The sequence below is a fragment of the Sus scrofa genome, chromosome 18, assembly GCF_054392235.1.
Source record: "Sus scrofa isolate SSC_HxYL_T2T_F1_AM1 chromosome 18, Sscrofa_HxYL_maternal_Yorkshire_Landrace_v2.0, whole genome shotgun sequence".
Taxonomy (NCBI): Eukaryota; Metazoa; Chordata; class Mammalia; order Artiodactyla; family Suidae; genus Sus; species Sus scrofa.
This window is the reverse complement of record NC_139400.1, coordinates 9434731-10481491: the sequence shown is the minus strand read 5'-3', so window position 1 is coordinate 10481491 and position 1046761 is coordinate 9434731. Positions and strand designations below refer to the sequence as shown.

The window sequence follows — 1046761 nt, the reverse complement described above, 5'->3', positions numbered from 1 at the left end:
CTGAGCGTATTTATTTATTTGTATGTTCCAGTGGCTAAATATTTGCATTAATTTTTTCCCCCAAGTCTGTGTTGGAGTCGTACCCCCAGTTGTAATTAGTTCTGTTCTGCCCCAGTAAAACCATGACCGGTAACCACTGAGTTTTCCATGGTTGTTTGAATGTCAGTTAATACAGGCTGATTATTCAGAGTCACATACGCCAGGCAGTCCTGTGTGTTGCCTGAGCTGCACTGACAGAGGCTTTGGGGAGGTGGACGCGTCACCGCCCTTCCCGCACAAGCTCTGGCCAGGGCCAGGGCCGACCCAGGAGTGGCTGTCACCTCATCAGGTCCCAGGCGGGCATTACTTCACTGAGAAGCGTTAGACCTAAAGGAAGACGCTGCTCCATTTGTTTCTTTGCTCGACTTTTCTCTGGAGTTCCCTTTTGCTGTTGCTGGTGGTTTGGGTGCAAACCAGGGGAGGTGACTTCCTCACAGCTGCCGTCTGCGAAGGGACCTTGCTGGTGTCCCAGGAAGCTCTGCAGGCAGTGGTGCTTCGGCCCGTGCTCTTGCTGCTGCAGTGACCCATTGGTTCTGTGGCTCAGCCGTGGGGACCACAGAGCCTGCGGGGGCCCAGGGAGGCAGCTGCTCCCCAAACAGAGCGTGAGTCGCTGAGCCTGTTCTGATGACCGGCAGGTGCGGGAGGGAGGCAGCTGTGGGCCTCAGAGGGTCACAGGCCGCCCCCTCCCAAGGTCTCTGCTTCCAGAAAGTTTCATGAGTCTTTAAGCCTGAGTACTTTGTGTGAAATGAGGGTGATTTTGGTACAGCGCTCCAGCTAAGAAAGCCTCGCTTGTGCACCGGTTCTTGCTGACCCAGAGAAATCCACGGACGACAGGCACAGAAAGCAGACATCTCAACCAGCACGGCGTGTCCCGCAGCGCAGCACAGAGCCTCGCAGAGGTGGCGCACCCCGCGCAATGAGGGGGCCCCGCCGGGCTCCCTCCTGGGAGCCACACTCAGCCTCTCACCATCCGGCCCCCACAGCTGGGGACGGTGCCTGTGAGCCTCCGGGCCTCTGCTCCGTTTGCCGTGAGCATCTGTGAGCAAGGCGGTCCTGAGGGAGCTGCTGCTGTGCCCTTGCACCTTTCCGCTCAGGAGGGGTTTCTGAGAAGCCTCGACTTTCCCACAGCGGGGGAACCTGTACTTTGGCTTCACAGGAACATTAGGGAGGTTTGATGAGAGCTGTAACTAAGCTGTTGATGTCAATGCATCATAAACGCAGTAGAACCTTATTTGGACTTGTCTTATGTGGTTTGAGAACACTTTTTTTCTTTTTTGGCCGTCCTGCAGCATATGGAGTTTCTGGGCCAGGGACCAAATCCAAGCTGCAGCTGCGGCAATGCTGGATCCTTTAACCCACTGCACCTGGGCAGGGACTGCACCCACACTGCCCCAGAAACACCACCAGGTCCTTAACCCGCTGCTCACAGTGGGAACTCCCTGAGGTCACATTTTGACATTTGTGCCTTGCTAATAACAGTGATGCTGCCTTAGTCGCGTCATTTCTTTTTCCTCTGCAGAGACAGGCAAAGACATCACCCTTAAATGCTCTCCCCACCACCACCCTGGTTTTGAACCTGAAGTTGAGGCAGCTGCAGACATGGCCTCTTCGGCCTGGGGTCCTCGCCATTGCTCTGCCTCCAGACTAACGGCTCCCCGTGTAATTCATCAGCTGCCTCGATGGTTGGAGCTCGGCTGAAGATCTGCTCGCTTTACACCAGTTCTGCCGTGCAGGATCCGAGCACCCAGCCGAGCTCCAGAGGCCAGAGCAACAGGGAGGCTCTGGGGAGTCAAAGGTTGACTTAAGGAAGTAGCCTTTCAGGAGGTGTTCTGAGGTTTCTTGAAAAGCCCGGTCTGTTTAAGGGCCGCAGATGCGGCACATGAAAGTTTCCAGGCTGGGGGTCCGGTCAGAGCTGCCGTGCCACAGCCACGCAGGATGCGAGCCACATCCTCAACCTACACCACAGCTCACGGCGACTCCGGATCCTTCGGCCACTGAGCAAGGCCAGGGGTCAAACCCACATCCTCATGGATATTAGGTTCATTTCCGCTGAGCCACAACAGGAACTCCCCAAGCACGTCCGTGAACCAAGCGGCTGGCAGCCAGAATTGCAGACAGAAGTACAAGTCCCGCAGTGGGAGTGCTGCATCTCCAAGTTGAAGACGCACGTGTGAGCTGGAGAGCGTCTCAGAGCAGCTGCTGCTCGGACCCGGTACCAGGTGAGAGCCGGTGCCCTTGGACCCAGAAAGCGGCAGCCATGCCATTGCTGCCCAGCCAGTGAGCAGCAGACCTCAAGTCTGGGGGAAGGTCTGCTTAAGGAACCATCGCTCCCTGTGGCCACTGTGACAGTTGCTGCAAAGGCAGTGACAGAAACAAGTTTTACCTCTCGGTCCTGGAGGCCATCAGTCTGAAATGGTGTCCGAGGGCCCCAGTCCCCCGGGGGGAGAGTGTGCCCTGCCTCTTTCCACTCCTGTCTGCCGGCGCTCCCTGGCTGGGGCCCGCGGGGCCGGCATCTTCCTCCCTGGTTACATCGCAGCCTCCACCTGTGTCCCGTCTCCCTCCGCGTTTCTCCTGTAAGGACGTGGGTTCGCTGGAATTAGCATCTCCCCCAGTTACCCAGTGTGACCTCACCTCACGGTCCTCTGAGTAGTTGCACCCGCAGAGACCTCTGCAAACAAGGTCACAGTCACAGCCCAGGGCTCTGGGCACCAACAGGACATCTAGGGCGATGGCCCTTCAACCCACAACATCTGTTTGTTTCAGAGGTAAAAACTAAGACTCCTTCTGAAAACCAGAGCCGTGTGGCACAGGGGCCCATTAATTGAAAGTTGGAACTGGCTCTTTCTACCTCAGCCGCGGCCCTGTGGCCTGGAGCAAGGGCCTCGTGCATCCGAAGCCACAGCAGCAACCTGAGCCGCTGCATGACCACCCCAGGTCCTTAACCCACTGGGCCACTGGGGAGCTCCCTGTGAGTTAGCTTTTGCTACCCAAGATAAACATTAAGTTAGTACCTATACAGTTTTAGGTTCTGACTCACTGGACCCAGATTAGAAACCCATGGCACAGGTGGTCATGAGTTTGGCCACCCCAGGGCCCTGCCTTTTGATGCCCACAGGTCCAGCAAGGGGGGGCCTTCTTGCCCTTCCAGGCTGACCCCCGCAGGCCGCGTGCTGTCTGCAGGTTCGTGGGTGGCGCACCGGCTGCTGGTGGTGAGCGAGGGCCCGCAGCCTCCCGATAGGCCGAGGAGGAGCACTGGGACAAGCTGGGCCAGCCCGCCTGGCCCGGCCGTGAGCCACGTCTCGCCCCATTTTGCCACGAGTGGCCACGTCCAGGAGCTCGCGACTTCATGTGGAGCTTGTCACAGGGTGAGCCCGATTCCGTACCTGTGTCTTCATCACAAGGTGGCTGTTAAAAGAAAGCAAGGCTTTTGGAGTTCCCGTCGTGGCGCAGTGGTTCACGAATCCGACAAGGAACCATGAGGTTGCGGGTTCGATCCCTGGCCTTGCTCAGTGGGTGAAGGATCCGGCATTGCCGTGAGCTGTGCTGTAGGTCGCAGATGCGGCTCGGATCCCGCATTGCTGTGGCTGTGGTGTAGGCCAGCAGCTGCAGCTCCTATTCAGCCCCTAGCCTGGGAACCTCCATATGTCACGGGTGTGGTCCTAACAAGCATTAATTAGTTAATCTAAAAATTACCAGATTTAAAGGTGGACAAAGGACCCAAATAGACTTTTTTCCAAAGAAGACAGAGGGTCTCCCCTTGGGCCTCCTCTGTGGCCATTTGAGCCCTCAAGGCCACTTCTGGGTCAGGAGTTCCCAAGCCTAGTTCCCACCCTGGCCCTCCCCCAAGGCCACCTTGTCACCCAGGCCCGCCACAGGCCCGCTGAGCTCTGCTGCGTGTCTGCGCCTACTGGCGGGTTGCCATCTGTGTCCGCACCTGCTGGCTGTGACACTGTGACGGCAGTGGCGCTGCCCAGTGGTCCCTCCGCACTTGGCACCAGGCTTGGTGCAGGCGAACACGACAGCTTCCCAGGAGAGAAGGTGGAGGGAGGGAAGAGGGTGAGCGGCAGGCACCCCAGAATGCTGTGGAGGGGTTTCTGCTTTTCTTTCTTTCCGTGGGTCAAATCGTTGGTAAGGTGACCATCCTGAGCAAGAGCCCAGCTGTTGGGTGGTAATGAGTTTCCTGAAGGAGCATCTCAGATTCCACCGGCCAGCCCGCCGGGAGGTACCACCCACCAGGGAGATGACCTGGGTGGGGGCAGAAGGACAGGACCTGGGCGGTTTGGGGGCAGGTCAGAGTCACCCAGACAAGGGGCCCGAGAGGCAAGAGAGCCAGCCCCCGGGCCGTCTTGTGACAGTGGCCCAGCCGCCTTCCTTCTCGGCTGACTCTGGAGCCAGGCCAGGGGTGGCACAGCCTGTGACAGCTGGAGTGCATGTGAGGCGACTTTGCTGGAAAAGAACTGAAGCCGCTCGCTCGCCAATAGAGCAGGAAGGCGACTTGTGTGGGCTGCGGGCTAGCGCAGGTTCCCAGCGGATCCTGGGAGCCCATGAGAAGCCAAGGAGCCAGGGAGTCGCCCCAACTGGGGCACGCGCCGCCGTTCCCCCTGCGGCCGGCAGGGGGCGCTGGGGCCTCGCGCGCTCACGTGCATATTACACACTTCCACAGACACAGCAGGGCATATACAAAGATGCACACATGCACGTGTATAAATACACACAGCTCACGCGCACAAGCATGCACCAGAGCTCACACCCGCCCTGCACGCAGCACACACACGCATACACGTGCATATCACACCTTTCCACACAGCGTGCACACGTGCACGTGTATGACACACACAGGTCACACGCACCAGCATGCACCAGAGCTCACAGCTGTCCCCTGCCTGTCCCGTGACCTCTCCCCGTCCCCAGACCTCTCCCTGTCCCCAGTCTGGCCCTGTCAGTCTTCTCCTCGCAGTTCTGCCCTCCCCGCTCCTGCGGCCTCTCACAGGTTCGGGGGCTACGCGCCCCCGCCCCGGAAGGAAGTTCAGGGAGCTGTCCCCACCTCTGTCGACCCCAGAGGGCTCGGTGGTCTGGGCGGCTGTGGTTGGCCCACAAGTGAAAGTCGCGTCCTAGCAGTGGTCCCAGTTCTCACGTCTTGGAGTCTTTAATTTCATTCTTCTAGAAGTTCGCGTTGCTTGTCTTTTCCGCAAGGGATTAAACAGCGACACCGGTGGCCCCGGCACGCCCCCTGGCGGCGGCCCGGGGAACTGACCGAGCGCTCCCGAGGTTCCCGGGGCTGGAGTTTCCCCACCAGGAGGACCTCTTTCTAGAAGGTTGGGCGTGACGCTGGAGCCCCCCCTCCCCCTCCCCCTCCCCTCGCCCCCGGCTGCACTTGCGCGGCCTTGGGGAAGAAGAGGGCAACTTCTCACTTTGGAGTCAAACGCTTTCCGGTCGAGCTACAGGAAATGCAGTGTATTGGCCTCTGCCCCAGGGACCCCCAGGTGACAGGAGGGGACACTGGGGGGCTCTGTACGGGGCTAGGAGGCTCCGGCCCTGCCTTCCTGACGTAGCCGCCACCAAAATCAGGGTCCTGGAGCCTGGAGAGCTGGCGGCGGGCACCCCAACCCCATGGGGGCAGACGCTCCAGCGCCCAGGAACCCCCCGGCCCGTCCTCCACGGCCTTCAGCAGGCCCTTCTTTTGTGCGGGGTGCGTCCCGAGGCCTGTGAGCCCATCCAGCAGGGGTCAGACCCCAGGAGGGGTCGGGCCAGGGGAACCCCAGTTGCAGCAGGTGAGCCAGAACCCAGACTTGGTAGGTGGGGTCAGTGGGGCCTGCCCTGAACCCAGGCAGCGCCAGAGCTGCACTGCGGGGCCGCCCCGCAGGCATCACAGCAGCTCCTTGTGGGGAGACACACATTGTCAGTGTGGCCTTGAGCAGGTTGGGGAAGCAAAGGAGACAGGTGCCCCTGGGGCTTCATCAGGAGGCCTGGGGGCCCCAGGGCAGGGGTGGGGATGTGCAGACAGGCTGCAGGGAGAGGCAGACCTACCAGGGAGCGCCCACACCAAGGCCCAGGGCTCCAGTGCCAAGCAGTGTGGCCCCTTGAGACTGTGGCAGCCTCCTCCAGGTGGAGAAGCTCCAGGAAACAGGGTCCCCGCGCCTGGCTCAGGGCCTGGTCCTTTAGCAGCAGACAGATTTACAGGATGTCACGAGGGCTCTACCCCCAAACGTGCAGCTCAGGAGCCCGGCTGTGGCGCCGTCGGGTCTGGGGTCTCGGGGCAGACCCGCCATCCATCTGGGTGCTGGGACCCCTGGGGAAGCCACAGGCTCTGAAGAGGCCACCAGAGCTCCGGCCAAGTCACCAGGCTGCCCCACGTCCCGCCTGGAGAGACAGGTCCCCAGCTGGCACCCCGTGCGGCCCTGAGTTTTCATCAAGCCCACTGCCCTTCCTTTGAGAACCTCATGCCAGGGCCTTTGGATGCCTTGAAACAGCAGGACATGTCCTCTCTCGGCTCAAGACACCAGAAGTTCACTGTCCACAGGAAGGCCCAGCGAGCCATCGGCACGGCCCTGCTTCCGCCAGAGGACTGGCGAGAGTCTGGACCCTTCCTGCCTCCCCGGCTGGTGGCCTCCCCTTGGGGGACCTGGGCTGGTGGCCAGCCCCAACCTCTGTGCTGTTCTGACAGGGCTCCCTCCTGTGATGGAATTTAGGGCCCACTGGCCCACCCAGGGTGATACCCCCATCTCAAAATCCTAAGCTTCATCGCCTCTGCAGAAGCTTTACCGTAAGAATGAACATTCACAGGCTCTAGGAGTTCCCGTCGTGGCGCAGTGGTTGATGAATCCGACTAGGAACATGAGGTTTTGGGTTTGATCCCTGGCCTTGCTCAGTAGGTTAAGGATCCGGTGTTGCTGTGAGCTGTGGTGTGGGTTGCAGATACGGCTCGGATCCCGCATTGCTGTGGCTCTGGCATAGGCTGGTGGCTACAGCTCCGATTCAACCTCTAGCCTGGGAACCTCCATATGCTGCGGGAGCGGCCCTAGAAAAGGCAAAAAGACCAAAAAAAAAAAAAAATTAAAAATTAAAAAAAAAATTCACAGGTTCTGGGGTTTGGGACCTGGTGCTGCAAGGCCTGCATTCAGCCCAGCCCACCCCTTAAATCCTTCTGGTATCACTTACCACCTGCCTTGCTGGTGGTTTTAAGTCTTTTTCCAGCCCCTCGCCCCTGTTTCCCCGGTTCTAAAAGGAGCCTTCACGCCGACATGTGGGTCAAAGGCCCTTCAGCTGGCACTCTGTGACCGGCAGCGCTCAGAGCTGGGCTCTTGGGTGCCACTGCGCAGGGACCTGGCCTTCCCAGCCGACCCCGCCTCCCCTCCCATCATCAGATTCCACTGCTTCCTCTGTTAAATTGAGTTGTACAGGCACGTGGTCTCCAGATCCCGTGAATTCTTCAACTTTTCTCATTATGTGCAAAGATTAGGCCCCACCAGCCTCCCCCCCGCAGAGCTGCGGGCGCAGCAAATGAAGCGCGGGCTCCAGGTCTGCGCTGCAGTCGAGGCCCACTGGGGAGACACCTGCCGGCCGGGCCCTGGCAGCCTGTCTGGACGCCCACTGGTCGGGCAGCTGCAATTTTACTTGGAAGCCTAATGGTCTGAAGCCCAAAGAAGCAAAGCGTTTATTGCCGCTGTCACCTTGGCGGGTCGCTTACGCAGTTGCAGCCAGATCCCAACGCAGCCCCTCGGGGGCTCTTCTCCCCCTGTGGGGACACCTGGCTCTGGGTGCTTCCAGGGCACGACCTCGGCTGCTCCCGTGGGGTCTGTGCGGTGCCGATGCCCCACCAGCCTGGAGGGGCCCATCCCGTTTCCCTTTGTCCCTCATTCATAAATATGGACCAGCAGGTACCCCGTCCCCGCCCTGCCTCAGGCGCCGGCTTCCTGGTGAGCTGAGCGGACTCCGTCCAGGGCATTCGTTCGTTCGCGGTTTGGGCCGAGGACCACGGGCAGCCCCCATCCCCTTGCAGGTCAGGAAGCCTGGGCTGAACCCTGAGCGGCAGCCAGCTCTGCGAGGGAGGGGAGGAGGAAGGGCAAGGAGGTGGCCGTGTGGGGACAGAGGGGGACGAGGTGGCCTGAGGGATCCAGGGAGGAGGGGATCGGCCCAGCCGCAGTGGGCAAGAGGGGCGAGCGCCGGCCAGGACCGGCCAGGAGGCCCAGCCCCCACGGCGACACCCCCCTTCGTCACAGGGCTGCGGGGCAGGGAGAGCAGAGGGGCCACCGTAATCACCCTGGAACCTGGAGCTACTTGGTGACCAATGTCAGCACAGCTGTCACTCCAGGTGCGTCACTCAGAGGACACCTGTGCCAGACGGGCCCCCGGGCTATGCCTCCTCCCATGTTGATGGAACCAAAAAAGACGTTTATGGCTTGGCTCCTTCTGGGGGAGGGGGTGTCCCCACTGGCACCATCAGGGGACATTGTCACAATCAGTGAGGGAAGGTGAGCCGCTGGCATGAGGCGGGTGGATGGTGCTGCTGTGACCTGCCTGCGAAGCTGGGACGCCCCCCAGCCCAGCGGCCCCTTCGATAAGCCAAGGACATGAATGAATGTTTCGCTGCCGAGACACTGGATCCCAGGTCTCAGGTCTCACAGCCACCTGACACCCTCGGCATTTAGGCCAGGCTGCGGGGTTTGTAAAACACGCTCCATCTTCCCGGTAACCGAAAACATAGCTTCAATTATTCATCTCCTGGGCAAACCATCCATCGTGGTAAATCATCTGCCGTCTGTGCAGGCGGCTTTACACCAGAAAGGCGAGGGACTGGGGACGGGGGCTTGAAAATGTCCGTGAGGCACAGGTGGGGAGGGACATGGCTTCTCAGACCTGCCCTCGCAGCCCACAGACCACGCAGTGCCCAGGAGGGCAGCAGGGAGTGGCTGGAGGCCGGGGTCCTGGGAACCAGCTACAGGGGAGGGCACGGCCAGCAGGGCACAGCCTCACCACCCGAGTGGCCCACGTTGTCGGCAGTGCCCTCCTCCCCGCCTCCCGTTTTCCCGGCAACCAAAGCTGGGGGCGTGGCCGTGTGTCCAGGGGTCAGCAGAGAATGGACGGTGGGCAGCCAGGGGGACCAAACCCACGCCGGCTTTTCAGGGCCACGTGGCGGCCTCCAGGTCCCCCTTTGTTTTTTTAGTTTTTGTCTTTTTAGGGCCACACCCGCAGCATATGGAGGCTCCCAGGCCTAGGGGTCGAATTGGAGCCACAGCCACCGGCCTACACCACAGCCACAGCAACGCCAGATCCTTAACCCACTGAGCAAGGCCCGGGATCGAACCTGCGTCCTCAAACCCGGGGCCTGGGGAGACTGGTCCGACTTAGGAGGCCCCCAGCCTAGCCAGGGTGGCACTGAGGACCAGCTAAGGACCCCTGTCGTCTCTTCCCCCAGGTCAGCCCAGCAGCTCTCACCTCCTCCACACAGGGGGTCAAGGCTGCGGGAGCCTCAGAGGGAGCCCGGGGCTGGGCAGGTTGGCAGCGGGGGAGGGGGTCCGGGCAGGGGGCAGGGCCCCAGCCCAGGAACACCGTCTGCGTGGCAGGGGGTCCTGGTGTTAGAGGGCCAGGGACTGTCCTTCCTGGTCCTTATAGGGAGGAGCCTGGGGTTGGAGCCCACAGACCAGTCGTCTCCCTCGTCTGTGATGAGCTGTGTGCCTGGGCGACACCCCAGCAGAGCCGCTCCAGCCAGCGTGGTCCTTGGAGTGGTGTCCCGGGGGCAGGGGGTTGCGGGGAGCTCCCTGCGAGGGCTGGGCCAGCGGGGGGAGGGGGGGTGGAGGACCCCGAGGCGGATGTGCTCCATGGGGCCCCCATCGGTACGAGGCCCAGGTAAAGACGGGGATGCCCAGCCCTGGCTCGCCCACTGCTGGAGGCCTGGGAGGGGATGTGAGCCCCACGGGCCTCTGGCGGGAACGGTGGGGCTGAGCCTGGACACCACGCAGCAGCCGAGGCCTCCACCCTGGGGAGCCTCTCTTGGGCTCACCTTTCGGGCTCCCGGCCCGCCCATCGTGAATCAGGGCGGGTGGGGCCCCAGACTCGCTGACCTAATGGCGTGTCTCTAATTGCTCCCCACGGCTGCGGGAGCGGTCGGGCCCAGGCTGTCGGCTGGTGATGCGGGCTGGGGACCCCAGCCCGGCATTCGCAGCACAATGGGCCCCCCTTCCCTCCACCCCTTCCTTCCCACAGGTCCCCCCCCCATGCTCTCCTCCCAGGCCAGCACCCCCCACACCCCTCCGGGGCGCATCCTCTCTGACTCATATGCATCTTCCCAACCACCTGCTCACAGCCGCCCACCTCTACGACCTCCTGGAGGGCAGGGCCCATGTCCACTCACTCTGCGTCCCAGGCCTCACCCCGGACGTTGCCAGAGTTGAAGGAACGTTTGCTGAATGAACAAAGGGCCTGATACAGCTGGGCTGGGGTGGGCGGGGTGGGTGGGGCGCTCGGTGATGAACAGAAGGAAAAGGGGGTGGTGACGACTCAGGGGCCCGTCCATCAGCTCAGATTTCTGACAGGTGTTCATTTTCAAGATTCCTGGTGAGGAGTCCCCGTTGTGGCACATGGGAAATGAATCTGACTAATATCCATAAGGATGTAGGTTCGATCCCTGGCCTTGCTCAGTGGATCGAGGAGCTGATGTTGCCGTGAGCTGTGGTGCAGGTCGCAGATGCAGCTTGGATCCGGCGTTGCTGTGGCTGTGGTGCAAGGCTGGCAGGTGTAGCTGTGATTCAACCCCTAGCCTGGGAACTTCCCTAAAGAGCCAAAAAACCAAACCAAAACAAAACAAATCCTGGGAGGAGAAATCAGAATTTCTGAGAATTATCAGAAATTCCTGGAGTTCCCATCATGGCACAGTGGTTAACGAATCTGACTAGGAATCATAAGGCTTTGAGTTCGATCCCTGGCCTCGCTCAGTGGGTTAAAGATCTGGCGTTGCTGCTGCTGTGGCGAAGGCCAGTAGCTGCAGCTCTGATTCAACCCCTAGCCTGGGAACTTCCCTAAAGAGCAAAAAAACAAAACAAAACAACAAAATCCTGGGATGAGAAATCAGAATTTCTGAGAATTATCAGAAATTCCTGGAGTTCCCGTTGCGGCGCAGTGGTTAATGAATCTGACTAGGAACCATGAGGTGGCGGGTTCCATCCCTGGCCTCACTCAGTGGGTTAAGGATCCAGCGTTGCCGTGAGCTGTGGTGTAGATCACAGATATGGCTCGGATCTGGCGTTGCTGTGGCTGTGGTGTGGGCAAGCAGCGACAGCTCGGATTCAACCCCTAGCCTGAGAACCTCCATATGCCGGGGGTACAGCCCTAGAAAAGGCAAAAAGACAAAAAAAAAAGAAAGAAAAGAAATTCCTAAAATCATAAGTCAGTCTGTATATATTTTCTATAACAGTTTATTTCCATGTCTCTAATACTGATTGCTTAAAATGAGTGAATCATCTTTCTGTGATAGAGTCCTATGAAAATTTGGGGGCTTTTCTTTTTTCTTTCTTTCTTTTCTTTTTTTTTTCCCTTTTTTTTTTCTTTCTTTTTTTTCTTTCTTTTTGGCCACACTTGCAGCATTAAGGAGGTTCCCAGGCTAGGGTCAGACTGAAGCTGCAGCTGCTGGCCTGCAGCAATGCCAGATCTGAGCCGCGTCTGACCTACACCACAGCTCACGGCAATGCCAGATCTTTAACTCACTGAGCAGGGACAGGGATGGAACCTGCATCCTCATGGAGAGCAGTGGGGTTTGTTTCTGCTGAGTCACAACAGGAACTCCAGGGCTTTTTTGTTTTGAAAAGATAGGTTAATAAAAACATGGTTCACAGGGATTTAAAACAGCTCTGGGAGTTCCCCTGTGGCTCAGTGGCTTAAGGATCCGACGTTGTCACAGCCATAGCTTGGGTCAGTGCCGTGGCTGGTGTTGGACACGTGGCCCGGGAACTTCCACATGCTATGGGTGCAGCCAAAAAAAATAAAAATAAAAATAAAAATAAAACAGGGGAGTTCCCGTCGTGGCGCAGTGGTTAACGAATCTGACTAGGAACCATGAGGTTGCAGGTTCGATCCCTGGCCTTGCTCAGTGGGATAAGGATCCGGTGTTGCTGTGAGCTGTGGTGTAGGTTGCAGATGTGGCTTAGATCTGGCATTGCTGTGGCTGTGGCGTAGGCTGGTGGCTGCAGCTCCGACTGAATCCCTAGCCTGGGAACCTCCATATGCCGCGGGAGAGGCCTTTGAAAAGACAAATAAATAAATAAATAAAATGAAAACTAAAACAGCTCCAGCAGTGACTGGGCTGGTTTTGTTTATATTTCTTAAAGTACTTGCAACATTTCTCAGACTCTCTTCATGGTTAGGGCTATCTTAAAAGTTCTGTTTAATTAGGAATATGAAGCTTCGCATTACCTACCAGGACCTGTAGCCCGGGGCAAGGACCCAAACAGCATTTGGGACGCGTTGGAAAACTCATCTGCCCAACACAGACCAAGAGCAGAGGTTTCCCCAGGCCCATTACTCCTGGCCCACGTGTGGCAGGATTTGTATCATGTCCTGGGCGTGTGTGCTGACTGGTGGTGGCTTCCAGGGCAGGCGTGACTCCCGCCAGCTGCACAGGCCCCACCGCCCCTTATGTGGTGACTACTACTCAGGATGACGGTGCCTGGACCTCAGGCCTGCCCCATTCCCGGACCAGCCCCCTCCCTGCTCTCCATTTCCCACTCCAGCTTTTTTTTTTTTTTTTTTTTTTTGTCTTTTTGCCTTTTTTAGGGCCCCACTCCATGGCATATGGAGGTTCCCAGGCTAGGGGTCTCATTGGAGCTGTAGCCACCAGCCTACCCCAGAGCCACAGCCATGCAGGATCCAAGCTGCGTCTGCAACCTACACCACAGCTCACGGCAACGCTAGACCCTTAACCCACGGAGTGAGGCCAGGGATCGAACCGGCAACCTCATGGTTCCTAGTCGGATGCGTGAACCACTGCGCCACGAAGGGAACTCCCCGCTCCAGCTTTTGCCTTGACCCCCAGCGGTTCTCCCAGCCCGTGCTGTCTCTGTGTTGAGTATAAGTTGTGGTGCTTGCAGGAAAATTAGCGTCCTCGTCCCCATTTTATCAACCTCTCTGCTGATTTTTCTTGGGATTCAGAAATACACATGCATCTCCTGAGAACTGCCGGGAAGGAAGGTCTCTGGGGAAACACGTCTGGATCAGGCTGAGCCACCGGCCAGCCAGGCCCAAGTCGTTGAGCAGGTCCTTCAGCACTGCGTGGGCGAGGCAGCCTCGGGCACAGCCAGGCAGGCGGGCGGGGCCGCAGGTGGGTGAGCTGCAAAGAAGCCCAGCCAGCCTGTCACTGGCCCCTCCTGGCCCGGGGACCTAACTGTTCTTCTCTTGGGCTCCGTCAAATAAGTGGGCAATGGGGAGAAATAGAGGTTCTACTTAGATTTAATTTGTATTAAAAATATTGGAGTTCCCATCGTGGCGCAGTGGTTAACGAATCCGACTAGGAACCATGAGGTTGCGGGTTCGGTCCCTGCCCTTGCTCAGTGGGTTAACGATCCGGCGTTGCCGTGAGCTGTGGTGTAGGTTGCAGACGCGGCTCGGATCCCGCGTTGCTGTGGCTCTGGCGTAGGCCAGTGGCTGCAGCTCCGATTCGACCCCTAGCCTGGGAACCTCCATATGCCGCGGGAGCGGCCCAAGGAAATAGCAAAAAGACAAAAAAAAAAAATGTATATATATATATATATATTAACAATTAGGCCATACCAATATTTCATATATATTTTGGCTTTTTTTTTTTTTTTTTTTGGTCTTTTTGTCTTTTCTAGGGCCGCACCCGAGGCATATGGAGGTTCTCAGGCTAGGGGTCTCATTGGAGCTATAGCTGCCGGCCTAGACCACAGCCAGAACAACACGGGATCCGAGCCGCATCTGCAACCCACACCACAGCTCATGGTAACGCCGGATCCTTAACCCACTGAGCAAGGCCAGGGATCGAACCCGCAACCTCGTGGTTCCAGATCCCAGCTGCATCTGTGATCTATGCCCCAGCTTACAGCAACATTGGATCTTTCACCCACTGAGGCCAGGGAATGAACCTGCATCCTCAGGGATACTGGTCAGGTTCTTAACCTGCTCAGCCGGAGCAGGAACTCCATAGATTGCCTTTTTTACAAAACAAATTTAGGGAGTTCCCACTTTGGCAAAGTGGGTTAATGATCAGGCATTCCTGCAGCTGCAGCTTAGGTCACAGCTCCAGCTCATATTCCATCCCTGGCCCAGGAACTTCCCTGTGCTGCAGGTACAGCAGGAAAAGAAAGAAAAAAAATTACCTTTTTTTTTTTTTTTTTGTCTTTGCTAGGGCCGCTTCCCAGGCTAGAGGTCTAATCAGAGCTGCCGCCGTTGGCCCACGCCACAGCCACAGCAACGCGGGATCCGAGCTGCATCTGCAACCTACACCACAGCTCACGGCAATGCCAGATCCTTAACCCACTGAACAAGGCCAGGGATCGAACCCGCAACCTCATGGTTCCTAGTCGGATTCGTGAACCACTGCGCCATGACGGGAACTCCAAAAATTAGCTTTTTATTAGCACATGAATTCCCTTCCTTCTTTCCTTCCTTCCTTTCTTTCTGCCACACCTGCAGCACAGGGAAGTTCCAGGGCCAGGGATGGAACCCGAGCCTCAGCAGTGACAATGCTAGATCTTTACGCACTAGGCCACCAGGGAACCCCAGCACATGAATTCTTAATTTAGGGGCTACACTTCAGTTTAGGTTTAAAACTGTCAATGAGGAAAGCCAATCTGTTTCATCATCAGCTTGATGGAGATTTTACACACACACATCACGGCACACACACACCTTTTTTTCATGCATGTGTCTGATCTGAGAGTTTTGGAGACCACGGGCCAGACAAGGCACAGAAGAGCCCCGCCCCCAAGCGGGGAGGAGCCAAGCCTGTGGCCGGCCGGGCTGGGGGGACACTGCCCGGCCCACCAGTGGACCCCAGGTCCACAAGGCCCTGCCCAGCCGGCGCCCCGCCCTGGCTCCCCACGGCCTGGTCCTGCCCAGGACTGGTGTGGTGTCTGGGGCGGAGGCCACCAACTAGTCCCACCAGGGCAGGGGCTCAGGCAGGGCTGACGAAGAGACAGGGGCGTGTTCCCTAAAGACCAAGCCTCCCACAGAAGCTGAGAAAAGGTTGCATCTCCCTGAGATGGACTGAGACACTCTGCTTGGGGACGGGGACCCTGCCCCGGCCTGGCCCTTCTTCATCGCGTCCCTGAGCTCCTCCAATGTCCATCTGGAGCCCTGGGGCCCACACTGTCCTTGTTTTGTTGAGCCCCCCCCCCCCGAGAAAGGTGCCTGGCCTCCTCCCCCAGACACGCCCCCATTCTAGAGAAAGCCAGGACAACACCTAACCCAGGTGACAAGACCCAGGACCAGCCTGGGGGTCACTGTCCTGCAGGTCCTGGGACAGCCATGCAGGTGGAAGGCTCAGGGCGGGGAGGGGGGGGCCCTGCGGGGGGTGCCCTTGCCTGGGAACCAACCACAGCCTCTTCTGACCTTTGTTCTGCAGCAGGGCCATCGGGTCCCCAAGGCTGGTGCTGCCCAAGCAAAGGCAGCCAGTGTCCCTGCTCAGACGATGCCAGAGACAGGTGCACAGGCACTGGCTCCTGACCGACGGACCCCGGCTTGTAAGTGTGAAGGTGAAGAGGACTGGGGTTTTTGGGGTGATGACCTGGAGGAGGCAACTGGGGGACAGCCACACGGGGCCAATGCTGTCCTCCCCACCCCCAGCACCCGGCCCACTCAGACTCCTCGAGGAGGCATGGTACCCCCGCCCAGGACCGCCGGGGACCAGGGGTGGGAGCCCAGGGGTCCCAGAAGCCCTCTGTCCACGTGCGCCCTTCCTGGGCTCAGCCCCTGCCTGAAGCTGGGGGACCCGGGGGCCTCGGCGCCGCCCCACCCAGCCCCACTCGCTGGGAGAAATCCTGCCTCTTCCCGGAACGTCCCTCTGTCCCTGCCAGCTCATGTCCCGTCCCTCTGTCCTGATCCCAGCAGAGATGGGGCCGCCGGTGGGGGGTTCGGGGGAGAAGGTGGGGCGGGGAGTGGGGGGCTCTCAGCGGCGGGAAGGGGCAGGATGCTGTCGGGAGGAGTCAGGCAGCAGCCCCTATCCCACTCCCATCCCCCATCCCCGTCCCCCCCACACTCCCACCCCCCACCCCCGTCCCAAGCCTCCCATCTGTCCGGCAAGGCCCCCAGGGAAATGCAAATACGACCCTAGAAGAAATACCCCAAGAGGCAGCCAGCGGGCAGGGTGAGGGACCCCCCCAGATGCAGTGCAGGGGAGGGTGCAACAGGGCCCTGGCCCCTGGGCCTTGACCCCCAGGGCCTCCTTTCTCTCTGGGACCAGGACGCTGTGAGGACAGCGGAGGTGACTGCAAAGCCGAGTGAGAATAAGCATTTATTATTCCTGAGGACCTGATGCTCCCTGAGGGGACAGAGGGTGTGACCCCCTCCCAGGAGGCTGAGAGCCGTCCTCTCCCAGGGACACAAAGTGGAGGCTGGCCCGAGACAGAGGAGGGGGACAGAGCAGTTCCGGGTGAGTAGTTTCCATGTGGGCAGGTGAGGAAATTCTGGAAGGGATGGGGCGAGGGTTGCTCAACTGCGGGCGGGTGCTTCCTGCCCCGAGCCGAGCGCTTGCAGCGGGCTGTAGTGGGTGATTTTGTGTGATGGGTATTTTATTAAAGAAAAGATGAGAAAATCATCCAAAAATAAATGTGAAAAAACAGGTCTGTGGGCAAAAGGAGATGAGAACAGAGATGGAGGTGGGACGTGGAGGCGAGAGGAGGCAGGACAAGACGCTTTGGAGAAACTGCCACCAGCGGGCAGGACCCCGCCAGCCACCCTCCCCAGCAAGGTGCCGGGGTGGACTGGGGTCGGAGTGGCCTGATGGACAAGGAGCAGGACAGCGATGGCCTTTGGGGTGCAGGCTCATTTGTGCAGTTTGAGTATTTACTTTGGGCTTGTGTCCGTGTCACTATAAAACGTTGTTTTCCAAAGGACATTGGAGTTCCGGTCGTGGCGCAGTGGTTCACGAATCTGACTAGGAACCATGAGGCTGCGGGTTCGGTCCCTGGCCTCGCTCAGTGGGTTAAGGATCTGGCGTTGCTGTGAGCTGTGGTGTAGGTCGCAGATGCAGCTTGGATCCCGCGTTGCTGTGGCTGTGGCTGTGGCTGGTGGCTACAGCTCCGATGAGACCCCTGGCCTGGGAACCTCCATATGCCACGGGAGCGGCTCAAGAAAAGGCAAAAGACAAAAAAAACAAAAAAACAAAAAAACAAAAAAACAACACAAAGGACGTCAATGCAAAGACATAGCTAAGGTTACCGGTTATCTCGCCCGGAGCTTCCGTGTCCCCACTGCTCAGAGCAGGGCCGGCCCCCGGGAGCGGCCGTGAGGTCCCTGGGCTCAGGCACGGAGCCCCGCCTTGGGCACCTGGCCCAGGTGAGCTGAGGAAGGCTGGCCTGGGCTCTGCTGACCCAGCCCTGGGTGGGGCAGGCAGGGCACGGCCACCAGGCCACTAACCCAGGGGAGCCCAGAAAGCCCCTGGCCTGCACTGGACTGTGGCCCAGGTCCGCAGGCCATGAGCGGAGGTCGGCCCGTCCCCAGGGATGTGGCTGTGCCATTGGCAGGTGAAACCGGAGGCATGTGTCCTACCCCTGGAGGCTCAGAGGCTCTTATCTTGCAGCACCCCGCCCTGGCGTGAGCACAGGAACCTTCTGGAAAAGTTCTGATCCCTGGTGGAGTTGGGGCCCAGGCTGGAGCTCTAAGGGCGGAGAGCCTTCATCCCCACTGCCCCCGCCTGCGCTGTATCTCCGTGGTCTCGGAAAGAACACGAGCCATTTGGGGGGGTGGGTGGGGGGTTCTTCCTGCTCCGGAGAACATCTGGGCCCCATTCAGGCTCCCCTCTCCCTGCACTCATTTGGGCTCAAAAGGCAAAGATATCAAAGTGGCAAAGATGAGCCATTGATTAAATGTGCGTGAACTTAAGCATCTGTAATCAACAATTAGCAACTTCTTCAGTCTGCTCTTGGGAGTTCAAGGCTGGCCCGGAGAACAAAGCCTTTTTCCACAAGCAAGAAATGGGGGCGTGGAGGGGCTTTTGCCCCGGAAGGCCCCGCAGGCTCCCGCTCGGTTTCAATCCCCTATTCTTTGGTATTCAGTCCTGAGGGGAACAGCATTGGAACAAGGAAGGGAACAAAGAGAGTCATAGTAAACTCGCCTTTTTTTTTTTTTTTTTTGGCTTTAAAGGGCCACACTCTCGGCATATGGAGGTTCCCAGGCTAGGGGTCAAATCAGAGCTGTAGCCCCTGGGCTGCACCAGAGCCACAGCAATGCAGGATCCGAGCCGCATCTGCGACCTACACCACAACTCACGGCAACAGACCAGATCCTTAACCCACTGAGCAAGGGCAGGGATGGAACCCGCAACCTCATGGTTCCCAGTCGGATTCGTTAACCACTGAGCCACGACGGGAACTCCTAAACTTGCTTTTATTTAATTACTTTTTCTTTTTTGGCCACACCTGTGACACATGGAAGTTCCAGGGAGCTCTCTGTGGCACCTGCGATGATGGCCTCATTGACCAAACCCTTGGCCATGGGTCACTGAATGGACCTCCAGCCCCTCCTGGGCCCCTCAGGCCAGGGGGTGGGACGGAACTTTCGAAGCCTCTAATCATACTGCTGGTTCTCCTGGCAACCAGCCCCCCTCCTCGGGTGGGACCCCAAAGTCATCTTCCCGAAGCATTTTCTGGAGCCGAGGACAAGGGACAAATGCCATCCCCTCGCCCTCAGCACCCAGGAAATTCCAAGAGTTTGGGGCGCGGTGGACACACGGGGACAGCTCATTCCCTCAGCTTGCGGCCCTGGGGAGTCACCCAAGTGCTGCAGGTTCCATGGTTCGTTTCTTTTTATGGCTGGGCTGCACCCTGGTTAGGGTGCCCGTCACCTGCTGATCCCAGCTGTCACATTTATTTATGACATGTCAAGCTGCAGAGCATTTGCAGGCAGCTTACCTGAGAACGCCCTTGACCTTGCTCTCAAACGCCCAGGACAGTTCTGTTTTGTCATTCACGGGGTGCATCCGTATTTGACGAGCACCTATTGGTCCACGAAAGAGCGAATCACTCGCTGACAAGCCTTACAGATCCTTGTGCCTTGTCAGCTGCTCCAGCTGCCTCTGACCGGCAGTTCTGTTACTCATGGACTGGGTTCACCTCTTGGCGGGTGCCCCAAGCCGAAGTCAGAGAAGGATGCGCTTATTTTTATTTTTATTTTATTTTTTTGTCTTTTTGCCTTTTCTAGGGCCACTCCTGTGGCATATGGAGGTTCCCAGGCGAGGGGTCTCATTGGAGCTGTAGCCACCGGCCTACACCACAGCCACAGCCACTTGGGATCTGAGCCGCGTCTGTGACCTACACCCCAGCTCACGGCAATGCTGGGTCCTTAACCCACTGAGCAAGGCCGGGGATCGAACCCGCAACCTCATGGTTCCTAGTCGGATGCGTTAACCACTGCGCCACGACGGGAACTCCAAGGATGTGTGTATTATAACCTGCAGCGAGTAGGGAGAACCAGCACCGGGGGCCTTCCTGAAATCAGGGTCTCCCCAACTGCGCAGGTGCGGGAGGGTTAGGCTGAGGGTCCATGCATATTCATGAGGGGCTTCGACAGAGGAGAATTCTGCAGAGAATCGGGACCCAGGTGGACAAGTCCAAGCTTTAGTTGATAGAATCGGGAGGGTCGGCCTCCCTCCATCCCCAGGCAGGTGGCGCCTCGGCTCCTGCAGAGGTCAAAGGCATAGAATCCCACGTGTCCCTTGAGGAGGATCCAGGGTTCAGCTCCACCCCTGCTCTGGTGTTTGACTGCTTTTCCGGTGCTCCTGCCTTCCTCTTCCATCAAGGTCTTTAATTACCGAGACCCGTTCAAGGGCGAGCAGGGCAGCCAGGCGGAGATCACGAAACGGCTCCGGCCAAATGGCTTCTCTTATGTCAAGAAAGCAGGAGTTCCCGTTGTGGCTCAGTGGAAACGAATCTGCCTAGCATCCATGGGGACTCAGGTTCGATTCCTGGCTTTGCTCAGTGGGTTAAGGATCTGGTGTTGCTGTGGCTGTGGTGTTGGCCAGCAGCTATAGCCCTGATTGGACCCCAAGCCTGGGAACCTCTGTATGCAGCATATGCAGCCCTAAAAAGACAAAAAGACAAAAAAAAAAAAAAAAAAAAAGGGAAAGAAAGCCATGCCCTGTTCTCCTTCTCTGGGGCCCCTGCTTTGACTGTGTATCGTCCTTGGCTTTCTTTGTTTTCTCTGCCACTGTGTGGACGGACTCCCCGACCTGACGGGGCCACGTGGGAGCTAACTTAGGACAGGACATGGACAAAAGGGAGTGGGAAGGAGAAGGACCCCACTGAACTCCCTCCAGAAGCCTCAGCAGAACCAGAATTCCACTCATTCCTTCTTTGGACAACTGTGACGGCTCACCCACTAAAAGCAGGCACCTGAGACCTCCTACAGGGGAGAGCTTGGCTGCACCCAGAGGGTGACACTGGAGCTCCCTGGCTCCCCGGAGAAGGACCCACGTCGGGGACCCACCGTTCAGGTTGTGTCCCATCACCCGCAGGACTGCCACTGGTGACTCTCTGACTGCATTTGCTCAGTGTCACCCCTGTGGACCCTTCAAGAATTAAAACCCCTTCCTGTTTCAAATAGCTATGTTACCGGGTTAAAACAATGTTAAAATTATTATTTTGTCTCTGCTTTAATAAAATTAACCTAAATTAAAAAAAAAAAATTAAAACCCAAGATCCTGCCTGTGGTCAAGGAACAGCAAGCTACAGTCTAGGGACCAGATGCCATCAGGCCGTTGGCATTTGGCTCTGGAGCAGGACTGGTTTTTGTATTTTTAACAAAGGACTGCAAAACACAAGCAAGGGAGCTATACTCCAGAGCCCACGTGTGGGCCCACACTTAAATCCTCTCTGACCCTTGACTGAAAGTTCTGGGACCCCTGCCCCCGGCAGCTACTGTAACTGTCCTAGGGTCAGTTACGTTGTCACTAGGACGGGACATAAGGATATTATCCTGAACTCGTATGATGAACAAAGGAAGAATAAAAGTGTCAAGGCTGGTGGAGTTCCCGTGGCGCAGTGGTTAACGAATCCGACTAGGAACCATGAGGTTGCGGGTTTGATCCCTGGCCTCGCTCAGTGGGTTAAGGATCCTGCGTTGCCGTGAGGTGTGGTGTAGGTTGCACATGCAGCTTGGATCCCATGTTGCTGTGGCTCTGGTGTAGGCCAACGGCTACAGCTCCGATTCAACCCCTAGCCTGGGAATGGGAACCTCCATATGCCACGGCAGCAGCTCAAGAAAAGGCAAAAAGACAAAAAAATAAATAAATAAAAATAAAATTGTCAAGGCTGGCCTGTCATTAGCTGATGAGAAGATATAGGAAACCCCCACATCCAATGAAGGTAGACTAGAACAGAGAGACGTGTATCTGAAAAGCCATGCTGACCAGGTTGGGTGTTGCACTGGGGAGTGAGCGAAAGCTTAGGACAGACGTGGAGAAGGAAAACCAGCCACTGAGCTCACGGTGAGCTTGGAGCCAGAGCTGTGGGTGATGGCGCAGCACCCGTCAGGCGCGATCCGTGGACCCGTGAGACCTCAGAGCATTTACGCCCTTGCTGAGCCATCTGGGTGCATGAGTACCAGGCTGACGGTCACGGTTCCGGAGGCCAGGACTCCGGGTGTTCGCAGCGTCGTCTGTTCCCGGCGTCTCTTCTTGGCTTGGGTCTGTCCGTCTTCTCCCTGCGTCCTCGGGCCCTCCCCCACTGCATCTGTGTCCCTTTTCAGAAGCACGGGGTCGTGTTGTCTTAGGGTCACCCTATCGACCCAAGGACCCTCATGACTCATCTCCCGATCTCTGTGAACACCCGTCTGCAAACGCAGTCCCAACGCCAGGCTTCTGCGGGTCGGGACTCCAAGAGCGGACGCACAGCTGGGGATGCGGGTCAGCCCCCGACCCGGGCCGCAGGGGAGAGGTCAAGTGTCTCTGCCTTTGAAGAAAAGCGGGGTGATCTTCGAGGATCGGGGAAGGGGAGGGCAGAGCGGAGGGGGCGCTGGGGCTCCTCCGCTGCCTCCTCCCAGGAGCTGGTGACGCTTCGCCTTGGAGAGCGGGGTGGGTGCCTCGGAGAAAACGCCGCTGTTGTGGAAACCAAACAAACTCAGGATCGACAACCAACAAGACCACGCACTTCTGTCTGTTTGGGGCTGTGTTCACGCAGCAACAGCGATGACAAGGTGGGGCTCCGGAAACCTGATCCCAAGAAGGGGCGCCACGGTGACCATGGGGACAGGTTCCGGCCGCTCCGATTACGATGTGAGCAGCACGGCTTACGACGGGCGCCTGGGCGCTTTGGTTTTCCTTCCTCGTCTGCTTGCGGGTCTTGGCTTCCTTGTGTGGACTCTGATTTTTATTTCTAGTTTTTAATCTGCGTTCCTATGATACCAAATACAGTCATTGTAGCCAGGGGACAGCCTCCGTGTTACAACACAGGGATCCACCCTCCTTAACGGCTGCATGCTGTTCCCTTACCTGCTGCTACCATTGTCTTTTTCGTCTTTTGTCACCCACCCCCCAGCATGTGGAAGTGCCCAGGACAACGCTGGATCCGACCCACCGGCCCCCCGGGAATGCTGTGTTTAGCGCTCTAGCAGTGAGCTCTTGGGTTAATTCAGTTCCTGCTGCTCCAGCGTCAGCACCTGCACCTTTGACGTGCGGACTTTGCCCTCTCGTGCAGAAGTACCCGAGGTGCAACCTGCTATTCTCAGCACTGGGGTCAAAGGTTATACATGTCTCCCTCTGAGTGTGGATTAGGTAATAAATACAGGCCCCCCCCCACACCTGTTACTGATTCAAAGGTATGTAGATGCTGCTATGTCTAACAAAATCCAAATTAAAAGGAAAAAATAAAAGGGGAAAGACAGTTTCCTTTTACGTGGATGGTTCAGAATAGGCAAAGGCCCAGAGAAGAGTGGTTTCCGGGGAGGGCTGGTCACATGACTCAATGACTGTGGGAGATCAATTGCATGTCCATGTTCAGTGGGTGGTGTTTTTTTTTTTGTTTTTTTTTTTTTGGCTTTTTGCCTTTTCTAGGGCTGCCCCTGCGGCATGTGGAGGTTCCCAGGCTAAGGGTCCAATTGGAGCTATGGCTGATGGCCTTCGCCAGAGCCACAGCCACGCCAGATCCGAGCCGCATCTGCAACCTACACCACAGCTCACGGCAATGCCTGATCCTTAACCAGTGGGTGAATGTTACGCTGCGTGACTTGTGTCTGCCTGGAAAGACTAAGGATGACGGACCCTGAAAAGTCCCGCACATTAGGCATGGGGACTCCGGCAGGGTCAGAGCTGCAGGGTCGACCCTCCCCACCGGCTGGGGCACGCGCCCCCAGGGCTCTGGCGCGGGGTTCCTGGCTGCCCGTCTGCTCAGCGACTGTGTCTTGTGTTCCGTGGCGGCCCCTGATCCCTAAGGGAGGCTTGTTTTCCTGTTTACTGGGCACTTGCATTTCTTCCTTGTTGACTCACTCGCTTCTTGTGAGTTTGGCGAGTGGGGCTCAGGCAGGGAGCCGGGCTGAGGCTGACTCAGGCTCCAGACTGGTTTCCACAGCTCAAGGCCACCTGCTCCGGCCACCGCGGGGACACCGCTCCCCCGCAGGCCCCATTAGACAGCCCCTCGTCACCCCATTCATCTCCCGCTAAGAATCCACCTTGTTCTCATGCCTGCTTCTTCTTGAGCTACCTGGCCTGGAAGACAAGATGCCACTTTGTTTGCTGGTTTAGGGTTCGCTTGGCCCTACCCTCATTCTAGTGTGTCCCAAAACGTGTTCCAGTATCTTCCAGCCAAGCCGTACAAGGATGGACTTTATTTTTATTTTATCATTATTATTATTATTATTATTATTATTTTGTCTTTTTGCCATTTCTTGGGCTGCTCTCACAGCATATGGAGGTTCCCAGGCTAGGGGTCGAATCTGAGCTGTAGCCGCCAGCCTATGCCAGAGCCACAGAAACACGGGATCCAAGCCGCATCTGCAACCTACACCACAGCTCACGGCAACGCCGGATCCTTAACCCACTGAGTGAGGCCAGGGATCGAACCTGCCACCTCATGGTTCCTAGTCGGATTCGTTAATCCATGAGCCACGATGGGAACTCCAAGGATGGACTTTTTTTAAAAAAGAGCCTAGGACTTTCACAGAATTCTAACCATTATTCCTGGTAATGATCGATATGAAATTTCTAGAAAAAAATTTAGTGATTGGTAATAAGGACTTTGGAGTGGCAAGGGGAGAATTTGAGCGGAGGAGGCTCTGGTCCATCGGAGACAGGCGGTGGGTGTCTGCACCCCCTCTTGGTTGCTGGCGACGCAGTGAGGAGGTGGGCGTGGGGAGCCATGGCATTCACCGCGTTCCGGGCACCAGGCAGAAAGGGGTCAGGGCAGATCAGCCGCCCTGGGCCCGCCCCCACCTCCTCCCCAGCTGTGGGGGAGCAAGCAGGGGCTAGGGGGTCCCGACCTGGACCCTCAGCCCCAGCCCCTGGGGCCGCCGCAGGTGCCGCCCCTGGGCGGAGGACAGGCTGCTCCGAGCTGCTGTTAAGGCCTGAATGGGGCAAGTACTCAGCCTCTGAGATCCTGCGCCTGTGGGCTCAGACAGACCGCACCCCAGCCCCAGGGAGACAGAGGGAAAAGTCTTTATCTTGGCTCAGACGGCTCTGAGTCTGTCTCTAGCTCCAAAAGCATCCAGAAATGCTGGGCCACTTCATACCATGCATTCAAGTCACCAAAGAATTAACATATGGAGACTAGGAGTTCCCGTTGTGGCTCTGTGGGTTAAGAACCCGACTAGTATCCATGAGGATGCAGGTTTGATCCCTGGCTCAGTGGGTTAAAGGATCCAGTGCTGCTGTAAGCTGTGCTGGAGGTTGCAGATGTGGCTCGGATCCCGAATTGCTGTGGCTGTGTTGTAGGCAGAGGCAGCTTCAGCTCTGATTCACCCCCTAGCCTGGGAACCTCCATATGCCGCGGGTGTGGCCCTAAAAAGACAAAAAAAAAATTTTTTTTTAGGGCCACACCCGCGGCATATGGAGGTTCCCGGGCTAGGGTTGAATCAGAGCTATGGCCACTGGCCTACACCACAGCCATAGCAATGCCAGATCCTTAACCTCCTGAGCAAGGCCAAGGATTGAACCTGAGTCCTCATGGATCCTTGGCAGATTCATTTCCACTGAGCCACAATGGGAACTCCAAAAATTTCGTTTAATTTTTAAAAAAATTTACTAAACAGCTTGGTTTGATCCCTGGCCTCGCTCAGTGGGTTAAGGATCCGGCATTGCTGTGGCTGTGGAGTAGGTCGGAGATGCAGCTTGGATCCTGCGTTGACAAAAATTGGGAAGAAATGCCTGGTACCAGAGGCTACGAAAATATTCTTTATTGTCAAGGGTAAAATAATCATAATCCCAATAATAAAAATTATTATTATGCTAATTGATATAATGATAATGTTGCTTTTTTTTTTTTGGCCACGCCTACAGCTTGTGGAAGTTCCCAGGCCAGGGATCAAACCCACCCCACAGCAGTGACCTAAGCCGCTGCAGTGACTCAACCCTCTCTGTCACAGGGGACCTCCAAGAAGAGATTTTTTTGTTTGTTTGTTTTGTCTTTTGTCCTTTTAGGGCTGTACCCGTGGCATATGGAGGTTCCCAGGCTAGGGGTCCTATCGGAGCTGTAGCCACAGGCCTACACCACAGCCACAGCAATTTGGGATCTGAGCCACGTCTACAACCTACACCACAGCTCACGGCAACGCCAGATCCTTAACCCACTGAGCGAGGCCAGGGATTGAACCTGCCTCCTCGTGGATGCTAGTCAGGTTCATTACTGCTGAGCCACACACATCCACTCTTTTTCAGGGTACTCAGAATGCCGAGTAGAGTTCCCTGTGCTGCCCAGCAGGGCCCCATCAACCGTCCCTTCCAGACACAGCAGTGTGCATGTGCCAGGCCCAAACACCCAGAAGTTTCGAGGGAGGGTGGATTCGGGGACATCCCTGGGGATGTTGGCCTGGGAATCAGGCTCTCAGCAGGCTCTGAGGACCCGCCCTGGAGACGTAAGGGTGGAGCCAGGAATTCTGCTGGAAAAAAACTTGTCCAGCATCTAAAGATTACTGCTAATCTTGGAGTTCCCGTCGGGGCGCAGTGGTTAACAAATCCGACTAGGCACCATGAAGTGGCGGGTTTGATCCCTGGCCTCACTCAGTGGGTTAAGGATCCGGCGTTGCCGTGAGCTGTGGTGTAGGTCGCGGACATGGCTCGGATCCCACGTTGCTGTGGCTCCGGCCCCTAGCCTGGGATTCAACCCCTATCTTGGGAGCCTCCATATGCCGCAGGTGCAGCCTTAAGAAGACAAAAGACAGAAGAAAAAAAAGATTACTGCTCATCGCAAAAAACAGACAACTGAAGTGAATGAATTCAGTGCTTCTGTGTACGGGGAGAGGCAAGGGTCCCCGCAGTCCTCCCTTGATGGGCGTCCTAGCTCTCCGGGCCCGTCCTGTTTCTCTGCCTCCTGAGTTCCCCCGGGGCGCACTGTCTGGGAGTCTCAGAGGCTGATGGCTTAACAGTGGGTTAACATTCTTTTGTCCGCGGATGCGAGGGACTCTTTGGAAGGGCCCTGAGTTCCTTTTCCAAGGGCAGGAGAATTCTACTTCCAAAGCCACTTGGTCCCAAGCGTTTCCCAGAAGGGCCCATGAACATGCCCTGTTCCTGTCTTGTTGAGCAGGTGTGGGACCTGAGGCTCAAAGTGGCTCAGCGGGTCCTGGCCGAGCGCTCTGTCCTTATAGACCGAGTTGGAGGTGGACAGTAGAAGGGGCCACCCTGGGTTGAGCCGTGTCCCCTGTATTCATGTCCACCCAGAGCCTCAGAGGGGACCTTATTTGGGTGTCCTCAGCCCATATCGTGAGTTAACTGGTCTCTGAGCCAGGCCACCCGTCCCCTCTCCTGGTCTAGCCCCTCCTGCTCTCTGGGCACCCCTCCTTAGGGCTGGGAGGGCCCCCACTCTGGTGGCTCCCCCTTGAAGGCTCTAAATGGGGAGCTGGGCTCAGGTCAGGTGACAGCTGAGTCTGTCCAGGCCCGAGAGGCTCTGGCCGTTGCTGCTCCCGAGTCCACCTCCAGATCTAAACTCGCAGCTGCCCTCCTGACCTTCCTGCCCCCGCTGTCTCCCAGCCGCGGGGTGATGCCTCTAGGGCCTGGAGCGCCTCTGGGAAACTGGGCCACTGGAAAGGAGTGCCTGGCCCTTGGATTCCTGGAGGCGACAGGCTGCCGCCAGCCGCCTCCGGATTCCACACCACAAAGCCCACCCGAGGGATGGCTGCGTCCCCGTGGCCCCGGACGGGAGGCTCAGTCTCGCAGGTCCCTTGCGATGTGGGGCTCTTTCTGTCTTAAGGCTGGTTCATTTGTCAAGTTCATCTCCTGGGTTGGCAGGAGGGCGTTTTAGTCATTTTTCTGGTACTTGTCCCTGGTGACTGGCTGACTTACTGGGTTCTCGTCACCCTGCATTTCTACACTTGATCCTAATTAGTCTTGGGATTCCTGGGTCCTTCCTGCTGGTTTAACCCAGGCTGAGTCAGCTGCGAGCCACAGCCCCGGGGAGCGGGGGGGCAGGCGGGACATAGCCCGGGGTGGGCCTAGGGAGGGGTCTGGGCCCTGCACCCCGAGCCTCGGGGCATCTAGGAAAGGGCTGGAAATCTGCCACAGTGCCCCCAGCTTCCTTGTGCTCCTGACCCGAGCTGAGCCGGGATGCAGTCTTCATTCTCAATGGCCAAGAACCCAGAACTTGGGGGTTAATGCTAAGGACCAAGGGGGAAGAAGTGTCGCTGGGGACGCTGCAGTTGCAAACTCATCCACTGTCTTCCAACCCTGCTGGGCTGAGGCCTGATCCCGGAGCCCCGGGTCCCCTGAGGACCAGAAATCCCCTGGCCAGGACAGGGGAGGGGCCCACCAGCTGACGGCGGCAGCCAGGACAAGTCTGTCTCCCAACACGCCTGGAATGCCAGCCCTGCAGCAGCCCCGGCGGAGGCCGGGGTTGACGTCACCGCTCCAGATGCATCTGCAACCCTGAAGGTATTTGAACATCCTGCAGTGGGATTTAGCTCCTCTGACTCCCATCCTCGCCCACAAATCCGCTAACACGGGGCATGTTTGCAGAGTGAGGCGGCTGGAGCCGGGGGACAGCTGCGGTAAGAGGGGGCCGGGCCCGCGTGGGTGTAGCTGGCAGGAAGGAACGACGGGCTGGGAGCTGGGCGCGGGGAGGGCGCGGTGGACACACGCTGGGTTTTCTCGCCAGGCAGGTTAGGCAATGGTGAGGCTTGTCATCAGATGCAGAGAAGGGCGGCTTTGTTACCGGCTCCCTCCCGGACAGAGAGCCCCTGCCCCCGCTGGCGAGGTAACAAGGAGAGCCTTGTGACTTCACTTCTTCCGGATCAACAGCACGCTTGTCCTGACTTCCCGCTTCTGCAACTGTTTTCACCTGGAAGGAAAAAAAAGTGCCATGTTAAGAAAAGCAGGAGCTCTCCTTCTTTTCAGCCTTGGCGTATGGCCGTCCCGAACGGTCCTTGTCATCTGTTCCCCTGTGTGAGTCTTCCTCTGAGACCTGGACAGTGTCTGAGGGAGGGAGGCAGGTAGCCCGTCCCTCTTTCTAGAAACAACAAGGCGTGTCTCGATGGAGAACGCTCAGTGGGCGCACGAGACGTACAGGAGCTTGGGGATGTGCCCTCGCCCTTTGTGGCATTTGGGAGCACAAGTGTCAGAGCCGTGGGGGCTCCTGCCACCCCCTCCCCACAGGGAAGCTCGCTTTCTAAACACTTTTGAACAGCAGAAGGCCAATTGTCTCCCTGTGTCCCCCACCCCACCAAGCGGCTCTGGGAACAGAGGGAGGCCTCTCCTGGCAGGACAGCGGTGGCAGGGATGCCGACAGGTGACCTGACAGCCCTGAGTCCCTCGGAGGATGGACCTGAAGCAGGATGAGAAAGGGAACACAAAATGGACCAGCCCTGGACGCGGGCACTCGCCAAGTCCATGGGCCAGGCTCCCCCTTCTCTGCCCACACAGGGGGCTGGCACTGGGAGGGGTCGCAGCCAGCACAGGGAGGGCTTGGGTGACAGCGATGCTGACAGAGGGTGCGATTTAGTCAACATCCACGAGGAAACTGCGTGCTCCAGCCAAGAGAAGCCCCGGAGGGTTTACTCAGCAAAGGGACCGATTTCCAGGGTGGGTACTGGGTGTGGGAGACACAGATGCTGGGGGCCTCACAGTGGCACCCCCCCCCCCCAGCCCGGGGGATGCAGGGAACGAGAGGGAACAGGCCTTCTGTCCAGGGCAGCGAGCCAACCTGAGGTGACCCCGGCAGGGCACCAGCGCCTGAAGGCCTCCTGCTCCTCCCTGCCCACCCCACCCCACGTGGCTTCCCTGGACCCAGCAAGGGTTCATCTTTCCCACCCCCCGCTCCTCCTCTCGTCCTGAGACTTTTGACATTTCCCTCAGAATTAAGAAGCATGTGGTGCAGCAGGTTAAGGATCTGGTGTGGCTGTACCTGTGGCACAGGTCACAACTGTGACTCGGGTTCCATCCCTGGCCTGGGAACGTCCATAGGCTGTGGGCGCAGCCAAAAAAAAAGAAAAAAAAAGAATCATAAAACTGTTCATTGCAGGAGTTCCTCTTGTGGCTCAAAGGGTTAAGATCCCGACACAGTGTCTGGGAGGACGGGGGTCAAATCCTGGCCTCGCTCAGCAGGGTAAGCAACCAGCATGGCCACAAGCTGCAGGGAAGATCACAGATGCGGCGCAGATCCAGTGTTGGCGTGGCTGTGTTGCAGGCCGGCCACTGCAGCTCCAATTTGACTCCTAGCCCAGGAGCTTCCATATGCCACCAGTGCAGCCCCAAAAAGAAAAAAATAAAAGTGTTCATTGCAGAAGAACTAGAAGATACAACAAATAGCAAGGGAGAAAATTAAAGTCAGCAGCAACTGCACCATGAAGGTAGCAGAGAGAATGAATGCTCTGCCCGTGTCTACGTAGATATTTATTTAAAAATTCCAGATCAGGAGTTCCCATTGTGGTTCAGTGGTTAACGAATCCGACTAGGAACCATGAGGATGTGGGTTGGATCCCTGGCATCGCTCAGTGGGTCAAGGATCCGGCGTTGCCGTGAGCTGTGGTGTAGGTTGCAGATGCGGCTCGGATCCTGCATTGCAGTGGCTGTGGTGCAGGCCGGTGGCTACAGCTCTGACTAGACCCCTAGCCTGGGAACCTCCATTTGCCACGGGAGCGGCCCTGAAAAGACAAAAAAATAAAAGTTGATTATTATTATTACTTTTCTTTTTTTTTTTTGGTGGCGACCGTGGCATGTGGATGTGGAGGGCCTGGGCCAGAGATCAAACCGGCACCACAGCAGTGACAACCCGGGAACTCTTGAATGTGGATTCTGTCGGGGAGGAAAATCTTTTCCTCTTTCTTTTCTAGGTTCTTTGGCTGGTCTATATATTTTTAAATTATTATTATTATTATTTGCTTTTTAGGGCCGCATCCATGGCATATGGAAATTCCCAGGCTAGGGGGTCAAAGCAGAGCTGCAGCTGCCAGCCTACCCCACAACCACAGCCGCGCAGGATCTGAGCCAGTCTGCGACCTATCCCACAGCTCATGGCAACGCTGGATCCATAACCCACTGAGCGAGGCCAGGGATTGAACCCGTGTCCTCATGGATACTAGTCGGATTCCTAACCTGCAGAGCTACAATAGGAGCTCCTGGCTGGTCTAATAATTAAACGGACGTGAGACAGATTAACAAGAGAAAAACACATTTCATACCCACGAGAGTCCCATGAATCTGAGACTCGAACTCAGCCAGGCTGTTTTGGCGTCCGCCTCCTGAACGTAGCAGAGGGGGCGGGAGTCCGGCTTCAAGCGGAGGAAGACCAGCCCTGGGAAGCTGAGAAGAGGAGCTGTTTGGTAACCCGGTGTCTGATCTGCAGATCAGATTATAATCTGCAGATCAGATTACTTCTGAATCGCTCTTTTCCTGGGCGGGCCGCTGTCTAAATTCTTTCAGGCAGTTAAGGAGCAGTTACAAGCTTTTCCGAGTCTGCCTGGTCTTAGTGGCCTTCAGCTCCAACAGGCCACATGCAGACTGACACATGGGGTGGGGGGAATCTTCTGGTCCCCCCCTCAGTTCCATATCAGGTTGTGTTTCCTTACAAGAGAAGATCCTACCGAGGTGAGGCAGGAAAGCTTCCTAACCATTTTGGCCGGTATCACCTAAGCCCTCTCCTGCGGCCTCTGGCCCATTTCCTTGGCCTGAGCCTAAAATCCCAGGGAGTCCCTGCGGGAGCAGTGGCACAGCGGCCCAGGAAAGAGGAAGGGGCTGACCAGGGACTCTGTGTGCTTTTAGCCCTTTTGTAAAAACCAAGCGGCCTAGGCTGCAAGCAATTGGTGATTGAAATAAATATCAAAAAGTAAAATAAAAAACACGAAAAAATACCTTCCGGAGAGATTTCCAAAGATGGGACACTTCTTGCGGAGCAGGCAGGACCAGGAGCGTCCTTGGTGAGGGTAAGGGTCCCCAAGCCTAGGCAGGGGCTCCATGTGACGAACCCCAAAACCTGAGACCTCCACCCACACTGGAGGCAACCTTCTAGATGCTAGAGGAGCAAAGGAACTTGGCTGGGGCTGCTGGTCATCGGCTTTGCACTTCTTGGCACACAGGAGAAGAATCCATGCTGGCTAAGTGCCAGTAAAGTGAAGACGTGAACAGGACCTGCCTGGTGGCTTTGTGGTTAAGGACACGGCATTAGCACTGCTGTGGCTTGGGTTCAATCCCTGGCCCAGGGACGTCCCCAGGCTATGAGCTCAGCAAAAAAAAAAAAAAAAAAAAAAAAAGGACTGAAAGTGAAAGGAAAAGGAACCCAGTGGGCTGTCCCCTGGTGTGGGACTTACCACCCATGCTGTCCCCACCGGGCACGACCTTGTCCAGGGGCTGTCATCTCCAGGAAAACCCCGTTGCTTGGCCTCCTCCCTGGGGCCTAGAGTATCAGTTCATGGTCTGAGCTGCCAGGACATGGCTCCCATTACCTGCAGGAGCCTGGCCCCTGCGGGAGGCTCAGATGGCATCCATCCTGCCTGCGTCCTGCCCAGGGGCCGGGCAGGGATGGCAGGCTGCCACGGTGGCCACTCTGGAGCGAAGGCTGAAGTCCAGTGAGAGAAGCAAAGGCCTCGGCCAAGCCTAGGATAGAGCCTTGTGCGTGGGTTGCCCCGAAAGTTCATACGTAGGATTTTTTTTTCCCTCCCATTGTTTTTATTGTGGTAAAATATAGGTAACATAAACTCGGCCACGTTAACCATTACCAAGCGTCCGGTTCAGTGGTGCTAAGTACATTCACCGCCATCATCTCCAAAACTCATAAAACAAACCCTGTCCCCGTTCATCACGAACCCCCCAGACCCTGGCACCCATTCTTCCTACTGTCTGTGAACCTGAGGGCTCTCAGGACCTCACGTAAGTGGAATCACAGCGTTGGTCCTTTGAGACTGGCTCATTTCCCTGGGCAGAGCGTCCCCAAGGTTCATCCACATTGCAGCAGGTGTCAGAAAAAGGCTGCATTGGCGTTCCCATTGTGGCGCAGTGGTTAACGTATCTGACTAGGAACCATGAGGTTGCGGGTTCGATCCCTGGCCTTGCTCAGTGGGTTGAGGATCTGGTGTTGCCGTGAGCTGTGGTGTAGGTCGCAGATGTGGCTCGGATCCTGCATTGCTATGGCTGTGGTGTAGACCGGTGGCTACAGCTCCGATGAGACCCCTAGCCTGAGAATGTACATATGCCGCAGGTGCGGCCCTAGAAAAGACAAAAAAAGAAAAAGGCTGAATAGTCCATTGTTTGCACGGATCACATTTTGTTTTTCTGTCTGTCCTCGGACACTTGGGCTGCTTCCACCTCTGGGACCCTGTGACTTGTGCTGCATCGGGACCACGGGTGCACAGATTTCTCCCAGCCCTGATTTTTTTTTTTTTTCTTTTTAGGGCTGCACCTGCAGCTAATGCAGGTTCCCAGGCTTGAGGTCAAACTGGAGCTGCAGCTGCCAGCCTACACCACAGCCACAGCAGTGCAGGATCCGGGCCATGTCTTCGGTCTCCACCACAGCTCATGGCAACGCTGGATCCTTAACTCACTGAGCAAGGCCAGGGATCGAACCTGTGTCCTCAGGGATACCAGTCAGATTCGTTTCCGCAAAGCCACACTGTAAGCAGTGATGGGCTGAGCCTGACTCTTCGATGGCTCCAGCTGCACCTCGCTTCAGGGTTTGGCTCTGCGGTCCTGGCTGAAGGCTTCCTAGGACCCTCTGGAGCTCCGTGGCTGGAATTTCTCAACAAACGGATGTTCTCGGAGGATCTGCAGACCCTGTGTGGGACAGTGGCTGAGCAAAACCAACGGCGTGACTCCCCACTTGTGGTTCTTTTCATCCCTGAGGCGAATGCATCTTTTGTGATGTGACTGCCATGGTTTCGGTCGGCCAGACGGGGACCAAAGACGAGTCACTGGTACTAATAGGACCCTACAGGGGATTTTTGGTGTCTGCTGGCCTTTGTTGCAGGTGTGGCGTGTAGCTTCTTTCTGCAGCTGTTCTGCAGTGAGGCTGAGTGACGTGTGACCATGGAGACAGTTCAGGGGAGTGCTCTGCCCTGGATCTGCCCTGCGCCCCGCGCGGTGCAGGTGCTCTGAGCGGGGAGCGGAGCAGGCTGGGTGGTGGCCTTATCTGCCACAGTTGCTGGGGACATGGCTTGGACCGATTTCCCTGGATAGAAAAGACATGATGTTACTTTCCACACAGTGGCCGAGCGAGGTCGTGTGGCCTGGGTCCCTGGGAAGCATGAGGGAAGTGGAGGCCTGGGCAGCGAGTGTCATGGTTCATTTCAGGACCAGCAAAGGGCAGCTTATCTGGAGCAAAGAGCTGCATCAGCGAAGCCGCCCAGAGCAGGCCTGGCTCAAGTTCAAGGTCAGCAGACAAAACACTTTCTCACCTGCATCAGGAGGTGTGTCACTCCCCCACAGCACACACTACAGGGCCCCCCCCTTTCCCTGGGTCTGTGTGTCCGTCGCATCGAACACGGTTCAGACAACCAGGTGGATGACCCCCCCTTTCCCTCCTTCGCTCCCAGGACCAGCCTCCAGCTTCCTGCTCCCAAGCCCCGCCTCCAGTCCAGAGCGAACGAAGAGAATGAGCCCTTATGCTTTTCATTTATTTTATTTTTTATTTTTTGCTTTTTAGGGCCGCACCTGTGGCATCTGGAGGGTCTCAGGCTAGGGGTCCAATCAGAGCTGAAGCCACCAGCCTATACTACAGCCACAGCAACACCAGATCCGAGCTGCATTTGTGGCCTGCACCACAGCTCACGGCAACGTCGGATTCTTGACCCACTGAGCGAGGCCAGGGATGGAACCCGCAACCCTATGGTTCCTAGTCGGATTCGTTTCCTCTGCGCCATGACAGGAACGCCATGCTTTTCACTTAGGTTCACCTGTTCTGAAGGTTTCGCCGCGTCCTCCTTGTCTCTCTCCATACACACGTCCACACTCGCACTGTGTCCACAGCTCGCGTCAGAGGATTCAGCACAGGCCCAGGGGTGCTCTGTGTGTGGCCCTGTCCTTCCCAGCAGGACACTCACTCCACCTGCAGCAGGAGTGGAGCCTCAGCGGGCGGTGCCTGCAAGCAGGGACCTTCTACTCTGACCTCCTCCCAGAGCCATAACCATTATCCGCCCAGTGTCAGCATAAGGCTCTGGCTTAGACTCAGATGCTTGGTATTTATTGATTTTTATGGCCGCACCCCTGGCATATGGAGGTTCCCAGGCTAGGGGTTGAATCAGAGCCACAGCTGCCAGCCTACACCACAGCCACAGCAATGCAGGATCCGAGCCACAGCCAGGACCTACACCACAGCTCACGCCAACACGGGATCCTCAACCACTGAGCGAGGCCAGGGATCGAACCTGCAACCTCATGGTTCCTAGTCGGGTTCGTTCACCACTGAGCCACGACGGGAACTCCTCTATCTTCTTTTTAAAAATTCTTTTCTGTTATAGTTTATTACAAATCATTGGATATAGTTCCCTGTGCTATAACAGTAGGTCCTTGTTCTTTACATATTTTATATATAGTAGATTTGTAGCTGTTAATCCCAAATTCCCAATTTACCCATTCCTCACCTCCTTTCCCCTTGGTAACCATACATTTGTTTTCTTTTTTATTTTTAAAAATTTTTAAAAAATTTTTTGTCTTTTTGCCATTTCTTAGGCCACTCCCATGGCATATGGAGGTTTCCAGGCTAGGGGTCAGATCGGAGCTGTAGCCGCCGGCCTACGCCACGGCCACAGACACGCGGGGATCCGAGCTGCATCTGCGACCTACACCACAGCTCACGGCAATGCCGGATCCTTAACCCATGGAGCAAGGGCAGGGGCCGAACCCACAACCTCATGGTTCCTAGTCAGATTCGTTAACCACTGCACCGCATCGGGAACTCCTATTTTTAGCTTTTCGAGGAATCTCCACACTCTTTTCCACAGTGGTTGCACCAATTTATATTCCCACCAACAGTGTGGAAGGGTTCCGTTCTCTCTACACCCTCTCCAGCACGTGTCATTTGAAGCCTTTGATGGTGGCCATTCTGACAGGTGTGGAGATTGTTGATGGACACATGTTCGTGTGGGGCTTTGAAGGCCGTATTTTGATTAGAGAAACACCCATGAAATACGTATGTGAAGTAGCCCACGTCTCATAGACCCCCTTGTGCTTTCATGACATCTTTTATCCAGGGGTCTCAATGAACGAGTTATGTCCAACGTCCAGAGCTGCTATCATTATTTCTATTTACAGACAGGGAGACGGAGGCGCATGGCGTGGTTCAAACATGCTGTTCTCAGCAGTGATGTTTTATTGGCATCCTGGGGATGCAAGGCACAAAGGTAAGTTCTTACCTCATGTCCTCGTGGTCCAGGGCTCTTCTGGGGGCCTGGGGGCTGGCACTTGGCTCTCTTCCCTCTTCCCCAAAGGACCAAAGTGTCTGTGGCCTGGCAGAGTGACAGCTTTGCGTTAATGACCTACTCCGCATTCTTTTTCCCACCGAGGAGATGAAAGACCGTCTCTGTCGCTGTCCTTTGATGTGTGTAATTATGTCCCGGAATCCCAAAGGCTCCCCGCCACCATCCCTGGCCTATCTGTGGCCTCCCGGCCCCCTCCGCGGAGGAGGTTGGGCCAAGGACCAGAGTCCCACACCTGACCTCTGTGTGTCTACCTCCTCTTTCTTCCGGTCCGTTTCAAATCTCTCCTTCTCATGGGGAGCTCCTCTACCTCCGTGCTGGGCCCAAACTTCCACACATCCTGAGAACGAGTTTAACCATCCCTTCTCTCCAGCATCTTCTGTTCCTTTTCTGTCCACAGGCCCTGTGATGGGACACTGGCAGGTATGCCTTCGAGGAACCAACGGAAACAACCCAACACAACCAGACAGACCCCTGGGCCTCCCTCCAGCTCCCTTCCTGGGTGTGGCCCTCCTTCCCTTCTCTGTTGGTGTGGAAAGTAACATCACGTCTCTTCAATCCAAGGAAATCTTGGTGACTCCATTTTGCTCCAGCTTTGGCTCAAACACCTTCCTGTGACCCCCTGCCCCCTTTCCCTCTTCTCCCAGTAACAATCTGTTTCAAATGAGCCCCCCGAGAAGAATGTGCGCCCTGACCTGACCCACGGGAAGGGGACAGGTCCATCACCTGCGTTAGGGATGCACAGGGAGGGTCTTTCCTTCTTCACGTGCGCTCGCTTTTTGAGCACTGGCGCCTCCTGCAGAAGGAAAGAGCCTTGTCGCGGTCTCCCCATGCTCGAGGGTCGCATTTTCCGACACTGGCGATGCGAGCCATCTCCCCGACACTGGGGACAGTCTTTCTGAACCACAGGTCTCCCTCTGTAATCCAGTCTCCTGCACGGACTCCTTCCCAGGCCACCAGCACCGGAACCACGAACACCTGTCAGCTCATCCTTTCCTTCCCTGATGACGTCACCAAAGCCTTCTTCAGCAAGTTCTTCTCGAGTGCAGCCCACCGTTCTCTGGGGTTCCCCCCTGCCTGCCCTTCCCTCCGCTTCTCTTTCTCTTCCCACGGTCATGGGGCTTGGAACCCTTGATGGGAAGGCTTGCTAGGTCTTGGAAGTCCCAGGTAACAGGTGAGTGTGGTGGGCGACAGCTAGATCCCCGTGGCCACCTCTCCCCCCATGGCCAGCATCTGAACCCTTCTCCTCCCTAATGGGCTCTCCTTCCTGGTTACGTCACATCTGGGAAGGTCACCCCAAGGTTACAACCTTCACATTGTGGGCTCGAGCATCTCTCCCGTTTCCGTCACCCCATCACGGCTGCTCAAGCACAGGTGCTCAAGCAGGTGCTCTATAACCTGGAGATGTTTCCAGGGGTTCAGAGTCACCGTTTCCTTTCATTGCCCAATGAACTCCTTTGAGTCTCTTTCTGCGGTGACTGCAAGCAGCCCAGGGCCTGTCTCCTCAGCACCCCCTCTTCTAGATCTGCAGGCCAGGGCTGGCCAGTGTCTTGCTGCTGGACGTACTGCCCTTCTTCCCTCGGCAAAGCTGCCTTCCACACAGTAATCACGCCGGCTGCAAAGGTTAACAAACCTTCCTGAGGTCTCGAGATGTCACGGAAGGGAGGGAATCGCTGTAGGATTGAATGTGAGGCTCACAGCTTCTCAGGTCCCCTGAGCGCGGGCTGCGTCCTCTCTCCAAGGTACCCCTGCTGGCCGCCCAACTCCGGCCTCTACTCCAGCGCCCCCAACCTTGGTTCCTGTCCACCTTCTTCACTGAAAACTGTCACAAGCTTTTTCTTTTCAGGCTGCACCTGCAGCACATAGAAGTTGCCAGGCCAGGGATGGAACCTGCACTACCACGGTGACAAGGCCAGACCCCCCTGCTGAGCCACAAGAGAGCCCCAAACGGTCACGAGCTTTGTGAAGGTGCTCTTCTCCCCAAGAGTCTCACCTCCTCCTCGGGCAGCCCCCGCTCTGCCTCTCTTTGCTCGAGGCCTGTGGCCGTTGCATAACCCCGAACGAGCTTTCCTTCTGAAATAAGAATCCTGCTGCCCTTCCTAGAGCATGGAATAGCTTTCGTTGGAGAAAAATCGTCCGTTTTTCCCCTCATGTATGGTCTCGGCTGCCCTTGGGAACATGGGCTCTGTCTGGAACACTCTCCATCCACCTTCACCTGGTAACTCGCACCTACCTTTCTAAACTCACTCGAGGTTGGCCTCTTCTGGGAAACTTTTCTTTCCTTTTTTTTTGGCTGCACCCGGGGTCTGCGGGCATGCCACAGCTGTAACCAGGGCCACAGCAGTGACCATGCCAGGTCCTTAGCCCCCTGAGCCACAAGGGAACTCCCGGGGCAGCCTTTCTTGAGCCATGTCCCTCCCCCCATTCTGATCCTGGAGTCTGGGGTCTAAGAGCTTCACAGGTCTGGCCGCACAGCCCCAAACCCCTGGTTTACAGAACTGTCTCCTCCACCGGATGCTAACGTCCTCGAGGGAGTCCTGTCCTCTTTGACAGGTGCCTAGGGAACAGCATCGTGCCGGTATACAGTAGGTGTTCAATACAGGCTCACGAAATGGATAAATGAAAATACACTGAGCCTTATCCCACACCCGAGCTTCAGTCTCTCAGCACGCACACCACGCTACTGCAGATTTCTGGAGGGCTCATGGTTTCAACGTCCTAAGAATTATTTTATTCATTTTGAAAAGTAAGGATAAGTGTTATTATACGTAATGGAAAGTTCAAATAATACTTAAAATCAGAAAGAAGAAAGTAAGAATTATGGGAAACCTCGTTATTTAGATACAAGAAATCTCAACAATTTACTGGGTCTTCTTGGAGTTCCCTGTGTGTGTGTGTGTGTAGATTGAAGAAGCAGAATATACCTTAACTGGGTCTTCTTGGAGGTGTGTGTGTGTGTGTGTGTGTGTGTGTAGATTGAGGAAGCAGAATATACCAGGCCAGAATTGCCTCTTTGGCGTAAGGATTATTTAAAGCCAATTTTTTTCTTTTTTTTAAGAAACTGGAGAAGCAGGAGAAACTGAAAACAGAGTAAAGACTGCCCTTTAGTAGGGGGAATTTACATTTGTAAGGGAAATCTGCATTTGTAAACGTGGCATTCCCCCCCCCCCACTCCATACCCAGGAGAGCTGGGGGTTCCCAATCCCTGAATGCTGACTGGGGAGGAGGCCACAGCCGAATCTGCATGACAACCGGACCCCGTAACCGTGCTTCCCCCCCCATCTGCTCCCGGGGCTGCCTCCCCCCTCCCAACAGCATTCTTCTGTCTTTCTTTGAAGATGCTGTTTAAGGTGTGGCTTGGGCACCTCTGGGAGTTTACTATGGTACTTCCCTGCACCCCGAAAGCGTACATGTTAATAAACTTTTTTTTTTTTTTTTTTTTTGCTTTTTAGGGCTGCACTTGTGGCCTACAGAGGTTCCCAGGCTAGGGGTCGAATTGGAGCTACAGCTGCTGGTCTACACCACAGCCACAGCAACCAAGATCCGAGCCATATCTGCGACTGACACCACAGCTCATGGCAACACCAGATCCTTAACCCCTGAGCGAGGCCAGGGATCCAACCTGCATCCTCAAGGATCCTAGTCAGTTTCATTAACCGCTGCACAACGGTGGGAGCTCCCTTTGGTCACACCTTTGGCCTATGGAAATTCCCAGGCCAGGGGCTGACTCAAGCAATGCCATAGCTGTGACAATGCCTGATCTTTTACTCAGGGACCGGCTCAGATTCGAACCTGAGCCTCCGAAGCAACTTGAGCCACTGCAGAGACAACATGGGATCCATAAATTTCTTTTTCTCCTTTATCTGCCTTTCATTATAGGGAGTCTCAGCCAAGAACTCAAAAATGTACAGGAGACAGTGCATGTATGTGCTCACATACACACAAATGGATACAGTTTACAAAAATGGGATCAGGAGTTCCCATTGTGGTACAACGGGTTAAGCATCCGACTGCAGTGGCTCAGATTGCTGCAGAGGCATGGGTTCGATCCCCTGCCCATCCCAGTGGGTTATAGGATTCAGCATTGTTGCAGCTGTTGCATACATCAGAGCTGTGGCTCAGACTCAATCCGGCCTGGGAACGTCCATAGGCAGCTGGTGTGGCCACTTAAAAAAAAAAAAATCCAACAAAAACGGGATCACGTTTTACCCATTATCTCAGCAATGTACCTTGTATATATGTGATATTAATAAGGATGACTATGAGTTCCCCCTGTGGCACAGTGGGTTGAGACTCCAACAGCAGGGTCTCTGGTTGCTGAGGAGGCATGGGTTTGATTCCCCAGCCTGGTGCTGTGTGTTAAAGGATCCGGTAGTGCTTCAGCTTAGGTCACAGCTATGGCTCAGATTCAATCCCTGGCAGGGGAACTTCCGAAAGCTGCAGCTCTGATTCAACCCCTAGCCTGGGAACTTCCATGTGCCTAGGGAGCAGCCCTAAAAAAAGAAACAAAGACAAAATAAATAAATAAATAAAATCCACCTCTCAGAGCCCCCTGCATTTAGATTAGCTGGCTTTTGAATGTGAGACATCACCTGACAGCACTGTGAACCCCAGGCATGAAGGAAAGCTCAGGACCCTGCAGGCGGACAGGTGGCCAGGGAGGTTCCAGGCTCTGGAGGAGGTCTGCGCTTTCCTGGGAGAGGCTCCAACCAAACTCTGCTGCTCCTCCCTTGGCCCAGGGGTTTAAGTAGGCGCTAAAAACAGGAAGAGAGATATTTTGGAGATTAGGACCTTTTTGTTGCATCATTTGAAACCATTTTCTCCCATTCAGTGGATTTTTTTTTTTTTTTAAATTTAGCTTTTTAGGGCTGCACCCAAGGCATATGGAGGTTTCCAGGCTAGAGATCTAAGCAGAACTACAGCTGCCAGCCTACACCACAGCCACAGCCAAGCCAGATCTGAGGCACATCTGTGAGCTACAACACAGCTCATGGCAATGCTGGATCCTTAAGCCACTGAGCAAGGCCAGGGATTGAACCCGCACCCTCATGGTTCCTGGCTGGATTTGTTTTCGCTGAGCCATGATGGAAACTCCTGCCTTTTTGTTTTTATTTAAGGTTTTCTTTGCTGTGCAAAACTTGTAAATTTGATTAGGTCCCATTTTTTTTTTTTTTTCCCATATTGCTTTGGGAGACTGACCTAAGAAAACATTTGTAGAAAATAAAAAAAATAAAGTTACATAATCTTCTTAGAAAGTGATGTAAAAGCTATTAATCTTTATAACTGTAAATAAGATTTCTTATTAATAACATTTAAATGACCAAATATCTGCAAAAAAAAAAGAAAACATTTGTAGGGTTGAAGTCAGAGAATGCTTTACCTATTTTCTCTTCTGGGAGTTTTATGGCGTCTTTTCTTAGGTTGAAGTCTTTAAGCCATCTTAAGTTTATTTTTGTGCATGGTCTAGCTTCATTGATTAACATGCAGCTGTTCAGTTTTCCCAGCACCACTTGCTGAAAAGACTGTTTTTCCAGTTTATATTCTTGCCTCCTTTGTTGAAGATTAATTGACAGTAGGTGCCTGGCTTGATTTCCAACTTAAACAACTCAACAGCAAAAAACAAAACCAAAAACAAGGAGTTCCCGTTGTGGCACAGTGGTTAACGAATCGGACTAAGAACCATGAGGTGTTTCAGGTTCGAACTCTGACCTTGCTCAGGAGGTTAACGTGAGCTGTGGTGTAGGTCACTGACGCGGCTCGGATCCCGTGGTGGCTGCCGTGCAGGCCGGGCAGCTACAGCTCTGATTAGCCCCCTGGCCTGAGAACCTCCACATGCCACAGGACCGGCCCTAAAAAAAGCAAAAAGACCAAAAAAAAAAAAAAAAAAAAAAAGAATGTGTAATGTACACACACACACACACACACCCAGGTCACCTTGCTGCACAGCAGAAATTGACAGAACACTGTAAATCATCTATTAAAAAAAAAACAAACAGGAAAAGAGAGTTGACTCAGATGAAGAGAACTGCTTTCTTTTGCTCACAGCTCATCCGCTTGGACCCAGGTAAGTAGCACAACGAGGGTTTAAGAAACCCCAGAAACACCTGCACAAAATACAGACAGCCTGTGCCGGAGCGGAAGCCCGGCCGCCGGCTTGCGGGCACCGAAACAAAAGGCGGGGATCCCGCACGCGCCACCCGCGAGGCGAGGCGAGGCTGTGTCCACCGCGCACGCGCGCCTCCTGCGGCTCCCCGGGCAGCGAGGAACCTTCGGGAAGGCGGGGTGGGCTGAGCGAGGCGCATGCGCGGCGTCAGGCTCGGGCGGAAGTGTCGTCGCCGCGCTGCCGCCGTGTGACGCACTTCCTGTTTGTTGTTGGAGAAAGGAGAGAAAGGAAAGCGCGAGGATCGTCGCCGCCGCCACCGCCGCCGCCAGCGCCGCCGTGCCGGAGCCGAGGAGACCCGGCCGCCGCCCCGCCGCGCCTTCCGCCGCCGGCTCCCGCGTCCTCGGTGAGGGTCGCCAGCGGCCGGGGGGCGGGCCCGGCGGCCGAGCTGACCCGCGCCCAGGCAGCAGCGTGTGGGGGCCGGGCCGCGGGGGGACGGGGCCGAGGGCCTGGGGACCCGGCCTGCTGGGGGGCGGGGGTGGAGAGCGGGGCCGCCGGCCGGGCGGCGGCGGGACGGGGCCGGGAACGCGGGAGAAGGAGGCACACCGGGGGCCCAGGGCCGGGGCCGCGTGAGGGGCCGGGTCCAGCGCGTCCTCCGCGTCCGCTCCTTCCGCGTGGCCCCCTTCCTTGTCCTTGGGGCCCCGGGCGGCGGTTGGGGGGGGGGGCCCGTGCCGAGGGCGGGCGCGGGGCCGGGGGGCCTTAGCAGCGGCCGGGGGAGGCGGGCTGCGGCGTGGGAAGCCTGGGTTTGGCTGTTCTTGAAGGCCCCACGAAGACGACCGTAAACCCAGAAGGAGGCAGATTCGCGGGAGGAGTTTCGTGGGAGGCCGCCTTGCCCAGGACTGAGCCGGGAAGCGGGCGGGGGCCGCCGGGCCGCGTCTGGGACTCCCTGCTGGCTTTTCCGAAGTTTGTTGACCGTCGAAATGCAATGCCTGGCTTTCAACTTGCTTAAAAAGCTAGTTTGCTTGGTTTCCCTTCAAGGCGTACCACAGTTTCTGTAGCTGAAGTTTCTATCGACTTTTGTTCAAGTAAGCAACGAGTTGACGCAAGAAGTGGAAATCGCGAACTTGGGTTGTCTCGCAGAAGGTTTTCCGAGTGAGGGGGTCGCTCCTGGGGCCCGTGGACTTCACTCCTAACGCCCGTAAAACCGCGGAAAGCACACGACCCTTTGTGAACCGATTTCGCTGCCACCCAACGGAGCTACCTGGGAAGAGTAGGCTGAGCGGGCTTGTATTTTCAGCATTTTTATTTCAGTGGTGGATTCGCAGTAAGGTTTTATGGTTAGAATCTTTTAAGGCAACTAGTTGATTTCGTGCAAAAGTTAGACTGAATGACCAAAAAAGGAAAGAGACAAACTCTTAACTATTTGAACTTACTTGCTGGCTGTTCTTCAGGTTTTACTCACAGAGTTGCTAATAATTACGCATATCAGAATGCTTTCATGCTCTCTGAAAGGAATGTCCTACTTCCTCCCTCTGCCTTCTCTCCCCCCCCCACCCCATCCCCTGATGCTGTGAAGTTCAGTCCAGACTTTGTGGGTTCCAATTCGAGACCTTGGCTCCTGTGGGCTTAGGGCTTTTGTATTTGTATGGTCTGTAATAAAAATATGAGTGCCCTTTGTGCATATTATCTAATGAGCTGTGGAGTGTTTTGGGTTCTGCAGAGTGTGCATTTGGGGAGTAGTTTGTAGGTGTGGATGACTTGACAGAAAGTGGGAGGAGAACAAAAAGGGCTGAGAGGTTGATTTTTGAGATAATGCCTAACCAGGCCTGGTGTGGTGCTGTACGGGACGAGGGATTTGGCAGTTGGAGAGGTTTTGTAATTTTTTTTTTTTTTTTTTTTGACTTGAAAGTGGTAGGTTTGGGAGACTTTTCAGGCCGCGGAACAGACTTACCTGGAGGGCTGGGTGGGGAGTATTGTTTGAGTAATGCTTTGACTGTTAAGTTATACGAGTAATAGGAGTGGTTTTAGGAATGGCTTTCCTCTTTAAGTACCCCCCCCCCCCCGCCCCAGGTGTTAGAACCGAAAGTAGAACCGTTTTCCCGAGTATCAAGTACTTTGTACAGTTTCAAGCTGTCTTGGTATTCACCAATGAGGTGTTCCACCTAGCACACTCAACGACCAGATTTGGGGCGGCTTTAGGGTGGTCTGCGTGCGTTTTTTTTCTTTTTAAAGAGGCAGTTACTTTAACTTTGGTTTTCAGGATCGCAGGGTAATCCTGATCCATGAAGTTTCCTCTTAACCTTAGCTGGGGTATAGTCAGCTTGGTCAAGGTCAGCAGCTACCTTGGCTAATGCTTAAGGATGATTAAAGGTCACTTCTAAGTGAAGGCAGTCAACTTTTCTATTGGCATATTGACATTTTAACAGGATTTTTAGAAAACTTTTTTTTTGTCCTTTCTGGTTCCTTGGAAATGATCTAGAATTCGTAGGAAGGTGTTCCGTGTTAAAAATCAGGTTTGTTTAAAATTTGTCCAGGACCCCACCTAGTGGTGGAAGCCTGGTAACTGCAGGCTTATTAGTGAATTAGAATGGGATCAGCGGCAAGACTGCTGTGCTGCTGTTTCTCTTTGGTGAATAGAGTTTGAGAGAACCTGCAACTTGAGGAAAGTGAGGTGAATGACAAGAAAAGCGAAGTTGGTGAAGATAAGGACAGGGATAGAAATGATAATGTAGGAATAGAAAGGCAATTTTAAAGACTCATTGGGGAAAACGGCTTACTGGAGATGTCAACTAGAAAAAATTGATGTTTTTATTGCATGTTGATTATAAGGTGTTTTTTCAAACTTTGTGTTTTTAGGGAGACATAACCAAAAAAAAAGTTGACTTCTGCTGTTTTAGTATCCTCCTTAATAAAGAAGTAAATTTTGTTTGGACTGTGTGCTCTAGAGTGCAAGCTCATGCCTGTTCATTCTTTGATCAGGGAAATGAAACTTTTACTTTGCTTCTGAACTGGGGAAGAAAGATAAGTAAATTAAAAAAAAATTGATTCTTTTTTTTTGGGGGGGGGTTGCACCCTTGGCATGTGGAGGTTCTCTGGCCAGGGATTTAACCTGCACCACAACAGTGACCTGAGCTGCAGCAGTGACAGTGGCAACACTGGATTCTTAACCCACTGAGCCACCAGGGAACTCCCTATTTTAGAAGGCTTAAGCTTAGCTGCATGGATCAGTTGTCTGGAAGGGAGATTTCCTCAGGCAGCATGTGATTTTGTGCCCTTTAAAAATTCTCATTCTGCCTTTTACCAACAAAGGTGTTACGGGTTTGCCCTCTGATGGTGTGCTGGTGCCGCTGGTGTGATCTTTGGGCAGGCCTGGGATGTTAGTTCTGTGTCCTCTGTGACTGTAGCTTGTCCTGGACCTAGAGTGTCAGAAAGTATGGGTTGAATCATACGTGTATCTTTTCCCCTGATTACCCTTCTGTGGTGGATAACGGAATCCAGAGTTTGGGAAAGTTGGAGAAAATACAAATAACATACAGGTTTAGGTCACAGGTACCAGGACTGATTCTTGCCGTGTGTTGTTTTGGTGGAAGGAAGTTTGTTATGCCTGTAAGTGTCTAATAGGTGGTGACTGCCACTGGAAGGAATGGCCTTGGATCTGGAGTTACAGAGGAAATAACGTGCTTTGTCTGCTTCAGGAATATTTGAAGGCGTATTGGGGAAGGACAGAATATGTAAGTAGATGATCTGTGGTAAGGAATGATATAATTCACTCCCGGGTTTTTTTCCTTTTACCTGTGTGTGTGCGCGCGCGCGCGTGTGTGTGTGTGTGCGTGCGTGCTGGGAATTCATCAGGTAATGACACTCAGAAACTTACTCATGTTTATCATTTATTTCTTTTTAAACTTGCCTAATGCTACACCATTAAGCACATAGTATTTGCGCAGAATTAGTTTTGTGTCACAACATGAATTCAACATTTAAATGCTTACTTTAAAATTTAACTTTTCTTAGTGGAAATAATATTTTGATTTGCTGGAGACCCTTCCATGCACAGATTGCATTGTGTAAAACCGTGTGCAGTGAGCAGCGATCCCTCCGGGCTGGATAGCAGTGAAAGGCTTTTTGGAATGACGACGTTTCCCCCCCTTCCTTCAGCTCCATCTTCAACATGGAGCCTCTTGGATTGGAGTGGAAGGAAGGAGCTTTTCTATTGCAAGCAGAACACGTTTTCTTAGATGGAGAGATACTTGAGCGAAATCTCCTGGGTGGGGAGATGGTTGCTTTAGCCCAGTGTACACACCTTATTTGTGTGGATGGGCAAGATTTGAGACGGAGATTAGCAGAAGACCTCAGGATGCAGAGGTGTCTGTGTCACAGTCCAGGCTTGAGTCACGGATAATCTTATAGTCGGTGCAGCCAGGACATTGGGCACGTATATTCTGTAAGTATCATTAACAACATGGGCCATGTGTGATGGCTTGGAAATTCTCTAGAAAATAAAGATTTGTACCTTTTCTTTCTTTTTTTTTTTTTTTTTAATTTAATGGCTGCTCCTGCAGCATATGGAACTTCCCGGGCTGGGAATTGAATCGCTGCATCCTTTAACCCACTGTGGTGGGCTGGGGATTGAACCTGCACCTCTGTAGCGACTTGAGCTGCTGCAAGTCAGATTCTTAACCCACTGTGCCACAGCGGGGACTCCCAGATATTTGCAACTTAAAGGGGACTGTTATGCTGTTCAAAAACCTTGGCTTTTTATTTATTTATTTATTTTGCTTTTTAGGGCAGCACCTGCAGCATGTGGAAGTTACCAGGCTGGGAGATGAATCAGAGCTGCAGCTGCAGGGCTGTGCCACAGCCACGCAGGATCCGAACCACATCTGTGACCTACACCACAGCTCAGATCCTTAACCTGCTGAGTGAGGCCAGGAATTGAACCTGTGTCCTCATGGATCCTAGTGGGGTTCGTTACCACTGAGCTGTGAAGGGAACTCTGACCTTGGCTTTTTAGAGCTGACTCATCCTGGAGGCCCCCCCCCCCCCCATCCTGCATGATGGGTATTTTCTCAGTCACCTGATACAGATGTCTAAAATGAGGTTCCCAGCCGACACTGCCGGTCCGGAGAGCGTCTTTGGAATGGGGCTGGAAGTGACACGTTCCTTTTTCTTCTCTGTGCAGCCAAGTGCCCTTCTCTCTCGGGACTGCCATTCTGTGTGGGTTTCTGTTTGCACCCGTTCTTCCTTTCTCTGGAGCCCCTCTGCCCTCAGCACTTGGCTGCTTTATTCTCTCTGACGCGCTTCAGCGTCCGAGTTTCCCTCGGCCCGTGTGGGAGGAGCACGGTTGACCTCCCGTGTGCTTCCAGCCCTGAGGCGGATGGCATCTGATGACAAACATCTCCGTTGACGGCGGAAGATGAGGAGTTAAAGCTTGACTCGCAGTGATCCCAAGCCTCTGTCCGGTGTGATCACAACATTAACAGGCCAACAGTTAGGTGCAAAAATGGGCAAAGGACGTAACACAGTTCCTAGGGAGCCCTTGGAGGTAGCTTTTGAACGTGGAGATGCTTCGCCTCATGAGCGTGATACAGACCAGACTTCGCCTGACTGCTTGGAAAAATCAAACGGGTTAGTAATTGTTTCTGAGGGCTGGGGAAGTGGGAGCCTGAGGATGCTGGTTAGGGGATAAATTGGTTCAGCCTCTGTGGAAGGCAGGCAGGTACCGTTTTACTTTCTATTTGTATTGCTTTTTAGGGCCATACCCGCGACATGTGGAAGTTCCCAGGCTAGGGGTGGAATCGGAGCTGTAGCCTCTGGCCTGCACCACAGCTCGTGGCAAAGCCGGATCCTTAACCTACTGAGTGAGGCCAGGGATCGAACCCGCTTCCTCATGGGTATGAGTCAGGTTCCTTTCTGCTGTGCCACACGAGAACTTGCACAAGATTTCTTGACATCTTTTCGTGTAACAATCATGGTTGTGTATGGACCCCTTTTATGATGCCTGAATGACCCTAAAGGGCTTCCAGAATACCTCCCCCCCTTCCTCCCTCCTTCACTCCTGCTGTCATTGCACTGATTCAGATGCGCATCACATTGGATTATTTTACTAATGGTCTCTACCCCCCATAGCTCTTCTTTTAGAAGTCCACCCTGAGAGTCTTCAAATACACCCCATTTACTGCTTTTAAAAACCTTTCTGCTTGTACTCAAAAAAGTTCTCATTTTTTTTTAGCATGCTTTAAAATTCTTGAATTGTATTTTTTGTCTTGAGCCCCTTAAGTGAACTTCTTGTCACTAATTTTGTACTCTCACATGGCCCGTGTTCTCGTATAATGTTTTCGGTGCATAACCTGTGCTTTTGTCTGAGATAATTGTCCCTCTTTTTTGCACAGGGGCTTTTTTCTGTTCTTTGGTGAATGGAAGTATTCTCTTTTTTTTTTTTTTTTTTTTTTTTGAGTCCACTCCACATCAACTACCCAAGCCAACGCCAGATCCTTAATCCACTGAGCAAAGCCAGGGATCGAACCTGTGTCCTCACGGGTACTAGTCAGGTTCGTTTCCTCTGGGCTGTGACGGGAACTTCCACATGGTGGTTTTTACTGAATGTGAGTGTGTGGTTAGTATCGGGGAAGTTTCTGTCCGTTGGGCCAGAGGGCCAAGGTGGAATTGACCGAGCAAGCTGTAAACTCCACTTACCGGAAGAGCCCAGCTGCACAAGGGGAATAGGAGGAGGAGGAGGCAGGACGTGGCTGCAGGCTTAAAAGCACCAGGGCTTTCCCTTTCTGACTCACTGCACTTAGTACAATCAGCTCTAGTTGCTGTCATGTTGCTGTGAATGGCTTGATTTCGTTCTGTTGTGTGTATGTATGTACCACATCTTAATCGTCTGTTGTGGACGTTTACTAGTTACACGTGAAATCTAAAACAGGGCACACATAGGAGTTTGACCCCTGCCCTTGCTCAGTGGGTGAGGTTCCGGCATTGCCCAGGCTCCACTGTAGGTTGCAGATGTGGCTGAGATCTAGCGTGGCTGTGTCTGGTGTAGGCTGACCGCTGCAGATCCCTAGCGTGGGGACTTCCGTAGTTCAGTCCTAAAGAGGAAAAAAATGGCACAAATGAACCCATCTACACAACGGAAACAGACTCACAGACCTAGGGAACCGACCTCTGGTTGCCTGGTTGCTGAGGCGAGAGGGAGTGGGATGGAGTGGAAGTTTGGGGTTCGTGGATAGGGCAAACTATTAGATTTTTTTGTTTATAAAGATTGTTATTCTTTTTCGTTGTAGTTGATTTACAGTGTTCTGTCACTATCTGCTGTACAGCAAAATGACCCAGTCATACATATATATATATTGTTTTTCTCATATTATTCTCAAATCCTGTTCCAGTACATGTGACTAGATATAGTTCGTTGTGCCCTACAGCAGGGTCTCAGTGCTCAGCCACTCCACATGCAGAAAACTTCGATTCAGAATGGATGCACAACACGGTCCTCCTCTAGAGCCCAGGGAACGATTATCCCGTCTCCTGGGATGGACCACGGTGGAAAAGAATAGAAAGAGAATATGTGTACATGTGACTGAGTCTCTTTGCTCTGCAGCAGAATTTGGTTCAGCATTGTAAATAGCTGTACTTCAGAGAAAATTAATGTTTTAAAAATGAAAAAAACAAGAAGAGACGGCTTAGCGGAGCTTGCTTTGGTCGTCCTGTGTTTCCCAGGAGAGTTGCCGAGGCATGGGCGACTGAGTCAGCGTGGGCAGAAGTGTGGTGGTTGGTGGTCCTCTTACCTTCCGCTGGTGCCGCTGGAGCTTGTCCTTATCAGTGCTGGGTTCTGGGTCAAGGAATTGCAGCTTTGGAGGTTGCTCACAGCAGGGACCATAGTCGTGTTCTTGGAGTAATTGCAAAGATGTGATAGCCTAGGGAGTGAAAACTTCATGAAGTTTCAATGCTCGAGGAAAACTGTGTGGATGAGCAATTTATTTATGTACTTAATTTTTTAAACTTTCTCCAATACATTATTCTTTCCCCTACTGTACAGCAGGGTGCCCCAGTTACACATACATGTATAGATTCTTTTTTCTCACATTATCATGCTTCATCATGAGTGACTAGACAGAGTTCCCAGTGCTACACAGCAGGATCTCATTGCTCATCCATTCCAGAGGCAGTAGTCTGCATCCATTAACCCCAAGCTCCCAGTCCATCCCACTCCCTCCCCTGTGGATGAGCCATTCAGATGCATCCTGTAACCTGAGCAAAGTGCTGAACTCTGCTCCCTGGGGACCCCACTGTTCAGCCAGAAGAAGAGTGGGGACTGTTTTAACTGTAGTTAAGGCTTAACTGCAGTTAAGGCTGCTTCCTGGGGTCTGTTCAGGCCGAGGAGATTTGGACTAGTTAGTGGTTTTTGTAGTGGGGGTGCTTTATGAAGCAAAGTTTGAACTTGGCTTCTTAAAAGGTCCGTTTTGTTTAACAAGAATATGCCAGTGCTGCTGGACCAAGTCTGTGCCTTGAGAACCACTCTTAGTGGGGTTTTAGGATAATAGCTTTTTTTTTGAATTCTATCATATATTGGCTAGAGTTCTTATGTTGGCTTGTCAACTCTTTGGTTTCAAGTGTGGTTTGCGTAGGAAGGGCGTATAGTAAATGCTTGACTTTTTAATTCTGATATGTGTGCTTGAAGTGCATGGTAGTCGTTCCAGTTGTAAGAGAAATAAGCCCTGGGGCTGTCATGTACAACAGAAGAAGTTAGTTAAATTAGTACTGCTGTGTGTTCTCATCACAAGAGTTCTCATCACAAGGAAAAAACACGTATCTCTAAGATAGTTGATGAACTGTGATAATTGTGTAAGCAGCTCATCATACTGCCCAGCTCAGCTGTGCCTTCGTTGCATCGCAGCAAAACTGGCAGGAAAAAGGCGTGGCAGTCCCTCTGCGGCTCAGATTCCCTTCTGGTCTGTGGGTGCGTCGTCAGTTTTGTTCCATGTCATTTTGACCTGGCTGTACTTTGTCTTTTGACTTATTTTTTAACTTTTTACTTTGAAACTATTTTATATTTACTGCTGAGTTGTAAGGATGTACCAGTTTCCATGTATACCCCTTGCCCAGCCTTCCTTAATACAGCATGTGTGACCAGTGCGTTGATCCAAACTAGAAATTCATGTTGGTACTGTGCTGGTGCCTACAGACTTCACACCAGTGTTCCCCTGACATTCTTTTCTTGCCCCAGACACCAGTCCAGGAGCCCAGATGGCACTCAGTTATCTTTTTTCTTTTTATGCCACACCTGTGGCATGTGGAAGTTTCTGGGACAGGGGTTGAATTGGAGCTGCAGCTGAGGCCTCCACCACAGCCACACTGAATCTGAGCCACATCTGTGTTCTGTGCCACAGCTTGCTGCAGCGCCGGATCTTTAACCCACTGAGCACGGCCAGGGATTGAACCCACATCCTCATGGACACTCTGTTGTGATGTATTAGCTGCTGAGCCCCAACGGGGACTCTCAGTTACCATTTAATTAGTCACCTTCACGCTGGCACGGTTGTACAGTCTTGCCTTGTTTTTCTTGATCAGATCTGTACTTTGTGTTAGCATCTTTTATTTTGTTGACAGTATGTCCTAGGCTCATCTTGTACCTATTTGCTGCCCCAGACCTAGCAGTAGCTGGTGCGGTAAAGTGCCCCTCTGTTAATCCCCACTGGAGCAGATAGTGTCCTGTAGAGCTGGTTTTGTCTGGTGCTGGAGGGCGCGTTGTATGTGTTGTGATAGTGTCTGTGTATTTATAGGCGGCCTTGCTGTGCGAAGAGGCCCCACAGTATTTCTGAGTAGGGTGTCTGGTGTCATTGAAGACAGAGAACAGCGAAGGGATTTGAGAGATCCTGCAGTTAAACGAGGAAAATGGGGTTAATTTGCTGTGTTGTGGAAGCAGCTTGGGAGCTGGGGGTAGACTTTACTGGAGACAGACCAGGTGTGGGAGGTGGGGAGAACCGAGGGTCAGATTTGGTTGTGTTCTATTCGGGACATTTGTCAGAGGGCCAGGTGGCCACATCAAGATGCCAGCTGTCTATTTGCGTCTGAAGTGAGACCTAGGACTGGAGCTCACGTTAGGGAATCACTGCTGCATGAATGGAGCGGATGGAAACTCGGAGAGGAAGGTGGGAAAGGGGCTTTGAGCCCCTGTCTTGCGGCATTTAGCATGTGGGGCATTGAGGGGGGCGGGTGGGAGGGGAACCAGGAGACCCCGTGTGCTTAGGGCCCTGGGCAGTCAAACGGCAGGAAGTTGATGGGGGGGGTCTTCCTCTTGGCCTGAAGTCCGACTAAGTGTCGTGTGGCGGGGGCGGGGGGGCTTGGTACTGGACGGGACCGGGACTGTGGAGGCAGGCTGCGCCAGGAGTTTTTTGCCAGAAGGGCGTCTGATTGGTCTCCTTCAGTTCATTTGAACCTTCTCCCTTCTAGAGAGAAGAGCCAGCATTGGCGTGAGTGGTGCTTGTGTCCCAGGCCCTGTAATGGGTGATGGTCTTGTGCTCCCTCAGTCCCTGTGACTGACCCGTGGTCACAGCATTCACCGAGGGCGGGCTGGCCCCCAGCCCAAGCCCGTGTGCCCATGTCTGCGCCAACGGCCCCCATCATCTCTGCAGGCACTGGCCCTGCATTCCAGATTTGGACTTAGGAGAGCACAAGCTTTGAGTTGGTAGCAAAAGTGTCTAAGCTGTGGCATCTGACCCCAGGTGACCTCTGGTCACATGCGGCTCAGGTGCTGGTTCGGCTTTTGGGGAAGGGGAGCTTCATCCTGGGCAGACTGGTCGTGTTTCCTCGCAGCTCTGTCACTGCTGGGCACTGCCAAGATGCCCCTGGGCGAGAGAAGGCATAGCTAGTTAGGCCTGATAAGGAGGTGCTGGCTGCTGCTCTTGCCTGTGTCTAGCGGCAGCAGGGGTGAAGCTGCGCTGCTCCCACTGGCCTTCTCTTCTGTGAGTGGTGACCTCTAGGCTGACCTTGCTGCTCTTGAGGGCCAACCAGTGTGCTTTGAATTTTGTAACTACCAGTGAGGAATCCTTTTATGATCGGGTGCTGATAAGTGATTGTATCTAAAACAAATTCCTTTTTATGGAACACATCCAGACCCAATTGAAAGAAGAAACTCAACACTGAATAACCACCTACCCAAAGGGACTTTCTCCAGCTAGTATTTTGGTTTCTCTGTTACGTATCTATCCCAGCTAATTGAATTTTAACATTAGGAGTTCCTGTCATGGCGCAGTGGTTAACGAATCCGACTAGGAACCATGAGGTTGCAGGTTCAATCCCTGTCCTTGCTTCGTGGGTTAACGATCCAGCATTGCTGTGAGCTGTGGTATAGGTTGCAGATGCGGCTCGGATCCCGTGTTGCTGTGGTGTAGGCCGGTGGCTACAGCTCTGATTCGACCCCTAGCCTGGGAACCTCCATATGCCGCGGGAGCGACCCTAAAAAAGACAAAAAAAAAAAAGAATTTTAACATCAAGTCGAAGGAATTACAGGAAAATAGTAATCACATAGATTTTTTTCTCCCTATTTTTTCTTTTTCAGGGCTGCACCCACAGCATCGGGAAGCTCCCAGGCTAGGGGTCGAGTCAGAGATGCAGCTGCTGGCCTACACCACGGCTACCGCAATGCAGGATCCGAGCTGCCTCTGCAACAGCAATGCCAGATCCTTATCCCACTGAGCGAGGCCAGGGATCAAACCCACAGCCTCATGGTCACTAATTGAATTTGTTTCTCTTGTGCCACAATGGGAACTCCAGGATACTTATTTTTATATTGTCAAGATTGGCAAATCTTGTAGTCTGAGTTCTTAACCTTCTAACGTCTAGAACTATTAATATATTTGAGGTTCTAAATTTCACTTTGGTCAGTTGATATGTAGTTCATGTACTTGTAAATATATCCTAATATCTTTGATTTCTTTGATCCAAGGACTTTTTCTTTTCTTTTTTGTCTTTTTAGGGCCGTAACTGTGGCATATGGAGGTTCCCAGGCTAGGGGTCGAATCAGAGCTACAGCTGACAGCCTACACCACAGCCACAGCAACACCAAATCCGAGCCACATCTTCGACCGACACCACAGCTCACGGCAACACTGGATCCTTAACTCACTGAGTGAGGCCAGGGATCAAACCCGCAACCTCTTGGTTCCTCATTGGATTCGTTTCCACTGCACCATGACGGGAACTCCAGGGCTTTCTTTAAAAAAATTTTTCTTTGTCTTTTGTTTTTTTAGGGCCTCATCCATGGCACGTGGAGGTTCCCAGGCTAGGGGTCGAATTGAAGCTGCAGCTGCCCGCCTACACCACAGCCACAGCAGTGGGGGATCCGAGCCATGTCTTTGACCTACACCACAGCTCACGGCAACGATGGATCCTTAAGCGAGGCCAGGGATTGAACCCATGTCTGAAATCTACACCACAGCTCACAGCAACGCCGGATCCTTAACCCCCACTGAGTGAGGCCAGGGATCGAACCTGTGTCCTCAGGAATGGTCTTCAGGTTTTTTCCACGGAGCCATGATGGGAACACCGTAACTTACTGTTTCATAACACAGGATGTGCCCTGTTTCCAAGTGAACACCCTGGTGGTGTGACGTGCGCTCCGCTGTGTGTTCATCGGCACTTGTCTCCGGAACGTCCTCACCTCCCACGGTGAAACTCGCCGTCAGACAGTAACTCCCCCTCCCTGGCCCCTGGCATCCTGAAAGTTTCCTTTTTGCCTTGTAATGCTGTTCCTGACTTGGATGTTTTTGAGGGCGTGTTAGTTTTAGAATTCCATGTTTATCCTTGTGATGTTCCTAAAAATGCCTACATTTCCGTGCTTCCTGCCTCAGAGTCCTGTTGCCATGCACACCCTTTCGTAGTGTTTGCCTCGTGCCTCTTTCCTGCCCTGTGAGCTTGCATTTTTCTGTCTCACAACAGTGTCCAGTTGACCCTTGAACAACGTGGGGGTTAGGGGTGCTGACCTGTTGCAGTGGAAAAGTCTGTGGATGACTTTTTGCTTGCATCTGCAGCATATGGAAATTTCTGGGCCAGAGAGTGAATCCGAGCCGCATGTGTATTGCCGCACATGCTGTATCCTTAGCCCGCTGTGCCACAGTGGGAACTCCTTATATGACTTTTGACTCCCCCAAAACTTGGCTAATAGTCTTCTGTTGACCAGAAGCCTTACTGTTAACATAGTTGGTGTGTTACATGTGTCACGTGCTGTATTTTTAAGATAAAGGAAGCTCGAGAAAATATTAGAAAATTATAGGAGTTCCCATTGTGGTGCAGTGGAAACGAATCTGGCTAGGAACCATGAGGTTGTGGGTTCGATTCCTGGCCTTGCTCAGTGGGGTAAGGATCCGGTGTTGTCATGAGCTGTGGTGTAGGTCGCAGACACGGCTCGGATCGGGTGTTGTTGTGGCTGTGGCGTAGGCCGTCAGCTGTAGCTTGGATTAGACCCCTGGCCTGGGAACTTCCTATGTACCATGAGTGTGGCCCTAAAAAGCAAAAAAAAGAAAAATATATATATATATATATATATATTTTTTATTGATACTGTATGTTTATATTATCTCTTGAGAAGATGAATTATCAGGACCTCATCAGTATCATATGATACAAAATGCTGTAGATGTTATATGTATATCTAACACAGGACAACACATGAATAGATAATGTGGGAGTTGCTGATGTGGCTCAGTGGGTTAGGAACCCAATAGAGTGTCCGTGAGGATGTGGGTTTGATCCCTCGCCTTGCTCAGTGGATTAAGGATCTGGCATTGTCACAAGCTGCGGCATCCGTTGTAGGTGTAGCTTGGATCCACTGTTGCTGTGGTATAGGCCTCCGCTGTATCTCTGATTCAAGCACTAGCCTGAGAACCTCCATATGCCGCAGGTGCAGTCCTAAAAAAAGCGAAAAAAAAACAAACAAACAAACAAAAAAAACCCACTCTTGACTAGTTTCCATGAGGTTGTGGGTTTGATCCCTGGCCTCGCTCACTGGGTGAAGGATCCAGTGTTGCTGTGGTTTAGGTCATGGATGTGACATGGATCCTGAGTTGCTGTAGCAGTGGTGTAGGCTGGCAGCTGCAGCTCGGATTCAACCCCTACCCTGGGAACTTCCATATGCTTCAGATGTGGCCCTAAAAAAAAAAAGAAATTAATGTTTGTTTATAGGTATGATGATTCATGTGTTAAATCATGAAGCAGCAGCAGTATGATTTTGGCTTTATGGTTGCCTAGTATAATGGATAGAATTACTCCATGATAGCCTAGCCTCTCCACAATGGATGAAAGGTTACAAAGTTTTTGATATACAGTATTCACACTTATTCATAATGCAGTATTGGAAACATTGTTGCATTTTTAAAAACCACTTACCTGCTCTGATGGGAGGGAGAGATACACAGTCAATGCATAATAGAATTCTTTGAAAGCAAAGTTATAAAACAGAACTAAAATATTACTAATTTTATATTAAGTATAATTCACTTTATGCCTATATAAGGATAGACTAGTATCTACAGTATACCTTTTACATTTGTGACATGTAACTTTTCCTAAATTTTTTCAATATTTTTAGGTACATGCTTTTGCTGTGAGTTTTTTCAGGTTGTTGCAAATCTCCAAAAAATTTACCAATTTTCTCCCCCTTTTTTGACCACCCCATGGCAATGTGAAGTTCCTGACCAGGGATCAACTGTGATCCACAGCTGCCCCCTAAGCTGCAGCAACGCTGGATCCTTAACCCATTGTGCTGGGCTGGGGATCGAACCTACGTCCCAGTGCTCCCAAGACACCGCTGATACTGTTGCATCAGAATGGAAACTCCACCAGTATATTCGCTGAAAAAAATCTGCGTACAAGTGGACCTGTGCGGTTCAGACTTAGTTACCCAAAGGTCAATTGTAGTGTCTTAGAACCTCGGTTTGAATGAAGTGAAGGTTCGTGAGGTGCATTTTGACCTTACCCAGTGTCTGTCAGTTAACAGCTCAGTTAAAGCTGGAGAAACAAGCTTGCTTTTAGGATGTCTTCAGGCTTTAGTTATTGTTTTATTGAAGTATTTGAATTGAATTGATGTTTATAGGACACTGAGAATTAATGCCTGCTACAAGGGTTTTGTTAAGGCTAAGTTTTTGTTAAAAAAAAGCCTTTTTACACTCTTTTCTATGCTTTTTTCCTCAAAAGGTACACTTTTGCAGCCTGCCCTCTTGATTTTTCTCGATTTTTCTCCTTTAGGGCCTCAACGTGTGGCATGTGGAGGTTCCTAGGCCACATCAGAGCTGCAGCTGCCAGCCTGCTCCACAGCCACAACCACGTGGACTCCAAGCTGCACCTGTGGCCGACACCACAGCTCAAGGCAACGCCAGATCCTTAGCCCACTGGGCGAGGCCAGGGATTGAACACACGACCTCATGGGTGCTAGTTGGAGCCACAACGGGAATGGCCTCCGTTTTCTTTTTAAAACTTTGTTTTTAGAAATTGAGATGTAGTTGATTTGAGATGACATGCTGGTTGGAATCATTTATATTGTTGCATTGTGGTTACACTTGAGTTAGCGGACACTCTCATTATGAAAGTATCATTTCTGTTTTGCCCCGAGGACATTTGGGGCCTAGCGTCTTAGCACCAGAGTGTGTGACAGGCACTGTTGGCAGTAGTCGCTCTGCTAGGCATTAGGTCTCCCTAGCGTAGTGCCTCGGCCCGGGGGACCGCCATCGTGCCGTCTCTGCTCTTGGGGATGCCGCGTATAACTGACACCGTCAGGGTCGGTCTCTGTCAGCTTGCTTGCTCAGCTGTGTCTTCTGCGAGTGTGTAGCCTTCCATTTTAGCTGCGGGCGCTCCTTGCGGCTGCCCAGATAATAGCCCAGAGCTCTCTGTGCCCCCAGATGGTGAGAGGCCCCAAAGTGACCTGACCCTCAGAGCAGAGTATTACTCAGCCTTCAAAAAGTGGGAGATCCTAGCACGCGTGAGGAACCTGGCGGATGGTGTGCCGGTGAAATCAGCCAGACTCAGAAGGGCGGAAGCTGCGTCTTACACGGGCGTCGGAGAAGGCGGTGCTCTGAGAAACAAAGCAGGCGAGAGTGCGCCCCTGGGGACGGAGCACGGTCTGTCGGAGGTACAGCCGGTGCCCAGCCGGTGCCCAGACGAGAAGGGGAGATGGGGCAGGTCGGGGGAGCGAGCGCCTGCTTGGTGGGAGTTTCTCTGATAGTAATGCCGTCACGCACCTCGAAGGCTGTTGGGAGGAGGCCCTAGGTGTTCTCTGCACGGGAAAGAAACAGTGAGGTGGTGGCCGTGTTCAGTAATTTGACTGTAGTAATTTGGCTGTAGTTCGTGTAGTATACACGTATCAGAATGTCAGGTTTACACCGTAAATCCATCGTGCTGGGAAAAAGGAGGCGTTGGCCCTGGGGGTGATGAGCTCTGGAGAGGGCTGGGCCAGTTCCGCTGTCACCTAGCGCCCCTTGACCTCGGCCTCCTGCTTTTCTTCGGCGATACTGTGTTTTACCGTCTTACTGTTTCCATGTCTCTCCCTCACAGGTAATTTTTTCAGGCCTCGCTTCCACACCACTGCTTTTAGATTCCAGTGGCCGTGCTAATGTTTCTGCAGTTAGGATGAGGATGACTTCTGGAACAGCAGGGACCCCCGCCCCCCGCGTGGTTTCCGTTCTTACTGTCATTTTATGATAAACGTCAGTGTGTGTTCTGGACCTGTTGGGTGGTTCTTATTTCGCTGTCTTGGAGGTATTCTACCTAGCTCTTACTCGCCCTGTTGCTTTCCTTGTGCTTGTCAGCTCATCTTCAGCAGGGATTATGTTTTCTGCTGGAGTCTGTGACCTGGGCTGTAGAGATACTTCCCCTGCGATTTGGTGGTTTGGGAGAGCTTGGGGCATCGCAGGCTAATGAAGGTAGAGACATTTCATTCTGCATTCCCAGGGGTGTCCCCTTTGCAGTTCCGTGGCAAGAGTTTTTCTCGCCGCCTTTTCTTGCACTTAGAGCCTCTCGAGGCGCCCACGTCACCTTGTAGCCCTCCACCCCAGACAGCCCTTTGCTTCCTGTGCCGCAGAAGCCAGGCCCGCCCAGAAAACACAGGAGGGCTTTCTGGGTTGGAGTATCTTCCGATACTTTGAAGTTGTTTTTTGCATCAGGTCCCTGGACTGGTACCAAGGGGATCTCATCTTCTCTCCGACCCTTTTACGTGGAGTTCCTCTAAGCTTGTGACGGGGGTGCAAGGGCAGAGGTGTGCCCCGCCCTGCGGACAGTGCTGGGAACAGGTGGACCTGTCTGTCGTGATGCTTTTCCCCACCAGCGTTGCTCCCAGTGTCGGGAGTAGGACTGTCATGCCCCTGTGCATCCTGCTTTGAGACAGGGAATGTTCCCAGTTGCGAAGTTACTTAACCTTGACATTGTTCAGCCTCAGCACCCTGGCCTCGCGGAGGTTATGATCTCATGTATTTGTTTACAATTAAAACATTTCTTTGAAAATTTGATACTAGACTTTTGGGGAAGATTATAGAAAACCTAGCTTCAGTTTTGGGCACAGTTGCTTGACGGAAGAGCTTGCCTTATTGGGTGAAATGGTTTTGTCCTCTTTTGTGGAATAGGCCTTTTTCATGTAAGTTTTTGGTCATTGGGTTAATGAAGTAATTTAGCCAGTAGATTTAAAGAAGTCAGTGGTTGGACTTCCCGTCCTAAGAGGGAACACATGTGTAGTTTGTGTTTGGTGTGTGGCAGCTGAGGCTGAGTTCTCTTAGAGGTGGTAGGAGTGGCGGGGGGGTGGGGGGGGCGCTCGTGGTCCTGCCCCTGCAGGAGGTGCAGCAGGTCTCTGCTGCTGGTGCCCCCTGAAGGCACCACCTTAGGGCACTTTCTCATCAGTACTGACAGCAGGGGGACCATCTGTTTATTTTCCTGTCAGATTGACCTGGCATGGTGAGGCCAGAGGGGGGCAGTTACAGGAATAGCCTTGAGTCAGAGCCGTTTCCTTTTTCTCTGTGGGGATGGGACAGTGGGCGGGTGCTGGTCCCTGGTGAGGGTGCCTGACTGTGGAAGGTGTTTCTGTGTGGCCTGCCCAGGGCAGGGACACTGTGTTCATCAGGTGGCTCACAGGCTTGCCCAGTGCCTGGCACAGGAGTGCAGGGATTGAGGCGAGCACTGAAGCTCCCGGCACATAGCCTGTATCCAGAAAACACAACATTGACCAGGGGCGTGTTGGCTGGTGCCCGTGGCACCAGTTCGGCCACAGTCACCTGTCAGTTTTATTTAGTTTAGGCTATTCTTAGTCTATTTCAGAGGTCCTGTGTCTGGGTGTTTCCCCCCGCCCGCCCTGGTCAAGAAGGGTCTTGGGGCATGAGCCTTGCGATCAGTTCCCAGACGAGGCCCCAGCCCCACAGGCTGGTGGTCAGTGCCTGGGCAAGGTGACCCCTCCCTCTCCTGCTCTGTCCCCACCCCCACGGCCAGCCCAGCCTTGGCAGCCTTGTCTCTGACCACGGGTTTCTGATTGCAGGACTGGTTCCAACAGCCTGTTAAAACATGGTGGATTACTATGAAGTTCTAGGCGTGCAGAGACATGCCTCAGCCGAGGATATTAAAAAGGCGTAAGTAATTCTATTTCTGAAATAATAAATCTGTGCAATTGTACGCTGGTCATTGTCATGTCACTTCACAGTGCCTGTGGCAGGTAGCGTCGGGCAGTCTTGGAATGCCCTGATCCAGTTTTCAGTTTAGGCAGCTAGCCGGTTCAAGCTTGCCTTGTCAGACGTACACCCACCTTAACCACTTGTCATTTGGGGAGAAGGTCACGTGGTTTCCTCTATTACTTTGCCTTGGGACAGTGGATTCCAGTTTTGCTGGAATTAGATCAAAAACTTGGTGAGGATGTGAAGTCATCCCCAAACTGTGACCTTGGCGCGTGTCCCACCTGCCACTCCAGTCCTTGGCGTAGTGCCTCCCCCGTTGCGTGACTCCCTCCATTCTGGTCCTGCACCCTGTCTGTGCCACCTGCGGCTTTGTGACAGGGCCTGGCCCCCATGAGCCACCTGTCTCAGGTCACAGATGGGGTCTGTTTAATTTGACAGGAGTGCCGAGCAGAGGATGTCCTTAGCTTCTGCAGGTTGTGAGCGTAGTTCCCGACTAACGAGTAAGCCTGGAGCGATTGGGAAGCAGGTGCCAGTTAGTGTTGCGGGAACTTGGCTAGCTATTTATTTCGTCTTTTTAGAGCCACACCCACGGCATGTGGAGGTTCCCAGGCTAGGGGTCGAATTGGACCTGCATCTGCGACTTACACCACAGCTCACAGCAACACCAGATCCTTAACCCACCGAGTGGCGCCAGGGATCAAACATGCATCCTCATGGATACTGGTCAGATGTGTTTCTGCTGAGCCACGGCATGAACTCCCAGAAGTGGCTTTTTTATTAAGACATAAGGAAGTCTGTGCTATTCGACCTGGTAGGTCTGCTGATGGAAATTAAAGGTTTTTGAACCAAGCAGTTCATTTAAAAATGCTCAGCTAGTACAGCAGGTTGACTGCTCTGTTGGGCATGCCTGAAGCTGCTGGCAGAACATCCTTGTGTCAAACCTTGGCCAAGAAACAGTAGGAACAGCCTGCTCAGGTGGGACCAGGTGGCCAAGGACGTACCTTAGAGCTGTGTCACCAGTGGGCTGGGGGCTTTCTCCAAGCCAGTCATGGTTACAACCAGGACCAGCTTTGGTACAGCTGGAAATACCGTGCTGTTGTTGAGTAAAGGGTGGTGTGCACAGCACTTTTATTAACTGGTGGAGAACCACGCCTTCGTGTGCCTGTCAGCGTCTCTCGGATGACTTGGATGTGCGAATTTAGAAAATGCTGTTACTTTGGAAAGAAGCAAGATTTTTCTATTAAGTGTACAGCTGAATAACTATTGACTGGGACCAGAATTTAGGCTACTTATTTATTTATTTCTGGGCTCGTGGCACATGGAAGTTCCCCAGCAATGCCAGATCCTTAACCTACTGCACCAGGCTGGGATTGCACCTGTGCCTCAGCAGCGACTCCAGCCGCTGCACAGATAGTGCTGGACTGTTAAACTGCTGCAGCACGTTTTTCTTTTTAAAGCTGCACCTGGGGCATGTGGAGGTTCCCAGGCCAGGGGTAGAATCAGAGCTGCATCTGTGGTCTCCTCTACCCACTGTGCCGGGCTGGGACCGACCGAACCTGTCCCCCAGTGCTTGCAAGATGGCCGGTCCCATTGCACTGCAGCAGGAGCTCCTGCGGCCTATTTTATTTTTAATGAGAAGGTTGTAGTTGTGGGCAGCACACATGATCCAGACAGTCCACTTGTTGCTGGGAGAGGATCAGGGCACTTGCGTTGAGGACTGCCGTCCCCGCGCCCTGCCGTCACAGCTTGTGGTCTTTTCTGCGTTTGACTCCCAAGCTGTGCACCTCCCTCTACCTGAGTGAGAGCTCCCCGCGCTGAGGCCGTGGTGCGCAGAGGCCACCCTCAGCCTGCACATCCACCATGGAAACCATGAACAGCCCTTAACTTAAGCTGTCAGGCCCTGGATCTAAAAAACTGGTTCTCTTTCACGAGGCACAGACAACTGAAATTTATCCTAGGTTCTCATACTGTTTTCCTTTTTCCTTTTCTTTTTGGTCATGTCCGAGCATGTGGGAGTTCCCAGGCCAGGGATCGAATTCATGCCACAGAAGTGACAGAGCCGCAGCAGTGACAACACCAGGTCCTTAATCCACTGAGCCACCAGGGAGCTCCCCATTTCTTCGTTCTTAATGAGTGCACTAAGCACAAACCATTGGTTCCTTCTGGTGAGTCTTTTAAATGGTTTGCCATTTTTATAATTGGAGGCTTATACATGTTTGGGGGTTCGGTGTGCTACTTCGTGATTAGGTCCACAGTAATTTAAGAGTGCTGTTTTAGCATTATAGATAAGGTAAGCTGAGGTTTTTGATTAAAATGCTGTAATTTAATTGAACCACAGCAGCCTTGCATTAAAACTTGCCAAGCTTTAAAAGGGCTGTCTGTTCTTGTTCTAGTCTTAGGTTTTAAGGGGCACCCCCCCCATGTGCCCTCTCAAATGTATGCTGCTTATGTTTCTCTGACTAGAAAAGAGGAATTTTTTTTTTTTTTTTTTTTGGATTTGGATTTGGATTTGGATAGCATGTGCTTGTTAGTATTAATTGGAACCTTGGAGCAGACTGACCTTGTGGAAGCTGCTGGAATATTTGTACTGTGGCCGAAGATACTCAGGCAGTGGGCTGGAGAGGGGAGGGGGACGCGGGGATGAGGACAGTCGTGTTGGGTCTCTCCTCTCCGTGGTCAGGGCCTTTGCACTCACCTGGAGGTGCTCTGTGCGCACGTTGGTCCTCAGACATCGTGACATTTTTTTCTCTCTTGAAGTTGGTTTGAGTGACAGCGTCTGGATTTTAGAATGTGTTTATTTTCTTCTGGGGGAAGGGAGATGTTACCGTAGCAGCTGATGTTAATGTGACTAGTTTGCAGCTCCAGAGCCATGTTCTTGCTTATTTATGTCTCAAAGCCCGTGGAGATTTTGTGACCAGTACCCTTTCATTCTGTTTTAAGGTATCGGAAACTGGCACTGAAGTGGCATCCAGATAAAAATCCGGAGAATAAAGAAGAAGCAGAGAGAAAATTCAAGCAGGTTGCTGAGGCGTATGAGGTGTTATCAGACGGTGAGTAGCCCCGTGTGGGCCGGACCCTCCCCGGGCCTCGGACTGAGGCTGTGGCTGAGTGAGGTGTGGCCTTTCCGGAGAGTGTTTGTGTGTGCACATGCGACGTCCCTGTTCCCGGCAGCCCAGGTAGGGGAGCTGTGAGTGCCGTGGGCCGCCCCGGCCTCCCACTTGCTCCTCAGGCAGTCCCTTTAAAGCCGTCCCGACCGCTGGCCTGAGGATTGACGGGACAGGGCCAGTCACAGGACTCGGGTCACTGCGCGACCGCTCACTCCCGTTGCTCTGCTGACATAGGGACTTAGGGCTGGAGAGGGTTCCTTCCTCAGGGGACAGCGCCTTGTGTGTGCAGCTGAGGCTCAGACTTGACACCTGGTTGTCAGTCGGCCGAGTCAGGGCCGTTGCTGTAGTTTCATGGATCACGCAGAAGGTAGCTGTTGGCCACATAGAATGAATCACTGGGTTCTTGGTGAGAAAAGCCTCGCGTGTGGGTCCTGGGATCCAGAGAAGACTGCAGGGACTCGCATGAAAACTGGAACGCCACGGACGCCACCTTGCCAGGAAGCAGCACTGGATGGCCTGGTGTGAGTCAAGGCGGAGGCATTTCAGAGCTTGGAGACTGAGCACAGTGGGGGACACTTGCTGCAAGAGCAGCTGCCTGTGGTCAGGTCCACTGTAGACATTGGGCTGTAGAACTGGGCTCTGTGTACCTGTCACCCCAGGGTAACAGTTAAGAGCATGTGGCCATCCTTGTTTGCTCCGCTGATGACCCCCCCCCACATTGTCAGAGAAGGCCCAGACATCTTACTGCACCAGCAGCTGTTTGTTCGTGTTACTGTCATTGTCTTGTTTGTGTTCCTGCCCAGCACACCCAAATTTGTGGATTTCGCAGACCAAGGGTATTAGAAAAATGGAGGATTAAATTCAGACTTGATTTTTGGCTGAAAGAGAAGCCTTAAATGCCCATAAAAATGCTGGGTTGTGTTTCGTTTGGTTTTGTATTTGAGGGAGAGTGTATTTTTCATGTTCTCTCAGGCAGCCTTCAGTTCCAGGACTTACCTTCCCAGATGCACAGTTACTGATCTTGTAAGGCTCTGATGACCAAAAATTGGCTCTAAATGGTCTGCTTCTACACTTGTTTCACCTGTAACGTCTGTTATTTTACTGCACAGTTTTGTAGAACATGAGGTTTTAGGGAAATACACATGGAGTCAAAAGAGCCCGGGTGGGAGTTCCCGTGGCCCAGTGGGTTAAGGACCCTGTGGCCCAGGTTTGATGCCTGGCCCTTCCGCAGGCCCCAGGAGAAAAAAGAGTCTATGTCTGGGAAGGGCTGCATCGTAGTCTTTTATCCTGGAACATAAAAGGTAGGACCCCAGGGACAGAGAGCATCAAGGCCAGGTTGGGCTGTGGCCTTGCCAGGAGGGTAGCCGCAGCCTGGGCTTTCAGTTCATCTCCTTCCTGCCCTCACCAAGCCCCGCTGTTTTCTCTCGTCCTCCAGTTGGACTTTGCTGTAGGAAGGTGCATTTCTAGGGTTGGAACGCTTTAGCCACTTGGCGGCGTGGTTTTGACGGGCCGGCGTGGCTGTGAGCAGCAGAGACCAGTGTCTTGAGCCTTGTCTCTGGGAAGGAGCGCGGCTTGATGCTTTCTCTTCCCCTCGTCATTTCCTGCGGGAGGCCCAGCTCCGTAAAACTGAGCGTGAAACGTGTGTGTGACTTTGGAAACACTTGATTGAATTTTGAGGGAAAAGAACTTGGTCTTTCCTGACGTGTCTTTTTAAATTTCTAGCGAAAAAACGGGACATCTATGACAAATACGGCAAAGAAGGATTGAACGGTGGCAGTGGAGGTACGTGTGTACATGTTGGTTTTTCTGAGCTGGATGAGGATGTGGTCTGATGACAGGGCATCTGGGGGTTCAGTGTGTTACTCCTCTTGGACAGTTGTCTTCCAGTAAGTACAGATGCAGTCCAGAGAGCGGGCTGTGGTGGGGAAGGAAGGGGAGATTGATGTGCTGGAAAAGCCTAGAAACATTTTGTTACACTGGAAAGCGTACATTGATGCACTTTTTGTAAACCGTGAAATGACATTAAACCTTACGGTACCACACTGAGTGTGTACCTCGCAGTCAGTACCCGATGTTACGTCAGAATAACCTTAGGATTTAAGAAACAGATTCTGGAGTTCCCGTTAAGAACTTAAGCAGGTTAAGAACCCGACGCAGGGTCCGTGAGGATATGTGTTCAGTCCCTGGCTGTGCTCAGGGATTAAAGATCTGGCATCGCCTTAAGCTGCAGCGGAGGTTGCAGATCTGGCGCTGCTGTGGCTGTGGTGGAGGCTGGTGGCCGCAGCTCCTCTTCGACCCTGGCCTGGGAATTTCATATGCTGCAGGTGTGTCCCTAAAAAGAAAACAAGAACAAAACCCAAAACCCCAGATTCTAGTGAAAAGCCAAAGTCACTGCCATAGTAACTACCTCTGGTGGTGAGGCCTGGACTTGTATTTTTGGTGAAAAATTCCTGCAGCGATCTGCTCTTCTGCCGGCTCTGCACTAAGCATTTGGACGGCCGTGCTCCAGATGAGCTATACGCAAGTCATTTATGTGTGATTTTCACCTGCTTGGTTGTAACCTAAAGTTTCATAACAAAAAATAGAAGTAGCATAATTAAATTAATTGACTTAATTAAATCAGTTGTGTGCTGATTAAATTTCAGAGATGGCGAGGAAGTCCCCACAGGGGCGCCGAGTGCAGTTCAGGAGCGTCAGGTTTATGACGCAGTTTCCTGCTTAGGTCATGCTCTGTATCACGGTGCAGAGAACGTGTAACTGAGAGCAGCGCTTGCTTCTGCAGGTGGAAGTCATTTCGACAGTCCGTTTGAGTTCGGCTTCACATTCCGAAATCCAGATGACGTCTTCAGGGAATTTTTTGGTGGAAGGGATCCATTTTCTTTCGACCTCTTCGGTAAGTTGTGTGGGTCGAGGTTGCTGAGGTGTGTCTGCGGCTCACGAGTACCCTTTGGGCTGATCGCTGTCCTTGAACGTGCTGTCTGGGCAGTGCAGTCCCTTCTCCCTCTGGAAGATTTTCCTGACTTTACACCTTGCACACCAAGACCACCAGAGCTTGACCTCGTTCATTTCCTCGGTTGCGTTTGGCTCTAATTAACCTCCTCTTGTTGCCTCGTTTAGCCGTGGGAAGGATGTGGACACTGGGGGCTCGGAAGTGCCGTTTCTGATGGACAGTGAACTCTCTGTGCGTTTGCTGCATATAGTCTGGTTAAACACTGGGCCTCCGGAGACATTTGGTGTGCACACTTGCTGGATTTCCCGACTGTGGACACGGCTGGAGCAGGGCGTCTCGGCGGTGGTGTTTGGGGAAGCGCTGTGCTGAAGGAGAGCGGCTGTGTCACGTAGGGAGGGTTTCCCACCAGCTGCGCCTTGCGCTCCGGACTCGGCCTGTGTCGGACTCCGGACTCCTGCCTCCTGCGGGCAGTTGGTTGCTGGGTGACCTGGGAGGGCCGGGTTCGCTGTGAGCTCTCTGTCTACCTGAGGGGAGATGCGTTCTGGTCTGCCCCCTTCAGTGCCCACAGCTGGTTGAAAAGACTGAGCTCCACCTGCAGCCTCAGGCAGGGAGCTGTCTGCACACAGCACCAGCCGCTGCGGCGCGGGGAGGACCAAGGCGCCTTGGTGCCTGGCGGGTGCCGGGCCTCGCGGGAGCCGCAGTCCTCCAGTTTACATCAGGCGCGGCTCGGACTTTCCTAACTTTTTAGCGTGGTGTGGCCTGACTTTTTAAGGAAGCAGCCTGCGGGGAGGGCTGTGTGTGTAAACGAGTGTATGTGAGCCGATTCAGGGACAAATGGAACAGCATGAGCTAAGCCAGGGGAGCGGTCCTGTGGGGCGAGGCGGGGGACTGTGTAACCTTTTTGAGGACTTTCCTTGCATTCGTAACTGCTGCCGTTAAACACAAACATAGGATGTGAAGTAGAATCATGCGTCCTTTATTAATTGTCCTTCATGTATTTAGGAAATCGTAGCGTAAGAAAAACACGGACTTTTAAAGATCTTTCCAGTCTTGGAATGAGCTTTGTGGCTCATCACAGCCTCGAAGCAAGCTCCAGATGTGTTGTTTCAGGGGAGCAGGGCAGTGTTGGGCGAGGTTGGCCCAGCCTCTGCCGTGGGGTGGCGGGTCCTTAAGGGCTGGGGGTGGGAAGGAGGCCAGGGCAGGCTGCCCTCCCCGAGCCCGTGCCTGGCAACGTACACAGAAAGAGCCCATTTGTGCTTGAATGGCGGCCAAGATGTGTTTCCCTTGGGCCAAGCTTTCCTGTTAAAAATGATTGTCCTTGCGCAGCTCTTTCTAGAATTGGATGTAGTTTGTACATGAGAGCGTCCCGCCTCGTGCTGCTCACCTCATCCAAGCAGATATTTCTGTGTATTCGGGAGAGGCGGGCAGCAGGCGTCTTGCTCTTGGGCTCAGAGCTCTGGAAGCCAGTACTAGACGCTCCTGTTGGAGCAGTGGGCACCTCCTGGTTTCTCGGGACTGGCGTGGAGTGATACTTGTCCCATCCGTTCTCGTAGGCGTTGTAGGCGACTTCCATTTTCAGGCCCTCAGGATTTACAGTCAGGAAAAGGCCTTGCTCCACGGCTACTACATGTATGAAGTAACGGCGCAGCCTGCTGGCGGTAGGTCTCGTGCAGGTCTGAGCGGACCTAGGGCCCGGGGCCTCTGCTTTGGCAGCGTTGGGTCTGGATGTCCGTAGCCAGACCCTGTCGACTCAACCCTGGGGTGATGCCCATTTATAGCCGTGCGTTATTTTCTTAGGTTTTCACTCCACCGACTTTCCCCCTCTCCTGTGTGCCCCCCACACCAAAAACGTAGCTCAGAATTTGCTAGAAGACATTCTGAGCTTCAGTTTGCATTTATCATTTGATGAAACCCGTCTGACTTCAGACTCCCCAGATGGAGGAGGAGGAAACTTGAACCAGAGAGCTGGTGGGAGGCATGCGGGACAGACCGGAAGCGGTTCTGTGCCTGGGAGCCCGCCGTGAGTGTGTCACACTGGGAGCAGAGGACGCGGGGCTGCCGATTCTGGGAAGGCCCTGAATCCTGGCTCTAGACGGGCGGGCGGGCAGGACCTCCGAGGCTAGCTGGCTCCGCGTCCGTCCTCCCCACGTTCGCAGCCGCAGGCACTAGCCCTGGGAGTGGGGGACACGAGTAAGGGTTCGTACCTCGGGGGACAGCCTGCCTGTTCAGGGGTTGACTGTAAAGGGTGGTGTCCCAGTAAAGCGATGTCCTGCTGTAGGAAAGCCTCTGGCACCTGTCCCTTTGCCCATTCACGTTGTAGCCAGAGAGACTGTTTGGGAGGCCGGGTCAGTGACATGTACCCTCAGGCGAGGGGCCCGGACCAAGTTCTAAAGCCCAAATCTGCCAGAGGGCGGGTTTGTTTTAGCTCGGGGGCAGCCCGGGCTGGGAGCCCAGGCGGGAGGAAGTGCAGGGGCAGGGCTGGAGCAGTGCAGGCGGGACGCCGCCCCCCGGGGAGGTGGTGAGCCAGCCGTTCTTCCCCCAGGCTTCGAGGAGGCGGCCAGCGAGGAGTTGGAGCCTGAGGAGGAGGCGGTGGAGGACAGCCAGAGCGACGAGGACAGTGAGGCTCTGGACGTGATCTCCAGCGAGGAGCTTGAGCTCCTCAGTGACACTGAGCCCAGCGAGGGCTGCAGCGGGGGCGGGGGCGGGTCCCCGAGCGAGGACTTGGAGTTTGTCTCCAGTGAGGACGAGGCCCAGGCCAGTCCTGGGGACCCGGAGGAGCTCATCGAGGAGCTGCTGGGCGAGGAGCTGCCGGGCGAGGACGGTGGGCCTGAGCTCCTGGCTCTGCTCGCGCCCCTGCCGCCTCTCCCGCGAGGCACCGGCCTCCACCACCGAAAGTGTATGTAGAATAAAGCACATCTGCTGCCAGTGCCCGCCAGCTTGGAGGTGACTGAACCAACAGGGGTGGGGGGCCCTGGGAGCCTCTGCCCTCTGGCTGCAGCCCCCCCCCCGCCCCGGGAGTGCCTATGGAGCCTGGAAGCCACGCCGAGCCAGTGTCCTGTGGCTACCCTGAGAGCTAAGCTCCACGCCGGAGGCCGCAAGTTTGAGACGAGGGTGTGGGCAGGGCAGGTTCCCTCTCCAGGCCTCTTTCTAGCTCCTGCTGGCTTCTCATGGTCTTTGGCATGCAGGTGGCATCTCCCATGGAGTCCCCACTACAAGTGTGTCCCCGTGCGGTTTTCCCGTTCGGTGAGGACACTGGCGATTCGGGATGGGGCCCCTGAGCCCGTCGTGATTGCGTGGTCCGCAGAGGCCCTGTGTTCCAGTGAGGTTGTGTTCCCTGGCCCTGGAGGTTAGGAATTGCACGGGATGTGCTCTCACGTGTAAGGAGCTGTCTGCACGGTTGAGAAGCAGCGCGTGCCGAAAGGGGAGAGAAGGGACGCTTTGAGGCGAGGCCGAGAGAAGGTCAGGGCAGCCTAGCGCACGGCGATGGTAGAGGTGCAGCAGTGTGGGCGGCCCCGCAGGGGACCAAGAGCTGCAGCGGTGCCTGGTGCTGCACGTCCCCACACGCGTGTGATCGGGAAGAAGGCAGGGAGCAGGACTCCAAGGCCCCGCAGAAACAGGGCTTAGGTCTCCTGCAGGAGTTGTTAAGGTACTTTTTGTGTGACTTTGAACTGACTGCAAAGCCCCAGTTCAGCCCCTGGTCTTGGAGGAACCCTCTGGGCCCCTGCTTGTTCCCCCCCCCCTCCCCCACTCTGGGGGGGGGTGTTGTGATCTGGTGAGATGATGGTCTTAGCAGGAATTGCTCTTCTGTCTGTATTTGGGGACTCTTGCATGTGGAGCTCGCATTTGAAAGGAATTCACTTTCACTGAAAATTAGCTGCTAGGGAGTTCCTTGGTGCCTTAGCAGCCTTGTCACTGCTATGGTGGATCTGATCTCTGGCCCAGCAACTTCTGCATGCTGCAGGCGCAGCCAGAACAAACCTCATCTGCAGCGAACACGGGTAGGTACCATGCTGGTGAGCCTCAGCCTTTTGGTTGCTTATCAGGGTGGGCTTTAGGTTTCTGACCCCACCCCCCACCCTCGCCCCCGGGAGGAGAGGAGAGGGTCATTCTGAGAACTTTTCTGGGCCCCCAGAGCAGTTCAGCTGTTTGGTTCCCCCAGGGGAAGCCAGCACCCTGCCTCAAGTTGGCTTTGAGGGTCTTTATGTCAGGGATTCCTGCGTCCCTTGCAGGGCGTGCCCACAGTCCCTTCCTCTGGAATTTCGGTCCCCCTGGTTGAAGAGGCTCTGTGGCCGCAGGTGCAGGGCGAGGTGGGCTTGCCCACATGCAGGGAGGCTGAGCAGGTGCAGCACCACCTGTGAGGCGGTGAGATGGCAGCAGAGGTGATGCAGCCAGAGGGCGACTCTGTCACCTCCAGGTTCCTCCTGGGAGGGGTGGTGCTCTCGGGTGGGTGAAATAGGACCATTTGGATAGATTTTTGGTACCATTAGAAAACAGAGGACTCCAACCCAGACTACAGTGTAGCTAGAAATTCTGTTTTGTAGCAGAATCATTGTGTTGGAGCAGGGAAAGCACGTTCATTTGGTGTCTGTGACGACGTGCTTCCTGCTTGGCACTGGACCGGTGTACCCCAGCACCTAATGTGATGCTCTGGCAAGTTCTTAGCTCCCGACTCTGTTGATTTGAGATTCCTTTCAGATACGTTCTTTTCTACTTCGGAACATGGAGAGCGGTTTGAGTTGCGAAGGAGTGGTTGTAGCCTGTGGTATCGGGGTTACTGCAAGACCCTCTCGTTGAAGTCTTCTGCTCCCGGAGGCCTTCGCATTTCGAGCGCTTCCCCTTTGCGAAGGGTTGCTGTATTTTCGCTTTGAAACTGTGGTGTAACATGACTCTTTTCCTTTGTTCGAGCTGCCCAGGGTGCTGCTTAGAGCTTGTGGCGTTTTTCTTTTTGTGCAGTTGTTCTGTGTGGCCTGGTGGATTGAAGGGCCTGACTGGTGTCACAGTGCAGGCCTCTCTCCCTGCTTGGGTTTGTATTCCCTGAAGTCTTTCCTTCAGGACCTGGGCGAAGGTGGTTGGTCACATGTAGTCATGGCACCTAGCTTTGCTCCTGCTGGCGTTCAGCGTGGGCCAAGGCCCTTGACTAGGTGTGGTTCTTCAATATATCAGATATTGAATTTTGGTAAAATTGAAGAGGATGTATGGCTCTAAACCTGTTAGGACTTAGTTTTTTCTTGTCTTTCTGTATGTAGGTAGGTATGGCACATTTTGCACTCAGTTTTTCACAACATCCAGTTCTCTGTATTTTTTGTCTTGAGTTTGATGTTACTTACATTGTCAGTTTTAGTATTTTGTAAATAATCACATTGATGGATTTGGTTTGGTATTTCCAAGAGAAGAGCAAGGTCATAGGTGGTTTGAAAGGTGTCTGGTCATCAAGGATGACCAGAACCCAGAAAGAGTCAGATCTTGGGCCTGTGCCTGTTGCCCGCAGCATCGGTGTCTCAGAACGTGGCATTGTTGCCATATGCAAAGACCTGGCTAAGACATGGGCAGAGTGACCATGGCCATGTCTCTGAAAGTTTTCTCATCTGTATTTAGGTTCCCAGAGAGACAGATCTAGCAGGGTATGTATTTCTGTATCTCTGCATCTCTTCTTAAAGTAATTCAGTATGAGGAGTCGGCTCGCTTAATTAAGGAGCCAGACACCTTCAGAGTCTGCAGAGCTGAGCCCAGGTTTGGGCCCCGAGGCCGCCCGCTGGAAGAGCCAGCGGCCTTCCGTTCAAGGGCCCGCAGGCAGGAGCGCTCTCCTGTATTTGCGGGAGGGTCGGTCTTTCCAGCCCCTCAGCTGATGGGAGGGGCCCAGCCGCACTGGGGAGGCCAGTCTGCTGATGTACACGCTGCCCTCACCCAGCAGCCCCTCAGGGACACACCCAGTCGCTGGGAACCTGCGGCCCCTTCAGTTGACACGGAAGCTGCGCCTGCGCACCTTGACACCCCTCCTCCCGAGCTCCCTCAGCCCGGCTTCCTCGCCAGATAAAGTCGAGGGCAAGGTCACAGTTGTGCGGCCGTAACTGTGCTGCAGCCTTTCCCCAGACAAGAGGGCGGCCCTTGGGTTTGCCCTCGGATGTCCCGCTGCGGAGACACTGGCACAGAGTCTGCTCGTGGCGTGACGTGACTCGGGGGTGAAGAGGCAAGGAAGCGAAGATGTGCGTGGTGTTTTTGGTGTATCTGCCCCAGCCCCGTCGTGACGGATTAGGAGGAGGTCCTCCGGGCGTGACAGCCTCTGTTTCTGTGACAGGGCCTGCGGTCGTGGCTGGTAACTGCCTCCTCCTACCAGGGCCCCGTGCCCTCTGCCTTCAGCAGGCACTGCAGCTGGCTGTGGTGTCCCCTGCACCTGCTGGAGTGAAGGCAGGAGTACTGGGTGGCACATTAAGACTTTGTGGTTCAGCGGAAATGAATCCCACTAGTATCCATGAGGATGTGGTTTGATCCCTGGCTTTGCTCAGGGGGTTGAGGAGCCAGCATTGCTGTGAGCTGTGGTATAGGTTGTAGACACGGCTCAGATCCCACGTGGCTGTGGCTGTGGTGTAGGCCAGTGGCTACAGCTCCGTTTAGACCCCTAGCCTGGGAACCGCCATGTGCCGTGGGAGTGGCCCTAGAGAAGGCAAAAAGACCAAAAAAAAAAATGTATATGTATATATAAACAAATGTATTTATCCTCTTTAACCTCAAAATAATAATACAACATGCAATATAAGAATTTGACAAACATGAATGAGCTAGGAAGGGGGTGGGGGGAATCAACCTTTGTCTTGCCACCAGTTGAAAGTCCGCTATTGACACTGTTCAGATATTATACCTGGGGGGGTGTTCTCTGCCTTTTTCTAAAGCGGAAACGGTGACCATTCAAAAGCCTCGTTTAACATGGTGTCCATTTACTGACCTATTTACTCTTTGGGAAAATTAGGTTCCTTTCAATTTCTCCTATAAATAAATATTTCCGTCTAGATGCTTTCATGATGCATACTGCCAAAACAGCAGCAGCCAGTAATGGAAAGCTCTCAGTAAGGGTTTATCTCAACTCACAGTAACACCTTTTAACATGTTTTTCTAAGCATGACTTTTTTTAAAAAATGTGTTTTTCAGTGTGACCATGCCAGTTGTAAATGAGACTTTTCGGGGTTAACTGTTGTGACTTTAACACCTGAAATTACATGTTAAAATTTGGTGACTACTTCAGTTGTAGAAAGTCCTATTTAAGCTGTGTAATATTAATGGAAAATATGCAAGTTAAAAGATTTTTTGAAGATACAAGAAAATGGCAACTGAAAAGCTACTACTGGCCTTGGTCTCATAACATACTACTCAGCTGTCTCTTGAAAGAGCTTCTGAAGAACATAATTTTATAAATATTGAAAGTCTTAATTTGGCTCAGCTCAAACCAGTTAGTAGTGGTATCACATGGACACCAGTTTAAAAGCCTCGTGAACGAACAGTCTTTAAAAAATTTAGTTGCTTGGAGTTCCTATTGTGTCGAAGTGGTTAACGAACCCGACTAGGAACCATGAGGTTGTGGGTTTGATCCCTGGCCTCACTCGGTGGGTTAAGGATCCAGTGTTTCTGTGAGCTGTGGTGTAGGTCGCAGACGCGGCTCGGATCCTGTGTTCTGGCTGTGGTGTAGGCTGCCGGCTACAGCTCTGATTAGACCCCTAGCCTGGGAACCTCTGTAGGCTGCAGGTGCAGCCCTAGAAAAGACCAAAAAGAAAAAAAAAAATTGCTGTATGACCCTTAAGAAATTATAACTGGAGTAATTGTTAACAGCAGTAATAAAAAGAAAATGACAGAAGGACACAATCTGATTCCAAATTCTAGAGTGCAGGAGAGCAGCGTGGTTTAGGAATTCGTGTGTGGGTAGAGAAGGCTACAGCGTGGCCGTTCAGTTCTTTCTAATGTGACGTCTTGGGAGTGATGGAGAAAATTGCCGCACTGGGAGTTTAAGCTGTGTTGGGGCGTCGGATGAGTGTTCATTACTTGCCACGTATGGGGAATGGGCCCCTGCAGGGATGTAGGCCATGATAAGGTCAAAAGCAGCTGACTAAAGGGAATGCTTGGGTTTTATTTGCACAGAAGGCATTCTCTCTAGAAAGTTCAAGGAATGTTTGTAGCTTGAAAGTTTACACCTCCTTCTGTTTATCCTTCTAAGTATTGTAATAATGGGCCTGTAAGCCCTACTCACAGAGCAGCGTGCAAGTGAATTTAAAGTCAGTCTTTAGGAGTTCCCGTCGTGGCGCAGTTAACGAATCCGACTAGGAACCATGAGGTTGCGGGTTCGGTCCCTGCCCTTGCTCAGTGGGTTAACGATCCGGCGTTGCCGTGAGCTGTGGTGTAGGTTGCAGACGCGGCTCGGATCCCGCGTTGCTGTGGCTCTGGCGTAGGCCAGTGGCTACAGCTCCGATTCAACCCCTAGCCTGGGAACCTCCATATGCCGTGGGAGCGGCCCAAGAAATAGCAACAACAACAACAAGACAAAAAAAAATAAATAAATAAAGTCAGTCTTTAAATGATGGCATTTACTGGGAAAGGTGGGGATTCAGTTGCAGACTGAGCAGACTTTGGGCAACGGTCTGGTCGCCCAGTGTCCCCGGGGCTGGCCGGTGGGTCTCTGCCTTGGGGTTGCACGTGTTCCTTCCTCCAGCACTGTCGTCTTAAGACCTAGAAAGTGACTAGTTTCTCTGACCGTTTCCCTCCCGGGCCCATTTCCTTGCTTTGAGAGAGACTTTGTTTGGCCGCCTCCTGCCCTGGCCTCACTGTGAGCTTTCCTGCTCCGTGTGTGAGCTGCGCTGTTGTAGGCTTGCGGCTGTTTTCTGTACCTCGTGGGACAGTGTGTTTGTTATGAGGCATTAACCCATCTTCCCTTATTGCAGCCCTGCTGTGGAAAAGCAACCTTGCATAGAGATTTCCCAAAATATTTTTGTTTCTTTCTAGAAGACCCATTTGAGGACTTCTTTGGTAATCGAAGGACCCCCCGTGGAAGCCGGAGCCGGGGCACGGGATCCTTTTTCTCTGCTTTCAGCGGATTTCCCCCCTTTGGAGGGGGCTTTTCCTCTTTTGATACAGGTACGAAATCCTTAGACCTGCTCTCCAGTGCTCAGTGTGGTGCCCTTTGGGTTGGGCAGTTTGAAGTACATGTATGCCTTTTGGGAGAAGAGCTTTGTAGATCTGCCAATATTTTTTTATGTGTACAAATCTGGGCTTAGTAAAGCAACCAACCTTTTCCTTTCTCCCTAATCTTCCCCAAAAATGTTATATATATATATTTATTTATTTATTTATTTATTTTTAATTTATTTTTATTTTTTAATTTTTTAATTTTTAATTTTTATTTTTTATTTTTTATGTTTTTTAATTTTTAAATTTTTTTATTTTTTATTTATTTTATTTATTTATTTTTATTATTTTTTTTACAAAAATGTTATATTTGAAAATCCCCTTCTGATCCTCATTACTAAAGGCCAACATTAATGAAATTCCTGGTTAAAAGGAGTAATTTTTTGGGGGGGGTGTAAATAACTGAAATAACCAATCTCATTGAGTCCTGTTTTTTATCTAACCTCAGCAGTTGGGGGAAAGAAAAAAGGGGGGGGGAGATCCAGTGTCCTAGGAGACTCCAAGTTGGTGGGATTGGAGGTGGGGCTTCTTTGTGCGTGACCAGGGAGCCTCCTGGTGAGGTGTGGTCACAGGGGTACCCGCTGGAGTCCGTGCACACGGTGTGACACAGCCTTGTGTTTCCCCAGAGGCGCTGGGGCCTTGGCCTTTCTTTGTGGAAACCCACCTCGTTCTCTTAGGACCTGCTGGTTTTTCTGGTTCTCTCTCTCTTTTTTTTTTTTTTCTGCCTTTTTAGGACCGCACGCACGGCATGTGGAGGTTCCCAGGCTAGGGGTCCAGTCAGCGCTACAGCTGCAGGTCACCGCCACAGCCACAGCCACGCAGGGTCCTTAACCTCCTGAGCAAGGCCAGGGATCAAACCCATGTCCTCGCGGATACTAGGCAGGTTCGTTAACCACTGAGCCATGACGGGAACTCCTCTTATTTTTGTTTTGAGTGCTCTGTGGGGAGCCCTGGAGTTCTTAGAGGACAGACTGCCTTGTCAGGAGCCCGAATGGCCTCCCCTTCCAACGCTGTGCTCTCGCCGTCTGGGTACCTCTTCTGTCTGATGGGACTTCGTTAAAGGGCAGTTTGGGGTGTCCCTCTCTCCAAGAAGCCCTTGCCTTAGAGACCACGTAGTGTGCTAAAGCATAACGGCGCAAACGAAAGCCGGTTACAAATCACCCGATTACAAATCACCCGAACGGCCTGCGTTGAGGAGGCGCGTGGCTCGTGTGAGGCGTGCGGCGGGGGTGGGGAGGGGGCCTCCAGGCTCGCCTCGAAGGGGCCCCGGGCAGAGTCGTGTTAAGGTGAGTAAGATGTCTGTCGTGACGTGGATGTTTCGGGACGGGATGAGTCGTAGGCTCCCTCAGCAGCACCCCAGGCTCAGCACCGCCGGTGGGTTTGCACGGCTGGGGCCTGTCCAGGTCCATGCCGTAGCCGACTCTCGTGTGCTTGAGGATTGGATCCATGCTTGACCAGCTCATGATGTGTCGTGTGCTTTCGAAAGCGACTTAGCTTTTGTGGGATTCAGTTTCTTTCCCTTGGTCACATTGCAAGGAGGTCAGAAGCAGGCTGGGCGTGCTAGTCTGTGGTGGGGAATTGGCCCCATTCCTATGAGACGCGTGCTCCCACGTTGCTCAGCCACCCCTGAGGGGCAGTGCCCGGACCCTCTTCTCCGTGCCCCGGGTTCAGATGAGAGCCCCCGCCCTGCCGTTCTCAGGCGGACTTCAAAGCCTGTGCTGGACGTAGTCGCCGCTGACCTTTGTCTCCTCTCTTCCTCCAGGATTCACTTCCTTTGGTTCCCTAGGTCACGGGGGCCTCACTTCCTTCTCTTCCACGGCGTTTGGTGGCAGTGGGATGGGCAACTACAAATCGATATCCACTTCGACTAAAATGGTCAACGGCAGGAAAATCACCACGAAGAGGTACGCTGGTCTTTTCCATTTCATATTCCCGACAAGCGGTGGTTCGCCTTGTCGAGGGCGAGGCTGGGTTCAAGTGAAGTCAGCCTGGTGCCGGGAGCATCTTCACCTCCCACGGGGGCCTTTGACTTGAGTCTTTAGCTTGAGGTCCTGTGTCAGACACTGGCTTTATTTAGAGCCGTGTTTAACGCGTCACTCAGTGGGTTTGCCAGCGCCCTTGGAATGGTAAAATGGACCACCACTCGCAGGCAGGCCCTGATGGTTTTGACTCCCCGTCCTGTGCCGTACCTAGTGTTCATCTCGCCAGTGTCGGAGATGAGCTGCGTCTGCCACGGCGAATCCTTGCAGAAAGAGGTTTCAGCTGCTGGTTCTCAGCCGCCAGATGAGCGATTTCAGGCATGTCTAGGCAGGTCCTTAAAAAAACGCATGTCTGGGTCACATGATATTTGCATGACGACGTTCTTGAGCCTGTCTTTCCCCCCAGGATTGTGGAGAATGGACAGGAGAGGGTGGAAGTTGAAGAAGACGGCCAGTTGAAGTCCTTGACGATAAATGGTAAGGAGCAGCTGCTGCGCTTGGATAACAAGTAGCTCGACGCACGCGGGTGGCAGCAGTGTTAACTCTAGCACACGCCGTTTGCGGATTAACAGGAACATTTTTTTGAAGATTTCAGACGAACTCGACTTTCAGTATAACTGTACCTAATCTAAAGTATTTATACACAGCTCATCGGAGCCTATTTGTCATAGACTTTTGAGTTTATTGTTGGGACCACGTAATAGGACCATTTTATTTTTTTGTCTTTAAACTTGTTGTAAATCTCTGTATGCACTTTGCTTTTTTATTAAACGTAAGCCAAGGTGGCCGTGACTCTTCCTCCACTAACACCAGCACGGACCTGCTTTTCCATTGTGTTTGAAACGTGAGCCAAGTAGTGTCAGCCTGCTGTGAAGTTAACATTGCCAGGACGAATCTTCACTAAAGTAATTTCAGTTTTTCAGTCTATAGTAGTGAAAGATAGTAATGCATTAATGGTGATACATTTCTGGTTTAATATAAACTGAGGATGTTTTCTAGTTGTGCATGAATGCGGGCAACTTAGTAAGTTTTGACAATTGTTTAAATATGTAATGTTAAGCTTAGGTTTAAAAAAGTAAAGCTGGTAAACTGGGTCTTTGTCATTTGCTTAAAAAAAAAAAGAAAATAAATGCAAATGTGTTTGGTGCATTCTTTCCCAAGGGGGCGTGGCCTCCTGTGTCTGTGTGACTTTGTGCCCGGGCTCCCAGAGGCCCCCTGTTCCTGCCGCATCTGGACATTAAGGTGGTGCCAGTTCAGTTGCCTGTGGTCTTCCCGAGTGTTTGGAGACTGTGTGTGGAGGGTTCCTCTCCGTGTGGCGGGATGACGCATCCGTCACGGCACAGTCTCGCGGAGTCACGGTCTGTGGGGAGGAAGCAGCGGCCGTCCAGGCTTCCGTCCTTCAGGGTACGTGCTCACCTTCCAGGTTACGGTCGATGCAGCTCACTGAAAGACCACGTGCTTGGCGAAGTCACGGAATGATGCCGGGTGGGCACCCAGAAAGGTGTTTCCTCTGTTTTGCCATCTCTGTGACCTGTCAGGATACCTAGACATCCAGCTGGAGGAATATTAAACTAGAGTTGGGCTGCATTCGTCACCACCCCGCTTGAGTTTGTTTTGGCACGAAGCAGTGTGAAACTGCTAGAAGAAGCTAGGTTTATTTATTTATTTTTTTCCTTTAAAAAGGTGCAAACTCGAATGGAAGTTTCGGACAACTGGACGGAGGAGGACGGGGCTCGGGCGGGGGTGCGGGCCTCCCACACAGCGGCAGGTGGCGTCGTAACGTCTGGTTTCGTAGAAAGGCTGCTGCTGTGGTTGCTGCTAGGACAGGTGGGGTCTCGGTGAGGAACTGAGAAACTTCGGTGGGCAGCTGTCTGCCCTTGACTTGGGCTCGATGTTTCCGTGGAGTGGCAGCCGACCGTGTGGTCAAATGGACCTGAGGCTCTCTTGGGACGCTGGTGAGTGAAGAGGAGCCTCTGGCTGCCCGGTGAGAGGGTTGTGGGTCCCCAGCAAGTGTTCCTTGGAATCGTGGTTTCTCAGCCGGTCTTCTTTGGGTGTTGGTGGGGGGGAGTGGTCTGGGAGCCCCAGCCGTAAACAGTTACCCTGTTGCGGGTGCAGGTGAAGGGATGTTGAGGGGAGTGGCTGTTCCACCCACCCTGAGAGTTGGGAAGCTGGCTGCTGCTTGGCCCTGAGCTGATGCTGCTGGCCCACCTGAGGCTTTTGGGTCGTGTGAGGTGCCACCAGGCGCTGAGGATATGGAACCCAGCACCGGCCGGCCCCACGGCCCGTGTTTCCCTGTCCTCGGGCAGGGCCGGGCACGGTTGATCTATGGTGAGCTGGAGCGAGGTGTCTGCCGAGTCCTGCACCTTGCTGCTGGCCCCTGCCAGGAGGGGACTGGGTTCCTGTTGCTTCTGAGGGCCATTGGCCAGAGTGGGTCAGTCGCTGGTGTGTGGCTGGGTCCGTTGGCACCATTGTGTCCTGGCCAAGAGTCCTGGCAGCGAGACTCTTCCTGGGACAGTGGAGGGGTGTGTGTGTGTGTGTGTGTGTGCTTGCATACAAGGGAGATGCCCAGAAGGAGAATCGGGTCAGGCACATGCATTTCAAGCTGGTGATGGTCAGTTGCCTTAAGTCCTTTGCTGGGTGTGTGCTGACATGACTTTTGCTGTCAGTTGTCAGGTTCATTTGACTGGTGGAGGGTGTCCTGGTGGCCTTTGGTTTGAGGTTTGGCTCTATGTTCCATAACTGAACAAGTCTGCCTTTTTTTCCCGTGCTTTCGCTGATGTCCGTTTGCTGCTTTCATTTACTTGGAATGTGGGCAGCGTCGAGACCCCCTCCCCGGGGTTCTTGCTGGTGTGAACATCCAGCAGCTCTCGCGGACGGACCCGGACACCCGTGTCCCTCTGTCCGTGTGGTGGTGAGTGCGGATTTGGCTCCTGCTGAGGGGGCAGCTGGTGTCACACGCTGCCTGGGCTCTTGGACCTTGAGATGAGAAGCCCAGTCACCTCAGGCTTCCCCGACCCAGTTAAATGCAAGTAACAGGTGGATCTTGGAGAACCCTCGACATCCAGGGTCAGTGCTGCTCTTTCGCCTATTGTACAGAACGTGCAGCTGTGAAGTTGGTGCTGTTTGCGTGTGGGTGTGCACGCTCCTGGAGGAGTACCGGCTGGAGCAGGTGTGTGTTCCTTCTCCTTGGCTGTTAACAGCCGGTAAGAAAATGGGTTTTTATGTTGCCGTCTATCCGGTTACTTTACTGTGCTCACGGCAGTCCTGTGATTTGTCCTTATTTAAAGATTTATGTTTTTTACAGTTAGAAAATGCCACACGTCTTAGGTTTTAGCCCGTTTTTTCTCATCTGATCATTTGTCCTGAGACTGGGCCCTCTGCCCTGTTCCCCGCTAGGCCGACGACCTCAGTGTTTGCTCCGAGGGGTTAGGTGCTTCCTGCCAGGCGGGTGGGGCCTGGCCGTGGGCTCTTGCTCTTGGGTGGTCTTTGCTGCTCCGCTTCCCCAGTTAGCCATCCTGCCTATAAAGTCATCTGGGCTCGGAACCTTCCAGCTGCTGTCATTAAACTCCCGGTTCGCTTACTTTCTCTCCTCAGGGGAGGTGGTGCCTTTTCTGGACGTGTCTGGGGCTTCGGTCTGTCTGTGGTTTGATGGCTTGCTCCTCCTGACTTTTCTCTGTCACATCTCAGGTGCTCCAGGGGCTTAGCAGCACCTTTTAATATTTTCCAAGCCTCTTTAGTAGTGAATCTTCAGTTTTCATCTTTTTTCATCCTAGTCTTTGTTAAGTGCACTTCTGCAGAATGTTGATTTGCAGTCTTTCGGTTCATAGATAAGAGTTGTTTTTTTTTTTTTAAGGGCCACACCCGCGGCACATGGAAGTTCCCAGGCGAGGGGTTGAATCGGAGCTGTAGCTGCCCACCTACACCACAGCCACAGCCATGCAGGATCCTTAAAGCCACTGAGCGAGGCCAGAGATCAGACCCGCACCCTTAAGGCGACGCATCAGGTTTGTTGCCACTGAGCCGCCGTGAGAACTCCAGGTCAGAGTTTTTTTTGTTGTTGTTGTTGTTGTTGTTGTTGCTATTTCTTGGGCCGCTCCCGCGGCATATGGAGGTTCCCAGGCTAGGGGTTGAATCGGAGCTGTAGCCACCGGCCTACGCCAGAGCCACAGCAACGCGGGATCCGAGCCGCGTCTGCAACCTACACCACAGCTCACGGCAACGCCGGATCGTTAACCCACTGAGCAAGGGCAGGGACCGAACCCGCAACCTCATGGTTCCTAGTCGGATTCGTTAACCACTGCGCCACGACGGGAACTCCCCCAGGTCAGAGGTTTTGAAGTGACTGTTGAGTTCCGCTTAGCAAACACGCTTCACTGTCGTTGGTTCTAGCTCAGTCGTGTTTTTACTTCCAGTTCTGTGGCCTGTACGACAGCTTTGTTTGGAACGTGCGGTTCTGGAACAACCAAGTCTTTACCTGGTCGGTTCTGTGACCTTTTGTTCTATTGTTGTTGTGTTTTTGTGTGTGTGTTTCTGTCTTAGTTATTTCTGCTTCTGTATATTTATCTTCTAGAAGTGTTAAAAATATTAGTCCATCTAGAATTTTTGAGTGAGGTAGCATCTCATTTTTATTCTCTTCTGTGGGCGGCTGTTTTATCCTTTCCTCACTGTGACATCTGATTTAGTTCTTCATAATTTGCATGTCTTTGGGTATTTCGGAGGCAGCTCATCAGGGTTCTCCTAGAATGAGTACGTTTTTAAGGACTGGTGTTGCCAGCGGGGAGTGGCCCTTAGCCGCTGTGGAGAGCAGCTCAGTTTATCCTCACCCAGTGTGGTCAGACCCACAAAAGGGCGGCCAGGGGCTGGAGATGCCATCGAAAGGATGAAGCTTTCTGAGCAGCTTTTTGGGATCGTTTTTGTACTTGAATGAAGCCCCTCAGTGGGTGTACAAATAGGCAGCAGCCTTAAGGGCGAGAGTTTTAAGGTTTCCCCCTCAAGTATACCCCTAAGACTTTGGGAGTTGACGCGCTCTCTAGTGTTGCTTTCAGTTTTCCTTTGAAGAGGGTCTCCCGGGAGTCTTTTCCGGTGCGCCCCTCCCTGGGGCTGCTTCGTGGACACAGCTCAGCTTGGCTCCCACGTGGCTGGCGTGGCAGGTGAGGGTTGCGGGCACTGCCCGGCCTCGGTGCTCTGTGCCGCCGCAGGAGGCCCCGCAGGAACACTGGCGTCCACTGCTGGAGTTCCCCTCGAGGCTCAGCGGTAACAGACCCAACTAGTATCCATGGGGACACAGGTTCGATCCCTGGCCTCGCCTCAGTGGGTTAAGGATTCTGCGTTGCCATGAGCTGGGGTGTAGGTTGCAGGTGCAGCTCAAATCTGGCGTGGCTGTGGCTGTGGTGTAGGCCGGCGGCTGTAGCTCCAGTTCAACCCCCAGCCTGGGAACTTCCACATGCTGCAGGTTTGGCCCTAAAAAGACAAAAATAAATAAAAGCAAAATAATGCAAGAGTTCCTCGGCACACGTGTGCTTAGTCTCTAAAGTGTGGTTTTTAAAAAAACGTATTGAACAGGTGTCAGTATCAGGAAGAAACTAGAATCGCTCATCCCGAGCTCCCCAGCTCACGGCACCGCCGGGTCCTTAACCCACTGGTTGAGGCCAGAGGTTGAACTGGGATCCTCACGGGTACCAGTTGGGTTCTTAACTTGCTGAGCCACGACGGGAACTTCCTCCTGAGACTCTCAGTGTGGATTTAACTGTCTTCCGGGAGAACCGGGTTTCATGAACACGTGATCCTGTGGAAATGAGCGTTCGTTCCGGTTAGGACTCGAGTTACAGCCCCTCCTGGCCGCCATAGGTCACCTCGAGGAGAGTCCTGCTTCAGACCCACGGTTGAGACCCCGCATCCTGGGTGGGCCCCGGCAGGAAGGGCCTGGGAGGGAGGCTGAGGCCTTGGGTGGGGCCGGGGTCCCTCTGCCTTCCTGCCTCTCCGTCCCCTCGTGTTCTCAAGCCTCACGGCCATGCCTGACCCTGAGGCCAGGCCTTTGCTTCAGGAACCCCCTGAGCAGGGAGCTAAGCTCCCTCTGTACCCCCCGCCCCCGCTGCCAGCTGACCCTTGCGGGGCCCACAGATGCACTCGGGGGGTGGCAGGAGCCTCTGGGCAGGTCCAGGAGCCCCGCCCTCTGTTGTTAACACCAAGGACACTTGAAGCGGCGGTGCAGGTGGCAAGGCCTTCGGGCTGGGTTTGGTGCGCCCCTGCAGCTTAAGTTTAGGGAGGCTTGGGTGTCGGAGCTCCTTCCATGTCCCCCTTGGCCATACCCCCGTCCGTGCCAGCTCCGCCGCCCACCTCCTTGCCAGAGCCTGGTCCCGTCCTGGCGCGGCTCCCTTCTTGGCCCAGCTGATGCGCCATCCCTGAGTCACTGCCGTCTTGAGAACCTCCTGGGAGCCTTGCAGGACGTGTCCTGTGCACAGCTGGGACCGCACCAGGTCCCGCCCGTCCCCACCCCCGCGCACTCCTGTCTTTTCCCGTCTCTGGCACTGCACGCGGGCTTTGCCTCGCCTCTGCTCCTGCGTCCCTCGCCACGTCCCCCAGCTGTTGGTCTGCGTGTTGGCAGAACAGGAGGTCAGCGGCCTGGCTGTGTCCCAGGTCTGTGTTGCCCCGAGTCTGCCCCCAAGTGTTGGTGGGGACAAGGCCACGTCATGGATGCCCGGCAGGTCCAAGCCCTCGACGCGAGTGCCCGGCTGGGCCGGCGGTGGGTTTCGGCTGCTGCGTCAAGGCGGGCGGTGTCAGTGCACCTGTCACGCACAAGGAGCGCAGAGCGCGGCAGCCCCAGCCAAGCCCTCTGGGGTGTACATATTTGGATGAAGCGATTCTGTTTTGACACGAGGCAGTTTGTTTTCCTTTGCGTGTCGTCAGTACTCCATTTGGAGGGGAGCTGAGGCCTGTGAGGTGCTGGTTGTGTAACAGCTGCTGGAACATTCCTCTCATAGCTCCTCCATGACTGCAGGGCTTGGGCGCAGGGAGAGAGCAGTTTGGTTTTCTGGTTTTATTTAGCTCAGGGCCACAGGCGGGATGTTTCCTGGTCTAGTCAGTTTCCCAAAAGCAGAGGATGCTTGAGGTGTGCCCACCGTGAGGTCAAGTTGATTCCCACGTGTGACGGGTTCGTTCCTGTGCAGGAAAAGGCTCGCAGAAATGCTTCCAAAAGCGAGTTCTGTCGGGGTCGGAGAATCGGCTGTGACTTGTTTCTGCCAGTGCTGCGGTACACACAGCACGTGGGTGGCCTGCTTCCTCCGGGGAGGAGGGTCTTGGTGACTGAAGGTGTGTGGCCGGGGCTGTAGGAAGAAGCGGGCAGTGTGACGGCTTTCAGGAAGGGTGGTGTTGGCTGTGGGGAGGGACAGCAGGGGCAGGCGTCCCTCGGAGGTTTCACTTTAGCTCGCGGAGTCGAGGTTGTCCCAGGGCGTCGAGAGATGCTTGCTGACGGGTGGGTTGGTCGGGGGCGTGGGGGTGGCCTTCCCTTCTGAGCAGGGCGTCCCCCTGTCCTTTGAAGGTGCTGAACAGCCATGGCCCCTCCTTTGGCTCGATGACACTTCCAGAAGTGTTTTTGCCAAGACATTAACATATTTTTTTCTCAATTTTATTTTATTTTTTTGCTTTTTAGGGCTGTACCTGTGGCATGTGGAGGTAGGTTCCTAGGCTAGGGGTCTGATCGGAGCTGTAGCTGTCGGCCTACGTCACAGCCACAGCAGCGCGGGATCCAAGCCACGTCTACGACCTACACCACAGCTCACGGCAACACTGGATCCTTACTCCACTGAGCGAGGCCAGGGATCGAACCTGCATCCTCATGGCTCCTAGTTGGGTTCATTACTGCTGAGTCGCGATGGGAAACTCCTCTGTATAATGTGGATTTTCAAAGTGGTTTTGTCCCTCCCAGGAAAACTTTTGTTTGTGTTGGTAGTTGGGTCTTTCCTGGTTTTCGGTGGGTGAATTTAAAGGGAGGGAGGTGAAGCGGTTAATGAACCCGACTAGGAACCATGAGGACGCAGGTTCAATCCCTGGCCTCGCTCAGTGGGTTAAGGAGCCAGTGTTGCCGTGAGCTGTGCTGTAAGTTACAGATCTGGCGTTGCTGTGGCTCTGCGTGGGCCGGTGGCTGCAGCTCTGATTCGACCTCTAGCCTGGGAACCTCCGTATACCGCTGGTGTGGCCCTAAAAAAAAGGGGGGCCGGCGGGGGGAGGCAGGTGATGGGAGAGGCCTGATCAGCCCTTGCAAGATGCTGCTTCCTGGGTGGGTGGGCTGGATGCCTGGCGTGCTGTCTGCTCAGGTGGTCGGTTCAGACTGAGCTCTCGGCGCAGCTGGTGACCACCTCTGTCCCTTTCCTTGGTGTGACGTTGGCCCCGTCCTCGCCTCCCGTGTACCCACCCGGCGGCTGGTCCCCCTGACTCTGAGCATCTGTGCCTCCTGCCGCAGGGGGACCTTTGTCACTGTCCATGGGGCAGTCGGGTTTAATTTGATCGTGAGGTGCTTCTAATGAAAACGTGTCTTTGACACTGAGAAGGGTGGGCTTGGTTTGAAGTGTCTGCTGGAGCCGTTTACAGGTGTTTTCTCCCTGCGCTCTGCTTCCGGTCTCCTAACAGCCCGCGATGGTTGTGGCTGATGGGGCAGGGCCTCTGCCCTGGTGCTGGGTTCACCTGCTGCGTCTCCCCAGAGGGCCCTGGGGAGCAGACTGGGTTTGTGTGCATCGCCGAGGCCCAGCCCTGCCGGGCTCCCTGGGCCGGGTTCGAGACGAGATGCCGGCAAGCAGCACAGCCCTTCTGGATGGCAACTGCAAGGAGCGGCTGGACTGTGCTGGAGGCGGCCCCCGGCCCCCGGCCTCCGGCCCCGTCCAGGCGCCGGCTTCAGAGGCCCGTGCTGCCTTCGATTTTAGGAGGTTAAGGAGGTTAAACGAGGTGGGTGTCCCCTGCCTTAACATTGAGGGAGGAGAGTCAAGCCGCTCTCGATCCAGTGGGACTGGCCGTCTCTCAGAAGCTCCACAGCGCGGGGGGCAGGTGGGGTCCTCGCTGCGCCGCCTCAGCACGCCGATCCCAGCTCTTGGTGCCCGATGCTTCCTCCCCTCACTGGAATGTGCAGGTCCCTCCGAAGTTGTGTAAGTTGTGTAGTCGTCACCCGTGTTCGTTACGGGGCCCAAGCTGAGAACTGGTCTTGTGTCCGCGGGACCCGTTTCTGGAGCACAGCCTGGCTCCCCAGGCTCCTGCCGACGCATCCCCGGGCATTTGGTGCAGAGGCGAGCTGGGCTCTCTCTCTGAGGGACCTGCACCCCAGGAAGCTCAGGGAGAGTGCAGGGCCCTGAGGGCTGGAGTCAGCATCTCTGCTGTGTCGTCTCAGGGTCCCTCCTCCTGAAAGGAGGACACCTCAGGGTGCTGTGACACCAGGATGGGACACGTCCTGCAGATGTGCTTTCACACGTGGCCACACTTGAACCTCGTTGTTGGGTTTCATTCTCATGTTAAAGATGAGATCACACGAAGCTCAAAGAAGTGGAAGGACCCCTCTCCCCCACCAAGTGCACCTGCTGACCGTGGAGGCAGCGTGGGGTTGCCGTGGCGGTGGCTCAGCGTGAGCTCCATGGTGGCCGTGGTCTGAGCTGTTGCCTGGCGGCACGTTGGTTCTGGGGAAGGTTTTGTTCAGAGAACCGCCAGCCCTGGGGACACCCCTTCCACGCTTGTTGTCCCAGCCCCATCACAGCCGTGGGTCACTGGCGGTGAGGGCTGCCCTGAGGGTGACAGTGGGCGCCTGTGGTCGGGAGCTGAGAGGAAAGGGGGGTTTCTGTCCAGAAGCGGGCACCGGCTGATCTGGTTTTAAAAGGGGCTATTGCTGAGCCTTGAGGCTGCTTATTCCACCACCTGCCTGCCGGGCGGGCGCCATCTGCTCCAGGGAAGGGCGTCTCCCAGGGACAGGCTCTGTGGAGCCCGAGACGAGATGCTGGCAAGAGACGTGCTCCTGGTGCCAGACACGATGGGGGGACCTCGGACACGTTGCTGTGTGATGGGTCCTGGAGGCCACGGGGTCTTGGACTCATCGCTGAGACTTGGAGTCCGAGCTGGGCAGCCACGCCCTCATTTCTGCTGTCCCCAGCGTCTGGGGGCCGCAGCATCTGGCCCGTCGCCCACCTGTCGTCCTGGCACTCCAGGCTGTGCTGGTGTCGCGCCGAGCGCGGGGTGTGGGCTGCTGATGTTCTGGCTCCTCTCACCCTGAAGGCAGAGCCCCCTCTGCTTTGGACCCACCTGCCCTTGAGGCCCAAGGGGGAGTCTCGAGGGCAGCAGTTCAGCTCCTGGGTTGGGGACGTGTGACAGCCATTTGGGGCCTTTATAGACCTCTGCACCTGTGTCCTGGGACAGGCCGTTCTCGGCTGCAGCGTTGCTGGAGCCCATGCAGGTCCAGGTGTCGGCTGGGCCGCCTGCTCCTCTTGGCGCTGCTCCTCGCTCAGAGCTGTGGGCACGGTGGGCAGCGCGCGTCCAGACTCTCACGCTCCGTCTGCAGCGTGGGTCAGCCTGGGCAGCCGTGGGCTTCCCTGGCTGCCCTGCGGGAGCTGGGCCCCAGCGGGAGCCGCGGGGGGTGGGCACGGAGGTGATGGGAGGTGATGGCGGTGACTGTTCCTGTGAAGCCTGCAGTGGGGTGCTCCGAGACAGACTCCAGTGGCCGAATGTTACCTGCAGCTGGTGGCGCTTCTGAGGATGGCGGCCTCCCTTTCTGAGAGCCCGCCAGCATCTGGTGTCGCTCTGAGTGCTGGGATGAGCGCCGGGGCCTCCTTGCCGAAAATAGCCTTGTTTGGATAAGGTTTTCCATGTCCACCTAACCTTCTCTTTCCCAAATCCTTCCCCTGCTGGAGTTTGACGGGGAACCTTGTGGGGTCCGTGACACGGTGCTGCTGCTCCAGACCCCAGGCCTTTGGAGCTCGTGACATTGCCTGGGGCTGGGGCACAGAGGTCACAGCGTCCCCAGGATGACCCCGCGGGACACCCGGGAGCCCAGCTGAGTGTCCCCTGCAGCTTCTCAAGGGTTCACCTTGGGGGCCAAGTGCCAGGGCCTGGGTCTCAATCCCTCTCTCTCTGGTCGGGGCTGTGGGGAGGGGGCTTCAGGGGGCAAGGTCTGCCGTTGGGAGGTGCTTAGGATTTGCCCGGAGGAGGGGGCACGGGGCTGCACTTGCTGGGAAGAGCCGGCCCAGGTCAGCATGAGATGCTCCGCCCTGGGTGGTGGCTCTGCTGCTCACGGGCGGGGGCGGTGCTGGCCGGCGGTCAGACCTCCTGCTGACCCCAGGTGTCACCTCCATCACCTGGTAGCCTTAAACCTGAGTGTGTCCCAGGCTCGCATCTGGGGTTTGTTCTCAGAACAGAGAGCTGAACACCTTAGCGGCCGTTCCACCTTGTAAAGACTGCAGACACACACAGAGCCGAGGCTCTGAAGGCAGGGGTCGGGGTGGAGGGGCTTCCAAAGAGCTGACCTCCCAGGGTATGCTGGGGGTGGCATGCTGGGGGACACGGGTCCTGTGGTGGCTTCCTTGCCCTGGGCGCTGGCACCGCTGAAGACCACCACACAGAAGAGCAGGGGACCTTGGTTGCACCTTGAGCGAGGCGACACTCCCAGTGGCTGCCCCGGCTGGGGAGGTAAGTCTGTGGCTGTGGTCGCACACGCGGGACGGCTGCACGTGCCGCACGGGGACGGTGTCCTGAGCGGAGGTCAGGGAGCGGCCCCTCTTCGCTCGAGGGCTGGCGGCCGCCTGGGTTCTGAGTTGGCCTGAGGTGTGGGACTTGGGTTAAAGGTATGATGTGGGCCAGCACCTGGGCCACGCGGCTTCCCCGACGGCTGGCGGGCGTGCTTCCGCCCTGGCCTCCCTTGTCCAGGTGTGGCCAGGCTGAGCTGGGGCTGCACAGTGCTGAGTGCCCGGGTGCCTGGGTGCCCGGCTGCGGCGTCGCCTCCTCCCACTTTCCGTGTCGAGTGCACACCGTGAGGGCGCGGAAGGGCTCCATGTCTTTGGGCTTGTGTTGTGCATGCCGGGCGTTAGACCTTGTGGCCCAGGGGAGGGCCGCCCCTCTCCGTGTACTTGCCTTCACGCCCCTTCCTCTGCAGACGCATTACCTGCGAGGACGCATGCAGTTGGCGCCTGACGGATGATTCCTCCTGGCAGCAGCCGTGGGGCCCGAGGCCTGGACACTCCCCAGGCCCTGCTCAGTGGGCCGGGTGCCGGTGGTGGTTGGACTCGGGACTGGCGGTGGGGGGACTAAGGGGCATCCGCCGTGGTCACAGCCAAGGCCTCATGCTGACCATCGGGTCCCCCTCGTGGCCGGGAGCCCTGCTCCACGGGGAGCGGCCTTCCTCCTCCGAGGGGTCGGCACAGAAGGCCATGCTCAGCTCAGCGGGCCCCAGGGCGCAGGGGGTGGGTGCCCGGCAGGTGGGGGCCTCAGGGGACAGAGCCTCTCCTGGGAGTGGTGACGGAACTTGGAAAGCCTTTAAAATGTAGGCCCGGGTTCCTGGGAACCAGCTTTTCCGTGGGTGTTGGGGGCTGAGTGCTAGGCCTGTGAGTGGTGCCGTGTGCCGTCGGGGCCGGTGTGTGGGTTCTGAAGTCGTGCAGGTGCGGTGGGTGCGGCCCCGTCCCCTTCCTGGCACTGAGCCTGGCCCTCGGGTGCCGGCAAGCGCTATACACGCTGTACAGCTCCAGGGGGCAGGTCTCCTGCAGGAACGGGCTGGTCTCAGCGGGGAGGCTGGGGAGGCCAGGGCTGCGTCTGGCTGGACGCCGCCCCCGGAGCAGACAAGACCCCCCCGGTGCTTCCACCTGGGTGCAGTCACTGCTCCCGGCACACGGGCAGTTTCCGGGCTGTGACTGGGCTTCTGGCAGAGCCTGTCCCTTTCTGCCGCTGGTGTGACGTGAGCACAGCTCTTCAGAGGGTGAAGCTTGCAGTCATCCGGGGATGTTAGCACTTGTTTCTCGCTTTATTCCTCGTGTCCCCCTTGAAGTGCACAACTTGTTTTTCCCAAAGTCAGTAGAGAACAGACGAGAGCAATGAGGGCCGTTCTTGGCTGCGCCTGGCGACAGACACAGAGCGGGTGGGGAGGTGGGGCTGGTAGCCGCCACCCCCTCGCAGCAGACTCACTTCTGCATTGGGGTTGGGGGGAGGTGACATCTCATGCAGGTGCCTCGAGCGCAGCTGCCCGGGGCGCGCGCCCTTTCCTTCCGGGGTGGCGCCGTTGCACTGACCCGGACGGTGGACTTGTCACATGTGGTCCACCAGGACGCCCTCAGCCCTGGGAGAGATCTTGAGCCTTTAGGACCTGCCGACCGGCCCTGGGGCCGGACGAGGAGCGGCTGCTTCCACTCGGCTCCCTGCCACCCCTGGTCTTCCCTCTGGGGTGAAGCTCCAGCCCCACTGGAGCAGGGGACGCGCCAGCCTGTCTTCCGCTGGGGTGCTGCGGCTACAGGGCTGACACGGAGGGGCAGGGGCCCCATGTCCTCCCGCCCGCAACTCACAGCCATCTCGTCCTGTGCTTTCAGGTGTGGCCGACGAGGACGCCTTCGAGGAAGAGTGCCGGCGACGGGGCCAGACCGCGCTGCCCGCCAGCACCAGCGCCCGCTTGCTGAGGCCACAGAAGCCAGCCTCCCTGCCCAAGCACGCGTCCCACTACACGTGTGAGGACGAGGACGAGCCCAGCAGGCCCCGCGCCACCAGCACCTGGGAGCCCCCCTCCGTGTTCTCCGCAGGTGTGCACAGGGAGACCACCGCCCAGCCCTCCCCCGGCCAGGCCACCCGGCGCTCCCCACGCCAGGCCGCCCAGCCCTCCTGCCGCCAGGCCGCCCAGCCCTCCCGCCACCAGGCCACCGAGCCTCCTCCCCGCCAGGCCGCCCAGCCCTCCCGCCACCAGGCCACTGAGCCTCCTTCCCGCCAGGCTGCCCAGCCTCCCCGGGGCCAGAGGTCGCTCCTGTGCTGCTGTGTCCTGACCTGATGGGGAGGCCGGGCAGAACCCACCATTAAAGCGGGTGCCCAGTCTCCCATGGTGGCATGTGGTGTGTTGTCTGGGGCAGAAGGTGACAGGTGTGGGGGTCCCGTCCCTGGCAGATGCACACCCTGCCACCTCTGTGCTCACGCCTGCCCAGGGTGCCGCTGTGCCGGGTGCCAACCCAGCCTCCTGCAGGTGCGCACCCAGCTGCCCAGGCCCAGCTCCGCCCTTGCCAGCCTCGTGACCGGCGATCCCTTAGAGCCTAGACAGGTCTTTGGGGTGCGTCCTGCATGGAGCACTCTGGCTCTGACAGGGGTGGCTGAGTCTTGAGGCCACACTATGTCGATGTCGGCGGAGCCCTCGTCCGATCCCAGCACTGCAGTGGCCCTGCGGCTTACGTGGTTAGATGCTGACCCTGGTTCCCGCATCAGTGACGTATCTGCGTGTGCGGGGAGACTGCTTCCGTGGCCCTGGGACAGAGCGGCGTGGTCTGAGTGGGAGCTGCCAGGTGGGGCCTGTCCTCCGTCTCTGGCACTGCCCTGGCAAGCCCCCCGGCCTTTCCGCGTGGAGCAGAGAGAGGCCTGCATTCGTCTTGGGGAGGGCGGGGGTCTGGGCCTCGAGCCGCGGGCAGAGTCCAGTGGGGCTGCGTAGAGCTGGCCGCTGGCCCGGGAGCGCTGTCGGCAGAGGCAGGTGGGCTTTTCCGGGGTGACTGAGCGGGAAGGAGGTGCTGGGAGGGGCTGTGTAGCTTCAGAAAAAAAAGATCTCCGCATCTGGGCATGCAGACATTTGCCCTGGGTGGACCGTCTTGGCGTGGACTTGGCAAGGGGCAGGGGCGAAGGTCTAGTGTCGTCGAACAGGTATGGTTTGCACAGGGATTGAGCGGGCTGTGTCCTTTGGTTGGAAGGTACACGGTGCCCGGAGGCATCTTGGTCCCGCAGGAGGTGGGCCTGGGCTGGCCCTGGGGCCGCAGCGAGGCCCTTGCTTCTCCGCCCAGAGGTCAGGCCCGGGGAGGGAGGGAGAACGGCCCCTGCCAAGGAGCCAGGGGACGTGGGAATTGGGGAATAGACAGAAGTGATGCTCTGAAGTCCTGTGCTTCTTTTGGCTCTTCTGTCGGGTCCCTCCCACCCCAGCTTGAACCCTCAACAGCACGAGGGGCCGGCTTGCGTTTTGCTGGGTCTTTCGCCCTGCTGGTCCCGTGGGGCCGGGGCACGCCCAGCGGGTTCTGCGTGCGGTCACGTCGCCCCATGTTTGTTGTTCTTTCTTTCCCATCATTTCGAGGCCTTCAAAAGAGCATCCGCAAAAAAAAAAAAAAAAAAAAAAAAAAGGCATCCGCGTGAAGCCGGCCAAGAACCAGACACGGTTTTTATCAGACCCTACATTGAGCTTGTCTGAATTGGCAAAGCTGCTCGGAAGGGAGGTTGGAGAACCTGGGAAAAGGTCTCGGTCCCGGGGCAGCGCTGGGCAGTGCCCTCCAGCCGGCGGCCTGGCCTCTGGTCTCCTTTCTGCAGACCGTGGCTTGGGGCATGTGGGCTGCGGAGGGGCCTGGCAGTTCTGGGCAGCTGAGATTTCAGGCTGAAAACAAGCTCTCTTGAGACGCACTCAGTCCTGAAAACATGGGCTGTGTTGCTCCGGGTCGGCCCTCCTGCACTGGTGGCAGGACCCGCGTGATTCAGGGTCGGGATGCGGCCGAAGGGGCCGTGGTGAGTCCGCGGAGGGGATGGAGGGGAGGGCAGGGGCCGGGGTCCGAGGTCAGTGCAGACGGCACGGTCTCTCATTGGCCGACAGGTTGGTGGGGGGAGCTGTCACTCTCCGCTTGGTCACCGCTGTCCGATGACCAGCCTCCTATCGCTTCGCCCCCCCACCCCCGGAGCCGGAAATCAGAGTAAAACGTCGAAGAAGCCCTGGTGTCTTTCATGTGTGGCTTCCATGCACCCTGTAGGTCCCCCCGAGGGCGTGTCGGAAGTTGCGAGAGAGGAGAACGAACACTCGGCGTGAAAAGGGAGCTCATGGCTGCGAGAATAGCGTTGATCCTTTGATTTGGGTATTTTTTTGATCTGACGTGGCCTGTGTGAGCGCAGCCTGGCTTTGATCCTCTCTTTGGGTTTCTGCTGCTGTTGGGCTCTGACAGCTCTGCCCAGGGATTAAATTGGCATGGGATTAACTTCTCTCAAGAGCTCGGCTCTCTTGAAAAAGCACTGTCCGTCGTGGCCCAGCCGAAACGAATCTGACTTGTATCCATGAGGACGTGGGTTCGATCCCTGGCCTCGCTCAGCGGGTTAAGGATCCGGCGTTGCCCTGAGCTGCAGTGTAGGTCGCAGATGCAGCTTGGATCCCACGTTGCTGTGGCTGCGGTGTAGGCTGCAGTTTCAGTTCGACCCCTAGCATGGGAACCTCCGTATGTTGGGGATGTGGCCCTAAAAAGACCGAAAGAGAAAAAAGGCACTTCCCTGTGAGAGGCCTCATAGAAAACAGGCTGCTGTGAGAGCTCCTTGTGCCCCAGCCTGGGCGCGGGGACGGGGGTCTGCCGAGCCGGGGGTCCCGACTGAGGTCCCGAGGGCAGTGCGGGAGCAGCACCTCCGGTGTCATGGGATCCGTTTTCTTCCCGTCGGAAGCTCAGGTGGCAGCAGGGCAGCCTCGCCTGTCGGCTCTGAGCTGCTGCGCTGTATGCTGCCGTGGCCATGCCCGCTGTGGCCGTGTGCCCCGTGTGCCCTGAACCGACAGCACTCGCTGCTCCCAGGCTCTTTGGACCCCGAGCCCCACGGGCCGCCCTCCCCAGTGGGCGCGCATGGTCTCCGCAGCCGGGCCTTGGTTAAGGGCTGTTTGGTGAAGGTGAGGTTGTGAGCCCGCTGCCCAGTGGGCGGGGGCAGGTTAGTCCTGGGTGTGTTCTGACACATGTGGCTGGAACCAGGCTGGTGAGGGGTCGGGTGGGGACGGGCTGGGGTCCTGTGTTCCTCCTCCGCCTGTGCCTAATGCTCCGGTTCCCTCGTTCAAGGCCATTGTAGCGGTGCAGTTCATTGGGGGGCCTGTTGGAATCAGGGACAGAGGTTTTCAAGAAGCTTCCCAGCCGGAGAGCTGGCCCTTGAGCTCAGGGACACTATGTTGCTTCAGTTCCAGAACTTGCCTGTAGAGAAGGGAGGCCTCCCTGGGCTGCAGCTCTTTCTAAAGGAAAGAGCGGCCTGGTGCCTGGTGTCTGGTGGGCGGCACCTGCCTGGTGGGACATGAGCTTCCCCTGGATCGGGTGGGCGCCAGCTCTGTGCCCTGGAGCCCTGCTGTGGGTGCCAGGATTCCCAGCATGGTATCCAAAGTTGGTTCTCTGTGCCCTTCGTACAGTGACCAGTGCCCAGCCACAGAAATGGCATTTTTAATGAGGAATTCGCGGCATGCCCAGGTACTGAGTGGGTTACGGAGCTGGTGGTGTCACCGCATCTGCTCAGGTCGCTGCGTGGGCACAGGGTCGTGGGCACAGGGTCGATCTCTGGCCCGGGAACTTCTGTGGGCCGTGAGCACAGCCACCCTCCCGGCCAGTAAATTAAATAAGTGTTTGAGGAGCTGGGTCCCTGGCCCCCCGGTGCCGTGATGGCAGGTGGCCTCTTGGGAGGGGCTGGAACTGGGCAGATGGAGCCCCAGCTTCCCCGTGTCCCCAGGGGTCCCTCCTGGGTCAGGTGTTAGGATTTCACTACCAGAGAAAGGGGTGTGGGGCCCAAGTGGGAGGCAGAGGGGTGCCAGGCCTGCCACGCCTTGGGGCCCCGGGAGGCACTGCTTTGGGCGTTGTGATGGAGATTAAGGGTGACAGTGGGTAGAGTGACTCCTGGACGGAGCAGCCTGGTCACAGGGCTGCGGGGACGCGGGAGGCCTGTGGTGGGTGTTGGGGTCGGGGGCTTCCTTCCTTCCGGCTCTTGGCACAGGGGGCTGAGTCTCTGGGCAGCCTCGGGGCTCTCCCCTCCTGTGTGAGTGGCCTCCAGGCCCCTGTCCTGTGTGGGGGCACTTTGTTGGGGCCACTTTGGTGAGCACGCGGCCTGGCTGGCTTGGTGTTGGTGGTGTGGGCCATGTGGCGGGGGTGGGGGGAGGCAGGCAGACACGGGGCCACCGAGCCCACGGGACAGGTCAGGGGGGGTGGAATCCAGAGCCCTGGAGGCTGTCCTGCCGCACAGCTGCGGCCCCCTACGGCCGGGGGTGGCGGGGAGCTGGCAGCCACTGTGGCCTGACATGCTCTTTGGGTGGCGAGAAGGTTTCACAGCAGAATTGTAGCCAGTCCGTGGTCTCGTGGGGCTTCAGACGCGGAGCAGGTGGAGAGGGGACCCGGCCCTGGCCCTCACGTGGGCTGTTTCTTTGGGGGGGGGGGTTCGAGACGCGTCTGCCTCTGGTGGGGCCGCAGCTGCTGCTCTGCAGTGGTTCACACGCCTGTTTCCTTAGGATTCAAAGAAGGTGGCAAGAGGAAGAAGCAGAAGCAGCGAGAGGAGTCGAAGAAGAAGAAGTCGACCAAGGGCCCCCCCTAGACGGGCGCGGAGCCGCGGGCGCCCGGGCACACGCCGTAGCCAGCGCACCTGCTCCCCGCCGCCCTAGCCCGCAGCTGCTCACGGCCCGCGCAGACCGGTCAGGCCGCGGGCGTGGCGGACCGCGGGGAAAGCCGCCCCGGCCCTGCTCCCCGGCCCTGCCCCCTCCTCCCGCTCCCCCCTGCCCCCTGTGCCCTCGCGACGTCGCTTTGGTGGCTGTGTAGACGTGAGCGCGCACTGCCTTTGGCCGCCAGGTGCTTGCATCTAGAATCCAGGTAGCACAGGTGACCTCCTCTGCGGTGACCTGGCCGCGCAAGGGGGGCCCGGGTGAGCTGCTCCGGGTGTGAGGTCCCGCCTGGCTCTGTGCTTTTAGCTCCGATCCTCTTCCTGGGGCCCGAAGCTGCAAGTAGCCCCTCTTTGCTCACATCCGTCATTATCCTTTTGGGTATGGACGCAGGCGTTGCCAGGTTTGGCCAGCAGCACCCCCTCCAGCTCTTGGTTTAGGGGGACGCTGGGGGAGGAGCCAAGCGCCCCCCACAGGAAGCCAGGTGCTGGGCGCACCGCTGAGCTGAGCAGGGAGCTGTTGGCCTCGGCTCCCCGGAGAGGCCCGTGCCTGGCCGCCCTCCGCGGGGTCGATGCCCCAGCTCCGTGCTGCAGGCGGCTGCTGGCTGCTCTCGAGGTCCCCAGCCTGAGCACCTGCCCCTGTGGCCTTTCCCCGTGACCTCAGTCCCGCAGGGCATTGGAGGGCATGACAAGAGCTGCCCTGGGACCCGGGCATTTGGGGCGCAGTCCTTGTGACAGCGCTGCGGGAGGGGAAGCCAGAAGCGAGGGTGACGCGCGTGATTTTAAGCCAATTATTGCAGCTGCTCTTGAGCTGGTTGTAGTGGGAGGTGGTGTGGACTTGGACTTGGGTGAGGAGCCGACGGGGTTTAATGCTTATTGTGGAAAATGCAGCCATGAAAGCATAACGGATTTTAAGTGCTACCCACGTAAATAAAGTGTCAGCGTTACCATTGACTCACACTCCCCGGCCATCATTTATTAGGTAGTTATTAGCAATTAAAAAGGGAAGCGGGCCTGTCATTGCCATCCTAAGAGAGAAAGTGACGTTTGGGGGGCAAAGGCTAGGTTCTGAGATGCATCACTCTAGGGTCAAAAAGGGGCTGCAGACATAAATGCCCACGGACGTGGGTTGTGGGAAACCAAGAAACAGCCTGTGCTGACAGTGGGGGCAGGGGGACGAGAGAGAGGATCCAGCCAAGACGGAGGTGCAGGGGCCTGGGGAGGGGGGACTCCACCTCAGAGGACGCCCTGCCACGAGGCTTCATCTCAGCTGCCACACCCCACAATGTCGCTGCTCTTGGGCCCAGGGAGGGAGGTGGGCCCAGGTGAGCAGGTGTCACGACCTTGAGGCTGGCCACTCAGGGCAGGACGGGGTCCAGGCGATGGTGTCAGAGCCCCGAGGGCCCCCACGCCTGTTCTCGTGACCCAGCCGAGCAGGTGCCCTGAATGAGCGGGGGCTCCCAAGGCCAGGCTCACAGGTAGGTCCCGCTTCTCAGGGGTGGGAGCGGCTCATGGGCGGGTCTGCCCCTCACTGCGTCTGCTGCAGAGCCTGCTCCCCAGGCCGGGGCCCCCACCAAGACTGTGGAGCGGAGCTGAGGGACCTGGTGGCTCTGGGGGCCGAGTGGGCAATGCGGCTGGTGGAGGAGGAAGCCGAGGGGGTGGCCCGGCCTCCAGCTGCCCTGTCCCCAGGAGGCCCTGCGGGGACAGCTTGTGGGACCCTGCGTGACGAGGGCCAGGGCTGCAGGGCCCCCGAAGCGAACACTTGGAAGTGCTGCCTTTGAAGCGCTCTGCTTCCAGGTGGCTCTGTCCCCGGAGGCGCGGCCACGTCAGAACCAGGACAATGACCCGGACTGCACCTTCCGCCTGTGTGCAGCCTTGACACGGAGGCCTCACAACATTGATGACCACACCTGGCTGTGGATGCGGTTTGATTTTGAAGGTCACTTGGCTGGAGGGGCCTGGGCTTCACCAGGCTGGAGGTCCAGTCCCGGTTCCTCCCCCCTCGCTGCTGCTCCTGGCCACCCCCGTTGCTTCTGGGGGGCTTTCTGTACTGAGTGGGGGCTCTGGGGGCCTTGCGCAGCTGGGCGGCCCCTTCTGGCATCTCCTGTGGACCAGAGCGGACGAGGATCTCTGGGGCCGGGCCCAGAGGGTAACCAGGCTGTGGCCCTGCCCCTGCCACGCTGCCCCCGGCCGTCCAGCCCCTAGCGCCGGGCAGCTCCAAGCCAAGGCGATGCCCACCTGGGCGCAAGCCCACCCTGTACCCACCCTGACCAGCATCCAAGGCCAGAGATGGTGCGGCCCCCCCTCCTCTTGGGCTGCAGCCGCCTGTACCCTGAACTGATGGGCACGGCCACCAGGGAAGCCCCGGGATGGTCCTCACTCAGGGCGGGTGGCTGGGTGCTGGCGGACCATCCTTCTGCCCTTGTGCTCCTGGGGACAAGCCTGGGTTCCTGGAGTTCAGCGTGTGCATCATGGGCGACTTCTGGGGCCTCCTTTGCCCCACGGGTTGCTCCAGGCTACGGTCCCCCGCCTGGCCGGTCCGTTCACTGAAAAGCTCTGCTGTGCTGGCCTGGCTGGGGACCTGGTGCCAGGCCCCTGTGGCCCTGCTGTCCAGGCGAGGAGGCTGCGTGTCCTCGGTCAGGCCGACTCCCATGAGGTCCCTGCCTGTGTCAGCCAGCCCAGAGCAGAGGGGTCCCCGCCCCCCGCCCCCCAAAGGCTTGCCCGGAGGTCTTTCACCACCCAGAGATCGGGGTGCTCCTGGGAGCTCTCCCCAGCCCCCACCCAGGACCCACCCATGGTCCCATTAAAGCCGGAGTGCTGTCCCCTCACCAGGCCAGCGGTGACTGAGCTGGGGCCCCCCGCGGAGACAGAGGGGCCTGGCTTGGGGACCGTCACCAGCCACCAACATCCAGCCCAGTACCTCGCAGGGAGGCTGCAAAATACGTGAATTTTGAGGAAATGAACAGCTAGGATTGCATTACTGAGTGACAGCTGCATTTGGGAGCTGCGGCCGTGTGGGCGACCCCGAGGGGTGGCGGGGTGAGCAGAGGGGCCAGGCCCCAGGTAGGTCCTGCCCCGTGGGTTGGAGGGGGAACCTGCCTCTGGAGCAGCGACCTCTGGGGAGGCGGGGGACCCCTTACCGCCTAGTCCCGAACCGCGCCGTGAGCTGCTTCAAATTTGTTTTTATTTTAAATTTGTTCTTTAGTGTTTGTATTTGTAGGGTCTCCCCCATGACACAGGGAGCTTCCCAGGCTAGGGGTCGAATCGGAGCTGCAGCCGCTGGCCTACGCCGCAGCCACAGCCACAGCCACACGGGATCCCAGCCACATCTGCCACCTACACCGCAGCTTGCGGAACCACCGGATCCTTAACCCACTGAGTGAGGCCAGGGATCAGAGACCTGGATCAGTCCTCATGGATGCTAGTCGGGTTTGTTACTGCTGAGCCACAACGGAAACGCCTCGAAGTTTACTTTTTCAGTCCTGGCGAGGCGCACGTACAATCTGGTGCCTTACTTTGCGTTGCGCAGCTCAGGGCTTCGAGCACGCTGAGCTTGTTAAGGTGCAGTCACCAGCATCGTGTCTAGAACATGCTTGTCTTCCCAGACAAGCCCTGTCCCTGCTAAGTGCGACCCCGGCTCCTCCTCTGCCCCCTGCCGGCAGGCTGGGCAGGGAGGGCGTCCTGGGCAGCAGGGTGGCTCCGGGTGGCTGTGGGACACCAGCCCTGGGCTCCTGCTTGGGCCTCCACCCTGCCCCCTCCAGCTCCCACGGGCCCGCTTGTCACCAACCCTCCTGAGAGGCCACCTGGGTTTTCTATTCACTCTCACCTGAGCCTGGGTCACCCCCCCGCCCCCACCACTGCATCCACAAGATTCGCAGCTGAGTCTGCCTGCGGCGGGGGTGACAGGCCCTGGGGTGACAGTTGGTGTGACAGCTTGGTCCATGGTCAGGGTTCCTGCCTGGGGCCTGGGCCCCAGCCCAACTCGGGACCCGCTTTTGACAGAAGCCGTGAACCAACGGCTGGTCACCTGGGCTAAGCCGCTGTCTCGGATCCCACGGCAGAGTGGGTGCCCAGCTGCTCAGATTGCTCTCACCGCCGTGTCTGCTTCCAGAAACTGGCTGGAGCATTTCCTCAGGGTTCCCAGCCTCGTCCCCAGGAAGCTGCAAAGTCATCCCACAAGCGGGTCCGGCTGCTCGGACCCGAGCCCTGAGGCAGCCACGGGTTGATGGTGAGGCCCTGTTCCCCCGAGAGCCGGTGTGTCTGGAGTGGCTGCTGTGGCCGGCAGACGCTGGGGGTGAGGTCGGTTCTGCCAGAGGCACTAACGCAGGCGCTGTGGCTGTGGCCCCGGGACCTGCCATCCCCGTGATCGGGGCAGCGTGACCCCACACTGGGCAGTGGATGCGACTCATCAAGCCTCGATGTGCCAGGCAAACTCTTGTCTCTGGGCCTTTCTAGGTTTGGATTGATGAACAGCACGCATTCTTTAGGGAACACAGAATTCAGTTTTTGCGGCATGAAAATGATCACTTCTCTGGCCGAGTAGCCGTTTACATGGTGACAGGTGGCCCCGGATGACACAGGACGGTGATTGATTCTTCCTGTTCCTGAGAAAGCGAACTTCCTGTGTGGGTCCGGCCGGTCTGGGTCTGGAGGGAGGACCGGGGCTCATCCTGGCTTCCTGGCCTGGGGCCTGGTTCTGGAAGGTCTTCCCGCATGATGGGGGCCCCGATGGCAGAGGCCTGGGCTGGGCACCCCACGGCCTGGCCACATGGTGAGCAGGCTGCACGCCAGGCAGCAGGTCCCCCCTGTGCTGCAGACCCTCCGACGGCACCGATTGCTCGAGCTTCCCGGCGGGAGCGTGAACACGCCAGAGTTGGGCTGCTGCCACGCAGGACGACATTCCCAGGATGCTGGCTTCAGCGTCTGCCCTGTGGGAAGAAGCAGCGCCTCCTCCTGGCGGTCCCGGGGTCCTGGAGGCCTCCAGTGGCCTGGGAGGCCCAGCTCCTGAGACCCTGTAGTGTCACCCCCTCCTCCACCTGGGTGACACCCGGATACGTGGCCTGGGCTTGCACCCAGCCTGGTGCGGGCCAGGGACCACACGCACCAGTCGCCACGGGGCCGAGCTTTCTGAATTCTGCTCAGCTTGTCTTTTTTTTTGAACTCGGTAGGGTGGAGATTTTCATACAGAAGTGCAGCTAGCGCTGACAGTTGTGTGTGGGTGTGTAATGTGCAGACCATTTTAAAGTAAATCGCACACTCTGTTCCTAAACATGTCATGTGCACCTCCCAGAATACCGCTCTTCCCGCCGTCTCAATACCAGTGTCCCACCTCCGAAAATTAAGTCATCCCCCAGTGCCCCTTAACTCGCAGTCATCATCAAAACGAGTTTTAGAGTGTTTTTAAAACCACGCTTCGGAGTTCCCGTCGTGGCGCAGTGGTTCACGCATCCGTCTAGGAACCATGAGGGTGCGGGTTCAATCCCTGGCCTCGCTCCGTGGGTGAAGGGTCCGGCGTTGCCGTGAGCTGCGGTGTAGGTCACAGACGTGGCTCGGATCCTGCGTTGCTGTGGCTGTGGTGTAGGCCGGTGGCTACGGCTCCGATTAGACCCCTAGCCTGGGAACCTCCATATGCTGCAGAAGCAGCCCAAGAAATGGCAAAAAGACCACAAAACAAAACAAAAAAACTCCCACCCTTCACTCAAGAGCGCATCCTCTGGTGGATATGTCACCTGTTCTGCCTTCTCAGCTTGTGCGGTGAACCGTGGACTCGCACAGTCCCTGCGTGGACACCGAGCAAGACACCTGCCGCTCAGTCTGGTCCAGACCCGGACGCCGTCTCCTTTGGCCTCTGAGTGCGGGCCACGCCATTCCCCTGCCTTCTCAGCTGCAATTCCATGAAGGCGGGTTTTCCCGAGTCCACTGGGTACATTTTGTTCAGAAAAACCCCAACGCTGCTGCCCCTTTCCCCCTGTTTGCAGTTCTCAGATGATATTTATCCTCGGGCATCCTCCAAGGACACCCAAGGTGACCAGTTCCTTTCTCTGGAGGTCCTGTCACGAGCTTTCTGAGTTTAAGGACTTTTCTGCCCACCGAAGCCACATCCCAGGGCACCCGGGATGTGGGGGGCCAGGCCTTGTGTGTGAGGGTGCGAGACAGACAGAGCCAGAGACCCAGTGGGAGGCTGGGCCCTTGCCAGGCTCGCTGGGGGCCCAGCTGTACCAGCTGCAGAGGGGCCAGAGTGCTGTCCAGAGGGTGAGCCCCCCCGGTCCTGCTCTCAGGCCCCCGCCGGGGTCTCAGACTGCGGGAGGCGATCCTCCAGGGGCACCTGCCGGCCTGGATGGAGGACTTTGCGGGTGGAGGTGGGCGGGTGGTCCAGGCCAGGAGAACTCGAGGGAGGGCTGGCGGGGGCTGGAGCCAGCTTCTAGGACAACCAGAGTTAGGGCTTGGTGCTGGATCCAGCAGAGTGGCCTGGACACCAAAGGCCAGAGGAGAGGGAGCCGGGCTGCCTTCCTGTCCCTCCTGCCGAGCAGGCAACAGCGGAGGGGCCTGCCCTGGGCACCACGTTGGTCCACAGTGGGCAGTGCAGGCTCTTCCATGAGAGACCCTCCCAAGGTCACAGCCGGTGCCTTGAGCTCAGGCCTGGGTTTGGACCCAGGTTGGGGTGGGGAGCCTAAGGGCGACTTCCCGGGAATCTGCCCGCTCTCGCAGGAAGTGGCTGCTGCTGCGGGACTGGTGACATCTGTCTTCTGGCAGCCTTGGGGGGGGGTCACCCGTCACCTAATCATTTGTCACCTGGCAGGTCACCTTTGGCTCCAGGTGTGGGTCTGGCCCCTGGTTGGGTTCCCCTCTCCTTGGCTCTCATCCCCTGGACCTGGTTTTGTGAAGCAGCCAGTTAGCAGCCTTGAGAGGCGCCCTCTCCCCACACCCGCTGTCTTGTCCACCCTTGGGCGGTGCCAGGCAGGCCCGGCAGATGCCTGCTCAGGGGAGGGGGTGGAGGGAGACCGGGAACAGGTGGCACTAAGGCCCAGGCAGGCAGAGCAGTGCCGGCTGCGGGACCAGTCAGGCCACGAGCCTCTGCTGCCCACCCCCCCGGACCCCATGGCCTCCGCAGGGCTCCATGGTGGCCCCAGAAAGACGCCCATATCCCAGCCCAGCTCTTTGCAGACACCATCTAGCTAAGGACCTGGTTGTGAGGACTAGGGAGCCCCCCTACAGGGATAGGTGTCCTGTGAGAGGACAGGGGACACCTGAGGCTCAGACACATGTGTGAGGAGCCTGGCCGGAGCCTGGGGCCGCAGCCACCATGGCCAAGGTCACTCTCTGGCCTCCATCTGTCCATCCATCCATCACCTGGCCTGCAGGCCCTGCTCTCGGAGATGCGGGTTAGAATGTGGGTCTGTGTAAGACTTCAGCATCTCAACGTTCAAAACCCCACATCAAATATTCCCTGAAAATTCCCGCATGTCTATGTAACTTAGAGGGGATTTTTCTGTGTCAAAGTCTTCACTTAGGAAAGCCCCTCTGTTGAGTGTCTCTTATGGTGCAATATTCTCTGTGGCCACAGGAGGGCGCTTCCATAAAGGAAAACAGGACTGGGCGGCAGCCCCAGCCTGCACACGCCTGCACACGCCTGCACAATGCACACACGCACACCTGCACACAAGCACACACGGGTGTACAACTGCCACGCTTGTACACACACGCACACCCAGTAGAATAAATCAGCCTTAAATCAAGGCTAAAATGAGTTGAAAGGTGAGGGGATAGGAGCGGTTACACCACCGCTGCGTAAAATACAGGAGCAGGGAGTTTTTCTTGCTCAACGTTTACCGTCTCGTCGCATAATGTTATACGTAAGACATCAAAGGATTCACAAGAACCACAACTTTCAAAGACAAAGTTCCAGGTTTGTCCCTACGCTCACACGCTGAGAACATTTCCCGGTCTTGTGCTCAAATAACATCTGACACACGGTCGTTTGTAGTTTCCTGGGCTAATAGAGAAAAATAAAATCTGTTGTTCTATCTCTAGCACTTTCTAGCTAAAATAATCCCATCCCGCCGACCCCTGCTCTGGCCCACCAGGAGGAGGCGAGAGGGCGGAAAGGCAAGTCTGCTCAAGCAGGTGACTGCCACCAACGGCTGCCTGGGGCCGATCCTGTGATGATGAGCTGTTGCACCAGCTACTTGGGCTAATCACGTGACCGAGAGCCGACGATCACTTGACCTCGGGGACACCCCCCCACACCCCCGTCGACTCAGAGCTGTAGCCGCCAGCCTATACCACAGCCATAGCAACGCCAGATCCGAGCTGCATCTGCAACCTACACCACAGCTCACGGCAACACCAGATCCTTAACCCACTGAGTGAGGCCAGGGATTGAACCAGCAACCTCATGGTTCCTAGTCGGATTCGTTAACCACTGCGCCTCGATGGGAACTCCCAAGGTGCGGTTAACTCCCTAAGAACTAGTGGCGTCTTCCTTTCCCCTTGGGTTCGTTCTTCTCACCTAAGCGCCTGGTGGGTCTCACTCCTGACACTTTGCAACATCAGAAGGTGACATCGTGTCCCCCGCTGTCCTGTTCTCCTACCAGATTGTCATTGAGACCAAGGTGAAAAACTTCAGCTGGTGAAAGACTACAACCAAGGGGAAGAAAGCCAAGGCCAGACCCAGCGCGGCCCCAGTCCTGTAACTCCCGCGGGAAGGGCGTCCTCCTGTCCCCTTTACGACTTTCAGGGAGGGCTTTGCTCCTTCCTCAAGGCAAAACCCCTCACCCAAATTCAGACTCAAGAACAGCCTCGGGTCACCAGCCAGTCCAGGAAAGGACATCCTTTTCCCCGAGACTGGCTTCCGATCGATTTATGTGACTCTTGGCAAACTTAAGTCTTATGCTTAAAGGGTGTATTTTTTTGTTTTTTGGTCTTTTTTCTCTTTTGCCTTTTTTAGGGCTGCTCCCACAGCACATGGAGGTTCCCAGGCTAGGGGTCGAATCGGAGCTGTAGCTACTGGCCTACGCCAGAGCCACAGCAACGTGGGATCCGAGCCGTATCTGCCACCGACACCACAGTTCATGGCAACGCCGGATCCTTAACCCACTGAGCAAGGCCAGGGATCAAACCCACAAACTCATGGTTCCTAGTCGGATTTGTTAACCACTGTGCCGTGACAAGAACTCCTAGGGGTGTATTGTTTGAGTCGAAAGCATGGTGTATGGTAGGATTTTCAGGGGTTCTGGTCGTTGTAAAAACTCCACTTCCGTTGGGGGCTGGGAGCCTTTCTCCACCCACACCCCCAGCTGAGCTTCCAGGCAGACGTTTAGGCTCCAAGCCTATTGGCAGAAGGGAGGCGGTGCGCGTACACTGCGCCCGCTGTCCAGCCTTGGAGCTGGGACGCGCCAGCCTGGTCTCGAAGGAGCGCCACCTCCCCACCCTGCTGGGTGTCCTCACATCCACTTTCTCTGCATTTTCGGCTGCATTGACCAATACTTAGCGCGAAGAGCCGAGCTTCCGGGAGAATATAAATATTAGCCAGACCTGCCAGCTACATGCATTTATTAAAGCCAGGCAGCCCATCCCATTTCAAGTTAAGAGGCTGCCTGTGGATTTCTGGAATTTCAGTTTTTACATCCCGTCTCTGCAGTTGACATGTTTTTGCTGCGATATCTGTCATCAGACCTAACTAACAGCACCCACCTGGAGCTTGTCACTCGGCCGGAAAGTGAATTGCTTCACGGGTGTGTCACCTGTCGGCTGTGCTGGGGATTGGCCAGACGTGACCTTGCAGTTTCACCAGCTCGGGCTGCATGTACCTCAGCCGGTTTAGAAAGACTTGGAATTAATTAGGGTATGTCTCGAATGGCACATCGTTAGAGGAAACCATAAAACAGAAATTGGGGTCTTTGGCAAAAAGCAAGAATTCTGTCAAACAAGAGCCTTAGGAGGAAATGGCCATTGCTCTGGAATACACATGCTTATCACCACTGTTTTGGGGACAGGAATGAAAAATCGAAAAGTTTGAAATTTGGCGTGAAGAGCGGTGTAGTACAGCTGCCACACGAAACCCTGGAATTTGAGGTCTCACACACGACGGAAGCCTGAGGGCATTCTCAGTCAAAACATGCTAGAGCTAAGGGTGCGTGTGTGTGTGCATGCGTGTGTTTGTGTGTGTGCATGTGTGTGTGTGTGCACGCGTGTGGTACCTGCAGTTGTTCTTTGCATTTTATTTATTTATTTTTTGGCTGCAGCGTGCAGCGGCTTGATGTGGGATCTCAGTTGCCAGACCCAGGACGGAACGCAAGCCTCAGCAGTGAAAGTGCCAAATCCTAACCACTGGGCCACCAGGGAACTCCCACTTTGCATCGCACAGCCCCTTGCAGAGCATTCAGAATGATCGATAATGAGGGAACCACTGAAGGCTGAAGTTAACAAATACGGGATCTTCTTTGGCATAAACTCCCGGGAGGTGACCTGGGGTGGCCCGCGGCAGGGATGGCGCCTGGACCCCGGCCGCCTCGCCTTTGTCACCCGCCATCTGTGGCCACTAATGAGGACGACGCGTCCCAACAACTTCAGAAATTTCCCCAAGCGGAGAATCTTGTTTCCTTTCTAAATTTGCTTCTGATGACACAGAAGCAGTTTCTGTTTCCATGTGTTACTCACATCGAACAAACTGTGACAAACACGTCTGGAGGGAGCGCCTGCGATTTTTTTTTTTCAGTTATTTTGTTGAAAACACTTCTTTTTCGGTGTGGGAGGCATGAGAAGGTATAAGCAGATGTTTCTGGAAAGGCATCTGCTGGTCTCGAAGCCCAAGCCTGGGGGGTGAACGGCTGCGGGCGCGGGGGCTGGGGGTGGGGCACCGGGGGGCCGGAGCCTCTTCTGGAAACGGGGCTGCTGCAAGGAGCCCTCCTCGCTGTCAGAGGGGGTCCCTCCTGGGGCCACGTGCAGACTTTGACGTGGAAACTGTGAAGCCCTGGTCACAGGCACGTTTGTGGTCAAGTCTGTCTGGTTGGCCCGAGCTCATTGCAGCCCCTGACCAGTGTGGCCCTGAGTGGGTGGTTACAGGGGAAACGTGCTACCGACAGCACGCTGTTGTCACCTGGGATCCAGAGCCGTTGTGGCCGCTGCTGGACGGCTGCTGGAGGCTCCTCTCTGAGATGACGTGGCCGGATCGGGCTGGCCCAGCTTTCTTCTGTGTCTCCCGTTGCACTGTCACCGGGGCCAGAGGCACGTGAACCTCCTGCCAGCCCCGAGGCCCCACGTGTCGTGCACATCCAGCCCAGGTCTGCGTGTCTCGCGAGCACACACAGGGTCCTAGCACATTGCTCACCCAACGCGGCCACTCAGGAGGGGACGTGTTCACTGAAGATGCCCCAGGACCAGGCTTTGGGGTGGTGGGGGGTGGAGGGGTGGCTTGGATTCTTGGTGAGAGTGTTTGATCCTGGGCACAACCAGGAGAACAGCAGGCGAGCCTGGAGGGTGGGGATGGGGTGGGGCTCAGGCACAGCCTTGGGTCCCCGAAGAGGGAGCCCTCACGTGTTCCATGGGCGACAGGGCCCCAACCCTCGTCCACAAGGGCCACGCTCATCTCCACAGCTGCTGGTGACAAAGGCGGTTAGAGGACCCTGGAAGGGTCCCCGGGGGCAGTGACTGCAGGGCTGGCTGCTGGCTGGGCCTCTGGAGTCCGCTGGGTGGAACGGGTGGGAGACACCAGACAGGTGCTGCCACCGGAGTCTGGTGGCCTCTGGCTGGCCTTGGAGTGGCTTCTGGCCCAGGGGTTTAAGAAACGTTCCACTGAAGAATGACACACAGGCTGGAGGTGCTTTCACCCGAGGGCATAAGAGTCAACTTCCATGCTGTCGTGCTCTGTGCATGCGGGTCGGAAAGAAGAGTTTTCCAGCAGAGCGGGTGGAAGGAAGGAAGAGATTATTGAGATAAGAGATGGATGCTCACACAGCGGGATCCCTTCTTGGTCATGAGGGAGAGCCGGTGATGAGCGTGTGGTCACGTCTGGTTTTATAGCCCAGGGAGAGGCGAGGTCTTGAGAGACACCTGCTGCCCTGCCCATGGGTGGGTGAAGGGGGGGGGTCTTACGATACACTTGCTGGTTAGCTGGGGGCGTGAAAGGCCCTATAGGGCAGGGCGAGGAGTGGGCCGCATACCTTTCCTAGTGGGGGGGGGGCAGGGAGGAGTTGGCCAGGCTGCTCCGGGTGGGGAGGGGGCCTGGCAGTGAGACGGGTGGGGTGATGGCAAGGGTCGGATCCTTCTTGCCTTGGCCGGAGCCTTTGTGTTCTGTCTCCTTGGAGGGGCCTTGAGGTCCCACACACGCCGGCACCACCAGCACCCCAGTCACAGGCCGAGAGCACGCTGTCCCCTCTCTGGCCACCCCGCCCGGCTCCCGTGTGCCTGCTGTCCCCACGTGGATGCAGGCGTCCACTACGGCCTCCTGGTCCTTGTTTACATGGCCGTGTCCCCATGCTGTGACATCTGCCCACGCCCTTCTGATATTTTATGTTTCTGGGCACCAGGCTGGTCTCCTTGCTCCTGAAGCTCATGCTCATGCCCACATGTGTGTGCCCATCATGAGCACGGGGACAGGGGGGACACTGAGCCATCTCCGCCGGCTCTGCGAGGGACCCGCCCAGGCCGTTGTCCTGTGGCTGCAGGATGGGAGCCCGCTTCCTCAAGGGCTGGGGCCCGTCTTTGCTGCATCTGCAGGGGCCCTTTGCCCAGCATCCAGCATGCCCACAATTCCCAGGGGCCAGCGCAGGTAGTCGGGGGCCTGGCGGGAGCAATGTGGGTGCCAGAGGAGGGAAGGGAGAGGTGAGTGGGGGAGGCGGGAGGCCAGACCCGAGGACCTGGCCCCACACGACCACCGTCTTGGGGCTCCTGTTCCTGAGGGACCCCAGGTGTGGCTGTCGCCAGCTGGTCGGGGGTGAGACCCCACCTGTCCAGGAGCCAATCTTTTTTGTTGTTGTCTTTTTAGGGCTGAACCCACAGCATATGGAGGTTCCCAGGCTAGGGGTCAAATCGGAGCTGTAGCTGCTGGCCTACACCACAGCTCCTGGCAACGCCGGATCCTTCACCCACTGAGCAAGGCCAGGAATCGAACCTGCGTCCTCATGGATGCTAGTAAGGTTCGTTTCTGCTGTGCCATGCTGGGAACTCCCCAGGAGCCAGTCTTGAGATGGTTGTAGGCCAGAAGCAATTTCCTTCTGCCAGTTTGGACAATGGGACAAAGGAAAATGTGTCTCGACCTGGTTACCAGGGCCTGCCGGGTGGCTCCATGCAGAGATCACTAGATGGGGCAGCTGGGACTCTGCAAATAAGCCCCCTACAAAGGGCAACTGGGAAACCACCACTGTGACGGCAGGACATGCTGGCAGACGTGGCGGGAGTGCCCCGGGCAGGGGGCGTGTGTTGCTGAGCTGACACATTGGGAAGGAGGTGGCTGTGGGGTGTGGAGACGGGAGCTGGAGGGTCAGCGGGGCCCGGGGACAGCCTTCACACCCTCTTGTGTGTCGAGGACACTCCAAGGAGCATAAATAACAACAGAACACCTGTGCTCAGGCGACACCAGCGAGCATGGCACTGGCGCTGGGCAGGGACGCTGCAGGCCTGCCTGTTCCTTCCCAGGAGGGCAAGACCTCCTTCCCAGGAGGGGTCAGCAGTGCTCCTAGCCTGGAAGATGCCCCTTTACCTCGGGGCACCACCCCCACCTGCGTGGGTGTGCAGATCAAGAGCTTGCAAACAGGGTCAGGGCTGGACGGGGACTGTCCTGAGGGCCACCTCAGAGCGCCAGAGAAAGGTGATCTGTTTGTCATTTTTTTTTTGCATAGGCACTTTTTTTTTTGGACTTTTTTTTGGGGGGGGGTCTTTTTTTTTTTTTTAGGGCCATACCCGCAGCATATGGAGATTCCCAGGCTAGGGGTTGAATCGGAGCTGTAGCCACTGACCTACGCCAGATCAAGCCACGTCTGCAACCTATACCACAGCTCACAGCAATGCCAGATCCTTAAGCCACTGAGCGAGGCCAGGGATCGAACCCGCAACTTCATGGCTCCCAGTCGGATTTGTTAACCACCGATCCACGACAGGAACTCCTGGAGGAAGGTGATCTGGTCCCTCGCACAGGCTCCAGGGCCCCAGGGTGGGCATGTGGGGGAGAACCAGGCGCCTGGAGCCCACAGAGGACACGGCCCAGCTCAGCCAGCCCCTCCCTGCATGAGTCCAGGGCAGTGGGTCACTTGGGCGCCTTGCACCCTCATTGCACCTGTAGGGAGGGGGTTAAGGGGAAATGGGGTCGGGGGGGGGGCCCTGATCCCATGGGTCCGTGTCCTGAGACAAGAGACGTCAGCTTGTGCACAGAGGGACGACCTTGTGGGGACACGGTGAGAGTGGCCGGCTATGCCCAGGAGAGCCTGGGGGTGGGGGCAGCCAGGCCGCATGGGCAGCTCCAGGCTGGAGACGGGGCCCTGGCACTCCAGCCGCTGGCCCGTGTTGGGTCCTTTGGCCTAGGGCCCCGGGCAGGTGCTGACCAGGAGGGACCGGCTCAAGCTTTGGCTCTGTGTGGTACTTCCTGCTTCTGAAGCTGAGACCCCGGGCCTGGATGGAAGGAGAGTTGCACGTGGCTAATTGTTAAAAATGTTCTTTTTAAAAGCTGATGCAGTTCAATAATTAACTTTCTCTAGATCTTGCTCTTTCCTAAATGGAAAATGAGAGGCCAACGGAAGCGTCAAAAAGAAAAAGCAAAAAGCAGCCACACCGAAACCTGTCCACTGAGTCCCTTTCAGGTTCCCCATCGGCTCTCGGCTCCAGTCCGGCCGGGCGTGCAGGTGGACGGGCTCTGCCCAAGCCGCTGCCCGCCTGGACCTTCTGCCTTCCTACCCAGACCTCGGCTCGCAGGGCTCCAGCCGGGTGGGCCGCTCACGAAGCAGAGGAAGCGGACTGGCTGCCCCCAGGCGCTCGGGGCCCTGCTCCATGGTGAGAGACCCCTGCGCCTTCCCCCATGTCGGGGTCTGCACGGAGCCAGCACGGAGCCGGGGGATTCAGTGTTTGGATGCTGGAGGCCGCAGGCTGTGTTCACGCAGCAGGTGAAAGCAGGCAGAATCTTGACGGCCACATGGTCCAACCTGGGACCACCTGGACCCACCCCATATTCAGGGGTCAGAAGACATAGCGGTGGAGTTCTTGTCGTGGCGCAGTGGTTCACACATCCAACTAGGAACCATGAGGTGGCGGGTTCGGTCCCTGCCCTTGCTCCGTGGGTGAAGGATCTGGTGTTGCCTTGAGCTGTGGTGTGGGTCGCAGATGCGGCTCGGATCCCGTGTTGCTGTGGCTCTGGCGTAGGCTGGCGGCTGCAGCTCCGATTCGACCCCTAGTCTGGGAACCTCCATATGCCATGGGAAGCAGCTCAAGAAAAAAGGCACAATGACAAAAAACAAACAAACAAACAAAAAAACCGAAGACATAGCGGTGTTGCAGCGGCGAGTCCCCCACTGATCTGCAGATTCAGCGCAGTCCCTGGTCCCTGGTCCCTGGTCACGGTGGGTCCAGACCTTGTACCCCCCACCCCGTACCCAGCCTTTCTGCTGAGGTCTCCTCAGTCTGGTTGGGGCCTGGGTTTGTTCCCACCCACGACTCGCTCCTCCTTTCGAGCAGGATGCTGTCCTCGCCTGTAAATCCTCCAGGGAGGTGAGTTCATTGGGGCCTGAGGCTTCCCAGTCTTGTGATGGGGGCACTGGGTCCTGCTGGTTCCTGCACTGCTGCCCCGTGCTGGCACATGCAGAAATCTCGCCGCTGCAGCTTGTTGTCTAGAGGCAGGAACGAGACTGTGGCTACTCTGGGTCCCTTAAACTTTCCTATGAATTTTTTTTTTTTTTTTTTTTTTGTCTTTTTGCCTTTTCTAGGGCTGCTCCCGCGGGATATGGAGGTTCCTAGGGTAGGGGTCGAATCGGAGCTGTAGCCGCCGGCCTACGCCACAGCCACAGCCATGCGGGATCTGAGCCGTGTCTGCAACCTACACCACAGCTCACGGCAACGCCAGATCCTTAACCCACTGATCGAGGCCAGGGATCAAACCCGCAACCTCATGGATCCTAGTCATATACATTAACCACCGAGCCACAGCGGGAACTCCATCCTATGCATATTAAATCATCTTCTCGTTTTCTGCAAAGCTATCAGCTGGGATTCTGAGAGGGGCTGCCCCGAACCTGTGGGTCGGTTTGGGGGACTCTCCACTGCAACCCACCATTTTGCCTTCTGATCCCCCGTGAACATGGGGTGTTTTTCACGTACTTGGACCTTCTTTGGTTTCCTCCAACAGTGTTTCGTCGTTTCCAGAGTGTGCATTTTGCATTTTTTGGTTAAAAATGTTCCCAAGTATTTTATTTCTCGGATGCTATCGTGAATGGAATGGTTTTCTTAATTGCATTTTCACATCACTCACGGCGGTCGGACAGAAACACCACCGATTTCTGCAACTTGATCCTGTGACCTCGTTGGACTCCCTCGTGCTTTCTCTGTGGATTCCTTCCGATTTTCTCTGTCGAAGATTTTGTCTCTGCAGGTAGAGCTTTATTTCTTCTTTTGCAGTTTGGATGACATCTTTCTTTTCTTTTTAAATGAGAGTTGCAACGTTTATTTCAGGTTCTCTCTTGGTTTTTTTTTTTTTTTTTTCTTTTTTTGCCGCACAGGCAGTACGTGGGAATTCCTGGGCCAGGGATTGAACCTACGCCGCACAGCAGCAACCAGAGCCACAGCGGTGGGAACGCAGGAGCCTCAACACGCTGGGCCATCAGAGAACTCCCAACGTGTTTCTTTTCTCGCTGCACGGCCTGGCTAGAACCGCAGCCGGGCAGAGTGCTCCGAGGTGGTGGTGAAAGCCCACTTCTGTGGCTCATCCCGGTCTTAGGAGGGACACCTGCAGCCCTGCACCATCAGCTAGCGTCACCTGTGGGTTTTTGTTCACACCCTTTATCAAGTGGAGGGAGTTCCCTTCCATCCCTAGTTTTTTTTTTTGCTTGAGCCTTTTTATCCTGAAAGGGTGTTGGACTCTGTCAAATGCTTTTTCAGGAGGCGAGATGGTCTCGTTATCTTGGGTTTTATTTTCTTCCTCTGCGGTGTCACGTTCATTGATTTTTTCGGATGTTACACCCGTCCTGCACCCCGTAAACCCCACAGGGTCGCGCGGTGCGAGTCCTTTTCTGGTTCGCTGGTGTTTTGTTGGGGACGCTTGTGTCCACCTTCAGAAGAGACACGGGTTTGCCGTTTTGTTGTGACGTCTGCGTCTGATCGTGGCATCAGGGCCACCCTGGCTTTGTAAAATGCTGCATCTTCGTAAAGGCCCCCTCCCGGGCCGTGAGGGGCTCTGGGGCTCTGCTGGGCTTGACTCGGAGTGCGCAGCCCCTTGACCCTCTCATCCTTTGTCACCAGCTTTCTGGCTCTGAGTTTCCATTTGCCAGTTACTCTCGTCACCTTGCAAAGCTTTCCAGAGCGCGTGTAGACGGAGCGATTAGAATGTGGGCTTTGGAGGCGCCACACTCCGCCTCGGGGCCAGTGACATGTTAATGAATGAATTAACGAGCCCCTGTCACGGGCACCTCTTCTGCCAAGTCCAGGATCTCAGGCCTCTGTCCCCTCCCGCAGCTGCTCGAGACGTGTCCCGTACAGAAAGTCCCTTTTCGGCCAGAGGCCTGATTCTCAGGCTGCTCATCACCAGCCATTCGTAAAGCCTCCCACGTGGGATCGCGTTTGACCGGCACCGAGGCCTCTGCAAGATGCTTCAGAGGTGACGTGGGGGGACCCCCGGGTTGCCCGCAGCTGCCCCCGTCTCAGTCTCCGTCCTCCGCGCATCCTGGCGGGGCTCTGCGCCCTGGGCTGGGGCAGGACCGCGTGCCTTAGAGGAAGGAGCACGGAGGTCGGGTCCCCTTATTTTTTTCATCAGAACCAGCACGATTTGCGGCTCCGTCTCTTGCGGGCGCCCCTGAGTCCCTGCCTCGTCCCCTGATTATTTTATTTAAATGTCCCCCTTTATTCTGATTTCTAGGTCAGAGACTTTGAGACTCATTCTTGCCCCATGTGGGCTTGGCAAGCCCGGCGGCTTCACCCCGAGGGCCAGGGACCGCCCCTCCCCCGGCCAGGTGGCCCCGGGGTACAGGCGGAGATGGTGCCCTCCCTCCTCTGGGGTCTCTCAGGACCTCTGACCCCACGAGCTGGGGAGGCCGGGGAGGCTCTGGGGTCTCAGCATCAGTTGTCCCTGGAGGAAAGGCCCCCGGTGGCTGCAAGGGGAGAGGGAGGAACACACCACCCTGGGCGAGGGTCACCTCCCTTCTGGGGCACAGTCACCTCCCCTCTTGCTCTGGGGAAGGGGCGCGGGTCCCCAGCCTCTTTCTCCAGTGGGTGGGGTGACGTGGGCTGCTTCTCCTTGGAAAACGGAATCTGGGGGCTGTGACGCTGTGGGGGGGGGCGTGCACCTGTGCTGAGGTCATGCGCTCACTCCATGCCCCGGGTGCCCTCCCGCCTCGGGTCATGGGCTCCTCGCTGCAGCCCACCTCCCAGCCTGGCCACAGCCCAGCTGCCCAGTCCTTAAGCCCAACACCCGTCTAGAGCTTCTTCAGCTCTGGCACCAGCCCACAATCTCTAGAACGTTCTCGTGGGGTGTTTCCTTATCCCCTCCCCCATAATGCAGCTGCTCATGCAAGAAAAATGGGAAAACCAAGACAGCCGGAGGGAGCCTAAGCATCCTGGCTAACGCATCACGAGAGATCACGGCCTCCACCCTGGGACACTTCTTCCTGCTGACCAGTTAGCGGATTTTGTGTGCGTATAGGTTTCCCCAGAAACCAGAGCGAGATCCTCACATGCAGAGTTTCGAGTCCTGCCTTCCTTCTTTTGCCTTTTTTTTGTTTGTTTTGTTTTTTTTCTAGGGCCGCACCCTCCGCATATGGAGGTTCTCAGGCTAGGGGTCGAATCGGAGCTGCAGCCACCAGCCTACACCCCAGCCACAGCAACGCAGGATCCGAGCCGTGTCTGTGACCTGCACCACAGCTCACGGCAATGCCGGATCCTTAACCCACGGAGCAAGGCCGGGGATCGAACCTGCAACCTCATGGTTCCTAGTCAGATTCGTGAACCCCTGAGCCACGATGGGAACTCCCGCCTTCCCTCTTAATAGCATGTATCCTGGACACTTTTCACATCTCGACCCTCTTGGAGGCATCATTTGAGGGCAGCCGAGAGCCTTCCGTCCAGGGACGTGTCACCACGTGCTCGGCTCTTGTCAAATCTCAACGTGGAAACACTTCAGCATCAGAAACTACTCCATGAGGGGGCCGTTCAGGGGTTCCCACCCAGGGGGCCCCTCTCTGGCCAAGGCTGGGGAAGGGCTCATCTCCAGGCGGCAGGTGGGCAAGTAAACCCTTGTGTGTGTGCACACGTGTGTGTGTGTGTGTGTGTTTACACGCCTGCCTGTTTGCAGACACGCATAGGGCTGCTTCTCTCTGGACGGGGATGGGGAGCTGCTCTGGCTGTGAGGGTCCAGGCTTGTCTGGAGCAGGGCTGACATCACAGAGGTCACAGGGGACCGCACTGGGGGACCTGAGAGGGACACAGACCCTGGGTGGAGCTGTGGCGGGATGCCTCCTTCAGTGCAGATCGTGGGCGGGAAACGGTCTGGGCCTCAGAAACCTGCAGTTTTTTATCTATGTCACAGAGATGCGGGGGCTGCGACATTTGCTGAGCATCGTTTTCAGTGTTGGGCCCCCTGTCCTTGAATGGTGACCTTCCCCACACTTTGTCACAGACCAAGTGCGTCCAAACTCTCCTGACCCAATGATGGCAGGTGGCTGGTGAGGAGTGATGTTGCTGCTCCAATTTTCAGGATTTTTTTTTTTTCTGTTTTAGGGAACACATTATGATAAAAGAGAAACGTGCAAAGTCATTTAAAATAGCAGCTGTCTTTTGATTCCTACTATGAGTGTTTCCCAATCGGAGTGGAAGAGAAAGGCACTGACTTCAATCCTGTGGTCCTAGTGACCCTTCGGAAGCGGTCGCTTTTCCCCGGAGGACGCCTGCGGGGAGCTCAGCCCCTGAAGGAGCAGGTGTGGCCTGAGCACCCTCGCCGGCCCAGCCACACAGACCAGTGGGGCGTGGGGTTATTTTAACCAAAGGTCAGACGACAAATTGCAGGGCAGGAAAGATAGTTACGCGTCCCGCGGCCTCTTAGGTCCCACTGCCACGACTGTCTCTGAGTGTGTTTTTTTTCCTTGTGCAATAAGCTTTGTGGCGCCCCCTTGAACTTTAGAGAAATGCAGGCGTGGCTTCAAAGCTCAGTAATTCCTGAAGGTGACGTTTTCATTTGCCTTGACAGGAAACCACCTATTTTATTTCATTTCATTTTATTTATTTCGTCTTTTTAGGGCCACACCTGCAGCATATGGAGGTTCCTAGGCTAGGGGTTGAAAGGGAGCTGCAGCTGCCGGTCCAGGCTATAGCCCCGGCAAAGCGGGATCCGAGCCGTGTCTGCGACCCACACCACAGCTCACGGCAATGCCAGATCCTTAACCCACTGAGCAAGGCCAGGGATCGAACCTGCGATCTCATGGACACTATTCAGACATGTTTCCACTGAGCCACGACGGGAACGCTGAAATCACCCATGTTAAGCAAAGAAAAAAATACCACTGATTTTCAGGGTGAATCATTTTGCAGTCGTATTAGAAGACCGTGCCTTTGAATCACCTCTCACGAGACCTGCTTGCAGGGTGGTTCCCAAGCCGCTCCTGCCTTCCTGCGGGCGTCTCGGAGGGCAGGGGCTGCTTGGGATACTGCGTTTTCCTCTGCTCTGGGCAGCCTGCCCAGGCTCGTGCTCATTCATTCCATTCACTGAAGTTCGGCCCAGGGCAGTGGGTCCCCAGATGTGGTTTGGAGCATCCATAAGAGACATCTCTGTTGCTCCCACACCTGCACCGCGCTCACAGGCCACGGGACACGGTGGCCTTCAGGTTGAGGGGCTTCGCCCACGTTCTGGGTCCAGCTGTCCCCCCAACCAGAGCAGTGAGCCCCTCGTGTCTCTATGAGGAAACACAGAGGGTGCCCTGCTTTTTCCTGGGCCAGTGCGCAGCTGGAAAGCACAGTGCCGGCCCCTGGAGAGGTGGCGGGTGGCCGATGGCCAGCTTCCTAGAGTGTCTTCGCGAGGGATGGACCCTCTCAATGCTCTGCCCACGTGGACAGGATGCCAGCACCATGCCCTTGCGTGGAAGGAGGGAAGGGCGTCTGTGTGAGACTCAGAGCCACGCACTCACTCCCCAGATTGAGCCTGGAAACCTGGCAGCAGCCAGGCTCTTGCGGTGCCGGCTTCGTGGTGCTGGGGTGGTGGAAGCTGAGTCCTTCCTGCTTTTTTCTGGGGAACGGGGGCCTCATGGTGTGCATTCAGCTCTTGCTGGGCCAAGATGCAGCTAGAGATCAGCCAGCACGGCGGCCCGCAGGCATCGTCCAGAAATGAGCCCCAGACTTCAAGGGCCAGGGGCTCTCTCTTCGTCCAGCCGGTCGGAGGGGTCCTTCCTGTCGCCGGAGTAACCGCGTCCCCGGTGGCTGCAGGCAGCCAAGACGAGGGGTCAGGATTGAGTGGCTCTGGGCCTGTTGGTGGGCACTGCCTGGGGAAGCTGTCAAGAACACATCTCTGCAGCGGTCTAAAGCCAGGCTGCACCTGGAGGCGCGAAGGGAAGGTGACACTAGGCTATTTTCACACAGTCGTCCCCCGTGCGCCCACAGAGGCTCCCCCGCCCCCCGCCACCGGTCAAGTCCACGGGCAGGAGCCGTGTCGCCAGGCTCAGTCTTTTTGTGAAAACTGCTTGCTGGTGAGAGATGGCGTGATTTTAAATTTAGCAACCGGTGCCATCGCCTTTCTGTCCACCAGGCGTGCAGGCACCACGGCTGCTCTAGGGAGGAGTCAGGTCTTGCCTGGATCTCCGCGAATATCGTATGCGGCTCCAGCTCTGCTCCAGCCCGAGCCCGTCCCCAGGCCCACCGAGTAATAGTTCATAAAAAGCCCGGTGCAGATGTGTGCGAGTCGGAACCGCGGCCTGGCCCGTCCCCTCCTCCCGCGGGCGGGGAGCCCGGCCCCGATTGGCTGCGCCCGCGTTGCCAGGACTCCGTTGCTAGGATGGCGCTGCCTCCAGCCCCTGCAGGAAACATGCCATGAATTATGGATGTTGATTTTCTCTGAGAGGCCTGATCTGTAATGCAGATGAGCTCCAAGTTCCCCCTTTTCTTTGGGCTTCTTAAGAGAAAAAAAAAAAAAAATCAGAGTTTTAAATCAGAAGCTGGCATTTACGAAGTCCCAGTTGCTACTGGAGAAGCTGGGCTGTCGATGTTAATTCTTATGCAAAGAGAGGGCCAGGGGTCAGTGTCTGTTATTTGTTCTGGAAAAGCTTGTAGGATTTTCACTGAACTCTGTGACCCTTTGGGGGCATCCTTTTTTGTGTGATCAGAGACAAAGTGGGATATAAACACCAGAGGTGGCATTTTCTGGATATTAGGCACTTTTCCCCTGGGCCTGCGGTGCCAGGAGTGGGGAGGGTCAGACCCTTGGCCCCTCGGTGAGCACCTACCACCGCCCAGCCCCTCTCGCCTCCACCTCCGCCCCAGAGGCACAGATACTCGCCTGAGAGGGACCCCGAGAGCGTGGACCACTTGGGGAGGGGCCTTGAGCCTCGTTTGGGGGCTGTCACGTTCACAGGGCCTGCGCTGCCAGGATGCTCTCTGCACAGAGACCTTGGTGCTGCCCCACTGCCCAGCCTGTCGCGGGAGGAGGGGGACAGAGGGCCGGGCACCCACCCCCGCCTTCCGGCCACCATCCCCCCACCCCCAGGTCCCAGTGCTCCGAGCAGGAGGACTCTGGAGCATCCCTGCCACGAGTGATGATGGCACGAGTTCCGGAATCCGTGACCCAGGGTTAAGGCCCCCCAACTTCTGGGCACCCTCCTGCCCACCTCACCTCCAGAGACCGGCCAAACCCCATGCTCCCGGCTCACAAAGTCCTGCCACGTCCCCACTGCCTGCATCCCAGGCTCTCCCTTGAGGACAGGACGCCAGCACACGTGAGGACACAGAGGGGGTCCAGAGCCTGGCAGCAGGGCCTCCCCGGTGGGAGGGAAGATCTGCCGGTGCGGGGCTCAGCGAACAAACAATGAGCCCGTTTTCTGGAAAGGCACCGAGTCCGCATCGTCGGCAGCAAGTGAAAATCCCTGTCCGAACCTGCCTCGAGCGACGGGAGGTCTCTCACCACCACTGAGGCCCACAATTACCAAAAGGAAGGAAGGGTGAGAAAGAATGTTATTCCAAGGAGTCAAAGTCTTTCTTCCAGGAGGACGGGAAGCCGTTTAGGTGAGAATTACATTTGTCACGCCGATGGCAGCGCTTATTGGAGTGCGGCCTGGGTCAGCCCAGAGAATTGCAGAGAGACACAGGGCCCTGAAGTAACAGACTAATGGACTTGTCCACTGAACCCCCTTCCCTAAAGTCTGATCCTTTCTTTCTTCCTTTCTTTCTTTTTTTTGTCTTTTTGCCTTTTCTAGGGTCGCTCCCGCGGCATTTGGAGGTTCCCAGGCTAGGGGTGGAATCGGAGCTGTAGCCACAGGCCTACGCCAGAGCCACAGTAACACGGGATCCGAGCCGCATCTGCAACCTACACCACAGCTCACGGCAACGCCAGATCCTTAACCCACGGAGCAAGGCCAGGGATCGAACCCGCCACCTCATGGTTCCTAGTTGGATGTGTGAACCACTGCGCCACAACGGGAACTCCTTTTCTGTTTTTCAATGATCTTATTTTATAAGTTCCTGGGCTGGGGGTGAAGCACAGCAGTGACAACGCTGGGCCTTCACCGCTAGGCCACCAGGGAGCTCCTTTTCTGTCTGTCTTGAGGAAATGCGATGGATGTGTTGTCCTCAGAATCTTGGGACGAATTTAATGAAGACCCTGGGTCACCTGCAGACAACACTCACTGGTAAGACAGTTGTCTCAGAGCCTAGAGGGTCCCCCGTAGAAAGCCTGGCTCTCACCTCCTTTCCCTGCGGCAGGTGGAAAGTGGAGGCAGTTGGTTGGGAGGAGCCAGCACGGTCCTAGGTGAGGGGGGCCAGCGGGCCGGTGGCTTCCTCCTTCCTGCCTGAGCCCAGGATCCTCTCACTGTGCATGGGCGGCCGGCCTGGGCCTCCCTGCGGGGAGGTGGAGATGATTCTGACAGAAGTTGCCCAGGGATCCTGCAGCTCTTGGAATCGCCCTGTGCCAGGCTGACAGCACCAAGGGCTGTCAAAGATTCCCCTTTGGAACTTCCCATACGGATGCGGCTTGTAAGAAAATGGTGTTTTAAAAAGTACATTTTGTGTCATCCAGTTTCTTTCCATGAAAACAATGAGACACACAACCAGCACCAAGGGGAACCCACCTGCCTGCGAGCAGAGAGGTGCCACCTCAGCTGAAACGGAAGCAAAGCCAGGAGCGCCTCCTTTGCTGTACGAGGTAAAATACACACGACCTCAAGGAACTATTGATTCTGTTATTAAAACACAGCCTGTTTGGTTTAGCAGCTCGTAGTGGTCATTAATGCATTATTAATTCTGCGGCCGCGCCGCTGCGTCAGATCCATTAAGTAGCAGAGTAATTGCTGGAGGCACGGGTCTGGAGCTGTGAGCGAGACGGGTGGGGGGGCGCTCAGGACGCGCACAGAGCCCCAGGTCGGGCGGGAAGCGGTCATCCCCGCGGCCCAGGCAGCCCAGGGCCCTTGCAGCCGAGCCTGGTGGGCAGGATGGGCAGGGAGGTTTCTGACAGAGGCGCTGACCTGCGACTGGCATCCAGGGCCATTGCATTTGCCAGCGACCCCTGTTTCCAGGGGCTTCGGGACACCTGCTGACCCCAGGCACCCGGAGCGCCATGGTGTTTGCCCGTTGAGGGAGGATACGTGGGGGGGAGGCCAGAGCCCCTGCCAGCGTCCCTGGGGTGCCCAGTGTGCCCATTTACACGGTCTAATTGCCCACACGACCCCTGCTCCCTTTGGACCTGTCCCCGCCCGCCCGCTCCCGCATCTCCTGGGTCTGTACCCTCATCCCACGAGGGTCTCCGCCCGGGGCACGTGCTCGGCCCGCGCTTGCTTCCACAGGACAAGTCTCTACTAGGAGTGTGACTCTGCACGTTGTCACCTCCTGGGTCCGGGGCCACCCTGAGCCCTGAAGTGGCACTGGCCCTCCAGAGGCCAGCCTGGCCCTTGGGTGGGGGGGTGGCCACCCCGGGTTGCGGGTCCTCTGCCCTCCGCCCTGACCGCTAGCCGCCCGGCAGCACACGGCTCCCATCTGCTGAAACCACCGCCCCGCCCTCTGCCCGGTACCTTTGCCTGGTCTCAGTTTATCCCAACCCTGCGTGTCTCCCCGGGCCCGCCAGCCTCTCTGTCCCTGGCAGGATTTCGCTCAATCTGTGGCCCCTTCTCTGCTTCCCAGGCCGCGTCCTGTCACTTGCCCTTCTCCTGGGGATGGCCTTTCAGACGGACGAGTGGACAGTGGATTCTCACACCTTCTTTCCTCTGTCGCAGCCGGAGTTGTTTTCAGGACACGGAGCTCGGGGTGACCTCTGCGCGGGGGTCACTGCCCCTGCTCTGCTCTGTCCTCCGACTCGTTCCCCTTACCCTGAAGCCAGGACAGAATTCTCATTCCCAGCACCCTCAGGTCACCTAGGAGGCAGGTGGTGGTCCATGAAGGCGGACACATCCCCCCACGTGCGGGCTGTCTCCCAGCCCTCAGCTGCCTGTGCCTCGCGCCTCAGCAAGTGGAGAGGGTCGTGATGGCGAGGGACCCTGGGGGACCTGGCGGTCCTGGGTGGGCAAGCGGCCTCTGAGGGCGGAGGGGGTGGGGAGGCCTTGGTGCCTGAGCAGCCAGTGGGGGCCGCGGCCTTGGGGACAGAGTGGGAAGCCGGGATGGGTTTTGGGTGAGTGTTGGTGCTTTGTGCCTTGGACAAGGATGCTCGCCTCACTGCCTCTGTCCACGCGGGCTGAGAATGCAGGTGGAGGTGAGGATGGATGCCCAGGGAGAGCGGAGGGGAGCCCTCCCACGGCAGAGCAGGTGGGCCGGGGGTCTGAGAGCCTCTCCACGCGGATTTCAGGAGGCGGGCATCAGACCTGGTAGCGGAAGGCTCAGAGATGCTGTCAATATTCTCATCAGCAAGCTAACCGGGCTTCTGCCCCCAACCACCCTGGGACCCAGCCCCGCATCCCAGGGCCACAGGGGACCCAGAGACTGGCCAGGATCGCAGCTACGGAGCCCTGTGCCGGAACCAGGCTCCGAGCGGCTCAGTGGCTGCTGTGGCCTTGGAGGGGGCACAGGACCCCGTCCTGCGAATGGTGAAGATGCCCGGCCAATGTCCCTGGCACAGGCAGCTGGGCCGAGGTCACCGCTGGACCAAGGGGAGGACGCCCAGCGGTCCCTGTGCGAACACAGCCGGGGGCCACCAGGGCTTGTGTCTGAGCACAGTCCCTGCCGGTCCCTTTCTGTCTCTCGTGGGGAGCAGGGCGGTCCCACCCTCCCCTGTCAGCTGTCCTTCCCCCTCGTCCCCCAAGCCCCAGATCTGGCCTCCCGTCTTGGGATCTACCCGCTTACGCTCTTCCGGGATCGCCCCGCCCCCGCCCCGCCCCCGCCCCGCCCACAGTGGGGGATGGGGGGACTGGGCAACGCCCTAAACTTGGGGCTCTTATCCCCGGTTTTCATGTGCTCAACACGTTCCTGGTTTATTTTACGCATTTCTTTGCTTTCACGTTTTCCAGCCATTTCATTTTGGATGTTCTTATAACTTTTTTTTTTTTTTAACTCTAATTGCTCTCCAAGTTTAACTGATAATTACATTCAGTTACATCTATCTTGGAAACGGATGACGGATTTCGCGTCCCCATCTTGTTTTGTGTTCTTTGTCATGTTTCTCTTGTTGCTTCCCCTCTGGCACTATTTACTGTTGGAGGGCAAATAAGTCCCTTTATTCTATCGTCCCCTCCGTGCTTCTGTTCGGGAGCCGCCTTCAGGCGCTTGATCCGCCAGCACACCTGCTGTGACACCTCGTCAAGACGCAGACCCTGGGGTGGCCACCTCACCTTGATGGCCCGGCCCTTCTCGGCGTTATTTTCATCCGTTTTTCTTTCCTTTTTTTTTGGGGGGGGGCCTTTTTGCCATTTCTTGGGCTGCTCCTGCAGTGTATGGAGGTTCCCAGGCTAGGGGTCGAATCGGAGCTGTAGCCACTGGCCTACGCCAGAGCCACAGCAACGCGGGATCCGAGCCACGTCTGCGACCCACACCACAGCTCACGGCAACACCGGATCCTTCATCCACTGAGCAAGGGCAGGGATCGAACCCTCAACCTCATGGTTCCTAGTTGGATTTGTTAACCCCTGCGCTGCAACGGGAACTAATGTATTATTATTATTTTTTTTGGTCTTTTTGTGTTTCCCCCATTTAAAGTGTTTCTTGGTCCCTTCTCTTCTTTTATTCCGTTTCTAAAATCCAGAAACACTGCAGACCTGCAGGGAAGTGGCCACAGAGCAGACGGGAGGCTTCCCCGGCCACACCCGGGTGGGCAGTTGGTTCTCTCTCTCTGCCCATCGGCTAAACCGTTCGAGAGTGAGGTATGGACACTATGACCCGTCTACATCCTGAAATATGCGCCTCTACAGACAGACGCCTGCTGAGCCACCATCGAAGCCTTGCATACGGGAAATCGAAAATATTCCGGTGCCCTTGCCATCCAGCCGGCCGGGGCTCACGTGCCATTATCCCCATAATCTCCTCGTGGTTCTGCTCAGCATCAGAGATTCAATCAAGCTGCCTTTAGGTGTCATGTCTAAGCAGCACGTGGGTTTCCTTTCTTCTAGAACGGGTCCTCGGACTGGGGTTCCTGCCGTTGGTGACAGTGGCATTTGGAGCTGGCATTGTGGAACAAACCGTCCCTCAGCTTGGTGTCCGCCCGTGGTCTCCCTGCCCTGCAGGTCACGGGCAGGTCTCGGGCAGGGGGCGGGGCAGGTCGGGCCGCACAGCAGACCCTCCCACCCCCCCCTCTGACCCCCTCCACCCCCTTTCCCTCTGCTACCAGCTTCCTCACTCCATCCGGGCCTCAGCAGAACATTTAGAAATACTTGGGTCATTTTAGGCACATTGCTAAGCATTTGTTAGCAGAAAGGCTTTTCAGAACTTCTGTTTTCACAGAATGGGAGGTAAGCGCTGTTGGTTTTGTGAGGCCCCTTCCTGGAAGCCCTGTTCTCACGGGGACCAGGGGACTTGGGACGAAGCAGTGGCTCCAGGAGGACAGTGGGGACCATGGGACTGTCCTGGGCCTCTCTCCTCCCTGTGTCCTCACCTGGCTGGCCCCTGTGTGTGTCACTGTCCTGACCTCCTCCTCTTATAAGGACACGAGTCCTGTTGGGCCCGGTCCCCCGACCAGTGGTTTTAACCCTGAGCACCCTCTAAAGCCCCATCTTCAAAAGCCGTCACCCCTGAGGTCCTGGGCACAGGGCTGGGGCACATGACTCTCAGGGCACTTCTCGGCCGCCAAGACCACAAGTCCCGCCTCTGCTCCTCGCCAGCCCCCCCGGGGTTCCCAGTGGCCACACCACAGGCTCAGCCGGCCAAGCCTTCTGTGGGTGCTGGGCCTCCTGCGATTCAAAGGCGGCTTTGGAACCAAGCAACTGCTTTCTGTCTTGCAGGGCCGTGTCCTGTGGACTCAGAAATCCGACCTGGACCGCCAGGCCTTGGATGTCAGCGGCCACTGGCCTGAGGCCCCCTGCAGTCCCATCCCCGCCGGGTTGGCCATGCTCTGTCTGGGGAAGCATCTGGTCCCTGTTCTGCTTTAGAAGAAGATCAGGAGTTCCCGTCGTGGCGCAGTGGTTCACGCATCCGACTAGGAACCATGAGATTGCGGGTTCGATCCCTGGCCTTGCTCAGTGGGTTAACGATCCGGCGTTGCTGTGCGCTGTGGTGTAGGTCACAGACGCGGCTCAGATCCCACGTTGCTGTGACTCTGGTGTAGGCTGGTGGCTACAGCTCCGATTTGACCCCTAGCCTGGGAACCTCCATATACCACGGGAGCGGCCCAAGAAATGGCAAAAAGACAATTAAAAAAAAAAAAAAAGATCAGCCTGGCCCCCACCCACTCCTGGACGAGGGCCCGGTGCGCAGCGGCCCCGGAGGTGACATCCGGGCTGTCCCCACCAGTCTGGGGTGGGGGAGGGCAGGGTGCGTGGGGCGCAGGGGAACACCTCTGATGCCCTCCGCCAGGGCCCCGGGGTCAGGCCCTCTTGCCCCTGCAGGTGTCACAGACGCAGGGGACGGGAGGGAGCTGAGCACGCGCGGATGGTGTCTGAGACCCGAGGCTGGACCTCTGGTGGCCGAGGCCTCCCTGGGCCTCCGAGAAGATGCAATGGCCACTGCCCAGCTGTGCCTCCCAGGCCCAGAGCCGAGACCTGCCCTCAAGAGTCAGGGGCTCGGATGATGGCTGGGGGGGGGGCCCATACCCTGACAGCCCAGCGTCCCCCCATTGCCTGACAAGTGCACCTTCCTCTTGGAGCAATCAAAGGACAACGTCTCCAGCTGTGCTTTCCAGACCCGAAGCCTCACAGTCGGGGCTTGTCTGCTGTTGGGTGGACGGGCCAGCGCCCCGTGGATGACATTTAAGAAGCAGGGACCATCCCTAATTGTCACATATTTCGTCCACAGAGCGATTTCTCTTCCCATTGTTTCAGCAAAAGAACTACTTACCATTTCATAATAAAAAAATTTTTGCACTTCTTATAGTCTACAGAGAGCACCGCTTTAGAGGATTAAGATATTAAATGTAATTATAGTTCAGCGTATAAAATTTGAATTGAAAATGTAAATTCGAGTCAATGTAAAAATTAACACGTTCAGTTTATTTATCTGTTTCTAAAAACGCTCCTCCTTCTAGAGAGTTAAAATGATCTCTTAAATTGAAAAGGCGCCATGCAAACTAGAATTAATAAATATAAAAAGCTTTAAATCAAAGTTATTTGGAAAAATGTCGCATTTGATTTAATTTTAAAACACTTCAATTAATTAAATGTAGGGCAGCCTTGTTGTAAAGACAGCCTCCTCGCCCCGGCCAGCCGCCTGGGTACTGCAGGAGGGACCGCGGTTCATGTGCACAAAGCCGAGAGGAAGTGGAGGCCTGTCGCCGGTGTGCCCCAGCTGCGTGGGCACGACTGCTGACCGCCAGTGCCCCTGCCGTCGCAAACAGGGCTACAGAGACGGTGGGAAAAAGTGCCTGGCCCTGCTGGGAGGCCCCCAAGCCCACTGTGCCCTGCGGAGGTGGGACCTTGGCAATTGCTCGGGGCTCCCATCGGCCAGTCCCCCCCTCCCTCTGCAGGTGGCCTGGCCTGGGCAGAGGCAGCCCGCTCCCCAACCTCGGCGGGTGGTGTGGGACCTGCTCTGGGGCTTGGGGGTGCCCTTCGTGGAAGGGTGGGGTTTAGGGCCACGGGTGGGGCTGTGCCAGAGCTGAGTGCGGGGGCCGGGTGACAGCTGAGACGCCACACGTCTGCTCTGGAGCGTTCGTGTGAACGCGCCACCTCGCTGCGCGGGGCTCGGCAGGGACCCAGGTCCCGGGTGGAGCTAGAGCATCTGCGGGCCCTTGTCCCTTCAGCAGGATGCAGCCTGGGGATTGGGGCCTGGTCTTTGCATTGGCCCCCTGCCATCCAGCGCGGCCTGACTGTGCAGGGGACACGGGTGGGGCGGGGGAGGAGGTGGCAACAGCCACATGCCTGAGCAGCTGGCACCTGCAAGTGTGGCATAGACGCTCCCTGAGCCCGCTTCCTGGGCTTCCTCCTGACTCTTAGTCATTTCCACGTGGGGCCGAACATTCCGGGTGTGGCTGCCCTGCAGCCTCTGAGGCTGGGCCTTGGTCATTGTGAGGTCAAGGTCATTCCACATCTCACACGGACCAAACCGACAGCATCAAGTGGTGACCCAGGTGTGGGGCGTCTGGAACTCTCACGTGGCTGGTGGGGGCGTGAGGGGTCCAGCCAGGTGGACAGCAGCCTGGGAGGGTCTCACGCTGTTAACAGGAGCCCCACCCTGTGACCTGGCACGTCCACGCCTCAGAGTCCACATGAGAAACCGCACGTGCCCGCCGGTGCCCAAACCTGCTTTGCTGATGACAACCCTCCGTGGCCACAGGCTACCAGCCCCCCTGGGGGGGGGCCCGGGATGACGGGATTCCTGCGTGTGTGGACGTGCTTGGCCACGGGAAGAACATGACGCTCGCAGCACCGTGGACAGAGGCCAGGACATCACGCCAGACGAAAATGGCAGGTGACACCAGTTCACAGCGTGGACAGGCATCCAGGCTGGGCACCGCTGGTCACCAATGGTCAGGACACTGTTGTCTGGGGGGCCAGGGATGATGAGGGGCCTGCAAAGGGCACCAGGATCTTCCCGGGCAAGGTCCGTGGTTTCGCTCCTGTAAACATTTGTCAAAACCCTTGGAGCCAAGAGTATTTTCTGTGTATCCACCTCAGCTATGTGTTTTATTATGTAACTCACCCCTGTGATGAAATGGGTCATGTGCAAGTCACTTCAGGTTTTATTGCCAGTAAGGTGGCATTAATAAACCACGACGTGACATGTGCAATAAACAAGTAAATGACGACAGGAGCCTGACCACCTCAGCTCCCTTTATCGCCAGTGGCTGCGTCCCACCAAGAGCCAGGCTGATGATCTGACGGCGCAGGTCCAGCCGAGCCTCTGATCCTCTGATCATGGAGTTTAGGGTGACAGGTGGGGCTGTGCCGGAGCTGAGTGCGGGGGCCTGGTGACGGCTGAGATGCCACCGGTCTGCTCTGGCACATGTGGGTGAACACGCCCCCTCGCTGTGCCACCTGCCCTGCCCGCCTGCGGCCCCAGCCCCGCTATCCTTGTGAGCAAGTGTTTCAGCGCACATCCTCGCCCACAGGTCACGCCGGCCGCTGAGGGACAAGGCAGGAGGCCCACTGGCCAGGGAGCCTGAGGGGTGGCGCTCTGCTCCCGTCCCAACAGTGGCCAGCCCGGAGGGCAAGGGCCATGGCCGGTTCTGGTGGGCAGGGGTTGGGCTCTGATCTCAGATGCCCTCCCATTTCTGTCTCCTGGGAACTGAGGGCCCGAGGCCAAGCCTGGGCAGAGACACAGGAGGGCGTCAGCCCCCCGAGAGCAGCTGCCTCGCTTGGCCTTTGTGTGGTGCGGTGACACACTCCTCGGGGAGGGGACCGAGCAGGCTCCTTGCCGCCCTCCCCGCCCAGGCGCCCGTCGGGTCCCTGCAGGGCCGGGTGCATTCTCTCCAGCGGCTCTCCTCTTCCCACCACTTATTTTTTAGTTTAAATCTTACTTTGCCATCAAGGTAATAGAACATTTTACGAAGGAAACTCGACGAGGGCGGCGTCTCTTTGATCTGCTGTTTGTATCTGTATTTCTTTTTGCTTTTCTAAAGTTTTATTTAAATATAGTTATTTTACGAGGCTGAGGCCATTTCTGCTGAACAACGAATGACCCAGTCACACACCCACACACATACCCGGTCTCTGCGATAGCCTACGTGGGAATGTGCCCGTGGGTCCGAATAGCACGCTCGGGTCGTGTCTCTGAGAGGCGCTCTCTGTGGCCTTGCCGCTCTCGCCTTCCACGCCCCACGTGTGCCCCGACGTTCAGTGCTCCTTAGATTTAAGTATTGTTTAAAATCCACTTAGTGAAGCAATGAGAATTATTTTTATTTTTGGTTTTTAGGGCCATGCTTGCAGCATATGGAGATTCCCAGGCTCGGGGTCTAATCGGAGGTGTAGCCTCCAGCCTACACCACAGCCACAGCCATGCGGGATCCGAGCCACATCTGCGACCTACACCACAGCCACAGCAACGCCGGATCCTTAACCCACTGATCAAGGCCAGGGATCGAACCCGCAACCTCATGGTTCCTAGTCGGATTCGTTAACCCCTAAGCCACGACGGGACCTCCCAGAGTGCCTTCTTTTTAAAAAATGTGTTGTTTCTCACATGTGTCTCACTAATCCAGACCCAAACCTTCCTGGGTGGTTGATCCCCTGCCCTTGCCGCGTCCGACACCTCGCGGCTGCGTCCGTGCCAGCCTTCTGTCCTCCTCCAGCCCCGGGGGCTCCTCCAGGCGGGCTCCAGGCTTTGCCCTCGTCCCAGGAGTTTCGCAGCTGCCTGTCCACCGTCCCCTCCCCGGTTCCTGGAGCCGGTCTTCCTTCTCAGCTTAGCACCCCATTTGGACTAAGCACGTCCTGAGTTCATTTCCCAAGCAAGGGCACGAGGTTCTGGGCGGGGGTCACAGCCGTGCCCCACCCTCCGCTGGGCACAGCCCCTCCCACTTCACACTGTGACCTCCCCCCCCAGCCTGTGCCTCCCTCCTCCCTTTTCTCCCGTTTTCAGCTCCTGCTTTTACTGCTGGGGTGATGGCCTCTGCTTTCTCTGCCAAACATCTATTCAGATTTTCTCAACTGTCACAGGAGTTCATTTTTATTCTTTGTTCTTTTTTTTTGTTTTAAATAGCATCTTGCTATTTTTTTCCCATGACTGCAAGCTTTGCTCTTATCTCGCTGAACATCTTAATTATATTTCCTCTGAAGTTTGCTTCTGCAGTTTTTGTTCCATAAATACCCCCCCAGGCTCGGGCATCTTTGGATGGGCGTTGATGTCGGGAGGCGGGCGCTTCATGGCTCGGGCGGGCACCCAGTGGCATCTCTGGGGGGCCCTCCGAGCGCACCTCCACAGGCCTCCTCCTTGGGCGGCCAGCATCCTTGCAGCCGGGCCTCCTCCTCACTCTGTGCATGAGCCTCTGGTACCGAGGGCCGGGCCTCTCCGTCCTCAGTGTGCAGGCTCCAGAGACGGCCCCTTCGGCCAAGCTGGCCCTGCCCTCAGCTGCTCCAGGCGTCTCTGTCCAGAAAGCCAGGCCCCCCTCCCCAAGGTAAGCCTGTCTCGAGCTGGGTGGGGACAGGGGTGGGCTCTTAGCCGTGCAGACTGAGAGTGGGGGGCTGTGGGGACACCCTCGGGAGTGGAGGGCTTGTGGCAGAGCTGTTGGAAGTGCTGGGGGAGGCGGCCCCATCCCAGCCCTGTCTGGGAAGGTCACAGCTGAAAGAGCCGCTCTTCAGGGCCTCATCTGTGCGTGTGTGTGTGTGTGTGTGTGTGTGTGTGTGTGTGTGTGTGTGTGACCCTTCCCTCTAAGGGCCCCGCTGGCTCCAGTGCCCTCTGCTGGGCTGATGGGGTTCCAAGGTCTGTGGTTTGCCAGTAGCCAGCCTGCACCCCCTGCACTCCCACCCCACTCTAGACCCCACACCCCACTCTAGACCACGACCCCTGCACCCCACACCACTCTAGACTACAACCCCCGCACCCCTGCACCCCCAACTCTCCCGGCTCTGCTTAGTCCATTTGGATGAGCTGATCAGCTTTCCAGGTTCCAGAAGCTTCTCTCTCCTCCTGCTGGTCCGTTGTCTTCTCCTGTCCTCATGGAGGAAGCCCTTAATAAAGCCTTAGTGTTGGAGTTCCCATGTGCCGCAGTGGGTTAAGGATCCAGCACTGTCCCTGCTGCGGCTTTGGTCACTGCTGTGGCTCAGGTTCCATCCATAGTCTGGGAACTTCCACATGCCGACGAGGGTGCAGCCTTGGTTCATTTCAGAGGAGTTTTTTTTTTTTTTGAAGCTGTATCTGCAGCATATGGAGGTTCCCAGGCTAGGAGTTGAATCAGAACTTCAGCTGCTGGCCTACGCCAGAGCCACAGCCATGTAGGATCCAAGCCAGAGCCGCGTCTGCGACCGACACCACAGCTCACGGCATCACCGGATCCTTAACCCACTGAGCGAGGCCAGGGATCGAACCTGCAACCTCATGGTTCCTAGGCGGGTTTGTTACTGCCGAGCCTCCATGGGAACTCCTCAGAGGCGTTCTGCGGTGCCGAATTCGCTGGGTGTTTCTCTGGATTCTCCTCAGGCAACTCTGAGGGTGGCAAGGTTTGGGAACTCGGGGCACAGGGCACATACAGCCAAGTGGCAGGGGCAGAGGGGCCCCTGGGTGTCCTGTGAACCCTCACAGACAGGACAGGGAGTGTGGCTTCCACCCTGGAGTCACAGCCCCACACAGCAGGCTTGTGCCTGAGGGGTCACGGGGAGGGGGGTCACAGAGAGGGGGTCACAGGGAGGGGTCACAGTGGCGTCGACCTCTTGGGACCTGGCAGCCCCCCTGAGCCAGACCTTAGATGCCCGGGACTCTGCTGGGCCAGCAGTAGCTGGAGTGGCCCTTTCCCAGGCGGGTGGGGGGAGGCAGAGCTGCCGGGGGTCCCCGGGATCATTTAGCTTCTTGAGGTTGTCACCTGCCTTGAGATGTGACCCCCTTGGCTTGGACTGTATCTGAACCCTGGCCAGCTTTTCTGCGTGGTTCCGTTCACACCACCTGTTCTGTCGTGTGTTCCTGGGACGAACAGCCCCGTTGGTGAGGAGTCCCCCGTCTTCCTTGTTCTTGAGGGTTTAAACAGCACGGTTTTCATTCCCTGAATCCAGAGCCAAACCCTGGCAGCAGGTGTATGCTTCCCCTGCCTGGGGCCGACTTTGGGGTCAGGTGAGCTGGGGATGGCACACAACGGCCAAGGGGATTCAGGTGCCGGGAGCGGGCCCCCGTCCCGTGGACACCCTCGGCAGGAGCCTCTGTGGTCGGGGATCGGCCAGGACGCCGGCCAGGAGCCCCCGTGAGCCTTCTGCTCCCAGGGTCTTCCTCTCCGTACGGGTTGGGGAGGGATCGGCCCGGCAGGTGTTTGTCGAACACAGCCCAGAATTCAGCTTGTGTCCCAAAGGGGAGAGCCCTCCGACCACGAGGGGGCTGCATGGGCACGAATGCACCGTCATGGCTGAGAAGGCGCCGCACAACTTCGGGGGCTGTGGGAAAAGTACAGGAATGCCTTTAGGAGAGGAATACAACCCAGATCTGCAGACAACACGCATTCAAAGGGAAGGCAGGTTAGGGCTCCATAAGGTGTGTGCTTCTGCTGTCTAACCACAAACGAAGTTTGTTTTTCCCAAAGTCCCCGGGTCACTTTGCACGCAGCAGCTGTGGACGCCCTGCCTGCCCTGTGGCCCCAGGCACTTCTCGTGGGGACCCGTGGCAGGTGCCGGGGGCAGGATGGGCACCTCTGGCGGCTGCTGAGGACCTGCTGAGTGGGTGCCTCTGTCTGACGTGGGCAGTCGGGGAGCAGAGCAGGGGGGGCGGGGGGGGAAGCAGTGCAATTTTTGTCTAGTTAATGAACCGAATTACAATCCTGTCCCGAGCCCATTGTAATCAGACATAAAATCACATTTACGTCTGCGCATAACCTCGCCCTGTGTTGTCGAACCTGCCCTTGGAAAACGCCGGAAGGAGCTCTGCTCCCGCTTCTTTGATGGGACGGTTCCACCCGCAGTCCCGCAAGGGGTCCCAGGCCAGGGTCTGTGGGCAGGTGACGGCCAGCTTTTGTGTTTTGTGCAAGGCTGGCCGTGGTGTGTGTGTTTCCCTGTAAGATTTTTCTCGAGACGGGCTGCTGTTTCTCTGCATTCAAATAATAGCCTAATTAATTTTAATCTTCGCATCCAAGTCGGTTGGAGGATGTGTCACAGGAGGCAAATGCTAATGGGATCTGCGCCAATTTGCAGCTTAAGTAAAGCTGCCTCTAACAGGGGCTGAAGGGTTTTGTATTAACCCCCAACAATGGAGAGAATCAGCCTGGGCGCTGATTGCTTGAGCAACCCCCAGATCCATCACAAAGCCATTGAAATTCCAATCACTCGTCACGCTCTTCCCACCTATGTAATTGTCAACTGGCCCTTAGCATCATTTATTATGCAAAATTGAATTTTTTTGAAGCGTGGAGAATGAAGTAATTTCGTATGCAAACAGTTAAAACTCTCCTGTGTATTCTGATTACGTACAAGTTGATAAATTCACTTATGATGAGTGACAGAGTGAGATTCCGGGGTCGGCCGGCCAGTCCGTGGAAGACCCTGATGAAAATGATAAACTAAATGCCAGAAGTGTCCCCGACGCGTCTCGGGATGAAATGTGCAAAATGTCAGTCCAGCCGACGTCTGTTAATAACTCAACATGATTGTGCGTGATGAGCGGAGATTTCCACGGTGATTGAAGCAGGGCTTCTGTGCCTTCCAGCTGTCACGCTTGCAATTCCTACTGCTGATGGATTCAGAAGGACCTTTTAAACCTTTCCACTCTTAAAGCTCCTGTTATGCGTAGCTCCCCAGTGGGGCTGGGGGCTCCGGGCCCCTCCCCTCCGTGTTCCCCCTGTCTCCCACCACATGCTCCAGGAGGGGCTACCCAGGGGAGGGGGGATGCTGGTGACAGAGTTCCTGGGGGCTGTCGCCTCTTCACCCCACGGCCGGAGTGGGCTTTCAGGAGTGAGAGGGTCTCCGCTCCCCCAGGGCCTGAAGCAGTGTCACCTTGGGGTGCGGTGGGGGCTTTCTAGACTCTCCTGGGGGGAACCTCGAAACAGAGAGAAGTCCACGGAGGTCAAGCTCGGTTGGTCCGGGTGGATCCTGCGAGGAGCCCAGAGCACCCCCCCCCCGACCCCCGGTCATCACCAGGAGGGTCCCCGTGTGGCTGGGGGCAGGGACAGCGAGGATGAATCAGCGGCCCCCCCATCAGGGACAGCAGACATGGAGCAATAAAGGCAGCAGAGCGAGGTGACGACGCTGGGACACGCCGCTTCTGAAGACCGTCCTGGGGGAGAGCCTCGGAGGCTGTTGCTAGATGTGTGGGGGCTGCCTCCCTTCCCGGCAACCCCGGGAGTTTCAAACCTGTCGTTTCCAAACCCTGGAGAGTCCTGATGGCCCCGCGCTCCGGCCGCAGTGCGAGTAATAGCTTCCCCCACCTTAGAGCAGCACTTAATTCTTTTTTTTTTTTTTTTTATCTTTTTTTTGCCATTTCTTGGGCCGCCCCGGCGGCATATGGAGGTTCCCAGGCTAGGGATCCAATTGGAGCTGTAGCCACCGGCCTACACCAGAGCCATAGCAACGTGGGATCCGAGCCGCGTCTGCAACCTACACCACAGCTCACGGCAACGCTGGATCCTTCCCCTACTGAGCAAGGGCAGGGACCAAACCCACAACCTCATGGTTCCTAGTCGGATTCGTTAACCACTGCGCCATGACGGGAACTCCAGAGAAGCACTTAATTCTTGAAACATCCTTTCCAGGGCGGATTCCAGGTCCAAGTTCCCACGACAGAAGGTAGGGAGTAGACCCTCGGTCACGCATAAACAGAACGCCTGTGTGATGCTCAATGCTCATACGGTGGACGATGTTTAACGGAAAAAAGGAAAAACCTGAAAAGTTAAACAAAGCGATCGAGGGATGCAAAGCCCACGAGGCAGGAAGCGGCAGGACCACAAGCCAGCGGGAGGGCAGGGCTTCATGGCAACACAGCCTCCCGGCTACTGGTGCCTCCTTGGCAGAGGACGCGAATTCAGGAACATGCACCACGAGAATAAATCCTGTGGGTTGAATGTGTGCCCTTGAGCCCTCACGGATGTGTCCAGGTCGTGACCAGAGAGCAAGGAGGGTCTCTGCAGCTGTCCCGAGTTAAGAGGAGGTCTTCCTGGAGGAGGGGGCCCCACCCGATATAGGCGTCTGTAGAGGAGGAGGGGAGAGGTAGAGGCACAGGGGACACTGTGATGAAGTGGCCGGGGCCTGGGTGACGGGTCTGAGAGCCCAGGACGGCCCAGGGCTGCTGCGACCCCTAGGCTGGGGGTGGGGGGCCGAGGAAGCCTCCTGCCCCAGAGCCGCGGGGGGAGTGCGTCCTGGCCACGTCCTTCTGCACATCTAGAACCTGCGGGGCCCCTCTCTGTTGTTCAAGCACCGCCCCACCCCACCCCCTACAGCCCTGGTCACAGCAGCCACTGCAAAGTGACACGCACACATGATTGCCCGTGGTGGATTCTAACACGTTAAAAGTTTGTACCTTATCTTGTTGGAACACAGCTCTATTGAGAGAAAATTCACACCCTCACAATTCCCCCACGTTAACGCCTACAGCTGGATGGTTTTTCGTGGAGTCACAGGTCTGGGCAACCATCACCACATGCTCACCACCTGCGGGAGAAAGCCCTTAGCTGTCACTGCCCTCCTGCCTCTGCTCCCTCAGGTCCCAGGCCACCGGCCGTCTCCTCCTGTCTCTGTCGGGGTCCCCACTGTGGACCTTTCGTGTCATCTTCTGTGCGTGGCCTCCTTCCGTTGGCACCCCGTTCTCGAGGTCCATCCATCCCAGAGCAGGCATCAGGGGCGCGGTCCCTGTGGGGACCCGGCTCACGGTTGGGGCCACACGTCGCTTATCATCGCACGCGAGGGCTGTGCCCGGGTATTGGCCACGGCACGTAATGCAACTATGACCGTATCCATTCGTGCCCCCACGTCCGTGTGCTCTTGCTGTCGTTTCTCTTGGGGGCTGTGCCTGGGGTGGAGCGTGGGGGTCGTGGGGTCCCTCCCTCTGTTCCATCGTGTGAGGAGCAGCTGGGATGTTTTCCGAGGCAGCTGCCCCCGTTGAGTCCCCGCCAGCCACACATGTCCCTACCGACACCTGTGGTTACCTGAGTTTCCGACTCAGTCCAGCCTAGTGGGTGGGAAGTGGTACCCACCCCATTTTGGTTTGACTTGCTTTTTCCCCATGACTACTGATGGGAGTATCTTTCCATGCACTTAACTGGCTTTTTATATATCTTTTTTGGAAAAATGTCTATTTAGGTCCATTGGCCATTTTCTAGTTGTGCCGTCTTTTTATGTTGAATTTTAATAGTTCTTTATCCAAGCCCCTTAGCAGATCTGTCATTGCCTCCATCTCCTCCCACTCTGGGGGTTGTCTAGTTACTTTTTTATTTCTTGCCTTTTTGTGTTTTTAGGGCCCCACTTGCGGCATATGGAAGTTCCCAGGCTAGGGGTCTAATCGGCCTACACCACAGCCACAGCCATGCCAGATCCGAGCCACATCTTCGAGCTACACCACAGCTCACAGCAACGCGGGATCCTTAACCTACGGAGCAAGGCCAGGGATTGAACCTGCAACCTCATGGCTGCTAGTCGGATTCGTTTCCACGACGGGAACTCGTAGTCACTTTCTTGATGTCCTCTGAAGCACAAACATTTCAATGACGTCTAAGGTCATTTATTTTCCCCTTTGCTCCTTGTGCTTTTTAGGCAGATCTAAGAATCCTTTCCCAAATCTAAGTGGTGAAGATTTACCCTCGGAATTCCCTTGGGGTGCGGTCGGTTAGGGTCAGGTGTAGTCACTGGCTTGGGTCGCTGCTGTGATGCAGGTTCCAGCCGTGGCCTGAGAACGTCTATATGCTGCAGGTGCAGCTGAAAAATGGAGGATCTATCCTGAAGTTTTCTTCCAAGAGTTCTACAGTTTTAGCTCTTTTTTAGGTCTTTCATCCATTTGGAGCTAACGTTGGTATATGGTATGAGGCAGGGGCCCTGCTCCATTCTTTTTTTTTTTTTTTATTACGCAATGAATTTATTACATTTATAGCTGTACAATGATCATCCCAACCCAGCTGCATTCTTTTGCGTGTGGCTGTCCAGCTGTCCCAGCACCTTTGGGTGAAAAGACTGTCCTTTCCCTCACCGAGGGTCTTGCAAGGCTTGGCAGAAATTGTCTGACTGTGGATGCAAGGCTTTATTTCTTGGCTCCCAGCTCCACGGCATCAATCTGGATGTCTGTCCATGTGCCAACAACACGCAGTCTTTGTTGCTATGGCTTCGTAGGAAGTTTTGAATCCAGTCTTTCCACTTTATTCTTCTCTTTCAGGATTCTTTTGGTTCTTCCAAGTCCCTTGCTGTGAAATTTTTTTTTTTTTGTCTTTTTGCCTTTTCTCGGGCCGCTCCTGCGGCATACGGAGGTTCCCAGGCTAGGGGACTAATTGGAGCTGTAGCTGCCGGCCTACGCCACAGCCACAGCAATGCGAGATCTGAGCCGTGTCTGCAACCCACACCACAGCTCATGGCAACGCCAGATCCTTAACCCACGGAGCAAGGCCAGGGATCGAACCCGCAACCTCATGGTTCCCAGTCGGATTTGTTAACCACTACGCCATGATGGGAACTCCCTGTTCCACGTGAATTTTAAACTTAGCAGGGACGTCAGCTGGGATCCGGATAGGGATTGAGGTGAATCTGCCGATGAGTGTGGGGGGGTTGCTGACTTAACGTCACATCTTCCTGGAGCGCCTGCCATGGTGCAGTGGGTTCAAAACCCAACCGCAGTGGCTCTAGTTGCTGCAGAGGCACAGGTTCGATCCCTGGTCCAGGAACTTCCATATGCTGGGGGTGTAGCCATAATGAACAAACACCCCCCCCAAAAAAAACCCCAAAGTAAACATCTTCCAAATTGTGCACATGGGACATCTTTCTATTGATTAAGATTTTCATTTCTCTCTATAATGTTTTGCAGTGTTTCAGAGTGTATGGTTTAAATCTATTAAATCTATTCCTAAGCAAATGATTCTTTTTTATGTTATTGTGAATGTAACTGTTTTCACAAATTCATGTTTTAGATTGCTCATTACAAGCATACAGACATATACTTGGTATGTACATATTGCCCTTGTATCCTACTATTTTGCTGAACTGATTGATTAGCTGCAATAGCTTCTAGTGGATTCTTCAGCATTTTCTACGCACTGCTTCCCGTTCTCGTAACGGGGAGAGGTCTGCTCATTTGTCCCCACTCGGATGCCTCTTATTCCCGTTTCCTGCCTCACTGCCCAGGCTCGAGCCTCCAGGACAATCACGAATGGCCAGTGAGACGGGACATCTGTCTCCTCCAGCCCTGGGGGACGCGCCCAGCCTCTCGTGATGAACTGTGACGTCTGCTGCGGGTTTTCCTTCAGATGCGCTCTGTCAGGTTGAGGGATTTCCCTTCTTTTCCTGGTTTGCCGCATGCTTTTTATCATGAAAAGGCGTTGGGTTTGCCAAATGCCTTCTCTGTATGTGTGGAGATGATTGTGCAATTTTTTGTTCTTTACTGAATTGATTTATTACCGTAATTGATTTGCAGATTTAAACCGCTCTTGCGTCCCTGGGCTAAACCCCACCCGGTCACAGGGCATAATTCTTACGTGTGGCTGGGGCAGTCTACCAGCATTTTGTTCAGGATTTCGGCATCCATATGTCACATGAGCTACGGCTCAGCAGCTCTCTTTCCTTTGGTGTCTTGGCCTCGCCCTGGGTGCCGGCAGCACTGGCCTCGTACAAGGCGCCGTCGTCTTTAAGGAAATGAATACTCCCCGTCTGTCGTTTAATGAAGGGCTTTGGAATTTTGCTGAGGATCCACAGGAAATTTTCCAGGATTGGCTCCTGAATCTCTGGTCCCGGGGACCAGGGGCTGACGATGAGCTGGGACAGGTCCTTGGGGTGTCAGCTGATGTCCCATGGTGGAGGTGATCCACTGAGGTTGTGGGCTCTTCCTGGGGCCCAGGGGGGCGGGAAACGCCCTGAGCCCACGGGAGAGGTGCTGCCCGTTCACTCTGCTCAAGTCCACACGCGCCCTGTCCACACCGTCAGGGCTGGTTCCTGTGGATGCCCTCCAGATGCTGCCACTTCCCAGTCAGGAAAAGGCCGAGCAGCGCCAGGGTCCCGCTGCAGCCAGCGGCTCCGTGGTCCTGACGGCAAAGGGGAGGGAGACGCAGGTGCAGCCTGGGAGGAGGCGGGTCCCCAGCCTCGCCTTCTGCTTCCCGCTGTCTGTACCCCAGCAGGAGGACAATGAGGTGGCCACGGCACCAGGTCTGCCTGATTTTCTTTGCCAGGGCGGATCCCCCAGAAAACAGAGAAACTGGGAAGCTGGACGGAGCACCGGCAGCCCTTTGGTGGGAGAAGAGCCAGCGGAGGCTCTTTGGCTCTGAAATAAGAGCATCTAAGACCCGGCATCCAGGCCGGCACGCTGGCCCCGTTCACGGGGTTCGAGCTGGGAACCTCCCTGCTTGCTCTCCCCTGAGAGCCACCCCCTGCTCGCCGCGTCTGCAGCCCGTCCAGCGGCTGCACATCAAGGCTGTCCCGGGTCCGACCATGGGTCCCACCGATTCCCAGCACTCGCACCGTCCCCCTTGAGGGGCTCCAGCGCCACCTCTGGGTCCAGACACGTGGCACAGCCGCCGCCTGGAGAGCGGCCCCCGCTCCAGCTGCTTCACCTCCCTCTCAGCCTGACCTTGGAGGTGACCGTCCCTGCCCCGCACTTGAGGGCGATGCGGCAGGGATACTGCCCATCTTGCTCACGGCCGCCGTGCTGCTCTTGGATGCCGCATCTTGTACGGTCCCGGCCGACGGTTTGCTGAATGAGCATCTGGACGAAGCAAAAACCAGCCGGGCTTCCTTCGAGGCCTCCACTCCCTCAGCCCCCGCTGGAGCCTCCTGCTCGGCCAGGTCCTCAAGTGGGAGCCCCGGAGGCCAGGCCCAGGGCTCCTAGCAGTTTTGTTCAGACAAGTGGCTCCACAAAATGGCTCATTGTCCCCTCCTGTGGACAGAGCATCAGAATCCCGGAGTCCCAGGGCCAGGACTGCGATGGCATCCAGCGTAGCCTCCTCTTTGCACGGTCGGGGGACCTTCCACTGACCCCCATGGCTGGAGGTCTGGATGGCTCCTGGACGAGCCTGTGGGCACGCGTGCGCAGGATTCGAGGCGGGGATTCGAGGACTCTTCCTCAAAGACTGGATAAAAGACTTCCTGCCACCTTCCAGCTGGGATCCCGCGTAACCAGGGGGTGGTGTTTGCTTGTGCGCAAACCTGTAATCAACGAGCAAAACCTGGGCCTCCTTGGATGTCTAGGGGTGAGGCTGGCCGTGCCCCCGGACCCAAGCTGGCCCTTCGAGCAGAGGACGTATTTGTTGATGGAGTGAATGTATCTATAATTTACAGCCTCCGGCTCTCTTAGCTAATCCAGGCGTCTGTGAAGTTTTGATCAAAGTGTCTGCGGATCCCCCGGGACAAGGCGGGATAGGAATGAGAATTTTAGGGATGGCGGGTGCCAGTGCCAGGGGAACAAAAGGGAAGGAGCTTATGGTTTCCTGAGGCCAAGAGATGTCCACCACGTGCCCAGCGAGTGGAAGGCGCTGAGGACATCAGAGCAACAGGACACCCTGCGAGAGGCGGTTCACAGTCGGGGGGCGGGGGGGACGTAAAGAAACCCCAGGACCGAGCTGTGCTGAGGGACATATGAGCGGTTGGCAGGTGAGTGCTGGGGGCTGGAGGCCGATGTCCCCACACCCAGCCGGTCTTTAAGGGTCAGCAGGGGTTTCCGGGAGAGCCAGCAGGGTGGCAGGAGGTTGTCAAGGGCCTCTTGGGTGCTGTCTCTCAGGGACGAGAACCGCCAACGTCCGAGGGACGCAGTCAGGTTTGCCTTTGGGAAGATGGAGCGGCAGAGGTGTGGCTGGCTTAGAGGCCAGGGCTGAGGCCACCGGCCAGGATGGGGGGCCCCCCCAGAAACCGGAGGTGGTGAGTGTGGCTTCAGGCGATGGCCCGGATGGAGGGAGGGTCTGGAGGATCTTAGGAGGGGGGACGGGGCAGGAAACTCCAGGAAGGCTCTCTGTGGGTTGGGGGCCTGGGCAAAGGAGGTGCCCTTTACTTTGGAGGCAAACCGGGGTCTTTGGGTGGGTGGGATCTTAGGTGGAGAGGGCAGGTGCAGCCCGCCACGTGGAGTTCCGGGGAAGGACAGACACCTGGGCATCGTGTGCGGAGGCTGGTAGCTGACGTGGAGACCTCGCATGAGCCTCCCCGGGGAAATGGGACTGGTTTGGAAAGGGGAACAGCACTGGGGGAGACGCTCGAGGCCGTCGCCAGAGCCTCCACCTGCAGGACCACAGCCCTGCAGCCGCAGGTAGGGCTCTTCCCTAATACCACCAACAGGCGGGCTCCACCTCGCCTGCGGCGTCACCCATGGGTCTCCCGTCAGCCCCTCCCACCAGGACCCCAGTGCACCTGCCAAGACCTCACACACAGGAGGGAGGGGTGAGCCTCCGAGATGCAGCGACCTGACAGGGCTGGGGGTCACGCCCCGGAAGCAGGCTGGTCAGTAGCAGGAATGACGCAATCTGTGCTGCCCTTGATGTGAGAGGGAGAGGGGAGTTCCCTGGGGGTCTAGCGGTTAAGAATCCGGCATTGGTACCGCTGTGGTGCAGGTTTGAGCCCTGGCCCAGGAACTTCGGCATGCCGCAGCAAGGCCAAAAAAACATTGTTTAAAAAAAAGTAGAGGGAGGAGTTCCCGTCATGGCTCACTGGTTAAAGAATCTGACTAGGAGCCATGGGGTCGCAGGTTCGATCCCTGGCCTCGCTCAGCGGGTTAACGATCCGGCGTTGCCGTGAGCTGTGGTGTGGGTCGCAGACGCGGCTCGGATTCCGCGTTGCTGTGGCTCTGGCGTAGGCTGGCGGCTACAGCTCCGATGAGACCCCTAGCCTGGGAACCTCCATGTGCCGTGGAAGCAGCCCTAGAAATGGCAAAAAGACAAAAAAAAAAAAAAAAAAAAAAAAAGTAGAAGGAGGTAAATATGTGTGCCTGGTGGCCTGCAAGAGGGACACAGCAGCCTCCCTGCTGCCTGCCCCCCATCACCTCTTCTTTGCCAAGACGGCTCAGCCCAAGAGGTGGCTTTGCTATGTCTGTGGTCTCTGGCCGGGCCTCCTGACAGCTCCTGACGCCTCCAGGGGACATTCCTAAGTCCTTATCCTGACGCCAAGCCTGCGGGGTTCACGCTCCCCTCCAGGCCCAGACCCTCTGCGCCCCAGTGTGCCCACGTTCCTGGAGTCCCCGCGGCTTGAATCTCTCCACCGAGTGAGCAGTCCCTCGGCTGCACGCCTGCTCTTTGGACAATTAGCTGCTCAATCCCCTGCTTTAGTTTTCAGAACCCTTTTGGGCCACTTGCTCGCTCACCTCTGCCGAAACCTTTGGAAGGGCAGGAACTGTTTCCTTAACTTCTCTGAATTCTCACCACACCCAGTACAACGTTTTGCTCCCAGAAGGTACTTAACCTCGGATGAATTAGAAAGAAAAAAATGCTTTAGTGCTTTGGGAAGTTTTTCCTCTTAGAATATCTTCATGGAACTAGGCTGCCAGTGGGGTTGCTTTTGCAGATGCTCGGGGGAGTCACCAGGGCAGGAGCAGCTGTCATGAGCTGCATGGCGTGTGAGTTGAGGCCTCATATCTGCCTGGCCGGGACTCCCCCCACTGCCAGCCCTGCCATCCCAGTGGCCGCACCCTCTGGGCTTCTGAAACAGAGGGAACCCGGCAGGGCCGCGGGAGGCCGATGGGGCCTGCTCCCGGGCCATGCATGAGGGGCCATCACTGCCTTTTGCTTTGGCTTAGGGATGTGTGAGGGTTTGGGGGGAAGGGGCCCGGGAGGAGACCAGGAGGAAGGCCAGTCTCCTTGGAAGGCAGGCCTGCGTGTCAGCCGTTCTATCACGTCCTGGAGAAACACGCAGCTGCACAGCCTCCAGGCCTGGCCGTGTGCTCCTGGTTGGGGGGGTGGCGGGGGCTGGGGGGTGACGGTTCTGCAATGAACGCACGGGGGTGAGCCCCGGGGGCGGGCGCGGGGAGGGGTGTGCTGGGCGGGGGCGGGAACTCTCCTGGCTGAAGGCTTATTAGCAGCATCCATCACCGTGCTGTCACTTCCAAACGCCCTCTCCTCACCTAATTTGCTAAACCTAATTCTTTATCACACCCAGAAGCTTGGATGAGAGATGGACCTGCTAATGAGCCCTGGCTGGGGGCTCCGCCGGCTGGACGGGGGAGGGGCGGGCTGTGTGGGCGGGGCCGGGGCTGGGGCCTGGCTGCACGATTTCGTCCCCGCCCCAAAGTCGTGGCTTTGGAGGCCTGAGCTGAGTCCCTGGGTCCTTCCCATCCTGTCCAGAGGCCCGGCTCCCCGCAGCTTCCGGACGGGTGCTTGGAAAGCCCCTCCTCGCCCCCACCCCTCTGTGACTCTTGCCACCAACGCCCTCTTTGTGCTGTTGGGGAAACGGAAGGGAGTCTGGGGGCGGGGGCAGGAGGGGGAGAATCCCTCAACAGCGTTTGTGGCATTGACCCACATCCTTGACCCTGTGAGCCATCACCGCCTGCATGCACCTGAAACAGCCTATAAAACTGGAGAAGACTAGTGGCCACTTGAAAGCCTGTCACCTCTGATTCACCTGCCGTGAGACCCCAGATGTGGCTGCAAAGGCCGCTCTTGGAGCCCCGCCCATTCGCAGCTCAGGCCCCAAGTCCTGGCCTGATCACCTGCCGGGTAAAACTGCAGGAGGAAAATAGGCATAGATTTCGTGATCGCTGGGTCCTGGACCTCAGCTGGGAGTGACCTTCAGAATCCAGCGGGGGAGCTTTCAGCAGTGGAGACAAAGCAGAGTGGATTCAGCATGAGCAATTAGCCTGGACACCAAGAGGGGGCAGCAGGCGTTGGTTCCTGCGTGGGCCGGGCTGGGGGTGGGCAGAGGCGGCTGCAAATGCAGCGACCTGCTTCTGCACGGGTGTGGCGCCCACATTCCCGGTTTCCTTTTGGACAGATGAGAGTCCGGGTAGGGTGCAGGTCAGCTTTCCATTTGCGGAAGTCACGCAGGTCCATCCTGCACAAAATTGGATCAGGCCCTGGTGGGTGTGAGCTTCCGTAAGGAGCACTTGGCAGACGAGACCCCAGTGCGCCGGCTGGGCTGGGAGACCACAGCTGCCCAGGGCGAGTGTCTGGGGCCTCTGTGCTGGCTCTGTCTACAGGGCATGTCAGGTGGAGGGATTTGGATGAAAATGCTTTTACAGAGTCAGAGTGCGTGGGGTGGACCGGCTCTGATTCCACAGCTCGTGCAGAGATGTGGCCGGAAGTGAGCAGTGAGGCATCCTGGTTTCCCCCCGCCCCCTGCATACCTCCAGCATCCTGTGCCAGTGTCCTGAGCGGGGCAGGCAGGCCCTGGAGGGGGCACACCTGGGTCCAGCCATGGTGCCTGCTTGCCACCTCTGTGCCTGGGCTGGCTGCTCCCCCTGTCTGAGCTCCACCTGCTGTGGCCGAGGCATAAGCGCAGGGGACACCACCCGGCAGGCTGCTTCCTTTGTGTTCGGTGGGCGTCCCTCCTCTCCCGAGCAATGACCGCCCCACAGAGGCTGGGGAGCCTCAGCAAGGAAGACTCAGGGTCACGGTCGCTCCCACTGGCTGGTGCATATGGCTAATGCCTACCTTCCTGCGCTGGCGAAATGGGGCCCCAGGCTAAGTGAGGAATCCCACGGTCCACGTGGTTTGCAGTGCCCGTGTCTGGGAGTCCAGCGTATCTCTAGGTGAATTTTCCTCCCTCGTTCCCCAGATGCTGCCTGTGCTCTGACCTAGGAAATCAGGCAGCCCCTTTGGGCCTCTGTGTGCATGTGCGTGGCCCTGCAGCACGGTGCGTGGATGGGTGTGTGTGCATGCCTTTGCGTGGCGTGTATACGTACGTGTGAGCGCACGAGCACGTGTCGGGGAAGTGGTGCGGGGGTGGATGGAAGCGGTCCTCTCCCAAAGACCTCTCGGACCTGAACTTCTCATATCTCGTCCATTTTGCAGTCCATGAATATTTCTCGAGGGCTGTCTGGTATCAGGCACGGTTCTGGGACCCGGGGACTCAGCTACGAGCCAGACGGGGCCTCCACCCTCTCTGACCCCGCCCCAATCCTGCCCCTCTCAGCTCCGGGCACACTTTCCTCCCCTTGCTGGCCCCCCCAACCCCTGGTCCGCTGCTCAGGCCACCCCTGGGCCACAAGCCTCCACCCAGCACGCGGCTCACTCGGCCAGGACACTGAGGTCCCTGTCCCTGGAGCAGCGTCACGCGCAGGGGATGAGGACATTTCCAAGCCGGAGGCACCCCAGCCCCGACACTTGGTCTCCGCCAGCTGGTGCTGAGGTTCCGGGCGTCGGGGTGAACATCCGACTGGGAAATGGTCCTGCCTGCGGGACGCGCCTGTTTCTCTCGTCTCCTGGATTCTGTTTTTCCACGAGAGGCTGTCCAGAGACCCTCTCACCGCGGGAAGGAAGCCAGGGTTGCCCAGGCTGCCTGAGAGCATCTTGCGAGTGCCACACTCTCAGATTTTATTTTTAAAAGCCACTGCCGCCTTTGTCCTGCTGTTCCTTCGAGACCAACCTGCGCTAGTTGGTGAGTTGTTTATCATCTGCAGCCTCGTGCTGGCCCAGTGCCGTGCAGTTTACAGGTCCCTGTGACCTGGTCCTTGATGAACTCTCATGCATCTGACCCCAGGGTGACTTCCGAGGGAGCCTTGGTGCTGAGACTGTGCTGGGGGCCGGAGGACACCTGCCTTCCGGCTGTCACAGGGCTGCTTCACTCCTGCGCCTTTGATGGGCTGGATGCCTGGGTCACGGTGATTCCTATTGCGTGAGGTGGCTGGGAAACGGGTCACTTTGGGGAATGCACAGCCTGGAAGTTGCAGCATTTGTCATGTGTGGAGCACGGGTCTCCAGAGTTACAATGCATATAAATAACAAGTGTGTTACCGAGTCAGTTGTTTGAAATTCAGGAGGTATTTTCTGCAGAGACGATGTCACTTGTGGTGCTGCCAGCTCAAGAAGCCCTTTCGTGGCAGAAAACAACACTGCTAAACTATCAGGAATGAGGAGTTCCTGTCGTGGCTCAGTGGTTAACGAATCCGACTAGGAACCATGGGGTTGCGGGTTCGATCCCTGGTCTGGCTCAGTGGGTTGAGGATACGGTATTGCCATGAGCTGTGGTGTAGGTTGCAGACGCGGCTTGGATCCCGCATTGCTGTGGCTGCGGTGTAGGCCGGTGGCTATAGCTCCGATTTGATCCCTAGCCTAGGAACCTCCATGTGCTGCGGGAAGTGGCCCTAGAAAAGGCAAAAATACAAAAAACAAAACAAAACACAACAACAAAAAACTATCAGGAATGAGACAAAACCAAACTCACAGTGTAGAATAGGTTTTTAAAAATAACTTTGGTCCCCAGTGGGCAAAGGAAGACGCTGGCTTGGGGGGTCTGCACTGCACAAGGGCCCTTGGCTAAGCGGACAAGCGGGCGGAAACCCGGCCCCAGCCAGTGAGCGGCGTGCGGTCCAGGAGACTGCAGGGTTAGCGGCTGCCCTGCAGAGAGAGGTGCTGGCCCCCGCGAGCCATCCAGGCCCCGGTGACACCTCGTTCGGGTGGCTAAGGAGCTTGACCACAATAGGCCGTCAGGCCGAGCACCAGCAGCACCCCAGCTGGGGTCCTCCGAGGCCAGCCCCCTCCTCCTCGCTCACCCACTCTGCTCTGTGAGCCCTGGGCAGCCCCCCACCCAGCGTCCCCACCCCCGTAGAGTCTGGAGCCTGGAGGGGGCGGGGCCGATGCCTTCCTGGGTGGCATCCGATGTGAGACGGTGGGAATTGCCCATAAATCTTGATTTCTGGATTTTGCTCAGAAAAGCCTTGTTTCTCAGTATTCTCAAAAACTGTTTTGTTTCTCAGTGATATTTTCTAGAACAAAGATTTTTTTTTCTTTTTTTGGCAGCGCCCGTGGCATGCGGAAGTTCCTGGGCCCCAGGGATCAAACCTACGCCCACACCAGTGACGACATCGGATCCTTAACCTGCTGTACCACCGGGGAACTCCTGATAATGCATTCTGATAATAAGCAATGCACAGTGGAACTCACAAAACATTTTTCAAATGCTGGTAAGCAAGGCATTAGCCGTCGTCTTGGGGCTGCATGATGGTCAGAAGCCGGGTGACCTGGCTGCGACTCTCCGAGTTGTCACACAGTGGACACAGCTTTCTGCCTGCAGGATGCTGGGGAGGCCTGGGTAGCCCCTGGTGCCTGAGGAAAGCCCCCTGCCCCACTGACCGCTCCCCAAGCCCCAGGAACCCTGTTCAGGGGTGTCTGCTGGCTCCACCTCTGCAGAGACTGGCCAGCTGAATCACTCATGCCAGGTTGTTTTTTTTTTGGCTGTTTTTTTTTAGGGCCGCACCCCCAGCACGTGGAGATTCCCAGGCGAGGGGTCAAATCCGAGCTGCGGCTGCCGGCCTACGCCACAGCCACAGCAACCCCAGATCCTTAGCCCACTGAGGGAGGCTAGGGATCGAACCCGCATCCTCGCAGATGCTAGTGAGGTTCGTTACCGCTGAGCCACAGTGGGAACCCCACGCCAGGATTTTTCTGCTCTCTGCTCAGGGGCCCAAGGAGGTAAGAGCCTTGGCAGCTGATGAGCAGGTGGAGGCGCTGCTCCGGGTGGCAGGGGTCGCAGAGGGTCTGGGGCCCTGCCCCAGTTGGCAGGGCTGGACAGGTAAGGGCTGGGCCTGTCTAGGGCCGGGCTGTGACGTGGTGAGGGGATGGCCCCCTCCTTCTGTCTAAACCTGGGGACGGACAAGGGGTTCAGGGTGCAGGCAGAGGCTGGGACGAGTACACGAGAGGCTCGGCCGCCCCCCTGCTGCTCCCCCACCTGCTGGGGGGATCCATCTCCCGCTGTCACGTAAGGATGGAGAAGAAAGAGCCTGGCTCTCGTGCCGCCAGGCTTATGCACGTCGGTCGGATGGAAGCGGGTTGACAAAAGGGCATCTGAAAGGGAGAAGCTATTTCCGGTGACTTGAAAAATGAAGATTCTCACTGTATCACAGTTACAATTATATCAGGAAATAAAATAGAGATGGGGGGACACGTTCAAAAAAGGTGGTTTTGAATTAGAAGTGGTGCCATTCGGAGCCCAAGGCTTGTGTGCAAGTTGCTCCTTCAAAGTGGACGTGTCAGGAGGAGGAGAGACACACAGACAGAGAGACAGACAGACAGACTTGCACACAAAGCCGTCCCTCAGCAGAGGGCAGCGGAGGGAGCGCGAGCCCAGCGGGGCTTGAAAGTCAAGTTCAGACAAAGCCCGTGGAACCGACAGAGACGCCTGCTCCCTCCCGCGTTTCCATCCTGTCTCTTTTCATCCTGAGATCCGGTCTCTCTGGAGACCAAGCTTCTTTCAGAGCCAGAAGCAAACCCGCGAGCCCTCAGCGTCCCCTGGGAGGGTGCAGGACGGACCCTGGCAGCTTCAGTGCGGCTGGCTTGGGTCTCCCATCCACTCAGGCTCCGGCCAAGAGGCGACGGTACCTGCGGGTGGTTCCTGCAGGTCCCCTCCCCGCCCCCGCCCCACACCCCCGGGCCCTGCACCGCATCCCCACTGTGGCCTGCCTGCCACTGGGAACAGGCGGCCTTGGCCTGGGAGGTGCCTTCCGGCTCTGGGAAGGGAGCAGTCCTGGCCTCTCGGAGAGCCGTCCAGAAACGACTACAATTTCCATCAACCGCGCTCAGCTGCGAAGACGGATGACACGCGCCATATGGCTCGTCTAGGAAACAGAGCAACCTAAGCGGCAAGGACCCGTTTCTAAACAAACCCCGAATGCAGGGAGAGCCACACGGTTTAGGAACAAAGGTGTAATCAAATGCCCATTTTCGATTCCAAGAAACATCTTTGAATTAATGCCGCTGCCACTAATTATGAAGGGTTTTTATTAGGTTCTACTTGATTAAGAAAGCACACAACACACATTACATATAATACGGCTGTCATTCCCCCACGGGACGAACGTGGTGGTTTCTCGAACGCATTTGAAAGCAAGAGTGGGGTGGGGGGGGTGGGGGGGGTGGGGGATGCGCAGGGAGCTTGAAGGGTGAGCAAGCCGGCCTCTTCAACGTATGATGTTCATTCTGGAATTAAAACATCAAAGCTTCCCAGATCCATCCCAGCGGCTAGTGGCACCTGGTAAACTGGTGAGCAGCAGCCCCGCCAGGAGGCCCAGGGACTGCCTCTGACGGTGGCCCTGGCTGGCGCGGAGGCCTGGGGGGGGTTCCGATGTGCCGCGTCCACCCCAGGCCCCGAGAGATGCTGCTCTCAGCCACGCGGCTGGGCAGGGCGGACCAAGCACGGGCCCCGCAGCCCCGGCCGCAGCGCCTCAGCGGGTGCCAGGCCGAGGTGGCAAATGGCCTTGGTGTGGGCGGGGAGGGCTGAGCGGGCCCCCAGGACCGCGGGGGTCTCGGAGGAGGATGCAGAAGTCTGGACCAGCAGGGCTCGAGCTGAGGGAAACCACGCAGCTTGTGTTGCAGAGGGAGGGGCAGGCGGGGGCGGGACAGCAGAGCGAGTGTGACGCCGGCCCCGAGTCACAGGGACGGTGACCTCCCATCCTCACACGAGGGCTCGGAACTCCCAGCAGAGGCGCGATTTTAACACAGCTTGGGGCCAGCTGGTGTGCGCGTGTGACGCGCGGGCGGTTTCAAGGACTCAGCGAGCCCAGTCCCACCCCCGAGTGGGTGTCCCAGACTGAGGGTGTCACCATCACGGCCCAGGCCTGCCGGTCCTGCTCCACGGGACTGCAGCACGCAGAGCTTTCGTCTTTTTTTGGAAAGATCGCCGCTAATAGCTTTTTGAATTTCGTCTTCGTCTGCAGCCACGATTTCAGAGAACGCACCCTTGAACTGCCGGGCGATTACGCCCTTGGTGTTGGAAAGGTCGGGGGTTTGACGCCTGTGCCCAGGAGACGTGGGGCAGGGGTGGCAGCGAGCATCAGGCCACCTGCCCACGTTGGCTCTGTGGCCGTGTAGCCCCTGCGCCCCCTGCTGCAGTGATGGGCTCACTGGCATCTGGTGAGGACACGGGTCCAGGCGGCCTCACGTTTGGCCCAGCAGCCTCCCGGACCCAGTGTTTCTTGTTGGTCTTGAGGACCTGGGCCCGTAGCTCCTGCTGCCCGCCCCCCCAACCTCCTGAGCAGGGTATACCCTTGGTGCACACTAAGTGCTGGGTGTCACTGGGGAAGAGAGCCTCCCCGTGGTTGGGAGACGTCCAGGCTGGTCCCAGCGCCAATTGAGAAGAAAGTCTCACGCTGATAATAAAACTCCAAACAGGTGCTGGCTGCCGGCTCCGATCTGGAACTTGGCGTCGGGATCTGGGCCAGCTCAGGGCTGCGCAGCTGAGACAGGAGCGCCAGGCTGCGGAACCGGCGCCACTGTTCTCCAAACCCCTCCATCCTCACGCGGCTCCGTCGCAGGGGCACAGCGTAGCCAGCTTGTGCGGACTCGCAGGCTCAGATCGTTGAACTTTGAGGAATTTCCTGAGCCGGTTGTTGTATACAGCCACTGATAAAATTAAATTATAGTAACAGACAAATCCGATGAACACACAGGCAGTAAACACTGGAAGCTCAGCGCCTCCTGTCCTGACCGCGTCGCCCCAGGGCTCCCAGGGCCCCATCTTCTCCCATTCACTGGTTTCTGTCCAGTGAATCCACATTAAAACCATGCATAGTGGGTGTTTCCATCATAGACATCAGCAGATTTGATGAATCGCAGCTTTATTTTTGTCCTGTTCGTTGCCTACGCTTGAAACAAGGGCAATCATGCTGATGAAACTTAAATGTGAGCCATGGAGTTCCCATTATGGTGCAGCAGAAACGAATCTGACCAGGAACCGTGAGGGTGCGGGTTCGATTCCTGGCCTCACTCAGTGGGTTAAGGATCAGTGTTTCCCTGAGCTGGGGTGTAGGTCACAGATGCTGCTCGGATCCCTCGTTGCTGTGGCTGTGGCGCAGGTCGGCAGCTGTAGCTCTGATTGGACCCCTCACCTGGGAACCTCCATATGCTGCAGGTGCATGAAGGAAAAAAAAAAAGTGAGGCATGTCTGCAAAGCCTCACGTCTGGGATCCACATCAAAATGCAGGCCGGACTCCCCCAGGCTCAGAAACCACCATCCAGGCCGGCAAAAAGCTGTTGGCATCACTAGTGAAGGAGGTGAGTTCTGACCACGTCACCTGTTGAGGTGAACCCGTCAGCCAGGACTCATGCTGGAGCCACACGCGTTCCCCAGCCGTGGCCACTGGGCGGCTACAGACCAGGGATTCCGCAAAACCTGAACCCAGCCCCCTGTGGGAATCCGTGAGCTCCGAGACCTCGGCCGGACAGTGGGCTGTGTGTCCTCGTCGGTGCTGTGCTGTGCATCTCATAATGAACCAGCTGCATCTCTGTCCATTCTTCGTGAGCGGGTTGTGAGCACTTCCCAGCAGCTCCTTGCTGACCCCTCGTGGTCCGAGTGGACAGCTTAGACCCGGCCTCAGCGCCCCCCGGCTCTACCCACACTGCCTCCCTCCATACCCCGTCAGTCTGCTCTGGGGTTTTAAGTCCATCTGGCCCAGCATTTGTTAATACTGCTGGCGGGAGGGGAACCTGGCCTGGCTCCCTGTCTGCTGCATGCAAATTCTGACATGCGTTTATTGTGGGAAGTGTCCCCGCTGCTCTGTGACAGTGACAGTAACTGCCACACATGGAAAGCAGAAGCTTCCTGGAACCCTGGGCAGGATTCTAATGAGAAGCACACCTGGGGCGGGGGGGGGGCGGATTCCAGGTGAGATGGAGCCACAGGATGGACGAGCTGCAGGCTGACGCCTCGAGAAAGGGCACCAGCATTTTGTAGGACGTCACTGACTGTCGTGTGTCGCCACCGCCAGCCGAGGTGGACCAGCACGGGGGCGAGAGGGGGGCAAACTCAAGCACAGCCCTCCCCCCAGCTTTTAGCGGAGGTTGTTTTATCACTTTTTAATGAATAAATTCTCAGCGACACTCAACGGTGGCCCTTGGTACACACCCAGCTCTGCAGATAAGACAGCAGCTCAGGACAGAGTTCCAAGGAACTCACACTTGGTCTCTGCACTAAACGCCCACACCCGCAGGGAACAAAGGATGAGCGGGAAAAACCTGCCCTCTCATCCCAAAGAAAGACCAGTCGAGGGTGAAATCAGAAGTTTAATCGGACACAATTGAATAGGCTTTCAGATCTCACATGGAAGAAACGTAAGAAGTGAGAAATTTCACGTAGGTATGCGATTCCTAAATTCAGATCAATTCGTTCTATTAATTATCTAGATTCGAGATAGAGAGAAACCACTCGGGGAGAGAAATTGTAGAGCTGTGGAAGCGGACCTGCGGGACGACACCATTTAAAGACACAGATAATATTTGGGCATCTTTCTCCCCGTTCCGCCGGCCACGATTCCCTTCTGTCTTTGGAGCTGCCACATCTGTCCGAGATGGAGAGACTGTGTCGACGGCTGGAGGGAGAATTACCAGGAGCGTTTTCTTCCCAACAAGACCCCCCCCCTCCGCCCCCCAAGATCAGCCAGCATGTCTTCCTAGGTGTGACCATCCCAGGTTAATGAAATGTATTCTTCGGCTTCAGGCAGTAAACCTGGGGCTCAGGCACGAGCCCGGCAAATCCCATCATCGCCGTGACGTCTGCCAGGAGCCGGTGCGTGATGGGAGCCCGAGCCCAGGGCCGGGCCATCGCCGGTCCCCAGGGGCTCGGATTCTACCAGGTGAAAGCAGACGATGTGGTCTCTCTCCCCGCATTTCTCCCGAGGTGAGCTCATCTCTGTCTCCCGTGGGCGCCAGCGGGCCTCTTGCCTGCACCAGAGGGGAGCGGAGATGCCTGCCGGGAGCCCAAGGCATGCCCAGCTCTGCCTTCGCTGGTTTCGGTCAACCTGCGGGGTTAGCGGCGTGTTCTTGCCAAGTGCAGACCCCCATTTAGCGTGAAAGCCCCACCCCTGCCTGGGTGAGGCCGTCCTGGGGGTGCCTGGCCTGGGGGCTGGTGGCGGGGGAAGCGTCTGCTCCCCGGGGCCCTGCCCGCCTTGGGGGCAGAGGGAGAGGGGCTGTCGTAGCTCGGGGGACTGAACCAGGCGCTGTGACGATTTTCTTACTATCGGCTCCCAAGCTGCAGGATGCCACCGTTTTGTCATCTAGCTCCTGAATAAGCTGCTGATTTCTCCTGGTGACAAACTCGTCCAGACAGAAGCCAAAGGCGTTTTCTCCGGCTGGTGGCCTCCCTCGGTGCCCTGCCAGCCTCGCTGGGCCCCTCCCTGCCCGGCTGACCTTCCTTTAGGGGGTTACAAGCCAGCTCTCTTCCGGGGACCAAACTGTGTGCATTCGGGTGCCATCCGTGCGACACGATCGGCGGCGAAGAACGTGGACTGTGCTTTAAGGAAAAATATTTTTTTTTTCAAGAACGTGAAAATAGATGAACTGATCTTGTCCCCTGTAATTGCTTGGTCCCACAGATCTCGATTATTATTTGGTTGAGGAAAAATGCACATGTTAACTGCTAAACTGTACTGACGACGGAGGCTTAAGGAGCTGATCACTAGGCAGGCGACGTGACACTAGGAGACGCGGTGACATTATCTCGCGGCTGCAGACAGCACCCCCGGGGCAGGGCTCACTGGGGAAAGGCCTTGAGAATGGTGTTCACCTCCTCGGCCACCGCCGTCAGCGCAAACTCGAACTGCTCCTGGAGGGACGAAAGGAAAGACAAGTGACCCTGGACATCTCACCGCAGCCCTGAGCTCTCCGGCGCCCCCTGCAGAAAGAGGCCGTCGAGGAGAAGAGGGAACGGCTGCAGGTTCCCAGGGAAAGGCCGGCAGCGTGGGTCTGCAGGACAAGGCCCAGGTTCCATGCTTCTCATCACCTTTTATCACTGGAGATGCTGCCGGGGCACCCGGCGCCCCGATGGGCTCCCTCTGACTCCCGCAGGACCCCCTCCCTGGCGGGGGCGGGGTGCAGCCACCTTCCTTCGTAGGGTTTCCTTGCTCAGGAATGTACAGGGTGGGGCCACCGCCTTCGGACTCCCCCACCCAGCCGCCACCCGACTCAGCTCCACTTGCCAAGAAACCTCGTCCCGCCCCCACCGCCAGCGCTGGACCCGGGGCGGGATGCGGCTTCCTGCCGTGAAGCCGGCCCGGATGGTGTGGCAACCTCGTGGGGTCACCGCGCAGGGACAGCCCACCGTCGCGTGGAGCCCCAGCTCCTCGCTCCCGCCCCAAGCCCTGGATGGAAACGCCAGCTCGGATCCTCAGGCCCTTTGCCGTCCCCCCCGGGATGTCACGTCCATAACGCAAACCACCGCCGGGACGAAGATCTTTCATCAATGGCATAAACACCTGATACCTGGATCGCAAACACCCGTGAACCCAAGTCCCAAAAGAAGGACTCAGTTCTACTGTGAGCGGCCGGTAGGTGACAGAAACACAGCAAATAGCTCCAACGAAAACAGCGGAGGAGCTCCTGTCATGGCGCAGTGGTTAACGAATCTGACTAGGAACCATGAGGTTGCGGGTTCGATCCCTGGCCTTGCTCCGTGGGTGAAGGATCCGGCGTTGCTGTGGCTGTGGTGTAGGTTGCAGATGTGGCTTGGATCCCGAGTTGCTATGTCTCTGGCCTAGGCCGGTGGCTACAGCTCCGAATAGACCCCTAGGCTGGGAACCTCCATATGCTGCGGGTGTGGCCCTAGAACAGACAAAACGAAACAAAACAAAAAAAAACAACAGCAGCAGAAAGTCAACCGAATTTAGTGCCTATTTGGGGACAAGAGCCAGCTTCTCATTAGGGTCCCCTGAGCTGTTCCAGTGCAGGCCCTCTGCCGGTGGCCACAGGCCCCGTGGGCACTGGGGGCTCCACTGGGAGAGCTTCCTGAGTCTCGCAGCGTGGCGCCACGTGTCCCAGCATCTCCCAGCGCCCAAGGCCCTGCTTGGAGGTCCTTCCCCTTCCCTGTAGGGCCCGGTGGTCAGACCTGCTGTCACCGGGCCCAACCTGCCCTTGGAAAGCCTCCGGTCGCCGCTCTCAAGTGACTGTCAGTTCGCAGGGGGTGTCGTGTGCAGGACTCGGGTCCGAGACTCCAGCAGCCTCCTCCCACTCGATGGCTTTGCCAGCGTGCACACTAGGGTCTCATGACGGCTCAGAAATGTGACAAAATGAAGAGAGACCCTGCGGGAATCCCACTGAGGCTTAGAGGGAGAGCTGCTCTGCAAGCGTCCCTCTAAAGGGAGAAGGGGACAGGCACACGAGGGACACTTCCTTATGAAACGGGACCCCGGGAACCCCCAGCCCCAAAGAGAAGGAAGCTAGTTCATGGAAAGCGTCTGATAAGAAAGCCAACATTGATGTCACGTCACGTGACAAATGCGACGCAGGGAGGACGTGGGACGGAGCAGGTGCAACCGCCGCTGTGCAGACCGCGAGGCTGGGGTCAGCAGACTCCACTGTCTGGGCACCGCTGGGCCGTGGGCACCAGCTGGGGGCGGGCTGTGCACTCAGGGCTGGTCAGCGCGAGATGGGGGCTTATCAGCCGCCTGCCCGTCATCTCGGAAGGTGCCAGCTGCTCCCCCTGTCCCGGCTGGGGACTGTGTATGGCCCACACTTCCAGCAGTGCCATCCTAGCTAAGACGGTAGGATGCGAGATGTCGAGGACAGGGAGTCCAGAAACAGCGAAGGACCAGCATTTGAAGTCCTTTGAAGAGACACGATTTTAAGAAAAAGCATGAAAATAACAGGCAGAAGCTGCACTTGAGGAATGAAAGACCACGCATCTCCAGATGGTCTCTGGGGCCTGGACTCAATCTTAGGACACGAGCCACTCGAGCAGGAGCCCCGGAGCCTCCTGATTGCAACGTCCCAGCTGCCAGGTCTGCGAGGCCAGGGGCCCAGAGAGAGGCCTGGGGACTTTCAAAGCCCGGAAGGGGCTGAACTAAGATGGTGGGGCAGGAGACAGCCCACGGCCTCCAGGCTCCCTGCCCCGCCCTGCGGGGTGCCCAGCGGGGTTCAAGTTGAGGCAGGGGTCCCGGCCCCCACAAGGACAGGGAGAGTGCGGCTCTTAAAAGGGCTCAGGACAGGAGCCCTCCCCTCAGCCCCTCGTCACATGCCAGCCCAGGCTCCACCCCAGACCCGGGATGCTAGAGCAGGGAGACAGGGCACAGGCCCTGCGTGTGTACGTGTGTGTGCGTGTGTGCGCGCAAGGAAGGGGAGGCAGACACACAGAGAGAATGGGGGCGTGAAGACGCCTATGTCTCCAGGAAGAAGGCAAGTTGGGGCCTTGGGGACAGGCCTGAGCAGCAGGACACTAGCAGGGGTGCGATCCAAATGTAGAGACGGGCCAGGCAGGGGCGCCACGGGTACCCACCCGCGAGTCATCTAAGCCGGCGGCAAGCGTGACCGCATGGCTTGCAGGGGGCGGAACACACGACTTAAGCAGCTTTGGCTTTTGTTTTTGGGCTTTGCCCCCAGCATGTGGACGTTCCCAGGCTGGGAATCAAACCTGAACCACAGCAGCAACTGGGGCGACCTTGGTGACAACACCAGGTCCTTAACCTGCTGAGCCACCAGGGAACTCCGGCTTTGACTTCTAAGTGACAACTGTAAGAGGAAATGTGATTACAGAAAAGCGCTGAGGCCTTTGGTTAGAAAGGTACCTTTCACAGGATACACAGAAGGGGAGAAGGTGGTTACAGAGTGAAGGGGAGACAGAACTCAGCTTTCAAAGTGCATCATTATAACTACATCCTGCGTGTTCATCTCTCTTCCTAAAAATAAGTGTTTTAGTGTGCCCATTCTGGAGAATGGAGACGGGGTCGTGTGGACAACGTCTCGCCCCCATGTGGCACCTCGTCCTGGCCCTCGAGCTGCGCCCCCTCCCAGGGCTGGGTCTGTGGCAGCAGCCCTCCACCAGGGCCTGCAGTTTGTTTGATGGACAGCTTGTTTCAGGTGGAAACACAGCTCTTGGTGACTTTGTTTTTGTCTTTTTAGGGCTGCACACACGGCCTATGTAAGGTCCTGGGCTAGAGCTGCAGCTGCTGGCCTGCACCACAGCCACAGCAACGCGGGATCTGAGCCACATCTGCGACCTACGCAGCTTGAGGCAATGCCAGATCCTTAACCCACGAAGCAAACCCAGGTTCTCATGGATATGAGTCGAGTTCTTAACCTGCTGAGACACAACAGGAACGCCTGCTCTTGGTGACTTTTTTTTTTTTTTTTTTTTTTTTGGTCTTTTTGCCTTTTCTGGGGCTGCTCCCTCGGCATGTGGAGATTCCCAGGCTAGGGGTCGAATCGGAGCCGTAGCCACAGCCACAGCAACACCGGATCCGAGCAGCGTCTGCAACTCACACCACAGCTCACAGCAATGCCGGATCCTCGACCCACTGAGGGAGGCCAGGGATCGAACTCGCAACCTCATGGTTCCTAGTCAGATTCCTTAACCACTGGGCCACGAAGGGAACTCCTCTTGGTGACTTTAAAACAGAGGCAGTTCGGCTGCCTGGCTGGACGTCAGGGCCTATGGCCATCCCAGGCCTCATCTCCAGGGTCTCACAGTTTATTAATTGTTCCGTGTTCAGCTCAAAAGAGGTGGTTTGGCTACATGGCTCCAAAAGAACAGACCATGGACCTTCTCCTGGTTTGTGGATTCAGACGGCCTGGTACTATTTTGTCCAAGAAAATTTCCTATCTTTCTGTTAACGTGAACTTCAGGGAAAGTTCGGTTTCGTGGGTGATGTTGGCCAGAGCAGCCACTGATTGAGACAGAACAGGGGCTCTTAATGTGTTTGTGGTTTCTTTGCACCGAGATTCCAGGAGCTGAGTTTGCACACCCTCGGCCAGACCGCCTCAGATGCCCCCCGGGCAGAGGTCACTGTGAGGCCAGGTGGCCTCTGCTGCCTGTGGGTGCCAGGGTGCTGGCGCACATCCTCTGGCCAGGAGTGTCACTTTGCCACTTAGAGAAATCCGGATAGAGGTGGGACACGGCCCTCTTTGATAACAGGGCCCCTCTTCCAGGCAGGGCTGGGAGCGAGCCTTTCGGGGTTCTTCTGGCGACAGGCTGCTGTGCTAGGGAATTTTTGTTTTTCAGTTTTGTCAAGAAGACCTGCCCTCGCAATGACCTTGCTGAGACCCATCCAGAATCCGTCTCTTCGGAGGCTGCTTGGACCCTGCGGGGGTGGGCTGGCCAGGCCTGCCTGGGAGGTGCCCAGATGCGAGGAGGGATGAGATGGGCTTGAACTCTGGATCCAGGCAGCAGGCAGCGGGGGGATGTGGCGGATCTGGCCAGAGGCAGAATTAGCTTTCCTTTCTTGCTTAGAAGATTCCCTGCTCTCCCAGCCCCAGCTCTGAGCTGCATCAAGGTCTGAGGCTGCTTGCGGCCACGTGGGGCTCAGCTCATCCAGGACCGCGAACCGATCCTGCGTCTCTGGACCTGACCAGCCACCCACCAGGACTCGGTCCATCCAGCAGGACGGACCTTCCTGGGTGGTAAACCCATGCACGCCTTGCCACTTATCAGCATCTCATCGGGGTGACGCTGGACCACAAACGGGTGTGAGCAGTTTCTCCCCAGATGCTACCAACTGCCCAGGGAGAAACAGCCACTGGCCATCGGGGAACGCTGGCCTGAGCCCAGGGACGGCACGCACCAACCCAGGGAGACGCAGCTGGGCCTCGACTGCTTCCGGGCCACCCCTCCCAAGACCCAGACCCGGGACCCACCCAGGGAGCGCCAGACAAACCCAAGCCAGAGACGGTCCCCAGAAACAGCCAGACCCGGCCCATCCTTGAGGGCACGGGTTTGTCCACCGTGGAGACGAGGGAGAGGTGGCTGCTGAGCGCTCTATGGGCTGGACTTGGACTGGACCCTGTTCCAGAGAAAGCTTCCTGGGGGCAGGATGCGTCGGCAGAGCCAGCAGCTTCCCAGCTTCGGTTGTCCCTGTGGCTACCTCAGCGTGACACCGGGAAGCCGGTCAGGCACGTGGGAGTTATTTATATCATTGCTGTAAGTTTTTATAGGTCTAAGATAATTTAGACTTCAAAAAATCGAAGGAGGAGTTCCCGTTGTGGCTCAGCGATGATGACCCCGGCTAGTACCCGTGAGGACACGGGTTCGATCCCTGGCCTTGCTCAGTGGGTTAAGGATCTGCCGCGTTGCCATGAGCCGCCGTGTAGGTCGCAGATGCAGCTTGGATCCTGAGTTGCTGTGGCTGTGGGGTAGGCCGGCAGCTGCAGCTCTGATTTGACCCCTGGCCTGGGAACCTCCATATGCCACGGGTGCGGCCCTAAAAAGCAAGTAAAAAAACCCGACGTAAACATACGGAGTGTGGTGACTTTCACATCAAGTCTCGTGACATAAAGGGCCTTGTGACAACCCTGCACGTTCTCGGGCCCAAAATACAGGGGAGGGACCGAGGGGCTGTGGGTGCTTGTCATCCAGCCCCTCCCCCAACCCCGATGAGGGCAGAGAGCAGGGCAGGTGGGGGTGCCAGCTGGACTGGCATCCTGACCGCTCAGCCTTCCTTTTGGTGCTGCTCAGAAGAGTCGAGATTCTGCAAGAGAATTTCATTTTGCCTCAATGCTCAGGGCTGACTTGAACAATTCAGAACAAGCCAAATGGCTCATTAAGGTGGTTTTTTTTTTTTTTTTTTAAAACATTTTTTTTTTGTCTTTCGTCTTTTTAGGGCCGCATATGGAGATTCCCAGGTTAGGGGTCTAGTCGGAGCTACAGCCGCTGGCCTACACCACAGCCACAGCAACGCCAGAGCCGAGCCGCCTCTGCGACCTGCACCACAGCTCACGGCAATGCTGGATCCTTCACCCATGGAGCAAGGCCAGGGATCGAACCCGCAACCTCATGCCTCCTAATCGGATTCCTTTCTGCTGCGCTGCGGCAGGAACTCCTGTTTCGGTTTTTTGATTTTTATGGCCCCACCCTCAGCATATGGAAGTTCCCAGGTGAGGGGTCGAATCAGAGCTGCCGCTACCAGCCTGCACCACCGCGCACGGTAATGCCAGATCCTTAACCCACTGAGCGAGGCCAGGGATCGAACCCACGTCCTCATGGATACTGGTCGGGTTCATTACCCCTGAGCCACGATGGGAACTCCTCACTAAGGTGTTTAAAGAAATGATCTCCAGGCTCATGGGATGCTCTTGGCTTCTTCCTTCTGCTCAGCGTGTAGACTGTTCCTGCTGTCCCTGGGCTCGGCACTGGCTGTCCTGTTCGAGTTCTCAGTGTGACAGTCAGAGAGGGGGCGTAGGACCTGCTCGCCCTGTGTGGGGGACGGTAAGACCCTGCGGCGGTGGGGGGGGCACTGGGCTGGGGTCCCAGAGTCGTCACCTCCCAGGCACCAAAGCCCAGCCCAGCTTGAGTCACAGGAGTCCTGCTGGTAAGCTAGCCCTCGACGTGTGAAGCAGCAATTGTGCAAAGGCCCCTCTCATCACCGAGGTCATCTGCTCGACGCCAGCAGCATGCAGGGTATCTGGCCCACGGGGGAAGGATGAGAGTCTGAATCTCACGACGAAGTGCATGCGGCAGCTTTCGTCCTCGGGCACAGATATTTCCAGAACTCTAAGGGAACGTGCCATGTGAGCCTGTTTCTAGCTCTGGTTAACCCACGGCCAACTGGTAATTCTTTGTCTTTGCTCCTGATGTTGCACACTTGGCCTTTTTCAAGAAGCATGCATGCGAGCTACTTAGGGGGAGTTTAGGGACCCTGGCACACCTGGGGATGTCCCGGGGACCCCTGTTCTGGCGACCGAACTTGGAGCTGGGAATGTCAGAGGCAGGCAGACTGTTTCCTGATCGCAGGACATTCCACTCCAGGGGAGCTGGCCTTGGAGTTCCCGCTGCGGTGCAGTGGGTTAAGGACCTGGCATTGCTGCAGCTGTGGTGTAGGTCACAGCACTGGCTTGGATTCGATCCCTGGCCAAGGAAACGTCCATGTGCCATGGGTGTGGCCAAAAAAGAAAAAGGTGCTGCCTATAAAACTGCACTGTATCCGCCCCCTGCCCCGAATGGCTCATCCCCAGGACTCGCGATCCCGCCAAAGCTCTTCAGGCTGAAACGTTGGGGCTGTTGCCAGAACGGCCCGCGACCTGCCCTGTGCCAGCCTGACTCTCGCTCCTCTTGAGAAAACCAGCTGAGAAAGACACCCCCAGAGCCCTCGTGCCCAGGACCAGCTGACGGTACCTTTGTCTGGACCATGCCCGGTCTCTGGTCCCGCAGGTGCTCCAGCGTCGCCGCGATGTCAATCTCCTTGGCGCCTGCAACAGACACGGACGGGGGTGAGTTCAGACACAGACCCCCAGCGCCGCTGACCCTTGCGGGCCACTGGGTCCCCTCCGAGCCAAGAAGCCGACCGAGATGGACTGGCGCCCCTCAGCCGGCATCGGTGCTTTCAGTGTGTGCAGTGGCTTTCGTCAGCGTTAATTCCAGAAGGCTGGGCTGGAAAGCTCTTACCAGACGCCCACGTGGACACCTGCCAACAGGAGCCAGCACCTTTCAAGACGAAGGCTTTGTTCATTTTTTGGGGGGGGATTTAAAGAATGTTTTAAACCACCCAAAGCAGCATAGAAGTTTTGATCTCTTTTTTTTTCTTTCTTTTTTTTGGCTTTTTGTCTTTTCTAAGGCTGCACCTGAGGCCTATGGAGGTTCCCAGGCGAGGGGTCGAATCGGAGCCATAGCCACCAGCCTACACCACAGCCACAGCAACGCGGGATCCGAGCCACATCTGCAACCTACACCGAAGCTCACGGCAATGCAGGAACCTTAACCCACTGAGCGAGGCCAGGGATCGAACCTGTGTCCTCATGGTTCCTAGTCGGATTTGGTAACCACTGCGGCACGACAGGAACGCCGAACTTTTGATTTCTATTGCACAAGATTTTTCCGTTTGTTTGTTTTTTGTTTTTGGTCATTTCTGTCCTTTTATGACTGCAGCTACGGCATATGGAGGTTCCCAGGCTAGGGGTCCAGTGGAGCTGTAGCCACCGGCTGCCAGAGCCACAGCAAGGCTGGATCCAAGCCGCGTCTGCGACCTACACCACAGCTCACGGCAACACTGGACCCTTAACCCACTGAGTGAGGCCAGGGATCGAACCCGCAACCTCACGTTTCCTAGTCGGATTCGTTAACCACTGCGCCACGACGGGGACACCTACTGCACAGGATTTTTATTTAGAGAGATGAGAGATGAGGGAATGCATACACACACAGGTTGGGGTTTAAACCCAGAGCTGCTGGCCTTTTAGGAGCGAGTGTCCACATGTTAAGAAACGGCCAGGATGCCCAGGGAGCAGGGTGGCCGGGACCCCCCTCCTAGAGACGCGGCCACAGAAATGATGCTGCTTGGGTTGACAGCACAGGGACCCGTGTGTGGCTGGGTCAGCCTGTTGTACAACAGACCCTCAAGAAACACTGCAAATCAACTATACTTTAATTTAAAAATGTAAAAAAAAAAGTCAGTTTATCACAAATTCTTGTTTGGCCCTTTGCTAGATCCTCTGGCTGATGGACGGAAGGATGGAGTCCCAAGCTGGCGGGTTCGAGGCGGAGCCCTTTCTGTCCGCAGGGGGTTCTGTCCTGCGCCGGGGCTTGGGGGAGGCGCCCCCAGAGTGGCCAGCCCGACCCTCAGGCCCTGCACAGGTGGGGCCTCGTCCTGAGAGCAGGTGGCCGTGTTCCCTGGTCCCAGGCCTGGAGGAGAGACGGGGCTGGTCAGCCATCCCACGGCGTCTTGACCCAGTGCACCTGGCGCTGCCCTTGGCCGTGGGACCGGGAGGGGCTCCAGCCCTTGGAGGCCGTGGTGGCCTCCATCCGGCGTGACATCCTCAGAGGGAGGCTGTGGGCAGCTGTGCCATTTTCCGAGCGGTGGGCTGAGAAGGGCTTCGGGAGCTGTCGCTGCAGATGAGGGCAGGAGGGTGAGTGGGGCCCCGAGAACCTCAGAGAGGGCGCGGCTGGTGAGGGTGGGGCCGCGGGAGGAGATGCAATCCAGGCAGATGTACACCTGCAGGCGGGGAACCGCGACAGGGCTGCGCCTCTGGAATGAGTGTTTCAGACCAGGAGGCGGGGTCTGGCTGATCCCGTGTGGCCAGCATGGCGGCCATCCCAGTGCCCAGGCTGTGGGGACAGGGCTGGCAGTCTCTCTCCACGATGAATGCCATCCTGCTGGGTACAGGAACCCCGGGCCCCCCTACTCCTACCGGGGTCTAAGACGTCTTTCTTGCCAGGGTCTTGGCTGAGAAACTAACTCATCCAGGCCAGAGACAGGCTCTTGTTCCGTTTGCCCGAGGGCTCCTGGGCAGGGCTGGTGGTTTCTGTGCTGCGAGGCCACAGGAAGAGCAGTCTTGCTTCAGAGGGTGCCTGTGACTCCGGGATGGTCTGTGACAGTGGCTGGGTGTGCCGGACCGCCAGGCCCCCCGCTTGGGGAGAGGACCCTGCCCGGTCCACAGGCCACGGCCCAGCAGCCCCCCAGTGCGTCTTCATCTTCCCAAAGGAACCCCAAAATGGGCTTCTCCAAACAGGGTGGCCTTAGTCCTGCACGGAGCATGCGCCCAAGGCAGCGTTTCGTCCCCAAGCCCGTCTCCCCAGGAACACGGGTGCCTGCTCGGGGCTGCCCCTCTGCACAGGGCTCCTGCTGCAGGTCCGCTTCAAGCATGAAGACGCCTGGGAGGGCAGGATGCAGACTCCTCCGCCTGGGTGCATCCTGGGTGGGTGCCAGGCTCTGTCTGGGAGCAGAGCCCTAAAGGGCCTGGTGGGGACCCAAGGAGATGGTGCACGGCGACCTCCGGAGGTTCAGGACCCGCAGCCACACAGGCTCAGGGACAGAGCCCCTCTGGGAGAAGAGCTTGTGGAGAAGCCGGGTTTCAAGCTCTGCCCAGCTTCCCTCCGCTGTCCCATGGGTTCTGGGAGAGGCGGGTGTGGACCAGGGCTGATCACCAGCCGGAGAAGATTCTAGTCCTTCAAGATAAAGCTGAGAGGCCCATGCGGGCCCAGACTGACACCCCCTCTTTGTAAGGGTGTGCAGGCTGCTGTCTTCCGTCTTGGAAACTCTACCTTTAAAGACCCTCCCAACAGCTATTTTGTTCTGAACGGCTGCTCTGAGCACCAGACCCAGCACCCATCACCCCTGCCCATCCGTCCCAGGAGGTGGCCATGGAAGGACCCTGCACAGGGCTGGGGCGGGGGCAGGTGCACCCCCAGGGGCTGGGCTGGGGCAGGCAGCCCCTCCTCCACAGCTCCATGGGGAGGGGGTCCGGCCCCCGCGAGCCCCTCGCATCGGATGTACGGACCCCCCGGCTCTCCTCTGACGGTAGGGACACCCTTGGAGGGACTGTCAAGAGAGGAGGCGAGAAAAGCAGGCGGACAGTCTCATCAGGGTCTCCCCAGACGAGGTATTTAAAGTAGGAAACACATGGGGACCAGAGCTCAGCACCCCACTTAGCCCGAGACCAAAATGCGACAGCGGAGGAAATTACATGGGTGCTTAAAAACGTACAGGACTGAAAAGAGAGAGGTGGGGGACGTATCAGGGAGACTCGACGGTCTGAGGTGACGCGACGCCTCTGCGGGCATCAGGATGAAGGCTGATAAGTTACGTGAAGGGTGTGGAGAGGGGTGTTTTAACAGAACCACGGGCAGATCTTCTACGAGGGGCAGGGAGGATACGCACCTCGCCCCTTCAGCTCCGAGCATCCTGGTGAAACTCCGGCATGAAACACAATCTGTGTTTATAAAACAGCTACAAGGGTGTGGGGGGGGGCTGTCCTTCATCACTTTATAAAGGGCTTCATTGAAGGTGAAAGGATTTATTTCAATCCCCCAAATATCTAGGAAGCTCCCTCCAGGGCGTTGGAAGTGGAACTCCCGCTTTACAACCCGTCTTGTGGGTCCGGGCCAACCTTCAGATGGGTCCATGGCTCAGGTCAAAAGGCAGGTGCCCAGCGGAAGAACTGATGATACAGATGCCGATAAAACGCAGACAGACGGCAGACGGGAGCGAGACAGCCCTACCAGCCCACGGAGGGAGCCCCGGCTGATGCCAGGCAGACGGTTCTCGTGTTTTCGACCGAGAAGCACCGACTACGTGGACGCGAGGGGCAGGTATGCATTTGCTGAGGTGCTGCGGTGGTTCAGGCGGGCGACTCCACGATGCACAGCAGAGGCCGGGCAGCGTGAGCGGCGAGCATGAATCACCGTGACCCGCCTTCCCTGGCACCAGACGCGAGGCCCACGTGGCCCACAGGGTCCCCGGGGAGGCTGGCTGGGGGCTGCTCCGCGCACACCCACGGCTCCCACTGAGGCTCCTATGACGCAGGGGTGGCTGGTTTCAAAGTTCAATACTAGGTAAGCACATTTTTAAGACAACAGAGGTGGTTTTTTTTTTGTTTGTTTGTTTTTTCCTTTTTTTTTTTTTTTTTTTTTTTTTGTCTTTTTGCCATTTCTTGGGCCGCTCCCACGGCATATGGAGGTTCCCAGGCTAGGGGTCCAATCGGAGCTGTAGCCGCCGGCCTACACCACAGCCATAGCAACGCGGGATCTGAGCCGCGTCTGTGACCTACACCACAGCTCATGGCACTGCCGGATCCTTAACCCACTGTGCAAGGCCAGGGATCAAACCCGCAACCTCATGTTCCTAGTCGGATTCGTTAACCACTGTGCCACGATGGGAACTTTTTTGTTTGTTTTTTTAGCTTTCCATAAAAGTAGGAACCACTAAACGAGACACTGGAAAAGAATATTGGTATTAACATGTCAAAACCAATTTTACGATGAATCCATTCAAAGTGAAAGAAAACCAAGAAAACAGGCCTCTTTCTGAGGTTCGCTTTGCTCCCCCGTGGCGTTTGCCGGCTGGTGGGCGAGTCCTGTGACTCGAGGCGCCACCTCCTTCCAGGTGACGGCGAGTGACTGTGGTTGAGGCGCGAGGAGGTCACAGACCGTCCCGGTCCCTCCGCGCTCGTCAGCCGGCTTCGACGGCATCCTCACGCACGGTCACTTCATAAACACGTCTTGAGGTTTTGCAGGTGGCAGGGGTGCCATGCACGCTTTCTTCTTCAGTGTGAGGAACTCGTGACACGTTGAGGGCACAGGTGACAAAGGCCTTGATTCTGCATGAGGAAACTGCCTCCACTCATGCTCTGCTCCCAGCTAAGTATACCTGCAGGGACAGAGGGATGGCGGTGGTGGCCAGCCGTCCAGGAGGAGCCGCGTGGAGCAGCCCCCGCATCCGGGGGGCAGGGGCAGAGCTATCTGTGCGCTGAGCTGGGTCTGCAGGGTCTGCGGTTTTCGGCTGAGCTCCGTTTTGGGAGGAAGGGGGCAGGGACGCGGGGCGGGGGGGGACCAGTGACAGGAGCGTCCTCGGCCCCGACAATCCGGCGGATTCACAGCTGAGCTCCCTCTGTGGCGACAGGACCAGAGAGCCCCAAGCCAAGACGACGCGTCAGGGAGGCTCCACCATACAGTCGGAGGGCCCCTCCTCTCGCTGCCAGGTGCCTGCGGGTGCAAGGGCCACCCCGGGCCTCGACCCCACATGCACGCATGCATGTGCACGCATGCGTGTGCCCACACGCACACACACACAATCGTCCTGGGTCTGCTGTGCTCAGCGGGTTTACTTCATGTTTCTGGATGCTCTGAATGGACTGAAGATTTGTCAAAATTACAACCAGGAAGTGTTCTTATCGGCCGTCTGGAGTCATTATCACCTGCTCTTCACAAGGTCTTCCTGGGATCAAAGGAGACTCACACGAGCATCACAGCCACTTAAAAGTCAAGGGCTCCAGGACTCCACAAACGAGGAAGTTTCCATGGTTTATAAACACAAATTTGAAACCACTTCTCCGGAGAAGCGGAGATGCTTGGTAATCTTCATAAAAAATACCCGTTAAACAAAAGCAGGACTCTGTGTGGCTCCTAAAGCTGCCGTCCCCGATGCTCCAGGAGGCTCTGCTCGTGGCATCTGGGATGCCGGGGAGGCATGGGCAGCGTCACTGCTGAGAACCGGGTACCACGTTGGGTAAAGAACAGAGGGCGTCAGAGGGGGGCGACCGGTAAACTTGTGAAGATGCAGTGACGGCACGACCATCCTGAGGGCCCAGTGCCGCCAGGGGCACAATGAACAGACCACGACCTGCCCCTGGAAGCGGAGCGTGAACGAGACGCGGAGGCAGCAGTGCCACCAAGGGGACACTTTCTACATCCCGGCACCGACGGCGAAGTGCCGCCTGTGGGACCCGGAATGACACAGGACACACGCGCCCTAGGAAACCTCCAGGCCACGCTCAGTCCTCAGTGGGCAGGTCAGAGTGACCAAGGCGACAGCAAGTGCTTTCTCTGTGGCTTCAGGGAAGAGGCCGGGGCCCCGAGTCATGGATGACCCTGGAGGCTTGGGGAGCAGGAGGGGTTCTGAAGGCAGCCCCCCATTTCAGCCAGGATCTGCCACTCTGAGCCGCATGCTCCTGGGGCCCTGCAGGATCAGAACAGAGGGGAGTCCGGGGTGGGGGGAGCAGCTGGGGCTTCAGAGACCTATGGGTGCCCTGAGGGCCTGGCCACTCGTTACCCCCCCCCCTTTTTTCTTTTTTAGGGTAGCACTTGCGGCACATGGAAGTCCTGGGCCAGGGGTCAAATGGGAGCTGCAGCTGCTGGCCTACACCACGGCCACAGCAATGCAGCCTCCTTGACCCACTGAGGGAGGCCAGGGATCAAACCAGCATCCTCAAAGCGACAGTGATGGCGCTCAGTCTGCTGAGCCACAGCGGGAACTCCTCTTGTTACCCTTGAACCGGGGACGAGTCCTCCGGGGGGGTTGACCCTCAGTCACTATCAAACCTGCAGTGAGGGCTCTCTGGACCCTTCTCCCTCCCGTGGCCCCTGAGTCTGTTTCTGGATCAGAACGCAAGCATGCGGCTGGCCTCTGGTCTGCTCGGTGGACGGTGGACACGGCACTGGGGCACAGTTCTGCGGAGTCCTCGAATCCCCGTCCCCCGCCCTGGTGAAAGGAGGGGCAGGGGTCCAGAGGCCTCAGGAGGGCACCAAGAGGTCGTGGGAACAGCATGGACAGTCCGCGCTCGCCACAGAATGTTCCAGCACAAGTACATGTGCCTGTGGCCTGACTGACCCGGAGGGTCCCCAACGCAAAGGACAGAGGAGGGGTCCTTGACATTTTGCCCACGCAGAAAACACGGCCGTTCCAGCAGAGCATGGGCCTCGGAATCCTACTTAACACAGTGTTTGAGCCTCCTCTGCCAAGCCAGCAGGGGGGCTGTGCTCGGGGACCCCCTGTGCTGGGGGGAGCCGGGGGTCCTTGGCAGGAGCAGGGATGCGGTCTCACGGTCGGGGCGTGAGCTGCTGCTGAAAGGGCCCGGGGTCTTCTTGCGCCTCCGGGGTCCAGGGGAGAGGGGTGCGTGGGGCTGGGGCGATGGCTGGGAGCACAGGAGCAAGGCCCCCGCGGGGCAGCTGGCTCTGCTAAAGGACACTGGGGACCCCGCAGCTGCATCAACGCCTCCATGGCCATGTGGCAGGGCCGGTGAGCCAGGGGCCAGAGGGCCAGATGTGACCCTGCCCATGGGATGGGAGAGGTCAGCCTGGGCCTGGGGACGAGTGAGCTGCCGCCGGTCAGGAGAAGGAAGCGCTCACGGGAGGGACCGACGACCTGTCGGCAGGTGGGAGAGTTGGGGGACCTGCCGGCGCTCGGGGTGACCTGAGGATGGGGGCTGCCTTGGGGGCGGCTGCAGGCCGCGGCTGCTGTGTGGCTCAGAGAGGCCTGGTAACATGTACCTGGGGTGTTTTCCGGGGACCGTGGTCCCCCTTGTCTTGCTTCTCGCCATTAGCCTATCCTGTCTTTGGTGTCACCTGGGCCCGGGCCCCCCAGCAGAGCTGCCCCCGGCCCCCCGGGCGTCTCAGCTTCGACTGCCCAGTAAACAGACAAGGGAAGAAATATCCCCCTGTTGCCTGATGGGACACAATTTCCGCAACTGAAAGACCCCCTGTCCCCTGTCTGGACCCTCTTTTCAGCTGAAACCTGTGCGAGCTGAGGACAAGGCATCAACCCTCCACCCCGAGGACAAGGCTTCACCCCCCAGGACAAGGCATCACCCCCTGAGGACAAGGCATCACCCCAAGGACAAGGCGTCGCCTCCCCAGTCAAGGCATCACCCCCTGAGGTCAAGGCATCAACCCCCCCCCCCACAGGGTGTCACTGGAGAGCCCCTCCTGCTGGATCTTCAGGTCTGTCGCTCCAGGGCCCCTGGTCTCTGCAGGCTGCCTCCCCCGCTCCCTCTTGTCCGTGGAAGAGCCAGTGCCGCCCCTCTGGCCCTCTCGTCCAGCAGCACCAAGTCCATCCCGCCCGGACCTGCTGGACGTTCTCCTCCCAGCGGCTCCAGACTGGTCCCCGCCACCTGGCCTCCGTGGCTTCTCCCAGGTACAGGTTCCACCGGGGCCCTAAGAGAGCTGCCCTGCACCTTGCGGGCTGTCGTGCCTCTGGGCGCTGCCCTCTGAGCTCTGGGCTCTGCCTTGGCCCGGCTGGCTGGACGCCTTTGCCACACCTCTGGGATCTGCTTCCTCAGCCACCAGTCAGCATCCGTCCCCTTGGCGCTGTGAGGAATGGCCTAAGCTCTGTAACTGGCTCTGGGACAGATGGCAGCGAGGCACCCAGGGCCTGCACCCCGGGGCCTCCTTGGCACTCACTGCCCCACATTTCCTGCTGCACGGGTATAAATTGCGGGGGCCGGGGTCTGTTCCTGTCTCGCTGGCCGCGGTTCCAGGCGTTCAGTAAATACCAGGTTGAAATGGCACCTCCAGGGTTTAGCCCAGCATCTGCCAGAGGAGGAAGGATTCTGTGGCGGTGGCCCCAAGGGACAGCAGGACCCGTGAGAGGCGGAAGGGGTGATCCAGGCTCAGCTGAGTCCTGGGTCCTGTAGGACAGGAGTGGCGTGGCCCTGAGAGAGGGGCTGCGTTGCTGGCGGCATGTCCCCACATCCCCCTGCCCTCCAGGTGCAGAAGAGACGGGGCTCAGAGCCGAGGACCCAGACCCGTCCAGGGGCCGTCGCGGGAAGACAGAGCGAGACGTGCGGGCTGGGCCCAGAGAGACGGAGACGAAGGTGTGGACCCCTGTGGACGGCCACTGTCACCTGTTCCCAGGAGCAGAGCCACCCAGTGGGGCCTCCTGCAACGGACGGGACCTCTGCACGTCCTGTTTGGCGGCCACTGGGCCCTCTTAACTCACCTAAGTCGCCACATGGGACCAGCGGCTGCTGTCGTGACCAGCGCAGCTGGGGGAGGGGTGCTGGGTTTTAAAAGTTCAACGAGCCACGAAATGTTATTTCTCCCAGAACAGGAGAAAATATCGGCAAAGCACCGTCTGATAGGTGTTTCATAGTCAGGGGATAGAAAGAACTCCTACCAAAAACCCTCAATTAAACATGGGCAAAGCACTTGAACAGACATTTCACCAAAGGACACATCCAAAGGGTCAACAAATACGAGCAGGCCTCCCCTTTAGGCTTTAGGAAAATGCAAATAAAACCCCCAGGGAGATGCTGCTTCACAGCCACGGGGACAGCAGCTTTCAAACCCCAGGAAATAACGCACGTGGAGCGGGATTGTGGAGAAGCTGAAGCCCCGCTGCAATGCTGGTGTGAACGTGGAAAGGTGCAACCACCCTGCAAAACACTAGGGAGGTTCCTCAAAAATTTAAACACAAACCACCCTGCCCTCCAGCCGATCCACTCTGGGCGCACAACCCCAAAGAACCAGAAGCAGAAACTCCCAAGAGAGTCGCACACCCCTGATCGCAGCGCATTGTTTCAGCAGCTGACAGCGGTCACGATGCAGGATGGACAAGGAACCTGGGGTCTGCCCGTGGGACGGCGCGTCAGCCTCCGTGAGGGGGAGCAGCTGGCACCTGCCACGTGGATCGGCCTTGAGGACGCGATGCCGGGCGACCGGAGTCAGACATCGAAGGACAAACCCTGTGCAGGTCCACTCAGGTGCGGTCCCAGAGGACTCAGGTTCCCGGGGACAGGAGAGAGGGTGACACTGCCACCTCCCTCTGGAGGAGAGACGCTTGCTGGCGTCCCTGGGCGAGGGGCGGACAGTGAAACAGGTCGGCCGCTGAGGATGGAAACGGGTCAGCTGGCCACGCTCCCATGCCGAGGTCACTTGGGAATGACCTCTCAGCCACCTTCGCTTTGAAGGCCTCTCCTGGCAACCTGCTGGCCGGGATCCGTGAGCACAGAGAGAAAAAGCCCGCTCCTGTGGCTCCTGCCAAACAAAAGGAAGGGGCCTCCCCGGAGAGTCAGGGCCTGGGGATGCCCAGCTTCCTCGAAGTGTGGTTTCTGCTGTGGTCTCTGGGTGAGTGACACCTGGCCAGCCAGCGAGGCCACCCCGCCCCCCAGGGGTGGGGAACCCAGCAGATGTGACCGTTGGGGACCCCACCATCGGCCTCTGCAGTCCTTTCACAGGTTGTGAGACAATGTGGGAATCCCTGAGCAGAGAGACCTCATGGACAAAAATATAAAAGCATAAAAAAAAAATCTCAGCTGCAAGAGCAGTGTTGCTGCGTTCGAGCCAAGCCCCTCAGTGCGAGAAATCAGCTCCCAAAACACGGATTCTGATCCAAATGTTCACAACGCGTCAGAAATGCGTTCACAGCCGCAGGAAAAATGTGCAGAAGCATTTTACAGGATGACACTGATTTTCCCGCCACAAAACCCGTGCAGAGCAGCGCCCCCCCCCTCAGATTGCAAACTGCATCGTCGTCTGCGGGCTAACAGCCAGACAGCGCAGAAAGGACGTGAATTAGTCCCCGTTTCCTCTCAAAGGCTCCAGATACCCCTGCAGGCCTTAATCCCCGAAAGCCCCCGTGAAAGGCCGAGGGCCAGGCTGAGGCCGCAGCAGGCCGGCTGAGTGCTCTGGGCTGGCCTCCCGGCCGAGGGGCCGATCTGGGGCCGGCGAGCAGGATGCTTTGGGGAGGCATTCTTTGGTCCTCCTGCAATTCATTCCTTTTAAGAAAAGGAAGCGGGAAGAAAGGTTTCGTGTCCAGGCCTTTGATCACTTGATGAACGCGGGGCCTCCAGCTTCTCAGGCCAGACAAAGGCGGCCTCGGCCACTCGGGCCCCGCCAGCCTGGGTCAGAACAAAACCCCAGCGGCTGCTTGCTGGGGTGGCCTGGGAAAGGCCCACCTCGCCGGCGGAGGGCCCCCCCGCCCTTTGATCTCCCCCGAGACCACGGCCCGGGGCCCCAGGTCAGGGGCTTTCACACAGCAGACCCCCCGGGCAGAGGGGAGCAGGTCAGGAACAGAGGAGGGGTGACCAATCTCAGGAAAGGATGGAGACCCCCCCACCCCAGCCCTCCCCGCTCCCTGGCTGGTTCCACCCGGCTGGGCTTGCATTGTTGGGGAAGCAGACGTGATGCAGGCACCACGGGGCGGGGGCTGGGGGGTCGGGCCTGCCTGGAGCGTTGGCGCTTCCCGCTTCTCCCGGAGCAGACCTGCACCACCCCTCAGCCAGGTGCTGCACATGGCGAGTGGACCCCGGGCCCCCCCAAATACCGAGAAGGCAGTGATGCCCGCCCTGCTGTGGGCTCCTTTCCTTTGGCCAAGCCAGGCTCTGCACACCGGGTACCCAGCAGGCTGGCGGGTCACGGGGCTCACAGAGGCGTCACCTCCAACGTGAGACAATGTGTATCTCTTGGTTTAAGAGAACAGAAGCAGTGTGCGTGACAGCAGAGAGGGAGGGCAATGGCCAGGGGAGAAATACACTTTCCACGAAGGGCTCCAGCCTGCGGCCACGCACTTTGCAAATGAGGAGACAGACGTAGGTGTGGCGACACAGCGGCACTAGCAGGGAACAAAGGATGCTTCAACTAAAAAAGTTAGGTTTGTTGCTCAAAGATCAAAACGCGTTATGAAAGCAGCATTGAAGGCTTTGCATTTTGCTTCAGTTGTTTCTTTGTTTGCACAACGCGAGCACCAGGCTACTTCAGGGGCATAGAATGGTCTCTGTGGTGCGAGCCTGGCTTCATTGTCCCCAGCCACCAGCAGGGAGCCTCTGCAGCGCCCAGAGGGCCAGCTCTGGACCCCAGCTAGTCCTCTGGGGACCAGCTGTAGGGCTGGCCACGTGCTCAAGCTCTAGTCCAGACGAGTAATACGGGGCAATTATTTTTATCTTCACGCATCTACATCCTTGGGCTAAAGACGTGTTCCAATTTCCTTTTTTTTTTAATGAGGAGAAAATGGAGTAAGAAAAATGCTTACTTCAAAGAGGCTGGCATTGGCGTAGCATTTCTATAATCAGCATCTGCTCTTACTGCCTGGCGAAGGATGAGGTGTGGGGGTTCCGGGGGGAGCGTACCCTAGCTAAGAACACGCGTGTGTGTGTGTGCGTGTGCATGTGCGCGTGTGCGCAAACCGATGTGGAGTGGACGATGTTTTCACAGGTGGGAGGGGGACCGAAGGTGTCACCCTTCCCAGCGTTTCCCTCCCAAGTCCCCTGGGAGGCTGACAGGCACCCCAAGAACAGGTCGGTTTAGGGACCAGCAGGATCCGGGGTCTGTGCTGAACAGCAGGTGGTTCTCCCACAGGCAGGCCCGGGGCCGGGGGGGATCCTCTCCCACCGGAAGGGAGGGCTCCCGGCTCCCGGTTCCCTCTGCGGCCACACTCCGAGAGGGGCCGGCTGGGCTCAGCCCCTGCGCTCTCACGGGTTAAACTTCGCCCCCACACAGCGCTCCAAGCCCAGGCAAAAGGCCCAGGACCATGGAGAGCGACGCATGGGCCAGACAGATGTGACAAAGGTGACCCCTTTTCGGGACAATCAAGACCCGGGATTTCAGGTGGCTGCGAGACAAAACCTACATTTTGCCATTGTCGTTTAAAGAGCAGGGTGGAGGTGCCGAAGGATGCTCTGAGCGGCTGCGGCCCTGGACCGTCCAGGCTGCCTTCTCCCGACTCGGGATGTTAACACGTGACGTCTCCGCCAGCCTTTCCCCAGCACCTACTGTGCGTCCAGCCCAGTGTGTGACCCTGGGCGGAGGTGGCGACAAAGGAGGACCCTCAGAAATGAGCATGCTTGCTGCAAACGGCGTTCCTCCGACTCAGGAAAGGGACAACAGGCTAATTCTCCCCAAGGCTTTTTGTGCCGAGTGCACCCAGGTTGCCATGGCAACACCTTTGCGCCACAACAAAGCCACTCGCTCGGAGCCTTACCTTTGGCCATCTTATTGAGAACCATGTCGATCAGGACATAGGTGCCACTCCTGCCGGCGCCGTCACTGTCAACAGAGGGAGAGAGATGAGAGGCGCTGGGCCCTGCTGTCCCCCACGCCCCAACATCTTCCCTTGGGCTCGAGGGGGGGCCCCCAGAGGGGAGGAGGGCGGGGCACAGGAGAGGAGGGGAGAGAGCGGGACGAGGGGGACCGGGGCGGGGTGGGGGGGGGAGGACGGGAAGGGGAGGGGAGGGGAGAGGAGGGGGGAGTGGGGAGGGGAGGGGGAGGAAGCGTCGGAGCGCCCTCAGCTCAGCTCTCAGCCCAGAGCTGGGAGGGGATTCGCTCTTGTGCTGTGTCGATTTGTTCCATTCTTCCTTTTTTCTCCCCTCTTTGGTCAAAGATGTGGCAAATTTTGTCAGGAAAAAAAAAAAAAAGAAAAAGAAAAAAGAAATAAAGAGATGCCTGGCAGTGTCAGAGGTGATGGCATTTGTATTCAAAGGATCTGTAAGAGGCCGGCTGGGAGCTGCGCAGGATGCAGGATGGAAGACGAGGGCCGGACGCAGGTCTCAGGCGCGTCCATGCTCCTGGGGGGGCCGGCCGGTCCCTTCCTCTCTGAAGCTGGGCCCACATGCCCCCTGTTAATCCGAGGGTTCTTTCCTCTCTTCCTCGTCCCCCAGCTCTAACGGGAATATTTACCATCTGGACCTGAGGTTTGAAAATGTTTTGCATCGTGGCTCAACATTGGCAAATGAAAAAAAAGCAAGAGCCTTTTCTGGGCGGAGAGAGGCCCTGGCATGTGGCATCCCTCAGGTCAAGCAGGGCTTCCCTCGTGCCCACCAGCGGCTTGAGGGTCGTGGGGGGTTTTGGCATTTATACTCCCGGCAAAACCAACCGACTTAAGGACAAAACACATTTCCATCTTCTGGACTCCAGGAGCTGTGGCCACACGAGTGTGCCTTCAGTTTCTGACCCGAAGGCCGGCCGGCCAGCCGGGAAACTCGCTGGGCCTGCGGGGCGTCTCTGCACCGTCAAGAGTCATCGAGCTCGGCCTCGACAAGTGGTTGAAAGAGCCCGGGCTGCAAAGGGAGCCTTTCCGCACCGCGCTCCCGGCCACCGGCGCCGCAGAGGCAAGGACCCGGGCACGTTGTGCTTGGCCGCCCCTCACCGTCGGGTCGCTGCAGGGTCTCCCTCCCTCCTCCGGCCCCGCGGTGCCTCCCAGACCCGACGGCCCACGGGCGCTGCTCGGGCTCCGCTTGTGGCACGAGGTGTGTGAGCCCACTTCCGAGGGTGCGACCCACGCTCTGTTCTTGTCTTCCTCAGACCGAAACACACATCCGACACACACACACCCGAGACACATGACCCATGCACACGACACACACGACACACACACAGGACACACACAACAGACACACAACAGACACACGACACCCCCTCCACGACACCCCCCCCACGACACACGAGACACACACACACACACACACACACGACACACATGACCCATGCACACGACACACATGACACACACAGGACACACACGACAGACACACAACAGACACACGACACACACGACAGCCCCCCCCCCACGACACACAAGAGACACACACACACACACACACACACACATGGCTGTATGCACACACAGGACACACGCAGGTGCATTCACACCCACACCCGCTCAGACACCCACATCCCCAGACACACGCACACACTGCTTGACTGAATGGACACACTTGCTGCTCTCAGGTTCTTGGCAGTCCTGTTTCCTTTCAACCCCAGGCAGAAAGGAACGTTGTTCCGTCCAGCAGTTCTGGAAGATGGAGATGTTTCTTCACCAAAACAGCGAGTGTGAAGCCTGGGGCAGAGCCCGTCCGCAGAGGGAGGTTTCCTGGGGTGGGTCTATTCTTCCTGGTGGTGTACGCCTTGGGGGCACAAGCCTTTGGATTCTCGCCCGGCCCCAAGTGTCCGTCAGCCTCGACACAGGGTCCCAAGCGTCTGCCAAGCGCGCTGGAGCCGAGACCATGCCTCACGTTTGGCGTGCTGTCTCGGAGCCCGGTGAGGCTCGAAGAAAAAGTAGTTAAGATCCTTGGTTTTGGACTTCCCATCATGGCACAGCGGAAATGAATCTGACCAGGAACCATGAGGTGGCGAGTTCGATCCCTGCCCTTGCTCAGTGGGTTAAGGATCCGGTGTGGCCGTGAACTTGGTGTAGGTTGCAGATGTGGCTCGGATCCTGCGTTGCTGTGACTGTGGCGTAGGCCGGCAGCTACAGCTCCGATTCGACCCCTAGCCTGGGAACTACCATGTGCCACAGGTGCGGCCCTAAAAAGAAGAAGAAGAAAAAAAAGATTCTTGGGTTCCTTTAGAAGTACCAGTTGGATGAGTTATAAGGCAATTAGGAAGTTCAGCTCCCAGGGTTACCAGGATCTGCTTTTGAGGTGGGGACCGAGTCTCAATCCAGGATCTACTTGTGAGGTGGGGAATCCAGGGTGAAAGCTGTACTTGCCTGCAATGGACAATTATCGGACAAGAACGGCCCCTGTAGCACTTGTTTACTTTTCTGAAACAGAGAGAGACACAGATGTTATGGTTATGCTCCCCGACTCCTGCCGCTGTCACCCCAAACAACTCATAAACCAAAGCAAATAGGCCCCCTCCTTGACATTCTGCAGGAGCCTGTTTCGACAAAGAAAATCAAAGTTACACACTTCCGAAGATTTATTTCCCTTTGCAACAGTCAATCGTGAAACAGAACTCGGAAAACCACGCTTCCTTTCCCACGATTTTCTTTTTCCCTTTACAAGTGTGATCTCTGGCCCCCCCTTTCTCCCCGCTCCCCTCCTGTTCCTCTTGTTGCTCCAGCGATAGGTCTAGATTCTCCACTGTAATTTCTGAGTTTTGCAATTTACCCTCCAAATTTCTTACAGCCTAGGCACCCCCCTGGGATGCAGTGGCACCACGGAGTCTCCAAACAGCATCTCAGAGGCCTCTCCACATCTGTCGGTTTTGCAGGGACAGCTACGTTACAGAGAAACCTCAGGTACGGCCGGGGCAAGTCCCTCCGTTATTGTCAATTTGATTACGTTTCACACCGCTGGTTGTGCAGATGTGAGACCAGGATTTATGAAAATGAACGAAGCAGAGATTAAGACTTTGTAACCAAGTCCGAAAGCAAAACAGAGCCCGGATTTAAAATTCACGGTGTGAGCTGGAAATTGTTTGTAGTTCCGGGAAGCGAGTAAGCATGTTTATAAAGTCTATCGAAATTCTCGCTAAAATATTTCTAAAGAAAGAAAATCAAAGACTGAATTCTGGTTAATTGGAAGGAAAAATGTGGGCAGGGCTGTGCTCCAAGATGTGCCGCGTGTATTTCTACGACGTAAGTCAGGAAGGAAAAATTAAAAAAGAGTGACAGTGGAAAGAAATCTGGTTTGTCAGGCCGGACGTGGGAAAAAGATCACCCTTCTTGGCAGAGGTTGGGCTGCTCTCACGGCAAGAGGCAGCTGGAAGTGGAAGTTCCACCAGCGTTTTTTCTGCTCCCAAACCCTAAGAGGGTGTGGGGTGGCATGAAGCAATGGGCACATCCGAGGATGGGAGATGCTTCTCAAGGGAGCCGCCTCCCCGAAGACCACGAGGGCAGAGGAGCCGGCCGTGGAGCCGGGGAGGGTGCGGGCAGAGCCGCCTGTGCCCTGGGGCTGCAGCGTCTGGGAGCGAGACCCAGACCCGGGTGTAACGGGCTGCGGCCCCGGCCACGTCGTGGTTTCTGCTGGGGCCTCTCCTTGCGTCGGCCTGCACCCCAGCGTTAACTGTAGCGGAGGTGGCGGAGGAAATGGGAGCTGATTAGAGTCAAGGGCACGTCTGTGCCGGGAGGCCCCGAACCTTCTCGGCCCCTTGGGAATAAAACAGATTGGAAAATAGATGCACACGCCTCCTCCTTCTAAAACCTCCCGTTCTGGGCTCAGGTTGTCAAGGCAACGTGAGCTTCAGCTCCGACAAAATAGATGCCAGACCCTAAGGACGTGCCTCAAGTGTGAGCCACGGGAGCCCACAGCTCAGCAGAGGCTGTGTGTGTGCAGGCAGACATGTCTGTATTCAGGTGTGCGTGAACACGCCGTGTGTGTGTGTGTGTGTGTGTGTACATGTGTATCCAGGCATGCATGAGCACGCTGTGTGTGTGTGTGTGTGTGCAGACATGTCTGTATCCAGGCGTGCGTGAACACGCTGTGTGTGTGTGTGTGGACATGTCTGTATCCAGGTGTGCGTGAACACGCTGTGTGTGCAGACATGTCTGTATCCAGGCGTGCGTGAACACGCTGTGTGTATGTGTGTGTACATGTGTGTATCCAGGTGTGTGTGTGTACACGTGTGTACCCAGGCATGTGTGAACATGGTGTGTGTGTGCATGTGTGTATCCAGGCGTGTGTGAACAGCTGTGTGTGTGTGCATGCGAGTGCAGGACGGGGCAAGCTCCCCCAACAGACCAGAGCTGGGCTGGCTCTGCTTTACCAGCTGTGCATCTTCAGGCAGGGCACCCTCCCGGGCATTCCTCAGTCCTTGGGGTTCCAGGCAGGCACCACCCCAGCTCTGCCCCCCATCGTTTTGTTCTAGCTCCTTCCTGACAGGGCCGTCTGTATTCCTACAGACTCAACTCAACTTTGGGTCAATCACCACGTTTTGCTCACTTTTCTTCTGATGGGACCAACACAAAAAAGGTTCATTAAGAAAGAAAAGTTACATGACCACCCAATTCCCTTCTTTAAACTGGGCTGCTTTGGGGCAGCAACAAGACAGGGAGTCCGCAGACCAGCCCTGTTCCACAAGAAAACCCTCCCTTGCTGAGAGATGCTGTTAAAAAAAAGCGAATTCCTGGCTGCTTTGGCTGCGACTTGCTTCTCATTCCTGCAATTCCTGCCTCTACCTTAGGATCCATTTCCAATGTTATTTTCTCCAGCGTGTTGTGGCTGGTTGCCTCGGCAGGACCTGGGAAGCTTTTGATTTGGTATTTTGGTTTTATTTTGTTTTGTTTTGCTTTTGTCCTTTTTTTTAGGGCCGCACCTGCAGCCTATGGAGGTTCCCAGGCGAGGTGTCTCATTGGAGCTGTAGCCACCGGCCTACACCAGAGCCACAGCAACTCGGGATCCGAGCCGCGCCTGCAACCTACACCGCAGCTCACGGCCACGCCGGATCCTTAACCCCCTGAGCAAGGGCAGGGATTGAACCTGCAACCTCGTGGTTCCTAGTCGGATTTGTTTCCGCTTCGCCACGATGGGAACTCCTGGACCTGGGACGGTTTCACTGCAATTTTAACACCCAAGCCAGCCCCGCCCTGTGCTAAACCTTTTCACAGACAGCCCCAGTCCAGGAGCTGGGGAGCCGAAAGGCAGCCTGCCGCATGGTTTCGCATTTTATGTAGAGGGAACCAGGGTGTGTATTGTCGCAACGTGAAACACCAGAAGGAAGAAAAGCAGACGCCTCCCGAGGTCCACAGAAGCAGGTGTCTGGCTGGTCGACCCAAGACAGACGCGGGTCACTGGCGAAGGTGAGCCGTGCACGGCCGTCTGGCGTTACGTGCCTAGAACCAACCATCTGTAAGCAAGAGGCCGCCAACACTGAGCCAAACGGGTGTCGCCTGGACTTCGGCTGGAAGAGCCCCTGAGAAGGAAGGATTAGTGATACAAACCAACCCACGGGTCATGGAGTGAGGAGGAGCCGCCATGCACCTGCCAGCCAGCAAAGGTCAGAGGTCGTGAGAGGCTCAGAAAGGGGCTTCCCCCACTGTCCCTGCAGCACAGTCACAGTTTCCAATGATCACTTTTGTGACTATGCAACTGGGCTCATATTACTAGCTGCAACATCACAAAAATGACACTGGCCACCGCTAATTAGCTGGCAAAGTAAGGGTTTGTCCATTTTACCGGGAGCAGCGCTGGCGAATGTCATTGCAAAGAGAGACGTGAGAGAGGAATGGAGCGATGGCGAGAGCGCTTCGAAAGCAAAGCCTCACATGTGATGCTCATTATCTCTTAGCTTCGCAGTTTCTCTTTAAAGTGTAAATGCACTCCCTCTGGGCGCCAGAAATATTTAATTACACATCCTGGGCTCTGACGCACACGCTGGGCCGGGGCGGGAATGGATGCTGGTCTATTGTGCAGGGCAGGCCCCGCGGCCCCGCGGCCCCGAGTGACCAGTGTCTTCAGAAGCATCTCTCCTTCCGACGGCGGACACCTGGGTACCACGCGACACAGAAAATCACAAAGAAGCAGGCTGCGTCTGCTCGGAGCAAGGATCGTGGCCACGGCCCAGGGAACACGGGGGAGCAACCTCAGCTGCCAACGGGGCAGGAAAGCTCTGTCTCTAGTGAGATGCTCCCGGCGGGTCTGGGGGCTCGTCTTCCTTTTCACCTACTGTCTCCTAGACCCGGGGGGAGGGACACTGCCCAGCCCCATATATGGATATGAGGGTGGGGGGCGAGCCCACAGGCATAGATGCGCCCACGCGCCCCGTGAGCGTAGAGCTGGGCAGGAGGGGACGGCCGCCTGTCGCTACGACGTGTTCCCGATAATGACAATTGTCCGAGGAGGCTCTCTCGGGAATGTGCCCCAGGTGAGGTTTGCAGACGTGAATTTGTATAGAGAAATGTGACAGAGGCCCAGGCAAGGGACAGGCTGGGAGGGACTTTTCAGGTGCGGCCAGGACTCTGCCCGCCAGCGCCCCTGCCTTCAGGGTGTGTGTGCGTGTGCGCGTGCAGGATGGGTGTGCCCGTGTGTGCACGTCTCGGCTGGCGTGCTTTCACGGGCTACTGGATATAAAGATCGACTCTAATGAATCGGGGTGTTTTTCAAAGTAGACTAAAAGGCAAAAGAAATAGCATCAGAATCACCTTCAGGATCTGTCGCACGCACACCCAGGACACCCGACATGTGCCCCCGCCCCACCTTCCTGGAGACACTCGAGTTAGGTACCTGCAACCTGTTCTGGTGGAAATCACTTTACGAGCACGTGCAATTATTATTAATATTATTTGTTGTCTTTTTAGGGCCACACCCACGGCATATGGAGGTTCCCAGGCTAAGGGTCCATGTGGAGCTGCAGCCGCTGGCCTATACCACAGACACAGCCATGCAGGATCCGAGCCGCGTCTGTGACCTACGCCACAGCTCATGGCAACACCGGACCCTTAACCCACTGAGTGAGGCCAGGGATTGAACCTGCAACCTCACGGTTCCTAGTCGGATTCGTTTCCGCTGCGCCACGACGGGACCTCCAGCTCACGGGATTTTAAAGTGGTCTGAAGGGCATGTTGCCTTTAGTCCCCGGTTCCTTGTTCTGATTATTTGTTTTCTGTACTCGGTGGGTTCCCGATCAGCTGCCCGGAGGGAGGCTCTCTAATGTTCAGAACCTGGTTACGGGGGCCCTTCAACAGCTTTGCTCTCTCGGAAGTGGTTTATTCATTTGCTGCCATTAAGCAGCCAATGCTGACGAACGGGTATCACCGAATCGGATGCCCAATGCTTGTCTTCACTCCTGCTTTTCTTTTTGCATTGCCACTATCTTCCTAGCGTTCATTCCACCAGTTCAATAAATACACTTTAAAACAAGCCAGCCCCGCAGGTGCCTCGCCAACTAGCGTGTGAACCAAAGACTCGATGTTTGTAAGGGGTCAGCTTCAAAACGGCACTGCCAGCACACAGACACGTGCAGGGACTCATCTCCGACTCCGGGCCTGAGTTTCTTGGCCGCATCTAACCAGAGTAGTCGCCACAGGAAACCCGGGTTTTATTGCTCCATATCCACGAAATACACACGCCGGGCTCCTGTACCACTGAAGACGCATGAGCACGTTCCCGGGCTTCTAAGACGCCCGTTTCCCACTCACATCTGAACACCTCTGAGCCAGAACAGCCCTGCCCTGCACATGTGAGCAAACGTCATGCCCCCTCCCTGCGCCCCCCCGAACAAAACACAAAGTATCTGCAAGAGGCACGCAGAAGAGAGAGGCTGCGCCTTAGGGCACGCGCCCCCCCTGGACACGGGAACCTGCCGAGAAACCGCCCTCCCTCTCTGTGCATCCACACCCTGACCGCGGCCCCTGCGGGTGGGCGGCGGGCTGCGGGTTTTACCTGCGGAAATCCAGGAGGGACCTCGCGGAGGAAGGCACGCCCTGGTCATACCAGCTCAGGAAGTGGAACTGGGTCACGGTGCGCGTCTCGCTGGTCTGCAGGTTCTTCAGGTAGAAGCTCCGCACGAGGAAGTCCTCGCACCAGATGTGCTCAGAGACCAGATTCACCTGGGCGGGGAGACAGCGGCCGGGGCGGGAACAGGGGTCGGCTGGGGACCGGCTGGGCCGGCGCCGGCCCCTCTGCAGAGCGGGATGGGGGGGGAACCACGGGGCGCGGAGGGCGCGTGGCGGGAGGCCCTCCGACCACCCCGCCCATCTTCAGGGGGTTTAACGCAGAGACCCCTTTGGGCAGGTGCTTTATGTCACCTGGGGGCCGAACAGTCCAACCAGGTGAAAACAAACGTGTTCGAACCCGAATGACTCCCGTTGGGGTCTTTTTTGAGCCATGTGAACCTTCAAGAAAATCCCCAGGGAAAACGGATACGTTTGAGCAGAAGCCCCCCCGGGGGTTCCACTCCCCCGGGAATTGCATCAGAGAGGCACCGCCTGCCTCAGAAAGGACACCCAAAGGGGCCCTGAGCCGGGAAAGCCCAGGCAGGGCCCCAAGGCCACGGCCGACTCAGGGTCAGTCTCCGTGGTCTCACGTGGTCCTGCTGTGGCACTTGGGCGCTGCGACTCATTTTCATGCACGACAGGCCCAAGAGCACACCCTGGCACCCCTTGGATGGCTCACGTTTATTTCATTCCGTCTCAATGGGCAAGAGTCAGGCCAGAGAAATGAACGTGTCAGCAGGTGACCCCAGATAAGAAGGCCAACCCTGCGGACAGGCCCCAGGGGCGGTGGGAGCTGGGGTACAGGCAGGTAGCGAAGAGCCAGGGTCATCAGGGCCTTCGTCCTGAAACTGGACCCATTAGAGCCCCGTTATCCAGAGCTAGGCTCACGAGACCACCCAGGGAGCTCATGTTGGGGGTCCCTTCTGTCCAAATTTGGATGCAGAACATGTGAAACATGAAAACTGTTTCTGCCAGAGTCCCCGTGGCACAGGGTCTGCAGGGGGCCGGGGGTCTGCTGACCATGGGTCTGGGGGACCCCTGCTAAGGGGACCCACAGCACAGTGCAGCTTGAAGGGGCAGCGGCTGCACCTGCTCAGGGCAGGCCCACCCGCACCTGCTCTGGTCTCAAGCCCATGACCCACAGTCCCTGAGCCCACAGCCCCAGAGCCCACACTGGTCATGGCCCACAGCCACCAAAGCCACGGCCCCCAAGCCCGCGGCCCCCAGAGGGCACCTCAGGGATGTACCTCATAGACGTGGTAGAGGTTGGCGCCTTCATCCGGCCAGTAGTGGTAGCACTGCCCGACGCCGTTCTCGGAGAGGGAGGTCAGCATGACAATGACGGCGCAGCCACTCTCCCACACCATCTGCAGGCAGAGGCTGGCATCAGCGGCTGAGCCCTCCCCGCAGGGCAGTCAGTGCCCCAGACCCACGCCGTTCACAGGACCTCACTTCAGGTCTGTTAGACCAGCGACTCTGCAGCTGCTGTGGCTTCCCCGAGTGCCTCCCAAACCGACCTGATCACGCATCACAGCCCTGTCCCGGCCCAGCCCCAGGGGGCAAAGCAGCAGCCAGACCCACGCTCACACACACGCAATGGCAGGCACAAAAGCCCTCCAACCCAGGTGCTTGCAAAAAAGCCCCAGCTCTGGAGCTGTGAACCAGTGGGTGAGGACCCAGGGCCCAACGGCTCCCACCACGGCCTCCGTGGGGCCACAGAGAGGCGTGTGCAAGAGGAGTTGCGGGGTGGGAGGGCTGCTTTGCCCGGGCTGGTGACACCAGCTTCACGGAGGTCTCGGCAGCGACTGCACTGAGACCCTCATTGTGCAGCCAAGAGAGCTTCCGTTTCTTTAAAATACGGACTGACCAATCCCATGGCCATTGTGGTCCTTAAAAGAGGCACACATCTCAAACACAGAAGGCTTTCTCGTCCCGTTGTTAGAAAAGTCCCCCTTTAAATTAGATTCTGGAAATCAGACACAGGCGCTGCGGTGTATACGCCCCGGCAATACGAAGAGTCAATATTCTGAAGGCCCCTCACTGTGTACCATTCACAGGGGAACTTAATGGGACTTGCTAATGTGATTACAGAAAAGCCCACGCTCATCTGAATTATGCTCAGACCCATGTCCCTTCCTCCTCAGCGCAAATCCAAGAATTCAAAGCGTGAGGCTTTCTGAGTTTTCCAGGCTTGCAGACCTGCCCCCAGTCGGTCCCTCCAACACCAAGCAGCTCAGTGGGCCTTGGAACGGTGGAGACCTCACAGAAGCCAGCACGAAAGTGAGAAGCACTGATCCGTGAGTGTCATAAAACCCAACGATCTAGACCACGAGGGACCCGCTGAGCTCCGCCTGTGACCCCGGGCAGGGTTGTAAGAAGCCCCTCACCCAGAGAGGGTCCGTCCTTCCGGGACCCTGAAGGTTTGGTTAAGACTGAAGCCAAATGAGGGGGTTCCCGTCGTGGCGCGGTGGTTCACGAATCCAACTAGGAACCATAAGGTTGCGGGTTCGATCCCTGGCCTTGCTCAGTGGGTTAAGGATCTGGTGCTGCTGTCAGCTGGGGTGTAGGTCGCAGACAAGGCTCGGATCCCGCATTGCTGTGGCTCTGGCATAGGCTGGTGGCTACAGCTCCGATTGGACCCCTAGCCTGGGAACCTGCATATGCTGCGGGAAGCGGCCCTAGAAAAGGCAAAAATACAAAAAAAAAAAAGAAAGAAAAAAAAAAAAAAGACTGAAGCCAAATGAAACGTCATTTAAAAAACAACCCCCCCCCCAGTTCCTATTTCTTTTCAGGTCACAGTGAAAGCAGAGAGGGAAACCACTAGAATCAAACACATCACAGCCCACGGGGGCACCAACCACACGCCCTGCCTGCGGCCGCCTGCACCTGCCCTGTCCACCTCCCGCCGCAGTGCCCACCAACGGGACTTCGGAACCCGCCGAGAAGGCCAATGTGGGCCTTGGTGGGAACAGAGGGTCGCATCAAATCCCAGGTATGTGGGTTCCGCCTCCGAGCGGGGGAGTCACACTTGCTGTCTTCCTGGGCTTGGGTTCTGCAGGGTCCTGCCCACCCGGAGGCTGGATCTGCGCCCCAAACCTGTGAGAAACCCGAGTCTCCCGCCTCGAGGCCGTAAGGAACGACCCGGAGCCCACCTAAGCTTGCGGTTGGCATTCACGCAGGCGACCTGCTGGATTCAAGAGCAGGCAGGTGAACATCGGAAAGGGCCGTTGCCAGCACTCTGCGTTTAGCCGAGCGTCAGAGGACACAGCGTTCGTGGGCATCTGCTGGTTCAGTGGGCACATCCCCGGAGCCCCCGGCAAGGCTTAGGAGGTCAGAGGTCATGGCAGGGTGGGGAGGGGGCCTGGCCGTAATGTCCTTTGTTGGTGCAAAGTGGGTTACTTTTCCTCAACAGGAAGCAGAAGCTGCTGTCCCGGATCAAAACCAAGCTGTCCACACACGAGCCTCGGTGGGTCCCGAGGAGACCAAGGGACGTGAAATACATACCTGGGCTGTCACGTGATCCAACCGAGTAGGTTTCCTGACTCTTGGTTAAAAACCCTGAGTTGCTCTTTGCAATGCTTGGGTTTTGTCCCCAGAAAAGACAGGCTGAGGTCATCAGCACGGCATCCAGGCGTGTGGCCTCCGCTGGACACAGGCTCGGCAGATGCCGTGGAGAGAGCAAGGCTCTGCTCTGCTCGGTAGGCCTAAGCCGACAGAGGATGGGGGAAACGCCCTGGGGGCCGAGGGCCGAGCCTGGGGAGGTGTTGCCAGGGGCGTCGGGACCCCTGAAGGCTGCAGGGACCCTCCCGTCAGAGCTTCGGCGGTGGGGTGGGGGGTGGCCCCGTGGCTCCTGGATCCCAACCCCTGGCCTCTTGAGCCGGGAGGGGACGCCCTTCTGCTGGTTTAAATCGCTGGCATGTGTTCCCCTGACCCGATGGCGGCGAGCAGGCTCACGGACGCAGGGCTCATGTCCACCGCAAGCCGTCCACGGGGGGTGGGAAGGAGCAGCGTGAAATTTCACACATTAAGCCAATTAGAGCAGATGGAAAGAAGCCACAGCATCGCCTGGTTGGAAGTCTTCTCTGAGGACGAGTGTTTAGCCAACAAAGCTCCCCTGAAGCCCCCGCCGAGGCCTGATTCGAGGGGAGACGATCCCCCCCGAACAGGTGAGCGGCCGGCATCTTCTCGCCCAGCACCGTGTCCCTCCAGGCTGGACGCCTCCTGCCTTCCCCTGGGTCCCCCGGGACCTCCGTTTCCACCAGGGACCCCCTGGGTCTGTGTTGGCCGGTCCTTCTTCTCCCGGACCGTCCCCTGCCCATCTGCGCGCCCCTTCCCCCACCCACACATCCAGCGCAGTGACTTGTTACAGCTGATGCTCAGTTGAAACCAATGCATATTTTTAAAAGAGATCTTTTGACTATTTCTGTAGAGGGAGACCTCAAAGGAAATCCTATCAAAGGCTTGCCAGGCAGAAGTCCTCCCAGGACCTGCTTCCCGCACACAAGAGCGGATCTTCGGCCCTGTTTGCATGCTCGCTGCAGCTGCCGCCGCGGGATCCCCAGATCGGGCCTCACAGCCCCACCACCCTGACACGCGCTCTGCTGCCAACTTCTTTTCGTAGATTGAAGAGAGATGAGCTTAGGCCCGCCTTGAAGATGCTGACCAATTTTAACGCGATAAGAAGTCCATTAAAAAAAAAGAGAGAGGAGTTCCCGTCGTGGCGCAGTGGTTAACGAATCCGACTAGGAACCATGAGGTTGCGGGTTCAGTCCCTGCCCTTGCTCAGCGGGTTAAGGATCTGGCGTTGCCCTGAGCTGTGGTGTAGGTCGCAGACGCGGCTCGGATCCTGCGTTGCTATGGCTCTGGCGTAGGCCGGTGGCTACAGCTCTGATTCAACCCCTAGCCTGGGAACCTCCATATGCCGTGGGAGCGGCCCAAGAAATAGCAAAAAGACAAAAAAAAAAAAAATTTAATTAATTGAAAAAAAGAGAGAGAGAGAGAGAGCTAAGAGCGCTTGTGTTTTATGTTAATCTGATGTAACGGAGGCTCTGCCATAAAGAACAGCGCCTGGAACCCCTTCTGCAGAGCAGGCCCCAAGCTCCGCGCCCACCCGGCGCTCATCTCAAGAGACGCCCCACCACGTCGTCCCGGCCTTGGTCGGTTGCAGCCACACGGTTACAGGCTGGGTGTCGGACCATAAACGCTGGGCCGGAGGGCTGACCACACGCACGAGAAGTACTGAGAAATCTTCACCACCTCGCCACGCATGACTCTTCACACGCCCACTGGATTTGTGTCTCAGGAAACAAAGCCGCCAGCGTGGGCTTCCTTTCGAGACCAAACCCAGCGGGAATGGGGGCAAAGCTGAGAGTAAGCGCCGACCCCCAGGAAGGGCAGAGAGGGCAGGAGTGGGTCTTCCAGCTGGAGGAGCGGACCAGAGCCCAAGCCAGTCGTGATGGCAGATAAACACCCTCAGCCGCCTCTAAAATGTGTTGCCACTCAGGCAAGAAGGAGAAAACCCCTCTATAAGAACGTCTTGCCATTTCACTCGCATCAAATTCTTTTGCAAAGAGAGAACCGCCTCCTTGTTTGTGGAGCAGATGTGACATGGCTGGTGTGTGTCACGCAGGCATCTCCCAGCGAGGCCACTCACAGACCAAGCTGCTTTTTCACCCGAGCGTTGTGCATTTACTCTGGAGGTGTTCACGGCAGGTAAGTGACTGCACGGACGTCACTGGGCCCAGGACTATTGTCGCTTAGAATCACAGCCCCTGGCCTGGGGTCACGTTTCAAATTTAATATGCACGCCGACTTCTTGGATGGCAGGGCCTCCACACAGGCTGCCGTCTTTCTGTTCAAATCGGGACTTGATGTAAATGCATCTGATCCTCTTGTGAATTAAGAGGATGAGGAGGAGGAGAAAGAGAGAAAAAAGGGAAGGAAGGAAGGAAAGAAAAGGAAGAAAAGAAAGAGGGAAAGAAAGAAAGGAAGGAGTTCCCGTCGTGGCGCAGTCGTCCCAGTCGACTGGGAACCATGAGGTTGCGGGTTTGATCCCTGGCCTCGCTTCGTGGGTTAAGGATCCAGCGTTGCCGTGAGCTGTGTTGTAGGTCGCAGACGTGGCTTGGGTCCTGTGTTGCTGTGGCTGTGCTGTAGACCAGCAGCTGTAGCTCCGATTGGACCCCTAGCCTGGGAGCCTCCCAATGCTGTGGGTGTAGCCCTAGAAAAGACAAAAAGACCAAAAAAAAAAAAAAAAAAAAGTCCTGGCAAGTCTCGAGCCCACAGTTAAAGGACTTCTGAACTCCTGGAAACCAAACACCAGGTTTCTCCAGCAATTCTCCCCCCTCGGTGCTCGTGTCCCCCTGAAATTGGTCAAATGATGTGCTTTAAATTGACCAGCCCACCAGTTAACGGGGTCCTCAGTTAACCTCTCCTTCCGCACCCTCCCGACTCTGCAGAGTCAGTAACACCTGCAAAGACGTCCTTCCTGAGCGTGGGTGGCCCAGGCCCGCACGGGGTCCGAAGCAGGAGGGAACAGGAGAAAGCCACAGACCCAGGGCCTGGCGGACGTCCTGCTCCAGGTCCTGCCTCTTAGGGAACCAGAGATCACGAGCCCTAATTTGACGCGGTCTCCTGATGGGGCGGGGACCATGTGACCAGGTGGCCTGCAGATGGGCCCTGGGATGGCTCGGGGTTCCTGTCTGGGGATGGTCACCTCGGGTGCTCCGGGCTCGGCTCGGGGGCTTGGATGACACTGGCCGCAGAGTGGTCACCTGTCTGCTGACCTGCCCAGAGGTGGGAGCCATGGAGACAGGGCTGCCACCTTCCAGCTCCCTGTCTGCGGGTCCCCACGCGGCAGCTGCAGGGTCGCCGTGCTGTGCACGGCTTGCTCCTGACACTCCTGACCTCGCTCCCGACACTCCTGACCTCGCTCCCGAGGGTCTGCCTCACCCCCACCACAGTCAGGCCCTGGAAGGAAAGACTGCCACCGTCTTGGGGGCTCCCAGGGCACCCCACTCGGGCGTCCTCGCCCATCATGAGAATGAGGCCTCATGGGTGCGACAGGATTAAAACGCTTTATTGGCGTTCCGGTCGTGGTGCGGCACCAAAAGAATCTGACTAGTATCCATGAAGACACAGGTTCGGTCCCTGGCCTCGCTCTGTGGGTTAAGGATCCGGCGTTGCCGTGAGCTGTGGTGTAGGTCGCAGACGCGGCTCAGATCCCTCGTTGCTGTGACTGCGGTGTAGGCTGGCAGCTACAGCTCCAATTCGACCCCTACCCTGGGACCCTCCATAGGCTGCGTGCGTGGCCCTAAAAAGACAAAAATGAAACAATCAAGCCCATTGCTTTTGGAAAAGAGCAAGTGCACTTCCTCCTGCTGAGACTTCAGAGCGGATGTGCCTTCCCAGAAAGCGGGAGATGGAAATCAACAGGGGGCATTTTTTTTCTTGGTAAAGTGTTAATAGCAGCAGTTAAGTGTCAACACTACCTGGGCACCAGCTGAATTCCTGCTGACCTGAGCAGACCTGTGCCCCTCTGCCTCGGGGTCTGTGTCCCAGCCCCCAGCCTCCCATTCTGTCTGAAAGTTACCAAAAAGTTTGTCACGCAGGGCGGGCAAGGCTAGAGGTTCCCACGTGTCCTGGCTGCACCCCCCCCGCCCGGGAGCAGGAAAGGTGACCTGTCCAGCCCTGAAAGTGTCCCATCCCTGAGCTTGCACACCGCTCAGCTGGGACGCTCAGGAGGCACCAGCGCAGGTGTGTGAGTCCAGCAGCCACTCCCGGCAGGTGTACTGGCCTCCCCGCCCTGTGGGAAACTGTGGCCCCAGAGAAGCCTCCATCCGGCTCCAGCCCTGGGTGCACCCACGTGTGCGCACACACACACACACACACACACGCACACAGACACACGCATGCACGGCTGACGTAGCTCTGTGCCTGGAGAGGCGGCATCAACCCCCTTGACCCTCCTCGTCTCAGCAGGGTGGCCGCTCTGAGCTGAGTGTGGACACCCCGCCTGCCCCCCTCCCTGCCCAGGTCAAGGTGTACTCAGCAGGGGGACACCTGGGGGCCGAGGTGGGGTTTGGTGAGTCCTTGTGAGTCTCTGGGCCTCGTCTCTCAGAGATGGCGAGTTTCTCTTGTTCTAGAGAAATTCTAGAATTTCTATTCTACACGTCTCATGGAAACGCCCAGCTTTAGGTGCCGCTCAGGGGCCTGAGCACCTTTGCCCGTGGGGCAACCATCACACCACCACCTCCAGAACTTTCTTGGCTCCCCCACCACACCTCTGCCTCCCCACTCCGGCCCTCCCCGGGCCCCCACCTGCCGTCTTTGTGGGACCTCGTTGGGGGCCCGCAGCTCCTGGCAGCTCCACCCAGCTCGTGGGGACGGTGAGTGAGGTTCCCCCCCCCTCGAGCGCCTGCCCAGGGCGCAGGATACAGTAAGTGCTCACTAACTGTCACCTCCCTCCCGCTCTGCCCTCCCGCGCTCACCGGGATCAGACGGCCGTCCTCACAGCCGAACCCACTCCCACAGGAAGGCCATCCAGCTGGAGTATTTGCTCTTGGAGTAAAATACCATGAAAGCACATCACGGCATTTGGAGAAAGAATTCGAATTAGACGGTGAACGGTGCTGTGCGTTCCCGCAGGGCCCGGAGGGGAGGGGGGTCGGGAGCGAGGGGCCTGGCGGGAGCCCCTGCGTGTGGTGGTGACCGAGCCAATGACCTTGGGCTTCTCGGCGCCTCCTGTCCCCTCTGCCCGCCCGAGGCCTCTCTCCAGCCTCCTGTGACCGCCACTTGTCCTGTTGCAACAGCGCCACATCTGCAGCTCAGCGTCCGCCTCGCTTTTAGCCGCGGCACCGGGTGGGCTAATGTCCCCCAGATCCACCCACCTGTGGCCTGTGACGTGACCTTACTTGGGATGCTGTGCCTCCAGCTCCCAGCCTGGCTCCTCTGTGCCGAGGACGGACCCCCAGGGCTCACGCCGCCCCCTCACCGGGGCCCTCCTCACGGAACGGGCACACAGAAGACACCCCTGGGAGCTCCTCCGGGTGGGTGGGGGCTTCGGGCTCTCGAACCCACGTGCAAGGAAGATGCCTCCACATTTTCTGCAACACGTGCCGAGCTCCTGGGTCAGACTTAAAGGCCACGAGCCCAGACGATGGGTGAGACGTGAGCTCTTACTGAGAGGTTCCTGCTCGGCTCGCCGTCTTTGCCAAAAAACACCTGACGTTTCCCATCAGGTTTCTTAAAGGAACGCCCACTTCAGCGAGGTTTTGAAAGGCTCTGTCTTCTGCACGAAGCCTAAATGCAGGCATGGTTCCTCCACGGGCCTTCTGTGGGGCCAGAGGGAGTGAGTAACTTCGACTTGGGTTTGTTTGGTTTTTTTTTTGTCTTTTTAGGGCTGCACCTGCAGCATATGGAGGTTCCCAAGCTAGGAGTTGAATGGGAGCTGCAGCTACCAGCCTACACCACAGCCACAGGATCTCAGGATCCAAGCCACATCTGTGACCTACACCATAGCTCATGGCAATACTGGATCCTTAACCCGTTGAGCGAGGCCGGCGGGGATCGAACCTGCAACCTCATGGATACTAATCAGATTCGTTTCTGCCGTGCCATGTCGGGAACTCCCTGGACTTGAGTTTTTTTTTAAGAATGTCCAGCCCAGGACTTTTGGGCACTCACTAAAGATCCGTGCTTGCTGGAGGGCTGCTCCTACAGTACAGGATTCAGAGGCCGACCCGCGCAGTGTGGCCGTGCAGAAGCCACTCTCAGACGAGGAAGAGCCCTCCGAGCCAAGGGCCACACCTCTGCACTGAGTCCCGCCTGCAACTGGATCCTGGAGGCCAGGGGTGTGGAGACCTCGGTGTCTCGGTCAAGGGCATTTGGAGGAGACAAGCAGGCAGGTCTCTCCGAGGCGGGCGTGTTATGTGCCCAGCATCCCGGGAGGGGCACCTGCTGGCCACAACCCTCCTTGGGCAGAGTATCTGCCACCCGCTGAGGGACGTCTGATCAACGCCGACTGAGGGGTGTCTAAGTAGTCTGCACTGCATGGCCCCTCGGCATTCGTCCTCGCGTCTCCTCGGCGCTTGCCCTCGCGTCCCCGTAGCCTTTTTCTCCGGTTGTGGTACGTGAGATTCTTCCCTCCCATCTCAAGGACACGGGCCCCAACAGCAGACGCCGCCCCACGGCAGAACATCTCATGGGCTGGACGTGCTGACAGAGTAGCCGCCCCACGGCTGCAGCCACGCGTGATGCAGTGAGAACCGCAGTCCCCCTGTGCACCAGCCACGCGAAGGGGGCGGCCTGTGACCCTCTCGCCTCCTGGGTCACGAAGCTGATGGGTCTGGGCACAGAGCCTGGCAGCGAGGGTTTGACGGTTACGACGCCAGGTGACACGGTGCCCACAGGAAGCCGCGACTCTTGGCAAGAGCAGCTCTGCCCACATGATGTGACGGCCGAGACCCGAGGCTGGAGGAGGTGAAACCTCGCCTACGACGCCCAGGTTGAGGGCGCACTCGGTGACGGGCCAAGGCCGTGAGCGCGGAGGCTGTCGCGAGCGAGGACGTGTCTCGGTCCCTCACCCGGTGCGCAGCTCGGGGTGCCCTGCCTGTCGCATGCTAGGAGCCGGGCAGCCGAGGTGACTGGGCAGGGCCTGTGCTGCCACGGGATTCCCACGCCACTCTGCGGGCAGCGCCAGGCCCGGGGCTCCGGGGGGCATCGGGAAGACCCTGGGCCGGCCGAGCTCAAGTGGGGGGACCCATGCATCCTCCACCGGCCCCAGGCCATGACGACAGGGCTGCGGCCCACTCCTTTCTCCAACGGCGACAAGCCCGAGAGAGCAGGGCCACCCTGCCGTGTGGGGTCTTGTCTCCTGCTGGGGCTCGTGGGCACATGAGCTCACCGACGTGGGCTTGTCTGGCCATGACAATGGGCACGTCGGAATCTGCTGTGCTGTGAGGCAAGAAGCATGCTCAGCAAAGCCTGGGCCCCTTCCTCCCCTTCAGAGGAGCCGCAGAGACCACTCTCCAGGGCTGGCAGCAAAGTTGGGAAGGGACTTTGAGCCCCCAGGCGACACAGACCAGGGAACCTGGGCCGTCTGTGCTGCAGGGGCGGCTGGGTCAGAGGAGGGCGTCGCCAGGGACCCGAAGGCCCGGCTCTGGGGGCCACTCACCACTCGGCCCCGTCACCTGCCTTGGGACCCATCTCACCCTCAACTGGGCTGTCCTCGAGGGCTCTCTGTGCCCGTTCTGGGGACCCCGAGGTGCCCAACACGCAGCAGGCGTGTGTGCCATTGCTGAGCGATACCGTGTTCTCCTCGCACCCCTGCCCACGGCGGGCGATGGAGAGGGCACGGGGTCTGGAGAGGGCAGACCCGTGTGCCCTCCCCGGCTCCCTCCCACTGGCCAGTGTGACGTGAGTTCTCCAGGTCCCAGCCCGGTCTGGGTGTCCAGAATTTTGCTGGATGAAGAGACCAGCCTGGTTCTTAAAAGACATTCTTACGGAGACTCCACAGAGAGACAGACGATAATCAGACCCCCATTCTTACCTTCGTGTCTTTATAGTTCATGAAATGAAATCACAAAGCAGCTAAAAATATGTCTTTCAAGCATTCAATCTTTCAAAGAGAAGTTTTCATACTCAAGTTTTGGGAAACAAAGATTGATAATAAAAAATATTAGGAGTTCCCGTCATGGCTCAGTGGTTAACGAATTCGACTAGGAACCATGAGGTAGTGGGTTCGACCCCTGCCCTTGCTCCGTGGGTCAAGGATCTGGCATTGCCGTGGGCTGCGGTGTAGGTTGCAGACGCGGCTTGGATCTGGCGTGGCTGTGGCTTTGGCCTCGGCCAGTGGCTGCAGCTCCGATTGGACCCCTAGCCTGGGAACTTCCATATGCTGTGAGTGCTGCCCTAGAAAAGAAAGAAAGACGACAAAAAAAAAAAAAAAAAAAAAATTAAAGGGCTCATATAAATTCTGAAATCAAGTGACATCTGATGAACTCCTGTAAACAAATTCGCCTTGGTTTAAATGAATCCAGAGGTTATGCAAGATCCATGTGGTAAGATCCTATTTTCAGAACAAAATTGAATTTAAAAAGATTCACCTGCCAGAAGTCAGCCACGGTCGCCGGCAGGGGTCCCTGGGTGGCAATGTACGCGGGCTTCCTGGGGTCGTGGTCCATCTGCAGAACCAGACACAGGCGAAAGGTTAGCTGCAAACTGCCTGGGAGCCTGGAGGCCGGGCGTTGGCTGGGGGCCGGGGGCACGCGGGTCCCGCACCTGCCCCTCCCGAGGCCCCTCCTGACCCAAGCCGGCCTGGATCTCAGGCGGCGCCTGGAGCTGGTGATGGGGGCTGGAACGGAGGAGACGGCGCGGCATCAGAAGCAATGGAGGGCAGCCCCCTGGAGACTGGGTCCTTCCTGGGTCCCCAGCCACTCTTTAGACCCCAGGGTTTGATCCAAGACTGAAAATTCTCTGTGTGTAAAGGGACTTCTTAAGAATCCCTGTCCCAGGACAGGGACAAACGAGAACGTCGCAGTCACACGAGTCCATGGTGACACGTGAGGCCACCAGCTCTCAGTCCCAGGTCACCTTAAAGCCTCGCCCCACACTTGGGTCTGAGAAGGGCTGGCATGAGGCGCATGCCCTTGAACATGGGTCCGGCAACCTTGGCAGTGCCTGTGAATGCTGCGGGCGGGAAGATGCCCTCCTTACAACCTCGGGCACCACGCAACTGGGAAAGGGCTAAAAGGACAGAGGGAAGTCACTCTGACAGAAGAGGGACGGGCCGCTGGAGGGGGAGGGGAGCAGGAAAAGTCACTTTTTGTGCATCTAATGTAGTGATTTGTAATTAAAACCAGCAATTCATAGCGACCCACACAATACAGGTAAAACTACGTTACTCTCACTGAAAGTCCCAATTAAAATGTTTCAGGGGGAGTTCCCATCGTGGCGCAGTGGTTCACAAATCTGACTAGGAACCATGAGGTTGCGGGTTCGATCCCTGGCCTTGCTCAGTGGGTGAAGGATCCGGCATTGCCGTGAGCTGTGGTGTAGGTCGCAGACGCGGCTTGGATCTGGTGTTGTTGTGGCTGTGGTGTAGGCCAGTAGCTACAGTTCTGATTGGACCCCTAGCCTGGGAACCTCCACATGCCGCAGGAGCGGCCCTAAAAAAGGAAAAAAAAAAAGTTTCATGGGAAAATGCTTAGCAGAAATAAGGAGTTTTGATGGTCAAAATACGCATGTGCCGGAGGCGACAGCTGCTGAGACCCGTCTCTTCCCTGAGAGCAGTTCTGCCTGAAAAGTAAGCCCCATCTCCTTTTCCAATGTGCTTTTTTGGCCCCAAAGCAATTTATTTTTATTTTTAAATTTTTCTGCCAAAGCGCTTCGGAGAGCAACACATCTTCAATCTTCACTGCGTTTAACGGAGCACACGCGTTGCTTTCATCGCGAGAAACACGGGATTGAAAGTGGACATCGGAACCAGGTTTCTGGAGCAGCCCTGTCGTGAGAGGTCCATGGCACCGTCCCCTGCCCCGCCTGAGATGGAGACTGGAGGACCGGGGTGGGGCAGGGGCACTCGCGGCCACCCCCCCACACTGGCTGCGTCACATGACTGCCACCTGGAAGGCACCTGATCCCAGAGGGGTGACCGTGCCGCCCGGTGAACAGCAGCTCAGCCGACAATCACCATCCCGGCATCCTGAGCTCATGGTGCGGAGCAGTCGAGGGTTCCGGGCAGACGCCCTCTGCGCCTGCAGCGAGGATAAGGCTCGCGGGGATCAGCCAGCTTTGGGCATCTTCTGCTGAATGAAGGCGAAGCACACATTGAGCTCAATAAACACAAGGCTTATTGCACCTATGGTTTCCAAAGCAGGAGAAGCGTAATTAGAATCGAGTCAATTTCTATGAGCGCTGGCTGCCCAGCCTGAGATGCTGGCCCCCCGTATTCCCAGTGGGGACAGGCCTCAGCTCCCATGCTGTCTCTGCAGAATCTCCTGTTCTTGGGAGTTCCTGTCGTGGTACGGTGGTTAGCGAATTTGACTAGCAACCATGAGGTTGCGGGTTCAATCCCTGGCCTTGCTTCGTGGGTTAAGGATCTGGCGTTACCATGAGCTGTGGTGTAGGTTGCAGATGCGGCTCGGATCCCACGTTGCTGTGGCTCTGGCGTAGGCTGGCAGCTAAAGCTCCGATTGGACCCCTAGCCTGGGAACCTCCATATGCCGCGGGAGCTGCCCTAGAAAAGGCAAAAAAAAAAAAAAAAAAAAAAATCTTCTGTTCTTCCAGGTGTGTCCTGATGTGTTTGTGTGACATGATCGCAAACACGAGCTCTAGGAAGTGGACGAAGTGTCTCTGGCCTCGGTCTCAGGGTCTGTGCGACGGGCTGGGTGGGACCCGGGAGGTGGGATGTGGTCTCTCCAGGTCCTTCAGCCCTGGGGTTTTCAGAAGAAGTAAACCCCACAGTTTGTGCAGAATCGACTGTCCACGTGCAGACTGGTGGACTACGGTGCCCACAGGTGTAACCCTACGAATTTCTAAATGCACAGTTGAAAACAACTAGTGATTCAGTGCAGGCTGTGGAATGACACTTATGAACCAACGTGAGTGACTAGTTCTAATGTGCATTAAAAAGGTAGCACTATTTCCCCCATGATGCAAAGCAAACTCGTCTTGAGAAGCAAGCCTCCAGCATGTGTAGACTGGGGCGTCCTGCTCCGAAGCTTTGAAGAGGGGCTGGTGGGGCTGCTGCTGGGGTGCAGGCTGGCGCAGGGCGGGTTCTGCCCCAGAGTCTCGGGAAGGTCTGGGCTCGGCTCCGGGGAGGGGCCTCGGGGTCCCACGTCCTACCTGCTGTCTCCCACGAGGTTATCTTCCTGGCTGCCTATCTGCTCGACTTACGCCCGCTTCTCCCACCGTTTAAAGCAAACCCCACCGATGTTTTCTTAAGAGCCATGAGAATAAATAGCAAGCCTCAGTTTTCAAATCACTTTTCCAGATACCAAGTCTAATGTGGGAGTTTGCTGGGGAGCCACAGCTTTAGTCATCGACGAAAGGAGAGGCTGGCTTATGCACTTCCATTATTTTCGTAGTTTATTTGAAGAAAAGTCTTGGCTATATACCAGAACTGTACACACAGAGGTGTCTGCTTGTAAGTATTTTCTGAAAACCAAGGAGCCGGCTCCCACACTTGATGCCTCATGCTGTGTGGGGCGCCTGGGCAGCCATCCTTCTCTGAAGGGTTCGTGTGCACCTCCGTGATCTTGTTATTTATTATTATTATTATTATTTGTCTTTTTGTCTTTTCTAGGGCTGCACCCACGGCATATGGAGGTTCCCAGGCTAGGGGTCGAATTGGAGTTGTAGCCGCCGGCCTACGCCAGAGCCACAGCCATGTGGGATCCAAGCCACGTCTGTGACCTACACCACAGCTCACGGCAACGCCGGATCCTTAACCCACTGAGCAAGGCCAGGGATCGAACCTGCCACCTCGTGGTTCCTAGTCAGATTCATGAACCACTGCGCCACGACGGGAACTTCCAACGTGACCTTGGTAAATGCGCTCTGAGCTAAACAATTTCCTCTGCTTAACAGACAGAGGAGGGAAGGGTCAGTTCACTCTCCAGTGTTGCTGGGACTCAGGCTCACTCCTGGGGATGGAGCACCTGTGCCCTTTGAGCAAAGGGCCAGGCTCGTGCCACCCTAGGCACACCCAGCGGTACGGCAGAGATGCTGTCGTGTGGCGGGCGGGTCTGTGCCGCAGATGCCCCATGCAGGTCACTCTGTGACTCCCACGGCCTCTGGTTTCAAAGCAGAGACCTTGCGAGATTTCCTTCCGGATGCGTCAGCGTGCACCTGCCAGACTAATTCTCAGGGTTTCGTCCGGCGCAGCCAGGGGCCCCTTGGGCTCTGATTGTAAGCGTCTCAATCCGCTCCGTCACGAAGCTCTTTATCACCGGACCTTCAGATATTTCAGGAAGAAGAGGTATGAGGATTTCTTCTCGTTCATGCTTATAACCCAAATTTGCATGAAAAAGAATTGTGGTGCGAAATAAAAGGAAGACGTAAAAGACACCGTGAGGTCACATCTCTCTCGGGGCCCCACCTTCTGACCCAAGTCCCTGTCCATCAGGCCCAGGAGGCCAGTCTGCGTTTCCACCAAGAGGCGAGCCCGGGAGGGAGCTGCTAGCGGGTGGTCTCCACGGAGATGCAGTTTCGCGCCAGCACCCTTGTCCTCACTGGGCCTTGATTTTAGCCCCACAGAGCTCCGACGTCAGGAAGCTGGAACGAGGGAGAGCCGGGGACCCCGTGACCCAGAAGTCCCGTCTTTGAGGCCTGAAACCATTGCTTTCTTTCTCATTGTGTCCAAAGAAGGAGCCCTGAGCCGCCACCACCACGGCCTCAGGGAGGGACCACATCCAGGCAGCTACAGACCCAATTCACACAGGGGTGGCCACAAACCAGTGTGGCTGTGGCTTGGTTTCCTGAATAGAACTGATGGAAAAATATACACATGCCACGTGTGTTTAGGAGAAAGACTGATTCCATGGCTCCAGTGGGGCCTCTGAACACGGAGGAGCCAGAGTTTGAGGTCTACTCTGCTGGAAGGAAAGGACTTACTCCTTAAAATCACCACAGAAACAAAGGCCTGGGCTCAGGCGGTGTAGACGAAGTGCCTCCCGTGGAATCCACTCTCACAGCGAGTGCTCTGCTGGTGGGATGTGAAGCCGACCCGGGAGCACTGTAGACAGCAGGTGCTCGGAAATCAGTGAGACTGCGACCACGGGCTCAGCGTTGTGCCCAGAGGGTCACTGTCCTGTCCACGTCACCGCCGAGGAACAGCAGGGGCTGGCCCCACAGAGTGCTCTCACAAATCCAGAGGTGACCCCGTCTGCGCGGCCACCCTCACTGCATCAGAATCAGGGATGCGCTGCATCCCGCATGCCTGCATTTGACTTAAGCAAAATTTGAGAATTTGGTGAGATGTCCTGAAATGCCCTGAAGACTGACACCGGGGAACACATTTTAAGGCGGCTGCTGGCCAGCCTCCCGCATACACCTGAGACCACTCCCAGCCACTCTGCCACCGGTTTGGTCCGCATGCCATTGGCCAGATGCTTAGAACGCTCGGGCAGGTCCAGGGCGTGGCGCCCACTGGCAGTCACTCCAGCACAAGGTCCGACATCCCAGCCTCCCCTCCTGGCCCTGTCCTGGGGGTTCCAGACTCTCCCCTGCACCCCCGCCCCACTCCTGGTGCAGATACAAAGCTGGGAGGAAGCAGCAGGCATGGCTGGAACTCTCTGGAAGCCTGCAGGCCATGGGGCATCCGGGGACAGGACTCTCCCGTCTTCTGACACCTGCTGCCCAGGGAGGCACAGACTCTGCCCACAGGGAAAACTGGAGGAAACCACCCACAGTCCATCGGCCTCAGGCCGTCCAGCCTCTCAACCAGCGCCAGGCTGGCTGGTTTTCCTGTTCCTGGGACAGGAATCAGGCGGCCTAGGAACCTTCCACACGGCCAAGCACGGATGTCCCCTGCGAGTCACAAGCCCCTGGAGTAACTTGTCAGGGCGCTGTGGCTGGGCCCCCAGGATGACCAGGCCCAGTGCCCCAGCCTTGTCCCCTTAGCCTTAGACACAGCCCAGCCTGGGAACCAGGGCTGTTGGCAGCAGGCAGGGGACAGGGCACCCCCTGACCTGGCGGGGACCCGGAACCTGCTGGGGGCTAGTCACCAGGTGGAAGCTAGTTACCTGGTAGAGACTAGTTCCCTGTGGAGATTAGTTACCTGGTGGACACTAGTTACTGGGTGGAGACTGGTTTAGTTGCCTGGTAGAGTCTGGCTACCAGGTAGAGGCTAGTTACCTGGTAGTACGAGTTACCTGATGGAGACTGGTTACCAATGCCAGGCGGCCCGCTCCCCCCCCGCCCCCGAGAGCTCTGACAGGTGATGGGGCCCCAGCCACATAGTCCCCGGGAAAGCCAGGTACTCACGATGGGGCTGGCGTTGATGTAGTCAGAGCTGCTGTGGCTGTTCTCCGAATTCAGCCGGATCCTGGAGTGGTCATCTGCAAGTCCAAGGGCAGAGCGTTAACCCGTGTGCCGGGTCCTCACCGCCCCCACTTCTGCTGAGACCTTTCAATGCATGCTCCCCCCACCCCCAGAAGGGTCCTTCAGGCCAAGAGGCAGAGCGTCAGGAGTGGGGGATCTCAGCAGAGAGGAGACGCTCTGACACCTTCTGCTGCGGTGACAGCCTTCTGGGGGCACACACAGTGCCCACTGCTGCCGAGAAAACAAAGACGGCCTGGCTGCCGCCTGGAGGCCAGGGTTTTCATGGCTGCGAGCGCATCCCCCCCGGGTCCACGTCTCCCCATTTCCCGCTCCAGCCCCCAGAGCGGCTCGGGGGCTTTGTGGGGCTCCGTGCTTCTTCTGTTTCTCCGGGAGAGTCTACCTATCTATTTCGGTAAACGGCTCTGGGGCCTGGGAAACTTTGCTTCTACACCTGGTTGAACAGGCAGGCACCGTCTGCTAGAGACCGGACACCACCCCATGGGTTTTCCTGCAGGTCGATGGTGGCTTTTCCCGGTAGAGACGAGGCAGGTAAGAGGCGTCTACACGTGGACAGGTTCACCCAGCTACGTGTGACCTGAGCACAGGGTACGAGGACGTGGACCTGGGCCTGGGGGGGGTGCCCTGTGGGTGTTTACGATGCCAGCTGTGAAGCATCCATCCCACGAAGGTGCAACCGGTTCGAGAGCTCCTGGACTCAAGGGCTTGGGTCCTGCACAGATTTACTCTTGAGAGACTGAAAACTGGCCGGGGCGGGAAGCTGCAATCAAAGGCTGACATCCCGACACGCTACAAACACTAACCCTAAAAGAAGTTCAAGAGGCTCAGCTTCTTGGGGAGGGGGCGCCTGGACACATCACAGCCCGAGACGGTGGGGGTGGGGACGCTGGGATGTGGGACTCTTTCCTAAGAGCGACGGTGGCTGCTGCAGCCACACAGAAACCTGGATGAGCCGAGCAGGGCCTCCCGCTGCTCCCAGAGGGTTCCAGAGGGTCTCCCGGGAGCCGCCCCACCATGAGGACTTTAACACACCAACTTCAGGCACTGGTGACAGCAGCAGTGGGGGCTCTCCCACTGTCTGAGAGCCGTTCCCTGGAGCAGGGCCTCTGTGGTCAGGAGGGAGGGGACCAGGGTGCCAAGGGGGGTGGGTGGACAACCCTGCTTGGAGCAGAGCAGCCCCCTGGCCAAGTGAATAGGCACAGGCTGGGGGGCTGGGGGACCCCCCCGCCTCCACGGGGCCCTGAGAGCAGCCGGGCTCAGTGCACAAGGGCCAGTGGGATTTTCTAGTCGGAAGCTCAGGTTGGGAGGCCCCGTGAGCTCAGCCCTCCACGGGTTTCTGTTCTGAGCGCCGGAGCCTAAGCGTGGCTGTGAGGACAGCTCAACAATTCCACGCATCCCCAAGGGCGTCCCTTCATCCCCAAGGGCATCCTTCCCACCACGGCGCCGAGTCCTGACAAGGGCTTTTAAACAGAGTTCTTCTAGGTCCCCAGCATGTATTTGATTTTGCAGCAACACGTTGATTTTTAAATTAACAGTAGACTTGTTTTTAAAATTTTGTTCTTTTTTTTTTTTTTTTTCCTCTTTACAGCCGTACCTGCAGCATATGGAACTCACAGGCTGGGGTCGAACTGGAGTTGCAGCTGTGGGCTTATACCACAGCCACAGCAATGCCAGATCTGAGCTGTGTCTGTGACCTACACCGCAGCTCACGCCCGCACCGGATCCTTAACCCATGGAGCAAAGCCAGGGATCAAACCTGCGTCCTCATGGATGCTAGTCGGGTTCTTAACCCGCTGAGCCACAACAGAAGCTCTTTGTTTTGTTTTTAGTGGGACCACCCTGATCCTTCCTCTGGCACACCCAGGGCCGTCCTGGAAGGGCTGGCGTCCAGCGGAGGGAAGGTCCATGGGGCAGGGACAGTCTGCTGGACTTTGCGCTTGGCTGGGCGAGTCTCAGTTATTTTGTGGCTCAGACGTCCTGTTCCTCCCTTTTAAAGAGGTGGTCTGAGCGTGGCCGCCTGTAGTCTTGGCGACGCGAACAGCAGACAGAGCGCCTGGCAGAATGATGGGCTTTACCCCAGGTCCGCAACTGGGGTGGGGGAAGCCAGCGCGGGTCCCTGCCCAAAGCCCCGTCCCACGTGCCACCGGCTGAATGTCAATCCTTCGTCCTCCTGGTGCAAACACGCACGCCCTTCTTGGAAGCAACGTCAGCACGACCCCAACCACAGAGCACGGATTTTCAGAGCCGAGGCACTGATGTTTCCGTGAAGTGGGTGTCCTTTACGACCCTGGTCTTAGACGCCACTCAGAAGCCAGGCCACGAACCATTCAGGTAGCATCTTGCTGTTCTGTTTCTGGCTCTATAACTGCGTCATGCTCCTCTAAATGATCAAAAATTTTATCAAGGCCGGAAGGAGAAAAACACCTTAAGAAGAAACCTGGAGTGGCTCAGGTCGCCGTGGAGGTGGCGGGTTCTGTCCCTGGCCTGGTGCCGTGGGTTGAAGGATCCGGCATTGCTGCAGCTGCAGCCGGGATGCAGTTTCAGCCTCTGGCCTGAGAACTTCCATGTGCCGCTGCGCAGCCATTAAACAAAGGCAAAGGAAGGAACTTGGTGACGTAGCTGCGTGTGCCCTGGATGTGAGCCCCGAGGCATCACTGCGTCCGTCCCGGGTTCCACCCCATCCTTCCCGCCCGGACGCAGCTGGGCGTCATCTTCCTTCTTCCTGGAACTCGGCGCCACGGACAGAAGCGGGACCATCTTTCCACCTTGGGGGATAAAACGTAGGTCCCCAACGATCAAATAACTGATTTGGCAAAGGCCACAGAGCCAAGGGCCCAGGCTTGACCCAGCCCTGCCACCAGCTAGCCAGGGGGCACTTGGGTAGGTGAGTCAACATTTTCTTTTCTTCTTTTAAATTTTTTACATTTTTTGAGTCTTTGCTAGGGCCGCACCCGCAGGCTAGGGGTTGAATCGGAGCTGCAGCTGCTGGCCTACACCAGAGCCACAGCAACGCGGGATCCGAGCCGCGTCTGCAACCTACACCACAGCTCACGGCAACGCCAGATCGTTAACCCACTGAGCAAGGGCAGGGATTGAACCCACAACCTCATGGTTCCTAGTCGGATTTGTCAACCACTGAGCCACGACGGGAACTCCTGATTCAACATTTTCAATGGTCAGTTCATCCCCCAGAATGTGGGCTACTGGCCCTCCGTCACAGGGCTGCAGGGATGCGTGCTGAGGGCAAGGGTTTAAGGACCATCTCAGGATCACAGATGGACGAGCGCTGATTACCAGTCGGCTGAACTGGCAACACTGATGCGTGGTGTACACCGAGTGGTCGGCAAACACAGAATGAGTTTCCCAAACGCAAGCAGAAGGAACACTTCCGGCATGTCTTCTTGGTCAAAATGAGGTCCTTTGGCAGACACTGCAGCTTCCCCGGGAGGGGACTCCTTCTGGCATGTGCCACCGGCGAGAGCCCTCCCGTGCTCCACCAGAACCCACCCTGGGAAGGGGTGGCGTGTCCTCCTCTGCTGCGACTTCATCCGACGCCACGGGTCTCTAAGGCCGGGGTTCTCCTTGGCACCTTGGTGACGTCACCTCTTGCCTGACTGTGTGGATTCCCTTCTCATCACCAGTAGATGAGCCCACGCGTGCTGCTGATGGCAACACGAACTGGGCATCTGTAGAAACTGCCACCTGACACTGGACTGGAGGGGCAACTTCTTCATCTGCGGGTCCGCCAGGGCTCCCGGGGGGCTCTCCAGCCGTCTCAATCTTCTGTTAAGATGGAGATGAAACCGTTCCACGGGCTGACAGCCTTTTCTTTGCTTCGATGGCGTGGCCGGTGCCAACACGGGGTGTGTCTGGAGGTCTCTGAGACCCACCCGTGGGGATGGGTTCATGAATGCGCCAGCCATGGTCAGTGCCTTCTTGAATGCCTCGGGTCACGAACCCACGAACACGGCCTGACCGTCACCAGCTGGCTTCACCAGTCTCATGATTCCAGCCGATCACACTGGCATTGTGCTTATTGAGGTGGCCTTGTCACCGCCAAGGGTTGTCTCCAGACTCTGAGAAGCTGAGCTGACACCTGGTTACCCTGCAGGTCTGGGAACCCGAGGAGCACAGGACCACGGACACACCTGCGCTGATGTGCTGAGTTCTCCTGGGGGCTCGCACATCTGCCTTTTCTCTCCCGCTTCTTTCCAGGAAGCCAGTCGGCTGGGTTCTGTTCTATTCGAGGTTTCTGGAAACCCACACCTCAAACCACAGGGTCCTCATACGTTTCAGGGGAGAAGCAGAGGGCTGCTCCCTGCCTCCTCATGACTTGGACGCCTGAAGTTCCAGGTTCAGGAGATGGAAGGGGGGGAGATGGTGGGGGGGGGAAGGGAGGAGGGGGAGGGAGGAGGGGGAGGGAAAGAGGGGGAGGGGAAGAGGAAGAGAGCGGCTCTGTTGAGGGGCACCAGCAGCCCCAGCGTGGGAAGAGGCTCCCGGGCGCCAATCTTCCGCTGCGGTGGGCACAGTCGTGCCCCGGGCACAGTCCCCCCCGCCACCGGAGGGCAGGGTGGTGCGGAGTGTGGGGTGCGAATGCACTGGCGGTGATCATGTTGCATGCACACGAGGACTCTGTGCACAGACACCAACCAAGCAGAGCGAGGTCACCTGCACAGGTGTGCCCAGAGATGTCTACCACGGGACCTCGGCCGGGAACCTTCTCTGGGCGAGGACCTGCCTCCGGCCTGCGGCTGAGATGAGGAGGGCGCGGCCTCCGAGGGCCCAGGGGGAGCTCACGCAGGTTCAACCACGCAGCAAAAAGTCTGTTCGGGGGGCGTGGTGCTGTCCCCAAGAAACAAGCTCGGCCTCCGTCTGTGCTGACTGAGGGGGACGCAGGGTGGAGACAGACTTCCTCTTCGCTTGACGGTCATGGCACCTGACGGGGGCCAGGCGAACAGGGCGACCCGGACCCTCTGGGCTGGTGTCTGAGAACAAGATGAACAGCCCCTTGCCCCCTAGGATGCTCGTGGCCAAGGAGGACGATGACGTGGCAGGAGCTTCGCCAGTGACCCTAACAGAGACTTAACCGTGTCGGGTGGGGAGGGAGCCCAGACGGCAGAGGGAACGAAGGGGCAGCGGCCGAGAAGGGGCCGTGGTGGGAGAGAAGCCTGTGACGAAGGGACAGGACCAGAGAGGCAGGGGCGGTACCACCTCTGGCTCAGGGGAACCCACCACGAGGCGCCTGCCATGGAGACCCTGCCTCAGGGGCCCCAGAGTCTGTGGGCGGGGGGCACCCGACCAGCAGGCCAGGGTCGGTCCTCCTGGGACCCTGGGGAGGGTGGGGGTCGCAGGCTGCGAGGTGGGTGTCAGCTAGCCCCTGGCCCAGCCCAGCCCCAGGAGCAGGGGGTGCGGTTTGGGTCTGGATGAAGGAGACGAGGGGGGAGCACCCTGAGTCCCTCGTCTTGATGGTAACCCCTCCTCTGAGCAGACGCCTTTAGTGCGGGGGTGGGGTGGGGGGTCCTGCGGTGCAGGCATCACTGATGAGGCCGGCGGGGGGTGGCGTGCTGGGTAGTGTCTCTGCTTCTTCACTTTCATCGCCCAACAGCAGCTGGCCTTATTTCCAGGGTGGTTTTTCGCACAGCAACAAAAATGTTCATTATTGCTTTTGGACAGGGTGGCGGGGGGCAGGGCAGCGACTGCGGAGCGAGCAGCGCCATCAGCCCGCTCGCACCGCCCTGGGGGAGGCTGCCCCCCACGGACCGGCTCTTGTGGCTGCTGGAACCAATTTCCACCTAGCACACTTTTACCTGTCCACCAGCAGGGCGCTCAGGAGTCTGAGATGGGTGTGGACCACGTGGAGGCGCCCCCATTCCTGGCCGGGCCCCACCTGCACCTGCTCTCAGCCCGGCCTTCTGTAAGGACCCTGGCCCTGACCCTGGGAGTCAGATCTGCTCCCTAAGCTAAGGGCTCTCCCAAGAGCAACCTGGCCTGCCACCCGAGATCTGCACTGCCTGTTATGACTACGGGCTGCTGGTGGCACGTCCAGCTGAGGTCAGCACCACGGCTGATGGACGCCTTCTGGGAGAGTCTCTGCTGAAAAGTTACAGAAATGGTGCCAAGCAGGAGAGGAGGTGGCGGGGGGTGAGAGGAAGTGGGGGTTCAAAATAGATATCCAGCTGGTAAATTCTGATTTTCCTGCTAAAACTTGATACCCTGCAAGTTTCAGCGGTGCTGGGGGCCACAGGTCCAAGCTGCGTTCTAGGACGGAAAGTTACTAAACTGATGGCAGCCTCGAGACAAAAGTGGCCAAACCATCTTAAAGTCTGAGTTGCCAAGACAGGGACAGCCGAGCATTTACTACAGAACCCGATGGGAGAGGTTTGTTCCAGAGACACCAGAAGGGAGTGGAGCTGAAGAGACGGGTCCCCAGACATCAGAGGGCTGGTGACACGGCTGCAGACACCCCGAGTGAGGACGTGGAAGACAGAATCCAAAGAAACCAGGCAGCCCACACTTCACAGAAAAGCTCCGGAAAGCAGAAGGGTGCCAGGCACGTGGGGAAACCAGGGGAGTTTGTGCGGGTTTGTTTTATCATATTTTAGGCAGCATCCGCAGCGTATGAATGTGTCTGGACCAGGGATCAAAGCTGAGCTGCAGCTGTGACCTACCACCACTGGATCCCTCACCCACTGCACCACAGAGGGAACTCCTCTGTGTATGTTTAAGCCAACATATCTTACCGAGAACGAAGCCCTGCCTGCTGTAGATAAAATCATTTTCCTGGGTCGATCGCTATTCTGCCTTGGCCCCTTTTATCAAAGAGAAGCTTTTTTTCAAACCAGAAAGGACAGAGCGGAGACAGGGGCTGAGCGATGCTGGCAGGTCCCCGTCGCCCGCCCCGTGAACAGGAAGGGGCTTTACAAGTCTTCCAGGTGTGGCCTCAGGAGGTGCCAGCCACGTCCGGGGCAGCAGCCTGCAGACGTGCAGCCTGGCCGTGGCTGGTTTCGACTCACAGGGTCCCTGGACCTGGGGGTCTCAGGAGCATGACCAGAAAGGGGAAAATCTTAGGTCTGGACACCAGGTAGTCAGCTTCTCAAGGACCCGGAGAAGCGGCTGGACCCCCGACTCTAAATCTTGTGACGATTTGGAGAGGGGGAGGCCCCCAAGAGAAGAGGAGCTTATTAGGAATAAGTCACATTGGAAACCAGGGGGGTTATTTCAAAATTAAAAAGACTAAAGAGGAGTTCCCGTCGTGGCACAGTGGTTAACGAATCTGACTAGGAACCATGAGATTGCGGGTTCGATCCCTGGCCTCGCTCAGTGGGTTCAGGATCCGGCGTTGCCGTGAGCTGTGGTGTAGGTTGCAGACGAGGCTTGGATCCCATGTTGCTGTGGCTCTGGCATAAGCTGGTGGCTATAGCTCCGATCGGACCTCTAACCTGGGAACCTCCATATGCAGCGGGAGCAGCCCTAGAAAAGGCAAAAAGACAAAACAAACAAAACAAACAAACAAAAAGACTAAAGAAATGTAAGATCCAAGATGTGGTTACGGGAGTTCCCCGTGATGCAGCGGGCTAAGGATCTGCCATTGTCACTGCAGCGGCTCGGGTCACTGCTGTGGCGTGGGTTTGATCCCTGGCCTGGGAACTTACATACGTGTGGGGGACGCAGCCAGAAAACCCCCGCCCCAACAAAATGCATCTAAGCCCCCTGGCTGCATCCTGGTTAAGAAACAAACTGCTATACATGACATTCACGGGAATATGTGGGAACACGGCATTAGATGAAAAGAGGGGGTGGTTGATTTTCTTGGGTGTCACGACGGGGTGCTGGTTGCGGAGGAGAAGGTCCTTCTTTTTAGGAGACACAGACTAAAGTATTCAGACGTCGTGATGCGACAGCCCGCTCTGAACCACTGCAGCCAGGGACGAAGGACAGGAGGCCACACGGGAGGCAAGGTCTGAGGGGCAGGCGTGCGGGTCTCGCAGGTGGGAGTGTAGGTCCCCGTTGAACATTATTTCAACCTGAGTGCACGCAACTTCTGCAATAAAAAGTGCAGTGGGTCACGCCACGCCGGGCACACTGCTTCTCCCCAAAGCTCCCTCGGATGCCAACAAGGACCCCCTGGGTCCAGAGGGCAGCTGTGGGCACGCCCTGCCACCTCCTTCCACTCCACCGGCCTCTGGCTCTTGGGAGACGGTGTAAAGGGGACACTGCACACGTGGCCTTTTTCTCCATTGCCGTGGGTGCCTCCGGCTGCACAGGAGGGCGGCCAGCAAGGCGCTGGCTCATGGAACAGCGTCCGGAATGCTCTGTCTGGAACCTTGGCAGCCGCACCATCTTCAGCAGGTGACCGTGACTTTATCAGTGACTTGAAGGCAGGGGGAGCATGTTTATCTAAGGTGCAGGTGACAAGATGCTGATGGGGGGTGGGTACCACGGTGACCAGGGTCACAGTCCTTCTGATTTTGAACCAGGGTCCCCTGTTCAGAGGCGAATGCAGAGCTCAGCTCTGCGGATGGGTGGACGGCTCGTGCCAGGGTCGCCACATGCCCCCTGCGCAGGGAGGGTGACCTCGGATGCCCCGCTCCAGGAGGAAACACACCCCATGACCCCTCTGGAGGCAGGGAAAACCAGTGCATCCCAAAGAGGCGGCTGGGCTGCCCCCCTGCCACCTCCGCGCCCCCTGGAGGTCACTTCAGTGCTGAGCCGGTGAGCAGCTCTGGGACGTGGCTGCAAGGGACACAGAGCACCTGGCTGCACCGGATTAGACGTTGCACAAGGTCAGTGGTCTGACTTCCAAAGAAGGAGGGAAGAGAAGATAGAGCTGGGGTTGGTGAACGATGCAGTCGCTGCAGCTCCCAACCGGACCAGCAGCCCCTGCTCTCGGCAGCTCCAGGGCATCCCTGGAGGGGACAGGGGGGTCCGCTGCCCAGTGAGCCCCCAGCACGGAGTCCTCCTCCTCTGCACACTCAGAGCACAGCCCACGAGAATGCCTGGGTGCTTCTGCAACACGCCGCCCTTCAAGAAAATCGTCAGCCTCAGGCAGCACGGCGTCTGCCTGTGATGCTGCAGAGAAAAGAAGCCCTCATAGAACTTGCTGGGAGGTTTCCTTTTCAGCACCAACAAGGCCACAGCCTTCCCAAATGCAGAGGCAGCTCTTCAGCTGCGTTTCAGCCAAACGAGTGAAAAAAGACAGTCAACTCAGGATCTTCCTGCGACCTGTGTACCTTTCTCGTGGAACCATTTCACGGGAGAGGAAAAGCCTGCTTTTCAGGTGCAGGAGAATTTCCCAAGATCGCTGGAGGCGAACCAGGTCACTGAGAAGCACCACCTGGCTGCGGGGAGAAATGCTGCCCAGAGCTGGGGCAGATGGGAACGGAGGGTTTGTGTGAGAAGAAGTTGTTTTGTGAGTTTTATGGGCAGTGATGCTTCGTCGACATCCGGCAGCCCCTGCACCTATCTCAAACATTCCAGCGCGGCGTCTGAAATCTTGGCTCACTTTTGCACAAGGGGGGTGGGGCAAGCAGTGTTCCGTCAGCACAGGGCACGCGGGGTCCCATGCCATTGCCCTCATCATCGGAGGAAGGGCCGGCTCTGGGGGACTGAAGGGACGAGTCTGGGGGTCACAACGTGCTCTGCCTGGCAGCTGTCCTTTTCTTCGCATGCGGCCGAAGCCAGGTGACACCAGGCGCCCTGACTTCCAGGAAGAGTCCACCCTCCCCCTAATCCGGCCGGGCAGGCGGGGAGCAGCGCTGTGAGCCCCTAAAGCCAGACCCCGGATACGGCCCCGAGGAGTTTTTGCTCCGTCTTCTCGGACTCGGGTCTCCGGCTTGACATCTCTCCGCTTTCATCTCAAAGTGGTCCTGGGTCTCTGTTTCTCTCTCTGGTTCTTGTAAGTCAGGACCAGGGTTTCTGTGCTTCAGAACGACCCACCCAACAGCCCCACATTTCTGCCCGATTTAAAAAGCAGGTCAGCGGAGCACTGCATACTTCTTTTGAAAAATGCAAAGAACTTAGAAAGCATATTAAATTCTTCCAACTTCTCGGATATCCAACCAGACCTGGCACAGTGCCACCACCATCTCGTAAATGCTAGCTGCCTCCTCCTTTGAACGGTAAGCCGTTGGCAGCTAGAATCTCCCAGCTGTCCGGGGGTGGAAAAGTCACTCTCCAGGCCACTTTCGAATTTCCCACCAACCTGCCAGCTGGGCCGCCTCCCAGCCTCAGCTGGGCCGACCCAGTGCCCGGGGGTGAGGTGGGGATTAGGGGAGACGTTGCAGCCAGGTGCCAGGTGAGCAGAGACGGCAGGGGGGTGGGGGAGCGGAGCCTGTGGCTGCCCCTGGAGGGGGGGTGTTCCGGGGGGCCCGTGTGATGCTGATCTGGGAGCAGTGGCAGCGGCGTCTCCTGGGTGCAGGACGGACATGAGGGCAGCGCAGGGGCAGCGGTGGTTCAGAGGAGGGACCAGAGGTGGGAGGATGGGTGGGTTCCCGCCAAATGCAGAAACGACAGAACACGGCAGGAGGAGCAAATCTATCCAGAGACTCGAGTGGGGCCCAGTGACACCCCTGCCTGTGCCAGGGCGCCAGGGAGCACATCTGACACTCGAGGCCATGTTGTGAGTGCCCAGCGACCACGGTGTCAGCACTGGCTTCAGAGACGAGCACGTGGGCCCACCCTGGTCTGCACGCTCATCCATCAGGGACTGGTCTTTGCCGCCAGGAGGGAAGAGCCAGCCAAGACGGAGCTGGGTTTCAGGGAAGGAAGGAGGCTGCCCTCCCTGGGGGAGTCCGGTGACGGAAGCACCTGCTTGCAAGGGATGAGGGCTGACGTGTGCTGAGAGCGGAGAACAGAGGAGATGGGAGTGGACCCTCACATTCGGGATGCTCCGGGCATCCACGCTGCCTCTGCAGGGTGCTGGCCCATCACCCGTGGGGCCCGGGCTCAGGCTCTGGATCGGTGAGCGGGTCAGGGACGATGGCTGTCGTCTAACTCCTGGCGCCAGAGTCCCAGGGGGACGGTGCTTCCTCCTGAAGCCCTTGCTCCAGCCAACGTCCTGCAGGCCCGGTGCCGGGTACAGGGTGGATGTCTGGGCATCCTGGGCCTCGCCCGAGGCTGCCTCGAGGCTGAGGATGGGATGTCCGACGGTCCCTGAGTTCCTGGCCTGTGGATGCACGGCTGACCCAGCACAGACTGAGACCAGCGGCTGGTTGGGCTGGAGGGCACGCAGCCGGGAACAGGCCGCCTTGTGCAGGAAGCTGCGGGAGGCGTGCGTGGGGACGGGCCTGTGAGCCGGGATCTTTACTGCCGGGGACTGATGACCAAGCACAGCCAGGCCAGTACTGCGGGCTGACCATCCATCTGCCCAACAGCTGGCCGTTAGGGTGCCGTCGGAAGCCCCATCTCCCTTCCAGGGCCTCTTTGAAGACAGCGGCCAGGCTCGTTCACGTGGCGTCAGCAGCCCTCAGCATGTGGCGTCTGCGTTTGGCTTTTCTTTTCGTCTCTTTTTTTTGCCTTTTTCAAGGGCTGCTCCCGCGGCATATGGAGGTTCCCAGGCTGGGGGTTGAATCGGAGCTGTAGCCACTGGCCTACACCAGAGCCACAGCACTGCGGGATCCGAGCCACGTCTGCAACCTACACCACAGGTCACGGCAACGCTGGATCCTTAACCCACGGAGTGAGACCAGGGATCGAACCCGCCACCTCATGGTTCCTAGTCGGATTCATTAACCACTGCGTCACGATGGGAACTCCTGGCTTTCCTTCTAAATATAAAACTTATTACAGCAGCTCCTGCTTTCGGTGCTTCTAAGAGAAAGCCCCTCAGACATCCTACGACTGGTCTGAACACTGACTAAACTGCTAGAAAGACCCACCCTCAGAGTGTGCTGAGATTTCACAATATACATGCGGTGTATAATAAATACACACGGCTGGTCTACACCCCTGCCTGGCATCTGAGGTGACGCGGAGTGTCCCTGCTCCTGTCCTGGGAGCAGGGGTGAGATCTTGGCTGTTCCCCACAAGGCAGGTGTGGGGCAGAGGGACAGGAGCCAGGCTGTGCATTTGGGGGGTGCCAGGATGGTCCCCCACTGGCTGCGAGGGGCTGGCACAGGGCCTGTGACCCAGGGAGTCCGTCCCTGTAAGGGGCGATCTCGCTCCGAGACCCAGGGCTTTGCTGTGCCCTGGAAAGTGCCAGCCCACAAAGCACGTTCTGCACACGTGACGTGGGCACGGCTCTCTCCTGCCCGTGTCACTGGGACAGTCACTCCACACACACACCTGTCATTCGTAAGGTCGGCCTTCGGTCAGACCCTTCGGTCACAGACACATGTCCTCTCCCTTCCTCGAGCAGCAGGCGGCCTGTGTTAATCGCAACCCAGACCGGCCTGGAACCTGCCAGAACCCAGGAGGCTGGTGTGTCCAGAGTGAGGGACCAGACTCTGCCTGCCAGTCCCTTTGTGCCCTCTGTGGGCCTCTGCACCTGCGGGTCACTCATTCCCCCCCCAACACACACATGGACAGGGGCTGGTGTCTGGCTGTGTCTCTAGTCCCTGGCGATGGCTCCTGGGCAGACAGGACGTCCTGCTGACACCGTAAGGCTGAGAGCTGCCGTGTCACCTGCCCAGCTCAGCTGCGCCCATGAGGGGCCGGGCCCTGCGTGACCACCGTGCCTAACCCACACGGCTCCGGGGCTCAAGGACGACCGTGTGATCCCAAGGACAGATGAAGATGGGGCTCCCAGGGCCAGAAACGAGCCTCGAATCAGAGGAACAGCAGCGCAGTGCGAGGCTCGCTGGCGCCTGGACGTCCCACCCCGTGGCTTCAGGACTGGGCATCACTGGGTGACTGTCTCCTGGCCTCTAATTTATTTATTTTATGGGCGCCCTGTGGCATATGGAAGTTCCCGGGCCAGAGACAGAACCCAAGCCTCTGCAGTGACCCAAGCTGCTGCAGCCAGGTTCTTAACCCACCGTGCCACAGCGGGAACTCCTCCCCACTCTTTAAAGTGACAGGAATGGATTGACCTAGAGATTCTCGTACTAAGTCAGACAAAGAAACATCATGCAGTATCACTTCCATGTGGAATCTAAAATACGACTAAATGGACTTAGTTACAAAATAGCGAGAGACCCACAGACGTGGGAAACAAACGTATGGTTACCCAAGAGGAAAGGGAAGCACGAGGCGCTCGGGATTCACACACACACTGGTGCATGTGACACAGCAGGGCACAGGGATCTCTACGCAGTGTCTTGTCACAGCCTCGACTGGAAAAGAATAAAAAGCTATCTGTCTTGGATCTACCCGCATCGATGTGCTGTCCACCTGAAACCAACACTCCATCCTAGGTCGGCTCTACTGCAGCAAAAGATAAAGCAAGGGGACAGCACGGGGGCAGCGAGGGGCAGCCCGTCCCCACCCCGGAGCCCCGGTACGCACAGGTCAGCACTGCTGGGCAGCGGTTCTTGGCCACGTTCTCGTCCTGCTGGGCCACGAGCGAGCTGTTGGGCTCCGCCTGGTAGGCACACAGCGCCTCCCACTCCTTCTCCAGCCGGTTCTTATTCTTCAGGTGGTCCTCCATGTAGGCCTGAAAGGGAAGGCAGAGTCAAGGGCGCCGCGGGGAGGGCACCGCGGGAGGCTGGGGGCCCGCGGCGTGGTGGGGCAGCACCCCCTTCACCTGCACGGACGAGGAGGGAGTGGGCTGGCGCGGGGTCTGGTAAAAAGACCAGGACCAACCAGAAGCAGGAGCTGCAGCAAGGCTGTGGTTTGGGTGTTGGCCCCAAGCAGGTCAGATGCAGTTACTGCGGTGCTGTGTGGGCATTCGGATCACTCAGCTGTTGTGAAAACAGGTGCCCCCCGCCAGAGACCAGGTGACCAGCCCGAAGCTAGGACAGCCAGGCGCGAGTGAACGAGAGGGCACTGCCAGGGAGGTTACAGTGCCTCACTTTTGGGGGTGGGGGGAGTTAATGCCGGTGGGGGAGGGGCAGGATCAGCAGGTGCCAGGCACCCAGCCCCGAGGAGAGGGGTTGGGGAGGTCCGAGCGGGGTGTGAGGCGCTGCCTCTGGGCTGCTCCCTGCATGGAGGAAGGAATCAGCACAGGTACAGGTGAAATGGTGAAACAAAGGTATTAATAACCTCAGTCTGGGGGAGCATCTCAGAACCACCAGCTACCAGCAGCTACTATGTGGCAATAACTGCAAAAGCCACATAACACAGTTTGAAAACTATGTTATGTATCCAAGCAAAGCCAGGTCAAAGGGGTTTCTGTTGCCCCAGCTCCTGGGGTCCGGGTGGGGCAGTGGGTGGTCCCTCCTGGGCCCCCCTGACAGCCCCGGAAGGGCGCGACCCTGCCGCATGCGACGGCGACGGTGCTGCTTGGTCAGAAGACTTGGTTCCTCAGATACGGGCTGATGGCGTGGGGGCCACAGGAAGGCCAGGCGGGAACAGGGGGGATGCACTGGGGTGACTGGTGGGCATCGGGAGCAGCTGCCCACCCACGGGGGCCGGGGTGGGGGGGGCGCAGTCCTGCCGCACACGTTCCAGGGTTGGGAGCTCAGATCCATCCCTGGAGGGCCGCCCCGCTCCCACTTCTGTCTGCACACGAGTCACTGTCCCTATAATTGTCCCCACTTTTCGAACACACCGTGGGTGCTGCACCCAAGACACCAGGCTGCTCTGACGTGTGCAGAGGGATGCATGGCTGGAGTCACTAAACACAAAGGCAGAAACAACACGTATCTGACCCTCTGCTGCTCTGATCTTAATTTCCCTTTTTTTTTTTTTTTTTTTTTTTTTTGTCTTTTTGCCATTTCTGAGGCTGCTCCCGCAGCATATGGAGGTTCCCAGGCTAAGAGTCTAATTGGAGCTGTAGCCGCCGGCCTACACCAGAGCCACAGCAATGAGGGAACCGAGCCGCATCTGCAACCTGCACCACAGCTCATGGCAACGCCGGATCCTCAACCCACTGAGCAAGACCAGGGATCGAAACCACAACCTCATGGTTCCTAGTCGGATTCGTTAACCACTGCGCCACGACGGGAACTCCCGATCTTAATTTCTTCTGGGCCCCTGTGTGTTGGCAGCCAGACCACAGGAGGTGGACAGGGAAGCGAAGGCCCCCAGAGCGTCCCCTCCACAAGGTCCCCCGAGCCAGTCCTGCCCACGTGCCCTTATTGATCTGTTCAGTCCAGAAAGGTTGGATTTTAAAGAAAAGCACTTCAAAGGCCTCTCACATGCTGCTTGTGGGTTTTCAACGGGTCATTTGCGAATGAAGGTTTTCAAATATGTCTACGCATCCAATGAAACACACACCCATGTGCAGACACACATGCACACATATACACACAGACAACCCCAGGGCCAGATCTCTAGCGGTTACGTGCTCAGCGTCCAGCTAAGGTTTACTCGAGCCCTGACCCCTCCATCGGCCCGGCCATCTGCTCACGCCACTGACCACCTGGCTGGGGTCCCGCCGAGGTCAGACGCCGGCTGTCGTCCCCCCACTGCTCCTGGCCATCCGGCTCATCGGCACCCCCTGCAGGGGACAGAGAGGCCTGGGGGAAGGAAGCAAACTCAGGCTGGACAGTCGTGCTGGGGCCCCACTGCCGTCGGTGAGACCCTGGCTACAGCCAACGCACACTGTTTTGCACCGTTTAAGTGGCACAGTGAGAAAATCTAAACCACAGACTGCTTTCCTTCCGAACCATCAGCATGGGAGAGCAGATTCATATTTTTTTGGAACCAAAGTTACCCTAACGAGGACAACGCCTTTGCATGATGCAGGAGCTAAGTTTGTGGAAATACTGACAGGCTCGCCATCTATCCTGAAACACGGTGTTTGCTGGGGCGGGGGTGGGGGGTGGCTGGGAAGGAGGGTGGCTCTGGGTAAGGGGTACCATCTCAGGGCTTCCGCAGTTACTTGTCCCAAGGCTGGTTCACGTGCCATCTTACAGAGGCGGTGAAGTGGGTCCTGGCAAAATGCTTCTGGATCCTCACTCTTCTTTGAAAAATGCTCCGTTCACAAAATCCATCAGGAACGCATGCGCCGCTTTCAGTAAAACAAGAGGGTTCTAGGAGTTCCTGTCGTGGCTCAGTGGTTAACGAATCCGACTGGGAACCATGAGGTGGCGGGTTCAATCCCTGGCCTTGCTCCGTGGGTGAAGGATCCGGTGTTGCCGTGAGCTGTGGTGTAGGTCGCAGACGCGGCTCGGATCCCGCATTGCTGTGGCTCTGGTGGAGGCCGGTGGCTACAGCTCCGATGAGACCCCTAGCTGGGGACCTCCATAGGCCGAAGGAGCAGCCCCAGAAATGGCAAAAAGACAAAAACAAACAAACAAAAAAAGGATTCTAAAATGATGCACCCTGGGAGCGTTAATCCAACCTCGGGTGTTACCTGCAAAAGGGGCACCAGATGTTATCTTGATCCTTGCAGACGGCAGCTGTTTAACGTTCCCATTTACCTTCACTCTGGAAAGGGAAGCCCTGCAGCCAGTAGCCTTGAATTTCTACGCGCGGACGGCAAGAAATAGAAACGGGGGCTCTAGAACCCCGGCTTGAGAGATTCTGCGAGAAAGAGCAGTTATTGTTCTTTTTTATTTTCATTGCGAATTAAGTTATCGAAAGATGTGCTTGACTATATTCAAACCAAGGTAAATTTTTCCCTCTCTCGGCAGGTATTTCTCTCGTGGGTCTGTGTTTGTCCTGGTCTGGTCGTCGCGGTTTGGTCTGTTCTCTTGTTTCCCGATGAATATTTTTACAAGACACTGTTCACAGGCTTAAATGGAGGTAATTTCCACCCATGTCTTAGGAGTTTTTGCTCTTTCTGTTTGTGGATTAGATGCTTTTCTTCTGAGACGCCAGAATATATTTCATGTTGTCTGTGAGGAGGCCTTGCTAGTGAAATAACGTGTTTTATACAAAAACAAAACCTGCCACAATAACTTAATACTGTGAGGTCCCTTCTCTTCAGGGATGTGGCAACAGGTGCACTGGCTCTCCCCAGCCACTCTCACCTCCTGCAATTAGGTGAGTGAGCACAAAATTTAAATACTATGCACCTTCTTCCCTGAGACGGGAGGTGTTCTGGAAGCTGACATTTAAAATACATTCATTTAATGTGTGTGTGTGAGGGGGTGTGGTGGGAACGGCAGGAGGCTTAGTTTAAAAAAAAACAAAACTGTAACGTTTTAGTCCATAAATAGCACATGTAGAAAAGAATCAGAAATGAAGGTGAGCAGAAAAGAAACCCAAAGGCTGCTGAAAACTCCCCTACCTGGAGCTAATCGGAAGGCTGTGATCAATTCTGCCACGCCCGGCACACGGGTGAGCAGTTGCTTTCTGTTTTTCTGTTCCGACAATCGTTGCCTAAGCTTTGGACAACTTCAGTCTTGTAGGATTTTCTTCTTTAAGTTGAAAAGATGCTGAGGCTTGCCCCTTCCATATGGGAAACCAAAGCCTAGGGAAGCGAAGCTGTTAGCCCAAAGCCCCCACAGCCAGGGCACGCTAAGCTGCCGTCCAGTGTCCACAAAGCGGCTGGGGTCACGGTCCTGCTGCTGCCTGGCCTCCTCACTGCTCCCCTGCCTTCAGAGAGCACCCAGGTCCGCATGCCCGGCCACAATGCCACGTACTTCAGCAGGGTCCAGACAGCACTGTCCTTTTTTTTTTCCTTCTTCTTCTCTTTTTGCCTTTTCTAGGGCCGCACCCTGGGCATATGGAGGGTCCCAGGCTAGGGTCCCAGGCTAGCAGCTACAGCTGCTGGCCTGCACCACAGCCACAGCCGTGTGGGATCCGAGCCGCATCTGCAACCTACACCACAGTTCATGGCAATGCCGGATCCTTCACCCACGGAGCAAGGCCAGGGATCGAACCTGTGTCCTCATGGTTCCTAGTCGGATGTGTTCACCACTGTGCCACAACGGGAACTCCCCTAAGGGTTCCTTCTTTAACTTCCCTCTTATTTCTGCCTTTTTCCTGCCAGCTCTCAAATCCCCTTCTCTAGCCCAAGGGATGAGACCCTTTGGGCAGGAAAATGGCCAGTGGTTTCTGGGCCACAAGGACCTCGTGCCACCAGGTGGCTTTTCGGGAAATGCTCTCCCCGAGCTGGACAAACCACCGGCTTCCACATTTAATGTCAAACAAATCTTTTTACACAGACTCCCCAACCTCTGGAACAAAAGTGTTACTGACACGGTAAGGCGGCAATGTCTGTCCACAGGTTGTTGAAGTGGCCCAAAGTTGTTGTGCACTTGTTCTCTGATCAAACTGTCAACACCTTCAGGTCAAGGAAGAAACTCCTAGGAGCCCGGAGCACTTGGGACGCTCTGGAGCCTGATAGGTTTTGTTAATCGCCTCGGGAGCACTTCGTATCTGCAGGAGATGGATTTTCCCCATCCCTCAGCCTTTATGAACCTCTGAGGGACATTTTCCAATAGGAAGGCAGCTCTATAAGAATAAAATGGAGCAGGCACTGGGCTTGATTTGGAAAGATTTCTTTCTTTTTTTTTTTTTTTGTCTTTCCTAGGGCCACTCCCGCGGCATACGGAGGGTTCCAGGCTAGGGATTGAATCGGAGCTGTAGCTGCCAGCCTATGCCACAGCCACAGCAACGCAGGATCCGAGCCACGTCTACCACCTACACCCCAGCTCATGGCAACGCCAGATCCTTCACCCACGGAGCGAGGCCAGGGATCGAACCTGTGTCCTCATGGTTCCTAGTCGGATGCGTTAACCGCTGAGCCATGACAGGAACTCCCTGGAAAGATTTCTTAACAACGTACTAAACCAAAAGGTTTGGTCCCCACACCATGACTTTCTGGCCACGCGCTTCTTGGGAAACCTAATCCCACTGACTCAATTTACTGCTACAGACAAATGGGAGCCACAGAACTGAGTTCTCAGGTGGTTCCGAGGCTTGACCGAGTTCATGCATGAAAGACACGTTGGGAACTAGAAAAGCATGAACAGATGGAAGGGCTGGGTCTCGTTAGAAAGAGCGAGGTGGGGCATCTCTAATGTCTCTTCCATATCCTGTGACTTCGCAGGTCTGGGGACAGTTCCCACCACCTGATGAAACACACCACCTTAAGCCTCCGCTAAGAGCAGCCACCGACGGCAGCTTGGGCGCCGGATTTGAGGGGTGGGGACAGCAGCGCGGTCCCTCGCGAAGGGCACCCCTGCAGGTGCACTCGGCTGTCATGCATGGACACCACTGAAGAGATGAGAGGCAGCGCCACTAAGGGCACAGCTCGTGTTTCAACGTGGCTTCCGAGGCCCCGGGGCAGAGGTCCCCCAACCCAGGCAGCCTCCTCACTGCGTGGACCCGGCGGTCCTGGAGCGCATTCCACCCCTCTAGCTGCTTTCCTGTCACTGTTCTCAGAGGAGGGACCTCGCAGCGGCCTTGAGAAGAGGAGCACTGGAAATGCCAGTTCGGGGGATGGCGTGAGCCAAAGGCTGGCTTTTGGTGGGGAAGGGGCATAGGTGCCTGATGCGGCCTCGGTGCCTCCACCACGTCGCAAGCTGGACTCTTCATGGCACCGTTTACTGCCGTCACCGTCAAGGGTCAGTTTCCAGGGTCACAGGGAAAGGGCCCATCTTACTGGAATCTTCCACGTCAGCACATGCAACTTGCCTCTGTCTGTGGTCTCCACGGTGTTGGCGGGCAGTGCTCCCAGGATGCCTGAGACCCCAGGCTCCTGAGTGGCCCTGGCCACCTCCGATGCTGGGTTGGCGGGGCCAGAGAGCCCAGAATCTGAATCCAGTCCGCAGAGCTGGGACCCTCACAGATCCCAGCTGCCCAAGCACTCGACGAAACCCACATGGAGCAGCCACGAGAGCTGGGGACAAGCTGGTTTCAGGGCTGCTGAAAGTCGTGGCAATGGTGGATGTGGGCACACTTCCCACGAGCAGTGACGGAGACAGCGGGAGGGGCAGGTGGGTTTATGATGGTTGAAGAGGATAATGAAAAAAATAAGCTCTTAACACGAAATACGAAAGCTCCTGCGGGTGCTGGCCCATCGCCCAAAGCCAGCAACCTGAGACCCAGCGACCGTGAAGCCACGGTAGCCAGCACAGAGGAAAGGCTCATGTCAGCCTAAAACCCTGTCCCCGCAGATGCCAGGAAATGCCTGCTGCTTTGTGGGGTCTTCAGTTGGGAAACAAGTAGAAACTGTCCCCAGTGAAAGTTCATGTCACAGTGACGCTGCCAGAAACCAGCGCCTGGGGAGAAGACTCAGTAAAGACACAGCGCCTTCACACTTTTTTCCTTGGGAGAGGACGGCAAGGTTTGTGCTATAAAGACAGACGGCATCAGAGCCGCGCTTGCAACAGTGAGGAGCAAGCGGCTTCTGCCACCATTTGGGGAAATGACCTTTTTTCCTTTAAAAATAAATACGGTCACTTGTCTTCATTAATCCATTAAAGGGAAACGTTTATGTTAAATGTTTGAATTTGGAAAGTAAGACATTTAAGTTCTAAGCAAAATATATATATACATACATATATATATATATATATATATATATATATATATATATATATATATATAAAAAGCCGAAAGGAGGAATCGGACGGGGTCAAGGGCCTCTGGTCAGCACGTGGATGAGAGATGTGTGATGAGCAGACTGATCAGAAAAAGCATTTCGGTGTCTCTAGATTACTGCATCTGGCATATGTTAAATGTTCTTTATTCCTATGATGTGTCAGGCTAGGAAATTTGAAATTAGGAATTCGAAGGAGTCCATTCCAACCCAAGGAAGGACAGATTCCGTTACAGGACCAGAGAGCAGGGTTTTTTTTTTTTTTTTTTTTTTTTGTCTTTTTGTCTTTTCTAGGGCTGCTCCCGTGGCATGTGGAGGTACCCAGGCTAGGGGTCTAATCGGAGCTGTAGCCGCCAGCCTACACCACAGCCACAGCAACACGGGATCCGAGCCGCACCTGCAACCTACACCACAGCTCACGGCCATGCCAGATCCTTCACCCACTGAGCGAGGCCAGGGATCGAACCCGCAACCTCATGGTTCCTAGTCGGATGTGTTAACCACTGAGCCATGACGGGAACACCCGGAGAGCAGTTTTGCCGTTTCTTTGCTGAGGGAGATTTGCTCAGAATGGGCATCACAACCTGTATGCCTGTATTCAAAGTACCACCTGACACCAGCAAGAACAGCAAGACTCACCCGCCTGACTGGCTGTTCTCCCGCCGCCCCACCTGCTCCATGGCTCACCTGTCGCAGGATCGCTGGTCTCATTGGATAGTTCAACACGCATCACTTTATCGCCTTCAAGCGAGGGACGTCGCGTGCAAAGCAGCTGTCCGCGTGGCACGTTTCTGACAAGAGGGGAGACTCAGACTTGAGCAGGTGGGCTCGGTGCCCACCCCGCAGGGCCTTCCTGGGAAAAGCAGGCACGGTTTGGACTCCAGCCTCGGGGCTGCGTGCACCGAGCCTCAAGGAGCAGGGCAGGGCCAAGGCATCAGGAAGGAGAAGGGAAGGAGCATCGCGAGGCTTTAATCTTCCGTCGCATTTTCAGTATCGCCTGGTGGAACTTTGCTCTCGAGGAGGAAACATTCCTGCAAGGACTCGAGGCGGGCAGTTGGCTTCCCTTCTCTCAGTGAACGGGAAGCGCTTAAAACCAGATGATACTGGCGTTCCCGTTGTGGCGCAGCAGAAACCAAGCCGACCAGGAACCATGGGGTTGCGGGTTCGATCCCTGGCCTCGCTCAGTGGGTGAAGGATCCGGCGCGGGCGTGAGCTGTGGTGTAGGTCATGGATGCGGCTCGGATCCCGCGTTGCTGTGGCTGTGGTGTAGGCTGGTGGCTACAGCTCCGATTCGACCCCTAGCCTGGGAACCTCCATATGCCGCGGTTGTGGCCCTAAAAAGACGGGAAAAAAAGAAACAAAAACAAAAACAAAAAAGCAAGACCAGATGATGTGGACCAGCGAGTGCCTCGGACACGGGCAGCGGAGCTGGCTTCACCCACCCATGTGCATCCGTGTCGCCTTCCCCGTCCCTCCTCTGAAAGCTCTCATCCCGAGCTGAGCTGCTTCAAGGACCACGGAGAATCTTTGCAGGTCTGGTGCCACCTGAAAAGTCTTTTCCTGCTGCCTCAGTGTGACTTAGAAGGGGCTTCCGTTCTGCATATTGTAACCAAGCAGAGGGGCAGGGACAGAGGTTTTCTATGACTCACGGGCAGAGAAAAGTTCAACCGCTTCCGAAGGCAAAGCCATTAGAGAAAGTCCCCAAGATACACTCACGTCGGGTGAGACGGTCAGTAGGCGAGAGCCAGTGACAGAGAAGGGGCGCAGAAGAGAAACGGGACGCAGGGCACAGGTTTGGAGGCTGTGAACCTGACATCACTGTTTTCATTTAAAATCCTGTTTGTAACTGAAAAATAAAATACTGGAAGAACGAAGGCAACAAGTAGACAAAACCTCTAAAGACAACGGTGTGTTTTTTTCAAAGTGTCCCCGAGCCCAAGCTCCTGGCTTTTCCACGGGTGCCAAGAGGTGGCACCTCCTGTGATGGTGGAAGCGCCGAGAAGGGAAAGGCAACTCTTGCAAAGCCGTGACATGAGAGGACCCGGAAAGGAGTTAAAGCCTGATTTTGCAGAGCCTGATTAATGGCAAACGCCAATGACTATATTTTTATTCTAAGTCTGAGTTTGGGTATTCTAAATCTACACGAGTCCAGAATGGCCAGAAAGCATATGGATCAAGTCCTTAAACAGGAGCTGGATGACGCGCAGGGTGTTTCTGGAGTCAGGGAACCACCAACCGGGTTCCTGGGCTGCCTCCCCAGGGGCTGAGCCATGAGTCACTCCCCAAGGTCCCCTCCCCTCAATCATGGGTTCAGCACATCTGCCCGGCACCTCCACCCACCTTTACTCTGTAGATTTAGGGAAAAAGAGCATCACAAGTTTAGCAAGACTGACAGCTGAACCCCTGGTGGAAAATGGTCAACACGGGTCCATTCTGTCTCAGAGGCACTCCCGCGCATAGACTTCAAAACAAAAAGTCATTTTGTCCTGATCACCTACTGCTTCTCACTAGGGGAGAGGCTTGTTCTTTCACAGGACTGAGAGTTGGTTTCCTGCTGGGGCTCAAGTGTGAGATCCTTTCGGGGGAGGGGGTGTGTGGCCAGCGTGGCCAAGGTGCTTTGGAGAAAGACTAAAAGAGTAGCCGTGGACGAACAGCACCCGCAAGGATAACTTCCCTTTGTATTTCTGAGCTGTCATCTTCAAGATGCTCCAAGAGTTTTAAACGAACAATCTTATGAACCTTCTCATCTTATTTGACATCTCGAAGCATGAGGTTACGCGAACACAGGCGAAATGCAAAGATCAAGACCTACAAGCCATGGAAAGTGATTGGGAGAACGACACCCTATTTCCATAAAGGGACAGCTCTTTACATTTAAATTTAAGGGAAAGAGGGGTGCCTGCCATTGTGCGTGAAAGCAGGCGTCCTCCTTTGATGGGGGAGGCAGAGTTAAGGCCGAAGCTCTTTCAGATTCTGCTCTTCCGTCGGCAGGTGTGGCCGCTTAGGCATCCGTTCAGACTAAGGTCTGGGAGCCCGTGGTCTGAGCTGGGGCCTCGTGTGTCCTGAGGAGCCGGCCAGGAGCTGGGCTGATGCTTTAGCTGGAGATCAGGCCACCCATGAGCTGATGAAGACACCTTCCAAAGGTAACTTCAGACAGCAGAGAGTATAAGTGGTAAGAGGAAAGAAACCGCCACAGAAAGGCACCTGGGGCGGGGGGGGGGGGCGCTGTGAGGGGTCTGCAGGGAGCTCCCTCTGATGGACTTGGTTCCTGAAAGATGGACGGGGCTGGACACTGGGGGGCAGGGGGTGGCACTCAGGAGAGAGCCTGGGGTGGGGGAGGCCGGGTGGGGAGCCCGGGGGTGGGCTGGGCAGTCTGGGCCCAGGTCCTCAGGAGCTGGAGGCCGTGGGGAGGGGTCTGAGGCTTATTTCAAGAGCAACGTGATGCCAGCGGGGGCGCTCGGCGGAGGAGGCGCTGAGGATGAAGATGCCCGGGAGAGGTCGCCCCCCTCCAGGTGGGACAGACTGACACCAGCCGGGCTGTGTCCATAAGGGAGCCCGGGGACACCTGTGGAGCCAGAAGTGCCGGGATTCCCTAATGGGGCAAATCCGAGGGATTTCGGGCCATTTAATGCAGATTCCGTTCCTTTCATTAGTCGACTTGTTCTCCCTTCCAGAGCTTAGCGAATGTTTGAACTCCTGATCCTTCCCACGACCACAGTGAGGAAATCTCTGACCCAAAAAACAAGGTCACAGGGAGTTCCCGTTGTGGCGCAGTGGTTAATGAATCCGACTAGGAACCATGAAGTTGCAGGTTTGATCCCTGGTCTTGCTCAGTGGGTTAATGATCCAGCATTGCCGGGAGCTGTGGTGTAGGTCACAGACGAGGCTCAGGGATCCTGAGTTGCTGTGGCTGCAGTGTAGACTGGCAGCTGCAGCTCCGATTGGACCCCTAGCCTGGGAACCTCCATATGCCATGGGAGCTGCCCTAGAAAAGGCAAAAAGACAAAAAAAAAAAAAAAAAAACCAAAAACCCACCAAGGTCACAGCCTACATTCACCCGAAGGTAAAAATCTGAAAAATTCCATCAATAGTCCTGATATTTCTAATAACCTTCACGCTGCGGGACCTGGATGAAAGCGTCAGATAGTTGATGACACTAGTTTTTTCTCTTAGCCGTTCTGCAAACTCGCATGGAAGATACGTTTGCCCAGAACATCAAAGACAACGAACAGCCAACAGCTTAACCCAAAACATTTTAGCAACATCGGTGGAGCCCCTACCCTGGCCTGGCATCCTGTGACATATTTCCGCAAGGAAGGCACCCACCAAAATACAGACAAGGGTGTGAGTGCGTGTGGGTGGCCGCGTTGGGAGCTGGGACCGTCCCAGCTGCGGGGCAGCTTCCCAGGGAGGCTGGAAACCCCGAGTCAGCCCTGCCGACCACCGGGGGTCCCGGTGTTAAAATCATGAGGCTCACCGTGCCCTGGGCCCCGCCAACCCAGAAATGTCCTGTGTGAGAAATCCCGGGCTAAGCCACAGGCCCAGCACAAACATATTCAGACGAAACCATGACGACGTTGGGGCCGAGAAAATGAGAACTTTTAAGAAATGGTAAGTGCGCCCCTGCCCCAGGGACCTCGCCTGCTGGGCCTCCTCGGGCGCCCCGTGGGCGGGAGCCCAGAACTCCCAGGAGGGCACCTGAAACCCAGGCCTGCTCTTCGTGCACCTGACCTGCAGCCCAGCATGTGCCCGGGGTGGGGTCTGCCACAGGCCCCGAAAGCCACGTCCCTCCCCGCTGACCTTCCCCTGCACACAGACGGCGCTGTGGACACAGCACTGCCGGCCGTGCCCTCGCTCGTGGGGAAACCAGGACCAAGACACAAAGGGGAGGAGTTCCCGTCGTAGCGCGGTGGTTCACAAATCCGACTAGGAACCATGAGGTTGCAGGTTCGATCCTGGCCTTGCTCCGTGGGTGAAGGATCTGGTGTTACCATGAGCTGTGGTGTAGGTTGCAGATGTGTCTCAGATCTGGCGTTGCTGTGGCTCTGGCGCAGGCCGGCAGCTATAGCTCTGATTTGACCCCTAGCCTGGGAACCTCCATGTACTGCAGGTGGGGCCCTAGAAATGGCAAAGACAAAAAAAAAAAAAAAAAAAAAAAAAAAAGAAAGAAAGAAAAGAAAAGAAACAAAGGCGAGACGAATGTTCAGGCCCCAACAGCTGGTTACCTTCCTCCGTGCCGCCTCCCCAGCATCTGGCACAGAACCCGGCCGGCCTGGGTGCTCAGCCAGGGCGCATGCAGGGTGCGGCCACCCACTGATCCCCGTCGGACCGCAGGCCACAGCTCCTCGGCCTCTGCCTCGGCCCTGGTGCCCCAGCTGGAGCTGCATGTGGGACACGTGGGTCTGAGGGACCGCCAGCATCCCTCTGAGAGGCTTTGAGTCAAGCCTTTGGGGCCTTGACCATGGACCCAGTGCCTCGTTTTGCAGTTTCCTCAGCAAGATGTCCTGTTTATAACCTTAAACCAAATGAACACCCAGAAGGGGAAAGGCAGATGTCTCTGCTAGGAAACAAATTTTCACTGCTTGTAGGAATAGTCTCATATATTTTTCCAACCTCTTTTTTTTTTCCCTGGCTAGCTTACCAGCGCTCTCACCTCTGCTGGGGTATTTGGGGATATTGTATAAGCCACTCCTGGAGAGAACGGGCTGCTCTGGGTCCTATAAAATATTCATTCACCTTCGAACATATTTGCACCCTGCTGTCAAACCCGGACAAATTCATCCGGAGTATCAGAAAATGGCTATTTTAATGGCAAATGCTTTTCCTCAAACCTCTCTCCACTAAAACATTTTCTTCGAAATTCTTTTCATAAGGAAGATTAACAGTTTCAACATTAGTGGCTAATCCCCTTTCATTTAAAATTCTGCTGATAAAATTCTTTGCTTGTCATTCAAATAGTAAGTAATAATTATAGATTTGAGGCTTCCATCTCTGGATTCATTAATGGTAAATTGCATGGGACTCTGAAGCATAAGGCGGCTTTGATACACCTCAAAATGCAATTTCCATAGCTTCCCTCGGCTATGGACAATTAATTATACAGTTAATAAGGGAAATATGTTAATGAAAGAAACATTATTCATCCAGACCACCTGCCTTTACCAAGTATCTTTTGTGTGTTTCTCTTCTTTTTGTCCTTGTGGTCTACAGACAGTAACACACACACACACACACACACACAAACCTCACAATTGACAATGCGGTGATTTTAAGTATCAGTCTGCCAGGCTGAAGCTACCTCAATGAGCACAGGTCTAAAGAAAAATTAATTCAATTTTACGATATTGCCACTAATTTCTGCCTTTTAGAAGTTTAAGATGTCAACCGTGGCATTTTAAACTCCTGAAGTAGCTGTTTCTCGACCACAAAAATGACTGTTAAGTTGCCTTATTTCTATCAATGATACATTCATTTTCACAAATACATGAAAAACAGAAGAAACTGCGAAAAGAAAGATGAAGAGACCAGCCCCAGTCATTCTGAACGGATCAAACCCGCCTCGATGGTTCTCTCACTCATTGGGAAGCTCAGAGCCTAACAATAATTAAATCCTCTCGTTTTCTGGGTAATCAATGTTTGTCTAGAGATGCTTTGGGGCAGAACCTATCTTAACCTTTACAACAAAAGTTAATGCTTCTGAGACTTTGATGTGGAAAAGAAATCACTGGTTTAACCAGAAAAGTAAGCTGTCTGGCAAAAGCTATCTTTCTGTTTATTTTTAATTTTTTTTTTCTTTTTGCCTTTTCTAGGGCTGCTTCCACGGCAGAGGGAGGTTCCCAGGCTAGGGGTCTAACCGGAGCTGTTGCCATCAGCCTACGCCAGAGCCACAGCAACGCCAGATCTGAGCCATGTCTGCAACCTACACCACAGCTCACGGCAACGCTGGATCCTCAACTCACAGAGCAAGGCCAGGGATCAAAGCCACAACCTCGTGGTTCCTAGTTGGATGCGTGAACCACTGAGCCACGACGGGAACTCCTGTTTATTTTTTATAAATTGCTTGGACAATAGGAAAGGCTGCATCTGCAAAGAGGCGCTCTACAATAAATTCCTATTAACATAAATGAATAAAAAGTCTTTATTAGATGAGAAAACAGGAATTTGATTCCAACCTCAATCATAACTTTCTGACATCTTAAAAATTTCTTTAACCCAGGAGTGATTCAGAAATTCCAGAAATGTTCAAAAATGCAGTCAGAAACCAACCTTGGATCCCAGAGGTGACAGGAAACAAGAAGGGAAAAAAAAGTGTCATGACAACGCAGTTTTAAGATAACCAGCCCTCAAAGATCTAATACAGAAGCATATTCTGGGAGAAAACAGAGTCTCCAAAACAACCACCCTGCCACCTCTGGCAGGGGGAGGGGGGCTGGTGGGGGCAGGAGTGGGGGGCTAGTGGGGTTTGGGGGAGCTGGTGGGTGACACCCAGACAAGCCGTTGAGTGATGGAGGAATCGAGGTCCCCTCATTTCAGGGACTCGAGCCGTACTGGCTTAAGATCTTCTGAAAAAGCGGTTTTGAATAACGCTTCTCTGTGTGTGTACCAGCAGATCCACACGTTTAAAGGGCCACCCACCCACGCCCCCACCCTCTCCCCGTCAGACGGCTCCCTACAGGATTCAAGTGGCCAGTTCCAAGCAACAGTGACAGGAGCAGCTTCTCTCTGAGACCCAGCACCTTCGCTATCACCCAACTGACACGCACACACCCAGAGGAGACAATTTTCACTCGGCAGATGACGACAGTCCTTCAACAGGGAAACCTTTCAGGAAGAGGGAGGAGGAGGACGGTTGCCTAGCAACCCACAGACAGCATCTCCCGCATCATAAAGCAGCAGGTCTTTTCTTAGCAGCAGCCTTTTATGTTCTGTACCAATGATGGGCTCATTACGATTTTCGGATGAAGTTTTTAGGGAGAATAAAGAGTTCCAGTGAGGGCAGTAAAGGTTACCGAGGACTGCAACACAGACACGCATTTTCCCTCCCACATCCAGGTGGGAAAGGCTGGATTCTGTGGCACATTATTAGAAAATACGTGCATTAGTTCTAAAAGTGCCCTTTGGAAGTAGAATGTTTGGTTTTTAATTTCCTAAAACCCATAGGCTGCATGCTTATGAGCAATAGTACCAGGGAGGGGGAAGAGAAACGGCACTACTGCTGAAAAAGCTCACGCAAGCCTCAAAAATCTACTTCCATCGCTTCACCGACCAAACCTGCTAAGAGCGAATGGAGCCCAGATGCCTGAGTCTATCTGCCCTCTTTTTCCAGACCCTCCAACCGGCAGTGACACAGCTAGAAACGGTGAAGAAAAAGACAGAACCAAGACCCAGTAGTCAGCACAACAGGCAGGAGGTGGCTGCCAAGGGCTCTTTGTTCAGTTGCTTTGAAACGAGGAGTTTGAAGAAGAGGAAAGAAGAGAGCTGATCCATCCAAAATTATTTTCACTTTTTAGGGTGAGACGTTCAAGACCAGCGAATGTATTTTCATCTTTCCCCAGGTCAGCTGCCAATCATGCTGCCACTGCCCCGATCACACGCCCGCGGGTTCTCGAGGTTGGATGGGTGAAGCCGGAAGATTATCAGATGTCTTCCTCCGGCTCTTCCGCTCCAGCGAGACCCAACCGCGGAACCTGTGCCCACGCCTCCCGGCAGTGCCTTTATCATCACAGCACACACGCCATTGGAATTTCCCTGTGGCCAGCAGTGCTAGCATCTGGGGTCCACTCACCTGACCACCTGCCTGCTGCCCGGGGTGCCCGTCAGGGCGCATCCACAGACGGCGCATTTTGGACACACCGGTGTGCAGGCACTTCCCGAGGCGAGGTGACCCCTTTGCCACACACAGAAAGGGACGTGTGGGAACTGGCCCTGATGAGGTCACTGATTGCTGTCTTGGATCACAGGTAGCTACCCTGAGATGCGTGTCTTTATTATGCAAAACATAAACTGGTGGAGTTCCCATTGCGGCTCAGTGGTAATGACCCGACTAGTATCCCTGAGGACGAGGGTTCCATCCCTGGATCCGGCGTTGCTGTGAGCTGTGGTGTAGGTCGCAGGCGAAGCTTGGATCTGGTGTTGCTGTGGCTGTGGTGTTGCTGTGGCTGTGGTGTAGGCTACAGTGCCAATTTGACGCCTAGCCTGGGAACCTCCATATGCTGTGAGTGTGGCCCTAAAAAAAAAAAATGACATGGTTCTTAGAAGTGCCTGTCAAGGTGACAGTGACATTAACTGGCAGCAGCCCCTGCCCTGTTTAACCTGCAACGAGTTATGTCCCTGGAGGTAAGACTAATGAGATAACGTGAAAGGCCTCTACGGGGGGTGTCTGGAGATGCTGGGGAGATGGCACAGGCCACCTTCACAAACTAAGAGAACTCCTCGGGAATCCACATGAAGAGGGAGGGGAAGCAGCAGGCGTGGGACCTGAAGCCACTCAAGCCTTTGAGGGAGAGGCAGGGCCAAGCGATCTTCCGGACCTAAAACCCAGGGTCCTGGCTTCCACTATCCAAATGGGGCCATGGGGAAACCTGGCATTCAGGAGGCAAGGGGCTGGGTGTGAGCCCCCCAAACCAGGACCCTCAGGAGACCTCACTGTCAGTAAAAAGATTTGCTTAGGCCACGAGGAAGCTCACCAGGCTCCATCGGGACTGAGGATGGAAGACATTTGGCCTCTGGGGCTCGTCTAGGATTGAGGCTCAAAGTTACACTATATCGCAGTCTGGGGATCCCTGGGTGGGGGTTGATAAGAAGATGGTCCTGGTTTAGGGCAGCCCAGAGGAGCTGGAGTCGTGATCCCAAAACCTCTCTTTTGAGGTTAAGACCATCAGCATAGGCGACACCAAATTCTGAGAGACAAAGCCCCGCTCACGAGGAGCTCATAATCTGAAATTACAGAACCCACGAGATCACAATCACACCCAAGAGCAGGTTTCAACGCATGGGATCTTAGGTCATAGAAGTGTTAGATGAGAAAAATCAAACACTGCACCTGTAACAACTGAGGACATTACAAGAGGCTCAACAACATGACAAGGACAACAGAGCAGGCTGATCTGAAAAAGGATAACAGGACAGCTGCAAGTGAAAAATATACTCCTGGAAACTGGGGAGATAATGGATCACACAGTGGATTAGACACTGCTGAAGAGAGACAAGGCAGACTGGATGGCAGACTTGAGGAAATCCCGCATAATGCAGAGCAGAGGACTCGAGAGAGAAAATGCAGGTGAGTAAGAACACCTGCCCTTCTCGACTAGAGAACTGAGAGAATGGAGGAGAGTCACCTTGAACCTGTAAATGCGCTGGCATTCTCTAGAACTGAGGGAAGACCGGAATTCTCTGATTCAGGAGTCAGAGTACATCTGGACCAAAGGAAAGAGTACACATATAAAAACAGGTCCATACCAAGACACAGCATCAGGGAATTCCAGAACAGAAGTGTAGAATTTAGAAAGTATGCCGACCCACGAAGGAAGAGCCCCTGGACCAGCAACAAACGGCCTTTCCCACAGCAGTGAAGGTAAGAAAATGGTGTTTCTAAAGAAAGGAGATGGAGTTCCCGTCATGGTTCCATGAGGTTGCGGGTTTGATCCCTGGTCTCACTCCGTGGGTTAAGGATCCGGCATTGCCGTGAGCTGTGGTGTAGGTCGCAGACGCGGCTTGGATCCCATGTTGCGGTGGCTCTGGCGTAGGCTGGCAGCTACAGCTCCGATGAGACCCCTAGCCTGGGCACCTCCATATGCCATGGGAGAGGCCCTAGAAAAGGCAAAAGACAAAAATAAAAATAAATAAATAAATAAAGTGAGGAGAGAAAATCAACTAGAATTGGATCCTTGTCTAATCTATCAGGCAAGGGTGAGGATTAATTAATCAAAAATGGAGGGGGGGTTTCTCACTAAAAGAGTGAGAGAGGGATATTTTATCCCAAAACAAGGAACCCAGAAACAAGGAGCGAGGGTGATGAAAAAAAATCTGGTAGGTAAGCGTCCACCTGACCTGGCACTATGAAAATTAGTAATAATTAAGGGCACAAAACAAGGTAAAACTAAAATCCTGGGCAAGTGTGTATCAGGGGAGATGCGGGTTCAGAGTCAGAGCTTCTGAGTTTCCTTGGGGAGAGCAGGGATAGGCTTGTCAGAGGCATCAGAACAATCACTGCTGAACCAGAAGAGAGATGGCGGGAATAGGCAGACCCAGCTGTCCCAGCAGAAGTTAGGGGGTGATGCCACCCCAGACGGTGATGCAGGGCACAAGAGCTGAACCTGCAGAGGCCGGGAGATCAGCACCTCATACCCCGACTTCCACACACGGTCCGTCTTTCACCTTCCCAGCCCCTCTTGTGACACCGAGGAGGTCTGGGCCACAGGGAGAGGCTCTCCCGCCAAGGGCCACCTTCCGAGCGCCTGCACTATTACCCGGCCTCGTAAGCTGTCCTGGTTTATGGGTGGGGAGACCCAAGCTGACAGTCTGGGGCTGCCCCAGGCATTACCCTGGGGACCAGCTTTCGTCAGAGCCCAGACCCCCTGAGCATCTCCAGGTCCCCTCCACTGACTCAGAAGAGAAAGCGGTGGTGACCTGCCAGTTCCTGCTTGTCTGTCGCAAAGACCCTCACCTGGCAGACCAATAGCTAGATGTCACATTTTCTGTTCATGGAACCGCACACAGACAGAGCACAGCCCCTAATGCTGCAGCTCAGGCCACCCAACATCTGGCCCAGGGTCCCTGCCACTTGAGGCTGCGTGGACACCCCGTTTCCCCATAGACGCATCCTGTGTGTGGAATTGGGGCTCCCTGAGGAGCGATGACCTTTCCTGCCCCGTGTCCTGCCCACCCCAGGCCAGCTGCTCCTCCGTGGCCAGGACCCCACACCTGACCCCAGGTCCTTCGGCCACCCAGCCCTCATGGAGGACAGACAGGGTTGTGTGCTCGTGGTCCGAGCCGTGCATGCCTTTCCACTCAGATAGGTTGTCAGTTTGTGAGGGCAAGACCTTGGCATTCAGGAAGCCATGGACCACCTACCACAGCCAGGAGCTGCGCAGAGGTCAAGGGTAAGCTGTTCATTTAGCAACGATGGGTGGAACCGGTGGTTCTAGCACCATTCTAGCCCTTCAAACAATAAATGCGATTTTTTTTTTTTTGTATCTTCTAGGGTCACACCCATGGCACATGGAGGTTCCCAGGCTAGCTTGAATCGGAGCTGCAGCCACCAGCCTACACCACAGACACAGTAACATGGGATCCGAGCCGCATCCGCGATCTACACCACAGCTCTCGGCAACACCGGATCCTTAACCCACTGAGTGAGGCCAGGGATCGAACCTGCAACCTCATGGTTCCTAGTCAGATTCATTAACCACTGAGCCACGATGTAAACACTGATCAATCAGATTTTTAAAAATAACAAGGCAAGTGACATCCCCTCCCCCAAATATAATAATTAGTTCTGCGCCCCCCCAATAAAGACTGGGGTGGAAAACACACCCCTTGCCTTAAATCAACACTAAACCATCAACCATACAACTACAAATGTAATAAAATTCATTTAAAAGCCCCACCAAACCATCACGGATCATGGACATCACAGGCCTGGAGGAGCCTGGGGGCCGAGGGCATGAGGGGGGCCGAGGGCATGAGGGGGGCAGGCACCATCACAGCCCCTCAACACGGGCTGCACCCCCGGCCAGGGCCCCACGGAGAGGCTGCAGCGTGCCTCTGCAGGGAAGTACCCCGTGTCTGAGACTCTCCGCCAACCTCCCTGCCACTTTCCACCTGAGAAGCGCCCCCAGAGCGCCCTCCCGGACCCCACTCCTGCGTGAGGCTGCAGGTGGGAGGCTGTACCTGCCTCGTGCTATTTCGCGGGCTCACACCTTCCCGCGATGCACCTTCTCAGGACGCGGTGCTCTTAGGTGGAGTCGGGCCCCGGGGGATGCGTGACTGCGCCAGGAAGAGGAGGAGACGTGGACAGTTCCCCGGCTTCCCCATCTCCGCTCGGGACGCAGAGCAGATGCTTCCGAGCCTGTCTGTCTGGGGAGGTGGTGGCCTCTGGGCAGTGCGACCCCAGGCTGGGCCACCACATGCAGGGGCGGGGGGGAGGGTGGGGTGGCAGCGGGAGGAAGCCGGAGCTCTCGCTGGCCGCAAGCTACCAGAAAACACGCGTGGTTCAGGCCTCCATCCTGGTCGTGGACCAACAGTGTCCCCCACAGTCACACGTGGCCTCCTGACCCCAGGGTCTCAGGAGGTGACCATATCTGGACGTGGAGCCTTTAAAGAGGTGACAGAGGTCAAATGAGGTCCCAGAGGCCCTGATCCAACGTGACTGGGGTCCTTGTAAGAAGAGGTGATCAGGACACAGCCACGCAGAGGGATGGCTGGGGGGGGGACACAGGCAGAAGCGGGGTCCGCACGTCGAGGAGAGGGGCCTCAGAGAAGTGACACCTGCCACGCCCTGCCCCCCGCTTCCAGCCCCCAGGACCCGAGACGATTGAACTGAGCCACCTGAGTGGACCAACACCCCAGAGACAACAGCCGGGCACTCAGGCTTCCAGGAGCCGCTTTTCTATTCTTTTTGCTTTTTAGAGCCACACTTGTGGCATGTGGAGGCTCCCAGGCTAGGGGTCCAATTGGAGCTGTAGCCGCCGGCCTACACCACAGCCACAGCAACGCAGGATCCAAGCCGTGTCTGGGACCTACACCACAGCTCACGGCGACACCGGATCCTTAACCCACGGAGCGAGGCCAGGGACCGAACCCGCACCCTCATGGTTCCTAGTCGGTTTCCGCTGCGCCACGATGGGACCTCCAGGGGCCGCTTTTCTTACTGCTGGCCCGCGGAGAGTTATTTCTGGACACAGAAACAACGCCCCTCACAGTCAGAACAGACGACTCTCACACTCAGGAAACGCAAGCACCCGCCCGCCTGCGGCTGGGTGACCCTCATTGTTCTCCCAGATGGACCTTCCGGAAGGTTCCTGCCTTGCCCCCGATGACCGCAGCGGATCCTCGCGTGGGGACTAAGGGTCGGGCCCACAGGAGGCAGACAGCAGCGAGCCGGTTTCACCAAGGCAGCCAGGTCAGTACCTCGTGTCGGCACCTGTGCTGGTGCCTGCGACACACACAGCCTCTGCCCCGGGGTGGGCACCCCAGAGAAACTTCTGAAACGATTCCTGGAAGGCACCAGGACGGCCCCCAAATTATGAAAGGTCCAGCACGGCAAGAGAAATGAGACTCACACCACTTGGAAACAGCATTTCCACGCAGCAGTAGATTCCAACTTGGCCAATCCCCAAGGCTGGGAGGGTCTGGGTACCCGGGCACCACTTTCTGCCTCGTTGGCAGATGGTCAATCAGTCAAGTGGTGTGGCCAGAGACTTGGCAAAACCTCTCAAGACAGACAAAAAGCACGCGCGCGATGACCTAGGGTCTTACTTCCAGAAATCTGACTCCTCGTTACGTTCGCATGTGCCACGATGTTGCTGTGGCAAAGCCTGAGAATTGCCAAGAGCACTCGCCGTAAGTCTACACTAGATAAACTATTGCGCCTTGAATAATAGGATCGCGCAGACTGCTAAGAAGCTGAGCAGAGTCGTTAACACATGGAACCACCTAGACACGCGGGCAGGACAGCGGGTGGCCCTGGGCAGCTTCTGCTAACAAACAAACCACAAGGAAACCGTAATCGAATGCCAGCCGTGCGGTGGGGCTGGGCTCCCAGCCGTCCCAACCCCCCGTTCCCCCCACTGCTCACCTGGCTGCCAGGTGTGCAAGTGGTTATTCGAATGTTTTCATGAACGCAGACACCAAACCCAACCTGGACCCGGGTGGTTGGGACTCAAACAGGGAAATACTAAGAAAACCATGAATTTAGGTCGCTGAAAACTTGCTTTTAAGAAAACGCAGGATTTAGACTGGACGTTCCTCTTACTTTGGCGACTTTTGGAGACGTACCTCCCTGTCCTGTGAAGACGGAGATGGAGGGGCCACCCACAAACTTGGAGGAGGCAGACAAGGGTTCTGATCACCAACGAAACACCTCCTGTGTGCCAGACACACACTGGGCACCACACACACACACACACACACACACACACACACACACACACACACGCAGTCTTGTCCGAGTAGCTGGGTCCTCCTGGAATCCAGCAGGGCACCAGCAGTTGGCAGCAGGTCCCAAATGATTCTTGTCCCCGAGCTCCCTCAATGGCAGGTATTTCTAGGTCACAGAGATGGTACCCCGGTGAGAAACCCTGCAGACCCAGGAGGCTCTAGAAAAGCCGCCAGGCCACTCAGTCATTGGGACTCCAGGCTGGGGCCAGTCCAAGGTCAGAGGGATTCTACGGAATTGGCCTCCGATATCAGGGCAGCGCGGCCCTTTAACGGGGTCCCACATTCAGCAGCAGCTCGGGGCCACCCCCTGCATGTCCGTCGCCTGGTGCCCCATCTTCCTGCTCTGGTGCCTCCGGCAGGCAGCCCAGGACCTCTGCCCAGACATGCGGGGTGTGGCCGGTGCCTCCCCAAGTCCTCCCCGCAATGCGGGAACGGCGGGGCCAAGGGTGCTGCGGGGCAGGGCACCTCCTTGCCGGCACTTGAGCCGTTTCGCTTCCGGGAAGCCCCTGTCTCAGCAGCTCCTCACAGCAGCTCGCACCTCCAAGGAGGAACCACGGCCTCAGACCTGCGTGTCCTGCTGAGGCTCAGCTGGGCGTGAAGCCCTGGCCACCCCCATGCCTGCGAGGGGCACTCGGTTGGTGGAGGCCTGGTCCAGGGTGTCAACTTCTCAGCATCCCAGCCACCTCCACCCACAGGAGAGCGGCCAGCGGAGCCGGGATGCATGTTCTGGTCACAGAGGAAGGGCCAGGGAGCGCGGGGATCCTGGGTGCCCCCCTTTCAGAAAGGCAGGTGCTGGATTTAAAGCCAAGGAGACTGGGCTGGGCCCCCGACAGGCCCTGTGATGGGGTGGGGGGCGCGGCTTCCTGGTCAAGAATTAACTCACAGGACCCAGGAGCATCAAAGTACGAGCCAGGGCGCTTGGTGGGAGGTAAAATGACCCAGGCAGGGGTCACTCAGTGCAAAGGGGGAGCAATAAAAGCCCCTTGAGGTTCTGGGCGCACAGGGGGCATGTGTTGTGGGGGGCGAGTCCCCCGGGCGGGGCTGTGAGGTCCGGGATGGGCCAGCGGTGCCGGTGCCCAGGCTGTGCCCACGGTGGACACAGCATGTTCCACCCCCGCAGGGCCCTGGAGGCTGTCGGTCGCCAGCACCCCCGCAATCCCTCTCCTCCTCCGTGACCACGGGGGGCTCTGGTTGCTTTCCACAACCTTGTAGCAACCCCTTTACAAGGATGTACTCTTGGTTTTACTGTCTTCATCTGCGAAATGGGCCACAACAGTCCCGTCTCATCATTTCTTAGGACAGCGCTGGCACATACGGGCTCAGGGACGCTCTCTCCTGCGGTGCCGTGTTTTCCAAGAATAAAAGGGATGCAAAGAGCCCATGCACGCCCTCACCTTCCATGTGGACGGGGACACGGGCCTTCCGTCCACACAGACCCATGCCCTGCGCTGCTTCTGTTTCCAGCGCCCAGCGGCGAGCTCCCGAGGGACCAGGACCGTGGGGCGTCACACGCTCTCGACCTGGTCCACACAGCCGCCCTGCTGATGTGTCAGCCTCCGAAAACAAACGTGATGTAGAAACGGGTCTTTGTGAAAGAGAAACTGAAAGGTAACTCTGCCCTCAGAAGGATGCGACCGCAGCTGGCAAAGAAGCAGTCCCACCACAGGCTTAAAACACAGCGATGCTGATGACACCAAGTCCCCCAAAGGCGGCCACCTGTCTCCAGGGCGCTGCTCTGAGCCTGATGAGCCCCGGGCACGTTGCCTTGGAAACGTTTCTTCAGAAAGCAGCGGTTTCCTGCTGAGGGCTTCCACTCCCGCCTCCCGCCGCTGCTGCTCCTCCTGCAGATGTCCTGGGGCCGCCTCCGTGGTGCACCCGAGGGGCCCGGCCCGGAAAGCTCGGGGAGCCTGCCGGGCCCAGCCTCACCCGCCGCGCTCATGCTCAGCGTGGCCTCGGGTTGCCGAGGGGGGGCCACAGTCCCGGCCTTCGGGGACCCCCTTCCCGGGCCTGTGAATCCCCGCCCCCCAAAGCACCCTCGCAAGTGCCTGGGGCTGCTGGTCTCCAGGGCACGCGACGTTTTCCCTGTAGAGAAGGCCCTTTTTCCCCCTTCGTTGCATCAAAGGAAAATTGGTTCCTTTTTTTTTGCCGTGATCCTTTCCAGCTTAATCCTTACAATGGGAGGTTTTGCTCGCTGTCTCATTTCCCCTTGGAGCGACCTTGCAGCAGGCCCTACAACGGAGCCCGTTTTGCGGATGATGAGCAAACGGAGGGAAAGGATGTGTCCAGGGATGCGGGGCCAGGAAACAGCTGGGCTTCTGTCTGCCCCAGGCTGACGGGTGCTGTCAGCTTCATCTCTTGGCCCCCGGGCGGCTCTGAGGCTGCGCCAGTTTCCGCAGGAAGATGTGGCTCCTGGGAGGCCCCCCCGCCCCGCCACAGGTCCACTGGGGAGCTGCCCTCCTCGGTTCCCCCAGTGGCCACTCTCATGGTCCCTGAGCCCTCGGTGCTTCTGGGCCTCGGTCAACACGACCTCCCTTGGCCCACTTCTCTGGTCTGTCCACCTGCTTGGGTCCCTTAACCAGCGGTAATCAAGTCCCTTCCTGCAGAAAAGCTATGCTCGGCCTCTTCCCGCACGACACCCGCCCGGATCAAACGGGTCCCTATCGGTCATGCCATCATCTGCACGGGTGGCCCGAGATCTCCTGGTGGCCTTGCTGGGCTCCTGCCTTCTTGCGGGGACAGGGCGAATTCTGCTCGTCCCTACAATTCTGTGCCTCGGCTCCGAGTCTGAAGTCACCACAGGTGAACAGGGACACGCTGCGTGGACAGAGGGACTGGGACGGGGAGGAGGGTGCTTGGCCCCTAGGGGTCTGTGAGCAGCACCCCCGACGGCCGAGGGACAGGGCAGTGATTGGCTTTTTGGCTTCCCACGTGGCCCCATTCCTTCAAAGGCGCTTCCATTCGCCAGCAAAGCGAACCTTCCAGTGTGCGCTCTGGTGACCAGCAAGCCTGCTGGCTAACCTGGCCAAGGCCCTTGCCACCTGTGAGGCTCCTCCTGCCACCTGTGTCCACACGCATGCAGCTCTGCTGTTGATTCGATGGTGTCTTTATGTTGAAATGTCACGTCCGTGTGATGCTCCCGTGAGCAGGTGAACCTCAGGAGCAGCTGGTCCCTGGGATCTGCCTGGACCTCACACGGCCTCCTCACAGTCTCTGAACCCGCAGCCTGCAGTTCGGGAAGCTGGCCTTGTTGGCCGCCCAAAGAGCACGGAGCGTGTCCTCCCCGAGGGTCAGGTGACGGGTCACGGCAGACGGGGCTGCTGGTAGCCCCAGTGAGGCCCAAGGTCAGGGTTCCCACGTGGTCCTGGGGTCCTGGCATGCAGTTCAATGCAGGCTGTGCCAACAGGGAGCCAGCTGGCCACTCGCCAGTAGCAAGAGAGCCTGGTCCCGTGAATGGGACTCTGGCTTCATCTGAGGTGTCCCACGGCCTCTCCTGTGAGAATGGGCTTCAGCCTTAGAGCCTGAAGGATGAGCCATTTCACCTTCTGGGGGTGAGAAGGGGGAAAAGGCCACACAGGGCTCCCCTGTGCCCAGGGCTGAGCAACCCCATCTGTGAGCAGGTCAAAGGGCAGAGACTGGGCCTGGAGGGGCTGGCAGATGCTCAGGCCACCGCCCAGTGCAGGTTCGCGAGGCTGCATCTGCCGTTGGCCTCTCCTGCCCCCACTGTGTCCTGGCAGTTGGGAAGGGTATCCGCTGACCCCGATTCAAAGGGGGCGTCAGCTAATGAAAGACCCCGAGTCCAGGGCACAGCCACCATGTGTGGTCTCTGGGTTGGTCAGCTGTAGACGTGGGTTTGGAATCGCTGGTCTGAGCCCTGTGGGGGCGCCGCAGTGGACACGTGTGATCTGACCCCGTGCCCCCTCAGGGATGGGACGAATGGGGGGTGTCGGCTGAGCCTCGCTGGTGGCAGAACAGAGCTTCTTGACTTGCCCTTTGCTCATCCTGTTACCCCTGAGGCTGCTGCTTTATCCACCAGCTTCCCCACTGTCTGGTCCAAACCTGCTCGGCCCCTGCGCTTCCAGGCCACGTCCAGGTGTCCCCAGCCTCCATCCCCAGCCTCCGCCCCGAGGCTTCTTCGCGGTTTGCTGGCTGCTGTGGGATGAGATCCCCGCGATCTTGCGTGGAGTCCTAACCCCCAAGGGGAGTGTCAGGAAGGGGGGGCCTTTGGGGTTACAAGGTCACGAGGTTGAGCCCCCACGCTGGCATCGGTGCCGAGAGGAGACCCCCGTGGAGCTCCCCGGCCCCCTCCCCAGGGGAGGACGCCAGAAGCTGCTGTGTGTGAACCAGACCCAAGTCTGCCTTCATCACAGCCTCCAGACTGTGAGAATTAGCACCCAGTCTGCGGTGGGTGTTACAACAGCAGGAGGAATGGAGGGACCAGGACGCTGGCCTAATCCCACAGTCTGTGTCATCACTACGTAAGGAGGAAAGTTCCCGTAAGACGTGAACGCTTTAGCACAACAGAAACCACCTGCAGGACCCCGCCCCCCTGCGCCGCCCCCCCCACCGCCCACAACCGTGGGTCCTGGCAAATTCACTGTTCAGTGGGACCCGCCCCTGCTCTCGGGAGCCTGGCTGCTCCTGCGGCGAGAGGAGACCCCCGTGGAGTTCCCCGGCCCCCTCCCCAGTCAAGGCTGGAGACAGTGTATCCGCGCGCATCCCCGCAGGTGGGGGCCGAGCATCCTGAGCACAGTGGGGGTGCCCTGAGGCCGTTCTCGGGGCTCCCTCGGGGCGGCGTCGGGCCCCCGCTCCTGCCGCCTCCGGCTGCACACTGGGGAGCCACCCCGCAAGCCCCTCCCTGCAGCTCCCACGCCCGCAGAGGCCCCTGCCCCATCCCTGGCACGGAGGCCGCCGGCCTTACCAGGACCATGTGGCCCGTGGAGATATCCATGTTGGGTTGCACGGGCTCCTCCGACCACGACGAGGTGCTGCTCCGCGCGGAGGGGCTGGGCATCGGCCCGTCGCTGAGCTGGGACGACACGCTGTTGATGCGGGATCCGTGCGGGGCCTCCGGGCGCTCGGATGTGCGCACGGCCATGCGCTGCCGGCACAGCTCCTGCAGGACAGAGGGCGCGAGTCAGAGGCTGTGGGACCCGGCCGCACTGCCTCACCTGCATCCCCGAGAGCCCCCGGGGCGGGCGGGATTCACCTGGGGCCACGCACATATAGGTGCACACACAGACCCGTAGACACACACAGACACACGCAGACACACAAATACACACAGACACACAGATACACACAGACACGTAAATAAACATAGACGCACAGATATGCACACACAGACATACAGAGACAGGTGTGCAGGCACACACACACAGATGCATAGATACACAGAGACACACAGGCAGACACATAGATACACACAGATACATGCAGGCACACAGATACACACACTGATACTCACAGACACAAATGCACACAGACAGACACCCAGTTTCAGAGAAGGGGCTGATGGTAGGGCTCTGGCCGCTGGACCCTTAGGACAGAGCGCCGTGGGACAAGCTCAGGCACCTACCCTCCTCTTCAGAATGGGGGCTGGGCAGAGGGCGGCTGGCACTGTGTACTGATGTGCAGATGCTGGCACCACGGCCCGAGCGTTCAGGGAAAACCCTCTCCTTGAATCTCTGTGTCCCGCAAACGACACCCAAACCAGCAAAGCCCACGTAGGAAGGAATCAAGAGGCGTGGACGAGAGGGGACGTGCGGGGCCGATGGGGTGCTGCTCCACGGGCGAACCCCAGGGACAGAGCTCTGGGTCTGAAGGATAAGCGGGACCCCTGGGGGAAGCTCCGTGGTCACCCCAGCATCTCAGACTGCCCTGCACAGGGTGGGTGACCAGGATGCCCCAGAGGCCTGGCCGTGCCCCCCATCTCTGAGCCACCAAGTGCCTCTGGGGGGGGGTGGAATTTGACGACTTCCAGCCCCAGGCTCAGCGAACCAGAAATGTCACGCTCCCCTGAGTCATCAAATACAACAATGAAGGAAAAGTTTACAGACCTGTGGGGAGGGGGCCTGCGCTGGAGTGCTGGGGGTCCCTCGGGCCCTCCCTGCTCCCCGGGGCCATCAAGGAGGCTGCGCCCACCTGCCCGAGCGGCCCAGGCAGGGCCGCGGCCACGGGCTTCACCTACCCCCTAGCCTCTCACCCAGCACTGCACTTGTTCCTGGGGGGCTCTGCCCCCGTCCCCAGGTCAGAGGATGGCTGGGTGCTTCCATTAGGACCAGGGTGGGTGGGGGACGCAGAAGGAGCAAATAGAGCCAAAAGGGCCACGGGAGGGTGTGGGGGGGGTTCCCTGCGCGGGCCCCCCCCCACCCCCCGCATCCAGGGCTCAGAGTCACACGTGGTCCTAAGAAAGGACTTGTTTGAAAATCCACCACGTTTTCTCACCCTTAAAAACAAAAGAAACCCACACAGGACGGGTGACCACTGTGATGCGGCAGATACCCAGGGGCCAGGCACGCCTCACTGCCCACGCACGCACGCACGCACGCGGCCGTGACCACAGTCTGGGGAGAGCACACGTGTTTCTGCAGCAAGTTCTACGGTGTCACGGCCCAGGACAGGTTCCCGAGGGTGGGCTCTTCTGGGGGTGGCTGGACGGGTTTGAGATTTACTCCCTGAGAAGTAAAACTCAAGGCCGCCTGGTGTCTGCCTGAGAAAGTGCCCGGCATGGATAGTGACCCCCGAGCCTGGATCCCCCATCCTCGATCCGGGGAGAGTGGACGGTCCTGGGCGGGGCCCTCGGTCGATCAGACTCTCTGGGTGAATCTGGGCGAGTCATAGAGGTCCCCAGCCTGCGTGTTGTCACTCAGAACTGAAGGAAACTATGGGTCACGTGGGGAAGGTGCCCGCTGCAAAGTCCTCACGGTCTGTCGGTGCGGAGGTGGGGGGACAGGTGCAGCAGAGGTGAAAACGGTCCCGCAAACCAGAAAGACCCTGCAGCCGGGAGAGACTTGTGAGGGGGCAGGAGCCTGCAGACCAGAGCTCGTCACCCAGAGGGACCGGGTGCACCCAGAGCCTCCCGGAAGGCGACACGGGCGTCTGGCGCAGGCCAGCTTTCTTCCTGGGGCTCCTGAGCACGGTTCTCCTTGAGAGTCTATTTTTTTTTTTTTTTTGTCTTTTTGCCTTTTCTAGGGCTGCTCCAATGGCATATGGAGGTTCCCAGGCTAGGGGTCCAATGGGAGCTGTAGCCGCCAGCCTACGCCAGAGCCACAGCAACGTGGGATCCAAGCCACATCTGCAACCTACACCACAGCTCACAGCAATGCCGGATCCTTAACCCACTGAGCAAGGCCAGGGATCGAACCTGCAACCTCATGGTTCCTAGTCGGATGCGTTAATCACTGTGCCACGACGGGGACTCCGAGTCTATTTTTTTTAAAAAGCTGCAGTGAAGACCCAAGAAAAAGGCATCCCCCACCCCCATCACTCAAGAGCAGCCACTTCTCCACCCCAGAGCCTTGACTGGGGGGTGGTAGCCCCAGGGTGGGCCGGCTCCTACCCTGCATAGGGGGAGGTTCCCAGGCTGCAGAGGTCGCCTGCCTGTGGGGACCCCACGGCAGTCAGGCCTCTTCCCCTGTGAGCGTCCACCTGCAGATCACGGGCTGACCGCAGGCCAGTTTCTCGGCAGTAAATGATGAGGCCGAGGGCTGTCTGAGAGGCAGGGTTCTGAAGCCCGTGAGGAGACGGGAGGGTCTGTGCGCCTCCACAAAACTGCCCTGAGCCACCCGGCCGGGTGACGCTGGCTGCCTGGGAGGTCTGTCCTAGAACCCAGGACCAGAGGCACCAGCTCCTCCAGAGGGGCTGTGAGGAGCACATTACCTGCACGGGGATTCTGCCTTGGCTTCTGGAAGCTCCCCCATGCTCTCGCATCCACTCACATCCTGGGGTTGGGATGCCTAATTCTGAGTCCTGGCTGTGTGACCTTGGGCAAACCACCTAACCTCTCTGTGCCTTGGTCGCCTCATCTGAAACAGCAATACTGGCAGCAGCCTCGCATCTCTCCAGAAGCCTGAATAAGGGACATGAACGGAGGGCGCCTTTGTCACTGGGCCCGGCACACGGGTGACTATCACTAACTTAGTTGGCATTGGGCGGTCTGCACAACCACGGGGCCAACAGCGCACAGTGGCAGGGTGCCTGGGCAAATATGACCAGGGGCCCCGACTCGCCGGTGCTCACGGGCTGCCCAGAGCTGCCTAGAAGCAGCTGGGAGGTGTGGGGACGGGAGCCCTGGTGAGTGTGGCAGGGACCTGGCGGACCTGCAGGCTGGGTGCAGTGAGGACAGAGGCCACGGGGCCCACAGGGTGTGAAGGACTTCCTGGGGGTGGGGGCTGCAGGTCACAAGGATTGTCCCGTGTGCCCCGGTGGTGGTTCCGTATCTTCACACTGACGCCTCCACTAGTGCGCTGGGGATCCTGGAAGCAGCGTGTGGCTTCCCGTGCAGCCGGAGTCCCTCCTGTACTGATGGGCTCTCCGTGTTCACCCATGGACAGCATCTCTGCGAGCTGGCAGCGGAGGATGGCCGAGCCTTCCCGGGGTCCCTCGACCTGCAGCCCAGCCACCCACAGGGGCCTATCAGCCGCACTCTGTGAGGCTGGGTCTGTGTTCACCCTGGGGGAAGGGGCTGTTTCCTTCCAGCTCCTCCCGGGACCTCAGGCAGGTCACCCACCTTCACCTTCTCCTGCCTCGTCTTCCTGACCTCAGACCCAGGTGTGACCAGCGTCTGGCCCGCATTATAAGCATCACACAGGCAGAGCCTGTGGCGCTGGGGTGGTGGCAACACTGCCAGGGGCTTGGGAGGGCTGCGGACGTGAGGCGGCCAGCCCCGTCTCTGCAGCCGCCCTTGAGCGCAGCACAAGAAGGCCGGATTTATGTGCCTGTGACAAAAACAGGGATCACTCAAAAGTGGTTTAGTCGGATGAACGTGTCCCCCAGAAGGGGACCCCCGGCTCCTGCTGCTGAGGAAGGGGCTGGACACCCATCTCTTCGGACCACTTGTCCTCCTTCGTACCAGGCTGAGTCCCTCCGCGTCGCTGTGGCTGCCGCCTGGACCCCAAGCCCTGAGTTCCCACACCTGGACCCCGCATCTCCCTGCTGCCGTGTCACCTCGCGGCACAGGCACAGGCTCTCCAGATGTCCTGGAGAGGCAGGCAGGACGCACGGGGAGCAGAAACCTCTGGGGACCGACAGACGGCCCTCCTGCCTAGTGAATTAGTTCTTTAGGTTGATTATGGCTTGGAAGGTAGTAATACACAGTCTCTGCACTATTATTTTACAAGGAAAATTTCTAAAGGAAAACAAAGTCCTTTTGGAACAGGGAAAAAAGCGTAGAAGGCTGCCCGACGTAGCAACCGTGCAGCCAGGGGCCTGGCTGGTCGCTCCGAAACTCCCGAAGCAGATGGTCTCGTGGGAACACGTTGGTCGGTGTCCTGCGCATTTGAGCCTCTCGGCAGGGCCATCGCCGGGCTCATCAGCAAAGCTCTGCCGCGCGTCTCTGGCCCCAACGAAGCTGTCACCTTGTGCAGCCTCGTTCTGTTCAAAAGTTCTCATCTCTACCTAAAAAGGCAACCGCAGGCCACAGGGCGACGGCGAGGTGGGGTCCCACAGACCCCAGGCAGGGACCGAACACGTGGGCTGCGCTGGAACATCCGTTTTCAGTGGAATCTGAAGTCTACAACATCTGCTCAGGCCAAAGCGCTTCCCCGCGTTTACGGCCCTGCCTTTATCACCAGTGAGGGCCAGGTGGGAAGGACGGATGCTCGTGTCATCAGGGGACAAGCTGCCATCACCCAGATGAGCCTTCTGGGAGGGACGTGCTATTATGTGATGCAAAGCACCGCGCTGGGATCCCGGACGGAGGCTATTTTAGTTGAACAAAAGTCAGTGACGACGCTAAACAAGCCACAAGCTCTGAGATGAACCTGGAGATAAGCCCACGGAAGTTTTGAACTTTTCCTACCTGATAACCCTGGCAGGGAGCAGAAAGGGTAGAGTCCACACCTGGAGCGCCAACCCCCGGGCTTAGGTCACGGAAACACCCACAGGGAAACCGCAGGACGCACAGCCCAAGGGGCTTACGAAGTGCAAACTCACAGTCACACGTCCGCTCAACAGTACCACGCGGCGCCTCCCGGTGCGGCTGGGGCCACGTCCACAGGAGGTCCTGGCCAACAGCCTCACTTGCCTGGACACGGAGGTCCAGCCCCTTCCAGCCAGGTCAGTATAACGATCTTGAAGATGCTCAAGACCCAGGCTACCTCCCCTTTAATTAAAAGATGACCGTGCTTGGAGTTCCCGTCGTGGCGCAGTGGTTCACGAATCCGATGAGGAACCATGAGGTTGTGGGTTCGGTCCCTGCCCTTGCTCAGTGGGTTGACGATCCGGCGTTGCCGTGAGCTGTGGTGTAGGTTGCAGACGCGGCTTGGATCCCACGTTGCTGTGGCTCTGGCGTAGGCTGGTGGCTACGGCTCCGATGAGACCCCTAGCCTGGGAATCTCCATACGCCGCGGAAGTGGCCCAAGAAATGGCAAAAAGACAAAAAAAAAAAAAAAAAAAAAAGATGACCATGCTTATGATTTCGGACAGCAGACTTTAATAAAAATGAGCCTGTGCCTTTAACTCAACGGCTTTGAGCTGATAAAGACAATTGGGACCGTGGTGGAGGGATGCACATGCCTCGACCACCAAGAGGCGATGAATTACGCAGGGAGAAGATGGACGGGCAGCTCCGACCAGATGCGTCTTCTGGTCACAGTCCCACGTGTGGGGTCAACGGCCACCACGGGCTCCCTCCGCCTGGCTCTTAGCTTGGGCGCCCTGTCACCGCTGCAGACCCCTGGGCATTGCGCCCAAGAGCCGGCCTCCCTCTGAGCCGTGCCCTCGCAGTCGTGAGGGGCGCCCACTGCGGCTGTGAGCAGTGCCTACTCTTCAGCAGGAAAGAAAATCCAGCGTGTGTGTGAATTAAGAGAAAGCTGTCTTCTCACAGCAAAAGGGGAGGTCACTTCCTTGGGGGCCGTGTGGCTTCTGTTTCCAGCACATCTGTCTATGCAGGGGGCCTACTCCCTCTGGAGGGAGCCTGGTCCCTCTGGAGGGGACCCCTTACTCTGGAGGAGACCTGGTCACTCTGGGGGGACCGGGTCACCCTGGAAGGTCCCCCGGCTCAGCGCCTGGACTCTCCCGGGGGTGCAGAGAACACTGCAGATCACTGCAAGCTCCCGACTCGCCACGGATCGGGGAGCCCCGCCACGCCGCCCGCAGGGAAGGTGCCTTGCCTTGGCGCGTGGGAAGCGGGCATTCGAGGTCACCACTGTGGTGGGAAAACAGCCCAGGGAGAAAACGGAATCTGCCAGAGGCAGAAGATGCAGCCCAGGACAGATCCAGGCCCAGGCTTGGCAGACGAGGTCAAGGCAAGACCTCTGGCCCAGATCGCCCAGGTCTGAATCCCAGCTCGGCCACTTAGGACCCAGTGGCGTGACCCTGGACAAACTGCCAGAGTCCCTGTGTCTGTTTCACAGCCGGCAGCGTGGGGACGACGGCAGAGCAGCTGCCTGCGTGGACGTGTAAAGCGGATGACAGCACTGGGCGTGAAGCCAGCCGCACGCCGTGCACGCCCCCCACCCCCACCCCCCGCTGGCTGCAGGCTCCCCATGGAGCATTCTCTCAGACGGCGCAGAGAAGGGGTTCGGGACCCGGGTCAGGCCCTGCTCCCTGACACTGGAACCCAAAGGCCCAGACCCACCCTGGCCGGCCCCCTGCTGAGCGAGGGTGCCAAGGGCTGTGGGGACCTGTGTGCCACCCAAGCACTGTCTTTAGCAAGAAGGGTCTCTCGGGTCCCTTTCTGGAAGTTTCTAAAGAGAAGAGAGCAGCATTTTCATAGTCCCCCCAAATGGAGACACTCAAATCACAAAATAGTCAAACCCACGAAGCCTGGCAAATACACAAACAGTCCCTGCTTGTCAAGAAAGGGGTGATGAGAGCACAAGCTCTCCACCCAGAAAAAGCACCACGGGGGCTGCCTGTCACACATCCAGAGTCGACGGCTGGCGCCGTGCGCCAGCCCTGTGCCAGCCACCCCGGCCCTATGGCCACCCAGCCTGGCGCTGCCCCTGACTGGGGGCAGGTCTGCAGAGCAGGGTCAGCGCAAGATTCGCTGAAGCCTGAGAGCTTCCCACTTTGAGAGGGAGCCCCTGGGGTGCCAGCCCGCAGGCTGGGCAAACAGGGCCACAGAATACGCTCTGATGCACAACCGTTGTTTCCTGTAAACGGAGCCCAGGCCCTGGGGTGTGTCTGCAGAGTCGCCAAGGGTTTCTTACTTCTTTGCAGCACAATTTGCAAAGGAAGCTGAGCAGGCTTCTGGGGGTTAGAGACCCATCCGCACACATAATGTGCAAACGGCTCATCTCTCGAATCTCCACCGGATGGGGAAGCTGCGGCGTGGGGCTCCCTGAGAGGAAAGACCTGCCAGCCCGGATCCCGCCCAAGGAAAGACAAGACGCCAAAGGCTGCAGAGACGGTCTTTGTACCTTCCCAGGAACAACGGGGACAAAGCAGCGGCCGGCCCGAGTGTGCACACAAAGGCGGCCAGGCTTTCAGGGTTATTTGCGGAGCGTAATTAGTGGTAACAGCGCAAAACTGAGCATGATGCATAAAGCCGGGGAGAGAGAAATGGGTTCATTAGGGTGTGTGGGGGCGGGAGGGGGGGGCGGCAATTACTCCGCAGATGGAATTAAACACTGAACACTGGCTGAAAAGGAGCGGTGCCCCTGGGAGGGGCCGGAGCCCAGCTCAGAGGGCACTGCAGACCCCACACCACCATGAAAATGGGGCGCAGAGGCCCCTACGGCTTCAGCGTGACGGATAGAGGGGAAGGCCTGCCTCGGTCATGAGCACGGTGGCCACGGAGCCCTTGGGGACAGGGAGCGTTCCATGAGGAAGCTGGGATGTGACAGGAACACAAGCGCTGCAGCAGACACCCCAAAGAAGACGGGGTGTGGGAGACCGGTGATTTTTAGTTGCTCACTTGCATTTTCTTCTTTTTTTTTTTTTTTGTCTTTTGTCTTTTGAGCACCTGGAGGTTCCCAGGCTAGGGGTCGAATCGGAGCTGTAGCTGCTGGCCTGCACCACAGCCACGGCAACCCCAGATCCAAGCCACGTCTGTGACCTACACCACAGCTCACAGCAAGGCTGGATCCTTTACCCACTGAGCGAGGCCAGGGATCGAACCCACAACCTCATGGTTCTTAGTCGGATTCGTTTCTGCTGCGCCATGACGGGAACTCCGCTCCCTTGCATTTTCTAAATTGAGCAGGTGTTACTTTTGTAATAAAAAAAAACAGTACAGGATGTGTTTAAAATATGCAAATTTCTACACTCAATACGATTAAACCTGTGTGAAATGTCCGGGGTTGGGGGGGTGCGGAAACAGGGGACGAAGCGTCCTGGTCACTCAGGGTCCAGCGACTTCTCATCGGAAAAGCAGGTGAGGAAATGCGAAGCTGGTCTAAGGAGCTGGGTCCTTCCCCTGCAGCTGCCTGAGCTGGAAGGACCTGCCCGGCCCCGGGTCGGCGGGGCCGCCAAACACACAGAACCCGTGACTCACGGTGTTATTTCTGGGAGCTGCTTACACACACGTTCTCACCACAGAGATCCTGCGCGATCAGCCCTGCATGGGGAAAGTCCTGGGGTCCCCAAGCCGCCTCACAAGGGACTGGGGGCCATGGCCATGTCTGGGAAAGAAGCTGAGTAGTAGCAGCCCTGCCCCGGGTCAGAACCACAGCAGATGTTCTGGCTGGCGTGTCCCTCCCTCACCCAGGGCCTGGGCTCCTGCTCCCTGGGTGGGATGCTCGGTCCTTGGCCACCTCACTGTCACGGACTTGGGTCCTGAGGTCCCTACCATGCGTCCTGGAACACTCCCCCCACCCCAGGCTATTTGGTCTACATTTCCACAAGCTGCACACGCACACACGTGTGCACACACATGCACACGCACACAGTGCACACAGCACGTACACACACAGCACACGCACATGTACAAAGTGCACACACAGCAATGCACATGCGTGCACACACAGCACAGCATGCATGTGCACACACACGTGTACACATGTGCATACGCAGGGGAGTGGTGCTTCCCCAGCAGGGTTCCTAAGCCAGGTTCCAGAGCTTCGGAAGTGGGTGCTTATTCTGACCTTCAACGAGGGACACGCTGCCCCCCGCACCCCAACACCCTACTAACGGCTGAGCTGCAAACCGCCGCTGCGCTGCGTGCAGTGAGGTGCCACGGCCACGCTCAGATACGTTTACCGAGCAAGAGAGCAATGGTTCCCGTTCTGCAAATGTTTCCTCAACATACAAGTTAAGGATACAGACACCTTTCGACTAACAGAAGTGAAAATAACACTCAACACCTCTCAATCTGGAACAGTCCACAGTCAGAAAGAAAGGAACGCCGCCCTCCTCCCCAACCCTGCCCAGGCCTGTGACCCCGGAGCCCCTCTAGCGCCCACCCCAGCCCGTACTGGGCCACCCTCTGCCTCCCGAACTTGAGGACAGCACTTTCCTGCTCTGTCTCCCTCGGCGTCTGCAACAGATCAGCTGAGAGGTCAGCAGATGCCCTCTGAGTGGGCCCCACTGGCAGCTCTGGGGGCCTGCGTGCCCTCCCCTCCCCTGCTCTGGGCAGGGGCTGAGATGCTGCAGGAGGCTCTGCCTGGGAGCTGGAATCGGGTCCTGCTGCCAGAAGCTTTGGCTTCCTGCTCAGACCAGCAGGGCTGGGTCGTCATCTGCCAGCCCCCATTGAGAGCTGGACAGTATTACTCTCCATGGTTTTAAACCCAGGAGAGAGTTCCCGTCATGGCGCAGCAGAAATGAAGCCGACTAGGAACCAGGAGGACGCGGGTTTGATCCCTGGCCTCACTCAGTGGGTTAAGGATCTGGTGTTACCATGAGCTGTGGTGTAAGGGCACAGATGCAGCTCGGATCTGGCATGGCAGTGGCTGTGGCGTAGGCTGGCAGCTGTAGCTCCGATTTGACCCCTAGCCTGGGAACTTCCATACGCTGCAGGTGTGGCCCTAAAAAGCAACCAATAAAATAAAATAAAAACCCAAAATAAATAAAAACTAAAGTCCAGGAGATGCCCCCGGGCACCAAATCTGCAGCTTGTGCCTAAGAGGGCTTGACTTCCTCCAGAACATACCTGACGCCCCTAAAATGGATCGGGAGCACCCCCTCTACCTAAAGGCCATCTGTCCTTTGAAATCAGAGCCTCATGCATCTTCCTTGTCTGCTGGGGGCGGGGGGGGGGAGTTGGACAGAGTGGTGACAATGACAACACAGGAGGATGCTCCTGACTCCCCTCCCCCTACGGCAGGGTTTCTGTGACCTTTGATGCCGCCACTGAGGCTGGAATCCGAGACGTGGCGCGAGCGTGCCTGACCACGGCCCCGGCAAGACTCCAGCTCTCACGGGTGGGCTTGGTCCTGCTCCAAGCCTGGTTCTGAACTCTGCTCTGTCTCAGCCCTCTCTCCCCCACCCCCGGGTGTGGAGGGTAACTCTGGGGTAATAGGACAGCTGGCGGGAGGGCCCGGCCTGGGCGCTGGCTGGCGGGCAGGTGCTTCCGAGGACCAGGCAGGGAGGGGGGCTTTTTGCGCGAGGCCCCCAGTCTGCACAAAGGTTCAGAGGCAGAAATGCACGAGGGAGGGTCCCCAGCTGAGGAGCCAGCCAGGAGCACAAAAGGTGTTTGCACGTCCCACTCTGGGCCGCCACCTAATTAAGGCCAAAGGCAGAGGCCTGAGGGGCAGGAGAGCGGGAGGCACATCTGCCTGGGACCCAATGATTCCATCGAAGCCACTGTGGACAGCGGGCTGGCTGCACGGCGTATGGACCACTGGCAGGCTGGGTGACCATGGGCGAGTCCCTTTACCTGTCCTTCAGCTTTCTCAGCTGCGACAAGAGGGCTCTGACCTCGGAGGCCTGCAGCAGTTTCTCAGTCTGTCGCCCACCACCAAGAGGGGACAGGTGCCCAACTGCCGCAGGAAGCTGGTGTTCCCAGTGGCCCCGAGTCAAACCAGGATGCTGCTGGCCAGGGGATAAGAGCCACTTGTCGAAGGTGGGGCACCGGCTCCGCTGCCTCCCTTGGAGGCGACTGGAAATCTAAAGACCCAGGACGTGCCCAGGGAGCCACCTCCAGAAGCCAGGGCTCCTGGGCAGAACAAAACACGCCTGTTCACGGCCATCATCCTGGAAACACAGGGTCCAAGGTCAGAGAAGCAGCCGACAAAGGAGCTGGGAGTGCGTTCCAGGTTCCCCCTCACGTTTCACTTTCAAATTCTGCGGTCCCTTTCCCAGGACTGTTCTTGAATGTGGCAGAAAAAAAGAAATGCGTCCACTGGCAGCGCCTCCCTTCCAGCGGATTCCGGTTTTCCAAACAAACCAGCACCTGACTTCCTCCCACTCAAGAACACCTTGGGTTCCAGGTAAAGTGTATGTTGTGTGGGTTCTGAAAGGCGTAATTTTATTTATTTATTTATTTATTTAGGTCCTTTTGCCTTTTCTTGAGCTGCTCCTGCAGCATATGGAGGTTCCCAGGCTAGGGGTCTCGTTGGAGCTGTAGCGGCCGGCCTACGCCAGAGCCACAGCAACGCAGGATCCGAGCCGCGTCTGCGACCTACACCACAGCTCACGGCCATGCCAGATCCTTAACCCACTGAGCAAGGCCAGGGATCGAACCCGCAACCTCATGGTTCCTAGTCGGATTCGGTAACCACTGCATGAAAGGCGTAATTTTAAGAATATTCTTTTATTGTGTATGCCTCTGCTTCACTGTCTTTATAAAAAATGAACACGATGAGATGTTTGCCCATAGCATAAACCCCAAAATTTAAACTTTAATTAGGGGATTTACATCTCGTTACACACTGACACCAATGCCCTGTGCGTGTGGCTAATCCCAGCATCTATCGCACAGCCTCTTCTAATTGAGTCGCGATTAAGCATCGCAAAGTCAATCCACGTTGAAATCTGCTTTGTGTCCACACCCTTCACACCCCACACAGAACTGTGCAGCGTAAGCCATCTAGTCTTACTTGCTAATTTCATCATCGGTTATTCTGCCCAATCTCCCAAGAATCCTCAGCACAGACACACACAAACACAACACAGACACCTAATTTTGCTGGCTGCCTTATTTTCTCACTCAAAAATCTCTTTGTGTTGTTGTTGTTGTCTTTTTGCCATTTCTTGGGCCGCTCTCGTGGCATATGGAGGTTCCCAGGCTAGGGGTCGAATCGGAGCTATAGCCGCCGGCCTATACCAGAGCCGCAGCAACGCGGGATTCGAGCCGTGTCTGCCACCTACACCATAGCTCACGGCAACGCCGGATCCTCAACCCACTGAGCAAGGCCAGGGATCGAACCCACAACCTCATGGTTCCTAGTCGGATTCGTGAACCACTGCGCCACGACGGGAACTCCTTTTTTTTTTTTTTTTTTCCACTCAAAAACCTTAAGAGAGGGCTTTTTCACAAGTGTTACCTTCCCAGCCAGAAATCAGCCATAAGAATACCTTACCCTTGCTAAGAGAGAAATAACCTACTAATATGCTGTTTTTAACTGTTGGCAGTGCCCCCAAAGCAGAAAACCCCAACGGAACATGAAAAGTCTGGGTGACAAAGTTTAAGGACAACCATTAGCTGGCGAGGAGAGGTGCCCTTACTCAAAGGTACAGAGAACACCCTGGCTGGGATGTCCCTGGCCAGGTGGCCGACGCTCACAGACCCACGTCCGCACAGACAGGCCCCGCCTCGCCCTCAAGTTCTCTGCATCCAAGATGCTCTCGGACCTGGGCTCCACCTTCCCCAAACGCATCTCCTGCCTCAACGGAAGCCCCAAGAAGACGTGTCTGTCCTTTGCCCAGACTTCTGGCTCCATCTGCTCCATCCACTCCCGGGCACCCCGCCTCCATTTCTCTCCCTCTGAGCCCCCTTGCTCATCGCTGCCACTGGGAAGCCTTCCCTGCCCGCCGCAGGCTCCCTGTGGACCACACAGAACTGCTCGATTCAAGCACCTGCTAATGCCAGTGTGAACCCCTCCACCCTATAAACTCCAGCCAGAAAGAAAGCTCTCTTCCGTCCCTTCCTAGGAAATGTGACTCTCATTGCAGGAGATAAGCTTTCCAGAAGAGTTTTCAGTTCAGCCCCGAGCCCGCCTGCCCGAAGCTCTCCCAGGCGCTCACTGCGTGGGGTGACCCATGTGCCAACATGGATGCAGACAGGATGCAGGGTCCAGGGACCGCCCTCCCCCTGCCATGGGCCTGGGCCCTCGGGCAGGGCAGCTGCCAACTCTGAACCAAAGGAACCCCAGGCCTGGAGAAAGTGATGTTGCCGTCCAGCCTGTCCCAGCAGGAGAGGTGGCTGGTCAGCAGGACCAGCCTGCTCCTGGGGCTCCTGCTGGGGCAAGACTTGTCCCCACATCCTCACGTCCTCCTCTGCCATGTGGGCGCCGCAGGCACCTGCCCACATCTCCCGGGCTGGGCCGTGCGTGTTCTCTCCAAAGCTTCCTGTCCTCCCCGTGCGCCTCTGACCGTCCCCACCACTGCACCCCTGCGGCCACCTTCTGAGACTGCGTGTCTCCTTCGAGGCGGGGATGCGGCGTCATGTTAAGAGCTGGGCTTGGCCACTCCTGACCGGCTCATGGTTTCATGGCAGATAATGCTGCTCATCGCAGGGATGCCCTCTGGATGGTGCCCATCACTGAGTCCAACAAGCCTCCCGCCGCGGGTACCAGGCAGGTGTGCGGCTTCTGCTCGCGGCCACCGGCCCCAAGCTGTCCCCTGGGGCCCCGCGTGCAGAGACCTGACTCTGGCTGAAGAGGCCCCCATGGGGACTCCAGACAAGAGGCCCCCTCTCCCAGAGGATGCAGGGCGGGGGGAAGGGGGGGGCTGCATGGGGAACCATCTCTCCACCTGCGATGCCAGTGTCGGATCACTGGCCTTGGAGGAGTCCTTCCCCAGCTCTGACCATTTTGGTCTAAATCCCTGATTAATCCACTCTTCACACTCCCTGTACCGCCTTCTCCTCCCCAGGCCACCGCAGCCCTTCCGAGGACCCATTGCAACACCAGGTAACCTGGCCGCACCCAGGCTCTGCCCTCCTGCTCGAACTGCCAGCGGAGCCCCTGGGGGGTGGGGCCTGGGGTCCTGACTGAGGGTGGCCTGGACCCACCCCTGCGCCAAGTCTGCCCTCCCCCAGAGGGTGACCCGATGGGAGGTGAAGGCGAGGAGCTGAGTCATCGTGATAAACCTACCCTGGGGACCGGAGCCGGGCAGCTCCGGTGGAGCCCAGGCAGCAGACACCTCTAGTCCCCGGGTCCCCATAGAAGCCCCTTCATGGGACTTGGAGCTGAGGCACACTGACACCTCTGCAACCTTCCCGAGCTCAGCAGCCAGGGAAGGGCTCTTTCCTCCCAGCTCATGGGGGCAGGGACAGGGTGGCGCTCAGCCCAAGCTCCCGCTGGTGTCACAGGGCGGGAAGCACCCTGGGGCCCCCATGAGTTGGACGTTGGGAGAGAAAGACATTTTAAAAATGAAAATTGTAGCAAAAGGAGAAGGGACAAAGACCGCGTGGACGGGATGAAAGAGCCGTCGTCCAAGGGTCCCTCTCAGCGATTCAAGGAGCTGGTCCACCCTCCGAGGGCGGCGTGGTCCGCAGCAAGGACCCTCGGGGCTGGAGGGGCACCTTGGCAGGGGGCTGTCCCACCCGGTCCTGCGGCCACACTGGCTGTCCTGCCTCCGTCCACCCCCCCACCCCCCACCTGCTCCCTGCTGAGCCCTCGAGCGGCCAGGACCCCCTCATCCTCCTGCCCGTCCATCCGGGGCTGATCTTCGCGGGGCCGCCACGCACCGGCCACCCACCAGCGGCCTTGCTCCCCTCCCCGGAACATGCAGTGTTTGAGGCCGGCCTCAGTCCTGCACCTCTTGGTTATCCACAGGCCAGCGCCTCGTCTACAAAACGTCATTGGCTCAGTGGCGACAGGGTGGCGACTTTCCCTGCGTGTCTGTGCTGCGTCCCACCAGGAGGAGGAAGGCGGTGGAGGGGCCTTGAGATCCGGGGGTCGGGCCTGTCCCGGGAGCATCCTGGGCCTACTCTCTGCGCACCTGGGCCTAAATGCCTGGGCTCTGCCACCCGCTAGCCACGGCGCTGGGGACCGTCATGACCCGATGCCCGCTTCCCCCACATTCACAATGTGAGCTGCTTGCCCGAGTGACGATGTGCTGGAGACAAGGTGGCACCTCTGCGGGCATCGCCCGAGGGGAGCTGGGAGCTGGGGCAGAGGGCGGGGCTCTTGGGGGCCCCCCCGCCCACGCAGGGCGCCTCCACTTCTGCAAGGTGGAAGCACGCTCTGACCTTGAATATTCCCCGTTTCCCCCTCTCTGCCACCCAGCTGCCAAGTGGGGACACTCTGTTTCTGGGGCCAGTACAGAACACAATGGGAGGACCCAGGACACGTTGCCAGGCCCAGAAGAGGGAAGACAGCCCGGCGGCTGGGCACCCAGGCCTTCCCCAGGGCACAGTTCTGCGCCCATCCCGCCCGCACACCGTGGAAATGAGACAGAGCCGTAAACCAGCCGGGAGAAGCCGCAGAACCCAGGCTCGGGTTCTTCGTGTGAGACATTCCATGTTTTATTTGCAAATATCTCACCGAGGGGTCTGATATTTTGAATTAAGTCTGATCTAATTATCACGGTCTGATCAAGGAGGCGGCCTGCTACATCGGGACGGCAACACGCCTCCTTCTTACGTTCAGATGTTTCTTTGGCAATCTTGCCAGGCTCCAGCCTCCCCGAGAAGATCTATTTCCACATCTCGGGAGCTATTTTTGAGGAAAGATTGCACAGAAATTGGAGAACGAGCGGGTAGTCGCTGCTTTTGGAAACTGCACGTCTGAAAATGTAAGATGTATGAGAAAAACACGCACCAGTTTCACGTCTTCCAGCAACACGGTCAGACCTGGGGTGGGAAGGAATCTGGAAGGGACACCTGAGCCTGCGGCACAGAGCTCGTCGCTTTGACCCGATACGGGACACACGTGCGAAAAGCTGGTCCTGAAAACGTTCTGGGAAGACGGGTCCCTTTGCCTTCTTCACCCCGAGTGAGCCAGCTCCCCGGGTTCTCCCAGGACCGCCCGACACGCATGCCGGCACCTGCCAGCCAGCAACACGGCGTTGGCTTAGCATCCAGGGGAGCCCAGCAGGCCACCGAGCCTCTCTCTCAGGAACCTGACAGACCAAATACACACCCCTGCAAAACCGATCAGAACTGGGAGAATTTCCGGGGATTCCACCTGCGGGCCTTGGGACCACCAGCTGCTCTGCTGAAGCAACATCAGAAAGACTCCGGGTCTCAGGCTCGACTAGGTTATGAGGAGAAGCATCATTATTGGTACTTGAGGGCACTTTTCCATGTCTGAAGCAAGATAGAGTTTGCTTATTGGAAATTTGCAAAAAAAAAAAAAAAAAAAAAAAAAAAAAAAGGTGTTTAGAACTGACAGTGTAAACTTAAAGCCAAGCCAAGCCCTGGACAGAGGCCCACTGATGGAAATGGGAAGAACTCTTCTAGAAGCTCGTGGGCTCGCTCAAGTAAACCTCTGGAATGCACACCGTTTCCCACCTGACTTGGGAAAGCGCTCTGTGACCAGTGGTACCCAGGTTAGAGAAAACTCACCTAGGGGACGGTCCCTGATTCAAAGGCCAGGGGAAGAGCCAACCTGTGACATGTCCCCTCTCTGAGAGCCCCGAGGCGAGGGGTCAGGGTGTGCGCAGCCTACAGGCGCATCAGCCCGAGTCAGGGGGGCCACCGCCGTGACCCCCTGTCTCGAGCTAATGGGATGGGCTCCGGGTGGCTGCTTACAGGGGTCCCGCTGCCCGAAAGCGGCCTCTCTTCTGGGTCTGGTCCCCATGGCCTCCAAAGAGGCAGGCAGCGTGGGTGATGCGGGCGAACCCATCCATCAAAGGGCCGTGTGGAAATTCCGCAGACCCGGTGCCTCTGGGGGGAGGCTGGCAGGATTCGGAAGCTGCTGCGCGGAGCTGATCAAAGCCCGCAGGACACGGAGGGAGCGCTCAAAGAGCCTCGGGGAGAGGGGGACCGCTGCCTTTCCGTCTTCTCACCACCCGCTTCCACGTAGTTTTACCCACAGAAGTGGGACACCCACGGGAAGACGCATGGGTGCTGGCGCCGACCCTCTCGCACCCCTGTGTGCCCCCTGCTGCCCCTAGGGAGCGCGTGTGTACACCCTCCCGTCACACCACAAGCCATCAAATGACAGCGAAGAAGCTGGCTCTTTAGATAAGGAACTACAGATTTAATCCAAGTATATTATGTGTGTATATCTATTGGAGAAAAATAGCATTTATTGAAACAATGAGCCCAAGGTTGGCGGCGGTATTCCATGAACACACAGCCTTTAAAAATGGATTTCAGTTATTCTGAAAGTTAATACACCCAATACTTCCAAGTCTGAGCACATTAAACCTTGATAGATGAGCGGGAGAAATTGATAACCTGCTCAGTGTTCGAGAGTCTATTGAGAAAGATTTGATTCTCTACCTGGTACAGCCAACGAAAAGACACACTTACACACGTGCAAATTCAACCAAGAAATCTTTAAAATGCCGAGTCAGCCTATGAAACAGCTGTGTTTCATAGGAGGAGAGAAAAAATAAAATGTTCAAACATAATGCAAACGACTCACAGGTTTGAAACAAGCCCACAGATCCTCCAGGAACACATGCAGCCACTGAAACGCCAAGCCATGGACGGCGTACGAGACCCAGGGGTGCCGGGCAGATGGCCCGCCAGTGACTTCAGGGACAGATATTAGGCGACTCAGACCAACGCCTCACGGTAACCCCAAGAGGCCTTCCTAAGAGAGGAGTCTGGCAATGGCACCGCTGCTGCGCCGTTGCATCGGGACATGTGGATTCAGGGGCCTCTGGGAGGAAGAGGCACCAGGCCCTCCGCAGCGGACCAGCCCGAGCTCCCCTCCGCTCTGTCCGAGGCTTCGCACCTGCCCTCCCCGCAGGAACACTCAGCTGTGTCCTTTAAAGGGTGATCTGATGTTTCCAAGGCCAGGAAAACGTGTCACCCACGTTCCCAGGCCACGTCTCCCCTAGCTCCGCAGCCATTGGTCTCCTTTTCAGAAACTTCATAAGATGCATTGAGTATTTCCATCACATTCCCATGAAATAAAGCCTCATATTAAGTTGCTCACTTTTCCTGGTCACCTAGTAAAGAGAATCAGACGTGGGGGCGGCGGCGGGGGGGGGGGTGTACCACCTCATCTTATCATCGAATGAGCAAAGGGCAGAAGTTGCCTGATTTGAACTTGAAGCACTGAAGCAATAGGATACTGTCCTAAAATGCCCGTTTTCTGTGTGAAATACTTTCAGAAACTTTGCAGACAGATTTTTACACTGGAAGGGGGCTCCCCCGCAGCCCCCGAAAGCCCGAACGGGGTGTGGCTGCACGAGGGAGTGACACCTGCCTCTTTGCCAACGTTAAGCTCCTCGGTGTCATGAGTCCCCTAAGGCATGACTCAGCTGAATTTAGAGCCCAGATCAAGACCTCCTCATCCCCCTCGGCTGAGGGGGAACTCAAAACAAGTCCAAACAGCACCACAGCCTGGTGCTCCTGCGTTCTCACCAGAAAACAGTCCGCTTGGAGGGACAAGACCTCCACAGGTTCCATCAAAGCATTTCTCGCGAGCGTGTTAAGCAATGATTTCCGAGCGAAGCCCCTGAGAAAGCCCATGACCATTTTACTTCGCCATGTTCCTAGACCATATTTTGGGGGGAACTTTTTTTTTTCCTGTGCTCCTTCCCCTTTTTATTAATCTGAATGGCAGAAAAGCACACATTTCATTTATGGTCTGGATTACAGATTCTTATTAAACAAACCAGAGCTCATTATAAAATCAATATCAACTTAACCACCGTGCCCCCAGGAGGAACAGCACAAAGGTCACTCGGAGAAATTCAAACAATTTTCCTGCTGGAAGGGCATGATTTTAATTACAGATACTATTAATTAGAGCTGTCACTGGGAAGCTTTTTTCTGTTAATTATCACAAACTCAGCTCCAAGGATGCATTTGCAACCTGCACTTTGGTCAGAACCCGTCATTTCTGCATGCGAGTCCAAGCCTCCCAGTCTATCAATATTTTATATTCGAATTTCAAAGCGTATCAAAGGACGCCAGGCCTTCTCAAAACCCATCCCTCTGATCTCCCGTCTCACATCGGGGACGAGCTGGTGTGATAACTTATTTATGTCCCGGCACAGACTTGGCCCATGAGCCCCTGGCCCCCTGCACGGACAGTCCTGCTCGGGAGACTTGCTGGATGCACGCTTTCTTGCTTCTGTGACATTGTTTCCCAGGCTGCTGCTTCTTCGAACGTGCTTTTTCCTTTGCTTTGAAGCAAAGAGAGCGCTACATCAGAAATGCCAGCTCCCGCACATATCAAGGTGTCATTTCTTCCTGGGAAAAGATGGGGCTGACCCAGCTCAGGACCCCCTCCCGAAAACCAGTTTTCTTCGTTCAATACCAGCGAGAGCTCTGAAACGGGAAGAAGGCTCTCTCCTGGCCTTAAAGCAGAGCGAGCCTATAAATGCACCCCAGCTCCTTAGGGGACCCGGGGTCAGGGAGGCTCTCGGACAGGCTCCTGGACCACAGGGGTGGGGGGGGGTGCCTAGAGGAGCTTGGCCCCACCCCAGCCCAGCGGTGTAACTGCGATGATGGGATGATGACAACCTTTAACTTAGAAGGAGGTTAAAAGCGAACGTGTCATGTATGTGACACATTTCGCGTGACCACGTGACTCAAGAAAACAAAGACCTCCAATGGGAGAACAATCTTTTACAAAATACATCGGCTGAACTTGAGAAGCAATGATTAAGCAAATAGCCTTCACAGATGGGGACATGTACTTGGAGTTAACTTTGGTTTTGTTTAAGAAGTCAGAGGCCCTGACTTGTGTATATTCTGGGCTCGCATGGCTGTTAAAACCGAAGGTCTGTCCTCATAACGGGACATTATGCCCTCGGAAGGGTATGCCACCTCTCTGTGCCTGTTTTTTCCTGTCCAGTTGGGCCTGAACCGGCCTCCCCTCCTCCTCCCTGGCTCCCACCTTGTTCCCAGGTGTGTCTGGACCGCCCCTGCCTCGCCAGCCTGCAGCTCCGGCGCTGCTCTGCTGAAGGCATCCTGGTTACACCTGCCTCCCCCCAGACAACAGCAAACCGTGGCCACGGACCAGATCAGAGGACCTTTGCATAGGAGACCCTGAGAAAACGGGTGATTTAAGAGACATTTTCAAACAGTCACCCAACCACTTTATCTTACAAGCCTGGCATTTTTTTTTAAGTTAAGAGTGGCCCAAGTAAGGAAGGTAGCAGATAATCATAATTCGTCTATTGTACTTTTCTCACTTTTGTAACTAGCAACCTGCTCTCACAGCTAACCTGAGACCGTCCAAGAACCGCCTAAGACGAATGCAGAGCCGGAAAACTGTGGCTGCAAGTATTTACATGCATGCTAATGAGAAGTCTCAAATCGTCATCACAGAAGAACCCGAAGGATGTCTACACCAGCAACTGCTGGGCGTGGGGGAGGGGCCAGAGTCGAGTTAAACCATCTGTCTGCTCCAGCGACGCCTGGATGGAAACAGCGCTTGAGAAAGGCGCTGGTTACCTGGTAGGCGCTGGGGGCATCTGGGCCCAGGCTGCCCCCCAGTCCCGAGAGCTTCTCCTTCAGCCTGTGGTGAGAGCTGTGTCGCAGGCAGTAGATGACGCCGGATGCCAGGAGGACCCCCACGATGGCCACGAGGGAGATCAGGGTGAGCACGATGAACTTGGTGGAGTCTTCGGGTTCTGCCTGGTGAGGCAGAAGCCTGAGTTTGCTTTTCTGCAGAACAGGAGAGGGGGAGCGAGTTAGTACCCAGGAAATCAGGGCTCCGAAAACCATCCTTTTCAAAGGCAACCGAAAGCAGAAAGCGCAGCACAGGCCAGCTCTGGGCTGGTGTTTAACAGCAGTGTGGCCGTCCCGGAGGAAAGCACGCCCAGGACCCAAAGCCAGAGGGACGTCGGAAGTGCACACCACAGGCTGCGGTTTTCAAGAGGAAAGTTGGAAGCATCCTTTTTTTTTCTTAACAGCCATCGTGTCTCAAACTTAACAGAAAGTTGTTGGCTGCTAATGCACTGTCTTAAGTAAAACTAAGCGTCCATCCCTTCTAAGCCGACGTGAGGAGGATTCAGAGAGTGGGCATCGCAAACGCTGGACTTGGGGACGGAGGGATGGCTGGGGTGCCTAGAGCCGCTGTGCTGAAGAGCAGCACACATCCACGTCCAACTCGAGGCACCTGATTTCGCTGAGTGGCCCGCTGCTTATTCCTGGTAATTCTGCAGGATGTTGCCATCCTGGGGGTAGAGTCCCAGCTCAGGGGCGTGACCACACCCAGAGCAGAAGACCTGCCACTTCACACCTCAGCACTTTGCCCTGAAAGGAGCTGCAAGACGTGGGGCGGTGGGGGGCGCGGAAAGAAAGCCGGTGGGCCAGGAGCTCCCTTGGCAGCAGGGGGCGGGGGGTGGGGGGTGGGGGTGGGGGTGGGGTAAGGGAGCCCAGGTCCCCGCGATTCCCTGCTTCACACTCCAGGAGGGGGTGGCTCTGAGCATCCGCTTGGTGGTTTGCCCCGTCTCCACGTGCAAAAAGTTGCATAGCGCTCGCCCTCATTAGCTTCATTATAAGAAATATTAGCAACAATTAAAAACGCCAGGGGACGATGGAAAGACTCCGGCCAGCACACCCTTCCGCAATTACTCAGAAAATGAATAGCAACGCGCGCCCCCGCCTCAGTCCTGGTGGCTACAAGATGAGAACAATTAGCAAACTCCTCTCCACCACCTAATTTCGCGTGGTAACAAAATGGATTTTTCCCCATGAATGCCTGGCCGGCCTATTCATTATCGCTCTTCTATTAGTAATTTTCTGCTCCGCATTCAGCCTCCCCGCTCTTCATCTCCCGTCGCCGAGTGTACACAGGGCCTCTGATGTCAGGCCGGGCCATTTTTATCTTGTAATCATAAAGGCCACCAAAGCAATTATCGCCGGTCTTGACTGGAAAAGCTGGTCATTAATTAGCCTCCTTTTTGCCTTCGGTGCCGCGGATTAGCTGGTGCCGGGACTGGGTTAATGGAAACGCGGGCGAAACGAGAAAAGACGCCGGATTTTCTTGCCTGGATGCGCGGCTCCGAGGAGGACGGCAGGTTCGCCAGCGGCGGGAGGGACGGAGCAGCGGGGACGCGAGGGGGAGGCGCCGAGGGAGGGGCAGGGGGAGGGACCCGGGACGCCTGGCGGGTGGGGGCGCGGGGCGCGGGGCGCGGAGCCCCCGGCCCGGGTGGCCGGTCCCCTGGTCAAGCGGGGAGCGGCGGGTGGGAAACCCCTCCCCCTCCCCTGCCCCCGCCCCTCCCTCCCTCCCCCCCTCCCTCCCCGGCCCGCAGAGCCGCTTCCAGAAAGAAGGCACCCCCAGGGCTGCCCGATCACCCCCGCCGCCCCCCGCTCCCCTCGGCAAAGGTCCCCGCCCCGCGCGCCCGGAGCCCAAACCACAGAAATAAACAGGCGGGACCCATCCGCGGTTCCCGTCGGCCGGGAAAGGGCTCGACCCCCGCTCCCCACCCCCCGCGTTCGCGCCCATCCGCCTCGGCGGGTTAAAGAGGGGCGCCCCCCGCCCCACGCCCTCCCGGCCAGGCGGCGCCACCGGGCAGCTCAGACCCTGCCCAGGACGCGCCCCCGGAGGGCGCCAGCGAGGCTCCAGGCTGCCCCCGGCTCTTGGTCCGACGATGCGCCCCTCCCCGAGGTGCCCCCTCCGCTCCCGGGGAGACGCCCGACTCCACACGCGGCCCCCCGCGCCGCTCCGAGCCTCCGCAGACCGAGCAGAGACAACAAAGAGGGGGCGCGGCCGACAGAGGGGGCGTCCCCCGCTCGGCTCGCCGGTCGGTCACTGCAACCCCCCCCCACCACGCCCCAGGCTTCCGGGGGACCCCCCAGGGCCCACGTGGCGGACTGCGTCTGGGAACAGGGGCTTCCGGAACGTTCCTTCCCCGCGATGGAAAGTGCACACGCGTGGTGACCAGCCCAGCTCCGAGGGAATGCGCGGTGCCTCCGTGTGTGGCGGACACCTCAGGGCGCCCCCGACGGCCACGGCCGTCCGTTCGCAAAGGCGCTGGGGACCGAGGCCGGGAGCAGGCCGAGGGCGCTGGGTCCCGCCGAGCAGGGCGCCCGCTGGCTCACCGTGTGACGGGCACAGACGCAGCTCGATTGTCGCTCGCTCCCAGGTGAGAGGCCAGGAACGCGCAGGGAGCCCCACGGACGGGACGAGGCCGGTGGCGATGCCTGCACAGGACCCTGGCCCAGATCTGGGGCGACAGACGAGACCCGGAGGGATGCTCGCGCGGGAGGCCCGGCAGCCTAAGCGTCGCCGCTGGCCCAGCTAGGTCCTTGCTGCCGGAAACCGACGGTCACCGAGACCCGCGACGTGCTCCCCGGCTGCTCCTCAAGGGGCGAGCTTGGAATTTACTCAGAGGTTAAAGAAAAATGTCAAGGAGAGTGACTGCCCAGGTCCCTCCTCCTGGGCCCCGATCGCCTCCTCCCAGCTGCCCAGACCCCGCTGGGTCCCCAGTGATCCCGGGAGGGAAGAGGACGGCCGCCACGCCCACTGAGCCCCATTCCCTATAATCTCCTCCAGCCGCCGGCCGGAGCTGCCCGCGGAGAAGGGGTGACAGTGGCGTCCAGGCTTCCATCCGCAGCCCACGCTCAAGGAGGCCCTCCTGCTGCCGGGGGAGGGGTCCCTTGGAGGTTGGGGTCAGTGGCAGGGGTCATGGTGGGGCCTGGACAGTGGGGCAGGTGGAGAAAGTGAGGGAGAGGCAGGGGTCTGATGGGAGAGCAAGCAGGATGTTGGACCGAGGGGGCCGCTGGTTCCCACCACTCTGACCGCCAGGTCGCAGGCTCCTAGGGCCAGGCTGGGAACCCTCCCTCCTGCTGGCCCTGGGCACCTCAGTCCCGGGTGACTCCAACATCCTACCCGCTGCAGTCCGGAGGGTCAAGTCAAGAGGAAACACTGTAGGCTGCCTGTCTGGTCTTAGGCATCCCATAAGAAATAAAAATGTTTATTTTATTTTTTTTAATTAAAGGGAGGGACCGCCCCACCTTGGCATAGCGATGGAGTTTAAATAACGACGACTGTTTGAAATCCTTTCTTTTTTGGGGGAGTTAAAACATATCTTAACCCCCTGGCAGACCAGGATATTTAAGAGGAAGAAAAGGCTGCTGTTGCTTCAAAGGGAACCCGAAGCACATCCTGCCCGGAGTGACCTGGAGCCCGGGCTCCCGGAGGCTGAGCGACTGGAACTACAGGTGCTCTCCTGCAACCCTGGCCTGGGGCTGGGCCCTGCCGAGAGCCCTCCACTAATTACAGGCATCTTGTCTGTCTTGACTTGAAATGGAAAGAAAAATAATGTTTAAATATTTATGACTTTGACATTTACAGTCCAGCAAAAAGCGGACCGACCGCCCCCTGTACGGTGGCAGCTCGCCTCCTCCCGGAAAGTTGGGAGCAGGGAGGAGGGAGGGGGAGGGCGGAGGAAGGAGCAGGCCTGAGCACCCTGGTCACACAAGGACCCTGGGCCGTCTGGGTGCCCCAGGGTGCTGGGGACGTACAGACAAGCACTTAATACGAAGCTGTGAAAACAGAAAAAGTCCGATTTTTAACACTATTCGCAATAGTTAGGTCCACTTCACATCACGTTAGCTGTATCTCGAGAATAAACGGAAGCACAAAATTGCCTGCTTCTTCCACTCGACCACCTCCACCTGCAACTCCTTGCATTTAGAATAAAAAAATACTGCCAGAGCGGTGACTTGTAGCACATGTGTGACCACAGCGACAATCAGTGGAACTGCTCTGAGGATCTACAGGCACTTTTCCGACCTATTTAAATGATTTTGATCTGTGCTTGCAAGTGCAGATCCACGGGGCTTCCCTTACATGATCTTCTGAGCCATTTTTGGCGACATGTCTTCAAAACTTTTATTTTTAGCTGTCCACGTGGTAAGCTTAAGATAAAAGAGGAGAGAAGGCAAGAGAACATTCTAAACCCAAACGTGATGGTGAGAACTGTGGCAGCCACACAGACCCACAACTTTATGGTAAAAACATTTGTTGACAGGTCGAAACATGCAGTATTTTTCCAAGGCAGTGCAGTGTAACCCGTTGGCCAGAGTAATTCATTATTCAAGTCATTGACTTCCATTTGAAAACACACTTGTGCCTCCAAACTCATGGGCATACGCATGTGATTTCATTGATACTAAACTTCTAATATTGTCAATGTTGTCACTTGTGTCATTTCTAAAGAATTTGCAAACGCAGGCTACTCCTGTGCTCCTCTGCCGTGTTAAGTTACTACCATTCTAAAGACCTTTTTCCCCTGTAAAATTAATGTTAAACTACTAATGAATTGCTAAAACACGTCTGTCTTTGGTTTCCCAGATGAATCATCTTAGAATTATTTGGAAATATCACACTAACTACTAAAATCTATTTACTAAAATATAGTAACTATCACTTTAAAGCTGATCCAAAAAAAATTTTTTTAAAACAGTTTTCAGGCCCTGGGAATGGCCAAACTTAAAAATATGGAGGGGGGGGGTCTTAAAATATTTTGAAAGTATTTTTGAAAGCTGTTAACCGAACTATTTTTAATTTGGAACTTGCCACAGAATTCTAATAAATGAGAGAAGTCAGGCGGAAATAATCGTGTATTAATTCTCTGCATTACAAAATCTTTTCAGAAGCTATTATCAGAGCAAGAGGCATTGCAGTCTGAATTCAGGGTGGGAGAAATCCTTTGTGCAACTGAAGGCTATTGTTCGCCTGTGCAGATGAAATTGTACTTGCAAATCTGCCATTCAAGTAGCCAAAAAGGCGGGGGGGGGGCATATAGGCAAAAGAAAACAATCTCCAAGAAATAATTATTCTTAAATATAAACTTTAATGAAAATAAGTGGGGATATGCTGTTTTCCAATAGGCTATTTGTTAAGGTTTTTCCACACAAAAGATTGTAAACTGTCCATATGCATCTTCGAGCACTTCTAGACATCAGTTTTGGGGAAATACGCTGTTTGAAGGTATCAGGGACGATTTATGTGTACAGTCGGAAAAACCCCCCTGGGTGAACGGATTTTTAGCAAAGATGGATAAACAGCAAATGGGCTCGGAAAAAAAGGAGGGCGGCCCTCTGAGAAAGGACGAACGTGGCTGGGCCCCAGGAGGAAGCCTGTCCAGCCGTCTTTCCCACCCACTGCCGGCGTTTTTATTGCACCCAAACTCGGACTCGACCAATAAACTTGAAGCGCGGCTCCAGGCCCGCGCTGCTGGCTGCCGGCTGCTGGCTGCTCGCTGCTGCCTGGGTCTGCGGCACGCACGGTCGGCCTGCGGCCGCCAGGACCCCGTGCGCGCCCCTGAGGGCAGGTGTTCCCGGGTCCCCCCTGCTTGGAAGGAGTTTTTCCTCCGCCAGAAGCAAGCCCTTCTCAGGACTGGGGTTTCTGCCTCTTCTTTTCCGAGGCTGGGAAGCCGCATCCTAAAGACTCTCTGGCGTCGCGGGTCAGGACCCCGCGGCGGTGCCACTGGGAGCGTGGGTCCCGGGGGCGCACGGCCGTTTTCGGCCCCTCCCCTTCCACCCGCCGGGCTTTCTCGCTTCTTCCCTGTGTCTCCTCCCTTTCTTATTTACACGATCCGCAGAGGGGTCGGAAAGATCAGACCGCAGCGCCGGACACAAAGGGTAGAGGGTTCCTGGGAGCCTCGGGTATTCACAGCACAGAGGGGGGTCCCCAGGCGGCCTCAGCCCGCTTCCCGCCAGGACAATGCGAGGGCCCAGGCTTCCCCGCCACAAAGCGCGCGGGCCGCGGGCCCCGGATCTGTGTCCCCAGCGAAGCCCGCGCCCGCTCCGGGATCCCGGAGCGGCACAGGCCCCCTGCCTCACCTCGCCGCCCCTCTCGGGAGCCAAGCGGGGGTACTTAGCTGCGAGGGGGCCGATCCTCCTGTGCTGGTAAAGAGAAGGAGCGTCGGTCTCCTTCCTGCACGTGAACCTTCACCTCCTCGCACTCTTGTTCGCATCTCAGTTCGGAGCAGGCTGGCTTGTCCAGGACCACTTGGACCCGCAGCACCCCTGACCCCAGGCGGAGAGGCTCCCCGGGGCCGACCAGGGGCCCCTGGACTCCAGAGCGAGAGGATGCGAGGGGCAGGGACAGGGGTAGGGGGCCCGGCCCAGGACGCAGGGCGGTTGGCGGGCGCAGGGGGTGTGCACGGCGGCCAGGGCGGCAGGGACCCACGGGGTGGGGGTGGGTGGGGGGGTCCTGGCCACCCTCTGGCTGTGCGGTTGGGGGGTGCGGTAGGCACTGGAGACTGTGACAGATTCCCCCCCGCCCCCCAGCCTTCCAGCGTGGAGCTGGGCAAGCTCTGAGCGCTGATGGCACTAAAGCGCGGGCAGGAGTCCTTCCCCGGCTCTAGAAGGCCTATTCGGCTGAGGTTTCCACCCCTCTTGTGGGGTCTGTCTGGCTGCCCCTGCCCGGCTTCTCTAAAGCCTCGAAGCAGGTCCCAGTCCAGAACCACACAGGTAGTTAATGAAGGAAGGAGATGAAGTCCCTCATTTAAGCAGCTCCGCGGCAGAAGTTTCTCTGGCGAGCACGCGCCCGCCTCACCTTGGCGTGGGGGGCGGGGAGGGGGGATCGCAGGTGCCTTTTGGGGGAGGGGAGGCGGCCGCTCCGAGGCGTTTCTCCGACCGGCTAAGGGTTGTCAGAGAACCACGCGCGCTCTCACAACGCCCCGCTTGCCCACCCTGCGTCCTCCTGGGACGCCTCGACAGCACAGGGGCGCGCTCCCGGACCCAGAGGAGGAGGGCGAAGGGCACCCCAAAATGGGCTGGGAGGAAAATGCCCGCACGTTGGTTCCTCTCCACCCCGGCCACTCACCCTGTCCTTCAACCCTCCCCCCATGGGCGCCCCCCGCCCCCGCCCCCTCTCCAGAGGGTCTGAACTGCCCCGAGTGGCTCGGAGAGAAGTCGGAGAAGCCGCTGTCCCCGCTCAGCCTCGGGGGTCTCCGTGGGGCGCTAGGAGAGGGACAGAGCCCACCCCTCAATATCTGCGTCCGGGAAGAGCTGCGACAACCGGGCCATCCTGGGTTGCCCACCCTCCACCACTTGGGGGGATGACCTCACACGCAGACCTTCCCAGCCAAACAGAGCCTTTGACAGGCGTCCTGCTGCGAGTCGGAGTTTAGCTCCTGGACCGGTCGCCCATCCGAGCCCTCCGCACCCTCCACCCTTCGGAGGCTCCGGTTCCGAGCCCCGCCACCTACACGCCTCGGTGATGCCCTCGGTGGATCCCTCCCGCAACCGACCCACCCCTGTCCCCTCTCCTACGGCCCCACCAATGCCCACGCCCCGGCCCGGCGCCCCTGGTTACCTGCATTGGGGCGGGCGCCCGGCGCCCAAGCCGGAGGAGACAGGGACGCGTGCCCGGCCGGTCGGCCCCGGGGCGCGGCGGCCGTGGGCAGCGGCGGCGCCATCACCACCGCCGCCAGCCTTTTCCCTGCGCCGGAGCCACAGACGAGCGGGGCCATCCTGCTTCTGCTCACAAACTTCTAGGGCAGCCGGCGGAGACAAAGGTGCCGCGCCGCGGCTCCGCGGGCCGTGGCAGCGGCCGCGCCAGCTCGGAGCCCGTGGGAGCCTGCAGCTCTGCTCTGGCGCTCGGCCGGGCTCTGCGCGCTCCGCCGGGGCCCGGCTCCCGGGAGAGGCGCTCGAGGCAGGGCACGGCGAGGACCCGCGCAGGGCTGGGCGCGGGACGGTCCCCGCAGGGCCACCGGCCGCGCGCACAGCTCCATCCAGCGCGGCCGCCGCGCCCCGCCTTATATCCGGCCCGGCGCGCACCCGGCCGGCGGCGGCGCGGCTCGCGGCCCAGCCACCGGTTGCTATAGCGATGTCCCCCCCACCCCCCACATGTTGCTGACAGCAATTGGCTAAGGGGCCGCGGCTCTCCATACACCCTCTCCCGCCCGAGACTATGAATGGACATCGGCTTTGTCAGTCACTCGTACAGCGCGGCAGCCCGGCCTTCGCCTTTTCTTTCTTTTCAGCCTTTCTCCCTTTCAGCTTTCGAGCCGCACTTCATACCGGGCAAGTTCAGGGTACCACTCACGGGAGAGGGCACTCGGCAAGAAGCGTCAACCTGCCGGGCCCTGCTGTGACCTCAGCGGCGGGAGGGGTGGGGGCGTAGAAACTCTTTGCAAGAGAAAAACTCGGGACTCTTTTTATCCGAGTTCGTTTTAGCACGTATGCCCTGGGGGCCTTTTGCTCCCTTTCCGAACTGGAGCTGGCCGATCACGCCCGCAAAAGGGCGAATAAATGCCTCCCCGCAACCGCCCGCCTTTCTGTGGATCCCGCCCGGGTTTTTAGGTCTCCGATGCGCGCACAAAGCGCCTTGCGGACGCGGGAACTAGGGAGAACTTTGCCATCATTCGGTCCGGCGAATTGCGGGCCCCTAGCCCCAAACGTCGGGCACAGACAGCGGGGAAAATGAAGCGATCGAGCTGCGCCCTCGCTTGCCCAGGTCAGAACCCTGGCCTGGCCCACTGTCCCGAGAGGCGGGCGGAGCCGGGACACAGGGCCGCGTTCCCAGTCGCTCGCGCCTCCCTAAGCTCCCTGACCCCAGGTGCCGGCCCAGGCTGCGAGTCGGAGTCAGGCTGGCGGCGGCGCCCAAGGCGGAGCAGAGGCCGGGGTTGGGGCGGGATGGGGAACCAGGCCGGCTGGGCCCTTCGACTGGCCGCTCCGTCCGCTCCCCCGTCCTTTCTCTCCCCACCCCCAAGCGCCCGCTGGACCCCCCGTCGCAGCTACAGGTTGGGGCACCCCCAGGGCGCGGCAGCCCCCGCCGAGCAGCCGAGGGCTGAAACCCAACATCTGTGTGTACAATGCGCTCTCCGAGGCCCACAGCTGCAGGAACAAGGGGAAGAAAGAAAGGAGGGGAGAGAGAGCTTGTCACATGCAGATGACAGTCTACGGAGGGCTCTTTAGTTTCTCCTTTTCTGGAAGCCCCGGCGCCCTCCTCCCGATCCCCCGCTCCCCCCGCCTCCCCATTGTTCCTGCGCTCGGGACAGCTGGAGCCGGCGGCCTGCGCGAGCAGGGCGGCCCCTCCTAACCCGACGCCCCTCCTGCGCACACCCGGCGGTCCCCGCGCCTGCCCCGGCCCCTGCCGGGCAAGCTGCGGCCCCGCCCCACCGGGGCCTCCCTCCCACCCCACCGGCGGAGCCGCACCGCGTCGCCGCCCTCCCTTCCCCCAGGCGCGGCCCCCAGATCTGCCCCGAGCCCAGGGCCTCCCCTCCGCTTCTCTCGGGGAAACAGAAGCGCAGAAACCCCCGGGCCAGGGCTCGGGGACGAGGGCCTTGGGGAGTGTTTGCCTCTGTCTAAAAGCGTCTTCGGACCAAGGCCTAAGCTGAGCTCTTTCACGTGGTATCGGTAGGGGCTGGGAGTCCAGGGCTTCGAAGGGCCGGACCGGGTAGGCCTGAGTGGGTCCCAGCTGGCGGGCGCGGGCGCTCTGCTGGCCGCTCTGCCCGGCTTCGAGGAGCGAGAGGGGAAACTCCACTGGGGAGGGGGGGAGGGGAGGGAGGGTAAAGGGAAACTGCGGCTCCTCTCGAGGGACCCACCGCGCTGCACCCCGCCCCGGCTCTCCTCTGCAGACCCCTGTCCGCGGCCCGACCGCCCCTCCCCAGAGCGGCCCGATCGCCCGCATCCAGGGCCCCGCGCGGCGCCAGGGGCCGCCACCTGGGGCCAAGGCCCGACTGGAGGAGCTTCCTGTCTCTCCCTGCTGTCCTCCGAGGGGATCGGGTAGACCCGGTGCCTCCTGGAAAGCGGAGGGGGAGGAGGTAGGGAGAAGGAGGAGGGGGAGGAGGAGGAGGAGCCCGGAGGAGTCCGGGCGGGGTGAGGGGGTAGGACGGCGAGAGAGGGGCCGAGGGGGCCGGAGGCCTGCGGGAGGGGACCTCCGCCCTCAGCCGCGCTGGGAAGCGGCTTCTCCATAGCAACGGCCTGTGTACGCTCCCGCGGGCGGGTATGTGCGCGCGCGCGTGTGCGCCGGGGAGTGGGTTCCAGAGCCTCCCAGCCCCGGGTCTGGGGCGGGGGGCTCACAAGCCTGGGGCGACGGGCAGGGAGGTCCTCTCCAGGACTGATGGGCTGGCCTCGGAGATGCCGAGGACGCCGTTGAGTCCGGAACGCCGCGCCAGGCACGGGGCGCGCAGGGGGACGTGCCTAGGCCCCTCGCTGCCCAGGCCAGCCTGCTGCCGCCAACGGGCCCTGGGATAGCGGGGAAGTGGGCGCGGGCAGTGCGTCTTCACCGAGACTCAGCGCGGTGCCGCATCGCGAGGCGCGGCGGGGAGGGCTCGGGCCCTGCGGCCGCGGCTGCCGCGCCCCCATCCCCGGGCGGGTCGGCCAGGAGCGCCTGGGGGGTCGGCTGGCGGGGGTTAGTGGGGCTCGCATGGCCGCCGGGGACAGGAGCTGGGGACCTCACCACCCCGGGGAGCACCTGGCTGGTTCACCCACGCCGGAGGGGAACCTGCACGAGCTCCGATCCGCCGCGAGCCGCTCCGGGATCCCGCGAGTGGCCCGGCCTCGCGCGCTGCAGGCCGGGCCAGTCCTGAAGACGCGACCTCGGCGGCCTCCCTCCGCGCTGGCTCGTCCCTCGCGCTTTTCTTGCCCTCGAATCGCCACGAGGCCCACCAGGTGTGAAGACCTTGCTCGGAAGGGCTGGGGAGGGGCCCGCGGGGCGGCCGGGTCCAGTCCTTTGGTCACCAGGGGAGCAAAGACCCCGGCGCGGCCACCACGGCTGGCTCCACGACAGCGCAGAGAGGACCCTGGCCACGTCGCCCGGGGCCCCCGGGACGGTCATCAGAGGGTCCGCGACCGGGGAGAAGGAACGCAGGGACACAGAAGGGGCTGCAGCTCAAAGCCAGGCACGGTCCTGCTTTCCTTACACACACGATACACACGTTAAATAAGTAAGTACATCAATAATAAGTGAATAAACACATTCATTTTACGTAGCGAGTTTTTGCAGGTGTCCCAAAGGATTTCACTTCCAACATCAAAGGGGCGCATTCCTGATTTAATCTGAATTTAATGACTTGTCTTTCTAGTGCCTTCAGGCAGGATGGGTGGGGCCCGTGGTGGCCCCATTGGCTTGCTGGTGGACACTTTTAAATAGTTCGATGGGCCTTAAACTCTTAATGCAGTTTTCTTTCTTTCTTTTTTTTTTTTTTTGTAAGCAGAAAGGTGGATTTTTCCCGCCCACACTCTGGTGCACAGGACTCGGGCTGCTCTTTGTGGGGTGGGCGACCTGTTCTTTTAGAGTCGCCCACCCCTTCCTCCCCGTCCTCCAGAACCCGCTCCTGACCGAGGGGCCCTCACTAGCAGAGCTTTAAAGATAAGTGGACTTGGCCCGTGGACTTCATTTTAAAAAACTGTATTATACTTTAGGTTCTGATCCTTTTCGTTTGTTTCAGAAACGGGTCCATGAATCCACTGGATTTTCATTCGCTTTGCCTTTATTTTAAAAATCTTCCTTCTGGAAGATCCTTCAGGAGGAAAGTGTTTTGACAATAATCTAAGATTAGGTTCAGCTAACGTCTTGAAGCATGAAGGATCAAGTTAGGGCTTTTTTTTTTTTTGTCATGCGAGCTTAGCCTTCATTTAATAATGCATTTAAATGCCCACCTTCAATGACATTTTCAGAGAAAACTTGTACAGGATGCAACATATTTTTGAGAGGCGTGTTCACGGAAATCACTTATATATGATAAATGAGTATATTATTTATATAGCAGTGAGGACTGTCTAGCTGATGAATAAAAAGTATAGTATATATGACTCCCTCACACTCACAAAGGAGCGAAACAATATAAAGAGTTTAAAATGATATATTGACCTTGCTAAGACTTCTTTTCTTTTATTTTGTTTTTTGTCTTTTTGCCATTTCTTGGGCCGCTCCTGCGGCATATGGAGGTTCCCAGGCTAGGGGTCCAATTGGAGCTGTAGCCACCAGCCTACACCACAGCCATAGCAACACCGGATCCGAGCCGCTTCTGCGACCCACACCACAGCTCACGGCAATGCCAGATCCTTAACCCACGGAGCAAGGCCAGGGATCGAACCCGCAACCTCATGGTTCCTAGTCGGATTCGTTAACCCCTGCGCCACGACGGGAACTCCCTAAGACTTCTTTTAAAGTGAGGTTCACATTTGTTATGTGTAAAACCTACTGTTCTATGAGAAGAATCTCATTTTCAATTTAGGGAACATCAAACTATAAGAGATCACATATTTCAGTGCCTAGGAGAAATGTCCAATGCACTAAATTATCAAGGAAAATGTATTTTACGACGGTCCTGGGAAACGTGACTATTATAAAGATATTATTATAAAGAAGAACGACACCCATTTCAGAAATGTTCAAGAGCATGGTGAGAGACCATGGTAAAAACACCTTCTAGGATACTTGTTTGATTTCAGAAAATCTGAATCAATTGAAAAAAAAATAAAACAATACTATCAAATAGTGGGACACAAGTTATACTTAAAATACTTTTGATTTATAAATCCACGTATAAAAATGATTTTAAATTGTAAAAATGAACGGCGATCCTTTAATACTGTAGGTATGTATAGCGTATTTTAATATACATATAAGGCTAAAGAAAATAACAATTTATATCAACGAATACATTTGGAAAAGCAAGATGGTTTATTTAGTTTTACGACCTCTGTAGTGCAAAGTCACTGGCACTGAGATAATTTTCTAGAAAGGAGACTTGGACAGGTCAGTATCGATGACTCTAAACTGAACTTCATTTGCTGAAGAGCAGTGTTTTTTCCAAGGACAGTATCTGGAAGAGCATTCGACACTAATGCCAAGTCCTTATTCCTGGTGAGGGAAGAGATGTCCGTTGCAACCCCGGGGCTGCATTTCTGTGGGTTCCTCACCCCTCTCCTTGGCGTTGAAAGCAGGACAATCAAATTTACCAACTGGGGAGATTCTTTAGTCACTCAAAGATATTGCTGTGAAATCTTGAACCTTGAGCGGAATGGAGGCATCATGAAATTATTGGTTCAAATACTTTCTTTCAAGGAAAACATAAATTCTTTACTCAAAACACACACGCAAAGTCTTCTGTGTGTGTGTTTTGAAAAAAATTACGAACCGATTTCAGCTTTTATCATTAATTCTCCGGTTGGCTCCTATTCAGAGGAGTCTAGAATTTTGGAAATACAGAGACAGGAGCTCTGTTAGGAAGCAGAGCTGCTCCTCCTTCCAGTGGCTTTAGCATGAGCACCTGGAACTGCGGTCCTAAGACCAAAAAATGTATTTCAGCAGGAATTTATGCTTGAGGGAGTGGTGAACAAACATGTAGGAAATTGTTAGACTTTCTTTTTCAAACTCTGAAACTACAGGTCCTGTAAGGATGAGAAACGCCTCAGAGCCTGACTCTTGCTATTATTAGTCTGTCCATGAAAAGTCACATGCTGAAAACTTTTCACGGTGACCTTTGATTACAAACAGAATGTCCTTGCTGCAGGTTGATTTGAACTTGATCCCTAGATTCCAGGGGCTAGAAGAGATCTTGCTTTTAATGTTCCTCTTTGTAAAGATCCAACCTTTTATTGTTTTCAAAATAAGGCTATCAAATCCCTATGTAATAACCGATGTTCGCGAGAGCGCATGTACATACATGTCCCGGACTAGATTTTATTCTTCACAAAACTGAGCTAAAATTCTTCAGAGCAAATGTTTGCCAGAAAGACTCATTTCCACGTGCATGAGAACTGAACATTTTTGCAATGGGCTACGGTGTGCCGTTATTGTCAGACGAAGGGAAACAACACAAAATAGTGTGTGAAGAACCCGTACGTTCTTTGTGTCTTTTTCCGTGAAAAGCGCTTTCACCGACTTGGTCGGTTGCAAACTCCAGGTCCACTATGATTGTTTGGAAACAGCGTTTTTCCTTAAAGTGCCTCCGGATTAAAAGCAGAACAACGATTCAAGCACAGGTTTATTTCATAATTATATATTTCAGCTTTCTGCTGTTCACATTTACTTTATTTTTTTTAATATTTATTTATTTATTTTGGTCTTTTTTAGGGCCGCACCTGCCGCATATGGAGGTTCCCAGACGAGGGGTCTCATCAGAGCTGTGGCTGCCAGCCTACACCACAGCCACAGCAACTCGGGATCCGAGCCACGTCTGCCACCTACACCACAGCTCAGGGCAACGCCGGATCCTGAACTCACGGAGCGAGGCCAGGGATCGAACCCGCAACCTCATGGTTCCTAGTTGGATTCGTTTCCGCTGCGCCACGATGGGACCTCCTGTTCACATATATTTTTAAGGAAAACAGCGACTATTACTATACAAAAATAGGCTCCCACGAAATGGAAAACAGTGGCAGCCGGACGAGCTTGGCTTAGCCCCTGAAGTTGACTGAAGGGGAGCCGCTGAAACGGGCTCCCTTCTGATTTTATGTAGCAAATGTGTACATGTACTGAGATCTAATGGGGGCAGAAATTCAGGAAGAAGCCGGGTGCCTGTCATTCTGACACCACAGGGAGCAATTCCAGAAGGTGGAGGGTTTGCTGTCACTGCAGAATTCGGTAGCGGCCCTTGGAATTCGTATGAATTCACCCTTGGCTGCCAAGTAGCCAACTGCATAAAACAGAGGTGAATCCTCTCTGCGGATGGAGCATGAGCTGCCCTGGCCTTTTAACAAGAAGGGTACGAAATTAGCAGAGGATCTTACAGAGGGGCTGTGAAGTACTGAGACAGTTTTAAGATTCTTACAAACCTGCCTTATGTATATATTAGGATATCAGGTTACATGTGCGCGCACACACGTGTGTGTATGTATCTTTCGATTCAGACACTTTAGGAAATTACATGCTTATTTCACCCTTTCTCTGTCCTACTTGACATTCCTGTTCAGAATTATCTGGAGATAGGCTCAAACAACACCAGAAATCTGGTCTTCTATTTTCTAACCACGTTTGACTTCAGATTCCCCCCACACCCTATTATTTCATCGGATCACCCCCTATTTCACTGTCCTTATCTCCCAATAGCTCTTGAGTATTTTAAAAAACAAAATAAACTTTTAAAGAAAGGGCACTTCCTACTATTAAGACTTTTTCTTTCCCTTTGGTCTTGCTGGGGCCGCATCTGCAGCATGTGGAGGTTCCCAGGCCCGGGGTTGGATCGGAGCTGTAGCCTCCAGTCTACACCACAGCCACAGCAACGCCAGATCCGAGCCGTGTCTGCAACCTACACCCACAGCTCACAGCAACGCCAGATCCACTGAGGCCAGGGATCGAACCCGCATTCCTCATGGATACGAATCGTATTCTTAACTCGCTGAGCCACAACAGGAACTCCAAGACTATTTTTTAAAAAAGGCTGTTGCCCAGGGCGGTGCCCCAAGTGTGGCGAGCCGTGATGGGGTGGGGGGAGGAGCCCAGTAGCAACCCCAGGCGACATTGGGAAGAATAAGTGGCCCCTGTGGTCTCAGCGTGTTCAGAAGAGAATCAGTCGCTGCTCTGCCTTTGGGTGTCCCGGTTTGGTTCCCGTGACAATGGCCTCTGGGTGGGAATGGCCTTCTTCGGGGTGAGGTTCAAGGTGTCCTTATCCTCTCCCCCCCACATCAGTTCCTGGCCCTTCTTTCAGGCAATGACTTGTCACCCTCACTCCTGGTCCCCACCTGTGCCCACGGGGCCTCGCCCTGGCGGCCTGTCTCCTTGGCTGCTGTCCTCACTGCAGTCCACTTCACCCACTTCCTTCCTCGCCAATCCCACCAGCTCCTCCCCAGGTCCTCCGAGGTTGGCTCCCTTTCCGACAACTGGCCAAGCGCACAGCTGGACGTCCTGCGTCGTCTCCTGCGGTGCCCCCTCCCCTGCTCCTCCTCGCCCCACCTCCGCCCTGCAGCATGTGGCGCTCCTGGACCAGGGATCAGATCTAGGCTGCAGCTCCACGACGCCTGATCCCTTTTTTTTTTTTTTTTTTTTGGTCTTTTTGCCTTTTCTAAAGCCGCTCCTGCAGCATATGGAGGTGCCCAGGCAAGGGGTCTGATCAGAGCTCTAGCTGCTGGCCTACTCCAGAGCCACAGCAATGTGGGATCTGAGCCACGTCTGTGACCTCCGCTACAGCTCAGGGCAACACCAGATCCTCAACCCACGGAGCAAGGCCAGGGAGTGAACCTGCAACCTCATGGTTCCTAGTCGGATGCGTTAACCACTGAGCCACGACGGGAACTCCCTCAATGCCTGATCCTTAACTCACTGCACGGGGATGGAACCTGCGTCTTAGCACTCCCAAGATGCCCCCAATGCCCCGGTGTCACAGGGGGAACTCCTCCTACACTGGACCCCTCGCCTTCAGAACAACAGTGTGCTCCAGACCCGTCAGCCTCTCGCATACACATGCCCACTCCGACTCACACAGTTATACGCCGTCTACACACCCCACCAACCATGTCACGTGCACACAATCCTCTCACATACCTGTACACACACACACACACACACACACACACACAATCACCTCTCGCGTGAACACGCATCCTCTCACACATGTCAGCTTACACATGTACCTCGTATGTGTGTGCAGACAGCAGCTGGCACACGCATCTCACATACACATGCATGCTTTTGGGCATGTGGAGAAGATGCCACTGCTGAGCATGGCTGTGGTGACTCGTGTCCCGATGGCTTCCCCTCCACGCACTGTCCCACTGAGCCTCCCTCCAAGAGACCCCAGGTGTGTGTGCTGCTATTTCCATTTTTACAGGTGAGAAAACCAAAGTTTTGAGAGGTAGAGTAAGTCTCCTGAGCTGGTCAGGGCTAGGGCATCAGTAAACACACACACACACACACAAGCACAGGCTCTTTTACAGAAAGAGTATTTTTTGTCTTTTTAGGGCTGCACCTGTGGCATATGGAGGTTCCCAGGCTAGGAGTCCAATCGGAGCTGCAGCTGCCGGCCTACACCAGAGCCACAGCAACGTGGGATCCGAGCTGCATCTGCGACCTACATCACAGCTCATGGCAACGCCGGATCCTTAACCCCCTGAGCGAGGCCAGGGATCGAACCTGCATCTTCATGGATGCTATGTCGGCTGCTTAACCCGTTGAGCCACAATGGGAACTCTGTAGAGAGAGAACTTCTTGCTCAGATTCCTGGGAGCTCCAGGGGGGCAGCGGGTGCAGGGGCTGGGGTGGGGGTGGGGTGTGCAGGGGTGGGGCTCCCTCACCTCCTTCGGCTTCCCTGGGCCTCCCCATAATAACCAGCTACCACTACCTGAGTAAACGTTCAATCACAAGAACTGCCTTTGGAAAAGACGGCTGGCTTTTTTCTCAATCCCGAGTGTCATGAGGTCACAGGGGTCCTATGAGCTTTGCCGTCTTTCTCGCTCTGGCACCTGCCGTCGACATATTGACCCCCAAACGCAGATCCAGCGCCGCCTCGGCTCCTCTGAAGCTGCCCTGGCCTCCGCCCACCAGCAGGGGCCACGTGCTCACCAGACAGAAAGATCTGCGCTGGGGACAGAGGGGGTGTCCGCAGGGGAGGGCTGGGCTGTCCTCCCCCCCGCCAGCCCCCTGCATGCACGGAGCCTCCTTCCTCCAGTCTGGGACTTCCCTCCACCACCAGGCGCCAGGCGAGGCCCAGCTTTGCTAGGAGACCCAGGCCCGCTGGCTCAGTGCTAGACTTGGAGCACATGTCTAATAGTAATTTATTTTTATGGCTGCACCCCTGACCTACGGAAGGTCCAGGGCCAGGGATTGAATTTGAGCCTCCGCTGTGACCTGTGCTGCAGGTGTGGCTCCGCTGGATCCTTTAACCCACTGCACCAGGCTGGAGATTGAACCCGCACCTCTGCAGCCACCCAAGCTGCTGCAGTGGGATTCTTAACCCCTGCGCCACAGCAGGAACTCCTGGATGGCAATTTTTTTTCAAGTTTTTTTTTTTTTGTCTTTTTTGCTATTTCTTTGGGCCGCTCCGGTGGCATATGGAGGTTCCCAGGCTAGGGGTCGAATCGGAGCCGTGGCCGCCGGCCTACACCAGAGCCACAGCAACGTGGGATCCGAGCGGCATCTGCAACCTACACCACAGCTCACGGCAACGCCGGATCGTTAACCCACTGAGCAAGGCCAGGGATCGAACCCAAAACCTCATGGTTCCTAGTCGGATTTGTGAACCACTGCGCCACGACAGGAACTCCCTTAAACTAGAATTTAGAAAGGAAAGAATATGACGGCAACAGAGAAAGTTGGGAACACGGAGGATGACAAGTCCTGTAAATCCCCCTGGGGAGAGGGACCAGGGTCCAGCAGGATGCGCTCATTTTGAGCAGCTGGAGCCTCTCGAAACGGGGTTAAGGGGTTCTCACGTCACGGGCTTGAGGGAAGGATGTGGATGGAGGCTCCACCCCTGGGGGGTGCAGACCTCAGCGCAGGGGGCAGGGGGGGGTGCTCGCTGCTTGTTTTCATCGTGTTCTCTTCCTGTGGGCTCCAGAGCAGCAAATGGAAATTCTGTTTGCAGACAGATGGTGAGGCTGTAATTTCAGGTGACACAACACTAATAAAAATACGGAGCAGGAAGACGCTCTGCAATGGAGGAGCACATGCACCTGCCCAGCTGATTCAGACACAGGACATCTGAACTGGGAAGGAAGCCCCCCCGCCCCAGGCTTGGGGAGCGACTGGCTCTGGTGCCCTCCTGCTCCCCTGCACCTCCCGGTCCAGCAGCTTCTCTTCCGGGGCCATTGGGAGGGAGGAGGAAGGGCTCCCAGGTTGCCCCACTTCTCTGGTTTTGGGGAAGCAGGGGTCAGGCAGCGTACGTGGAGGCCAGTGCCCTGGGGACGTCTGTACTGACTGGGGTTTACTGTATCGCTTCCATCCCTCTTGTCCCTTTCACAGTTAAACACCTGCCATCTCGGAGCAGCTCTTTCCCGACTGGAAACCGGCCGAGACTGCGCCTGTGCGCCCCTAACTCTGTGCCAACGTCCCAGCCCACTTGCGTCATCCGAGGCATCTTCCTTAAAACCAGCAACAGTCCTGTGCAGCCGGAACTGTTATCACCTCCACTGTCCTGGCGGGGAAGGGGAGCCCCGCAGAGCCAGGATCCATACGAGGGCACAGCCCTCGTGCGTCTCCCGGGCAGGAGATGGACCTGCAGCAGTAACGAATGTGCCACCCGAGGTTCGGGAATAACAACCTGGACGGGGCTCCTGCCCTCAAGACAGGCAGGTCGAGGCTCCGCTGCCCAGTCCTGGTCACTGTGGGAGCACCGCTGACACCTGCCCCCATGGGACGCCATTCAGTGGCGAGTATTGCGAACAGCCGAATTGAAAAAGAATCGTGGCGGTGCCTGGCCTCTCTGCATCGGATACGGCCACAGATACCTCTTCCTTCCGGTAGGGACATGCTAACGAGTCCCTCATATAACTCGGGAAACCAAGTCCCAGTGGGAGACTTCATACCTTTGGTTTTTATGCTCAAAGATAAAACCCTTGTCGTTATCCAGTTTTAGCAAATGCCCCTAGGAAAGTGACATTTACTTTGTAGGAGCTGACGGGAATGGCAGATGGCCCACGATCGGGGACCTGTCCTCCGTGGCCGTGGGGGGAGGACGGTGGGCTTCCGAGGGGCGCGGTCCCACGCAGAACCAGTCCTTTCTCCCTGTGGTCGAGGACTCCCCAGGCCTTACGGTTTCTCTTCCCTTCCCTCTTCGTTTCTGCATCAAGTGAGACGTCCTCTCTTTCCCCTGAAGAGCGCTGTCGACTTTAGGAGGGGTCACCATCCATCCTTGCCATGTCGCTTCTGGGTGTCTGCCGGGATCACCCCAGGTCCCATCAGGGCTGCCACAGTTCCCTGGAAGATGGCACCCAGGAGAATGCGGAGGGGATCTTTCTTGGCTGAGCCTGTCTCTATTTACCGCCTGAAATCGCGGTCACGGGGCATGCCTCAAGGGTGCCCGGGTTTTTGTGAAACCACAGAAGCATGATCCCAAGGGGGCTCTCTGCCTTTACCCGTTTCAAAGCAATGGAGGGGTCTGCCTTCGACGTCAGCCATGAGGGTGCCTTGTGATGGATAATTCTGCGGGCCTTGTAGGTTCATAAACCAAAGAACGCAAGCTAATCACCCAAGAGGTATATGATATCTTTATCCGTTGCATCAGACATAATCGGGGTCGGTCACAATTGAAGAACAAGCCAGGGAGAGGTCAATAAACGTTACCAGGAGTTCCCTTCGTGGTGCAGTGGTTAACGAATCCGACTAGGAACCATGAGGTTGCGGGTTCGGTCCCTGCCCTTGCTCAGTGGGTTAACGATCCGGCGTTGCCGTGAGCTGTGGTGAAGGTTGCAGACGCGGCTCGGATCCCACGTTGCTGTGGCTCTGGCGTAGGCTGGTGGCTACAGCTCCGATTCGACCCCTAGCCTGGGAACCTCCATATGCCGCGGGATCGGCCCAAAGAAATAGCAAAAAGACAAAAATAATGATAATAATAATAATAAAAAAATAAACGTTACCATCCAGAGCTGCAAATGTCCTTGCGTGGGCCACTGCCTGACCATCACACAGGGTCTTGGACAGAGATTCACGGTCACCTGAGAACGGACATCCCTTCCAGGGTGACAAGAGGCCACCTGGGGCTGGAGGCTCAGCGTGAGCAGGGAGGGTCACCCACTTCCACGGGTGGGGGGAGGCCGTGTGCCAAAGGGAGAGGCCCCACTGAGCAGCATGCTGCCGAGTCAGGCCTGTTTGCTGGGGTCCCGCTGTGGGAGACGTTAGCACAGGAGTCACGGACGTTCTGTTCCGAACCCGTTACGACCTGCGAGGAGCCGCTTCATTTTACTTCCAAGAAAATTACAAAGATGACTTTGACCTCAAACCTTTTATCCCCTGTCCTCTGGCAAATGAGAGGCGGGGAAGCACTGTGCTGGGTCATGTAACAGACATGACGGCTCCACTTCCCCGAGCCTGCGGGGATGCGGTGACAGCAAGGCCAGAGACCTCTGTCTCCTCTGCAGCGCGCCTCTCGGGCCACGTCCAGCCTCTGCTTCCTCAGGGGTTTTGGCCACGGTGGTGCAGCCGTGGGGACGGGGAGCTTAGGGCCTCATTCTTCTGCACTGGAGATTAAAGGGCATCTCCCGTGTTCGGATTCGCCCTGACTGCCGGCTTTGGAAGAAGTCCCGGGGGGGGCAGAACACGGCCCTGTCCCTAACGGGGCTGGGACATTCGAGGAAGCTGGAATTCAAGGAGGGACGATGCAAACCCAGAGCGGAAAATTACCATGCACAAAAGAGACAGCCTGCAGGGCCTGCTCACCTGGGATGTGTGGCCACGGGCCCAGGGCTTGGGGTGACCTCTCCAGCTGAGGGGTCAGGGTTGGCCCTGCGCCACCAAGACATCGAGTCAGGAGAGGCGGTGGGTGGGGGGGTGGGTTCCGTGTGGGGCAAGCTCCAGGCTCCCCCAGGAAACTGGGGGCTGGGAGCTGAGAGCCTGGGCTGGCAGCTGCAGGCCTTGGGCCAGAGGGTGCTGACACGGGGGCCGTGTGGACGCTGAGCTGCCACCCGCTGGAAGACCGGGCAGCTTTGGGGCCTGGGCACCTGGACTAAAATTCGAGCTTCCTCCACGTCCCTCATCCGTTAGTTGTGGCTGTGCTTTCTGGAACGTTCCCCCACCTCCCTCTGGCCTTTTCCACACGGAGAGATGTGATGAGACGCTCATGGAAACATACTTTTCCCGTCCACACCTCCAACAGGAGGTTACGAGGACTGAGTTAAGGCGGGACAGGGGGAGGGAAGGGCTTGGAACATACTTAGGTACCAACGGACGCGTTACAAAAGGATAGGAGCTCCCGCTGCGGCTCAGCGGTCCACGAACCCAACCAGCTTCCACGAGGATGCGGGTTCGATCCCCGGCCTCGCTCAGTGGGTGAAGGATCCGGCGCTGCCCTGAGCTGTGGTGTAGGTCGCAGACGTGGCTCGGATCCCGCGTGGCTGTGGCTCTGGCGTGGGCCAGTGGCTACAGCTCCCATTAGACCCCTAGCCTGGGAACCTCCATATGCTGCGGGCACGGCCCTAAAAAGACTAAATAGATAAAGATAAATACATAAAGTTGCGCAAGAGGCGAAAGAGAGGAAATTGAGAAACTTCCAGACTCAGCCTGAGAGGCAGACTAACCGCTGTAGCAACTTCAAAACCGCAGAGCCCTTGGCCTGTGGATGCCTTTTCCTCGGGCCCAGCCAGGCGCCCGTTCATGCTGGTGGGTGGGCTGTGCCCCCACGCATTCCACCCGGGAACTGAGCTCCTGTTGCTGCTCCTAGGCCTGCAGACTCTCCCGGGTCCTGCATCCAGCTGGTTGCTGACACAGAAGGGGGACCGTGCGGGGGCTGATCATTAGGGTCCAGCCGCGGGGACCGTGCCTGTCACTTCCCTGCGTTTGCTGGGGGAAGGGTTCCCGTGGCCACAGGGTTCCCAAGGAGCCCGGGACACAGAGGCTCTCCGTCCCGGAGGTGGAGTGGCCTCGGTTGCTGTTGGACGGGGCCGGGCCTGCCCACCTGAAGGCGCCCGCCCGGCTCGGCAGTGAAGAGGCAAGACCCTAAAGCATCCACGTAGAATTTCTCAAGAACACCCAGTGGGCTGTCGCGGATGAACTGCGTCCCCTCGAGCGCAGGTGCCGAGGTCCCAACCCTCCGTGCCTCAGACTCTGCAGAGCCATCTCTGCAGGGGCATCCGGTGAGGGGTCACGGGGCGACCCTGAGCCACCGAGAGCGTGTCCTCAGAGAGGGGCTGGATACAGCCCCGGGTCCCCAGAGACAAGATGACTGCGGACCGTGGGGCTGGGCCCGCGCTGGGGAGGCGGGATGGTCTCGGGGAGGCCGCCTGCCTACCCCTTGGCCGACTGCCGGCCGCGGGCCCTGTCTGCTGTCGAAGCTGCGGCTCGCGGTGCTTGGCCCTGGGCCAGGAACACAGGCCAGCAGAGCACATGTGGCTGCTGCAGCCCAGGGCCTGTGAGCGCCCTCTGGGGCCGACAACCATGGTGGAGGGTGGAGCTCCAGCGCCTCTGGTCGTTCCCCTGGACCTGCCCCCCGGGGGCCGCGCCTTAGAATTCCCAACGGGAGATGGACCTTGGTCCGGTCCCATCTCTGTCTCTACCTCTCCCGCGTGTTTACTTGAAGCTCGAACAACCCGATCCGATGCCTTCACTGAAGCCCCTCGCGAAGACACTCAGCGGGTCCGAGGTGGTCCAGGCCACAGCGGGTTCCCAGGCCGCCCCTCCCATCACTCTTCCTGAGTTAATCAGTAGCTTGTAAGAAGGGGCTGGGTTAGGAGTTCCTGTCGTGGCGCGGTGGTTAACGAATCTGACTAGGAACCATGAGGTTGCGGGTTTGATCCCTGGCCTTGCTCAGTGGGTTAAGGATCGGGCATCACTGTGAGCTGTGGTGTAGGTTGCAGACGTGGCTCAGATCACGCGTTGCTGTGGCTCTGGTGCAGGCCGGTGACTACAACTCCTATTCGACCCTTAGCCTGGGAATCTCCATGTGCCGAGGGAAGTGGCCCTAGAAAAGGCAAAAAGACCAAAAAAAAAAGAAGGGGCTGGGTTACTTAGCTAGACATGCATCTAAAAGTGCGATCATTCTACTTCTCCAGCTTTGATTCTGGAGATTTTGTTAAAAAACAAAACAAAACCCAACCCTCCCGGAAACCGTATCCTCTTTTTTGGCTGTGCCCATAGCATACAGAAGATTCTGGGCCAGGGACTGAACCCACACCACAGCAGTCACCAGAACCACAGCAGTGACGAAGCCGGGTCCTTAACCCACTGAGCCACCAGGGAGCTCCCAGAATCCATAATCAACAGTGGTCCCCTGAGCCCTCAGCAAATTACACCCTCAGGGAAGGGGACTGACGCCCTCCCAGATGCTGCTCGAGCCACCTGTTCCGTGATGGGGTCTAGAACGTTGTCAGGATCAAAGCCAGCACCTTGGCGGCAACGCCCAGAATCTGCCCTGAATCCTGTGTGAACATCTGCCCGACTCTGCCAGTTGCTGATGCCACGATTGGCGCGGTGCCCCCCTCAACCCAAAGAGAGGGTTCCCTCCGTGAGATTTAGATGCAGGAGGCAGTGGCCTGGCCGCTCTCTGCAGGGCAGGGCTCCATGGCCCTTGTAAAGGAGGCATCAGGAAACTGGGGCTGCCAAGTTCTGGTTACAGCGAAGATGCCCAGGCCCAGCCAATCGACAGTCACAACCAGAGAGAAGAGCTGCGTAACCACAGAGCCCCGCGGTCTGAGCCCTGGGAGGCACCGTGGCATCTCTGGCGTCTTCTTCTTCCCCAGAGGTTGGCGGCGCTCTGAGCTGAGCCTGCCGCCTCGCCAGGTCTGAGTCATTTCACCAGTGACACAGTGTTGCGAAAAGTTAAATTAGAAGGAATACTTTAAAAACTCATGTTCACGACTGAGCTGATGGAGCCCCGCCGGTGTCGGGCGAGTCACTGTCGCTGTCAGCGCGGCAGCGCGGTGGCGGGTCGGCCAGATGTGCTGGCATTTGCAGTCATCGTGGACTCAGCAGGGCAGGCAGGTGAGCACCCAGGGTCCCTGCTGCTGCCTGGGGAGGAGCCACCCCTTTGCCAGGGAGAACCAGCTGTAGGAATGACGTGCCTTGGGTATGCGGACACCCAACGGGGTGAAAGTAAGCAGAAAAATGCGTGAATTTAGAAACTATGCTGCATAACTGGGACTCACTATTTTCTTCCTCAGAAAATCATCATCCTAAAGCCGCAGGAAAGCCAGCGCTGGGTGACACGGGTGCCGCAGCCCCGCACCGAGGCCGCTTCCCAGGGAAGCGCGTCACCAAGCCTGGCAGGCCCTCTGGGAAACGCTGCCCGGTGCCTTCTGTGTCGCCTCCATCCTGACGGGAACCTGCTCACAGTCTTTGCCAAGGTTGGGGGACACAGCTTGGGAGGTGACAGGACAGGCTGGGCATGGTGGACACCCACGTGGGCGCCCAGAAGAGGTTCCAGGCCCTCGAGACACGTGTCTTCCTCCTGCGATGGCCCCAGAAGAGCCAAGAAGGGAGCAGGATGGGAGAAGGACAGCTGTGCCTGCTGACCGTTGCTCACTGGGTCCCAGGAGCGGGCCCTGGGCTCCTGGGTTCTGCTTGGCACGCGGCCCTCTTCCAGGTAATTCCAAGCTCTGCTGACCCCAGGTGTGACCTAACCAGGGACCTGTGCTACACGACGGGCAGGCCCTGCCCTGGCATCAGGTCCTTTCCCTCGGCCATGCTGACTCTAAGCCCCCCTGGACACGTGTGGTGACTCCCAACAGGGTGCACTGGAGCCGGAACCGCCATGGGTGCCAGGGCTGGGAGGTTGTGCCCTGGCAGGTGGGGGCTCTTACCTTCCCAGGCGCTCCTGCGAGGCGGGAGGAAGTGGCCCCTGGGCCGAGGTGGCCGTGATCACGGACCAGGTGCAGAAGGACCCCTGAGGGCCAAGCGGAGAGCGGCAACATGGTGACACCGGGAGGACCCGGCTTTGAGAACTTCGGGTCCAATCTCAGATTTAGCTAAGTTTTTATTCGACCCAAACTATCCGAGACCCCAACTGCCCCCCAAGAGAGATGAGGCCCCGGAGCCTGCGTGGACTGAGGGGTTGTGAGGTTGCCAGCCTGGCAAAGGTGGAGCCCAAGGGCTGGGTGACCGGGACTCCGTGGGGGGACCCCAAGACCTCTCACGAGAAAGCAGTGATGGAGGAACACGGGCCACACAGCCTGCGTGTAGACGCTGCCACCGCCTTGCCCGGGACTGCAAACCAGGGTCGTGGAAGTGGCCCTCCCTGGGGTCAGCGAGCCATGCTTCTAGAAGGCGCTCACGTGCGTCTGCGTGGACCCCCGGCTGTCGCGTCAGGGTCACTCAGCCACGGGGCCAAGATGCTCTGCGTGGAGGCGGCAGGCCTGGTCACGCACACATGCACAGCCTGCTCCCCCGTCCTGGCCTCGCAGCTGTGCTGGGCCCACACCCGGACAGCACGGTCGAGGGAGAAGCTATGTAGCAGGTGGCCTGTTCCAGGTGCTCAGCCGTGAGTGTCCACATGGGGACCAGCACAGTGACCAGCGGACATCTCCGCTCAGCCCCTGGGGGTCCCTCCCTTCCCAGGGACGTGCTCGTGCAGGTGTGGCCCTGCCTGCCCACCTGACACTGTCTCACGGGGCCGCCGAGAAAGCAGCTGGAGGAAAACGGAGGGCTCCCACCCCTGCGTGGCTTTAAGGTGCTGATGTGATGCCATCTGTCAGTGACTATGGCACACGCGTCACTCTATTCCATCCCACGTGACGCATGTCCTCCTAAGAAGAAGGTGCGGCAGGTGGCGCCATGCAGGGAGAGCGCCCCGTGGTGATGGGGCAGAGGGGAGAGACGCACCATCAAGCCGAGGGGCATGGAGGAGCCCAGAGCCACCAAGCTGGAGGAAACCAGAAAGGAGCCTTCTGAACAGACGCACAGATGCCAACAGGCCCATGGAAAAATGCTCATCACCCCCCCTCAGGGAGACGCAAGTGAAACCACAGTGAGGTACCAGCTCCCACCTGTCAGAACGGCCTTCATCCGAAAGAACAAGTAACAAGTGATGGAGAGGGTGTGGAGAAAAGGGAGCTCTCCTACACTGTGGATGGGAATGTACTTTTTTTTTTCTTTTCCGGACCACCCCTGCGACACATGGAAGTTCCCAGGCTAGTGGTCGAATCAGAGCTGCAGCCGCCCGCCTACACCCACAGCCACACTGGATCTGAGTTGCATCTGTGACCTACACCACAGCTCACAGCAACACCGCATCCTTAACCCACTGAGCGGGGCCAGGGATCGAACCCACATCCTCCTGGATACTAGTCCGGTTCGTTACCACTGAGCCATGACGGGAACTCTCGAGGAGTATAAACTGGTGCAGCCACCGTGGAAAACAGTGCAGAGCTTCCTCAGAAAACCAAATACGGAACACTCATATGATCCAGCAATTCCACTCTCGGGCATCTATCCAGAGAAAACTCGAATTTGAATAGATATAGCCCCCCCTCCGCCCCCAGTATTCATAGCAACACATTTCACAATAGCCAAGACCTGGAAGCAACCTACATGTCCATCAACAGAGGAGTGGATAAAGAGATGGATTTATACAGTGGAATATTACTCAGCCATAAAAAGTAAGGAAATCCTGCCCTTTGCCACAACGTAGTTAGATAGAGGGCATTTTACTAAGTGAAAGAGGTCAGACAGAGACAAATGCCGTATGCTCTCTTTTATACGTGGAATGAAAAGCAAAACTCCCAGACACAGAGAGTAGCATGGTAGTTGTTGAGGGCGGGGGTAGGGAACGGGGGAGGTCAATACCCCTGCAAATTTCAGGTATGAGATGATTATATTCTGAGGATGTAATTACAGCAGAGTATAGTTAATGAGGCTGTGTCACAGACTGGAAGTGTGCTGAGACCAGAACTTAGAGCTCTGTCAGCACAAAACAAGCAGACCCCTGCACTGACCACGTTCTGGAGCTTTCAGAGAGACCCTGGCCCTGCTGACACCAGATTCCATACTCAGCCTTCAGAACCGGGGGACAGACAGGTCTGTTGTTTGAAGCCTCCCAGGTTGTGGCACTTGTTACGGCAGCTCTGGGAGGCAAGATGAGACAAGCCTTTTTATTGAGTGATCCTGCGATGCACACAGCCAGCTGAAAAGCCACAGGAACAGCAGCCTGAATTCGTAAACTGGTGAGAGCTGGAATCCCCAAATGAAAAGGATTTGTTTAGTTATTTCAAATGTAAACCTTTGAATATGCTCCCCCCCTCCAAGAAGTTTCCTTGGTTGGAAAAGCTGGCAGAAGAAAACTAAAGGAAGGAGTTCTTGTCCTGGTTCACAAATCTGACTAAGAGCCATGAGGTTGCAGGTTCAATCCCTGGCCTTGCTCAGTGGGTGAAGGATCCGGCGTTGCCGTGAGCTGTGGTGTGGGTTGCAGACGCGGCTCGGATCCTGCGTTGCTGTGGCTGTAGTATAGGCCGGAGGCTACAGCTCTGATTGGACCCCTAGCCTGGGAACCTCCATACGCCGTGGGAGCGGCCCAAGAAATGGCAAAAAAGCCAAAAAAGAAAAAAGAAAACTAAAGTAAGACAGAATGACCAGAAGCAGGAAATAATTCTGCTGGACATTTTTTGAGAATATCGACTCATGTGAGTTACTTATTAAATAAACGTCATAGTATGGTTTTTCAAAACATGCCAAGCTGACATAAAAATTTTCACTTAAAAAGGACTCGTTTTTTCCATATATTATACAAAACCAAACTGGCTTTTGAGAACCCTTGGAGAAGGACAGTCTTCTCAAGAAATGGTGCTGGGAAGAATGAAGCTGGACCCTCACCTCACACCAGATACAACAATTCGTTCAAAGTGGATCAAAGACCTAAAGGTAAGAGAAAAACTACAAAAACGCTTAAAAGAAAACCCAGAGGAAAATCTTCGTAACACTGGACTTGGTCAGGATTTCTTTTTTTTTCCTTTTTTCTTTTTTGTCTTTTTGCCATTGTGGGGGCCACTCCTGCGGCATATGGAGGTTCCCAGGCTAGGGGTTGAATCGGAGCTGTAGCCACCGGCCTGCGCCAGAACCACAGCAATGCGGGATCTGAGCCGCATCTGCGACCTACACCACAGCTCACGGCAACGCCGGATCGTTAACCCACTGAGCAAGGGCAGGGACCGAACCCGCAACCTCATGGTTCCTAGTCAGATTCGCTAACCCCTGCGCCACGACGGGAACTCCTTGGTCGTGATTTCTCCCATCTGACACCAGAGGCTCAGGCAACCAAAGAGAAGAATGACACATCTGACTTCACCAAACTTAAAAACTTTTATGCCTCAAAGGGCACCAGGAAGAGTGTGAAATGAGTCTCCACAGAACGTGTGAGCACACTTGCAAATCACAGATCTAATCAAGCATTCGAATCCAGAAGAAAGAGCTTCTGACAACTCAACTCCAGCAACACCCAACCACCCAGGTCACAATAGACAGAGCTGAACAGACTTTTCTCCAAAAAGGGAAACGAATGGCCAATAATCACACAGCAGGGTGCTCAGCCGTTGGTACCCACCAGGGAATGCAGTCCAAGCCACCCCCTCACTCCTGTTGGAATGGCTACTATAAAATCAAAACAGAAATGAATTAAATGCGGAGAGGGCGTGGAGCGATGAGACCTTTCATGGTGGGGTGGAAACAGGTGCAGCTGCTACGCTGGTGAGTCTTCCAGAAGTCTTCCAGAAGTTAGACCTAGAACGACTGTAGGACGAGCTGTTCCCCTTCTCACCGCGTACCTAAAACAACGGAAAATGAGACCCAGACACCTGCACACTTGTGTCTGCAGCAGCACTGTTTGCAAGTCGGAAAGATGCAAGCAACCCAAGGGCCCATCGACGGACGACGGATCAATGAAACACGATCATACAGACTGTGGATTGTGATTCAGCCCCGAAAGGGAGGCCACGCGGCACCTCGTGCAACGTGGATGCACCCTGGGGACACGACGCGCTGTGACGTGAGCCGCCCCAGGACAAGGACTGTGCGGTTCCAGGCAGAGGAGGAGGCAGAACTGGGGGTTGGGGGGGGCAGCGGCTGGGGCGGGGCTGGGAGTCGCTGTTGAATGGGACAGAGTTTCAGGTTTGTGAACTGGAGGTGCTGGGGACCGTGGCGGTGACGGCTGCCTGACAACGTGGATGTGCTTAATGGCCCTGAGCTGAGACCAAGAATGGTCACGATGGTAGATTTTAGGGTTTTTTTTTTTTTAATTTTCTTTTCTTGTATTTCTTTCCATGGTTCCTAGACATACAGTGACTTTTTTCTTTTTCTTTTCTTTTTTTAATTATTATCATTGGTTTTGTCAATTTTCTACTGAACGGCAAAGTGACCCAGTCACACATATACATACATATTCTTTTTCTCACATTATCCTCCATCATATTCCATCACAAGTGATTAGATAGAGTTCCCAGTGCTAGACAGCAGGATCTCATAGCTTATCCACTCCAAACGCGAGGGCTGGCATCTACTAACCCTCAAGTTCCAGTCTCTCCCGCTCCCTCCCCCAGTTCCTCGGCAACCACAAGTCTGTTCTCTAAAGTCCATGAGTTTGTTTCTTTTCTGTAGATAGTTCATGTGAGCCATATAGTAGATTCCAGATAGAAGTGATATCATATGGTATTTGTCTTTCTGCTTCTGACTGACTTCACTTAGGATGAGAGTCTCTGGATCCATCCATGTTGCCGCAAAAGGCATTCTTTTGTTCTTTTTTATGGCTGAGTAGTATTCCAGTGTGTATATATACCACATCTTCTTAATCCCTTCATCTGTGGTTGGGCATTTAGGTTGTTTCCACGTCTTGGCTACTGTGAATAGTGCCGCCATGAACATACGTCTTTTTCCATGAAAGCTTTGTCTGGATAATGCCCAGGAATGGGACTGCTGGGTCATATGGTAGTTCTATACTTAGTTTTCTGAGGCATTTTAGGTTCTGTATGTTTCACTGCAATTAAAAACAAGGATATGATGGTGGGAAAAATCTATGGAACTTTTGGGGATTGTCCATCCTGACAACGGAGTCCTGAAAGACCATACATGTGAATGGAATTGAGGTGGCGAGCAGTGGCCGTGCTGGACACTCAGGGACTGGCCTGTCCCCCCTCCAGTCTTGCAACCCCACCCCCACCCGCCTGGCGGGTCAGACCCCCGCACCCTGTGGGGCTGCCTCTTGGGGATCTGTCTGTTTCCTGCGCCCTGTGGGCCGGCGTCCTCCAGGGCTGGGCCTTCTCCTGCTGCTGGGCCTCATTCTGTCTGTACCTGGAGGCCCAGCAGGCTCCTGAGGGTGCCTGGGACCCATGGCCCAGAGGGTCCCTGAGTGACGTCCTGCAACCTGGCCCAGGGAGGACAGGCAGAGGGGCAGCGTGTCTGTGTCCACGACCTTCCCACAACGCCAAGGTGGGCGCTGGTGTGTCTGCAGGCAGGGTAGCCGTTACCTGGAAGACTCCTCAGGTCCACGGGGAAGGAAGCTTAGGGATATCTTTGTTGAAAAAGACCCGCCCTGGAGCCTTCTGAGGTTGTGACATTCGCCTCTAGAGGGCTTTCCTGGTGTATCCTGGCGGGGGCGGGAGTGGCAGCCAGGCCCTGGGCCGCCAAGGACTGTCTGTCATACAGTGTCACATGGTGTCTTCTGGTTCAGTCCACAAAACAGCTTTAAAGTTCAAGGCTAATTCAAATTGGATTTTGGAAACACTAAGACGTAAAACATTTGTAGCACACGAAGGGATTACACTCTTATCTTATCCTCAGAGAAGCTTTTGAAGAACTGGGGGAAGAAAGAGAGCTCACATTTTAAACTGGGCCTCCAAGCGGGCCCATCCACAGCTCCCCCCTCGGGCTGGCTGCCTGTTATCAAAAGGGAAAGTCTCAGACTGTTGAGAAAAGGATTTGCATAAGAAGCTGCTTCCACCTGCTTCTTGCACGAGGTTCATGAAACTGGAACCGAAAGGGATGGACCGGAGCCCCCGATTCTCCCTGGGGGCCTCCTTGTGTGTGAGTGGGGGTGGGCGGTGACACCTTGACAGCTGCTCTCCCCCCAGAGTCCCCGAGGCGCTGACCGGGAGGCTCTGCCTGGCCTGGCTCTGTCTGTCCAGGGTGGGGTGCAAGCACAGCCGTGGTTGAGCCCACGTCCCCGCGCGAAGGTGCCAGCAGGTGCCACACCCAGAGGGTTGTCCCCGGGCGGTTCCCTGGCCTTGGGAATGCAGGTGATAACGCCGGGAACTGGAGATGAGTAGGAAGATAAGGTCAATAATGACTCTGATCCACGAGTCCTGCGGGGGCAGAAGCTGCCTTCCGCACAGCAGAGAGTATTTCATTTCCCGCCGTCTCTGAATTGCTAAGCGTTCGTTTGAAGGCACAAGAAATTGAAGGCGCTCCGTGCAGATCTGCTCTCGGTGCAGATGTGTGGGGGCGAATGTGGGCACCCAGGGCACTGGTTTCCAGAAGCCCGCCTGGAGTCTGCACGCCAGCCCAGGGTTCGGGGGCGGGACGCTGGCCTGGACCCCAGCGCCACCTCGGCCTCTGTTGTGTCTTGCGATTCCCAGGAAGCTTCTCTTTGCAGAAAGGTTTCTTCCGCTGAGATTTTGCAAAGGCTGTGGCTGGTTTAAAGGGCAGACTCTGGAAAGTTTGAGAGTAGAAGGGAGCTTTACACCTGGTGGCTCGTAAGCCAGGTGCCCTGCTGGTCCCCGGACCTCGATGGGTCCAAATAGACTGGTCCCTTCAGCCTGTGGCCCGAAGAACAGGGTGGGGGAGGGGAGGGCAGTCCAGGGCGGCCCTGGGCTCAGTGGCCCCACGGAGGGTCCGGGGCTCTGGGCGAGGCTGCAGGAGGGCTGAGGGCATAGGGTTCCTTGGCTCGTCCTGCCTCTGTCTCTGTCTCTCCCCCTGTCTCTGTCTCCCCCTCTGTCTCTGCCTCCCATTTCTGTCTCTGTCTCCCCCGCCGTCTCTGTCTCTCCCCATCTGTCTCTGTCTCTCTTCCTCTTCCTCTGTCTCTCTCCTCCGTCTCTGTCTCTCACCTCCATCTCTGTCTCTGTCTCCACCCCGTTTCTATCTCTCCCCCTCTGCCTTTCTTCCAAGAGAGAACGAGAGAGATGAGTTAGAGGCTGCTGGTCCCCCAAAGGCATCCAGAGCTTCAAGATAAACAGGTGCATATTCCTCGAAGGCCGGTTTTATTGGCAGTTTTGGGGAAGATCTTCTCACGTTACAGCAGAACATGGTGCAGCTGTGTGGTGGACGCCAAGGGCACACATGCCCCATTGAGGGCAGGGGCAGAGGCCCACAGCCTGGGTTCTAGCTGCCACCTCCGGGCCTGGGCCCCCAAGACACCAGGCTGTGGACACAGCAGGATGCCTCACCTGGATCCGAGGTGGCCTGTGTGCTCACTGCAGCAGAGTGAGAGCTCGTCTTACAAACCACAGCAGAAAAACTCCTGTGACTCTGACCACTGGGGACCTTCCTCCTTGGGGGAAGGAGCGGAGAGCCGCAGGGAGCCCACTGGGAGGTCCTGACTGGTCCGTACAGAGCCTGCAGAGCTGCTGGCCATCTGGGGGCCAGTGAGGCCAAGGCCAGCCTGACCTCTGCGGTGCCCTTCCGTGCCTGAAACACCCTCCCCTCCCCTGAGATGCCAGCGGTCATTCCAGGAGGAGGGGCCCGACGGGGGCTGTGTGTGACCCGGAGGTGGCAGTCTCTCACACTGAGGGCGCCAGCTTCCCTACGTCTGTGTGAGCCTCCCTGGCCTGGAGGTGGCAGCTCGGGGCTGGTCCAGATGGTCTGGAGCCCCCGCCACCCTCCCCGAGGTGACGGCAGGCCGTGCCCTCACCCTGCCCATCGCCGCACGTCTCCCTGAGGTCTGTCTCCTGACATCCACCCCGCTCCTCCCGCGCTTCTGGCTCCCCGCTTGCAGCAGACACACCCCTTGTGCCCCTGGACACCCAAGGTCAAGGTGCATCAGCCTCCACCTTGGTCACCCAGTCCTGTGCCCCCGTCAGAGCCCCACTGCTTGAGGTCAGTGCCTTCTTCTCCCTAACAGGCCGCCTTGTCCCCAGCCATCCCTGCCTCGAGCCATTTTGCAAGTTTTGGTCCCTAAGATGCAAGTCTGCTTACGAGCTAAACCCCTGCGGACACATCCTGCTTCTCGACCCGGCTGGGACACCAGGCCTCCGTGTGGGCACCTGGAGGCTTTCTGGGCATCTCCCGCCATCTCGTCTCCATCGGCACCCCCACAACGTTCACGTCCGATTCCGATGGCACCCCGCAGTCACGCGCACCCTTGTGTATCCTGTTAATGACGCCTGTACCACGGCACCTGATTTCGTGCTGCGTTGCCCCCACTCCGACCCAGAAAGCGCTGCTCGCCAGCAAGTGTCCAGTTGTCCAATGACTTCTCAGCACTGGAGACCCTGCCCGCACATCAGGCCCTCCAATCTGCCCCAGGGCACCCAGGAATCTGGCCAGGCCCCTTCCCGCCCTCCCCAGACCGCATGGAAAGTGCCGCTGCCGCCTGATCACACTCGCTGCACCGGCTCATCTGCGGTGACCCGTCAGCCACCGGGACAGCATCTGGCCAGAAACAGACACCCCGTGAAAATTTATGGAAGGAGCTCGGAAGTCAGGAAATGACGCCTCCCTGGGGACAGAGACGCTGTCACTCACCTTGGCGTCTCGGGCACTTGGCACAGAGGGGAGGTACGTTTGGGAATATTGAGGGAACGCCCCATAAATGTTTATTCTGGGAAAACACACCACCGTCCTCAGAGAGGGTTTAAAACCACCTTCGCGGTGAGTTTCCGCTCCCCGGGTACGCAGCAGAAAGAGGACAGCAGGGACAAGTTTCAGCTCCTTCTAGTCCCAGAGATGTACAAATATTTTCACATTTCGATGACGAAACGGTGACTCAGCCAACACTCCCCGAATAAACAATTTTCTATTCTTAGCTCTGCTCCCGCCTTATTAAATGTTGCTGCATTTACGTCTGGGACACGGCCCTTTCCGTGCCTCGGAAACGATCACTCAAAAGCGTCAAGAGAGCCTGGAACCACCAGGGCCTCCCGCCACCCGTTCGGCCCCACCCGCGTCAGGATGGAGACGCAGCCCCTCGTCGGCCGGTCGGAGGTGAGGTGGGGCCGGGCCCCCTATGGGCTCCGACCAGCACGGCCCACCCCCCGGCCACGCAGGCTGCTCCCAGGAGCCGGTGTCTGAGATTGTGCGGTCAGCTCATCGCGGCTGCTGGGACGGGTCCCATCCCCGACACTTGGCCGGGTCTCAAGTGCATCCGCCCACTTTGAAATGGCCTCGGGAGGCAGTCACGGCCCCACAGGTCAAAGAGCAGAAGCACCCACCTCACGGCTGGCCTCGCTGCTTTGACAAAACAGACGAGATGGACAAGCCTGGACTGAGTCTGGCCGAGATGCCCCCGGGGGCTGTGGGTGCGGGGCCGCCAAGGCGGTGGGCCGGGCTGGGGCGTAGGCATCAGAGAGCTGCATGGACCTGCGTCGGGGCTCCCACTGGCCGAGCACAGGGGCCCCAAGAGCAGCGAGCCCGTGGACTGGTTTTGAAAACAGGGGTTTGATCCCCCTCCCTTAGCAATAATGAGAGTGATGAAAACAAAGTGAGTTTTTTTTTTTTTTTTTGTCTTTTTGCCATTTCTTGGGCCGCTCCCGCGGCATATGGAGGTTCACCACAGCTCACAGCAACGCCGAATCCTTAACCCACGGAGCAAGGCCAGGGATCGAACACGCAACCTCATGGTTCCTAGTCGGATTCGTGAACCACTGGGCCACAACGGGAGCTCCCAAAGTGAGCTTTTTAAAAGGAGCCGCTGGGGTGCAAATAAATGGAAGCCTATTGAAAAAATACGTTGAAGAAATAGGAAGGGGTTGAATGACCTCAAAACACTTGAAATGACAGAACAAGATCGACTCCTGAGCTGGCCCGACTCCTCCGGCAGAAGCGGGAGTTCTTCGTACCAAAGATACTCAGCGAGTGCGGAGCGTGCAGGTGCCTGTGTTCCTTCGTTTGTCCACGAGACACCTGCCGAGAGAATTCCCAATAACCAAGTGGCTCGTAATGACTGGGGACACGTCTGCATCGAGGCCGGTATCGATATAACCACCAGCCGTCATCAGGCTGTCTCCGGGGAGGTGGTTTTGAGTTCGGCCAGGCGGCCTTGGTGCGGGAGGCCAGGAGCGCATCCGTTCGAGGGGCCTCGGGAGAGCGAGATGGCCTCGTTCCCAAACACCTGCTCCTGGTCCTGAGCTGTGGGAAGCGTGCGGAAAAGAAGACGCGCCCTGGGTTTGCGGGTAGGGCTGGCGCCCAGGACGGGCACCGCATGCACTGCGGGAGGCTCTCGCTTAGGTGGAAACCACGTGGCCGCCTTCCTGGCCTCCCCTCGCAGCGGATCAGGGGTGGGGGGTAACACTGGCCTTGCTATTTTATTTATTTATTTTGTCTTTTTGCCTTTTCTTTTTCTTTTTTCTTTTTGTCTTTTTTTTCTGCCTCTTCTAGGGCCGCTTTCGTTCCCAGGCTAGGGGTCCAATCATAGCCGCCAGCCTATGCCAGAGCCACAGCAACGCGGGATCCTTAACCCACTGAGCAAGGCCAGGGACCGAACCTGAAACCTCATGGTTCCTAGTCGGATTCGTTAACCACTGCGCCATGACGGGAACTCCACATTTTTTTTTTTTTTTTTTTGTCTTTTTGCCTTTTCTAGGGCTGCTCCCGCAGCATATGGAGGTTCCCAGGCTAGGGGTCCAATTGGAGCTGTAGCCACCTGCCTACGCCAGAGCCACAGCAACGCAGGATCCGAGCCGCGTCTGTGACCCACACCACAGCTCACGGCAACGCCGGATTGTCAACCCACTGAGCGAGGCCAGGGATCAAATCCGCAACCTCATGGTTCCCAGTCGGCTTCGTTAACCACTGCGCCGCAACGGGAACTCCTCAAGTGGCTCACGGTCTTTCTGCGGGTGCATTTCCCTTTGCTGATGGCCTGGCTGCTCCTGTGGAAGGGCCCGGAAACCTGAGCTGTCCCCTTCCAGCCTGGCCGGGCTCCCCAGTGCCAGGATGCATGGGCGCCATCCGGTGGCCAGCAGCGTTCTGCACTCGCACGTGTGCCCTGTCACCTGCCCAGGGAGAGAGGCGGCTGGGGCGAGGGCAGCCCTGTCCCCGGGAAACCAGCCGGGAAGGTTCAAGGCCCCTACTCCATCTCAGAGGTCAGAGTTGGATGCAAAGTTCCCGTTTTCCCTGAAGGCTTAAGTGTGACAAGAAAGGGACAGAGCGTCCCCCTTCGAGCAGATTCAGTTTCCTCGGGTTCTGGCTGAAGAACTGCCCGCGATTCCCAGGGCAAAACCACACCGAGTCCCGCTGTCCTGCTGCAGCGTCCAGAACAGACCTGCGTAGGAGTCAAGGGCACCACGTGTCCAACTGCAGCCGCCACTGACCGGGAGCAGACGCGTCTCAGGAGGTGACGGGCTCCCGCAGGCTCGGGGCGTCCCAGCAGCCTCTGGGTGGCTCGGGTGGACGCACGGGCAGAGAAGGGAAGGCCCTGCCATCAGCCTTCTCCCCAGGACCCAGCGCTCCGCCAGGGCCCTGCTCAAGGGCCTCACTGCTCTGGACTGTCATTAAAATTTATTTTGTCAGGAGCACTTTCGCTTTTAAACAATATTAAACCCTTTTGGTACTATATTTATTTAAAAAATCTATTTATTAACTGTGTATTGCATTGATCAGAATAAGGTTGTTGGAGCCAGCTAATCATGAGCCAATACGAATGGAGTTTTCTGCAAAAACCTGCGCATTCACCCCAGACAGAACCTGCAGGCTTTGGTCACCGCCTCACCGCCAAGGAGCCATCTGGAGGGCAGAGAGAGTCCCGATGGTCGGGAATCCTCGGAACAAGCAGACGGGGGTGGGGCGGGGGATGAGGCTCTGTCTCAGGCGCCCAGGGTTGTTCCTGGAGGGAGTGACACAGCATCGCCCCGCAGGCAGCCCCGGCTTGTGCCGGGGACATCCTTTGTTATTTTAAATGAAATTATCTGATATCTCTTTTAAGCAAACAAGTCACTATCATTGCTGGAAAGATGAGAACTCAGCCTCTGCTGGACCTGTCATTTTTATTTTTTATTTTTTGGTCTTTTTTTTTTTTTTTTTTTTTTTTTTTTTGCCTTTTCTAGGGCCGCTCCCGTGGCATATGGAGGTTCCCAGGCTAGGGGTCGAATCAGAGCTGTAGCTGCCGGCCTACACCACAGCCACAGCCACGCGGGATCTGAGCCGCATCTGCAACCTACACCACAGCTCTCGGCAACGCCGGATCCTTAACCCACTGATCAAGGCCAGGGATCGAACCCGCAACCTCATGGTTCCTAGTCGGATTCGTTAACCACTGTGCCACAACGGGAACTCCTCGTCCTGTCATTTTTAATCATGTGAAGGCATAAGGGCACGGGCTTCTTTAGTTGTCCCTGAACTGCAACTGTCCCGCCCACTGTCCACCGTGCCTGGCTGACGGCAGCTTGGAGGGAGAGCGGAGAGGAGAGCGGATGAGAGGGGTGCCCTCCGCGTCTGAAGCCAAGATTAATTTTGTGTTAAGTGATCTTTATCGGCGCCTCCAGCTTAGATGGTGTCTTATTCCACGGAGCGCTGATCGCTGGACACACAAGGGTTCACTTCTTGTCCCCAAGTCTCTGTGACACGGGGACATATCTCTCTTCATCAAATCTGGTGCAGGGACAGACGCACCTGCCCACGTCCCAGGCTGCCCACCACACTCCCACTGGCTCAGCTCTCAGCTGGCCTGAAGGCTTGTGCCCTAAAACTGCCTCCATCACAGCAGCTCAAGACAGGGACGGCAGCAGCTGAGACGCGGGGCCGGCCAGCCCCAGGGACGTGTATAAGATGTGTCCCTCTGTGTGGGTGGCCCGGCTGCCTGCCCTCGGCTGTCCCTTCCTGCATTTGCTTCCTGAGCTCAGATGCCTCTGGGGAGGGACCTGTGCTGAGCGCGTCAGCTCCCGGACACCGGTCCTCAGTCATACCTGGGGACCTGCCTCCCAGGCCATCCTTGCCCAGGGGAGCAAAGGTGGCTCCTGGGAAAAGTCTGAAGTAGCGGCTAGAAACTGGGGGGTGGGGGGGTGCGTTAAGGAGGTTGTGAAACACCCCTTCAGGTTCTCAAGTCACTGCGGTGGACAAAGTAACACCTGGCCTTGGAGGTGATGGGAGGCGAGGGCTCAGGCTGACGCAGAGCCCCGGTTTCCTGCGACAGCGGACCCACAGGCTGTGGTCGGTCCAAGCAGCGAATATCAGAGGCTGATTTCAGTCACTGTGCAAACCACGTGTCCCTGGAGTGGCCACGTTGTCTCTTGTGGGATGTGCCGTCCAGGGACAGCAGGGGGCAGTTCCGAGGTGACGACAGGAGGTCGGAGCTCATGTGCGCACACGCCCAGCCCCTGCACACTGGTCTGGGGGGTGCCCGCCGGCGAGGACGTGCCCAGTGGCACAATCCGGCCAGAGAAAACAGCCCTCCCACGGCCGCCTTCCTGCCCTAGACAGGCGTCCCAGGGCCCGGGGCAGGCGAACTGCTGGGCCACCTGTGCCCTTGCACGCTGTCCGCCTGGAATTGCCATCACCGACCCAGACCCGTGCTTTTGTTTAAATGCACATGCAGCAAGTTTCCCTGCGGGCTCCCGGCCCCCTTCCTCCGCAGACTTTCCGTCTCGAGGTTCACAGTTCTGTACACGTGGGCACACTTCCCTTTAATGCTGAGCCACCTAATTTCTTTCCCTAGAAGTGGATATGCTACGATCGCTGACTTGAGATGCTCTCTGAGACAGCAGGTCTCGCAGCGCATGAGACAGAGACCTCCAGGTCCCGGTCAGGGACAGGGGCCCACCCAGGGGGCTGGACAGCCGTGAGAGCACATCCTTCAGCTGCAGCACGAGAAAGCTCTCCTCTGCCCGCCACGCGGTGGGAGCCTTGGCCCCCGCAGACAAACACAGGGCAACGTCAATGTCGCCGCCGTCCTGTCTTGTTGGAAGGTGCTCTGAAGAGGCTCTGGCTCGGAGCCCGACTGAGAGCCATGCTCCCGTCCCCCCCCAGCCCCCGCACTGGCAGGGGACCGTCCACACATTGCCTTGGCCTCATTACCTGGCCTTCTGGAGCTGAGAGGACCATCCAGAGGTGGCCAAGTCGCGCCCCAGAAGGATGGCAAGGATGCTGAAGATGCCTGCCCCCCGACCCCTACCCAGTGGAGGCCGCCACGCCGCGTGTCCACGTGCAGCCGTGGGAACGCTCAGGCATCAGCTCTGGTTGTTTTCTGGGTCTCGATTCCCACATCACTGGGGGAGAGCTGGATTTTGACACTGTCTGGATACCCTCTGTTTTTTTTATTTCTGCACAACGTCCTTAATCCACCAAGTATTGACTGCACAGCTGCCGCGCGTTAGGAGGTGGTCCAGGTGACAAGGACAGACAGAGGGCCTGTGACAGGCGGGGGCAGTGGGCAGCCCCCGAGGAAAGTCCCTGGAGGCTGAACTGGATTCAATGCCTTTGCGATGCAAAGAGATAGAAGCAACTGGAACGCCCACCCAGGCGCAGGTGGTCTAGCGCCTGCTCCGCAAACCCGAAGCCGATTCCAACCGGTCAGGCGTCATGCGGCAGCTCCGGACAACGGACCCCACTCTGGGGATAAGAAACGGCTCTTCCGTGAACACGCCCAGACCCCACTTCACTAGGACAGAATGACAGCCGTGTCTTTACTGAAACGCAATGGTGTCGTGGCACAGCGGCCACCTGCGGCCTCAGCCCAGGCGGGGAGGCCGGTCAGCTCTGGAACAATCTGCTCCTGGCACATCTGGAGGCGGAAGCGCTGGGGACAGCCAGGGAAGAAGGGGCCTGGAGGCCAGTGCACCTGCCCGACCGCAGGGCCTCAGGCTTGGTGGGAGCCATTTCTCTGTCCTTGTCACTCGGGGAAGGGCAGGCAGGACAAGTAAAGCAGACATCCCAAGTTGAGCGTCTGGGACTCTGTCCCGGCCCCTGGCGTGGCATCCGGCTCCTTATGGATCCCGGGGTTTCTGAGGGGCCCTGAGAGCTGGGGTCACCGGCTGAACCTTCTGACCCCCACCTCTCACGGCCACACCGTCCTTGTGGGGCTTCCCAATGCACCTGGGTCCCCCGATACCACCTGAGAGGTAGCTGGCTGAGCACCTGCCCACATTGGCGGAAACCAGCCCCGTGGGTGATGCAGTCCAGCGTCCCGCGGGGAAGAGACAGGCCAGGGAGGGTCATGATGGCAGCCTGTGCGCAGCTGCCTGCCCACGACCACCTGTCCCTGGACCCCCGGGTGGTCACAGGGCTCGTATGGTTGGAGGGCGACTCCCCCATGCAGCTGGGCCTCCAGATCCTGACCCCCCTTCTGGCCGAGGTGGGGATGCTGGTGGGAAAGGGCAAAGGGCAAAAGGCATGACCCCCCCTTCCCTCCTGTGTCCCCAGCACAGACAGCTGGGGGGGCAGGGAGGGTGCAGGCCTCTGCCGAGCACCCTCAGCGGGCTGCGTGGGCAGTGAGTGTCCCCCGTGCCCGTTCCCACAGACCAGCTTGCTCCCTTGTGCTCTCCCCCCACAACCTGCTTATTGTGCCAAGACGGCTGATTATGACCTGGCTGACGGGCTCAGGGTAGCAGGAATGGGCAGGGCTGTCACCGGCCCCCGTCTTGGAACAGGGCTTTGGCCGTGGCGGGGGGCACCCAGTGACGGGAGAGCCTGGGGAGGGGGCCAGAGCCTCAGTACTGCTCCCCGGTCAGCACGCAGGGCAGGCTTCCCTGAGCAGCGGCCCCAGATGCCTCCCTGGGGCCCGTGGGGGAACCGTGAAGCTGAGGCTCCCCCAACAGAGAGGGTTGGGGGTTGCAAGGCCAAGAGGTCACAGGTCAGACTTGGACGGAACTATAGTGTCCTAAAAAGGTGACAGAATCTAGCAAGTCTGTCCACGTCCCAAAACACAGCTCTTTTTTGGTTCACTGGCAGCAGAGTCCCCAGTGGGGTGTGGACGTGGTCACAGTGCCGGAGAGGACACCAGGAGTGTCGTGGGGCAGCGGCTATGTTGGGAGGACGGGGACCTGGAGTCGCCCCCGGGAGCAGAGACCCCGAACTGCGGATGCGCTGTTCCCCAGCAGCCAGGCGGGTCCACGAAGCACCTGCTATGGGCCCGCGGCTTGTGGCCAAGTTCACATATGGGAGCCCAGACCCCAGGGTGCTAGGCTGGGAGGCGGGTCCACGAAGCACCTGCTATGGGCCCGCGGCTTGTGGCCAAGTTCATGTATGGGAGCCCAGACCCCAGGGTGCTGAGCTGGGAGGCGGGCCCACGAGGAGGCGGTGAGGGCTGAGGGAGGCCCGACGGGCCCAGGGTCCGTCCGCAGCTGCCCCTCTCCTCACTCAGGCCCCACCTGCAAAGCCAGGGGCCCGGCAGACACAGGATGCGGGGTTCCACGCGGGCACCGGCACCTGTTAGGGGAGGGCGGCTCCGCCACACGACACATGGGACCTTCCCAGACATGTGTGGGAGGGATTCGTCGTGTGATCTTGGCCGGCCCTCCCGCTCCTGGGTCTGGCTTCCCCACGGCGCTGGCACCCAGGGGTGTTGATCCCAGGCTGAGTGCCTGGTGCTGCTGAGCGCGGAGCTCCCCATGACCGAGCAGGGTTTCTGCCTCCACCCACAGTGGCATCCTGTCCTCCAGGTCTGCTGAGAGCCTCGGCTGCTGGCTGTTCTCACGAGCTCTTGGTGGGGGGTTGGGGGCAGCGGAGGTGGGGAGGCGGGAAACTGGGGGCCTGGACCACCCCCTCCCCTGGAACACACCCCCATGGGTCTGGATCTCTGGGGTGTGTCTTCATCCCTTTTGAAAACGGGTTTTGGCAGCTGAACAGCCTCCACTGGCTTCCAGTTTGCTCCCTGCCTGGGCCAAGCGCCTACGTCCCTGCGGAGAGGGACCCAGGGGCGGGCCGGCGCTGGAACCCCAGTCAGCTTGGGAGCAGTTGGAACCTGAGGGCTCTCTGAAGAGCAGACAAGCAGCATTCAAGCTGCAGAGACCTGTTGCCTCCTGACATGGGAGGGGCTGGGGACTGGGAGTTGAGGGCTGAGGGGCTGAGGGGCTGAGGGGCTGAGGGCTGGGGACTAAGGGGCTGGGAGTTGAGGGGCTGGGGGCTGAGGGGCTGAGGGGCTGGGGGCTGGGAGCTGAGGGGCTGAGGGCTGGGGGCTGGAAGCTGAGAGTGCGGAGGCTGGGGGCTGAGGGCTTAGGGGCTGAGGGCTGAGAGCTCCAGGGCGAGGGCATTGGCTATTCTGCTGGACAGGAGCGTTTGTGCCGTGTCTTACATCTGCACGGGAAGGGTTACTGGACAGGGGCTCCCTAAAGAAATCTCTCTCCAGCAAGCACCTTCCCCCCCGTAAATCGCCCCGTGCGGGGCCACTGCATCTGCTGATCACAGTGCGAGGGAGGCTGCCTTCCAAACGCCCACCGATGGCTGGGGTTGGGGGCAGCAGCGATCTGGGGTTGATTTCTTTCTCGGTTACAAATTGCAAATGGAGACAGGCTGCCACAGAGAGGGAAGCCGGGGGGGTGGCGGGCATCGGGGTGTCCAGAGCAGAGAGACGGCTGAAAGCGAGTCTGTGAGCTGCACAAGGTGAGGCCAGGTCAGCTAAGGAGAGTGGGCAGAAAGAAAGAAATCCATACAGAGAGCTCCCTGGCTGCAGCCGCGGCTTTATTTTTGAATGAAAGCTCCGTGCATTTAAATTAAATGTCAGATATAATTTGGCAGGGAGGCATCACGCGGCCGGGTGAGCGCGGAGGGCTCTTCGAGTGGTTAATTGCCGCCCCCTCCCGCGCCCTTTAGGAAGCCCTCGGAGGGGGAGCCGCCCTCCCATCCACTTTTCGGGGAGGGTCTCCGCGAAGCTGAGAACCGAGGCGGCTGCCGGAACAGATTAGATCGCAGATTAGATGGCATCCTTGCCTCCTCCTGCCACGCGGCGCACGGCGGAGCGGGGCTGGTGGTGACACCCTTTGTCTCTGCACCCCAGAGCGGGGGGACCCCTTCCCGTGGGGCGACAGCCGCGCCCTAGAGAGAGCTGAGCGAACGGAGGGCAAAGGCAGGGAAAAGGAGGAAAGACGGGGCGGGCGCGCAGGGGCCACGCAGCCCTGCTTCTGGTGGATGGGCCAGCGCTGTGCAGCCGCAGGGCCTGAAGTCGCCCCGAACGTGGCCTTCGGTGCTCAATGACCCCCGGGGCCCCATGTGCTGGAACCCGGCCCAGCTTCCCAGCAACACGCCTCGTGCGCAGAGCCTGCTCTCTGCCCGGGCCCTGCCCAGCTTCCAGGAAGGATCTTCCCTCCCGTCCAGCACCAAGGGGAGAGGCGGGGGTCCCCAGGGCTGCTGCAGCCACACAGGGGTTCCTGCGACTCTAACTGCAGGCCAGAGGCCAGGCCCTGGGCTGTCTGCAGCCTCTCTGCTGCCAGCCTCTCCTGGGGCAGCAGTCGGGGCCTCTGGCCCCTGCTGGTCCTACGCTCTGTGCTCTCCCACTTGCTTCACCCCCAGACTCGGGTTCCCACCTATCAGACCCTGCGTGGGCCGCAGACTGTCTATGGGTCAAAGCCCCGGTTGAGGCACAGCCCCTGTGCTTGTCCTGGTTTCCAGGCCTTTCCTCCTGCCTCGGGCCCTGGGAACACGGTGATCAGAGGGGGGCCAGCCCTTCCTCGGGAAGGAGGCAGCCAACGTGGGGAGGGGGGAGCCCCGACATCAGCCCACACACTGGTCATCGTGGAAGTCCAGCTAGGGTCCTGGCCTAGAGCATGGGTTACAAAGAGCCAGCCCGGCCGGGGTGCCTGCTGCGTGCAGGACTCTGGTTCTGGAAGGGCATGGGCCGGATCAGGGCCAGGCTGACCCACACCCCTCACGCGGCCCTCAGAGCCCGAGGCCTCCCTGCTGTGTCATCACATGGACACGGCGATGGTTGTCAAGAGAGCGGACCCACCGGATAAAATCACTGGGATGGGTCTGAGGAGACCCTCACCCAGAAGCATTAACCCCACGCACATGAGCCCCTCACTGCACATTCATCCGCCCTCCTGCCTGCCTGTCCCCTCCTGCCACCAGAACACGGAGCTAGAGAAAGCCCACAGAACGTGGTCGGTCCCCTGTGACCCTTTTCCGTCAGAACCCGGGCCGCCTGCTGAGCCTGCACATCCAGGGGACCACGTCACTGCCCTGCTGGCCTCCGTTCCTGTCTGGGGCGGGCTCACCCCTCCTTAACCACCTGCCCTGCTCCCCCCCAGTCCCCACTGGCTCCGGCATGGCCAGGCCCTGTGCCCACACGTCCATGGGGCGGAGCGCTCACTCCAGCCAGCAACCCCCGTCCCCGCCTGAGGGCTGGACACCAGTTCACTGCCATCCTTGGAGGGCCTGGCTCTCCAGCCTCCCTGCACCCTGGTCCTCAGGTGGGTGCTGGGAGGGGCAGGCTGATGGGGCCACGTGGTGGGAGCCTCCAGGGGCAGGAGGAACGGGGCCTGGTGGCTGTCCTGCCTTCCAGAGAAACTTCATGGTCCCCAAGCTTGGGCCTGGCCGGGAGATGCTGCTCGCTCTGCCCGAGGACCTCCGTGCTGTCTGGGCACAAAGCACTGCATGTGACACACACTGTGCAAAGGCAACCTTTTCAGATAAAAACCTCATCAAGAAGAAGCTGCACTGAAATTAAGGTCTGGGATGGAAAGTCTGTGGTAGGTTTGTTCAGTGGAGTAAGGTCTATTATTAGGAAGTTTTATTCTAGAACATTCTGTACGGAAAAGAGAAACACGGGAAGTTTAGAACAGGCTGGAAACACGCGAGTCAGGAAACCCAATACCCTTCAAATGCTGAGGAAGCTAAAAAAGCCAGGATTTGAAGCATGGAGTTCTGATGACTTTTGTTGTTTTAAATGATTACTTGGTATCCGGGTACCGATGAGTATTGCAGAGTACCTTTCTTTCAGAAGCTCATCAAGCTTCAGAGCTTCATATTTACGGCTTTGGGTTTGTGGGTGACTTTTGAAAAGCTGAATCATCTCCATTCCACCAGCAGAAAAACATGGGAGCATTTCCTACGGTCAAATCCATGTCCCACGGGCGTGTCCTGCGCCCAGGTCCCCTGGTGTGTCCAGGCTGGGTACCGCGGACATCAAACAGCGTGGCACCTCGTGGCTGTTTTGACAGTTTATGGGCAGATTTGTGCAACCACAGGGGAAGAGTTTTAAGCAAAACAGACATGTGAAAAATGGTACAAAATGTAATGACAAGATTTGTTTGCATTTTCAAGTAGACGTGTATGTGTGTGTGAGTGGAATTCTCTGGAAAGGTGGCATTTCCCAAAAGGAGTGTCCATAAATGAGTAGCTTGGGCGGCGGCTGCCAGCTGGGCTCTGGTTGGGGTCTCGGCTCTGTCCCGTTTGTGGAGTAATAGTGACTACACTGCTGTCGCTGCGATGGGACCCGAAAAGGCTGGGAGCTGCTGCAGGTACTCGGCACGCACTGGCTGCAGTGTCTCGTTTACTCCTCGGGGGGAGGGTATCGGGGAAGGGAGGCAGGAGGAACCAACCTGCTTCTGATGGATGAGAAACCACTCAGGAGGAAGAAGAGGCAGCCTTTCCACTCTGTTCTCCTGCCAAGGTGAGAACGAGATCGAGGGGCTTCTAACCCAGCTGGTGCACAGGCCTCTGCAAGAGCCCGGGAGCCCACGCATCCAAAGCCGCACCCCAGCCAGGGTCAGGCCAAGGACCCGCCTGGTCCAGAGTCAGGGAGGGGCAAGGCCTCTGACTGCAGGAAACTGGGAGACGCCAGTGGCGTGAGGACGGGAGGCCCCAAGGGCGGCGAGCTGCAAACCTTGCAGGCGGGACACACAGGAGCCCCCCCGACAGCGGTGTAGCCTTGCAGCGGGGATAGCACCCGCCAAGGGTGGGGCGTGCAACTCTGCCTTGGGTCACTAAGGCCAGCCCCCAAGGTGGGTCTCAGAGGGGCCCCAAGCCCCTTGGCCCCAGGGTGAAGAGGGCAGCAGGGAGGGCGGGCAGGTGTGGGACACTGAGCCCACCCAGGCCCTAGGGCAGCTGGGAAATGGGAGGAGGAGGAGGCCAGGCGTGAGAGCAGCATTTGGGACGCTAGCTGCCACGGGACACTTCCTATATCAGGGCATGTGCCACTTCTCATGACACTGGGTCTTATGCTGCCCACAGAGGAAAATACAGCTTCACTGACAAGAATAGGTTATTTTGCAAACAAGCGCTTTTTTTTTTTTTTTTTTTGTGGTCTTTTTGCCATTTCTTGGGCTGCTCCCACGGCACATGGAGGTTCCCAGGCTAGGGGTCGAATCAGAGCTACAGCTGCCGGTCTACACCACAGCCATAGCAATGCAGCATCCGAGTCGTGTCTGCAACCTACACCACAGCTCACGGCAACGCCGGATCCTGAACCCACGGAGCAAGGCCAGGGATCGAACCCACAGACTCACGGTTCCTAGTCGGATTCGTTAACCACTGCGCCACGACGGGAACGCCCAAACTGGGCTCTTGAGTTGAGCACCCACCTTCAAGATTTCCACCCCAACCCAGCTGCTCCCAAGCCTGGCCAGGCGGTGAGAGACCTGAGAACTGGTGAGACCTGCAGAGCCCACACTCCCTGCAGGCCCTGGGGGTCTCAGCTGGCACCGAGCTCCCCCGGCTCTGATCCACATGGAGCAAGCAGTGAGCGTCTGGGTGGAACCAGGAGATCTGGTCGAAGTCTGGGCTTGGTTCTCTACGTTGAACCCAACGCTGGCTCTTCCGAGTGCTGCATTTTCACCTGGCTAGCAGGTGGCAAACAGCTCGCTGGCACGGTTTCTTCTAGTCTTCAGTTCTCTGTCACCTATTTCAGATTTCAGCCACATTTCAAGGTGCAGGGCTAACATAATTTGGCCAGGTCCCCTACACACACTTTTAAATTAAGAACTTGAAAATGTTTCACGGAAAGGCCCAAAGCCTTTAGGAATGGACAGCTGCCTCCTGACATCCCCAGGGGCGAGGGTACAGGCCCTCCCAGCACCCCCCGTCCCCCTCCAGGTGGGATGAGTTGTGCCGAGGGCCCCTCTCCACAGTCTCCCGGGGCCTGAGCTCCGCACCTCGGCCATGGCCGGACCAGGCAGCCCCGGAGGTTCCTGAGCTGATGTCCTCAGCTTCCATCCGCTCCTCTGCTAGTTCTGGGCTGCATACAGCACCCAAGGCGGATGCGGGGCTGGGATCCATCCAGAGCCCAGCTACCGGGCCCTCCCTGGCGCTGCCCGCGAACCCCGCAGGAATCATGTTTGGGAACTGGCACGAGTTTGCTGCTCTGCCCCAGGTGCAGCGGCCATGCATCGCGGGACGGGCCTGGTCTTCACCGCACTTCCAAGGCCACCGCCAGCACCTCACCAGGACATAAAAGCCTCCCCAGGTCATAAGAGCCTCCCCATGCAAAACCGAAAGCCAGACCTTAGAGATCACACCACTTCCCTTCCACTTGCTCCGAGGGGCAGCAGGAGGGCAGCTCTGCGTGGGGTGGGCACCAGCTTGGCCTGGAAGCCCCGTCTCCACGCTCGGTTTTACTGGTTGATGTTTTTCACATTCAGATCTGCAAGTTTGGGGCTTGTGACATGAAGGTTTGGAAAATACTGCTTCAAATAGTAGGCACCTGGGCAGCCGCTGCAGCTGAAGCTACTCACGAGCTTCGGAACCCCCTCGAGGCAGGGAGCACCCTCCTGGCCCACCCCCGAGATCCTCCGGGTCTGGGTGGACCTCGGTCCACGGCCGTGCAGCTCCTGTGTCTGAGTGGTGCCACCAGTGGGAACGACCATTTCTTGAGACCAGGGAGGCAACGCGGTCCACTCTCAGCAGCCCCACCAGGGGCCCTTCGTCCATCCCCCACTGGCCAAGCATTAGCGGTTCTGCCCTGGAGCCGCCTTGGGGATGCAGAATCTGGGTGTGGAGAGCTAGAACTCAGGCCATGGCAGCAGCCACCACCCGCTGCTCCAGGTGCCCCACTGAGCTCCTGCCACCTCCCTACAAGTAGTGGTCATTTCTCCACCTGCCACGGGCTCAGGAACTTGCCCCGTATTCTCCAGGACAGGGGCGGAGCGGGGTCTGCAGGTCTGGCCCTGGGTGACATGCGACCTGGGCTCTCACGGGGAAATGGACCCTGCGGGGTTGGGGTCTGGCGTTACCAGCTGACGGTCCCTGGGCCTCAGAGCCTACTCAGCACTCACAGCCCCAAACTTCCTAAATGCTTGTAATGCAGATAAAGCTACAGCAAGTCTATCTCTTGAAGCGACGGTATCTGGACCCAAGGCAGACGTGCAGTAAAACTGCACCAGGAGGAAAAAAACCAGGGCTCCCCCACCCGACCGCCCCTGTCCCCACCCGACCTACTCCCCTGTGGCGTCCCGTAGGGCAGGGAGGCTGGGAGACATGCGGAGGACACATCTGTGTCGGGAGACGGAGGGGCTGTTCCCGCGGTCTCCAACTCTCACGGTCTCCGTGTCCCCAGGAAGGCAGCACCCCGTCCCTGCCCTGCCTGAGTCTCCCACCCCCGTTACACTTGCGGAGAGCTGAGTCCACCTGGCGCATCCCTGGCTCACAGAGGCAGCACGGCGCCCACATCTGATCTGATCTGTGACCTGACCCCCCTCGCCCCCATCCTTCCACGTTCAGCCCATCTCCGTGGTGCCTCGAAGGCAGGCGGCGTGCATGCACCATAACCACGTGAGATGAAGCATGGGAGGTGAGGTGGGGCTGTGTGTACCCCCCAGGAGCGCCGCAATTAAAAAACCCCCAGAGGGTAACAAGTGTCGTCGAGGGTGTCGGGGAACCGGAAGCCTCGCGCAGCGTTGGTGGGAATGTCAGCGGGTGCAGCCACGCTGGCGGAGAACAGGACGGAGGTACCTCAGCTGAAAACAGAAGTACCGTGACAGCAGCAAGCCCACGTCTAGGTATTTCTCCGAGAGAACGGGCAGTAGGACGCAGAGATCTGTGTCCAGCTCTGTTCGTGCAGCCCTGGGCACAGCAGCCAGGAGACAGAAACAACTCAAATGCCCACGGACAGAAGAAGAGAGAAGCAAACGTGCTCCCCCCAAGTCCATGTAGCGAGGAGGGGGCTCTGACCCTGCCCCTGACGTGGCAGAGCCATAGGACGGTCCGCTGAGGGAAATAAGCCCCCGGGAGGGCCAGTGCTGCGTGATGTCACCGCTTCCACGAGGTCCCTGGAGGAGTCTGATGCTCAGACACAGGAAGTGCGATCGGGGCCCGGGGCGGCGGGGGGCGGGGGAGTCAGCCGAAATTTCGGGGACCAATCACTGTGGGATGATGGGAATGCTTTGGAGGTGGACGGGGGTGGCAGCCCAGCTGTTGGCAGGTGCCTGAGGCCCCCGAGCCACACACCTAACAAGGGTCGGATGGTATCATGCTGTGCCCTTCCCACAGCACGGAAGCTCGGAAAAGGGAAAGAGGAGACATATGGCTGGCAGGGCCGAAGGGCTCAGAGGTCAGGCGTCTGCGGGTTCGGACCCTCCTGCCCAGGCTCCAGGCTCGGCTCCTGGCCCAGCTGCCTCCCTCACCGCGGAGCCCGCGTGCAGAGCCTCGGGAAGACCCCACCACGTCCTCGCCACGGGACGGCTCCCTGCTCGCTTCCACCTACTATGAGACAGCCGCTGGGATCCTGGTCCCTCCCCCTCCCCACTACCACGCCCGCCCCAGTCTCATCAAGGGGACGATGCCCTCCCCCCTCACCGCCCGGCCGCCAGCCATCACAGCCGTGGGCATCTTTTCAAGGCAGAACGCAGGCGTGGCCTCTGGGCACAGGGCTCAGCTCAGTGCAGCTTGCGCTTCTCCAGGCCTGGCATCCAGGAGTTTCTGTCCCTGTGCCCAGGAAGCCACATTCACCCATTGCTGGATGTGCTGAGGCTGGTCTCAGGCCCTGGCTCCCCGTCCCCTTCTGGAGAACACGGCCTCCCCAGGACCCGGGCTGCCGGGGCCACCTGCTCTCAGGACATGGTCCAACAGCCCCTTCTCACTGAGGGCGGACATGGTCCCCAGGTTGGGAGAAGGGGTTGTTTTTGAATGGGGGGGGGGAGGTGTCACCACACCCCCAGCCTGAGAACACCCAGACCAGCCGCACTGCTTGCTGTGGGTCCAAACTGATCCGCCAATTCCCGGAGGGGCAGCGCCGTTTACCTGGGCTCCGTCCTGCCAGCGCACATCTCGCAGCAGATACCACAGTGGAACGAAACCCGACCCGACTCGTGCTGTCCCTTAGAGCATGAGTCCCAGGCTCTGACCCCAGAGCTCACCTGGGACCTAGAGGACCCTCCCGCCCCATTCCCGGGGGGAAGACTGAGACCTGGGGGTGGAGGGTATCTGGGCAGAGGGTGCTTGGAGCTCCGGGACCCGAGAGGGTTTTGCTGCTGACCCTGCCATGTCCCTGAGCTGCCCCACCAGCTTTCTCGGCCCCTTCACCATGGACCCTCCCCTGAGGCAGAGCAACACAGGGGTCGGTCCTATGGATCCAACCTGGCCTGCCATCTGCCCATGGGCTTCACGGCACAGAGCGGCCTCCTCTGGTCCACGCCTGGCTCCCCGCTTCCCAAGCTGGAGCCCCCCACAGCCCGGCTAGTCCTGGGGCTCTGGGACTGGCGGTCGGCTCTCCTCTGGATGTGGTGAGGAGCCAGGTAACCTGGCGTGCCAGCTGAGGGGGGACTGTTACTGCCCCCCGCACATGTAAAGAACCCGGGTTCCGAGAAGCACTGACCATAAGAGGACCCACACAATGACGGGGTCTTCAGACTCAGGCTCCACTTTGTATCCTACAGAGGTTGGTTCCGGGCCTGAGATGCAGCGCTGCTGTCTGTAATCCTTGCATTGCTAGAAATACTGCCGGGAGGGGCCCTGCGGTCAGACCCTGGCACCACCAGGCTGGGGGCCCACGAGAAGCAGCGATTTGTAGCAAAGAGGACAAGGGGCTCAGCTGGGGCGTCAAGGACCCACGGGCGCAGTGACGGAAATGTGTCTTCCTGTAAGTCCTGCTGCTGGCGCTGAGCGGAGACAGAAGCCACTTAAGTTGCGGATGCCCGCGGGCACCAGTACTGTCCCCCAGACATACCCCAAACCAAACACCGGAGAGGCTGACGCCGCTGGGGAGGCCAACTGCTCGCCTCTGTTCAGCAAAACCACCATCAAAGGATTTCACGAACAAGGTATGACGTCTGTGCCCTCCACAAACTCCCGAAACTGCCAGAACCTCACATCCAGACCAGAGGCAATGTGCAGAGCCCGGCCCAGCAAGCTCATCTCTCGGCGAGCGAAGGAACGTTTGCTCCTCCGTGTGGCTGGTCTGCGTGGATTTGTGTCACCCCAGCGCATGGAAGCACGGCGCCCGCGTCTTGAGGGGGCTTTTCTGTGGCGCAGGAAGTGACCACCATGTGGCAGAGCTGGCCACGGTCCTCCGTCCTGCCCCTGCCATGCAGGCAGATGTGGCCCTCAGCCCATAGGGCTTATCTGCACGAAGTGATGTGACCGTGACAAGCAGGAGGCACCGGGAGGCACTAGAAGGGGCCCAGGCCAGTGTTTCAGTCCAGACAGAAAAGCACTTTAAAAAGTGAAGTGAATGGCCCCACCTCCAACTTTTTGGTTGCAAGGGAAAAGCAGTTAAAAAAAAAAATCCTAAAATGTCACCCCGCTGGAAACACCCTCTGAAAGGGATACTAATATCCTTAAAACTATAAAAAATATTTCCATTTCTCTTGCTCTCGTTCGTCCTGCTGCGGGGAGCCGTTTTGGCTTTAATTACAGTGTCTCTTTTGAGTAAACAGTGGAACGTGATTAGAGAGGTTTTTGGCACCCACAGTCTGAGGCCACCTACTGCGGGTCCGAGAACAAAGCAGAGGCTTCGCTGGAAGAAATTACTCAGCAGGCTCCCTCCCGCCTGACTCAGCCGTCGCCCCGGCCCGGCCCCATTTGTCAAGGCACAATTACTGCCACACTGTGTGGTGCCGTCGGGCGTGAGGCTGCGTGTGCCCGTCGGCACCGAGTGGCCGTGAGGTTGGCATGACTTTTCAGGATTGTCTTCATTAAGCACCGCGAGCGGGAGGAAGCGCTTGCCGGCGCCCCGGCATCGTCATGGCAACGTGGGGACGCGTCTGCCCAGCGTCCACTCGAGAGCAGCCGCTGAATGTTCTCATTATTCCGCCCCCCGCCCGCCTGCCCGTGCCAAGGGGGCCGCAGTGCACGGGCCGGTGATTTATCCCCAAGATCACTCTTGACAGCCCGGGATGGTGTCTGGGCTCCCGGCCCCAGTCCGATTTCACAGTTTAATTACTGCTAATCTGAGGGGGGCCGTGCTAATGAGCCGCCGGAGCCCGGCAACAATGGCACCGCCCGCCCTGCCGACGCCCTGCCCACCGCCCAGCCTGCCTGCCCACCCCGTGCCCTGCCTCCTGGAGCTGCCCATCTCCAGGTGCAGCGGGACGACTGCACCCACGTGCCAACACGGAGGAACACAGCCGTGATGTCACACACGTGACCCGTGTGCCCACGTGCCAACACGGAGGGACACAGCCGTGATGTCACACACGTGACCCGTGTGCCCATGTGCCAACACAGAGGGACACAGCCGTGACGTCACGCTCGTGACCCAGCAACACCAGGGTGTGAACACCAAGTGGCAGAAGTCCAGGAGTTTTCCTCCCGGAGGCCCCACTGGGTCCTGGCTGGATGCCAGGTCTGTGGACGTGGGCACAGAAGCCATGTGGTCTCAGCCACGTCACGGGTTCCGGGTCATCACCTCCGTGCTCCACCTTCCCTTGGGTCCCCACCAGGACCCTCCTGCACGTGGGGGTCCCCTCCAGGCTCTCCCTGACTCCACCCACCCCCAATCCCGCCCGGGTCCTGCTGGCTATGTGTCCCGAACGTGCCAGGGCCACACCCTGGGCCACCGGGCCCCTGGGGACCCCCACAGTGCCCCCCACCGCCAGCCTCAACCCCAAGCGGTTCTTCCCAAGACCAACCGCACAGTCTGCGGGCTCACAGGTGCTGTTACCTGTGCTGTGCCAGCTTCCAATCTGGAAGGGGGACTACTGCGTTCAGGAGCAAGACCCGGGTCCACCTGGCGGGAGCCCCGCACTTCCTCTCTGTGTCCGCCTTTATTCCGGGAGGAGCAGCCTCCCCCTTGCACAGCCTCTCTGAACGGCGTCCTCGCCCCTACTGCCCACCCCCATCATCCTCTGGGTCTCGGTCCCTCTCAGCAAGGGCACCTTCCCACGGGGAGGACGGTCCCTTCTCCTGAATGCCCGGCTGGGGTGGGCCATTGTCACTGGGGTCTGGCCTGCAGTTGACACTCACTCATTGGATGAATAAATACAGAGCACGCCCTTCACCTGGCATTAATTTCACACCCACATCAAAAAAATATTAGAGGCAGATTGCAATCATCCAAACTCCTCCTACAATGAAGAAGCCAAAACTTTTTTTTATTACTCAATGAATTTATTACATTTATAGGTGTATAATGATCATCACAATCCAATTTTATAGGATTTCCATCCCACACCCCCAGCCCATCCCCCCATCCCCCAACCTGTCTCCTTTGGAAACCGTAAGTTTTTCAAAGTCTGTGAGTCAGAATCTGTTCTGCCAAGAAGTTCATTGTGTTCTTTTTTCAGATTCCACATGTCAGTGAAAGCATTTGATGTTGGTGTCTCATTGTCTCATTGACTTCACTTAGCATGATAATTTCTAGGTCCATCCATGTTGCTAAAAATGCCGGTATTTCGTTCCTTTTAATGGCTGAGTAATATTCCACTGTATATATGTACCACATCTTCTTGATCCATTCCTCTGTCGATGGACATTTAGGTTGTTTCCATGTCTTGGCTATTGAAAATAGTGCTGCAATGAACATCGGAGTACATGTGTCTTTGTGAGTCATGGTTTTCTCTGGATAGATGCCCAGGAGTGGGACTGCTGGATCGAATGGTCGTTCTATGTTTAGTTTTCTGAGGAATCTCCATACTGCTTTCCACAGTGGTTGCACCAATTTACAATCCCACCAACAGTGTCATAGAGTTCTTTTTCTCCACACCCTCTCCAGCACTTATTATTGTTTGTAGACTTTTTGATGATGGCCATTCTGGCTGGTGTAAGGTGGTACCTCAGAGTGGTTTTGATTTGCATTTCTGTAATGATGAGTGATGTTGAACATCTTTTCATGTGTTTTTTTGGCCATCTGTATGTCTTTTTTGGAGAAGTATCTGTTTAGATCTTCTGCCCATTTTTGGATGGGGTTGTTTGTTTTTTTAGTATTGAGAGGTAGGGGGTGTTTATAAATTTTGGAGATGAATCCCTTGTCAGTCGATTCATTTGCAAAGATTTTCTCCCATTCTGTGGGTTGTCTTTTCATTTTGTTTAGGGTTTCCTTTGCTGTGCAGAAACTTTTAAGTTTGATTAGGTCCCATTTGTTTATTTTTGTTCTTATTTTCAATACTCTAAGAGGTGGATCTGAGAAGATGTTGCTGTCCTTTATGTCAGAGAGTGTTTGGCCTATGTTTTCCTCTAAGAGTTTTACAGTGTCTGGTCTCATATCTAGTCTTTAATCCATTTGGAGTTTCTTTTTGTGTATGGTGTTAGGGAGTGTTCTAATTTCATTCTTTTCCATGTGGCTGTCCAGTTTTCCCAGCACCATCTATTGAACAAGCTGTCCTTTCTCCATTGTATATTCTTGCCTCCTTTGTCATAGATGAATTGGCTGTAGGTGCATGGGTTTAATTCTGGGCTTTCTATCCTGTTCCACTGGTCTGTATTTCCGTCTTTGTGCCAGTACCACACGGTTTTGTTGACTGTTGCTTTGTAATATAGTCTTAAGCCAGGGATCCTGATTCTTCCAGCTCCATTTTTCTTTTTCAGGATGTCTTTGGCTATTCTGGGTCTTTTGTGCTTCCAAACAAACTTTAAAATATTTTGTTAGAGTTCTGTGGAAAACGTCCTTGGTAATTTGATAGGGATTGCACTGAATCTGTAGATTGCCTTGGGAAGTATAGTCATTTTGATAATATTCACTCTTCCAATCCATGAGCATGGTATGTCTTTCCATCTATTTGCGTCATCTTTGATTTCTTTCATCGGTGTCTTACAGTTTTCAGAGTACAGGTCTTTTGTCTCTTTAGGTAGGTTTACTACTAGGTATTTTATTCTTTTGGCTGTGATGGTAAACGGGAGTGCTTCCATAATTTCTCTTTCTGATCTTTCATTGTTAGTATGTAGAAATGCCGTCGATTTCTGTGTATTAATTTTGTATCCTGCAACTTTGCCAAATGCATTGATGAGTTCTAACAGTTTTCTGGTAGAGTCTTTAGGATTCTCCAGGTATAGTATCACGTCATCTGCAAATAGTGATAGTTTTACTTCTTCCTTTCCAATTTGGATTCCTTTTATCTCTTTTACTTCTCTGATTGCTGTGGCTAGGACTTCCAAAACTATGTTGAAGAGTAGTGGCAAGAGCAGACATCCTTGTCTTCTTCCTGATCTCAGCGGGAATTCTTTCAGCGTTTCACCATTGACAATGATGTTTGCTGTGGGTTTGTCATATATGGCCTTTATTATGTTGAGGTAGGTTTCCTCTATGCCCACTTTCTGAAAGGTTTTTATCAGAAATGGGTGTTGGATTTTGTCAAAGGTTTTTTCTGTGTCTATTGAGAGGATCATATGGTTTTTATTCTTCAGTTGGTTAAAGTGGTATATCACACTGACGGATTTGCAGATACTGAAGAACCCTTGCATCCCTGGGATAAACCCCACTTGATCGTGATGTACAATCCTTTTAACGTATTGTGGGATGCGGTTTGCTAGTATTTCATCGAGGATTTTGCATTGATGTTCATCAGTGAAATGGGCCTGTAGTTTTCTTTTTTTGTGGTATCTTTGTCTGGTTTTGGTATCAGGGTGACGGTGGCCTCATAGAATGAGCTTGGGACTGTCTCTTCCTCTGCAATTTTTTGAAATAGTTTCAGAAGGAGAGGTGTTAGCTCTTCTCTGAATGTTCCATAGAATTTGCCTGTGAAGCCATCTGGTCCTGGACTTTTGTTTGTTGGAAGATTTTTAATCACAGTTTCAATTTCAGTACTTGTGATGGATCCATTCATCTTTTCTATTTCATCTTGGTTTAGTCTTGGAAGACTGTAATTTTCTAAGAATTTGTCCATTTCTTCTAGGTTTTCTGTTTTATTGGTGTATATTTACATATAGTAGACTTTTATGATCCTTTATATTTCTGTGATGTCTGTTGTTATTTCTCCCTTTTCGTTTCTAATTTTATTGATTTGAGTCCTCTCTCTTTTTTTCTTGATAAGTCTGGCTAAGGGTTTATCAATTTTGTTGATCTTTTCAAAGAACCAGCTTTTCATCTCATTGATCTTTTCTATGGTTTTCTTTGTTTCTATTTCATTGATTTCTGCTCTGATCTTTATGATGTCTTTCCTTCTGCTAACTTTAGGTCTTGTCTGTTCTTCTCTCTCAAGCTGCTTTAGATGTAAAGTTAGCTTGTTTATTTGAGCTTTTTCTTGTTTCCTGAGGTGGGCTTGTATTGCTATAAATTTTCCTGTTAGAGTGGCTTTTGCTGCATCCCATAGGTTTTGGAGTGTTGTACCTTTGTTGTTATTTGCTTCTAGGTATTATTTAATTTCCTTTTTGATTTCTTTGGTGATCCATTGGTTGTTTGGTAGCATGTTGTTGAGTCTCCGCGTGTTTGTGTTTTTTGCAGTTTTTTTTCTTGTTGTTGATTTCCAGTCATATAGCGTTGTGGTCAGAAAAGATGCTTGATGTGATTTCAATTTTCTTGAAGTTACTGAGGCTTGATTTGTAGCCCAGGATGTGATCAATCTTAGAGAATGCTTCATGTGTACTTGAGAAGAATGGGCATTTTGTTGCTTTTGGATGGAATGTCCTATAAATATCTATGAAGTCCATCCAGTCTAATGCTTCATTCAGGGCCTGTGTTTCCTTATTGGTTTTCTGTCTGGATGATCTGTCCATTGCTGTAAGTGGGGTGTTAAAAGTCCCCCACTATTATTATGTTATTGTTGATTTGTCCTTTTAAGGTTGTTAGCAGTTGCCTTGTATATTGTGGTGATCCTATGTTGGGTGTGTAGATATTTAAAAGTGTTATGTATTCTTCTTGGATTGATCCTTTGATCATTAGGTAGTGACCTTCCTTGTCCCTTAAAATATTCTTCATTTTAAAGTCTATTTTGTCTGATAGGAGTATTGCTACTCCAGCTTTCTTTCGATTCCTGTTTGCATGGAATATTTTCTTACATCCTCTTACTTTCAATCTGCATGTGTCCCTAGAAGTGAAGTGGGTCTCTTGAAGACAACATATACATGGATCTTGTTTTTGTATCCATTCAGCCAGTCTAGGTATTTTGGTTGGGGCGTTTAGTCCATTAACATTTAAGATAATTATTGATATGTATGTTCTTACTGCCATTTTATTAATTGCTTTGGATTTGTTTTTGTTGCTCTTTTTTCTTCCCTCTTCTCTTGTTCTCTCCTCTTGTGGTTGATGACTACCTTTAGTGTTGTATTTGAGTTGATTTTTCTTATTTGTTTGTTTATCAATTGGAGATTTTGGGTTTGCACTTATTCTGAAGATTTGATATAAGAGCCTATAAACATACACGAGATTATTTTAAGTTGTTGGTCTCTTAATTGCAAGTGCATCTCCAGTGTCCTGCATTTGTACCCTCCTCTTCCCATGATTTCTGATTTTGGCGGCATAATTGTGCGTGGATGATTTCTTATCTTTACCATATATACATATACCTTTATTGGTGAGCCTTGTCATTTGTGGTATTTTTGTTTCTGGTTGCAGCCTTTTCTTTCCTATCTAGAGAAGTTCCTTTATAATTTGTTGTAAAGCTGATTTAGTGTTGCTGAATTCTCTTAGCTTTTGCTTATCTGTGAAGCTTTTGATTTCTCCTTCAAATCTGAATGAGAGCCTTGCTGGGTAAAGTAATCTTGGTTGGAGTTTTTTTCCTTTCATCACATTAAGTATATCATGTCACTCCCTTCTGGCCTGCAGAGTTTCTGCTGAAAAATCTGCCAATGACCTTATTGGGATTCCCTTGTATGTTATTTGTTTCTTTTCCCTAGCTGCTTTCAAGATTTTCTCTTTGTCTTTAATTTTGGTCAGTTTGATTAATATGTGTCTTGGTGTATTCCTCCTTGGGTTTATTTTATATGGTACTCGTTGTGCTTCCTGGAGTTGAGTGAGTGGTTCCTTTCCCCTGTTAGGGAAGTTTTCGCCTATTATCTCTTCAAATATTTTTTTTCTGTCCCCTTCTCTCTCTCTTCTCCTTCTGGCACCCCTATAAAATGGATGTGTGTTGGTGTGTTTAACATTGTCCCAGAGTTCTCTGAGATTCTCTTCATTTGTTTTCAATCTTTTTTTCTCTTTTCTGTTCCACATCCGTGATTTCCAATAATCTGTCCTCCACCATGCTTATTCATTCTTCTGCCTCCTGCATTCTGCTGTTGGCTGCTACTAATGAACTTTTTATTTCAATTGTTGTATTTTGCATCTCTTCTCGCTTGAGTTTTTTCTTTTTTCTTTTTTTTTCGTTTTTGATTCCTGCGGCACATGGAGGATCCTGGCTATCGGTCTAATTGGAGCTGTAGCTGCCGGCCTACTCCAGAGCCACAGCAACATGGGATCTGAGCTGCATCTATGACCTACACCACAGCTCATGGCAATGCCAGATCCTTTACCCACTGAGCAAGGCCAGGGATTGAACCTGCAACCTCATGGTTCCTAGTCAGATTCGTTAACCCTGCGCCATGACGGGAACTCCTCACTTGAGTTTTATATCTTGTATTTCTTTGCTCAGTGTTTCCTGTAAATTATCCATTTTTGCCTCCAGTTTATTTCCAATGTCTTGCATCATCTTCAGAAGCAACAGTCTAAAGTCCTTTTCTTGGAGGCTGAGAATCTCCTGATCACTTAGCTGTTTTTCTGGGTTTTTTTTCTTTTTTCCTTATCTGAGTTATAGTTCCCTGTCTTTCATTTTTATAGGTTTTTGGTGTGGTGACCTTTTTACAGATAATAGAGTTGTAGCCTCTCTCACTTCTTGCATCTGACCCCTTGTGGCTGAGGTTGGTAGGGGACTTGCTGTAGGCTTCCTGATGGGAGGGACTGATGCCTGCCCACTGGTAGGTGGAGCTGATTTCTATCCCTCTGGTGGGTGGGGCTTTGTCTCAGGGTGAGATCAGAGGCAGCTGTGTGCCTGGGGAGTCTTTAGGAAACTTGTTTACTGATGGGAGGGGCTGTGATCCCACCTGGATGGTTGTTTGCCCTGGGGCTTCTTAGCACTGACAGGTGGGGTTAGACTTTCCCAAAATGGCCACCTCCAGAGAAAGGCACACTGATGAAGATTCCCAAGAGCTTTTCTTCCAATGTCCTTCCCCTACAACAAGCCACATTCACCCCTGTTTTCCCAGGAGGTCCTCCAAGAACAGCAGTCAGGTTTGACCCAGATTCCTATGGAGACTTAGCTTTGCCGTGGGACCCAATGCATGTGAAAGTCTGTGTGCGCCTTTCAAGAATGGGGTCTCTGTTTCCCCCAGTCCCATGGAGCTCCTGCACACAAGCCTCACTGGCCTTCAATGCCAGATGCTCTGGGGCTCTTTCTCCCAGTGCCAGATCCCCAGGCATGGGAGTTTGATGTGGAGCTCAGAACTCTCACTCCTGTAGGTGATTCTCCGTGATACAGTCACTTTCCAGTCTGTGGGGCTTCCCACCGGGAGGGATGGGGTTGCTCATATCACGTAATTGCTCCTCCTACCTCTTGATGTGGCCTCCTCTTTGTTTTCCGGAGTAGGATATTGAAAACACCAAAACTTTGTATGGTTACTTACTGTCCCTCTATTTATGCACTAAAAGGTATTTATCTTTTTTGTGTTGTTCAAAAGATGAGAATACGTACAATAAAATGGAAAAACATGTAAATAAGAAAAAGCAGGTGCAAGGGAAATACTGATAAAACTTAAGAAAAAAAGAATCCCAGTGGGAGGTGACCTGCAGGCTGCAGTGTCCCACATGGCCGCTGAAATTGAGCTGTGAACTTGATCCTGAGCTACCAGGAGGCCAGAGTGAAACCAGAAATGATCCACCATGTGATCCAAGTATCTGTGAGGACAACGCACATCGTCTGGCGTGATTTGGGGAGATGGTCAGCGGAGGCCCAGCGAGGCTCCGCAGGCTGCTTACGGCGAGGTCCTCAGACAGTCTAGGTGCTCAGATGCCATGACGGTTTGGGAGAGGCTCGGACCTTGGACCTGGAGTGCGGGACACGGAGCCCAATTCTCCCCAGATCCTTCACCTCCGAGACAACCCACTGACCAGCTGCGTGGCTGCGGTTCCCAGCTTCATGGGGCAGGGGGGAGGGAGTGGCGACTTGAGGCGAACAGACCTTTCACTCCTCCCCTGCATTGTGGTTTAGAGATGAAATTCTGCTGCCCTTAATTCTATTTGTTTAATCCAGTAATTTAATTTCAGAAACTATTGGAACGGAGCTTAGCTTCAGAGCAGAGGTTCTGTGGCTAGAACATAACTGGTTTCAACACGTCAGTCACAGAAGCGTAGTGCCGTCGGGACAAACGACTACTGCTTAATGATAACGCTAATTAAGGATTCTTCACAGCGACACGGAGAGAAGCCACATTTTCAATTAAGCGCTTCTGCGTGGAAGGCCTAAGCAGCTTTCCTCCGTCTCGACGGTGAGGGTCTCTGCGGCTGCCAGGCCTGTGCCGCCAAAGCATGCAGGGGTCACGGGTGCCTGAAGCTGACGGGCCCCCTTCCTGCGATGGTCTACAAGCTCTTCCAGATGTGTGCTTGGCATGGGGGTGGGGGGCACTGGGCAAAAAGCCCTGCAGCTCTGGGGAGGGAGGTGGGGGGGTACACCGAGAGGGTCCCTAGTTCTTCTTCCACCGAGCTGAACTTTTTGGGCAAGAGCTGCACGCCCTTGGCACTTAATGCCATCGAGGGGAGCAGCAGGTGACTCGACCTTGCCGCCCTTCCCCCACCATGAGGCCTGTCTCCCTGGGCCTGGGGACACAGTGGCAGGAGGGCTCCCAGGTCGTCTCCCAGGACTGTCCCCGCCATTCTGCGAGGGAGCCCAAGCAGCCTGTGCACCCAGGCTCCTGCTGGCATCCTGGCTGTGCTCCTGGCTGACTGCCGGCCGTGGGGACCAACGTCTCAGGAGTGACCCCTCCAACCCCAGCTCATGTCCGTGGAGGGAATGGGCCACCCCCACCTCTGCCAGAATCACGGGTTTGTGAGCAACGACGTGACTGTGCAGCCCCGGGCTTCGGGCTAACTCACTCCGCAGCAGTGGACTCCTGGCCCCACCCACCGCTTGCTCCTCAGCAGCACCCCCCATGCCCTGCCGCTGGCACTGGGTCCTCCCAGGTCATTGCAACTGCCCCTCATACATCCACTGGCAAAGTGCTGCCCCCAAGACTCACTGCCCAGCTCACGGCCTCTCAGAAGAGATCATGCAACACGGGCAAATGTGAGAATAAAGTGACAGAGAGATGGAGAGAGACAGAGACAGGGAGAGACAGTTGGGGGAGAGAGAGAGAGGAAGAGACAGAGAGAGAGAGACAGACATGGAGAGAGACAGAGACATGGGGGAGAGATAGAGACAGAGACAGGGAGGGAGAGAGAGAGAGGCAGAGACATAGAAAGAGACAGTGACATGGGGGAGAGACAGAGACAGGGAGAGACAGATGGAGAGAGAGAGAGGAAGAGACAGAGAGAGAGAGACAGACATGGAGAGAGACAGAGACATGGGGGGAGAGACAGAGACAGAGACAGGGAGGGAGAGAGAGAGAGGCAGAGACATAGAAAGAGACAGTGACATGGGGGAGAGACAGAGACAGGGAGAGACAGATGGAGAGAGAGAGAGGAAGAGACAGAGAGAGAGAGACAGACATGGAGAGAGACAGAGACATGGGGGGAGAGACAGAGACAGAGACAGGGAGGGAGAGAGAGAGAGGCAGAGACATAGAAAGAGACAGTGACATGGGGGAGAGACAGAGACAGGGAGAGACAGAGACAAGGAGAGACAGATGGAGAGAGAGAGAGGAAGAGACAGAGAGAGAGACAGAGATAGATACAGAGATAGACAGAGATAGAGACAGGCAGGGAGAGATGGAGAGACAGGGAAAGGAGCCCCTCTGAGGAGACTCAAGAAGGTCCCTCCTGGCGACAGGGTGGTTCGGAGCCTCCCGTCACAAGAACTGTGAACACATGTTGGACGGCTGGGTGCCTGGCAGACCCACTGGAAGCCCTCTACGTGCAGCTCATAGAGGGTCGCGAGACTCCCCCGATAGACCTCCCGCCCCGGATGAGGAGCGGGCTGGGAGGGGTGCACCTGGGCCCCGGGTGGGGGAGCCCCTAGCCCCAGGCCCAGGCTCCCGGCGCTGCCCAGCCTGGGTGGGGAGGCTGTGCAGAGGCGGACGGAGGCTGGAGGCCCTGCTGCCATGCTGATTGGCGGGTGGGGGCTAGGAAGGGGTGTGCCCGGGGTGACCCTCTGCCCACGGGCTGGGGGCAGGAGCAACAACCCCACCCCCGCCAGCGGCTGCCTTGCTCCAAGGCCTCGGCCCCTCCCTGTCCTCATGGGAGCAGCCACCTGGCAGTGCCAAGTGTCCCTGCCAGCGCCCCCTCCCCACCAGGTATTTGTGTGAAACAGGGCTCTGCAGGTGGGCGGTCGCGGCCAAGCCCTGCACTAGTGGGAGAACCAGGACAGGCGATGGCTGGTGACAGTGGTGACTCCCCAGACCCCGCAGGGCACCGCCTGCCCGGCTTCTCTGTCCCTGTCGGCCAAGTGCTGCCTAAGAGGGACCGGGGAGGTGACAGCGGGGCCAGCCTGAAGGACGGCGGAGCCTCTAGGGTGCGGGTCTCAGGACAGCAGAGCGGGCCCAGACGGAGGTCAGGGTGCCTTTCTGCATCAGCTTTTGGAAATCCCTTCTCTGCCTCCACCCCCCAGCTAGAGGCCCTGGTCGTTTTGGCAGGTGGCCCCGGGGATGGGCGCTGCAGCTGCGAGACAGGGGCACTGGTACCCAGGGCCTGGTGTGAGTCTGGGCTCTGCTGAGGCTCTGCGGGGGACACTGGGCCCTCCTGGTGACACCCCCTGCCTGGGTCCCTGCAGAGCGAGAAGACCCTAGAGCCCTCTTCTCCAACCTCCAACACCACCATCTAAAGAGATGTTCCCTCAGCTCAGCTCGCAGCTCCTGGCTGGGGGCCATGTCCATCTCCTCCTCCTCTGGACAAGAACCGCAGCCTCCCCAGACGATGAGACAACAGCAACTAGATCCATCCGGGCCGAGGTTGATTAGCGACTCATCAATATGCTCCCCCCAGAGCCCCACAGGGCTGGTCCTGAGTGTCGTCCAGGGCACCACACAGTTTGTTTGTCATTGACACGTCATGTCGCTTCAGAAAGGCGATTAAAAGAGGCGCATGGGGAGTTCCCATCGTGGATCAGTGGTTAACAAGCCCGACGAGTGTCCATGAGAACGAGGGTTCGATCCCTGGCCTTGCTCAGTGGGTTAAGGATCTGGTACTGCCATGAGCTGTGGGGTAGGTTGCAGACATGGCTCGGATCCTGCATTGTTGCGGCTGTGGTATAGCTGGTGGCTGCAGCCCTGATTCCACCCCTAGCCTGGGAACCTCCATATGCTGCCAGTGCAGCCCTAAAAAGCCAAACAAAACAAGACAAACCAAAAAAGAGGAACACGGGGTACAAAAAGTAGAACAAGTATTTAAAAATGGGCACCAAAAATCAAATACTGGAGAAACAAGAACAGGATATAAGCAGCTGCAGCTCGGAGCCTGAGCTCCCCAGGAGCCACTGTGAAGAGCGGAACAAGACTTACAGTGTTTATGTAGTAAAAACAGGTCATCTACTTTTTGAAAGTCAGAACTATGCCCAGATTTTAAAAAGCAACACCCAGGTCCCCAGAGGTGGGTGAGATGAAGCCACCACTGCCTCCCCCATGTCTTTGTAAGAAGATTCCTGTGACCTTGGGCTCGCTGGCCACACCACGTCGTGGGTGAGCAGGTCAGCTCTGCGGGAGGCGGGTGGCCGGCAGGTCTGGTCAGCCCAGGGACCCTCCAGAGCTTAGACCGCAGGAACCCGCACCCCCTGTGGGGGCCCTTGTATCAGCACCCCTCAACTCGGCCAAGACCTCCCTGGGCCTGCAGGAGCTCAGCTCAGACCAAGCCTCAGCCTCTGCCTCTGTCCACACCTGTGCTCAAGGTCTTGGCCATGGCAGAAGCAGGCCAGGGTCAAGCGGGTCCCTGAGGTTGAGGCGTTTGGGAGGAGCGCCTGGTCTGAGCCTTGGGTGGAGAGCAGCTCCTGGGTGTCGACGGAAAGGCCTTGGTTATGACAGGCCAGGGGCGGTGCTGTTTCCATGGGAACAGAATCCCAGAGTTTTCGATGAGAACATGACATATCGGAAGCTAAGTCAGGCCAGTGGGGAGGTTTTTTTGTGTCCTAATTGCTGCCAGAAAACTAGCTCAGTCCTGGAGAAAGGCTCCCTGGAGGTCCCAGCCTCTGAGCGTTCCGATTCTTAGTGACAGTGTCACCCAGCTGTTGACTTGGAAAGAGAAGGCCACCCGCAGAGCTAGTCTGCAGTGGCTGCTGGGGAGGGACCATCTCAGAGGACAGGCGGTTCAGAGAACCCCCGTGTCCAACAGAGCTGCCCCGGCCGGGTTCAACCTGCTCCCCGCACCCATGCAGGCTGACACCACCTCATCCCCCAGGGTGACACGGCAGGGACAGAGACCATGTCCTGCCATCACTGAGGTGGGGACACAAATTGTTTCAGGAACAAGCGGACGAGTGAGTGATGAGCCATTCCTGAGAACAGCCCTCGCCTGGGCAGGAGTGGCCGCCCAGGGCGCCGGTGAACCCAATGTGCCAAGGGACTCAAGAAAACCACAGGCGCCGTCCCAGCAGCACAAGGCGGGGTCACTGCCGGGCTCCTGGGAACGCCGAGTGGGGGAGAGGAGCCCACGGTCAGGCTCCGCTGGCCCCGCCCCCAGGGCCTCCCCACGGTCACCAGCACAGCTGCCCACGGGGCTCCAGCTGTGGTTCCACTGAGGGCTGGTGGGTCAGCTGGGGCTCCAGGCCCTAGGGAGCACGTCAGCTCACGGGGGTCGGGGGCAGGGGTCCATACCAAACAGGCCCACAAAGAAAGAGGGAGCCCCCAGATCTGGTGGTGAGGGTGCTGGGGGGAAGCGGGGAGGAGGAGGAAGGGGAGAAGGAAGAGAGGGGAGTTCCCACTGGGGCTCAGCAGTAATGAACCTGACTAGCATCCATGAGGACACTTGGCCTTGCTCAGTGGGTTAAGGATCCCGTGTTGCTGTGAGCTGTGGTGTAGGTCACAGATGTGGCTCAGATCTGATGTGGCTGTGGTATAGGCCAGTGGCTGCAGCTCCGATTGGACCCCTAGCCTGGGAGCTTCCATATGCCATGTGTGTGGGCCTAAAAAGACAAAAAAAAAAAAAAAAAAAGAAGAAGAAGGAAGGGGGGGAGGGGAGAAGGGTGGAGGATGGGAGTGGGGACTGGTGGGGGGGGGTGGGAGTTCGGGGGGAGGGAGAGGGTGCAACCCACCCGCCTGTGGCCTCCGAGGTGCCCCACAGAGCCTGGGGCCCCGGAGCAGGCAAGGCTGCCCCCGAGAACAGAGGCCAAGGATCCCGGCCGGGTTTCAGGACGCAGCAGGGCTGGCGCACCTGTGCTTCCAGGTCGCAATTCTCCAAACAGCCTTCTGCTCATTGACAAAAACCCGAGGTTACTGAAGCTCTATTTCTTGGACTGTTCAAGTGCTTTCCAATTATACGGACAAAAAAGCCACCGCCTTCAGTGATTCGGAGCCCTGGCTGGGCTCCTGCCCCACGGAGACGCGGTGACCTTGCCTTTGTATACACTGGAGGCGTGGGGGTGGGGTGGGGGGCCGCAGCCACGCAGAGCCGTGCGGGTGGCCAGCCCCCGGGGACCAGGAGGGGCTCTGCAGACTCCACACGGGAGGGCGGATGCTCCATCCATCAGGTGGGGTTGAAACTGAGTTTTCAGACCTGAGCCCAGTCTCCACGAAGGAAGAGGCTGACGGGCCCTCCATGTCCCCTCGCCTGTAGGGATGCGGGCTGGTGGATGTGTCCTGGTGGGTGTCTCCTGGGCTCCTCTGGTTCTGGGTTCCCCGGAGGGACCCCCATCTCCTGTCCCAAACCAGCCCTTTCTGTCCCAAAGCCCCTGTCATCTCGACTGGGCCTGTCCAGCCCACAGCCAGGGCTCTTCCCGGGGGCCCAGTTGGGAGGCTCTGGCCAGTGGAGCCTGTTTCCCAGGCAGCAGGAGGAAGCTGTCCTGGGGCTCATGGAGGGAAGGGCCCTTCTGTCGGGGTTGGGGTCAGGCAGGTCAGGCTGCGTGAGGGGCAGGATGTTCACAGTGGGAGACCCTCCCCGGGGCTGGCCTCCGAGGGTCCCGCCCAGACTCCCGCCCCCCCAGTGCTGGCGTACAGCGCCTCCTGTCCAGGCGGAGGAAGTGAGATGCGGTCTGTACCCGCAGAAGGAGGGCTCTGCAGGCTCCCTGGCACCTGGGAAGCTGGGGCCGAGCACAGGCACCAGGAGGGTCCCGCTGACCCTGGGGGCGGGGTTCCAGGAGCTGTGGACGGGGTGGGGGGAGGGCGCCCTAACCGGCTTCCCCAACTCCACACACCACGTCCTCCAACCGTCTCCTAACCACCTGCTTCTTCTCCCAATCGGTGAGGACTCACCACCATTTCTTTTCTTTTCTTTTTTTTTTGTCTTTTTGCCTTTTTTAGGGCCGCTCCCGGGGCATATGGAGGTTCCCAGGCTAGGGGTCCAATTGGAGCTGTAGCCGCCGGCCTACACCACAGCCACAGCAACACGGGATCCGAGCCGCGTCTGCAGTCCACAGCACAGCTCATGGCAATGCCAGATCCTTATTCCACTGAGCAAGGGCAGGGATCGAACGCGCAACCTCATGGTTCCTAGTCGGATTCGTGAACCACTGGGCCACGACAGGAACTCCCTCACCACCATTTCAAGCTGCTACACTTTGGAATCACACAAGTCAGGGATTCCAAACTGCCAAAGGGACAGTGCAGGCAATCCAGGCCCACAGGCTGCTTTCTCCGTCTCTCTAACCCCCTTCATTTGCACCCACTGTACTTTGCTGGCTGGATAATATGTATTTTCCCTGCTGCAATTCCACCATTAGAGATGCATTCCTTTGGTGTTCCTCTCTCAGAACATCCCTGAGCGGTCCAAAACTTTCTGCCATTGAGGGTTTAGGCTATAACAGGAATGACCTTTGACACGCAAAGAAACTCCCCCCCAGGACAAGGCAGACAAAAGAGGCGAGAGTGAGGGGGGCGGTTTCGGAGTTGGCAGAACTGCTTTGGCACAGCCTGGACAGTCACAGCTCGTCCCCAGCTGCTCCGCACTCAGCCATCGGCCTGCTCTCTGCTGAGCCTTGGCCTGTGCCCTCGTCCGGAACCCAGCCTGTTTCTGGGCAGCAATGGAGCCAGGAGGGATTTGGGGCACACATAGGTCCTGCTGCCGCCTGGAACTCTTGGCAATGACCTGCCACGGGTGTGGCTTTCTCCACCCCTGCCCCGCGGCTGAGCGGGGGCCCTTTGCACACCCGAGTGGAAACAGGAGGCACACGGGGGCGCTGGAGCCACAGCACTGCCCCTAGAACCCTGGAAGCGGGTTTAAGCCTGCGTCTCCGTCCCTTGGTGCCTTAGAGGTGGAGGGAGCGGACGGATGCTCCCTCCTCCCACTTCGCTTTTATCAACGCTTCTCTGGACCCTTCGAGAACGGCCCTTGGTGACTGACGGTGGAGCAGCACCGGGGTGCAGCCTGTGCGGGCTGGGGGGCACACAGGGCGTCCTCCCCGTGAGAGCCCAGCTCCTGGCCAGAAGCCTGGGACAGACCTGTGTGCAGCGGGGGTGGGTGGATGTCCCTGACCGCTGGGTGGGGACATCCAGGAGGAAGACAGTGTGGGACCCCACAGGCAGGACTCAAAGGCTAGCCGGTGTCCACGCGCTCCGGCTCCATTTCAGCAAAATGCGTTTCCCTCACTTTGCAGACAAAGCCCTTTCCCTCGACGTGAGCTGAGCTGCCACCGAACAAACGCCACCGCACCTTTCACACCGAGACGCCTGCCCTCCTCTCCCTTCTTCATGGAGGGCCCTTAACTCGAGAAATGCTCAGAACACCGCCCGTTCACTCTGCTTAAGGCCTGTTGCTTATCTAAACCCCAAAACGGCTTCTCAGCAAGGCAGGCGGTGAGGTTGCTGGTTGGCGTGAGAGGGATGAGACGTCTAAGTTTTTCTGGAGGAGCCTGAAAGGTGGCGGGAGCAGCTTTCCTAGACGTGGCTATAGGACAGGCGGGGGAGCGTTCGCCCCCGAGCCTCCCCAGGTAGACCCACGCTTGGCCGTCCCCCCGGGGCACAGGCTGTGGGCGACTCCGATGGGACCCCCTTCTCTCCCAACTCTGCCACCAGGGTCACATTTCTCCCTGGAGCTGAGTGGGTGTCCAGGCCACCACCGTCTGGTGGAAGGCGCCGTGTGGCTTCAGACAAGGGCAGCATCGTCTCAGCCTCGCGAGGAGATATTGAAAATGGCTTTAAACATCAGTTAGTTCTTGGGAGTTCCCGTCGTGGTGCAGTGGTTAACGAATCCGACTAGGAACCATGAGGTTGCGGGTTCGATCCCTGGCCTCGCTCCGTGGGTTAAGGATCTGGTGTTGCCATGAGCTGTGGTGTAGGTTGCAGACATGGCTTGGATCTGGCACTGCTGTGGCTGTGGTGCGGGACGGCAGCAACAGCTCTGATTCAACCCCTAGCCTGGGAACCTCCACATGCCACAGGTGCAGCCCTAGAAAAGGCAAAAAGACAAAAACAAACAAAAAGAATCAGTTCGTTCTTTATGATTAAAAAGGGAGAACTGAAAAATACAGAAAGGCTAAGGAAAATAAATTACTTGTAATTGCTGTGGATATTTTTGTACATTTCCATCTGGGTTTTTTCTACACACACACACACACACACACACACACACACACACACACACACACATTGGTGAGCACAAATGAGTGGGGAGCCCACTTCAAGGCTGTTTGTGAAGATTTTACAGAAAGGCCTCTGCACCCTTCCTCTCCCTGCTGCATCACGCGCCTCCCATGAGGGACCCTTGGCTGGCTTTTCCCTGCTGGTCGGGAGCATCCTGCCCTGGGAAAGGGGAGCCCGAGAGGCACCAGGAACCCCGCGGGCCTTAGAGGCATGTCAAGAACAGTTGTTGGGGTTCATCTGCCTGTTTCCCGACAACCGGGTTCAGTATAAACATTTCCAGCGAGACTGTTACGTGACAGGTGTTCCGCCTCCTGCTGCGCCATGAGGGTGGTGGGGAAGGCTCGTGACACCGTCTTGGGTCGTTGCTGGGGATGCTCCCCTTGCCCTCGAGCTGGGCAGTGTCCCCGGAAGCCCCACCGTCAAGGGCCCCTCCCCGCCAGCGATCCTGGGGGCCGAGGATCTCTTTCCCCGGAGCCCCGTGGGGCAGCGCCCAGCTGACCATCGCCCCATGTGCCTCACACCTTGGGAAGCATTTGAAAGAATTCCTGGAAGATGGAGCCGGAAGAAGTAAAACCATTAGAGGAAAGAGACGCTGCCTGTCTGACGTCAGCTTTGAAAAGAAACCAAGCTGGGGCCAGAGGCGACGCAGGGCCTGTGGCTTCTCGGGGGCAGGGGACGCTGGGCTGCTCCTCGGAGATGGCGGGTGCTGTCCACCTCCCCTGGGACCTGGAGGACAGGTCCCAGCTGGGGAAAGTGACACAAGGGGGCCTTCCTGGCCCCTGGCACCTCAGCGGCTCTCTCCTTCCAATATTTATGCTCAGTCTGTCTCCACACACAACACACCTTGGAGAGCATCTGCCTTCCTTCGAGAGCCAACAGGTGCACAGGTTCCTGTTGGACAAGGTGGCTTTGCAGGGATGACAGCGGCGCGAGGGGGCTCTGTAGCCATGGTGAGAACGGGCGCATCGGGGAGCGAGGCCGGGCGGCAGAGCCAGCCCTGCCCCCCAGGAGGCACCAGCAGAGCCCCGCCAGGGACCAGGCCCATCTCCATGTGTCCAGGCGGGTCCTTCTGCGGCCGGGCCGTGGCTGCCTGGCCCCACAGCCCAGTGCAGCGTCTCAGCTGTGAACAGGCAGTGATCGCGGATGGCTGGTCTGTGCGCGGTTCCCCACACAGGCCTTGAACGGCGACGGAAAATGCACGTTGTTTCCTTTTCTCTCTAACTTTGGACGGAAACGGAAAGCAGACGGAAACGTGTGCCCGCAAGTCAGCCGAGGAAAGTGGCTGGATCCGTGGTATTGACACACGATGTCCTGCTCGAGCGTTTAAGGGCCTGTGGATGAATCACTGGAGCACGAACAAAGCACCTGAACTCAAACCAGGTCAGGGTCAAAGTCAACTCAGACGAGAACCACCGAGGAATAAAAAATTGCAGAACAGACGTGCGAGGTATACAAAGTGGTGAAAACCAGGAGTTCCCGTCGTGGCGCAGTGGTTCACGAATCCGACCAGGAGCTATGAGGTTGCGGGTTCGATCCCTGCTCTTGCTCCGTGGGTTAAGGATCCGGTGTTGCCCTGAGCTGTGGTGTAGGTCGCAGATTCCACGTTGCTGTGGCTGTGGTGTAGGCTGGGGGCTGCAGCTCCGAATGGACCCCTAGCCTGGGAACCTCCATATGCCACGGGAGCGGCCCTAGAAATGGCAAAAAGACAAAAAAAAAAAAAAAAAAAAAAAGGGTAACAGGAGCTTCTGCAGTGAGACTCGGGAGCCTCATCAGTAAACAGCTTGAAATCATCCGTCTGACCCACACCCAGTAAAGGGTGCTCCAGGGAGGGCTGGTGGGGGGGCGCGTGCGCCCACCTGATGACGCAAGGCGTGTCTTGTGACGGCTGGTCCTCACCACGCCTTCCAGGCACCGCGGGCTGTGCGTCGGGGGCGGGGCTCCACATGTGTCAGCATCTGGCAGGATGCTTTCTGGGCTTTGAAGAGATGCCAGGCGCGTGGCAGAGGCAAGCGAACGGAACCAGGCTCCTGATTCCCATAAATTCTTCTCAAATGTTTTGAGGGGTCGCCAATCCTCTCGCCGTTGGGAAGAGAGAATGGTGGGTCTTCAGCGAGGATCCGCTTTGCTGGACATGTGAATTAAAACGATCAACCCTTCATCTAAAGATAGCTTCCAAGGAGTGAAGCTGTTTTCGGACTGTCGCGTCACCAGTGGTCAGCGGTGGACAAGGCCCGCGGGGAGCAGAGTTTACAGACGAATCGATGAGCCGCTGAGCATCTTTGATGATGGTATTTGGCTGGTTGAGTTCTGATCGAAGACTGTGCCACGAGACACCTCTCCGGCTGTTCATCAGGGACCTGGGAAGGCAGGTGGAGCTCACCTGCTTTGTGGCCTGTCCCCCTGGCTCCCTCCATGTGCCAGATGCCTGTCCCCTTGGAGGACAAGCACACTCCTCAGGGCCAACTTCCCGACCCCTTGCCACCCACTCCCGGGCCACCCCCGCCCACTCTCCCACCAGGAAGGCCTGGGGCCTCGTCAGCTGGTGCCGAGGGGAACAGTCCACAGGAAGGGAGCATCCACCTGAGCCGTGGGATCCTGCCTCTGGCCATGGAGGCCGAGCTTGGCCTGACACACACCTGGGGACAGGCCATCCCAGGAAGGGCACGGGCTGGGCTGCAGGGGACAGCGGTCACAGGGAGGGTGGCTGTGCCCAAATTCTGCTCTGGCTCCCAGCCATGGGAGACCCCGATCGGCGCCTGCACCCCTGCGCCTGCACAACTGCACATGCACTTGAGTCTGCACCCCTGCGCCTACGCCCCAGCACTTCTGCTCCTGTGCCTGCACCCCTGAACCTGTATCTCTGTGCCTGTACTCCTGTGCCTGCACTCCTGAGTCTGCACCCCCGAGCCTGCACGCTGCCTGCACACGAGGGGAGGGGACTCACTTCTTCTGCACAGTTGTTACATGCGAGGCACACAAGCACTCAATCATGTTGATTTTTTTTTTTTTTTGTCTTTTTGCCTTCTCTTGAGCCGTGCCCGTGGCATATGGAGGTTCCCAGGCTAGGGGTCTCATCGGACCTGTAGCCGCCAGCCTACACCACAGCCACAGCAAAGAAGGATCCGAGCCGCATCTGCGACCCGCACCACAGCTCATGGCAACGCCAGATCCTTAACCCACTGAGCAAGGCCAGGGATCGAACCCGCAGCCTCATGGTTCCTGGTCGGATTCGTGAACCACTGCGCCACAACGGGAACTCCGATCATGTTGAATTTGACCCCAGCCTGTGACTCGAGATAGTGACGGTCAAGACCCCAGCCCCGTGCTCTGGGAAAAGGCTCCTGCAGGGACGGCTCCCGTGTGACCCGGGGGAGACCCAAGGGCCCCCCACCCCTCATTCACCTCAAACAAGGCCGGACACCACCCTCCAGTCTTTGCCTCATCATAGTCTCGGCCCACTGACTATGGGAAGGAAATCCTGGCTAATCCCTCTGGTTGAGTTGTCGCCTTCCTCCCTGGCCTGGAGCCGCGGGCCACCCCCACTCGGTCAAGCCCAGGGGCCCCCGTGAAATGGCCCCTGACCTTCTCTGTCCCCCGCCTGCCCCGCCTCCCCACAGGGGCCCTTTCCAGCCTGTTCTCTCCTCTTTGAAAAATAAGACAAAACAAAGGGAAACCCCTCCTTCTGCCGGGCGCTGGGCCTCTCGCTGATGCTCCCCCTGAATAAAGCCTCTCCTTACAGAGTCCAGCCCGCCTTTTCTTAGACACTAAGTGAGTGTTACCTTTGCTATTAAGCAATCAAATAACAGCTAATCCACCGTGACCAGGATTTTTTAAAAAAAGTTCTTGGAATGATAGATGGTTAACCCTTTACACGTCCAAGTTCTTTTTTTTTTTTTTTTTTTTTTTTTTTTTTTTTTTTTTGTCTTTTTGCCTTTTCTAGGGCCACTCCCGCGGCATATGGAGGTTCCCAGGCTAGGGGTCCAATCGGAGCTGTAGCCACCTTCCTACGCCAGAGCCACAGCAACGCGGGATCCGAGCCACATCTGCAACCTACACCACAGCTCACAGCAACGCTGGATCGTTCACCCACTGAGCAAGGGCAGGGACCAAACCCGCAACCTCATGGTTCCTAGTTGGATTCGTTAACCACTGCGCCACGACGGGAACTCCATGTCCAAGTTCTTGATACCAAGAGGAAGGCCTTATGAAACGAGAGATTTTCTCTCTCTTGTCCCCGGAGACACAGCACACATCACGGAACCAGGCCTGGCCCGGTGATTTTCATCAATTACGTGACTGCACACGGGCTGAGATGACAAGGCGAGAGGCGTGGGCTCTAAGCTGCGCAGCCAGCGGTCCCGCCTCTTCAGAACGGCCCCGTTTCAGTCCTGGGCTCTTGTCTCAGAAAAGGAGGGGAAGGTGCAGGGGGCCCGGGCAGCCCCGCCGCCAGCTCCTCTACCAGTCGGGGCCGCGTGGGCTTCCTTCCGGCTGTTCTCTTACCCTCGTTTAAATTGTATTTTCACCAGCTGACTTGACAGCCTTCAAAACCTCTCATGTTATTTCGCCCTAACAGCCCATGCGGGCCCCGGCCGGCTCTGCATCTCATCCTGGGAAGCGCCCGGTCCCGTCTCAGCTCTGGGGGACAGCATCGGAACACCCCCCAGAGCCTCAGAGGAAACACCGCAAGCCTGACCCTCCAGCTGCTGCTTCCCAGGCAGGTCCCAGACAGCCCTGGCCTCCTGGTGCCAGAGGGCTGGCACTGCCCTGCATACGCTGTGCCATTCACTCTGTCACCCACGGGCAGTGGTCCCCGCGAGTCTCTCTGCTGGTGGGTGAGCTTCCTGATCATCTGACACAGGAAGACAGAGGCGCCGATGGTTTAAAGCCATGCCTGGGGCACAGCAACAGGTTCCAGAGAGAATTCAACCCCTGACCCAGGGCTCCGACACCACAGGGCTGGAGGGCTCTGGGCATCCGGCGGGGGCTATAACGGCAGAGTCCTGTGGGCACGTTTGGAGGTGGGATTAAAGAATTCAGAGTGAACCAGCACAAGGAGGAAAGAGCCTCATGCCCACTGTGTGGGCTCACCTTCAGTTCAGACTTGGCTTCTCCCCACACCTCTGCCCTGGATCAGCGTTCCCTCGGGATTCCTGGATGGCGCTGGAAGATGCTGCTTTCTGACGGCTGCCTTTGGAGCCTGCTTGAGTCTTGTCTCGGCTCCAGACCCCTGAGTGCTGCCCTGCTGGCATCTGAGCAGGAAGTGAGGCCAGGAAGAGGCGTCTCCTGGGGCGCACGGGCTGCTCTCCTGCGCCCCTGCAGCCCCGCCTCACCTGCCCCCACCCACGGGACTGTGCTCGCCCACCCTGCCCAGCTGGCACTGGCCTAGTCCTTGGGCTCCACCTGCAGTGAGTAAAGCGAAAACCCTGTGCTTGGAACCGTGGTGGACCTGCCGGGCGGGAGGGCTTCCCTGGTAGCCAGGCCACACCCCACGTCCCTCCCCAAGCCGTGGGGACCATGGCCCATCCTGCCTGCCGGCCACAGTGGGGTGACACGCAAGGTCCCCATCCAATAAATGGCTGGTGTCCGGGCCACTGGCTCTGGGCGATGACCAGGCTGCAGGGAGAGCCCACGGAGTCGAGCCCAGGGCATCCCTGCCATTCCTTCGGGGTGCGTCCCTGACCAGCGTGCGAGCCACTCAGCTGAGGTGGTGGGAGCCCAGGCCTCTGGGGGTGACAAGCATGTGTGTCGCCCTCAGCAGACGCCCTTGTCACTGCTGCTGGACCAGTGTCCTGGGGGCTCTCCAGGGCGGCGTGGAGGGAAACAGACCTGGCCAAGGGCCAGCCTGGGAGGGGGCACAAGAGCTGAGGCTTCTGGTGCCCACTGGGTGGGGGCCGCTGGTCATGGGGGCCCAGCTCAGAGAGGGAGGTGTCCAGTTCCGGACTGTGGCAGTGGGGATCGGGCCCCTAGTGCCCACACCTCTGTCAGGTCCGGCTCCAGCCCTGAGGTCAGCAGGGAAGCCCTGGATCCTGGCGGCCAAGGCCCAAGGAGGCTCGGCCTCGGGGTGGGAGTGGGGCCTCAGGTGGGAGTGGGGCCCCGGTGGCCAGGACGCTGTTGACCATGAAGCCCGACCCTGCAGAGCACAGCTCAGGGTACAGGGTACTTACTACAGACCGTTTCTAACTCACTGTTCCTAAAGTGACTGCACGCGGAGCCCCCAAAGCAGAAGGTTTATGACAGCGGCTGCACCTGACGCCCCTGTCCCCACGTCCCAGTCCTTCCTTCAACATTTTAGTGGTTTCCTCTGGCTTCAGAATCTGAACATCAGAAAGCTGACTGAATAGCAAGGAGCTCTTTCCTGATCCATCAATTTTATTATTTTTTTATTTTTTATTTATTTATTTTTGTCTTTTTGCCTTTTCTAGGGCTGCTCCCGTGGCATATGGAGGTTCCCGGGGTAGGGGGTTGAATCAGACCTGCAGCCGCCGGCCTACACCACAGCCATAGCAATGCGGGATCCGAGCCGCATCTGACCTACACCGCAGCTCACGGCAACACCAGATCCTTAACCCACGGAGCAAAGCCAGGGATCGAACCCAAAACCTCATGGTTCCTAGTCGGATTTGTTAACCCCTGAGCCATGACAGGAACTTCACCAATTTCAAAATTACCTTGAACGCTGCCTGACGGGTTCTAGCGTGTTGGCCGACGCACACCTCGGCCACCTGCTCCTCTGGGCTCTGCTCCAGTCCTGCTGCCAAAGCCACTTCAGGGAGCTGCACCAGGGTCTGAGGTCCTGGGTGGGGGTGGGGGGACCCAGCCCGGCCTGGGGCCCAGGAAGGTGCTGAGCATCTCTGACAGCCCCAGTGACAGATCCCACCGTGGGGCCCCCAGCCCCTCTGTCAGGCCTCAGCCTCCAAACTCAAATCCCAGCTGGAGGAGAAAGGCAGTGGCAGCAGGAAGGGCAGTGTTGGAACCCCAGCACCTGGGCTGGATGAGGGCACCGTGGATGCATCAGGCCCCAGAACCAGTTCTGGTTCAGGAGGGAGCCTCAAGAGCCTCTTGGGCCTCACTCCACACTTACTGAGCCCCCAGAGTCCCACCTATGAAACCTAAGTAACAGCTGGCAGAAGACAACCCCAGATGGCATGTGGGCCCCTACAGGTGGGGGGTGAGGCCGAGGCCTCTGATCTGCACAGGGGCTGCTGCGGCGCCTGCCCTCTCACAAGTCACACAACCCCCTTCTCACAGACATACAACTGCCACGTTCCACCCCACATGAGCCAACTTGGTTCCTGCGGCTGCTTCCCCAGCCTTTTCGTGCCAAGGAGCTGGGGCAGGGGCTAACATACACGTGACAACTGTGGGAGTCAGGAAAATTATTGGACCTAAGAACTGTACTAGAAATTCTAGATCAGCAGCTTCTTAAGGCTTACATTTGATGGGGAATCACCAGTTTCTGGCTAACTGCCCCTCTTTGGTGCGAGGAGGTCAGCTGGCCTTTGAAGGAGCCTGGGTTGTAACGGGCTTAACGTCCTTCTAAAGAGGCCCCACGGAGGCCCTCGGTCCTGCCACCCCGTGAGGACACAGAGGGAGGACACGGTCCACAGGCCACAGGCGCCCTCACCTTGGAGCTCCTCCTCGGAGCTCTGCTCCATCAACTCCTGTTTCCATAGGCTCCCGCTTGGTGGCGTTTGTTACCCGAGTGGCTAAGAAACCGCGTCATCTGCAGTGTCTCTCGAAGGCGGCTGAGGTGGTCTGAGCCCGGGGAGAACGGAGCCCACGCTCCCGCATCCCGTCCCTGCGTGGAGGCCATGAGTCCCGTTGCCAACCCGGGCTCTTCTGAGCTCGCTGCCCGTGTCTCTCCAGAGCCTGATCCCGCCTCCCACCACCTCCTGGAGGCCCGTCCTTCCCTCCCTCAGGACCCTCCCAGGCCTGTCACCAGCTCCCACGGCCTCAGCTCCCCGCCACCGTGGCCCAGGTGACCGGAGCCCACGCGGACGACCAGCTGGACCCTGTCCACGGCTGGCATCCCAGCCCCTCCTTCGGGATCCCCCCCCACCCCCCCGTCCTCTCCTCCGTCCTCGACCTCACCCCACACTCCCGTCCATGTCCTGCTGGGTCCCTCCTCCGCTCCAGTGGCCTTGCCCTCTGTCCACCCTGGATGCCCACCACGCTGACCCCACAGCCACCTCCGCCAGCTCTCCCCACGGCCGCCGGAAACCTCCTCCTAAAACACACAGCTGACCACATCCCTGCCCTAAACCTCCCCAGGGCTTCGCTCAGGACCTCAAGCAAAAGTCCAGATTCCTCCGCAGGACACAGGTAGCCCCGCCCAGGCGGGCTCCGCCCCGTCTCTCAGCCAATCCCGTCTCTCCGACACCACGTGCGGCGCCTACTCCAGCCCCGCCCACGACCCCAGCCTCGGCGTCCCCCGCCTTTGCTCAGGCTGCTTCCTGTGGACGCTCCAGCTCAGCACCACCTTCCCGATGGCCGTGCCTGCCCACGTCCCCCCCAGGGCCTCTTCCACCCCAGATGTGACTCCTGGGGCAGGGCTGGTCTCCACACTCCGGCCATCTAGAGCCCGAGACACTCGGGCACTGTGACCAACCAGGGAGGCCAATCAAGGAGGCTGGACTCTGCCCCAAGGGCACTGTGGGCGTGCATACTGGGCGGTCTGCTGGTGGGCATGCGGGAAGCCTCAGGGACTGAGAGATGCCGGGCGGCTCTCTTGGGAGCACCGGAGGAGCTCCAGAGCAGCCCCCTTGGCAGGACCAAGGCTCTGGTGTCACCTGGGTGCCAGCAGCAGGTGCACGTGCCTTCAAGTCTGGGTGTGAGCAAGGAGCAATGGCCACACCTTGAACAGCTGGGGCTGTCGGAGCAAATCAGAGCCTAATGCAGGCGCCCATTACACGCGGTCCCTCCGAATCCAGGTTTCTCATGCTGGGGTTCAACCAGCTTCGGATCCTGCAGTATGTATACCGGGAAAACCCCGTGTATAACTGGACCCATCTACTTCAAATTCCAGAGTCATTTTATACATACGCGTGCACACACACACACATGCACACCCTACTGGTCCCGGAGGACTCTGGCTCACGGCCAGGATAGGCAGTTGTGCCAGCGGAGAGTAACAGCGGGGACAGAAGGGCTGTCCCTGGATGCTTTCCTGAGGAGGTGGATTTGGGCGCCTGAGGGTGGGCATGGTGGAACCACGAGGAGGGTGACATGGGGAAGCAGGGGGGCCCAGGGCACAGAGCTTGTGCTGAGTCTGTGCCTCTGAGCTGACCGAAACTCACTCAGCAGACACGAGGGGTTGGGTTTCTTTGACAAATGTCTCGGTGGCCGCCTGGGACACTGTGCTTCTACTGATACATGTGGAAAACCAGCTGGAAACCCACCAAGCACAGGCTGTGTGGAAAGGCAGGACTGTTGCAGAGGTCAGTCCTGGGGACTAGGGGGGGTCCCCTGGCGTCCTCACTCCGTCACCTGTCCCAGCTTCGGTCCCCCCAGCTGTTGAGAGGATGTCTATGGGTCACACCTTCCTTGGTGACCAGGACATGAACAGGCTGAACTCACGACATGGGTGGACACGGGGCTGTAGATCACATCAGACACCACCACTGCGCTCCCCAGGGTGGCCTCCAGAGTGGGGGGGTTCCCACATTTTCATTTTCTGGCAGCAGCATAAGACCAATGAACTTTTTTTTTTTTTTTTTTTTGGTCTTTTTGCCTTTTCTTGAGCCGCTCTCGCGGCATATGGAGGTTCCCAGGCTAGGGGTCGAATTGGAGCTGTAGCTGCCAGCCTACACCAGAGCCACAGCAACACCAGATCCTAGCCACATCTGCGACCCACACCATAGCTCACGGCAAATCCTTAACCCACTGAACAAGGCCAGGGATCGAACCTGCAGTCTCATGGTTCCTAGTCAGATTCGTTAACCACTGAGCCATGACGGGATTTCCCAAGACCAATGATCTTAGTAAACCACATTGATGCTGCCACCCTCAGATGCTTAGAACCAGGAGGCACCACCGTGCTGGGGTGGAGGGGGCGGGAAGCAGCCCCTTCTCTGGTAACCCGGGGCGTCACTGGGAGACCTTGCAGGACCGAGGCACCTGCCACCCACAGGTTCAAGCCACGGCACTACGATGACACAGACACCAACACTGAAAACTACAAGATGCCAGTTGGGGAGACGCCTGCACCGGGGTGGGGCGGCCCAGAAGATCCCGCACACGTGCTGGTGCCAACTGGAGCCCAGCACGTGGCTGGACCAGGAGCGTTCTCCTTGCAGCTCTGCTCGGGAAGAAACAGACCTGGGGGAAAGTCTACAACACTGACCACGGCAAAACCCAGGAAGACATTTACCAGGAAAGGAGGGGTGTCTGCAGGGAAAACACAAAGCTTTGCTAAAACTCACGAAGCAGGTCCTTCGAAAGTGGAAGCATTCGTTCCACGTCTGGACCAAAAGACTCTCTGCGGTGAGATGCCCGCCACTGCAAAGGAACGTATCATTTCCACACATCAGGTGAGAATCAGGTGAGATCAGGTGAGAATCCTGATCGGGGGAGTTTCGTGCGTGAGTCTGACTTGATTGCTTGGTCATCTAGGTTCTAGAAGAATAAAGGTTTAGGAACCGCCGGGAACTTGAAGGAGTGAGCCGCCTGCTCTCCAGAAATCAAAATACATAATGAGACACTGGAAGGCAGAGACGCAGCATCCGGATAAGTGGGACAGGGTGGCCTGTCCCGGAACAGCCGATCACAGCCGGACCCTCACACCCTTGGTAACAGAGGTGTCCTCTGGAGGTACAATCAGGAAAATGAAGTGTCTTCGTGGAAATAAATGCAGTGAAATGCCTACCACATTCCGCGAGGGAACATCAGAGGGCTCAAAATCTAAGTGTGAAAAACAAGGACGTGCAGAGCAATTAGAGCAAAGTGTACAAATGCTTATCTTGGGGCTAGATTGTCACAAAACCTAAGCCTTTTTTTAGAAAAACCTGGAAGTCTTAAAAGGTTCATAGTTCCATGTACAAATGGCTCCTACAAATCAGGAAAGAAAAAAAGAAAAGAAAAATGAGCATAGACTCTGATCACGTAAATCGGAGACGTGGAAAGAAGCACATGAAAAGCCTTTCAACGCGATGGTAATTAAAAAATAAAAACGGAACAATCCTTTGGCCACCGCACTGGCAAAAGTTAAAAAGCTTGATAATATCTTTTTTTCTCCTATACTTCTATTATGTGTATAAATTGGTAAAGCCCTTTCAGAGGCTAATTTGGCAATAAAAATGCACATACTCTATGAGCAAAAATCCTGTTTCTTATAATCTAACTTACAAAAATTGCAGCACAAATGCATATATTTGTACAAGAATCGTAACGCCAGCATTGCCGGCAATAACAAATAAATAGGCAACAAGCTATCATTGAGGATATTTAAATATTTTGTCCTTAAAAAAAAGGAGACGTAGCCCGAGGCCCTGACGGGAAAGACACCCATATTCCATTGTTTGCTGTGAAGTGTTTCCAGCAAATCCTGGAACAATGGCCAATACGCAATTTCACTTTTGCAGACAAAACAAAATCTACTAAGAAATAATGACTCGTCGTGGTGCAGCGGAAACGCATCTGACTAGGAACCATGAGGTTGAGGGTTCGATCCCTGGCCTCGCTCAGTGGGTTAAGGATCCGCCGTTGCCGTGAGCTGTGGTGTAGGTTGCACACAAGGCTCCGATCTGGCATTGCTGTGCCTGTGGTGTAGACAGGTGGCTGCAGCTCCGATTAGACCCCTAGCCTAGGAACCTCCATATGCCGCGAATGCGGCCCTAAAAAGGCAAAAAGACAAAAAAATAAAAACAAAACAAAAACAAGACAGTATGGTGAAAAAAAAAAAGAAGAAGTAAAGACCGAAACCCAGGTATTTCCGTGCTGCAAGCGTGGCAGGAACAGGCTCTTTAGCAGGTTTGCATCTGTGGGCTGCGGTGGGTGGGGGTCAGCAGGGTGAGACCCTCAGGGAGGGGGAGGGTGGGCTCTTTTCCTCTTTCTCCCTCTGCTTTGTGATATTTTTTGAGCAAGGGAAAATCTTAAACAAGACAAGTGCTTGTCTGGCGCAGGCGAATGAGAGATGTGCCCGGTGTGGACCGTGTGACGGCGGGGACGGCGGGTCCTGATCCGGGGAGGCGGGCTGTGTAGAGGAGACACTGCCTGTCCCCCCAGTGCAGCCGAGACAGTACCGAACGTGGCTCCGAGGCCAGGACTTCTGTGGGTGCAGCGAGCGTGCCCTGTGCTGGCCTCAGAGGCACATCTGGGGTCTGGTGTCCCGCGCAGGGCAGGCGGCCCCTCCTTTGGGGTCACCGGTGGCCTCTGCTGGGCTCAGGGACCACTTTGTCTCCATGGGGGCTGCCTGAGGACACACTTTGTCCTCCTCCCTCCAACCCCGAGTCTCACACCGACCCCGATTCATGGGGACAAGAGCTGGAGCCATTCCTCGGGCTTTAGTTATTTTCCTATAAACGGCTTTCCAGCCAGGGACTTTCTTCTTGGCTTTTATGTTAATTTGGCAACAAAAAGAGTCTCAGCTACATACGTCCAAAGGGTGCTAGTTGCACCTCCCTCGACACCACACTGGGGGCTCTCACATCTCCCGGGCCCCCCCGCCCCCATGCTGGGGGGCTCTCACATCTCCCAGGCCCCCTCATCCCCAATACTGGGGGGCTCTCACAGGCACCTGCTCCTCACTGTGTCTCAGCTCCCACCTTCTGGACGGCTGAGCCGATACCCACGCAGCCTGATTGCCTGAGGTTCCCACCGAGAGCTGAGCCCACGCTGAGCAAGAGGCCCAGAGGTACCACGGATGGGACAGAGTCACCATCCCAGGCCAGTCCCTGGCCAGTCCCCTGACCCCCCCCCCCACCGACCCAGGCGTCCCCGCTCTTGGGTGGTTTGTGGGTGGAGATGGAGTGAGGGCTTCGCAGGGACCAGGAGCCAACCACACACCTGGGTGTCCGGCCAGGTGGAAACTTCAGCACGGGGTTGGGGGGGGGGTTGGGGGCTGGAGCGGGGGTCAGGCCAGGGCAGGGCGGCCGTGAGGGTTCTGTGTGTCTCCCAGTCCAGCAGGCAGGGCCCGGGAAACCTCCGGGGCTCACAGAGCAGTGTTTAAGGGAAGGAACCAAGCCCGCTCCTCGGCTGGCTCTCGGGCAAGGTGGGCAGGGCTGGGCAGGGGCCACTTCCCACCAGGACGGCAGAGGGTGGGGTGTCCCCGGAGACCCCAGGCCAGGGGAGACCTGTGCTTTCCCACGACTGTGGGACTCGGCGCTTCTTATCCGTGAGCTTTACATTTTAAAGCATCGCTGGTGATTTAACGTAAGAAATCAATGAACACTCGGTTTTAACCGCGGAGCTTGACCGGGCGGATCAATTTCTCTGTCATGCTCACACGGCCACTGATGCAGTTTTAAAACCCATCACTTCTTTTAAAGCAGAGGCTTGGGACTTCGGTGTGGGATTCATCAACAGTGATGAGCTTAAATAAATGCGATGAATTTTCTATATAACTTGTAGGGTTTTTTGGGGGGCCCAAGTTAATGGAACCTCCTTGTGTCATGCTGGGGTGGGGGGAGCGGTGCCCGTGAGCTGCTCCCTGGGGACCCTGGGGACAGCCACCCTGCTGCAAGTCTGGAGGTAGATTTGCGCGGCAAAGCACTCTTTTTCCCGCAAGGGAAGGTCATAGGTGAGCACTGACCATGAGGTTTTCTAGAGACACCTCATCAGCCCTTTGTGTGCGGCTGCAGTTTCAGGATCCACATGGGAGATGCCGCGGGCGATGCTGAAAGCCAGGGGACCCCCCGAGGTGCAGGCGCTGCAGGTACTCGTGCTCCTGGAGCCAGAATCTCTCTCTTGGATCAAATGCATGAAAATCAAAGCAGCACAGAAACCCGGAGTGGCAAGGGCTCCAAGGGTCCCGCGTCTCACGCGGTCCTTTCCCGCTTCTCGTGGGAGGTGGTGGGATGGGCGCTCGGAGCTGGATTCCACCTGAGGTGCCCAGGCGCCCTCTCAGGTGGACTGTCCACTGTCCTGCGTGGAGGCCGAACCGTGGCCTCCGTGGCATTTCTACGGGCTGGTGGCAGCTGTAGCCTGAAGGACCCCGTCACCTGGGGTCCTGGATCCTGAGGTCCAAGCCCCAGGAGCACCTCCGAGGCCACCTTGGCTGGCACACCTCCCGCTCCTGCACAGGGACCACGCACCCACCCCTACAGGGTGGTCTTTGTGGATGCCAAGTCTGACCTCGCGGGGGTCCCGAGGACGCAGGTGGCAGCAGAGGCTGCCTTTGCCACACATCCGTGCAGGGCGGGCTCTGCTCTGCTTGTCTGCTTCTGCTTCTGCCCTTTGCAAATGGGCCTGGCATCTATTCCAGAGCCGTTAGGCATCTCTGCCACAGGCTGGGAGAATCAGGGAAGCAGAGAGAAGAACGTGGCACCTTCCTGCTTGTGCCCAGAGCTGAGTTTGGGTGGCAGTGTTTGGGGAACAGCTTGGCCCTTGAGGCTCCTGCAAGGCCACAGGCCGAGGGGCCAGCGGCTGATGGCAGAGCTGGACAGGCCTTGGTGGCAGCCCTGGTGTCATCCCTTCCAGCCGTTTAATCTTTAGAAATGCACCTTAGCTCTCCGGGCCTTGGTGGCCTCTCCTGTAACTGGGATGACATAACCTATTTCATAGACTGGCCCCACCTGTGAAGCCCCTGGTGGGGGTGCTCCATGCCCTCTCCCCACCCTTCCCTGCAGAGGCCCCTCCCACTGGAAATGGCAAGCAGACCTGTCTCTGTTGGTTCCATGGCCATGACCTTGCCACCTGCGAACCAGGCCCAAGGTCGAGGCTCTGGGTGTCTCTGAGCTGACACCCTCCAGACCTTGGGCCCCAGGACTGGAGGGACAGAGTGGGGAAAGGAAGGGGACACAGGCTGCAGCTCACTCCCCAGGGGCCAGGGTGTGTTTGCTGTCCAGCCTGTGGGGAGGGGGCCATCCACGGTGTCTCGGGGCTGTTCTGATTTCCCAGCCCGTCCTCGTTCTCAGGACCCCTTCCCCCTTCTGCCCCAGCCCACCCCGGGTCCAGGGCCCCTTCCACGCGGCCGCCCCGTCCAGCTCCAGCTGCTCAAGCTGCCTGTAGGTGTGCGGGGCAGTTGCGCACCAGCAGTGATGCTGAGCTGTCCCCTCCTGAAAGCTGTCCTGTGGGTTTAATTTCATTGCTAATGTGAACACACCGCAACACCACAAAAGGAAAATCAGCATTTTATGTATATATATATTTTATTATCATGTTATTTACTCCAAAATAGCCCAAGGAGCCTGTAAACAGCCTGGAAAGAAGCAACCTGCCATGGGTGTGCGGCCACCTGGCCGGCGGAATACGGGGCCCTCTCTTCTCAGGGTCTTCCCAGCCAAGACCGCTCTAAAGCAGCACGAGCAGAGTTTAAACCACAAAGCATGGCCTGTCACCTTCCTGCAAAAGCTCGGCCCCCACGTCTCCTTAGAAGGTTCTCGGGGAGAAGAAGCCAGTGTTTCTGGGACATGAGGAGGTGCTGAGGCCCGGGGGCTCGGCACTCGCACATCTGGCCACACCTGGCCACCGCTTGCAAAGCCAGGAGGGGCCAGGTTCCCTCAAACCTCCCAGGTGACAGTACCCGGGGCCAGGCTGGACCCAACACTGCCTCGAACTCCCCGAGCTGCTGCTTCCTCCACTGGCGCCCGACCAGCAGCATCGTGGAGGCTACCCAGGCCTTCCTCACAGGTGAGACGTGTGGCGGTGACCCCCGTAGGGGGCTCCTGGGCCCAAGGGAGGGGCTGGCAGGGCTCACCTGGCACCAGGTGACGACACCTGCCAGCCTCCTTCCCCCATGGAGCCGTGCCCTAACTGCTGCCACCTGCCCGCCTGGCATGCAGACTGGCCCGTCTCCCAGGACAGCGGACAGGAAGCCAGTGAGCAAGAAGACGGTGCCGTAGGGGCAGAGGGACCTCAGAGGGTGTCACGGAAGAGGACGGGCCCCTGGGCTGGGCTCTGTGGGCTGTGCTGACCTGTTTCTCCACCATGGGCTCTCTCCCCACCCGCAGGTGCCCACAGCCTTCCCACCCGGCACACCTGCATCCCCGCCTGCGACCTGAGCCCCTCCTGGGAACAGGTGGGCAGAGGGGGTGCAGCCACCCTGCCTGCTCGAGCCATAACTTCGGAGACCCTTGGGACCGGGGGACGGGGGCGGGGAGAGTCTTCATCCGGGGGGGAGGTCACGAGTCCCCAGCGACTCAGGGTGAATTTCCGGGGTTCCTGGGCCTCCTGAGAGGGGACACAGAGTGCTGATCATGCACATCCTACAAGAGATCGTGCTTTCATCAAAGGGCCTGTGGGGGCCTTCCCCCGAATGAGTACTTGGAACTGTTCAGCCCAGTGGGACGCACGCCTGCTGCCCAGGCCTGGGCCATGCCGCCGGCTGCGACACTGCTGTTTCTCGGGCACAGATCACTTGGGAAGGGGCCACCATGTCTTGCTGGTGCCTCTTTTTCATCAGAGCTGCCACCCCGGCCCGGCTCCGGCCACAGCCTCATGCCCCTGGGGTCAGCACACGCCCTGTGGCAGCACCTGTCCCTCGGGGCTGGTGCTGAGTCCACACGGCGAGGTTTTGGGCCGCACGGGGAGTCACAGTCGTGCACAGGTCATGCTGTCCCCATGGTGCCTGGTCTAGGACGAGAACTAGCAGCTGTGGCCACACAGAGGATTCAGGAGCCGGGAGCTCTGGCTCAACCGGGAATTCCGTACCAAACACAGACGCAAAAAGTCACCGAGCTTGTGCCCAGAAAGGCAGGGAAGAGAAAGATACAAGCTTGCTCTCAAAGAGTAAGACCTAGTTGCTGAGAGGAAACCAACTGGAACAATGCCCGATGGGGAAAAGTGACCGCAGGTATGTCCTGACTCCCAGTGCCATCATCTCAGGGCGGTGGTGATGGTGGTGGGGGCAAGCCAAGGGGTGACACTTGAGCCGAATGCCCAGGATATGAACTCCACCCTGCCCCCAGGGACCCACAGCCCTATCACAGGATTTACCATGGGCAACACGAAAGCAAAGAATGTCCCCTCCTCGGGTTTCTGTGTAACACGCGGGGTCGGCGAAAGCTTTGGTGTCACGTTAACGGTAACACAGAATCAGCGATCACGCAGAGACAGGAAACCAGTCCCGCGAACCCCCCTGGCAGACACGGACCTGAGCAGAGGGGCAGGTGGGCAGAGGAGGGTGCAGCCACCCTGCCTGCTGGAGCCATAACTGCTTCTCATTAAGCATCAGAACTACTGGCGCTATTGTCGGAGGCAGGACACCGTGCGGGGTGGATGACTGGGCCCGCGGGCTGGGACGAAGGCCTGCGAGGCAGGTGTGTCCGTCCGAGGGAGGCTCTCAGACCAAAGCAGCTCTGAGGTTCAGAGAGAGGGGGCCACAGAGCAGCTGGAGGGGGCGTGTGAGGGCGCAGGGGCCGAGGGGGCCCAGGGAATGAAGCCTTGTGGGGGGCTTTGCTTTGGGCTCCTCGACTGAGGCTCTTCTGAGATCCTCTCGCACCCTCCGGTCGCACCCCTGCCTCATTTCCTGAGAGTATCGGCCAGTGAGCCCCCGGTGGGTTTCCACCAGAGTCGGGGGTAAAATCGTTCAAGGGCAGCTCAGAGCCCACGGCCAAGTCCACGCGCCGGCATTCCACCACTGGCCGGGGCTCCGCAGACTCCACCGGCCTCGGGCTTGCTCACCTACCCCCACGATCCTGTGTCCTTAGCGACACAGGACATGTCACACATCTCCCAGACATGCCTAAGGCCCAGTCAGTCCCCTCAAGGGTGACAGCTAAGTTCTGGAGGAGCCCCCCTCCCCTGTCCTCGAGCCCCTCGCCTCCCCCCTGGGAACAGCTGCTTTTGTGGCTCCAGCTCTGAGCTCCAGCCTCCCAGAGCCCCCTCCCCCTGAAAGTGTAACATCCACCTCCTCTGACTTTGGGGGGGCACCCCCCAACCTTCGGAGCCATCGCCAAGGAGCTTCCTGGGTGTTATCCACAAATCTCCCTACTTCTCTCTCCGGGCCCCACCTCTGTTTTGTTTGTTTTTTTTTTCTTTTTTTTTGTCTTTTTGCCATTTCTTGGGCCGCTCTCATAGCATATGGAGGTTCCCAGGCTAGGGGTCGAATCAGAGCTGTAGCCACCGGCCTACGCCAGAGCCACAGCAACGCGGGGTCCGAGCTGCGTCTACAATCTACACCGCAGCTCACAGCAACGCCAGATCCTTCACCCACGGAGCGAGGCCAGGGATCGAACCTGCAACCTCATGGTTCCTAGTCGGATTCGTTCACCACTGCGCCACGACGGGAACTCCTCCCCGGGCCCCACTTCTTCCCCTCTGCCCTGGTGTCCTCGTGGTTTCATCTTCAGGGGGCCAGTCTGAGACCTTCCCGCACCTTCAGGGCAGCCTCGGCGCCCTCACCCGAGACCCGGGCGTGCTTATCTTTTCTGTCTTCTGGAGTGGACACTGCCTCTGAGCCAAACCTGTGATTTCTCTCCTCCAGGAGATGCCAGAGTGGCTTCCCCATGGCTCCCTGGACCCGGCTGTCCCATCACCAGGCTGGTCCAAGCTGGGCACAGAGCAGCTGGGGTCCTGTCTGACTGTGTGCCTGGTGAAGTCTTGCACACACACACACAAGCACCCGTGCACACGCAGAGACGCACGCGTGCTCATCACCTCTCGTTGGAGGCCCTCTGCCCTCTTTCCACCCCTGGAATGGTTTGTTCCCTCCTGCTCCTGAGCACAGACCATCTCTCGTCTTAATGATGCTGATGAGAGAGGCATTTACACCTATAATTAGAATGTCATGTTCATTTTATTAATTACCTCTTTTCTGCCTGTCGATATGAAAACAATCCGAGGCTGTCAGGTATGACAGCTTCTCCTCTGCTTGGTATTCCTGGAGATGACCAGCCCGGTCAGGGGCTGCTGGGGCTGTGGGCAGCCCAGGCTCCATGCTGGCCTCATGTTAACGCCTTTAAAATGTGCCACCAGCCTCTGAGACCAAGGTCAGGACGAGGAGGCGGTGGGCCATGTGGATCCGGGAGCGGCTCTCTGGCCGTGCGGTCACCGAGCGAGATGCCTATCCCCCACAGTCCAGAGGCTGGCAGTGGCCACAGCCCTGTGCGCCACCCCTGCCGGGTGCCCACATCCAGACCCACCCAGCAAAGAGCAAAGCCTCTCAGCCCTGCCCTCCAGCCTCAGCTGAAGGACGAGACAAGCTGCTGGGGGCTCAGGGCCGACCCCCACCCAGCGAGGCCACGTGGCATCCACGCTCACCGGCCACATGCCTGTGCAAGTCCCATGAGGTCTGCCCAGTCTGGATGCACGTGGAGGAGGAGAAAGCGTCGGGTCTGGTGCTGAGACCGACTCCGGGGGGATGTGCTCGGGGGCACGGGATCTGCTCCTCCCTGGCCAGGAGCGAGGGTGCCACTGGGTGCAGCTTCGTCAGAGCGGACGGAGAGGTCAGCCGGGGGCTCTTCCTCTCTCCGACGTGCTGGTCACTCAGCCTGATCCACCGTGAGCCTGCCCAGTCCCCGACCCCAGTCCAGGCTGGTCAACAGCATGGCAACCTCACCGCTGCACGACCCTCAGCTCTGTCCCGGCAGTGGAATCGCAGCCGTCTTTCTAAATCATGAACCACGTCCCTCTCCTGCCAGACCACCTCACATTCTCGTCCCGTTGGCACAGAGCCCAGAGCCCCCGGCGCCCCCCCCCACCCCGCTGGCTGCCCTGTACCCCTCGGACCCAATGTGACCTGGCACTGCCGTTCCTGCTCCTCTCCGGGGGCTGGGTCTCAGCGCCCGGCCGGGGTCTCGCGTGGCAGCCACCCTCTGTCACATCGCTGCTCTATTTCCTTCGAATCACTCATTTTCTTGAAATAACCTTGTTGGTGGGCTGGTTTCAAATACGAGCTCCAGGACGAGGTCGCTCTCACCGGGCACTGGCCGGCCCCAAAGCCGTGGGTGGGGGCGGCGGGCAGCACAGCTCCGTTCGGGACCCCCCAGTGCAGATGCTTCGTGGAACAGACTGCTTTTCCCTGCCTTACCCCGTTCACTGAAAATCCAACCCTCGTTCAAGAGAGGGGTTTAAAAAACCCCTATCCCATTCGAGTTCCCTTCGTGGCGGTGTTATCATGTATTCTGGGCATCGAATCTGATGATGTGACACAGGTACAAGTCACCCCGGACCAGAAACTGAACAGAGACCAGAGCGAAATGGACTCTGCCTGGTCCCCCGACACGCTAGTCTCTCGGCTTCTCCACGGGCAGTGTCGACAGTAAATCAGAATAAACGCCCTCACTCACTGAGCGTGGTTTTCTCGTTTCCAGAAAGTGCTGCGGTGATTCACGCAGGGGCTCCGTCCGTCCGTCGTGAGCGGGGAATGAGCTGTTCATAATCCGTTTGCGGGAGAGGCCCGCCTCCCCGGGGGGGTGGGGGCAGTGGCACAGACTTTCCAGTGTCGAATGCCACGTGCCAACGGCCTAGATCCCCATGTCTGCCCCACTGGGCTGAGAAGTCTGTGGGTGACCGTGCGGGCAAGACACATTTCTGACCTGCTGGAAAGCAGGCATTCTCTTGGAAGAAGGAAGCTGCAAATCGTGAAAGGTACACAGACAGTGACTTACTCTGGGGCGGCGCGCTGGACGCGACCTTGTTTATTTGGAGCAGAATTCCTGGGAGAAGCGCTGTCGAGGCCTCAGCGGCAGGTGGGCGCCGGCGATGCCGGTGGGAGCAGCAGGGCACCTGGCTCAGAAAAGGGTGCAGACGGAGTTCCCGTCGTGGCGCAGTGGTTAACGAATCCGACTAGGAACCATGAGGTTGCGGGTTTGGTCCCTGGCCTTGCTCAGTGGGTTAGGGATCCGGCATTGCCGTGAGCTTTGGTGTGGGTCACAGACACGGCTCAGATCCCACGTTGCTGTGGCTGTGGCGTAGGCCGGTGGCTACAGCTCCAATTTGACCCCTAGCCTGGGAACCTCCATATGCCGTGAGAGTGGCCCAAGAAATGGCAAAAAGACAAAAAAAAAAAAAAAAAAAAAAAAAAAAGAAAAAGAAAAGAAAAGGGCGCGGAAAATGCAGGGCCTCCGTGGCTTTTCTGGCCCCCAAAGCAAACGGGAGTCGTGTGCATGTTTCTTTGCTCTTGCATAGTTATGCTCCTTGAGGTTTGAAAGCCAGGGGTCCCGTATGGCTTTGCCGGGCTGACATCACGGGCCACTTTCACACGCTCAGCCTCCGGGACGGCTCCTGGGCTCCCAGCCTCTCCTGTAGGGGAGTCAGCGGCCTGGCTCCCCTGCGACCACATCCTGCTGGTGGCCTCTGCAGGACATTTAACACAAGCTCGCTCCTCTTCCGTGTGTTCAGTGCTGTTACGACAGGCCCGCTGGGGACAGCAGAACCCACCCGTCTGTCTTCCCCACTGAGACTCTGGACTAGCGCCTCCCCAGGTCCGCCTCCCCGGGCCTCCGGCCCCGCCACTTGGCTCCTGCCGCTGCAAGTTCGGCTTTCTTAGGCATTTCACAGAATTGGAGGCGGGCAGCTTGGTCCCGGGCTGGCGAGCTGCACTCAGCATCGCACCCTGCGGGTCCACCGCGTGGCCTCACGTGGCAGGACATCCTCCCCTTTGGAGGCTGCGTCACAGCGCATTGCTGGGGTCACGGACTTCTCTCCTTTACCGCTGAGTGACACCCCGCGTGGCTCCCTCTTTGGGCTCTCGTGAGCGATGCTGCCAAGAGCCTGGGTGGGAAGCCTTCTCTTCAAGGTCCAGACTGCAGTTCCTCTGGGATAAATACCCAGAGGGGGGGCTGCTGGAGCCCCTGGCCGTTCTGTTTTTAGGTTTTGGAGGAACCCACACATTTTTGCAGCACGTGATATCATTTCGCATCCCCGCCACCAGCGCTCGGAGCTCCAGCTTCTCCACACTCTTGCCCACACGTGTCTCGCTTGTCATCTTCGCAGCAGCCGTCCCAGGGCGAGAGGTGGTACCTCGGGGTGGATTGCATCTGCCTTCTCCTGATGATGAGTTACGGCGAACATCTTTTCATGTGGCTGCTTGCTGTGTCTATGTTTTCTTTGGCAAAATCTCGACACGAGTCCTTTGCTCATTTTAAACTTGGATTTTTTTTTCTTTCTACTGCATTGCAGGAGTTCCTTACATGTTTGGACAGCGGCCCCTTATCAGATGGTTTTCTCCCATCCTGCAGGCCGCCTCGTCACTGTCCGTGGGCCTTTGCCGTGCACAACCCCTCTCGCTGGATGCCGAACCACCTGTCCATTTTTGTTTCTACGTCTTGCGCTTCTGATGTCATGTCCAGACCACCCCTGGCGAGCCCCGTGTCATGAAGCTCTTCTCTCTTTTCCTCTAGGAGTCCGGCGGATTCATACCTCATGCTGAAACCTTCACCCCATTTGGTGTGCATCGGTCTCTTTAAGACAAGGGGGTCCGGTTCATTCCCCCGCATGGGAGCGTCCAGCTCTCCCAGCACCATTTACGGAGGAGTCGGTCTTCCCCCTGTGCCAGGTCCCCGGCCGCAGGACAGACAACCCTATACGTGTGGATTCAAGGTCAGAAACGATACGTCTCCTGGTTCTCTCCACACCCTTGATCTATGGTCTGTTCTCAAGTCAACACCATGCTGTTCAGATCACGGGGCCCTGCCATGTATTTTGAGACCAGGAGCTGCTGCATGCTCTTGCATGGGCATTTTTCATGAAGGCAAAACCCATCAACTGTTCCTTTTAGTGTGATTTCGTCATGGCCGGCCCACGTTTTCGACAGTGATGTCGTGAACATTTTCTAGAAGCCCTCTGAGAGGAGCGACAGAAATCGTTTGGCGCAAACAGGTGCAGACGCGGATAACAGGGCTGTGTCCTCCGTCTTCCGAGAGCGGAGGTGGAAGACCCCACGCCGGGAAATTCAGACACAGCGCGGTCCGGGATTCCTGAAGAGGCAGGCTCAAGCCCTTAGCCTCCACGCAGTACGTAAATCTTCATCCTGCACAGCCCAGCCCAGCCCCACTAGAAGGCATGGCCATGATGCCACAGTTTGGGGGCACTCAGGATAAAGGTCAGAAAAGATACGTTTCCCAGTTCACGAAACAAGCTGATACCGTTGGGAATGGCTCCCAGAGAGAACGTTACAGAAGTTCTCGGCTAAATAGCTCTGGACAAGGCCAGGACGCGTGCAGGTGACTGGCCAGGTGTGCCCACGGCGCACGCGTGCACGCACACACGAACGCACCTATGTCTCCTGCTGCCTCCCCTCCAGCCTTCCTGGCCTATCGGGTGCCTCTAAGTGATGGACAAGACCAGCCCATCGTCCAATCAGAACATGAAGATCTGACCGCTGGCAGGGGTGTGTTCTGGTGGAGCTCTGATGTCGCCCCCCAGTCCCATCTGCAGCCCCAGGGACAGACCCTCCCCGGGGGCAAGGACTTACCCCTGCCCCCACCTACGGCTGCTACTGAAATGCACACCCTCTACCCCCACCCAGGCTTCTGCGTCCTGGGCTGTCAGAGTGAACAGAGGGTCCCGTTGGCCAATTATCCCCGTGTTGGGGGGCGCGTGGAGGGCTGGCCCCCAAGATCTCTTCCTTTCGGCTCTTGAAAACAACCACAAAGCCACAGGACGCAGCCAATAGCGACGCCAGCACTCTCCGATGTGTCTTCCCTAAAACGAGTAAAGCGCGAATTCCTCCAGAATTAAGGATCACTTCCCCCTCTCATCATAATTCCTATTTTCCTCCCGCGGGACTTTCTACGCACCATGCATGGGGAAGGTCTTTTCAAGACCTTGCTGTTCTGTTAAGAAATGAAGAAAAAAATACATACACACAATATCAGCGATTCAGGTTTAAAGATAAGGAAAAGGATGTGGGCTTATCAGGAGCGAAAGGTGGCTTATTCTCCAACATCCTGGTTAAAAGTTCAAAGCCCAGTTTTCTCATAAATTAGGTGAGTGTAAAATGCAGGGAGATGGGAAAAAGGAGAAATAAGATTTTAAAACACGCCAAGAATGTCAATGGGCAGCAGGGAGGAAGAGCGGATGCGTGGAAGGTGCGTCGGACCTGTAGCGCCTGGCATTCGAGGTGAGTTACTTGGTCTCTGGTGAGTTGACGGTTTCCCGGCCTCCTTTACTGGGGGGGGGGGGGAATAGGCTCATATTTAAGTAAGAGGGACATCTTTCTTAATTAGCTCAACAATGTGATCTCAAAAGAACCGTATTTTGCAAAGTGGAAGGGAAGCAATGCAACACAAGGAAACAGCTACTGTTAGAGGTGCAGGGAGGTTCTGCCCAGAGTTCCACACACGGGGGCGGAGAGCCAGGCTTTGTGCACAAGGCCCCAAGGGCCCCGGCGCAGCTGGCAAAGGGTGCCCGGTGCTGCCACCTGTGAGGAACCGTGGGCGCCAGACCCTGGGGTCCCCGGGGCTCCGAGATGGTGGACGCACTGCCCAGGTGGGTGCTGGGGCGCCGGCAAAGCCCACGTGGTTTGTGTTGTCGCTGTTGCTGCCCCAGTGCCCACGGAGGGCCGCTCGGCTCCCACGTGAAGAGGGGCATGCATTGGAGAGAAAAGCCATAAAAACGTGTGTGCGCATGTGTGTATGCATGCGCCTGTGTACACGTGTGCCTGCATGTATATAAACACACATGTGCGCATGTGTGTACACATGAGTGCAGATGTCTATATGTGCACGTGTACAAATGACATGTATGTATTTGCATGTACTTGCACATGTGTGTATGTGTGTGCGTACTTGCACATGTGTATGTGTGTGTGTACAGCATCTACACACTCACACACACAGTGCTGCTCCTGGCTCACTTGGCCTCTGCTTTTGTAGGGGGCTGGCTGGTGACACTGGCATGACCTTCTAGGAGGAGAGCGACAGTGCGTGCACCTGCACAGGGACGGACGGCCCCGCCAGTGACTGCCCAGAGCAACCATGTCCCAGGAGCACTGAGACGCCCCCACCAGGATGTATGCGGTTCTGTGTGTCTGGCGAGGAGATGGTGCCCGGTGTGCAGCGGGATCCTCCGGGCTGCCGGCAGCTGGCAGCTCTCAGCTCCGTGGGCATTCTGGGCCCTCCTGGGTGGACCAGGTGGCAGGCCGAACACAACGTGTACCCTGGCCAAGGAGGGGCCTCTGATCGCAGGGGGCCAGGCAGACCCATTGGAGGGCAGCCACCTGCTGCCTGGAGAGGTGGGTGACCTGGCCTGGGCGCAGGGGCCAGAATCACAAGTGGACTTTCAGGCTGGATCACAGTTAGCATGGCACTTATGCCCTGGTCATTCTCCTACTAGCTCCTGTGACCCCAGGAGTAGCTATGGGACGGGGACACAGGGCGGGCACCCTCTCAGGGCCATCGCATGGGTGCAGGATCTGGTGCTGTGGGACCAACGGCGCCTCTGAAGGCCCGCAGGGGACTGGGTCTGGCTGCCCTCGTCCCCTCAGCTCATCTTTGGACAGGCCTGTGGGCACGTTCTGGGGACAGTGGCTTCCCTTTGGGGCAGAAGCAGGGTTCCGGCCCCTGGGCAGCCCCTTCTGGGGCATCAGGCTCCGGCTTAGGCGCCAAGTCCCCAAGATTCCCACCACTGCTTCCACGTTACAGAAGAGCAGACAGATGCGCCGCGAGCCGAGGGGGCAGGTTGGCGAGGGCAGGCCCGGGGTCTCATCCAAGTCTGTTCGGTCCCAAAGCTCATGGCCTTTGCTGTCCAGGGGTCTCCCAGGGTCCCAGGTCCCAGCCTCTTCTATGGCACCAACCCTGGCCTGGATTGGCACATGCTTTTGGAATAAGCACCTGCTGCCGGGGTGGGGGGCTCACCTCTCCAACACTGGGTACCCACCACCGCTCAGTCCCCGGTACAGCGTCTCTAGGAGAACGCGGATAATTCTTTCCAGTGTGTGCCTCTTCGATGTATAGAAAAGCCATTTCCGTGTGTCGGAAACACCCTCAACAGAAGCGAGGCGACTGTGAGACCCGAGCCGGTGTGTGAGCACCCGCCGCAGAGAGCAGGTGTCTGCAACTCGGGCGGCTCAGACCTGAGGGCGCAGGTGGGAACAGGTGAGAGCAGGGAGCTCCTGCGTGGGATGAGGGGGAACTCAGAGGACCGTGTGGTTAGAATGGTGTCCCCTGAAGCTCAGTGCATGTCTACACGGCTCCCTGGGAATGGACCTTGTTTGAGAGGGTCTTGCAGAGGAAGCTAGTTAAGAGGGGGCCATTGCAGCCCTGGTCCAGTAGGACGAGAGCCCTTGTGATGGGGGGACAGGCAGGGAGAAGGCCATGTGGGGGCAGAGGCTGCAGGATGCGCGGCCGGCGCCCCCGAAGCTGGGTGGGCGGTGGAGGTGGGGGGGTCTCCGGAGCAGACCCTTGACACCTGGATTTTTCCCCGAGAGCACAGGTCCTGCTGTTTCCACCCCAGTATGCCTGGCCTGCTCACTGGAAACTCATGACCCCAAGTGGGAGGCAGGGCCTGGGCGGGGCGGGGGGTTGCCGTGGGAAAGAAGCTTGTGGAGAGGAGCGGGCTCCCCCAGTGACCAGGGAAATGCCGCCCCCCACCCCCCGCCCAGCTGCTGAGAGGCTCCGCGTCACATCTGGTGGCCTAACTTTTATCAGTTAAATCCATAAGGAATTCTCTTCACAATCCCAGACAGGCCAAGGACAGTCAGCGTGGTGCCCCACACCACGGGGTGATCATGGCACAGGCTCCCCCAGAAGAGCCCAGGGCGGGCATCCACAGAGCAGGGTCTGCAGCCAGACACAGGGAGCTGGATGCCCAGACCCTGAGCTGCTCAGGCCGCTCCAGGGAGACCAGTGCCCCCGCCATGCAGAGCGGCCTGTTCGGGGCTCGGGCCTGAGCGAGACTCAGTTTGGGGGCCCATCCTTCATGGGAAAAGGTGGAGGCGTTTTGTCAATTTGCCTGTAACACAACCACGTGTGTTTTACGATGAAAATGGTTTTACCCCAAATATTGCTGCATATTTATAAATATGGAATCATTACATGGTGCCTCTGAAATGGACACAATGCCCTGTGCCAGTCAAGCCTCAACCCAAGCGAAGCTGTGTTCGCCCCCTGTGACCGGCTCAGCGCCAGGTGGCAGGGCAGAGGCTTCAGGTCGTCTGGAGAATTCCAAGCCTAAGGGCACAACTCGGCCCCTGGCTGCCCCTGGTCCTCACCGCACGGAAATGAAGCATTGTCCATGGTGGCAGCCGCTGTGTGGCGGACAAACAGAAACACCTGCTAGATTCGAAGTGCTAGGAGCCGAGTTCCCGAGCAGTGTGCGCGCTGGTGCGTCACCTGCTCTGACCCCGAGGCTCAGGCCCCACATCCTGGAAAAGGCCTCCGGCAGCGTCCCTCTCAGGACAGAGATCAGGGCGGAGGTCCAGCCAGCTCGGTTCACCTTCCAAACCCACTTCGTCTCCCTGTGTCTACTGTGGTCCAATGTCCAGCCTGAGCGCTGAGCCGCAGGCGCAGTGGGACTTGCCCACCCGCCGGGAACCCTGGGTCCTGCCTGTTCCCACCTCCCATCCTGCCCGCCCCCAGCTGCAGGGCCAGGACCCTCGTGGGCTGACGGGAGGACCAAAGCCAGCCAGGCTCTAGGACCTTGTCCTCCCAGGTCCTCCTTCTCCTAAGACCAATGACGCATGCACTGAGCGCAGGTGTGGGAGCCAGGCCTTTGGGAAAAACTACACTGATGCTCGCAGAGCAGGGACCCTGTTTCAGCCCCTTGCTCGCCCCGATCTGCAAAGTATCTCCAGTTTTACAGAAAAAAATGCGTTTTACACTCAGAAAGGTCAAGAAGTTTGCTCCCAGTCAGGTACCTTTTACAGAGGGCCTTTGGGCTGAGAGCGGTTTCCAGCGAGGGGACAGCACGGCTGTCACCAGCTGCGGCCGGCCTGGGGCCTTTGCAGAGGCTGAACCCCCTGTTGCCAAGAAGGAGTGAGGGGTTTGAGGGTGTCATGGTCTGAACGGTGTCCCTCAGGTGGAGCCCTGAGCCCCGGGACCTCGGGATGCACCTGCCTTTGGAGATGGGTCTTTCACGAGGTGACGAAGGTTGGCTCTGATCCAGCATGACCAATGTCCTTATAAGAAAGGCGACCAGGACACAGACACGCACACGGGGACGGCTGCGAGGACACGGGGGAGGTGACGTCTACACGCCGAGGAGAGAGGTCCAGGAACACACAGCTCCTGGACAGACAGCTGCTCTGGGCACCAGGTGGGGGAGCGTCCCCTCCTCTGTCCTCAAGTTCAGAGATGCTGCCAACACCTGAGAGCCTGTGGCCCGCTGACTCCCCGCTGCCCCCAGGAGGACCCACGTGCGGCCGCGCTCGGCCTCAGCACCCACCCTGTCTGCAAAGTGGAGCTTACATCTTCCAGGAGCCTCTCAGGGCTTCGGGGCTTGCATGGGGCTGAGAAATAAATGCCAGGGCATTTCCAACCCAGTCAGCAGCTCAGAGGCCGTCCCACCAGTTTCAGGGTGCACCCAGTGGGGCCCCATCAGCTTTAGGCAGAGCTCAGCCGTGGAGGCCTTGCTCTCACCTGCCTGGAGGTTCCTCTACCGAGTTCTCTAGAATCGATGGACAATGGAAGCTGACTGGATTTGAGGCTGGGGGTTTTCAGCTACCATTAAACCCCACCCTTGGGGAGCCTGGAAAATGCCCCATGCCTCGGTCAGTGTCTCCACCAGGCATCAACCCACCCCAGCAAACCCACCCTCACACCTGCCCCCAAGCCCTCAACGCAGCCATCACCACACCTGGGGGACACCACCAGACCGGGACTCTGGGGCGCAGGGAGCTGTTGCCAGATGGCTCCTCGCTCGAGGCTCTCGTCCTCCTCTCCGACTGTCCCTTTCCACCAGCCTGGCATCTCTCCTGGACGCCACACCCCCCGGACGCTGACCTGCATCCTAAGTCCAACCTGTGGTGCTGGAGCTCCTGCTGCCCCGGCCCCATCTCCGTGCTCACCTCCCACCGCGCAGCCGGGCCTGAAGGCAGAGCCGGGAGAAGCAGGACCTGTTCCAGGCCACCTTGGGGACCAGCGCCCTCCATCCACAGATCGGCTCCTGGGACCCCGGCTCCACGGTCTGTCCTCACCCTCAGCCTTTTAAGGGCAGACCCTTCGCCAGACATGCAAGCGAGCTTGGCGCCTGTCCTCAGAGCCACCTGCGCCCACATGGCTGCGCATTCGGAACTGCTGTTCCCCAGCCAGAGCGTGGGGACTTCCCACAGCACATCATACAGGCCATGGTGTCCCCTGGGCGGGCCACCAGCCACCCTGGGCCACAGCCCACTTGTTAGAGCTGAGCCCACGCTGGGCTCAGGAGCCCGACGGGGCCCAGCCGCTGGCCTGCCTCAGGGGGGAGCAGGAGCCGGCGCCCAGGAGGCAGACTGGGGCGGGGGGTAACGACGTGAAGGACACCCCTCGGCCGCCAGCTGCACGTCTCCTCGGAGGAGGCGGACCTGGGAGGACAAGGCCCTGCAGAGGGCCTGGCAAGCGGGTCCGTGGCAGAGACAGCCCCCAGCGCCAGGAAGAACCGCTCTTCCAGCATCCTGTGCGCAGCCGGGCACGGCTGGGCGGAATTACTTGGCATTTTCCCTCATTGTAAAGAGAAAGTACCAGAAGGAACCGGGGAACCACGTTTTATCTGAGAAACGTGCATGTGGGCGAGATGAGAGATGCCCCAGTGCCCCCGTGTCGCCCACGGTGACCAGGCATCCAGCCCATTTCCATTCATTTACAGCGAGGGGAGCCTGCGAGTTCAGCCACCTGACCCACGACGGGAGAGAGGGGCTCGTGCAAACAGGATCAAACTCCCGGAAAAGGAAGCCAGGGCGTGCCTGTCTGGCTGGCTTTGTGTGAAGCTGTCCGTCTGAAACCTATACGGTGCAGACTGGTATCAAAATTGGAAAACTTGCCTCTCCCCCTACCCCCGCCGCAATCCAGCACCCCCCCTCGCCTTTTGCTCAGAAGTCACTACTTCCTGTCACTCCCCTGCTCCCGGCTAAGCACTGGGATTGGGTCCCGACCTCTGAACGCGCTTCTGAAGTTTTAAAGAGGTGCCTGGACGGAGGACTGGAGGGCAGCGGAATTTCAGGGGATGCGCCCAACTCCCAGGTGACATGCGTTTCATCACCTCCGCGATGATGAAGCAGCAGCATCCGTGCCGGGAGCCGTCTCAGAGGAGGGCCCTCGTCACTGCGGGCGAGTCGGGAATGGGGCTCCGGCCGGGACGCAATGCAGAGGACAAATGCCAGGCCCGGCAGCAGGTCTACACGATGCCTGGCAAACACGGGCGGGCTGCGGGCCTCGGGGCCCAGCACACAAGCTCCGGCAACACTGCTTCTACACACGGGGAGTTGAGCCAGATGCCCAGCAGAAGGGCGGCGCTGCTCCCTGCGGCTGGGTGACAGGTGACCTTCCTTCCCCGGGGGCCTGCGGCAGCTTCCGAATGTCCCATGGGGAGCATGTTGCCTGGAGGCTGGACAGCCTTGAGGATCACAGCCCTGGGGGCGCAGCTGGGGGGTCCATGGGCCTGGGGGACAGGCCCCACGCCTCCTCTGTCTCTGCACCAATGGCGGGGCCTCTGGGAGGGGGCGCTTGGCCGGCCCTGCCAGCGTCTCAGCGCATGGGCATCTGTTTTAGTTCATGTTCGGGGACATCTCAGGGCCTGTGAAGCAGCCTCTGCAGGACGTTTTCTGTAGGAGCTTGGGGACCGGTGACTTCGAGTGACAGAGGCCCCACAGGGCACTCTGCAAATAGGCTTTAGCCTTAGCAGAGGGCCCAAATCCACCACAGGTCAGCGCGGGGCCCCGAGGGCTGTCCTTGCCTGGGGGCCGGTGGCCGTGGGGAGGGCCGTGGACCGGGTGCTGCCTGTGCCCGTGCTGACCCACGTGGAGCTGAGTGCCAGGTAGGACCGGAGCGGGGTTGGGGGGGGGGCCTGGGTCAGGGGCTCAGCTGGAGGGAGCCGCAATGGTGGGCAGTTGTATCGGCCAAAGACCACCCCCACCCACGCAGCAACCCAGGCCCCCGGCCGGACTCTCCACTGGTGCCCACTGGCAAGACCCCTGACCCATGCAGCTGTGGGGTTTCCTCCATTCTGTCTGGTTGCCCGTGGCAACGTGGGACCTTCTGAGAGAGGTCACCTGAAAACAGGCCTGTACAAGAGCCAGGATGGGGGGAGCATGGCCTGACGAGGTGGCATAGGAGCTGCCCTCCGCAGGGGCCACAGGAGAGCGTCCGCAGGGCCAGGGCTGTCGGACACTCCCAGGCCGCTCTCGGAGGCGCGTGGGGTGGGGTGGGATGGGGTACTGAGGGCAGAAGGCCCTGGAAGAGGTGGGGACACAGCCCCCCTCGGCTCTGGGGGCCTGGGGCTGGGGTCTCTGCTCACAGCAGCTGGTGTGGAGCCTCCCCACCCCGTCCCCCTCTCCCTCCAAGAGGCTTTCACAAGGGACTTCCTGAGACGCTGGAGGGGGCGCCCGCGGCTGCTCTAGGGCAGGGAACGTCTCGGCTCGGCCACATGTCCCACAGCGCTTCCGAGCCCCGAGGTGGGCTGTCCTTCGTGGCTGTGACCTTCGTGGCCGTGACGACGCCACGTACTGTGGTCACCACCCGCGGATTTCCGTTTTTATCCTCCACCCTCTCAGGCCGGACGTGTAAGATCTGCCAAGATCTGAGACTCGGAAAACAATCGACTCCAGGTTCACAGCAAGAGGCTGGATCCCAGCCCGTCCACTCAGACCGCTGGTTGGACACGGCGACGGTCACTTGCAGAGTGACTGGTTTGGTGAGGAGACCCTCCCGTGAAGGGGCCGGGGGTCGGTGGCTCCCGGGCCAACCGGCACCTCAGCAGCTTTCCCGTGCAAAGGTCTCCAGCTCCCAGGAGATTCTGTTTGATAGAATGAACTTAGCTTGCTCCACGGAGCAGGGATCCGGGATCCGTGCCTTTTAGAAACGGAGTCTAATGTGTGAGCAGCTAACCGTGCGTGATTCCACCGCAACTGCTCCCGAGTGGCCTCCGCAGGGCCCCGACCTCCCCCTCTGGGGGTGGGAGAGGCCACTGACCTCAGAGGCCTCGGGGGAATTTGTGGCGATGGTTCGTATTTGCTCCACGTTCACCCTGAATGTCCATCACTTGGGCCCAGGGGTCGTGGGTTCCCACTGCTTGTTGTTTTGCTGGAAGTCGCCACCGGGAGGGGCACCGGGGAGCGATTCGTGGGCATCGGAGAAGAGCTACCGGCAGCTGGTCCAGCACCGTCTCTCCATGTCACAGAACGACCCCAAATCTGCTCTTTGTGAAGAGGGGGGCAAGGCAGTGGGGCCCCTGCCAGAGTCAAGGTTCCCGGGAGGACCTCGCCCCACCCCGCACTCAGGGTATATGTGACACGGGCGCCATGGAGATGTGTCTTGGCCCCAAGGCTTGTCACCATCAGGACACAGAGCAGGACGGAGGGTGTGGCTCAGGTGTGTCAGAGCTGCTGCCCAGCTGGACAGCTCCCTTTCAAGGGAGACAACCCGCCATCTCCATGGTCTGTCACCTGTCACCTGCCACCAGGCCTTCCTAATGGATCCAGCAGTGACAGTGAAACAGCCCCTTGAGTCTGAGGCTAAACTAGGAAGATGGACCCAGAGTCGGGCGACTGGAAGGCGGGACAGCTGAGAGCTGTGGGGGGCGGGGAGGAAGGAAGGCGAGGTGGTGGGTGGGGGACCCAGCCAGCAGGCGGGAGGGCACTGACGCACAGGTGGAGAAGTCCGCCCCCCGGGGGAGCCCTCACCAGGTCTCCTGTCACCCAGAGCCCCTCGCTCGCTCACTCTGCCTACCGCCCCGGCGCTGAAGGAAGGTGCTTCCCACACAGTGTCGCTGGCCACCTATGCAGCGAGTGCCCCTTGGTCTGGTGGTTCTCAAACCCGATCAAGAGCCAGAATCACTGGAGGCTTTTGCTAAAACACCAGTGCTGGGCCCGCCCCACAGATGCTGAGTCACTGGGCCTGGGGTGGGCCTGAGATGCTGCATTCCCCCCGCCGCCCCACCCCCCCGGCTCCTGCTGCTGCTCTGGGGCCCACTTTGAGGCCACTAATCCGGGAGCTCTTCAGGGCTCTCAGTCTGTCCCTGCTCTGAGACCGGCCACCAGCAACACCGCATTTCTGGGTCCAGCTGACCCCGGGCTGTGTCCCCAAGTGAGGGCCTGCATGCAGCCCCCGGGCCGGCTCTGCCTCCCTGGGCTGGAAAACTGCCTTCCTCTCGAGCTTCTAAGGACCCTCCCGGCAGCCCCTCGGTCCCGCAGGCAAAGGAGGCCGCGCCCACGGACCCTGTCCCTCCCCGACCCCCTCTGCTCCTTCTCAGGACAAGGCTATGCAGCTTAAAGCGTGAAGGAAATACGGCCAAATTAATGCTGGATTCACGACGTGCACTTGACTGTGGGGACGCCGGAGGGTTGGATGGGAGGAGCAGGCCGAGTGGAGGGACCCGGTGGCAGAGAGCCGGGCTCCTGGGCGGCAAAGGCCTCGCGGGTCTCTGCCTCCCTCCACCACGGGCCCCCGCCTGCAGCCCCGCGCCCGCGGGAGCGCCCTCCTTCGAAAAAGACAAGAGAAAACTTGCTTTGGCAGCCAAAAAACCAGGAATCCGATGCTGCAGAAGGGAGGCTCCCTCCAGCTTTCCACACGCCTTGCACTGGGCTGAATGGGCACGGGACATGACTGCCGCTGGCATCCGACAGTGGTGTGACCTGGGGTCCCTGCCCTTGAGAACCGGGGCTGAGTCTGGCTCTGCCCTGTGCGGACCCTCTCCCTGATTTTGGAGGGTCTGGTGACCACAGGCTCCGCTCCGGGCATCACCAGCCCCGTCCACAGGTCACCTGCAGGCATGTTTGGGGACCAGGTCGGCTGTGGGGGTCCTGAGAGAGGCTGAGAGAGCGGAGTGACTGCGACAAGGAGCTGGGACCACCCCAGGGGTTCTGGATGGTAGGTGGGCCTGGTCCCCCGCCCTCCTGGCCCGTCGCCCGCTGTGACCTGGGCCTGGACGTAAACTCTGGCCGTGGAAACTGAAGGGCACCACCCAGGGTCCCATAGACGCCTCTGCATTTGTGGAGCAATTTAGAGAAAAACTGTCACCGAGGTTAGGTTGACAGTCACCTGGCCCCCAGGCCAGGGTCTGGGGTCTCTCGGCCTCGCCTCAAAGCGTCCCTTCTCTCCCCTTTCGGCACGCACTGCTTCTCAACCGTGCAGACAGCTCCTTACACGTGAGAGCACATCCCGTGCAATTCCTAACCTCCAGGGCCAGGGAACACAACCTCACTGGAACACAGGGCCTCTGCGGACCACGCAATCACGACGGGCTCAGGGGCCCCATCCCAAATCGCCAGTGTCCTCACCGAACGGGAAAACCGCACGGGGACACACCTGCAGTGGGGACTCCATGCGGAGACGCAGAGACGCCCGGTGTTGAGACAAATGTGTCCTCGGCTCCAGACCCCGCAGGGCTGCCTGCCCGCTCATTCGTGCTTCACACACACCAGGGACTTGGGTGTGATCGCACTGAGCTTTGGCTTAAGGGCGAAGATGCTGGAATAACACAAAAGCCAGGCGGCCTGGTTCCCGCACGGATGGGATGCGCTGGCCAGCACGGCCGGCCGGGGAGGCAGATCAGTGCCGGCCTTTGAGCCTCATGTCTCCAGAGGTGGGAGGTGGACTGGCTGGAAAGTGGCTCTGAGCGAGTGGAGTCCAGGCCCCAGGTAAAGCAGCAGGAGACCTGCCACAGGTGACAAGGCCCTGGACCCGCAAGGGAGCTGCTGCCAGGGGACTGGAGTGCCCTCAGGAAGCAGGATTTTCCAGCCATGCCCGCCCTCGTCCTCAGTTTCCTGGCACCCAGTGGCACCAAGGCACACCTCCCTTGCGAGCTTCTTCGCCTCACTGCTGGGATGTGGGTTGATGGTGGGAGTTGAGCAGCCCCTTTGGGCCCTGAGGAGGGAGCCCTGGGCTGAAGAGGTAGGAGGTCGAGGGCAAGGTCCCAGCGACCTTGGAAGCCCCCCCCCCCACTTCTTGAACTGCCCACCTCTGGATTTCTTGTTTCCTCCAGAAATGAAAATACATTTCTAGTTATTTAAGCTGCTATTATTTTGGATTTTCTGTCACAGTCACACTAATCCTGACTAAGACACACGTGTTTGCCAGTAAACGGATTATTCTCTCAAACATGTCAGAATGCCAAGTCGCTTTCTGAATCAGCCTTTGAACGGGGAAGGCGCACACGTCCCGACCGAGAAGCGTGGGGCCGAGGGCCCCCCGGGAAGAGAGGTCCCCACGTGCAGCCACGCTGTTGAGGAGACTCCATCACAGGGCCCGGCGGGACCTTTGGAGAGGGCACAGCTGGCCACCAAGGTCCTTCCGTCTCTCTCACCCCGGTGCCACTGGGCGACCTGGAGGCCCTGAGCCCCGGGAGGGGCTGGGCGTGGACGCCAGCCACGCAATGCTCTCCTGTGCGCTGGACCACCATGTGGCCATTCTGGTTCCCTGGCAGACGAGGCAGACGTGTCTAAACACGGTGGCTGCCAGCCCTGAGCCCTAGGACGGCCAGGGCGCTTCCTGGACCGCTGCACTGCCCCTGGTGGCCCAGGGTCTCAGCAAACCGCTCTGGCCACCGCCTTCCCTCCTGCCCTGTCTGGGTTCCAAGGTGGAAGCTCTCTGGCTTGGACTGTCTGCCTCTGGACATGATCTGGGTTTTAGCAGCAACTCCTATTAGAGGTCGAGCAGGTTAAAGGGCTGATGCGGGAAGCAAGCCAGCGAGGGTGGACAGAGTCAGCGCGGCGGCTCAGGCAGAGGCCTGATCGGGGCTCTGGTTACTGCAGACTGAAAACTGAAACCAGGAGTTCCTGTCGTGGCGCAGTGGTTCACGAATCCGACTAGGAACCATAAGGTTGCAGGTTCGATCCCTGGCCTTGCTCAGTGGGTTAAGGATCCGGCATTGCCGTGAGCTGGGGTGTAGGTTGCAGACGCGGCTCGGATCCCGCGTTGCTGTGGCTCTGGCGTAGGCCGGTGGCTATAGCTCCGATTGGACCCCTAGCCTGGGAAGCTCCATAGGCAGCGGGAGTGGCCCTAGAAAAGGCAAAAAGACACACACACACAGACACACACACACACAGACACACACACACACACACACAACTGAAATCAGACGTGTACCTACGAGAAGTAAAACAAAACCAGACAAACTTTGATCCATGGCAGGTACCAACTTCCACGAAACAGCTGACACGCTACAGGGGACCTGCCTGGGTCCCTGGCTCCTGAAAGCGCCTGGCTCAGCTGAGGGGGGGCAGCGGTGGACGTGCATCCTGGCCATGGAGCGGGGCTCCCGCACCCGCTGTAATCATCCTCGCGGGGGGCAGGCCAACCGGACTCACGGATTCAGTACAAGACGGCGGCGGCGCTGTCCTTCCAACCGCCTTTCTCCCTGCGTCTCCGGTTCCGTAATTTTCTAAGGGAAACTGATCACATCCGCAACTTAAAACTAAAGGCTGTTTTAATCTCAAATGTGTGCGGAGTGCTTCCGTTCATGTTGCGTCGGCTGACACAGGAGGCGCAGCCCAGCCCGGCCCTTGCGTGAACCACTGAATTTGAAATGTGTGACACATTTTTAATAAGAAGGACTGAGTTTGTCTCCGTGCAAGTGCATTGTAAAGAGTTCGTGATAAACCGTCTTCTATAAAGAGAAACGACTCAAAGGCAGCAGCACGCACGCAGGGACCCACCTGCAAAGCGGCCATCAGAGCAGGTGCCGGCCAAACACTGAGCCGATGGGCACATGAGAGACAGATGCTACTAGAGACTCATAAACGTGGCTGGTAAGTAGATGGCCTTGAACGTGACAAATAGAGCCTGGCCACAGCCACCAGGCCGTGCTCCGGGGGCCCTTCTTGGTCGCCACACACGTGACCGCGCGTGCTGTGTGGGCCCTCCCGTGCCCAGGGCGCAAGAAACCCCCACTGGCCAACGTGTGCTTCCAAGTGTGCCCGGGAGGTCTGCTCAGGGGCTCTGTGTCCAGCCTGCTCCAGTGACCAGCAAGTCACGTTTTTGGGCATCCGTTAGAAATGCAAAAAGGACCCCAGCCCCGTGGGCTGCCCAGTGTCCATGCTAGACGGTAAGAGGCTTGACCACACAGCCCTGCCCGAGGGAGGTGCCCCTGAAGGGCCCAGTCCCTGCGAGATGGCGGGAGGAGGCCACGATGCGGGGCCAGCCGGTCCACCTGGAGCATGCTGGCCGTGGACACGGGTTTGGGAACAGCCACCCCGCCCTGGGCAATGCCACGCATCCAGACGGCCTTCTGTAGTGGGACCGTCTCCTCTACTCCACGGAGCCACCACCTCACCCAAGATGCCCGCCGGCTCTCCCTCTAAGAGCCGCCTGCCCCGCCATGTCCTCCGGTCCCATCAGGAGCCAGTGTCCTGCTCCCTGCTTCCTGGTCCCAGGATGAGCTCCTGCCTTGGACGGGGCAAGGAGCCGGCTCTCGTGCCTGCACGTCCAGCCAGGAGCGCTGCTGAGAACCAGGCCGGCCGGGCGGGCGAGGCAGCACACGGCCTCCCCTGAGAAAGGCCCACCCGACTCCTTGACTCAGCCCGAAACAAGGGGCACCCAGGACAGGGGGGCCTCAGCGTCTCCAGGCCTCTCCTGATGACCCATTAATTATCAACAGAGAAGGTCCCTGGAGGGGTCACAGGCGGGACCCCCACCCTCTCCCGGAGGTCAACTCAGCATGCCGAGCCTGGGAGGCCCCACCAGCCACCTCCTGACGAGATGCACCCCCTGGGGAGGGGTCACAGGCACTTCCTGCCCAGTCCTCCCCTCCGGATCTAACCAACGTGGGGACACTCAGACAACGTGGGGGCACTCAGAAAACCTGGCTCAAGACGTGTATTCCACTGGCCTGGTGTCCTTGAAAACCGCAGTCTTAGGAGAGACCAAGAGTGAAACAGAATCAAGAAGCAGGGAGAATGTTCTAGAATAAAGAAAATTAAGGAGATATGACCAAAAAAAAAAAAAAAAAAAAAAAGCAGTATTGCTCCTGGATTGGAATCTAGATCAAAAGTGAAAAAGTGGCTTCGAAGAGCCTTGCTGGGCAGTGGGGGACATTGGGCAGCAAACGGGGCCAACATTACTGCGCAGATGCTGTGCCCTAGGGGCAGGGGGGGAGAATGGTTGTTATAAGATGCTCGGTTCACAAGCATCTGTGTGCGGGGCAAGCCCTCTCTCTGGGCTGTTCTGCTGTTTCCTCAGAGCATCTAAGGATGCAGGCCGATGTCTCAAGAGCCCTGCAGGGGGTCGGGGACACATGGCCCTCACCGCCCTGGAGCTCCGCAGTGGGGGACACCGTGTGGAGAGAGGGGCTCTGGAGGGTGACAGCACCCTCTTCCCAGGCCAGACAGGAGGGCACCCCGCCTCCTGGGAACAGAGTCAGGAGGGGGCCGTGGCCGCCCTGCTCACAGCAGCACAGCCCAAGTCCTGTCACAGGTGTCACAGGTGGGGGCCCAGAGCCCGACCCAGGAGGTGTGTTTCTGCTCCTTGAGGGGAGCCGTCCACGGAGCTGGAGTTGACACTGGAGACACATGGCCGTCGAAGGTCTGGCTCACTGCGTCCACGCACCTGCTCCAGGGGGCCAAGCTTGCTGATAAAGAGTGGGCGGCAGTTTTGGCTCCTGCTCACATTTGCATGGGAACCGGGCAAGGTCATTAAGGGAGCTCGGTGGCTTTGCTCCCAGGGCCGTGTGGGTAATTCTCCAGGAGCCCCAGGAAGGGCGAGCCAGCCTGCCTGCCGTGGCTTGGCCAGCCCCCCAGGCACGGGGGCACTGGGGCCCGGGCACCACTTTAAAACCGTGTTACCGGTGTAATTGGCGTCAGGCTTGGGGCCGCATCTTCTGTTCTGTTGTATAAACAGGAGGATTATTTCAGATTGATCAGAGGCGGCTGCATTTTGCAAATTACCTTGTGCTCTGACCGTTTCACACTTTGCTAAGTGGGCTCTGCTGATGCGGCGGCTCTAATCCATCCTGCTCTGTTAAGGATGGCTGCATTTTTGTAAACTGGAGACAGAGTGAATACTTTTGTCTTTATTTTAAATATAAATTTGAGGAGCAGGTGGAAGGCAAGAAACTTCGGTGGCTCAGCTGAGGTGACAGACTCAGGAGCCACCATTTCTAAGTTTGGGCCATATTTTGCGGGATTGGTGAGCTCACTCGAGCTCTCCTAAAACCCAGAGATTAGTGCCCTCGTTTCTAGATAGTTCCAAATTGCCATTATAAAAGGAGAATAGAAAGACACGAAAGAGATGAATGGTGTGGGGAGGGGAAGGGTGAGAAGGAAAAACGCACAAATCCGTCACAGTTTTCAGATGTTTTTTTTTCCTTTGTCTTTTGTCTTTTCTAGGGCTGCACCCATGGCATATGGAGGTTCCCAGGCTAGGGGTCCAATCGGAGCTGTAGCCACCGGCCTACACCACAGCCACAGCAACCGCAGGATCCGAGGCGAGTCTGCAACCTGCACCACAGCTCATGGCAACGTTGGATCCTTAACCACTGAGCGAGGCCAGGGATCGAACCCTCAACCTCATGGTTCCTAGTCGGATTCATGAACCACTGCGCCACAATGGGAACGCCTGTCACAGTTTTCAAACACCTATGCTTTGTGTTTAACCAATCCGGGCTTGGTTAAAGGGCTGAAGGGAGGCCTTGCGTGGCTGGAAGGTTCGGCCCCATATTCCTGGGTGGGGGGCCTCTCTCCTCCTCATGATAAAGCAACCACAGGGAACCGGTGTGGCACCGAGAAAATTCAGCAAAGGGAAAGCGGACAACTCTCAGGACACGTCTGTCACCACAGATTGCTCAGGAGGAATGGGGACAGAGAGGTCTGTCCCCACGTCCAGAGGGTGGACGTCCTGCGGTGGCCGTGAACGTGGCGGCTGTGACAGTGGAGCTGGGACGGGGCGCGGGGTTGAAGCTCATCAGCTGCGGATGCGTCTGGCTGACACACTGGGACGTCCTTCCAGATATAAGACAATGTTTTCAACTTCTTCTGGCCAAAACGTGACGTTTTAGGACTCACAAGCCAGCGCCATAAAGCGGCTGATTTAGGAGCTAAATCGGGGCAGAAAGTGGGCAGACACTACAATTCCATGTTCAGCTGCGCCTCGTATGGAGGAGCGGGATCGGGATTCGGGGCCAGGCCAGCAGCCTCACGCTCCCCCTGCTGACATGCCATCCTAGAGCCCCTGCCCTCCGCTGCCACCTCTGCCCACCACTGACTGGCCAGAAGACCAGGGGTCCAGGCGCCAGGTGGGGCCTGGGGCTTGGCGCGGCTGCTCTGCAGGGGAGCCGGTGCAGATGGAGGCGCAGCTGGCAGATAAAGACCCTGGGTGGCACGTCTCAAAGGGGGGGATGGCGGGGTTGCAGGGCGGCTTCGAACAAGACCCCTGGACGAAAGACCCACCACGGGAGGAAAGAGGAGCTGAGACAAGCTGGTTCTCATGATCCAGAGCGCTTTGCACACCAGTCCCTAGCCCTCGGTTTCGTGGCCGTGGAGAAGCATCTACACCGAATGCGTGAGTCGTGTGTAAATACAGTCTTCCGGCCTTGCCTGCCAGCTGGCAGTGTCCAACCAGAACCACGCCGGTAGTGGGCCGGGGGAGCTGGGCCAGAGGGGCCTCGGGAGCCGTGAGGAGGCAGGGGACCCCATCCCGCACACGCCCAGCTGGCACAGATGTGCGGCTCAGAAGGCGGGACAGGGCTGTGCCCATCAGCCGGCAGTCGGGAGGCAGCCGCCCTCACCCACAGGAGGAGACAGACAGAGCTCCTGGGCAGTTGCTGTCCTTGAAGGTTCCCGGGCCACCCCCTGGTCCCCAGGCCTCCCCCTGAATCCCCTCGACTCCCCCTCGTCCCCCCTCACCTCCCCTTCGTCCACTGGCCTCCCTGCTGGTCCCCGACCTCCCCCTGGTCCCCTGGCCTCCACTCGCAGGAGGAGAGGCTAGCTGTGTGGACAAGCTGTGGCTGGTTGGTAAAGAGGAGCTGACATGACACACATGCCCAATATGTGCCCCAGCACCTGCTCCACCGAAAACCCCAGAAACAAAAGACTGGACCCCACCCTCACTCTCCCAGTTGTACAAAATTCCAGAACAGGCAGGACGAGAGTGAGAGAAAGCAAATCAGAGGCCCTGGGGACGGAGGGGACCTGGGTGAGGAAGGGGGTGGAGGCGGCCGAGTGTGGAAAGGGGAGAGGGCCCGGCAGCAAGAAGGTTCCAGATCTTTGCCAGGAACAAAGCTGTACATGGTTCTCAAAACCCATCACTTTAAGCACATCACGCCTCGGGAAGACGATGAAAACACGCCTTAGAAACGGGGACTTGCCACGGCCCAGGCGTGCCCCCCAAACGGCAGATCTGGTGGAAGACGTGCCAGAACCCAGGACAAGGTCAGGGCCCAGGATGGACAGGGACGGACCCAGGACAAGGTCAGGGCCCAGGACGGACAGGGACGGACCCAGGATAAGGTCAGGGCCCAGGACGGACAGGGACGGACCCAGGGCAAGGTCAGGGCCCAGGACGGACAGGGACGGACCCAGGGCAAGGTCAGGGCCCAGGACGGACAGGGACGGACCCAGGATAAGGTCAGGGCCCAGGACGGATAGGGACGGACCCAGGGCAAGGTCAGGGCCCAGGATGGACAGGGATGGACAGACGGGGCTCCATCTGGGGACGAGTCGGGAGAGAGGCCAGAACCAGCCCCAGGGCATCCAGGATGGGGCAGCAGCGTCCAGAGCTTCAGCTGACCTCTGAGACCAGGGGCAACCGTGCTGGCCTCTGACGGTCACAGGTCCCCATGACACAGGGCAGACGCCCAGCAGTGACCCAACAGGGCGACGGGAGAGCAAAGTGGTCACACCTCGAGGACGGCAAAGAGCTGGACCTCGGGGATGGAACGGCGGCACGGGGGCCTCGACGCGTTTCGAGACAGCAGCACAAGAGGGACGGGACCTGAAGGGTCTCCAGGTCTGAGAAGATGATGCTGGCATGAAAATCGGAAGTGTTTCCACAAGGACTCGCTACAGCCGTCTCCACCACGAAGCCTTGTTTTAGGCGAAATGAAGCACCCAGCTGAAGGAGGCATCGCGAATTAATGGGCAGACAAGGCTCACAGAGGCAACAATGAGAAAATCCACAACTATCCTTCGCTTCGCAACACGTGGACAACAGCAGCCAGACATGATCCAGAAAAATGACAAGATGAAGTGGAAAATATGAACCATGAAATACGAAAGGAAAGAAATGGCTGTGAAACTGATCACCGAGGAATCAAGGACCCCGTGAACACGGGAGCCCCCGGGGAGCTCCGGAAGGAAAGGACGAGCAAGCGCGGGCGCCCCAAAGCTTCAGCTCGGAGCTGCAAAGGGGAGAACTGAGATGCAGGTAAGACCACAGAACATTTGCCCCGAGGAAGGGAAGGCACGGGAGCTCCTGAGCTGATCGCCCCCCCAGAAGGAGGACACCCACGATCAAGCACCGCAAACGCGTGCCTTTCCAAGAGGGGAGACCCCTCCCCCGCCCCCGACCAGAGCAATGGTAAGGACGCGAAGCCAAGCCCCTGCCTGTCCTGGAGCCGCCCGCCCCCTCCCCAGCCGTCCGGGGATCTGGGTGACGCTGGGCCCCCTGCAAGATGAGAATCAAGAGAGTCGGAACATGTGCACCTTTTGACACAGGAGGTAAAGTTCTAGGAATATGCTGCGAAGAAATACGTCACGTAGATCAAATCTGTGTATAAAGATATTAATGGCACAAGATTTAGAAGAATGAAATTCTGGAAACCGCCTAAACGTGCACGGAGAGCAGACGGCAAGCAAAGTCCTCAGGGGAACACTTGGGAGATTGCAGGACAAACGTTTGCAGCAAAAAGCAAGATCGAACTCTCCATACGATGTGTCTTTTTTTTTTTTCTTTTTCTTTTTTGCCTTTTCTAGGGCTGCTCCCGCGGCATATGGAGGTTCCCAGGCTAGGGGTCTAATCGGAGCTGTAGCCGCCAGCCTACACCACAGCCACAGCAACGCGGGATCCGAGCCACATCTGCAAACTACACCACAGCTCATGGCAACGCCAGATCCTTAACCCACTCAGCGAGGCCAGGGATCGAACCCGCAACCTCATGGTTCCTAGTCGGATTTGTTAACCGCTGAGCCACTAAAAGAACTCCTGTACGACGTGTCTCATAAACATATTCTACAAGAAATACAACACGTGAGTAAATCTGCCGGCAGAATTATCAATGATTTCACTTGTATTGCCCTGCCCTTTCTGTATTTTCCATACGAGTATTTGATGAAATCAATGTTTCAACAAAAATATGCATTTCCCGACTTTGAAAATGTAGCAAGCTGCTGGAGGCTCTGTCACGACACAATGGCTGCACCATTTTCATCTCCCCAGAGACTTTCCCACAGGGTCGCCACATCTGTATTTCCTTCCCCTGCCCACCTGCCCTCCAGCCACCACTGGCCCGTCCGATCTGACCATCCATCCCCCGTCCCGGGTCCACAGCCTCAGATGGGCTCCTGTTCGCAGCGTCCACGGGCAGCTTTAAGGTGCGCTGCCCAGGGCAGAGGGATGACTAAGACCTGGTGCCCCCGAGGGCTGCCCAGTTGGATGCAGGAAGCAGCTGGGCCACTGCAAGGCAGAGCCCAGGACACAGCCAAGCAGAGGGCGTCAGGGGAGCACGGGGCGGGCGAGAGGGCCGCCTCCAGGGCAGGCAGCCGGCTCTTCCCGGGCACGCAGCTGTGATGCCCACGGTCCCCGACCACATCAGGGTTCACGCCTCTTGTTCTGGGGGTACGGCCTGGTCCTGGCCCGGTGGGCAAATCCCACCACCCCGGCCCAACGCAGAGAACTCCTCTGTGAAGGGGACACACTCTTTCCTGTCCACACTTCTGCCCACAGGCCACGGTGCTGGGCACGCGCCACCCCACACCGCAAGGCCGTGGGTGCGTGTCTGGGCACCATTAGACGGGAGCTGCTGGCATGGGGCCGGGTAACACGCCCTGTCCCCCGATGCCCAAGGACAGGAGGGATGTTCTCCTCTCACCCCTCACTGTCGTCCTGAGGTCGCCTCCGAGGGCACTGACCCCGCCTGTGAGTCTCTGAACGCCAGCGGCTGGAGTCGTCCTTCCCCACGCCTGTGGGACCCTGGGTGTGTGTCACTGCCTGGTGGCGCCACGTCTCTGTCGCAGACTTGCTTTAGTCCAGGTGACAGCGGGTGTGACAGCAGGGCGCCCGGGCCTTCGGGAGATGGACGGGCTTGCAGGTTCCCCACAAACGCGTGGCCACGGCTGCTGGGCACCCGCCCCACCGCTCAGGTCCCGCTGACCAGCGCTGCCCTGCAGACAGGCCTGGGGTCAGAGCTGCGCCAGCCAGATGGCTCCTCTTCTGGAGGGTGTGGGGGGCCTCGCTGGGGGAGCGGGGGAGGGGAGGAGGCGCGGGCTTGGTCCAGGTCCCTGTGGAGCCGCTGCCCGAGGCCACCCCCTCCGCGTCCCGTCCAGGGGTCTTCAGGGCCTGGCACCTCTTGCTGCTGCCCGCTCTGAGCCCCCGGCCTCCACACCACGGGTCGGACCGGGGTGTCTGTGAGCTGCTTCCATGAAGCCCAGAGACGCCTTGGGACAGAGACCAACTCTGCCTTCGCCCAGACATCACGGATGCTGCCGTCTGGCGGGACAGGAACTTTGACCTCCATCTGGAGGGGTTCGGACAGGCTCAGGGTCCCGAAGCATCTGGGCCACGTTCATCCTTCAGGGGTTCCCTGGGCCTCGGGGGGGGGGGCAGTCAGACACAGCTGCCGACTCAGGACAAAGCCCCACACAGCCTCCTGCTCGGGGCCGGGGACGGCTCGGGGCCAGCCCGCAGGACCGTCCTGCTCTTCCCGATGGATTTCTTTAACTTATAACATTGCTCCCGGGATAGGCCGTGATGGGAAATAGCATGAAAAAGAATGCATATAGATATAAACATATGTATATATATACATATATGAGTCACTTGGCTGCACAGCAGAAATAGGCACGACATTGTAAAGCAACTATACTTTGATTAAAAAAAAGTCACAGAAAAAATAATATTGTATTTGAGTTTCAAGTGAAACTTGGGTGAAGGCTCCCTCCTCTCCCACGCCCACTCCACTCGGTGGCTTTTTAAAGCACCCAAAGACCCCTTAAATCAGCCTTAAAAAGAGACTGAAATACATCTGGGGAGGGAGCGGTACTGACCTCCCCTCCCCGGGCCCTGGGGCCCTGAGTTGGGGGGGATGCTGAGCCTGTGAACCCTGCTCCCCAGGGACCTTTGTGCCTCAGGGGTGGTGGCGGGGAGGAGCCGGTTCATGCATTATTCAGGAGCGACGGGGCCAATAAAGGAAGCCGGCTTTAAAAAGAGAGCGCAAGTTTGGTTAAAAAGGGACGCCAGGAGTAAATAAACGTTACTCAAGAAACCCGACCCATTTTTCCTACACTTTCTGACAGCGCCTGCAGCTGCGGGTGCCAGCCGCCCTCCCCGTTGGGGCGGGGGGCGGGGAGCGCCTCCAGTTCTGCACCTTCTTGCTGGGCGTGCAGGGAGGCCCCAGACGACGCCAGGGCTCCCTCCTCTGCTCCTTTCTCTCCACCTTAATGCAGAGCTTTGTCAGGCTAATACTTGAAGGATCAACATCAAAATTGGACCGGTCTCTTTCTGCAGCCACATCCAATTAAAAGTCCTTGGACCTCCGGGCTGCCTCCCCCGCTGGGCGCTGGGCGGCGGGGCTGTCAGGGGGCCGGGCCCTGGGCTGCATTTCCAATCCAGGCGGAGGTCCCCCAACCCACACACAATATTGTCGACGGCATTATCCCGAGGCCCCTTTGTGCTCGGAGCTGTGAATTGATGCGGCCCGTTTAGGGAGTCATTTCAGCGCATCCAATTAGGCCCTGGTCCCCTAGCCGGCTGCTGATCGCAGGCCTCTGAGCTCACTTTCCTGCGGGGCGCTCCCCCACCCCCCCAGCGCGGGCTCCCTGGGTGACAGTCCCGCGTCCCCCGGGGGCAGCAGGCACCCGGGCATCCACCGTCCACGGCAGGCGGGCAGCGGGTGGGAGCGGCCGTGGTTCCAGGTCGTCTGGGGGGAGGCGGAAGCGCATCAACAGGGAGGAAGAAGGGGGACAGCCCCCTTCAGGGGCGGCGGTGCTGCGGCTCCGTCCAGCAGACGCGGAGCCTCTGTCTCTCAATGCACGCTCCGTGAACATTGTTGTGACAGTGAAAAACAAGATTTCTCCCCTGTAAAATTAAATGTCACTCCTGATAGCATAATATCTGAACCATCATCTTCCCAAGTCCACACCAATACTTTGCACAGAAAATTAAACTCTCTCTGTTTATTGAGTGGATAATGTAGCCTTCAAATGTGTGAGCACCCCTGCTAGGTGAGAAATTAAAAAAGCTGCACTATAAACCCTAATGGCATGTATGAAATACAAAAAAAAAGGTAACTTAATTGGTAATCAGAAGAAATCATAAAACTAATCATGCAGTTAATGTTTTCAAAAGCGAGCGTGTGAGGTGGGTGTAATTACAAGGAAACAATGCAGGCTGGTGTGACGTCCCCAGGGCTCGGCCCACGCCCCGCCTCCTGGGTTTGCACCTTCACCTGGAGCCCTCACCTTTCCGCAGGGGGCACACCTTCCTGGCACCGGAAGCTGAAGTCCCCTGTGGGGGGCAGGCGAGGCCGGGCTGGGCCATCAACCCTTGGGAGGCTGGGTGCTGAGTACTGACGCCTCTGGCTCTTCCCGAAAAACTCCAGGACAGGCTCACACACGCCCTGCTCCCTGCACGCGCAGTTTAAAAAGAAACCCGTCTCTGATCTGATGCACTGGATGCCAATTTGCTGATAAGGGGGAGGGGGTGGGGAGAGGCAGTGGCCACTCTCCCCAGACATCTGTGTCACAGTGTCTCCGCCTTGGGGTCCCTCTGACCTGATGCTGGGGGCGCAGCTGCTGGCTGAAGGACAAGGACCTGCTGCTTGGGGTGCCAGGAACAGAGGGGGGACCCTGAGCAGGTGTGCAGGCGCTGAGCTCAGGTGGGAAGGGTGGGGAGCAGGGCTGGCAAGATGGGGCACCCCGGAACTCCTGGGATGAAGCATCTCAGGGCTGTCTCCCCAGCTCTCCTGTTATGTTTCGTGGGTTCTTACTGTGGTCCAGTGGGTGGGCCCCCTGGAGCCCTGGGGCCAACGCCCGGCCCAGCCCACAGGAGCGAGGACACCCAGGTGCCCTGAGGGGCTGGTCTCTGTCAAGTCAGACCGCAGGGGAGAGGGAGGATGGGGGGTCCCGATGGCAGGCCCATCCCGACCACTTTGGTCAAGAGAGACAAGGAAGGACCCAGACAGTCTCATTCGTCTTCTTCAAATGGACGATTGGCCCCCTAGAAAAGGGGCTACAGCCGGGCGTAGGGAGGACAGGAAATGGGAACTGAGCCTGTACTGTCCCCTGTCCCAGCCCACGCTGAGGAAACACACGAAACGGCCGCCTGGATCAGACGATGCGGAGACTGGCCTTTTTTCCACGTTCCTCTGTTTCTGAGGTTTCTCCGCGTGACATGTGCAGTACTAGGTCCCTTGCGCTCACAGCCGCACAGGCCAGAAGCAGGGGGGTGGGGACCCACGGTGGGAACCCACCCTGAGGGTCCTGCAGGGGAGAGGCAGAGACCCAGGCCCGTGAGGACCCGGTGGCAACCGGAGGGCCCCGCGGGAGAGGGGTGGTGAGTGGGCCTGTCCCGCAACAAGTGAAAGAGCAGAACTGCCACATGAGCATGCATGGAAACGTCGAGGAGACACGGGGAACATTCCAAGGCCGCGCTGAACGCAGGGTCGCCCAGACTGCAAGGGCCAGACCGAGCAATGAGACTGGGCTAAAAGGAGCATCTTCAGGGAGTTCCCGTCGTGGCACGGTGGTTAACAAACCCGTACTAGGAACCGTGAGGTTGCGGGTTCGATCCCTGACCTTGCTCCGTGGGTGAAGGATCTGGCGTTGCTGTGAACTGTGGTGTAGGTTGCAGACGCAGCTCAGATCCTGCGTTACTGTGGCTCTGGGGTAGGCTGGTGGCTGCAGCTCCGATTCGACCCCTAGCCTGGGAACCTCCATGTGCCGCAGGAGCAGCCCGGGAAAAGGCAAAAAGACAAAAAAAAAAAAAAAAAAGCATCTTCTGTGCCTCCCCGAACACGACTCCACACTAGAAGGCGATCTGCAGGTGCCCGAGCTGGAGCGCGGGGCCGTCTCCTGCAGCCGCAGGACACTCGGAAGTGGAGCGGGTGTTTTCTGAAGACGGAGCAGGAGAATCTCAGAAAGAGGTCTTCAGAAGCGTCCAAGGTGTGACTCAGGTTTGCATCCAGGAAAGGGGAAAAGGGCAAAACTGACCTTGAAACTGAGACCTGACTATGAGAACAGTCGGATTCAGGCTGGACTCAGGGCGGCCCATGTCTCCTTCGGGAGCCAAGACGTGGGCTGGGGCAGGCCAGGGTGGTTCCGAAGACCCAAAGCCCCCAGGCGCCCTTGGTGACACCGAGCAAGAGGCTTCACTGCAATTCTAAGGCGAGCAGCTCGGGGAGCCCTCAGCTCCGTCCCGAGGGGCACGGGCCGTGCAGGCCCATCCCTGCAGCTGTCAGTGCCCGTGACCAGCGGGCCTTTATGGGGGCTCCTGCGACATCACGGACTGGGCGTCATCAGGACCTGGCAGGGCTTGTCAGCAGCACCTCAGCCTCCAGAGAGAGGAACACGGGCACCTTCGCAGGGTCCCCAGGCCACGCCATGCCATGCCTGGTAATGATGGAGCAGGCGCAGGTGCTGGCTGGGGTGGCCGCACTGGTCCGCTGCCCTCTGGTGGCCTCTGCAAAGCCCAGAGCTCCCCTAACTGGCTGGGTGGTGGCCAAGCTGGGACAGATAGGAGGGAGGGTGGCTGGACGGTCGCCGTGGCCCCGGCTGACCCGCACCCTGGACGACGGCTGGCTTCCCCAACCCCAGAGCTGCCACGCCTGGCTCTGCCCTTGACCACAGTGGTCTCAGAGGTTTGGGGTGACACTCTGGTTCCTCCCCAAACAAAGCCTCAGGGCCCCGGGCAGGGCTGTGCCTCTGACGGGACGTCCGTGTGGTCTCGAGGTCAGACCTCGGATCTCCTGGGCGTGGTGCTGGGCCACGAGGGGACCAGGGGCTGTCTCGGGAGGAGGGGAGGCGGTCAGACCAAGGGAGGGTGTCCCCTGCACCCCGACTGTCTGCCAGGAACCGGCTACAGCCGTCTGCTCAGACGCCCTTGGTTTTACATAACGGATCAAACATGCTAGAAAAGATTTTGTGGAGGGAAAGGGAACATTCCTAATAAATAAACCTACTGCCGTTCTCACACGGCCATGGGGCCCCTGTTGGCCATTTCCCACCGGGGGACTCTGTATCCAGTTCAGGGGTCCAGTGTTTCACAGGAGCTTGATTCCTGAGCAATATGAGGCTTTCTCAGATGTGCTTCTGAAGGGAAGCTGGGAGAAGGAACAAAGAAGGAGGGAGGGGAAGGGATGGGGAGGGGAAGGGATGCGGGGGGAGAAGAGACCGGGAGGGAGGAGGCGGGAAGGAGAAGGTCCGGCTTGGCATCCGGAATCTTTCCTGCGCAAACCTGGACCATCAACAGGGGTCCACTGTGGGGCTGGGGGAGGCTCCGGACCCCTTGTTTCTCCAGAGACCAGATCTAGATCCCGTTCCAGGGGGAGGTGGAACCTTCCTTAAAGCAGCAGATGGAAGCTGGGTGAAAACTCGCACCCTATCAGTAGGTAAAACGCTGCTCCTCGTTTGGGAAAGTGAATGATAACCTCTGAAATGTCTTATAAATGAGGGTTTTCAAATCCTTACGCGTCCTGATTTGAAAACCCTGAGTCCATGGACTCACCTTGATTTGGGCGAATCAGGATGAGTAAGAGGTGAGGGGGGTTGAAGAGACGCAGGGCCAAGGACAGAGGAGCCGCAAAGGGGCACCTCGCCCCCGCCCTCTGGCCCAATAAACACGGGTAGTCAGGCGGCCACTGCCAGCCCTGAGGGGTCTTTAACCGGGGTCTTCTATCACCCCTTCGACGAGGCCATTTGGGCGCCCTCCCTATGGGGTGGCAGGAAATGCTCGAGAAACACACGTGCTATTTAAGTAACAAAAACTATCCGCGGAAAATTGAAACTATCCCCTAATTTCTCAAGATGCTCCTAACACATCTGGAAATTCACACAAACGCAGCTCAGGGATGGGAATGCGCTTTCCGATTTTAACCGCAAACCTACAGACGGCAGGAAGCTCCCCGACTCCCACCCCAGGCGCCCCTGCCCTGATTCAGGGCTCCGACAGCCCTTCTCCCGCCCAGGGTCCCGGCTAGAACTGGCTGTGGGGCTGCGGGGGCCGAGGGGCCCCCCTTCCTGTCCGGGGCGGCAGAGGCAGCTGCCCTGCAGGCCGGTCATTGGTCATCGGTCCCCAGGAGCAGCTCCCAGCAAGGAGCCAGGTCAGACCCAGAAAGCCATCAGGCCGGAGCACAGGAGCCTCTGGAAAGACACGTCTTCAGATCCTCTGACAAATGAGAAGCGAGACACCACATGCAAATTTTCTTTCCTTTGGCACAAAGCTGCAGTGCCCCTGTTTTAATAACCGAACCAAACCTTCTCTCCCTGCGCTGCTGGTGCAAATACCTGCCTAGTGGCCCCATTCTAGACAACACACACGTCCCCAAAGGATGGGAGGGAACGTCTCACCAGAATTATATCCCAAATGTGATGCGTACCTGCCTGGTAGCGACAAAACCAAAACCCAAACGAAATAAACTAACAGTAACCTCTGGGGGGGGGGGGGGGAGTTTTTTTAATGCTGAAAACGACACCACAGGGTTATCAGATTTTAGGGTCAAGTTCATTTAAAATGGTGCCCAACTTGTGTCTGGATTTTTAATTTTTTAAAAATTTTTTTTTGTCTTATTGCCTTTTCTAGGGCCACTCCTGTGGCATGTGGAGGTTCCCAGGCTAGGGGTCTAATCGGAGCTGTAGCCCCCGGCCCATGCCAGAGCCACAGCAACGCGGGATCCGAGCCGCGTCTGCTGCTTACACCACAGCTCACGGCAACGCCGGATCCTTAACCCACTGAGCGAGGACAGGGATCGAACCCACAACCTCACGGTTCCTAGTCGGATTCATGAACCACTGCGCCATGACGGGACCTCCTGTCTGGATTTTTTAAACATGCTAAAAATAACCCAGGATCACAGCAAACAGAAGCAAGGAAATTGTGTTTCTAGGGGGATTATTTGTTAAAAAAATCTAAATGTCAGTTAATTCTGCCCAGTTATGTGAGCTCTCAGTCAAGGGCACCAACATATTTTTTTAAAGGTTAATTCGTCTATCTCCGTTGCAAACAGTTAAGAAAACAAGAATTAGGCAACCCATTACTTTAGGAAGTACAGGGGATGGTAAAAAGGACAGGGAGGGCCACCCACGCCGGGATAACGTCACTAACGACACAGACGACGGCCCTAAAGGGACACCGAGAAACGCCGTCATTTCTAAACCAGGCTTCCTTTACCCCCTAAATGACCATTTCTGCGTTAAATGTTGAAATGAGTTTGTCTTAGAAAAACACAGCCTAACCTGTGGGGATGGGGCTGGTTTTTCAAATTTTTCAGAAGGACAGGTCCGATTTTTCAGATTTTCTCCAGTTTCCTTAGAAAACGTAGGTGGTGACACAGATGCTTTTAAAGACCAACAAGCCATTTAAAACGTGAGGTTCAGTAGTTTAGGCTAATCCACCAGCTCTGGCGGGGAATCAGTTTCCACGGGCACAAGAGGCGCATTTATTCCAGAAGGGAGGTGTCCCCATGTTGGGGGGACCCGAGGCGGGCCGCCGCTGTCCAGCTCAGGATTCCCACCCACAGCCCACCCTCCAGGCTGCCTGGCGCAGGGCGAGTCTCCTGCACCTCCTGGAGGATCCAACGGAGCAAGAGCCAGGATGGAGCTTCCCCTGGAAGTTCTTCCCCAGTAAAACGGGTTCTCCCGTCAACAGCAGCAGAAACGCAGCGGGAGTTCCAGTGCTGCAAGGGGGCCGCCCCTGTCCAGGTCGGGGGCTGAGCTGTGTCCCGGGTCACACACTGGAGTCCTCGCCCCAGGCCCTCTGGAGGAGGCTCTTCTGACCACACAGGACCCTGTCCTCGTAAGAAGCAGACCTCAGGATGCGGACACACAGGGAGGACCCTGGGAGGACCCAGGGGGAGATGCGTCCACACCCCCAGCAGAGGCCTTGGGAGGAGCCGTGCTGCTGGCACCTGGACTCGGCCCCCAGCCTCCGGGACACGAGACAGGAAAGTCTGGGGCTTCCGGCTGTCCCAGTGGCCGGGGGACACGTGCAAACACGGCATCTTTCCTCCTTCTCTGCTGTGCCGGACTCAGGGCCCGAGCAGGGGTCCCACTCTAGGGTCTGGGACAAACCCCGTCCCAACCAGCCTGTGTCCACGCGTCCGCATCTGTTCCACATCAGACCAGCTCGCCATGGGGCCCAGGAGGGCAGCACCATCCGCAGAGGCCAGAGGGAGCCAGGGCGACTTCCTGGTTGTGCAAAAGTGAGAGGGTGTCTTCAAAGCCACTGCCACCTTTGAAGGGAGAGGGGAGGTCCCAGATGCAGGGACCCTGCTGCTCTCACGGGGCGGGAGGCTGCCTGCCCGAACCTGGGCAAGGTTGCAGGCACAGGCTGGCCTGGCATCAGGCAGGTGCAACCAGGATGTGGTGCCGCAGCCACCTGGGTGGTGACCGTGTGACCCCGCCCTCCTTCGTGCTGGGGGTCTGCCCGGGGTCCCTGCTGCCCATGGGTCCCCCAGCGCGGCTCTGTGGGGAGGCTGCAGAGCAGGGCGGTTGGAAGCAGAGGCAGAGAAAAGGTCCCCGGAGGACAGTGCTGAGCCCTGCAGAAGGTTCTGGAAGGCGAAGCCGAGGCGGGCCTGCCCCAGTATGCACGGGCGTCCAGGTGTCCACTCAAAGTCGGAGCCGTGGGCCGTCTGCCGGGACAGCAGGGCAACGTCACGACCCCTGTCCTCAGGCTGCGAGGCCAGAGCTGGAAGGGACCCGGAGACGGGCGTGTGTGTTATCCTAGAGGCACGCGGAGGCTGGACCCGAAGCCCGGTACCATTCGGACCCTTGCCCGGACGGCTCCCACTGCGGTGACGGATCTCGCAGGAAGGCCGTGTGGCCACATGTCGCCTCTGCTCTGAGGTCTGTCTACCTGCGGGTGTTTCTGGGAGGCACCCGGTCCACCCAGGTCAGCACCTGGGGACACTGGGGACACTGGCGTGGTGGACACCGGTCCCTCCAGCCCTGCCACTCCTTTTAAGTCTTTTGCCACGTCACCAGCAAATCTCCGGGTGGCATGTGTTTTCTGGTTCCACCGATTTTATTACAAAGGTTATTACCATAGTTCAACAGTCTCCTGTTTATAAAGTCTATAAAATTAAAAAACACACCCCGTGTATAAAATCAACTTATGACTGTTTGAATGTGAAGACTTAGGGAATGGAATTCACACGTGGCGTAAGGTCTGCTACCCACGCAGAGTATTTTAAAGTAATGTTTTGGTCACAACAGTCTTTTCAGCCACAGCCATTTCCATTTTAAGGCTTTTCCGCCCTCAGAGCACTGCGGTTGGACTCGGGCGCTCTTTCCAATGTGCCTTCGTTGCATCGTAACCTCGGAGGGTCAGCGTTTACCGGGCAAGCTGGGGTCGTCCCTGTCGTGAGGACAGAGTCGCAAACTTTGGCAAGTCCACGTGGAGTCTCACCCAATGGCCAAGCCCAAGCCAGGGGGCGGCCCAGCTCCGCAGGGAAGTGGGCCTTGTGGGCCGGGCTGGGGGCACCTGCAGAGCACTGCTGGGCTCCGGGGTTGTGGCTTCCTGCCCAGACCTAGGCCTGCCGAGGTCCCAGCTTCCGTGATGGCTGCAGGTGGGCAGCGGCTTCTCCCTGGGGGCTTTGGTGTGTGGAAACTGCCCCCTCTCCTGCCTCGAGGGAGGCCACTTGGCCTGGTCAGTGCGGGCCTGGCACCTGCTGGAGCGGGCAGTGCTTGGTCAGGTTGTCCCAGGACACACGAGGCCCAGGGCTGGGGACAGTGTCCGTCTCCAGGCCCCAGTGCAGCCGCCCTGCCCCCTCCCCCGCTCTCCCTCCAGGGGCTGGCAATGCTCGGCAAACAGAACCCCACACCTTTCATCATCAAATACTTCTTCTTCTTTTTTTTTTTTTTTGTCTTTTTGCCTTTTCTAGGGCTGCTCCTGTGGCATATGGAGGTTCCCAGGCTAGGGGTCGAATTGGAGCCGTAGCCACTGGCCTATGTCAGAGCCACAGCAACGCAGGATCCGAGCCGCATCTGCGACCCACACCACAGCTCACGGCAACGCCGGATCCTTAACCCACTGAGCAAGGGCAGGGACCGAACCCATAACCCCATGGTTCCTAGTCGGATCCGTTAACCACTGAGCCACGACGGGAACTGCTATCAAACACTTCTTGAGATCCATTACATGGCATTTTTTAGTAAGTGGCGGCGTTCATAAATTTTGGATGTAGTTGTGAATTTCCACCTCATATGGACTTTCCAAGCTGGGGCCCGTCACCCAACCACATCCTCTGTGAACGCGTTTCCGGTTTGGAATTAGACCGCGTCTATGCAAATCTCATGACGGGGTTTTAACGGCGCCTTTAACGTCTAATCCTCTGCTTTAATATCTCGATGGCTAAACGTCCTGAGATGATTAGATGACAGAGCTGGACGATTCCTCTGCGGGCAGTGAGGAGGCCGTCCCTTGCGTTCATGTAAATACACAGGCTCTAAATAAAACACCAACTGAATGCGCTCGCGGGTGTCTAAGCCAGACGGCTCCAGACATCACTGGACGGCCCGGGCTGGTCGATGCCATCAGTGACCGGCTGGTTGGGCTCATTTTTCTTTTTCTTTTTTCTAGGAACTGACCAGGCAATTCAGTCAATAGTTGTCAAAATTGGAGTCCAGACAGGCAGAGCTGGACCAGCCTCAAGTTAATGAAACAGCAAGAGGAACGTGGTGCAGTCGCAGGAGCCGCGGAGAAGGAAGGGAAGCTGCTTCTCTCTGAAAGGGGCCGGAGAGGAGGCCCTCCGGGCAGAGAGGGATCACCACGCGGCCCTGGAACGGGCCCCTGAGGCCCGAGTGCTGAATTCGCGGAGATTTTTGGATTAAGTGAAATCTGTGAAGCTGCATGAGTGTCTGGAAGCCGTCTATGGGCCCTGCAGGAGGCCAGGGTTCTGGGCGGGAGCAGCTGCAGGTGCTCTGCCGAGCAAGGGACCAGGCCTCCCCGCCGTTGGTCCAGCGGTCAGCTGGTCGCTGGCTCAGCACCCCCTCCCGCCACCTCCCTGACCAGCGCTTGGTTCCAGACTGGCTTCCCCACCCGCCCACGGGGACCTCGTGGTGTCCAAGCCCTGGTTCCTGGGGTTCGTCCCCTCTCTGCCCGGACGTCTGATGTCACGTGGCCGTCTAGTTGTTGGTCTCCGGAGGTGGCCGTGCACACGGAGGGCCCAGATCAAGAGAAACAGTTCTCAGAGCCTGGAGCTGAGGTCGCAGGGTGGCAGGGCGGCTCCCCCACGTCTCCAGGGAGGGGCCCTCCTGCCTCCTACAGTCTGGCATCCGCGGTCACCTCTGCCTCGTCCCGGGGGTCGTGCTCTCACTCAGGACCTGGCCTCGCTGGGTTAAGGCCAAACTCAGTCTGGAGGCCAGGACCTGGCGTGTGTTGTTGTGGGACAGAAGCCACCCGTCCGTGGCAGCTGAAGCTCCTGCTCTGTGCTCCAAGTCCCTCGAGGAACCGGTTTCTGAACACAAAGAACGTCTAGCTTATTTCAGCAGCCACCTCGGCCCACCCCGCTCACTCGCCTATTTCCCATGCACTCATCACTTCTCTCCCACAGATTATAAGCCGACCGAGGGCAGGATCTGTGCCTCTCCTGTTCTTTCTTTTCTTCTTTTTTGGCCGCCCTCAGCAGGTGGAGTTCCCGGGCCAGGGATCAGATCCAAGCCGCAGTTGTGACCCCCGCTGTAGCTGCAGCAATGCTGGATCCTTAACCCACCCGTGCTGGGCTAGGGATTGAACCTGCATCCCCGCTGCAGAGACACGGTCGATCCCACGGTGCCACAGCGGACACTCAGAGGCTGTGGTTTTGTTCACCTGTAAATTCACCTCTATTTTGAAAGCAGAAATTGGCACCCAGAGGGTCAACCAATGTTTGCTGCTCTGCAAAGCCCTGAGAATGAAGCTTCCAGGGTGTGTGCTTACAGAGTCAAGGACGGTTAACAAAATGCGTAGGGAAAAAATGAACAGTCAATACTCACAAATGGGCAAAAAAACCCAAAAAAACAAAAAAAAAAACAAAAAAACAAAAAAGAGAGAGAGAAGAAATACCAGGGTCTCTCATGCAACATACAATGCTTTTTAAGAAGCCTTCTCAGGGCTGGCATCCGGGAGGTGCACTGTCCAGACACGGGTCCTGGAGCCTAAGGGGGCGATGGGCAGGGCTTTGCCAGGGCAGCTGTGAGAGCCGTGCCCCTCCTGCCACAGCCGAGGAAGGGCCCAGAAAACAGACACCTGATGCGGCTCCAGGCAGGTGGAATTTGATCACAGGAAGGCGGGTCATTGCTGGCCCCTGGCCGTCTTCAGGGCTCTGGCCAGCGCTCTCCTGAGCGGTTCTGTGGGCAGGGGTGCCGAGCAGCTGGGGTGTTTGAGCTTCACCGTGGTGCAATGTCCCAGCCTGGGTGGCAGGGGCCTCGAGGAACTTCGCGGCCCTTTCCTTGACAATCTCGTCCAGAACCAGGGTCCTGGAGACGCCAGGTGATTGACGCCTGAATGAGCCCCTGGAAAATCATTCCTGCGCCTTCTGGGTGGTGACCCCTCTTAGCCTCTCCTGCCAGTCCTTTCAGCGTCTGAATGTTGAAATAACAGTTGAAGGAACATCAGCTGGACCAGATCTGTGCCAACGAAACTTCACAGTAAAAGGTAGTTTTTGAAAGGAAAAATAAGAGTTCAAAACGCAGGTAGCTGCAGTACAAATCCTGGAAAGGCAACTGTGGAGGCAAAGACGGATGTGACTCCCTGGCCCTGTGACGGTTAACTCTGTCCCTCAAATTCACGGGAGGAGGTCGTGGCCCCAGGACCGCAGCCTGGCTGGAGTTGGAGGCACGCCTTCCAGGAGGCAATCAGGGCAAAACGAAGTCCCAGGGCTGATCCCGTGTGGCTGGTGTCCTTACACTCGCGTAGCAGAGCCCAGGGCCCGTGGCCTCTGCAGAAACCGCCCCTCTCTGATGCTGCAGCCCCCGGTCCTGAGCTCACTGTCGCCAGCCTCCCCGACCCCGTGCTGGCCGGGAGCAGGGGTGGGCCAAAAGGCACAATGCAGAGAACCACGACGTGACCGAGGGCCCGGAGCACCTCCCTGGCGGAGCCGCTTCTGCCTCACCTGCCCTGCTGTCCCCACCCCGTCCCCCGCCACCCCGCAGCCAGTGTCACGGGACCCCACGGCTGCACCACCCCCTATGCACATGCCCCCTGCTCTGGAATTAACGCAGTCAGAGCAGAGGCCAGAAGTGCGTGAGTCAGATGCACGGATCTGGCTGTTCCTGGTTTCTTTTCCTTTTCTGCACACACTGTGACGTCACACCGGGACGGGCGTGCGTCACCCAGCCGTTTGTGGGTTTGAGTCAAAGGCTCAGATGGCTGTGGCTGGGAGCCTGGCCTGGGCTGCCGCCTGGGTCCCATTAGGAGCGAGCAGGAGGTACACTGTGTGCAGTGTACACGTGCACACACATTACACACGTGCACCCCGCAGAGTGTACGCTCCACGCACACGACACCGTGCACGCAATTCATACACGCAAAATAAACACCCCCCCAAAACACGCATGCACTACGTACAAGCATGCACACATATATACTGCAGTCACACAAAATACAAATACTTCTAACACAACACACACACACACACACACACACACACACACATCGGCAAGGTGCTGATGGCCTCTGCTCCCATCCCCGCCGTGTACACCTCAATCCTCACGACGACAAGAGCGACCTCGTTTACAGAGACTCCTGTCTTCCCAATGTCACACCGCCCGTGTCACCCACCTGGCCCAGCTCCCCCAGACTCACCCCTCCCTGTCGCGCCCAGAGAGACACCATCCTGTCTGACACACCACCAGCCACTCGCAGACCAGGCTCCGTGTAGGACCAACCCAAGACCCATGAAGACCTTGAAATGAAGCTTACAGGCTCCCAGCGCACGACCCAATTATAACTGCATCCCAATTATAAGTACCAGGCTTCAGAACGAGGATAAGGAAGCCAAAGCTGGTTCTACCTTGATGCCAGGATGGGTTTTATAGACATATCATTGCTTCCACAAATGTTTCCTGGCACCTCCACTTTGCTGGGCCCCCAGCAAGCCCGAGGTGGGCCTGCCTGGACCCCAGCCTACCTGCAGCGCCCAGGCGGTCTGGCGGGGCGGAGCCTCTGCGGGGCAGGGGCCTGGCGGCCTCGCCTGTGCCTTTGCCACGCAGGATCCCCTGAACTGTTTGAACTGACAAGAGCGGCTCCTGGCTCTGCACTTAGTACCAGAGCATGGAAGTGACGCTTCCCCTTAGTTGTTGGTAGACAAACCCCCCCAAACTAGATGACAGCTCCAAGCGTGGATCGGTGCAGACACATGAGAAAGCGGGGGACAGGCCAGCTAAGGCCCCGATCAGGGGGCGCAGACACTCAGCCGCCACACCCAGCTGGCCGGCCGCCCTGCCAGCCTCCCAGTCCCCCAGGTGCTGCCACCTCCCTGGGGAACCCGCCCTGTGCCTCATGGAATATTCCACAGCCAGCCCCTCTGTGAGGCCTGCAGGTGGCAGTGCCCTGGAGCCTGGTGGACACCAGACGATGGGCCACTGTGACTGAGATACCGAGAGGGTCCCCACTGTGGGCGTCCCGCGTGAAATGTGTCTCACGGTGCCCTGGGCACGAGTCACCACTGGTCACAGAGCGCTCCCAGGAGGAAGCCGGGCCTCCAGGCCCTCTGAAGTTAGTAAGTCTGTGGGGGCCATGCCGCTCCCCTCCCACCTGGAAGACCCCGACCCTCCGAGCTGTGTCTCCTGGGCTACGCAGGAGCAGACTCTCCAGCCTGGCCCCGTCCCCTGAACCCGAGGTCCCGGGTGGCAGAGCCTGTGCTGAGGTCTGAGGGCTTCCAAGGCTGGCATCTGAGAACCGCCTGTGGGGGCCTCTGGGCTGCCTGGCTGGGGAGGCCCGTGGTGTGGCCGGGGGGGCTGCGGCTCCCTCCTGGGAGCAGCCCTGCTTCACTGGTTTGGCTTCCCCTGCCTCCCTCATTTTTATTGACCCAAAGTCCTCAATCTCCCCTATTGCTGAATTGGGGAATTTTTTCTATATAAGCTAGTATGTCAAGGGTTAAAATCCCCTGAACACACCTGCACACGCGTGCACACACAGGCTCTCGTGTACCAGGACAGGCGCCCACGACCCCGTTGTCACATCCTGTTATCACCACCCAAATGACCGTCTGGTTGAGTTCTAATGTCTGTGCCTCTGGGAGGCGTCCTGGCTGGGACACAGCAGGGGACATGTCCCCCGTCCCCAGGCTGACTGTCTAGTTGGGGACAGCACAGCTGCACTCACTGAATGGCACTGCGACACCTGGGGTCCAGTTCGCACACCTGCAGGGTCGAGGCCCTCCCAGCCCTCAGCGCCCCCCTCTGCAGGTGGGAGGAATGTGGTCTGGGGGCGCCGCTGGCCCCTTTCCTGCCTCCCCCCCTCCACCAAGCCCCGCAGGAAGAGCCACCTGTCCCCAGGCCTGGACCTTTGCTGTGAGTTCTGCTTTGCACAGAGGCTCATGTGTGTTTTAGGGACACTGCTCGCCCCAGCGAAAACCTGAGCTTAATCTCAGGTGAAGCCAAACCCAGTGGGTGGGGCTGCTGGGTCTCCGCCTCGGCTCGTTCTCACCTCCTCCTCCCTGTCCCCGAAGTCCAAACTTGCACAAGCCCAGAGCCCTCCACAGCCTGTGTCCAGCTCTGCGGGGTCAAGGGAAAGGGTGACAGGGGGAACTAAGAGGGCCCCCCCCAACCCACCACATGCAGGTTTGAGCAGCCGCGCGGCAAGCGGGCCGCCCTGCACCTGCCTCTCCCTTTGTTCCCCACTGGCTGGCTCCAGCCCCTTTCCGACAACCACACAGTGTGGGCAGGTAAACGCACTTCCTTCTCTCCTTAAACACTCTCCTACTTCCTCCACAGCCCCAGCCCACCCCCAGCCCCCACCCTCACCCACAGCCCCCACCCACATTTCACAGCATCCCCCCATACCCCCCACATCCCACACCCCACACTCCACAGCTCTGATTCTGCTGCATTGCCCCAGCCTGCAGCGTCCTTGCTTTTCAGATGGAACAATCACTCTTCCTTCCAGGAATTTCCATTTTCTCTCGCGCTTCCTTTTGGAGAAGCTTCAGGGCCACCTGACTGCCCCTCCATTAGGGAACTTCTAGACTCAACAGATTGCCCTGGGGCGGGAACCAGGAGGAAGAAGGAGCCACTGCCTTCCGGCAGCAGCACACGCTTGTGCACACACGCCCACAGGCTCACGCACGTGCACACAAAGCTAAATGGATGAACGGGGTACCTGCAGGAGACCCCCTGGGAAGGGCAGGGCGTGTAACCTGCAGTTTCCGGCCCCACCGCGTGGAGGCGCCACGGAGGCAGAGCTGCGGGGTCTCCGGGGGAGGCCGGTGGAGGCGGGGGCGGGGCTGACCTGCTCCCCCGGAGAACACGAGAAAACCAGACAGTGGGGATGCCTTTGACGGGCGCTGGGGAGCTACTCCTCCATCGGCTTCAAGTGTGTACAGCGGAAGATGGGAAACTACCAACCAGCACCTTCCGATGGCCTCCCTGAAGGTCGTACCTCATCTTTCTGCAGCCACAGACTTGCCATCCGGACGCCCATGAGGGGATCCGGCACCTCACTCCTTTCACCCCCAGACTCGACCGTGATCCCCGGGGCCTTCCTCCTGGAAAGCGGGGTTCCCCCAAAGACAGAGCTTCCCGACACGTCCAGGAGGTCTGTCCTGCGGCCCTTTCCTACCTCTTCCTGAACCCGGGTAAAGTCCTGCCAACTCAGCAGGTGGAGCCGCGGGCCTTAGCCCCCCGGCTGACTGGGTCCAGGGTGCGAGTGCGACCCCTGGTGGTGGAGCCGCGCAGCCGTGGGAGGGGAGGGGCCAGGTCTCCGCAACTGCTGCAGCTCCCCGCTTCAGAGGATGGGGCCTGGGTTCCTGATTCCTGCTCACTTTCCACCCCCGCCCACCCCGCCTTCCTCGTCTCCTTCCTTCAGGCGGGAACCGGACCCAGCGTCGCAGAAAAGCCCTTCCCCTCTCTCCGCTCGCTGATGACGCCCGGGTCTCTGGGCCCGACCCGGAGAAGCAGGACCGGCTCTGGGTCCTCATCCGCAAATCCATCCCCGGCACCAAGAGACGAGCTAACCAGCACTGGTCCTGCGCCCCTGAAGGGCGTCTGAATCCCACCACTATTTCCTTTAGGACCAGAGTCCATATTAACACCGCATGTAACCCCAGTGACTTCGAGTTCCCCTTGAGGACTGGCCCCTGGGGACCTCACCCCCTCCCGCCCCACCCTCCGTCCTGGCACCCCCTGGCTCCTGGTCTGTGGGCTCCGCTCTGCCCACCAGGAGGGCCACTGGGAGGTCTCATGGGAGCGCCAGGTCGTCACGTCCGGGAAGGGACAAGCCTGGGAGGCACAGGACACTCTGACACCAGCGCCTTCACTCCTGACTCCACACAAGGACCCCTCGAGGAACCCGACCAGGAGGGAGCAGAAGGTGAGACGCCGCCCGTGATCCCGCCAAGCCGGCCCCCAAACTGCCCTGCCCCTGGGGAGAAGCAGGAGGCTGCTGCTAGGGGCTCCAAGGCCCAGCTTTGGAAGGAGCGAAATTTCAGGAGGTGTGATGTTAATTTCAGTTAATGTCACATGTCACCTTGCCTGGGCTAAGGGATTCCCAGGTGGCCTGGCATGCGACCTGCCTGTGTTGCTGAAGAGATTAGCATCTGAACCACCCGCCAGTGGGAGGTCTCGGGGAGCAGGCGAATCTGCTGTCTGCCTGAGCTGCGCAGTCGCTGGTGCTCCTGGGTCTCAGCCTCAGACCTGGGCTGGGATGTTGGCTCCCCTGGTCCCAGGCCTCGGGGTGTGGACTGGAACCTCCAGGGCCAGCTCCCTGGGTCTCCACCGTTGGACGGCAGGTCTCGCCTCCTGAGCCAGGCCCAGAAGCTCAGGACACCTCCCCTGGCCTCTCGCCAGCCTGTGGATCCTGCTCCTCTCGGGAACCCTGACTGACACAGGGGGTGACGGTGGGCCGGCACGTGATGGCACCGCACGCTCCACCCGCCATGCGCGCGCAGAGACCAGGTCCCATTGGAAGGAAGCAGAGGCAGGTCCCTGGAGGCCAGCGGGTGGGAAGGGACAGGCACGGAGGCGCAGGCAATGCCAGGCGGAGACCCCCCGAGACGTGGCACTGCTGCCCGGCCGCGCCGGCACAGGTGGCATGGGAGACTCCCCGACCCCCAGGACAGCAGGCGGCAGGGCCGCGCACCCAACCCCACTTCTAGGAGCATTTTCTCTAGACTTTTCCATTCTGACCTCCAGAGGTCCATTCTGTCCAGGACCTGCTGTCTTCAGGAGCCACATTTCCAGGTGCTTTTCCAAAAGCCTCAGACGGTCCTGTGATCAGCTTTGCTTGAGTCGGGGGAAGGTAAGACGAAATACCCACTGGGTCATAATCTAAAATCCACATTCATGTAGACCTTCTGCTGACATAACCAGTAGCGATGTCAGCAGGGCCTGTTTACACTGGAAGAAAGCTTCCTGAAGCCCAGCGAGGTCTTTAGTGCCATCCGGGATTTGTGAGCTTGAGCTGGAAAGGGCCCTTGGTGGCTGGTGTCAGAGGGAGGGCCCTGCACAGCGCGGGGGCGGGGGGGGTCCTCAGAGGCCTGGACGCCCCTAGCGGTAAAGGCTGGAACCTCAGGGGGCCGGGAGCATCAGTGCGGCAACCCGCATCAGGGCTCACCCAGGAGCGGCTGCTCCGCGCATCTCCAAGTGCCTGCGACGTGTGGGGAAAGCACAGCCTCCGGACAACGCGGGACCCAGCCACGTCCAGCGGCACCACCTTTTCTTTCAAAAACCATACACGTTTAATTAACTTCAGGCAGAGTGTCTTCTGATGGCTGGTAATTGTCAACAAAAGCAAAGATGCGGCCGATGACTTGAACTCTGCAGGGGCTGCGAGTTAACCTGCGTGAAATGCGTGAAATCATGTCTCTTCCTGAAGGAGGGGAGGGAGCGCCTGACACACCCCCACGTGGAACTGGACGATGCTGAGCTGGGCCCAGTGTTCGGTGGGCAGGCTGCAGCGGCGTCCGCGGGCCCCGCGGACCCTGCGGACACGCCGCCCCCGATCCGCCCCGGGGATCCGTGTCCCTGGCCTGGAGGGCCCCAGTGAGATGCATTTCCATATCAAACCCAATTTAGGAGAAACGCTTGGGTTGAAAAAAAAAGCCAGCGCATCAATAGCCCCTTGATTAGATTTTCATCTCCTGAGCAGACAAATATGAATATTTATTACGGGAATGCAGACTTTCCTCTATTCCATTGCTCTGATCTTGAATATTAGCCACTGCTAATTTTTATGAAAATTTGGGCAACATAATGTTTTCACATAAACTGACAGTTCTCGAGATAATCCCGTTATTGTCGGGTTGAAAATGACAGCTTCCGCTTATTCATGTGTTAACGAGGGATTAAATATTGTTTTTCATCCCCATAATCTGAGATGGACTGGAAATTAAAAATTGAACATTGTATATTAGCAGGGCTGGGAGGCCAGAATCTGTTTGCATGTGCACTTAGAGAAGATCTGCCCATCAGCCGTTTCACAGGACGTCCCTTTCACGTGGCAGCCCAAGGCGGCATCACCAACCAGCACTGACGCGTTTCCGAAAGGATGGCTTTGGTCTACCTGCCGAACCCAACAGGGAAGCGAGCCAGAGAGACAAACGGAACACAATCGATACTGCTTCTTTTTTCTTTTTCTTTTTTTTTTGCCATTTCTTGGGCCGCTCCTGCGGCACATGGAGGTTCCCAGGCTAGGGGTCCAATTGGAGCTGTAGCCACCGGCCTACGCCACAGCCACAGCAACACGGGTTCCGAGCCACGTCTGCAATCTACACCACAGCTCACGGCAACGCCGGATCCTTAGACCACTGAGCCAGGCCAGGGATCGAACCCACAACCTCATTGTTCCTAGTTGGATTCGTTAACCACTGAGCCACGGGAACTCCTGGATACTGTTTCAACGTCAGGAATATTTCCCACCCCACGCCCGCCTGAGGGGAGTGTCTGGGCCTCCCCTGCCCTGCACACCCACGGACACACCCGCCCTGCAGAACCATCCCTGGGCCTGGCCAGGGGCGGGGATGGCCAGCCTTCTCCTGAACCCCCACTGCCCCCTGGGGCAGTCACTTTATCTGCGCTATTTGGCAGCTGTGGCTTTATTGCTCTGACTGGTGTCCTGGGTCCAACCTTGGATTTGACGGAGTTTCCGATGGGACTATCCCATTACGTGTCTCTGATACGGGCTCCCTTTTGCTTATGTTGAGCTCCCTGATGGGTGTGCTACAGTGTCCACTTTTTCAGTTACTGTTCGGCCGGGTGTAGAGCACAGGACCCCTTATTTCTTAGACGCTGACTTCTCAGAGAGCCTCCTTTGGAGCAAATGTCGAAAAGGAGCCTTGAATTTAACAGAGCAGATTTGACTGTGGGTCTGATTAGGGGCTGAGCTGTGTCCCCCCCAGGCCCCCGGACCCCCATGTCAAAGCCCTGAGCCTCGTTTCCCCCCCCCCTCAGCCACCCCAGGACTCCCATGTCAAAGCCCTGAGCCGCGTCCCACCCCAGCCACCCCCAGACTCCCATGTCAAAGCCCTGAGCCATGGCCCCCCTGGCCACCCATGTCAAAGCCCCGAGACAGGATGGCAGGATCTGGCTGCACTTGGAGAGGTGCCTTGAGGAAAATGAAGAAGATCAGGTGAGGTCACCGGGGTCCTTAGAAGAAGAGGGAGCAGGACACAGACGCACAGAGGGACAGTGGCGGCGTGAGGACACAGCGAGCAGACGGCCTCCACACCCCTGAAGCACCCGAGGGACTCCAGCCTCCAGGACAGAGACAGCGGAGGCTGCCGTTGGGGGTCGACCGCCTGCGGGACCCCCGAGGCGGTTCCAGGAAGTAGCACAGTTGGCTAGAAATACCCTTAGGTTTGTGCCAGGCACCCACCCCATCCCTCTCTGCGACTGACTGCAGGCGGTGGGGCCCCAGGAGCGGGGGAGAACTAGATATTGTTAGTGTAGCCTTAATGTCTTAAAACACTTTGCATCCTGCGCTCCCTCGAAACTCAGAGCTGTGACTCAGGGTCTGCAAGCACAGAAGCTTGACTAGCCTCTTAGCGGGGTCCTCCGTTCCCCAGGAAGTTTGTGTGCCTGCCCCTCGCCCTGTGGCCTGGTGCCAGCATGCCTGCCAGGGGCTGCCTGTGCCTGCTGTCCTGAGAATCCCTAGTGTGTGGTTACAAGACACGTCACACAGACGGGAAGTGCAGGCTGGCTGCGGGAAGGACAGGCCAGCAGGGGGGCAAGGGGGCCGGGGTGGGGGGCGGGTTTCTGGTCCACCCGCAGCAGCCAGGGAGGGGCCCCAGGGGAAGGCAGGGGGTGGGGGTGGGGTGCCGGGGTCTGGACAGAGGCACGTCTAGAAGCACCTGAGATGCTGAGGACAAACCAAGGCCCCATGGACCCCCAGGCGCCAGCAGGAGCAGGTTGGTAGGAAACTGGAAAATCAGGGTTGGGCATGTGCTTCACCAACTTTGCAGGTAAAAATTTGACGTGTGCACTGAATCTGCCACGCAGTTGGAAATATGTCCCGTTTCTGGCGTAAACCAGGTGTCAGCATAAGGAAGGGAATGTCAGCCTTTGAGACGTCGATGAGAAATAAGGTAACTTGATGTGATGACAGGAGAATTAGCTCGTGATTTGAAAAACTGGATTATTTCCTTCTCATGTTCTCTTGAAAATAAGCAGTTGTCTGAGAGGTCCGTCAGCGAACCGTGGCCATGCCTTCCTCGCCCACGAAGTTTCGCTGGACAGATGTGACCAGTGCCCCCGTCCCCCAAGGCCAGATGCCAGCAGGCTTCTCTCCAATTCTTCCGTCAGCCCCAACTTGCCCACGGGGCTCCTGGGCAGAACGCTGGCCGGGGAGGTGAGCTCTGTTTACGAGTCAGGGGAGCGAGGCTGTGACCCCAAAAAGGAGAGGGTTCGGCTGCAGGTCAGCAGTAATCGACCCTGATGCATCGGGTCGGAGGGTGGCTGACGTCTGTGGTTTGGGGTCAAACTGTGTCTGTCACAGAGCTGTGTGCCCTCCTAGTTCCAGGCCTGGGAGGGCAGCCCAACATGGCAACGGGATTTTGCAGAGGCAATCAGGTAAGAGGCGGTCACCCTGGGGTAGGACGGGCTGCCACCCAAAAGGATGGGAGGCCTCCCGGGAGAGGAGGCGGCGGGGGCTGGCGGGACGAGGCTGTGAGCATGGGGGCTGCAACCCCGGAGCTGGAGAAGCCGGCAGGGCCCTCCCTGAGCCTCGGTGGGGGGCCTGGGACACCTGGACTCGGGAATCTGGCCTCGGAGCCGGGAGAGGATGAGTTTCTGCTGCTTCGGCCCCAGGCGGTGGCGCTTGTTACAGCAGCCCCAGGACCTGATGCCAGGTCGTGGTGGCTGAGGCTGCGGCGAGAGACCCAAGGGGCCGCAGGACCTGGAGCTGAGGGCCAGGGCCAGTGTGGGAAGCCCTCCGCAGCCTGGCCTTGGGGGCCACGGGTGGGGTGACACGTGGCCACACAGGTGCCAGGGCTTATTAATGAGGTCCCTGGTGGGGGACGCAGAGGTATCACAGGACCTGGTGGCCCAGGGAGGGTGGAGTTTCGAGAAAGGCTTTCAGGCTCTGCCCCAGGAGTCCAGATAAAGGGCCCCTCGGACCTGTGGCCTCCCTGCTGCTACACAGGACCGAGCCCCAGCCCGGCTGCCCTCCCAACCGGAGCCACCGCGGTCCGCTGCGGCGTCACTCCTCGGGCTGCCCGTTAAACCCCAGAGCTCCGCTGGGCGCCAGATCGGCTGAGGAATCAGGCCCCGTGTCAAGGAACCCTCTGCGGGATGGGCCAGTTTTCTTGCCGCAGGAGAGGTGTGGACCCGTGTTGACGAGCCACCCTCACCTCTGCGGGGCTCGCTAGTGGCGCCGGCCACGCCTCTGCTTTGACATGAGATTATTATAAACGTGGCATCCGATTGTCTTTTGTGTTCTATTGATCCCCGTTTCATGCGGCTGCAAAGAGCCTGTTCTTCACCCATAGATTAAGCACAGCCCAGTGTTCAGATAGTTGCCATGGAGATGCAGCCTGAAGCCTTAACCACTGGAGGAAGGATGGGCGCCGCCGGGCTGGGGCTGACACAGAAGAGGGAGTCCCTGCCATTTCAGTGACAAGACAGAGAGTGGGTACAGCGGTTGGGGGCCCACACCTCCCTCACAGACCCCCCCCACCCCCGCCCCAGCACTGGGGAAGCTGCTGGAAGGAGTGGAGGAGCACAAAGGGACAGCCCGTGCAGGGAGGGTGGGGGGAGTGGGGGTGTCCACCCTGCAGCCTGTGGCTTAGAAAGAATTCAGTCCGGCCCCCAGCCAGGGCTGAGTGAGCTCCTGCCATGTGTCAGTGGTCACCGGAGGCTGGAGGCACCTGGTGGGTAGGATACAGGTGGGCTTCCCTCCTGTGCCCACAGGTTAAGGCCCATGAGAACCCCCAGAACTCAGCTCAGCCTGAGACCAAGGACTCAGAAACCCTGAGACCTCGGACTGTGAGACCCTGAGACCCTGGGACCCTGAGACCCTGAGACCCTGAGACCTCAAGACCCTGAGACCCTGGGACCCTGAGATCCTGAGACCTGAGACCCCAAGGCCCTGAGACCCTGGGACCCTGAGACCCTGGGACCCTGAGACCCTGGGACCCTAGACCCTGGGACCCTGGGACCCTGAGACCCTGGGACCCTGAGACCTCAAGACCCTGAAACCCTAGGACCCTGAGACCCTGAGACCCTGGGACCCTGGGACCTTGAGACCCTGAAACCCTGGGATCCTGAGACTCTGGGACCCTGGGACCCTGAGACCCTGGGACCCTGAGACTCTGGGACCTGGGATCCTGGGATCTGAGACCTCGAGACCCTGAGACCTGGGACCCTGAGACCCTGAGACCTTGAGACCTGAGACATGAGACCCTGGGACCCTGAGACCTGAGACCCTGGGGCCCCGAGACCTAGGACCGTGAGACCCTGGGACCCTGAGACCCTGGGACTCTGAGACCCTGAGACTCTTAGACCCTGGGACCCTGAGATCCTGAGACCCTGAGACCAGGGGACCCTGCCCAGGAGGGAGGTTCTGGGAGCCCTGTCCTCCAGTGTGGGGGGATGGCCAGAACCATCGTCCTGCTCCAGGCCGAAGGGTGTCCCCCCAGTGGATAAAGCTGGAGCCCTGACCCTCAGGACTGCAGCTTGTGACGTTAACAGAGGGTCGAACTGCAGTGTCATCAAGCCTGGTCCTGGTCTGTGTGACGGCAGCCCCCAGAGTGACCCACCCACCACCACCCTACCCGCGGGTCCCCAGCCGAGTGGGCGTGGTGCCCCCAGGGGAGCTGGCAGGCCAACTCGCAGGCCCACGACGGGCGCGTTGCTACGCGGCCGGAGCCACCGGGGCCCACCCATGAAAAGCCAGAGTTTAAGACCTTCCTGAGTTCAAAGCCGTGAGGCCGGATTCGGAAGGAGACAGGGCTCTGCCGTTGGCCCGGACTCTGTCCGTCGGTCCTTGTTGGAGAAGCCGATCTGCTCGCCACCAGAGAGAGGACGCGGGCCTGGCGGTGGGGGGACAGCGCTGGTGGGAGTGAGCCTCACGCTGGTGGCCTCTGCTGTTCCCAGAGAAGCTCGGGTCGGCCCCCTAGTTCTTGTCCCTCTTTCGAGCGATTCCCCCGTCTCGGGCTGAGGGTTCTGGAACATTACATTCCGAGGGTCCTTAGAGCATCCCTGGGGTTCAGCATCTCAAATGAAAATTAACTTCTGATCCCGCGCTAACCGGCTCGCGGACAAAGCTGCGGGCATCTCACAGGTATTACGCCCGCCCCTCTGTGACTTAGGGGGACAGCGCATCCCAGCAGGACACCTGCCGTGGGGCTGGCGGTCCCTCTTCTCGCGCCTCCTGTAACCGCGGCTGAAATGTCACAAAGGGCGGGGCCGGGGGCCCCCGGGGCTGCTGCCGCCACAGGCAGACAATTCTTCTTTCATTTTCCGTGACTCCTTCCCCGGACGCGGAATAAAAATTGTATTCGTCACTATAGCAACTGCCTCATCACAGGGCACCTCTCCTGCCTTAAATCACGGAAAGTACTGGAAAGGCACCGCGGGCCCACGTGACAGGCAACCTCATACAGCGCTTCAGAAGGAGGAGACGGGGCTTCATAAGGAGCTCGTGTCTGTCGATGCATCAAGAGCAGGTAATTCTATCAGACGTGTGTTTGCGAGATTTCCCTCCCTTTTGAGAAATGAGGACACGTGGGAAGAACAGCAGTTGGGGCTGAGCTTGCGGGCGGGGCCAGCAGAGGTGAGGATGGAAGGTCAGACAGCCGTGAACTCTGACCTTTGTCACCTAACCCTCAGGGCTGGTGGGGACTCCTCTGAGCAGCCGGCCCTGGCCAGGTGGCTCCAAAGGTTTTCCTGCAATTTCCCCTGCAGAGGTCCCTTTTCAAACCCAAATTAGGAATATTTACAAGTAAACAGGCCTTTCTCAAGACGGGTGCACTTTTTAGTATTTAGAAGAAAAAAGTACCAGTTTTCTCTGTCCAGAAAGGCAGATGGGAATGAAACAAGGTGATAAACAAAACAACATGCACAAAGCGACAGTGACCAGTGACGGGGGAGCCTGGCCACCCCAGCCTGGGAGGTGCGGGGGGGGGCCCCTCGCCCAGGAGCCAAGTGGGGCGGCCACGGGGCCCCTGCCTTCCCGAGGGAAGGTCACAGTCGCCCCCTGGCAGAGGGCAGTGACAGCTCCATCCCTCCTGCTGGTCGCCACCAGGGCAACCCTGCCAGGTGCCCCCAAGTCCTCACCCCGCACCATCTCCAGCTCGCCTCGGCTCCTGTCCCAAGAGGCCCTGTGGGCTCCTCTTTTTCACCGTGCTGACCCCCCAAATGCTCTGTCTTTCCCGCAAATGCCCGAGCCCCTGGTGCTTCATCCGACGAGACTCAGGCCTGAGCTCCGGCTCCCTCAGGACACTCCACCTGCCCGGCCCCTCAGGTAGGAACTCCCCCGCCACCTGCCCCCAGTCCCCTGCCATCGTCCCCACACACACCCAGGCCTTGGTCTAAAGCCAGAGGCATCTTTCTCTCTCATTTGTTCTGCCTGGGCGTAGGTACTTAAAAAGCACAATCTGGGAGTTCCCGTCGTGGCGCAGTAGTTAATGAATCCGACTAGGAACCATGAGGTTGCGGGTTCGGTCCCTGCCCTTGCTCAGTGGGTTAAGGATCTGGCGTTGCCGTGAGCTGTGGTGTAGGTTGCAGACGCGTCTCGGATCCCGCGTTGCTGTGGCTCTGGCGTAGGCCGGTGACTACAGCTCCGATTGGACCCCTAGCCTGGGAACCTCCATATGCCGCAGGAGTGGCCCAAGAAATGGCAAAAAGACAAAAAAAAAAAAAGCACAATCTGGCCATGCAAAATGGGATAAAGTATAAATTAAATTTCCTATTTGTCTCAGCATTAAAAAAAAAAAAGCACAATCTGAACGTTGAGAGGTAAGTCTTAGTTGGGACAAAATGAGGCCGAGGGCCCGGGAGGCAGCGTTTCCGAGAGACGGGCTGTCCTCCAGCTCACAGCACACACACCCCTCGTGAGCACGTGACGACTCGAGGGAACTCGCCACCCCCCTGCCCACACAGGGTGGCCTCCCCTCTCGGGCCCCTCGTGTGGATGTGCACACGTGCTCAGTGACTCTGCGTTCAAGTTTGTCTTTGCCGAAACTGTGAAAAATGGCATTAAAGATGAAACGACTGAGAACTATGCACACACACACGCACATGCGCGCACACACACACAGAATCCATATCCATCTCCCCGTCTTTACGCCTGTCCTGGAACCAGCGGGTGTCACCACGGGGGGACTTGGCGAAGGGGCCCTGTCCTTGCCACTTCCTGGGAATCGGTAAGGATGTCACAATAAAACGTTCCAAGATGATATTAGTGAAACTGTTGGAAAAGGAGAGAACTCGCTTAGAAGCCCACCTGTGGTGTCCTCGAGCTGACCCTACGTTTGCACCTGGTCCTGCACCTGCACGACAGACGGATCTCACCGCGGCCCTTAAGTTCGGAGTCCTCACAACCAGTTTTCATGAAATCAGTGAATACTGTGTATTTGATTACTGTAGTTAATTTCCTGGGACTTCACACTTAGGTCCGTTTTGGTTTCTCCAAAGATTTTTTTCATTTCCTTATTCAGGCAAATATCCTCTCTCTCTCTTTTTTTTTTCTTTTCTAGAACCGCACCCGCGGCAAATGGAAGTTCCCAGGCTAGGGGTCCAATCGGAGCTGTAGCCGCCAGCCTACACCACAGTCACTGCAACGCGGGATCCGAGCCGCATCTGCGACCTACACCACAGCTCACGGCAACGCCAGATCCTTGACCCACTGAGCGAGGCCAGGGATCGAACCCGCACCCTCATGGTTCCTAGTTGGATGTGTTAACCACTGAGCCACGACGGGAACTCCCCAAATATCCTCTTAAGATGAATTTCTGGGACGTAATTTGAGCTGAAGGGTAAGTTTTTTGTTTTTTGTTTTTTTAAGCTATAGATTTCCCACTGTCATGCTACTTTCTAAGTTTTTTTTAGACTTTTGATATTTATTAAAGAAACCAAGACCCATAAGCCCTTCCAAGGACAAGACTTCAGATTGGACGCTGGGACTAGAACGCCCACCAGCTCCCCACTCGAGCACCCGCTGACACCCCCGTCCCTGGCCACAGGGCTTCCTGCCTCATCACAAAATTACTTCGCGGGCAGCCTGCGGGAGAAGCCAAGGTCACCTGGCAGTACTATCTACACACCTGCAGATCCTTAAGCCTCATGAGGGCAAGTGCCTGCTCCCTGCATGGTGACAAAAGTGACCCTGGAGGGGTCTGACGGGCTCCACCCCCTTCTCTGGGGGGTTTACTCTGCACCTTCCTCACACCTTGGCAAAGTCACCCCCAGTCCATCCAGACCCGCAGACGAGTCTCTGGGGCTCGGCTGGCACACTGTCCTCCCCGAGTGTCCCCGTGACTCAGGCCTTCGCCACCTGTATCTCTCTGCCCCTGATGGCCCAGGCAGGTGGCTTGTGACACCAAATTCCTCTCCCTGAGCACCTGGGCCTGGCTCTGATGCAGCCTCGTCCACCCTCTTCTCCCTGAAGCAGGCACAAGACCCTTGCGGGAGAGATGCCCACCCTGAGCCCAGAGGAGGAGCCTCCTTAACTCAAGGGAAGGTTCCGAACGAGCCGGCCTCGCTCAGGTCCCGGGTGTGCTGCGACCCAGGTCGTTTCTCCGCCGCATCCAGCACCCCCTCCCCCCGGCCAACCCAGGAGAACACGCCGGCTCTGCCCACACAGCAGGCTTCCCCCGCTTCCACTCCGTGTCGTGTTAAAACTCAGATTAAACAAAGGGGGCGCTTTGCTCCTGTTTGGCTAATTTCCAGAGCCAGCCAGGGCCCCTAAAAGGGTCCAGGAAAATCGTCTCCCTTTTCCAGAACCCGAGTGGATGGCCATCTTCCTCCTGCCAGGACTTGCAGCGGAAACACGCTCAGTGGGAGCCCAGCGCCTCCTGCCGCTGTGCCGAGGGGGCCGCACCCCCCACGGGAGCCAGCAGGTTAAGGGACCGTGTGCAGCACACCAAGAAGTTGGGCGGTGGCGGCCTCGGAAGCCACGCGCACGGACCTGCTCCCCTGGGGCCAATCATCTCAAACTATAGTTTCTTCCAGACACTGGCGTTTTTCTTTGTAGTATCATCACGTTCTTTTGGCAGAAACACGACTTTATCACTTTGAAAAAAATGTAAACAGTTTCAAGATAACAGGAATCAGGAGTTCCCGTCGTGGCGCAGGGGTTCACGAATCCGCCTAGGAACCATGAGGTGGCGGGTTCGATCCCTGGTTTTGCTCTGTGGGTGAAGGATCCGGCGTGGCCGTGAGCTGTGGTGTAGGTCACAGACGCGGCTCAGATCCCATGTTGCTGTGGCTCTGGTGTAGGCCGGTGGCCACAGCTCCGATTGGACCCCTAGCCTGGGCAGCTCCATATGCTGCGGGAGCGGCCCTAGAAAAGACCAAAAAAAAAAAAAAAAAAAAAAAGAAAAGAAGGAAAGAAAGAAAGAAACAAATCAGATTGTGAAATACGTCAAAATACCACCGACCTATTAGGAACACGGGCATGCACCATGCTCTGTTCATTTCCTCTCAATTTCGTTTCGAGATATTTCCATTTGGCGTAAAAGGTTTGAATTCCACCGTCTGTCACCACACGGTGAATCACAAGCACCAGGAAGAGAGTCTACACATGCTGTTAGATTTTGGGGATGCAAACTCTGCTGTACTTGCCCGAGTCAGGAACCAGCAGAGACCTTGCCGTCAAACGCATTTTTAAAACATCACGAGCATCAAAATCAGCCTCGACGTGGCACTCGGCAATGAAAATTAGAAAAAGAACACTGTTGGCTTTTCAAGCGTATCTCCACTTGCTCGTCTGCTCCCACTCCCGCCACCCCAAAGCCACGCCCGATATACAAACGGCGCCTCCCTCGTCCACACTGGGGATGGTTCAGGCGGAGCTCGCGGTCGGGACCCTGGGCTTGGGCCCCCGCAGAACGGCCTCAGGCGGCTTCGAAGGTGACAGCAGCACTGCCTTTGGAAATGGAGAGCTGCCAGCCAGGAAAGTCAGGGGACAGGCGTGCTGGCCCAGGGCAACCCCGGGGGAGCCCAAGAGGACAAAGGTGATTCAGGGACAAGAGGACTGGATGAGCCTCTCAGCCACGTTTCAATCCGTGGATGAAATAAACGGCCTGGGGTTTGGTGGGGGCGGGAGAAGGGCCCTCACCGCAGCAACGCTGGGAGGACAAGGCGTCTGAGATCAGCAGCGACCGCTGCGGCCGGCAACGGAGTGTCCGGGCCATGGACGGTGGCCCTGAACTGTGGCCGTGGCGGTGGGCAGCAGGGCCAGGCCTGCCCGGGTGTCAGGAGAAAACGGGCTGACGGATCGGCTCAAGGAGAACGTTGGAAAGGTTTGCCATGAGGAGCCAGGATGGAGGGACAGAGCCCGACGGGTGAGGGTGGCAGTGAGTCAGCAGGATGGAGCACGGAGATGCAGGGGACAGGCTGCAGTGGCGGAAGGGAGGCCCGAGGGGGGAGCACGCGGCTGGGGTGGGGGGCAGGGCTTGGGGTTCCAGGAGGGAGGTGTCGGCACCACCTTCAGCATCACCATTACCTGCTGGATGGTGCCAACGGAGGAGGAGGGCAGGGGGAGGGCGAGGCCAACGGAGGAGGAGGGCAGGGGGAGGGCGAGGGTCCCCTGAGATCTGCGCTTGTGGCTTCAGATCAACCGGCCAGCAGGGCCTCCCACTGCCCACTCCTCTCAGCCAGGAAACCATGGCCAGTGGACGGGCCGCGAGGGGCCTCCCAGGCCTGGGCTCCACATCCTCCGTCCCCAGGGCAGCCCTGCTCCGCTTCCGCGCTCCCTGCCCACTGCTCAGTGAGGACAGGGTGCCCTGCACCTGAGCCTCCTCTGACCAGGCGACACCAACGGCCTGCACCCGAGTGAGTCAGCCTGGATGTGTCCCAATCGCTGGACGCGGCATCAGACAGGACCCCACCCGAGGCGGCCTGGGGGGAGGGGGAGGGGATGGGCCTGGATCCCCCGAGGCATCGGGCCCTTCCTGCCCCTGGTCACTGTGCCTCCAAGGGGCACAGAGGGTCTTCGTCCCCCTCACCCGCGCTGGCTGCTAACGCGACAGCGCCTTTAACTGTATAACGTTAAACGGAAAAGACAAGGAAGTCCTTGTCCTCAGCTGTCAAAGCCTCGTCGACCAGCCCAAGACGGGGTGGGGGTGGGGGCAGATATAACCGCAGCACCGTCCAGTCCTCCCCCGACTCTGCATGTGCTGGGAACACAGCCTCAGGGCTGGTGCCCCTGCCAGGGTCCCCCCCCACCCCCACCCCGCTCAGCACCACGTCTCTGTCTGGGGAGACCTGGCAGCGCTTCCCCCAGGAAGGATGCTGGGCACAGGTACCTCTGCCCTGAGCCAGGGCTCCAAGGGAGGCGAGCGCCCTCGACAGTCCACGAGCCATCAGCTGCGCTGTCGGGACCGAGCCTGGGCACAGGTCCGCAGGCTGAGGGCCATCAGCTCGACGCTGCTGGAGTGTCTGCCTGACGGCAGCTTGGCGGTGAGGACAGATGCCGGATGGGTGCGGGACCGAGGAGGCACCCCGCATCCGCGGCTCTAACGTGGACGACACATGTGCACCCCCAGAAAGAGCCACCTCTCCTCCCGACTCAGGCCACAGCTCGGCAACTGGGCAACGTCTGATGAAGGGACCCTGCTTTTTCCAAAGGCTCCAATGTTTTTTTACCCGCGACCACTTTGCTCCGGGAGACAGGGAATCCCGCTCTCAAAGGCAACCCCAAAACAGCGTCGAATTAACCAGGCGCACAGATGAACACAGCCCCAGCCGACTGGCCCTCTGACGACCCAGCCCCACGTCGCAGCAGCGTCGCCCGCCCGAGCCTGCCAGGCACCCCCCCTCCGATGTCTGGAGACCACGGCGCCCACAGCCACTCACCGAGCCGACTCCCGTCTGAAGAACTTTTAGCCCAGACATTTTTTCCAGTTTGTCCTTGTTGTCACCTGTTCGGAGAAACGAAGCAGTCAGGGGTCAGCTTGGCAAGACGAGCGTTCCCAAGCCCCCCCCGAACCCTGCTCCCGTGGAACATTCCCTAAGTCACCCCTCGCATCGCCCATGTCAGGGGTGCTGGGGTCAAGCCTGGGGGGGAACCTGGGCGGGGGTTCCCCACCGAGGGGCTGGTGGACGTGGGGCCAGGGCAGGTGCCTCCTGCTTTGCCCATAAAACGTCGGTGCAGGAAACGCACAGCATCCTTGAGGAGATGGGTGAGAACGGGATGCAGACCTGTTCCGCAAACTGCAAGGCTCTGATGGTTATTAGGTGTCGCATCGTGGGGACACAGTCCCGTGAGTGGCCCGCCCGGGCATCCAAGAGCCCCGGCCACAGGCAGGGCGGAACCCTGCCTCCGTCTTAGTTCCAGGAGCGGCCTCATTCCCTCTTCCTCCTGCCCCTTCGAGAAACATCCTCTAAGCATCTGCTCCGGCACGATCCTCACCCTAGTTTGTTCCTGGCTCAGAATGAGGAAGAATCACCCCCTTGCAGAGAATGAGTCCCCCCCGCCCCCGCTTCCATCAGAACAAGTGGACAAGCCCTGGACACAATTAGCAGCTGGAAATGAAAGCCCAGTTAATCCCGACGATGCCAGGGCGGCAAAGCCTCGGTCCTCCCTCCCGGAGAGGAGGCTGTGTCACAAAGCAATTGACCTTGGCTTACGATGCTGTAGAAATAGTCTTTGGGATAAAGCCCCTGTCATTTTGGAAATGAAAACCAGGAAAAAAAAAAAATAGACTTTTACAGCAAACCCCAAGAACGAAGAGTGCACGGCGATTGTGATTAGTGCTGAAGGAGGCAGCAAGAAAACAGCAATTACCTTCACCTCTTAGTGCAAAACACTTGCGTTCGTCTTGGGGGGTGAAATGATATCTTTTAGAGGGATACAAACCGGATCCCGGGCTGGCCTGTCCCCCCCCCCCCCCCCCCCGGGCCCTCTCTTTGTCTAGCACAAAGTTTCTCCTTTGGAACACACGAATGTTCTTTCCTACACTTAGGTAATTAGGCTCTGAGAGGGAGACAGACGCAAACCCAGGCTGACAGCACCAGCGCTTTAAGGGACCCAGCCGGGCTGGGGGGGAGCAGAGGGCAGGGAGGGGCCGAGGCCCCGGTGTACCCTGAATGGAGGAGACTGTGCTTTAAGAGATAGAGGATAAAGCAATTGATTTTCACGTTCTGCGAACAAAGCAGGCATTTTACTGAATGGCAGGCTACTTGGGGAGGGAGGGGGGGCGGTGGTCGTCAGAGGGAGGCTTGCAGGCCCGGCGCACAAAGCACATAGAGATGGAAACGAAAAATACTCCGCTCTTGCTGCAGAGAAGTAACAGCCATTCAGGCTCAGGCACGACCACGCCAGCCCGGCAGCAGGAACACAGACGACCCCAGCAGGGCTGTCTGCGATAGGGGCCCTCCCTGGGCTCGGCCGAGGAGGGTATGGACTCGGGGGGCTGTGTGGCAGCCGAGGGGTGATCCTCGGGTGGGCCTCGTCCTGGCTGGGTTCTTAAAGCAGGTGGAGGCCTGAGGGGACCGCAGGCACCTGCTCTCCGTGCCTGAAACCACCTGCTCACCCCTCCGAGCTCTGGGTGCCGGGCGGCCTCCCCAGCAGAGCCGTGTCCTGCCAGGATGTCAAGCTGGCACAGGGCCCCCTCAGGGGAGACAGAGCACCGGGGCCAGGCGTGACCTCCACGCACGGATGAGAGTAGAACGTAGGGCAGGCCACCTGAGGACCTGGGCTTTTTGGCGTGGAATGTTATCTTTTGCGATGGCGGTTTTTAGTAAACGCCTCAAAAATTGCCGGAAAAAGTAAAACCGGGTCTGAAGTGGCTCCAGTCCCATCTGAAATGGATTTTGTTTAGGTGTTTATGTGTCTCCAAAATGCCCATCTGCCCGCATTTTAACACGCCTGCTGCTGGGCTGCGGCCCCCTGACCAACCCCGAGGCCTCGGAGGGAAAAACACGTCTCTCCTTGTCCCCACCCTCGGGGGAACGCAGGTCACGGAGAGCTGCTGCCCCAAGGCCTGCCTGCAGGACAGTCTGCCTCTTCCTCGACCCTCTCTCGTCTGATGCACTGCGTCCTGCCTGACCCCCTCCCAGGAAGCCAAGCCTGGCCAGGGCAGTGTGCCAGCACTCTCGCGCACTGGCTCACCCGCGGAAGGCATGTTTCTCTGAGGGCATGTTTCTCCTTCTCCGAGGAGGAGAGGAGGGACCTGAGTTAGAAGGACCAGCCCAGTTCCCCTCCCCACTGGGCTTCCTCACCAGGTCCCTGCCATGCTCACTTTACGGGAGGCCCCCGGCTCGCGGGGTCCCGGTACAGGGATGAGGTCTGGGGTCTCCCTGGCTCTGTGTGCTCCTTGGTCCAGAGGTGGATAACCTTTGGCCACCAGCTCTTCGTCGACTTCAAGGAGGCCCAGCCCCTCCCCAAAAAGGCTAGTGGCTGTGTCTGGGGTGTTCCCAGACTGAGCAGCGGGGGTGGGGTCTGGTGTCTACACTCTAAAAACTCCACCGGCTCCACTTTGGACAGAAGTTTGGCCGAAGAGAGCATCACCCCCTCCCTCTTGTCCTTGTGTCATTATGTGCCAGGCGTGGGGCACGCTGCCAAGGGAGCCTAGCCCCCGGAGGTGGCTTCCAACCCGGTGGTGCAGGGGGCCCGGGACAGACGTGCTGCGGAGGCGAGTCCAAGAGCTGCGGGAAAGGGGCTGGAATGTGACCGAGTCCCTTCGCATCCTTACGAGGGACCACTGTCTCCCACGAGCGTTCCATTAGCACCTGGGAAAGGGCTCCAGGAGCAGCACCTGCTCCGAGGTGTGATGGACCAGGCCAGGCAGGTGGCTGTCACGGTCACCTGAGTCAGACACCGCGTCTGTCCCTGATCCATCTCACCCTGCAACGTCGGGTCCATCCTTCAACCTATTAAGCTCCTCACCTGACGCGGGGTGTGGACACTCTCCGCATGAGGGCCCCTCCCCCAAAACAAACAGAAAACCTGCAGGCTTGCGCATGCGCACACGCACAGCCCGGCAGACCAGGGGTGGACCTGCTGCGAGCACCCGCACAGTAGTTCGCGTTGAGGTCCTGTGCCTTCGCGGCTGCTGTTCAGCAAGTAGTGGATCTACTCAAGCGCCCCTCTGCCTGCAGGTCCCAACGGCTCCGAGGACGGCGGGGGCGCTGCGCTGCGTGGCGCTTGTTCAGGGGGATGGAGGGGCCGTCCAGAGGCCCCGGGTACCAACTCGGTCCAGGTCCTGATCCTGCCGCCCTAGCGTCCAGCTCCAGGTCCACCTGTGCTCGGCCCCCCTCCTCGCCCGGCGGGCGACACCCGGAGGGCCCGCCTGGAGCTGCGCTTCCCTGGGATCCTGAGAGGTTTCCAACCACACCGGCACCGCCCCCGCCCCCGCCCTCGACGGCTGTAGGTGCCCGGGGCGGGACTTCAACCCCCTTCTCCCACTTGGCGGCTCTTTTGCGATGGCTCAGTCTTGAGCATCCAGGCCTTTGAACAGCACCTGGCCTGCTCCTTACTTAATTAAATGTTCTTGGTGTTTGAAATTTCTCATCGATGAGGACGGTGGACATGCAGAGACAGCACAAGGGTGCCTTTTTCCTGGCACATGTGCAAGGTACACAATTGATCCCAAGCATAGCCCTTCTGGTTTTTTTTCTTTTTGCCATTTCTTGGGCCGCTCCCGCGGCATATGGAGGTTCCCAGGCTAGGGGTCTAATCGGAGCTGTAGCCACCAACCTACACCACAGCTCATGGCAATGCCGGATCCTTAACCCATTGAGCAAGGCCAGGGATCGAACCCGCAACCTCATGGTTCCTAGTCGGATTGGTTAACCACTGCGCCACGATGGGAACTCCTGGTTTTCTTGTATATTTACTTATTTTAGCTCAAATTGCCCTAAAAGAAAAACAAGCGCCAGAGTCTTCAGCATGTCTTGCAATTTTCAGGCAGTTCGGGAATCCTCCCTGGGTTATTCCCACACACATGGCCCTGTGTGTATTTCCTGGCAGCGTTCCCTACGTAGCTGCGGCATGGATCTCCTCCTGTCCCCTTCCTGCCGCGCGGAAGCTCGACACAAACATGCCCCGTGTGATCCTGTGTCCTATCCATCACACAACCCTGGGCTGTGACCTCAGACCTGGTAACCTGGGCGCCGCCCCTGCGTCCGCCCAGCCGGCACCCCTTCTCCCTGGAAACACCTGTCACCCCCCACCAGGGTGGAGGGCAGCGCGCTGCCGTTTTGTCAGGCTTTGCTGAAGCCTTTTGAGGGGAAAACAAAAGCCTCGCTTTGGCCGGATGTTCTGTCGGACGTCAGCTCCGAGTTATCCTGAGGGCCCAGCGCCGACCCGGAGCTGGTGGGCGTGAGCCGCGGGGCAGGCCAGGACGCAGAGAGCCCCGGAGAGGCTGCTTTAATAAAGGCGAGAACAATGCATAAAGCCCATTCTTATCTTCACGGGAGACAAAAAGGGTTTCCAAACACAAAAAGAAGTCCTTTAAAATTAAATTCGCTAGATGAAGGATATGCAAATTACCTGGAGAAGCAGAACCCCACAATGTTCTCAAAATTCTGCAGTAGCCTATTTAATTAGTATTTTAATTTATCAGAATAATTCTGTGCACTTGACAATTTATGCTGCATTCCATATAATTAAGCACGTAGCTACAGTGGAATAATTTTGCCTCTTTTCTTTATTCTCGTGATTTTAGCCTGAAAGGATGTGCAGAAGTCTCTTCTGTGATCTAAATTGCCACGGGGACAACTTAATGGCTGTGCCCCATTAGAAAGCCTGAGGACAGGAGTCGGGGCGTGGGGAGGGCAGGCGGCCACAGGGGCCATCCACTCCTTTGGGAAAGGGTGGAGCCCGGCTTCTGGCAGGGCCAGAAGTGCTGCTCCTGGGGGGCACAGATCCGCGCCCCGCATCTATTTCCGCTTGAAGAGAAAGGCGTGCCCTCTGCACCCAGTCACCCCCAGAGGTGCCTGCAGAAGGCAACAGCTGGGACCATCTGGGGACCGCTGACGGGACCCATGGCCCCCCTCGTCCAGGGATCAGCCTTATTGAAACGTTCCCTCGTGTCATCCGGGAAGTGACCTGACCTTTCCTTAGAGGTGCCAGCTGCTCAGAACCTGGGCGCGGTTCTGGGCAGGGGAGCAGATCTGAAACATCTTGCTCCTGAAGCCCCACTGGCCTGGCCCTCCTCAGGGGTCCAGCAGGGCAAGCTCGTGCACACCTCCCCGCTTCTGAATGGGGCGCGGATGGCGGTGGGGGGGGGGGAATTTTCAGAGCAGAGCCCCAGGTGAGCAGTGGTCCTCCCAGGGCCAGAGGTGAGCTGCCCAACACCTGCCCTACCATGGCCAAGCTCAGGGCTCCACCCATCAAGGCACACAACACTCGACCCCAGGGCCCTGGGCCCGGGCAGCTGATCCACCTGCAGACCCGCAGGTGAGGGGCAGCGGACCCACATCCAGACCGCGAGTGGTGGCATCCGATTCCATCTCCTCGTGTCCTCTGTGCAACACGCTGCTGCCACCTAATGCCACGCAGGTTTTCAGGTTGTTGGGGGAGGGGCCTGGGTGGGAGGAGACTCAAATCAATTAACCTGTCAAATGTGCCTCTCACCGAAGCAAAGGATTCTGCCCCAGAGGCGCCGTCCCAGCAGCGCTGCACTCGTGCCCTGCCTTCTCTGCGCCAGTGGGTGGCTCTGCGCGGTTTCACGGTGGGCGAGGCGGCCGAGGGGCCCCCAGAGCAACTCCTCTTAGTGGCCGATGTTCCTGGGTGTCAGTCTGGGCGTGACGTCATGAGCCACGCTGCTGGTTCATCACGGTGGCAACCAGATGGATGCTGACGCAAAACTGTATATATTTTTTATAAAAATGACTAAAATGTGACTACATTTCCAAAAGTAGAATTAAAAATTCAGCTTATTTAAACACCTTAGATTTAAAGCTTTGTTGTTTATTAATTCTATTTTTATAACTAGAAAGTTCATCCTAAATACTTTATTCCAAATATTTTAAAGAAAAATACCAATTTTTTTATAACTACGATAGTTCTTTTTGAATTAAAAAAACATGCCTTTCCGAAGGCATATAATTTTAATTTGCAATTTTATATGTTTCATATTTGAAAATACTTTGATATTTGATAATTGTGTGTAATTACAATTGGATCATTTCTGTCTACATGCACGGGTTTTATGAAAAGCTTCTTTAAACAATACTATCAGTGATTCTGTGAAACAAAGGGAAGAAAATACATTTACAAGTAAATATACTATAATTTAGGAATTATATAGGTCTTTAACTCATTACTTCTCCACAAACTCTGCTAACGCATTAAGAAGACACCCAAACATGCAGGATAATAATGCAATACAGCTGTCTTTTATATTTGGCTGGTTTTCAGAAACAAAACCCATAGCTTTATGCATATTTAAGTATGTTTTCATTATGAATATATATTTCCCAGGCATGAGGGTAGAATGCTGACAGCTCGTTAGTTGTGTAGACTCTTCACTACTAGAAACCCAACATGGGGCCTCCCTCTGTACTTGGCCTCTGTCTGGCCAGCCTGGGGGCGGGTTCCTTCCCAGCCTGCAGCCCGGTGGTCCTGTGACCCTGCAGGTCAGTCATGGCACCCTTGCGAGGCCCTGCCAGGCTCATGCCTCACTCGGGGACAGTCTCAGGTCTCTGCCACAGGTGCAAGGCCTTCACTGTCCCGCCTTCAGCCTTTGTCCTGCTGAGACCCCGGCCCCCCACCTCCCCGACCCCCATGGCTGCTCCCTCCAGCCCTGAGCACTCCTGGGAGGACACTCCTGCCTCAGGGCCTTTGCACATGCCGACTTTCCCTGGACCTGGTGTCCGTATGACTCGCCTCCTCCAGGCTCTTGGTCTAAAGTCACTTCATCCCACCCAGTTTCAAAAGCCCATCACCCGTGTTCAATACCAGGCTCTGCTTTTCTCCAGAGCCACCCCCCAACCAGCATAATGTGGCTTCTCTGTTTCCCATAGAGAACGTGGCTCATGGACAGGCTCTGTGCTCTGAGGCCGGGGCCCCGCGCTTGGGGCAGGGTCTGCACCCAGGGGCCGGAGACCTGACCTGCAGAGCGAACCGTAACCTCAGGGCCTGCTGGTGGTTTCTGCGTCGTGACTCTCTGAGCATGACCGTGAATTACCATGTCTCCACGTCACACGTGGTGCGGGGGTCCTTTCCACCCCACGGTTCCAGATCTGGACTAAGGCGTGAATCCTAAAGAAGACACCGGAGGACACCCCCCCCGCCCCCGCACTCAGAGCCCCCAGTGCCCGGGGCTGCCCTCTGCCAGCTCCGGCTCCAGACCACGTCGGGCACAGCTGTTCTCGGCACCACGGCTCATCTCTCCCACGCGGCCGTGTGAAGTCACGCGCGCGTGATCGCTTGTCACGACACGGCTGAGCGTCCCCCGGGAGGGCACTTGGCGGCCCTGGGGACTGCGAGTGAGGGTGGTGCTCGCGGCATGTGACCCCTCCCATGGCAGCACGTCGCCGGGGAGACGTCCTGACATTCGTGGTCGCTTCACGTCAAGTCATCTAAAGTCACGTGTCGCCACCGTGTTTGCTGTCTAATTTTGCCAAGTGGCAGAAAGAATGCCAACAATCAGGCAGCGTAACTGCTCTCCTGCCACTTGCTTACCAGCACCAGAGATGCCACCCAGGGCCTGTCCCTGAGGGAGGGAAGGGGGCCGCCCGTCGGCTCTGCTGCAGGGAGTGGGGTCCAGCAGCTCTTGCAGGGGGTGGGCTCCACCTGCATCCTCGGCCAGGTCCCCAAAGGCTCCGGGAGGGCCCGCCCGCATCACTGCGTCCCTGTGTGGCCCAGGGGCCTGACACCCGGGGAGGGCGGGGGGCAGGGGACCAGCCTCCACGGCCTCCTCAGGAGCCACCGGGGACCCTGGCCTCCCACCCCCACCTCCCGTTTGAGGAGACACCCCCTGGGGTATGTCAAACGCACAGAGAGCTGGCTTCTATGACGCGCCCAAGGCTCACTGTGCCGAGGGAGAAGAGAGCGATGCATCCATAAACAGACCGAACCGTGCACCTGACTGACACGTACAAACACAGCAGGCTGCTAAGTGTGTGCCTCCCGGGCTCCCGGAAAGCATCTCCCTTGCCAGCTCAGGGTGACTTTCTCCCGACGGAAATATTTTTAACGTTCATCTGTAATTCCAAATTCAATTTTCTGTGCTGATATTTCATTGAAGAGTCGATATTTTGTAATTTCATCAGATACATCTTGGCTATAAAGAATAGCCAAGACAGCAAACACCCAGGTCCCCTCCCTCTGGAGGAGCAATGCAACCTTTCAATCGCATCTGACACAGGGGGGGCCTGGCTCGTGGTCCCACCCCTGGCCACCTCCAGATTCCGGGGTGGCGGTTGCCTTTGCTGGGGACTTTCTCGTGCACATGCAACCTGTCTGCAGTTGCTGGATGCGATCAGACTAAAACACACACGTGCTTCTCCGTCTTGCTTCTTGTGCTGAGCTAACCCTAACCCTAACCCTAACCCGACATTTCAAGGCTTCGCCCCGCCGGTGGTTGGGACATTTTCACGGCTCCCTGGCTGCCTTGAATTGTAACGGTGCAATTGAGTGGATCCAGGGCTGTTTCTCCTCCCTACCTCTCAACAGCGCGGCCGTGAGCATCCCGGCCCGTCTCCAGGCGGGCAGATGTCCCCCAGGGGAACCGCTGGGACCGAGCCCTGAGGGGGCCACACAAATTGCCACGCCTGCCATCCGATCACAAGGGCGCCTGTGGCTCCCAAACCTCATCGGAATGTCAGACAGACGTGTCTGCCCGCCTAGTGGGGGTTGCTTGAAATCTCCCGGCGCTTTTTCCATGCACGCCTTTGATTCCCGATCAGATGGGTGTCTGGTGGGTCTGTTCACCGTTCACGCTGCCGCTCAGGTGAAGTTTCTGCAGTGCTTTTTGCCCATTTTTCTATCAGGATGTCTTTTTCCCTAAACATTCTGCACACAGATACTTGGGCAGTCATATGCGTGGCTATCTTATCTCGGTTTGTGATTTGACTTTTTACATTTCTTAGTTTTAATACAGGCTAGTTTATTATTTTCCCTAAGGTTTACCCTTTGAGAATCTTGTTTGGAAAACTCCCCTCTACCGCAAGATCATGAAGATATCATTGCACGTGCTCTTCCAAAAGATTTAAGATCTGCCTTTTACGCGGGAGTCGTACATCTGGCACGTGATCTTGGGGACGAGAAGAGGTTTATTCCTAAGCAGATGCCTCGTTTTCGCAGCACAATTTACGGAGTAATCTGCTCTTCCCCCTGGCCTGCGATGCGACTCCACCAGCAGTCGGTGCCACGGGAGGGGCCGCCCAGGTCTGTCCCCCCGCCCCCGCACCCCAGCCCATCTCACCCACTCGGCTCCCTGCAGCCTGTGCCCTGTGTTCCTGCAGGGGTGGCCCTGCCCGGACTGGCTCTCCGCACTACCCAATACACTTGCCAATCAGCCTGTCCCGTTTCCAAATAAATGCAAAAAATAAAACCAATGACTCTGCTGGGACGTTTGTTAAAATGTTATGGAGTCGGGAGGTTTGGGAGACTGAAGATAATTTTTCCCGACCTGGGAAGAGGCAGCCCTTCCCCGAGGCCGAGGCCTTCTCGTGCGTCTTTCAATGAGGTTTTCTAAGTTTCTCCGCTGAAAATACGTGCGAGTGTTTTTCTTTCATTCCACGGTAAGCGATCCTTACTTTCAGACGACACTTTCCAACTTGTCTCTAAGGACAGAAAGGCACTGAATTTTCGCAGACGACTTCGGAGCCGTGTCCCCCACGGCAGGACACCGTCTCATCCTCGGGACCGCCCCTGCGCGGCTGAGCAAGTGATGCGCCTGCCTGTCAAAGGCGATGTGTGTGCTCCCTGCCCGCTCACCGCCTCCTCTCTTTTCCCTTCCTGACCACAGGCCGGCGGGACCCATGCGGAGAAGCCTCCCCAGGGTGGTGGGAGCCCACCCCCTGCCTGATTCTGGGGCTCAAGGGGATAGTTTTAATGTTTCATTACTAGGTATGATAGTTCGGTAGGATTTTATTTATTTATTTATTTTAATTAAAAAAATTTTTTTTGGTCTTTTGTCCATTTAGGGCCAATTCCACGGCATATGGAGGTTCCCAGGCTATGGGTCCAATCGGGTCCACAGCCACGCGGGATCCGAGCCGCATCTGCGACCCACACCACAGCTCTCGGCAACACTGGATCCTCAACCCACGGAGCGAGGGCGGGGATCGAACCTGCAACCTCGTGGTTCCTAGTCGGATTCGTTTCCGCGGCGCCATGACGGGAACTCCGAGGAGTTTAAAATCAAGTTAACAAACTCATCCTGTATTACTGAGCATGTTTGTTATGCATAAATGCTAAATATTAGCAAATGTTGTTACCTACATTGACTCAGATAACCAAATGACTTTTCTTCTTTAATCCATATATGTGGTAGGTTACATTCATTATATTTCTGATATTAGAACTTAAATTGTTCATGATTTTTAAAAAAATCACTGGCGAGATTGCATTCCCTGCAGGTGGATTCGTTTGCGCATCTGTGGTTGGGGGGAAATTGCCCTCTCATTTCTCTTCTCTGCTCTGTCGATGCCGAGCCTGGTACCAGGGTGATCTCACCCCATGAAGTAAGGAGCCCCGGGAGGTGCTGGGTAGGACTGGGTTTATGCGAATGTGTGGGAGGAACGCTTGCTTATAAGATGCGTGGCCCCGACACTACTTCGTGGGAGGACGTTTAACGACAAATCCAGTTTCTTCTTTGGTTACAGGGCTATTCAATTTTCCTACCTCTTCGTTTTGGTCATGCTGTTGAAATTTTCAAATAAAGGGTCATGACGTCATTTATCCTCTTGCTGCACTTTTATAAATACTAGAGCCTCTGGATACTTGAATCACCAAGACCGTTTTTGCTTCTCTCTCTCTCTCCTTTTTTTTTTTTGTCTTTTTGCCATTTCTTGGGCCACTCCTGCGGCATATGGAGGTTCCCAGGCTAGGGGTCCAATTGGAGCTGTAGCCACTGGCCTACACCAGAGCCACAGCCACGCGGGATCCGAGCCGAGTCTGTGACCTGCACCACAGCTCACGGCAACACCGGATCCTTAACCCACAGAACGAGGCCAGGGATTGAACCCGCATCCTCATGGTTCCTAGTTGGATTTGTTTCTGCTGTGCCACGACGGGAACTCCGTTTATTCTCTTTTGTCCTGACCGTTTATGAGGGAGATTTTTCAATTTTATCAGTTTTTTTTCCAAGAAGAAATATTTTGCTTTGCTTATCCTCTCTGTTTTATATTTGTTCTCTATTTTAGTCATTTCTGCTTTTATCTTTATTTTCTTCCTTTTACTTTCTTTGGGTTTATTCTGTTGTTCTTTTCTAATTTCTTAAATCAAAAACTGTTTTTTTTTTTTTTTTTTTTTTTTGCCTTTTCTAGGGCAGCCCCTGCGGCATATGGAGGTTCCCAGGCTAGGGGTCCAATCGGAGCTGTAGCCACAGGCCTCCACCAGAGCCACAGCAATGTGGGATCTGAGCCGCATCTACAACCTACACCACAGCTCACGGCAACACCAGATCCTTCACCCACTGAGCAAGGCCAGGGACCGAACCTGCAACCTCATGGTTCCTAGTCGGATTCGTTAACCACTGCGCCATGACGGGAACTCCAAAAACTTAATAATTTCAAGTCTTGTTTCTTTAGTAATGTGCATAGCTGAGGCAATACGTTTCTCTCAGGCTGCTTCCTTTAAAGCCAACCTGCAGGGATTACAATACATTTTGCTGTATCTTCTCTCCATCACTATCGATGTCCATTTTTCAAATTTCCCTTTGACATCTGTCTCCCTCCCTCTCTCTCCTCCCCCGACACATGTGCCTTTTTGGGTCCTCTTACCTATGTCTCACAAACAACACACACCTCCACATGTTTCTCCAGCCCGTAAATCTGCTTTTACCTGGAACTTTTTGTTCATTTAGGTTTATTGTGATTCCTGACATGTGTGAATTTATTTCTAGCTCTCGCTGTTGGCTTTCTGTTCAAAGTTGTGTCCTCTCTTTCTGTTTTTCTGTGGCTTCCCAGAGACCTTAGTATCCCCAGGCAGCAAACACCCACGTTAGCAAATATCTATGCTCTCTCCCTAAATGCCACAAAGACCCCAGGACACACTGCCCCCGGGCATGCCCCTCTCGGGTTCAATGTTGTTTTCACGTCACTGTGGGGCCCCAGGAGGCGTGATCACTTCCGACAGAACCGTTGGCTTAGACGCACACCCACTCGTACTGGTTGCTTGGCTCACCATTCCTTCTGCCCGGAGGTACTCCTTGTGGGCTTATGTTCTTTTGCTGATCGTAAATCTTTTAGGATTAATTTAATTTCGTTAATGTCTTGGTGACACAGTCTTTTTTCAGGTGTTTTTATTCAACCCTGATGGGTTTTTCGTCTTTTTTTTTTCTTTGCCTTTTTTAGGGCCACTCCCACAGCATATGGAGGTTCCCAGGCTGGGGGTTTGACCAGCTGTAGCCATCGGAGCTGTAGCCACTGGGCTACGCCACAGCCACAGCAATGCAGGATCCAAGCCACATCTGTGACCTACACCACAGCTCACGGCAACGCCGGATCCTTAACCCACGGAGCAAGGCCAGGGATCGAACCCACCGCCCCATGGTTCCTAGTTGGATTCGTGAACCACTGAGCCACAATGGGAACTCCTCAGTTCTAGTTTTTAGTTCACTAATTTTCTCTTTGGCTAGACTGAATCTGTCATTACATTCACCTCCTGATTTTAAAATGTCTCTAAGTATATCTTTCATTTACAGTTGTTCATCTGTGGTCATTTTTAAGACTCCTGAGCTTCAGGTCATATTTTATCTCCCTATGATGCTCTAAATAGAGTAGGGGTCTTGACGTCATGGACCACGGCTACCCATCGGTGTGGAGGGTTTATTTACTCTGTTCATGCTTTCAGGTGACGTTTCTCACGGTGTCTTGTTTTGCAGCATGTTCTGAAATTCCTAATTCCTGGGATTTTAACTGTGGGGATCCTTCGAGGACAGAGGAAAAAGGAGAGTCCCTTCAGAGGTGGTGTATGTCCTTCTTCCAGACTTCCAGAAGCCCTGCTGCCTCGGGATCAGTTTAAGCTGCATTGTGTCCTTGGAGTTTGGGGCCAGTGTGTGGTGTGCAGGCGGGTGGTATCCTCCTGGGGGGGCTGTGAGTCCTCAGTGCCACCCCCCCACCCAGCTAGTGACAATGCTGAAAACAGGCAATTCCCATCCTTGACATCAAACGAGGGGCACACAGGGGGTTGCAACCGCCCCCCTTGTGATCCGAGGTGGTCCCAGCTGCAGGTGGCAGGTCCTCGCCAGCCTCGCCATGGGAGTCTCATCCTGGGTCTTCCTCCGGCCCCTCTATACTCTGCAAGGCCGAGAATGCTGGTTTGGAAAATACCCTCAAGACAGAGGTCTACACCACGCCCCTTACGTCCTGAGTTTCTGCTTTCATTAGGTTTGGGGGGTCTCTAAGAATTTCAGTATTGCCAGATACCTGATAGGGTGAAAGGTGTCTCTTTCGTTGTCTTCTGGCATTCTGGGTTGTCTTCTGAACAAGGGTCGGGCCCAGGATCTAGTTCTCACTTTAATGGGGTCTAAGCAAAACCTCGCAGCACATATACAAAGCATGAGGGATGCTGGATAATTAGCAATGTCATGTTGCACTAAACGTAAGAACACGCATGGAGATGAAGCCGCCAGCTCTTTGGTGCCTGAGTGCAGTTTGCGATGGGAGCTGGTGTGGGTGGTGAGAGGGGCCATCGGGGACCCCTCCTGTTTACAGAACCCCAGAGTCCCTCCACCCACTGCAGGTGCATCCCCAGACATGCCCCCCACGGAGCGACGGGCCACACCTCAGACGGTCCCGCGCCACCCAGGGTCGCCCCTCCTCCCTCACTCCAGGCCAGCTTTTGCTTCAAGACACCTCGGACCAGGAAGAAGCACATGTTTCCGTGTGACAGCTCCCCTCCCATCACCGTTTGTTCATAAACAGAGATGTGGGGATGGTTCCGAAGCAGCTCTCAGAGGAGCAGGAAGGGAGCATCCAGCCGTGGCACCCGGTCCACGGAGCCCTCACGCAGCACCCAGCACACCCGGCCGCACGTCCTGCCCTCGAGGGGGGGCCCTGCAGCAGGAAGCTGCGGCCTTGCTGTTCTGCCTCCCAAACTGGGCATCGCTCTCTCCCCTTCTCTCTTTTTGCTGCATCCGCAGCATGTGGAGGTTCTCAGGGATTGCATCTGAGCCACACTGGTGAGCCAAGCTGCTGCAGAGACCACACGGGATCCTTAGCCCACCACCCACTGGCCACTGCAGGAACTCCCGGCGTTTCTCTTTTTACCGCCCCGTGTGAGGTGAAGCATTGAAGACCTTGGGCCTCAGATGCAGAAGTGCACGCTTGAGAGCCGTGCTGCCTGGCACACTGGGCAGCCCACGTGTCACACCCCGGTTGCAGAGGCAGGAAAGGTTCTTTAGGCCTCATCTTCCAGCCACAGCTGAATACAGGAGGCGTTTATGGGCCTGGGGTCCTGTGACGTCCCCTGGGAGCGGGCTGGGCTTTGGGAGGACGGCGCTTTGCCATGGTGACAATAAGGACAGGCTGGTAAAAGCCATGTCCGCTTCAATTTCCAACTCATTTTTCAAATTATTTTAATTAGATATTGTCTCCATCTCACTTACATTAATTTAATATCTGCTACCGACATTTCAGTTTTCAATTTGTTCAAACGATTTTTTTTTCCCCAGTCGGCCTGGTTGCCCGGAGTCATTTAAACCACAATGTTTATCTGCAGCAATTTTCCGAGCGTGGGTCCCGGCAACCTGCTCGCTCAATAAACGCGACGGGGACGGAGGGGCCCCGGTGCTAAGGAGAGAGGGAAGCGTGTCTTCTCATCATTTGTTCAAGACATTAAAGTCAGCACGCAGCGCAAGGGCTAGGCGCACCTAAGAAGAAGATTTGCCACCAATTTCACTAAGTACTTGGCTTTCCCAAAGCAAATTTCAGTGAAATCCGACGAAGCTGTTTTTTTGTCTTTTTTTTTTTTACTTTTTCTAGGGCCGCTCCCGCAGCATATGGAGTTCCCAGGATAGAGGTCTAATCAGAGCTGTAGCCACTGGTCTACACCAGAGCCACAGCAACGTGGGATCCGAGCCGAGTCTGTGGCCTATACCACAGCTCACGGCAACACCAGATCCTTAACCCACTGATCGAGGCCAGGGATTGAACCTGCAACCTCATAGGTCCTAGTTGGATTCGTTCACCACTGCACCACGACGGGAACTCCTGACGAAGCTGTTTTTTATTAAAAGGTTTCTAAACAGCCACCTTCAACACATTGTCTGACGTGTCTCCACTGTCCGACCTTGAACCTGCCCCCGAGAGCCTTCTTCCCAGGCTCTGCCTCAGTTCCAGGCCCTGGTTTTCTTACACTTTTTGTCTTTTTTAAGTTGTGATCACAGACATGGCCGACATGCTTTTGATAAAGTGAATGGGAAATTAAATCAGGCCTCCATGTTTCAAAATGTGGGTGTCGGATGCCCTCAAATGCCTGCCTAAGAGGAGGGCATTCGTTTCATTCCTCAAGTTGATAATTAGAAACAGGCAGTTCCAAACGTCGTGGTGCAGGGGTTAACGAATCCGACTAAGAACCAAGAGGTTGCAGGTTCAATCCCTGGCCTCACTCAGTGGGTTAAGGATCCGGTGTTGCTGTGAGCTGTGGTGTAGGTCACAGACACAGCTCGGATCCCACGTTGCTGTGGCTCTGGTGTAGGCTGGAGGCTACAGCTCCAATTTGACCCCTAGCCTGGGAACTTCTACTTGCTGCAGGAGTGGCCCAAGAAATGGCAAAAAAAGACAAAAAAAAGAAAAAGAAAAAGAAAAGAAAAGGCAAGAAGACAAAAAAAAAAAAAGTAAATAAATACATAAAACAAACTGTTTTTGAAAAGTCTAAAGCCCCTAAGACAGTCACACCTAAGACTACAACCTCCAACTCACTCGAGAGCAGTACACAGCCTATGGGGTCGACATGGCAGGAGATGGACAATCCAAGGAACAGGGCGAAGCATAGGAAAGGGACAGCTTAAGGTAAGATTATAAATTAAAGATATGTGTCCTTACAACAACAAATGTAAAGCAGTCAGGAGTTCCCGTCGTGGCGCAGTGGTTAACAAATCTGACTAGGAACCATGAGGTTGCGGGTTCGATCCCTGGCCTTGCTCCGTGGGTTAACGATCTGGCGTTGCCGTGAGCCGTGGTGTAGGTCGCAGATGCGGCTTGGATCCCGCGTTGCTGTGGCTGTGGTGTAGGCCGGTGGCTACAGCTCCGATTGGACCCCTGGCCTGGGAACCTCCATAGGCCACGGGAAGCGGCCCTAGAAAAGGCAAAAAGACAAAAATAAATAAATAAATAAATAAATAAATAAATGTAAAGCAGTCAAATTATACTATGGGGGTTAATTCTCTCGGGTCAAACCATACGTTACCCATAGGAAACACATGTGAAGCACAGACATTCAGAAAGATTAAAAATCGAAGGAGCAGGAACAAATAAGGTAAATATAAACAGATATAAAGGAGTGGTCATGGTATCTTTTTCTTTAATTTTTTTTTGTCTTTTTTTTTGGTGGGGGGCGCACCCAGGGCATATGGAGGTTCCCAGGCTACGGGTGGACTCAGAGCTGTAGCCGCCAGTTGTTTACACCCCAGTCACAGCAACGCCAGATCCGAGCTGCGTCTGTGACCTACACCACAGCTCACGACAACGCTGGATCCTTGACCCGCTGAGCGAGGCCAGGGATCGAACCTGCAACCTCGTGGGTCCTAGTTGGATTCGTTCACCACTGCGCCCCGACGGGAAGTCCGATCATGGTGTTTACATCCAGGCAAGGGACAGCGTTTCACTTGAAATCGACGGGGTGACTGTATATCCACATTAAATGCAATGTGCAGTTACGGGAATCAGGACCCCGTAAGTGCCAAGAAAAAACAAAACACGGCCATTACTAAGGAAGAGCAGCCACGCCTCTCGAGCTTGGCAGACAGAAGCCCTGCCGACAGCCAACAGGGACCACTCCCGGGGTCCTGGGAGCCGTGGCCTGCACTCTGCAGGCCCTGAGACCCCCACTGCAGCCGGGGGAGGGAGCTTCCGCTGCCCCAGGGCTCTGGTGAGGAGGCTGGAGGTTTCCAGGGGACGTCACATCACCCAGCTGGGAAAGGACAGGCCAGCCTCGAACCTGGTCTCCCTCGCCTGATGGGGGCCAGACAGCCCTGGCAACTTGATTCATGAGGATAACTCAGTAGCCACGGGTCAGACTCCACGGTCCAGAAACAAAGCCGTAGCGGATCCGCTGCTGGGCCTCGGAGAGCTCTTCGCAATTTCCAGAGAGTGAAATGATACCAGCTTTGTCCTCTGGTCAGAACCCAGCAAACTGAGACCTTAAGAACCACAGAAAATAAATCCTGCCCATCAGCTGGGCATTAAAAAGCACGCTCCTAAGACATTCTTACGCCAGAGAATAAATCAAAACTGTGGTTACAGAATACTGAGAACTCTCTAACTCTACACTGGGGGAGCCGCCAGAGCCCCCACCCCGTGCGTGAGGCCCCCCCCCCACACACTGCCACACAAGAAACACGGGCACGACAAACCAGGCTTTCATCGGCACCAAGGAGTCCAATAACACGACTAAAGCTCGAGGGAAGGAAGAGAAACCACTAATAAAATATGCATTAATAAACCACACCGAGGGAAACAGGATTGATGACTAATCTAAGCCCTTGATTTCAGGGGAAAAACACAAACTCGTACTGGAAGTCTGATTTGGGAAAAATGAGATACCTCCAATCTAAAAATTACCAAAAATCGGAGTTCCCGCCGTGGCACAGTGGAAACGAATCCGACTAGGAACCATGAGGTTGCAGGTTTGAACCCTGGCCTCGCTCAGTGGGTTAAGGATCTGGTGTTGCTGTGAGCTGGGGTGTAGGTCGCAGACACAGCTCAGATCCCGCGTTGCTGTGGCTGTGGTGTAGACCGGTCACTACAGCTCTGATTCGACCCCTAGCCTGGGAACCTCCACATGCTACAGGTGCGGGCCTAAAAAGAAAAAAAAAAAAATACCAAAAATCAATAATGAAAAAGGAAACATAACCGTGGAAATTTAAGAGTTACGAGCTAATGATACAATGTAATGTACAAAAATTTGCAGCTCTTAAGGAATCAAACGATGGGCCAAGAAAATATAAATCACGAAACCGGCAAAGTATGAGGAGGGAATCCTGAATAAACTATGAAGAAATGGGCAAGATTCTTGAAGAAATTTCCTTCCGGAGAGGCACGAGGCCCAGACTGTGAGGGAGCAAAGTGGCTTGGAGCCCCCAGGCAGGGAATGTGCCTGGACCCCTGGCAGGTCACGGCCAGGACGGGAGCCTCCACCAGCCTCCAGCCCCGCGACCTGAGCCTTGTGGGTCGATGGCCCTGCCTCTTCTTCCCTCTCAGTGGGACTTCTCCAGAGGGCGCAGGTGCCGGGATTCCAGAACCTCCCGTGGGACAGGCCCCGCTCATCCCACACCTCCCCAGCCAAAGCTGCACAAGGAGGGCTGCCGGGCCTCTGACAGCAGAGCGACTCCCGGGAGGAAGGGCCGTCCCCGTGCCCAGCACAGGCCCCGGCAGACCCAACGCCTCTCCCAAAAGGCAACTCAAAGCAGGTGCGACAGTAAACTGCAAAGCTAAGCAGAGGCTAGATGTAACTGAGGGGTGTCTAGGTGTCCTGGGGCTTGGGGATGCCTTTTGGATGCACCACCAAAAGCCAGATCTGTAAGTGGGACGTTGTCACCGTCAGAAACATCTGCTCTACCAATGACACTGAAGAGAAGGGAAGGACAGGCTAGAAAAGGTTTCCAAAGACACACCTGACACAGGCCTTGTAGACACACAAAGCAGGTGCAGTACATACGAGACGTAGGCAAAGACGGCTTCAAACTAAACAGCGGGGAAACAAACAACCCAATTAAAAATGGGCCAAAGACCTGAACAGACACCCGAGCAAAGGTGCACAGATGGCGCACGGGCACATGGAAAGATGCTCCAAAGCAGGTCAGCAGGGAAATGCACATTCAACGAGATACCACTGCACACCTATCAGCAGGGCCAAAGTTGAGCCACGGACAGCCCCAGAGGCTGGTGAGGCTGTGGAGCCACAGGAACGCGCATTTGCTGCTGGTAGGAAAGCGAGATGGGGCAGCCGCTTTGCAAGACAGTTTGGTAGTGAATTATAGACAATCGTTTGGACACGACTGTCCCAAACGAGCCAGCCATCGGGCTCTTGATATGCACCCAGAGGAGGTGCAAACTATGACCACACAAAAGCTGCACATGGGTGTTAACCCACGACTGCTAAACCCTGGAAGCACCCCAGATGCCCTTCTGTGGGTTCGCAGACCAATAAACGGTGGGACAACCGGACAGTAGACTAGTATTCAGCACTGAGAAGAAACGAGCTCTGAGACCACGAGAAGACCGAAGAAGCTTCGACACATTTACCAAGTGAAAGAAGCCAGTCTGCAAAGGCTGTGTACCATAGGATTCCAGCCACATGACACTCAGGAAACGGCAAAACTACGAGACTGGAAAAAGATCAGTGGTGGCAGCAGTGTGGGGAAAAGGGGAGGGGACGGCAGGGCCCAGGGGACTTTTAGGGCAGTGAGACTACGCGCCCATCGCGGTGGGCATGTGACATCACACACTTGCCCAAACCCGCAGACGGTGCAACCCCAGGAGTGAGCTCTGATTTGAGTCCCCGGCCCTTCGTCGAAGGTACGTTCCCTCGAAGTAACAACGGCACGCAGTGGATGGTCGGTCTAATCCGAATAACTTGCCTTCTGTTGGATGTTGTTGCCTGTCAGCTCTTGGCTGCCCCGGTTGCTCTCTGGGGCTTGTAAACTTTTTGCAAGTGTCTTCTGACTGTTTTGCTGGGCCAGTTAGTCTCCAGAAACCATGCTGTCACCGCTGAACGTGGAGCCTCAGAGAGTTCTCGGCATAGTAAAGAAAAGCCGTGGGGCGTCGAGGGAGGAGTTTGCAGGTGGCACTTGTGGAAATTCGTCCGTGGGCTTCAGCCAACGATCACATGTCACCATCGGCTCGGCAGGTGAACCCAGGGGCCAGACAGACTGGGCGCGGGCACAGGGACAGCGGGGAGGGCTCGTTAGGGAGCTCCCTCTGCTTTCCACCCAATGGTTCTGTCAATGCTCGGCTGCTCCAGAAACACGTGAAGAGCCAGCCGGCCTTGTGTGACGTGCAGAGGACCCCGGGAGCTGTTCTGACGTCTTGAAAACCTTAGGACAAGGGCGTCCTGTGGTGCAAAGGTTGTCCCCGCACAGGGACGTCCAGGAGAATCTAGAGCAATTATTATTTTCCAACATAGCTAGCCTGAGGTGTGTCTAACGTCACAACATGGGCGTCGTAAGTTCAAGACTGGGGGGTGGGCAGAGGGCAGGGCCGCCTGCAGGACGTCAGCTCTGGCTGGCTCCGCGCCCTGTGCCTTGGGGCCCTTGCACATGCCACCTGCCGTAGAGAAGGAGGCGGCCGGCCAGGCTTCTCAGCAACAGAGGCCAGTGGAGAGGGGGTAGTGTCTGTCCAATCGACTCTTCAAAATCAGGCTTGCGCAGAGTGCCCGTTGTGGCGCAGTGATTAATGAATCCGACTAGGAACCATGAGGTTGCGGGTTCTATCCCTGGCCTCGCTCAGTGGGTTGAGGATCCGGTGTTGCCGTGAGCTGTGTCACAGTCGCGGCTTGGATCCCGCATTGCTGTCGCTGTGGTGTAGGCCGGTGGCTACAGTTCTGATTGGACCCCTAGCCTGGGAACCTCCATATGCCGCGGGAGCGGCCCTAGAAAAGGCAAAATGATACAAAAAAAAGGCTTGCAGAGGGAGCCACAGCGGCAGGGGCAGCGTGAGGGGCGCACACCTCTCCCACCGGAGGTGCCGGCCTCACGGGGCAAGGGTGCCCTCACCCCCGTCCTCACTCTCTGCTGGTTCTTTTCAGGGGGGAGGCGGTGGCTTAGGGCGAGATCAGGTCCTTCCCCACCACGGGCGAGGCGGGAGGCGGTGCAGGCAGGCGGGCGTCACTGGAGCCAGCTGAGTGGGGAAACCGTTTTCAATATTTCCACCGACTGCTTCCCTAAGTCACAAATAACACAGCTAATCCACAAGGTCATTCGCTTACAAAAATCTATTTGCTCTGCTTCAGAGCAAAATGAAAATATATATTACAAATGATGCCACCAGATCAGCCGGCTCTGGGCCCAGCCATCCCCAAGGTTTCCCATCGCTGGCAGTTAAAAAATCCCTCTCTCCTTAAAGCGGTTTTAATAAAGACCCCAGAGACCGTGGACTCAGATGGACACGTTTATTTGTAACCAGGGCCTCCCGTAAATTTAGCTTAAACTGTGTGTGTTTCAGCGCAGGTCTATAAATAAAACATCATTCTGGGTTTTTCATCTTTATTCCAACACTCTGCAGAGCACAATATTAGAGCAGTTCCACTGGGAAATTCTTCTAACCCCAAGCTGAAAAAAATCAGATAAGCCACCAGGAACCTCCCATCAAGGCAGCGTAGGTGTGGTGGGCACAGCTGGCCACTCATTGCTGTGATGGGGCCTGTGACCAAGAAAAGACCAGCTGCTCGCAGGGGTTGGGGGGGTGGGGCGGGGCAGGGCGAGCCGTGAGGCTGGACCCCCGCAGCCCCCCGTGGAGGCCAGCGGTCCCCTCAGAGGACCTGGGGGCAGGGGACACACACCCACCCTTAGCTGGAAAGCCAGGACCATCAACCACATCTTTCCCCGTGTGCCCGTGGGTCCATCCAGGGCCAGAACCACTCTCTGAAGTGTCTGTGCACGTTGTCTGAGGCGAGGCCGCCTCAGAGGCCTGGGTCTCATCGCCTGGACCGGCAGAAAAAAGCCAGAAACCCCAGTTGATGTCGCCTCTGCAAACAGGTGCCAGGGCTGCTCACCAAGCTGTGGAGGGGCTGCCACGCCTGCAGCCAAATCAGGCCTCCAGTCTGGACAAATCATCTGCATGGTTTCCAATTGCGGGGCGCCTCGCAAGGCCCCCCCTAGCTGGTGGCAGGGAAGGACCCCAGGAAAGCGGGGCTGGAAACTTCTCCTAAGGTCCTGTCGGAAGCGGGGTGGGGGCTCCTGGGAGCCTCCTCACCAGGGACAGGGCAGAGCGTGAAGGGCGTGGGCTTCCTGGGGGTGGGGTGGGGGGCGGGGGGTGGGGGGTGGGGGGTGGGCTCCCTCCCAGGAACGCTGATGAAGCCTCGTAAAGAACAGCCTAGGGTTTCAGAGTTGAGGCAGCCTCCGGGCTTGCAGGACGAGGTGGGCAGTGTCTGCAGAGGCAGCGGCTCCTCCGGATGTGGCTTGGACCCGGGCCCCCGTCCCTGGGCCTCCCAGGCCCCCTTCACAGGTGCCTCTTATGGTCCCGAGTCAGAGCCACGGGGTGTCTCTGCTCCCACGATGGCCATTTCCGCTCAGAAAGAAGGCGGAAGGTGGAGTCCCCAAGCTCAGAGAGGGGTCTCTGGTCCCCTGGGGACGCCAGGCGCGTCCTCCGCGCCAGGACGGACGGAGGTGAGACGTCGCCGCACAGGCTCCGCCTGCGCATCCAGCTTCACAATCCTCACCCCCCTTGGCAATGAAAACACTGCAGCCAGAAGCAAACAGGCAAATGCAGACGCTGCAGTGCTGTCGGGTCACAGGCCCCTGTGGAGGTTCTCACTGCAGTGGGTTAAAGCTCTTCCAGAAACTTCGGGATCCTCAAAGTCTAAGTGCCTGTGCCCGACGCTGGTGTCAGGGCAGCCACCGATGGCCGCAGGTCCAGCTGCCAGCCCTGCTCCTCTCTGGAGCTGCTGGGGACCCGGTCCCTGCGACCAGAGGCTGGTGCAGCGGCTCCGCCGGGGGCGGCAGGTGCCCTGGTTGGCTTTTCCAGCTGTAAAGTGCACAGGGATCCCCTGCAATCTTGTTACCAGGCAGATTCTGACTCAGGAGATCCTGCATTTCTAGCAAGATCCGGGGTTGAGGTCACAGAGAAACTGGCCCCAATCATACCCTCCATTAAAATGATCAGGAAAAAATGAAATGGCATATTTTAAAAAGGAACATGGAGAGGAAAAACAGGGGCGGATATTCAAAGCATTCTTCAGCAGATGGCTCGCTTGCTTGCTTTCTCTCTCTTTTCTTTCTTTCTTTCTTTCCTTCTTTCTTTCCTTCTTCCTTCCTTCCTTCCTTCCTTCCTTCCTTTCTTTCTTTCCCTTCCTTCCTTCCTTCCTTCCTTCTCTTTTTTTGTCTTTTTGCCATTTCTTGGGCCACTCCCGAGGCATACAGAGATTCCCAGGCTAGGGGTTGAATCGGAGCTGTAGCCACCGGCCTACACCACAGCCACAGCAATGCCAGGTCCTTAACCCACAGAGCAAGGCCAGGGATTGAACCCGCAACCTCGTGGTCCCTAGTTGGATGTATTAACCACTGCTCCGCGATGGGAACTCCCATTCAGCAGATGACTCTTTTTCTGGGTAATTATAAAACCTCTTCTCCCAAAGACGAGAGGATTATTTCAGTACAAAACGTATTTTGTACTTTTGTCTGTCATAATTTTCAATACATGCACTGTAATTACATTATAAATTATAATTAGTGGGACAGACTTTATTAAACTCTTGGGTACCTTTGACACGAATAAGTGGATTTGGTTTACATTTATTTCATCTATCTTTTTTTTTTTTTTTGGTCTTTTTGTCTTTTTAGGGCCGCACCCGCAGCATATGGAGATTCCCAGGCTAGGGTTTGAATCGGAGCTATTGCTGCTGGCCTACACCACAGCTACAGCAACACGGGATCCAAGCTGTGTCTGCGACCTACACCACAGGTCATGGCAACGCCAGATCCTTAACCCACCGAGCGAGGCCAGGGATCGAACCTGCAACCTCATGGTTCCTAGTCGGATTCATTTCTGATGCACCACGACAGGAACTCCTATTTCAACTATCTTTGCATCTATGTGTCTACCATCTACTATCTATGTGTCTATTTACCTACCATCTTTCTACCATCCACCCATCCACCATCCATCCATCATCCATCCGTCCATCCACACATCCATCCATAATCCATCCATCCATCCACGCATCATCCATCAACCATCCATCCACCCACCCATCATCCACCTACCTATCCACTATCCATCGCCACACCCGTCCATACATCTGTGTACCATCCCTCCATCCATCATTCGTCTACTTAGCCACCATCCATCCATCCGTCCATCCATCCGTCCTCATGCACCGCCTGCAGAGGACGCACGGCTCAGTCAGTGATCACGGTCCCTCCTCCCCGGAGTGTCCCGGAACGTAGAGCAGGGGAAGTGACCCACATGACCACGTTAGAGACAGGAGAACAAAGACCCGGGGGCACGGGTCACTTGCTGAAGGTTAGAAACGAGGAAAAGCCCAGCGCCTTCCTTCAGCCCAGGCTTCCCAGCAGAGCATTCGGCCCCAGTACCTGCCCCTCTGCTCTAAGCACTCAGTTAGTGGACACCCCTGCTCTTTCCTGATTCTCTGGTCCCCTTGTGATGGGGACCCTGGACGGGGTTCTTGGGGACCCCCCCATCCATGGGGGCAAACCTCCTGAAGGTTCTGGGCCTTGGGCTGCTCCTCTGGTGACGAGGCATGGATGGCATCCTACATGCGTGAGGCTGGTTGCTTTCTATACACAGAACCCCCCCCCCTTTGCCACCTGCACTCCCAGATGTGCCGCCCCCCCCTTCATTAAACACATTTATACACAGTCCTCTGACTTCTCTTCCCACGGACCCTCCGCCCCACATGGAAGGAGTCACTGTTTGCTGAAGGCGTTGTGCTGAAGGCGAGCTTGCTCAGGTCTGGAATGCAGGCTTTCCCCCTACCTGTGCCCTGGCAGTACACCTGCCGCTGCCCCTTCCGGCCAGGCCAGTGCGGGGCTCACCCCACGCGGCCATGCCTGCACCCCAGCTCAGGTGTAGCCCGCGTACCTGGCCACAAAGGGGATGCTCACAGCGTCCCCAGCGACGTTGCGGGGAAGCACCGGGAGCATCGATGAGAAACGCGGGTCCTGCTTTGCCTCAAGGTGACCCCGCCGGTTCTGAGGAGCAAGCCCGGGGCCCCAGAGGGATGGCGTGTCCTGGGCGCTGGCGGACGCCAGGTGGGGTCTGCCCTTTTCTTGCAAACAGGACTCCTGCGCCCGAGCCCAATTCTAAAACATCCATCATATGCAGTGTGGTCAACGAGAGCAAATAAAGCTGGCTCGGATTTATTATTATCTGATCACCAGCAGAGCGGACCCCATGTCCTGGCGGCTGTCCTGGCGGCGCCCGCTCGGGGAGGCAGCTCTGCTCAGATGCGCCTTCGTGGGCCGGTCACGCACCGTCATCGGGGCGAAGTGTTTCCTTGCGCTCCCCGATGCGGAACTTCAGAGCCGTGGTGACCACGAAGAGGGCCCTGAAAGCCCACCCCACGTCATCCCTTTGGGAGGGGCTGCCCTGGGGATGCAGGAAGGACAGGGGGCGACGGAGCTGGACACGTCACTGGAGTGCAGCCTGCAGAGCTGGCCACGTCCACGGAGGCCAGACGAGAACGTGTCTCCCGTGATGGCTCAGGGGGCAAGACTGTTTGTGGATAAAACGAATATTGTTGTGGAAACGTTGTCTCTTTGTTGCCTGCGTATCCAACTGCCTTCGTGTGTTTAGAGATTTCCTCTGGCAAAAGGCAGAACCGGCTGCGCCCCACACAGGCCGGATGCCCACCAGACATGGCTCTCTCCCCTGCCCGATGGCGGGGGCGCAGGCTGGGCCAGGCTGGGAGAAGAGGGGACAGAGGTTCTCCGTGGCGGCTGCAGCCAGACGGGGCTTCTAGACACCCGTGTGCGCATCCACAGCCGCGGTTTGGGGACCGGTCTCAGTGCCTCCTGGGCTGTGGCGCCTGGTTCTGAAGCTCCCCCTTCTCTCCCGGTCTCCGCAATGGTCAGTACCTTTCAGAGACACGTCTGCTGCCTACATCAGGCTCTGGTGCTTATCAGTAAGGATTCTGACTGATGGAAGATGCTGGGCGTGAGGGGCTCCAGATATAAACACCTAAATAACCACCCGTGCTCCTTTCTGAAAGGTTGGTCCAGTGAAGAGTTTTCGCTCAGCCGAGGAGGGCGTGCAAGCTCGGGGCCGGGGCAGCAGCGATTGGGTAGTTTTGCTTTGCTCCTCCACTCAGCACCCCTTCTTCTTCCAGATAAATGTGGAACAGACCCGCAAAGAAAGGCAGGTTAATGGGAGCTGGACTATGAGTCTCCCCAGGCATCTGCCTGGGGCGAAAGCACCAATCCTGCATCACATCCAAGGCCCCCGGGGCCTTGGGAGGATCTCAGCAAGTCCCGAGGGGCAGGTGCTGCCCAAACTTTATGGGGGATGCCGTCAACCCTAGTTTTCTAGATGGCCAGATGCTTGGCTTTGGTAACCAGGTTTTTTGTTTTGTTTTGTTTTGTTTTGTCTTTTTGCCATTTCTTGGGCCGCTCCCGTGGCATATGGATGTTCCCAGGCTAGGGGTCGAATCGGAGCTGTAGCTGCCAGCCTACGTCAGAGCCACAGCACTGTGGGATCCGAGCCGTGTCTGCAACCTACACCACAGCTCACAGCAACGCCGGATCATTAACCCACTGAGCAAGGGCAGGGACCAAACCTGCAACCTCATGGTTCCTAGTGGGATTCGTTAACCACTGCGCCATGACGGGAACTCCGGCAACTAGGTTTTGAATGGCCGACTTTTACCACCGACTCTGACTCCGTGCCGAGTAAAAACCGTGGCTGCCCTGCAGAGCTCAGCCTGGTTCCCCAGCCGTACTGTATACAGTCGGCCCACCGGGCCCGCGGGTTCCACATCTGCTGGTTTAATCAACTGAGGATCGAAAGTATTGGAGAGAAATTCCAGAACTTCCCCGAAAGCAAACTTGAATTTGCCGAGCACAGTAACAACTGAGACAGCGCTTCCATTGTATTAGGTGTTACGGGTGATCCAGAGCTGATTTAAACCATACGACGCGTAGGTTACACGCAGACACCACACCGTTTTCTATAAGGGACCTGAGCGTCTGTGGATTTGGTGCCAGTGAGGGGCCCAGGCACCAGTCCTTGAAGATTCCAAGGACCAACCACCGAGCAGGTGCATAACATGGGAGTTCCACCCATTCCACCTGCAGGAACCTGGTGTGAGTGGCCTCTGGTTTTCTAGTGCTACGTGTTATTCTGACCTATGTCAGGTTCACAGAAAACTGGAAGAAAATCAGGCTAGAATCTTGCATGCCCTTCACTCGGGTATCACCCTTTGTTCTCTTCTCCAAATTCTCTATTTACAGTTTATCTTATTTTTTTATGCTTAACCATTTGAGAGGAAGTTGCAGACATGATATCCCTTTAGCTCTAAACACTTCAGTGTGTATTCTTCCAAAATCAAGGCATTCTCCCCCATAATCATTGATTGGGAAATTAACAGCATTGATAGGGCACCGCATCTAATCTATACGGTTTGTTCAGACTTGTCCCATTGTCTCGATAACATTTTAACGACAAGGCAAAGCCTAGCGCACCCGCCCTTTGAGGTGGTCCTGCTTCCTTAACCACACTGACGCGGAGCAAGCTCTCTGGCTTCCTTGTCTCTTGTAACACTGTTATTTTTATTTAATTAATTAATTAAATTATTTATTTATTTGTCATTTTGCTTTTCTAGGGATGCACCCGTGGCATATGGAGGTTCCCAGGCTAGGGGTCGAATCGGAGCTGTACACCAGCCTATGCCAGAGCCACAGCAACGCGGGATCCGAGCCGCATCTGCAACCTACACCCCAGCTCACGGCAATGCCGGATCCTCAACCCTCTGAGCAAGGGCAGGGATCGAACCCGCCACCTCATGGTTCCTAGTCCGATTCGTGAACCACTGCGCCACATTATTTTTAAAGCGGGCAGTTCAGCTATTTTCAGCCTGCCTCTCCAAGCGAGTTTCTCTGAGGCTGCCTCAGGATGAGACGCGGCTTTGCATTTCTGCAAGGATGCCCCATTAGTGCCACATGTCCTTCCCTGAAAGCGGCCGTCCTTCCCCGTCACTGCAGGGGGCCGCAGACCTCCGTGAGTTTAGCGTGGCGTCGGCCGGGTCCCCCCCACGGAAGTGTCACCCTGTTCCTGCTGGAGTTACCACGCAGCCTGTGGTGACAGTTACCCCTCAGAACGTGATTCACTCATTTCAGCATCGAGGATTCTTGTCTGAAGCAAATACGATCAAGATTGATTTGATTTTACTCTAAAGAACATCAGACGGAGGACAGGTTAAGTGGTCATTGCTATCCATGCAAATGTGAGAAACGGGCCTTTTACTCTGTATCAGCGAGGAGGGGGGCGGCTCTGGGCAGACAAGCCCGCCCCCCTGCCCCCATCATCTGTGGGGAACAGACATCTGCTGGGGGCTCTGCAGGCCCCCGTTCCCTCTCCTTCTGCCTCACCTGCACTGATGGCTCTGGTCCCAGGCCTCTCCCTGCGGCAGCGGACAAGCACAGCGCCGTCACGCGTGGGGCCCTCCTGCTCCACTGTAGGTCATCTCACCTTCCTCCCCCTGCATCCCCGGCTCCACTCTGCGTCCTGGACCACCAGGAACCTGCCATTCCTGGGCGCCTCGTCCTTCCCGCTGGTCTGGGTTTCCACCTGCTGTGGCCCCGTCCGTCACAAGCGCTTCCTCTGGCACCGGGAGAGTCTTGGTCCAAAGCTGCAGGTTCTCGTGGGATGGGCTGCCGTGAAAGTGCTTCTGTCTCCCCCTATTTGCAAGGATATTTTCGATGGATGTGTAACTCTGCGTCGACTTGGCCCCCTTGCAGAATTTTTGAGGTTAAATTGTCTCCTGGCCTCGAGTGTTTCTGCTGTGAAATGAAGGCACCTGTCACCCGTGTCACCACTCCTCAGAGAACCGTGTCTCTCTTCCTGCTGGTTTTGAGAATTTCCTGTCTTTGACATTTTAGTGGTTGGACTGTGTTATTCTTACGTTGGTTGAGCTGCTTTTTTCACAAGTCTGGAGGGGGGCGTCCATTCTCCCCCCTTCCCCGTCTCTCTTCTTCCTCACCTGGGATTCCAATTACAGGCGTGTTAGGCCACTTGAGACCCTGCATAGAGCCTTGGCTCTGTGTGGTTTTGTGTGGTTTTGTCCACTAGTTTTCTCTATTCTTCAGATGGGATATTTTCCACTGGTCTTTCTTCATGTTTGTCGATCTTTTATTCTGCAGTCTCGCGTCTGCAGTTAGGTCCATCCGGTGAATTTTGAAGTTTAATGGGTGCTTTTCTAACATGTCTGAGTGGTGTGTGGTAGAGGCGTCAGTCTCCTGCTGAGGTTCCCCGTGTCTCCTGTCATTATGTCTGGATTTCCCTTTGAAATTACAGCTGTTTAGGTCCCTGCCTGCTCGGTTTATCTCAGAGTTTGTGTCTACTGACTACTTTCTTTCCTTTTTTCTATTACACGTCCCATTTTCCTGCTTCTTCAAATGCCTCGTCATCTTTGATTGTATACTGGACGTTTTGATGGCCTTTCATAGGAATCTGGTCACACCCTATTAATTGCTTTTTAAATTAGAAATAATTGGGAGTTCCCATTGTGGTTCAGTGGTTAATGAATCTGACTGGGAACCATGAGGTGGCGGGTTTGATCCCTGGCCTTGCTCGGTGGGTTAAGGATCCGGTGTTGCTGTGAGCTGGGGTGTAGGTCGCAGATGTGGCTTGGATCCCACGTTGCTGTGGCTCTGGTGTAGACTGATGGCTACAGCTCTGATTCAACCCCTAGCCTGGGAACCTCCATATGCCACAGGAGTGGCCCAAGAAATGACAAAAAGACAAAAAAAAAAAAAAAAAAAAGACAAAAAAAGAAATAACTGGGAGTGACTAGTGTCTGCATTTGTCAGCACATGTTTTGCTTTCTCTAGAGCTGTTCAGTTATCCTTAGACGGTGCACGCACACTGTTCTGACACGTATGCTTTGCACTCACAGGTGAACTAAGCAGACACCTGTTCCTAAAGTAACACGATCTCTTTAACTCACCACCGCAATGTCTTGTGCAGGGATGTTTCACAGTCACCACGCATTTTCCCGCTAGCCTCACACTATTCTGTGAAAGTCGGCAAAGGTATTTTGCCTCATCTACTTAACAAAACAAGACTGTGGGCTACGCTCCGTTTTCCTGAGGAGTCAACACAGGAGAGCACAGGCCTCGTGACGCACCACCACGCTGCGTCCCAGGCCAGACCCCAGGGGGCCTGTTCCTTCCCCCTCTCCACACACCCAAATCCTATTGAGGGGAGCCCTCGATCATCCCGTTTTTCCTCTCCAACCACCACGACTCTGCCTGGATTGTCCCCGCAGACCCCTCCCTGCTCTGCCAGCCCCAGACCCCTCCCTCCTCTGCCAACCCCAGACCCCTCCCTGCTCTGCCAACCCCGGACTCCTCCCTGCTGTTTCAGCCCAGGATCTCACCCCCAACACCTCTCCTGCTCTGAAGCCGCTGGGGGTGGGGGGTAGGGGGGGTGGGGGGGAGCTCTACTTGGCACTTCTGATCACCAGGCCCTTGCAGGACGCCCAAGGCTGCTCCCCCCACCCAAGGATTTGCGCCTCCTCGGGGAGCACCAGGAGCACTTTGCTGATGAATGAAGCCTTCAGGCTGTCGTCTCTCCATCTGTGCTCTCACCAGGCCCCGCCGCGTGCTAAACACACCACGCTTTCGCTCACTTTTGGACCTTTTGGCACATGCTTGTCTCTCGCACCCCCACATCAGCCTCCTTCACCCGAGTAATGCCTCCGATCTTCCAGAACCCATGCTGGCGCCTCCTCCGGGAAGGCCTCCAGGTGCTCCATGTGCCTCAGGGCAGAGGTTCAGGCACAAGGAATCTTGCTGCGCCTTCCACATCTAAAGAGCCGAGACCTTTCGTGACGCTGCTGCCACAGCTCCTAAACACGAGTGACGACGCACAAGTGGTGCCAGTCACATGCAGGCGCATGAGGTGGCCCCATGTGGCTCATCGCGTGGGGCTGCCAAACGCACACGCCGACGGCCTTTCACCAAAGGCTTCCTCTCTTTTGAGAGTTGGCAGTTTCGGAAAAATTGGAGCACCCACCGTGTTGAAAATCTCACCTGAAGTAAAGGGAAAATGCTGGGGAACTACAGCAGCTGCACTGCAGTTAAAGGCTGAGTGATGTGTCCCTGGGCAGATCTCGGGGACACAGGGTTTCGGGGGCCACTGCCGGCCAGGATCCTGATGCGACAGCTTGGTGAGGAGAGGGAGGGTCAGATAGGAGAAGCAGAGCGCCAGGCAGGGCCACCTTCCACGCCCCACGGCATGCCAGCGTGGGGATGGGACACGGCCGCCCCCGAGGGTTCTCAATGCCACACACAGATGCCAAGGCAGGACTTGGACCCAGCCTGTCTCGCAGCAAACACACTGGTAGTAGACCTGCCACAGCTGCAGTTAAATTCTAAACATCTCGGGGGGCGTGGGGGGGGGTGGTCGGAGCGATGGAAGCACGGGGGCCGTCTGCCCCAAATTCTGCTTAACGCCAGAGACACGGCCTCCTTCTGATCCACTGAGCTGACCGCGGTCACCCGTTGATGACAACAGGCACCCCTGGGGAAATCGCGCCTAAGAGGGACACGGAGAGGTGGGGGCCCTTCCTGCGAACGTCCCGCACGGCCGAGCCGGAAGCCCTGAGCTTTTCCGAAGAATTATGTCATCGGACAAGACTGCCTTCGCTCGGAGGCCTGGGCTGAGAAGCCACAGAGAGCGAGGGAGAGAGATTATATTCAAAACGCTCAGGTTTTTTTTTCTAGAAACATTTCCCTACAAATACCTAAGACGCGTGCAGAGCCTTTTGAGGCTTCCATTTAAGTACAAGGAGAGGACCAGCCCGGGTCCTAGAGAAACGTGGCACCCGCAGAAAAGGCCACGTGGCGCCTTGGACAGGTTCTTCCAGACACGACGGGGTCCACGTGTGCCCTCCCCGGCTTCACCGCCCCGGGCTCTCGGCCCCCCCATGAACAAGACGGATGGCACCTCGATCCCCGGGAGAGGAGGCCATGGCAGGACGGCGGACAATCTAACGAACCACAAGCTGGTGACGACACGAAGGCGGCGACGCGGGAGGGAAGCAGGTGGGGCGCCCCTTCCTGGGCCGGGTGTGCTGGCTGAGACCGTGGGGCACAGGCCACCCGGACATCCTCACGGGGAGGCATCCCCGGGGGAGCAATGGGCACACAGATCCTGGGGGGCGCAGGGAGCTGGTCTGGGCCTGCGGGGTGTCCACGCGGCTGGGGTGGTGCGCGAGGCCAGAGAGCCGGGGACATGGCCCCTGGGCCCCGCGGGAGCTGGGGAGCTTGGCCTTGACTCTGCATGGGTCGGGAGCCACAGGTAACAGTGGCCCACATGCCAGGCTTCCTGCCACAGCCTCGTGTTAGCTGCTGTGTTGGGGACGTGCCCTTCAGAGACCCAAGCTGTGGGCCTTGTCTTGGTCTCTTAGTAGAAGAAACAGAACCAGGGATGCTTAGGTTAGTGACAACACAAAACAGCAGAACACAACGCCGGGCGAGCTCAGCAGGGAGAGATTGGCCGAAAGTCAAACCACTGCCAGTGTGGCTGCGGGACGAGGATCCAGGCAGGGACATCAAGGGACCTGTGGGGACACGGGGGCCCTGGTGGGACTGCGCAGAGGGTCTGACGGAAGCCAAGTCAGGACACGGAGGCGGGAAGTGACCTTGGAGGCTAAGGGCAGAGGACGCAGCCCAGCGCAGGAGCAGCCCCCCACCTCCTACAGGCAGGAGGCGGCAATGCAGGTCCCCCTGACGGCCCCTCACCTGTGTGCAAGACCAGCGGCACCCGCACCCCCTGGGCCCGACAAGCCTCCGTGGAGCCTGAGACTGGGGGCACAGTCCGCGTGCCAGGGCTTCAAGGGCACCGCCCTGACGCCCAGCCTCTGGGAGGGAGGGAGGGAGGTGTCCAATGCATTTTTCTGGTCACCCACGGTGCCGTCTGACCTTGAGTCTGCTTGGGGGTGAGCACAGTGCCCAATCAGGTGCCATCTGGGACCCACCGCTGTGCCGCAGGCTCTTTCCTCCCCTTCAGGGAGAAAATGTTCTGAGCGATCTCCTGGAGGTGCCCCTGGCACCCAGCCACCAAACGCGTCCTGCCCGAGAGCGGGACCACCCAGGGGGGATGGAGGGCCCGCCCCGCCAGGGCTGCGCTCAGCTCTGGCGTCAGTGACATCCAGGGCCCTGGAGTCCTCGGACTGAACGAGGATCGTGCCCACGGGAAGGCGGGAGCAAGAAGGCAGAGAGGAGCCGAGTCAGGGGTGGGGGCTCCGCACAGGCCGCCGAGCACCCTCGGAAAGACCACGGGTGCCAGGAAGGTGCTGGGGGCCCGAGCCACCTCCGGCTTCTGCTGGAGTCTAGAACTAAGGGCACATGTGGGCACGGTGGGGGGTGACGCACATGCTCTGATGATGATGCCACTAGGACTGTGGGGACCTGAGGGCCTCTGGGTCCACTCCCACGGCGGGAGGGAGGCCCCTCGAGGGTGGACGGCAGAAGTGGGGACAGTTCCTCCGCGTGTTCGTCGCTAATTCCTCAAGGCGCATCCGGGGGGCTTCCACTTGTTTTCAGTATAACTCCATCCAGGGCAGCTGTCCTGGGGACTGCGACCCGCCCCCCGCATGCAGAGCACCTGCGCGGCACGGGAGGCCCCGCGACAGAAAACTCTGCCCGCGTCCTGGGCTCTGGCTCCCGTGGACCAGCCCCATCTTCCAAATCACGTGGGCTGAGTCGGGGGCTGACACACTCCTGCTGCCCACGTTAACGAAGTGCAGGCAGGGGTGGCCTGTTGTCCCCAAACTGCCAAAATCTCCTTTAACCTGAGCCTTCGGGACAGGAGAATTTTACCAGGGTTTCCGAGAAAATGCTAAGAAGAGGAACCTCACGGCCATTCACACACTGCTGGGGATTTGCTTCCCGCAGACGCTGTCCTGGGACCAGCGCACGTGCCCTCCGATTTCCTCCTCTTCTGGGCAGCATCTTTAGTTCGGGAGAAACTTCGCCCGTGTTCGCAGAACGACGGTGAGGCCCAGGGGCTCCCCCCACCGTTCAACGCTGACCCTACGGCCTGCGCTGGAAAGGGCACAGACCAGCAGCCTCTCAGCAAGGAAAAAAGAGACATTCTGCAGCCGACTCTTATTTAAGCACAGCCAGGGCCTGCTCTCTGCTGCTGGCCTCCTGTTCTGAAGTCCGGCAGGGCTTCTGGGCCAGATGCCCTGGACTCTCCCCCAGGCTTTGAGGAGGCCCTCTGCAGCCTCTTCTGCATCATCCCCTTTCCCATCTGGGACTCCCGGGGCTCCCCCTGGTCCACGTGTCTGTCCGACCCCCAGCGGTTTGAGTCTGGCTGCTCCCGCGAGGGCGGGCTGGCTCCGGCCGCCTCCCACTCGCGTGCAGGTGCTGCGTGCCGGGCGGCCTGCACACCCCAGCTCGTTCCCGGTGCTGCTTCCACCCAGAACGTCTCTGGGTCGGACCACGTTCCCCAGACGCCCTCTTACATCCTCAGATCAGGGCTGTTGGTGGTTTGCTGCCACGTTTCTCAAAAGCTCACGGCCAAGTGCCATACGCCTGCTCCCCGCCTCCTTCGCCGGCCGCCGCAGCCCCTCGATGGGCGAGGGTCCAACCACAGAACAAATCGAGGCCGAGCTCGAGAGCTGGTTGCTGGCCTGCGCAGGAAGAGGAGGTGCCCGCCAGCCGGGCTCCTCTCAGACACCTGCTGCCCGGGCCTCGCGGAACCTACATGGGTTCTGACCCGGTGGCTGTGTGTGAACCTGGCCAGCGGAGAGGTCTGGGTGCCAGAGGGCGCCAGAGGGGTTCTGGGGCGGGGGGGGCGGCGGGGAGAGACGGGGTGGTGGGGGGAGACTGAGATGAAGTCTGAAATGAAGTACCAACAAGAAACGACGGTTTCCTGCACCCGGAGTGCAGGCCCGGGACCCCCAGGGGAGCCACAGACGGGCTCCCTGAATGCTCCAGAAACACGCTGAGTCCTGGTGAGCCCCGTGTTCAGGGTGAGGCCAGACCTGATATTCCCCCCGCAGCCACCCCTCAGGTGTGTGCACAAGGTCTGGAGCGTGTGCAGTACTTTTTTTTTTTTTTGTCTTTTTGCCATTTCTTGGGCTGCTCCCTTGGCATATGGAGATTCCCAGGCTAGGGGTCTCATCGGAACTGTAGCCGCCGGCCTACACCACAGCCACAGCAACGCAGGATCCGAGCCACATCTGCGGCCTACACCACAGCTCACAGCAACGCCAGAGCCTTAACCCACTGAGCAAGGGCAGGGATCAAACCCGCAACCTCATGGTACCTAGTCGGATTTGTTAACCACTGAGCCACGATGGGAACTCCGCATGTGCGGTATTGACTGTGACCTGCTGGCTTGTCCACAGCCCTGGGGAGCCCTCAGGGGAAGTAGGACAGGACAGGACCCCCTCCCCAGGGCTTGCCACCTGCTCTGAGGCACAGGGACCCCTCGGGGCGATGTGGGCATGAGCGTGGGGCACGCACACCTGGGGACCAGCCGAGAGCCCAGGCCGGGGGCTGGGAACCCATCCAACTTTGGGCCCTGGATCCTGCCGTGAGTATCCCGGGGCCCCTGCAGCTCACGGGGGTCCAGCCTGGTCCTTCCCCTCCCCTGGGTGCAGGCGCGAGTTGGAAGGATGGTCTGTCGCTGAAGCGCCCCCTTGACCTGGCCCTGCCTGGACGCCCCGCGGATAGTCCCTCCTGCTGGCTCCGTTGAGCTCCGAGGCCCCAGCTGGTGCCGGCCCTGCTCCGTTCCAGGCCTGCAGACCGGCCGAGCTCCCATCCACAGATGCAGGAGGCGGTGTAGCCTGCACCCAACAGCCGAGGCCAGGGCGGTGAGCCGAGGGGCTCAGACGCAGGGCTGGCCCGGGGAGAGACATACGGGGAGAGGCATGCGGGCCAGGACGGCACGGAGAAGGGGGACAAAGAGCAACGCTGCAGAAACTGGGGAAAACCTGCATTTTGAGGCAGAAAGTGCAGCTGGAAGGTCTCCTCTTCCCTCACCCGCCGACGCCACCCTTTGAAGACGCCTGCTCGCAGGCAGCTTGGCCCAGAGGATGCTCTTAAAAGGCAGTTCAAAGAGTTATTATTTTTTTAAAATGTCACATTAGTGGAGGCTTCAGCAACAGCGAACCAGTCGCAGTTTCTAGGCTAAAAAGTGAATGTTAGGCATTTGATCTTAAATGATTTCACTCCTAATTGCCTGAAGGACCTTTAGATAGTGGGGGCCGGGAGGGGGGAAGCGAGTGATGTCAAGATGAAGAAAGGGGGAGCCGTGGGGCTGGAGGGAAGGGTCGTGGGTGCCCCCGGAGGCCCCCGAGCACCTGAGCGCCTGGGGGGGGGGTGTCACACATCCCAGTCTGGGCCCTGACCAGGACCTAAACCAGTTCCTTCTGAATCTCTCGAACCAAGTCAGGGGATGGGTTTCATACCCCTTATGCTTCACGGTCATTCGATCACTTATTTCCAGTCAATCATCTTTTAAAATAAATACGAATAATATAGCGAAACGATAGATGTAAAATATAAAACTTGGGGAATTTCTGGGATTCTCCTTGAACTTGACAAAGCACTGCTTCTTTGTTCGAGTTCACATTTCACCCGGGGAGGACGTGGAGTGCCGCTGGCTCGGTACAAACCAATCTCCTTTTTCTGTGAGAGGAGCACCCCTCCACGGTACCTTCCAGAAATCCTGATTCTCCGAGGCCACTCTCACGCGCCAGAGCAGCCCACGTATCGATGCCACAGGCAACTCGGCAGAGCCGGGAAATTTCAGTCCTAGCATATGCTTCACTGCTGATTAAGCAACCTTTATTTTTTTGCAATAAATGTCTTGAATTTATGCCACATCATAAGTACGCTGGTGGAGAAAAGCCATTCTAAGCTTTCTAGCCAAAGGTACGGTCATGTTTGTGATCCTTAAAATTCCTTGCAGATGGAAACCTACCAGGACAAGGGAGATGGGCTCACCTCCCCCCATGGGGCCGGTATTTCTGGATCTAATCAGCCATCAGGGAGGCACTGCCAGTAATTCTGAAACACATCAACGTCTCTGAAGGCAAAAACCGGAAAGCATCGCCAGCTCGTCTCAGGTCCCCGAGGAGGGCAGCCCGGGTCTGCAGCGGCACCTGCTGCTGCACAGCGCACGGCGGGGCTCCTGTGCATGGGGGGACCGGCTCAGGCAGCCCCGGCTTCAGCCACATCCTAGCACCCAGGTCAGGTCTCAGGGCAAAGCTCAGAGCGAGGCCGAGGGAAGGCGGGCACGGCCCGGGGCCCTGCTGCCCCCGGGCCTTGTCTGGCACCAAGGTCACCGCGGAGGGAGGGTGGCGCGTGGCCCCTCCAGGCCCATGGGGCACAGGGGACCCCAGGGACCCCTCTGAGCTAACAGCTCCGACACCGACCGAGAATGGGTGCCATCTGTGGCCCCGAAGTGGCCTCTGCCTGCTTCTATAGAGAGTCGGGGTCAGCAGGAACCCAGGATACCAAGAAAGACACAGGCCGACTGGGATGGAAGCTCCTCTACCTCGTGAGCTGCGGGACACCGATCCTGAGGGCGCCTCGGACCCACGATGCCTCGGTCCATGACCGGGGGGCCCGTGCTGAGGCAGCCTGAGAGGCGGCGTGTCCCCCGGGCCAGGCACCTGGCTCCCACAGGGGCTCAGCCTCGGCTCGAATCGGTCTGATCGGCAGGTCTGAGCAAAGCAGAGCAAGCCCGGCGCTTGGGGCCCGGGGTGCCCGCCTCCCTGCAGCCTCAGCCCGGGGGAAGCAGATGCGGTGGTTGCGGCCCCCTCCTGCTCTCCCCCCAGAGGCCACGGCCCAGGGTCGCTGCTGCCCTTCCTAATGAGAGTCTCAGCTTCTCGGGGACAGCCTTTCCCACCCGGGACCTGCTGTAGATAAAAGTCTGCTGCCATCAGGGACTTGCAGAATAGACTTGTGGTTGCCAAGGGGGAGCAGGGGGGTGGGGGAGTGGGATGGACTGGGGAGCTTGGGGTTAAGAGATGCAGACTATTGCCTTTGGAATGGAAGAGCCATGAGAGCCTGCTGGGTAGCCCTGGGAACTATGTCTAGTCACTTATGATGGAGCAAGATAATGTGTGAAAACAGAACGTGTACATGGATATGTAACTGGGTCACCATGCTGTACAGTAGCAAAAAAAAAAAAAAAAAAAACTGTATTGGGGAAATAACTATTAAAAATTAAAAAAAAAAAAAGTCCGCGGCCTTTCAGCTCCCGGCCTGAGCGTTGGGATTAATGTGCGTGACTCAGCCACGTTACAGGGGCACAGAAAGAATGCATTTCTTGCCACAAGCCAAGGGGGCTGTTTCCATGAGCAGCCTGGCTAGAACACCTGATGCTCACTGTAGTGATGCCTGCGTCTGAGAGCATCCGGCTTTTCCAGAAGGTCCCCCAGCGAGGAGCGTCCTACCTGAAGTGGAGGCAGGATGAGCAGCCACCCTGAGGACACAAGTGTGTTTGAAACCGACACCCAGGGAGCAAGAAGAGAGGGCGGGGGAGCTGGTAAGCCTCTCTGGGGGTTCAGACTTCTGACCCCAGCCCAGCCCTCGTTTGGGGACGTGAGGACAACACAGGGTGGGCTTTAGGTCTCGCTTGATGAGCAGAGTGGCAGCTGCCCCACCAGGGGCCGCCCCCTCCACATAGCATCACAGTTCACGGTAACTGCACTCAGGAAATGCTGGCATTTCCAACCAGGGCTGCCGTATGAATCCACACGGGGAAATCCTGTAAACTGAAGCAGGGAGTGGAGACTTAAAAGGAAGTATATTTATAGACTGAAATAAGAGTCAGAGTATGATGAAGTAAGTTCGAGAGAAAATATTCATAATACACATGGACAAAAGATGAAAAAAGCCAAATTAAGGAATGCTTTAAAATAGTAACATTTGACACTTTCAAAGTATGCAAAGAAAAAAAAATATCCTAAGAGAGTATTATGAACGAGTGTTTGCCAACAGATCGGAAAATGAAGTTCACGAATTCCTAGGCAGACCACCTGCCAAGATTAAATCATGAAGAGACAGAAAGATGAACAGACCTCTAGCCAGTAACAAGATTAAATCACTAATCAAAAACCTCTCAACAAATAAAAGCCCTGGAACCGATTTAACCAAACTCTTCCCTACCTCTTCCAAAAGGCTGGAAAGGAAGGAACATTTTCTAACTCATTCTACGAGGCCAACGTTATCCTGACCCCAAAGCCAAGAAAGACACTGTAAGAAGAGGGATCTAGTTCCATATCCCTTATAAACATCGATGTATAACCTATGGTCAATTAATCTTTGACAAGGGAGGCAGGAACATCAAATGGGAAAAGGAAAGTCTATTCAGCAAGCATTGCTGGGAAACCTGGACAGCAACATGCAAAGCAATGAAACTAGAACACACCCTCACACCATGCACAAAAATAAACTCAAAATGGCTGAAAGACTTAAATATACGACAGGACACCATCAAACTCCTAGAAGAAAACATAGGCAAAACACTCTCTGACATCAACATCATGAATATTTTCTCAGGTCAGTCTCCCAAAGCAATAGAAATTAGAGCAAAAATAAACCCATGGGACCTCATCAAACTGAAAAGCTTTTGCACAGCAAAGGAAACCAAAAAGAAAACAAAAAGACAACTTACAGAATGGGAGAAAATAGTTTCAAATGATGCAACTGACAAGGGCTTAATCTCTAGAATATACAAGCAACTTATACAACTCAACAGCAAAAAAGCCAATCAATCAATGGAAAAATGGGCAAAAGACCTGAATAGACATTTCTCCAAGGAAGATATACAGATGGCCAACAAACACATGAAAAAATGCTCAACATCGCTGATTATAAGAGAAATGCAAATCAAAACTACCATGAGATACCACCTCACACCAGTCAGAATGGCCATCATTAATACATCCACAAATAACAAGTGCTGGAGGGGCTGTGGAGAAAAGGGAACCCTCCTGCACTGCTGGTGGGAATGTAAACTGGTACAGCCACTATGGAGAACAGTTTGGAGATACCTTAGAAATCTATACATAGAACTTCCATATGACCCAGCAATCCCACTCCTGGGCATATATCCGGACAAAACTCTACTTAAAAGAGACACATGCACCCGCATGTTCATTGCAGCACTATTCACAATAGCCAGGACATGGAAACAACCCAAATGTCCATCGACAGAGGATTGGATTCGGAAGATGTGGTATATATACACAATGATATACTACTCAGCCATAAAAAAGGATGACATAATGCCATTTGCAGCAACATGGATGGAACTAGAGAATCTCATCCTGAGTGAAATGAGCCAGAAAGACAAAGACAAATACCATATGATATCACTTCTAACTGGAATCTAATATCCAGCACAAATGAACATCTCCTCAGAAAAGAAAATCATGGACTTGGAGAAGAGACTTGTGGCTGCCTGATGGGAGGGGGAGGGAGTGGGAGGGATCGGGAGCTTGGGCTTATCAGACACAACCTAGAATAGATTTACAAGGAGATCCTGCTGAATAGCATTGAGAACTATGTCTAGATACTCATGTTGCAACAGAAGAAAGGGTGGGGGAAAAAACTGTAACTGCAATGTATACATCTAAGGATGACCTGACCCCCTTGCTGTACAGTGGGAAAATAATAATAAAAAAAAATATATCGATGTATAAATCCCCCACAACATGCAAGCAAACGTAATTCAGGAGGGTGTTAAAGGAATTATACACCCTACGCAAATGGGATTTATTCCTGGAATTAAAGGGTGGTTCTGCATCCAAAAATCCATCCGTGCAATGCAGCACTTTGAGGAAATGGGGAGAAAAAAATACCACACATCATCCCAGTTGATGCAAAGACAAGCATTTGACAAAATTCAACACCCTTTCATGCTAAAAAAAATTCAACAAACTAGGAGTAAATTACCTTCACAAAATAAAGGTCGAATATGAAGCTAACATTCTCAGTGGGATCAAGAACAAGATAGGAACGCGTGCTTTTCCCATTTCTAGTCAACAGCGTCTTGGACGTTTTAGCCAGAGCGATCAGGTAAGAAAAAGAAGTACATGGCATCTAAACTGGAAAGGAAGAAATCAGATTAGCAGTGTCTGCAGGTGGCATGATCTTATATACAGAAAAACCTTAAAATTCCACAAAAAAAAAATCCTTAGCACTAATACATGACTTCAACAAAATTGCAGGATACAAAATTCGCATGCAAAAAGGTGTTTCAATATACTACCAATGAACAATCTAAAAAGGAAATTAAAAAATTCCATTTACATAGCATCAAAAAATAAACTACTTAAAAACAAGCTTAACCAAGGAGGTGACACCAAGGAGAAAAGTACGAAGTGCTGCCGAAGGAAGTTTTAAAAGACACAAATAAATGGAAAGACATCCCATGTTCATGGACCGTAGTACTTAATGCTGTCAAGATGACAGAACTACCCAAAGCAATTACACACGCAGTGCAATCTCTATGGAAATCCCACTGACAGCTGCTGCAGGGCTCCCAATTTTTTTTTTTTTTTTTTTTTTTTTTGCAGAGCCCTATTTGGGAAAGATCCATCCTAAAATTTATATAGACTCTCAAAAGATCCTGAATACCCAAAACACACTTGGAGAAGAACAAAAAACTGGGGGACTCACACGTCCCGGTTTCAAAACTTCCGACAAAGCAACAGCAATCAAAGCAACGTGACAGCAGAAGCACAGAACGAAGAGCACAGAGAGGCGCGATTTAAATCCTCACATACGCGATCAAGTGATTCCAGACAAGGGAGCCAAGACCATTCACTGGGGACAGGATGGCATTTTCAACAAGTGGTGTTGGGACAACGTGACAGCCACACGCCAGAGGATAAAGCTGAACCTTGTACGTTACATAATACACACAAGTGAACTCGAAATGGGCCGAAGACCCAACTACAAGAGGTAAGACGATAAAACTCTTAGAAGAAAGCACAGGAGGAAATCTCCATGACATGAGGTGTAACAGTGGTTTCTTGGCTATGACGTCAAAAGCAGAGGGAACGAAAGAATAAAAGAATAACTGGACTTCATCAAAATTAATACCTTTTGTGCACCAAAGGACGTCATGAAGAAAATGAGGTAACTCACAGAATGGGAGAAATACTTTCTTTCTTTCTTTTTTTTTTTTTGTCTTTTTGCCATTTCTTGGGCCGCTCCCGCGGCATATGGAGGTTCCCAGGCTAGGGGTCGAATCGGAGCTGTAGCCACCGGCCTACACCACAGCCACAGCCACAGCAACGTGGGATCTGAGCCGCATCTGTGACCTACACCACAGCTCACGGCCACGCCGGATCCTTCACCCACAGAGCAAGGCCAGGGACCGAAACCGCAACCTCATGGTTCCTAGTCGGATGCATTAACCACTGAGCCACGACGGGAACTCCGGGAGAAATACTCTCGAATTACAGATCTTGGGAGGGACTAATTTATGGAACATAGAAAGAACTCTTAGGCTCAATTTAAAAACAAAAACAAAAACAAAAACAAAAACAAAAACAAAAAGCCAACAACCCATTCAAAAATGGGCAAAAGATTCGAATAGACGTTTCTCCCAAGGAGACATGCAGGTGGTGATTAGCACACGAGAGGCTCAGCAGCGCAGTCTCTGTGAAAATCCAAATCAAACCCACAGTGAGTTACCCCTTTGCCTCCCTTAGGGCGACTTTTCCAAAAAGCCCAGAACATAACACGTTGGCAAAGATGTGGAAGAATTTTAAAACCCTCGTGCATTGCGCGTGGGAATGTAAAATTGCAGAGCCGCTCGGTAAAATGCTAAGGCGGTGCCTCAAAAAAATACTGAAATCGCTGGAGTGTTTGAATTGCCATGTGAACATTGATTGTTTCGGTCACAAACTATTGAGTCACCACATGACGTGGCATTCACCCTTCCCAGTGTAAACCCCAAGGAAACGAACGCAGGGATTCAAGACCAGACGTGTTCGTGCCTGTGTCCTGCAGCACAGCCGAAAGGCGAAGCAGCCTAAATGGCCATTGATGGAGAAAGAAAATGTGGTCCAGGAGGTCCCGTCGTGGTGCAGTGTTAATGATCCGCCTAGGAACCGTGAGGTGGCGGGCTCGATCCCTGGCCTTGCTCCGTGGGTTGAGGATCCGGCGTTGCCGTGAGCTGTGGTGTGGGTCACAGACGCGGCTCGGATCCTGCGTTGCTGTGGCTCTGGTGCAGGCTGGTGGCTACAGCTCCGATTGGACCCTTAGCCTGGGAACCTCCATGTGCCGCGGGTGCAGCCCTGGCGGGGGGGAGACCAAAAAATAAAAAAGAAAAAAGAACATGCAGTCCATCCACAGAGTGGACTATTCAGCCTCAAACAGGAAGAACATCCTGACACCGACTACAAGGTGGGTGAACACGAGTCTCAGTGACATAAGCCAGACCCAGAAGGACAGATTCTGAGCAATCCCACTCATACGAGGTCCCCAGAGCAGTCAAACTCACAGGGACAGAAGGGGTGGTTTGGGGGATGGGGAGGCGGCCATGTTTCATGGGGACAGAGTCCCAGCTTTGGAAGAGGCACAGGTCGTGGAGACAGCTGTGGTGAGGGTTACTGTGAGAAATGAGTCTGACTCTTGCTAAAAGGAAGATGTCGCTGTGGACGGCTGTGACAGGGAGAGATGTGGGCTCAGCTCTGCACACCGCTGGGGCTCACAGCGCAGGGCGGGGCCGCAGATGGACGGTCACTGGGAGGAGACGCCACAGGTGGGGTCCGTGCGGAGGGCAGGCCAGGGGATCCGACGTCAAGGGCGGGGTGGAATCTGTGTCCGCGGGGCCCCTCTGCAAACAATGAGGTGACATCCTTGCTACAACTGGCACACAGAAGCCCCAGGCGAGGCCCGGTGGAGAAGGGGCTCCGGGGAGTCCGACCAGGGTCTGGGCCAGGAGCCTCGGTCACTGGGTGGGCTTGACACCACTGAGCTGTGCACCGGAAAACGGTCAGCGTGGCCAGTTGTGCGTGATGTGTATTTTACCACAAAAATCCCAAGTGCGGGCAGATGCTGCGGTCCCAGTCTCGGGGGGAATCAGCACAATCGTTCCGAAAAAGAATCGGTGAACGGCCTTGGGCTCCTTAAGGCAGAGAGGGCTGTTGACCATATAATTTCAATTTTGAAACGGTATCTTCAATGCCATGAGGCTTTTAAAAAATTGTAGTAAACATGAGTTATAGAAAAAAAGGCTAACAACGGGAAAATCGCTGGGTACATGATAACACATGCAGCCCACGAAAGACTGCACGAACTTTTATTTTATTTATTTATTTATTTGTCTTTTCGCCTTTTCTAGGGCTGCTCCCGCGGCATATGGAGGTTCCCAGGTCGAATCGGAGCTGTAGCCACCGGCCTACACCAGAGCCACAGCAACGCGGGATCCGAGCTGCGTCTGCGACCTGCACCACAGCTCACGGCAACGCTGGATCCTTCACCCACTGAGCGAGGCCAGGGATAGAACCCGCATCCTCATGGTTCCTAGTTGGATTCGTGAACCACTGCGCCACGACGGGAACTCCATGACGGCAGGAACTTTTAAAGGGCCCTAGGTACACTTCTCATGTCCTGTTCACGGGAAGAACCTGGAGCTGAACTTGCATAAAAAGTGTGTTATTCTTTTGTCTTTTTTTTGTTGTTGTTATTGTTGCTATTTCTTGGGCCGCTCCCGCGGCATATGGAGGTTCCCAGGCTAGGGGTCCAATCGGAGCTGTAGCCACCGGCCTACACCAGAGCCACAGCAACACGGGATCCGAGCCGCGTCTGCAACCTACACCACAGCTCACGGCAACGCCGGATCGTTAACCCACTGAGCAAGGGCAGGGACCGAACCCGCAACCTCATGGTTCCTAGTCGGATTCGTTAACCACTGCGCCACGACGGGAACTCCCCAAAAAGTGTGTTATTCTTACTGTATGAAAATGCAGACATGTGAAGCTCAGGAAGGAAATTCAGAGCAGTGGAGAGACTGCGAAGATGAGGTTTTTCTTTCTCGTCCGGCTTTTGCTCCAAAACCTTCACAATGGCACCTCCCATGCACACCGAGGAAAATTATTAGGGAAAGTTGTTTAAAGGAACAGAAACAAGGAAGAGCGGGAGAGGCAGCGGGTCCCAGGGTCCGGAGACCTGAGCTGCAGCCACTCCCCTGCAGGGGCCCCGGGTCGCCTCTGCTCTTGTTCAGTTTCCTGCTGTGCAGGTGACATTCTGGAAGACAGTCCTGTGTGCCACGATGTCTCATGCCACCCTAGCTTGAGTCCCCCACGGGTCACCACGGGCCAGGGCTGTGGGCTGTGGAAAGGCTCTCTGAATCAGTGTGGACGCCCAGGGTGCAGCCGAGTCCGGGGCCCTGGAGCGGGGGGCACCCCTGTGACTGCTCCCTGGTGATGAGGGCTCGGGGCCATGGTGCCTACAGCTGGGGGAGAATGTCACTGAGCGGTGGGTCCCTGTCGTGGGGACACAGACACACGGGGGGATTTTAGCAACAGTTTAAGTCAACTAAGGAGAGAAAAGTGGGACCTTTCCTTTTTTCAAAGGTTCACAGCATCTTTTGTTTTTCTCTGAGGTTGAGAGGGAAGCAACACGCTTTAAAAATCTGTTTGTGGATTAGCGTATCGGGCCAAAAATATTTGGGCATTTCCCGGTTGGGATGGAGAGTGAGGGGCTGGTATGGTGAGATTTGCAAATTTAAATGTACACATTTAAGAGTAGGGGGACACGTCTGTTTCCAATTTTCAGCCCTTCGGTATGGATCTGACACAGGACTGTTCAGGAGCAGAGTGAGGGCAGGGTGTCAAGCTCTGTCACCAGCAGGTGTATCGCAGAGCTGAGCCTTGTCATCTGAGCGGAGGACGCGGGGTTGAGCACTGAAGCCCAGGGCTGCTCCCTTTACTCTGGACAGTATTCCAGATGGTGGCTCATCGTGCGTGTGTGTTAAGACAGGCTCCCCGAAGCCAGAGCCAAGCCTCCCTGTCATCTGCAGCATCCGGAGTCCAGCACAGGGCAGGAAATGGCTTAACACCTGCGAGGGTGGGCAGGAATCTTCTGGAAGGGTCTGGACGGCAGCCACGGGAACAGCAAGGCCCCTGACATCTGCTTTTATTACAGCTGCCATGGGGAAAAGCTCAAGATGAAGCCATCAGGAGCGACCTCAGCCAGGCCTGAAGGGTTTACAGAGGTTGCAAAGAGGGGTCTTGTTTCAGGGGGTGCCCCGAAGTTCTGTGCACCATGGGGCCGGATAAACCAGGTGTGATGGTGACAGACCACCTGCTGGCAGGTGACACGCCCCTTCCACGGGATGGCACACGCAGGAGGTTGACACACGCAAATGCTCACCCGGGTCCAGTAATCAGCCAGTGCCCCTCTGAGGCCGCTGGGCACGTGTCGCCTGGAGGGCAGGGGTGTGGTCTCGGCGCAGAGCCCAGGGGAGCTCGGATATGAGCAGAAGCGGGCAAGGCTGCCCCCCAAAAGGGCGGGTGAGAATGTGGGATCTAACTGCAGGCACCCGGCTCGGAGTCATCCGTGGTTTCACTTACGAAAAGCATCCCTGGTTCTGAGACCAAAATAATTAAGAATCGATTCAGTGTTATTATTTCTCCTTAAGCACTAGGGCTGTGGCTAAGGCTCAGTTCTTAAAAAGAACTGCATGGATCTGTGTGAAAGATGACAGCTCAGCTGCTAAATAGCCCATTAGCTTGGGTGAAATGACTTTGCATTTTCTCCGAGAACACATGCCACAAACACCAAGAGCCTCTGCTGTGCCCCTTGCAAGCCACCTGAGAGCTGTGCCGCCCCCGGGTCCAGGTTCTCATGCTCGTGCCCAAAGCACGTGAGGCCTTTTGCAGCCCAGACCCCCTCGCTCGGCACCGGCCCAGATCGTCCGTGGCGAAGCGGCCAGGTCTGAATTCATTCTGGTCACCAAGTGACTTCCATTCACTGTCCAGTTTGATAGGACTGACCGCTGCCCAGACAAAATATAATTCCCACTACTGAATCCTATTTACATGTTATTTGTCCTGGTTAAGTTTAATCAATATTTATTTCTTAATGAAGACTATTCTCAATCGATCTCATTCTGCACCTGTAAGAGGCTGTTAAAGGAACTATCACATGCGAGAAACTCATGCTGCTCCTGGCCCGCCCGCTGCGCCTCTCCAGGCCCAGGGCACCCCAGGGGCGCTGGGTGGAGGGGGCCTGAGCGCTGTGCTGGCTCCCTGCCTGCCCCCCGGGCCCAGCCCCTGGGGCCCCCCACATCCTTGTTCTGTAAGGACACTGGACCAGCCCGGGCTCCGGCCTGTGTGTGCAGTGGGGTGACTCGAAGGGTTTTGGGGTGCAGAAGCCAGACCCCACTGCCTGCAGCCTGTGCGTGACTCTTGGGTCTGGACATCAGCATTTGAAAAAATCTTCCCGCTCAGTGAAGTCGCCAGCACACGCCCTCACGCCACGCACCCCGATAAGCTCAAAACGTCGTGTTAAAGACTTGACCCTAAGACACGACACCACAAAACTCCCGAAAGAGACCACAGGCAAAACGCTCCCTGACAGAGACTGTACTGACGTTTCCTTCGGTCCGTCTCCCAAGGCAGTAGAAAAAAAAGCGCAAATAAGCAATGGGACCCAAGTAGACTCATCAGCATCTGCACAGCAAGGGAAACCGTGAGCAAAATGAAAAGACAACCAAATGAAAAGAATGGAAGAACAGTATCTGCAAATGATGCGACCGATGAGGGCTTAGTTTCCAAAACACACAAACAGCTCAGGTAACTCAACATAAAAAAAAAAAAAAATCAAAAAATGGGCAGAAGACCTAAATGGACATGTCTCCAAAGAAGACATATATTCGGCCAACGGGCCCCTGAAAAGATGTTCAACGTGGCTAATTATTAGAGAACCGCAGAGGAAAACTACAAAGAGGCACCACCTTACACCCGTCAGAAGGGCCATCATTGCAATGTCTACAAATAAGCAGCGCTGGAGGGGGTGTGGAGAGGGAGCCCTCCTGCGCTGCTGGTGGGAAAGGAAGCTGGGGCAACCACCATGGAGCATGGAAGGGAGGTTCCTTAATAAACTAGACGTAGAACCACCATAGGACCCAGCAATCCCACTCCTGGGCATCTACCTAATCAAAATCATATTTAAAAACATTTATGCTCCCCCATGCTCATGGCAGCACTAGTTGCAACAGCCAAGAGCTGGAAGCAACCTAAATGTCTATGGATGGGTGAATGGATAAAGAAGACGTGGGGTATGTACAGAGTAACATACGTGGTCTATAGATTTACATATGTGTGGGGTGTGTGTGTGTATACACATGTGTGTAATATGTGACATATATAAAATACACCATAGAATATTACTCAGCCATAAAAAAGAACGAAACCATGCCATTTGCAGCAACTTGGATGGATCTAGAGATTATCACACCAAGTGAAGTAGGTCAGAAAGAGAAAGACAAATACCATATGTCATTTATATGCGGAATTTGTTTTAAAATGATCCAAATGAACGTATTTACAAAACAGAAAGATCCGCAGACACAGAAAAAAAACTTGGCTACCAAAGCGGAAAGGGGAGGAGGAAAAATTAGGAGAATGGGATTAATAGACACCCCGCCACATGTGAAACGAGCAAGGACCTGCTGTCGAGCGCAGGGAACTACTCAGTGTCTGGTAATAACGTATAAGGGGAAAGAATCGGATACATACATATATGTCTGAGTCTTTGCTGTACACCAGACACCAACAACACAGCTAATCAACTACACTCCAAATACATAAGTAAAAATAAAATAAATAAGAGATCTTCCCACAAGCTCCCGTTGTGGCAGAGTGGAGATGAATCCAACTAGGAGCCATGAGGTGGCGGGTTCGATCCCTGGCCTCGCTCCGTGGGTTAAGGATCTGGCGTTGCCGTGAGCTGTGGTGTAGGTCCCAGACACGGCTTGGATTCCGCGTTGCTGTGGCTCTGGTGTAGGCCAGCAGCTGCAGCTCCGATGAGACCCCTGGCCTGGCAACCTCCATGTGCCTCGGGGGTGGCCCTAAAAAGCAAAAAAAAAAAAAAAAAAAAAAAGATCTTTCCAGATGATCCCTAAGAGCAGCCAGAGCTGGAACGCCTGGATGGGACAGTCATTACGCCCTGAGGTCATTTGATGGCCCCGACGTTCTGTTTCTGTGTCACTATGAAAACTACAGGATAGTTTGAATTGGTCGAGCCAGTAAAACTTGAGGACAATTTGGGCTTGAGAGGAATGAATCCATCTGGATGGCAGCGGATACACCGGAAGCTGTCCATTCTGCTGCCCTTGGCCAAGCCGTCCATTCTGGGGCCCCGGGCAGAGCAGAGGGGCTGGGAGCGGGTCTTTTGCCCCCAGAGTCAGAGCCGCCGTCTTGCACGTGGAGCTGCGACCCCCCACCCCCATCCCCTGCCAGCCCGGCCGATCCTGCCGCCCTGGCCGCAGTACTGCTGTCCCCACCCTCTGCTTCAGCCCCCACCCCACGGTCCCCCAGCATGTCACCGTCTGTATTTGTGATCTCCTCTTGCTCTGTTTCTTTTCTTTTCTTTTTTTGAAAGGCATTTCTTTCCTTTTTTTTTTTTTTTTTTTTTTTTTTTTTTTGTCTTTTCTAGGGCCTGACCCACGGTACATGGAGGTTCCCAGGCTAGGGGCTGAATCAGAGCTGTAGCTGCCGGCCTACGCCACAGCCACAGCCATGCCAGCTCCTTAACCCACTGAGCGAGGCCAGGGATTGAACCCTCAACCTCATGGTTCCTAGTCGGATTCGTTAACCACTGAGCCGTGACGGGAACTCCCGTGCTGTTTCTTAACCACACGTGTGGGACTGGGGTTGGGTCTGTGGGCACGTGGTTGTACGTCGGGTCGAAAGGTGACGTACCCTCCAATGTGGGAGGCCCGAGGGCGGGCGCAGGTGCTCAGAGGGAGCCCTGCGGTCAGCGGGACTGAGCTGGGGCTCGGAGGGAGCCCCGCCATCAGTGGGACTGCACCCCAGCCCCAACAGCGCCCAAACCTCTCCCATGTGCGGTACCTCGGCGAAGCCTGCAGGACCCACTCCAGGGGGGCGTGCGTGAGGGCAAGGCGTGGGTGGATTCAGAGCTGACAGAAGCCCGTCTACCCAGAGGCCCGATTCCAACGCCAGAGATCTTTTGGCCACAGGGACCTGCCTCTCTCGAGAGCTGCCTTGGCATCTGTAAAATTCCCTGGAATGACTCTGAAAGCACATTCTTCCCACTATTCTCGAGGCCCCTGGGAAGGGTCGGCGCCTGGTCCCCAGTGACGTCCCCCTGCTTCCCCCTCTGCTTCTTGTTACCGTCGTTAACAGTATTTCTAAAAAGGACTGGATGCTGAAAAGTCTGCGTGTGAACCTGTATTCACGTTCCACGGCTGCCCTAAGGAGTTGCCACCACTGTAAAGTGACATGAGCGTGTGGCTCTGCAGGTGCGGCCGAGCTGGGTCCTTCCCGAGGCCCCCGTGGGGATCCACGTCCTGCCTCGTCCAGCTTCTTCGGGTCCCCCCCTGACCCCAAGCCATCCTTCAGCAGCACGGCTCCCGACAGCGCCACTCCGTCTCTGGTAAGGACTCTGGTGCCCGCCCTGGGTCTGTGGGCATAACTGAGTCTCAGAGTCCTGACCTGAATCGCACCTGCGGAGTCCTGGGGCCACCGAAGGTCCCTTGTTCACAGCAACTGGTGACCAGGATGAGGGCACCGTGGGCGCAGGCAAGAGGGCAGTTTCCTGGACAAAGCAGATGTGTGTGGGGTCCCCAGGGCCAGGGTTGCTCTGTGTCCCCACACAGACAGCCTGGTCCTCAGACAAGGCAATGGGCAGCCACGGTGCCCTCCTGCTCATCCCCACTCGGGGGCGGCTCCCCAGGCATGAGACTGAGCAGGGTAAGTACACAGGACCCTGAGGAGGTCACAGCGTGCCAGGCCTGCCTACCCTCCTCCTCTCCCGCCATCACCCAAGCTTCCCACCCCCAGGGCCTCAGGCCCACGTGGAGGGGGGGGTGAGAGCTCCCTGCGGGTTTATACCCCAGGCGCGTAGCTGGTGAGACCCTAACAGACGGGGCTGGCATCTGAGGCTTGGGCACCAGGGGCCCTGGTGCCCCAGAGGTGGAGAGAAGGCAGAGGGCTGGCCGCTCCCAGCTGCCCAGACTGTCCAGGCAGAGACGTGCCCCAAAGGTGCCAGAACAGAGGAAGCAGGGAAATAAAGGAGGGAGGGGGTGGAAACGGGAAACAGCAGCTCTGGGGGATTATCAGCAAAGATAAAGACGAGCCTCAGGAACAAAGGGCGCGCAGGCCCCTCGGAGCCCAAACCGCAGGTGCCCCTCCGTTACTTAAAGGCCGGCACACAGAAGCAACCAAGGTGACTGCGGGTTCTGCTGCGTAGTGGGGGAGGGAAGGAGGCGGGCAGGGCCAGCGCGGTGCAGCGAGAGGCGACCCCAGGGGCTCGTGCTGGCTCAGCTCTTCCAGGGGACCTGTGCTCAGAGCTTTAAGGCCACATTATTGGCAGCATTTGTCCCCCACGCTCTCAGACAACGGCCTCCTGCTCCCCCAGGACCATCTGCAGTGAATGGTCGGGTGGGGGCGCCCGCCTGGCCCCTGGGGGCCCCACACGCGGGGCTGGCTGTGTGCGCGCCGTCGAAGGTGATGAAAACAACTAACTGCACAACATTCTGTGGTTTACACGGTACCTGTGCCCGCCTGCCACCGTCTAACGCCAATTCCCTGTGCGAAGCAGACATCACAGTCCAGCCCGCCCCCATCACAAAACCCCGAGACGTCCCTGTGAGGCCCTGTCTGCGAGGCACGCTCCCCCATGCGTGGGGTCCCGGCCATGCTTCTTCTGCAGCAGAGCAGGCGACACTGTGGTCTGCGGCCAGCAGGAAGCTCGCGGCAGCTCAGGGTTTTTGCTGCAAAGTGGGCTTGGCTTCCAGGGGCTTCTGAGTGGGAAGCAGGAGGGCAGGGCTGCACGTGAGGTCAGGGGCGGGGCCGGCACGGTCCCATTTCCCAGCCCCCGAAGTCAGGGCTGGTCCAAGGTGACTGTGCCCGGGGCGGGGGGTGGAGGGGTTCCAGTTCTCAGAAAGGGGGCCGACTTTCGTGCCTCCGTTTCTCTTTCTCCCGGGGATGGAGCTGGGCCCTGCCCCACACCGGCTCTCGGGCTCTGCGGGTCCAGGACCACCAGCAGAGATGGAGGATCTGGACCCCAGGATGTAGCCTCGAAGTCGTTTCGCGTTTTCAAGTGAATCCCTGACACAATTTTACTTATTTTATTTTCCTGCATGTAGAGAAGAAAGTAAGACAAGTGAAAACGCCAAGTGAGAGGAGGAGGTGGGGTGAAGCCCGCTGTCCCCCGTCCCTGCCACCCCCCAACGAGGCTGCCCTTCCCCAGCTCGGGGAGGCTGCAGAGACCACCCTGCCCCCCAGGCACAGAGTACTTTCCCTTTGAAATCTGCCCTGTTCAGCCCTCCAATCCAGGCTAAGGGGTGAGTCTGCGCCCCCCCCCCCCACCGCCGAAGGGGCACGAGGGCTTCACCTCCTCCGTCCAGTCAGGTCCCCGCTGGCTCTCCAGCTCGGGGCTGAAGGGGAATCTTGGCAGGGAAGGCCTGCCCGGGAGCGGGGGCTGACAGGCCAGTGCTTCATCAGCCCGCCTGGGGACACCGCCGGGACCAGGTGGTAACCATGGAAACGAGGAAGCAGGACTAGAGAGGAGACGGGCTGGGCAGGAAGGTTTGAGAATGAGCTCTGGATCCAGGGGCCAACGATGGGAGGAGGGTGGGCTCCGGGCTCCGGAAACGAGCCCTGGGGAGGGGGTCAGCCACCGTCGTGAGTCTGGTTTCAGGAGGATCAGGGCAGAAGCCGGGGAGCTGCCCCGCGGTCACACGGCTGGAGGCGTGCATCCCTCGGGAGAGCCGTGGCTGAGGCCGGCTGGGACCCCCTGGGCCCGTGAGGGAGTGGTGGCCTCGGGGGGGCCTGCAGGGCTGGGAAGAAAGGGGCCGGGGGTGGACACAGGAGCAGCCAGACAGGAGGACGACTCGCAGGGACCGGTGAGGACGTGGGTGGGAGGGTGTCCACGGAAACAGCCGTGGGGGCGACGGCAGAGGCCAGGCCCTGGGAAGCACAGGAAAAGCACGACTCAAGGCCCAGCCGGGTCTTCGGATGGCGTGGGGGACAAAGTGGAGGAAATCACACTTGAGGGACAGCTCCCGTCCATTGGCAACCTCTGCCCCCGACGTCGCCAGGAGCTAAGGGCACACACGGGAAGGGTGGAGCTGGGGACTCTGGCCAAGGGCGCTCGAGGGGACGCTGAGTCAGGCCCTCTGCCCAGAGTCACCGCCCCGACTGTCCAGGAGGTGAAGGTCATGCTTCAAGACAGGAACCAAGAGCCGTGAGGTCGGGGTGGTGAGAACAGCTTCAGCCGTGACCTGGTGCCGGACGCTCCCCCAGGTCCAACGGCGGAGCTCTGTCACCCAGAGCCTGGACACTGGCCCTGACCTCACGCTGCATGTCCCTCCCCTCCAGGCCCACCCAGGCCACGAAGCTGCTCGCACCCCAGGCTAGCACCCAGGCCAGCAGCTCGGCGTGGCTGAGCCTTTCTCGGGGACCCCGCAAGCCCAGCGGCGGCACCTGCTCAGGGCCCCACAGGGTTGGCAGGGGGTCCGCAGAGCCCCTGGTTTCTGTCCATTCAGAGGGGATACAGCCAACAGGCCCCTCGGCATCCTGTCCCCCGAAGGCATCAGAGCCCAGGCCACCTTCTGGCTCGTCCACCTGGCAAAGTCCCACCGAGGCTGGACATGGGAGAAAGGTCACCTCTTCTGGAGCCCCTCAGACAGGGTGCGGGGACCTCGCGCCGCCTCGGGCGTCTCCACGGTCTTGGGGACACAGTCGTCCCTCATCCTGTGTGTGCAGCTCCTCCCTGGTCCCCCAAGGAAAGGGACCGGGTCCTGCTCGGCTCTGCCCCCCCCGCCCCCCACCTCCCCGAACACCTGCCGCAGGGCCTCCTGCACAACCAGCATCGTGGTTTGTATTCAAAACCTCTGACGTGGATAAATGCATTTTTGAAGGATTAACCCCTCGAAAAATTAAGCATTTTTTCCTAACCCAGCATGATCTCAAATCTGAATACCTCTTGTGGGGGGGAAATCAACAGAAAAGTAAACGCCAGCTGGTGAGCTGGGGACTTGCTCAGCTGCCTCCACCAAGTTCAACGCCGACACTTCGAACAGAGAGACTCGGGGTTGGGGGATTTTGCGAAAGCTCTTGCTGTCATGAGTAGAGATCTCTGGGTTTCCAGCACCACTTGGAAGTAATGACTTAATCATTATTAATTCCTCTGGCACTTCCTGTGATAACATTAATCACAGCAAACTCATTCGGCGCAAATGGAAACTCGCAGGCCCGCCCGCGACGTCCCCCAGCAATCCCGCATAATTAACTGGAGCACCAGGTAGAAGTGCCACCGTGCCTACGATGAAGTGCATTTCTCACTCACTTTGATTAAGACACAAATCCTGATAAAGAAGAAAATCAGGGAGGAAAGAAACGCACACCCTCCTGGGATCCGGTGACGCCGGCCGGGGCGAGGTGGCCCGGACCACACTGGCCGCCAGGGCTGAGCTCCTGGGGAGGGGAGCCTGAAAATACCTTTTCCGGGGCTCTGATTTATTAACTGCATATGTACAGAAGCAGCATAAAAGTGTGTATTAAACTCCAGCAAAATGAAAGAGATGCACACTCAGCATACATGAAGGAAATGCATGAAGGAAGTTTTTTTTTGGTCTTTTTGCCTTTTCTAGGGCCGCGCCTGTGGCATACGGAGGTTCCCAGGCGAGGGGTCAGATCAGAGCTGGAGCCACCGGCCTACACCACAGCCACAGCAACGCGGGAGCCGAGCCGCATCTGCAACCTACACCACAGCTCACGGCAACGCCGGATCCTTAACCCACTGAGTGGGGCCAGGAATTGAACCTGCCACCTGATGGTTCCTAATCGGATTCGTGAACCACTGAGCCATGACGGGACTCCTCAAGCGTGTCTTTCTAGGGGTGACAGACCTTCGTGGAGGCACCTGGCATGTGGCAAATAAGGCCTCAGACCTCAAAGGGTGAGGCCGAGCTGAGTGACACCCCGGATAGAGCTTGTCACTTGGCACCAGGCGGCTGCGGTCCCTACAGGGAAAAACCCCTGGAAGTTCAGGCTGGGAACGGAGGCCCCGCAGAGCTGCTCTGGGCCAGGGCGGGTGGATGCCTCCCACAGGACAGGCCTGCCCGGCTCCCAGGCTGACAGCCGACAGGATGGACCCGCGAATCCCGTTACCGCCGTTGACCCTCTGCTGCACCGAGTTTACAAATCAAACTGCATTGCACGGGCATGCACAGGCACACATGGGGTTCAAGGGGCTCCTGTCGCCCTCGGTCTAGGGCACCCACGGGGGTCTGGCACTGATTCCCCGAGGACAAGGGCCCAGCTGCATTGTTCAGAGCCGTTTTACAAAATAACCCGAGGCTACGCCGAGGGGACCAATGTGGGGCCTGAGACCCACGCAAGAGACGCGCTAAGTCCGCGTGGGTCTTACTCTGGAGCTGACAACACATCTGCAACAGCGGATGCTGGTGGGACCTGGCCGTCCCTTGGGCTGCGACGGCTCCCTCAGCGGGAAACACCCAGTTTCCAGGTCGTGGGAGCTGCCAGTCTATGCGACGATGAAAGGTACTGAGACTTTTAAATCCACGCTTATTTTTACTGCCAAAGTGAAATAACAAAAAAGGCAACAAAGACAAAACCCATTTACTCTGAAAAGACGATGCAGAGGAACAAGGGTCCTTTAGGGCCGAACCCCCCCCCGGGAATGTGGCTCGGAGGGTCGGCGTCTCAGCAGGTGGAGCCTCTGCTGGGCTTTTCTGCAGAACAGACTCTGAAGGACGCATTTACAGGGAGCTCCCTCGGACCAGGCTCTTTCCTCTGGGGGCGGCTCGGAGGGCGGGCGCGAGGCCTGGGACCCCGGGGCATCTGGGGGGGGGGTCCCCCCACGGCAGAGACAGGCCGCCTTCACCAACTCGGTTTCTGATCTGCTGCAATTCCCTAGGCAGCTTCCGGGAGGGATTCTAGATCGCAGCCCACCCCCCGCAGGACTTGAGGATCTGCCCAGAGGTCGGAGCCCGAAGCCCTTCTGGCGGGAGAGCTCTGGGCACTTCCGCGTGGGCGCACCGCCACAGCAGAGGGACACGCCCCCACCCCGAGTTTGGACCTTCGGTTTCAGCCACCAGCGATCTGGTTCATCTCAATGGACCCTGGGCCCCCAAGGAGGCCTGGTGATGGGGAAGCTGAGGGGGTGGGGGCTGGGGGACAGAGCTGGAGGGGACCCAGGCGTCTGCGGGTGGGGGAGGGGTGTCCCCAGAGGCTGGTGCCAGGCCAGTGGGCAGTGCCCCTGGGTGGACACAGGAGGCCCTGACCCGGTGGAGGCGACCTCAGAGGTGTCCTGAGCATCACTGCCCCCCTCTGCCTGGTCAGAGGCAGGCTCTCACCCGGGAGGAGAGTAAGGGTGGCAGGTCTGACGCAGGAGATCCGGGGTGACAGCCCTGCCCACCAGAGACACCCAGAAACACACAGCCCCCACGCGGGGCTGGTGGGTGAGCAGGGCAAGAGGGGCGGGTGAGGGCATGACCAGCCTGAACGCTCAGTCCGGGGCTCCACCTGCCCTCGGTACCCCAGGGCCTGTCCGTGGCCCTCCCTGCCCTGCCCACACTCTGCCCACCACCACGTCTGAGCACCTGTCTCCGTCTGTCCCCCCCACCAGCTTCTGTCCTGCATCTGCTGACTGAGCGCCAGACCTCATGGCAATGACCAAGACGTCCCCTCCCGGTCACCGAGCCTCCCGATCTCCCTGCCACACGGCTCAGCGACTCTGGGGCTCCGAATTCGGTGCCCGTCATCCTCCAGAAACGCTGCTGGAGCTCGTCCTTCCAGGGTTGCCCCCCCCCCCCAGAGCACCTGCTTTCTTTCACACCCACGTGGGTCGGTTACTAAATTCTGCGTCTGCTTCCTCGTCTGTGAACAGGGACAAGGGGTTCACGCCCTGGCTCCACCCCCAGGAGCACGAAGGCTCAACGGGCCCAAGTCATGCCCATCTGTGGCCACACTCAGCTTGGCCTTGGCACAGATGCTGGTCTCCGTCTGAACTCGCCTCTTTCCACGGCCCTGATTTCAAGTGTCCCGGTGCCTCGTGCGGGCCCGGGACCCAGATGCCAAGACAGCCCCGTCCTGGAGAGGTTCGCATCCATGGACAAGACAAAGGCACACAGGCTGGCAGCACCTCCGGGTGGTCAGAGCCACGGCCGTGTGGACGCACGCGACCGTGTTGCACACGCCAGGCGGGCTTGGTAGACGCAGACACAGGCTCGCGACGCTCTGCACTCATGTGAGAAGTGACGCTGGAGCAGAGGAGGAGGCGCTGGAGAGACCGAGAGACCCCAGACGTGGGGCTGGGCAGGCGAGGGACGACCCGAGCATCCCTTTTCCCGCCAATCCCGGCTGGGCGGGAAGGACACCTGCTCACCTGCCCTGCCCCACGGGCGAGCCTCCTCCTTCAAACCGCCTCTGATGGGCACCCCTTCCTGACGCAAGGCGCCTGCAGGGCCTGACCACAACCTCCGATGTGCCACAGCCCCCTCCTCTCCTGGCCTCTCCCAACGTCCCTGCACACGTCCCACCCTGAATGGACAGAGTCCAGTCCCCGAACCCGCTGTGCTCGCCCAGAGGCCCCGGTGCTGTTTACGCCTCAGCCCCATCGGCCGCACGGCCCCCCAGGGGCCTCTTCTCCTCCTTGCCCTCCCGGGGCCAGCGCCCCGCCGCCTCACCACTGTACTGCTGCAAACCCTGCCTTCTCCGGTGTCCTTTGTGTGCCTGCTGTCACCTGCCTGCCGGGGCCCAGGACCCCCGTCCCAGACAGATTCCTCTCTCTGCATCCCGGAGACCGTCGCCGTGACCTTCAAGACTGGATAAACATGCGCTGAGCTCATCTAAATACTCTCGGTCGGAGAATGAAGATAAAACATTTAAGGTGTAATTAACACAGCTTTTCTTTTCAAACACATCTGACGCCTTTGACGTCGGTGGGAGCCTTTCACACAGTCATTAGAGAACACGAAAGCCATCGCGTAAGCCCTGGGATCGCTGAAGCCAGGTTTAGGGTAAGAAAAGTGGGTCGAATCGAGTCAGAGGTCATTAACAGAGGTCACTGATGTCATGAATGGTTCTGGATGTCACTGCATTTCAAAGGCGCTGATAATGACAAACAGCAATGGTTTTAATCAAAAACTATCAGTAGTTGTGGAAAATGAAATAGATGCGCAGATAGGAACTGGATCAGTCGGGGGATGAATTAATGAAGGCGCACTGACTGGCACAGCTACAGGGCTGGGGGCTCTTCTGGGCTCTGGGTCCCAGCATGGCCCCACGGCCAGTGGCACAGACCTCGGCAGGGACAGTGTCTCGGGTGCTCAGAGAGCGGGTCAGAAACTGAACCAGGTAACGTGGGGCGGTGGCAGGGCTCTGAGTGAGTGACAAGGGCTGCTTGAGACCCGGAAATTGGGAGAGGCCAGAGGTGAGGGGGTGGGGTTGGATGGCCGATGCCAGTGATAGGGCTGGCCAACCCCAGGGCCCTGGGGGATGGGGTAGAGGCAGGGGCAAGTCACCGGGTGCCGGGCCTCGGGAGGACAGGAAAGTGCGGCAAACCCTCTGCAGCAACAGCACCGGGTCTGATTCTGCTCCAAAGACCCCCGAGGTGGCCCCAGGAAAAGCGGAAACAGTCGCTCCCGCAAAGCCCGGACGTGCTGCGACGAGCTGGCTGGCAGGCAGGGCTGTGGGTGAGGGGAGGTGGCGTGGTGGCCTTGGACCCCCGGTGACTCCGTGAACACTTACGGATTAAATTCAGGCAGATTTGCTAAAGAGAGGTGCTGGGTTGGTTTTTTTTTTTTTTTTACTGGTACCCTGTTGCGGAGAGAAAGGGCTGATGGTTGGTCCCCGGGGGGCCATCAGCCGGGACTTCCTGCTCCTGTCCCGGTGGCTCTGTGCCCAGGGCCTTGGGCCTCTAGCCTCCCTCTACAAACAGCTCAGGCTGCAGGGGGCTGGCCCCGTGGCTCCACGTGGGCTGTGCACTATGTGGGACGGGTGAGATTCATCCACTTTCTCCTGACCTTCCTTTTCAGGGGCCAAGGCTCTCCTCCTAGAGAATACAGATCCAAACCCTCCCCGAGCAGAGGGAAATCAGAGCCCGCCAGGCACTCGGGCTGGCGCCCTGGTGCTCTGCCCTGGAGAAGGCTGTGTGCCGCAGCAGGTCCGTTTGGGCACGGCAGCTGCAAGGTTTGTGCGAATGCCAGGAAGGTCTTACTCCACTGTCTTTAACGAACCCCCCAAAGTCGCACACCCAGGAAAACAGAAAGCAGAGCTGAACTTCCTGGGAAGCTGAGGGCTGGCCACGCTGCCACATTTCAAGGCCCGCGGCTTTACAGAGCGAGTCTTGGGGTGCCCAGGTCTGCACCCCGGATGCTCCTACTCAGACGCATCCTCTCCTGTTCGGCCCTGTTCTGCGGAACCGCGCGCCTCCCCCAGGGCCCCTGCACGGCGGCCACCTCGGCCTGAGAGGCTCTGCTCTGATGCTCCCATGGCCCTGACCTGCACGGCCGCAGTGGGAGGCTGGACAGTTCCACCCAAAGGGGCCTGAAGTTCAGGAGGCACAGGGACCTGCTCAAGTCCACTCGGCCAGAGAGCGGCTCGACTGAGCGCGTGCTCTCTGGATGACACCCTCCTGCGGTCCACGGAGGGGAACCCGCACGGCCAGGTGTGTGCGCCTACCACCCGCATGGCCTTGTAGGGCCTGGGTGGCAGGGACCTCTTCTGTGCAGGCGGAGTCTCCTACAGGACCCGGTACACAGTGGGTGGTTAATGAGTGTCTGCTGAATGGGTACAAAGAAAAAGGAGAGTCCTGTAAATGTTTGAAACAACCACAGGGCATGAGGGGACATTACTTAAGTTAGCAGGGAAAGAAATTCCTAACAGAGGAGTTCCCGTCGTGGCGCAGGGGTTAACGAATCCGACTAGGAACCATGAGGTTGCGGGTTCGGTCCCTGCCCTTGCTCAGTGGGTGAAGGATCCGGCGTTGCCGTGAGCTGTGGTGTAGGTCGCAGACGCGGCTCGGATCCCGCGTTGCTGTGGCTCTGGTGCAGGCCAGTGGCTATAGCTCCGATTCGACCCCTAGCCTGGGAACCTCCATATGCCGCGGGAGCGGCCCAAGAAATGGCAAAAAGACAAAAGAAAAGAAAAAGAAATTCCCAAGAGAGAGACATGCTAAGCGTGACACACAATTTAAAAAAATATTGTCCTTCCTCTCGTGGTTGTCCCTGGGAAACCACGGCTCTGGAGACCTCGGAACCTCTGAGAAAACACTCTTGGCACAGCTGTGGCTGAAGCAGCAACACCAGTAAAAACAGTGCCGATGGCGCGGATGAAGGGATGGTGCTGCAGTGGTGATGGTGACGGCGGGGACGCCGCTGCTGGTCATGGTGATGGCGGCGATGATGTGATCATGTGATGCCGATGATGACGGGGACGTGGTGGTGGGGGTGACGGCGATGACAGCGGCAGTGGCGCGATGGGGACGCTGCGTCACACTCGCAGCGCCGCTGTGTTGCGGGGTGTTGCCTCGGTACGAGTCATCCAAGTTCTGACATCATATGCACCTCATCGAAATCCTAGGAGGAAGTATGATTCTATCTCACATGTTCCAGATGGAGGATCGGTGGTGACTTGTCTCAAGGTACCTGTCAACGTGTAGACCAGCCGGCGTCTTAGCCCTGGCAGCAGAGGGGCGCATCTTTTGGCGCCTTTGTTTACTGGGGTGGGGGGTGCGCTGAGGTCTGCACATTGCTTGGTTCTGCTCCCTTCAGGAGGTGGGGCCAAACTCCCCTCCTTTGAGCGGGGACCTGGACTTCAGACCTCAGGGGCAATAAAGAGAATAAACTGGGAGAGACGAGGTGGTGTGGGCTCTTGGACGACCTGTTCCTGGGCAGCTGGCTGCCCCGCTGTGGGCACGCCTCTGGGAGGCTCCTGTGATGAGACCTTGTGCCAACAGATGTGCGAGGGCGCATTCCCGGAAGCAGATCCAGCCCCAGCCAGGCCTTCAGTGAGATCTGAGCCCAGGTCCCAGCTTGATGACATCTCCCGAGAGGCTCTGAGCCGGAGCCCGCAGACGTGGCAGCTCCTGGACGTCTGACCCACGGAAGCCCTAGGAGGTAACGAAAGCTCGTGTTTCGAGCTGGCGAGTGTAGAATGAGCCATCATGCAACTTTAGATAAAATGACAGTACACTTCCTTCATGCACGAAAAGGCTTCCAGAAAGCCCTGAGAGGACTGCCGTCGAGTGTCCCTCACCCTGACAGACGTAAGTAACAGGAGCCTCCTTTGGTGAACGTCGGTGGCCGTCCCCTTCGGTTGACCTGGGGAAAGTCAGAGTCCTGGCAGTGAAGAGGTGCCATCCCATCGCTGCGCCCTCTTGGCAAAGGCTGGAACCTGGAGACACGGATGCGGGAACTCACGGGCACGCAGCCTGTGACTCTTCGACCCGTCGGGGGCTAGGCTGGACCTGAGCATTTCCAGTAGCCCTGGTCTGGGTCGGAAATTCCTAAACCAGACCCTCCTTTTGTTCCAGGGAAGGACGTTCTTCAAGAATCTTAGACACGCCGTCGAGTTTTCCCAAAGGCCGAACTCAATCACCCCAGCTCTGCGCAGAGGGGCTTCAGGGCCGAGCGCACCGACGTTCCCGGCGAGGATCATCACTGAGCCTGCAGCGGCCCCCGAGATGGGCGGCCTCCCCCCTCCAAGGGGGCTGAGAGCAGGGCAGTGACACGAGGGCCAGCATCTTCCTTTGGGACGTTAACAACGAGCCGGTGCCTTTAAACCAGGACCCGACTCCAGCTGCACCAGGCTTTTGTGGCTAAAGGCAGAAAAGCGAAGCAATTTGCTTCTGCAAGGACTTCACCTGCACAGGGTGTCATTTCAGAGTCTGTACAAATGACACAGGAAGACGGAGCACAACGGGAACAACATCCAGCCGGAGAGGCAGGAAGCGCCACGCGGAGGCTGGCGCATCAGGCACGGTGGCTCTGCCCCAGCGCCTCCCATGCCCCATGTACCCTCATGATGCAGGGACCGATGCCACGGGGCCCTGGCCTCAGGCAAGTTCAGAAACGTCACGTGCAGCAAACAGGCGCCCGCGCCCACCGGCTAAACGGCCTTGACCCCAAGAGTGACCTCAGACCCTGAAAGAGCCCTACCCTCCTTGTCTTCTTACAGGACTGCAGGGGGGCTGTGACCAAGGGCCACCAGGAGCCGTGGGCGCTGACAGACGGGGAGCTTCCCGTGGCGTTAAGCGTTCTCCCCAGGACAGATGGAACTCACCAGGGGAAAATCAGCTAATACGTTTCAAAACACGAGAAAAGATCTGACTCCAGTCATAGATAAAAATGGGAGATATTAAAAGAAGGATCATTTAGTTGCAAAACTTCATCATTTTCTTTGTTCCGGAGAGGCTGTTCCCTTTGACTTTCTTTACCCTGGGAGTCCTTCCTTTCTCTCTTCGCTAATAATTCAGTTTTACCAAATTAAAAAAAAACATCAGTATACCAAATGATTTAACGAGCCAATGCTCTAAAAGTCTACTGGCTCATAACTTACCGGGACCTGCATGTACTGCGCAAGCGAGGCGGGCTCTAGAACCGCCTGCGGGTATCACGAGCAAGGCACGTCCAAGTGGATGATTCGACGGCACTCTCGGAGCGACACAGTTCTGAGCTGACTGTGACCTCAAGTTAATATACCTGCAGCTCCCCATCCAATGAGGCAATTCTTCATGGGTTTCTTAAAGCCGTGGTTCTCCAAGTTTAGCCTCCAGACCAGACATGGCCAGGGGATCCCCAGAAATGCAAATTAGGGGCTCCGACCCCAACCTTCGGAAGCAGGAGCGAACCCACCAATGCGGCTAAACGTGGAAACACCCCTTGGTACCATATGACATCACTTCTATCTGGAATCTAATATATGGCACAAATAACCCTTGGCACAGGCAAGAAAATCATGGACTTGGAGAATGGACTTGTGGTTGCCAAGGAGGAGGAGGGAGGGAGTGGGATGGATTGGGAATTTGAGGTGAATAGATGCAAACTAATGCCTTTGGGATGGATGAGCAAGGAGATCCTGCTGTGTAGACTGGAACTGTATCTAGTCACTTATGATGGAGCATGATAACGTGAGAAAAAAGAATCCACACATGTATGTATGACTGGGTCGCCATGCCGTCCAGCAGAAAATGGACAGAACACTGTAAACCGGCTATAATGGAAAAAAATAAAAATCATTATATATATTACAAAAGAAGCCCCATTTCGCCCCTTGCAAAGAGCGCAGGGCCTCCAGCAGAGTCCACACAGCCTCCAGGGTGGGCACCCGTCCAGCAGGGGCTGGTGCAGCTGCGAGGGGCTCTCACACCGACGCCTAAGGACAGAGCATGCTGGCCCCCGCACCGATCGCTCTCCGTGTGACTGCTGGCCGCCACGGGCCATTTGTGTGGCGAGGCTTGGGAACGTCACAGGTCATGACACAGGTCAGCAGGTGCCACAGTGGCCCCGGAGATTAGAAGACAGAGCTGTGTCACATGAACTCGCGAAGCCGAGCACGAAGAAAGGTAAGGCGCGACCGCCTATGGAGACGGCCGTGACCATGTCCCCTTGTCACTTGGAAAGTGGCGTCCGGGTGAGGGGGACTCCCTCTGAAAGAGCATCACCTGCGTCTGGGTATGTCCCCACCCCGAGCCCCACCTGACAGGGCCACCCCGCTCCAGCCGGATCTGAGGACTTGGGCTGGGCTGCCCCTGCAGGGCCCTGGACGTAGGCCCGGGACGGGCTCCGAGGCGCTGGGCCCTTGGGGTCTCCGCCTGCAGCCGGTGGCCTGGCCTGGCTGTCCTCAGTGGCAGGAGGGCCTCCGCTTTCTGCCGCGATGGGAAGCTGAGACTCCAGTGTCCCCAGCCCACCCACGCGCCAGGGCCCTCCACTCACGACCTGTGTCACGCGTCCCCTCCATGTGTCCAGGGCGGCTCCCAGAAGTCTAAGGTGGCAGGTCCCACACTCATGTCTGCCCTGGGGACTCTCACATCCGAGAGGCACTTGGTCCCCCGGGCACGCTGTTCCCCTGGCTCGAAGGCCGGCTCGCTGTCCAGGCCCCTCACAGCTCTCATGCCCTGAGCTCTCCAGGCTCCTCCGGCACCCAAGCCCCCCACCCCCCGTGCCGCACTCGCCCTCCCCCCCGGAACACCCAGGCTTCCCACATGCCAAGTCCCGCCCGTGTCCCCAGGCCCACGGCCCCTCTGTCCCCTGAGCCCCAACAGACACCCATCTTGACGGCGGTAGTTCCAACCATCCTGGAAACTTGCCATGGGCTCACTAAAAGCTCCTTTTTCAAAAATTAATGAGGTGTTCGGGGCCAGAGTTACGTTTACACCACTCAGTATGGTCGGCATAAAAAGCCTGCCTCTAACGGAGACTAAATAACTTAATCACGACCAATCAGTCTTTCCTCGGGATGAAAGCAGAAGCTGCCTCATTCCGGACCAATTTACGGCTCGAAACCAGAGAGGCCAAAGCAAAAGCCATTTGCATCTTGCAGGTTTTGGCACATCTGCCTGTCGACACCACACTTCTGCGCAGGAAGCTATTCTGAGCACGTGGGTGCTTTCAGAAATAATTTCTATGGAAAACAGCAGTCAGGCAGTCATACAGGCCCAAGGTGACCTCATTACCAGAATTTGTTCTAGTTGTCATTAGACATATCGCACGGTGTCACTCAAAGTGGGAAAGAACGGAAAGGGACCGACACGGAGCACCAGTGACGAGAGCCATGAGGGCTGCGGCCGGACGGCGGGGGCCTCGGGCTGGATGGGACGCGGGCGGCGCGTGACAGCACCCACCTCGGACCCACCACGGTGGGCTCCAGGGTGCCAGCCGTCGTCCCCTTCAGTGCTCCCTCTGGGGGACGCCAAGAGTGGGTCGGCCACCCTCTGCAGAGCCAGCTCCACTCTTGAGCAAGGCCCCAGGTGGGGGGACGATGCGGGCGTGGGGCCATCGTCTCAAGTCACCGAGGGCACGACCAGCGAGATGTCCCAGGCTACCCAGGATGGTTCCCAACCACCCTCCGCCACCTCCTGCGAAAGCACCCAGGATGACAAGCCCCCTCTCCCCCGCCCCAGGACCCAGAGCTAAACCAGGCACATGGCTCCACGCTGATCAGAGAACCGTGAGAAGCCCCACACACCTCCCCAAGCAGGTGGGGCAGGGCAGGTGTTTGCTCACACCTTCTCCTGCTTAGTTTGAGGAGCTCTGAGCTGCCAGGGGCAGTTGTGAAGCTGGCACCGCCGAGTCAGAAGCCACTTGACAAGTGTCACGTGCTAAGGAGCTTGGAGCGTCCACTGTGAGTCCTCAGACAAAATTGCCAGGAAGTGAGGTTTAGCTCTGCGTGGCTTTAAAATCACAGATCTGTGGAGTTCCCGTTGTGGCTCAGTGGTTAATGTATCCAACGAGGAACCATGAGGTTGCGGGTTCAATCCCTGGCCTTGCTCAGTGGGTTAAGGATCTGGTGTTGCTGTGGCTGTGGTGTAGGCCGGCAGCTACAGCTCTGATTAGACTCCTAGCCTGGGAACCTCCATATGCCCTGGGAGTGGCCCTAGAAATGGCAAAAGGACAAAAAAATAAAATCAAATCACAGATATGTTGGGGTTCCTGCTGTGGCTCAGCAAGTTAAGAATCTGACCAGTGTCCATGAAGATGCAGGTTCGATCTCTGGCCTTGCTCAGTGGGTTAAGGATCCAGACTTGCCATGAGCTGCAGTGTAGGTCACAGGCGAGGCTCGGACCTGGCATTGCTGTGGCTGTGGTGTAGGCCGGCAGCTGCAGCTCTGATTCAACCCCTAGCCTGGGAACTTCCACGTGCTGTGGGTGCAGCCCTAAAAAAAATAAATGAAAAAGTGAGAGAACTTTGGAGAAAAGACCTGAGAGCTGCACTTGCCCAGAGATGAGAGATGCAGAGGCCGGGAGCCGCAGAGGCCGGGAGCCACGGATGCCTGGGGTCCGGGTGCAGTGGTGACAGGCGAGCTTGGGGCTCCAGGGCCTTCTGCCTCCGTTCTTTCTCAGAGCCTCCCCACAGCCCACAGGCTGTGCCCCGTCTCCCCGGCCAGCACCACCCTCCTGACGCCGGTGCTCTGCGGGCCCACCCTGCCCTGGAGCTTCCGCCACTCAGCTCGCAGCCCCGGCTTCGCTGTGGACAGCGTTTGACGGGCTGTCTTGCCGAGCCCTCCTTCCTCCCCAAGTCCCGTTTTCCAGCAACACCCTTGTGGGTTTCCAGCTCACCCGTCATCACAAATCAAACATGCGATTCAAACACACCCTCCAACCTGAACTCCCACCTGTGTGCTAACGCTATGAACCTTAAAAAAGGCAAATCCCCGGGATTAGACGGTTGGCAGGACAAACTTGGCACAGCTTACTTTGTCCAGATCTTTTTATTTTTAATTTTATTTTTATGGCTGCACCTGTGGCACACGGAAGTTCCTGGGCTACGGATTGAATCCCAGCTGCAGCAGCGACCTACACTGTGGGTGTCACCTACACTGCAGATGCAGTAATGCCAGATCTTTAACCCACTGTGCCACAGCAGGAACTCCTGTGGGGATCTCTTTAGAAGGACAGTGGTTTTAAGAAGAGGGCAACTCAGTGGGCAGAAGGCAAGGGTGGACGGGAGAAAGGGGAGCCCCCACGATGGGGGAGTCCCAGTCTGGGCACTGCCCTTGTGCAGGTTGCTGCAGCTCCAAGGGCTGCTCTTGGGGAAGGGAAAGAGGCAAGGCCTCGGGGCCTCAGATGCACAAATGCCACCACCTGGGGGGTCCACAGGTGAGGTCCACCCGAGAGGGGCCCAGGTGCTGGCTCTCCCGTGCCTGGCAGGCCAGGGGCACTCCCAGGGGGTTGTGGAGTCCCCAGCACTCACACCACACTGCTGCTCACGCTGCAGGACACATGCCATGCCAGTGGATCTGGGGTCTCCCCAGCCCCACTTCACAGATGAGGAAGACTGAGGCTCGACACTCAGGAAGGAGCAGAGAGGCAGGCATGCAGGCTGCCTGAGTGCCCCCGTGGCCTCACCCCTCACAGCATCTCTGTGCAAAGGGCTTGCGGCCCCTCTGCGCTCCACACACCCAGCGGTGGGAAGAGCTGCAGTGAAGCTGCGGGTAAGACCCCCCCCCCCCCCGCGCACCCCCTAGTTAGTGCTGCCAAGAGCCTGGGGGACGGAGGATCTCAGATAAGTCACTACCGATGCCCTCTGGACAAGTGTACGCCCTGGAGTCCCACGATCTGGGACCTGGTTCGAGGCCATGGTTCACGAACAAAGCACAGCTGCCGAGTGACCAGAGACGGATGCCAGCCCAGAGCCAGGCCCTTGGGAGCTGGGGTAATTCTTTCTCTGCGTCAGGGAGCAGACCTGAGATGGGAGAAGCAGCAGGCACGGGTGCTCAGGCCTCCTGCAGGACGACACGGGGGCAGGGGCAGGGATGGGACAGCAGGGAGGGAGAAGGCAGACAGGGAGGTGGGGAAGGGGCTGGGCTCCAGCGTTCGTGGTGGCACGGAGAGCAGGGCCTGTGCCACCGTCATCCTCTCACAGAGGTGGGGATGACAAGCAGCCGTCTGGCTGTTTGCATGGGTTTCTTGTTTACTTCCTCAGGGAGCCAGTGCCTCCAGCTGAGCCCGGGAGACACGGAGGTGCCAGCAGAGTGCCGCAGAGCTGCCCCCAGCGGAAGGCAGGATGGGTCAGGTCACAGGTTCGGAGCGAAGGGCCTGCCCCAACCGTACCAAGGGACATGGCTTTCCCGAGACCGGAAAGCTACCGCTTCAGCCTCGTGTCTGTGGCCCATCAGCCGATCTGACCCCACGGTGCCGAGGAAGAGTCCAGAGACCAGAGCTGGCCATCGCCAGAGCCCCACCCGAGGGGCACTGCTCCGAGGCAGGTGCTCGTCTGCAGGTGCCTGGAGCATGAAGACTGCAGCGAATGCCCAGCTGGTGGGGCTGCAGGGGCCTCGCTGTGGGAACCTCACCGCCTCAACGCTCCTCAGAAGTGAGTCTGGCTCAGGAAGAGCTCTGGGGCTGGGACTCGGGGTCCAGCCATCCAGCGGCCTGGCTCAACACAAGCCCGGGTGGGGGGCTCCCTCCGCAGATCCACCTGCAGGGTCCGAGACAAGCCGGGGCGGCGATGGGGCCCGGCCTCCGTCCCTCTCGGCCTCCTCCCTGCCTGCAACGTGGGAGCTGTAGCCAGGCCTGGGCGGGGGGGTGAGGGGGGTGGTTCCGGGGTTCAGGTTGATCTGCCAGGAAGCACCCAGACGGCCTCACGCACCCTTCAAAACCCCACAGGCACCCGCCCTTCCGAGATGACACTCAGATTCTCCTTTGACAAAGGGTTGTCCGGAGGGGGGCGGGGGCCAGTTAGCCATAGCCTCCGGGTCTCGTCACCAAACCCTCCTGTGCCAACTCCTCCTCAGCCTCCCCAGCTCCCTGGCACCAGGTGCCATCCGGCGGCACAGAGTCAGGCTGCTTTTACTCTGGAGACCTGCAGCCACCCCCTAACCCTCTCGACGGGCCGGACTCAGGCCGGCACATGACCACCGGCCCCTGGGCATCGTCTGCCTGGGAGAAGGATGGGGCCTGGAAGGAAGGAGGTGCCAGGCTCCACTTGAGTGGGTGCCCAGGTCGGGGATGCCGCTCAGGGCCCAGCATGCGGGGGGAGGGGGTGTGGTCCAGGGGGCCCGCAGGGCCTGAAAAGAGGCCTCCCCACAGTGGTGCCAGGTTGAGGCTGCATCCTGGGGCCAGGGAAGGGACGCAGTTGCCCCAGGCCAGGCACTCAGGGGCTCCAGATGGTGTGCAGAGTGAGCACCGCACACTGTTCCCTCAGGCCGATGGCCTCCTGAGCTTGGTGCAGGACACCCTGTAGTCTCACTTCTCAGCTGGATACACCAGGAAAAGTGTGCCTCGACAGCGTCCACGACACCAGGGTCCCCGCTGCAAGAAGGCCATGCGACGCTGAGAACGCTGGTGGCACAACAGGGCCTCGCGCTACACGTAGAAACAGAAGAGCAGGAGCTCCCGGTATGGCACGGCGAAACTGACCCCGACTAGGAACCATGAGGTTGCGGGTTCGAGCCCTGGCCTCGCTCTGTGGGGTAAGGATCTGGCGTGACAGACCCGGGGTTGGCGGCTCCCCGTGCAGCCTCACTTCCAGGAAGGCAGGCCTCTGCTACAGGCGGGGCGGAGGCCTGGGTCACCCCCTCCCGGTCCCCACCCAGCTCTCAGACCCGTCACGGCAGGTGTGCAGCCAACGGGCCATGTGTGGCAACCTCCGTTTTCTGATGGCTAGCTCAAATGCATCTTCCCACAATATATTATGGGCTGCTCGAAAGATGTGGCATCCAGCATAAATAGATTCAGATGTCACTGAAGAGCAGGCTTGCCGTACTGGTGAGCCAGGGCAGGTGAAGGTTAAGTCCAGGACACAGAAGATATTATAGATTTTTTTTCCAGGTGGACTTGATGGCATTAAAAATATTAGTATCTGAGCAGCAGTGAGTGTCTGTGGGAAAGACCTACATGGCAGCCCCCCATGCGGTCAGAGCCGACACGCTCACTGCGGGTGTCAATTTTCTTTTCCTTTCAGAAAAGTAATTTCCATGATGTATCCACCCAGGACCGGGGCTGCGAAAGAGAAACCATAGCAGGAAAGCTCCAGGGCTCCCGTCACGTAGCAAAAGCAGGAAAGATACCCCTGTCATCCCTGCAGCCTAAAGAACTGCAGCCCCACCAAGAAGAGCCCTGTCCTCCTGAGCCCACCCCTCCTGCAAGCAGGGGCCCTGGACCCAATTCCAGGGAGCCCTGGGGATGGACCCACTGCCAAGGAGGCCTGGGGACGGACCCACTGCCAGGAAGGCCTGGGGACAAACCCACTGCCAGGAGCTCTGGGGACGGGACGGATCCACTGCCAGGGAACCCTGGGGACGGACCCACTTCCCATCAGGACCCAGGGCCAGAAATAGAAATTTCAAGTTTCTGGCTGTAGCCTAGCGCTGTCTACTAAGGAGATGGAAGGACGTAGAAGCCAGCGGAAGGGCCTAGAGCCAGAGGCCCACCCGCAAAGTGACCATGGCTTGGCGGGATACAAAACTAATGTGGTCTCAGCGACCGTGCCCAGGCCCCATGTCACTTGTCACCACACGCGCAGCTGTCGTTTTGCTGCCCCGTGATTTCGTGCACAAATACAATTTACAAATGAAACAGCTTGAGATGAATATTTGCTAGAGTCGTGATACTGTTGACTAGCCCGTTAGGTGTTTCTCCGAAACCAGATCAGACCTGATAGTCCAGTGTCACCTTCGTCCCCTTAAATAGTTTCGACACAGCGTCACTGTACCCAGGCCTCCAACGACCTGCGCCCGGTGGGAGCTGTCGCAGCTTGGGGGCAGGTGGCGCTGCTCCGACCAGGCAGCTTTGCCAGGTGGCAATGACACCGGTGGTCCTCTCCTTAAAATGGATGAAACACCAACCAGCCGACGCAAAGCCAGCATCCGGCCCCAGGATGAGAACTCGGGGCAGGGGTGGGGCCTGCACCCTGAGCGGTGGCTCCCGCGTCTGCACACACCATCCGCTCGTTCCCAGTGTCCAAGGCCGTGCCCCCGACTTCACGTGGCCTGGGCGAGTTGTGCCCTTTCTGTGCATTTACTTTCATCAGACAACCCCAGGGCCTGCTCGTCGCTGGGGGACTCTCTGACCAGGCCGGCTGCCCTTGGGAGGTAAGAGTGACCAGTGGCACAGGGAGAACCGCCAGCTCAGGTCAACGGGCATCTAGGAACTGCCGTCTGGAACCCTGACCCCAAATTCCGGTGGGGCAGCAGCTGCAAGGTTTCAGGGTGCCCTGAGGGTTCCTGGGGGTCGCTGCTGGGAAGGCACCAAGGGCCCTGGGGAATCCAGCTGGGGCTCCATGCAGCACACAGGGCTCCATTCCCGGGAGGCGAGGGGTGGCACCTGCTCCCCGCTACATGCGCAGAGGGAAGCCGCCCGTCTGGCATATACTCAAATGTCAGGAAAAACAATTTTAAAGTTAGAGCATCCAGAGTTCCCGTCGCGGCTCAGTAGAAATGAATCTGACTACTATCCATGAGGACGTGGGTTTGATCCCTGGGCCCACTCAGTGGGTTAAGGATCTGGTGTTGCCGTGAGCCGTGGTGTAGGTTGTGGATGTGGCTCAGATCTTGCGTTGCTGTGGCTCTGGTGCAGGCCGGCAGCTGCAGCTCTGATTCGACCCTTAGCCTGGAACCTTCCATATGCCGCAGGTGGGGCCCTAAAAAGGCCAAAAACATAAAAATCAGAGCATCCTTCAAATACACAGTTGGAGTAGTAACAACCCACTGGTTGGGTCAAGTGGCTTTGGTGAGGGTCACATAACACACAGATTTCTGTGCGTGGACACTTCAGCTCCTCACTCTGCCTGGGTCCTTCCCTCCCACGGCCACGGCTGAACCTTGAGCAGAACCTCAGGCACAGACGGGGGCAGGGCTTCCCCGGCGATCGTGGCCTTCACGCATCCCAGGGGCCCACTGGGCTCCACCCTGCTCCCCAGTGCCCCTGTGAAGCGCCCGGTGCCCCACCTTGTCCCCACGTTACTGGGAGGAACCTGTCCCCAGGGCTGTCCCCAGAGTCCAGTCACAGCTCCTGCAGGCTCCTCACCCCCCCAAGGAGGGACCTTTGAGGTCCAGGCCACGCTCTTTCCTCACAAAACCCCAGTGCACTGTGGTCGGGGGTCCAAGGCTCTGGTCCCTTTTCTCTGAGGAGCAGCTCCACCAGGCTAAGTCAACTGCAAAGCCCCTTCCATCAGGGTCAAGGTGAAAGGTTGTCTGTGAGGCGTCTGCCCTAAACGCGACAGCGGGACCCCACAGTCTGCGGCCCGTCAGCGGCCTTCTTGTCCCCTGCGTCCCCAACACGCATCTGAATGCCTGCGGCTTCTGCTCTCACGAGGATGGGCTGGGAGACCCGGGAGACGTCCGTCTGTCCCTCTCCCATCTCCCCAAAGGTGTTTACTGACGGCTCTGCCCCCACAAACAGAGAGCAGAGGGATGGGTCTCGCCCTCACACAGCTTCTATTTAGGGGAGACTGGGAACAGCCACTGGGCAGCTACCCTTGGGACCACGCTGGGGATCTGGACGGGGCTATCAGCGAGCCACCGGGGTCTGGGGGCTTCCTCGAGGAGCCAGCAGGGACGCTGGGGTGGAAGGCAGGCTAGTGGGCCTGCAGGGGGGAGGGCAGGGGGGTTAGAGACGCGGGGTCAGGAGCGGCTGTCCTTGCCCCCCTCTAAAGGAGCGGCTGGCAGGCTGGTGGACTCCCCGCCACCGCATCAGGGCTTCCAGACGCCCAGCCCGCAATCCCGTTCTGCTCCCGGCCTCAGCCTGGAGAACCTGCCATGAATTGCCCCCAGCCTCCCCAGCCCGGGCAGGGAACAGGGGAATGAAAGAAGCCACACGGCCGCGAGGGAAGTCCACGGAGGCGACCCACTGAGAGAGGGATCGCTGGAGAAGATGCGTGACACACACACAGTGGAGTACCCCTCAGCTGCAAAAAGACACGCGAGTGCCATTTACAGCTGCATGGATGGAACTAGAGATTCTCCTACTGAGGGAAGGAAGCCAGAACGAAAAAGACAAAGACCATCGGACATCACCTACGCGGAGCATCGAAACTACGGAACAGAGGGTCCTGCCTCAAACCCAGAAACAGATCAGGGCCAAGGAGAGCAGACTTGGGGCTCCGGGGGGAGGGGGAGGGGTGGGATGGTTGGGGCACAGGGAAACGCGTGTGCCTGGGCCTCTTGGCTCAACAACGGGACTGGAAGAATCCTTGTAAGTCAACAATGCTTTAACTTGCCGAAAGAAAAGAGACATACAGGACTCGCAGCACTTCTGGTCTGAACGAGAGCAGCCCGCGTGTGGCCCGTTCCCCGAGGGACAGGGAGCCATCAGCCGGCTGGGGCCAGCGGAGCCGAGACCCGGCTCAGTCCCCTGCCTGCCCAGCGGGAGAGCGGGGCCCTCGGCTTTATCCCAGAGCAAAAGGCAGGTGCACGCGTCCCTCGGTGGCTCAGTTTTGTATTTTAGGTGAAGCTAAGGGCCGGTGAGGTTTGGGGCAACCTGGGTGCCTAGCCGGGGCCGTCCCGAGACACAAATTATTAAAACAGGGAAAGAAAATCTTTTTCCCCCTCAAACACCACTGACTTGCTTCAAAACGTGCCCTGACTGTGATGCTTTTGCGCCCATGACGTGAGATGGGAAGTGACTCTTTTTTTTTTTTTTTTTTTTTTTTTTTTTTTTTTGTCTTTTTGCCATTTTTAGGGCTGCTCCTGCAGCATATGGAGGTTCCCAGGCTAGGGGTCTAATTGGAGCTGTAGCCGCCGGCCTACACCACAGCTCATGGCAACGCCAGATCCTTAACCCACTGAGCAAGACCAGGGATCGAACCTGCAACCTCATGGTTCCCAGTCGGATTCGTTAACCACTGAGCCACGACGGGAACTCCGGGAGGTGACTCTTGAGTTAGGACGGAAGCCACCTCTGTGCCCACACTGTTCAATTTCAATTTCTTAACGTTCTGGGCTCATCATTTGTTCATCTGATCAAGAGCTTGGTAATTAACCTCCCCCAAAGCTCTCTACACGCAAAACACCCATTTTATTCACAGGTAACACCCCCACGAAGCGGCATTTTAGGAGCCGGGGTCCCTGCTTCCCATTCCGAGGTGAGAGCTCTTCCCCGGACCTCGGAGGTGCCCCGGCTTGACCAGCAAACCTTCAAACATCACAACAGTGGCAACAAGGAGGTCCTTCTGGGTGAGACCTTGGGTCCTGACTTGTCCATAACTGCAGGCCACCTGCTTCCCCTGGTGTGGACAGAGCACAAGGTGCCCACGGGGTCCTGTGGAGACCCCTCCCTTCCCCTCGCCCTCCTCCCCGTCCCCTCCTTCCTCAGGGGAGGGGAAAGAGTGAAATTGAAGGCTCCACGGGTGCAAAGCATGTGCGGTGAAGCTCCACTGCCCTGTCCGTCTTAGCTGCAAACGCTTCACTGTGTCACACTGAACCAATGAGCTAGAGCCGTGGGCCTATCCTGGTTATTGCAGCCACCGGGACACTCAGGCGGGGACTTAAAGGGAAAACCAAACCTCGGCCCCTCCACCCGAGCGGCCCTGTGCCAGGCTGAGCAGAAGCTGTCGGGGCCGGCGTCGCAGCCCCGGGGCCGGCAGTCCGCAGCGCAGCACCCCTTGGCCAGGGACCGCATGGCGGAGGGACGTCGGGGCGGCAAGATGCAGGAACACTGAAATGTCAGGGACAGCGGCGTGGACAGGAAGGAGCGGAACCATCCCATGGCCCGCGTGCAAGCGCATCGGCTGCGCGGCCCGGCCTGCTCCTCTCCCTCCTCACGACCTGTCCGACCCAGCGGCCAGTTTCCGTCGCTCTGGTGGCGGAGAAGGGCCCGGGATCGCAACGTCGGCTGTGCAGGGTCAGGGCCACCCAGGCCCCGGCCGGCAGAGTTCTCTGTCTGCGACATCATGGGCCGGGCCAGGCTCGGCAGACCCGGCGCTCCCACGCGGGCCATGGGCTACAGTGCATCATGGCCCGGGGGGGGTCCCCTTGCTGATGCTTGTTCCCCCCCAGTCCCTGCCACTCCGTGGCCCTCCCCAGCGCCGGCCTCACGCCCCGTGTGTTGGTCCACCTGCATCTACCCTTTCGCATAAACAGCAGAACCATCGTTGCAACTCATCTCCCAAAGCGCAGCCGCTTCCCGGTGACCGAGCAGCGAGCTCCCAGCCTCCGCGCCCACCTGGGTTCCCAAGACGGCAGATGCCGGTCGCTCCCCCCTCCTCCGCGCACACTGGCCTCCACCGTGGAGGTCGCAGGGTGAGTCCACCCTGCCTGGACGACCCTGTGCCGGGGTGGGAAACGAGCCACCTTTGGGAGGTGGTCACCCCGTGACCAGCACTCTGTCACCTGGGATGGAGGGAGACGGCCCCTGGGACAAGCCCTGCAGGCCTCCGCCAGCCCCTGGGGCCTCAGGCTCTCACCAGAGCTGCAGGGCCAGGCGGGCCCTCCCCTGACTGGTCACAGGTGGGGTCAGCGCCCTGGAGGCGCCCAGTGTGACCCGCAGTACTGCCATCTGGGGACCCGGGGACTCTGGCCAGGCCGCTGAGCAGCAGGAGTGGGTCTGGCCTTTCTGCCTTCGCTGGGGTGCCCACATGGGGGCAGTGGCCTCCCCCAGGGGCCCCCAGCCTTCCCCCCCAATGGTGAAGGTCACTGAAAAAGCAGAATGCAGCTCTCCAGGCGCCTCCCTTTCGCTTGCTGGTCTAATTTCGGGAGAGCATCTACTGATTTCATCACTATGGCCAACTTAATCAGAAACTTCTTTCACAATTCTTTTTTTTTTTGCCATTTCTTGGGCCGCTCCCGCGGCATATGGAGGTTCCCAGGCTAGGGGTCCAGTCGGAGCCATAGCCACCGGCCTACGCCAGAGCCACAGCAACGCGGGATCCAAGCCGCATCTGCAACCTACACCACAGCTCACGGCAACGCCGGATCCTTAACCCACTGAGCAAGGGCAGGGATCGAACCCGCAGCCTCATGGATCCTAGTCAGATTCGTGAACCACTGCGCCACGACGGAAGCTCCTTCATTCACAATTCTACCCGCTGCAGAAACCACTTGCAACTTCCTGTCGCAGCAAATCGTCTGCACCTCGTTCCCCATCCCGTTTCTCATTTCCCCAAGTTCCAGAAAATCGACACGGAGCCAGAATGAACTGGGGTTACGCGGAAGCCATGTTTTAGTTCCTTGTTTAAAAAGCCTTCTGCCCTGGAGCCTGGAAAAGGCATAAATTGCTGTGGAAATGCTTCCAGTGCCGAATTTTGGGGTAAAGAATGGATTTTATCATCAAAAAGAGACTGACGGTCATGTCGCTGCCTGAGAAAAGTATGCAGGGTTCTGGCGAGCTTGTGGCCGTCGCGTGTCTCTGGAAAAGTCCACCTGTCCCGTCTGGGCCCCTGAGACAGGCTCAGACGTGCACCTGCAGGGGCCGTGAACTGGACACGGGCCCTGCCTTCTGCCTCTGCGAGGACGGCGTCGTGAGCCCGCAGCTGCCGCCCCGCAGCTCCCCCTGAAAGGAGCTCAGGGTGGGATCAGGGCTGAGCACTCTGAGCTCTGGGAAACCTGGCAGAACAGGCCTTCAGAGAGTTGGGTATTTTCAGGAGAAGATGTTATGAGCCCAATTTTTGCATCTCCTCGTCTCGAGAAAAGCCTAAAACTCCATCGTGGTGACGTCTGCTCCTGGTGACTGGCCGTGACCTTCGCAAGACCCGCTGCAAACTTCTGTAAAGCGTCCTCTCTGCATGTACCCTCCCCTCCGCCCAAACCACAAACGCGCCGGCCGCCCCTGCCTCCTCGGAGCCGGGTTTCAGAGCTCCCGCTCCGAGACGCTGCCTCCTGGGCTCTGGGCCTCATTTTGCCCCCACCAAAATGTAACTCTCAACTTTTAGGTGGGGCATTTTTTTTCTTGATAGGTCCTTCACCCCTCCTGACGTGGCCTCGGTCTCCACCGCGGGGCCATTTCTCTTGGTAGCAAAGAGAAAGCTAAGCAAGAATTGCACGCTTGGCTCTGATGAGTGACTCTACACACACACACACACACAGAATTAAAAAACCCACACCTGGCCTTCACCGTGGTTTTGCTGCTTGTTTATGCCATGTTTCTCTGAGATGACAGAAGCAGGCAAATGCTATCACGTGGCCAAGAGTTTAATTTCAGGACCATGTGATACAACCTGCTTGTGTGGGAAATATTCACCCCTTTGCTTTCTGCGCGCCCTAAAGTTGCTTCCGTTTTTTTAAAATTCATGGCAAATACGATTCCTGGAGGTCTTATAAACCGTGTCCTTCAAGCGAATAAATATAAATGTCACTCTGTGCCTCCGAGTTCATTTTCGAAGACCTGGCTTGAGAGGGTTCCTGCCACTCCACCAAATCTTCTCGGTGAAACGCTGACTTCCCTTCTCGCGACAGTGGAGATGCTCAGGATGGTGATTTGGGGCCCTCAGAGCGTAGATGTGCTGCAGAAACGCTCACAGCCTCATCGACAGAGAAACGAGAACCTTCCGTCCCCAGAAGCCGCAGCGTCTGCCGCTGGAGGAGGTCAGGGGTCTGGCATCCAGGCCGCGACAGGTGCCCGGCCCCAGGCTGCCCGGCCTCGTTCTCGAGGTCATAGCAGCTTAAGGTCCTGGACACAGAAAGGGTCGTTCTGTTGTCTTGTGTTGGTTTCTTCTAGAAAATGCAGAGAAAATTCACTAAGCCCTGGCTGGAATCCACCGACCCAACCCCGACGGGAACACGGAGAAGCCACCCACCCAACCCCGACGGGAACACGGAGAAGCCACCCACCCAACCCCGACGGGAACACGGAGAAGCCACCCACCCAACCCCGACGGGAACACGGAGAAGCCACCCACCCAACCCCGACGGGAACACGGAGAAGCCACCCAGAGGAGATCCGCAGCGATGGGGCCTCACGCTGCCAGTCGGGCAGGGCCGAGCTTGGGTCAGGAAGTGGCCCGAGCGGTCAGCCACGTGGTCACCCCCACGCGCTGGGGTGTGTCCGAGGCCTCAGCGTTAGTGCGCTTGGTTCGACGTGCTTGCATGTGAAGTACCGGCAGCTGGAACATGTCACAGCAGCAAGCGCCCTGCAGCCGCGCCTCTTAATTCCACTTGGACAGACGGGGATGGAGGCCACTGCCTAGAGCCGAGCGGGTCTCCCCGCGGGGCCTGGAACTGCATTTCTTAAAATACACCCCCCCTCCCATCCCACCATCTCTGCAGAAAGCAGGGCACTCACTGCAGGGGACGGGGCCCCAAGGAACCCTCCTGCATCCGCGCCAGCAGCTGCCCCCCGCCTGGTGCTCCCGCGGCCCTGCCCTTGGCACCCAGACCAGGTGCTCCTGGAGGCAGGTCTGCCGATCCGGATCCGGCCGCGTGCTGCCCTGGCGCCAGAAGAGGAATGACTCTCTTTCATGGGCAGCAACTGCAATCAGCACCCTAAAGAGTCCCATCCTTGGTCTGCCCCCTTGCTCGGTTTGGACCCGGCACGGGGGTTGGCGTCTGGGCGGAGGCTCCCTCTGGCACTGGTGTGTGTCCCACGTTCTGTGCCAGAAGAGCTGGCCCCGGGCAAGATGTGAGGAGCAAGCTGTCCCTGACGGTCCACGTTCTGTCCCTGGATGGTCTCTTCCTGATGGACCCCTGGCCTGCAGGTGCCAGGCAACAGAAGAGCAAATATGGAAAACCATAGAAAAATCCAGGGTTGAGAGATGACACAGCTGTACCTCATTTATTTAGCATCGGTTAGGTAAAAAAGTTATTCCAAATAAACGTATTTCCAGGTACTTAAGTGTGCCTGCACAAGCACCTGTGCAAAAGGCCAGAAATGGAAGTCTACTTTAAAAACATTGCTAATTTTGGAGTTCCCATCATGGCTCAGTGGTTAACGAATCTGACTAGGAACCATGAGGTTGCGGGTTCGATCCCTGGCCTTGCTCCGTGGGTTGAGGATCTGGCGTTGCCGTGAGCTGTGGTGTAGGTCTCAGATGTGGCTCGGATCCTGCGTTCCTGTGGCTCTGGCGTAGGCTGGCAGCTACAGCTCCGATTGGACCCCTGGCCTGGGCACCTCCATATGCCGTGGGAGCAGTCCTAGAAAAGGCAAAAAGAGAAAAAAACTATTGCTAATTTCTCTGATGCCTCCAGCCCAGAAGAAGGAACAGAAACAAATTTGCTCTTGATGGCTCGGAGCCCTCACTTCAAATATTAGCACAGTGCTCTTAGAGCTGAGACACTGTGGGACAAGGAGGCCGTCCCCACATTCCAAATGGTCCCACCTGGCTGCGGAGAAGGAGGACCACCCCAGACTAATAGCATCCTTCTGGTTTGAATGAGACCCTTTTCCACACATAGAAGGTTTTAGAGGTTCACCAATTTATGAACGCAGATGGGATCATGGAATGCGACAGTCAAGGCGCCCTTGAAAATGATCAAAAACGTTCATTATGGGGTCCCCATGGATTCGTCACCCACACAAGATCCTGTATGCGTGTCACTGCTAAAGTAAAAGAAACTTTCCTTTGTGTGACGGTGTCAATGATTCTCCACTGGCCTCTGCTTCCCCATGATGCCCAAAGATGGGGCGTTTTACAGAAGAACAGCACCATAATTTCAATCTCCCAGGTTAAGAGCTGGTAGAATCTGCTTCTCTGTTATCTTCGTTTTTGAAACCCTTTATTGGACTGTTTTTAAAGTACCACCACCCTCATTCACAGGTGCACACGTGTTTTCGGTTCAAAGCATCCATCCAACAAGGAGAGAGGGTACATGTTTAAAAGAACCCTGAACAATCAGATTGTGATCATGACCAGAATAACCACATCTGGTAACAGAAAACCATACAGGTTAGGCTAAGGACATACTGGGATGCTTGGGGTATAAGCAGTAGGCCAGGAGAAATAAAATTAAACCATACAAGACAAACACAACCATTCCAAATCTACGGCATGCGGCAAAAGCTGTTCTTAGAGTGAAATTCATAGTAATACAGGCCTTGCTCAAAAAACAAGAAGAGTCTCAAATAAACAACCTAACCTACCACCTAAAAGAATTAGAAAAAGAACAAATAAGACCTAGTGTCACCAAAAGGACAGAAACAATAACGATCAGAGGGGAAATAAATAAAATAGAGATTAGGAGATCCTACTGTGGCATAGTGGGTTAAGAATCCAACTGCAGTGGTTTGAGTCACTGCAGAGGTGCAGGGTCGATCCCTGGTCCAGTGCAGTTGGGTAAAGGATCTGGAGTTGCCACAGCTGCAGCTCAGATTCAATCCCTGGCCCTGGTACTTCCCCATATGCCATGGGTGTGGCCATAAAAAAAGAGAGATTAAAAATCAATAGAAAAAATCAATAAAACCAAGAGCAGATTCTTTGAAAGGGTAAACAAAACCAAAAACCTCTGGCCAGAATCACCAAGAAGAAAAGAGAGAAGACCCAAATAAATTGGAAATAAGAAAACAACTAATACTATAGAAATACCCCCCCCCAAAATGTAAGCGAATATAATGAATCATTATATGCCAACAAATTGGATAACCTAGAAGAAATGGACAAGTTTCTAGAAACATACAGCCCACCAAAACTAAATCAAGAAGAAATGATAGTTTGAATAGACCAATCACTAGAAGTGAAACAGAAGCTATAATTTTTTTTAAAAAATCCCTACAAACAAAAATCTAAGAGCCAGATGGCATCACTGGGAAATACACACAAGCATACAAAAAAAAAAAAAAAAAAAAAAAAAAAACTTATACTGATCCTTCTCAAATTATTCCAAAAGATTGAAGAATAGGAAATATTTCCAAGGTCATTCTACGAAGCCACTATCACCTTGATATTAAAATCAGAAAAAGACACTGCCAAAAAGGAAAATTATAGGCCAATATCTTTGATTAATAAAGATGCAAAAACTCTCAACAAAATCTTAGCAAACCAAATCTAATGGTATATTAAAAAATTATACACCATGGTCAAGTGGAATTTATCCCAGGGATGCAAGGATTTTTTAATATCTGCAAATCAACGTGATGTACCATATTAACAAATTGAAGAATAAAATGCATATAAAGATCTCAATAGATGCAGAAAAAAACTTTTGACAAAGTTCACTATCTATTTATGATTTAAAAAACTCTCCAGATGTAATCACAGAGGGAACATACCTCACATAAAGAAGGCTGTTTAGGGTAAGTCCACAGCTAACACCAGACTCAACAATGAAAAGCTGAGAGCAATTACTCTAAGATCAGGAATATGACAAGGATGCCCACACTCACCTCTTCTATTCAACACAGTATTGTACGTCCTAGCCACAGCAATCAGACAAGAAAAAAAAAATAAAAGGAATCCAAATTGGAAGAGAAGAGGTAAAATTGCCTTTATATTCAGAGGACACGATATTACATACAGAAAACCCTAAAGACTCCACACAAGAACTACTAGAAGTTATAAACAAATTCAGCAAGGTAGCAGGATACAAGATTAACACACAGAAACCTATTCCATTTCTTTACACTAACAGAAAGGGAAAGTAAAAAAAAAATCCCTTTTAAAAATCACAAAAAAATAAAATAAAATATTTGGGAATAAATCTGACCAAGGAGATGAAAGACTTACACACTGAAAACTATAAAACTTTGACAAAAGAAATTGAAGAGGATTCAAAGAAATGGAAAACTATCTCATGCTCCTGAATTGGAAGAATTAATATAGTTAAAATGACTGTGCTACCCAAAGCAATCTACAGAGAGTGTGACCGCAATCAACTACCCATGACATTTTTCACAGAGCTGGAATAAATAATCCTAAAATTTATAAGAAACCAGAAAAGACCCAGAATTGCCAAAGAATCCTGAGGAAAAAGAACAATGCAGGAGACAGACGTCCTCCCATATATCAGAAAATGCTACAAAGCTACAGCAATCAAAGCAGCATGGTATAGGCACAAAAACAGACAAACAGATCAATGAAACAGAATAGAGAGCTGGGAAATAATCCCAGATACGCACGGTCAATTAATCTTTGACAAATGAGGCAGGGATACACAATGGAAATATGACAGGCAGTCTCTTCAGCAGGTGGGGCTGGCACAATGGGACCACTGCATGTAAGTCAACGAAACTAGAAGACGCCCTCATACCGTACACAAAAATAAATTCAAAATGGCTTGAAGACTTACAAATAAGACATGACACCCTCAAACTCCTAGAAGAGAACATAGGCAAAACATTCTCTGACAGAAACCATACAAATGTTTTATTAGGTCCGTCCCCCAGATAATAGAAATAAAGGCAAAAACAATCAAAGGGGACCTAATCCAACATACGTGCTTTCATACAGCCGAGGAAACATAAACAAAATGTAAAGATAACCTGCAGAATGGAAGAATATATCTGCAAATAATGCGACTGACAAGGGCCACACTTCCAAAATACACACATGGCATGTATAACTCACTATCGAAGTGAGGGAGGGGAGGAAGGGATGGATTAGGAGTTTGGGATTAGCAGATACAAACTACTATATATAAAATAGTTGAAACAACAAGATGCCACTGCACAGCACAAGGAGCTATATTCAACATCTTGTAATAACCTATAATGCAAAAGATTATGAAATTGAATATGTATGTGTATGCATAACCGAATCACTTTGCTGCACACCTGAAACGAATCCATAATAAATCAATCATACTTCTGTTGAAAACAAGAATACAAAACAACAACGACGCAAGCAGGAACCATGCCTTGTCTTCTGTCAGCTCTGCTGCTTCTGGGAACTGGGTTTGCAGACTAAGGACCACAACACAAGGTGAGCCAGGGACCAGCGGTGAGAGCGGACCGCTGCCTTCATCCACCTTGCACCAAAGAGACATTCCGCGGAATCCAATGAGACAATGAAAGAACGTGTGTGTGCAAAAACAGCCTTATTTTTTCCCCCGTTTTCTTAGGACCAGGATGTGGAGATAAAGGACCCCTCCTGCACTGTTGGTGGGAAGGCAAGTTGGTGCAGCCATCGTGGAAAACAGGAGGGAGCATCCTCAAACAATTACAAGTAGAACCACCAGCTGGAGTTTCTGTTGTGGCGCAGTGGTTAGCGAATCTGACTAGGAACCCCGAGGTTGCAGGTTCGATCCCTGGCCTCGCTCAGTGGGTGAAGGATCCGGCATTGCCATGAGCTGTGGTGTAGGTTGTAGATGCAGCTCAGATCCTGCGGTTGCTGTGGCTGTGGTGTAGGCCGGCGGCTTCGGCTCCAATTCGACCCCCCACTTGGGAACCTCCATATGCTGTGGGTGCGGCCCTAGAAAGCAAAAACATACAAAAAATTTTTAAAAAGAATAACATTATTTTTTATGTCCAGCTGGTTTAGTTAGGCAAAGGTTTTATACTAAGGTGCCTTTTCCAGCTCTTTCTCAGTCTAACCTAATTCTAATAGTATAGAATTCTTTTTTTTTATTTCATTTTCCTTTCCTCCTGTTTTTCTGTTTGGATAACTATAACAATAAGAGATTAAAACAGCCCTTCCGTAACTTACCAAGGATTTCAGATACAACCTGGGACAAAGAATAGAAGCCTTTACTGCATATGGATGAATTCAAGGTCAAATGTCACTGCAATTTCTGCTTTGTAGACAGTTATTTACTGGGTAATTATTAGATAATTGTTCCCTTTCCAGAACCTTCCCTAAAAGACTGTAGGTGCATAGGGGGCAGGGCCCATAGCTCATTCCCTTGTGTGTTTTCCGTAGTGTTTGATAAACACTTTTTACAGAGCACATGTTTAAAAATACCTGCTGAAGGCATGAGCAGATAAATGAAGAAACAAGGCAGAAAGTCCCGAGATCCTGTGTGATCTGCAGAGTTAGAGTCGCCTGCATTTTTTTTTTTTTTTTTTGTCTTTTTGCCATTTCTTGGGCCGCTCCTGTGGCATAAGGAGATTCCCAGGCTAGGGGTCGAATTGGAGCTGTAGCCACCCGCCTACACCACAGCCACAGCAACGCAGGATCCGAGCCACATCTGTGACCTACACCACAGCTCCCGGCAACGCCGGATCCCTAACCCACTGAGCAAGGCCAGGGATCGAACCCGAAACCTCAGGGTTCCTAGTCGGATGCATTAACCACTGAGCCACAATGGAAATTTTCAAAGCATGATGCTCACGGTGGAGCACTGGGTCTGTCCTCACAGAGAGCTGCCCCATGGGACAGGAGGAAGTGCATGGGGTTGGCAAAAACTTAGCCAAAGGAGAAAAAAAATTTTTTAAATTTTTTATTATGGTTGATTTACAGTGTTCTATCAACGTCACCTGTACAGCAGGGACCCAGTTATACAGAAATGTACATTCTTTTTCTCATATTATCTTCCATCATGTTCCATCACAAGTGCTTGGGTAGAGTTCCCTGGGCAGCACAGCAGGATCTCATGGCTCATCCAGTCCAAACGCAATAGTTTGCATCTACTAACCCCAAACTCCCAGTCCCTCCCACTCCCTCCCCCAGTTCCTCAGCAACCACAAGTCTGTTCTCCAAAGTCCATGAGTTTGTTTCTTTTCTGTAGATAGGTTCATGTGTGCTGTGTATTAGAGTCCACATATAAGTGATATCATACAGTGTTTGTCTTTCTCTTTCTTTTTTTCTTTCTTCCATTTTTTAGGGCTGCACCCGCAGCATGTGGAGGTTCCCAGGCTAGGGGTCGAATTGGAGCTGCAGCTGCTGGCCTACACCACAGCCACAGCAACGCAGGATCCGAGCCATGTCTGCCACCTACACCACAACTCATGGCGACCTCGGATCCTTAACCTACTCAGCAAGGGCAGGAATCAAACCTGTGTCCTCATGGGTGCTAGTCAGATTCGTTAACCACTGAGCCATGATGAGCACTCCTGTCTTTCTCTTTCTGACTTACTTCACTCAGTATGAGAATCTCTAGCCCATCCATGTTGCCGCAAATGGCATTATTTTGGGTTTTTTATGGCTGAGTAGTATTCCATTGTGTATAAGAACCACATCTTCTTAATCCATTTATCTGTCCATGGACGTTTAGGTTGTTTCCATGTCTTGGCTACTGTGAAGAGTGCTACAATGAACATGGCAGTGCATGCATCTTTTGGAATGGAAGTTTTGCCTGGAGAGATGCCCAGGAGTGGGACTGCTGGGTCCTATGGTAGTTCTATATTAGTTTTCCGAAGTACCTCCATTCTGTTTTCCACAACGGTTGTACTGTGGAATTTGCATCCCCACCCACAGTGTAGGAGGGTTCCCCTTTCCAAAGGAGAAAACTTACTATAACCAGCCATGCTCCAGCTTCAGCAAGGCTCCCACCGCTGAATGGCAGGCTTCTTGAAGGCAAACTCTTCCTTGAATATTCCACATCAGAATCCTAGCCCAGTGCCTTCTCTTTCAGCCAGTCAGCTCCTGCACAGATTAGGCAAGTTTCCAAGATACTATTCCACTAAGCAGGACTTGTGGGGTTATTGGCCACGGCTGAACATTTCCCTTTCATCCACTGTTATCCATCCACCACCCTTCCAACCATCATCCACCCATCATCCATCCACCACCTTCCATCATCCTTCTAGCCATTACCCCCACCATCCTATCCACCATCTATCCATCCATCCCTCCACCCAGCCATCACCCATCTATCCATCCATCCCTCCATTCACCCAACCACCCACTCATCTATCCATCCAGCCACCCCTCTATCCGTCCCTCCATCCACTCAACCATCCACCCATCCATCCGTCCATCCACCAACTATCCATCCACACACCATCCATCCGTTCACCTCTCCATCCATTCATCGTCCATGCATCATGCACCCAACCAACCGTCTATTCATTAATCACCATCAGCACATCCATCCACCATCCATCATCCATCCATAATCTATCTATTCATCAATCCGTCATCCATCAACCACCCATCCATCCATTATTCACCTCTGTTCATCCATCTTTCCTTTAGTTCCCAAAAAGAGGTAACACTAGAGTTTTCCAGGCAAACTCTTTTTTTAAATTCAAAAACTCACTTTTATTTCCTAATTGTTTAACATAATACCACCTTTTCCAGTCTTTCCTTCTGCTCGCTCATTTATTTCTCTTTTTCTTCCCGTTTCTCTTGAAAACCCCACAGAGGAAAGGAGACAGCTGAAACTGGAGGCTTAGACAGAGCAGAAGAAAAAATTCTCTCTCCAAAGGCGCAAGGCGCCTGAGCACTTAGCTGACCTATCCACACGGCACGGCAGAGTGCCAGTCGGTGCCCATCTGTGCGCCGCACTGAATCCAATGGCTTGGTTGTCTCTCTCTGAGTTTCTCTAAGCCGTGATATCTTCAGTTGCCTTTTCTCCATGTGCCTTTATTTGTTCATTTTGTGGGTAACCTAAAATACTAAAAGAAGTGAATCCCCAGTCTATTGAAGACGTTTTCAAGGTGCTTTCAGATAATTTGACCAACGAGAGTGAGGACCCGACCGAAGCATGAATGGCATCTCTGGAAGAGCTGGAGCAGGGGCAGGACTTCAGCTTCAGATGCAGCAGCAGGGATGCTGGAGACGTTTGCTCAGTTTGGACTCCACCCCAGTTCTGCGTCACCGCAATGTGACCCCATCTCACACCTGCTTTCACTCTTCCCTGCCCACGAAAGGGACCAACACCTGCATTCTCTGCCCACCCCGCTCCCCATCTACATATTCAGAATCTACTTTCAAAGAACGCTGAATATATGGGCGCTTTCTTCCCTTTATCTGCGATGATGCAAATAGCTATTCATAGGAATTTGAAACAAATAACGAATCTGTCTGTCTGTTACGATTGTCTGGCAGCCCTCACACGGAACAGAAAAGGGAAACATCTATTCCTTAGAGCCTGGTAATTAGGACAAAGCTACAGCGTCTAGGATCTAGGGGGAGGGGAGGGGAGGGGAGGCAGGAAGGGAGGGAGATGAGATGGGAGGAGAGAAAACCAGAGTCGAATTTCAAGCCCTTGAACCCTCCCTTCACCGGGGCAGGTTCTGAGCTCCTCAGGCTGCAGGGATGGGCCCTGAATGGACTGTCAGCAGGTCCCTCAGGCTCGGAGTCTCCCCAGAAAACAGACCACAGATCCCTCAAGGGTCCCCGCTAATGACTAAGAACTGCTTCCAGGAACTTTGTCCTTCAAGCCAAAAGAAGCAGCATTTCTCGAAGAGAAAGAAAAACTAAGTTTATCTCTAAGGCGCCATCTGACGCTCTGAGAGGAGGAAAGTGGCGAGAAGGGGACGGTGGCTGCCGTTTTGGCACAGAGCAGGCCAGCTCTGTGGCTCACAAACCACGTGCTTCCGGTGTGGGGCCGCAGCACCGCCACCTGGGGTCACACGCATGCAGACCGGTCAAGTGCTCCGGCTAAGCTGGGCCCAGAGAGGACGGCCGGCCGAGCCACCCAGAGGGTTCAGGGTGTCCTCGCTCAGCCGCGAGGGCCGAGGGGCCCCTGGAGCCCACTTCCTCCACGAAGGTCATTAGGGACAAATCCCAGCAAACACCACCACCCCCCCATCAGAGGCGCAGACAAAGTGGTTTCCATGGCAACGGCTGGACAAGCGCGTTGCCGGTGTGCGGCATTCATTTAAAATATTTTCCCGCAGTCTCCTTGGACTTGGTTCTGTGAAACACAAGTGCTGGCAAGCTGTCTAATCTGCAGCAGCCTTTGAAACTCCATCCAGTGTGTGTTGAAGCTGAGCCAATTAACGTGAAGCGAATTGGGTGGATTGCGGAGAAGCTGGCAAGACTGTGTTTACCAATTAGGTTTTTTTTTATGATGCAAATGTTGCACAGCATGCAGCAGAAATAAAAGCCAGCTAAGCTGAATATGAAACTGTTAATTGCATTTTCGGAGACACAGCTACAAGGTGAAACTAATCATACAAATGATAAGTGAGTTTCACCACCTACAGTGCTTCGCTATTGCACTTGGACTTAATCTGTGTTGAAACAGCCCCGCACATCTTTGCAGGGAAGGAAAACACGGCATTTGGTGGAACCTCCCAATTTTAGAGGGAAAATCGTGCATATGTGGGAAGCGGGATAAAGGATAATTTTCACTCAATCAGATTACCACTGTTGACAAACACGGCGGCAGAGGGCAGGATGGTGCTTCTGGAAATGTCTTTTTTGCCTTAAGAGCGTAGAAAGGTGCATTTGCAAACGGACACCAGCACCTCCCGACAAGGGCGGCTTGAACTCGTGAGAGATGAAAGGTCAGGGTCATTACCCACAGTTGATGTTCCCCACGAGGAACATCAGACGCACAGGCCGTCGTCACAGCGGGGGGAAGGGGTGTCCTGAGCGCAAGCTGAGGTGCGCCTGGCAGCCAGGCTGGGCACGGGCTGGGGGGCCTCTGTCTGGATAAGGACCCGGGCCCGGGGCAAGAGGGCTCTGGGCTCAAGGTCTCCTGACGGGGCTGGGGCTGCCCGGGGCGCTCTCCAGCGACCCATCGAGGTCTGGGCAGAACCAGTTCTGGAAGGGCGTTGGGGGGGGGGTCCCATCTGGGTTAGGTGTGCTTTTAAAGGCGCCAGGGAATTTGTGTTCTTCTTCTGAGAATGAACTGCTTCATGATAAAATGCCTGGGCAGTGACGGGGACACAAGCCAGCAGCCAAGAACAGGTGAGGGGTCACGCTCTGTCCCTCGGCCGGGTCCTTGAGGGAGGCTCTCCTGGGGGTCACCAGAGTCCCCTCCTACGTGCGAGCGGCCGTGCGTGCTGAGGACGTGGCAGATGACGTGGAGACGGGTGAGTAACACCGTGCCGGGTCCTGGAAACAGGCTAAGACGGTGGATCACAAGCCTCACCGACAAAGGGGGGCCACTATGTGGGGCGAGGGATGTGCTAATTAACTTGATCTGGGGGATTTTCACCATGCGGACACACTTCAAATCATCATCCTGGGCACTTTCCTTTCCTTTCCTTTTTTCTTTTCTTTTCTTTTTTTTTTTTTTTTTTGCCTTTTCTAGGGCTGCTCCCACAGTATATGGAGGTTCCCAGGCTAGGGGTCCAATCAGAGTTGTTGCCACTGGCCTACGCCGGAGCCACAGCAACACGGGATCCGAGCCGCGTCTGCAACCTACACCACAGCTCACGGCAACACTGGATCCTTAACCTACTGAGCGAGGCCAGGGATTGAACCCGCAACCTCATGGTCCCTAGTCGGATTTGTGAACCACTGTGCCATGATGGGAACTCCTGGGCACTTTTTCTACATTGTAATGTTATCTGCCAATCACCCCCACAAATCTGAGAAAACAGGGCAGGTGGGCGGGTGGGAAGGAGGGAGTGAGGGACACAGCCCCCCGTGCCTCCAGGTAGAGGGTCAGAGGGCACCGTAACCACACATAGCAGGCCCACCCCGGCCCCTGACCCCACCATCTCTTCCAGCTGATGCACCCACAGCCCATTGCCAGCCAGCCTGACCCAAGAGCCGGAGGCAGACGCGACCCATTTGAGCCGACAGACTGCCCTTCAGAGACTCTGCTCCTTCCTGTCTTTTTTCTCACAGCCGTCACGTCGCTGTGGACCCAGGAGTTAAGTGCATTTGAGTCTCTGCTCAAGGACAAGCCTCAGGGTACGGCCCCGAGAGATGGCACCCCCCCCCACCCCCACCGCTGCTGCCAAGAGTCTAAAGATCCCACCAAAAAATCTACTAGAGCTCATCAATGAGTTTGGTAAAATGGCAGGATACAAAATTAACACACAGAAATCTCTTGCAGTTTTATATACTAACCATGAACTGTCGGAAAGAGAAATGAACAAAACAATCCCATTTCCTTCCAGTCACACCCCAAAAAGAGAATGACTGGGAAAACACCTACCCAAGGAGGTAAAAGAGCCGTGCTTGGAAAACTGTAAGTCACCGATGAACGAAACGGAAGACAGCGCCCACAGATGGCAAGATACCCTGCGTTCACGGATCGGAAGAAGTATGATGGTTCGAATGACCCTAACACCCCAGACAGTCTACAGAGTCCATGCGATCCCTGGCAAAATACCAAGGGCATTTTTCCCACAGAACCAGAGCAAAACATTTTGAAATTTGTATGGAAACACACAAGACCCAAGAGCCAAGACAGGTTTAAGAAGGAAGAACAGAGGTGGAGGGATCAGGGTCCCTGACTTAAGACCATACTACAAAGCTAGAGGGATCAAAACAGCATGGTACTTGGAAAAAAATGGATGCAGAGATAAACAGAACAAAGCAGAGCGCCCTGAACTAAACTCACACGTTCACGGTTCAATAATCTATGACAAAAAAGGCAAGAACATTTGCTCGAGAAAAGACCACCCCTTCGATAAGTGCTGTTGGGAAGACTGGACACCTCCGTGTAAGAGAATGCGATTAGAACATTTTCAAACACCGTACACATGAAAATCGACTCAAAGGAGGTGACACACCTAACGGTCAGACCAGAAACCATAAGATTACATACCGAAACGTAAGACCAGAAACCATAAAACTCCTAGAAGAAAACAGCAAGAACACTCTTTGACATAAGGTATGGCCATATTTTTTTTTTTTTGGCTCTGTCTCCCAAGGCAAGGGAAATAAAAGCAAAAATAAACACATGGGACATAATTAAACTTAAAAGCTTTTGGACAGCAAAGGAAAGGACCAGCAAACCAAAAAGACAACCTACGAAATGGGAGAAAATATTTGCAAATGATTTGACCAATAGCAGTTAATATCCCACTTATCATAAACAGCTCAAACAATTCAACTCAAATAATTCAACATCATAAAAGCCAACAACACAATTAAACATGGGCAGAAGACCTGAGCAGACAGTTTTCCAAAAAAGACATACAAACGGCCAGCAAGCACATGAGAAGATGCTCAACATCACTAATTATCAGGGAAACGGAAGTCAAATCCATGGAGAGACAGCACCTCACCACCCCCCAGAAGGGCTGGCATCAGAAAGTCTACAAATAACACATGCTGGAGGGGGTGTGGAGAAAAGGGAACCCTTGAACACTGTTGGTGGGAATATAAATTGGTGCAGCCACTGTGGACCACAGTATGGAGATTCCTCAAACAAATAAACACAGAGTTGCCATAGGCCCCAGCAATTCCACTCCTGGGCATTCGCCCAAAGAAATAGGAAAATATTAACTCCAAAAATATACGTGTACTCCAATGTTCACAGCAGTGTTATTTACAATAGCCAAGGTATGGAAGCCACCTAAGTCTCTAACGACAGAGAAATAGGTAAAGAAGATGTGGTGTATACACACAGGGGAATATTACTCAGCCATGAAAAAGAATGCAATTTGGCCATCTGCAACACCATGGATGGACTGGGAGGGTATTAAGTTCCATGAAGTTAAGTCTGAATGTGAAAGACAAATACTGCATGATATCACTTATATGCGGAATCTAAAAAATAAAACGAGTGAATAATACAAAAAGGAAACAGATGCACGGATATAGAGAAAAAACGAGTGGTAAGCCGTGGGGAGAGGGAAGGGGAGGGGCAAGATGGGGGAGGGGAGGAAGAGGGGCACACGGCTACATAGAAAAATAAATCAGCTGCAAGGACATGCTACAGCTGGGGAAGACCACCAATATTTAATAACTATGCACGGAGCCTAACCTGTAAAGACTGGGAATCACTGCCTTGTACCCCGGAAACGTACATAAATATTGTAAACCAACTATACCGCAATTGTCTTATTCTTAAGAAATGCATAAATCAGGTGAAATTAATTCACTGAAGTTAGGAAGCAGCGTACACGACCACACTCACGTGTGATATGGAAGGAAGGGCAGCGCCTGTGGACCAGCCGGAGCCGAGGCTGGAACCACGGGGCGCCCAGGATGACCTCCAGGGTCAAGGGCCACGCTGCCCCGCAGATAAGACGCTATAAGGGTCACAGACTCAAGGGACTCTTTCCTGATTCTAGGGCTGTCTGTTGTCCTAACTGTGTTTGGTCAGAAAGTAACATTGATCTGGTATCTCTTTCCCGTGTAGAAATATCTATACATCAACCAGTACTGGAAACAAACAGCACATGGGCTGGACAGGGGACACAGGAGGGGAGGGTGTGAGCCCCTCCTCTGGGTGGGAGACTGGAAGCCGGGGGTGGGGGCGGGGGGGAGGGGGGATGCACAGGGTCAGACAGATCAGGGTGGACGGCGCCCCTGACGGCAGGATGCAGCCATCTGCCTGCAGACCTGGCCACAGACTAGCTTATTTACACAGGATTGCTTTCTCTTCCTTAGCATCTTTTCTCTAAAGAATTCAAAGGATGAGAGAGGGAGCTAAACTGCGTCCGACAGGAAAGCCAGGATGTCTCGCGAGCCCCTGGTGTGGACTTGTATTTAGCAAACGACCCAAGAGCTAGGGGCACCTGCTTGGTGGGAAAGGGGCTCGGGTCTTACTTGTCTGCTTCATGGTCTCTGGAAACGACCCTCGTGGGCTGGTGCAGCTACAAGCACAGCCGGCGGGGCCTGACCGCAAAGGGAGCCGGCCGGGATGGGGGTTCCTCTGCCCCACTGACCCCTTGGCCTTGCCAGACCTTCTCCTGCAGGCTGGGCTCTGCACCTTACACCCAGCCAGTGCCCAGGGTCGCCAGGAATTCCAACTCCGTGCCAGTCCCACGACTTCTGTGCCATGCACTTCCTCCCAGGGCCCATGGCTGGGACCCCACCCCTGTCCCTCGCGGCTTGGACAAGGGGCATCCCCGAGGGCCCAGCCTGCCCCTGCTCCCCTGAACAGGTGCTGTTATCACTACGGCTCACTGCAGCTCCCTTCCTGGGCTTGGACCCGGCTCCTTGGGTGCATGGCTAGAAACAGCGAGAACGAGGGGCCCAGCGCGGCCACCTCAGCTGCATCTTGGGGGGATTTCCTGTCCTGATTGAACTGAACCTTCAACGCTGAGCAGAGTCTCACTGCAGGGGATGGGCGGCGCGGGGCGGGGGGGGGCTCTTCCAGGTGGGAGGCTTCGGTGCCAGTGAGGCTGCTGAGAGCCCCCAGAACGAGGCGGGAAATGGCTGAGGGGATGCAGGCTGGGTGGGCGAAGGGCCTCGGACTCCGTCTGTGTCCAGCAGTCACTGGGGACTTTGACCTGGTGAGAGGACGGGTCGGGACTGGATTAGAGGGATCTGGGAGGGTGGCTGGGCAGGGGGCTGCCCACGGCTGGGAGGTGGGCAGCAGCAAAGGGGCTGGAACAGACCTCAGGACCGGCTTGGAGGTAAAATCCACCTGGTGTGGTGACTTCTGATGTGGCTGGTGAGCCCGGCCACCCCCGGCCACCCGTGCTCCAAGGATCACGGCAGGCGCAGAGCCTCAGGTGGAATGAGGAGACGGCAGAGGCCGAGTCCAGGTGGAGGCCACAGAGGAGCTGCGCTTTGCTAGATTGAAAGGGCAGAAAGGCACCCCGAGCCTTTAGGAGCTGAGGGCGGGCGGGGTCCACACCCACCGTGGCGATTCCCCGCCCTGCTCCCCGACTTCGCTTCGTGCAGCCTCTGGCCTCGGCCCTCCCCTTCCTGCCCTCCACTGGTCCCAGCCTTACAAGGACTCTCCTCCAAGGACGTCTGGTCACAGGCCCCTTTCTCGCTTTGTGATCTCGTCTCTCTGCAGCCTGAAAATAACCCCTCTCCTGGGATTTTTTTTTTTTTTTTTTAGGGCCACACCTGTGGCACATGGACGTTTCCAGGCTAGAGGTCGAATCAGAGCTGCCGCTGCCGGTCTATACCACAGCCACAGCAACGCTAGATCCGAGTGGCATCTTAGACCTACACCGCAGCATGTGGCTCTTTAATCCACTGATGGAGGCCAGGGATCGAAGCCGCATCCTCGTGGATACCAGTCGGGTTCTCAACCTGCTGAGCCACAGCGGGCACTCCTCTCCTGGCATCTTTACACTCGAAATCCTCAGCTGCGTTTCCGTCCTGCTCGGTCGCTGCTTTGCCAGGCAAACACCCTCAACTCCTCTGCACCTCGCTCAAAAGCAAGTCTTCCGGCCTCTTAACCGTTCTGTGCTCTGCTCTGAGCTGCCTCCGATCCGCTGCCACACTTTGGCTTCTCAGGTTGTAAATGCCGGCATTTACTTCGTTAGAACACAGCAGGTATGAGAAAGCAATTGGATGAGAGGCAAGGCACCATAATGATAGGAAAACAGGTTCAAACGCCTTGAATAAAAACAGCAAGTGAGAGGCGTTCCCATTGCGGCTCAGCAGTAACAAACCCGACTAGGAACCATGAGGACGCGGGTTCGATCCCTGGCCTCGCTCAGTGGGTGAAGGATCCGGCGTTGCTGTGAGCTGTGACGTAGGTCGCAGACGTGGCTCCAATCCTGCATTGCTGTGGCCTAGGCCGGCAACTATAGCTCCAATGCGACCTGGGAACTTGCAGAGGCTACAGGTGCACCCCCCCCAAAAAAAACCCAGCAATTAAGAAGGGAGAGAAAGAAAGAAATCAAATAATGCCAAATAGAAGACAGTTTTCTAATTCAGGACAAGTCAATGAGAGACTCAATCAATGGTGGTGTCTAAACAACCACATGTTAAGAAAGGGCACAGCAGGCAATACTTTCCTTAAGGAAGTCGACGGAAGACACACATGTTGGTCATCCAGGCTGAGCACAGACCCGGCCTTGGCTGTAAGGTGTTGGGTCTCTGGAGCTTCACTGTCACCCAGACCAGCACCACACAGCTTGGTGCAGAGACTTGAACTCTGATGTGCTCTGTCAGCTGCAAACCCTGGCCCTGGGGAGGGTTTGCTACCCCCCAGCCTGGTCCCGGGGGACTTGGACAGGAAGCGGGTTTGGCTTCAACTCATTCAAGGTACCGCAGCCTGGAAACGCTCGCAGGCGAAATGTACACGAGCGGGCGTGAGGGTGGCCAATCAGGGCCGCCTGGGAAGCCTTCTGGTGAAACCGGAATTTCGCAAAAGTTACCATTTTTCAAATACGTGTGTCCCACACGTAACTTGCTGTTTACCTGAAATGCAGGTTAAAGACCTCTCTCCCTGTGTTTGTAACTGCTTGATCTGAGGTCAAGGGCTGAATCGTGGTCCCTCAAGTTCGAGCAGAGACGCCCTGGCCCCAAGGATCAGAAGGGGATTTATTTGGACACGGGGCCTTGAGAGAGATGATGAGGTCAACATGACACACGCAGGCGGAGGGGCCGTGAGGACACAGGGAGAAGGGCCGCCTGCAAGCTGAGGCCCCCCCGGCTGACACACCTGGATCTCGGGCTCCCAGCTCCAGAGCTTGGAAACCACAAGCTGCCTGGTCTGTGGCGGGAACGCAGCCCTGGAGATGGATGCATCTGATAACTCCAGTTCCAATAAAAGTTTATTTATAAAAACAGGGGGCCAGTTCATGGGCCGGAACTTGCCAGCCTCTGTTCTGGAGAAAAAGCAAGGCCAAACCAAGGCGATGTTGCGAGGCGCCCCGGAGGGGGTGGTCTCCGTGGTCCAGCCTCGCCCACCGGCTGCAGACCCCGCGGTCCTGGAACTCACGGCTTTGGCCTCCACTCTGGTGGGAATGGGGCACGGTAGTCTTAGTCTGCGCTGGGGGGATGCCGTGTCGGGGGGGCCCCCCGACCTTCCCCAGGTGTGCTGGCTCCTCCTGGCACCACCCAGCAGGCCCTTCGGAGCCCAGCCCTCCTCCGTCACCATCGGGTGTCCCCTCAGCCGTGCATCCCGCCCTGAACACCAGCCACATCTGCGAGGAAGAGACGCCTGGGGGTGTCTGGCTTTTATGAGCGCACAACGGCCCATGACCCGATGACAAGGCCAGGGCCTGGGGGCTTCAGACAGGAGGGCCGGTGGCCTCCCCAGTGCCCAGGCGCTTCCACAGAGCAGGTGGAAGGCCTGCAGCCCTGGGCTGAGGCATCTGCTCTGGTCTGAACGTGTGTATTTCCCACATTCGCGTTGAAGCCTCACCCCAAAGGCTGCCATGTGGGCAGGTGGAGCCTCGGGGGTGATGAGGCCATCCTGGTGGGAAGCTGTTCCCAGGGGCTCATCGCGGGCAGACTCTCATCCTCAGGCTCCTGGGACAGCTGCCTGCTCCAAGCGTCCGTGCTCTCGGCAGAGCCCAGGTTTCCGGGGATGGTTGCTGGGCTTCTCCCATTATGTGCTAACTTTTCTCTGCAGTAAAACCCGTAACACAATTTTTTTTTTCCTATTTCTGGGCTCTTGACTCAAGTGGAATTTTCCAAACTCACAGACCCTTGTGGTCCTCGGCCCGTGATCTGACCCGTGGATCAGAGTTTACTGCAGCGAAGCCAGCGGGCGTGAGGCTCTCTGAGCCGGCATCCTGTGGGCACACGTGTGTGCAACGCGAAATCGGTTACCGCGAAATACCTTGACGTTAGAAGGCAAAGCTTCGTGTCCCGATGGGTCACCAAGTCATCCCGTTTCTCCCCACCACCCCCTCTCACTCCCCACACCTGAGCACACAGACACGGGACGTGTACTCACACGCACACACAGCCTGGTGCTGGGGGCTGTGTACCTGGCAGACGCTCCCCCCGCCCCGATACCTCCAAACAGAACTCGTGCCCAGCGGCATGTTAAATGCCCCTTGAAGCTACTAGAGGGCCACTGTCAAAATGCCCACGGGCACGCCAGCCATGCCGGGAGATGATGGCGCCGATTGCCCACTGCCACCTGGCATCTTGCACCCAGGCCCTTGGGACTGGACAGAGTTGACCTAATCGCCGGATCAGTCTGGGCAAAGCAGAAGTCAGCTCCTTCCAGAAGCAAATCAATGACAAGAACAGCAGCAGCTGCACTGAACAGTCTCTCCATGGAAAGAATCACGCGGTAGCTCTGGAGTTTAAAGATTTCCAGGGAAATGGAGCCACCGGGCATCATGCGCCCAGGCCAGGACACTGCCTCTCGCCCGCAGCCATCCCAGAGCACCGAACAAGCACAGGGCAGCAGCCCTGCTCAGGCTGAAAGGCACAGGCAGGCACCAGGGTGGCCTCCGTGCTCACATCTGCCGGCTCCAGGTCAGCGAGTGTCCCAGGTGAGACTCAGAGGCAGAAGCAAAACACCGAACCAAAATAAAGGCACAGGCTTCTACAAAGGCCGTGCTGTGCAGCACGGGGCCGAGGGCAGGGCTGCGCAGAGCAGATAGCAGCCCCCTCGGGAGGGTCGGTCCGGCCTCGAGGACGCACGAACCCCGGGTGGACCCGCTCCCGGGCCGCCATCCATGTCTGGGCCTCATTTTGCCTCCAGATCCTTGTGTCGCAGGGAGCGGTCGTTACTGACAATGACCATGGGACTCGGGGCCGCCGCGCGCTCCAAAGACTCCATTGGCCGCTGCCCAGCTCAGCGCAGGTTGGGCCACTGCCAGCGGCGCGGATGGACTTGGACGGACACCGGGAGGTGGGGGACCCAAGCATTATTTAGACTTTGTGGTTTCATCCTGGGCATGTGCCCATTTAGGGAAAGTTACAGAATCCGCATCCCTGCTCTTGACCAATTTGCCAAAATACTAACGCCAGGGATTACGGAACTGACACACGCGCAAGATTCAGAAGGCGGCCGGGTCCCCTCGACCTGGCTCTTCCTGAAGCACATGTGCCGGTCAGCAGGGGACAGACGTCTGGGTGGGGCTGGATGCTCCACAGACACGCGGCGCAGGTTCTGGGGGGCTGGGCTGTGCCCTGTATCAAACAGCCCCAATGTCAGCCCAGCCTCCTTTCCATCCTTCAGCTCCCCGTCAGCTGGCCACCCCAGTCCCGGGGAGCAGGCTGGTCCAGGGGGTGTCTTCCTCTCCAGCCTGCACCCACCCAGCCCCTGGGAGCTTCACCTGCTCACAGGGCACAGGCAGGAAGCCGCCAGGACCGGACGGACCCCCCCATCCACACGCTAAGCTGGAGCCACAGCCACAGCGGCACAGGTTCCCCTGCACAGCCCTGCCAGCGGCTCCTCAACCCACCTCCTTCAGCCGTGGCCCCGTCCACCTGCCTCCAGGGGAAATGGGTGCCCTGCCTGCACCTCAGCACAGAGCTCAGGTCCACACGGGGAAGGTGGCCTCGGGCTGCCATCACGAGCACACGGGGCCCACCTGTCCCACACCAGGCAGCTGCAGGTCTGAAGCCCCAGGACCAAGACCAATGGACCGGCCCTGGAGGAAACACACAGCCGACTCAGCTCAGGCCTGGGCTGGGCAGCTGCCGTCGGCCCCCACCAGGCTGGTCTGTGTCACCGAGCCACCGAGCCCGTCTGAACGGCTCACAGTCAAGTCCGGAGAACCACAACCGCGTCCGGGAGGCATGTGAGCAACGCGGGGGGCGGAGGAAGGGCTGAGAAACCAGCCCCTCCTCTGGTTTCCACGCAAATGAAACCACTGACACCACGAGGCACTGTTGCAATAGCGGAGGAGAAGAGCCCTGGCTCTGGCTGCGCCCTGGCAGGTCACGGAGGGCAGGTGGGCGCGGCTGGCAAAGGAGGGACACAAAGAGGGTGCTGCGGAGTCTCAAACTGAGAAGCAGCGAGAAGGGCTTCTATCCCGCAGCGCCAAGGACCCACATCTAGAAAGACAGTCACATGGGACGAGGGGGACAGGAGGTAACCAGGCAAGGAAACGAGAAGCAGAACAGGGGGGCAGCCTCAAACGGAAGGGGGTGAGGGAGGGATCACGCAACGAGGAAGGAGGGATGGAGGTGAATGAAATTAACGCACAGTAATGCAAGTTCCAGAAGGAGAACTGGTCTGCACAGCAGCCTCAGAAGGAGGGCCCTGAAGTTCTGACACGCTGACGCAGGGGCATTTCTCCTGCTGGAGCCACGCATCCTGCCCCAGGGTCACCACCTGTGAGGGCCGGGCAGCGGGTGGTGGGCACACGCCCGCGGGGAGGAATCAAAATTCAGGGAAGGAGGAGTGCCCGTCACAGCTCCATGGAAACAAACCTCACTAGTGTCCATGAGGACGCAGGTTTGATCCCTGGGCTCGCCCAGTGGGTTAAGGATCTGGTGTTGCTGTGAGCTGTGGTGTCGGTTGCAGACACAGCTCAGAGCTGGTGTTGCTGTGGCTGTGGCGTAGGCTGGTGGCTTCAGCTCCGATTTGACCCATAGCCTGGGAAGCTCCGTGTGCTGCAGGTGTGGCCCTAAAAAAAAAAAAAAAAAAAAAAAAATCCGCAGGAGAACAAACACACAGCAGGAAGTGGGGAAGGCCAGTCCTCAGGTGCAGGAGGCCAGGACCCCTGGACGGGCGAGGCCCTCAGCCGCACCCACTGCAAAGACCACCTGGTTGAAAATCCGTCGACCCCTTGAAGGCAGTTGTCTTCACACCCAAATCGGAACCTCAAGCCATCAGCCCACACCAACTACCCATTAGGGAGTCAAAATGCCCAGCAAGTGGGCGGAAGAGCCACCCTGCTCAGACCTGCAGCAGAGTCTGCTTGTCCTGCCACAGCCATCCCTCTGCCTCCGGGGACAGCAAGTCCCTGGCACCTCCTGTGTCTCCCGACACCCCCGCAGCCGTGAGGACCCACTGCGAGGCCTCCCTGCTCCGGCACCACTCTTGGACCCCACGGGAAAGGGCACCTCCATCTGCACCAGGCCCCCTGAACCCCGAGCTGCCTGAGGCCTCCTGGAAGGACCCCAGTCTTGCGCCCCTATTTCCAGACAAGCTCCTAACACCCCTCATTTCCCGAAGGGTGTGAACTGGAGGAGCTTGGCACCTGCCCTCAGGCTCCACAAGGAGGAAAATGTGAGCCACTGCAGCTGGCGACCGGTGGCATCCCCACCCCCGAGGGAGCTCAGGGCGGAGACCAGGAGCGAGGCGCCCTGTGCTCTGGGGCACCTGGAAGAGCAGGTGCCCAAGGGAGGGCCCTGCGGGAGCTCAGGGAGGAAACAAAACAGGGCCCAGCGTGGTGCCCGTCAAAGGGGTGGATGCCAGGAAGCACAGACCCTCACATCCTCCCGTGGAAGCCGGTTCTCTGTAAGTCGTCTTCTGTCACGCCGGTTAAAGGTACCCCGCTGGCTCCTACCCCCCGCCTTTGCTGCCAAAACTCAGGGATGCTCGCGTCCCCCTCGCCGCCTCCGAGCAGTTTCTCGCGGCCCCCTGGGGTGCTGTCTCCCGGGCTTAGGGCCTAATTTCACCCCAAATCGAACCAAACGCACAACTTTCAGGTGTATTTTTTTTTTTTAAGGCAACAACATGCAGAGAGGAAACATAAATGAATAAGAAGAATCACAATACCGTGTTGGATCGAAAGAGACAGTTTCGTCAGCAGAAGCAACACCCAACTGGGGTTACGGCTGAAGGAAGGAGCAGAGAGCACGCCCGAGAACCGGGTCGGGGCGGGATTGCCAAGCAGTTACTTTTTTTTTTTTTTTGGCCTTTTTTTTTAAGGTCAGCATCTGCAGCATATGGAGGTTTCAATGCTAGGGGTCTAATCCGAGCTGTAGCCGCCAGCCTACACCACAGCCACAGCAGGATCCAAGCCGAGTCTGTGACCTACACCACAGCTCACAGCAACGCGGGATCCTGAACCCACTGAGCGAGGCCAGGGATCGAACCTGCAACCTCATGGTTCCTAGTCGGATTCGTTTCTGCTGTGCCACGACGGGAACTCCCCATCAAGCAGTTACTTTTAAAGGTAGAAGCTTATGGGCAGAGACTCCCCCAGATAGGCACACTGTGTAGACGGCGCAGACAGAGGCCTGTGAAGGAACCCCCGAAAGCCGAGGAAACGGGACGCAGGCTGCCCGCCAGGTGTGACGTGTCCTTGTGGAAATGGGGCTTCCGGCCGGACGCAGGGAAGACAGCCCATGAAGGCAGAGCAGCCAGTGGCACACCCCAACACCAGGGACCCCCATAGGGAACCCCCACATTGGAGGAAACCCCAACACCAGGGACCCCTATAGGGGACCCCCCACTGGGAACCCCCACACCAGTAAACCCCCACACCAGGGAACCCCCACACTGGACCCCACACTGGTAACCCTGACATTGGAGGGAACCCCAACACCAGGGACCCCCACAGGGGACCCTCCACCAGGAACCCCCACACTGGGGAATCCCCACACCAGGGGACCCCCACACCAGGGACCCCCACACTGGAGGGGACCCCACACTGGGAACCCCCACACTGGGGAACCCCCACACCAGGGACCCCCACCCTGGAGGGAACCCCACACCGAGAACCTCCACATTGGAGGAAACCCCAACACCAGGGACCCCCTACAGGGGACCCCACACCGGGAACCCCCACAACGGGGAACCTCCACACTGGGAACCCCTACATTGGCGGGAACCCCAACACCAGGGGCCCCCACACTGGGGAGCCCACACACTGGGGAGCCCCCACACCAGGGAACCATACCGGGGGAACCCCCAGGACGGCCACGGCACCTGGAGCCATGAGAGGCAGGGAGGGGCCTCCCTGGAGCCTGCAGAGAGCCGGGCCTCCTCGCCTCCCTCGGGCTTCCGTGCCCTGGGGCCGTCGTATCTGTTGCTTTAAGCCACCAGCTCGTGCTGGGTTCGGGCGAGGGAGTCCCCGGCCAGCAGGTTCTGAGCCTGCTGCCCCCGGCTTCCTCCGGGCCCAGGCGCGCTGTCCAGGAGGCTTTCCTTCGTCTCTGGTGGTTTAGTTGGACCCAGAAGACAAGGGTCCTGTTAAGGCCACCACGGAATGTGCCACGTTTGCTGAAGCCCCAGATCTGCACGCCGGGGTGGGGGCTGCGAGAACCACACAGCCGGCGCCCAGGACCACTGCTTCCTTTCAGAGCATCCTCGTCTGCCCGGCTTTTCTACCATGTGCAAGCAGCGCCAACCCTTTGTTCGGGAAGATTCTGTGCCCTGGCAGCCGCCTGGACCCTGCAGGGACACAAACACCAAGGCCAGGGCAGTGACATTTACTGGACACCTTTCTGAATGTCTCAGAGGCCCCCAGGTGGACGCCTGGGCTTTATTGTGTTTCCCAGAAAGGACAGGTCTCTCCAGAGGGTAGAGCAGCAAACAGTAAAGCCACAGAAAAGCCCTCGATTCCAATAACACACTCACGTCGAACCAGCGTGACTGCACCAAACGCCATCGCTTTGTGAGAAAATTTTGTCCACAAATGAGAGTGTGAAAAAAGCCCTTTAAGCTGCTTTATGTTTGTTTTTTAAATGAAAAATTATAACAGCAAATGCATAGTAAGGATTGGGAGATTCGTTCTTTTGCTAACTTTAGAAAAAAAAAAACAAAAAAAAAACAAGCAAAGGGCAGGCCAAGGGTATTTTGTAGGAATGGTGTTCTCACACTTTCCCAAAGGTATCTGAATCTTCAATGGATGTTATTACTGATTTGTTTTAGAAAAAGAAAGAAAAGCAAAGAGGTTAGAGCCGCTAATAATGTGCCAGACACAGTCGGGAAACACGGGGCACACGTGCAGAAGGGAGAGGTGGGCGCTGGGCACAGCAGGAAGTCTAACCTGGCTGATCACTGTCGCAGCAAAACTACACAAGCCCAGGGAGTTCCCGTCGTGGCGCAGTGGTTAATGAATCCGACTAGGAACCATGAGGTTGTGGGTTCAATCCCTGCTCTTGTTCAGTGGGTTAAGGATCTGGTGTTGCCGTGAGCTGTGGTGTAGGTCGCAGATGTGGTTCGGATCCTGTGTTGCTGTGGCTCTGGCGTAGGCCAGTGGCTACAGCTCCAATTCGACCCCTAGCCTGGGAACCTCCATATGCCACAGAAGTGGTCTTAGAAAAAGCAAAAAAAAAAAAAAAACCTACACAAGCCCAGGCCAGGGGGGCGGGGGGTCCTGCATAGCTGGAGGCCCCGACCCCGTGGAAACCTTTCACGGTTCCTGTCTTCCTGTTTCTTGCTCCTGATCAGGGGTCCCCTCAGCAGCTGTGCTGGCTGCGTTCTCTGTTTGGGGGTCCTCCTTGCTACCCCTGAAGCAGGAAATAATCCTGGCTGGAGAGCAGAGGCTGGCGGGGCGGCCTGGCCGGGGGTCTGCGGGCTCAGAGGGACCCGGAGGGGCCTGGCACGCAGTGTGTGTCACCAGCCCGCCCTCTGTGCACTTGCAGAGAAAGTGGCCCCCATGGGACACACCCCGAACTCAGGCAGGAAGGCCCATCTCATATTTATTCAAACGATGAGGCTGCATAACAGGTGAGTATTCTCAGCCCCCAAGAGGACACCCCCGGGCACACGCATAAACCTGTGTAGTGTGTAGTGCCCTTATTTATATACTGTAAAATATTTTTCAAACAAGGCCTTGAAGGGTCTGGGCTTATACGATGTCACCGAAATGATCCTTCCAGAACGCGTCTGGACACAGAGCCAGACACGAGCTCTCGGACGAGGGCCTCCCTGACCCGCAAGACCTGGCTCCCGAAGCATCAGGAATGCAGCCGACATGGGCGCGAGCGACTCAAAAGGCAGTGTTGTGGGGTCCCCAGGTGCGGGGTCACCTCGAGCTTAATTTGAGGAGCCAGAATTATGTCTAGAGGGAAACAGTAAAAGGTTTCAAAAGTTTCGACACGGGGGAGATATTCTGGAATAGTAGCAAATCGGGTAACAGATCAGTGGCGTGGCATCTGCCCGTGTGTGCATGCATGTGTGTGCACATGTGCGTGTGCATGTATGTGTGCGTGAGTGTGCGTGTGTCAGAAGTAAACACATCCAGAGGAGAGCAAAGGCAAATCAAATCAAAGGAAGAAAGGACAGGCTGAACTTGTTTGCAGAACAGAGTCTGACGCACAGACTTTGAAATCCTCTGGCTTCCAAAGGAGACAGGTTGGGGGGGTGGGGGGATGCGCTGGGGGGATGCGCTGGGGGTGCGGGATGGAAAGCCTATAAAATTGGATTGTGATGATCATTATACAACTATAAATGTAAATTCATTGAGTAATAAAAATTTATTTAAAAAAAATTAAAGGAAGAAAGCCCACAATCGATAACGGAGAAGAGGCGAGTGTCGGAGCAGAGAAGACAGGTTATAAAGGATTGATTCGCATGTACAAAGCCCCTCCGGGCACATTGGCACTTCTTTTGCGCCAGAATGAGTTGGATGCTGGGAGGCTTGGATTAGGTAGATTTAGGATAAAGGGCAGGTGATGCTGGGCGGAAACTCTGTACAACTGTCAACACGACAAGGCTCCAAATGTGCTTTGATGAAAATCCGCAGCCCCCTGGGAGGCCCTGGCCAGACAGCTGGCGCTGACCACAAGCTCCAGTGGCACTATTTCCTGTGGCTTTCGTGGCTTTTCCTGTAGTCGAACCACAACTTACTGCCCCTAAGCTTAGTGTTACCTTGATACTAAATCTGGACAAGCAAAATACGAGAACAAAAAATCAGTGGTTTTCGCGTCTCCAAAGATATTAGCAACGGGATCCAACAAAGGAAAATCAATAAAACCTCATACCCAAAAAAGGGTCTCTGCCAGAAACGCAAAAATGCTTCCACAGCAGGAGGTCCATTGGGGTTATTTGCTAAGAGATCAAAGGGAGAAAAACCCAGTGACATCTCAGAGGTTCAAGAATAAGTGCTTCATCCATTCAAATGTTTAAACATTTTAAGAAACTAGGAATACAATTTTTTTTAATTCAATAAAAGTCTTCCACTGCAATCATTCAGCAAACACCATCCTCTTTTTTTTTTTTTTTTTTTTTTTTTTTTTGTCTTTTTGCCATTTCTTGGGCCACTCCCACGGCATATGGAGGTTCCCAGGCTAGGGGTCTAATCAGAGCTGTAGCCACTGACCTACGCCAGAGCCACAGCAACGTGGGATCCGAGTCACGTCTGCAACCTACACCACAGCTCACGGCAATGCTGGATCCTTCACCCACGGAGCAAGGCCAGGGATCGAACCCACAACCTCATGGTTCCTAGTCGGATTTGTGAACCACTGCGCCATGACGGGAACTCCAGCAAACACCATCCTGGGCAAAATGAAATATTGAAAAAGTTCCTCTTCGAGTCTGGGTAAGATGCTACCCACCACCACTATACAGAGGAGCCTACATAATGTAAAAAAGTGGAAAAAAATGACAAAACAGGAAAGGAGGAAAACAAATATTCATAGTTGTAAATGATACATTTGTCTCGAAAAACACTAAGAGAATCTGTAATCAAACAATCGTAACTAATGTGAGATTCCTTTCAAGGATGAAAGACATAAAACCATGTGCCTACACACTAGCAACAACCAACTATGAAATAATTTTACCTTATTTTCAGCTGAACTGGTGTTTTGTTTCCAGCTGTATCTGAGACACACAGAAAGAGACATGCCCAAGGTTAGGGTGTGGGTGATAATCTGATACGTGTGTACGCTGTGAAGGATGACCACAGTGAGCTTAGTCAACAGGTCCGTCATCTCATACTGCATGCACGTGTGTGTGTGTGTATGTGTGTGTGTGTGTGCGCGCGCACACGTGCATGTGGTGGGGACACGTAAGATCCACTCTCAGCAACTTGCAAGTATGTAACATGATGCTCTCAACTGCAGCCACCATGCTGGCATCAGGCCTCCAGCACTTACTCATCACCCAACTGAAAATCCTGTGCCTGAGGACCAACATCCCCCCACGCACCTCCCGACCCTGGTAAACATCAAGCCAAGGACAGGCTTTGTTTTTAGATCCCACCTGGAAGAGACAGGACACAGTGTTTGCCTTTCTCTGCCTGATTTATTTCACTGAGCACAGTACCCTCACTGAGCACAGTACCCTCATTTAGCACAGTACCCTCACTTGGCACAGTACCCTCACTGAGCACAGTACCCTCACTTGGCACAGTACCCGCACTGAGCACAGTACCCTCACTTGGCACAGTACCCCTACGTAGCACAGTGCCCTCACTGAGCACAGCACCCTCACTGAGCACAGTACCTCAAGCCTCATCATATTGCAAATGGCAGGGTTTCCTTCTTTTCACAGCTGAGTTTATCCCATGCACATATACAAAGGAGACGATTATAAGGAGGAATACTGAGAAACTTGAGAAGATTAATTTTCCAATCCTATGCATTAAAAAAGTACAATATAAAAAGGTAAAAGATAAGCTATAGCTTTCTCTTTGGAATATATACAAGGTGCTGACAAAGAATCAGTATCCAAATGTGATATTGCAGATTATATAATAAAATACTACACTATGGGTGACACATAGGGTATATAAAATACATAATATTTGTACGCAAATAAGTATACAGTGATTATGGTTAACCCTTGGGCAGCATGGGTTTGAACTGCATGGGTCCATCTATGCATGGGTTTTTTCAGTGGTAAATACAGCAGGACTGTGGGTAGTGTGAGCATGGACGTGGAACCACAGGTCCAATGGGCAGACTATGAAGTTACACGTGGGTTTTTCCCATGCGAGGGGCAAACCCCCACACTGTTCAAGGGTCAACCGTGACTGTTTACGTAACAAGTAAAACATAGATACTATTTCCAATGCTCATATAAGCTACGATGCATTGTAAATACTACATATATATACTACGTCTAAGACTAAATATACACGTGTATATTCCCAGTTCTGGGCCCCCACAGGCCTCACGTAGGGGAGAGAAAGGCTGGGAAGTAGGTGCAAAGGGCAGAGCTGGGCTCAGTGAAGACAGATGTGACCACAGGGGGACTCCTGCCCCCCCCCACCCCCGCTCCTTACCGCCACGTCACAGGCCTGTGGCGCACTAACCGGAACCATGGGTAAAAGACTTGCAGACCCAACCTCATTTAAGAAGAAGTCTCCAGGGAAACCCAGAGGAAGCAGAGGAGACAAAACAAAGACACTAGAAAGACATCAGAGCCTGCAGCAGTGCCGATGTCACAGCTGGTCCCTCGGAAGGCCTATCTGCCTCGGGGCCACCTGCCCCACACAGCATGCCTGGCTTTCAACAAAAAATTCAATTATGAAAGCATGTGAAAAGGCAAACAAAACGAGACAAACAAACAAAAATCACCATCTGAGGAGACAAAGCGAGATCAGAACCAGGTTCTGAGCCAGTGAAGACAGAGGCTGGGGGTTATCAGGCCAGGAATTTGAAATAATTATGACGCATATGCTAAGACCGCTAATGGACAAAGTGGACGGCAGATGGCAATGGTGTAAACAGAGCGATGGAAACTCTGAGAAAGTACCAAAAAGAAATGCTAGAAATCAGAATGATGAAGCCCAGACCAGACAAGGCTGAGGGGAGAGGCAGAGAAACCCCAAAACTGCTCTGCAGAGAGAAGGGGGGGTAGCCTACAAAAGACACCCCTGTGTGGCAGGAAAAGCAGAGGAGGAGAGAGAGACAAGGAGCAAAGGGAACCACAGAAGCCCTAACAGCCGAGAAACTTCCAAACGAGGGCCGGACATGAACCGCAGGTCCGGGAAGTTCAGAGAGAGCACCAGGCCGGATCAGATGCCACAGAGCCTGTGCCAAGGCACCTCGGGTGTTCAGACAGCAGAACGTCCAAGAGGAAATCCTGAAGGAGCCACAGGAAAAAGCAGCGACAGACAGCCAGGACCCACCTACCCCACTGACTGGGTTTCAGGAACCACACGAGCAAGAAGCGGGTGGGATTCAACATGCAAAGGGTTAAAGAAGCAACGCGCGCGCGCGCACACACACACACACACACACACACACACACACACACGTGCACACACTGAGCAGCTGCTACCCTTCACAAGAAGGACAAAGGGAGACGTCCTCAGAGGCCATGAGTCAACAGCTCGTCTGCCTTGAAAGAAACGTGAAAAAGAAGTTTCTAGAGGAAGGCAGAGATGCAGATGAGAACCTGGAATCTCAGGAAAGGATGCAAACATCCCCCGAAACGACTCCAGGCTGGGGCGGGGGTGGGAACAAAGGCCCCGGGCTTGGGGGGGCGGTGCTTATGTTCAGTGTTAGGGGAAGGCCAGCAAGGCAGCCAGGGAGGAGGAAATGGACCACCTTGTTATCGGGGGACCTCGAAGGTAAGAATAAAAACACATCACCCTTCTACAAATCTCGGACTGCTTCTCCCCAGGTAGTCCTTAATTCTATGAATTAAAAAGAAACAACTGCAAGCTGCAAAGAGTCCATATTTCTTCTCCTGGAAAACCTCTGGCCAGAGACCGGGTGCTCGGGTCTGGAAAAGGAGCCAAGCCTGCACATCAGCCTCAGCCCTTCCTCTGACATGAGACACCTGCCTTCCTACCCGGGGTTAAGGTCAGGTTTGAAAAGCAGATTCCCTCTGGCCACGTTTGGCTCCTTTATTGATGCTTCTTGCTGCAAAGCTCTTGTTAATCACGGGGTGTGTGTGTGTGGTGGGGGGGGGGGTCTGTGCGGGCAGGTGATACTTGTCAGAAGCCTATGGAAGCTCACTGTCAGAGGAGACGTCTGCCTTAAAGGAAGATGCAGTTACAGACACCGAGCGGCTCTGGGCTGGACCAGGCTCCGCCTGTGCTCACACCATCAGGATGCAGACCGGGGAGAGGACGTCACCGGGAGTCGTGCTCACGGAAGCACCTGCTCTGTGGGTCGGCTCCATGTCCAGAGAAACCGGGGAGTGGCTTTCTTCACGTCTGCCACGAGGACAGGGCCCACCATACACGCCCCTTGGGGGACACCAGGCGGGACGGACAGAGCTGGTTCTGATCCATTGGTGATGCCTGTTCACGGCGGGCCCTCGAAGGAAGAAAGACACCCCCTGGATTGGCCAAGATCAGGTGAGCCACTCGGCGCCGTGACCCACGCCCTTCTATGAAGCAAGTTGGGAACCAGCTGAGGGCTAACCCTCCACGCACACGAATCTCCGATGCAGCAGGAGGCGAGAGACACAGTGCTGTGATGCTGAGACACAGAACACAGCCTAACAGGCCATCATGTCTCTTTCCTCTTCCTCTTCATTTTTTTTTTAGGGACACCCCCATGGCATACGGAGGTTCCCAGGCTAGAGGCTGAATCAGAGCCGTAGCTGCTGGCGGACACCACAGCCACAGCAATGTCAGATCCGAGCTGTGTCTGCGACCTATGCCACAGCTCATGCCAACGCCAGATCCTTAACCCACTGAGCGAGGCCAGGGATCGAACCCAGGTCCTCATGGATACTTGTTGGGTTCATTCCTGCAGAGCCAGGCTGGGAGCTCCAGGCTGTCAATTGCTCTTAACACCTTCCTCAGGTTCCCTCCTGTCGCTTCCGTGCTGCTGCACTGTTTTCTTGCAGGTCATCCCGGGAGAACAGGGACCCTCCAGGCCGTGGTCTGAGCACACCATTGGTACCTGGTAGCCACTTGCTGGTTAAGAATCCTGACTGGTCTCCAGCTACGATGACACTGGGGTCCAAGGAGCTGAAATCAGCCATCAACGTGCTGAGAAGAGCACTCTGGGTGACAAAGCTGGGAAGGCAGATTTTAACGAGCTACCTGTGCATGTATTTATATTATGCTTTGGTATCCTTGCTGAAAGCCTGTCGGCTTCCTCGCCTGTAAATTCCCCATTTTTATACAAAGTCAAATATATCAGCCAAGGTCTTGGAAGGCTGCAGGGGGCAGAGCCCGCAGCCCCAGGCGAAGGGAGGGAAGTGGGGGACACGGGGTGAGTCAGGAAGCCCCGGCCAACACAGTGTGAACCCCGTGCAGGAAACGGCGTGTCTGCCCTCTTCCCTGTTGGGGGGCCGGCGGTGGGGGGCGGGGCACGTCGACCAGGTCTCCATGCTTGTGACCTGGCAGCAAAGCATTGCAGGTTTTTCAACAGAAACGCTCATCCGCAGAACCGGCTCCTTCACAGCCAACTCCCTGCAGGAGGAGGAGGGTGGGCAGATGGCAGACCCGGCTGGGCGGGAGCAGGGCCCGACGTGGCCCCAGGGCTGCCCTCAGCTCACGCCTTACACACCTGCTCGCCACCTCGGTCCTAACTCCAGGGCAGCAGCGTGAGCCCGTCGAGGCAGGAAGGACACTCCCCCCGCCCCCGCCCCCGAGAGACCCTGCGGACGGGCCACACAGGTGGCCCACATTTCCTGCAAAGTCCAAGATTCATTCACTTCACTCCCTCGCTCGCCGAGCCCCTGGATGTGCAGCCAGGCCCCTGGACAAGGTGGCACGCGGGGTGGCACGGTGGGCAGCGGCAGACCCGCCACCAGGACGGCGCCTCACTTTCGGGCCTCCACCACGGCACACAGTTTTCATAAAGCTAATGAACCTCCAAAGCCACCCTGCGGGATGCTTGAGATCAGAAGATCTTAAGATGCTTTATCTCAGTTACGGGAGTTTAGAAACCAACAGCCACGAGATGTCCAGAGAAGCCTTCGGTTAAATAAAAAAAATGATGGAGGGGCGCAGAACACAGGAGAGAAATGATTAAGCTGCTGGGTCCAGCGGGCGCCCCATGGGATGAAGCGGGACCAGGCCTGGCACCCACTGCAGCGATCGGACCGTCACCCCTCCTCGCCTTCCGACGCCTCACTGCTGCAGGAACTGGGAAATAAAAAGCAAAGAAGCAATCCGTGCTGCTATTTAAACAGGGAGCCGGGTCGAAATTACTCACAGCCCCAAGGAGAACGGTCGTTAGGGGCCAGGGAGGGACCACAGCCTGTGCCAAGGAGGGGACGGCGTCGGGGGAGATGTGGCAGGGCCAGAGGGGGTCTCAGGACCCGAGTCATCGTAAAGCTGCACTGAAACCAAATGGGGTAGAGGAGCACGAGGCAGAGGCGTCAGTGACAGGGAGGGGACAAGCTCAGGGGCTGCTCGCCGGCGACTCCAGGAGAGGCTTCAGCGGTGGAGGCCCATCCAGCTTCGCTGCTGCTGGGGAGGTGGCCTCTCCTGCACACAGGCCTGCAGATGCTCAGCTAACAGGGGCACCTGGACGCCGAGGAGGAGACACCGGCTCGGAGCGCCGTCATCCCCGCTGGATTAGTTTTAAGCAAACTTCTGCATATGAAAAACAAAAAGGTGCCACCTGTTGAACCTCCCCGTGCGAACTTCCACCCGCGCTCCCACCAGGGGTTTATGCTGAAACCACGCAAAGGCTCGAGGGCAGCTGGGGACCTGGGATCAGACTCGGCTAAAAACTGTCCCCGAGAGTGTAGCACCAGCAGCTGTTTCCAGAGAAGCCAGCCCCTGCGTCAGGCGGCTCCACCAAGTGGCAGGAAAATAATTTTTTTTTTAATTAAAAAAGAAGATTGAAGGAGTTCCCGTCACGGCGCAGTGGTTCACAAATCTGACTGGGAAGCATGAGGTTGCAGGTTCGATCCTTGGCCTTGCTCCGTGGGTTAGGGATCCGGCGTTGCCGTGAGCTGTGGTGTAGGTCGCAGACGTGGCTCGGATCCCTCGTTGCTGTGGCTGTGGTGTAGGCCGGCAACTGCAGCTCCGATTCGACCCCTAGCCTGGGAACTTCCATATGCCACAGGAGTGGCCCAAGAAATGGCAAAAAGACAAAAAATAAAATAAAAAAGAAAGAAGGAAAGAAGATTGGAAAGGTGTTTACGTTCTCTGGGTTCCATTTTTCTGCTCTGCAGCAGTCAAGATCCAGCTGTACAGAAAAACGCCCGGCAGTGCTGCCTCGGTTGCATTGGAAATAGTCAGGCCGCCGTGAGGGCAAGAGGCAGGGTGGACCGTGGAGGGACGGCGGGGGCTGTGTGGGGTGCGGCCAAGCCGTGGACTCCACGTGCCTTCCAGTCTGAGCAAGTCCAGGGGTTACTCAGCAAACACCTCCTGATTTATAAAGTGGAGCCTGAGAGACTCGAGAGGGTACATAACTCTTACTCCGCTGGTCAGCGACAACTAACACTGTCAGCGAGTGACAGACTCAGGAGCAAAACTTTAACCCCGGGATCCTGACACGGCCTTTCCCACCGCGGTTCTTCGGGTGTCATCCTGGACTTCACAGGAGGCACGGAGCCAACACTGTGCTGCCGCAGTGACGTGACCCCACGAACTCCGCAGATGCAGGCACCCAGCACATCTCAGACGCGGGGGACCTGGTGGCTGCAGAGCAGCCTGGACCAGGGTGCCAGAGCAGGGACGTGCCCCCCTCATGGGGCTCCTGTGCGTGCTTCCTCACCTGACTTTGGGGAGGTGGCTGTCTCGGCAATGAGCCCTCACCTGCGTCTCCGAGCTGAGCCCTGTCCTCTGTGTCCCCAGTTCTGCATCAGTCCCACCGCCTTGCCAAGAAGTCCATCTAAATCCGCCCGAGCTTATTTTTAATTTAACCTTAATCCTGGCGGATCAGCAGAAGGGCAAGCGATCGTGCTTCGACAAGGCAGAAGAGGGCTGACGTCCCCGGCTGCACCGGGGCGTCCTGACACTTCCCACTGACACCCGCTCCCCTGTTCCCCAGCAGCACCCCAGCGCCTGCCCTGCACACGGCGCCTCTGCCGAACCCGCCACTCTCTCCCAGGGCGCTGGGCGGCGGCGGAGTCTCGGCAGATCACAAAGGCCCGTGTTGGGGCCGAGCACCACAGAACCCGCTCAGTGAGAGGGTCCAGGCTCTTCCCGCTCCAGAGGCCTTCGATCCAGGAGGAAGCCGAGGGACGAACGGCGACGCCCAGCTGAGTAGCTATAACCCAGGAAAAGAAGTGCTGGGAGCATCCTGTCTTCAGGCTCCGGACGAGGGACAGGTGACCCTGGGGATGCAGCAGCCACGAGGGCGGGGGCTCAGAGGGCGCAGCTGGTGCTGGGGGTGGAGGCTGGTCTGGGAGGGGAGGAGCCGGGAGGCGGGTGGCACGCAGACGCCATGGCCGGACTGGCCTCAGGACAGAGGGGGCCACTCAGGACCCTTGCCTCCAACGCTCCAGGCCCACCAGATCCCCTCGCTCACCACCTCCACCCCGGCCCCTGGCGCCCCGGGGACTGCTCGCCTGGCTCCTCCGTCCTCCTCTGGCCATCCCTGCTGTCCCCACATCCCACCGAGACGCCCACGGCCCTGTGGCTGCTGCTCTCACCCCCACGCATCTCCTCACCGGCTCGTCCATTCTCCCAGGGCCGTGCCAGCGCCTCGGCGGAGGGGCCTCAAGCACTCAGACCCACAGCTGCGCCCTCCGCTCCCGCCGCGCCAGCCAGTCGGACCCTCACGCCTGCAGGTACTTGGTGCCCAGTAACTGCTGTCATTCAGCCCCAGGCCCTGGAAGCTACGGGGGAAGAACAAAGCCTCGGGCATAACCCTCCTTATTGGGAAGAACACACATGTCCCGGAGGTCATGGCCTAGGAACCTGCTTGCATCGCCTGAGAAAGTCACGGTTAAAACGCGGCTGTGGCAGCTACTCGGACGGAGTAGAAGCAGATTTTCGTGGACTGTTTGTGTTTTAGAGCCGTCATACTTATTTCTCTTTCTTCTAATCAGTGCAAAGTGTCACTGAAGGTGCGAGCCCTCAACAACAGGCCTGTGCTAAATGATGCCCGCGGGCACGGCTTCCCTTCTGGCTTCCTGAGCTCCGAACCTCCTGCGAGCCCGCAGAAGCAAGTTGACCGCACCTTCAACCCCACTGTGCTGACTCACGCCTGCAGGGCCTCCCCGCCGACCGCCTGGGGAAGAGCCTCCTGCTCTGGGGTCCGGGGGCTTGCGAGCAACCTCTGCGTCTCCCCACGATGCAGGCCTGCGCCCGCAGCCCAGGGCCTCCGGCTCCCCCAGCTGCGCACCCTCCCAGGGTCACAGCCCCATGGCAGCCGGTCTCTGCGGCAAGGCTGTGCCTGGTGATGGGTCAGCTCCTCTCTGCAGGGTTAGGGTGCAGCAGCAGGGCCACCCCCCCCCCGTTTGAGCCCTCCCCATCTTCTTGCCTCGCCTGTTCCCAGCTCCCTGAGTGCCTGCCTCCAAAAAGGAAGGCCTGCCTAACCCTCAGGGCACCCCTGCTCCTGCCAAAGACTCTGGGAGCAGCAGAGCCCCCCCCAACCCCCGGCTGGTCCCACCACTGCTTCAGGTGGGTGAGTTTCACGTTGCCCCCCCCACAGCATTTCCAGAAGCCCCTGCCTCAGGGACAGTGAGCAGATGCCCAGGACAGGAGGGCAGAGAGGGGCTTCCTGGGCTCCCGTGGTCCTCACGGCCCAGAGCTCCCGCCTGCCTTTACCGGTCTCTGACTAAAGGACAAGCAGCAGGTGCTGGAGAGCAGAGCTGCTGGCAGTGCCCATGGGTTGGTTGGAGGGGGTTCGGGGCAAAGGGCACTGTCACCAGGGACACAGCCAGCGCACCAGCAGCCTCTGGGGGCTTCTCCGTGGGGACCCCCAGGCTCCGACCGGGCTGTGGGAGAGGACACGGGACCCCGGGCCTGAGCTCTGGGCTCCGATGTGATGCAGGCGGGGGCGCACCTGCCTCTCCTCTCCTCTCCTCCGTGGGCACGATCGCCCGCGAGCTCCCACGCGCCCACGTCCACAGGGATTCACGGGCCGTCCTGGCGTCAGGAACCCGGTGCCCCCGCGGATGTGCACCCTGGAGGGCGACACGCCCGCTGCTTCCCCACAAGTCCAGCGGCGACTTAGTGAAGCTGGAAAACAGACCCCCCTGAGCCTGGCCTGTCCCTGTATACCTGGCACCTTGACCTTTTCACACTGCGATGACACTCAGCTCTGATTCCAGAGTCTCAGCTGGTAACAAGTTCACTTCATTTGCCTTCAAACGTGTGCTTCATTCAGTTTGCAGATGAATCCAATTAGCATATCATTGTGACTGATTAAATATGCCTCCTGTAAATTTACATGTCAAAACACACGCTGAACTTCAACAGAGAGGCTGCCAGGCGGGTCGTAAACAGCTTGGCAGGCACTGCCAGCTAGAGACCCAGAAGCTGGAGTTTAAATCCACAGTGACTACTTGGGAGGGAGGGAGCCTGAGCCAGAGCGGGCGTTACCCTGACTTGGGAGTGGGGAGCGGGAATGGATGGGTCTCTGCCTCTGAGGAAACGCATTGGCCAGGGGAGGTTCCCATCAGCATGGGAGCCGTCACATCCACCGGTGAGCTCATGGGGCGACAGCGCTCGGCCTCCAATCCGGGGGGTCCCTGGGCCGTGAGGGGCAGGAATATCCTGGACAGCAGGACGGCATCCGCATGGGGTGCGCGTGTGAGGCTCTCCTGTTGAGCAGGGGCTCAGTTCATGATGTGAGCGTCTCCTGGTCCCAGGTCCCCCTCTGGTGTCAGGTGTGCCTCGGTTTGACCTCCTCTTCAGAAGGGAGCAAAAACCGTGTCCGGAGCTGGGCTCTGAAAGCCCAGGAAGGACAGAGAGCCTTCGCTGGATCCCCTCAAGGCGATGACTACAGGCTCGGTGGGCGATTTGGGGGAACTTCTTGGTGTAACCAAAAGATGCTAAGTTTGGTCCAGCCACTTCCCATCAGGAAGATCAGGCCCCAGGGGAGTGGCTCGGTCTCGTCCACCAGGGACACGGGTGGGGTTAACTCAGCGGGGGCACAGCAGCTGGCAGCCTGGCGTCCCCTCTGTCCCTGCTCCTCAGCCTGGGCTGCGGCCCCACCCACCTACCTGCCCCGTGCACCCAGGGGCCTCTGGTGCATCACCCCGCACAGAGACGGAGCTCTGCCTTTTCACCCCAACACTGTCGGGGGGAGACTGTCCCTTCAACCTGGAACAATGTATGGAGGGGGTCTCCACCTCACGGGGAGGGGGGCCGACCAGCTCCGACTGCAGAAAATCTCAGGGAACGATGCAGCCGCACCCGCGGGGACCAGAGTGGCCGCCCACAGACAGGAGCTCAGGGTGGGCGGACTGGCCTGGTCTCAGCCTCCTGCCAGGTGTGGGAAAGCGAGGGGACGGAATTCCTGCCATGACCCCGGTGAGGTCACTGGGGGCGACCAGGGGACATGCAAGGTGGAACCTCCACTGAGCTCTGCCAGGCTGCCTCCCTCCCGGGGAAGGCGTATGTCCCTCAGTTAAACGGTGCCCACTTTGTTTTTGACTTGAGCAAGTTTTTCCCTGAATACCACCAACGCGACAGGTTAACTGACAGGTGTCCCTTCATCGGCACCATCAGACTCTCTCCCGATCGTTGTCAAGTCAGTGTTTTCACAAAGATGGGCAGCCGCCTGCTGAAAATAAACCAGGTGAGATACAGGCCGTTTTCCAGAGTTCAGGGCTGCAGGGCTCTGCTCGCCTCCGACCCACGTGGCATCAAGGTCCAGAGGCAGAGGCCACGGTCCTGCATGCGCTGCCCTATGGCGGCCACCAGACCTCACAGCCAGCTTTGCGGCCGCCCACGAGCTGGTCAGGCAGCCTCGACGGGTGCCTCCATCCAATTGAGGAGAAGCAAAGAGATGCCGGCACCCACGTTCCCTTTTCTCCTTTCCCGCCGGCTCCCCTGCTTCGCCTCTCCGTTGGCGATTCCAAATGAATCAGAGACGCCCGTGCTCCTGTCCCATCTGCAGGCGCCTTCTGCTCAGGGTTGCTGTCCCACCGCATTGATGTCTCCAGGTGGAACCGTAAAACCTTCGGGAAAGTGCTATTTGAGAGCAATTTCAAGGTCACATGCAGCAAAGCCCAATACAACTGTCCTTGTTTGGACAAGCGTTTGGTCATCAGGAATCAAAGCGTGGGATCCAACAGGCCATCACGGGGCCCCGCCCGGCCCAGCGCTGTCCCCCACGGTCCTGCGACCCCAAAGTCCAGGTCCATTCACCCTGCCCTCGGGTGGGGTCTGTGAGGGAGGCCCCGCAGCCCCGGCCTCCAGCCCTGCCCCCCATCCTTCCGTGGGGGGGGGACCCTCCACCGCGCACACCCTGAAACGGCCAGGACACCTCCTTCCAGGAAACCAAAACACCAACGGCCTTAGTTCCTGGATGTGGGGAGAAAATACTATTTCTCTTCTTCCTGTCCCTACTGCCATTCTTTTTTCCCCGTTGCCGTCTAACCGGTTTCAATCCCCAGGCCGGACTCCACATAACAAGCTCGTTAGCCGTCAGTCCTGGACCGCAGCACGGAGCGCATATGGAGAACTGCTCTGCTAGCGGCAATCTCCATAAATAATTGTCTAAGTAGACTGTCTGCTAGAATTAAGTCTGCACCAAGAAGTGCTTGTCGTCTGTGAACCTGAGCCACTTGCTGCAAAGGAAACGTTCTGTCTGAGCATCGCGATGCGCCCGCGCAGATCAGACACCCTCGCTTCCTCCCGACTGTGGCCGTGGCTGGCAGCGCCCTCGCCCGGACTCCATGACCCAAAGGGCGTCTTAAACCTGGTCACCCAGCCTCCTCCCACCCCCGTGTCCGGGCCCCACCCTGCCACGGGCTCACTGCTGGAAGGCCCACGGGAACCCCCAGGTGCCACGTCTGAGACACCGTCTCCCCCAGGCTGCCCCTCCCTCCCCGCAGAGGTCACCGCGTTTGCCCAGCTGCGAATCCAGAAGGCTCTCCTGCCTTCACAGCCCAGGTGTCCGCAGACTGCGTCTTCCGCCTCCTCCAGCCTGCTCGCATTCTCCGTGTCCCCGGCCCTGACACCTCCTGATGCTGGGACCGCTGCACTCGCCCGTCTCTGCTCCACACCCGCCGCTGCGACTTGCTGGCCCTACGAAGCCTGGACCATCGCCAAGGAGCACACGCTGGAGCTGCTGCTTCACAGATTCTGTTCACTCACTCCAACCCAACCTGCTCGGCATGGCCTGCCCTCAGGCCTGTGGTCAGCCGCAGTCCTGCTCTCCGGCCCTCCTGCCCCGTCGTGCCACCTGCCCGCCGCCCGCTTGTCTGCCCCCACACCCCGACACGCGTGGCTGGAGGAACGAGACACCTGCGGGCTCCATTCTGTGCACATGACGTCTCTCCCCTGAGGCCGTGAGCCCCCAACGGGCAGGAGGAACGCGGGGCTCAGAAGGGGGAGCTGGGAGGAAAAAGACCACGACAGGGCCGGGGTGACAGAGGCCCAGGGCAGGGTGGGCCCCCTGGGCAGTCGCCACTTCCCGGCTCCTGGTCGCCACGCGTCGCGCCCAGTGCTGGGCTCTTTGGTCACCTGTTCTCATCGTTCGTCTGGGCACTGGGCCACCTCCAGCCCAGAGTGGCCGTCTCAGGTTGCACAGTGCAGGCGGAGCAGGGCCCACCTCTTCACCTGTGGTGACCCCCGTGGACCTGCTGCCTGAGGTCACTCCAGGCCAAGCCGAGACGGTCGTCTGTCCCCACATGGAGCCCGAGTCAGTGGGATCATCCTTTTCCGTCTCCAGGTTTTGAGACGGATGGTGCTGGAAACGAAGCCGAGAGAGGCAACTGCAGGTGCAGCGGGGCCTGGAGGCAGCAGCTCCCTCGCCGTGGCCGAGAAGAAAGGACACGCCTGGTGGGGTGGGGGACGCTTGGGGCTTCTGAGCACGCAGCCTGTGACAGGACCCCCCTGCCGTGGTCCTGTCCCACACACGAGCGCCCCCTGTACCCAGTGGTCAGGGGAGCTACTGCGGGAGGCAGCCTGGACTGGGGCAGACCCTCAGTGGCCCATGACCGCGGAGGGACGCGGTCACGCAGCAGCCCTGGTCTCGGCTTTCTCGTCTGCAGGACGACCTGGGGCCAGTCCATCCCCATGGTCCCACCCAGCCCAGCAGGCTCAGCAGCGCCTTTTCAAAGCCAAAAGCTTTCCACCTCAACCCGAAGCCACCAGCTCCCAGGACAGGACGTGCCCTCAGAGTTTAGTGACTACAAATAGTGGCTGGGCCAACTCAGGCAGCGGCAGAGAAGGCAGCCTCCCAGCCGCCAGGGAAGGGCCCAGCAGGGCCACTACCCAGCTCGCAGAGCCCTGGGAACCCCAGCAACAAGGTCCACACGGGGCTCGGAGGTGCAGAGCTTGCTCCCCACCGTCTGCAGGCCGGGGTGGGGGTGCCTCTGCCTCTGTCCCACACCCCCGTGACGCCACTGCCCCTCTCTGTCTCTGCCCTCCCTTCTCTGCCCCCCCAGCTCTGCCCCACCCCCGTCTCAGCCTCACCCCGTCTCTGCCCCCCTCCCCATCTCTGTTCTCCTGCATCTCCCCTGGACCCTGGCCCCCTCGGCTTAGGGTCCACCTGGACCCGACAACCCCACCTCACTTGGTCACACCTGCAGCCAGCCTGTCTCTTGGTGTCCGTACCACAGGCGCCATGGCAGGACTGAAACCCCCAGGCCCGTCCTACCGTCGGGGCTGGGCCAGCCTGCATTACCGAGCGTCTACCTCACACGCAGCCTGCTGGACGGGCCGCGTGCGGACACGGCAAGCTTTCCAAAGCCGTGAAGGGGAGGAGAAGGGCGGCCGCAGCCTTGCTGGGAGGAAAGGAAGCCCTGCCAGGGTTTGGTTGAACGCACGTTCTCGTGGTCAAGCCTTTTCACAGAGAATGTGTGTCCCGAGGCCACATTTACAAACGGCCTCCTGTCGGCCGACGTCTCCTTCTGCCCACACAGACCTGATCCACACGGATGGGAGACACACCCCCCAGAGTGTGAGCCCAGCCTGGCCACACAGCCTGTCCCCGTCTCGCAGGCATGGCTGGCTCGGCCCCTTCAAGTCCCAGGGACAACCAGCCAGCACTTGGCTCAGGGGTGTGGAACGGGGCTGGGGCACCAGGGGACAGGAGGCCCTGGGCCAGGCCCTCCGACGGTCCAAGCTCCAGCACTTCCGAGGAGACGGCATCACACCGTGAACACGGGTGATGGCGGACGGGGGCCCAGGTCCGGGGCTTGCCCAGGAGCCCAAATCGTCGCTGCGGCCGTGCTCAGGGTCGCCGCGTGTGGTCGTGAGGGTCCTGGGTGAACCATGACGGGGTCCTTCCTTCCTGGAGGTGTGACCCTGGGACCTCCAGCCGGAAGCACCTGAAGCTGCTCGGAGACACTGAGGATCTGAGCCCAGGGCTCCCACGTCGGATGTCCCTCCAGCTTCCTGGGTGTCGGTCGAAGCCAGGCCGCGGGCCGTTCCCGCTGGAGTCCGTCGGCAGGGGCCTGACTCCACTGCCTCCGACGAGCAGGAGTGGATGCGAACGACTTAAGGATGGGAAGTAACGCAGTCCAGGTTTACAGGCTCCCGGACCCAAGGACGGCACAGAGGGGACAGCGGCGCGAGGGGGCCACGCAGGCTCAGGGACTCTCCCGCTGCACTGTCCCTGCAGCAGAGAGCAGAGCCCACCGACGTGGAGCCCCTGGCAGAGGGAACTCGGACCTGACCCGGATTTTGGAACATGACCAGCACCAGGCTGATGGCAGGGGCCATAAGCAGAACCCCAACCGGTCCTCCAGAGCCAGGCTGCCCGTCGCCAGCTTCCAAAGAGCCAAGCCTTCCAGGGAGGGCGCTTGGCCCTTCACGGAGGGAGAGACAGCTTCAGAGAAGACCGATGTATGCGAGTCAGATGCTGGATTAGAACCCCACCTTCCTCAGAACAACCCTGTTCTTTTTCAACAACAGCGTCTTCTCCCACCTAACCTGGAACTCTCCTGCTGGAGTGGCCTCCGGAAGGCCACCTGCTGGGGAACACGTGCTGGTGGCAGGAGGGAGACGAAAGGTGTGTCCCCCCCCCGCCCCGCAAGCGGGACCCACCGCCCATCGATCGCACCGCCTTCCAAGGGATCCCCAGTCACCCTGTGCATGTGACCGTCTCCACAGAGACGAGGACCCGTCTTGGAGAACCTCCAGTTGCATCCAGGGAAACGGCCCCTCGGCCCCTGGGCCCCTCGGCCCCTCCGGCACTGGCTCTTCCCACGTGACGCCCTGGCCAAGTGAACGGCAGGCCTCAGCTAAGTGACCACGAGCTCAGAGAGGTCGTGCCTGGTAGGGACCACGTCCGCAGGAGGCTGTGCCCGGGTGGCTGTGGGTCACAGCAATGGCCCCCGAGGGTCCAGTCCTGTTTCCACGAGGAGAGGACAATACCCGGCGCCGTTCATTAAACTGCGGTGCGCACGCTTTGACGCCTTCCTTTTTAGAACAAGTCGGACGTCCAGGGGGCCCCCAGAGAATAGCACATTCTGGATTTGATCAGAGAAACGCAAGCTAACTCCCCTTCAAGGATGAGGCCTTTCACATCCAGAACGGAGGTCACCCCAGAGCTGGAGAAGGTCGGGGTCTCTCTGCATTCTGTGCGAAGCAGAAAGGCACGAGATGGGTTGGTTCTCCAAAGCGCTTCTTTAAAATCCAGAACAAGGGGGAACCTGCAGGGGGACACGGCCCGCCCGCCCAGCCAGGTGCGTCCTTTCTCCTCCGCCTTTCTGGCTCCAGGATGCAAAGAGCCTTGAAACCAGGCGTCTGTCCCCGCGGGGCCCGGGCTCAGGCCACGGTTTGGTCTCAGGCACCTGGGCTGTGCATCGCCCTTCGGACGTGTCCCGAGCCCCTCAATCGAGAAAGACCCTCTGAGCGCCAAAGGGGTCCTGGCTTTCAAGTGGCCCTTGTGAGCCATTTACAAAATGGGGCAGAGACATTTCGAAATGTTCTCTGACCAAAGACGAACTTCCCCACAGACGGACGTTAAAGTTCAGGCTGTTTTTAGCAGATGGGCTCTTGCCCCATGAGCCCCCTCTGGGCATACCTGCCCTTGCCTGGACTTGGGGATGCGACAAAAAGGAGCCGGTGGTGGGGGGAGTGCTGAGCAGACCCCTGGGACGCACTGGGCGATTTGGACTTGGCAGCGGGTCTCAAAGGCCGGCCAGAGGCCCTCTGCCCCCTCCCTGCCACTGGCCACTCCTCATGTGTCGCAGGGACTGGCTACTGTTACCTACTGGGACCTCAGAGGTGGCAGAAAGCGGGCTGTCTCCTCTGCTCCCAAAGCGTCTCCTCCTCCACCAGCAGCAAAGCCCAGGTTGCTGCTGGGGTTCCACGCCTGGGCTGTGGGAGACGCATCCGTGGGGCAGCGGGAAGCCCGGCAGCATTAGGGTAAGTTTTTATTTCCATGTAAATGAAAACACGGACTTTTAATCAAGGCTCTCCCGCTGAGAGCAGCTCCTGGAATGCAGGGCCGTGTTTTTCTTCAGTCCACACTGCTGCCCCCGCCACGATCGCTGACCACGTCCCTGCAGTGGCCAAGCCCCACGCCGGGCAGTGGGGTCTGGGCCATGAGGACGTGGGTCGGCCGTGGGCAGCGGTTTGGCTGTCGGGAACTGGGCTGAAGGAGGCACTGGCCGAGGGGTCACACGGTCGCCCCAGCACACTGGTGGGCTGCTGTGCTCTCACCTCGCCTCCTCCCTAGAAGCCTGTGTTGAGCTGAGGCCACGGGCCTATTTTCAAAACGAGCCACCCTCTCAGGCACAAAGACCCCTCACGTTTACACTGAGATGGCGAGGAGTGGGGCTGGCACCCCTGTGCCCCCAGAACCTCCACAGTCCTGGAAACCTCTGCTCGGCTCAGAAGGATGGGGCTTCCGAGCATCAAGCAGGAGAGCAAAGGGCGGAGCAAGTGTCTTCCCAGTGGGCTCAGGGGCCGCGGCCCCGCACTGAGCACCGTGTCGCCTGAGCTCCACACATGGCAGGTCACCTCCCAGCACCGTGTCCTCACCACACCCCGGGGTGGTGGCTGTGCCCTGACCACCAACGGGGCCAGGCTAGAGCCTCAGGGGGCCGAGGAGCAGGAAGGGGAATCTGGCAGCTGGATCCCAACAGCAGCTCAGGCACACCTGGGGGACCTGAGGGACCTGGGGACCTGGGGGGACCCATAACAGAAGCATGGGGTTCGGGGACCCGAGAGCACAGGGCTGTGGCCAGAGTCCTGGGCCAGGCACGAATGCCCGCAGCGAGTCTGCACTTCCGTTGAGGCTTCTCTTTTCTCTCCTGGGTGGCATAGGGGGGGCAAGGAGTCCCTGCTGTGTTTCTACGGGGACACATGTCCAACCTCCCCTGTCCGCCTGTGGCACCTGGGCGTCCAGCATGTGCACGCTGACAGCCGGCCATGTCCTCAGGGGGCACCGAGGTTGTGTGGCCCTTGGCCCAGGAACCTCTCCCCTCTGGACTGGGCCATGGGCTCCTGCAGGAAAGGGGACAAGCGCTCGCCTGCCCACGTGCCAGTGAGGACAGCTCCTCCCACGGGCGGCATTTCCTGCTCAGGCTCCCTCGGTCTGGGCAGGAGCGAGCCTGACGGTGCACTGACAGAATCCCTGTCCCCTCCCTGAATACCGCTCGCAAAGCCACACAGGGCACCCTGCAGACCGTGACAAAGGGGACCTCACAGCCTCGATGCACTCACACTCAGAGGGAGCGCGGCGAAACCGGCTCGCACGACTTCTAATTACAAAACCTCTGCCAGAGCCTCCTCCTGCTGGGCAGCCCATTAGACGGTCCACGTGCCAGCTCTGACCACTCCACAGATGCTCCTCACAGGGCCAGCGGCTGTCCCCTGGCCACCTGGTCAGGAGAGCTGGGGGCCACCTCCCTTACGGGCCATCAAAGCCCTGGAAGCTGCAGCCACCGTGCGCCTCTCAGCAGCCAAACCTCCCTCTTTGCGGCCAAGCGCGCCAGCCCTGGGAGTAGCCCCGGGGCAGTTGTCACTGGGGCTCTAACCCAGGTGGCTGCTGGCTGCAAGGCCAGGGCTGTTCCGCACACCTGGAGAGGTCCCCATCCCTCCCACGGGGTTGACCTCTGCCACCCACATCTCAGCTCTTCTGAAGGGTCACCTTCGGGGCCCACGTTGGGGTCTCCACCCAGCAGCCAGAGGGACCGTCCTGGGACAGAGCGAGCGAATCGTCACCCGCCTGCTCAGGACCTCAAAGGGGCCTCCCCCGAGGGAAAGGCCCTGTGGGTCTGGCCCTCTGCCACCCCGGCGCCAAACACATCCCAGGCCTCGGTGCCATAGGCTCCCTGGGGTTCGGGACACGCTGAGCACGCGCCCCACCAAGCACACCCTCCACCGCCTCGCGCCTCCCTGGGCATCCGTGGTGGCCTCCCCCTGGGGGGGGTCTGCTCCGCGGCCACCTGCGCCTTGTCTGACCACGAGCGCCCATGTCCTGCCCGGTTTCTCTTCAGGATACTTTTCACTTCCGGATGCGACGTGACGTTACACGATTCGCTATGACACAGTGTCGTGTGTTACAACACACAGGTATCCTAGGCATGTCCTCGGCCTATACCGCCGTGATAGGCTCTGTCTTGCACAACACCTCTGCACGTGGACAGGATTAAACAAGCAGACAGTGTTACACAATTACATGATAAGAGGATCCATCTCGGAGTTCCCGTCGTGGCGCAGTGGTTCACGAATCCGACTGGGAACCATGAAGTTGAGGGTTCGATCCCTGGCCTTGCTCCGTGGGTGAAGGATCTGGCGTTGCCATGAGCTGTGGTGTGAGTCGCAGATGCGGCTCGGATCCTGCGCTGCTGTGGCTGTGGTGTAGGCCGGTGGCTACAGCTCCGATGAGACCCCTAGGATGGGAACCTCCAAATGCCGTGGGAGCAGCTCAAGAAAAGACAAAAAGAAAAAAAAAAAAGCGGCTCTGTCTCTATAGGACTAAACATAGGACACAGTGTTATTCGGTTAACGTCACAACACGACCCTGCGATGTGACAGCCTGCGAGGCTACCGGTGTTTGCTGCCTCTCACGATGACACATGTGCCACTAACCCAAGCCACCTCGTCCTCCGTCTGCCTGCTGGGCTGCACCGTTACTGGGGCTGAGCCTCTGCTGTCACCCCAGCATCCCCATTCCCAGCACAGCGCCTGGCTCTCCGCCAACCCAAGCAGGTATCGGCCAGATGACCGAGAAGTGGGCCTGGGCGCGACTGAAAGCAGGTCAGAGACCACAGAACTCAGAAGCCTCAGGGTGGACAACCGGCGGGGAAGGCGGCCCCGGCCCACCTCCCTGCTCCCTGGTTCTGCGCAGGGGCGTGTGGCTGGGGAGGAAGCGGGCCAGCCCCGGACCCACGGGTCCAACTCAGATCCCAGTGCAGCCGTGGCTGACCGCCTCCAGACCCCGGGCTGCAGCTCCACGCCCGTCCCCACTGCAGTGTGACCCCGACCTGCCCTCACGGGGTCGCACCGCGCAGGCATTTGGTTCTGGCGCTGACAGGTGCCCACGAACGGCCCTCGACTCGGGCTGCGTTCCCGCTGCGGGCGCCTTCCCAGGACCCGCGGAGGAGAGCAAGTCCCTCCCTGAAGGTGTCCAGCCTCCGCCTTCTGTCCCCTCCACTGGGGGACCGTAGAGGGCGGGCCACCAAAAAGAAGCCCCCGAACTCCCTTCTGGGGCCAGAGACAGAGCAGAGAGGCGTTCGCAAGCACGGCTTTAATGTGTCTTGAACCAGAAGCTCGTTTCGTCATCACAGACGTAAGCACCAGGAGAGACCCAACACGTGATCACGGGAACTTTTTTTTTTTTCCATTTCTTCGGCCACTCCCGCGGCATATGGAGGTTCCCGGGCTAGGGGTCCAATTGGAGCTGTAGCCACCGGCCTACGCCAGAGCCGCAGCAACGCGGGACCCGAGCCGCATCTGCGACCTACACCACAGCTCACGGCAACGCCGGATCCTTCACCCACGGAGCAAGGCCAGGGATCGAACCCGCAACCTCATGGTTCCTAGTCGGATGCGTTAACCACTGCGCCACGACGGGAACTCCCGACGGGAACTTCTTGAGCGGAGTTCTCCAAAAGCTGAACATTCCCCAAATGACAGCATGGTTTGACTGTTAACAGACTCCTTTTCTCCCAACATCAAGAGCTGCATCTTTGTATCCAGTGTGCGTTCTGCAGCCGAATCAAGCCAGGATGAACCAGCCCCCACCCACGATTCTTTCTGGGGGGGTGGGGGCTGTCCGTGGGTCTCCTTTCTCACCACCAAGTGAGCGCAGAGCCCCGCAGCCAGAGCCTCTCAGCCGCAGCCCCGGGGACGGCGATCGCTGGGTCAAGGCAGCGCCTGTGGGGGTGAGCCGGCGTCCTCTGAGATGAGCCTCGCTCAAGGACTACAGACGGGGCAGTGTGTACTGATGGCCATCGCGAGACAGGCCTCTCTCTTCCGCTTTGCTTTTGAGACATGGGATCTCAGTTCAGTTACATAAAGCAAACTTGCGCCTTCTGGCTGACAATCAACAGTAGACACGCAGCAGAAAATCACTCAGTCTCTCCCTCTGGATTTGCCCTGCAAGCTCCGCTCCCACTCTGAACCCCCAGACACACAGTTTCCGTGGCGACAGGCACCCCATTCCGCTAACCCTGCTACCCAGCTTCCCGCCTCCACCCTTGGGCAATCTGCCAGTGGGCATGCTGAGCCAGAAGGAAGGGTGAGCGACCCCTGCAGGACCCCTGGCTCATGGCCGGAGCCCGCGAGCCAGCCTGGCTTCAGGGCCCCTCCACCTGGAAACTGCCGGGGGCAGCAGGCCCATCAGGAGTCCACTTGCCTGGAGGGCAGGTGAGGTCGCTCACGCCCTGCTGCTGTGGGCCGGTCAGCAGACCCATCAGGACCGCCCAGCGCCTGCACCACCGGGCTGTATCTCTCACCCGTGTCTCAAGGTGCAGGTCAGAGGGACGCCGAGGCCCCTTCTACCTAAAAAAAATCCTCTGGCTCTGCCGTTGTCTCTGGGAGGAGAAGCAGCATCCATGTCGGCTCTGGCTCTTACCAACTTGAAAACAGGTGCCTGTTCACCTGCAGAAGCAGTTTCTGGGCAGCTGGGCTTTTGTGAGCATTTCCAAAGCATCTTCCTGATTCTCTGTTGAAAAAAATCAGCTTTCTTCCCACGGCCATGCTCATCAGTTCCTCTAACATTTATTCTGGCCCCTCAATCACAACCAAAGGGCCCTGGGCCCAAACCAGTTTCAGACCAGCCCATGTGGCTCAGGAGTCTGAGGATGAGGCCCAGCCGGCTGGCTGGACCAGAGAACCGTGTTGTGGCTGATGCTCCAGTGGAGACCCTCCTCCACCCCACTCCCAGGGGCCTCCGGCTCCTGGATTCCTGACTTGGGGACCCCTGGGCACCTGCCAAGCCCTCTAGGCATCAGGAAGCAGCACCAAGCCCATCAGACACTGTGACTTCGCCGAGAGTTTTCCGTGGACCAGAATCCACGTCGGCTCTGGTGCTTACCAACTTGTGACAGGTGCCTGTTCACCTGCAGAAGCAATTTCTGGGTAGCTGAGCTTTTGTGAGCATTTCCAAAGCATCTTCCTGATGCGAGTCGAGGGAGTCAGGCCAGCCCCTCCTGCCCTGAGTGCAGGCTCTGTGCCCGCCTCCCGCGGTGCCCTCTCGAGCTCCCCTTCTCATCTTCCAGCCCACCCGCTCCTCGCCCCTCCTCCCACCCAGAGCCCAGGCGCTGTGTCCCCTGCTCTGATGGACAGCTCCTCGGTGGTTCCCGGCGGCCTGGGCCTCATGCGGTGCACTGGCCCCGGAGAAGCCTGGTCAACAGTGCCCATGGCTGCACCGAGTGGGCAGCACAGAAGAAACTGCGTTTCACCAGGAGAGACACATCGCACTTTCCAAAGGAGACACACCTGCCGCCTCCACCCAGGGCTGGTGGCCAGGCGGAGCCCACTGTGCAGGGTCCTGGGGCTAAACCAGGTGGGTCTGAGGGCTGGCGGCCCCAGCCCCCAACCCCAGCCCACACTCGATGGTGTCTGGAGGCATCCCGGTACTGAAAGCAGGGGAAGGGGAGGCGGGGAGCTGGACTTGGCGGCGGGGGGGGAGGGAAGCCTCATGCAAGGTCACCACGTTCTCTGAACGAGGAGATGCTGCTGATGAAGGCACACATGTCATCTGAAAGGAGCCCAAAGAAAGAACAGCAGCTCGGTGCCAAGATCGGAGCTGGGATCAGACAGGAGGAGCTGGTGGCCCTAAGGTCTGAGGCGGACTCCTCACCGGTCAGGAGAAGTCTGGGGCTGAGACACCCCCCCGCCCCGCCCCAGGAGGGAGGCTGCTCTCAGGGGCAGGAGGGGCCGAGCACGCTGGCAACCCCGACCAAGGTCACGGGGACCAGAGGCTACGGGGCGACATCTCTGCAGAGGGGGACGCCAAGCCCTTATCTGCAAGGTGGTCAACCTCACCGTCTCCGAAAGCGGCCACGCAGAGATGAATCAGAAACGTGCAGCCACGGACAAAGTCCCAGAGAGAGGAGGGAAAGAGGACTTTCCGCTCCGCCCCACGCGACGAGGTCGCTCGGCCACACCACGGAAAGTGACCACCAGTTACCCGGCACGCTCTGAATGCAGTCGGCGCCTCCGTGTGCGAGACCCCGACTTTCAATGTTCACGTGCACAGTGAGTTCACACCCACATTCACAAACGAAGCAGATCCGCCAGCAACGTTGCCCAGCGCAGGAAACCGGCTGCACGCGCCACTCAGGACACAGCGCACGTGCTCTCTGATGGGGACGGACGCATCAACTACGTGACTCTCCCGGAAGTTCTGTGTCACTCGGCACCAAATCAGCAAAATAAATGCCTTTAGAGTCCATCCCAAGGCTATCTGTTCCTCAGCCACGAGAGAGCCCTACGGCTTAAGCCCATGCGGATCCGCAGGCAGCGGCGACACGCAGGCGCCCAAGACACCTGCTGCATGCGGTCCTGGGGGAAGAAGGCGCTCTGGATGTCATGCGCTTGGCCACCTCCGTGCATCCCGCAGGCCCCCCCGGCCCTACCTCCGGCAGCAAGACTCCACGTCGTCTTTCAAAACCAGAGACCACAAACGTCCTTCTGAGTTCCAAGCGCTGACACGACGGGATCAAGTCCGCCCCCGCGTGGGCCCTGCCCGAGGTGGTGGGGACCTGGTGCCGCTGCCTTTGGTACGTCCACGGCCCAGACTCGAAGGTCACTGTGGTGACAGACTGATGCTTCACAACCCTCTTCCCGCACAGCATCGGGTCCACTGATGACACCGTGAAATTACTTAAAATACAACAGTAACTTAAGATTTCTAACTCTGCATGGATGTTACCTGTTTTGTGCAGAAACACCCCGGCTGGTGCAGCTGCGATGGTTAACGCCAGGGCATCCATGTGATTCAGAAACCTGAGTGTTCCCGGGGCTGCTGAGGTGACACAGGCACATGACCGCACGTGCACAGTCCCCCACATGAAGGAACACCCTTAAAACAACCAACCTCGCTGCCCCCAGAAAGCACGGAAGGAACGAGAGGCCACCACCGTGAGCGTGTGGTCACAACTCTAAAAAGTCAAAAAGAGGAGTTCCCATCGTGGCGCAGTGGTTCACGAATCTGACTGGGAACCATGAGGTTGCAGGTTCGATCCCTGGCCTTGCTCAGGGGGTTAAGGATCCAGCGTTGCTGTGAGCTGTGGTGTAGGTGGCAGACACAGCTCGGATCCTGCGTTGCTGTGGCTCTGGCGTAGGCCGGCGGCTACAGCTCCGATTCAACTCCTAGCCTAGGAATCTCCATATGCCACAGGAGCAGCCTTAGAAATGGCAAAAAAGACAAAAAAGACCAAAAAAAAAAAAGACAAAAAGACTTCATCCTGTTCCACCCCGTTCGCAGTGTCCTCAAGTTCCAGCAAATCCAGGTTTGAAAGTCTTACTTCCCAGAATGGGGATGATCTGAAATTTGTGGAACAACTGTCTACACACTTCTAGGTTAAAAACGGATAGCTGGCTTGGTCGTAAGTATATTCAGTGATCTCGTATGTTGCAGAATGAGGACCGCGGAGTGGGCGCTGGGCAGGGGAGGAGACCCCGTGTGGCCACGGGGACGAGGCCATGAGCACAGATTCCACTTCCTCCCAGGCTGACCTCCCTTCCCCGAGACGGCTCAGCCGCCACTGAAAAGGCCACCGCTGAGGGGTGAGGGCCAGCCAGCCGAGCTCCGGCCCTTACAGAAAGGAAGCCCGGGGCGGGGGGCTTTGGCTCCCCCCCAGCTTGGATCCGTCAGATTTCTGGAAAGCAGTACAATTTTGCAAGGAATTCTTCTTGGACCAAGTATCTCTAGGTGGTCTCATGACTTTCGGCCACTAAGTCACCAAGGACAGCAACATACCCTCCCAGTAAAACCCAGCAGCAACCCAAACAGAGAAGATCTGAGGCTGGGCCCTAACCAGGGCCTCACAGCTCCTTGTGTGCCTGGCTTCCTGTCACCGCATCGAGAAACTTCGAGTTCACAGGTGCAGCAAAGTGACACGTGGGTGGATGAGAAGCAAAGGTCCAGACCCTCACCTCAGCCACAACACTTCCCTGGGTGTCACACTGGGAAAACCGGGTAAACTTCCTTGACAAGCAGCTCAGAGATCCCAACATCGGGACTGGCTGAAACCGTCATTTTCTGCTGCAGCGTCTGGGGTCCGCTCCCTCAGCCCCGTTGCTTACAAACCACCATGAAATACGAGGGCCCTTCCCACCGAGCAGCCCGGAGCCAGCAGGCCCGGGTCCTGTGACGTTTCCTGTATTTTTCTCACTGGGCAGAAAGACGGTACCTTTTATCCGTGGTTACGGTAGCGGAAAACAAACTTGGACTCAAGGGAGAAGCAGGCTTTGCACCCACTCCCTGTTTTGCATTCAATGATAAACACCAACCGCAGGCCGAGATCCCTCAAAGCACAGAGCGGGGTGACCGGGCTGGGTGCCGGGAGGAGGCCAGGTCACACACCCGTCTGGGCAGATCTTCACCCTGGGCCGTCTCGGGCCAAGTGGACACAGCGAAGCCTCAGAGCACAAGAAAGACCCCAGAGCACAAGGGCCCCGTCCCGTCGGCCCAGGGGTCGCTACCCAGGCTGGATCCCTGCCCTCCAGCTCCAGCCTTGCAGCTCAGCATGGGCCATGTGCTCGCCATGGTCCCCCAAAGCCTGGCCCTGTGTTGCAGCGATGCCTGGCCCCTCGTGTTAACAGACTCTGCTGCTGCCCTTGCTGCCTATGCCCACCTCGGGGCTCCAGGAGCCTGTTTGTTCGTCCTTCTGGACAGCTGGCTCCCCGCTGCCAGGCCGTGCTTGCGTGGTCATCAAAACAGCCTTACCTGCTGCTTTTGCAGCGTCCGCCGTGGTCACATTCTGGACGTTGGCGCGAACTCTGAAGGTCACCGCTGGCCCCACGACCCTGGAAGAGACCAGGGACAGGCGTCAGGAGGACTCAGCACAGGGCCTCTTCTCGGCAAGCACCACGCACTCGGTCGCTGCCTCTGCACATAGCACCCCCGCCCAGTGCGGCTCCTGGGTCACTGTGACTCTGTCCCCAGAACCCAGGGTCCCATCCACAGGCTTTGCTTTCCTGAACACGTGGCTCTGCTCTTATAAAAATTCAAATAAACCTCAGGAGCCCAACAATAACACGCAGATATTCTTGCAAGGGAGAAAGAAAAATTGTTATGGAGACAGATTTTAGTGCTTGGCGCCCAGGGGAGTGGTAGGGACCCAAAGCAGGAAAGACAAGAGATGCATGTTTTAAAATTCTCTTGAGAGGAACCCTTTAAAACACTCACTGAAGTCTTTAAGAATGACTGTATAAAACGAACCAGCAAAGACTGCCGAACACGAGTCATCGCAAATCACCAAAGCCTTTTAAATACTGTGTTGGACGTGAGTTTGAAAAGCTCATTCCTCTTGTAGCAATGGATTCGTCTGAAGGGGGTGGGAGGCCATCAGAACCCTCAGCTCCTCAGCCCCCTGCTTCAGAGGTCCCCCCGTTTCTCTCTCCAACTTCCCCGACCTGGGGAGAGGGCCCCAGGGCAGAGCTGGCGCCTCGGGGCACAGCGCCTGGCAGGGAGGCTGCCCTTCCCAGTGACCTGTGGGCTCTCTGTGGACGCCAGCTGTCCTCCCACCGTCCAGGGGCCAGGCTTTCCTCACTGGGGCTGAGCGTCCCATCAACACGTCCACGATTTGAGCAAACCTCTGCATGCACGGGCCCGTCCATGCGCCGTCTAACCCTGGGGCACCGCGGAACAGGGCCTTGCCGCCCTGCGATGAGGAAGCTGAGGCCCCAAGGCGCTCCATCGCCCCGAGGGAGCCCGGCGTGTGCTCAGGTGAGAGGCCGAGCTTGAGAAGAGTTGCCCAGAAACTACAACAACATGCCAAAAGCAGCAGAAACACAGCTATCGGGGACCGAATTACAGGATGGAAAGTCTGCAGCTGCCACCTCCGCGGCTAACCTCGCGTCTCCTCACTTCCCACGGCCCCTCCTCCAGGGTCAGCCTGCTCTGGGTCCCATGTGAGTTCAGACCTCATCGTCCTTGTAGTCAGGACTCCTGGGATTCAGGGGCTGCCTCTGGCCCACAGGACCTCTGCAAAGGGAGCTGCGCTGCCCTGCCAGGCAGCCTGGTCTCCCCGCCCTGTGTTGTTGGCTGTTCTTGGCAGCAGCCTTGGCATCGCCTTCATTCAGCGAGGTTCTCCCATGCCAGCACCTACCCTGGTGCCCACAGCCCTGGGCGGCAGGTCCAGCCCGAGGGCCTCTCCTCACTTCTCCTGGGGAAGTGCCAGCCTGCCCTCTCTGCCCACAGTCACAGCCAAGCCGAGCTGTCCGTGTCCGGCTCCCTGAGTGCAGCGCCCAGAGGGCCTGTTCCTGGGAACTGCGGCCTCACTGACCCTCTGTGCACGTTGCCAGGCTTCATGGCCCCAGGGATGCTCCAGGCCCTGGTGTCCAAAAGGACCAGCCAGGCCTCTTCCCTGTCCCTCCTGGGCGCTCCCTGGGCAGTGGAGGCCAGCTTCCCTGGGCCTGGAGCAGGGGCGGTTTCTGCCTCTGTGCCTTCATGTAGCCTAAACCGCATGGTAATCACTGCTGGGACTGCTGGCCCCCTGGACAGAATGACCCGCTCTGAGGCCCAGACGTGCTTCCCAAAACCCGGGACCAAGGGCCCACATTTGGGGGCTCAGTCATGACATCTGAGTGCATGTGCCACCAGGGTCAGGAGAAAGCCCTTACTGACGTGGGCGGCCCACCCCTGGCAAAGGGCACCCCCCACACAGCTGAGCAGACTCCCAGCTCCCCGTGATCTCCGTGACATTTCTAATCTAAACCACTCGGCGCAGCCCCAGGCAGACGGGATCCCCCAAACCTAACCTTCCCTCAGGGGCCGGACGTGCTCCCTAAAGACCCCAGCTCCTCAAAGACTGAGCACCTGGGGCGCCCACCTGCCCACACACTTGTGGGACCAGTAGGAGCAGCAGGCGGGCACCTTCCTTCCTTCCCCCAGGACATCCAGGGTGGGAAGAGCCTCCCTGCCCCTGGCCTGTGATGACCTGGCCCCCTTGCGGCCGAATCCTGGCCCTGGTGCCAGCGAGGGCAGGGTCATGGCCATGCAGGGTGGCTCCACCCCCCTCACTGCTGTGCGGGGTGCGCGCTCGATGCCCGTTCCACGGCACGCGCTTTCAAAGTCTCTGCCCAGAGGCTCCACTGCACATGGATGTCCCGGGTCACCGCTCTGTCACCCTTGCTGGGCCTGTTAATCTCTTAGGCCTCAGTTTGCTCAGCTGTAAAACGGGTGGGCGGTGAAGCCAGTGCTGGATGTGACACCCCTGCAGGCCCGTGTCCCCGGACTCGAGGACGAGGATGGGAGGACAGAAGGCAGCGGCTGAGCACGGAGACCACAGACCCGTCCCGCAAGCTCCCCACGTGTCCTGCTGGCACTCAGGGACCCCAAGCCTTGGTGTCTTGCTGGCCCTGCGCCCAGCCGTCATACAGGAGCCCGCAGGGGAGTCCACCTGGCGCTGAAGGAGCAGCAGGGGCAGCGCAGGCACGGGCAGGGTGCACCATCGTGGCACACTTCACCAAGCGCCCGTGCTTTCTGCGGGTCCAAGTACAAGGTTGAGGCTGCCAGCTCAGCTGAGCACCCGGGCAAGACTTGGGGCACCCACAGAGGATTGGTGCTCTGGCAGCCCTAAGGATGTGGGCCTGCCCGCGTGTGGGTGCTCCGGCCTCAGCCTGGGACGCGCTCCCGGCAGGGCGGGCAGGGCCGTGCCTCCCTCAGGCTGCCCCCCACCTCACCGCCTTTCTTCTCCCTCTTGCTTTTGGCATGTGGGCACCTGACTGTTTCTGAGAAGTGAGGCAACCGTCTGCGTGTTATTTCTGCTCTGAGGTCCCTTCGCTCAGTCCCGGTGCAGCTGCGACCTGGAGTGTCTGCTGAGGCCTCCCGGACCCGCTGCCCGAGGCCCCTCCCCTCCCGGGACAGGCTTGCAGCGCCCAGGCCCTGCCGCCAACCCTGGAAGCCTCCCCATCACCCGCCACACATGGCAGCCCGCACAGGGGTCTCCCATCGCCCGCAGCTTCCGAGGGCCCCGTGGACCCTGATCTCCCGGGGGGGCCCCTCAGGGCGACGGGAGGGTTCCTGCCTAAAACCCCACATGCCTCTCCATAGCAGGAGTGTCATCCGTTTTCAGGAGAGAAAACACATTTAGGGGACCCACCACGTCACAGAGGAGAAAGTCAAAGCCACCAGCCCCCCTACTACCTTCAGGCTGAGGCGTCCACACGCCACCTGCCCCAAGGTCACAGCCAGGACGGTGGAGAGAGTGCAGGCAGGGCTGGGCAGCCTGCCGCGTGGCTCAGACCCGCCCCGCCGCTATTAGAGGAGACACTGCAGCACACGGAGCATCAAAGACCAGCCCCAAAGGGTCCAGCCCCGCCGCAGAGGCCAGCACCGAAGAGCGACCTCCTGGCTCTCCCTTGAGAGCGTCTGTGGGACACGGTGGAGACCCTACAGTCTGCAGGTGCTCACCGGGTGCTGTCCTTGTCACACAGTGCTGACGCTTCCCTTCCCTAGAGCTGGTTCTGCCCCGAGGTTTCCGGGGACCAGAGCCCCTCCCAGCCCTGTTCTGAACTGCCCCCCGACTCTGGGGAGGCCCAGACCCCGTTATCAGATTCCAGAATTTCACACAGGTGACGACAGAACGCACGTGCCAACTCCTGGTGCACACGTTCCACCAGCACGCTTTCTGCGCAGCTGTCTCCCCCGCCTCCCGATCACAGGCACGACTTTCCAAAATGCCTGATGGGACCTTCGGAGGAGGAAGGGCTGAGCCAGTCGATTCCCAGCGGATGCTGTGAGCAAACAGCCCCGGCACAGTAACACAGCACAGCCCACCAAACCAGGATGAAGCGCCGTCTCAGAGCCAAGCGGCTGCTCCCCTGCGTACGATCGCTCCGTGACCACGTGCATCCTGGGGATCCCCGTCTGTCCTCGGCGAGCACCCTGCCTTCAACTCTCTCCTTCTTGTGGAGAACTTGTAAGAAAATGGCTTATTCAACATTTATGTTTTTTGTCTTTTTTTCTAGGGCCGCACCCACAGCACATGGAGGTTCCCAGGCTAGAGGTCCAATCGGACCTGTAGCCGCCAGCCTACACCACAGCCACAGCAAAGAAGGATCCGAGCCGCATCTGCGACCCGCACCACAGCTCACGGCAACGCCAGATCCTTAACCCACGGAGCGAGGCCAGGGATCGAACCCGCAACCCCATGGTTCCTAGTCGAATTCGTGAACCACTGAGCAACGACGGGAACTCCTATGTTTTGATTTTGAACTTGGAAGGTATTTGCTAGTTCTTCATCCTTCCGTCGCGGCTGACAGGCTGCTTCTCTGGTCAGGAATCCTGTGCAGCATCAGCAGAGGCGTGTTCCGGACGCCCAGGCCTGCGGGCGCTGAGAGCAGAGCCCTCGTGCCTCTTGATGCTGGCGCTGCAGGGAGGAAAAGCGGGAGCAGAAGAGCAGGCCCTGCTCCACCCTGGAAAAGCATAAGGTTGAGCAGAGGGTCCACAGCACAGGCCGCGGGTAGAGGCACCTCTGGCCGCGGTGTGTGTTTCATTTCACCTCAGTGCAAATCCAAGTATAGGTTAAACTTGCGGTGCGAACCACCCTCCCTGACAGCTGTGTCGCAAGACCCTCGGTCTGTCCCACGGGGTCTCAGGGCAAGTGGAGAAAGAGAGGTGAGCTCAGGTGCCCTCAGGGCCGGAGCTGGCTGATAATCCGCTCACTCACTGAGCACAGACTGAGCACCTGCTGTGCTTCTGGGCCCTGAAGACACTCCACTGAGTGACAGGGGCCCGGCTCCGCCTTCCAGGAGCCCACAGTCCACTGGAGAGGGAAGGACCCACACCCTTCTCGAAGGAAGGGGCCCCTGAGGAAGCCCCTCAACACTGCAGCCTCCACTCCAGGCCTCGCCCCACCCCTCCTGCTGGAACAGCCCATGCACGTCCAGCGAAAGGAGCCGAGAGGGCGACTGCTACCCACAAGCCCAGCACCAGAGCTCGGCCAGACAGTGGGTTTTGAACAGCCGTGAAAACGCGGGCAGAGTAAGGTCCCTGCTCCAGGATGGAGTAGCCACGCGGCAGGCGTCCTCGGGTGGGGTTGAGCACTTGCCGGCCGGGCCGCCTGAGAGCCGGGCCCGGGGACACTGCAGTGAGGAGGACCGCGTAACGTGCTCCTTCTCCCAAGCTGTGACATCATCGGAACCTCAGGTCTCCAGTCAAAGCACCAGGACTAGCCTAAAATGAGGCGTGGCCGTCTTTCATGCAAACTGATCTATGTTGTGAAGACAGTGGCTCCTTCCTGCCGCCTCGCCCTCAGCGTCCCTGACATTCCGGCTCTGGCCCATGGGTGGACCTTTGGAACCTCGCCCAGTTACGCAGGGCCTCCTCTGCTCTCCTGAGGGGCATCGCCAGGGCAGTCCCGGCCCAGGTGGAGCCAGGTGACCGTGCCCACCTGTGAGCGCCAGGGTCTCGGCCAGCAGACTTGGGGAGCCGGGCACCCCTCGTGGAGCCCTGTCTCCCTGCGGAGGCCGGAAGCCAGGCTCATCTGCACCCCGTGTTTCCCAGGATTCTGTCTTCCTCTGGCCTTCAGGGCAGACCAGGGCCCCCACCCCCCAGCCCCTGCCGTCAGGAGTTCGAGGCTGTTCTGGCCCTTTCTCTCACTGCTGCTTCCTTTTCATTGTCTTCCCAAATGAGGGGGCGAGGAGGCCGGTAAGCAAAAGCTCTGCCCCCGGGGAATGAAGGGCCCTCAGGAATTCTGCAAACCCCCTCGGAACCCTCCCCCGAGGAGGGGGCTGTGAGGAGGACGGCTGGGCCCAGAGGAAGGACGGAGGGCCCTCGGCCTTGCTGGGACCCTCCTGGATCTGCTGCCCTGCCTGTACATGGGAAACCCTTGAGAACGTGTCCTGCTGTGTCACAGGAGCCCCTCGTGAACGTGTCCCGTCATCCGGAAGTCACAGCCACGGAACGAAGCTGCTTCTGTGTCTGGGAGCTCGGGAGGGTGATCCAGAACCGCCCGCCTGCCTCCCGGGGCTGCCGCTGGAGGCTCCGCCGAAGCCCTGAGTCAGAAGCAAAAGCGACACGGCCCCACTGGCCAGCGGCCTGGGCTCAGACCCGTGTCTTTGTGTTGCAGGCCCACTCCCACCCCGCCCACTGACTCAGCCGAAAGCAGCCAGCATCCATCAGCAGCGTGGACAGCCGTGATTAGATTATAAAATCATAACTGTGGTGGCTGTGGGTCTGCGGGCATAATTACATCAGCATGCTAATGCCATTTTAATGGTCTCTAATGATGTAATAAGAAATAATGGAATTTACTTGACAGCTACATAACCATTAACAAAACATATTAAGCATAACTAGAACTTCCATAAAGCGCAGACAATCCTGAAAGCGCTGCCGTGAGCGGCCTCCTCCCCTCCTGGAACAATGAGCAGCCCTGAGCGTGAAATGCGGAGCGTGGCACCAGCCACGCCATCATTCCCCGCCCGAGGCCACCTCTGCCAGGTCAGTCCATGCAGCCAGTGCACGTCCTCACAGGTGGCTTCACGGTGCTGGGTTCTAGGGTGACACACAGGACATGCATGTGCTTCTGAGGACACCACAGCATGTCCACACTGCTACAGGCCCAGAAGGGCGGAGCGGGCATTAGCGGGCCAGCACTGTGGCTCCCCGAGGCTCTGGCCCCAAGAGGACAGACTCCAAGAGCAGGGTCAAGGGCGAGGCCCCGGGGATGGAGCTCTCGCAGGTTTGGCTCATGGAAGCTGAGGACCAGGCTCCCAAAGGGTGACAGAGGCGGTGGGGTCCCACGTGGCTCCCGGGCAGTAGGAAGCCCCCGATCTCTGAGCACGAAAGAGACTACAGCAAGTGAGACCAACAACAGAGCTGGTCTGGCAGCCGGCTCTACCTCGGGAGGTGGAAGCCCCTCCGGAAGCCTCTGCCCCGAGCCAGTCCTCAGGCTGAAGTGCTGAGAAGTCTGGGAGGGACTGAGCCGAGGAGGACCAAGGAGCAGACCCCGGTGTGTGTGGGGGGGTCAGCCCCCTCCCACTGAAGGCCCAGGCCCAACTCCCCCTCCCACTGGAGCCAAGGTCATGGGTGTGTTTCACTAAAAGGACTGGAAAGAGGAAATCTGTTCCATGGACCCTCCGTCACCGTCACCCTGATGGGGGACAGAAACGAAGAGGACAGGGTAGAAAGGCAGGCTGCAGGTGGGCTGCATAACAGGTGGGACGTGGCAGAAGACGGTGGCGTCCGGGGACACCCGTCCGGGGTCTGCAAGGTCTCTGGTGAAGAGACGCCTGAAACCCCCCTCCTTTAGGGCCCACGGCCTTGGAAGGTCACCTTGGAGACGGAAGCGCAGGGGGGCGTGTGCAGCGTGGAGCCGGCCAGACCCTGCTGTCCATCCTAGCGAGGGTGGGCACTGGCTACACGAGCCCCGCAGCTTCCAGCCTGGCCCCAGTGCCCGCTCCTGACCTGCAGATCTGGGCCACGCCCACCAACCCTGGTGACAGGGCGATGGTCTGGGGGTGGCGGAAGAGCAGAGGAGGCGCACCCACCAACCCTGGTGACAGGGCGATGGTCTGGGGGTGGCGGAAGAGCAGAGGAGGCGCACCCAGGGAGAGGCAAGGTCACTGACCTGGGCCTGGGGGGGCCCTCAGCTGCCCACCCCCCACCCCACGGGCAGCTCCCGCTTCACCCTGAGAACCGCACTTCCTCTCCAGTCTGCCCCCCCCGCCCCGGCCCCCTCCACGCCATCAGGATGGTTACTAAGAAGCCAGGGGCCGCAGGGGCCCACAGGTTGGGGGGTGGGTCACAGGAAACACAAGCCCCAGGCTGGGACCTCTGCCTTCTGTTGGCTGCCCGGTCACCACGGATAGTTTTGCCCAAGGGAAATAATGAAAGTTCAATCAGTACCGCCCCTCGTGGGCCTGAGAAGTCCCGGGTCTAAAGCTGCTTCGTGTGATTACTCTCTGACCAGGAGGACCTTCTCCTAAAGCTCTGACCACCCTCTGCCCCTGGAAGCCCCGCCCCCTGCTCCTGGATGCCCCGCCCCCTGCTCCTGGAAGCTCCGCCCTGTGATCAGGAAGCCCCGCCCCTGCTCCAGGAAGCCCCGCCCTCTGCTCCTGGAAGCTCCGCCCTCAGGACCAGCTCCGCCCTTAGATTTCTGCAGGAGGCCTTTCTTTAAAAAAGGAGCCACTCGCTCCTGGCTTCAGCAGCAGTGGCAGGGACCCTGGGCCATGTCGTTCAGTGTCCCTTCTATGGGGGGAGCAGTCTAGAGCGCCAGACCCCTGCTGTGCCGTCCCTTGTGGCTCCTCACGTGTGTATCACCAGCACCTTCACAGTGCGGTCACTGTGCTGGGCATGCCTGACACAAACGTGCAGTTGGACCAGATCCTCAGGACCTTGAGCTTGGGGTGTGGAGGCGAAGCCTGTGGGGGGGAGGCCCACGGGAGCCCAGAACAGGTGCAAACCTCCAAGACCCCTCCTCTTCTTTGAAGGGAACAGTCAGCACCACGGGGTTAGCTGGCAGCCTGTTTAACCCGGAGACCGTGACTGGGGCCAAAGGACCGGTGCACAAGACCACAGCCAGCAGGAGCAGCTCCCCCTCCGTGGGGGTCAGCCAAGCCCTTCTGGGGGTCCTGTCCTGCGCTCCAGGGCAGTGCCGGACGCACAGCCAAGCAAACGCGCTTTGACGAAGGACAATTCTCAAGGACCTTGACTTGCAGGTGGGAACGGAGGTCCCCCACTGGCCTGTGCAGCTGACAGGACACGAGAATGGAGCCTTTGCAGTGCTGACTCACCTCACCCCCTCCCCTCCTGGCCACCCTGCCTGGTCCAGCCACCAGCCCTCGCCCGAGCCTCAGCCCCGCGTCCCTGGGGCCTCTGCTTGTGCTCCCTGCACACGTGCTGGGCAGAGTCTCCCCAAGGACATCCGGCCTCGGGTCCAACCCTGGGAACAGAAGCCTTGCTCCTCTCCGGCCACTGGGCCGGCCACCCAAGTCACGTGGCCACAGGTCCCTCCCATGGGGACGTGCCTCCTGCCCCGGCTCCCCCCTTGATGCCTGTCTCTCTGTTCACAGTGACAGGACAGAAGGCGCCTGGCCTTCTCGGGCTCTGTTACACGTCCGCTCCAGCTCGAAGGCCAGCCCCCAGAGCAGGACCTCCCCCCTGCTCCCTGCTCCGAGCGGGCCCTCAGCACAAGGCACACACGCAGTCAACGTTTGTTCAACGAAGGCTGTGTCTCTGTGCACCCGCACGTTCACGGCAGAGCCGTCGGAAGAGCCTCATTAGCTGAGGTACAATTCAGACCGGACTTGGGCCAGAGGAGCCTGACAGTGAACTGTGAGTTTTTATTAAAACCAGAGCCAGGGGGTTCCCTTTGTGGTGCCGCGAAAGCGAACCCGACTAGGAACCATGAGGTTGTGGGTTCGATCCCCGGCCTTGCTCGGTGGGTTAAGGATCCAGCGTTGCGGTGAGCTGTGGTGTAGGTTGCAGATGCTGCTTGGATGCAGTGCTGCTGTGGCTGTGGCGCAAGTTGGCGGCTCTAGTTCTGATTAGACCCTTAGCCTGGGCACCTCCATATGCTATGGGTGCGGCCCTGGAAAAACAAAAACAAAAACAAAAACAAAAACCAGAGCCAAGCCTCAGCCCCTCCTCCAGCTGCTGGCTCCTTCCTACTCTCATGAAAGATGATAAACCTTAAACAGAATAACAGAAGCGGGAAAAGGAACTTGGGAAGCTCCACAGAGGGTGGGGGGCTCACAGACGGCCAGTCCTGACTTCAGGACTGCTGGCTCCACAGCCGGGCACACAGATGTGGGGTCAGGCCCAGGTCCAGCGCCCTGGATGCCCATGGCCAGTCCCGGCCCCATGATAGCACCTGGACAGGAAGGTGTGACAGGGCTGCCTGGCGGGCCTCCCACACCAAGGACGCCTCCCTCCTGCGCTGTCCTCTGGGCTGTCTTGTGTGCGTCTCCTCGGCCAGACTGGAAACTGCCCTGGGCGGCCCCCTCTCGCCTGAGTCCCCGCCCCGCACCTGGCTCAGCACTGCCCCCGATCTATGGCCACACAACCAGCGCCAGTGATGCCCACGGAACCACAGCACCTCCCCAGCCACACACAGGCCCCAGGACCAGAGACGCTTCCTCGTGGCTTAACGTTTGGACTCAAGGCTTTGGGGTCTCACCTCTCCATCCATGCGAACCCCGGTCCTCCCACGTCCATTTGGACGGGGCCCGTGAGGACACAGCCAGACCCTCTCCCCTCCCTCAGGCCAGGCTTCCAGAACGCCGGGCCCAGCAGGGGTCCCCTCTCCTGAGGACAGGACGCCACACCCAGTGTCAGAGGACAGGAGCGTCTCCCTGCTGCCTCTTTGTCCTCCAACACCACGGCCCCCTGCCAGCCGCTCCGACCGACCCTCGGGCCAGACGCCCAGGGCCTGTCATGACGGTGCTGATGGATCCTGAGGCTGGTCCCAGCACCTAGGGAGCCACCTGCCCTCGGCACCCACCCTCTTCTGCCTCCCAGGCCGGCGCCTCCCTTCTTTTTTTTTTTTGTCTTTGCCTTTTTCTGGGGCCGCTCCCGTGGCATATGGAGGTTCCCAGGCTAGGGGTCCAATCGGAGCTGTAGCCACCAGCCTACACCACAGCTCACGGCAACGCCGGATCTTTAACCCACTGAGCGAGCCCAGGGATCGAATCCGCAACCTCATGGTTCCCAGTCCGATTTGTCAACCACTGCGCCACGACGGGAACTCCTGGCGCCTCCCTTCTTAACACGGGTTAAGCGGGGACTCAGGGGAGAGGGGGCCGCCCAGGGCAGCTTCCAGTCTGGCTGAGGAGATGCACACAGGACAGCCCGGAGGACAGCGCAGGAGGGCAGAGGACCTGTGCTCCTTCTCAACACAGGTCTGACCGTGACTCTCCACAGAAGCTCCTCCATCCAGGCCCGGAGGCGGCTCCCCTGTGCTCGGGGCTCAGCACTCCTCTCCTGCACAGCCCACAGGTGTGCAAACCTGGGGAGGTGAGAGCTCCCAGTGGCTCCATCAGGCCCACCAGCTCTCTGCTTGTCCACGGGCATCTTCAGTCAGTCAAAAGCTTCGTGTATGTCCTGTACTCCAGGCAGGGCCCTGGGCAGGCACCTTGGGGCCAGCTGCCTGTCCTTCAGCTCTCTTCTAGAAGCTTCTGACCTTGGGTCGGGGGTTCTCTGTGTTGACGGCCTTTCCCGCGAGCAGGTCACAGGCAGAGCTCTGTGACCTCTGCTGCGTGACTGCTGGGATGAGCGCATGTGCAACTAGTGAGTGCCTGCTGTGTGCACGCTCGAGCTGAGTGGCGGGTCCAGGGAGCCGATCTCCCCGTGGGCACCGGCCCCCCACTGCCTAGGCAACCCCCTCACCCACGGCCGGCAGGCTGCCGCCTGCGCTCACGCAGGACCCATTCTCAGGGTGTCCTCAGGCAACAAGGGCCAGGCCCTCCGTCCCCAATGTCACCGTCTCTTCCTAAACCCCAGTGCCCTGAGGACAAGAGGGGGCTGGCGGCACTCGGGGACCCCAGCCTCCCCTCGTGAGTGAGCTTTGGCGGAGCCCACGGCGGGCCTGCAGACTGCACGCACTGGGCACGGCAGGCGCCCTGCAGGAGAGGCCACCCCAGACCGTCTAGGAAGCGCGGGCCTGGCCCTCTGGGAGACATGGTCCTTCTGGCCACACTCGGGTTTCAGCTGCACTGGCAGAACTTACTGAAACCCCTCTAGAAGTTTCTTCCCTCCCCGGTGCCCCGCGGACACAGTCCACCAGAGCCAGAGACACAGGGCTCCTTCTCCCACAAACGGCTTATGAACCAACCCCAAGGGGGCCAGGTGATGCCAGGGGCCGCCCACACTCACTCGATGTCCACGAAGACGCTGGCTGGCACCTCCAGGAGATGCGCCACATCTGCCAGCACCTCCATCCCCTTCTCCAGGCGCAGGGAGCTGCAGGAAGAGCAGAGTGTTACCGAGGGCGCATCACACCCAGCACTACCCCCCACCCCCCCGCGCTCGCAACCGGCCCTGCTGGGAGAGCCGCCCTGGCTGTGTTCCCGTCACAGGGCCAGGCTGGTGGGCACAGGAGCAGGGCTCCCCCAGCTGTGATGGGTCACCCCATTTTCCAGCAAGAAGACCAGCAACACAGCGTGGGTGGGGCTGGTAGGCAGCGTAATGGGCCCACGAGGCAGCATCTGGCTCATCTCGGCCCAGTGAAAACACTGGGGAGGGGCCTGAGGGAGGCGAGAGGGGACAGAGCGACGCAAAGGCTGAGACTCCAGGCTCAGGGGGGCACATGCACAAGGGAAATAAATGCATGTTGTAATGGATTCAGTTCTAACATGAGTTCTGAGCCAGGGAGGATGCTGCAGGGCGCACTTTTGAGGGTGCACAGCGATACAGGAGGGAAGGCCCCAGCAGTGGCTCCCTGAACGTGTCTCCACACTGCGGGACAGCGCCAGCGCCCTGCAGAGAGGAACCGCCAGCAGCCGCCTGGGACTCAGGCTCCGCTGCATCTCTGAACCCAGCCCCAGCCTCGCACTGACATGCTGCCTGTGACACCCTGTCAGAGCCACCAAGGGGCGTCCTCGACTGGGCTGTGACAGGGACACTGCCGACAGCCAAGGCTTTCGTTGCAGCCGTCACTCGTTCCTCCAGTCCTCATTCGCTCAGCAAATGTGCCAGAAAGCCACGGGCTGCCGGGCACTGCCTCAGGACCATCGGCCACAGAGACTGAGCCCTGCTCCTTGGGTTTACGCCCAAGTGGGGACACGCAGCAAAGTCACCAACGAGCATTAAGAGACCGTGCTGTTGGGGTCTGGGCTGTGTCACACGTTCACATCCTGAACCCTTAGCCTCAGAAAGTGACCTTCTGTGGAAACAAGGTCTCTGAGGTCATCAGAGTGGGATGACCCTGGTGTCCTCACGGGGAGAGACCAGGACCCAGACACACGCAGAGGGACGACTGGGAGGACACAGGCGCCAAGGCCCCGTCCAGGCAGCGCGGGCTGAGGGGCTCTGGCCGCGCCTTGTGAACGGAGGGCAGTAAATGTGGAGATGAGATCAGGGTGCATCTGGAGCAGCGACATGGGAGACGGCACCCAGGCAGGGTGTCCCAGGACTGCCGTGACCCTAAAAACGGATGGTGGCGCGAGAAGGAAGCTAAGGGGCTCCCGGAGGCCAGGACTGAGCCATGCGCGGGTGCAGGCAGCGTGGGGCTGGCAGTGTGGAGAGGTGATTCAGCTGTGCTGGCGGACGGAGCCAGCAGCGGGGAAGCCACAGGAAGGGCAGAGGTGGGCACCAACTCGGACTGCGAGGCCGGCTTTGGGTGAGCCCACAGTGAAGACGAGCGAGGGAAGGAGACACCTGAGAAGATGCTACAGACTCCCCAGCTGTACACAGGCCCCTGCAGACACAGGAGGGTCCCCAGCTGTGCACACGCCCCTGCAGACACAGGAGGGTCCCCAGCTGCGCACACGCCCCTGCAGTCACAGGAGGGTCCCCAGCTGCACACACGCCCCTGCAGACACAGGAGAGTCCCCAGGTGTGCACACGCCCCCGGAGACACAGGAGAGTTCCAGGTGCACACACACACAGCTTCGAGTACCCCAAGAGTACCCACGAGGGCTTTGCAGGCCCCGCCAGTTCTGACCACCAAGGCCCAGGAGGGCCCTTTCTTTCCCTGAAACTCCCTCTGCACATGGACTGGACCCCACCCAGTGCACCGTGTCCTCTGAAAGGTCTCTAAGCATTTCTCGTGCTCAGGCCTGCCTCCCTCCACGAACTGCACGATCAGCTCGTAACCCTTTTCCTTGTCTGCACAGCCCGGGCCGTGCCCGACACAGCCAACCTCCCAACTGCGCTGCCGCCAGGCTCCACGGACCCCGTTTCCTAGCTTGTTTTAAAGAAAGAGTGGCATCCGGAGGCATCCCTGGTCTCCATGGTGAATCCGGCCTGGTGGCCGCACGACGGTCTCCTGTCCCCTCCTCCCGCCACCCCCGCGACATGGAAAGGGAACCTCCTTCCACAAGAGGATCTAAAACAGCCTTGAAGAAAATGATGGCATTCGAAGCCCAGAATCTTTTGGGGAGACGCCCCGATGACAGGAGCCGCATGACGACCCCGTCGCCAACACTGCCCACCCCGCCCCTGCCACCGTGTCTTGTGGTCACAGCTCAGGGCAGGGAGGGCAAATGGCTTCTGACCACAGTGGTTCCATCCTCCGAGCCGGGCAGGCGCGACCTGCTGATTGCACTCGAAACGAGCAAGCAGTTATTTCTGTTTCATTTTTAAAATACGTGGCCATCAGCTGTCACTTCATGGCCTGGACTCCCTTAGAAGGCAGTGGGAGTTAATCTCAAAAAAAATCAATGGACGGATACGGCACGTGCAATTCCACCTGCCCGTCTGTGACAGCTGTCACCCCGACTACCTGGCCGCCCCGTATTGCCCGGGATGGGAGAGACGGGAGCACTTTTAGCAGCTCAAGGTCAGAGCTGGGGGTGGCTTGGGGGTCCTCGCTGCCGGTCTCACTGTGGGTGGCAGAAAGGACTGTCTGTCAAGAGAAAGGCAGCGCCCCTCGGGGACGCCCCTCCCGACGGGCAGCAAGAGAGGTTGCTGCTGGGGAGCTGCTGTGTGAACGAAACGGGGAAGGTCTAAAGGCACTTGCTAGGAAGCTTGTTTGAGAGGCGGCCGCGGCCCCTCTCCCTGAGCGCCTCACCCCCCCACACGCAGCCCCGGGGAGGGCCTGCTGGCCTCACCCACTGCTGGGAGGAAGGAACGGACAAAAAAGGAGAACAACTGAGTGTGTCGGGTGACGGGGGGCACTGAGGCCCCCCTCAAAAGAGAGACGAGTGAAAATGGCTCAGAGGCCAGCAGTATTACGTCCAGCGGAAACTTCTGGAAGGCTTCCCCCATGGCCTCCACCATGTAGACTTCGTGGAAACGATCTCATTTACTACTCATGACAGGCCTGGGAGGAAGGCAGCACTACTGAACCTCGCTGAAAGAGGTGGGAACAGAGACTGCAGAAATAATTGCTCGGGATCGAGCTGCTAGGAAACCCCCAGAGGAAGACGCAAACCAACGGTGGGAAGGGCGCGCTGCAGAGGGGGCGTCCACACTGCGGGCTGAGCCCACCCGACCGCCGCGGCTCTACCTGGATTGAATCCCGATCAGACTTGAAGAGCATCTGCGCCCGGGATTCCTCCACGTCCTAGTTCCTCCAGGTGCTGCTGTCTCTTCCGTACGAGACAGAGGAGAGCAGGTGAACACAGGACCTGGCCGTGGGGTTCACGCCGAGGACTCCTGGTCCAGGAGCTGACTGTGCCTGCTTCCCCTCCTGGCTGAGGGCATTTTAGGGTGGATTTAAAAATTCACCACAGGCTGGGGACCCAACGATCAATGGATTAACCAATGAAAATGATTCAACCTTGACACGAACTTTGTGATGAGATGATACTTGAAATCAATCAAGAAAATGAGATTTTTTTATGGGAGTCGCCAATTATTCTGGTTCTCTAGAGCCATCGTTATAACAAATAAAGGTGTTTTCTTTTTTTAAATAATCCTCTCAAGTAGGTAAAATCTTTGCGGACCTGCAGGAATTGTCCTGAGCGCAGAGAAGCAACACTTCTGATGAGGACACACGACGGAGGGCAAAGTCGCTACCACGACGCAGAGTCCCGACTTCCCGGCAGAAACCTAATCAAGCCGCTGTTTCCAGCGCTCGGGCGAGGGAGCCTCGATGACCTATGCAGCCAAGCGGAGGTCCTGTGACAGCTCGCCTTCCCCAGCACCCACAGCACATGCCAATTCACCTCCTCAAGACTCTGGCCATGCTGAATTATTCTATTAAAAAACGGTTAACCATCAACACTTCCTAGGAAAAAATGAACAAAGGAAAAACTTGGATGTGAACGAGCTGTTTTTTTTTTTTAAGGTCAAAATACGACTGTGCTTCTCACCACAAATTTATTACAACTTTTAAACAAATATGGTCTCCATACGGTATCTGAATAAATATAATCTCCATAAATATATTTTCCCAAATCACCGTATTCTCCAGAGGGGGGGAATCTGCCCACAGCTAAGTGCACCAAGTCTCAGAGTTATCTTTATAGAAAGTGTACTGTCATCAAAAACATAAAAGGGGGCGGCGTAAACATGCAAAACTTTTATACACAAAATTAACTCGCCATCCTCTTAAAATAGACGGTTATGAATATGTCTTACGTAAGCCCTGCAGCAAACCACAAAGGAAGGGCTAAAAGCAGACATGGAGATAAATGGAAAGGAATAAACCACCGTGACAGAAAATGGTCAAGTCACAAAATAAGAAAGGTCGCACAAAACAACCAGAAAACAATCCACAAAACGGCAGTGAGACCAGACCGATCCATCGGTACGGGGTGGAAACTAACTAACTCTGCAATCAGAAGACACACAGTGGCCGAATGGATTTAAAAAAACAAAAACAAAAAACAAAACCCACCTGCATGCTGCCTACGAGAGACTGAGATCTATTTGACACACAGAAGAAAGGGAAAGGATGGAAAAAGATATTCCGAGGAAGTGGAAACCGAAAGAAAACAGGGGTGGATAACTTACATCATACAAAACAGACTTCGAACCAAAGACAGTCATAAGAGATAAAGAAGGCCATTATATAAAGATAAGGAGTCAATTAATTAAGAATACACCATTTGTAAACATATTCGCACTCAACATAGGAGAATCTACATGTGCAACAAACCCAAAGGAAGAAGTGGACGGCAGAGCAACAGTACAAAGGGACTTCAGCAGCGGACAGTCATCCAGGCACTCAACAGATTCACATGCTAACCAGGCAGTGGCTCTGGCAGTTCCCGCTGTGGCTCAGGGGTTCACGAATCCGACTAGGAACCATGAGGTGGCGGGTTTGATCCCTGGCCTTGTTCAGTGGGTGAAGGATCCAGTGTTGCCGTGAGCTGTGGTGTAGGTTGCAGACACGGCTCAGATCCCGCGTTGCTGTGGCTCTGGCTTAGGCCGATGGCTACAGCTCCGATTGGACCCCTAGCTTGGGAACTTCCATATGCCACAGGAGCGGCCCAAGAAATGGTAAAAAGACAGAAAAAGAAAGAAAGAAAGAAAGGAAGGAAGGAAGGAAGGAAGGAAGGAAGGAAGGAAGGAAGGAAGGAAGAAAGAAAGAAAGAAAGAAAGAAAGAAAGAAAGAAAGAAAGAAAGAAAGAAAGAAAGAAAGAAAGAAAGAAAGAAAATCGCAGGCCAATATCCCTGATGAACACAGAGGCACAAAGTCCGCAACAAAATATAAACAAATCAAATTCAACAGCACATTAAAAGAATCCACACCATCAAGTGGGACTTATTCCAGGGATGCAAGGATGTCTCAGCCTCCACCAATTAATCAATGTGATACCCTGCGGTAACAAAATGAAGGATAAAAATCATATGATCATCTCCAGAAATACAGAAAAAAGCATTTGACAGAATTCAACTTCCTTTCATGATAAAAACTCTTAACATAGTGGGTATAGAGGGAATATACCTCACAACATAATAAAGGCATATATGACAAAACCACAGGTCATGCCGCACTAAATGCTGAAAACCTGAGAGCTTTTTCTCTAAAATCAGGAACAAGACAAGGATGCCCACTCTTATTCAACATAGTGTAGGAAGTCCTGGCCATAGCAATCAGGCAAGAAAAAGAAAAAAAGACATTCAGATCAGAAAGGAAGAAGTAAAACCGTCTCTGAAAATGACATGATATTTTACAGAGAAAACCCTAAAGATGCCACAAAAAAATTGTTAGAATTAAGAAACGGATTCAGTAAAGTTGCAGTATACATAAGAATCACAGTTGTTTCTATGTACCAACAATAAACTCTCAGAAAGAGAATTTTTAAAAATTCCATTTACAGTCGCAAAATGAATAAAATTCCAAGGAAAAAAATTAACGAAGGAGGTGAAAGATCTGTACACTGAAAATGAGGGGCCCTTTTACGAGCAGCCCTGCATCACCGGACCAGTCTGGACCCCTTTTCTCTCCTGTGGCTGCGGTGGGTCCTGCTCTATGGTGCCAGTGTGTCTTCTGCTCCAGCCAGTCCCCTCTGTGTCCTGCTGCCTGCAGCCCTGGGCAGCCCCTTCACGTCCTCCCGTGCTTGTGCCACACTGGCTGGTGGAAAGCTTGGCACTCCTCATTTCAATGGGCACATCTCAGTGCAAATGCCTTACAGACACCCTCCTCCTACCCCACTTGGGACTGAGGAGAAAGTCACTCAGGGACCCCTAAGCCAGAAGAGGCCTCAGGGTGCCCACAGGCAGAGGGCTTGCTGGGCTCCCACTGCCTCTCCCTTGCTTCCACAAGACTCAACTCAGTCCAGACACACCATGTGTCCCAGGAAGCGAGTCCCCTTCTGCTGGCTGTCCTCCCAGCCCCTCGGGACCTCAGCCTCCACCAGCAGCACCCACACTTCAGGATTTTCCACCAGACTCCCTCCGGACGTGGGGCCTCCATCAGCACAGCCCAGCAGTGGGCAGTGGCGGGTCAGCACGCTGCTGGCTCCCGCTCCCCCACCTCCCGTGGTGCTGGCCCAGGGCCTCGCCAGAGCCTCCAGGAGTCCAGGGGAAACCGCCCAACTCAGATCTAAGTCCAGCCCAGCTCACAGCGTGGATAAGGCCCCCAGGGCAGGGAGGGCAAGGTGGGCCTGGCGCTGATGACCAGTTGCCCTCCAGCCCCTGCGGATCTCCGTTTTCCCTTCTCCACTGGGCAGCACGGGATCCAGGAGAGTAGACCCTGACGTCGCCATCCACCTGCCTGGGGCCTGCAGGGGGCCGGGGGGCGGAGCAGGGGAGGGGGGGTCACATCTCTTGTCCTGCCAGGGGCCTCAGCAGCCTGTCACTCACCACTCTGCCCACCTCAAACGTGCACATTCCATCAGACGTCCACAGACCCCAGGTCTCCATGCCCCCTCAGAGCCCATGCCCCTCAGATGTCCACGCCCCCTCAGAGCCCATGCCCCTCAGATGTCCACGCCCCCTCAGAGTCCACACCCCTCAGAATTCCACACCCCTTCAGATGTCCACAGCCCCGAATCCATACCTCCTCAGAGTCCACACCCCCCGAGACATCTGCCCCTTCCTATGTCCACGGCCCCTCCTATGTCCACGCCCCCGAGACATCTGCCCCTTCCTATGTCCACGCCCCCTCCTATGTCCACGCCCCCTCGGAGTCCACGCCCCTGAGACATCCGCCCCTTCCTATGTCCACGCCCCCTATGTCCACGCCCCCTCGGAGTCCATGCCCCCTGAGACATCCACCCCCTCAGATGTCCACACCCCCTCAGTGTCCACGGTTCCGAGGAGGTATGGATTCAGGGGTGTGGATGTCTGAAGGAGGGTGGAATTCTGAGGGGGCATGGATATCTAGGGGGCATGGATTCTGAGGGGTGTGGATGTCTGGGAGCTATGGGTACAGATGGAGACTCCCTGACCTGGAGGAGTGAGACTTCTCCGGGAGTAACAGGGGCAGATGGACGGAAGGCTGCGGTGAGGGGGGGGGACTGGGGTGTGCCTGGCCTCCAGGCTGCATCAGGGGGGGAGGAACAGGTACAGAGGGAGCAGGCGGGGTTGTCAGGGGTTCGAGAAGAAGGAAAGCACAGCAAACCCTCCAGCGCCTTTGGAGGCACCTCGGGGCAGGGGGACACACTCAATGAACACGAACTCTGCCTGATCAGGAGACAAGCGCAGCATCCCATGCTCAGGAAAGGCACCACCCTGGGGTGGGGGGAACCCTGACTGAGGCAGGGCAATCAGGAGGGCAGCTCGGAGGAGGTGGCGGGAAACGGGAGCAGGTGCAGCTGGAGCCTGCAGAGCCTGTGTCTTCATCTTAGCCATGGGAGGTCATGGCAGGCGGTCGGGGGACAAATGGCACAGTAAGATTGAGGTCATGGGGCCTCTCCTGGGTGAGGAGGACAGAGGGGACGCAGGGAGGGGTCCTGCAGGCGGAAGGCAGCTGTGGCAGCGGCCGCCTGTCCCAGGACGGGAGGCAGAGCGGGCAGCCTGGAGGGGCGGCTCTCTGGCACAGGCACCACGGCCTTCGGGGTTGGCTGGGAGGTGAGGTTCTGAGACTGGGGGGGGGGCGGGGGGTGGTGCTTGGGGATGAGACCGCAGATAGCGCTCCAGTTCCCGGGATGCAGAGTCCCGCAATTCTTTACGTCATGGGTCTGGGGACCCACTCGATTTCTGGAATCTCACAGAAAATCTCACTTTTACACACCCGTCCCAGCCGCGATTCAAAACCACCTGCCCAGTTCAACTGCTAGAAGACTGACTTCCCGGGGGAACAATCGCACTGTTAACCTCTGCGCCCCCCGCGTCTCCCACAGGGGCCTCCACCCCCGGCCCACTTGGCAGGCGGGGCACCAAGTCCAGAAGGGCCGGCAGGAGGCGGGCACGTCGGAAATGGGCCACGATCTGGCCCTGAAGACCACGGCTCACTGGTGTCCCCGGAACTACCAACCAAGCAGCCAAGAATTTGAGACTTGGGAGATTTTTGTTTCTTTGTCTCACCATTCTTTTTAATATCCAAAAAATCATGACCGTTTTTTCTCCCTGGGGCCAAAATCTTCTGAAATGATAAGAATCCGTCAGGCCAAAGACGGTCTTTTCAGACAAACCACCAAAGAGATGGACGGGGGCACCGGAGGGGCGAGCAGAGCCACGGCGGCTGCGCTTTCAGAACAAGCCAGAACACGCCGTCGGAGCCGCGGTCCGAGCATAGACCAGGACGACACGCTCTGCACCCACACCCGACGCACAGAATCACTCCCCACATTCTGGAGAGTTCTTTCCTCCACGGAAGGAAAGGGGTGGAGAGGTGGTACAGGGTACGGGCCGGCCCCCTGGATGTGAGCGCTGAGGGGCTGCGGGCGGCGGTGGGCAGGCGGCAGGAGACCAGGCCCCTGCGGCTTTGCTGGCACCTCCGGAGCCTGGGGAGCCCCCGCGAACGCGCAGGTTTTACGATTCCGGGAGTGGTGGGGACAGGGTGAGCCAGCTCCTGCCCGGAAGGCACTGAAGCACGGGTTCCAAGAGGAGGCAAAACGGTTACTGGTCCCTGGACGAGCCCAGGCCGGCCTCACGCAGGGGCCTCCGGGGCCCAGCATCCCCTTCCTGCAGCCTGGGTGAATGAGCCCTGATTCTAGACCCTCTCCCAGACTTCTGACTGCCTCGCCCACGCCTGGCCAAAGGCTGCAGTGAGCTCCACACCAGCTCTGGGCAGCTGCTCTAGTCAGACCCCCTGCCCACGCCTGTGCAGCAGGGGCATCAGAGTACAGCCCTCTGCACTGTCCTGTACTGTCCTACACTGTCGTCCCCTCCCAGGGCAGTCCCCAAGCTTGACCCTGCATCCGGGACTGCGGAGGTCAGGAGAGCCCACGCTTCCCCACGGCTGTTCCCATGGCGCCATCACCGCACCCAGAATTGGGGACGTCAGGTGAGACCACACATCCGCATGGCTGTCCCCACGGTGCTGTCACTGCGACCAGGACCGCGGAGGTCAGGTGAGACCACGCTTCCCCACGGCTGTCCCCACGGCATTGTCACCACACCCAGAATTGGGGAGGTCAGGTGAGACCATGCTTCCCGGGGCAGGAGCTCCAGTCCCGAGGGCCGGGGTGGACCTCTGCCTGGGCTCCGGGCCCTGGGCTGCTTCTCCAAACTCAGCCCAGTCGGCTCAGATGCTGCGTGTACAGGTGCACGGCCACGTCCCCGGAGAACACAGCGCATCTCTCCCGCAGGCAGGCGTCCGGCACAGCCTCGAGCCTCTGAGCACCTACTTATCAGACACAAAGGCGGTTTCTTCTCGGCTGACACGTAAGCTCCCCACTAAGCTTCAAACCTGCCTCCATCCTGAGACCTCTTCCTGTCAGCCTAACTTGAGATAACTTCTAAATTGTCCTTGAGAACCAGGGACGGCTGTCCTGCCCTTCACGCATCTTGAATAGTCTGTCCGGTGCGTAAAGACGATGGACATGGAAATGGCTAAGGATTCAGCCACAGTCCATCCATCCGAAAACAGAAGAGCGAGCAGGGCGCGGGCAGAGCTGCGTAAGCTGTGCCACCACCAGCGGCGAGGACAGGGGGCGTGTCGGCAAGGGGACCTCGCTGAGCCACCGGCCACGTCCCTTCCCCGGGTGGACGACCAAACACAGGATCTACAAGAAACGGCATCTGAGGCTCGTAAGCTAGTAGCCAGTCTCTGGAGGCTGAAACTGAGGTCTGGTGAAATCGTGCCCTGGAGAATCCCAGATTCCCAATGAATCTGATAACAGAGGCAGGCAGCTCTGCAGACGGAGATGGGGGCAGGAGGGAGGCAGAAGCTTCTGGGGCCTGAGAGATAAGAGTCATGGACACAAAGCTCTGTTACTCCAACTGAAGCCGCCAAAGAAAAAGAAGGGACATCAGCCAAGATAACACAAGGATTTTTTTCCTTTAAACTGTGCCTGTAGCAGGTAAATATCCAGGCCCCACAGGCAGGGCCAAGGAAAGCTTTATAGGAAATAAAGGGACACAAAAGGAAAAGCCCTCTGATGGTGGCCTCATCTGACGGGACAGCCCGTGGGAGCAGGAGGTGCCCCCTCCGCCCAGGGTGCTGGCTGCTCACACTGGGTGCCATGGCCCCCCTGGATGGCGGGTCTGGGCTGTCCACACGGACGCCAGGCTGCCATTCGGAAGAGTCTTTCATAGGATTGGGAACTTTACTGGGACTTTCAGGGGGGCTGCTCCTCCTCCGTGCAGCTGAGCCCCAGAGCCACTCGGGGAGCAGCCCCGGTGCCCAAGCCATGGCCCAGCCCTCGGGCACCAGGATGTCCTGGCAGGAGGAAAGGTACTCAGAGCAGCTGTGCAGCGGAGGCCCCATCGGGGCCACCACACACGCACACACACTCACCTATGCACATGCACAGACACATATACATAAAACACACAACAGGTGGACACACACATACTACACAAGCTTACACATATGCACACACGCACACAAACGCACACAATACACAGACACATGCATGCTACAATACATACTACACATGTGCACACAAACTTACATGCTCACAAAACACACACATACACAGAGACACGCTCACTACACACACATACACATATGCACACAGGTCCACACATGCACACACACATTCACACACACAGCACAGAGACATACATACCACACCCGCAACATAGACACACACACACAGTTACACACATATGCCCCTGAATGCAATGTCTGCCAAGAAAGGGGAGCCCCCGGCACAGCTCAGAACAAGCAGCAGCCATTGGAAGGTCCGCCTCCAGCAGCATGGACCCCCGTGTGCTCCGTGTCAGCGACTCTGACACACACCAGACACCAGGCATGGAGCATGCACGGAGCATGGCACAGGGTGATGCAGTCAGGATGGGCAGGCAACGTCTTAACGGAAAGGCCTGGAGAAACCAGCCAACGGTTGGGTGCCAGAGGTGCCAGAGCTGAGAACGCCTACAAACCCGGGCGAGAATACCACCTGTGGTTTCACTTGGCTGCGGTGCAGGGTGGGAGCTCAAAATAAGATGTTTTCTGCCAACCGTGGTCTGGTGGCACCTGCCGCAGGCAGTGCAGTGCCAGCGAACACACCCAGAGGTGTGAGTGGAGGACCTGCGGCAGAATCAGCGAGAGAGAGGCTTCCTGCGCGACGCAGCCTCTGCCCTGAGGAGAGTAGCCGCTGAAGCACGTGCAACACCTGACCAGCACTGGGACTCCTGACCGGGTGCCCGCGATGGCGCCAAAGAAAACGATGGCAGATGAATGTACACACCTGCACATGCACCTGCACACAGGCCTTGTGCATGCCTCTACACACAGCCACACACACACCTGCACATGCACCTGTATGTGCACCTGTACACAGGCCTCACACATGCCTGTACACACAGCTGCACATGCACCTGCACACACCTGCACACAGGCCTTATGCATGCCTATACACACAGCTACACACACACCTGTGCATGCACCTGCACAGGCACCTGCACACGTTCCTGCCCACACACCTGCACACAGGCCTCACACGTGCCTGTACACACAGCTGCACACGCCTGCACAGGCACCTGCACACATACCTGCACACAGGCCTCATGCATGCCGGTACACACGTCTGCACATGCATCTGTACATGTACCTACACACACACCTACACATGCGCCTATATGCGTGCCTGCACACCCCTGCACATACACCTATGCAGGCACCTGTACCCACACCAGGCACATTTGCACATGCCTGCACATGTATCTGTGCACACACCTGTACACCCCTGCACACATCTCTACATTCACCTGCACACACCTGTACAAGCCTGCCCATACACCTGCAGAGGCCCCTGTCCTGGACACACACACACACATGTGTGTGTGCAGCCAGCCAGACGTTTTCCCTTAGAAAAACACCACACTATTACACAGCGCAGAGTCAAGTGTCAGACTCATTAGGAGACGGCCTGAGGACGGGGTGGCCCCTTGTCGTCTGGGCACTTGATGCCTGAGGTCTGCCCTCGTTACGCTCGCAGCAAAGGGAGACGAGGACCACGTCTGCTCTCTGAAGGTGGCTCAGACCCTGATACTTGGACAACTTAAGCTTTGGGGGTTTTCAGGGGCACGGAGCCCTGCTGCCAGGGGCCCCCCCGATGGCCCAGGCCTCTGCGGCTTCAACAGGCCCCCGAGGTCTGGGCTGCAGGGCCAGCGGGGACGGCCACGGGCAAGAGACCAGGACCAAAGGGATGGGAGGGCTTGGTCTGGGTCTGTGTCGTGGAGAACGGCCCTCACACTCGGGTCCCAGCTCAGACCTGGGTGCGAAGGACGGGCTGGAGGGGCCGCCCTCCCACCCCGGTGACACCAGGGACGGTTCCCCCGCGGCCCCAAGTGAACACAGAAAATTGAAAGCATTTCCCTGCCCACAAGGCGCCAGGATCTCACCACCTGGCGAGGAAAGGCCACTCACTCATCTTCCGTCACGATGTAGCCAAACTCCTCCTCCGAAGACTGGACATCCAGCCGCAGGCCTTGCCTGGGAGGCCCCTGCGCCCCGGCCCCGAGGTGCTGGTCCCCCTGCAGGGCCGCCGGCATCCAGGGCTCCAGCGGCGGCCCCCCCAGCAGCTCCCTGGAGTAGGTCTGACTCTTCACGTTCTCCACCCCGGCGTGCTCCTCCTCGGAAGACAGGGGGATCTCGGGGGCCTCCGACTTCTTGGTCTCCGTTTGGAGGGGCTCCTCCAGCCTGGGGGCTCCGGGCAGGAATGGAGAGCTGGGAACCTGCCTGGGGTCCCCGAGTTCAATGCCCAAACCATTGACCTGGCAGAAAGGAAACCAGCTTGAGAACACGCCCTGGGCCACGGAGACGCAATCGGAGGACGGGACCTGGGGCCCCAGGGGCCGAGGCTGCGTGCGAGGGGTGGATTCGGGGTCTGGCTTGGACCTGTGTGGCTGGAGCCCCCGCAGCCCTGTTCCCGCCCTCCCTGCCCCCCACGGGAGGAAGGTGCCCCGAGATCCCGCGTCCCCTCCACAGGTCAGGCAGCAGCGCCCCCATTTCTCATTGTCGATGGGCATTTACAGAGGTGGTCGCTGTTTTCTTCCCTGCGGACTGAGCCAGAAACCGCTAAGTCGATCCGACCCCAAGAGAGGTGCCAGCCAGACATCCCTCTCTCCACGCCAAAACGCACAGCTTCAGAGACCCACACGACCGTTCCTGTGTTCCCACGGCCTCTCTCCATCCTTAAGACGTGTGCTAATGAGCCCAAGGCTCTCAACCAGGAAAACATACCTGACCCACGGGGAGAGGCCGTGACCCGTGCCCATTCCAGACCCCTCTCCACCACGGCCCTAGGGGACCTCGCGCAGCAGCCTGGGACAAGTTGCGTCGGCCCCTCCCACCCCAGGGACTGAGGACCACGGGACGTGTGGCCGGCACAGCTGAGGGACTGGGTTTTATTTAGATAATTTTACTGAATTTCAGTTGGGGCAGTCACAGGTGGACAGAGGCAGAGTCTGTGAACGCCCCTAACTGAAGCTCGGAAACCAGCCTTGGTGACACAAAGTGGGCAGGGGGTGTTATCATCAAGTGCTATTCCGTGTCCCTGGGTGGGGAAGTGCTAAGGAACATTAATTCGTTCTTTGAATTAACCGTATTTTTCATATTCCTTTAATGGACAAATATTCGTATATAATCTGAAAACAGAATAGCAGATATCAAAATACACAGAGTTTTATATGTATCTTTACAATTTTTCTAATTTTTGAGAGTATGGGTGATCTTCCATCGTTTTCTGGGAAAACCGTTGTATTTCACACGTCCCCAAACCAAGAACAAGAAGATAAGCAACACAGCTCCAGGTGTCACACGACCCAGGTGGGCGGACGCCCTCTCACCTCTTGGTCGACGCCACCATCGCCGTCTGGTCCCCTGTTATCTGTGAAAGACACGAGCGCATCAGAACCCTCATCGAGAGCGTCACACAAGGGTCACAGCACGTGAAGGGGTGGCCACCGAGGGCCCTTCTTACGGAAGCTCAGGCACAGCGACGCCAGCCTGACCCCCACGGCGACGAGCCCCCTGTGTATGGTGGAGGGATGGCCCTGCCTAAACGCGGGGGAAGAGGCGGGGGACCAGCTACGTCAGACGTGAGGGCAGCCATCAGTCGCGCCACCGGTTCCACGGACCCGAGGGTCGTCCCTCCTGCTAGCTCCTGGCAAGAGAGAGCTGCAGGGCCGGGGGAAGGGAGGTGACGCCGAACCCGAACACTTCGGGCTGGGCTGGGCTGGCTTCCGACTCATCCTTTCCCTGCAGTGGTCACTTCTCTGAAGGCACATGCGGCAGTCGGCGTGTAGCCTCTGTGTGCCCTGCAGACGCCCAGCCCAGGACAGGTGTCCACCTTCTAACCGCTCCTTGCCCACTGGCACGTCTCGTCCCGGGGCACCAGTATCTTTCCACATCAGTCAAGCCGTGCTTCCAGCTTCCAAGCAAGCCTCGTCCCAGCCTTCAGGGGACAGCGACACACACCTACACCTGCATCGTGGCGCATGTTTCTGTGAGACTACTGTGTGCAAGGCACGGAGTCAGGTGATTTCATGAAGCTCCAGTGACTCTGAAAAGCAATCAGGCAGGGGAGAGGGAGCCTGCAGCCTTGTGCGTGTGTGTGTGTGTGTGTGCATGCTGGGGAGTGGGGAGCCTGCATCCATCCGTGTGTGCATGCATGTGTGAGCATACTGGGGAGTGGGGAGCCTGCAGCCATGTGTGTGTGTGTGTGTGCGCACACGCACACACGTGCTAGGGCTGTGGACTCTGCCCTCTTCCTGGAGCAGCCTCAGAAGCTGGGTGTGAGCCTCAAACGGACATGTGAATGAACCCCTTTCACTTCATTCTTCAAATATTTGACTCAATGGTATTTATTTGCACAATCCAAACAAAAACACTTTCTATCGCTCCATTTTTTTCCAACCCTGAGCCTCCGCGGAGGCATCACACCTCCGCCAGAGAACACTCTGCCTTTCAACATAATTGCTCTGGAAGGCTCAGCCTGTTACGAAAGCGTTCGGAGGCAAAGGTTCAGACAGATGCAGCCATTAACACGAAGCGCATCTCCCCCTGGAAAGAACACATCACAGTCGGAGGGCACGCGACCCCGGCGGGGGCTCACCTCGCACAGCGCCTCTGCCGAGCGCGGCTCCGGCTCCGGCGCGGTCCGCCTGCCCGCTGGCTGCGCCACCGCCTCTCCTGGCACCGCCCTGCTCCCCTTCTGGGTCCCCGCTTGGCATCGCGTCGGCAATGACTCGGGCCATCTCGTCCACGTCCAGGGCCCTCAGAGCCTCCGCGCCGACCTGGTGCCTCCCCAGGTCCTGCAGGAGCGTCTGAACACGGGCTTCTAGAAGGAACACGCAGAACAGACACAAATAAAACCAAGAGAGAAGCGCAGCGTCAGAACGAGGAGGCGGATGGTTAAGGAGCTGCTCCACACACAGAGGCGCCCAGGCGCTGCGAGCGGAGAGCCGGAGGAGGCTCTGTCCGTGAGGTCGGCACCCGAAAGACAAAGCCTCACCCGGTGGCCTGACCGCACGTCGGATGACAGGGAGCAAAGGGCTGGTGCGTTTCAGGACAGACACCAGGAGTGATTGCGGTCTGAACCTCGGAGCGGAAGGCTGCAGCACAGCAGCCCCACAAGTGTAACTGGGTTTGGAAGGAAGGAGGCCAAAGGGTCAGAGCAAAGAAAAACCTCGGAGTTCCCTCCTCAACCCCGACTAGTATCCAGGAGGACACGGGTTCCATCCCCGGCCTCGCTCAGTGGGTTAGGGATCCGGCGTTGCCGTGAGCTGTGGTGTAGGTCGCAGACGCGGCTTGGAGCCTGGTGTGGCTCTGGTGTAGGCTGGAGGCTATAGCTCCGATGAGACCCCTAGCCTGGGAACCTCCATATGCCGCGGGTGCAGCCCTAAAAAGACAAAAGACAAAAAAAGAAAGAAAGAAAGAAAGAAAGAAAGAAAGAAAGAAAGAAAGAAAGAAAGAAAGAAAGAAAGAAAGAAAGGAAAAAGCCTCCACAAATTCCCACACACCGTGAAAAGCATTAGCTTGGAGACTCGGGGCACTGGGTCTACCCCAAGGATGGAGCAAAGAGAACCAGCCAAGCGCGCTCGGCTGCACCGAAAACAGAGGTGAAGTCGTGAGTGAGCAAGTGAGCGCGGCGAGAGGCGGAGCAGTGCGGGGCTGGGACACGGCAAGCGTCCTGCGGGGGTGACATGAGGGACGTGCCTATATACAGTCATGAATATCGCAGAGTCACACACTCGGTCATTTGCTCAGAAGGGACAGCTTTGAACCAATAAAAGACGAGGCGTCTAATTCAGAAGTCTAGCTCGTCCAGGGAAAACATCCTTCACACATGAGAGAGGAAGGAAGACATTTCCACGGTATTTATTTGAAAAAGAATGATGCTGGATGGTCCTTCCCACCCTGCAGGCTGGAGAGCAGTGGGGGTGTCCCTGAAGCCCCCACAGGTTTGCCGCAGGGTGGTGACACTCCCCGGCCTTGGCTCCTCCTGTGTCCGCCACGGGCCTCTGATGCTCTGACCTCTGGGCCTCGCTGACCCAGGAGACGGTGACCTTCCTCGGGCCACCCCCGCCCCCAGGCCACTGGCCCCGCTCTGATCAGCCCGGGCCCAGGTCCCAACACCCAGGGGCAGCCCCACTGGCCCAGGATGGCCGACATTCCCACCAGCCAGTCCTGAGCCTGCCGACCTGCAAACCACTGAAGGCCCCTGGCCGTGCCGTGCCCCCTCCTCCCCACCCCTGGTGCTTCCCTGAGTACCCCTGCCTCTCGGGGAAGGAGCTCTCCAGTGACGACCCTTCTCTGATCTGCGGGTCTCACGCCCCCTCAACAGTAATAAAGCCTCGCCTCGAAAGAGCTTCCCGTGGAAGGAAATGCAGTCGACCTCGTCCCTGTGGTCCCTGCCCCAGACCTGAGCCATGGGGACGGCGCCTCTCACCTGCATCCCCACCTCCCTCCGCGCCCCGTCCCTTGGGGTCCACAGCGACGGCGTCTTCCCGAACTTTCAGGGACCAAACGCTGCCTCAAAAATAACTTCCAGCAGTGAACTTGGAAACACATTTCTCACTTCCTCCCAAACAGAAACATTGAAAGAACAGAGAAGAGCACAGGAGGCTCAAGTGTTGGGACTCGTGCTCCCTCTGGGCTGACAACAGGCACATGCTGTTTTCTAGAAAAGATGAAAGATGTGCTTTGGGGTTCAAGGTGGCACGCATCGCATCCGCTGCTGCTGTTCCGAAAACGCTGCACTCAAGGCCCGGGGGGCGCCCGCACACCCAAAACCGAGTCGGCGGACGGCACACAGGGGCCAGCGTTCGGTCATCTGTGCAACCCGCCACCGTGCACGCAGCTTCCTCCACGTGCCCCTGCTCCAGCCGAGTCTCACCTCCCGTCCACACGCGGGCCCGACGCTGACCACGAAGGAACGCTCATGGCCCAGCAAGTGGAAACAGTGCAGGGGCCACATCAGGAACCTGGGCACCAGGCAGGCTCTGAGGGGCTGCCCGGCAAACACCATGTCCGCCTCCTGCGAGCATCTAAGAGCCGGGACAGCTGAGCACACACCGAGGTCTCGCCAGGAGGGCCAGCAGGGGATGCCTGGGGACGCAAGGCTGCTCATGGGCACCGAGTCCTGGAACCGCCCTGCTCTGGGTTTAGGGGCAAGGGTTGTGTGCTTAATGCCCAGCACAGAAGGCTGAGCTGCAGGGACCCTGCGGTGGGTACCCGCCAGGCCCCTGCGTGTGAAAATGTCTGTGGGAAGGACACAGGCAGGGGCAGGTGAAAACGACCGTTCCTAAGCAGAAACACTTTCCAGAACACAGGCCACCCTGTCAGCAGGGTCAGCGGCTGCAGCATCCTAACGCCACGTGACCTGGGCCAGGGCCCAGGAAGTCGCGGCATGAGCAGGGTCACCTGGGGGGCTGTGTCCTGTGCACCCAGGGGTCACACAGCCATCTGCCCTCGAGGTCAGCACTCCCTCCGCCCTCCCTGAGCCTGGACCACGGCGGGGGGGGGCTCAGCATCCACCCAGCAGCTGCTCGTCTGTCCATCACTGCCCCTGACCACAGGGGCGCCACCTGCCACTGCAGGCAGGGCGGGGGACAGGGGGTCTAGAGAACACCTTTGGAACCAAGGTTCTGTGCACATTCTCCTGCAGCCCTCGTGTCTCCTGGGGGCTGAAAGGTGATGGTGATACGGGCGTGGACTGTGGCCTCTCCACAAAGAAGGGCCGGGCGTTCTGGTCTTCAGGATGTCATGGCCTCAGACTGCCCGACACGCATGTCCAAGACACCAGATTCTTTGAGCGTCTTGGTTTATGGGGAAATGGTGTGAGTGTGGGTGGGTGACTGTGAACGCACGTGCGTGAGCACACGTGTGAGAGTGTGCACAGGTGTGATGCGTGTGTACTGTGTGTGAGTGTATGCATGTATGTGTGAGAGAGTGTCGGTATGTGTGTGAGAGTGCACACATTTGAGAGTGTGTGTGCACTGTGAGAGGAAGCATGGGTGCAGCAGACCTGGGTATGTGCCCATGTATGAGTGTGCGTGCACGTGTGTGAGTATGTGTGGGTGGGAGAGTGTGGATACTGTGGGCTTGTGCGTGTGCACGCGTGTGAGCAAGTGTGAGCACATGTGTTGGGGCCCTGGCTTGGGAGCAGCCAGGGTTTCCAGGAAGTAAGATGAGCAGAAAGGAGACCCTGGACCTGCCCCATGGACAGGTCACCCCTGCCGCCCGAGTCCGGCGCCCGGGCCCCTCCTGAGCATGTGCTCTCAGGAGCTGCTGCGTTTCCTGCGTTGCCCGCAGCGGGTGGTGTCGCCTTGCTGGCAAGCCACGTGCAGCACGGGGCAGGGAGGCAGTGGAGGCCTCTTCACGGCGTGGCTCACGAGCCCTCAGACCGACACAGGTGACATCTCTTCTGAGAGCCAAGCATCCATGAGTGAGTCCCCAACCCGCCTGGGAACCCACCAGCACGGGCAGGCCTTCCCTGCAGCAGCGAGACTGGGAACAGTCCCCAGAGGGGTCGTGTCGCACAGAACAGCCCACCCACCTCATGCAGGGAGGCCGGGGCCTGGGGGGGACCCGGGGGGTCGAAGCTCCCCCTGGACCCCACGGCTGTGGGCAGCACCGCCTTCTCAGGCCGAGGCCTCGGGTTCTGAGCCCCTCCGTGTCCTCACGGTGGCCGGCAGGTCCCCTGAGGAAGGGCTGCCTACCTCCCAGTGGGGTGGATGCTCGGCGGCCTGCGAGGAAGAGCTCAGGCTCCCCGCCGCCCCAGGCCACCTGCACAGACCTGGGCCCAGCACAAGGGACAGACTCCGGGCTCCCTCTGATGCCCAGTGTGTGGTCTCGGGCGAACGCCTTAATTGCACACGCCTCCATGTCCTTATTGTAAAATGGGGACCAGCCAGAGGGTCCCTCGAGAGTCACTAATCCAGCACCAGACCACGGGCCTCATCATCGGGACTGTGGCCAGGACCACGAGGCGACGAGGAGGGGTCCCTTCGGCCCCCACGGCCGTCCCCTCCCAGCCACGGGGAAAGCAGATGCTGGGCGTCTGCCCTGAGTTCTGGCTACAGCTCCCTGGCATCCCCACGCCAGAGCGAGGACCAGCCCCCCGGGATGCTCAGTCGCACCGCCGCCGCCGTGTGCGCTCAAGCCTCACGCCGAGATGATGCAGGACCAGCCAGTTCTCCGCCCGAGCATCGGCCGCAACGAACAGATGCGAAGGCCCGTCATCAACGTCAGCGCCCAGCCTCCATCCGTCACCCTCCCTGCCCTTTACTCAGCCACCGTGGGGCCCCCGGGGTGTCTTCCCGCTGTCGTCCAGGAGATGAAGGGACAGGGGATGACAGGATCCACACATGCACACACAGAGACACACACACACATGCACACACACATGCACACACAGAGACACACACACATGCACACACACACACAGACACACACACACATGCACACACAGACACACACACACATGCACACACAGAGACACACACACATGCACACAGAGACACACACACACACAGACACACACACACATGCACACACAGACACACACACACATGCACACACAGAGACACACACACACACATGCACACACAGAGATACCAGGACCTACACACAGACAGACAGACATAGACACTGACATACACACACACAGACACACAAAGACACACAGACACAGAGACCTAGACAGACACACAGACACAGAGACCTAGACACACACACAGACACAAAGACATACCACATATAGACACACACACAGACACACATTCATAGCACACAGACACCCACAGACACTGACACACACAGACACACACACACAGAGACCTAGACACACACACAGACACAAAGACACACCACATATAGACACACACACAGACACAGAGACCTAGACACACACAGACACAGACACAAAGACACACACAGACACAGAGACCTAGACACACACACAGACACAAAGACACACACACATATAGACACACACACAGACACACATTCATAGCACACAGACACCCACAGATGCATCCACAGCCACACACGCATGAGCAGCAGAATGATTTGGAAGCCAGAGAGTCGCTGACCACCGACTGGCAGGACAAAGCAACATTTTTCCTTAACTGTTGGGACAACCCGACCACCCACACCTGCAAGCGAGAAGGTCACCGGACACACTCTTCCTCCTCAGACAGACGAGGGTGTGGGCTGACACGACCTACACTCACTCGCTCCAGGGTGTACCGGCAAACGTCTTCACTGCATTTTGAGCAAACCACCTACCAACTTGTACAACTGGTCTGCCTGTACATTCCTGCCTGTGGAACCCTTGGAAATGAACAATTAAACTAAAACTCAGAGCCGACAAATGTCACTAAAAACTTTTAAAATCTAAAGACAGGGAGTTCCCGTCGTGGCGCAGCAGAACCGCATCCGACTAGGACCCAGGAGGTGGTGGGTTCTATCCCTGGCCTTGCTCCGTGGGTGAAGGATCCGGCGTGGGCATGAGCCGGGGTGTAGGTTGCAGACACGGCTCGGATCCTTCATGGTTGTGGCTGTGGTGTAGGCCGGCAGCTGTAGCTCTGATTCGACCCCTAGCCTGGGAACCTCCACATGCTTCGGGTGTAGCCCTAAAAGGATAAAAGACAAAAAAATAAAATAAAATCTAAAGATATAAAACCTTACTTTTTCTAAAAAGGTAAGAAACTTATTATTTTTAATCACTAGCGAAGATAACTCAATTCACTGTTTTTTTAAAGATAAACCCAAATTACGTCCTTTGCCAAAAAAAAAAAAAAAAAGAAAGAAAGAAAATATTTCAATCCGAAGTGGCAAGAATAGGTTTTGAATAGAAACTCAAAGGAGTTCCCTGGTGGCCTAGTGGTTAAGGATCCAGCATTTTCACTGCTGCGATGCAGGTTCCGGTGAAAGTTCCTTGGCCCAGGAACTGCTGCTTACCTCAGATGCAGCCAAGAAAAAAAAAAATCAATAATATTTGATTCAATAATATCAAAAGTAAGATCAACAAAAAAGTAAGAAAAACAATACTCAGCTATTATTAAGCCCCTGGCATGAAAATCACAGCAAATTTCTGTCCTGCTGCAGTGCTGGCGTGAAGCGTGAGCCACTGCCGTCCCTGGATGAGAGGCTGAGGCTGGCCTCCCGCGGGCACAGTCCCCACGAGGGGCCAGAGCATGAAAAAGCCCACGCGAACACAGCCGTCTGGTGGTGACAGGGGCTGTGGGAGAATAATCCAGCGTGTGGGCGGCGGGGCAGGCGGGAGGGGGGCTGCTGGCTGGGGGTGCTGGTGGGGAACAGCTCGCTCAGGCCGACGGAGGTGTGTCCTGAGCCCAGAGAGCATCTGCAGCAAAGGCTCTCCAAGCAGAGGAGACACAAGAGCCAAGGCCTCGGGGCAGTCGGGGGGACCAGGACAGAAAGGCAGCCAGGGGGTGGCCTGGAGCTGCCGGGGCGGGGGGGGTCTCAGACCAGGAAAAGAACCTGGATTTTACTGAATGAGATGAGAAGCCCTTGCAGGCTTTTGTGCAGCGAGACGCCATCTGATAGACGCAAGCTTGACACAAGGTCCGAGCAGGGAGGCCAGAGGAGGCCCTGCACCTATCAGCGGGCGGGGGCTGGAGCAGGTGGGCTTCAGCGGCTGGTCCAGGGGGATCTGCGGACGGGCCGCATGGGAGGTGCAGGGGACAGAGCCTGGGCAGGGGCTGGAGCTGGGGTGGGGGCTCTGAGCAGCCCCTTAAAGCACCCCACCGGGGGGAGGCTTTGTCTTTGGCCATCCGGGCAGGTGAGATGCTGGTCAAAGGCAGGGCGAGTCAGACCAGAAGCCCTAAAAGACCCACAACACACAACGGGTCATAGCCTCCTGGAGAAGGCCGGCCACCACGCCCCTGGAGCCGGCCACACCCAGGCTCGCTGTGCTTGTGGTTCAGGCGCCCTGTCCAGCCCCTCCTGTCTCAGGGTCTGGCTGTGTAGACAGACTTGGGCACGCCCACTTGCAGGGTTACTGAGAAAACCAGACCCAGTGTGTCCACCGTCCACCGGTCTAAGAACCAGACAGCTCAGGAATGGGCTCTCTTCCAACAAGGCGGCCTGACCCCTAAGAGCCCAGAACCTCTCCCTTCCGCCACGAGACATCCTTCCTTCTCTAACGTCTTCAGCTCTGCTGTCCTGATTCCGAGGGCAGAGCAGAAATGGGCCAGAGCGAGAAAACTCAGGTTTAAGGGAAAGCCCGGAGAACAGCAGAGACTTTCCCGGGGCCTCTTTGACTCTCGTAAGAAACCTCCATTTTCAAAAGCATGGAATAATAAAATAGGGAGTTCACCTTGTGGCTCAGTGGTTAACGCATCCGACTAGGAACCATGAGGTTGCGGGTTCGATCCCTGGCCTTGCTCCAGGGGTTCAGGATCCGGCGTGGCCGTGAGCTGTGGTGTAGACTGCAGACGCAGCTCAGATCCTGCGTTGCTGTGGCTCTGGCGTAGGCCAGGGGCTGCAGCTCCGATTGGACCCCTAGCCTGGGAACCTCCATATGCCACGGGAGCGGCCCTAGAAATAGCAAAAAAGACCAAAAAAAAAAAATGGAATAATAAAATAGAATTCCTAAAAGGGCCTCCTCTCATCCAAACAAGGAACGTGTCCGATAACCATTCATGAAGCGTCACTACAACCGGGTGTGGACGCCGTGGTGGCCCAAGCGGGGGGCCGCCCGGCGAGGAGAACAATGACCATCTGGTAGAAATCTCCTCCCACCCAAGTGCTGTCAGCCACACGGAGTGACCTCCGAGGCGCCCACTGTCCGTCACTGGAAGATGAACAGAAAGGAGGCAACCCTTTTGCAAGGGTCCAGCTCGCCCTGGTGGACTGAAGAGGGACCGTGGCCCAGGGCACGATCAAGTACCGCGCGCATCAAAGGGGAACGTTCTTTTGTTCCATCAGCGGCACCCTGTCATTCCGCGACCCGGCCAGCTTCTAATGACCCTTTAAGTAGCTTTCAGTGCGCCAAGTGGGCCCTGGCAGAGCAATGACATGGGCCGTCAGGGCATCACATATGCCAGGCCTGGAGCAGGAGATCGGCTCCCCTGCACAACGGCTGCAGGCCTGACCGACGGAAGTCCTGTCTTAATAGAGGCCCCCCTCCACACGCTACGAGCTCCAGAGAGTAAGAAGAAGCCGTGGTGCGCAGTCAACCTCGCTAGAAACTGCTCGGACCAAGAGGAGGTGGACGACACCAAACAGCTTCTGCTCCCAAGTGCCTCTACTGCCAAGCGCGCAGTAGAGTACACGCTGTGGCCCCTGTCCAGACACACACACACACACACACACACACACACACACACACACACACACACGACTCAGCATCGCCAGCAGCAGCAGCACCTCCGTCAGGACCCTCAGCATCACTCGCATCATCACCCTCACGTTCACCATCCGCATCTCCCTCCTGCTCGGCATCTCCCGCATCCCCGTCTCCATCCTCGGCATCTCCCGCATCCCCGTCTCCCTCCTGCTCGGCATCTCCCGCATCCCCGTCTCCATCCTCGGCATCTCCCGCATCCCCGTCTCCCTCCTGCTCGGCATCTCCCGCATCCCCGTCTCCCTCCTCCTCAGCATCACTCGCATCACCGTCGCCTTCTTCATCAGCATCACTCACATCCCCATCTCCCTCCTCAGCATCTCCCTCCTCCTCATCATGAAGAAATTACTGGGCTCCTTTTATTTAGAAAGTACATAGCCCATTTAATTGCTTGCTGGAGTCCAACGCTCTAGTATTTGCAAAGGACTCAGATAAATTCGGATAGTGGCAGGCTATGATCTTACTCTGACCGCCTCTGGGCCTCTGCTCCGGAGCTACAGGCATCGTCAATCATCCGTCAGCTTCCTGTCTGTTTTCACTGAAAACAACACAAGTAAACTCTGCTCTCTTTCCAACCGGAGGGATCAATTCGCCTAAGAAAATAGCAAACGGTGTTGAAATCTGCATTTCAGACAGCTGGTTCTTAAGAGCTCCAATCAACACCGTCTACGCGATCTGACTTGGGAGGGTACTTCGCCTGCCATCCCAAGGCTCGGCTTCCTCATCAGGAGGATGAGGCTGACAATACACAGTCTTTCGTGATGGACGTGAAGCGTCAATGAGACCTTTCCTCCACTTAGAAAACACCCTGCCTGGCACACGCGGAGCCCTGGGTGCAAACGTGTGCAAAGAGGCACCGTTAGCTGTCTTCCCTAAGCGCGTGGTCTCAAAGCAGAGACAACCGTTTATCACACATATGCAAGTGCACAACCACAGGCCACGACACGTGTTCCAGAGGAAAGGACGGCCCCACGGGTGCATCCCTGGGGGGGGGGCGGGGCGCGGGGGCGCCTCCTGTTGACGGATCCACCGCTTTGCAAGGAGTCAGGTTGAAAAGCTGCCAGAAAAGCCAGGTGGCCCGTGGCTGCTGGACCCTACGTGAGACGCAGGAGGCAGGGTCCCTGCACGAAGCGTCCCTCACCCCCTTGGAAGCCTCCTGGCCAAACGCGAACATGGTGATCAAGTCTCTGAGTTCCAAGTTCACAGGACTTCCCGGGCAGAGGGACAGGCACACATTCTCTTTGGGATGCAATCAGGAAAACACAGAATGTAAGAGGCTCCAGTTACAAAAACTTCTAGATGGCAGTGTAGAAAGACCTGACCTCGCCTCCTCCCGTGGACACAGCAAATCTACAGCTGGGACAGAGCAACGGCCCTCAGAAAGGGACCTGAACACTGGATGCACAGAGCATCAAGACAGAAGGAGAGGCAGAGAGGTGGCACGGAAAACCCAGGCCCCAGCCATGGCGAGCCACCAACTGGGAAGAACCAAGGCGGGGGGCCCTCTTCCCTGAGGACCAAGAACTTAAGCACCGAAGGAGGTACCCCAACCTCCAAACCCCAAAGGGGGAGATGAGCCCTCCAAATACCTCGCTTTGAGAACCAGCAGGAAGTATGTCTATGAAAACTGCAGAAGCACAGAGAACAGAAAATTTGCTCCTAGGGAGTTCCTGCTGTTGCTCAGCAGGTCACAAACCCGACAAGTCTCCATGAGGATGCAGTTTGATCCCTGGCCTCGCTCAGTGGGTTAAGGATCCAGGTTTGCCGCAAGTTGCAGCATAGGTCGTAGATACAGCTCGGATCCAGTGTTGCTGTGGCTGTGGCATAGACCAGCAGCTGTAGCTCTGATTCAACTTGAAGTCTCTAAACTTCCAATATGTTGCAGGTGTGACCCTAAAAAGCAAAAAACGAAAACCAAAAAACCTCGCTCCTTAAAGGGCATGTGCAGACTCACTTGACTGGAAAAACCAACACATACATGCCAGATTGAAATATGCCTGGATCGCAGATGAAGAAGGCTCACTTACTAACCCTGAAGTAGCCGCTGGAGAAACAGAAGCCATTTGGGATGCTTCCCTGGGGACAGAGACACTCCTTCCGTTGTGCAAATCACCATCGGACCTGTCTAATCAGCAGATGTGCACCACCAAGAGCCACTCCTGCACCTCAGCTGGGCTCATAGCCAGTTAGGAGATAACCCTGCCTACCAGCATCCCGGGACAGCCACGGCCCCCCCACAACAAGAGGGCACATGCACCCACTGAGGGGCACCCCTTGAGCCCCTGGCTCTGGTGGCCAGATGGAACTGTACCCCTGAGCCCCAAAGGACACCTCCTACAAAAGCTAGTGCTTCGAGACAGGGAGAGGTAGCTCATACACTGAACACAGAGGAACCAACTCAGAGGACGGAGCAAAATGGGGAGACAGAGGAATATGTTTCAATCCAAAGGATAAGACAAAAACCTTCGAAAAAGAACTAAACAAAATGGAGATGAGCAGCTCGCTGGATAACGAGTTTAAAATAAGGGTCGGAAAGATGCTCGTTGAACCCAGGAGAAGAAGAGCTGGACACATTCAGAACTTCAACAAAGGGACCGAAATTACAAGAAAGTATCAAACAGAAGTTATAACTGAACAGAAAAATGCACTGGAGCGGCTCAACAGCAAACTGGATGAGGCAGAAGATGAATCCAGAAATGCACTGGATGAGCCAAACTGGGAGAAAAAGCAGTGGAACTCGCCCAGACAGAGAAAAGAGATAGAAAAGGAACTTAGGAGTTCCCGTCGTGGCGCAGTGGTTAACGATTCCAACTAGGAACCATGAGGTTGCGGGTTCAATCCCTGGCCTTGCTCCGTGGGTTAAGGTTCTGGCGTGGCCGTGAGCTGTGGTGTAGGCTGCAGACGTGGCTCAGATCCCATGTGGCTGTGGCTGTGGCTGTGGCCGGTGGCTGCAGCTCTGATGAGACCCCTAGCCTGGGAGCCTCCATATGCCAAGGGAGCGGCCCAAGAAATGGCAAAAAGACAAAAAAAAAAAAAAAAAACCTCATACAACTCAAGAGCAAAAAACAATCAATCTGATTTGAAAATGCACAGAGGATCTGAACAGACATTTTCCCAAGAAAGGGAAACATATGACCAACAGGCACATGAAAAGATGCCCCACAGCACTAATCATCGGAGAAACGCAAAGCAAAACCACGGTGCCACATCACCTGGCACCTGTCAGAATGGCTATTATTGAAAAGAAAAGCCATACCACATTGTTGGACAAAATGTGGAGAAAAGGGAGCTGTTATGTACTATTGGTGGGAATGTAAATTGGTGCAGCCACTTTGGAAAACCGTACGGAGATTCCTCAAAACATGAAGAATTGAACCTCCTTATGATCCAGCAACTCCACTCCTTGGTATTTATCCAAAGAAACCAAAACTCCTCATTTAGAAAGACATCCACCCTCCTATGTTTCCTGCAGCGATGTTTACAACAGTGAAGATACAGAAACAACCTAAGGGCCCATCAGTGGATGAAGGGGTTAATGGATAAAGAAGATACACACACACACACACACACACAGAGGAATGTTTGTCGTGAAAAAGAATGAAATTCACTGGCTACGACATGGATGAACTTGGAGGGTATTATGTGAGGGAAATAGCTCAGAAAGACAAGTATTGCATGATTTCGCTCATTCGTGAAATCCAAAACAAACAGAATAAAACAAAACGCACAGATGCAGGGAGGAGATTTGTAATTACCAGTGGGAAGGGTTTCCCAGGGGGCAAAGAGGTGAAAAGGTCAGCCGTGCGGGGACATGTGCCAAGTAGCCCTTTGGGGGCCATTGCTCTGCAGTGTATACAGATGCGGAATTAAAAGGCTGCGTACCCGAACCTCGTAATTGTTTTCAAAATGATTCATGGAGGGAAAAAAGAGGAAAGCGGAAGCTTCTGCAGGCTAAAAGGAGCTTCAAAAGCATACCCATCATCAGCGGACCTTCTGTGGATCCTGCCGTCAAAGAACCACGTGTAAGGAAAATGTACGACAGCTGAGAAATCTCAACGCTGATAAGGTAGCCGGTGGTAGTAAGACATGGGTCTGAATCTTTCACACGTGCTAAAGCCGGTTAGGTTTATTCACGAGTCTGAGCTTTCAGCAAGGCAATACCGAAAGGCAGGCGTCGGGTGGAATCGGACGGGAGCGTGTAGGGGAGGCGACGGGTCACAGAAGCAGCGAGAGGAGCTGGGAGCCGCCGTGTGCTGCAGCCCGGTGATGCCAGGGCGGGTTCACCCTACAAGGCTCTGTCTGCTCCGTGACTGACATTTTACACGACTCTCTTTAGAGCAGACAGTGCACCTGGGAAGACAACATGTATAAAAAGACAACTGATGCCGCAACGTGGCAAGGACAAAACCCCACCCGAACGGTGCCGTTCACAAGGGTCCCTGGAGACCAGGGAGCATCTTCAGAGTACACTCCGAGACGTGCGCCTTGGGGACGTGGACGACGACGACGAGGAGGAGCCGGCAAAGCTCACTCCGGCGGAGAAGCCGCAGGAGAAACGCGGCACCCGCGTGCTGCATCCGAGGCTGCGCGGCCCAGGCCCCTCGACGGGGCGTTCGTCTCCTCCTGCCTCGGACGGCTGGAAGAGGGGCGGGGGGCAAGCGGGGCGTTTTCAGGTGGGGAGGGGGAGGAGGGGACGGAAGTGTGGTTAGTGAGACCAGAGGACACTGCTTGATCCAGGGGAGCACAAAAACACAGCGGACGGGACGTGGCGGCAGCGCCATGGAGAGGAGCCCCAGGTCGGCGCCGAGGTCACGGCTTGGCCGTCGGGGGCTGGGGTGACCTTCAGCAGCACACTTACAGCAGAGCAAGATCAGAAAGCACGGGGACCGTGGATACCAGGGGAGTGCGGACAGGACGGGAGCAGGGCTGGCACCGGGCTCTCTTGGAGGAGAAGGAGGAGCGTGTGGTTTGGAGCAGAAGCAGCCCCGGGGGAGGGACCCCAGGACGACCTCCCATGAGTAACACAGCCTCACTAACGGTGAGCTTACCTGCCAACAGGTGCACTGTCTACCCTCACAGCGTCATTCCCAAGGCGGGGACGAAAAGCGAGTGTGGCAGCGGCCACGCCGCCTTCCCTCTGAGTGGAACTCTGCACGCCTTCATCCAGCAGTGCCACTTGGGCTACTTGGATGGAGGCAGGTCGAGGGAGCTACCTAGCCAGGTGGCATGACTCGAGGAAGAGAGGGCTGTCAGTGGCTCCACGAAGCCTTCGCTTCCAGAAACGGCGAGCACACGGGAAGGGGCTTCTCGGTCCCTATTTGTTTAATCTGTTATCTGCTTGATCTTATCCCTTCCATGTTTTCAAAGGAGAAGCCATATTTTATCAGAATCTCACTTTATATTTTATGGTCTTAGAAAAAGGCTGTTAGAAAACCGATGCCTTGGGCATCTCTTAGAGGCCTGGGAACGGGCTAGGACCCTCCCCGTCGGATGACGAGAGCCGGGGTCACCCACGTAAAGGGGCCGAGGCGGGGGCCTTGAGCGGGTCACTTCGAGGCCCGAGGACACTCATTGCACAGAGAGAGGTGTTAATTTGGGGCAGCGTTCTTGTGGGGGACACAGAAAGTAACCACAGAACAACAAGCGGGGCCTGCGTTTGACCATAAGCAGCGGGGCGGTGGAGACAAATGAAAGCAGGGCAGACTCCAAAATCCTTCATGTCAACTTTCTGAAAGCTGCCCGGGGCCAGATTTGGCCTGTGAGTCCTTCCCCACCACCTTCCTCAATAAAGTCATGAAATAGTGCAACCGTAGGGGAAAGGGTTTGAAGGAAGAGCCCCCCACCCCCCAAGTAGACCTGACCCCCCAGCGGCCCCCAGTCCTCAGCCCAAATCCCTGTGGCTGAGCGACCAGCCCTGAAGGCTCCCCTCCCCGCCACCCCCCCCGAGGCCCCCAGGGGAGCCTAGCAGCGTGAAAAGGCCCCACAAGGGCCGGCCTGGGCAGGTGCCAGAGAAACAGGCGAGCCCACAGCAAAGACACCAGAGGTGACTTACCCTCGTCCGTGCCTGGGGCGTCCCTGGGGTCCGGAGGCGAAGGCCACTTTGGGGGGGCAGCTGGTGCCGGAAGCAGCCTGGGGGCTCTCCAAGACTCCCGCACAAGTTGGTGCAGGGCGGGGTCCCCTTCCCTGGGGGCCGCGGGGGCCTTCTGAGCTGCGTAGGTGCCCAGCGCCGCAACCAGACGCTGCCTGTCCACACTGCTGGCCGCCTTGGGGCTGAGCTCATCAGGCTGGAGCCAGGGAAGGGTGTGCAGCGGGCGGCCCTCGGGGATGGCAGCCCGGGACGCGGGCGCGTAGGTCAGGGCGGATGTTTGGGCCACGAAGGTCAGCACGCTCTCAGCAAGGGGGTCCTCACCCTGGATGGGGGGGGGGGACACAACAGCAGGTGGGGGTTATCCTCTGCCCACGCAGCCCCGGGGCTGGGCTTCCAGGTACCTGAAACGCACACCCCAGCCCCGCACCGAGGTCTTCATTCTGATTGGCCAGGCCCCGGGCCCCAGCCTCCTGCGCTGGGTTCATAAAACTCTACTGAAATAGACATACACGCCCGGAGACCCACCCGCCCCACACTGAGTGTTCGCAGCGTAGCCTCAGGGCACAGACACCGCTGCCTGACCCCTCCCCTCCCCCCCAGCCCCGGCAGCTCCCCCCCTGCCTCCCGGCTCCTTGCCAGCAGGACCGCAGTAGGCAGCCCGGTGTCTGGCTCCTTTGACTGCATGCGATGTTTCCAGGGCATCCACGCTGTGTCCAGGCCGCAGCGTTTACGTGGCTGGAAGACAGGAAATAGCACGTTCTCGGTTTCTCATTCATCACCTGGTGGACATTTGGGTTGTCCCTACTTCGGGGCCGTCATGAAGTTTCGGTGTGGACGGGCGTTCGTGCTTCTCCGGCCGGTGGCGGTGGGCAGCTCTGCCTTAACGTGCTCAGGCGCCGCCAAGTGTGCGCGCTCGGCTGCATCTGCAGTGAGAGAGGCTCTGACTTCGCTTCGTCCTGGGCGCCAAGGGGTGGCTGTGCCCACACGGGCTCCGTGTCTTGCGGGGCAGTGCCCCCCAGACCTCTGCCTGCGCTGGCGCTTCTTCCCTGCAGCTGATTCTCTCCTTTCCGAAGGTCTTGATTTCATTCCAGCACTTTCTTTACCGATCTTTTCAATCCCTGTTATAGCCGATCCTTGTACCGGCGATATTCTGGCTGGTGAGGACACCTGGGTCTCCTGTTTCACACACGACGTGGCATCCAGGGCCTTTCCCTGAGTCTCCGCGCACGTTCCCCCTTCCTCCTCGAGTGCACTTTCCTGGAAGGAGTCCGTAGTGCCCAGTGGACAAACGAGCCCCAGGGCCTCACCCCTGGGACAGCTGCACAGACGTCAGAAGCCCCAGGGCTCTGCCTCTGCCCGTGGTACCATCGGGCTTTGGCGACACAGCCATTTCCGACCTGGACTTTACTGGGAGCCCCCTTCCTGATGCGCTCGGGGTCCCTGGCCATGAACTTCCTACATCCTGCCCACGCAGACTCTGTGCTGGCACCTCCCTCGGGGCAGGTATCAGTGTGGACTCAGCAGGCACACCTGGGATCTAGCCAAGATCCATCACTGGACGCAAGGCCCTGGTTCAGATTCCCCTAAGCCTGTCTGTTTAAATATCGGGGTGCAGCCCCCCCAGGACAGACTGCGGTGTAGTGAGCTAGACTCGGGAACTGGGGGGTGACGTGGATCCTTGTTTCCTTTCTCACGCGTGAAGCTGGCACACCGCTTGACGTCCTGACACTGGTTTCTGCTGTCGATCAGGCGTCTCTCTCTAAGAATGTTTATGGCTACGAGGACGTGACTTCGGTCGTCAACCAAGTTGTTTCATTTTGTCCAAGGGCTGGCTGCAATCAACTGCTTTTCCTTCCCAAGAAGACAAAGTAAGATTCTCGAGAGCGAGCCAGCGAGAGAGAAAACGCCTTCACAACAGGCAGCCCCTCCGGCGATTCTGCACAAATTGGCTGCGAGTGTCTGTCTCCCGTCCGGCCTGACTCCCGTGCGGAGAGGCCATCTCCGCCGCCCTGGGCAGGTCCCCGCGCTGCGGGCTGGGGACAGGCTCCGAGAGCCTCGTTACGGTGCTACGAGCGCCATCCTCTCTGCTACAAATGCAGCCCCGCCGGGAGCTTCTGCTCAGAGGGCCTCCCTTAGGTAGAGTCGAGTGGGGGCAGAGGACGCAGCAGGTGGCTCCCAGCTCGGGACATCCGCTGTGGAGCGGGAGCCCTGCGCTGACCAGGGCAGGCGACCGGTCTCCTTGTGCTCTGGACCAGATTGAGGTGAAGAGGGTGGCAGGAAGACTGTGAAAGCAACAGATGTCATCCGTTTCTGCAAGTCACACCAGGCCCTGGGAGAGCAGGGGGGCGGGCAAGGGGGTGGGCACAGGAGAGCTTACTGCGTGCGGCCCCAGGCGAGGGCACCCATGCCACCGCGAGCCGCGAGGAAGGCATCCTCATGGGCACATCCTCTTTGTGGCCTCACACCCCCAAGGAGCGAGTGCAGGGAGCCGCCGGGCTTGAACCCCGCCTCTGCTGCTCACAACCTTAGGGACTTGGCTCTGGCGAGTCGCTTCACCTCTAAGCCATGGGTACGCAGGGGGCGGGGGTCACGCACCAAGTGCAGAAGCGCCGGGGGCTCTGCTGCTGTTCCTCACCTTCCCTCTCATACCTGGTTTTCTCCAAGCAGCAGGAAACCCAGCCTCAGCCCTGGAGGGAGCCATGCAGGTGTACCCCCCGTTCCACTTTCACCTCAACTCAACAAAACTATGACCTCTGGCGTCTGAAGGTAATGCTGGAGACTTTTTAAGATTGTAGTTGCCCAGATCCAGAGATAAGTAACAGGGAGAATGGGCCCATTTCCAGCACATGGCACTGCCACTGCTGCCCACTAGTTCTTCACACGGTGTGTCAGGGAAATCTGGTTTGGGCATCACTGGTGCGGTCCCACTTGTGCGTGTGAAGCAGCTGAGAATTGCCGATCTTGCTGAAATTCACATCAAAATGATATTCCTAAGCCGCCTGTGCTTCTACTTGAGATGGGGCAGATCCACTCACTGCGCGTCCCATGGGGTTTGCTGAGTAAAACCGAGGGGACAGAGGGGTCCCCGGGAGACGGGCGCAGTCCTGTCAGCACAGCTCTGTGTGACCATAAGTTTCTAACCTCTGTGAGCTTCATTTTTACCACCCACAAAACCCTTTTTTTCTTGAAGCCGTTGTGAGTATTGGGGAGAGAATAGGTAAAATTTAGCACATGACATTAGATAAATGGTAGTCAGCGTCAGAATTGCTGCCCCAGCATTGTCGTCACCATCCTCACCATCACCATCAGCATCACCACCATCAGCAGCATCATCAGCTTCACCATCAGCACCACCACCATCAGCTTCACCATCACCACCATCAGCACCACCACCATTGGCATCAGCATCACCATCACCACCACCAGCACCATCACCACCAGCACCACCATCATCAGCGTCACCATCAGCACCATCATCAGCTTCACCATTCCCAACACCACCATCACCATCAGCATCACCACCATCAGCAGCATCACGACAACTCCTGCTGTCGTGTGCTGAGCCCTAGACTACGTTCTACATTCTGTGGAGAAGAAGGGTCTCAAACATGGACCTATTGTCAAACAGCTTGCAGACCGAAGTGGGAGCTGAGTCATGGATGCTAATAACTATAGCTGAGGTCTCCCACTCAGCGGGGACATCAGGACAGCTTCCTGGAGCTGGTTGACACACTTCCTCCAACCGCAGCCTGCATCGCATCCACTTGCCTGCCCAGCAGGGAGACGGCCTTGGACGGGGCTCCCTTGCTCCCAGCTGTGCCAGGGCCTGGGTAACAGAGCTGCGCACCAGGCCTCCTTCCTGCCTGGAATCCACCCGTTCCCCCGCCCCAGCCCCAGACGGCCCCATTATCGATTCAGACTGCCGGGAAGACCGCAGGCCCCGAGGCCCGCACACCAGCCAACACTGAGTGGATGAGACGCCCATCTGTACACTGGTCACTCATGCTCGTTAGACAGTCTCTTGCGCCGAGGGTCCAAAACAAATTAGGAGCCCAAATTGGGCCATCTTTGGACAGCGTAGCAAACATTTCCTCCAGTCGGTCTCACAGCCCGGAGGCAGTGCTGACAAGCACACTGATCAAGACATGCTCGCTGCCACTGTGACAAAGCGCAGAGCGCCGGGGCTGTCCACAGGCTTCCTAACGAGGTGGTCTCGTGATGCCACCGGCGGCGGCAAGATTTGGGAGTGGGGAGGGTCTCAGGCACCCCCAGCTCCAGCTCATGAACGTAGAGTTGGGGTTACTTTGCTCTGCCTTTCGGTGCTCAGGCTGTCGAGGGTGATTCTGGCCAACTGTTCTCTCTCTTCCTTCCTCCCTCACGCTCCCCCCTCCTTCCCTCTCTCCCTCCCTCCCCCTCTCCCCTCCCTTTCTCTCTCCACCCCCCTTCCCCCTCCCCAACACCATGGAAAGGTTGCCAAAGCTCCACGGTGTCCAGGCTCGACGTCGCCCCTCCGTGAGCAGGGCAGGGGACTGGGGGTGTCACTCTATCCGACCGCACCAGCATCGGGGCAAACACACTTCTGCACTCAGAGCAGCCTTGCGTTGGTCTGGCTCTGAGCAGAACATCTGTGCTCTCTGCTGCTGACAGGCGGAGCCTGCAGTCAGAAAAAATCCATCCCTGAGAGTTTCTCCAGAGTTCACAAAACCCGAGGCTGAAGAGGAGCGAAGTTCTAAACCACAGGCGGAATGAGTTTTGCAGAAAGTTGACAACAGGACGGCGTGCGGCTGCGAAGTTACGGGTGTCTGTGACTGTCACTCCGTTCCGCAGCGCAGAACCATTCTCAAGAGACGCCTGGTGACACGGACCCGTGTCCCGTCCCATGTCATCCCCCTCGCGCTCCTGCTCCATCGCTTCTGCCTCAGCACCTCGCCTGCTCTGCGTTTCGTCCTCTCCAGGGCCACACCTGCAGCCTCGTGCCCGGCAGGTAGGCAGTGAAGGGATGGCCTGTGGCAGAGTCGCAACCCACTTTCTGTCCACCTTGACCTTGGGGGAGGGAGCACAAGGCATGGGGTTACAGGCCAAGTGACCGCCACGTCCGCCCGGCACCTCGGGACAATGATCAGATGGTAGCGGCGCAGCTGGTGTTTCCTGAGCGCCAGCGCCAGGCCGTTCTTTGCCTCTGTGTGTTTTAATTCTTCCTGACCCTCTCGACCGCCCTCTAGTGTAGACACGACCATCTTCCTAGCAGATAAGCTCCCTGGTGAGTGAGGAGCTGGGTCCGGCCCCAGGCCTGGGCAGAGCCCTGGAGACGCAGGCCCATCCTGCGGTCTGGCCAACGGGACATACAGAACTGCCATCTGCTGGGTTTGGGGGCAACTTGGGGACCTTGCTTTTGGCTTAAAAAATAAACAGGAAACAGTGGGAGAAGAACTCCAGGGCTCTGATCTCAGCTCCGCCACCAACTAAGCCTCTGAGAGGGAACATTTCACTCTGTCCCCCGCCACCCCATCTATAAACCGAGGTGCCTGAACTGAAGGGCTCCAGGGACCTTCTCGTCCTGGAGGATGAGCAGCCACAGAAAGCACAGTCACCTCCGCCAAGGCTGTGACTTTCTCTCTGCAGACCCCGGGCGGGAGGGCCGAGCCCCTGGACACACCGAGGACTTTCCCAGATGGCGACGTGAAGAGTTGAGTTAAAAATAAGGAGAGAGAAGAGGGCGTGTCCTGCCCACACGGCTTTCCAGGGGCTTCGCTGCTGCTCCACCCTGTGCTCACGGAGTCACCTGCTCCGTCCCAGGCTGGCCACCTCCCCTGCTGGGCGGGACAGGCTCGGCCCCCAGACCCTCGAGAGCCCAGGACAGAAGATCAAAGCCGAACAGAACGGGTGTGGGGTGGGTGGCGTGACCAGAGGAACCGACTGCCAGCGGCACTTCTTGTCACCCCATGGGCACACCACCTGCTGGGCGAGCAGCAACAACCACAGCTGGGAGGCGGGTTGGTGCCCCGGGACCATCCGCGTGGAGAGGGGCTGCCTCGGCAGGTGTGGGCATCTGGATGACACGGGGACTCTGTTAACCCCTTCCTGTGGGGGCACAGCCGTGCTGAGAACAGACCTGGGGACAGCTCTGCTGCAGGCATTCGGCTTCCCACCAAAGGTCAGACGAAGTCATGGTGTGAGCCAGAAACTCTAAGTCACACGGATGCCAAGGAGAGGACACGTAGAAATGCTGTGACCATGGCCTCCACAGCGACACGGCTCGGCTACTGCTTTTCCCAGGGCAGAGCTCAGTCAGGGCAGAGGGAGCCCCGCGTCCACCAACGCAGCTTCCGAGGGCAACACCTCTTTGGAAACGACGGCCGGAGATGATGGGCTTGGGGGACAACCTTAGGGGGTCTGTGGCTAAGGCCGAGGAGGACAGCGGGGTACAGCTCCTCGGGAGCATGGCCCAGAGTGACCTCGCTGGGGCACTGGACCCAGGAAGGTTCCACAGGAAAGCGGCTGCCGGCTGGTGGGCACTGTGTTCCCACTCATTCAAGAGGCTCTGTTGTGCTACATCCTGACCAGAGCGGCTACTACAAATTTTAAAAATTTTAGCCCATCCGGCAGGCAGGAAGTAGTAATGCTTGAGGCTTTTACGCCGCGTTTCCCCAATGAAGAGTGATGCTGAGCATCTTTGATACCCTTATTGGCCATTCGTATGGCTTTTTTCAAAGAAAGTATCATCGGAGTTCCTGTCGTGGCGCAGTGGTTAACGAATCCGACTGGGAATCACGAGGTTGCAGGTTCGATCCCTGACCTTGCTCCGTGGGTTAAGGATCCGGCGTTGCCGTGAGCTGTGGTGTAGGTCACAGACGCAGCTCGGATCCCGCAGTGCTGGGGCTCTGGCGTAGGCCCGGCACCTGCAGCTCTGATTTGACCCCTAGTCTGGGAACCTCCACATGCCGCAGGAGCGGCCCTGGAAAAGGCAAAAAGACAAAATAAAATAAAGTATCTGATCTGGTCGAAACGCTTACTTACTTTTGTGTTGGATTGCGCATCTTTTCCCCATCTATGAAGGTATGATCAGCACACAATAAAGACGGCACACGTTTTTGGCGCAGGTACGCACCGGCGAGACCACCCCCGCAGTGAAGACATCGAGCGCGTCTGTCACCCTCAGAGACTTTCAAGCCCCTCCCCGTCCCCACCGTCACCTCCCCGGGAGGCCTCTGACTTGCTGCCTTCACTCCCACTCCAGCCTCATTTGCTGACATGCTGTCTCAGTGGAACTGTAAGCGTGTGTGCTCTTTTTCCATCAATCAGCACAACCACCGTGAGGCCCCCCAGTGCCGCCGTGCGCGTCAGCAGCTCACGGGTTCCGATGACCACGCGGCACCTGCCTCGCGGCTCCAACACAGTTTGTTCGCCCTTCGCTTGCTGCCATGCCTTTGGGTGGTTTCCAGCTGTTGGCAATGACGTGAAAGCAGCTATGAATCTCCAGGTGGGGTTTTCTGGGCACAAGCCTTTCATTTATCTTCGTAGGAGGGGGACGGCCAGATTCAGTAGATTTGTGCTTTATTTTATTTATTTATTTATTTTTTGGTCTTTTTGCCTTTTCTAGGGCCGCTCCCACAGCATATGGAGGTTCCCAGGCTAGGGGTCGAATCGGAGCTGGAGCCACTGGCCTACACAACAGCCACAGCAATGCAGGATCCGAGCCATGTCTGCAACCTACACCACAGCTCACGGCAACACCAGATCCTCAACCCACTGAGCAAGGCCAGGGATCGAACCCACAACCTCATGGTTCCTAGTCGGATTCGTCAACCGCTGCGCCACGACGGGAACTCCAGATTTGTGCTTCTTAAGAAACTGTCGAAATGTTTTCCCAAGTAGCTGTGCCACCTTCCACCCCCTGCACGCGGGAGGCCGGTTACGTCACCTTTTCACCAAGACACAGTGGTGGCCACTCTTAAATGTCAGCCATTCTAACAGGCATGCAGTGGCGTCTTATCACTGGGTTGATTTTTCTTTCCCTCGTGAACAACAACGTCGAACACATCATGTGAACTCTCTGCCAGCCAAGGATCTTCTCTGAGGAAGTGTCTTTTCAGATCTTTTGCTCAAATTCTTATTTGTCTGCTTTTTCTTCTTAATGACTTCTGAGAGTTCTTTTCACCCTGCGGAGAGAGACAGTTCTTCAGGGGTATGGGGTCCAGGTGTTTTTCCCCAAGTCTATGACTTGTCTTTTCATTTTCTTAACATTATCTTTTGAAGAAGAAAAATTTTTAATTTTTAGAAAGTTCAATTTATCAGTTTTCCTTTTATGGATAGTGCTTTTGGTGCTGAATCTAGAGATCAATTTGGGGGAAACTGCCACCTTAACACTATTGAGTCTTTTGACACAATTGTAGAGTGTATCTCCATGACTGCAGGGCTTCTTTAATTACTCTCTCCAATGTTTTTTCAATTTTCAATGTCTAAAGCCTTCCACAAATTTTGTTAGATTATCTCCCACTGTTTCATAATTTTTGGTGCTGGTATAAACGATATGGTTTTAGTTCCAATACCTAATATTGCGGGCACAGAAATATAACTGATTTCCACGTATTTACTCGGCTCCCTACGGCACTGCCACGCTCGCTTATTAGTGTTGGTAGCGTCTTCGTAGATCCCGCCAAATCTTCCACAAAGGCGATCATGCAATCTGAATGTCTTTTATTTCTTTTTTTTTTTTTTTTTTTTTTTGTCCTTTGTCTTTTTTTGTTGTTGTTGTTATTGTTGCTATTTCTTGGGCCGCTCCTGCGGCATATGGAGGTTCCCAGGCGATGGGTTGAATCGGAGCTGTAGCCACCGGCCTACGCCAGAGCCACAGCAACGCGGGATCCGAGCCGCATCTGCAACCTACACCACAGCTCACAGCAACGCCGGATCGTTAACCCACTGAGCAAGGGCAGCAGGGATCGAACCCGCAACCTCATGGTTCCTAGTCGGATTCGTTAACCACTGCGCCATGATGGGAACTGGCTAGGACCTCCAAGCAGTGAGGAACAGCAGAGGGAAGAGCAGACACCTCTAACTCCAGGTTCCCAGTAGGACTCAGGACTTCCTCCTTCAGTCTGATGTTAGTTGACCGCCTCTGTCAGGAATGTGGGCGTTTGTCAAGTGCTTTTTCTGCATCTTCTGGGACGATCCTAGAAGTTCTCTTTTCCTTGTTAATATGGTAAGTTGTACTGATTAATTCTCAAATACAACCAACCCTGCATTTTTGGAATAACTCTCCCTTGATCATGATGGATTATCCTTTTTTAAGATTGTTGTATTTGATTCCTACAATGCGTCTAGAATTTTTACTTCTACATTTCTGAGAGATAATCGTCTGCAGTTTTCTTTCCATTTCTTTCTCTGATTTTGATCCTTTGACATTTGTCGAGGCTGATTTTATGGCTCAGCATACTGCTCCATCCTGGGAAATACTCTCTGTGTACTTGAAAAGAATGTGTATTCAGCTGTGTTTAGGCGTATCATTCGGTAAATATTAATTAGGTTAAGTTGGTTGTTGGTGGTGTTCAAATCTTCTATATCCTTATTTTATCTATTTATATAATCAGTTACTGACAGAGAGTTGAAATCTCTACAGATGATTGTGGACTTGTATATTTCTCTTGAATATTCTCATGGTCTTGCTTTTTGTATTTGAGGCTCTGACATTGTCAGTTCAATAAAGATTCCTAAGTCATTTTAACGAACTGACCATTTTCTCATTCTAAAGGGTCTCTCTCTCTGATAATACCCCTTAAAGTATACCTCAATTAATATCAATACGGTCACTATACTCTTCCTGTATTTAGAGATTCCATTGTCTATATTTTCCACACTTTTGCTTTCAACTCATGTGTGTCTATTTCATTGGCTTTGGCTTTAGTAGAATATAGCTGAAGCTTGTTTTTTTAATTCAGATTGCTTTTCATTTGAAGGGCTTAGCCCATTTGTATTTAAAGCAATGATAGAGTGGATCTCAATAATTTTATCAAGAAATTTTAGTTTCTCAATAATTTTATCAAGAAATTTTAGTTTCTTGATATTTGCTCATATTCAACCCATCCGCTAGTTGTTCCTCTCTTCCTCCCTTCATTCTTTTTGTGGGTAAATGAGGCATTTTTAACATCCCATTTTATCCCTGAATTGACTTTTACTTATAACTATTTTTGCTTATTTTTTTAAATGGTTGCTGTAAAAATTATAATGTGTGTCTAATGTATCACAGTGTATGTTCAAATAATATCCCAGAATTTCACAAATCAAGTTACAGCAGTATAATTACAGTATTCCTACCTACGCTTTGTGCTTATTGTCATATATTTTTCTTCCACATGAGCTAAAAACCATGCAATCCATCTTTATCATTATGCTTTAGACATCCAATAGCTTTTATCCAAAATTTTTATATGTTGTGTGTATTTATATTTACCTGAAAATTTACTATTCTGGTGCATTCCATCTCTTTTTGTAAATACTGACTCCTATACGGTAACACTCTTCTTGACACCAAAGACCTTGTTTTGGCATTTCTCCAGTACAGGTCTTCCAGATACAGCTTCTTCCTGTTTCATTCTGAACAATATGGAATTCTAAAGTGACAGGTTTGGCTTTTTTCCTGGTCTTCTGATGAGAACTAAGACTTCATTCTTATAAAACACTCCCCTAGGTGTAAAGTGCCTTTTTTTTTCCCCCCTGAAGACGCCTTTAAGATTTTTCTCTTTCTTTTTCCTCCCATTCTGTCATGATACGCCTAGATTTGGTTTTCTCTGAATTTATCTTGCTTGAGGTTCGCTAAGCTTCTTTGATCACTGTTTTGATAACTTTTATCCATTTGGGGGAAAAGCCAGCCACTATTTCTTTAAATATTTTGTCTGCCTTATTCTCTCCTAGGACTCCAATTATACACATGTTGGAGTATTAGATGCTGCCCCATGTATCTTGGATGTTTTGTTTAATTGTGTACTCTTTCTATGTTCTTTTGTTTCCTTTTTGATCACTTCTGTTGACCTGGCTTGAAGCTCACTGGTTCGCCCCTCCATGGTCTATTGGCTTGAAGCTCACTGGTTCACCCTCCACAGTCTATCACTAACTCATCACATGAGTTCTTTACTTCTGATGCTGCTTTAATTTTCAGCATTTGCATTTAGTTCTCTTTTATTGTTTCCATCCCCTGCTACAATTTTCCATGTGTTCATTTGTGCTCTTTCACCCTTCCCACTCGATCCTTCAACATATTTATATTAACTACGAAAATATCCTTTCCGAAGAATTCTGCCAGCTAAGTCATATCTGGGATATTCTCTTAGTGACACTTTACTCTCTTGACCAAGACTGACATTTTCCTGCGCCTTCACAGGTCTCTCAGTTCTCGATGGTGTGCAGGAAATCCTGCACAAAAGAGTGATGGAGAATTAAGCTCATGACATCTGACTCTAGACACTGGCACGTCCCTCCCTCTCTCAGTCTGCTGATGGAAGCTGAGTCCATGAAATCTATCTTGGAAATGGGTGTGGATTTTGTGGCGGTCAGTCCGATGCAGTCCCTGATGACTATAGCAATGTCCAGGGCAGCTGGGGGCCTTTTCCTCAGCAGGGCTCAGACCTCAGCCCCAGCGCAACCCTGAAGATCTTCATGCTTCGCACACAGCTGTTGGTTTTCTGAACCCAGGGTCTCTGAGCTGTAGCTCAATACAGCTGTGAGTTGCTCAAGGTATCTTTCCCTGGCTTTCTGGGCCGTTTGTAGATCTTTCTGCACCACATCCCCTCGTGCCAGGGATGCTGAGGGCTGAGATGAGCTCAGAAAGGCCTGGAGCTCCTTGGGAGGGTCTCTCAGCCCTCCTCCCTCTCCCACCCTGTGTCCTGCATCCTGTGTGTCTCATGTACTCGGGGCTCTGTGCCCCTCCCTCCCCCACCCCTGTGTCCTGTGTCCTGAGTGTCTCATGAACTCGGGGCTCTGTGCCATCTGCTTCTGGATCCTATGCGCACATCAGTTTGAGGCACTGCCAACAGTTCCTCAGAACCCAGGCTGCTGCCCCCTCTCCCCTCCTACGGTCCCGGCCTCTGGGGAATCAGCTGTGGTCTCTTCTTCCCTGCGTGAGTTCATCACCTTCTGAATTTGGCGCATTCAGGTTTCTCTGTGTCCTCGGCTCTCTGGGGCTTTTTCAAGCCTGGGACTTGGTGGCCCCCCAGCTCATTCCTGCAGGGTGGGCTTGGCGGTGGTCGCTTGACAGCCTGCACTTTGAGTCCATTGAAACATCTTCACCTGCTGGCTCTGGTTGTTCTTCCAATGCCAGCCTCCGGGAGCCCTGGACCCCCCCTTCACTTCTGGTTCGAGTTCAGCCTTCCCTCCAGCACAGCACCTGCTATTCTTAACCGTATCTTTTTGTCTCCCTCACCCAGTAAGACTGTAAAATCCCAGCACCTAGCACAGCTTCTTGCACATTAAAGATGCTTAAAACAATGGTTCCAAAATAAATAAGTTATTTGCGGCATTTCCAAATGAGGGATTTGGGTTTCGACCTCCTCCAGAGCATGGGGTAAACTGGGACCTACGACGTTCTCTTAATGAGCCAGCGCCACTGGGGCTGACGAAAGCAGGGGCGGGTCTCCACCACTACCCATGCAGAAGGAGGGGTCCACACTGCTGCAGGGATGGCGTGAGGGACCCAGCAGGAGTGGAGCTGGGCGTCCTGCTTAAGGGCGCTGTGATGTTACACCATCTAGCTTCTGTTGGGCAGCAACCAGACCAAAGCACTAAAGATACGAAATTCACAGCCTTTCTCCACCGAGGGCTCCTTTTCTGAATCACCTTTGTGCCCATCACGCTGGAATGACGGTGTGGAGATGACCAGAGAAGGCGCTGATCAAACTAGACGTTTCTGAGAGGGAGGGGGAACCAGCCAGTCACTGAGATGGGGCAACAGGCATAGAGTAGCGCGGTCCAGATTGGGCCATGAGGTATGGCCATCCTCCTGCGGGTTCTAGAAATTACGGAAGCCCAACTGGACAGAAGGTGGCCGAGCTGGACAAGACCAGGGCCAGCCCATATTCTTGAAAGGGAGAGCAGAGAGGGATGCAGGCAGCAAGCGAGGTCCCTCCTCTGCCATCCAGCCCGGTGGCCCAGGTAGCCTCGGGGCCAGTTGGTCCACACCCCAGGAGCTCTGCCCTCGAACCACATCGACCACAACTTCCTGGAGGAAAGAACGGTCCTGGCAAAGACACACTTTCTTCCAAAACAGCCAAGGCTGCTGGGGAAACACAGCCCAGGGCCGCTGAGTCAGGACTGGGAAGATTGCAGCAAATTCTGCGGACTCATGTGAGGGCCCAGGAGGGGCCGTGAGGGCACGCGTCTGCCCGGAGCCGCCGTCAGCCGGGCCCGTGGCGTCAGCAGCACAGCACCTCCCAGAGGCTCACCCACCACCCACAGGGGCCTGGAGTTTGCTGCAGCTTGTCTCTAACTCCCAGCGTCTCGCAGTGCTGACAGCAGGTGCCGGGGAGTCAAGGGCTCGGTCCCCCGCAGGTGACTTCGTGCTGCTCTTGGTCCAGGGAGCAAGTTCTAGTCACGCCTGGCTCACTCGTTTTAGTAGCAGAGCTAAACTCGTAAAATGACCAAAAGCAAACGAGAAATGTGGTGACGAGGTCAGGACTGACAACCAAGGCGTCCACGGCGCCAGCTGCATGCCCACTGCACCAACGCCTTGCCCGCCTTCCCTTCCGGTTCTGCAGCCTGGACAGAAGGCCACGTGTGCAGTGTCGCTGTCACGTCAGAAGAAGGCACGTGGATCAGCGGATCAGCATCGCGGGGAACCCGCCCCTGAACCCTTTCAAACGTCCCTCCTCCAGCACAGAGCTGGCACAGGGCTGCACGCAGCTCCCTTCCTGGACCGTCCGTGCCCAGCGCCCAGGCTCCCAGTGTGATGCACTGGGTACGGGAGCCCAGCCTGAGCTGAACCTCAGGGCCTTTTCCTAAAGACACAGCAGGGGACGAGAAGGAAGACAAAAATGACCTCACCGGTGCAGGTACCCAGGTTTCCGACGTGCGAGAGGACTGGGCGGAAGGGGAGTTGAGTGCGACGTGGAGACTCGAGATCTGCACCCGCCCGCAGGGGGCCGTCAGAGGCCCCTCCTGGTTTGATTCCCGGCATGGGAAGCACTGACCAGGTTCACTCCGAGCAGAGCACTGCCCCCTGATTCTCCTTGCAGAGACGAGAACTCCAGCAAGAATCCAGCAGGCGGTACGCACACTCGGCCTCGTTTTCATTTTGTTTTTAAAGTGGGTATTGCAATTAACAATAATAACTACTTTTTTTTTTTTTTGGTCTTTTTGCCTTTTCTAGGGCTGCACCCACGGCATATGGATGTTCCCAGGCTAGGGGTCGAATCGGAGCTGTAGCCGCCGGCCCACACCACAGCCACAGCATCGCGGGATCCGAGCCGCGTCTGCGACCTACACCACAGCTCACGGCATCGCCAGATCCTCAACCCACTGAGCGAGGCCAGGGATCGAACCCGCAACCTCATGGTTCCTAGTCGGATACGTGAACCACTGCGCCACGACGGGAACTCCGATAATAACGACTCTTAACTGAAGCCTTGGCTGAGAGTTTCGTGTGTTTTCCTGCTTAATCCTCATGATGACGTCATGGCCACCGCTGCAGCTTTCCGTCAAGGACCCTGGAGGACGGAGAGGAGAAGCAGCCTCCCGACGCCACACAGCCCTGGGCAAGCGCGGGGCCTGAGCCTCTCCCACCACCCTGGCCCTTCCAACGCCCCCCGGAAGAGCTCTGTGGGACCCGTTTCACCCCCAGGAAAGCGAGCTGGGCATCTGGTTGGTGACAGTGCTTGGTCCCGTCAGTGCATAATGACAAAACCCAGTTTAACATTTAAAAAATACAGTAACCAGTGTTAGGAGTTGCCTCGCGGCTCAGCAGGGTAAGGGTCTGGGGTTTTCGCAGCCCTGACTCTGGTTCCTGCTGTGGCGTGGGTTCGATCCCTGGGCCGTGAACCTCCAGGTGCCACAGGCACAACCAAATACACAAACATATAAGGCAGTGTAGTGGACCCGGGGGTGGCGGCTGACGTCTGTGCTGAGAAGCCTGCAGACGGCCCGGGGAACAGCCAAGGGGAAAGGCAGGGAGCCAGGGGCAGTGGGCTTGAGTGAAGGGGAGCCGGCCGGCCCTCATCATCCGATTTCCCTCCAGGGAGGGGCCCAGCCACCCCCAGCCCACCCTGCAAGGCCGTGGGGCCGAGCCCCAACTCCACCACCAGATGGATTCTGAAAACAGGCTGAAGACCCTGCTGGGCAGCTGAGCTGGCAACCGCGTCACCACCCCCTCCTCAAGGAGCTGCAGACATGCGAGAAGTGCCACCAGGTGGTGTTCCCACGCACGGCCTCTCGACGGCGGTCTGGCTAGAACCGCCCACCTCTGCACGGCTGGGCACACGCCAGGACTCTGCCAGGGCCTCCTTGGTCCAGGGCCACCATGAGGCCTCCGCCACGTGAGGCTGGACCCTGGGCAGTGGCCACACAACCGATGTCGACCCCTGGTGTCTGCCCACACCTGCGGGCAGCACACGTGAGGTCTAAGTGTCCTAGTTCGCTGAGGTCCTGAAGCAACGGGGAGGCCTCGGAAAGGAATGTGTGCCCCTCGATCCAGCCCAGGGCTGGCCGAAGTGACGGGGAAGAGCGTGAGAGCAGCCGAGTGCTCCTGGGGGCCCAGGGCCACATCGCCGCGGAGGAACCCGGGGAGGCGAGAAGCAAACGCGTGCACGCCTTCACCCCGGCATCGGCGCGGGGAAGGAGAGTCGGTCAACTTCTGCTGATGGAACTAACGGTGCCAACGCAGGTGCGAGTGTGGCCGTCAGACCCCAGCCATGCCCAGGTCTGCCTGGACGTCGCTGCTCAGGGTGTGGCGCCCCAGCTCTGACTCCCTCTCTAGACCCTTTTCTTCCCACGTATCGACACCTGGCAACTCCGTTTAACCAGCGGTCATAGCATCATGCACACTTTCCACACGAAAGGTCATGAGATTTCTACCTGCTTCTGTAAACTGCTCCTTTCCATACGCTTTGAATCCAGACTGGCCTCGGTGCAGAGCGAACTCCCCCAGGGCCAGCACACCCCCAAGGACGCGAGAGGGGTGTCCCAGGACCTCAACCTGCAGTGCCCACGCCAGGGTGGTCTCAGCAACAGGACATGGCTCACACTGTGTCCACCTCCTCCCTGCCGCGTCCCTCGCAGGGGACCCCGCAGCCACACAGCCAGGTTTGGGTCCAGGCCATGGGTGCGGGCGCCCTCCCCCGGCCCAGGATACGGCAGATAACCTGAGAAGCCCCAGGTACGGGCCCAGCCCAGCCCAGAGAAAGCTCGGAGGGTCACCTGCAACAGCGGCCTGTCGAGCTTCGGCCCGGGGAGCGTGCGCGGGGCGGCAGCCTGGGACAGGGCCTCCAGGTAGGGCAGGTAGCGCTGAAGGGCCTCGGCCAGCACCTCGCCCTCCAGGCGGAGGCTCTGCTCGTCTTGCACATTCCACTTCGAGCTCCTGCAAAGCAAAAGGAAAGCGTGAGCCCGTCCACACGCGCTGCATCCATGCCACCTGGTGCCCTGCACACGCCATGGCGGGAAGGAGGGCCGTGCCAGGATGGGGGCGCCAGGCCAGGCGGTGGGCGGGCCCCAGCCTTCTGCGCTCTCTGCTGCAGGCTGGAACCCCCCCAGCCTGCTGCCCGGACATCATGAAGACCTGGCGAGTGACCCCAAGTAGAGCGCCAGCCCTGTGGTCCGCCCCCTACAACAGCCCCCGAGCACCAGGGAAGGAGACAGACTCTGAGGGGCAGAGACCCCGGGGTGGGGGAGGTGCCTGAGGACAGAGGAGCCCTCGTTCTGCCGCCACCTGCCCTGGGCCCCCATCTCAGCCCCCGCCCCCGCCCCGTGTGCACACCGTTCAGAGAGGTGGGGGTGGCACATGGTGAGGGAGGACGGCCCCGAGGACCCCATGTCCCGACCTCCCCAAGCGGGGACCAGACAGGTTCCGAGGTGCAGGGCAGAGGTGGTGAGAAGGGGAGCAGATGGAGCCAGCCCGCTCGTCAGCGGACCCCTCCATGCCCTGGTCGTCCCTAGTGTGACCATAAGGTCCTCAGACGAGGAAGGGCTGTCACACGAGGAAGACGGCCAGCTCGGAGGACGGGGCCCCGGAGCAGCCCAGCCACACCCGGACCTCTGATGACAAGACTGGAAACGATAAACGTGCACCGTTTACCGTGTACCCACAGATCTGCAGTGCCCGTCACGCAGGCGACCAGCCCGGTGCCAACGTACCACTGAAGAGTGGGTTGGGAGCTCGGGTCGCGCTGGCCTGTCCGCAAAGGAGCTGCCGGTCACGTCCGCGTGGTGGAAGAGGCGCTGGGCCCGGGGCCAAGGCACCTTCCCACCCGAAGGCCAGCGAGGAAACTGCCCTGGGTGGGGGCCTGGGAGACAGCAGGGCCAAGGCTGCAGACACTGCTGCCTGACTAGACGTGACTCTGGGGACCTCGGGGAGGCTGTCCATGCAGCTACGGACTTAGGCTCAGACTCGTTAAGAGCCCTGCTTCCTGGCCGAAAAGGGTCCCTCTGCCAAGAACAGCCTAGACGGAAGGTGGCCACGGGATCAGCAAGCAGCAGCTGAGAAAGTCGGGACCACAAGGCCCCCCAGAGGCACCAGACAACACCTCAGAACCCGCGTGGGCCTGGGGTGAGGCCTGGGGGTGGGGAGGGGGCGGCCGCCCTCCAGATTCCTCTCTGTCCTCCATCCACCCCGGCTTCTGAGAGCCCGGCCGCTCTCTGGAGCCCTGGCCCAGCCCACGTGCAGCTTCACGGCTGTGCTCATGCCGGAAGGGCCGGGGAGGGACTCAGACGGGACACAGAACCTGAGTCCCCGGGCTCAGACCTCCTGCCATGCGAAGGGCCAGCCAGGGGCCGTCTGGACACTCGCTTTCTCTCCAGCACGCGCTCCTGCCCACAACTCCCAAGGGGCGACGCTGCCATCCGGACAGGTGGCAGGGCCGGTCCCAGACCATCGAGCCAGGCTTTGTGCTGAAAAGTCCCTCGCTGGTTTACCTTTTTCTCCCACATTTTACCACAAGCCAGCGGCTGTGTTAAGCCTGTTGGCGACACAGCCCTGTGCACGGCAGCTCCACTCCACTCGCGGCCCCGTCACGCCCCAGGGACCCATCATCACCCTTGAGTCCCCTCTTCCTGCACCTCCACCTCAGCTGCCCGCCAGGCTGACCCACGTCCGCCCACTTCCCTCCAGAAGCCACCGGGATCTTTAGCAAAGGGCGACCAGATCCGACCATTGACTGCTGAAACCCCACCCATGTCCCGTGTCCCTTGTCACTCCCTCCTCAGCTCAGAGACAGCTTCGCCAACCGTTAGGGTTGGGGTTAGGGTTAGGGTTAGGTTTAGGGTTAGAGCATCCTAAGTTTCTTCAGCTCCTAGTCGAAATTACCTTCTGTGTTCACATATGGGCTTTTTCTCACTATGTATCCTTTCACCGGAATGAGAGCTGCTGCTAAGGAGGGGCCACATTCTCCTGTGCTTCTCTGGTCCATTCCTCTACCCCGGAATTTGCACAGAGCCCAAGTCAGGGCAGGGACTGAAGACATCGTGTCGACGGAGTGAATGAGCTTGGAAACATGCCTGGATGCTGGGTTGACACAGCATTATCTTAAAACCCTGGCATTTCCCACGGCTGACCTGTCATGCAGCACCTTTCCAGTGTTCGGAAAAGCATCTCTGTGAAACCTAAAAACTTCTCCTACTTGGAATATATTTAGGACAACAAAGCTGATTATGGTGGTGAAATCAGAGTGCTTCAAGTTTTAAAAATTTTTATTTATTTATTTTGGGGTTTTTTAAAGGGCCACGCCCACGGCATATGGAAGTTCCCAGGCTAGGGGTGGAATCAGAGCTATAGCTGCCGACCTACACCACGGCTCACGGCAATGCTGGATCCTTAACCCAGTGAGCAAGGCCGGGGATCGAACCCATATCCTCATGGATACTAGTTGGGTTTGTAACCCGCTAGTTATGGACTAACAGGAACTCCCCGAATATGTCAAATTTATAACATGGATTTCCTTCCTTTCTTTCCTTTTTTTTTTTTTTTTTTTTTTAGGGCTGCACTTGCAGCATATGGAGGTTCCCAGGCTAGGAGTCGAATCAGAGCTGCAGCTGCCGGCCTACACTGCAGCCACAGCAACACCAGATCCAAGCCGCATCTGTGACCTACACCCCAGCTCAAGGCAACTCCAGATCCTGAACCCACTGAACGAGGCCAAGGATCGAACCCGAATGCTCATGGATACTAGTTGGGTTCTTACCCCACTGAGCCACAACGGGAACTCCTGGAGTGCTGCAGATCATATTCTTGGTTGGAAAACATGGCTTGTCCCCTCCTTTTTTAAGACAATGAACCTTTTTAACTAACACAACGCTCAGCCCTGTTACACTCTGACACTGGCGACTCCCCACGACCGAGTTGCGCTCTGTCCCTGGTGCTCAGTAAACGTGGTAATGGTTTTCTGAATCATAGGTAACTTCAGACGATGCACCGAGGTGCATCGCAGGTGCAAGTGAACGCAGGTGCAAGTGAACACGCCTGAGCATCGGGGCTGCACGTAAGAAAAGCCTGGGTTTTTCCCTGTGCCCTTGATGTTGAACGAGACTGCCCCAGCAAGGGGCACCGCGGGCGGGCGGCACCAGGAGGGCCAGGAAGAGTGGCATGTGCCAGGGATGTGACACGCTCCCTACTTCTTGTCTTTCCGTCCCTTCTCCGATGATTCTATCTGGAGAAAGATGGCTTTTCAGTAATAATTTGATTTTCACTCTTATTTACAAACGTACCCCATTCATATGATAAAAAGCCATAGGATAACTGGAGAAAGCGAGCCATTCTGCTGCACAGCAGTGGGAGTCCCACAGCCCCAGCAGGGCGGGCGCGGGTAGAAAGGCGGCAAGTGCAGGGGACAGATGCTGAGGCCATGCCCGCCTCCAGTCTGGGCAGCCCAGATGCGAGAGCAGGCCCGGGTCCAGCACCGCAGGGCTGGCTCCCTGTTGGGTGGCACCTCTCACTGTAGCCGAGATGCAGCATCCACGGCCTGCCGCAGGTCACCTCGGAGGACATGCACCAGCCCTGGCCTGGCCACCCCGAGCCTGGAAACTTCCTGCACTCCCAACCCAGACATGGAGGCCTCCCTGGGCGCCCTGGGACCAGGACCTCAGAGCCGCACAGACACCTGCAGAGGAAAAAAACCTCACTGTCGTCCAGGGAGGAACCGAGGCTGGCACGTCACTGGGCACCTGGCACCTCGAGCTCTCCCCAAAACGAGACCAACAAAACCAAGCTTCCTCTCGGCCTGGCCCCGTCCACGCTCACACCTCAGGGGACAGGACAGCCATAGCCGGGGTGTACAGTGAGCATGCACTGCTGGCCCCCGGCGCCCCCCGCCCAGGTCCAGAACGGCCCCGGTTACCCAGGCGGACTCTGCTCCGGTGCAGCAGTGAGGACCACGCTCTGTAACGGGAGGACCTCCCTTCCGAGTAACGAGGCATCGGCAGTGACCACAGGGTGGCGTCACCAGGCTGGCACATCTGCGTGGGTGCCTGCGTATGTGTGTGTATACGTGTGTGTCTCTGCATCCACGTGTGTGTCCATAATTCTGTGTCTGAGTGTCCAGGTCTGTCTGCGTGTCTCTGTGTGTCTGTGTCTTTATGTGCATGCGTCTGTGTGTGGCCGTGTCTGATCCGGTGTGTATATCTATGTATGTGTCCACGTGTCTACGTGTGTGTGTGTGTGTGTACATGTGTGCCCTTATGTGCATCCGTGTTAATGTGACTGTGTCTCGTGTGGGTCCGTAAGTGTCTGTGTGTCTGTGCGTGTGTGCTTTGCAGGTGCCGGGTGAGGCTTTGTGACTGCACATGAAGACCCATTTGCTGATAAACCCGATCCACTTTGAGTGTCCAGCTGGTGCCTTGGGTGTGTGTTTCCTGTGATTCAGACACACTTTGGGAGAGGCGGCGGTGGCGGTGTGGGTGGGGGGTGAGGTGGAAGCGCCTTGTTACGGATGCCACACTCCTAAGGGAGCAGAGAGCAGGCTCCCGGCAGGTGTTTTCCCGTAGGGAGTCTGATTTCCAAGAACAGACCCCTCGTATTAGGGGGCTGAGTATCTGCAGTTCACAACAGCTGGGACTTCCTGAAAATCTTACCTCAGTTGGTCAAACTGTCCTGTTTTTTATTTCTGATGCCTTTTCAAGTTATGATGGCTCAGGTTTAATAGGCAAATAAATTATAGGGAGCTGTCCAGTTCTTTGAATTTCAAATCGTGGCTAGCACTTCCTTGGCCTTTTTTTTTTTTTTTTTTGTCTTTTTGCCATTTCTTGGGCTGCTCCCGCGGCATATGGAGGTTCCCAGGCTAGGGGTCTCATCGGAGCCGTAGCCACCGGCCTATACCAGAGCCACAGCAACGCGGGATCTGAGCCGCGTCTGCAACCTACACCACAGCGCACAGCAACGCCGGATCGTTAACCCACTGAGCAAGGGCAGGGACCGAACCCGCAACCTCATGGTTCCTAGTCGGATTTGTTAACCACTGCGCCACAACGGGAACTCCAAACTTGTCCATTTTTAATGAATGAAACATCATGTTCTGTGTTGTCTGAGTGTAATCCGATGGAGGCCAGTTGGCCTTTCTGGATGGTCTCTGTTTCCCTCACTGATGGTTAAGCAACGTAGACAGAACCTCCTTGAAAACGTGCCTTTAAACTGTCGCATTCTCCTTCCCCGCCTGCCTGCTGGCTAGCGCGCTGCCGGTGACCCTGACCGTGAGCGTGGCCATCGCTGGGCTGGGCCACGGCAGCACTCAGCTTGCAGATGACCTTCGCCCTGCCGTCCGGCCTCGAGGAGCTCAAAACCTCTTAGTGCCCATCTTCGACCTCGAGGGACGAAGAGACGCTATGCATGGGTCCCGCGGGTCCCTGTCCTGCTTCCCTGCACCGGCTTCAGGCTCCAACTACGCAGGCCGCTTTATGCTGTCACCCAATTTTCTGGAGAAAAAGACTCCGACGTATAAACAGAATCTCTGCCAAGAGCACGCAGTGACCTGCTTCTCACCCGGTTTCTCAACGACCCCAACCTCATTTAGTGATCACTTCCGGGCCTTTCTGTCTCACACATAAAGAGAATTTACAGGCCTGGATGTCGCTGGAGCCACCCACGCAACGATGCAAAAGTGTCACGAGACCCTTTGCTCTCTTCCTCCTTCCTCAGTGCAGCCCTGGCTGGATGCCCGCCTGTGCCGGGCATATGCCTGGCCCTAGAGACACACCAGTCAGGGGATCTGCTGGGAAGCGGTGAGAGATCCCAACGGATTCCTCCACGAATAATGACACAGACCTGTCACTTCAAAAGCTCTCAGGAAAGCCTGAAGGTGATGGCCACAAACTGAACCAGTAAGAAAACAGAGTTACAAACACTAGAGGACGACAGCAAAGCGGCCAGGCCCGCAGAGGGACAGAAAGAAAGCACAGCGATTGGGGTCTCGGGGGCGGTGCAAACATGGGCACCACACTGCCCTCGGGGGGCTGGAAAAGCGCCACCGGACATCGTTCATAAAAGCTGAATGCAAAACAAAAAGAGTCCAAAGGGCCGGATTTTAAAGGACTAATTAGGCAGCAAAACAGAGAGAGCACAGGAAAGGCAATTCTGATTTTAGAAAAGTGGAATCAAGACCAAAAGCATCAAACCCAACAAAGGCTCCTCTTAAAAGCAGCAGCAGGGAGTTCCCGACGTGGCGCAGAGGAAATGAATCCGACCAGGAACCATAGGTTGTGGGTTCAATCCCTGGCCTCGCTCAGTGGCTTAAGGATCTGGTGTGGCCATGGCTGTGGCGTAGGCCAGCAGCTGTAGCTCCGATAAGAACCCTAGTCTGGGAACCTCCTTATGCTACAAGTACATCCTAAAAAGCAAAAAAAGAAAAAGCAAGGAGTTCCCGTCGTGGCGCAGTGGTTAATGAATCCGACTAGGAACCATGAAGTTGCGGGTTCGATCCCTGGCCTTGTTCAGTGGGTTAAGGATCTGGCATGGCCGTGAGCTGTGGTGTAGGTTGCAGACGCAGCTCGGATCCGGTGTGGCTGTGGCTCTGGCGTAGGCTGGTGGCTATGGCTCCAATTAGACCCCTAGCCTGGGAATCTGCATATGCCGTGGAAGTGGCCCTAGAAAAGGCAAAAAGACAAAAAAAAAAAAAAAAAAAAAGAAAGAAAGAAAAAAAAGACAAAGCAGCAGCAGGTGTGACGACTGTGGTGAAGACGTACTGCCGAGAGGTCCTGGGCAGAGAGTCGGGACCCAGGGGGTGTAAAGGAAAGCATACTAACAATGGAAGAAAGACATTTACAGAAACACAGTTTTGTCTGAGAAGTTCCAGCAAGTCAAAATAAAGGTAATTAGATTTTGAGTAGTATAATTCATATTTACATGTAATTATAAATTTATATAATTATAAACTATACATAAACCTACACTCTGTAAATAGTGAATACAATATTTTTTGAAATATCCATTAAAAATTAATACAGGTATGCGATAAATTAGACTATAAAGAAACCTCAAATTTTTAAAGAGTAAAAACTGAACATACCATGCTCTGACTAAAATACAGTAAACCTGACATTAAAGTCTAAAAACAAGAACACATAAATGTGAAAAATGAAAGTCTACACTTACTGTTCATAAAGGATATAAAATTACAGTTACATTGGAGTTTCCGTCGTGGCACAGCGGTTCACGGATCCGACTAGGAACCATGGGATTTCAGGTTCGGTCCCTGGCCTTGCTCAGTGGGTTGAGGATCTGGTGTTGCTGTGAGCTGTGGTGTAGGTGGCAGACGCAGCTCGGATCCCGCATTGCTGTGGCTGTGGTGTAGGCCAGTGGCTACGGCTCTGATTAGACCCCTAGCCTGGGAACCTCCATATGCCATGGGAGCGGCCCTAGAAAAGGCAAAAAGAAAAAAAAAAATTACAGAACCAAAGCAAATCAGCACGCTGGCATCACACTGGTGCTCACAGGAGAATCTGCAGCCTTAAGTGCTTTTGCTGCTTTTTCATAATGAATAAGTAAAGCTCAGAACAAAACTGTTAGCGCGAGAATTTTCATATAAAAACGATACATCTAAGGGTGGTAGAGAGAAGAAAATCCAAGAGATCATTCTTTTTCAAATTTGTGTTAAGAGGATAAAGAGAAAAATCAACGGCAAATATGTCATAACTACAGTGAATGATTTTTAAACTATGACCCGACACTGTGGATCGCACCCAGTTAGCGAAGGTGGAGATTCCCATGAAAAGGATAGCAGTTCCCCGCAAACGCGTCAGTGCCCCAAACTCACACACCGAAACATGAGAGCGTGTCTCACCAACAATCTCCGAAGACAATGGAAGTGCTGGGAGCTCTACCTCCCAAGAAAGATCACTCAGGACACACACCAAGCAGCCGACGATTCAATGCTAAAGAAAGCTCCACCACAGGCGTCTGAGAAGAAGGAAGGCTATGCCGTGTGTATCCCGAGGCCCCAGGGCCCCGACAGAGCCGAGGAAGAAGCGTGGGTGTCATGACTCCTGTTCCTGCAGCTGGGTCATCGGGCAGAGTCCCCAGGAAGTTTAATAAAGGAACTGACTGCAAAGATGCAGCAAGACCAAGAGAACCAACATGCTAACGGTGGAGGGAGAGTTCTAGTTCAGAGCCTGGGGCCGAGGGCCGTGAACTTGGCCAAGCGGTGGGTGTGAGCCATCCCACCCTCCAGGCCGATGCTCAGTGGCCCCAATAGGGGCCTGCAGCAGGAGGGGGCGTAGGAAACTAGAGACCATGGAGCTCCCCCCCACCCCCACCAGACAGGGCTCTGCTGTTAGACTGAGCTTCAACGTCCTCAAGGAAAGAAACCAGAAATGCAGCCCCCAACACCTAAGCACGCGGTGTTCCCATCAGCAATGGTACCCGCCTTCATGGTTCAGGCTGGAAAACTATTTCCACTCAATACAGTCAGTGAAGAGTCACCGGCCTTACAAATAAAGATTCTGGACAGAAACAAACAAAGCAGGAAAACACAAAAAATACTTTTTAGGAGCTCCCTTCATGGCTCAGCGGTTAACGAACCCGACCAGGACCCATGAGGATGCGGGTTCTATCCCTGGCCTCACTCAGTGGGTTAAGGACCCGGTGTTGTGGTGAGCTGTGGTGTAGGTCACACACAGCTTGGATCCGGTGTTGCTGTGGCTGTTGTAGGCCGGCAGCTGCAGCTCCAATTCAACCCCTAGGCCTGGGAACTTCCATATGCCACGGGTGCGGCCCTAAAAAGAAAAAAAAAATACTATTTATACAGGAAATCCATATAGAAAATTCCAATCTCTACATAGGTGTAAATTTTTTTTGGCAGCTGCGCCCATGGCATGCAGAGCTTCCAAGGCCAGGGATCCGACCTGCACCACAGCAGCAACCCGAGCCACTGCAGTGAAAATGCCAGATCCTTAATCTGCTGCAACACATAGGAACTCCTGCATCTGTGTGTTTTAAACTTGTAATCTCACCAGTAATTTTAAAAGCTAAGTTACTATTTTTCATAACAAACAGGCATTTTAAAACAATGACAATATTAATACTGGTGGGAATGTGGTGACCTCAGTATCTGTCCACCCACATGTCTCAGCTTGTCTGATTTCTCAGGGCTGCTCTCCCTGGAAATGTTCATTCGATGCGTCTGGTTTTTCTGCCCGGTTGCCACCTGTCTAGACCACATAAGGAGTTATTCCTGCTCCGTTTTCCCCATTCTCCTACGCCCTGTTCTTTGACCTCCTTGGTGCAAAATCAAGGTTATTCCGGACGGCGCCCCAGGCTCAGTACCTTTTCACCACGGAGCAGGGGGCAGTGCTGAACCCAAGTGTCTCAGACCAGCGGGGAGATGAGAACGGAAGTCAAGAGTGCTTGACCCGGGCTCTTGCCTTGTTTTATCTTTACAGAACAGACCACGGGGCTGGGGAGTTCCCATCGTGGCCCAGAGGTTAAGGGATCCGACTAAGAACCATGGTTGCGGGTTCGATCTCTGGCCTTCCTCCGTGGGTTAAGGATCTGGTGTTGCCATGAGCTGTGGTGTAGGTTCAGACGCGGCTTGGATCCCGCGTTGCTGTGGCCCTGGTGTAGGCCGGTGTCTACAGCTCCGATTGGACCCCTAGCCTGGGAACCTCCATATGCCCCGGAAGCGGCCCAAGAAATGGCAAAAAGACAAAAACAAAAACAAAAACAAAAAAGCAGACCACGGGGGCCCACTGTCAAGCTCAATACTCTGCAGGCGGAGCACAAAGGACCACAGCTCCCACCATCGCGAGACCCCAGGGTCTGCGGGCGAGCGAGCCCCCGCGTGAACGCGCCCGCCCCGCTCCGGGTCTGACCCCACAGGAGCCGGGGCTTGGCGGCGCCCTCTGCTGGATGGACGTGGGCCGACGGGCGGACCCGAAAAGCTTCTTAGGGAGGCGATTCCGCGAAGGTGACAGACACAAGACTTTGGAGGGAAATGGCCTTTTCAAGGAAGCCTGGGGGGAAGGGCCTTCCCGGTTGTGTGCAGCAGCCCGACAGCTGGGCGGACGCAGCGGGCTCGCCGCGCTGTCCCTGGAGGGAGTTCTCGGCTCCTCAGCGGTTCCTCCCTGCACAGGTGGGCGGGGCTTGCACACCCCCTCACATGCGAGGAGGATGGGACGGAATGAGCTTCCCGCTGGTTTCATCCTGCTTTTTTGTACCTAGGCCGACATCAGTTCTTCCTGGGAAACGAGAATCCCTGACTCTGCCTTCCACCAAGGCCCTGAAAACGCAGACTTTCCGAGGGTCTGGGGAAGAGGTGGGGGAGCCCTTCTGGGCTGAGCATGGCCGCGTAGGAGGGTCACTCCCCTGGGCCAGGACCGTGGGGAGGGGCGCCTGCCCCCTGCTCCCTACACACATGCCACCCCCCAAACTCCTGTCCCAGGAAGAGGAGGCACCTGTGCCGCCAAAACGGGGGAGGGGGCTGGCGGCCAGCAAGGAGTCGGGGCGCGCGTTACCTGGCTGCGCTGGAGGCTGCTGGCCGGCGCGGGTAGGTCTGGGGAAGGCTTGAAAGCTCCCGGGCCATCACCTGCTGGCTGGGGTCGTCCTGCCAGGCGAGACCTGCGGGGAGAGACGCACACACTGCATTAACACGAGGTCCAGTCTCCTGAAACCAGGGGTTTGGCCGCAATACCGTCAATCCGCCAAGACCCCTTCTCCCTGCAGTTTGTTACAAGGTCTTCTCCGGGAAATCCCAGCTTTCTGAGGCTCCTGGACCAGAAATGTGTGGGTGCCTTGCTCCATGGAAGAGCCAGGCGTGGCAAGGCAACCCACCTACTTAGGTGCGAACCCCCACTTAGGGGGGCACCCCCACACTGCAGTAAGAAGAGACTCCAGCCAGGGGAAAGAGGGAAGCTCGTGGACCTGGACAGGTGTGGACACAGCCAAGATACTCCTGCCCAAAGCGCCCACGGGGCCACTCTGCCTGCTCGCCGCCACATCCCGGAGACCTGTTCTTCCCAACCCCGTCCTGCTGACGAGCCACGCAGTGGAAAGGAAATAACGGGTATTGTTCCTGTGAAAGCAATTATCATGGGGCTTAATGTACTGTATCTGGGAGCCAATTACATTATATTTATACTCAAATGTTATGACAAAGAGCTTTGTAACAAGGGCGAAGTAGTTATGAAGGCAAAAGCCATGTGATTATGCATTAATTACATGCGCTGCAGATCACATGATAATTACGCTCCGCATTACCAAATAACTCCCAAGAATAATTATTATGCAATTTGTACATTTTAGATCTTATGGTAACACTTTAGTACTTAGAACTACCCCATGCAATTATCCATAATTATCTAATCACTAAATATCGTGTAATTACAGAGATATATTTTTATGCCCCGCACAAAAACACACTACCAAAATCTTCAAATCAGGATGCTGTGCTTGTGTGTGTGTGTGTGTGCGCGCACGTGAGTGCAAGAAGGTCCAGAGCTCACTGTGGACACGCGTCCTGGGGGGCGTTAAAAGGCCAGCTCCTACATACCAGCCGCCTTCACGAGCACACTTGAATCGCTTTTCAAATGCAAATCGGACGTTTTTAAATTTACACATGGCAAGAATCAAACAGTTGGAACCATTGGAAATCTCCGAAGGCCCACTGGCATTATCCAAAGTGGAAGCTGTTGGGAGATTCACCCCCAGGCTGCCTCCTACGGGAGCCGGCGAGCCGCTGAATTCGAGAAGTGGTGTCTGGAGAGAGGTCACCACGGGCAGGCCCAGCCCGCAGGCACTGATACCCTTCCTGTGGGATTACATGTGCTCGATAATGAGCCAGGTCGTTCCGTTTGCCAAAAGCAACTAAAAAGGCCCCACAGGAATGGAGTGGCTGTCATTGGTCCACTCTCAGAGGGGCTCTCAACTGGAAGCGCACCTGCAAAGTTGACATGACAGCTAGCACCGTGGACGCAGACCACGGGCCTCGTAAACCACGCCAGTCCCGAAAGGACGGTCTTAATGTTACGATCTACCAGCAAACAGAAAACACCAAGCACGCCAAAGGAGCTTCCTATGAAAAAAACTCATTTTTAAAAACTTAAATAACACAGAGGTCCTGTCATGGCACAGTGGAAACAAATCCAACTAGGAACCAGGAGGTTGTGGGTTCGATCCCTGGCCTCACTCAGTGGGTTAAGGATTCTGCCTTGCTGTGAGCTTTGGTGTAGGTCGCAGGTGTGGCTCGGATCTGGTGTTGGTGTGGCTGTGGTGTAGGCCAGCAGCTGCAGCTCTGATTCGACCCCTCGCCTGGGAATCTCCTTATGCCACATGTGCGGCCCTAAAAAGCAAAAACAAAAAAACTTAAACAACAGAACTTCAATAATATTTGGATCTAGAGAGCAGAGAAGTCTTCCCTGTGCCGACTCTGGGGTCTGTAAGGAAGCCTCGGTCACAGCAGGTGGCCGCCTGGGAGAGGTCGTCCGCTTGTGACGCGATCCCCGAGCCCAACGGCAACCTCCCGCCCAGATTGCTAAGCTCTCCTGGGGGCAGGAGGAATGGCCCGTGGATGGGGGAAGCAGAGGTGGGCAGAGGTCAGGGCTCCACGTCCACCCTGAACTTCGCTCGAGGCTGGTCATTGGGAAGATGAGGAGACACACTTGACCTGCTTTCCTGCCAGGTACAGCCAGTCCCCGGAAGCTGTGTGCGTGGAAGGCTGTGCGGGGGAGAGAAGACACAGGCGGGCCAGGGACCTGGGGACCCGAGAAACAATGGGGGCTGGGCCCTGGTTTCCCGTCATCTGTGATCTCAGACCCAGAGCCGAATCAGCAGCTTGATGCCAACAAGGCCCCAGCTAAGGTCACTTCTCTAGCAGGAGGGCCAGGAAGGAAGTGACTTACAGACTGTGGACAACACAGCACCAATCCAACCAGACACCATGGAAGAAGGCGCCCCACCCCCACCTGTGCCCCACCCCCACCTGTGCCAACAAAGCCAAGAGGCAACCTGGGCACCCTCCCTCTGAGGCAGAGGGACCTGCCATGTCGTGAGCAACCGAGCAAAGAGTGGGGTTCCTCACCCCTCGTGTCAGTGGAGACCCCCCAGCAGTGGGGACAGAACCCTCCCTGCAGGTGTCAGCACAGGTCCGCAGAGAACCTGGACTACTGTATCAAGTGTCAGCAACAGAGCCCCACCCCTGACCCCACAGAGCAGTGCCAGGAAAAGCCAGCTGAAGCATAGAGTTTAAATGAAATCCAGACTCTCATAATAAAATACAAAGATGCCCAGGTCTCCACAGAAAACCACTCTTACCAAGACCAAGAAAACATCAAACCCAATGAAAGAAAAGACAACAGGAGCAATGACGCTGATACCAGGGAGGTGCTAGCATTATCTGACAAGGACTGCAAGGCGGCCCTGATCAAAAGGCTTCAGTGAACAATCATCAACACTCTTGAAACAAATGAAAAAACAGGAAACCTCAGCAAAGAAATTAATACGAGATGAACCAAGATAAAGTATTATAACTGAAAAATGCAAGGATCAAAATAAATAGCTCACTGGAAGCACTTAATAGAAGGGTGGAGGAGGCAGAAGAGCCAGTGACCTGGAAGAAAGAACAGCAGAAACCACCCAATTCCAGCAACAGAGAGAAGACGGTATGAAAAAAAAGGACAGAGCCTCTGGGTTGTGGGGCTATAATAAAAGATCTAACATTCATGTCATCAGAGACCCAGAAGGGGAGGAGAAAGAAGGCAGAGCCGAAATGGCCCTCGAAAAAGCGATGGCTGCAAATTTCTCTGTTGGGGCAAGTGACATAAACCTAAAGGTTCCACCCCAAATGGGATAAACCTAAATCTCCTCCAAGACACATGATAATTAAACTTCTGAGGACTAAATACAAAGAAAAAGATCTTGACAGTAGCCAGAGAAATGACACCTCACCTACTAGGGGAACATAGTTCAAACGACAGAGGAGTTCTCATCAGAAACCATGGAGGCCGCATGAAATCACATGACATTTTTCAAGTGCTGAAAGAAAAAAGCTGTCAATCCAGAATTCTAAAAGTCTACCTCTCCAGATACCCAGTGAAAATATGGTTCAGGAATGACAGGGAAATGAAGACATTCTCAGATAAAGGAAAATGAGAGCATGTTTTACCAGCAGACCTACCCTAAAAGAATTGCTAATAAACTTCCCTCAATAGAAAAGCGATGGGAGAAGAAGAAACCTTGGAATATCAAGAAGGAAAAAGAGCATGAAAAGTAAAGCTGTCAAAAAAAAAAAAAGAAAAGAAAAAAGAAAAAAGAAAAGAAAAGAGGAGCTCCCGTCATAGCTCAGTGGTTAATGAATCCAACTAGGAACCATGAGGTTGCAGGTTCAATCCCTGGCCTCGCTCAGTGGGTTAAGGATCTGGCGTTGCTGTGAGCTGCGGTGTAGATCACAGATGCAGCTCAGATACTGCATTGTTGTGGTTCTGGCATAGGCCAGGTGCTACAGCTCTGATTAGACCCCTAGCCTGGGATCCTCCATATGCTGTGGGTGCAGCCCTAAAAAAGACAAAAAAAAAAAAAAAAGTAAAGCTGTGAGAAAGTACAATAACATTCTCCTGAGTTTTCTAAACTATCTTTAACAGTTGAAGCAAAAGTGATTACATTGTTTGATGTGCTTTTAAATATATGTAGAGAAAATATTTTAAAAAAATAAAAATAAATATATGTAGAGAAAATATTTAAAATAATTATAATAAACAAGGAGGAAGAATCATAAATGGAGGTAAGGTTTCTATACCTCTTCTCAAAATGGTAAAATTACAGCCCTAGTACATTGTGACAGTTTTGTATATATAATGTACTATCCCTTGCAACCCCTAAAAAGGCTGTCAAGAGTTACACTCAGAAACACTATAGATAAATCAAAATGGATCTGCTGGAAATTACTGACATAATCTAAAGAGAATACAGAGAAAAAATAGAACAAATAGAAGACAAAAAAATAAAACAGGAGTTGAAGCCTTAAGAAATCAATAATTACATTAAATGTAAACAGGCTAAATTTCCAACAAAGACAGACAATGACTGAGTGGATTAAAAATGCATGACCCAGGAGTTCCCATCATGGCTCAGCAGCAACGAATCTGACTAGCATCCATGAGGATGCACATTTGATCCCTGGCCTTGCTCAGTGGGTTAAGGATCTGGCGTTGCTGTGAGCTGTGGTGTAGGTCGCAGACACGACTCAGATCCTGTGTGGCTGGGGCTGTGGCTGTGGTGTAGCTATAGCTCCGATTTGATCCCTAGCCTGGGAACCTCCACATGCCATGGGTAGAGCCCTGAAAAAAAAAATAGACCAAAAAAATGCATGACCCAGCCATAGCCACATGCTATTTATAAGCAATTTTCAGGTGAAAGTAAAAGAATGCAAAAAGATATATCATTAATGAAAGGAAAGGAGCAGTGGCTATAGGAATAGCAGATCAATTAGTCTTCAGAACAAACAAAATTACCAGGGACAGAGGCATAATGTAGTGATAAAAGGGTAATTCCACCATGAAGACACAGCAACCCCAAATGTACACGTGCCAAACGCCAGAGTTGCACATATGTGAAGCAGAAACTGACGAAATTGTCTACATCGTCATCATCCCAATTACCCTGCGGGACATGTGCACCTTTGTGCAACGAAGATGGACCCATCCCTGAATTTAAAATAAAACTCAGCAAAATGAAAGAAATCAAAGTCATTTCGAGTATGTTTGCCAATCACACTGGAATCAAACTAGAAATCAATAACATTAAATATAACAACAAACTTTCCCAAACACTTGGAAATTAAACACTTCAAAATAATCCATGAGTCAAAAAGAACCCAAGGGAAAAAATACAGGGAACTGAGTGAAAGTACAAAGCAGCAAAATCAGCGGGGGTTGTGTGGGGGGGGTGGGGAGGCACCATTAAAACTGTACTGAGTGAAATTTTTAGCACTAAATGCTTACATGAGAAAAAGTCTCAAATCATCTAGATTCCCACATGAAGAAGCTAGAAAAAAAGGAGAGCAAAATAAACCCAAAGCAAAGAGACAGAAGGAAATAACAAAGAGAAGCAACCATCACAATGGAGAAATCGGTGAAAACAAAATCCGGTTCCCTGAAAAGATCGGTACAATTGGCAAACCTCTAGCACGACTGACAACGCAAAGGAGAGAAGAGTCACAAATTACCCAGCAATAAAACAGGCTCTCAGCACAGAGCCTCAGACCTCATAAGGGAACCGACAGGTTCACCCACACAGGAACACAGCAACGAAATGAACTGGACCCATTCCTCAGAAAACACATATGAACACAACTCATCCAGTATGAAACAGATCATTGGACAGCCCTATTACTGCTGAGGAAGTTTAATTCAGAATTTAAAACCTCCCCCGTTGCTCAGGGGGTCAAGGATCCGGCGTTGCCATGAGCTGTGGTGTAGGTGGCAGATGCAGCTCGGATCCCAAGTTGCTGTGGCTGTGGTATAGGTTGGCGGCTGCAGCTCCAATTAGACCCCTAGCCTGGGAACCTCCATCTGCCACGGGAGCAGCCCCAGAAATGGCAAAAAGACAAAAGAAAACAAACAAACAAAAAAACAAACAAAAAAAAAAACCTCCCCCGAAAAAGAAATCTCCAGAACTAGATAGTTTCACAGGATAACTCTACCAAACATTTAAGGGAGAATTAACATGGATTCTACACAATCCCTTCCAGAAAAGAGAAAAGGAGGCAACAGTTCCAAATGAATTATGTAGCTAATATTAACCTGATAGCAAAAACAAAGACAGGACCAAAAAGAAAGAAAGAAAGAAACCTGCAGACCAATACCCCACATGAACATGGACATAAAAATCAGTAAGATAAGAGTAGCATATAAAATAGATGCAAATAATTGTACATCATGGGGTTCATTCCAGGGATGCAAGGCTGGTTTAATCCAAAATAAATCAATCAATTCAACACCTACTCAAGGTGAAAATTCTCTGAAATATAGGCATTGAGGGTAACCTCATCGACTGGATAAGTAACCTCTACACAAGACCTCTGCCGTTTGAAGGTCCCGTTAAGAGAGTAAAAACACAAGTACGAAGACGAAGAACATAGTTCAAACGACACAGTCACCAAGTGACCAGTCTCGAGAATATACACAGAGCTCTCAAAACTAAACATTAAAAAAAAATCCAGTTGGAAAATGCGCGGAAGACCCGAAGAGGAATTTCGTTGACAGGGACACACAGATGGCACGTTGCACGCGAAGACGTGCAACCGCGAGAGCCGTCAGGGAAAGGCGCCCAGCGAAACACCAGTGCCCGCTCATCGGAAGGACTAGGGTAAAAAGCAGCGACAGCACTAGGCTCTGGCGAGGAGCTGGAGAAACGGGATCCCCGAGACATTTCTGGTGGGATTGAAAAAAGGCACAGCCACCCTGGGAAAAACCGTGCGGCAGTTTCTTAAAAAAATAAACGTGCACATCATACGACGCAGCAGTCGGACCCTCGAGCGTTTATCCCACAGAGAGGAAGACCGCATGCACACACACACAAATTATATAGCAATGTTTATCACCGTTTTATTTAAAATACCCCATCACTAGAAACAGCCCAGATGCCATGCAGTGAGTGAGGGTGAAACCCACAGGTCTGTCCACACCGTGGACTGGCGCTCGGCAGTAGAAACTCCACGATGGAAAGGAAGGAACTGCAGACCCAGTCACCGCCTGGAAGAATCTCTGAAAAATCCTGCTGAGTGAACCAAGCCCGTCCCCACAGGTGACTTCACTTACATAACACACGTGACCCACGCTCACGTGCCACGTCAGGCAGGTGCCCCCGACCTCTCGCCACTCACAGCCCCGGGTGGCCGCAGATGGGCAGGTAACTGGCCAATATCCAAGCTGACATGAGATAGTAACATAACAGGCACGAGCACACAGCTGTGGAAATAAAGCAACCAAGAGATGCGTTTGGGACCAGAAACCGGGAAAACTTCACGGAGCAAAGCTGTATTTGGACCCAGGCTGGAAGGATAAACAGAATCCTAGCAGATGGAGAGGCTGGGAAGTGCCCCAAGATAACAGAGGAGCGGGAGGAGGCGGCCGCGACACACGGTTGGAGAGGGTGTGCGTCCAGGGATAGGGTTGGGGACCCAGGGTGGAGCGTGAGGGTGAAGCCACAGGAGGCTAGGACACCACACCAGAAGGGCTGGCATCTTGTGCATCCAGCGGGCAGCCATAAAGAGCTACCAAGTAGGACAGAAATTCCAACTGTGTCTTAGAAAGATGATAAAATCACCATATTAAAAATTTGGGGAGTCCTCATCGTGGTGCAGTGGAAACAAATCTGACTAGGAACTATGAGGTTGCAGGTTCGATCCCTGGCCTCGCTCCATGGGTTAAGGATCCGGCGTTGCCATGAGCTGTGGTGTAGGTCGTAGACACAGCTCAGATCTGGCGTGGCTGTGGCTGTGGTGTAGGCCGGCAGCTGTACCTCTGATTCCACCCCTAGCCTGGGAACCTCCATATGCCGAGGGTGTGGCCCTAAAAAGCAAAAATAAATACATACATACGTACATAAACATTTTAAAATAATAATATTATCTATCCAACAAGCCAGGCACTATCCTAGTATTTCTTGTTTAATCCTCATGATTCGTGAATAATAAAGACAGCAGAGAGAAGGAAAAAGTGTTAGGTAAGCGTTGTGACCTCACAGAGGGGGGACCTCATGGTGTGGGGACCTCACAGAAGGGGGACCTCACAGAGGGGGGGACCTCACAGAGGGGGACCTCATGAGGGGGGACCTCACCGAGGGTCCTTGCGGCCAAGTGGCACTTTGGGCGGAGGCAGCATGGGCAGGGCCTGGGCTTCGGGGGAGGAAGGGTGTCAGCACCTGGGGACAGCCTTCAGGGAGAACAGGGCAGGATGGAGGGTGACCCCAGGAGGGAAGAGGGTGTTTTCTCAGCATCAGCCTGTTTCCCTTCACGGGAGAGAAGCCAGACTCACAGTCCACCCCCGAGGCCAGGGCCTGGCCTGGCGTCCAGGGAGCCCCAGGTCAGGGCAGCGCAGGGCTTGCGTGGGTGTGACACAGGGTTTCACAGTCGTGGGAGATGCGCGGCATCGCTGTTTATAAGTTAGGCTGGAACCTTTGCATCCAAGACTTTCAAACACGGAGCCGTATGGTCTACGATCGTTTTCTCTGCCTCTTTGAACGGTGTTTTCAAAGACAGCGTTCAAGCCGTGCAAGCCGTCGGTCTCGTTATTACACATTCACACTTCATTTGCACGTTGAAAACTGTGATTATCAACTGACTTATTGACTTCCTTGTAAATAACTTCTTCCTCCCACCTGGCACCCCGTAAATTTACACCCCTTCCCGTAAGCCTTCCAGGAGCTGCGCGTCACCACTGCTGGGCATGTTCCGAGAGGGCGCGGCCGGGTTACGGAAGGACGATCCCAGGGGACACCTTTAAAGACGTGAGCAACAGCAGCGGTCTCTCCGAGGTGAATACCTTGCAAGGCAAATCGCATGCCCGAGACCGTCCCCGCTGGTACCCAGTGCGCCCCTCGGCTTCCGGGTGCTGCGCAGGGAGCGGGGGCAGCACGCGGGCGGCCGCTGGCCCTGAACACCACCCACTCAGCCCCAGATGAGGAGCGTGGCTGAAGAGCTCTGGCCTCTCTGTTGTAAAATCAATCATTTACAGACATTCTCTTTTACACAATCTGAACATCAACGAAAAAAACATGGACCCATTTGTCACTGCAGGAGAGAAGCCCCTGGAAAGTTTCCATCTGCTAGGGCAAGTTTAAGAAGGCAGAGAGGACGCACCTGGAATGCGAAGTGCATCTCGTGGCCTTTGGTGGTAGAGCAAATCCATCAACATTATTAGTCAGGACGAGCTCTCTTTTAAAAGAGAAAAGCTGAATTAGGGTCCAGGGTAATTAAACTTGGTTTCCATCTTGGGATGTGTCTTTGTGTGTGTGTGTCTGTGTGTGCATGTAATTAAAACACTGCACCATGAGGGCCTCCCGCCAGGGGGACCACCGCGTAACTGCCCTCGTGAGTTTGAGGGACTGAAAATACAGCTGCTGCTGACTTGACGGAGTGCCCTAGTGTTTTTTATTTTTATTTTTATTTTTTTTGACTTTTTGCCTTTTCTAGGGCCACTCACGCGGCATATGGAGGTTCCCAGGCTAGGGGTCCAGTCGGCACTACAGCTGCTGGCCTGCACCACAGCCACAGCATCGCAGGATCCGAGCCGCGTCTGCGACTCATACCACAGCTCAGGGCAATTCTGGATCTTTAACCCACGGAGCAAGGCCAGGGATCAAACCCGCCACCTCATGGTTCCTAGTTGGATTCATTAACCACTGTGCCATGATGGGAACTCCTGGAGCTCCCTATGTGGGCTGCTCAGCTTCCTGGGCACAGAAGCACAGCTCCATAAAGCATGGACATGGCTGGAATTTGCTAAGTATTTGATGATGTAAACTGATAAAGCAGATGGAGATAGAAGCATACTGGGCATTTGGTTTTCTGGTCTGTGAAGATCTGACTGTGAGGAAAGCTATGGTTCCTACTCTCATTATGGGATTTACGTCTTAACGGAGGGATAATCACTAAACACACACACAGTGAAACAGGGAATTTTGGATTGTGACAGGTGCTATGGAGAAAGTCAATGGGTTATGCGTGGAGAATAGCCACAGGGGACAGGTGAACGGGTGGACAGGTGAACAGGTGAACAGGTGAATGGGTAGACAGGTGAACGGGTGGGCAGGTGAGTGGGTGGACAGGCAAATGTGGTGGACAGGTGAACAGAATGGGCAGGTGAACAGGCAGACGGGTGAACATGTAGATAGGTGAACGGGTGGACAGGTGAACAGATAGACAGGTGAACACAGCAGATGGGTGAGTGTGTGGACAGGTGAGTGGGTGGACAGGCAAACGTGGTGGACAGGTGACCAGAATGGACAGGTGAGTGAGTGGACAGGTGAACAGAGAGACAGGTGAACAGGAGGATGAGCAGACAGGTGAACACAGGGACGGGGTCATTAGAAAGGGCAGGGGAGAACAGGAGGCCAGCAAAGACGAGGAACAGGTGAGGGTTAGGGATGCACCTCTGGTCTCCCCACCCCCAGCCTCTCCTCGGCTCTGTCCCACTTCCTCCCCTCAGGGCTGCTCCTGAGCTGCACCCCCCCGCCCCCCCACCTCTCACCGAGGGCCTTTGCAGTTAGAGAGACTTAGAACTCAGACGTCGGTCAAATGGAAGTTTGGAAGATGAGAGTCTCATCTCGGGATTCAAACCGGTGGCCGAGAGCGAACACGCCTCCCTCCGGGACGGGGATCTGGCTGACCTGAGACGGCCCAGCCCGAGCTCGGCTCTTTACTCCGGCCTCACCATCTGGCTGGATGGAGCACATCCAGAAAGTTCTGGAGTTTGATGATTCAGAGCTGAGAAAGGAGGAATTCTCCTCGTCTTCAAAATTAGTCTCGAGCAAGGAGAGGTGAGCAGGAAGCCACGGACGTGGCGCCCACGTGGGTCCTGCACACCGGCCTTGTCATCGTCCACCTGACTCCCTGGAAAAGCCTCTCCTGGAAAATGCGATTTCCAGCTACGCCGAGGCACGGATCCATGAGATTTTGGAGACACCTTCTCCACCCGTGACAATCAATACTGCATGCTGGGACCCTCCAGCCATGACATGAGGCTGCGTGATGTCAAGACACATTAAAAGTGGCTGATCTGGGCGAGGCTTCGTTCACAGACCGATTGATTGATTGATTTGATTGACTGAAGATACACATTTCTCCTAAGGCTCTGCGTTGTGTAGCAAAATACAAACGCCCACAAAAATGAAACGGAAGTCAGCACTTAAAGGGAGAGGGCACCAGCCTTGTGCAAATGACAGTGGGGGGAAAAAGAAAGAAGTGGCAGTGGGGGACCTGCAGAATCAGGCCCCTGGAGGTGACAGATGAAGAGGATTAGAAGGTGCCGTGGGCTGCATACCCCCTAAGTCCACAGGTAGAAGCCCAGCCCCCAGGGAGGCGGGGCCTTGGGGAGGTGACGAGGGTCTCACGAGGTGGGGGGGGGGGGTTGCTGCCCTTAGGAGAGGGACAGACTTGAACTCCTTCACCCTGTGGGTGAGGCCGGCGGGAAGGCAGCCGTCTACAAGACAAAAACTGTCCTCACCATATACGCATCTGTGGCGCCCTGACCTTGGACTTCTGGTCCCCAGGATGTGAGCAGCAAATGTTTGCTGTTTCAGCCCAGTTTGAGGTCCCGTCTGGGGCCAGAGCAGACAGGCCAGGCTGCCTGGGCTCTGACCCCAACCTGACCCCAGGCATGCTGGCCAGGAAGAAAGTGTCAGTGCTGGCACGGCACCCCCTGGGGAGGCCGAGGAGGCAGGAGAGCAGAGGAGGGAGCATCTCGGAGAAAATGCAGACGGAGTGCCTGGTGGCAGGACACACGCACTTCACCTGCACGCTCACGCAGGTGAACAGGGACCGGAGGGGGAAACTGAGGCCCAGAGACGGTGAGCAGCTTGCTCACAGGCACACGGCCGGTGGTCAGCAGAGCCAGGCCGTGGGCAGCTCCCGCATCTGCCTTCCCGCTGCGCAAGGCGCCCAAGCCGGGGAGGGGGGCACAGGAAGGGGGAGAAGGTACCTCCATCACCCTTTACTGTGACTACGGAAATCGCAAAAACACACTGAACACAATTACAACACCCTATTTCAAGGGGGAAAGAAGAAGGGATTCCACCGAAAATGGGAGAAAACGAGGGTTTTCAGATAGAGCCCTAAACCAGGGCTCCCCTCAGTGCCTGCGGAGGCCGCAGGGGCAGCAAAGCACGGAGCAGGACACACACTTCCGCCCAGTGCATGCCCTGCTCTTGGTTTGTAGGTGGCACTGGTGTCAGCGCAGGCCCCCCAGCGTGCCCACGTCCCTGCCTGGCCTTGGAACGCAAGGCCTCTCCGCAGAGGCAGAAGACACGTGCACCTTCCTCTGGCAACCCCTGGAGAAACGAACGGTGCCGCCAGCACCCTGCCAGCTGGGAACGGACACATATGTGCCCTGGACCTGAGACGCAGGTCGGCAGGGGAGGTGGGGACGCTGAATGGGGACACCACCGTCCCATGGAGGAGCCAGGCTTCCCACGGTCTCCACAACCCAGAAACAGACTTGTATTTGAGCCCTTCTTTTTGCCTTTTTTTTTTTTTTTGGTCTTTTCTAGGGCTGCTCCCACAGCCTATGGAGGTTCCCAGGCTAGGGGTCGAATCAGAGCTGTAGCCACTGGCCTACACCACAGCCACAGCAAAGCGGGATCCGAGCCACGTCTGCGACCTACACCGCAGCTCATGGCAACGCCAGATCCTTAACCCACTGAGTGAGGCCAGGGATCAAACCCGCAACACCTCACGGTTCCTAGTCGGATTCGTGAACCACTGGGCCACACCGGGAACTCTGAGCCCTTCTTTTAAAATGTTTGCAATGATTCAAAACATTTTAAATGCTGTGAAGACCAAACAAACAAAATAAAATGAAACAGAAGTTCCTGTCATGGCTCAGTGGTTAACAAACCTGAATAGCATCCATGAGGACATAGGTTCGATCCCTGGCCTTGCTCAGTGGGTTAAGGATCTGGCATTGCTATGAGCTGTGGTGTAGGTCACAGACACAGCGTGGATCTGGCATTGCTGTGGCTGTGCTGTAGGCTGGCAGGTGTAGTTCCAATTCAACCCCTAGCCTGGGAACTTCCATATGCCATGGGTATAGCCCTAAAAAGACAAAAGACAAAAAAAATAAAAAATAAAAATAAAAACAAAACACATCCTTGCTCACACACACATGCATATCCATGTACAAGTGCACACAGTACATGCACATACACATGGTCATCTATACACTTGCACACATGAACATACATGTGCACAGTGCACATCTACATGTGTGCTCATACGCATGCACCTCCATGCACACACATGTGCGCACGTACACGTGTGCTCACATGCATGCACATCCATGCACACACGTAGACATGCACACGTGCATGTCCATGCACATGCGTGTACGTGCATACACACACGAACACACATGTGTACTGTGCACATCCATACACAGGTGCACATATATACACATATGCTCACTCATACACAGCCATGCACACGCATATGCAGGTATGCACACATGTGCACGTCCATGTACACACGGGCACATCCATACACATGCACACGTGACCACATCCATGTACACACATGCACACATGGGCACATCCATGTACACCGTGCACACCTGCACACACATGTACTCACACGTGTGCACATTCATGCACACACATGCAATCTGTGTGATACATGTATACATCCATGTCCGCGTGTGCGCACCCATGTACACACATGCAATGTGCGCATGTGCACACACATGCACACACATGCCCACAGCCATATCCGTGTGCATGCACACCACCTGGGAGCTGGTTGGCCTAAGAGCCTCCAGTCTGCCTTCTAAGCAACCAGGAAAGTAACGAGGACCCCTGGCCGGTGTCTGTGGTTGAGGGCAGAGGAGCTGGCAGGCTGGCAGCTGCCCTCCACGACATCGTCACCGAGGGCCGGGCAGACTCTAATTAACATCTTTTGTTAGTGGTCACTACGTCCTACGTTCAACAAACTTACTGAATGCGTTCCTACTTCAAACGATTTCACTCTAATTTGACAAGATATGCCAGGCCCTTCCCCCAGTGTGCGCACGTGCTACACCCGACATGTTCAGTGTGTACAGCACACACATGCACACACACACACGTGCCCATGTTCCTAACCTCATGCTCACGTGTTACTGCATGCTTCTTACAGATGTGAAAAAATAAAAACATCTTTAAATGCCTGTCCATAGATGCATTGTTAAATGAACCAGCAACTCAAAATGTGTTGTGGTCATTAAAATATTCAAAACTACCACAATAACCAAGATATGCTTACACTATCAAAGCAGAGTGGGTGGCGGGACCCTGCGTCTGTGTCTGAGGCGTGGGGAGCTGCTGTCTCTGGGAGGCAAGAACGTGGATGGTCTCTTAGGTCCGCTTCTCTGTACCATCTCTATCCCTCCTTTTCTGGCCACGTCCTCAGCGTGTGGAAGTTCCCAGGCCAAGGACTGAAGCCCCGCCACAGCAGCAACCCAAGCTGCTGCAGTGATTCAGGTTTGTTAACCCACGGCACCACAAGGGAACTCCCCCAGATTCCTTTGACCGCGTTATTTATTTGTATAATTTGAAACCATATGACACATGTATTAAAGAAAATGCAATTCATATCAAAACAATGCCGACATTACACAGAGCAGGAGGGGGCAGCCTCCCCATCCCCCAGAGCCAAGGTTTTGCACACGCCTGCCTGCGTATGCGCACACGCACCCACACACACACCACACACCACACAGACCCCCACTCACTCACTCAGAGAGAGATGGAAGATTCTTATTTTAAAAAGATAATTTTTAAAAGAGAAGCTTATTTGTTACAAAGAATCTCAAGCTGAACTCTAATGGTTTTTGCCCTCGTCTGGTCTTTTGATGTGACATAAAGCACATTTCATTTCTGAGCCACAGTCCTGATATGTTCTTTCAAACTGACATCAGCTAACACTTAGGACTATTCCTTAGCAGCATTTTATATAATTTTTCAAGCCCTTATAACTCTGCCTTCCCAACTTTGTGATTAGGAAGGACAATTTCATTTACTTCACTAGCTGGCAGGAAACAAATCAACAATTCATTTGTCCTTAATGTGCTTGAGGGAAATTCTTCTCAAAGAAAAAAGGTGCAAAAATCATTGACAGCGAAGTGAATACATGTTGACTTGACTCTAACAAGTACAGAGATTAAAGCTCTATGGAAATCTTGGTGGAAATAGTATAAAACAGAGTTTGGAGACAATGCCACATGGAGGCTGAAAGAAAAACCCCACAGCAGAGGGAAGGGGCCGAGGCACAGGGTGGGCGGTGCCACCCAGCAGACGCTCAGAGGTTGGGTGAAAGCCCATAAGAACGTGCCCACCTGCAGGGGAACAGACCCTATGGCTCTGGGGACAGGGGGAACCAAAGGTCCTGCTGGAGCCCAGCAGGCACCAGCCCGACCCAGGAAGGGGCTGCTCTCCTCCTGATGTCAGCATCACTGCGCCGTCTCTCGGTAGATGCGTACAGACTCAGAATGTGCTCAGTGAGCAGAGTAAGCAGGCGGGTTCTGGACCGCCGGCACTGCTCCCACGGCCGGACACCTGCAGCTCGTGGTCTGAGCCACGGATGCCCATTCAGGCCAGGCAGAGCCTGAGGGTCTCGGCCATGCGAGGGCCACACGACAGTGGTCTGGCCTCCTGGTCGCCTCGCATGACACTTGTGTTCCACTAAAAATAAAAGGTGATCACAATCTCACAATCAAAGGTCCCTGTCATCTGCCCCCGGGCAGCTCCCTCCAGTTGCCATGGCAACCCTGGCATTCCCAGGCACACAGAGCGCCAGAGGCCTGTGGTGGCCTGCCCGCTGCTCCAGGCCTCCCTCACGTCCACGTCCACCGCGGTCAGGGCCAGGAGGGCAGCTCCGAGCCCCACCTCACAGGCTGGCCTCCTGGCACCAATTATAAGCCCTCCCAGGGCCTCTGGGTGATGGCAGAACAGTTCTGCGTAGGCGGAGCTGAGCTTATTGCCACTAAATTACTTCTGTGCAGTCAGTGGCGCCCTGGGAGCCGGGCCGCGTTCTCATCTGCTCCCCCTCTCCCCCCTGCTCTGGTGACCACAGGCACACAGGTCTCCCAACAGCTCAGACTGACACCCCCCGCCTCAACCCTGGGCTCAGGGGCCGGCCCCGCCCTGCCCGTGGCCACAAGAACGGGACAGGTCCGGGGCTGCAGTCACAGCCAAGGGCAAGATCAAGCAGGGCGAACCGTTAACCCAGTGAGGTCGGATGGAAGACCACACACGCTCCCTAAGGAAGCGAGTGGTGTGCAAACCCGGGCCGGTGCCTGCACCTGCGCCAGCGCTACGCAGAGTGGACTGTCCTGAGATGAGGCAGCCTGAGATGCTGGACAGGTTCTTGCCGGGTGGTCTGGCTTCCCTTCCCCAAACTGAGGCTCAGCGGGTGAGAGTCTGCTTGGTCCAGGCTCCCCTGCCTCCCCATCAGATGCCAAGAACCAGAATCAAAGGTGGAGGCACGACTCCCTTGAAAGGGAATTGACCATGCAGGACAAAGCAAACCCGAATCACCCGACCTCTTATTTCCCAGCTGTACCCATAGATTGCGCAGAGAGAATTTAGATAAACAGAGTCTTTGCTCCCATTCCACCTTGCAGACCCACCTCGGCCCCTCGTGTTCTGGACTTGAACCTGGGCATGTGTCACTGAAGCTGCCCCCGCTGAACCCGGAACCAGAGCGGGGGCCTGGCCACGAGATACAGGGAGGTGTCGGTGAGTTAGCTGTTGGCTGGTTAGTTTTGAACTCGTTCCTGGCACAGGACTTCTGGAGAGGAGAGAGGGACACACCGAAAGAAAGTGTCCTGGCCACACCCTGGCCTGATTCTCACGAAGCAGCTCACCTGCCAGCTCCGTCCCTACCGGGTCCATGGCTGGTGGTCAGAAGGAACTCACCAGAGTTGTGGCACTTTCATTTAAAGTATTGATCCATTTGGAATTTTTTCTTGCCAAAAGAAATAAGAACTCGGAGTTCCCGTCGTGGCGCAGTGGTTAATGAATCTGACTAGGAACCATGAGGTGGCAGGTTCAATCCCTGGCCTCGCTCAGTGGGTGCACAATCTGGCATTGCCATGAGCTGTGGTGTAGGTTGCAGACGTGGCTCGGATCCTGCGTTGCTGTGGCTGTGGTGTAGGCCGGTGGCTCCAATTCAACCCGTAGCCTGGGAACCTCCATATGCCGCGGGAGCGGCCCTAGAAAAGGCAAAAAGACAAAAAAAAAAGGAAAGAAAGAAAGAAGAACTCAAATATTTTTCCCCAAACAACCAGAATACAACTTCTTGAACAATCTGTCTTTCTCCTATTGATTTAAAAAGTTATCCTCATCATACTCAAGTTCCATATGTATTTGAGTCTATTTCTAGTCTCTGGTCTGTTTTTCTAATAAGCTCTGAAGCTTCACTTGAAAACCTTCAATAATTTTCTGTACTCTGGAAGAGGTTGCAGGGCACTGAACTCATTCTTTTCTTGAAGATTTGAAATAATTTACCTGGGAAACCGACTAGCCTGGTCCTTTGGGCGCGATGAGTGTGGTGGACTTTGTATAACTGGTCGGCCTTCCAGTATCAGCGGTCTGTTTAGGTCACCCTCATCTTCTGGGGCCAGATTTAATAACTTTTGTCTTTAAAAAGAAATTATTGCATTCAGATTTTATTTTTTAACTTTATTTTATTGGAGTATAGTTGATTCGCAATGGTCTATTAGGCTCAGGTGCACAGGAAAGTGCCGCAGTCATACACGTAACTACATGCATTCGTTTTTTCCATAGAGGTTATTTTCCTGAGCACTATTGCAGGTTCTCATTAACCTTCAATTTCATATAGCCATTCAGATTTTACATGCATTTGTATGCTTTTACAAAGCGCTCACCTTTTCTCTGTTTTAATAATTGATCTTTGGCATCTAATTCTAGGTATTTGTGTTCTCTTTCTTTTTTCTTGATCAGCTAGCACTTTGTGCAATTTCTTGTCCTCCTTTCCACCTAAAGAACTGGCTGTTAACATGATTTTTTGATTTTACTGACTTTCCATATATAATCCATTATTTTCTGCTTTGTCGCCACTGTTTATTTCTCATGCTTTCCTGAGTGTGTCTTGTTCTGTTTCTAACTTGACCAAATGCTAGACTTATTTTCCCACCCTGTCTATTGCAGGTATGGTGGGGACACCATGCATGGCTGACCTGGGCTGTCCCTTACTGCTCCTGTCAAGGCTACAAGAACTGGACACACACCTGGGGGTAGTGGTGAGAAGTTCTGCCCGTGAAAAAGAGGGGCATCTCCCCAGGGTGCGTGGAAATTACGTCCTTTGCTGTAAAGGGAAAAGCCACTTAAGGAAAATTCCTCTTGTCTCTGCTCCTCCCTCCTTCATCACAAACAAGATGCCTGGACTGCAGGAGACAGTTGAGGTTGTCAGGTCACAAGGACAGGGGTGAGAAGTTTGAAGAGCTGATGTGCTGAGAACTGTGGGGCATAAACAAGAAATTGATCAAAGCCAATATCATGGTCCAATTAATAGACAGCAACATCCAATTTCCTTGTGCAGGGACATGAGAACTACTTGTGTTGCTGTGCCCGCTGCTGGATTTCTTTCCTTTCTATTTTATTTTATTTTTTATTACTCAGATGAATGTATCACATCTATAGTTGTCTAATGACTGGAAGCACGTCTGCCTGGAAAGTGATGTGGGTGATAAAGGCTATGGCTTTTCCTCTGACCACTGCTTTAGCCATACCCCACTGGTATTAAATGTAACACATTTGTTTATTATGGCTACTTTCCACTTGTTCTTTCCCACCTAAGAACGATTTATGGGAAAGTTTTACTTTTCAGATGGAGCACTAATTCTGCACCTGTAAACCATCTATTTGTTGAGAGACCCCAGATATAATTTGCCTGCAAATAGGTCTATCAAGAACTGTCCCTAATTCCTTCTCACTTCATGTTCCTCATGCAGCTTTGCCAGATGTCCTGCGTGGGGGTCCCTCTCTGCCTCAGCACCTGCTCACAAACCCTCCCAAGCCTCAGACGCTTCCAGAAACGCCCCACAGTGGCCCAGTGCCTCCCTGCAGCCCCTCCTCTGTACCCAGACTGGTGGAGAATGCAGCAGAGAAGGCCGCCCCAGGGGACCCTGCTCCACCCTCACAGATGACTTTTCCTTTTCTTCTTGTCCACATTTTGACTGATTTCTATCAGTTGCTGCAGAAACATGAGTCCGTTGTTCATCATCCTTCTGCTCTGCACCCCTGCATCTCCATCAGTAGGGACACCCCAAGTGGCAACTCAGGTGAGACTCTTCTGAACCCCAATTCTGGGAGGCTGAGGAGTGACCCCGAGTGGCTCCACTTACATGGAATCACCCAGGCTCTCCAGGACTGCCCACACCTCTGGTTTTCCTCACTCCTCCCTGTGTGTTTCCGCCTGCTTGTTGTTCATATTGTTAAGCCCAACGTGAGCACTTCCCTGCCTGGCACGGGATCTGCTGACAAGCTCAATGGGGCAGTGACTGCTCCAGTGGAGCCCGTCCCCGCACCGGGCTGAGGGTAATACACCCTTCCCCCTCTGCCAGGGAGCAGATGCCACTGTGTACGCCCACATGTGCGTCCACCTATGCACCTGCGTGGGCATGTGCACGTGGGCACATGTGTGGGGGACTCGGGGCTGCAGTGGGGAACAAGATGCCTGGCCTGTCTGTCCATCTATGGGGCTTGGAAGTGCCCAGTGACAGCCATCAGACACTTTAAAACCCAGCAAGGCCAGCAGATTACCAGCGCTGAGGGCCCTGGAGCCAGGATGCTGCCACTGGCTGCCCTCCCGCATCCACTGCAGGCTTGACAAAAGATTTCACATCGGTGCCTGCAAGACTGCCTTCTCAGCACTGCTCGAATTTTATTAAATAATTCCATGGGGATATAAGATTTTATACACAAAACCTGGCTTTATAAATAATTTGTCAGTAATGTATAGTGATGCATACATTCATAAATCATGGTTAAAGGAGCCATGTATCCAGCTGGATATGACTTTTTCCGAAGGCCCAGAAAAAGCATCTATTTGAATAGGGCCCAGAAGGGCTGTACAGTCCAAAGCGTGTGCTCCCCGCCCCCCACCAGCCTCCAGAACAAAACCACTGCAACACAGACATTCAAACCATTATGAGACGGTTCGACCCCTGCCCACAAAACCCTGCTCACAGGCAGACAGCAGCTGCTGCCTGCGGGGCTGGTGGGGCTGTGGACACTGACTCACCACCACCCAGCACCACCCAGAAAGGCGAGGCTGGCAGGCGCGGATGCGGCTTCCTCCTCCCGAACTTGGCAAGAAGTGGTCTGGGAGCCCACAGGCTGAAACGCCAGAGGGAGCTGGTCAGCAGCACGGCAGGGAGGGCAAGGCCAAGGACAGCTCAGAGCCTCCACGGGCCACAAGCAGACACGGAGCCAGGGCAGCGGCTCAGGGTCAGCTCAGCGCCCGGCGCCCCCGTGGGAGGACAGGACTCGGTCCTCTGAGCAGGTTCCCTCCAACGGGAACCCGGGCGTCCCACGCAGGGAGCCGCCGGCCCAACCTGGTCGGCTGACATGGCAGAGGCCACGGCCAGCGAGGAGGCCGCCGAGCTCTCCCCGCAACACCTTTCGGATCCGGTCTCCAGGTGGTGGAGACGTGCTCAGGACGCAGGTCTGTGCCATTCGGAACATTCGAGGGGTTCCCCCCTGTTTCAGGACAGGCCAATCCTGCACGCAGAGCTCGGGACTTCATGGGCACACGGCCTCAAACCCCAAACTGCACTGCCATTTACTTCTGCCCTCCAGGGGTCCCACCCCTGCTCCAGGGCTCTGCTGCAGCTGGAGTGACCCTCGGGGCCCCGTGCTCTCCTGCCTCCTACTCTGCTGTCCTGACCCACAGACACGCCTGAGTGTGTGTCACACACATATGCTCACCTGTGCATACACATATGCCCACGTATGCATACAGGCACACACACGTGCGTGCACAGATGCATATGTGACTATAAACATGCACACATTCACACACCTTAACACCCACCTGTGCGCACACAGGTACACATGTGCACGCACTAAGTTATGCACATCCAGACACTCATGTACATTAACACACACATACAAGGCACACATACATCCACTTGTGCACACATCCGTGGCTACACGTGATACGTGCACTCGCTGCTCAGGTAAACACCCTGCACACCCATACACCCACCTGTGCACACGCAGGTGCACAGATACAGTCACAAGGGAACTCTCTCCAGGCAGCAGGGTGGGCCCTGCTCCCAGCCACGTGGTGTGCATTTCGTCAGCTTCCAAGCCACGTGACCGTCTGTGGCGGTGGCCCTTCTGGGAGCATCTCAGCTCCACGTTGCCCCAGGGTCCGATTTGGCAGAGGAAATAAGACGCAAGTCTGGTTGCAACAGGCGCAGGTGCACTGAGATCCAGACCCGCAGAGCTACCTCTGCTGCTGATATTCGGGTTCAGTGTCGAGCCACAAGGGGGGCCGCCTTGTTTCCTGGGCTCCTACTGCACAAGACGCACTGCAAGGTGGACACCGTTGAAAGACGGAGTTCACATGGGCCTAATTAAAAAAATTCTCACCCACCGGCCACACAAAAAGGGAAAGAAAATTGGCTGGGCTGTTCCGAGGAGCAGCAGTGCTACTGAAAAGGCTTTGTTGAGCAGGGTGCTGACAGGGGAGCCCTGCGGGAGGACCTGCCCTTCAGACCCCACTGCCGCTTAATCTCCCGGCTGAGTGCGAGCCGCCGCCCGGTGCCCGCCCCCCTCTGCACTCAGACGCGCTGGTATTTTCCATTTCCTTTGCTGCTAAAGGGCAGAGGAGCCTCTGCGTAAATGCTAGCTTACTTTCAAGCCTCCTTCTAATGATTTATACATTATACAGCTGCTACACCTGCCGCAGCTCCCGCCAAACACTCAGGAAGCTCTTTAATTTAAGAGGTTCAGGGAGGCTGATGCTTGCTGTGGTCTCGCCAAGGGGAAGGACCCCAGAGGCCCAGGAGGGCAGTGCCCACTGCCCAGCCCCTCAGGCCGGGAGCAGAGCAGATGCCCAGGCTGGAGGGCGGGCTTCCCCCTCTCCGTGTCTGTAGGCAGGTGAGCGGGTATGTCGGCAGGGACCGTGGGCGACACCTTCGGCTGGCACAGAGCACGGGGAGTGCTCCGTCCAGAGGGCAGGGGCTCTGAGAGATGGTGGAGGCATTCCATCTGGACCCCTCCTGCTGAGGGTGGTTAAGCCACAGCCTGGTGGGGGGACCAGGCCTGTGGGCACTGCCACCTCTTAGACAGCGGCCCACTCTGCTTTGGTGGTCGGAGCTGAACCACTAACCACCCTCCTCGGACCAAGTCTAAAATCCATGGCCCTTGTCCCCTCTCCTCGCATCTCTCCGTCCTCCTCTGTAAGTTAAGGTCACCCGAAGTCACTGCCTAGATAACTCCCAGCACGCCCACTTGCTGAGGGCTGTGCAGCCCCCAAGGAAACCCCGCCTCTGGGCTGGGAGCGGGCTCCTCCTTTCCTGCCTCGGAGGCTCTGGGCGTCCTGGGCATCACGAGTGGTGCCTGCAGTGCTAGGGGAATACGCTTTCCGGCTCCTCAATAGTCGGAAGTCTGTTGAAAAGTCATATGAAAGCTCCACCCAGCCTGCCATTTAAGCACCTCTGGGAGCCGGTGACACAGGTCCCAGTGTATTTGGGGCCATCCGTGCTGCAGCCGGAGGGTCTTCAGGGCACACAACGGGCCTGGGGCGGGGCCGGGGCGGCGGGCAGCCATCACCAAGCTCCGTGGCAGAAAGCAGTGCAAGGGGGGCGAGAGCTGAGCACAAGCACCCGCCGACCTGTGGTTCAAAGCGGTTGCGGGGCCCCCAAATCACAGCGTTGGAAGCGTGTGCCACACTCCTGAGATCCGTTTTCAGGAAGGTTGCAGTGCCTGCTACCAGTTTTCCCAGTGACCCAGGAGGGTTCGGGCTCTGGCACCACCCCTGGTCACCCCCACCCTCCCATCTTCCGTTTGATTGTTCTTTGGGTAAATACACCAAAGGCTGTTCTGGGGCCTTCCCAGCAGATGAGGGGGGTGCTGAGGGCAGTGGGCACCTCCCACAGCGACACCCAGCACGTGGGAGCCACCTCCCCCTCTGCAGAAAGAGCCCGGCGTCGCCGTAGGAGGTGGTTGGGCGTTTGTGTCGCCCCTTCCTTGGTGCCCATGAGCCCAGGGGCAGCTAGCTGTCCGCTCCACCACGGAACCCGTGTCAGCGGTTCTCATCAGGCCCTTTGTAGGTGACGAATGTGAGAGGTGAGGCTCGGCAGTGGAGGCCCCACCCACCGAGGACACCGTGGGGACACGGACACGGTGACCAGCTCTCCAGTCTGGCCCTCGGGCACTGGGCGGGCCTGGGGTCCAGGGTGTGGGCTGGACAACTGAGGAAAGCCTGTGTCTGCAGTGGCTCCCCCGCCCCGCGGCGCAGGCCTCCGTGGATTTGGGATGAGACTCGTCTGCCGGAGGCTCGTGCAGCTGAGTCTTCTCCAACCTGTAACTCGCCTCGACTCTCCGGGGGTATCTGGCTGATCGTGATGGAGCCCAACTCACCAGCTTAGTCCTTTAAGGAGCACACCCAGCTGAGACCTCGGGGCCCAGGCTCGAGCACAAGCTGGAGTCGACGCCAGTGAGGACACTGGCAGCCTGTAGGCATCCGGCCTCTTGAAAGGCTCTGGATGGGGCCGGTCCCCAGCCATGTGCTGCCGGGAGGGTCCCGCAGGCCGGAGGCAGACAGGCCAGAGCTGGGGGGCTAGAGGAGCAGAGAGGGGGGACACGGGGCCCTGCTTCTTGGGCCTCCACTCTGGATGGCGGCTGAGGCGCCGGGTCTGGGGCCCACAGCAGGTGCAGTTAGGGCAGAGATGCGAGAAGGGACTTAAAAGACACTGACAGGGGGGCGGCTGCACTCCTGTTTGCATCATGAATACAGCAGAGTCCGCTCTGAGCCTCCGGCAAACTCGAGTCATACCGGACACTCAGACCGAAAATGCGTTTGTCACAAACATGACTCTCCACACCCCGCGTGATTAACTGAACACCCGGCAGTAAGTGACAGACTGTACAGGGTACGGGGAAGCCGGGCTGGCAGTGCCCTCAAACGAAATTATACAGTCATGCAACGTGTAACCCAACACGGCACGGGTGATCAGGACCTCCGGGCAGCTGTGCGGGGCAGGCACGGAGCGGTGCGGGCAGGAACAGAGGGCTCGAGTCGCCTGGTTTCTGCGTTTGCTCCAGAGAAAAACAGGTGTAACCACAGCCACCTGCCCTTCATCTCCCATCTTTGGCTGCAAGTCCCACTGGTTCCAACAGAAAATAAACACGGGGAGTTCCCGTCATGGCACAGCGGAAACGAATCCGACTAGGAGCCATGAGGTTGGGAGTTCGATCCCTGGCCTCGCTCCGTGGGTTAAGGATCCAGCGTTGCCGTGAGCTGTGGTGCAGGTCGCAGACGTGGCTCGGATCTGGCTTTGCTGTGGCATAGGCTGGCAGCAATAGCTCCGATGAGACCCCTAGCCTGGGAATCTCCATATGCCGCGGGTGTGGCCCTCAAAAAAAAAGAAAATAAACACAGGAGGGCGGGAACCACACTCACATTTCAATTACCACCCAGGACGCGGGAGTCACGCGTAGTTAAAATGACGACTGTGCCAGGGAATAAAGCCTGTTCCCAGATGAACCCGAGTCATTTCATTTCCGAGAGTTTACTTGGAATATTTACCTCCTATTTGACAGAGGGGATGGCAGGTTCGCCAGGGATGAGAGGCCTTGTCGGTGGATGAAGCCGCATCTTGCCTGTGAGGACGTTAAGCGGGGCGGCCAGGGCCCCCCTCACAGCCCCCAGAACCTGCCCCCTGATAGGGGGTTTGGCTCTCAAAGCGAAGGGAATAAGCAAACGGAGAATCCGGCCACAAGCAGATCGGTCTCCTGTAAGCAACTGAACAAACCCAGTTGCGGGGAGCTCGACCAGGCCGGGGGGTGCACAATTTCATCCCCTGCGGAGAACACGGCCTCTGGCTGCGCCATCAACCCTCTGCTCTCACTTGGCTTCCAAGAGTTTAGGTGCTTTGCTCCTCCAAATATCCTACCCAGCAAGTTTTACTGAACAAAGTGCCCAGCAAAAGACCCAATAGTGCAACTCGGCGGCACCCCTGGAATAAAGGCATCACCGAGAAAATGCGCTAAATTAGGGTTTAATTGCTAGAAATTACTTCCAATTACTAAAAATTACGACAAATTACTTGTTGAATAGACACATTCTTTCACCACCATTAATAATTTAAAATAGCGAATTGCATGGAATTGTGAGTAATCTTTGTCCCTGGGTGAGAGGCAGGGTGTGGTGGGAACCAGGACCCACTTGGGCACCTCCGCAGGCCGCAGCCCCCGCCCGGGCTGCCAGGAGAGAGAAAACCACCTGAGGCTTGGGCCCGGGCCCAGGGCAGCGGCGGGGGGACAGAGACACGGAAAGCAGCCCAGGACAAGGACCAGGGCACCAGCCGTCCACTGCTCCAAGAAGGACGAGGCTGGGTTTTCCAGTAAACCCGGATCCTCCAGCAAGCACCGCCTTGCTCATCAAGCTCCCTGTGACCTTAAAACCCTGTACCCTCCCCAGCTATATCTGCAAACGGGCTTCGACCACCGTGTCCACCTGCTGCGGCTTCCCTCCCAGGGGATCTTTCCCACTGGGGAGCCCCCCCACCCTCTCCGGCCAGCCCTGCGCCTTCCCTGCTCCCAGCACACGCATCCGCACACATGGCTCCCCCATGATCCTGGCCCATAATTAGCCACCGAGAGGCTCCCCGAGTGTCCACCCAGAGCTCCCCCGGGGCTCCAGGAATCAGTGGATGGAGCGTTTCCTCCGCGGGGCCCTTGGCCGCTGAGTCCTGCCGTGAACCCAGAGGCAGGTGGAGAGTCCACTGGCCAGTGTCACCTTCACGTCCCCACCACAGGTCCGATCGAGGCAAACCAGCCTGAGCCCCACAGGCCCATCCTCTGGGCCCACACTTTTATGCATGCACGTGCTCACATGTATGCGCACACACACACACACACACATGCACACATGTACACATGCATGCACACACACACACATGCACACATGTACACATGCATGCACCTGCTCACATGTATGCACTGCACACATAGACACACAAGCACAGCCGTGCACATACACTCATACATGCATGCATGCATGCACACGTACATGCACGCACACACACACACATGCACACATGTACACATGCATGCACGTGCTCACATGTATGCACTGCACACATAGACACACAAGCACAGGCGTGCACATACACTCATACATGCATGCATGCACGCACACGTACACACAGGCACACTCGCACGCCCTCCCTGTGCTGGGACAATGGGCAGGAGCCCCTCAGGCAGAGACTGGAGTCTGAGGTCCCCTTTGCTTTAGAGACCAAGGGTCTCGGTGGGTGTGGCCTCGGCTTTGGAAGGGACCCCCCCCAGCCCACGTCAGAGCCCCACTCGGGCAGAGGGCGACCTGGAGTTGCAGGAGCCGGATGGTCACTGTCACCCACTCAATGACATCAGGGCTTCCTAGATGCTCCTGCAGGTGGAGTGCAGGCTCGGCTTGGAGGGCAGCGTACAAGTCCAGGCGGGACCCTTGTCCGCACGTGGTTCTGGAAGGCCACTTCGCCATGTCCCATGCACAGTGGAGCTGTCCCCTCTGCTCCCTCCCCACTGTGGCCCTTCCCATGCCCGGGGTCCCTGCAGCCCCAGGTGTCCCCTTGAAAAGCTCCAGGAGAGGCCCTATCCCACAGTGTCACCTGGTGCTTGAGGAGGAAGGCGCGCCGGAGCCAGGTCACACTCCTCAGGCAGAGCTGGCAGAGCGGCGCCCTCTGCCCCCCCACCTCCCACCACCCTGTGCTTCTGGTCTGAGGAAAAGCGCCCTCGGGGCAGACACCCCAGCGCCTCCCAGAGTGACCTGCGTGCGGAGCCGACTCTGCTCCCTAGACGCTCAGCCACGGGCCAGGAGGGGCCGGTCTCCCCCCTGGTGTGGGCAGACCCGGAACCTCCCTATTGGCCACACCTGCTCCTCCGGCCTCACCACAGAGGCTTCCAGAAGGACAGGGCCTTCCCTCCCAGACTTCCAGACGCGATTCCGCATGGATGCACCTGCCTCCCACCGGATGACCGCCCCCAGAAAAGAGGGGCCTCAAATCTCACCCCTGAAAAGCAATCGCTTTGATTAGCAAGGGCCCACCTCCGCAATGGAGCAGACACAAGCAGGACCCACCACCACAAGGCAACGGCTGAGGCTCTGGCGCCCACCCAGTCCCGCCCACACTGGGAGGCACGGGTCCGATACTGCAGTCTCCCCGGCCAGAGACCAACCAGAAGCTGCAGCTCAGAGAGGCGGCGCTTTCTCTCCAGCAGCCCGCCAGGGGGTTTGCAGGGGAGGAGGCCCCGTGCAGGAGAGGATGGGCCCCACAGGTCCGCAGGTTCCTGACACTCTGCAGGGGCCCCGGTTTCCACATTCCGCCTGGAAGTTCAGACACGCCCATGACCCGAAGACTCCAGGCTCCACCACAAGCCGTTCCCATGCATTTATTTAATTGGCTCTCCCCAGAGGGTATTTTTGAAACTAGCTCTTTGAAGACCTTTCATCGTGGTATTGAGATAAAGCACCAAAGAGCAGGGGGTTACAGGAGAGAACAGAGTGGATAGAAAGAGAAGCAGGAGCTCAGAGGAGGAACGGGCCACAAAAGATGGGACAGGAGGACGCACGCAGGCCAGACGCGGCCCTGGGACTTCCCACCATCCAGCGTCTCAGCGAGAGAAAATCAGCCGCCTCTTCCTTCTGAGGATCGGATGAGCCATTTTTAAAAGTTTTCCCAAAGAGTGAACAACCAAAGTGGTTCTGGGAGAGAGCATCTGACTGTGGAGTTAAAATCAGTGACCCGAGAAGCCCAGCCCACAGAGGTCTGCGCATGGTCCTGGCACCCTCCCTGAATCATGGGGTCCAGGGGGACACGGCTGTGGCACCGGATCCCCTAGAGGACACATGTCCTGAGACTGACAGAGAGTGGGGTGGCCGCCGACCTGGAGGGCGGACAGGAGCTGTCACCCACACGGCACCGTCCCACCAACTTCGAGCCTCTGAGGTTGACTCCCTGGCCTGAGAGGAAGGGACATACTCGGGCCACAGGGAGTGAGTGTGACGGGGGGAACTGGCTTGTCTTTCCAGCTCCCGCCACTGGAGGACACAGGACCCCCATCCAGAAAGCCAAAGGCCTTCTGGGCCACGTGTGGCTTAGGAGTAACAGCGACAGCCAGGAGGAGACCCCGGCTAGTTTTCCTGCGGCGGCCCTGGTCTCGGGCGCCCTGACCCCACCCAGCTCGTTTTTGCTAATGGGAGGGGGGTCACGCTTTCAAGGGGCTCCCAGCTCAAAGCCCAGCCAGCATCTCCCCAATGTGGTGGCCTCGTGGAAACCTGTGCCCTGTCCAGGGTGAGGGGTTCTCTGGACGAGCCGAGGGGTGCTGCACTCCGAGGAGGGTCCTGGCCTGGGACCATGGCGGGGGGCGGGGGGGGGCCTCGGGTCTTCCCGGGGAAGGTTCTCCCAAGAGCCAAGCAGCCCAGCCACGGAGGGCCCGCCGTCAACCCAAGCACCCTCCGCAGCGGCTCCTTCCTCTTTTAAAGCCACGAAAGAGAGGAAACTGGAACCTGCCCAAGAAAGACTCAGGACAACTTTCCACTGTTTCTGAACAGAGTCTCGCCCAACAAAAGAAGCACAGAACTCTAAAAGCGACACAAAGTCACCTGTCGTCGTTTTGTGTTATCCAGGGAAAGCAAGTGACAGGGGACCGTGCAGACTGGGGAAGACAATGCGTGGCTTCAGGCTGAACACAGACGCGTCCTTACTGGGCTGTGGACCCAGGAGCAGACCCGGGAGCTGCAGCCCTGGGAGCTGTGGACTTGGGAGCTGTGGACATAGGAGCCGCGGCCACGGGAGCCGTGGACACAGGTTTGCGCCCCAAGCCCGGGAGTGCCCGGGCCCTCCCTGAGGGGACTCCCGCTGCGTCTGCCCACCCGGGAAGCCACACGGACTCCACGTGATGGGCTGAGTGTTGAGAGGATAGACCTTCCCCCGCCCCCACAAACATGGCCCTCAACTCCTGGGAGGAAAACACTGCAGAGGAAGGAGCCCAGGAAGCAGGGCCTGCGGAGGGGGAGGCACGGGCAGCTGTGCGCAGGGCACTGTCACCGTGACCAATGCCCAACAGAACACCCACAGGCCCACCCGACCAGGAGCAACAGGGGAAGAGCCAGGGCGGACCTCACACAGCCCCTGCCTCCCCCCGACTCCACCAAGGCTCTGCGAGCAGCACGAAAGGAGAAACACGGCTACACCTGTGCCTACCCCGCAGCTCAGGGCAACGCCGCATCCTGAACCCACTGAGCGAGGCCAGGGATCGAACCTGCGCCCTCATGGAGACAAGTCCGGTTCGTTCCCACTGAGTCATCATGGGAACGCCTAGAGTTTTGATTTCTAATGTTTTATTGGAGGTATTCATCCATCTGCTTTTTATCTTGAAACCTGAGATTCACCGGGATGGGCAGAGTTCTGTGGGTAGGGAGGTGACCCAGAACAGCTGTGACGTGGCCGACACCACTGGCTGCCTGGCTTATTGCTTCGGCTTTGTAATAATCCTTCAGAGGCTGAAGACAGCGTTAACAAGAAATTCTCTGTCTACGCCCATGTTCCTGCACCTCGTAATTCAATTCCTGGGTTCAGATAAAAGTGACTTTTTCATATAGCATTGCCGTCTCCTCATATGGCCAGCTGAAACCCCGGAACCCCCACAAAACCACAAAGCCTAACTGGGAAAGTGGGAGGCGTGTGAGAGAGAGAGAGAGAGAGAGAGAGAGAAGAAGAAGAAGAAGGAGGAGGAGGAGGGTAAAACCCATTTCTAAAATGAGAGGTCCAGAAATCAATTTGTAATTATCCGCCCACACGCGTCTAAAGGCTTTTATTTGATAAGGCAAGTATTACACAAGCCTGTAATGTGAATTATTTCAGAGAAAAAAAAGCCTGCTTTTCTCCCTGACCTCTCTAGCTTTTAGCGAGGCTTTAGACAAAATTACATCCCATCCAGCCCACGAATGGGTGCCCCCTCCCCACCGCCCCGCATCTTGGAAACACAGGGTTTTCGGCGCCATCTGGGGACCTCCCAGGTTTCTGAAGGTCTCCATTTCCGCCTCTGCTGCCACATGGAATTCTCTCGAGGGCGAAGGCCCTGTCAGTGTCTGAAAGGAAGTCCCCACTCCAGGGTGTTCGAAGCAGGTGCCCGCCTGCCTCCCGATTCGGCTCTTCCATTAACGCTCAAAAGCCCTGAATCCAGCTTTCAGCTCATTAGGGTTTAACAGAGACCATGCTTTACAAAGAAGAAGCAAGATCTGCAGTTCACATCAGAGAAGATTCCAGCTTTTAAAGTGGGCAAAGTTAAGAAATGTAGTTTTAATCACAAGGGGAGAAGACAGTGAGGGTGTCAATGTTTCTTGAACCGACACGGAAACTTAGGCATCTGCTGAAAACAAAGACTTGCTTCTCAAATACACATAAATGACTCTGGTCTGCCCCCAAAGTGAGGACCCGTGTGTGGGCCTCTGAATGTCTGGTCCCCTTATCTGAGGGGGATCCGGTGTGAACTCAGCTGTGCCCCGTGTCGCCGAGGCGTCCTAGCCCGGACTACAGCCTCCCTTCTCTGCACCTCCTCTGCCTGCGCCTCCAGAGTAAGGCCTGCGATGCCAGCCGTCCGTTCCCGGAAAACAAACCGCAGCCCCAGAAACAGTCTGCATCACCTGACAGCTGGAGGAAGCCCTGGAGGTGAGGCACCCGGACGGGGAGAGGAGCCAGAGCAGAGCCTGGGCGAGAATGGGTGACGGAGCAGATCAGGCGGGGATCCCAAGGGCAGGGCCGGGGCTCCATCAAGTCACCTGCTGGGGTCCCTCCTGGGCTGCATCCCATGGAGACCTGCGGCCACGGGCAGCCGGTGCAAGTTCCTGATCTGCACATTGTCCGCTCTCAGGTAAAGCTGTCTGCTCTCAGATTCAGCTGTTCACTCTCAGATACAGCTGTCCACTCTGAGATACTGTGATCCACTCTCAGTCACATGCTGTCCACTCTCAGATACACCTGTCCACTCTCAGACACTGCTGTCCACTCTCAGATACGCGACCCACGTGGCTGGACGGCTAAGGAATGGGGGTGGACTGTGCTGCTAACCTGAGCCCTCTCGGTCATCCTCCTGTGACACTGTCCACTCTCCGAGGCCGCTGCTGGGGCAGAGCAAGTGGCCTGAGGCACAGAGGCCATGCCCGGGTCTGGGGCCTCCTTCCAGGAGCGTGGCGGGGAGCCTGGGAGAAGGCACCGCGTGGAGCCCCGGGTATCCTGGGACACGCCAGCTCCTTCTCTCCCACGACACTTTTCCTGGTTACCCTGCTCCCTAAGAGGAAAGGGTGGAAATGCCACCTGCCAAGGAGGACGGCCTCTCAGAGTCGAGTTCCCAGAAGGGCAGGCGCGGGACACACACCCTTTCAAGGGTTGCGGCTCTAAGGGCTGGGGCCTGGCGCTTTCAAAATCCACCCTATTCTCTGTTGTACCTGCAGGGCTGTCTGCCCTTCATGTCAGGCCGATCAGCATTTAGCTGGGAAGCCTTCCCCTTTCAGCGGGTCTGCCCTGCAGTCCATTATCTGGGGCCCAACTCCGACAAGCCCGGGTGCCCTCTGTGCAAAGGAAACAAGACGATGCCGAGAAGAAGGAGAAGCGGCCTTTGCGGTGTCGACGGCGTGGCTACGGCCCTGGTTTGGGACACTCTTCCCTTCAGTGCAGCAGCCCTCGGCCAGGACTGCTGTCCTTCCTACTTTCTTTCTTTCTTTTTTTTTTTTTTTTGTCTTTTTGCCATTTCTTGGGCCGCTCTTGCGGCATATGGAAGTTTCCAGGCTAGGGGTCAAATCGGAGCTGTAGCCACTGGCCTACACCAGAGCCACAGCAACGCGGGATCTGAGCCGCGTCTGCAACCTACACCACAGCTCACAGCAACGCCAGATCCTTAACCCACTGAGCGAGGCCAGGGATCGAACCTGCAACCTCATGGTTCCTAGTCGGATTCGTTAACCACTGAGCCACGACGGGAACTCCTGTCCTTCCCACTTCTTTACAGACGAGGGGAAGGCCCTTGCCCGGGAAGGCGCCTTCATTCAGTTAAGACCCTCCTTTCCCTGCGACTGCAAACCCGCCCAGGAGGGGTCTTCCGAGCCAAGTTCCAAGCAGGGCGGCCCTGGAGACACAGTTCGGGAGGCTTCTTACCAAACCGGAGGCGACGGTTACCGCTCAGTCTCAGGAAGGCTTCTGCCAGGCTTCGCTTTCCACACGCCCCTCGGGTGCCGGGATTGAGACCAGCACGGTGCTCCAGAACCACGAACGCCGGGGACGGGGACGGCACCAGTGGGGCTGGTCCCAGGACTGCGGCCTCATTACAACAGGGCACTCCGGGGACCGACTGCTCTTCCTTCCCACTGTGCCAGTGGACTACGCTCACCGAACCCTCAAAAACGACCTTTTGAAAATTTAGGTACATGCATTTTTAATGATTAGAGACTTATTCAAGTTTTCTCTATCTTTGGGGGGTAATTTCTGTTGGTTTATTGCTATTTTAATTGCCTTTTCACATTTCTTAGAGCAAGTGGCTCGGGGTGTTCTCTTGCGATGTCTCAACTCAGCTTTCCTATTGTGATGCTCCCCTTTTTATTAAAAAATTAGTTAATATTATTTTTATTTATTTTATTTTTATGTGTTATTATTCTCCAATAATTCTGTATTTATGTCCTTTTAGTTTCCTGTTGTTGGACAGAGATCTGTTTTACGTGTATTTTCAAAGAACTAGGTTTTGGGTTTTCTCGAGGCTCGCCTTTTCTATTTATTTTCTGCTCTTTTCATCATTATTTCCTTCTAATTTCTTGTGCTTGCTCTGATGGTCTTTTTATTATTTAACTCACTATGAAGTGCTTCATGGACTCACAAAGGAATAAAACAACCTAAGGAAGACCCTACATACCAGGGACCTGTGTAAGATAGAAGCCCCCACTACCGAGTCTCCTCGGACGGTGTCTCGTCGCCCCACCCAGAGATGACAGCTGCTGCCATCACGACCAACCCCCACGTGCCTGTTCGATGGTGACCGTGTGCCTGCTTCCGAAGAGCAGCCCTGGGCAGTCTGGTCGTTCCACTCTGCACACTCCCCGCCCTGCGGGGTCCGTGCCTCGCCTGCTCCCCCTGCTCATGAGACGCGGACATGCTGACACAGACGCCTCCGGGTGGTTGGTGGCGCTCGATTGATGGCGTCGAGCTGCTGTCTGGCTGGCAGGTGTCCAGGGAACCCCATTTGTTTGCTGCTGGGAGGAATCCGGCAGCGACGGCAATGGACAGTCTGTCCCGTGCCCAGAGCATCCGCGCTGCACACCAGGAGTGGGCGAGATGCAAGGCAGGTCTTTCGCTCAAGTCGTGTTTGTTGTTGATGCCAAAAGAGCATCCAAAGTGGCTTCTGGATCAGCTGCATCGAAGAATTTCCACTGTGCCCGAGATTCTGGCCCACCCTTGGACTTGTCAGATTCTTTCATGCTGCCCATCTTAGAGTTAAAGAAATACCACCTCATGACTGACCTTGAGCGTCTCTGCCATCTAGTGAGCCGGAGCAGCCTTTACGTCTTCCTGACATGTGCGTCTTCTGGCTGGTGTGCTGGGCACTGGCTTCTGTGGGCCCCTGCCCGTGCCCACCGAGGACGCGCCGGTTGGCGGGCGCACGCGCAGCATCTTCGGCATGCACTCGGCCCTTCTGGTCTCGTTCCTCTGCAGTCTGTCCTTTGGCATCTTTGCTGGGGACCGTGTTGCTCCTGAAACAGTCTGTTACCGTCCCTTAGTTTGTTCCTGGGAAGCTTCTTTCATTTGTCGTTTCCTCCCTTGCGATGGGCTACAGCCGTAGGGGACACACACAGTGGTGGCAACTGCCTGCTCCCAGGTGCTGGGATCCCCTCCTGTTCCCACCTTCACTGCTGCTGAGAAAGGCGCGGTCTGAAGACTCCCTTCCCCACGCACTTCGTCTCTTCCTTTGGACTCTGCTCTCCCGAGACCCACAGGGATGCGTCCAGCGTGGACATTCCACTTGGGAACATCCTGCTGGGAACTCGCACGCCCGCCACACGCAGCCTCTGCCTCCCTGCGCTCCGGGAGCCCCTGGGGCATCCGGCGAGCAGGGCCACACCTGCGCGCTTGCCTCGCTCCTGCAGGAAGGTGCCTGCGATGCCTCTGGACCCACCGTTCATGCACGCTTGCATCTCTGCCACTCTCCACTACACTCTGGGCCATCCCTTCAGACCTGCCCTGCAGCTCCGAGACCCTCCCTTGGGGGTGTCCGACCAGCTGCCCTGATCCATCTACAGTTTGCCTGATCCAACACAGTTTCTAGTTTCCACACCCACAGTGTCTATTTCAGTAATTCTGCTATTTTGGTTTTATCCTCTCATTCCCTTTCCTCCCTGCTGCAGTTTCCATCGTGGTTTGCATTCTTTCCTTAATTATTTCAAACTGCGAGCAGGCAGCCTCTTTCCGCCTAGCCCATGTTTTCACTCTCGGAGTCTGAGTCTTTTCTCTTTACCTCTCCTGGCCCATCCCAGGGAGTTAGTCCTGCCTGCGGTCTTTACTTTTCCATCATTCGAGTCAGTTTCCAGCTTGTCCCAGACCCGAAGTCAGCAAAGGGTGGCATCCATCGTCCTGCAGGATCTCAGCGGTTTTTGGAAAACTGTCTCCCAAACAGGCTCCTCTGAAAAGGTCAACTCCTTACCTAGCGGTGCCATCTTCCAGAATAACTCCAGAGATGTTCTTCCAGGAACTGTCTTCATAATTGCACAAAAACAGTCCCGTTTCTTTACGGCACATACACTTTCTCAGTGAAAAGCTTCCTGATTGTTTTATTTCACTCCAAAACACATTTAAATGCTCTGAAACCCTCCACATATTTTCCCCCATATAGAAAGTGTTCTTCCTTCAATGTAACCTTCGAGTAAACAAAGTTTCCGATTGCATTTAGAAGAGGAGCCCCCGGCGCCCTCCGTGGAGACAGCTGAGTGGACAAGGGCATAACCTCCGAGGGAGCTGCTCTGGAGATGACGGCGCTCAGATGCTTAACCCTCCTCCTCCTTCCTGCATTGTAAAGCCTGAATTAAAGCTGCCCCGTGGGTACTCTTCCTGTGGCGGTCAGGCGTGTGGGGTGCAGGTGGATGGGGACTCGGAGGGAGGAGATGCTGGAAATTGGGGCGGGTGCCGTGGGGCCACTGGTCTACATCAGAGGGGAGCCCGACTCTGCCCGGCAGACTGTGGCCAGGGCAAGAGTTGAGCTCAGTCACCACACACAGCCGGGCACACCTCCTGTCCCACAGAGAAGCGGGATGGGGTCCTTGGCCACTGCCAGGCACCCCAGCCAGGTCACAGCTGAAAATAGCACCCAGGCGAGCTTGGCCCCTCCAGGCAGCATAGCTGGTCCCCCCAGCTTCCTGCTCAGGCCACACCGCCTTCACCATCGCCCCCAGCATGGGCTCTCCCACCAGGGGACTGGGTGCAAGGGTGCCCTAGAAATTGCTGATTCCAGCCCGGAACCCGAGGGGCAGGCAGCAGTCTGGTGGTCCTGCATCCATTGCAGTGCGATTTTCCAAAGCTGCCAGAACAGCTCCCACAGAAATTCAGAGCCTGGGCTCCCTCAGGCCAGCCCTGGGCTCAGAGAGAGAGGCAGGGGCTCTGATCCTGAGCAGGGCAGTGTCCCAGCGCCTCCACGAAGCCCCTCTGCTTTGGGGGTTTACTGAGGAACACACAGAGTATGGATTACTGATGCTGCATATCTTCCCGTGGCCGGTGCCGCAGGCGGTGCCTGGCTCAGCATCATCCACCACGCAGTGTGGACCGCGAGGCTGCTGGACCATGTCTTTGCGAGAACTCCCGTAGGTCAAGAGCGAGCACGGGAACACCACTACTACTGGGAAAGTACTGCCTGCACCGTGTTTCAAGCTGCACCTCTGATGGCCCAAATGTCCGGGCACCTTCCTGGGCGCCCCCTTCCTGTGGTTCCCCAAAGTCCAGCCAGCGCTTCCTCCCTAGCTGCTTAAGCCGCCCCCCTTAATCTGTTCGTAATCAGCAGGTGCAACGAACACACAAGCTGGGCGTACCTTGCCTTCAGGGGCCAGGGGCCTAGCGAAGCTTGAGGGCTGCTTCCTGCACCCTCGCCCCCCAGCGAGTCTCATGCACGATCATGGTAAAAAGCACGCGTGGACTCTGGAGTAGGGACCACTGCCAGTTTCTGAATTGGATGCTGATTTTTGTTTAATACATTTTAGTTTCTCAGGAACCAACCAAAAGGTGGCTCCTAGCATGGTCCCCTGTTGAAGTGAAACCCCTTGCTCTCCACCAACCTCGGTGGGAAGGGGAGAGCGACTCGGCTTTGAAACCAAAGAAACCCCCAACTGCCTGGCAGTATCATGTTTTCACCCTCTACGGTGGGAAACCAAACCATCAAGAGCTCTAACTAAAAAAGAAAAAAACATGTTGAATACACTAAGTGGAGCGCCTTGTTCCCACCCAGGGAGCCAAGAAAGGAAAAGCCAAGCGAGGAGCTTGGAAGCCGGCAGTTTATCCGCCACTGTCTGCATCCGCGGTCCTACTGCCGCCCGCGTGGGCAACGCGCGGAGTGGGCGGGGCAGAGCGAGGAAGCCCGAGAACTTTATGGTCCGGATGGGATGGATACTTAAAAACTGTCCCCCCCGCTCCGTGCAGAACGGAACCTGTGACACTGTGCAGAGAAAAGCACGGGGATAGAAAACGCCACGAAAGAGGCTGGGACCAAGGCGAGCTCAGGGCTCCCGGCAGAAGCGCGGAGTTGTCATTCCCTCCACTGTGTGGCGGAACCATCATGCACCGGCCCAAGGCCTGGCCCTCCCCCTGAAACCCTGGGAAAGAGCCCAGGGGCAGAGGCAGCAGACCCAGGCCCCTCCCCCGGGAGTCCAGGGCGCTCAGAAACTGTCGGGGATGCTCTCGAGGGCGCCCCGCGGAGGCGCGTCCCCTAAGCCATCCTTACAGGTAACCTGTGACCCTCCCTTCCAACCCAGCGTGAACGTCCCCCACGTTGCCCCCTCTGGCCCCCCAGGCTTGGCTTCCCTGGGCTGCAGTCTCACGCCACAAACAAGGATCCAGAGCCCTGGTCAAGGGACAAGCCTGCCCTGCAGAGCATGGGCACTGAGCGGCTCACCGGGTCAGGTGGACAGCACAAGCCGTCCTTCCTCTGGGAAATACATTTTCCCAACAGATGAGAGTCGAAAGTATTTGTGTCCTATGCAGAAAATCTGCAGCAAGCAACTGATGTGTCTTAGAGCCACAGACGCTGGCTCTGGAATTGCAAGGTGGGCCAAGGCAGCGCAAACTTCCGCAGAGACCCAGCGCGGTAGGGGAAGGTGGGACGCCCTCGGCCAGGCCGACGGTCACCCGCGAGCCCCGCTCCCGCCCACCCATCCTCACAGACAGCACACAGGGTCCACGCTCCCAGGAGCGCCCTTTGCTTTCATCCTCGACTGCTGCTGTCCTGGAATTCCTGAACCTGTCTTGTAGGAGACTCTTGACAAGGCAGCGCCCTCCACCCGTGGGCCCGCCACAGTTCCTGGCTGGCTGGCACACAGTCGCCGAGACATCCCCCGGCTAGGAGCCAGGGGGCCCCGATGTGGGATTTCAGGGAGACTCAGTAGGAGGAAGGATGTCGTGTCTACGACTAAGGGCCCCCCAGGGTCCATCCCCCCGCCCCAGACCAGCTGCCTGCCCAGAACTCGCTTCATGCAAGAAAGCAAGCAGCGCAGAAAACGGACAGCCGAGGACCCCACCCCCTCCTTCTGACTTCTGAGGGTTCCCTGAATTCCCAACTATTGAGGCCGCATGACGATACCGAAGGAAAGGGGCGGGTGGGGCGCCCCGGCTTCCTCTCCTTCTGTCCTTCGCCTCTGGGAGCCGAGGGTGGGCGAGGGCGTGCTGTGCCCATACCAGCAAGTGACACGGATCAGCATCTCCACCGTCCTAGGAAGGACAAGCATGCGAGCACGGCTGAGCCCCGAAATAGGAGTTGGGTAATTGCGGTGGCATTGCATGAGCATTAAAGGTTCTTATAAGTGCACTTAAAAACAGAACTGCAAAATATAAAAGATGAACGGCATAAATCCATGCTAATAATTCCTTGCTTTTTTCTTGACTTAAAATGATGTTGAACAGCAAACGACCATGGAGGGAACGCGGAGGCGTTAGGTCCTGCGCAGGCGCGGGGCCTGGGGCTGCCGCGAGCACCAGTGGACCCTGTGCAGCCGACAACACCTGCTCCTTGGGGCTTGGGGGTTCTGGGTTCAGACGCTTTGCACGCTTCCGCCTGCCTTCTCTGAGCTGCATGTGTTCATTCACGCTCCGTTGTAAAAAGCTCAACAAGTGTATTTACTTGGACTCCCAAGCGTTCACCAGAGTTCCCAATTCTGATGATTATTTTAGCCGCTGAAATACTTCATAGAATGCTCTGGATTCATTTACTGACCAACGGAAGAGTCCCTCGGAGCCTGCAGTCTGCCTGTGCTGAGGGCGTTCCGGCTCCGCCGCTGCGCCCCCCGCCCCGCCCCAGCTCACGACCCCCCCACCCCTCCCTTCCCCTCCCCACCCCTCCCCAGCTCGCGCCCCCACCCCACCCCTCCCCAGCTCGCGCCCGCCTGGGCTGTGAGGCTTCTCTGTGTGGATTCCAGGGCCTGAATCCTAAGTATCCACCATACTCAGTGTGGATACCGAAGGGCTGCAGCATTTCCCGAACGTCTAGTGAGCAGCTCCACCTAATTTCATCTTTGGAACAATCCCTCGAGATGGTACTGCTGTATTTTACCCAGGCTAAGAAAGTACTGATTTTAAGACAGACCCTCATTCCAGCATTGCTAAGAAAAGGCCAAAATGTTGGCCAGTTAAATGATGACCTGCTGTGGAAGCGAGAGGCGCCCTGATTTCAGGGGTGTTGAGATGGGAACACAAAGGGCCTCCGAGAAACCATGGGACACCACGTGGTGGCTGCACCGACGGCACGTGCCGCACGGACTGCCTCCCCAGCCCTCAGCTTCTCCCAGTCACAGGCCTGCAGCTCCCAGCTGAATCCCTGTCTGGTCCGTTCCCTCCACCCCAAGAAAGAGCCCTAAGTCACCTCCTGGGCGGATCATGCCCCCACTGGGTCGCCCCCCAAGGCTAAGCCCAGCTCCTGACCCAGCGATCCTCTTCGGGTCTGCCCAGCATCTCCTGCCAGTTCAATCCCCCCCACCCATCTCGGCTCCCATCACCTGCACAGGTGTTGTTCCCACACGCTCCCCAGTAACCCCCCTGCAGCAGAGGCCCACAGTCTGGTCCCAGGGCACCCAGCCAAAGGCACGTGGTGCTGCCCCCGCGGTGCCACAGGTAAAGAAGCGGCAACCAGGAGAAACGGTATAGTCAGAGCGTGGGTGCTGAGCTGACCTGGCCCAGGGGACACAGCTGGCGACGGTACCTCCACGGACTCCAGGCCTGCGTGCTTTTCTCTCTGCGCAGTTCTCAAAGTGCAGCCCAGGGTCTCCACAGTCCCTGAGACCCTAAGGTGGGCATTAGGTCAAAATTATTTATTGGTTTATTTATGTTTTGCTTTTTAGAGCCACACCTGTGGCACATGGAGGTTCCCAGACGGAGGGTCCAATCGGAGCCACGGCTGCCGGCCTCCGCCAGAGCCACAGCCACGCAGAATCCAAACCACATCTGCGACCTACACCACAGCTCAGGGCAACACCAGACCCTTCACCCACGGAGAAAGGCCAGGGACCGAACCCGCGACCTCACGGTGCCTAGTCAGATTGTTTCCGCTGCACCACGACAGGAACGCCCCCAAATTATTTTTATATAATATAAGGCACTATCTGCCTTCTTTATTTTCTTTTCTTTTATGCTGGAGTTTTCAGAGGCTGGGTGGGTGGCAACGGCCCAGAATGAGTGCAGAAGCAGCTATGAGTACGCAGCTGTTTTGCTCTGTAAGCCAAACATTAAAGAAATAAGCAAAAATATAAAACAAAACACAATCACCACACTTAACACATGTAAAATGTTTTAGAAGACAGAGTTATTATGGTTATTATTATGTAATGAGTTTATTCCAACTCGTTTCGCATGAAGTAAAACAGACCTGTCTTAATTTTTCTGTCTTTAGTTTCTAAGATTGTAAATGTGGACAGCACTAACCCACAAAAAGACAGAAGCTCTTTGGGGGCTTCAATAATGTTTAATAACATGAAGGGGTCCAGAGACCAGAATTTTGAGAAACTAAGCCCTGATGTTGGGAGTTCTAATCCCAAGTCTGCCCCAACTAAATGGCACCGGAAATATCTCTGAATCACTTTGTGCCTCCGTTTTGGTTTTGGTTTTGTTTTTTAATCTGCTAAATTAATTCTTCCTACAGCAAAAAAGAGAGCATGGGTGGAATACTGAAGTTACAACTACCTAAAAATTACACTCTCCCATACTATACTGAGTATTGCTATTCTCCACTGTTCCATGACCACTGTAGCAAAATACACCATGTTAATTTAACATATATGATTGCAATGCTGTTAAACTTGCAATTTGAAAAATCTTACGACACTCAAATAAAACATTTAAGACATGAGTAGGGATAAAGTGACTTGCATGTTTGGATCGTAAACAAATTTTAGGTAATTCAGAGACCAAGTCCCATGTTACATGTAAAAAAGAGACATTAAGACATTGGAATCACCTGGAGAATCTTTAAGAGATGCTGAGGGCAGGTCTCATATGAAACCAATAAAGTTAGACCCTTTGGGGATAAGGCTTAGATAGCCTCTTTCCTGAGGTTTCCCAAGTCATCTCAGGGTGATGCCAGGGCTGAAATGGTTTTTCTAAAGCAAGAATGGCTCACCTCTTTCAGTGCTCAGTAATTCATTGGATATTTTCAACAAGAAATGGCTTACAGAGAAAATAGGCATCCGTTTCCGTGTGAGATGAAACAGAAAGGTGGTGCGTGTGTGTGTGTGTGTGTGTGTGTGTGTGTGTGACCCTGGGAAGATGGGCATGGCCGTGGCAGCAATGTTTGGAGAAACCCCAATTGCCACATCAAAACAGACTTGACAACTAGATGGGAAGCAAAACCTAGGACCACATTTAAATCAAATATAACTTCAGTCATCTCCAAGGACAGTGAACCTCAAGACAGTGTCCAGGTAAAAGCGGGAAAGAAGACTGGAGACAAGACACTTCAAGAGGTCAGATGCAGGGCAGATCCCGTCATGGCTCAGTGGTTAACGAATCCGACTAGGAACCATGAGGTTGCAGGTTCTTCCCCTGGCCTTGCTCCGTGAGTTAAGGATCCGGTGTTGCTGTGAGCTGTGGTGTAGGTGGTAGACATGGCTCGGATCCCGCGTGGCTGTGGCTCTGGCGTAGACCGGTGGCTACAGCTCCAATTAGACCCCTAGCCTGGGAACCTCCATATGCCATGGGAATGGCCCTAGAAAAGGCAAAAGAAGACCAAAAAAGAAGAAGTCAGATGCAAGCATCAGTAAAAATGGCAGTCCTCCATGAAAACGATGAGAAAACTATTATAAAGATGGCCAGAGTCTTTCAAAACTCTGGAAATTCAAGGCTGGCAGGCATCTGGGAGGGATGGGGAGAAGCACGTACTCAAGAAAAAGGGCTGATTCTCAGTAAGCCCGGTGAGCTTCGTCGCCGTGTAACTTGCTCTATTTCCATTACCCTCTCCAGCTCTGCCATAGCCTGGAAATGAACAGCCACCATCGCCGCGAAAACAGGAGCCTGGCAGCCCCAGAAAAGGCTGGGCTCCATCAAAGCCTCGTGACCCGAAGACTGTCATTATTTGCCCGGCTGTGGTTCCCTAGACGACTCGACCTGTCTTTATTTTATCTGACTCACCTGTGCGAAGGCCTCGTCTCCGGGGGCAGTTGTTGCAAACCTTTAGAGACGTGTTGAACGTCTCAGCTGACGTACACAGTAGACCAACCAGAAAGCTTTAAAGGAAGGACTCAGGAATGAGACATCCCCAGGGGCTTTGCAGAGTTCTCCCGCCATCCTGGGAATCGGGATGGCTACACGCATGAGTGGGGCTGACTGCATGCACAGGAGTGACGGAGAAGAGCCTCGGTCTCGCCTCTGCATGACCTTAAGGCTCTGAGCCAGCGGGAAGTAAAGACCAAGGCAGGGTTGTCAGCTTCCCGGCTGGGTGTTGAGGGTATGACTGGCACACACCAAACCTTTAGCAAAGCCCGGAGACTCAATGTGTGCAGGTATTTAAGGAAACTGGGACAATCTTCTGACCACGACACTGGCTGGGCAGAGACTTCAGTGACCACGCACCGTAGTTGAGTACAGACTTTAGAGCATTCTTTTGCCAGAGTCACTAAACGGACGATAGCAAGTAGTCCACAACAACTTACCTTGAGTAGGGAAGAACCTTATTTCCAGCGCTGCCATTTTCAACGAAAATTTTTCAGAATTACAAAGAATAAAGTATGCTCCATACATAGAGGGGAAAAACAAAAAATAAAAACTGTCCCTGGAGTTCCCGTCATAGCTCAGTGGTTAATGAATCTGATTAGGAACCATGAGGTGGCAGGTTCAATCCCTGGCCTCGCTCAGTGGGTTAAGGATCTGGCGTTGCCATGAGCTGTGGTGTGGGTCGCAGAAGCAGCTCGGATCTTGCGGTTGCAAATTTGATAAAAACTATGAATCCGTACATCCTGTGGCAAAGGGCAGCGGCTACAGCTCCGATTAGACCCCTAGCCTGGGAACCTCCGTATGCCACAGGAGTGGCCCTAGAAAAGGCAAAAAGATCAAAAAAAAAAAAAAAGGAAAAACAAAAAAGAGACAGTCCCTAAGAAGATGGATGTTGAACTTACTAGACAAGAGACCTTAAGTGACCTACTTGAAATATGTTCAAAAACTAAAGGATATCTGTCTAAAGACCTAATGGAAAGAATGAGAACAAGGCCTCAACAAATAGAAAATATCAATAAAGAGATAAAATAATATTTTTAAAAGGTAGAAATTCTTCAGCTGAAAATTATAGTACCTGAAATGAAAAGTTACACCAGAGGAGCTCAACAGAAGATGTGAACAGGCAGAGAAAGCCTCGGTAACCTCGAAGACAGTCATTTGAGATTATTACCCGAAGAACAGAAAGAAAAGGATGATTAAAAATGAAAAGAGCCTATGCGATATCACCAAATATACCAATATACACATAACAGAAGGCCCGAATAAAGGAGAATGAGAGATGGGGCAGATTGAATTTTTAACGGAATCATGACCCAAATCCCCCTAATTTGATAAAAACTATGAATCTGTACATCCAATATCAGCCCGACAAAAGCCAAAGGGAGACTCTCCAAAGCAGCAAGAGAGAAGCACCTCGTCACACACAGTGGAGTCTCAATAATGTTAACAACTGGCGTCTCGTCAGGAACCGGGAGGCCAGAGACGGCGTGATGACATGTTCAAAACCCCAAAAGAAAGGCCGTCAAGCGAGAACTCTTTCAGAAATGGAGGGGAAGTCAACACGTTCTCAGAGAGACAAGATGAGAGACTCCATTGCTAGCAAACCTTCTCTAAAGCGAATGCCAAAGGAAGTCTTTACACAAAATAAAAGGAAACTAGACAACAAGTCACATCCAAATGAAGAGGTAACCCAAGTAATTATGGGAGTAAACACAGAAGACAGAATAAATACATTTTGTGTATTTAACTTTTTTGCTCTCGTCTTAAAGGCAACTACATAATGCAGTAATTATAAATGTGTTGATGGATATATAATGTATAAAAATATAATTTGTGTGACAATATCACAAAGGAGGGGAGAAAGGAAGAAATTTATGAATGACATTTTGTACACTATTGAAATCAAGTTGATTTATTAATCGATTAATTAAATATTAATTAATCGATTAATAAAATTTAATTATTAATTAATAAAACTTTATTCATTAATCTATTAATAAAACTTAGATTTTATAAATTAAGGTGTTAATTTTAACCCCCCAGGGCAAGCACTAGAAAAGTTTTTAAAAATTTAATTAATATAATGATGAGGAATTTTAAATTATACATTTGTAAATACTATTTAAAGAAAGAAGACAGTAATGGAGAAATTTTTAAAAAAAAGCACAAAAGATAGAAAACAAATAGCAAAAATGGAAAACATAAATCTTACCTAAGCAATAATTCCATTAAATGTAACTAGATTAAATACTTCAAGTAAAAGAGAATAGATTTTAAAAGGATTATCCAAATATACATTATGAGACAAGTTTTCTTTTTTTCTTTTTTCTTTTTGCCTTTTCTTGAGCCACTCCCACGGCATATGGAAGTTCCCAGGCTAGGGGTCGAATCGGAGCTGTAGCCGCCAGCCTACACCACAGCCACAGCAACTCGAGATCCGAGCTGCGTCTGCCACCTACACCACAGCTCACGGCAACGCTGAATCCTTAACCCACTGAGCGAGGCCAGGGATCGAACCCACAACCCCATGGTTCCTGGTCGGATTCGTTAACCACTGCACCACAACGGGAACTCCAACCATTTTTGTCTTTGAAAATAAAATTTGTCTGGGAGTTCCTGCCATGGCTCAGTGGTTAACGAATCCAACCAGGAACCATGGGGTTGTGGGTTCAATCCCTCGCCTTGCTCCGTGGGTTAAGGATCCGGCGTTGCCGTGAGCTGTGGGGTAGGTTGCAGACGCGGCCCGGATCCTGTGTTGCTGTGGCTCTGGTGCAGGCTGGCGGCTACACCAGATTGGACCAATTACTCCGATTGGACCCCTGGCCTGGGAATCTCCATATGCCACGGGAGTGGCCCTAGAAAAAGCAAAAAGACAAAAAAAAAAAAAAAAAAAGAAAAGAAAAGAAAAAGACAAAAATAGTTGAAATTAAAAGGATAAAAAGTCATTGAAATAGTAATTTAAAAAGAAGGATGTCTCTGCTAACATTAGATACAATCAACTTTAAGAAAAAAGGTGTTATTGGAGACAAACTGCCAATCCACCAAGAACGTATAACAATTGTAAATATATATGCACCTAATAACAAAACTCCAATATTTAGGAAGAAAAATTGTCAGGATTGAAGGGAGGAAAAGACAGTAATATTTGGAGATTTCAGTACTACATTTCCAATAGGAAAGAGCAACTAAAGAAAAAGATCAGCAAGAAAACAGAGGTTGTGGGCAACACTTCAAACCAACTAAACCTCACAGAAAACTGCAAACCAACCAAACCTCACAGACACGTAGAGAACATGCCACACAAGAGAGCAGAATACACATTCTTTTCAGATGCCCGCGGAGTATTCTCCAAGAGAGACCATATTTTAGGCCATAAAACAAGTATACGGTTACTATACATTCCCCAGAAATTCCACTATAGATCTACCCAACTCAACTGAAAACATATGGTGTCACAAAAACTCGTACATGAGTATTCTTAACACTATTATTCAGAACGGCCCCAAATGGAAACAATTCAAATGTCCAGCATTGGACGAATGGATAAACAAAAGGGGCAACAGAATAGTATGCAGCCCTAAAAAGGAACATAGTACTAACGTGTGCTGCAGGATGACTGCCATGGGAAAACACGATGCCAAGGGAAAGGAGCCAGACACAAAAATGCCACCTTTGCATGAACTCATCTATATGAAATGTCCCAAACAGGCAAGTCTACTAAGAGAGAAACTAGATCAGTTGTAGCCAGGAGATGGGGTGAAGACTAAAACCTACCGATCTGTACACTTCCAGAGGGTGGCATGTCAATTCTATCACAATGATGAAAAGACACTGTACACACACACACACACACACACACACACACGCATACACGAAGGCAATTTAAATAGAACAGTAAAAGTTTACATAAACATTGCAGTCCTAACTTGAATTAGAAACATAGCTATGAATTCACGAGGCTGTATGTAAGGTGTGTGAACACACACACACATTTTGTACAGTTTTCTGTATGTTTCATTTTATAACAAAAAGATTAAAAAGTGTCTAACAGGGAAGAGGCCTCGGTAATGAGGCCCTAAAGCTGGTTTAAGCTGGCAATGAGCGTGAGGTCCACTGTCCTGGCCTGGGGTCAGGAAGTGGCCTCTCCCCGTGTGGCCACACCTCCCCTGCTCTGCAGGTTTATTGTGGAGTCAGGACATAGCCGTCCAATAAGATGGACCAGAGACCTGTCCGCCGGGGTGAACGGCAGCCAGGCTCTCAGAGCTCCTCACACTACATCTGCAAGTCATGGTGTCATGGGGGGGACCAAAGGCGTGACGGGCGGTCTCCTTGGCTGTGACAAGGGACATCTGAACAGACAAGAGCCCGCTCCAGGCAGAACCAGAGAGAGTCTACTGGGTGGGCAGGTGGGATGGGGAGGGAAGGCAGGCAGCTGGTGGCTGAGGTACGGGCGTTTATGGAAACGAGCAAAGACTGAGGAAGCGCAGGCTGGGGGAGGGATGCGAGTGGACCTTCCTGGTGCCTGTTCATTTCCAGTGGGCTGCTCGGGTCCGAGGATGAGCCGGGGGCTCATCCTGCTGGAGATAACCTGCGGGACGCACCTGTACACAGGTGCCCTGCACCTGCCACCGAAAGGGTGACACCCCAGCAGCCATGTCAGCCTCCCCCCTCTGGAAGCTGCAACCATTCCTCCTTATTGGGGTCTAGTCTGCACTCCTCTCTGCCCCCAAATTAGTGCTGCCGGGGGCCAGGCGTGTGCTGAGCCCTGCTCCCCCCAGTCCTCAGAGAAACTCCTCACGTTCAGAGCAGCATCCTTCAGCAGCCACGGAGGCTCAGGGCACACAGGTTGTGCGAGGCTGCGGTGCTAGTCGAGAACGGGCTCAGCGGGACCCACCCCACCTCGTGACCCCCACCCACACACACTTCCTACACCCCCAAACTGCTGCCCGAGGGACTTGGGCCTGTTCGTAACCCAGCTCCTGAGCCCATGCAGCTTCTTTAGGAAGAGCGAGTGTTCACAGGAGCGGCCTGGGACAGGGAGTCCGCAGCATCTCAGGCGCAGGGCAGGTGGGGCAGCCAGAGAACACAGGCCCCTCCATGTCCCCCGCCTCCCCTCCGCCCAACTCCCACCCTTGCTGGCCCCTGAGCCACGTATCCACCAGGCGGGACCATCCAACTGGACATGCCGTGGTCCTGTGACGGACAAACGTCCCCTCTGCCCTGTGCTCCCCACTCCTGCCCTGCAGCTTGGGCCCATGCGGAGCTTAGGGGGGTTGGCCTCAGCCAGACCCCAGCAAGAAGGGCCGACCCTGGCTTCTACGGGCCCAGGGCAGGTGTTCCACAGGGAAGACAGGTGAGTGAGTGCAGGTCAGCTCTGAGCAGAGGGAGCAGCCGGGCAGGAGCTAAAGCGGGGAGCAAGGCGCACAGACGGCACGCGAGGCCACCCTGGGTCCAGCTGCCCCTGCAGCTGGTACTGGGTCCCAGCGGCCTGTTCTGTATCATTGGGGGATTTCTTTGCATTCTTTTTTAAGGAATTGGGACACCACGTTAGATTTTTAATTTTTGCTTTTTGCTTTTGACATAACAGCTCAATACGTCAGGAGATTCTTCCCAGGGAAGTGAATCCACAGTTGTTTTTCTGACAGCAAATTACGTGCCAACGAGTGACATTTAAATGCTGAATTTTAATGGCTTGTCGGAAAAAGTGAAATTTTTTTTTTTTTTGTCTTTTTGCCATTTCTTGGGCCACTTCCGCGGCATATGGAGGTTCCCAGGCTAGGGGTCCAATCGGAGCTGTAGCCGCCGGCCTACACCACAGCCACAGCAACGTGGGATCTGAGCCGCGTCTGCAACCTACACCACAGCTCACAGAAGCGCCGGATCCTTAACCCTCGGAGCATGGCCAGGGATCGAACCTGCAACCTCATGGTTCCCAGTCGGATTCGTGAACCACTGCACCATGACAGGAACTCCTGAAATGTATTTTTAAAAACCAACACGCGAGAGGACAGTGTGCCCGCCCAGGAGATAAGGCTGCTGCAGGGACAAGAGGAGAAACAATAGTGAACGGGTCTTGCTCCTCGATCACGTGTTTGTGTTCAAACCCCATTTTCCCTCCCGTCTTCGAGAGAGTGGCGCCCCAACAGCCGTGCACGCCGCTGTTGTCCCCAGGACCAGCCTCGCATCCCTCAGGGGCAGAGACAGGCGCTGGCTCTGCCTCAGACGCAGCTGCCGAAGCCCCAAGACAGTGGGGCCTCTGGGAAGCTCCCTCTGTCCCATCAGGCTGGCCAAGTTCAGGACCAGCAGGAGGCGGGGCTGCAGGGCGAGAAGGAGCATCCACTCCCTAGCCTTTCGCAACCAGGAGGGACGAGGCCGACAGCAGGTGGCTCTGAAGGATCAGAGAAACAAAGTTTCAAAGTATATGCAAGCACTGCAGGAAGTGACAGTGTTAATGAGGGCCCCCAAGTGGTGCGGGCACACTCGTGTGTGTGCGTGTTTGCACACGTGTGTGAGGATGTGTGTGTGCCCTGGTGTACATATGTGCACTGCTGCCATCCATGTGGGCGCGTGTCCACGGGTGCGTGTGTGCCGGTGCTGGTGAGCACACATCTGTGTGGGCACGCCCAAGCACCTGCATGCCGGTGTTCACTAGCATGCACATACATACACACACATGCCCCGTGTTGGCGGGGGCTGAGGCCGTGAGAGCCCAGCTCTGCGGGGCAGCCCTACAGCGCCCTCCTCATAAGGACTCTTAGAGGACCAACAGCAGGCAAGGCAGTTGGTTCAGAACCAAATTATAGCCAAATCACCCACTTGAGTTCACGCTGGCTCAGGTGCCATGGCCCCTTTCCCGCACGTGGGCACGGCCTGCCGCACAAGCCCTCAGATGTGGTCGGGAGAGGAGGGCTGACACCGAGGTGCAGAGGTGACACACGCACCTCCAGCCTCGGGGTTCTCTGCTCTTGGGAAATGCAGGCTCCCACTCAGAACCAGGTGCACTGGGAGGGGACCTGGGGGTGACTTTCCCAGCAGGGGAAAGACAAGAGCCTGAGAAAGAGAGGCAGCCGGTCCAGGGGCAGAGAGTCCCTGAGGGCAGAGCTTGGCTAGGAGACCCGCATCCTGTCTTCTGTCCCACAGAAGCTGGTGCTCAGCTGAGCCCGAAGCAGGCAGGTGCAGCCTCCTGGGTCCAGAAGATGCTCCTTGTCCCCAGGCGCCAGCACCAGACGCGTGGGAGCATCGAGGCTCAGCTCAAGGCTCGGGGCCAAGGCAGGACGAGCAGCCAGCCCCGGGAGTGGTCCCCGGGAGGCAGGCATTGAGCAAGGTGGCAGAGGGCACATGTGCCCTGCCCCCTGGGGGGGTGTCCTTATCCTGAAGCCCCAGCTGAGGTCTCAGGATGAGCGGGGTGAACAGGAGCTATGGGCGCCTGGAGGGAGCTCGTCTCAGGCAACGTCAAGGTTAAAGGTCAGATCATTGTGCCGCCTGAAGGCTTTTCCTGTTTCCCTCCCAGGTTCCCAGAGAAGAAATGATTTCTCGAATGAAGCGGGGGGGTAGGGCTGGCAGGGGTCCTGCTGGGGTCTGTTCTGTGGATCCCTGAGCCCCTCCATCCTCCTGGGGGTCCCTGAGCGCCCCCATCCTGCTCCAGCTGCCTTTACAAAGAGCATCTCAGATTCCCAAGCCACATACTCTCCAGCCGGATGATGAGTTTCCCAAAGAACTGTCATCACACCACGTGACCTCCAGAAACTGACCCCACACCTAAGGACGATCGAAAGCGGAGACGGGCGTCTACCCTCAGCCACCGGGCTGTGATCCCTGCCATCTCAGCTGCTGTGCCGGCCACGCAGGGGAGGAGCCCCAGCCATCAGCCCAGGAGGACGGAGTGCACAGAGCAGGTAGTGTGGGCTGTCGAGGGGGCCCCAGGGAGAAACGCGAGACGTGTTTCTAGTCCAGAAAGTACTAGAACGTGCCCTTTAGGAGAGCACGTGGTCCCCATGATGTTTCTTTTCAAACCAGCCTACGAAACTTTACTACACGCCTACACACCTCCTCCAGGCTTCCCAGGGCAGGCCTCCCGCTGCCGCTAAGAGATGAGGAAACGCCGTTTGCCACGGTAAGTACAGTGAATTGAGGGCCACAGCCTGGCCTTGTCCGATCACTCAGCTTGGCCCCCAGAGACAGAGCAGCACACAGCCACCAGCAGCAGAAGCCGAAAGTCATTCCCTAAGTGTGCCAAAACCAGGTGCAACCCACTCAGGACTGGCCTGTGAGAATTAACTGCAAACAGGGTGTTTCAGAAAGGGACCCGGTGTTCCAGGGAGACAAGATGTTCCGGGGAGGGACCGGTTGTTCCAGCGAGAGACCAGGTGTTCCAGGGAGGAACCAGATGTTCCAGGGAGGGACCAAGTGTTTCAGGAAGAGACCAGGTGTTCCAGGGAGGGACCAGGTGTTTCAGGGAGGGACCAGGTGTTCCAGGGAGGAACCAGATGTTCCAGGGAGGGACCAAGTGTTTCAGGGAGAGACCAGGTGTTCCAGGGAGAGACCAGGTGTTCCAGGGAGAGACCAGGTGTTCCAGGGAGGGACCAGGTGTTCCAGGGAGAGACCAGGTGTTCCAGGGAGAGACCAGGTGTTCCAGGGAGGGACCAGGTGTTCCAGGGAGAGACCAGGTGTTCCAGGGGGAGACCAGGTGTTCCAGGGAGAGACCAGGTGTTCCAGGGGGAGACCAGGTGTTCCAGGGAGGGACCAGGTGTTTCAGGGGGAGACCAGGTGTTCCAGGGAGGGACCAGGTGTTCCAGGGAGAGACCAGGTGTTCCAGGGAGGGACCAGGTGTTCCAGGGAGGGACCAGATGTTCCAGGGAGGACCAGGTGTTCCAGAGGGACCAGGTGTTCTAGGGAGGGACCAGATGTTCCAGGGAGGACCAGGTGTTTCATGGAGGGACCAGGTGTTCCAGGGAGGGACTGGTTGTTCCGGGGAGAAACCAGGTGTTGGGGTTTGTTCGGGGGGTGTTCCACAGGAAGATGTTCCAAGGAGGGACTGAGTTGGACTGAGGAAGGATTCGCATGAGGTTCTGGGCCCTAAATGTCCTTCCTTCCTTTCCCCATCCTATTGGTGGTCAAGGGGAACCTTGAGGCCAGCCCCCGCGCAGCACAACGCTTCTGGTCTGTCAGCAGAGTCCACCTGCGCTGCCATCAGCAGCATCACCCCTGCTGTTCTAAGGAAAGAACCAGAATATATCCTCAATCCCTGGAGAATGGCTGTTTTCAGGCATTTGACCCAGTGCCAGAGATAAGCAACGTGAAAAACTTTGTAATAATTCCCACTGGAAAAAAAAAATAAGTGCCTATGATCTGTGTAATAGCTCCATAAGTTGGAAACAGAGTATCAAAATCAATAATACTTAACCCTTGGATATATTTATATTTATAAAATGGTTTAAAATATTTTACTTGGCATTGTCATTTGAGCTTCAGCACAGCCCTGATTGAGCCTCCACATTTACCAGACGAAGAAATGTTTCCTCGGAGAGGTTTCGTAGTGCCACTCCCGCGGCACACCCGCTGCTGGGAGACAGGTGGTTATTGCAAAACGAAGCCTGCTGCTCACATGCATCCACCGATCACACGCCTCGATTCACCCGAAGGAGCTGAAAACTCACGTCCTCACAAAACCACACACACACCGCAGCTTCATCCATCATCACAGCAACCTGGAAGCAACCAAGGTGTCCTTCAGTGGGTGATGGACATGCCAACGTGGTGCATGCAGACAGCGGACTGTTAGCGCTAAAGAGAAACACGCCGAGCCATGAAAAGACAGGCGGGAACGAAAAAACGTAACACCGAGTGAACATCGTACTGAGAGAAGGAATGCGATCTGGAAAGGGCTACAGACGGTACGATCCCACCCAGATGACACTCTGGGAAAACAGTCAAACGAGCCGTGGTTGCAGGGACTGGCAGGAGGGGAGGGCGGGTGGGCACAGGGCATTTTTAGGGCAGCGAGACTCTTCTGCAGAAACCCATAATGGTGGACATGGGACACTGCACAGCTGTCAAGACCCCAGAATGTACGAAACAAGTTCGTCCTAACGTAAACCATGTTGGTTGATAATCACGTAGCAACACTGACTCATCATTTGCAAAAGCCGGAGGCTGATCATCGGGAAACCCTTCTGGAGGCAGAGGCGGGGGGACGAGTGGTTCTGCTCAGCCTTCCTGAGAATCTAAAACTGCTGGTAAAAATGAAATCCATTCATTAAAAACCTGTTTTCCTCTGTTTGGCCTCCTCCATGAAGTGCTCTCTCTGTGTGTCCCAAATGTCTCAAACTCCCTCCAAACTAAGTCGCCGTCCAACCCCGTGTGACTGGACCACTAGGCACACTGGACCGCCCCCCAGCCTGTTGTGACAGTCAGTGCTTGAGAAGGAACGGGGTGCTAGGACCGGGCTGGGACACTGGACCCCAAGTCTCACTGAGCCTGCCTTGCCAGCAGGAGCGCCCCTCTCTCTCCCGCTGAAGCACCTGTAATCCCCCGGGGAAGCCTTGCAGCCCTGCGGACCCTCCCGGGACACAGCCCACCACTGCCCCGAGCATCTCGCCCCAAGCATCTCACCCCAGCATCTCGCCCCAGCATCTCGCCCGGCACCTGGACTGAAGGCCCAGAGGCTGGGGTTCAAAGCACGGCCAGGAGAGTGTGCAGAGCACGTGGAAGAACGGCAGGAGTTTGCCAGTTTGCAGCAGCAGAAACACAGATGAGGATGGGGCTTGCGGAGGCCGGATCAGGTGGAATGAACAGAGACTGGCTGATTTCTGCTGTGGGCACCCAAGCGCAGGTTCCCCACCCAGCAGCTCAACAGTCTCCACCAACGGGCAACATATAAACACGGTCACCAGTGTGGAGTGGGGTCTACCTGACATCAAGAGCAAAGGCCAGAACCTCCTCGTCACCTTCCAGAGGCACTTGTCAGAGGCTTAGAGAGATGGGCACAACAGACCTTCCAGGGGCCCCAGCAGGGTCCAGAAGGCACGCGAAAAAAGTTCACGGGGTCCCAGCATCCTTGTGGAATGCGCAGTGACGCCCCGAATGTCAGGAATACATCGGGACCTGCCTCCATCCACCCGGAACCCCAGCATGTATCCAGATGACAAGGTCCTGGGGAGGCAGGGGCCAAGTGGGGACACGTAAGTGCCTTGTGGTCACCACACAGCAGTGATCAGAAGAGAAGGCCCCCAGGGCCAGGGCCCTGACGAGCTGTAGGAAGGTCCCAGAGCTGCAGGCGGGTGCTCTGCCTGCAAGCACGGATCTGCCCAAACAGGTCGCCCTCTGCCCAACACAAGTCTGACTGGACCATGGGAACAGTCACAGCCCCCCACCAACTGCCAGTGGGAACTCCATCTCACAGATCAGCGCCCCTCGAATGGGGGCGTGGCAGGCCTCTGTGAGAGACTCTGTCACAAAGCCACACACTCGTCACTTCACCTTCCCCTGGTCTTATAACAGGGCGGCCTGCGTGGGGGCAAAGGGCATCTTCAGACCCCTCAGTGATCACTGGACCCCGGCTCTCAAGGACACCAACAGAGACCCAGATGTCACCATGGTCCACCAGCCACACGGGGCTCATGGGACAGGTGCTCCAGCCGTCCTGTGGGTGTCCCCCAGTTCTGGAATGCATAGCTGGAACGGGGCACAGCCAGTGCGGCCCCACCTGGTTCCCTGACCTGCAGCCTGAGGCTCTCAACAATGCCACCGACAGTCACAGACCAACTACAACACCAGATCCTGGGGGGACAGCAGAGGCTGACAGGTGCCACCATCGAGGACTGGAAAGACCCGGGCTGATCCCACAGCCCTCCCCGTCCTGTCTGCAGAGACGCTAGACAGGTGGCCGCCTGCTGCAGGTGCGGTTCCTCTGCTGGAGCAGGGGGCACACCCGGTACCAGCCCCACAGCTCTACCTGCAAATGCTGCCCCACCAGGAGCGGCCATCAGCGGCACAGCCCTCGTCCTGGTCTGCTGCTCAGGGACCTGAGGACACTGAGGACACTGTGCTGACTGGCCCTGGTGAGCAGGAGGAGCCAGGGCCCACACCCATCGGAAAGACACGGCTCAGAGGGGCAGTGGCAGGCAGGGCACTGCTGGAGGCAGGGACCGGTGGGGGGGCGGGGGTCACAGGCCGAGCCTGTGGACTCTGGAATAAACAGCTGATGTTCTCTGCGGGAAACTCCTCCCCTTTTAAGGAACTGCTCCTGGCCTGTGACTACACCCTTGACCGTGGGCCACTAAGGATCCAGGAGGCTGGACTGGAACACGGGGACCCGGGCTTCAAACCGTTGTGTAGCTGACACGCCCCACGCTGGCCCGCAGCACCTGCCCCCACTGCTCCCCTGCCACCAGCCTCTCCAGCTCCTGAGACAGTGCGTTCAGCTCCCGAGGAGGAGCCCACTTCTGCAGGACCCCAGACCTCCAACGTCAAGGCACGAGAAAGGACACAGGCACCCATCTGGACCCAGCATCTGTCCCCACCGCCTGCCCTGGGGACATCATGCTCCACGCTCCACTCTGGCTCAGGCCAGACCCTGTGACAACCACAGACGACCCCGGTGGTTCTGCTCTGACCCAACCCAGTACAGCCGAGTCCCCTGACGACAGGGAGAGAAGGAATCGGCGTGACCCTTCCCTGCAGGACTGCCCGGCGCCTCCCCAGCCTGGGGAACGTCCGGAAGGAGAACCCAGCAAGTGCCGTCCTCCTCTTGGAGCAACTCAGCCCTGGCGGCGTGCCGGGGGGCACAGGGGCCCAGAGGGGATGAGGGCGGCAGCCAGGGAGCCTCTCCCTCCCAGGCCAGCCCCGGGCAGGGCTGCTCAGAGCTTCACCCCCGGCTGCGTCTCGCGCACAAGGAGTGAGGACTTGGCACAGGAACAGGCAGAGGTATCGCGGCTGGCGCTCCTACAACGCTACGTAATCTACGTGAATCGTACGCGAGATGGTCAAACGTGAGGATTTCCATTCATTATCATTTTTTGTCTTTTTAGGGCCACGCCGGCAGCATATGGAAGTTCCCAGGCTAGGGGTGGATTTGGAGCTGCAGCTGCTGGCCTACACTGCAGCTTGTGGCAACACCAGACCCTTAACCCACTGAGCGAGGCCGGAGATCAAACCTGCATCCTCATGGATACGAGTTGGGTTTTCCCCTGCTGAGCCACAACGGGAACTCCTCTTTATTGCACATTTTAAATGATCTTACCCCCATGAAGCAAGCAGGTAGCAGGAATCTCCCGAGACAAAACTTAAGACAAAAACACCAGCATGACAACCGTAAGTAGCAGCAAACTGGTTTCGCAAGGATGGTCAGAGGCTCGGCTGGACGTGGCCACTGAGCCGTGCAGTCTGCCCACAGCACCCGGGTCCAGGGCCAGCCCCTCAGCCCACGGGCCCTGCCTGCACCTCCGATGCTCAGCCGCCCTGGCGGAGCTGCCCTGGTCTGTGCCCAGGGACCACCTCCAACCCAAGAGGGGCCTCCGTGACCCAGGCCACCTGCTCCCTGCCCATCACAACACTGGCTGACTCAGTGTCTTCCTGACTCCACAGCCCCGAAGAGGCTGAGCAAAGTGCCGACGCGGATCCGGCCCGCGACCGCGTACCTGTACGGGAGAGCTTCTGCAGGGCGGCTGTCAGGTGCCGCAGGACCCCTGGCGACACTTCATCGTGGTGTCTGTCTATCGCCGGCAACTCCTGACACCGTCCAAACACTCCATCTGTGAGAGGGCAGGCAGAGAGGAAAGAGGTGAGAGAGGAGAGGGACAGACAGGCTTGGGGGTCCCAGCTGCGCTCCCAGGCGGGGGCGGGGGGGAAGGGGGGTGTCCGAGGGCCCCCAGAAGCAGAAGCGCTTGGAAAGCGGCGGTTTTGATGCAAAGGAGTGCGCTGTGAAAACCACAACGCACACACTGAGCCCCATGTAGCAGGGTTTAGTCGACTCTCCAGCTCGCCCTCCCCAGCCCTGCCTTTTTTCTAAGGTTCTGCCTGAGACGTTCACACTTTTGATGTGAAGCTTTGCTTCTGATCCTCCGGTGACCAGAAAGTCAGGGTGGGTCTTCCAGATGCGCCCAGGACACCCAAGAGCATGAGCACCCTTTGCGCGGGAGGCAGGTGGCAGGTGGGCGGGGGGGGGGGCGGCTTCTGAGAAGCAGGGGGGGCAGGGCCGAGGACACCCACTCGCGTGATGGGGACCCTTTACCCCGCTCTGGCCCTTTGTCTGAAATGACAGGCTAAGCATCGACATTCTTTGTAACTCGCACCTTCTAATTAACGTGGGCCCTAATTAGTCTTTATTGGAGGAATTGTTCACTTTGAAATACGCTTCCTGTGGGGGCTTCGAACATTCAAATCACCACCTTGGGTACAAAAGGCTAATTCAGGGCCCAGGGCCTCACAGGGCGGCATCTGCAGCTTCTGGCTGGGCCGGGAAAGCGGGTCCATTGTTCCCGCGGAGCTGGAGAGAGCTCTTCAAATGCAACCCATTTAATTAGCAGGAGCGCCGTTGCCCAGCGCCAGGCTGCTCTGTAATTGCTGGTCAGATATCACACGCGTGCCTCAGGCCGGCGGCCCCGTGGGAGCGGCAGAAAATCATCGAAAGTAGCACAGGCACCGCCTGGATTTCCAGGGGCCTCTGCAAAGCCCCAGGAGTCCAGAGGTGACCTGCCTTGCTGCTCCAGCAGGTGACAGGGCCAGCAGGGAGTTCAACCTTCCGCCTTGCGCACCGGCCCCTCTGTCTGAGCTGCCACCATCCAGCCAGTGATGCTGGTAGCTGTGTCTCTGAGGGAGGGTCTGTCCCTGCCGCCCCCTCCCCACCCAACAGGACGGATGGTCTGCCTGACCTGCTCTCAGGCCCTGCGCTCCTCAATCTTCCATTTCGAAGCTCTCGGTGTCTGCAGGGGGTGGGGGGCAGTGGGGGGTGCAGGGGGGAGGCGGTGACAGGGGAGCTGGTACTTTTCAAATGGAAAAACCTGGAGAGCAGGGATTGGAAGGGGCAGCCTGTTGGTGCGACCCCACACTTTACAGACGAGAAAACCGAGGCCCCGCCTGGGAGGGGTCAGCAGCTGAGCCGGGAGGCAGCAAAAATCAGGTCCTTATCAGCCGCAGCCAAACGTCTGAGGCCACCTCCCTCAGGAAACACCCATCACTTCGGCTGTCACAGAGGAAAATGGGCAAAGACATCTCGCTATGGGGAGCATTCCAAGGAAACCAGCCCTTTCTGCAGTTAAAGCCTCGTCCTTTAAATTGGGCTTGGGGCCTCCAGGGTGAGCCTATTCTAAAAAAAATGTGAATTAGGTTTTCTGGAAACCTGTCTTTTAAACATATATTTAGGACATATATATGACATAATGCACAATACTGTTTGTGCTTTCAGGTTAGTTCCAGCGAGTGACGGGTTTTCATGGGTAGAAAGCTGAGGTTAACCCACCATGGATCCCCTTTGCCCGTGAACCACAGCCACGGATGACCAGAGACAGACACTGTTCCCGGGGCCCTTTTTTCATTAACAAACTTGATTGTTCAGAGCAATGTTGGGTTTACGGTAAAATTAAGAGGACGGTACCCAGAGGTCCCCGACACCCCACCCCGCCCCATCCGCCACCTCCCTGTCACGTGGTCCATCTGCTACAGCGGACGAGCCCACACCAGCGCATCCTTCTCACTCAGAAGCCACAGTCCACCTGAGGGTCCCTCGTGGCGATGCACGTGCTATGGGCTTGAGCAGATGTATAGTGACGTACCCACTGCCAGAGTGTCATACAGAGATTTTCACGGCCCTGAAAATCCTCTCTCTCCACCTATGCACCTTCAGGCCCCCACTCAGGCAACCCCTGATTTTTTTTTTCCACCCTCTCCATAAATGTGCCTTCTCCCGAGGGTCACGTGGTTGCATCCCTACAGTGTGCAGCCTTTCGAGGCTGGCTTCTTCCACTCAGTGACATCCATTGAAGTTTCCCCCATGGTTTTTGGAGGCTTGATAGCTCGTTTCCTTTCGGGGCTGAGCACCACTCCACCAGTTTACTAACCTGCTCACCTGCCAAAGGACATCCTGGTTGCCTCCAAGTTTTGCAAGAATAAAGAACAAAGGGTAAAGCCGCTACAGACATCCACCACGTGCAGAGTGGGGGTTTTTGTTTTGTTTTCGTTTTGGAAATACAGTCGATTTACAGTGTTGTGTTAATTTCTGCTGTGTATTTACACACACACACACACACACACACACACACACACACACACACAAACACACACATTCTTTTTAAAATATTCTTTTCCAGGAGTTCCCATCATGGCACAGTGGTTCACGAATGCGACTGGGAACCATGAGGTTGCAGGTTCGATCCCTGGCCATGCTCCGAGGGTGAAGGATCCAGCATTGCCGTGAGCTGTGGTGTAGATTGCAGACGCAGCTCAGATCCCGTGTTGCTGTGGCTCTGGCCTAGGCTGGTGGCTATAGCTCCGATGAGACCCCTAGCCTGGGAACCTCCATATGCCGCGAGAGCAGCCCAAGAAATGGCAAAAAGACAAAAAAAAAATTTTTTTAATTAAAATTAAAATATACATATTCTTTTCCATGATGGTTCATCACAGAACACTGAACACTGCTCCCCGTGTACACAGCAAGACTTCATTGTTTGATAACCCCCATGTGTGATAACTCACATCTGCTGACCCCAAACACCCACTCCATCCCTCCCCCAAGCCCCTCGCCCTTGGCAACCCCAAGTCTGCTCTCCACGTCTGTCTGTTTCTGGTCTGTAGACGGGTTCGTCTGCATCATATTTTAGATCCCACATATAAGTGATATCATATGGCACTTGTCTTCCTTTTCCTGACTTACTTCACTTAGTCTGGTAAGCTCTATGTCCATCCACACTGCTGCAAATGGCATTATTTCATTTTTATTTGATTTGATTTTTTTTTTTAGGGTTTTTTAGGGCCGCTCCTGCGGCATAGGGAGGTTCCCAGGCTAGGGGTCGAATAGGAGCTGTAGCCTGCAGCCTACTCCACAGCCACAGCAATGCGGGATCCGAGCCGCATCTGTGACCTACCCCACAGCTCATGGCAACACTGGATCCTTAACCCACAGGGCAAGGCTAGAGATTGAACCCGCATCCTCATGAATACCAGTCGGGTTCGTTAACCGCTGAGCCACCATGGGAATGCCTATTTCATTCTTTTCATGGTTGAGAAGTGTCCCATTGCGTATAGGTACCACATTTTCTTAATCCATTCATCCGTTGATGGACATTTAGTTTGTTTCCGTATCTTGGATACTGTAAATAGTGACGCCATAAGAATGCAGGTGCATGCATCTTTTTGAATTACAGCTCCCTCTGGATAGACAGCCAGGAGTCGGGTTGCCGGCTCATATGGTAATTAGATCCTTAATTTTCTGAGCCCCCCCCCCCCCGCCACGGTTCCCCACAGTGGTTGCACCACTTTACATTCCCACCAACAGTGCAGGAGCGTTCCCATTTCTCCACAATCTCCCAGCATTTATTATCTGTGGATCTTTTGGGTGATGGCCGTTGTGCATGGTGTGAGGCAGCAGCTCCCTGTAATTTCGATTTGCACTGCTCTAACAGTTAGCAATGCTGAGCATCTTTTCATGGGCCCCCTGGCCGTCGGTCTGTCTTTGGAGAAACGTCTGTTTAGGTCTCCTGCCCATGTTTTCGTTGGGTTGTTTGGTTTTTGTCGTTGAATTTGTATTAGCTCTTGGTGTGTTTTGGAAACGAAGCCCTTGTCACAAGGCTTGCAGATATCGTTTCCCCCCCCCCACCCCGCCATCTGCAGACTGTCTTCTCACACTGATTATGGTTCCTCTGCTGTCCAGGAGCATACAGGTTTGACGAGGTGCCATTTGTTTATTTCTGTATTTCTTTGCCCTGGGTGACGGACCTAAGAAGACACGGGTACGATTTACATCAGAGAACGTCCGGCTGACGTTCTCTTCTAGGAGTTTTATGGTGTCATGTCTTATATTTGTCTTTAAGCCATTTTGAGTGTATTTTGTATGGGGAGAGGGTGTGCTTGAATGTCGCTGATGCATACAGAGCTGTCCAGCTCTCCCAGCACCACCTGCTGCAGAGACTTTTTTCCGTTGAATATTCTTCCGGTGCAGGTTTTGTGTGGACGTGTTTTCAGCTCCTTTGGGCGGCAAACGCCAAGGAGCAGGATGCTGGGTCGTGCGGTGTGAGTGTGTTGAGTTTCGTAACTAGCCGTCCACTTTTCCACCACCGTGGCTGCACCACGTTGCAGGCTCACAAGCACTGAATGAGCATTCCTGTAGCTCCACACCCTTGCCAGCATTTGGTGCCGTCAGGGCCCTGGATTTGGGGTGCCTTGTAGGTCTGTGGTAGGATCTCACTGTTGGTTTACCCAATGCATTTTTCAACAATGTCATGTACCTTTATCTCCACATTTAAAGGGCATCCAGGTATATATGCATGCGTACGTAGTTTGCGTATGCATGTGTGTGCGGTTACACGTGTGTCGGCGTGTGTCCATGTATGTGACTGCATGTGTGTCTGCCTACATGTGCATGTCTGTGTATGCATGTCTGTTGGGTGTGTGCCTAATACCTGTTCTTGTGTGTATGTGTGGACAGGTGTGTGCATTTGTGTCCCCGTGTGTGGCCATCTGTTTAACGGCCAAACTCACCATGAGAACAGGGCATCTGCTCTTACAGCCTCATAAACTCATTCTGGGAACGTGCTGCTCATGCCGCCGCCCCAGAAACCCGAGTACCCCATTTGGTATTCCACAAAGGACGTCACCACTTTGTTCCCAACTTCCCCTGGAGGCCAGTGTGACCCGCTCCCCAGCACGCCTCTGGGCCCACCACCAGCTTGTGCAGCCCTCCTGCTTTCCTGCTCCGTGCTGCCCCATGACCTCCAGGGACACAGCCCTGCTCCGACGTAGCACTGGGCGAACAGGCAGCAGCACCACGGGACCTGCGCTGCGGCACAGGTGCACTGCACAGGCTGTGCTCTCACGGAGCTTCCAGCCTCACCATGCAGATGGGCAGAGAGCCACCAGCTACACCCAATGATCACCTCAACTGGGACGTGGGGACAGGACATCCTGCAGGCTGAGGACCCAGACAAGCAGCAGCCAGTTGGGCTGGGACATCTAAGGGGCAGAGTTGTGACGGGGGGACGAGTGAGCACTGCCAGGCTGGAGAGCAGCATCTGCAGAGTGAGGGAAGTGACCAGTGGCTGGGGCTCTGGGACCAAGGGGGACAGCGGTCCAAGGCTGGAGGGAGCCAGGCAGGCAAGGCAGGAGTGAGGGTGTGGGAGGCTAGGCCTTTCTCCCAGGGGGCTGCAGGGAGGCTGTGGGGCTTGGGGGGGCTGCGGGGACTGCAGGTGGGGGTGCTTTCTCCCTCGGGGGTGAAGGGAGCCGCCTGTGCAGGGGAGGGTGGCTCCAGCCTGGGGCTGTGGAGATGGAAGAACTGGACAGATCAGCAGCCTTTTCAGAGGTAAGCCCACAGGATGTGATGCTGCCCAGCTGCAGACTGGCCTGTCCACAGGTCTGTGGCCCGGGGAGGCTCTGGGGTCAAGGGGACATTGTGGGAGGCGACCCATGGAATGTGCGTTTGTCCAGGGCACTGACAGGGCCATCCTGGGCCCAGCTGGCAGAGGTGGGCAAACAGCGGCGTCCTTCCGGCAGCCACTGCCCCAGCACTGCCCACGGGCCTCCAGTGGAGCGGGACGGCGAGCTTCCATGGGGACGTCACTGCCCAGGCCTCTATGGGACATGACCGCAGCAAACACAGATGCAGGCCTGGACTTAAAACTCCAACTTGGTGACCCCAATGGAGTCCGAGGCTGTCCCCACACCCCCCTTATCTTGTAGAGCTTTAGTCTGAGTCCCCACTGGCCCCAGGGATCAGAGAGAGGACGGTTCTTGAGACGGAAGGGCCCTGAGAAAGCAACCCCGCAGCCGACCCCAGTTCTGAGGGGCGAGGATCCTGCTTGGCGACAGACAGCTCTGCTTCCCAGGCCAATCGCAACAGACAGCTCTGCTTCCCAGGCTAATCGCCTCCCGGAAGGAAAAACACCAAGTTCTTGGCTGGCTTTTTGGAGGCAAGTGAAGAAGCTGCTTGTTTATCTTGTCTGCTCGTCTGTTTGAACCAGCATCCTTGGAGCACGTTCCCACAGGCAAAGGTCATGTTCACTCATAAACATCACTGTCCCCTCCACGCTGACACAGGCCTGTCCCAGCTCCCTCCTCCTGGGCCAGCGCTCCCAGACTCACGGCGCCTCAATCTGTGGCAATGCCTGCCCCCCACACACACACTCCCAGGATCCCCACATGCAGGTCGCACACACACACACACACACACACACACACACACACACTCCCAGAATCCCCACATGCACGCTATACACACACACACTCCCAGGGGGGCAGCACACCTGCTCCCCACCCGCCCGGCTAGGGTGCCTGGTCAGTTCCAAACAGATCAGGTTCACACTGGGCAGCTCTGGGCTGCCTCCTTAATTTTTGTTGTTAGAGGAAAGCAGAATATAATTAAAAGTCGTCATGGTAAACTCCCGGCTGAAATGACACCAGAACGGTCACGCACACGTGGTGCTGCCCAGGCAGCCTCTTGTGATGAACAAACAGACTGACTGCGTGTGACCGTGCCTGTGCACCGGCTGCGGGGACGGCGGGGGTGGGGGGCATACGCAGGAGAGAACACCCAGCCGCACAGAGCACAGCCTGCACCGAGCTCCTGCTTCCTTGGAGGAGCTGGGTCTGTGCCCCGGTGACAACACTGAAGAAAGCGAAAGTTGGAGTTCCCACCGTGGCTCAGTGGTTAACAAATCCGACTAGGAACCAAGAGATTGTGGGTTCGATCAGGCCTCGCTCAGTGGGTGAAGGATCCGGCGTTGCCGTGAGCTGTGGTGTAGGTCGCAGGCGCCGCTTGGATCCCCCATTGCTGTGGCTGTGGCGTAGGCGGGCGGCTACAGCTCCAATTGGACCCCTAGCCTGGGAACTTCCACATGCCACAGGTGCCGTCCTAGAAAAGACAAAAAAGCCAAAAAAACAAAAAAACAAAAAACAAAAGCAAACCCCATCGCGGGCGTCCTCGGAACTGCTGCTAGCTAGAAGCAGGAGGTGCCTCAGGAGGAGCCCAGCCATGCTGAGCCTCTCTGGTCCTCGGGGGTTTAGGGTGTGAGTTTTGTTAATTCCTGAAAAGAGCAGGGAGGAACCAAATGATCCAAACCCCTCTCCCAATTCTGAAATTCCAGATGGTGCACAACCAACCAAAAAATAGAAGGCAGCTTCCAGGAGAGGAGTGTGCAGTGAGCGGGGCTCCTGTGCCAGCGGCGTCTCCCTCCACTAGAGGGCGCCGCCTGGGAGAAAGACCTTTAAAGAGAGGAAGCCAAGCGCCCACTGTTGCCTGGCTGCAAGCTCAGGGCTCCCCCCCATGAGGCCGCTCTGCCCCCAGGCCAGGCCGTCCTGACACCAGCACTGACACCACCAGGCTTCCGCTTCTGGAATTTCAGTGGCGTTCTCCCCTCTTTCCTTGGAGGCAACAGATTACCCAGCCAGCTGGCCCCACCTCCAGGTCCTGGCAGCCAAGGGCACTCAGCAAACGTCACCACGGGAGCTCAGGCCCCGCTGCAGCTGCTGTCTGCCCTGGGCCAACCGATGAGCGGGGGAAGGAGGGGCCGCTTCTCTGTGGCCCCCAATCTCCCCCCACCGGCAGCCCTCCCTCCAGCCCGTTGCCAGGTAACCAGGCTGCTCCTCTTATCAGCGCCACGGTGCCTGTCTATTCAGCCAGGAAGAGAAAGGCCTGGCACTGGGGGCTGCAAGCAGCACTGAGGAACAGGGCACATTCCATGGGACACGGGAACACAATCTGTCAGCCTCATCTTATCTGGACGGTGACAGTTATTCAGAAAGAGCCACATCCCTCGATTAACTCCACGCCCACTCCTGTTCACCCACTGAGAGGGTCTCGCCCACTTTCCAGGGGTGGCCGGGGGTGGGGGACATAGACTGGCTATCAGGTTTATCCCAGGGCTCCCTCTCCTTCCTTCTCCCTCCCCCCCCAACACCTCTCCTCTCCCAGACTTAAGGTGGCTCCTCAGAATGAAAGGTCCCACCTGCTGAGTGACCCACATATGTGCCCTCAGCCCAGGCTGGACACAGCACAGCCCTGAGTCTGGTGACCCACAGGTATGCGCCTCAGGAGGAATCCCAACCAGCAGCCGTCCCCCCACTGGGCCTCCTGCCTCCCTTCGAGCGCTGCTGGAACACCAGGACCAGGTGGGTGGTGGGAGCACGTTCAATGGGGACCGAGTGTCCATCTGGGAAGGTGAGGTGGACGGGGGCGAGGCTGCCCAGCAATGTGACTGCACTTAAAGCCACAGAGCCGCCCACCCCAAAGGTTAAATAAATGCCAAGTGTTATGGCATATAAAGTTTACAATCTCCTAAGAGCAAGAACAAGCTCAGCAAATGAATGAGAAACCACATGGGAGAGAGAAGTGCCCACCTGGAGGGGGTGACGGGAGACAGGCCCGCAGACTCGCCAGGCTGCGAGTTCGCCCGCACCGTGTGTCCGTGTGTCCGGCGGGAGAGCTGCCCAGGGGCGGGGAGTTCGGCAGTTCTGATGCCGCGATCCAGAACCCCGGGCAGGGCCGTCCACGTGCGGGTCGAAATGCCGTCATCGAAACCCAAAACCTCTTTAGAGACAAGCGAAGCCCATGGAGGAGCTTAACTTTGAAAGTGTCGTGGTTTTGACTTGGACAAGGTCCCTTCCCGGGAGGGCTTGCAATGAGGGGATTTACAGAAACAACTTCATCGGGCTGCCTGCTGGCCAAGAGACCTGGGCGAGGCCGACGGCCGGTCCCGACCCTGCCAGAACCCGGTCGGACCTTCTGATGAAGAGCAGCCGGAACCAGGAGGCTCCTCCAGAGCCTTCCCCCGTTTCCATCAAAAGGACCAAGTTCGGCAACTCTCTACGATGCTCCCTCAAAGACTAAAAAATAATAATGCCTGTGAACCAACATGGATCACCCTTAATTACTGCGCTGCAGCCACGGCTATTTAAAAACCAAGCTTAGAGGAGAGCTGACAAACAGTAATGAGCAGTGATGCACACATGGTATTGTAAATGGAAGGATAATGAAAGCAATTTATTTGAAAATTAAAATATGATTAAGAATGGCAGCCGTGCAAGAGCCCAGATGCCCAAGTGAAGGGACGTGCAGCCAGCTCTCATTAACCGAGGGCCTGGGGACATCGCGCTCCTTCCTCTGACAGTTTTAATATCGAGAAACCGCGCTAATAGATGGGTGTCCTCTCGGAACCCAAGGCCTGGGAGCATCAAGGGCGCCCCGCCCGGCAGGGGCCTCGCCAGACAAGCTCGACCGAGCAGCCCTCCCAGCGGCACGGCCCCCAGGATGCCGTGGACACCCGTGACAGAATCCGCCTGAGGGCTGGGCTCGCGTTCCGGCTCTGCGACCGAAGGAGCCGCACGATCTGGAGTGGGCCTGAGCTCGACTCAGGGGCTGACAGCCAGTCCTGAGCCGTCCAGGGAGTCAGGCCAGGGGACCCTCCGGTAGGTCTGGAGGCAGGTGTGGATGTGGAAGCACCGAGAGACTGGCCCCTGCGGTCCCCACCCTCCCCACAGATGAACCCACGCAGGCCTCAGGAAGGTGGCTTCCCGGGCATTCACTGGCACAGGGCCCGGGCCCCTGGTATCTCCAGCCGGCACGTCCAGGGCCGTGTTCCCAGTAGCGGCGGCCCTGACGCCCCCCCCCGCCCCCCACTGGCCTCCTGCTGCCCAGGCCCTGCTCCCCCTCGTCTACTGGGGCCTTCCTTCCTCGCTCCCTGGGTACCGGTCACCCCGTGTCCGTGCTGCCTGGCCACATCTACTCTGGCACACAGCTGAAGACCCAGCCCAACAGGGGAGGTGAGAAAGGCCCGGCCCCCACTGTCCCGAGCTCTTCTCAGGGCGCTGCAGGGCATCCCTCTGCCCGCCAAGGACACCGGTGCAGATCCTAGAGATGCCCACCCAGCCTCACCAAAGGTCAGAGCACCCCAAGGGGCCCAGGGGAAGAAGGCTGGCGGGACGAGCGCGCCCTCCCCCCTCCCCCCTCCCTTCTTCCCTCCCTCTCCCTCCCTCCGCATTCCCTCTGGGGTCTCTCTCTCTCTCTCAATCTCACACACATACACTTGGGAGAAAGAAGGCTTTGATGTCACCTGTCATGAAGGAGGTGCAAACAACAGCGGCCCAGTGCTTTTGCCCCAGGGGTTGGCAGAGGGTTTTGTGAGACACTGGTTCTGGCTGCTGCAGGGTGACAGTCCTTTCTCAAACTAAATCCCGATTGTTAGGAAGCATGTAAGCAGGACATACCCTTTCCGAAGGACAACCCCGCAACTTTCTCAGAAAGCTCGAAGCTATTGAAACCTTTCTCTCAGCACGCGGGGTGCTCAGATCACAAGCGTGCGGCACACACCCGCTTTGGCTCTGCTGCCCCGCAGCGCTGTCAACACAGCAGAGCGCAGAGGCCGACCAGGCCCGCGGTGAACCGGCTGCTAAACAAGAAGCATCACCTCTGCTTGTCGTTCCCTCTGCGACCTGGAGTCTGGCCCTTGCCATCAGCCTCCACGTAGATTAAATTATGAGCCACTGCAGCTGCCGACCCGCAGCGCCCCCAAGCAGAGCTCAGGGCGAAAATTGGGAGTGAGGCCCTCTGTGCTCCAGGAAAACTGGAAGAACAGGTCTCCGGATAGGCAGATATTTGTAGAAGATTTTATGTGCCCAGTTCTTGCATCTCCTCATGGCTCGACTAACCCTAAACTCCTGCACGGTGGCGTCTGCTCTTGGGACAGTAGAGACCTTCACAGGACAAGCAACAAACTTTTGCAAACTGGGTGTCTGGCTGCGCGCACCTCGCCTCGCCCTGATCGTATGCGACGTCCCCCCTTTCCTCCGTGGGGCGGCATTTCAGACGTCATTGTCACCTGTGAATGTCGCCTCCAATGGTGAGAGCTGGCGCGTCCGGCAGGCTGGGGAAACTCAGGATCCTGGCCCTGAGAGCGGAGCCGCACGTCAAAGGAGTGATTTCAGGGAGCCCAGGTCTCTTGCTCCTGCTCCCCACCCTTTGTTGCAAAAACTCCAATGGATCCTCCACCCCCCACCCCCCACCCCCGGCCTCCTCAGAGCAGTTTCTCAGGGCGACCTGGGATGCTGCCTCCCAGGCTTAAGTCCTAATTTTGCCCCAAATAAAACTTAACTCTCAACTTGCAGGTCGTGGGTGGTTTTAAGTGGACACCTTGTAGCCACAACGGCAGGGACAGTCTGGCAGTTCCGATACATTGTTCTAAATTCCTAAGACTCGAGACATTTGCTGTTACAATTAAAGGATCCCGTTAGGGCTGTGTGAGACCCGTCGGGCCTCAGTTTGCAGAGCGTTCAGTCACTTAGGAAGAATTCCTTTTGATTTTATAGGGAAACAGTGCCCACGGGCAGCCACGAGACATTGCCTTTGTGTTGTGTCAGGTTGGCACGCCTGCCCTTATTTTCTACAGAAAGCGCATGATGAACATTTTGTTTTTTAAAAACTTTGTGGACGTGACAGGCATATGCTTTCATCACCTGGTCCACCAGTTTCGGGTGCAGTGGTCCTGACCTTCCTTCCTGCGGCACAGCCAGGAGTGAGGAACGTCTGCCCGCTCCAGGGCACGGGCAGGGCTCGGTGTGGACTGGGCAGGGCCCAGGGTCCTCCCGCATGCCCCGCGTGTGGCTTGGCGTGTGCGCCCGCAACCCGGAGGGTCCACTCTGTGATGGGTGCCCCACACAGGCACACACGCAAGACGATCACTGGTGGAAGGAGCCTCTCAGCAGGGATGAAGGGTCGCCATGGCAACCAGAGGGCGCACCCAGCGCCCGGGTATCTCCAGCAACTGGCACGTGAGCCATTTGAAGGTGGGGTGGCGCCACTACGGCGGCTCTCCCCCCAGGCCTGGTGCGCCAGCCGGGTTCCTGCTCCCTCCTTGCCTGTGGCCACCAGCTCCCTCCAAAGGCTGCACCCCACGCCGATCTGTTTCCAGGGGGTCTGTGGCAGAAATAAGCCTGGAAAACAACTGCGGACACCCAGGAAGGCAGGGGCAAGGCGCTCATGGAAGGGTCACTTCAGGGCCGGGAAGCCCACTGTGCTCAGAACAGTCCGTGGGAGGCGCGGGGACAAGCGGGTCCATCAGGCAGGTGGGCGAGCTCCTGCCTCAGCCGCAGAGAACGTGCAGGCCTGGCTTCTCATCCACCACAGGGCAAACGACACCTGAGACCTGCGGCGACGGGCCGGGGAAATGAAGTTTCTAAACTCGGGCCGGGTCCCAGCCAGCGCTGCCTTTCCTGGGCCAATAGCGAGCATACTCTTACTGCCAGGAAGATGAGGTTGGGTTTCTGCAGGTGGCGATGCCAGGAGCACCACTGGGAGGGTCTCACATGTTAGCTCACCTGGGCCGAAAGTCCTGCCCCCTCCCATCCCGAGAGACCCCCATGCTCAGATGGGACCTACAATTTTAAGGCAAAAATGTATGCCGGGGGTGCGCTCCCAAAAAGGAAAAAAGGGAAAAAAAAAAAAAGACATGTGGGACCAATGGAAGGAAGAGGAGGTGGGCCGGGATCGAAGGCACGGGAACAGCCACATCAGACCCCGTGTCCGAGGTCCAGGCCCTCCACGCGCGCCAGCAGCCAGAGGCAGAGCAGGAGGCTCCCGCCTGGGTGCCGAGAGACGCAGGCCAGCGCAGGCCCGGGGGCCACTGCCCAGCCTCCAGGATGCCCCTCTCCACCCGGACCCGGGCAAACCTCAGCCTGAACCATGCCTCCTCGTGCAAGGGCAACAGCAGAAACAGCCACAAATGGAGTTCCCGTCGTGGCTCAGTGGTTCACGAATCCAACTAGGAACCATGAGGTTGCGGGTTCGATCCCTGGCCTCACTCAGTGGGTGAAGGATCCGGCGTTGCCATGAGCTGTGGTGTAGGTCGCAGACACAGTTCGGATCCCGCGTTGCTGTGGCTGTGGCGTAGGCTGGCGGGTACAGCTTTGATTCGACCCCTAGCCTGGGAACCTCCATATGCCGCGGGAGCAGCCCAAGAAATGGCAAAAAGACAAAAAATAAAAATAAAAATAAAATAAAAATAAATAAAAAAGAAACGGCCACAAATGTCAGGCTGAGAAGCCGAGGACGGGGGCTGAGAAGGGGCTCAGGATCGCGGAAAATCCAGCAAACCTGCCTGTAAGGTGCGGAGAAAACATTTTTTAAATTACTATCAGAAGCCCATGTAAATTCTAAAAACCATCCGACCGGTATTCTCAGTAAAATTTAAGAAAATGGCAACTATAGAAAGGCGAAAATGGCCCAACAGGCCAGATGTAAAGGGAGTTTAAATCAAAGACGGAAAAGGGAAGTTGGGTAAAGAAAGGACAGAGGGTGGAGAGCTTGGGTCACAGCTCAGGAGAGTGGCCCGGGCACCTGAAATGCCGCCTTCACGTGCAAAACAAAGTGGTGGGGGTTGTGGCAGAGAAGGCGACAAATGAGGGAGCCTGACACTGAGGGCCAGAGCCAGAGCCAGAGCCAGAGCCAGCGCCAGAGCCAAAGCCAGAGCCAGTGCCAGAGCCACAGCCAGTGCCAGAGCCAGAGCCAGAGCCAGTGCCAGAGCCAGTGCCAGAGCCAGAGCCAGTGCCAGAGCCAGTGCAAGTGCCAGAGCCAGTGCCAGTGCCAGAGCCAGTGCCAATGCCAGAGCCAGTGCCAATGCCAGAGCCAGTGCCAGTGCCAGAGCCAGAGCCAGTGCCAATGCCAGAGCCAGTGCCAGAGCCAGTGCTAGAGTCAGTGCCAGAGCCAGAGCCAGAGCCAGAGCCAGAGTCAGAGCCAGTGCAGGGTAACTGCCTGCAGAGAGAGACGAAGAGACCAGAACAAGCGGAAAGGAAGCAAAATCCAAGGATGTAAAACCAAGGTTCTCTTCTGAAGAGCAAAGAGTTTCATAAGACCACGTAAAATTAAATCATTTTGAAGTCCTTGTATCTAACCCTTTTATATGACAAAGAATCAAATGAACTTTTAAAATTAAGGAGTATTGGTAAAGCTGCCCATTGTAAGACCAAAGTTAAAAATACACAAGCAGTGGAAGTCCCCAGCGTGGCGCAGCAGAAATGAATCCAACTAGGAACACTGAGGTTGCGGGTTCAATCCCTGGCCTCGCTCAGTGGGTTCAGGATCCGGCGTTGCTGTGAGCTGTTGCATAGGTTGCAGATGCAGCTCGGATCCCGCATTGCTGTGGCTCTGGTGTAGGCGGGCGGCTACAGCTCCGATGAGACCCCTAGCCTGGGGACCTCCATACGCCACAGGAGGGGCCCTAAAAAGACAAAGACAAAAAAAAAAAAAAAAAAAGCACAAACAGTTACCATTTAGAAAATATATGGGGAAAAATACTCTTATTCACAAAAGTAAATCCAAAGCCTGAATAACTGGCAGTGACCCTGACACGAGGTGTGACCAGCTACACAGGCAGGAAGAAGTCGTAACAGGAGGCTTGTGTCACCAGGGTCGGCCCTCAGTTGACCCCTGACAGCAAGAGAGGAGCTCCCACAGAGTAAAACAAAACCTTTATTAAAACTAGAAAAAAAAAACCTAGGTTATCAGATCCTAAAATAAAGAGGTTATCAAATCTTAGAATAAGGAAATTCTTCCAAGGAAAAAGGAAAAAAAAAATTCATAAAGATTTACCTTTCTGTTAAAAACTATAAGGATGTAACTGGACATGCGAGATAAAACACTTGTGACAACTTTCATCAGTAAGACTCACAAAACACAAAGTAAACTTTCTTGGACAAGAAATGAAAACTAGAGCAAGAACGAGGTAAGGAGACCTCGCTCCAGGCCTTGGAGGGAAACCAGCAGCTCCTTCACAATGGCCTCCAGGCCGTGGGCCGCCCTCTAGTCACCCCCTCAGTCTTCCTGGGAAACCCCAGCTGTTATTTCTTCTGTTTTCTATACTATTTGTACTTTTGGGGGGGGGGTCTTTTGGCCTTTTCTGGGGCCGCTCCTGCGGCATATGGAGGTTCCCAGGCTAGGGGTCCAGTCGGAGCTGTAGCTGCCGGCCTACGCCAGAGCCACAGCAACTCGGGATCCGAGCCACATCTGCAACCTACACCATAGCTCATGGCAACACTGGATCCTTAACCCACTGAGCAAGGTCAGGGATCGAACCCACCACCTTGTGGTTCCTAGTCGGATTTGTTAACCGCTGAGCCACGACGGGAACTCCGATACTGTTTGTATTCTTTAACGTTATTAAATGATATTCTTTATTTTGCCTCTCCCCTGGGCTTAGAACTTGAAAGCCACTTTTATTCATTTTTTACGTTTTTATTTTTGGCTGCCCCGCCGCATATGGGCCAGGGATCAGATTCGAGCTGCAGTTGTGACCTACACTGCAGCTGCAGCAACACCGGATCCTTTAACCCACTGTGCCAGGCTGGGGACTGAACTGCATCCTGGCACCGCAGAGACACTCGCCACAGTGGGAATTCCTGCATTATTTTTAAATGCAGAAAAATACATCATTAAACAAACAGACCCAAAGAAGATGCAGCTGGAAGCATAGGGATTCCCCCCAAAAAACACTCCCCATGCGTCCAGCAGCCTCAGCTGGGCCAGGCCTGCTGCCCCCGTGCCCTGAAGGTGCGGCTCCCCGGCCAACACCCAACACAAAGGGTTTGCCCAGGGGCATCTGAAATCAAGTATTCTCAGCCCAAGAGACTGACGTTGAAGCAGCCGCTCCATGTGGGGAGAGTTCAGCATCCACAGGAAGCAGCGCGACACAGGGCCCAAGCCCGTGGCCCACCTCCACCCCGCTCCAGGCAAAGGCCTGGCAGTGACACCCCTGCTGTCACCTGTCTTGCGTGTGCCAGGACGCTGGAGGTGCTTGTTCTGGCTGAGAATGCTGTCACCCCACAGCGTCTCCAGCAAGTACAGTTCTATTGATTTAAAGAAAAGTATTTCCTGGAGTTCCCGTCATGGCGCAGTGGTTAATGAATCCGACTAGGAACCATGAGGTTGCAGGTTCGATCCCTGGCCCTGCTCAGTGGGTTAAGGATCCAGTGTTGCCATGAGCTGTGGTGTAGGTTGCAGTCGTGGCTTGGATCTGATGTTGCTGTGGCTGTGGTGTATGTAGGCCAGCGGCTATAGCTCCGATTGGACCCCTAGCCTGGGAACCTCCATATGCCACGGGAGCGGCCCTAGAAAAGGCAAAAAGACCAAAAAAAAAAAAAAAAAAGAAAGAAAGAAAAGTATTCCCTGTTAGGAAACAGGGCTGGCACGCCCATTTCTGTGACACACACGCATTCCAAGAGTTCCTTTACTCAGTCTGTTCAGAGGAAAAATGACACCAGCAACCAGGGATGAGACACGGGTGGCTTGGTTCGGAGGCTGTGGTCCTCTGTCGAGTTAACCTGACTCACCTACCCTGACGTGCACGGCTCGGCGGCAGTGAAGCCAGTTCCCAGCAAACGGGACTTGAAGAAGGAACCAGAGTGGGGACATTGAGAAAAACACCGGGGCCCTGAGGCGGAGAGATGGGCCTGGAAAGCAAGGAGGAGGAACCCTCTCCAGGCGCCAAGTCTGGGGCCCCCGGAGCCCAGGGCTCCACTCCGCCCCTGCCTCCGGACCAAGGCCCTCATCGCCGGGTGCCAGGTGGCCCCCGATGACCGTGCAGTCAGGGGACGAGGGGTGAGATGCTAAGTGCAGGTGGTGCCGAGCTGGACGCGGAAGCAAACCAGACCAGGTCAGCCGCCACGCCGGGGGGAACAGACAGTGACAATGGGGCCTTTCAGCTGACCCATCCCCTGACAGGGCCTCTCGCAGGGGAACCCGGTCCAAGCCCGAGTGACTGGCCCCGGGTCCCAGAAGCCGTTCAGGGAAGAGCTGGGTTCCAAACACCGACCCCTCTGACCCCAAGCTCTTGAGCCGAGCAGCAATGAGCTCCAGCCCAGGGACGACTCCCAGGCAGGCGGCTGGCGAGGTCGCGGAGCCACCGGCTCTCTGTTCCTAATAAAACGGGGTAGACAGACGTTGGGGGAAGGGTTTGCAGGTTCTTGAAAGATAAAGACCCGGTGGTGGCACAACGATTCCTCCCCACATATCTGCCCAGGAATGTCAACCTATGTCCCTAAAAGTAGCGGAGATCACACACGGATCATCGAGACTCAGCTTCAGAAAACAGGACGCGGGGCCACGCCGCCAGGTTGTTGCTGGCGACCCCAAGACCTTGACCGCCGTGCTTTCACTTCATCGGGCCATCAGGCTCCACGTCCCCACCCAGGTGGCGAAGGCCCCTCACCTGAACGTCCCACAGCGGCAGCCCCACCCACAGCAGGGGCGCCAGGCCGGCTCTGGCACCTCCACCCTCTCCCTCTGGGCTGAGCGCCGACCACGTGGCCTCAGAGCCCTCAGGCAGGGAATCTGCCTTGACACCTCCACGTTTTCAGGGCCGGGCGCCCCAGATCACTCTGGACATGGGCATTTGGCAGCGTGGGTTTGGGCAACTGTACCCACCAGAGAGTTGTTAATTGAATCACGAAGGGCACTGACACCACCTACCCTCACAGGGCTGTGGTTAGGAGGAGCTGAAATGACACACACACAGTGCTCAGCGGGGTGCCCACCGAAAGATGACGGCAGCTGTCACGAGGATGTGGGGTTCGACGGGCTGGAGGGAGCCCGGGCTCCGGGACCAGTGAGTGACCCCTGGTTCACTCGCAAATATTCCTCAGAGACCACTCGGTTAAACCCCGGCCCACGAAGCCCACTGAAGAAGACAATCGGGCTGTCTCGTGGGGTGGGTGTCCCTGCGTCCAGATCCAAGGCTCTGAGCCCCTCAGCTGCAGGGGAGGGGTGTGCCAGGATGGGGTGGCCCTGGACCTGAAGGGGCTAGAGCGAGGGCCACGAGCTGGTCACCCCTGTGGCAACCATGGGGGCTCCTGAGGGCTCCTGGGCAGCAGCTGGAGAAGAAGCGGAGGCTCAGAGGGAAGAGGACCAGGTGGGGGCACTGGGGCAGGAGCCACGACTCTGCTGCCCAACCCGACCTCCGACCTCCGACCTCCACTGGTCGACCTTCAAAAGACAGCTGTGCTCAGAGGGAGGGATGCCGGGACAGGGCGCAGCAAGCAGTAGTTGCTCAATAAATCCTAATTTTTTTTCCATTTTTGAAAGTTTTATTAAAGTAGAGTTGATTTACAAGGTTCTTCTGCTGGACAAGAAAGGGATTCAGGTGTCCGTGAAGACACATCCGCTCCCTCTCAGATTCTTTTCCCACAGAGATGATCACAGAACCCTGGGGAGAGGGCTCGATGCAGCGGGTCCCTGTTTGCCAGTCATTCCATGTACCTCGTGTGCACACGCCAATCCCAAAGCCCCAGTCCATCACTACTCCGTCCCCTTAGTAACCAAAAGTTTGTTTTCAAAGTCTGTGAGTTTGTTTCTGCTCTGCAAATAAGTTCATTTGTATCATATTTTAGAGTCCACTTATGTGGTATCATAGGCTGTTTGTCCTTCTCTGGGGTCGCTTCGTGTGATCATCTCGAGGTCCATCCATGTGCTGCAAATGGCATGATTTCATTCTTTATGGCTGAGTAATATTCCGTTGTGTATAGGGACCGTCTCTTCTTTATCCGTTCCTCTGTCGATGGACACGGAGGTTGCTTCCATGTCTTGGCTGCAATGTTGTGCTGCTATGAACACTGGGGTGCACGTATCTTTTCAAATTATGGTTTTCTCTGGATAGATGCCCAGGAGTGGGGGTGCTAGATCATACGGTAGTTCTTTTTATTTATTTATTTATTTTTGTCTTTTGGTCTTTTCTAGGGCTGCTCCCGCGGCATATGGAGGTCCCCAGGCTAGGGGTCTCATCAGAGCTGTAGCCACAGGCCTACACCAGAGCCACAGCAACGCGGGATCCAAGCCGCGTCTGTGACCTACACCACAGCTCACGGCAAGGCCGGATCCTTGACCCACAGAGCAAGGCCAGGGATCGAATCCTGCATCCTCGTGGTTGCTGGGCGGGTTGGTTAACCACTGCGCCATGAAGGGAACTCCCACGGTAGTTCTACTTTTACCTTTTTGAGGCCCGTCCATACTGTTCTCTATAGCATTGTACCGATTATATTCCCACTGCTGAAAGCAAGACAGGAGAGAGGGAAGGAGGAAATGGGAGAAAGAAGAAAGAAAACCAGGGATAGAAATGCTTTAAACTTGGGTTGCAATGATCACTGTACAACTACAAATGTAATAAAATTCATTGAGTTAAAACAAGATTAAAAAATAATAAAAATTTTTAAAAAACAGAGAACACCAGGCACGGGGCACTCGTCGTCCTGAAGAGAATCTTCCTCTGGGTGTGGGGACATTTCCTCCGGCAGCAAGTGAATAAAGGACAGGCACTCCCCGCGGAACCCAGGCGCTGCCTACAGAGAACCCTGGTGTGTGTGTTAATATTCCATGGTTTCCTAGAAGACGCGCCTCCTGAACGGAACATCTGACAGGAGCTGGAAAGCCAGAGCCAATGCAGAATTCTCACTAAACTGCTTTGAAGAATTATTTTTATACCTCACTTGAAAAAAGGGATCAGAGGCAAAAGGAGCAAAGAGACGCAGGCTTTTCTTCGCACGTGGCGCGTGTCTGGCTGACCGATGGGACCAGCGTCTGCTTCCGGACCTCGCGATGACATAAAGCAGAACAGAAAACCGCACGCACTTGAATTTCAAAGCCCAAGCATCTCAAGAAGCTCACGTCCCGGGACCTGGAGCTGCCCGTGGAAGATGGGGCACTCAGCCACTGCGCGTGCTCTCAGTTTCTGACGAATTACATGGAATTAAAGACGCTAAATAGCCGACAGGGAATCCAAGAAATGACTTTAAAAATTAACCAGCCAGCGTGTCAGAAATTCCACTTGAAATTCAAAAGTCAAGACAACGCTGTAAATAGAGTCACAAGAACAGAAGGAAGGACTCGACGTGGTTTGGACTGACGGGCACCGACGTAGCGCAGGGCGGGAGTGTCCTTAGAGCAGCAGCCACGGGACAGCAGGAGGCCGAGGTGGGCACGGCCCTCAGAAGTGCAAGCCTGGCCACTGATGTGTGCTAAACCCCGCGGCGTGTGGAAATACAAATACCCAGAACGCCTGAGTACACAGAAGGAATCTGTCTTTGCTGGAACCCCTGGCGCGAACAGCTCCCCGTTCTGCCTCGTCACTTTCTGGTGCGAACTCTGACTCCGAACGTTTCCGGAGAAAAGAACATTTAAATTGAGACCATAAGTGATTTTGCAGATGAGAGTCTGGAGAATCACTCCAAGTTCTGTGCACACTGTTCCACGTGGAGATTCTCATGTCCCGCCTTTTCATCCGAGAGCCTGGACACGCCTGCGTCCACCGACGGCGCCCACAGAGCAGTGTCTGGACATGAAGGGGGACACCAGCTGGGGTCTGCAGCCGAGTCCCCGAGCCTGCCGGTTCCTGTGGCCTGGAGACCAGGAGGGCCCTCTCGGCAGCACAAGTTCCCAAGACAGGGCTGAGCACGCGCTCTGAGGCTGCTGGGCCCGCGGGCAGGGAAAGCGACGAAGTCAGGGCTGCAGCTGCAGCACCGATCCAGGTTCCAGTGGTTTTCTTATCAGGATGTTGCGGGCAGGGGGCGGGCCCTCTGCATGAAAACCAAGGAGCCTTCCTGCGGGGCTGGGGACACAGGAGCTCTGGATGGCAGGGCCACCCTGAGGGCTGTCAGGCCAGAGGAGTGTTCACGAGCAGAGAGAACCTCCCCCTCGGCCAAAAGCACCACAAACTCTGTGTGTGTGTGTTTAGGATAAATTTAATGTACAGCAAATGATGCTATGGAACAGGATTTTGGGTACAAGGCACCAAACACACGCGCTCTGAAGCAACAGTTCTCAGAGGACGACCCAGCCCAGTAGAGGTGCGAGGTGCCCGGGCAGGGATGGTGCCGCGGGTGTGCTCTGTCACCCCCAACACACACACACACACACACACACACACCACACACATGCACAGGCGCATATATGCACACAAACACACACACACACAACACACACATACATGTGCATATACACACAACATGCACCACACATGCATCCGCATATACAATGCACATATACACACCACACACATACAGGCACACACAGCACATACGACACATGCATGCACACACACACACACGCACACACACACACACACACGCACACCATCACCAAAGCCGAGCTCACTGGAGAGGATCCCACAGGAAGTTCCCAGCTGGGGTGCTCTGGCTCTGAGCTTTCTGTTCCACACCCCCCGCCACCAGTGCCCTTGGAACCCGGGACAGTGGAGATGAAACGGTCCATCCTCTGGGAAGCCAAGCTCCACGGAGGCCCCGGCACGAAGCCGCCCAATAACAAAAGCTGCTTTGACAGAAAGTCCTCAGCAGCTCTGGGACCAGAGCCCCAGCCAATTCTGTTCTGTCCTGGTGTAATTAAGGCAAGACACCATAGAGAAGTTTTTTGTTGTTTTTTGTTTGTTTGTTTGGGTTTTTTTGTCTTTTTGCCATTTCTTTGGGCCACTCCCACAGCATATGGAGGTTCCCAGGCTAGGGGTCTCATCAGAGCTGCAGCCACCGACCTACACCAGAGCCACAGCAACGTGGGATCCGAGCCGTATCTGCAACCTACACCACAGCTCACGGCAACGCCACATCCTTAACCCACTGAGCAAGGCCAGGGATCGAACCCGCCACCTCATGGTTCTTAGTCAGATTCGTTAACCACTGCGCCACGACGGGAACTCCCGAGAAGTTTTTTTTTTTAATTGCACCCATGAAAATGTGCTCCAGTGAAAGTTCAGCTTGGAAGGAATTTAAAGGTCAAATCAAAACACAGTCGAATTGACGTCTGTCTTTATTTCCATGAAAAACATCTGGATGCCCTGCAACCAAAGAGAGCAGTTTGGAGGCAATCAGATGGCCAGACACACATCTGCCCAGACACACTCGCCACACCCTAGTTAACAAGATCAGTCAGTCGGGGTCATGTCACTTTTCCCAGTGACGAGAATGCCAACCGTTCTTTATTTTCAAGTTTCAGAAAACGTCCTTTTTCAGGTAACGGTGGCTAAAACCAAGTGGCCCTGCCATGCTGGGGTGATGCCTGTGGGCAGCCCCCCAGCCCCCCAGGAAGCCCCACACCCCGTCCCCCGTGTCTTCGGCATGTGCCAGGACCACAGCTCCTCTGAACTGAAAAAAATCAAGGCCGTTCCCCTGAAAACCCGAATCACCTATTTCCTACCCAAGTCCGCTCCCCAAGGGTGCTTCGCCTTGCCTGCACCTCGGTTTCTGTCCCCAGGTTTGACGGCTGGCTTGCCCCCTCTTCGCCCCGCCTGCTCCTGCTGGGCAGGGTGGTGGGTCTGGCCTGGTGGCTGCCCTGCTTCCTGAGGGCAGCCCTGCTCTCCAGCTCATTCTCCCCCAGCCCATGTGGGGGGCACCCAGGGAACCAGCTCAGCACCACACGGGTGCAGGCCAGCCTCGGCCCCTAATTAAAACACGCCTCAGCCCTCAGCCCTCACCTGTAAGCAAAACAACCCGTCCCCTAGTGGGGACTGACTGCCCGCCAAGCCCTGCGGCCCCTGACCTCCGGTGGGGAGAAGCATGCCTGCCGCTACGGCCCTGTCTGGACAAAAACGATGACTGGTTTTGTCTGGTTTGCCATGTGTTTCTAGTACAATGGACCCCAGGGTGATTAAATATAAACAAAGGAAACACAAAGAGAACACCCTGCAGCCCGGAAAGCTCCGACCGTGGTCAGAGCCCCTACGGGGCCATGTCTCCCATCGCTGCTGACGCCTCGTTATGATTTTGTGAGTTCTTTTCTTTTCCTCAAACAGTATCTATTACTGCACTGACCACGAAAATCCACCTCATGGGTTCTTCTGGGACAGTCAGCCCCAACCGGGTCCTGCCCCCGCCAGTGGTGTAGACCCAGAATGTCAACTGAGGCTCCTGGGGGACGTGTTTTTCCACTTGCTTGGAGGACTCGCCCCAAGACAAGTGATGAGAAATGTGTCCATCGGAAAGTAATTTGCATGTTTTGGGCTGCACCCCAGGGCATCAGGAAGTTTCCAGGCCAGGGACTGAACCTGCGCCACAGCAGCAACCCAAGCTGCTGCAGTGACCGTGCTGGATCCTTAACCAGCTGCGCCACCGCCGGAACCCCATGAGTAATTTGCATTGAACGCCTGCAGGTACCACTGTAAGCTTTCCTTCACTGTGGGAAGCCTAAGGCTTCTGCCCAAAGCCAGACACACCACCCCTTCCAGCGACCCCTCTGCCTCAACTCTCCAACTAGGTGTCCAAGGACACACCCGCTGACACCCCCGGAGTAAGTGCCCCCCACCCCCCTGTCAAGGGCTCATTCTGCAAGGCCGCCCCCACCTCAGACCCAGCCCCAAGCCCCCGAGGCACCCGTTCTTCTGACAGACCAGCTATAAACGGGGGTCTCCAACCCCCCTCGTGGTAATTTACCAGTGTGGCCCACAGAACTCAGGGAAACGCTTTGCTCACCATTGTTACTGGTTTATGACAAAAGACATGACTCAGGCCGGGCATGGGGGCGGGGGGCGGGGGGCAGGGGTCAGTGCCCTCTCCAGGGCCCCCCCTCTCAGCCCTTCCCGTGCTCGCCAGCCCACACGCTCTCTGAACCCAGCCCGGTAGGGGTGTTTATGGAGGTTCCACTACAGTCACCCACTTGATTAAATCAGGCCACTGGTCACTGAGTCCAGGCCCTCCCCTCCCCCGGATCTAATCCTATAATCGTGCCTGGCCTTTCTGGGGCCAGTCCCCATCCTGAAGCCACCTGGGCCCTGGACACCAGTCACCACATCAGTGCACAAGAGACACTCTTATTGTCACTCAGACTTAGGCCGGGGGTGCCAGGCGCCAGGGACAAAGACCCCGCACACCGCAGCCAGGACTCGCCCGGCCTCCCTCTGTCCCCCACTGAGGTCCTGACAAGTCCTGAGGCCAGGTGTTGGTGCCGGTGCAGGGTAACGATGCCAGCGTGCTGCTGCGTGTGAGCGCTCTGTACCCCCCCGACAACGCTGCCCCGAAAGTAGTCGGGTAACTCACAAAAGAGACCCGATTGTTTTTATCCCAACACACAGATCCCCCCTCCTCAGTTCTGGGCTCAGCCTGGTGGAGCTGAAGGGGGACTGGAACCTGGGGGCAGCGTCTTAGCCCAACTAGAGGAGAAATGCCGGTGACGACGCTGCCACGCGTGGCCAGGCGGCCCCCGGGGCTCCAAGCAGGGTCACTGAAGGCCGACAGCGGGGAGCACCGCAGCGCATGCCCCCTGCCCCCCAGGACTGGCCCACGTTCCTGGCAGCAATTGTTACACGAGGTAGGTACAACCTACTTCCTGCAAAGTTTTTAAAATCAGTGCCCACCTAGGAGAACTTGTGGGGGACACGGGGCTGCACGCATCAGCCACACGAAGCAGAATGTGTGCGCCTACGAGCTCAGTCCCTCTGGGTGCAGCTTCGAGGGGCGAGTCAGTTAGGGGGAGCCAGGTGGGCTTCCCCGGCAGCACCTGCATTGAGTCTCTGTCGTGAAGGGATGGGGAGCGTGGCCTCGCCCCCCAACCTCCGTGGACCAGTGCAGCTGCGAATCCAAACCACGGAGCAAGCTTAAGGTCACAGGACCCGTGAGACGGATGCCGAAGCCAAGCACGTTTTAAATTAAGAGAGGCCGTGTTCGCAAGCCCAGGCCTGGGTTCCGCTCCCGGAACGGGCCGGCCTCTCTGTGGTCCTGACGGCACACAAACCACTCTGCACCAGACGCCCGTCTATCCGGCTGTTCCTTACCGAGGGCGCGGATGGTTCCCAGGACGGCGGCCCCCCGAGTTGGAAATCCAGCTCTCCTGCCTGCTCCCCCGACACACTACCTCCCCCCACGACCTTGCATGGGTTTTCATGATCAGACTACTGGGAAGAAAAGAGGTGAGAATCAGAGGTCTTTGGGCAGGAAAACCCCAAAGTCATGGATAACCCCAAAGCACGGTGGGGGGGGGGCTGGTCTGGGGCTCCCGTGAGGCTGCGCACTGGAGACCAGCCTCCTTCCTGCAGGTGGGGCTCTGCCTCCCCTTCCAGGGACTTGGACGGAGCCAAAGAGGGACTAAGCCTCTAGAGGCTACTCGACTCAGCCATCTACTTGGCCACTTTCTTTCTTTCTTTCTTTTTTTTTTTGGTCTTTTTGCCTTTTCTGGGCTGCTCCCGCAGCATATGGAGGTTCCCAGGCTAGGGGTTGAATCGGAACTGTAGACGCTGGCCTATACCACAGCCACAGCAATGCAGGATCCGAGCTGTGCCTGCGACCTACACCACAGCGCATGGCAACACTGGATCCTTAACCCACTGAGCAAGGCCAGGGATCGAACCCACAACCTCATGGTTCCTAGTCGGATTCGTTAACCACTGAGCCACGAAGGGAACTCCAGACTCGGCCACTTTCATTCAGACCCACTTTCTCTTGTCCCCACTGCCTCCTCTCAGCCCACCATCAGCTGCCAGATGCACACAAGTGTGAGTGGCAAGGCCCCAGCTGGGCTCCACGGCACCGCCCGGCCTGGGTCTCGTCCTGCAGCTCAGCTCAGCCTTTGAGTGCGCCTCACGGCCTGGAGAAGCAGGGACCACTCCTTCCTAGGAAGTGGCGAGAAGGAGGGACCAGGGCAAGGTCAAGTCAAACTCATTTGCTTCATTGAAAACACTTCCCTTCGAAGAAGCGCCACATGCAACCAGCAGCCTCTGGGCCGGAGGGTGACGGCAGAGAGGGATGCCTCCTCCACGGGGTGGGCCGCCTCCCTGCAGCCCCGCCAGCTGCGGCCTGGGCGCGTCCTCGGGGCTCTGCATCACTGCCTCTGCCCAGGCGCTGCCCCGTGGGCCTCTGCAGCTCCAGAACCGGCCCCTTCCTCCCACGGGAGTGCCCGGCCCGCCTCACGCCCGCATGTCTGCTGGGTCCCAGACCCTCACAAGATGCGGCCCCAGGACCAGCACGCCGGCTGCTGGCACTGATGTCCAAACACAATGAAGAGGAGACTGCGAAGCCCAGGAGGACGGGGAGCTGGGAAACCGCAGTGTCTCCTCACCGTCTACACCACGGGTTTCCTGCAGGTGTCGACGCGCGTGGTGCAACCCAAAGATCACAACCCCGAAATGCATGGGGTTGAAATTCTCCAGCTACAGACCAGCTGCTATTCTCATCAACAGGATTTTAACACAGCTGCTTTATTTTGAAACTCAGACGTAAAGCTGCCAAGTAGAAGCCAAACAGGGCAGAGCCAAACCCATCTTCGCCCAAAGGTCCTGCACGTGGCTGCCGGTCCTGTAAGGACCTGTGTCCTTCAGCTTCTGCTTCAGAGAAGCCTCCCGGGCAGAGGTCCACGCGGCCCTGGCAGAGCCTCCAACTTCTGAAGACACCCTCCCTCTCCCGGCTCGTCCTCACGAGGCCTGGAATCCAGGTCAGGAAACACCTCCTGCTCTGCCCTCCCAGCCACGGCCCCCACCAGGAGGGGGCCCACCCACAGCAGGACACCCCCAGCTCTTCCTGGAGCTGAAGGCACCCACGGGGGAGAAACGGTGGCGATACGGTGGCTCATTTTATGAGGCGAAGCACCTAACCGCCCATAGAAGGGGCCTTCTGGCACGAGTGGTTGGCACTGAGGCCCTGTGGCCCCCATGAGAGCAGGGAGCCCATGTGCAATGAGGAGGCCTCTCCATGGGGACCAGGAGCCCCAGTGATCGGTTGGCGGCGAGGAGCTGCACCCCGAGAGAGAGAGGGGGGGCAGACCTGGGGCTCAGTTCCATGACCAGGATGGAAGTGGGGCAGCCCTTCCCCAGCTCTGTCCGGGAGGCGACGGCTCGACTGGACGCTGCCCTTGATGTGAGGCCCTTCCCAGCCAGTCAGGGATTCAGGGAACCACCTGCAAGTGTGGGACCGCCCCGTGCCCCCACCCCGGGCGCCCACCCCCCGTGCGAGCTGTCCCAGGCTCTGAGGCCCATCCATGCCCACAACGCAGAAACAGAAGGTTCATTCAAGCTGCCAGGATGAAGCTGGGCCCAGGAACTTCCAAGACAAACCTGTGCCCAGGAACTGCTAGGACAAAGCTGAGCCCAGGAACTTCTAAGGCAAATCTGTGCCCAGGAATTGCCAGAATGAAGCTGGGCCCAGGAACTGCCAAAACAAACCTGTGCCCAGGAACTGCCAGGACGAAACTGGGCCGGGGCCCCGCCCTCCCTCCCCAGCCCGGCCCTGGCTTCGTGTCTCTCCTCCAGCCAGGACCCTGCACACGGGGCATCTGCCCTGGTTGTCCACCACGTTCCTGGGCTCCCTTTGTGCCGGGGGGTGTCGCCTTCAGGCAGGCTCTTGGGTGGGATGTGAGAAATAACTCTTCCATCATGCTGGAAGGGGGACAAGGGCACAGAGGGCAGCCTGTCCTCTTCCCCGCAGTGGAGCAGAGGCATCTACCCATCCACAGTGTGGCTCCCCCCACCCAGGGCCCCCAGAAAAGGAGGGACCAGTCCCCATAGGAGCCCCGGAACCCTGCAGGGGACCGTGGTCCTACTCAAACTTGGCCAGAAAGAGCGATGGTGGGGGCAGGAGGAGCACGGGGTGGGGGGCAGTGTTTACTCCAGACGTGCCCCCCTCACCCCAGGGGCTTCTTTCAGCCCAAACACCTGCCCTGGAAAACCCCACAAACACCAAGAAACCAAACATGGATATACAGATGGAGGCTCCAGTGGTCACAGCACACGCCCCAGCTCCCACCTGAGCAACCACGGGCAGCCTGGCTTCTCGGACTCACCCCGGGGGGCCCAGGACCACACACGCAGGTCCGCCCTTGGCCCCCACATGGATGCCACAGGGCCGGTTGGAGTGTAACTGGGGGACCGGGACACTTCCGTGAGACCTGCACGGTCCCCCTGACTGGGTGCCTTAGGGATGGAACCTCACCGTGGATTTCTTACTTTGGTGAATTCGCACCTCGGAATCGAAATTCTTCACATGGAATTTTCATTAGATAGAGTTTCTCGTTTTTCAGAGCAGTTTCTCACGGCTCGCTGTGCGCGACTCCCAAATGGTGGCGGCGTTGGGGCATCCGAGGCCGCCCATCTACTACCTGGAGAGATGGCGCTGTGACCTGCATCTGCAGCCACAGCCACCAGGGCCCCGGGACTGAGATCACTCACTGGCTTCTGAGGTCCTGTGAGCTCCACCCTGTCACTCTCCACGGCCCCTTCCCCCACACAGCCCCACCCATCCAGCCTTACTGGCCCCGTCCACGGGGACCTAGGGAGGCAATGCCCCAGAATGGCTGCGGGGGCACAGCTAAAATGAGGGAGACCGGGCACAGGAGACCGAAAAGAAAGTTGCCCACGTAGGAGGAGTTGGCCAAGCTTCCCAGAGGAGGCCTGGGGTCAAGGTGACATCTTCCAGGTGCAAGCCCAGGCCCGGCTCAGGGCGGCGGGAGGCCCTGCAGCAAAGGCACCTGTGTGTGAGGTCATGGTCGCTTCCTCCAGGCCGGGGCTGTGCGGCTCTGCAGGAGGACCCTGGGCTGGGAGGGGGCTTGCTCAGGAGCCCGCGGAAGGGGAAGGAGGAGCAGAGACCCGTGGGCCCCCAGGGGTACCACTGATCCCAGAGCACGGGCGGAGGGGAGACCCAGGTTAGCTGGGCAGACAGGGGGAAGACAAGTGTCACAGCTGCTGACTCCCTGGGCAGGGCAACGAAGGCTCAGAAGAGACGCCAACAGAGGGTGCTGAAGGAGGAGCTGTTTCTCTCCCCACTCTAAGACCCAGGCCTCGGCATCAAGCACAGCCCCCCAGTGCACGTGGCCAGAGCGGCCAGGACTTGGCCCCCTGTCTAAGTAGGGACCCCAGAGGGAGGCGTAGCTTCCCTAATGTTTCGTGCAAGCTGTTCCCGGCCCACCTGCCTGCAGCCCCCAAGCCAGCCACCCCCGCCTCCACCACCACGAAGCCCCGGGAGTCGGCGGCCTCTGTTCTCATCTGGGTGGTTTTCCTTGATTGCTACGCCTGCTTCCGGTGCCTAGGGTGGAATTAATTCCACCTTCTTGTGTGGGAGTCTGGCCCTGGTAGGAGGGTTGCAATACCAGAAGGTGGCCACAAGATGGCACCCAGGAGCGGTCTTTACCCCAAACCCCAGGCACAGTCGTGCACCTGCTATGGGAGGTGTAGGGGGCGACCCCTGGGTCCAGGTGAACCAGCCCCTCAGCGCCCTCCCTCCGGAGGGGGAGACAGAGTGGGCGCAGTGTGGGGGAGCCCAGGGGCCATTTCCCAGGGCTGCAGAGAGAGCTCCTCCGTCTGGTCTCTCACAGAGACCCTATGGTGAAGGGCCAGGAGGGGACAGTTTCAAGCTATCCACGTGGTTCCAGTGAGTCCAAGGTGAGCAAAATAGGCAGGACACTCCCTCCCAGAAGCCCTTCCCGCTCAGGCTGAACTTGGCCTCCTGGCACAGTGACCAAACTACCCAAGTTCTCAAGCAAAAGAGGAGGCCAGTGCTGCCCTGGAGTGCTCTGGGGACAGCCAGGGACACTACTCTAGGGATGCCAGGGAAAGCTCATGGACAGTGCTCTAGGGACAGGTGGGGACATCCTATGGACACTGCTCTGGGGATCGCCAAGGACAGCCCAAGGACACCACTCTAGGGACGGTCCAGGGACAGCTGGGGGACACTACTCTGGGGAAAGATCAGAAAAAGCCCAGAGATTGCCATGGGACAGTCTGGGGAGACTGCTCTGGGGACAGCCTGCAAACAGCCCCGAGACCTCCCTGGGACAGACTGGGGAGAGCCCAGAGAAGACCCAGAGACTGTCAGGATCAAAGGCATTGAGCAGCTTCACCCAAAAAACAAGCTCTTTGAAACACAGGATAAAAGTATCACACTGGGCGCGTGGTTACTATGTTTGCTTTTTCTTTCCAACATGCAAACTGGCCTAAAAGGACTTGGGCACAGGGAGAGTCCGGACCTGCTGCGTGGGGACCCTCCCCCCCGACCGCCCACCGCCGCCAGAGATGAGCCCCAGAGGCTCCCGCCTGGGGTGAGGCCAGACAGCTCAGCGGTGGTGCCCAAACAGGACACAAGGGCCCAGAGCAGCCCCCAAAGGGCCAAAACCCCAAGAAAAGGCCACGACACCTGGGACTGCCATGGAGGAATCCCCCGGTGTCTTCGGTGAACCCCAAGCCTTCTGCCATGGCTCCACCCCGACTCACACGGGCGTGGGAGCTCAGGCTCCCACTGTTCCCCTTCCCAGAGCCTGCAAGTTAGCCTTGCGGTGGAGCCACAGGCCAGAGATACCGCAGCCCTTGGGGAGGGGGGTGTCAGGACAGGGCCGGGGCTGCAGAAACCCGCTCTGGGCTGGTCCTCCCCGCAGATGTCCTGGAACCGCAGGCACTGGCCCGTGTCCACATGTCGCGACCAGGGCCAGCAGCAGGGTCCCTCCCCAGCACCCCCGACTCGCCCTGGGCGCTCTTGCTGGTGAGGCTGGAGAGCGAGGGCTGGCACCTGGGTCAGGGTGGCTGTGCAGCCCAGGAGCCTCTTGACCCCGCACCCTGGCCCTCCTTCCCAGAGAAGCAGCCTGTCGTGCCCCAGCTGGAAAGGAGGGACAAAGTAGGACTCAGCCAGGAAAGCGGGGGTCCCCTCTAAGCCCCTTGCATCCCACTGGCGGTTTGCTCCGGGTCCCCCAGAAAGACTCTAAGGGGAGAAAGTCGTGGAATGGCATCACGACGCTGCTCTCCGAGTCCCGGAGCGCGGGGCAGGGCCTCCGTTCCGCCCCTTAGGAACCACCTGCCGTCCCTCCCAGCCTCTCTGTGGACCGAGGACTTCGACCAAGAAGAAACAGGGAACAAATACCAAATAAAAGTAGAGCCACAAAATATGAGCAACTCCGGGAATAAATATGCAGATGAAGATGCGAAGCAGACCAGAAAGAAGCTCTGCGGAAACGCACCCACAGGACGGTGCCGTTGGAAGTTGGGACCGCACTTGCCTGCGACGTGAAGTGGCCAGTGCAGGAGGTGGGGGGGTCGCGCAGGGCAAGGCCACGGCCAGGCAACGCACATGGAAACAGAGCCTGATGCCGAGGTCACGGTCTGGCAGGGACACTTTTACACACCCTCATGGTCCGAGGGACATCACGGCCCTAGACAAGCCAGCATGTCCTGCTCAGTGTGCTGCGTGACCCCAGGGTACTGACCACGCATGTCCAGCACCAGTTCCTGAACACATCGCCCCATCCAGGGCAGGAAGGGCAGGAAGGCCTCGGGACTAGGCTGTGCTGCCCCCACCGCCGACCGCCAGCTGCCCTGCTCCCGCTCAGCACTGTGTGGAAGGTCAGGGACGGGACGTCCACCCACCACGAGTGTGGGCCCAGCAACTACCATCACCTCTGTTGTTGGCAGAGGCCAATAAACGCGTTTGCTGGAGGAACAGAAGACACACATCAAGTGTATTTGGTTGTGGCTGTTGGAAAGATAAATCTCACCTCTTATCTCAGCATTTATTTTTTAACATCATACGCAGCGTGATTTGAAAAGTCTGAGTCTGGTTAGGAAAACCAGCCATCCTCTTGCCCTGCGCCCTCTCCCTACTCCTCAGAGCCAAGCCCTTTCCACGTTTAGCTGACCGCTGGCTTTCAGCTCCATGCCTCTGAATATTGCATTACACTGCACTCTCCCAGCTCTTCAGGTTCAGAGTCACCTGTGGATGTCCTTCTCCACCACACGCCACCACGTCCAACACCCACACCCTCTCTCCCGCTCCACTGCCCCCTTAGTGGTATATAATTTTCATTAGGTCAATATCATACACTTGCAATATTAGGACTCTGTAAATGCATTTCCCAGGTAGCCCGTGCCACATGCTGTCATTCGCATTCCTTTCCTACACTCCTTTATAGTTTTCCTGGAGTTATAAATGTCCTATGTGTTTGCCTGTTTGTTTCTAATTGTCTTCCTCCACGTGTTTGTTTGGGCTCCTCCGGTATTACAGGCTTCCTGTTAGTGTCTGGCAACACTGGGCTGCCTGCTCACGTAAATGACAAGACAGTGAGCCACTGCCTGGGAGCTGGGCAGGGACGAGTCAGCAGAGGCAATCACACTGAGCTGTTCCACTGGGCAGATTTTGTCCTTGTTTCCACTCCCCCAGAAGTGGACTCTAAAATAAGAAACTCTGGTACTGGGAAAGAGCAATAAGGGAGAGCAGGCTTCCAAAAGAGGCACTGCCAAGCCAGGTATCGCCATGGGTGCCTAGAGCCTAACCCCATAGGGAAACTGGGCACTAAAATGACCACAAGGCTCAGAATTATCCCACCAAAGGAGGGGTGGCTGGGTTATTTAGACGCCCCCACTGGCCTTTGGTTGGGGCTTCTAAGGCAAGATGGGGAAGCCAGGCTCGTTAGCCCCAGAGGACCAAAGGTGGGGGCACGTCCTTGAAGCGGCTGGGCCAAAGCATCCACTCTGCCAGGCAAGTGTCTCCAGGAGGTTCTGTCGAAATACTTGTAATACTAAAACTCAGCTTTGATTGTTACCCTTCCACTTAAAACTACATTTGCATCACACCTGGACTCCTTGTCATACAGGGTGGGGGGGAGGTTAACTAGAGTGAATAAACACCTCTTATGTGACACACGCTTTCAAGTAAATAATCCAAGAAATAAGGGCCAAGCAGGAAAAAATTCTAAAGAGAGAGCCGCTGCCCTTTGCAATAGTCTGAAACTTAATCTTTAGAGATTGTACGTGACACAACCGAGCTTAATGCTGACCCGATAAATCACGTGAATTTTGCCCAGAGAAAAGGCAGCACTGATCAATACTTCCTTGGAAGCCAGTATCCGGATTTCCTTTGGACCCAGCCAATCACATTTTTAATAGATGCCTGACCCCGCGCACGACCTGCGCAGACGGAGCAGGCATCTGTAACTGAAATCCGTGCTCTCCTGTTACTCCCACACTTGGGGTCTGTGCGGATTTTTGGTTTAACTTTTACTTTGCTGTATCGTTGTATGTTTGTCAGACATATAGCTCCTCAAAGGCGGGCAGAAAAATCTCTTTATGTCACCGCAACGAAATACCAGATACAAGCCCATGGGATCACTTTAGTACCACTCAAGTCCATCCGTCGGGTGTTCGAAGCCGTTTTGTCATCCCAGTGCTGCGTGGATCAAGTCAATGCAAATCCGATAAAAACAACAGAACTACGCTAACCTCTGGTCTCTGGTTTCCATGAAGAGCAAAGTGAAGAAGGGTTGGAAGTCACTGTCCCCGTGAGCTGCCGGTCTCGCACGGTGGGCGGCATCGCGCCAGCCGCTGAGACCCACCTCAGGGGCCGGAAGACTTGGGGGCTACCCCTCCAGCCACAAATGCAAGCACGATGCGTTTGCTCCTGACCATGAAGCATCTCGTCAGAGTCAGGCTTTAAGTCCCACAGAGCTTCACGCCACAAAGGGTCCTGCTCCCAAACAAAGGCACAGCCTGTGCCACAGCAGCCGCACCAGCCGCACCAGTTAAGGCAGGTCTCCCAGAAACCTGACTCTGGGTGAGTTCCTCAGACACCAACCAATGACCCCCAGTCCTCTTCTCCTGCCCCTCCCCGCCAAGATCCTGTGAAAAATACCCTGGACCTACCTCCCTTTGTGAGTAAAAACTGAGCAAACGATAAACCTGAGTTTCCTCCAAATGGCACCTGTGTCCTGGCCCAGCCTCTGCTGTCCCAAAGGCCCATCATTAACAGGGGTGCTCTCTGCATCCGCTTGGAGACGGGGAATCAAAGGAGAAAGCAGGAGACCGTCCGTGGGGATGGTCCTAAGGGGCCCGAAGGTTCCTGGAGCTCGAGAGGTTCTGACGGTTGTTCAGGAACAAGCACCAAAGTCAGGCAGAGCCAGGCTGCTCTCCTTGCGTGTGGCAGAGGAAGGCGTGAGGCCTGAGACTTCATCGCTCCCCTGCTGTTCACTCTTCTATAGTGAAAAGTCTTTTTTTTTTTTTTTTTTTTTTGTCTTTTGTCCTTTTAGGGCTGCTTCCCAGCCTAGAGGTCTAATCGGAGCTGTTGCTGCCAGCCTACACCACAGCTCACAGCAACAACAGATCCTGAACCCACGGAGCGAGGCCAGGGATCGAACCTGCAACCTCATGGTTCCTAGTCAGATTCGTTTCCCCTGCTCCATGATGGGACCTCCCAAAAAGTCTTTTAAAACCTCCACAAAGGGGAGTTCCCGTCGTGGCGCAGGGGAACCGAATCTGACTAGGAACCAGGAGGTTGCAGGTTCGATCCCTGGCCTCGCTCCGTGGGTTCAGGATCCGGCGTTGCCGTGAGCTGTGGTGTAGGTCGTAGACCCGGCTCGGATCCAGCATTGTTGTGGCTGTGGTGTAGGTCCATCTATAGCTGCGACTGGACCCCTAGCCTGGGAACCTCCATATGCTGCAGGTGCAGCCCTAAAAAAAGAACAAAAAGACGTAAAAAGGGCCAAAAACCCCCACAAAACCTCCACAAAGGAGACAATAAACTGGAAGCTCCTTTCCTGTTCTGCTGCCACCGTGGAAGCAGCTGTGCCTCACAGGGCCGCGGGGTGGGGGCCGGGACGGGAGGGGCTGGGCCCTGGGGCGCAGGCAGCTCTGGGTCCCCGGCGCCCCTCGTCGCGGTTACGACTGCGTTCCACTCCAAAGCCACGAGCAGTGGAGAAGTGCTAGTGGGATAACCAATGGCAAATTCTTGTGGAGAAAACTTCTACTTAGTAAAACACTTTGATGTATTTTAGAGGCGGAAAGTATAGCTAAGACGCAGCTTGAAGGGGTCGTGGGCACACGATGGGAAGGCCAAGTGTGCCCTGAGGGTGCCCAGGAAGACAGGTGTGCTGACAGGGACAGACGCAGGGGCTTAAGAACGGGATGCACCTGTCTGTCGCCTTTAGGGTGTCGGCCACGGCGCCCGCCCTCCGTAAAGTCAGAGCCGTGTGCGGGGAGGGATCTGGGCAGCGTCAGCAGGGCTTGGGGAAAACACAGCACTGGGCAGAGAGACGGGCCCTCAGCCCCCAGAAGGCAAGGGAACCGAGGAGCCTGACCAGTCCCGGCGTCCCACACCGAGAGCTGGACGGCCTTCTCGACACTGGGACCAGGGCCGCAGAGCCGCAAGGTCCCTGGACTCTCGGGAAGGGGCGGCTGTGCTGTGGGGTCTGGGCTAAGGTTCCACACCCTCTGTTCCAGGGAGCTCCTGTCGTGGCGCAGTGGAAACAAATCCGACCAGGAACCATGAGGTTGCGAGTTCCATCCCTGGCCTTGCTCAGTGGGTTCAGGATCCGGCGTTGCCATGAGCTGTGGTGTAGGTCGCAGATGCAGCTCGGATCCTGCGTTGCTGTGGCTGTGGTGTAGGCCGGCAACTGCAGCTCCGATTCGACCCCTAGCCTGGGAACTTCCATATGCCACAGGTGTAGCCCTAAAAAGCAACGAAAATAAAAATAAGAAAAAAAATTAGCAAAAACCTAAGTGTCCTTCTGGAGGCCACATGCCACGGGGACAGAACCCCATGTCCCATGTGCAGGGGCTCCAGCCACATCTGCTGGGCGAAGTCGAGCCCTCCCCAGCACTGCCTCGGGCAGTCCCTGCTGCTCCCTCCAGGTGAGGAGAGCCTGAGCCAAGGGTCCGCTGTCACCCCTACAGCCCCACGTCTGACAGGACCCTCCCGTGGAGGGACCAGGCTCTGAAGGTGTGGAGGTGGCGGGACAAGGAGACCCTGACGTCCGCCCACAGCAAACGCACCTGACCGAAAGAAAGCAGCCCTCCCAGGTGTCTCCCCGCAAAGCAGGTGGCGGCTGAGCACGAAGAGGGGGGTCAGGATGAGGCCCGCGACCCAGGAGGCCCCAGCAGGCGCGGGCTGGCTGGGAGAGGGACCTGACTCACAGCAGGCGGGGAGCCCGGCCACACCTCGGGCACGGTCACTCCTCCTGCGGCCTCCACGCAGAGAGAGACACGTCGGGGAAGAGCAGGGCGCCCTCCCCGGGTTAGAACAGGCCCGTGAGCGCCGCACAGACGTGGCTGCCTGTGAATTAGGTGTCTGGGTTCGGCCGTGGAAGGAGCCAGAGGCCAAGGGGGGGCCCAGGGGAGTGTTTTGAGTCCGCACGCCTGCTTCCCTCCCCCCTCCCAGACCCTGGAACCAGGCACGGGCGCTCCCCTGGGCAGCAGACCAGCCTGCACAACTGCTCTCTGGAGCGCCTCCTCCTCCAGGAAGCTGCCTGGACTGCTCCCTGCTCTGCTGAGTGACTTGTCTTTTGGAGATGCCACAGCTGCTCCCAGCACCCCTGTGCCACGCAGCCCGGCGCCCTCCACCCAAGCCCATCCCCACCTCTCCCACGAGGACGGCACACCCGCCTGGCACCTACAGACTCCGCTGTCACCCCGGGACACTGAGAGGGAGACCTGACAGGTTGGACGCAGCTGAGGTGCGCTGTGGGCTGGCACATCAACAGCAGAGAGTCTGCACCCCAGCAGGGGCTTCGGAGGCCTCTGGACCCCTCCGGGCAAGCCTGCAACCATCGAGCAGCGCTTCAGTGGGTGGCAGGCCCCCCTCCTGGGGAAAACCCAGGTCCGAGGATCAGGCGGCCACTCGGGAAGGCTGTCCCACTGCTGGGCCCCCAGGGCACACAGATCACCCAGTGGGACTGGGATGAGGCGTGCAGTGTGTTCCCCAGACGAAGCCCGCTCTGGGAACTGGTCTTAATGACAGCAGTCACGGGCTCTGGCAGCCAGATGCTCAAAAAGGGTTGGGGGTGCTGGCCCGCGCCGCTCCAGGCAGCCTGCTCCCCGGGCTGCTCCGTTTTACCAGCGCCCCCGGGTAAGGCTCCCCGACCTCGGCAGGAACCCTCTCGGGCCTCCACCAGGGGGAAGGGAGGACAGCGTGCTGGGCTGGCTCTGACGGCCGCTCCTCATCGCGCACGTCCAGCAGGGTCCCTGCGGTCACTGTTTGCCACAGCAGCGGCACCAAGGTACATGCCCACCAGCCCAGCACAAGGGTTCCAATTTCCTCACATCCTCACCAACACTGGCTGTTTTCCTGTTTTTGTTTGAAAGCACCGTCAGTCTTTCACCATGTGGCCTTTCATCTCTTTGTGGTTTTGGATCTCAAGTGAGCCTCTTACACAGTGCAGAGCACATGTGTTTTGACCATGCTGCCAATCTCTTTTTTTTTAAATACATATAATTTTTTTTTATTATAGCCAGTTTACAGTGTTCTGTCAATTTTCTGCTGTACAGCATGGTGACCCAGTTACACATACATGTATACATTTTTTCTCACATTATCATGCTCCATCATAAGTGATAGACACAGTTGCCAGTGCCACACAGCAGGATCTCATTTCTCATCCATTCCAAAGGCAATCGTTTGCATCTCTTAACCCCAAGCTCCCAGTCCATCCCACTCCCTCCCCCTCCCCCTTGGCAACCACAAGTCTCTTCTCCAAGGCCATGATTCTCTTTTCTGTGGAAACGTTCATTTGCGCCATATATTAGATTCCAGATGGAAGTGATATCATGTGGTATTTGTCTTTCTCTTTCTGACTTACTTCACTCAGGATGAGAGTCTCTAGTTCTATCCATGTTGATGCAAATGGCATTGTTTTGTCCTTTTTATGGCTGAGTAGTATTCCATTGTGTATACACACCACATCTTCCCAATCCAATCGTCTGTGGATGGACATGTGGGTTGTTTCCATGTCTTGGTTATTGTGAATAGAGCTGCAATGAATGTAAGGATGCATGTCTCTTTCAAGGAAAGTTTTGTCCGGATATGTGCCCAAGAGTGGCGTTGCTGGGTCATAGGGTAGTTCTATGCATAGTTTTCTAAGGTACCGCCATACTGTTCTCCACAGTGGCTGTATCAGCTTACATTCCCACCAACAGTGCAGGAGGGTTCCCTTTTCTCCACACCCCATCCAGCATTTGTTATTTGTGGACTTAGGAGTGATGGCCACTCTGATGGGTGTGAGGTGGTATCTCCTGGTAGTTTTGATGTGCATGTCTCTAATAATCAGGGATGTTGAGCATTGTTTCAGGTGCTTGTTGGCCATCTGTGTATCTTCCTTGGAGAAATGCCTAGTCAGGTCTTTCTTGCCCATTTTTCCCTTGGGTGTTGGCTTTTTTGCTGCTGAGTTGTATAAGTTGTTTGTATGTCTTAGAGATCAAGCCCTTGTTGGTTCATCATTTGAAACGATTTTCTCCCATTCTGTAAGGTGTCTTTTTGGTTTCCTTTGCTGTGCAAAAGCTTGTCCGTTTGATTAGGTCCCATTGGTTTCTTTTTGCTTTTGTTTCTGTTGCTTTGGGAGACTGACCTGAGAAAACATTTGTAAGGTTGAGGTCAGAGAATGTTTTGCCTATGTTCCCTTCCAGGAGTTTGATGGTGTCTGGTCGTACATGTAAGTCTTTGAGCCATTTTGAGTTTACTTTTGTGCGTGGTGTGAGGGTGTGTTCTAGTTTCATTGATTTGCATGCAGCTGTCCAGGTTTCCCAGCAATACTTGCTGAAGAGACTGTCTTTTCCCCATTTTATGGTCTTGCCTCCCTGGTCAGAAGTGAATCGACATCCCCGTCTTTTGACATTTAGTCCATTTACATTTAAAGTAATGATGAACAAGAAGGGACTTTTATCATTTTGCCATTTGTTTCCTGTATGCCCTACAGAGGTTTGTTTTTTTGGTTTTTGTTTTTGTCTTTTTAGGGCCACACCTGCAGCATATGGAGGTTCCCAGGCTAGGGGTCCCATCAGAGCTGTAGCCGCCAGCCTACGCCAGAGCCACAGCAACACCAGATTGGAGCCACGTCTGCGACCAACACCACAGCTCACAGCAACGCTGGATCCTGAACCCACGGATCGAGGCCGGGGATCAAACCCGCAACCTCATGGTTCCTCGTCGGATTCGTTTCCACTGTGCCACGACGGGACCTCCTGAAATGCCTTCTTAATGTCCTTCGATGCGTATATTCTGAAGCAATTCTTTGTGTTTACTATGTGGATTGCATTTGACATCCTGGAGTTACGACACTCTGCTCTGACTGCATCACAGCCTACCTTCACTAACATACAAAAATTCTGCTCCTTCACAACTTCATCTTCGCACCTCTCGGTTGCTGATATCACAAGATTACGTATTTATCCACTGTGTGCCCGAAACACAAATAACTACATTAAATGAATCGGTCCCCTAAGTTACACAGAAGATGAGATGTGGAGTTACAAACCAAAGTTACGTGGTACTGGCTTTATCACTACTTTTTTTCCCTGTAAATGTATTAGTCTCTTAAGCCAGGGATAAAACAAAGAGTGTGGTTACAGCTCCTTGTTGCAATAATGCCGGCTTTTATAGCAGCCTGTGGAGTTGCCTGGGTTGGATCTCAATTTCCCTGTGTGGGGATCTGGCACAGGGAGAAAGAGCCCCAGAGCATCTGGCATTGAAGGCCAGGGGGGCTTGTATGCAAGTGCTCCACGGGAGTGGGGGAAACGGAGACCCCATTCTTAAAAGGCGCACACAGACTTTCACGTACACTGAGTCCCAGGGCAAAGCAAAGTCTCCAAGGGAATCTGGGTCAAACCTGACTGCAGTTTTTGGAGGACATCCTGGGAAAACAGGGGTGAATGTGGCTTGTTGTGAGGGAAGGACATTGAAGGCATAGCTCTTGGGAATATTCAGCAGCAGTGCCTTTCTCTGGAGGGGGCCATTTTGGGAAAATCTTGCCCCACCCATCATCCAGCTGAGAAGCCCCAGGGCAAACAACAACGCAGGTGGGATCACAGCCCCACCCCTCAGTAAACAGGCTACCTAAAGACCCCTCAGGCACACAGCTGCCTCTAATCCCATCCAGAGACTAAGCCCCACCCATCAGAGGGATCAGAATCGGCTCCTCCTACCAGGAGGCAAGCATCAGCCCCTCCCATCAGGAAGCCTACAGCAAGCCCCCCATACTGACTTCAGCCACAAGGGGGCAGACACCAGAAGTAAGAGAGGCTACAACTCTATTATCTGTAAGGAGGTCACCACACCAAAAACCTATAAAAATGAAAAGGCAGAGAAACTATAAATCAGATGAGGGAGAAAGAAAAAACCCCAGAAAAACAGCTAAGCCATGAGGAGATTCTCAGCTTCCAGGAAAAAGACTTTAGACTGTTGATGCTGAAGAAGATACAAGACATTGGAAATAAACTGGAGGCAAAGATGGATAACTTACAGGAAACACTGACCAAAGAGATACAAGATATAAAACTGAAACAAGAAGAGATGCAAAATACAATAACTGAAATAAAAAATTCACTAGAAGCAGCCAACAGCAGAATACAGGAGGCAGAAAAACGAATAAGCGAGGTGGAGGACAGATTAGTGGAAATTACAGATGCAGAACAGAAAAGAGAAAAAAGCTTGAAAAACAAATGAAGAGAGTCTCCGAGAACTCTGGGACAACGTGAAATGCACCAACATCCGTATTATAGGGGTGCCAGAAGGAGAAGAGAGAGAGAAGGAGACAGAAAAAATATTCCAAGAGATAGTAGCCGAAAACTTCCCTAACATGGGGAAGGAATCACTCACTCAAATCCAGGAAGCACAACGAGTACCATACAAAATAAACCCAAGGAGGAACATCCCGAGACACATACTAATCAAACTGACCAAAATTAAAGACAAAGAGAACATCTTGAAAGCAGCTAGGGAAAAGAAACAAACAACATACAAGGGAACCCCAATAAGGTTATTGGCAGATTTTTCAACAGAAACTCTGCAGGCCAGAAGGGAGTGGCATGATATACTTAACGTGATGAAAGGAAAAAAACCTCCAACCAAGATTACTCTACCCAGCAAGGCTCTCCTTCAGATTTTAAGGAGAAATCAAAACCTTCTCAGATAAGCAAAAGCTGAGAGAATTCAGCAACACTAAACCAGCCTTACAACAAATACTAAAGGAACTTCTATAGGCAGAAAAGAACAAGAGAAGAAGGAAAGGAAAAAGAGCAGCCAAAACAAATCCAAAGTAATTAATAAAATGGCAATAAGAACATACATATCAATAATTACCTTAAATGTGAATGGACTAAACGCCCCAACCAAAAGACAGAGATTTGCTGAATGGCTACAAAAACAAGACCCATATATATGCTGTCTTCAAGAGACCCACTTCACTTCTAGGGACACATACACATTGAAAGTGAGAGGATGGAAGAAAATATTTCATGCAAACGGGGATCAAAAGAAAGCTGGAGTAGCAATACTCATATCAGACAAAATAGACTTTAAAATGAAGAATATTTTAAGGGACAAGGAAGGTCACTACCTAATGATCAAAGGATCAATCCAAGAAGAAGAGATAACAATTTTAAATATCTACGCACCCAACACAGGTTCACCACAATATATAAGGCAACTGCTAACAACCTTAAAAGGAGAAATTGACAATAACACAATCATAGTGGGGGACTTTAACACCCCACTTACAGCAATGGACAGATCATCCAGACAGAAAATCAGTAAGGAAACACAGGCCCTGAATGAAGTATTAAACCAGATGGACTTAATTGATATTTATAGGACATTTCATCCAAAAGCAACAGAATACACATTCTTCTCAAGTGCACATGGAACATTCTCTAAGATTGACCATATCCTGGGCTACAAATCCAACCTCAGTAACTTTAAGAAAATTGAGATCATATCAAGCATCTTTTCCAACCACAGTGCTATACGACTGGAAATCAACAACAAGAAAAAAACTGCAAAAAACACAAACACGTGGAGACTCAACAACATGCTACTAACCAACCAATGGATCACTGAAGAAATCAAAGAGGAAATTAAAAAATACCTGGCAGCAAATGACAACAAAGATAGAAAACTCCAAAACCTATGGGATGCAGCAAAAGCCGTTCTAAGAGGAAAGTTTATAAAAATACAAGCCCATCTCAGGAAACAAGAAAAAGCCCAAATAAACAAGCTAACTTTACATCTAAAGCAGCTTGAGAGAGAAGAACAGACAAGACCTAAAGTTAGCAGAAGGAAAGACATCATAAAGATCAGAGCAGAAATCAGTGAAATAGAAACAAAGAAAACCATAGAAAAGATCAATGAAACAAAAAGCCGGTTCTTTGAAAAGATCAACAAAATTGATAAACCCTTAGCCAGACTTACCAAGAAAGAAAGAGAGAAGACTGAAATCAATAAAATTAGAAATGAAAAAGGAGAAGTAACAACAGACACCACAGAAATACAAAGGAGCATAAGAGACTACTATATGCAACTATACACCAATAAAATGGAAAACCTAGAAGAAATGGACAAATTCTTAGAAAAGTACAATCTTCCAAGATGAAACCAAGATGAAATAGAAAAGATGAATGGACCATCACAAGAACTGAAATTGAAACTGTGATTAAAAAATTGACAACAAACAAAAGTCCAGGACCAGATGGCTTCACAGGCAAATTCTATCAAACATTTAGAGAAGAGCTAACCCCTCTCCTTCTGAAACTATTTCAAAAAATTGCAGAAGAAGGGATACTCCCAAACTCATTCTATGAGGCCACCATCACCCTGGTACCAAAACCAGAAAAAGACTCCAGAAATAAAGAAAACTACGGGCCAATATCACTGATGAACATCGATGCAAAAATCCTCAACAAAATACTAGCAAACCTCATCCAACAATACATTAAAAGGATTGTACATCATGATCAAGTGGGATTTATCCCAGGGATGCAAGGGTTCTTCAATATCCGCAAATCCATCCGTGTGATACACCACATTAACAAACTGAAGAATGAAAACCATATGATCCTCTCAATAGACGCGGAAAAAGCCTTTGACAAAATCCAACACCCATTTCTGATAAAAACCCTTCAGAAAGTGGGCATAAGGGGAACCTACCTCAACATGATAAAGGCCATATACAACAAACCCACAGCGAACATCATTCTCAATGGTGAAAAGCTGAAAGAATTCCCGCTGAGATCAGGAACAAGACAAGGATGTCCGCTCTCGCCAGTACTCTTCAATATAATTTTGGAAGTCCTAGCCACAGCAATCAGAGAAGTAAAAGAAATAAAAGGAATCCAAATTGGAAAGGAAGAAGTAAAACTATCGCTATTTGCAGATGACATGATACTATACCTAGAGAATCCTAAAGACTCTACTAGAAAACTGTTAGAGCTTATCCACAAATTTGGCAAAGTTGCAGGATACAAAATCAATACACAGAAATCAATAGCGTTTCTATATACTAACAATGAAAAAGCAGAAAAGGAAATTAGGGAAGCAATCCCATAAGATATCCAGGAGTAAACCTACCTAAAGAAACAAAAGACCTGTACTCTGAAAACTGCAAGCCACTGATGAAAGAAATCAAAGATGACACAAATAGATGGAAAGATATACCATACTCGTGGATTGGAAGAGTTAATATTATCAAAATGACTATACTACCCAAGGCAATCTACAGATTCAATGCAATCCCTATCAAATTACCAAGGACATTTTTCACAGAACTTGAACAAAATATTTTAAAGTTTGTTTGGAAGTACAAAAGACCCAGAATAGCCAAAGACATCCTGAAAAAAAAAATGGAGCTGGAGGAAACAGTCTCCCGGACTTCAGACTATACTACAAAGCAACAGTCATCAAAACTGCATGGTACTGGCACAAAGACAGACATATAGATCAGTGGAACAGGATAGAAAGCCCAGAATTAAACCCATGCACTTACAGCCAACTAATCTATGACAAAGGAAGCAAGACTATATAATGGAGAAAGGACAGCTTGTTCAATAAGTGGTGCTGGGAAAACTGGACAGCCACATGGAAAAGAATGAAATTAGAACACTCCCTAACACCATACACAAAAATAAACTCAAAAATGGATTAAAGACCTAGATATAAGACCAGACACTATCAAACTCCTAGAGGAAAACATAGGTCAAACACTCTCTGACATCAACAACAGCAACATCTTCTCAGATCCACCTATCAGAGTATTGACAATAAAAAGAAAAATAAACAAATGGGACCTACTCAAACTTCAAAGTTTCTGCAGAACAAAGGAAACCCTAAACAACACAAAAAGACAACCCATAGAATGGGAGAAAATCTTTGCAAATTAATCGACTGACAAGGGATTAATCTCCAAAATTTACAAACAACTTCTGCATCTCCATACCAAAAAAACAAACAACCCCGTCCAAAAATGGGCAGAAGATCTAAACAGACAGTTCTCCAAAAAAGACATACAGATGGCCGATAAACACATGAAACGATGTTCAGTGTCACTCACTATTAGAGAAATGCAAATCAAAACCATGATGAGGTACCACCTTTCACCAGCCAGAATGGCCATCATCCAAAAGTCTATAAACAGTAAGTGCTGGAGAGGATGTGGAGAAGAAGGAACCCTAGTACACTGTTGGTGGGATTGTAAATTGGTGCAACCACTGTGGGAAGCAGTATGGAGAGTCCTCAGAAAACTAAACATAGAACTACCATTGGATCCAGCAATCCCACTCCTGGGCATCTACCCAGAGAAAACCATGACTTGCAAAGACACACGTACTCCAGTGTTCATTGCAGCTCTATTTCCAATAGCCAAAACATGGAAGCAACCTAAATGTCCATTGGCAGAGGAGTGGATCCAGAAGATGTGGAACATATACACAATGGAATGTTACTCAGCCATCAAAAAGAACGAAATACCAGCATTCTTAGCAACATGGATGGACCTAGAAACTATCATGCTAAGTGAGGTCAGCCACACAATGAGACACCAACATCCAGTGCTTTCACTGACATGTGGAATCTGAAAAAAGGACACAATGAACTTCTTTGCAGAACAGATGCTGACTCACAGACATTGAAAAACTTATGGTCTCCGGAGGAGACAGTTTGGGGGGTGGGGGGATGTGCTTGGGCTGTGGGAAATCCTGTGAAATCAGATTGTTATGATCATTACACAACTACAGAGGTGATAAATTCATTTGAGTAATGAAAAAATAAAAAATAAAAAAAACCCAAACTTTTCATAGATGAAAAAAAAAAAAAAAAAAAAAGAATTCTCACATCTCCCAACTGCAGATACAATGAAAGCACAGGGTCCTTCCTGAGACAGTAAGGAATCGCCTTCACAAAAGTCTGCCCATCCTTAGTGTGTTTCCTAAAACACACCTCACTCCCTCAAATTTAGGTTGGCTGTTAAACTGCAAAAGATAAAACTCCCTCCCAGAGGCCTCGTGGCAGCAGAGCCCCTGAGGCACAGTGGGTGGACACCTGCCTCCAGCCTGAGAGCCCAGCCCAGGGTGGCTGAAGGCGAGTCCCGCCTTCCTCCTGCAGGTTCCAAGTGGTGCGAGCAAGTCTACGACTAGGAGCGCAGATGGTTGACCCACCCGCAAAACCTTCCCACCTAACTGGCTTCACAGTCACGGCAGAGGAGCAGCAACCAGACACGCCTCTGCCGCCTGGTTCTCAGCTATGCTCTCAGTGCCACTGGGCTTCGCAGGAGGTATCGTGAGCCCGCCCATTCCTTTCAGCCCAGCTCGACCCTCCACAGGCCCTGGGCACACGCAGCCCTGGCATAAGGCGCCATCTGAAGCAGAAAGACAACTACAGGTGGAAAGAGGGAACTCACGCCTTCCACCCCCACATCTCTGTCCTACAAGCGGACGTGGCGCGCGGCTCCAAGCAGCACGTGGGACTAAGAAATCACCGCAGGCCACCAGCCTCTGCTCTCAATGACTGCACAGTCTGGGTCAATCTCAGGCTCTGTGGCCACTGAGCAGAAGAGAGACCTGGGAGCTGGCACCAAACTGGAAACAGGCAGACCCGAGGGCCTCTCAGGGCCCAGCCTTGGAGCGCCCGTCCGTGGTTCTCCCTCAGGCCCCCAGGATGGGGGCTTCAGTGCTTGGCCCTGAGACACGGGGAGGTGAAGGCACGGGGAGGTGAGACACGGGGAGGTGAGACACGGGGAGGTGAGACACGGGCACCGGGCAGATCCTCCTTTCTGTCCCGCGGCCTCGGGGGCGGGATCCTATCCTGTGTCTGCAGGACACGGACCACCTTCACCTGCCGCCTCGGATCAGGACTCGGCTCTGGGGTCGCTGATGAAGGTCTCAGGGCCACCTGAGGCCGGAGCCCCCAGGGGACCCCAGTCAAGGCACCCGTGTGGCTTCAGTCCTTAAATCAGGCTCCACAAGGGCCCACGTGAGGAGGCCCGTCGGAGGAAGCAGTGCCAGGGCTCCTGGGGTGCAGCTCGGCCGCGGGAAGCCGCGGGGCTGCCTGGCCTCGCTCAGCCCGGGTCCCAGCAACGCAAACGCTGGAGCTGAGCTGCGTGTGGCCACGGACACTCGCTCTAAGTCCCGTCCAGCAGGGCTGCAGCTTCGTCGTTAAAGCCGAGGTCTCTGGGGAAAGGTGAGCTTAGCACAAGGCCGAACAGGAAGCCCAAGGGAGCCGCAGGGGGACGCCTCCTCCTCAAGGGCAGAGAAGGAACCACAGAGTGCAAGAGTTTCCTAAGAATCAGGGTCTTACCTGCACATCTCACCCTCTTGCAAAGTACAATTTAGCCAGTGTTTTCCTACACGTATTCAAAATGTACTTTTCTGAACTCGACCTAATTTCTGCCCTTTTCCTGCTTGTAAAAGAAATTCCTCTGTGGGGTCTCGCCTTAGGAAGCCTAGCAAAGCTTTCCAACAGCAGAGCAGGAGGCTGTGCCCTGAGGCAGAGAATGACGGGCTCCCAAGCTGTTTGGCTAAAATCGGGATGGGGGGTGGCATCCACGACCAGAGGAAGAGGCTGGTTCCCCCGAGGGAGGTCACGGCCCCTGCCCCGGCCACCAGGGCAGCTCCCACAGAGAGAGGCCCTCCTGACCTCCGCGTCTGAGTCCCACTCAGTGACCCAGTCAGGGCACCTGTCCCGCAGAAGGTCACTTTCTCGCCTCCCATCCTGGCGAACAAGCGGCCGGCCAAGCCAACCTCAGTTTCACGAAAACCTTCCCTACTCAGAAAATGATCTGGGGTCCTGATTTTCTGGGTCTTTTTTTTTAGGTTTGTGTTTCATCTGATTTGGTTTCTCTCACTTGACATTCTCTCTATCTAGACATAGTCTAGACAACGAGGTTTTGAACCAGACAGATGAGGGACTTTAGGCAAACCAGTTCACGTCGCACAACCATGGCCTGGGGAGAGAAAGCTATAAGCAAGAACTGGACGAGGCGCACACCACCCGGGCTCACCCACAGCGAGGACTCAGCCCTGGCCCTGGAAAGCAAAGGAGCCGGTGCACCCCTCAGGCTGTGGTGAAGGTCACAGGCAACGGCTTGGACCCCGTATTTGGCACCCATTCTAGCAATAACTTTACTCTCTGTCCAAAGTGTGGACAGTCCACAGGCCATCATTCCACACGGAGGAAGATGGCCAGAGCAGACAGCTGTCCAAGCAGGTGAGGCCATAGCATCAGACAGCGGACCCTCGGAGTGGCCTGACAAAGGGCAGGGCATCCAGAAGTCAGGAGAGGAGGTAACTTCCGGCTGGTATCCAGCCTCACCTGCCAGCACGGGGACTGGGCCGGCTGGTGGCTCAGGTTCCTCTAAACCTGAGGCCTGGGCAGTAGGAGGCCTTGCAGAGGTGCAGACGCTTAGAACATCTCCTGCAGGAGCCGAGGAGTATTTTAAGATGAAAGAGCTGGGAAAAGTATGTTGACTCCGCCTGTTCAAAACTCCAGTATTCAAGAAAGCTGGTGCCTTTCTGAGTGGGCGTCCTGCACCTGCTTTCCGTGGCTCCCCTGGAACCTGGGAGCACAGGCTGTGCCCAGCTGGTCCCTGCTCCTCTGGAGGCTGGCCCAGTCGCCGGAGCAGTTTCCCGACCCCCCAGGGTCTGAACCTTGCCGTTGAAACCTTGCAGGGGCTGCGAGCAGAGCTTGAGCGCACCTGCTGACCGCCGAGATCTGCACGCCCTCCTTCCCTACTCCAGGCACGCGCCCCGCTGAGAGCGCCCTTCTCTCCCTGCAGCTCCTTCCCCATCATGGAGCATCGCTAAGAGCCATGAGGACACGCGCGTTCGCCCAGGGCAGGTGGTACGGGAGGGGCCAGAGGTTAGGACAAGCAGAGTCCACCACAGGCTACTGCGTGACCCAGCCTACTCCAAACCTGGGCAGAAGAAGGTGACAGAGTGGGCACTGGCTGAGCTCCAGCTCTAGCCACGGTCCTTCCTGCTGGGACGCCGTGACCCTGAGGCACTGCGGTCGGTCACCAGGCACAGAGGCTGCCAGGGTGTCCCGAATGCGCTGAAGCCTGTGAGCAAGACCAGCCTCTCCAGCAGCCGTCTCCTCTGCTGCAGTGAGAGTTGTGTTTCCCGAGCTGTGTGTCTGTGGGGCTTGTCTTCCACTCCCCGGGGAAGGCACATGCGCGGCCCTGAGCCTCCACCCTGCAGCCAGGTGGAGCCCAGCTCCTCTAAGTCAGGGGTCTCCTGGCTCCTTCTTCCACCCACGCTCATCCCTCCAAGGCCCCCAGGCCCTTCCACATCCTCATCACCCCGTTCACACGGCACGTGGGGCCACAGGCAGCCACGCGCCCCAGTGGCTCGTCCTTGTCCTGCCCCCCAGGGTCCAAGAGTGGAACTCATACCATAGGCCCAGGCCTCAGTGTCTGCAGGAACTACTTCGACTGGCCAAGGGACCCCTCTAGCCCCCTCTGGGCTTGGGTTCCATGGTCAGGGGTTCCCCAGTCTCCCCCAGGTCAGGAGGGACGTAGCCCCGCAACAGCCTCCAAGAACGCACCCCTGGCCCCAGGCTCTCAACACTGAGCGTATTCGTGCTGGGATCAGGCTGAGCCGTTGGGAGCCACGGGCACTCCCTGGTGGGTCCGCACCCAGGAGGCTTCACACAGCGACCCCTGAAGCTCGCCTGAGCTAAGCAGGAGGAACTGCCGGTGGCGGCAGCGGTGCTGCAACCAGGAGCCATCACTCCAGGCTCCATGAAGTGCCCTGATTAGCAGCTGCCAGGATGCCTGCATCTCTGCTCACCGCCCGGTCCCTCTAAAACTGGCTGCTGTCTTCAGCCTGGAGCTTGGCACTCTTTAGCACCCTGCCTGTTAATAAAATCTCCTTCCCAAGCACAGAGCTCGTTTTTTAAATTGCAGAGTGTGCTTCTCTCCCAGGCTGGGGATGCTGGCACCCTCTTTGCCAGGTGGCAGCCCCCACACCTTGCACGGGGCTCCACAGGTGCATCCACTGTGGGCAGAGTGGCACCCAAGGGCGCCCAGCAGAGGCAGGCCCCATGTCTCCCACGGTTCCGTCAGCCCCTCCATCCACCCAGTGCCTGAGGAAGGTGCCCCGCACACGGCTTCTGGTCCCTAAGAGGTGAGTCTCCTGGCACCTTGGCTACTGAGCCGTCCTCCGCTCTAGTCAAGCATCTTCCCCTCAAATGGGGACGTGCCGTGGCTGTGGGCCCCACACAGCCCATGGGGCGGGACCATCATCCCAAGGCCTATTCTGCCCGCCTGTGGGCCTCAGCAAGAGTCCCCCCCAGAGGTCGGGGCCCCCCAGAGTTCCAGCCCTCATCCTGGAGAGCAGATTCCCCCACATCAGTCCCCGCTGCCACTAGCAGAGGTCTGCTGACCCTGGGCAGCAACGACCCGCCTCTGCAGGCTCTGTCCTTGACCTAGAGGCCCACGGCCCCATCCCGTGAGCGTGACAGGCCTGGCGGAGGGCCAGGAGCACCCAGCACACCTCTCCCAGGACTCGCCGTTCCCTCTGCCATGGAGCAGGCGTACCTCTCCCAAGTCCAGTCTAACAGGGCTGAGCTGGCGAAAGACCTAGGATAAAATCTACCGCAAGGAAGACAAATCTGGAACTAACGGCTAGTTCAGGAGCAAAATAATCCTCTATATTTAATTTGAAACAAGTTGTAGGGAGTAGTGAAGGAAAGAATTCAATTTTCAGGGTATGCTCATCCTCCTCTGCAGTTCCCCCTGAGCATCTGAACCCATGTGGAGACAAAAACGAAAGACAGTAAGAGGCTTAAGCCAACACAACGTGAGGACCTAGCACGGTGGTTTGCAGTCTCCTCCTCCCCACCTGGGGACCACAAGCTGATGGATGATGAGCCCCAGCTCTGGCCTTTCCAACTGCCTCCCGGAGCTCAGGCAAGAGAAGAGAGGAGGCGCATCCACAGCTGCTGCAGCCACAGGGGGCGGGGGTGGGGTTCCTCCAGAGAGAGCCCCTGGCCAGAGGAGGGTCTGAGCCAAGGGCCCTGGGCACCCACTGAGTGACGCCCCCCCTCTCCCCGCTCTGTGCAGCAGACAGGCTCAGGGAGCTCTCAGCACAGCCAGGGCGCTGGGCACTTGAAGACACCCCCGCCTGACAGCCCCGCGCCTCCCAGCCCGAGGGTGAACCCGCCTGGTGGTTCCGGTCTGGCGGTGCAAGCCTCAGCCCTGCCGCCCCACGGGACTCGGAGCCCAGAGAGCTTTCAAATGACGGGCCTCGCAGGCGGGGTGTGGGGTGATCCACTCCTGGTCGCCACCCCGAGAAGGTGAGTTCCCAGCACACCAAGACTAAGAAGGAAGCACAAAACAGCGGGTTGAGACAAAGGAGCCGCCTGGGAGAGCCCACCTGGGAGAAATTCAAGAACAAATTCATGGGCTGGAGCACTGCGCCCCAAAGGGCAGATCCGGGAGGGGAGCGGGGTGTTAACAGCGGCTCTTCAGGCCTCCCTCGGGAGAGAAGAAACAACCTCAAAATAGAATCTCATCACGTTCCCCTGGACGTTTCACTACAGTAATTGCATCTGTGAGAGAGAGAAGCGCAGAAGAAATTAGGCGTCTCCGGGCTCAGCTGTAAGTAATACAGCAAAGCCACCCACCGAGAATTCCCATCAAGAAAGCTGGCTCCCGGGGTGGCAAACGTGCCCCCCGCCCCCGACGGCCCACAGAGCCTCGCCCTGAGGCCCCCCGCCCCGTCCAGAGCAACGGTCCGGACTGCCCTGCTCCCAGCCGGGTCCAGACCCATGTGGTGGATGCTTTAAAGTTCGCGCTGACACCCAGGGCCGTGGGCACCGGGGAGCGAGGTCGGCACCCTCCCCAGACCCGTCAAACTAACTGAATGGCCAGGTTGCTGGGGGGAAGAGGTTCCTGGTTATCCACATTCAAGCAGGGGAAAGAGACTCGCCGCTGGAGTGGAAATTAATGGGCTGCTCCTGGACAACTCGGTTTAACAGGAGCCACTCTGCCTTCCTGACGGGTGGCGTGGCCAGAGCTGTGCCTTCTGCTCCCACCTCCAGAGTCACTTCTCTCCAATCAGCACTCAGAGCCCCCCAAGCAGCCGCCCCTCCAGCAGGCCACCCGGGAGCCCGCCTGCTCGAGCCTCTGCTCTCAGGGCCTGGGCCACCTCTGCCCGCCAGCCTGCCGGTCCCTCGGAGCCCCCACCAACCCTGAGGCCCTGGCTGCGCACCGGAACCACCTGGAACCTTGGAAGCACAGGGGTCTGGGCTGCTCGGAGGCTCTGCTGGGGCCGGTCGGGCGGCTTCCGCACTGGCTCCAGGCAAGCCTACGAGCAGCCGGGTTTAGAGCCCTGGGCACGGACCAGACGCCAGGGCACCCACCCTGGAACTATGTCTGATGGCCTCCCCGACCCCCTGCGGTGCCCATCGCCCGACGAGGAGACCCTCATCAAGGCTCCCTTCTTGCTCCATGATAAACAACTGTTGTCACAGAAAATGAAACGTACCGGGATGACTGAGTCACCAAGAGGTCACCTCAGAGGAGTTTCTAAAACCGCCTCCCCGAGGATCTTCAGCGGGGGAGCCCCATCCAGAGGCCTGGAGGTGCCCTCTGCGGCCCTGCACCTTCTAGGGTTGGGCCTCCCTGCGCTGCCGCGGCGCCACGTCCCAGCCCACCTTCCCGGGGCTCCGTCTCGGTGAGTTTCCCCTGCCAGCACCCCGTGTACTGAGCCTGGCTTTCCTCTCCCCCACACCTGACTTTGGTGGTTTCATGGACAGCAAGCCTACAAGCCAGTGTCCCCAAACCTGGCCACATGCCAGAGTCACCCTGCGAGCACTCACTGGTGAACATACGACCTGGCTGGCCTGCCCCGCAGCCCAGGAGCTGGAGTGCAGCGCCTCTCAATGACCAGCCAGTCCCGGGGCCCTGCTGTCCATGGACGGCGGCCGTCCTCGCTCGGCCTGTTCCACCCGCAGCACCGTCCCCAAGCACACAGCCACCAGGTCCCGGTTCCCAAAGGGTGCTCATGTGCCAACCACCAGGCCCTGAGTCCACGAGTCACTGCGTACGACACAGATCTGCCCTGTGACCGGGAGCAGGCGCGGCGCTTCTCCCAAAGCCTGTCTGCAACAGGCCACTGCACAGACGGCGAGGCTGGCAGGTGGGCTGGAGTCTTGGCTCCTGGTGACAAACCACATAACATTTCACTGAAGGGGAGAACTGACCGAGGAAGACGGCGGCGCTGTGGAGAGAAGAAAAGCAGCAACGCCCGAGGGAAATCTGCACCGTGCAGCAGACGGCTGAGGGGGCAAGGACGCGGCCACCACCGGAGGGACTCCAGACACGAGGGCCCAGTTACAGGGTGACGGTGACCCGGCCATGCAAGTGAGGCACGCGGCTGCGAGGAAGGGGGACGCTGGCAGAAAGCCTCACACGGAGGAAGGCTTGGAGGTACTTCACAACATGGCAAGTGCAGAGGCCAAAGCGCTGGACGCCGATCTAGACTCAGAAAGGGGTGTGGGGGTTCACCACGTCGCGGGAGCACAGAGGGAAGTGCTGCTGGGGCCCGACTCAGGGCCGCGACCCTCCGTGTTCCTGGCATTTTCAGTTACAAGCGCTGCATCGGTACCAGTGTTCCTGTTTCACTTAGACCCACGTAACCCGCATTAACAGACGTTCTTATTTTCTTGTGGACTCGTCCCCGCTGGTCGCTAAGGTCACGGCATCCTGTGGGGCCGGCCGGGCCTCACTGGAGTCCTGCACCTCTGAGCAGAGCGGGCACCTCGGACGCTCTCTCGGGAGCACGTCTGTGTCAGCCACTCACCTCGCCCACGCCAAGGCCAAGTGCTGAGCCTCAGGCCTGGGTCCGGGCGGTGCGGTTCCCATGACTGACCGGCAGGGAGCGCCCGCGGGCACACCTGCGTCCCAAGACGTTGCCGGGAGGACAGCGCCAGCCTGATCATTATTTGTGAACAGGAGGCCCTCTTGGCGAAGAAGACCTCACTTTAGGAAATGGCTGTCTTGCAAACATCATGCACAGTCTAACAAGCCAGAGTTCCTTCCCGCTTAACTGCTAACGACAGACAAGGCAGCTGTGTGGAGTGCACTGGGGAACCCTTCAGACTCGCAAAAATGCGCAGTTCACGAAAACACGGTTAAAGTGGACGGTCAGACGAGTGTCGGCTCTTTTCTTCCCAATCTTTATTCCTCAAGGATCGATACTGACCTGCCCAGACATCCGCCCCAGCCTCATGCCAAGAGGCCAGTCAGCCACGTACTGCCCACCGGAACTAAAACGCTAGATGAGGGTCAACAGTCCAATTAACGAGCCCACTGCCCCTTCCTGCGCCAACACGCATCACCAAGGGAGCTCTCGGGGGCTTAGAAATAACGCTCCCATGTCTTCCGCAGTGCAGCTCCTGCCTTATTTCAGCATCTCCAAGTCCAGAAGGCAGGTGGCGGCCCCTGTGTCAGAGGCCCTCCTGAGAGAGGCCTCGACAGCCAGCGCCGTCGGACAGAGTCTGCGCTGAGCTCCGCGGGGGTTTACTTCCTCTGCTGCTGGTCAGGGGGAATCAGCCGCACCTCGGCGGTTTCCACCACGATGGGTCTGAGCACCCCGGAAAGGAGCAAGGATCAGAGGGACCAGCCCTCTTCCCCACAAGGCTGCTGTTTGCTTTCCTTCCCAGAGTGGCCGAAGGCAAGGGCTGGCCCGGGGCTGGGAGGCAGGTGACGGCCGGGGAAGGGATGCATGGGACCAGGGCTCCCCAGGACCTCTGCCCCCACCCCCGTGCCCAGCCGCCCCGCGCCCAGTGGCTCCTTTCAGAATTCGGCCTCTAGGCTCGTCCTCCGGAACCGCTCCCAGCAGAGGACCCACACAAGTGCCCTCCTCCCTGAAGGCAAAGCAGAGTAGTGCATCTGCAAAGCTGGCCCCTGCCTTTCATTTGAGAGGAATTTCCAGGAAAGGAGGCCCAGCCAATGCTTCACGCAACTGACGTGCACACAGAGGGTTGGGTCACGAAAACCATGGCTTCCCTCCAAACCAAATGGGCTTCTAGGAAAAGAGTCCACATCCCTTGTCCTGCACCCCCGGTGGTAGCACTACCAGCTGGCGTGACCCTGTGAGACAGACTCCTAACTCAGGAAGTCAGTGCGGGAACATGGGCTCAGATGATTCTTTGATATGGATAGTGATTAACATGTGTGGCTTAAGGGCCCCAGAGAGTAACACCTCCACAGGCCTTGTTTTATTCTAGGAAATGTGCCTTCCCCACAGACTGTTTACTGTAGGACAAGCGAATCTCTAGCCCACTCCTCAACTGATAGAGAAGGATGAGAGGAGTGGTGACTTAATCCAAGGAAGAAAAGGACAAAGAAACCATAGAGCTTTGGGACATGTCACCCCTAAAACCCCTAATGGACGAGGACTGATATAAGTAATTGAGCAAGGCCAATGGGAGAAAACCACATCTCTGGACTCCATGATGGTGCCCCCCGTCTTTAAGGAATAAAAACCCCTCTAGGACATAGAGAGCGGGGGCTCTTCTCCCCACTCCCAGCAGCCCTGGGAGCTCTCTGCTCTCCTTCAATAAAGACCTTGCTTGCTCGCTGCCTGCGTGTTCGCAGAGTTCATCCTTCGACGGCCGTGAACAAGAACCCGGATTCCGCCGTCATCTGGATGGGGCAGCCGCCGAGTCAGCCTCCCTCCTCGTTAGTGACACGTGCCCGAGCCCCCAGGATGACCGAGTCACCGGTGGAAAACCATGGGGACTCAGCCCTCGCGAAGGAAGCACCCGGGTTCCAACAGAGCCATGCAGTTTCCCAGAGCGGACACACCTTTCAGAAAGCAACCATGTGCCCAGTTCCGCCAAGGTCAGCTGACGACACGACTGAGTTCAAGTTCATTTCTGGAGAGAAGACTCACCCTTCCCCAAGCCCGTGTGGCTCGGATCTTTATTTTAGGCTTCAGAAGGAAAACAGACCTGTGTCAGGAGTTCTTTTGTGGTGCAGCAGGTTAAGGATCTGGCATTGTCACAGCTGTGGCTCAGGTCACTACTGTGGCACGGGTTCAGTCCCTGGCCGGGGAACTTCCGTATGTCACAGGTGTGCGCAAAAAAAAAAAAAAAAAAAAAAAAAAAACACTCAGACCCGTTACACCCACTTACCAGTTACGACCCATCAGGAAAACATCAGTACATACCTTACATACTAACTACTGTTTTAGTCTCAAGTCTTCAGGTAGAAATTTCAACAGAATCACACTTACAAGGAAGAGTTTAACCTAGTGCATTTCACTGAGACCCACTCTGTTGAGAACTACGAATATAAGACTTATTTTGTTTCGTGGAGTTTTCAAATTCATTTCTAAGTTGGGGGAACAGCAGTGGGTTTTTGAACCCTCAGTGGAATATAACTTTTAATTATTTATGCAAAAATGCATTGACAAGATGATACCTAAAGTTTCTGACATGTTTTCCTTTTTGTAGCTTCTCCAAGTGAGATATGTCGAGAGCAGCTCTCCTGTGATGTGCCTCAAAAATAAATGCAGAGCAAGAAGGATAACAGATGGCTTGGATTAAATCGGAGCAGCGATAAGTAATGGCTCTTAGGACAGCTGGGTAATGTGCTCCTTGCTCAAAAACATGTTTGATCTGAAACACAGAAACAGTCTATGGTTTCCATGAAAGTGAAAGAAAAACGAGGCTGAATGTGGAGCAAGTCGCTGGTTTTCGCTCCAATATGGTCTGCGCTGCTGCGAGAGCCATCTGCTCTGCTTGATATAAATGGGGTACAACTGAAATTTAAACTTTTTACATTTCGAAGCAGTGATCAAACATTTATGCCACATAGTCTTCAATAGCTGGGGGGGGTGGAATAAAGGATGACTACCGGGGATAAAAAAATAAAGTTGTCTTCACCCGAAACAGCCCGGTTTCCTGTCCCCCATCCTCGGGCCCGAGACACCGTCTCCAGAGCTGTGCTGAGAGCAGCAGCCGAGGATCCGTGCAGGAAGAGGCGAGGTCACTCGCCATCCAGGTCCACCCCGGACGCACTTCAGTAAACTCCACCACTCACAGAATCCCTGCAGAAACATGTGCTGAAATTCCTTCATCTCCCACGTCACTGAATCTGCCTCAGAGATGGAAACTGTGATGAGTAGGCCTCTGTGGAAACTGCAACCAGCAAGAGCCCACAACACAGAAACGTGCAGACTCCCCTTGCAGGAGGCTGCTGTGCAGTGCACCTGGGCAGAGAGGGGGGGCAGGGGAGGGGAGGAGGGGAGGGGGGAGAGGAGGGGAGCGGAGGGGAGGCTCGCCTCTGGCCCCCCTGGGTGGGGACACCTGGTGCACAGGCAGCTCGGGGACCAGCAAGCCGCCAGCGGCAGCTCCCAAACACCCTCTGATTTCCTGAACCACAAATGGGACGCAGGCGTGAGCCAGAACACGCGAAAGCTGCGAGACTCTCACTTCACAGGCACATACACATTCTTACATGTCTCTCACACACACACAAAAAAGAAACAAAGATAGAAATAAGAAAAAACAAGAAGAAAAGTGACCCCCTACTCTACCTGAAGCAGCAAGTGCCACTTGAAAGGCGGTGACCCAAAGGCCTGCACGCAGGGCCTGTGGTGGAGACGCGGGCTCCGGAGCTCAACCTGCCAGGACAGGCTCATCCAAGGCTTTCTTGTGACAGAGACCAAGACAAGACAGGTCCTACCTGTCCCCAGAGGCAAAAGGACAGAGGAGGCGACAGCACACGGACACCTCCCCGGACAGGAACACTTGCCACCCAAATCTGAGCGCACAGGCTCCCTGCTCTGCTGGTTGCCTCAAAACAACAATGAAAAAGCAACGAAGAAAAGGAAAACCGGGAGGTGCCACCGCCACGGGCGCAGTGGGTTAAGAATCTAGCTGCAGCAGCTCAGGTCGCCGAGGCAAGGATTCGATCCCAGGGCCCAGGAGGCAAGGATTTAATTCCCAGGCAAGGATTCAATCCCCGGGAACTTTCACGGGGTGGCCATTAAAAAAAGCAAAGGAAAGGAAAAGCAGAGGAGAGAAGCCCTCAAGTGCAGACGTGTCTCAAAGCTGTCACTCAGGATGAGGAAGGGAAGGCCGCGGGATGTGGTAAGTGCTCGGGAAGGTCAGACAAGGGGTGGGAGGCCCGGGCTGGCTTCGGGCTGGCCCCGAGCCCCTTGGGTCTTCTGGCTCCTCTCCCTCCAGCCGGGAGGCAGGGAAGCAGAGACCCGACAGGGGGCTGGGGCCCAACTGCCATTTAAGCAGAAAGCAGTGACATGCACTGGGTCCACCTGCACAGCCTGCGCTGCCCCGTCGCCCTCGAGCTCTGTGGACGAGAAGCTGACGCTGGCCCCTCGGGCCCAGCAGTGACCCTGGAGTGCCCTGCCACCTGCCCTCGGTCCAGGCACGTGTGGCCGCTGCAGCCCGGGCAGCAGGGAAGGCGGCCCTGCCCCATCTCCTCCCTGGACAGGAGCAGAAGAAAAGCCTCTCTGAACCCTCGCAGCCACAGCAGAATCAAGGGGCGCCGCAGGCCTCAGGGTCAGACCCTGCCCACGGACACTCGCTGCCCGGAGCCTGTGCTTAGAACTGGGCTCTGAGGGCCGACGGCGCGCCCTTCATTGAACTGACGACGACCAGGAACCCGCCGAGTGCTTTCTGGCCTGCAGGCACCTCAGCAGACGTGGCGCCACAAGAGGGCTCTTGGGAAGGTGGACTGGTCGCTAACTAGGCGACCGAGAGGACACAGCAGGTGAGAAGAAGGAGGGATAGGTCCAGAGGGCACGGGTGCAGCAGAGGGGAGAGGCGCCCATGAAGGAGGGAGCCCGGCTGGGGTAAGACGGGCCTCCCTGGGCCATGCCTGCTGCCAGGAGTGTGGGTGTGCTGGCTGCAGCTGAGAACCTGTCACAGCCCTGCAAAAGCCCTGCCCGACGGGTTCTCGGGAGAAAGGCCACGGTCGGCTTCTACTCCAGCGGATGCCTCCGTATCTAGTTCTACCTAGACCTTAAATTCAGCTTTCCACCCCAGTTTAGTGGTTCACTTAACCTATACCCAAGCAGTCAAATAATGTATTGGGAAACCCAATGGACCCACCCGAGAACCACTAAATGGAGGTCTCATATGACCCTGGCTCCCGCGAGAGGGGCACAGGAGCGGGTGACTTTATTTCGGACCAAGAGGAAAGAAAGTAATTTTTCAAATAGGGAAGCGTAAGAGGGTAGACACAGAAAAGGTTCATGCAAATCACAGAGCACCAAAGAGAAAGGGTCCCTGCCCCTTGGCTCAGAACCAGGGGGAGACGAGCGAGCCCCGAGGAAGCCCTTTCTGAAAGTTACTTTCACAGAAAGTTTTTTCGCACACAGAAAACTGTAAAGAAGAAAACTGCAAGTATTCCCAGCACCCCCAATCTGAGGAGCTGCTGTTAACATCCGGCACAGCTCCTCTTCTCCGCTTAATACTATTCCACAAGAATTTTCTTTTGTCCTTAGAAAACTCTCCGAAGCTAGGATTTTAGCAGCATGGGGCGCCCTTCATCTAGTTCATGGTTACTCCTCCACGACCCTCCTCGGCACGGGAAGGTCATCCCCAGCTAGCAAGTGTCCTCCGACGGGACTGGGGCAGACAGGCAGGGCTAGGCAGCAAACAAAATCCAACAAAAAGGGAGGTGGAGTCCATTTACAACCATCCTTCCTGATTTTGCTGGAAAAGTTCTATCCGTGTATTTACATTTTATTTAGTCACTTCTTCCAGGCTTCTTCCAAGTGAAGACAGCTACTTCTTACAGCAATGGGGACCGACAGCCGGAAATGGAGCTCTTAGGTAAACGGGGTGACCTGCAGTCAGCGCCCCCTGGCGCCAGCACTGCTTCGCTGCAGGGGAAATGCCGAGCTGGGGTGTGGGCGCTGCTAACCCGTTCTAACGTCCCAAGGGATCCTTCTGGGGCCACAGCTGGTTCGCAGCAAGGGCTGCCTGAGAGCCCGGGCTCTGACTCCTGGCTCTGGCTGTTCTAGTTATTACCTCCTGGAGAAAACGCTGTTCATGGTCACAGACACCTGAGAGAGTGGCCGTCCCAGCGCTCCCCCCTGCTCCCCGCCCCCGGGGGGAGGGGTCATCACTGCGGAGAGCGCCTGATAGGCTCTGAACAGCACAGGCTGCTCAGTGTCTCCAGGGAGAGCATGCTGAAATCAGAAGGTGACACAGCCCAGCAGACATGACGATACGGCACCTCGGGGAAGGCGGTGAGGGGCAGAGAGCACAGGCTGGACGCCAACCAGAGCCCAGCACTGCCACCTCCAGTGGTTCTCCCACCATCAGCTCCGGGGGCTCTAACCATGTGCTCCTGAGCTTCCACCGACGACTTAGGTCCCCCCGGCCCCCGCTCACCCGTTCCCGGCCAGCAGTCCTGCTGCCTGGGGCCCGAGGCCTGGTGCCCTCAGGTGCACACAAACCACCCTCCCAACAGCAGGGTCCTGCCCAGGACAAGTGCCCAGTGCAGAACCGTCAGTGTGCAAATGTGGGAAAAGACGCAGGTAGACTTGTTTCCCTATTCTTCACACATTTACAGCCTTCTTTTTTTTTTTTTTTTTTTTTTTTTTTTTTTTTTTTTTTTGTCTTTTTGTCTTTTGTCCTTTTTGTTGTTGTTGTTGTTGTTATTGCTGCTATTTCTTGGGCCGCTCCCGAGGCACATGGAGGTTCCCAGGCTAGGGGTCGAATCACCGGCCTACACCAGAGCCACAGCAACGCGGGATCCGAGCCGCGTCTGCAACCTACACCACAGCTCATGGCAACGCCGGATCGTCAACCCACTGAGCAAGGGCAGGGACCGAACACGCAACCTCACGGTTCCCAGTCGGATTCGCCAACCACTGCACCACGACGGGAACTCCTACAGCCTTCTCTGTAAAATGCAGTTTAAATTCCATGAGATACGGGAGCAGGTTCCCACAAGAGCCGAGGACGATGCATGAGCTGGGTCTCCAGACAAAAGTAGTTACTTAAACGGAGACAGGCGAGAGGATAGACAGGAAGGCTCCGCAGGGCACGGAGACTAAGAGCATCTCAAGCCCTGCCGACACGCTCACCGGGACGATGGAGGTAAAAACGGCTACCTGTGCGATTCGGCGTTTCCGCAAACACCTTGTGAGGAGTCCAACGGGCAGAAGGAGCGCAGTGAAGGGCAAGTGCCCAGAGAATGCAGCACAGGCAGCCCCTGCCCTGCTAAGTGTGGCCTGGTGTCCTGCACCCAGAGGGGTGGCCCTCGTTTTATGTGGACTCGTTTAGGTGAGGATGTTCTAGCAACCTGGACTCCGGTGGCTCCGCTGCCTCCAGACAGCTCTGGGCGGGCGTTGCGCCCACCGCACTGGAGAGCCTGCTCCTCGTGCCCCAGGGACAGGCACGGTTCAGTGGAAGGGGGGCTCGGCTGAGAAAAACATAATCTTGGGATTCCTGCCGTGGTGCAGCGAAAACGAATCCAACTAGTATGAGGAAGCGGGTTCGATCCCTGGCCTTGGTCAGCGGGTCAGGGATCTGGCGTTGCCGTGAGCTGTGGTGTAGATCAGACGTGGCTCAGATCCCGAGCTGCTGTGGTTCTGGCGTAGGCCAGCAGCTGTAGCTCCGATGTGACCCCTAGCCTGGGAACCTCCATATGCTGCGGGTGCGGCCCTAAAAAGCAATGTATATATATAAAGAAAAATGTAATCTCCAATTCCTGGCTCTGCCATTTGTTCGCTGTGCAATTTTGAACAAATTAGAACCAATCAAAATTTCTGTCTGTACCAATTAAGACACTTTCAGTTGCAAGTCAGAAAAAAAGGACTGAATCTGGCTGTAACTCAGGGAATGTGCTGGTTCACGTAAGGAATGTTTCTAATTCCAACACCAAGAGGAGCTTCGGCTGTTTATTTCAGTTTTACAGCCACACGTGCAGCATATGGAAGTTCCTGGCTAGGGGTTCAATCGCAGCTGCAGCTGAGGCCTACACCGCAGCCACAGCAACGCTGAGTCCTTAACCACTGAGCAAGGGCAGGGATTGAACCCACATCCTCACAGACACTACGTAGGGTCCTCAACCCGCTGAGCCACAGCAGGAACTCCTCGATTTGACTGTTTAGAACTTTATGAAAGTGGAGTCTGTGGACGCTTCTCTCTCCAGCTCCTCTGCTCAACATCGTGCTCGTCTGTGTCATTCTGTGTGTCAGCAGTTGCCGTTTTCATTTCTCAGTATTTCCTTGTATGGACAAGCCTCAGTTACGGCTACATTCCTCTGTGACACAAGCAGAAGTTATCTCCAATTTGGGCCTGTTATAAAGCAAGCTGATAGGAACATCCCCATGCACGGGTGTGTGTGTGTGTGTGTGTGTCTGCATATGTGCTTCTGTTAGGTTATAACCGTGTGTGTGTGCGCGCGTGTGTGTGTGTGTGTGTGTGTGTGTGCGTGTGTACCTGTGTATGTGCTTCTGTTAGGTTATAACCGAAGTGGAATTACTGGCCCATAAGTGAAGAGTGTGCTCAGCTTTCACAGATATGGGGCATCTCTGCCCACGTCCTCTGTACACCTACCGGTCCGGAATTTATAGCTGGTGGTGAAACTGCTGAATCATAGGGTAAGGGTGCACATGCCTAGGGTTGCAACTTTATCTGAATTTACAGGCAAAAGTTGTTCAAAATATTCCCTCGTTGTCTTACAAATGTCTATAGGACCTATAGTGATATCCACTTTTTATTTCTGGTATTGGCGATTTGGTCCTTCCTGCTTTTATTGATTAGTCTGGCCAGAAATCTACCTTAAAATCTTGTTAAAGAATCAATTATTGGCTTTGTTCATTCTCTCTGCTGTACGTTTGTTTTCTACTACAGTATTTTTTTTCTTTATTTCCTTCCATTTTTTAGTTAAGTTTCCTATTCTTTTTCTAAAGTCTTGAGACAGCTACTTGAGTTACTTAAACTGTCCTTTTCTGATAAAGCATTTAAGATCATAATTCCCAGAGTTCCCACTGTGGCTCAGTGGGTTAAGAACTTGACCTAGTGTCCATGAGGATATGGATTCTATTCCTGGCCTCCATCAGTAGGTTAAAGATCTGGCATTGCCACAAGCCGTGGGATAGGCTGCACCTCCGGCTCAGGTCCAGCATTGTGTGGCTGTGGAAGGAGGCTGGCAGCTGCAGCTGCAGCTCTGATTTGATCCCTGGGCTCAGGCACTTCCACATGCTGCAGGTGCGACCATTAAAAAGAAAAGAAAAGAAAGATCAAAATTCCCTTCTAACCAAAGCTTTAGCTCTATCTCACAGATTTATGCGTTTTGTTTTCATTATCATTCAGTTCAAGGTATTTTCTAATTTCTATTGATATTTCTTCTTTGACATACAAGGTGCTTACATGGGTGCCGCTTAATTTCTAAGTTTTTAGAGATTTTCTACTTCTCTTTTCTTTCCTGACTTCTAGCCTAATTTCTTAAGCCGCAGAACTACGGCAAGTGATTTCAGTCTTTGGAAATGTTTGTGCACAACGTGCGATCAACTCTGGTAACATGCCAGTCCGTGGGAAAGGGTGTGGGCTCTCTGGATGCGTGCAGGGCTCTGCGTGAGTCTGCTGGGCCCAGGGTCTCCATCCTCGCCTTCAGACCTTCTCATCTTCATGGACTCTTTTTGGCTCTGTTTGTTCTGTCAATTAGTTAGAGAAATGTGCCAAAAGTCTATAATTATACATTCTTCTACTTTCCTTTGATTCTCCCCATTTCCACTTTTTTGTTTTTTTGGTCTTTTTGCCATTTCGTGGGCCGCTCCCGTGGCACATGGAAGTTCCCAGGCTAGGGGTCTAATCAGCTGTAGCTGCCGGCCTACACCAGAGCCACAGCCACTCGGGATCCAAGCCGTGTCTGCGACCTGCACCACAGCTCACGGCAATGCCAGATCGTTAACCCACGGAGCAAGGGCAGGGATCGAACCCGCCACCTCATGGTTCCTAGTCGGATTCGTGAACCACTGCGCCACGACGGGAACTCCCACTTTATATATTTTGAAGTTACAGAGTCAGAGGCATCAAATTTGTAATTATCGTGTGTTCTGGTAGACTGGCCCTCATGTTTAATTATGACCCTTTTATCACTAAAAATGCTTCCTGCCTTGAAATCTGCTTTGTACTTTGGCATACTTATACCAGATATCTTCAGGTTTGTATTTTCATGGTACCCTCTTCCCACCGTTTGTTTTCAATCTTCTGTATCCCCCAATTTAAGGGGGTAATAAGCGACATATGGAAGGGTTTCGTTGGGGGGGGTTATAAATCTTATTGGAGTACAACTGACTCTCAAGTGTACAGCCACGTCAACCACACATATACACGTGTCCATTCCTTTGCAGGGTCTCCTCCCACAGTACTGAGTAGAACCCCTGTGCTGTACCTCGTCACCTACCTATTTCATACACAGGAGGGTGTATGTGTCCATCCCAGCCCCTAATTTATCCCTCCACCCTCCACGTTCCCCTTTGAGCCATAAATGTGGTTTCGAAATCTTTATTTCTGTTTTGTAAGATCTTTTGTATCATTTTTATTAGATTCCACATATTAGAGATCTCATATGATATTTGCTTTTCTCTGACGTACTTCCCTTAGTACGATAATGTCTAGATCAATCCGTGCTGCTACAAATAGCATTATTTCGTTCTTTTTATGGCTATAGGTGCCACATCTTCTTAATTCATTCCTCTGTCCATGGACATTTAAGTTGTTTCCATGTCTTGGCTGTTGTGATTAGCGCTGCAATGAACACTGGGAGGCATGCATCTTTTTGAATTAGGCTTTTCTGCAGATACATGCCCAGAAGTGGGATTGCTGGATCACAGGGTAGTGCCATGTTGGTTTTTAAGGAAACTCCATACTGCCCCCTAGTGGTTACACCAGTTTCCACTCCCACCAACAGTGTAGGAGGCTCCCTTTCCTTCACACCCTCTTCAGCATTAATTGTTTGTAGACTTTGAGGACAGCCCTTCTGACTGGTGTGGGCCATACCTCACAGTAGTTTTGATTTGCATTTCTCTAACAATCAGTGATGCTGAGCATCTTTTCAAGTGCTTTTTGGCCATCTGTCTGTCTTTGGAGAAATGTCTGTTTAGATCTTCTGACCATTTTTTTCATTGGGTTGTATTTTGTTTTGTTTTTTGTTTTTTGTTTTGGTTTTTTTTTTTTTGGTATAAAGCTGTATGAGATGTTTGTATATTCTGGAGATTATTTCCTTGTCGGTGACTTCATTTGCAAAGATTTTCTCCTATTCTGTGGATTGTCTTTTCGTTTTGTTTACGGTTTCTTTTGCTGTGCAAAAGCTTTTAAGCGTAAATAGGTCCCATTTGTTTATTTTTGTTTTTATTTTCATTTCTCTAGGAAGAAAAGGGTTTTGAATTTTATGACAATCTTTTTCAGCAGGACTATTCAGCCCCTTTATTTTCCAGACGACTATTGGCACACCGGGTGTGCACCTACCGTCTCACTGTTGTTCTTCTGTCCCACCTGCTCTGGGTTCGTTTTCTCTGCCTTATTGCCTGCTTTAGGATGGAGTATTTCTATCACTCCTTTTTCCCCTTTCTTAGCTCACTAGCTGTTCTTTTTGAGGTCACTACAGTAATTACAACGCGGTCCCTGACATCCCACAGCGTAAACCTGGTCGTTATGTCCCAGGTGGTGCTACAACCGCGGGACACTGCCTCAAGGTGCACGTCTGTGTGTATTTGCCACTGGCCGCGCCCCTCCTTCGGCCTCCTGGCTTCCGGGCCCTCCCGTCAGAGCTCCCTTCACCTGTCACTGAGAGTCTTTTCCTGATGGAGTCTCTCAAGTTCTGTTTGTCGGACCAATCATTACGCGGCCTTCGTGTCTTCATGAACAATCATTTCAGAGAGTATTCGGTATCTAGGTGGCCAGCTATTTCTCACCACACCGGAAGGGGACACCGTTTCCTTGTAGGCAAAGACGCCACCTAAACATCTGCTCCAGGGACTCAATACTCAGACGCCCAACCCCTCCAGGCCCAGCCCCCAGGAGCCGCGTGCACTCCAGAAAGACCCTACCCACGGCCTGGAGCCTGTGACGTGTCACCGACTTTGTACAGATGCATTAAGGGTGTGAGCACAGCGCCAGCCAGACTTACTCCCCACGCGTGACAATGATGATGACAATGACGGTCAGAGGACCATGCTCTGACCACCTGACGTGGTTAAAAAACCAAAAGCCATGGATTTCCCAAACCTGAGCTGAGCACATCTCCATGTGACGGCTAAAGGGGCCAAAACAGAACACCGGAAACTAAGTTTTCATCGCTAGAGAATTAGTTAAAGAAACAAGACATCCTTGGGAGGTCCCTTTGAGGCTCAGTGGTTAACAAATCTGACTAGCATCCGTGAGGACGCAGGTTTGATCCACAAGGACGCAAGTTCGATCCCTGGCCTTGCTCAGTGAGTTAAGGATCCGGCATTGCCATGAGCCGTGGTGTAGGTCACAGATTCAGCTTGGATCCTGCGTTGCTGTGGCTGTGGTGTAGGCCAGCAGCTACAGCTCTGATGAGACCCCTAGCCTGGGAACCTCCACATGCCTCAGGTACAGCCCTAAAAAAAGCAAACGCAAGAAAGCAAGAAAGAAAGAACGGACACATTCTGCACTAGGCACTGCCTGTCAGGACTCATCACTGAGCATGACTCAGCAAACTGGAGTGAGAGAGTCTGTATTTGGGTGACAAGAAAAGTTTGCAGAAATACAGGATTCCACTTTTGTGCCAGAAAAACAACTGGAAGGATGTTCCCCCAACTGTCCTTCACGATGACTATTTTGAGGTTTTAGGTTAATTAAGTGAGATTTTTATTTTATTCCTTATACATTTCTGTACAACCTGAATGTCCACCCACTCAGCATATTTTTCGTTTTGTTGTATACATGCTTTAATTATGGAAAACGTGCATATGAAAAAGGTATGTAATCAAATACATTTCAATTTGGGAAAAAATTAAAAGTTTTCATCTAGGAGTTCCCGTCATGGTGCAGTAGTTAACGAATCCGACTAGGAACCATGAGGTTGTGGGTTCGATCCCTGCCCTTGCTCAGTGGCTTAAGGATCCGGCATTGCCGTGAGCTGTGGTGTAGCTCGCAGACTCGGCTTGGATCTGGCGTTGCTGTGGCTGTGGTGTAGGCCGGTGGCTACAGCTCTGATGAGACCCCTAGCCTGGGAACCTCCATATGCCGCAGGAGCGGCCCTAGAAAAGGCAGAAAGACCAAAAAAAAAAAAAAAGTTTTCATCTATTGCCATTTTTCCCAAGTCATAGGAGGAGAGGGCCCTAAAATAAACTGACCACCTTAGTTAAAAGAAAATTTTTTAAATATAAAATGTCAAAGGCTTTGGTCTAGAAAAATAAGTGCCGAAGACCCTCCTCCTCTGGGGAGCCTCCCCCCTCAGCCGACCTTCTCGCCCCTCCGGTGGCCCTCCACCTTTAGGTGACCCCTCCCCCTCCCCCCCTCTTCCCAGCCTGGTGCCCAGAAGGAGGCAGTCCCACCCATGGCCTGAACTGACGTATTTCCCGGTGTGGGGGGAGCATCCGAGGTGAAGTTCTCCCCCCAGAAGGCAACCTCTGGCCTCCACATTTTGGCCTAAGGCCACAGCCTCACGGGGCCACTGGGCAGCCTGGGGCTGCTTCCCAGCATCACACGGCCGGATGCATCTCAAGGCCTCGTAGACGAGGTGGCTTCTTTTTCAGGGCCTGGGGATGCTCTGGGTGCCTGCAGACAGAAGCACACGAGGGGGTGCGGCCCCTCGGCCTTCAGGCGACATCCGGAGGGTCGCCTGACCCTCGACCCTGCCCTGCACCTCCCGCCCGACGACGTTCACACACTAAACCCCCAGGAGCCTTCTCGCACTGCGAGCGGCCAGCCGAGCCGAGGGGCGCCACGGACACTCGCACACATGCTCGGCGAGCTTAAGCGAGTGTCGCTTCAAAGGCCGCAGGGCCCCAGGGCAGCTGCCTTGGTGCCTGCACTCGCGCCCTGCAGCGACGACCGAGACTCTGTCCCCACCGCTCACACGCCCGCCTCCTGAGACGCAGGGGTGGAACGGCAGGGCCCCGAAGGGAACGGCGCCGTCTGGGGCCTGGCAACGAGAGTCACCACATTCCATTTCGCATCCCAGGGACGGAACGTCCCGTGGTCACATAAGAGGGAGGAAGGCACAGGGCGGTCCCCTCGGATAGAGGAGTCACACGGGGGCGCTGCCAGCCGATCGGAGCTGAACGAAGGGCTCCGAGTTTGAGCAGCAGAAGCGCGAGAGCTTCGGCTTCCGCCTGGTCCTTTGAGTCCCCCGTGTCGCCGCAAGCTGGTAAAGCTGCCCCAGATGAGGCCTGTCCTCTGCATCACAGCAGCCGGAGGACTCTGCAGCCGCAGCATCTTCATCGAGCGACTAAGTCACGAGGTTTCCGGCGGCCCCGGAACTCGCTGTTACCTGCGAGTCGAGTCCCCCTCGTGACTCTCTCGGCGGCGGCCAGCCGGAACACTGCCCCTCCTCCTCCTTCCCTGCACGGTGGCAGCGACGCGGCCGCTGTACCCAGGCTCACTTCGCACAACCCGGGTTTTATTTAGCAAAACCACTGCTCGCCGCCGGCACGGAGGATCCGGCTGGGCTCGGCGGGCCTGCTCGCCGCACGGGGGGCTGTCGAGGCCCCCACCCACCTCCCTCCACTCGGCACTGGGCCCGCACGTCACCCACACGTCCTGCCACGGGACAGACAGAGCGAGGAAGCGACGGTGGCTGTGACCCAGCCGGGTCTCAGACACTCGCACGTCTAGCGGGGCCGCTGGGAGGGGACAGAGGCGTCACCTGGGGTCCCGCCCTGGGAGCCGTCCCGGGGGCTGCACCGCAAGGACAGGCGTGGCGCCGGGGCTCCTGGCCGGCGGTTCCCGTCCACGTGCCTGGCGAGCGGCAGGCTCGGGGGACTGAGCGCCTGTCCGCGGACCCACCGAGGGAGGGGAGATGACACGCTTCCTCCCAGGGTGGGAAGCCAGCCGCTCACCGAAGCCAGCCTCGTGGCTCCAGTCCGCTCTCAGCAGCCTGCGGCGACGTGGGAGGAAAATCTCGGCCGACGGGTTCGCACTGCACCATCGCCGGGGCACCTCATCCTCCCGGCCGGTGTAGGCGGAGGGGTTCCTGGCACGCCCCGTCTCTCACCCTCTGAGATGTGTGCTCCACGGCAAGAAGCAGGAGAGAGGAACGTGTGTCTGTCTCCTCCCCAGGCTTCCCAGCGCTCACGGCTGTCTCCTGGGGTCACCAGGAAGCCCCTGAGTCTAGGTGGTGACACCACAGAGAGACAAGTGACCACGGCCCAGAGTCACAGGACAGAGCGTGCTCACAGCCGGCTGGACAGGCCCCAGCCAGGAACACAGTGGCCTCCCGCCCTCCACGAGCGCAGGAATCCTCCACAATGTTCCAGACCCCGGGAGTTCGTTATTCTTTCAAAGGCAGTATCTTGTCCTTTGATCCCCCCACCCCAAGCCGGAGGCAGCCCCTGAAGCAGCGTTCACGCCCCGGAGGAGCCCACCTCCAGCTGCCAAGCTCGCACGGCGTGGAAAGAAATCTCAACACGTCCTTGAATTTAACTTGCTCTTCCTCAAGAAGGGAAACGGGTTCAAACGCTCTCTGAACTGGAAAAATATTCATTACCGTCTGCTGGACATGCTAAAGCAGGAGGGCGTTTCAATGAATCGCTTCGTTCAGTGAAAACGAGCGAAAACAAACCGCTCCAGGTCACTGCAGAAGTGACAGCGGCAGATGTGGCCGCTCGGGAGGCGCTAAGGAAGCCCCGCGGGGTCGGAGGGCACAGTCCAGACCCGACAGATTTCACCCTCGTCCACACGCACCCCTGCACCGGAGGCCTGCAGGACACGGGCCAAAACGTTTGCCAGAAGCCAAGCTCCTTTGGCTTCCAGGACAATTGAAGCAGCTTGCTCTTCATGCTCGGCCTGGGCGGCGGCTCTCCTGGAAGGGCAGCAGCAGAACCCCGGGGCGGCCCCACCCCGCACACCCGGCCGCCCTGGAGGACGGCGCCCCCGTCTTCCCTCCACGCAGGAGAGCGTGGAGCTCCGCGGAGCAAATGAGACGCAGTCTGCACACTGTCCAGTTTTCTGAAACGGCAGGGTTTTCACAGGACTGTGCAAGTAAGTCTAAGTTGAATCTTTTCTGTTTTCATTTAAAAAATTAAAAAAAAAAACTTACAATGGAATATGCATTTTCTTCCTCTGCCAGTCCCCCAGCCTACAGATGCCAACTGATTCTTGGCATCCTTCACAGAATGTCTCCCCACTTGAGGACACACATTGGTTAACCACAACGAGGATTCACTCTCGCATTTTTTTTTTTAGTCTTCTTGTGAAATGTAATGATCATAGACAGAGAAATGTGCACAAAAATATGTAATATAACGAACACTTAAATGAATATTCATATAATCACCCCCAGGTCAAGACGTATAAACCTGCCAGCAGCCAGAAGCCCCCATGCCAAGCACACCTGCCCAGGTAACTGCTCTGTTCGCTAGGTTTTCCCAACTTAGAACTGGATCCGTGTGGCAGGGAATCTTTTGTGCCTTCCTTCTTTCTCTCAGCTTTGTGATCCACGTCGTCATGGTTTGTTCTGCTTCACTGCTGTGGAATGTTCCTAGTATGTGAATATAAGAAATACACAATATATTCATCCATATTCATGAAAATAAATACTCAAACAATATACAAAAAATACAAATTTCATTGTATAAGCATTTGTTTCATCTCCTCTACCCCCAAGTGCACGGCTCATTTCTGGAACAGCGCTATTCAGGAGCTTTGCTACGTATCTTGGGCATCTCAGGGCACTTCCCAGCTGCCGTCCAGGGACTTGCTGGAACTCGGGTGGCATCCACTCCATGCCCAGGCATGCGTCCCTAGGCTCTGCCTTCTCAGCAGCTCCAGGATGGGCAGAGCTCAAGTGTCCGCCAGTCAGAGAGGTGGGTGACTATGTGTCGCGTGGTTTCCATGTCATTTCTCTGACTCGGTAACCAGGTTGGACGCCACCTTGTGCATTTCTGTCATTTGCGTCTCCTCCTCCGAAGTTCCGGCTCAAATGTTTTGCCCATTTTTTCTCAGCTGTCGGTCTTTTCTTAAAGATTTGTTGGGAGTCTTTGTTACTGCCCGTGAGGTCTTTGCGGGGTACACATCCTTGAACTTCTCTTGAGACTCTCGCTTGTCCTGTCTTTATCAAGGGATGTTCTTGATTTGAATGTAGTGGAAGTGATAAACCTTCTACTTTGCAGAGTCAGTATTTCAAAATCTGTCTACTCTGAGATCCTGAAAATGTTCCGTTCTCATCGAAAACCTTTGTAGTTATCACTTAAGTACAAAGGATTTAATCTCTCTGTAGGTCTAATTTCATTTCTTCTAATACGGATCCAGTTGTGCTGCATCCTTGCTTTTTCATTCGAAATATCTTCAGATCTTTCTATATCTGCACATACACAGCCCCAACTCAAGGATAAACCCTAACTTGAAGGATATTTAGGATGTTAATTTTTTTTTCTATTCCAGTGTTTCAAAGAATCATTTTACACTGGATTTTTACACACACACTTAAGCATATTCATCAAGGAATTTCACAGGAGTAGGCCTGGTGAGTTAAAATCATGTACTTTTTAAATTTCCTTCGATATTGGGCTTTCGGTCTTACTTTAAAAATTAATTCCCTGTCAAAATTATTATAAATTCCCCCAAGTTTTCTTCTAGTACTTATCAAAGCCCATTATACGTGTAAGTCTTTGAGCCATCTGGATTTTATTTTGGGGTAAGGCGTTTGGGAGAGATCCAGCTATATATTTTCCAAATGTCTGGCCAGTTGTCCCCAAATCATTATTGAATAATACATCTTTCCCCGCTGATTTTAAATGTCATCATTATCATATACTAAATACCCATATGCATTCGGGTCTATTTCTAGGCTTTCTATTCCTTTCTCTCCACCCGCCTGTCTGCTCATGAGCACAGCCACTCAGTGTAAACACCCCGTCGCACGGAGCACCAGGCGTGGGATTTGGTCAGCAGCCGCACCAACCGCCCTGCTTCACGACCTTCCCGTGATTTCTCAACCTGAACTTTCAAACGAGTTTGCTCAGTTTCAAAAGGCACTTTGTTAATGCTTTGTTGTGCTCACTTAAACCTAAGGGTTAACCTGGAGAGCAGTGACAAGCTGCCGCATTAAACCGCCTACCCAGGAACACGGTCTTCCCGACGATCCGCTCCGCAGCCGCAGCGCGGAGCCCGGACTTGCGGCGTAGGTACCTCTCCCGTTGCCTCCACGCCCTCCTCCCTCGGCTGCCCTCCAGGGCCACGGACGCCGGCCTCCAGGCTTCCTTGCGGTGTTTGTTTAGTCAGGGCAGCCAGCTATAAATTCTCTCAATTTTTTGCTGGACCGATACTGTCATTATTTCCCTGTCCTTTTAGAAAGGTACTTTCCCGGGTATGGAGGGCTAGCTTGGCAGGTACTTTCAGCAGAGACATCCCTCTAGCCATTCTCTTCTGGCCTCCCCCAACTCTGTCACCCGGCCGTCACCGGCATAAGGAGCCACGCTCAACGCAAGGGCCGAGAACACAATCACAGGCAGTTTCTCGTGAGCCTCTGAGTGAGCTGGGGGTCAGCCAGGGGTGCCTGTGACCCTCCTCCTCCCACGGGGCCAGTGTCGGAGGGCAAAGAGGTCTGCAGCATCAGGACCAGCCCCTCTGTGACCCCACCCTCGGCCAGCTGGGCAAAGCCAGCCAGCAGCTGAGTCCAGGGGTGGGGTGGGGGGGACTCCTGCAACGCAGGTTACCTGGCCGAGGGCAGGTGTGCAGGCAGAAGGGCGGCGTGGGGCCTTGCTGCAGTTTTCCCCACCGTCTTCTTAGAACCTTTGAGATGATGCATCCTTTCCTGGCCTTTCTGGCCTTTTAAAATTTGAACTTTCAACAATTTCGCTACACTGTTTCCAGGCCGGGGAGGGGGCCGTCCTCCTGGCATTCATGTTCAAGCTTTTGCCTGACGTCTCGCACGCAGTTCCGAGGCCTGTCTCCACCTCTCCCGACGCGGCCTCTGCCCTCTCCGGTCCCTCCGCAATCCCGGCAGTGCTCCCGCGCCTCCCTCTCCACCTGTTTCCACCCTCTTCCCTCTGGATCTGGCCCCCTGACCTGCCTCACTAATCCCCACTTGCGCTGGGTCTGATCCACTATTAAACCCACTGATTTCATTCCGAAATGCGGTTTATGCAGTTTTCAGGGCTCGCATCTCCACGTGGCTCTTGTCTATAGACTGTGCGTCTCTGAACCTCTCCACATATCCACAGCTGTTTCAAATACCTGAGCCGTCGTGCCCTCGGTGTCTGAGGCGGATGGTTTCTCTGCATCTGTCTCCCCCGCCTGCCCGTTTCTGTCCTGTCACTTGACACGGAGGCAGTTTTGACACAACGCTGAGGGAACACTGTGTGAAAACGGAATAGGCGCTCAGCGCACACAGGGCTTTGGGCAGCCGGCGGTGCAGGGCAGCCTGTGGTGCGGGAACGACGGTGGTGCAGAGACAGCAGGTGGTGCGGGGCAGACGGCAGGATGGAGCAGCCGGCGGCGCGGGGAGGATGACCTGCGCCCGTCCCCAGCTGGGCTGACACCCTCTCCCCTGCTGTACTAACAGCCTTCCGAGGCACGGGCACTGCCTCAGAGCCTCGCTTGCCACAGGTCCCGCATGCCCGCAGGCCCTGACAGCCACTCGTAAGCCCCCAGCAGCCGGCAAGCCTGCTCCTCAGCAGCCCTTTCGCTCCCGCCCTCCGCCCTCCGCCCAGAGCAGCGCTTCCTGGTCCTCTTGCCGCGGTCCTGGTGCCGCCAGACTGGCTGTCTTCAGAACCCCCCAGTGTCTGCTGCCGGAGGGTTTCTGTACTTTTCCCAGCTGTTCTGATAGTTTTAAGGTAGAATCGGTCGGCTGGAAACTGGCTGCCACACTCCAAGGCAGAAGCCCCTCAGCAGGATTCAAGGGGGTCTTCACTGACAGGGGCACGTCATTTCCATCGTTCCCAGATGGCTTCACTTTGTCACAGATGTTTCCTTCCACTGTGTTTGCTCTTGGTGGACGGCATCTAGAAAAACCCCGGTTCTTCACAAATGGCGTGACCACTCACGCACTGGATGCTGCCCGTCGTCCTCAGTGGGTTCATGGAGGTGGCCCAGGTCCCCAACCACCTCCCCCAGGAATAAAGACCATGCTTAGATTTCTTCGTTTCGAAATCTTCGCAGCTACGAATCTTACCATGTTAAGGAGCAGATATTGAGTTTTCTCAGTCTCTTTTTGGTATCCTGCAAACAAGTATACGTATTTCCCCCTTCAAACTAAGACAATGGAAGGTCATGGTAACTTCTTACCACTGAATTATTCTTTTTTCTTGGAATGAGCCCGACTGATTCTGACCTAGCACTCTTTCATGTGCGACTGGATTATGTTAGCAATACCTTATTTAGGGTTCGTCCAAGAATGTCTGAGTGGACCTGTGCTATGAATTACTTGTCACGAGGGCTGTCTTTCACAGCTTTTTGCATCAATGCTGTCTTTGTAATAGAGAATTTAAAGGTTTTCTGGGTGTTGTGCTCCAAAGCTGTTGAATTACCATTGGATCTATTGATTCTTCAGAAGTGACAGCAAGGTGGCATTTTTATAAACCAGGTCACTGTAATAATTTGCTCTGTACAGTTCATCTCTTCTCAAATGGCCTTAAGGCAAAGCAGCCCCTTCCCTGCACACAAATATTGACGGGTGGGTAGCGGAACCTCACACAGCCCTCCTGGTGAGAAGGTCTGTCTACAGCAGCTGGGTCCAGTGCCAGCGCCATCCTCTTCCCGCTCCGTCAGCGAAGACGGCCAGTGCAGCCGAATGGACTGAGCACCCTGACAGCGCCTGTGTGCCAGCGCTGGGGCACAAATGATGCAAAACTACCCCCTCCCCAGGGGAGGCAGACAGCTACAGGCGACCACCACCACACGATCAGGGAACATCCAGAGAAAACCTGTAAAAACTTCGTAATGCTCACCTAGAATTTCTTTCTCTCTCCACAATGCTACTCGTCCTTAACCTTCGGAGCCTGGACCGCTCTCTTTCCCCAGTGAGGCGGGATCAGATGCTCCACCTCTGAGTGGGAAGTATTTTCCCGTCCCCATCATTCGGATGTCCGCCTTCCCCATCCCGGAACCCTCCAGGGGCGTTAAATCCCAGCCCCAATCAGCTTCTAGTTTCATAAACAAGGGCCTCTTCACAAGGTGGGCGCGAGTGAGTGAATGAAGGAATGGACGGGTTTTCCAGGCAACGAAGAGGGACTGTGATGTCGATGTTAGTTTCAGGCCCCAACCGTTCGCTGTTACAGGTGTTAAAGGTTCTATTTGGGAAGAGAGTGGATCAGGTGGGAACGTATGCGCTGTATAAATTCAAGGGAGAATTACAATAACAACATACTCGTGAATGCATAAAACTCGTCCAAGTGCAGGAAAAACACTAGATAAAAAGATAAACACTAAGTTGCTTCAGATGACAGCACCCTGGATGCATCTTGGCCTGTTACAATGGGGACAAGAGAAGGAGCAGGGGTGCCCGGTGACCGAGGGCAGACATGCACAAGGCCAATACACAGAGTCGACCACCAGTCCTCAGACTGGACTGCCAGGCGATGCTCCCGGGGGCAGGTACGTGCTCCCAGGCAGGCTGCCTGGGGACAGGGGGTGGCATCTTCTGCTTTGACTGGAACCTCAAGTTGATTGACTGTTTAAAACCACGTGTATGCATTACTTCGATGAAGTTAACTGAGGGACGTTTAAAGCAGCATATCCCATAAACATAAAGTAAACACTGAGTCCACTCCCACCAGCTCTGTGGAGGCCGCTGTTGCCGACGCCAGCAAACATCAATTCGCCAGACAGTCCCGGGCAGGCAGGCCATAACCATTTGCAGAATGGCTAACCACCACATCAGGGACAGGTGCCACACCCCGGACCCTGCCCCAAATGTATGTGTTCAGCGGCCTCCAGCAGACGCTCCCTAAGACCCAGTCACCTGCCAGCCACGTGCTGGACTCGGGCACACAGTCTCTGACCTCCTGGGTCTAGAGCATGGTGCACCCAGGGTCACACGTGCGAGGCTGCCCGCCTGGGGACCTACGTCCAGAGCCTGAGCCCAGATCCCCTCCCCTTTCTCCCGGTGGTCTCCCTGCGTGACGCATCTGTGCAGTGACAGAAAGGACCCACATAAAGCAAACGCAGAATTTACCTCCTCCCTTCATGCGGCATCAGTTTAAGGAGCGGCCTCCAGAACTGCCAGAGACCTGGTAGTCCCCTCCCAGATCGGGTCTTGTCGGGTTGGGCTGGGTTGCACGGAATTGCTGCCAAGTGTTAGTTCCTGCTTTCCCCGCCCCTACCCTGTTTCCACCAAATAGCCTGGGAGTAGCCAGTCTAGGGCGCAACTGGAATTTTTGGCTCCAGTGAAATAAAGCGTATAAAATCTCACATAAATTGTAAAACACCGTGCATGTATTGGGAGTAACTTGCAGCATTTTTATAGCTTTCTGTATCTTGGGCAAACATCCTTAATAACAAAGTACAGAATACTGTCACTCAACTGGACTGGGTTTATTTACCTAAGACAGTTGTGCATCGCAATCTGCAATTTCCTAAATGGCAGATGAGTCATTTGCATTGATTTGCATGTCCACAGAGAAGGCTCTTCTATGCTAATGATGTTCCTGCCAACAAACCGCACAAGGACTAATGAGGAGACTGAATTCCTCCTCCACGGCTTCGGCTTGTTGCACAAAGCACAGCGGGCGTTTCGGTGAAGATGCCATGGAATTTCAAGGGTGGGGAGGTTTCTTAGAAATCATCTGGCCCAGTGGTTCTCAACTGGGACTGCACTTTAGAATCACTCAGGGAGCTTCGAAAAAGAAGAAAAGAAGGAAAAAAAAGCCCAATCCCCCACCCCAGATTCTGACTGGACTCTGCCAGACAATGTCTGGACACCAGTTGTTTAAAAGCTTCCATAGGCAGCTACAGCTGGTAACCCCAATACAGCCCATCTCCCCATTTCGCAGGTGAGAAAGCTGGCTCCTTCCGCAGAGAATTAAACAGAAGGTCAAGGAAATGGCTGGTGCGGAGCCCAGACTGGCCCTCAGTTTTCTGACTTTCGGTCCAATATGTGGAGGCTACAGATGTCACGACCACACCCGTGTGCATGACGGTACAAGGGCATCACACCAGGCGGCTCAAAGACATCCAGCTCTCAGACTGAGAATACGAAAATATTAATCCAAGGGAACAGACCCCCAAAGGTGTGAAGTTTGGGTCTAGTTGTTTTGTCTGTGATTCTTTTTAAAGAGTGAAGAACCACAATATGAACTGTGGATAGACCTGATACCCCACTGTTTGTGGCAGAGAAGAGCCCACAGCCCTGCTGCAACCGCCGGCATAAGCAGCTCAAGACTCCGCGAACCCCAGCTGCACCAGAAGGAGACAGGTGACTCGGAAGTTGAAGCCCCCAGACTGGCCAGAGCCAGTCAGACCAGAGGTGGAAGTGACGACTTGGGTCTGGACACGTGAGAGTGACAACCGGGTCTCAGTGTGAATGGATTTCTGTTCCCTGAAATAAATAAGGATGACAAAATCCTACCAGGTCACCAGAGTTGCCACAGAGCATTTGTTCAGGCCACTCGGCAAGTGAGAGAGAAAATCTAGCCAAAGGAAAACATAGGAAAGGAACGGAGACTTTTCCTACCACCGTAACAGGGCCTGATATGCTGAAGAATAACAGAGGTGGAGGAATTCCATTTGGACAGAGATTATGGTCAAATCATGGGGTTTTATTGCAACAACTGGGAAAACAGCATACACAGTTTATTCCACTTTGCTAAAGAACTAAGATTGATCCATAGGCTCTGGAAAAGACAACTAGGTGGGTTGCCCAGCAGCACATGGATAATCTGCTTTATTTCTTACATTTCTGTATCTTACCAGAATCTCAAGTCACCTGACTCCAGGGAACTTTCCAGGTGGGCGCCCCAAGACAAGCCCCACCCTCTCCTCTAGGAGGAGGTCAGCAAACCCCAAAGGCCCCCGCAGGGATGGTCCTAGCAGCGTTCCCACCGTAGCCAAACACTGGAGACAATGCAAACACAGCCCACTCAACAGGACTTAGCAAGAGAGGGACAGGACTCTATCCCCGGGTGAGCCCACCTGGCAGCCAGGGACGCCTTGGGGGTGGGGCCACACTGCAGGGAGGGGCCCAAATTCTGGCTCATCCCTGTTGGAAAGGACCCCAGAGGACTTAAAACCCTGGTCCTCGGTCTCGATGAGGCCAGTCCCTGTCTGGGATCTGAAAGATCCCAGAGCCGGCGAGCCTGCTTGGTGGAGGCCCTCTCTCCTCACGAAGCCCCTGGCGGCAGCAGGCTGACTTCCGCAGGTGCTCACCCACCCGCAGCATCGCCCGGTTTCCCGTCTCAGGATCTCTCCCCACTCTGACAGCAAGTTTAAAGTCCCATTAGCAAAACCGATTTTAAGCCAAACCAATAAAGGGGAGGCCTCTCCACAGATGGTTTTCTCTTGCTTATGACACGGAAGGCGACCAAGGAGCTCCCGGTTGCTGGGGACCTGGCCCGGGATTTCCCCAGGGTTTGGGTGTGCGAGACTCGGGACTCCTCCCATCCCTGAAACCCACTGTCAGGGCAAAAGGGTCGGGGTTCACTGCGGTGAAAGGCCGGCTCTCAGTGGCAGACGCCGCTGGGTTCTGTGCAGGTGTGTGTACGGGGGTAAGGAAGCACACTCACAGCCCTGCACCCCCTCGCCCGCCAGGCTTCCTTTCAGGCCTGAGTCTCTGCTGATTTGTTTATGCTCTGGTTTCGCGTTTGGTCTTAAAAGTACTAGATCTTGGTGTCTACACCTCAGAGTGTCGCCCACGAAAAAGACAAGAGGACTGCATCGTACCATCCCGGGCGCGGGTGAGACAAAACGCCAAGGTGAGAGCCAAGAAGGCACTATCTGAGGTCTATGCTGGAGGGGTGTTTTGCTTTGCAGTTTCTTTCTTATCCCTTGAAATGCTTAAAACATTTGGGTTTGAAGATATTTATGGCAGCCTGTTTTTTTTCTACATTAATATTTAAAACTTTTTTTTTTCAGTTTATCATTGTCAACTCTTAGATAGTTGGATGGTCTGAGCTGTCTTTTTATTGGAGTTTTATTTAGCTCATCGGAAACCAGCCTAGATTTTCTGAGTCTACAACCGCGTCCCTCTCAGGAGCTCTGTCTGAAGAGGGTGTTATTGCACCTGCTCAGAGCTGGGAATCCTTTCCTCTCTGCCCCCCCCCAGTTGCCATGGTGATTATAAAGGCCTCATTGATGAGGGCAGAGCCACGGAGCATGGCCCAGTCCCCGGGCGCGGGGCCGGGGGGGGCGGGAGGGGGGGCTTCCCGCAGCCACAGCCGCCGCAGCAGAGCACAGACGACATGGGCTGCTCCTGGAAGGGATCGGCTCACTTCCACGGTGCCCTGCCAGGTGTGGGCTTGTGCCAACCAGCCCTGGGAACACCCACACCCTGCAACAGGAAACAGGTTCTTCAGAGGATGGACAGGAAGGGTTTGCAGTCGACACATTTTCATGGCTGTTCTTTCTGTTAAGAGGACTCTGAGCTAGAACTGCCGCAGTCTTGAAAGAAATCTGCTAAATCCTCGTTCAGTTTTGGTTTATTTTGCTGGAGGCTTTGGAGGAGACTGGAAACTGGTGTTGAGGGTCCCGAGTGTTGGTATTTTCTTTTTTTATTCTTTTTATTATTATTATTATTTTTTTAATTTCCCCAAAACATTAGTTTTTTTCTACTGTATAGCAAGGTGACCCAGTTACACATACATGTATACATTTTTTCTCACATTATCATGCTCCATCATAAGTGATAGACACAGTTGCCAGTGCCACACAGCAGGATCTCATTTCTCATCCATTCCAAAGGCAATCGTTTGCATCTCTTAACCCCAAGCTCCCAGTCCATCCCATTCCCTCCCCCTCCCCCTTGGCAACCACAAGTCTCTTCTCCAAGGCCATGGTTTTCTTTTCTGTGGAAACGTTCATTTGCGCCATATATTAGATCCCAGATGGAAGTGATATCATGTGGTATTTGTCTTTCTCTTTCTGACTTACTTCACTCAGGATGAGAGTCTCTAGTTCTATCCATGTTGATGCAAATGGCATTGTTTTGTCCTTTTTATGGCTGAGTAGTATTCCATTGTGTATACACACCACATCTTCCCAATCCAATCGTCTGTGGATGGACATGTGGGTTGTTTCCATGTCTTGGTTATTGTGAATAGAGCTGCAATGAATGTAAGGATGCATGTCTCTTTCAAGGAAAGTTTTGTCCGGATATGTGCCCAAGAGTGGCGTTGCTGGGTCATAGGGTAATTCTATGCATAGTTTTCTAAGGTACCGCCATACTGTTCTCCATAGTGGCTGTATCAGCTTACATTCCCACCAACAGTGCAGGAGGGTTCCCTTTTCTCCACACCCCCTCCAGCATTTGTTATTTGTGGACTTAGGAGTGACGGCCACTCTGACGGGTGTGAGGTGGTATCTCCTGGTAGTTTTGATGTGCATGTCTCTAATAATCAGGGATGTTGAGCATTGTTTCATGTGCTTGCTGGCCATCTGTGTATCTTCCTTGGAGAAATGCCTATTCAGGTCTTTCTTGCCCATTTTTCCCTTGGGTGTTGGCTTTTTTGCTGCTGAGTTGTATAAGTTGTTTGTATGTCTTAGAGATCAAGCCCTTGTTGGTTCATCATTTGAAACGATTTTCTCCCATTCTGTAAGGTGTCTTTTTGGTTTCCTTTGCTGTGCAAAAGCTTGTCTGTTTGATTAGGTCCCATTGGTTTCTTTTTGCTTTTGTTTCTGTTGCTTTGGGAGACTGACCTGAGAAAACATTTGTAAGGTTGAGGTCAGAGAATGTTTTGCCTATGTTCCCTTCCAGGAGTTTGATGGTGTCTGGTCGTACATGTAAGTCTTTGAGCCATTTTGAGTTTACTTTTGTGCGTGGTGTGAGGGTGTGTTCTAGTTTCATTGATTTGCATGCGGCTGTCCAGGTTTCCCAGCAATACTTGCTGAAAAGACTGTCTTTTCCCCATTTTATGGTCTTGTCTCCTTTGTCAAAGATTAATCGACCATAGGTGTCTGGGTTTATTTCTGGGATCTCTCTTCTGTTCCATTGGTCTATCTGTTTTGGTCCCAGTACCACACTGTCTTGATGACTGTGGCTTTGTAATATTGCCTGAAGTCTGGGAGAGTGATGCCTCCTGCTTGGTTTTTGTTCCTCAGAATTGCTTTGGCAATTCTGGGTCTTTTGTGGTTCCATATAAATTTTTGGATTGGGAGCTCTCGTCGTGGCTCAGTGGTTAACAAATCCGACTAGGAACCAAGAAGTTGCGGGTACAATCCCTGGCCTTGCTCAGTGGGTTAAGGATCCAGCATTGCCATGAGCTGTGGTGTAGGTTGCAGACAAGGCTTGGATCCTGCGTTGCTGTGGCTCTGGCATAGGCCAGCGGATACAGCTCCAATTGGACCCCTAGCCTGGGAACCTCCACGTGCTGCAGGTCCGGGCCTAGAAAGGACAAAAAAAAAAAAATTTCTTTTTTGGATTGTTTGTTCTAGTTCTGTGAAAAATGTCATGGGTGATTTGATAGGGATTGCATTGAATCTGTAGATTGCTTTGGGTAGTATGGCCATTTTTACAATATTAATTTTTCCTACCCAGGAGCATGGAATATCTTTCTGTTTCTTTACATCTTCTTTAATTTCCTTGATTAATGTTTTATAGTTGTTTTACTTCCTTGGTCAGGGGTATTCCCAGGTATTTGATTTTTTTGGGGTGGGTATTTTCAGCCACACCAAGAGGCTGGAAGAGCGGTGTGTACAGTGGTTGTGCTACTGGAAAAGCACAGAATTCCTTATTTTTAAAGCAAAATTGTATGCTAAATTTGGGTGCTAAAGATGACATATTTTTTAAAATTTTATGGGTTTTTTTGATCAATGGGTAACTGTTGAAGCCTGATTTCAGTGGCTGAGTCAGTGTGTACTGCTAAATGTCCAACAGTCAGCTCTGGGCAGGGCCGTGTTGATTCGCAGCCGGTTTCCATGGCATGAATGTTGTCGCGGGGCTCTTTTCCAGCCAGTGCGGCCCACCCCCGGGTCTGGGGAGACCACGCCAGTCAGTTGTCAGGAGCCCCGGCGGCACCAGGGTGAGCTCTGTCCTATGACTCTTTGGACTCACTGGGTGCCCGGGGCAGCTCTGTCCAGCGCCAGTGGGCGGCAGGGTGATGGCAGAGGGCTCTGTTGCACTCCAGCCCAGGTGGCTTTTGCGATGTCAGGCTGGGCATGGGGTTGTTTGCAACAGGCCGGGCTCAGCGTGTGAGGGCTTCTGAGCTGGATGAGCGCCCCAGCGTCTCTGCTGTAACTGAAACAGTGCTAAATGGTAACAGGGCATTTACCTTGGGTTTTGTACTTTTCTGAGTGTTTTCACACGTTATCTCCTTTAATTTTTGCAACATCCCTGAGCCATTTTTTTCCTCCTGAGGTAAGAGATAACTGTTCTCTGTAGCAGATGGCAAGCCCGGTCTCTTAGATGTTAAACTGGGGTGAAGCAGAGCTGAATCCGACCTGGAGCCATGACCGACCCTCTCTTCCTCCAGCTGAGATAGCATTTGCTTCTCCAGCTGCGAGGCATCGCGTGCAAGTTCTAGGTTTGCTCCTGGTGAGCCCTTCCTGTTGCTGGCAGAGGTGAGGGCATGGTCATTTGTGGGTGAGAGGAAGTGATCAGAGCACCTTTGCTGGAGCCAGGCGGGCTGCGAACCCCGATCCAGGCAGAAGAGGCGAAGGACCTTGGGACTCCACGCTCGGAATCTGCTCACTCATCAAAACGCCCCCTGAAGCCCACTGGTGGGAGCCAGGGACCTGGACTTTGTAGAAATGCTGCCCCTGCCTATAACTGGCATTTGGAGTTAACTTTCCCAGAGAGAAATCTTCAAACAGCTCTGGTTTGGATGTGACGGAAAACACACAAACAGGTTACATCTACGAGATGATTCCTTATCCGCTCCTGTCTTGACAATTAGAGATTTTGAAGAGTTGATTCGATTAACTGGTAAATCGATCTAGAAACTGGGACAAATGGAACAAATAATATTTCAAGGCGTTCCGTTGTGGTGCAGCGGAAACGAATCCGACTAGGAACCATGAGGGTGCGGGTTCGATCCCTGGCCTCGCTCGGTGGGTTAAAGATCTGGCATTGCTGTGAGCTGTGGTGTAGGTCGCAGATGTGGCTCGGATCCCATGTTGCTGTGGCTGTGGTGTAGGCCGGCGGATACAGCTCCGATTGGCCCCCTAGCCTGGGAACCTCCACATGCTGCTGGTGTGGCCCTAAAAAGACCAAAAAAAAAAAAAAAATATATATATATATATATATATATATATATATATATATATATATATATATTTCGAGTGTCTTAACAAATGTGCATGTCCCAAGCAGGGGCACTGCCCTCAAGGCTGGGGGTCCAGCTGGGAAACGGTGACACCTCCTTGCACTCCCCTCACTCGTTCCTCTGTGGGGCGGGGTGGGGTGGGGGTGCTCCAGGTGCAGGCGAAGCAAAGGCAACCCCAGCAGGGTGACAGCTGAGGACGGGCAGGCCAGCCAGCATCGGGAGGACTGTCCTGGAGAGGCCTGGTGAGGCGAGGGCCACTTGGCACTGTCTAACTGTACTCATGGCCGGGGCCATGAGGGGTGATGATGGGCCACTGGGAACTGCAGCAGGGCACCTCTATGCCCTGGAGCCAGGTGGACCGGGCTGAGCAGCCTTGGACCATGAACCTGAAATGCACTCAGTGGAGCCTGCCCCAGTTCACTGCCGGCTGAGGCTAGCAGGGCCCTCCAGGAAGGCTAAGGAGGATGCGAGCAGCCTGATGGCGAAAAGGTGTGGGATCGGTCTGCTCAAACCCCACTGTGCAGAGGTGAACCCCGGGGCGTTTGCATCCTTGGCGCCCTGACTCAAGGGAAGACAGGCAGCAGGCGGCACAGCCGGGCTCTGAAACTGCACCTCTTTCTCACAGGGATTCGTGTCATTTGCTGTTTACTTCACACTCCCGTTATTTTCCAATGTTGATGATTTGTTATAAAGCCACACCAAACACGACCAAATGAGGGTCTTGGCAATGATGCTGACGTGGCCACCCCAGAAAGATGCAAAGAAGCAGAGTCCTCAGCCCCCAACACGGTGATGTCTTTTAATCCCCGATAACGGGCAGCCCAGGTGCAGGAAGAATCAGCCCGTCTCTCCCTGGACATGCAGGGCCCAGAGCGCTGAGGGGAGGGGAGGCGAGCCTGCCTCCTGGCCCAGTGGCCCATCTGCCCTCCCGCCTGCTGACCCGCCAACTGCCCAGAGGCTGAGAGGAACTTCCAGATGCAGCTGCCTGGCTGGCAAGCCGCAGACACAGCCACGCAAGCGGAGGCGCGAGGAGATGGCTTATGTCCTTCCTGCCTCTCCCGCGTCCCCACAAACCCCTGTGGTGACAAGCCTGATGGAAAGAAGCACACGGGACCTCCAGAGGCCCATGCACCTGCACTCGTGCTCACTTTTGAACACACGTGTGCATGAAGCATGTGCTCAAATGGAGCTGAATCAATTCAAACTCATCTAAGTCATTAATGTGAGGCTCAAAATTGCAGTTCTTTTCCTGTTAACATGCCAAATTAAACTCTGCTTCACACCATTTAACTCAGCAATTAACTTCCATTCCCTTTTAGTTTTGATTAATTGGAACCTAGGAGTGGAACGGGCCTCCCGGCCACGCAGCGTGATGTGCCCCCACGCCTCCCGGCTGCGGGCTGCGGGCTGCGGGCCGAGGCTGGGAGCGAGGTCCTGCTCACGTAGCGGGCTCAGCAACACGGGTTATCTCCCCACCAGGCACAACACAAAGGCGTGAGCCATGCGGTGTGCTCGTTGCCAGGTCTTTCCCCATTTATAGGCACAGGAAACGGTCCCGAAGGGCACTAGCAGCTGGTGCCAGCCGCTGGCTCTGGGAGGATGGATGCACTGGAGAGAGGGGCCAGGAAGGAAACACTGCACGTTTTAGCCTCTGTATTTCCAAACTGTTTGGCTTTTTCTTTTTTTCTTTTCTTTTCTTTTTCCTTTTTTTTCTTTTTTGGCCGCCCCAAGGTATATGGAGCTCCTGGGCCAGGGATGTTTTTTTGGTCTTTTTGCCATTTCGTGGGCCGCTCCCGCGGCACATGGAAGTTCCCAGGCTAGGGGTCTAATCAGCTGTAGCTGCCGGCCTACACCAGAGCCACAGCCACTCGGGATCCAAGCCGTGTCTGCGACCTACACCACAGCTCACCGCAACGCCGGATCCTTAACCCACGGAGCAAGGCCAGGGATCCAACCCACATCCTCATGGATGCTAGCTGGACTCGCGTCTCCTGCACCACCACAGGAACTCCGACACAACGCTATTTCTAGTACGTTTTATTTTAATTAAGCTTCGCAGCAAGGCATCCTTCCTAAGGACTCGAGGAGTATCTTACTACCTGACAGAATGTCTCTGGAAAAACTAAGACACTAGAAAGTTCTGGAAACCATCACCATTTACGTTTTATGGGTAATAATGTTTGGTGGCACCTAAAACACTTGGTTCCCATTTTCTACCCTCCAAACAGCTATTCAGCTTTAAACCAATACACGTAAGCACCCACCTTGCCGAATTAAGGTCCCCAATTCTCTCTTAATACAAAAATAAAACAAATAAAAATCCTTGACATCTCAACAGCATGTCCTTTCCGTATGTTTCTATGACTCCAGACAGACTGTTAGAGGAGCAGGGCCTGTGGTTCTCTGCCACAGCACCCCCTCGTTTCTGCCCCATCCCTGGGACACCCGTGGACAGCCAGAATGGCCCCACGCTCGCCACACAGAACACCTGAGGCCGTGTTGGAACGAAGGCGCGTTAGCCCCTCACCTGGCTCTGACCCCAGGTCACAGGCAAGCAGAAGCCGGTCGGTGAGGTGGGGCACAGACGCAGGTGCGTCCAGAAGCTGTTTAGAGGAGACTTGCCTCGGGGCCACACACCAAATGGAAACCGTCCAGTGAGATGAGCAGAGCTTGGATGGGAGCCCTGCTTCCTCTCCTTGGAGCTCAACAGACACGCAAAAAAGAACCCAGCGCGGGAGCAGGGTGCGTGGGAGGGCAGCTGAGAGCTGGAGACGAGCTCTGCCTGCATCCAGCCTACAGGCAGCCAGCTTCTCTAGGATGCAGGTGGGGCCCCTGGGGTTCCAGACATGCCTGAGAAAAGCACGTGCTCTGGGCCACCCCAGCCACCCCAACAGGCAGGGAGTGCATGTGAGGCCACAACTCAGCCACGATTTATCCCCCGTGCCGGTCTGGTCAGGATGGAGGAAGCAGCTGGAGGCAGAAGGTAAGGAGGCCAGGCCCCCAGGGGCCAGAGCAGGTGGCCTGCAGGAGGGCACTGCCGGGCAAGGACCCACGAGACAGGCAAGATCACGTTTTGCTGGGAGAGAGGCAGCAAACCATTGTGCCTGCTTGCTCGATGGTCAACTGGCTAAGGCTGAAGCATGCTTCGATGACCCCATCCCCACAGCTCAGGGACCTGGGCCAGCTCGGGACTTGTCTGCAGGTCAGCAGGTTAGCTGCGGGGACTGAGCAAAAGAAACAGCTCACTGGGAAGCAGCCTTGTCCACACAGGGTTCACTCCCTGGAGGCTGCCCAGAAGGGCTGCCCCTCCACCCAGCAAAGCTCCCCCGTGGCCAGGACACACCAGCTTCCCAAGCCCCTTGTCCACAGAGAGGCCAGGACGTCATCAAGAACTGAGGACACAATTAAGTGAGGAGAAAAGACTGAAGGGCCAAGGACACAGCAGGAGAGCCGAGCTTCCTTAAAGGAATTGCTTCTCTGACCCAGATCAATGGCCTCTAAGGATACAGAAAAGAGCCCGCAGGTGTGCAGCAAAAAAAAAAAAAAAAAAAAAAAAAAAAAAAAAAAAAGAAGAAAGAAGAAAAAATCTCCAGGTTACAAATGCTGGCCCCACATCTGTGCACACTATAGACAGATGAACACAACTTCTCTCCCCAGATTCAGGGATTTTTCAAAGAAAATTCCTCTCAGGGCACCCAGAGCAGCATGGATTGCTGAAAGCACTAGGGCTGCCCCAAACTGACAGACTTCAGAATAAACCCTAAATTTCTTCATGATCTTTTTTTAAAAAATTTAAAAAGCTGGGAGTTCCCGTCATGGTGCAGTGGTTAACGAATCCGACTAGGACCCAGGAGGTGGTGGGTTCGATCCCTGGCCTTGCTCCGTGGGTTAAGGATCCGGTGTTGCCGTGAGCTGTGGTGTACATTGCAGATCGCGTCGCTGTGGCTGTGGTGGCTACAGCTCCGATTGGACCCCTAGCCTGGGAACCTCCATATGCCGTGGGGAGCAGCCCAAGAAATGGCAAAAAGACAAAAAAATAAAAATTAAAAAGCTGTAATTCTTTAAGTTGAAGTATAGTTGATTTACAAAATTATGTTAGTTTCAGATGTATAGCAAAAAGATAGATAGATATTCTTTTTGAGATGCTTTTCCCTTATAGGCTATTACAGAAGAGTCAACATAGCTCCCTATGCTACACAGTAGGTGCTTGTTACTTACTCATTTTATATATAGTAGTGTGTATCTCCTAATCCCAAACTCCTGCTTCATCCCTCCTCCGTCCCCTTTCCCCTTTGGTGACCATAAATTTGTTTTTCAAGTCAATGAGTCTGTTTCTGTTTTGTAAATAAGTTCATTTGCATCATATTTTAGATTCCACATATAAGTGATATCACATGGTATTTGTCTTTCTCTAACTTCACTTGGTATGAGAGTCTCTAGTTCCACCTATGTTGCTGCAAATGGTATTATTTTGTTCTTTTTTATGGCTGAGTAGTATTCCACTGTGTATATATACCACATCTTCTTTATCCATTCCTATGTTGATGGGCATTGAGGTTGCTTCTGTGTCTTGGCTGTTGTAAACAGTGCTGCTTCACCCTAGGGTGCAGGTATCTTTTTGAACTGTGGTTTTCTCTGGATATCTGCCCACAAGTGGGATTGTTGGATCATACAGCAATGCTATTTTTAGTTTTTTAGAGACATCTCCCTACTGTTCTCCGTAGTGGCTGCACCAATTTACATTCCCACCAACAGTGTAAGAGGGTTTCCTTTTCTCTACATCCTCTCCAGCATTTGCTATTTGTAGATTTTCTTAATGACAGCCATCCTGACTGGTGTGAGGTGGTACCTCACTGCAGTTTTGATTTGCAGTTCTCTAATGATTAGTGATGCTGAACATCTTTTCATGGGGTGGGCCTGTTATCCATCTGTATGTCTTCTTTGGAGAAATGTCTGTTTAGATCGTCTGCCTATGTTTTGATCGGGTTGTTTGTTTTATTGAGTTGCATGAGCTGTTTGTATACTGTGGAAATTAGTCCTTTGTTGGTTGTATCATTTTCAAAATTTGTCCCCCATTTTGTAGGTTGTCTTTTTGTTTTATTTATGGTTTCCTTTGCTATGCAAAAGCTTCTAAGTTTAATTACGTCTCATTTGTTTATTTTTGTTTTTATTTCCATGACTCTAGGAGTCAGATCCAAAAAGATACTGCTACAATTTATGTCAAAAAGTGCTCTATGGGGAGTTCCCGTCGTGGCGCGGTGGTTAACGAATCCAACTAGGAACCATGAGGTTGTGGGTTCGATCCCTGCCCTTGTTCAGTGGGTTAAGGATCCGGCGTTGCCATGAACTGTGGTGTAGGTTGCAGATGCAGCTCGGATCCCAAGTTGCTATGGCTCTGGTGTAGGCTGGTGGCTACAGCTCAGATTCGACTCCTAGCCTGGGAACCTCCATATGCTGTGGAAGCAGCCCAAGAAATGGCAAAAAGACAAAAAAAAAAAAAAAAAAAAAAAAAAAAAGAGTGTTCTATGGTTTCCTCTAGGAGTTTTATAGGATCCAGTCTTACATTTAGGTCTTTAATCCATTTTTAGTTTATTTTTGTGTATGGTGCGAGAGAATGTTTTAATTTCATTCTTTCACACGTAACTATCCAGTTTTCCCAGAATGACCTACTGAAGAGCCTGTCTTTTCTCCACTGTGTATTCCTGCCTCCTTTGTCACAGATTAAGTGACCACAGGTGGATGGGTTTATTTCTGGGCTCTCTATCTTGGTCCATTGGTCTATGCGTCTGTCTCTGGGCCAGGGCCACACCATGTTGATGATGGCAGCTTTGCAGTATAGTTTGGAGCCATTCAGTTGGTCTCACTTGTATTCTCCACCACAGGAAGACCAGCAAGGGCATCAGTGGGAAAATGGACAGGGGGGGGTGGTGTGCCACCAGAATCATTTCCCAGCACAAGGATCTCCTCAGACAACGCTCAGGTCCCCAGGTAGAGGCTGGCATGCAAATGCTGCATGTTAAATCCCAAAGCATTCTCCAGGAATTGGAATTGCCTAAGAAAAGCTGGAGTTCCCGTCATGGCGCAGTGGTTAAAGAACCCGACTAGGAACCATGAGGTTGCGGGTTCAATCCCTGGCCTTGCTCAGTGGGTGAAGGATCCGGCATTGCCGTGAGCTGTGGTGTGGGTCTCAGATACGACTCGGATCCCGCGTTGCTATGGCTCTGGTGTAGGCTGGTGACTACAGCTCTGATTAGACCCCTAGCCTGGGAACCTCCATATGCCGCGGCAGCAGCCCAAGAAATGGCCAAAAAAAAAAAAAAAACAACAAAGAAAAGGAAAGAAAAGCAAGAAAATGGCCTCAGTGGTGAAGATCAGCACCCACAGACTTGGCCTCCACATCCTGCTGATGAAAGGCTCCTTCTAAGGCCATGCCCTCAACATCTTTATCTGAGATTTATAGCGCCACGAACTTGTGACTTATCCAGATCCTGCCCTCAGGGTCTAGAAGCCCAATCAGGTCATTACTGCCAAGTAAAGAACAATGATCCCAAAGTTCCACGGTGCTGCTTCTCTTACCTAAACAGCAGTAGCCAAAGCAGCAACATCATCTTCCTAAACGTGGAGAAAACGCTTATCAGAAAGCCGACTTCGTAGACCCACTCCCCGGAAACCCCGTGAGACTCCCAGAGTCAGCCTCAAGAGCTGGGGGTCCAGAAGGATGCGCTCTCCCTCCAGGCAGCCCCGCCCCACAGAGCCACGGCTCCTCAGCCGGGGGCCTCAGAATGTCCAGATCCCACGGGCCGTCCAGGCTCTCCGGATGGCCCACGGTTCATACCCCATTGATTTTACTGCTGCTACCTAATCTCTTTTTCAAACTGACTGTACTTTTTCATACTCCCAGTTGTCAAATTAAAGCTTCTTATTATTCTATTTTTTCCCAGTGCAATAAAGGAGAATAGCTCTGTTTATCACATTTGCCAAAGCACGCTGGGTACACCGGTAGATCACAACCTGCAGTTGATAAACCCAGCTGGTGATCACGAAACACGAAAATGAAGAAAAAATGTTCTGAGTGCTTCCTACAAAAATACTGATTTGGTATGCATCTTCCAGACGTCAAGAAAGCTTTAGAAGGAAAAGAAGAAAGGAGGGAGGGAGAGAGAAATGGAGGGTGGTTCCTTCTCATGCTGGGGGCCCAGCCGAGGACCCGGGGCTGCTTGGCCGAGGCCCCCAAAGGGCCAACCCAAGAAAGGCAGGGGGCGGTCTGAAACCCAAGCCCAGGCCTCTTCCAGATCCGGAGGCCCCCAGCCCAGCCAGGCCCAGGGAGGCTCTTGCTGTGGTGAGGGATGCCCTTTTCTAGAGCCAGGTCCCCTCCCCCTGGCATCTGCTCCCTCTGCTCCTGGACCCCCGAGTCCCCATCGTTGAACTTCTGGGGCTGTTCCGCGCCCAAGTTCTTGTCCAGTTACTGCCCAGTGCTCACCCCACCCGAAGCCCACCTTCCAGGCACCTTCTTGCTCCTGTCCACCCACCTCAGACACACAAGATATTTCCACCAAGAAGTTTCCATCTGTGGCCAGAACGGGGTGTTCAGGATTCCCCAGAGCTGTCCTCTGCAAGCGAGCTGGGGGCTTGGCTGGAGTCACCGCCCAAGGCAGGAGGCCTTAACCAGACCTGCCTCCCAAAATCAGCTGAGCAGACGCTGGAATGTCTTTATTCGACTGGTTTTTATTATAAGAGTAACACAAGACTGCTTTGATAAATGAAGCCATGCAAAGACACTTAAACGTGTCCCGTGGACACCCCCTCCGAACGGCCTCTCGTTCTCCCAGAAGACATCAGCGGTCCTTTTCACACCCTTCCTCGCGGTCACACAGGAAGGAGAAAATGTGCGCTTCCCCAGAAAACCAGATCACACTGTAACCACTGCTCCGCAACTTCCTTTTCCTACTCATCACACCATGGACGCTTTCTCGGTCAGGAAATAGACATCTAACTCATTTTAAGTAGCTTTGTAACGTTCCTTACCATACATACACTACAATTTATGAAACCGTTCCCATAAACCATCCCCTGTCAGTGGATTTACAGCTGTTACAGGTTTTGCCACTGTAACTACTGTCGGATACCTCTGCTTTATATACGTGAATTTCAAAACTAAATCATCACTCGATAGGTTTTGCCAGTGTCACCAACGCACAGGCGGGCCATCCAAGCACCTCGGCGCCCGTCTCCCCGCCTTCTCACCAACTCGCATGTTACTCACCGTTTTGACTTTCAGCGATCGGAGGGTGAGGTTTACAGCTGTGTTTTTCTGATCACTACTGAGGGCAAACACATTTTCACATAGTATGGGGACCACTTTCACTTCCTCTTCCGCAAATTACCATTCACATCTCACCCAACTTCTTGTGGAATTCTTAGCCTTTTTCTTACACCGCGTGAGCTCTTTATAATTAAGAATACAAACCTTTGGTCCGCAGCGTTGCTAATGGTTTCTTCAGTCTGTTTATCCCGCAGCATACGGAGGTTCCCAGGCTAGGGGTCCAATCGGAGCTACAGCCACCGGCCTACACCATAGCCACAGCCATGCCAGATCTGAGCCGTGCCTGCAACCTACACCACAGCTCACGGCAACACACCAGATCCTTAACCCACTGAGCGAGGCCAGGGATCGAACCCACGTCCTCATGGATACTAGTAGGGTTCATTCACCACGAAGCCACGATGGGAACTCCTGTTTGTCTTTTTTATAACTGTGGTAAAATGTCCATAAAAAGCGCCATCTTCACCACTGCCAGGTGCACAGCCGCGGAGTACTGAGTCCATCGGCCCTGCTGTGCAGCCTCACCGCCACCATCTCTGGAACGTCCCCGTTTCCCCCAGTGAGACTCTGTCCCCATTAATCACGGACCCCTTTGCCCTCCCCCAGCCCCTGGTGCCCCCACGCTTCCGAATCTACTCCTCTAGGGACCTCATACGAGTGGAATCATTAAGTATGTGTCCTTTTGTGACCTGTCTGTTTCACTCAGCACGGGGCTCTCGAGGTTCCCATGCTGTAGCCCCTGCCAGAATTCCCGTTCTCAGGCTGAATAATGTTGCGCTCTGTGGATGAGCCACACTGCACTTATCCACTCACGTCCACCGACGCCTGGGCTGCTTCCGGGCCGCTGTGAATAACGCTGCTGTGAACGTGGAGATACGAATGTCTATTTGAGTCCCTGCGTCCCCTTTCTTTGTGTATTTACCAAGAAGGGGAATTGCTGGATCATGTGGGAACTTTATTTTTAATGCTTTTTGGAATCACCATACTGTTTTCCACAGCAGCTGCACCATTTCACATTCCCACCAACAGCGCACAAGGGCTCCGATTTCTCCACATTCTTGATGAGAAATTGTAATTTTCTGGGGTGGTTTTTTTTAATAGTAGCTACCTGAATAAGTGGGACGTGCTAACGGTGTCTTTTGATGTTTCTTTATAAAGTATCTTATCATAAGCATTTTAACTCTGCTGAACAAGGTTGGTTGGGCTTTTTGAAAATTCGTAGGATCACGCATATCTACCTACCCAAGAAAACGAGGGAGGAGAGAGCGAGGAACCCTGAGTCTGACCCCAGAACACGCGGGACCCCACTCACTGGCCTTCCCTTGGTGCTGGTCGTGGCTGCCGGCCCACACCCCTGCCCACTCCACACCCACTGCCAGGGTGAATCGTGGCCACCTCAGATCCAGGCCAGGGCCTTCTTTTATTGCTCTGTCAGTCTGCTCTGCCTCTCCAAGCCGGCCCTTAACTGTCCTAGAGAAAACTCAAGCATTGTCTGTCACCACAAATCAAGGCCTCGTATTGCTATTTACATTTAAATTGCTTCCCTTTTCCAAAGAACTCAAAGCTATTATCGGATATGATGCTAATGTGATTCCATGCCAGGGAGGCACGCTGAGGTTAGGGAAGGCCAGCCTCCTGGAGTAGACGTGACTTCCAGGCCTGCTCTTTGTCAAGGGCAGAGGGAGGGAATGGGGCTGCGGCTTTTATTCTGCTGGTGCCATCCTGGTCCCCAATTAAACTAAACGTGCACACTGGTTTCCTCTATCATCAAACTTCACCAAGTCAGGGCAGATGCTGTATTTTTTTAATGAAATTATTTTTTAAAAAAGCTGCCTCCAAATAAAAGCTTCACGAGGTACAGTAGCAAGGAGCCAAGGTGGGATCCAGCAAGAGGCCTGGCCGAGCAAGGTCGCTGCACAAAGGTGCTCAGGTTGGCCAACCTCGTGACAGCCACAAATCTTGTGACCTCAGATCACAAAGTTTCTGTCCTGCTTTCCCTCAGCCCAGGTCACCGCTTGTCATAACCTGCACAGAATTCTCCCCGCAAAAGAAAAAAACACACAACAGAACCATCCAGACTGTCAGCCAGGCACGTGAGCTGGGGAGACACTGACACAGGGTTGTTCTGTCTTGGCGTCTGCACACCGAGGGATGCTCGCCACACCTGGGTTTGACCTTCAGACCCTCAAACAGTGTCCCCTGAGGGCCTGGTGAGGACAAGCGACTCAGGAGAGGTTGGGCAGAGGGATGGTTCACCTTGGAGGGCCTTGCTGGACTGGACAAAAGGGTCCCAGGGGCCACACATCCCCACAAGTCGCCCCCCCCCGAACAGGCCCCATGTTTGCACAGAGCCAGGTGGAGCCAGGGCACCTGTGCCAGGTGATAAGCGCCTCGGGCAGGATCCGGGCAGGGACAAAACCACTCCCGAGCACACACATAAACAAACAAACGAACAAACGACAGAGACAGCGAGGGAGAGGTGACCTCACGCTGGTCTTCCAGACGTCGACCCAGACGCCGACCCAGAACCCACGCACAGACCCCGGCCCTGGCCAAGATTTCTTGGTGGGTGTTCTAGCCTAACCCTCTCAGGGAGGGAGGGCCCACCACCAACGAGTGCAGGGCCCGGATGTGCTGCCCGTCCAACGGGACCCTGGGCCTCCTAAGAGGCACTGCTCTGAGCAAAATGGTTCATGATGCAGGAAGCCAGGCACACTCCCCGAGCCCAAGACCGGGAAGGTGCTCGGCCCTGACATTTTAGGTCCCCCTTGGGGCTAGAGCCCCACCTGAAAACACAAAGCACCAGATGTCTTCTTCTCCGCCCAGTAAGAGAGGAAGAGAGGGGCTGAGGATGAAAAGCTTGCCCACTGGTGCAGGGCAGCAAAGTGGGAGAGCAACAGGGCAGGCAGAGGAGTGAGGGCTCAGGGTGGCGAGGTGTGGGCGGGAGGGCTCCCTCCCTCCAGGTGGGGCTCTCATCTCATCATCCCAGGGCACCAGACCCCACCACCTACTCCTGTGACCCTTCTCGCGAGTCACCTGAAAATATGGAATATGCTACAGATACAGAGGCAGACCCAGAAAGAACCTGTCTCATTTCCACTAATTTTCCATTTTCTCTCCTTTTAATAGCGTCCAGAGAAGTGTCAGCTCCACAATGCTCTTCAGAAGCATCAAACAAAAAGAACCTGACCTAGAACCTTCACTCTGCACTGTGAAGCCACCCTGGAGGTTGTCTTGGGTCGGCAGGACAGGGGCAAACCCAGACCCTCAGCCGCGCATGGGACAGGACCTGCACTTACCGTCTACACAGGTCTCAGAGGGTCTGCACAGCCCGTCCTCGAGTAAGCAGCCTGGGGAGGAAGACAAAGGACAAAGGAGTCAGAGCCTGGAGAAGAGCAACGCACGCTGGGGCCACGGCCCCTGGCCCCTGAGTCCCCGGGGAACAGCGCAGACCTGCCTGCGCTCTTTGGGTTTGGCTGTTGAGAGGACTCTGGATTGTCTGGGAGCCAGAATCAAATGCCCCTGACCAGAGGGAGCAAAGAAAGGCCAGCCCCGCTGCTCCATCAGAAGCCAGGCACCATCGTCCTGTCCCTGTGGCGGCAGGGAGGGGCCGTCCACCTGAGGGGCCTTTCCAGGTGAGAGCAGAGGGAGCACAAGGGGTGGGCTGTTCGGGCAGACGCCTCCTTGCCCATAAACAGAGGGGCAGCAGGGGCGGGGGTGTCCAGAGAAGGGGGCCATCCTGCGGTGCGTTCGGGTCCATCTTAATTGCAGGGAACGGACAAGAGAAAACCCGTCCCGGTGGGGTGAGCCGGGGGCGAGGATGCGAAGAGCAGGAGCATCGGCCTGACCCTCAGGACCCCGCTGTAGTCATGCCTGCCCCGGAGGAAGCTGTGAGCCAACAAAAGCCAGACATCTTTGGAACATACTGTGCTTCTCCAGCTGACGAACTCCTATTCATCCACTAAGACCCATTTCAAAATTCCCCCACGGACTCAAGCTCCCTTGACTAGACCCGCCAATTAGCTCTGTCCAGGCATCTGCTATGGACTCTCCACACTGTGTTGTGACGTCAACTTAAGAGTACAACTTGCCTGAATATGAGATTCTCAAGGTTCGGATCCACATAAATTGATCTTTCTATCCTCTGCCACTCTGTGAATGGCTCCCCCTATGCCTGGCGATCGGCAGGTGCTCGAGTGAGAGAGGATGACAAGCAGGAGGAGGTTTTCAGTGCAGGGGCTTTCGCCCCCAGAGTCACTGTGCAGTCTCCAAACATGACTTCCCTCGTCAGGGAACTGCTCTAGGCCCTTAGAGCTGAAGCTCTCACTCCTTCAAGAAGCTATGGACTGGGGACGGCGCAAAGCCAGGATCTGCACAGGATGCAAAAGCAAAGAGCCTCCCACAACCGAGAATGCAAGAGAGGAGAGAACTGCCTGAACCCGCGAGAATGAGCAGTCTCACTGTGCCCTTAAGACAGCGTGGTGGGCCAGACCTTCAGTGCCCCGTTGAGAGCAGAAGCACCCAGGTGCAGGCCCTAGTCGCAGAGCCGCAGCGAGCTGAGGCCCTTGGGCCTCTGCCCTAAGCACAGACTCGGGCTTCCTGCAACAACCCTGCCTCATGAGAAGAGCGCTTCCTTTTTAGTCGCGTTTCAACACACACCTGCACCTCCTACTTCATCTGTGAGCGGCCCCCGGTGCTGAGCTCCTGTCGGCTTCCCGTCCCGAGCCAGGGCGAGTGGCGAAAAGGTCAAACACACCCCCGAGAGCGCCTGGCACAGGGGGACCAATCTGGCTCCCCCCAGAGTGGTGACCTTGAGGAGGTCACTGGGATCTGGCGGTCTCAGCACCGTGAGCAGCGCAATCAGGACCAGGTTAGCTGAGCTCTGACTCCGCTCAACCACCCACGGGGAGGAGGGCACTGCTGGAGCCTCTCCCACAGCTCCAGGCACCCAGGCCGCCCCCTCTGCTGCTGCCCAGGACTATTAGATGCTATGGAAGGCCTCGAAGAAGGCAAGCCTCGGGCCAGGGCAGCTGCAGGGCTCGGCAGAGACTCGCCCACTGTAAGAAGTCTGTGTGGTCACGTAGCAGGGGCAGGTGGCCCTGCTAGAAAAGGCAGCGGGAAAATGCTCTGTTCGCTTCCTGTCCTGCTCTAATCACGCTGACAGCCAGACACGATCTGACCAGGACCTGCCCGCAGTCCACTCTGAGTCCCAACCTTGAACAGCAAGGTGCTGCTGCACCTGAGTTGGTCCCGTCCAGGGAACTGGAGAGACCACATCAGAAAGGTCTCCACCCGCGGCACGGCCAGAGCTGCGGGCGCTGTCACACTTCACCCAGCCGGGCCACATGCCCATCTGACTGCTAATTTACTCATGTTGCTGTTTGCTCTAAAAATAAGAGACCACGTTTCAGTTGAGCTATCAGCCCTAATTCACCGAGAGGCAGAGCTTGGTTTGGACGCGCTCCTGTCCCCAGGTCGCCCCCCCACCCCGCCCCGCACTATCGTCAGTCATCACCGCCCCCAGGTCAAGCACTGAATGGTCTCCGTCCAGATGTTGCTCTGAAGGCAAGAGTTAAATCCATGAAAATAGCCCACGGCCAGCCATCCGCCCTGCACGTCCTGGGCCGGGGCTCAGACGGAATTCCCCCCCATAGGGTGTGGGCCGCGCTCCACAAGGCCCCCGTGCACGCGAGGACAAAGCACACACTCAGAGACGTGGCCATACCAAGGGGCCGCCGTCCAGGTTCTGCTTCCCTCTACCTTCTCAGAACACTGAGGACTATCTTGTCGTCCTCTCGGTGTCTATTTTTCTTATCCTATTTGGAAATAAAGTGGATCCAGCTCTTCGGAAGGGAGCCCAGCCCACCGCTCCCAAGAGAACTTTAAAAGGATTTTGTATTTTGTGGTGGAAACAGCCCACGTGTGCCCAGCCCCACCTTCTGCCCCCAACCCTGCCCCCCAACTCCTGGGGTCCCCAGGTCTGCCTCTGCTGCAGGGGCCAGAGGGGGGCTCCGGCCCCACGACTCCGTCAGCTCCGGCCCAGGCGCCCTTCTGGGTCTGGTCTTCTCACCTGACCAACCAGAATCAAAGGAACTCCCTGCCCTGCCTCGGGGCCTTCGCAGAAGGGCTGAGAAACCCATAAACGTGCGCGGACGTAACAGAGGTTTTGTGACTGAAGAACACGAGGAAAAGATGAATGTAAAGAAGAAAATAAAAACTAAAATTCTGGATCAAGGCAAGAGGAAGATTCTTAGAAACCAAGAGTATTCTCACCCAATTTTGTGGAAACAGCGGATAACGCTACTAAGCCAAGAAGGGTTTAGTATCGTGACCAAATAAACCCCCGGTGAGCTCCGCCCGGCACCAGGACTGCCCCGCAGGGCTTGTAACAAGTGTGCGGTCGTTTTCCCAGAGGCAGTCTCCCCCAGTTAGCAAGTCTTCCTGCGCGTGGATTCTCCACTCCTCTGTCGTCGACCCCCCCCCCCCCCGGGTGAACCAGAGGAGGCAGCGACTGTCCCGAACCTCATACAGTCTCACTCCCAAGCTCCGCCAGCGGGACACTGTGCCCTGTGCTTCCCGCCCCGGGTCCGTCCTGCAGCAGCCGTGCAGGGCCCTGATCCCGCCTTATGGATGAGGAAACCCGGACTCAAAAAGGTGACTAATGCGCCCACAGCCAAAGCCCGGGTGGTCTCTGCCGCAAATGTGCTCTCCCCCCAGTCCACACCGTGCCAGGTAAGAGGGGTGTGATCCCCACGGTTACCTGAGCAGAGAGAGGCAGGGTGAGGCCACCGGGACTTTCTCCTGGGGGAGCGGCGCGTCCTGACCGCAGCCTGCAGGTCTCAGCTCCTCCCTTGCCCTGCAACCCTCTCTGCGGCTCCTCCCTTCCCCTGCAACCCTCTGTGCGGCTGGCGTGGAGCAAGTCTGGAAAAGAGGGTCCCTGTATCATTCAGCCAGCCGCCTGCCCTCGGGAGGGAGGGAGGGAGGAGAGCCCCTGCGCCCGCGTGTTCCTCCCCTGCTGCGGCTCTGCTCCTGGCCCCGCAACCTGCCCCAGCGCCCAGGAGCAGCTCCCAGCCCCGCAGAGAGGGTGGCCACTCGGAGTGGTCAGCTGGCAGTGCCGGGCTCAGTGCCCTTGGCCGCCTGCAGATAATGGAAGGTGAGGCCAAGCCTGTCCTGTGAGCTGGGTACCAGGAGCAGGGCCTGCCTGATGGCACCCCCAGGAAGCCCAGGGTGGGCAGAAATCTATTTGGGTTTTTTTTTTTCTTTCTTTCTTTCTTTTCTTTTCTAGAAGCTGTATGTGTGTGTGTGGCACTTTGTGTGTGAAGGTTCCGGTCTGGCCCAAGCGCTGAGCACCCGGCCCTGAGAGGGGAGCAAGGCAGGCCTGCCAGCCGGTGCGACCCTGAACACAGACTCCCCACAGCGGTGCCACGCCAGTGGGGTCCCCAGGTACCCCCAGACCCAGAGCTAGCACAGACCCCTTCCGCTCCTCTCCTTTCCCGCACAGGTGGACTCTCACGGCTCCCGGTCACCGTCACTGTCCTGCTCGTCCTCCATCAGGCCTCCCTGCAAGCAGGGCAGGTGCTCGATAGGTAAACTGGGAGAGACACAGAGGGAGCTCCCAACGGGAGCTGGACAGAGCCCCCAGGGCCTCCATTCCCAAGGCGAGGAGTCCACACCTCAGAGTGAGGCTCATGGGTCAGTCACTCCCTTTGCCCAGAAAAGTGGCATCAAAACCCAGGCAAAGGCTACAAGGATTTAAGGACCTAGGTGTCCACCCTCCTTCCGTGACCTCCCGAGGGCGCAGAGGTCCAGGGTGGGGGCGGAGAACTTCCTCTCCTCCGCCTGGACCCTGGGCCCTGCACCCTGGGGAGGGCCACCTCCCGCTGCCGCCGCGGGTGGAGGCTGAGCGCCCAACCTCGCCCCCACCCTGACCGCCGCAGGAACTGGGGCGCTGGCCGCTGGGCGACGTCAGAGACGGCTGTCACCTGGGCCCCTGGACCCAGGGCCGAGGCCAGCACCATGTCCTCCTGGGGGCCCGTGCTCACTCACCCAACAGCCAGCTCTTAAAGCTCAGTGCACAGTAGGTGCTAAAGACAACAGTGCTCTTCCTGATATGAGAGTTTTTTCCAAGAGTTTCATCTCGCGAGTTTCTGGGTTATTTTAATGTTTCTTTTTTTTTTTTTTTAACCACATCTTTGCGAGGCATATGTAAACAAGTAACAACCCACTTAGTGAAAGAAAACAGTGCCCCATTTCCTCCCGAAAGGAGCCGTTTCCTTTATCACCTCTTCTGGTTTACTCAGTTATGCTCCAGTTCTTTGCTGGCCTCTCGCAGCCGAGCCAACCGCGCGGCTTAGCACCTTCCGAGTCTGAGAGGCGCGTGCCCTTCGAGGAGCAGCAGACGGCACGACAGCCCGGAGGCCCCACACCCGGGCCGGGAGAGACGGGCCCGCCGCAGCTGTGAGAACGGCTGTCTTCTGGTGGGAAGCCCTGCCCCCGACCCCGCAGGCCTGGTCCTTCCAATTCGCCCACCCCAGGTCTGGGAGGCAGGAGGCCTGGGGACAGGGGCGCCGAAGAGGGCTGGCTTTCTCACCTCCCACAACCTAACAAAGCACCGGCACAGGCGCTCAAGCTGCTCTGGGTCTAGAGGTGACGGCACAGCTGGACGCCTGCGAAAGAGGGGCCCGTGGGACGTCCACGTGGTGGAGAAGCCACAGCCGCCCAAAGAGGCCACCCGGCCTGCGCCGGAGCCCAGCCCAGACAGAAACGACACTCGTGGCAAGGAGGCACCTGGTGTTGGGACGCTCCGAATAGTTCAAGGTCTTATCTGCTTCCATTCCTGCCCCTACAGGTCTGAGCACCAGGCAGAGCAAATCTTCTCCCACAGGCAGTGAGTTAGCAGCCCGCAGGCGCCGAGCACACAGTAGGCCTGGGGAATGCTCGGCGCCCCCGCCCCCTCCCCAGGACAGTTTAAATCCGCTTCAAGTTTAAATCCGCTCTTCAGACACTCGACAGCTTGCAGTCCAACCTCCCTGCTCTCGCCGCGGCCACCTCATCTAGACCCATCCGAAGGCGAGGCGCCCTGTCAGGACCGACCGGAGACCAGGAGCGACAGGTCACCTGCAGAGACCAGTCCTCCTCCCCTGGTTCTGACTCCCCCCCACCCATCCCCTCGCCCCGACCCACCCAATCACAAGTGCTTGAGGCCAACAAGTGGCCTGGGGCAGAGAGAGGAGCCAGCTCCGGGCGCTCCTGGTACGAGGAGGCCGGCCTCCCTGAGCCCGCAGACCACGGCCACGTGCTTCTGTTAAGTAACATGCTGCTGGAACCCAGCCACCTGCTCGCCCCTCACCTACGGCTGCTTTTGTCCCGCAACAGCTGAGTTCGATACCTGAGACAGACACCGTGGGCCTGCAAGACTCATTTACAGAAAACGTAGCTCACCCTGCTGTCTCAGAAGGAAAGCAGCTTGCTCACAGGACCGAAAGGAGGTTCGAAACTAGGAGAAATGGGTGAGGACCAAGACAGGACCCTCCAGGACACAGCACAGGACGCAGCCACCCCCACGGGCTCAGCAGGGGGCAGGCCCATGCTGCTCTGGAGCCTCCCTTCTCGCCGCGCTGGCTCAGAGCTGTGGCATCGGCAAGAGACTGGCCTCGCCCGCGTCAGTGGCCTTGTGTCACCAGCACAGTTCACACAGGGGCAGCCACCGCCCCCCAAACCCAGACTGCACTGCACAAGAGCACACGGGACTTACCGGGGACCCATGACGCCAGGGACTCCAATTTCACATGGGAACACAAGCTGTGCTTTGCAAAGTCACTGCTGAGCCACCCAGCCTGGACCATCCTGGACCACTGCCACCACCGGCCTCTGGACCCCAAGAACAGGGCACTGTCCTCTCCCTGAGGAAATTCAGAGTGTGCCTCCAGCCTAGGTCCCTGGACCCCACCTGCGCAGGTCCAGCTGCCCGCCAGCCCCCAGCTGCCCGTCCCTCAGAGATTTAAGAAACTCCTGGTCCCTCTCCTCCCTGTCCAAGTCTCCATACTCCCTCCATGGCCCTGGACACGGCAGGCCTAACCCAGTGCTGAGGCGCGGGGAGAAAACAAGGCAGCAGAGGGCGGTGGCAGGAGGGCAAAGCCACCAGCTTGGCCGCTTCCAAACCAGAAGCTTCCTGCACTTAAACTCCCTGAAGGCGAGCGAGCTGAGTGCCAGGTGATGAGAAGACTCAGTTATAGCACTAAACACCGCAAGTTTGACCTGGGGCCTGGAAAAAGCTTTGCTCAGCAAATAGAGAATTTTAGGTGAGTCACGTTCCCACTGGCAAGCCCCGTGTTCTCTCTGCTCCTGTTACTTAAACCATCACTGCAGAGTTTCCCTATTATGAATCCTAGAAAATGCAGAAAATCACAGAGAATAAAGGAATACCAGTTACTGCATCACACACAGTTAACACCCCTTTTAATGTCTTGGTTTGGGTCATTTTTCTTTACATATTTAAAAGAACGGGGATCACACTTACACATAATCCTATAACCTGCCCTTTTTACTTATAACACATTGTAAACCATTCCTGGTCCTTAACATTTCTCATTCTCATCATCTTGAATCACAGCAGAGTAATTAATTCTTGAACATAATCTATTTAACCAACTCCCTCTTTACACTGTTTCAAATTTTCCCATTTAAAATAATGCTAAAAATGTATATATTACACACACACACACACACACACACACACACACACTAGAATATTACTCAGCAATTAAAAAGGATGAAATAATGCCATTTGTAGCAACATGGGCGTACCTAGACATTATCACAGTAAGTGACGTAAGTCAGACAGAAAAAGACAAATATCAAATATTATATATGGAATCTAATTTTATTATTTATTTATTTATTTATTTATTTTTGTCTTTTTGCCTTTTCTAGGGCCACTCCCGCGGCATATGGAGGTTCCCAGGCTAGGGGTCTCATCGGAGCTGTAGCCGCCAGCCTACACTGCAGCCACAGCAACGCGGGATCCAAGCCGCATCTGCAACCTACACCACAGCTCAGGGCAACGCCGGGTCCTTAACCCACTGAGCAAGGCCAGGGATCAAACCCGCAACCTCATGGTTCCTAGTCGGATTCGTTAACCACTGCGCCACGACGGGAATGCCTGGAATCTAATTTCAAAGGGATACAAATCAACTTATTTACAAAAGAGAAACAGACTCACAGATTTTGAAAACAAAAGGGAAACGTGGGGAGAGGGGGATAAATTAGGAATTCGGGACTAGCAGATACACACAGCTACACATCAAGCAGGTAATCAGCAAGGACCTGCTGCCGAGCACAGGGAACTACTCAGTGTTCTGTCATAACCTACATGGGAAAAGAATCTGAGAAAAATGGATACCTGTGTGTGTATAACTGACTCACTTTGCTGTACACCTGAAACTAACACAACATTGTAAAGCAACTATAACTCCAACTAAAAAATAAAAATAATAATGCTGTAACCAGCAAATCTGAGGGGGGGTCTTTTTTTGCAGTGGGGAGGGCAAACCTGTGGCATATGGAAGTTCCCAGGCTAGGAGTCGAATCAGAGCTATAGTTGCTGGCCTACACCACAGCTCACAGCAATATAGGATCCTTAACCCACCAAGAGAGGCCAGGGATCGAACCTGCATCTTCATGGATACTAGTCGGGTTCTTAACCTGCTGAGCTGCAACGGGAACTCCTGTAATCAGCAATCTCGATGGTTAATTCCTACAGGATTTCTGATTTTTCCTTTTAGGACAAATTTCTATATACAAAGAGAATTCCAGACTTTTAAAGGTCTGTGTGTAAGATTTCTCACTTTGTTGAAGACTAAACATCCCCCTCCCGGCCTGAGAGGGTGCTTGGGAGAATGCAAGGACAAAAGTCAAGTTGAAATAGCCTAGAAACGGAAGCGCTGAAGGACTGCTACCGCCCCGAACCACTCGGGGACGCTGTCCTCCTCTTGTCTCTACCTCGCGGGGCAGGAGCCCGAGTGATCAACAGTCAGAAAACAGAATGGAGGTAAAATACAGTAGGCAGGCCTTCGGGGCACACCTGGCAGAATGAAGCCTGAGGCCATGTGCAGAACCACCCACGGACTTACGCACACGCTGAGCCGCCCGGATGGTCGGGAGCCTCGCATTTAGATGCCATAGAGAATTCTCTGTGGCCCTGCTCCCAAGCCGTCCTTTGCCCAGAAGTGCGTCCTCTAGTCACGCCAAGCGGTCACATGCGTGATGTGCACGCTGTGGCTTTCACAGTCTAGTGAAGGTAGAAACAGTAGTAACTAAAAGAAAGCTACCCTAAGCCAAGACGCTAAAGCACATTTTGTTGGGAAGCACACATTGCTGCCTCTGCCTCTGGCGAGGCGACTTCGTTTCTGAGCTGGGCTGTGAGAGGAGTAAAAGGAAAAGCCAGAGGGTAAAGTCAGAAGAAGAGAGAGGAAGGGTGCCCCCAGGCTCTGAGCCTCAGGACCTCCACCTGCCAATGGGGGGAACTCAGGGCCGGTGTGGTCCCCACAATGGGGGAGGCTAAGCAGCACTGGCTCTGTGCCCCAGTGACCACTGCCACGCACCCACCAAGGGTCCGAGGTGCGTCAGGACAGACACCAACCGGGGGTGAGTGTGGTCTGCAGGCGGCCAGGAGGTTCAGAGGAGCCGGTGTTTCTGACGGCTCAGCATGTGCTGGGCGCCCGGAGCATCTGGGGCAGCACCACAGCTGTCACGTGACCTGGGGGATGATCCTCCAGGGAAGCAGACATGGTGGGGGGGCGGTGCCAGTGCGAGAAGAGAGACTGGGTGTCCAACCTGCCCTGAATGACTCCAGTGAAATAATCAGGCAGGTCAGACGCAAGAGGAAAAGAATAACGTGAGACACGAGAAAGGGCCCCTCCCCTCTGGGAGGCCGTGGTGACAGGTCAGGAGGAAAGGGCCTGTGCTCTGGGCCCTGCAGTCAGACAGATGAGGGGTTGAGCTGAGTTCTGCCCTGGACCCGTGCTCCAACTCAGCAGCTGAGCAGCCAGGAGGCGGAGGGTATGAGTCAGGCCAGGAGGAGAGGACGAGGGCCTGGAAGTCCCGGAGACCCCAGGGAGGTGCAGTGAGCATATCCCAAAGCGTGAGCCCCAGAAGATTCTGCAAGTGAGAATGTGGAGGTAAGAGCAGGCGCTGGGGTTGGGGGTGAAGGGGGACGCAGAGGAGGGGAAAGTGAGGCTCGGAGGCCACAGCAGAGCTGAGCGAGGCCGGACGCCCTTCCTCGGGGCCACGTCCAGGGCAGGAGAAGACACAGCGAACGCCTGACAAGCCTCTTTCCATACTGGACCCTGCGGTGCAGGCCAGGAGACTTTCCCACAGAGAAGGAGGCAGGACAGCTGTGGGCGCGCAGGCCTGCCTCCCGCGCCGCCCCGTGGGAGGTGTGCAAACGCTCCCGAGTCGGTTCCCTGATGCAGTTCAGGGACCCAACGTCCAGCCCATCTCCCCGTTCCACCAGCCAGTTAAAAGGTCAAGGTGACGCAAGCCCAGAGCTGGTGCCCTTGCAGGAAACGGGAGCAGAACCGCACACGTGTGGAAACCAGCTCTCGAGGATCTTTCTGATCCTCTCTCTTCTCCTTCCCCCTGGTCTCCACCGCCTCGTCCGCATCTACAATCCGGGCTCTGCTGACAGCACACCGTAGGAAAAGGCAAACCGCCAGCCAGCACCCGGCAGGCAAGGCTGAGCTCACTGGCAGCTCGCGGCGCGAATGCGAGGCCCCTTGTCTTTGTCTGGCGTTGGCAGGCTGGCCCGAGGCCCCGAGCGGCCACACACAGGGGAGCGCTGAAGGTGACATGCCAGCAGATCTGCCTAGAGGTTGGCACGGGGGAGACGATGCTCGTGGCCAGCCTGCCTGCTCTCAGAGCGCCGCGAGCCTCTGGGTGCTTCTTAACTGCATTCCGCTCAGCAAGCGCTGACTCGAGGTCCTTCACGGGCCTTCCGTTAAAACCCGCAAACACAGGTGAGCTGCAGAGTTCTGTCCCCAGAAGCCACGCAGGGAAGCACACCCTCACACTGCTGACGGTGACACATCAGGAACACCTCAGGGCCGCCCGCCGCCGGTGTCAGGCACATGCCAGGAAACCGGCCTACCTTGTGCGCTAGGGGGCGCTGCTCTGCGCCGGATTCCCAGAGGGAACACTCGATTCGCTTTTATTTCCGTGGCTCTGCATTGCAGCCTCTCCCTCTCGGGTCCCCCACAGCCTCAGTGACAGCGAATGACTGCGTGTCCCAGGTGCTCTGAGGAACTCGGACGTCGCTTACTCGCACCCACAGCAGGGGCTCGACGTGTGAGTAACCCCCCACGAACACCTCGCTCCCCAAACTCTCACTTTCTGACCCTCACGAGGTCAGGAGAAAGGTATTTTACCTTTTCCACTGGGCAGCAGCTCACGGAGAGCAGACGTCCTCCCATGTGATGAGAAACGCTAGACTTCCACACAGAAGAAGCAACCATGTCCTTACAAAGAGGAGACGGGCCGGAGGAGCAAGGTCACTAGAGTCGACCCGGTGGGAAGGTGAAAGGCTACGTGAGCAAGGAAACAGAGAGCGGCCGCCGGAGGGTACGGGCTCCTTCTCAGGCAGTGAACCGGCCAGGAAGCGCCGGGTGCCTTGCTCTGCGCCGGATGGGAGCCAAGGCACTGGGCTGCCTTCCGACAGCCCCTGCGGCAGGCCTGCCGCTCGCACACGTGAGGCCAGACGCGGTCTGCAGCGTCTCTCCAGCCCAACACGTGCAACTGATCACGACTTTCAACTTGCTTCTCTCAAGTCAAAGGCTGGAGACAGCGGGCAGGGACGGGAGAGGCAGAAAAGGCCAGGGTGACTTTTCTTCTGGGGTCTGTGCCTCCACTCTCTCTCCTGAGGTGCAAATCACCGCAGACGCGTCTCCTCCCCATCCTAGGACCTGTTTCTCCTCCTTTCCCCGCTTCTCTCAAAGCACAAAGAGGCGGCTGATCGAGCCGATGGGTCAGGACTGGCAGCAGGTGCATCGCAAAGGCGGGTCCCAGAATTGGCACCTCATCCTCACCCCGTCCCAGGGCCTATGGGGCACGGCCTGGCTCTGCGACTCCAGGTGAATGACTGGAAAAAGGCTCCCTAGTGAGAGACGAGCGTGCTGATGACATCAATTTACGCAGAAGTCAGAAGGTGAGCGAGAACCCGCCCATCACAGAACCATCTGTCCAGACAACCCTGCTAAATGCCTTGTAGCCTCAGCAGAGACCCAAAGGCCTGACACTGCACAGGCCTCGCCCCCAGGCCGACACGCAGAGCCCCCTCCATGTCTCCACTCAGGCACCACGCCTCCTCCGCCCCAAGGAGCAGCACAGGCATGGCTGCGGGGACACACCCTCTGGGCCTCCAGGGAAACTGGGTGGATATCATAGTACGTAAAAAGATGTCATCGAAAGCAAAAATTCTGGCAAAGGCAAACTATAGAGACAGGAAAAAGATCAGCGGTTGCCAGTGGTCCAGGGAGTGGGGAGAGAGACCTGACTGGGTGAAGCACAGAGCATTTTTTAGGGCAGTGAAACTTCTCTATAGATTTACTGTAATTGTGGACACATGACTCCACACGCCTGTCAAAACCACTGAACTTACAGCACAAAGACGAACCCTAATGTATGCAAATTTAACCAAAAATTAATAGGGAGGCAGGGGGGACCCCAGGGTGGAATGAAGACTATAGCAAAAGAATCCACCTGTGTGACAAATGTGAGAAACCACTCACCTCAGGGCTGAGGGAAAGACGCTAATCCAAGAAACTCCAGAAATGAGGGGAGCCTGTAAAACTAAAGGCAGAAGAGACTGGGCACAAGGCCTGTATTCTAGCTGGCAGTTCTGACACTGCCACACGCATACGCCCAAACGCAACAACATGGCAATGGATGGCAGCTGGGGGGGCAGACCTCTTGGTGTTGGGGGTGGTTACAGAAGCTAAGGGAGGACACCGAATGGCCCCCTGGCGATGGACTAGAGCTGGAGAGACGGGTAGGAGCTGGTGTTCAGCCTAACGCAGATGCAGATGGTCGGAGGGAGAAGTGTGTATAAACACGGTTGTGTGCAGCACACTTCTCCTTGCTCTGCCGGCTGAGCTGTCCCCAAGCAGTGACACCACGGCAGCCTTGAGCACCCCCAGTGCTCGTGTCTTGGCCTCTAATCCCACTCACGAATAAAGGACGCCAGGGTCTCCCAGAGAAAGGGTGAATTCTGGGGCTGGGGCAGGAAATACACCAGATGGGCCAGAGCACCTTGTGGTGGTGGAAAGAAAGGAAGTGCTCAAAAGAGAAACGGCCATCTAGACAGGCGTGTTCAGAGAGCCAAGTGAAAGAGCCCCCAGTGACCAAAGCTGGAAAAATCCGACCAAAATGCAAAGTAGCGGGTTAGTAACCTAAGTATAAAAGGAACTACTGGATAAATAAATGAGGAAAAGAAAGAATCATAAGTAATGCGTGCAGATGTTCCGCCTCGAGCAGGGGAGCATACTGCGCCCACTCCTCAGGGGTGGGACCTGCAAAGCGACTCCCTCCCAAGGGGGACGGTGTGGAAAGAGGGAAGGGAGCACCTGGCAACTGCACCTCAGCCAGGAGCCCAAGGTCAGCACTGACGGAGACGGGCTGTCCGGCCTGCGTGTGCCCTCGAGGGGATGTGGCGAGAACAGCACTCACCGCTGTGGTCTTCCTCCCAAACTCACTCTACCCCAGTCCCATCGAGAGGAAAATACCAACAAATCCAAACCGAGGGACCTTCCACAGAACATCTGAGCAGCACTCCCCGGAACAGTCAAGGTCACACAAACAAGGGCAGTCTGAGGAAATGCCAGGGCCAAGAGGAGCCCAAGGGGACACGATGACTAAATGACTAAATGCAGCGTGGTACCTGGATGGGCTCCTGGAACAGAAAAGGGACAGTAAGCAAAACTAAGGCAACAGCAATGAATCAATATGGGTTCATTAGCTACAATAAATATACTACCCCAATGCAAGATAAGAGGGGAAACAGTGTGGGGAATGGGGAACTCCCCATACTGTCCTCACAGGGTTTTTTGTAAATTTAAAGATGTTCTTTAAAAAAAGTGTGTGTGTGTGCGTGTGTGTGTGTGTGTGTGTGTGTGTGTGTGTGTGTGTGTGTGTATGAGAGAGAGAGAGAGAGTATACATAGTATGGCCACACAATGGAATATCTGAAACCATCAAAAAAGCTATTTGTTAATATTTCTTAATCTAATAACACGCTTATGCTACATTAAGTTCTAAAAAGCTAGCTACAGACATGAAGGGCGTAAAAATTAGCACTGAAACGTGTGTGGTCTTTTACGTTGAGCGGGGGATATACTGCCATTTTGTTTTCTTCCTTTTTTTGAATCTATGTTTTTAAACACGTTATTGCCTTTGCAGTATGAAAAATTCTATAGGTTATCAGCTATTAGACTTATAAAAAGTCACTGGGTAAAAGAAAGGAAGAAACAATCCCAAATTCTTCCATCTGAAGGTGGTTTTGACTGCTCCCTGGTTCAGCCCATCGCCCCAAGAAAACCAAAAGGCCTGGCTCATTTCCTTCTTGCTTGTTTTTTTAGGGCCGCACCCGCGGCATATGGAGGTTCCCAGGCTAGCGGTCAAATAGGAGCTGCAGCCGCCGGCCTACGCCAGAGCCACAGCAACGCAGGATCCAAGCCACATCTTCCACCTACACCACAGCTCACGGCAACACCGGATCCTTAACCCACTGAGCGAGGCCAGGGATCAAACCAGCAACCTTAGAATACTAGTCAGGTTTGTAACCCGCTGCGCCACGACAGGAACTCCCAACCTGGCTCAGCTTTCACATGCCCAGCACTCTATGCCAGCAGACCTGGAACTGAACAGTGCTGGTGCAGAACAAAGGCGCTGTACCCACGCTAACTTCTGACACTCAGTCTAAGACTGAGGCCAAGAAGGGTTACTTGGAGGCCCCAACCTTTCCTTGTGCCTCGGGAGTTTCTCTACCCCACACAGGAATGCCGGGAGGTTCTGGGCCGAGGTCTGGAACATACCCCAATAACGAGGGGGGCTCACATTGTTGGGCAGGACACGCCCGGGATGGCAGGTAGGAGCCAGTCAGGGCACCTGTGGGGGCTGCGACCCACACGAGAGAGTAGCCTGGCTGAGGCGACACCCAGCTGTTGAAGCAAACAAGCCATGTGGTCCAAGAGGAGACGGTCTCAGCTGTGTCCAGTTCCAGGCATCCCTGTGGGACAAACAAACCCTACACCCCAGTTCGAGACCAGGGCTCCCACTGGCAAAAGAGCCATTGTTTCAGGGCAATAACTCACATATACATAAGGATGCTCAAAGGAAACACAGGTAAGAACCAAACCCACAGTCCAAACCTATCTCTCACACACACCCAAACACAGTCCGGTGTGCGTCTTCCTCACTTAAACCCAATGAAAGATTGCGAAACATTCGTGAAAAAAAATAAATAAATACAAGAGAATGAACCTGCCCCAATCTGTTTCCTTAAAAAAAAATAGGAACAATTTCTGCAGAATTTCAAGGTCAAAAGATATTCTTCCCCGCTAAGAATGTACCTTTCAAAGTTGATAACAATATTTGTTGTTGTTGTCTTGCTTTTTAGGGTCACACCCGCGGCATGTGGAGGTTCCCAGACTAGGGGTCGAATCAGAGCTGCAGCCAACTGCCTACACCACAGCCACAGCCATGCCAGATCCGAGCCATGTCTGCAACCTACACCACAGCTCACGGCAATGCCGGATCCTTAACACACTGAGCGAGGCAGGCCAGGGATCAAACCCACATCCTCACAGACACTAGTCGGATTCGTTTCTGCTGCGCCACGACGGGAACTCCCAACACAATACTTTTTAAAAAGAAGGATAAAGAGGAGTTTCCGTTGTGGTGCAGCAGAAATGAATCCAACTAGGAACCATGAGACTGCAGGTTCGATCCCTGGCCTCACTCAGTGGGTTAAGGATCTGGCATTGCCGTGAGCTCTGGTGTAGGCCACAGACATGGCTCGGATCCCACGTTGTTGTGGCTGTGGTGTAGGCCGGAAGCTGTAGCTCTGATTTGACCCCTAGCCTGGGAACCTCCACATGCCGCGGGATCGACCGTATAAAGCATTAAGAATAAAAAAAAAAAAAAAAAAAAAGGAAGGAAAAAGAAAATGGGACAGAAACGGACCTCATAAATGTAACAGCATGCTTGACTTCTCCCAGAAGACAACCACCTACCCACCTAAAGGCACTGGCAGGTGAGCTGGACCTGCTTTCTCCCATCGCAAAGGTCTCTGAGGAGCCAAAGAAGCAAAGGAAACCAGCCACCTTGTGTCACTGGAATTTACATCCACAGTACCTACTACTTCTTGTCCAAACAACTCTCAGTGAACATTTTAAAAATGAGAAACACCCAAGATGATCAGGAAAAGCACAGGCAGCAGCAGGGCCCAGGGCAGGGGCAGGCGGCCGCGGAGGCGGCGGGCAGGCGGGTCCAACTTTACGCGTCGGCGTTTGCCTCCCTCCCGGTGATTTCCACTGTTACACAACAGCGTCCCGACAGCAGGAGAGCCACGTCCCACTCGGTGCAACTGCTCTCTCCACGGCACCCACGGCCTCCACAGGGCGGCCTCGTCCATCGCCACCTTCCCAGACTTCTGCGCCAGGTGCCTGGCGCCGCCGCCGAGCCTTCCGGGAGCCCCCCTCTTGGTTCTCCTGTTTCTCCAGCCAGTCCTCAGCCTCCTTGCTGGCTCCCCGTCTTCTGTCTTCTCTCGTCCACACCCCACTGACGGGCCACGTCTACCAAACTTTTACAACTGACTCTCTCTTCTTACATTTTACTCTCTACCCACGTGGTTCTCGCTCCGCCTGCACAGCCTTAATCAGTACCGGGTCCGAACTCTTCCAAGAGTTCCAGATGCAGCCAGAATCCAACTTCTCTGGACGCTGTGACCTCTGCGGCAGGAGCGCCTTGTACTGCATGGTCCCACGTGGGCCCCTTACCCACTGTGCCCTGCAGGCACTGCTCACACCCAGTGTGAGGCCCATGCTGGCTGCACCTCCTAAAAGCCTCTCCTTCACCCTCCTCTCAAGTGCCTTCCCTCCACCATCTCTCACCCCCACAGGATCCCCACGAGTCCCTGGGCTTGAATCCGCTTCCCTTCTAGCTACTCTCTCGGCGGCCACAGAAACTTTCTACGATGCCGGCTGAACTGCATCGGGTGACCAGAACCCTCCTTGGGGGGGGCTGGTCCCTTCTGTAAAAGCCGAGGGAAGACCCTCTCGCCTGGCCCTGGGTCAGCTCCCTCCCAGCCCGCCCGCCTCCAGCTCTGGGCGCCACACCCTCCTCGCTTTTGCACACGCTATTCCAGGCATCGGGAATGCTTCTGTTCCCACTGGACCCCAGGAAAAGCCCCCACTTTAGACCTCAAATCACAGGCCCTCTCCCAGGCCAGAAATGTGGTCGTTAACTGCTCTGCACCAGCCGGTTCTCATACCTGCTCCTGCACAGGCACGAGCTGGGCTGTGATAACAGGTGGGGGCCCCTCTGCCATCCAGAAGACTCATGAGCACGGGGAGACCCCATACACCACAGGAGACGGTGATGGGAGACGGCCAGAATAAATTCTGCAGGAGGGCTGCGCACCAACGGTGCCTGGACAATGGGTCTATCCGGGGAGAGAGACATGAGCAGCGAGTGGTGGACACGGCCGAGCTGGCCCTGCTCAATCAGCCCCCACGCGGACCCAAGGGGGCCACTCGGGGGTTGGTTCTGTCCACAGAATTCAGCTCCTTCCTCGTGTGTCACGGGGACTCAGACTTCCCTTCCCCGTTACACCGTCATCGTCACGGGATCTTCCTTCTAGGCAGGCTCTCCACTTCTACGTGGCAGAGGATGCGGAGACGGAGGGGAGCAGGGATGAGCGGCAGGCTCACTTTGAAGGTGATGGGTTTGAGACGATGGCTGATGCCTATCGTGGACACACCCAAGAGCAGCAAGGACTCCAGCGAGAAGACAGCGCTCAGACTTAGGAGTTTTTGGCGTCAGGGTGGCTGCCAGCCTCAGAAGAGACCTCTCATAGAGGTGAGAATGCAGGAGGCGAGGTGTGAGTCCAGGGGAGGCATCACAGGGCAGAAGCCACTAGGAAGGGCCACGGCAAGCCCACGGCAAGCCCAGGCGCAGCCCGCAAGGGGTCCAGAGTTGCAGGAGCAGGGAGAGGGGCAGGGCGGCAGGCAGTGGGGGAGACTGGGAGACCCGCCAGAGAGAAGTGCCAGGGCCTTCAAACCCGAGTCTCCACCGCGCTGTTGAGAAATCAAACGAGATCACTGGGGAGTGAGAAGGAAGCTGGGTGTTGGGGCTAAACTGTCTCCCCTACAATTCACGAGCTAAAATCCTAACCCCAGTACGTTTGGATTACATTACAGCCGCCGTCACTAGGATGTGGTCGTCAGGGTGGCCCTCCTCCACAGGGCCGCGGCCCTGCACAAGGGTAGCCTGGGGGCAGACACCACAGGGAGCAGGCCACGGGAAGACGAAAGCAGGGATCACAGCGGCACTTCTCGAAGCCAAGGACCACCAAGGACAGGCACAGCCTCCAGGAGGCAGGCAAGAGGCCTGGGGATACGCTCTCAGAGCCTCGGAGGGACCAGAGCCGCCACCGCGATCCTGGACCTCCAGCCTCCCCCCTCTGCTGTACGGGCCGCCCGCAGCGGGAACTGAGGCCCACCACGAGCAAGGAGGGTGGAGTGCTGGCTGCCAGCTGGGGGTGGAGCAGACCTGCAGGCAGTGGGCAGCGCTGTAACAGATGGCCCACCAGCAACAAGAGAGTCCCCAAGCCCAGCCCAGCGCCAGGCCATATTCCCAACCACTGAGCCCTGGGTCTTCCGGATTTAGAAAAGAAAGCAGAAAGGACGCTCAGACACGCAGGCTGAACGTCCTCCAGGTGAGGCTCTCCTCCTCTGAGGCCTCTGGCGGGTCTCTGCGCAAACCTGTAGCCCCAGGAAGCGGTACTACCTGCTCCCCCGCGCCCCTGGGAGGAGTGTCGGCCTCAGTCCTCAGGGACGTGAATGCTAACAGGTGCGACACTTAGTTATTATTTAGTGAAATGAAAAGTGCCCCAGGAATTTCAGAGTTCCATTTACACGTGAGTCCTGCCTTGTCTAAAACGCCCCCATGGGAGCAGCTCGGCCTTCCTCCCCTCCCTGATCTCAGGCCAACACCTCTGCTGATGGCTCCCTTGACCCCAGCTCCAGCTTCCACCTCGCCCACTGTCTCCAAGGCAGAGCTCCCCGTGGAAGGCCTAGACCTCGCAGAGTCCCTAAGAATCCCCCAACGCCCACTCCTAACAGGGCCCCACATCTCTGTGGTGCAAAACCTGAGGCTTGTCAGGGCCTGGCAACAGCACCCCCTCCTGACCATGGCCTCCATATGGCCTGGAGCCCCCAGACCCTGCTGCACAGGACCCACCACTCTGCAAAACGCACAGAAGCTGCCACCCTGCCTCCAGGCTTCCACTGGTTTCCATGGAAACGAGTGCATCCTTGAGTCCCCGAGGAGATCACAACCTCTGGAAACTTCTGAGTGGGCACAGGCCCGAGACAGACATGGCACAGGGACGTGGCTTCCATGACCGGAGTCGGCACATACCTGCCAGCAGGGGGAGGGCTCTGCCTGTGGGGGCGAGGTGGTCCCCAGCAGCTGACCCCAGGCTGAGCCCAGAGGGGCCTCCCATGCAATGCCCCCCAGAGTAAACTGTGACACTTACGCCACCGGCCAGCACCAGAGAAAGTGTCTGCCAACAAACAGCAGCACTGCGGCAAGAGGTCTCTGAGCCTCCCGGCTCTGGCTGGCCTCTCCACTGTCTCCTGCCTCTCCCCTTCTGGGGGTCCTGACCTCATCTCCTATGGGTGAGTGCAAAGGCCTGAGCCATGTCCCCCAAAATGTATATGTTTAAGTCCTGACTGCGGGATCTCAGAACGTGACCACATTTGGAGATGAGAGTCTTTAAAGAGGTAATTAAGTTAAAGCCACATGTCAGGGGTGGGCCCTGGCCCAGCATGACTGGTGTCCGAATAAGAATCAGGACAAGACACAGAGGCACGATCTGTGGCAGCCTGGAGAGAAGACGGCCGTGCCCACGCTAGAGAGTCTCAGAGAAGCCAGGCCTGCCCACACCATGCGGGCGGGAGCAACCGGAAACGCCCCGAGAGGCCTGGCAGGAGCGTGGAGCTCACTGTGGATACGCCCTTTCCTCGAAAGGGCAGCGCAGCCTCATGCTGGCCAGCTGTGGAGGGCTCTGTGCGGCCCGCCGTGAAAACAAGGGGCAGGGAAGGCAGGGGGTCAAGGAGACAGCGGGACAGCACTCCTGGGCGGATGGCAAGCGTCCGGGGAAGACGGGGCACGGTTCCCAGGCGTGCTGCACGCGGGTCTGTGTGCGTGGGGTGGGGTGTGTGCAGGTTCACACAAGCGAATGAAAGAGCAGAGCTGGGGGAGGACCTGCCCACCGTGAAGAGCTGGTCCCCAAGGGGAAGGAAGACCACTCCCCTGAGATGCCCTGTACCACCCAACGCCCCTGCTTCCCTCTTTCTGAGGGTTGCCCAGCCCGACGGTTCCTGACGCGAAGCCCATTCGCTTAGAGCGGAGTGGGTGTGACAGCGAGGGCCAGTGACCACGCGGGAAGTCACCTCGAGACGCAAGTGCGTGTGTGTGCACACACTTGTGTGAGTGTGTGCTGGGGAGGGAAATGCACAGAAGAACAGCAACTTTCCGGGTACACACAAGGTATTTACAATCAATCTCTGTGGTGTAAGCACCACTATTTCCTTGAGTGACACAAGCAGAATCTACAGGTCAAAGAACTTAGAGTTGTTCTGTGTTCCAATGTTTTCATTTTAAAAAGGAAAATAATAAAGGAAAAACCAATAAGGAACTTTAGAGTTGCAGACAGAGCTCATTTCTCTCTCATTTTTCCTCAAAGATCAGTGGCAAACTGTCAGTATCGAGGTGGGCGGAAGGCCATTGATAGGAAACTCACGCGAGCTCCAGCTCCAGCTCGCCACCAAAAGGTCAACAATATCCAAAAGAAACACCAGAAACAAGACTGGGTTCCAAGCTAGAGCTGCCCACGCAGCCCCCAGCCAGCAAGGCTCGGGCCTCCCCTGACCGGAGCGCCCATCGTCCAGGGCAGAGCCGAGACAGTGCCCGTGGGCCCTGCCAGCCCAGTCCTCTGCTTGCCATCGCCCCGCCATGTCACACCTCACCCATAACAGTTTGGTCACACCGCGGGCTGCGAGTACTCCGTCCAGATTCAGGTCTGGGAACCAAGTTGAAACCGTGAGCCCAGGATGCGAGCACAGGCATGGACGCCAGCACGGGAAGAGCCCACGGAGGCCGGGCCCGTGCTCACAGAGGCACCAGGGGAGACGCCGACAGAGGCTGCAGATGAAGCAGAGTCAGCTGTGTGGGAACCTACGTTTCACAAACAGGCTCCTGGAAAGCGGCAGATAAAAATAAACTCTTCTGGCCAAGAGGTATGCACCCTTCAGAGAGTTCAGGAAAGAATAAAACCAATGAGCCGCTAAAATACCACCTTCGGAGAAATAACTTAGAACATTTATATCAGGGTAGAAGATCTAAATAGACATTTCTCCAGAGAAGACATACCCATGGCCAACAGGTACATGAAAAGATGCTCAACATCACTAATTATTAGAGAAACGCAAAGCAAAACTACAATGAGGAGGTCCCTTGCGGCGAAGCAGGTTAAGGATCCAGCGTTGTCACTGCAACAGACCAGGTTGCTACTGTGATGCACATTCAATCCCTGGCCCAGGAACTTCCACATGCCATGGGCAAGGCCAAAAAAAAAAAAAAAAAAAAAAAACCCTACAAAGAGGTACCACTTCACCCAGTCAGAATGGCCACCATCAAAAGATCTGCAAATAACAAATGCTGGAGGGACTGTGGAGAAGAGGGGACCTTCCTACACTGCTGGTGAGAAAGTAAGTTGATGCAGTCACTGCGGAGAACAGTATGGAGGATTCTCAAAAAAACTAATTCTAGAACTACCATATGACCCATCAATCCCACTCTAGGGCAGATATCTGGAGAAAACCATAATTTGAAAAGATACATGCACCCCAATGGTCCACAGCAGCATTATTTACAATAGCCAAGACATAAAAGCAACCTATATGTCCATCAGCAGAGGAATGGAGAAAGAAGATGGGGTACATCTTCTTTATGTAACGGAATATTACTCGGCCATAAAAGAATGAACTAATGCCATTTGCAGCAACATGGATGGATCTAGAGAGTATCATACCAAGTGAAGTCAGATGGAAAAAAGACAAACATCATGTGATATCACTTATATGTGGACTCTAACATAGAATACAAACGAACTCATTTCCAGAACAGAGACAGACTCACAGACTTTGAAAACAAACTTACGGTCACCAAAGAGGACGGAGAAGGGATAAATTGGGAGTCTGGGATTAGAAGACACACACCTCTACAGAAAAAATAAACAAGGTTCTACTGCAGAGCACAGGGAAGTCTACTCAATATCCTGCAATAAACCAAAATAGAGAAGAAAAATATAATATGAGCAATGTTTCAGCCACAACAACAAAACCAGAAAACGGTACCACATGAAAACCATGTTAAAACGCCAGCCTCAATTCCACTACCTTGCCAGCCCATGCTGGGGTGGACCACAAAGGAACACGATTAGCAGTGGCACACTTCGCAGGGCTTGTATTCGAGCATGTGCCCACTCATATACACCCTGGCAGCGAACGCCGTCAGGCACAGGGCGCCCCCCGCCCCCCAGAGTCACCTGCAAGCCCAGGCTCATCCACGCAAACCTGCTGCCCATACGTTTACCTGAGGTAAGAGCCCAGCAGACCTGGCTGGTTGGTCACGAGAACACGGGAGACAAAAATCCCCAGCGGTCTGAGTTCCCCCACTCCACCCATAATAAAAACACTTACTTGGTTCTTGGAGTAGGTTTTTGCTGCCTAAAATCTATGAACAGACAATAAAACCAGAAAGAAAAAGGGAGGAGTTCTCCCAGCCCTTCTGCTTTCCACCCTGAAGACACACAGGAGCCCTGTGGGCTCACGGGGGTTCAAGCAGCGGGGAGCAAACCAAAGTCCATCAGTCAACGGATCGTGGAAGCCCCCAGCTGTAATGGGCATCGTCTTCTCCACCACAAAGCATCCCCAGGCTCTCCTGACAGGCTCCCCACAAAGAGTTCCAGGGATCTCCTCTCAAGATACGAACGCTGCGTGGACACCACAGAACACTCCCGGTGCCTGCAATCCCAGGGCGAACCCGGCTGATGGTGCTTGCTCGGGGGCTGACTCATCCTGAGATGCCTGGAGGTTGCGTTGCTGCCCATCCGGGGATGTCCGGTGCCTGGTCTGGGGCCATAACCACCCCGCCCCTGGGCTCTGGTCAGCGGCAGCTCTGTGCTGTGGCAGATGTTCCGAAAGGTGGCTCTGCCCATCCTGCCTTCCTCCTAGCACTGCCCAGAGCCCTCCTCAACTCTCCCCTGCACCAGAGGCACCGTCCAGGCCGGCTGCCCCGCCCCTCCAGGACCAGCAGGGGCCTAGGTGGCCCTCACCGCCCAAGCCAAAGTAAAACCCCACTCAACATCACTGATCCCAGCTCTGAAGACAAGATACCCTTCATACGCTTCACGGCTCTGGGCAGCTTATCGGCCAAAACGTGCTGCGAGACGAGCAGAGAGAACACACTTGGTTCCCACTCAGCAAGGTTAGGGCCACTGCGCGGGACGGCGGTGAGCTGGCAGAGCGAGCCCGAGTGTGCCATCATTAGCGGGCAGGACGTGTCCCTCTCAGAGCTCAGCACCGTGCACAGCATCCTCAGAGGCCTGAGACTGACAGCGCCTCCGAAGTTCCCGCCTGCAGTATCACCCCAACAATTTCCCAGCCTGGAAAGGTCCGGTTTCCAGGGTTTTCTGGCCTGTGGCTCTTACTCATATAAGCTCCACGTTGCTCCGTAGCAAGGGCATCACACGTCTCTTCTACGATCCTGTTGAACTAAAAAAGTGGCTTTGGTCTCTGATACTCTTGGCAACACAGTACAGTGGGGACCACGGGCTTCTGCCAAGGGGACCGGATTGACTTATTTATTTATTATTAAAGTATCATTGATTTACCGTTGCACTAATTTCTGCGGTACAGCAAATAAGTTAGTTTTATAAATACATAACATTCTTTTCTGTATTCCTTTCCAATATGGTTTATCCGGGAGACCGGATATAGTTCCCTGTGCTTCATCTACGCTAGTACCTTGTGTTTGCACCTAAACATAGTAGTTTGCACCTACTAACCCCAAACTCCCCGTCCATCCCACTCCCTCCCCCCGGGCAACCCCGTCTGTGAGCCCGTTTCTCCCCCCGGGCAACCCTGTCTGTGAGCCCGTTTCTCCCCCCGGGCAACCCCGTCTGTGAGCCCGTTTCTCCCCCCGGGCAACCCCGTCTGTGAGCCCGTTTCTCCCCCTGGGCAACCCCGTCTGTGAGTCCGTTTCTGTTGGGAGGTAGGTGCATTTGCCCCGCATTATAGATTCCGCTGAGCAGTGACATCATAGGGAATCGGCCCTTCTCTCTTGACTTACTTCCCTTCGTATGCAATCTCCAGTTGCATCCACGTTGCTGCAAATGACATTATTTCGCTCTTTTTATGGCCGAGTACTACTCCTCTCTCTATATGCACCACATCTTCTCAGTACAGGGGACCTGATTTAAACCCCCACTCAATCCCTTCCAGGTGTGAGAACATGGCAAGGTACCTGCACTGACTGTGGCGTGGTCCACCCTCCTGGTAACAGGGGCTGGATGAAACCCACCTTGGGGCACCAAGGAGAACCCGTGCGCCCATGGGCTTGGGAGCCTGGGGACAGCGCCTGGCTCTGCCTCTCTCCCTGTGCATAACTGTGTTTGAAGCCTTGCCTTCAGTCACTGAACTGCTGTCCCATGCACGTTACGAAAGAGAGAGAAAGCCAAGGGAGTGATGAGGGCTCCCCTGGGGACAAGGTCATGGCTCAGGTGACTCCCTCTCACAACACTCAGGTGGTTATTTATTCAAAACAGTTGAAAATACTCACTAGGCAACCATTAAAAATGAGCTTATCAAGAGTTTTTCAGTTACCTGGTAAATCGTTTATACAATGCAAAGTGAAAAAGCAGGGTACAAATTGTACAGTGAGTGTGTCCACAACCAAGTTTTTTTTTTTTTTTTCCAACCAGGCATTTAAAAAAAGAAAAAAAAAAAAGACTGGAAAGAAGTACAGCAAATCTTAAAACAGGGGCTATACTTGGTGGCATTAGTTTTAGTCTTCTCTTCTTCATTATTTACAGAATGTCTAAATTTTCTACCAGGAGCCTCTGTTATTTTTCAGAAAAGAAAATACTTCAAAAATGAACACCTAGGAGTTCCCGGCATGGCTCAGCAGAAACGAATCCGACTAGTATCCATGAGGATGCAGGTTCGATCTCTGGTCTCGCTCAGGGGGTTAAGGATCCAGCGTTGTCGTGAGCTGTGGTGTAGGTCGCACACAAGGCTCGGCTCCCACCTTGCTGTGGCTGCGGTGTAGGCTGACAGCTGCAGCTTTGATTCAACCCCTAGCCTGGGACCTCCATATGCTGCAGGTGCAGCCCTAAAAGGATAAATAAATAAAAAAATAAATAGCCTACAGCAGACAAGATAAACAGGGACAGTAAGACTTTAGCTTACATTCAAAAGATTAGGATCTTCTACAACAATTGCACATCCAGCCCAGCCCCCAAGCAAGTTTTGTTGTGGTTACTGTTAATGTAGTGCCCAGAATTTCATTGATCCAATCAATTACAATGATAAATTTTACAACATGACAATTAAAATAGGAAGGTGTGAAGCTCTTTTGAAGGCTTGCTGAAAACCTTCACTCCAGCACAGAGTTCCGATAGGGAAGGGAAACAAGCTTGCCAAGTGAAATGGAAGATGTTCGACGTGAGGCTTCGATGGGTTCATCATGTTGGGGACACGTTCACGGAAACAAGCAAACAACAGGAAGAAACTGAGGAAGTGAGCCCGCTTGGGCAAGGTCCATGTTCTGCACCAGGAACGTAAGAGGCCCGTCGGGCAGCCAACTCATCACGGACGTCCAGCTCCAACATCAACCAAGCAGACCTCCCATTAGTCAGCGAGGAGGTGAGACAGCTGGCGCTGTGGGTGACGCCTGTGTCCCCGAATTCATGCTGCAGCCTTGGTCTCCACGGTACGCTGTTTAGGAGGGGGGATCGGGTCATGGCGGGGGCAGGGGGGGTCATTATGGGATCGGCGCCTTCTAGGAAGGGACTGGACTGGAGAACCCACTTGCTCCTGCTCCCTCTACCACATGAGGAGGCAGCAAGAAGGCAGTCGTCTGCAAGCCAGGAAGAGACCTCCACCCAAGGCCCTGCAGCCCCTTTGCCCTGATCTTGGGGGTCCAGCCTCCAGAACCATGAGAAGCCCATGTCAGCTGTTGAAGCTGCCCCGTCTATGGCATCTTGTTGCAGAAGCCCAAAGGGACTAGGACAGATGGCCCAGTCAAGGAGGATCATCTGGACAGGGTTCAGGAGGGGGACCACTTACAAGGGTGCGTGGAGAGTGTGAGCAACTGGGGGGCTGTGCGGGATCTCCAGGTGAGCATCCGAGCCCTAGAAGATAGACACTGTGGGGCAGTGACTGCAGCCCAGGACAGGGCCATGGGGAAGGAGGCCGAGGAAGCAACCCCAAGCACCCTTGCTCCTTCTCAGTGCCTGCTGGGTTCCCAACACCAGTGGACCAGGGGCCATTAGCAAGGAACTGCCAGGACCCCAGAGCAGCCTGGGGCTCAAGCAGGACTGGGGAGGATGGGGAGGGCCCCTGGGGGGGCAGAGGATAATGGTCCACCCCTGCCAGCAAAGCAACCAGCCTGCTCTGGGCTCCTCTGCCAAACCCTACTTCTGGCAAAGAAATCTGAATATTGGGCTAAATACTACCTCTGCACTACCAGTTTTGCTTGATAGCACTCTCAGCTTATTTCTTTCTTAGCTCTCTGATAAATGACCACCTCTTCTTCATTTTTATTTATGAGTGTTCCTTTCCTTGTTATATTTGCTAGTTTCACCTCGATCTCATAAATTTAATTTGTTGTTTCAAATTCTAGCAGCAGAATTGCTTTTCAAAATGCTGAAAAGCCATCATTTTAGACTTGGTGCAAGAAAATATTGGTTTTGCTCATAATTTATTGCTTCTAGCTTTGGAAGCAAAACTCTGGCTTTCCAAGAGCTGCGATGAGTAAAACACGAGGGAATTTCATACCCCCCAGGGCAATGAAGAAACTCTGTCTTGGACAGTGACTAACACCACAGTGCAGGCAGTTCTAGAATCACTGTCAATTTTTTAAGGAGTCCCATTAACTTGCTTTCTTTTCATGCATCACAAAGCACACAGCTAGGGCTGTGAACTGCGATTCACTTTGAAACTGTTTTCACGATTCTTTTGTTTCTCAAATAGACGATGAGCACAAATATAAATACTATCAGTGGTTTCCTTCCTCGCGACTCATCTTGTCCCTGTGCTGAAGCTGTCCTGTGGAATCTCACTAATTGGGCCCCTCACATCTGTGTCTGACCGTCTTACGTGTTCCATAAAACCAGGGTATAACTTCGAGTTCCCAGAGGACAAGTGCCACATGCCATGTTGGTGACGTTGGGGTCTCCAGGTGTCCAGTACAGCTCACACATATTTGTTTCACTTGGATGTGATCGATTCCATAGCTTTGCCGTGCTCCACGGAATTCCAAGATGGATCCCGCATTCTCTAATCACTGAGGACAAGAGCAGGTGCCCTACCCCGGCAACAGGGCTGAGCCTCTTGGACACACCTGTGTCCACTGCACGGTCCAAAAAGGAGGACATGGGGCAGAAAGGTTGGGCTGGGCCTGGGAAGAACCCTGACCACATGTGGGCACTAAGTCCAATGCTTCACCTTGTCATCTTGTAATTCAAACGATCACGTGAACTGGGCATTCTGCTACCACTTTGGAGGTGAGCGAACAGAGGGGCAGCAGGCTGGGTGCCCTGCACCCTCGGGTCTCACTCCCAAACCCAAACCCACGCCCGCAAATCCAGTAAGGTGATCACCCTCTCCCTCCCAGAGCTCTGGAGGGAACTAAATTACAGATTTAGAAACGTTCCAAGGAAAATAATGCTCCTGGATGTTAGCTGCCACTCTCCACAGTTAGACACTGCAAAGACTAGTAATGAACACCTAAGTCGGCAGATTTTCTCCGGAACTATTTCTCCAAATTTCATCTAAAAATGTGACTGAACTCACATGAGCCTGAGAATCCTCTGCAATTTGTATTCAAATGCATTACACTTGGGTTTATCAGCCACTAGCCTTAGCTACTGATCGGCGGCATCGTCCTGAGGCTCTGGCTACAATGGCAGTGGCCCAGAGTCTCCACCTGCCTGGAAGCACGGCCAACTGAACTGGTTTCCAAAGACTCCAGTCCAAACACCAGCAAAGCAGCAGACCTGCCCAACCCCGCACCTACTGGCTGGCGCCCCTCCTCTCATCCACTGTGCAGCACAAGTGCCGCTGCCACAACCGGGATGGTGGGTCCCCGAGGCCAGGTGAGCCGCGCACGGAATGTCATCAAGACAGAAAACCTGCTGTGGTTCCCAGAACAAGTAGACTCCACAGCCAGATGGCTGCCATTTCACAAGCTCTCTCCAAAATCTGGCTGTAATTCTACCAAGTTGTGAACAGTAGTTAATTTTTTTAAGGTTTAGCTAAGTGAATCGAGAAAAATGAAATACTTGCTAAAGCTTGCCACAACTAAGTACGGAAAAGGGCAGCAGTGCCTCAAAAGGAGACGGTGGTGGAAGGTGGGAGGGCAACCTGGGAGAGGCTAAAAGGCAGAAAGAGGCAAAAAAAAGAGAGCAAAGCTTCACTCCCACTCAGCACACACATGGAATTTAGGATTGTCGCTAAACTGTGGTTTGTTAAAACTGATTTATGAAGCAACCTGGTCTACTCTACTTGAAACTGCAAACCCTGCTTTATCACAAGCATCCATTTTTCAAAACTACCAATTAATGTGCCAATTACTAACTTTCTATACATCTCAAATAAGTTCCCTAAGGAAGAACGGGAGACCAAAAAATTCCATCTGTCCAGCTTTAGCTACATTCTTTAAAAAAATAAAATTGGATTATGTTTTCTAGATTTTTCATCCGTTCCAAGAAACCAGCTTCCTTATTTTTTAATTTCTTACTGATTTTTCAGCTTTATCTTGGGCATCAGAGAGTGCCCCCCCCCGTGCCATCAAACACACATGCACGCACGCACGCACGCACGCCTCTCGTTGTGCAACACGTCACTCTTGCAGGAAGCTGCCCCGGCCGCTTCCTGGTACGGCTGGCCAGAAGGGCAGAGACGGCCCTGTTGTCTTTCAGCTCGATGTTCAATTCCACCATCTCATTCTGTCAGAAAGCTTACAAGCCTTCCTTTTCTTCTTCAAATGTTATTGATGAAATCTCTAAAATCATGTTCTCCACACATTAATTTATGTTGATGACCAGTCAGTGCCTTTAGGTCCTGTTTGCCAGGAAGGGCCCTTCTGAATCTCTCAAGGCTTTGTTCCGAAGCCTCCTTGGACAGGCGCCTTGCTGACATCCGCGCCCCCTCCCTGAGCTCTAAAAGGCACTGCCAGAAGGAGAGCCACAGTGGGTAAGGGCCTGGGCCCCTCTAGCCCCTCCTCGTCCCCAAGGGCAAGGAGCACGTTTTCCTAGTAAACGCCTTTACCAAATCTCATTTGAAGAAGTCTTCCACTTCAAAAGGACGGGCCTGTTCAATCCATTCACTTTTCAAACAAGGAAACTGAGACCCGAGTAGCAGAGGGGACAGCTGGGTGGGTCACCGCTCACAAGACAGCTCTGTGCAGAGGAGGCGGGGGCGTCGGTGCACCCCCCTGGGAGGCTGCTCGGGAAGCTGGGTGAGACACAGAGCGCCAGGGCCGAGTCCTCTGCCCCACTCAACTGGATCCCATTCATCACCGTTTCAATTTCATAAAATCCTCAAAAAGGTCAGCATGCCACAAAGAGCTTTTTTTTTTCTATTTTATTTCCCTTCTGATGGTAACGAAAAACACTCTGGTATGTGATGGAAAAACTGGATTGAGGACAAATGCATTTCCCCTCACCCCCCCCCCCCAAAAAAAAAAAAAAAAAAACCTCCGGCAAAGATGGCAGAACATTTTAAAAAAACAGTATTTGCACTTTAGGCCATGTAGATACAAACATGATCTTACATTAAGTACTGCATTATCCAAAACCCCACTTCACTCGTGTGTGGCCTAGTAGCAAACGCAGCAAGTGCCAGAAAACATGAATACACATCAGCGTTCGGAGCCCTGCACTTAGGCCCGAGCCACAGCTTGCACCAGAGGGAGGGGACAGACGCCTCGCCTGCCGCATCTGTACCTGACCTCGGAGGGTCGTCTGAGGAACGTGTGTGGACATCCAACCCTCTTTAACAGCCAACCTGACTTCCCAGCCGAGAGCTCCCCAGTCCTTCGCCAAGAATGCAGCCGGGTGTGCAGACTGCCCTGCACGGGGCTCACGTGACTGGACCCCTTCATCCCCTGCAACCTCCTTCCCAGAGGGGCCCCTCCCCGCACCAGAGCCCAGCCCGTCGGCCTCCACTCTCCTTCCCAGCACAGGACTGCGGCCCTGCTTCCTCCAGGAAGGACCAGAGGGCAGAGGGAGACCCAGGGGCTGGATGTGAGCCTGCGGCGCAGAGGGTGGGGCTGTGCAGAGACGGGGGCCCCCGGGTCCCGCCTTCCCTACGAACCGGCCCAGCATAATAACCAGTCCAGATGAGCACCGGCCAAAACGCGCAGCACCCTCCCATGAAGCTTGGCGTGGCACGGTCAGAGAGCCTTTACTCTTTTTTTTTTTTTTTTTTTTTTTGTCTTTTTGTCTTTTTGCTATTTCTTTGCCGTTCCCACGGCATATGGAGGTTCCCAGGCTAGGGGTCCAATCGGAGCTGTAGCCCCTGGCCTACACCACAGCCACAGCAACGCGGGATCTGAGCTGCGTCTGCAATCTACACCACAGCTCACAGCAACGCCGGATCGTTAACCCACTGAGCAAGGGCAGGGACCGAACCTGCAACCTCATGGTTCCTAGTCAGATTCGTTAACCACTGCGCCACGACGGGAACTCCTTTACTCTTTTTTAAAAATTTTATGACTTTAAAATTTATCTCACCACCTTCCCTTAAAAAATTCGATAAGTCATTTTCTTATCCATAAGCATGTTTCTGTCCATTTCTTCATGAAGTTTTTCATGTCCTTCAGTAAAGGTGATAATTTTCTACGTGTCGTTCTCGGATATCTTTTCTTAGATTTCTTCTTAGGTACTTCACAGTTTTTGCGTGTGTCTGTTTTGTTTTGGCTATTGTAAGTAATGTTTAAAATTATGTTTTCAAATGTACTATTGATCGTGTGCAGAAATGAAATCGACGTTACCTCCCCCCCCAAAAAAAAAAAATTCAAATGGAGAAGTTCTCTCGTGGCACAGTGGGTTAAGGGTCTGGCATTGTCACGGCAGGGGCTTGGGTCCCTGGCCCAGGAACTTCCACAGGGCAGGGGTGTGGCCAAAAAATAAAAAATAAAATTCCAACAGGAAGTGTAACTCCTCGGTCTCAGAACTTAACCCTCTCCCGAGCTGAGTAACACTGAGGGCAGCTAGACAAGTAAAAACATATGAAAACCATCATGTCAGCTGGCTTGGGGGAGCCACCATCCTGCTTCTCACCTGGCCTTCGTCCCATCACAGCGAGCCACTCGAGGATTCTTCCAGAAGGCACTGGGAGCAGGTGGTGCCTGCACCTCGTTCCCACTAGCTTTCTGGGATCCTGGCAACACCAAGGCAGCACCAGGTGGAACCAACAAAGGTCTACAGAGGGGACAGGCGGGGCACCCACTGGCCATGTCAGTGTCCCTCGAACTCCTCTGCACCCTCAGGAATAACTGGTCAGGATGCACACCCAGTCCAGGTCCCCTGTTCCTAAATAAACCCTCCTTTCAAGTAAAACTTCACGTGTCATTTCCTTCTCTTCTCTACACCCTTGCCCAGTTCACGTGGTCACTCCCCATCCCACACCGGCGTCCGCGGGACCTCCAGTTGGGGCCATCACGGAACATCCCCCACAGGACTGCTTACTGCCCTGTGCAGCAGCAACATGAGACCCCTTGAGGGTGAACAAGGAGCCGGAGTCACGGAGTCAGTGGCCATTCTCTGCTGCTCCTGACTGCTGTTACCTCTGGAGTCATATTGTGTCCCTTTTTCCTTTACGACTCAAACGTTACAAGATGTAACTCAGCAGTATTTCTTGCAAGGACTGTAAACCGAGCTTGGGGCAGACGTCCACACATCCCTGAGCCAAGCAAACCGGGGACCACCAAATGCAGGAGCAGGACCATGAGGCTGGACCTCACCCTCTGGCACACTTTCTATCCTTCCTGGTACAGCTGGGTGCACTTCTCCCACACAGGGCTCGACTCCCACCTGAGGCCAGTTGGATGAGTTCGTTTTCATGAGAAGCTCAAGGTGATTCCCATGCCTGGGGTGGGGCCTTTGCCTAAAGATGCACATCCAGCTTCTTTGCAGTGCTTCCCTTGATCAGCTAATATAAATTGTGTGATTTGATGGTTTTTTTTTTTTTTGCTTTAGCTGCCAGGAAGCTCAGAGCTCACTTTATATGAAAATATAGCTGTGTCATCTCTGTTAGCAAAGCGTGTACATTTTAATTGGAATACCTGTACCCTGGGCCTCTGCCAAAGTGTCTGACCTCGAGCAGCCTGCCTCTGAGCTCCAGCTGGCTGGCTTGCTGAGAGAGGACAGTGCTAAGTTTAGCCCACTGTGGGCCTGCAGGATTTGATGTGCTCTGTTACTTTATTCACTCCTGCCAGCCTAGGGGGTAGGCACTGTGTTGCCCATTTTAACTGGAGGGAAGTGAGACTCAGAAATGTCAGCTACTCACCCCCACAGGAATTCCTGGCCTTGCCCTAACGCCCCATAGATCTCAAGAAAGCCAAGCCTGGGTTCCTCATCACCCTGGGAGAGCCCTCAACAAACTGGATGGCAGCACGGCCAGAGACTCTGCCGTTTTAGGAGCCTGCACCATGTTTTAGGAGGGCTTTGAGACACCGACACAGCACGGTGACCAGAAATGAGGCATCTGACAAAACTGGCTGTGTCCTCCTGGGAGTGCGAAAGCTACAAGGAGTCACGGCCGTTGACCTCCTGAGTGAGAGAACAGAGGACTTGGCAACAGACAGAGAATGTTCCAGCATCTGGAGACTCCCACCTGCCCTGGGGAGGGGGGGGTTCCTGCAGCATGAGCTCCGAGCACAGCTTTGGACCTTTTAACAAATCACTGCCAGCCACGTGTAAATGCCCTTGGGGGTGCCCCATTGGCTGCCCTCCAAGTGTCACTCTCTGAAAGCAGGTGCTCGCTGGATAGAAGGAGCCTCTGTCCCCTGAGAAATAAATTATCTCTGAGGCACTCAGAGGGCCAACCCAGAGGTAGGAGATTGGCCAGAATGACCTTGCCTGAAAACTCCAGCTGTCATCCCCCACCGGTTGCCCCCAGTGCCAGTAGCCAGGAGGGTGTGGGCTTGAGGAGGCCTCCTTGCATCTCCGACCCCCGGGGCCACGTTGTCACACCGTCACTCCCCAGGGCATGGCAGTGGGTAGTCACCGGCTGAGCAGGAGGCAGGCCAGGCATCTCCAGCCCTCCCCCAGCACGAGGCCACAGCCTGCGAAGGGCAGACACATCCGGGCAGGCACTCAGTTGCCCTCACGCCTGCTCTCCCCTCTGCAGACCTCAGGGTCCTTGTCCCCAAAGGTCTCTCCCTGACACTCACCGCACACCAGGGACTCCATGGCATTTAGTTCTGGGCAAGGAAAGCGATTTATTTTTGCTTCCTTTTCTGAAAGACCAGTGTCTCAGAGTGTCTTCCATCAGGACGGGAAACGGAGGACCTGTAATGCAGAGTCGTGCTGGGAACGCCGCATTCGTGGCTGGTCCCCCACGTTCCCCGGCCACCTCTGGAGCCGTCAGCAACAGATCTCCCCACAGCCCTGCCTGCCCACGGGGCTTTGCAGACACTTTTCAAGGACTGTACTTGGCTCCACACTCCAGTGTGCAGCAATAAACAATAATCAACCCTGCCACCCACCCCCAGGAAAGCCGTGGTCCCTGAATAAAAATCTACTTTTACCTCTGCGTGCACTCCAGAGGCAGAGACCCACGACCCACGCTGGCCCTCCTCCCCCGGGACTTCTCTCTGCGGATCCAATTCCTCCGTAAATAATGCAAAGGAAGTGGGTTCTCAAAGGCCATCAGATCGACAGACTCCTGGGAAGGAGACCTGAGGGTGCGGAGCAGGGGCCTGGTGTCAGTTACGACGCCGACGGCACAGCCAAATCTAGGCTGGGAGGGGACGGCAGCTGCTTCCCTGCCCGGTTCCCCCAGACCAGCTCCTGCTCTGGCATCCCTGTGCCGGCCAGAGGGAGGCCCGCATCCTTCATACAAACCCACACGGAGCACATGGCTGCGTGGAGTCTGATGAGAACAGGGGCCACGGCGGAGGTTAAAAGAGAGGCTGGCCTCCTTACACCCTAGACATGGGCTGCTCCTGCTCTGGGTCCTCCGCACCCCAGGGACCCCTACGGAGGCCCCACCCCACACCCCAGCAAGTGTGCCAGCCCTGCCCATCAGGTGCTGTGTGGCCTCTGCCGGGTGCTGTGACTTCTCCAGGGTTTGTACCTGTGAAGCAATTCTTGTCAAGGAAGTGCTAAGTAAAACAGTGCATCTTTGGGAGTTCCTGTCGTGGCTCAGCAGTAATGAGCCCAATTAGTATCCATGAGGATGCAGGTTGGATTCCCAGCCTTGCTCAGTGGGTTAAGGTCTGGTGTAGGATAGATAGTAGCTGAAGCTCCAATATGACCCCTAGCCTGGGAACGGCTGCACCTGTGCACATAATGGAGGGTCGAATCAGAGCTACAGCTGCCGGTCTACACCACAGCAACGCCAGATCCAAGCCACTTCTGCGACCTACACCACAGCTCATGGGAATGCCGGATCCTTGACCCACTGAGCCAGGCCAGGTATCAAACCCACATCCTCGTGGATACTAGTCAGATTCGTTTCCGCTGAGCCACAAGTGGAACTCCCATAGCCTGGGAACTTCCATATGCCGCAGGTGCAGCCCTAAAAAAAGCAAAACAAACCAACAAACAGTGGCTCTCTGAAGGCCTGTAACAAACTTGGCCTTGAAGCAAGTGAACAAAACCATGGGGCCTGGCCACAATATTGCCAAAAGTGGGGTCCAACTGCTGCTCACTGCTTGAAAGCTAATACTCAGAGGCAAGGCTGGTGGAAAGGAAAGTTTGCTTTTTTTTTTTTTTTTGTCTTTTTGCCACTTCCAGGGCCACTCTCGCGGCATATGGAAGTTCCCAGGCTAGGGGTCGAATCTGAGCTGGGGATGCTGGCCTACACCACAGCCACAGCAACACAGGATCCGAGCCGCGTCTGCAATCTACACCGAAGCTCACGGCAACGCTGGATCCTTAACCCACTGAGCGAGGCCAGGGATCGAACCCGCAACCTCATGGTTCCTAGTCAGATTCGTTAACTACTGAGCCACAACGGGAACTCCAGGAAAGTTTGTTTTCTTTCAGAGTCAGGCAACTGGGGAGAGGGTGGACTCCTGTCCAAAGGCCAATCCCCTCCTGACAATAAAGGGCAAGAGCTTTTAAAGAGGAGTTTCAGGGGTGCACAGGCCAAGAGAGGGAGCTGCACGCAGAAGCAGCACCGTCAGCTCGAACAATCATCCTGAAATTGTCATGCAGTGGTCTGACCAGCATCATCTTGTTTTAGGTACAATTAGTCTTCAGTTTCAGGATCAGTTTCTTCCCACTTCTCTGAGCCCAGTTCTCAGAACTGTGGAACATGGAGAAGCTCGTGTCGTGACTACAGTCTGGTCACCACGTAGTTCACTTCTTACACCTGGTGGGAGTTCAGCATCTACAAACAGCTCAGGGGACATGGCTCAGAATAGGGTCTAGAGCCCCTGAGGAGGAACTAAAGGTCCTTGACCTCAATTTAATGACTATTATTATTTGGTCTTGTTTGACGGTTTTCCTTTGCTTCTGCATTTTCCCACTTCTCCGATTAAATTTATTCTTTGACTGAAATTTTTTTATAGACAAAAGGTATGGTGGTGGCGGGGTTCTGTCCTGGGAAGGCCCCGAGGGTCTTGCTCTGTTTTCACAACAGGCAGTGCTGGCCCAATCACCAGGTCTGCCGCAAAGCAGGGAGCACTTCCCTGGCACGTTACTGGCTCTGCTTTCTGCACAGTTCCACAGGGACATACAGCTGTGGGGCGCAGTCTCCTTGCAGGCCACAAGGAAAGCAGCCCACCAGAATGGCTCAGGGCTCGTCTATGGGGACATACACTGCCCAGGCCCAGCTTGCCCCGCTCCAGGCCCAGCGAGATCACTGGTAACAGGGCCCTCTCATTCCCAGAAGCTCTCGAAGATAAGCTACATGGTGACCCACCAGCCTAGGCATCAGAACAGCTGGGTTCTCGTCTCCCCAGGTCACTTCGAGACCTGGGACTTGGCCCTGAGTCCCCAGTCCTCATTTGCTCCCTGCAAAGCGAAGGGCACCAAGGACCTCAAACAGAGAAGCAGAGTGACTCTGGCTGAAACTGGCCCGGTGGGGTCTGCAATCCCGAGCATCAGCCCAGGCCACCCACGGCCCACCCATGCCCTGCACGTTACAAGGACAGCAGTAACGCCTGGCACATGGCAGCCCTAAAGGGATACAAAGAACCCTAAAGTCACAGCACTTAGAAGGAAGAGTCACAGGACCAGAGTGTCATTGAGGCCTGCTGGCGGCCAGGACGGCACCTGCTGCAGAAGAGTGTCCAAAGCCCAAGGGCTCCCAGGCTTCACCTTTTGGGCCCCAACACTTATCTGTCCAGTCAAGACTCATGAAAAGGAAAAGAATGACTGTTCTATCATACGAGGGAAACCAAACAATTCCACAATACATTGTGAAGAGAGGAGAAAAGTCCTGCTGACTCAGCAGCGCACTGGGCTTTGATGCTGCACGTGGCCCCAGCACATGGGAGGACGAGGCCTGGCTCTCGGGGTGCACTGTCAGAGCCACCCCACCAGACCTCCGGCTGGGACAGTCCCACGTTCTCCCGCCCAGGGACATCAGCAAAGGATGCACGCAGGCTGACCATGCACGGCTGTGGTCCGGATCCCCGGCAGCCAGGGGGCCTGGGAGTGAGACAGGGCTCTACAAGACACCTAGGCAGGGAGAGACGGTTCAAAACAGAATTCTCCTTGCTGTTTCTTCCCATTTACATACCTCAATATTTTTATTGTGGTAAAAAGCACACAGCACAAACTCACCACCTTAACCATTTTTAAGTGTTAAGTATATGCAATTTTCGTGCAACAGATTTCTAAAACTTTTTCATCTTGCAAATGTGAAACTCTGTCCCCATTCAACACTAACTCCCCGGCCCCTCCCCAGCGCCTGGCACCCACCCTCTTACTCTGTCTGTGAACTTGACGACTCTCAGGACTTCACGTAAGTGGAGGTCCTTTGAGACTGGCTCATTTCCCTGAGCAGAGCGTCCCCAAGCTTCATCCACGCTGCAGCAGGTGTCAGGAAGTAACCAGATAATATTCCACTGTTTGGATGGACCACATTTTGTTGACTCATCCATCCACTGATGGACACGAGTTGCTTTTCCACTTTGGCTGTTGTGACTAACGCTGCTGTGAACATGGATGTGCTGGTGTATCTTTCACTGTGGAAGTTCCCAGACCAGAGGTCAAGTCCAAGCTGCAGCTGCCAGCGTATACCACAGCCAGGGCAACTTGGGATCCGAGCTGTGTCTGTGACCTACACCACAGTTCCCGGCAACACCGGATCCTTAACCCACTGAGCAAGGCCAGGGGTCAAACCCGCATCCTCCTAGATACTAGTCAGGTTCTTAACCCACTGAGCCACAATGGGAACTCCCCAAATCCTTTTTTACTCATTCCGGATGTAAGAAGGGGGCACGTATTAATTTTACATCACATGGTTTCCAATGATTTGACAGAGTGGCAAGTAAACGCTTTGCCCTGCCAGGGGAACAGTACGGGTTTTTTAAATTAGTTGCCAGGTGAAAGTGGAACAGATTATTTATTGAGCACCAACTAAGGGCCAAACTCTCAGAGAGCTTGACGAATGAGAACAGTTGGCCCTGCTTCTCCAAGCTCAGGACGGGCATCAAGTCCTGAGCGACCTCAGGATGCAGTACAGCCACGCATCTCCTTCCCGACGAGAAACCCATAACGTGCAGAGGTTAAGAGGACGTGGCTCTTTCCTTTGGCAACAGAAATCGACAGGCACAAACCGTGTCATCCTTGAAGTTAGAGCAAAAAATACCTGTCTTGCCAAAAAGGGAAGGAAAGCTCTCCTGAACGTCCTCAGGAGAAGTGGCTGCCTGCCCCCCATGCCCCGCAGGGCAAAGAGCTTTCCCGGCAACTCAGGAGAGCTCTCACCCACCATTGTTCCTGCAGGTGTGACTGGGCACTGCTCAGCTCAGTGCTTGTCTTTCATCCACCTCAAGAAGGATCACTGACACCTGTCAGTAAAATCCCCCCACAACAGTAACCACCCATGAACAGGAGCCACTCTGTTCGTGGTGAAAGGGCCGGGTCGGGGAGTCAGGAGCCCTAGGGTCTAGGTTTTACTAATTCCCACCCTTGCAAACCAAGTCAACATATCTCAACGTTCAGAAACGTTGTGCCCTCTGTGGCACAGCAGGTTAAGGATCCAACACTGTCTCTGAAGCAGTGTGGGTTTGATCCCTTGCCCGGCGCAGTGGGTTAAGGATTCAGCATCGCCGCACCTGTGGACAGGTCACAGTTGCGGCTTAGATTCGCTCCCTGGCCTAGGAACATCCATGTGCTGCAGGCCTGGCCAAAAAAGGGAAAAAAAAAAATTCAGAAAGATTATGTGGATCAGGTCACAAGTCAGTCAAACCTTCCCGCAGTTCCCTGAAGCCAGAACACTCAATGGTCCCAGAAGGAACCCCCCAACAACCCTGATTAATGCTTCAGGGTATTTTTCAAAATCACAAATTTGTAATACCTATAGCTGTAGAAAAGCAAAGCACCTCAGGTCTGAGAGATAACAATGAGCCCCAACAGCTGTCAGGGAAAGGCTCAGCCCTCCTCTGTGAGATGGGAACTAGCTGCTTCCGCTGACCGTGGGCAGCTCCCAGTAACTGTATGTTCTGAGTGCACAGACTTTTTAAAGAGAAGACCAGGTAGTCCTACACACACCAGTAAGTTTTGGTGTTATTTCATTTATTTCTTGAAGCAAGTTGAAACTTCCTCCTGATCCCCGAGTGACGTGGGGCTCCTTGCTCGGCCACCAGCTCAGCACTGACTCAGACCTTCCTTTCTAAGTGTGGCCCCAGAAATGCAGAAGCAAGGGTCCAAACCTGAGTCAGAAACTGCATGTTTACACAGCCCCCGATGACTCGGTCACATCTCAGTTTGAAAACTGCCATGCGGGACAAGACCCTGCTGGCAGGGCAGACAGCCCCGCCCCACTGCTGATGCCCAGCCAGAACCCCGTCGCCACGCAGGAGCAGCCTGAAGCACGTCCTCAGACGGAAGCCTCTGTAGACATCTCAACAGGGCGAAGCCCGCAACCGCGAATCTGGTGCCCAGGGCATCAGTAGAGAGGTCAGGGGGCACGAGACCTCCAGTCCCAGGGCAGCGAGTCAGGGAGGGGGCGCAGGGCCCTGCCTCCACCTTCCCTTTGCTGGAGAAGTGATCGTGGAATCAAAGGCAACAATGGCAGCCAAGCCAGAGTCAACACAGGGGCACCCCGGGCCTGCCTCACGCAGACAAGGCAGCCGTAGGTTGAGGTTTCCCCTGTTTGGCGCTGGCAGCAACACGGCCCCTCCTCACCACACGCCCCGGGCACTCGCTGGGGAGGCCTGAGGAAGGACAATGTGCTGAGTGACACCGCGAGAGGGAAGCTCTTCAGTTACCACTGGCTCAATAATTCATGAAACACATCCTCACTGTACCGCCAACCCCCTGGTTACACGGAACTGGGAGTCCTGGAATCCAGGACAGACGAAGTGATGAAGGCCGCAGAGGTGCTGGGCCAGGGCAGAGCGGGACCCAGCTCAAATCGCATGTGGACAGAAGTAGACTAAACAGCAAACCAAAGACAAAAAGCCTTCTGTATACTGAGTCCCGTGTCCTTCAAAGAATGAGCACACACAGAATGTCTCCCCCATCTGCCCCGGCATCAGTGGATGCAGAAGCTGGTGAAACTTAGCAGGACCCTGGGGGGCGAGGGGGTTTTCCTGGGGACAGACTCCCCCCACCCATGTCCTCCACCTCTCGTTTATAAAAAAGGTCTAGCCTCCTAGACCTTCCCCAAGTTCCAAAGAGCAATTTAATCAGAAAAACAAGAAAACGGGGAGTTCCTGTCGTGGCACAGTGGTTAACGAATCCGACTAGGAACCATGAGGTTGCGGGTTCGGTCCCTGCCCTTGCTCAGTGGGTTAAAGATCCGGCGTTGCCGTGAGCTGTGGTGTAGGTCGCAGACGCGGCTCGGATCCCGCGTTGCTGTGGCTCTGGCGTAGGCCGGTGGCTACAGCTCCGATTCAACCCCTAGCCTGGGAACCTCCATATGCCGCGGGAGCGGCCCAAGAAATAGCAACAACAACAACAACAACAAAAAAAAAAAAGACAAAAAAAAAAAAATTAAAAAAAAAAAAAAGAAAAAAAGAAAACGCAGAAACATGCTGTCAAGCAAGACATAATAATAATAGTTGAGCCACAGAACAAAGTTAAGGACCTTTAGATCCTCCTCAAAGGCTACCGATGATATCCTGAGCCGTATCGTTGAGCTGTTGTGCAGATTCTAAAATCCCCGCCAGGTAGAAGTTAACTGCTGGCCACCAGTGCATCGACCTCAGACTGGGTGGAATCCGGACGGTGATGACTGAGATTCCCGAAACATCACCCTGTGACCTCACCACCAACCAACCAGAGAACTGTGCACGAGCTGGACACACACCACGTGACCCTCTCCCTCACCTGTCTCGAAAACCCTCCCCGAAAGGTCTCTCCATGTGAGCTGCCCACTCTCCTCGCCGGGCCCTGCAGTTAGCACTGTACTTGTCTTCACCACAACCTGGTGTGGGCAGACACTTTGCTGCGCATCGGCGAGTGGACCCCAGTTTGGTCAGGTCACACTGGTAGCTCGGTATTCCCCACAGCAATTGTCCCCTGAGACAGGAAGTGGTTCTCCTGGCCAGAGGAAATGCCCACCATGGCCAAATCATCATCGCAGAGAGCCCCCATCACCTCATACAGGCAAAGAAGGTGCCCGGCATGGGGTGATCTGAGAGCTGAAGTCCCGGCCACTAAGGCAGGACTGCAAACTCACAGCTCAAGTCTTGGGGTCAGGGGAGGGAGGGTATCCTGAAGTGGCTTCTTGGAAAAGGCAGGATTGCCGGCTGATCATCCAGCATTAACTATTCATCAATGCCCTTTTCTTGACGTTTGGCACAGGAAGGATTCAAAGACAATGAACACAAGGTGTGTGAAGCAATACAAGTCTTATTCATACAGCAGCTTGCAAATTGTCCATGATGTTTCATAATCTGAAGTTTGGGTGACACAGCAGTGCCAACACCCAGCTGGTGCAAGCTGGAAAAACAACTGGGCTAGAAAACCTTGGAAATACAACTTGATTGCAACGAATGCCTCTCCCAAACAGAGCTAATCACACAGCATTCAGCTGCTCCCGGCAGCTCAAATAAGAGCTCTGGCTGCGTGTTCCTGCCTTCAACATTTGGGCATCCTTGTCCGCTTGGGCCCACACCCCTTCTGCGAGCCCCACGGCCTGACACAGGGCCAGTGAGGCAGGGAGAGAGGAAGGGGGCCCAAGACCGGGGGGAGCGCCACAGGCCCAGTCTCATCCCCAAGTAAACTTTGAAAAGATGGAGTCAATCATGAGATTCCTATTTTTTAATGAATCGTTTTTTCTACGTTCAGGATGTATATATATTTACAACCTACCAAAGGGGTTGTTCTTTACACCCGGATTTTTACTCACATGGTTAAGAACTCAGACCCTGAAGTCACCGTGCCCGAGTGTGTCTATGAAACATGCATAGAACAGCTCCTACACCACAGGCCGTCGTGAAGATTAAACAGGACGTGAGGCTAAAAGGCGCAGAGCAGTCCCGGCACTCAGCAGGCGCTCAGTGAGAATTCACTGTCCCCCAGGTGTCATTAACCAAATCTCCAAAGACTCGTCCACCTCAGTCCTTGTAACAGCTTCAGATTCTGCGGTGGGAACACAGCACACACTTAACCAGTCTCTGATTAAGAAAGTGTTTCTAGTGTCATCTTTCAACAAAAAACTGCAGCAGGGGCTCCTCTGCACAAACATCACTGTACACGTGCAAGAAGGCTGTAGCCCCAATTCCTCCAAGTGGAGCCTCATGTCACAGATTTGTGCATTTCGTGATGGATACAGCCAACTGCCCGATAAGGAGCTGAGGGGAGCCCGTGCCCTCGCAGTCAGCCCAGCACTCTGTGAGGCTGGGACACCCAGCAAGAACAGCACTCAAGCCCAGGGCAGTGACTTAGCAGCGCCCCCACCCTGTCCCAGTTGAGTGCCCTGGGAGCACCTGCCTTGATGCATCCTCCACTGAGGTCCATTTTGCTTTAGCTTCACCTGGCACACGTTCGTTTGTAGGGCAGTTAAGAGCCTGTCAGGTAAGGCCTGGAGAGCACCAGCTCAGCCGGCAGGCTGCCAATCCTTCAGCCCCAGGAAAGGATCCATGACCTAAATCAGCCAGGAACACGAAGGAGAACGAAGGTCTTGCTGGACCAAAGAGGGACATATGCAAGCCCAAGAAGGACTACGCCTGGGACAAGCGGGACTCATGTCCCTTCACGCGAGAACTTGCTTCTTCACGGGATCTGCGCTCGGGAGAAACCGCAGGGAGACCCTCGATCCAGGCCCTGTCCTCAGGCTGCCTTTCTACAAACCGATGCAGCCCCAGGCATGTGACGCAGCTTGGAACCCCACACATGGGGAGAGAAGTGAGACAGACCAAACAAGCATGAGGCTCCTCCTTCCTCAAACCACAAGGTTCCCAGGACAGAAGGCCGCCCGCACAGCGTCCCACCTGAGGAACGGATCACCCCATTCTCGCAGCGAGGGCTACCTCTTAGGGCTGCAATTCATAAGACAATATGTGTGGCCACATGACACAGAGCATCGAAATGGAGCTAAACAACCAACTTTCAAACACAGTCATGGGGAAGGGGAGCCTTGCCGACGGCTGAGACCACCCCCACCCCAGGGTCATCTGCACCCTGCTGGCGGGCGGGTTCCACCCGGCCCAGCACTAAGTGGAAGCTGGTCTCCCTTGAAAGTCCAGTGCGGTGAGGGCCCCTCACCGGCCTCTGCCACAGCCCAAGAGGAGCCCCCGGGAGCACAGCTGGGCCCCTTGTCGTGCCAGCACTCCACACGATAAACAGGAACAATCTGCCAGCCTCACTGCCAAGTCCCCCTTACAGGACAGGAGATGCGGCAGCGAGGTGTCACATGCCTGCCCTGTCACTTGACCCCAAGCCCACTCATCAACCACAGCAGGGGTCCCCTGCGCGGTTCCCTTTGTCTGCGCTAGCTCCTCCTCTTGCAAACCACTGCTGAGATTACATACAGCTTTGAAGACATGGCAGATCAGCCACAGGCATCAGAAGGTCCTGTTGGCTGCTGAGCACTTCGGGACAACATCAGACGGTGGGCTCCCAGGGACGTGCAGACCCCTCTCAGGCCAGCACACAACCCACAGCCGGCCCTCCTTCCCCAAGCCCTGGCCAGTCTCCCGGCACTGGCAGCCCTGACCTTTAACCCCAGGATCCCTGATATCCCTGTGCATGACCCTCAAAGGTGGGGGGCCTTGGACGAGCAACACTGGGATCCTTTCCCACCGTCTGGCTCCCCTTTCAAACGTGTCCAGAGGAGAAGAGGATTTTCCTCCTCAGCGTTTCCTCTCCTCGTCCCCACAGGTTACCTAACTGTCCTGCTCACGCGGGTCCATTAGCAACACAACAACCGCAGACGTGATCACAAGATGCAAGGAAGCCAAGTGGCCTCACCCAACAGAAGGAGTGAAATGCACCTTTCCCTGCGTCTCCCCAGACGTTCATGGGGTTTGTTCCCACCTTTTCCAGGCCAGAAGGTTCCTGCACTCACACCAGGCTGCCTGTCCCTGTGACCAACAGGCCGGCTGGAGCTGCCAGGCCTGCAATTGCATTTCTACCCTCCAAACAGGACAGACAGGACACTTCCCGGCAGCGTTTATTTTAGGAAGCCTTTCATTATGGTGATGCACAATGTCAAGGCTGAGGCTTGGCGGCCTCTCTCCAGACCTCCAGGCGCGCTCATTAGCTGACAAGTGCACACGTTCCTGCCCTGTGCTGTGCACTGGCCCACCCTCCAAAGCAGGCAACCCAACATGCATGTTAATCAACTGATCTGAGGTGTTGAAGGAAGGACAGCCTCCAGGATGGAGGCGAGAGTTAGGCGCTTCATGCCGAAAGTGCTCAGAGGAGGAGGAGCAAGGAGATGGGGGTGCTCTCGGGGGAGGGGCAGCTCTGGAAAGGGTCCCAGCCCAGGACTGGGCACCAGGCCCCAGCCAAGATGTGCGCAAAGGATGTGCAGGTCACAGAAATGACTGGCGTCCTGCTAGCTACATCCACCACTGCCACTAAGGCAGGCAGAGAGGGCAGTGTGCCCGCCTAAGCTCGTTGCCCAGAAAGAAGGCACGGGCCCGTTCACTCTAACAGGAGAACAGCCACCCTGTCTGGTGTGGGGGCAACGGGCAAGGCCCATGAGATGCCAATGCCTCTGCCATTCCCTGCGGAGAAGCGGTCCTACCACCACCAAGACCCGGAGACCCCGTGGCTGCAGCTGCGTGAAGTCCCCTTGGGCGCTGGCGGTGCTTCCTGCTCAGCACAGCCCTGCTGCTGCCCCACTCCCTTCCAGCAGCAAGCACACACTTCAGTCTGAACCCTAAGCCCTCCAATGCTGGCTGTACTTTATCCCAGTCATAAAATGCAGAGTGCCAGGCCCACAAGCAGGGAAGGCCAGGACAAGACTGATGGGAAGAGCCTGCTTCAAAAGATCAGGAAGCACCTGCTCAGAGTGATGCTTCCTTCGTGCCCTTGGCTTACAAAGGATGTGTGCTACGCCCACCTCCCAGGGCCTTGGATCGTCATAAAGCAGGAGACCCCGGTGTCCCCTGACCCCACCTCCCCTCTGGCTTCCCCACCTGCAGGGCTCAGGACCCATGTTGCTCCACGGGTGTTACTGCGAAGGTGCTGCCCCAAAGCCTAGAACTCCACATACCAAACAAGGGAGGGGGCTTCTGAGGCAACAAACATGGCGGGGGCTCTGAGCCAAACCAAAGCCTCCAAGACAGGACACTTGCGACTCCATGCCACAAAGCTACTGCAGACTCAGATTCTGTCCATGTGTAGCTTGGGCGATGGGCCAGAAGGTCACATATTGGTCAGTGCAGTGAGGACAAGACAGCAGCATACTCAGGCCCTGGCCCACACCACCAAGTGTGCGAAGCGAGAAAAGCCCTTCCTTCTCACTCTCATTTCCTTTCCACAAACACTTTATTTTCAGTTTTTCCTAGCTGCTAATTTAGGATACAGCCCAGAGAATCAGCCAAAGGTGAATCCCAAACACAAGCCATGCAAAGCTCAGGGCAGAGACACTGCGAAATATCCTTACAGGCCCCTGAACTCACCACCAATCAGCAGAGGCACCTAAGGATGATGTCACTTTTAGCCACTCAGTACAGAGACTCAGAACAAAAACTGCTGGGCCCAGGTCAATGGTCTTTTGTGGCTAAGGAAATAACTCGTCGCACAGAAGCAGCTCAGATGTTCTTATCTTGTTAGGGACGGTTCCTCAATTAGGCATTTACAGAAGAGCTTTCTGGAGATCCCTCGTGGCTCAGCAGGTTAAGGATCCAGCACTGTCACTGCTGTGGGATGAGTTCGATCCCTGACCCAGGAATTTCGGCATGCTTTGGGTGTGGCCAAAAAAAAAGTTTTCTTCTCTCTCCCCAGCAGCTGCCCCATGCGTAGCCCCAAAGGACCCAGAAGACAAATCACAGAGGCCATGAAAGAGCAGGAGTTGGAGCAGGCCAGGTCACAGGATGCCTGCCTTTCCAAATACCTGCTGCCCGCCCCCCACCCCCGCCCCCGCCCCTGAGGCTATGAGGCTCTAAGAAAGCACTTGGCGAGGTGTGTTTTCACACTAGACCTGATGCTCCACCTCCTGAGCCTTCAGTTCTAATTGAGCCCCTATTTCACTTCTTTTATTCTGCCTGTTGCAGGGATTGGGATTTTTTTGGTTTGTTTTGGCATGTTGCCATTTCTTAATAAGGCCCATGTTGGTCAGAACAGCTGATGAAAAGTATCTATTTCTTCAGGGTCCCAAAAGGTAAAAATCAACTTCACAAGTGCTACTTCCATTTCCTGGCAAGAATTAGGAAACACAACAAGATAAATACCCACAGAATAAAAAATGTAATATACTTATGCATGAAGGTCTTCTCATGTGGAAAACCCTTTCAGATAAGGGCTTCCCAAACCAACACGTATGTGACATGGAAAATTCCCTAGTTATTAAGTGAATCACTGTAATAAAATTCCGTTATATGACAAGCTCTAGGAATGCACAGGGGAGAGAAAGGCCCTGGTGAGCTTCTGGAGGCAAGGAAGGTTCTGGAGGGCATGGAAATTTTTGGAAGGCTAGAGAGGTTCTGGGGGCTAGGGAAGTTCTGAAACCGTGGGTAATTACTCAAATCCGTTCTTCCTGCCTTCACTAATCAAAGTCGTTTTAAGACTTGCATGTTCTCCAAGCAGCATGTGTAGCTTAAACAATACAATGTTTTTCCCCATTGTTTTCCAGGAACGTGGAGTCAGCTGTGTCTAACTTGGGCTGAGCTGGTTGAGGCAGGATGGGACTACTGACGCTTCAACCGGGCCTGCAAGAGCATCGCTCAATGACCTCTTGGACATTCAGAAGCCTGTAGCCTAGTTACACCTGCACAGAACAATTCCCGCACCTTTTCCAACCCCCATTTCCCACCCTCCCCACTCCACAGCCTCACTAGGTCCCCAGCAAACGGGCCTGTGTGTTCTGGTGAAGGAAAGGTAGCCTGCGCTCCACTAGTCCCCTGAGCGTGCTGCTGCTCGCACGTGCCGCCTGACATGGTTTGTGGATGTGATTTATGACCCATTTCAACTAAACACAATATGAATCAGATTTGAAGGGATTATTGCGAAGAAATTATGGATTGTTAATGATGACACTGACACAGAAAGTGGGATGAGCTGCTCCTTCTCCCGGTAGGAGCTCTTCAGACACAATGAGGCCAAAGGAATGGCAATTGAATCAGACCCAATAAGAAAGCAGACAAAAATATTAAAAATCATCCTTTGGACTTTTTCAAATATGGATTTACATATATTATGATTACTGGCAGGCACTGCTCTAGCGCGCGCTGTGCCTTGAGATGGTAGATGGTGATACCCTGAAGCCTCGGGGACTGAAAAGATATTTAAGAACCAAGCATCTGAGACAGTCTTAATGATTTTATTAAGCACAAAAAGGTTGTGTACCTTCAACACTAATAATTAATCATTAGTAACGTCTAACCTCTCTTTTCAATTTATTTTTCATCTGTCTTATAGTAAGTGTTAGTTCAGGCGAGCATGTATGCAATTTACACACACACACGTGTAAGCACATAGGCGGCGTGAGCCATGTCCGTGAGGTGCAGGGACTTGACCTCCAGGAGAACAGCGACAGGGTCAGATTTTCAGGGTGGCCCCTCACCAGAACTGGACGGCGGTTTGGAGGAGGCAGGACTTCTTTCTGCTACAGTTTGTTTTGCTGCCACAGCAGCCCACCTCTCACTCGCCTGCCATCGGAGGCGAGCACACAGCTTCCCATCAGAGCCAAGGCTTCTCCGTGGGCCTGGCTGCCATTCCGGCCGGTTCACCTGTGCACTGCAGGACATGCAGCAACCCTGCCTCCTCTCTAGAGGTCCGGGCAGCGCACCTCCCACCCTGGCCGGGACAACCAACAATGTCCCTAAGACAATTGAGAACCACTGGGTTACGTAAAGGAACAGAAGGCCCCCTTCTCCTGGCTGAAGGCTAAAACGTCATCCGTCTTTTTTCAAAGGGCACATTCTTCCTCCTTTATTCACTTATTTTTCACAGCAAAGCAGCACCTTTTGGTATTAAGGAGGAACCGTGACAACATTTGGAACACACATACCTGCATCTGGGTAGAATCTTTCAAAATCAGACTTTGACTTTGGAGTTAGTAGCCATTTAATCTTCTATAATCTTTCTAAAACGCTTTATGTAAGATCACCTGTAACGATCTGAAACATTTTTTTCCTAGTGTTTGCCTTGAAATGTATCTGGGATATCTGATGTTCTTTCGGAGTTCCTAAGGAAAACATTTAATCCTTAAACAAATGCTATTCTTCAACAGTAGCCATTTAGACCAAACATAACACTTTTTTTTTTTTTTTTTGTCTTTTTGCTATTTCTTGGGCCGCTCCCGCGGCATATGGAGGTTCCCAGGCTAGGGGGTTGAATCGGAGCTGTAGCCACCTTCCTACGCCAGAGCCACAGCAACGCAGGATCCGAGCCGTGTCTGCAACCTACCCCAGCTCACGGCAACGCCGGATCGTTAACCCACTGAGCAAGGGCAGGGACCGAACCCGCAACCTCATGGTTCCTAGTTGGATTCGTTAACCACCGCGCCACGACGGGAACTCCACATAACACATTTTAATATCACCAAGAGACTTCTTAATTAACGTACTGCTATGTCACTAATGTAGTTTACTAGCACCCTAAAATAGGTCTGACATCTATATTTTACTCTCTCTATTCTCTTTGGAGAATAAAACAGGCACTTCTACGTAAATATCCACATTTTCAGCCTCATTGCACATTTTATCTTCTCAGAATAGCACTAAATCAAGATACTCTTTCAGGACGACTTCTTCCCAAAGAGACAAAACAGGTATAAGCAAGCAGAATCTGGTTTCACTGTGAAGTATTGATGCTCTTCGTCCCTTACACACTAACCGTATTTTTCGCAGCAAAGTTTTCATTCCCAGACTTTCTTCTGCTGTCGCATGGGTCCACTCTCCTAGACCTTGGTTGCCATATGAATTCCATGCAATGGTTTCCAGCACACAGACAATGTCCCTTACACAGTCCTGGTTGTTAGATCTCTACATGTGCGCCCACAACCTCTATGATGAGGGGACATTAAAATCTAAGTTCATTATGACACGTTAGGAATAAACAACTAGGCAGCAAAGGAAACCCTAAGCAAAACAGAAAGAGAACCCACAGAGTGGGAGAAAATCTTTGCAAATGAATTGACTGACAAGGGATTCACCTACAATATTTATAAACACCCCCTACTGCTCAATACCAAAAAAACAAACAACCCCATCAAAAAATGGGCAGAAGATCTAAACAGACAATTCTCCAAAGAAGACGCACCAATGGCCAAAAAAACACATGAAAAAATGTTCAGCATCACTCTTTATTAGAGAAATGCACATCAAAATTACTATGAGGTACCACCTTACACCAGCCAGAATGGCCTTCAAAAAGCCTACAAACAATAAGTGCTGGAGAGGGTGTGGAGAAAAAGGAACCCTAGTACACTGTTGGTGGGATTGTAAATTGGTGCAACTGCTATGGAACACAGTATGGAGATTCCTCAGAAAACTAAAACTAGAACTACCATTTGATCCAGTAATCTCACTCCTGGGCATCTATCCAGAGAAAACCATGACTCCAAAAGACCCATGCACTCCAATGTTCATTGCAGCACTATTTTCAATAGCCGAGACACAGAAACAACCGAAATGTCCATCGACAGAGGAGTGGATCAAGAAGATGTGGTACATAACGTGTTGTGGAATATTACTCAGCCATTAAAAGGAACGAAATACTGGCTTTTTTTTTTTTTTTTTTGTCTTTTTTGTCTTTTTGCCTTTTCTAGGGCCGCTCCTGCGGCATATGGAGGTTCCCAGGCTAGGGGTCTAATCGGAGCCATAGCCACTGACCTACACCAGAGCCACAGCAACGTGGGATCCAAGCTGCGTCTGCAACCTACACCACAGCTCACGGCAACGCCAGATCCTTAACCCACTGAGTGAGGCCAGGGATTGAACCTGCAATCTCATGGTTCCTAGTCGGATTCGTAAAACCACTGAGCCACAATGGGAACTACAATACTGGCATTTTTAGCAACATGGAGGGACCTAGAAATTATCATGCTAAGTGAAGTCAGTCAGACAATGAGACAACAACATCAAATGCTATCACTGACATGTGGAATCTGAAAAAAGGACACAATGAACTTCTTGGCAGAACAGATTCTGACTCACAGAATTTGAAAAACTTATGGTTTCCAAAGGAGAGAGGCTGGGGGGGTGGGGGGATACGCTGGGGGTGTGGCATGGAAATCCTATAAAGTTAGATTGTGACGATCATTGTACAAACTATAAACATAATAAATTAATTGAGTAATTAAAATTTTAAAAATTAAAATATTAAAATTAAAATATTAAAAATAAAAAAATAAACAAAAAACAAAACAAAAAAAGGAATAAACAACTAGGAGTTCCTGTCGTGGCTCAGCAGTTAGCAAACCCGACTAGCATCCATGAGGACGCAGGTTCAATCCCTGGCCTCGCTCAGTGGGTTAAGGATCCAGCGTTGCCATGGCTATGGTATAGGCCAGTGGCTACAGCTCTGACTGGACCCCTAGCCTGGGAACCTCCATCTGCATCAGGTGCATCCCTAAAAAGACAAAAAGATCAAAAAAAATTAAAAAATAAACTGCTTAACAAAAAAAAGGATAAACAACTAAAGAAACTATCATAGGTATCAGCCAATAGCGATCCCGTTTCTTAGGAGACTACACTAAGAATCTAATACTTATTTTGAAATATAATTTTTCCATTTAAAAAAGGTTTCTTTACTCAACTCATCAAGGAGCTTCCTTCTGCTTAAACTCCGAGCAATGAAAACTCATGTAAAAGAACATTCTCTGGGAGTTCCCATCGTGGCTCAGTGGGTTAAGAACCCAACTATTATCCATGAGGATGCGGGTTCGATCCCTGGCCTCAGTCAGGGGGTTAAGATCCAGCATTGTCACAAGCTGTGGCATAGGTTGCAGACACGGCTTGGATCTGGCACTGCTGTGGCTGTGCTGCAGGCCAGCGGCTATGGCTCCAGTCCATCCCAACTCCGGGAACTTCCATAGGCCATGGGTGTGGCCCTAGGAAAGGAGGGAAAGTAAAAAAGAAACAACACTCTGGGGTTTCAGCATCCACAGTCGATGTTCAAGACAAAAGCAAACAGGAGACCCAAGACCTGGTGTGGCCACATTCAGGGAGGCAGTTGCCAGCACAGCCGGGCACTGAGCCACTCCGCACGGCGACCCTGTCTGGCTCTTGCCCACACCTGGTTCTGCAAGAAATGAAAGCCTCTGCTTAGGACGCCACAGTTTCTCTACTGCAGCTACATTCTGCCAAAAGCCTTTTCCTTTAAGGCTTATTCCAGGCCACCTGTGTGGAACTGATGCTGGGCAAGCCCCAGGGTGCGCACCCCACAGGAGGCTTCACACAAGGGTCCAGGCCCCCCGCCTGCCCCCCACAAGACATCCCACTGGCACTTCTGCCTCCCCCTCCGCACACCCACAGACTCCACTGGGGTTTCCTCTGGGGTAGGACATGCTGTGGACACACACTGCACAAGCCCACCCACACAACAGGAGGAAAGCCTGTTCCCTGACAGAAACAGGCAGGCAAGGTGGCCGGCAACCAGCTCAGCTCCCCACCTCCCACCACCCCACAACCAGGCAGGGTCTCGAGAACCTGAGGAGCCTTAGGAACCAGGAGAGCAGGGGGGCACCTGTCCTTGGCACTCTTTCTCTAAGCACAAGGCTGCAGGGAAGAAAGGTGACTCTTGGGGAGCAAACCACAGGAACGTGGCATGGACCAGAGCCCAGCAGATCTCCCAGGCCAAGCAGAGGAGCACGCATGGGCTTCTGACAGGTCTGCCTTCCCACGGCCTGCCAAATGCTGCCCAGCACAGCGCCCCTCCAAGCACAGCGCGGGGGGCAGGCAACTGGCCAGAGTCACCTGCTCCCTTTGGGAAAGCAGGGAGGGTGGCCCACAGAGCCGTGCAGACAAGCAGGGAGCGACAGACTGCCGTGACTACTGGAGGCCAGGCCCCGTCCTGCAGAGGGAACTTGGTAGTGCCAGACCCACACCCCCCACGCCCCAATCAGAAGGTCTGAGGCCAGGACTCACAAGAGAAACACTTTGGGAGTCAGAGCTGGGGACAGTAAGACCTTCTGCTCTGCCACCACCATCACTGCCACCTTCTCCAACAAACCATGTGGCACAGAACGGGTGTTTTCATACCCTGAGTCCCCAGGCGAGCGGTACAGAGAGTGGTGGACTTGGGAGCCCTGCATGAGGCAGAGCCGTCACTCCAGGAGAAAGAGGCTACAGGGCCGCCATGGACTCCGCATGCTGTGCCCTCACGGTGTGGCAGCTGCAGAAGGCAGACATGCTCAGCACCCCTGGGTCCTAAGCGCTATGCGAGCCCAAAGCTTTGACAAGAGTATGGGCGTCCTCCAGCCTCGTAGTCAAACAGTTTTTATGCTTTGGTGACAAGGCAAAAATCTAGACACTTAAAAACAGTGCAAACTTAGAGCTCCCATTGTGGCTCATCAGGTTAAGAACCCGACCAGTATCCATGAGGATGCAGGTTCGATTGATCCGTGGCCTCGCTCAGTGGGTTAGGGGTCGGGCATGATGTGGCTCAGATCTGGCGTTGCTGTGGCTGCGGTGCAGGCCTCAGCTACAGCTCCGATTTGATCCCTAGCCTGGGAACTCCCATACACTACAGGTGCAGCCTTAAAAAGAACAAAAAAAAGTGCAAAATAGACATGTCAAATGTACCCCCAGAAGTGCTCTGATTTTTGCATTAATCAAATACCAAATCTTTAAATATTAGAAAGTGTTTACGGTGTTTGAAGAAGAGTCTGTACGACCTCTTTTTATTACACTTTGCACTCAAACGTGTAGGAAGTTTTCATGAATGGCTTCTCTTTTTCAAGGGCCTTAAGCTCTTTGAAAGGATGACATTAACTGAAGTGCAGGCAGCGGAATCACATGACTTGTCCTCCCTGTTACGGCATCATCGGGCATAATCAGGCTTGCACCCAAGGTGGGCAGAACTATTTTTCAGGTATGCTTGTTAAAAAATATAAATGATATTATTACCTTAAATGGTAATGCTTTTGTAAAAACCTCAGTTGTCAATTCCGCTGAGACTGGGACTCGGCAAAGTCACACTGTTTTCAATAATAACAATTCTCAGGAGTTCCCGTCGTGGCTCAGTGGTTAACCAATCCAACTAGGAACCATGAGGTTGCGGGTTCGATCTCTGGCCTCGCTCAGTGGGTTAAGGATCCGGTGTTGCCGTGAGCTGTGGTGTAGGTCACAGACATGGCTCGGATCCTGCATTTCTGTGGCTGTGGCGTAGGCCGGCGGCTACAGCTCCAATTCAACCCTAGCCTGGGAAGCTTCATATGCCGTCGGTGTGGCCCTAGAAAAGGCAAAAAGACAAAAAAATTAAAAAATAAAAAAATAACAATTCTCCACCATCTGGCCACCAACCTGGAGAAACCTGGAGCTTTTACAAACGATAACTAGGACTGCCATTACCAAGGACACTCCCATCCTCTCCCAGAGTCCTCTCAAAAGCACAAAGAATCTGGCGTTTTGGAGTTCCCGTCGTGGCGCAGTGGTTAACGAATCCGACTAGGAACCATGAGGTTGCGGGTTCGGTCCCTGCGCTTGCTCAGTGGGTTAACAATCCGGAGTTGCCGTGAGCTGTGGTGTAGGTTGCAGACGCGGCTCGGATCCCACGTTGCTGTGGCTCTGGCGTAGGCCAGCGGCTACAGCTCCGATTCAACCCCTAGCCTGGGAACCTCCATATGCCACGGGAGCGGCCCAAGAAATAGCAACAACAACAACAACAAAAGACAAAAAGACAAAAAGACAAAAAAAAAAAAAAAAAAAAAAGAATCTGGCGTTTTGCTCGTGGTATGAATGCAGAGCCGGGTGAAGCCCTTTCCCGTCTCTCGACCCTTACTGTGAGTGCAAACTGCAGAGACTACCAGGTGGGAAGCGGCGGCAGCCCCCTGAAGTGGCATCTTTTCTCACGTGATCTGTGCTCTGGACCCAGATCCGCTCAGTGCCTCTGCCACATGTTTGGAAACCACCTATAGTTTCTGGCTCTGGTAGAATCCTCTTTGTTCCATGTCGACAACGTCATGGAATCAAGGACCAGAGCATCCAGTGAGGCAGGTACAAGGCTGAGGGAAGGCTTGGTTACAAGGCTGGAGCCTGGGCCCTCGGAACCTCAGAACTACCATCCCCTCTCTGTTCTGCTTAAGTCAGACAGAACTCCCGCGGTCTGAACCTCCGCCTATTTTTAGGCAAAAGCAAAAAAAGAGATTCAAGAAGACCCAAAGTGGCTTTTGGTAAAAGCAGATGTGCCTTCTCAGGACAGACGATGGCTTGAGGGGGGGAGAGGCTGGTGGATGGCGACTCACACTGCTTCTCCCACTCGCCACGGAGAAGCCGAGCTTTCTTTCGCTGGGGCCTCCTCTGGTGCCATCGGAACGCCGGCTATTTCAGAGAATGTACACATCGCTGAATTGGCTTCAAGCCATACCTCAGGTTAATTACTGCTCTGAGCTGGATCAAAGCCACAGCCCCAGATGGAAAAAGCATCAGCCTCCTAGGACCAACCTCAGCGGCTGCTCTGTCCCTTTACAAGTTGACGACATTTTGCTGCTGGAATCAGAACTGACTTGCACCATCAACATCAACTCCTTTTCCCTCTGGAAACCAGGTCAATATTTCTTCTGAAAAGTTCCTCCACCAAACAATTTCCAAACACATCCTTCGTACCGCACGGAGGACACTGCGAAGTGGGCTTTCAGAAGCACGCAGTGACGCAGACGTCCCACACCTTATAAGGGCCGTTCCGCCCTTTCATCTACCAGCGCACCTCAGAAAAGAGGAACGAGTGACCACCCTGACCCACCACTTGTCTGTCTGCCACCCTCAGTGTCAAGCTTAGATGGAGCCTGCTCTTCAATCCTTCTCAGGAAAGGGAACCTTCTTTCATCCCTTACCCTGAAGTAGACTTTTTGTTGTAACAAATCTCAAATGAAAGCTAGCTTCTTTGGTGTTTGTATTACCACATTAAAAAAAAACCTGATAGGTTGTGCTAGAACATGATGGAAGATAACATAAGAAAAAGAATGTGTGTGTATATATATATATATATATATATATATATATACACACACATATACATATACACACATATATACATATATACGACTGTGTCACGTTTCTCTACAACAGAAATTCACAGAATACTGGAAATCAACTATAATAAAAAAATTTAAAAACCGATGGAAGCACAGAGGCATTCTGAACAGAGTTTATGGAGACATCGATCTGTGAATTCCAGTGGCTCCTACATTCCTGACATCATGGGAAGGCTAAAGGTGTCCCCCAAACAAGTTGTCCATCTCTGAACATCGAAATTCCCTCAGAAAGGCCAAATAATCGGATCTGTACCCAGAACAAACCCCAACTTGGGAAGTCAATGCCCCCCACCCTTGCCAGACACTGTTCTTGTGGAAGGAGAGGGACAAGTACTAACAGCACACAAAATCCTTCTGCTGGGACCTGCATCCTGCTGAGCTATCCCTGCCCCATCCTGGGAGCATCTGCTGGAAAAGGCCAGACACCCAGGACCCACCCCCAGCACTGGGTGCCCTACGGTCAGCTTCTTAGTCACTCCAAGTCTCAGTCTTTCCACCTGTGAAAGAAGACAGAAATGCCTACCTACCAAAGCCACGGTGGGGTGTGCAGGTAACCACAAGTGGGTTGCCAGAGTTCAGGGAGGGGGGCTGTCACTACGCTACAAAGGGAGGAGGGCATGGGGCAGTGTCCCAAGTGACATCACAGAACCCTCAGTAGCTTCCTTCTTTCTCCACATTGCACCCGGAGGCCACCTCAAAGGCAGATGGGCCCTGATGCTTCCTACGTCAGCACTTCCAGTCCAAAGTTCAGCTTCTTAGTCAAAGGTGGGAGTCACCCACTTATCAGATCAGAAGCCGAACAACAAACAAAAAATGTTACTTAGTATGTGCACAAAAGTGTTTCCAGGAGAACCGCACCTCTTTGCACTTCCTGCCCTTGATATTTAAATAGTGGTTGAGGCCAAGTTATTAGAGAAAGCTCCAGTTAAAAGAAAAAAATTTTCTTCTTCCTTCAACAAACTCTGTTTCCAGCCAGCAAAAAAGTGCATTGACTGTTTTCTGCTTCTCTGGTTCTCTGGCTTCCTATCAACAAAGATTTGAAAAATAAGCCCAGCTGGGTCCACATTTATGAAGGTCAATTTAGACTAATGTGAAAACAGCTGCCAGGTGCTTTTATGTGGCACAGAGAGTTATCTGCCATGAATTCAACTGTTTGCTTTCTCGGGAAATGGAACATCTTGTCAGAAGAGATAGGTTCTTCGTTAGCTGTGCCGCACCAGGCTCACATCTACCAGGATATATCGGAAGGAAAACCCTTCTGGCCCATTTCTTAAGCTTTTTTTCACCTCTCCACCTATAAAGAATCCTTAAACTAGCAATATCTGTACATCCTCAAGCATATCTTAAATATCTGCTACCCAAAGCCAGAGGGTTCTTTTCAGTTTGGCTAACTTTAGTTACAAACACCTCTTCATTAAAAAACGTTGAAATTCCACGGTGATGCTCCAAGAGGTCCTGGAAACCCTTCCTGAGGAACAACAGCTCAGCTGACCCCATCTCTCCTTTGTACTTCATTCTACTTCCTTACCCCACACTCATTTTCACAAATCTTAAAAAAAGCAAATGAATAATGCATTCACAAATTACATAATACTGCATGTGAAAAAAAAAACAGATCAAAACAAATTCAGAATGCAGAAATTAGTATCATGTAAAAGAATCCATGATTGCCACAACGTTCATCAAAACATACACCCTGGGGTGATGAGCCCTGGGTGACATTCCACCCAAGCCCCGGGAGCCAGGGGTCCAACATGTCATGGCGAAATCATCAGTGGGGACCAGCACCACCACCGAGGAACGTGGCAAGCACACTACTACAGATTTAACACGCCCCCTGCCCCTTCCCGGTGGGTACCACTGATGACGGCCTTGGGAAACAGGGGCAAAAACAATTCAGCTTTTGAAAGAAGAAAGGCAAGATGCTGAGATGCACAGCTAAGCTTAGCACAGAGAGAAAGCCATCTAAAAACCCCTTTTCTTCCCCACACGTTCCCCTTGAGTCTGACACATGTAACTGCTGTCTCTGGACGCAGGAGACAGCCACACCAGAGTCCCACCCCATGCCTCTGCATTTGTGGGTGAGCCCACTGTCTGGCACCTCCCTTTCCCGGAAGCCTGGGGTTTTCCATGTGCCCCAATCCTTCTGCAGAGGGGCTTCCATCAGCACCTGAGGCTGTAGGAGCCAGAGCTGGGAGGAGGAGGAAACAACAGGCAGAGAAAGGCTCACAGCCAGAGGGAAGGCAGCAGGGCTCTCACTCTGGGGGAGGGGCAGGCTGCTCATTACCATACAACCAACAAAATCAACAGCTCCAACCCCAAGAAGCAAGAAAGGGGATTTGTGCCTTCGTGGCAAGAATGATGCTTTGATTTAAAAATAAACATCATGCCGTCTAGGTGACAAAGCATGCTAGCTCCTGGCAGCTCTCTCCTCAGCTCAGTGTGGGCTCACTGGTGAATGGAAATTATGTGTGGGCAAATCGAAAGGCAAAAACAAAGGAGGAAAATAAACAGGCGCCCATCTTCAAAGGCAGGTGCACTGGCTAGGTCTGACTTAGGTTGACTTGGTCCTTCGGCAAATGAAATGTATGTTTCTTTAGCAAAAGAAAAGGACCTTTTTTTATACAACGGCTTTTAAACGCGGGGGTTGCCAGAACAGGTTCGCAAACTGGCCTCTCTAACTGAAGAATGGCTTAAAGACAAAAGGCGCATGTTCATCTCAGACCTGAACAAAAGGATGTTCTAAAATCACAGAGAAAGGCAGAGGGAAGGAGAAGGAAAACCCAAAGATGGACGTGTAGGAGAAGCAGAGAGGCACTAAGCTGCCCTGGACAGGGCTGCCCAGCACAATGGTGTTCTGGCTACAAGCAAAGGTGAGGCACATCCCTGCGAAGGGGTGACTTATTCCTGCCCCATTCAGCTCTGATGACAGTATCACAAATAATGGGACGCTATGTGCCACAAGGGAGCCCTCTGCACCAGAAAGCCGTGGGCAGAATGGGTGGTGCAAGGCCAGGAAGCTAAGGGGGTCCAGGGGGAAAGGGTAACCGTCAAGAAAGGGAGAGGTGGGACATCCACCCTCAGTGGGATGCCGCCAACAGCGCTCAGGGCACATGGCTCAGAGAAATGACAATATCAACCCAGACGGGGCCGCTTTGTTGAGCCAGGGTAACAACAGGAGCTCTTTCATGGATGGAATGTGAGGGGGCCTCCAGCTCAAGGCGAGGCATCCTGGGCAGAAAGAACTGTCCTTAGATCTTGGTGAAATCGGACCCCTCGTTCTAACCGAAAACTTTATGATACAACTGAGGAGCAAAAACTTGTCTTTCCTTGAGCCTTGTGTTCTATAGGTCTTAAGCCGAGGTTGAGTGTTGGGAGCCAAATAAATAAATAGGTACGAGTGACGTGGTTGGGGCCAGATCTGAGGTGTCTGGGTGCATCTTTCCTTGTGCATCGTTACTCGGAGCGCCGTAGTTGGTGAGACCATCATCAAACAAGACCCAGGTGGCTGAGAAAGAAAAATGGCAGCATATGCCTTTCCTGGATGACCACCTTCTGGAGACGGCCTGTGTGAATTCTGAGGCTAGGGCAGCAGCCCTCCCTCTGAGTGGGGATGGTGCAAGGGCACAGAAGGCAGGGTGCACCGAACACTGGGAGCGTACACGAGTAGACAAGGCTACATGCCACCCCAGGATGGGTCCCCAAATGGGAAGGCCACACGTACATCTTGCTGTCTGCATACGCTGCCAGGGTGGTGTGTGGTCCTCAAGAGATCAGCATGTTAAACCTATCCCCTGGAGCCCTTGAGACGGGTTTAACAGTGGGTCCCTGATATGGTTCCACATCAAGACTGCACCCAGCAGGCTGGCTGGGGGCACACGGTGAACAGAGCGAATAGGGCACCCACTCCCAGTGATACGACTCAGCCGTGCCTGTAGCCAGAACGCCACTGCCACGTCAGGCAGCACTGACCAGGGCAGCTTAGCTGTTCTCTTCTTTTCACACACGCCCACTGTAGGGTTTTCCTTGACTCCCTCCCTCAGCCACCTCCCCCCTCCTCCTTTCTCTACGGTTTCTGAAAAAGGCTATGAACCCGACAATTACGACGGAAAGAGAGTTGTCCAAGACCAGCCTCCCCTCCTTCCATAGAAGCTGCCTTCCCCGGAACACTCGGTGGCTGATGTCAGCTGACCCTGGTTCTCCCTGACCGGGGTGTGGAGAGGGTGGCGTCTGGCGAGCTGAGCAAACAGCTCTCACAGGAGGTGATATGCCAGTTCCAGCCAGATGAGCGAAGGAGCAGAACCCAGCAAAGGCAGACCAGCATGCAGCTCAGCCTTTGTTGCTGGTTCGGGGCAAGGTCCCGGAGGTCAAGGCAGAGGGAGCAAGGCCCCCAAGCCCCCCCAAGCAGGGCGGCTCACCTGTGCATAGAGTGTCGCCCCCCCCCCAGGGGGGGGTTTAAAGTGACTCTGACAACAGCACCGCAGGGTGTGGGGGCCAGGACACACCACTCCACCCCAGGACTCCACCCCAGCTGGCAAGGCCCTCCTCCTGGACGGCCAGCCCTCCCTCCAACTCTGCCACACTCCCTACCAGGCCAGGAAAGCAAGGGAGAAACTCGGGGCAAAGGGGCCGCATCAGCCAAGGGTCTGGGGGGACCTCCTGCCCACCTCTCCCTGCAGTTTCTGTCTGGGACAGAGAAGCGGCGGGAGACCAGAAGCGCCAGCCCAGGAGGCGAGGAGGAGGCCCCCCACCACCCTGGACCTGTGACACCCTGGTGTGCACTCCGCCCTGTGACACCTGCTATTCTAATCTAACATGTTCCGTAATTCCGGCCCGAAGCCACGGACACGGGCGGTCCGGGAAAGCTCCGAAACAAAAACGGGTTAGCGCCCGGGGCGGGGAGCGGGGCCCGGAGCCTTCCCGCGGTCGAAGGGCCCGGGGCCACGCCTGAAGGAAGGGCTGCCCCCGTCCCCCCCGTCGGAGCGCGTCCCCTCCCCGAGTCCCCACTCCTGTCACGGAAGGAAAATGTCCGTCTGATTGTGAGGCGCTGGCCCGGGAGGTCCGCGCGCGGCGACCACGCGGGGAGGAGGCCGGGCCGAGCACGAAGGCCCCGCGCCCGCGCCCCTCCCAGTCGCCGCGCACGCGGGGCCTCCCCCGCCCCCCGGCGCGGCCCGCGGCGCACGCGGCACGAACACGCGGGGCGCGCCCACGCCCCACGCCGAGCGCCCGGGGAGCAAACAGGCCGCGCGCTGGGCGCCCGGGCGGACCCGGACCCCCGCTCTCCCCCGCCCCTCGCCCTCGGAGCCGCCCCAATCCCACCGCCCCAGCCCCTCAGGCGCCCCCTCCCCCACCGCGCCCTCACTCCCCGGGCGCCCCCACACCCCCTGGTCTTCCCGAGAAACCCCGCCCGCCCCCACCTCACTCAGGCGCCCCTCCCCCGCTCCCCTCAGTCACACAGCCCCTCCCCCACCCGGACCCCGACCCCCCCCCCACTCACCCAGCAGCCCCGGGAGCGGCCGGGCGCGGGGCGCAGGGGCGGCGAGAGGGGCGCAAGGCAGCAGCGGCAGCAGCAGCAGAAGGAGCGCGAGCGGCGGCCCCATGTCGGCGGCGCTCAGTCCATGGCGGCCGCTCCACCCCGCGCTCCCGGCGCTGCCGCGGCTTCAGCACCGGACAGCGCCGCCGGCCCCGCCCCCGACACGCCCGGCCCCGCCCCCGGCAGGCCGCGCACCCGCAAGCTCCGCCCCCGGCAGGCCGCGCACCCGCAGGCCCCGCCCCCCGACACGCCCGGGCCCGCCCCGGCCGCGCGCCCGCCCGCCGGCCACGCCCCCGCGCTCCCGCGCCCCCGCGTTCCGGAGCTCCCAGCCCTCAGCCGAGTCTCGGGGCGCCCAGCCCCCCATGCCTCTTCCCTGGCCTCCTGCTGCCCCTGTGGGCACCGAGCCTCTCCCCTCCCCAGCCGCGGGCCCCCGGCCCCTCACCTACCCCCCACCCCAGGCCCGCTGAGTCCCAGAGTTCCCAGGGGTCGCACTGTACTTCCGGCCCTCCAACCCAAAGGCTGAATCGGAAGCGCACCTGCAGCGCCCACGGCGGGGACCTCCCGGGGAAGGAACTGGAGCTAATGACCAGGAGAAGCTGGGCAGGGTCTGGGGGCTGTGGGGACCTCAATCTGGGAAGGAGGGGCTGTGGAAATCTAACCTGGACAGTCAGCGGGGGTGCCAGCTGCAGCCCTGTCAGCAGGGCAGGATTCTACAGGGGGGACATGGCCCCGAGGTCCTTTCCTCCTCCCTGAAGCTGGCCTGCCACTGGCCACTGTCTGAGGGTTCAGCAAGGGCACAGCAGACCCCGTGTTCCGCCCCAGGAGGAACATCCCCAGCCTAAAGATCTGGGCTTCGCCTGGGGGTCCTCCAATGAAGGGGGCTGCATGTGTGTCCCCAGGCTCACCCCTCTGCCATCCCTTGCCTGCTCATGTTTGGCTCCCTGAGCCTCCTCTGACCCCAAGGTCACGCAGTGCCTGCTCCTGCTGGGCCCTGCCTGACCCCGGCGGGCTCCCAAGGCGTCACCACCCTAGATGAGGCTGGGGCCTCGCAGGCAGTTGGGTGGGGAGTTTTATCTTTGACCCAAAGGCCCAGGGGACCACTTCCCAGAGAAAGCTCTATCCACCCTTTCAGGGACACCGTGCTCCCCCAGAATGCAGCTGCCACCTTCATCCATCGTGGGACTACAGTGCCATTTCCTCCTCTCGCTACTCGCACAATGGGAGGCCCCCAAGCTGGGGAGAAGCACGGAGAGTGGGCTTCTCAGGAGACGGTTTAACCATCACATTCTTCTCTGTGGCAGGACGTGGGTTAGCGCCGTGCTGCTCTCCTAACAGCAAATGAGTCTCCTGAGCAGAGGCATCAGAGATCTGCTGGCAGACTTGTCTGAGAAAGGCCGGGACACACTCCATCCTCGGCCCCACTGAGCAGCTGCCAAGTCCTGTGTGAGCATGCCGGGCTGACCCCAAACCCAGGTTCCGGCCGTGAGACCCACCCCAGTGAAGGCGGGAGGCTGATGGGCTCCTCTGTCCTCTGAGGTCCGTGTGCTGACAGTAACAACAGGAAAGACGGAAGGTGAGATCAGGGTGAACTAGAAGGGCGAGCTCCCTCGTGACCGGTCACGAGGTGGTTCAGGAGCACGAGGTCAGGCTTGAAACCATTCGGCAATATCACTGTGAAACCAAAGGGCCGGTTACCAAACACCCGAGTCCACTTCTCCTGTCAATCCGGGTCCCTGTCGTCGGGTATCTGCTTGAGTTTGAGGTGCTGTGCCCTGACGACATGGAGGCCCCTGGGCCACTAGGAACCGGCCGTGGTGAAGGACCAGAGGAGCCAGGAGCCCTCCGGAGCTGTGCCCTGCAGGACTTTACTTCTGGGGCTGTGGTGCCTCCTTGCTTGGCATTGTTACGTGGGGCTCGCATAACAGCGGGGACTGTTTGTTCTTGCCTTGTTTGACTGGCTGCTATGGACAGTGGTTTCCAGAAGCAGGTCCTACTGTACCCCCGTGGCCTAGCCTCAGGACGCCGACAGTGGAAAAACCGGGGGCACAAGAGGGACTGCAAGGACACTGTAGCAATAACAGTGCAGGGAGAAGCACAAACCCACAGGAAGGCACAGGAAAGGGTACCCCGTTCTGACCACAGCAGACCTGCGCTGGGCTCTGCTGCACCTGCCACGCCGCCCAGCTCTGCCGACAACGACGCGATAGAAAAATGGAGGGTGAGGAAGGAGGGAAGGAAATCTTGCGTAGGAAGAACAGGCCGCCAGCCCAGGTTTCTGGTGGGCGGGAGGGCTGGCTGGGTACGTGGTCACGATAGGAATCCCCAAGGGCTGGACCCGATACACTGGTGTGTGCGTGTGTAATTGCACGTGTGTGTGAGAACATCATGGCTGATTGCTGTTACAAGGCACACACACACCTGTCCACTGTGGGCACAGCATTCAAACATTCAAGCACGAGCTTCTTCCAGAGCCCTCTAGGTGAAGGGGGTGTCTGCTACACGGTTTGCTGTTTGGGCCTTTCTCCTTATAAAAGTGTTCCATCCATTGTGTCACAGGTGCTACTGTTTACGATATGTGCCCACAGCCTGCCGGGGTCAGCATGGGACACGACCCTACAGTTCACAGGATGAACAGATTTGCAGTCACAGGTCAAGGAATGACTCTTCAAAGGGACTTTCAAGACCCTTGTGCCACGTGTCCCTCCGGGGCCTCCTGTCCTCCTGAGGAGGGAGCAGAGCGGGACTCCCAGAGGGGACACAGGTCGGGGCTCCAACCCCAGCCCCTGCACGCCAGCCTGGCCTTCCCTCGCTGAGTGGGGACCCAACAGTTTGGCAGACCTGATGGTTGTGACTGTGGTCAGTGCCCTGGGTCACATGGGGGCTGGCCAGAATAATGAGGGCCAGAAAGTGTTTCAGAGGGGGGGAGCGCGGCCTCCCAATGGGTGTTGGAAACAAGGCCCAGCTGCGGGTGATCCGCTGGGATGGTGGGCGTGAGAGCCGGAGGAGAAGGGCTCAGACACGGGTCCCAAGGTTTGGCAGCCCCGACTGCATCCTCCCCTCGTGTTGGTGGACACTCGGTGTGCGGGCTGGAAGTGCTGTTTCCCCTTGATCAGGAGGGCTTTCTAAAGAAGGGGGTTTAGGGGTGCTTTCAGGGCAAGCAGAGGCAGCTTGGGCACATTCCACATATGTGACCAAAGCTGCCCCAACCTATGTAACAAGCACCTTCAAATTACTTATCTGGGACAGTCTGGCCCTCCCTCTTGGCAGCCATGATGAAATCTGAATTATTGGCCAATATGGTCAAATCCGCCAGGTTGCCACTTTCACTTGGCTGGTTTTCGTGTCAACACGGCCCGGGTCGGTGTGAACGGTGAGCTCAGTGTGTCATCCGATAGTCCGGCTCCACCTGGGAGGGAAGGCAGCTGCCAGACCCCAAGGCAACTGGCAGGCACAGAGCCCCATCCCCAGGGGGGAGCAACCTGTTCCCACCTCGGGACTGTAGAGGCGGGACCCCGCACAGCTCAGCACAGGGATGTCACCTGCCCCTCCCTGCCCCACCGTGTCAGCTCTGTCCCATACCGAGTGCCACCTGACACAAGAGCGCAGGCCCAGGGTGGGCAGTGGGGAGCTGCACCCGAGTTCAGAGGAGTCAGGGTTAGCACATTGGGGGCTGTGTCATTTCGCTCTGCCAGTCAGACGAGGGTGGGAAGGGCGGCTGGCCCAGGCCGTGGAGCTGGTGTCTGTCCCGCAGGGGCCGCACTCTCTCCAAAGGCTCTGGGGAGAGTAGCTGGCACCTCCCCCACCTTCCCGTGGACTGAGGGCAACCTTGGAGGCAGCTGCCCTGCGCCCGCCCCTATGGTCACAAGGCCTCCCTCTGGCTCCCTCTCACAGGGACACTCGGCTCCGATGGTACCACCCCCCCCAGATAATCCAGGAGAACTCGAGCTCCTACACTTCACATGTGCAATCCCTGGTGCCATAGAAGGTGGCAGCCGCAAGTGCCAGGGGTGCTAACAAATATTTGGGGGGCCCTCATTCAGACCACAAGGTCCTCAGGCAACCATGCATCCCACACACAGTGTTTATCCCAGAAATGCCCTTTTATTCTGTAAAGTGATCCACCCTAGAAACAGCCAACGGTCTTCCAGCAAGACAAAGAGTACAAAGGTTTGAATGTGTGAGCTACCACCCCCGAACCTCACTTTCTTCCACTCCTTACAAGCGTAACTCCACACGGAGGCACGCAACCACTCCCCTGCACGGGAGAGGCAGAGCCCGTCCACCAGGCCCAGGACGGGGCCTGAGCTGGCACTGCCGCTCGACTCGGGAAACTCCATCCACCCTGCGGACCTCGGTCCACTCAGCTGAGGAGCAGAAAGCCTGGCCTGGGCCAGATGGTCCCTGAGGTCCTCCTGGCAGCCGGGACACAATGGCACACGGGGTCTGTGATGCTCAGCTGTCCATGGCATGAGCTGTTCACAGAGCGGGAGCCGGAGGACCGTGGCGGCAGCATCCACCCACAGGATGAGCAGGTTCACGTGCAGGGGCCTGAGCCTGCCCCGAGCCCACCCCTCTCCTGCAGCGCCCCCGACATGCTTTGCTGGGAGGCAGGGGAGCCTCCTGGGATGTGGGACGGAGAATGAAGGCTTCTGGGGGCCAGCATCCCTGGAGGCCTGGCTGAGGCCGAGATCTTTTAACCCACACATGAAGGAAGCCCCCTGCACGCACTGCTCACACCCACCAGCTGCTGACCCGCAAGGACGCCCAGGGCCACCTGGGAGCAGCTGCCCATACCGTATGTGGCCAAGGCTCCAGGAACACGGGCTCCTGTTCAGATGCTGGTGCCAGGAGGACAGATTTGTACACCAGAAAATGGCCCCTCATCTGGGGGAAACGCCAAAAGGCTGCAGCATGACAGATAAGGTGACCCTAGGGGCAGCTAAGACACCTCTGAAATCCACCCTTTTCCAGAAATGTCCCGTTTTCAGGAGGAAGTGTGGTTCAGGCACGAGGTAGCTATGAACTGTGTCAGGATCCGAGTGGAGCCAGGTCCTGGAAGAAGCAGCCAGAGACCTGGAAGCGATTCCCCGACCCTCCCGCAGGAAGCGCCCAGGCCCACCACTCACGGCCTCGCTGCCTGGGGGCACAGGCCCGCTGCCCAGCCCGAGGCTGCTTTTCCTGCCAAATCCTGCGGAGGGGAAGCCGGCATCTGCACTGTTTCCAGTCCTCTTTCAAAGATCAAAGGCCCAGGGGTCCTAAGAGGCACCACTTAGGTCCTCTGGCAGTCTCCTCTTCCATGTGTAGAGGAAGGGGGGCTGGCGCCCCCGCCTGGCCTTGTGCACAGCTGGCCCCACAGCCCATGGGAGCCTTGACAGTGTCCCAGGCTCACGGGGACAGGCACCATGCTCCTCGGTGTCTGGGGACCACCTTTCCCAGGCCCCCCAGGACCCTCTGGGGAGAGAGACTGGACACATACCCAGCCTGCCTTTTGGGGGCCTGGCCCTTCAGTCACTCACAGCTCAGGTCTGGAACCTGGACAGACTTCTCACTGGGGCCTTGCAAGGCCATTGTCCCCGATGTCCTGTACCACACAGGACCCTCTCTGTGACTCTGGCCCCATGCGATGTGCACACCAGTCTCTCCGAGCCGCCTTCCACACTGGCAGCCACTGTGGCACTTCCACTGCTCCCAGGTTCCTCGGAGCTGCTGCCTGGGGTCCCAGCTGATAACACAGGCTTCGCAGGGGCACGTGTGCGTTCTCTCTTTCTCCTGTCAATTTTGTTTGTTTAAACCTTTGTTAAATATTGACTACCAAACACTATTTATCACCCGTGTAAGGTCAACAACCGGAGCTCTATCTGCGGTGTAGGAGGCGGATTCCCAGCACTGCGGTCTGCACCTCGTCACCTCCTCGTTTCCCTCTGTATCGTCACCACACCCGTGAGCAGAAGCAACAGTGGTCAGTCTTGCAAGTTGCAAAGCTGCCCCCCTGGTGAAGTGGGGCCAGGTCCCAGGTCGACAGCGCCGCCCACCCCCAGAGCAAGGAGTCCAAGAGGCTTGCCACTCTGCTCTTGCAAACCTGAAGTTCTGTGCACCTGCTGTCTCCCCGTGCACCTGCACAGGCATTTCTCTGGGGTGTACGCCTACGGCCAGACTCTATGAACGACTTTGGTCCCATAAAAATTGAATTATATTTTTTCCCAAATTGGATTATTTCATCCACCAAGTCTGAACAAGATAAAAGAAACCTTGTCTATTCAAGACTTACATGTAAATTAAAAAGTTAATTAATCTCTTCCCACAGGGAAAACAACATCAAGCTCAATTTTGCAGCTGAGTGCTACAAATTCAAGGAGCTATTTCTCCTCTTGCAGTGACTCTTCCAGGAATATAGAAAGACACAATGCTCAATTCATTTTATGAAGCTTCTTTTTAAAAAACTTTTATGGCCATACCTGTGGTATATGGATGTTCCCAGGCCAGGGATCGAACCTGCACCTCCACAGCAACCCGAGCCACTGCAGTCGGGTTCCTAACCCACTGCACCACAGTGGGAACTCCAAAGCTTGCCTATTCTTGACACTAAACCAAACAAAGGGGAAACAAATCAACTAATATAAAATACGGCTTAGTTAGCAAAGATGTTTAGAAAAATCTTCCATTCAAAACCAGCTAGGGAGTTCCCGTCGTGGCTCAGCAGTTAATGAATCTGACCAGCATCCATGAAGACGCAGGTTTGATCCCTGGCCTTGCTCAGTGGGCTAAGGATGCGGTGTTGCCATGAGCCGTGGTGTAGGTTGCAAATGTGGCTCGGATCCTGTGTTACTGTGACTGTGACATAGGCTGTCAGCTACAGCTCCGACTGGACCCCTAGCCTGGGAACCTCCATATGCCGAGGATGCAGCCCTAAAAAACAATAGCTAAAGTAAGCAACCCCCACTCCGTTGTCAGACAGCCCTGGGTAAAACCATACCCTAAACGCTCACGACTGTGGGAGAGTCCATTTCTGTACCTTCTTAGAGAGACAGAGGCGCTGAGTCGCTGGCACTCCTCTCCCTCCTGCTTCAGGGCTGGGGCCAGAATCCGCGTGCGTATGAAGGACGCTGACTGGCCTCGACCCGGGCCATGGGGACGAATGGACGAGCGGAGCGGGTGAGGCGGAGTCAGGACGCTGCAGCCAGGAAGCCGGGGCCCGTCCGTCCGCCCAGGCAGCTCTCAGAAGAAAAGGTAGAAACGTAACAGTGATTCAGCTCCAGTTTGAATGGCTGGGTTCTCTGCCATCCTAGTCGCAGCTGCAGGGCCCACCTCAACACGCAGGGACCAGAAGAAGAGGCTGCTGGCAGGTCTCACCTACGGCCCCTCTCCCCACGGCCGCTCCCCCCGACACAGGCTCCCCCCAAAACTCAGCCCTCATCCCTGGGGGGAACACTTGGACTATTATTTTTAAATGAAGCACACAAGTAGATACTGTCACGGCTTTATTACTCATAGCTTGCAAGCAATATTATATATAAAAGTCATTTTTAAAACAACCAGGTTTGCTAGAAAAGTGTCTTTTTTTTCCTTTGCACCACAGGTTTCTGCACCATTGATACCTGGAGTTCTTTAAGTTAAATATATTATTTATACAGGCACGAGGCAAACAATTAAGAACCTTTGAGTTTTCTACTCATACCCACCCCGACATGAACGGCACCCTTTTTCCATTTATATGGGCTATCAGCATTAAAAACACTAGGAAAATACACATTCACTCGCCAAGTCCCTTTTCTCTGTTTACAAGGCCAAAGACGCTGGCTTGGTCACGAATTCAAAAGCGCTCCCAAAGTTCTCGATGATGATTCGTAGAGGAATCTGAAACAGAGGGACAAGGGACTGAATCATGCAGTGAAGTCTAGAAATGGTTTCCAACCCACATCAAGAGAAAACTGAAACAGTCACTGCTTCTCACATGCAGATGCGGAAGAATGCCCATCGCCCAAAACTTGTGTGACACAAGGCAGGTGGGCAGAGCCGACCCCACTGTGCCTGAGGACACAGAGCACCCTCCGCGGTGGACCGTGCTCCCCGGGCCGTGCTCCCGCAGGGGGACTCTTATTTAGTCAAAAGGCCTCTCTGCCTCGTGGATCCAGACCCGTGCAGACACGCGACATCGCACAGGTGCGGCCGGGCGCCTCGCCTTCCCGCAACCACGGGCTCATCTCCCTCCCGCCCGAGAACACGGGGATACGAACCCTAGACGCCCAAGGCGCACTACTGTGGTGATGCTCACCCAACCCCCCAGTGGCCTGAGACCTGCACACACACCTCGCTCGCCCTCCCCGCCCCTGCACACCTGTGCCCAGGTGAGACTTGCTCGTGCTCACGCTCCTGCCCACCAAGCCACCTGGGTATGTGCCCTCCCAGGACGCTAGCCTCACACCCCCACGGGGTGGCTCGACGTGGAGGGCCCTCCCTGGCTGCCCTCACCATCGCCCCCGTCCTCCTGCATCGCCCGAGGACTCCCTCAGATGGGGGGCGGGCCGCCAACCTCCCATGCCTGACGAGACAAAGCTCAATCCTTATCCCAAGGGACTTCTCAGCTTGAGTCATGCCTCGGCCTGGAGGTGCTATGGGTGCTTGGCTCTGCCCAGGTCCTGCCCTGTGGTAACTAACCAACCACACAGTCTGGGGTAGCCCTGTCCAGCATTAAGACAAGCACAGCGAAACTGCGTTTTCTAGTAGCTTCATTAAAAGACATCGAAAGAATCAGGTGAAATACATCTCCATACAGGTGGCCCTTGAAGAATGCAGGGGTTTGGGGCACCAACCCTCTGCAAAGTCGAAATCTGCATATAACTTGGTGGCCCTCCCAGGACGTGGTCCCTCCGTATCCAGGGTTCCTGAGGTATTTACTATTGAAAAGAAGCTGTGCCTAAGTGGACCTGTGCAGTTCAGACGTGTGCGGACAAGGGTGTTTTTACCTGACCCAACACCGAGGGAAGTCAGCTGCCCCCAGCGCAACGCATCACCCACAGGGTCTGCCCATCAGCGTCAGAGCCCGCGTGACCTTACACCTGGGCCACACTTCGATTCAGACTCAATTGTTCCACACGTCACAAGGGGCCACGTAGGGGCTGATACAGATCTAGAAGATTTAAGATTTTTCTCTTTATCTCAAAATTCAGGAATTTTACTCAGACTTAGGTGAGATTTTTTTCATCACCCATGTAGAATTTAAAGAAACAACAACAAAAAGTCTTTAAAATAGCATATTTTGGGAGTTCCCGTTGTGGCTCAGCAGAAATGAATCTGACGACTATCCATGAGGACACAGGTTTGATCTCTGGCCTCGCTCAGTGGGTTAAGGATCCTGCATTGCTATGGCTGTGGTGTAGGCGGGCAGCTGCAGCTCAGATTCAACCCCTAGCCTGGGAACCTCCATATGCCACAGAAGCAGCCCTAAAAAGACAAAATAAAATAAAATAAAACAGCTTATTTCCTTAGCTCCAGGAAAATCTCTCTCACCGGCTGCGTCCCAGGGCCTCTTCCTGGTCAGCCCTCCAGGGCTCCCCTGCGTGTCTGTGCTCAGTGACCTTCCGGACCACCGGGAGGCTGTGGCCCTGTGCCCCAGCAACATCTGATTCAGGTTTTAGTTCTAGGACATTCTTCCGGGCTGACTGTTTTTCTTCACCGATTTTTTTTTTCTTTAGACTCCCATCATTAGCTGCCTGCCTGGCTGGTGGGCCCGGCTCTGCCTCTTTACGAATGGCTGTCCTATTTCTCTCTCCCTTGACCACTACACACGTGCAGGCACATCTGTCTGTGCCCGTGGATCTCCAAGGGGGAGAAAAACAACCAGTAAGATAAACAATGTATATTTTTTATTAAAGAGGGGTTTTATTTACAGGTAGTTTTTAATTATCCAGACCAAGGTCCCAGGTGCTTTTGGGTTTTTTTTTTTTTGGCTGCACCTGCAGATATGGAACTTCCTGGGCCAGAAACAGAATCTGAGCTGTAGCGGCAGCAACACCAGATGCTTCATCCACTGTGCCAGGGCCAGGAATGGAACCCAGGCCGCCACGGAGACAACACCGGGTCGTAACCTGCTGAACCACAGGGGGACCTCCTGGGTTTTGATGCATATTTCTAAGTGAGCTATAAAAAGCATCCAGCCTCAAATTCAGTTTTTAAAAATGACTACTGAAATTTCACAGAGTGAAGTAAAGGGACCTTACTTATCAATACTTGATGACAAAGACGAGGCCACTTTCTCAGGGGAAAGTCCTTTCCTTCGAGGTCAGTGTTGGGGACCCACCAAAGCCACCGCCGAGACACAGTTACTACCGGCAAGAAACGTCCTTGTGACGTGGGTCCAGTTCACGTCATAGGAGACACTCACGACACAGCACAGCCCTTCAGAAATAACCTCGAATGGGAAATCCTGTACGAGGCACGGGAGTGACACGAGCACAAGCCCTGGGCAAAGGCCTGCCGCTTGTGCTGAGAAAAGTGTCAGTGTACAGAGCTGACAGGGCGCCACGCCACGTGAGCCACTTAAAGTGCAAGGAGACGGCACCCAACAGACCAGTCACAAGGTACCAATCCTGCTGGAGAGAAAGCTGGTGTATTGTCCAGAAAATGCTCCTGTCTGAAGGAATGGACGCCCCACTGCCTAAAACATTAACTCAGAGGGTTCCCAGAGTCCTAAAGACGGAGACTCACCTTAATGTCTCTGTATCAACATTAAATCAATAAGAGTTCAAAATGCAGTCTTCAATTTTAATTGCCTACCTTCCATTAGATTGATTTTTTTTTTAAGTTTCATCAATTTTTTAGGTCATTTTTCTTCCAGACACTGGTTTTTGTATGGCTTGCATATGTAAGTAAGAAGCCACTACTGCAGAGCCTCTACCTATTTACTGTTTGAGGGTGCTTCCACCTGTGTGTCAGCTTAGTGGAGAAAACGGCACATAGTTGTAGAAAGAATGAAGAAATAAAACATTACTGTTGGTGCTGTGCCTCTGTGGGCCTCAGCTGGGCCCTGGACCGGGGGCTGGCTGTCTTTGGTTGCGAGCCAAGAAAAAGCGTTCAGCTCTGGTGAGCAGGGGTGCTGGCGGGGGCTTCCCGCAGGGCCCGGCCTTCCCTGAAGGCCTGGACAGCACGGGGGGCACTGGGGGCCCCACGGGATGGCTGTCCAGCCAGTAGCCATCTGAGCTGCTGGAAGCTCATGGACTCAGCAGAGACCTCAGCCTGGCCGAGTACTCCCTGAGCACCGCCCTATAGACGGCCTCCTGGCTCCCAGAAGCCAGGTGTCAGTGGTCCTGGTCCTCGAGAAAGCCTCAGGGCCCCATGCTGGAGCCAGGCTCAGCCCTGGGATGTGCATCCCCCCAGGGGTAGCACTGTCCCATCTCTATCGTCCATGCCTCAGAGTTTGCTGCAACCCTCACTAGTCCACAATCCGTCAGAGCAATGCTCTGGTAAGAACACCTGACTGTGAGCTTACACGACGCTGGTCACTGTGGGGTTTCAGCCTCCAGACTGAAACACCACAAACACTGCGGAAAGGCTCACCAAAGGAGGCTGAGGGGCTGTCTTAATACCTGACAAAATGGATTTTACAGAGAAAAGTATTACTAGAGAAAAAGAGGGACCCTTCATAAGAATAAAAAGGCCAATTCATCAAGAAGATATAGCAGTTCTAACTTCAAATGCTCCTAACATAAGGATTGCAAAATACATGAAGCAAAACCCCTCCAGGAACTCTCTTGTGGCCCAGCAGATAAAGAATCTGGCATTATCACTGCAGCCACTCAGGTCACTGCTGTGGTGTGGGTTCAATCCCTGGCCAGGGAGCTTCCACACACCACAGGCACGGCCAAAAACAGCAATAAAAAGTAGATGCAGCAAGCAGCAACAGTAAGGACATAGCTGAACTCAATCAGTCAACAGGATGCAATCAACACCTATAGCCCACTTCACCCAACAACAGCACAAGACACATTTCTCAAACTTACACGGAACATCAGCCAAGACCGATCACACACTAGGCCATAAAACAGATTAACAGATTTAAAAGACAAGAAATCCATATAATGTCTGCTCTCCGACTATATGGAATTAAACTAGAGATCAGTAACAAAAAAGTAACTGGAAAGTCCTAAAGTGTATGGAGATTAAATAACACACTTCTAAATAATACATGGGTCAAAGAAGAAATCTCAAGAGAAAGGCTGAAATATTTTTAACTCAATGAAAAGGAAAACATCAAAATTTATGTGATTCAGCAAAAGCAATGATTGAAAGTTAACTTATGGCAGTGAATCAATATATCAGAAAAAAAGAAACGTCTAAAATCAGTAATCTAAGATTCCACCTTAGGAAACCAAAATAAACAAACAAAACCACATTAAATCCAAAGTAGGCAAAAGAAAAGAAATAATAAAAATTAGAGCAGAAATTTTAAAAATAGATTGAAAACAAGAAACCAAAAGCTGCTTCTTTGAAGAGATCAGTAAAGCCAATAATGCCTCTATCCTGGCTGAATAAAAAAAAAAAAAAGAAAGAGGACACAAATTACAATCAAAAATGAAAAGGGGGACATCAGTACAGATCCCACAGACATTAAAAAGACAATCAAGGAATACTATGCCCACAAAGTTGACAACCTAATGAAGTGGACCAAATCCTTGAAAGGCACAACCTGCCAACTGACTCAAGAAGAAACAGAGTCTGGGAGTTCCCGTCTCGGGGCTCAGTGGTTAATGAATCTGACTAGGAATCACGAGGTTGCAGGTTTGATCCCTGGCCTTGCTCAGTGGGTTAAGGATCCGACATTGCCATGAGCTGTGCTGTAGGTCGCAGACATAGCTCAGATCTGGTGTTGCTGTGGCTGTGGTGTAGGCTGGCAGATGTAGCTCCGATTAGACCCCTAGCCTGGGAACCTCCATATGCCATGGGTGTGGCCCTAGAAAAGACAAAAAAGAAGAAGAAGAAAAAAAAAAGACAGTCTGAATAGGCTTCTATTAAAGAAATTGAACTAATAATTAATAACTTTCCCAAGTAGAAGGCATGAAACCTAAATGATTCACTGGTGAATCATACCAAATATTTGAGGAAGAAGCTATACCAATTCTTTAGTCTCTTTTAGAAGACAGAAGCAGAAGGACTATTTCCTAACTCACTCTATAAGGCCAGCATTTCCCTAATAGCAAAGCCAGACAAAAATATTATTAAGAAAACCATGGAACAATCTCGAGAATATAGAGGCAAAAGTACTCAACAAAATATTAGCAAATCAAACCCAACAGTGTATAAAAAATTATACACCATAACCAGGAGTTCCCGTCGTGGCGCAGTGGTTAACGAATCCGACTAGGAACCATGAGGTCGCGGGTTCGGTCCCTGCCCTTGCTCAGTGGGTTAACGATCCGGCGTTGCCGTGAGCTGTGGTGTAGGTTGCAGACGCGGCTCGGATCCCGCGTTGCTGTAGCTCTGGCGTAGGCCGGTGGCTACAGCTCCGATTAGACCCCTAGCCTGGGAACCTCCATATGCCGCGGGAGCGGCCCAAGATATAGCAACAACAGCAACAACAACATCAACAACAACAGACAAAAAGACAAAAGCCAAAAAAAAAAAAAAAAAAATTATACACCATAACCAAGTGGGATTCATCCAGATATGCAAGGCTGGTCCGACATCTGAAAATTAACTAACGTAATCCATCACATCATCAGGCTAAAGAAGAAAAATCATATGATCCTACTGACAGATGCAGAAAAAGCATCTGATAAGATTCAACTCCTACTATAAGAACTATCTGTTAATTAGGAATAGAATGGAACTTCCTCAACTTGATAAAGTATCTACAGCTAACACTATATTTTTAATGGTGAGACATGAGAGGCTTTCCCACAAAGATCGCATACAAGACAAGTATGTTCCTTCACGATTCCCATTTGATACTGTACTGGAAATGCTAGCTAATGCAATAAGACAAGAAAAGGAAAGAAAGCATACAGATTGGAAGGAAGACACAAAACTGTCTTTATTCATAAGTCAGCAATTTTGGATTTTTAAAGCCTTTCTCCAAAGGAGAAGGTAGCTATGGAAAGTGACTTATTTCCCAGGCATATATAAAACTAATTATCTGGTTAGTTTTATATAAACCAGGGCTCTGTAACATTTAACCCTATGGTGTTCAGAAAACAACAGCAAGAATAACATTGTTTCTGTGGCTGGTTTGAGAGTCAAACACAATTCAGAAGAGTCTACAGGAAATTATATAGCATGTAAAAAGAGTATACAGCAGCAAAAACACTCAGCTGGAACAAAGAGGCCAGTGAACACATTCTTAGGCAGCAGTCCCTCTGGCAGCAACAGGACAACCCAGAAAGTAAGAAACAATGTTTATTTCTTCAGTCTTATGGGGACCATTCCAATTCCTAATGCAGATACGTGCAAACTTAATTATATCTCAGGAATGCCCGTGGTTTCAAAAATATTGCAAATTATCAAAAAAATAATGTTTACATTTAAAACCATGTAAAATGAGTTTATATGCCTTTACTTTTCTAAAGCAGGATTTTGCAAATGAGTTCGTTTTTGTTTTTAAAGACAGACCGAAGAAGTGAATTACACAAATGCTCAAGGGATCTTGCCAATAAGAAACACTTCTATCCTTTCAATCCCAGTCTTCTACCTACCTGGCTGTAATCAGCAAAAATGAAAACATGATCTAAAATACATCTATGGAAGAGCTATAGTTTTTAAACATCACACCTGGGGTACAGCTAGGGCTTTACCTTTCCAAGCTATCTTCTTCCAAAGTAATTTCCATGAATGTCTTTAGTTTTCTGTGCACAGTAGCTGCCACATCCTTCACTTTGGAACTCTTATGTTTACCTGTGGGAAAATGGTGTTAAAGACAGGAAAGTGTTTGAACACTACCACACAAAAAGCGCACGTAGTCTATCAACGCAGGCACAGTTTCAATAAGATGGAGCCTCCTTCCCTCCCTTTGAGTGAATCCATCTATCGAACAGTGGAACAGTGGAACAGTGATAACTCTCTTCAGAGGAATGTTAGAAGATGCAATGAGTGATTACAAAAGCACCCTGCCAGCTCTGAGGCGGTTCCCATGTGCCAGGTGGAGAATGGCCCTCACCCTGCAGACTCTCCAGGAGACACCCTGTCAGGCAAGTCCTTCCTGATGTGGGCCTGTCACAAATCTGCAGCCAGACTGTGCCTTCAGGCTTATATGGAGAGCTTGTTTTGAGAAGAGAACTCTATGCATAACTTGGGCAACAATTTCAATATTAGTAAAACGGACCCCAAAAAATAGAAACTTAACAGTAGCCCCTCTGCAGGGACATTACTGTATTTTACACTTAGGTAAGCACTTTACAGGTATCTCTGATTATTTTTTCAGTATTATTTCAGTTGGCTGGGATAGTCAGAATAGGCATGACTAAGGCTAAGCAAATCAGCAGATACACTAAATATTAATACCAAAACACACCATCATTACAAAAAATGAATTCAGATTTCTAATACACACAACAAAGGCGATAAATGACAAATCAATAGAAATTTGGTCTGAGGCACAGAGAGGGACACATAATGGGTCCAGTGGGGAAAGTGGACAGAAGCTGCACGAATAAGTGGGAGCTGGCTGTTATTCAGGCTGGTCCAGGTTAGCTAGACAGCAGGCACCCAGGCGGAAAGCACTGAGGGCCTGACCGGCCAAGGACTTGTCCCAAACGTCCCGCAGCAGTTCTGCATCAGATGCACCCAGCAACGTCCCAGGCAATACAAGACAAAACTTGACCAACCTTTATTGATAACCAAGATAATGTGTGTAACAGCTGTGAGACATACAATGCCTTCAATGTCCTCAGAAGTGACACAGGCCTTCAATTCATCTAAAAATGACCTGCAGAAAAGTAATAAGAAACTGGAGTTACTCTAAAGTATACCCTACATTTACAGAAAGACAAATGTAGCCAGGATTCATCAAGCACCATGAATTCTGGTCTTCAGGTAACACGGGAAGTTGACTGAATGCTACCCATTCTCTTCCCTGTGAGTATGAGACGCTGTGGCTAGAAAGAGAATGATGACATTCTGGAAACTGAAAAAAGCTATGCTGTGTTCTCATGATGCACTGAAACGAGATTTAGTATATTATTAAAAGGTAATTTATGGCTGCTAAACACAACGCTTTTTTCGTTTTTAGGGAACATATCTGCTATTAAAGCTCCACATATCAGACATCTGCAAACCTCTGCAACCCCTCAGTCCTAGAATTTCAGTCATGTGACACCCGGCATGGACAACCATCAACTGCATGCAGAATAAAAGCCTCACCAGTGTTTAACCAAGTCGTGTTCTGAGAGCGTCCATGGCAAGAAATATTTCAGTGTACAAGAACTTTTTTTTTTTAATGGCCGCACCCGTGGCATGTGCAAGTTCCCAGGCTAGGGGTCAAATCAGAGCTGCAGCTGCCAGGTCTACACCACAGCTTGTGGTAACACCAGATCCTTAACCCACTGAGTGTCCAGGGTTACCCACATCCTCATGGAGACACTGTCGGGTTCTTAACCTGCTAAGCCACACTGGGAACTGAGTACCCGTGAACATTTCATTATTTTTTTATTTTTTGCCTTTTTAGGGCTGCACGCGCAGCATAAGGAGATTCCCAGGCTAGGGGTCTAATTGGAGCTAGAGCTGCTGGCCTACGCTACAGCCACATAGGATCCGAGCTGTGTCTGTGACCTACACCACAGCTCACGGCAACGCCAAATCCTTCACCCACTGAGCGAGGCCAGGGATCAAACCCGCATCCTCATGGTTCCTAGTCAGATTCATTTCTGCTGCGCCACCGACGACGGGAACTCCCACATGAGCATTTGAAATGTTTCCCTTTAAGTGAACGTTATTTATGGTAAGCATAACCACAGACTATTTGGATGAATCTACTGCGCAGGAAGTTAGAATTTCTCTGGGTTTTTTTTTGGTTTTGTTTTGTTTTTTAGGGCCACACCCTCAGTATGTGGAAGTTTCCAGGCCAGGTGTTGAATCAGAGCTGTAGCTGCCAGCCTACACCACAGCTCCCGGCAATACCAGATCCCCGACCAACTGAGCGAGGCCAGGGATCAAACCCGAATCCTCATGGATACTAGCTGGGTTCATTTCCGCTGTGCACAATGGGAACTCCCTAGAATTTCTCTTTGTATCAATATAAGGCTAATATCTTTAATCTCTCGTCAAATGAAAGAGAATCGTACAGGATGTTTTCTCCCAGGAAAAATGTACTGTTTCGGAATTCTGACAGTCAAATACTGAGAGTTGCAGCCATGACAAGAGTAAGGAGACAGCAAAGAGAAAGCGGTTACCTGACTACGTTGGGAGGTTTCATCACGATTCCTATTAAACACCGAGAGAATGGCGGGAGGTCTGAAAGACACTCTGGGGGAGCAACCTCTTCAGTGTCGGAAACCTGCAAGAAAAGGTCAGGTCGGTAACACGCACTGTGACGGGGACGGACCAGTGGCCTATGTCACACGACTCTGGGTCTTCGTCCAAACCTGAGAAAGGCCTTCCAGACACTCAGAATAAGGACTTTTATCATCTGTTGCAACGCCTTCCATGACTGCGATTAACCTATCACTCTAGACAAGGGGCATCTCAAGGGGATGGACAGAAGAACAAAGCCAGACATGACCTTCAAGCTTTCTGTCTTGATTCAACCTTCAGTTCAACTACCTTCTTCCGTAAACAATGTGTTTCTATGCTAAGCAAATTTAACGCATTAATCTTGTTAATCCAGATCAGGTTTTCTTTCTTTCTTTTTTTGTCTTTTTGCCTTTTCTAGGGCCGCTCCTGCAGCATATGGGGGTTCCCAGGCCAGGGGTTGAACTGGAGCTGCAGCCGACGGCCTACACCACAGCCACAGCAACGTGGGATCCGAGCCACATCTGCAACCAACACCACAGCTCACGGCAACGCCGGATCCCTAACCCACTGAGCGAGGCCAGGGATCAAACCTGCCACGTCATGGTTCCTAGTCGGACTCGTTAACCACTGAGCCTCAAAGGGAACTCCTGATCAGGTTTTCCTAACTCAAACTTTTTCTATAAAGCAGTGAAATAGTAAATATTTAAATTAAGTCCTAAATATTTTCAGCTTTGTGGGCAAAACAGTCTCTGCCACAGCTCCTCAAGTGGGCTGTTACAGCACCAGAGGAGCCATAGGGAAAATGCAAATAAACAGGCACCACCCTGTTCCAATGTAACCTCAGTCACAAAACCAGATGACGGGTCAGATTCGGCCCCCAGGTCCCTGACGGCCGTGCAGCTCACTGGGCTGAAGAACTTCCAGCTATTCTAGGAATCGGTCCAGTCCTCACATTCCTAAACCAAAGCCACTCCCTTCAAGCTTTCGGGATGGCCTCACATTTTATTAGTGTCTTAGAATGTTGTCGACTTTTTTTTACATTTGTCATTTTATTTATTTTATTTTTTTGTCTTTTTGTCTTTTAGGGCCGCACTAGCAGCATATGGAGGTTCCTAGGCTAGGGGTCGAATTGGAGCTGTGGCCGCCAGCCTACACCACAGCCACAGCAACGCCGGATCCTCAACCCACTGAGCGAGGCCAGGGATTGAACCCGCGTCCTCATGGATGCGAGTGGGGTTCGTTAACCACTGAGCCACAACGGGAACTCCCAGCCTGGTTTTAATTAAGAGTGACAACGGCCTTCACACAGTGCCCCACAGTCACGTGACTCTAAAACAGAAACCAGCCATGAAACTGTTGAGGGCGGCTGTGGGCAAAGGAAACCTCCCACTAAACTTGAAAAAACACTTGGAAACCCATGAAGATGTGCTGCCAGCAGAAAACAGCCTGGTTTCAGGACCAACACGCTTCACCTTCTGGAGCCAGTGACTGATCTCGACCACAGACGCGGCGATCAGAGTGGAGAGCACGCCCCGGTGGACGGGCGTGCCCGGGTGCCACGACTGCACGGTGGTGATAAATTCCTGAAGAGGCGTCTGAACGGAGTAAAGGAGCTAAAAAAACACAGGGGTCAAGTTTAGTGCTTCGGAGAAACGACTTCCAAGGACGAGGCCTCCTGCGGCCTCCCCCGCAGCCTCATCTCTCGGGCCGTCCCCAGGGTCCCCACCCTCCTTTCTGCTGCTGCTGAACACATGGGGAGACCCCGGGATGGCAGCCCCGCCACCCGGGGTCGGGGGAGGGACGGGATGAACTTTATCCCATTCTTTCCGCAAAGCGAAGAAAAACCCCAAGGGCAGGAGTATCAACAACATCACTCAAGTTTTTGAAACAAAAGAAAGAGGAAGAGACATCCGTGTAATTAAGCGAAGACATAGCGATGGTCCGTGTGTTCTGAACGAAGCTGCACGGCCAATGGCGAGAACAGAAAAGATGTGACCAGGACCTAAACGGGAGGGACACTTGAACCAACTCACCAAAAACAGGAACATTTCACATTAACCCAACTATGAACTAGGCTACAGAAAACATGGCAATAACTTTCAGTTACCTCTACTAGCTAAAAACAGAACACAACTGCAAGTTTTCAGCAGCTCATAAACCTCTTCCGACTTAAGCTTTGGTTCTGGTCTTTTGGGGCCACACCCGTGGCGGCACAAGGAGGTTCCCCGGCTAGGGGCTGAATCAGAGCTGTAGCCCCCAGCCTCCGCCACAGCCACAGCCACACTGATTCGAGCCGCGTCTGCGACCTACACCACAGCTCATGGCAACGCCGGATCCTGAACCCACTGACTGAGACCAGGGATCGAACCTGTGTCCTCCTGGATACTAGTCAGAGTTGTTTCCACTGAGCCACGATGGGAACTCCCCATTTAAGCATTTTTAAATCTTGACTGATTCAGCTGAGCACTCCAGAGGCCTCTCGCTGCGGGCCTGCTGACCTGGGCCCAGGAACGCTGCTCCAAGACTGCCGGTCAGAGGCAGGCCCTGTCCCCACCCCGACCCCGGGGCCTCCCGCCCCCAGAGCAGAGACAACTGCCTGAGTGCGCCACCCTCTGAAGAAGGCTGGCAGCACCAGCTCAGGGTGGCATCCACTGGCCACCTCCTCAATGCCCACAGGACAGCCGGGCCAACAGGGCAGCATGTGAGCAGGCCTGGCCCGGGGAACCCTGGCCATCAGGTGATCCAGTTCTGACCACCCCTGGGGAGGCGCCAGTACCCGCAAGCCTTCTTCTGGTTGCTTCCTGAAGCTCCGAGCCATACATTCCAACATCTGCTGAAATACTTTCTGGACCATATCAAACAGGGTTGCAACGTCTTCCCCTGAATCTGTTTTCTGCATCAGGGCACTTCTAGTTACTTCTTTCAGAATGCTGAGAAGCAGCGAAACATAAAAGAACCCGTTCACTGGAAAGAGAATTGGAAAAGTCAATTATTTAGTCACACGATTTAGCTGAATTACTACACATTTTTCACTCAACCCATGTCTATGATGGTAAAGGAAGAGTGTCCCTGGTAAGCCAATACCAGGCTGATCGACTTAAATATGAACTGTGACAGACAGAGAGGCACATGGCCTGGTCCCTTTAACTGCAAAGCCAATACCTCCAACAACAGCAACAGAGCATTGGGCTCGGACACTAAGAACCACCGCACGCAGGGACAACACCGTATCTTGAACCCCGGGTGGAGGCTGGGTCTTATTTTCTGAGGTGACAGTAACATCGATGACAGGTCTGCGAAGGGTGGCCCGAGAGCTTTCAAAATATGACCCGAGACTCTCCAAGCCCAAATCTCTAGCACTGCGTGGCTCACGGGCGACGTGGTCTCCTGTCCTGAGTGGCGTTCATTTAGTAAAACGTTTTCAGTGTGTTAACTCAGTCCTACAATTCACCCGGGGACTTCCTCTTCATTTTTGCTTCGATCAGGCACGTCTGTGCGCTGCAGAGCAGCAGCCTCACCTTCCAGCGAGCTCGGGGCGTCCCCACGTGTCTTGACCCCACTCTGGACCCACACGCTGTCCAACACCGAGAAGCCCTGAGGCCTGGACGTGTGGTGGCCTCCCCATCGGACTGTGCAGGAACCATGATTCTTTCTTATTTACACTTAAACATATCTAATATATAAGCTACACATACATAGTTTTAAAAACGTGTCATAGGGGTGTTCCCGTCGTGGCGCAGTGGTTAACGCAGCCAACTAGAAACCATGAGATTGCGGGTTCGATCCCTGGCCTTGCTCAGTGGGTTAGGGATCCGGCATTGCCGTGAGCTGTGGTGTAGGTTGCAGACACAGCTTGGATCCTGTGTTGCTGTGGCTCTGGTGTAGGCCGGCAGCTATAGCTCTGACTGGACCCCTAGCCTGGGAACCTCCATATGCCGCAGGAGCAGCCCTAGAAAAGGCAGAAAGCCAAAAAAAATAAATAAATAAAAATAAATAATAAAATAAAATAAAAAAATGTGTCATAGGGAAAAGCACAGCAATAACGTTCTCATTAAAGGATTAGCATCTAGATAACAAAGCAGGGCGACCCCTTCTACCGTATGTGGGAATCATATGGCCTCACACACACGGCGCTTCCATAAGGCACCTCGGTTTATAAAAGAGATTGCTAAGCTCTGTTTGAGACGTAGATAAGAAACTAACTCAAAGTCCAAATTTATCTGCTCAAGTAAGTACAAGAAAGGGCCACACTCCAGCCGAGTTACCCTTGTAAGGCGTAGGTGCCACCAGAGCCCACGCGGAGTTTAGAGAGTCTCAACCGCAGGAAGTGAATCTCGTCACCTCAAGGAAGGCACAGGGACACACAGCCTCCAGGCCGCTGCCAGAGTCTCAGCGGAGCTGAGGGAGGGAACAGCTCGGAGGCCAGGGCCTGCGGACAAGGTCCTGGGCAGCACGACAGCCTGGCACTCGAATCTCTAGTGGTTGACAAAAGTCCGAAACGGTCCAAGTTTTAACGGAAAGTTCTTTCGTTACATTCAAGCACATGTGCCCTATAACCAAATCCATACAGTCAGTGGTGAAGCGAAATAGGAGAAACTTCTCAAGATGCTTTAGAAAACGGGAGTTCCCGTCATGGCGCAGTGGAAACGAATCCGACTAGGAACCATGAGGTTTGATCCCTGGCCTCGCTCAGTGGGTTAAGGATCGGGTGTAGCCGTGAGCTGTGGTGTAAGTTGCAGACGCAGTACGGATTGGCGTTGTTGTGGCTGGTGGCAGGCCGGCAGCTGTAGCTCTGATTCGACCCCTAGCCTGGGAACCTCCATATGCCACAGGTGGGGCCCTAAAAAAATAAAAGAAAGAAAAGAAAAAGACGCTTCAGGAAACAGAGCGCCCTCCTCCCTTTGGAAGTGCCCGGCTCTCTGGAGGATCGGAGCGCAGAGGCGGCTGGGCCGTGGTGGGTTGCGGGCCCAGCCCTGCTGGTCGGCTCTCAGGGCAGGTGTCTACAGGAGCAGACGCACCCGGGCCTGGGCAGCAGCCAGAGCCACGAGGACAGGCCCCCTCGGTCTCAGAGGCGCTGTGCTGCCCGGGGCCCCTCTGGCCGGCTCTGCACAGGAGGCCGTGGTCTCCGTCCATCGCCCTCTACCTCCTCGTTTAGGACACAGTCCCTCCCTCGCGGTCACGCTCCGTGTCGGGAACTCAGCCCCCCGCCCAGTCGTGTGATGACTGCCGGGCGCAGTATCAACTCGCAGCCCGTCACACGACACCATCCAACAGCTGGCCCCGAGCCGTCCTTCCCCACACGCCCCGTTACTTCCAGCACCTGATTGTGCAGAATGCTGATGTTTTTCAAAACACACATACTGCGTTACAGCAGAAACACCTGCATTTTTGTGAAGTGAGACGTTTCCATCTGGGTTCTACGTGGGAACCTAGCTGTATTCAAGGACCTCTCCTCCAGAATACACACTCAGCATGGAGAAAACCACGCTCAAATGTTAGTAATATAAATGTGCTTGTTTTTGTTTTTTTGTCTTTTTGCCTTTTCTAGGGCCACTCCCGTGGCATATGGAGGTTCCCAGGCTAGGGGTCCAGTCGGAGCTGTAGCCGCCGGCCTACACCAGAGCCACAGCAACGCAGGATCTGAGCCGCATCTGTGACCTACACCACAGCTCACGGCAACGCCGGATTGTGAACCCACTGAGCGAGGCCAGGGATCGAACCTGCCACCTCATGGTTCCTAGTCGGATTCGTTAACCACTGCGCCACGATGGTAACTCCTGTGCTTGAGGTTTTGTGTGTGTGTGTGTGTGTGTGTGTGTGTGTGTGTGTGTGTGTGTTTTGTTTGTCTTTTCTAGAGCCGTACCTGCGGCATATGGAGGTTCCCAGGCAAGGGGTCCAGTGAGAGCTGTAGCCACCGGCCTACACCAGAGCCACAGCAACGCAGGATCCAAGCTGCGTCTGCAACCTATGCAACAGCTCATGGCAACACCAGATCCTTAACCCACTGAGCAAGGCCAGGGATCGAACCCACAACCTCATGGTTCCAAGTCAGATTTGTTAACAACTGCTCCACGACAGGAACGCTTGTGCTTGAGTTTTTAATTGCAGTGTTTTATTAGGGCTCTGTCAGGAAGAGCAAGTCCAGCGAAGAGACTCTGGGTTTACCTGCTAAACTTATTTGTGACAGGACTACAGAGAGTGAGCACAGAATTGACCCTCCCCTGGGAAATCCTGATGGCTAAACTGTATAAACACAAAGGTCGCTTCAGAGGTGAGTGACTGGTGGGAGGTAAGGTCAGCAGCTTAGGCCACGTCCTTGGCGGGAAGAGACACCGCTATGGGATGAAACTGGCTACTCTGGAGACGGAAAATTCTAACCAGCTCCTCCCTGGGGAACTTTATAAATACTAAAAATAGATTCAGTTCTTAGGGGAAAATAATTCCTAAATGCTAAATTGAGTTTAAAAAAATGTAAGTCATTTTTAATGTTTCAATCATTCACCTTAAGTTTAAAACATTGTTTTCATAATAGAAAGTGAGTTATAAAGGATTAAACAAAGAAAAAAGTTAGATTTTAAACCAAACAATATTTGCTCTATTGAGTATTTAGTCTTTACCTGTGGATATTTTAAACAAAAAATGTAGAGTCTTGCCTGTAATTACGGAACTCAAGGAAATGCACCCTGGAGACAGCAGAGCAGGTGGCCGCCGGCCCAGCTCTGTGGAGGCCCAGAGCAAGCCCTGGGGGCAGAACCAGGGAGAGAAGGACGCTGTGGGGTTTGCACAGGACTCACCTGGGGTCTGCACGATACTCAAGGCTACAGCCTAAAACCCTGGAGGACTACCTGCCAACTTCACGTTGAATTCGCGATATGATAACATCACGTTCCATCTCTTCTAGCAAATATGTGGTCTTAAAAAAAATTTATGCGCACCCGTGGCATATGGAAGTTCCCAGGCTAGCGGTGGAATCGGAGCTACAGCTGCTGGCCTACATCACAGCTCCAGCAATGCCAGATCTGAGCTGTGGCTGTGACCTACACCCCAGCTGACGACAACATAGGATCCTTAAACTCACTGTTGGAGGCCAGGGGTCAAACCCACATCCTCACGGATACTAGCTGGGTTGGTTACTGCTGAGCCACAGTGGGAACTCCCGTGGTCTTAAAGAAATTTAAATTATGTATTTCCAAGCTTCTGTGGAGCTCAGGAAGAAGCAACTGTAGTCAGGATGTATAGCAAGGACGATGACGGCTGCCCCTGGAAGGCAGCAGAGCGGGGATCCCAGCCCAGGACCACCTGCTCAGCCAGACCGTGACCAGAGTGGACCCAGCCACACTCCTCTCTGCCATGAGGGGCTGTGAGAATCTGGCCTGGGGCCGCCTGGTTGGGAAGCTCCCGATGAGCCCCCAGCGCAGATGGCCTCCTCCCTCACCGAACACGCTGAACTCGGGACCTCAGCCATGGTTGAATGTGGGCACCGTGGTACCAGCTACCATCCTCGGGGTGACAGCTACTTGCCAGTGGTCCTGGGGCGAGGGGGGGCATTAAACAACACCTGACTCACCAAGTCAGATAAGAACTTTTCTCAGAGCTGTGCCCACGGGCGCAGAGAGGAGCAGCACATAGGCTGGGCTCCCTGGCGACCACGTGGCCAAGTCAGTCCCAATCACACAAGCAGCACGGGGAGAATCCCAAGGACCTCGCTGGACGCAGTCACGTCCGAGGCCAGAAACACCTCTGAACCCCCTGGCTGCCTCAGCCTGTGAGTCTCCTTGTTGCTGTAAGCTAGTTTGTGTTACACGTCTGCCACTTAAAAGCGAGAGCCCTGACCAGCAAAGTGAGGGAGGGAGAGAGGGACTGGTTCCGATTGTTAGTTGCTCTAAACTAGTCCTTTAGTGAAGTACCTGTTTGCATGATTCCAAGACTCCGCTGTAAAAGCTGTATCTGAAACTTGCAGTCGCCAAGGCCGACCATCACGACGTCCTTACACACAGTCAGGTAGGTCTGCAAGAGAGTGGGGCCCGCTGCTGGGACTGCCCACCCAAGGCCACGGAGAGGAAAAGGGGGCACAGCCACCAGGCAAAGTTCCCAATACCTGAGGTCTTAAGAGTTGCCTCGCAAAGCAGATGTTCACAAAGATGTTTTATAAAGGGTTTTCCAGGGCTCCCATCGTGGCTCAGGGGTTAACCACCCCGACTAGTATCCAGGAGGATGCGGGTTCGATCTCTGGCCTCGCTCAGTGGGTTAAGGATCCGGCGTTGCCGTGAGCTGTGGGGTAGGCCGGCAGCTTCAGCTCTGATTGGACCCCTAGCCTGGGAACCTCCATATGCCTTGGGGAAGGCCCTAAAAAGACAAAAGACCAAAAGAAAAAAAAAAAAAAAGGATTTTCCATAAAGGTACATTAATTCTCATTTTTGTTTCCTTAAGAGATCTAGAAACACATTTTGTGCAGTTCCAACATTACTGCACCCTGTTACATGCAATGCGTAAAATTACGTTAAAGTGAGGAAGAGCTGATGCCTTTTGAAAAGATAGGGAACTCTAGATAGTCAGATGCTGCTATAAGTATCTAAGAACAGCACCACTGACTCAAGTTAACTTTATTTATTTACTTATTTATTTATGTCTATTTGGGGCCACACCCACCGCATATGGAGGTTCCCAGGCTAGGGGTCAAATCAGAGCTACAGCTGCTGGCCTCCACCACTGCCACAGCAACTTCAGATCTCAGCTGCATCTGCGACCTACACCCCAGCTCAGGGCAACGCCGGATCCTTCACCCACTGAGCGAGGCCAGGGATTGAACCCGCAACCTCATGGTTCCCAGTGGGATTCCTTTGCAATGCGCCATGATGGGAACTCCCTCGAGTTACTTTAGGTGAGACAAGAAAGCACATCAGCACTCGGTAAAGAGAAAGGTTTTCCGGTCTCAAGACTCCTGACCTGGATAATCTGCTGATAAACGACCCTGCGAAGCTTCAGATGTTCTTCTTCTTGATCTTGCATAAAGGATAAAACTTTGCTTTCTAACCAAAACCCAGTGTCTTCCAAAGTGGACAGGTACACGGTGCCTCCTGAGCAAAGCTGTCCAGAGACAAGAGGAGACAGGTCAGTCACGGGCCGCTTCGCCCACGCACCCCCGCGCTGCCACCACTAGGGGGACGCACCTTGTGCTGAAGGTGGACACTCAACCGACAGTGCAGGCTGAAGGCGCGCAGGGCAGCTCCTTCGCTCAGGCGGTCAGGGCTCTCTTCCGGCCACTGCAAAATCGATTCCAGAGCCACCTGTAGAACAGAATAGCTGCAGGCCAGGTTCCCGTTGGGCAGTCAGTACCTCGCATGGGGCGAGGACATAGGTGCGCCAGGAAAGGTCTGCCCAGAGCAGCAGGGCGGGTTCACAGCGCAAAATTCTGAGAAACCTACAGCGCTACCCACCCCCGCTACTGCCGCCGCAGACCTTCCTGCAGAGAGACAGGAAAACAGCTCCCCACAGGCGATGTTCGGGGAGCCCCCAGGACAGGTCGGTCCAGCCCTGCCCGGGGAACGCTGATTCTGAGCATGAGGCGGGCCTGTAGGACAGACCAACGGGAGAAGGGCAGCTCCTCCAGCACAGCTCTCTCCACAGCCCCCACCTCGTGCCCAACAGGAGCGCTGCCTGGTGTCTGGCTGCCATGGGGTGGGGGTGGGACCCCCAGCATTCATCAGGTGGTGATAGCACATGTGCCCCGGCCAGGAGCACCCACCAGGGAATACGCCCTACCCCGATCGCCCCAGAACCCACGGGCACCCCTACTTCTACATCAGTGGAGCCAGCGCTCCACTGAGTCCATGACCAAAATCCCAGCCGTGCCCACCCGTGTCTGGACGGGCTTGAGAAAGTGCCCAGCAGGCCCCAGGCTCACCATCAGCTCTGCCCACCTCCTCCTGCAAACCGCCTCCCCCAAATCTGACGCCCTGGTGCTGGTGCTGGTGCAGGGAAAACCCTGCTTCTGGCACCACCAAACTCAGGGAGCAGTAAGAGCTGCTTCCGAGGGCTGGCCCTGGGGAGGAGATGGGAGTGCCAGCACGGAGAGGAGACGGTGAAGTCACAGGACACGCTCTCCAAAGAGCCCTGGAAAGCCTGCCAGCGCTGAGGGGAGCCGGCGTGCCCATGTCGCTGTGCAGGAGCAGAGCAGGGAGCCCAGGGCGGCGGGCAGGCTTCCTGCCAAGGGGCGAGTCCTGACGAACAGGCCCATCCGCAGCGTTGGACTCCAGAGGACGCTGGGCTCCGAACACGACTGGGTAGAAAGACCAGAGCCCACCCTGCCCCGGGTGAAAATCCCACACTACGCACAGGGGAGGTGTAGCTCTCACTTCATCACTCAACTTCCTCGGTGTCTTTCCTGCAAAGTTACCTTCGACGCCTCCAGGGCTTTCAGAAGACGGTCCAGGGTCTTCTGGGGAGCGGAGAGCAGGCACTCTCGGTTCTTCGAGTGGGTCAGCAAATATTCCACATAGACCAGCGCCAATCCGGGTTTGACCGGGCGTGGGTCCTGGAGCCGCACCTTCCGCTTAGACGCCGAGTTACTCTGGAGGAGCAGAGGGAAACGGGTCATCAAAACCACAGGCCCAGGAGAGCCCACGCTTGCTAACACGCAGCAGACGTTAAAGCACAGGGCTTGGCACCTTGCTCTGAGGCGGCTCCCCTGGCAGCCAGTCGAGGACAAGCTCCAGGACGTGTCCCACGTGTCCCCAGGAGCAGAGACAGTCCAACAAGATGCAGTAGCTCTTGTCGGCCGTTCCTTCCTCTTGGTTTCTTAGTGTTGAAATCACACCACAGCTGAAAAGGCCAAATGTATCAAATCATATCTCATATCTCAATAAGAATTTCTCACTTTTATAAAAGGTGAGGAAATTAAAGAGCTAAAGACTGAGGGTTCATAAGCCCTTCCTATCCTAGGGGCTCTCGGACACTCTCCAGCGCAGGAAAAATACATTGTTTTCCCACAATCACTCTGCAGGGAGAGTTCCAGGAAAATGCTGACTCTGCGAGCGGCTTCAGGGGCACCAAGGATATGTCAGGCCATAAAAACCCTAGTCTTGGGAGGTCCCGTCACGGCTCAGTGGTAATGAACCTGACTAGCATCCACAAGGTTCGATCGCTGGCCTTGCTCAGTGGGTTGGAGATTTGGCGACGCCCTGAGCTGTGCTGTAGGTTGCAGACCTGGCTTGGATCCCGTGTGGCTGTGGCTGTGGCTGTGGTGTGAGCCAGCAGTTGAAGCTCAGATTTGACCCCTAGCCTGGGAACTTCCGTATGCTGTGGGTACAGGCCCAAAAAGCCAAAAGAAAAGAAAAGAGAAAAAAAGGCAGGAAAAGAAACCCTAGTCTTGTTCCTGTGTTGCTCTCCCAGACTCTGAAGATTCCTAATTTGAGGGGAATAATTTTTGAAATCAAAACACTCTCTTTTATAAATATGAATACAAATAAACAATTTTTCTGATTTAATAACCAACACTCTAGAACAAAGCTGACCAATAAGAAACATAATTCGAGGCCGCACGTGCAGGGGGTGATGCAGGAAACCGTCCGTCTTTTCGCACCAGGTCCCCAAGTCTGTGAGCTGCACCCACAGCCCAGCCACCCACAGGCCCAGCGCCACGTGTGGCCAAAGCTGCGTGGTGGCCGGCAGCGCGGCCCAAGTCTCACCGCCCTGCACTTGAACAGTTCCTGCCTCTACAGCGGAGGGCGGTTTCAGTTCCCATGGTCTCTTTCCAAGTCCCTCGGCCACCCTGGAGTGGGCAGCCGCACCCCTGGCCTTCCTGCCGTGGGGGAGGGCGAGCAGCTCTGGGGACTGGAGGTCGAGGGCCTCGGCTGAGTGTGAGATCTGCAGGCGGGAGACAAGGGCGGGCACCTGAAGGCGGGCACGGCCGAGGCAGGCATCAGGGAGGCCAGCATGGACAAAGGGGTCTTGCAGCGGTCATCCTGAGGCATGAAAAGACACAAAGCAGAAGGACACATCAACACTCGGTCCCTGAGGGCCTCGCGGACTCCAGGAACACATTCAAAGTATCGCTCCCAACACACAACAGGGGACCTCCCCCTACCCGCCCCGGGGAGCATCGGTTTTGACATGTCTTCTCAGAATTTTACTAGGCAACTACGGTGTACCCATAGATCCTGGGGACACAGCAGTAACCAGAATAAACAAAATTCCTTGCTGCCAAGGCACTGGCTTCTACTTTAAAAAGAATATTGATGAAAGAGAAAAAAAATCTCGACACCTGGTATGTCCTGAATATAAAACTCAAGAGAAGGAAACTAGCCAGCAAAGTTCTTAAATACAATAATCGGAATACCTTTAGAAAGACAGTGCCGCGTGAGAGGTGCCAGGCCAAACCGGGTCTCACTGGATCCTATGACTGTGGGGTGTATGTGTGTTTGTGTGTGTGTGTGCACGTGTGCGGGGTGCAGGGGCTGGGGGGTGAGGCTGCTGGGGGGACTGAGGAGAAAAACCACCTGGGCCCTGGGGCTGTGCGCTGGCGGCACCTCCCACACCGCAGCTCCACCTCCCCAGTACGATTATCACAACAGAGCAGGGCGACCAGACCCCATCGAGATCCCCTAGTGAGAAACACCCTTGCCTGGAGGAGCGAACACAAGGAGGGAGAGCCTAAAAGGAAGAGAACCAACTTTCCTGACGGTACCCACGGAACCCAAGCAGGGGCAACATCACGACTGGACCTGCAGCGTATCCGCCTCAGTCAGAGGGAACCCACGCTCACCCCCACTCCCGATAAAGACAGTGTTTTCTCAACACCACAAGAGGAGGCTGTGGGCTACTCCCGACGCCTCTGCGTGTGACCTAGAGATGGTTTATCCACTTAGAGGACGACCACGAGGTTCTCTGAGAGGCTGAGGGCAGAGAAACTCTCTGACCAGAATCATTCAGAATTAAAAGAACTAATTGCCTCCATTTTCCTAGACATGCTCAGGCCAGTCCAGTATCCCAGGGCCTGTGTCTTGTGTCTGTCTTCTATTTTATTTCTCAGACAAACGTGACCATCGGAGCTTTTCAAGGTCCTAGCGACTTGGGCAGCCTCACGATGTCCCTTCACAACAGGTGACATTTGCGTGTCCAAGGCAGGAGCTCAGCAGCGCCATGACGGTCACGGAAACTCAGCTCGAAAAAGCCAAGAGGTCCAAGGTCACATAAGCAGGTGTAGAAAAACCAAAAGCAAACTTTACCAAGAGAAGGGTGACCCATAAGACCCATGGCCTTTCTATATTTAAGCCATGGCTCCTCCTTGATGGGGAATAACTTTGCATTTTTAGGGAGCAGCTTCATGTCTATTAGTTTTTAAATATGGCCTTCATTCTGAAATAAAAAGCCAAGGAATGAGGAAGTTTTTTCTTCACCCAAACAGAAGTTGCACACAAGGTTGTCTGCTTGATAACACAGACACGATTCAGATACCTTAGAAACCTGTGCTTACGGGCTGCGGTCAAATGCCTACGCTTGCCCCCAAAACCCAGGTGCCCTCCGTCTAGACGTTCACAACCTCCTTCCTCAATTCCCAGCAGATCAACCTAGATTCTAAGACACTGTCGCAGACCACGGGAGACCAAAAACCAGTGCTCGCCCTGGACACGGCTCTGGGTGCCAGGGCAGAGGCTGGGGGATGTGGGGCCCGCCTCCCCCATGAAGGGCGAGAGGCCGGCCGGCCCGCAGGGTGGGTGCCGGCGCAGCCCCGCTCTGTTGGGGGAGCAGGTCCAGAGGCTGACGGCACCGACGTGGCCCAGTGGCCCGCGTGCCGGGGACCAGCCTCACCTTGAACACTTTCATGTACTCGGGCAGCACAGAGGCGAACTTGCTGACGGTGTAGCCTTGGGCCTCTTTGTTGCTCTCCAAGCTCCGGTAGATGCTTCTCCAGAGAATCACGACAACCTCTAGCAAGCCTGCCATGGACGCAGTGTCGCTTACTGACAGCGTTTGGTCCAGAACCTAAGATGCAATAACGGGTCATGAAAGAGTCAAGTCATAACCGCTGTAAGAGAACAGCACTGTCTTTTAAGGCGCATCTCAGCACTCGCTCCAGAGCCACAGAAATCGAAAGGGCATCAAGGCTATTTTCATGTCATAAAATGATTTTGTTCGCTATTTGAGCACCTCTATTAGAGGTAAATCTGCTTTTAAAAGCCCACCCGAGAAATAAATCTTAAGTTAACCCTATATCCTTTTAGGAAACAGTTTGTGTGAATGAAAACTCCTCTAAGGATCAAAAGGTATAAACTGTTGTCTTTAGGGACATAACACACTAATAAGAAGTGCAGTCTTTCTTTTTCTATATATATTCTGATTTGTCAAAAGAGGTCACTTCTCACCACACACTGTGATGGGAACAGACAGGGAGGGCTACACAAGCTGGTCTACTTAGGGGATTGCTCCTGAAACGCAGCTACAAACGCCGGCCCTCTGATCGCACCGAGGTATTCTGGCCACACCTCCACCCTACAGGCCAGCAGGTGGAACCCTCAAGACTGGTGTCCTGTCTGCTGACAGTCAGCTCCCACTCAACCACTGCTTCTTAGGTTTGTTTTATTTTTATTCTTATTTTTTGTCTTTTTGCCTTTTCTTGGGCTGCTTCCACGGCATATGGAGGTTCCCAGGCTGAGGGTCGAATCGGAGCTGTAGTCGCCGGCCTACGCCAGAGCCACAGCAACACGGGATCCGAGCCGCGTCTGCGACCTGCACCACAGCTCACGGAAGCGCCGGATCCCTAACCTGAGCAAGGCCAGGGATCGAACCCACAACCTCATGGCTCCTAGTCGGATTCGTTAACCACTGCACCCCGACGGGAACTCCTTCTTAGGTTTGTTTTCAAGTAACACATCTATTTCCATTTCCCAACTCAGGCTGGCACGGAGCACCACCACCGCTATGTTCTGAGGGCTGGATTAAACCACAGCGCACTCTAATAAATTCCTCCACTTCTGCACAGACTGCAGGTCTCGAACCAGGCGCCTGCTCATGCTCCAGTTCTAACACGAGACCTATCCTGCGACTGTGATGAAGGCCGACAACTCGCAAATAACCACACAGACCATTTCCTGAAAGGAGACTAACTACCCTGAGAGCCAAAGGCTGATTCCTTTCAGGCGTTGGTATTTTGTACCATCTACTCAAAAGTAATGGAAAAGATACAGGGGGAATTTTTTTTTTTTTTTTTTTTTTTGGTCTTTTTAGGTCCGCACCCAAAGCACATGGAAGTCCCCAGATTAGGGGTCGTATTGGAGCTGTAGCTGCCAGGCACAGCCACAACCACGTGGGATCTCAGCTGCGTCTGCTACCTACAGCGCAGCTCACGGCAACGCCGGATCCCCAACCCACCGAGCGAGGCCAGGGATAGAACCCGCATCCTCAGATACTAGCCAAGTTCACGAGCGCCGAGCCAAGCCACGACGGGAACGCGGATGCGGGGAGAAAATTAATGATGGTACACAGGAAAAAAAGTAGTGGCTATATAAAATTGGGTCTTTCACACATAAATAGGCATGAATTTACTTTAAATACTTGGTATGAGTTATGACCAAATTTAAAAAGCAATGAAACTACTATGAGAATGATGCAAACGACAAATTGACAAAAATGTCCGTCCGTTAAATTTGATTTTTTCTGTTCCACAGCAACTTGATCACTAAAGTTCCATGAGAAAGCCACTGCTCCTCCTTGATAGAAACGTGCTACGTTCCTAAGTAAGATTTCATTAGATAGAAAGCGGAGACTTTAGTCGATAGCAATGGCAAAATGTAAAAAACCAAATTCAAAAAATTTTGCTTTTAACCATTATATAGTCTTAGAATGAGAAAACCTAGACGGGCAAACTGCATTTCTTTTCTACTACTGGTCACAAGGCAGCTCACTTTACAAACACTACCAGGTATTTCTAAAACCCTGCTTCCTAAGAGGACAGAAACTGACCTAAAATGTTATCCCACGTGAGCTTTTTCAATAACACCTACGTGTAATGATGGGGCAGAGAGGTCCTTCACTACTTAAAACCGATACGGTTTCTGCCCTGTGCAAAGCCATTTCCCCCCCCAGCACGGGTACGCAGGGGGGCCCAGCCCCGCAGGGCACAGCTTGGCACAGTGTGGCTCCCACGTGCTCTGCAAACGGAAGCCAGGCCTCAGGCTGGCTTCCCAGCCAGGGCTTCTGAACAGGGACCACCAGCAACAGGGTCCCTAAAAAATCCTGCCCACTCAACTCCTATACTGAGCAGAACACCCTAAAAAGGGGACCTCGAGTTCCACCCACACTGAAAGCATCGGCAGTTCCCAGTGCCCGGGCTGAAGGGTTAGGGTTAGGGTTAGGGTTCGGGTTCGGGTTCGGGTTCGGGTTAGGGTTGCCAGGCCCGGGAGCTGACAGAAGGCGTGTGGAGCAAGACACAGGCTGGCTCGGCCGGCGCGGGAGGAGCGCCCGCGGCCCCACTCACGCTCGCGTTCTCCTTCCCGCGCTCCTCCTCGTCCTCCCCGCAGGCGCTCAGGGCCCTCCGGATGCAGGCGTTCAGGCAGTGGCGGATCACGTGGATCAGCTTGGCTGAAACCGGGCAGACAAGCCGAGGGTTAACTCGCGGTCTCGCACAGAACGCCCTCAACCCAGGGCAGGCCCCCGGCCCGGGGCGGGCACCTATGTTGGCGCAGGCCGTGTGCTCGTGCGCGTGCTGGTAGAAGCGCCGCGCGGCCGCGCCGTTCATCTGCAGCAGCGCCACGCAGCGCTCGCACCACACCTCCTCGGGCTGGTTCACGGGCAGGAAGGAGCTGAAGACCAGCCCCACCAGGCGCCGCGAGACGGGCAGCGAGTCCGACTCCAGGCGAACCAGGATGTGCTCCATGGGGCAGATTTTCCAAAACTGTGGAGAAAGCGCACGGGCAGAAGCAGAGGATTCGTGAAACACCCTTGAAAACATTTTTGGGAAAAGTTTCGAGAAAATTTTCATTGAAAAGGAACGAATGTTTATGCTCAAGGAAATTCTTCTCAAGTGACCGTACCAGAATCTGTGACTCTTCTGTAGAGAAATTCAAATAAACCCGTATTCTAAAAAGCACTGACATACCAGTCTGCTGGGGTTAATTATCATCCATCAGGACACCAGTGGCCCCTCCAATGACAAGCTCTTAGTTCAGACTTAGAATTATAAAATGTCCTAAAAAACCCATCACTTTGAGCCCATGAAATGTGAAAAGTGAATTTAGACATGTACAAGAGGTGGGCACAGAAAGCCCAGCACCCTCTCCCGTGGGCTGCCTGGGTGCCACCTTCCACACCTGCAAACAATGCCTGGCGCCCCCCCACCCCTCAACAAGGGCAAGCCCTCGGCCCTCCCCAGGGAACCTCCTCGGACCTGCCAGCACCAACTGCGAGCAGCTCCGAGATGAAGTGGGAAGACCCTGTCCCTTGCTCGTCACCCCCTGGGGCTGGGCTGCTAGTCCTGAGCGTGAGCAGCACACCTGTGGGAAACAAGCACCTCCTGCAACGCCCAAGGGCTCTGTGTGACCATGTGCCGTGACGTCACAGGACCTGGCCAGCGGACAAGTGGACCCAGGAGGCAGGTGTGAGCAGCTCAGGCAGGACGAGGCTCCCCGCCACGCCCCGAGCGGAGCCACGTGACAGAAGCACTCTCTCAGTCCCCAGGGCTCATGCCGTCAGGGCCATGCAACAGCCATGCCATCGGCTGAGTGACAGATCCAAACAGGAGCCCAGGCACTCAGGAGAGTGGGTGACTTTCAAGCCTCGAGATCTCTGAAATGACACGCCCAAGGCACAATGCACATCACACACAGCAGCCCGACCCAGGGTGTTCCTGTTGGAAAGGCCAGCTTCTGGGCCCCTGGAGACCAGACCACCGGAACAGGCACTGGGGTCGGCGCTTTCACCAAATACCAAGGCTCCAGGGTTGAAGCTTGCATGGAACACTGCCTGCAAGTCTGTCCTTCGAGAAAACTTCCATGTTAACCTATTTTTCGTTAATTTGCTTTTTTCTAAAATAAAATGCAGAACAATTCTGATGGGTTCTTCAACTACCTGAGGTTTTATTTTATCCAAACATATTACCCACAGGTTGATATTAAGAGGAGACAAGACTGTAAACAAATTGCTAACTGGTGTTTCATTTCTAATGCTAAAAATAACTGCATGAAGCAGTTCCCGTCGGCACAGTGGAAACAAATCAGACTAGGAGCCATGAGGTTGAGGCTTCGATCCCTGGCCTCGCTCGGTGGGTTAAGGATCCAGCACTGCCGTGAGCTATGGTGTAGATCACAGACGAGGCTCGGATCTGATGTTGCTGTGGCTGTGGCTGTGGCCGGCAGCTGTAGCTCCAATTGGATCCCTAGCCTGGGAACCTCCATGTGCTGCAGGTGCAGCCCTAAAAAGACCAAGGGAAAAAAAAAAAAAAATTGCATGTTAAGAAAACCAAAAATTTCTTTTTTAATAAACAAGTTTCAATATAAGTAACTGTTGATTTCACCTAAATCTCAGCTATACGATACAAAAAATGTAGAATTTCAAAACAAATGGTAAACAACTTGAAAGTATTAGCACTGACAATGAAAAATATACACAAAAACCTAATTAAGTCGTAACTGCTCCTTGGCCAAAGGACATAATTTTATCTAATCCGTTTTCATTATCTGCCATGTATCAGTCATTTTGTCCAGGGCCTTTGCCACTAAGATGCAGCTTCTGTCCCTCTGGGTGCAGCCCTGCCAGGCTCACAGGGAAAGAAAGGACAGGTACCCCTCACCCCTTCAAAGCAACATGCAGGCCAGGACTGTGCCAACAGAATGCAAGCATGGCTAAGGCACGCAGGCTGCCCGGTCACTCCAGCCTGGTGGATGATCAGACACCCCACCCACCGCTAGCTGCCTCTCCACAGGCCGGTCAGTCTTTGGCCAAGATTTTCAAGGAGCAATAGCTTGTGTGCCCATAACACACCTTCCCAGAGATCTCACAGCTAACTCACTCTCCGCCCTGCTTTTGCAGAGCTGAGGATTAAGATGAAAAAAGCACCGCAGTAAAATATTACACTTCCTTCCTCTGTTCTTGCTACTCCCCCAAACCCCAAAGCACCCCTCCAGGTGCTCCCTGAGACCCCCCAGTTCTCCAGGGTAACCCGTGAAGCACAGAACACCTGCTCTCCCCACTTCCTCACCAGACATAACCTCAATCCCCCTTTGCAAACGATGTCCACTTCAAACAAAACACTAAGCCAAAATTCCCCTTTTAGATGAGAACTGTACATTCAACAACTCCAATCAAAGCTGCAGCCAGAAGTTCCTACTGGAGCTCAGCGGTAACAAACGTGATAGCATCCATGAGGATGCAGGTTCGATCCCTGGCCATGCTCAGTGGGTTAAGGATTCAGCATTGCTGTGAGCTGTGGTGTAGGTCACAGACGCGGCTCAGATCTGAAGTTGCTGTGGCTGTGGTGTAGTCTGGCAGCTACAGCTCCAATTCAACCCCTAGCCCCAGGAACTTCCACATGAAACAGGTGGGGCCCTAAAAAGCAAAAAAAACCCTAAAAACCAAAAAACTCCAGCCAGCTTTTTTGCTGAAATCAACAGGCCAATTCCACACTTTATGTGGAAATGCAAAGGCCTGAAACCACCAAGACCCCCGAAAGAGCAGAGCAGGAGGGCACACAACAGCCTTCCTGCAAAGCTGCAGTGACCTCGGCAGTGTGGCCCTGGCAGAGTCCAAAACCAGAACACACACAAGCAGCTGCTCTTCAACAAAAGTGCCAGGGCAGTGCGACTGGGTATGGCGGACATCATTTGTTTCACGTGGACCATGGAAAATATTCTTTTTTTGGAGTTCCCGTCGTGACGCAGTGGTTAACGAATCCGACTAGGAACTACGAGGTTGCGGGTTCGATCCCTGGCCTTACTCAGTGGGTTGGGGATCCCACGTTGCCGTGAGCTGTGCTGCAGTTGCAGACGCGGCTTGGATCCCGGTTGCTGTGGTTCTGGTGTAGGCAGGTGGCTACAGCTCCAATTACACCCCTAGCCTGGGAACCTCCATATGCATGGAAGCAGCCCGAGAAATGGCAAAAAAGCAGCCCGAGAAAATATTCTTTTTATTCCCATCAAAAAAACCTCACAGTTCAAAGCCCAAAAACCATAAAATAATGCACCTCCTCTGAGCAATAAGGCAGCACCCTGTCCCTAGATATCCAGTCCCCTGACCTCAGAAACTGGGCTCAGGTTCCTGCTTTTACTTCCAGGGCATCTGAGGTGAATCTGAGCAAACACACACGTGTGTTCCCAGTTCTAAGAGCCGGCGGCACCCTTCACCCTCGTCTGCACTTGCTCCTCCACGTCTAACGTAGCATCCTTTCCATGTTCGTGTGCTGCTTTTCATGGCCAGGGGCCGGTATTTCATGGCATGCGCGCACCACAGGGCTGTGTGCTGACCCTACGCTGACCGGTGCGTCAGGCTGTTCCCAAATCCTAGGCCGCAACAAAACAGCATTGGAGGAGTTCCCGTCGTGGCGCAGTGGTTAACGAATCTGACTAGGAACCATGAGGTTGCAGGTTCGATCCCTGGCCTTGCTCAGAGGGTGAAGGATCTGGTGTTGCCGTGAGCTGTGGTGTACGTCGCAGACGAGGCTCGGATCCCGTGTGGCTGTGGCTGTGGCTGTGGTGTAGACCAGTGGCTACAGGCCCGATTAGACCCCTAGCCTGGGAGCCTCCATATGCCGTGGGATTGGCCCTAGAAAAGGCAAAAAGAGCAAAAAACAAAAAAACAAAACAAAACAAAAAAATAGCATTGGAAAGTCGATATCAGAGGAAGGAAATTCAGTGTTATCAAATAACAATGATGTTAAAAACATTAACATTTTTAGCCAAAAGCCGAATAGGACTAGCGTGAAGGGAAAATGCTCTCACTTCAATAGTTGAGATGACGCCAAAATGCACACTCTAATCAACGAATCCCTCCTTGCTTCTGTAAAACCCAGGGGAAAGAGGACCTCGTTTTCAACATTTTTTCTTGTAATATTTTAAGTGCGGATTATGTGCCAAGTCTTTAGATATTCCAACAAAAACTTTCATGCATATGATAAAAACATAATTTAAGGTGGGGGTTGTTTAGTTCCTGTCTGTCAAAAAGAAGCATACACTGACAAAACAAACACAGCGGTATGAACAAGCAACTGGGGGATATACCAGACGTCACTTGGCTTGGAGTGTGGTCCCTGACACTGAGAATTAAAACTGCTTTGTCTTTTCGTGGATGAAAACAGATGCACGTAGCTATTTCATGGCTTAACCAAGAGAACGCCTGCTGACCCACCTTAGCAGCCCTCACGGCCTTAACTTTCAGCAGCATGTCAACAAAAGCCACTCTCACTTTCTCCGAATTGTCATGGAGACAGTATTTTAAGGCCGGCAGAAGTTGTTCTAATAATGGGTGGCTTAGTTTATTATCCAAAATTATCGGCAGACACTGCAAGAAAGGAGAAAGAGCAACAGTTCAAACTCAGAATGTAAACAATGAAAAGTTCAGACCCATCTTTAGTAAAAATACTAGGAAAATAAACAGGCCTACAGACAGTGGCACTTCTCTAAAACTTTCACGTAAAAAGCATACTTGTAATGAATTAACAAGGTTTCCATGCCTGATCATCAGCTCATTCACTGCTTCATTCAAACAAAACCGAAGCCATCACGAAATAATTTTTCGGCGCTTTCTCTGAGCTAAACTTTGAAAGGTTTCCGAGTTCAAAGACCAGAGGATCCTGGTCGGGGGGCTCCAAGGCTGGAGTCCAAGAGTCTTTTTACCTGAACAGCCCACAGATTTGCTGAATTTCCTGACTCGAGGCTGCGGGGAAATGAGGGAAGCAGAGCCCCCTGGGCCTGTCGGACTCGCGCTGCTACACGGCTGTGCCTGCGCCGCAGAGGGGCGCCTGAGGGCCCGGCCCAGGCGCAGACCAGACGCTCACCTGTGAAGAGCTGGCACGCTCCACCACCTTCTCTTTCCAGTTATTAGAAAAAGGGACATCTATTTTTAAGAGACCTTATATGTTAGAGATCACACTGAAATATTTACGGATGAGCTGATACATGTCATGGGTTTGCTTCCAAGTAATCGTGTGTGGGGGACGACGGATGGGCTACAATGGAACAAGAGGGACTGTGGCCTCAGGATGGACAAAGACTGTTCGTCTGGGCTCCTCTTTATTTTTTTATTTGTTTTTATTTTTTGGTCTTTTCTCCTTTTCTAGGGCTGCTCCCACGGCATATGGAGGTTCCCAGGCTAGGGGTCGAATCGGAGCTGTAGCCACTGGCCTACACCAGAGCCACAGCAACGCGGGATCTGAGCTGAGTCTGCGACCTACACCACAGCTCATGGCAATGCCGGATCCTTGACCCACTGAGCAAGGTCGCAGATCAAACCCGCCACCTCACCGTGGTTCCTAGTTGGATTCGTTTCTGCTGCGCCACAATGGGAACTCCAAATGTTTCTTTCTCTGGATTTCAGAATTATTCTATAGTAATCAGAATGGCCTACAGAATTTTTAAATTGCCTGTATAACTTTAACGCTTACCTTAAAGACAGAACAGCGCACGTCAGCTGAGCTCGCATCAAATGCCAGCTCCCCCGTCACTTTCTTGAGGAGATCAATGAGGATGGTCGGAGGCATCATCTCCCAGTATTTGGAAGTTATTTTACAAACACCAAGGATCCCTGTGGAACGGACCATCGGATAAGGATCTTCTAAAAGGCTCTATAAGTATGAGAGGGAAAAAGGCTTAATCTTAAATCGGTTTGCCTCTTCAAACAAAACTTATTTTTCTGTACTCACAGCATATGGAGGTACATGCGGAAGTGGGGATGGAAGCACACACCAAAGTTCCAAGCCAGGGATTTTATTCAAGCTGCAGCTGCAACCTTTGCCACAGATGCAGCAACGCCAGATCCTCTAGCCCACTGCGCCAGGCTGGGGATGGAACCTGAGCCACGGCCGCTGGATTCTTACCCCACTGCACCCCAGTGGGAACTCCGACTTGTTATCAGTAGTTGTTTTACACGTGGGCAGCCAACGCCTAACAGACGTTTCGAAGCATGGTCACCCCGAGACTCGGGGACCTCCGGTTATTCGTCATCTGCGGAGTCGAGTGCTTTAGGATGCCCCCCACCCCGGACACACGTGGTGCCTGTCCGCCAAACCCGCTGTAGGACTCTGCTGACAGCGGGGCCCCAAACACCAGCCTGCCGTGCTGAGGGACACACAGGGAGACGCCCTTCCCTCGGACAGAGCCTAGGCAGACCCCTCTCACGAGTTTCCAAAATGCTGGGACCCAGGAAACCCAGAATAGAGCAATCCTACGTGTCGCGAATTAATCCAGGCAAAGGCATCAGTGGTTGCTAACAACCCAAGAAGAGACAAGAGGTTCCGCATCCCCCGCAGAAGCCCACCACAGCCGCGAAGAACCGAACACAGGAAACAACGCCACAAAACCGTGCCTCAGTTCAGCTCTATATTTAACCACCCCACAGGAAACTCACGCGCAGAGCAACAAATCAGCGTCAAGCAGGGAAAGGGTCTGTAAACCTCAGACTGTGGCAAGGGAGGACAAGGTGGCTTCCTCAACCACGACCCAAAGCAAACGAAAAAAGGAAAAACAACAGAAGAGAGAGGGAGAGACCGCCGGGGAGGGAACCGGTTGTCCAAGAGATTAAAACATGCACCAGCCAATCACAACACGGATCCCATCTGGACACAGACGCAAACACACCTGGAAAAAAAAGTCACTGAAATGTCACTGAAGAACATGACTGGATAGTGGATGACATCGAGGAACCATGATGTGTCTTATTTCAGTGGTGACAACCAATGGTAGCATTATGCTTTTAAAAGAGCCCCTGTCTTACGGGGACACTTGCCCAGGTGTTTAGAGCTGAGATGCTACAGTGCTCAGATCGGCTTCCAAACAGGGGAGAGGCAACCGAGCGGGCCCGCGTGTCCCCGGGCCTGTGCAGGAGCACAGGGGGCATGTGCCGTGTGTGAAACCCTCGAAGCCAAGGTTTAAAAAAAAAAAATCCTACTCCATAATTAGACCAAAAAAAGAGGCTGATTTGGGGTGTGTAAGCACTTCCTTCCCCTCTTCCTGAGGTCCAACCAAAATGACACAGGAGAGAGAGAGAGCAGAGCGATGCCAGCAACACAGAGGGTCCCCCAGGAAAGAGGGTGGGCGAGGGGCCGCTTCATGGACCGCAGAGCAGGAGGCTGCGGCCTGGACGCTGCTGCGCACACACAGAGCTGACCAGCCGGGACCCAGGGCCAGGACCCCACGGACACGGGTGGTGGAGCTGGAGTAAATAATATTCGGGGAGGTTCGCACAGTAACCCCAAATCCTCCACAAGGAGAGGAGAGGCTGCCACACAGCAGGAAAGACCCCGGCCCCTTGTTCCTCACGCAGAACCCCAGGGGGGGTCCCGTCTGCTGCCCCGTCCGCTGACGCCAAACCATGACCAACGCGCCAGGGGAGGAAGAGGCTACTAAAGACTCAGCCCTGCACAACCAGAGAAGCATCCACGCCAGCCTCCTCGAGGACCCAATCCAGCCTCCTCATCCACCCAATCCAGGCTCCATGGGGCGGAGGGACTCCTGTTTGGGACCATTTTTTTCTGATGGTTAATTTTTTATTTAGGAGATTTTAGATTATTGGGGTTTTTGGGTATAACCACACTGCCTCTCAGATGCTAGGGGCACAGGAATACATATGAGCTGCTTAAAACCACACACAGTGACAAACACCTAGTTGTCCCAAAGGAGACTGAGAGCAAGAGGACGCTGTCAGAGAAGGTACCGACTGGGGAGAGAGCGGACATCCTCAGAGGACGTCAAGATCTGGAACGCCTGCCCTCTGCGCTGCCCAGGGCGGTTACAGGAGGCTGGGCCAGGATGCCCACCAGGCCAAGACAGAGCCAAGAGCGTGAGGAGCTTGGCCCCATGAAATACATACATAGAGTTCTTCAAACTGTTTCTGGATCTCGCTATCCATCTCGACGGCGTTGAAGTTTGGATCCCGAATAGGAAACGCTTCCACGAACAACAAGGCAGCATTGGACCGGACTTCCGAGTTTCTGGCCTGGAGGAGTGAGAGAAGAGTTTGGAAATCCAAAGAGCTGGCATCCAAAGGTTCAGTGTAGAATCCCTAAGGCAATGCCTCCCTCGGCTCAGGGCAGACTCACTGACAAATGCAGCACAACCCTAACATCTAAACTAAGCAAACTTACAAGCCTTTGCTTAAGTGAAGCCGAACACCCAGCTCCACGCTGACAGATTCTGGAAGATGTTCCTGGCTCCCAAGCCCACCTCGTGTCACGAAGAAACAGGGACCATCATGTCCACTTCCAACACCGGGGTCACCTGTGTTAGACAGCCGTCACCTTGTCCCCCAGTCACCAGCAGGACGTTCAGCCCAGCTCTGCAGACCCCTCACCTCTGCCCGTTTCCTGAGAACGACCACCTTCCTTTCGACTGTGTAGTTGGCACTAAACCTGTTCAGAGTCTCAGTTTAAGAAATACTCTTGGAGTTCCCGTCGTGGCTCAGCAGAAATGAATCTGACTAGCATCCGTGAGGACGCGGGTTCAATCCCTGGCCTCGTTCAGTGGGTTAAGGATCTGGCGTTGCTGCGAGCTGTGGTGTGGGTCACAGACTCGACTTGGATCCCACGTTGCTGTGGCTGTGGCTGTGGCTGTGGCTGTGGCGGAAGCCAGTGGCTACAGCTCCGATTCGACCCCTAGCCTGGGAACCTCCATATGCCGCGGGTGCAGCCCTAAAAAGACAAAAAAAAAAAAAAAAAAAAAAAGCTCTTAATGAAAGAATCAACTATTCCTCCCAAACCTCGCAACACTCCTAGCCTCGAGTCTTATTTTTCGTCTCTTACTGCAATTCTGATTAGAGAATGTTAAACTCAAAAGCATAATTAGCATTCTAAACACAGAAAGACTAAGAGGTGTACCTTTAATCCTCTCCAGAGGATGGGCTTATACAGTCTGTAAAGCATCTCTTCCACTCCCTGCCGAACTTTCTTCTGGTTATGAAAATAGCTCAGTATCTAAGAGCCGAGAAAAGAAGAAAAGAACGGTAACAGTGGTGTTTCCAAAAAGGCATTAATTACGATCCTACTTTGAGGCAAGAGCAGGGAGCCTGGGCTGCGCGTGCACTCACAAACCCCAGCGATCCTCCCGGGAACCATGAGAGACCCACGCCGGCACTAAATAAAGGAATCTCTGACGGAAACAAAGACCGCTGGCCATGGGCCATCAGAGGGTTGGGATCCGGCCTCTACTCTTCTACCAAGAGCCATCAAATCTCATGAAAAGTCACTTTCACCCCTGACCTTCAGGGTAAAATGGCTAAGAGCCAGCCTAAGTGGTTTAGCCCATGGTGGTTCTAAGATGCACTGGCTACAATCACATTTGTTCTAAGAACCTATATTGGGCATCAAAAACGGCAAATACAGTCAGCCCTCCACAGCCACAGGTTCTGCATCTGTGGATTCAAACAAGCAAGGATAAAAAATACTTGGAGAAATAACAATTCCAGAAAATTCCAAAGCAAAACTTGAATTTGCTGCTTGCTGGCAACTATTTACATAACATTTGCATGGTATTTACAACTGTTTGCACAACATTCACTCTGTATTATGAGTAATCTAGACGCGATTTAAAGTGCACAGGAAGATGTATAAGGCACGGGAGCATCTGTGGATTTGGTACCCAGCCCCCACATATTCCGCAGGGCAAATATACCTAAAATGGGTGTCACTGCCTAGTGACCCTTCCAGTAGAAACCTGATCACACTTCAAGTCCTGCCCCAAACTCGTGGGTAATCAGAACATTGCTCTTTTAGCTTCCATCCCTTCATTTTTTTTTTTTTTTTTCTCCTTTTTCAGCCACACCCTTGGCATAGGGAAGGTCCCAGGCCAGGAATCAAACCTGAGCTGGAGTCGAGCCGAGACCTGTGTCCCAGTGACGGCAATACTGGATCCTTAACCCACGCACCAGGCCAGGGACCAAACCACCAACACCACAGAAGACCAGCTGGATCACTAACCCACTGCGTCACAGCGGGAACTCCCCATTCTTTTCTATCCCCTTTTCAACCAGCCAGAATCTTCCCGACCTATTCAGACTCCTGTCCCCAACAACAATGAATGTTGCCTGTCTTCTTCAATTCACAGCTGTTGGGACTAAAATTATACTAGTGAAAAAAGGAAAAATTAAAAAAAATTAAACAGGCTACAAAACAATAGACTACACTTTGAGTGAACTTGAATTACCTTTGCCACAAAAGAATTACAGTCTGGAAGTTCCCACTGTGGCACAATGGGATCGGGGGTGTCTCAGGAGACCTGGGATGCAGGTTTGATTCCCGGCCTGGCACAGAGGGCTAAGGATCCGGCGTCGATGCAGCTGTGGTGTAGGTTGCAAACGCAGCTTGGATCTGATCCCTGGCCTGGGAATTGCTACTCAGCAGGGCAGCCAGAAAAGGGGTGAGGGGAAAGAACTACTGTTTGGGGACTGTTTTTTTCCGATGGCTAATTTTTCATTTAGGAGATTCAGACTATTAGGTTTGCGTGTGTGCTATGTTGCTTTGGTGTCAATGGTATTGTACCTGTTTCATAGAAAGCGTTTTAGGAGTTCCCACTGTGGCTCAGCAGGAACAAACCTGACTAGGATCCATGAGGACGCAGGTTCAATTCCTGGCCTCGATCAGTAGATTAAGGATCTGGTGTTGCCGTGAGCTGTGGTGTAGGTCGCAGATGTGGCTCAGATCCCGTGTAGCTGTGGCTGTGGTCTAGGTCAGCAGCTACAGCTCTGATTCAACCCCTACCTGGGAACAGGCGTAGCACTAAAAAGAGTAATAAAAAAAGAAAAAAAGAGGAGTTCCCGTCGTGGCGCAGTGGTCAACGAATCCGACGAGGAACCATGAGGTTGCAGGTTCGGTCCCTGCCCTTGCTCAGTGGGTTAACAATCCGGTGTGGCCGTGAGCTGTGGTGTAGGTCGCAGACGCGGCTCGGATCCCGCGTTGCTGTGGCTCTGGCGTAGGCCGGCGGCTGCAGCTGCGATTGGACCCCTAGCCTGGGAACCTCACGGGAGCAGCCCAAGAAATAGCAAAAAAAAAAAAAAAAAAAAAAAAAGAAAGCTTTTTAATCAATTTTATTGAGATACAATTCACATACCTTAAGTCACTCTTTCAAAGTGTTTAATTCAGTGAATTTTAGTATATTCAGAGTCATGCAACCATTACTACAACCTAATTTTAGAAGGTTTTGTTTGTTTTTAAGGCTGTACCTGCAGCATATGGAAGTTCCCAGGCTAGGGGTCAAATCAGAGCTGCAGCCGCTGGCCTACACCACAGCCACAGCCATGCTGGAGTCAGAACAGCATCTGTGACCTACCCTGCAGCCTGCCCCAACGCCAGATCCTCAACCCACTGAGCGAGGCCGGGAACTGAATGCGCACCCTCAGGGACACTATGTTGGGTTCTTAACCCACTGAGCCACAACAGGAACTCCTAATTTTAGAAGATTTTCATCAATAATATAGGGATTTTTTTTAACTTTCTAATGACTTCTAAGGTATTTCCTGAAACGTCTTCCAACATATCCAAAAAAACAACTTACCGTGTAAATTTGCTATTTATCAAAAAAAAAAAGGATTTGAGGAAGAAGCTATAACGTAATTACTTGGGGTCCAGGAATACATTTTGTTTGAAAGTATAATGTAATATTCTGCCTTTCAATTCTTTCTTGCATTTCTCCATAAAATTGAACCAACGAGGATACCTATACTTCTAACATCTTAATTACTCACACTACCACGACAGAAAATCAGATATGAAAAAAGCCTTTTATTACCTGTTACCAAGAGTGAAGTGACCATGTCACAACTTTGTACAGTTTCACATGACGTCACTCCACACGACTGAACAGAATCTGACACACCAACTAGCACGTGTGCAGTGAGGGGCCCAGACGGACCTGCATCTTAATGGACCCCTTGGGACTCTGTTGGGGGGCGGGGGGCGCTGGGATATACTGATCTCTGTTTCCTTTCTCTTTGGATAATGTAGAGCACATCATCAAAGACATAAAAGAAATGTTTTTTATCTACTCAAGCTTACATAATTAGTATATTTACATCCTACAAATAATAATTTCACTCTACCAAAAAGCACAGAGGCAGTCTTCAGCCCCTTAACTTTTTGACACACCATGGCCAAAACTGACAGAAAGCCAAGGAGGCATCACCCGGGGATGAGGACACGGACCAGCGCAACACAGCAGACCGTCCAGTCCCTGCTGCAGGATCACTCGGAGTTTCAAATTCCTACCCGGGTATTAATGACGCTGATAGCAGACCTCTCTCTGTTTAGTCAGACCACGTAAAACATGAGGATAAAATCCATATCCCATTTCTGAAACTGTTTTTAAAAATAAAATGACATCAAGAGAAACCACCAAAACATTTATTCAATTTGGTGTGCAGAATACCAAAACGGAAATGTAATGTATGAGAATAGATAATAAAAAGAATCTCGGAGTTCCCATCGTGGTGCAGTGGTTAACGAATCCGACTAGGAACCACGAGGTTGCGGGTTCGGTCCCTGGCCTTGCTCAGTGGGTTAAGGATCCGGTGTTGCCGTGACCTGTGGTGGTGGTCGCAGACACGGCTCGGATCCTGCGTTGCTGTGGCTCTGGCGTAGGCCGGCGGCTACAGCTCCAATGAGACCCCTAGCCTGGGAACCTCCATATGCCGCAGGTGCAGCCCTGGAAATACAAAAAAAGACCAAAAAAAATAATAATAATAATTTAAAAAGTAATAATAATAAAAAAAGAATCTCAACCTCTTTTTTTGAAAAACGTGATAGTGGCAGTTAGGAAGTGATGATTCTGGACATTTTCATGTCAAAGATTTAATTAAGGTTGCTTGGATAAAGTTGTGATATCCTAACAGTAGCCGTCTGCTTTTCCAATCGACACTTGGGTTGCAGGGTAAAACTCCCAGATCCCAACCCCCAGGGTCTGAGAAAGCCCTTTAACGGAGGCCTGCGAAAGCTTAGCAAAATTTCACAAAAACAGTGATCTAAAAACCAAAAGATGAGACATGACTTTCAAAAGTGCTGAGAGTGTCTGGCTCACCTCGCGCACCCTGGCGTGCACTGGAGACCTCCGGTGAAGATGGACCCCGTGGTACATGAAGTCCTGGATGCAGCTGTTTTCGATGGCCTGGAGTGACAGCCCAAGGCAAGAACTTGGGGTGTGCGCGTTCCCACAGACGGCAGGACAGGAAGGGCAGGAGTTGGAGTGCAAAGGACAGTCCGACCTGTTCACTCTCTATCTCGTGAGGGGAAAAGCCTGGGTCCTCCCATCAGCTGTCCTACTCTAAGTCTACGCCTCTTAGAATTCCTTCCATCGTCACAGACCGAGGAGAACCTTTATTTCAGGAAATAGGGCATCTGTGCCAAACGGCAGGGCAAGCTCTCCCCCGCCACTGGAGTCAAGTGTAAGCCAGACAGGGCTCGGAGACCGTGTGGGGGCTGGCGGCACCCTCTCTGAGTCGTGGTGAAAATCTCGGGGGACAGAACTGACAGCAAACAAGGCGGGGGCCGCAGTTCCAAACTGACCAAAAGGCAGCCCCTCCAGGGCTGCCCCAGAGAGGCAGGGCCAAGGTGGAGTGTGAGCAGCCCCTGGGTCCAGCCGGGACCCTCAAGGTCTGGTCTGTTAGCTGTGCTCTGCCCCCAGACCCGGGATTCCATGGCTTCAGAGAAGGATAGAAAGAAAACTTGCTACTAGTATTTAGTGCTTCTCCATTAACGTGGAAAACATTTCCTTCGCCTGAAGCTGTTCCGGTGGGAACCACGCTGCCTGACACGTGATGCCAGGACATACACAGCACCAGAGTCCAGTGTCTGGGCGGCAAGAGCTGACCCCGGAGAGCTAACTAAAAGAACATGGACACCTTGCAACTGACCCAGGTTTGCCAACCCATCAGTGGCAGAGAGTTTTCTTAAAGAGGGAAGAATGCTCTAAGAACCTTAAAAATGACATAACAAGCAAATCGCCACCGGCGGTCTTGTTGGATCCTGATTCCAAAAAAAACTATAAAAAGACATTTTTGCAACACGGCAGAGAAATTTAAATAGGACCTAGTTATTTTTTTAAATACTCAGGAATTCCTGTTAACTTTGGTAAGTATGATGATGGCCCTGCATAACCATACTTCCTAGAGATGCATACGGAAGTATACAGAAATGAAAAGTCAGAGTTCCCGTCATGGCGCAGCAGAAACGTATCGGACTAGGAACCACAAGGTTGTGGGTTCGATCCCTGGCCTCGCTCACTGGGTTAAGGATCCTACGTTGCTGTGAGCTGTGGTGTAGGTCGCAGATGTGGCTCGGATCCTGCATTGCTGTGGCTCTGGTGTAGGCCGGGGGCTACAGCTCCGATTGGAGCTCTGGCCTGGGAACCTCCATATGCCATGGGAACGGCCCTAAAAAGACAAAAGACAAAAAAAAAAAAAAAAAAAAAAAAAAAGAAAGAAATGAAAAGTCACAACTGGAATTGCTTTAAAAACTTGAAGGCACATGAGAGAGAAGGTAGTGAAACTGTGGGAGCACCAGAGCAGTGACTCTGGCCCCAGCAGAGGTAATGCCAGGTCCTTAACCAGCTGAGCCACCAGGGAGCTCTACCAGCGCCTACTTTTTAAAGCACTATTGGAGAACAAGTGCATGCAGTAACAAAGATTGCAAAAAATGTATAACAATGCCCCGGTTCTGCCATTTCCTTTTTCTCCACCAAATTATACACTATAAAACTACTCTAGAAGTTGTCAGCAGGGGAACAGAAGTGACAAGCTTTTGTTGAATAGACACTAACATCAGTGGTTAACCCCCACCCCCACCCCCCGCAAACCGAACCCAAGCTTAAGCTGAGCAGGAGAGCAGGGCAGACAGCAGTAAATCCCAAACGTGGGGCAGGCTAACCGCCCCTCTGCTTCCCCCCACCCACCCGGCAGGGCTCGCCTCCCCAGGACTAAGGGCTCTTTTCTGACTCGGGTGAAGATTTCACTCTTAGAAGGAAAAGACACATCTAAGAACTTAGTATGAGGAGAAACATAAGGGACATCAGACAAAGACACTTTCTTTGGGTTTGTTTCCAAGAGGCTGTGAATAGTCAACTGACTGTGAATTACACGGCCAGAACGTAGGTGTTAAGAGTCAGTGAAGCTCAGCCACCCTCAAACGTCTTTAAATTCTCAAATGATTTCACGGACGAGGTGGCCTGAGTCTCCAGAGGGACATCATGCAGCAAACAGAACACCAACCACAAATACAACTGTAAACTTTCTCATGGCCACATTAAAAACAGAAAAAAAGAAAAAGGCAAACTTATTTTAATCGTGTATTTGGTTTAGCCTGATATGTCCAACACACTATCATTTCAACAGGCAATCGATATTCTTTTCAAACATCCATGAGACAGTTCGCATTCTTCTTTTTCCACACTGTCTTCCAAATCTGATGAGTTGCTTACATTTATAGCCCATTTATTTCACTTTGGACTGGCCACGGCTCAGATGCCTAGCAGCCACACGTGGCCAGACATTACAGGTCTAGAGCTGCCAAAACGACTGGGGCAAAAGTCTAGATTCTACTCAAACTGCACATTGCAGTGAGTCAGGGGCCTCTCGAGGCTGGGTTCACGCAGGAACGTGACCGCAGTGAGAGTGGAGGTCACCGCGCCTCTGTCACATGGACGCTCATCGTGAGCTCTGGCGTGACGGACAAGTACTAGCACAGGTGTCAAATGGCCCTACTATGGCTACTTCCTTCGTAACTGTAACACAATAAAAATGCGTTAATATTTCATAAAACAAGAAGGAAATACCTCCAATATTTTCCCTGAAGCCTTTTTCCAAGCTCTGAAATAAATTTCTGCGATGTGTACCATCAAAGATCTAGTTTAAAAAAAAAAAAATTAAAAAATGTAAATGCAAGTTCAAAGAATTATATACATTTTTTTTCCTGGCCACACCCACAGTATATGGAAGTTCCCCGGCCAGGAACCAAATCCAAGCTGGAGCTGTGACCTATGCCACAGCTGCAGCAATGACGGATCCTTAACCCACTGCACCGGGCTGGGGATCAAACTGACGCCTCCACAGAGACAAGCCAGATCATTAACCCATTATGCCACAGCGGGAACCCTAAAGAATCATAAAAAGTTTGGAGAAAGAGAACTTAAATATCCAACTCTTTCTTCCTTCTCAGTCATGGCTTCCCCAAAACTTTACTATTTCTTGAGAAACTGAGGGGTAAGCCCAGAACCAAATTCTTACGTAAGAAATGTTAAAACAGAAATACATTTTTTGACTTGGAGTCATTTTATACTTTCGGGACTAACTTCGTCAGGTAGAGCGATCCCTGAAATACCAGTGGTGACTCAGTATCATCATCAGGAAACCTGTTCAACTGAAATATTCTACAAATGAGGGCACAGAAGAAGGCCTCTGGTAAACAGTCAGAGATCCAGAATCAAATCCCAACACTAGAGTCACACAGCAGCCCGACGGGAAATTCAGCGACCAGGGCCCCCTTAAGAATTTGAGGATTTGGTTTAAAAATGCAGACTTCAGAGTTCCTGTCATGGCTCAGTGGTGAATGAATCCGACTAGGAACCATGAAGCTGTGGGTTCCATCCCTGGCCTTGCTCAGTGGGTTAAGGATCCGGCGTTGCCGTGAGATGTGGTGTAGGTCGCAGATGCGGCTCGGATCTGGCGTTGCCGTGGCTGTGGCTGTGGCTGGCGGCTACAGCTCCAATGAGACCCCTAGCCTGGGAACCTCCATATGTCACAGGTGCAGCCTTAAAAAAAATAAAAATTAAAATTAAAATTAAATAAAAAAATGCAGACTTCCTGAGCCCCAGAGCAGATTAAGTATTTGGCCCTGAACCCGGCGAACAGCTCCAGCAGCTTCCAGGCCCCAGAGGCTGGGAGCACAGCGAGCGTGCTTCCTAGACCCTCCCCAAAGGACTCTTCCAGCAACCACACAGCTCAGGCCACGGGACGATATCCAAAGATATCAGAAGTGCTAGTGACGTGGGCTTTTCTGGGAGGGAGGCTGAGATTTAACTGTTTACCTGAGATCTGACTATTTAAAGAACTACCACAAAGTTAAATCTTTTCTTTTTTTTTTTTTCTGTCTTTTTAGGGTGGCACCCCCAGCATATGCAAGTTCCCAGGCTAGGGGTCGAATCCAAACTGCAGCTGCCTGCCTACACCACAGTCACAGCAATGTCAGATCCAAGCTGCATCCGTGACCTACACCACAGCTCATGGCAACGTGATCCTTAACCCACTGAGCAAGGCCAGGGGTCGAACCTGCATCCTCATGGATACTAGTTGGGTTCTTAAACCACTGACCACAACAAGAACTCCATTTTTTTTTTCTTTCACAAAGTAAAATCTTAATTTCATTGTCACAACTGAAAAGAAAAATGTCTCCAATAGCAAGGAAAAAAAATACCCAGTGATACAATAGTACATAAAAAAGAATGACTTAAGAGATAATTTCTAAAGCTTCTAATACATTAATATGATTTAAAAGTCAGGTTAAATAGAAACTTTCAAAATCATACTAAGTACAAAGTTTTAATTACCTCTAATACTTACTTTTGTAATCCCTGTAATTGGTTTTTAATGGTCCCATGGATCATTTTAATAAAATTTATATTCCAATTGAAGAGAGAACTAAGAAATCTTCTCCCCTATGAAAAAAAAAACACAGGATAGAATGTGAAACTTACAACCCAATAAGAAGTTCCCAGTAACTAAAAATAAACAACTGTTTGGAAGTGTATGACTTCCCTTGTGGCTCATAACGTAACTACACGGCGTTGCTCCTACAGTGGCTGCGGCTCGACCGCTGGCTTGGCAACTTCCTTGGGCCGCAAGCGCGGCCACTTGTTTAAAAAAAAAAAAAAAGTGTAATAACACTGGAGTCTGCTCTTCTCAACAGGGAAGCATCCCTGGCTACACCCTTCAGGGGGGCGGTCCTATGTGGGGCCGGTGGCGGGAACCTTGGAGGGACGGAACTGGGCAGCATGGGGTGGGGGGGTGGGGGAGGCTCCCCTTCGAGGGTGTAACAGCAGACACCAGTGAGCTGCCTCCCTGCACCCCCACAGGGCAGCCCCGACACCCACCACGCTGCAGGCAGGCAAGTTAAATGACCCACAGGCGCTCCCCTCCGGCTCTGTCATGCAGTCTACATCAAATAAAATCAAAGGGTGCTTGAAATCTGGCATTTTGGAGGGGGGAACGGAGCTGAACATCAATCACTTCCTCTTTCACAAAAGACAACCTGAGGATTTGTGCAGCTAAGCGGCTAAGTTTGGAGCAGTTCCCTGGCGGTCTAAGGGTTAGGATTCAGCACCATCCCTGCTGTGGCCTGGGTTCGATCCCTGGTCTGAGAAGTGAGATTCGCACATCAAGCTGCTGCATGTGTACTGTGGCCAAAAAATAAATTAAAAAAAAAGAGAGAGAGGCTAAGTATTTGCCAAGAGAGATTTTCAAATACATACAGTGCCCATATGTGACATACGTTATAAAGGTCACACACGTCGCATAGTATTCTTTAATTGATATGCAGAGAATGAGACTACGTATACGAATCTGAAAAGCAAAAGCATCACATTCAGTCTTGCAGGTGCATAAAATACATGTGCCCAGAACTGTCCCAGGACGGCGCACCTCCTCTCACCGCTTACCCACACACTGTGGCGTCTGGAACCCTACAGAAACGTACATGCTTTGATACAAAGCGCAGGGTAACCATGCTTGCAACAGGCAAGTTTTTTTTAAAAAGCATTTACTGGAAGTAACTTGTGAATAGCATATAGGAGAGATTTATCATTTACCCAGAAGAACTAGACACTGACTTACCAAGGTAATGACTGATGGGGAAACTAAGTTTAGTTACCTTAAATTCAAAAGATCACATCAATTTTCTTTTTCTCTTTTTCTCTGAATTTTACTAGGGCCGCTCCTGCAGCATATGGAGGTTCCCAGGCTAGGGGTTGAATCGGAGTTGTAGCCACGGGCCTGCACCACAGCCACATCAACGCGGGATCCGAGCCGCATCTGCGACCTACACCACAGCTCACAGCAATGCTGGATCCTTAACCCTCTGAGCAAGGCCAGGGATTGAACCCACAACCTCATCGTTCCTAGTCGGATTCGTTAACCACTGAGCCACGACGGGAACTCCAGCACATCAATTTTAAAAAGAGTTTGAACACACACGTATATCTATCTATACTTGCACATATATGCCTAAGTCAAACAAGCCTAATTCAACTGCTATACATAAGTCAATACAAATAAAGCATATTTGTCAGAATCCACTCTTAACTTCTCTGCTCCCCCAAACTTCACACCAATCTCGGGATGCTTAGGGCAGAGGCCACGCGTCCAGGGTCTTTCCCACAAAGAGCAAGAGCAGCACCAGCCAAAGAGCAACACCAGCCAAAGCAGAGCACTTCCTGCCCAGCAGGCGCTAAAGGTTCTACGCCCTGAGTGCCCCTCACAGGCATCCTGGGAGGGGCAACTGTGGTTCCTGTTTTCTGAAAAGAGACACTCAGGTTGAAAGGCACCTGGATACGTGGACAAACAGGGATCGAACACAGCACTTCGGACCCCTGAGAGCTGCAGGTCCTGGCCAGAGGGGCCAGTAATCAGATATGGCCCTCTCCTTGCTGGCAGAGACGGTGCTGGGAAGTGGGCAGAGTGGGGTCAATGCTTCCCTCCCCCCCACCCCTGAGCACATTCTTCTTTCAGGGTCCCTCTTCCTCTGCGAGGTCTTTCCCCACCTCCTTCAGGGAGGGGTGACGACGGCCTTCTGCCTCCAATCATGTCTGCTAGGCCCCAAGCAACCAGACGCAAGACTGGATTCTATAATAAAAACAATGCTCAGGAGTTCCCGTCGTGGCGCAGTGGTTCACGAATCCGACTGGGAACCATGAGGTTGCAGGTTCGATCCCTGGCCCCGCTCAGGGGGTTAAGCATCTGGTGTAGCCGTCAGCTGTGGTGCAGACAAGGCTCGGATCCCGAGTTGGTGTGGCTCTGGCGTAGGCCTGCAGCTGCATCTCCGATTCAGCCCCTAGCCTGGGAACCTCCATATGCCGCAGGAGTGGCCCAAGAAATGGCAAAAAGACAAAAAACAAAACAAAACAAAACAAAAACAATGCTCACTGCATCTCCAGCATGGAAATATAATCCATCTAAATTGACTACAGAAAACTCCTAAGACAACAGAGCAGCATGTCCAAGAGAACCAGGCAGGAGTTCCCGTCGTGGCGCAGTGGTTAACGAATCCGACTAGGGACCATGAGGTTGCGGGTTCGGTCCCTGGCCTTGCTCAGTGGGTTAACGATCCGGCGTTGCCATGAGCTGTGGTGTAGGTTGCAGACTCATCTCGGATCCCGCGTTGCTGTGGCTCTGGCGTAGGCTGGTGACTACAGCTCCTATTCGACCCCTAGCCTGGGAACCTCCATATGCCGCGGGAGCGGCCCAAAGAAATGGCAAAAAGACAAAAAAAAAAAAAAAAAAAAGAACCAGGCAAACCACTCTAATTTTTAATTCTCCAGTAGCCACATTCATTCAAGTAAAAAATATTAATTTTATAACATATTTATGTAATCTGCTATATCCAAAATATTATCACTTAAATGTTAATAAAGATGTAAAAACTATGTAGCATTCTTTTTCCATATGAAGTTTTAAAGTCGTGTGTATTTTACACTCAAGGCCACAACGGAACTGGCCACATTTCATGTGCTCGGCAGCCACGTAAGAGTGACCACAAGTGGACAGTGTCTCTCTTTGGATTTACTGGATCGAGAGAAAAAGGCAACCAAGAGTGCTGTGTGATGTCAGTTTTGAGTTACATGCCAGTTGAACTGGAGTTGGGGCAAAGGGTCCGATCTGATCCATGCGGAAGTGCTTTCTCAACCTTACTTTTAATCACTCTTAATGTGAAATGTAATCATGGCTCCCCCAGGAGTCACACAGCCACCTGCCACCGTCTGGTTTAATGAGAAACACACAATGACTTGTAAAAGGTTTGCTTAATGCTGCCATGCAGTCAAAATGAACTGCAACAGGGAGTTCCCATTATGGCTCAGAGCTAATGAACCTGACTAGTATCCATGAGGACACGGGTTTGATATCTGGCCTCGCTCAGTGGGTTAAGGATCCCGCGTTGCCATGACTGTGGTGTAGGCCGGCAACTACAACTCTGATTCGACCCCTAGCTTGGGAACTTCCATTGCTATGGGTGCAGCCCTAAAAAAGCCAAAAAAAAAAAAAAAAAATGAACCGCAATAAATCTAATAGCTCTTGATAGCTACACTCTTTCATTAAAACATTGCGCACAATGCCATCAGCAAACACTCGAACTTAGGAAAAACGTCCATTAAAAAGCAGTTCATGGGAGTTCCTGCTACGGCGCACCACAGGCTGTGGTGCAAATTGTGACTGCAGTTTGGATTCGATCCCTGGCCTGGGGACTTCCATGTGCCAGGGGTGCAGAGGTGTGGCCAGAAATGAAAGAAAGAAAGAGAAGGAGAGAGAAAGAAAAGGAAAGAAGGAAAGAAAGAAAGAAAAAAGAGAAAGAAGGAAGGAAAGAAAGAAGGCAAGAAAGAGAAGGAAGGAGGGAAGGAAGGAAGGAAGGAAGGAAGGAAGGAAGGAAGGAAGGAAGAAAGAAAGAAAGAAAGAAAGAAAGAAAGAAAGAAAGAAAGAAAGAAAGAAAAGAAAAAGAAAGGAAAGAAAGAGAAAGAAAGAAATTTACACACACACCAAATAAGAAAAAGCATTTACCTCTTCTTTCTTGATATAATTAATGTTTATAAAGCACTCAAGCAGCATGTCTTTAATTTCTCTACTTTCCTCCAAATCATAATCAAAACAATACAAAGCTTGATGGATACGCCAAAGCCGACATATGTCTGCACCCTGGGAATGACATGAAAAGAAAAATGGAGCTTTTAAATAAATGGTAAGGGCACATTTCAAATTAACTACGAGAGTATTCAATTACAACTCTAGATTAGTCATCGAGAAGGAAGAAATAATAAGAGAAAACATTTTAAAATTTGCAATAGTGGTTTAAAAACATTCTCCTAAACCGAGGCAAAGGCAGGCAGAGATGCCACCAGGAGGAGTCTGCCGCCATGCCGGGCACTGCAGCAACGAACACAGGCCCAGGGTTGCCCAGAAACAAATCTTTAACTTCCTGAACTTGAAAAGCGGCCCTGCGCAGCAGGTGTCCGCGGTATTAAACAGCACAGGTGTAGAGCAGCAGGGAGACATTAAATCCAAGTCTCGATTTAAAGCTAAACAGGAGTTCCCGTCGGGGCGCAGCAGAAACAAATCTGACCAGGAACCATGAGGTGGCAGGTTTGATCCCTGGCCTCAGCTCGGCGGGTTACGGATCCTGCGTTGCTGTGGCTGTGGTGTAGGCTCGCAGCCGTAGCTCTGATTCGACCTCTAGCCTAGGAACCTCCATACGCCACAGGTGTGGCCCTAAAAAGCAAAAAAATAAATAAAATAAAAGCTAGACAACAGTGGCAGGGAAAACGGATTTTAAAAAGGCAAACCAACAATGGCTTGAGGATAAGTTCTGACAGAAACAAGTGTTTTTTTCTTCTTTTTTACTTTTTAGGGCTGCACTTGTTGCAAATGGAAGTTCCAAGGTAGGTCTACACCACAGGCACAGCAATGCAGGATCGAAGCCACGTCTGCAACCTACGCCACAGCTCAGGGCAATGCCGGATCCTTAACCCACTGAGCGAGGCCAGGAATTGAACCCACATCCTCATGGATACTAGTCAGGTTCGTTTACTGCTGAGCCATGACAGGAACTCCAAACGAGGGCTTTTCAATCATTCCTCCGGCCAGCAGGGAGTCAGAGCCCTTGCTGAGGACACAGCCAGAGAGGTTCCTTTCTGTCCCCAAGCGGACTGCTTGTCCTCGGCGGCCACCATGAGATGGGCGGGAAGAGGTGGAACAGGTGTGAGCTTTGTAGAAAGCTGTTGGCACCGGGTGCCAAAAGTTCCACGCGCAAACCCACGGACCTGCAAAGTTCACGTCCTAGAATCTGTGAGAAGGAAGTCGAGCTGTGTGGGGGAGGCACAGAGACACCCCTCAAGGTCCCTAGAGAGCCGCAGCGGTCACCTCGAGGGTGAATCACGGACGATTTGTACCTTCCTTGTTTTCCCTTTTCTTCATTTGCCCAATTCTCTAAGGTGAACGCAAATATCTGCTGGGGTCTTGACAGGAGGAAACTGCTCTTTTTCTGGATGTCTGACTTGTGTGCCCAAGACTAAAGGACGAGAGATGGCCCGAGTCATGGCCGGCCCTCGCACGTGCTCTCTGCTGGCCCGGCTGCCGTTGACGACCCTATCCTGCCCACCTTCCCCGCCACCCTGCCCCGCCAGTCCTTCCCTGAGTGACTCTCATCCCGAGGGGTGGCACGGGGTCAGCCTCTCAAAGGCCACACACCTAGGAAGACGGGACAAAGCCTGCGCCAACCTCACGGGCCGCCCCTGTCCGCCCCGTCAACTGCCCAGCTCCGAGCACCGGGCAGCCAAGACTGGAGGCCATGGGGCCGGGCCTCTCACAAGCACACACGGGCCCACCCAGTGTGAACACCCACGCTTTTCAAGCAAGCGCAGTGAGTGCTTTAGGGAGGGAACCCACCGTTTTCGTCTCGAGACTCCTCCTCAGCAGCATGATGAAAGCGGTCTTGCCCATGTCTTCCTTGGCAGGCAGGCCTCTCTCCCACCATGTCACACACAGATCCTGGATGGAACCCTGCAGCGCGCGTTCAGACTCGGGTAAGGCGTATAAAATACCTACAACGGAGCAGACGCTGCGCTGTGAGTGACGTGGACCGTAGCGTTTCCAGATCCAGCTGTGCAGCGAGGATTCGCTCATGGTCAACGCGCCCGAGGCATTCATGCACATTTCTCCTGGGACACCAAGGGTGTTAATCCAAACCGTTGTGCCCCTAGAGCGACGCCACGGAACGAGGGTTTGAGACCTGGAAGACTTGAGAGCACTCGCTGCCCAGACACCTCACGAGAGAGCCGGGCACGGAGGCCCCCCCCAAACCCAAGTGCGGGCAGCACGCCCAGGGCACACGCAACAGCAGAGCCAGGACAGGCCACGGGGACCCATAATCCGCTACCCACAACCCTCCATTGGGAGGCCTCGGATGCACCGAGAACCCAAGGTAACAGGCTGACAATGGGCCCCCAACTGTCCTCCAGAGACCCGAAGGCTGTCCCCCTGTGCAAACTTCCCAACCGACGGGGGAGCTGGGGGCACAACGTCACCCCATCGTTTTCTAGAGCATCTGCCTGGGAGCTGGGAAGACCAGCTGGAGGCAACATCCCCCAGCACGTGGGAGCTGCTTCCATACAGGCTAGGGTAAGTTCTTAAGAAGACACGGTATTTCCACGCAGGAATTCTGGGCGAAACCGTACCCTCAACAGACGCACAAACCAAGGGACACTGAGAATGACGAGAGTCCACCACAGGGAACTAATCAGAGCCACAGCGGCAGTGGGGAAATTTTTTCCTAAAGAACACTACACAAATTACTTTTCCATCTTTTCCATCTATATTTCTACACAAATATTACATAATCCGATCCTGTCATTAATTTAGACTAGTGTTCCTCCTAAATTAATAACTGGAGTTGGACAGTTTAGCTAAAATTTGAAAAGCACCATAAATTTTAGTACAGTAAAATTCTCAACAAGTCAACAGTCATTCCTCAAGTCCTGTTCATAACATACTTAAAGAAAAAAAATACACGAGTTCCTGTCGTGGCACAGGGGTTCACGAATCCGAATAGGAACCGTGAGACTGTGGGTTCGATCCCTGGCCTTGCTCAGTGGGTTAAGGATCTGGCGTTGCCGTGACCTGTGGTGTAGGTCGCAGATGCGGCTCGGATCCGGTGTTGCTGTGGCTGTGGCGTAGGCCGGTGGCTACAGCTCCAATTCGCCCCCTAGCCTGGGAACCTCCATATGCTGTGGGAGCGGCCCTCAAAAGGCAAAAGGACAAAAAATAAATAAATAATAAAAAAATTTTAAAAATAAAGAAAAAAAATACAATGTCACAAATGCGGGGTGAACTTGAACTGCCCGGCAGTCAACAGCTGAGGAAGTTTAGAGACCACGGCCCCTTTATCAGCTCTTGACACTGGTCCTGCAGGTCGAGTAAGACATTCCTCCAACACTGTCAACAGCAGTTCTTGCTCAGCAGTGATGCACATTTTCACCATCTGCAATATTTATATGGGGCTTAAATGAATTATTTAGGACAGCCCTTTAAAGAATGCTCTTTGCTCACCTTTTTCAGAGAAGGACAAGAGCCTGACTGCCAAGGTCTGCCTCTTCACTGCCGGGGGCTTCTCTGACCAAGTGTCACTCAGCCACACCACTTACACACACGCCACATTACCCCTGATGCGACTTACCATTCAATATGACAGCACACTCCAGTAAGGCTTCATAGTTCTCGTTTTCGTTTATTACAGATACAGAAGCAAGAATCACAGATGTAATGGCATGAATTATTTCTATGTTCTTCCCCTGTAAAGAAAGAAAACATCAAAGCACATGTAAATTAAAATCAACTTAAAATTTAATTCTAAAATGTACAAGTTACCAAAAGTTATAAAAATCAAGCCACGCTTGACACTTATTTTTAGAAGTGAGTTAAAGGTGAACACAAGTCAGCAGTCGGAAAAGAGTAACAACACTGAATACTAAATTAACAATAGCAGGATCAGGAGTTCCCGTCGTGGCACAGCAGAAACAAACCCGGCTAGGAACCATGAGGTTGCAGGTTTGATCCCTGGCCTGGCTCGGTGGGTTAAGGATCTGGCATTGCCGTGAGCTGTGGTGTAGGTCGCAGACTCGGCTCAGATCCCGCGTTGCTGTGTCTGTGGTGTAGGCTGGAGGCTGCAGCTCCGATTCGACCCCTAGCCTGGGAACCTCCATATGGGGCAAGTGCAGCCCTAAAAAGACAAAAAGACACACAAACAAAAGAACAAATAAAACATAAATTAATAATAACAGGATCAAAAAAGGGTAAAACTACACTAAACACACTTCTGATATTCTTGACTTCTATACTTTAAATTCTTCCTTAACTTGGGAGTTCCCATCGTGGCTCAGTGGAAACACATCTGACTAGCATCCACGAGGATGCGACTTTGACCCTTGGCCTCGCTCAGTGGGTTAAGGATCTGGCCTTGCCGTGAGCTGTGGTGTAGGTTGCAGACGCGGCTCGGATCTGGCGTTGCTGTGGCTGTGGCGTAGGCCAGCAGCTATAGCTCTGATATGACCCCTAGCCTGGGGGTCAAACCTGGAGCATATGGAGTACATATGCTGTGGGTATAGCCCTAAAAGACCAAAAAAAAAAAAACCTCCTAAACTTAAATTCTATACAATAGACACTTTTTTTTTTAACAAAGAAAAGGGAAATTTATTTTTGAAAGACCAGTATACCATTTTTGAACCCTGCTCTGTTTGCATACTGTCTTCACCGAGGGCTTCCACCGGCTGCCACCTGTCCACCGGGCTCTCCAACAACACGTCTGTTAACAGATTCTTGAGCCTTTGCCATAACTCTTCTTTCTGTTTCCTTGATAATTCATCTAGCAATTCATTTAGATTGAAAGGGTCAGAAGCATCTTTCTGCAAAATAAACAGCAGCTGTTACATTTCAAACACAAAAACTCAGTTCTGTCCTTTTTATAATGGCATCAAAAGAAAAGGTCATGCACTTAGTTACAAGTTCAAGAGCGTGGCTATAGTTTTCCAAATCTATTCCTAAAAGGACAGAAAAGTACAGGGATTATCAGACAGGAAGTAGCATTTCTGGTGATATACTAAACTCCACCGCCCAGCACAAAATCCTCCCTTAGTCAGATGTTCACCATACCCAGACCTATAATTAGGTTACGAAAGTGTCCTAGAACGAAAGTACCAATGACAGTAGTGGCAGTAACAATGCAGCCACCCAAGGACGACATGCTAACTTTCTGGTCTCTGACATGACTTGGGCCCTGACTTTTGTCCCTGGATCTAACCTGGTACCGTCTGAGCTCCAAACAGCGACAGTAAGGGATTACAACCCTTTGAATAAAACACGAGTCAATGAGGCCATATTGATAATAAAGAAATAACAACCGGTGACTAATGAATGGCATTGGCGTGCTACAGAACAGCAGTGCGTAAATACGGAAGAGACGTGGGGTTGGAAAATCACAATTCTGTGGTCATCATAGTAATAACTGACTCAGGAAAGCATCATCGATGGATGCTAAAGCCAGGGCGTTAAGCTTATCAAGGAACAGGGAACTGACCCAGCATTAACGTGTTTCCCCACAGACACCTGCACAGCCTTCAGAGTGGAGCGGAGAAATCTGGGGGACACCTAGCCCGAGCAACTCATCAAACCAACGCGCCAACAACAGGCCAGGCTGGCAGCACACAGCCGCCGAGGAGGTCCTACCACCACTAAGTGTGCAGCTCCTCCAGGACGCATAAACCAACTTCAGCAGGTGAGCAAACCAGGGCAAGGGGAGGACAGGCCACAGAGCAGCCGCCTGCACCCCTCAAGACTGTCTGTCACTAAAAGGATGGCTGAGACACGCTCTGGACTCAAGAAACCAGCAAGTCAGGAGGGCAGAACACGGAGCATGACACTGGACTGGGCAAAAAGACGTGCCAACACGTGCTGCAAAGGGAGTTCCTGTCGTGGCACAGTGGTTACACAGTGGTTAACGAATCCGACTAGGAACCGTGAGGTTGCGGGTTCGATCCCTGGCCTTGCTTAGTGGGTTGAGGATCCGGCGTTGCCATGAACTGTGGTGTAGGTTGCAGACGTGGCTCGGATCCCACGTTGCTGTGCCTGTGGCTACAGCTCCGATTGAACCCCTAGCCTAGGAACCTCCACATGCTGCAGGAGCGGCCCAAGAAATGGCAAAAAGACAAAAAAAACCCAAAACCACGTGCTGCAGGTACCCATCAGCTCCCAACTCGGAGAGTTTTATTGTGATTCTAAGTGTGGAAGTTCTAGGAAAACATGCGGAAATACTGAGGGATACTGAGGTGCCACCTGCAACTGACCCTCCAACCACACAGAAGAAAATGTGAAGCCTAGGAACGCTGCAGGGCAGGGGCAGGCGCAGGGCCTGGCAGGGCTGCCCCTGGGCAAGGGGAGGGCGGCCCCCAGGGTCCTCCAAGGCCACTTCCCCATCCAAACCCTACAGCCTCCTCTCTGGCTCACCCACACCCGAGCTGGCCAGGGGTGCGCCTGCCCGCCTGCCCGCCTGCGGCTCTTTGTCTTTCCCGCCCCTTCTGTCCAGAACTCTCCCCCATCCTCACGCGGCCCATCCAGACCTCTGCTCTAACCTCCCGCCAGCCTGCCGTTCCAGCCGCGGCTGCGTGAGCACCTCCTACCCGTGTCTTGTTCCTCACCCTCTCCCGCCAGATAAAAACTGCTTGGGCAGACACTTTGCTTCCGAGTGCCAGCAGAGCAGAGCCTGGCACGAAGAAGGCACCTGGGAGGACCTGCCCGTGGTCCCCAGCCCTCCACTCCCCACACGGATCCTCCATTATAAACGAGGGTGCATGGCACAGTCAGCTCTGTTCTGGAACACTTGTTTTGAAACGCGAACTCGTTTCAACACGATCAATATGCTAGGGAACAACCTGAGCAAAAGGTGAATGGGGGGGCGGGGGCTGGGGCATATGGAGTCCCCGGGCCAGGGATCAGATCCGAGCCATGGTTGTGACTTAAGCTGCAGCTGCGGCTGCACCAGACCCTTAACCCACTGTGCCGGGCCGGGGATCGAACCTGCATCCCAGTGCTCCCAAGATGTCACTGATCTGCTGCACCACAGTGGGAACTCCAAAAGGTGCATTTCTTTCTTTCTTTTTCTTTTTTGCCTTTTCTTGGACTGCTCCCGCAGCATATGAAGCTTCCCAGGCTAGGGGTCCAATAGGAGCCACAGCCGCCGGCCTACACCACAGCCACAGCAACGCAAAAGGTGCATTTCTGGTTCGCTTATGTGGGACTTCACACCCACGTGAATTCAGAAAACCGTTCGTGCTGGGTGGAGCCTGCGCAGAGCAACAGCTCGCACAAAGCACACCTGCCGGCTCCTGAGACCCCACATGTGCCGTGAGCCGTGCCAGGCACGCCTGGGGTCCCTCCTAGGCCACACAAGCACCTCTTGACACGGCCCTGCCTTGGCCGTGTCCTGCCCTCGCCCTGCAGCCTGCTCTGTTCTCTTTCTCCCACATGGGTCTTGCAGTTGCCCCTGGGAGCACAGCGCCCACTTCCACCTGCAGACCGTGAATCTTTTTCATGGCAAAGTGTCATATGTACACTAGGGTATCTATGTGCTTCTCGGTGATTGAACGTGTGTAAAACTGCCGCTTTTTTCTTAGGTTCCTCTTTTTTTCCAGTGTGTCTCTGGTGAAGTCTTTAGGGTTGTGCCCTGACCCCCCTTTTCCCCACCATCCCTCTGCTTTTCATGGACTATCTTGCAGAAGGCAGTGATTTTTAGGAATGCACATTGAAGCAGAACTGATTGTACTTGGGAAGGTTCACCCAAGAGATTTCAACCCGACTTAAAGTAAGTCTTTCTTTAGTTCTTGGGAGGTTGACCAGGTGAAAATGCCATTATTCCACTATTCTGCCCTACGTACCATTCACCTTGATGAAACCAAGTGATGCACAATCTTACACGTTCTCACTTTCATGTTTAATTCAAAGTTACATGGTGACTGAGGTAGTAAGTTGAGTTTTTCAGGGTTCATAAATTAAAGCCACTGCCCCATTAACACAAGGACTAACTCAACCATCTACAGGACATGTGCTGCCAAGCAACAGTCCCAAGCTCTCCAGCAGGGGACAGGGTGGCTGGAAGGCACACACCACAATTCCACGCAATGGTGCTACTCTTTTACCTTTTGACTTTCAATGAATACGAACTTAGCTTAGAGTTCCCGTCGTGGCGCAGTGGTTCACGAATCCGACTAGGAACCGTGAGGTTGCGGGTTCGATCCCTGGCCTTGCTCGGTGGGTTAAGGATCTGGCGTTGCCGTGAGCTGTGGTGTAGGTCGTAGACGCGGCTCGGATCCTGCGTGGATGTGGCTCTGGCGAAGGGCAGCGGCTACAGCTCCGATTTGACCCCTAGCCTGGGAACCTCCACATGCCACAGGAGCAGCCCTAGAAAAGGCAAAAAGACAAAAAACCAACACTAACTTAGCTCATCACTATCAGCTAGTCTGTGGCTTTAGTTTACACCACAGAGCATAGTCTGCAACGGCCCAAAGTCCTGAGTCTCTCAGGGTCTGTGCGTTAGCCCTGCGGTCCCGCGTTCTGTCCGAGGCCCCTCCTCCCAGCACGCAGCAGCGGCGGGAGATCCCACCCACTCCCAGACCTCAGCTTCCAACTGGAGCTGATGACCCCTGGGTGTCTGTCTCCAGCCCTAAACGCTCCCCTCCCGCCCCCTCCTGCGTCCACCCTGGCGGTCACTCGGCGGGTCCCGAACTGAGCTCATCCTCGCCCTCCTCCCATCTCCTCATCTCCACGAGTGGCGCTTCAAGTCAGAGACCCAGGACCCCGGCGGGCGGGTACCCATCACACCACCGCGCAGCGTGGGGACGGGCCGCCCTCCCACCCCTCCACCCGACCCAACCTCCATGGGGAAGGACACGGCCTCTCCTTCTCGTGCGTGGCTCTCTTCAATGAATTCTTCATGTGCAGCCCAACGAATGTTTCCAAAAGGCAAATCTCATCTTTCCGTCCTTGTTCCTCTTTTGCCCCACGCGCCTTCCCTCCCGCCTCTTGGTCTTGTGCACACGGGTCAATCTGCTTAAAGCCCCTGTTCTTCTCAGGATAAAGTCTCAGCCCGGGTACACGGGTCAATCTGCTTAAAGCCCCTGTTCTTCTCAGGATAAAGTCTCAGCCCGGGTCTCGCCTCCTGCCTTCATCCTCAGCTTGCATTTCTACACCGGATGTCGTCACACACAAGGTGCCTCTCCAGTCTCTGGAGGTGCCCCGTTGGCTAGAGCGGTCCTCCTCCATGTCCCTCTGTGACGGGCTACTTCTGCTTACCTTTTATTTTTTTATTTTATTTTTTGTCTCTTTGCCTTTTCTAGGGCCACTCCCGTGGCATATGGAGGTTCCCAGGCTAGGGGCTGAACCGGAGCTGCAGCTGCCGGCCTACACCACAGCCACAGCAACGTGGGATCTGAGCCCCATCTGCGACCTACACCACTGCTCACGGCAATGCTGGATCCTTAACCCACGGAGCAAGGCCAGGGATCAAACCCGCAACCTCATGGTTCCCAGTCAGATTCGTGAACCGCTGCGCCACGACGGGAACTCCTCCTGCTTACCTTTTAGATGTTAGGTTCCACTGCCTTTCCGCTGGGATGGGAAACATCCCACGTCTGAATGTGGGTCACCCCTACACCCCTGCCCCAGCTTAGCACGTATTCTGCTGTACTGACACACCTGGACCCACCACAACACTGTAAATAACCTGAGGGGAAAAAAAGGATGACTACCTCACCACGCCACACACACGAAGCAAGAGGTCAATAAATATTTAAACAAATGAGAAGCACGCTACATCCCACCAGCATCCTTACAACTCTCTTAAAAAAGAAAGTAGGAAATGGCATTTCTGAGTAGTTGCCCATCAGCAGGTCAATTTGCGTACAGTCCTGTTTTATTTTTTCAAAAAAATCTTGGTCCCCAAGGATTCAGTGAGATAACTGTATTTCACCTGTGGACATGGTGACTTTAGAAAAATGTCTTACATTAACAGTCAAAAATCACAATGAAGCCAAACATAACACTTACATTAAGTTGAATGAACTGCAAAAATTCTCCAATCAGCTCCTTAGACACTGCTTGTACAAACGTCTCCCGTTTTTCCATGGCAGACCACACTGTCTTTCCTGAGACATTTATTCTGCAGCCCTAGTAGAAAACACAGTCATACTGAAGCTTACGTTTGCAAATACCTTTTCCTCCAAGATGTAATTTGTAGGAAACTGCAAGAAAACCCCTGTGCCGTCTACGGTAGACTCTTGCTAACAATATTCCAACAATACTCCGACATAAACAAGTTATAATATCTAAAAAGGTAACTTCCTTATTTTCTTCACTAAGAATAGTACCAACATGACATTATGTTATTATCATCAGTTGTTACGGAAGTTACCATCCAAGAAAAGAGAAACCCAAACAGCTCTGGGAGGCTCACCTTCTCTCCCCTTTTAGCACCTTCTCAAGATGCTCCTTGCAGGTCTGAGTCAGCTCAACAAAGGGAGCAGTGAGGCCCAGCTGCTCTATCCTGGAGACCCTCACTTCTTAAAGCACCATTCCTCCAACAACAAAATCCGTGTCACAGCTGCCCTGTTCTGCAGGGTGTGGCCCTGGGGTCACCTGGGAGCTTGTTAGTTGTGCCAGCCAGAGCACAGCCCCCCACCCTGTGGGACCAGAGCTCAGGGCCTTTGTGTAACCTCCTTCCCTGCCTGTGTTCCCCTGACAAATCCTATTTTCCACTTACAGTACCTAGTGTTAGCAGTCCCCGATTTGAGAGACATCAACCCGAAGACGAAGTAAGAGCAAAAAGAAGGAACATACATAACAGGACACTTACTTTAAAAATAAGTGAAAGCCTGCAGTTATAAGTAGAACAATATGGAAAATTACTGGCACTGTCAGGGGTCCGTCTCAGGTCCAGGGCTCAGGAGGTCCTGACCCGGGTCAGCCCCGGGTTCAGGAGGTCCTGTCTGAGGTCAGTCCCGGTCTAAGGGGGTCCTGTCCGGAGTCCATCCCAGGCCCAAGGCTCAGGGGGGTCCTGTCTGGGGGTCAGTCCCACGTCCAGGGCTCAGGGGGTCCCGTCTGGAGTTGGCCCCAGGCCAGGGGCTCAGGAGGTCCCGTCTGGAGTCAGTCCCAGGTCCAGGGCTCAGGGGGTCCTGTCCGGGGGTCAGTCCCAGGTCCAGGGCTCAGGGGGGTCCCATGTGGAGTCCGTCCCAGGTCCAGGGCTCAGGAGGTCCTGTCTGGGGTGAGCCCCAGGTCCAGAGCTGAGGGGTACTGTCTGAGGTCCCAGGCCCAGGGCTCAGGGGGTCCTGTGTGAAGTCATCCCCAGTTTAGGGCTCGGGTTGGGGCGCTCTGTCCGCAGTCAGCCCCCAGTCCAGGCTGGGGGTCCTCTGAACTCAGTCCGGGAGGGAAGGGGCCGCGCGTGGGACTCTCTCGGGCGCCTCAGAGCCGCCAGCCGGACGGGAGTTCGATCGCGGCCCATGCGGACGCTGTGGTGCTGGGGGCCCAAATCGCCCCACCCCGCCGTTTCCCGGCCCCCTACCCCCAGCCCTTCGTGGGCCAGCTCCGCGGCGCTCACCTCATCCCCAGGACCCGCCGTTTCCCGCGCTCGGACCAGATTCAAACCCGCCCGCCGGCGCCCTCGACGCGCCCCGCCCGCCCGCGCGTCACTACGCGCCGATCTCGCGAGAGCTGGGCACGCTGGGCGGGGCCCTCGGGGGGAGGGCGCGCCGCCGTGGCCCCGCCCCCAAGGCCGCCGCGCCCCTACCGGGCGCCTGGACCCCGCCTCTTCCACTGGTGCTCGGATCCTGGTATTTTTTTGTCCGACGTCAACATGTCTCGTTATTGGTTTAAATGCGAGAAGTGGACGCAACTGCTGACATAAAGACTGACTCAAAATAAAACTGTGACATCACCCTTTATATATATAGCCAGTGAAGGATGGCTACTTAGCAGTTGGATACCAGGTCTTAAACCCGTATGTCCATTCCACGTTTCCCACACTCCGTCCTAAAGTAGAATCTATTTTTGCTATGCAGCGTCTATGGACCATGTCTGTAGCTATATATATATATATATATATATATATATATATATATATATATATATATATATTTAATCATGTGACCAAAATGCTCTAGGTTTACAAGCTTCATTTATTAAGGATACAAATAGATCAAAGCTATATACATTGATTATATGTTTTGATAAGTACCTATTAAATATTAACCTAAAATTTCGTTGAGACACACCTCTTAATGGTATGGTTAGGACTATTTTTTTCAATTTATGTCTCTAAGAATATTCTATTTTGATTTTTTGTTTATAGATGTAAATACTGAAAAATAACTTGCTCATAAAAAAGGAGACAAATTAAAAAAATTAGTAGTAATGTACCCAATTCTTTGAACGAATTTTTTTGTTTGTTTGTTTTTGCTTTTTAGGGTTGCACCTGCTGTATGTGGAAGTTACCAAGCTAGGGGTCAAATTGGAGCTACAGCTGCCAGCCTATGCCACAGCCACAGCAACATGGGATCCGAGCCGGGCCTGTGACCTCCACCACAGCTCACAGCAATGCTGGATCCTTAACCCACTAAACGGGGCCAAGGATCAAACCACATCCTCAATGATACTAGTCGGAATAGTTTCCGATGAGCCACGAGAACTCCACGAATTTTTGTTAAAAGCCAAAAACCGTATATTGATCTATCACCAATTTCTTTCTATCTAACTTGTGTCAGCTAATAACTTAATCAGGCTTTCCTTCAATTTTTGCTAAAAGCAAAGATTTGGAAACCACTTGAATTTCAAAAAGAATTTGTATCCAGTCACTTGAAATCATTTTCTTTCTCAGTTTCCAAAAAACTTTACCCAGATACACTGAATTAGTATTAATTATATCAGTTACTTTTAAAGACAGGTTTGTCAATTTTTTTTTTTTTTTTTGCTATTTCTTTGGGCCGCTTTACTGTTCACAGGATATTTTTATTTATTTTGTCTTTTTGCTATTTCTTTGGGCCGCTTCCGCAGCATATGGAGGTTCCCAGGCTAGGGGTCTAATCGGAGCTGTAGCCACCGGCCTACGCCAGAGCCACAGCAAACGCAGGATCCGAGCCGCGTCTGCAACCTACACCACAGCTCACGGCAACGCCCTATCGTTAACCCACTGAGCAAGGGCAGGGACCGAACCCGCAACCTCATGGTTCCTAGTCGGATTCGTTAACCACTGCGCCACGACGGGAACTCCAAGACAATTTTTTTTTAATAAAAGCTTTTATTGCTTGCTTTATATGTTCTCCCCACATCTTGGAAATCTTCGGATTTAACTTACCCAGTTTACGGCAACTTCTAACCAATCCAATCAGTAAATCCAGGCTTTAATGTTAAGCCAATCAGCCAACTCAGAATGAACTTTGTCGGGGAAAGTCTGGGCATTTATAAACTACTGAGGAATAAAGAATGCATCTCTAAGACAGTGGCCAGCAGAGCAGCTGGGACCGCCAGGGTCAAGGAACAAAAGGCCCCCTATGGACCCCCCCCCCGGCCCCCGCAACATGCACACACACCTGTCCAGCTGGGGTCAGGACCCGCAAGAAGACTCCTTGGGGGTCCTAAGGCTTTGGGCTCTGCTGGAGAGGCCACCTGGGGTGACAGCCTATGGCTCCTGTGCCTCCTTGCACTGTTCAAGCTGGTCAGCGCCCAAAGCCCACACCCGGCCTCCCAGCTCCCCCCGCCCGCCCACGAGACCCTGCTCTAGCCCTTCCCACCCACCCCAATACCCGAAATCCCTCCCCTGAGCCCCGAATCCTCAGTCCCTTGTCAGCAAACCCTATCCCTCCCGCCCAGCAGCCCCTGTGAGGAAAGGGCCCCCGAGGTTGCCTCCCTCCCACTGCAAGTGTCCAGAGTGGGTTGTCTCCCTGCCTGACCCAGCAGCCTAACTGGAGTTCGTGAGCAGGGAGGGTGGTTGCTGCGTCTAGGAGAGCACTGTCGGTGGGTAAAGGACCTGAGCCACAGAGGCTGCAGTGGGCCCCAGGAACCCCGATTCAAAAAAGAAACACAAGCAGGTGAAGTGAATTTAACCAGGTGCCTTGTTACACCCATCAGATCAAAACAGTCATTTCAACAACATAAAAGCCTAGGCTTTTGGGGGGCGGGACTCTAACCGGGAGGCAGGGCGGGCACGGGTCCTTCCTTTGCAGTTTTCTGTGGTACTGTCTTTTTCAGCAAAAGCTTGCACTTGGGAAATGTGGATGTATTCAAACAGCAGTGAAGGAAAAAGCAGAAGTAATTGGAAGCTTGAGGCCCTTACCACCCTTCTCCGTCCCTGGGGAAAAGGCCCCACCAAAGGAAATCCTGGGGAGATGGGAGGTGTGAGGAGGGCGCCCCCTGCAGGCGCCCCCACTTTGAGCGGAACGGAGACATAAGACCATTCCAGACAGTCCTTAAAGGCCCCCTTGTCATGATGCCCTCGGGAAGACGAAGGGGAAAGGAGAGCTATCGCCTTGGTCTTCCTCCTGTCTCCTGGCAGAGGGGCAGCTCCTCCGGGGAGCCCACTGCAGAGCTGGGGTGGGAGTCTCTCAGGTGTGTAACTCAGAGACCCAGGTAGGTGGCCCCGGGCAAAGCGTTCCCAGCCACGTGGCATGTCAGTTTCCTGAGCTGCCTACAGAAGCATGATCCCTGTGCGTTGTGCAGACAGATTCAGTCAGAACACTGGGGCACACAACAGGCTTTTGTGTGTTTTAAGAGTATGAGGCTCCCTGGGAGATCCTAATGAGCAGCTAGATGCTGATCTCAGAAAAGATGAGAGGAGTTCCTGTTGTGGCACAGCAGAAACGAATCCAACTAGGAACCCTGAGGTTGCGGGTTCGATCCCTGGCCTTGCTCAGTGGGTTAAGGATCCAGCATTGGCGTGAGCTGTGGGGTAGGTCGAAGACGGGGCTCGGATCTGGCGTTGCTGTGGCTGTGGTATAGACCGGCAGCTGTAGCTCCGATTCGACCCCTAGCCTGGGAATCTCCATATGCCGTGGGTGCGGCCCTAAAAAAAACAATCAGAGGAAAGTGGGACAAACATGGAGTCCATGATGCTGAGCCTACAGTAACCAAGCGTGGCCTGTCAGCATCCTTCTGAGCTAGACGTCCAACACAGGACGTGGTCGCTGGCCTCTCAAAGTGTGCCAGCAGGACCCAAACTGAACACAACCCAGCATCCACCAACAGACAAAGGGACAAACAAGATGGTTCCATCCACACTGCGGAATATTCTTCAGCCTTAGAAAGGAACAAAGCTCTGATACAGGCACCATGGTGGATGAGCTTGCAGACACGACGCCCAGTGAGAGAAGCCAACACAAAAGGCCACCTGGCATGCGATTCCCTTCATATGAAACGTCCAGAACAGGCAGGTCCACAGACAAAAGTAGGTAAGGGGCAGCCAGGGGACAGATGGAGTGACGGCTAATGGGTGCAGGGTTTTTTTGGGGGGGTGATGAAAATGACCTAAAATCAGAGTAGAGGTGGCTGCACAACCGTGTGAATATACTAAAAACCACTGCATTTTACTTTATTTTTGCCTTTTAGGGCCGCATTTGCGGCACATGGAAGTTCTCAGGTTAGGGGTTGAATCAGAGCTACAGCTGCCAGCCTACACCACAGCCACAGCAGCACTGGATCCCTGACCCAATGAGCAAGGCCAGGGATTGAACCCGCATCCTCATGGATACTAGTCGGATTTGTTTCCACTGTACAATGGGGACACCCGCATTTTCCTTTAAAAGGGTATATTTTATAATGCGTGAATTCTAGCTCAATAGAGCTGTTGTAAACGGATTTCGCCAGCATGAGTATCAGTACAGGGGTGCCGAGCTGGGGATTCAGATCCTAGTTAACAGGAATGGGAAGGGAGGGCCAGGGTGGGAACATCCGGGGCAGTGTCTGCAGGCAGCAGGGAGCCAGGCTCGGCAACACCAAGATCACCCGGGCGTCCTCAACACCTGACGATCCGATCAGGCTCTCTGGAGGTGGGGACAGGTCCCTCAGGGGAGCCCACTCACCCCCAGGAGCCCAGGGGAGGCTGTTGGGAAAGCAGGAATGCGAGCTGGCCCCAGCACCGCTGTGCGTTTGCTTGTTCTGGACATTTCGTATGACTCACACACGACGTGGCCTTTTGTGTCTGCTTCTCTCCCTGGGCAGCGGACAAAAAGGGCTAGCCAGTTCCCGGGAGGTGACAAAGGGGCCCCTGAGCACAGCTGTCCCTGAGGGGGCCCCTACATGTGTCACCCACACTTGGCTCTCTCTGCCAGCAGTTTCCACTGGCTACACAGCCCTCAGGCCCTTGGTCAGGATCGGGGCCCTCTGTGCAGTTCTGACACATCAAAGTGAGGCTTGCCTTTTGCAAGTCAGGAGCACCTACTGTATGCAGCTCAGAGGTTTGTCTTGTCTTACCCAAATGAACGACTGTCATCTAGGGGTTCCCACGTGGCACAGGGGTTAATGATCCTGCTTGTCTCTTTGCAGGCACCGGTTCAACCCCCAGCCTGGCACAGTGGGTTAAGAATCTGGTGTTGCCACAGCTATAGGCATGGGCTCCAGCTCAGATTCGATCCCTGGCCCAGGAACTTCCATATGCTGTGGGTGTGGTCAAAAAAGAGAGGGGGGGGGAAGCCACTTACCTTGTTAAATCATTTTATATGATATATATACTATTTATATGAGATATATACTATTTATCTCATTTCTATTGACGATTTTCCTAAAAGTATATTTATGAAAGAGTAGAGAAACTATCATTATCAGCTGTTGCTAAATAATTAAATTCAAGGGAGGGTCTAAATATTTTTGTGATAGTGAGAAGTTCAGGAAAATAATAACTAGAGTAATGGGCCATCAACCCACTAAATCTCATGAGAATGACTTTTTTGTGTGTGTCTTTGTGCCTTTTCTAGGGCCGCACCCATGTGGCATATGGAGGTTCCCAGGCTAGGGGTCGAATTGGAGTTGTAGCCACCGGCCTACACCACAGCTCACAGCAATGCCGGATCCTTCACCCACAGAGCAAGGCCAGGGATGGAACCCGCCACCTCATGGTTCCTAGTCGGATTCGTTAACCACTGAGCCACGACGGGAACTCCTCATGAGAATGATTTTACTGTATTTTGCTGTATTTAGATTTGGCTGTACCTCTAGTTTAGAAGAAGGTTCCTTATTAGACACATCTGTTATCCTGGGATGCCTATAAAACATGCTGGTGGGACCCGCCTGGCTCTTCAGTTCGCCAAGAGGCCTCGGGCAAGTCCTTTCCTCTGAGAGCTGGCTCCTCACCTGGGAAGTGAGTGTAAAAACAGTGGCTCCTCTGGCTCTAACTGAGGCAGAAAGGCGTGAAAGGGCTCATCCTCAAACCTCTAAAAGCCACGAGGCAGAGGGATGGAGGTATCGCAGTGGCTGCAGCATCACCTGCTGGGACCAAGGCTCCTGGGGGAGGAGGCGTGAGTCACCTGCATCCCCAGACTGCAAGGTGGTTCCCTTGCTGCACAAGGACCACACACGTAGGACCTGGGGTTATGACGAGCAGGGAGGGCACCTTCTGCCCACTTCACCTGCTCCTAATAGCTATGAAAGATAGACCACAAACAGAACCCAAAAAGGCATCGCTGTGCCTATGGAGCATACATGGAACCGGAATGCAGAGTGGGGCCCCAGCTGTGCAGGGTACCGACAGGCAGGGGCAGCCAGAGTCTGGCTCCTGGGGCAAGTGGGCTGGGCATGCCCCATGAGGCTGGAGACCTGGTCAGGGCTCTCTGCTTGCAGCCAAGGGCCAGACCGACCCACCTGCCCAGGAAGAGAAGCTGAGAGGGTCACAACCTGGTGCCTCTGGCACAGATGCCGTGGACGGAGACATAGCTCCTGCCAGCTGCCGCCAGACCAAGTCCCCTTGCACGCGGCCAGGAGCTGCAGTCTCAGAATCTCACCTATCGCCAAGGAGCGGGGTTTCAGAATGTTCTCTAAGACCTGCTCTGGGCCAGGGGCCTGAAGGGCAGAGCGGGGAGGGGCAGAGGAGCTGAACCCCACCTCCCCACCCCAAGAATCCACACCCTGTAGACCACCTTCTGTGACCTCAGTGCAATTAAATGCGCAACCGACAACAGAAAGGAGGGGAGATACGCTTTGAAACTTAAAAATGTTCTGTGTAGTGCAGGGAATAAAGAATAAATCTCGGAGCTCCCGTCGTGGCACAGTGGAAACAAATCTGACTAGGAACCATGAGGTTGCGGGTTCGATCCCTGGCCTCGCTCAGGGGGTTCAGGAACAGGCGTTGCCGTGAGCTGTGGTGTAGGTTGCAGACGTGGCTCGGATCCTGCATTGCTGTGGTTGTGGTGTAGGCGGCTACAGCTCCGATGAGACCCCTAGCCTGGGAACCTCCATCTGCCTTGGGTATGTCCCTAAAAAGACAAAAAAAAAAAAAAGAATAAATCTCAATGGAAATGAGAACACATCTGGATTTAAATGAAAATGTGTACTTAACAGAACTTGGGAGGTGAAGCTGGATATAGGGTAAGACGTACAGCCTTAAATCATTTTACTTGTTTTAAAAAAAGGATGTATAGGAGTTCCCGTCGTGGCGCAGTGGTTAACAAATCCGACTAGGGGACCATGAGGTGGGTTAAGGATCCGGCGTTGCCGTGAGCTGTGGTGTACGTTGCAGACGTGGCTCGGGTCCCGCGTTGCTGTGGCTCTGGTGTAGGCCGGCAGCTACAGCTCTGATTGGACCCCTAGCCTGGGAACCTCCATATGCCGCGGGAGCAGCCCAAGAAATGGCAAAAAGACAAAAAAAAAAAAAAAAAAAAAAAAGTTAAGACAAATGGATTTTTAGTCTAATCACGGAAAAAGTAGGTTACACAAAAAATGTTATGAAACTATAAGGAGATGCAATGACAAAGAGAATAGAAATTAAATTCATTAAGAAAAAGTTTTCCAATACATTGGAAAGCCTGAGATCATCTTCAGAAGTGATGATAAGGCATTGAAAACTAATACAAATGTTAAAATGAAGGGGTTATCCAAGTCTCCCTACTTAAAAGGCATCAGGCTCAGAAATTTTTATAGGCAACTTTCACCGGATCTTTAAGAAAGGGCGATTATTATCTTAGGCAAACTGTTTCAGAGAACAGAACAAAAGGAGGAAGTCTCACCTCACAGGCCCATATTCCCAACGGACCCACACGCAGGAGCCCCGCCTCAGGCTTTGCTTTCAGGGACATCCAGGCGGAGGCCCGGGGCTTGAGAAGCCTGTCTCGAAGGCCGGACACACACCCCAACGCACACATTCACACACGTGCACACATCCATATACAAGGTGCAAGGCCTACGTGTGCTCACTCACATACACACTCAACACACACACACATGTGCCCTCCCACGTGTACAATGTGCACACACACCCTCGAGCACTCAGGCTCCCGAGCTGCTGCTTCTATCAGCTCAAATCTCTGGCTAAGCTTTGGTGAAATTTACATTTCACGTACTGTCTCTTAAACCCCAGAATCCCGATTTCATCTTTCTGATAGTTTCTCTTGTTCCCGCTATTTTTCCATTTTGCTGAGAACCACTCTCGAACTTTCCGGGAATTCTCTGGACACAGCTTTATTTCTTTGAACACACTTATTTAAGTAGAAGCTGATTGAAGGCCTTGGCCTGCTGGTATCCGGGCTTCCTGAGGGCACTTTCTCTGGTTCTGTGTCTCAGGTTCCTGTTGTTGCTGGAGACCGAACGTTTGAATAACAAAGTGTGGCAATGCTGTGAGAGCAGCCCCTCCCCCCAACTTGGGTTATTTTTGGCTTAACTTTCTTGGCTTCTCTAAAAGCTGTACTCTTTGTTAGCTGCTACTTCTGTAGTCTGTTGTTAGGTGACTCGGTCCACTGACAATGGATTAGAGTTTCTTGAAATGCTTTGGACCCGTCTCCCAGGCTTCACCGAGGCCCTGTGTCTGTGGGTGTCAGGGTGTGTTTGCAACAGCCCGTCAGGCAGCTGACGACTCTGCTTCAGCCTTCCTCCGTGCAGAGCTGCAACACCAGCCACCGGGGACAGGTCAGGACTCACTCGCACGGGCCTTTCCTAAGCATGTGCACGTCCATCTCCAAAGCCCCAGCAATGCCAGAGGTTTTTTTTTTGTTTTTTTTTTTGTTTTTTTTTTTGTCTTTTTGCTATTTCTTAAACCGCTCCCGCGGCATATGGAGGTTCCCAGGCTAGGGGTCGAATCGGAGCTGTAGCCGCCGGCCCACACCACAGCCACAGCATCGCGGGATCCGAGCCGCGTCTGCGACCTACACCACAGCTCACGGCATCGCCAGATCCTCAACCCACTGAGCGAGGCCAGGGATCGAACCCGCAACCTCATGGTTCCTAGTCGGATTCGTTAACCACTGCGCCACGACGGGAAATCCGCCAGAGGTTTTCAAAGTCCCCTCTGGACATTTATTCCCCAGGTCTTCCTTTCACGGCCACAGGATTTCGCTGTGGTCCCAAGGCTGCTGTATAATTTTTTCCATTTTATTTTCTAACAGCGATTAGCGTTGGTGTGTAAGACACAGGAATGTCAACGTTTCTCGACTGGCCCTTTACTCCGCGTCCCATGCTGAACATAAGCAGCGTGCTGCTGAGAGGCTCTAACAGGGAGGCGGACCCTGGGTGGGGGGTTACTTGAGACCCCGAGAAAAGCAGCTTGGTGCTGCAGCGCAGGGGTGGGTGTCAGCCAGGCGGGCATTGAAGGAGAGGTGGGAGGCACTGGGATGGGAAGGAGGGTGGGGCCGGAGGAAGCATCCAGGAGGCGGCGGCATTGGCAGGAGGAAGCCTGGCCTCAGAGCCACGGTTGGTCAGTCCTTGGTTTGTATTCTCAGAACAATGGAACTCCTGCAGCACGCGGAGGGGTCAGGGCTGTGCTTCCAAAGGCCGCGCCAAGGACGCCAGGTGACGCTGGGCTCCAGGCTCCGCTCAGAGGCGTCAAGACAGACAGACAGGTGGGACCCTGAGCCGAGATGTCCCAGGGCAGAGGGACCGGGGAGGAGGGGCATCAAGAGTCGTGAGCTCAGCTGCCGAGCCCGTGCCCGAGGCTGTGGGAGATCACTGGTCCGAAGTGGAATGAAATAAAGGCTGGGCTGGTCAGAGAAGACACTGGGGCCTGACTAAGAGCCAGTGCCCTGGAAGGAATCCCAGAGCGTAGGTGCTGGAGGGGCTCCCGGAGGGGGCTCGAGAGACCAGCCCGCCCCCCGGGCACTGGGCGCCTCTAACAGTTCCCCCCACTTGTTCAAACCAGACCCACTGTCATTGCTTCTGCACCCTGGCTTTAACCACTGTTTGTTTCTGTTTTTTAACTCACAGTTATCTTTCGGATGAGCTGTTTTAGAAACTGAGAGTCTGCGGGAGCAATGAGGGTCGAACCGGCCGTAACATCAATGACCGGATGCAGTTCTTTTGAAAACCCAAGAATTCACGAACAGCAAATACAAATACTTCCCCGTGTCTACTTTTCAGAGCATCTCTAAACATTTCACTTCAAAAGACAAAGAACACAGGTGAGCGAACATAAAAGTTTTATTGAATAAATACATGCATTGTCATGGAAAATTAGTTGGGCAGAAAGGACCTCCTACAACCCCACCGACAAAAAACCCTCTGCCGCGTTCCGTCTGCAGCGGGGGGACCAGCGAGACTGGAGTTAAAGCAACAACCACAGGATAAACACACACAGGCGGATGTGCATTTGGCTTAGGTTTTGGCAAAGGAGGGCCAACCTCCTGATGAGGAGCATCTGTACGGAGTAGACTGTGGCGAGTACAGCTCAGAGGCCTCTTCCGTTTTCACCTGAAGCAATACCTCATTCCTCCTACTTTAAGGCACAGGATGAGCCACAAAGTGACAGAATTCAAATTCCTGAATGTTAATCATCCCTCCATGGGTTTGGTTCCATGTAGAAAAGTTCAAGTTCCCTTTTCCTAGAAGAACTGACTATTAAGCACTGGTGATGAAGGCCTGGGGAACAGAGGGGGGCGCGGGGTCTGGCCTCGGGGTGAGGCTCAGCTGTCCCCCAGGACAGAGGTTCCCTCTGAAGGCCCATCGGCCATGCAGACAGACTCCTACCTGGGACGGGTTCTGGGCCCTTCCAACCATCCCCTTGCTTCCCTTCTTTCCTTTTAGAGAGAAGGGAGCTGGCTGCTGGGTCTGGGTCCAGCCCCCGCCGTCCACAGAGGGTGGGTGCCGTGCTGCGAACGGGCTTGGTTTGGTTTCTATCATCTTGCCTAATGGCTTAAATAAAGCATTCTCTCCAGGAAAGCCCGACTGAACAGGCGACACGTGTGCCACAAAACCTCTAAGGTGGGGATGCTGGCAGAAATCACTGGTCTCATAAATTTCAACAAGTGTTTCTCTCCTTTTAGAAGGTGTGCCAGAAGCCCGTCAACAAACCTAACTTTTAAAAAATCCCCAGTACATCGAATGCCATGGGCAGGCAAGCAGAGGTCGTAATCACCTGCCTCTTACTACCGAGAGGGCAGGGTGAGGCATTCGAGAGCAGCGCCCGGCGGCCCGCACGTCCACCGGCTTCCTCGGCGCCGACAGAGGAGGGAAAGGGGTCTCGCTGAGGCTGCAGAGGGCCCTGGTCTTCAGGATCACAGCTGAGACCCCACCGCACACGGACCCACGGCTCAAAGTGTAAACAGAAACAGAGCTGCAGGCGGCCGGAGAGCAGGAGGTGCCGGGGCAGCGACGGCAGCCACGCAGGCCCTTGGCGGGTCTGGTCACGCAGGGGTCGGGTCCGCGAGGGCACTCAGGGTGAGATGGCCGGCCTCGCTCTCAAAGCCGGATTTCCTCCAATATTTATACCCCATTTTGGGGTGCATCACACACCCAGAGCCCTTAAAGCTCTCTCTGCACCTCCACCCTGCGCTCAGCGCTCGGCTCCGACCAGGCTGCAGAGCCTCACCTCCCGAGAAGCTTGGGCTCTGCAGGGAAGACGTGCTTTCCGTGATCTAAGAAAACTCTTATTTCCAAATAAAAGCTGTCTAACAATATGCCAGTACTGAGGTCGGTCATTGCATAAAGTGAGGAAACCCAGGAAGTGGTTACACACCAGGAAACCCCTGGGTCGCAGGGGTGTCCAGCGCCGGCTTGGGGACCTCTCTGTCCCACGTGTGATGTCACCCAGACAGATACATGGGCCGGCCACCACCACCTCCTATCTACACCCCCTGACCCGTCTCATAGTCTCTGTGGAGACATGAATTCACCTTTCTTTCTAGGCTGAGAAAACACCGAAAAGGCTGGGAAACTAGAGCCTGACGGCAAATATCAAAAATCTGTCTGTATTATATTTCAGGGAAAGCAGGACTGAGTATCTGCACTGTGTCAGGGATAAGCTGTAACGAGCGACTGAAACAAAAGACATTCCATTTTCTGTAAGAGATTTCAGGTCGGCACACTATGATTTCTGAGCCAGGGCAATGCTCTTCATATTTTATATTTTTACTCAGTTATACATTTTTTCTTACGAGCCACTTCCATGGCCTTCTCAATAATATATCTTTATATGTATGAAAGTGTACAGGTGGATACATTCTCTCATCATTCATCGTGGGCGGAGTATACTAACATTTACCACTCTTTCAGCTTCTCTTTTGAAAAAGAAACCACAAAATAGGTCACTGAGAACGTTTTCCGGCAAAGACAAAAATGATGTTTGTCTTAAGAATCGAAGTTTTCGAAGAAAAATATATATATATTTCCTTGATCCATTTTCTTCCGAATTCAAACTGGCATGGAGAGATTATAAAAAAGAGTCTATTTGCACCGCGCGGTGATGTACAAAACAAGGCAGTAAGAAAGCACAGCCAGACGTCGGCTCTGGCGGGGCGGCTGGCACGCAGCCCTGCAGGCACAGCGCCCACCTCTCTCCTCCACACGCGGGGGTGACCGGGAGACACCAGAGGAAAGGAAACATACAAAACTTAATGATCATACCGGCCGAATATGCCGAAAAGGTCAACACGTCTTATAAAACCGGGAAGGAACCAGAGACAGGAACTGGCAAAAACAGCATCGGTGCGTCCCGAGCACAGGGCTGGGCAGGCGGGGGTGGGGAGGGCGACTGGCTCCCCAGGGACCTACGTCACCACGTGTGGCCTCGTCCCGTCTTCCGTGAGGTCGTACCTGAGACACAGGAAGACAGCAGCCAGGGGTCACGGGGGGGCCCCTAGGCACAGGACCCGCGGGGGGCCCTGTGTCTGCCTGTGGGGACACTTACCACTGGGTCCAGCCTTTGGCGAGTTCCTCCGATGCCAGACCGACCAGAACCTGTGGGTCGAAAACCGCATGTCAGGGTGGCTTCGGGCCTCTCGCCAACCACCCATCTCACGTGCACGACAGGACACCCACCTTCGTTTTGAGCGTCTCACTTTCCCGTTTCCTACCCATACGATCCAGCCAGGACCTGCCCAGTGATTACACCCCAAAGGCCCTGCCAGGATCCCACAGTCTGGACAGGGAGTTACTACGAAGCCTCCGTGGAGATAATTTACAGCGAAGTTGGCTCAAGAACTGCTCGTGGCAGCTTAGCGGATACAGATCATCCACGTACATAAATCTGCTCTTCAAAGTGCACTTTAAGTAAGTTTCATTTTTACGGAGCACAGGATTTTTTCCAAACATACTTTGCCAAGAAGCCCTTTGTCTTTGGACAGGAAGCCCCCGCTGTTCTTCACAGCCACGTCCAAGGTTCGCCTCTGCGCCTCCGGCAAAGAGACGCTGAAATCAAAGCTGAAGTGGAAAAAGAGAACATCTCTGGAGTTCCCGCTGCAGCTCAGTGGGTTAAGAACCCGACTCGCATCCCTGAGGATGCAGTGTGATTCTGGGGCTCACTCAGCGGGTTAAGAACCCGACTCGCATCCCTGAGGACATGGGTTTGATCCCGGGGCTCACTCAGTGGGTTAAGGATCCGGCGTTGCCATGAGCTGTGGTGTGGGTTGCAGAGGAGGCTCGGATCCCGTGTGGCTGTGGCTGTGGCGTAGGCTGGCCGCTGTAGCTCCAATTCACCTTCTAGCCTGGGAAGCTCCATGTGCCCTGGGTGCAACTCTAAAAAAAAAAAAAAAAAAAAAAAAGAAAGAAAAAGTGGACCATCTTTAAACTTCTCCATGACTTTGCTTTGTTTTATTGTAACTAAAAAATGACACTTCTGCTTACGAGACCATTCCGCAATGTTAGCTGTTTTTATTATAGAACTGATCTCTCCTGTTAATTGTCTGGGTCTGGCCCTTCAGGAAGACTCAGCGGTTTTTCTCCATTATTTTCCAAACGTAGGAGGAGAACACTGGAACCCTAAATGTGAGAAAGACTGACCACCAGTGGGTCCCCGCGTGGACAGGACCCAACTCTCCTGGTGTGAATCGTGGGGCCGTGGATGTGCGCCACGGGGGCGTCCAGGCCAGGCGGCTCGCCGCAGGCTCCAGGAGGGTGCGCGACCTCCGAGTCGGGGAAGCAGCCTCACAGAGAGGGGCCTGCAGGCACTTCCGGCAGCGGAGGCCAGATGCTTTCTCTTGAAAGAGAAAGGCCTCGGTGGGGTCGCATGTGACAGGGCCTCTGGCAAAGCAGAGGACAAGGCCAGAGGCCTCACAGGGACGCAGGGACACGGACACGTGGCTGGCCTTCCCACGAGCAGGCAGCCTGAGTCTCAGGGTCACAGGTCCCCAAACTCTCAGAGGCAGAGCAGGCTGCCCACACGAGGACGGGGGCTGGGCTGCCCATCAGTTTCGGACCCCGGTTTAAACAAAGTCGCAAGAAACCATGAGACGTGGCCAGTATCCTGAAAGACGGAATGTACCTGAACGAATGGACATGGGCATCAGTCGACTTCAGGACTTCCCCAGATGCTGGGGCTTCTTTAAGCACGAGGCCTGGCATCCATGCCACACATGCATGACAGGCCGAGGCCTGCGGGGCGTGACCTGAGGATTCATGACGTGTCGCTCTGATGCCTGGTTCTTTCTTTATTTTCTTTCTGGCCAGGCCCGCGGTACACGGAAGTTCCCGGCCAGGGATCGCCCCTGTGCCCCAGCAGTGACAATGTCGGGCCCTTAACCCGCTAGGCCACTAGGGAACTCTTCACCTATCTATCTGTCACCAAGTTCACGACTACTCACTGGGAGGAGGTCTCAGGTACACCCTCAGCGGCACTGGTGGAAATGCCCTGGGTACGCCCGGGCACCAGCAGGCCTCCCCGCGTGCTCATCTACCATCACCCCACGGAGAGGACGCGTACCTCTGATCAAACACGGGGTTCAGCGTTTTCTTGGACACGTGTGTTTTTCTCCTTCCTGACCTCCTCTTGTCTGGTAACAAATATAAGCGGACGTAGGGGTCAGAGCCATCTTCAGAGAAGGCAATGAGATTTCTTACAACAAACCAGAGAACAGCAGGTATTAGAATCTAGAAAAAAGACAGTGAGCCTCACACTGGAACGTACTGCCTGTTCTGACATGTATCCAAGCGCTGAGAGGCTCGCGAGTGAAGCACCTGTCCTCCTCCCCCCCAACTGGCTTCTTGCCGCAGCTCTACAGGGGTGGGAGGTGGCCTGTGCCTCCCCTCCTGGGCCCAGAGCCTGGGGGGTGTCCCGACACCCTGCTCTGCTGCCATCACAGAAACCACAGCGTCCCCGTCCTCTCCTAGTGAGGCCTCACGGCCAAACGAAGCCGCTACCCCGGAGACCCCAGCGAGGTCGTGCAGCCTCCGTCCACGGAACCCTCCCCGGGCTCCTGCTCAGGCTGCTGAGCCCACTCTCTGCCTTTTGTCCAGCTGACCCTTCCCAGACGGGGATGCGGCTTCACCAGCTCTTGTCCCGGGACAGCTGGGCCACACACTGCCGAGTATCTCATCACAGGTGACCTTGAACCCCGTGAAGGTTAAGGGCACCAACCCTTCACATCCCCGGTTCCACATCGAGGGCCAACCAGTCAAAAATCACGGAGGACTCTGGCATGGACCGAACAAACCCATGTGTGATGGGGAGCCAGGCAGCTCGAGGGGCGCAGGTCAAAGGTCACCTGGACAGGCCACCACCTCACACGGTTCGCTCCGGGTTGACCCCAACGCCCAGCGAGGGGGTGTCCTCGGAGCCAGTTAGGCCCTGGAAGTGCCCGTGGTGCCTGCCTGGCAGCAGGAGCACAGATGGTGCCCGAGGAACTGCACTCCACAGGCACAGGCACGTTTCTCAATGTTCTCGTCCGACTCTATGTTCCCACCACCCTCTGTAACATCACGCATTTCCACCACACGTGGACAGCACGGCCACCAGTCAGACGTAAAGGCCGGCAGCAGCCAGTGCCACGGCCTGGATTCCCTGAGTCGATATAAATCGCCTTCTGGAAATTTATAAACGTCCCCAAAGACAGTTCGACAACAGAAACATCTGTTCCTTATCGTGCTCTACACATTCGACAACAGGGAGCGTCACGTGACCACAGCAGAGCAGTTTCAGGGAGGGTTACGCAGCAACCAGATGCTTATGAACAGACAAGGGTACGGGGAGTTCCCGTGGTGGCGCAGTGGTTCACGCATCCGACTAGGAACCATGAGGTTGCGGGTTTGACCCCTGCCCTTGCTCAGTGGGTTAAGGATCTGGCGTTGCCGTGGGCAGTGGTGTAGGTCGCAGACGTGGCTCGGATCCCGAGTTGCTGTGGCTTTGGCGTGGGCCAGCGGCTACAGCTCTGATTGGACCCCTAGCCTGGGAACCTCCATATGCCAAAGGAGCAGCCCTAGGAAAGGTAAAAAGAAAAGAAAAAACAAAAAAAAACAACAAAAAAGAAAAGGTTATGGAAGAAGCTTAAGGACAGCTAAGGGAGGAGCACCCCGACTGTGTGGCCGCCTCACCTGCAGGAATGCACCACCACCACCAGCTTGTTGCGCTGGGAGCTGTGCCGGATGGTCAGCTGGATCTGCCCCAGGGGGGACTGTCCCAGGGTCGTCCCGCTGGAAACAAAGCAGAGCGACAGGCTGTGATCACGGCCACGCGCTCAGACCGGAAGGAAGTGCCCCTGAAGGTGAACAGAACCCCAGCTTCTGGGCACAAGCGGGCAGCTGGGTTTCAGAGTTCATTCCAGGGTTCACGGCAACTCGATGGCCCAAAACTGACACCTCTGGTGGGGACCCAGAGTGAAACCGAGCCGTCTGCTGAGGACAGACATCAACGCAGCCGTCCTTGTGAAGCAACGTCTGCCCTGGACCCGCACAAACCTACGTTCCTGTCTCAGAGCCCCTCGGGCTGGGCCGTCAGAGGGGGTCCCCACCCTGCGTGTCAGGCTGAAGCACAGGCTCAAGGACAGCCAAGCAGCCTGTGGTTCAGCACCTGCTTCTCCCCACATGAGCTCCTGAGCAAACTTCTATTTCCTCCCAGAGCCAGTGAGGGAGGGACTGCTTCCTTTCTCTTGAAACCAGGGGTGTGAGGTGAGCTGCTGAGCGTGGGTCACGGCCACCTGCCTCCTCTGGGCCCCGGAGCACAGGCGTCACCTCTGCCCTTCCTACTCAACACGCCGCTGAGCAGCAAAGAGGAAACCACTTCAAAGGGCAACGGCCTCCCCATGAGAGGAAGCCTGGGTAACGGAGACGTCGGCCCCCTTATCTAAGGAAAGCAGGAGCACAGCCACAACTCCAGGCGTTAAGTAAGAAACCCACCCAGACATTCAAAGACAGAGAGAGCCGCTGGGTGGTGTGACACGGTGCTGGCCAAGCATGAAAGAGCAGGGCCCGGTCCCCAACATCAGACTCAAACTGGCCAGGCTTCCCACGTCCCCCGCTAAGACCCAACGAGACGAGACTCCACCTCCTGCTCCAAGGCTCACCTCGCTGTGCCTAAGCGTTTCACAAGCCCAATGCCAGGCCCCAGAAAGTCGAAGGCACAGGGAGTGAAGGGGCAACACCGTCTGAAGGCCGTTTGGCTCAAAACCCGCTCCCTCCCTGCAGCCCGAGGGCCGCAAGCAACTCGACCAGACACGGGGAGCATCTAGTTACTTCTCGAGCTGCCGCAGCCTCTGCCGCAGCTCCTGAGTGGCGATGGGCAGCGAGATGTCCGAGGCGATGCTTGGGGTGGGCTCCTTGACGGAGATGTGGCTGGGGGAGCCGGTGCCGCTGGCCTGGAGACTGGAGGAGCTCCGGCCCAGGTCTTGCGGCCCCTGAGGGCTGGCCTCTGCAGGCGGGGCTCGCTCTTCCACGCCAGGCTTATCGCCACCCCCGACGACGGGGGAGGACGGCGCTGTGCTGCTGTCACCGGTGCCTGGCGATGCGGACATCTGAGGCCTGACGGGTATTTTCCTCCCTTCCTTGGAAACAGAGGGTCGCTTGACTTGCGCGGAGTGCTGGTGGTCTGGAGACCTTTCCTGCTTTTCAAGGTGGAGCACCTGAAGGGGGAAAGAGACACACGGAAAACCCGTGACGCTGCTCACAGCCTCACACGCGAACAGCGTTAGCGCTGTCCATCTGCAAACGTTTCTTTAAAGCTCGGCACCACATTAAAAACAGCCCCGTTTATCTGTTCAGCTCTTCTCCCACATCACACAAAGTGCAGGGAGGGGCGCGTGCAAGGAGCTAAGAGCGCTGTGCTGTGCAAACCTCGTTTCTGGGCCCTCCTCTGGCTGCTCTCCTGCTCGGTGGTGGCAGCGTCACTGTGCAAGAGCCGGGGTCGCCCCCTCATCCTACACTAGCATCCTCCCTACCCAGCCAGCTCCGGGGGCGGGGGGGGCGGTGAGGCTGCCCGACCCCCAGCATCCATGGGGGGCAGCGGCGCCCCCCTCGCTCTGCTGCATTTCATGTGTGCTCTGAAGTGCACACGTCCCCTCGCAGAGCCTGCACCCTGCAGGGGGGGTTCCCCCGATGGCTTGAAGGGTCTCCCTGCTTTTACGAAGTCAAGCTAGGCCAGGGTCCCTGGTTCTGTGTTGTCACCAGGAACTAGGTTTCCAGAATCAGGTCTCTCTGTGACTTAGGACTGGAGACACTGTGGTCCCTTCTAGAAAGGCTGTCCCACAATCAGGTGGTGACAAGATACAAGCAGGCCATTTCCAATGCACCCTCACACACTAAGTTTGTTTGCCTTAAAAAAAAAAAAGTTGTTTCTTCACTTTAATTTGCATTGTAAATATCAGAGATTTTTAGTATTTTCCTATGTTTGCCAGTTTCACTTTCAGCTTTTCCTTAGGTACTTATTCATCACCATCTGTTTGGGACAAAATTTCTTTTTCCTGAAATTCCTACCACCTTGCAGCGGTATATTAGATTCTCTCCTGCGAATGCCCTTTGAAAATTTAACATTACCAGAAAACTGTTGATGCAGAGAGAGCAATACTTCCTGGGCCAAAAGACCATCAACAGGCTGGTTGGCTTCACGTGAAAGCATCACGAACAACTGTGGGCCCAGAACACGGCTGCCGCTGCCCCCCACCCCCCCGGCCCTGCGTGTGGCACCAAGGGCCCCGTGCACCCTCGGCCACACTCTGCAGAGGGCAGTACCCTGAGGGCCAGCTTCATCTTCAGCGAGCTGTTGGGACCTGAGTTACTGAGCTGGAAGCGCTGGTTCATGGTCATGTCCTCGCTGGCGAGCAGCTGGCTGAGCGGGATCCTCAGGTTCCCCAGAGAGCACTGGTGCTGCTCATCTCGCACCTGCAAAACGCGACAGGGCGCTCAGCACCACTGAGAAGGCAGAACACAGAGGGGCCCGGTCTTTACGAAACACACTTCGGCGTCTCCCTTCAAGTCGCGTTTCCACAAACAAAGAGCCAGGAGGAAACCTCACAAGTGAAGTCAAGCTGTATCTGTGTCACACAGACCTGTCATTTCCTCATCACACGACCGGAAAGAGCAGATACAGAGAAAACGGCGCCCGAGAACCCATCGTGGGAATCCTGAGCCAAGAGGCAGCAGTCTGCACAGATCCGAAGACGGGAAAGAAGTGCCTTAAATCCTGAGAAAACGGTGACAGTACCTACTCCTAGGGACATGCCGCATTTCAACGGGTGACACTTGTTCAGGGAGAAGACATCTTCTCAAGTGTTTTAAAAAGCTTCCCCAATTCGAACTCTGTATGGGCTTTACATGCGGGCAGTTTTTGTCTCCTGAATAATAACCCTCAGCTTTACCTCTGCAATAGCAATCATTCCTGTTAGATTGTTGTGACACAAAACGGTTTGAACAAAAGGAGTAAGTTTTGGTAGTCTCTTAGACTATACAAAAGTGATCAAATTAACTACACATGAAAACCTAAAAGCCTAATTGCTTATTGATTTATTTCTTTTGTTGTTTTGTCTTTTTAAGGCCACACCCGAGGCACATCGGGGTTCCCAGGCTAGGGATCTAATCAGAGCTGTAGCCGCTGGCCTACACCACAACCACAGCAGTGCCAGATCAGAGCCACATCTGCGACCTACACCACAGCTCACGGCAATGCTGGATCCTCAACTCACTGAATGAGGCCAGGGATTGAACCCGTAACCTCATGGTTCCTAGTTGGATTCGTTTCCGCTGCGCCATGACGGGAACTCTCTAATTGCTTATTTTTTAAACAGATGAAATAACTGTTTACAGAACTTTGAAAGTAAAGTTTTGAAATTCAATGTCCAATTACTAGAGATGATTTTAAGAGCAGTGCAATACATGAAGACAAATATAAAATTAAAACAGTAACTAGACACACACATTTCGCATAAAAGAGAATACGCAGGAGTTGCTGTTGTGGCGCAGCAGGTTAAGAATCTGACCAGGATGCACGAGGACCAGGGTTTGATCCCTGGCCTCACTCAGTGGGTTAATGGTCCGGCTTTGCTGTGAGCTGTGGTGTAGGTCGCAGGTGCAGCTCGGATCCCCCCCTGCTGTGGCTGTGGCGTAGGCTGGCGGCTACAGCTCTGATTAGATCCCTAGCCTGGGAACCCCCATGTGCCTCGGGAGTGGCCCTAAAAAGACAAAACAAAAACAACAAAACAAACAAAACCCGAGAATGTAAACGTATAAAACAAAACGCACAGAGTAATGGAACGGTGGGCGTGCCCCGCAGTGACCAGGTCCCTGCTGAGGAGCCCTGAGAACTCCACGCAGGACCTCAGACCCCGGGGCCCTACAGAATCAAGCTGGCGTCGCAAGAGCTAAGCAGAAAACAGAGGGCCTCCAGCTTCCCAAGGACTGAACGTTGGAAATCTGGCCACGCCAGAAAGAAACACAGGAACCAGAACTGTTTAGACGGGCCTGCTCAGTACTCTCGCCCTGGGGTGGTCCCAGAAGCTGTGTGACCCCAAGAACAGCAGCTTCCTTCAGGCTAAGACCACGCATGAGGAGCAGGCGTGTAGCCAACTCCCCAGAGACAGGCAGGTACGTGAGAAAGACACACCTCACGCTTGATAAACATTTGGGCCATGATGGACTGATAGCAACCACTTTAGCTGAGAAAGCAGACAAAACACATGAGACAACAGGCTCTAGACTGGACAACACGAGACACTGGACACAGGAGTGTGCCGAGAGTGGAAACAGGATCTGTATCTATTAATGGAATTAAATTTGAATTTGACCACCTTCTTACAAGGAAAACCACAGGCCCAGATGGCTTCGCTGGTGAATTCTACCAAGCACACGAGTAAAAAAAACAATCCTACACAAACTCTTCTAGAAAACTGAAAAGGAGGGAGTTCCCGTCGTGGCTCAGAGGTTAACGAATCCAACTAGGAACCATGGAGTTGCGGGTTCGATCCCTGGCCTCGCTCAGTGAGCCACGAAGAGAGAGGAGGGGGGGGTCCCTGCGGGCAGACGCCATGCAGGACGACGCTGGAGTGTCCATGCCAAAGTGACCACCACTGCAGGCCAGTTCAGCAAGGCTGACGCGTGAGGTCAACAGATGAAAATCAGTATCGATGGCACTGCCAGAGAGTAAGAACCATCGGTCTGAAAATTAAAAACCAAAACCCCCCAAACTTAAAGTACGAGCACCTCTGACAAGGACGGACTGATTAAGACCACGGGTCCCTGTGGCAGCCCTCGTGTGCTGACCCTGTGACCGGAAGGCGAAATCTACGTCAACATGCAAGTAAGGTACCTCCACTTCAAGCTCCTGGCGCTTGGGGTTGTGGATGAAGAAAGTGAAGTTTTCCTCCCACACGGGTTCATTGGTTTTGTACCGAATCTGGAAGAAATATCCCACAATCAGCTGTAGCGTATCTTCTGCGCACTGCGTGGGGAAGCTTAGGGAAGCATTAGTTAAATCCCAAGACACCTATTTTCTGAGCTGAACTGTCACGTACTGAGAAGCTCTGGAGTGTCCGGGGAACAGGCTCCAGGCAGCTCCCAGCCCGGGTCCCAGCCCCAGGACAACGCGTCCTCCTCGACGGCCTCTGTGGGCCGCTGCCCCGGAGTGCTACAGGTCAGGAAGCTTCTTAAACGAATGGTTATTAGGGTAAAACAAGCGAGAAAATTCCTGAAAGTTCTCCTGAAAGTGGCGCACGTCACGGCCACAGCAAGGCCCTCTCTCGATTCTTGAACAGAATCGTATTTATTGAATTTGAGGCATACCATCGGTTGGCGTTTAAATAAAATGTCGATAGCACACTCAAAGGAAACTTAGAACCTCCCATGTCATCTACCCACGAAATCAAGCAAAAGCATAATTAACATATTTACCTGCTTTGGGGGGTTTTTTGGCCCTATCAGTGGCACATGAAAGTTCTCAGGCCAGGGACCGAAGCCAAGCGACAGCCGCGACCTACGCCACAGCTGCAGCCACGCTGGATCCTCACTGCACTGTACCACAGTGGGAACTCCTTTAATGTTACTTTTAGACGGATGTATTTGATAGCGAATTAAGTAGGTTTATCAAAGGACCGACGTAAGAAAAGAAAGACACAGAGGTCAGCAGTCTTGCTGCCCTCCCCACGCCCCGGGAGCCCGGCTGTGTCAGCGCCTTACCTTGCTCTCCTGGGCCTTGTGACCAACGGACATCTGGACAAGAGGGCTTGGGTTGCTGTTCATTTTCTTCCCTGACTATCCAAAACCAAAAAACAGACAAAATAAATAAAGGCATCTTGAAATGGAATCACCGGCTTACATTAACAGTCATGTGTATGTATGTCTGATACTTCAGTTACAGGGAGCATCCAGGAACAATTTAACGGGAAAACAATTAATGGCTAAGCACACTCCCAAAGCCATAATTGTAGCTACATAAAAATCAATCAAGGACACTTTGCTAACCATTTTAAACAGGAAGGTCTATTACTTTTAAAGCAGGCTACTCTGGAAGAATGGAATCTTCTGAAAATCTTTAAGGCTTATTCCAGCTTCAAGACTTATTTTACCAGAGTTATAAAATGACAAAGTGCCGCAAACGGAAACAGACAAGCCCAAGAAGGAAAACTGTGAATGCGTGAGACTCAGCAGAATCTTCTGGTTGGAATCGCAAAATACTCAAGTGACAGAGACATGCTTTCATAGGGGTTTTTTTTTTTCCCTTTTTTTTTTTCTTTTTTGGCCGTCCCGTGGCATGTGGAATTCCCGGGCCAGGGATCAGATCTGAGCCACAGCTGCCACCTGCACAGCTGCTGCAACACTGGATCCTTAACCCACTGTGCTGGGCATCGAACCTGCGTCTCAGGGCTCTCAAGATGGCGCCAGTCCCGCTTCGCCACAAGAGGAGCTCCGTGGTTTTTACTTTAGCACCTTCTGTTCACATGCCTCGTTATCAGGTATCCAGTCTTGCTTAGCAGCTGCTGAGTAATTTTGACTGGGAGAATAAATGTCAATCTAAATTGCATTATAGCGGAATTCCCGCTGTGGCTTAGTGGTTAACGAACCCAACCAGTACCCATGAGGATGCGGGTTCAATCCCTGGCCTCACTCAGTGAGTCAGGTGGTCCGGGGTTGCCATGCGATGGGGTGTAGGTCGCAGGTGTGGCTTGGATCCCGCGTTGCTGTGGCTGTGGTGTAGGCTGGCGGCTGCAGCTCTGATTCAGCCCCTAGCCTGGGACTCTCCATAGGCTGCGGGTGCCGCCCTTTAAAAAAAAAAAAAAAAAAATCGCATTATATTAAGCAAGTATAAATGCAATGAACAACAGTCAGGAAAGGAAACTACTAGGAAGCACACTTCAGCACAGAGCAGATAAAAGAAGACAGTAAAATGCGAGGTACACGGGACATGAGGTTTATTTATAACTTAGCCCCACAAGCAGCAGCGGTTAAATATCTGCGTTAGTGGAAATTAATGAGAAGGTCACAAAATGTTTTTAGGTTGAATGATTTTAGAGTCAACCCTCAACACTGCAGCAACAAAGAGGTGTCAAGTTCATGATTATTAGAATAAAATACTACTAGCCCAAACCTACTGCGATTATCTATTTTCTGGTTCATCATTTTGATGTGCATGAATTCTGCAAAATGAAATAAATACTGTTAAAAGAATCCACGGCTACAGACTACTGCGGGAGAAGATTCTACTCCCCAAATCCACCTCTCCTCCTTCCCCGCACAGGGGGCCCTGGAGTCGAGCGGAGCACAGACCCTCTGCCACACGGAGTCCATCTCCGAAGCCCCCGAGTAGTCAGGCGTGGCCCATACTGGTCTGGGGGATCTCGCCTTTGCTGTGGCCCCGAGCGCCACAAAAATCACAGGCGAGAATTCTGTCACATTCAAAGGAAATAAACTGGAGTTCCCATCGTGCTCAGCAGAAATGAATGTGACTAGCATCCATGAGGACACAGGTTCGAATCCTAGCCTTGCTCAGCGGGTTAAGGATTCGGTGTTGCCATGAGCTGTGGTGTAGGTCACAGATGCGGCTCAGATCCCGAGTTGCCCTGGCTGTGGGTGTAGGCCGGAGGCTACAGCTCCAATTCGACCCCTAGCCTGGGAACCTCCATATGTCGCAGGTGTGGCCCTAAAAAGAAAAAAGGCAAAAAAAAAAAAGGAAATGAACTATCTTACTTAAGCTACTGCTACCTTTGAATAATTGATACAGAAGCAGAGTTTAACTAATGTACTTAAGTAATCTCTGAAAAAGTAGCCATTCATTTCTGGAGGTTTACTGTAGCTTATCAATTTCAATACACCCCTCTCCTTTTTTTCTAACTCTCTAACATCTCTGAAACCAAAATGAATCTTAAAATTGAGGACTCTAGGCATTCCTATCGTGGCTCAGTGGTTAACGAATCTGACTGGGAACCATGAGGTTGCGGGTTGTCCATCCCCGGCCTTGCTCAGTGGGTGAAGGATCCAGTGTTGCCGTGAGCTGTGGTGTAGGCTGGTGGCTACAGCTCCAATTGGACCTCTAGCCTGGGAACCTCCATATACCGTGGGAGTGGCCCAAGAAATGACAAAAAGTCAAAAAAAAAAAAAAAATTGAGGACCTAGTGCCCGCTTTGGGGCAGATGACAGCAGAGCGGCAGTCCTCACATCCTCACCAATAGATTCGGCCTATACTTTCCTTTTGTGTGTTATGAGCGACGTGACAAAAATCCGTGTGTACCCTAAAGTCTAAATTTTCTTTCAATAAGTATAAAAGAAACACTATCGACCCTTAAAGAGCTCCTTGTTTTCTTCTTAACAGCGTATGAATAATGGTGTACCGGCAGCCTCAGGCTCTGGGGGCACTGGGACCAAGACCCTCCAGGACACCAGACTCCGAGGATGCTCAAGTCCCTTCTGTAGCCCACTTGTGGCACAGGGAGCCGTGGCCAATCTTTTGCGACAGAGCACGATGGAGAAGAATTTGCGAAAAAGAATATGCGTGTACGTATGACTGGGCCCCTCTGCTGAACAGCAGAGGTTAACACAACATTGTCAATCAACTGAAAAAAAAAAAACAAAAACCGCCTTCTCCGCAATGACCTGGTACTAGCCTCTGCATAATTTACACCGTCCTGAGACCGAAGGTAACACCTAATAACATCTAAGTGTTACGTAAGCAGGTGTAAATACTACGTAAATGAGGCTTCCTGGAACTTTCTGTAAAATTTTTTTTTTCCCAGGATGTTTTCAATCTCAGGTTGGTTGAATCCATGGATGGGAAACCCGTGGATCCAGAGAGCTAATTGTACTTAAAGTGGATGGTGGTTTAGGAGTTTCCATGATGGCACAGTGGAAATGAATCTGACTAGGAACCAAGACGTCGCGGGTTCGACCCCTGGCCTCGCTCAGGAGCTGGCGTTGCAGTGAGCTGTGGTGTCAGGTGGCAGACTCGGCTTGGATCTGATGTGGCTGTGGCTGTGGCGTAGCCTGGCAGCTTTAGCTCCCACTGGACCCCTAGCCTGGAAGCCTCCATATGCCCTAAAGGCAAAAAAAAAAAAAAAAAAAAAAAAAAAAGATGGTGTTTTAGATTCTACGAAATAAGGTTAAATCGGTGACTAAGTTTTCTATCAGGATGCAACATTCAAAAGGCACCATCACAAGTAAGTGACATGAAGTGTAATGAAAATATGAGCTTTTAGGTCAGACTGCCTTGAACTTAAATCTCAGCTTCCCACCACTGGATTACTGGGATCTGCATGTTTCATTTATCTGACCTCAGTTTTTATGTCTACAAAATGGGCATAATGCCATGTCCAGAACCCAGTTGTCAGGCTCAGACGAGCTAACAATTAAAAACACACACATTATGCATTTTCACGCGATCTCACTTAACTCCCTCGATACTCCAGTAGAGGAGCGTATCACCTCTGCTCTCCGAAGAACACAGCAGGGAGGACTCAGCAGCCCGCAGTGCGTCCCACCGGTGAGCACATGGGCTGAGGCTCAAGCCCAGAGGCTCAAGCCCAGAGTCTAGTCTAACCGCAGAGCCTTCGTGCCCATAACATTACGCTCTGTCGGTCAGAACCTTCGCGATCGAGGACACGGTGAGGAAGGGCTGAGGCTGGGGCCCCGCCCGCGTTCTGGTGAGGACTGTGCCGGCTGAGCGTCCAAGGAGCGGGTGCGGCAGAGGCTTAATAACCACTGCATTAAAGAATCTGTTAGTCTTCCTCACTTTTGCAAGTTAACTTATTCTTTGGATGAAACTGATTAAAAACCATTCCTGATTCCTTTGCATAGAACTTTTTTTTTTTCTTCTTGCTTTTAAGGGCTATACCTGCAGCATATGGAGATTCCCAGGCTAGGGGTCTAATCAGAGCTGTAGCCACTGACCTCTGCCACAGCCACAGCAACGCAGGATCCGAGCCGTGTCTGCGACCTACACCACAGCTCACGGCAACCCCGGATCCTAAACCCACTGAGCGAGGCCAGGGATTGAACTCGAAACCTCATGGTTCCTAGGTGGATTTGTTTCCACTGCGCCACGATGGAACTCCTCGATAGAATTTTCTTAAAACAATTATATTCAATCCCTCACCCCCTCCCAAATATTTAAGCCTAAGATGTTCAAAGAAATCAAAGAAAAAATAATAAAACATTTTTAAGTTATAAAAAACCTTTAACGATCTAGCCAGAAAGTACTCATTTTAGGGAGTGGAGCTTAGTTTTCAATATACCTCATTTAATGGAATGTAATGATTTGTCACCCAGCAGCCCCAAAAGCCATGAGGTCACCAGCCCAGAGACGCGGCCCTAACTCAGCATATTGGAAGAGGTGATTTCGGAACAGAAAGGCACCGTGCGCTGGCACACGTCTTAAACGTGATCTAAAAACTGTTTAAGACTTTAAACAGAATTTCTATTATACCATCTCACAAATAAATTCAAATCCAATTAAAGTACAGATGTTTTACAACCACCTTAGATACTGCTGCCCCAGGCTCACAGGACAGAAGTCTGATTTATCATATTGATATTTTGCATCATTTATCTTCAAAGTTGACTCAAGCTCTTCTAACTTCTAATTCTTGGACTGTAAATGTAGGCCTTCTCCAACTAAACAAATAATTCCTCTATTACTTTGGAAAGAATCTGTCAAAAATCTACAAGGGTTAAAGCATCATCTCTTTCAATATGCTTTAATTAACTTTCGAAAGGAAAACTATTAGTTTACCTTTAAAGCTTTCTGAATTGCAGCCTTCTTCAAGACATCAGCGTTAAATTCTAATGGGTTACTCTTTCAAGTCAGAAGAAAATGAATATACCAAAAAAGGGTTAATAAAACATGCAATGAGGGAAATTATGTAAGGTTAATGACATGAACATTTATGAGAACAAAAAAAACTTTAAACAAAAACCACCAAGAATTACACACACACACACACACTCACACGTAAAAATCATGTTTAAAATGATTCTTTATGCCCAAGATTTTATCTTAGACCAAACCTTTAATCTAGAAATATCAAACACACGTCTTTAACCCTTGTGACTACTAGTCTTTCACGCCTCACCCCTCCTGTCTTTGGGATTTGAAAAATTCAAGAGTGACACTTTAGGAAGGGGTTCTATTTGCTATCCTTTGCTTGAATAAACCCCTAAGACACCACCCACATTCCTAAAGGTTTTACCTGAAGAAGAAATGAATGGGCCCGAACTGCTCTCAAACCAAATCCTACCCCACGCCAGCAAATTAATGCTACTTTTCCTCCTTCTGAGCTTCACCTTCTCGGGAAACACCACAGCAGAAGGGGGGCCCGATCAACTCTGCCCCCTTTCTGTTCCGAGTGTAAAATGCGAGGCTGATGAGGTCACCTCGAAAGTTCCTCCTCGCTTTGAAGTCCTACCTCTGTGGCTTTATGCACTACTTTCATTGATCTTTAAAAACTCATTTCTGGGGAGTTCCCATCGTGGCGCAGTGGTTAACGAATCCGACTAGGAACCATGAGGTTGTGGGTTCGGTCCCTGGCCTTGCTCAGTGGGTTAAGGATCCGGCGTTGCCATGAGCTGTGGTGTAGGTGGCAGAAGCGGCTCGGATCCCGCGTTGCTGTGGCTCTGGCGTAGGCTGGTGGCTACAGCTCCGATGAGACCCTTAGCCTGGGAACCTCCATATGCCGCAGGAACGGCCCAAGAAATGGCAAAAAAGACCAAAAAAATAAATAAATAATTAATTAAAACCCATTTCTTTCTTGACCTTAAAAATGGGCAAGCCTGCGTTGTTTTGTAAGATCCTTTGAGGATTAAGATGAAATCTTTGAGCACTTTAGTTATAATTAACGTCAAGTGGAATTTTATCATTTATGAAGCAGCCTGAAACACGGGACCCATTGGGTCAGGCGGGCCGGGGGAGGCTGCTGCCCTGGGGTGAGAAGCACGGTGTGTGGGCAGCATCGGTGCCCCCGGGCCCACCCTGCACCACATGCTCCCAGTGCACCAGGGAGGGGCGTGGATTAGGGCGCAACGGGGCCGAGTGAAGGCGTAGGGAGCTGCTCCGGCGGCGGGGGTGAGGCAGAGAGGAGCATTCAGGCGGGCCCAGTGAGGGAGGCCGCAGTGGCCACCTGCGCCTTCTCAACGTGAGAGCTGGGGTGACCTTCAGAGCACCTGCCGTCGGCACACGCACGGGCCTCCGTGTCCTCCCCGGCATTTTCACCTGGAAGGTAGCGCAGCCGCACCTCCTCTCAGATGAACCCCAGCCACGGCATTACGAGCTTACAGACTGAACAGAGTGAGGACAACGTCGCTTCGCACAGGATAGACTAGACAGGGGGGTGGGGGACGCGGGCGCTGGGGCTCCCAGCGGAGGTCACATCCCAACCCTGCTGCTTCCCAGCCGTGACCCTGGGTCGCGCGTCTCAGGGCCCCATCTCCTCATCTGAGATGTGACCGTGAGGCCGGAGACCACGGGAGCTGCGCACGGCGGAGCCCGTGGAAAGGGCTCGGGAAGCGCATGTGATCACGAAGGCCTCCGTTCTGAACCGGCCTCTGGGAGTCGAGAAAAAAACACGTGGCCCAAAGGAGGAGGGCTGAGCTGAGGCCCAGGATCAAGAGGCCGCCTCCAGCGGGCTTTCAGACAGGCCCACTGGGGTGACACACTGGTGTCTAAGGAGCAAAAGGGAAGCACACAGCAGGCGGCAGCCGTCCAGTGGCTTTGCTGCAAAAGGCACTGGGATCCACCTGGGGGGGGGGGGGACAGGACAGGACGGACCGCACGTCACGCTGACACCCAAATGCAGGATGGAAGCCACCTCCTCGGACTGCTTCTGTAGAGCACTCGGCTCACGTCTCTGCGTGGCGCATCAAGCAGCGTGTGTGGTTTTGATGACGGGGGGGGGGGGGGGGGAGGCAAGCCGGATTGGAAACCCAGCAACGACTCAGCCAAACAAGACCAAGCAACTGAAAAAGTCCTGACACAAGGTCAGAAATACCTCCCTTCAAGAGAAGCCGTGATGGAAAACGACCCCGGGCAGCAGAGCCAGGCTGTCGTTTACAACGGCTCTCAGTACAGCTTTCCACTAAGGAGCCCCCCGACGGCGAGGGCAAACCGCTGCCCAGGCGCATGGCAGCTGGCCGCTCACCGACCAGCAGGTGGGCAGGGCGGGCGCGGGGCCTCGGCAGCTCACCGCCCTTCAGGCGCTGGACTGTCCTCATCTACAAAATGGGATGGAATACGTATTCCTCCAGTTCTGCTCCCCCCTTTAGAAGGTGACTACACTGAGAATACGTGAGGACAGAAGTGAAAACGCTTCAAAAGTGCAGAGCGCGGCCACCATTAGAGGCAAGGGCCAAATGAGCTTCAAAAACCTCACCAGTTCTTGGATGAAATCAATCATTCGTTCCTAGACGAACGACTAAGCCGCTGGTGGCCTCCTCGGACCCCCAAGCAAGTGCCAGGAATCAAGGCACCCGAGCAAGGCCCCAGGGAAACGCGTGAGATGAAAATCCACCTCCCAGAGAACAGTGAGAAACTCTCAGTGGTCCACCCCAGGAAACTCTTGAAGTTCCTCAGAAGTGAATCACAAAATCGCTGTGTGCTGGTTCTCTCCGAGGTGCTCTGCTCAACGCCGCCAAGGAGGAGGAGTGGCGCTTTCAGAGCAGCAGGGAGTCTGCCCGCAGGGACGGCCCTCGTGGGCCCAAGGACCTGAGGAAAAGCCCAGCCCTGACACTGCTGCATCTCATCAGGAGGAGAAAGTGGATGTAAGCAAGTTTTTTGAAAACGCTCAAAGAAATATGCACGTCTCACACTGAGATGAACCACATACAAATCCATCTCAATCATTATAGCTTCATTTCTTCCTCAGATGAATTTTTTTTTCCTTTTTTTTTTTTTTGGTCTTTTTAGGGCCGCACCTGCAGCATATGGAAGGTCTCAGGCTAGGGGTCGAATCTGAGCTACAGCTGCCAGCCTGCACCACGGCCACAGCAACGCCAGATCCTTAACCCGCTGAGTGAGGCCAGGGACCGAGCCCATGTCCTCACGGGTACTGGTTGGGTTCTTAAGCTGTTGAGCCACAGCAGGAACTGCATCCTCAGATGAGTGTTAAAGTATTTTTGTGGGCCCAGCGAAGTGTAGGATCCCAAGGCTCCCTCGTGGCACCCTGTCATCAGACGTGGTCGGCGACGTCAGTTACAGCAGTGTTATGTTCTGCAGAACAGGCACGAAAGCAGCAGGCACAGAACTGAGGCCGTGCAGGACGTGAAAGCACGCAGGTCACCCGCCACCGAGTGATGGCACGAGAAGCCCAGCCCACATTCTAGCAGCCTCCACCAAACACAAGGACAAGGAACACGGAGAACGCACAAAGAGTGCTCGAGCATGCAGGTCACCCGCCACCGAGTGATGACACGAGAAGCCCAGCCCACATTCTAGCAGCCTCCACCAAACCACAAGGAGAAGGAACACGGAGAACTCACAAAGAGTGCTCTATAGACTGAGGCAGTATTTTCACAAAACACTAGTCCCGACGCTCGCCTCTCTTTTAAGTAGCCACACCCAAAGTCTCCCTCGTAGATACTCTTGGGGACGTGGAAACGGGAGGAGAAAGCAGAGAGGGGTGGATTGCGGTCAATGAAGGCACAGCAGCACCGAGAACCAGGAGGCAACAGGCAGATCAAAGAACCCCCAGCACGGGGCCAATGTGGGCACCCCGTGTGCAATGGCCCAGCAGGTGGCGGCTCTGCCCGGACGGCTGGAGCAGCCTCGTGCACAAGTGCCCTTGTAAAAGCAGGTTAATGCACCTGCTTCCCTGTCTGCCTCTTGCTTCCGTGATGCTACTCAAATTTCCACTGAATGCTATAAAACACGTAGCTCTAAAGAGAGGCCCAATCCTTTCTTGCCAATTCACCACCGGTTTTCTATATCCTAGAATTTACAACACCGTCCCTTCCATCAGGCCTTATAAACGGCTGTCCTGCGATTAAAAATAAAGAGTTCTCCCATACAAGCAATTCTGCAGGAAGGTCAAATCTTCACTGAAAGGAAAAGAACAGTTACATGCATTTCACACTCAGGGTTCAAGCACATCTTCCCAAGATGAAAAAAAGAGAAGATCAGGCAGAGCTGTAAAACTTGAAAACCTGAAATAAAATGTGGAGATGTACACAACCCACTGGCTTCGCTTTTGAGCAAAGCCCGAGGAAGGCACAATTTTCAACTCCTGAAAGGAGAACGAGGGGGTGCACCTCCCAAAGGGAAGGCACAGTGCAGTGTGACCAGGCTGAGGTCACACACGCAGACGTCCACCTGCCCCGAGGACACAGCCACCGGGAGGCCGTCTGCAAATGCACGGGGCGCACAGGCACCCACTCCCGTCTCGGGAGGAACAGGCTGCCTCTGGTGGCAGGGGCCGTGTATTGTTCAGACACTGGCCTCTACCGCGATGAAATGCAGCAAGAGGCCGGCGGCTGAACAAGTGAATAAACCCTCCAAGCACTGTCAACACGATGCCACCCTTGCAGGTGGCCCACTGTCCTCGGTGCCCAGGGAGCATCGCAGCAGCGCTTTTCCCTCCACGCTTCCGGTCGTTCTCCAGGAAACCAGCCCGCCCAGCTTCCTCGAAGAGCCTCCCACTCTGCCGCGCCCCAGGAGGAGCAGGCACTCTGGGCCAGGAGCCGCGCACATCCCCGCCGCGCGACCGCCAGGACGGACTCTGGTTCATTTTACTCCCAAGCCAAAGGGATGCAGTTTTCACGCTCAGGCACTGGACGTAAACCATGAGCGATTTCCCACAGAATCATCTGTCTTCTTCCCTAACTACACGGTGATCGGGAGGTTTCCCGAGGGAACTCGCCAAAGTGAGGAGAACGCCACCGTCTGGACACACGGTAAGAGGTGAACCATAACGCCACACTCGCCAAGAGGATACACGTGCCTCCCTCCCCACAGCTGCCTCCGGGGCTGGAGGGACGGGGAAGAGCACCAACGACCAGGGCCACACCGCGATCCGCCAGTGGGAACCCCGAGCAAGCGAGCGGGGGCTCTGCCAACACCTACCGGAAGGTTCCTCGCTGAGTCCAAGTACAGGATGAGCAGCGAGGAGGACAGCCCGTCAGTGGCTTGGTCTTTGTCGGCTCTGATGTCTGTCAGCACCTACGGGGAAGGGAAAAGCTTCAGCAGGGGTGTTCCCAAGACTCTCGCCCACTCCTGCCCCGTAATGTCTACAGGGGTCAGGACACGAAGCAAAGCAGAAGTTTCCGCTATGGCTCAACAGGTGGAGAAGCCAATGCAGCATCCGTGAGGATGCAGGCTCCATCCCCGGCCTCACTCCGGAGGTTAAGGACGCAGCCTTGCCTGGAGCTATGGAGCAGGCCGGCAGCTGCAGCCCCGATGGGACCCTTAGCCTGGGAACATCCACGTGCCACAGGTGCAACCCTAGACAGAAGGGGAAAAAAAGAAAAGAAGAGAAGCAAGCCTCCAATATGTGTGATACAGAGAGACCGCACATAGCAAGACTATTCAAAGTGATGACATGGAGCACCCAGGGGACCCGGGGCTCCCCAGATTCCTGCACAATATCCAGCACAAGGCGTAGAGATTGTGCAAAACAAGTGTGATCTTAAAAAAGGCGTTTTCTCTCATGCATCCCTGATGCCACCGCAGTGATTTACAGTCCGAGCGTCAAAGCTGTTGCTCTAATTTTTCCGAGAGCAGCGGCCCTGCCTGAAGACACTTATCTCAACCCTCAGCACCAAGAGGCTGCTGCTGTCAGGGGCCCCCAGCACCTTCTCGAGGTTCACGGCGTTTGGCACCAGCGTGAGCCACTCCAGCTTCAGGTGCAGCTTTCCCTTGGGGACCTCGTCCAGGGCGAACCACTAGAGAGAGAACGAGCAAGGTCAGCCAAGGCCCCGGAAGCAGACACGCAAACCAAACTACGTCTGCAAACTCCAAGGCCTGAGTCCACTCCAGGCCGGAGAAGCAGCTGCTGGTCCCAGGCGCCCACAACACCGCCCGCTGGCTGCCCACACATGGCCATTCACTGAGTCCTAATCCGTGCCTGACTCAAATGTCCTCTCATCCTTCGCAGCACTACCAAGCTCTGTGCAGGGCTTCAAGAGCCCTTAGGGGCCGAGAGAGAACAGAACACTGCTCCTAAATACTGTTAGTATCCGACACACGACCAGGTTTGTTCTCATTCATCAACTACATCGCGACAAACAGCACGTGCTTGGTTCAGCTTAAAAGAGCAATGAATCGAGGACGGTCCCCAGCACTAAGCCGAGACACCCAAGCGCAGGGTTCTGCCTGCTGTGCCCACCACTGCACCCTCAGCCCCGGGCCCACAACAGAAGCCACAGGAGTTTAACAAGGGTGTGCTGACGTGCAGGGAAGGACCCTGTGTGACTCTGAGAGCCGACCTCAACAGTGACTTTCTTCTCCAACCTCACCCATCTTTCAGCAGGCGGCACAGACCTCTTTTTTTTTTTTTTTTTTGCCTTTTCTAGTGCCGCATCCGTGGCATATGGAGGTTCCCAGGCTGGGGTCGAATTGGAACTGTAGCTGCCGGCCTACACCACAGCCACAGCAACGCGGGATCCAAGCCGCATCTGCGACCTACACCACAGCTCACGGTAAGGCCGGATCCTTAACCCACGGAGCAAGGCCAGGGATGGAACCTGCAACCTCATGGTTCCTAGTCAGATTCGTTAACCACTGCGCCACGACGGGAACTCCCAGACCTCCTTTTTTAATCCTTTTATTCTGACAGCAACGTCTTGCCCGAAGTAGTGTCTGCTGCCGGAATTCGTACTGCATTTGCAGGTACCCTTCCGGGGACAGTTTCTCCTTGGCTGCACTTCGCCGGCTCTACCACGAATGCCAGCCATCTGAACGACGCCCCTGACTGGGGAGTTCCTCCCAGGCTCTGCCCTGACTCCGAAGAGTGTGCCTGCCTGAGATGAAGCTGCGGTGTGTCTGGATCCTTGGGGACTTGAGTGTCCGTACACAGGAGCCCGTTTGGCTCTGAAACTGACTTGGTTTCACTTTGCTGTTACCAGAAGGCCTGAGCGCTCGGCATCCGTGCGCCGACGCCGGCGTCCCAGACCATTACGGGGTGGGGGCAGCAGTAGGTCAACACTCAGGAAGCAGAACAATTCTCAGAGGAAACTTACTTCGTCTAAAAGGCGCTCCTTCTCAACTTCAATGAGGTCGATCATAAGACTATAGAAATAACAATACAAAACTTTAGGACATAGAAACACACTTCTGACAGCTCAATTAACCTGAAGCATCCGTCTATGACAAAGAACTCCAGAAATACTACAAAGCGTGACAGTTTATCAAGAAACAGATTTCTTCCTAAGCTTCCTCACTGACTGAAGAGAGACGAGGAGGCTGGGAGGTGGAACAGGTGCGCCAAAGCCGAGGTCACGGCCTTCGAGAGCCGGTGTCGCCCCTCCCCAGGCAGGCATTTCCAAGGGGCCACAAGGCCCTCTGCCCTGCCTGACACGCTCTCCGCCTGTCTCTGCGGCTCGGTCACCACCTCCCAGCCTCGCACCTCAGCTCTGCCCAGTGACTTGTGTTCGGCACGTCCCAGACAGCGGGTCCCCAGCCACCCCCCAGCAGCCCTGCTCGGCCGTGGAGAATGCAGCCAGCCCCCGGGGCCAGAGACGAGCTCCTGCCTGACGCCAAGGGCCTCTGGCGGCCTGCAGTTCCCGGCCTCAATCCCTGGCAACCTCATCTAACTGAAGGGCAGGGCTCATCTGTGCACTGCCCTGCTTAAAATCTCTGGTTGCTCCTTCTTAAACTATCTCGTGAATGAATTCTGAGGTCACAGCATCATACACAGGCCATTCTTGATGAAGCTAGACCTGCACGAGGTCACCGATCCCTAAATCTCTTGGGAAGAAATTCCGTTAAATAATGAAGAGGAGGATAAAGTGTGTTTTTGGAGAGCTCATTTTTGTCAGCTGCACTGGTTGTTCAATTTACGTAAACAAATCAATACACAGGCATGATGTAGACGACTATCTCCCTGTCCCTGCCGGAACCCAATGACAAATCAAACGTTTAAAAACCCGCCTCTACAGTCTGGAGGGAAGCTGCCTGCACGGTGCAGTGACTGGGGAGCTGGGCTGCGTCTGGGGCCCCGTGGGGCTATTGAGCACTTTAAATGGAGCAGCACAACTGAGAGACGGAATTTTAAATTTTGTTTAGCTTTTTTTTTTTGTCTTTTTAGGGCCGCATCCGTGGCATATGGAGGTTTCCAGGCTAGGGGTCGAATTGGAACTGTAGCCGCCGGCCTCCACCACAGCCACAGCAGCGCGGGATCCAAGCCGCATCTGCGACCTACACCCACAGCTCACGGCCACGCCGGATCCTTCACCCCACTGAGCAAGGCCAGGGATCGAACCTGTGTCCTCACGGATGCCAGTCAAATTCGTGTCCGCTGAGCCGCAACCGGAGCTCCAAATTTTGTTTAACTTTAATCAACTTAATTTACACGGCAACACGTGGCAAGTGGTTGCTGTGACGGACCCAGTTCTAGAGGCTTCCCTTTTCTTACTTAAATGTGACACTTTTTAGGAACAAGGTATGTTTTAAGTCTTCAAGTCATCCACGGCAAAACAAACGTTCCATCCAAGAGCCATATATCTACACATATGTTAAGTGCACCTGAACCCATTTCTCAAGCTGCATCATACACGGAAGCGTGGGCATGGAAGCGGCAGAGCAGGCCTCTGCTCCCTCAGTCGTGAAGGAGTTACCTCCCGAGAAAGTCGTCCTTGTCTGGGTCCTCATCAAACAGCTCGATCTCCAACTCCTGCCCAGGATGCTCATAGACCAAAGCCTGAAAGGTACAACCCGTGCTTAGTTCACACTTCACGCGGGGTGTCTCCACGGAGCACGGGATCGCGGCAAACATCAGCATGTGTCTTCCCGGGGGACGGGGGGGGGGCAACGGTCTGCTCGGCTCCCCATTATCGGGCTCACAGGCTCGGTCGTCCCGCCACCCCTGCAGCAGCCTTGGCCGGTGGTGGCCTTGGGGGTGGGGGACCACTAGTGACCCGCTCACCGCCACTTAGCCGTTCTCTCAAAACCGCCTAACGGCTGATGCTGCCATTCGGCTCTGAGGAGCGTCCTATCCGGGGGAACCGTGGCCAGAGAAGAGAAGTAAGTTCCCAAGCCGTTGCTACAGTACCGGTCGTGCTGCGGGACCTAAAGGCCCAGGTCTCTTCGGGTAAAGAAATGATGGAAGCTCTTCGAGTGAATGGCTGCACTGACTGATTATGTAGAGAAGGCCAGCGGCAGTAAATGAAAAGTCACCAAACAGTGCAGAGTTAACCGTAACGTTGTACACATCTGTGTGTACGAGTGGCCCTTACTTATTGTGACAGCTTGATGTGACTGAAGTTTTGGAATTTTTTTTTTAACTTTATGGCCACACCCACACACATGGAAGTTCCTGGGCCAGGGATCGAACCCGCGCTTCTGCAGTGACCTGAGCTGCTGCAGTCGGGTTCTTAGCCCACTGTGCCACAGCAGGAACTCGTAAGGTCCAGTATTTGGAAAGACGGGAAGTTTAAGCAAACAGAGCTTCAACTGCCACCTAACCGACCACAGGCCTGTGGCACGCGTGGAGTCCGAATCGGGGCACGAGCGGCAGCAGCCCCAGGCTCGCCTCACCTCATACACCTCGTTCCACTTGGGGCTGAGGCTCTCCTTGATGACCTTGCTCTGGAAGATCTGGTTGCCAACTCGAAGGACTCCATACGGGTCCGACTTGCCCTTGACAAGCCCCTTCAGGTAAGTGTCCTTCCCCTGAAGATCCTGAGCTTCAATAAAGTGGATCCTGAGGACACCCTGGAAAGGAGGGGGACACGGCCGACTGCTCGCTGGCTCGCCTGACAGGCAGGGGACAAAGGCTGCGCGAGGGAACAACCCAGATCCCCCTGCGGCGCAGCAGAGCGCGCCGACGGGGAGGCGTCGTCAGGGGCAGGGCTGCGGAGCAGCAGAGCGGGCGGGACGAGGGCGTCAGAGGGGCACCGCCAGGAGGCCGGGCGGGAGGAGCTGGCGTGAGCGGCCCACTCCTCCAGACCCCTCCTAGGGGAGGCCCCGGGGGGACCCTGTGCCCCAGGGACCCCAGCTCGAGCTGGGCAGGACGGCAAGAGGAGGTGAGATGACACCCCAAATAGGCCCGCTTCAGCAGCGATAAGAGTCGTGGTAACCAGTGATGGGGAAGTGGTAAGGGCCGTGGTAACTAGTCATAGGGAGTGGTAAGGGCCGTGGTAACTAGGCATAGGGAGTGGTAAGGGTCGTGGTTAACTAGTCATAGAGAGTGGTAAGGGCCGTGGTAACTTGTCATAGGGAGTGGTAAGGGCCATGGTAACTAGTCATAGGGAGTGGTAAGGGCCGTGGTAACTAGTCATAGGGAGTGGTAAGGGCCGTGGTAACTAGGCATAGGGAGTGGTAACTAGTGATAGGCAGTGGTAAGTGCAGTGGAAACCAGTGATGGGGAAGTGGTAGTGCCGTGGTAACTAGTCATAGGGAGTAGTAACTACCGTGGTTAACTAGTCATAGAGAGTGGTAAGGGCCATGGTTAACTAGTCATAGGGAGGGGTAACTAGTGATAGGCAGTGGTAAGTGCAGTGGAAACCAGCGATGAGGAAGTGGTAGTGCCGTGGTAACTAGTCATAGGGAGTGGTAAGTGCAATGGAAACCAGTGATGGGGAAGTGGTAGTGCCATGGTAACTAGTCATAGAGAGTAGTAACTACTGTGGTTAACTAGTCATAGGGAGTGCTAAGTGCCGTGGTAACTAGTCATAGGGGGTGGTAAGTGCAGTGGTTAACTAGTCATAGGGGGTGGTAAGTGCAGTGGTAACTAGCACTTAGAGGAAAAATGAGATGTTCCTAAGCCCTTGATATGCACAGATCACACTGATTTTTAGAACAACAATTTCCATGAAATATTGTCTTTAAACCTATGTTATGGATGGGAAACTGAAACTCAGATACATACAACTCACGGACTTTAAACATAATTCTATTTTCCTAAAACGTTTACTTGATAAAATTAAAAATACCCACTCCTGGAGTTCCCATGTGGCTCAGTGGAAACGAATGTGACTAGCACCCATGAGGACGCAGGTTTGATCCCTGGCCTCGCTCAGTGGGTTAAGGATCCTGCGTTGCCACGAGCTGGGGTGTAGGTCGCAGACGTGGCTCAGATCTGGTGTTGTTGTGGCTGCGGCCAGTGGCTACAGCTCTGATTTGACCCCTGCCCTGGGAACCTCCATACGCTGCGAGTGCAGGCCTAAAAACAAAGAACAAACAAACAAAAATCCACTCCTATTTCTTCCGAGGCAAACGCAGGTGGGAGAGTTACCTTTTGGTAGTATTCTACCCCACACTTTAAAATAACTACCAGGTAATATCCTGACGCAATCAGCATAGGAAGATACATCATTTTACAGACAAGTACACTTTTAAAACTTTTTTTCTTTTTCTTTTTTTTTTTTTTAAGGGCCGCACCCACAGCATGTGGAGGTTCCCGGGCTAGGGGTCTAATTGGAGCTGCAGCCACCAGCCTGTGCCAGAGCCACAGCAACTCGGGATCCAAGCCGAGTCCGTGATCTACACCACAGCTCATGGCAACACCGGAGCCTTAACCCACTGAGCGAGGCCAGGGATCAAACCCGCAACCTCATGGTTCCTAGACAGATTTGTTTCCACTGAGCCACGATGGGAACTCCTAAAACCTTAACAAACAAAATTGCCTGGTTATATTTTCACATGTCTAATGGGCAGGTCATCCAGCCACACATTTGAGCAGCCCCAGCTTTTAAACCCCACACAGTGATGGAGTTTGGACCCAGGCAGGCTGAGATGGCCACCTGTACGCAGAGAACAAAGCCTAGTGGCCAAGGGGCAGGGGCACTTCACCTGGAAAGGCAGGCCTGCATTTTTAGAGATGAAATGTTACATCCATCTTAAATTAAGGAAAAAGGACATCCCTATGGCACCCATGGTGTGCCAGCAAATCTCTGAATGCCAACAATATAAATAATTTGGGCCCGAATGGCTGGGGTGTTGTTACTTTAAAGATACATAGGAAAGCTCGTGCATGTTTGCTGGCGTGGGCACTGGTACTGAGAGGTGATTTACCCAGGAAGAGTGGGGGGGGGCACTGTCCACAGCAACTTCAATAAACAAACACCGAAAAAGGACGAAGAAATACCCCCTGCAGTAAAGGAACAGACACCCCGTGCCAGGCTTCCACTCCACTTCCACTTCCGGAGCCCACGGTGGGTCAGGCCAGACGTGCGAAGTGAAGCTGCGAGCGGGAGGAGCCCTGGCGAACTGGGAGGGACCGTCCCATCCTCCACGCCGGCAGAGGAAGCCCGCGTCCTTGCCCGAGGGGCAGGCTCTCGCGGTTGTGGGATGGGGCTGTTTAGTGGACTCAGATGGCGGCAACTCCAACATGTGCGACCGGCCTGTGTGTGCTGGGCATCACCCCGACCCACAGATGAAGAAGCCGGAGCCCAGACACCCCAAGTGAAGCTGCCGCCAACCCCAGGGCTGTGGCTCCGCCGGCCCCTGCCCCGTCACCCATCCAGGGATGTGTCTGCCACCTCACTCCCTGAATGACCCCAGAACACCCACATGGTCACAGCTGAGAAGAAGCGTGGACGACGTTCCCCGCTTAGGCTAAACTGTGACATCCTGATGCCTGCAAACAGTCCGTGCTTTCTCAGGCAATACACCAGAACGTTCTCTCGGCTGTCCCTACGGCCGACAGCAACCATCCGCAGCATCAAATCCCTAGGAGCATCTCTGAGGTTCGCAGACGCAAGAACTGCCCCCACGTCACAGAAAACGTTTGGCCAGATGCCCCTGAGCCAATCTCCAAAGGAGTGAGGCAGGACAGACCACCGTCACTGCAGCAGGGTCCCAGGGCCAGGCCACTGGAGGAGAAATGCAAGATGTCACAGCACCAGGCCGAGGAAAAGGGTTCCGGTCCACCGGGAACGGGTTCCAGATGCTTACCTTTGGTACCGGGAACCGCAACTGAGCTATCTGAACTTCGCTGACGAGAGGAACGGTGACTCGATTGGGAAGCACCAGATAGTTGGATATTATATCCAGGATGATAGTATCTGATAAACCACTGTGAGGGGAGAGGTCAAAAAAAAATAAACACAAAAAAATACACAACCATCAGAGACTTCAGTGACAGCTAGGGCCTCGCAACGGTGAGAGGAGCATAAACATGATACAATATCCCACTGACAGGGGCCGAGCAAATTCCTCGGACACAATATTTAAAGACGTAGTTTAATACTTTAGATGCGGTATTGCTATGGTGACTACCACACGGGAGTTATTCTGAGAACACAAGCTAATATCCTGGCTACATTGTACAATGCTCTAAATAACATCTCACACATTTCCACAAAACTTAATCATTGTTTTAACACCAAACAACTCATGTACACTTAACTAAATTTCTCTTTAAGAAAATATTTCAAACCACCAGAGAAGTGCAGAGAATCACAACAAGCATCCCTTGACTCAGTCCATGTTTGTTCAATTAAACCTAACTCCCTTGTTACAGGCACTGAGCTCCCAATGAATTAAGGAATGTACAAGTTATTCTCTTTATACTTTATGTGGGTACCGAATACTGCAATTCTTTTGAAATACTATATAGCACTGCACAGAGAACTCAGTGGCAGAAACAGAAGTGTGAAGGCTAACGAAACAAATGTACTTTAAATTTATTTTTGTATCTCCTTTGATGCAAATGGGAGAATTAGGCAATGTGTGTGTGTGAGACAACGTCTGAAAGCAAGTATAAAGTTTCACTGCTAGGAGTTAATCCCTCAGGGATTAACAAATCCAACCAGGAACCACAAGGTTGCAGGTTCGATCCCTGGCCTCGCTCAGTGGGTTAAGGATCCAGTGTTGCCATGAGCTGTGGTATAGGTCACAGACACGGCTCAGATTTGGCATTGCTGTGGCTCTGGCATAGGCCAACGGCTACAGCTCCGATTAGACCCCTAGCTTGGGAAGCTTCATATGCCGCAGGTGCGGCCCTAGAAAGACCAAAAAAAAAGTTTCATTGCTAGCCAGGACGGCAAAGTTTTAAGAGTCTTCCTTCTTGCCAGTACTTGTCAGATGCTGCCCCAGGAGCGTGCACGGGTAAAGTAACGGCACAGAGCATCCTCTGGGACACAGCGAAGGGCAGCACACTCAGCGGCGACGGAGCCTGACTGAGGTCAGGATGTGGACCTCAGCTCAGGACCTATCGGTTCGATGTGGGAAGAGGACCAACCACAACCCCACAGACACACCCGCTCTCCTGGTGAAGAGGCCAGCTCGTCAGGTGTGAAACCTCAGAGGGAATCAGAGGGCTGGAGCTGGCCGACACTGGATCGGTGTCCCGAGCAGAGGAGGAGCTGGTCCTGCAGAGCTTCGCCACCAAGCTACCCTTACCTGGGCCCTGCCCGGCCGAAACGCCACTTCCGTTTACGCGGAAAACCTACCGGGACAGAAGCCCTCACTGACGACAGAAATGTTCCACGAAGGCCTCAGCTGCGCCACGGGAAGGCTGACTGCCTGCCCTCCCCCCGACGCCCCAAACCAGCAGAAGGCCCCCCGAGTGGGGCTGGAGTGTCACCTTCGCCGGCCACCCGGCTCCTGCTGGCGGCGACCGGGCCCCCGACAGCAACAGCTTCCCGTCGCCGCCGACCCTCCTGGCCCTTGGAGCAGTCCCTGCCTGTGGCCTCACGTGTCTGTCACAGTTCTCATAGCTTCTTACCCCTGCAACCCTCGGTTTCGGCACTTCACTGAGAAAGAGCAAGGAGAGCTGAAGTTCAGGGTAAAGGGAAGAGGCTCAGGCATCTCTGCGCCTTGGAACTCCCGGGGTTCTGCCCTGTCATCACTGGACACGGCATGTGGAGGTTACCTTGTTACGCTTGGTGCAAGGTTTCGTCACGGTAGGTTCAGAGTGAGCACACACCTTACTTGCAGAAGACAAGTGCCACTGCTGTGAGTCACTTGATAAAGCCTTTAAGTGAGAAACTGGAGCCTAAGTTTTATGCTAAGTCTATACACACACATTTCATTACAATTTACATAATTATTCATAAATTATAGATCATGTATAAATATGCATACTTTAAAAGGGATATATTACTATATCTGTTTCATACCATAGCCTCATTTTTGAATGGTGTGTATCTATTTCTCTCTGTATTTCTAATAAACATAACTTTTAATGATACAGGTAACCCTGTAGATACTGAATGTATGAGAATACAGGGTATGTGAAAAGCTATGTATAAAACAATAGCTAGAAGCTATATAAAAAGAGCCTGCTTTCGTACAAAATCACAAAGTGAATGGAGCTGTACAAGCCGAGCTGCGGGGCCCTGGACAGGAGCTGAGGCAAGGCTGTTGGCAGAGCAGGTGCTCGAGGAAGCCGAGTCCCAGCCCTCCCACTTAGACACCAAACGACAGCAGCGGTTCGCTGCGTGGCCGCTAAGAGGCACCCTAACCCCTTCCTTCTGATCAAAGTTCTTCCTTTGGGACCCCCGCCCTTCACTAGAGCTTTTTGCAGCATTTCTGTGTCTCCTCCTGGGGTGGGCACAACACCCAAATCTGATCATCTGTTCAAGGACAAACACAAGTCAACCCTGAACTTTTGCTGGAACGAGTGGGAAAAGGTTCTTTTCAGCCGAGGTTGCCAAGCTTGTGGAAGAGAAGCTAGAAGCTGCTGCTTCACAGCAAGAGGCTGCCTGGGGACCCAGCCACACAGGGAACAGCAGAGCCAGGAGCAGACCCTTCTTAGACACCAGTGCCTGGCTGTGCCCGAGGGCACCAGACCAGGCTCCAGACTGCTGGGCGACACAAGCCAGGAACCTGGGCTCTGTTCTGCTCACAGCCGCATCCCAGCACTCAGAGCAGACGCTCGGTACCCGTGTGTTGGATGAAGGAAGAGACTGTCTTTAAAAAACAGTGTTGGGGATTCCTGCTGTGGCGCAACGGGATTAGCAGCGTCTCTGGGGCTCTGGGAGGCAGGTCTGATCCCCACTCAGCACAGGGGGTCAAGGGTCCGGCGGTGCTGCGGCTGTGCGGCAGGTCACAAAGCTGGAACGGATCCCTGGCCTGGGAACTCCATATGCCAAAGGCTGGCCGAAAAAGAAAATTAAAAAAAATAAATAAAATAGAAAACACTACTGAGTTACACAATTCTTTACTCACTTAATGAAGACCCTGTGAGTTTGGTTTGTTGTTGAAACCAAGAATTTTTTTTTTTTTGGTCTTTCTAGGGCCACTCCCACAGCACATAGAGGTTCCCAGGCTAGGGGTCGAATCGGAGCTGTAGCCGCCGGCCTACGCCAGAGCCACAGCAACGCAGGATCCGAGCGACGTCTGCGACCTACACCATAGCTCCCGGCAATGCCGGATCCTTAACCCACTGAGCAAGGGCAGGGACCGAACCCGCAACCTCATGGTTCCTAGTCAAATTCGTTAACCACTGCGCCATGACGGGAACTCTGAAACCAAGAATCTTAATAACACTTTAATAAAACTTTTTAAAAAGTTGTCCTCTTCAAAAATCTTTGAAAGATGACAGTATCTTTCTATATCCAATAAACTACAGTACCTAAAAGACTTTTATTATTATGACTATATCTCAGCCGATTAAAGTCTTAATTTTTCCCCGATAACAAAATAAAATTCTTTCTAGTGGCCATTTCAAGGGCATTAAACAATTATATAGGAATAGAAAAACAGACCAAACATCAAGGTTTTCATAGTTCAATTTCTAAGCCATTTTAAGGAAAACAAAAACAAAAACAAAACAGAACAAACCCCACAGATCAGCAGAGTGTCTACCAGGAACACATATACAGCTTTAACCAACGAGTGATGGATTTTGACCTTCAAATGCGACAGCGAAACCCGCGGAAGCAGGCTTCACCCCATCCTGCTCAGGGGTGACTAACGGGTCTGCCCTTGTCGCCTCCCGTCTCACAGGACGGACGGGCTGTGACACAAGCAGGAAGCCTCACGTCTCTCACAGGTGGACGTGCCCTCGGGAGCTCCACGTGCTCCCCCTGGGGTTTCAGACTCTAGGTCACACGAACAGCAGAGGCACGCCCGGGACATGATGTGGCCCCCGGGTCCAGGACTGGCACCCGCCCTCCGAGGGGGAGGTCAAGGCGCGCAGGGCAAAGGGAGGGCCCGGCCCGGCTGGAAAAGGACCCACAAAAAGGGCTGGTTTTGAAACGTGCAAGCTGGAAACCCATGAGGGTTTTCTTTATTTTTCTGGGAAAACATCAAAAGCCAAAGGTAGAAGTTAACGTGTGGGGGGTTAAAGGCCCCTCAGGCTGGGTGACAAGCCTCTGTCCAGGTGGTGCAGCTCCCGTGACCTGGAGCCCCCCCTCAGGCTGGGTGACAAGCTCCTGTCCAGGTGGTGCAGCTCCCGTGACCCGGAGCCCCGCCCCCTCAGGCTGGGTGACCAGCCTCTGTCCGGGTCGTGCAGCTCCCCTGACCCGGAGCCCCCCCTCGGGCTGGGTGACAAGCTCCTGTCCAGGTGGTGCAGCTCCCGTGACCTGGAGCCCCGCCCCCCAGGCTGGGTGACCAGCCTCTGTCCGGGTCGTGCAGCTCCCCTGACCCGGAGCCCCCCCTCAGGCTGGGTGACAAGCTCCTGTCCAGGTGGTGCAGCTCCCGTGACCTGGAGCCCCGCCCCCCAGGCTGGGTGACCAGCCTCTGTCCGGGTCGTGCAGCTCCCCTGACCCGGAGCCCCCCCCCCAGGCTGGGTGACCAGCCTCTGTCCGGGTCGTGCAGCTCCCATGACCCGGAGCCCGCCTGAGGACCCAGGAGGAGCACTCAGGCCTTGACTGTGTGTGCCGTCTTCACGACACCGCAACTCTCCCGTCACCCGTCAGCCAGCTAACCCTGGGGCGAGACAGTACTTACTTCAATCCGGGGATATCGAGAAGGTTAGTCAGTCCTGTCCAGTTAATTTCTAAAAGCTGTTATTAAAAAAAAGGGCAGAAATAGTAAGTATGCCAATTGTTTCCAAGGACTACATCAAACCACACGTTTTGTTTCTTTACACATGGAATGGGTCAGCGCATACGACTCTCCTATACGCTGCTTTCCGCTCTGAAACATCGAGGCCACTGCCCCTGTGGGTACGCAAACAGCTTGCCTGCTCTCGTTCTGCTGCTCTTGTTCTGCTGCTGTCACGATTTTCTCCAGTAAAATCGTAATTATCTCTACACCATCCGCCAACGGATGGGCGCTCAGAATATTTATAGTTTATGATAAGACATGATTCAGTGAGTATCTTTTTACACACCTTTCTAAAATTACAGTCGATTTATAACGTCGTGGTACACGCATGCTCTTATGTGCACGTGGAGACTAGTATTCAAACAGCGGAAGCTCTGGTCCAAGGCACACCTTCTTTTTTTATGCTGATCACATGCTCCCTAATTGCCCTAGTACTGTACCAATTTACACTCCACCAAAAGTGTCTAAGATGTCCTTTCTTTATACCCTCGCCTAAAAGAGAGAAGAAAAATCAGTCTGTCCAGCAGTTAAGCAATGGCACTGTATCACTTTACCATGTTTCCACCTGCAGTTTCCTGCCATTAGTAGAATACCTCCCACCCATTCATTCAACATTTGTAATTTTTGCTCATTTTTTCTAGCAGGTATTTATCTTAGGATAATTCCTATATAGTAGCTGAGATTCCATTAAATGGATGTGGACAGGTAAAAAGCCATGATTAGAAACACCTCTTTTCTAGAGTTCCCGCTACGGCACAATGGGATCAGGGGTGTCTCTGGAGCCCTAGGAAGCAGGTCTGAGCCCCAGCCTGGCATAGTGGGTTAAGGATCTGGCATTGCCACGGTGGTGTAGGTCGCAACTGCAGTGGTGTGGGTCACACAGGGCCCAAGAACTCCATATGCTATGGGGCAGCCAAAAAAGAAAAAATAACAAATACTGCTTTTCTGTGAAGATGGATACGGCACATAATGAAATTACGTGCTTTGTAGCTGCAGATGATACGATGCCAGGTGAAACTGCGTGACCTCCATCACCCAGAGAGCTGGAGAGACAAAGCTGTGTAGTGGGTAATTTCAAGGTCAAGGTTCTTTTGGACAGACCCAAACTCAAATGCACACCGCCCGCAAGTCCCGAGACCAACCTCCCCGGCACCCTGCCTGTTAACGCCTCTCCGAATGCAGCTTCCACTAAAAGGAACAGAGGGTTTTGAGGAAATGGCTGATGGCAGGTCTGGAGCAAAAACTGTTAACATGAGCCTGGGGCATCTTTCTAGAATCTGAGAGAGTAAAGAAACTCAGTGACGCCTCAAACAGCAGTCCCCTGGCAGGGACTGTAACCGGACTACGACCTCGCAGGCAGCAGAGGGCCTGCGCACAGGGCCCTTATCAAAATGATGAGCTACACCCGAATGCTGCCCAAGTTCAGAGAAACCACGCGCCCGGGGGGCAGGGCCAGAAGTCCTGGAAGGACAGGACTCAGCTGCATTTGAAGAGATCTTAATGCAGGAAAGAAAGCCCCAGGCAAAGGGCCCCCATGTTCAAGGCCCTGAAAGGGAGGCTGGTCTGTGCCTGAGCACAGGGAGGTGCGGGTGGGGGAGGGAGAGGAGTGAGTGCGTGTGTGTGCAAGGACGAGTAAGGGTGTGTGAGTGAACAGGTGTGCAAGTGTGAGGGCGAGCCTGAGAGTAAGCCAGGTCCACAGGGGGACACAGGGAGAAGCAGACTCAGGCTGCAGTTTGGAAAGGCAACTAAAATCAGGTACCCCAAGTCTGGGTGCCTGGGATCTCCCCTCGGGGAGGCTCAAGAGCCAGTGAGGGAGTTCCCGCTGTGGCCCAGTGGAAAAGAACCTGAGGGGCATCCATGAGGATGTGGGTTCCACCCCTGGCCTTGCTCAGTGGGTTAAGGATGCGGCGTTGCCGTGAGCTGTGGTGTAGGTGGCAGACGCAGCTCATGCCCTTGCACTGCTGTGGCTGTGATGTAGGCTGCAGCTGTAGCTCCAATCCGATTTGACCCCTAGCCTGGCAACTTCCACAGGCCATGGGAGCGGCCCTAAAGAGCAAAAAAAGGCAGCGGGGGTGGGGGCAGAGAGACGTGTTTCCAAAGGACAAGACCACTTGGGCTGCTGAGGAGCAGTGAGAAATAGATGTGGCCACACTGCAACCGGAGCCCCACCCGGAGCCCTACCCGGAGCCCCACCCGGAGCCCCACCAGTGCAGCGTGTTCACAGGACCCTTGGCCGCGCCTCCCTCTGCCCCTCCACGTGCCAGAGCCATCCACAGCCCCTGCTCATGTCAGCCCTGACAACACCCCAGGTGTCCTACACAGGATGGCTGTTAAAATACAGGCAGATACCTCCCACCCTTCTGCAGAGTCTCTGAATCTGCAGATCTAGGCTGGTGGTAAAAGGTCACGAATGTTGTCTCCCGTCTGGAACCTTCTGGGAAGAGGGTCCCTCCTGAATGCACGGAGAGCTGAGGTGACAGGGCCACCGCCGCATAGGACAGTCAGAATAAACCCTGTGAAATCGACAGGAACAGGGCATGAGCAGCGCCCCGGTGGGCAAGCAGTGTGAGCCTGCTGCCAGGACTTCCTGAAGGGTGAGGCCGGGGAGGGAGCAGCTGCTGAAGGAAAGGCACACGCCTGTCCCCACACCAAGACACGGAAGCCCGGGGAAGGACGCACGAGTGCTGACAAGGGCGGGAGGGGACACCCCTCTGGCCACGCTGTCCAGGCCAAGACCACAGAGAGCAGCCGATTGCTGCTGGGGGCGAGGGGGACATGCTCGCCAAAGACAGGAGCCCGGGGAGGGGGCAGGGCCACTGAGAGCGCTCCAGGGCCACGGGGGCGGGCCAGGACTCTCCAAAATAATAGAACACATCACACCCCAGATCCGGGGAACTCAGAGAATGCCTGGCAGGATAAATACCCCCGAGCTCCCCGCTGGCCTAATACACAGCCGCCATCTGGGCCTCTTCGGTGGGGTGGGCCCCTGTGGGCCTGCCTGCTGGCCCTGCCTCTCCAGCTCCCTGCTGCCTCTCACGCAGGGCCGCAGGAATCGGTGTTGGGGAGCTGTGTTCAAACACTGACCTTCCTACTCCTGCCCGAGGGGTTAAGGTCTGTATCTGACGCAGCTGGAACGGAGCGAGGACCAAGGCAAGGCCGGAGGCTCAGCCCTCGGAGAGCTCGGGCACCCAGGCCTTGGTGTGTGGCCTGAAGGACCAGACAGATGATGCTGGTCTCGGGGAGAGAGAAGGACGACACCAAGGCAGAACAGGGAACAGAGGGACAGAGGCCATGGCGTCCACAGGCCGTCCCGTTCCTGACACTCAACTGCAGCCTCCGCATGGATTTCATGCGACCCCAATACATGCTCATCTTATTTTAAAATAAAGCCCCCCCTTTCCCCTTCTCGACTGCTGGAGTCCTAGCTGGTAGGACTCAACTTCTTCTCATAATCACTCTAAAAAGAAGCTATTACGTCCATTTGACAGATAAAGAAACTCAGCCTGCGGTTCAAAGACTCGGGAGGCATGTCCTTTGCGAGCTGGAAGGAACCCTTTAGGATAAACACATTCAGAGCAAGCCCCAGACCATCTCCTGGAAAAGCTCTAGAAAAGACCTCTTGTTCAGTCTATCCTCCGGGGACAGAGCGAGAAATGACCTAAGGGGACGTTCCCTGGTGGCCTAGCCGCTAAGCATCCAGCGTTGTGGCTGCTGTGGCTCAGGGCCAGTCCCTGGCCCAGGAGTGCCAAAGGCAATGGCAACAACTGTCAGGTCAGCTGAGTGGGGGCCACCAACCCACTGGGACTGACATGTCCGGGGCAGACCGTGGGGGCCCTGGCGAGTTCCAGGACCTTCACCCAAACCTCCGCCCTTCCCCACGAGACTGGGTCTCTCCCACCAGGGCCCCCAGAGTGCTAACCTACATAGAGGAAAGTATTTAATTTCTTCAAGATCTCAAGACTCGCTCTGTGCCGGGACATTTAACCACCACCCCGATCTTCTGAGGGAGGTATCCTGTAACTCCCTGTGTTACCGATGGGGAAACTGAGGCTCACAGAAATTAAAGACAGGAGCCCCTCTGTACCCGAAGGTTCCGCCTCCTCGGATTCAAGCAACCTCAGATCAGATCTATGCTGAAAGAAAAAATTCCACAAAGTTCCAAAAAGCAAAACCATGCATGGCCCTATGTACACAGCTCTTACATCGGAATTTCAACTATTTACACAAAGCGTACACTGCATCAGGCACCACGAGAGACGTGGAGAAGAGAAAGGCACCGGGGTGCGGGCAGGTTACATGCAGATCCCACGCCGTTCATGCGGAACTTGAGCACCCCTGGGTCTGGGATCCCAAGGAGCCCTGGCACCGATCCCGGGGATACTAAGGAAAGACAGCGATCTGCTCAAAGCACACAGTGCGAAGAAGAGAACGGCTAGGCCCCCGTCTGTCACTCAGCCCGTGAGGGTGCAGCACAAGCCATCCTGCCTCCCCTGGGCTCCGTCAGCTCAGCACTTCAAAAACTCTTAGGGTTTTTTTTTTCTTTTTCCTTTATCTTTTCTTTTTTAAAACAAGTAGCACTAAACTAACCTAAACAAGCCAACAAACAAACAAACAAAAGGTGCAAAAGTCTCTTTTTTTCTTCTTTGGCCAAGCCCATGGCATGCAGAAATTCCTGGGCCAGGGAACAAGCCTGCACCACAGGAGTGATGACACCAGATCCTTAACCACTAGGCCACCAGGGAACTCCAGTTTCCTCCTCTAACGGCTTCCATGCTTCTGAGTCATCTGGACAGTCAAAACCCCCAAATCTCTGTTTCTCACTGGGGTGAGGAGGGACTTGGCAGCCAGCAGGGAACTCTGCTCTCACATTTTCCAGATGAAAATGACTGAAAAAGTCCCGTTTCTCCGAAGCCTGGACTTGGTGGCTATAATTAACCATATAAGGACGCAAGTAAGTCTCAGTCTTCACAGCCTTATCCTGCTTTTCTGAGTATGGAATGTCAGCTACAAGTGAATATTATGTTATTTTTATTTTTATTTTATTTATTTATTTACTTTTTAATGGCTGCACCCATGGCATACGTGGGTTCCCAGGCTAGAGGTCGAACTGGAGCCGAAGCCACCAGCCCACGCCACAGCCACAGCCACGTGGGATCCAAGCTGAGTCTGTGACCTATACCACAACCCAAGGCAACACCAGATCCTTCACCCACTGAACGAGGCCAGGGATTGAACCCTCATCCCCGTGGAGGCAAGTCGGGTTCGTTACCACTGAGCCCCAACAGAAACTCCTGTAATGTTATTTTTAAACTAAATAAACCCATTAAAGATCCAAACTAGGGAAGAAAATTAAGTTTTGAAGAAAATTTAAAGATTTGGATTTTGTTACAATCTGAGCTGGAAAAAACAAAGACCTTTTCTTAAACTGTTAAAAATGCCACACAATTTGCTAAAGATTAGTTTTTTTATACTCATTAATGGAGGAATTAAAAAAAAAACATTGGCTTTTCAATCAACTTTGTATGTCAAAAGAAAACATGAATTTTATTTTATTTTTATTTATTTATTTATTTTTGTCTTTTTGCCTTTTCTAGGGCGGCTCCTGCGGCACATGGAGGTCCCCAGGCTAGGGTCCAATCAGAGCTGTAGCCACTGGTCTACACCAGAGCCACAGCCACTCGGGATCCGAGCCGCGCCTGCGACCTACACCACAGCTCACGGCAATGCCGGATCCTTCACCCACTGAGCAAGGCCAGGGATCGAACCCGCCACCTCATGGTCCCTAGTCGGATTCGTTAACCACTGAGCCACGATGGGAACTCCAAGAAAACATGAATTTTAAATCTTCCATGTATTTCTTCATTTCTCTCTCTCTTTTTTTTTTTTTTTTTTTTTTTTTTTTGCTTTTTGGGGCTGCAACTGCAGCATATGGAAGTTCCCAAGCTAGGCATTCAAATCGGAGCTGCAGATGCCAACCTACACCACAGCCATGGCAAGGAGAGATCCAAGCCAGGTCTTGCGACCTACACTGCAGCTCGAGGCAACGCCTGATCCTTAACCCACTGAGCGAGGCCAGGGATGGAACCTGCATCCTCATGGATGCTGGTCGGATTTGCTTCCGCTGAGCCAGTAAGGATCCCTTACTGCTGTGGCTGTGGCGTAGGCCGGCAGGTGCCGCTCTGATTTGACCCCTAGCCTGGGAACTTCCACAGGCTGCAGGTGTGGCCCTAAAAAAAAGAAAAAAGAACTTTTTCTAAGTCTGTTTTCAAATTTTCTGAAGCCAATGTATGGTTTCTACGATGAGTGAGACAGCTGTCTACCAAGAGGGGTGAAGGCCTCGGTTAAGGGCCACAGAGACGAAAACGCACAGGCTTCACACGTCAAGGGGGACAACGTGAGTTCAGCTCTTCTCCACTGTCTACTCCTGGCTACGGACACCTTCCTGGGAGGGAGAGGGAAGAAGACAGGGCAATAAATGTGACTTACTGGCTTCCTGAGGAAGAAGATGGACAAAGCTCCCACTAAGGGCATGTCGCCAATCAACGGTTCCAGGATCACCCGCATGGTGCCATGAATCTACATGCAAATGGGAAAAAACCGCAACAATGACACAGTCCCAGGGGCCAGCTGCTGACTCAGGAGGATGCGAGATCCTCTGGCTCAGGGCACCTGAGCCTCTGACTTCAGCTTTCTCTCAAGTATAACCTACAATCAAAACCTTAACTTCAAAGATACTGCGCATTAATAAAAACGTCACAATTCTCTTTCTGAGTGGAGCACAGAGAAATTGAGAAGACAGGAAACTTAAAAAAAAAACAACCTTACCTGTATACTTTGCACACCAGCTCTACAAAAATATCGCTTGATCTCCAAATCAATCTCACAATTTCCTACAAAACTGTCAAAGAAAAAGTTCTGTGTTACATTTGTCTCAATCACCACAGACCTGCAAAAAGCTGTATAATCTGAATATAATGACAGTAAAGCCACGGGAACTCGACTGCAGGCCAAGCTGGAACCCGAGCCCGGCCTGTGTCAGAGACGCCGGAGCCCGAGCTGCAGCGGCCGCTGCTACAGAGGCCTTGTTAAAAATGCCACTTCTCAGAGTGCAGCTTCTGGGGCAGTCTCTCGATGGGAGGTACCTTTCGTTTGTTTTATAAACAATTGTTTGTTGAAAACATAAAAAGCTTAGATTCTATTTCACCACAAGTCCACGTCGTGGCCTCGCTCCCCAGCTGGGAGACGCCAGGCGGTGCTCGGCGCCTTCTGACGTCAAAGGTCACGACACGACATCCGGTCCAAGTCTCACTGCACCCAGTGACGACGTCCTTTCAATCGTTAAGGGAAACAAACACGAACCGGCATGATGTTGACTGTGAGGCTCACATCTTGCTTTACTAAATTCCATTGTAACCACTTTATTACTACATTTAAAAATTTCTTTGGCCACGTCCATGGCATGCAGAAATTCCCAGGCCCAGGACTGAACCCACACCACAGCTATACTCAGAGCCACAGCAGTGACAATGCTGGATCCTCAACCCACCGAGCCACCAGAAAACTCCCGCACCTATTTTTAATACAATCACGACACATCAATGACATCTTGCGTGAGATCTGTACAACGTGGATCTGGAAGCAGGACACCCAGCTCCTGCCTAGAGTGTCTGGCGGCAACGTCAGAACCACGACAGCGTCTGAGCACTGAGCACGATGGTACCAAAAGGCATCTGGGATGAAACTTCCAGGGTTCACAGTCCTGGTGTAAAAGCTGGAACCTGTAGAGTCTTCTTATTGAGCATGACTCTCCAGCTCGGTAAAATCAACAATAACCTGCTACCTGGAGTTCCCGTCATGGTGCAGCAGAAACAAATCCAACTAGGAACCACGAGGTTGCGGGTTCGATCCCCGGCCTCGCTCAGTGGGTTAAGGATCCGGCATTGCCGTGAGCTGTGCTGTAGGTCGCAGATGCGGCTCGGGTCCTGTGTTGCTGTGGATGTGGTGTAGCCTGGCAGCTGAGGCTCTGATTCCAACGCTAGCCTGGGAACCTCCATATGAGGCTAGCTCGGCCCTAAAAAGCAAAACGAAACAAAACAACAACACAATAACCTGCTACAAAACCATCTCAAAACTTTCCTCTTCGGCACCTGTTAACTGAACACAACGCACAGTGTGCGAGTTGCGAGTTAAGTTTTATTTGGGTCAAAACGAGGGCCACAGCCTGGGAAGCAGCCTCTGAGTAGCTCTGGGAACTGCTCCGACGAGGTGACGGGGGAGCATATGCGTGATTTCGGTGAAGGGGGTGAGTGCAGTCACGCACTCATCTCAGCAGAAGGTTGAGGCCAGTCACGAGGAGCAGACGTCTCTGTTAATGATTTTGGTGCTTGTCTAGATATGAGAAAATGCAAGAAATTGGGCTCACGCAATCTTCTGAAAACATCGAACTATCCGAAGGCCTGTTCTGCCGGTTTTTCCAGAGCAGAGTTCCTCATTCCTGGTCTCTGCCCTGAATGCCTTTTGGGGGGTGTTGAAAGTGAGTGACCCCGCAGTGGCTGGTGAGCTCATCCTGGCAGAGGCAGAGGGCAAGCGACAAGTTTCCACCTCCACACCCCAAGACTTGGTCGCTTTATTTCCTAGCATCTCTCATTAACCTCTTCCCCGTCTCCACTGCCAGCAACCTAGTTAGGGTGTTTGCCTGGAACACGGGAAAAAGCAGAATGCAGATTTTTTTCAGACATAAATATCTGAGCTGCCTAACGTGAATGTGTTGTCACGCCTGCTGAAACCACAAAAGCCAAAGCGCACCTTCGAAAAGGCAGCCGTTAACAGATTCATTGAACGTCTCTTTAATAAGCTTTATGAAATGCTCCCTTGGGGCTGGACAAGAAAGCCACATTTCCACCCTCCTAAAGCTCATTCTCGGCGGAGAGGACCGCCCTTCCAGGTACAGCTGCCCCGAAGACACAAGCGGGGCTTCCTCTTTTACTCCACAGAGACAGTGAGGTCTGCCTAACACCAAACAGGCTAAAGACCCAGTATCTTCTCCACATGACGCCCTAACATGCCACGTGCTCCTTCTAAAATAAAGGTAATTGGTACCGATTCTGTTCACTGACTACAGGAACACACCTTACAAACTTAAAGATGACAAATAAAATAACGTGCTCTGTAGTCAGAACCACAAAACAGAACAAACCCTGCCCAGCCACATGGCAGTCAGCAGCAGCACAGCGGCCTAAGCGCAGCTGTGTCAGGACCTAAGGGGTTGGGGGAAGTCACGAGCAGGTTCACGAAGAATGCAGACAAGAGCCTGAGAAGACCAGGCACAGCACTGGTCAACCTCTGATTAATTTTTTTCCCAGTTCCTTTTTTTTTTTTTTGTCTTTTTGCCTTTTCTAGGGCTGCTCCCAGGGCATATGGAGGTTCCCAGGCCAAGGGTCCAATCGGAGCCGTAGCCACGGGCCTGCACCAGAGCCACAGCAACGAGGGATCCAAGCCACGTCTGTGACCTACACCACAGCTCACGGCAACGCCGGATCCTTAACCCACGGAGCAAGGCCAGGGATCGAACCCCCAACCTCATCGTTTCTAGTCGGATTCATTAACCACTGAGCTGTGACAGGAACTCCTCCCAGTTAATTTTTATCGTGGCGAAATATACATAAAATCACCAGCTCAACCATTTTGAAGTGCACAGCTCGGTGGCATTAAGCACATTCATTCAGCCTGAGCAACCATCATACCGTCATTTCCAGAACACTCTTCACCTTGCAGAACTGAAATTCTACCCCCACGGAACAGCAACTGTCCCCCACCCGCCTGCCTGCCCCTGCCCGCCTCCATCCTACTTTCCGTCGCTGAGAATCCGTCTCCTCTGGAGACCTCGCACTGGTGGACTCACAGAGGATTCCTCTTTGGGGACCGGTCTCGTTCGTTGAGCACCACATCCTTAAGGGTCACCCAGGCTGCAGCAGGATGGACGCTGCCTACTGCAGGGTTTCCTTCTCACAAAGGCCGAGTGAGACTCCACTGTATGCACCAGCACACCCTGCTTGTCCATTCAACAGTCCGCGAGCACGGGCGCTGCTTCCATTTTTAGCTGCTGCGGATAAAGCCATGAACAAGGGTGGAGACCCTGTTATCAGTTCTTTGGGGTACCTACCCAGAAGCGGAAGTGCTGGGGCTTATGGTAATTCTGTTTAATTTTTTGAGGAACTAGTATTCGGCAGTAGAGTATAGTGTTCCATTTATAGAATGCTACCATCCTGTTTCCATGGCAACTGCACCATCTCACATTCCCACCAGCAGTGCACAGGGTTTCCGACTTCTGCACAGGCTCACGAGCCCTCTTCTGTTTCCGGATGGGTGTGAGGTGGTATCTCGCCGTGGTCTCGACCTCCTCCTCCCCGGTCAACAGCGATGCTGAGCCCCCTTCCAGGCGCCTTGGTCCACTTGCGCATCCTCTTTGCAGAAACGTCTGTTCAGGCCCTTGCTCATCTCTGAACGAGGCGTTTTGTTGTTGCTGCTGAGTGGTACGAGTGCCTTATACATTCTGGATCTCAATCCCTTATCAGCTTATGTGACTATATGGATTGCTTTGATTCTATATATTGCTTTTAGCATTGACTGTTTTAAAAATGTTTTTTAGGGCCACACCTGCGACATATGGAGGTTCCCAGGCTAGGGCCGAATCGGAGCTGCAGCCGTCAGCCTAAACCAGAGCCACAGCAAAGTGGGATCCAAGTCACGCCTGTGACCTACACCCCAGCTCACGGCAACACCAGATCCTTAACCCACTGAGCAAGGCCAGGGATCGAACCCGCGTTCTCATGGATCCTGGTCGGGTTCGTTAACTGCTGAGCCACGACGGGAACTCCTCAGTGTTGAACTTTTAACAGTGTTAAGTCTTAAAACCACAAACATGGGCTTCTATCTTAATTTCTTAGAGCAATGTTTTACAGTTTTCATTACACAAGGCTCTCACCTCCTTGGTCAATTCCTTAGTATTTTATTCTTCGTGATTCTACTGTAAATGAAATTTTTATTTTTAATTTCCTTTTTAGATTGTTCATTGTTAGTGTGTAGAATGTAACTGATTTGTTTGCATTGGTTTTGCATCCTTCCCCTGCGCTGAATTTATTTACAAGTTCTAAAGGGTTTTTTTGCAGAATCTTTTGGGTTTTCCACATACAAGGTCATACTATTTGTGTGCAGGTAACTTTCCTTCTTCCTCCCCTTATTTTGTTTTCTTCACGTCGAATTGCTCTGAAAGAACCCTCAGTAACATGCCGAACGCTCGTGGCGAAAGCAGCCATCCTCGCCCTGTGCCTGATCCCAGAGGAACAGGTTTCCGAATTCCACCATGAGGTGCTTGCTGTGAATATTCGCCTCTTGTCATGCGGACGTAGGTTCTGTCTGCTCCTAGTTTGAGTGTGTTCATCAGGAAAGAGTGCCGAACGTCATCAAGTGCCTTTCCTGCATCAGGTGGACCGATCGTGTGCTTTTTTTCCCTTCGCTCTGTTAATGTGCGTATTACACAGACCACTCTCCCAGCGCTGAGCCAGCCACCCTTGCCCCCGGGAGTAAATGTGACTCGGTCGCAGTGTGTAACCCGTGCAACATGCTGCTGAACTCGGCCGGTGTGCTGCTGAGGACTGTGGCATGCGTGTTCACAGGGGAGAGGGGTCTGTGGTTTTCTTTGCCTCCAGTGCCTTTGATTTCTTTCATTTAACATGGTTTATGAGCGGCAGCTATCCAGGCTGTCACGAACTGAAACCCGCAAGTGAATAAACGCAGGTCTTCCACAGGAATGGGTCAAGTTCCAGCAAAGAGCAGGAAAGAAAGGGGCTCGTTTTACCTCCCACCTTATGGGTAAAGACGGCTAAGTGGCATCACACGTTGATAACTATGACATAACACAAACTTACCTAATCTGAAGGTCCAAGATAATTTGCCTTTTGTCCACATTTTCAGTATACACCTTAACACCATTGATCCTGAGGGGCTGAAATAAGAATAGACTAATTATACTTTATTTTCTGTCTTTTTTTTTTTTTTTTTTGCCTCTTCTAGGGCCACTCCCGCGGCCTATGGAGGTTCCCAGGCTAGGGGTCGAATCGGAGCTGTAGCCGCCAGCCTACACCACAGCCACAGCAACGCGGGATCCTGAACCCACGGAGCGAGGCCAGGGATCGAACCTGCAACCTCATGGTTCCAGTCAGATTTGTTAACCACTGAGCCACGACGGGAACTCCAAGAATAGACTTATTTTAAAACACGGATGAGGATCAAGGAAAACCAAACCTGTCACCCAGAGAGACACGTCAGGCCACGCCAGCGTCTTCACCTTCAAGTTACGGAACCTCTGTCCCTCAGAGTCCTCACCTGGGCAACACTTAAGGAGATACCTCCTCAGGGGGATGGTGATGCCACACACACAGGCTGAGGATCACGGTGCCCTGCCTGGCACCACGCGCTCAGGGACGGCGGGCGTGGCTCGGGCTGTGCCAGGCTTCGCCCCCTCTCTCCCAGTTGACTCTGACCCTTAACCTCTGCTCCATCCTTCCTATCCTGTTTGAAATCTAAGTTCTGTTCATTTTTTATGTCATAATTTTTTTCCATTGCTTGAGAGTTTCACAAAAATGGGGCTTATGAGTGAATCGAAAATACTAGCTATATTTTTAACACCTAACACATAATACAAGGTCAGAAGCAAATAACTCTGTCAAAAGGAAAGGCGGGACCACCATACGTGGCACAGTCCAAGGGCCCGGTTATACCGTCATTTCAAAACCTTTTCCCCACTGATTAATCTGAGGGCCCTTCTGAGACAGTTCTCAACAGGGCATTCGAGCAGTAACAACGCAAGCTCAAGAGAGAGCAGCCCTACTGCTTACTCCGAAGGTGTAGGGGCCCCAGTAGCTTCCTCCCCAGCCGGCTGCTCGTTCCCCACCACGCCAGGTGCCCGGCCTTCCCCTGGCAGATCCAGAACACAGGGGTTAAGTGCCAAGCGGGCACCAGACCACATCCGAGATGAGGAGGACGAAGGGGCCAGGCGCCATCGAAGGACGGACGAGACGCCCTATCTTCCATCCGCCCATCAGACAGCGGGTCCGAGGCACCGGGGAGAGGGCAGTGCAGCCCTGGGGACACCAGCTCCCTGACTAAACACGCGCCACACTCAACAGCCCCACTGACGCCACGAGCCGCTGTTTCTAAATGTCCGGCCCTTCAGCTTGGGTCACTCGCGGCATCACTGGCGAGTTTACACATCAAACTCCCTTCCTAGCAGGACAGATGGAGGTAATTCTGACGGGAGAACGTGGGGCAGACACCCGGGGCGGGGGGGGAGAGGAGACCAGGGATGGGCCCGGACTGGCCGAAAGGCCACAGTGGAAGGAGGAGGCAAGGGGAGGCCCCTCGGGAGCCAGACCCGCACCCTGCACCCACACGGCCTGCCTTCCAGGAAATACTTTCTCTAGGAAATTCTTCAGCTCTACGCAGGCAAGAGGACCGGAGAAGAAACACACCTGCTGCCCCACGTCGACCCTCGTGAAGCTGAAGGTGCTGAGGTGGGGGTGCGCGCCCCGCACAGCTGGCTCGATGGTTTCCCGAAACAGCTTCTCTATAAACTGGCAAATAAAAGGCCACATGTGTTTCACGGTCTGGAAAGGAGAAAGAGCTCAGGTTAAACAAAACGGTACTGCACTGACGCCATCATGAAAAATCATGCTCCTAGACTTTACCAGAATTTCGGAAAAGTAGTTTGGGGGTGGGGGCACCCTTTTTGTTAGAGAAAAAAACACAATAAACTATCGATTAACCAACATACGACAGGAATTACTCTAGTTAAATATGCTGTTTAAGCGTATCGGCACATTTAATCTTTGCCAAAGAGTCAGAAAATCCTGTGGTTTTAACTCATTGTTAAAAACCTTCTAAAACTGTATCATTCTTTGATTTGTTTGGTTTGGTTTCGCTTTTTAGGGCCACACCTGTAACAATGGAAGTTCCCAGGCTAAGGGCTGAATCAGAGCTGTAGCTGCTGGCCTACACCACAACCACAAGCACGCCAGATCTGAGCCACGTCTCAGACCTACATCACAGCAACGCCGGATCCTTAACCCACTGAGTGAGGCCAGGGATCGAACCCTTATCTTCATGGATACTAGTTGGGTTAGGTTCCGCTGAGCCACAATTCCTAAAACTGTATCGCTTTTTTTGTTTGTTTTGTTTTTGTTTTTGTTTCTTTTTGTCTTTTTAGGGCCGCATCCGTGGCATATGGAGGTTCCCAGGCCAGGGGTCCAATCAGAGCTGTAGCTGCCGGCCTACACCACAGCCACAGCAACACCGGATCCTTCACCCACGGAGCAAGGCCATGGATCGAACCTGCAACCTCATGCTTCCTAGTCAGATTCGTTTCCGCTGCGCCACGATGGGAACTCCAACTGTATCATTCCCCCCCCCCCCAACTGTATCATTCTTAATAAACATCAGTGAGTTTTAAGAATGGACTAACTTCCAGTGATTATTTTATGGGTAAATCACTATCTACCCATAAAAACATCATTTAATCATCAGTTTTCACTATGTACCTCTAAGGTTACATAAAATACAGAGACTAAAGAGATCTCCTTCAAAGTATAAGCATCTAAAATCATAACCTTCTTTAAAAAGATCACTAGATTTCTTGGGAGTTCTCCCTCTTCATAATAATGTTCCCCAAATTTCACCGTCTGGTTATCATAAAAGAGGTCCGAGCGCCAGCGGATCAGGAAAGACGACACAGGGCCAACAGCCAACGGTGAACCCACCATTAATTTTCTCCCGTCAGAGAAACAGCCTGCCCTGCTTAGAAAAAGACAGCAACGTCTCCGTCATGACTGAGCTCTTTCGGGAGCAGAAGTCAACTCACTGACTCCAAACGTGTTCCCATGCTGTCAACATCCAAATCCCCAAATATGGAGAAACGGCATCTCATCCTCCCGCCCATCCCCACAACAGCCGGCATTCAGCAGAGTCTCCCCTTACCTTATTTAGCCATTCTGCCCTTTCAGTGTCCGGAAAATGAACCTAAGAGAAAAACACACAACGTGACTGAGCGGCTCCTGACAACACTGAGCCGACCGCCCCTCCGCCCATTCCGGCTTCTTTTCTACGGCCACTGTGTGCAAGGCTCCTTCAGCCTCCGCGGGGAAGCCTGGCACAGCAACGTGAGGACCAGCCGCTCTGGCCTCCCGGGCTGAGGACACGCCAGGCCCCTGCCCACCTTGCCCCCCGGAGGCGCGCAGGCTGGAGCTGCTTGTCCCCAGCCCCCAGCAGCACGCCCCCCTGCGTCTGGGACCCGGCTCAGAGCCTTGAGGGTCCCCCCTGCCCCGGGCCTCCCGGCCCGCAGGAGCTTGCACACGCCTTCCAACACGTGGCTCCTCGCCCCACCGTCTCCCACGGGAGGGTCATAAACACAGGTCTCGGCAAGTGGAGAAAATTGTTTGCAGAGGTAGGGAAAAAAAAACCTATTTAGAAAAACGGTGGAGCGCGATCTCCTGGGTGTTGCAACAAGCCCTGCAGAGAAAGGCGAGAGCCCTTCTGGGCAGGGGGCTCGCCTCTGAGAAACGCCACGTATGCCCTGCCCCTCAGAGTGAGAAGACACAGCGGCCACAGGAGCATTCTGGAAACCATGTTTCTGATGACAGGCAGCTTCGTCTGGTCAGAGAAACGTTCTCATTTCTGGAACGGCTACGCCAACCGCCCATTAGCCAATGAAAGACAAGCCCCCACCCCAAGCTCCAGCTGGCCAAGGAGCAGGACTGGGGGGGTGAGGTGTACCCCAGAAGATGGCTCTTTGAGAACCAATCTACCTCTCATGCTTTGCCCCTAATAACAGATGACAGGATGGGGCCCGGGAGCAGCCAGATCCTGGCTGGGGAGAGGCCACTGGCATCAGGTCCACGGTGGCCACAACAGGTCCCCGGCCCCCGGGTCCACGGGCCCAAGCAGAGCTACTCCTTTACGCCACCAGACGTGAAGTCTTTAATTTGCCCGAAGCACAAGGGTGGGCTAGAGTGACTGAAATAAGTTTTTCTAAATAAAGTTAGCTTGAATCCATTTGGGGACAAAACCATATGGATGGCAACGTTCCAGAACGAAGAAAAAGGCTCAGGGGTTGGGAAAGGCAATGCCTCAGAAGCAATGACTCGGGAAAGCACTCTGACGATGCATGCTCAGATCCGGCGTCTGCGTCACTGCAGAGGGGCCCGTTTTGACCTGAATGGAGCCTGAGAATCAAGGACTGCACTTTCCCCCGGAGGCAGGAGACATGTGGAGCTCAGGTGGGGACACCTGAGGGCTTGCTAGACCAGCCAGACTAGGTCACAAAAGTAAGATGTGCCATTTATCTGCAGGCTGTGTTCTGCCGTTTCTTTAAAGTGTAGGGTAAAGCGATCAGCACTCTACCAGTCAGGTCAGCAGTGTGCCAGGTGGTGTCACTCCAGGGCATAATAAGCCTCTCGAGGAGCAATTTCCTGTGAGGTGTGTCTGCATCAAGACAACCCTCAGGGACAGGGAGAGTGTGTGACCCCAGGTTTCTAGGTTACGGGGAGAGTGTGTGACCCCAGGTGTGGGTGAGAGGGCAAGGGTGACATCACATCCGGAGAACTTAAACTGCTTCTCTGCTTCCTAAAAAAAAAAAAAAAAATCTCAAATTTTAAGTGTCCTTAGATAAAATGACGGCAGAATTCAGTCTGCCACTCACCCCTTCCTTCTGCCCCTTTTCAGATTCTTTCTTCTGCACACATTCCAAAGAGATAGGATGCGTCCATACCTGACCCCACACACAATGCAAACGGCCCCTGCGAACACTGACCTTGCCTGTTGCTCTTTCATCCGGAACTCAGCCGTGGTGGTCAAAGCAGACCTCAGAGGGCAGCCTGCAGAGCACGGTGGGCTCTCCGCATGGCCTCACACCTCTGCAGACAGACACCCACGAGCCTCGGTAACCAAGGGACAGGTGCTTCCAGACCCACCTGGGCCAGACTGGCTGCATCTTTTTCCAGTGAGCAGCAGGGTGGGGTCCTCACCGGTGGGGAGTCCTTAGCTCGTAACCCCACACGTCTCAGAGAAGCCCTGTTTCCCTGCAGTTTAGGGGCAGAAAGATTTCCTTCTACTACGGGGGGTGGGGGGAGGGACTCATGTGTTTACAGCGCTTTGTAAGTTTTTAAGAAACACTCCTTGGCTTCTGAGAGGAACTGAATTCTTGCTGATTTCTGACAGCCCATAAACAGACTCCTGAATACTGAACTTCCCATGGAGAGAGCCTGACTAATCCAGACTTCCTGCCCACTTCCAACCTAAGGGAGACTCAAAGGCCAAGGCATCCCCAGGCCCAAAACCGCGGACACATCTGCTTGGAGACCGAATCCTCGGATTTTCACAGGGCCAGGAAATCAAAGAGGGTGAGACCATGTCACCCAGGGGTAACCAGGGCAGGTGCTCTTCAGAGGTGCAGATGCCGAGGGAGGGCCAAGGACAGAGACTAAGTCTTCCCTGAACCGGGTTTCTGGAAGATGAGCGAGGGCAATGTGACTACACCATAAACTACACAAGTAACACCATTTACGGAGTACGCGTTGCTATCTACGTGGTAGGTCCTGGGCTAAGCGAGTCGCACTATCTGAGTCAATTCTTATAAATCTTCCAATAGGAACTATTAATATTCCAAGCTCACGGGACAGCTGCCGGCACCAGACTGGGGATGACAAGCCAGAGTTATCTGCGCGTGCTCTTGGCACTTCGCCACGAGGGGATGTGGAAAAGGCCGGAGGCCACAGTCCACAGAGCCCGGCCAGTCCTCAGGAGGACACGCGCCCATCACAGAGGAAGACCTGGAACTCAGATGCCACACCTTCAACTGTGCGAGGCACCGAGTGACAGCTGCAAGGAGAAAATTTTGTGTTCAACAGTGACTGACTTAGGCCCCAGAGGAGGGACGATGCCTGAGACAGCCGATGGCAAGTCCCACTGCATCCACCCTGTGACCAGCGGTCCCGCTGCTCAGAATCCGTCTTAAAAAGACGATGCGTGCACAGCACCGTCCCTGACAGCAACAACCAGCAGCACGGGGCGCAGAGCCGACAGGCTGAACGAGCCTCTGTGCCTGCGCGGGACGTGCTATGAAGCTATGGGAGCAGTGAGGAGGGGGCCCCACAGTGACAATTTCCAGAATTATTTGACTAACTGCTGTAGAAGAATTCCCAGGATCTTTTGGTGGTGTTTTGTGCCATGGCATGCAAAAGTTCCCCAGCCAGGGACTGAACCCCTACTGCAGCAGTGACAACGCTGGTTCCCAGGCTCTGTTTTTAGGTGAAAATACAAATGAAGAAAAGCAAGTTCAACTGGTTCCCATTCATCTCAGAAGTGGGGTGGGTGAATACATAAATTTTTTTTTTTTAGGAGTTCCCATGGTGGCACAGTGGTTAACGAATCCGACTAGGAACCATGAGGCTGCAGATTTGATCCCTGGCCTTGCTCCGTGGGTTAAGGATCCGGCAGTGCCATGAGCTGTGGTGTAGGTCGCAGAAGAGGCTCAGATCCCGAGTTGCTGTGGCGGTGGTGTAGGCCGGTGGCTACAGCTCTGATTGGACCCCTAGCCTGGGAATCTCCATATGCCTCAGGAGCGGCCCTAGAAAAGGCAAAAAGACCCCCCCAAAAAAAATTTAAATAAGAAAATAACGGAAAGTTTAAACAAGTGCTGCCTGGGAAGGAGAGGGAGGTAGGGAGACAGGAGCCCAGCAGTGGGACTCAGTCTCCCCGACACTCGGCACGCTTCCTCCTCAGGGCAACGCCACTCTGCTCCTCTCCGGGAACACGCAGCTGTCCCCTCCCCGTCGGCACCACGACCACAGGGACAGGCACTTCCATAAAGTGGTCTGCCTAGAGTTGCGTGGTCACCGTCAAGGTCAGGCCCTCACCTCCTGCTTCCCAGGCCACCTCTGAAAATCCTTGGGACAGGTAAGTGGCTCCTTTTCCATCTTCTCAGCATCGGAGAGAATTCCTACGGATACAGGACGAACGCTTTCATCTGCCAACGGGGCCAGTGAGTACCAGGCCTTCTACCTTCTGGTCAGCAGGCAGGATCAAATGGACATGTGCAAACACCATCAGGTGAACTTCTACTTTCAATGAAAGCCTCCATAAATTACAAACATCCTGTTGTGGCTCGGTGGTAACGAGCCAGACGAGCATCCATGAGGATGCAGGTGTGATCCCTCGCTTTGCTCAGTGGGTTAAGGATCTGGCATTTTTTTGAGCTGTGGTGTAGGTCGCGGATGCGGCTGGGATCCAGCACTGCTGTGGCTGTGGTGCAGGCCAGTGGCTAAAGCTCCGATTCAATCCCTAGCCTGGGAACTTTCACATGCAGCACATGCAACCCTAAAAAGAAAAAAAAAAAAGAATGTTCTAACACAGAAGTACTGTTTTATATAATAACTGACTCTAAAATCATGTGAAAATAAATGTTTTATAAACTATATATATATATAGCTTTTTTTGTCTTTTTGCCTTTTCTACGGCCGCTCCCGCAGCACATGGAGGTTCCCAGGCTAGGGGTCCAATCGGAGCTGTAGCCACCAGCGTACACCAGAGCCACAGCAACGCAGGATCTGAGCCATGTCTGCAACCTACACCACAGCTCCCGGCAACGCCGGGTCCCCAACCCACTGAGCGAGGCCAGGGATCGAACCCGCAACCTCATCGTTCCTAGTTGGATTCGCTAACCACTGCACCACGACGGGAACTCCTATAAACTATATTTTAATTTTGTTAGTGAGAATGGTAAGAACAAGACTCTCTTATACATAATCTACTCCAAATCCGATTTGAAAAAGATTTTTCTGAATCATCGAGTTTCAAAGGTAAAGTATAACTATGTGGGAACAAATACTTTGGTGATTAAACATGACTCCTGCAAAAAAACCTCCGAAATGAACAATGTCGTTATTTGATTTCTCTAAGGGAGGTCTGCTGGTGCAGCAGCCACTCGTGGCCATCTCCTGAGGCAGACGCCCACCTATCCCGAATCTCCCCGCTGCCGTAAGGGACCTTCTCTGCTCACTCACGCACTAGGACAGAAACGCCGTCCACCTGCTGTGACTTCTGGTTGTTACTGCTTTTTTGCTACCGTGCTAATCTTTTTTTCTTTCTTTTTTCTTCTTTTTATGGCCACTCTTGTGGCATATGGACGTTCTCGTGCTGGGGGATGAGTCGGGGCTGCAGCTGGGGCCTATGCCACAGCCATGGCGACACCTGATCCGAGCGGCATCTGTGACCTTCGCCGCTGCTTGCGGCAATGCCGGATCCTTAACCCACTGAACAAGGACAGGGATTAAACCTGCGTCCTCACAGAGACAACACCAGGTCCTCAACCTGCTGAGCCGCAACAGACACTCCTGCGCTATTCCTTAACCTATTGCACACATATAGATTGCTCTTTTTGAAAACCAGGCTGAAAAGGCCTTTTTTTTTTTGAGCAGTTACTTAGCTCTGGTTCTGTGCCCAGAGCCAGGGACAGAATGAGCCCTGGCCCTGGCCTGGGGAGATGTGACTGCCAGCCTAGGCAGGAAGGACAGTAGGGGCAGGGGAGGGTCTGCTGTCGCCTCCAAGAGTCCAGAGATGATTATGAAGAAGACAGTTAAGTGAAATGGGTTTGGAAGCATTAGCTGGGGCTTGCCAGCAAAGAAAGAACAGGCTAAGCAAAACCAACGGCGTGTGTGCAGATCTACTCGGGCTGGATTAAGAGAAGGGAGAAAGGGTGGGTACCAACGCTGAAAAGTCGGGTCCAGAGCAGCCTGAAGTGTTTTCTGTGCTCATGCAAAGGAGCGCTGATGTTGTTCCATCGGCCATGGGTCAATGCTGGAGGCTTCGGGGGAGAAATTATGTAAGATTGATTTTGAGAAAATCTGCTCTGGCATCACCAGAGAAGACAGGGCAGAGACACCTCTGCACAACTAAGCTCTCGATGCAAGGGAACGGGCTTATTTCCCTCATGAAAACTGATGTCAGGTGGGTTGTGCGAGTCAAAGTGGTGGCAATTTTGAAAGTCTTAGCAGCAGACTCTCAAGACAGCTGACAATTCTGAGGCTTTTAATTCACGAGGGATTATTTCAAAGTGCCGAAGAAAAAGGATACATGGAAACGGAAGAACCAAATTTTAGTTCTGTTCATGAAGTCACACATCGCCTTCTTAGCAGAGAAAGGAAGAGACGCACGGGGAAAATAAAACACGTGTTTCTAAACCACACAGGAATGCTGAACACGTGCCATCTGGTGTCAAGTGTTGTTTTTTGAAAAACAAGACCGAAAAACCCAGTCAAATCTCCTCTGTTAGGTCTAACAATGAAACAAGTTTTCCTATTTATTACTCACAATATCTTTATAAACTAGAAATATTCATTGTATGAGGACTGAGTTTCGATTATACTGAAGAGTGGACACGACCCAAGAAATCTCTTTTGAACCCTTTCCTGTAAAAAAACAAAGGCATATTTGGGATTTTAATGTGATGCTGATAGGATCAAAGCTGTTTGTGTGGAAGAAATAAACCAAACATACAAAGAGAGAACACAGGTGTTGCCGGGACCCTGCAGACCAGATCTCCTCTAATCCTCACAACAGCCTTTCCGCAGGTCATGCCCCGCCCAACAGATAAGGAGAGGGACACAGGAAGGAAAGTCAGGGGAGTGAACGGACCCGGGGGAAGAGGCCGGGACCCAGAGGGCTCTCAAGTCCTCCCTGAGGCAGTAAAGACGGAAGAAATTCACAAACAGCTAAAACCCTTCCACTTAAATCCTGTGTCCCCATTTCCAAACACGCCACAATGTTTAAGACTGTAACTAAACAGAAGGGCTGTCTTTCTTTAAACAGCATTCCCCTCCAAGACCCTGTTCACCGTCAGCACTTGGGCCCCAGGCAACCTCACGGAGCCAGCAGGCGCCTCACAGGGGCTGCACAGAGCCCTGCTGGAACCGCACCAGCGCCAGCCGCGCTGGAACACGCGGTGTAAGTCAACTCATTCCTCTATCTCGCAAATCTAAAATAAGGTAAGCATCATCTAGGAACCCCGCAGAGAGATGCGTACCCCGCCACCTGAAGCATTCCTGGTTTAGCATCTTTAAGTAACACACAAAGGGTAAGGGATAAAACCATCGCTTTAGAAACCAAGTATCAGGAAGCTTCAAACAGTAAACTGGCCCATCAGGTTCGCTTAGTCCAAGAAGAATTTAAGCTTTGCTCATTTCTGCATAGTCCTTTAGGCGGTGTCTCCAAACAACGACAAAACCCAAAAGTAGAAACCCAACATCAAAAACCCCACCAGGAGTTCCCATGGTGACTCAGCGGGTTAAGAATCTGGCTAGCAGCCATGAGGATTCGGGTGCGACCCCTGGCCTCGCTCAACGGGTTCCGGATCCAGTGTTGCTGTGAGCTGTGGTGTAGGTCACAGAGTCGGCTGGGATCTGGCATTGCTGTGGTGTAGGCCGGCTTGACCCATAGCCTGGGAACTGCCATATGCCACAGGTGCAGCCCTAAAAAGACAAAAAAAAAAAAAAACAAAAAAAACCAAAAAACAACAAAAAACCCCACCAAATTCTTACTGGGGGTAATAACTGGTTCACAGTGGAAGGACTCACTTCATCTGAGACAGCTGTGCCTTCAGAGCCTAGAGGAGGTCCCTGCCGGTCAGCAGGCTACCTCAGCAGTCACCCACTCACCATCAATCCCCGACACCAATCTTTCTACATCATGCAATGAGTTCTACCTAAGTCCACAAATTGAAAAAAATCTAAGCAGGAGTTTTGCTTCCTTGTCTAAAATTAACACATCCGAAAAATAAGAGCAGATGAGGCACGACTAGGAGAACGGAACCATAGGTTCTAGGAAACCTTGAGAAGCCTGTATTTTATTACCTCACAACAGAAACTGTTTCCAGGAAAACGCGAAGCAGTCAACACAAACCTGTGGCCACCTCACTGCCAGTTTACTCCAACAGACCTGACCGCATTCAAAGAGTTCACAGGCTGGGAAATACTGAGTAAAAACCTTCAGACATTTAATGCTGTTTCGTCTGCATACAGATTGGGCTTAAATCAATGCAAATGGGAAAGGGAGGACTCACAGAAAGTTACGACTGCCAGAAACATTTTGCTTCACACACAAACCAACCAAAGGGAGCCCAAGGTGCCAACACACAGAAGGAACCCAGGACTGGGGTGCTGCTGTCAATGATGCGGAAAGAGGGGGACCCCAGTCCCAGACGCTGAGAAATGGTTCTCAGTCCCTTGACCTCGAGTCCATCGACACCTGCAACTCTGTGCCAGTGCTTTGCCCTCAGGTCAGACAGAGAAAACCACGTGTGCAGGGCCTGCTGCGATGAGCTGGGGGCACCTGGGAGCGTCTGTATGGGACTTAGAGAAAAGCCCGTTACAGCTTCCTCCCACTACGTAATTATGATGGGAAAAAAAAGCATTAGAGACACTCATAAATACTGACTTTGGACAAAACCTGCAAATAAGAGGATTCAAACAAATTTTAAACTTGGAGCCGCCAGGACCTTGCAGCGCACCTGCCACCTCTTTGTGGCACCACGGTGGGAGCTCTGCCCATTCCTAAAGACTGACTGTGAGCAGGTCAGGAGACAACGACGCAAATACAAACTGGCACCAACATACACCTGTGCTCTCTGATTTCTCATATTAAAATTTCTTTACCTGTCTCTCACAAGGTTTATTAAACCATCTCTCCCAATCCCCAATTCCAATCTACCCCCCATCTTCTCCGAAGGCTCAGCATGCAAGGAAATTAGAAGAACAGGGTCAAGGCGTCTTAATCTGATATTTTTTCCTAAGATACCAGAGCGCTTTCTCCTAATAGCTACGTCTAGAAAGAAGATGTTATTCAAAGGAGGGGAACGTCTCTTTCAGGCGTCAGATGTTAACAGTATGGCCGAATGGCTCCTTTAGAATGGTAAAAAGAAACTGCACCAAATAACTGGGTGTACCTGTTTCTAGGGTCCATAAAAAGTAGGCAATCAGGAGTTCCTGTCGTGGCGCAGTGGTTAACGAATCCGACGAGGAACCATGAGGTTGCGGGTTCGATCCCTGGCCTTGCTCGGTGGGTTGATCCGGCGTGGCCATGAGCCGTGGTGTAGGTTGCAGACGCGGCTCGGATCCTGCGTGGCTGTGGCTCTGGCATAGGCTGGTGGCTACGGCTCCGATTAAACCCCCAGCCTGGGAATCTCCATATGCCACGGGAGCGGCCCAAGAAATGGCAAAAAGACAAAAAAAAAAAAAAAAGTAGGCAATCAATTCACGCAGTAGATACAGCAATTCATATGTTTTAAAATCCACAGTTACGATTTTCTCAGGGGTTTCTATCAGCTCTACGTGGACCCGATTACTGTGGAAGAGGGTGATTCCACACACCGGAGAGAACACTGGAGCAGGGACACTGAAACACACGGCTGGAAAAGCCATCGGTGGAAGGCTTTCCTGGCAGGAATCACTTTCGAAATTCTCTCCAAGGCCGTTTTTTTCAGGTTAATGAGAAAGCTCATTAGGGCATCTGAGACGCACTGCTGTTCCTGCCACGACTGTACCTGAGATCACAGGTAGGGCGTGACCCTATCTCTAAGGGACCAGCGTAAGGATCACCTTGTGCTTCCTCCGTCACCTCTAAGAACGGGCTGCCGGCAAGAGGAGAGAGGGCTGAAACCACAGGGAAGAGCCGAGGCTGCACCGAACATCAGCTGGCTCAGCTGGCGGGCCCGAGGCTCTTCCTGGCTCAGGGACGGCAGAGGCAGCAGGAGAAGGGAGGTGTCTCTACACCACTGCCTGTGGAGAGCATGCTTATTATCTTCATTTGTTGACTATTTCTTTGTTATGAGAATGACCCTGCCTATTTTTTTAGATCAGCAAACAGGAAAACAAAAATGCAAAAGCTAGGCTTATGGCAGCATACCTTCCATAACTAACAAAGCGGTCCAGATTATGTGAAAACCAATTCTTATTTCTAACTCGCTAAAAAGGAACGTTGCGGAGTTCCCGTCGTGGCGCAGTGGTTAATGAATCCGACGAGGAACCATGAGGTTGCAGGTTTGATCCCTGGCCTTGCGTGGTGGGTTAACGATCCGGCGTTGCCGTGAGCTGTGGTGTAGGTTGCAGATGCGGCTCGGATCCCGCGTTGCTGTGGCTCTGGCGTAGGCTGGCAGCTACAGCTCCGATTGGACCCATAGCCTGGGAATCTCCATATGCCGCTGGAGCGGCCCAAGAAATAGCAAAAAGACAAAAAAAAAAAAAAAAAAGGAACGTTGCTGTGAGGTCTTCTATAATTCTATGTATCTGCTACATTAGACACACTCTGCATCCAGAGAATAACAAGGGAATTTAAGCCAGGACGAACAGTCAATGGCAGAGTCAAAACAAGGGCACTGGAGTTCCCGTCGTGGCACAGAGGTTAACGCATCCGACAAGGAACCATGAGGTTGCGGGTTCGATCCCTGGCCTTGCTCAGTGGGTTAAGGATCCAGCGTTGCCGTGAGCTGTGGTGTACGTCGCAAACACGGCGTGGATCCTGCGTGGCTGTGGCTCTGGCGTAGGCTGGTAGCTACAGCTCCGATTGGACCCCTAGCCTGGGAACCTCCATATGCCACGGGAGCGTCCCTAGAAAAGGCAAAAAGACAAAAAACAAACAAACAAACAAAGGTACTTCCTAACTTCTCCCCAGGAGAAAATGAGACATCCCTTCATCAAAATACTAACATCAAGAGATTTATTTGATGCCCCATATAGATGCATGTTTATGATACTTTTCAAAGGGTTGAAGCATATTTTAACAAAATTCTGTCATTAGGACATTCTTTCTCTAACTGCTAAAATTAAAAAAGAATTCATACAAGTAAATTATTTGACAATCTTGACTTAAAGTTGAGGTTTGGAATGAGATATATCAGTCTCACGAATTAAAATGAGTCAAAAACTAGGAAACATGTCTCCTCATCTCCTTTGCTAAACACATAAGACAATCTGGGTTTTTTAATTGTAAATTTAAATTTAATGCTACTATTCAAATTTACAAGCTTTATGTCTTGACTGGAATGCACAAGAAGATGCAGATGCAATTGTAGCACTGAATTAATCCCACACACTCTGTGGACTATGCAGAAACAACCTGGCATTGTTCTTTTATGAAAGAGAGAAAGAGACAGAGAGAAAGAAAGAAACTAACTACAGGAGTTCCCCACCCTGGCTCAGCAGTAACAAACTCCACTAGTATCCATGAGGACACAGGGTGAATCCCTGGCCTCACTCAATGGGTTAAGGATCCGGCAATGCTGTGGCTGTGGTATAAGCCAGCATCTACAGCTCTAATTCGACCCCTAGCCTGGGAACTTTCATATGCTGTGGGTGGCCTTAAAAAGACCCCAAAAAAAAGAGAGAGAGAGAAAGAAACTACCAGACTGTGAGATTGGGGTTAAAATCCCCTAGATTACGGAACTCACAGGTATAACAAACATCTGCATGGAATCAGAAGTCACAGCATGTTTGAAATTTTACTGTGACTTTTTCATTTCCAAGTAATACGTTTCGTACCATGCAATATTCATTAAATTTTTAAATACTCTTCTAAGGAGAAAAAGCAACTCTGTAAATGAACCTAACATGGAGTAACTTCCTGCAGCATTTCAGACCTACAGAATTATCCCGGACAAATCCACCACTGTAACGTGGGGCGGAACCTGAGAGAGCTCCGGGAAGTTACACTGAGAGACTGCGGGAGTTTTTTGCAGGGGGATGTATCTGTCAGTTTTGTTTTGTTTTTTTAAAGCAAATCCAGAAAAGCTATGGATAAATCTTTGGATTGATAGTTTAAAAAAAAAAAAAAGGTTTTTGTGATACATCTTTGAGCTTAATTTTATTCTCTCACACGGTAAATATCCCAACAGTTATGAGAATGGGGTCAAAGAAATTTACCAACCTAGAATCTCCTCGTTTTCTCCCTTTATTCCTTTATTTATACACAGTAGTGAAACAACAGATAATCGGGCACTTGAAGTATTAGGACATTTTTCCTGAATACTGTTAGAAACGGCTGGGAAGAAGGAGGCAGACGCTGGAGCAATGAGATCTCAAGCAGGTTTATGGACCAAGAGAGTGGCTGGGAGCACTGAACAGAGAGAACCTGGGCTCCCTGAAGCTTAGGGAGCAGCTGCTTATACAGGAAAAGGGGTAATTTCTATTTAGCACATCCTATTTTTAGCACAGGTTCCCCCAGAGAATAAGAAACAAGGAAGATACAAGTTATGTTGCTATACTTTAACAGTTTCTCCAGCTATTTTTGTGGTGAAGCTTTGTTTCATTTTGTACAGTTACCACATAACAATTACAATCACTGGTCTTTATGGAGGTGTGAGGCCAAGGCTGCAAACATCTGCCATAGTGCTTTTTACAATTAACTGAGATCATGCATTTCCGAGATACCTACAAACACCCCAAACCAAAAAACCAACCCTTCAGTTCTGGTATTACAGGGATAATGCAGGGAGAAACGCTATCGCTTACTCCATCACTCTTTGTTTTCCATATGAGACTAAATAATGGCAAGGAAACCTAGGGGACAGAAATCACAAAAATGTTTGTACATCTCTTAGCAAGACCCAAACTCTCCAATTCTCTCCTAGAAAACTCACTATAAATTTCTTCACTATAAATGCATAACCCTATTCAAAAGCCAGTAATTAGATCATAATACCACCCTCAGATTTTTTTCTTTTGACATAATTACAGATATTGCAAAAAAGCACAGAGCCCCTGCTCTCCGCCCAGCTTTACCTCGTCTCCAGCCGTGGTACCCACACCGGGAGACGGACCTGGTGTCCACCACCTGTCCATCGTGTCACCCTCTCACCTACCTACCAAGCTCCATGGTCTACCACGGAGGCAGTCAAAGCCACCAAGACTGCACACTGTCTGATCCACGGACACAGGATGTCCACAACGGGGAAGCCTTGGGACAGAATGTGGACGAGAGGTTGCCGGCCTGAGGAATGCGGGAGGGAAGGAGGCGAGTCTAGGGGGTATGGAGTTTCTTTAAGGCAGGACAAAGACATTCTAAAACGGGATTTTGGTGACGGTTACACAATCCTATGAGTACACCAAAAAACGGTGTATACACTTGAGCCGTGAACAACTCAAGGGTCAGGCAGTGCCGACAGTCTACACAGTCAAAAATGTGCATGTAATTTACCATCAGCTCTCGTTTCCTCCGTTCCAAGCAACCACAAACCTTGTAGTACGTATACTGCACACTCCTGTGGATCAGATGTTTTCCAAAATAATAACAGAACCAAGTAACTCACTCCAGGGGCCTTGAAGTAAATACTAGCTTGATTCCACGCTCTCCGTGAGTGGATGAGCCAACAAACGAGGACACATTAGTGATGCGTTCGGCCTTAAAGCGCACCCTGGACCTCTCACGGATGAAGGGAGAGCAGGGCCATGCCACTGTGGGCTCAAAATGACTCCCAAAATTAGTTAAAAGCCGGTACATACATCGGAACTGAAATATTTGGTGAGGTCACAAAAACACGTGAATAAATTGTGTATTTAACAACCAAAGTCTACATTTCCCTACTTCAGCCTCCTTCACTCCTAATTTTGTATCAGTTTCTTGTACCCTATAAAACACTTAGGTCCCCCTTTAAAGCAGTTTCTTACCCAGTGTGACTTATCTATGCTACTCTGCCTGTCCCCTACCCCCATTTAAGGTCCAACTCCTGGCTCAGTTTCTTAGGGACTTGACAGATCAACTGCTGCATTTTCTTACCACTCTGCAGGTGGAAAATCGGAGCCCTAAAGGGTGGGCATGAGCCAGGGGCCACACTGAGACCAGGCTGGCACTCCAGATCCAGCACCTGCACCAAGCCAGCTCCTGGGCTCCCTGACACAGTGCTGAGCCAAACTGTCCCGTGGGGGGCAGCCAGATTCCCTGCTTCTCCTCACACAGAAAGGGGGCTCTTATTAAAAGTTTTAAAATCTACTTTTTGGAGTTCCTGTCATGGCTCAGTGGAAATGAATCTGACTAGCATCCATGAGGATGCAGGTTCGATCCCTGGCCTTGCTCAGTGGGTTAAGGATCTGGTGTTGCCATGAGCTGTGGTGTAGGCTGCAGACTCAGCTTGGATCCCATGTTGCTATGGCTATGGCGTAGGCCGGCGGCTACAGCTCCAATTCGACCCCTAGCCTGGGAACCTCCATATGCTTTTTAGGTGCGGCCCTAAAAAGACACATGCACACACACACACAAAAAAAATCCACTTTTCAAAACTTTTTTCCTCCTCTAATTACAGCACTCCCAGTGTTTTCAGGCTGTCTCTCTCCTGAAGCTACAAAGTCTAAAATGAATGAAACAGACAGTACTCACCACACATAGACAAGTTTAATAAATGATCACGCTGAATGGGTGTTTCCAGAGTTTACCCAACTTGTGAGGTGCCATTTCACAGGTAAAGTCAGCGAAGCACGAACTGCAAGTTTTCTATAGTGATTTACTTCAAACTCCAACTCCCTTCATCTCTTGTGCTTAACAGTAAGAGCATTCTCCTTAAAACAACAACGAGCCCACCTAAAGTTAAAATATCCACCCAGGGAAGCATTCCGAAATACAATTTACAAGTAAAACTCAACACGTGCCCTCTTTCTCCTAAATCTGTCTCCTCATTCCCCTTCCAAAGTCCACAGTCAACAGAAAACTGTTCTTCTAACTTTCACAGGGCAATACACTAGGAGTTCCGAACTATTTTTCCCTAAAATAACACTGCCTCCCACCTGTGATGATCAGAGTACCTTGCAGCCAATCAATTCTGCTGAGAACAAGAACGGCCAGATGGAACCCGCTCGGGCGCACACCTGAGAACACTGGTGAGCTCAAGGCACGAGGGGCTAAAATGCAGGGCAGAAGGCTCCCCAGGGTGGTGTGGCGACACTGTGGCTGTCCCCCCCCAGGGGTGTGGTACCAGAGGTTGAGAAATCCGGACACACGCGGCTGAGAAGCCAGCTGACAGCCATCTCACACGACCAGGGAGACAGGAACTGGAGTTCAGGTTGGCTGAGAGACAGGACTTGCGGGCCAAGACCCTAAGAGCGTGAGGGAGCCGACCCAGCTTCCCTTCAGGCACCTGCCAAACTCTTAAGCTACAAAAACCACACCAGAGCCGTTGCAAACACAGCCTGGACTCTGAGATGCAAGAGAGGGGACTTGAGGCACAACCTTGGGAGGACAGAACCCTAAAGGTGGGTGTGCCCAGACCTGAGAGGGCGCTTCCCTGCAGCCCACCCGCAGGCCAACTCAGAACCCTACCGGGTTAAGGTGATCCGTGCCCCTTCTGCCCTTGGAGGTTACGGTGAACCCTCTCTGGAGGGGCAACAGACACCCCTCAGGGCAGTGGCACACTGTGGCGAGTTCACAACCCGTTCTTTGCTGACTTCTGGGGTAAATAACTTCCATCATGGCCGGTATCAAGCTCCTGGAAACATCTCACTACACGTGGAGCTGGGAGGAAGTGCACACAATCAGGTGAAGGTGACATCGGCCACCAGGGAATGCAAATCAACCCCCGAGAGGCACCACTGCACATCCATTATGACGGCTCAGAATAAAAACAGAAAATAACGCGTGCTGGTGAGGGTGTGCAGGAATCGAAGCTTCTTATCACATCACTGGTGACAATACAAAATATTCCCACTGTTAGGGAAAACAGTTTGGCAGTGCCTCAAAAAGTTAACCCCCCCCAAATCCAAAGATGAGCTGTTACCTTTCTCCTCTTGCCCCAGGCACTATGAAATACAAGCTATGGGTACGTTCTCTTAAAACTGGCCTTCAGGAGTTCCCGTTGTAGCTCAGTGGTTAATGAATCTGACTAGGAACCATGAGGTCGCGGGTTCGATCCCTGGCCTTGCTCAGTGGGTTAAGGATCTGGCATTGGTGTGGCTGTGGCGTAGGCCAGCAGCTACAGCTCCGATTTGACCTCTAGCCCGGGAACCTCCATATGCAGAGGGAGCGGCCCTAGAAAAGACAAAAAATAAGTAAATAAGTTGTAAAACTGGCCTTCATACAGGCAGCAGGTTCACTCCGTTTCCCCCAACATAAAACCACAATCTGATTCAAGCTGTTAAGCAAAGTCAACACTTTGCAATTGCTACTGGATAGATGTCAAGATCTTGAGGTATGCGAAAAAACAGAGACTGTATTCTCCTTTTAGCTTCAGGTTATATTTGGGTTTTGGTTATAAAACTCAGTGTTCGGACATTAACTTATAAAGTGTTAACAGATCCACGCCTTCACTTGCTAGGCACTTAAATGCTTAGAGCACATGAAATAAATGAATGACCTCAGCAGGCAGCTCTCTTCAAATACGTATAATAACAACAACACAGGCACTAGACAACAAGTTAAAACTGGGGGTAGACAGTCCTGGTAAAATAAGCAATTACTAGTTCACTGTCCCAACACCTCACTAGGTTTATGGAGCAAACTCTACACAAATACGCTGTTAGATGCTACGGCAGATATAAAAAGTCTCTGTCTTCAAACTCCTGATCCTCCGTACAATTACAAGACGAAGCGTGCGTAACTAAAGGATTTAACAAATACGTAGGCAAAGTTTTATAGGAAAACAGGAGGTAAGACTATCCCTCAGATGAGTCACTTTAGCAACTCATTGCTGGCCTCTCAGAATGTGGGGGGCACACCAGAAAACCGGTCACAGGACATACTCCAGTGGAACAGGTGTGGCATGCAGCCAGCTGGATGATGTGCTCTTTCACCGGATTTATCTTCTCTGGATCCACTGTACTCGGCAAAACCTACAAGTACCAACTCCTCAGATCCAAACAGGAAAACAACCGCACATGTGACACAGGTTGAATGAAACTATTGTAGTTGACCCAGAAATAGAATGTGTGCTTTCAAATCCCCACTTGAGTCACTAACTAACCAGCACTTACTCACAAGAGGAAAGAAACAAGGACTGGAAGAAAAACATTTTACAGCATGATGCTGTCATAGTGTCACTAACTACGGTTATGGACTGGATGGGGCAGCGGCTGCAAGCAGAGCTAGGAGAGATTAATCGAGTCTTCCGGACAGAACCTGTTTTAAAGGAGCAGCAGCAAGGATGAGGGATGATAACATAGGCTCCTTGGATATAACTTTACGATGTCCAGAGGAAAAAGAGAGAAGTTAGAAGGAATGCTTTTGCGAGTAAATAATAAAGCATTATGGTAGATAAACTCTCATCAACGACAGAAAATAAACTTTAGTGACACAGAAGCCAAGAAAAGCTCCAATCTCTGCGGCCTCCAGCTGAAGTGGGGGAGGAGACGGCAAGGTGTGTAAGAGATGTGCCTCAGACGGCAGGAAGCTGGCAGTGACACTGGGGCAAATGCACAGAAGGATCAGCCCCTCAGACCATTAACCCCAGGGGACCACGGGCCACCGCTGCGGTTCCAGGCCCACATCTCTTGGCCTCTCCTCATTCCAGCCTCAGGACCACACTTCGGGGCCGGGCTCATTTCAATGCCCATCAAAGGATGAGGACACTAAGGTTCTAACGGATGTGGCTGACATGCCCCAGGGCACGGAGGCAGACGTGGGGGGTCTCAGACAGGATCCTGCATCCATCGGATCAGGAGCCTGCTTCTCGCACATGTGCCCAAGCAGCAACGCCGTCGGGCGTGAGGTGGGTACCCACGAGGGTGGCCCACTCCACTGCCGATGGCACACACCGCTCTGTGCCTCAGGGCTGCCAGGTGACACTGACAAAACCAGTCACATGGCTGGTTATTTTCGGACAAGATCAAGGACAATCCAGTGAGCCTTGCGCAATCTCCAAAGAGCCATCACAACAATGCACTACACAGAGCCAGACACAGCTTAACCAACTTTCCTATCCCAGCAGAGCGCAGCGGAGGAAAAGCTATTTGAAGAGTAGCTGTGTGTGTGTGTGTGTGTGTGTGTGTGTGTGTGTGTGTGTGTGTGTGTGTGTGTGTGTGTGTGTGTGTGTGTGTGTGTGTTGGGGGCGGGCTCTTCTTCTGAAGGTTGTTTACATAAGAGGGTATCTGGATAAATCTACTGCGGTTATTTTAACATCAGACCATTCAATAGCAAACGCTGACTTCTAAAGCTAGACTTTGGCTTATAAATTACCATGCTGCTCTTATGAGTTCAAAAATCGTTCATTTACCCTGGAAAGATGTAACCAATAGCTCAAGCAAATAATCGTTCATAACTGAAAAGAGCAGAAAATTAAATATCTCAAACTCTTAGCTTTTCTCAACATATGTATCTCGTTTTTGGAATCTGTCTACCAGACATAGTGTAAATAAGCACGGCACTCCCATAAAGTAGATACTATTGCAAAAATCAAAGTCATATTTCTGAGGAATAATGACATAATGTCCACAACATAAGGCATAAAGGAAGGGGAACCCAGTACACACGTATATCCACGCACCTCCAGACACACTCAAGATTCAGAAAATCACCAGAGTGTTAATACTGGCTATCACGGGTTAGTAGGATTGCAGGGAACTTTTTCCCTCTTTCTTCTTCAAAGCTTGAAATGTTCTGCAAGGAACACGCATTCTCCTCATGCCAGAAAAATCATGTTTCTAAAACCTGTCATGCCGTAACGTACGGAGGAAAACATGTCTGTATGTTTATTAAAAATAGAAAGACAGGAGTTCCCGTCGTGGCGCAGTGGTTAACGAATCCGACTAGGAACCATGAGGTTGCGGGTTCGATCCCTGCCCTTGCTCAGTGGGTTAACGATCCAGCATTGCCGTGAGCTGTGGTGTAGGTTGCAGACGCGGCTCGGATCCCGCGTGGCTGTGGCTCTGGCGTAGGCCGGTGGCTACAGCTCCGATTCAACCCCTAGCCTGGGAACCTCCATATGCCGCAGGAGCGGCCCAAGAAATAGCAACAACAACAACAACAAAAGACCAAAAGACAGAAAAAAAAAAAAAAAAAAAAAAGAAAGACAAGTTCAAAACAACTTTAAGTTCAACATCAATGACATTTTACAAATAAAAAAGAAAGCATGATAAAAATTTCATATTATTATTTCCACACCTGCCATTTCTGCGGTTATCACCGATGCTTAAGTACACCAGCTTCAAAAAATTGGGTTTTTCGTTTTATTTTATTTTATTTTTTTAGGGCCACACCTGCGGCATATGGAGGTTCCCAGGCTAGGGGTCTAATCGGAGCTGCAGCTGCCGGCCTACCCCACAGCTCACAGCAACACCAGATCCTTAGCCCACTGAGTGAGGCCAGGGATCAAACCAGCATCCTCATGGATGCTAGCTGGGGTTCGTTAACTGCCGAGCCATGATGGGAACTCCAAAATTGGGTTTTTTAAAAAAGGAAATCACTGCGCTGACACACGGGGTGCACCTAAGACGTGCTTTGTTTTGCATCAATACTTTCCTCTCGGAGTTCCCGTCATGGTGCAGTGGTTAACGAATCCGACTAGGAACCATGAGGTTGCGGGTTCGGTCCCTGCCCTTGCTCAGTGGGTTAACGATCCAGCATTGCCGTGAGCTGTGGTGTAGGTTGCAGACGCGGCTCGGATCCTGCGTTGCTGTGGCTCTGGCGTAGGCCGGTGGCTACAGCTCTGATTCAACCCCTAGCCTGGGAACCTCCATATGCTGAGGGAGCAGCCCAGAGAAATAGCAAAAAGACAAAAAAATAAATTAAAAAAAAAAAAAAAGATCAAAACATCTAAAAAAAAAAAAAATACTTTCCTCTCGACATCCCACTGAAATCCACTGAAAGACACCAGACACTGAGCGACGGATCTCAGAGACATCCACCGCAAGCAATTACTAAACTACCTCTCACAAAAGAGGCAAAGACAAGACAGCACAAAATCGAACTTATCCGCACAGCGAGATTTACAAACCCTAGAAAAAAGTTTTCATCCTCATCAATAAAATCTTGTAGAATACACTGATTTAAAGAGCTGAGCTACTATTTTTCATAAATGTACACAGTGCTCCAAATGGCATAATCTTTTTTCAAAAATGAATATATCACTTCATCCACTGAAAAACTTAATCAGGCTCTGCCTTTCTTTTTCCATTTGGTTAAGAATGATTCCATGCAAGACAACTGCTGACACTGCTTCCATAACAACCACACCCCACCCAATTCCAAACGAACAGGAGGTGACTCAGTGTTTAGGGCACGATAAGTGTGACCCTTAAGAATGAAAGGGAACAGTCTCAGTTGGGAAGGTGGGCGGTCGGTGCCTCTGCAACCCCGTGGTGTGCAGCATTCCCCCCCCCCCCCCCCCCCCCGGGCAGTAAACCTGGCTCTAAGGGTTTGGCAGCTGGGGCTAGAGACCTACTGGGCTGCACAGGAGTTTCCATTTTGATTTCCAAGCTCCGTTCCCAACACCTGACGAGGCCCTGCTCCCAGGTCCCACACTCCTGTGCAATAGGAGTGCTGCCGGACAGCGCGGCCGGGCCCGGTCTGAGCCCCTCTCCTCCTCACTCCCGGGCCGGAGTCTCGGTCCAGCCTTCCATCACCTTCCTGACAGCCCCCTTGAGACGGCAGAGCACCTATCACCTGGCTGCCCTTCTGGGCTCCAAGGCTTCCACCTCCCCTCAATGTGCCGGACTTCTCAATCATGCATCTTTTTTTTTTTTAAGTTCTTTTTTTTTTTGTCTTTTTGCCATTTCTAGGGCTGCTCCTGCAGCATATGGAGGTTCCCAGGCTAGGGGTCCAATCGGAGCTGTAGCCACCGGCCTACACCAGAGCCACAGCAACACGGGATCCGAGCTGCGTCTGCAACCTTCACCACAGCTCATGGCAACCCGGGTCCTTAACCCACTGAGTGAGGCCAGGGATCGAACCTGCAACCTCATGCTTCCTGCACCACAACGGGAACTCCAATCATGCACTTTTTATCCTGCTGCTCCCACTCACTCTTCAGTGTCCACGAGTGCATCTTCGCACTTCCCAGCACCAACCACCTCCCACCCTCTTCTGACCCACCACAGCACTCTTCGGCCATCACGCCCCACCTCATATCTACCGAAAGAGGGTACACCCAGGGAGGTAAGGTGACCACTTGCTTTCTGCATGTTGTGGGCGCTCAGATCTTTAAATGGAGAAAGAAAATTCATCTGGGGCAACACCGTCATGGAAGGCAAATAAGATAATGATTTAACAACACATAACAAAAGGCAAAAGACTGGAAATACTACATTCTACAACCATGCTGCGATAGAACATACCTTATACCAAACAAACCAATCTCTAGGCTAAATTTCTCAAACATGTAATTATAAACACCTTTAATTAAAGTGAAGTGTTTAGAATTAATTCACAAAAAAAAAAAAAAAAAACACCCCACACATTTAGGCTATTTACATCTTTTTTTTTTTTTTTTGTCTTTTATCATTTTAGGGCTGCACCCTTGGCACATGGAGGTTCCCAGGCTAGGAATCTAATGGCAGCTGAAGCCACCGGCCTACACCACAGCTCACAGCAATGCTGGATCCATAACCCACTGAGCGAGGCCAGGATCGAACCTGCAACTTCATGGTTCCTAGTCAGATTCGTTTCCACTTCGCCACAATGGGAACTCCTATTTATATCTTTGAGGCACAATGTCTATTTGTTCATTTAGCCAATGGAAGATTAATGTTTAAATGAACATTAGGTTTAATGAGAAAATATTTACCTAGTTTCTTTCTACATTCATAAGCCCTCCCCTTCCATTAAATATTCTTTAAAATGTAAATGCCTCCAAATTTATGTTGGAACAATAATTCTAAGAAATTACGACAGTTTCAGCTAGAATTCCAAAAGCGAAGAGGTTTGTATGGCTTACTTTGTACTGTAACTGATCACCTGTTTCATTTATTTTTGAAACTTTTGCAATTTTGTAATTTTTTTAACAGCACTACTGAGATGTAATTCACTTCACATATTGTACAATTCACTCATGTCAAGTGTACAATTCAATGGTTTTAATCATTCGCCATGTCTGTGATACTATTTAAGGCTAGATATTGCAACCAATGTAGAAATCGTGAAAACCCAGAGAAAATGCAGGTTCACCAGGGTTAAGGAGCGTGCTCCCTCCGCAGTCAGCTGTTCATAACCCGCCGTCACAGGGTCAAGAGCTATACTTTGTGATATAATTTAACACAACATATACTAACATAATATAGTTTAACATAAATATGTTGAATATATTTTAAGTTCACGTAGCTATTGATTTACAGTGCAGTCTTAGCTCTATATACTTTCATCTTGAAATTTCAGTGAGGCCAACTTTCATCTGCAACAGAAAAATCAGCGCATACAACCTGATGGATGCATATATCCCAAAGTTAATTTTTTTTTTAATTTTTTGGCTGCCCCTGGGCATAGGGAGTTCCTGGGCCAGGGATCGCATCCGAGCCACAGTTGTGACTTACACCGAAGCTTTGGCAATGCCAGATCCTTTAAGCCACTGTGCGGGGCTGGGGATTGAATCCGCATCCTGGTGCTGCAGAGACGCTGCCAATTCCATTGGACCACAGGGGGAACGCCTTTCAACTAAAAAACAGATTATTTACTGCTTTATGTTCAGCAACCCTGGGGCGCTCTGTTCTAACTGCATGAGGCATTTAGAGAATGTAACAGAGCAACATGAGGGTCCTTCCCCTCCGTGAACCGCAGCAGCGGTGTGCACAGAAATGCGAAACCTGAAGAGCCACCCCACCCTCACAGCTATGAGGAGGGATCCAGCATCTTCGCAAAGTACATAAGCTCTAGGATCCAGGTGCTAACGCCACAGCCACAGTTAAAAATCGCTAAACCATGGATCCTGATTTAGCTTCAAGTCTGTTACAAGTCTTCCCAAGACTGTTACAAGGCAATGACTAACACTAAGAATAAAAGTATGTGCTCTGGAGGTCCCGTCGTGGCGCAGTGGTTCACGAATCCGACTAGGAACCATGAGGTTGAGGGTTCGATCCCTGGCCTTGCTCCGTGGGTTAAGGATCCGGCGTTGCCGTGAGCTGTGGTGTAGATTGCAGACGTGCCTCGGATCTGGCCTTGCTGTGGCTCTGGTGTAGGCTGGTGGCTACAGCTCTGATTGGACCCCTAGCCTGGGAACCTCCATATGCTGCTGGAGCAGCCCTAGAAAAGGCAAAAAAAGACCAAAAAAAAAAAAAAAAAATTGAGCTAGAGTTAAATTCTCCAGAACTTCCCAGAAGAACCCTGGGAAGAAAAAAGCTCCCCCCAAAGAAAAGCTGAAACATGACAGTAAAATCAACGTAACACAGAAACTGACTATGCTTTAAATCTTTATCCTCAAAGCAATAGAGGACTAAAAGACTAACTGTCATTTATGACAGGTTTGGGTCTCTACTTATGCGCAGCCAGAGCATCAGCATTTACTGGCAGTAGTGAAAACAGGAAAAGGGCAGACTTCACACCAAGTGCTAATTTTTCAGGTAAGAATAGCAGTGGAAAATCATCTTACTCATCACTATAAAAACTCTTCAGGAATAGTCTTCGGCCGCAATCTAATTTTACAGGCCCAGTTAACGAGGGGAAGACCATTGTTACAACGAAAAGGCCAGTCCTTAATCCATCAGCTCAAACCGGCCAGGACCTTTCCCTGCTGATGAAAAGTGAAGAAAGAATAACGAGTAACAATGTGGTTTACACAGAATTACCACATGTTAAGGGGGCGCCATTTTTCGTATCCTACTAGCTCTCATTTGCAGCAGTATATTTCTTCTCAAGGTATTCATATTTGTGAAGCATCTCATTTTACATACCCAGTACGAATTTTTACTGTAACTACATAAAAAGAAGAAAAACTGTCAGTTACCACAACAGTTCATGTTTTCCTCTGCCTCTGCCCTGCTATGAATCACAGCTGTCAAGGACACACTATGAAATCTGCACAAACACATCTCACTCAAGGCAAAACACCAGGCTAAATGTTCAGAACCCCTAGAACCTAGGTATGTGTAAAAGAGATCAGTGCTACCCATGCAGAAATCCTCACTTTTCTCATGCTCAGCTGCTTCTGTTGCTGACATGCTCGCTCGCTGGCTACAGCAGAATAACAAGCACACTTCTAGACAGTGCACTTCTCCAGTTTTATTATGAAAATAACACAAGAGTAATACAATTAAAAAAAAAAAAAAAAAAAAAGGTAGAGGGTTCCCCAGAGGCCTAGTGGTTTAGGATCCACTGCTGTCATTGCTGTGGCCTGGGCCACTGCTGTGGCATGGATTCCATCCCTGGCCTGGGAACTTCTGCCTGCCTTGGGTGTGGCTGAAGGAAAAAAAAAACATCTCCCTCAAAACCGACTCCTAGTGCTTTTCTTGGATATGATCACTGTCAAGATTCATGTGAATCCTTACGGAAGTTTTCTTTCTTTCTTTCTTTTCTCTCTTTCTTTCTTTCTTTCTTTGTCTTTTAGGGACACACCTGTAGCATACGGAGACTTCCAGGCTAGGGGTCAAATCAGAGCTGTAGCCACTGGCCACAGCCACAGTCGAGCCAGATCCAAGCCACACCTGTGACCTACACCACAACTCACTCACGGCAACGCCAGATCCTTAACCCACCGAGAAAGGCCAGGGATCGAACCTGCTCCTCATGGGTATTAGTTGAGTCAGTTTACGCTGAGCCACGACAGGAATCCCAGAAGTTTTCTAAGCAATACACTTTTAAGCACATATGTGTGATATCAGAACAAATATAAATGTGGGATACGCAAATGAAAAGTTTTGGAAAAAATAAACTCCTTACTGTAGGAGGTGAACACCATGGTTCAGCAGTGTAAGTCACGCACAGGAAAAACAAACCCAAGGAAAGAACCTGGGCTAATCACCCTTCCCTTCTGTTTAAAAAAAAAAAAAAGAAAGAAAAAAAATTTTCCTGTCCTTTCAGACCGAACTTCTTTGCAGAACAGATGCTGACTCACAGATATTGAAAAACTTACAGTCTCCAGAGGAGACCGTTTGGGGGGTGGGGGGATGTGCTCGGCTTATGGGAGGGAAATCCTGTGAAACTGGATTGTGGTGATCATTGTATAACTATAGATGTGATAAATCCATTTGAGTAATAAAAAAATAAATTAAAAAAAAAAACTTTTCCTGTCCTTCAGTATAGTAGCAACTGTACGTGTTAATTCATTTCGTGAATACAGTGTGCATTTCACTACTGTTACAAGTAAATCTGATGTCGGCCAAGGGCCCCATAACCAAGTACCCATGAATGTCAGCATCACCAGTTCCTGTGAATCTCAGCCCGGACTGTGCCTACTGTTTTGGCAAGGTACCTACTCTCCGCTTTTAGCCACTTTCCGGAATCATCTAATTTGGTATAATTTAATGTAATTTAATTTGTACGACACAAGACCACCTGAAGGCCCTGCACCTCCAAAGGCGCCTCTGTTCCAGGCTGTTCACACCTTGGTGGCTCTGAGTTCCTGTCCTCTACTCCTTTCTCTTCCTGCTTCTGGTTAAAAGCAACATAGCAACCAGTTACAGTGATGCTTCCAAACACTAGAGAGCCACACACCACCATGTGTTGACACAGTTTAAATCTCTGACGTCCCTGACTTAGATGCCTCTGCAACTGCCATGTGTCGCCACAAACTGTATCCATCGTGCTCCCCTTTAGCCTTGGGCTCGCCTGCTTTCCGGCCTCTGCCTGCCCTCTGTCATGCCCTCCATGGCTGCCTCACAAGCGTCCTGGACTGATAACCCAGCTCACTCCAAGCCTGTTTCTCCTCCAAGAGCAAACAACCCTGCTGACACTCACCAGCTGGTCACCTTCCTGTAAGTTTACAGCAAACCTAACCTGAGCATCATCTATCTTAAACTAAGCACCATATCCTCAGTGCTCCAACTCAACAAAGGATGAAGGAGCCGACTCCTTTAGTTTCCCACTGCTTAAATAAATTAGGCAGAGGATGCTCGAGGAAAAAATAACCAATACCATGACTCTTCCCTTTAGTGCCGATTCCAGAACTTCCCCCGCCCCACCCATTCACACTAGAGTCAAGTTTACCCTCCGTAAAAGTTACTCAGCTTATGATGTTACTTCCAAAGTGGCGAAACAAACCTCCAATTATCAGGACACCAACAAACGTTCTGGGGGACCCTCACTGCCCTTGGAGTGTGTCAAAAACAACCGAGAAACAGCTGAGACTTCTCAGGAAAGGAGGAAAACGCTCTCCCCGCCCCCACGGTCGGCCGCCTGTTCTGCAGGGGAGATGGGACACCGTCCAGCACCGCGCAGGGAGGCCGGCCGCCCCAGCTCACATTCCAGAGGCGGGAGTCGCGGCCACCGCACAGGGAGGCCTGGCGACGTGGCCAAAGCAGGACAGCGCAGAGCGCGCCTCACCTGTGCGGCCCTGCTCGGAACCCGTGCGGTGGAGGGTTCGCAGGCCAAGAGTGACCGGGCGGGTGGGCCGGGCGACGGGGCCAGGACCTCTGATTTACACAGCGCTCGGGTCCGACGCGGGCGCCCACCCAGGCGGGGGAGTTGCTGGTGGGCAGGTGGGCGGGGCCGGGGCTTCCGGGCATCCCCGAGCCGGGCGGGGTAGCGGCGGGAGGGGACCCTTAACCAGGGAGCAGTCTTGATGGGGCCGGACCCCGACCAGGCGGGGGTCAGGGTCGGGGTCGCGGCGGGCAAGCGGGATCAGGGCCCAGGTCCCGGCAGGCAGGGACCTCTGACCAGGCAGGCAGGCAGAGTCGGGGTCAGGTTCGGAGTCGCAGCGGGCGGGGACCCGTGACCAGGCACAAGGGCCGGGTCGGGGTCAGGGTCAAGGTCGGGGACCGCTGACCCGGCGGACGCGCGGGGTCAGCTTGGGGTCCGCCGCGCCCACTCACCCAGGCCGGCAGGTCGCAGGCGCGCACTCCCAGGCGCACGGCGCGCTCCTCGTCCTCCAGCAGCGCCAGCGCGCGGCACAGGCGGGTGGCCTTGAGGCCGCGGCTCCGGCGGCACCACACGAGCAGCCCGAGCGCCAGCAGCACCCAGCTGAAGCTCAGGCCCAGGTAGCCCAGCGCGTACACCGGCAGCAGCAGCGCGAAGCTGCGCGCCAGCTGCGCCAGCAGCCCCGTCACGTCCACGCTCAGCGCCGCGCCGGGTGGCTCGGCCCCGGCGGCGCCGGCCTCGGGGCCTGGAGCGCGGGGGCCACTCATCGCCGAGCCGTGCAGTGCTCCGACCGCTCCCGGCAGAAGAGCCGCTGCCCGCGCGCCAGCGCCCCTCTGAGGGGACGGCGCCACCGCCCTGCCCTCCCGCGCTTCCGCCCGCGGCGCCGTACGACGTCAGCACGCAGGGCGGGGGCTCCACTGCGGCGGCCGGGCGTGGCCCCAGGCCTGGGTGCGGCCCAACGCCTGGTGGAAGACACCAAAGTGTGACGTCCTCCCAAAGGGCGGGGGAGCACCGCCTAGGCGGGCGGGGCGGGGCTGGTGTGGCGTCCTCGCGCCGGTGGGCGGGGCGGGCGGGGCCTGCGTGAACTTTACCGCAGGGGGTGGTCCGGGGCGCCCCTGAGGCGAGGAGGGCGGGGCCTGCGTGTGCGTCACCGCAAGGGGCGGGGCCTGCGTGGAAGTCCCGGCGCCGAAGAGCCTCAGGCCTCCGAGGGGGGCAACCCAGGGTGGGGTCTGCGGCTGCGGAGGATCAGCGCCGGGGCGTCCTGGGAGTGGGGGGCCTCCCTTCGCTCCGTCACCTGGGCCGCCTTCGTGCAGGGCTGGTGAGGGCGCAGTACACGCTCCCGAGTTTGCACAGCACTTGCCAAGTTTAAGACGTTTCTTCTCGAGGTACTTCCAGGGTGTTAGAATTTTCCGAGTGGTCCGGTGGTGCGGCGCCGTAAAGCCCGGGGTGACCGGGCCAGTCATGCTGACCGCCCGCCACGTAAAGACATTTTTCTCCCGGAAACCTTGCAGCTGTCCTGGCGGTATGAAAAGCTTGCGGGATGCGCCCCCGTGTGCGCGCGGGGAGCGGGAACTGGCCTGGGCCGCCTGGACGTGCAGGATGCTGTCTGTACAGAGTTTCTCCTAGGAGTGCTCACCCCCTGCCCGCGATTTCTGAGAAGCACAGGCTGCTCTGGGTCGCTTTGTTTTCCATTAAACTCAAGCATGGTAACTCCTGTTTGCTTTGTAGTCTCCTTGAAGTCATCACTTGCAGAGGACAGCCTAGGTAGTTGTTTTTCGGCATATTCAGTGAGTTCCAAGAATACTTTAATTCAACTTAAAACAATAGGGCTAGTTCCCCCGCCCCGCCCCCCGTAGTCTTCAAATCTTTATGTTATTGGCAGCCTTGAATGATCACCTTTAGGAGGGGCAGGGACTCTTTAGAGAAATATAGCCTGCTTATATGTTTTTAAGTTCTTGGTGGGCATGTTCATGTCTTATCGGCCCTTCCCTGTCATGTCGTAGGGATTCTGGAATAGCGATAACTAGGCAGTAGTTGCAGAGGCAGAGACTCGGCCATATTCGGGACAACACAGTGATATCCCACAGACCTCTTCGCCCTGCAGATGGGACAGTAAAAGCCGGTGAGAAGCAGAGCGCTACCAGCTAGGGACCAACTGCAGTCACAGCCTGTTAGACGCAGCCAATAGAAGACTTGCTGCTCCCACGCACTTTTTGGATGGGGGGAGGCATTTGCACGCATTAGTAAGTTGGCCAAAGGCTCATTAATCAACTAGTCTTCAGGAGTTCCCGGGTCGTGGGTGCAGTGAAAATGAATCCGAGTAGGAACCATGAGGTTGCAGCTTTGATCCCTGGCCTCTCGCAGTGGGTTGAGGATCCAGCGTTGCTGTGTAGGTCGCTGACACAGCTCAAGTCTGGCGTTGCTGTGGCTCTGGTCGGTGGCTATAGCACCTATGAGACCCCTAGCCTGGGAACCTCCATATGCCATGGGAGCAGCCCTAAAGAGACCCCCCCCAAAAAAATCAGCTAGTCTTTAAATCCATGAGGGCAGAAATGTATTTATAATGGCCATCATTACATCTTCAAGCTAGCACAGTGCCTGGCCCTGCAGGTACTGCATGAATAAACAGTACCTCCCCTCCCCTCCCCTGTGAATCTGTATATAATTATGTACACATATGTGTGTGTGTGACCGCGGAGATATATATAGACTATGTATCTCATAAACGTTGCTCTAGGGCCTGAAACACTCAGTTTTGGGCCAGGGCAGTAAACCTCAAACAAGGGAAGGAATGGTTTTCTTTGTCTTGCTCTTCCCCCAATTGCCTTATGGAAGCTGTGTGTATGTAAAGGAGTCTCACCCCTTTTCCTACACAACAGCTTAAAGATCTAACGCTGCCCTTCATTCACGACCAAGTTACAAACTCAAAATAAGCATGAGCTTTTCTTGTCTTGTCTAAAGAGCTCTGGAATCACATCCTGCAGATACAGACGTGGGTGAACACACGCCGCATGAGAAATCCTGCATGTCTGCTAAAGCATGTGACGTGGAGGCCTAAGGATGTAAACATAGGGAAGATACAGGCCCCTGTTGGGCACCCACCCATCAGTCTCCTGCCTCCGCTGCCCATGGGAGCCCACCAGGCTGCTGGCCACTGGCCAGCAGGGCAGTACCATTGCATTCTGCACTGAGTCTAACAGCAGGCTCAGACCATAGGGTTGTTGTGTGTGTGTGTGTGTGTGTGTGTGTGTCTTTTTGCTTTTTTTAGGGCTGCACCTGCAGCATATGGAGGTTCCCAGCCTAGGGATCTAATCAGAGCTGTTGCCACTGGCCCATGCCAGAGCCACAGCAACACCAGATCCGAGCCGCGTCTGCAACCTACATCACAGCCCACGGCAATGCCGGATCCTTAACCCACTGAGCGAGGCCAGGGATCCAACCTGCAACCTCACAGTTCCTAGTTGGATTCGTTTCCGCTGCTGCACAACGGGAACATCCATGCTCTTAGGTCTTGGCTGGCATTTTACTGTATGTGCCTGGCTCCTGTGACCTCATCATGTTGCCTCTTCCCTTACCTACAGTTCTCCAGGGGAAGGCTCTGCTTTCTCAGAGGAAAGAAGAGCAACACTGGGGGTTCTAGGGCGAGACTACGACACTTGAGCTCCTGCGGTCATCCTTTCTGGTTTTGGAGGGAAGCGTCTTCTGTTGAAGTCCAATCTCTTCTGCGTTTAGTTCTCCTCCCACCCAGGACTGGGCCTCATCAGTTAGCCCATCTTCCCCTCCCCTCTCCCTTCCCTCGTCCCCTCCCCAGCACCTCTCCACGGGCTTCCTTGCAGCAGGTGCAGTCTCCCTCTTCCTTTCACGCTGTTGTTGACTGAAAAAAAAAAAAATGCACAGCATGAGAGCTGTGAGTTAAGTTTTACTGGGGGCAAAAGAAAGACTGCAGCCCAAGAGACAGCCTCTCAGCCTCTCAGATCGCTCCAAGGGACAGCTCTGAAGGGGGGAGCACATAGGTGATTTTGGTGAAGGGGGCGTGGGCAGTCAGGCACCTATTTTGGCAGAAGGTTGCTGCCAGTCACGAGCAGCAGATGTCTCTGTTAATGATTTTAGTGCTTTTCCAGATAGGAGAAGATGTAAGAAATGGGCTCATAAAATTGTCTCCTGAAAAATGTCTAACTGGCTGAAGGCCTGTTCTGCCAGTTTTCCCAGAGCACAGAGCCCCTCCTTCCTGGTCTCTGCCCTGAAGGCCTCTCAGGGGGTGTTAAAAGGGCAGTGCCAGCAGCAGCTAGTGACCTCATCCTGGTAGAGGCAGGTGGTGAGTGACAATTTTCCATTGGCACTGCCAACCAGACTCATTTTGCCCAGACTCATGAGACCCCTATTCCTGTGTTTCTGAGATGCCCTTTTGGTGATAGAGCCACACGCTCTTTACCCAAGAAGGTCTGTGCTGTGCAGCTAGAGGGCTCAGAAAAAGCTTGGTCCTTTCGTGCTTGTCCAGATTATTACAGAATTTTCTGAGTTGATTGGTAGCCCTTCCATCTTGCCGACTTTGCAAGCTCCTTAGAGACCTTCCCTCTGCTGCACGGAGGAGAGAGTGGCAAGCCCACCACTAGTGACTGGTCAGCCGGTAAGACCAGCAAATAGACACATACACTGGCGATCGTGAGAGTCAGCTCTCTTCCAGTCAGTGATCTTATAATCACGGGACAGGGGAGGCTAGAAAGAGCCCTGAGGTGGTGGACTGGAATTGGAGGGAGCATAACTTGTCTTTTGATGAAAGTGTTCAGATAGACATATGGAGTGTTCCCAGATTGCGTTTCTAAATCCCACCCTCCAGTGAAAGGAGCCAGGGCTCTTTGGAGAAAGAGTTGACTTCAGGGCTAGAGAGGTGAAAGTATGAGTCTGGAATATTTCGTTGTGCTAGAAAGTGAGAAACGGCTCCAAGAATCACGCGGTGTCAAGGACTTGGAAGCAAAGACATGGGAAGCAAAGGGAGGGGTACCTGCTGATTAAATCGGGGATAATTTGAGGAGCAAAGTCAAGGACGATATTGGCAGATCACAGGGCAGTGAGTAAAGTAGGAACCCAGGAGTCCGTATTGATGCGGGTGAGCGAGTGAGTGACGTGCGCCTGCGGAGTGAAAGCTGGAGTCGGAGTTCCCGTCGTGGCGCAGGGGTTCACGAATCCGACTAGGAACCACGAGGCTGTGGGTTCGATCCCCGGCCTTGCTCAGTGGGTTAAGGACCCGGCATTGCCTTGAGCTGTGGTGTAGGTTGCAGATGCGGCTCGGATCCCGTGTTGCTGTGGCTGTGGTGTAGGCTGGCGGCTACAGCTCCGATGAGACCCCTAGCCTGGGAACCTCCATGTGCCGTGGGAGTGGCCCTAGAAAAGGCAAAAAGACAAAAAAAAAAAAAAAAAAGTGGAAATAGAAGATCCCCATTGAGCAGTCAGGTGGGGCTGGAGTGAGTTCTTGCTCGAGGCTAAGGATGGTAGGTGGAGGTTTTGTTTTGTTTTGTTTTGTTGAGATCCTATGTTTGGTTTTTATTTATTTTTTTTTTACATGTATGTATTCTTTTTTCTCATATTACATGTTCCATCAGAAGTGATTAGACAGAGTTCCCAGTGCTACACAGCAGGATCCCATTGCTAACCCAGAAGGCAACATTCTGTATCTATTTACCCCAAGCTTCCAGCCCCTCTCCTTCCCTCTTGGCAACCACAAATCTATTCTCCAAGCCCAGGATTTTCTTAGGTGGAGGATTTAATACCTGCTGGAGGGTTCTCATCGATCACAAAGGGACACATTGGCAGTGGTGAGCAGGGGGTGGTTGAGCAGGTTGGAGTTTTGAAGCCTGATTCCACAAGCCGAGGACGAGCAGAGCAGTGTTTCTGGGGCATCTCTGCCAGGAAGCTTGATCCAAGTGTGGCCAGGGGCTCAGTGGACAGACGCAGGGGTAGGAACCCCCAGTTGTTTTTTTTGTTTGTTTTGTCTTTTTTGCCATTTCTTGGGCCGCTCCCTCGTCATATGGAGGTTCCCAGGCTAGGGGTCTAATCGGAGCTGTAGCCACCAGCCTATGCCAGAGCCACAGCAACGCAGGATCTGAGCCATGTCTGCAACCTATACCACAACTCACGGCAACGCTGGATCCTTAACCCACTGAGCAAGGGCAGGGATCGAACCTGCAACCTCATGGTTCCTAGTCGGATTTGTTAACCACTGTACCACGACGGGAACTCCCCCCCTGTTTTCTTACTGAGCAACTGTTGTCAATAAAAAAATGTTGCCTGTTAACAAAGGATGTTGCTGCCTACAGCCCTGATGATGAGCCCCTGTGGGAACTCAGCGCTGCAGCCACCCCCGAAGGTGCATCCTGAGGGGGTTCAAGACAGAGAAAAAGCAGGATTCTGGCCCGAGAGCTGAGGTGCAATCAAAGGAATGACTGCAGGGAGCCCCAACTTGTGCCTCTTCCCATGCATAGAAAAGCCCGAAGTTCCCTAACGTGAGATGTCTGGTTTTCTTTAATTAACAGCCTGGTCTTTGTTGCAGAAGCTCCTACAGATCCTGCCCCTGCCCCCAGCCCCTGACCTCTTCAGAGCATCCCTCAGAGCCACCTGAGAGGCTGCATCTGGGCTCAGGTCCTCAGTTTTGTCCACCAAATAAAATGGAATTCTCAGAGTTCCTATCGTGGCTCAGTGGTAACAAACCTGACTAGTATCCATGAGGATGCGGGTTCAGTCCCTGGCTTCGCTCAATGGGTCAGGGATCTGGTGTTACCATGAGCTGTGGTGCAGGTCACAGACGTGGCACAGATCCTGCATGGCCCATGGCTGTGGTGTAGGCTGGCAGCTGTAGCCCTGATAGGACTCCTAGCCTGGGAACTTCCATGTGCCGTGGGTGTGGCCCTAAAAAGACAACAACAACAAAAACAAACAAGACATGATTCTCAACTTTTAGGTTGTGCATTTTTGTCTTCAGACTTCACTGGGTCCTCTGCTCAGGCCTAGAAAGGCGACACGTGTTGGCTGAGCCGTGGTGGCCTTGGAGACCCTCAGCTGAGATCCTCTCCCGGGTTCACTGCCGCTGTAGGACTCGGGTTAGTCTCTGTGGGCTGCCAGTCAGGGGTCACCCTCAGCTCCCGCCACTGGCTCCCTCCTGACACGGCAGTTTGCTTCATCTCTGATGTGTCACCTCCTTTTAATGGCAGGTCCACTCAGAATAATCTTTTTTTTTTATTTTTACTTTTTTTTGCCTTTTCTAGGGCTGCTCCCGCAGCATATGGAGGTTTCCAGGCTAGGGGTCTCATCGGAGTTGTAGCCGCCGGCCTACACCACAGCCACAGCAACACGGGATCTGAGCCGTGTCTGCAATCTACACCACAGCTCACAGCAACACTGGATCCTTAACCCACTGAGCGAGGCCAGGGATCGAACTTGCAATCATGGTTCCTAATCGGATTCATTAACCCCTGAGCCACGATGGGAACTTCTGTGTTTTGTTTTTATCACCCCCTGGGCTGTCGTGGTTTATAGTCTAGGGAGGGAGGTGGGCATACATTTTTAAGGTACAGGGAAGAGGCTGGGGAGACTGCAACAAACCAGTCAAACATAGACAGGGCAGTAGAGGCTCCAGGGTGAGCAGTGATGAAGCTGATGGCGAGGAAGGAACTGGGATCCAGGCAGGGAAGCAGCCTGCGAAGAGGCGGCCAAGCCTCCTCCTTAGTTTCTGGGTTTCGAGTTCTCCACCTACCCACCATTCAGCCTGCAACCTCAGCCTTCTCTTTTCATGTTCCTGACCCATCACTGCCCAATCTGATGCTTTAAATCTTTACATCATGTCTGGGAGGCACTTTACACATTGGCCCTGGCCCCCTTTCCAGGCTTACTTCCTACCATCCCACCTGCTACGTGCCTCACCCTCATGGTGTGCAGTAAACCTGCTCTGCCCAGTGTGGAACCCACTTGCACATGGGGCTCAAGCCCTGGAAACATGGCCAGTCTGAACTGAGATGTGCTATCAGTATAAAATACATACTAGATTTTGAGAATAGTATAAAAATATAAAACAACTCAATATTTTAAATACATTTTATTAAATTTGGTTTCATCTGTACCTTTTTCTTTTTATGGCCACACCCATAGCATGTGGAAGTTCCTACACCAGGGATGTAATCTAAGCGGCAGGGAGTTGCCACTGTGGTTCAGCAGGCTATGCACCCAACTAGTATCCAGGAGGATTTGGGTTTGATCCCTGGCCTTGCTCAGTGGGTTAAGATCTGGTATTGTCATGAGCTGTGGTGTAGGTTGCAGATGCAGCTCAGATCTGGCGTTGCTGTGGCTGCAGTATAGGCTGGTAACTGGAGCTCCAATTCGACCCTTAGCCTGGGAACTTCCATATGCTGCAGGTGTGGTCCTAAAAAGAAAAAAAAAAAAAAAAGGAGAAAAATCTAAGTGGCAGCTGGGGCAACACCAAATCCTGAACCCACTGTATTCAGCCAGGGATCAAAACCTTGCCTCCACAGTAACCCAAGCTGCTGAGTCAGATTCTTAACCCATGGCGGGAACACCTCTTTTTAATTTTTAAAATGGGGCTACTAGATGATTTATCACCTCTGTGGCTTGCATTATATTTCTACTGGGTAGCACTGTTAGAGATACCACTAGCCCTAGTGGACACTAGTACATTTTCCAAGCCCTCCAGACCCCTCCCTCTGGACTTGCACTCATATCTGTTTTCTCCTAAGATGTTCTCTGTGGGTCTCTCTGCCTGGTGGGTCATTTGTGCTTCAAGATCCACCTGAAATGAGGCCCTTCCTAACCTCATTTCTTTCTTCCAGGTAAACTTTGTCACTTCCTCACTCACTGCATTTTCTGAGTAGCACTTACGCTTTCACATTATTTAATAATGGTTTGCAATGGTTGGCAATTGTGAGCTACTAGAGGTCCAGGACATGTTTTTTTTTAACTGTCTCCAGCATTGTCACTTCCCGCATGATCAAATGAACTTAGTGAGTAATCTATTGAATAATGATGATAGATGTATCACAAGATGAAATGTGATTGGCAAATAAGTTATTTTGAAAATAATTGTTTTAAGAAATCTGAGGCGTTCCCGTTGTGGCTCAGCGGTTAATGGACCTGACTAGCATCCATGAGGACGCAGGTTCCATCCCTGGCCTTGCTCAGTGCGTTAAGAATCCGGTGTTGCTGTGAGCTTTGGTGTAGGTCGAAGGCACGGCTCAGATCCTGTGTTGCTGTGGCCGTGGTGTAGGCTGGCAGCTACAGCTCTGATTCGACCCCTAGACTGGGGGTCGCACGCAGGTGTGGCGCTCAAGAGACCAAAAAAAAAAAAAAAAAAAGTTTGAGGAAATATTGTTTAACTTCCTCTATTGACATTTATTCGGCAAATACGGTGGGGATGGTGAGAAAGAGGAGACAGCATTTGCAGAGCTCTGTGAATATGGTGTTTTGGGGAGATTCGAAATCACATCATTCTGTTTGGTGAACGAGGGCACCTGGTGTGAGCCTCGGGGAGACAGAGCAGGGCATGAGGGGAGTCACCTGCTGGACTGCTGGCTGCGGTGGACGATGGATTGGTAGCAGCTGGAGTGGAAAGCCAAACAGTCAAGACACAATGATCTTGACAGGAATTTGGGATGGGCACTTGGGAGGGGAGAGGGCAGGGTTCAAGGGCCAAGCCCAGGTCGTTCTTGCAGCATGCGTGTGCCTGACCTGACTTCATACTGTGGCTGAGGTCTTGAACCTCACAGACAACGACCTGAAGCTTTTCCAGCAACAGCTGTCTTCTCGGCCAACAGAGTGACACAGAGAATAAACTTTGGCATCAGACTACCCACCAACCTAACTGTGAGTTTAGGCAACTGGGCTAATCTGTCTGGTCCTCAGACTTCTCATCTGAAAAACAGGAGCATATCCATCTCCAAGGGACGCTATGAGAATTAAGTGAATTGCCAAGTAGGTTTCCGTTGGGTACCTCTTTGGGGGCAGTCCCTCACTGAATCCTAGCTATCACTGCAATGACCTTGCTGTGCTCCTTTGCCAGTACCGTTCTTCCCAAGTGCTGCTGAGTGAAAATGAAAACGGTGGTGGTGGAACGTCCGAAACCAGAGCACAGTTAAATATACAAGGCTGATTGGGAGTTCCCGTTGTGGTGCAGTGGTTAACGAATCCAACTAGGAACCATGAGGTTGCGGGTTCGATCCCTGGCCTCACTCCGTCGGTGAAGGATCCGGCGTTGCCGTGGGCTGTGGTGTAGGTCGAAGATGAGGCTCAGATGCCACGTGGCTGTGGCTGTGGCATAGGCCAGCAGCTACAGCTCCCATTAGACCCCTAGGCTAGGAACCCCCATATGCTCCGGGTGTGGCCCTAGAAAAGACAAATAGTCAAAAATAAATAAAATAAAGTGCTAATCATTATTTAAAAAAAAAAAAGGCTGATTGGATCTTGATTAATTTCTCTAAGGCAAGGAGCTGAGGAAATGACTTTTATATTCAGCACAAAGTAGACAGATCCATAAACTGTAAACTGGCTCCTAATCGCACATGACTCAAAAACACAATGTCTGGAAAATAAATTGTGTGTCTAGAGGAAAACCATGATGTCAAAAGCACAGACCCCAGGAATTCCCTTGTGGCAAAGCAGGTTAAGGAGCCCTGTTGTCACAACAGCTTCCTCGTTGCTGTGGCGCCAGTTCCATTCCTGGCCTGAGGAACTGCCACAGCCTGGGGCGGGGCCAAGAAACAAAACAAAACAAAACCAAGCCCAAAACGAAAAAAAACACAGACCCCCCTAATGATACACTCACCCATATGTCTTAGCACAGGATCTGAACACCTTCTTTCTCTCTCTCAACGGTAAGTGGAATCTTTTCTAAGCAACATTTGCAGACTAAACAAACACGAAACAGTTTGCAGAACCAGAGGTAAATGTCAGTTTTAACGTGCATCCCTGGAGTGGGACCCACACTTCTCCAGTCCTGCATATTTAAGTTTGGCTTTTACTTTAAGCGTCAAATAAAACAGTTGGGGTAAAATAAACCTGAGATGCAGAATGTGTCTTAATACTAAACTCACAGTTAGGTTGGTGGGTAGTCTGATGCCAAAGTTTATTCTCTGTGTCACTCTGTTGGCCGAGAAGACAGCTGTTGCTGGAAAAGCTTCAGGTCGTTGTCTGTGAGGTTCAAGACCTCAGCCACAGTATGAAGTCAGGTCAGGCACACGCATGCTGCAATGTGTATTAATACTTAATACTTTATTAAGACACATTCTGCATCTCAGCGGAATGTGAGGCAGCCCCTTTGCGGTCCTGTTTGGGAAAATGCGGCCCTGAAATGACAGGTTGTCGCGCGGGCATGGGACAGAGTTTACAGTTGTGAACGCTTCTTCTGTCCCTTGAGGCGTCTATGGCCTCTCGTCTCTTGCTCTGTATAAAAACTGAGTCTTTCAAAGATTGCGTTTTCAAAAACTTTTCGATTCCTGCCAATCCTGCAGAGTGTGTCCCATCAAACGACGGCACAGGGAAAGCTCCCTAAGCTGCCTGCCCGAAGTCTGAGCTCAGCTCCCTCTTCCAAAGGCACTTTGGCAGGTTGAGGAGCCGCCGGCCCTTGCAGCCGTGCCTGTTTCCCCTTTGCAGCTCCGGTCCTGCCGGCGGACCCGCCTCGCAGGCCTTTGGGCCTCCGACCGGGCGGAAGAACCCAGCCCTCGAACCAAATATCCCACCCGGCTGGAGGGCGGGAGTCCGGCCGGAACTGCCTTCTTCCGAGACCCCTCCCTCTGGGCAGGGAGCAGATCCCAATCGGTGGTCACTCGGCGCTCCTCTGCTCTGGTCTGCCGGTTTCTAGGAGGCGAGGACGGGCAGGCGCAGTGGGGGCGGCCTCGGGGCACGCCGGGCCGGTGGTGCTCGGCGCTCCGCTGCCCCGCCTGTCGGTTGCTAGGAGGCGGGGAGGCGCAGGCGCAGCGGGGACGGCCGCGGGGCCCGCGGGGCGGGCGGTCGCAAGAGTTCCGTTGCCCCGCCTGCCGGTTGCTAGGAGGCGGGACGCCTGCTGGGAGGAGGGTGCGGGCGTCCGGCGGTCTCTTTCCGGAGCCTGGCCGGGCCGAGGGCAGCGCGGCCGCCCGGGCCTGCAGGCGGCGATGGAGCCGGGAAAGGTGGGTGCGTGCGGACACCGCGCGGGGAGGCTCGTGCCCGCCAGTACCGCCCCTTCCTCGCCGTCGGAGGGCGCCCCAGGCCCGGGGCTAGAGTTCTAGCTGCGCGGTGCTACCGTGGCAAAGTTACCGACGTGTCTTATTTCTTACCGAATAAAATGGGACGGTACGAGTGGGACTGGATGAAGTTCAATACATAAAAGTGCCCAGAGCTGTGTTATTAACTCAGTAACTTATTTGTCGTTCTTCTGCTGTCTGGATTCCCGCTAACAAATGAGAAATTTTGTTTGCGTATTTTTCATCCTATCTTCCTATTTTTTTCCTCTATCATTCGCTTTTATGATGTTAATAACGTCGATTAGAAAGTTAGTGCCTTTTGGAGTTCCCGTCGTGGCACAGGGGTTAACGCATCCGCCTAGGAACCATGAGGTTGAGGGTTCGATCCCTGGCCTTGCTCAGTGGGTGAAGGATCCGGCGTTGCCGTGAGCTGTGGTGTAGGCCGGTGGCTACAGCTCCGATTGGACCCCTAGCCTGGGAACCTCCATATGCCGCAGGAGCGGCCCTAGAAAAGGCAAAAAGACAAAAAAAAAAAAGAAAGAAAGTTAGTGCCCTGGCTGCCCTCCATTTGAAGCATGCCAACTTCCTGACCCCTGTCATCTACACTGTTCCCTTCCATTTTCATACGTTATACCCTAACTTTTCTATGATTGTTTATAGAATGTTTTAAAAGTGTTAACCAATATTTTAACAATGGAGACCTGATTGAAATAAAATATTTGGCGTTTGTTATGAGTGCGGTCCAGGAGAAAGTTCCAGAAGCGCTTGGACTGTGTTCCCCTGACTGCAAAGTAGGGGAGGCTCATAAAGGCAAAAAATTGCAAGGTTACAGTTGGCTACATGCGCTGTTTGTCATTTATAATTGGAGCCGATCAGAAGTGAGGGTGCTTGTTAAGCAAGGCTTGGTTGCTGTCCTTGCAGCTGGCAGGTGCTGCTTTGATGGCTGGTGGTGTCCTTGGGTATGGTGCAGTTCCAGGAAAGTTCTCGGTGGTGCAGGGACAGGAATGAGACCAGATCCTCAAAGCCACTCCTTTTGTTTGCTTGAAGTGGGCTCCTCCTTTATAAGGTCCGAGTGTCATCAGTTATCATATGGTCACTGCAGAGATAAGCAGTGTGATTGGACCAAGGAAGGAAATGCATTCTTGTAGCTGAAAGAAGCATGTGAGCATGTATAGACCTATGTACACACATGTAAGTAGGATGGATGTGTTTGTCTTTAGATTATCCTTGGAAGAAAATGAACTTCTCTTTTTTCGTTTGTTTACGGCCGCACCTGTGGCATTTGAAAGTTCCTAGCCTAGGGGTCGAATCAGAGCCACAGCTGCCAGCCTATGCCACAGCAATGCTAGATCTGCACCCCGGCTCACGGCAACACCTGATCCTTATCCCACTGAGCGAGGCCGGGGATTGAACCCACGTTCTCATGGTTACTAGTTGGATTTGTTAGCGCTGAGCCACGATGGGAACTCCTCCTCTTCTTCTTTTTTTTTGTCGTTTTGCTATTTCTTGGGCCGCTCCCGCGGCATATGGAGGTTCCCAGGCTAGGGGTCGAATCGGAGCTGTAGCCACACGGCCTACACCACAGCCACAGCAACGCGGGATCCGAGCTGCGTCTGCAACCTACACCGCAGCTCACGGCAACGCTGGATCGTTAATCCACTGAGCAAGGGCAGGGACCGAACCTGCAACCTCATGGTTCCTAGTCGGATTCGTTAACCACTGTGCCACGATGGGAACTCCGAACTCCTCCTCTTCTAATTGCTGTGTCCCAGCAGTTTGCTGTGAGCTGCTGCCATCTGTTTCCAGAAAGGCTGAATGTTTTAGAGTAAGTGCATGGATGCTCCAGGGGCTGCTCCTCACCCACCCACTGGTGGGGTCTCTTGCACAAAGAGACTCGGCGCCTGGAAGGCAGCCCCTTTGCGGTCCTGTTTGGGAAAATGCGGCCCTGAAATGACAGGTTGTCGGGCGGGCATGGGACAGAGTTTACAGTTGTGAACCTTCTTCTGTCCCTTGAGGCGTCTATGGCCTCACAGCCCAGGAGTGTCTTTCTCGGGGCCTGAGAAATGGGATCCTCAGGCAGGATGGGGCCTTGGCCTCCCACTCTCGTCAGCAAGGTGGAATCCTGACCTGGACCTGGGTGGTGGCTAGCTTGCAGACAGAGGTGGCCTGGCCCCGCTGGCACTGACCCCCCCCCCCCCGGCGATTTTCCCCTTCCCTGGCTCTGACTCTTTCGTGGCCCAGCCACCCTGGCTCTGATGGGAACGGGGGCTCAGCCCTCCCCTGCTGGCGGCCACATTTGTCTGTGACCCTTCCCCGTGGTGGACCTGCAGCTGAGTCTGGAGGACTCCCTGGAGGTCAGCCTCCCTTCTGCAGACCGACTGCGTGCTGCGAGCTTAGGCCTCCTGGCCGCAGCATCCCCCAGCTGCAGCCAGAGGCCAACATTTGTCACCTGGAGTATCGGAGACTGCCTGGCTGTGAACACAGGGGTGAGGGCAGGGAGGAAGCTCTGGCGAAACCAGGAATCCTGGTTGCTTCCTGTCCACCCCATCCCCTCCGGCAGCGTCACTGTGGCTGTGGAAGGAACTTCACTCATGCAGGCAAATAGAAAGCAGAATGAAGGGCAATAGGCTGCACTGCATGCTTGGTTCCTGAGGAATAGAATTCGATAATTTAAAACATTTCTAGGGAAGTTCTCTTGTGGCACAGTGGGTTAAGGACCCAGTGATGCCACAGCTGTGGCACAGGTTGCATCTGAGGTGCAATTTTGATGTTTTGATCCCTGACCTGTGGACTCCACATGCTGCAGGTACAGCCAAAAAAAAAAAAAAAAAGAAATTCTAGTGTAAGGGATAATTAAAAAATTAAGACACCAAAAGGAAAATTGTCTCAACCCTAAAGCTCTGTGTGAACCATCCTTCCCCTCTCATGGTCTTTTAGCAAATGTGCCAGTCGGTATGTTACCCTCTAGACGGACGGCCTCTGTGGCCCTATACTTCGGGGAACGATTGCTGATGCGGGAACCCCACCCTGATCTGAACCAGACCCCCGGGTTGGGCCAGGGGCGCTGCAGACACAGGGAGGAGATAGGAGAGTCTGGCCAAGGCTGTGGGTGGTGGTGGGACTGGACAGGCGGGTGAACGCAGGACACCTGTTAGGAGAAAGAGTAGGACTCGGTCAGAGATGGTTATCTGGTCTAAGCATGGATGGCGGCCACCTGCCATTGGGACCAGGGGGCTGAGGTGCCGGGAGACTGATCCTTCGTGTCCCCAGGGTCATGGAGCAGTGATGGCTGTTTTCACACGGTTTGTGGACCCAACAGCTTCGCTCTTGTAGGTGTTCATTCACTTGAGCCCGGTTCAGGGACAGGCCGCTTTGGCTGGGGCAGGGCTGGGCGTGGAGGCAGGGGAGTTGGCTGGGGTGGTGGCACTTGCTGGTGGGGCACCTCGAGAGCCTGGGGCTGTCAGCCTGGGGCGGGGGGTGTGCAGGCAGGCCAGGGGGTTTGGTTGGGGGGGATCCACTCCAAATAGGAAACGGGACCAGAGGGGCTGCTGCCTAGAGATGCTTGGCCCGATGGTGGCCCTGAGAGTGAGGCCATGGCTTTACTGCCTCTGTCTGGCTCAAGAATAAACAAGGTGACTCCTGATGGAGGAACAGGTGAAACCTTCAGCTTAGGGATGTGAGCTCTGCGGTGGAAGGACTGGTCTGCGGGCTCTGCCTCCTGGGGACCAAGAGGTGCCTCCAGACCGGCCCGCTTGGGGCTGGGCCTGGGGTCTGACACCCCTGTGTCCCGGGATCTTTCTCCTAGACCCCCATGGATTTCAGGATGAGGTACAAGCCTTGCACTGACAGAAGGGGGTGAAGTCAGTTTAACCCACTCTTTTCTAGAGGCAGGTGGAGGGCCTTTGTTGTGTGGGTTCTTGCTGTGAGTCCAGCTGAGGGCGTTGTTCTAGAAGGTGCTGGGCAGCAGCAGACTTGTGAGCTGTGAGATGTGCGTGTGTGTGGGTGTGTGTGTTGGGGGACACGGCGTGGGACACTCCCTGGTGCCGTGGCGCTGAGCGCAGCAGACACGCACCCGGGACTGAGTCCAAGTTCACCTGTTGATGGACGGAGCCCACCTGGAGGCGGGAGGTTTTGCTGTTCAGGCAGCTCGCCTGGGGTTTCCTTTTGTTTTCAGGATGGGATTTGTTCCTCTCGCTGGAAGACACTGCCTCCTTGCTGGAGAGGGAACTTAATAGCCTTGTCTGCAGCTCCGCAGGGCAGGACCCTGGCCGTCAGAGGCCACGGCAGAGCTCCTGGTCTGAAGAGCCGTGGTTGTGAGCATGTGGGGCGTATGTGGAATTTCTGGGGACATGTGTGACATGAGGAGCTCTGGGTCATTTTATAGCTTAAAACGTTTGAAAGGAAAAAAAAAGGAAAGAAAAGCTTCAGTAAGGCCCAAAGCTAGGGTTTTGTTGTTGAAAACGTAAGATGCAGATGGAAAATTCTGGGGTCTCGGTTGATCTCTTGCCTTTGGGTTTTGTCTGTCTGTTTGTTTACTTTATGGGCACAAGTAATGTAATTACAATCAATAAGAGCCCCGCTCTGATTGGTTTTCCAGTGTGCTCACCCCTCGCCTTCCTGCAAGCACGTCCCTTGTGGAGCTGCTGCTGCCACCTGCCTCTGCTCTGCCTGCAGCACACACTTCCCCTGGCTTTGGATCTCTTGTTTGCAGAGGGCATAAATTAAACCTCTTTAAAGAGCCGTTGGGAGTTCCCGTCGTGGCTCAGTGGTTAACGAATCTGACTAGGAACCGTGAGGTTGCCGGTTCGATCCCTGGCCTTGCTCAGTGGGTTATGGATCCCGAGTTGCCTTGAGCTGTGGTGTAGGTCGCAGGTGCAGCTCCGATTCGACCCCTAGCCTGGGAACCTCCATATGCCGTGGGAGCAGCCCTAAAAAGACAAAAAAAGAAAAAGAAAAAGCTGTTAACTGAGAGAGAGAAAGCTTTTAAGTTCCACCGCTGTAAGATACAGTGACGCTAACTGCCACTGACAATCTTTGTATCTTACTGTGGACCCGTTTTGGTTGTTTTGGTTGGTTGGTTGTTTTGTTTTGCTCGCTTTTTTGGGCCGCACCCGAGGCATATGGAGGTTCCCAGACTAGGGGTCGAATCAGAGCTGTAGCTGCCGGTCTACACCACTGCCACAGCCACGTGGGTTCCAAGTTGCATCTGCGACCCGCACCAGGGCTCATGGCAACGCCGGATCCCTGACCCACCGAGCGAGGCCAGGGATGGAGCTTGCATCTTCATGGGTACTAGGCTAATTCGTTTCCACTGTGCCACAACAGGAACTGCTGGACCCGTTTTTTTTTAAATGATCAATTTTTCAAAAAAAAAGAATAACGTTTTCTAGCGAGAGTAGAGCACTGGATATTTTGTGGTTATATTTTGGCTGGATTCTTGGCCCTGATTTCTGTTATTTATTTCTCCTTGGAGTGTTGATGAGCTGTCGTGAAGTGTCTTCTGCTTCCCTCATTTTCACATCACCAGGAAGATTTTTGGTGGCTCATCCATGAAAATGGTTTTGTTTTTCATTTGTACTGCTTTTGCTCAATATTTGCACTGCTGAATTCTCCTGTATTTGTGTCCTTTAGGCAGTGTTTCTCGGGAAGGGAAGGGGTCAGGATAGATTTCTCTTGTTCTCTATCAGAAGCCATCGCGGTTGGTTTTTATTGTCACCCAGCTGTGTCTTGTTCGAGGCCGGGGACTGTGTTGGCACCTGAAGAAGCACCTGCCAGGCCCAGATTCCTAGAGGAGTGGGTGCTGAGTCCATGGAGGGGAGGTGGGGCTGGGACAGAATGTTAGGAAGTAGCCAGGATCACTTTGTGGGTAATTGTTTTCGGTTTAATTTCAGTTTTATTTTACATTGGAGTATAGTTGATTTACAGTGTCGTGTTGGTTTCAGGTGTACAGCAAAGTGATTTAGTTATACAGGTAAATACATATCCATTCTTTTTTAGATTCTTTTCCCATATAAGTTATTACAGAGTACTGAGGAGAGTTCTCTGTGCTCTACCATAGGTCCTTGTTGATATATATTTTCTATTGGGTCATGTGTATATATTAAACTCCTAATTTATTCCTCCACTCCCCCTTTCCCCTTTGGCAACCATTCGTTTGTTCCGTAAATCTGTGAGTCTGTTTTTGTTTTATAAGTTCATTTGTATCATTTTTTTAGATTCCACATGTAAATGATAGCATGTGATATTTGTCTTTGACTTGTTTCTTTGTACAAGAATCTTTAGTTGCATCCATGTTGCTGCAAATGGCATTATTTCATTCTTTTTTATGGCTGAGTAATATTCCATTGCGTATATGCACCCCGTCGTCTTAATCCATGCGTCTATCAATGGACACCTAAGTTGCTTCCATGTCTTGGCCATTGTGAATAGTGCTGTTGTGAGCATTGGGATACACATGTCTTTTCAAATTATGGTTTTCTCCAGATCGATGCCCCAGGAGTGGGATTGCTGGATCATGTGGTAGCTCTCTTGTTAGTTTTCTGAGGAACCTATACTCTTTTCAGTAGTGGTTGCACCAATTTACACTCCCACCAGCAATGTAGGAGGGCTCTCTTTTCTCCACACCCTCTCCAGCATTTATTGTCTGTAGACTTTTTGATGATGGCCATTCTGGATAGTGTGAGTGATACCTCATAGTAGTCTTTTTTTTATTTTTTATTTTTTTTTAACTGTACAGCATGGAGACCAAGTTACACATACATGTATACATAATTTTTCCTCCCATTGTCATGTTGTGAGTATCTAGACATAGTTCCTAGTGCTACATAGCAGAATCTCATTGTAAATCCATTCCAAGAGCAATAGTTTGCATCTGTTAACCCCAAGCTCCTGATCCCTCCCACTCCCTACCCCTCTCCCCGGGCAACCACAAGCCTATTCTCCAAATCCGTGATTTTCTCTTCTGTGGACAGGTTCATTTGTGCTGTATCTTAGATTCCAGATATAAGTGATGTCATACGGTATTTGTCTTTCTCTTTCTGACTTATTTCACTCAGTATGAGACTCTCTAGTTCCATCCATGTTGCTGCAGATGGCATTATGTCATTCTTTTTTATGGCTGAGTAGTATTCCATTGTGTATATATACCACATTTTCCTAATCCAGTTATCTGTCGATGGACATTTGGATTGTTTCCATGTCCTGGCTGTTGTGAATAGTGCTGCAATGAACATGCGGGTGCATGTGTCTCTTTTAAGTAGAGTTTTGTCCGGATATATGCCCAGGAGTGGGATTGCTGGGTCATGTGGTAGTTCTGTGTATAGTTTTCAAAGGTACCGCTATACTGTTCTCCATAGCAGCTGTACCAGTTTACATTCCCACCAACAGTGCAGGCGGGGTTCCCTTTTCTCCACACCCCCTCCAGCACTTGTTATTTGTGGACTTCTGAATGATGGCCATTCTGACTGGTGTGAGGTGGTATCTCCTGGTAGTTTTGATGTGCATGTCTCTAATAATCAGGGATGCTGAGCATTGTTTCACGTGCCTGTGGGCCGTCTGTCCTCATAGTAGTCTTGGATTGCATTTCTGCAATGATGAGTGACGCTGAACATCTTTTCATGTGTTTTTGGGCCACCCGTGTGTCTTCTTTGGAGAAATGTCTGTTTTGCTCTTCTGCATTTGTGGGCAATTTTAAAAATCTTTTTTAAAATTTAAAAACCTTTTATTCCCGTAGATAGACAATAATTTCTGGCATATCAAGGACTAATTGCCATTGACTACACTGGCCTGATGAAAAAGCAGCTGACTAGAGCATTAAAAAAATAGATATTTTAGGAGTTCCTATCATGGCGCAGTGGAAACAAATTCTACTAGGAACCTTGAAGATGTGGGTTCGATCCCTGGCCTTGTTTAGTGGGTTAAAGATCCTGTGTTGCCCTGAGCTATGGTGTAGGTCACAGACACGGCTCGGATCTGGCATTGCCGTGGCTGTGGTGTAGGCCAGCATCTCTAGCTCCGATTCGACCCCTAGCCTGGGAACCTCCGTATGCCACGAGTGTAGCCCCAAAAAGGCCCCCCCCCAAAAAAAAGAAAAGATATTTTAAACTTAAAAAATTCTAACTTTATACTTTTTTTTTTTTTTTTTTTTAGAGGAGAACCAAAGATGATACTTGGAAAGCAGATGACCTCAGAAAACACCTTTGGGTAATAATGTATTTTAAAGATTTGGGGGAAAAAATTTGAGTTGGGGTCTGCTTAGACCCTGGGTGGTTATCTTGGGCGGGTTTACCTGATCCTCAGCTCTGCACAGTTCTGCTTATGTGTGGCTCAACTCAGAGTTGTTTTGACTCCGAGGTAAAGCCCTGTGGTGAATTGTTCCAGAACCTCCTGGGGTGGGGTTTCTGTCCCCGCCCAGCCCCGCCCAGCCTCCTTCCAGCTCAGCCAGGCTCCTGTTGGGGGTTCAGGGCTCAGGCTGTATGCATGTGCGCGTGTCCCTCAGGGTCTGATGGGCTGTGATCAAGACCCCCTGAGAGTTTATGATGAGGTTCCTTGTTCTTGAGGGGCCTGGCGGTTGGTGTCGCAGAGAGTGTAGGCATGGCCTCGGCTCTCTTTCTGTTCCTCCTGGTCCATGGGGCACTTGTGGTTTGATCTGCTAGCACAGCAGCTGTCCCTGTAAGTCTTGGGGCTGCCCCATCTGATCTACTTCTGGGGTCCCAGCGTCTGCATGCAGGCCTCTCCTGCTGGCGCCTTTTAGGGCCCTCGAGTGGGTGTGACCCTCAGGCTCAGAGACCTGCTCCCTCTCCCTCGTTTAGGCGGCGCAGTCAGCCAGCTCCAAGGACGAGAAGAAACACAGAGACAAGAAGCTGCCCAAGGAATCAGAAGCGGACCTCACAGACTACAAAGAGCACAAACCCAGGGACCCAGACCAGGACGCCAGGCACCGAGACAGGGTGTCTGGGAGGGATGGCCCTGCTCCCCGGGAGCACCCCCATGGGGACAGGGACAGGAGGAAGGACAGGGACAAGGCCAAGGAGAGACACCGGGAGCAGGAGGCCGAGAAGGCCCATGGCAGAGGGAAGGACCGCGAGAAGGAGAAGGAGCGAGAGCGCCGGGCTCGGCGGGAGGAGCTGAGGCAGGTGGCCGTGCACCACCACCTGCTGGGCCGCGAGGTGCGAGGGTGGCCGCCGCCCGACAGGCCGGAGCGCAGGCGGGCAGGTCCATGTCTCTCTCCATCTTTTTTCTTTTTTTTTTTTTTTTTGTCTTGTCTTTTTTGCCATTTCTTGGGCCACTCCTGCGGCACATGGAGGTTCCCAGGCTAGGGGTCCAATCGGAGCTGTAGCCACCGGCTTGTACCACAACCACAGCAACGTGGGATCCGAGCCGCGTCTGTGACCTACACCACAGCTCACGGCAACGCTGGATCCTTCACCCACGGAGCAAGGCCAGGGATCGAACCTGCAACCTCATGGTTCCTAGTTGGATTCGTGAACCCCTGCGCCACGACGGGAACTCCGCTGTCAGTCTTTATAAAGGTCTTGGCTTTGGCCACGACATCAGAGGCCCTGGGTGTATGCATGTGAACATCTCACTGCTTAGTTTGGAGGTTTTTAAAACATTTCAGGGAATGAGAGGAGTGACAGCTCTGTCATTGGCTGGAGTTTTACTCTTGAAATATATTCTAGATTTATTGTCTCAATCCACACTAAATAAACAAAAATTACGCTCATTGATAAAAAAGAGTTCCTCCAGCGGCAGATTTGTTTTAAGCAATATTTAAATAATATTTGACCAAATTCCTAGGAATTCAATACATGTTTTTCCTTCCCCAAATAGAAGTATCTTCATTATTTTTTTATTATACAAAGAGTATATACTTCCTATAAAAAATGTAAACTAGCCAACATAAATGGAAAAGGAATATACTAGAAGAACCTGTAGTAACTCTCAGAATCCCACATTGTGGGCGTGAGGCCTCCGGGCCCCATCTGTGCTCCCCTCCTGCTGCGGGAGCTCAGGTTCCGGCCGTGTCCACCACGGGGCAGGGCTGGTCAACGCTGGTCAACGCGTTGTCACTAAGTGTAGCAGTGACCAGCTTACTGGCCACTGCCTCTTTCTAGGAGTATTATTTTGATTGTCGTGGTATTTTTTAATGAGTTTTCCAATTTTTCAGATCACTCATGTTTGATTGCTGCCTGGTCTTGTTTGTTCTTTTTTTTTTTTTTTTTGTCTTTTTGCCATTTCTTGGGCCACTTCTGCGGCACATGGAGGTTCCCAGGCTAGGGGTCCAATTGGAGCTGTAGCCCCCAGCCTACACCACAGCCACAGCAACGCAGGATCTGAGCCATGGCTGTGACCTATACCACAGCTCACGGCAACGCCGGATCCTAAACCCACTGAGCAAGGCAAGGGATCGAACCCGCAACCTCATGGTTCCTAGTCGGATTCGTGAACCCCTGCGCCAAGACGGGAACTCCAGGACCTTTCCATTCTTGAGGCTGGAGCATGTGTTTTACTCAGAGACTATGTTTGCATATATGTTGCTATGTAACATGTGCAGTAAAGGCTGCAGCAGGACCTTAGAATTTTAAAGTGCTGAAGTTGGGGAGTATTAAAAATACGTTTTATTTTTCTAGTAAGTAAAGCAAGAGTTGAAGAGAGGGACCTGAGAGACGAAGACTCTGAAAGAGGAGACGAGAGAGAAAGAAGATACCGGGAAAGAAAGGTAGGTGGGCAAGGGTGTGCCTGGCAGGGCAGGGCGTCAGCAGCCTTCCTGGAGACACTGCCAAGCAGGACTTGAGACCTAGGACGGTTCTCAGGCACTAAATTCTCACAGGCAAGCATGTGTCTCTGATTCCAGGAGTGACTCTTGGTTCTTTTGAAAAACTTAGAAAACACAAATCAACAATAAGGAAATAAAAACTGGTGCCCACCCGGAGATAGTTACTGAGCAAGTTTAATGTCCTACAGGTTTATGGGTAGGATACGTACATGGGAACTTTATTCTTTCTTTCTTTTTCTTTTTTTTTTTTTTTTTAGGGCCGCACCTGCGGCATATGGAAGCTTCCAGGCTAGAGGTTGAATTGGAGCTGCAGCTGCCGGCCTACACCACAGGCACAGCATTTCGGGATCCAAACCTGTCTCTGACCTACACCATAGCTCACAGCAACACCGGATCCTTAACCCACTGAGCGAGGCCAGGGATCAAACCCATATCCTCACGGATGCTAGTCAGGCTCGTTACCACTGAGCCGTGGTGGAAACTCTGGAAACATTTTTTCTTAGCTTGGATTTTTACTGTCTTATAACAGTAAAACTGTATTTTGCTGTTTTACAGCAGTATGACAGTAACTCATAGTTATGAATACATTTTGAACATTTTTTCTAAACTGTCCTTGCTCTCTCTATGATATTTTAGTGGCTGCGTAATGCAATATTCAGTGATATGGACATGTCATAGTTTTTGAGACACATCTGCTTTTTTTGGACGCTTAGTTGCTTCTAAATTCTTTTTTTTTTTTTTTTTTTTTGTCTTTTTGCCTTTGCTAGGAACACTCCCACGGCATATGGAGGTTCCCAGGCTAGGGGTCCAGTTGGAGCCGTAGCCACCGGCCTACACCACAGCCACAGCAACGCCAGATCCTTAACCCACTGAGCGAGGCCAGGGATCGAACCCGCAACCTCATGGTTCCCAGTCGGATTTGCTAACCACTGCGCCACCAAGGGAACTCCTAAATTCTTTTTTATTATAAAGACATTCATGGTATAACCTTCTTGCATTTATTTACAATCATTTCCTCATGATTAGTTTCTGGAAGTGACCTTGGGAGCTTAAGACACATACTCTATTTGCTGTACCTTAGAGCTGTAATTATTTATATCAGGCTACGATTCCACCTGTCCTAAGTAGCAACTGGGCATTATCACAATTTTTAATATTTGCTAATGTGATTCGCAAGAACAGGGCCTTTTGTAAAAGGGTTTACTGCTCTGTGTTTAGTTACTGTCATGTTACGTCTGCTCACCTCTCTGGTGGGGTGACTTGTTAATTAAGGGGTCCCTTAAAGGTGAACGCTCTGCTAGTCATCTAGGCTAGTTTTCTGTTTGCTCTTTGTTTTACTGTGGAGATTTACTTTTATAGGAAAGTTTAAAATCATGGCGTCGTCAGGGGCATCTTTTCTCATTTTGGTTGTTGCTGCGATGCTCGCGCAGCGGTCTCCCCGCCCCGGGGCTACGTGAGCAGTCACCTGGGCTTTGTTCTGGGTCCTCATAAGTTTTTAACGGTGGAATCCTCACTCCGCAGAGTTCAGCCCCTGTCTTGCCTGCTCAGAGCTCCCGACTACTCTGCTGGTCCACAGACTCGGCCTGCAATCTCCTTGCTCCAGCCTCTGCCTCCTGCCCCGCTGTTCTAACAATCCTCTCTCTCTACTCCAGCAGAGCTCAGCGCCTCCAGCTAAGGTTTCCTTGAGGTGTCAGGGAGAAACAGGGCCTGGCTGACCTGGCCTAGCAAGTCCCAGCAGTTCTCAGCCCAGGGGCCCATCGACCTCCGACCTCCAGCGGGTGGGTTGGGGAGGAGGCCGCAGCGGGCCAGGCAGTGGAGGCACCTGGGCCATAACCAGCTCCTGTTTCACGGCCTCATGTGTTTCCAATGTCCTGTTCAAAGCTGCAGTATGGTGACAGCAGAGACAACCCCCTCAAGTACTGGCTGTACAAGGAGGAAGACGAGCGACGACACAGGAAGCCGAAAGAGCCAGACCAAGGAAGGAAACATCATCACGAAAAAAGCAGCACACGGGAGAAAAGAGACAAGTACTCGAAGGAGAAAAGTCACTCGTTCTCTGACAAGGAGGGGGAAGACAGACACAAAGAAAAACGCCGTAAAGAAGGCTTTCACGTTGATGACGAGAAGCCCCGAGGCCACGTGGACAAGAAGGAGCCCAGGAGGAGGGAGGCCAAGGTGTGGTTTCAGGTGCATCCTTGCTCTCAGCCGCCCCAGCCCAGCTCCGGGGAGGGTACCACTGACCACGGCCAGGCCGGGCTGGGCGGGGCTTGCTGCCTACAGGCAGTGACCTGGGTGAAGATCAAGTTCAGGTCTGTGTCCCGTCGTCAGCGTGCAGAGGTTACTGACCGGGAAGGTGTCACGTGGGATCTTTGGATTAAGTCATTTTTATTATTATTATTATTTTTATTTTATTTTTGTCTTTTTGCCTTTTCTTGAGCTGCTCCCTCGACATATGGAGGTTCCCAGGCTAGGGGTCCAATTAGAGCTGTAGCCGCCGGCCTACACCACAGCCACAGCAACGCCAGATCTGAGCCCTGTCTGCGACCTACACCACAGCTCACGGCAACGCCGGATCCTTAACCCCCTGAGCAAGGCCAGGGATCGAACCCGTAACCTTGTGGTTCCTAGTCGGATTTGTTAACCACTGCACCACGCTGGGAAGTCCTAGGTCATATTTTTAACATGTATTCAGAAATCTAGCATAAACGTTTGACATTTAACCTTAAAAAAGGAAGCTGGTATTTTTTAAAGGGTGAACTGGCCCCTGTTTGTTCTATGTGCTCAGGACACAGCTGTGAACCAAAGAAAGGTTTTTGTTTTCATGGCCCTTGTATTCCGTTGCAGAAGCCCTGCAGAAAAGAAAGAAGCAAATGAGTTTGTAGTGTAATAATATCAGGAGTGACTGGCGAGCATCATGTGGTGAATGTTTTCTGTGCTTTCGAGGACTCAGAGGACCCTTCTCCTTAGTTACGGTTTTAGCCTGGTGGTAGGTGCACTTACTGCCAGGGTAACCGTGAGGTGCCCTGGGGAGAATTGTGCCAGGACGTCTGTTCCTGGAGATGAGTGCTCTTCCAAGCTATGGCTCACTCCCTCTCTATGCATTTTGTTTTGTTTTGTTTTTCTTTTTATGTCCGCCCCTGCGGCCTATGGACGATCCTGGCTAGAGGTCCAGTCGGAGATAGAGCTGAAGCCTACACCACAGCCACAGCCAGGCGGGATCCGAGCTGCACCTGCAACCTACACCACAGCTTGTGGGTTGGATCCTTAACCCACTGAGCAAGCCCAGGGATCGGACCCGCATCCTCATGGCGACTCTGTCGGGTCCTTAACCCGTTGAGCAGTAACGGGAACTCCTTTGTCTGCATTTTGACTCGTTGTTTTAATGACATGTGCCCCCTCCAGTTTTCAGTTAGGGGTGGGGAGGGCATGGTTGAGTGTAACCCATGCAACGCAGGGTCTCCAAGTTGCGCACCAGGGCTGACTTCTCTAGTGGGGGAGTCCAGCCTGACGTGCAGCTGCGCGCCTGCACCCCGCCCTGCTCCTGGGTCTAGGCACACAGCGGTCCGTCTCTGTGAACGTTGTTTATGGTGCAGGAGCCTCCTAAGCAGCCCCCACAGTGTGGACCAGGAATCTGGCGACAGGCGGCCCGCCCTGGCCGAGTCGCCTGGTCCAGGCGCTTCCACTGCTTGGTCTTCTTTTCCACTTAAATGTAATTCTGATAATTGACCTGATTGCCTTTTCTCCTTTCGATCTAGATGGCCACTGAATCATAGTTTTCTCCTGCGTAGCACTGCCGAGTTCATTCTTTTTCCATTCCACTCTATTTTATAGACCTATGCCAGACTGTTCTTCCTGTTTAACCTGTAATTATACTTTTTTCTGCTTGATTTTGGAAAGGTTTTTTTTTTTTCTTTTTATGGCCACACCTGTGGCAAGGAAAGATTTATTTTTATCTCTTATTTTTATTTTTTGGCTTCTTAGGGCTGCACTCGCAGCATGTGGAAGTTCCCAGGCTAGGGGTTGAATCGGAGCTGTAGTTGCCGGCCTACACCACAGCCACAGCAATGCCAGATCCTTGACTCACTGGGTGAGGCCAGGGATTGAACCCGCATCCTCATCAATGCTAGCTGGATTCATTTCCGCTGAACCATAACGGGAACTCCCAGGAAAGAATTTTTTTTTTTAGTACAGGAAGAATAAAAAGAAAAACCAAGAAAAAATTACCCATGATCGCAAACTCAGAGAGAGTCTATTCTGTGATGTGTTTGTATTTCCTTGCAGTCCGTTGCCATGAACTTTCTAAATATGCAAAATTGGAAATAGTGCTAATTTTTCTTTTTATTCTGGGAAATACTTTTTTGTTGTTGCTTTTTCGGGCCACACCTGCAGCATATGGAAGTTCCCAGGCCAGGGGTTGAATCGGAGCTGCAGCTGCCGACCTACACCACAGCCACCGCAACGCCAGATCCGATCCGTGTCTGTGACTTATATCACAGCTCATGGCAACACGTCTGTCTCATAACCCACTGAGCAAGGCCAGGGATTGAACCTGCATCCTCATGGCTATTAGTTGGATTCATTACCTCTGAGCCATGACAGGAACTCTGTGAGTCCCCCCCCCCCTTTTTTGTCTTTTTGCCTTTTCTAGGGCCGCTCCCATGGCATATGGAGGTTCCCAGGCTAGGGGTTGAATCAGCGCTCTAGTCACCAGCCTACCCCAGAGCCACAGCAACACGGGATCCAAGCCGTGTCTGCAGCCTACACCACAGCTCACGGCAATGCCGGATCCTCAACCCACTGAGCAAGGCCGGGGATTGAACCCGCAACCTCATGGTTCCTAGTCCGATTCATTAACCACTGAGCAACAACGGGAACTCCTTTTTTTTCTTTTGAGTACCACTTTTTTAATACTGGGACATGTAATAGCCTTCTGGTATTGTGTTGTGGTCATAACATTATTTATTTATTTAAAAATTTTTAAAGTATAGTTGATTTACAATGTTGTGTGAGTTTCTGCTGTATAGCAGAGTGACCTAGTCATGCATCTATGTACATACTTTTTCTCATTCTACCATCATGTTCTATCGGAAGAGATTGGATATGATTCACTGTGCTGTACAGTAAGAATACCTCATTTATTTATGAGTGACCTATTATTGAACAGGTCAGTAAGTTTTTGGTGTTATATATTAGTCTATGATGACAGATTGAAAATCTTAGTATGTGTCTGATTGTATTCAGGAATAATTTCTTAGAAGTAGAGTTGGAATTTTTTTTTTTTGTCTTCTTGCCATTTCTTGGGCCGCTCCCATGGCATATGGAGGTTCCCAGGCTAGGGGTTGAATCGGAGCTGTAGCCACCGGCCTACGCCAGAGCCACAGCAACGCGGGATCCGAGCCGCGTCTGCAACCTACACCACAGCTCACGGCAGCGCCGGATCGTTAACCCACTGAGCAAGGGCAGGGACGGAACCCGCAACCTCATGGTTCCTAGTCAGATTCGTTAACCACTGCGCCACGACGCGAGCTCCACGAGTTGGAATATTTTTAACGTTGTTACAGCTTTTGCTACCTGCTGCATTGCCCTGCATGCTAACTCTTCTGCTCTGTGCCTTTGATGGGTCCTCCCTGGTCTGGAGCCTCTGCCGTGGGGGGACCTGGCCCCTTCCCCTGTGTCCTTATCTTCACAGAGGGGCCTCATGCCCCTCCCTCACCCCAGTGCTTACTCAAAAGATGGCTCTTTGTAAACAACCTACCTTTGTATGTTGATTTTAAGTTTGTTTTTATTATTTTATTTTATTTTATTTTTGTCTTTTTGCCTTTTCTAGGGCCACGTCCTGTGGCATATGGAGGTTCCCAGGCTAGGGGTCTAATCAGAGCTGTAGCCGCCGGCCTACACCACAGCCACAGCAACGCAGGATCTGAGCCGCGTCTGCAACCTACACCACAGCTCACCGCCACGCCGGATCCTGAACTCACTGAGTGAGGCCAGGGATCGAACCCGCCACCCCATGGTTCCTAGTTGGATTCGTGAACCACTGCGCCACGCTGGGAACGCCTTTAATTTTGTTTTTAAAAATTCACTTAATTCAAGAGAAGCTCATTTAAATTTTTTCTAAGGGTGTGTGGATTTGTGAAATAGCCATTTTCCATACGTTTGAAAGCTTGTAGTTTTAAATGTATAAGGATCTAGTCCGATTTTCTGAAAATAATGCGAACTTGATCGGTATGTTTCTTTTGTTTAAGTAATATTACTGAGTAACACATACTCACTTTTCAGTGTACCCTGTTCCTCTCCTTACGTCAAGTACCGTATTTGCAAGATCGGCAGTAAAAGCAGTTAAGAGCCGCCCGTCCTGTAGATGCTGTTAACGTTTGAGTTCATAACTTGTTTGACAGAGCTTACTCGTTATGATTAACGATATACTAACCAGTGGCTTTGGAATTTTTTCTTTTTTTGAAAGGATGATGAACACAGAAATCGAGGCGCAAGTTCAAAGAGAGAAGGGATTGGCAGCCAGTAAGGAATGTTTTCTTTGGTCGATTATTATAGCTACAGCACGGTCTTCACAGAATGCTTTCACATGAGTTTTTCTTCTTGGGCCTAATTGTGGCCGTAATGAGAATAAATTAGAGATATGCTTCATTTACTAAATTATATATTTGGTAGAGTTGGGCCTGGACCCTTGTTATAAATTACTAGTCTTTTTTGCCTTTTGCATGTTCGCTCTTGCAGCATCGGCACATCGGCCCTCACCTGGGCGACCCTCCCGTGTGGGAGGGGAGAGCGTCTTTGGGGGGGGCTCCTGGGCACTTTTTGGCTTTTGGTTTCCACCCCCTAGTTGAGGACATACCCACAGACCTGCAGCCGGGGTACTGGCCCGGCCACTGCATGTCTACCTCTTCCTCGGGAGGTCGGGGGGTCCTTTGGCGCCTTCTTTTCTGGTAGAACATGGGTTTTATCAAGGATACAGATTAGGGTTTGTGTAGAGGCCCCCCTCCTTTGTATATGAGCCCTATAGCCTGCGATTTGTTCTTGACAACACCCGTATTTGCTAATTCTTTGTCACGGATCAGGAAAACTCAGGGGAAACGCCTTGCCCACATTCTTACAAGTGTGGGCAGAAGTTAGCACTTAACCCTGGGGTGTAGACTCCCAGATTTTGTCTTGCGCATTTGCTGGAACGCACGGTGTAGGCTTTTGAACCAGGTGCTGTATCGAATTGGTATGAATTTAAGTTCCAAAAATTGAGAATCCACTTGAAAATTTGAAAACCTTAGTTTTAGGTCCCAAGTAAACGTGATTAAAAAATAGAACATATTTCAAGATGAGTTTTCTCTTTGGAGTTATAAAGTAGCATTTGGGGTTGATTCTCCAATAAAATTATAAAAATGTTCTAGAACCCTTAGAACGACACAGAGTCACGTGCACACACAATTTTGTTAAGACAGTTTCGTCTCTCTACTAAAGATAGTTCCTATCTTGTATTCCTGCCGAAAGCGTAAAAATAGTTTAAAAAAAGCTTTGGTATTCATAGTTCCACTAAAGCATACTTTACGAATGTACCAACCTAGAGCCGTTCTTAATCATGTCAAATGCTGATCCCACCTTCACTGAGATATAAATGTGTTAATTTTCAGGTCTTCATTGAAATTTAACTTTGCTTCTGCTCGTCTTTGCTTCCTAGGCATGCAGAGAATTTAGCGAGGACTAGTGGAAAAGATAAAGACTCGAGAAGAAAGGTGAGACCCGTGACGCTGATTGTCCTGTGCGGGGTGCGAGGTCCTGATTGCAGGTGGGTATTTGAGAGGTCGTTCCAGGAGACACACTTCAGATGAAAAGACTCAAGTGGGTTGAAAGGCGTAAGGTGGGCAGGGGAAAGCAGCAGACACGCAGCCGCTGTGACAGCGCTGGAGCGATGGTGGTCGAGGCGAAGGGGGGGATGTGCAGTAATAAATGACTGACCGGCAGGAAAACGGCTCTGGTATAAATGCACACTCACTTCGCAGGAGAGCCCCCCAGAATTAAAGGGAAAAGCGGAAAATTCAGCAGGGATTGCAACTTGAGCATCCACTTCCGCTCAAATGGGCAGGATGACAGCATTTCATGCGAACGGATTAGACAATCTAGAGCAAAAGGCAACTCCTGGAAGATGCAAACGAGCGCAGTTGCCTCGAGAAGAACTAGAAAGTCTGAGCAGACAAGCAGTTGGGAAAACATTGCATCGGCGTTGAAAAATCTTTCCACAAAGGTGGACCCATCCCAGGCTCAGATGATCTCACGGGCAAATTCTGCGAGACATTTGTCGTTGAGACTGATGCTCTCGTAGCCCCACTGCTTACATAGTTGTTTCCTGTTCTGGACTCTGTGTGTGTGTGTGTGTGTACACACATGAGAAGCACACAGCAGTCAGGCAGTATCAGTGCACCATTACTCCCAATCTTTATTTTTTATACCGTCTCCATAATTATCACCAGAACTGTCTCCGTAATGACGATTTAATACCTCTGGAATGGTACACCGTGGTGGACACTACCAGCAGACCACTTCCTGGGGTTTTGTTTTGTTGTAGATCACGTGGCCAGCCGATCTTTGCTTTTGCTCCTTGTGGAGAATAACCTTTTGCTTCTCTGGTAATTGTCTGAAACACAGGGCTCTGAGAGAAGGGTCTTTAGCATCTTGTGCCTGTTTTTTTTTTTTTTTTTTTTCCCCACTGTACAGCAAGGGGGTCAGGTTATCCTTATGTTTTTTTTTTTTTTTAATTTTTTTATTTTGTCTTTTTTGCCTTTTCCTAGGGCTGCTCCCGAGGCATATGGAGGTTCCCAGGCTAGGGGTCCAATCGGAGCTGTAGCCACCGGCCTACACCAGAGCCACAGCAACATGGGATCCGAGCCATGTCTGCAACCCACACCACAGCTCACGGCAATGCCGGATCCTTAACCCACGGAGCGAGGTCAGGGATCGAACCTGCAACCTCATGGTTTCTAGTCAGATTCATTAACCACTGTGCCACAACAGGAACTCCTCTCGTGCCTGTTTTTGTGGGTCTTTATTCCATGCCCACACACAGAAGCACAGCAGTTTTCATAAATCAGGCCCTGGAGCATGTGTGGTTTTGATGGGGGGGGGTGTTATTCATTCTCCCCGGGCAGCGGTGGGTTCCCTTACTGTCTGGCCTCAGCCACACCTTAGAGAAGAGTCAGCCTTACAGAGTTTGTTCCCACACTCTTTTTTTCTTACCTTACCCTGTTTTTTTTTTTTTTTAATAATTTTATTTTTTGTGTTATAGTTGTTGACAGCGTTGTCAATTTTCTACTGTGTAGCAAAGTGACCCAGTCACACACACACCGACACATATGTGTGTATATACATTCTTTTTCTCACATTATCCTCCATCCTGCTCCATCAAAAGTGACTAGATATCTAAGCAGGATCTCATTGCTTATCCATTCCAAAGGCAATCGTTTGCCTCTAAAATATTAACCCCAGACTCCCCATCCATCCCACTCCTCCCCCCTCCCCCTTGGCAACCACAAGTCTGTTCTTCAAGTCCATGAGTTTCTTTTTTCTGTGGAACAGTTCGTTTGTGCCATATATTAGATTCCAGATAGAAGTGATATCATGTGGTATTTGTCTTTCTCTTTCTGACTGACTTCACTTAGGACGAGAGTCTCTAGTTCCATCCATGTTGCTGCAAATGGCATGATTCTGTTCTTTTTTATGGCTGAGTAGTATTCCATTGTGTATATATACCACATCTTCTTCATCCAGTCTTCTGTCAATGGGCATTTAGTTGGTTTCCATGTCTTGGCTACTGTGAATAGTGCTGCAGTGAACATACGGGTGCATGTATCTTTTTCAAGGAAAGTTTTGTCTGGATATATGTCCATGAGTGGGCTTGCTGGGTCATACGGTAGTTCTAGATTTAGTTTCCTGAGGTACCTCCATACTGTTTTCCATAGTGGTTGTACCAATTTACATTCCCACCAACAATGCAGGAGGGTTCCCTTTTCTCCATACCCCCTCCAGCATTTGTTATTTGTGGACTTATGAATGATGGTTGTTCTGACGGGTGTGAGGTGGTATCTCACGTATCTCATAGTAGTTTTGATTTGCATTTCTCTAGTAATCAGGGATGTTGAGCATTTTTTTCATGTGCTTATCAGTCATCTGTATATCTTCTTTGGAGGAATGTCTATCCAGTTCTTTTGCTCATTTTTCAATTGGGCTGTTGGTTTTTCTTTTTCCTTTGTGTGTGTGTGTGTGTGCTTTTTAGGGCCACACCTGCGGCATACGGAGGTTCCCAGGCTAGGGGTCAAATCGGAGCTACAGCTGCTGGCCTATGCCACAGCCACAGCAGCTCAGGATCTGAGCCACGTCGGATCTACACCACAGCTCACGGCAATGCCAGATCCCTGACCCTCTGAGCAAGGCCAGGAATCGAACCCGCATCCTTGTGGATACTAGTTGGATTCGTTGCTGCTGAGCTACAACGGGAACTTCAGAAAATATGTGTTTGTAATGTTTTCTTTCCGTCTTCCAGTTTTTTGGTAAGATTAGTATTGTTCACTAGAATTAGGTGAGCTCCATTCGTGACTTTTAGTTTTTTGACAGTCATCTTAGAAACATAAAATGAATTTTAATAATACATGTAATCCAACGTTTCTGAAATATTATTCTTTTAACATGTAACCAATAGAAAGAATTACCAGTGGGACATTTCATATTCTTTTTTTCACCAAAGGAGCAAAATATGGGCTATGTTTTCCCCCTGAGAGAGTTCGAAAGTGATCTGAACGTACTTACCCGCTGCTTTTGGCTTATGAGTGAGTCATATGTTTTCCAGCATCCACAGTGAATTTCTCTTGCCTCAAGTCTTCAGCGTTTATGGGGAGCTGAGTGGTTTTCTGGACATGGTGGGAAACCCCTCACTTTCCTCACGGTCGCACCCCGTGCTGTCCCCACTCTTCTGGACTGAATGCTTTGGGCAGGGACGGCCAGAACGTGCCTTCCTGGGCCAGGGACCGCAGCAGGACAGGCATCAGCTTCTCCCGTGTTGCTCCCTGGCACCAGGGAGAAAGCTCGCAGGTCTCCCCACTTCTCAGAGGAGGTTGAGGTACTTGCGTGACGTCTCCCCTCTGAGCCAGGACCCCGGATGCCTGCGCAGAGCTGGTGGGCCCTGCAGCTGCTGGAGAGCCTCTGTCCCCGCCGACCAGCCCTGCTCTGCCCCCAGCTCGGCCACCAGCAGGCCACTGCCGTGGAAGCTGGCCCTTCCACGCAATACGGGGCCTGCATTGCCTTGGCGCTGGGGTGGAGGAGCCCCAGCCTTGTGGTTGTCGCTCTGCATGTAAAGCCAGCGGGTCTGGGGAGAAGGCAAGCGACTCAAGAGACCCGATTCAGGCTGTCATCAGGGAGAAGTGTTGGAGGTGGCAGATCACTGGCCACTGGTGCCCCTTCTCCTGAACCGTCCACTTCTGGGGGCGGTCGCCTGTCTGAGCCGCCCTCCTAGGCCGGCCCTCCCTCCTCCATCCGCACACCCACCCTCCTCCTTGCCCGGGGAAGGTCGCCCCCTTCCGCTCCCCACCAGCCCCATCATGCCTGCAGGGTCACCTTGTTGTATTTCTTGGTCCCAAGCCCCTTGGGAGATTGGATGTGGGACGGAGGGGCTGCCCACCGTGGGCAGTGGGATCGGGTTTCCTTCTCAGACGCTTGTCTCCGAACTCGGAACTCCGGGTGCAGGAGGGGCGCACGGAGGGCGGTGGGGACTGGACTAGGGGTGGCAGTCGTGGGGGGTGCAGGAGGGGCGTGCGCAGGGCGGTGGGGGGCGTGGGCCGCAGAGACGCTGCAGTACAGCCCTGGGGGGGCTCGGGGTCCCAGAGGGCTCCTGATGTGTGTGCTGCGGGTGCCGTGTCTCCAGGAGCTAGTGCGAGGAGAGCAGAGACGGACAAGCAGGAAGCCTGGCGGGGGGGATCGTGCGTGATCCCTACGCCTGACAACAACAACAACAAAAAAGAAATGAAAAAAGAAAAAATTAGCACCATCAAATGAGTCTCAGAAAACATAAATTTATTTTCCCAGCCTATTTGCAAGGTTCCATTTATGATTGAACATTTTAATTACGTGTTTGATTTCTACCTCTAGGAAGTTGAAAAGGAAGACATTGATTTAGAAAGTGCTGGAGCTGATGAATATACAGCCAGTTTTGAGGATGATTTTGAAGTAGGTATAAAAATTAACATTTTTCTCATCTTAAGGATAATTTGTTCTAAAATCAGGCACCTAGTAGTTTTTTTCCCTGTTTTTTATTGCTGTTAGCACTCCATATCTGTTTTCTATAAAAAGTTGGCACACGTAAACCATTGCTTAGCAATATGATATAATTAAATGACTTTACAGTTTATTTTATTTTATTTTATTTTTTTTGTCTTTTTGCCATTTCTTGGGCCGCTCCCACGGCACATGGAGGTTCCCAAATTAGGGGTCTCATCAGAGCTGTAGCCGCCGGCCTCCGCCAGAGCCACAGCCACGTGGGATCCGAGCCATGTCTGCATCCTACACCACAGCTCATGGCAATGCCAGATCCTTAACCCACTGAGCGAGGCCAGGGATCGAACCCGAAACCTCATGGTTCCTAGTCAGATTCGTTAACCACTGCGCCACGCCGGGAACTCCCAAATGATTTTACAGTTTATTGTTAGTGCCTTGCAGTCAGAGACGTGTGTATACATGCATGTGCGTATATGCACACGTGTGCGTGTGCACTCTACCTGTGTGTCTCCATGGAGTACACGTGTAGTACATACGTTTTTGTGCACGTAACACCTTCTCAGCACAAACACGCTTGCACGCTGCTGTTGATAGAGCTCTCCGTGTATCTAGCACTAGAGACTGGGGCTCCTTTTTAGGGAACCAGGTGTGGCCGTTCACACAGATTTGTGGTTCAGTGACCGAAGTCCATGGGCTGTGAACCCCTGAGCCACACGGAGGCCTTTTGTCGGCATCACGCTGTTGGCTGTGTTTGGCTCTGGGTGCGCGTCTGTCTCAGAGGCTGCTGGACATCATTCCTCTTGGCAGGACTATGAGGACGACTTTGAGGTCTGTTCTGGGGATGATGTTGGCACGGACGAGCCCGAGTCAGGAGAAGCGGTGGAGGAGCTTCCCCCAGCCAGGAGGCGGGAGATTCAGGAGATTCAGAGAGCCATTCACGCGGAGAACGAGCGCATCGGCCAGCTGTCCTCGAGGCTGCTGGAGAAGCAGGACCAGCCAGTTCAAGCCAGGGGCCCAGGGCCAGGTACGTGAGAGGGTGCTGGCGGGAGCCACGCCCTTGGGCTGCCCATCCCGTGGGGTCCCTCCCAGCCCTTCTGCTCCCAGGACAGTGCTCAGAGCCTCGGTGATACGGCTGTGGGTGGCTGTCACCTCCTGGGAGCAGCTCCGGTTACCCCTGTGTTATCCGTCCACCGTCCTGTTTCTGACAAAGTGACAGTGTGAGGCTTGATGAAACGAACTGATGCGTGCAGGGCTGACGGGGGCGTCGGGCACACAGCGAGCACGGCGAGTGCTCCCTGTGGATCCACCACTGTCATCTGGTGGCCGGAGAGCGTTCGGTCCTGTGTCCCCTGTGGTCAGCCCCGGCTGTTGGGTTTTAGATCACACACCTCGTCCTGGCCCAGGGCAACGGGAAACTGTTAGATGAGCAGCTGGTTCCAGAGCAGTGACTTAGGCCTGCGTTTGGTGTCGATATTCTTCTGGAAGGTGGTTGTCTGCTTGGTCCCCAGCACTGGTGGCCGGGCGCATGAGCCCCGCTTCCCGGGTGCGTTCTTCTGGCCTCAGTCCTGTCACTTTCAACAGCGGCCAGTCTCCTCACTTCTAACGCTGGAGGGGACGTCAGGCGTTTCCTCCGAGGGTTTCTGTGGTGCTTCGCAGCTGCCAGGGTTCTCTGTGCAGGGACACGCACGATGCTCCGGCGTGGGGGGTGTTTGCTGGCCCAGATGTAGGCTGGCCTCGTGGGTCTGAACGAGCTCTGAGACAGGATGGCCGTGCTTCTTGCACGAGGCCACACACATAACCAAGAAGAAGAGAAGGCAGAGTAAGACTCACTTGCAGTAAGTCCGTAGACAAACAGGGCTTAGTCTGTGTGAGAGGCAGGGCAGGTGATGGAGGTCGTCTGCACGGGAGGCCGGGCACAGCTGCCCCCGTCCCAGTGCCCGCTTCGGCCGGCGGTCGCCCTCCCCTCCCCATGACCTGACGGAACCCCTGCCTGTGGCCGCCTGCGTTCTGGTTCTGACGCGGTGAGTGGCTGATCCAGCATCGACTTGCACCTGCTTTTCTTTTTCAGCTGTTTTGCGTGTTCACATCTCAACCCCCTTACACGGGGTACATTCTGCGGGGGCTGCGGAGAGCGGGGTGGGAGTGGAGGACCGCCTCTTATATGTACGGTGAATACGTCGGCAGGCGGGGTGACCGGCGCGTACGTAGCACGTTCTGCCGTGTTGCCCAAAGTTTGACGGAACTCGGAAGTGGTTCCCGTGAGTGCTTGGTCCCCTGTCGCCATAGTTGCGTGTGAAGGCCTCACTGAGCACAGTTTGTACGCTTGGTTCTAATTGTTTTGCTTGATTTATTGTGCTTGAAAGAACTATTTCAGTTTCACAAAAATAGCTTTTTTTTTTTTTTTTTTTTTTTTTCTGTACAGATGCAAACAGTTCCCCTTCCAAGACCCCTGTTTGTGGAATTTTCGTGGATTTTGCAACAGCCTCACACCGTCAAAAGAGTCGGACTCAGGCCCTTAAGCAAAAGTAGGTGTATTTGGAAATTGGCAGAAGGCAGTGGAGTGGTCATACACTTTTCTTCAACATACCTTTTGTTTCTTTTTTCTTTTTAGATCCTCACCTGCGGCATATGGAAGTTCCCAGGCCAGAGGTCGAATTGGAGCTGCAGCTGCCGGCCTACACACCACAGCCACAGCAATGCTGGATCCTCAACCCACAGAGAGAGGCCAGGGATTGAACCTGCATCCTCACGGATACTAGTGGGGTTTGTTACCACTGAACCATGACGGGAACTCCTTCGACAAACTTTGAAAAAGTAGTTTTTCGTTTTGTTTTCCCTGCTGACACTCAGGCGCTTTATTTAACCTGTGCTCTGTTTCCTGTGTCCAGAGGTTGTGTTGTGGGTGCAGGTGTGTCATGCTATAGCAAGGACCCCCGGCCCTAGCATTTGGGTTCATTCTTGGAGGCCCTGGGAGTGAGGCTGGCGGCTGGAATCATGAGCAGCAAGCGGCCTGGCCCACCCTGCACCTGCGTGGCTGAGGGTGGTGGCACTGTGCAGAGCCAGTCCTCTGTATCTCAGATGAGGAAGCTGGAGTGTTTGTGAGTCGAGTCCCCAGTTGGCCTGCGGTCGGGGGCCCTGGTCTCTGGGCCTCCTCATTGGCACCCTTGGTGCCACAGGCCAGTTACATAGACAGGGAGACGAGGCTCCAGGGCAGCCTCTGGTGATGGAGGGATGCGCCATGAACCGCCAGGGCCGCCAGACATCAGAGCCCCACTCGCCTTACTGAGACCTCAGAAATTTGCAAAAATTCACAGAGGCCTGAAAGTGCAGGACAGAGTCTCCGCCCACGGTCTGATGTGCTGACCGGATTCGCTCTGGGCATAGATGCAGGGTTCCACCCACGTGGGCCTGGGTTGGGGGGGGTCCTCCGGACTCCACTGGGGAGGGGGTGCAGCAGATCTCGAGAGTGGGACGTGATGGGGGTGGGGGCAGTGCGTCTGCATTGACGGGAACTGGGGTCTCCTGACCCTCCACCAACTGTGTCAGCACATGCTCCTCCTGTTTTGTACCCGATGGAGGCCAGGCGGCGGAGCGGGAGCGCGATCCTTGTCCGTGGGTGGAAGGATGGAAGCAGGCAGGCGGGACTGGGGGCCCGAGGGGGCCGGCGAAGTACAGTCATGGGGTAGAGCCCCGTGGCCACACTGGGCCCCACACCAGCTCCCGTCGTTAGGGACGGTCACGCTTCAGACCCACACCCAGGCGGCGTTCCCAAGGTCGCCGAGATCCTGCTGCCGCCACCGCCCCAGCCGCGTTGTTCAGGTGACACGCTTGTTTCCCCCCCCCCCCCTTCGCAGGACGCGCAGCACCAAGCTGCTCAGGCTCATCGACCTAGACTTCTCGTCCTCCTTCTCCCTCTTGGACCTCCTGCCCGTGAGCGAGTATGACAGGTACATCAGGAGCTTCGGGAGGAAAAACACCAAGCAGGTGGGTGCCCGGCTCACAACCAGGCAACAGGGCGCGGGGCAGGTGCAGTGCCATGTGTGTCATGGGATGTTGGAGCCGGGGTGGCTGGGAAGGACACAGCCCCCAGGGCCAAGGCAGGGCCCCCCCCAACCTGTCCTGGCCCCTAGCGGAGGCTGTGCAGGCGGCCTCGGTGCCACAGCCTGGCCACAAGGCCGGACCCGATGGCTCCCACGCTGAGCGCCGTGGCCCCGTGCCACAAAGTCACCAGATGTCATGTCTGCTCACTTGGTCAGGTCCCTTTGGGCTCGTAGCCATCGTGCAGGTGCTCCGTGTCCGGGGTGGAAGCTGACATTCCCCTGACTCCCCAGACGCTGGGCTCCTCTGAAGTGTCCCTCCCGCCTGGTCCATCCACTCCCCTCACCTCTCACGTCTTTCTGTGCCAGGACCCTGCTCCCCTGCCTGTGTGTCCCCGTGTAAAGCCTTCCTATCACCTGTTTGTATCCCCTGTACCTGACCAGGTCCCATCACCTGTCTGTGCATCCCCCGTACCCCACCAGGTCCCCATCACAGTCTGTGTGTCCCTGTATAAAGCCTTCCTATCACTTGTTTGTATCCCCCGTACCTGACCAGGTCCCATCACCTGTCTGTGTGTCCCCCTTCCCTCACCAGGCTGTTGTCACCCACCTGTCTTTCTCCATTACCTGGCTTATGGGATCCCTGCCCCTCCTCTCATCTGCCTGCCTGCCTGCGGCTGCGTCCGTGGCCCGTTCTTAGGTAAATTAGGTGACCCCTCCCTGATGGCTAACCCTGAGGTCCCCCGGCTCCAGGTTGCTACAGCCGGTCTCTCACTGTAGCATTGTGTTCCCTGCAGTATCTCCAGTCATTGAGCACGTGACAGCCAACCTCCCACGGTGGAGAAGTGTTCGCGTCAGGGTCCCCGCTGACATTTCTGTTATGTCCCCGCCGTGTCGTCTGTCCACACGCTCTGGGGCATATTCAGTCCCCGGTCCTTCTATGGGAAGAAGGTCACAGGAAGAAATTTAGGAAGCTGACCAGTTAGTCTTGGCTTTATAGGCTGGCTCACTCTCACCTTGAGCAGCTTATCTAACTGCTGTTTCCCTCATCTCGGAGCTATGAGTTACGGTCAAAACTGTCTTTACTGAAGCTTACATCTTTTTGAAACGAAACAAAACAAAACAAAACAAAACTGTCTGGTTATGCAAAGCCACTGCGTTCTAAGAGAATAGGATGCCAGTGGCCCAGGTAACAGTATTTTCAAACCAGAGCTGAATTGTTTGATGTGACTTTTTAAAAACAGTTTCAAAATTGAGGCTCGGAGTGCCCATTGTGACACAGTGGAAACGCATCCAACCAGGAGCCATGAGGCTGTGGGTTCAATCCCCGGCCTTGCTCAGTGGGTTAAGGATCCGGCGTTGCCGTGAGCTGTGGTGTAGGTTGCAGACACAGCTTGGATCTGGCGTGGCTGTGGCTGTGGCGCACGCTGGTGGCTACAGCTCTGATTCAACCCTTAGCATGGAAACCTCCATATGCTGCAGATGCAGTCCTGAAAAGCAAAACAAAAAACAAAAAAAAAAAAAAGAAAGAAAGAAATTTAGGCTCATATTTATCAAATGTTTCAGATATAAGCAATCTTTGCATGATTGTTATTATGCCATGATCCTTTGTTCTTTTTTTTTTTTTTTCCATTTCTTGGGCCGCTCCCACAGCATATGGAGGTTCCCAGGCTAGGGGTCAAGTCGGAGCTGTAGCCACCAGCCTACGCCAGAGCCACAGCAACACAGGATCCAAGCCGCATCTGCGACCTACACCACAGCTCATGGCAACGCCGGATCCTTCACCCACTGAGCGAGGCCAGGGATGGAACCCGCCACCTCATGGTTCCTAGTCGGATTCGTGAACCCCTGCGCCACGACGGGAACTCCCTTTTATTTATTTATTTATATTTCTTTTTTTTTTTTTTAAATTGAAGTATAATTGATTTACGATGTCGTGTAAATTTCTGCTGTACAGCAAGGTGGCTTACTCAGATATAGATTCTTTTGCCTATCGTTATGGTTTATCGCCGGATATTGAATATAGTTCCTGTGCTCTCCAGTAGGGCCTCGTCGCGTATCCATCCTGTGTATACTAGTTGGCATCTGCTGATCCCAAACTTCCAACCCCCGCCCCGTCCCCAGCAACCACAGGTCTGTTCTCTGTGTCCCTGTTTGGTGGAAAGACGCATTGGTCTCCTACTTTAGATTTCACCTATAAGGGCTGTCGTGAATTTTTCTTTCTCTGTCTGACTGACTTCACTCACTGTGGCCCTCTCGAGGCCCATCCATGCCACTGCAAATATGCCACGATACTTATTTTTGATAAAGGCAACGAGACTGTAGTTACTAACTTTAAAAGGGTTCGTTGTTTAGGAGTTCCCGTCGTGGCGCAGTGGTTCACGCATCCGACTAGGAACCGTGAGGTTGCAGGTTCCATCCCTGGCCTCGCTCAGTGGGTGAAAGATCCGGCGTTGCCGTGAGCTGGGGTGTAGGTCACAGATGTGGCTCAGATCCCGCGTGGCTGTGCCTCTGGCGTAGGCCGGTGGCTACAGCTCTGATTCAACCCCTAGCCTGGGAACCTCCACATGCCGCGGGAGTGGCCCAAGAAATGGCAAAAAGACACACACACACAGTGTTCATGGTTTGTCTTTTCAGTGACAAGAAAGCGCTCTGAGGTTGGGCCCCAAGCTAACTCTGGCACCCATTTGTTTTCAAGGCCTACGTTCAGTGTAATGAAGATCGCGTGGAAAGGGACGCCCAGACTGAGGAGGTCGAGACCCGGGAGGTGTGGACTCAGCACCCAGGGGAAGGCGCAGCCGTGTCTGGGGGTAATCCGCTTTCTGCCGGCCCCCTTGGAAGCTGTGTTTAGCTCCTTTCTTGTTCCAAATTTCCAGCTCTAAGTGCAGCTTCCAGACATTACGTCCAGATGGAGGGAGGCTCCCACAACCCGCAGGGCTCTGCTCACTCGATTCTGCTTGTTCTTTACGTGCCGAATCCTGTTTCACTCGTGGTTGTTCCCGAGGAATTCCTTCTGTTTCTCCTTCATCGGGGAAGCCTCATCTTAAGAAAATAATGCATCTGCATGTAATGTGTCCATGATAAACCGATGCTTGAAGGAGGAGGAGTCTGTTTACAGACTTCGTAGCAGCGGTTGTTTTTGAGGAGCCGGGAGTAGATGTGGACAGTGAGGGGGGAGGCAGGAGGCAGGGCTCTGGCTCCCTCTCTCCTCGCCCTTCGAGGTACGGGACACATGCCCGGAGAGCCCGCCTGCTTGGTTTTACAGGATTTCTTTTCTAGGGAGTGAGCAGAGCAACCCCTGTGACGGGGCCATCGTCCCGAAGGTCGACACGCCCCGGCTGTCCAGCTTCCTCCGGGCAGCCTGCCAGGTATGTACTGCCGGGGGCTGGGGAGGGGGCGCAGGGGCCCCAGGGCTTCTGTTGCTGCAGATGCTGTTGAGGCGTTTGGATCCTGGACCTTTCGGTGGCTTGCTCCTCAATTGCAGCCCATGAGCAGGATGGGGTGCTGTGCGGGTGTCCCCCTGCTTCCCTCTTCCTTCCAGAGGAGCTGGAGGGGCCACTCTCTCCCCCTCCCGTTATTTTTATTTTTATTTGTCTTTTTGCCTTTTCTAGGGCTGCTCACGCGGCACATGGAGGTTCCCAGGCTGGGGGTCCAATCGGAACTGTAGCCACCGGCCTACACCAGAGCCACAGCCACGCGGGATCCGAGCCGTGTCTGCAACTTACACCACAGCCAGATCCTTTATCCACGGAGCGAGGTCAGGGAGGTCAGGGATCGAACCTGCAACCTCATTGTTCCTAGTCGGATTCGTTAACCACTGCGCCACAGCGGGAACTCCCTCCCCTTCCTGTTATTTTCAGCAACATGCTTGCTCTGAAGAGTGACATCCAGGGTTAACTAATGGCTCCCCCACGGACCCAGTGGAACGCCACTGATGGTGCCTGCTGTTGGGCGGAAAGAGCAGTGTCACTTCTTTCTGCTTTATGGTGTCTTGGCCTTGGAAGCTATTTTAAGAAATGGAGACGATTAGGTGGCGATGTGTGCTTTCGGCTTTGTCTCGTCCACTGAGTCCCTTGAAAGTCTGGCGAAAGCACCGTTCACGTGTCTTCGACAGGTGATGGCGGTTTTGCTGGAGGAGGACCGCGCGGCAGCCGGGCCGAACTGGACCCCGCTGGCACAGGAGGGCACCCTGCCATTCAGCGATAGCTGCGCCCCGCTGAACACCAGCCTGCCCTTCCTTCAGCGTAAGTGCCGAGCTCGGTTGTGCGTTTAGATCTGACACTAGACCTTCGTGTTGCGACAGCGAGCTTGACGGTCACGTCCTGTGTTCACACCAGGGGGTTCCTGGACGGACTGGCACCACGCACGGCTGGCTTTTCCCGTGAGCATGCGTGGTACAGCCGGGCTGAGCACTCGTCGTGGGATGATTTGGGGGGGGCGTGCCGTGATGAAGTGAATATGCGTGTTCAGTCTTCAGAGTTCAGTTGATCTGCGGTGACAGAGCGTGCAGTGCCCCCCAGGCGAAGCCCCTGTCATCACAGAGAACGTGCAACTGCATGTGATTGTGTCAACTAAACACACTGCGTTTGCAGGACCGAGTGTAAACTTCTTAAGATAGTTGCCTCTTGGCTTTTTTTTTTTTTTTTTTTTTCTTTTGTCTTTTTGCCATTTCTTGGGCCGCTCTTAAGCATATGGAGGTTCCCAGGCTAGGGGTCGAATCAGAGCTGTAGCCACTGGCCTACACCACAGCCACAGCCACACGGGATCCAAGCCGCATCTGCAACCTACACCACAGCTCACGGCAACGCCAGATCCTCAACCCACTGATCGAGCCCAGGGATCGAACCCACGACCTCATGGTTCCTCGTCGGGTTTGTTAACCACTGTGCCACGACGGGAATTCGCGAGCCTGGGTTTTTCTGTGGGCTGTGGTAGAGAGCGCTGAGGTAGTGGAAGGAGACCAGGATGGCACGTGTTCGCTGTCTGAACCTGAGCTCAGAGGGAGTGACCCTGACCTTCAGTGTCCACCCGACGCCGTTGTCACTAGGAAGCACATGCAGTGCTGGCTGCCCGCTCATTCTTCCTTGGGTCCCCGGTGTCTCCAGTGTCCCAGGATGGGCAGACAGAGTGGACAGGCAGGCCGACAAATCCTGCGTCTAGGAGTAGACCAGGCAAGGAGGATGGATGGTATCTGAAGACCAGGCCTTCAGGAGGAGGGTGGAAACTCCGAGAGACTTACTTCTTTGTTACGCTGAAATGGATCTGAATAGCCTTAAGTCTGTTAATATGACACAGGTTCCGGCAGAGCAGTAGATGCAGAAGCACTGTTCTTAGAGTCCCTATGATGGCTCAGTGGAAACAAATCTGACTAGTATCCACGAGGTTGCAGGTTCGATCCCTGACCTTGCTCAGTGGGTTAAGGATCCGGCTTTGCTGTGAGACATGGCTCAGATCCCGCGTTGCTGGGGCTGTGGTGTCGGCCGGCAGCTACAGCTCCAATTGGACCCCTAGCCTGGGAACCTCCATGTGCTGGGGTGTGGCCATAAAAAAAAAAGCAAAAAAAAAAAAAAAAAAAAAAGAACAAACATTGAAACACTGTTCTTATCTTACTTTTAGACCGAAGAGTGTGCTGCCTGCATGCCTCTCAAGTTCATAGGCGGACGGTGGTGTCCGTCCACGGGCTGCCTGGCAAGGCCGTCTCGCCCCTGCTGGACAGCAGATACGTGCTCTGTGTGTGGGACATCTGGCAGCCCTCGGGGCCTCAGAAGACCCTGATAAGCGAGTCAGAGGTACAGCTCGAGCGTCATGGGTTTAACTAGAGGAAGGACGAGTGGCAAGGAGGCCACTTCCAGGGTCACTTGTCTCCGTCTGGCCGCCTTCAGCTGTGTGCGGGGTAATGGGTACAGCTCTTGGCTGGAGGCACCAGCTCACCTGGGGGCCGGGTCACCAGCCTGGCAGGCCCCCGGGAGTTAGGTGGCAGCTGCTGGGAGCTTAATGGAAACACTGGCGCCCTGCAGCCCCGGGGCCCTGGAGGTGTGCGCCTGGCCGGTACCGTTTGGGTCATACAGGTATTAGAGGTTTGGTTCTTAACCTGCCTGAGCTTTTCTGACCCCTGGCCTCGTGCTTTTCCAAGCCCCTAGGTCACGGGGCTGCTGTAGTTTTGGGGCCCTGAAGCGACTGGATGTAGGGTGTCTATAAAATGGCAAGAGGTGGCTTGGCTGACCTGGGCTGGCCGCGGGCTGAGCGGAGGTGCCTGGCGCCCGTCCCGTGACGGCCCCCTTCTGTCCCCCGAGCGAGGGGCCCCTCAGACGTGTCCTGCTCACTGCATCCCTCGGCTTCCAGGTGCAAAGTCTGCGGAGCACCAGTGCCTCGACTTCCCAGTCTCAGCTTTCCGCGCATCTTTCTAGGTCACGTGCTGCTGCTTTAGCCCCTTGAAAGCCTGTTTGCTGTTTGCCGGAACCGCGCATGGCTCGGTGGTCGTGTGGGATCTGAGAGAAGATTCCAGGATCCATCGTTACGTGAAGCTGAGCGAGGGCTTCTGGACGTTCAGGACCCCAACTTTTTCCACGGGTCGGTGACACTGCCCGCCGGCCCTGGGTCTGAGCTGAGAGCACAGGGGGCCTTTGACAAACAGGGGCCCTTCCAGGCGACACCCTTCCTGCTAAATCTAGAGGTTCGCACCTCGTGAGATGACGCCCGGTTCTAAATCAGCCCGAGGCGTGGCGGTGTGTGTCCTGGCGGCCAGGAGAGGAGAAACGGGGTCGAAAGGAGCCAGAACCACTGGATCTGCACCCCCCTCCCCCCCGCCCACCCTGCCCTGCGCCTTGTTAGACTCGTGTGAACACTTCATGCCATGTGGCTGCAGCCACAGCCTAGCACAATCACAACCACAGCTACAGCCACAACCACAACCAAGCACTGCCACCCCCCCCCCCCCCCAGCTTACCAGTGCGTGGAGGTGTTCTGGGGCTTTCTGCCAGTGCTTGTTCAGGGCCCGTTCCGACCCACCTCCCAGCGCTCCGGGAGGCATGTCCCCCGTTGCGGTGACTGCGAGGCGGGGCCTGCGCTCGTCCCCAACCGTCCTCTCCCCGTCCTGCTCCCTGGTCCTGCTTGGGAACCCCCACCCCATTGACACCGTGCACCACGTCTCCCTCCCAGGACCCCACGCCCGGTTCTGCCTGTGTTCTTGCTCTGCCTCAGATGGCAGGAGACCTCGGAGCCTGGCTTCTCCCCGGGAGTGAGAGGCGCCTGCGGTCCAGGGCCGTGCGCGTCGGAGCCCCCCTCCTTTGCGCAGCCAGGTTGCTCGTGGGCCCCAGGGGTTCCCCGCCAGCTGGTCCATGGGCTTTGGGTCAGTCCCATTGCCGGCGGTCAGACCAGAGCCTGCGCCACGCGGGCCCGGCTGTCCCAGCCTCTCTGCCCCCTGCCCCTCTGGTGGGTGCCCAGCATGTCTCACGGTTGTACTTGGCGCTCCTGCGAGGACGCAGGACATGGAGCATCTCCAGGTGCTTATTTGCCGTCCGTCCATCTGTCTGCAGTGGGGCATCTGCTTAGGTGGTCGAAACTTGTCAATTGATTTGTTGCTCCTTGTCGTTGCGTTTCAAGAGTCTTGGTGGGTTCTGGGTCCAGAACCGTGTCCCTCGTGGGGGGCTTGTCTGCCCCTCCCCAGGTAGTCCTCCAACCCTCTTGTCCTGCTCACTCGCACAGGGAGTGCGTATCGCTTTATGTCTGTGCGTGTATCTGTGTTTTGTGCATAAGAAAGCAAGGGTTTTTTTTTTTTTTGTTTTTTTTTTTTTTTTGTCTCCCTTTGGGGACACAGTGACCACTGTGGAGAATGTCTGAGTTGGCAGGTGCCCGACTTGTTGGATGCTGTTAGAAAAGATATCTTTTATGAATGTACCTTCGTAACTGCTGCTGCTATTGCTGATTAACCCGTGCAGTCACCACCACATTCAGAAACACTAAAGCTCTTTCAGCTGTTTTTTTTTTTTTTTTTTTGTCTTCTATTTATTTATTTTTTTTGTGCTTTCTAGGGCCACACCCGCAGCATATGGAGGTTCCCAGGCTGGGGGTCGAATCAGAGCTGTAGCCGCCGTCTTTAAGTTTTTAAACTTAATTGCTCCATTAAAATTTATTTATTTATTTATTTACTTACTTACTTTCTGTCTAAACATTGTCACTAGCCAGCTGAGCTTCCTTCCCGTTCATTGACTTGGAGAGCTGGTCACTTGCTCATTATTCCCAAGATGGTTTTGTCTTTTCCTTCTTGTTTTTTCCCTGAATTCGGTTCCAACTCTCATTTTATGTCTTGCTGGTTTGTTTTTTTTTTGGCTTTTTGCCATTTCTTGGGCCGCTTCCGTGGCATATGGAGGTTCCCAGGCTAGGGGTCCAATCGGAGCTGTAGCCGCTGGCCTACACCACAGCCACAGCAACACGGGATCCGAGCCACATCTGTGACCTACACCACAACTCACGGCAACGCCGGGTCCTTCACCCACTGAGCAAGGCCAGGGATCAAACCCACAACCTCATGGTTCCTAGTCGGATTCGTTAACCCCTGCTCCACAACGGGAACTCCTTGCTGTTTTTTTTTTTTTTTATCCATTTTTGTTCTGGGTTTCTGATTCAGGTGTTTTGGGTTATTTGCTTGCTTTGGGTTCCTTTCTAAATGCTTTTTGAAGAGGCGTGTTCCCTGGGTTCCGTGGTGTGGTTTCTGTAGAGGTGCTGCTCTGGGCTGGGGAGGCTGCAGCTCCCTCGCTGCTCTCGCTCTGCACCTCCTCCTCCTGCGACAGGTGAGGTCCCCCCAGGAAGTTTCTGTTTGGCCTCTGCGACTCCCTCTTCCCGTGGGGAGTCTCCCCCTGTCCGCCCTGTGCACCCACAGCCATGAGACCTGGAGCTCGGGGTTCCGCGCTTCTCTCTCCTCCCGGGTGTTGTGAGGTCTGTGGTCTCTGCTGCCGTGATGCTGGGAGCCGTGGCAGGCCTTTTGTCTGTGGTCCGTGTGGCCTGTGTTTGGGGACGATGCGCCTGTCCCCAGCGTAACACGACTTGTGCTGCGCGGCTCAGCACGTGCTTCTGACCCCCAGATGGCGTCCTCACAGCTGTCAACCACCAAAGTCCCCTCCAAGCAGTAGAGCCGGTCTCAGCATCCGTCTGCAAAAGACAGAGCTCCGTGCTGTCACCTTTCTCTACTCAAGAAGGTACGTGATGCTTCACGTCCTTCCGCTCCTCACGTGGAGAGACGGGGCGTCCTGGTCCCAGGCCGCTTCTCCCGCTTCTGTCTCCGGCAGACCTGGCGTGCTTGTCCTCCCACATTGCCTCGCTGGATGAGAGCGGCGTCCTCAACCTGTGGGTGAGCGGGGCCTGCGGGGTTGCGGGGGCGGAGATGGGTGCGGGGCGGGGAGTCGGGGGCCAGGCGGGGAACCCAGGAGTGGAAAGGGGTGTCCGGGCTGGGGGATGCGCTGGGCAGGTGCTGGGAGAGTAGGACCCAGAATAGGGACATCGGATGTCCCGGCATCAGCGTGGTGACGGTGACGGGGGCAGGGGTTCATCAGCAGCTCTGTTCTGTGCAGTGACCGTCGCCCTTTCCAGCTGCAGGTGCAGTTGTTTGTATACTGTGACTTCAGCTGCTCCCAGGGTTCTCGGTCAGAGAAGGGGATTTAGGACATTTAAACATTGGTTCTGAAGCTAGTGATCAGCCTTGACTCTGGAGCGATTATGTTTTTCGTGTCTAATATAACATCCCGCCTGAGTTAGAGCTGTGCTCAGGTTGTTTTCGTCATTACTGAAAGGACTGATTCATCCTTCATTCTCTGTTTCAGGTGGTCGTCGAATTACCAAAGGCAGATATTGCAGGTTCACTGCGTGACTTAGGTAACTTTGAAGTAAAAAAATAGCTTTAGTCAGTGTTTGCTCAAATGAGTAAAGATTAAAGACACCCGTGACCACTTTGAAAAGTAAGTGATTAGCCACGTGGGGATGGGAGACGAAAGGGATCTCTTTTCTGCCCTGTTGACTGAGAGGTCCCGTCCGACGGACTGATGCTCGTCGTGGCTGGGTTTTGTCCAGCTTTGCTTCCAGGAGAAGAGGGCATGGCACTCCCGGGAGCTGGCCGTGCTGAGAGAGCTGCGGGCATTGAATGCCTGCAGGCGGCCCGGTGCTTCCACGCCCTGGGGTGGGTGGTAGTTCTAGTGGCTGCTTGGAGAACTCAGGACGCGATTTGAGCCGCTCAGCCACTGTCTCTCCACACGGGGAGGATGTGCTGGGTGCCAGGCACAAGAGTGAAGGGGCGCCAGTGCCACCGGAGCTGTGGCCTCCCGGGAAGCCTGGCCGTTGTGGTGTCACTGCTGGACCAGGGCCGAAAGCCCAGGCCCAGGTTTCAGGTTCGGGCTGAGACCTTCAGCACCAGTGTCACTCCCCGTGGGCAGGTGCTGGGAGAGTAGGACCCAGAATAGGGACATCAGATGTCCCGGCATCAGCGTGGTGACGGTGACGGGGGCAGGGGTTCATCAGCAGCTCTGTTCTGTGCAGTGACCGTCGCCCTTTCCAGCTGCAGGTGCAGTTGTTTGTATACTGTGACTTCAGCTGCTCCCAGGGTTCTAGGCTGTACCCTGCCAGAACTTCGGGTTCAGTGTATGTAAACTCGTTCCCCGTTTGCTGTGATTACAGACCAGGAGGTGCTACTGGGCACAGAGAAAGGAGGGAAAGCCCATCAGTCCCTGGCGGGGGGTCAGGGCAGGATGCTGCTTGGCGGGGGGGTGCGGGTTGGAGTGGGGGGGGTGTGGAGGAGGGAGGGGCCCGCGGGTCCAGCAGAACCAGGCGGGTCCCCAGGCCGTCCCACCTCGTCCCTGCGGAGTGTGAGACCCAGCTCGAGAGGACTTTTACCGAAGATGGTTTCTGGGGGGGAGTTGGAAGTTGGTTGAATCCCGATTTTTTTTTTTTTTTTGGTTAAGTGTCCTTCCCTTGTTTTTAGCAAATCTAAAGCCATAAAGGCTTGGATCTTGATTCCACCAGCCCTTTCCCACAAGGCCCCGAACCGCAGATGCTCTGTTGTTCACACCTGCGTCACGGAGGGAATGCTTTTCATCTGTCTGCATTTTTAGGTGGTCTCCCGACAGTCAAGCAACGGAAAACCATTCCAGGCAAATGTGATTAGATTTTGGTTTTACCTTGCGCAAAGCCGAGCATGTGCCTCTGGTCTCTCTGTTCGCAGGGTTGATACCTGGAGGGAGGATAAAATTGGTGCACGGTGCCGTGATTCAGCTGAGCGACAGGTAGGTCTGCCCCACGTCCCCTCCGAGCCCATCGCCCGGTTTCCCACAGAAGGAGCGGCTGCACGGGAGGCCTGGCCGGGCCGGCGGGTGCGTGGAAATCACCTGCCTTCTCGTGTTGTGTTTCCGCCACGTGGTTTTTCACTCATGAGTCAGAGTAATAAATGCCATGGCCGGGTGCAGAGCGAACATACGCGGTTCGATTACAATATTCTCTAGCTTACACATTGGTACTATTCGCCTATTTTTTTAAATCCAGTGTTACTGTAACCCTGAAGTTAAATAAGACAGGTTTCAGGAACTAGAAACGTTTTTTTGGGGAACGTTTTATTCAGAAGTTAGGTTTCTGTTTTTATTCCACTTAATATGATGTAACAATCAAATTAGTTATATGAGTATTATTTCCTGTGAATTTATTTCCCGGAGAGATCTCTTCTGGTCAACTACTGCGGTCCGGTGCCCGCCTGACACTTGACCCTGGAAATAGTTCAGAACACTCCTGAGTTGCATCGATGTGTTCATAGGTGCTTCGTGACTGTCAGTCACCTTCTGTGGTTTCAGTGTAATTATGACAAGAAATCAGCTGTGTTTAAAAGAACTCACCCAGGAGTTCCCGTCATGGCTCAGTGGTTAGTGAATCCGACTAGGAACCATGAGGTCGCGGGTTCGATCCCTGGCCTCGCTCAGCGGGTTAAGGATCTGGCTTTGCCATGAGCTATGGTGTAGGTCGAAGATGCGGCTCAGATCTGGCATTGCTGTGGCTGTGCTGTAGGCCGATGGCGACAGCTCTGATTAGACCCCTAGCCTGGGAACCTCCACATGCCATGGGTATGGCCCTAGAAAAGACAAAAAGAAAAAAAAAAAAGAACTCACCTGATACCCTGCAGACCCCATCACGGGCGACCCCTGGGCCCCTCACTGAATTTCTGTACTTGGGTCTTGTCTCCGTATGGTCTCATCACTTCATACCATGCTTTGCAATTACCTTTTAACTCTGTGTTCCTCCTACACTTAACTGTATGCTCCTTAAGGGAGAGTGTCACCAGTCCCTGATGCCGGCCTTTCCCCCAGTGCCCAGCAGGGCCACTCCGGGTCCCAAGGTAATGAAGGCCCATCCAGACCTCAGCCACACATGTGCTCCGTGGACCACACGCCGCAGCCGCCTTGTGGGGCCCCTTCCCTCGGGCCCTCAGTGCTAACAAGTGACCAGTCGTCCCTGCCATCCCTGGGGGTGTCGCCTTGGGTGAAGCGCCCTGACCCCTGGGGCAGCAAGTCCTCCCCTGGTTGGGGGGGGGGCTGCTGATGTGGCTTCTTGTTCCTGGGGTTTGGCCCACGTGTGAAGTGCTATGTGGAGTGTGGGAGCTCCAGGGAGAGAGGGTGCAGGATGCAGGGGGTGGCTTCTTGCAGAGGTGATGGCTCAGATGGAGTCGGGGCCCGCTCAGGGCGGAGGGAGCCACAGGCATGAAGATGCTGATGTGTCGAGGGACGGAGAGGAATGAGCGCCAGACCTGAAGAGCGGTCCCGTGTGAAGGTTCAGGCACTTCTCTCCAGGGCGTCATTTGGGATGTAGAACCATGAGCTTGGCCACAGCCTGCACTTGGATCTTAGGAAGGCACTGCAGACGGGGGAGACCTTTAGGAGGCTATTGCAGGGGTGGTTCGAGATCAGAGTTGAGAGTCTGAACCAGGGCCACGTTTGTAGGCACCGGGGGAGGCGGTCAGTAAAAGGCAGAATTGAGAACACCTGGTGACCAGCTGGTTCCAGGAGGGGCAGCCTGTCTCTTTCCCAGATGTCCATCTTGGTTGGCGGGTACCGCACAGCTGAGGATGGCGGGGCAGGCTGGGGTGGGGAGGGGAGCTCAAGGGAGGGGCATGACCCAGAGGAAGCAACGGGGCAGCAGGGCAGCAGCGGGGATCTCGGCTGAAGGCAGCGTCTGGGGTCCCAACCGTGGGTGTGAGAAGGGCAGAGACGGGGGCCCGTCCCCCACAGGTGCCTGGAACAGCAGCCCTGGGCTCTGGCTGCTGTACATACATCTGCTGTACAGGGTGAAACACCAACAAGGCACTAAATGCTGCCTTTCAGAAAAGCCAGCAAAGTGCTGAAACAAGGGTGGGGCTTGCAGGCAGCCTGCCGGCTTTGGGGTGGCGGGGGCTGGACTGACAGGCCCGCGGCCATCGCCTCCAGCTGAACTGGGTTTGGGCCCCTGCCAGGGACTCAGACCCACTTGCCCCTCAGCGGGAGAAACCCAGAGGCCAGGCCGGGGTGTGGTCCGGGGTGTGCAGCTGAGCGGGCATAGAGCAGACCAGTGCCCGCGTCGCGTCACGGGGGGACATGCTGCCGGCGGCGGGCAGGTGCTTTGCAGACACCGCAGGGGAGGGACACCCACTGGGGCTGCGATCTGGAAAATGGACCTCTGTCTCCCCTGAAAAAGCGAGTCGGCTTAGAGGAAGGAGCGCGTGAGCCTGAGAAAGGGCGTGGGGCCCCGTCCAGCAGCGGCGCGCAGCCCTGACCCTCCCACCTTGGCTGTTTGTTTCCAGCCTTTCCCGTAAAGGGTGTGAACCTTGGGGGTCCGCGCAGACGCTGACGGTTAAGTTCCTGCCCTCAGACCCTAACCACTTCGTCGTTGGCACAGACTTGGTGAGTAGCCAGCTTGCTCTCTGTACCCAGAGCTGCTCCGTGGGTACTCGGTTGGAGCTCGGCTTACCCTTTGCTTTCATCGGAAGCTTGTTTAAGTTGTTTCCGAACAGCAGCTCCACCCCGCCTGGGGCCAGACCCCTCCTTAACCCCGGCAGGTGCCCTCTCCCCAGGGCCTCATCAGCCACGGCTCCAGGCAGGACTCGAGGGCGTCCCCCAGACTGTTCCGACCCCAGCAGCCGGGCGTGAGGCCGGTGAGAGTGACCGCCATCGACTTCTCACCGTTTGGAGAACCCGTGTTTCTGGTGAGCGTCTTGTCTTGCAAGCACCAGTGCTTTTGCAGCAGTTCTTTTGGAGTCTCACACGTCTGGCTCCTGGTTTCCTGTGTGTGTGTGTGTGCTCTGTACGGCTCATTCCACGAGGCTCTTGTGTGGATCCTCTTACAGCTTCTCACTCTGATGGAGAAAAGCAACAAGGACAGCAGCAAACATCCCCCCGCCCCGTGTGCTGACGCACGTGCCGTGGGTGGGACCCCCCGCCCTGGGGCTCAGGGTTGGTCTGCAGCACAGGCCACTCACAGTCCGTCCTGCCGTCTCTGGGTCTGACTGAAACCCCGTGGCTGGCCTGAGAGTGTCCTTTGTGAGCAGAGCTATGGCCAGATCGTGGCCCTGCTCAGCTTGTGCGACCTCAGCTGAGTCTGGGGGCGTCTCACCATTAGATCCAGGCCTTGCGCTCTGGCTGGGCCCCTCTTTCCGCATCTGATCAGCCAGTGTCTGGGCAGGGGTGGGGCACTCGGACGCCCTGTCTGTCCCGGGGCTTCTGTGCCTGGTCTCGATTCCACGTGAGCCATCGCTGGTCAGAGGACTTCCTTTCCTCTCACCCTCTGAACGTGGACAGGAGGCTTCTCACTGTCCTCAGGGCAGATTTTCTGTCTGTATTTACTCTGCTGCTCAGTGGGGAGGGGTCCCTGGGGATGGTTCTGAGTCCACTGCCACTGTGCTGGGAGCCCGTCTTTGCTTCCCGATACAGAAGCCTGCGGGATCAGCCATTTCTCCCTTTCGGAGACCAGCCAGGACCTGGGGGTCAGAAGCACACGTACAGGACCCATGAGATGTCCGTTTATCCCTGGCTTGGCACATGCCCCACCCGGTCCTGATCTGCCGACCCGGCGGTGGGAACCCCGCTCCCTTAGCCATACCCATCTGGCCTCTGCTCAGGCTTTCGTGACTGCTAACTCTTGCCTTGCCTTTAGGGGAAAAGATTAAATATGCGAAGGATTAAATATATTGAGTGAAAAGGAAGTAAGGTTCTCTTTCTAAGCTGAAAATCTGGTCTTTTACGAGACCAAGTTTTGGTGCACCGAGATGTCAATCCAAAAGGAAGCGGCAGCCATATTATTGGTGCAAGGGACCTAGGATCTGGTCTTGTTGTGACCTGTGGTGTAGGTTGCAGATGTGGCTCAGATCTGGCGTGGCTGTGGCTGTGGTGTGGACCGGCAGCCGTAGCTCTGATTTGACCCCTCACCTGGGACCCTCCATGTGCCACAAGTGCGGACCTAAAAAAAAAAAACAAAAAAACAAAAACAAAAACAAAACCACCCACCTACTTACATATTCCCAGATTATTACCCATTTGGGAAGGAGAAGGAGGCACAGAGGGATTGGCACCTACAAAGGCTCACCTTTGTCATTTGCGAGGCAAGATTTAATATTACACTTTTGTGTTCGGGACACAGAAGACACACCACATGTTTCTTCTGTGCCAAAGGAAAGCTACCCTTCTGAAATGTGTCCTTGACGGCTGAGATTCAGTGGAAAAGCAGAAAAGAGCTGTGATCAAGTTCCCTCCCCCCCCTCCCGCCCAGGCCGGCTGTTCTGACGGGAGCATCCGCCTGCACCAGCTGGCGGCCGAGCGCCCCCTCCTGCAGTGGGAGGACAGCACCGGCGGCCGTGCGGTCACCGGCCTGCGCTGGGCCCCGACCAGACCTGCTGTGTTCCTGGTCCAGGACGACGCATCCTGTGTGTATATTTGGGACCTCCTGGAAAGCGATTTGGGTCCTGTAGCCAAGCACCCCGTCTCTCCAGACAAGTAAGTGATGGAACTCAGGCGGGGCCCTCGCCGGTAATTTTCTCCAGCTCTGATGACGCAGGCTGCTCCGCTTTAACACACGGTCGTGTTTAAATATTATTTTCATGTTTATGTGTTTAAGCCAGATCTTAAACACCACTTTAACGTGCCTTTATCTCATATTTAGCCCCAAAGAAGCTAAGGATAAAAACTTGTACTCTTTCCCATCGTCATTATCCTTCTATAAATAAAAGGAGCCTTTTTCTTCTCCACCGCGAGCACCTTAGGTTTATTTGCTAGGCTCACACATTCTGTATGGGTCTGCGTGATGGCCCATTCCTTCTCGCCTCTGTGGGAGTCGGGCTTCTCAGCCCCACGGTGGTCGCAGGTCGTACCCACCCCACCCCGTGGGCCCTGGCGGAGCCAAACGTAAGACCGGGCTCCTCACCACTGTGCTTTAATGACTCCTCGTCTTACGTAATTGTTTTATGTAACTGTTCACAAAACGTTCACTGGGAAGAGTGCTCCTTGCCCTGCTTTTTCTGTTCACCTCTTTTTTTTTTTTTTTCCCCTTGGATTTTAAACTTCCGAATAAATTCTCTTGCTGTGAAGGCTCGTTAACACCCTGGAGGATGGGAACCACATCCTTTTTGTAAAGAAAAGAAAAGAAGACCTGAAAAAAATTAAGAATTGCATTATTTAGTTTAAGTCCGAGGTATACTTATATCATTCTAATTACTAGAAACGTGAATCGTCAAAATCCAGCCTGGATTCACTCACAAACACGTGTGCATATGCAGTGTCTATGAGCTTGGCTTTTTGGGGGGTGGTTCGCCTATGGCTCGGAGCATGTGGTATTTGTCCTTTTCTGAATTAAGTTGATTTCCTTTAGCATAATGCCTTCAAGGTCCATCCACATTGTCGCAAATGGATTTCCTCCTTTTCCTGGCTAAATAATATTCCGTGTATGATACAGACAACATCTTCTTTATCCAGTCATCCGCTCATGGGCATTTAGGTTGCTTCCTTGTCTTGGTTGTGAATCGTGCTGCAGTGGACCTGGGGGCACGGGTATCTCTGAGAGAGAGACTTCATTTTTCTCTGGGTAAATACCTAGGAGGTGGATTGCTGGGTCGTGTGGTCATTGTAGTTTTAATTCTTAGAAACTTCCATGCTATTTCTGCATGCGTGCACCAGTCCACACTTGCAGCAGCAGTGGATGTGGGTCCCTGGCAGAACAAGCCTTGCCCAAGTCTCGGGGCAGCCGTGGGCACAGGTCCCCGTCAGAATGAGCTGTGCAGGCGGGTCCCCGTCAGATCGAGCTGCACCCTGGTCTCGGGGCAGCTGTGGACACGGGTCCTCGCCAGAACGAGTCGTGCTCGAGTCTTGGGGCGGGAGCTGGTGGGTGTTGGGGTCGTGGGACGTGTATGGGAGATTGTGGGCAGTTAGACCCTGTAGGACCTGGACGGGGGATTCTCTGCTCAGAGACCTCCAGCTTCTTGCTCGAGGGGCTGCCTGCTCCTGCCCTCCCCCCGTCCAGGTTCCTTGAGATCCTGGGGTCTGTGTGACTGCGGGGTGAAGCAGTTAGGGCGGTGATAAACTGTGTGATGGGATATTCTCAGGAATCTGGAAGTCAGGGATGGAGAAGGCCTTGGGGTGATGGCACTGACAGAGGAAGATGGGCAGGAGGCACAGGGAGTGCTGTGTGGGCATTGCGGCTGGGGTGGCCTCGGGTGCCCGTTGGTGGGTCTCTCCCAGCCATTGGGTGGCATCAGAGAAATGGGTCGGTCAAGGGGTCCCTTCCCATTGGGCACCTGAGGGCTGGTGGCATCTGTTTCCCCAGGAGCACAGGCTGGGCTGAGGGCCTGCATCTTGAGGCCCTCAAGATGCGGTCTGGGGGGGTGCGAAGGCTTGTGGGTTTTCCCATCACCAGGCAGGGCGTCGTCAGGCCTTAGCAGTGACCATCGTGGACCTTGAGTCCAGCAGACTGAATGCAGAAAACGTTTCAGAAGGGAGTCTCCAGATTTCTGTACGTTTACATCTGGTCTGATTTTCCCTTCTGGCGATGATGGCAGGTCGGCATTTCCCTCCCCCACCCGCCCTGGGAGGTGGGGGACTTGGGGCCTCACCACCTGTGTGTCTCGCTTTCAGGCTGGTGGCCATGACCGTCGTGGGGGAAGCAGAGAAGACCCGCGGTGGCTTCCTGGCGTTGGTGCTGGCCAGAGCCTCGGGCCGCGTGGACGTCCAGTACCTGAAGCAGGAGTGGGCGGCCCCGGCAGGCGAGGAGCAGCGGAGGCTGCGGCTGCTTCTGCAGGAGGCCCTGTAGGAGGCAGGGGCCTGGGGGGGCAGCAGGTGCTGTCCAGGGCGGGGCCCAGGGCCACCCAGATGTCACACCCGCGCGTGTCCCTTCCTGTGGCTAGAAGGCAGATGTCAGTACGCAGGTCACTTTCCAAGAACGTCCCTTCCGTAACACCATGAATAAATCGCTATTTTTGAATGGAAACAGCAGACGTTTTAGTGTGTACTGAACGTGGAAGGCAGCCGAGCCGTGTCCAGGATGCTCTTCTCTGAGAACACGTCTACTTTTTTTGCAGAAAGCTTTAAAATATTGTCACATTTATTACTAGATTTTAAACAATGCAAATGAAAATGTCTTTTATAAATAACATGTAACTAAAAATATACTTCCTACGGCATATGGAAGTTCTCTGGCCAGGAGTCGAATCAGAACTGCAGCTGAGGCCTGCACCACAGCCCTGGCAACACCGGATCTGAGCTGCACCTGTGACCTACACCACAGCCTGTGGCAACGCCGGATCCTTAAGCCTCTAGGCAAGGCCTGGGATCAAACCCGCATCCTCACAGAGACGAGTCGGGTTCTTACCCACTGAGCCCCAACGGGAGCTCCATGAAAATGTACTTTAAACGGCTTTTTAGTCATACATAAAATGACATATTCACAGATTTAAATGAAAGGAATCACTCCATTCAGTTCTGTGCCATCTAGCAGATGGAATTAATTTGATTCCTGAGCATTCTGCTTCTGCAGACGTGTTTGTAGCTCTGTGCACAGGGGGTGGCTCCCGGGTCACTCCCCAGAACCTTGGTGCTGCCCCGACCTCGGCTTCCTGGCTGTCCAAGGGCTCGGGTGGGGACGGAGGCCCCTGGCAGCCGCAACTTGATGGTGACTTGCAGGCCTAGAGGGGTCGGCTGCATGGGTGGCACTGGTGCAGCTGCAGGGCTCTGACTGCTGTGGTCCACGCAGTGCCCTGAGCCTTTCTCCTGCTGCTCTCTGGCCAGTGCGTGGAGCCCTGTGCCCGTCTCACCCCCTATCCAGTGCTGCGGGGAGGGGCAGGCTTCCCGTTCGGGGGCATCGGGGGTCTGAGCATGGAGCCCACCCATCAGGTCATCAGTGGGGATGGTGGCCTTTGCGGGCGACCCTCCTGGGTACTCCCGGGTCAGCAGCCGCCTCCTGTGAGGCCAGCTCCATGGGGCTTTGTGAAACCAGGTTGAACTGAACTGACTCAAACCTCTAAATGTATTGGGATTATATAATGTATGTTTAAAGCTCTCTTAAATATGGTATCCTCTTAATAAAATGTGATATCACGGGTTCTTCGTTTTGCTTGGGTAAAAATATAACCTATCCTATGTCAAGGGTTTATTAAGAGCTGGTGCTAGGAGTTCCCGTCGTGGCACAGTGCGTTAAGAATCCAGCTGCAGCAGCTTGGGTCACTGAGGAGGCGCCCATTGCACCCCCACCAGCACAGTGGGTTGAAGGCTTTGGCATGGCTGCAGCTGTGGCAACCCCGATCCTTTAACCCGCTGCACCAGGCCAGGGACCAAACCCGCACCTCCACCATGACCCAAGCCACTGCAGTCAAATTCTTAACCCACTGTGCCACAGCGAGAACTTATATATATATATATATATATATATATATATATATATATATGCGTATGTATATATATATTATATATACACATGGAATATATAAAATGTATATATGTATACTTTAAAAAGTTGTTTATTTCTGAAATTATAAAGTAATACGTGCATAGTGAAGATACTTGAGAATTGTATTAAAAATATAAATAAGAAAAAGGCCATTGTAGTCTGGCCACCAGAGGGTAATACTCTTTAGTTTTATTGCATGTAGTTCCAGTGTCTTTTTTTTTTTTAAATACGTTTTTTATTTTTTCTTACATTATATTACTACTTAAGAACGCCTTATAATTTGACAATCATATAAGCCGTTACAATTTAAAGCTTGTTTCTAGGATTAATTTTGTTAAAGGAATACTTGCAGCATCTTGCATTGGTATTATGCAATTAAATATTTTGTTAAAGTTAAAAATGTGTCTTGCTGTGATATCCCAAAATGAGTATTTGTGCAGATTCAGGAGAGAGTATCTTTTGTATCTTTGAAACTAATGTTGAAATTGATCATTGACAAATTGAATTTCAGCCCTTCTTCATCCAGTGTCTGTGTTTGCGCTTTTAAAACGGCTTATTGAGGTAAAACTCACATACCATACAATTCACTCATATAAGTGTAGAGTTTAACGGCTTTGGGCATTAAAATCACAGGTTATACATCCGCTACTGTCATCCAAATTGAGACACTTCTGTCTGCAGAGCAAACTCTGGTCCCATTAGCAGCCTCCCCCACTCCTCCTGCTCCCACCTGCCCTAGGCAATCGCGGGTCTACCTTCTGTCTGCTCTGGACGTGTCATATAAACACTCTTTTTTTAAAAATTATTTTTATTATTATTATTATTTTATTTTATTTTATTTTATTTTTTTCCTTTTTCTAGGCCCACTCCCACTGCACATGGAGATTCCCAGGCTAGGGGTCTAATCGGAGCTGTAGCCACCAGCCTACACCACAGCCACAGCAACGTGGGATCAGAGCCGTGTCTGCAACCTACACCACAGCTCATGGCAGTGCCGGATCCATAACCCACTGAGTAAGGCCAGGGATCGAACCCACAACCTCAGTTTCTAGTCGGATTCGTTAACCCCTGCGTCGTGACGGGAACTCCATAAACAGCACTCTTGGGATGTTTGTGTGGCCGGCTGGCGCTGGGCGTCACCTGCACTTCTGTGGGTCTGTCCTGCTGGTTCAAGCGTTTGGAGGGCGGCATCCACCACTGAAAAGCCAGCCGGCACCTGTTCTGCCCTAGAATTCAGCACAGCTTCGCCTCCCACTTGGCCTTAGAGTACCCGACAGCGTGGCTTCCAGCCACCTGCCGACTGGAGAGCCAGGAGAGAGCTGTTCTTTCTTCCTTACCTGTGCTTCTTTCTGGCTCCAACATTCCCGGTCAGATCCTGTTCCTGCCTCGAGGGGTGTCCCTGGAGCAGGGCCTGAGCTGCTGCCGAGAAAACCCAAACGCCTGACCAGACATCTCTGCCCAACTCGTGCCATCAGCTCCTTGGGCTCACAGGTCTAGAAAGCGCAGAGGAATTCAGGATGGATGTACACGTGTGTACCTAACCCTGTAGGCAGCCACCTTGCCCCAAAGGCCTCCTCACCTCTTGTATAAACGTTCACACGTAAAACTCTTCCTGCAGTTCCTGCCACACTGAGGGCGACCCCCTTCCCTTCCTTCCTCTGGGCTTTTCCTGGTCATTGGAGTCTTACCTGCTGAATCCTGGGGGGGGGGGGGCGGCCTTCAGGGAGTGTCCCCGCATGAAATCCAAGACAAAGTGGAGCCGGGGACCCATGGGGACCCGTGAACACTCTAAACGCACAAGGGCAACAATCCGAGTGTCCTTCTGACTCTAAAAGCCCATGATTTATGTCTTTAGCTCACGAGACCAACGTCCTGTGGGCACAGAGAAGCCCCTCTGCAGGTGATGCCCTGGAGTGCCCCAGCGAGGTACAGGTAAAGGTGAGCCCTTTCCTCCCTGGAGACCTGGCCAGCCTCCTCCAGCAAGGTGATCCGTGTGATGCCCTGGCATCCACCAGGGCCTCTCACTGGGCTCCCCGTCCATCAGGGGACCCTGGCAAGCTGGCCCACAGCCTCCCTGCGCTGACTCGCAGGTGACGCGCCCTCCACCAGGGCCTGTCTGTCCGCGGGGTGGTCCGGCGCTTCCCCAGGCCCAGCTCTGCACAGCCTCCCCTTTGCCTCCGTGACCCTGAGAGCGGAGCGCATCCGCCCACCGCGGGGAGAGCCGCCTGGAGGCCTCAGATTCGGGGCAGTTCCGTGGACGCCCTGAAGAGGGCCCTCGAGGAGAAGAGACGGGCGGAGCAAGGCGCAGCCAGAAAAGGCTGCGAAATCAGACCAAGCCTCGCCCTCCCATCCCCAGGCAGAACCTTTAGGGTTTATCTGGCTTCCCATTTACAGGCAAAGGAGCGATGAGAGGACTGCAGCTTTTCAGGGTCTCTGTGACGACCCCGCCTAGTGGGGACCCCCCCCCCCAGTGGGGGTCGCTAGAGCCCCACTGGGGGGGGGGCGGGAAGGAGGGGAAGGAAGGAGGGGGGAGGGAGTGAGAAAATCACAAGGACCCCATGGGTCTTCCGTGGGCACAGCAGTGATGGGAGTGCGTGACGAGCGGGCATCTCGATGTCGTAATATTTTCTGGTTCCCCAACATTCCTGCTCTGCATTTAGCAATAAATTGTGTGTGGAAATGGATTCGCCCTGCAGAGTTTACAGAGGCCCGAGGAGCCCTGGGTTCTGGGTTCTTCAAGGGCTGTTACGAGAATTCCCAAGAGTCGGGGCAACAGTTTTTGCATGAAAGTTGCTCGTTGAGAATGAACGTCTGAGATGACTTGGCTCTGTCTCAGAAGCAGAAGCAGGTTCCAGGAAGACCCCCCCCCCCCTCCGCCGCCCTGGTTAAACTTCCTCCTCCGCCCCCTCCCCAGTCTCTGGGCTCCACACCGGCCGTCCAGCGTCCAGAGCAACCAGACCCTGCCGGCCCCTTAGGGCTGTTCACCTTGAGGTGGCTGTGACCCGTCCCTCCAGGGTTGCGCCTCGCCCCAATCGCCCTGCTGCCCCCTGCTGGCCGTGGTGAGAAGGACCCCCGAGCCGCCCCCTACCCCAAGCTGTGGGCAGGTTTGGTGACGTCACCGCGTTCCTCGCCAGGGTTAAGCACGATTCCTGGCCGGTGGTGAGAACTGGGTACACATGAGCCGTCTTCCGTGCCCGTGCTGAAGCCACCGGTACGTTATGGGTTACTGGCCGTGGGAACAGGAGGGGCGGAATCCACTGGCGTGTGGGTCATGCCTAAGAAATGTGCTTATTAGTCAAAAGGAATCCAGAGTTTGGGCGTTTCCACAGCAACAGAACAGCAACTGCTGACCCCGAAACGGGAAGGTCTAAAATGAAGTTGTCCTTTAAAGGCACTCTGACGCCTCCTCCAGGCAGCCTCCCCTCCCTCGTAGAGAACCCACTTCCTGTGGTCTCTCCGGGTGGGGTGGGGGGTCTCTGGTTTACTGTCCGGCTCCTTTCACACAGACCACGTCCAGCACATAGTAGGTGCTCAGGAAATAAAAGAAAGTGCATGGTTCGGTCCGTCTAGCCCAAGGCCTACGGCCTCGGCTCTTCAGTGGGCGGCAAATGCTCAGACTTTGCCTGGACGCAGCATCATCAGACATTGGAGCATAGCATCGAACTGCAAGAAGGTTCTGTCTTTTCAGCCTGGCATGTGGAGCCGTCTCATTGTTTAGCGTAAGGATGAGCAGTTTGGGGGATCCAGATTTACCCCTACATTAAAATGATAAAATGCACTTTTGGATTTAAAATGTAGCATTTTTCCTCAGAGGAAAGCTTGAATTTCTAGATAGCTTCCATGTGGCGTGTGTCAAGAAGTCATTACTTGGTAAAATTGGGACTTGCTGCTTAGTTCTTTCTTTTTAGGGCCGTACCTGCGGCATATGGAGGTTCCCAGGCCAGGGGTCCAATCGGAGCTGCAGCTGCCTACACCACAGTCACAGCAACACCAGATCCTAAACCCACTGAGCGAGGCCAGGGATCGAACCCGCAACCTCATGGTTCCTGGTCGGATTCGTTTCCACTGTGACACAATGGGAACTCCATCCGCTGTTTTCGTTCCTGATACCTTTGAGTGGCACCTGTAGGACGGTGGCCTGGAGGAAGCACTGGTTGGGAGCAGATGATAATGCAACTGGCCAAGTAGCTGGGCCCCCCGCACCCCCCACCCCGTGTCTCTTGTCTGCTCCTCAGTTAAAGGGGACCTCAAGGTGGACTCAGCCTCAGGCCTAGGAGAGACCCCCAGAGCCGCCTTCCTCTGCCTCCTCCTCCCCTCCCCCTCCTCCTCCTGCGGCCCGGCCAGCAGGGCAGATGCCCGCCGCTCCTCTGGTCCCCACGAACACACAGCCTGTCCTTACCTGGGCTGAAGCGTGTCCGTCCACACCTCCAGATGGGGTCTGCCTGTGTCCGAGGGAACTGCAGTTGGTCAGTGCTCCTGCAGGGTGCTGAGCGCCCGGACACTCCTTCCCGCGCCTTCCGCGGAGCCGCCGTGATGGAAAAGACCACAGCAGGTGCGCTCGCCTGCTGCTACTGTGTCCCTTTTCTTCTCTGCTTTTATTTCCTCAGGTGTTTTGTAAACATTTCCTACTGGAGACGGCTCTCCCAGGGAGGGTCAGCCCATTGTGGACCCTGATTTGGGGTGAGTTGAGCATAATTTAAGAGTCCAAGCTTTGGACTCTCTGAAGATTTCCTGTAGGCCATTCACGTTCTTTTCATAAGGGAAGTCTGGTTCCATTTCTTTGGCGTTTCTAATGAAAAGGTCATCCCCCGAAGACACTTGTCACTCACATCGCCTGGAACGAACAGTGTGTCCAGATGGTGTGGTGGTAGCCCCTCTGCCTCGGCTGATGAGCCTGACACTTGTCAGAGGATGGGACTCCCCTACCAGGTCAGGCTGATCTCACGTACAGAACTGGGGGCAGAAACTACATGGAAAATGACCCTTACGCGGTTTAATTTCGGCAGATGTTTTTTTCTCTCTGTAAAATGCTAGACTCAGAGTGTCCGTCGTGGCGCAGTGGTTCACGAATCTGATTAGGAACTGTGAGGTTGCGGGTTTGATCCCTGGCCTTGCTCAGTGGGTTAAGGATCTGGCATTGCCGTGAGCTGTGGTGTAGGTCGCAGACGATGCTTGGATTCCGAGTTGCCATAGGCTCTGCTATAGGCCGGTGGCTACAGCTCCGATTAGACCCCTAGCCTGGGAACCTCCATACGCTGCAGGAGCAGCCCTTAGAAAAGACAAAAAGACAAAAAATAAAAAAATAAAAAATAAATAAAAAATAAATAAAAAGAGTTATCTGATTATGGGAGATGAAGTATGTTAAAATTCCAGAGTATTAGTGCTGCAAGGGAAATCTCTTCTACAAAATCCCCAATTGACTTTCTTGATGAGCAGCTCCCATTTCATTATATAAACAGACTTCTATACTTAGCTCTTTTTTCTCTTTATAATTGTAACTTAGTTTCAAAATGATTGACTCTCTGTTTTTCTGTTCTAAAAGTAATCCACGGTCATAAATATGGAAGGTTTAGGATGACAGAAAGAAGAGAAGAAGGCCCAGGCCGAGAGCAGTCTGACGGCGTTTGGGTCACAGTTTGGGGAGGTGACCGGCTGTGTCCTGCTTAGTTAGTCTGATGCGAAGCCCAGATGTGGGGCAGCGAGGGGGGTGTTTGAGGTGGGGGTGGAGGGAAGGCCTGGGGGGGCTCATCAGAAGGAGAAGACCTGCGAGGGAGAGGGGGCAACACCAGCTGAAACCTTGCTCATGGGGCTGTGACCCCTGCTCCTCCCACGACCGTGGTCTCCACTTGCCTGCGGTCTGTGGGCTCCCGACAGGTGCAGGGAGCAGGCAGGCCAGGCCTTTCTAGTGGTGATTCAGAATCACCCCCACTCAGCCTCATCTGGTCTTTCTGGGAGCTTCTGAGGCTCCTTTAGGGATGAGGACCCTGTGATGACTTTTCTCCAGCCGCCCGCGTGACCCAGGCTGCCCACTCCTGCCGCCTTCCACCCAGGAAAGCAGCGTGGAGGCCAACAAACTTTTCCCAGGATGCTGGGAGGGCCTCGAGGTGTCTCCCCTGCACGTGTCCTGCCAGCCTGAGGCCCCAGGACCAACGTGGGGCCTCTCAGACCCACTGTGCATCGTTTTTCTGAAAGGGGCTGCTGGACGCCAAGCAGCAGAAAGAGCAAGTACAGTGACTCCCTCTAAGTGCCCCGGAGTGACGTTGCGGACGTGTGTAAATTCAGATGGAAGTCAGACCTTCCTTCCAGAATCCTTATCCCACTTCTAAGAGAAGAGACAGCAAAGACGGGAAATTCGTGGGCCCCCGAGGGGCGCGGAGTACCCAGGAGCTGACAGGGACCTGGATCCTCTGGCACCTGTGCCCTCGGAGCGTAGACTCAGGCCTGGCAAGGGCACGGAAGCCAGATTCATAGGGATTCTGGTGCTGGGAGCAGAGCGGGCTTGCTGGGGGGCGGGGGCTGCGGTGCTGACCTTTGTGAGAAGCCAAGGGGGCCCATTCCTGTAGGGGCGTCCACCCTCAAGCCTGGTCATTCAGCACGATTCTCTCATTAAGGGAAGCCTGCAGGTGGCGGGCTGTTGCGGGGGTGGGGAGGCAGCGGAGACCCCTGCAGGGGAGATTCTGTGCTGTGCGTTCAGGGGACGACTGTCCTGGGGAACCTGCAGACAGAGCATCCCCCGCACCTCGTCTGCAGCCCCTCCCAGCCCACTCGGGATGTTCACCAATGCTTAGGGACCTCCGGCTGTGTGGCCGTGCTGCCTGTGCCCTGGGAGCCGGGGTCCAGGGGGGAGTCGTGGGGTGCTTGGGACATTGAGTAAAGATTTGTGCAACCAGGTCGTCTTCCTGGGGCGTGTCGGCAGCCGTCCTCGCCCCAGCCCCCGTCTAGAAATGGAGGATGAGCCCAGGACAGGCCTGGGGCCACAGGCAGGACCTGTCGGGTCAACTTGCATTCACACAAGGATATGGTAGTTTGGCCAGCGGGCTCAGGAGCATTCTGCCGGCAAGGCCGCTTGGGTGTTTGGTAGATCTGAGGCTGAATGTGGCTTGTTCACCAAAACTCTTTAACAAAACAACTCCAGATTTTCTGGAGGAATGTTAAAAAGGCCACCTTTGGAGTTCCCGTTGTGGCGCAGTGGTTAACAAATCCGCCTAGGAACCATGAGGTTGTGGGTTCGATCCCTGGCCTTGCTCAGTGGGTTAAGGATCCGGCTTTGCTGTGAGCTGTGGTGTGGGTTGCAGACGCAGCTTGGATCCCGCGTTGCTGTGGCTCTGGCGTAGGCCGGTGGCTACAGCTCCGATTGTACCCCTAGCCTGGGAACCTCCATATGCCGCAGGTGCAGCCCGAGAAATGGCAAAAAAAAAAAAAAAAAAAAGGCCACCTTTGCGGCAGCTTGAGAAGCGGGCTTAGAGATCTGGCCTGACAGCAGATGATGCCGCGAGGACAACCGAGGTGGACGGGGCAGGTGGGGGGACTCCCTGTGCTGCTCCCGCCAGAGGCCACACACCATCTGCCCTCAGCTCTCCAGCTGCCCCGTCTTAGGCTCAGTTCTGCTCCGGGAGCTCCGCACCGAGGTATGGATGGCTTTGTTTGTTTGTTTGTTTCTCTTGGAATTATTATTTTTCAACTTACTGTGGTTTTGGTCCTTTGATCTTCTGATACATTGTGTGTGTCGGCCCTTTATTTGTGGTAGGTGTCATGAATATTTTCTCCTGGCGAGCCTGTTATTTTTAACTTTGTTTATGGTGTTTTTTTCCATTCACTTTTTAATTTTTTTCCTGTATCACATGTATAATTCTTTTCATTTCCTCTGGATTTTGAATCATAGTTAAAAATGTCTTCCCTGTGGTTGAAGAGAAATTTATCTACATTTCTCCTGGGACTTTCGTGGGTTCATTTTTTTTACACTTGGCTCTCTAATCTAATTAGCGTTTATTCTTGTGGATGGTGTCAGGTATTGATCTAGTCTTGCTTTCCACACGGCTCACTTGTCCCAGCACCATTTATGGAAATGTTCCCTTTTGCTCCGTTGTTCAGACACCCACATTTGCCATATTCCAGATTTCCATGTGTACTTGGGTCTGTTTCTGGGGCTTTTATTCTTTTTTTTTTTTTTTTTTGGCTTTTTGCCTTTTCTAGGTCTGCTCTCGCGGCATATGGAGGTTCCCAGGCTAGGGGTTGAATCGGAGCTGTAGCCGCCGGCCTACACCACAGTCACAGCAACGTGGGATCCAAGCCGTGTCTGCTACCTACACCACAGCTCACGGCAACGCTGGATCCTTAACCCACTGAGAGAGGCCAGGGATCGAACCCGAAACCTCATGGTTCCTAGCCGGGTTCATTAACCACTGAGCCACGACAGAAACTCCTGGGCTACTTTTTTATATTTGTTTCGGATCAACTTGTCCAACTCTATAAATTCGTATTTTTTGTTGGAATTGAGTTAAGCTTATAAATGAACATATGGAGAGCTTTGTAATTTTGAATCACTCTGTTCAAGAATAGGGGGTAGGAGTTCCCGTTGTGGTGCAGCAGAAACCAATCCAACTAGGAACCATGAGGTTTCAGATTCAATCCCTGGCCTCACTCAGTGGGTTAAGGATACGGCGTGGCTGTGGCTGTAGTGTAGGCCGGCAGCTGTAGCTCCAATTAGACCCTTAGCCTGGGAACCTCCATATGACGCGGGTGTGGCCCTTAAAAAAAAAGAGGGGGTATCCGTTCTATGTGCCCAGGTATACTATAGGGGTACCCCTTCCGCGTGCTCAGGTGTGCTATGGGGTACCCCTTCCGCGTGCTCAGGTGTGCTATCATATCATCACCCCAAGGGATCGTGTTACTTCTTGACTCATTCTCATGTCCCTGATTTCCCTCATCTGATTCCACTGACTGATGTCTCTAGTAAGATGTTGGGTGGTGGCGGAGACTGTGGTCCCTGCTTTACTTTCAGAGATGAATTCCATGTCCATTATTGCACTGATTTTAACGTTTGATTAGTCGCTGAGATTTTTTTTGAAAGATAAAATAGAGTGAAAATGGCAATAGTCGCGAGGCAGTCAAAAGTACCCACCACGTGGCGTGGCAGTTCATTGTGGCTTTGAATATCTGGACATATTTATAGAAGAAATGAGAGTTTAAAAGGGTAGATTACTTAGGAAGATAACTTCAAATTCAGTTAATCTGCATGTCTTACAGAGGCATGAATTTCCTTCCATCCTTCCAGCGGGAAAAACTGAAGCGGGTGCCTGCCTTTGCTTTAAGGATGGAAGAGGGGAGTGTTGGGGCAAATACAGACTAAGCAGCGGGATGCAGTCAGGCTGGCGATCCTCCACAAGTGGGAAGCAATCAGAGTGGCTTCGTGATCCAGGGGCAAAGAGTGTTTGTTCAGAAATAACATTCTTATTTTTCGGAGTTCCCGTTGTGGCGCAGGGGTTAACGAATCTGACTGGGAACCATGAGGTTGCGGGTTCGATCCCTGGCCTTGCTCCGTGGGTTAAGGATCCGGCGTTGCTGTGAGCTGTGGTGTAGGTTGCGGACGTGGCTTGGATCCCACGTTGCTGTGGCTCTGGCGTAGGCCGGTGGCTACAGCTCCGATTGTACCCCTAGCCTGGGAACCTCCATATGCCTCAAGAGCAGCCCTGGAAAAGGCAAAAAAGACAAAAAAGAAAAAAAAAAGCAATAACATTCTTATTTTTCAATGCACTTCTTAAAATATACATTGCTAAAATTGCTAGACCTCTATACCAGTAAGGTCAGTTTCACTATGAGATAGTTTAAAAATTATTTAAATGAGTTTTCAGAGCAAAACGTTTTTACATGTATGTTAACCTGTCACAGGTGTATCTGGACTGTGTGCATATCTGGCTATGAACCAACCTGCTGACTGTGTGTGGCCGTGTCTGGGGAGGATGGCATTAAGAAGGACTCGTGCATCTTAGTTTAAAATGTGTATATCACTTGCATGAAGAAGGGATTGCATTACACCTGCAACTCCTATGTTATAAACCAATTTTACCCCAATAAAACATAAGGAGATTAAAAAAAGTCACTGCGTGTCAACCGAGATGACAGGCTCGGATTCCCTCAGGAAGGACCTGCTGGACCGGGCTTGTCCCCAGAGATGGTGGTGCTGTTTGTTCCCCAGCAGAGGTGGGCTTAGAGCCAGTGTGGTCTCATTTATTGTGCATTTGCATAGCGTCTGGTCCCACCTCTGCTGCCTTGAGGTGGAGACTAGCATTTGGCCAGAGGTCAGAGTGCGGGAGGGTGTCAATCCCTGTCCCCCGAGAGACGCCAGGAGATGGCGGGGGGTGGGGTGGGAGGCCCAAGACGGAACTGTTTGGTCCCGGGACTGAGTTTGGCTAAGTGTGGTTGGCTGGGATTTTATTTTATGTGTGTATGTATGTACGTATGTATTTATTTTGTCTTTTTGCCATTTCTTGGGCTGCTCCCACAACATATGGAGGTTCCCAGGCTAGGGGTCCAATCGGAGCTGTAGCCACCGGCCTACGCCACAGCCACAGCCACGTGGGATCCGAGCTGCGTCTGTGACCTACACCACAGCTGACGGCAACACCGGGTCCTTCACCCACAGAGCAAGGGCAGGGATCGAACCCGCAACCTCATGGCTCCTAGTCGGATGCGTGAACCACTGCGCCACGACGGGAACGCCTTGGCTGGATTTTAAACAGGCAGGTTCAAACAGGTGATGCCTGTTTCCATCCCCAATATCCCAGCACAAAGCA

The 1046761-nt window shown here is 55.1% G+C and overlaps 5 protein-coding genes, 7 long non-coding RNA genes and 1 other non-coding gene across 68 annotated transcripts; 5 read left to right on the top strand and 8 right to left on the bottom strand.

Annotated features, from left to right (window-relative positions):
* Nucleotides 1–26349: 26349 nt before the first annotated feature.
* Nucleotides 26350–32352, bottom strand: LOC106506744 (uncharacterized). Its single transcript, XR_014833409.1, has 3 exons — nt 31685–32352; nt 31015–31135; nt 26350–28676 (listed from the first exon to the last, which is right to left on the bottom strand). It is a non-coding gene; the product is annotated as an uncharacterized LOC106506744 (long non-coding RNA).
* A 122-nt stretch (nt 32353–32474) lies between these two features.
* On the bottom strand, nt 32475–42488 carry LOC146394853 (uncharacterized). The gene is made up of 5 exons (XR_014833408.1): nt 41618–42488; nt 40830–40991; nt 36175–36267; nt 34717–34868; nt 32475–33992 (listed from the first exon to the last, which is right to left on the bottom strand). It is a non-coding gene; the product is annotated as an uncharacterized LOC146394853 (long non-coding RNA).
* A 106-nt stretch (nt 42489–42594) lies between these two features.
* Nucleotides 42595–97664, top strand: DNAJB6 (DnaJ heat shock protein family (Hsp40) member B6). 8 transcript variants are annotated; one of them, XM_085005044.1, is made up of 12 exons: nt 42595–42743; nt 58228–58457; nt 60843–60933; nt 63916–64025; nt 65805–65864; nt 66865–68690; nt 69575–69928; nt 76018–76146; nt 77960–78101; nt 78583–78653; nt 91712–91918; nt 96568–97664. In XM_085005044.1, exons 6-12 carry the CDS (start codon nt 68660–68662, stop codon nt 96648–96650), a joined length of 1017 nt encoding a protein of 338 aa, XP_084861170.1. In that variant the 5' UTR covers nt 42595–42743; nt 58228–58457; nt 60843–60933; nt 63916–64025; nt 65805–65864; nt 66865–68659; the 3' UTR covers nt 96651–97664. The 8 variants fall into 8 exon arrangements, with proteins under 8 accessions (XP_084861170.1, XP_084861169.1, XP_084861172.1 ...); XM_085005043.1 differs by lacking the exon at nt 58228–58457; XM_085005046.1 differs by lacking the exon at nt 69575–69928 and having other exon boundaries at nt 66865–66975.
* A 54843-nt stretch (nt 97665–152507) lies between these two features.
* On the bottom strand, nt 152508–821627 carry PTPRN2 (protein tyrosine phosphatase receptor type N2). Of its 8 annotated transcripts, XM_021079161.2 has the most exons (23): nt 821427–821627; nt 760446–760496; nt 665544–665657; nt 609493–609595; nt 598765–598924; nt 582331–582688; nt 567519–567743; nt 566251–566291; nt 564830–565176; nt 551665–551751; nt 539569–539648; nt 408700–408764; nt 262274–262486; nt 241400–241594; nt 214230–214377; nt 200712–200785; nt 194831–194908; nt 183977–184096; nt 182677–182843; nt 177063–177116; nt 174558–174622; nt 161549–161622; nt 152508–154057 (listed from the first exon to the last, which is right to left on the bottom strand). In XM_021079161.2, the coding sequence occupies exons 1-23, from the start codon at nt 821527–821529 to the stop codon at nt 153986–153988; spliced, it is 2994 nt and encodes a 997-aa protein (XP_020934820.2). In that variant the 5' UTR covers nt 821530–821627; the 3' UTR covers nt 152508–153985. The 8 variants fall into 8 exon arrangements, 6 of the variants coding, with proteins under 6 accessions (XP_020934820.2, XP_084861166.1, XP_084861165.1 ...); XM_085005040.1 differs by lacking the exon at nt 262274–262486; XM_085005039.1 differs by lacking the exon at nt 665544–665657.
* MIR153 (microRNA mir-153) lies at nt 180350–180436 on the bottom strand. The gene has a single exon (NR_162153.1). It is a non-coding gene; the product is annotated as a microRNA mir-153 (primary transcript).
* On the top strand, nt 263397–267387 carry LOC146394852 (uncharacterized). Its single transcript, XR_014833410.1, has 2 exons — nt 263397–263844; nt 264913–267387. It is a non-coding gene; the product is annotated as an uncharacterized LOC146394852 (long non-coding RNA).
* On the bottom strand, nt 497854–513756 carry LOC146394851 (uncharacterized). Its single transcript, XR_014833412.1, has 3 exons — nt 513472–513756; nt 504673–504946; nt 497854–502786 (listed from the first exon to the last, which is right to left on the bottom strand). It is a non-coding gene; the product is annotated as an uncharacterized LOC146394851 (long non-coding RNA).
* LOC146394850 (uncharacterized) lies at nt 734658–767585 on the top strand. Its single transcript, XR_014833411.1, has 4 exons — nt 734658–735453; nt 735755–735813; nt 760276–760781; nt 760918–767585. It is a non-coding gene; the product is annotated as an uncharacterized LOC146394850 (long non-coding RNA).
* A 7300-nt stretch (nt 821628–828927) lies between the features above and the next one.
* NCAPG2 (non-SMC condensin II complex subunit G2) lies at nt 828928–889492 on the bottom strand. 30 transcript variants are annotated; one of them, XR_014833398.1, is made up of 30 exons: nt 889465–889492; nt 887919–888038; nt 882539–882727; nt 881503–881617; nt 879717–880026; nt 877836–877970; nt 873633–873727; nt 871850–871919; nt 869102–869188; nt 864913–865008; nt 863910–864035; nt 861487–861666; nt 860232–860384; nt 855567–855789; nt 855373–855476; nt 852708–852881; nt 850791–850861; nt 849566–849719; nt 849295–849468; nt 848069–848185; nt 847845–847985; nt 846997–847244; nt 846806–846905; nt 841675–841862; nt 840371–840511; nt 838838–838941; nt 837275–837375; nt 836246–836345; nt 830426–830589; nt 828928–829316 (listed from the first exon to the last, which is right to left on the bottom strand). XR_014833398.1 is itself a non-coding variant. In XM_085005022.1 (28 exons), exons 5-28 carry the CDS (start codon nt 879981–879983, stop codon nt 829265–829267), a joined length of 3153 nt encoding a protein of 1050 aa, XP_084861148.1. In that variant the 5' UTR covers nt 879984–880026; nt 881503–881617; nt 882539–882727; nt 887919–888038; nt 888724–889492; the 3' UTR covers nt 828928–829264. The 30 variants fall into 30 exon arrangements, 14 of the variants coding, with proteins under 14 accessions (XP_084861148.1, XP_084861145.1, XP_084861152.1 ...); XR_014833391.1 differs by having other exon boundaries at nt 879717–879871; XR_014833388.1 differs by lacking the exon at nt 846997–847244 and having other exon boundaries at nt 888724–889492.
* Nucleotides 889493–899450: 9958 nt separating this feature from the next.
* ESYT2 (extended synaptotagmin 2) lies at nt 899451–977581 on the bottom strand. 4 transcript variants are annotated; one of them, XM_021079028.2, is made up of 24 exons: nt 977205–977581; nt 950272–950313; nt 948771–948905; nt 947169–947245; nt 942067–942139; nt 941728–941817; nt 935143–935198; nt 930199–930319; nt 926839–927015; nt 925920–926002; nt 924324–924372; nt 922938–923027; nt 922210–922305; nt 920631–920732; nt 916894–916956; nt 911853–911927; nt 910987–911073; nt 908418–908567; nt 906927–907312; nt 905790–905888; nt 904183–904314; nt 902579–902684; nt 902173–902222; nt 899451–902078 (listed from the first exon to the last, which is right to left on the bottom strand). In XM_021079028.2, the coding sequence occupies exons 1-24, from the start codon at nt 977514–977516 to the stop codon at nt 902033–902035; spliced, it is 2697 nt and encodes an 898-aa protein (XP_020934687.1). In that variant the 5' UTR covers nt 977517–977581; the 3' UTR covers nt 899451–902032. The 4 variants fall into 4 exon arrangements, with proteins under 4 accessions (XP_020934687.1, XP_020934688.1, XP_084861144.1 ...); XM_021079029.2 differs by lacking the exon at nt 916894–916956; XM_085005018.1 differs by lacking the exon at nt 920631–920732.
* LOC146394849 (uncharacterized) lies at nt 955424–960592 on the top strand. Its single transcript, XR_014833383.1, has 2 exons — nt 955424–959340; nt 960344–960592. It is a non-coding gene; the product is annotated as an uncharacterized LOC146394849 (long non-coding RNA).
* Nucleotides 977582–977840: 259 nt separating the features above from the next.
* On the bottom strand, nt 977841–988697 carry LOC146394848 (uncharacterized). Its single transcript, XR_014833384.1, has 3 exons — nt 987840–988697; nt 980564–980623; nt 977841–978847 (listed from the first exon to the last, which is right to left on the bottom strand). It is a non-coding gene; the product is annotated as an uncharacterized LOC146394848 (long non-coding RNA).
* Nucleotides 988698–988723: 26 nt separating this feature from the next.
* Nucleotides 988724–1035622, top strand: DYNC2I1 (dynein 2 intermediate chain 1). Of its 10 annotated transcripts, none has more exons than XR_014833377.1 (25): nt 988724–988910; nt 997113–997166; nt 997775–998177; nt 999596–999684; nt 1001623–1001916; nt 1006205–1006260; nt 1007429–1007483; nt 1011883–1011960; nt 1012816–1013032; nt 1014431–1014533; nt 1015863–1015992; nt 1018744–1018855; nt 1019325–1019413; nt 1020160–1020289; nt 1021662–1021834; nt 1022453–1022615; nt 1025126–1025239; nt 1025330–1025391; nt 1025861–1025912; nt 1026589–1026671; nt 1027252–1027312; nt 1029847–1029946; nt 1030117–1030248; nt 1031808–1032031; nt 1034162–1034513. XR_014833377.1 is itself a non-coding variant. In XM_021079027.2 (24 exons), the coding sequence occupies exons 1-24, from the start codon at nt 988896–988898 to the stop codon at nt 1034334–1034336; spliced, it is 3081 nt and encodes a 1026-aa protein (XP_020934686.1). In that variant the 5' UTR covers nt 988724–988895; the 3' UTR covers nt 1034337–1035622. The 10 variants fall into 10 exon arrangements, 4 of the variants coding, with proteins under 4 accessions (XP_020934686.1, XP_020934685.1, XP_020934684.1 ...); XR_014833376.1 differs by having other exon boundaries at nt 1001623–1001928; XR_014833380.1 differs by lacking the exon at nt 1026589–1026671 and having other exon boundaries at nt 1025106–1025239.
* The last annotated feature ends 11139 nt before the right edge of the window (nt 1035623–1046761 follow it).

What these genes read in the sequence shown, in the direction of transcription:
- NCAPG2 (XM_085005019.1), bottom strand. Translation starts at nt 887,996, where the DNA reads ATGGAAAAACGGGAGACGTTTGTACAAGCAGTGTCTAAGGAGCTGATT. An exon ending in CAGAGCAGGGTTCAAAAATG is followed by an intron (nt 881,618 to 882,538) that starts GTATACTGGTCT and finishes CTTTCTTTACAG; the next exon opens with GGGAAGAACATAGAAATAAT. An exon ending in GGAGTCTCGAGACGAAAACG is followed by an intron (nt 877,971 to 879,716) that starts GTGGGTTCCCTC and finishes TGTCATTCCCAG; the next exon opens with GGTGCAGACATATGTCGGCT.
- DYNC2I1 (XM_021079024.2), top strand. An exon ending in AGCCAGGGGCCCAGGGCCAG is followed by an intron (nt 1,013,033 to 1,014,430) that starts GTACGTGAGAGG and finishes TTTTCTGTACAG; the next exon opens with ATGCAAACAGTTCCCCTTCC. An exon ending in AGGCGCAGCCGTGTCTGGGG is followed by an intron (nt 1,018,856 to 1,019,324) that starts GTAATCCGCTTT and finishes TTTCTTTTCTAG; the next exon opens with GGAGTGAGCAGAGCAACCCC.
- ESYT2 (XM_021079028.2), bottom strand. Translation starts at nt 977,516, where the DNA reads ATGAGTGGCCCCCGCGCTCCAGGCCCCGAGGCCGGCGCCGCCGGGGCC. An exon ending in AGGAGCGCCTTTTAGACGAA is followed by an intron (nt 923,028 to 924,323) that starts GTAAGTTTCCTC and finishes TTCTCTCTCTAG; the next exon opens with TGGTTCGCCCTGGACGAGGT. An exon ending in ACGCCGTGAACCTCGAGAAG is followed by an intron (nt 922,306 to 922,937) that starts GTGCTGGGGGCC and finishes CCTTCCCCGTAG; the next exon opens with GTGCTGACAGACATCAGAGC.
- DNAJB6 (XM_085005043.1), top strand. Translation starts at nt 68,660, where the DNA reads ATGTATGAAGTAACGGCGCAGCCTGCTGGCG. An exon ending in AACGGCGCAGCCTGCTGGCG is followed by an intron (nt 68,691 to 69,574) that starts GTAGGTCTCGTG and finishes TTCTTCCCCCAG; the next exon opens with GCTTCGAGGAGGCGGCCAGC. An exon ending in GAAGTCCTTGACGATAAATG is followed by an intron (nt 78,654 to 91,711) that starts GTAAGGAGCAGC and finishes CTGTGCTTTCAG; the next exon opens with GTGTGGCCGACGAGGACGCC.
- PTPRN2 (XM_021079161.2), bottom strand. Translation starts at nt 821,529, where the DNA reads ATGGGGCCGCCGCTCGCGCTCCTTCTGCTGCTGCTGCCGCTGCTGCCT. An exon ending in TCGACAGGCCGCTGTTGCAG is followed by an intron (nt 582,689 to 598,764) that starts GTGACCCTCCGA and finishes CCCCCCATCCAG; the next exon opens with GGTGAGGACCCCCTTGCTGA. An exon ending in CTGCCCAGCAGTGCTGACCT is followed by an intron (nt 200,786 to 214,229) that starts GTGCGTACCGGG and finishes TTGGACTTGCAG; the next exon opens with ATGACCACTCCAGGATCCGG.